This window comes from Rhynchophorus ferrugineus, unplaced genomic scaffold (assembly GCF_030347505.1).
Source record: "Rhynchophorus ferrugineus isolate W39M unplaced genomic scaffold, kcgeb_rfMv2 rfM2, whole genome shotgun sequence".
NCBI lineage: Eukaryota > Metazoa > Arthropoda > Insecta > Coleoptera > Curculionidae > Rhynchophorus > Rhynchophorus ferrugineus.
The window spans coordinates 6662480-7713560 of NW_027472581.1; the positions used below are offsets into that span (position 1 = coordinate 6662480).

The 1051081-nt window shown below is 32.6% G+C and overlaps 7 protein-coding genes, 3 long non-coding RNA genes and 1 other non-coding gene across 16 annotated transcripts; 5 read left to right on the forward strand and 6 right to left on the reverse strand.

Annotated features, from left to right (window-relative positions):
- Window positions 1-115650: 115650 nt before the first annotated feature.
- On the reverse strand, window positions 115651-115966 carry LOC143190936 (uncharacterized). The gene is made up of 3 exons (XR_013004356.1): window positions 115874-115966; window positions 115743-115816; window positions 115651-115678 (listed from the first exon to the last, which is right to left on the reverse strand). It is a non-coding gene; the product is annotated as an uncharacterized LOC143190936 (long non-coding RNA).
- A 25902-nt stretch (window positions 115967-141868) lies between these two features.
- Window positions 141869-142392, forward strand: LOC143190120 (uncharacterized). Its single transcript, XR_013004167.1, has 3 exons — window positions 141869-142001; window positions 142086-142184; window positions 142263-142392. It is a non-coding gene; the product is annotated as an uncharacterized LOC143190120 (long non-coding RNA).
- A 5248-nt stretch (window positions 142393-147640) lies between these two features.
- Window positions 147641-150380, forward strand: Non2 (upstream activation factor subunit spp27 homolog Non2). The gene is made up of 4 exons (XM_076396222.1): window positions 147641-147796; window positions 148783-149009; window positions 149231-149491; window positions 149551-150380. The coding sequence occupies exons 1-4, from the start codon at window positions 147754-147756 to the stop codon at window positions 149806-149808; spliced, it is 789 nt and encodes a 262-aa protein (XP_076252337.1). The 5' UTR covers window positions 147641-147753; the 3' UTR covers window positions 149809-150380.
- On the reverse strand, window positions 147793-148437 carry LOC143191304 (uncharacterized). The gene is made up of 2 exons (XR_013004464.1): window positions 148161-148437; window positions 147793-148057 (listed from the first exon to the last, which is right to left on the reverse strand). It is a non-coding gene; the product is annotated as an uncharacterized LOC143191304 (long non-coding RNA).
- Window positions 150381-152155: 1775 nt separating the features above from the next.
- On the reverse strand, window positions 152156-163870 carry LOC143191315 (cilia- and flagella-associated protein 206). Its single transcript, XM_076396247.1, has 10 exons — window positions 163656-163870; window positions 163252-163602; window positions 158987-159164; window positions 158693-158933; window positions 158508-158637; window positions 156848-157123; window positions 154046-154194; window positions 153896-153994; window positions 152465-152600; window positions 152156-152408 (listed from the first exon to the last, which is right to left on the reverse strand). The coding sequence occupies exons 1-10, from the start codon at window positions 163758-163760 to the stop codon at window positions 152187-152189; spliced, it is 1887 nt and encodes a 628-aa protein (XP_076252362.1). The 5' UTR covers window positions 163761-163870; the 3' UTR covers window positions 152156-152186.
- A 303-nt stretch (window positions 163871-164173) lies between these two features.
- Window positions 164174-405764, forward strand: Meltrin (disintegrin and metalloproteinase domain-containing protein meltrin). The gene is made up of 13 exons (XM_076396229.1): window positions 164174-164402; window positions 342813-342913; window positions 383369-383524; window positions 384525-384800; window positions 395452-395625; window positions 395687-395856; window positions 397163-397311; window positions 397386-397711; window positions 397772-398085; window positions 399434-399635; window positions 399928-400123; window positions 400183-400315; window positions 403108-405764. The coding sequence occupies exons 1-13, from the start codon at window positions 164312-164314 to the stop codon at window positions 405359-405361; spliced, it is 4542 nt and encodes a 1513-aa protein (XP_076252344.1). The 5' UTR covers window positions 164174-164311; the 3' UTR covers window positions 405362-405764.
- TRNAT-AGU (transfer RNA threonine (anticodon AGU)) lies at window positions 322235-322308 on the forward strand. Its single transcript has one exon. It is a non-coding gene; the product is annotated as a tRNA-Thr (tRNA).
- Window positions 405765-408676: 2912 nt separating the features above from the next.
- mthl1 (adhesion G-protein coupled receptor methuselah-like 1) lies at window positions 408677-862746 on the reverse strand. 3 transcript variants are annotated; one of them, XM_076396252.1, is made up of 8 exons: window positions 861852-862746; window positions 807533-807823; window positions 636029-636107; window positions 460555-460730; window positions 417908-418046; window positions 411918-412089; window positions 411621-411691; window positions 409660-409820 (listed from the first exon to the last, which is right to left on the reverse strand). In XM_076396252.1, exons 1-8 carry the CDS (start codon window positions 862540-862542, stop codon window positions 409805-409807), a joined length of 1635 nt encoding a protein of 544 aa, XP_076252367.1. In that variant the 5' UTR covers window positions 862543-862746; the 3' UTR covers window positions 409660-409804. The 3 variants fall into 3 exon arrangements, with proteins under 3 accessions (XP_076252365.1, XP_076252367.1, XP_076252368.1); XM_076396253.1 differs by having other exon boundaries at window positions 409689-409820; window positions 411621-411686; XM_076396250.1 differs by lacking the exon at window positions 411621-411691 and having other exon boundaries at window positions 408677-409820.
- Window positions 427186-449038, forward strand: LOC143191320 (uncharacterized). The gene is made up of 6 exons (XM_076396257.1): window positions 427186-427310; window positions 444838-445385; window positions 446543-446771; window positions 446836-447082; window positions 448444-448583; window positions 448640-449038. Exons 2-6 carry the CDS (start codon window positions 444838-444840, stop codon window positions 448832-448834), a joined length of 1359 nt encoding a protein of 452 aa, XP_076252372.1. The 5' UTR covers window positions 427186-427310; the 3' UTR covers window positions 448835-449038.
- Window positions 464705-469080, reverse strand: LOC143191316 (uncharacterized). Of its 2 annotated transcripts, XM_076396249.1 has the most exons (4): window positions 468639-469080; window positions 468460-468578; window positions 467680-468175; window positions 464705-467577 (listed from the first exon to the last, which is right to left on the reverse strand). In XM_076396249.1, exons 1-4 carry the CDS (start codon window positions 468958-468960, stop codon window positions 466712-466714), a joined length of 1803 nt encoding a protein of 600 aa, XP_076252364.1. In that variant the 5' UTR covers window positions 468961-469080; the 3' UTR covers window positions 464705-466711. The 2 variants fall into 2 exon arrangements, with proteins under 2 accessions (XP_076252364.1, XP_076252363.1); XM_076396248.1 differs by having other exon boundaries at window positions 468460-469080.
- A 46206-nt stretch (window positions 862747-908952) lies between the features above and the next one.
- On the reverse strand, window positions 908953-959959 carry LOC143191313 (band 4.1-like protein 4). Of its 3 annotated transcripts, none has more exons than XM_076396245.1 (3): window positions 959651-959959; window positions 931055-932016; window positions 908953-912523 (listed from the first exon to the last, which is right to left on the reverse strand). In XM_076396245.1, exons 2-3 carry the CDS (start codon window positions 931972-931974, stop codon window positions 911230-911232), a joined length of 2214 nt encoding a protein of 737 aa, XP_076252360.1. In that variant the 5' UTR covers window positions 931975-932016; window positions 959651-959959; the 3' UTR covers window positions 908953-911229. The 3 variants fall into 3 exon arrangements, with proteins under 3 accessions (XP_076252360.1, XP_076252358.1, XP_076252359.1); XM_076396243.1 differs by having other exon boundaries at window positions 908953-912529; XM_076396244.1 differs by having other exon boundaries at window positions 908953-912529; window positions 959800-959950.
- Between the last annotated feature and the right edge of the window lie 91122 nt (window positions 959960-1051081).

Sequence of the window (1051081 nt, forward strand, 5' to 3'; positions counted from 1 at the left end):
GATCAGCCGTATACAGAAGATACAGTACTGGACCCAGTACACTACCTTGCGGAACTCCTGAATATATGGGATTTAATTCAATAAAATATCTGTCAGTGACATACATTTGTATTAAGTAAAATTAAAAATATGCACATTAAAAACAGTGGCAGAGATGTTAAGTCTAAAGTCTAGCGTAGAATAAGTATTTTGAAATTTTAAAACCATAGCAAATTAATACAAAAACAAATAGCTTATTACTGTCAATTTACTAGATAATATAGTTATAATAACCAATAATGTTGGTACTAGAACTAATAGAAATTGTACTAAATAAATGTTGATCTAAGGTTTCATTAAAATTTGAATGTATTTCAAATTTAACTTTAATGTAACTTTTGGTAATTGAAATAATGATTATCATTGAATAAATTAATACACATTATCATTTATTATTGCAATTTTTAACAACAAGTTGGTCCAAGAATTGTTAAAATATATCTTAATGTATTTAATGTATTATTATTAAAGAGCAGTACTCGACAGTACCCGATGTTCTGCACTATAGGCCTCCCTTTCGTGAGCGCCGAAACGAAGCTGGCCTTGAACGAGTGCATTGCTTTGCGAGGCCTTTTTGTTTTTGGCCAGGCGGCGTTTGGCAACCAACGGTCAACAGCCTGGCCAAGGTTGCACTTGCACTAACCTATCATAATCGAAACTCGCATAACCGCCGAATTGCAGGGCCGGTCCAAGGACAAACCGACAAAAAAACCCGCACAATATATACACGATTGTACGTATAAAGATGACGGGATGAGATAATTTTTATCGGATTGAATATTTTCGGAAAATAAAACCGCACATTTGTATGCGGCACATTCGAGCCTGGTAAAACACTAAACAAGTTAATAAAATTCGCTATTAAAGAACAACACGGGTTTGCGAAATATGTTTGTTTTTATGTATGCCCATTATGGTTAACGTTTTACCATTAAAATATAATATAGACAATTAGAAGCGTATTATTTACAAGATACTGTCATTTTAATACGATGCTTGCTAGATAATTTTTTATTTGCATTATACTTTATATGGTTAAGTATTTTTAATCTTAGTAATTTTTAGTGTTACCTGTAAATATTATAAGAACTATTTTTAAATATATATTTCACATGTTCATATAGAGAAAAAAATTAATTCATCACCATCCAGTAAGGAAAAAAAGTTACTAGCGAAAATATCTGAAAAATTGAGGAATTGTAGTGCTGCTAATAAAATAAGCGTTTTTCTGTCAACACGCAACTCAAGGGTACGAATTCCTGAAACTCGAGGTCATCCCTGATCTGCAAATGATTTAAAAATGATGGAAAGTTACAGGGAACAACAGTCGATGAATTATTGGCCATATTTCAATTTTTTTACTAAAAGGAATGTTACAAACTGGCCCAAAAATGTGTTATTAAAATACATATAATAAAAAAGCTTGATGACACAGCATTCATATAATATTTCAAAAATTAGCATGAATAAATAATGATAATAATGACATGAGGTGTCAATCCCAATTTTAGTGTTTCTTATTTAATAGAAATTGCAGAAATGTTGTATATTATTTATAAATTAACAATGTTTGTAATATCTACTTGCTCATTATCACTAGTACTCCTTTTTTGCTGTACTTATATAGCATTATGCTTTTTGACTGCAGGGTTTTGTGAAATGGCAGAAGAGAAGTTTGGAACTGGACTTTATTAAATTTGTAGAATTTTCTTCAATCCCTTAAAAGTTATGAAAAAGGAGTTTAAAAAATTACTCTATTACTCAAATAATAAGCAACAATAAGTGCACAGTTAAGGAACAAATGCAAAAGGGCAGATTATCGAATGAGAGGCCAGAATAGTTGCGATCAACCCTCAACAGTAGCCTTAGTGACTTGGTGACTAATATTCGTGAGCCGCTAACAGCAGCGTATTGGTTATAGTTTAATGATGATGATACGCTTGTCGAATATGAGAACATCATGAAAACATTTTGTTACCTTCATTATTTTAGCTTTATCCCTGTAGATCTATGTAACCAGTTATGATGTACTTGCATTAGTACCCAAGCAAGGCGAGTACGGGATTAATACACCAGTATATATATATATATATATATATTCCAATTTAAACTAGAACTAAACTATATATATCCTGAACACCATTTCGTATTCTCGGATGGCTCCAAGAGCAATGACTACGTGGGGACAACATTTACATCGGTGATGTCGGAAGAACACATCAGACTCCCCATTTCATCGAGCGTATTGACGGTTGAAATGTTTGTCATGCATAAGGACCTGATCCCAGTACAATACGTGCAAGTCAATTCACGTGCAATCAACGATTAATTATTGCCTCCGATACAGTGAGTTTCTTCCAACTGCCTCCAACCATCTCTTCGAAACTAGCGGAAGAAGCAGCAAAACCATCACTTTTATGTTGCTCCCTTCTTACTCTGGGATCATTGGAAACGGAATAGCTTGTTACTTGGCCAAGAAAAGGGAAGCATCACTTACGGAGAACTTCCTCTTCTGGAGTAGTGATATGAAGCACCACTCTACTAGGATCTTTAGATATCTAGACCAACTTAGATGGGGGATCTAACAGAAAACAACAAGCTTTGGGAGGTAAAAAAAGAGTATTATCAGGGCCTTAATACCACCAACATCAGCAGACGCACTCTAAGAATTGAATTAGCCACTCAAACTGAGCCATCGGTTTCTCATTAAGGGAAGAAGTTCACAACTGTGTGCCAAATAAGGTTCCTCGCTGTATATCAAATACATAGTAACTGAATGCCGAAGATACAGCTCGCAGAGACAGTTGGTTAACCTAAGAGAGACGATGGAGCGGTGTCTTAGGCTCGAGAACCTGAATAAGCTGATGAATTTTCTAACCGTAACAGGACTACTACCAGAAATCTAATACTGTGCAACTATATAGTATCATGCATCTATGTTTACATTTTTGTATCTTGTATCCTTATCACTGTCATGGGTTGTGCGGCCATTGTACTGTAGCATTCATATATTCATGCATCTGTATGCTTTTACATATTTTCTATGCCATCTTGCAATATGTACTTTTTATCCTACACATATAACTAAACACTTATAGATTTATATCCGACCATTTATTTATATTGTTCATTGCATTCTATACTTGTAATAACTTTGTATACTTCAACTGATGTAAATGTGATGTATATTCTATATCTGCAAACACCTAAATAGCCCAGGAGGCTGATGGGTCTACAATATATAAATATATAAATAAACTTAAAAATATACTTATATATTAAACAAGTTCGAGTGATTTGGTTCGCTTCAATCTTCTGAATTTCTGCGTGTTATCCACTACCTGTATTACTTCCACGTTGCTGTGGTTTGGCAACCTTATTTCAGGTTTTACGACGAAATCTAGTAGCTATAAGCTCTGGTAATTATTGGTAGAACTTCATTTTGGGTGTTGTATTACTAGTTGTTTTGATTTTCTTCAAACTGACTTTATGATTGGTATTGAGAGTACCTTCCGACTAACCAGTACAGTTGCTTGATTTTGAATCTAATCTGCTCTGTTTTTTTGATATGTTTTACATATAACATACCATCGATTACCCCTTCTATTGTAAATAATTTAAAATTAATTCAGAATGCCCATACCATAATTATTACAAGTGTTATTTCTTATAATTATATTGTAAATATTATGATTACTACGTCAAAAAATATAAAAACCTAAATAAAATGGTATTTTTCACCGAATACCTTTCGTTGTGCCAAACTGTCAATCAAAACTATCAATAATTTGAGTATGCGCTTAATTATTGCAACAAAACGAGACGTCATGAAGCACTTATTCCTAACATATTCGCCTGATTTCACACATATTCGAACCGAATATTCTACAAACCCAAGAGACCACTTCATAGATTTGAATCAGTTTGGATTCTGAATAATTTAACGTTTCTAAAAAAGATGGTTTGAAAGATTCAAAGAGAACAATTGTTGTGATTAAATATTCTTTTTTTTTTTGGAGGTTCTTACCTCTTAGGTTAGTTTAAGTAAGGTTTGTGAGTTGTAATGTTTTCCAGTTGTTCTAATGTATAATTTAAATGTTCTAATTAGTTGCTTCTTTTGTAATTTTGTATTGGCATATTGGTAGTTCACTTTGAAACTGACAATTTTTTGGCCACGATAGCATATTCTAAAATATAAGTATAATAACGAAACGCAAAGAATGAAATTATACAAACAATATCAGTATTCTTTTAAATTAATGAAAATGTTGTCATGCAATGCATTATTTTAAATATCAGAGCCCATTCAATACTACAAAGCATTGTTTGAGTGACTTTTGATCAGTTATGTTCAAGTGTATTACTGGACATATATTCTACTCAGTTTAATCTATGATTGTTAACAGAATATGATCTAAACCCAGTGACAAACCTTCGGGAGAACGCTCACATGTATTACAATAATGTTTCATCCATATTAAGATTTACAAACATATCTGAATGACACTGACGCTGACTAAAAGTATTGACATGTTGCAAAATACTCTACTTGCATAAAGACGTTTGTTTTTTGAAATTATTTTTTCAAAACTCGACTCAAACATGCCAACTGCAATCAGTGATATAGATATATATGTTTTATGGAATTTCCACTGCCATATTACTCGTGCTATATAACATCTCAGTTTAGGAACAACCAAAAAATGTACGTGTTCTTTGTCTCCTCTGAACAACTTTCAGTTAAGTTCTATTTGTATCACTGTACCTTCGCCCATCAGTTCACCATTGATGGTCTTCTCAATTACACTATTTTACCCAAATTTCCATAGTATACCCTGAATGGAATAGTTACTCATCCATTCATTCTTTATGTATAACAGTAATAGAAATATCCGAAATGACGTAATATTAACAAACAGCATACATTACAAATCCTTCAGAATTAATTCACAGTCCTATTAAATACCGTACGGCAGTGCGCAAATTCAGTATTCATAAAGGAACCAATAAACATATTTGTACACCTTACTATATACCATAACTATTTCCTAATACTCTTCGGATTTCCTTTATAACACTCCTTAAACGCGCATACTTATCTTAATTAAGAAGTCAGCTATAGTACTGTTACTTGTCATCAAGCATATGTATCACACTTCTGTCAGGACCATATGTTTTGTATACATACACACATACTTGATTTTAATTGTGATACAAAAAACATGTGGCTTAAAAGACATTTCAGGCTTCACTAGCTCCAACTGAATGCCATTCTTTGGTCTAAATTAATCTCAAGAGTTATAAATTGGATTGCTCCATTTATTTATGTATTTTTATTTAAAAGTTTAATGGTGTTAGATCTTAAAAATTAGATCAGATATTCTGGTAGACCAATTGTTTTAGTTCTAAGCAAAGTATACATTGATTATTTGATTTTTTCTCGCCGTTTTTATATCCACCGAAGTTAATATAAAGATAACATAATATAAATATAACATATGAATGTTTGTTTGGAAACATGATTTAAATATAATATATATATATATATATATATATATATATATATATATATATAGACAGAGAGAGAGAGAGAGAGAGAGAAAGAGATATGGCAAATACATTAGGGAGAATGCAGTGATTAAATCTGATTTTATCAATAGAATTATACACAGGAGAAACTAAGGAGAAATAAAGTGATACCTGAATGATTTCACAAGCAAATACAGCAACAAAGCAAACAAGAACTAATAGTAAAAAGGTAAATATGGTTAACGAAGTAAAATACCTATTTAGATGTATAATTATGATTAATATTTATTTTGTAGTGTTAATTAGGTGGTTTAAGCCTCCTACCTCCTGCCTAGTTTAGACTAGTATTCAATGTAAATATATCAAAATAACTCTAACCTACAAATTATTGTGGCTGTTTAATCATATGCATCAGATGTACTAAAACTTTAAAATATATTATATTGTATAAATTTTTGTTTCATCATTTTTATCAGAATGTTGTTATATATTAAAAGGTCAAGGTTAAATGCGGAAAGATTGCGATGTTCTGACGCCATAAATTACGATAGCTACGACGTCAGTACACTCTATTTTAAATAGACTATAGCTTCAAAATATGAAGACATTCTTACGACAAGGTAATTATAATTGAAACTACATGTGATAAAAACATCTTTTATTGGCACAATCTTAATCATTCACAAGTTATTACATCACAATCGCCAGTCATGATAATTATTTTCCAATTTAAACTTGATTAACTTAAGCTAAAATTAATAGTAACACTAAATCACTTTACACAAACTTCTGTGGATTTCAGTAATTATATTAATTATACGTTGCTGTGAATTAGCAACCCTTCATGTTTAACGGCGAAGTCTTGAAAAAGTTCCTGGATACTTTTAATTTCAGGATTATCATGTAGCAGACCAATTGAAAAGTCCCCAGCACGACACATAGATGGCGCTACTAGAATTGTACGGTTTTTAGTTAGTCCTAACCCTCAAAAGATGCGTGCATAAATTTGACAGCTGTCGAATCATTAGTTTGTGAATTATGGCATTTTGGGTGTAGCTACTTTTGTTATTGTGAAAAAATAGATAAAGAGGAATCGTCAACACGCGACGTGTTGATAAAATATTGTTTTCTGAAGGAGAAAAATACAATAAAATAATAATAAGAAATAGGAAAGAATACATATTACATAGAGTTATTGGACCGTTTGAAGGACGAAATCGCCGATAAACGGCCTCATTTGAAGAAATATAAAGTGCTGCTTCACTAAGACAATGCACCGTGTCAAAAATCCATGAACTGGGCTTCGAATTGCTTCCTCATCCACCGTATTCTCCAAATCTGGCCCCCAGCGACTATTTCCTGTTCTCAGATCTCAAAAGAACGCTCGCTGGGAAGAAATGTTTGTCGAATGAAGAGGTTATCGCCGAAACTGAGACCTATTTTGAAGCAATGGACAAATCGTACTAAAAAAATGGTATGGATAAGTTGGAGAGTCGCTGTAATCAGTGTATCACCCCTGAAGGGAATTATGTTGAATAAAAAAAAACTAATTTTGCCAAAAAAATGAGTTTTACTATGGTAGGCCGGGCACTTTTTAATTGACCTGTTAGTTCTTCGTTGGTTATCTAGCGATACACATTGGTAATTATTAAGAACATTGTTCGTATAGCATTGAATTATTAGTCGATTTAATGATTTAGTGCAACCCGAAATAGTAATAATAAATATTTCGTTATATAACCGTGTTATATGTATAAAATAATAACCTGAATATAAACAATACTCATGTATATCAAAGAGTTCTTGTCCTTAATGTTTTTATTCATATGGTGGATAATAAAAAGTCGGTTCCGTCTCTATTTCTAGATTAATTCGTCGAAGCAGGCTCAGAACAATGCGCGAAATGCTTATCTTCGTTTCCATTACGGTTCGAAATCTTAATGTTCGACTTTTCTTATGCAAATCATCTCGCCCTCCATATAAAAATAATCCACACCAATCTTAAAACTGCTAGTTTACGAGGAAGTTAACTGAATTATTTACCAGTAAGCCGCATTACAATAACATACGTAAAATCACATTTGCATGCTATCTCTTTGAAATTTGATACAGGAGAACGATAATGTTAAATCTAGTGGCATATAAGGGTAACGTATCAAATAAGTCATGCTATGTTTCGCAAAAAAAAATATTACAAAAATATCTACCTGCTATAAGATTTTTACTTTTTATTATTTCTACAGTGCGTCATAATTCAAAAGTCAACAATTTAAAAGTGAATATTTTTGTTTCAATGACAAAGAATGACTGGAGGATCAAAAATATTCGAAGACAATGTACTGGAAAATGACTTTTGGTACGAGTACCCAGCTGCAACTTGAGAAAAGAGAAATGTCCACAAGTCGAGAGAATGGCTACCACATGAATTTTCTTATTCGAAACACTTTTAGCATCACAATATTGCATTGCATTGCTTACTATGCAAAAAAAAGTTTTCGGTAGCGTATAGTGATTGATGAAAAAAAGTGGACACCCGAGAGGGGTAGTCATGACCATAAAATCTTCCTGTGCATATCATAAAATCATCAACGTGTATTATGTTACCAGCAATTTAAACTAAAGGAAACTCTTACTGCAGATTCCTACCGATCTCAATTAAACACTTGAAGGTCGTATTGTTGTAGAAAAGACCAGCAATAGCAAGTAACAGAAGGTTGAGAAAATGTTGCTTAAAATTATGGGAAATATCTTGATCAAAATATATTATACCAATTTTTTTAAATAAATGCCTATTTTTTTAATATTATAGTAAGGATGTTAGTGATTTATAAATATGTCAGATTTATAAATGTGTCAGATTTCGGCTGTAGTTCCGCATGGTAGTGTCTTGGGACCACTCCTATATCTGCTCTATACTGCTGATATCCCAACAACAAAAGAAACAATACATTGAACATTTGCCGACGACGCAGTTATCATGGCAAAAGATGTATATCTGTATAAGGCTGTAGATAAAGGACATGTAGCGGTCAAAAAGACCTACAAATAGACCAGAGTTTGGAAAATACAGCTTAATAGCTTCAAATATGTCCATGTTGTTTCGCATTGCGGTGAAATGAAAAAATATAATTATATCACTTAACGGAAGCCTGATTCCTCAAGCAGTATCAGCTAAATACTTCGGTATACATCCCGATGGTAGGTTATATTGGAAACATCATGTTAGACAAAGAGTTTGGAACTATGAGGTGCAAATATGGGGTTGCACTAAGAGATCAAATCAACTATTAATCCTACGTACTTAAGACAATGTTCTTCGATTAATTATCAATGCTTGTCGCTACGTAACGAACGAAAAGCTGCACGATAGTCCAAGATTTCGTCTTAAAACATGAAATAAAGTTACTAAACAACGTAGAATAATACAACTACTGGACAACACGCAGGAAATGAGAAAATTGAAGCAAACCAAATCACATGAGCTTGTTTAATATATAGGTGTAGATATTCTTGAATTTAAATTAAGTAGTTTTATCTTAACTTAGGAAATACATAATGACGTATTAATCCCGTACTCAGCTTCGTTGTGTATTAATGCAAGTACAACACAACAGTAGTAATAAATAAATTTGTAAATTAGGATTGTACTAATCATATTTGATGTAAGATATAACTAATAAAAAATATTTATTAAATAAAATCTGAAGCCGTCCCTGTCTAAAGCCACACATTGACCCCCCGCATATTTTGGCATAACATCCGGTTTGGCCCGCTTTTTCCTTAACCTTTCCCAATATCAAATTAGTTGATGTTTCATTAACAAAACATTCCTACAGAGTGAGTCAATTCAGGTTTACAGTCGAGTATATCTTTTTAAAATTTTATGTTCTGAAGTGCTAAATTTAACAGAAAGCTTTGATTGATAAATATGTTCTTCCAGCAAATAATTATTAACAATGCATTCTTTGTGTAATTGGGACTGCACCAATTATAATAATAAATAACTAGAAATGACGTAATAATGAAAGCGAAATTGAAAATAACTCTCCATGGTATCCCATGAATGATGGATAGAAATGCATCTGAGTATAAATACGTGTTATACGGTAATACTTCTTTCCAACGTTCTGAAAATATAAATTGGCCGTGTTGATTAGGTAACAATTTCAGCGTTTCAAACAATTCAATACCGTGTGCCAGCGAAGCCATGCTTTACACATTTTAAACAAGTTATAATTAGAAGATACTATATCTGATGAGTACGCTTGGTACAACAAAACTTCCTATTTGAGCTGCAGCAGTGAAGACTTTACAACTCTTACTTCCGTATCTATCCCTGGTCATCTTTGCAACAATGTGTCTTTCAGATGTCATCGATAGACTTCTGTAGTATATATTGTAACTTTGCAGATCCCACCATAGGCAGAGTAAGACTCTATGGCCATGAATATTCCACTTTGCTGTCAATATGGATGATTCTCCTAGACTACGATTTTTTGAAATTGGGATTATTGTACTAGATCCATTTTTCATCGCCAGTCAAAATACGCAACGGAAAACTCCTTACCATCTCGTAATTCTGAGTCTTCCAATTTTCTTAGATCTTCAGGCCGTCCTTTATCATTAACATCAAAATTACATTTATGAACTTTGCCAGTATATGACCAACATCATTTTCCAGGAAGTATAGTCCTTTAATATTTCCAATCCAAAATCATTTCATTTTTGGAACAATCACATATGGGTTATCAGAACTCGAACTGCAGCAAATTCGAATATTATGTATTCAGGCATATTTTATGTAGCATTATGCTTAATAGTCACTACCATTTTTGTTGATTTCGAAATGGGTGCTCAATTTTTATGCTACCACCAGACCAAAACCAGCAACGTTTCCATGCTTCAGATTGTTGTTTGTGACTAGAGAGTACTGGAGATGTTATAGCGGATAAAACATCAGCCCTTTATTACGTGTTTGAACCAAAGAGATTGTCGATTAGGTGGACATTAATGGTGAAATGTCATCCAAGACGATTAACAGCATATCGTTCTACTATCCTCTGATCACCGACTCCTATAAATCCTCGACACTATCTTTCTGAATGGATATAAGATAACTTTAGTGAGGATTTCTTCTCATATTGGCATACTAGCATCGGGCATACTTCTCGAATAACAACTATCTCCATCCACACTGATCTTATCTTATCCCAATCGTTTTAAAACTCACTAGGACCAAGGTACAGCGTCGTTAGCCCCTAGAGTTCAACCACAAGAATCTCTATGGAATTAAAACTGGTATTCCTCCCTTCTTAATATACCTACCCTTAATTATCATGCCGTAAACCAAGGCTCCAGGTAAGAGTCACCTGCTCACCGCGGGCTTTGTCACCTTGCCTTTACTTTGGTCTACGACCAAATCGCCATTCACCAAAATGGAGTTTTTTTACCTTATCGTAGTCGTTATAATATAATGACTTAATAAACATAAAATTACAAAAATAATTTAATAATATACGTACGTATTCTTACAAAATGCCGACATCCGTCAAAGCGACAAAACATAAAATTATTCAACAAAAAAAAATCTAAAAGTTGGAGAGACGTTGGAACATTAGTGAATTTGTCCTTAAAAAATTCTTAGACATATTGGATGAAGTATTGTGGTAAAACAAATGCATATTTTTCTTAATATTTACTTATATGCTAATTCGCTGATTAATTAAATTAATTCTATTACATCCAATTAAAAATAATTAATATCGTACATGAATAGAAAAACACCTTTTTATTTTAAACCTATTAGTTTTTTTTCCAGATTCGCAACAATCAAAACAGATAATAAAATATAATTGAACTTGATATATGTGCCTTTGCATGCAACCAGAAATCTAACTGGTTATATTAATAATTATAATAAATAAATTATCTACAATGGGATTAAGACGGTGGAGTTTTGGGTTGCGTGCACTAACAACAATAAGTCATCAGTTAAACAGCATAGAGTTGGGTGGATATTATCTTCAATGTGAATTTACACTATATATTGTAGCAGGAATCTTTTACTTATTATAAATTTTAAAAGCACAGTGAAAAAATAGAAAATAACACCGCGAGTATATATGCATATTTTGTTATTAAATTTTCTGTCATTTTTTAATTATAGTTATATATAGAGATAGATCATATATTTAGATTATATTTAGAGTTTACGACTGAGCGTGCCACGGGGAAGTGTATTGGAACTAGTCCTTTACCTGGTGTATACTTGTCAATGACACTATAATTCTAGCCATTACTAGACAGTAAATGGTCTCTAAGTTGGTAACTAGCGAGTCGGTAGACTTAATGCCGAGAACCGTGGTTCGGGGCCCACGTTAAACAATAGGTCCAGTCCAGATAAACCCTCGTTTGTAAAAAGGATACTTTATAAAATACTTTAAAAAAATAGTTACCTCTACCGGAATAAAATAAGCTTTTGCTTTAGTAACATGTCTTGAAACCAGTGTGGACTTCAACTCAGGGGTTATACCACGCATACACCTACATCAAATTCAAAGGTTGGCTACGCTGGCGGATTGGTACCATGCGGTTTCCAGCTAAAAGACCACCATGACGACGTCTCGCTCTTTTTTCTTTTCTCTATCCCCTTGTACTACTTCCACAACGCTATCCTACTTCCTTTTCCTTAACCTAATATTCTGTCCATTTTCCCGTCGACCATATGTATCAATTTAAATCGAAATAAATTAGTATTTCTTCAACCAGTGTTTTTAGTTCTCGTGCAAATTTCCTCCACAAAAAGTGGGAGGGTTCGGATAAACAATCACATCGACAGCTAACATTCCGACCGACCGACCAGATGAACATTCCTACAAAAATATTATAGAAAGATTCCAAAAGAACGTAGCCAGAGGTATTGTTGATGCACCATGATACATTCGTAACGCCAATTTGAATAAGGACCTGAAGGTAGAAACTGTTGATAACTTTATCAAAAACCATGCCCAAAGACATGAAGCGAGGCTACACCAGAATATTAATTTTGAAGTTCTCCAGCTCCTAGATAATAATGGTTGAGTCAGAATATTAAATAGAGTAAAACGTTTAATTTACTTCAGTAAAGCTTTAAGTAAAACGCAGTGCACATTAAAAACAGTGACGTGGATGTTAACACGAAACTGTCTATCGTAAAATAAGAACTAAATTAGATTAAAAACAAATAGCTTATTAGTGTTAATTTACTAGATTGCTATAACAAATAAAAATATATATTTTATAGTCTTATCTTTACCAATCTAATGCTTTTCTGAACAGAACCTACTGCTTCGTCATCAAGCCTACCGACTGGCGAGTGACGAACTTAGAAATCATCCCAGAAGGGATCCAATATTACACAGTCTGGTTACTGACATGAATGGAATTATGTTCCTTGTCGGATTGTGGGCTCTTGCCTTTTAGACAATCACAATTATAAATTATAAATAATCACAAACATAAAATTACGACCTTGCCGCAGCAAGATTCAAACTCGAGACTATCTCAAAGGTAGGAGGACCGTCCTGTGGCTTTAACCACTATACCAACTAAGCTGGTTCTACTGGACTATATTACCAATACAATAATTTGTATTTACAGTTCTTATCAAATATCTAACCATAACTTTTAGTGGTCTGAATCAAAGAGCCATATATATACCGTTATGCATTGAATTTAACATCATTCAGTCTCTACCATAACTTTTGACTGCGGTATTGATCCAAATAATTCAATTATCAATGACTTTGCAGTATATATGTCGCTGAATTTGTGTCTGTCGATTGTGACCTATTGATAGAACCTCCCCTTCAGGAACCGCAAGAATAAATCATCTAGGAGGTTCAAATCATTAGAAACATCATGTTGGACAAAAAGCACAGCCGATCGAAGTGAGAATTAAATAACTGTCCTGATTAATCGGACTTCTTCGTCCACCGTATTCTTCGGATCTGGCTCCCAGTGACCATTTTCTTGTTCTCAGATCTCAAAAGAATGCTCGCTGGGAAGAAATTTTCGTCGAATGAAGAGGAGATCGCCGAAACTGAAGCCTATTTTGAAGCAGAGGACAAATCGTACTACAAAAATGGTATCGAAAAGTTCGAGGATCGCTATAGTGTATCACCCTTGAAGGGAATTATGTTGAAGAAAAAAAATTTTGCCAAAAAAATGTGTTTTACAATGCCGGGGACTTTTCAATTGACCTGTTACTGATGTAATATGTAACAAAGCGTGCTATATGGTTTAAAAAAATTGGAGAAAAATAAACTGATTATGGTCGTTCTGAAGAGCTCACCTTTGAGAGCCATTGCCAACTGTGAATCTCATTGGCATCATTCTATATACGGTAATTAAGCTTGTTAACGTAGTTCTTCATCCATTGATTATTTTTGGTACAAGTGAAACAACATGGATATTCCTCCACTGATCCGTCTCCGACTCTTTATCTTTATATCTTTGTTGTTGTGCATGAACATAGTCTACCTTTCACGTCATCACTAACATTTCACACGACGATGAAACCAATCTCTATGAGTGGTTTCAGATAGAGTACGTTCAGAATTCAAGTTTTCTTCTTAAATTATTAATTAATTAATATTCCCTATAAATACATTTTTAAGACAACATCCTCGTGTGAACATTAAAGTGCTCAAACTCTTAAACAACACTGACCAAGAACACATACCCAAAAGTATCAAACCGTGCGATCTTTGTAGTGGAGTAAATGGTAAAAATACTGAAAAGTGCTAATAACCTTTATTTTATTTTATTAGAGACAAAATATGGTCCAAAGAATCTTCTCGATAAGTACCACCTTTTAAAGTCACTGTAGAGACAAACAGTAAGTTACTCGACAACAACGAGTAATAATATATAAATAAAATTGAAACAAATTAAATAAATTACTTATAATAGTAAGAACTATTTTTTTGGGATAAATAAAGCACTCTATATTATATATTGCACTATGTCTGTTAAATTACCTATCAAATTAAACATAAAACAAACATAGAAATCTGTAATTTATAAAACATCGAATAATTTTATTAAAAATAAACACTTTATTAAGAATATTTCAATTGAAAGGAGTTATGGTCACACCGAACATATTAAAATACAAAATCTATAAATTAATAAGTAATATTACAGAATTATTATTTACTTCCCACGTGTTAAATTATACATTACAAGCATTTGAAATATTAGCTATTTAACATTATCACTACGATAATCAATAAGAAGCATTCTAAGATTCTAAAATCAAGCCTAATTGACAATAACGATGCACAATTCCATGAAGGATGGATGGAATTGTATCTGAATAGGAATGAATTCACTTTAACGGTAATTTATATTTCGCCAAGTTTTACGACTATTTTCTTCATAAAATTATTATATTGCTAGTAGGGTTACTATACTTTATTAAACTATGATGTAGTTACCGCTGTGATATATCAATAAGAAAATTATGAAAGTTTATGCGATAAATTTTGTGTACGGTAAAAGACGGCGCCATCAGGTTTGTCGTTTTATTTTCGATTGATTATCTGATAGTCGATTAACTCAGAGATATTTAGTAAGAGCCCCAGGCATCTTGTTAGATAGTATGTGTTAAATATTAGAGAGAGCTGCATTCCTTGATAACAAAAAATTTACATATTCGAATTCATTGTATCCTCAGTATTGATAATGATGGTTGATTTTGAGTTAAAACAGGAGGATAAAGAATAGTATGAAGCCAATAAAATAATAGGATTTGGGATTTTTAAGGACGGAAGAAGAAACTTTAAAAAATCTAGTTTATAGACCAATAAGTAATTTTTGAGAAATTGGGCTTTTTCGAATACTTATCTTGCTAATTCTTCTTTATGGCTTCGATACTTGACCACAGTTACAGTATCACATTTGTAAGTTTGAGTTATTTCAAATGCTACATGTTTCTGTCCGGGTATTAGAATTCGATTATGGTGTAGCAAACAGTTGAGAAACAAATTCAGAGACGTAGATTACCAAGTACCGTCGAATGAAAGTTGGCAAATTTCTTGCAGACTCCTGCAAGATCGACCTCTTGGGTGGAAAACGCAGGAAACAGCTCCAGAAAAGACATAGATCAAGACTATAAAAATCCAACTATAATTAGGAGACCAACCTAGTCCCAGGCCAGAGAACAATTTTGCCATATCGTCAAGTGCGGAACCATCATTCGAAATCCTACGGCATCAACAGTAGTATATAGGTTGAGAAGTAAACACTCTCCTTGATAGCCGGCTATGGATTGATGGAACTACGCAACTATCGATTTTTTAAATGATAGATCGTCAAATGTCTTTCTTTCAGTTTCTTCAAAAATGTAACAAGTTTATGACAACTAACTGATATTAACAGGTTTTATGGGCAACTATCCCAGTCATGGCAGTCGCCAAGCTGAGTAAAACCCAATGTTATTAGGAATAGTATCCAAGTTACTCTCATGACAGTTGGTAGACTTAATGGCAATGGCCATGGTCTGAAGTCCACATTGAGCTTGGAGCTACTCCTTATATGTCCTAGTTGGTAAAAAAATACTCAAATAAATATATTTCCTAACAATTCATTCTTCCATCCATTAGTTAAAAAACACAACGTTTCATTGTTTCTAATATATATAAAGCAAATTAAAAAAAAAATAGTGTCTTCAAGAATATCTAGTATACTGCTTGACTTAGTAAGTTAGTAAGATCGATTCTTGTTATAACTATGAGTTATGAATTTTTGTTTTGTTTTGAAATACATAAAACAATAAGAATTTGGGATCTTATAATATATGATATAATTTTTAGGTGATCTTTACAACAACCAAAATGCATCAAACTTATTCCCCGACTGATCCGTCTGATTGTTAGAAACAACCAACATCCAACATATAGAGGTAGAAAAATTCTTTAACATAAATTCAGATCACACAAGTAATTTTGACTCTGAGTGAAAATATAATTTAAAAAAAAGACAAAATCTAATCTTAATAAACAAGATAACGCACTGGGAAGGACTTTACTGAATAATTGAACAATAATAATTGAGTTGAAGAATTGAATACGAATTCAACTAAATATACCCCGTAAGACAACTGAAAAATTAAATTTTTAAGCAGAAAAATTGAAAAGCATCTGACTGGATCATTATCCCAATCACTAAGACTACAGTTAAACGAATTGATGATCCGAAAACTAAAAACGAAAGCTGCAAAAAAAATTACAACAAAATACATTGAAAAATTAAAGAAATTATAACATAAAGGTCGTAAAGGGAAATTCTGCAAAAACATCTGAAACAGACGATAAAAATAAACAGATTTTTTTGCTCTGGAACCAAATGCCTAAAAAGATCATGTCTATACAGTCCACCTATAAGAGACCTACTTGGATATTAGGCACGCAGCGATCAAGAAAAAACGAAAAAATTTGCTGACCATCTAGAAAAATATCACATAATAGAAAAATATCTTAATCGTTCAGTGCCTCTCAAAACCATGATTTATCTTTTACATGTGAATTTTCAACAGTACGGTATGACAGTAGACATGCCTCATTTTGGAAGACAACGGATGTCTCCTAACGCTGAAAATGTGGTTCTGATACGCGATAGTGTTTCTGAGTCTCCAGAAACATCAATTAGGAGACATGATTCCTAGTTACACATTTCTGCACCCCGTTTAAGGCAAATTTTGAAAACTGATTTGAAAATGTTGCCGTACAAAATTCAATTAGTCTAAAAATTGCTACAAAGTGATCCTGATCAACGAGTTGAGTACAGTAATACAATCCTAAGGCTGTCTGGTGAAATTAAAGATTTTTCGTCTAAATTGATAATGAGCGATGAAGCTCTTCTTTTCAGTGGCTACGTCAATAAACAGAATAGTCGGTTTTGGGGAACAAAATATCCTCACTTAATACACAAAACAACATTTAATCCACTAAAAGAAACTGTATGGTGTGGTAATCATGCTGGAAACATCATTGGTCCCAATTTTTTTTTGAAAATAACCAAGATGTTGCAGTTACTGTTACTTCTGAACGGTAACAAGACATGATTCTAATTTCTCTTGTGCCTGAAATGAAAGAGCAAGGACTAGAGTATATATGGTTTCAACAAGATGGGGCCAGAGCACATACAGCTTGTTCAACAATTCAATTATTGAATGAAGTTATTGAACGAAGTGGCGATTTATAATGGCCAGTTAGATCTCCGGATTTAACAGCACCAGACATTTTCTGAAGGGGTTTTTTAAAATCAAAAGTTTATGTGAATAAGCCCCAAACGATTCAACATCTTAAAGACAATAATCGTCACGATACTGAAGAAATTCAGCCTCTGATGTTGCAGGATGTCATGAAAAACGCCTTAAAAAAACCGAAAGTTGCATAGGGAATCGCGGTCACGATTTAGCCGATATAATTTTTCAGTCCTATCGAAAAAAAAATTATAAAAACCAAATAAACTTTTTATGAGAACCAAACTTACTTATCTTTTCTTTGAGCAAAGTTATAGGCATCAAAATAGTAGCGGAACTTTTGCTCCACGTTGTATTAAATTTATATATACACCAAGCAGAAAAACCAGTGACTGGCGAAACTCCTAGCGCGATGAAGTTCAACTCCCGAGATTAACATAGAACCTTGACAAAATTCGATATTATCATCGATTTCCTTTTGACGGTGCAAATTTTAATTAAGCGAAGGCTTATCATAAGGCGATGCCGCCGCTGCCCCACCTCCCCGCAATTATATTTCGTACAAGCCGAGCATTCAGCAGACCGTGTCCCGATATAATAAAGTAGCCTAGCTTCAGAAAGAAAAGGTGCGTTCCTGAAACAGTATGTATTTAAGCGTCACGAGAAGACCAATCTGGACTGCGATCGTTACACAGTCAGCGAGAATAATTGTTAACATCTTAATGGTTTGATATATTATGGGATGCAGGCGGAAAATGATTCCAACTGTAATTGAGGATAGTTTTTTAACTTCCTTTCAGATGATCTAATGCTAAAATAGTTCTTGTAGTAATATTGTAATTACTTAACTTAGGTTAATGCAATTGACTTGGTAAAGAAGAACTTTATTTTTCTTCAAACGGTCGAATAACGCTATGTAATTGTCGATGTTGATGGTCCTTCCTTTTTCAAGGTAGTCAATGAAAATTATTCCACACGCATCCCAAAATACAGACGCTATAACCTTGACAGCCGACTGTTGCCTGTTCCCACGCTTTGGAGCGGGTTCATCGTGTGCAGTCCACTCGGATGACCGTCGATTGGACGTCGTAACAACCTCTTTTGGACGTTCACTGCTTCCACCGTCTTCGGTGCTCATTTCACCACGTCTAAACTTAGCATACCAATCCTAGATGGTTGATTTTCCTGGGGCAGTGTCCGGAAGCTCGTCATCAAGTCAAGTTTTTGCTTTAACTGTATTTTTCCCTTGAAAAAGCAATATTTTACCAACAGGCGAAATTCCTTTTTATCCATTTTTTGCATAATAACAAAATGTGTGTCAATCAAAATGCTATAATTCACAAACTAATGATCCGACAGCTGTCAAATTTATACACGCATCTTTTGAGGATTAGGGTTAACTAAAAACATATGGATTTAATTTTACGAAAGTAAAAAAGTATGCTCAGCTATATATTTAGATGTAGCACAAGCCTTCGACAAGGTTTGGCATGAAGGCCTTGTTCATAAACTACAGAAAATGCTACCAAAACAATACACCGAACTATTAAAATCATACATTATAACCGGAATGTTTCAAGAAAGAGTCAAACAAGAAGAAGCTTACTGTACAATAAAAGAAGCTAAAGCAAGTGTACCACAAGGAAGTGTGCTGGGACCAATGCTTTATCTACTTTACACTTGTGATATACCACAAATGGAAATATATACAAATATTACGATGGCTACATTTGCTGATGATACTGCTATTATAGCTGTCGGATACAATAGCGAAGAAGCCTTACAAAAATTACAACAGGCAAGTGACAAAATAAATAATTCGACACAAGCTTGGAAAATAAGAACTAATGAAAGTAAATGTGTACAGGTGCAGTTCACCTATAAACAGACCATACAAGCACCGATAACATTAAATAATACTATCATTCTATACAGCAACAACGGTAAATATCTCGGAATGAATCTAGATGCAAAATTTCGCTGGAGGGAACATATAAAGAAGAAAAGAAAAGAACTAATAATCCGACAGCTGTCAAATTTATACACGCATCTTTTGAGGATTAGGGCTAACTGAAAACGCATGGATTTAATTCTAGTAGCGCCATCTATGTTTCAGGCCGGGGACTTTTCATTAGAGCTGTTATAACCAAGCCCACTGCGAGTTTTAGAGTAAGAGTAAAGAAGTTCCCAGAAGAGACCGAGCATAATAAAGACCCCATACAGCAAGTCAACTCCAGCCCTGTAAAGAAGCTCAGCAATTATATGAGAGTTTCAGATGGAGTATTTAAGAATACGATTACTCAAGACAAGTGGATGACTTCAAGTGGAGGTCAGATCTACGGAGAATGGTTCAGTTCAATGAAATAAAGCCCCTACTATAAGAAAATGGTGGGGTGAATGTAAGATTACTCAAGCTAGCTAGAGTAGCGAATTTTAAGATCGTTGATATGATCCTTCCCAGACAACCGACTGTCCAAACTGATTCCCAAGAATCTTATATTGTCAACAGTTGGGATTGGAATGTTTTTAACAAAGAGAGAATCAGACATATAACAGAGAGGTACGGAACCCGGTGGAGGAGAGCCAGGAGGAAAGCCTCCTTGAAATCACTCCTTAACAGCCTTTCTCCGAGATCCGGGGACTTGACCGAGCAATAAATAAGTAACGTCCGTCGTCCGCAAAAAAATCGGTAAGTAAGCCTGGAGTCGAGAAAGTTGGCTATTAAATGTGAGGCAATTCTAAATAAAGTGTGACTGGTAACTAAACCGAGAATATGGAGGATAGAAGACGTTCCAAATGGTCTCGAAAGGACCTGTTGCTGAGAGAATTCTTGACAAAGTACAGGATATTACCGATGAGTCGAATCAGTGTAAATTGATAATGATCAAAAATCGATTAACTATATCGAATGTATTTTGTAAATCCAACGATAGTGCCAGCAGGTGGTTTCTGCCCAAGTAAGTATATATTATGTCACCATACATAAAGGGTCGGTAAGGGAAATGGTATGATAACTTGAGGCAGATGTCCTCGATTTACCTTTCTTCCATATTGGGATCAGGCTAGAGTGGACCTAGGAGGGCGGAAAGGAACCAAATCACTAAATTTCATTATAAATATCCCACCGTAGAATACGAGCTTAAGAAAAATGTTTCTTTTTCATAGAACAGCGATGTGGCGACGGTTGGCAGAGGATAGTTCTGCGAAAGAGAATACGAGATTGAAGTAGATTGAAGGGTTGTGTAGATCCTGTAAAGCTAGAGAGGAGTTGAGAGACACTATGATTGTCACTTCTTGAGACTAAGGCAATATGTTCCTAAGAGATTTGGGATAATGGATGGAATATTATATAAAGATCGATAAAGTTAGAAGAGCGACTTTCGAGTTTTCCAACCCTGTTCATAAATTCTGTTGAAGAGGAACAATAGTAATGGTATATATATTTGATTTGATAGTAGCAAAAAGTAATAAAATCAGTCGACCCAAATATAGCTACTAAAACAGTCGATAGTAAAAAGTAATCAATTACTAAACAGTCGATAGTAGTTTTCAGTCAGTTTTTCTATAACACTATTTCACATGCGCCTATTTAAGATCACTTTCTATATTTTGTGATTTAGAACCTACAATTATTATCACTGTTTTGAAGAATTTTGCAGACGTTTGACAACCGGACGACTTTCGTAGGATCATTCGGTTACATGTTAAGAAGGAAAATATTGTCTAATTTTATAATAAATTTACTAATTGCGATAGATGATCTTGGACATTAAACATCTTGATGGAGTGAATTTAGTGTTATTTTGAATAGACTATATAAGCTTTCAAAAAAAAAGAAAAAAGAACAAATATTTGAGGAAAATGAAAATCCTCCGTCAATATAAAATGTCAGGAAAAAGTATCATGATGTAGTCTACGTAATTTAAAACTAGACTCCATTTATCAATATTATACAACGTTTACATGACGTCTCGTATCTATTTAAAATCTCCCTCTCTCGGTACGATCGATACAATAGAGTCGGTTGTTCCCAAGCCGGTGGACCGGTGTAAAAAAGAGCATCGGACTAAAAACATTCACCAACTCCCTGACAACCGTCAAGGAACCGGATCGGCTGAAACCTTCACGTCAAGAGTCGAATTTCACGCATGTGCCGCTTAATTTTCGAAGACGGACGAACGGAGAAGAAGACGACGACTTGGCCGTTGAGGCAGGTCGGAAATCAGCGGGCCCAATCGAAATAAAAACAGTCGAACGACGCATAATGGCCGTTCGGGCAGGTCAGTGACAGCCAGCCATCGGCGTCTTTGGCTGGCCGACGCCGGCTGCCTACGGCCCTGTTGCCCGAAATTGTTTTTCGCAGCCGTGGCTGGCTTTGATCGACGAGGGGACGTCGTCGAAACACTGTTGCCAAACTAGGACGTAATCGTATCGCGACCTGTAGGACTTATTTGGTCGTAATATTAATCATTCTATTTCGTACGAATCATGAAAAATAACTTTAAATTTTTTTATAGTTCTTTATAATTTTTATGTTTAATGAGTAAACATTCAACAATTGACCAGGTTCATATTATATAGACAGATGGTCTCTGTATCAAATGGTGCCACACTGTATTAAATCATATTAGATACATTTGTAACAAACATTTGTGTTGAAAGCTCATTGGATTGCTGTTGTATCCTATAGTTTTTGGTGATAATAAATGAATCCATTGTGATTATCCAAAGCAAAAGAAAACATATGAACGAACTGGTATGGTATTTATGTGGGATTGGTATCATATACCATGAGTTACTAAAAACCTAATGAAACTATCAATAGGGTTCACTATCGACTAAAACTGATGTCTTTGAGTCAAGCACTGAGAGAAAAACTGCCGGAATACGAGCAAAAATACAACAATGTTATTCTACAGTGCAACAGCGCTCGACCACATGTTTCAAAATCGGTAAAAACATACTCGGAAACATTAAGACGAGAAGTGCCCTACCAGCTGTATTTTCCAGACCTAGCTCCTTCTGATTACTACTAGTTCCGGGATACAAGTCATGACCTAATTGAACAGCCTTTCATTTATGACGATACCAAAGAAAGTGATTGATGATTGATGAAAATGTACCGAATTTTCTCAATAAAGTTTTAAATAAAAAAAAATTTTAAACAAATTTGAAAGTCCCATTACAGACATTATTAAAAATGCCTACGAAAAGAAAAATGTTTTCTTAGCTATATTCTTAGCGAATAGGATGTAGCGAAAATCTTCAATAAAGTCTGGTCTAAGAGGCTCACGTATAAATTCCATAAAATGTTAAAGAAGCAATACGTTGAAACTTTTACATCCCAGCCAAAATGTTCACAGTTAAACAAGAAGAAGCTTATCCAACAATGAAAGAAACAATATCAGGTGTAAAACTAGTGCCTTGTTCTTTATCTACTCTATACATGTGACCTACCACAAATAGAAAATATCACCATCGCTACATTTTCTGTCACTCCGACACTTGCTATTGGAAATAATAGCCAAAGTAGGATTAGAGAACTGCAACAAGCAAGTAGTAATATAAATAAGTGAACCTAGATATAAAGAAGAGAACTAACGGGAGCACCAAATTGAAAAGCTCATATCATCTTAAATAAGACTAATATTTGAAACCGCAATGATTTCGTAGCAAGTTGGTGCACTAGTATCAAATCTAGTGTATATTATATCTAGTATAATATTCATATCTTGAATTAAAGTTTTGTTTACAATTTTTTACATATAAAACATTGATTAAATAGTTATTCTACTATTTTGATAAAAATATTGATAAATCGAATTACATGACGTAAAAAGTTTAGCGTTAATATTAAATTAGCTGTAGGAAGAAATAGAAATCACATTTAACATTAATAAATAAGGGGTAAATTATCTCAAAACTATAGTATCGTAATTGCTATTTTAACAAAGCGGATATAGATTCATTTCCAGAACTAAAAGATTACTGGTTAAGAACACACAACCGCAAATTAACTTTTGAAATTATTTTTGAACTCTTAGAAGGAAAAAATCTAATACCAACACACCAGTTTGGGTTTATTAACAAGCACTCATCAATTGACCATATCCACAGAATATGAATGTTATTGAAAAATCTTACGAAAGTAAAAAAGTATGCTCAGCTACATATTTAGATGTAGCACAAGCCTTCGATAAGATTAGGCATGAAGGCCTTGTTCATAAACTACAGAAAATGTTACCAAAACAACACACCGAACTATTAAAATCATATATTACCACCAGAATGTTTAGAGTCAAACAAGAAGAAGCTTACTCTACAATAAAAGAAGCTAAAGCAGGTGCACCTCAGGGAAGTATACTGGGACCAATGTTTTATTTACTTTATACTTGTGATATACCACAAATGGAAAATATTACGATGGCTACATTTGCTGATGATACTGCTATTATAGCTGTTGGAGACAATAGTGAAGAAGCCTCATAAAAATTACAACAGGAAAGTGACAATATAAATATTGGACACAAGCTTGGACAATAAGAATAAATGAAAGTAAATCGGTACGTTTACAGTTCATCTATAAACAGACCGTAAAAACACCGATAACATTAAATAATACTATCATTCCATATAGCAACAACGCTAAATATCTCGGAATGAATCTGGATGAAAAACTTTGCTGGAAAGAACATATAAATAAGAAAAGAAAAGAACTGGAATTGAATTAAAGGAAAATATACTGGCTAACTGGAAGAAAATCACAATGATCAGTACATAATAAATTGCTATTATACAAGCAAATACTGAAACCTAAATGGACATATGGGGATTGTCTGCAAAGAGTAACATAAACAAAATACAAATTTTTCAGAACAAAATCCTGAGAGGTATTGTGGGTGCACCCAAATACTATAGGTCTGATTACCTACATCGAGATCTTCAGATATTTACAGTCAGTCAAGAAATCAAGAGAACTACAAGGGGGAAGACTCCATTCTCATACGAATATTGAAATATTGCAACTATTGGATACTACTAAAACAAGACAGAGATTCAAAAGAATCAAACCATCTGATCTTCTGTAGCGTTGTGTAGTGAGGTGTATATATTAAAAAATTCAGCAGTGACATGTATAAACATTATTTCACCAGAGACTGAGATAGGGCCGACGCGTCCTCCCAGTTATATACCTAGATTTAAGTTATCATAAAGACAAATTGTAGGTTAGACGGAAACGACTAGTAACAATATATTAATTAAATAATTAAATTTTTTTTAACTCATATCTTATTTAGATAAAAGCTCTGCAACATTTATGGTGGTGTTGTGCTGCATTATCTATTAATTAAGTTTTAACTTAAAAATTATCATGCATTATTAATTTTTAATTGTTTATGGTGATTAACCTTTAAGTGAACGCTAATATTGAAATCGCTTTCATTCCAGAAATTGTCTTTCCTGCTTTAAACTGAATCTTGTCTTCATCAACCAATCTTTAAAAATTAGCTGATACTAATTTTTATACCTATTGAAGTAGACGTAACATATTTTATCTCTCTACATTGTTAGCAAACTAAATATAAGACATAAAATAGCTTTTAACATTTATCGATTTTTTTCTGGATATCAGAAGAAACTTGATAATGGTATCGTACAAAGTTCTACTCATTTCTTTTTAACACAACTTTCCACTTGAGCTTGGCCTCCAGTTTCATACCCAAATATTTATCTCTGTTGGCATACAGAAGTGCTCTAGAACCAATTATCACGTTAGGTAATCTATATGTCGTAGCATTCAATTCTATTCGTTATTTATCTCTCCAGTCTGCAATATTATTGACAGCTATTTGTACTCTTTTGCAGTTATCTCTCCATGATCTCCGTCAGAAAATGCAGTTCCTCGTAATGCACCATCCATCTGGCTGAGGTCATTATTGAAAAAATTAAAACATTAATGACTACCTTGCCAAACTGTCTTGCAAAAAGAATACATGAATCATTTGTAGTGAACACCTTATTTTGGTATAATGACCTCAAATGTTGGAACTGTACAGAAGACTCGATTAGTTAAATTGGGTTTTAATGGATAAAAATAAACTACGGGATATGAAAGATAAATACAACGAAGGATCATATTTAGAGGACAAACCAAGGAAAAGTTTATCTGTATACATCCGACTAAAAATAAACCATTGTAGAATAAGCCATAAGTTTCTTCTGAAGGATGAACCTCCTGTCACCTGTTTCATATACATAATTGTGATATATGCTTGTCTACTTACACTCGTCTATTTTTATTCACATTTTTGCTTTATTGATTTGTTCTCTATATACGCCTTTACAAAGTAAAATCTTTAATCTATAAGTATAGTTTTTGGTTGAATGATATGCTCGGTCACTTCTATCTCATATACACAAAATGCAAAGTGATTTGTTAAACCCAGTTGTTCGCCACACAATGCACACAATTTTTTAAATCCCCATATACCAGCCAAACATTGTCTTCACATTTTAATTTGCGGGGAACGAATTCCAAGGGTTTATAGGTTCCTTTGACATGTGCATACTGACCTACAGGAATGGAGGCATAAAAACCGCGGTTATGAAGCAGAACTACCTTAAGCCTTTTTTTTGACAAATCTATAAAAATACGGCATTGTGCAGCATCACATTGGATCCTAAGCGCATTTAAAAAAATCATCCTGAAATTTTTCGGCAATATTTTTGTTTTCAGCATACCAACACGCATAGAAATTAGTCGAATATTCTCAAAGAGTAGACCTCTGCAACGAATTCGGTTATGGCTCAATATAATACAAGTATTTCAGAATAAAATCCTGAGAAATTTTGTGGATACACCCAGATATCACAGCAACAATTACTTACACCGAGACCTTCGAATTCCAACTGTCGTAAAGAAAATAAAATCATACGAGATTCACAATAATGCTTGAGGAAAGACTTCACCCTCATGTTAACTTAGAAGTACTGCAACCCTTGTATAATCCTGAACTAGGATGCAGACTCCAAAGAACCAAACCGTGTGATTCTGTAAGGATAATAGAATCATAAGGAATCAATAAGACATGAGGAAAGACATCACTCCCATGTTAACACCGAAGTGTTGCAACCGATAGATAATACTGAACTAAGATGCAAACTCCACAAGAAACACATCTTTTGATCTTGTAAGGAAAATATAATAATAGGAAAAGAGTTTCCGACCACATAGTTATCATGGCAAAAGATATATCTATTTAAAACTGCAGAAAAAGTACAAGTAGCGATCAATAAAATCTACAAATGGACTAGAGACTGGAAAATACAGCTTAATAGCTTCATATCTGTCCATGTTCATTTTGAGTTGCGGCGAAATGGCGAAAACATAATTATATCGCTTGACGGATGCCACCTAAAGTCGAATCAGCCAAATACCTCGGAATATACATCGATGGTAGGCTAAACAACTCATGTTAGACAAAAAACAGAGCAGATTATACTCAAAATCAAACAACTATATTAGTTAGTCGGAAGATACTCTCAATTTGACCTGAAATCAAAGACATTGGTTTACCAGTCAATCATAAAGCCAATTTGGACCGATATAGTGCAAATATGGGTTTGCAACTAAGATATCAAAGCATCTAGTAATAAAACAAAGTTCTATGATTAATTACCAAAGCTTAACGCTACCGTAACCAACGAAGAACTGCACGATGACCTCGAAATCAAATGGATAGACGAAATAATCCAATATTTCGCACTAAAACAAGAAATGAGGTTGTTAAACCACAGCAACGTGGAAGCAATCCAGCTGTTGGACAACAGGCAAGAAATCAAAAGATTGAAGCGAAAACAATCACACGAACTTGTTTAGTCTGTAAGTATATTTTTAACTTTAGCTTAAGTAGATTAGTTACTTACTTTGAGAAATACTTACTGATGTATTAATCCCGTACTCGCCTTACTTGTGTAGTAATGCAAATACAACAGAACAGTAGTAATAAATTAATTGCAAATTGAGATTGTACTAAGTATACCTAATGATATAAAAAAATAGGAAAAGAGATTCCCAACAAGACATGAGAAAAGACTCCACACCCATGTTGACACTGACTCGAGAGAACCAAAATGTGTGATCTTCTATAGTTGTACATTGTACATTGTAAGGTGTACTAAATTTAGTCAAAAACTCCTCATTTAGATACTCCCTTAATGAAATAAGCAACGACACTAGTGTAACAAAACGCTAATTCTATACAACCTCGACACCAGACCATCATCTTCACCATTTCCGAAAACAAACATTATAAATCAAAAATCCGTATGAAAACGAGCGAATATATAGCGAACGACGAACGTTTATCGCTTTATAATTTTCATGTTTAATGAGTAAACATTCAACAATTGACCAGGTACACATTATATAGACAGATGATATCTGTATCAAATGGTGCTACACTGTATTAAATCATATCAGATACGTTTGTAACAAACTTCATATTGAAAGCTCATTGGAATGCTTTTGTATCCTATTGTTTTTGGTGACGATAAAAGGTTCCATTACGATTATTCAAATAAAAAAAAACGTATAAACGAACTGGTCATGGTATTTAGGTGGGATCAGCTTGGTATCAAATACTATGAGTTACTAAAACCTAATGAAACCATCAATGGGGTTCGCAATCGACTACAAGTGATGCCTTTGAGCCAAGCACTGAGCGAAAAACTGCCGGAATACGAGCAAAAATACAACAATGTTATTCTACAGTACAACAGCGCTCGACCACATGTTTCAAAACCGGTAAAAACATACTCGGAAACACCACAGCAACGTGGAAGCAATACAGCTGTTGGATAACAGGCAAGAAATCAGAAGATTTAAGCGAATCTAATCACACGAACTTGTTTAGTGTGTAGATATATTTTTAACTTTAGCTTAAGTAGATTAGTTACTTACTTTGAGAAATACTTACTGATGTATTAATCCCGTACTCGCCTTACTTGTGTAGTAATGCAAATACAACAGAACAGTAGTAATAAATTAATTGAAAATTAAGATTGTACTAAGTATACCTAATGATATATAAAAAATAGAAAAAAAGATTCCCAACAAGACATGAGAAAAGACTCCACACCCATGTTGACACTGACTCGAGAGAACCAAACTGTGTGATCTTCTATAGTTGTACATTATACATTGTAAGGTGTACTAAATTTAGTCAAAAACCCCTCATTTGGATACCCCCTTAATGAAATAAGCAACGACACTAGTGTAACAAAACGCTGATTCTATAAAACCTCGACACCAGACCATCATCTTCACCATTTCCGAAAACAAACATTATAAATCAAAAATCCGTATAAAAACGGGCGAATATATAGCGAACGACGAACGTTTATCGCTTTATAATTTTCATGTTTAATGAGTAAACATTCAACAATTGACCAGGTACATATTATATAGACAGATGTTATGTGTATCAAATGGTGCTACACTGTATTAAATCATATCAGATACATTTGTAACAAACTTCATATTGAAAGCTCATTGGAATGCTTTTGTATTCTATTGTTTTTGGTGACGATAAAAGGATCCATTACGATTATTCAAAGCAAAAAAAACGTATAAACGAACTTGTCATGGTATTTAGGTGGGATCAGCTTGGTATCAAATACTATGAGTTACTAAAACCTAATGAAACCATCAATGGGGTTCGCAATCGACTACAACTGATGCCTTTGAGCCAAGCACTGAGCGAAAAACTGCCGGAATACGAGCAAAAATACAACAATGTTATTCTACAGTACAACAGCGCTCGACCACATGTTTCAAAACCGGTAAAAACATACTCGGAAACACCACAGCAACGTGGAAGCAATACAGCTGTTGGATAACAGGCAAGAAATTAGAAGATTGAAGCGAATCCAATCACATGAACTTGTTTAGTGTGTAAGTATATTTTTAACTTTAGCTTAAGTAGATTAGTTACTTACTTTGAGAAATACTTACTGATGTATTAATCCCGTACTCGCCTTACTTGTGTAGTAATGCAAATACAACAGAACAGTAGTAATAAATTAATTGAAAATTAAGATTGTACTAAGTATACCTAATGATATATAAAAAATAGAATAAAAGATTCCCAACAAGACATGAGAAAAGACTCCACACCCATGTTGACACTGATTCGAGAGAACCAAACTGTGTGATCTTCTATATTTGTACATTGTACATTGTAAGGTGTACTAAATTTAGTCAAAAACTTCTCATTTGGATACCCCCTTAATGAAGTAAGCAACGACACTAGTGTAACAAAACGCTGATTCTATAAAACCTCGACACCAGACCATCATCTTCACCATTTCCGAAAACAAACATTATAAATCAAAAATCCGTATAAAAACGGGCGAATATATAGCGAACGACGAACGTTTATCGCTTTATAATTTTCATGTTTAATGAGTAAACATTCAACAATTGACCAGGTACATATTATATAGACAGATGGTATCTGTATCAAATGGTGCTACACTGTATTAAATCATATCAGATACATTTGTAACAAACTTCATATTGAAAGCTCATTGGAATGCTTTTGTATTCTATTGTTTTTGGTGACGATAAAAGGATCCATTACGATTATTCAAAGCAAAAAAAACGTATAAACGAACTTGTCATGGTATTTAGGTGGGATCAGCTTGGTATCAAATACTATGAGTTACTAAAACCTAATGAAACCATCAATGGGGTTCGCAATCGACTACAACTGATGCCTTTGAGCCAAGCACTGAGCGAAAAACTGCCGGAATACGAACAAAAATACAACAATGTTATTCTACAGTACAACAGCGCTCGACCACATGTTTCAAAACCGGTAAAAACATACTCGGAAACACCACAGCAACGTGGAAGCAATACAGCTGTTGGATAACAGGCAAGAAATTAGAAGATTGAAGCGAATCCAATCACATGAACTTGTTTAGTGTGTAAGTATATTTTTAACTTTAGCTTAAGTAGATTAGTTACTTACTTTGAGAAATACTTACTGATGTATTAATCCCGTACTCGCCTTACTTGTGTAGTAATGCAAATACAACAGAACAGTAGTAATAAATTAATTGAAAATTAAGATTGTACTAAGTATACCTAATGATATATAAAAAATAGAATAAAAGATTCCCAACAAGACATGAGAAAAGACTCCACACCCATGTTGACACTGATTCGAGAGAACCAAACTGTGTGATCTTCTATATTTGTACATTGTACATTGTAAGGTGTACTAAATTTAGTCAAAAACTTCTCATTTGGATACCCCCTTAATGAAGTAAGCAACGACACTAGTGTAACAAAACGCTGATTCTATAAAACCTCGACACCAGACCATCATCTTCACCATTTCCGAAAACAAACATTATAAATCAAAAATCCGTATAAAAACGGGCGAATATATAGCGAACGACGAACGTTTATCGCTTTATAATTTTCATGTTTAATGAGTAAACATTCAACAATTGACCAGGTACATATTATACAGACAGATGGTATCTGTATCAAATGGTGTTACACTGTATTAAATCATATCAGATACATTTGTAACAAACTTCATATTGAAAGCTCATTGGAATGCTTTTGCATTATATTGTTTTTGGTGACGATAAAAGGATCCATTACGATTATTCAAAGTAAAAAAAACGTATAAACGAACTTGTCATGGTATTTAGGTGGGATCAGCTTGGTATCAAATACTATGAGTTACTAAAACCTAATGAAACCATCAATGGGGTTCGCAATCGACTACAACTGATGCCTTTGAGCCAAGCACTGAGCGAAAAACTGCCGGAATACGAGCAAAAATACAACAATGTTATTCTACAGTACAACAGCGCTCGACCACATGTTTCAAAACCGGTAAAAACATACTCGGAAACACCACAGCAACGTGGAAGCAATACAGCTGTTGGATAACAGGCAAGAAATTAGAAGATTGAAGCGAATCCAATCACATGAACTTGTTTAGTGTGTAAGTATATTTTTAACTTTAGCTTAAGTAGATTAGTTACTTACTTTGAGAAATACTTACTGATGTATTAATCCCGTACTCGCCTTACTTGTGTAGTAATGCAAATACAACAGAACAGTAGTAATAAATTAATTGAAAATTAAGATTGTACTAAGTATACCTAATGATATATAAAAAATAGAATAAAAGATTCCCAACAAGACATGAGAAAAGACTCCACACCCATGTTGACACTGACTCGAGAGAACCAAACTGTGTGATCTTCTATAGTTGTACATTGTACATTGTAAGGTGTACTAAATTTAGTCAAAAACTTCTCATTTGGATACCCCCTTAATGAAGTAAGCAACGACACTAGTGTAACAAAACGCTAATTCTATACAACCTCGACACCAGACCATCATCTTCACCATTTCCGAAAACAAACATTATAATTCAAAAATCCGTATGAAAACAAGCGAATATATAGCGAACGACGAACGTTTATCGCTTTATAATTTTCATGTTCAATGAGTAAACATTCAACAATTGACCAGATACATATTATATAGACAGATGGTATCTGTATCAAATGGTGCTACACTGTATTAAATCATATCAGATACATTTGTAACAAACTTCATATTGAAAGCTCATTGGAATGCTTTTGTATCCTATTGTTTTTGGTGACGATAAAAGGATCCATTACGATTATTCAAATAAAAAAAAACGTATAAACGAACTGGTCATGGTATTTAGGTGGGATCAGCTTAGTATCAAATACTATGAGTTACTAAAACCTAATGAAACCATCAATGGGGTTCGCAATCGACTACAACTGATGCCTTTGAGCCAAGCACTGAGCGAAAAACTGCCGGAATACGAGCAAAAATACAACAATGTTATTCTACAGTACAACAGCGCTCGACCACATGTTTCAAAACCGGTAAAAACATACTCGGAAACACCACAGCAACGTGGAAGCAATACAGCTGTTGGATAACAGGCAAGAAATTAGAAGATTGAAGCGAATCCAATCACACGAACTTGTTTAGTGTGTAGATATATTTTTAACTTTAGCTTAAGTAGATTAGTTACTTACTTTGAGAAATACTTACTGATGTATTAATCCCGTACTCGCCTTACTTGTGTAGTAATGCAAATACAACAGAACAGTAGTAATAAATTAATTGAAAATTAAGATTGTACTAAGTATACCTAATGATATATAAAAAATAGAAAAAAAGATGCCCAACAAGACATGAGAAAAGACTCCACACCCATGTAGACACTGATTCGAGAGAACCAAACTGTGTGATCTTCTATAGTTGTACATTGTACATTGTAAGGTGTACTAAATTTAGTCAAAAACTTCTCATTTGGATACCCCCTTAATAAAGTAAGCAACGACACTAGTGTAACAAAACGCTAATTCTATACAACCTCGACACCAGACCATCATCTTCACCATTTCCGAAAACAAACATTATAAATCAAAAATCCGTATGAAAACGAGCGAATATATAGCGAACGACGAACGTTTATCGCTTTATAATTTTCATGTTCAATGAGTAAACATTCAACAATTGACCAGATACATATTATATAGACAGATGGTATCTGTATCAAATGGTGCTACACTGTATTAAATCATATCAGATACATTTGTAACAAACTTCATATTGAAAGCTCATTGGAATGCTTTTGTATCCTATTGTTTTTGGTGACGATAAAAGGATCCATTACGATTATTCAAATAAAAAAAACGTATAAACGAACTGGTCATGGTATTTAGTTGAGATCAGCTTGGTGTCAAATACTATGAGTTACTAAAACCTAATGAAACCATCAATGGGATTCGCAATCGACTACAACTGATGCCTTTGAGCCAAGCACTGAGCGAAAAACTGCCGGAATACGAACAAAAATACAACAATGTTATTCTACAGTACAACAGCGCTCGACCACATGTTTCAAAACCGGTAAAAACATACTCGGAAACACCACAGCAACGTGGAAGCAATACAGCTGTTGGATAACAGGCAAGAAATTAGAAGATTGAAGCGAATCCAATCACACGAACTTGTTTAGTGTGTAGATATATTTTTAACTTTAGCTTAAGTAGATTAGTTACTTACTTTGAGAAATACTTACTGATGTATTAATCCCGTACTCGCCTTACTTGTGTAGTAATGCAAATACAACAGAACAGTAGAAATAAATTAATTACAAATTAAGATTGTACTAAGTATACCTAATGATATATAAAAAATAGGAAAAGAGGTTCCCAACAAGATATGAGAAAAGACTCCACACCCATGTTGACACTGATTCGAGAGAACCAAACTGTGTGATCTTCTATAGTTGTACATTATACATTGTAAGGTGTACTAAATTTAGTCAAAAACTCTTCATTTAGATACTCCCTTAATGAAATAAGCAACGACACTAGTGTAACAAAACGCTAATTCTATACAACTTCGACACCAGACCATCATCTTCACCATTTCCGAAAACAAACATTATAAATCAAAAATCCGTATAAAAACGAGCGAATATATAGCGAACGACGAACGTTTATCGCTTTATAATTTTCATGTTTAATGAGTAAACATTCAACAATTGACCAGGTACATATTATATAGACAGATGGTATCTGTATCAAATGGTGTTACACTGTATTAAATCATATCAGATACATTTGTAACAAACTTCATATTGAAAGCTCATTGGAATGCTTTTGTATCCTATTGTTTTTGGTGACGATAAAAGGATCCATTACGATTATTCAAATAAAAAAAAAACATATAAACGAACTGGTCATGGTATTTAGGTGAGATCAGCTTGGTGTCAAATACTATGAGTTACTAAAACCTAATGAAACCATCAATGGGATTCGCAATCGACTACAACTGATGCCTTTGAGCCAAGCACTGAGCGAAAAATTGCCGGAATACGAACAAAAATACAAAAATGTTATTCTACAGTACAACAGCGCTCGACCACATGTTTCAAAACCGGTAAAAACATACTCGGAAACACCACAGCAACGTGGAAGCAATACAGCTGTTGGATAACAGGCAAGAAATTAGAAGATTGAAGCGAATCCAATCACACGAACTTGTTTAGTGTGTAGATATATTTTTAACTTTAGCTTAAGTAGATTAGTTACTTACTTTGAGAAATACTTACTGATGTATTAATCCCGTACTCGCCTTACTTGTGTAGTAATGCAAATACAACAGAACAGTAGAAATAAATTAATTACAAATTAAGATTGTACTAAGTATACCTAATGATATATAAAAAATAGGAAAAGAGATTCCCAACAAGACATGAGAAAAGACTCCACACCCATGTTGACACTGACTCGAGAGAACCAAAATGTGTGATCTTCTATAGTTGTACATTGTACATTGTAAGGTGTACTAAATTTAGTCAAAAACTCCTCATTTAGATACTCCCTTAATGAAATAAGCAACGACACTAGTGTAACAAAACGCTAATTCTATACAACTTCGACACCAGACCATCATCTTCACCATTTCCGAAAACAAACATTATAATTCAAAAATCCGTATGAAAACAAGCGAATATATAGCGAACGACGAACGTTTATCGCTTTATAATTTTCATGTTTAATGAGTAAACATTCAACAATTGACCAGGTACATATTATATAGACAGATGGTATCTGTATCAAATGGTGCTACACTGTATTAAATCATATCAGATACATTTGTAACAAACTTCATATTGAAAGCTCATTGGAATGCTTTTGTATCCTATTGTTTTTGGTGACGATAAAAGGATCCATTACGATTATTCAAATAAAAAAAAACGTATAAACGAACTGGTCATGGTATTTAGGTGGGATCAGCTTAGTATCAAATACTATGAGTTACTAAAACCTAATGAAACCATCAATGGGGTTCGCAATCGACTACAACTGATGCCTTTGAGCCAAGCACTGAGCGAAAAACTGCTGGAATACGAGCAAAAATACAACAATGTTATTCTACAGTACAACAGCGCTCGACCACATGTTTCAAAACCGGTTAAAAGATACTCGGAAACACCATAGCAACGTGGAAGCAATACAGCTGTTGGATAACAGGCAAGAAATCAGAAGATTGAAGCGAATCCAATCACATGAACTTGTTTAGTGTGTAAGTATATTTTTAACTTTAGCTTAAGTAGATTAGTTACTTACTTTGAGAAATACTTACTGATGTATTAATCCCGTACTCGCCTTACTTGTGTAGTAATGCAAATACAACAGAACAGTAGTAATAAATTAATTGAAAATTAAGATTGTACTAAGTATACCTAATGATATATAAAAAATAGAATAAAAGATTCCCAACAAGACATGAGAAAAGACTCCACACCCATGTTGACACTGACTCGAGAGAACCAAACTGTGTGATCTTCTATAGTTGTACATTGTACATTGTAAGGTGTACTAAATTTAGTCAAAAACTTCTCATTTGGATACCCCCTTAATGAAGTAAGCAACGACACTAGTGTAACAAAACGCTAATTCTATACAACCTCGACACCAGACCATCATCTTCACCATTTCCGAAAACAAACATTATAAATCAAAAATCCGTATAAAAACGAGCGAATATATAGCGAACGACGAACGTTTATCGCTTTATAATTTTCATGTTTAATGAGTAAACATTCAACAATTGACCAGGTACATATTATATAGACAGATGGTATCTGTATCAAATGGTGTTACACTGTATTAAATCATATCAGATACATTTGTAACAAACTTCATATTGAAAGCTCATTGGAATGCTTTTGTATCCTATTGTTTTTGGTGACGATAAAAGGATCCATTACGATTATTCAAATAAAAAAAAAACATATAAACGAACTGGTCATGGTATTTAGGTGAGATCAGCTTGGTGTCAAATACTATGAGTTACTAAAACCTAATGAAACCATCAATGGGGTTCGCAATCGACTACAACTGATGCCTTTGAGCCAAGCACTGAGCGAAAAACTGCCGGAATACGAACAAAAATACAACAATGTTATTCTACAGTACAACAGCGCTCGACCACATGTTTCAAAACCGGTAAAAACATACTCGGAAACACCACAGCAACGTGGAAGCAATACAGCTGTTGGATAACAGGCAAGAAATTAGAAGATTGAAGCGAATCTAATCACACGAACTTGTTTAGTGTGTAGATATATTTTTAACTTTAGCTTAAGTAGATTAGTTACTTACTTTGAGAAATACTTACTGATGTATTAATCCTGTACTCGCCTTACTTGTGTAGTAATGCAAATACAACAGAACAGTAGAAATAAATTAATTACAAATTAAGATTGTACTAAGTATACCTAATGATATATAAAAAATAGGAAAAGAGATTCCCAACAAGACATGAGAAAAGACTCCACACCCATGTTGACACTGACTCGAGAGAACCAAAATGTGTGATCTTCTATAGTTGTACATTGTACATTGTAAGGTGTACTAAATTTAGTCAAAAACTCCTCATTTAGATACCCCCTTAATGAAATAAGCAACGACACTAGTGTAACAAAACGCTAATTCTATACAACCTCGACACCAGACCATCATCTTCACCATTTCCGAAAACAAACATTATAAATCAAAAATCCGTATGAAAACGAGCGAATATATAGCGAACGACGAACGATTATCGCTTTATGTGGAATTTTCTCGATATCTCGACGATACCGAGACGCAAAGATAAATTAAAACCAAACTACCTTTTCGCTCAAAACGCAGTAATTCATTAGCGGTAACATTTTAATGCTCGCCACCGTCATTCAATTCGAACCGATCCATTAATAAAAACGTTATTTAATTACCGCCGGAATAAATAATAATACAAAACCAGTTTCGGTTTCGCGTAACTCTTTAACATTCAATTAGTTGCGTTTATATTAATTGAATGATTTCAATTTATTATATAACGTTAAACAATAAACTACCACGCACCGGAATATCCGTTAGGTAAACATTTAATTTGTGTATTATTTCGAGCCCTAATACGTGTTGACCGATTAACGATCTATTACATATTAACAATGTGATAAAATAATATTAATTTTATTGGATTTTAGTCTGTTAATAGAGCTATTACAATTTCAGGTATATATAGCATCACCCATATATGAAGAATACTTTAATGTTTATTATGTTACGAAGCTTTAAAAAATATTGCATTCTGATTAAAACCAGAGTTGTGAACTATCGAATAAGGACCAGTCGACACTAAAAACAAGTAGCCCAATAGGCTATTGGTTATTAAAAAAAATACTTTATGACAATTCTACGTATTTACGAGGAGGAATCAAATAAAAACGGTAATTTAAATATTCAGCTTAGCACGTAATTCCGATCTAGAGGATTCGATGCTCAAGTGTTCTTTGGTTTAACAGGTCAATTGAAAAGTCCCCAGCCTGACACATAAATGGCGCTACTAGAATTAAATCCATATGTCTTTTAGTTACCCCTAACCCTATAAAGATGCATGTATAAATTTGACAGCTGTCGGATCATTAGTTTGTGAATTCTAGCAATTTTTGTAATTGCGAAAAAAATTGATAAAAAGGAATTTCGCTTGATGCCGAGTTTACGGACATTGCCCCAGGAAAATCAATCATCAAGGATTGGTATGCTAAGTTTAGACGTGGTGAAATGAGCACCGAAGACGGTGAAGGCAGTGGGCACCCAAAAGAGGTTGTTACCGACGAAAACATTTAAACAATCCACAAGATGATTTTGAATGACCGTAAATTGAAATTTAATGAAATAGCAAACACTCCAAAGATATCAACTGAACGTGAACATCATATTATCCATGAATATTTGGGTATGAAAAAGCTTTATGAAAAATGGGTGCCGCGCGAGCTCACTTTTGATCAAAAACAACGACGAATTGATGATTTGGAGCAGTGTTTGAAGAAGATAAAGCGTAATAAACCAGAGTTTTTTCGTTGATATGTGACAACGGATTAAACATGGCTCCATCATTTCACTTCGAAGTCCAACCGACAGTTATCCGAGTGGACTGCACACGATAAACCAGCTCCAAGGCGTGGGAAAACGCAACAGTCGGCTGGCAAGGTTATGGCGTTTGTTTTTTGAGATGCGCATGGAATAATTTTCATTGACTACCTTGGAAAAGAAAGGATCATCAACAGTGACTATTACATAGCGTTATTGGACCGTTTGAAGGACGAAATCGCCGAAAAACGGTGAAGAAAAAGGAGTTGCTGCTTCACCATGACAATGCACAGTGTCACAAGTCAGTGAAAACAATGGCAAAAATCCATGAATTGGTTTTTGAATTGCTTTCTCATCCACCGTATTTTCCAGAGCTGGCACCCAGCGACTACTTCCTGTTCTAAGATCTCAAAAGAATGCTCGCTGGGAAGAAGTTTTTATCGAATGAAGAGGCGATCGCCAAAAGTGAGGCCTATTTTGAAGCAGAGGACAAATCCTACTACAAAAATGATATCGAAAGGGGTCACTATAATCAGTGTATCACCCTTGAAATGAAATATATTGAATAAAAAACTAATTCTGCCAAAAAAATGTGTTTTACTATGGTAGGCTGGGGACTTTTCAATTGACCTGTTAAGAGGAGGGAGGAAACCGGTGTGGGTAGCAGGTGCGTTCGGTTCTGTCCACAGTACAGCCATGACTGAACACGAAGTACCTTCGTCTGTTACATAACGCATTATCATAAAATTTCATTAACCAATGAAGGCGTTAAACCATCAGAAATGTTCATTCGTTTGAAGGCACAGTTTGGGGATGGTACTGGTACTGTCTGGAGAATCGATATATACGTGGGTCAGAGAATTCAGGGATGGGGGACTTCAGTCCATCATCACTTACCAACTTGGTTTAAAAAAAAACACACTGCACAAGGAATAAATTGGAAGAAATGCGGCGGAAAATTCTTGAACACCCTCGTTATAGCCCTCACTTGTCACTAAAAAATGAAAGTGTGTAATTGATATATATTGAAAAATAAAACATAGCTGTAGCATACACGGGGGATAGGCAAAATAATATGACACCATGCTATATAGTACATCTTGTAGTTTATAGGCAACACTGCTTCCGTACAAATAACACGACACGTATATATTGCCTATATACACGTAATAATGCCAACTCTTGTTTATTATATTTCAGTCATCATATTATACAACTTGTTCTGTGGTAATTAAAATGATAATGACATCATATACAAAACCCGGTAAAACATCATCAGCACACAGTAATAGCGGACAAGATCCAAAGGTAACTGATAGAGGACAAACAACATTAAAAAGAATTAGGGTCGGAAAACATAAAACACTGCTGCTAAAGTTACAAGTTTAATGCTCACTTGAGTAATGCTGTTTCGAGAAAAACAGTACGACGCGAACTCTATAAAGCTAACACTCATAGAAGGGTTACCTTTGCGAAATTCTTTATCACGGAAACCAATGCTGATCTGCGAAAGAAATGTTGCAATTGTCATAAAACCTGGACATTTGTCCGGTATATCATCATTTATATTATTTCCAACAAACAGCCGGGTGTATGTTACGAGTTGGGCGTAAATATCATGGTATTTAGCTTTTTTTCTTATTTACACCATTACTGCAAATAAATATTTGGATATCCTCAATTTTAAAGTACGTACTATGACTAGCACATCCATATTTCAACATGATAAAGCGTCCACACACAGAGACAAAGTAGTTCGCTCTTGGTTTGAGGATCATCAGAGTATCATCAAACACCTTCACTGACCTGCATATTCAGCCAGACTTCAACATAATTGAACCTAATGGTTGTTATAGGGGCCTTTAAAGTAGAAGGCGAGGAGTAGAATTCCATCGCCAACATCATTAGAGTAATTGGAGGTATTGGTAATGTTTTGGTACAAGAATGGGACAATATTCTATTGGAAACTATTCACTCTACAAATATTCAGTGAAAAATTGTAACTGTCTTAAAAACAAATAATTGCCCGACATTGTGTTAATAAATAAATGTGTATATCTCAAGTGTTCATATTATTTTACAGAAGTTTGTATCTGTACTTATATTTCAATACACATAATAAAAATTCATTAAAAATAACACAAAACTATATAATTTCCACTATAAAAACAAAGGACAGTATATTTAGGAAGACACAATAAAAAAAGAAAAATCTGGCAACATCCTCGATATTCCCCTGTTCTCTTCACCAAGTTAACTGATGTCGTGACTAGAATGGGAATTGGAACATCAACTTTTACGCTTGGGAAGGTTCGGTTCTTTTTTTCGCGTATAATATATTAAGGATCTATTTAATTATTTTTTTATGTATGTGAAAAATTACCGACCACATACCATTCTCCTATCGCAGTAATTCGACGTCGAATTTTTAACGAGTATCGCTCCGAAAACCTTAAACCGATAAAAATTCGCACGCCGCATTACGAATATGTCCGTCCGGTCATTGACACGTCAACGTCGAATTCCGTTTAGAAAAAATTACTTAAAACATCGCCCTGATGCACACGTGTGCTACACGTGAAGTTAAACGTGTTCAGTGTGTATATCTGCAGATACCCTTATATATTCAAACAGGACTGTACTAAATTAATTAGGTATTGATCGTTGTTATGGAACATTTGAAGATAGAAGATAATACGGTGTGTGTTTTTCCTTTAAAAAAATGATCTATTTCTTTTAAATAACGCTTCTTTTCTTTGACAGTTGTTTTAGTCAGTATACGGGATTTTATCTTTCTGTTTCTTAATAAAACAGCGTTATTTTATTTTAACTTTACAAACAAACGTTTCTATTTAATGAAAAAAATTCTAATATTTTTTCTTTTCTCTATTCTGCGCTGTAGCAGTTTGCTTCAGAACAATATATCACTGCGCTGTCCATATTCTAAACTGTTGGTTATTGTATGCTTATAATGAGAGAGCTACAATATATAGACGTAGCTCCCATCTCTCTATGAATCTGAGTTGCTTGCGTGCTCAGTGCCAACGCCAGCTCCTTTGTACATTGTGCAAGTCTCTCCTGATACTTTAACAGGTCAATTGAAAACTCTCTGGCCTACCATAGTATAATATATTTTTTGGCAAAATTAGTTTTTTTTATTCAACATAATTTCCTTCAAGGGTGATACACTGATTATAGCCACCCTCCAACTTTTCGATACCATTTTTGTAGCACGATTTGTACTTTGCTTCAAAATAGGCCTCAGTTTCGGCGATCACCTCTTCATTCGACGGAAGAGATCTGAGAACAGGAAATAGTCGCTGGGGGCTAGATCTGGAGAATACGGTGGATGAGGAAGCCATTCGAAGCCCAATTCATGGATTTTTGCCATCGTTTTCACTGACTTGTGACACGGTGCATTGTCTTGGTGAAGCAGCACTTTCTTTTTCTGCAAATGCGGCCGGTCTTCGGCGATTTCGTCCTTCAGACGGTCCAATAACGCTATGTAATAGTCGCTGTTGATGATCCTTTCTTTTTCGAGGTAGTCAATGAAAATTATTCCATGCGCATCCCAACATACAGACGCCATAACCTTGCCAGCCGACTGTTGCGTTTTCCCACGCTTTGGAGCGGGTTCATCGTGTGCACTCCACTCGGATTACTGTCGATTGGACTCGGGTTTATTATGCTTGATCATCCTCAAACACTGCTCCGAATCATCAACTCCTCATTGTTTTTGGTCAAAAGTGAGCTCGCGTGGCACCCACTTTGCACAGAGCTTTTTCATACCCAAATATTCGCGAATGATATGATGTACACGTTCAGTTGACATCCTTAGAGTGTCTGCTATTTAAATCAATTTCAATTTACGTTCATTCAAAATCATTTTGTCGATTTTTTAAATATTTTCGTCGGTAATAACCTCTTTTGGGCGTCCACCGCGTTCACCGTTTTCTGTGCTCATTTCACCACGTCTAAACTTAACATACCAATCTTTGGTGGTTGATTTTCCTGGGGCAGTGTCTAGAAACTCAATATCAAGTCAAGTTTTTGCTTCAACTGTATTTTTTCCCTTCAAATTCCTTTGTATCCATTTTTTTACATTAACAAAAGTTGCTTCACTCAAAATTCTATAATTCACAAAATAATGACCCAACAGCTGTTAAATTTATACACGCATCTTTTGAGGGTTTGGGCTAACTAAAAAACACATGAATATAATTCTTGTAGTGCCATGAACTTTTCATGGGTCATGCCGGGAACTTTTCAATTGACCTGTTAGGCGTGTTTTTTAATGCCTGAATGTTTCTTACCTGGAATAGTTTATGACTAGGAGTCGTTGAACACCTTCAATCCACCTTTTGTATCCTTATAGCTTCAGCTGCGATACTTTTTCTCAAACTCCACCTAACTACACCAAGAAATGCTTCGAGTAGCTGCGGAATGATTGCCAATCCAACGTCAAACTGTTCAACAGCCTTATGATCTCCCTGGAATCCTGCCGACTGCGCCAGTTATAACATGTGAAAGGATTTAAAAAACATAAACTATTAATCTACTTGAAAATGTTATTTTATATACGGGGAAGAAGAGACGACTGGTTAAACAGCGATTCCATTCAGTTAGTTAAAAGCAGATGGCGAGATAATCTAGGCCGTATTACCTAATACCTGTTGCTCAAGCTTTAAAGAACATTGACTATGGTCGTTAAATTCTTGGTCTGAAACCGTTCCAATATTTCTATATAGCTGCTGCTTGCTGCGCTTTATTATTAAATATCATACTTCCAAATTAGCTTGATTATGGATTTGCATACCATCATTTTGTTCGTATAGCTTAAATGAGAGTGGCGACCCCTTAACCAATTCACGCTACAGAATCTACTGTCGAGTTACTACACTCGTAATTAAATCTTCCTTATACACAAATATTTTTACGAAGTACACCTCTTCATGAATTTGCCAATGAATCATGAATTAGTTTTTGCTGATAAACTATAAAATGATAAATGGCCTTAATTAGCAGTGTTCATCACTATATACTGCCATCATCAATCCATAACTGGCATTGTGGGAGAGTATAGATTTCTCAACCAATACTCTGATCTTGGTGATTAATTCTTCGTCAAATCTCACCACTATTTATGATCGACAGCAATGGCTTTCTCTTCAGACAATCTTAGATCACTCATGATGACAAAAATATACAGAATTCGTTTTAGGCCATACAGAAAAACTTTCAAAACTGAAGATAGATTCCAATATAAACTTGATTTTATTAATCTCATCTACATGCACCATCTCAAAAAAAGTACTACTACTTCAGTGATGGATGCTACTTTCTTCTCCAGTATTACTGTTTTCAAATACTTGAATTTCTATAGTTTCTCTAACCAACTGCCACAGATATTTACTATAGTACATGAATCTTCTAAATTTCAATAAATATAGCGCTTTTATCGGCGTTAACCAATTCAGTTGAGAAGTATATAGCGTAATATTCGATACCTGTATGCCAGTTATGAATCCTTGATGTCAATAATTGATGAGATCGTTTAATGGGATGATTTGATCCAATTTTATTGACGAATAATTCTTTTGGACTAGACTTCTAAACTTTTAAAGCTACGCTTCTTTTATCAGAAATACTGAGGCTTCGACTCCTCTTATAGCGAAGTTATCTCTTGTAATGTATCCCTTTTATATAAATTTTTATCACTGATTCCTCCTATACCTTAGCATCTCCTTAGTATCTTCTATTAAGAAATTTTTGTGAAACTGAAAACTATGTGAGCCCGTTTAGCTTCGCATTAATAACCCAGCAAACATAGCTCTCATAAAAATGGTCAATAGATCTTTCCCTTAGCGTTAAAATGCTTATTTCTTATAATTAGAAGATGAATATATGAAAATTATGCCGTCACCATAATTAGAATATGTGAATTTCAAAGATATGAAATTCCAATAAACATATCATACACAAAACAAAACACAAACTTAATGGATATTAGGGCATCTAGAACTGGTTATATTAGAAGTACATTCATTGTATTTATATATTGTTATTACTAAAGTAAATTAGTAATATATATGTGATCTAGAATATTTATATATATATATATATATATATATATATATATATATATATATATATATATATATATTGTAGAATTGATAATAACTAAATTAGTAATTTAAACGTAAAAAGTACTAAAACATCAATATAAATAAAGATGCTAAACACATGAATAAAAACATATTTATGTCATAAATATAGATGGACTAACGAAAAAGTTATTAAAGAAAACGCTTGACATACTTTACTGTATGGAATAATTTATGAACAATATAAATGTTTTATGGCCTAACATTTTGTATTTAACTATTAGACGGTAGTTAAGCATTCAAGCATAAGAATCTTGGGTACGCAGAAATTGTTATTGACAAGAGACAATCGAGGAATCAAAATGTCAATATTACCAGGTTCAAATGTTATTTCAACTGTACAGGGACATTCTCTCGTAATTTTGCGGTTTAATAAGTTGTTAGCAAAGGCAAAGGAATAGTTTTTATACTGTGCATCTGTACGATTTGAACTTCTCTCAAGGCATGGGGCTTTTTGATTATAATTTTAATTATCCGTGCAACGGTATAAAATCTAATAAGGCCCATAAAGGCAAACTATAAGTGGTAAAAACTGTTGAATATAACAATACAACAATAATTGTTAAATATTTATTACTCATTATAAAGACATCAGTTCTGGCATGTTATGGGAAGCGCTACTATTCGGTGTTTATATCTAACAATGGATCATCCATGCATATTCTGGCTAATGAGCACTGATCAGAAAATATAAAGAGCATATACTTAATACAACTAACAAATTGGGCTGATCATCAGATTGGGCTAAAGAAAATTGTCCAACTTTTTCCTGGGATCAGTATATAAGTGTATATTACTGCAGGAAAAAAAATTGTCCCTGAAAGAGCACCTTTAACATGAGAAATTTGTTGATAAAAAATAAAGACTCCCACAAATTCCTTGGAGTCACCTTTGTCCCCCTCTGACCTGTTGTGACACACAAATTAGCTAAGGGATAGATGTATGGCTGATATTAGCGCGCTCCTCTCATTGTCTGGATACTAATGGAGAGGGGACAGGACTACTTTAATTAATATCTAGAACTCTAAAATGGATTACGACAGCCAATGTTATTTCTCGGCAGCCCATCCATACTGTAAGAAACTAAATACAGTGACGCAGGAATAATATCTCTAAAGATCAGAAGAGAAATACTATTGCTAAAATATACAAAATCTCTCTGGATCAGGAGAAATCTGAATCAAAATAAAATATTACTCCCGAAACATAATTTTCCAAAAAATGAGAGGTACAAAAGGCCCTGCCATCGATTTTGGGATGCACCTGCTTTAATTGCAAACGACACTCTTATTCCACGTAATCCACTAGGCATATACATCAATTTATCAATGAACAGAGTTTCCAAAACGAAGTAAAACCACAAATGATACGCATTCTGGTTGAACAAATAGAGTAAAAATTTAAAAACTATCAATTCATATATACAGACGGGGCAAAAAGAGAAGAATATGTGGGAACTACTTACACCAACCTAGAACCGGACAAGACCTTCTACTTATCTTTGGTATTCTGACATCTGAATTGTTATCCATATAAAATTCCCTTGATTTTGTTCAGAACAACAAGCACAAGAATTATATAATCGCCACACATTCTAAAAGCTCGCTTAAAATTTCATGTCAATTCATCTCAAACACCCACACCCACCAATCAAGGTTAATATCAACAAAATGAAGACCCTAAAAGGCAAGTCTATAACCTTTATGCGGTTGCTGACCCATGTGGGAATCAGAGGAAATAGACGAACGGTCCACCTTGCAGTTAGAAAACAAGCAGCACATAGCAGAACTCTACAGAAAACTCGACCAACTAAGATGGGGCCTGCTGTATGAAAATAAATTGTGGGAAATCAAAAGTATATAATATCTACTTCAAAAAAATGGATATAACAAAGAAGTGAATAATCTATAGTGTCCCAGCTGAAGATAGGACGCTGGTCTGACATTTAGAATCCTCTTAAAAAATGTACCTCCCAAATATTCACTGTAATCAGTTCAACAATCACAGTCAAGTATATACAGACACCAGGCAGGAAATAATCTCAACTAAGACAAAAATATGGTACTAGGAGACTTGTCTGACATATAGATTCATCTTAAGAAAACGTACCTCCCAAATATTCACAGTAGTCAGTTCAACAATCACAGTCAAGTATATACTGACACCAGGCAGGAAATAATCACAACTAAGACAAAAATATGGTACTAGGAGACTTGTCTGACATATAGATTCATCTTAAGAAAACATACCCCCCAAATATTCACTGTAGTCAGTTCAACAATCACAGTCATGTATATACTGACACCAGGCAGGAAATAATCACAACTAAGAAATAATATGGTATTGGAGACTTGTCTGACATATAGATCCAACTTAAAAAACATACCTCTCAAATATTCACTGTAGTCAGTTCAACAATCACAGTCAAGTATATACTGACACTAGGCAGGAAATAATCACAACTAAGAAAAAATATGGTATTGGAGACTTGTCTGATATATAGATCCAACTTAAAAAACATACCTCCCAAATATTCACTGTAGTCAGTTCAACAATCACAGTCAAGTATATACTGACACCAGGCAGGAAATAATCTCAACTAAGACAAAAATATGGTACTAGGAGACTTGTCTGACATATAGATTCATCTTAAGAAAACGTACCTCCCAAATATTCACAGTAGTCAGTTCAACAATCACAGTCAAGTATATACTGACACCAGGCAGGAAATAATCACAACTAAGAAAAAATATGGTATTGGAGACTTGTCTGACATATAGATCCAACTTAAAAAACATACCTCCCAAATATTCACTGTAGTCAGTTCAACAATCACAGTCATGTATATACTGACACCAGGCAGGAAATAATCACCACTAAGAAAAAATATGGTATTGGAGACTTGTCTGACATATAGATCCAACTTAAAAAACATACCTCCCAAATATTCACTGTAGTCAGTTCAACAATCACAGTCATGTATATACTGACACCAGGCAGGAAATAATCACAACTAAGAAAAAATATGGTATTGGAGACTTGTCTGACATATAGATCCAACTTAAAAAACATACCTCCCAAATATTCACTGTAGTCAGTTCAACAATCACAGTCAAGTATATAATGACACCAGGCAGGAAATAATCACAAATAAGAAAAAATATGGTATTGGAGACTTGTCTGACATATAGATCCAACTTAAAAAACATACCTCCCGAATATTCACTGTAGTCAGTTCAACAATCACAGTCAAGTATATACTGACACCAGGCAGGAATTAATCACAACTAAGAAAAAATATGGTATTGGAGACTTGTCTGACATATAGATCCAACTTAAAAAACATACCTCCCGAATATTCACTGTAGTCAGTTCAACAATCACAGTCAAGTATATACTGACACTAGGCAGGAAATAATCACAACTAAGAAAAAATATGGTATTGGAGACTTGTCTGATATATAGATCCAACTTAAAAAACATACCTCCCAAATATTCACTGTAGTCAGTTCAACAATCACAGTCAAGTATATACTGACACCAGGCAGGAAATAATCACAACTAAGAAAAAATATGGTATTGGAGACTTGTCTGACATATAGATCCAACTTAAAAAACATACCTCCCAAATATTCACTGTAGTCAGTTCAACAATCACAGTCATGTATATACTGACACCAGGCAGGAAATAATCACAACTAAGAAAAAATATGGTATTGGAGACTTGTCTGACATATAGATCCAACTTAAAAAACATACCTCCCAAATATTCACTGTAGTCAGTTCAACAATCACAGTCAAGTATATAATGACACCAGGCAGGAAATAATCACAAATAAGAAAAAATATGGTATTGGAGACTTGTCTGACATATAGATCCAACTTAAAAAACATACCTCCCGAATATTCACTGTAGTCAGTTCAACAATCACAGTCAAGTATATACTGACACCAGGCAGGAATTAATCACAACTAAGAAAAAATATGGTATTGGAGACTTGTCTGACATATAGATCCAACTTAAAAAACATACCTCCCGAATATTCACTGTAGTCAGTTCAACAATCACAGTCATGTATATACTGACACCAGGCAGGAAATAATCTCAACTAAGAAAAAATATGGTACTAGGAGACTTGTCTGACATATAGATTCATCTTAAGAAAACGTACCTCCCAAATATTCACAGTAGTCAGTTCAACAATCACAGTCAAGTATATACTGACACCAGGCAGGAAATAATCACAACTAAGACAAAAATATGGTACTAGGAGACTTGTCTGACATATAGATTCATCTTAAGAAAACGTACCTCCCAAATATTCACAGTAGTCAGTTCAACAATCACAGTCAAGTATATACTGACACCAGGCAGGAAATAATCACAACTAAGACAATAATATGGTATTGGAGACATTCTAATGGACATTCTTGATAGAAGCAATCTGAATAAATTGACCACCTTCCTCAGACACTCTGGCTTATACAGGAAGATATAAACTATTAAAATAAATCAATCTTCACTAAGTTAAAATAAGTGCGCTGCGTTATAACTCACATGAATCAAATACTAGGCCTCAGTTTACTACATTATAGAATACTTTTACCATTTCTAATTATATCGGTTACCTCGAATTATAAATACTACTATAGTTTTGACTTCTTCCTTATGTAACCACACTTAAATATAAATCTTATTAGTAAATTATATATACTACAAAACATGTAACAAGGACTCTAAAAAGTCTAACAAGCTGGCGGTTGTTTAACTAATAACTTTAAAAATATCTAACATATTAAGCTAAAAGAAACAAAGATAGTTAGATAATAAATAGCTATTAACTAATAAGCTTCAAGCGCTTTAAATTAAACCAGACCGTGGCATAATTTTTGAAAGACATAGTTATAAAACATTATGAAATCACAGAGTATATGTTGGCAAGTCTTAACTTTAACTTTTAACAGTATAGGAAATAAATGTTGCTTTAAAATTATCTTCCGCAACAAGTTCAGTACGCCATTAACAATATTATTTTAGTTTATTGCTACTTTATAGCTTCTTCAGCATTTAATTTGCTATAAACTTATAGTTTACTATTTATTAATTCAATGATTATTACTTCGGCAAATATGTTTGCATGGAAGACGGGATTATAGTTCTGAATGTTGTAAATTTAATTTGATATATATCAATTGAATGTTTCGACATGCCATAATTCATATAAAGCAACAAACTAGTGTTACAGACCATTTTGAATGTCACTATTTTACTATAGTTATAATTCTAAAATTCCTTTTTATCCAGTTTTTTCACAATAACAAAAATTACTTCGCATTAACAAAAGGTTAGGGCTAACTAAAAACATATGGATTTAATTATAGTAGCGCCATCTATGTGTCAGGCCGGGAACTTTTCAATTGACCTGTTAAACCAAAGAACACTCGAGTATCTAATCATCTAGATTCCAATAATTAGATACTAATATCTATTAGTATATATGTATATGTATATATATATATATATATATATATATATATATATATATATATATATATATATATATTAGTACTATTTATGGCAAGGCTCTTTGAGCACCTTCATTCTGCCTTTTGTGACCTCATAGCTTCAGCTGCGATACTTTTGCAAGAATTCCACTTAACGTGTGGTAAGAAATGCTTCGAGTAGTTGGAATAGTTTCTGGCTAAGGGTCGATGAGAACCTTAATCATCGCTAAATAATCAATTCAATCACCAATAAACGCTTCGAGTAACTGTGGAACAATTACCAATCGAACGCCAACCTGTCTTCTTTTTTAACCGATTTCAAAAAAGCAGGAGCTTCTATGTTCGGCTGTACATTTTTTTTAATGTATGTTCGCCGATTTCTACGACAATTATGGAATGATTTTCAAAATTATTTTTTTATTCGAAAGAGTACACACCGAGGTGGTCCCATTGGAACCAAATCAGGATCAGGTGAGGGGAAAGGAGAAAATCTCCAAATCTTCAAATTTTGAAAGCACGTACAATGTTTCCACATATTTTTTACCTAAAATAATCAGATATTGGTCTATAATGTTATTGCTAAACTGATGTAATGAAAGATCGGTAGTAGTTCAGTGTACAAGTCAGTCAAAGTGTAATCAACTGTTTCTATGCTGTAATGGTTAGAATTTTGTTCTAGTTTGATTGGAACATTTGTTAAATCACCTAGAATTGGTAGCGGACTGCAAAACCTGTAAGATTCCTTATTTTCAATCACTGTTTCTTTATTTCTATTTTCTTCATGTGTGCTGTATTTTGCTTGGACTATCCATTGTAATACTTAATAAAGTAACTGCGTAATTTATTGAATAAATATCTAATACTAAGAAGAGAAAAATAAAATATATTTAACAAAAAAATTGAACTGACTACAAAGTAAATAATAAGCAAACTTATATCTTTAACACAAGAAAAACGTTTTAAAATAAAATATGTACATAATTTTCGTTGTAATATTTAAAAAAAATTAAAAAAGGACTTATTTAACCTATCTACTACATACACGTATTTTATATTCTACTATATATATATATATATATATATATATATATATATATATATATATATATATATATATACAATTTAGCTTAATACCTACCTAAATCTATTTATCTTTTTACAATATTATTTTAATTACGAATTAATCAATTTAAAGTTGGTTCCCAGCCTAAACAATACAAAATTAAATTACGAACAAAACAAATCTAATTTTTTGCTAATTAATTATATTTCGGTTATTTGAATTAACTCAAGAGAGAACAGTCTTATGATCTCACCCGAATTGAACCGACTGTGCCAGTTATAATTTGCGAAAAGATTTAGAAATAAAAAACTATTAATTTACTTGAAAATATTATTTTATTTAACAGAAAGAAGAGGCAACTTGTAAAACGGCGGAAAAACCTACTAAATGCTAATTTAGAAATACTACTCTTCGTATCGTACTCAGTAGCACGTCGATTTGTATAATTATTTCCAAAATGTACCCTTGAATAGTTTCAATACAGGGAAAAATATTAGATTTTAATTTTCTCTATTATTAATTTTTTCCATAATTAAAAATGGAAACCCAGATTATATCTAAAATAAATTTGATTTGAAGTTAAAAGTTGATGTCGAGTATACCAACTTAAGGTCAGAATTAAGTTCTCAAATCCACAATTCGTCCCTATACCATTTAGGGATATTAATTAAGAACGAAACCATCAAAAGAATGCACAGTTGGACCAAAGAATGTCCTGTGGCACAAAAATAGCAGTGCGCAACAGTGTCCCGCAGTCCTGCGAAACAAGAACAAATGGACTCGGCAGGTGTTCTCAAAATGGCCACGGATTTTCGTCCATGAGCGTAGGATATAAATAGAAAATAAAAAATAATGAAAAACCCTTTTTCTTTGTTTTAAATGTGCTTTTTATTTCATTATCTCAATTAACTCCATTAATATATTCTCTATCAATTCAAATCAACTTATTACACAAATTACTATAGTTAGTAATGATTTTACTAATATTTATTAAGAAGATTGAAAACCCATCAAACCGACTGTTGATTTTTTCTAAATATTTTTTATTATTTACACTTTGTCTTCACAAACTTAAATCTAAATATACATCTAGAAGGACTCATCGGTAGTATCTAGTGTGATAACGCTTAAGCAATTTATTACAGCTCTACTGTTTTGTTTTCTGTTAAATTCACCTCACTATACTATACTACATAAGATCTAATAGTTTGATTCGTTTGAGTCTTGTCCGCTTCTGGTGTTTTCTAAGAGTTCGTTACTTCAATATTAACATGAAATGGGAGTTTCTCCTATGTCTCATTGCGATTCTGTTGATTTCCCTAGTGACTGTCTGTATCTGAAGACCTCTGTGTAAGTGATCAGTCCTATAGGATACGCGAGCACTTACTATGCTTCTTACGACTTCTTTCCTGAAAACTTCCATATATACTTCCTTTAATACTTGCTTATATAACTGTATTTTATTATGTACCGATAACTGTCATTTTCTTCTAAATAACCAACACATTTTCCTATGTTTCAATCTCAGTTTTTTTTCTTGTCTTTCTAAAAATTTGCTTCGAGCTAATTTTTGCATCAAAAGAAACTCTGAGTCATTTAGCGCGGGTGCTGTATCGAATAATAGTATTACTTATGTATTAGTATTGTTATTGTTATTGGTACAGCCCCGATCATAAGTCATATTTATTTTTATTAATTTTTATTTTCCAGTCTTAGATCCAATATATATTGCCACAGGCCTGTTATAATTTCTTGCTGCTTCTTATCTATTGCCACCGATGATTTTTTACATTTGGTGTAACTCTGAATATAATTTGTTTCATTATTTAATTATTACATTGTCGTTTCCGACTAACCCACAATTTGTCTTTATGATAACTGAAATCTATGTATATAACTAGGAGGACCCATCAGCCCTATCTCAGTCTCTAGTGAACTAATGTTTATACATTTTACTGTTGTATTTTTATTATATGCACCTCACTACACAACACTACAGAAGATTAGATGGTTTGATTCTTTTGAATCTATGTCCTGTTCTGGTGGTATCCAAAAGCTGCTATGTTTAAATATTCTTTTGAGAATGGAGTCCTCACGCTTCCTTGCAATTCTCTTGATTTCTTGACTGACCGTGGGTATCTGATGGTCTGGATGTAGGTAATCAGTCCTATAGTATTTTGGTGAGCACCACAATACCTCTCAAGCCTTTGTTCTGAAAAATTTGTATTTTGTTCAGAACATTCAGAACATCCCCATAATTGAACTCGATATGTCCATATAGGTTCCAGTATTTGCTTATATAATAGCAATTTATCATGTACTGATAATTGTGATTTTCGTCCAATTAGCCAGTACATTTTCCTATATTTCTATTCCAGTTATTTTCTTTTCTTCTTTATATGTTCCTTCCAGCGAATTCATTCCGAGATATTTAGCGTTGTTGTTATATGGATTGATATTATTATTTAATGTTATTGGTGCTTGTACGGTCTGATTATAGGTGAATTGCACATGCACAGATTTACTTTCATTAATTTTTATTTTCCAAGCCTGTGTCCAATTATTTATATTGACACTTGCCTGTTGTAATTTTCGTGAGGCCTGAATATAAGTAATAAAGACATTAACTTGCTGAAAGCAAATGTATTAATATAAACTGTCTTAGGAACCTAATATAATACGGCATAATTATCATATACTCTGTCAAAATAAAATGTAATAGAAACTAGAAATTGACTAATTTCAATTCAATTATGTATAGATCTGTGGTATTAACAATATTTATTATTTAGGAGGAACCTGTTGCATTTTAAATTTTGTAGATCATAATGTAATCATCAAAAGGTAATGTTTACCTTTTTCGTTGAAGCTTCTACCCCTCTTGGGAAAACTACTCTTGCTGTTGCTGCTACTCTGTAACTATAATTTCCATTTACAACTCAATGATGTTATCTATTAATGCAATTGTTTTATTTGAGCTTAAGTCTAATTCTGTACTAAAACTAGTTTAAACTTCCATATTTTGGAGTCATTTCGACTTTAGTCGCAAATAATCAGCATGTTTCTTATATTTTTAGGTATTTATTCTGTCTACAAGATTGATTATTCGGATATGTCAGTACCTGGTAGTAATTTCATTCGTCTAAATAATTGGTTTTAATATATGTTCTGCCGTCTCTCGATATATGCTGAACAATCTTATCTTGGTTAGGAGGAAACGGAATTCCAATTTAAGGACTATGTGATTTCCTTTCTACCTATGGGATCTTATTCAGGGAAAATGGTTCTTCCATCTGAACAAACCAGGATTCTGCCTTATCTGTCCGGAAAGGCAGAACTCCGCCTTGTATGTATCTGTAGGGTCTGATTGATATTATAAGGAACTTACACACAGTTATTCATCAAACTAAATGAATTTAAAAAACACTATCCAAATGCGGAGTAACATATTCATCTATACTCCTACATTGGATATAAATGTCATTAATTTTATATGCCTTTATAATGCTTGCAGAATTTTTCCAGTTCCAGGAATTCCCTAATTTGTAAAATTGATTTATTACTATCATTTTGTTGAAATTGCGCCAATATACAAGCAAGACAAGTGAAGGACAGAAACATCAATGTGTATTTCAAAAATTAAAATTAAATTATTAAGATAAAATTATTGTTAAACACTTACACCCTATGGATAATATGGGTGTTTTGGTTCTGTTTAATCATCTGGTCCCCTGTGTGTCGCCCAGTTGCTAAATTGCTTCTATCTTCCTGTGATTTAGTAACCTTATATCATGTTTTAATGAGATATCCTGGCTAACTTTGTAAGTTCTTTCGATTTCGAGATCATCACTGTAGTTGTTCGTTCTTTATGTACGTGCCGGCTTGGTTGGCGCCGTGGTAAAGACGACAGTATTATCCTGTTACTGTTGCGAGGGTCACGAGTTCGAATTCTGTTGCTGTACATTTATGTTCGTGATTGTTTAACATTTGTGATTGACCTTAGGCAGGAGTGCAAAGTCCGACAAGGAAAATGATCCCAGTCACGCCAGTAACCAGGCTGGGTACGATCGGATGTCATCTGGGATGATTTCTGAAGTTAGTCACTCGCAAGTCGGTAAAGAGCCTACGTTAAAGAATAGGTCCAATCCACATAAACCCTCGTTGATAAAAGGAGACTTTAATATATATAAAAAGAAGCATTGGTAATTAATTGAAGAACTTTGTTTAGCGTCGTTAGATTACTAGCAGGCCAATTGAAAAGTCCTCGACCTGACACGTAGATAGGCGCTATTAGAACTAAATCCATAAATTTTTCAATTAGCCCTAACCTTCAAAAGATGCGTGTATATATTTAACGGCTGTCGGATTATTATTTTGTGAATTATAACATTTTGAGTGAAGCAACTATTGTTATTGTGCGCTGTTAGTGTTATGTTATAATTGGAGTTCGAATTGCTTCCTCATCCACCGTATTGTCCAGATCTGGCCCCCAGCGACTATTTCCTATTCTCAGATCTCAAAAGAATGCTCGCTGGGAAGAAATTTTCGCCGAACGAAGAGGTGATCGACGAAACTGAGACCTATTTTGTAACAAAGGACAAATCGTACTACAAAAATGATATCGAAAAGTTGGAGGGTCGTTATAATCAGTGTATTACCCTTGAAGGGAATTATGTTGAATAAAAAAAACATTTTCCAAAAAAAATGTTTTACTATGATAGACCACCACCCATTGTCAGCTTATTTCGAGAAAAGGACGAAATCTACGCCAATGAATCAACCCGAGTTTTAAGTACCTCAAACACTCCACGAACGTACAATTTCGAAGAGAAAATTATGGCCATAAGAACATCGAAGTCGGCTTAGAATATTTTAAAATGTGATATTTAAAATATCGCTCGTTTTCTTAGACGCTGCCTAGTCCTATCTCATTAGAATACGTTTCGCTCGCAAGGACGAATCATTTCGATTTACAGAATATATTAAGAATATACAATTTAAATATTGTATAACTGAGTAAAAAAATAAAAGAAAAAAGAAAAATGATGAGTATATGAAAGATAGAATATGTAAAAGTCGCCTGATAAAGTAATAATAGGAGTTGGAGTTAGTTTGTTGCAGCAGGATTTTTCATAGTCTGCGATAATCCTATGCTATATATTGCTTTCCTATTGAGGTAAAATCCTATCTCAGTGTATATGAAAAATAACTAAACTTTGGTGACTCATCGTTCGGACTTTATTTTGCAGGCAAAATTAATTTTAATGAACCAAAACAAATTGAACACAAAGGAAACTTCACCAGTATTTTGCTTGCTCTGCGAATGCTCAAATATTTCCGAATCTCTGGCAATCATGTCATACGATTTACGTACGATGCACCAGCTACATAAATTTGGTTTCGTCAACTTCATTAACAATGTTTCGTATTTCTTCTTTCATCTGGCATGTATTTCCAGTTTTTTTAAATGTTCTTTTTGCCTTGATTTTTTTTAACATGTCATTGACATAAGAGCCTTTGTGACAGGGTTCTCACAATTTTTATATAGCTTAGACCACGGTTTAATTAAAACATAACATTTTGTTATTTATCACATTGTTTGCCCTTAATTTTCTCTATTAAATAATAAATAATTATATTACCTACTTAAAATAATTATATTACCTTTAAAAATTACTTCTTAACCTCAACTCTTGTAAATAAAATGCGCGGCTGTGTAATATGTCAAGCTAGTTCACAATAAATGCGCATGAGCAGTTCTGGCAAATGAACATGCACGATCTGGCCCTTTTAGTGTCGTCTAAGTTCACAATAAATGCGCATGAGCAGTTCTGGCAAATGAACATGCACGATCTGGCCCTTTTAGAGTCGTCTAATTATATCGGTATTTGTGCCCTCGCGTTATTGTTAACAAGAATAGCGATTAGGACATTTTTAGATTAATTTTATGTTTACATTAGACGCTTTAAGACAAAACCCTTTACTCTGAGTTAGAAGAATTACCGAATGGCGTACTTCTACAAATACAATATATGTTTATATATATATAATTGCCACTGCTCTGACAGCATTAGCAGTATAAAAAGACAATGACATTTTAATTATTAATGTACTCTCGGCCAGCAAAACCAAATACATCCATGATGATGCACATTTTGTTGACCAACTAACCAGTGATCAACAACAAAAATACGAATTTTAACTTCGATCCTATATTAACACTAATTTTTAATTATCTGTGACTTTATGCAGTTAATAGGGTTTTGTTAAAAATGTGAACACGAAGCTTCAAATCTCCTGCTATCAATTTAGTGTACACACTTTCTGTTAACTACATCTTATAATTAAAATATCTTAAAAATTCATTCATAATTCATCTTCGCCTTTTCCATATTTTGCTAATATTACGCGCTATCTTGGTTAAGTGGTATTTAGCTCAGTTTCGTTTTAAGCATTGTGTTATGTGGACGACCAAATTTTGTTATAGATAAATTATATGCCACAAGAAAGAGCAGAAATAGTGACAATATTTATTGAAAATAATCATTGAATTATTGCCACTCAGCGGAAAGTGCGTCAAAAATATTCTAATCGTACAGTGCCTCACAAAACCACAATTTATCGTGTAAATGCAATTTTCGATAGTAGGGTACGACAGCATGCAGGCCTCGTTCTGGAAGACAACGGACGTCTTGTAACACTGATAATCTGGCTCTGGTGCGCGATACTGTTGCAGTCTCCAGAATCCAATCAATTCGGAGACGTAGTTCCCAGTTACACTGGGATTACACACTAATTTTCTCTATTAAATAATAAATAATTATATTACCTCCAGAAACTTTTTAACCTTAAGGAAAAAAAAATACTTCTTAACCTCAACTCTTGTAAATAATACGCGCGACTGTGTAATATGTCAAGCTAGTTCACAATAAATGCGCATGAGCAGTTCTGGCAAATGAACATGCACGATCTGGCCCTTTTAGTGTCGTCTAATCATATCGGTATTTGTGCCCTCGCGTTATTGTTGACAAGAATAGCGATTAGGAAGTTTTTAGATTAATTTTATGTTTACGTTAGACGCTTTAAGATAAAACCCTTTACTCTGAGCTAGAAGAACTACCGAATGGCGTACTTCTACAAATACAATATATGTTTACATTTATATAATTGGCACTGCCCTGACAGTATTAGCTGTAAAAAATTACAATGACATTTTAATTATTAATGAACCCTCGGCCAGCAAAACCAAATACATCCTTGCTGCACATTTTATTAATCAACTCACCAGTGATCAACACCAAAAATACGAATTTTAACTTCGATCCTATATTAACACTTACATTTTACACAATTTACAATACTTATATTAACACTAATTTATAATTATCTGTGACTTTATGCAGTTAATAGGGTATTGTTAAAAATATGAACACGAAGCTTCAAACCTCATGCTATCAATTTAGTTTACACACTTTCTGTTAACTACATCCTATAGTTGAACTATCTTAAAAATTCATTCATATTTCATCTTCGTCTTTTCCATATTTTGCTAATATTTTGCACATTTTGATTGCGCGCTATATTGGTTATGTGGTATTTAGCTCAGTTTCATTTCAAGCATTGTGTTGTGTGGACGTCCAAGTTTTGTTATAGATAAATTATATGCCAAAAGAAAGAGCAGAAATAGCGACAATATTTATTGAAAATAATCATTGAATTATTGCCACTCAGCGGAAAGTGCGTCAATATTCTAATCGTCCAGTGCCTTACAAAACCACAATTTATCGTATAAATGCGATTTTCGACAGAAGGGTACGACAGCATGCAGGCCTCGTTCTGGAAGACAATGGCTGTCTCGTAACGCTGAAAATATGAACTTTGGTGAGCGATAGTGTTGCAGAGTCTCCAGAATCCAATCAATTCGGAGACGTAGTTCCCAGTTACACTGGGATTACACACTAATTTTCTCTATTAAATAATAAATAATTATATTACCTCCAGAAACTTTTTAACCTTAAGGAAAAAAATTACTTCTTAACCTCAACTCTTGTAAATAATACGCGCGACTGTGTAATATGTCAAGCTAGTTTACAATAAATGCGCATGAGCAGTTCTGGCAAATGAACGATCTGGCCCTTTTAGTGTCGTCTAATCATATCGGTATTTACGCCCTCGCGTTATTGTTTACAAGAATAGCGATTAGGAAGTTTTTTAGATTAATTTTATGCCTACATTAGACGCTCTAAGACAAAACCCTTTACTCTGAGCTAGAAGAATTACCGAATGGCGTACTTCTACAAATACACTATATGTTTACATTTATATAATTGGCACTGCCCTGACAGTATTAGCTGTAAAAAATGACAATGACATTTTAATTATTAATGAACCCTCGGCCAGCAAAACCAATTACATCCATGATGATGCACATTTTGTTGACCAACTAATCAGTGATCAACAACAAAAATACGAATTTTAACTTCGATCCTATATTAACACTAATTTATAATTATCTGTGACTTTATGCAGTTAATAGGGTTGTGTTAAAAATGTAAACACGAAGCTTCAAATCTCATGCTATCAATTTAGTGTACACACTTTCTGTTAAATACATCCTATAATTAAACTATCTTAAAAATACATTCATAATTAATCTTCGCCTTTTTGATTGCGCGCTATCTTGGTTATGTGGTATTTAGCTCAGTTTCATTTCAAGCATTGTGCTGTGTGGACGTCCAAATTTTGTTATAGATAAATTATATGCCACAAGAAAGAGCAGAAATAGTGACAATATTTATTGAAAATAATTTTTGTATTATTGTCACTCAACGGAAAGTGCGTCAAAAATATTCTAATCGTCCAGTGCCTCACAAAACCACAATTTATCGTATAAATGCGATTTTCGACAGAAGGGTATGACAGCAGACAGGCCTCGTTCTGGAAGACAATGGCTGTCTCGTAACGGTGAAAATATGAACTTCGGTGCGCGATAGTGTTGGAGAATCTCCAGAAACCAATCAACTCGGAGACGATTCAATTAATCCAAAAATTGCTATCGGGAGATCCTGATCAACGAGTTGAGTACAATAATACAATCCTAAGACTGTCTGATCAAATTGAATATTTCTCGTCTAAATTGAAAATGAACGATGAAGTCCATTTTTTTCTCAGTGTCTACATCAATAATCTGAACAGTTGATTTTGGGGAACACAGAATCCTCAATTAATTTACGAAACATCATTGCATCCACTAAAAACAACTGTATGGTGTGGTATTCATGCTGGAAACATCATTAGTCCCTATTTCTTGAAAATGACCAAGGTGTTACAGTTACTGTTACAGCTGAACGGTAACAAGACATGATTCGAAATGTTCTTGTGCTTGAAATGGAAGAGCAAGGACTAGAGGACATGTGGTTTCAGCAAGATGGGCCCAGAGCACACACAGCTCGTTCAACAATTCAATTGTTGAATGGCGTTCTTTCACGAAGACTATTTTCGGAATGTAGCGAAAGGCCAGCCAGATCTCCGGATTTAACAGTACCAGACTCTTTCTTACGGGATTTTTAAATCCAAAAGTGTATGTGAATAAGGTAAAAACAATATTCGTCCAGAAATTGAATAAATTCAGCATTAAATGTTGCAGGATGTCATGAAAAATGCCTTAAAAAGAGCCGAAAGGTTCATAGCGAATCGCAGTCACCATTTAGACGATATAATTTTTCAATCATAACGAAAGAAAAATCTAAAGACCAAATAAACATTTTGTGAAAACCAAACTTACATATCTTTTCTTTCAGCAAAGTTATAGGCAATCACATTGGTAGCGGCGATTTTACCCCATGTGGTACCTAACTGTGCTATAGTTTTGGGGCATATTTCGAGCGTCAGATGGGCACAGAGCACACACAGCTTGTTCAACAATTCAATCGTTGAATGACGTTTTTTCACGAAGACTAATTTCGGGAAGTCGCGAAAGGCCAACCAGATCTCCGGATTTAACAGCACCAGGCTTTTTATTACGGGATTTTTTAAATCCAAAAGTTTATGTGAATAAGCTAAAGACAATATTCGTCCAGAAATTGAATAAATCCAGCATTAAATGTTGTAGGATGTCATGAAAAATGCCTTAAAAAGAGCCGAAAGGTTCATAGCGAATCGCAGTCACCATTTAGACGATATAATTCTTCAATCGTGAAAACCAAACTTACTTATCTTTCCTTTGAGCAAAGTTATAGGCAATCAAAATGGTAACGGGGCTTTTGTCCCACGTTGTACCTAACTATACTATAGTTTTGGCGCGTATTTCCAGCGTCGAGCTGAATAAACAATAATTTTGTAATGTTACATAAACACCACAAATTTTAATGAAAAAATTTTAATGTGCTAAAGTTTTATCGCAGAGTATTTAAAGATCTACCCCTAGAATCGTGAACTATAAATCCTGGAACACAGCACATTGCTTTGTTCTTACATTTAACCAAATAATTTTTAATGTCTCTACATTTTGTGATCAGAATCTCTGGCTATTAATAACATATAGAGTTAGCTACTAACCAACATGACAACTTTTTTAGTCCTAAACTACAAAAAAGTATATTTAAATTAATAAAATAATATAAAAAAAATTGAAACTACCTGAAATTAATAGTAGCTTTTATAAAATAACTGTATACTTGTTTGACGTAACCAAACAATATACACAAAAAAATGAGCTAAAAAAACAATGGAAATAAGCAATCTATACGCGATAGCGTATATCTAGAAACAAACGCCATTCTAATGGCGTAAAAAATGGTTGACCTTAGCCGGCAAAGACGTTTTAAAATGGTTCCAACCGAATCGAATAAAAGAGAAGGGAATCAGACTGACTGACTACCTGCTCGTTCAGATTCTAGTTCTAAATCAAAATGGTGTCTTGACCTTGAAAAAAATGAGACAAAGAAGGATGGGCATAGCGTATTTTAATAAGGAAGTGTATGGCTCGAACGTTTGTATACATAAACATAATAGCGTTTTGATATTTAAGTTAATTTAATACATGATTCAATCATTGCAAGATTTATGTTAAACTCTTAAATTAGCAATTCTTGTGTATACTCATTAATAACAGGTCAATTGAAAAGTCACCGGCCTGACACATAGATAGCGCTATTAGAATTAAATCCATATGTTTTCTGGTTTGCTCTAACTCTCAAAAGATGCGTGTATAAATTTGACAGCTGTCGGATCATTAGTTTGTGAATTATAGCATTTTGAGTGAAGCAACTCTTGTTATTGTGAAAAAAATTGATAAAAAGGAATATCGCATATTGATAAAATATTGCTTTTTGAAGAGCAACAATACAATTGAAGCAAAAACTTGGCTTGACGTCGAATTTCCGGACACTGTCCTAGGAAAATCAACCATCAAGGATTGGTATGCTAAGTTTAGACGTGGTGAACTGAAAACCGAAGACGGTGAACGCAGTGGACACCAATAGAGGTTGTTACCGACAAAAACATTTTAAAAATCCACAAAATGATTTTGAATGACCGTAAATTGAAATAGAATGAAATAGCAGACACTCTAAAGATATTAACTAATCGTGTACAACATTTCATTCACGAATGTTTGGATATGAGAAAGCTCTGTGCAAAGTGGGTGCCACCCGAGCTCACTTTTGACCAAAAACAACGACGAGTTAGTGATTCGGAGCAGTGTTTGAAAATGATCAAGCGTAATGAACCAGAGTTTTTCCATCGATATGCGATAATAGATGAAACATGGCTCCATCACATCACTCCGAAGTCCAATCGACAATCATTCGAGTGGACTGCAGACGATGAACCCGCTCCAAAGCGTGAGAAAACGCAACAGTCGGCTGACAAGTATATCGTGTCTATACTTTGGGATGCGCATAGAATAATTTTCATTAACTACCCTGAAAAAAGCGTTATTGGACCCTTTGAAGGGCGAAATCGCCCAAAAACGGCCGCATTTGAAGAAAGAGTAAGTACTGCTTCACCAAGACAATGCACGTGTCACAAGCCAGTGAAAACGATGGCAAAAATCCATGAATTGGGCTTCGAATTGCTTCCTCATCTACCATATTCTCCAGATCCAGCCCCCCGCGACTATTTCCTTTTCTCAGATCTCAAAAGAATGCCCGAAACTGTGGCCTATTTTGAAGCAAAGAACAATTCGATACTACAAAACTTGCATCGAAAAGTTGGAGGGTCGTTATAATCAATGAATCACCCTTGAAGGGAATTATGTTGAATAAAAAAAAAGTAATTTTGCCAAAAAAATGCGTTTTACTATGTTAGGCCGGGGGCTTGTCAATTGACCTGTTAGATTATTATCTCCCAAATGGCTTCGACGATTTCGATAACGATCTGTCAGATTTTTTATTTATTTATTTTTTAATAATCTTAATAAATAGAGTTCCAAAATGCTGCTATAATAATATATAATATTTTATTATTTACAATTATACCACAAGCAAAAAATAAAACCATATATATAACATACAAATATATGTAAGCATAAATTCAGCATATTACATTCAAGATCGCGGGTAACCAGAACGTAAAAAACCAGTCGGATGAAATTAGTAGGACCGAAAATAACAATTGAAAGTACACGACTGAAACACTCGATAGTAAAAAGTAGTTAAATTAGTCTAACCGTAAATAGCGACTGAAAGAGGTTGATGGAAACGGTCGATAGTAAGAAGTAGTCAATTAATAAACAGTCGATAGTCGTATTCGGTCGATAGTTCCCAACGCTAATTATTACTGTAGAGACCAATCAAGTACAGTTTTTAAACTATTGAAAAAACAAATTGTGTGCTAATTTTCAACGATTGATAATAATACTAACTTTTGAAAAAATGTATCTCTTGAAAATACGGGAAGACCCGTTTTCTATATTTTTATATTTACCCTTTTGGTAACAGGTGTTTTTATGTATATCCCTTAAGCAGTATCCATTTTAGGAAAGGAAACATTAGAGGTTATTAAATTAATTTTCTAAACAACTCGGTAGGCATATGTTCAAGACTCAGTTCAAAAGTCAGGACAGTCAGTACTTGTTATAGTTGCGAGCTTATCGCGTCCAAAGTTCCTATCCCCATTTTCCAGAAGGTATCATACTTCGGTCTCCAGTTCGACCACAGGTTCCAATGGTCAGCCCAAATACAGCACGCTATCTGCAAAGACAATGCCGTGTAGTACTCTTGTCCCCCAGAAAGCGACTCTGTATAAAGTGATAGTCGGTTCAGTCTGCCTCTTTGGAGCACAGTTGTGGTATAGGTACGCCTCTTAGAGACAACTTGAACTACTCTAAGTGTTCCAATCCAAAAAAGTCTGCACGTTACTACCCTATGGTTTATGAGGAACGTCAACACTCACCTCGAATAAGACATCCCGTTCGTGAAGAGTTTCACGAACATGTTCAGTGTAAGGTTCTCCCTAGGCGCCTTAGAACACGATAGCGTCTTGATTAAATCCCTACCCATCCACAAACCTCGGTAGATAACCAACTAGTCCCCAGTCGGAACCCAGCGTCTCTGTCTCCCGCAAAACACTCCTCTATCCCGAACCCGAAGCGACATCAGCAAAAGACCATTTTGCTCTAGCTGGTCAATCTGGAATAAGAAAAAAATCTTATTATGTTTGACAATGTATAGTGTGACAGCCTGAATCTCTCTGTATTTGTAGGTCAATAAACAGTTCAAATATGAGCGTATGCGTTAAGTTTCAAACCTAAAACTGTACATTTACAATTAATAAATTTTATTTGAAACTGTTATATATAAAAAGGTTCTTCTATCAAGCAATCTTCCTAAACCATCAACATCGTTAGCAAACACGTAATAACATTATGCGCGAAAATAATTTTCCGCGGTTCGCGATTATTTCGATTGTTAATTTAATTATAAATACGAAAAAGAGCTTTGCCGAGACTTAATTAAATAATTTTCAATAAAAGCCGTGTGTGTTGCTTTTTTTTAAGTGAAAAATTAATTTTTATAACAGGTTACGTTCGTTTTACAGTTCTCCCGTGGCTGGTTTGAAACGCGAAATTATGACGCGTTACGCGTTGTTTTGAATAAAGTTCATTTTACAAAACATAGAAATATATAATTTATTCCAAATAACAGTGAACTCGCATCATCAAGATGTATAATGTATTGCCGGTCGCAATTTGTTTATGAGTTTTGAAATTCGTTTTGGAATCAGGCAATGTTTTCCTTCTCATTTTATTGTATAGTTAAAAAGAGACACAATACTGTCCGAACTTTCGAATATGTAACCGAATCATCCTACGAAAGTCGTCAGTTTATGAAACTTGTAAAATTATTCACATTATCGGTTATAATAACTGGAGATATTAAACCAGCACAAGTTGTTTTAAAGCTTTGTATGTATTTATAAATTTCAAATAGCTGCTATTACTACTCCGATGTTAATGTCCAAGGCAGAAAGAGCATATTGTGCCTCTAATCAGTTACTTCGAACAGAAACGATATAATGGAGGATCCAGTTGCAGTAAGTTGCCAGTAAAATTCGTTAGTAAAGTAAGCAATTTACTATTAAATTCTAGAGTTGCTGCAGTTTTTATTGAAAATATATTTAACGCGTTGCAGCTGCACTGAATATTTCAGTGATTTTATTACTTAACTAGTAGATTTCTAAATATAAACAAAATTTAATGCAATTACTTCTGAGGAAACTTTTAGTCCGGAAGGTATCCATAGAAAGCTTAGAGATATGCAGCTGTTTGCGGCATGTAGAACATCTATACATAGGGATCTACTAGAACTTCCAGGCATTGCTTTTCATAGTCGTAAATCAAGGATGACTTATTTTTACAACTTGTGTATTTAGATGTGACATGGATATTTCAGAAAGCAATCATTATACCCAATGGTCACTGATGGCAACATCATAATAAAAATAGTCTTAAGACATCAAAAGTTGATGGTAATATAAAACATAATAAAACGTAAATGTAAACGTTGGGATAATAATTGATTAGGTTTTTTTGTCATAATATGTATTAATAATAATTCATTCAATAACATCTTCGATTTGGATGAACTCGATCAAACACATTGAAGAAGAAATTGACTAATGATAAAATTGTGAACAAATGTTAGATAGATTCGATATTAACAGCTTAGTTATTCACTTGAATGAAACTTTGTGAATGTGGGATTTTGATTCAATGCTGAATTTCCACGACAATGTGATGAGAATGGAAACAATTAAATGTGAATATACAATTAAGCATGATAACTAAAGATTTATATAATAATAATGTGTGTAATTTTTCAGAATATACATGGGCATTTGGTTAAAATATGTGCGAAGAGAAAGAATACTAACTGTTTTGCAGATATGGCTAAAGAATTAGAAAGAATGGAGTGATTAATTCAAGAAAGATATACACAAGTAGTAGTAGAACAAACTAAAGAAAAATACGATGATATCAAATTGGCATTTACAAGAAAACACTGCATCGAAGGAAACAAGAACTAGACGTAAAAGGTGAATATGCTCTCTAATGAAAGTAAAATACATTACTTGGATATACAAGCATTAATTAGATGGATTAGGCCTCCACGGGATACGCGAAGAAATAGAAAAACGCGCCTAAAATACTACCTTATAGGTAATGTAGAAAAGAGAACCTACAAACTATTTTGATCGTATAATTTATTGTAGTTTCAGTCGGTCGATCTACAATAATGTTAAGATAAATAATATTTGATAATATTTAGATATTATTTATATTAGAAATTAATTATGTCAGAGCCAAAGTAAACCAAAACTCAGAGATGGGGCAACGTTACGTTGTTTTAAATGTATGACGTGAATTCACTGTTTTATTGAACGGACTATATTCCTATGGTTCAATTCACCTAATTTAACCCACCGGAACCAAGGCGCGCGATACGTTTCTGTTGCGGTTTAATTACTTCGATGGACGCAATTGTAAAAACGAAGTAAACAAATTAAAGTGAAACGCTCGACTATTTTTCATACCCAGCCCCGACGTGGTGCTCTAAACGCTAAGTTATTATCAAAATTGAAATTCAGAAACTTGCATGATTAAAAGTTTTTTGCTGTTCCTAGAAATAATTATTTTTTAGGTTGCGTGCATCAGACCTGTGGCTTGAATAATTAAAACTTTAGAATTTATGCATTTTTAGTTTTTGAGATATGGGTTGGCTCGTCAGCGTGCCTAGATAAATTATTCAAAAGAAAATTTCTATTACGATACGTTTAATCGATGTTTTTCAACATTTTTAAAGCTGCTAAACGACCAATATTGTCTATATAATAAAACAAACCATTATAATATACTATCTAAATTATTATTTAAAAAATTATAATTGTGTTACGTGATTTCAAACAATCTATGAATAATCGATGAATTGATGAATAAAATATCGACTACTTGAACTCCTGTAATTACTCTAATCTATACCGTCATTTTTTTGAGTTCTCAATCTATATGGTTCCACAATGAAGACCTTAACATAAAGAATGCTACAATGACGTGAGTGCTGAGTGACGCAGTAGTAAATTAGTAAAGAAATGTGGCTTACTCTGATAGATATAACTACTGACTGCCCATGATATCCTTTTCATGAATATGAAAACCAGACGAATGTGTTTAGGGTATTCTTAACTTTAGCTTAAGTTTATTAGTTTTATTTTAATTTGAGAACTACAAACTGATGTATTAATCCCATACTTGCCTTGCTTGTGCATTAATGCAAATACAGCAGAACAGTAGTAAGAAATTAAAACTGTACTAAGCATACCTAATGTGAGATGTACTTAATTAATAATAATATTAAACAATTGCTGAAGAACTTTTGTTGACGACACTGTGTTTATTACCATAGCAAAGAGTTATGAAAGGGTTGTTGATATGCTACAAACCTTAATCGATAGAATTAAATCTTGGACTAAATCTTGGCGCATCAAAGGTATAATCATCAATTCAAATAAATTTGTATGCATACATTTTATCAATGAAAACACCAGATAAGAGATTCAGTAATATAAATGTAGTAATTACCTATTAGTATAAACGATCACTCTTTTTGAATTCAATTACGTATCGGGGAACAAGTTTAAACGCTGGACCCCACCGGAAGAATCATGCTAAAACATTTAAAAATAGCTTAACATCAAACATCAAGTGAACATCGAGGCTATCAAGCTCCTGGACAACACAAATATAACTAGAAGTCTTGGATGAAGCTTCATAAGTTAGTGAAACAGAGTTAATGTAAAACAGAGTACTGACATATTAACTTTAATGAAACCCAGGGCGTACTAATGAATAAACATCTTAATTTAAATATCAAATATTATTATATCTTGGAACGAAATTGCTCAGTGATCCATAAATATCAAATTGTAATGGATATATCGTAATTGTAGAGCATAAAATACATGTTGGTCTATAGAATATTCTGGTGTATACTATATTACTTAGCTAACAAGTACCCAAAGAAGTGCTAAAATGCATCGATTATACAGGTGAATCGCTACCAAACCAATATCGTTCTTTATGATCAACACCATATTTATGGTGCCGTTTTAATATAAAAATGTGATCATAATACATACAAGTGTCTAATATATTCCATATATGTTCCAAGTGTTTATTAAATAGATACACTCCGTGGAATCAAACAGTGAACTCACGTCATCTGATTTTATGACGTTAAAATATCATAACGAAATTCTAACCTAAATAAAATACTTAAACAAAGATACTCTTATCAAATAAAATTTATTGATTTTTAGGTTAGAGTTGTGCTTTATTATGTTGACATTGAACTTTTTTCTTTTCATACCACCTACGCGGTAGAGTTCTAGGTGTGTTTATTATGCAACGGTATCCCCTGAACGCAACAAAAATTGTATATCCAAATAATATATTTTACTCTTAATTCTTCTTTCCCTCGTTACAATGTCTCCTTATACATTCATTTTGATATCACTGTATTTCTCATTAATTAGATCTATCTCTACATCTCCTACTACTTCTAGTTCTAGGCTACATATATCATTCTCGATAAAACTAGGTTCAATCACTGTATTATCCCCAATACATGTTCCATATCTGCAAAAAAAGTTAGTATTCTTTATATCCTCACGCATTTTAACCAAATGCTCATGTGTATTCTCAACAATTACACACATATTTGTGCACATAAATATTTCAAACTCTACAATAAGAGTTCCTGCAGTTATCGAATATAATTATATACTCATTTTTAGTTGTTTCTATTCTTATCACCCTGTCTTCGAAATTGTCAACATTGAATCATAATCCCATATTCAGAAAGCTTAATCTAATGCATCTATCATTTGTTCATGATTACATTATTTATCAATTTCTTCTTCAATGTGTCTGATTGAGTTCATCCAAATTCTGTTATTCCAACATGTACCTTAATCTATCCACTTTTGTTGTCTTAACACTATTTTTATTACAATCTTGCTATCAGTAACTATTGAGTATATTGGCCACATTCGTCAAATAATAACTCTAATAATTGTATTATTTTATGTTTATATGAAAAAAGTACTCACTGTTTTTATACATTTCATATATTTAATATCTGATAGAGCTAACATCAAGCTGATCTTGATTCGTCACTTGCTTCGTATGAGAACGATTTCTTTTAGGTAAATCCAAGATTATATTTTTCACTCTCTGAGATTTTAGTGATCCGTATCCATACTAGTAGTGAAGTAACTGATTAGAGACGCAAAGTGTTCTGTCTGGCTTCGGCATTTTCAATCAGAATCATAATAAGCATCGTTTATCAAAACAAGCAAAGCGTAAAAACCATGTAGGCCGGTTTATAACCCCTTATCAACAATATTTTGAAGAATTCTGCATACATTTGACAACTTAACGACGTTTTCAGACTGAATCGGTTACATGTTCGAATGTATCAAACAGCCACAATCTCTTTTTAACTAGAATAAAATATGAGAAGGAAAATATTATCTGATTCTAATACAAATTTACAAATTTCAGCAGGCAATATATTAAACATATTGATGACGTAAGTTCGCTGTTATTTTGAATATACTATATATATATATATATATATATATATATATATATATATATATATATATATATATATATATATATATATTATTCTTTAGTTAGTTATTTTTTAAATGTTACTCTTGTGATGAGTATAGATATGGTGTGATATATATTTATTGAGTGGATATCAAATAAATTTTGATTTATCCAATCTAAATATTAGGATTATAAACCATAAATAAATAAGTATGTCTTCACATTAACTGAAATATAACGAACAGACAATATAATTTACACCTCTCCTCAGCAGTCAGTCGCCACGAAATTGACAGAACCAAAAAAAGCAAATTTCGATTTTAGAATATGCAATCACTACCAGATTCGCTACCATATTATTGTAGCGCTGCCATATAATTTAAAAACAAACAATCCGAAGTGAAATGATCAGTTAGATATAGACTCTCGCCATGTTTTTAATCAGCTTCGTGATAGTTCCTCGGAGACCGTTCTTAACCTCAGAACGTTGGAGGAGGTGATAATTTATCTTTGCGGGAGCATACCATAACCACCGGTAATTCGATGGCTATTGCTGCCGATGATGGCTACGCTGAAGAATAATTAAATTATGCCTAGGTTTTGAATGATTTTACTTTGATATTTATATGTAGCTAATAAACTGTGACAATATTGTTAATTGACTACTATACTTGCATAGGATGGGACATCTGTTAGTTTTGAAAGAAATTGAATAGAAAAAATAGAATGTATGTATTATAATGTATCAATTTTTATATTGTATTATTATCTAAAAGCATTAGTTGTTCACTGGCATTAAAATTCAAAATATTAGGGGTTTGCATGTACTCTGATAATTTTTTTCTCGCTTTAAAGAGCACTTGAAAAAAATAGGTACAAATAAATATAACCAAAATATTTTTAACCATTATCTATATTTTTTCTGTTTTTTTTTTGACAATGCCATATGGAAAAAGCCATATTGCTTTGGTAACGATACAATCATCATGATACATCCAACTGAAAAAGCGAAAATCAGAAAACACTATGTTTGGTGAGTAAATTGACGTTCGTTGACGGTTCAACGGAACTTCCCATTCTCACTGCAATGATATATTAATGACTATAGCGACGTTTGACGAGCATTGTCTTGCAAGAAGATGACTTTCCGTTTATTGCTCGCTTTCAACATTATAAGATTCAGTTTGTTCAGTTGAGGTTCAACAAGTTATTGCAGCTCGTAATTCGCTACACCTTACTGAGACCATCAGACCTTTTTTTAAACATAGGCACATCTAGACTTCTAGAGAGTCACTCATATTCCGCTTTTTGGTTGGCCCCCTTGGATTAACCCGCGACTTTTTAACCTTGGGATTATCTTAGTAGATAGATATTATCTTAGGAGAAAACTTTTCTTCTTTGCATACGAACTTGCTTCAGTACGAAATGACATTTTCCCTCCTTTTTAGTATTTCCAATCGCACTTAAATACATGCAAACATTTGATTAATCGATTGTTATATTTTTGTGGTCCTCCAGGACCTTCATTGGCATCAAAATTACTACTATTAAATCGTTCATACCAAAACGAACAATTGAGGTTATGACACAGCAGCATCACCACATTTTTCTTTTCTTTCTTTCAAGGCTTTTGGCAGATTCTTTAACAAATGAACTGAATATCGGAAATACAATATTGAGCGTTCAATCATTGCCTTCTGTATATACTGATTAACTCAATAATAATAAATAAATAATAATAAAAGGAATCTGTTATTTTCTGTATAGGCATGCCATAGAATTTAATTGGGATCTTCATCAATAGATGTGGCTGACCAAAATATATGCAAACACCAAATATATAACTCACAATTTCTTATAACAGTTCTTTGGTACTAACAAAACATAGTTCTAACAGCCAAGTAATATAGACCTTACAATAAAACAGCCAATGCAAGTCATAGATGACATCAAATATCTTCGTTCTCATTTAAGGTTTGTAATACTCTAGTTAAAAAGAGACAGAATGCTACCTGAATCAGTCTATAAAATTCGATTTGTGTTGGTACGAGTTTACACTGTTGTTGAAAATGCCAAAGCCATTGAATCCAAATCAGAGTCAGAAAATGTTCTATCAGTTATTTTGAACAAGAACGAGATAATAGGGGCTTCCTATTTACTAGCGAAATGCGTTAGAGACGTAAGTAATGATTCCATTAAAAAGTTAGTGACTGCAGTTTTATTGGAAATACTTTTTAGAGTCTTGCAGCTGCACTTAATATTAATATAAGCAATGTGGCTACAATTTCTCAAAAAAATAAAAAACAATATAATGGTGTAAGAATATGCTGGTATAATGGTGTAAGGAAACAATGCCATTTTTAAAAGCATATTATATAATTGAAGAAGATTTATTATATCAATGTATGTATCTAAAGAGACATAGATATTTCAATATGGAACATTGAACACCTTTGGCAAAACGCTAACAAAGACGATAAGGACAATAGAAATTAATGGAAAAATATAAAACTTAGAATAACATTTTATTAGGTTTCGTGAGTCATAATATTTTTAATAATTCATTGCAGATATATTATTATTCATGGTGGAAACAGTTATGCCTTTATTCCTGAAGTTGAAAATGTTTTTGTATTTTATGTAATTAACTTTTTTAGAAATAAACCCGGCACGATATAAAGAACCATTGTCTACAATAACATCTCCGGTTTGGATACAATAAATCAGACAAACAGGAGAAGTTGACACATAGTGGAATAGTGAACAAATGTTCGATAGTGAAAGTGGCAGCGACTGAATGAAACTTTTTGTTGTGGGCTTATGCTGACAATTACCAACACAGAGTGATAAGAGCGGAAACAACTAAGGATAGGATAATATTACTATAGGATAACTGTGAAAAGTCGTATTGTAGAATCAGAAAGGAGTTAATATTAATTATCTCTCCTTTGCGCATATAGCAAATATATTAGGGAGAAAAAAGTTATCAAATCTAATTTTTTGAATGAACATATACGGAGCTAATAACAGAAGAAATGCTGTGATATCAAAATGACTTGACAAGAAACACAGGACCAAAGGAAACAAGAATTAAACTTAAATGTGGTTTAAGTGCTTCGATAAAATATGCATTAGATGTACCATAACGTTTAAATAAGTTATATTTTATAACATTGCTTTTGTTTAAATATTTTATTTATATCAATATTTTTATGTCAGAGTCAAAACAAACCAAAACTTATATTTTATGCGGCAACATTTATCGTAAATGTTGATGACGTGAATTGTCTGTTTTATTTAAAGAACTAAATGTCATTATAAAGCATAGAACCATTATTGTTTCAAAAATAACCTAAATAAGAAGAGTCATACCGATAAATATAGTTAAAAATTAATTAATTTATACCAAAACCAAACTGGTTTAATTATTTAGAACGAGTTCTCAGTCCAAACATTGTGCACAGATTTTAATACCAAATATAATACTTAATACAGAAAATAATAAAAATACATATAAAAATCTGTTACGTAATTTACTTATGATTTATTTCATTGTGCTTGAAAGGTTTTCTATCGGGTGAGTAATAGTGTCTAATGACCATGGCCATTTCCTAATTTTTTTTCACTGACACTTGTTCCAAGGTTTACTAAAACCTGATTGAAAAATCGTACAAGAAAAACTACTTTGCAAATTAGTCGCCATTTGTCGTTCGAAAAGGAAATGGTTTCGGTCGAGTACTTGCGTGCAATTCGATTTTAAAAGAAACAGTTTCGGTAACGTTTTTCTAATTGGCAATTCTGTTTTGCAACACTTGCCTCTGTCCGGCTAACGTTTACTAGAATTGTTCAATAAGTCATATTTCAACTTTATATTTCCCGGAAAATATAGACATCTAAAACTTGATTTTCGTAATAACACATATCATTTTATTTTAAATTTTAAATATTATTCACGTTAATGCTCGATGTAATTAAAGAAAGGTAAAAATATATGCTCAGCTATATTCTTAGTTGTATTAGAAGCCTTCGATAAAGTGTGGCATAACGGCCTTGTTCATAAGCTACAAAACGTATTACCGAAACAACACAGTGAATTATTGAAATCTTATATTACAGCCAGAATATTTAGAGTCAAACAAGAGGAAGCTTACTCTACAATAAAAGAACATATACTACATAAACACGATTGATATGTGATAAACCACAAATGGAAAATATCACGACTACTACTGACTACATTTGCTAATGATACTGCGATTCTTGCTTCCGAAGACGATAGATAAGAAGCCACTCAAATATTACAACAGGCAAGTGACAATATAAATAAATGGACCCAAACCTAGAATATGAAAATTAACGTAAATACGTGCATCCGCAGTTCACATCAACGTATAAGTACCAATAATAATAAATAATAATATCATTTCATATAGCAACAACGCTAGGTATACTGGAATGAAACTTCAGGCAAAACTTCGCTGGAAAGAAGATGTAAGAAGAAAATAAAAAAACTCTGAAGTTCAAATATAGGAAAATGTATTGGTTGATTGGAACAAAATCACAATTATTAGTACATAATAAGTAGCGTTGGGAACTATCGATTGAAAACGACTATCGACTCTTTAGTAATTAACTACTCTTGACTGATTCAGTCGCTATTTTTGGTTCGACTGATTTTACTACTTTTTACCAGTGACTGTTTCAGTCGACTGTTTTCAGTCGCTATTTTCGGTCCAACTGATTTTATTACTATTTACTATCGACTCTTTCAGTCGTGTACTTTTAGTTACTATTATTGGATCTACTAGTTTCATTCGAATGATTTTTAACTTTCTGGCTGTGTCGTTATAGTCAAGACCTTGAGAAAAATGTACCCAATTTATGCTTATATAGATTCATATGTAATATATATATATATATATATATATATATATATATATATATATATATATATATATATATATATATAGTTCTGTGATTTTCTTGGCAGTTTGCTTGTAAATAATAATATATTGTATGGTAATATAGCAATATTTTGAAATGATATTTTTCAAGATAGTTAATGTAATAGGGTAAAAAAAAATGTGAATGATAAATAATAAAATACTTTCGAGTGTTTTTATGGCGATAATAGATAATATTTCGATTACACTCTCGATTTTTGTTAAAAAATATTTCCGTTCAATAATAAATAAAGGATTTACTTTATTTAAAAGAACTCTAATAGTTATTTTGCGATCATTTTTAATTATGTCATAGATTAGTTTTTTTCCATGATTTGGAATATGTTTAATTTTTATTTACTATTTATAGTTATTTTACATATTTGTTTTTGTTTAGTATCTAGGTTCTGTTTAAACTATATTGTCTATATTTGTCATAATATATTATTTGAAAATAGCAATTAAGAAATAAAAATACGATAAAACCCTTTGTGGTGTATTATTCCGTTCCATAGAAAAATTCCATTCCTTTTTACAGATCCACAGAACATTCAAATATAAAAGTAATGCTAAATTCCTTTAATTTCCTTCCTTTAAAATGAAATTATTAATTGCATGTTAATAGTATTCAATAATTATTTATTTTATTTTCTTTTTTAAATTTAGTACATGAAGGAATATGTACATCTCCGTCTGGCTTATACTACCGTAGGAAAATATAAGCACATATAAAATTAACTGCTCCCATCAGTTATCTCCGTCCTTTCCTCTCTCATAATTTACACAGCAGAGGGTTCGTACATCTTCCTCTGACATCACAATTTGAAAAAAACAGTCGAACCGTACCTTTGACTGAAAATAGTAATTACTATTGACTGGAAATAGTAACAACTATTTTCAGTCGCTAGTTTTTTGACAATCGAGTGTTTCGATTGTTTTGCGACTATCGACTATTACGACTGTTGTCAATCGATGGTTCTCAACGCTAATAATAAGTATTAGATCTATACGGACATAAGGAATTCAATTTCAGAGATGTTCCCTGAAAACGAATAAGAATTCTTCTGAGAATTCCGATTGTTACTCAAGAAATCAAGAAGATTGCAAGGATACATGAGGACCGACTCCATTATCATGTCAATATCGAAACTCTTGAAATATAACTCTTGTATAAAACCAGAACAGGACACAGATTCAAACCATTTAATCTTGTGTAGTGTATGGCTAAACAATACATTAAATTACATTACATTAAACATGTTATATTCTTCCTATTATTCTTGTTGATTTTCTTCTTAACAGAGTGATTCTCTTCAACAGACTCTGAGAATATTTCAAAAGTTGCTCTCTTCTCTAATTTTTTCTTGAACTTTTGAAAATTGAAAATATTCCTGCTAGTTTTTGTTTTTATTCTAAATGAAATATTTTGCATTTAAATCATATAGCATAAAAAACAGTGCAAAATGTAAAAACAGTCCGTAATAAAAATTAGGGGCCTTTTGAACATGGTTCATTCTACTCGAGTTGTGAAAATAGTTTTTGAAGCTTAAGCCATTAACAGTAATCATGTTGAAATCATAATACAATCATTGCACTTATCAGTTGCCATATGATAATATTCGTAATTTTTAAACCAAAATTCAGTGCAGCAAGGTTTTTTACTTTAAGCCTGACGACTGAATGTGCTACGGTCCTATGAATCATCATTTACATCGTTTCATTATATCGCCGAATTTATGGAGAACCCCAAATAAAGAATATGATCTCGACTACTTTCTTCCTACAGTCGAGTATGGAGAACGTTCATCTGGTCTTCCCATTAGATGTGAATTACGTTGACACAAAGGATTGCAGTTGTTTTAAAATCAAAACCTTATTAATTAACAAATAGTGTGTATGTCAAGTGTTCATATTATATTGTCCATCCACTGTAGTTTGATTATTGACGTAGACATAATAAAACTATGGGAAAAAGGAAAAACAATAAACGTGAAATATAACAAAGGAAATGAGCGCATACGCACACACGTACGTACATACGTACATACACATACACACTCACGAAGACTAAAACAATGGTGGCTTGAAAATATATTGATACTTGATGACAAGGAGAATGTGTTACGGTCCGATGAATCATCATTTATATCATTTTCTATAAATTGCCGAATTTATGTAGAACCCCAAATGAAGAATACGATCTCGACTGATGTCTTCCTACGGTTAAGCATGGAGAACGTTCAGCTAGTCCTCCCATTCACATCACTAGCTGGATTACAGCGAATGAAACGAATCTCAACTTCCTCAATGATGAATCCCTTAGCCTGACCAGTGTATTGCTGCAAACACAATTTCTAAAATGTTAGTTCGCTCATATACACAGACAAACAGGTTCAGTCAGACCTTAACATAATTGAACCGTTGTGTGAAGTTTTAGAACAGAAAATAAGTTGTTGGAGATTTTCATCTCATAACATCAATGAAACAATTCGCAGACGTCTCGGCCAAAGAGAAGGACAACATTCCTATTAAAGATATTCAGACAATCTACGAAACAATCCTGCGAAGGATTGCAGTTGTTTTAAAATCAAAACCTTATTAATTAACAAATAGTGTGTATGTCAAGTGTTCATATTATATTGTCCATCCCCTGTAGTTTGATTATTGACGTAGACAAAATAAAACTATGGGAAAAAGGAAAAACAATAAACGTGAAATATAACAAAGGAAATGAGCGCGTACACACACACACATATATACATACACATACACACTCACGAAGCCAATAGAATGGCGTAGGTCTGAAACTGAAACTTTTAACAAGAGATTGTAGCGTACCCAAAGAACCTCTAATTTATAAGGTTTGATATGCATCTGGAATCGGAATTATTATTATAATTTCTTAGCGGCACATTGTGTGTGCACTAGCCGTATTTTTCTAGCATTTCGTTCGACTCGCACTTTATTTGTACGATTGAAACGATAAAGGGTTATTCGAGGAAAATGGGTCGGAAATGAAACAGATGAAAAATAGCGATCGTATCAATGTATCGTTAGTTTTCCCGTTATATTTATAATGCGCATTGGATCGTTTTTATTCGCGAATCGCATCTAATTGCGGTAAAGGTCAGGTAATTTAGATCGAAATCGTCTAAATCTAAACCATCTCATTTAAATGCTTACGCATTAATATGGGACGGTGTATTAATTCTCAATCATTTTTAGACGTTACAATTAAAGGAACCAATTGTCCGAAAGAAAGGAAATGGTAGCTGAAAAACGAAAACTATAATAAAATAATACAATAAAAGAAATACTGCAAATAAAAAACAAATCCATAAATAGCTATCTGATAAGTCTAACAAATTACAAGGAAATAGCTTATTCTCTCTGGAAAGCCACCAAATACGTAAAACGATCAAGTCTACACCGTCCACTTATAAGATATATATGTGAGAATTGTGCACACTGCACTCTAGAAATAAGAGAAGTATTTGCTGACTATCTTGAAAGACCTTCAAACCAAATAAATGTGATATTATTATTGATTGATTGAAAGAAGTATCCCAAGTTATTAAAAATGATATTAATCCAAAGAAAACACCAGGCTATGACTTAATAACAGGACAATTGCTGCAAAGACTACCAAGAAACGGGATTATAAAACTCGCCAACTTGATCAATGCAGCACTCCCACTAAAACATGTCCCAGACCGAAGATGACCGAAATTATCATGATCCCAAAACCCTGAAAATTACCAAATAAAATCTCACTGCTGCCAGTAATATTTAAGATATTTTTAAAAAATCTGCTTAAAGGAAAATATAGAGAGAAAAAACCTAATCATCAATATCAATTTGGGTTTGATAACAAGCATTCGACAATTGACCAGGGGCATAGAATAACATATGTAATTGAAAAATTATTATTGAAAAATTAATTATTAAATTGCTTATTAAGGTAAAAAGATAGGTTCATCTGTATTCTTAGATATACCACAAACCTTCGATAAAGCCTGGCATGGCAGCCTTGTTTATAAGCTACAGAAAATGTCACCGAAACACCACATTGAACTATTGACATCTTACATTACAGCTAGAATATTTAGCGTCAAATAAGAAGAAGCTTACACTACAATAAAAGAAGTTCTGTAGGTGTACTACAAGAAAATATATGGATTTCTTTACCTGCTCTAAAAATGTGATATACCACAAATATAAAATCGAGATGGCTATATTTGAAAGTGTGATTCACGCTAGGAACAATAGCAAAGAAACCACAAGAAAATTAAAACAGGCAAGTGACAATATAAATAATTGGACCCAAACTTAGAAAAAAAAACATTAACGAATGTAAGCTGTATATATGCAGTTCACGTATAATCAGACCACAGAAGCGCCAATAACAATAAATAATAATACAATTCCATTTAGCAAAAACACTAAATATCATGGAATGAATCTTGATACAAAACCTCACTGGAAGGAACATGTAAAAATAAACTGGAACTGGAACATATAGGAAAATATATTGGTTAGTTGGAGGAAAATCACAATTATCAATTTATAATAAATAGAGCGTGAATCTAGGCTTAAAATATTTCATTCATATTCATTTTTTTTAAATATATAATTCACCAGCAACAAAGTAATAAACTATGAATGTGAACGTAACCTCAACCACTCATAATACACTACACCCACCTAAATTCACCAAAAACAAAGCAAGAGATTCGAATCATGAATATTCAGTATGATTGTGCAGCCGAAAATAATATATGAGCGAACGTTTTAATGTTTCTTTTCCTGGGACAATATGATGCAAAAGACTCATCATTTTTGTCTTTAAAAAATTGTCCATAAATTCCTAATATTCCTAACCTAAGTGTGTAATGGTTGATTAATGTGATTAATTTTTACCTTTCTTGTTTGTCCATTCATTCCATTTACTTCCTAATAATAATGGTATTGTAATTTCGATTAATAAACTTTAATGTGTTCCTTACTGGTCAATCATGTAAATCCATGGATTACATATAACGTAATATGCGATAGCTAAATATTTATGACTTTATTCTAAATGCGGATACTACATGAATTGAAATCGTAGAAAACATCTAAGAATCGACAATCTTTAAAACATATCTATAACTGAAACTTGTAACTAACTATAATTAAAGTTGTTCGATTACATGGATGATTTTTTTTGGAATTTCGCTGAGTCAATGATAATAATGCCAAGAATTCTTCGTTTGTGGAAACTAAATAAAGTGACCAAAATTTTATCATCTTTTTTTGCCTGAAGTACAATGATATCAAAATAATTAGATCAAAATAAAGGAAACACTGTACTGAACAAACATAGAACTAAACATAAAAATTAAAAATGTTTTTTAATGAATATACAGTTATAAATGGATTAGGCATCCAGTGGATATCACAACGTGAAAAGGCGCCTAAAACTATACCACATAGATGCTGTGGAATAGATTTAAATGTAAATATAACTAAACACAACCCTAACCTACCAACTATTAACTCTGTATAATTAATTGTAGTTCATATCTTTCGATAATATATGCATTAGATGCATTATAATGTTGTATATCATATGTATATCATACATAGCATTCATATCATATATAATATTTATATTATACATAAAATAACCCAACAGGTCAATGGAAAAGTCCCCGATCTGACACAAAAATGGCGCTATTAGAATTAAATCCATATGTTTTTAGTTAGCTCTAACCCTCAAAAGATGCGTGTTTAATTTTAGACGTGGTGAAATGAGCACCGGAGACGGTGAACACACTGGACGCCCAACAGAGGTTGTTACCGACAAAAACATTTCAAAAATCCACAAAATTATTTTAAAATGATATAAACTGAACGTGTACATCATATCATTCACGAATATTTGGGTATGAGAAAGCTCTGTGCAAAGTGGGTGCCGCGCGAGCTCACTTTTAACCAAAAACAACAACAATTTGATGATTCGGAGCAGCATTTGAAAATAATCAAGCGTAATATACCCGATTTTTTGGGTCGATATGTGACAAGGGATGAAATATGGCTCCATCATTTCACTCGGATGTCCGATCGACAGTTATCCGAGTGGACTGCACACGATGAACCTGCTCCAAAGCGTGGAAAAACGCAACAGTCGACTGGCAAGGTTATGGCGTCCTTTGGGATGCGCATGGAATAATTTTCATTGACTACCTTGAAAAAGGAAGGACCATCAACAGTGACTATTACATAGCGTTATTCGACCGTTTGAAGAAAAATAAATTTCTTCTTTACCAAGTCAATTGCATTAACCTAAGTTAAGTAATTACAATATTACTACAAAAACTATTTTAACATTAGATCACCAAAAAGGAAGGACCACCAACAGCGACTATTACATGGTGTTATTGGACCGTTTGAAGGACGAAATTGCCGAAAAACGGCCGCATTTGAAGAAAAAGAAAGTGCTGCTTCACAAGACAAGACAATGCACCGTGTCTCAAGTCAGTGAATACGATGGCAAAAATCCATGAATTGGGCTTTGAATTGCTTCCTCATCCACCGTATTCTCCAGATCTGGCCACTAGCGACTATATCCTGTTCTCAGATCTCAAAAGAATGCTCACTGGGAACAAATTTTCGTCGAATGAAGAGATGATCGCCGAAAGTGAGGACTATTTTGAAGCAAAGGAAAAATAGTACTACAAAAAATTTATCGTAAAAACGTGGAAGGGTTCCTGTACTCATTTTATCACCCTTGAAGGAAATTATGTTGAATAAAAAAATAATTTTGCCAAAATTTTGGGCCGTTTACCACCAACGAACAAACAAAACACCAAGTTCTTCGAGACGAACATGTACCAAGGAAGACTAAGTTGTGTCTGTCGGTTGTTCAAAATTCTATGAATGCACGCGAATTTAATGAATGACATTTAATTATTCAGAACTCTAACACAGATTTAAAGTTGTTTTAAAACAAAAATGACCGCATTTGGCTATAAAATGTATTCATCCATCAACACAATATATAGAAAAAAATCCATAATTTGATCTACTATTTTTAAAATTTAAGAAATAACGGAATAAAAACTTGGAAAAACCTATTATGTACTACATTCACCAAGTAGAAAGAACATTATATTGAGAAATATAACGCTTTTTGTCGAATAAAATATAGTTCATTCGAAAAGCCACTTGTTAAACTACCCTCGTACTGTTCTAGTCTTAATATCCAGTTATTTCTTCCTCCATACATCAACTTTCCAACCTTATCTCGTGTCCAATGATTGCCAGATGAACAATAGATAAGCAACACATCGAAAGATAAACACATTTAGTTTTAAATATCTTCTAAAATTTCGTTTCTTGTAGAATGGACCATTCCTGATGGATACATCCAATTACCGATTAGCTTATTATATTCGGAAGTCCCAATTGGAAAGTTTAGGGAAACGTTTATTAAGATATCTAACGATGCACGTTGATAAAACGACGGATGATCGCAACTTATTAGAGTCGCAGGAAACTTGTCGAACAAACATACCTTTAAATTAGATATTCTCGTAAAACTTTTACACTTTTAACGTCTTGCTCCACACTAACTCCACTCTCTAACTGCAAAAATAATTTCAGATACATTGCGCGTTCCTATTGAAACTTTATTTCATCCGATAAGGTTATCTATTCTTCCGTGATTAGTTGCAAGAATAAATTAAATTATTTCTTCGCTTTCAAATTCGAAAGATCGATTCATAGATATCGCGAGAAACTTTGATTGTTTAATTTATCTGAAAGCTTGTAAAATTTGTATATCATATGGAAATAATACTAAATCATAACATTACCAATAATATAATAAAGGCTTGGGTAAAAGAAATATCGTTTATTTGTGTTTTTTAACGTAAATTTTCTAATATAATTTTTAAACTCCATCAATGATATATGTATCGTTTTGATCGATAACCTCTTACCACTTCTTTTTTTAGAATCCAGCTTTACGCTACTAAGAGAGTTTTTGAGAGATTGAAACAAATTATTGCCGATGGAGGTAAGGTCCGAACTTCAATCTCTCTCATTTGTTGCTATCTCGCATTGCAATTTTCATCTATTTTTCGATAACGTATAACACACAGGATTGTAGGTTAAATTAAAGAAACCCCTCAATCCTTTAGTCACTAAAATCTTACTTCATAGTAGACATTTCATTAAAAAGTTCACAGATATTTAACTATAAAACAAAAGAATGAACTCATTAAACAACATTCAACATATTCAGGTGTTCCGAAAGACACTGTATTGGGTTCGATACTGTATCTTCTATATACAGCCAATCTACTGACTTGAAAACATTTTTAGCGGGTTGCTGTCGCACTAAATATTAGTGTGAGTATTGTGAATAAATTACAAAATGAAGAATAATACGTTCAATCACCCGTCTACATACAAAGTGGGTGACAAATCTTGACCATCTTGATATTGGCTCTATTCGAGACCAAATATACGAAATGTATAAGAACAGTAAGTACACAAACTATTTTATCATTCTAAACATAATTTAATAAAATTATTTTAGAGAAAATTGTCTGTCTGGGAAGTATACATAATAGAACTAGGGACATGTAGCTTTTTGAGAGATGTTAGACATCCTTTCATTCACTCTTACAGGGCATAGGGTTTAAATGGCGTACAGATAACCCTCGGAGAGGTTTAATGGAACTTCCAGGCATTGCCTTAAAAAGAATTAAATTTTTAGAGGCATAAAATAAGACCAAGGAAGTTAAACTATTTGAATTCGTGTATCTTGATGAAACTTAAATATTTCAAAATGGTTCATTGTGGCACTCTTGGCAAGACCGTAACAAAAAAAGTGTAAAGACAACAAACATTGATGGAAAAAGGTAAAAGTTACAATAGCATTCGATTACGTTTTGTTGGTTATTATATTTATTAATAATTAATTGCAGATATATCGCTGGTCGAGAAGGATATTCCATCAAAAATTGATTGGATATGTGGAAGGAAGCATTGTCAAAAGGAAGCATAACACCTTTGGTTTGGATGAACTCGATAAGACATACAGAGGAAATAATTGATAAATGATGGAATCGTGAAGATGTTTTAGACAGATTAGAAATTAACAGTTTAGTGATTGAATTGGACAGTGAGTCATGAGTGAATGTGACTGAAGGAAACTTTCAGGATATGTGATAACGCTGTGTAATGCTGGAAATTCCTGAGACAGAGTGATGAGAGTGGTAACAACTAAAAGTATGCACATAATTAATTGAATATAACTGTAGAAAATTGTTTTGTAGGGCGTTAAAGATTTGTGTGAACAGATATGATTGTAATTGTTCACAGCATAAGCATTAGGTTGGATCATATGAGGAGTGAATGAATACAAATTGTTTTGTAGATATGGTAAATGCATTAGACAGAATTCACTGATCTACCCGACGGATGGTATGAAAAAGAATTCAATGTAAACAGAAAAAATCTAACCTACAAACTATTATACCTGAGTTCTTAATTGTAGTTTTAAGATCTTTGATAATATATGTATTAGATGTACTATAATGTTAAAATAAATTATATTTGATAACCTGTTCAATTATTTTATTTAGATTAGAATTTTCTTGTATGTCAAACCAAAACTGAACTAAAACTCAGAGTTGATGCGGCAAAAATGCAATGTTTCGACGTCACAAATACCCATGACGCATTATTAAAAAAACTTTGAATAGACTATACACTGTCTATCATATAATATATAAATTGAAAAGATCGTTGTTGCGTTATATAATCTGGTTAATTGATTTGAGCTAAAGAAGCAATATACATGACGTACACCAATTTAAGCAGTATGGTTTCGATAAAAATATGTCAATAAAACTTCAAAAATATTTACAAAACTGCTTTTATAAAATATATGTTAATTTTTTTAAGCTTCCTTGAACAGTTTATATCATTTAAGCTCATAATAAATGAAGAAATTATCCAAGGTAGGTTTCCAATCCAAGAGCGTATGATTCAATAAACTTCTTCCGTGTTTTAAGGCGAAATCTTGGATAACTTCGCAAATCCATTTGATTTCCAGGACACCGTGCAGTTCTTCGTTGGTTACGTATCGATAGGCATTAGTAATTAATCGAAGAATATTGTTTTGACAGCGTTGGAAGCGAATGGCTTTATGATTGTCCGATAAATCAATCTCTTTGATTTTAGATCAAGTTGAGAGTATCTTCCGAATAATTAAACAATAAGCTTAATCTGAAAAATCCTTCACAAAATGAATTAATAAAGCTAAAACATATTTCATATTCGAACAATAAATATTTACTGAGTCTTGAATCATTCATATGACCTCTGTCTCTCGCAGCATTCCAATTTCCAATCTCTTAACAATATTTTTCAATTCGCGCAGATTCAGTTCCTTTAATATGACAGATTATGCAGCGGCCGTCCTGCTCCCGACAGCTGAATCTTTTGAGACCAGCAGGAAACAAAACAAGACCGAAAACAATCCGTTTAGTTTTATTCGCTGCCCTATCTTTGTGTTTTCCATGTCCATGTCCATTCTTCTAGCGTCTTGACCAGATTGCATCTAATCTAATGGAGAATTTTCCTATTAAAAATGCATAATGGCCTATATATGTCTCAAAATATGGCAATATTTTATATCAGAGTTTATAGTTTATATTTTAGTCGCAACTGTATGTTATTTACTGTAATTTCATTGTGTAAATTTGTAGTATATTAAAAGGAATATGTAATAATTTTAAATGAAAAATTATTTTTGAACAAAACTGAATTTGACTGTTTCTCAGTGGGTTATATCCATAAAGCTGGTTTCTCTAACAGATATGACAGACTGAATCCTAAAGAGGCTGATATTACACATGGATTATTGAAAGAATTGCTACAAAAAGCAATCACATATCATTTAATACCTATCTGACACTGAGGCATGTTCCAGGAAATTTTAAAGTAGCACAAATAATTATACTTAAAAAAGCTGACAAACTGGCATAACAAATTGGATTTTATAAGCCTATCTCGCTGCTAAATGCTATATCCATATCATTTGAGGAACTGCTATTAAAACGTGTTAAACCACTTAAAAATATCAGATTTTTCTCTTTGGATTTCGAAAACGCCAATTAGCAATGGTTATAGAAAAGGCGTTTGAAAAAAAAGTACTGTTCTGCAATATTTCTGAACGTCTCACAAACTCTTGACCACAAGATGAGTAAATTGTTACCACAGAACTATTGTCAATTGTTGGAATCCTATGTTGTCTTTTCGAAATCAAGTTTTTCGTATGAAGAAGCATTTTCAACATTTAAACCTATTTCAACTGGAGCTCTGCATGATAGTTAATTCAGATTATTTCTGTACCTAATACCCCAGTAACAGAAAGAATCCTTGGAACATTTTCCAACGATAGAGTTATCATGGCAAAATATATATCAGTATCTAAAGCTGCAGAAAATGTACAAGTAGTGGTCAACAAGGCCCACAAATGAACTAAAGACTGGAAAATACAACGTAATAGCTCCAAATTTATCCATGTTAATTCTGCGCTTCGGAGAAGTGATAAAACATAAATTATATTACTCAAAGAACTGTACTGGTAATCAGAAGATACACCCAAATTGACCTAAAATCAATGAGAATGATTTATCAAATAAATATAAAGCATATTTGGGCTTATGTAGTTCAAATATGGGGTTGCAGTAAAACATCAGACTATAAGACATCAGTAACTTATAATCCAACGATCTCAAATCAAACTCTTTCTATTAATTATTCTATTCTATTTATTATCGATGCTTATTGCTATATAACCAACGAAGAACCAACGCTCGATGACCTCGAAATAAAGTGGATTTACGAAATTGTCCAAGATTTTGCCTTAAAACGTTAAATAAGGTAACTAAATCAGAGCAACAGCTAATTATATTGTTCTTTAAATCAATTTTTCCCCAATATCTCAACATTCAAATTCTATTCTAGCGGCCTATAATTTTACTACCAATAATATTTAAAGTTTCTAATGAAATTATGCGTAAAGGAGCTGAATGATATAATAGAACATAGAAATATTATTCCAAAACATCAATCCGGGTTTCGTGATAAGCCCAAATCTATAGAACAAATGCATATACTTAATAAATGTGGACTTGTCGCCAAAAAATATTGTTCAGCTCCATTCTTGGACATATCCCAGACTTTTGATAAAGTATGGCACACAGGGTTGCAAATTAAGTTAAAGAAACTCCTGCCTCATTGCACATTCTCGGTTACCAAAATCTTACTGGATTACATCCAAAATATTCAGAAGTTCCCCAAGGCAGTGCACTGGGTGCGATACTATATAATACCAAAAAACCAAAAACTAATTAATACTATATTACTATACTATATATTATATATTATACTACATAAAACCTAAAACCAAAAATATAATTGAACAAATTCGGTCAGCTACAAAAGATGTTACCCCAATAACAAGAAAGGTATCAGAATATGAAGTATTTTACCCCCTTGAAACTAGAGAAAAGATAAAAAGAAGCGGAAAAGCTAGATGAGTGAGGAAACGAACCAGAAAGACAGCTGCAGCAAGGCTGCAGACAAAACAACTTTTAATAGAATTAGTAATCAGATGAATAAAAAGATCAAAAAACATAAACAGAATTGCTTTCAAAAATATGTAAGTGAATTAAGCCCAGAAGCAGACAAAGATTATTTGCTATGGAAAGCCACTCGAAGATTTGATGAAATGATCGAAATGAATGGGTTCGATGCAACGATGAAAAAGCTAAATTGTTCGTACAATACCTAGCTAACATATTTCAACCTAATGATATAGAATCTATCTACAAGGGATACATCTCCTGTTTATCAACCCGATGTAGATCTAAATCTAATTTCTCCATTGGAAGTTAGCATTAAAACGGATAACCTCAATCCTAAAATGGTACCTGGAATAGATAACATTTCACCTGGATTATTGAAAGAACTGCCACAAAAAAGTTATCCAAGATTTCGCCTTAAAACACGAAAGATGATTAATAAATCATACTAACGTGAAAGCAATACAATTACTGGACAACGCCCAGGAAATCAGAATATTGAAGCGAACCAAACCATACGAACTTATAGTCAATTCAAAATAGCAGTGACACAGGAAACGTCGCAATGTTGCCGCGGCTATTCTGAGTTTTAGTAGGCACTATATATAACAAAATCTTAATATAAATAAAATAATTGAACAAATATTAGATTAAATATAATTTATTTTAACATTATAGTACATCAAATACATTTATTATAGAAGAACTTAAAATTACAATTAATTTTACAACCACAATAATTTATAGGTTAGAGTTGTTTTATTATATATACATTATGCTTTTTTCCACACTAATATCGGTAGGGTTTTAGACGCGCTTTTGTATGTAGTGGTATCCCCCGAAGGCCTTATGCACTTAATTAACAATTGTATATCTGAGTAATGTACTTTACTTTCATTAGAGGGCAGATTTATGTTTTACGCTTAGTTCTTGTTTTTTCGATGCAATGTATCCTTGTAAAGACATTATGATATTTCTTGATAAAACTACATTTAATCACTGCATTTCCCTTAATGCATTTGCCATTCTGAAGAATAACACTCATGCTCATAAAACTTTCACACCCTATAATACAATTCCGTACAATTAAAGAATTGAGAATACAATTAATATAAATTGTATTCTGACCTTTAGTGGCTTCCTCTTTCATCACCCTGTCTTTTTATTCAATCACAGCCACTTTCAGAAAAACTAGTCAAGTTAATGACCAAGCTGTTTATTTACAATATATTAATAACCTGCTCAAAATTCTATCATTTGTCAATTTCTTCTTCAATGTGTCTGATCGAGCTCATACAAATGAAGGTATTATTTTCGACAATGCCTCTTTCCAAAGATCCAGACTTTGCATAATGCATTATGTTATAACTAACAAAACCTTATCGATAGTTATTCCAACGTTTACCTTTTCCATGAACCTTTGTTGTCTTTACACTATATTTATTATCATCTTGCATGAGCAACCCAATGTACCATTCTGAAATATTCATGTCTCTTTTAAATATATAAATTGATATATTTCTTCCTTGATTTTGTTATACGTTTTTAAAAATTGTATTCTTTTAAAATCAATCTCTGGAAATTCCATTAAACCCCTTCGTCCGTTATCTTTACACCACTTAAATCCTATATTATCAACAATGTATGAACGGATGTTATACATCTCCCAAATAGCTGTATATCTTTTGGATCTTTGTGAATACTACCCAGACTAACAATTTTCTCTGAAATAATTGTATTAAATTATATTTCGATTGAAAAAACTACTTACTGTTTTATACATTTAGTATTATAACAGGTTTTTTTTTGGCGAATTTAAGGTTATATTGTTTTTTATTTCTTGAAATATGTTAGTGACTATGCGTACTAATATACAGTGCAGCTGCGAGGGCAAAAAATATTTTCTATAAAAACTGCGGCGATTTCAAATTTATTAAAACAACGCGTTAAAACAACTTTTGTTGAATTTTCAAGAATTTTCAGACTTTTTCAAACGGACAACTTTTGCAGGCTCATTCCGTTACATGTTCGAACTTCTCTAATAAAATTCAATCACTTTTTAAATAGAATAAAATGATAAGGGTAATATTGTGTGACTGTAAAACGAATTTACAACTTTAGACAGACATATATTAACACTCGTGTCACTGCTATTTTGAATTGACTATATATAAAGTGTTTACCCTTAGTGTAAAATATGGCTTAAGCTATTATAAATTTATAATTGAGGGATACGAATTGATGTATTTATCTCGCACTCGTCTTGCTTGTGATTTAATCCAAGTACAAATGAAATGTAGTAATAAATTAATTTATAAATAAGATTATACTGAGCATATCTAAAAAATTTTAAAAAAATATATATAATCATAAGAAATGCTTATTGCCTAATGGGTATATTGTTGAACTACTAAGAGTAATAATTTTTTTTAATCTATTAATTTTATATTATTTTATTAATACTTGTAGATTCATCTTGCGAATTGCCCTTGATGCAATCAATGAGACCGTTTGGCCAGAGAAATATGATAAAGGATGAAAATTAAAATCGACGCCGTTTAACAGACGAGCGCTAGGCGTCAAGTGGAGTAGGATGCGTAATTGAAAATCTGTCGCTGTCTGGAGTTTGACGGCGAACAGGGATAGCGTAGTCTTGTGAAAAAAAGGAGGCGAATTCAGACGAAAAGAGGACGATTTTAATCTGCGATCTTTCATTTTTTTCTGGGATTCTGTCGCCACGACACTCAACGGTTTGACGAAGTATTTAGGAAAAGACGGCAACATTGATTGACTTCCTTATTATATTAATACCTACTTATCAGTGAAATATTATAAATCAAAGAATTATGTTTATTATTGTTAAATATATTATCAGATATGAGGTTTTTATTAAAAAAATATTTTAAAAAATCATATGTTTGTTGATTAGTTTAGTAATTTACGTTGATCTTTCTCATCTCATCGCCCTATAAGCATCTTACCTATGATCTGTAAAATTCTTGAAAAACTATACATTAAAACACTCAAAATAATCATAGAAGAGAGAAATATTATATCAGACCATCAATTTGGCTATACAACATATCAACAAATACATAGATTAGTTAACAAAATTAATAAAAACCTATATGGTAATAAATATTACTCTGTTGCCTTTCTGGATATATATCTAGCCTTCGACAAGGTATAGCACGCTAGACTGCATGTTAAATTGAAAAGTTTTTGCCCCATACGCACTTTAAACTACTCAAATCATACCTCGCAGACAGACATTTTGTTGTGAAATAGTGTGACGAATACACTGACCTCCATTCAACATATTCACGTATGCCGCAGGGCAGTGTTCTTGTTTCATTGTTATATCTATTGTATAGAGCTGACATACCAATCAAAAAATACCACTGTTGCAACATATGCTGACGGTACAGCGGTTTTATCATCACACAAGGATTTAATATCAGCCACAAGAAACCTCCAACTTCATCTTAACAAAGTCGAATTGTGATTGAAAACATAGCATATTAGAGCAAATGAGACAAAACCTATCCATCTGATATTCACCCTTTGTAGAAGAACTTAATTATAAACCCCCCAAAATCAGACAACGTTAATCCCTGAAAATGCATTTCAATCGACGTTTAACATGGAAAAACATATAGTGACAAAACGCAGACAGCTTGGGCTTAAACTAAATCAAATGTATTAGCTGATAGGGCGTAAATCTAAATTATCCTTTAAATCAAGGTTTTGCTGTATAAGTCAATACTTAGACTCATTTGGACCTGAACTATGCGGTACTACTAGCAAATTTAACATAGATATCCTCCAGAGGTTCCAGAAAAAAGGCTTGCGAGTCATCGTCGATGCCCCATATTATGTCTCCAACAATCTAACTTAGCGATATGCCCTTAGAACTCATAACAAGTGTGATTCGAGTGTTAGTGTAAGGTACTCTGAAAAACTGTTTAACGCCAACCAGAGAATTGTGCGCGATGACAGGGAAGTGCGTAGGCTCGAACGTAAACTACCATACGGACTGATTAACAGACACATAGAGTGAGATATAATAATCTTTAGAATAAGTTAGAATAGTCTTTAGAATAAGTTAGAATATTATATAGAATAAGATTTAGATTATAAGTTTGTACAGTAAATCACTTACTGGAGCGACCTTCTACATGTCAGTAGAGTTATATTGTATAACGGATATTTTCCTATATTACTTATTGCCCACGGACAGATTGTTGAAGTTCTAAGAGATTAATTTAAAAAATTTTGATTTTTCTAAATTTATTAATTATAAAGAACACAATAAATGTATAACAATTATAGATTTGTCAAATAGGTCAAGAGACTGCTGAAATAACAGTAAGAATTTACAATAGAAATTTATGATGCAAAAGGTACTGTCAAACAGAATAACGAGAACTACATATAGCTTTTGAAGATGATGCAACAATGGCAACCAATAGACCAGAATACCTTCAAAAAACTTAAACAGATCGAATATAGTACTAAGGGAATACGAAAGTCACAATTATTAAAATGTACATTTTGATTAGCATTCAATTTAAAATATTTCATAAAAAATTAGTGATAATTTTTATATTACCATATTTATTTGTGATTAAATGTGTTCCCAATATTTCCTTTACCATTGTAGCATGTTTGATTTTTTTTTTAATTTCATGGGGCTAAATTTCTCTGTTACCGCACGATACACAAAAAAATTATTACAGTAAAATTTTAATTACCAGTTACAAAACAAGGTATATGCGCTTGCGTAGAGTTTGCCACGAGAGCGCTTCTTCACTGAGACTATTAATTCAGATAAATGAAAATGCGCATGTGCCAAACTGAAATTACCTTCAGTTAACAGTATCCTCTTTTTTGCTAGAGACGGGTTTCCCATATCGCAAATATTACAAAAACCAATTAAATGGTCTAATAAATTAGAACCCTAAACTACACAAAATAATAAACATTATAATTTTCGTAAACTTAAAATTAAACAATTTTCTTAAATACAAATAAATATAATTACGAGCAAATGATGACATCGATTTAGCATATGAATTGACAATTTTCGTAATCCGTCCAGCACGAGCAGACAAGAAATAAAACGTAAAACGCTATCTCCAATATCGATCAGACTTTCATTCCCTCCCGGACAGAAAAAGCGTCCGCGTCTCCAAAATCGCGTTTCTTTTACATCAATCTCACGTCAATATTCGAAAAAAACCGGTGATTGGAAAATTAGAAAAAGAACGAAAAGTCCGAGTATTCCCTCCGACGTACCTAGCCGGCCTGTCTGCAGATTGCAGCGCGGCGGTAGCGGCAGGAACAAAACGAAAGATCGCAGATTAAAAACGTCCCCGGTCCGTTCAATTTAATCTTCTACATGACCGAACCAGTGTTCTTTCTGCACGACGTCGAACTCGAAGCATCGGACGGATTATTTCTGTTTATGTATATTCGTTTATTTGGCACCTTTCGAAATAAAAAAAAACCTTTTTAATTTGGCTTTAAAATTTGCCTTCAATAAAGGTTAAAATGTAAATACTGGGTGAGGTAATTTACTACTCAAGCAGTTCAGTCTATATATATATATATATACGAGGCTCACTATTTATATTTCCGGAATTGGCAACACTATTGTCATTTGAGTCCATCTGACGGTTCCATCGTAAAGTTTGACATTTTTGACGATAAACGTACTCAGGACATTTTGTCGCACCGACGCTATTTGTTTATTTTATATTTAGTTGAAAGTTTCGTCTCGGCAAAAAATGGAACTAAATCGTGAACATTTTCGTGCGATGATTTTTTACGGTTTTCGGCGTAGATTATCACAAGAGTGCATCAATCAATTTAATTTAACTTTTGGCGATGAACCTCCATCAAGAAAAACCATCGTGTATCGCTGGTTTAGTGATTTCAATCATGGTCGAAGATCGCTGTCCGACGAGTTTCGTGAAGATCGTCCAAAATCGGTTGTTGTGTCGGAAAACATCCATGCTGTGTGCGAAATGATTAAGCAAGATCGTCATGTCACCTACTGTGAGATTGAGGCATCCCTAAGCATTATTTCCACCAGCATATTAGCGATTTTACATGAACACTTAGTTGTGCGAAAGTTATGTTCGCTTTGGATCCCACACAATTTGACAATCGCTCAAAAAAAAAGCTGGAGTTGATTAGTGTAAAAAAATGCTTAAGAAATTCAATCGCGGTGCTTCGAAAGACGTTTATCAAATCGTAGGCGTAACGCAAGCCTTCAAGTCTGGCATAAGGGGCTCATGTATAAACTCCATAAAATGTTACTAAAGCAACTCTTAACTCTTAACTCTTAACTCTTAACTCTTAACTCTTAACTCTTAACTCTTAACTCTTAACTCTTAACTCTTAACTCTTAACTCTTAACTCTTAACTCTTAACTCTTAACTCTTAACTCTTAACTCTTAACTCTTAACTCTTAACTCTTAACTCTTAACTCTTAACTCTTAACTCTTAACTCTTAACTCTTAACTCTTAACTCTTAACTCTTAACTCTTAACTCTTAACTCTTAACTCTTAACTCTTAACTCTTAACTCTTAACTCTTAACTCTTAACTCTTAACTCTTAACTCTTAACTCTTAACTCTTAACTCTTAACTCTCAACTCTCAACTCTCAACTCTCAACTTTTAACTCTCAACTCTCAACTCTCAACTCTCAACTCTCAACTCTCAACTCTCAACTCTTAACTGTAATAAAAATATGTATAAAAAAGTAATAAAAAGCAATAATAGTAATAAAACACATTTTATTTAAGTATAACTAACATTTTTAAGCAAATATATCGAATATGCATGAAAAATATTATACAATTTTACAATTTTTATATATAACAAATATGAGAATGTTTTCGTCATCTAAAATTAGAATTTAGAGAGTTTTCTATTTTTAATGACTTTAAATAAATTGAGATTCAACATTTTATACGAAAATAAATGTTACAATAAATTATAACTTATTTTCAATTGTTACATTAATATCACACTTAAATGTTTAAATAGCACACAATTTGTTCAAGTATTATTAACATTTCAGTTAAATATGTCCAAAAAACCGTCAAATAGGCTTCCTTTGGGGTTAGGAAAATAGCTTTATAGTTTATCGAAGTATTCTACAGGGTGGTCAATAAAGTATTGTATGCATTGATTGAGGGTAACTTCAAATTATAGTTTTTGAATTCACCACCGGCCTCTTCAAGTGAAGCAAACCCAGTTTATTCACACATTTTTGTCAGATTTGGCTAATTGTGTAAGACCCATGCAGAAGATTCTAGTTCTGTTTAGGGCTTACATGTATAGATCCAAGATTCGTCATCTATATATATGTTATATACAGCACTTGATTCGCGGCGATTATGACTTTTCTTTCAACCAATAAATGATCAGCGATTTTTGAGTCTTTGTCAAATTATGCGAAATCCACCGTGGGCATATCTTTTTAACAGCGAAATGTTCATGGTCCTGGACATAATAATACCCAAAGGTTTTCTAGGACAACTGATTTTGGACGATTTTTGCGACTGATCGAACTGCTACCAGAGTTCATCAATACAGCAATAATCCAATAATCGACCACAATAATCGCACAAAAATGTTCACAGGTTAACTAATTTTTCTTACTAATCTACTAACGGATCATGTAAAGATATAGACAATCAGAAGAAAAGGGTTGTTGAAGACCAGTACGATTAAATAAGAACGTCAAAGCGCCACTAGATGCTTTATTAAGTTTTACTTTTACGTAATAAATTCATTGTTTCGGGTTACCCCGACTCTTGACCAAGCGGCCGTTTTGTTCCAGCTGCTTTTCATTAGCGTTTTCCCAGCGGCGAAAAACAACGCGATGTTCTCGTTTTTGCCGTTCGTTTTTCCGATGTGGGCGACTCGCATCTCCCTGCTGCATTCACCGTCGACGTTACCAGACATTCGACACACACACGCGGCAAAGAAAAGGGCGGCTACAACGACAGGACATCTATTCTACTCAAAATTGAACACGGTCGCTGTACTTATTATGACTAGAAATTCATTCTTATCATTTCGCAGTTTGAATACGAATCTACTGACAATTAATGATATAAATTTGGTTCTCTTATTATTCATTACCCACTAACCTACAATTTATCTTTGCAATAACTTAAATTTAGGTATATGTCCTGAAAAACTCGGCTATCGGCTCTATCTAGGTCTTAATTTCTGTATTAACACTGCTTTTTTTTCTATTAAATGCACCTCACTATAATACACTATACAAGTCCAAATGGTTTGATTATTTTGAGTCTGTGTCCTATTCTGATGTCATCCAGTTATACTAGTTGTATTACTTCGATATTGACATGAGAGTCTCCATCTCCTCATGTCTCCTAGCTATTATCTTCATTTCCTGAGTGTGTAGACGATATCTGAAGGATCTAAAGATATATTTAGGTACAAGCAATCAGTCTTATAGTAACAGGTCAATTAAAAAGTCCCCGGTCTACCCTAGTAAAGCACATTTTTTGGCAAAATTAATTTTTGTAGTACTGTTTGTCCTTTGCTTTAAACTAGGCCTCAGTTTCGCCGATCACCTTTTCATTCGAGGAAAAATTATTCCCAACGAGCATTCTTTTGCGATCTGAGAACAGGAAATAGTCCCTGGGGGCCAGATCTAGAGAATACGGAAGGAAGCAATTCGAAGCCCAATTCATGGATTTTTTCCATCGTTTTCAGTCACACGGTGCATTGTCTTGGTGAAGCAGGTTTCTTTTTTTTTAATGGGGCCGTTTTTCGGCGAATTCGTCCTTCAAACAGTCCAATAACGCTATGTAATAGTCGCTGTTGCTAGTCTTTTCTTTTTTAAGCTAGTTAATGAAATTTTTTTCATGCGCATCCCAAAGTATAGACGCCACAACCTTGCCAGCCGACTGTTACGTTTTTCCATGCTTTGTAGCTGATTCATCGTGTGCAGTCCACTCGGATGGCTGTCGATTAGACTTCGGAGTGAAACGATGAAGCTATGTTTCATCCATTGTCACATATCGACGCAAAAATTCGAGTTTATTACGCTTGATCATCTTCAAATACTGCTCCAAAACAACTCACTGCTTTCGTCGGTAACAACCTCTCTTGGGCGTCCACTGCGTTCGCCGTCTTCGGTGCTCATTTCACCACGTCGAAACTTAGCATACATATCCTTGATGGTTGATTTTCCTGGGGTAGTGTCCGAAAACTCGGCATCAAGCCAAAATTTTAGCTTGAACTGTATATTTTCCCTTCAAAAAGCAATATTTTATCGACACCCAAAATTCCTTTTTATCCATTTATTTCACAATAACAAAAGTTGCTTCAATCAAAATGCTATAATTCACAAACTCATGATCCGACAGCTGTCAAATTTATATACGCATCTTTTGAGGGTTAGGGCTAACTAAGAAACATATGGATTTAATTCTAGTAGCGCCATCTATGTGTCAGGCCGTAGACATTTCAATTTATCTGTTATCTAGGTACACTTACAATAACTCTCAGGACTTTGTTCTGGAAGGCTTGTATTATATTTATATTACTTTTAGCGGTACATCTTCTTAATTGAATTCCATGTGTCCACACATTGTCCTATATTTTTCTTTTGCATGTCAGTTCCAGCGACGTTTTGCACCAAAATTCATTTCCAGATACTTGGCGTTGTTGCAATATGGTAGGATAGTATTATTTATTGCTATTGGTACTTATACAATCTGATTATACGTAAATTGCACATTCATGGATTTACTTTCCTTAATTTTTATTATCCAGTTTTGGGTCCCATTATTTATATTGTGACTTGCCTGAAATTGATCTCCGAAATTGATCTGTAATCTTCGCTGGAGATGAATTCTCCATCTCGTCTATCGCCTCCAACAGCAAGAATCGCAGTATCGACTGAAAATGTAGCCATAGTGATATTTTGTATTTGTGGTATATCAGTGTAGGTAAAAAATTAGCCCCAATACACTTCCTTGTGGTACACTTGCTTTTATTGTATAGCAGTAGAGCTTCCTTTTGTTCCTCTTGTTTGACTCTAAACATTTTGGCAGCACTGTAATATTTTAATAGTTCAATGTGTGGCCTCGGTAACAATTTCTGACACTTATAAGGAGTGCTTATGACCTGTCATACCATACCTTTTCGAAACCTTGTGCTGCGTCTAAGAATATAACATACCTTTTTAACTTCATAGGCATTACAATGAATGATATTGAATCTATTTCAAAGTTTCTTCAAAATATATTATTTATATCTTAATAAGATATCAGCAAATGATTTGTCCATTGTAAGACGGCAATATCCAATAAATATTAGGAGTTATAAATATAAATTTGTTTAATTTCTTAACCCTAGTTGCTTTTACTCATCTATTCGTATTGTCCCTTTCCTTTTTGTTATAAAATACTTATAAAAATAAAACATCGATATAATTCTGTTATTATAAAAGACAAAAGTAATCTTATAATGAAGGTATGTGCCAAGTAAAATTATAGTTGTATAGAAATAGAGAATAATCTGATTTGACCTATAATGTATTTCAGCACCTAATTACACATAGTCTATTCAAAGTTACTGAGAAGATACGTCATTAATATGTTTAATGTATTGCCTCTCGCATTTTGTAAATTCGTTGTAGAATCAGACAGTATTTTTCTTCTCACTTTATTCTAGTTAAAAAGAGATATGATGCTGTCTGATACGTACGGACACGTAAAGGAACCAGCCAGTCAAAGTCGTCCGGTTGTCATTGTATACAAAATTCTTCAGAACAATAGTGATAAAAGTTTATAAACCGGCAAGCTTGTTGAGAAAATGGAGGCCCCCTCTAGCCACAAAATTGCTGAGAGAGATAAGCATTTTAACTGTTAAATATTAATATGCTGCGGTTTTTATTGAATTTATTTTTAGGGTGTTGCAGCGGCACTGGATTGAATATAGACACGGTCACTGAAATATCTTTAGCACTATACTATATCGTTAGCACTATCAGAGATCTGATATACGAACTGTACGAAAACAGTGAGTAATTTTTTCAATATAAACATATTACATACAAATATTTCAGAGGAAACTGTTAGTCTGAAAAGTATCGAAGAAGTTTTAATGGTTCCAAAGATTGTTTTTAAAAGAATACAATTTTTAAAGGCATATAATAAATAGTCGCTCATGGCAAGATGTTAACAAAAATAGTGTTAAAACATCTAAAGTTGATGGAAAAAGGTAAACGTTCGAATAACAATTGATTAGGTTTTATTATTCATAACACTTATTAATAATTTATTGCAGATATATGGTGCTTCATGCTGGAAACAGGAAAGGTTAATAGCACCTTCGGTTTGGATGACCTGGATCAGACACACTGAAAAAGAAATTGAGTATTCTATTTTTTAATTATTCACTTAAGCGAAGCTTTCTGAATATGGGATTATGATTCAATGCTGATTATATCCATCACAGGGTGATGAGAGTGAAAACAACTAACGGTGTGTATATAATTAATATAAAATAATTAAGGGAGATCTCATTCAAGAGTGTCAAAGTGTTATATCCATTAGATATATGTGTAATTGTTCGGAATATATATGAGTATTTGGTTAAAATGTGCGAGGAGAAATAATTACCAACTGTTTTTCAAATATGTGTATGTGCAAGAATAGTGTACACAGATAGTAGCAGAAGAAATAAAAAAATACAGTGACATCAAAATGACTAAACAAGGAAACACATCATCGAAGGAAACAAGAACAAAATGTAAAAAGGTAAATAAGCTCTCTAACGACAGTAAAATATATTATTTAGATATACAATTGTTAATTAGATAGACTAGATAGCCAGGGGGATACCACTACACAAGAAACTCACCTAGAACTTTACCTCAATGGTGGTGTCGAAAAGAGTTATATGTAAATACTAGCGACCCGCCCCGGCTTCGCACGGGTGCAATGCTGATACTAAATTAAATACACTGCAGAAAAAATATGAACGTTGTATATAAAAACATAGCGGCCCGCTCCGACTTTGCACGGGCATAAAATATATATGCCTATGTCACTCAATGAAAACATGATTAAAATCGATCCAGTATTTTTGGTTCATTCATTACTGCCCTTGGCCTGCACGCATTAAATTTGGAGTAAAACAATTCCTCTTCCCCTATACTTACTATGAATATTTCCTGCTATCTTTGGAATATCTAAATTCATACAATTTTTGTTACATTACACATTTTTAAACGCAAATTTTGAATTTGTAATATCTCCGAAAATATTTGTTTAATTTACATGCTGTAAGGAACCATATTGATCTATATTAATTGCACATTGTATTTAAGGTACTTAATAAGGATTATTACGATAAGGATGAATGCCGTATTGCTTAAAATAGCTTCGTAAATAAGCCATTTTCTCACGTAAAAAGTAAACAATAAAAATGGTTAATGTGGGTTATCCCTAAAAGATAAATATATACCTTCGCGGACTTTTTTGTAGGCCTTTTTATGGTGTACAATACTGTAGTACATTAATTTGATCTAACTCGTAGGGTTAGGCAGCGTTTTTGCTAATTGCTAAATAAGCCTAAAAAAATAGGTTAATTTACGACATCACGTTAGAAACCTCTAAAATTAGCAATGTTGCCTTAGTATATTATGCATGTATTATACATATAAACCTTCCTCTTGAATCACTCTATCTATTGAAAAAAACCGCATCAAAATCCGTTGCGTAGTTTTAAAGATTTAAGCGCACATAGGGATATAGGGACAGAAAAGGCGACTTTGTTTTATACTATGTAGTGATAATAATATAACTATAACCTATATATTATTGTGGCTGTATAATTAACGGTAGTTTAAATTATTCGATAATAGATGTATTAGATCTACTATAATTCGATCTAATATAATGTTAAAATAAACTATATATATTTGATAATATTTTTGTTTCATTATTTTATTAAAACAAGAATTTTGCCATAGAAGAATTATAGCGATGTGTATAACTAGTCCCACTATTGGAATAAATATTAGTGAACTCATATTTTCTTTATGATCACTATGTTTATATATTTTATATTTTTATTTTATATTTATTATTGTTTAGAAGAAATATTCAAATAAATATAAATAAAGTTGATCCGTACTTACTCCCCTTATTACGTTTACTTTTTACTCATATTAGGAACAGTTAAATAGCAAAAAAAATATCGAGATATTTTCAAGACAATATTGGGATATATCATAACGAAACAAAAGAAAATAATATTTTCTGCATATAAACATCCCCAGGGCTATCCTTTTAACCTTTTCCTTATAGATTTCACGTACTTTACTATAAATGGCCGAGCTTTGTCATGCAACTAAATCACTTTCTCCCAATGGTATTTGCATAAAGACTGTTCTTCTTTCAATACTTATCTCATACACATCAGTTCAATTACAATCGAATGATTGATAAGTTTCTACTAATTTTCTTATATTTAATCATCGGACAAAATTATCCATGCCATCCTTTGTTTTACTCGGAATACAGTCATATAATAATTCGATGATATTGTTAACTTTCATGTAGGATGGTGAAACCACACGCGCTCTTAATAACCACGTTTACTTTACTGGAGACCATAAAATGAAGTAATTAAACTATGAGAAACAAACAAAAATTCTACTAAACGCTTCTGCAATTATGCAGCCATAAAAATAATTAACTTAAGGAAACAGCGATGTGATCTTAAAGATTTCTCATAAATTTCAAAGTTTACGCTTCTCATATTTATAGCTTCTTTTCACCACTAAGATTTGTTTGTACTAAATTTGACTCGGGAATCCTCATGAGGAATGTATTTAGTAAATTTAGCAGCTTTTCAGTAAAAGAACTTTTTAATTCTTCTGATATTTGTGATGGTTCATTTAAGCTGCGTAGAATGATTATTTTGTTATAAATTGATTGGTTAATTAGAGAATAGAGATTAGAGAAATAATTATCAGTTTTAACAAATTACTATTATACAAGCAAGTATTATAAATTGATTAGTCAACCAAATTAACAAAAACTTGAACGATAAAAAATATTTCTCCGCTGCATTTCTGGATATAGGCCTTCGACAATGTGTGGCACACTGGACTGCATGTTAAGTTGAAAAAGCTTTTAATTGCTGAAATCGTACCTCACAGATAGACATTTTATTGTCAAACAACCGACGATTCGGGTGTTCCGGCAGGGCAGTGTTCTTGGCCCATTGTTATATCTTATTTATACAACTGACCTGCCAACCTCAAGAAACACTACTGTTGTAACATGTGCTGACTATACAGCATTTTTATCATTACACGAGGATCCAATATCAGCCACAAGAAACCTCCAACTTCATCATAACAAAGTCGAATTGTGGTTGAAAACGTGGCGTATCAAAGCATATGAGACAAAATCTACCCATGTGATATTCACCCTTTATAGAAGAACATGTCTCTCAGTAAAATTGAATAATCATGAACTTCCCCAAGCAGATAACGTTAAATATCTGCGAATGCATTTCGATCGCCGTTTGACATGGAAAAAATATATAGTTACAAAACGTAAACAGCTTGGGCTTAAACCAAACCAAATGTATTGGCTGATAAGGCGTTAATCTAAATTATCATTAGATAATAAGGTTTTGCTCTATAAGTCAATAATTAAGCCCATTTGGACCTATGGTATTGAACTGTGGGGTGCTACTGGCAAATCTAACATAAATATACTCTAGAGGTTCCAGAATAAAGTGTTGGGAGTCATCGTCGATGTCCCATATTACATGTCCATCAAATCGATTCAGCATGATATCCCCATAGAACTCATAACGAATATGATTGGGAGTGTTAGAGTGCGAAGTACTCTGAAAGACTATTAGTGCAATCCAATGCACTCACCAAACAGTTAAATGTGCGCGATAGTAGTCAAGTGCGAGGGCTCAGACGCAAACTGCCATACGAACTGATTAATAGGCATATAGAGTGAGATTTAATAATCTCTAGAATAAGCTAGAATAGTTTATAAAATTAGTTGGGATAGACTTTAAAATAAGTTAGAATAGTATCTAGAATAAGATTTAGATTATAAGTTGTACAGTAGATCACTTATGTCAGGATAGTTATATTATATAACCGAAATCATATAATAACACTTATTGCCCACGGGCAGATTATTGACGTTCTAGGAGATTAATTTTAAAAAAAACGAAAATGAATAGAAACACTCGGGGACACCATTCTAATAGTAATATCGAAATATTTCAATTCTTAAAAAACATCAGAACAGGATTGTCATTGATATCAAAACCACCACTTTTAAATCGTTGAAACCAAAATGGACAGTTGAGATAGCATCATCAAAAGGTTCTAACCAAAATGCTAAAGTTCCGGCTTGGTTGTTGGAGTGGTAAAGGCGACAGGCTGGTCCACCTACTGTTGCGATAGTCGCGGGTTCGAATCCTGCTGGGGCACTGTCGTAACTTTAGGTTTCTGATTTTTGATTGTCCTAAGCAAGAGTGCAAAATCCGATAAGGAAAATGATCCCAGTCACGCCAGTAACCAGGCTAGGTAAGACCGGATATCTTCTTGGATGATTTCTAAGTTGGTCACTCGCTAGTCGGTAGGCTTAATGCCGAGATCCGTGGTTCGGAGCCCACGTTAAACAGTAGATCCAGTCCAGGTAAACCCTCGTTGGTAAAAAGAGACTTTAAAATATAAAATACTGCGAAAGCAATAAATATTCAAACAAAATTTTAACTCTCCTATGACCCCATGAAATAACTATTATTTTTATTTATATATTTATGTCAAATTTAATTTATTTTATAATATAATGTATGGACAAAATATATCATATATATATATATATATATATATATATATATATATAATATAATATAATAAATTTGTCTTTTTAAATTAAATTTCAAAATTAAAAATATTTAGTATACCATTAATATAAAAGAAGAAATTAATTGCTTTGAAAGTAACGAGTACAATCATATTAAGGAGTCTTTTATCATTTTAAATTCATATGTAATGTTGCAGCACATGATATATGTACGAATATACCATTCAGTAAAGGTGTTTTATGGGTAGTACGCGCTAAACATAATGTTCATGGTTAAAGATCTTGTAGCATAGGTCACGGTGACTTGAATGTGTATTGTGGCTTTAAATATCAATATGGATGCTTCAAATATTATCTCGGAATGTTTTCTAGTCAGAATTATCAGTTAAATTTAGTTAAATTATTTTATTCAGAAGGGTTTTGATAAAATAATCAAAAATAACAAAGGCGGTTTGGTTGGTGCAGGGGAAAAGGCGATAGGACGGTGCACCTACTGTTACGATAGTCGCGGGTTCGAATCCTGCTGAGGCATGGTCGTAAATGTATGTTTGTGGTTGCTTAATATTTACGATTGTCCTAGGTAAGTGTGTAAAATTCGACAAGGAAAATGATCCCAGTCACGCCAGTAACCAGGCTAGGTAAGACCGGATGTCTTCTTGGATGATTTCTAAGTTGGTCACTCGTTAGTCGGTAGGATTAATGCCGAGGACCGTGGTTCGGAGCCCAGGTTAAACAGTAAGTCCAGTCCAGATAAACCCTCGTTGATAAAAAGACGACTTTATAATAGAAAATATAAAAAAATATCTAATATCTTCCAAAAAGTCTAGGTAATAATACAAGCTGTTAACGAATAAGTGTAAAACATATATGTAGTCTTGATGGTATTCTAAATACTGAGCGTCCATTCATCTATAGTCATCAAATACAATATACAATATACGGCAGGTACTGGACGTTACCAGTTATTTTTTCATACTATAAACCAAATCGAAAATATCTTATCTAGACACAGTCATCTGATCGAAAGAGAAAAAAAGCACCGAGAGATCGGCACACAGGCAACTCGGGCTCCCCTCGACGCCCCTCTCTCACTCTCTCAGCCGCCCCTTCCCCGCCCCCCGAGCCTCGTCGGAACCGGCACGTAAGAATGCGTCTCACTAATTCCCCGACCGGGCCGGTTCTTTACAATTCCCGATAAAAATACGCCGTTATTTTTGCAAGCTGCACTACTCGGATTTTGTTATTTTTATTATGTTCCCCGTCGACTCGGTTACTGACCTGACTCTACGTCTACAGGGGGCTCTGCCGTCGCATGGCCGGCCGCCGTTTCGTCCGAAATCGTTTGAGGCTCCTCGGGCGCGCGGCAAGTTCATTGCCGGCAACCGATAAATCAGGTTCCGATGGGGTTGACGCGTTTCCTTTTCTTTTTCTCCTCTTCCTCTCCGTCCTTTTTCTCCTCTCCGCCGTCCCACCGCGGTCGTCCTGTCGGTCCACGCCAGTTCGTTTGGGTTTGGAGTGGGCTTCGATGTCGCTGATATTTTGATTCGCCATCGGGTCGATTGTGCGTTCGACTTCTTGACGTACTGGTTCCTGGGACCTCGCGACATCCTCTTTCATCGCGCATATCAAAATCGGTTCGGAAATACCATATCTTCAAAATATTTTTTTATTATCCTTAGTAGTTCCACAATCTGCCCAGAGGGCTTGTAGAAAATTACATTAGCAAGTGATTTCCTATATAAAATACTTTTAATTAATTAGTCTTATTCTAAAACTTATTCTAAATTCTATATATATCCAATAATCAGATCGGATGGTGTTAGATCTTCTAGTCTATGTACTTCGCATATATAGCTGAATGCACTGATTCTCTTTCGAAGTACTTCACAAAAATTACACTCGTTATTGATTCTAGAGGAATAGCGTGTGGTATCACTTCATTTGAAACATAGTACGGAGCATCGACAATGGCACGCAACACTATAGGCTTGGGTATAGATTTATACCATAATATCTTGTTATCTAATGATAACTTGGATTTGCGCAAGAAAAGCCAATACATTTGGTAGAGTTTATATCCAAGTGGTTTTCATTCGGCCAGTATATGCTTCTTCCAGGTTAGTCGTCAATCTAGACGCATATCAAGATATTTAACATCCTCTGCTTGCGGGAGTTGACAATTATTGATATAGAATTAGGATTTTGTTTCATTAGCTTTAATGCGCAATCTTTTCAGTCACATTTGTATTTGATTTAGATGTGTTTGTAATCTTCACCATATTTTCTGCCCAATTTGTATAGAAAAGTAAGAGTAAATAAAAAAATAGAGGAAAGGTTGAATTATTTGCTGAATACTTAGCAAATATTTTCCAACCTCACCTTACTGACTGATGTGATACCTAACCAAATCCAAATAAAAATGATAATATGGTTATATATCCAATAATTCGAAATTCAGAAAAAAACATCAAGAAGGCTCCAGGTTATGACCTAATAAGTGGTCAACTAATTAAACAACTGCCAAAAAATGACATCATAAAACTTACACATCTGAAATTGCGGAAAATATTACAATCGAGAGATGAAATTTTTTGAAAGTTGTTCTTAAAACATCTGAAACCAATTATTGAAAAAAAGCCTCTCACCTCAGCTCACATGTGTGTATTTCCCATACAAAAAATAGATTACCTACCAGTGATACAAATTATTATTATAAAAACAAATTTTGAAACCAGTATGGACTTACTATGTGCAATAATGAGGTAGCACAAAGAAACCAAAGGTTAATATGATTCAAAACCTATCAAAACAAAGTTTCTCGAAAAAATATAACGCCCCATGATGTGTTAGAAATGAAGGCATCCACAAAAATCTTAAAACAATTAAACAATTTTCAAAAAAACTACTCAACACCAATGGACTTACGAAACTAAAGCCCTAGTATAGTTAATTTTTGTGTAAAAACGACGCCGTGTTTTAAACGTATGTAGAGCCATCAGTGGGAGTACCTCCATCAAAGGCAAATTAAGTTTGGGCCTGAAATCTTAAATTTTGACTTTGAGATCAATATTAAGGCAAACTGATCAGATAGTGTATAACTAATTGTAATATGTATCTAATGTGCCTTTTTAAATAGAAAAAAAAACTAACAATATAATAATTCAGATGAAAATAATACAATTATAAAATAGCGTATATTCATTTTTATTAATCAGCAACCACAGCTTCAAATTTTAAACCATTAATTTATGATAATAATAGACCTAAAACAAAAATTATACATATGTTATTAACAAAAAAGGTGTTTAGAGTATTCATATAATTTATATAATTCTTATATTATATTATACAAGGAAGAAATACAAGGGTGGGCTAAAAATATATGTTGTGTTGTTGTGTACAACAAAGACTAACACATTTTTCCTAACTTATTAGGAATCATTTTTATTCCGCCATTAAAAAAATATTTAAATTCGGATAAAGCATTTAATAGTTATCTTTACATCACTCACAGATCATCACAACTTACCAGATAGTGTATAACTAATTGTAATATCTATCTAATGTGCCTTTTTAAATAGAAAAAACTAACAATATAATAATTCAAATGAAAATAATAAAATTATAAAATAGTGTATATTCATTTTTAATAATCAGCAACCACAGCTTCAAACCATTAATTTATGATAATAATAGAGTATTCATATAATTCTTATATTATATCATACAAGGAACAAATACAAGGATGGACTAAAAAATATATATGTTGTGCTGTTGTGCACCAGACATATAAACACATTTTTCCTGACATATTAGCAAAAATTTTCATTCCACCAGTAAAAAATTATTTAAAATCGAATACAGCAATTCAGATACATCTTTACATCATGATCCAAATTGTAATAGTTAACTGCAATATATTTTATAATTTAATTAATCTATTTAATTGGTTCCCGAACAAATCACACAATTAGCAACACGAGAATATCTCGATTGCTAGTGTAATACAACCAAATATAGAATAAACTAGCATCGGTACCTTAAGAAAAATAATAATAATAAATAATCTAAAAATAATAAATATTTGCAAAATCCAATATATTCATGCTGAAGAAACGACCAAATCGATTTTAAGAGATCGTCGTTTCATCTGGACAACTTATTGATTGATTGATAAATTGTTTTAATGTGTTCAAATCCTCTAGTTTAATTAGCTCGAATGTCTTGAAAAATCATTGAGGGCAATAAAATGCCGTGAAATCTAATTTGTTATTAATTAGTTATTTGTTGTGCAAAGAAAAGTACGACCAATGAATACTTTTCTATCAATGTAATGTTAACAAATATCAATTAAAGATGTTAGTTACAGTTTCATAAAATCCTAATCGATTTTTATGGTGACCATTCATTGGAATCAATTTATGTAATAAAGTATTATATGGCCTATATTATAGAAAACTTGATGACTTGGCTATATCAGGTCTGTACAGTCCGTTTAAAGATGTGTTCAAACAATTGATCTTTAATCTTTCCCTAATACCATTCCTTTTAATATTATTGAGTTATTTACAGTGGCGGCTCCTGATACCATTCTAAGTTGTTCTGCAAGAACTAGATCGTAAAAACGATATCAAACTTTTGTACAATTTATTATAACATCACACACCTCTAAAGCAGAAATTCTATGATCAAATTTACTGTTGCCTGGACTTCACTAATGATGTTATCAATATTATTTCGAACTTGAATATAGAGTCTCTTATTCCAATAGGTTCGATTTTTCTTTGCTGCAGTTGGTTAAGAAGTATATGAAAAAAAGTTAACCAAAAACCAAAGATCGAATCATTTGTATAGTGACTACAAGCCGTTGCTGTACTACAGACTGTGGTTGTGCCGAATTGATCTTCTATACATTATAGTGCTCACTCTTACACAATATTAATACTCCGTATATTAAAGTTGCAACGAGTTTGAGAGCAGTGGGGGATCACCATGTTCACAATTTTGTTCAACATTTCTACTCGTTAATCATGGAATATTCGATGTTGTTTAAATTGAATAAATCTGCTTCCGAAGCCCATCAAACAGTTTTAGAAAATTAAGGCAATGTTGCTCCAACAAATCCCAATCTTCAACGACTTAAAAGTTGTAATTCTGATATCAATGGTGAAGAACGGCCTGGAATACCGAAAAAGTTCGAAGGCATTATTGCACGCTTCCAGCCGTTTACATGCGAAAAAAGAAGAGTTTTCTGCAACATGTTACGACTAGCTGCAGAAACAAAATGAACAAAATTTTTGCTGCAAATATCTGCCGACGTATTGTTGCAATAAATACAAGCAATAGAGAGCAAATCCTCCTCTTATATGATAATGCACACGTAGCGTACTCGCCAGTGATTATCTCTCTATCACTTGTTCATATATATGCATTATAGCTTGGTTGCGAAAATAGGCCGATGACTAAATCGCTGCCAAACCAAAATAGTATCGCCATGTGGCCATAACTAAATCAGCGAGTCCGGAAACTAGAACTGTTTCTGTGAACAAATAACATAGATATAACTTTCAAATAGGAAGTACACACCAGTGAACGTACTAAAACAAAATATACAGCATATGCAACAAGACGAGATAAGTCAAGAAGAAATACAAGCTACGATAGTTAGTATTCAAAAGAACGGTGCTGAAATAAACATGGAAGCTATATACTGTCCATCAAGATATAAAATAGCACAGCAATACAGATATTTATTTTTAAAATTAGGCCCAAGGTTTATTATAGGAGGGGTCTTTAATGATAAACACACAGTCTAGGGTTCACGAGTAATAACACCATTTAATAACATCATTTAGGGCGCGAACCCACTGACTGGCCCAGCGACAGTAGTAAAGTACCGGACCTACTGGACTTTAACATCTTTATCATCTAATCACACTCCAATATTGTTAACACTAGGCGCGGCAATTCTGAAAAATAACAAAGAAGCCTAATCTTACTAACAAATTTACTAACTAGAAATCAGTTTAAACATAACACTCAAGGCTATAGACGATCTTGAGTTGCAAACCCCAAATATAATTGAACAAATTCGGCCTGCTGCAAAAAGCCTGCTCGAAGCTACCTTAATATCAAGAGAAAATCAGAATATGAGGTAAATTACCCCCCTGAAATTAGGAAATTGGTAAAGGAAAGACGAAAATCTAGAATAGTATGGCACAGAACCAGAAATGCTATACATAATACAATATTTAATAGAATTAGTAATCAGACAAATCAAAAATTAAAGTATATAAACAGAGTTGCATTGAGAAATATGGAATTTGCTATGAAAAGCAACTCGGAGATTTAAAAGACCAATAATTAGAGTACCGCCTATTTAAAATGATCAAAATGAATGGGTTCGATGCAACGATTAAAAAGCTTAATTATTCCTGAACATTTAGCTAACGTATTTCAACCGAATGTTATAGAATCACTACGATAACAAGATACAAATATATAAATCCTGTTTGTCAGCCCGATGTAGGCCGAAGGCTCTTGGAATTGATGACATTTCACCATTGTGACTGAAACCTGTTCCGAAAGGTCCAAAGGTTGCTCGAATGATTATGCTAAAAGAATTTGACAAACCAGCAGAATAAGTTGAATACAGGCCTATTTCGCTGCTACCTGCGATATTAAAATTGTTTAAGAAACTTCTGTTGAAATGCATTAAAATTTTTAAAGAAATACCAGATTTCCAGTTTGGATTTTGGAATCACTCAACACTTAAACCTATTTCGGCTGGAGTTCCACATAGTAGTGTCTTGGGGCCATTTTTATATATCCTCTATACTGTTGGTATCCCAAGAACAAAAGAAACAGTACTTGGAACATTTGCTGAAGACACTGTTATAATGGCAAACGATGTACCTCTGTCTAAGTCTATAGAAAAATTACAAGTAGCGATCAACAAGATCTACAACCTTAATTATATCACTTGATGGACGCCCGATTCCTCAAGCAGAATTAGCTAAATACCTTGGAATATATCTCAATAAACTGGAAACATCATGTGAGACAAAAAGCAGAGCAAATTAGACTCAAAATCAAGCAAATGTTCTAGTTTATCGGAAGATAACTTCAACTTGACCTAAAATCAAGGAGATCAATTTATCAGTCAATCGTAAACCTTATTTTTACCTATAGTGAGCAAATATGGGGTTGCACTAAAACATCAAATCAACTAGTAACCCAACGCACCCAAAACAAAGTTCTACGGTTAAATATCAATGCTTATCACTACGTAACCAACGAAGAACTGCACCATGATCTTGGAATCAAATGGATACACGAAGTGATCGAAGATTTCGCCCTAAAATATGAAACAAGGTTTCTAAATTACAGCAATGTGGAAGCAATACAGCTACTGGACAACACGCAAGAAATCAGAAGATTGAAGCCAACCAAACTACGTGAACTAGTTTAGTGTGTATGTGTACTTTTAACATTAGTTTAAGTAGATTAATTTTATTCTAATTTGGGAAATACATACTGAATACGTACAACAGAACTGTAGTAACCAATTAATCTGTGAATTAAGATTGTACTAAGCATATCGAATGTGAGATGTAATTAATAAAAATAATCTTTAATATATTGTGCCGCTTTTTACTCAATAGACGCCCTTTTAAAGTGAACAAATGACCAGAATCTATGCAAGCACTTAACAAAAACATCCGATATATATTTTGTTAAAACATCTGTTCAAATGCTAATAAATCTTCCATGAAATTTTTTCGCATTTAATAGATATTAATTGGTTGAGATTTTTACCTATAGTGAGCAAATATTCACAAAAACATCAAAGCAACTAGTAACCCAACGCACCCAAAACAAAGTTCTACGATTAATTATCAATGCTTATCACTACGTAACCAACGAAGAACAGCACAAGATCTTGGAATCAAATGGATACACGAAGTGATCGAAGATTTCGCCCTAAAACATGAAACAAGGTTTCTAAATTACAGCAATGTGGAAGCAAAACAGCTACTGGACAACACGCAAGAAATCAGAAGATTGAAGCCAACCAAACCGCGTGAACTGGTTCAATGTATAAGTTTATTTTTAATTTAACTGTTAAATGCCCTTTTAAAGTGATCAAATGATCAGAATCTATGCAAGCACTTAACAAAAACATCCGATATATATTTTTTTAAAACATCTGTTCAAATGCTAATAAATCTTCCATGAAATTTTTTCGCATTTAATAGATATTAATTGGTTGAGATTTTTACCTATAGTGAGCAAATATTCACAAAAACATCAAAGCAACTAGTAACCCAACGCACCCAAAACAAAGTTCTACGATTAATTATCAATGCTTATCACTACGTAACCAACGAAGAGCTGCACCATCATCTTGGAATCAAATGGATACACGAAGTGATCGAAGATTTCGCCCTAAAATATGAAACAAGGTTTCTAAATTACAGCAATGTGGAAGCAATACAGCTACTGGACAACACGCAAGAAATCAGAAGATTGAAGCCAACCAAGCCAAGTGAACTGGTTCAATGTATAAGTTTGTTTTTAATTTCAACTTTTAAACGCCCTTTTAAAGCGACCAAATGATCAGAATCTATGCAAGCACTTAACAAAAACATCCGATATATATTTTGTTAAAACATCTGTTCAAATGCTAATAAATCTTCCATGAAATTTTTTCGCATTTAATAGATATTAATTGGTTGAGATTTTTCCGAATAAGTTGATAAGTTTATGTAACAACCATTAATTAAACCAATAAAGTCGTTGTAATTAATTATATACCATAGAAAATTGCTCCCGATAGCGTTTTTCTAACTAATTTACGGTCGGCCATAACCAAGAAGGTTGCAGCATCCTGAATAATACAATATTGGCAATATTTGAAAATCAATTGATGCAGAAAATTGCGGTTATTTAAGTGTCGATAACTTTTATGCTAATTATAGTTCTAATATGATTGGTGAAAGAAAATTATTACGTTTTAGTTACATGGTTTTGTTTCAAAAATTTATGTTATATAAAGTTGGTTTATTGAATATGGTTCCAATTTTATTTCATTTATAAAAAATATCTGTTAAAAGTTATAGTTGTTTTATTAACAGCTATACAATGTTATAATCTATATAAATAAACTTGAATAGTTCAAATACATATTAATACTGTACATAACTTCAGAAATACCGCGCTAAATCGAATAATTGTGACCTTTAATTGTTTCCTCTTTCATCACACTGTCTTGGTATTTGCCAGCAATGAATCATAAAGCAACATTCATAAAGTTTTGTTCAGTCACTATCTCTTTCAGAAATACTAATCAAATAAGTTATTTAGCTATTTATTTCTAATCCATCAAAAACTTGCTTACCATTCCACCATTTGTCAGTTCCTTCTTCAATGTGTCTGATCGAGCTCATCCAAACCGAAGGTGTTATTGTTGACAATGGTTCTTTCCATAAATTCAGACAGTTCTGTTTTGAATATCCTTTTGGCCCTGAACATCTATTGTAATAATTCTTTGCGATACCCCATATCAACTCAATTGGATTAAATATGTAGTGATATGGAGGAAGGCATAATATTCTGTGGCCATAAAGTTCAGCAATCGGATCTACTATGTATCTTTTCTCAGGCTTATTCCTAAAACAGTAAATTACATACAATACAATTAAATATTTCATTTATATTCGCCAACTAACAGCTTGCATTAGTTCATTCTTTAACATAATTTCTACAAAACTTATTTTTTATACTTTAAGCCATTCCTTAATTACAGCCTTTCTTGATATACTTGTTGGGATCTTCTCGACCAGTGTAGTATGATATGGTGAATTTTCCATAACAATAACTGACGGTTGCTCCAAGTTCTTTAAAGGCTAATTTTCAAACTACTGCAAAATCATGTTATAGTTAATTTCTTCATGGTAGTCACCCTTGGATTTAGAGAAACACTAATTCTGCACCAGAAATAAAACCTTTCCTGCTTCCAGCATGATGAATCATATTTGTGCAATGAATTGTTAATAAATGTTATGACTAACAAAACTTAATCGTTAGTTATTCCAACGTTTACCTTTTCTCATGAACTTCTGTTGTCTTTACATAATATTTATTATCATCTTGCCATGAGTGACCCAATGTACCATTCTGAAATATCCATGTCTTATCTAAATATACAAAATGATATAATAATTCTTCTTTGATATAATTATATGCGTTTAAAAACTGTATTCTTTTAAAAGCAATATCTGGCAGTGAAAAAACTACTTACCGTTGTTATATATTTCGTATATTTGAACTCTGATATCAAGAGATTTCAAGAGATATCAAGATATTTTGAGATATTTTAGTGGCCTCACCTATAATAGAATGCAGTGCAGCAGCAATATGCTATAAACTATTTTCAATAAAAACCGCGGCGGTTTGAAATTTATTAAAACAAAGCGTTAAAACATCGTTTGCCGATTTATTACCCCTAATTATAATATATTGAAGGACTTTGCAAGACGTTTGACAAACGGACGACTTCTGTTGGCTCATTCGGTTACATATTCGAACTTGTCAAACAACATTCTATCTCTTTTTAAATACAATAAAATGGGAAGAAAAATATTGTCTGACTGTAAAACGAATTTACAACTTTCGACAGTCACATATTGATGACGTACGTCACTACTGTTTTGAATAGACTATATACATAGAGTAATAGAGATAAATAAAAAAACATTTTTTTTCTGAAATAAATTTATTAAATTAAATTCAATTAAATATACATATAAATATAATATTTAAAAATAAATAAATATAAATTTATAATGTAAATTTATCTACAAAATATAAACATAATATAAAAATAAATATATCTATAAAATATAAATATTATATACATATATATAAAACTGTAAGCAAAAAACGTTGGTGCATTGCAAATCAAAATTATCTCATCCATCTCTCCGTTAGTACTTTTAATATTTTATCCGAAAGATCATTATGGAATGTACAATTGAAGGGTTTTAAATTTACTTTTTTAAACATTTGATAAAAATTTTGTTATGTTATCGACGTGGTAAAATCGCTGAATAAAATAAGACATAGCTCAAAGACCTACTGACAGTATAATAAAACAATTTTGTTAGAGTCTGGGGCGCGAGATATTGTCTTGCCTCTATAAAATCAGTCTCAATTTCTGAGTCTACTGATTTATTCATAATTGTATGTAAACAAAAATCACACTTAATTTATTTTTAAAAAGTTTTACTAAATAACTTGAGATGTACACTACGGTACAACGTAAAACATTGTTTGCTCTTATAGGAACATCTGGACTGAAGTTATAGAGTCAAGGAATTAAAGTAAGAATGAGCAGAAAGGGGGATACTGGCTGAAGTTTATTCAAATGTCGATGATACTTGCTTCAAACACTTTGGCTGTGGGCCTGGAACGATGGAAATAGGCTCTACAAATATACTAAGACAGTTTATAAATTAATGGCAACAATTATGAACAAAAATGTGACTGACCTTCTATATAATTTTGATTTTGATCCACTTCCATTTGTACATATTCTGGGCTCGTGGTATTATTTTCACCATCACTAAATTGTTCATAAGTACTTAAAGGAAAGTTTAAATGTATCACAAAAATGTCTCACATGGTAACGATCATAAATCTGTTTCATGTTTAACCCAACCAGTTTAGGATTTTTAATGTTTTCTACTCATTTCTTGAAGATCCCTTTTTTAACGGAAAACGATTATGCATTTTCTCACTATCTGTGCACCCGGGCGCACAAGACATCCTAGAACGGGAATGCATTTCAACTACCGACTTGTATATAGTAATAAAATAAAATAATAATTTAATGTATAAACGTTATAAAAAGCTAACCACACTGTTCTCAATATAGGGCACATTGAAAGTGGCGTGAAAAATAAACAAACCATAGAACGAAATGAACCAATGAGATTCCGTCGCGGCTCTTAGCATAGCGAATTAAACAAGTAATATGTTAAACGTAGCGACTTCTATATGTTGGACGTCGCAAGACATTTCGCCAAAATTTCCTATGAAGTTAAATCTCTATTTCTCTGTGACTATATATACGAATTATTATGGAATATTTTATAGGCATTTAGTTATTAACATTTATAACTCTCTATATTCGTAGTTTTAAAAACGATAAATTGGTTACCGTTCAATTAAGGAGCAATCGCTACAAAACGGCTTATAACCCAGTTACATTAAAAGGAATTAATTAACGCGAAACAGTGATTCGAAAGCACCGTATAAAGAAACGCCTGAATACATCTATTACCCTAATGTTTACAATAAAACAGCGCAATGGCAGAGTGTTAAACAACTATTTGACGTAAATATGGCCGGATCAAAATCGACCAAGAGAACGACGCCGTGAAAGACTACGCCGTCAGAATACGTTTCGATTTATTTCAATTATTACCGCGCAAATTATCGCGATACTGGTTATACGACTGGAAGTGCCTTATAATGAGCAATCAAAAGTTCTCTTTTTGAAATTTATGGCAAATGAGTTCTTTGGGTGATGATGTTGCCGAAGCGGGCCGGCTAGACGGTCCTGGTAAGCCGATATTATCGATGGTTTTTTCGTAATTGGTATTATGGTTAGAACGGAATCGATTATTGTCTTTTCTTTTCAGGTCGCTGATTGGACGAAATATTTTGAATATTATAATTGGGACAAAGTACAATCAGTCCAGTGGGACATTCGTATCAGTTGAACTGTATCGAATGGGATATGTATTGATTTTAAAAATACAAGTCTATTTGGTATCTTAACAGGTCAATTGAAAAATCCCAGGCCTACCATATTAAAACACATTTTTTTGAAAAAATTAGTTTTCAACATAATTCCGTTCAAGGGTGATACACTGATTATAGCGACCCTCCAACTTTTCGATACCATTTTTGTAGTACGATTTGTCCTTTACTTCAAAATAAGCCACAGTTTGGGCAATCACCTCTTCATTTGACGAAAATTTCTTCACAGTGAGCATTCTTCTGAGGTCTGCGAACAGGAAATAGTCTCTGGTGGCCAGATCTCGAGAATACGGTGGATGAGGAAGCAATTCGAAGCCCAATTCATGGATTTTTGCCATCGTTTTCACTGACTTGTGAAACGGTGCATTGTCTTGGTGAAGCAGCACTTTCTGTTTCTTCAAATGCGGTCGTTTTTCAGTGATTTAGTCCTTCAAACGGTCCAATAACGCTATGTAATAGTCGTTGTTGATGGTTCTTCCTTTTTCAAGGTAGTCAGTGAAAATTATTCCATGTGCATCTCAAAATACAGACGCCATAAACTTGCCAGCCGACTGTTGCGTTTTCCCACGCTTTGGAGCGGGTTCATCGTGTGCAGTCCACTCGGATGACTGTCGATTGGACTTGGGAGTTAAATGATGGATCCATGTTTCATCCATTGTCACATATCAATGCAAAAACTCAGCTTTCGAGCTTTCTCATACCTAATTATTCGTGAATGATATGATGTACACGTTCATTTGATATCTTTAGAGTGTATGCTATTTCATTCAATTTCAATGTAGAGTCATTCAAAATCATTTTGTGAATTTTTTAAATGTTTTCGTCGGTAACAACCTCTTTTGGGTGTCCACTGCATTCACTGTCTTCGGCGCTCATTTCACCACGTCTAAATTTAGCATACCAATCCTTGATGGTTGATTTTCCAGGGACACTCGGAATCAAGCCAAGTTTTTGCTTCAACTGTATTTTTTTCCTTCGAAAAGCAATATTTTATCAACATGGGAAATTCCTTTTTATCCATTTTTTCACGATAAAAAAGTTCCTTCACTCAAAATGCTGTAATTCACAAACTAATGATCCGATAGCTATCAAATTTATACACGCATCTTTTAATGGTTAGGGTCAACTAAGAAACATACGGATTTAATTCTAGAAGCGCCATCTATGTGCTAGTCATTCAATTTACCTATTACATAATCTAACTCAATCAATGAATACCATCTAAAAACATTAATGCCTCTACAAAATAATCCCAGATTTAGCTATGAAACCGAACCTAATTAGAACAAATCACGTTACATATCAACGTACGACAAAAGAAAATAGACGCACAGACAACGAAAGGAAACGTACAAAAACAAAAGAAGAACCGAACCCAGCTTCTGTTTCATGGAAATGAATTAATTGGACCGAAGACGTCCGGTAGATCGTCGACAAATAGACGGACAGCTCATATAAGGCCTAATCGTTCTGTGTTGTTGCTAAACCGTTCGGTATGGCCGATAACTCGTTGTTCCTCGGGGCCCGTCCTGCCTGTACCGATGTTAACAACGACGCTTTCATACGAAAACGGCCAGAAAGACAACCGATTTATAATTGACGCAATTGGAAAACGACTTAATAACTTACTATGGTTATTATAAGATCGTTAGTTGTCGCTGGACTATAAATCAGACACGCGTCACCTTTTCGCGCATTCGTTTTCTATTGCATCTGGATGTTTTAATAATTTAGTTGTTTGATTTATCGATAACATGCGTATTTCTATTTGAGAACGTTGAAATACATACCATACTCGATCAAAATCTTCTGAGATATCCAAAAATATTGCAAGGTGGTATTTCTTTTGCTCAAATGCCTTTTCAACAATTGTTTCTACTCTATGCACTTAGTCGATTATCAGTGATGATTTCGAAAACTGACAATCTGGTACTTTTATAAATTGTTTAATACATTTTAACAACAGTTTCTCGAATAATTTTGATATCGCAGGTAACAGCGATATAGACCTGTAAGATCCAACCTGTTCTGTCGGTTTGTCAGGCTTTTTAAGTAAAATTATTCGTACAAACATAAGACATTAAGTGCTTCAGTTTCAAACAAGCATATTCAATGCATGTCAACATGATGATTGCTTTTCGTGGCAGCTTTTTCAATAACCTATGTAAAATATCATCAATTCCAGAAGCCTTTTTAGGTTAATTTTTGTGATAACTTCCATTGAAAAAATCAATTTTACAGCTACATCGGCTTGATAAAAAGGATTTGCATCTATTGTAGATTCTATATCATTCGGTTGGAGTACGTTAGCTAAATATTCTACAAATAATTCAGCTTTTTCATCGTTGCGTCGAACCCATTCATTCGACCATTTTTAATAGGCGGTACTCGAATAATTGGTCTTTTAAATCTCCGAGTTGCTTTCATAGCGAGTAATCTTTGTCTGTTTTCGGGCTTAATTCACTTATATATTTTGCTAAGTAACTCTGTTATATTCTTTAATCTTTTGATTTTTTGTCTATTTGTATATCTAGACGACAAAAATGAAAATCGAAAAAGACAACCAAAGTTAATGCAAAAAGGAAAAAAAAATTGATTAGGTTCTATTAATCATAATATTTACTTGTTATATCATATCTGTTAGTCATAATATATAATAGTTCACTGCAAATATGTTATTCTTTATGCTGAAAATAAGAATGATTTTATTCCTGGAGCAGAATGAATATTTTCCTTCAAGTCAAAGGGCGACTATCATAGAAAAATAAACTTTAAAATATACATGGTCTTGTTTTGATTTGAAAATCATCTATTAAAGAATTTGGGGGAACTATCAGACAAAGGCTGTAATTAAGAAATGACTTTTTGCAAAATATATAAGAAGCTTTGAAGAGGTCATGTTAAACAGTGAAGTACTCCAAATTGAAGTACGTAAAAGTACTCTAAATACTCTAAATTGTAATTGAATATAAATGGAATATTTAATTGCATTTCAGGCAATTTACTTTTTTTAATAGGCTTGGAAAAAGATACACTGTACCAATATGATGGCTGACCAATATGGCAACAGATACTAATATCCCTATCACAAGATAGGGATATCCAATCAAATTGATACGGAGAATGGCAAGAAATTACTGCAGTGAACATGGAAATCGAAAAGGATATACAAGCAAGAATACGCAATTATTTAGATGTGGGAAGAAGCATTATCTACAATAACCCCTTTAGTCTGAATGAACTCCATAAGACACACCGAAGAAGTTGACAAGTGATGGAATATTGAATACGTATTTGATAGATTGGCAATTAACAGTTTAGTTACTGACTTGAACAGTAACTCGGAAAGTGAGAGTGACTAAATAAAACTTTTGGGATGTGGGATTATGATGCAATGCTGATAATTACCAAGACAAGGTAATGAAAATGGAAATAACTAAAGATGAGTATATAATTAATATAGGATAACTGTAGAAAATCGTAATATCGATGGTAATACTCCAACGAAAATCCCATCTACCTCCATTCCTCAGTACCCCAAAACCTTTAGTGTATGCAACTCTAGCTTCTAGATAGAAAAAAATTGACTCTGGTCTCCCAGATGCAAGAACCTTCCAGGTAGTGAACTAAGGGATATGTTAGTCAATTCCATCCAGTTCCAGATGCTGTATTGTACAGATATCTGTACTTAGCCATAGATAGAAAATAAGGAACCTGATTAAAGATCCAGGAGTTTGGCCTGTGAAGTTCGACGCTTTTGAGAGTAGTAAAACAAACAGTAGAAATCGGTAAAAAAAACATTTGTCAAGGGATGACTTTAATGATTCTCAACATACATCCGTAATAGTTGCATGTTTTTGTTGTCAAAAACACAAACAACAACTTATATGACCAAAATAAGTTGGAGATAATACATTTTTCAAAACTTTTTGGACAAAAATCCAACTCAAAATCTCAAAGAACTTTCAGGCAGCTAATTAATGTTTCCACGCCTTTAAATAGAAAATGGATCTACTACGACAATCTCAAGTACAAAATATTATGGGTTAGTTCAGAAAAGCCATACAGAGTGTAATTAGTAAAATGCAGTGCATTATGAGCTACTAAAACTTAATGAAACTGTTACTGCTATCTGTTGATATCAATTCAACAAATTTAACGACGTATTATTCAAAAAAGGCTAGCAATAACGACTTTTACGACAATTTAACGATGTTAAATAAAATTATTCTCTTGTCTGAAAACACACGGTCACATTTTGCAAAAATATACGCAAGAAGGATACACTTTTACTCCTCGAATAGGAGGTTTTACAACACCCAGTATATATACCAGACATTGCACCTTCTGGTATTTAACCAAATCGATGCAGCAGGGCTTAGCTGACACACGGTGTCGAAATATTGAAAAAGTATAAATAATGATCGATACTTGGATTGCTACCAAACCAAAATCGTTATTTTATCACGGTATTACCATCCTACAAAATGGATGGGAAAAATTTGCTGTAAAAATATTCTGTAATTAAAAATTATTAATAACTAAAATTAGTGCTATATTTATTATGAATTCTTTCATAAGCTTTCAACAGAAATATTCTTTGAGTGATATGCGTCACTTTCTTAAAACTATATATCTCGTTTATTTTACAGGTCAGATCTAAGAACTCCTCGTTCTTCACTATGAAAATAAACATTTTCATACAACGTTTACTCTTACACGTTTTCATAAATCCTAAAAAAACGTTTAGAATCCTTACCATATATTTTCATGATTTCTTTTTGTTATATTACAAAAGTTCAGTTTCAGTAACCCAGTTATAAGAAACAAAAAGTTTACCAACGCAGAATATCAAATTGTTACTTTTATTTACACAATCTCATATTAATTCAATAAATAATTAATTGAAAAATTTATAAATAACACAGGCCAAAACAAAAAACTGATGTATAGAAAGACCACTATATAAATTCCTATCCTTTTTGAAATAATTTGGGATATAGTTTATAGTCCTTTTTTTCTTCCTAATAACTTCCTGCACCACACTAATTATTATTTAAAATTAACACATAACAAAAAAAAATTGTCATTAAAACTAGAAAAAATCCTAGAGGAAATTCTAAAAATATAAAATAAATACGAAAATAATTACGGTTATTATCCGATCATATATGTAACTAGTTGTATCTATCTAAGAGAATTCTTAGAAAATAACCAAAAACATATATATATACACATATATATATATATATATATATATATATATATATATATATATATATATATATGGAGCTATTTTATGTCGAGAAAATTATGGTGAAGTTAAATAAACGATTTTATATATATTTTAAAACTCGAGTAGTTAATAGTAAATCATTAAAAAATTTAACAAATCAACTATTACTGCAATCAACTGATACCAATTGAACAAATTTAACGACATATTATTCAAAAAAAATGCAGCAATAACGACTCACAAATTAACGAGGTTAAATAAAATAATCTTCTTGCGTGAAAACACTCGGCCTTATTTTTTAAAAATATACGCAAGGATACACTTCCAAGGATACGCCTCTAATAAGAGGTTTTACAACACCCAGCATACTTACCAGACATAGCACTTTCTGATACTTATCCAAATCGATGCAGCAGGGCTTAGACGACACACGGTGTCGAAATGTTGAAAAAGTATAAAAATGGATCGATACTTGGATTGCTACCAAACCAAAATCGTTATTTCATCACGGTATCACCATCTTACCAAAAAATTTGGAAAAATCTGCAAAGAATGAAGAAAAATATTATGTGATTAAAAATTAGTAAAAACTAAAATTGGTGCTATTATTTATTATGAATTCCTACATAAGCTTTCAACAGGAATATTCTTTGAGTGATATGCGTCACTTGCTTAAAACTATTTATCTCGGTCATTTTACAGGTCAGAACTAAGAACTCCTCGTTCTTCACTATGAAAATAAACATTTTCATACAACGTTTACTCTTACACGTTTTCATAAATCCTAAAAAAACGTTTAGAATCCTTACCATATATTTTCATGATTTCTTTTTGTTATATTACAAAAGCTTAGTTTCAGTAACCCAATTATAAGAAACAGAAAGTTTACCAACGCAGAATATCAAATTATAACTTTTATTTACACAATCTAATATTAATTCCATAAATAGTTAATTGAAAAATTTATAAATAATACAGGCCAAAACAAAAAACTGATGCATAGAGAGACCACTATATAATTTCCTATCCATTTTGAAATTATTTGGTATATAGTTTATAGTCCTTTATTTAACTTCCTGCACCACACTAATTATTATCTAAAATTAACACATAACAAAAAAAATTGTCATTAAAACTAGAAAAAATCCTAGAGGAAATTCTAAAAATATAAAATAAATACGAAAATAATTACGGTTATTATCCGATCATATATGTAACTAGTTGTATCTATCTGAGAGAATTCTTAGAAAATAACTAAGAATATGGAGCTATTTTATGTCCAGAAAATTATGGTGAAGTTAAATAAACGATTTTATATATATATTAAAACTCGAGTAGTTAATAGTAAATCATTAAAAAATTTAACAAATCAACTATTACTGCAATCAACTGATATCAATTGAACAAATTTAACGACATATTATTCAAAAAAGGTCAGCAATAACGACTAAGAAATTAACGAGGTTAAATAAAATAATCTTCTTGCGTGAAAACATTCGGCGATATTTTGTAAAAATATACGCAAGGATACACTTCCACGGATACGCCTCTAATAGGAGGTTTTACAACACCCAGCATACTTACCAGACATAGCACTTTCTGATACTTAGCCAAATCGATGCAGCAGGGCTTAGACGACACACGGTGTCGAAATGTTGAAAAAGTATAAAAATGGATCGATACTTGGATTGCTACCAAACCAAAATCGTTATTTCATCACGGTATCACCATCTTACCAAAAAATTTGGAAAAATCTGCAAAGAATGAAGAAAAATATTATGTGATTAAAAATTAGTAAAAACTAAAATTGGTGCTATTATTTATTATGAATTCCTACATAAGCTTTCAACAGGAATATTCTTTGAGTGATATGAGTCACTTGCTTAAAACTATTTATCTCGGTCATTTTACAGGTCAGAACTAAGAACTCCTCGTTCTTCACTATGAAAATAAACATTTTCATACAACGTTTACTCTTACACGTTTTCATAAATCCTAAAAAAACGTTTAGAATCCTTACCATATATTTTCATGATTTCTTTTTGTTATATTATAAAAGTTTAGTTTCAGTAACCCAATTATAAGAAACAGAAAGTTTACCAACGCAGAATATCAAATTATAACTTTTATTTACACAATCTAATATTATTTCGATAAATAGTTAATTGAAAAATGTATAAATAATACAGGCCAAAACAAAAAACTGATGCATAGAGAGACCACTATATAATTTCCTATCCATTTTGAAATAATTTGGTATATAGTTTATAGTCGTTTATTTAACTTCCTGCACCACACTAATTATTATCTAAAATTAACACATAACAAAAAAAATTGTCATTAAAACTAGAAAAAATCTCAGAGCAAATTCTAAAAATATAAAATAAATACGAAAATAATTACGGTTATTATCCGATCTTATATGTAACTAGTTGTATCTATCCAAGAGAATTCTTAGAAAATAACCAAGAATATATATGGAGTTATTTTATGTCGAGAAAATTATGGTGAAGTTAAATAAACGATTTTATATGTATTTTAAAACTCGAGTAGTTAAAAGTAAATCATTAAAAGGGAATTTTGGCATTCAACAATAACAACATATAGTAGAAAGAGATTCTACCTTCATTACCTAACTATTCTTTAATATTAGAAAACTTGATTAATATTTCTTTATGCATATTACAATACTGGTAAAAGTAATGTTACATTGGCACATTGTTACATTGTTACATTGACGGAAAGGTGTTTTTTTTTATAACATCTTTATTAGATACGTTTAGTACAATCTTAATTATTATTATTACAATTAATTTATTACTACTTTTCCTATGTCTTGGATTAATTAACAAGCAAGACGAGTACGAGAAAATACATCAGTATGTATTCCTCAATTATAAAATTATAATTATTTATTAATAATTAACTTATAGCTATAGTTTACACTAATAATACACACTAAATGTTCACACAATTTCGTATGATTTTGTTCGTTTCAATCTCCTGACATCCTGTGCGCTGTCCAGCAGTTGTATTGCTTCCACGTTAGAATGATTTAGTTATCTTCTTTCGTGTTTCAAGGCGAAATCCTGCACAACTTCGCAAATCCATTTAATTTCCAGGTCATCGTGCAGTTCTTCATTAGTTACATAGCGATAGGCATTGGTAATCAATCGAAGAATCTTGTTTTGACAGCGCTGTATGATTAACTGATTTGCATTTTTAGTGCAACCCCATATTTGCACCCCATAGGTCCAAACTGGTTTTATAATTGTATTATAGATCAACATCTTTGATTTTAGATCAAGTTGAGAGTATCTTTCGACTAACCAGTATAGTTATTTTATTTTGGTTCTAATGTGTTTTGCTTTTTGTCTAACGTGATGCTTCCAATTTAATCTACCGTCAAGATGGATTCCAAGGTATTTTGCTGATTCTGCTTGAGGAATCGGGCATCCATTGAGTGATCTAATTAAGTTTTTATTATTTCTCCTTAATGCAAAATTAACGTGAACAGATTTGGAGCTATTAAGTTGAATTTTCCAATCTTTTGTCCATTTGTAGATTTTGTTGACTGCCCTTTTTCTATTGCCCTAGGCAGAGATATAACTTTTGCCATAATAACTGTGTCATCAGCAAAGGTTCCAAGAAGTGTTTCTTTTGTTGTTGGAATGTCAGCAGTGTAGAGCAGGGAAGGGTGTATAACTACCATTATATTGGGTGCACATAGCATATATATATATATATATATATATATATATATATATATATATATATATATACTTTTCAGTGAGTTCCTTATTTATTTTTTGAAGTTGGTTCAATTTTTTTGTTAAATTTTTTTTAAATAAATTTCAATCATATTAATATTAGATTTCGATATGAAACCCCATGGTTGAATAAACTAGCTTCAAAATATGCACAATAGAAAAACAATTAAATTGTCAGCCAAGCAGCTACTACATTTTTTAAGCCTGATACCAAGTTCTGCTCGTTTCTTCTTGAAATGTTCTTTCCTCTTGAGCTTGACATCCAGAATCATATCCTCCAAGTATTTATTATATAAAATCATATAAAGTATTTATGGCATCAATTATTACTGCCAGATAATTTGTAATGTGTTGTCTATATAAGATTCATTTTTATACATTGTTCTCAACATCTATCTCATTTACCAAATGAGTGACAGCGGGTGTTCAACAGCTCAACATATTAAATTCATGACACTGAACGTCCCTAATACATCCTACTAAATATGACACTGAACAAATATGAAAAAGGTAAAAGAAATAATTTTGGTTTGTTTCAAAGTTCTTTATCATATATATCATATTATTTCCCAAGCTTGTGTCCAATTATTTATATCGTCACTTGCCTGTTGTAATTTCGTCGTGATGCTTCTTCATTATCTCCGACAGCTATAATCGCAGTATCATCAGCAAATGTAGCCATCGTAATATTCTCCCTTTGTAATATATCACAAGTGTAGAGTAGATAAAACATTGGCCCCTGTATACTTCCGTGTGGTACACCTGCTTTAGATTATTTTATTGTAAAGTAAGCTTCTTCTTGTTTAGCTCTAAACATTCTGGCTGTAATGTACGATTTTAGTAGTTGGGTGTGTTGTTTTGGTAACACTTTCTGTAATTTATGAACAAGGCCCTCTTGCCAAACATTACCGATGGCTTGTGCTGCACCTAAAACCATAGCCGAGCATACTTGTTTACTTTCGTAGGCTTTTTCAATAAATATAAAATATAAATAATAAATATAAAATTCTTAGTATTCTTTCTCTCTTGACATATTTTAACCAAATTCTCATGTATATTCTCAACAATTACTCTCATATATGTGCACATATAGCTAAAACACTATACAATAAGATTTCCTACAGTTATTAGTTATGTCTCATCCTTAGTTGTTTCGACTCTCATGATCCTGCCTTGGAAATAATTAGCATTGAATCATAATCCCGTATTCAGAAAATTTCATTAAAGTTAATAACTAAGCTGGTAATTTCCTATTCACAATTCCATGAATTGTCTATTTTTTTGCAATGTACCTGATTGAGTTCATCCAAACTGAAAGGGTTACTAAACATTCCTTAAACACGGAATAACTAACATATTAATGGTTTTGTAAGTTAAAAAGGAAAATTTTTGGATTTTGTGATTTATAACCTGTAGATAGTAAAATTATGAAGAATTTTGCAAACGTTTGGCAACTTTTGACCGCTCATTCGCTTCAACAGTATTCTATCTCGTTTTAAATAGAATAAACTGAGAAAAAAAATATTGACTCACTCTAATGGTGAGTACAGACCTGAGCATTCGGGGCGAATTTCGTTGAAAAATTGAAAATGCGCATGAGCAGAACTGAATTCGGCGAACATTCGTAATGAACAGGTTTCAAAATTGGTTCAAAATCGTAGTGCGCATGCACTCTTTCAGCGCTTGGCGACGAACAAAAAGAAGTCTCAGCGGCCGCGAATCTGGCCATTCGAAAAAATAACCCTATTTTTCCTTGTAAATTAATTATTACTATAAAGATGTCTCTGAAGGATAAATATGTGTTTTATATCTATTAATAATTAATAATAATAAATGTAATTATATAAAAACCTCATAAAAACAAGAAAAATTAAAATATTTATATTTTACTTGCAGGAATTTTATTATGATATCTAAAATAATGCTTAACTTTGATTTCTATTGTGCAAATGGTAATTACAAAAAAAATTGTCAAAATTATGAATGGTTCTTATCTTTCATTCTGAAGAGAATTATATTTATTGATACTCACCGTAGTACAAAATTTGTGAAATAATAGGGAAAAAGTATTTCACAATTGGTGGGGGAAAAGATGTTTAATAATAATCTCATATAAAATAATTATTACAACATGAAAATATAAAGTTTGCCAACTAATTTTATTTAATTTATAGAACAATGCAAACATTTTAAAATGCAACGGACACATCAACATGTAAAAATAACCACCTATTAAACGCACTATACCCAACAATCGCTTCTTAGCTTCTTTCCAAAAAAAAGCATATCTTCGATCTAAAATATAAAGTAAAACTCATTAAACACAGTAGTTTTAGAGAAAAGAGTCACTTACTTATGTTATTCTTTAGACAGCAGATGTATCACTGGTTTCAAGGTGTTACTTTTTAATTTTTTCCAAGATATGTATCAAATATGCTTGTTAGCTAGTTCATTTTTTACTTTATAATTTGAAAAGATACTAGGATAATATCCTCTTATAAGGACTGTGGCTCTTCCATCCAAATCATCTTGTACTTGTTAGCTCTTATTCTTCATACTACTTAACCATTTTATCTGAAGACTGAAACCTAGTTAACAAATATTTCACAATTGTAAATGTTTGAAATCTCTTCACGAATCTATGAATAGAATACTAAAGCACTATAAACATAAGATTTTTATGTTATATTCTTACCATAAACTTCAAATTTTGAATTTCATTGAATTTCAGTTGTATTGGTATTTTCTTCCTTATCATAACTTTGTTTATTATATTACCGGGCATACTTACAATAATTTGATACTCTTAAAAACGGTTAGATGATACATAGTATTTTAGCAATAAACATTGCTTTTTAGGAAACGAACACTACACTATTTTGAGATGCCATTGTGAAAAGTTCGGTTATAAACAAAAGAATACAGGGTTCCGAACCAAACGATGAAAACCGTCAAATGATTTTTGGAGACCGAAACTTTCCGAGAAGATCCGAATACCCCAAGAATTAATTTCGATCACCACGAACGGAGAGATTTTCGCCGAATCCATGCCAAATCTTTACGCAGGTGTTCGCGCAGACCCCGAACGTTCGCTTCGTTCAACTGCAATATGCGATAGGCACATATTGACGACATGAGCTCACTGCTATTTTGAATAGACTATATTTATTAAAAAGGAGACACTAAAATATTTTTATAAAAGGCGTACCGGCAAAATCTGACGTACACGATCGCCATCATTATCCAGACCGTCGATATTCCCCCGCGACGTTTTCTAGGAATCCGTCCGATGTCGTCCGTACGCAATTTCAGCCATTAACCAATTTCATTGTCTTTGTCCGTCGGCATGCGGCGACGGCGACATTCCCCGGTAAGTGGACGAACCATTTAAAGGTACCTTAACTTTTTGTTGACAGGCGCGTCGCCGGTCCGTACTGGAAAACGACCAGCCAACTCGACGAGAGTTTAACGACCCAAAAATCGAGTCGGCATAGGCAATTTTGAGCGGGCGAGCGAAAAAAAAAGAAAGAGAGGAGCCGTCCGCTAAAAGCCTTTTGTTGCCGCTGATCGGGATTAGCGTTGTTGCTGAAAAATGCCGCCGTGTTTTAATTGGACTTGTCATACTTGTCGTTATCGCTTAACGAACGTGAAGCAAGAAAGCCAGACCTGGTACAGTTAAATGCACCTAATGGTAATTACACACCTGAGCATTAGAGGTGAATTTATAGAGAAAGTTAAAAATGTGAATGAACGACTGACAAATAATTTCAGATTTGGCGCATGCGCACTATATTGCATAGAATAAACTATAGAAAATAAACCCTATTGTCTCCCTTTTCTAATGTCGGTACGTTCTTTTTAAATCAATCCAGTGAAAACAATAAAAAAATATTTCTAACAAAAAAATTGAACAGACTTCAAAAAACAAATAAGGAAACCACTAAAAATTAAAAAATAATCAAACTTAGATTTTAAAATATATAAATTTTGTTGTATGTCAAAGCCAACCTGAACTAAAACTCAGAGTTGATGCGGCAACATTGTTTTGATGTCAGAAATTTAGATGACGTATGTACAAAAAAAATTTTGTAAAGTAAAAAAGTTATTTAACCTTTTATAAACATATTTAACTTTCAAAGGAAAAGGATTTTTTTTATTATTTAATTAATACATTGTTACTAATCGTTACCGTCTAACTTACAATTTGTCTTTATGCTAACTTAAATCTAGGTATATAACTAGGAGGACCTATCGGCCCTATCTCAGTCTCTGGTGAAATAATGTTTATACATGTCACTGCTGAATTTTTTAATATATGCACCTCACTACACAACACTACACAAGATCAGATGGTTTGATTCTTTTGAGTCTGTGTCCTGTTCTGGTGGTATCCAAAAGTTGCAATATTTCAATATTAGTATGAGAATGGAGTCTTTCCTCAGACCCCTTGCAATTCTCTTGATTTCTTGACTGACTGTGGGTATCTGAAGGTCTCGATGTAGGTAATCAGTCCTATAGTATTTGGGTGCACCCACAATACCTCTCAGGACTTTGTTCTGAAAAATTTGTATTTTATTTATGTTACTCTTTGCAGAACATCATCATAATTGAACTCCGTATGTCCTTATACGTTTCAATATTTGCTTATATAATAGCAATTTATTATGTACTGATAATTGTTATTTTCTTCCAATTAGCCAGTACATTTTCCTATATTTCAATTCCAGTCCTTTTCTTTTCTTCTTTATATGTTCCTTCCAGCGAACTTTTCAATCGAGATTCATTCCGAGATATTTAGCGTTGTTACTATATGGAATGATAGTGTTATTTAATGTTATTGGTGCTTGTACGGTCTGTTTATAGGTGAACTGCATATGTACAGATTTACTTTCATTAATTCTTATTTTCCAAGCTTGTGTCCAATTATTTATATTGTCACTTGCTTGTTGTAATTTTCGTGAGGCTTCTTCACTATCGCCTCCCACAGCTACAATCGCAGTTTCATCAGCAAATGTAACCATCGTGATATTTTCAATTTGTAGTATATCACAAGTGTAAAGTAGATAAAGCATTGGTCCCAGTACACTTCCTTATGGTACACTTATCGTAGAGTAAGCTTCTTCTTGTTTGACTCTAAACATTCTGGTTGTAATGTATGATTTTAATAGTTCGGAGTGTTGTTTTGGTAGCATTGTCTGTAGTTTATGAACAATGCCTTCATGCCAAACCTTATCGAAGGGTTGTGCTACATCTAAGAATATAGCTGACCAGACTTTTTGACTTTCGTAGGCTTTTTCAATAACATCTGTTATTCTGTGGACCTGGTCAATTGTTGAGTGCTTATTAATAAACCCAAACTGGTGTGTTGGTATTAGGTTTTTTCTCTCTATGATCGGTTTTATTCTTTTCAACAGGAGTTTTTCAAAAACCTTAGATATTACTGGCAGCAGTGATATAGGTCTATAGGATTTTATTTCGTTTGGTGACCTCCCAGGTTTTGGGATCATTATAATTTCCGCCATCTTCCAAATGTCTGGAATATATTTTCATCTAAAGGCTGTATTGATCAAGTTGGTGAGTTTTATAATTCCCTTTCTTGGTAGTTTTTGCAGTAATTCTCCTGTTATTAAATCGTAGCCTGGTGATTTCCTGGGGTTAATGTCAGTTTTAATAACTTTGGTTAACTCTTTCGGCGTGACTAATTCAATCATCGAATTTTCAGCTTCTATGTCCGGCAAATTATGTTCAATATTAGTTTCGTTTGGTGTGAAAGTTTTTTCTAGATATTCGGCAAATGCTTCTGCTTTTTGGCGACTGTCACGTGCCCAGTTCCCACATAGGTCTCTTATAGGTGGACTGTGTAGACATGAGCGCTTTAGATATTTTGTGGCTTTCCAGAGTGAGTAATCAGTTTCTTTATCATCTGTTAAATTTCTGAGATAGTCATTTATGGTTTTGTTTTTCATTTCCAGTATTTCTCTTTTCAATCTTTGGGTTATATTCTTTAAACTGTCTTTATTTTCAGGTATTCTGCTTTGTTGCCATTTTCTTCGTAATTTACGTTTTTCAGCTACCATTTCCTTCACTTGTTTTGGATAATTAATTCTTTTAGTTGTACACTTAATTTCTGGAGTATTATTCCAAGCAGGTTGTTGAATATCTACTACGAATTTTCTGCTTCAAGATTTAATTGTTCAGTTGTCTTGAGGGGTACATTTAGTTGAATTCATTTGTTCACTTCTTCAGCAAATCCTTCCCAATCTGTTCTCTTATTTGTTAACGTTGGGTTTCTTTCTTTTCTTATTATATTTTCGCTCAACGTCAGAATCACTGGCGTATGATCTGAACTTAGCTCAAAATTTTCTTCGACTTTTATATAGTTGGATGTTATGTTTCTTACTATGAAGAAATCTAACAGGTCTTCTCTTGATCAGTCGGCCAATAAGTTGGTTTTCTAGTTGACATGTAAGTACATCATAGTTCAGTAGCTGCTTTATGCAGTTCATTGCCTTTATTTGTTGTCATTCTAGATCCCCATCTTGTATTTTTTGCATTAAAATTATCCCCAATTATAAATTTTTCTCCCAGGTTGCTTAGGACATTCAAATAATTGTCCAAAAGGAAAAGGGTAAAATAAAAAAACATGTAAGGTAACAAATACAATTTATTTATCAATATATAAAATCGCAATCATCCATTTATCTTTAAAAGTACTCCTCAATATATCTTGCACGGCGCCAAAAAATACCTTCATTGTTTCTTCATCGAATCTCTTTGATATGCAAAACCAGCCCCTCTGTGAATTCTTTCAATAAAAGCAACAAATGCAATTCAAATCGATATATATTAAGCGTGTATCTAAAATATACACGTATACATTCTTGGCTTTAACATGTCATATTGTCTTTCATTTGTTAATATTAACATAAAATATTCTTTATTTCAAATACGGTGGGTCCTACTTTCAATAAAGAAACTAAGATTATGGCTTATATAATACACATCCTGTATTTTTGACCTCATTTACTCAAGCTTCAATACTCACTCGCAGCGTCACTTTTATGTTTTGTGCATGTCGAATTCAATAGGTTTGCTTGCCAAATATTATATAAATCCTTATAAGTCAATAAATCTAGTCTTTTCAAATTGCCACTACTTAAATTAGCTCGTGTTTCTTCCAATATAGCATTCGAACCGGGCCTGGTACACTTAACTGACTCTAAGAGCGTTCCATGTAGCTTGCGCGCGTGTGTTCGTGTAATATAATGGGTTCATATTTGAATCGGCCTCATTGTCATTATTCAATCGTTGCATGAAGCGAAATTTTCAACCAAATCGTCGACCTTCGTCACAATTTAGATACGGAGGAGTGGGTTTGTTATGTGATTCTTTATTAGCAGTTATGTCATCTGCGTCATCGTCATCCGATCAATTATCGTCGATAGAAGTGATTTTTCAAGAACTTAGGCAGTAAAGCGTGGCAAATATAGGGAATGGATATAATTGCATGAACACCTAACATATTTTTTGACTACCTGAACAGTTTTTTTTATTAATCTCTTGGAACTTCAACAATCTGCCCGTGGGCAATAAGTATTATAATATGATTTACGTTATACAATATATATCGCTTCAGTAAGTGATCTGCTGTAAAAATTTATAATCTAAATCTTATTCATTCTAGATACTACCCTAACTTATTCTAAACTCTATTCTAACTTTTTCTAAAGACTATTCTAACTTATTCTAGAGATTATTATATCACACTCTATGTGTCTGATAATCAGTTCATATAGTAGTTTAAGTTTGAGCCTACACACTTTAGTGTCATGAGCACATTTATCTGTTTGGCTATTAACAGACTTTCAGAATACTTTGTTATCTAAAGATTTACGCATTATCAGCCAAGTTCTTCTACAAAGGGTGAATGTCACATTGGTAGATTTGTCTCATTTGCTCTGATACGCCATCTTTTCAACCACAATTCGACTTTTTAAGATGAAATTGGAGGTTTCTTGTGGCTGATATTGGATCCTTGTGTAACAATAAAACCGCTGTATTGTCAGCATATGCAGCAACATAGTGATCTTCTGAGGTCGACTGTATACAATAGATATAATAGTGGATTAAGAACGCTGGCCTGCGGAACACCTAAATATATTGGATGGAGGTCAATGCATTCGTGACGTTGTTTCACAATAAAATGTCTGTCTGTGAGGTACAATTTGAGTAGTTAAAAGTGCGTATGTGGCAAAAGCTTTTTCAATTTATCATGCAGTCCAGTGTGCCACACCTTGTCGACGGCTTGAGATATATCGAGCAATATTTTTTATTATTTAGGTTTTTATTAATTTAGTTGACTATTCCATATATTTGTTCGATTGTTCCGTGTTTACTACAGAAGCCAAATTGATGGTCTGGAATAATATTTCTCTCTTCTATGATTATTTTGATTGTTTTAATGAGTAGTTTTTCGATGACTTAAGAAACATAATAATTTGAGCCACTTTCCAAATGCTAGGAAAGTAATTTAGTCTTAACGTGACATTAAATATAAAGGTTATTAATTTCATGCACTTTTCTGAGAGCTCTTTTAGGATTCTTCCAGTTATTAAGTCAATACCAGGGGCTTCTTGGCATAGATTTTTTTAACTATTGTTTGGCAAATCCATTTAAAACGGAGTGTTAAGAAAATTAACTCTATAATTTTCTTCTGTTGCGGATATTTCAGACGAGTACGGATTAAGTACATTTATTAAGTGTTTAGAGAGTTTTTCCGCTTTATCTTTATCATTCCTAGCCCAGATTACCTGAATAGTAAACGAGTGAGTCAAATTGGTGTATTTTTACGCTCAGAATATAAATGAGTATTTGGTTAAAATATGCAAGGAGAGAAAAAATACCGATTGTTTTGCAGATATGGCAAATGCGTTAGAGAGAATTCAGTGACTAATTTTATCAAGAATGGCGTACACAGGTATAGAAGATGAAATAAAATATACCATGATATCAAAATGACTTAATAAGAACTAAACGTAAAAACGTAATAGTAAATATGCCCTCTAATGAAAGTAAAATACATCACTTGGATATATAATTGTCAATTATATGGATAAGATCTTCAGGGGATACCACTACATAAAAAAACGCGCCTATGTGGTACGGTTCCATGGATGGTGTGGAAAAGAGTTCAATGTAAATATAATAAAACAATTCTAACCTATAAGTTATTCTGGCTGTATAATTAACTGCAGTTTAAATTATTGGATGATATATGCATTAGATGTGCCACAATGTTAAAGCAAACTATATATATTTGATAACTTTTTTTTCATTATTTTATTTATACTAGAATTTTGTTATATGTCAAAGCCAAACTGAACTAAAATTCAGAGTTGATACGGCAACATTGACGTCATAAATTCACATGACGTATGTTCTCACCAACTTAGGCTAGACTATATAGTCACGAAACGAAATATAGCAACATCAAATGCTTTATTACGCTAAAATAAAAATTCCCCTCGAGGGAAATAGAATTTAACATTAATTTTTTAGCGTTATTCCGCGGCGCTTATAGAATTTTCACGGTAAAAACTGCAAAACGCCGTCCGCACGGCGAAAATGAAAGGGCGGAAGGGAGAGAGGAGAAAAAAAGACGCATTTCCAAAGGCGCAATGAAAAATAACGACGATATTTTCGCGTCGTGATGGATCATCTTTCGGGCGTCGGATTCGGTCTACGACGGTTAATTTTTTCCGTTCCAAATAACCCCCGAGCCCCCCAGTGTAAATTTGACAAGTGTTTGTGCACGGGCCGAGGAACTGTCCCATCAATCAAGGGTTGCCGGGGCAACAGGACGACGCCGACGTCAAATGCCTAAACTGCATCCAGACCTGCGTGGTTTACAACAGGCCGGAATGTACAGTCGTTTTTGAGTATACCGTAATCTCAACCAATTCAACTCACATTTTTGCTGTTACAGTTGTGGTAAGCTTCTGCTGTGGCTACTTATCTTATTTAAAAAAAAACAGACAAAAATAGATGACATAAATGTATTTACACACTATACCTTTGATATTATTTTCAGCGCACTGGTTATTATATAAATTTTTACATATTTTTCTATCGCAGAATTACTGTCAACTGCTGGAATCGTATCTTTTCGAAAGAAAAGAGCTGCATCATGACATCGGTATAAAATGGATACACGAAGATTTTGCGCTAAAACATGAAATAAGGTTGCTAAATCACAGCAATGTGGAAGCAATACAGCTACTGGACAACACGGAGGAAATGAGAACATTGAAGCAAACCAAATCACACGAACTAGTTTACTGTATAAGTGTATTTTTAACTTTAGCTTAAGTAGATTAGTTTTATTCTAATTTGAGAAGTACATATTGATGTAATAATCCCGTACACTCCTTATTTGTATATTAATGCAAGTACAAGAGAATAGTAGTAATAATATAATTTATAAATTAAAGTTGTACTAAGCATATCGAACATAAGATGTAATTAATAAAAATAATTGTAGCAGTACACTACTCGACAGTCCTTTTCACGTATCACACTTACTAAAATTAGATCATATTGCTCAATGTTTTCATAATATTTAATATATTCTCTGTTAAGTAAAAAACTAATTCTGGAATAGTATAAATATAAAATTAACAAAAAAACACCATATAACCACTATTGATAAAAACTCCTGATAAAATTTGGATTGCAATTTTTATCAAAAAAAAACTTACCTACTTTTTATAAACTAAGTTCATCCTACGCTCTTTTCTGTTCGCAAATTTATTAATCACTTTAAGAGCTATTAAAAGATCTTTGGTCATTGAATATCTAAGAAACATATGATGAATAATGTTGAGCAACATCTTTCGGCCTCTGATGTCAAAGGAGTTGTTACCACTATTTCTAATAATTGTCTAGTCTCCTTCAACATCATTTTTAATATTATTTTCAAGATCATAAATAACTGAGTGTACAATACGCAATCGTTCTTCATCAAGTGTCAGATAAAAGAAAAATACGGAAGTGACTTTATCCTCAGGAAATTTACCGCAATACTCTCCCAAGTATTCCGAAAATAAAAGAGATACGACAACCAGATGCCCTTTTAAATGAAATCAATCTTTTGTACAATTTATTATAACATAAAAAAGGTTAAGGCACAAACTTACTGCTGCCTGGACGGTTGCATTTATTTTCTGGTGGCTTATAATATATTAACAGGTCAATTTAAAACTTCCCGAACTGACACATAGATGGCGCTACTAGAATTAAATCCATATGTTTTTTATTTAGCCCTAATCCTCAAAAGATGCGTATATGCGTATATGCGCATAGAATAATTTTCACTGACTACCTTGAAAAAGGAAGGACCATCAACAGCGACTATTACATAGCGTTATTGGACCGTTTGAAGGACAATATCATTCATCTTCATTACTATAGCACAATAAATGTAAAATACTAAATAAACAAAGAACAGCAATGAAAAAACACTCATTAATACAATATTACAAACTACTAATAACGATATAAACGATATAATTAAATACAACCATACGAAACAACAAAACTATACTAAACACCAAGAGACAAAGTAAATGTCAATTACTAAAAAGACCTTATAGATATTTAACTACGGAGTTTATAGACAAGCTGTAACCATTCATCTCCTGTCCAAGCAGGTACCCAAAATCTCACATAGTAGGAACCCTTCGGAGAAAAAGATATATGCCCAAAAAAACGGACAGCCATTTTTACGAGGCAAACATAAACTAGGCCCAGCCTTCTTGTCCGGTATTAAGATGAAATAGGAGGAGCTTTATAGATGAAAATCTAAAATGGATAGCCTATAGAAAGAATTACAAAGTGTCAACAAAGGAGTAGTTGTTAAAAATGTCTACTAATAAAATATAAAGTCAAACATACAGTCTATTCAAAATTTCTTTAGTAATGCATCATGGATATTTGTGACGTCCAAACATTACAATGTTGCCGCATCAACCCTGAGTTTTAATTCAGTTGGCTTTGACATACAAACAAATCTAATTTAAATAAAATAATTGAAAAAAATGTTACTAAATATAATTTATTTTAACATTATACTACATTTAATTACATTACTCTTATCACTATTGCTTTCAAGAATTTTGCATATGTCTGACAGCTGGTCACCGTTCGGTTGTCAGATGTACGCTAAATTATTTAAAATATTAGTTATATATTTAAAATATTACATGTAATAAACCGGCAAACATTATTTTAGCCCTTTATTTTGATACATTTTAAGTCGCTACGTAATATATCAAATTACTTTGTTGGAAAATTCCGAAAAATAGATATTCAGGGTCACAAATAGATTGCGGGTTTAATAGGTTATTTCGAAAACGAACGAGACATCGGAGGCTCCCTTTTGCCGGTAAATCCCATTAGAGAGCTAATTACTGATGATGTTAAATAATATAAGTCCCTATAATTTTATTGAAAATGTTTTTAGCGGATTGCTGCCGTACTAAATATTAACATCGCTTAAAAAATGAAGAATACTACGTTAGATTCACCCAAGAAAACCCGTCTACATACAAAGTGGGTGACGAATCTTGACCTTCTTGATATTGGCTCTATTCGATATCAAATGTAAGAAATGTATAAGATCAGTAAGTTCACAAACTATTTTATTGATATAAACATAATTTAATAAAATTATTTTAGGGAAAATTGTCTCTCTGGAAAGTATACATAAGAGAATTAAGAACATGCACCTTTTTGAGGGATGTAAGATATCCTTTCATATACATATGTGTAAAGATAACCCCCGGAGTTAGTAGAGTAATAGTAAGTAATAGTTATTAATAGTAAAGTAATAATATAGTAAAATAATATATATTAAAAGAAATATTCCGGCCGTATGACCTACATCGTAGGCTTCCATCCAGGCTTCTTAAAAACAACGCCCAGTTTTTTTCTAGTATATAAGAGCTTGTCCGAAAATCAATACGTTTAATAAATACTATCGCGCCGAAAGAACACACCCTTGAGAAAAATATTTTCGCTATTTCAAGGTTTTTCTCTCCGAACCTCGGACTCTGGCGCAGTTCTAAATGTCACAAAACACTTTGAAAATTACCCGCAAAGAATATTTGCTGTTACGATTATATCAGGTATAATAGAAAACCATAAAAACTACGTTCAATTATTTTCAAAGGCAACGTGATTATTTTATTAAGATACGGTATTAGTGGTGTAGTTTAAATGAAATGGCGATTCGTTAATGATTTATTAGTTGCGGAAGACGAATGATCTTGTTAAAATTCAATATGTTGGTTAAGGCAATAACGTGCCTTAATGCCGAGTCGTATTTTGCAACTGTACTACGAATATGCAGGAGGATTATATAAAGACCAGTTCACATCACGCTATTAGCATTATGGTCCCATGATTAACAACATGGCCACTTTAAATTTATTATTTTATTGGCACGAAATTTTGATTTTCTACAATTTTTTTATAGTAACCTGTAAAACAGGACATCAGATGTCACATTTGTCAAATATATTACCAGACCATAGAAAAAATAGAAATTTCACGGTATATGCGACCTTGGGGAAATGTTTTGTTTAGTTCGATCAACTGTAGCGCTGCGATCGCAAATTGTGATTGGCTAGTTTAAATTCCTGGTGCCGCCACTAACATGAAATGTGATTGGTCGATCAAATTGTGTGAAATCAGCATTTTCTATGGGCGTCCATTTTTATGTTTGTTGTTTGTAGGTTATGGTTTTTGTTTAGATCACGAAATTTTCGTTTTACGTTGTGCATATTTTCTGTTTTACATTAATTATTATGGAATAATAATATAAAAATTGATGACAATGCGTCAGTGTAGTAAAAGATGTAGTGTACCGGGGTAAAATTCTACTACGCAAAATTAGACATCGTTTCCCAAAGAATGATCTTGCTCCTTTCCAAAAATGGGTTGATTAAGTAAATAGTAGTAAGTTACCTGGATAAACCACAATGCAAATATATCAACGTCATGGTGTTTGTTATGGACATTTTAGTGAAAAATTTAGAATTATCCTTCCTTCACGAACAGGTATTAGGGTAAATGCATATCCATCATTGGTTTTATCAGGTACATATAAAATTATCTATCTACTACATGTCTGTTTATATATTGTTTGTTTACAGAAATTCATAACCTTATGAAGATGTTAGTAGTAATAAAATTCAATTTATCTACCAAATTGTTCATATGCTTTCAGTGTGATGTCTCTACATAAAGAAGTCTTACAAGAAGGTAACAATTAGTATAACTGGATAATTAGTAGTAATAAATACTACTTTTAATTGTAAAATATCCCTAAAATATTTGCAATACTTTAACTTTTTAGAACAATCAGTGTTCAATCATTTTATAGTAGGGGAATTATATATTTAAGGAATTATATACTTTTAGGGGATTTATTACCTTAAAGAAATCTATTTTGTCTAAATTTACAAATAACTACATTTGTTTAACAAATCTTAACCAAGATTGCTTAAGGAATTTTGTTGGATTTATTAGAGGTCATGGAGGTAGAAACAGCATCCTTCCCCTAGTATGTTCGAGAAATTTTTAAAAGGGCTCATCACTTCAATTTTTTCACATCATTCTCCCGGAGAAAATTGTGAAGAAGATGAACATGTTAGATAACTTATATTCTTTTTTAACGGGAGATCTAGTACCAATTGAGGTTGTTAAATCACCAGTTGAGTCTATATTTTCATTTCCAGAGAATTTTGCTCTGAGGAAAACGAGTCTAATATTGTATTTTAGTCTTATTTCAGGCTATTTAACAAAACTTCTGAAAAAGAGACAACATGCAATATTTGTCTATATTCTATATTAAGTAGTTACACAGATTAAATACTCTAAAATCTAAATATTTTTAAAAAACACATAAATTTTTAGTGTTTCAACTGTCCAATCCATAATGATTTTCAAGGCCAAATAAGTTATTATGAGGTGTGATCGTATTTTTGGTTTAATGAAGTTAATGCAATATCAACAGGGAAGGATTTAAAGTTTACCTTTAATATATCAAGATAAGTTAGAACTGTAATAGATCCCATAAAATTGATGGCACTAAACATATATGGGAAGGCGTTATAGAAGAATTATAGATATTTTAATATTTCCTAGAATAGAGTTCATAATTGTTTTTTTTTTGCTTTTTGTTTATATATATTTATATTATTTACACTTATGTATATTTGTATAGGATTTTATTTTAATAAATTAATTAATTTTAAAATTTAAATCTGATTTTTATTTAAATTCTATTGGCCAATAAATGTGACGTCACAAAATAATCAGGGGAAATGGCAGACCAATCAAAGCAAAGTATTTTCTTTACAGGTTAACTATTTTAAACATAACTATTTTAAACCAACCAATCAAATTCGCGTTGCCAGCGCCGCCAACGATTGGACTAAGCGAAACTTTGCCCCACTACTTACCACCCCTGTACCAGACCATAGAATAAAGAAATTTAGAAGTGAAAGTTATGAAAAATCAAGTCCCACGTTTAAGCTTTTCGGAATCACCGTTACGCCGCCAAATGTAAATAAAAAATGGAACAGCTATATGTGAGTTTCTCGCTCGTTCAGCGTCGGTATTAATAATTCTAACCTAATCAGTTAACGGCCATTTTTAGGTGATATAATTTGTGTTGTTTATTTACGACGACAAGTTTTTCGGTATGTGTTTTTATTTATATTTAACAATTAATTTAGATTATTCTGTGTATTTTAATTTATTAGTGTAATAAAAAGAAAACCTTAAGGGGATCTCTTATGATCTCCTATGTAGGTCCAGGAAAGTTTGTAATCCTTTTAAAGTTAAAGACTATAGATCAAAATCAGGAAAGCCATGGTTGAAACAAGATGTAATTCTTACTTGTAATTTAAATAGTAAGTATTTTGATAAATAGTAATGATTTATTGCATTGAAATAATTAAGCAATATTTATTGAAATTCTTTACCTTTACTACAAGACAAAGAAAATATGCCCCCAATGGCAATATTACAGTCACATAAGTTTTTTGAGGGTGATAGATATATAGGACATTTTTCTACCCCAACAAGACCCAGAAGTAAGTATATAATAAGAAACTTGTGTTTATTATTAGAAAATGAAGGTTCTAACTTGAAATGTATATGTTCATTTACAGATAACTCAGCCTGTCCCATCAGCTTCGTTTCAGGTTGGATGAAAAACTAATGGCTTTATCCTTATTGAAATGCAGTGACAGAGGATATAAACTGTTATCGAAGATATTCTGCTTGCCTTCTAGAAGAACATTAATGCAGATACTGAATAAGGTTCCTTTTTGCTGCTGGAGTGGTAACCTCTAATTTTGGTCGTTAGTTCAGAAAGTTGACTGTATAGACCGAACTGAAGTTGTCATATTTGATGAAATGTCAAATCGATTTAGTTAGGTTGTTAATTTAGTTGATTCGAAAAAATAAAACAACACAACCATTAATAGTTATATTATCTTATTTTAATGTTTGTTTTAAATATTAGAGAGAAGATAATATCAGTGGATTACGTGTTTTGGGTAGTGGAGATATCTCTGTGATTACATCAATGTCTTTATGGTCAAGGAAAATTAATGTAATTGTAATATATCAATAAAATATATTAGATAACTAAAGTCTACTCATCGTGACATATTGCCAGTTCTTGTAAATTATATGAAAAATATATATTATGTAAAATAAATCTTAAAGATAGAATATATATAGATATATACACCTATGTATACGTTCATATTCAAGTTGAAATTTTCATAAGTTTATTAATAAAACTGTCAACTATAATATACTAAAGTAACATCAAGTAACATTTCATAAAATATTTATTTTTCAAGTATATTTTTATAAATTGGCAACGTCGCACGACTACCCGAAAACTGCCGATATTAACCGAGTACCGACAATACGTCAATGAACGTAACCACTATTTATGATACTATATTTAACTAATCATCAATATTTTCATTTAAAGATAACTAAATCATTAAAAAATATATAAGACTGATTCTGAACTATTACAATAATGTGTATTACAATACATTCACAAAATAGACGGGCTATGTATTTCCATGTTTTGTGAATACATTTTAATTGTAATGGCTAGTTCTGAAGAATCCCAACCGTATTCGGTAAACTACGGTAGTTTCCGGCTGATAATGCGACGTTGCTCTTTACAAGCACTGAAAAGCCTGAATCAAACGTACTAAGCAACCATTTTGGATTTGACCCTTAATTATTGTCACTAGTACGTATTTTGGTAAAAATATTACTACTTCTAAATTTGAGCGTGATCGATCAATAATCCATAGCAAACCAATTGAATTCCTCAGGTACAAAGTATTGAAGATTTACATCTATCGTTACTCTGCAGACCCTGTGCGTACGGATAAAATCGTAATTGCCCTTCGGGTATAATCGTGTACTTAAGGCCGATCAATTTCCAAGAGAAGTAGATCGTTGAGGTTATACTTCTGATAATTAAAAGTTGTTTGCTGTTTTATAATTTTTTTCTATGTTCATTATTGGATGTTGCGTATTTACTAGTAGGTATTAGATTAGTCATTGAATATTAACCATGCTTGAGAAGAAAAGGATATTTTTAAATTAACTACTTGGTTAGTTTTTTTTAATTAAGAATTATGACAATTTTATTGAAGAATGTTGATGAGCAATTTTGTTAGAATATTTGACGTTAACCTTGTCTTTATATCAGTTATGAACTAATTTAGTTGTAACAATAACTTATTGATAATGACTAAATTGGTAGAATTAAATATAAGTAAATGTATGAAGATATAAAATCAGAACAATTAATTTGAATGTGACGGCAAGAATAACATCTTAATCTGATTTCATTTAAATATGTTTTTGATTTAGACATTAACATGAAGGCCAATAAATTTGTCAAATTGTAAACATAAAAAATAGTATAAAAATATTCATAATAATTTAAATAAAATCAATCAAAAAATCGAAGGTTACTTACTTTTGGACTTCCATTTGGACTCTCAGCGATCTACCCCACTCGCAGGCAGCGCCAAAAATGGCGATCGTCCGGCGATTATTTCCGACTGCAAATTCCGATTTTACCCGAACGCATAGGGTCTACAGTTTAACGAATACTGCAATCTACACACAGGCTTAACGCATATCGATTTGAATTACATTCATTGCATTTATTGAATGAATTGAGAGGGGTTTCCGCGCTGTTTTTGCATATCAAAGAGATTCGTTGAGGTAACAGCGAGGGTATTAGTGTTTTTATATATTGATAAATACATTATATTTGTACATATAATTGTTACATTACATATTGCTTTATTTTCTCTTTTTTCTTATAATATTAAATATATTTATGAAATGTTAAATAATTTAGACATAATATATAAACTTAAAACAATATACTCTACACTTAGTTAATTTTTTTTGTTCAAAGTTATTTTATGAAAGATTAATGATATTTATTAAATGAAAGATGTTTATAAAAGAGTCTTCAAATTACATGTTTTTTATTATATGAGACAAAAAATATATAAAAACATTTTAACTTAGGTCTCAATAGAAACATTAGGTTCTAGGATATTAGGTAAAGTTGTGAAATCAAGATAATTTATTCTATTTATATCATAGCCTTCAAATATACGTATAATTTTCAACAACTGGCAACGTTGCAAAGTCAAACCATGCGGCATGGCGGGATTCTCCAGAACTACACTCTTGTCCGTTTTTGATACTTTATTTAACTGATCATGTATATATTCATTTAAAAATAAATAAATAAATCATTTAAAAATATGTAGGGCTTATTCTAAACCAATACAATAATATGTGTTACAATACTTTCTTCTTTTAAAAATTTTGATGTTTCGCATATAACAACGCCAAAAAATTAAATTCAAACAAACACAATAATTATAATATATAACAAAATATGAATAATAGCACGCATCATAATCTGTACAAATTAACGTTTCTGATTATAACACTTTATATTTCATTTAATTAATTCAAAAATTTTAAAAATACCCTTTTACCTCGACCGCGTATATGCAAAAACTACGCTTAGCAAAGGCCGTGGCCTTCGCAATTGCATATCTAAGAGTGCACTCGACTTTTCGGCTATATTTTCGGTGCGATGTTTTTAGGCCGGCTAGTAAACGGTGCACTCGAAATCAGGTCATGGTACATACAACGAAATCGTTTTGACTTGCACGTTTTGCCATACCAGCTAAGAACGTGCACCTAAAAAACTTGTCCCATCCTCTAAACCAAGAACAGATCGTCGAATAAACCGGTCAGAATTATGCGTTTACTTCTTTTTCTCATCTTTAGGTCAATAGTCATTTGGGTCTTCCACCAGTCTTTTACTTTGAACAACCTAATACAACTCCTTCTGATTCAAATATAGTTTGATTATGTCGTAATGTATATTTCTTTAGCTAATTCTAGCCGAAATATTTAAAACAAAATGCTCAGCACCCTCTAATCCCTATGCAACTAAACTTTTACAGTTTATACGGTTCCTATTCGATCTAGCTAAGCGCCATCTGTGATCAGCGGAGCTAAACGTCCGTCAAATTTACTAGAATAACCCAAGCAATATCATCCATTAAACGCATATATCCATAAATTTTAATAGAGCGTTGCATAGATGGCGCTTTGACGACAAAAATTATTTCCAAAGTAAGAAAATAATTCTTTTAAATTGTAATTTATACTACAAAATAAAAATAATGAATTTTCTCTTTGATTGGATTAAAATTACGCATTTATAAATAACCCAATAATATGTATGCATCAATAACATTAATCAGGCAACACAAAATACATTGTACCCCAAAATGGTAAAGAGGTTATGTTTGTAACTAAAGTTTTATTATATTTTCTTTATTCTCCAACATTTATTTTACGTACGAGCAGCTAAGTATTTTATAATAACAACTATAACGTTGAGAGAGTTGTAAAAAAGAAGAGATAACTTTTGTACGTCTCTTACAAGATAACAGAAAATAAGCATATTATTTTTTTGAGAAGAGTCATGTACTTAAAATGTATGTTGCAGATTCGTTTCACTTACACATTCGAATAAACCCGTATCCTTATATTTTTTTACACACATTTCTGTGGTATGGGAACAAAAGATAATGCCAGATGAACTAGAAGCTTATTCATTAAAGTAACGTTTTTTACATAATATAATTTCCATGAATTGAAGAATATCTTATGATAACATGATTAAAAAATGATGACTTGAAACTCAGACAAGTAGTTTGTTTTTTAAAGTTGAGATTAACAATGTAAGGAACATAAGTTTTATATATTCTACTTATGCTTCGATATTGTACTTAAATACAATATATCTAAGTATTTTGTTCGCATATTTAAACAATAAAAATTATATTTATTAAGTTCAATAAAGTTAAAAATAATTGTACAAAACAGCTATTCTATTGAAGAGAGCAGCATTATGAGGTATACATTTATTAATTTAATGCAAAAGATATTTTCTTGTTCATCTTTGTTTAAAGGTTTAAGAAAATTTAGAGGTATTAATTATTCTATAATCTAGTTAAGTATATTATTCTAATATGTGAGAAAACCAATATAAAATTATCCAATACTTAAACTACTTAAATATCAAGTTATTTGTATTTCAGTCAACTGAGTTTTATGACTTATGCCGGCGTAGTTTATGCTAAAAAATTGATTGAATCCTGTTGAAAATATTTTCTACAAAACGACTGTAATGGAAACAAAAAATTTAGAAATGCTATATTGATTTGATGAAGGTATAAGCAAATTGTATCCACCTGGTATCAACACTTTAGAGCAACATAATTAAAGATTTCTGTAATTGCCATATAGGGAAAAAGTGCCAAATTGTACAAAATGTTTAAACTTGCAGGAAATATAAAACAAAATATTTGACACCCTCACATCTATTACTTGAACATCCTTAACCTGCTAAGCAAGTATATTATAACAGTACATAAGGCATATGTTCATGATTGAAAAGCTAATACTAAAGATAGAACTACTAATATTTAAAATGCTATAATACTCAAATTTTAGTACCAAAATTTGCAACTAACATTTACTATCTATTTTAATTTTGCTATACTTTTATACATCAAAATACAATTAATGCTTATATTTAATCACTCTGAGGCAAATAAAAATCAAAATACAAATATAAACAGATAAGGAAACATAAACCAACCGTTTTTAATTTGATTTTTCAATGCCAATATTTCTTATGAAAATTGATGCTATGTTGCCAGATCAAAAGATGCATACTTCTTTTTTAATTTAATCCTATTAGTACAGAAAATATAAAAATATAACTTATTAAATGTTATAGGATGCTACATAATTTTACATAATATTTTAATTAAGTACAGTACTAATATTACTTTAGCTAATTTAATTATAATCCTAATATTCCATAAAAAATGTGTAAGTTTATTGTATTTGAATACAGGAGGAATAAGTCAAATTGGCAACGTCTAAATAAAGTGTCAACGAAATCCGGGAACCGAAAGAACGAAGCTCTGCCGATCAACCTATTCGGCCCAGTCTGTTTCCATCTCTTTCGGTTCGTACAGCTATCTTTGTCTTGTCATCATGGCTGATATATCCAAAGAAGATCTTCGCAAAGAAATTGCCGGTAAGTAGTAGTTTTTTATTAAAATTCAATCCTAAGACCACTCAAAATTATAAAACTAGACTTCTAATTTTTTCCTTTGCATTTTTTGTTATTGGATTTTTGCCGGTTATCGATTGAAATCGGACACTTTATTCTTGTACAATATATGTTATGCGGACGGTCGGTAAACAATGGCTGAACGACGCTATGGCTGTAGTCGGATATTTGTGCGTACTTTGAATCGAAAATTTCTCTGGAATTATAACTCTGAGAGTAAAATGCCTGAAACAAAATCGATGTAAAAATTTATTTTTGATTTTCGTAGGAGTTTTTCTCCCCAAATTTTCAATTATTTAACGACGTTTTATTAAAAATGAGATCACACCTTTAGTCTCAGGACTGTACCAGACATGACGCTTCGTGTAGGTAGTTTTGATATTTTCGGATTTTTCTGCAATGTTAGGCATTGGCATTGGGCATTGTTTGAAAATCAATTGTATTTTGATATTTAGGAAGTATTTTCCATCAAACATATAAAGGGATATTCTGCATAAGCCTGTTGTTAAGCAATTAAAGTTGATATCGTCCGGGATAACACTCGTATTGGTCTGTTAGCTCTCTCATTTATCCTGCTAGTCTTTTTCGCGCGCACTATCGGATCCAAATTCATTTTAAGTTACAAACAGTGGCAGTAGATTGTCTTGTTTATCAATATGTTGTACATTCTGATTATATTTTTTTCATGTAACATATTTTATGAAGTTTTTTTTTTGCTTTATTTAAAAACATGTATATACTGTATTGTCATTGTAGTAATGGCAAATTATGTCTATATTAATTTTAACAAGCATTTTTTGTTAGCTGTTATTAAAAATGCTGATTTGGTTTCAGTTAACATCATCTGAGGACTAATAGAATAAGATATCTAAAACCCTTTAATGTTTACTGTTGCTATACATAAATAAATTTATGTTTGCATTAATTTTGATTTATATTTTTCTCTTTAGCTATCCTTAAAGATGCAGACTTGGCTTCAACATCAGCCAAGAAGGTTCGTCAAGAACTCGAAGAAAAATTGGACGTAAAATTGCAAAGTCGTAAAAAGGAAATCGACGATCTCGTAATGGAATTTGTAAGCTCAAAGAAAGACAACGATAAGAAAAAGGGAAAGAAGAATGACTCTGATGATGAAGGTGGCGAGGATGATGAAGAAGAGGAGGATGAAGAAGAAGAGGTATGAACGATTACAAGGTAGTTGGTGATGTTTATTCAGTATTATCCCATGCAAAATTATCTAGCTTAATAGTTTTGCGCAAATATACTGATAAATAATTACTTGTTTTATCCTCCAAATTATTTTGTTCTGAATATTTTGGGTTGGAAACGCAAGTGACAATATATTTTACAGTTTTTTAAAAATTATTATCAATTAATGTACTTTTTAATAAACTTTAGGAAGCAGAATCTGATGAAGACAAGAAAAAGAAACGCGGATCGACTGGCAAAAAACCAGCTGCTAAGAAGGCCAAGAAAGACAGTGAAGATGAATCTGGCAGTGAACAAAGCGAGGGTGAATCTGAGGAAGACTCCGAGGAATACTCTCCGAAGAAATCGTCTAAGCCTGCTAAAACCAGGAAGCTTCCTCCCAAGAAGAAGAAGGGTTCTGAATCTGACTCTGATGAAGATTGGGGTAAAAAGAAGGGAGGCAAGAAAGGGGTAGGTGACATAAAAACATACTGATCGTGCTAAGATTTATTAATCATATTGTTTTACAGGGCGGTGGCAAGAAAGGTAGTGGCTACACAAAACCTCTTCAACTTTCCCCTGAACTTGCAGCCCTTGTTGGCGCTGACTCGATGGCTCGTCATGAAGTAGTGAAAAAATTATGGGCAATCATCAAAGAAAGGAATCTGTATGACCCTAAGAACAAACAGTACACTATCTGCGATGATGCTCTGTTCAAAGTCATTGGCACCAAGCGTTTCAGAACGTTCGCCATGATGAAATATCTCAAGAGTCATTTTATCAGTTAATTGCCGTTAGTATTAAGTAAGTAGGAGTAAGTTTGTGTAAGAAAATTCGTCTTAACACTTACAGTATCGATTTTTGTATGTATGATTTGAAACCTCTAATCAGACCATTTGAACAAATAACTATTAACAATCGAAAGACAAAGAATTTGTGTTTAGAGCTGGTCTCAAATGGAAACATTTCAGGTTTCATGTTACTGGGGAAAAATCATCACTCCTACTTATGTTGTGGTGGTCCTTTTTGTGTTTGTATTAAGATTTCCTTTTCCATTATTTTAATTTTAACTTGTAAGTTAGCGTGTAGAAAAAACATCGCGTGTTCGTAAAATAAATGAGAAAATTGTAAATGTTTATACGGAATCATTAAACATTTAAGTAAATTTTAAGTTTTCGGTGACTGATATGTAGATTAAAATTTCAAATAGGCACGTAAGTGATTCTGACTTTCATTTAAATTATTACCTATGAGAATGTTTTTCCTATTCAACATACGTTTCGGGACAGATTTACTTTAATATTATGTATGTTCATAACATACTCAAATGTAGTGAAACAAATAAAATATGTATGTATAACTATGGTGTTTTTTTTACTCCTGAATAAAACAACGTTGGCGCTGAATTTCAGTTTTTTTGTCTTGACATTGAAGAATTAAGCCATTTCTTTGCTGCCCCTGATTGTAGTTGGTGAATCGTGTTTGACGTGACGTGACGTATAAATAAATTTTTTGTAATCTTCTGTATAAAATATTATCTTAATTAATTAGTCTTATTCTAAAGTCTACATATGTCCAGTAATCAGATCAGGTGGTGTTAAACGTTTTAGTCTACGCACTTCACTATCACGTTGCATATTTAGCTGATTAGCGAGTACATTGGGGTACACTGACTCTTTCGAAGTACTTCACCCAAATACGTTGAATTACACTCGTTATAGGTTCTCGAAGAATATCACCAAGAAATCGAACCGTTGAACGATGGCAAATAGGCTACGTAAGATAAGTATAAACTCATACAGTAATACCTTGTTATCTAATTATAACTTGGATTGGCGCCCAATGAGCCAATACATTTGATATAATTTTAAGTCCAAGTTGTTTCGGTTTAGAGAGTATGTACTTCTTCCAGGTTAGGCGTCGATCTAAGTGCATACCAAGATATTTAACATGCTCTGCTTGGAGGATGTATAAATATAAGTATTATTGTGTATGTAGTATTACAGTTTCAAGTAATCTCGTTAGCGGTTGAGTTTTGTCGTAATACTTTTATATTTATAACTGTCTATATACTTATAATAAAGCTACTGGGGCGCTACCTGGACCGTGTTTCTGAAAATTCTAACTTTTGTGATGAAATGAAGTTTATGATGTTACCTGTCATTTGGGATGGCAAAACGGTTTATAAGTTTATACGTATTTGATTGTATCGTCTATTAATTGTGGTAGCAAATTCTTGAATCCTGTTAGACTGAATATATGATGTTATATATTGGTTATTATTAATAAATCAGAAGACTTAGTAGCTGTCGAATATGTTAATTTTGTGTTTGCTATTCGTTGTGTTTGACTTGAAATGTAATTACGAACAGGGTGAAGCCGAAGAATATGTAAAAGCATTGTTTCCGAACTGGAAAAGACTAGACAGATCTAGTGTTAAATTTGTTATTGAATAATTCTATTCTGAAAGAAATAATATTTTTGCTGCGCCAGAAAATGTAAAAAAATCAAACAATCCTGATGAGAAGATATTTGTTTTTTATATGGAATTTCAAATAGTTTCGTAAGTGAATGAGTTTTATTGAAATACTTTTATATTTATAACTGTCTTAATATCATGGTTATAATAAAGCTGGTAAGTGCACTACCTGGACTGTGTTTCTCAAAATTCTAGCTATTGAGATGCAATGAAGTGTATGATGTTACCTGTCACTTGGGATGACGAAACTGTTTTTTTTCTATTAATTGTAGTAATGAATCTTCGAATCCTGTTAGACTTGAAGACCATGTTATTGTGTATTAGTTGTTATTAATACTAGACAGCTCTGTTTACTTATCCTCACTGAACTGGTAAATCAGAATATTTATTAACTCTCGAATATGTTAAATTTCTCTTTGGTATTCGTTGTGTTCGGCTTGAAATGAATAGACTAAAAGGTACTCCGTTTTTTGATTTAGAAAGTTCAGATGTCGTATTTACAGATCGTATTCATACAAGACATGATCTAATACATTATTGATTCCGTTTGTCTTCGTATACTTTTGTATATTTAAGAATAGTTGGCAGCATTTAACTAATGGTAATTAAAAATGCAGGTATTTTATATATACTAAACTTTTATTAAAATTGTACGTTTATAAACATATAATTGTATAAATAAGCTTATCATTTTGAAATTGGTTCGGTCATGTCGATAAGAAATTGTTTGTCATCTTTTCGACCCCGTAAACCATAGATGAACGTCGACGGTTTAGGGACGTTGGTGTAGTTATCTCTGACGGTGTTAGTACCGACTTCTTTGGTGCAATAGGTTTGGGTATGCAAGGCAGCTTTACTGAATACTTTGTCACTTTGAACTGATACTGTGACGTAGCCTGCTATATTGGTCTACAAGAAATTTACTTAATTGGCTTGGATTTTGCTGATTTAAAGCTGAATCTCACCATATTTAGGATATGTCTCTTATAATCCCAGATGTTCCATTTATAAGTTGGACTAATGTGTTTCTCGACAACGTGGTCATCAGTTCCAACTGCCTTGTCTTCACACATCTTCAAATCGCTTTTACTTTGAACTAATCTAAAAAAAATTATTAATTTTTTTCTAGAAATATATATCACTGTGTTCTAAAACAGTAAGAAGTGAAATTTGTGAATCATGAGTATTATTCTCCGGAACAAACGGACGACAAAGAATATTATTTCAGTGTTATTTGTTGTTTGTAAGAAACTATTGGCTTCAAAAGTGTGGAATTGCCGACTTGATTGAAACAGTGGTAAAGGTGACAGGACGGTCCACCTACTGTTGCGATAGTCGCGGGTTTGAATCGACATGGGGCATGGTCGTAAATTTATTTTTGTGATTGTCCTAGGCAAGAGAGCAAAATCCGACAAGGAAAATGATTCCAGTCACGCCAGTAAACAGGTTGGGTAAAACGGATGTCTTCTGGGATGTTTTCTAAGTTGATTACTCGCCAGTGGGTAGGCTTAATGCCGAGGACCGTGGTTCGGAGCCTACGTTAGTTAGGAAACTTATATTAATATTTTCTATTCTTGATGTATCATTTGTTTTGATGATTCCAAGGTAAATTTAGCAATTCTGAGGAGATAGTGGGCTTCATTTTAAACGGCAAATAGAATTATAAAAATACATTTTCAAGATGACGAAGACAATCAAATGAGCGGTTATATGCTCAAAGATATTTGGTCCATATCTTCAGAAATTGAAGTGACATTAAATCGCGATGAAGCTATAAGTCTCAAAAAATAATTAAAATGTTACGAAAACAAGATTGATCATGTTAACTGTAGAAGATATGGGAAGTGGATGGAGTGTAATACACAATCTATCATAGCAATAGTTGAAAATAGTATCCAACAAAAAATAACACAAACGTTGGCAAACAGTGGTTTTGCTGAAGCTAGTGTTTGACACATATAATGCTCTTTAACAGATTTCCATGTTTCAAAAAGACTAGTATAGCGATGAAATAAATAATAATTCCGAATATCATAAATTAACGGAGATGCTTTGAAGACTTGTCAAACAGTTAAGTAGTTGTTGAATGATACTTGTTTCCTTATGAATATGAGAGTTGCTATTTATATTTTTGGCCTATTAATAAATAGAAATATCGACGATTAAAATTAAATTAATAGTTTTAAATCAGTGGACTTTTACATACTATAGAACAATTTTTTTATTCTTAACCCGAGAGAATTTTTTCATGTAACCGTAAACAAAATAAATCGGGCTCAAATTACCAAATGTTCCGAAAAATGTATTCAACGATACCAAGTTCCGAATGAAAATGTCAGATGGCGTCTATTATTTATAAAAGATCTGTACGCCACTTTTATCCAAAAATATCTTACTTTTCGATTGAGTATACTTTTTCCAACTCCTCCTTTAGTTGAAGGAAATGAATCAATTGTGGCTTTTCCCTTGCCAAGTCCAAGATATAATTTACATATCTGCAAATAGCAATGTTATTTTACGTTTGTCGTTATGGAATTATAACTTACAATTCCGGATTTTTACAAAATTCCTGAGACGCTTCAACTGTAGAAAACACGTAATTTTTTTCCTGATATCTGGCGACGCCCATGCTGGGGTTGCCGGGTATCAGGGCACCTTTAGTTTCCACTAATTTCCAAGGGCAGAATCCTAAATACTGAAAATGCTTCGTTAGTTATTGTTGAAATGGTTGATACTTTATATATATATACAAGGTGCGTTCTAAGGTAAACAGGTCCTTTTTAATAATGCTTTATGACAATATATTTGTTGTTACATCAACATCGTCATCATAACGCACTAGAGATGCAGAAAAAATATCGATATTTTTGGCCGATAATTTTTTGATCGATATATCGATATTTCTCTAGCTGATGTTTTTCGATATTTTTTCAAAATAAATTAAATACATTTTTTGATAGTTCGGTTTGGTGATTTTTGGTACTTTATTTTGAATATCTAAGAATGTTTAAATGGGTAGTTAATTTTGAAGGCTTAGTGTATTTTGGTACTTAATTGAAAGAGTTTATTGAAAATATCAATACTGTTTTGCAAAAAAATATCGATATTTTTTTTTCTTCGATATATCGATATTTTTTAAAATATCGATATTTTTCTTGGTGACCAATACCCCTAGTACCAATCCTTTAGCCAACCTTAAAATCTAGCATGGACATATTTGTGGTGGCCTAAAGGCTTTTAGTGGTCGCTAACGATGTATTTGGTGAGCGATATCTATTGGTGAAAATGCGAAGTATAAATGTCAAAATGACAAACAACCTAACCTGTCTGTAATCTGTTAAATTCGACAAATTGTTACTGAAAATGTCTGTCGAAAATGAACCAATTGAACGCATTGTTGTAAAAGAGACCAGAAAAATAAGCAACCGAGGCAAAGTCATAACAGGTCAATTGAAAAGTCCTCGGCCTACCATAGTAAAACCCATTTTTTTGGCAAAATTAGTTTTTTTATTCAACATAATTCCGTTCAAGGGTGCTTTGCTTCAAAATAGGCCTCACTTTCGGCGATCACCTCTTCATTCGACGAAAATTTCTGCACAGCGAGCATTCTGGAGAATACGGTGGATGAGGAAGCAATTCGAAGTGCAATTCATGGATTTTTGCCATCGCTTTCACTGACTTGTGACACGGTGCATTGTCTTGGTGAAGCAGCACTTACTTTTTCTTCAAATGCCGCCGTTTTTCGGCGATTTTGTCCTTCAAACGGTTCAATAACGCTATGTAATAGTCGCTGTTGATGGTCGTTTTCGTCGGTAACAACCTCTTTTGGGCGTCCACTGCGTTCACCGACTTCGGTACTCATTTCACCACGTGTAGACTTAGCATACCAATTCTTGATGGTTGATTTTCCTGGGGTAGTGTCCGAGAACTCGGCATCAAGCCAAGTTTTTGCTTCAACTGTATTTTTTCCCTTCAAAAAGCAATATATCAACACGCGAAATTCCTTTTCATCCATTTTTTTCACAATAACAAAAGTTGCTTCACTCAAAATGCTATAATTCACAAACTAATGATGCGACAGCTGTCAAATTTATACACGCATCTTTTGAGGGTTGGTGCTAACTAAAAAACATATGAATTTAATTCTCGTAGCGCCATCTATGTGTCAGGTTGGTGACTTTTAAATAGACCTTTTATATAGTCTATAGCACGGCGACCACCACCACTTATTACCACTTGTTCAGTTCGATGCAGGATGGTTTGGCTGCGGCATCAGATCAAGAAACATCGTTATTTTGAGATGGCATGACCATGTTGCAAAAGGATGAGAAAATGTTGATGGAAAATATTGTAATTAATACATACTGATTCTGTTTCTTAATAAATGCTTTTTTTAGTGTGAACAATTATCAGAATACATGCAGATGCTTAGGTAAATAACCTGGTCTAGCACCATGTGGTTGTAATGTATTCAAAAAAAATTGTTATTGCGGATGAAATAACGGCGTTTTATTGACACTGTTTCTTACGCATGACGATTTTATTTAAAGGATAAAGCTCAATTGAGAATGTTTAAGGATATATGTAACAAAATCTGTAAAAGCGTCACACTCGATCCAACAATTACGAGAATATCAACATGACAACTAACATTCGGTAAATTTCAATTGAATTCCGCCCCATTTTGCGACGTTGTCATTTACAAGCGACAGAGAGGTAAAATTCGTTGAACATATAAACTAGATTCATTTCTTTAGCAAATTCATTACATTTTAGGCATAATTGACACTGCGAAAGTGCAAGTAAATATGACTAGATTTCCTTAATGTGAGTATTTCTCATCAAAATCACACCTCGATGTTTACAACATAACAGCAAACTGAACAAGAAAAATATGTTATATTTGTTTTATTTTCTCGTTTTTGTTTATTTAAATTTAAATATTAATATCAAATTTAATTTAAATATATTTATTAAACAAGGTTCTTCATATTACATTTATTATATTATAGAAAACGAAAATTGTGATAAGAATGGAACTTTTAGGTTAATTTGTGAATTCAAGATAATTTATATAAAATTTTTCAAATATACTTATAATATACAAGATCTGGCAACGTTGCAAGTCAGGCGTTTTAGGAATTAGATTCTTGTATCGAAAAACGATTTGATTTTGTTTTTCTAGGCCATCCACGAAATAGTATTTATAAAACCACTTTTTATTTAGAAGAATTTTAATTGTCATAAGGGGTAAGGTATCAAGAAGACCATTCTGAATAAAATTTTAAGAAAATCAATTGATAGTTTCCGATTACTTTTGAATGCACCTTATATGTTGTCACACTTACCTCCAGTTTAACGGCATCGAAGCTCTTAAAGCTTTCTATAGAGTATACAGACACGTTTGGATTATTCGATTCGATGGTATTGTGGGCGGTAAGTTCCAGTCTTTCGGCGTCTGTTAACGCATAGTAGTCCATGGATAATTGTTCGCCTAATATTTCTTCATTATACACCTGTCTCGCGTACATTTCCAAGTTGGAAATTATTTGACTAAATCTGGTTAACAGTATGACTTGATCTTGTAGATGAGTCCATGTGTCTGACAATTCTTCAAATAAAGGCTGAAAATTAGTATTAACATAATACTTTATTTAATTTGTTCACCTTGGGATATAACAATATAAGGTCAATTGAAAAGTATCCGACCCGACACATAGATGGCGCTACTAGAATTAAATCCATATGTTTTTTAGTTAGCCCTAAGCCTCAAAAGATGCGTGTATAAATTTGACAGCTGTCGGATCATTAGTTTGTGAATTATAGCATTTTGAGTGAAGCAACGTTTGTTATTGTGAAAAAAAAATGGATAAAAAGGAATTTCACGTGTTGATAAAATATTATTTTTTGAAGGGAAAAAGTACAGTTGAAGCAAAAACTTGGCTTGATGGCGAGTTTTCGGACACTGCCCCAGGAAAATCAACCGTCAAGGATTGGTATGCTAAGTTTAGACATGATGAAATGAGCACCGAAGACGGCGAATGCAGTGGCCACCCAAAAGAGGTTGTTACCGACGAAAACATTTAAAAAATCCACAAAATGATTTTGAATGACCGTAAATTGAAATTGAATGAAATATCATTCACGAATATTTGGTTATGAGAAAGCTTTGTGCAAAGAGGATGCCGCGCGAGCTCACCTTTGACTAAAAACGACAAGTTGATGATTCGGAGCAGTGTTTGAAGATGATCAAGCGTTATAATAATCTCGAGTTATTGCGTCGATATGTGGCAATGGATGAAACATGGCTCCATCATCTCACTCCGACAATGGTGCACCTTACTGTCGAATTACTGTCCAATCGACAGTCATTCGAGTGGACTGCACACGATGAACTCGCCCAAAGCGTGGAAAAACGCAACTGTCGGCTGTAAAGGTTATGGCGTCTGTATTTTGGGATGCGCATGGAATAATTTTCATTGACTACCTTGAAACAAGAAGTACCATCAACAGCGACTATTACATAACGTTATAGGACCGTTTGAAGGACGTAAATCGCCGAAAAACGGTCGCATTTGAAGTGCTGCTTCACCAAGACAATGCACCGTGTTACAAGTCAGTGAAGACGACGGCAAAGATCCATGAATTGTGCATCGAATTGCTTCCTTACCCACCGTATTCTCCAGATCTGGAGCCCAGTGACTATTTTCTGTTCTCAGATCTCAAAAGAATGCTCGCTGTGAAGAAATTTTCGTCGAATAAAGAGTCGATTTACGAAACTGAGGCCTATTTTGAAGCAAAAGACAAATCGTCCTACAAAAATGGTATCAAAAAGTTGAGGGGTCGCTATAATGAGTGTATAACCCTTGAAGGGAATTATGTTGAATAAAGACAACTAATTTTGCCAGAAATATGTGTTTTACTATAGTTGGCCGGGGATTTTTCAATTGACCTGTTAAGTCAAAACATTGTCTCGAAACAATCAATTAAATAACAGTGACTACTTACAAAAACAACTCCTACAGGAATAGCCAATCTCATAAACACCGTGTCGTGTATTTTTTCCAGGTACTTGTCGATACTCTTCAATACGAACTCGCTCCTTGTTGATATCACTTCAATTTCTTCAATAAGTTTTCTACAACAAAATCGTTACGAGGACATATTTACTTTACATTCATGTTCCTGTTTACCTCATTATCAGCTCATATTGTCTAAAAAATATTAAAAGATCCGTCATGTAGTTGATACTAAAATTGGGAAGACACTCTTTGGGTAACACGATATCTACGTGGAGGCCCTTAGAAGTTGTTTTGATGGTGTAACATTTATCCACTATGGTTGTCAACAAGTTGACTCTCTCCATGACCAAAAGCAAGGTCATTTCTGCCCTTTGCCTGATAATGTTTACCGCTTTTCTTATTAAATTAGGTACTGAAATTATAGATTTAGAATATTGTTTATTAAAACCATCTGGAAATATTTACGGTTTGCTATTCCTTCACCGCCTTTGTCGCAGTATTTGTTGAACAGGCGTATTCCTGCAACAACTCGGGTAAAGTGTTCGAGGGAAGCCTGTTTCGTGGAGTTTGACGTGGTGGCAAACTCTTTTAGTTCCTCGTCGTCGAGGATGCTTTTCAATGCGAAAAGAACTTCTTCGAATACCTTAAGTAATAAGAGTTTCGTAACGTGTGTAATTTACAAGCACCAGTGAAGCACTAGTCAACTAGAAACATTGGGTCCAACAGGTAGGATAAAAAAGGCATTGAAACCGATAGAGAAGAGCTCAGTTGCAAAGTATTAAAATTTTGATATAAATATCAATTCAACAAAACAGGAAGATAAAGCAAATGACAGTTCAATCACGTTTTTAAATGGAATAATGGACAAAACATACATATCATAAAATCAGAGGGTCTAATTACTGAAACAAGATACCAACAATTATATCGAGCTTTGTTTGGGTAAACGGTATGAAAGAAATTCACCAAAATATTGGAACATAGGATTCATGAAGTGACGAACAAGTTACAGTTAGAGAGGTTACATTATGGGTACTGTTTATTCACAAGAGGTAGTAATTGTTCGGTAATATTCAATGCTGATGCAAAAGGTGATATCTAATCAGACCACTTCGATACACCAATGAAACTCAACTTTGATATTGACGATAGTGAATAAATAATTAAAGATTTACTGTTTAAATGTATTTAGATAGATGAACGAAAGGCGCATGGAAAGCTGCAAAAAGGGTGCAATATGCAAAGGGTACCACTATATAAGTGGTACGAAGGACCATGGCTTGATATATAATGTAACAGGTCAATTGAAAAGTCCGCGGCCTACCATAGTAAACATTTTTTTCTAAAAATATTTTTTTTCTTTATTCAACATAATTCCGTTCAAGGGTGATACACTGATTATAGCGACCCTCCAACTTTTCGATATTGTAGTACGATTTGTCCTTTGCTTCAAAATAGGCCTCAGTTTCGCCGATCACCTCTTCATTCGACGAAAATTTCTTTTCAGCGAGCATTCTTTTAAGATCTAAGAACAGGAAATAGTCGCTGGGGTCTAGATCTGGAGAATACGGTGGATGAAGGAGTAATAGATTTTTGCCATCGTTTTCGTGACACGGTGCTTTGTCTTGGTGAAGCAGCACTTTCCTTTTCTTCAAATGTGGCCGTTTTTCGGCGATTTCGTCCTTCACACTTTCCTTTAACGCTATGTAATAGTCGCTGTTGATGGTCCTTCCCTTTTCAAGGTAGTCAATGAAAATTATTTCATGCGCAACCTAAAATACAGAGGCTATAGCCTTGCCAGCCGACTGTTGCATTTTCCCACTCTTTGGAGCGGATTCATCCTGTGCAGTCCACTCGGATGACTGTCGATTGGACTTCGGAGTGAAATGATGGAGCCATGTTTCATCTATTGTCACATATCGATGCAAAAACTCGGGTTTATTACGCTTGATCATCTTCAAATACTGCTCCGAATCATCAACTCGTTGTTTTTAGTCAAAAGTGAGTTCGCGCGGCACCCACTTTGCACAGAGCTTTCTCATACCCAAATATTCGTGAATTATATGATGTACACGTTCAGTTGATAACTTTAGAGTGTCTACTATTTCATTCAATTTCAATTTAGGGTTATTCCAAATTATTTTCTGGATTTTTTAAATGTTTTCGTCGATAACAACCTCTTTTGGGCGTCCGCTGCGTTCACCGTCTTCGGTGCTCATTTCACCAGGTCTAAACTTAGCATACCAATCCTTGATGGTTGATTTTCCTGGGGCAGTATCCGGAAACTCGGCATCCAGCCAAGTTTTTGCTTCAACTGTATTTTTTCACTTCAAAAAACAATACTTTATCAACACAAGAAATTCCTTTTTATCCATTTTTTTCACAATAACAAACGTTGCTTCACTCAAAATGCTATAATTCACAAACTAATGATCCGACAGCTGTCAAATTTAAACACGCATCTTTTGAGGCTTATGGCTAACTAAAAAACATATGGATTTAATTCTAGTAGCGCCATCTATGTGTCAGATCGAGGACTTTTCAATTGACCTGTTATAATGTAAGGCGATAGTGGACTTGAAGTAGCTTGAAGATTTGAGCGGTAACCAACTAGAGAAAGTTTTATTGGATTCATACCATTTTATAAAGACAATCCAGTGGCATGGAATAAACTCATTCGAAGAGTGTGTGAGTGAAAAAAGTTTTAATGGCGTTTAAAGAGAGAATTATTTCTAAAGAAGAATATTAATTGTTACATTTATTTTTCACATAATTGTACACAGACTTATTCACTTAAATCATTAATTAAAATTAAATTTTCAAGTCCTAAGTTCAAACAAATTTGAATGTAGAATGTAATAGTTTTGCTCTGGAAATTTAAATGTATTTTTGTAATCTTTGTCTATAATGTTAATTAGGTTGGTTGTTAGATACATTTGAATTGAGATGGGCTGTTAAAAATATGATTTATGTCGATACAACCGCCAATGTTAAAGAGAACAAGAAGAACTTCTTAGAGGACGCTATAAGTTGTATCGGGGCAGCTCAAGATGTTCCATAGCCATAAGTGACGTTATTCCGTCCCTTCCAGAATCATAAGTGATTCGTAACAAGAACAGCCTCGATGAAAACATGGATCAAAATCATAGAACAACCAACAATCCTGTGACAACCATACCAACATATTGGTTGATATATAGAAACTCGTAACTACAAATTGATAATGGTAATGATGACTTCCCATGTTAGTTCTTAAGACCAAGAGTCCTAATCAAACTCCTGCTGGTTTTTGGAGCAATATTAATAAAAATAAAGTTTTGAATCCATTAGAGCAAGATTTATTTGAGTTGAAAGACATTATTACAGACGAAATAAACGCAATACTACATTGGATGAGCTGAAGATTGAATGAATGTGACAGAATTAATCAAAAAAGACTAAATCTGGAGAATATACTGGATAAAGTTGCAGTTCGTCGTACAATTTATGGATTTTTGCCATATTTACACATATGTGCACCTGCGCATGTCTGTCTCGATGGAAAGATTTTTTCTTCGCCAAATGATCGGAAGCTGTTGTAAATAATGACAAATTCGCGATATTTCTTAATAAATGTCTTTTTAAAACTAAAAAATGATTAAGATACATATAAGCAATTATTAGATTTTCTTGACTACGTGCACTAAATTCCATGTGAAGGCCATATATCACTACATAGTATAAAACAAAGTCGCCTTTTCTGTCCCTATATCCCTATGTGCGCTTAAATCTTTAAAACTAGGCAACGGATTTTGATGCGGTTTTTTTCAATAGATAGAGTGATTCAAGAGGAAGGTTTATATGTATAATACATGCATAATATACTAAGGCAACATTGCTAAATTTAGAGGTTTCTAACGTGATGTCGTAAATTAACCTATTTTTTTAGGCTTATTTAGCAATTAGCAAAAACGCTGCCTAACCCTACGAGTTAGATCAAATTAATGTACTACAGTATTGTACACCATAAAAAGGTCTACAAAAAAGTCCGCGATTGTATATGTTTATCTTTTAGGGATAACCCACATTAACCATTTTTATTGTTTACTTTTTACGTGAGAAAATGGCTTATTTACGAAGCTATTTTAAGCAATACGGCATTAATCCTTATCGAATTAAGTACCTTAAATACAGTGTGCAATTAATATAGATCAATATGGTTCCTTACAGCATGTAAATTAAACAAATATTTTCGGAGATATTACAAATTTAAAATTTGCGTTTAAAAATGTGTAATGTAATAAAAATTGTATGAATTTAGATATTCCAAAGATAGCAGGAAATCTTCATAGTAAGTATAGGGGAAGAGGAATTGTTTTACTCCAAATTTAATGCGTGCAGGCCAAGGGCAGTAATGAATGAACCAAAAATACTGGATCGATTTTAATCATGTTTTCATTGAGTGACATAGGCATATATATTTTATGCCCGTGCAAAGTCGGAGCGGGCCGCTATGTTTTTATATACAACGTTCATATTTTTTCTGTAGTGTATTTAATTTAGTATCAGCATTGCACCCGTGCGAAGCCGGGGCGGGTCGCTAGTTATAATATATTTCTTGAATATAAATACATTTAACACAATTTGACAACACAGTAAATTGAGACTTAATATTTTGGTGGCACCGTTTATAAACTTCATTTTGACAGTTAACAGGTTTACCGCTTTAGAAAACAATAAAATTATATTACCTTATTATTAGTTGGATCTCCAAGCCCGGAAATCAAAGTAATATAATACACAATCTTTTTAAGCAGTTTATCCATTTCTTCTTTATCCTGAATCGTGTTGATTATAAAAATATCCTCCTTGAGTTTGGACAATTTCTTCCGCAAATCGTAGTGGTTCATCTCGATAGCATAACCCATGTGTTCCAGGTTGCATGAGAAGTAAAACTGTATCTTCAACGTCACCATAGTCGGATGATATGGATTCACTAACAATTCATCTATCACATATTTGACAAAAACCTGTACGTTTTGTCTTTGATTAAAAAAATCGTCATTGATGCCCCAGTTCGGATTGATTAGCAATACCTTGGTCTAAAATATTTTACCATAAACATTTTAAATTCGATAGAATCATTATAACTTGCCAGGTAAATTAAAAAATTCTTGTTAACTTTAATTTTCTTTGGGAAACATTCTCGTAATATTTCTTTGACAATATTACGAACGTACGCATTTTCTTCTTCACTCATGGCAGAAAACGAATAATGAATCTAGTTTGATCAATATCTTGTTTAAATAGAAACCGGTTCATAAAAATAAATACTACAAAAAATTAATAACGTATAGTTTGACATTTGTCAAACTGTGAGTAATTCTCATTTTTTATTGTTAGAGAATTGTTTTAATGCAGCTATTAATAAAATAATATTTTATAAAATTTATATTCTGCATTGTTAATAATTATTTATAAACATTAACGTCTAAACTTTTAACCTGAAATAAGCATAATAATTAATTTTAATTAAAGTGATATTTTAATATTCAAAATGTTCTAAAAAAGGAAACTGTACCGCAAAATGGAAAGTAGTTTCCGTAGATGAGCCTTAGATGGCGCCTGTACATCTTCTAACCATATGACCAACGTTTCTCAATACAAAAGCGAGGGAACTATTCCTTCTGTTAGTAAATGTGTGGAGTTCGGGAGGGTCGGGTTATTGTCAAATTCGTCCGCGTATGCCTTGAGAGAAAGATATTTTTAAAGTGCAGTGCAGCATGCATTTAACGATAGTTCTGTGAAAATATGGCTGTTTTTCTAATTTACTATCTTTGTTGGCTCCTGGTCGGGCTGTGCTTAGGAATTAACGATAAGGATATATTAAGTGCACCAACAAGTAAGTTTTCTTTTCTTTATGGTTATTTGACCGTTTAAAAGGATTTTTTCGAGAGGTGTTGAGTAAGATGTCGCTTTGTCGTAGAAATCAAATTTTGCTAAATAAAACAAATTACTTTTCAGTTATATAATTGGAATTTTGGTGGTTTCAATTTTTTTGTCACTATTTGTGTGTACTGTTTACATGCTGATAATCATACTGGTTTAACAGATACGATGCATATTAATTTGATAATTGTTTTGCGACATGATATTGTTTTTTTAATTCGATTTCTTGTTTTTATAACACTTTTTGTTAATATATTTTAATTATGGATAAGTTAGGTTAGAATAAAATTATTTATTGATCAAATTACTGGTTCTATTGTCATATAATATTTAGTAATGAAATTAAAATAATATTTTGTGAGAGTGAACAGAAGACATTTTAGTTTATTTTATACTTTTCTTTGTTTTAGAATACATAATTTTAGTTATAAAATTTAGTTAGTTAATATGTTTACTGGGCATTTCTTTGTTTTGAGATTAATAATTTTTTTTAACTTCACACAGGATATTTTAAATTAATATATTCCTAAAGGTAATTTAAATATTAATTGATTCAAATGATAATCCAAAAACAACATATTATCAAATGTAAGATATAATGAGTAGATCTTCATTTGTATTGTTAATTAATTTCTAAGCGGTGTAATACTATTTCTAATCATATACTTGTTTTATGTGTTTTGTTATTCTCCCTTAAGGCAGGCTGTTGAAATAAAATCACGTAATTTTTCATATAAGGAGTCAATAAGAATAAATTTGATTTTTTGAGAACGACTAGATCATCATTCAACTTGGCCGATATCCACAAATTGTTGTATCAAAGCAACTCTCCATATAAGGACCTTAGTATAGGATCTGCTTCGAGTTGTCTTGCTTTGTGTTGCTAAGAGTGAGAATGGGAGCTACGCTTAACAGACCTCGTTTCAAAAGGTGGTCATCCATCGCGTACAAGAAACCCGAGTAGTCAGACTGGGTGTTTCGTCATTGGTTTTACTTCGATTCTCGTACGTCCTGTTAGTTCGTTTGCTTTTTAATGATAATGTATTGATTGCATTAAGTATGAATCACACGGTCGAGAAAGGTGGGGGAGTCCTACTTCGAACTTTTGTTTCGTTATTAGCGGTTGCAACGGAGGCATGCTAAGGTGCGAACGGTGTGTGGAACACTAAGCAGACGGTTGTTCTTTTATTTTAGGTTTTTTTTCGGCAGCACTTCCCTTTGTTAGGAGTAATCCGAACAATTTTTGTTTCATAAAATCATTTTCTTGTCTCAGGAATTATTCTCGGATCATCGTTTTGTCAGAAAATTTATATTACATTGAACAATTTTTTTTGATACTCATTCATTTTCGTTCCCTTTTGGATTTTTTCAAATTCAGGCGAATATCGTTCAAGACATTGCATTTGGCCCATGGAAAGTCGAAGTGAAACTGTTGGCCGATTACAATCAGAATAAAAATTTTATTTTTTAGTTGAAGCATTCCTTGTTTTATAAAATGTATCATTAAGTAATTTTGCCAGTAGATTCCAATTATGTGCGGAAAGAGATCCGTATTCTCCTACACTGTATATCTACCGTGAACAAAAAATCTTGGTTTTAATTTTAATTAGTTTTCTTTTATTTTAACTTGATTTTGGAAAGTGAAAATGATAATAACTTATTACTATTGGTTAAGAATTTACGCCTAATTTCTATGGTAGCGAGCCTTGGTCAGTTAACAAGTTTCGAAGAACTGAATAAAGGTTGTCAGTTACTCATACTATCTGCAATGGTTTATATGGTTTTATGGAATGTGCATGACACATAAAGAAATTGCTTCATAGGATATATCTTTTTTTTTGTGGTAAAATAATCATTCGACTTGTTGATATTCTAATAATTATTGTTACATTTCTTATTTACATTTCTCAATACTGTCTGGGAATATTGGGTCATCCAATTATTTATATTATTTATCCATTGCAGGTGATGCGCTATTTTCTCCCTTATGTTTTGTCATTAAAAATATTCTGTATTATATGTATTTAGTATTATTTCTGATACCTTTCCAAACCTCTTCTTTATAACAGAAGTACACTTCACACAATTCTATTTACACATATATTCTTTATTTATGTGTTAATATTCTTTTCACTTGATTAAAAAGTAGTTAAATATGCTACATGGTAATTTAATCATAGCCTGTCATCATTTCTATGATATTAATTCATACATTTAGATCTTCTAGAATAGAAAAGGAGAATGTTTCAAAAATATAAAGGGGATTGTGTTTAAATGACCTCCTCGTCTCAGGTGCTGCTTGGGTTTTGGAGGTTTTTGATTTCATGCTGACTGCAATGACGGCATTGATATTTATACTGTATATTTCTTGAATTGTCTCAGTATTTTCGCCTCTTTGTTTTAGTATAGCCAGACCATTGAATGCTAGATATACCTGTTTTGTCATATATCGCTATATATTAAGGAAATTTTGCTATTTGTAGCATTTCAGTGATCATTAATCCTTATGGTGTACCTAAAACAACTCAAAAGATACTTAAACCTATCTTGGTTTGTTATTTTTTAATTAATGCCTTCTTAATTATTTATTGTTTACCTCGGTCATGAAACATGATTAATCCACTCAAGGTTATTCGATTGTTTTTATGTGTTAGGCGCCTGTTGTTTACATTTTTTAAACTCTGATTTAGTGGCGAAATTATCAGGTAACCACAGTTTTATCTTACATGTTTATTGTTTTATACGAACCACTTTTTTGATATCAGAGTTGAATAAGTTGGATTTGAGTATTTCCTTTTCTGGGTCTGACAGGTTATTTTGTTGGATCATTCAGGAGGCCTTATAATTATACAAGAGATTCTTGAAACGCCTGGCAGCGGTGCTGCTAGATCTTAGTAAATTATACGTATATTTGAAGAATATGATATGAAGAACCTTTTATAAACATATTTAATTTTAAAATAATTTTGAAAGAAAAAATTAGAAAATAAATCAATACATATGATAACAAATATTCCAGGCAGAGTTCCAGGCGCACTTTTTTATGTAGCTTCCTTTTTAAATCTAGTCTACAAGAATCCGTCTATCTTTATAATCACACAATAATAAGACTATAGAATTATACAAATCCCAAACTTAACATATTAATTGAACGCATTATCCGATCTCTCATTACTTTGTTCAACAAACAAAATTCAATCCTATCTCTATCAAAACTCTTATTTCATAGAAATCTCTTTCCTTTTTCCCACTAAAAATCTTACAATTTAATATTTCTGGAGTTTGAAATGCTTCTCATCCTTTGATACACTCTTATAAATTCCCGATCGATTATGCTCAAATTTAGAAATGGAAATGTTTCTACCAAAATCTTAATAAATGACGATTTAGTTGTTCTTTCATATTGTCATTTTACACCTCAAAATATTCAAGCGTGTCAAACTTCAATATTTTTGGTTCAATTTTAATATTGTTGAATGATTGAAAATAATCAACGAGTTGTGATTTTATGAGATGTGGATTCATAATGGATATCGATTCATATTTATCTGAACTATTACTTTCGTAGTGTCAATTAGGCATAATTGATAAAACCTTATTAATTCAGTGTAGAATTGTATCCCATTTGCAAAATTAAAATAAATGTTTAATATAAGGGTTTTTTGATAATATTTACAAGTAAATGATTTATCTGCTCTAAAATGGCTGCCGTAGTTAATCGAACCAAGAGTATCTCCAATGCTGGCTGGGACCATCTAGCTACACACTTAATTATTTATGTAGAGAATAACGAAATTATATCGATGCTGAGAATTTAAATTCATGATGGTATTGATAAAACGTCATTTCAGATTTTTTGTTTCTTTTCTTTCAGTTTAAGATCAAAATATCGAAAATTTGGTGATATGTTATTTCCTTTTTCAATTAAACTCGAATCCTTCGTTAATGATTGCATGGCGCTTAATCGGATTCATACTATAGTTTCGACAATAGGACGCGGGCGGCAGAATGCCGTCATCAACAGTCGACATTGAAACCAATTTACTACCCACTTTTGTTCAGTGTTTATTAGTTTTAAGTATGTATAGTGGATCATAGTGAGCCCTGCAAAATATATGTATACTACACTGATCACCTGCCTATTTCTCCATCCGGTATCGCATCTGTATCCGGCTTTGGACGCAAAAATAAATCTGAGACCACTCATATTGATTTCCTAGCTTACAGATTTACGGAAACGTGTTTTAAATGAATGAAATCTGATACTTTTTCGAATGAATTGGTCTTAACTTAACAATGAAATATTACGATTTTATTTTCCCTCTTAACAAGTTTAATCTAGTTGATGTATTCGGTATTTATAGTCCTTTGTTTGTAGAATGGCACTAATAGTCCTGGCTGATACTAATCCATACTACTTTAGCGGGTAACAGAATGCGCGTTCTTAATTTTCAATGTCGTTATTCATATTTGGCTAAAATTACGTACGTTAAGGTTGAAATTTGACCTTTTCTTTAATCTGCATAATCTGGGATATTTATGGCCAAAGAAATGACCGTAACGTATCGAACTTGGAAATTAAAGTATTAATTTCACCCCACGTATAGAAGACGTTGCTTAATTTGCTGGGTGTATTTTTTTTGAATTATTAGTGTTTTGTTGCCATGTCATATATTTACCAGATGTGTCTGTAATTTCTTTCCTGTTTTCCTGGTTTCACTAGCATTAAGTTTGCGGTGTTATGTACATTAACCATTGCTGGTAGAGACTACAGGAACGTGTGAAACGTGGTTTCTATATTTTAAATGTGGTGATTTAGATGTTCAAGACAAGGAACGACCTGGTAAACCGAAGATCTAACACTGGATGGAATGAGTCCATTACTTGAGAAATGGGTAAAATGCCAAATATTTTGAATAAATGTATTTTAACTTTCCATTATAAATAACGTCTTTTTTAGCGAAAAAAAAAGCGAACACTATTTACCGACACACCTGGTATAATAATAATGATGGATAATTAATTACTTTGAGTTGATAATTTGAGTAGAGTTCCTCAATCTAATAATAATTCGATAAAAACTCCCAATAACTATATAAATTATAATTAAGATAAATAAGTTGATTATTAAAGTTTCCAATGAAAAAAGAGTTAAAGATCCAGCAGCTATATCTTCAAAATTGGTAATTTATTTTTGAAAAGATAATTTAATAGGTATATTTATTTTATAATCTCGGCGGGTCTAATAAACATATCAACGTAAATAATACTGTCGATCGAATTTGACGTTGTTTATTGTAATCACCTTATAATATGCGTATACGTGTAACTAATAACCTAACTCTTGTTTCAATATCTAGTAATCGTGCTATCATCATAAATTAAAGACTTTGTATACATTTATTTCAGAAAAGTAATAATTATTTGGTTTCATAACAATTAACACTGTTAACATTATATATACTTTATTCTATTAGGAATAAGTAAAATTACTAGGTTCAATTAATAATTGGAAGAAGCAATTCCAAGTGATTACAGCGGATGAGGTACGAATTTCTGTTTAAGTAAGAATTTCCATTTAAACTTTAACGTTCTTTGAGAAATATGACCAAGTATTGTCCTGCGTCTTTTTTCTTTAAATACTTAACTTTTTTTATGTTAGACTTCTTAGAACAGAGAAAGGCATTTTATTGACTAAAATATTCACTGCTTACACATCATCAGAAATTGAAAAAGAGTAATATACACTAAAACCTAACCTCAGAGCTCCAGTGTGAATTAACATTGGATTTACTACGATTTTAAAATGAATTGCGTACAATCTTGTTAGTTAATATTTCCTCAAAGGAGAAAGTGAGACCAAATACTTTTCAATCCATTTGTTAAAGGAATTATTCACTGATTTATTTTTATTTATTGCTCGATGCTTGTTATATATAGGGGCTTATAGTCGTATCAGAATAAACTCCAGGCCCCTCTTGAACACGTCAGATCTAATGACAGCTCTCCCTTGTCTTCTGTTTCATAAAAATTGAAAGCAATTAATTAAAGGCGCTAGGAGAATATTATTGAGACCAAACACTTTTCAGAGAACCGTTTATTCATCAACAATAGAACTTCTTTTAATAAGGTAATACTTTATGTTATGATAATTATTATTTACGTGACACGTACAATATATTTTTAGTAATTGGTGTCCTATGTAAACATATTATTTTAAATCTTGCTCTAAATGCTTACTGGCCATTAGTCAGAATGGAGGATGTAAAGGTTCTAGTCCATGCACTTCACTGTTACCAGCCAAGTTACCAGGTTTCTTCGCAGTAGTTTTTTCGTGGGTTAATTTTGTTTTCTTCATTTGCAGGTACCTCAGACGGGAAGGGTTTAGATACACACTTTAGGTGATTCGAGAGAATATCAACCTTCCCTTGCATTTCATCTTATGTATCTGGCATCTTAAATTTTGAAAACTCCTCTTAAGAGTATTCTTAGTTTTGAAGATGCGAAATAAAAGATTTTTGAAAAATTATGAAATTTACTCTTGTTTAGTTCACTTCTTATTTGTTGCTAATTTTTTCATATCTTACTTTTTTGTGCTATTTTTTTTATGAATTGTGGCTAATACTACTGTTGTGGTGTATTTCACTGTTCCACGTTGCATGTATATATATATTTACGGCCGTTTCTCTTACCCAATAATACCCAATAATAGTTAATAGTACTCAAATGTTTCATATATATATATATATATATATATATATATATATATATATATATATATTTTGTTATATTTACGGTCGTTTCTCCTATAATAATACCCAATAATAGTTAATAGTACTCAAGTGTTTCATACTCTGTACAATTTACTGTTTTCCTATTTATCGTCATTTTGCTTACAAAAGCTAACGAGCATTACTTTTCGTAGAATGCATCCACTAATAAGATCGCTAAATGTATTTGTATTTAAATGTATCTTGAACTCATAAGTATTTAAAAAGCTAATTATAAAGTACATCAGCGTCAGGTATTTGAAACACAAATTACAAATTACATTTTTAAGATGTAACTGAAATATAAATACAGAATATGTGTAGTATATCCAAAGTAGCAGTGAACTCACCTCAGTTTATGACGTCAAAACGGTGCAATGTTGACATTTTATCCATTTCAGTTAATTTTAAAAATAATGAAACAAGAGTGTTATAAAATATAATTTATTTTTTGTTATGGTACGTCTAATGCATATATTATCGAAGTACTCAAACTACAGTTAATTAAACAACCACAATAGTTTGTAGGTTAATTAATAATTGTACATCTGAGTGGTAATGTATTTTATTTTCATTAGGGAACAATATTTACATATTTTTTTTTGTTTAGTTCTTGTCTCCTTCGTTATGTGGTTTCTTGTCAAGTCATTCCGATATTACTGTATTTCATCTTAGTTTCGTTTGTTACTAGCTGTGTACATTTTTCTTGATAAAATTAGATCTCTTCTTCTTTTATCTTTTTGTTGGATTTCTATTTTTAGCATGAACAACAATATATCTGCAATGAACTATTAAAAAATTATTAATATTAATTGATGATTTACAAAACCTAATCAAATATTATTCTAACTTTTACCTGTTTCCATCAACTTTTGTAGTCTATGCACTCTTTTTATTAGCATCTTGCCAAGGGTCACCAAATGGACCATTTTGAATACCCATGTTTGTATACAAATTGAAATAAAGCCTTCCCCAATATGATTATATGATTTTAAAAATTGTATTCTTTTAAAAGCAATATCAGGAAGTGGCACTAGACCTCTTCGTGGGTTATCTTTATACTATTTAAATCCTGTTTTTTTTTCTTATTCCATGCTGACCAGCTAGTACCACGTGGTCTTTTGTTGATATTGCTTCGGGTTCGGGTGTTTTCGAAGTGTTTTGGACGACAAATACCCTGAGTTACGATTGGGATTGTCTTAGTTGCTTTACTAGTGTGGTTTGTGGATGGGTGGGGATTTAATCAAGGTGTTGTCGTGTTCTAAGGTGGCTATGGAGAACCTTACACTGAGCATGTTCGTGAGACTCTTCACTAACGGGATGCCTGATTCGGGGTGAGTGTTGACGTTTCTCATAAACCATGGGGCATTGAGTAACTCGCGGATTTTTTTGGATTGGAACACTTGGAGTAGTTCAAGTTGTCCTTGTTGTGACTGGACGGACTAGCATTTTATACAGAGTCGCTTTCTGGGGGATTTAAATCCTGTCTTGGAAGTGATGACTTATATCCTTCAAAGAGATCCCAGAGAGAGAGATAAGTTTTCTATGGATGCTTTCCGTTCAGTTATCTCTGTATTAAATTATGTTTGTAAACTACTCACCTTTTTTATACATTTTATAAATTTAATATTGATTATGATGATAGTTCTATCATCAGCAGCTTATTGTTCAATAGTATCAATACTTACCTCTCTAACGCATTTTGCTTAGAGACATAATCTGTTTCTAACTGACTATTTATTTGGCTTCGGCATTTTCAACCAGAGCAATCACAAATATTAAGCAGCGTTTAAAATTTATCAAAACAAGAAAACTGCCAAAACAACGTTTGCCGTTTTATTACCTCTTATTATAACTAATCTTTTGAATAATTTTTCAGACATTTGACAACCGAACGACTTTTGCAGGCTGATTCGGTTATTTGTTCGAACATATCAGACGGCATTGTATCTGATTTTATCTGGAATAAAATGAGAAGGAAAATATTATATATTTATAGACTGCAATAAGCAATACATTATACATTTAGAGGACGTGAGTTCACTGCTGCTTTGGATAGACTATACATCTGTCATTCTATGTACGTGGTCAATTGTGGAACGTTTGTTTCTTTTTAATAAATATATTTTGAAGTCATAAGTATTTAAATTATTCATTAAAATGTCAAATATATATTACAAGTAATTTAAACACTGTGCAACTCTGAGTGTATGTCATATGTTGAAAATGTTAGATTTATCGGATTAAATTCCAGCCCCCTCTTAGACATGTCAAATCAAATGAATGTTCCCTCTTGTTGTTCTAACACGAATAAATCGAAGGGTACGCCACCCCGTCTTAATCTTCGACAAGGCGACCTAGCGTCGTTTCGGTTCGAGCTTGAACCCAAAAAAATAGCCGAGGGCATGGCAACAGCGAACGAAATTCATCCGCTACCAGTTCCACGTACGGCCAGCTGTCCATTACGTTCAGGCGGCGTGTGCTGTGAATAAATATAACTGGGGTTTCTTTTCAGACCTTTTCGTGGCGGGCGTTCCTCCCCCCCCAGGTAAAAACTTAAGTCATCCGGTTTCGGCGAAGGTACGATCCCGGTTTTGTGTTTACCGATAGGACGGCTGCCGCGGTCTTTTCTTTTATTCGACTCCATTGTGTGCGTATCTTCCTCTCGAGGGCACAAAAAATATTCTTTATACGTCCAAGGTTTTTGTCCTCGGTTTTAGACGGTAGGACGAAAGCTCGGACGTATTAGTTTTGGTAGTAACCATTTTATGAAGATGTTGAATTGGCCATGTAATAAGTACCTAACACATGGGCTGAAAAGTCACCACTTTTTCAGTTAGTACTAATCTTCAAAAGAAAGCAAAATATTTCATGATGTTCTACCCATAAATTTGTGAGTTATCGGGCTAAAAGTGACACTACTTTTGTTATTTTCAAAACAATGGATCAAAAATAATTTCGTGTTTTAATTCTACACTGCTTCTTGATGGGAAAAATACTGTTCAAGCGAAGCAATGGCGTGAAAAGTGTTATAAGGATTCAGCTCCTTCAGAAACAACAATAAAACGTTGGTTTGCTAACTTCAAACGTGGTCGTAGAGACACCGATGATGCAGAACGCAGTGAACGTCCAAATGAGGTGCTAACACTAGAAAACATCGAAAAAATATACAAAATCGTTTTAAACGATTGAAAAGTTGCGTGAGTTAGCTTACACCATCAAGATATAAAGAGAACCATTGGTTTTATATTGCATGAGCATTTGACTATGAGAAAGCTCTGTTCAAAGTGGGTGCCGCGTTTGCTCACTGTTGACCAAAAATAAGAACGAACCAAACCAAACCAAAAACAAGAACGTGTTGATGATTCTGAGCAGTGTTTGGCCATGTTTAAACGTAACAAACTAAAGATTTTTGCGTCGATATATGACAATTGATGGAACATGGATCCAACCAACATAGATCAAACTGGCACTGGAATGATGGAGGTTACGTTGATGAATAAAGCCAATATTGAAAAAAAAACTTTTTCTTTGTTACGCCATGTGTTGTGAGTATCAGGCCTTTGAGACCACGGCATTAATATTAAAGGTTAATACAACAGACACAGACTGTGTCCATTTGTAATCAACTTCATGTTGAAGCCGCACTAACAGGCTCCACTTCTCAACATGCGTGAAGTGTGATTTTGTGACAAAGTATGAATACACATTTTTTTCAGTGCGTTGAAAATATCTGAATTTATACCGAGTAAATCGTGCTTGTTGGAAGTTTTACTTTTTTGCTTCAATTTGAAGGAAGCAAATGGCTAAAGGTCATCAAATACTGCGTGAACCTGAAAAATCACGCTCCATTGATTTCAACACGTGCGTACTGGTTCCGACGTTTTAAAAGTGGTGATTTTGACACCGAAGACAAATAGCTCTCTAGACAGGCTGAAAAATTTGAAGGCGTTACTCAATTAAACCATTAATGAGAATCGCTATCGACTATAATTGATGCGTTTGAGTCGAGTACTGCCCGACAAACTATCGGAATACATGACATATATGGAATTCAACATGACAATGCCAAATTACATGTTGCAAAACTGGTGAAAAAAACCTTTTCTGGTTCTTCATCATTTCTTTCAGACCTTTTACAGCCAAGCAGTACTGTATCGATTTGGACAAGTGATAATCAGAAGGCTCTATGCCCGGTGAGTATATGTGTCTGTTACTTGTTACTGATAGACTTTTTTGCGACAATGTGTTTGTTCAATTGACCCCTGTAGATATCTGTAGTAACAGTTTTATTGGGTTTTAGAACGTCGTAAGACACTACATCATACTGATCTTACCATTTGCATAGCAAGATATTATGGCCATGAATACAATATATAAGTAACTCATTACCTTTTACACTGTTACAAGAACTGTTACATTTCAAACATGGTAGACTATTGCTTGATCGTATAGCCATTTCTAGTTAATATGAATTTGCTTAAGATCACCACCTGTATAAATTGTCTAAATAAATAAATTTAACAGTGCCACACGTTCATTCTCATTGAGAGGATTCTAATATTGTTCGAAATCTAAATTAATATTATCTCGTGAAGCATTAAATAAACTGAAATCAGAGTTTCCACATAATTCCTATCACTAATCAAATAAAACTTGTCTTGTACCATAGCAAACAAAATGATGCACTTTTATTTAACGTCTCTAATAAACAGCAACAAGATTACGAATTCGCGGTAACCTTGTTTACTACTGGATAAAAATACGATAAAGTGTTGATGATATGAAACCAATATTTGTAAACAGAAAATTGTTTTTATAAAACTGAATAATATAATAAAATATCTGTTAGTAGTTTTAATTACCACGACTGAATGCTGGTCTATAAATTAGTTTTAAAGGATCTATTTTAATTTATAGTGAAAATCGATACAATATCGATCCACGAAATGACTCATTCTTTGGTATCTTCATAAGAAGTGCAGCGCTAAGACAGGTCACGATTCATATGTTAAAAAAATAGTACTCAGATAGAGCAAGGTCTCTACAAAACGGTGATTGGGATAGCACTTCCCATTTTAATGTTTTCAAGCGTTGTCATATTGAAGAGTTTTTGCTTGTATTTCGGCCGTTTTTTTCCCGTAGTACTCTGCTCAAACGAATGTCATGAATTGTACGCGATATTGATCCATATTGATGGTTTTATTACGTTTTAGCAGGTCATAGTATGCCACAAGCTGATGCCACGAAATATAGAACATTAGATTAGAGCTATGGATATTCGCCTTTATTCTTGACTTCAATTCATACGGTACAAAATATCCAGACTTTTGGATCATTTCCATGTTCTTCGAGCGATTTGAAATGGTTTCATGTGTTACTTCCCATAATTCTGCATATCCGTCTTGCGTTTTGCAGGGATCATCATCGAGTAGATCACATTGAAGTAAAAAAAGTAAAACTTCCCACAAATACGATTTACTCTGTACACATTCAGACTGATAACATTTTTTGTTCACACTTTGACGAAATGATGCATACCGAAAATTAGTATCAGTATTTGCTTATATAATAGCAAATTATTATGTACTGATAATTGTGATTTTTTTCCAATTAGCCAATACATTTTCCTATATTTCAATTCCAATTCTTTTCATTTCTTCTTTATATGTTCCTTCCAGCGAAGTTTTGCATCAAGATTCATTCCGAGATATTTAGCGTTATTACTACATGGAATGATTATATAGTATTATTTAATGTGATTGGTGCTTGTACGATCTGATTATAGATGAACTGAACATGCACAGATTTACTTTCGTTAATTTTTATTTTCCAAGCTTGTGTCCAATTATTTATATTGTCACATGCCTTTTGTAATTTTCGTGTGGCTTCTTCACTATTGTCTCCGACAGCTGTAATCGCAGTGTCATCAACATATGTAGCCATTATAATATTCTCCATTTGTGGTATATCACAAGTGTAGTGTAGATAAAGGATTGGACCCAGTACACTTCCTTGTGGTACACCTGCTTTAGCTTCTTTTATTGTAGAATAAGCTTCTTCTTGTTTAACTCTAAACATTTTGGCTGCAGTATACGATTTTAGTAGTTCGGATGTTTTGGTAACATTTTCTGTAGTTTATGAACAAGGCCTTCATGCCAAACCTTATCGAAGGCTTGTGCTACATCTAAGAATATGGCTGAGCCTACTTTTTTACTTTCATAGACTTTTTCAATGACATCTGTTATTCTGTGGACCTGGTCAATTGTTGAATGCTTGTTCGTAAACCCAAACTGGTGTGTTGGTATTAGGTTTTTTCTCTCAATGAATATCTATAGTATGATTATTCCATAATCTTCTCGGAATCCAATTTGGTGAGGATTATGTTGTTTAGATATTTCTTCATTCTGTTTGGAGTTATTCTTTTCTGTTATTTTACCGATTATTGGTGGGATGCTTATAGGTTTATACCTGGTCCTATCTTACGGCGGTTTGGTCGGACATTTTTCATTGTCATGGGAAATATTCGAGTTTAAAGTAGGCATCGAATATTTTGATTAGGCTTATGATTCCCTTGTGTGGTAGATATTTGAAGAGAGTTGCCTCGAAAATATTGTAGCCAGTTGCTTTTTTTTCTTGATAGTTGTTATTGTTATCACAAAATTTTCTTTTAACTTTCTTGTTTTAAAATTCATCTAAGCGGTAGGTTCTTTTTTTTATTCCGGAATGACCAGCTAGAACCAAATGGTATTTAGCTGATCGATTCTGATGATGCTTCGGGTTCGGGATAGAGAAGTGTTTTACGGGCGACATAAACCCTAGGCTACGACTGCGATTGTTGTAGTTGGTTTAGCTACCGGCGTTTGTGGATACGTAGCGATTTGATCAAATTGTTATCGTGTTCTAATGCGCCTAAGGAGAACATTACATTGAGCATGTTCGTGGAACTTTTCACGAACCGGGTGTCTGGTTCACGTTCCTCATAAACCATGGGGCATTGAGAAACGCACGGACTTTTTTTAGATTGGAACACTTGGAGTATTTCAAGTTGTCTCTCAGGGATGTATCTGTACCACACTTGTGCTTCGTAGAGGCAGACTGGACGGACTAGCATCATATACAGAGTCGCTACTTGAGGGATTAGGTAAACTTTTCTGTGCGGTCGAACAGGGGATAGAAACCTTATCGATTTGGAGGCGATAAGCGCGGAACTCCTTCTTGCGGTGGAATCGAATACCCTGAGTTTTGTTCGGGTTAATCTGCAGCAGAAGAAGAATTTGTACCACGCAATCGCTTGATTCAGTTGGACTTGAGGTCTGTCGCGGATGGCGTCGGGACTGTAAGCGGTGGTGAAGAAAGCTGTATCATCTGCATAAAATGCTGTGTGGGAATGTTTGTGGAGTGGGAAATCAGCCATCAGCGCGGCTCCGGTGGAGATCTGTTTTCGAGAGGAAACTGCGTTACCGATCCTCACTTGAAAGGATCTACCATCGAAGTACGAATCAATCACGGGGTTAAGCCATCCGGTAGACCAAGCTGGTTCGCTTTGTAGACTAAACCGTTGTACTATACTTGATCGAAAGCTTTGGAAAAATCTAAAAAGATGGCTCCAGCTTTGTGACCTTTTCTTAATGCCTGGTGGTAAGCGGTAGGTAGATTTGCCGAAATGATTTAAGCTTTTCATTTATTTGGGCTGTGTGTCCCTGGTCTTACTCGAAAAATGGTTAAAATACATTATTTAGATAGTCAGCAAAGGTATTGACATCTCTTATTTGATATTGTTCATTCGCTTATGTTGTCCGTAACAGGAATTATTTGAACTTTAGGTTTCTTTATAGTTTTAGTTGCTTTCCACAGCGTGGGTGATATTGTTGAAGATTTTTTTGTGAAGATTTCTATGGGGCTCTTCAATTGTTTCAAACATTTATTAAATAAGGTTTCGCCGTTTGGATTTTTGCCACATCGAGTGATATGTCAAGTTTTTCTAAGTTTTCTTTTGTCTTTGATCTTAAGATATATATTATGTTTTAGAGGAGTGCCTTTGTTTTTTGACGTTGCTTTGTTTTGCGTTTTTCAACGCCGTTTTCAAGGTTGTGTTAATGACGCTCTGGTATATTTCCCAGTTTGTATTTTTCGTATGTTATATTCGAGTGGGGGGAACCGTTGTACTGATGTTGAGTATAACTGCGCTGTGATCCGAGCTTAAATCGAAGTTTTTTATGAAGTTTCTGTCAACATTTTGTATAATAAATAAATCCAGTATATGAAGAATCTTTTTTATTTCACCTATATTCGAACCATTTCAAATTTTATTAGTTGTAAAGGCATTTGATGACTCACAATAATCATTTATCGGCTACGTGGTGTTAATTTGTTCGACAGACAATCAGGGTGTCTAATTTCTTCGCTCTTATATCCAACCCAATTAACGTATATCGTAAAAACCGTTCATTAGTGTCTAAATGTAGACTAAATGAAATTCGGTGCCTGAAACCTACCAAATGAAACCCGATAGTTTTCGACCATAACCGAAAGCCGTTCGTTCGAAAAATGATGGTCGACCATGTGGCGACGGTGACGTTCTTCGAGTGGAACCGGATACTGCGATGTGCAGCATTTGCGTCCATTTCCTTTCAGTAGTTTCGTTTTTATGTGCGAGTGTGTGTACGTACGAGTTGGATTTTTTTCCCTTTTCTCGCGCTATATAATTTACTGAATCAAAATGTTCGTAATAAGCTTTTGTCTCGTACGTCAGCGTGTATATATGTTGTTTTTCCTTGAGATATTGGACGCGAATGTCGTCGTCTGCAGTTCATTCATTGCCTCTGGGTTGGTGCTTGGCACCGTAATTATGGCATAAAAATAAATGTGTTATTTTTCGAGTGTTTTTAATTTTTAAGATGTTCGAGGCAAAAATATATTTGTTGATTTTTTCAATTATTGTTATTTTATTAATATGTTTTCGTTCCCCTTTTTGTTAGTCAAAAACCTTTAAAGAATTTATAATTGTGAATGAATTTGTAATTAGTTACATCTTACATTAGATATGCTAGTGCAGTTTTAATTTCTAATTCAATTTAGTACTACTACTATTCTGTTCTGTTGTACTTGCATTAATTTACAAGCAAGACGAGTATGGGATTAATACACCAGTACGTATTTCCCAAATTAAAATAAAACTAAACTACTTCAGCTAAAGTTTGGAATACACTAAACAAGTCCGTATGGTTTGGTTAGTTTCAATCATCTGATTTTCTGCGTGTTGTCCAGTAGCTGTATTGCATCTGTGTTGCTGTGATTTAGCAACCTTATGTTTTAATGTGAAATCTTGGATGACTTCGTGTATTCATTTGACTTCGAGGTCATCGTGTAGCTTTTCATTAATTACGTGGCGTTAGGCATTGGCAATCAGTCGTAAAACTTTGTTTTGACCATTTTGGTGTACTAGTTGGTTTGATTGTTTAGTGCAACCCCATATTTGCAACCTATAGGTCCAAATTGACTTTATGATTGACTGATAATTGACTATTCTTGGCAGCCCTTTCAATAACCCAGGTGGAATATCATCAATACCAAGAGCCTTTTTAGGACTAAGGACTTACATTTCTGGAGTAACTTCCATTGGAGAAAGTAGATGTACATCTACGTCGGGCTGGTAAATAGGGTTTATATCTATACTCGATAAATGAGCGAAAAAAAAAACATGTAACGTTTTTAAACACATCTACGAACGAAACGAGAACTAAAAGAGATATCAAGTCTAATAACCAGAGTTCAAGGATTATATTACACTGGCAGCAGAAATAAATAAATACAATTATATACAGTATATGTTTAATTTTGATTTAGTATTTATGGTTATTGTACATCTTTAGTTTTTAGGTTTTGTTTAAGTTCTATTGTATTGTTTATATTTATTATAGTGCATTATTTGAAAAAGCAATTAACATGTTAAAATACGATAAACCCTTTGTGGGCTATTATTCCACTCCATAGAAAAATTCCATTCCTTTTTACAGACCCACAGAACATTAAAATATAAAAGTAATTCTACATCGTTTAAAATGAAATTATTAATTGCATGTTAATAGTATTCAGTAATTATTTTTTTCCTTTGCTTTTTTAAAGTTAGTACGTGAAGGAATATGTATATCTCTTTCTCGCTTATACTACCGTTGGAAAATATAAGCACATATAAAATTATTGCCTATAAAATTATAAGATTGTTAGAATTGCCTTTAAAGTATTGTTGGGAACTATTGACAGTTTCGTTATTGACCACTTTTTATTAACGATTGTTTCATTCGGTTGGTTTCAGTCATGAATGTTTTATTTGTGAATATTGTCAGTTGCGACTACTTCATTCTAGTAAAGCATTTCTTACTACTGACTAGTGTTTGGCATTCTGACTTTGTAGCCTTTATAGGAATACATCTCAGAATACATTATTCCATTCCTTTTTCAAATCCAAAGAACAACAATAAGATATAAACATTATTTTACGTCATACAAAATACTAGATTTTGAATCGAATACATTACGACTTTTAATTAGTACGAGGATTTCTTTTATCATATCTCTCTTATCTCCTCAGATATCTCTCTCTAATCTTGATCCTTTTCTTTTTTGAAGCTGCTTGCTGCATCTTCCATCCAAACAGTCGATTTCACAACTCACTGCAATCTGACTTCCTGGATTTGTAACATAATATTTATATTATTATACTGTAAATATGATTTTGAAATATGTTATAATAACAATTTAAAGTTAATCATCTATTTATTTTATATCCTAACTAATAGATAAAAAATGAGTCAGTAGTTTTATTATTTTGGTACAATTGGCTGTATAAGGTAATGGCACAATGAATAATGATTCGACATTTTCGATTATTTTCTTTTCTTCAATTGAATCTCTTGACCACTCAACAACAGATCCTTGTTTGACGGGTCTGATGATTGATGGCGATTTATTTCTTAAACGTTAATGCATATATAGTTTCATATCGGACCGGCATATCTATCAATACCCGACGCCTTGAAGCCTCTTGGCAAGATTGTTGTGAAAAGGTTTTGATGAATTTCGAACAAACAACTGATAAGCAACCGTCACTATTTACAAATGTTATTGAGATAGTACTTTTAGAAAGTATGCGTTTTCAACAAAGTGATATCGGTAGTTCTTATTTTCTGTATTTAATATTAGATAAAGTATGAAATATATATATATATATATATATATATATATATATATATATATATATATATATATTCATCGATTACAATATAATCGATTAGCTATTAACATCAATTATGTGTGTAAGATTCTATCAATATATGTTAAGCATTTTTGTTTGTGCAGAAACATATTTTAAATAATTAGCTACTTCATATTTTTGCTTATCTTTATTTACAGCATTTTTTTATCTTTATCTTTTGCAATTTTCGTTTTAAATGTATCTGATCTTTTATTTACAATGATTTATATCGCATTCAGACTAGAAATAATTATTTAGTTTTCTAGTATTGTTTTGATTATATTAATGGTTCTAATGGATATGTTTTTTAATTTCTATAAGTTATTCTGAAGAGTCGTGCGTTTCTAATATCAATATAAAAAGTGACCTATTTTCGATTAGGATTAAAGCCTACACAGGAGTATTAACAAGGCAATTGTTTACTTGGCTCTGAAGTACTGAAGAAAAATGATATTTTTAAACACAACATATTCTTGAATAGATATTTATCTTTTTATACGTAATTTTTTGTATATATGTTACTAAAATTTTAGAGCGCTGGAAGCATTTTTGTGAAAAGATGATATTTTTGTATGTGTTTGAGTAGGTCCCAAATTTCACTAATTGGTGTCACTATGAATTTACCTAAGTTTATGGGTGTCTTAAATTAAAAGATTTGAATCTCAAAACAATTGCAAGCTGAGCTACGCAAGCATCGTGAATCAATCAAACACCTGTCGATCAACTAAGTTTTAATAACATGATAGAACAGTTCTTCTAGCACTTTTCGTTTGAGAATTTGTTTGTTTTATATTCCCTCTTAACTCTCTATTTCAGTATTTCTTCCCTCCATATGTTATTGGAATCGGAAGGGCTGATGTTTTCACAGAGTTTTCTCAACTAGAGGTCATCAAATAATTAAGTCAATAATAAAATTGCGTTAGGAATAATTTCCTACGGTTTTCCGCCTGGTATAGATATTAGATCGATAGTAAACTATTCCACTGTTTAGACAAATGTATTTGAATGTCTACCAAACAGAAAAAAGGGGTTTTTAACACTACAAAACGACTACGTTCTAAACAAAAAACAAAGTCTTCAAAAAGTGCGAATCAAGTGGTTTGGTAAATTGTCTGTCATTTCACTAAGTTATGAAAGAACAACTGATACGTTTTTGGTTGAATTATGTGATGTTATGAAGTGTTTACGGCCTGTTATGTGCATGATGGCAGATAGAGGTTTGAAATATGTAAAAAAAAGAAAGCGTACAACTTGTACGACTTTTAAGTATTATAGCTGGAGCTAACTGATTTATGTTGAGTAATAGTTAGACATTTAAGATAATTTAATATGTTAAAACATACCATTTAATATGTTAAACAGATTTTGTAAAAGAACTTGATGAAGAATTGTAATAAATTATTGTTATTGTTAGAAATTTTGTGACATCTGGGAACTGTTAATGAATACATACAAAAACCATTAGTTTGCAAAAAACAGATAAAAATCTTTAACCCTTATCTGTTTTTGTGCGACAAGGTGTTTGGACGATGCCACCCAAGATACCATCCTTCAGCTCTTGCCAGATGGCCTGACAACCCTTATCCCACTGTAGTGATGAAGTTCCGTACTGTCAGTTGCATTCAACCAGTTTGTTTTAATTACTTAATTTTAATCTTAATCTTAATTATTTATATTGTAGTTAATAACAGCAATTCAAAAGCAACCGACCAACTGTCAAATACATTTGCATTTGGGTATTAAATTTTTTTGTAGGTTTTTCATTTTTAACATAATTTTGATATGTTTTAGCACATGCATAATACCTGATCTAGATAATAATATCCCCACAAATTTAAAAATTAATATCCCCCCCACTTTAGACAGCATGTGTTCGCACTTCATGCCAAGTATAATGCTAGCACTATTTCACATTTCATTATTATATAAAAATAAAGGATTTTATTTTAAGTTAACTTCAGTCAGAATTCATACAAATATAACTAATTGTAGGAACTTGAATTGGGTTATTCGCAAATTAAAACATGTGCGCGTTGTTAGGACTAATTTCCTTTCTTTTTATATCTATGGGAGAGCAGAGACTGAGTTGTTAAAAAAGAACGTCCTCCAAGAAATATGGCTACCTCTACACAAAGTTCTTTTAACACCACTGTACAGAAAGTTAATATTGATGAAACAATTTCAAAAATCACTTCCCAGAGATAGATATTGCTTCGAATACATAATTTTAAAATTTCCTGCCCTCTCAGAAGCAAAGGTAAAGGAGGGTGTTTTCATTAAACCAGGCATTAGACGGTTTATGACTGACTCACAATTTATCACGGCCTTGACGGATCCTCAAAAAGAAAGATGAGATACTTTTAAGGAGGTTTTAGAGAAATATTTAGACTATCATAAGGGCCCTTACCATAAATAAATCGTCGTCAAAATAATGCTAAAATCATTTTAATCTTTAAGTTGCCTAATCATTCTAAAAGTGAATGTCTTCTTGCGTACCTCGAATACTTTGACTCGACTAAATTTGAGAAATGTGAGTGAAGAATAAGGCGAACGATTTCACCATTAAAGAGACGGAGAAAAGATGGCAAGGACAATAGAAAAAAGAGGTCTCAATACTATCTACTGGACGCTTCAGAGAGATTCTTTCTACTAGCAAAAATGTACAAAGAGGAGCCTCACAGGGAAAAGAAAATGTTTTAATGGACGTTATTCTCTTTTATTTTAATGTAATAGCGTAATTACTCAAACAGTAAAGAAACCAGTGAAAAAGTGTCGTCTACCACCAATAACTTCCCCACTATTCCTTTACACTGTGACATCATATCTAATTCAACATCAACTAAACGACCAAGATAAAGTTAAAGATTTCTGACTTCTTTGCCAAGAAACTGATAAGGACGCCGTAGTATATCACTGTCGGAATAAAAAATGCAACTCTCGAATCCTAACAGTCGTGCAGGATTTTCAAATTTGACTATATTTCCGCGTGGCACCCCAAACGAAGACCGATTTTCCTCACTCTCGGACCAAGCTGGCGTTCGAAAATGGCGAAAAGTTCCGGATCGGAATTTGAAAGAGAGTTATTGCGACCGACTTCGAAATTTACGAGATAGTTTCTCGCGGATAAAGTGCGACACGTCTAAAAAGTTTAATGAACCTGCTTGGCGAACCGTAACGCTAATAAATTATGGTCCTGGCGTAGGGTGCGACTTACATATTAGTTATAAATTGTTTGTACTAGACGACCCATACGTTTGCGATACTAAGTATGATATATATTATCATATACCACAGGTGTATTGGGTGACAGTTCTATATTATACTATTATAAGAGAGGAAGAAATGTCCTCAATACAAGGAGATTAATACAATTCTGGAAAAATATTTGCTAATTATGAAAATATATGGCTATTTAGTTAGTTTGTCAAATTATATATTTCAAATTAAATATTCTTGTAGAATTTTACATCGTGCAATAATGGTCTACAAAATACCCAGAAATATAATCCCGTATGTTGAACACGATAACACACGGCAACCCCGAGACGTTTATCTGGGAGATTATTGAAGGGTACCTTCAATCCTTCAGTGACTGACATCGAGCCATATAAACATACCCTAAACACTAAAGAAAACATGTCATTTACATATTATTTTACACATGTTATACTATTATAATTGAGGAAGAAATTCCCTTAACACAAAGGGAATAATACATTTTTTGTATTACTCTTCGTGAGTCCACAATCTGCCCTATTGGCAATAAGTATTTCTTATGTCTATATTATATATAAATGGCATGTAGAAAATCACTTCATTAAGCAATCTTCTGTATAAAATATTATCTTAATTAATTAGTCTTATTCTAAAGCTTATTCTAAAGTCTACATATGTCCAGTAATCAGATCAGGTGGTGTTAAACGTTTTAGTCTACGCACTTCACTATCACGTCGCATATTTAGCTGATTAGCGAGTACATTAGGATGCACTGACACTCTTTCGAAGTACTTCACACAAACACGTTGGATTACACTCGTTATAACAATGGCACGCAACACCTTATTTTGGAACCGTTGAATGATGGATATATTAGATTTGCTAGCGGTACCCTATAGTTGGATTCCATATGTCCAAATGGGTTTGAGTATAGACTCATACAGCAATACCTTGTTATCTAATGATAACTTGGATTTGCGCCCGATGAGCCAATACATTTGATATAATTTTAGTCCCAGTTGTTTCCGTTTAGAGAGTATGTGCTTCTTCCAGGTTAGGCGTCGATCCAAGTGCATACCAAGATATTTAACATGCTCTGCTTGGGGGAGTTGACGATGATTGATATTCACTGGTGGACATGTTCTTCTACGCAGGGTAAACGTTATATGCGTGGATTTTGTTTCATTGGCTTTAATGCGCCATGTCTTCAACCATAATTGTATAATACTCCAGGTGGGTTTGTAGGTTTATTGATGCTGTGACTGGATCTTCATGGGATGCTAAGATTGCTGTATCGTCTGCATATGTTGCCACAGTAGTTATTTTTGTGGTGGGTAGATCAGCCGTATACAGAAGATACAGTACTGGACCCAGTACACTACCTTGCGGAACTCCTGAATATATGGGATTTAATTCGGTATGTTCATCGTCTTGATTTACAATAAAATGTCTATCAGTGAGATACGATTTTAGTAACTGATAGTCCGGATGAGGGAGAAGTTTCTTTAGTTTAACCTGCAAGCCCGTATGCCATACTTTGTCAAAAGCCTGAGATATGTCTAGAAAAGCAGCCGAACAATATCTTTTGGCATTTAGGTCAGCGTTTATTTTGTTTACAAGTCTATGCACTTGTTCTATAGTCCCATGCTTATTGCGAAAGCCAAACTGATGTTCTGGAATAATTTTTCTTTTTTCTATTATATGGTTTAGTTTTTTTATGTATAGTTTCTCGAAAACTTTCGAGATTATCGGTAATAAACTTATAGGCCGGTAGGAGGTCACATCTTCTGGTATTTTTCCTGGTTTAAGAATCATTAATATTTAAGCTACTTTCCAGATACTAGGGAAGTAATTAATTCGTAGCATAGCATTACATATAAATGTTAATAGTTTTATACCCTTTTCTGATAGTTAATACATTAGTGGTACCTAAGTTAGAGTAATAAATTATATAATTAAAATTAAATATTCTTTTCATTAAAGAAAACATGTTATTTACTATGGGTTGTTAAAATTTATTTTTTCAGTTAGTATTGGTAATTTTTTTTGTGGCCTTTGAGTCAAACCATTCATCAAGATATTTTTTTATTTGTTCAGAATTGGCGAAGCTCTGATCTGCAAGCACGTGTCCCATCGACGCGAAAAGGTGGTAGTCGGATGGAGTCAGGTCTGGAGAGTCTGGCGGGTGCGATAAAACTTTCTATCCACATATTTTCGACTCTTCTTTGACTGTTTTTGCTATATGTGATGGCGCGTTGTCATGCTGCCATCACCTTATCCTGTCTTTGAGAGGATTGTGAACCTTTTTCGATCAATGCACATATCAAATTGATCATTTGTTGTCGGTAATGATTAGTATTACCTCTTTTTCCAGGTTTCAACAGTTCGTACCGTTCGACACCAATCTGGTCTCATAGGACACAGAGCATGATCTTGCAACCAAAGCTATTTGACTGCCGATGGCTTTGCAGGTGTTAGTCGTGATTTTTTTTTTCGAAATATAAATCCATTTCACACATAAGTCCATTCCATCACAGCAGCGTTTCACTGACGATATAACTTTTGGAATTTCGCATGTTCAAACGTTTTCGGCCTACCAGGACGTCCTTTGTTTTTAACGTTGAAATTATCACATTTGAATTATTGAAATCACGTTTTACATGTTCTTGTAGATGTAGCATCCTCACCGTAAGACGTTATCAGCAAACAATTGCTTTCATCGTTTTTTTTAATTTGATGATACAAGAAAACTGATGTGTGTAAAAATAAAATATTTTTTATTCTTATGGACGATTATCATAACTAACTTCTTCATACGTATCAGCAACGTCTTAACATAATTGTTAAGTGGTCAACATTTGCAATTCATTTGGAATTATTTTTTTAATTAATTACATCTTACATTAAATATGCTTAGTAAAATATTAATTTGCAATTTATTATTACTGTTCTATTGTACTTGCAATATGGTGGGGTTAAAATCGACTTTTTTTGTCGACTAATTTTAAATCATTTCTTTTTCTCATGTAGTTGTTTGTATATTAAGAAACTACTGATCTCATTCTGTATATTCTATTTTTTCTTTTATCTGTGAACTTTGTATCCAAAATCATTGGCGTAATTTAACAATTCTGTCTTGGCGTGACTTATGATAGATCAAGATACCATATCAAACACTGTGTTTATCAAGATTCATTCTGATATATTTGGTGTTGTTGCTATATGGAATGATAGTGTTATTCATTGTTATTGGTGCTTGTGTGGTTGGATTATACATGAACTGCACGTGAGCATATTTACTTTCCTTAGTTTTCCAGGTTTGGGCTCAATTATTTATATAATCACTTGCCTGTTGTAATTTTCGTGTCGCTTGTACTCTTTTGTCTCCGACAGTAGAACAGTAGAAGGTAGTGTCATCAGCAAATGTAGCCATCGTGATATTTTCCATTTGTAGTATATCACATGTGTAGAGTAGGTAAAGAATAGGGTCCCAATACGCTTCCTTTTGATTATTGTTCATAATATTATTTTTATTGCAAAAGCCATAAAAGTAATTGATTGAAACAGTAACTATCGGCCCAATTGATAAAAAATGTTGAGCAGCCTTTTACAAGACATAGCTAATGTAAGACGTATGAAGAACATTATCTATAATCCTTTCAAGGGTAGACAAACTAATGTCCAGCAATAAATTAGTTAAAAGTTGTGACGATTCTTTTATAACCCTCTAAAGTGGCTCGAAATAATTTATCAGCTTGTCTGGCAACATAAAAAACTCATAATTTACGGCAGTAATCAACTACGGTACACACGAACCGATAGTCATGTGTGGTTATTTTTATAGCAAACCCAATTATCTCGAATAATTATAGAAAATAAGATATCCTATGGTGTTTCCTGTATAACCACCAATCCTGCCGCGACGCCGATAAGAAGCCTAGCATGTTGCTATGGGGTCGTGCTTGACTTGAGGTATTAGAAACGATCCCCAGGTGTTTCATTTCTTCGGTTGTACGAGTTTATAAAATGAATAAAACGGGAAAGCTATTATTCATTATGGCGGTTTGTTCGTTTCATTGATTTCAAAAAATGTCTACTATGCAATGAAGTTAATCTATTAACTTCCTAGCTTCATTTCTCGTTTCTTATTTTTTATATGATGTTATAATATAAGTCTAATTATATGGAGTGTGAATCAGGTTTGGGTGATATAGTTTCGTGATGGAGACTACAGGGAAACAAAGAAGATATAATATATATTTTTAAAATTATTTACTACTTTGTTAGTAGTCGTTGCTGGTCAGCTTAACAGGTCAATTGAAAAGTCCCCGGCCTGACACATAGATGGCGCTACTACAATTAAATCGAAACGTTTTTTAGTTAGCCCTAACCCTCAAGATATGTGTGTATAAATTTGACAACTGTCGGATCATTAGTTTGTGAATTCTAGCATTTTGAGTGAAACAACTTTTGTTATTGTGAAAAAAATAGATAAAAAGGAATTTCGCGTATTGATAAAATATTGCTTTTTGAAGGGAAAAATATAGTTGAAGCAAAAACTTGGCTTGATACCGAGTTTCCCGACACTGTCCCAGGAAAATTAATCATCAAGGATTGGTATGCTAAGTTTAAGCGTGGTGAAATGAGCACCGAAGACAGTGACAGTGCAGTGGACGCCCAAAAGAGATTGTATATGTGAAAGCTCTGTGCAAAGTGGGTGCCGCGCGAGCTCACTTTTGACCAAAAACAACGACGAGTTGATGGTTCGGAGCAGTGTTTGAAGATGATCAAGCATAATAAACCCGAGTTTTTGAGTCGATATGTGACAACGGATGAAACACGGCTCCATCGACAGCCATCCGAGTGGACTACATACGATGAACCCGCTCCAAAGAGTGGGAAAACGCAAAGGACTTTTGAAGCAAAGGACAAATCATTAGGTTGTGGGACCATTGTACTGTAGCATTCATATATTCGTGTATCTGTATGCTTTTACATATTTTACTTGTCTTCTTGCAATATGTACTCTTTATTCTACAGATTTAATTCTAGTTTTGAAATTCCGACCATGTATTTATATTCTTCTTTGCATTGTATAGTTGTAATAACAGACCCTAAATAATCCTGGAGGCTGATGAATGTATAATAACATATATAAATAAATAGTATAAATATTAGATATTCTTAGTAAAACCTTAATTTACAAATTAATTTATTATCACTGTTTTGTTCTATATTAATACACAAGCAAGGCGGGTATGGCACTAAGATATCAGTATGTATTTTCCGAACTAAAATGATGCTAAACTACTTAAGCTAAAGTTACAAATACACTTATACACCAAATAAGTTCGAGTGGTTTGGTTTGATTCAATCTTTGATTTCTTCTCTGATTTTCCAAATCTGGTTTTAAGCGTGTTGTTCAGTAACTGTATTACTTCCATGTTGCCGTGATTTAGCTATCTTATTTCATGTTTTAAGACGAACACATGACCAAGTAACATGCAACGAAAATTAACATGGACAGATCCGGAGCTATTAAGCTGTATTTTTCAGTCTCTAGTTCGTTTATATATCTTGTTGACTACTACTTGTACTTTTTTGAAGAATACTTATTTATTTATTAAGGATAATATAAGTAACGACAGTGAAATAGAACAAAATACTTATTAACTTGGGGGAAGAAAAATCCTATAAATTCAATGACCGCTATTATCCTTTGAACAAGAATGTAACGCTATTACGAATGACACTTTATACATTTTTTCTTGAATTCTCTGGGTGACTGAACAATATATTTTAATGAAACACGGTTTTTGTACCCTGTTATTTATTGTTACTCGTGAGTTTCTCACCATTTTATATACCATTGTTTCCTTCCATTGTCTGGTGAATCCGAAAAAAAAAAGGTTGCCGTTTCCTACGGCAAGCCCGACTTAGTACCGCAGGATGTACGATTGAAGTAGACTGTAGTTTTTCGGACGATTATTAGAGCAAATAATGAATACTCTACACTTTTGTTTAGTTAACGTTACTTTTTACGAGGGTCACAATTTATATTTCGGAAATAGGAAAAAAACAAATAGTTAAGCTGGAATATATTTTTATTGTTTTTTAAAGTACTCACCACGATGATCGATACACTTGTGCATACGCTTAAACCAATTTTCAAAGCATTTATTCCATTCCGGATGAGGTATCTTCAAAACATGATTTTTGAACGCTTCAATAGCTTCTTCGGGCGATGAAAATCATTGACCACGCAGTTTATTCTTCGCGGATGGGAACAAAAAGAAGTCATTGGGTGCCAAATCAGGGCTGTACGGCGGATGACCCATCTATTCGACGTTTTGAGTGCTCAAATAGTCTCAATAGAGCGATTGTCAAATTGTGTGGGTTCCAATGCGAATATAACTTTCGCACAACTAAGTGTTCATATAAAATAGGATATGTGCTGGTGGTGCTAATGCTTAAGGATCAATCTCACAATAGGTGACATGACGATCTTGCTTAATCATTTCGCACACAGCATCGATGTTTTCTGGCACAACAGCCGATTTTGAACGACCTTCACAAAATTTATCGTACAGCGAACTACGATCACGATTGAATTCACTAAACCAGCGATACACGGTGGTTTTTGGTGGAGCTTCATCGCCAAAAGTCAAATTGAGTTGATTGATGCACTCTTGTTGTGATAGTCCACGTCGAAAATCGTAAAAAATCATCGCACGAAAATGTTCAAGATTCAGTTCCATTTTTTTCCGAGACGAAACTCTCAACTAAAAATAAAATAAACAAATAGCGTCCGTACGACAAAATGTTCTGAGTACTTATATCGTCAAAAATGTCAAACTTTACGATGGAAACGTCAAATGGACTCACATGACAATAGTGTTGCCAATTCCCGAAATATATATAGTGACCCTCGTACGTATATGTTTACTGTAATAATAATTTTGTTTGGTTAATCTTACATTAGACAAATTCGTCAACTTTCGTAAATATTTATTCAGAACCTACCGAGTGTTTTTATTAGATATAGGTGTTTATTCGGTTTGTTTGTTGAGTTAAAGTGGCTGTATATAATATGGTAAATACCTATAATTTATAGTTTGTTAACTAAATAATTATATGTGAAATTTTTAAAAATTTTTTGTTTATATCCAATGAAATGTATTAATTGATTTTCGTTTTTAGTGCGAGATTGATTGCGAATTTATTTGATAGAATTTAACCAAAATATAACTCTGTTCGCCATGTTACGTCAATTACGGATGCTATGGGGATGTTGGGGAATAGGGAGGAGGCAAAAAATATCTATATATTCATACATTCCTATTTTTAAATTTACTACCTCGACGGCCAAAAGGTGCTTGGTCTGGAAAACATATCGGTTTGTTGAAGAAATATTATTTTTGGTACGTTTTCTATATTTGGAAAAATATATGGATATATTTTATCGATTTTTCAACAAGTCTATAATACAAATTTTAGTTCTGTACGAATTTCGATAATTTCTGGGTTTCTTGATCGGTTGATTTGGATTTGTACAGGACTCAACTGACCGTAAAAGTAAACTGACCATACTGAGTGTTTTAGCGGGAATATTCATTGTTTACAATTGTATACTGAGTGTTTTGGCGGGAACTTACCTACAATTTATCTTTACAAGAACCTCTAGATATAGAAGCTCTAGATATATATCTAGAAGGATCCATCGTCCTTTTCTAAGTCTCTAATAATGTTTACACATTAACACTTAATTTAAGATTTCCGTTAAATGCACTTTAGTACATTACACTACATAATATCAAAATGTTTGATTCTTTTGAACTTATTCTGATGTTATCCAAGAGTTATATTACGTCGATTTAACATGTTAGTGAATTTCTCTTCATGCCTCTTTGCCATTATTTTGATTTCCTAAGTGACAGCTGGTATCTGAAGGTTTCGGTGTTTTAGTAATATTTACGAACAAGGTCGTCATGCCATACCTTATAGAAAGCTTTTACTACATCTAACATACTTTTTATATTCATAAGCTCAATGAATGACATGTTAAATATCAACCTCAAAAACAAGAAACTTGAATACTCAACTCCCTTAGTTTCAATAATATTATGAAAAACTATTTATCAATTAATGAAAGACAAATTATAACAAGTATTGTCACCCTCCATTGAACAAAAGAACATCTCACAAACTAAACGTCCTTAAAATGGGAAAAAAGGCTCTACCTAAACCGGTAAATTATCGCGCTGACAGAAGACGATCCTTTTTCTCTTTCAGACAGTGTTATCTGTCTCCATTAGCTTGTTTGTAAATCGCCCCTTCCGTCGAGGAGAATAACTGAAATGAAGCGAGGGGCGGTGGAGCTATGGATACCATCCCCATTAATTCGAACCATTAGACTGATGCTCTGGTTTTTCAATCAATTGCAACCCTCCGCGTTATTTGTTTGCTGAATAAACATTTTTATTGCTTTAACAAGGATCTAACTTTTTTTTAATTCATCTCTTAGAACGTCATCAATCTGTCCGTGGGCATTAAGTATTATTGTATGATTTCCGTTATATAATATAACTATCCTAACATGTAAAAGATCACTTCACTAAGTGATCTGCTGTACAACTTATAATCTAAATCTTATTCTAGATACTATTCTAACTTATAGACATTATTAAATTTCATTCTTTGTGTTTATTAATCAGTTCGTATGGTAGCATGCGTTTGAGCATACGCACTTCACTGTCATCGCGCACTATTAACTGTTTGGCGAGTGCATTGGGATGCACGAATAGTCTTTCAGAGTACTTCGCACTGACACTCCGAATCACACTCGTTATGGGTTCTAAGGGGATATCGCGTTGAATCAGTTTGTTGGACACGTAATATGGGGCGTCGACGATGACTCGCAACACTTTATTCTTGAACCTCTGGAGGATATCTATGTTAGATTTGCTAATAGTACCCCTCATTTCAATACCACAGGTCCAAATGGGCCTAAGTATTGACTTATACATCAAGACCTTGTTATCTAATGATAATTTAGATTTACGCCAATACATTTGGTTCAGTTTAAGCCCAAGCTGTTTGCGTTTTGTCACTATATGTTTTTTCGATGTCAGACGTCGATCAAAATGCATTCCCAGGTATTTAACGTTGTCTGCTTGCGAAAGTTCATGTTATTCAATTTTATTGAGGGACATGTTCTTCTAGAAAGAGTGAATGTTATATGGGTAGATTTCTCTCATTTGCTTTGATACGCCACGTTTTCAACCACAATTCGACTTTGTTAAGATGAAGTTGGAGGTTTTTTTGTGGCTGATAACGTTATTTAATCACCAAAATTTCGTATTAATATCAGGTCGATAAATATAGTCCAATAATTTCCCCATAATATTTCGTGTTTATTCTTTCATCTTAATGAAGTGCTTAAAACTGAAATTGCTCTTCACATTCCTGAAAGACCCAATATTTTTATAATGCAAGAATGTCATAATTGTGGCAACTTTGAGTGATATTTTATATTTAAGATTTTTTATAAGTTTATTTACAATTTTGGGTTTTCTATCACTGCTTACTTATTTTAAGCAGGTGTTTTAGTCTAGAAATCTGAAAAAATCTTTGTTTTTTTTTAACGCACTTCGAAAGAGAAGGTGGTTCTACGTTCGGCTGTATACATTTTTTTAAAAGTATGTTCGCCGATTTCTCTGTCAATTTTGGACCGATTTTCAAAATTCTTTTTTATACGAAAGAGTGCACTTTCGAGATCTGTTGTGGGGAAAATTAAATTTAATAAATAAATAATAATTAAATAAATTTTTTAATTAAGTTAAATAACTGCACAATTTATTGAGTAAATATCTAACACTAAAAAGAGAAAAATAAAATATTTGTAACAAAAAAATTGAACTGACTTCAAAAGATAAATAAGGAGTGAGTTCCTTATTTATGTTATATATAAAAATTAAAACATAATCAAACTTAGATTTTCAGCACAATTTTTTTTAAAATAAAATATGTATATAATTTATATAACGCGTTTTTCTCGAAAATAATTTTCTCTAAATGGTTTATATAATATCTGAAGTTATACTGAACGAAGTTTCTCGAAATTAGGCTCGAGGCTTTTCTATGCATTCTATCGTATTAAAGTAAATTATTATAAGTATTGAAAATATGAAAATAATTGGATTTTTTTAAATTTCTCGACTGAAATACCCCCTTAATCTAATCCAATAAATATAAAACACACTTAATCTGCTGAAATTATATGCCTCCCTTACGAATCAAGATAAAAATTATTTGATTTGTGGCTGATATTGCAAGAGAGTGACGTGGACAGTGGAAAAAATCTTGTACATTAATCAGAAAACAAACGAAGGTGTGAGATGTCATAGCCAAAGTAAAATAACCAATAAATAGGCGGGACACATACCGAGAAGAAACAATAGTAAATGAACTGAGGCAGTTAAAGAACGGATATTACGTGAGTTAAGACACCCACGTAAGACATTTGAAGATAAACCGATGTAATACTTGTATAAAGAATACTTGATTCAAGATCAGTGCAGTAAGATATAGTAATATATTAGATGTATAAGAATGATTTCCGCCCTCCGTTTTGGGCCCATAAAAGATCTTAGTTTTCGTACCTATCTTTATCTATTATAATTCTATTTGATTTTTAGGCGATTTCTAGATCTTTTTTATAGAAATTAACTGTTTTAGTTGAAATTGATTCAACCAATTTTTGAACCGTTTTCCAAGTTCAATTAATCTCCAATAACTGGTGAATACGGCAGATGGAATCTACCGTGAGTAATTTAGTGCGATATTCCTGTGGAACCCATAGAAACTGTGATACAAAATGTTAAGTTAAAGTGTTCTGAAAGACTGTCAATAGTTAAACGTATCCAGATGGTTAGATGTAGATCCTTTGAAGTTTGAAGTGTCTTCTTGGATTTAATCTGTAGCTTGAGATCAATTTGTAGCTTGAGCATTTTTTGAGCTTTTGTAGCTACGGAATAGCAACTTTCAGTAAAAGGGGCGTTTATAGGGGAATGTTATTGCTTGGGTTTTTTTTTGCGGACTCATTTGCAAATTCGCAAATTATATTCAGCTGCTCTTTGGGAACATTGGGGGATTTGAGACATATGTGTTCGGATGATCGAGGGCGAGGAGAGAAGGAAGCGTGAAACGTAGATTTTACTGTTTTTTCAAGAATGTGAACATGAATTTAGGGATGTCAAACATGTAGATAATCTTGATTTACGATGACTTATATTCCAAATATGAATGTGTAGCGAACGTTATTACTCCTTGGGCCATCACGTATTCACCTACATTAAGTTCAAAGGTTGGCAACTTTGGTGGATTTGTACCATCTCCTTTCTTTAACCCTTGTAACTTTTCCATAGGGTTGTCGTACTTCCTTTACCTAACCTAATATCTTGTCCATTCTCCCGTCGGACACATGTATCATTTATGATCGATATAAACGTTTATAAGTTTTTTCGTGTTCGGACACTCACTTAACACAACACGCATCGACAACTACACATTCCGACCGACCAGGCGAACATTCCTACAACTGTATTAGGTTTACAATATCACTGGGTATACCAAACTTTAATGTCCTGAAAATTACCCTTTGTCAAAGGACATGGTGAGATCCGAAGAGACTACCCCTTTGAGATTTTTGTCATGAAAACAAGCGCCTACTTTGTCTGCTGATTATGCAGTTATGCTGTTAAAAAGGTCTAAAGTATAAAAGAAATTTAAAATGTAATTTTAAAAATATTATAATGCAGAAAGACAAATGATAAATGATAGACCGATGTTATGATTGGAGATCGATGCTGATTAAAACATATTTATATTCAAACCAGTTTGTTTCGTATTTTAAGTCATGGGTTGTGGATAAGGAAAACAAAATTATGTTTATTAATTAATTGAATTAATTATAGAAATTATATACCTATACAGAGTTATATACATACAAAAATAAGTTTGCGAGAATTGTATATACAGAAATATTATTCAACAATGGACTATTTTTGTTAATGTATCATTTAATATATTTTTAATTAACTTTAACTTGTAATATATAAAGAAATATTTACGAAATATTCGTTTTTAAATATTATGTTATCAATCAAATTTTCTTCAATTTTATAGTATACTATGGAATGTTAACTTTTAACTAATATGTTATATGTATATTATGAAAATAATGTAATATAATTACAATTATTTTTGTCATAAATAATTTATTTAGATCAAATTATCTACAAACAGTTACATGTCATCTAATTAGTGGATTAAATATAATGCCACCAAACATAAAATAAGTATTATACGCCTGTAAACAAACTTTTAAAATCAGACAGCCTTAATTATCAGACATATATCAAATTTCCTGTCAAAATAATACTAAAACGTTTTATTTTAAACTTGAAACACAATACTTTTTTATCTTTATATATTTCTGGTTAGAACTCGATCCCATTACGTTCGTTTAGAACTTGTCAAATATATTTGGTGGTATTGTGTAAACAAACTGCAAAAAAAACCAAATAAATGAATGTAACTATCACGTATGACGTATGAATGGTAAACAGTGTTTACAGTTAATGTTAGGTGATTTGACGGTGAGGATACGGGCACGTTGGGTTACGGGAATGGGTAAAGTTCAATGTACCATTTATCAGGGACTCATTCAACGGCGCTTAATAGAACCAAGTTAACCTTCTGGGTCAATGACGTGCCCTGGAATAAATGGGTGACTTGAGACTATTAAAAAACCACACTGAAAATATGACAAGACTCTGGTAATTCACTGTTACACACATTAAGCCAGTATAAGTGCGATTTTATTATTTCATTATTGTAGATGTCAGGCATTGAATAATAAAAGTGTTAATTAGTTAAACTATCTTGAAAGTATCAGTATCTATCTCAAAGTAGTTAGATTGTCTGTTGGCACATTGATGTAAAACTTATTAGTAAAATATTAGATGTACGTAGGTGTATATTTGAATGTAGATATACCAGGTATACCGGAAAGTCATTACTGTTTTTTTTTTCAGAAAAAAAACTACATAATTTTCAAGAAAATGGAAAAATTTATTTATTCAATGTATTGGCCATTTGATTATACATATCTTGCCTATCTTTCGATCAATTTATAGATGCCATCCCAAAAAAACGGTTTATCTTTTGACCAAAACCGATCATCGAGCATTTTCTAATTTCTTCGAAATTGGCGAAGTGCTATTCGGCAAGTGCGTATCCCATTGATGCGAAATGTTGATAGTCGGACGGGACAAGGTCTGGAGAGTATGGCTGGTGCGATAATATGTCCCATCCAAGTGCTTTCAACGCTTCCTTGACTATTTTTGCTTTATGAGACGGCGGGTTATCGTGGTGTAAAATTATCGTGGCTTCGGATCCATTTTGGACGGTTTTTGATGAATGCGTGCTTCAAATTGGTCATTTGTTGTCGATAGTGATCACTATTAACTGTTTTATCAGGTTTCAACAGTTCGTAATACACTACGCCACTTTTTGTTTCACTAAACACACAGCATCGTCTTGCGACCAAAACGATTTGGTCTTGGAGTCGATCGGCCAGCTTCGTCAGGTAATAACCATGCTTTTTGCGCTTAGGGTTTTTAAAATGAATCAATTTTACATGACCTCTCACTATTCGTTGCAGAAATGAGTTCCCATCATACCTTTGAAGCAGCATTTCACAGACGATTTTTCGATTTTCTATTTGCCTGTAATTTAATTGATCTGGTACTCATCTTTTGGATTTTCCCCATTGCTTGTAATCGGTCGCTAATACTTTCTTGGACCATATTTAATGTTTTATTTGTTTTTTAAAATGATTTTAAGGCATGCTCACCCTGAGTTTCTACCAGCAAACGATGAATTTCAGCGGCTTTTTTCTTTTGATAAAATAGGAAAAAAATTCACGAGACTTGATGTCAATAGAATAAAAGGACATATGTGTCAAATCGTAACATTGCATACTTAAGCCTAGTAGCATCTATTTAAGAAAACCGGTAAGGACTTTCTGGTACACCTGGTGTATTAGAATGTAGATGTATATTATTTTGACGATAAGCGATATATAAACCAGCGAATAATTAATATATGCTATTTACAATCACTAATGAGCAGATGAACAGACAGAAATGGAAGTGGAGCTCAGGATGCATGTGGACGAAAATGTTCTTTTTATGGAAGCAGAATTGTTTGTGGTCATTTAAGATACTCCAACACCAAAAAGAAAAACTGTCGGGGATAAACTCAAGAGAAATTAGAGAGTAGAAATTAGAACTACAACAAAGTAGAACACGGGTTGATAAAATTGTACTAAACTGGGTCAACAATTGCGAAATAGGAAATGATTTTTGAATTTTTCAAGAAGATTGTGTGATTATAGAAATGTTGAAGTACTACAACTGCTCGACAACAGTGGACTTGGAGGTTGAATGTACAAAAGCTTTTGAATTGTAGCGACCGCTATAGCCCTTTAGGCCAGCACCATTACATCTACATTAAGTTCAAAGATTAACAACACTGGTGGATTGGTACCATGCGGTTCCCGGCTATAAAAGACCACCACGGCACGTGTCTCGTTCTTTTCTCTTTTCTCTACCCTCTTGGAACAGTACCACTTCCATAGCGCTTCCGTACTTTCTTTACCAACATCCTGTCCATCCTCCCATCGAATACATTTAGTATGAAAATAAACAAATTTTTATTCAGTCAGTGTTTTCAGTTCCCGTGCGAATTCCTTTCACAAAAATAGTAGTGAGTGTTCCGATAAACAATCGTGTTTGACAGCCACACATTCCAACCGACCAGACGAACATTCCCACAGAATTAATATAGTCATGTATGAAAATGATGTGGAGTGCACCAGTTAAGAATACATCTATTAAATGTTGTCCTTTTTGTTGATGTGGCGCAAGCAATGTGGCAATTTAGGATAAAGCATTCGAGAACAAGCATGAAGATGCTTCCTCAGAATTGTTGTATATAAAAGCGGGAATGCGGAAATGCCAACGGGAAGATAGTCTGTTGGAACTGCTCAATATTCATAAAATAGGATTGAACGGAACGGCATTCAGGCGAATTGACGAGAAATAGACGAATTTCCTTTGCATTTGGTTTTTTTCTAACCCTGTATAAGATCTAAATATATCCTGAATGTATGTGTCTTTCTCTTGTGGCTTCATATTTTTGATCTAGTAGTCTTCATGTACTTTAAAATATTAGCTGAACAATGGCAATATCTATACATTTCTAATAAATTCATATCAAGCGTAACCCTTTCACAAAACAAACAACAACAACAAGACAACAACAACAAACAAGAGCTGAATATTAAATTCAGGAGAATGGATTTGATATTTAACAATATCCAGATATACATTTGTACCAAGAAAAGCCATCTGGATATAAATTCAGCGGCTCCAGAACAGTTTTAAAAAATGTTGCTAATACCTCGTGGTATTTCAGAAATAGTGAGCTCCATAGAGGCTTGGAAATGGACATCAGTGACCAAGCCATTAAAAATCTTGTCATAAACAAAACATCCTCAGGTGTCGTGTTGATGTATACACGTTAATAGTAGTGTAAATAAGTTGATGGAACCTAAGACATTAAGACTTAATATTACTTCTTGAACAAGTAATTGTTCAGGTTATAAATTGTAGTAATATCAGTGAGATGTTATTTTATTTATTTTTTTTAATTGAAGAACAAAAGAAACAAGTCATACAACAATGGGTCATGTTCAAATCTGACAAATTCTAGATACAAAAAATAACGCCAGATATTTTTGTGGAAATATGATACTTTTTTAACATCCAAAATATATTTCGAATCAATAAACGCTGAAATAACCTTTTATTAACTTCCAAACTGTTAAAGATATATTCGTAGCAAAAAATCTCACGAAGGCAACGAAAGATATATTTAGGTCTAATGTTGGGAATATAAGAAGCCTCAGGCATAGACAGACCTCTGGGATCGAGTGTCGATAGATACTTCACATTTTTTTCTAATATTAGCTGTGATATAGTTACCACGTTGTAGATAAGATTTTCTGAAATATATCTGGAGGTTATTTTATACTGATGACTATATTGTTCTAGATTTTTTCGTGCAAATAATATACTTATTTACTTCGGTTATTTTATATGTAGTACCGGTTATAAACGTAATTTTCATATAATAGAAATTAAGTAATGATATATAGAACTATGTAGAATATTTAATGCAAAACAAGGAATAATGGATTTGGAAAAAATAATTTCTTTTTGTTTCCCTCTCCATCATTCTGAGGACTATTGGAGTATTCCATAGCCTTATACTTTTCAAATTTCCTGTAGTATAACTTCAGTGATGAAATATTACTAAAAATGTGACTTAAAGCCATCTATTACGAAAAGTCTAAAAGAAAATTTAATTTTTTTCAGACCAAAACTACTAATATTTTTTAAAAAGTGGTTATCAATGAAGAAAATATATATATATATTAAAAGTTTTTACATATTTGACTGAAATTGTCAAATGATAAAATGCTTCTTGTTTTGACATAACTTTTCGGTAAACATTAATTAATCATAATAAGAAGATCGACGCTACAGCAACGAACCTACGGTTACAAATGATGGAAAGTTATTCCCAAAGTCAATGTTTTGTTCCTCAAGTTTGTAGATCCTGTAATTTATAGTTTTTGATCATCCCTTGATGTCAATCAAGCAAAATTTTCATTTGCATCTTTAAAATTCATATCTTTGCGCTGTATATTATTTATAATAAAACGTTAAAATAAAAACTGATCGAATTAGACGACAGTAAAAGGCCTCGCCATCCATGCCTATACAAGTTTCTATTGGCTAGGACCGCACGTACGCACTTGTTCTATCTAACCTAATAGTTTCCAACATTCGCGTCCTTTTCTACCACGCCTTCCGTACCACAGTCTTAGTTGAAATTAATATGTTTTACTAAAAGTGCAATGTATCATTTCATTGTTTCTCTTACTTTTAACAGTAAATATCAGTCAAGAATATTAATGAATACTTAGGAAAGGTGGATTAGGCCTATAGAAAGAAATTCTACCTCATAGGTGGTGTGGAGAAAAGTTCAATCTAAATATAATAAATAAGTATATAAAAGAATAACCTGTTGTCTTTTTTGTTATGGTTCCTTTAATATATATTCTTTTTGTAATATTTCGTCATTATTTATCTGCTTCGAGGCGTTATATAAACCGAAAGAAATAATAAATCACAAAGTTTCAAATAGTATGTTACCAATATATTCCGACCAGTTTTTATTAAATACACCTTGTTTTTAGACTTTGCTGAAAATTCATGATACTTTGTTAGCTTTTAGCTTCGTTATAGCTTTTTTCTTCTTTTGAAATATCTGTAAAATCAGAAAGATATAAGTATAATAACAAATAAACAGAACACGTATACAAACATGACCATATTTCATTCTTACCTTTACTATAATGTTCAAATAAGTTCTGTTTCCATATTATTTAACATAAAAATGTATCCTTTGTTTCATAACAATCTATAAAATAAGTGTTATAATATGATAATATATATTTTCGCATTATCTGCTGCTAATTTTGCTTATGAAATAATTATATTACCTCAACAAAATGTAAATACAAAATTAACCTAAAAATGACATCTAACCACAACTAAGACTGTGGTACGGAAGGCGTGGTAGAAAAAGACGCGGGTTTTAAAAACTGTCAGGTTAGATTTGAACAACTGCGCGTGTGCAGTCCTAGCCAATAGAAACTTGTATAGTCATGGATGGCGAGGTCTTTTACTTAGGTTCAAGACATTATCGTAGGGGACTTTATTTTCCAATAACCTAAATTATAAAAAAAATATTCGGCTTCAAGGTTGATTTATATGAGTTTCGTTTCAATTCAAAGTTGTAATACCTTAAAAACAATATGATTTAGTTATGATTTTGTGGTTTTAAGAAAATTACTGAACACTACAAAAAATGTATTTAAATCGGTAATTTGTTTACCAAAATGTTGTACCAAACGAAAACAAAAAAAACTCACCTTTATGCTACTTTTAATTGATAATTTATTTTATTCGCGGTATTATTATTTTAACTTTTAAGTATTTGTAATCTTTATTTGTTTTGTTTATATTGTAATAAATCATGAAAAAATGTGTTTTGGTTTGTATAATAATGGATTAAAGCGCTTTACCTAAGTGGTATTGCTTTTTTTGAATTATTGTTGTCTAACTATGGTAATTGAGAATGATTTATTACTTAAGTGTAGATAATTAAGATTAATATTTTATATAAAAAAAAGTTGCTTTATTATATAAATAATTGGTTAAAAATACTACACCAATATTATTGGATTTTGATGACTTCTCTACATTATCAATATATTTCAGTTCGAATATCTTTTGATTTAGCCTTCCTATAACCATACGTTGCAATATTGGTCCACAATTTGTTTTGCTAGATGCCAAATTTGCTTGATTGCTATCTTTTTGGCTGTAATGTATGTTTGATGATGAAATAACTGCTTTAGAAAAACGGTGTGCACTTTTATTTCGCTTCTGATACAAGAATTCAAACGACAAACTGAAAGTTTGAGTCTTGTGGTCCATTATCTTCGAACATGTTGCTTCTCTAGCTTTCTAAAATAATACAAACTAACACACACATTACCCTTGAATATTTAATTACTTTAAATAATTAAAAAATAAGCATCCGATTAGAAGATGCTGGACCCTGATTATTTTTCACATCAAAAAGTATTTATTAACAAAATTGATGCAATATATATTAAACAAAATATTTTCAATAATTTCTAACCGTTTCCCATTTTTTGGGTAACATGGCCATACCGTCTCGAAAAGACGTTGTTGGTTTGACAGCGATCCAATCAGTGAGCCATTTTCTCACTTCTTCTACATTTCGAAGTCGTGTGCTAACCAAGTTACGCTGCATCTTGGTAATCAGGGGGCGCCGTACCTCGAAAGTACGGATGCGACAGAAACTCCTACTCCACTTGCAACAGTGTATGATTCAAAAGTATTGCAACGAATAGCCGAAAGTTATCATCCAAGGGGATGACTTTGTGTTTGTTATTCGCTATATCTGGTCCTTTTTTGAACAATAGGTCGTTTAATTTGTTCAATTGATGTCAGTAGACATCTGCACTAACAGTTTCATTCGGTTTTGGCAGCTCGTAATAACCACACTTTGAATATACTTCTTCAATGTGCATCTTGGACTAACTTATATCTTTCGCTTCTGATACAAGAAGCCAAACGATTCGAAATGGCATCGCCAGTCAAAACTGTTTGATAAGCTGTCTGAAAGTTCTTTGAGAGTTGTACCTCTGAAAGTTTGAGTCCTGTAGTCGATTATCTTCGAACTTTTTGCGTTTCCAGCTTTCTAAAAGTGTCTAATAAGTTCCTCGAATCAAACAAAAGCTGTGAATGCCTCAATAATATTATATGGAAAACAGTTATTTTATGAAGAGAAATGTCCAAACCTCATAATTTAAAAGTTGTTTACATTGATATTTTATATTGAAGGTTTCGAGTTAGTAACAAAGTTCTGTTAATTCAGTTATTTTTATTTAATTAAGGTTATTATGAAGACTTTTATTAGTCCATTTTTTGCTTCTTATCATAATCTAAGGTCTGCCCAAGAATAAACCATTTTTGACTGTCTACTTATTATGGGAAGTGGAGTAGTCTTTCAGATTTCAAAAATATATTACTAACACTTCAGTAAAATGACACGGGATGAATTGATCAGTGCTTTGATGTGAACTTGTTACAATTTGTACGTTATCATCGGTTGTAATTTATAGGCGCTAAACCTAAAAATCTTGAATTACTTCCATCTAGTAACACTTCACTTAATTATTATATATTAATATATTATGTATATATCAATATTTCTCCATATGTATGGAGATTTGATAATATTTTAGAAGTTATAAAAGAATAATTTGAATAAAAAAACATCTAAAAAGCAAACACAGATCTCTTAATAAGATTACTTGGTATATCGCAAGTTTATTGACAGAAATGAATATGGAAGTTCAATGGATTTAGCACTTATTTTTTACTGAATTACTATTTTTTGCGACTAGGTTATTATTTAACTATAACAGTCGTGGTATTGTATTGTGTTCTATTCTATTTAATACATTTTCATGAATGATTGCATTTTTATATTTAAAAAAATATTTTTTTTGCTGTCTTTATTTTGTTTTTATTTGATAACTGATCTACACTGCTGACATTCCAACAACAAAAGAAACACTTCTTGGAACCTTTGCTGATGACACAGTTATTATGGCAAAAGATATATCTCTGCCTATGGCAATAGAAAAAGTGCAAGTGGCAGTCAACAAAATCGACAAATGGACAAAAGATTGGAAAATTCAACTTAATAGCTCCAAATCTGTCCACGTTAATTTTGCATTAAGGCGAAATAATAAAAACTTAATTATATCACTCAATGGATGCCCGATTTCTCAAGCAGAATCAGCAAAATACCTTGGAATCCATCTTGACGGTAGATTAAATTGGAAGCATCACGTTAGACAAAAAGCAAAACACATTAGAACCAAAATAAAACAACTATACTGGTTAGTCGGAAGATACTCCCAACTTGATCTAAAATCAAAGAGGTTGATCTATCATACAATTATAAAGCCAATTTGGACCTATGGGGTGCAAATATGGGGTTGCACTAAATATTCAAATCAGTTAGTCATACAGCGCTGTCAAAACAAGATTCTTCGATTGATTACCAATGCCTATGGCTATGTAACCAATGAAGAACTGCACGATGACCTGGAAATCAAATGGATTTGCGAAGTTGTGCAGGATTTCGCCTTGAAACACGAAAGAAGATTACTAAATCATTCTAACGTGGAAGCAATACAACTGCTGGACAGCGCACAGGATGTCAGGAGACTGAAACGAACAAAACCATACGAACTTGTGTGAACATTTAGTGTGTATTATTAGTGTAAACTATAGCTATAAGTTAATAATTAATAAATAATTATAATTTTATAATTGAGGAATACATACTGATGTATTTTCTCGTACTCGTCTTGCTTGCTAATTAATCCAAGCACATAGGAAAAGTAGTAATAAATTAATTGTAATGATAATAATAATTAAGATTGTACTAAGCGTATCTAATAAAGATGTTATATAAAAAAATTGATAAATACATCTGAAATGGCTGAATTGCAAGCTCTAGATTCTGTGTTAGACTTTGTTTAAAGTTGTGTACCTCTCACAAGAGATTTGAATGAAATTAATAGTTACTACGATAGTAAGGTATATTTTGGCAAGAGTATCATACTAATTTGACGTGCCGATTCGTATCATTCTACCGTGTTCTATTTGAGTAACGAGGACACTGCCCAGTTATTTAAGTACTTTAAATTGCAATCACATTCTCGGTGGCTAGCTTCGTGCCTTAAAATCGAGACGAGAATTTTCTTTTGATATAGTTCCGCGTTCACGCATTTCTATCGGCTGACATTTCGAAAAGGAACTACCATATAATTAGGTTGTAATACCAGTACGACTAATTCACGATTTTTTTTCTTCGTGTCTAATGACCAGAAATATCAGATGGCAATTCATCATATTTAATTAGAGCTGAAATTTGTTTGAATTGTTTTAACGAACAACAGTTTTTTTTAACAGCTCAATTTAAAAGTTTCCGACACATAGGTGGCGCTACTAGAATTAAATCCATTTTCATCAATGCATCACAATTAAATTATGTTTTTTAGTTAGCCCTAACCCTCAAAAGATGCGTGTATAAATTTGACAGCTGTCGGATCATTAGTTTGTGAATTATAGCATTTTGAGTGAAGCAACTTTTGTTATTGTGAAAAAAATGGATAAAAAGGAATTTTGCGTGTTGATAAAATATTGCATTTTTAAGGAAAAAATACAGTTGAAGCAAACACTTGGCTTGATGCCGAGTTTCCGGACACTGCCCCAGGAAAATCAACCATCAAGGATTGGTATGCTAAGTTTAGACGTGGTGAAATGAGCACCGAATACGGTGAAGGCAGTGGACGCTCAAAAGAGGTTGTTATCTACGAAAATATTTAAAAAATCCACAAAATGATTTTGAATGACCGTCAATTGAAACTGAATGAAATTGCAGACACTCTAAAGATATCAACTGAACGTGAACATCATATCATTAACGAATATTTGATTATGAGAAAGTTCTGTGCAAAGTGCAAAGCGCGAGCTCACTTTTGACTAAACAACGACGAGTTGATGGTTAGGAGCAGTTTGAAGATGATCAAGCGTAATAAACCCGAGTTTTTATGTCTATATGTGACAATGGATAACATGGCTCCATAATTTCACTCAGATGTCTAATCGACAGTCATCCGAGTGGGCTGCACACGATCAATCCGCTCCAAAGCGTGGGAAAAGGCAACAGTCGGCTAGCAAAGTCGACTGTCAAAAATTCCTAAATTGGTCTTCGAATTGCTTCCTCATCCACCGTATTCTCCAGAGCTGGCCCCCAAAAACTACTTCCTGTTCTCAGATCTCAAGAGAACGCTCGTTGGGAAGAAATTTTCGTCGAATGAAGAGGTGGTCGACGAAACTAAGGCCTATTTTGAAGCGAAGGACAAATCGTACTACAATAATGGTATCGAAAAGTTGGAGGGTCGCTATAATCAGTGTATCACCCTTGGTGGGAATTATGTTGAATAAAATGTGTTTTACTATAGTAGGCTAGGGACTTTTCAATTGACCTGTTAAATTACTTTTTTTACATAAAAACGCTATGAATTAATTCCAAGACTTCATAATTTTATATTAATTTAGAAATATGTTTTATAGAATATTACAATATAAATCAAGACTATAGCGGTTTATTAGGTGATTTTACGCTACTTAAAAACGTTTAAAATTTTTAGTTATTCCATACTGAAACTTTATCAGGATATTTGAATTAGTAACGTAATCAGAGCCCTCATAATCCAGCTCTATTAATAGTGTAATTTGAACTATTTAGACCTCCGAAATAACAGTTAACTAATATTGGCTTAGTTTTTATAACGCTTTGATAGATTTGTTTGGTTTATTTTCCGCAGCATTCGGACCCGCGGCTATCGCAACAGTAGGAGGACCGTCCCATCGCCTTTACCACTGCGCCACCAAGCCGGATATAAAAACCTTTATTAATAATTCCGGTGGGAATTCTTCCTAGGAATTTGTTCTCGCTATATTCATAAACGGATTGTTATTAGAACAACGTAGCTGTTATACTGTTTTTGTTTGATACATAAACCAATTGAAGCAGACACTGTTGTTGTTAAGTCTTACCATAACCATATTTTATCAGACAAGTAGTAGTTCCATCGATATCAGCTTAGATTGCCCTATCAGAAGAATTGCACATAATGTTTCATAATGATTGTCATACTAAACTATATATTTCATCACCGACTTGGTAAATGAGTTTCTAATAGTAATTGATATATCTCGTAATATTTTAAATATTCTACTCAATATTTTAAACCTAACTAATTTTACTTGGTCAATTTTAACCTTTATATATTTCATTATATGACACAGAAAAAAAAAAGATATATTCTAAATGATTTTAACGGTGTTTGTGTTTGTTACACTAAATTAAACGGTTTCATAATATATTTTTAATGCTATTTGTTCTTTCGGATATGGTATTGTTTTTTTTTTCGTATTTATGATTTAAATTTAGTATTGTTTTTGGAGGTACTGGTATGATAGTACTGGTAACTCTTTCAACATAATTTGACAAGATTCCGTGGAATCAGTTAAATGCAAACTACATTGTTGACCTATACCTATCGAGTATTGTAAAATTACATAGTAATGTATGTTTCCTGAGTTTGGTTTAATAATAAACTCTGTTAATTTTAAAATTTCATATATGTTATATATGGAAGATGACTATCTGTGCAAGGATATTTGGGAGATGAAATATAATTGAGTTAAATATGTTATTTTCTTTAGTTGTTTGTATAATTATGTTTGAAATTAACCTTTACTTTTTTGTTTTAGGTAAGTTCTATACAACGTCATACTGTACATGTCCAATAATTGGGTAAGTATAAAAATACTACTATGAATGGATTGACTGAAAACTGATGGTTTTTAACAGTTTGCTGCAACCACATTATCAGTTGCCACCAGAGTTCAATTTTACTAAACACTTAACATTTATTTCATTGGGGTCAATGTGGAGCTTCTAACGCGCTGTAAAGTCTCTTGAATTATAATAATTCGTATGAAAAATGGCACAATTCACAAATGGAATATTAAATTTGGAATATTAAATGGTTCATTATATTTTTCACTGTTAATTGATTCCAATCTTAAGTGTAAAACTTCTTTTAATATTTAATGTTATGCAAATGGTTAAAAAACTATTTATGGCAATCCATAGATGTTCAATTTCATAGCGATATTGGGGGATACTTCAATGTATTTAAAAATTCCAAAGGCTCATATTTACTCACACCATACAATTTTCAATAAGAGATATCATATATTTCGTAATATTTATGTAATATAAATATAAAAATCACATACTGGAATTTCCATTTTCCAGGCGCAATAGCTTTTGGCTGGGTATATAAATAAGGCTACATTTCAAACATGTGCTTTAATATTGCTTATTGATTACTCGAGATATTTTTTATATCAGATTGTTGTTAGTCGTTTCCGACTAATCTACAGTTTGTTTTTACAATAGGTTAAACCTAGGAGGCTTCATCGGTTCTAACTCAATCTTTAGTCTAATAATATTTATCTATTAACACCGCTGTTTATTTTATTAGATGCATCTTATTTTCTGTTATACTACACAATATCAAATGGTTTAATTTCTTTTGAGTCTGTGTCCTGTTCTGGTGTTTTCCAAGAGTTTGAATACTGGATATTAACATGAGAATGTAGTCTCTGCTTATGTTTCCTTGCGATTCTCTTGATTTAGTGAGTGAGTCGGTATCTGAAGGTCTAGGGATAAGTTGTCAGTCCTATAGTATCTGGGTGTACTTATTATGTTTCTTTGTTTTGGTGACCTTGTGCGACATTCATTTTTGTGGAATAGTTGGTCCATTTGCATTAATAATTGTGATGTTCTTCCTATTAACCAATACATTTTTCTACTTAATTTTAATTTTTCCAGTTTTTTCCTTTTCTTTTTAACATGTTGCTTCTTGTGAAGTTTTGTGTCAAAAGTCATTCCGTCACCAAAAAGCAGAAGCATTTGCCGAATATCTAGAAAAAAATTTCAAACCAAACGAAACTAAAATTGAATATAATTTGCCGGATGTAGAAGCTGAAAATTATGAATATAATACGAACAAAATAAATATGAATTATGAATAAAATAAAAAATTATGCTCAGCTATATTCTTAGATGTAGCACAAGCCTTCGATAAGGTTTGGCATGAAGGCCTTGTTCATAAACTACAGAAAATGTTACCAAAACAACACGCCGAACTATTATAATTGTACATTACAACCAGAATGTTTAGAGTCAAACATGAAGAAGCTTACTCTACAATAAAAGAAGCTAAAGCAGATGGTACCACAAGGAAGTGTACTGGGACCAATGCCTTATCTACTTTACACTCGTGATATACTACGAATGGAATATATTACGATGGCTACATTTGCTGATGATACTGCGATTATAGTTGTCGGAGACAATAGTGAAGAAGCTTCACGAAAATAACAACAGGCAAGTGACAATATAAATAATTGGACACAGGCTTGGAAAATAGAAGTAGAAGTTGGAAGAGTAGAAGCACCTATAATATTAAATAATACTATCATTCCATATAGCAACAACGTTAAATATCTCGGAATAAATCTTGATGCAAAACTTCGCTGAAAGGCTTATAAAGAAGAAAAGAAAAGAACTGGAATTGAAATATAGGAAAATATACTGGTTAATTGGAAGAAATTCACAATTATCAGTACATAATAAGTTGCTATTATATAAGCAAATACTGAAACCTTTATGGACAAACGGCGTTCAATTATGGGAATGTTCTGCAAAGAATAAATAAATACAAATTTTTCAGAACAAAGTCCTGACAGGTATTGTGGACACATCCAAATACTATAGGACTGATTACCTACATCGAGACCTTCAGATACCCACAGTAAGGCAAGAAATCAAAAGAATTGCATGATGGGGGCCTGATGGGATGGAAATCAAACCATCTGATCTTGTGTGGTGTTGTTTAGTGAGGTGCATATATTAAAACATTCAGTAGTGACATGTATAAACATTATTTTGCCAGAAACTGAGATAGGGCCAATGGGCCCTCCTAGTTATATACCTAGATTTAAGTTATCATAAAGACAAATTGTTGGTTAGTCGGAAACGACTAGTAACAATGTGATAATTTAATAATATAAAAAAGTCATACTTATCGTACCTTGCGATATGGAATATTATTTATTGATATTGGTCTGATTATAGGTGAACTAATTTATTTATTGAAGCTTTTATCCCGCTATTTTGGTGCCCAAATATATTGAACAATTTTCTTAACACTTTATGCACTTTATTACCAATTTAATGATGATACATACTGTACCAGACAGCTAATTAATTCTGTTCACGTTACTTCTTTATTCCAACGAGTTAATTAATACACACTTTTTACTGTTTACAGTGACTAAACTTGTTGCTTATATTTGTTTCTAATCAAACCACGTTTTGTCTTTCTAACTACAAAATGTCAGATACCAATACCCCAAATTTATGCATATATATATATATATATATATATATATATATATATATATATATATATATATATATATATATATTATTACTCTTCACCAGTCCACAATCTGCCCTATTGGCAATAAGTATTTCTTCTGTCTATATTATATATACATGGCATGTAGAAAATCACTTCATTAAGCAATCTTCTGTATATTATCTTAATTAATTAGTCTTATTCTAATGCTTATTCTAAAGTCTACTTATGTCCAGTAATCAAATCAGGTGGTGTTAAACATTTTAGTCTACGCACTTCACTATCACGTCGCATATTTAGCTGATTAGCGAGTACATTGGGATGCACTGACACTCTTTCGAAGTACTTCACACAAACAAGTTGAATTACACTCGTTATAGGTTCTAGAGGAATATCGCGTTGTATCACTTTATTTGAAATATAATACGGAGCATCAACAATGGCACGCAACACCTTATTTTGGAACCGTTGAATGATGGATATATTAGATTTGCTAGCGGTACCCCATAGTTAAATTCCATATGTCCAAATGGGCTTGAGTATAGACTCATACAGCAATACCTTGTTATCTAATGATAACTTGGATCTGCGCCCAATGAGCCAATACATTTGATATAATTTTAGTCCCAGTTTTTTCCGTTTAGAGAGTATGTGCTTTTTCCAGGTTAGGCGTCGATCTAAATGCATACCAAGATATTTAACATGCTCTGCTTGGGGGAGTTGGCGATGATTGATATTCACTGGTGGACATGTTCTTCTACGCAGGGTAAACGTTATATGCGTGGATTTTGATTCATTGGCTTTAATGCGCCATGTCTTCAACTATAATTGTATTTGCTCCAAGTGGGTTTGTAGGTTTATTGATGCTCTGACTGGATCTTCATGGGATGCTAAGATTGTTGTATCGTCTGCATATGTTGCCACAGTAGTTATTTTTGTGGTGGGCAGATCAGCCGTATACAGAAGGTACAGTACTGGGCCCAGTACACTACCTTGCGGAACTCCTGAATATATGGGATTTAATTCGGTATGTTCATCGCCTTGATTTACAATAAAATGTCTGTCAGTGGGATACGATTTTAGTAGCTGATAGTCCGGATGAGGGAGAAGTTTCTTTAGTTTAACCTGCAAGGCCATATGCCATACTTTGTGAAAAGCCTGAGATATATCTAGAAAAGCAGCCAAACAATATCTTTTGGCATTTAGATCAGTGTTTATTTTGTTTACAAGTCTATGCACTTGTTCTATAGTTCCATGCTTATTGCGAAAGCCAAACTGATGTTCTGGAATAATTTTTCTTTTTTCTATTATATAGTTTAGCTTTTTTATGTATAATTTCTTGAAAACTTTCGAGATTATTGGTAATAAACTTATAGGTCAGTAGGAGGTCACATCTTCTGGTATTTTTCCTGGTTTCCTGGTATATTTGATTTGACCAAGAAAATGAAACCTTTCACGCTAATGCTCTTTTATTAGTTTTGACGTAAACATCAGTATCAGAAATATGTATGTCCTAATGTTGTTTTAACAAGTTTCTAACTATACTTCCAGCAACAATCCGAAAATCAATGATATATCCAAACTGATGACTAAGCTCCCGGGATTTTCTCTATTCCCCTTCAATTTTCCGTCGTTTATTTGCCCGCACAGCAATTCGCTCTCGCCCGATAAGCCCAAGGTTCCCGTCTCCCTCCAATGCCAATCCCCAAAACTGCACTTTCATTGCTATACGACGGTCTTCAGTTAGTTCTTTTTTTTGCTCGCCCTCCCGCAACGATGCCGTCCGCAATTGGTTGAGGACGACAAAAGGAAATCCAATTTTGCGAAATTCTCCCGCGCTATTTCCATATTTCGTAGTTTCGGTTCCATTAGAATTGCTAATACGGAACGCGGTTCTGTACGAACTTTCCGTTAGGTTGTTTTTTTCTGATTTCGGGACGTAACGGATTTTTACGTTATGTTTCGCATTTTAAATTCGAGTTTAATGGAACGTCTGGTATGTGATAAAGTTGCGAACGTATCGATTCACATAATAGACAGATTTAGTCAAGTTTTGTTCGTCTAAAACACCTGAGGGTGTGCCATGTCGGTTTATTTACTATGGAGTGAAATTAATATTACAGAGAGAAATTAACAAATCGAATTTTAGCAAAATATTTTATTTAAATGCTAGTTAATATTATTTTAAAACATTCTTACAATATATCAAAGAACAATATCTAATCTGGCAACTCATTAATTAATATAAAGTAAAAAACTATAAGTTAAAAAAGCGTTTGTTTAAAATATACTTAAAAATACAATATTTGCATTTACCGAATATAGTAATTAAATTAAAATACAATTTTGATTACGATATCTCGTTTTCTTTTTTATATGTACTTAATAGGACACTTTCCATGTTGTATGTAGCCATTATCCTTTTTGCAATCCTTTTTTTTTTCATCCACCACCGTCTTTGCTCAGGATGATTTACAATTAATCGTTGTAAAAGAGATCACCATTTGCTTGCGTTATAACTACATGTACACTTAGTTCTTAGTTTTTTTTTGCATTATACTGTCTTATTATACTGTTCTTATCAGCATGAATTTGAAAACACAGCTTCATCTGTTTCAAAAGGATCTGGGGAGAAACTTTTTATAATTTTCAATTTTCGAACCTCTCAATCTAATTCTTTTCAAAAAAAATGCTTTTAGGTCCTTTGTAATGTGGTCTGAGCGACTGCTGATTCCAATGTTTAACTTGTAGCCATATTTTCCTTTTCGATGGGTTAAGGGAAATGATCAGTGAATATACTCGTACATTGTCTTAATTAATATAAAGTAAAAAACTATAAGTTAAAAAGGCTGTTGTCCAAAATATACCTAAAAATACAATATTTGCATTTACCGAATATAGTAATTAAATGTTACAATTTTGATTACGAAATCTCGTTTCCTTTTATATATATATATATATATATATATATATATATATATATAAAAGGAAACGAGATTTCGTAATAATTAAACAGTTTACCCATCAATTCAATGTTTTGAGTGCTCAAATAGTCTGTTGTTTGAGCCGATGTGTGAGAGCTCCCATTGTCATGATGAAGAACAATTCGGCGTCTCTTGTTTATTTCCTTTATTTCACCGAAGACTTCTGGTAAACATATAGTTGTGTACCAATCAGAATTTACTGTTCTACGATCCTCTAGAGACACTGTTGCAATATGACCAGTTTTTTCGAAGAAACAGGCCACCATTTTCTTAGATGTCGTTTGTGCGTGAACAACTCATGCGAATATTTCCATGATTCGTGACCTGTCACGCTTTTATAAATGTCTTTCGAAACACCGCGATTGAATTTCTTAAGCACTTCTTTGTACCAATCGACACGAGCCTTTTTTTAGCGATTGTTAAATTGTGTGGGATCCAACTCGAACATACCTTTCGCACAGCTAAGTGTTCATGTAAAATCGCATATATGCTGGTGGAACTAATGCTTAGGGATGCCTCAATCTCACAATATGACGATCTTGCTTAATCATTTCGCACACAGCATCGATGTTTTCTGACACAACAACCGATTTTGGACGATCTTCACGAAACTCGTCGGACAGCGATCTTCGACCACGATTGAATTCACTAAACCAGCGATACACGGTGGTTCTTCTTGATGGAGGTTCATCGCCAAAAGTCAAATTAAATTGATAGATGCACTCTTGTGATAATCTACGTCGAAAACCGTAAAAAATCATCGCACGAAAAAATTCACGATTCAGTTCCATTTTTTGCCAAGAAGAAACTTAGAAGCTCAACAGCTAGGAACTAAATCATTGGTTCCATTGCTGAAGCGACTCCCATTGCTATTTATGAAGCTGTGACAACGCAAAAATTAGATGATGAATGGGGAGCTCGTACTAGGCTAGATTTTGGTCAACATGAGCTTAAATTTTATGAAGATAACATTGAAGATGAATGCTTTTTGGGTAAAGTCTTTCGCTTAAATACTGCGTAAACATAAAAATTGTGATTTCCTTACTGTTGATACTGTTCTTTTCACTTACTTATTAATTATAAAATTGCCCTCGTAATAAATAAAGTAACTGATGGCGCCTATATGAGTTACAGGACTGAATCATAAATAAGTCATAATTTTTCTGTGAACCACTTTGATGACAAACTTTTATTAAAACGATTGGGATTTTTTGTATCATTTAGAGAGACTGGTTGTGGAATATTAATATTTCAATTGCACGTGATGAAAATATTTCTTTCTAATCGCCTATATTTATATTGCCTTATATTTTTTAATTCATAAACTAATGTGATATTCTATGATAATTCTATCAAAAGTCTTTAATACAGTTGGTATTAGTATACAGTTAGTAAATTGAATTCCTCGGTAATTTCATTATGTATAAAACGTATTATGGTTCATCAACTGAGTCGCATATCGAGCTACATTCATTCATAATTTTTTTAACAAACTTTACAGCAATGTCCCGTGATGCATTATTTATGGTTTTTTGAGGATTTGAAATACTGCCCTGCAATAATCCTGGATGTCTCACAAGCTTTTGATCGGGTTTGGCATTTGGAATTAATCTGTAAGATGAGCAAATTATTACCACGTAACTATTGTCAACTGCTGGAGTCATATCTATTCGGAAGAAAATTTGGAGTCTCGCACGAAATGGCGTTCTGGACAATCTATTTCGGCTGGAGTTCCACAAGGTAGCGTCTTAGGACCTCTCCTATATATGTCCTACACTGCTGATATTCCACCAACAAAAGAAACACTACTTGGAACCTTTGGTGACGACACAATTATTATGGTAAACGACATATCTCTGCTTAGGGCAATAGAAAAAGTACAAGTGGCAGTCAACAAAATCTACAAATGGACGAAAGACTTAATAGCTCTAAGTCTGTCTACGTTAATTTTGCATTGTGGCAAAATAATAAAAACTTAACTATATCACTCAATGGATGCCCGATTCCTCAAGCAGAATCAGCTAAATACCTCGGAATCCATCTTGACGGTGAATTAAATTGGAAATATCATGTTAGACAAAAGCAAAACCCATTAGAACCAAAATAAGACAACTATACTGGTTAGTCGGAAGATACTCTCAACTTGATCTAAAATCAAGGAGGTTGATTTATAAGACAATTATAAAGCCAATTTGGACCAATGGGTACGAGTATGGGATTGTACTAAAAATTCAAATGAACTAGTCATCCAACGCTGTCAAAACAAGGTTCTTCGATTGATTATCAATGCCTATCGCTACGTAACCAACGAAGAATTGTACGATGACCTGGAAATCAAATGGATTTGCGAAAGAAACACGAAGATTACTAAATAATACTAACGTGGAAGCAATTCAACTGCTGTACAGCGCGCAGGATGTCAGGAGATTGAAGCGAACCAAACCATTTGAGCTTATATAAAGTGTATAGCTTTAATGTAAACTATAGCTATAAATTATTATAATTTTATAATTGAGGAATACATATTGATGTATTTTCTCGCACTCATCTTGTTTGTGAATTAATCCACGTACAAATGAAATGTAGTAATAAATTAATTGTAAATTAAGATTGTACTAAGCGTATCTAATAAATATGTTATAAAAAACAATTATGGCTTTAGTTATTTTTTATATATATGAAAAAATTATAAATTTGTTTGAAATATGAGATGAGAAATATGAGAAAATACAAAAAAGTGTTTCACTAATATACTCAATGTTATAAAATTTGGGAACATCTCATTTCATATCTAATAATGAAACGTCAGATGTTTCAGACCGTTTCACATAATTAATGACTGTTCAGCCTGTATGTTTCTAATCGATTTTGAACTAAATAATTAATCAATTTCGAAACTACATCCTCGATATATTTAATATATACTACTGGGGAAATATATTAAATAATTTTTTCAAAGATTTATTTGAAGTTTTGATAAGAAATAGGTAACAAGAAATGGACAATATCACTGTAATTGTTTTTATTAATTACATGTTATATTAAATATGCTTAGTACAATCTTAATTTATCAAATTAATTTATTAGTACCATTATGTTGTACTTGCATTAATATACAAGCAAGATGAGTACGGGACTAATACATCAGTATGCATTTCCCAAATTAACATAATACTAAACTACAGAAGCTAATGCTAAGAAGACACTTACACAACTGTACAAGTTCGTGCGTATAGTAGCTATATTGCTTACACGTTGCTATGATTTAGCAACCTTATTTCATGTTTTAAGGCGAAATCTTGGACCACTTCGTATATCCATTTGATCTTGAGGCAGTCGTAGAACTTCGTTTTATTTTAGTGCTACAGTATATCTGTACCCCATAAGTTCAACTTGGCTCTATGATTGACTGATAAACCAATGTCTTTGATTTTAGGTCAAGTTGAGAATATTTTCCGACTAACCAGTACAGTTGCTTAACTTTGAACCCGCCCTGCTTGTTATCTAATATGCTGGTTCCAATTTAGCCTACTATAGAGATGTATGCCGAGGTATTTAGCTGATTTTCCTAGAAGAATCGGGCACCCATCAAGTGATTACGTTCTTGTTATTTTGCGGCAAAGCAAAGTTGATATGCATTCTTAAGCTGTACTGTATTCAAATTTAGAACCATTAAGCTGTATTTTTCAGTCTCTAGCCATTTATAAATCTTGTTGGCTGCTACCTGTACTTTTTCTACAACCTTAGGTAGAGATATATCTTTGCCATGATAACTTTGTCGTCAACAAATTTTCTAAGTACTGTTTCGTTTGTTGTTGGGATATGTGTAGAACAGATGCAAGAGTAGTCTCAAGACTCCAGCGGAAATAGGTTTAAGTGTTGAGATTGTCAGGAATTTTCTTTCATATTCGTCACTCGAAAGTAATTCCGCCGTAGCAATTGCTCATTTTGTAGATTAATCTCAAATCTGTTTAAAAAATGTAGTGTGAAGAATGCGAATTTATCTAGTATTAAATATAGAACATAATTAATATTAAAAATTAGGCATATGTAAAATCAAAATTGAAAAAGCAGCCTGGAAGTTCTCTCTCTCTTTTTCTTTACCCAGACCCTGGTAATACCGGACTGTTGTTGGAAATCTAACATATAACATGTTCTTTGTATGTAAACTACATATTAAGTATATTCTTTGTTGTTTCGCCAATGAACGTTGTTTATAGCAATGTATTTTAATGCAAAAACATACACACATATATATACATACATATATATACATACATATATTAAATATAGAACATAATTAATATTAAAAATTAGGCATATGTAAAATCAAAATTGAAAAAGCAGCCTGGAAGGGAATATATTCAAAATATATCAGTTATACTATTATTATTTAATAGCACAGGACGGATATAATAATAATCAGCTACTTTATTGGGTGCGAATAGTTTCTTAAAAATGGCCTGAGGCTACCAAATCAATAAAATAGCGGGGATGGCCGTGAAATCATAACCAACGCATCTCTGTGATCGTTGTGCTCAGATGCCTTGTCTTGGTGATATATTATTTTTCCTCTTCAAGTGAGTTTTATTCTCATGAATTTTAGTCAGTCGAAATAGCAAGCTGAGAACTTCTCATTTTACCCTGGTATTTTGATGATCTCTTTATATACTGCCTTGTTTAATATTTTTTTCATATAATAGAAAATTATTATTATTATGTGCTGTTTATAATACTCCTGATTTTCAATACTCTTTTTCATCGGTACTCTAGGAATCCTGTTCATAAAGTGAGAATCGGAAATACTTTTGTACGGTTGTACGTTGAAAGTTTTATTAACGGTGCAATTACTGGCATCACTGCATTGAATTTCTTTGTTTGGATTTTGCACTTTTGCTTATACATAATTAAAATTATAAATAATCCCAAACATAAATTTACAACCATGCTGCAACAGTATACCTATCTACAACTATTTCAACAGTACCTGTCGCCCTGGCCAATACGCCAATTTAGCCAGCTTTAGTCACGGTTACAGTAACATTTTTATGTGTTTTTGTTCAATTGTTGGCGAATATAACACCTGTTGCTCGCATATTTTTTACAGTCTAACGATCTATTTAACTAGTCTCGAAAATGATTCACTTTGTTCCTCTATATGTGGGGGATTATTTTATTTAACAATTAGCTTATGGAAAAACCTAACTTTGATATGATAATGTCGAAAAAATATATGGTTTTTACGTGGTTATCAAAACAAAGCAAAACTGAAATATGTAATTGTTCTGTGCGGATATCTGCTGTTACCTTGATCTTTTTCTTTACCCAAGACCCTGGTAAGACCGGACTGTTGTTGGAAATCTAACATATAACATGTTCTTTGTATGTAAACTACATATTAAGTATATTCTTTGTTGTTTCGCCAATGAACGTTGTTTATAGCAATGTATTTTAATGCAAAAACATACACACATATATATACATATATATACATACATATATATACATATATATACATACATATATATATATATATATATATATATATATATATATATATATATACGGGGGTTACGAATTACAATTTTTTTTTCGTAATTATCAAGGGGCATATAACAACTTGATTTATTATAATGGATGAATGAAAAGAAGTGAAGCAGATTATCCTTTAAGTGGTGTTAAAAGGAATTAATCAGAAGTAAAACAAAAGAAAACATTTAATATATTCTATCTATTCTATTGTGAATTTCAAACTAAAGACTAGATAATGGCAATATTGGAGTATTCATATTAAAAAAAATGTTATAAGTTAATATCTACTTCATTAGCTATTATGATAATATATATTTAATATTTGCTATCAAAATTAATTTATATTAGTTGAAAGCCGAATATCGATGTTAGTTATGGAAAAAGTCATTTTGATTTTTCCTAATAGATGGTTTTAAAGTTGAATACCTCTAATAATATCTATATAAAAATATGATATTATAATCTATAATATAATATTCTTATAAAGGTGGCGCATTTGTTTACTCAATGAAAAGTTACTCTCATATTTTGTTTTTCTTACTCAACAATGAAAGAAACAGAAGCAAGTGTACCAGGTGTTTTTATCTACCCTATACATATGACATACCACAATAAAAAATGTTACTATGGCTACATTTGCTTAATTGCACTACGATATTTGCTGAATGCAATAACGAAGATGTAACCAGAAAACTGCAACACCCAGGTTATAATATAAATAAGTGTTGTAAGACATGGAGAATAACAGTCAACAAGAGTAAATAACAATAGTCCATCAAGAGCACATATTTATTTCACCTACAACCAAACTGTTCATATACCATTAAATATGAATAATATTGTTATCCCATATAATACTGTATTTCCATACTCTTGCCATAAATATCGACTCAGGCCGAGACCTTCGGTTGCAAATGAAATTAAGACATTCGTGTCAAGATATGAGATATGTACTATGCAACCAAGAGTTACACCGAAGTGCGATAACACTGAATTAGGAAGCAAATTTAAGAGAAATATAAAGGTTTTTGTCGCCTACGAGTAGTGATAATATATTAGTAAATAAAAGAACAGTATTTGTAAGTAAAAATCTAGTGCAAGCTCATCGATTGCTTTGGGTTTGTGGTGATGAGTGCTTAAGTGATCGCCAATGTCACAATTGGCTTGCTCGTTTTCTTTCCAAACATTTTGTCGCTAAACATTACTAGCTTATTTAAGCTTATGGAATACTTCATAATAGTTCAGTTTTTCGTTGAGTTCAGTTATATAGAGGCAGTTATAAGGGCCAAAGGTTCATCAGCCAAATCGATACTTAAGAAAGTTTTGTAGAATATCTTATCATGAAGAATATTATATTTAGTGTTAGAATTATTTCGGTTTTTTTAAATTATTAATTTGGTAGCCATCATCGGTTATATCATTAGCTCCTTTTATAACAATTTTTATCATTATGGGGCATTTTTTCCCTACATTTGCCCTTTGGCGGGACTCACTCTTCAGAAGAATAGATTGATATTGCTAGTGATATTTTAACGATTAATTTAAAACATCTTAAACGCATTTAAAATATAAAAATCCTGAACTTTCTCAATAATTTGTGGATAAAACCTCGTATTTACACAAAAGTATATTATCATTTTAACCTTGCAGATATGCATTTCTTTTGTAACGCAGACAAAAAAGTTCGCGATTTTTAACAAAATTCCATGGTTTAGTCAGTGCGAATATCAGAGGACGCGCATTTTTGTTATGGTATACATATCATCCTTCCTCCATGATAATTATGTTCATAACCCAAGCAGACTGACTGATAATTTAACGGGTTTGGTGTCGATAAAAAAATTATATTTTATTTTTAGCTTATTTTTGGCCAATGAATCATTAACTTATGTTGTAGTTATTTGAAATCTGCAAAATTTTTTATAATATATTTATAGTGTATGCAATAAAACAATGAACACACAGATCATCTAAATTTATGTCGTCAAGACATCTCACTGTTGCTGCATTTTACTTTGACTTTTAGTTTATTTTGGTTTTGATATATAACAACTTAATACTAATGAACTGGTGAAAATAAAATAGTAAAATGAAAGTGTTAGAGTTGTTTTATTATAATTACATTGAACTCTTTTCCAAATGACCTATGGTATCCCCAGGGGGCCTAATCCATCTATTTAACAATTATACATCCAAGTAATATATTTTACGTTCATTTTGGAGCATGTTTAGTTTTTATGCTTTGTTCTTGTTTCCTTTGTTTGCTGTGTCTCCCTGTCAAGTCATTCTGATATCACTGTATTTGTTCTTAGTTTCTTCTGTTACTGCCTGTGTACATTTTTCTTGATAAAATTAGATTTAATAACTATAATGCATTATATCCAATGCATCTGCCATATCTAAAAAACAGTTAGTATCCATTCTCTCCTCATACATTTTAACCAAATATTCATGTATATTGGAACAATTACATATATATCTATGCATATAAATCTTTCACACTCTACAATAAACTATTTACTTCTAAAAAAGTAAAAAGTAATTATTATTTAAAACAGTAAACATATCATTCATATTTACCAAATAAGAATTTGGAATACTTCTTCTCTTTAACATTGTATCTTGCTACTTAATTTATGTTAATTACAGCATTCGCCAATCTACTTGTTGGGATCTTTTCCACCAATATGCTATGGTATGGTGCATTGTCCATAACAATAGCTGATGGTGCCTCCTAATTCTTTAACAGCTGATTTTCAAACCTGAGCAAAGGTTTAGTTGCCAGAGCCAGAGCTTTAGCTGCTCTTTCATTTCTCTATAGTAGTCGCTCTTGGACCTAAAGAAAAGCACTAACTCTGCTCAAGGAATAAAACCATTCCTTTTTCTAATATGAACAACAACATATCTGGATTGTATTATTAAAAAATATTATGATTAACAAAACCTAATCAAATATTATTCTTTTACCCTTTTCCATTAACTTTTGTTGCCTTTACACTATTTTTAATAGCGTGTTGCCAAAAGTTTTTTGCCCTAATTTTCCATTTTGAAATATCTACAAATTGAAATAACAAATCTTCCTTTTACTTTATTATATGCTTTTATTATTTTATAACACAGCAACAAGTGGCAAAAATCATCAACAATCAACACAACAACAACAACAACATCTTAATACTAATTAAAATGAACATTTTAATAATTGAAAGTGTTAAATAAGAATTGGGAAACATTTGAAGATAAAAAGTTATATTCATATTTAATTGTTTATATACAAAGCACATGGTATACATATTACAATAAGTTATTCACTATCTAGTAAAATTCCTTTAATATTGGTCTTAAAGGTGTAGAAAGTTCAGACCCAAATTTAATTAGCGTTCGTTGAATGTACTTCCACTGGGTCACTCCATATAAATTTAAAATATCGCACATTTTTCACAGACGGTTAACTCTACTAGTTCAAAGGGATTTTGATCAGAAAAATCTTCAGTCACTCAGTAAATATTAAGAGGTTGGCTGTGAAGTCTGATGTATAATCCGGATTTTGCAATATTCAACTGCCATTTGTCTCTATCTCTATAAAAGTCTCTTAATAGTGTATGTCTTTGAAAGGGGCTTATAAAATTTGACTTAAAATTTAAAAATACTTAAAATACTTTTTTAAAGTTTTCAACTGGGAATTTGAAGAAAAGGTAAAGAAATATTGTAAAAGGTCACGGATCTACGGTTTGAAATTTATGTGAATAGATTCACTTCGGAAATATAAAAAAAAAAGATATTACTATTTACATCATAATTATATAATTTTTGAAACTTTAAGTATATTCAGTCTCAAACTTTAAGAGTATTCAAAGAAAGTCCAAAATTTTGTAGCAAAATATTCCCTTTAACCAAAACACCAGACCGTCAAAGTAGAGAGAAAGAGCTATTTTAAAATAGTTGCCTAGACGTAACTAGCAAATAAATGAACTGGATGCCGTCCGTTGTGGGCAGGCAGGTCTCCGATTCTAATCTTAGTCTCTCTGCTGGGGATATTTTCCATCGTTTTTTCGTTTTATTTCCACTCGGATAAATACTGATGACCTGATCTTCGTTTTCTACTTTCACGCGTTTCGTGGATAATTATAAACACAGTGGGTTTAAATCTGTTTAGTACGAGGGTTAAGTCCAGTACTTTATCTTATTTTTTCATTCGCTATAAATTACTAAATATCAGGCCTATAAATTAATTTTAAAGGATTTTCAACGGATGGTATTACTGCGTATTAAATCCCATTGGTACATTTATAATCAACTTCATTGTTGGCTGATAGGTCTCACTTTTCATTTTGTTCAGACAGTGCGTTGAAAATGTCTGAAGTATGAGTCGCATTCGCGGGAAGTTTTACTTTTTTACTTCCATTGTCATTCCATTTTTATGCCCCACCGATTTCAACATGTAAATATTGGTTTCAACATTTTAAAAGTGGCGATTTTGACACCGAAAACAAAAAGCATTCTGGACAGCCAAAAAAAAATGAGTATTTGAAGACATTACTCGATGTTTTTTTTTTGGTGCCGTATGAATCGAAACCTAGAGATATCGCCAGGCGATTGGTCATGTGTGAAATGCTACATCAACGGTGACACTGGAAATGTTCTTTGCATCGAATTGTTACTGGTGATGAAAAGCGGATCCATTACTATAATCCAAAGCGAAAAAATCATGGGCCATGCATCATCATCAACGCCAATACCCAATATTCATAGCTAATGTTCTATAAAAAAAACTAATGTTCTCTAAAACCTAAAGAAACTATTAATGGAGCAGTGTGAGAAAAACGGCCGGAATACGATCAAATGTACAACAACAATGTTATTCTTCAGCATAACAACGGTCGAACACATGTTGCAATGTTGCGTGCCCAAACGTTAGGTACATAAAAAAATCCTTTAAATTTAATTTATAGGCCTTATGTATTTCTTATTTACAAATCACATGGTATACATATTACAATTAGTTATTCACTATCTAGTAAGTTTTTTAAATATTGGTCTTAAAGTCCAGTTCTAAGATTACAAACCCAAAATTTTTTGTCTCTTCGACCTCCAGGTAAGTCCACTGTAGTCTAACAGTTGTAGTACTTCAACGTTTTATGTTCGCACAATCTCACTTGATGTCTTTTACAAAACCGTTTGATTTCTTTACTGACCGTTAGTACCGCTACTAGATCATTGTGGGTGTCCTCATTTCTAATATACAATGAAGCGTTAACTATATTTATACTAAGTTTGACACTGACTTGAAAATGTGTTTATATAGTAACCATTATTTAGCCTCTTAGAGAGTTCTTTTCGTTTCTTCTTCACATGTTATTCTAAGGGTATTTACAGCATTTTTAAATAAAGATGTTTTAAAAAGTTTTCATGTCAAACATGTTTTTGTAGTAACAACATTTAAACATTTAAGTAGTTTTCATTATAAATAAATGCATGTATCGAGCTTTTAGGAATACGAAAATATAGAGGTTGTAAATTAGTTTTTAGGTTTTTTTTGTATCTTCAAGGTTTTGTTGATTATTTTTGACTAACCCGATCATATACCATTGAGTGAAACTACCTCAACATCACCTTATTATTATATATGATTGCAACACAGGAGTTGCAATCTGTCTTCAAACTTATCCGTCATAAAATATACCGAAACAGATATACACAGGCTTTAATGGATAGAAGTGTGGCGACCGCCACGACCCTTTAGGCCACCACGAATTCACCAACAAGTACAAAGGTTGGCAACGCCGGTGGATTGGTACCATGCAGTTCCAGGCTATAAAAGACCATCACGACGTCTCGCTCTCTTTTCTTTTCTCCATCCCCTTGTAACCACTTTCTCAGCGCTACCGTACTTCCTCTACCTAACCTAATATCCTGTCAATTATCCTGTCGACCACATGCATAATTTAATATTAAAATAAACAGTATTTCTTCAACCAGTGTTTTCAGTTCTCGTGCAAATTCCTTCCAAAAATAGTAGTGAGTGTTTTGACAAATAATCGCAGCGGCAGCCACACATTTCGACCGACTGACCGACCCGACGAACATTCCTACAGAAGTATGTTCATCATAGGTTTCCAGTACCACCATACTCCACTAGAAAATTAATTCTCAGACATAGTATAAATATTTTAAAAACTATATATGAACATCTCCAATCTATCAAGACCATCCTTCTCGAAGTATGTTAATATGAAAAAGAAACACTGTGCCCGTTAACATGACAGTACATGAATGACTAAGGTTTTATATATCACCTTCATCCTAGGATATGTCTTGTTCTTTGTTTGATTGATACTGATTTGAATGAAGGCATCAATCAAGATATTTCACAGGTCATTTTAAAGTATTAGCATTAAATATTTGTCCGTGACAGCAAAGGTCAATAGTCGAAAATAACGCAGTGTTAAGGACCAGCAAGTAATTCTTACCGGTGTTATCTGTGGGTCATAGTTTCAGTATTATGTAGCTTTTATATTGTTAAAATATGGAGAATATAAAATTGCATTTACGATGTTCATTACATTTTTTTCTTGGCTTGAAGTAATTTGCTACTGTTCAAACGCTTGTATTGGTTTCATGATTTCCACGGTGTTGAAAAGTTAAAAGGTAGTTTTCAACGGTTGGAATAATATGATTATTTAAAATTATTTTAAAAATTAAAATTATATTTTACCATGGAGGTGTCTTTTCGCACCAAAATATAAGAGTTATCAATGATACATAGTATTTTAACATAATTGGCTAGGAAAAAATCTATTCTAGCGATCCAAAACCCGTGGAGTATTAACCCCACGCTCTGTATTTAACGAGATGGAGAAAAACGTTTTTTTTAACTCTAATACTGGGCATCATCATCAGCGAATGTAGGTATGGATGTAGTGTTAACAAAATACTCCTTCATGTCTAAAGAATTGTTGAAATATTCGCTTACAAACAATTGGGAACAAAATCGGAAAAGAGTTACTGTCTGGAGTTAATTAAACATAGATATTTGCTGAAACACGCTCTGACTGAACGCTGATTAAACAACGCCACGGTATCTACAGCTGAATCCAAGCATGTTGCATTAGTGCAATATTGTCTCATAAAATGTTAACTATTACTCCAACGCAATTTATTTCTTATTAACATAGCACCATTAAATTTACAAAAGAGGAAGAATTCTATAAAAACAATTGAATAAAATAATGTACCATTACCGGGGATTTTAAAAGGTAATACTAGACTAATAAATCAAACTTTAAAACTAAACAGAATTAAACCAACGATTGGAATGAAGGAACTTGGAAGTATTACATATTAATATACATATCCAACTTCCCGATTCCAAGTGTTGGTAAGCGTTTCCAAGCATAAACCATAACCAAACCAAACATGGAACCATAGATGCATTTTTTATGAATACAACAATATGCTTTGTTGACTGCTTTATATTATATATATATGAATAATGCTACAGTAGCCTAAGCTGATTGTGTATGTTTGTGATTTTCTACTTGTTCTATTCATACTTTTGTAGAGATAGATTTTTTTTTTATTTATAATGTCCATGATTGTTGATTTGTTTGTTAGTTGTTATGACTTTTTGATCTCTATTTTTCTCTATATTATTATTACTATATTTATTATATTTATCTGTACTTCCAAGCCTTCAACATCATTCTTTCATCCCATATACTTATATTAATTATGATCTCTTTTAATCCTTTTCTTTTTGTTGGTTGTCATCCTTCATCAGTTTACTCAGCTGATCTACAGGGGATAGAAAAAATATGAACACCTGCTCTATTTATACATAATATTTACTTATGAATAAGGCCGCCATTTGCTTTTAAAATTCTTCGGAGATACTTCTTCTACGAATTCTATGTGTCTGGAATAGTTTCCAACGGAATTCTGTCCCATTCTTGTACCAAAACATTCGCCAAATGCTATATGTTGGAGATGGAAATCTACTCCTCTGCTCTCAAACTCAAACAGGGAAGATGTCTGATAATAGTTTGATGCTCTTCAAACAGAGACTAAGTTTTTTGGCATCTTGTGTTTGGCAGTGATATGCTTGTCATAGTGAGCACTTCATCATTGGGATGTAAAGATTTTCATTCGTAATAATCCGACCAGTGATATGAATGATATTATCAGCTAAATATCACGATGTTGCCGCTCAAATAATAACCCCAATCAAGCAGTCTGCATCGTAGGCTTCTTTTGGGTTTTTTTTAGTTCGGTTTTGGGACTTGGAATTTTGGTATGCATAAACCTGACTGTTTGTAGGAAACAATGTAAAAAATAATTTATCGGACCATACCACATTCTTCCAATCAAGTGTCAAGGTTTCACGATCGTTACACCAGTTCTTTCACAGTTTAGCATTTGCTTCCATTATAAATAGTTTCGCAATCAGAATCCTTTCATGAATGTAGGATTTGTGGAGCGTCCGCGGTTCTGTTTTTGTCGAAACAATATTTCTTAAGTGAGCGTTAATCTCTGTTCTCACTTTTGCGGCGGTAGTTTTATGTCGTTTGGCCATAAACCTTTGTAATGTTCGCCAGTCTCTATTAGTTAACTTTGGGTTTCGTCCACTATGCCTCTTATTTGCTGATGATTTAGTATATGCTGCCACTACTGTGGATACTGTCTCTTGTGAAACAGTTAACAATAACATACACCTGGTTCAGTCACAGTCTTTCGAAGTCTGGAAAATCACGGATTTCATCGATCTCTTCTTTTAATCGTCGCGCCATCTTGGTTATGTGACGTTTAGTTCAGTTTCGCTTTAACCATTGTGTTGTGTAAACGTCCAAATTTTATTGTTGATAAATATACGCCATAAGAACGAGCAGAAATAGTGACAATGTTTATTGAAAATAATCGTTCCATTATTGCCACTCACCGGAAATTGCGTCAATGGGACTTTTACCCCACCCCATATAACCTGCAGGACTTAGTATGTGAACTGAGTAATATATAATCATCGCATTGTTTAGAGGAAAACAGCGTTGCCAACATACAGTAAGATGTATTATATTGCATGGTATACATATTATTTTGTCTATTTAAATATTTTTTTTATTTATATATTTTTTTTATTACTCTTCGTGAGTCCACAATCTGCCCTATTGGCAATAAGTATTTCTTCTGTCTATATTATATATACATGGCATGTAGAAAATCACTTCATTAAGCAATCTTCTGTATAAAATATTATCTTAATTAATTAGTCTTATTCTAATGCTTATTCTAAAGTCTACATATGTCCAGTAATCAGATCAGGTGGTGTTAAACGTTTTAGTCTACGCACTTCACTATCACGTCGCATATTTAGCTGATTAGTGAGTACATTGGGATGCACTGACACTCTTTCGAAGTACTTCACACAAACACGTTGAATTACACTCGTTATAGGTTCTAGAGGAATATCGCGTTGTATCACTTTATTTGAAATATAGTACGGAGCATCAACAATGGCACGCAACACCTTATTTTGGAACCGTTGAATGATGGATATATTAGATTTACTATCTATTTAAATAGTATTAGTATTTTGAACTCATTCTGGTAGTTTTTTTAACTTTCTGTTATTATCATTACTATTACTATTATCTTCATTGGAAATATTATTTACTCTGTTTAATATATTTTGTGTTTATTCTTTATTGCATTATATTCTTATTATATCATTTTGGTTTTCTTGTATTTCGCTTGTATGTTGGTATTTTCCTATGGTAACTCGAATAAAACATGTTTGCGCGGCCAACTTACTCACCGGACTTAGTGCCTTGTGATTTACGTAACAAATAAAAATTTAATTAAAAATAGTAATTATGTGGAATATTCATTATTTTTATTATTATTGATAGCACGTGTAGCGACACGACGGTTGTAAACGTTATAATTTCCTTAAAATATTTATGCTGTTCCACGTGTCGTTAAAGGCCACCAGGCCGCAATAAGCGGCGGGGCAGCCCGTCGCTAAAACGAAATCTATCGTCTGGTTATTGATTTTTTTCGACTTAATTTAGTATTCAGCAACTTTCATGTGTTCGTGCACTTAAAAATTGTCAATTTCGTAAATGTCACGCGAGTGTAAACCGTTTTAAAATGTAAATCGTTTCAGTTGAGACATTTTATGTACTTTGTAGAAACTGGCGTCGAATGGAAAATATCTTATTGTTTTTTTGTTCCTTTGGTGGTGTTATTACACTATACATATATGCAATAATGTATGTATGTGCGTATGTACAAGGACGCTAAGGTAAATGTTAATAAAACTGCAGAAATGGTTATTAATACCATAGAAATTGTAAACTGCGTAATGAACACACTGATAATTTCTGTATTTATCTATTATATACGAGTCACTGACTTTTTAAATTTCCCGCGTATTTAATTTAAATGCATTAATGCGGTTCTCAACTGTTATCTGTTAATTCACTACTGTGATATTTTGAACAGCCTGCGTCATTCAGTTTGTGTTCGGCAGCCATTGACAGAAGACATCCTATCGAATTTTAACAAAAGCTAGATGGATTTCAGTGTGCTGATTAAGCATTATAGTTGCGCAAAAAAAAAACATTACCGAAATCAAGGAGAAGCTTGATAATTATCACAGGGACTCTACACCATCAATTTCAATGGTTAATAGTGATTCCAAACATTCGGGTGGCGCAAAATCGCCGATAAAATTCATTAAATTATATTTGATGACTGTACGGTTATATCACATTTTTTTATAAATGTTGGGATTTGGTAACGAATAAAGTGTTATTCCATCAAGAGAACACAATACGTGTATATTCATGTAGTATAAACCATGGCAGAAATCCATAAATTAGGCTATGAACTACTGTCCCATCTAGCTTATTTTCAAGATTTAGCCCACATTAACAATTTCCTGTTTCCAGACTTGCAAAAACAACTGGATGTTAAGAAACATTAGCGCTGTATTGAATGTACTCATTAAAAAGGAAATTATGTTGAGACATAAAACGTTTTCTGGTAAAAAATATATTTCATTCAAACATATTTTTTATGGGCTTTATGTTATGGGTTTATGTCGAACCTTAAGTCAGAATTACTGTAAATTTTTTAATAGTTCAGAATTTGCCTTTAGCTTTGTATTTAGAATACTTCTACCGAATTTTTTTTTAGAAATCTTCTATCTTAGGTCAGAGCAGTTTGTAGCAATTTCTAAATTTCCTGACTTTAGCCTTGGTTATATCATTTTTGCTCTTAAAACCTTTGTGTCAGTTGTGAAGTCATATGATTCTAGAATGCGAGGCGTCAGTTGCTGCATTGATAGTGTAAGTCAGTTTATTTTACAATGGAGTATCATAGAGAGAAAAAACCTAATACCAACACACCATTTTGGGTTTATTAACAAGCACTCACCAATTGACCAGGTCCACAGAATAACAGATGTTATTGAAAAAGCCTACGAAAGTCAAAAAGTATGCTCAGCTATATTCTTAGATGTAGCACAAGCCTTCGATAAGATTTGGCATGAAGGCCTTGTTCATAAACTACAGAAAGTGCTACCAAAACAACACACCGAACTATTAAAATCATACATTACAACCAGAATGTTTAGAGTCAAACAAGAACAAGCTTACTCTACAATAAAAGAAGCTAAAGTAGGTGTACCACAAGCAAGTGTACTGGGACCAATGCTTTATCTACTATGGTATGATATACCACAAATGGAGAATATTAAGATGGCTACATTTGCTGATAATACTGCAATTTTAGCTGTCGGAGACAATAGTGAAGAAGACAACATAAATAATTGGACACAAGCTTGGAAAATAAGAATAAATGAAAGTAAATCTTTACATGTGCAGTTCACATATAAAGAGACCGTACAAGCACCAATAACATTAAATAATACTATCATTCCATATAGCAACAACGCTAAATATCTCGAAATGAATCTCGATGCAAAACTTCGCTGGAAGGAACATATAAAGAAGAAAAAAAAACTGGAATTGAAATATAGGAAAATGTACTGGCTAATTGGAAGAAAATCACAATTATCAGTATATAATAAATTGCTATTATATAAGCAAATATTGAAACCTATATGGACATACGGAGTTCAATTATAGGAATGTTCTGCAAAGAGTAACATAAATAAAATACAAATGTTTCAGAACAAAGTCCTGAGAGGTAATGTGGGTGCACCCAAATACTATAGGACTGATTACCTACATCCAGACCTTCAGATACCCACAGTCAGTCAAGAAATCAAGAGAATTGCAAGGGGGCATGAGGAAAGACTCCATTCTCATACGAATATTGAAATATTGCAACTTTTGAATACCACCAGAACAGGACACAGACTCAAAAGAATCAATCAAGTTAAGATTACGATTAAAAAAAACGATGAGGAATGGGTCAACCAATTTTTATTTTCTTACATAAAATGGTTGACGTAAAATATACATGAAATTATTATTAGCATTAATTAGTGTTCTATATTTAAAGTCATTTCATGGCTAGTTGAAGTAGCTACTTCAGGAGAAATACTAAAGTTTGTTGATTAAGTTGCACACATTATTTAAATTTGTTCTTGGTAATTTTTTTCTAATAAGGCATAAGTGCAACGCAAACTTACATAGAAATACACATATTCGAGTAAGCTGGACTGTAACAAATGTATATGTTTAAAAGAAAATTTAAATATATAAGAAAAAATGTAAAACCTACAAAATAAACTCATAGATTACACATGCTATAAATATATGGTTTTAGTTTTCGGGGAAAAAAACCTAATAGCGATATTTTTGCAAATTTCTATGTATATGATTGTGATGTACTCAAATTGCATCAAATTAGTTTTCAGGGTCAGTAATTCTAGTCTATCGACGTTTTCCTGTTTTCAGAAAACTCATCAAATATTATTTTCCTGAATTCTCCAATACTTAATTCTAGACCGAAAGCTTAATTATTTTTGTCCATTCATTTGTAAATGCGTTGTTGAACATTTAATAACAGCAATTGAAAACTAAATGACTTGTTGGTCAGATATTACCCGATGAATTACGTAGGAGATTCTTAGATATTTGATATCTGATACTATTGTGTTATGAATTGGAGTAGTGTTTGCTGATTAATATTAGCCGACGTTTTGTAATGATTACAGATTGCATCTTCAGGCCTAGTACTCTGATACTAAGGCTCTTTTGGTCAGACTATTCAAGACTGGGGTAATTTTTATATCTTCTTATTACATGATACTTAGCTCGCCACCCACGTGATATTGGAATAAACTGCAAATTCGAATTTTCTGCTGACCAGGGCTTTCTTTATCCACTAAATCACGCTATTTGCGTCAAAACTAGCGTTGAGAACTATCGACTGAAAATAGTCGAAGCAGTCGATAGCCAAAAAACAAGCTAGTAATTATTATCTTCAGTCAAATGCACGGTTCTACTGTTTTTTTTTTCATTCGTGATGTCAGACGAAGATGTACCAATACTTTCCTGTATAAATCGTGAGAGGGGAAAGGAAGGAAATAATTGCTTGGACCAGTTAATTTTAAATGAGCTTATATTTTCCAACGGTAGAATAAGCGAGACGGGAATGTATATATTCCTTCACGTACTAACTTTAAAAAGAAAAAAAATAATTACTGAATACTATTAACATGCGGATCTGTAAAAAGGAATGGAATGGTAACCCCTTAATTTTTTATGGCATTTTAATATATTAATTACCATCTTTAAATAACGTACTATAATAAATATAGATATAATGCAAGAAAACTAAAACTAAAGATGTACAATAACCAGAAATGCTAAATAAAAATTAAACATATCATAGAAAAAAACTGAACCATGACATAATTAAAAATAATCTCACAATAACTACTAGAGCTTTTTTAAAGAAAATAAATGCTTTATTTATTATTGAAAGGGAATATTTTTTAATCACTATTCAAAAATATAATATACACGTTCAGTTTTTCTCCGATGAGATTTCTTCGATTGTTATTGATTTGGCCGGATTTTTAAAAAACCCGAGGGGATAGGTATTGCAAGTATATCAGAATATTTTAAATATAACTGACATAAATTAAGTAATATCATTCTATGAGCATTTATGAACAAAAAATCGAGAGAGTTAAATTGAATCCAAAAAGTCAATCATAAAAAATATTACCTAACAGTCAAAAGTATTTTACTATGTATCATTCACAATATTAGTCTTTTTACCCATTAACAATTTTGAAAAATAGCGTTCTGAAATGCTGCTATATTAATGTTCAATATATTGTTATTTATAAGCAAGTTACGAACAAAATCATAAAACTGTATATATCACAAATAAATCTATATAAGCCTAAATTCGGCATATTATTGTCAAGGTGTCGACAGAGCCAGAACGTTAAAAATCAGTCGAATGAAACTAGTAGAACCAAAAATAGTAACTATAAGTACACGACTGAAACAGTCGATAGTAAATAGTAACAAAATCAGTCGAACCGAAGATAGCGACTGAAAACAGTCGACTGAAACAGTCAATAGTAAAAAGTAGTAAAATTAGTCGAACCAAAAATAGTGATAGTGATAGTAAAAACTAGTCAATTACTAAACAGTCGAAAGTTCCCAACGCTAGTAGAAACCAATACTTCTTCTGAAAAGTTAGCCCACTTATTGTAAATCAGCCGAAAGTAACGCACAACTATGTAATAGTATATGAGTTGAGAAACTCAAGCTATGATTTTTTGTTGTTAACATTGTTGTTAAGGTCCATATCTAAGATTTGAAACTTAAACTGAATTAATGTTTGATGTATGTATTCCCACCGATGCAGTTCAAGTAGTTTTAAGTATTAAAATGCGTTTACTGGCATAACTATATTAGTTCAAAGGTTTTTTTTGTCAGGAATAGATCTATTGGTTGGTCCACTGTCAATGAGCTATAGTACTTCGATGTTTTTATGTTAAGTTAACCTCATTTGGTGTTTTTTCGTAAACCATCCTTATGGAAATCCTAATATCTATAAAGAAGTTTGTTTTAGTGAAAATGAGTAATATTAATATATTTCTTTGCACATGCCCAAAGCTACAGAGTCATGCAACTGCACATCGTAGGTCCACAGTGGATTCAAAATTTGTTTATATAATAACAATTTGCTGCGAAATAATCACTCAATTTGTTTTCCAAACAACCCCCGCATTTTTGAGCCTCATACAAAGTACTGCTCGTTTCGTTTTAACATACTATTTTCACTTGAGTTTAGTTTTTTACTAATAAATGTTTTCTGATGCTTAATCTCGAATTACGAATCATACTGTATCCTAGGCTTTTCACTCTTATTTTATCTTTGTCTTTTTAAACTAATTTTTCTTTTTTTTGTTATTCTTGAACAGTCAGTTTTCAGTTACGGTGCAGTCACGGTTTCAGTACAACTATTAACCTCACTTGGGTGGTCTTAAGACAATAGTGAATTTGTTAATGTGTGCGTCGTGCATTGTTTACATTAGCTTGGCAAGAAAGTAATTTCCATTTTGTGTTTTGTAAAAATTAAAGTTTCTTCTTCGAACGTCGTATCTTATCTACTAACGAACAGAACGCTTTTAAGTTATTAAAAACCATTACTGTAAGGACGTTGCATATCTATTATGAAACCTTGGGAAATATTAAAGTGCTGAACATAATACTGATTTTAATTACCATTCCATTTTGGTATGTTTTCTTTGGATGAAGATATAGTAACTGTTTCACATATGTTCAATGTCTTCACTTCAGTTCATAATGTGAAAAGATGTATAATGTGAGGAATCAGTGCATCTTGTGAAAAGTAGGCGGAAGAATTTCACTAAATTATATTTTGGAGCTTTTTTATATGCTACTTCTTCAGTCGTTTATGCTATTTCGCATATTGCATATTTACCAGTTAAAATGGTGGTTTTGGCAGGACAGGCAACCCAAAAGATTTATCAAGAGAGTTTTTTAAGTCTCTGGATTCTATAACCTCCGAAAATGTATGGGGAAATATCCTAATTGCCAATTTACATATTGCTGTAAGTTATAAGATATAATATTATGGTAGCAGATTAGCAATTAGTTCAATTAACGGATCATCAGTGCTAGAAGTTCATTTTATAAACTTCTAAGTGACTGTGTTCTAATCCTGTCTCCATTTCACAATTTATTTAGTTGTTATAGTTTGTTGTTTGTTGGTTGACATATCCTGGGACTTATTTCGAAAAGACGTCACGTTTTACCTGCGTTGGTTTCACGATTACAGATTTCTCAGATTTCTAAAATTAATGTTGTCTTATAGAAACTTAAAAAGTGTCTTCTTAATTCGGTTCTGCAGTCCAACTTGCGGACAAGCTTTTGGGTGACTGGGGTGATATAAATTCAATAATATTACCTATTAGAAGGTCAGAAAGTTAAACTTAGTTCCAGTAGAATAGTTCGAAGCAGACGGAAAATGAAAATAAAATATTTTAGTATTTTGAAACCTATATAATTACTATTCATTGAGGCATTTTTAACTTGCAGCTTCAAACAAACGGTAATGTTGCAAGCCATAACAGTTACATAGTTAAATTATATTCTGCCCCCATAGTTCCCAGAAATTGCTCATTTCGACTATCACCTGTTTGATAAAATTTGGGTTTATTTTTAGATCGCCTTCAAAGATGAAGAATTTTATCATAAACAAAAACAAAGCATACTATCTGCCGACGGGAGATAAAATCTCTTTAAAATTTAATGTTTCAACTACGTAACATTCAACGGTATACTGATTGTTAATTAGGAAAATTGTTCATACCATTCCCGAGTTACTTTGTCCAGAAATGATCCATCGCTTAGGTTCCCTATCAATCAGAATAAATCAGACTCAAAATCAAAGAACTGTACTGGTTAGTTGAAAGTTGAAAGACTCCGAACTTGACCTAAAATGAATTAGATTGGTTTATCAGACAATTATAAAATGTATTTGGATTTATGAGATGCAAATATGGGGTTGCAGTAAAACATTAAACCAAGTAGTAATCCAATTCTGCCAAAATAAAGTTCTTAATCCCACATAACCAATTCTTATCACTACGTAACTAACAAAGAACTGTACTATAACCTCCAAAAAAATGGATGAACGATGTTATCCAAGATTTCTCTTTCAAGCATCAAATAAGACTATTAAATCACAGTAACATAAAGTCAACACAGCTACTGGACAACACACAGGAAATTAGAATATCGAAGCAAACCAAATCGCGTGAATTTGTATAATGTATAAGCGTTTACTCTAAATTTTAGCTTAAGTAGTTTTATTTTATTTTAATTAACCGACTTCGAAAAAGGAAGTAATTTTTAATGTATGTTCGCCGATTTTTAAATTTGTGCACTTTTGAGGTGGTCCCATTGGAACCAAGTGAGGATCTGATGGGGAAGGGGGGAGAATCAAGGGAAAACCTCAAGTTTCAAAGGCACGTACAATGCTTTCACATAGTTTTTATCTAAAATATTCAGATATTTGTGTATAATGTTATTGCTGAACTGATCTGATGAAAAATCGGATGTAGTTCAGGGTTCAAAGCCATTCAGTTTGCTTTTTAAGCACTAACCATATCATATGAGAAGTCGTAGAAACTTTGTAGGCCACTGTTTCTATGTTGTAATGGATATAACGTTAAGCTCGCACGCGGAGGTCGCGGGTTCTATTCTCAACAGGGCAGCAACTTTTTTTCGAGTTTAATTGGAACATTTGTCAAATAACCTAGACTAGATAGCGGAGCCAGGGCCTGAAACGTTCCTGATTTTCAATTATTGTTTATTTATACCTATTTTTCCTCTAACGGGCTGTGCTTTTACTGGGGCTATCCATTGTAATAACTGTGTTATTTATTGAGTAAATATCTAACACTACAAGGGGAAAAATAAAACATTTTTAACAAAAAAATGTATGTAAAAAAAATAAATAAAAATAATAATTATTATGACTTCAAAGTGATCAGTTGGTAGTGGTTAAAATAATATTGTGAATAGTTAAATAGGTTTGGATAGGTATTAAGCTAAATTGTGTGTATATAGTAGAATATAAAATACGTGTAGTAGATAGGTTAAATATGTTTTCTGATTATTTTTATTTAGTTTATTTAGATACGATAGAACGTTTTTTTTCTGGTAATAATGTAAGTTTGATTATTTTTTACCTTTTAGTTTCTTATTTATTTTTTTAAATCGGTTAAATTTTTTTGTTATAAATATTTTATTTGAGAAATACATACTGATATATTTATACCATAATCGTCTTGCTTGTATGTTGATGAAAATATAATAGTAAATAATAGTAATATATTGGTGTTATAAATTAAGATTGTACTAAGAATTAAGCCAAAAAATTGTTCAATCATGAAAAAATAATTCTTCTTGATCTTGATGTTATATCAGCGGATTTCGTCCGTTCTTTTCCTGTATTCCTACATTACGAAGAATGTTCCCTATTTATCCCAACTGGAAAGCTGACGTATAAACACAGACAAAGGAGAAACAAACAAATGTTTTAGTGTTGGACGACTTGTAAAAACCGTTTCTTTAAAATCTTTTTTTTTTCGTTGCTTGTTCTGGAGGGGACAAAAACATAGGAGACAGTCTTTGCCGTCACCCTTAAAATGCCGTTAAACACTTTAAACGCGTATCAAGTGAACCATTCATCGTCCTATTATATAAGAATGCGCCTTCCACTTTTATATAAATCAAAGGTTGGACAATAGTGGGCAGACACGCGGTCTGTTAATTTTAAACGTTTATAGTGTACACAATAGCACAAATAAATTCAATTTAATTGTGTTCAAATAAATCGTAATGACCCATTGTTCGTTTTAAAGGTAGGTACGTCGGTGGTCCCTCTAAATTCAGTCTCGAAATAAAATTTATTTCGTTTTACGTAATGTTAGTTTGGATAAATGATGATGAAGGAAAAAACGGCTAGTTTTACATTTTTTCTAATTTCGGAACGATTCGTTTTATTCGGAATAGATTAATGTGTGATTTATGCTAATTGAAATATGTCATGGAGATGAAAAATTGCCTTTTTTTTTGGTGTACTATTTCTGGTTTTGTGTGATGGTTAGGGTTGGATTTCTAATTTTATTCAGTTTTTTTTATTACTGTGGCAAAATTATATATTTATAATTTGGTTTTGTTGGTATGGTCATTAGATATTGTGTTCATGTCAAAGATTATGATGTATAGTATATTGTTCTCGATTTACGTGTATAATAATCCGGGTGTGACTAACCACCCACCCGTTAAAAAGATTTAGAGCAACGTTATCAACATTCTTCGATCTGGTATTGCACTTTTTGAGTCTTTAAAAGAAGAAAATAAGCGTATGCAAAGAATTAATGGAATATAAAGTATACATATCTGACTTTAATGCCCTAACAATTAGTTGACTCCCATGGAGGTAGTAGGAGCCCATAGACGTCCCTGCGTTAGTATGTATTTTAATTCAACATATTTACACATTTTAATTCTTATGAAACACATTTACTTCAATTATTACTGTATTTGGTATCATATAGGTGCAGGGAGGATTTTTACATCTCACATTAGATATACTTAAGTACAATCTTAATTTACAATTTAATTTATTGCTACTGTTCTGTTTTACTTACATCAATACATAATAAAGGCTAGTATTCGATAAATAAATCAGTATGTATTACCCAAATTAAAATAATATAACTACTTAAGCTAAAGTTACGAATAACACCGTACATCTTCTGATTTTCTGCGTGTTGTCCAGTAGATGTAACAGGTCAGATGGAAAGTCCCTGGCCTGACGCATAGATGGCGCCACTAGAATTAAATCCATACGTTTTTTTAGTTAGCCCTAACCCTCAAAAGACCCATGTATAAATTTGACAACTATCGGATCATTAGTTTGTGAATTATAGCATTTTGAGTGAAGCAACTTTTGTTATTGGGGAAAAAATTGATAAAAGGTAATTTTGCGTGTTGATAAAATATTGCTCTTTGAAGGGCAATTTTGGCAATACAGTTCAAGGAAAAACTTGGCTTGATGCCGAGTTTCCGGACACTGCCCCAGGAAATTCAACCATCAAAGATTGGTGTGCTTTTTAAAGTTTAAACGTGGTGAACTGAGCACCAAAGACGGTGAACGCAGTGGACGTCCAAAAGAGGTTGTTACTGTTGAGGTAAATTGAAATTGAATGAAATAGCAGACACTCTAAAGATTTTAACTGAACGTGTACATCATATCATTCACGAAAATTTGGGTATGAGAAAGCTTTGTGCAAAGTGGGTGCCGCGGGAGCTCACTTTTGACCAAAAACTTTTGAGTTGATGATTTGGAGTAATGTTTGAAGACGATCAAGCCTAATAAACTCAAGTTTTTGCGACGATATGTGACAATGGATGAAACCTGACTCCATCATTTCACTGCGAAGTCCAATCGACAGTCATCCGAGTCAACTGCATACGATGAACCCGCTCCAAAGCGTGGTCTGTATTTTGGGATGCGCATAGAATAGTATTCATTGACTATCTTGAAAATGGAAGGACCATCAACAGCGACTATTACATAGCGTTATTGGATCGTTTGAAGGACGAAGTCGCTGAAAAACAGCCGCATTTGAAGTAAAAGAAACTGCTGCTTCACCAAGATAATGCACCGTGTCAAAACCTATGAATTGTGCTTCGAATTGATTCCTCATCCACCGTATTCTCCAGATCTGGCCCCCAGCGACTATTTCCTGTTCTCAGATCTCAAAAGAATGCTCGCTGTGAAGAAATTTTTGTCGAATGAAGCCTATTTTGAAGCAAAGGACAAATCGTACTACAAAAATGGTATCGAAAAGTTGGAGGGTCGCTATAATCACCCGTGTATAACCCTTTAATAAAAAAAACTAATTTTGCCAAAAATGTGCTTTACTATGGTAGGCTGGGGACTTTTCGATTGACTTGTTATTGCTTCCACGTTATCTATTTGATTTCGAGATCATGGTGTAGCTCTTAGTTGGTTACGTAGCTATAAGCTTTGGTAATTAATTACTAGTTGGTTTGATGTTTTAGTGGAACCTCATATCTGCAACCCATAGATCCAAATTGACTATGATTGATTGATTGATAAATCAATCTATTTGATTTTTGGTCAGTTTGGGAGTATCTGCCGACTAATCAGTACAACTGCTTGATTTTTCGTCTGATCTGCTCTGCTTCTTGTCGAACATGATGCTACCTCTAGGATGAACTAATTTTTATTTAACTCCTATATCTTTTATATTAATGTTGATGCTATTACTAGTAGTACTAGCGACCCGCCCCGGCTTCGCACGGGTGCAATGCTGATACTAAATTAAATACACTACAGAAAAAATATGAACGTTGTATATAAAAACATAGCGGCCCGCTCCGACTTTGCACGGGCATAAAATATATATGCCTATGTCACTCAATGAAAACATGATTAAAATCGATCCAGTATTTTTGGTTCATTCATTACTGCCCTTGGCCTGCACGCATTAAATTTGGAGTAAAACAATTCCTCTTCCCCTATACTTACTATGAAGATTTCCTGCTATCTTTGGAATATTTAAGGAAGAAACCAATTCATAGAATTTTTATTACATTACACATTTTTAAACGCAAATTTTAAATTTGTAATATCTCCGAAAATATTTGTTTAATTTACATGCTGTAAGGAACCATATTGATCTATATTAATTGCACACTGTATTTAAGGTACTTAATTCGATAAGGATTAATGCCGTATTGCTTAAAATAGCTTCGTAAATAAGCCATTTTCTCACGTAAAAAGTAAACAATAAAAATGGTTAATGTGGGTTATCCCTAAAAGATAAACATATACCATCGCGGACTTTTTTGTAGACCTTTTTATGGTGTACAATACTGTAGTACATTAATTTGATCTAACTCGTAGGGTTAGGCAGCGTTTTTGCTAATTGCTAAATAAGCCTAAAAAATAGGTTAATTTACGACATCACGTTAGAAACCTCTAAAATTAGCAATGTTGCCTTAGTATATTATGCATGTATTATACATATAAACCTTCCTCTTGAATCACTCTATCTATTGAAAAAAACCGCATCAAAATCCGTTGCATAGTTTTAAAGATTTAAGCGCACATAGGGATATAGGGACAGAAAAGGCGACTTTGTTTTATACTATGTAGTGATACAGAAAATGTAATCTACCAATCATTCTAATGCGTTCAATTAATACTCATATGTATTTCAGAAACTCCGACCTTGATTTTGTCAAATAAAGTGTCTAATGTCTAGTCTTAATTGATCTTTATTACCGAAGAGATTTTCTCATGAAAGATGGAATATTTAAATAGCATCAAATTTCGAGTTCTATAATGGTTGCAATTGGTACTCTTCGCATTTATCGAACAACCTAGTAAACATTTACGACTTGTTTATATCACTTTCACTTTTTCAAGTTTATATACCATCTTATAAATATATAAGGAAGAAACCAATAAAGGTTTATAATCTTTATTATCGTAACATATGCATTTATACACAGCCTGGCGCAAGGTTTAATTCCGTATAGGTCGTTATTCCTCGAAGTTTATGTTCTTAGCACCACCAGATGCCTACCGCATACACAAAACCAGACCTCACTTCTCATAACAACACTAGACCCAACCGATTTTATATTATCGCGTGCCTAGCCATAGATTCCGAAGTACAAAGGATCTATTAATATTCCGGTAAACATTTCGATTACTTCGGACCATGTATCAAAATAAATATTAATTAGGACATTTCAAAACAACGTTAAAGGTTTATCCTGAACGTATTCGGATTGTATATTTTCACATTATATAGTGATTTTATTTTTAACTCCTTAACTAAAAATTTGTTTTCGTTCTTTCGATTTTGTGTTAACCGAATTGTTTTGGGACAAGTTGTTTATGTAATGGGTATAAATTAACATTAATTATACCACCGCAAATATTTTGAATAGCATAATATACTTGTTTTATTCACTTATTTTCGAACGAAATGAACGAGAATTAGGCTCTAATAACAAGTTTGAAAAACTGTTCTATGACATGGTATATTGATTTATTAATACATTCATAAGAATAGTAATAATACTAGGGTTGTTGTTTATATTTTGAGCCTAATAATGACAAAACAGTAAATTTATAACGAAAGTCTTTTATCTGGCCATGACAGTTAAAATGGCTTATGAAATTTCAGTGAATAATGTTTACATCACTGAGTCATTGCATCATTATGACATATTGACACATAAAACACCGTTAGATCTGGGGTATCTTGCTTATAAAGTATCTTCCTTACTTGCCAGATTTGGCGTTATTTATTGTGATAATTTTTTTAACGATACATTACCATTTTGATATTACTAAATGTATATTAATCCTCGTATCCTGTCATATATCAGTGTGTCATAAAATAGTTGTCGGAACTTTCAATAACAACTGATATATGCGTACAAATAATCAATAAATTTAAAGAATGTTGATAAAGAGATAACACTTTTTTTCACAAATTGCGCATCGCCGTGTGATCAGCATTAATGCGACTAATATAGTATTTTGTGATTAGATTTAGTAACGATTAGTATTCTGTGTATATCCGAATGTTTTTAGCTTGTCAAATTCATGAGATTTTAAAATCTGATTAGCAGGTTTTTTTTATTCCTTTTGTATAAAATTCTGAAGGTTCTGAAGTCGTTTAAGATTTTCTTGACTTAACTTTGTTTCTGAAGTATTTTTCGCGCAGGTATTTATCTAGGTGGTCAGTAGGAGATCTGTAGATGCAAGGCCCGGGGAGTATGATAGAGAAAGACAATATTAACTCAACTCAATGTATTAGTCTTTTCTCCCGATTGTTCCAGGTCCTTATGCAGATTGTCATTACGAATGTACCATGGAGCATCATCAATACCTTGCAGTATGGTTTCAATAGACTTGAATGGTTTCAATACTTGTTGCTAAAGTAAAAGCTGATTATATATTGATGGCGCTGTACATGTACTAATAAGCAGTAAATTTTTTTGTACTACAACTTGATTTCTTGTTTTCTTAACACGTGGATTGCCCCCAAGTTTAACAATAAGCGTCATGCCAAGCGATTTGGCTGTATTTCCATATGAGCCTATTTGTTGATTTATATATACTGATTTGTGCTTGACTCTTTTGTTGCTGAAATCAATATGCATTGATTTATTTTGATTCGTCTTGATACACAATTTTTCTGTCCAGCCTTGTATTTCGGCATTAACTGTCTGTACCTTTTCAGTTAATTCTGTGTCGTTATCTCCATTTTTTTGATAACATCTTTATTAGATATGCTTAGTACAATCTTAATTATAAATTAATTTATTACTACATTTCATTTGTAATTGCTATAGTTTACACTAAAGGTATACACTTTATATAAGTTCGTATGGTTTGGTTCGCTTCAATCTTCTAATATCCTGCGCGTTGTCCAGGCGAAATCTTGGATAACTTCCGATCATCGTACAGTTCTTCGTTGGTTACGTAGTAATAGGCATAGGTAATTATTCGAAAAATTTTGTTTTGACAGCGTTCGATGACTAGTTGATTTGAATTTTTAGTGCGCCCCATATTTGCACCCCATAGGTCCAGATTTGCTTTATAATTGCCTGATAAATCAATCTCTTTGATTTTAGATCAAGTTCAGAGTATCTTCCGACTAACTAGTCTAGTTGTTTTATTTTGGTTCTAATGTGTTTTGCTTTTTGTCTAACATGATGTTGTTATTTCTAATGGCTAAGATTTCAGTGTTATGCGCAGTGTACATTAGATAAACGATGTGTCCAAATACTTCCCTGTGGTACAGCTGTTTATATTCTCTTCAAGTTAGGGAGGCATCTTCTTGCCTGAGTCAGAATTATTGGTCAGTTATATATGTTTTGTAGTATAGCCTTGACTGTCTGGCCATGTGTTTTAAAATTACCTGAATGGTGAACAAACGAGATGTGTTGGTTTGTTTTCCAATAGGTAAGAACCTCAGTGTCGTTTTTCATTGCTGTTCGAGTCGCCTCTTCTTTCCATAAAATAAAACAGTCTTCTTAAGTAAAATATTTTTTTTGTTTAATATCCTTTCAGAAAATATTACATATAACTGTGGCGACCGCCACGACCCTTTAGGCCACCACGAATTCACCAACAAGTACAAAGGTTGACATCGCCGGTGGATTGATACCATGCAGTTCCAGGCTAGAAAAGACCATCACGACGACATCTCGCTCTATTTTCTTTTCTCCATCCCCTTGTAATAGTACCACTTCCACAGCGCTACCGTATTTCCTCTACCTAACCTAATATCCTTTCAATTCTCCCGTCGACCACATGTATCATTTAACATTGAAATAAACAGTATTTCTTCAATCAGTGTTTTCAGTTTTTGTGCAAATTCCTTCCAAAAATAGTAGGGAGTGTCCTGACAAATAATTGCAGCGGCAGCCACACATTTCGACCGACTGACCGACCCGACGAACATTCCTACATAACTAATAATATAAATTTTTGAATGATCACGGAGATGAATTTTAATCTTATGTTTTAAATATTTGTGTCAAATTTTATCGAAAGCATCTTGAACAACATCTAAAAATATTGCAGAACAAACATTATTTTCTACTATCGATATTTCTTTTGCATTGGTGATTCTGTTAACCTGATTAACCATCAAATGTTGTTTCTTGAAACCAAATTGATGATCCAGATTAAGATGTTTTTTCTCAATGACTTGTTGTATCATTTTCAGCAGAAGTTTTTCAAATAATTTGGACATTTTCAGAAATAGTGGTATTGGCTGGTATGACGCTCTTTTATTAGATGGCTTTCCATCTTTCCAGCTTTTTTTTTAGTTGTGGTGCATATTGTAGTCTGAATAAAGCATTTATTGGATTGATGATCTTAATTAGTGCTTTTCCTGGAAGTTCCTTTAATATTTTTCCGGTAATAAGGTCAAGACCAGAAGCCTTTAATTTTATTTTCAGTTAGAATAACAAATGGAATTTTCATTATTTCGTGTCCAATAACGCAGGCTAATCAGACATCATCCACTGTATAGAGTTGAAACATACTCTCTGGTGGTCTGTAAATCTGATTATCCCAGTTCCTATCCTAATTGTTTATCGGAAGCAAGAATGTGGTGAAATTACATCTATTTTAAAAGTAACCTTATTGGTAAACAAATATTGTATATATGTCAGGTCTTCCTATTGCCTGTGTCGATCCCCTGTATATTTAGGATTCTAAATTTCAAAAGTATTTTAAACTCCATATTTTATGGAGTGGAATGGAGTGGTTTTAAATTTGATGATTTCGCCACTCAGCTGGCGGCGAATGCTTTAGTCGTCTTTGCTTGCTTGTCTTCTACGAGAGACACATTGCTCGTCATCTATATATAATACGGAATTGGAAGTGCTAAAATATCCCCAGCAGAGACCGACCGCTGACATTTTTAGCTCCGTATCGGCCCGCGATTTTTTTGTTTGTCAGCGATGTCGTGTCGGTTTTTATTTTGTTATGTCTGATACCGGGATAGCGGTCGGTGTAAATGAACCGTCGAAACGCGTGCACATCCAGTAGATTGCGATTAGACGTCCTCAGTTTCAGAAACTGGATCGTCCTTCATAAATATTTATGGCGCGCAGAGAGAGAATCGGTAGAGTTTTTGAATGTTTTTTTTTTGTATTTACGTGACTGCTTTTTAATTTCCTAATCGTTTTTCGTACGCCCGGGAGACCTGGGTTGAACTCCGATATTGATCTTTCAATTATAAGTTGTTTTAAGCTTTCTGTTTTCCAGTATTTTTCTGGATATTTCTAATTTTTTATAAAAACTGAATATGCTTTTAAGGGAGCGTTCTAGCCTAGAAAATGTTAAAAATCGAAGAATTGGTTGACATGATATCTCAAGTTCTACTGACTCGATTTACTTTAAGATATGTGTGAGACTATGTATAGTCTATACAATGAAATATTGAACACACTTTATCTAAATTTATGTCGCAATTTTGCCGCAATTTAACTTTTAGTTTGTTTTGACTTTGTTATATAACGACATTCTAAAGTAAATAAAATAATAAAAGAAAAATGTTATAATATATAATTAAGTTTGACAATATAGTACATCGAATGCATGTATTGTCGAATGACTTATACTACTATTAAATATACAACCACAATGATGTATAGGTTAGAGCTGTTTTATTATATTTACATTGGACTCTTTTCCAAACCACCTATAGTATCCCCTGGTAATCCGTCTCATTAACAATTGTATATCCAAGTAATGCATGTTACTTTCATTAGAGAGCATATTTACCTTTTTACGTTTAGTTCATGCTTCCTTCGTTGCTGTTTCCTTGTCAAGTCATTCTAATATCACTGTGTACATATTTCTTGATGAAAATATATTCACAGCGTTCCCCCTAATGTATTTACCATATCTGCAAAACAATTAGTGTTAATTAACTCCTCAATCATTTTAACCAAATGCTCATGCATATTCTGAACAATTATGCACATATGCACTTAAATCTTTCACATTCTATAAGACGATTTTCTACAGTTGTCTTATATTAATTATACTCACCTTCAGTTGTTTACCTGTCTTGGTAATTGTGAGCATTTAATCATAATCCTACATCCAGAAAGTTTCATTCAGACACTGTCACTTTTAGCCAATAACTACGGTGTGGACAATCCTTATTTTCACATATCAGTAAACAGTTGTAGCATGTATATCTTTTTTAACATGAAAATCTATTGTAGTAATTCTTTACCGTATCCCATACTAATTCGATATGATTGAATATGCAGTGGTAGTGAGAAAACAGTTACACTCTGTAGCTATATTGTTCAGCCATCGATCTACTGTGTATCTTTTTACAAGCCTAGTTCTAAAAAAAAATATTATGAAATGTTAGTCTAACTTTTAAATTTTTCCGTTAACTTGTGTTGCCTTTTGGAAATATCTGGGTTTATACCCAAATTACATTATAATTCCAAAATACACTTTTACGTATCTTTCATCCAAAATTAACTTAGCCAAATTGATGAAATTATCTGGTGACTTATTCTTCATATTTCGAAATTGATCTGACTAGTGTTGCTTTTTGACGGCCTAAGTCTTTAAATTTCGGTAACTAATAAACGGTAACTAATAGCTAAAATAACTAATAATCATTTGAAAGTTAATACTGTTAATATCATAATCATGTAATTCAATCAACAATGGTGCCATATATATGTAAGAATGGAGTCTTGCGTCATTTAATCATTGTTATTTATAATTAATCACTGTCGATTATTATATTTAATTTCCTTTTTTCTCTTTTAGGTAAGTTCTTTGACCAAACCGAACAGGATGCTGATTTCGACGACCTCGGTAAAGTAATAATAATGTTATTGTGCTAGTACAAATTTAGTTTGAGACATTTCCTTTACATTATTAAGTTTACTACCTGTCCTTTTAAACTTTACGAAAGGTGTTTTTTTCTGAGACATGTGCAAAAGAACATCTGCTCTGGATGGTTTTAAGATATTTTAATTCTCTTCAAGAGGGTTTGGCAAACGGCACACTGATTTAAATCAGCTGCTATTTTTATTTGCAGGTAGAAAATGTCAGAAAAGATAAAGAGTGTTGTCTTGCAAGACAGTGATAAATCAGTATTTGTTTGGTTTACCACATTGGCAATTATTTTAGTAACAATTCTTCTTATTACTTATTCTTTCATGATCATTTCAGTCATTTACTTACATTTTTAAAATTTGTTTATATAAATAATCAATATAGGAAACGCCACTTTTTCGTTTGTAAATAAATACAACGTGGTTTAATTTATATCAGGTGACTCACTGTGGATTTTTTAATGATGTTCTGGGTTTTTTCTTTGTTTATAAATATTTTTGAATTTCTGTGTCTTTCAAGATATTTCTGAGGTCTTTGCTTAACTTATCTTCATTGCAATTTATTATATACTGCTAACTTTTGGATGATTTTCTGTGAGCCCAATGTAATATTTTTATATTTTCACTATCCATTTCTTTCTCTATTTTTTCAATATTCTAGTGCAAGAAGGGTTAAATATTTATTATATATGTATTTTTCTGTATTCCCTTATTTATCAATAACTGGCTGTTTCCCTATTATGTTTTTTTTAAAAGACTAATATGATCTTTCCTGACATTTAAGAATCGTTATTTTACGTATTTTGTTGGAAATTCTAGTTCAATATCTGGTAAATACTGCCTTTTGGTTCTTTTTTCAAGAAAATTTTGCTGTCTCATATTTTTAATAATAAGCTTAAAGAAGCAAATTGTAATCTGTAGCAACCTCACATGATGTATTCTCACAGTTTAGGCTTCCAGTGCTACTGGTTAGATTTCGGATTGTAGTAGGAAACCTAAAAGGTAGTTCAAGAGCGTTTTATTTGTATTTTCTGGAAAAGACTAACTCGGGAATGGTTTAAAGACCTTTCTCAATTAAAGGTCGACATATTGTTGCGTATTGGTGAAACTTCGCGTAAATGAGATTTACTCAATACAAATTTATATATCTCAACGTTTTCTGAAAACGTTTTTTGTTTACGTTTCGCTGAAATGATACGTACTGAAAAGTAATGCGAGTTAATACACAGTAACATATAGATAATACATTAATAGATATTTTATTTAAAAAAAAGATACATCTTAATATTGACTCTTTATCTCTATATTATACATAATTATGGACTCGCTTTTTAATATTTACAGAAGTTATCTACTGTCTTGCGTTAGATTAGTTCATATTATTTACATTAGTAAAATAACTAGACTTAGTGGTAAATAAGTACTGCATCTGTTATCGTTACTAAACCGGCTCTACAGTATGACGGAAAGTGATTTTTACAGTCGAGCAATCGACATTGCTTACATACAGTATGCGTTGACTGCGACAACAGGTGATGAACGAAGTAATAGCACTGGAGCATATCAAACGAATAAATAACTACCTTTAAGGGTACACGTTGCATGTACACGTTCATTTGAATTGGATTGGTTCTCGGTTTGAATTGTAAATTAAACAAAATGCACTCGACTAATTAGGACAATGTAGAGTTTAATTAAAAAAAGTTAACCTCTTGGATGCACTGTGAGGACTAGTTAATGTAAATTGAAATTATAGTGGCCAGATATACGTTGCCGCTCTTAATTCTAAAGTTTATGTGATTTCAGATGCAGTTAGTAATGATATAACGAGATCATTTTTAGTGTCAAGTCATTGAGTAAGTTAATTTATCATTTTTCATGAAAATTACGTTAGAGGAAATGGTAATTTTTGTTCCAAGAATAGACAAAGTCACACAGATCTATACCGAGTGATCAAAGTAGAGCATGTTCGGAATGGGCCAAGACTCTTAGACACATTTGATAGTTTGCGAGTGTTCTATGTTCTTGATTTTGTTGTTGTTTGAATGCTTTATCATTTAGAAGTCTACTTTTTCGACATGTTATGATTCACTATAAAAATTTTTAGCAATGATGTTCAGCGCTTCAATGCATAAAATTTATTTGGAATACAATTCAAGTCCAACCTTTTGTTCTTTACTAACTCACCAGAAAAGAAAGCGTGATTTTGCACTAAATTTATATAAAAATCTTTTTTAACTTACACCAAATCGGATCGTATAGTATATTATTCAGAGTATATAAAATATATTCTGAATTCAAAAATCCATTTGATATCGATGCGATACAAATAATCTATAACAAACAATATTCGTCTACCTGTAAGAATTTCAAACATTTCAGGTACGCAGTTTGAGGATAGAACTATTCCTTCAAACATCTGCTGGAAAATTGTTATCTATGAACAAATATGTTAAGGTTGCCAGTGTATTAATACAGATATATCTCCTCAAGCCAAAAAAAAACGCATTGATAGCTTTATATTTAATTCTATTGTTGTCGACATGCAGGCGTGTGCTTTGCTAGACCATCTGTATAAGAAATCTTTTACAAACAATATTCATTTATCCCTAAGAAACCCAAATTTTAAGAGATTTGCTTCAGGTAAGATATTTTCCTGAAGAACTATTCATTCTAACATCTGCTTAGAGAACAATTTGTTGTCTACAGATCATTATAGTAGTATTTTTCTTTCAGGTAAGTTTTATTCGGACTGTATTTACTACTTGTGGGCTCTAAGAGATGGCTCTAAGTCACATGTTTAAAATATTTCCCCTCTCCACTAATTAACATCCTTTGGTGCGTGAATATTTGATAATTCTCGAAGTATCAACAACAGTAAATCAGTGCATATTGAATTCGCATACAGTAAAAACACCAAGTACCTTGGGATGAATCTTAATATGTTGAAATGAGCAAATTAAAAAGGAAAGGAAGAAATCGAATTAAAATTCATAAATTATATTATCATACAGTTGCTGCAGTTATACAAGCAAATACTAAATAATTCAGTTATGGAGATGTTCTGCGAGGAGCAATATTAACATAATCTATAGTCAATTCAAAACGCAGTGACACGAGTGTCAATATGTGTCTATCTAAAGTTGTAAATTCGTTTTACAGTCAGTCAATATTATCTTTGTCATTTTATTCTATTTAAAAAGAGATAGAAAGCTGTCAGAGAAGTTCGAACATGTAACCGAATGAGCCTGCAAGTATTGTACGTTTGCCAAACGTCTGAAAATTCTTCAAAATATTATAATTAAGGGTTATAAACCAGCAAACGTTGTTTTAACGCTTTGTTTTAATAAATTGCAAATCGCCCGGGTTTTTTATTGAAAATATTTTTTGTGCGTTGCAGCTGCGCTGAATATTAGTACGGGAACGGTCACTAAAATATATCAAAAAAATAAAAAACAATATAACCTTAAATTCACCAAAAAGAAACCGATTATGCGAGACAGGTGACGAATCAAGATCACTTTGGTGTTTCAGAGATCAAATATACGAAATGTATCAAACCGTAAGTAGTTTTTCAATCGAAACATAATTTCATACAATTATTTCAGAGAAAATTGTTAGTCTGGAAAGTATCCATAAAAATCCAAAAGATATACAGCTATTTGAGAGATGTAGAACATCCGTCCATACATTGTTGGGTAACATAGGATTTAAGTAGTGTAAAGATAACCCACGAAGGGGTTTAATGGAACTTCCAGAGATTGCTTTTAAAAGAATACAATTTTTAAAATATTACAAATCAAGGATGAATTATATCAATTTATATATTTAAACGAGATATGAATTTTTCAGAATGATATATTGGGTTGCTCATGGCAAGATGATAATAAATATAGTGTAAAGACAACAAAAGTTGATGGAAAAGGTTAAGTTTTGTTAGTCATAACATTTATTAATAATTCATTGCAGACATGCATTTCCTCATGCTGGAAACAGGAATGCTTTTATTCCTGGTGCAGAATTTGTTTTTTCCTCAAACTCCAAGGGTGACTACCATGGAGAAATGAAGCATAACTTGTTTTTGCAGTGGTTTGAAAATCAGCTTTTAAAGGACTTGGAGGAACCATCAGTTAATGCTATGTACAATGCACCATATCTACCATATATATAGTACACCGGTGGGGAAAATCCCAACAAGTGCATCAACAAAGGCTGCAATTAAGGAATGGCTTAAAGTACATAAAATAGTTTCGAGGAAATCATGTTAAATAGTGAACTATTTCAATTGTTACCCAATTATCAAATTATTACTCGGTAAATATAAATAAAGTATTTTATTGCATTTTACTTTTTTAGAAATAAGCCTGAGAAAAGATACATAGTAGATCAGATTACTGAATGTTATGGCCACATATTGAGTTGATATGGGGTATTGTAAAGAATTATTACAATAAATATTCAGGTTGAGGAAGATATTCAAACCAGAACTGTCTGTATTTATGGAAAGAGGCATTGTCGAAAATAGCAAACAACTTTTGGATAACACCAGAATAGGACATAGGCTCAAAAGAATCAAACCATTTGATCTTGTGTAGTGTAATATAGTGAGGTGCATTTAATGAAAAAACAGCAGTGTTAATACATAAACATTATAGCACCATAGTCTAAGATAGGGCCGATGGGTCCTCTTGGTATATATACCTAGGTTTAAGTTACTGTGAAGACAAAGTGTAGGTTAGTCGACAACGATTAGTAACAATGTAAAATTAAAAAAAAATTATTATAACAATAATTATTATAAAAAAAACTTAATCCTGGCCTAAGTAGTGTAATGTAACAGATCATTTAAAAAATCCCCGACGTACCATAGTAAAACACATTTTTTTAGCAAAATTGGTTTTTTTATTCAACATAATTCCCTTCAAGGGCGATACATTGATTATAGCGACCCTTTTTTGCAGTACGATTTGACCTTTGCTTCAAAATAGACCTCAGTTTCGGCGATCATCTCTTCATTCGACAAAAATTTCTTCCCAGCGAGCATTCTTTTGAGATCTGAAAACAGGAACAAGTCGCTGGAGGCCAGATCTGGAGAACAGGGTGGATGAGGAAGCAATTTGAAGCCCAATTCATGGATTTTTGCCATCGTTTTCACTGACTTGTGACACGGTGCATTGTCTTGATGAAGCTGCATTTTCTCTTTCTTCAAATGCGACCGTTTTTCGGCGATTTCGTCCTTCAAACGGTCCAATAACGGTTTGTAATAGTCGGTGTTGATGGTCCTTTCTTTTTAAAGTTAGTCAATGAGAATTATTCCATGCGCATCCCAAAATACAGACGCCATAACCTTGCCAGCCGACTGTTGCGTTTTCTCACGCTTTGAGCGGGTTCACTCGCATGACTTCGGAGTGAAATGATGGAGCCATGTTTCATCCATTGTCACATATCTATGCAAAACTCCGTTTTATTACGCTTGATCATCTTTAAACGCTGCTCCGAATCATCAACTCGTCGTTGTTTTTGGTCAAAAGTTAGCTCGCGCGGCACCCACTTTGCACAGAGCTTTCTCATATCCAAATATTCGTGAATGATATGATGTACTCGTTCAGTTGATATATTTAGAGTGTCTGCTATTTCATTCAATTTCAATTTCCGGCCATTCAAAATTATTTTGTGGATTTTTTTAATGTTTTCTTCGGTAACTCTCTTTTGGGCGTCCACTGCGTTCACCGTCTTCGGTGCTCATTTCACCACGTCTAAACTTAGCATACCAATTCATGATGGTTGATTTTCCTGGGGCAGTGTCCGGAAATTGGCATCAAGCCAAGTTTTTGTTTCAACTATATTTTTTTCTTCAAAAAGCAATATTTTACCAACACGCGAAATTCCGTTTTATCTATTTTTTCACAATTCACAAAAGTTGCTTCACTCAAAATACTATAATTCACAAACGACAGCTGTCAAATTTTATACACGCATCTTTTGAGGATTAGGGCTAACTAAAAAATAAATTGATTTAATTTTAGTAGCGCCATCTATGTGTCAGACTTTTCAATTGACCTGTTAATTTCACATTGGGGAATATATAATGTGTTTATACCGCATTGATTCTGCTTATACAATGATGCAAGTACAGTTGAACAATAATAATACATTAATTTTATAAATTAAGATTGTACTCAGCATATTTAATCTAACTTATAATTAATTTTAAAAAAGTAATAATACTAGTTAAAGGGAAACTAGGTTTTCGACTCTATAAATTCAAATATTGAGAAGTTTATGAAGAGGGTCACTCCTAACTACTCTCTAATACACTTTGTTCAACCCCAGTTTCGGAAATACATCACTTTTCATGATTTACGACGGATAATTACGAAAGGTCTTTCGCCTGAGTTGTCGTGCCCACAAACTATAAACACCCACTACACATATTTTGGATTTCCTTTCACATAAATCGTATCCCAATCACTTATGAAATAAAACTTAGTTTATAAACCCTGTTCTAATGTACAATGTTTTTTCATAAATGAATTTCATGACTAATCAATAAAAACATCTGGCAGAGAGACTTGATTGTATTGATTTTATCCGCTTTCAATTGTTCCTATGAACCTATGAACCTATTTGTTCACTGACTATTGTCAAAAGCTAGAAGCCGGAAGCGGTACCTAATTGTGATTCCGTGTAGTACTCTGTGTCGGATAGAAATCTAAAATCTCTCTTCCGTTGTGTCGAGCGATAAGTGCTTTTAACATGAAACGGTTTTGAAATCAACGTTTTTAATTGTGGTTCTACATGATTTGTTCGTTTGATTACGGCTAGCCTGCACAATCGCGTAATTAAACAATTGACCGTACAAAAGGACTGATTATTTATTCATTTATCTGTTCATCAGTGGTTATAAAGAAGGGTTTAAGAAAATTAGGGTTTTTATCGATTGAAAACGAGAATATTGAAGTGGTAATTTGAGCAGCGTTGCCAAATTGTGGTTAATTACCCAATCAGTGATGACATCTCGTCGTAAATAAAGTTTTTTAAATAAAACATTTTTCAGGTTACTTATATATATCGAATGACCCTCATTATTTTAACACTCTCCTTATATCAGTACCAGATTTGAATTCTATAGAATATTATTTTATGATAAGATTTTATCATCTCAATAATAACAGTGGGTGATCAAATTTATTAGAGACAATATTCAGACTATTTAATTTTGTAGTAATTATATTTCTGTAACAAATGGGATTAGGGAGTCTTTTATATATCTTTTATTTGTATATGTAATTTATTTGGGCCATGAAAACTACAAAAAAATATACGCAAGAGTTTTATAATCTTTAAAATTTAGTAATGCCACCTTTTGCTGCAATAAGGGCTTCTATGCGTCGTGGCACGCTTTCAGTACATGTTTTCGTACCTTGCTGGAGCTCAAGAGTTGTGATGCCATTCTTTGATGAGAGTTTCAGTTCTCTGCTGCTTGGTGGTAATCACTTCTTTTGCAATTGCTCATTTGGTGAGCTCCCACATTCCCACATGTTTTCTATAGGATTCATATCTGGTGAGCCAAGACAATACGGTGATTTTTTCCACCAAATATGCAGTAACCTGGCTTCGTGACATGGTGGCGAATCAGGCATAAAAATGTAGTTCTCATTGTCAGGGAATCATTCATTGATCTGCTGTAGTAACCGGATTTCTAGCACTCGTTTGTACTGGTTTCTTTATTGGTTTCATCTTCTACATTGCATAGGCGACCCATCCCTTTGGCTGAGATAACAGACCACACCATGATACTAACCAAGTGTTTAACCCTCTCTGCAAGGCCATTGGCGTGGGATTTTTCACCAGGACGTTGTCTTAGAAAAAAAACTTTCGTCAATCAAAATTTGGAATGTTGATTTGGATATCTCGTTCTGAGAATGTGTGGAGTGCAGTAACAACATTTGTAGATTGCTATATTTTCTTAAAGACGTGTACAAAGCCTTTCGCATCGTGAATAGTTGAAAACGTGAGGTAATCGCCTCGAACCATTAATAAAATGTAAATTCGTAGACGAAACATAGCAAAAGTATTAGTATACGGAGCATTATTTACTTTTTGATTGTTTTACATATACGTCGACTAAAGGTAAAGAAATTATAAAATCTGGACAATACAACAATAATGACAACAATGACTGAATGAGAAAAAACGTAACACAATTAACAAATGACGCACGTATACTTTGTTGCCACCGTACACATGATACCAATATCTATTTAAGATAAAATAACTCTTTAAAATTAGCATCATTTATTTAAACAAATATAATAAACTATAAATTACTGTTCCTAATAATTTGGCCACCTATTGTATATATATATTGTAATATATTTTACTAGCGACCCACCCCGGCTTCGCACGGGTGCAATGCTGATACTAAATTAAATACACTACAGAAAAAATATGAACGTTGTATATAAAAACATAGCGGCCCGCTCCGACTTTGCACGGGCATAAAATATATATGCCTGTCACTCAATGAAAACATGATTAAAATCGATCCAGTATTTTTGGTTCATTCATTACTGCCCTTGGCCTGCACGCATTAAATTTGGAGTAAAACAATTCCTCTTCCCCTATACTTACTATGAATATTTCCTGCTATCTTTGGAATATCTAAATTCATACAATTTTTATTACATTACACATTTTTAAACGCAAATTTTAAATTTGTAATATCTCCGAAAATATTTGTTTAATTTACATGCTGTAAGGAACCATATTGATCTATATTAATTGCACACTGTATTTAAGGTACTTAATTCGATAAGGATTAATGCCGTATTGCTTAAAATAGCTTCGTAAATAAGCCATTTTCTCACGTAAAAAGTAAACAATAAAAATGGTTAATGTGGGTTATCCCTAAAAGATAAACATATACCATCGCGGACTTTTTTGTCGACCTTTTTATGGTGTACAATACTGTAGTACATTAATTTGATCTAACTCGTAGGGTTAGGCAGCGTTTTTGCTAATTGCTAAATAAGCCTAAAAAAATAGGTTAATTTACGACATCACGTTAGAAACCTCTAAAATTAGCAATGTTGCCTTAGTATATTATGCATGTATTATACATATAAACCTTCCTCTTGAATCACTCTATCTATTGAAAAAAACCGCATCAAAATCCGTTGCGTAGTTTTAAAGATTTAAGCGCACATAGGGATATAGGGACAGAAAAGGCGACTTTGTTTTATACTATGTAGTGATAATATATTGTATAAATATATTGTAATATTTGTATATATTGTATATAATTTTGTCATATATCAATGTTATGGTCGGTCACACACAACCACCATTAAAAAATCCTGGATATGCTAAATGTGCTGGAATTTGATCAACATGAGCTTGAACTTCGTGAAGATAACATTAGTAGTGAAGGCTATTGTTGAACAGTGTTTCGCTTTAAAAAAGCGAGCGAAAATTCAGTGTCGTTAAAAATTTAATAACAGAGAACCGCCATCGACTAAATACAGATACTCTTTAAAAATTTAATAAAAACTAAATATCATTTAAACGTTTGGCAGTTGTTTCATTTCTTAATATAATTTTGTGGGGAATTTGTGGGAAATCAGCAAATGTATCTCCTCAAGTTGGAGAACCTGACTTCGATTATTGGGTAATTTGATAGTCATTGGCAACCAGAAATTTGAGATAACATTTATTTGCATTAATCTGGCAATTAGTAATTTATATGCTGGTTGGACAAAATATGTTCTACCTTTTCTTTTGTTTTTAATATATATATTCAAATGGAGTTTTACATCAAGATATTTAGTCTTATTACACACTGACTTTAGTTTACCATATCAGATTACACTCAAAAGAAGTGTACTGCTTAGTCGGAAGGTAATAACCATCTTGACTTGATATCAAAGATATTGGTTTATCAGGCAGCTATAAAGCCTATTTAAACTTAGCAAATATGGGTTTACACTAAAATATCAAACCCACTAGTAACCCAACGATTCCAAAACAAAGTTCTTCGATTAATTACCAATTCTTATCGCTAAGTGACCAACGAAGAACTGCACGATGACCTCGAAATTAAATTGATCTACGATGTTATCCGAGATCGCCTAAAAACATGAAATAACGTTACTAAATCACAGTAACATGGAAGCAATAGAGCTACTGGACAACACACAGGAAATTAGAAGATTGAAACGATTCAAACCACACAAACTTGTATAGTATTTAAACGTTATTCTTAATTTTAATTTTGGTATATTAATTTAATTATAATTTGAGAGATACCCACTATAATGCTAAAAAGATTGTACTAAGCATAGCTAATATAATATATAGTTAAAAATGATAAATTATATATATAGAGTAGACAAATGTCCATTGGATACATCACATGGCGCCTGACAAATTTTTGTGATTCCAAAACGTAAATAACGTCATAATATTTTAAAATTTACTGAATGAAGCTTGATTTACTATTTTGTTTCATTCTCTATATACGAGAATCTGGTTTTAAATATTATTATTTTGCTTATATTATGAAATTCGTACAAACCTAGTTTAGTTTCAGTTTTGAACTCAGGCAATTGTCGTTTCGTAGTCGGATAACCAGTTCTACAATAAATTAGCGAGAAATTTAAAAAATTGGGATAACGCCAGAGGCTCTCGTGAATAATTATGCGTTAAATGATTTACACAAACATTCAGTTCAGAATTTTCTGTTATTTTATTATAGGCATATATTAATCTCACGTGTTATTATAGTGAGTAACAGTGAGTAAGTCAAATAATAAAAATAGTTCTTTAAGAGATTAATAGTCATGGTAGTCATAGTATCATTCATTTTTCTTAGTAAATAAGTTTGTATACATAAATAAAAACAATTTCTAAGAAACTTTATTAATAATATAAATACTGGTTTTTTATTTTATCCTCTATTAAACATTTGGTTACAATGTTATTTTAATAGTATCATTAAGTGATGAGAAGAAATAAGCAACAATAAAACACATGAGCATAATAAGTAGTGCAATAAAAAATATTTGTAAAAGCATTTTGAACGAATTTATTTAAATATCATGTATTTTTAGGTGTTGCAATCGTATTTTATATCATTTTTTGTGCTCCACTATCCTCTCACAATATAACATTTTTTCATATACAAATATTAATAAATTAAGGTTATTAGGTATTTCCTTTCTCATTTTTCAGTATATTGCATTTGTTTCAAACACATGAAATAAAATCTAATATGACAACTTATTTTCTAATTATACATTATTATTGTCTTAAATATTATAAAATATAAAACTATAAATTAATTTGTCCAAAATTTACTTAAAAATAGTATATTTAAATATATCAAAGATAGTAATTACGAGTTCCAATTTGACACTATATATATATGATGTAGCCATATAAAATGTTTCTATTTTTTCCTATACAATCCTATTTACTTTTTCATCCATCAGAACAAGCAATACCTAATTATTATTTTTCTTATTATATTTCTTTTATCCAGGTATTGAACACAACTAATACTTTCAAATAAGTCTATAGATGGCTTCAAGAACATATTAATTAAAAAAGATTCCTGGTATCGTGAGATAACATTTGTCACACTGGCGAGCATACTTCTTCAGCTCTGTTTTTACCTATTTGTTTTACTAACTTCTTTAAAGTAGAAACCACTTGTTTGCACAAATGCCGGCCTTCTTAAGTTAACATATGTTGTCGATTAACATTAACATCCAATATCTAGATTCTATAAAATAAGAATTCACACTTACTTGTTCTTTTCGGTGTTGTATGGTCTGGCTCTTTTCTTTCTGAAGTTGAAGGAACATATTTCTCTATTTCAATATAACCTATAATATTCAAGTATTGAAGCATTCCAATTTCGAAAAAAAGTGTACTTAATTTTTGCACAATACAGGTTGCAACTAGGAACTGTATCTTTGTTAAGCAGTGGTCTACCACATTTGTATCTGTTGTTTTCTGGTCTAAATTGTAAAGAAAGCAAACCCTTCTATGCTAAGAAAAATAATTATGAGAGAATTCCTTAACTCTGTCATTGTTTAACTTATTAAGCCATTTCTGGCTTAAAGGAGAACTTTCGGGAAGATGATGCATTCTCTTAGAACCTATTGGTCATATTCTGGAACAGAACACTTTTTTTAGTTTTCAGATTTATACCAATTCTTTTTACAGGAACTGCTGAAATTATAAATTCTATAATAAAAAGCTGCTGATTTCTAAAAAAAATCGTACCCATTATAAAGACTTAATGGTTTCTTCATTTCATTTTATCTCATTTATAGTGGTAAAATAGTTTCCAATGCTCTTCACTCGCCTTATTTAAATTTTGAGAAGCTTTAGTTAAGGGCTTTCATCTTATATTTCATTAAATAATATTTAAACCTTCTTCTGCTTTATATTCATCGTTGTTTCGAAGATGGAGTGGAATATCAATTTATGAATATATTAGTCTCAAGGAAAATCCCTTGTCCCTCTTAATATAATGAAAAATGACAAGGATCTCACAAATTGCTTCATTAAGCTCAACTTTATCTGGAATTGTGCTGTTGGTGGATTCTTCATCATTTTGGGTTCTACTGAAGGTTTTTGCAAATTGTTACTATTGTTTTTTAAGCCAATGCTATGCCGTTCCATCCAAACATAGAATGTTGAAGTTTCGTAAGCCCTTTTGTTAACTAAGACAATCTTTAAATATCCACTCAGCATCCAATCATGAATTTTTCGTTCTTTTATTCATCAGTTTCATTAAGCATATGTATTTCCATTAGGTTATAATAAACATTTTAACGTTGATTTTGATATGAAAATATTAAAATATGATATATGAATATAAAATAAATAAATGTTCTGTTCTTTTTAATTTTATTTTGCTCTTAAAACATATCCATTCATCCATAATTTTATATAATAATATAATTTATTTTAATAGCGTTAATGATGATACAATATCCGAAGAAAATCTGTCAGGATGTTTTCATAGCGAGTTTGTTTTCCCTCAGCGTGTTTAGGATATTAATTTATCTTTTAGTCTTGAATATAACATCATTCTTGTTTTTTAAAGTAATTTTAGCCATCTGCATTAACGCTATTTCCGTTTAATCTTTGTACATTAATTGATCTTTGTGTTTTTATTATCAATCATGTGCATGTCATATGTAGTGTGTCACTGTCTAGTATAATGTATAACATTGACGTTTCTTTTGACCATTATGTAGAAAGCACTTTGTGGTATTAATGCAATAGTTCAAATATGACTTTGATGAATAGAGTAGAAGGTTTTTCGATATATTTTTCGAACTTCGAATCCAATTTTCGAATTATTTTGCCGCTTTTCTTTAAAACTGGTGTATTCTGTGTGAGTAAAGTGTAATTAGTTATAATCAAATAAGGAATCAATATGTTAAATTTGAACATACTATAACAGGTCAATTGAAAAGTTGCCGGCCTACCATAGTAAAACACATTTTTTGGCAAAATTATTTTTTTTATTTAACATAATTCTCTTCAAGGGTGATACACTGATTATAACCATTTGATACCATTTTTATAGTATGATTTGTCATTTGCTTCAAAATAGCCCTCTGTTTCGGCGATTCACCTTCATTCGACGAAAATTTCTTCTCAGCGAGCATTCTTTTGAGATCTGAGAACAGGAAATAGTCGCTGGGGCCAGATCTGGAGAGTACGGTGGATAAGGAAGCAATTCGAAGCCCAATATATGGATTTTTGCCATCGTTTTCACTGACATGTGACACGGTGCATTGTCTTTGTGAAGCAGCATTTTCTTTTTCTTTAAATACGGCCGTTTGTCGGCGATTTCGTCCTTCAAACGGTCCTATAACGCTATGTAATAGTCGCTGTTGATGGTTCTTATTATTTTATTATGTTTTAATATTTATGTTTAATAAAAGAAGCGTGTGAAGAAGCAGATGTTCCACAAGGAAGTGTACTGGGGCCAATGCTTTATCTACACGACACTTGTGATATACCACAAATGGAGAATATTACGATGGCTATATTTCCTAATGATACTGCGATTATAGCTGTCGGAGACCGAGCAAAGAAGTCACATGAATTTCGTTGCAAGGAACATATAAGGAAGAAAAGAAAAGAATTGTTGGAACTAAAATATAGGAAAATGTATTGGCTAATTGGAAGAAAATCACAATTATCTGTACATAATAAATTTCTATTCGATAAGCAGATACTGAAACCTATATGGACATACGGATTGCCTAAATACTACAGGATTGACTACCTACATGGAGACCTTCATATACACACAGTCAGTTAAGAAAACAAGAGAATTGCAAGGGGGCATGAGGAAAGACTCCATTCTCATGAGAATATTGAAGTATAACTTTTGGATACCACCAAAGCAGGACATAGACTCGAAAGAATCCAACCAATCCAAAGATCTTGTGTAACATAGTGAGGTGCATGTAATGAAAAATGCAGCAGTGACATGTATAAACATTATTTCATCAGATGAGGTCGATGGGTCCTTCTAGTTATATACCTAGATATAAGTTATCATAAAAACAAATTGTAGGTTAGTCGGAAATGACTAGTAACAATGTAATAATTAGATAATAAAAAAATATTTTAATATTTAATATTATTTATTGGCAATCGGATACCAACTTAACTCTGATGCATAAGTGATTTCAATGATCATTTAAACGTCTAAAATTATAGAGTAATCGGTTCTTAAGCATGTTTAACTGAAAACTAAAATCGTGTCGATTCAAATAATTGTTACTGTTGGAGTTTACCACGTTTTTGTTCGCCAGTCGGTAGGAATTACCGAATCTTGCGGATGCAAGATTATCTCGCATGGTGTTAAACGGAAGTTTTCGGTGAATACAATTTGTGGTTCAGTGACCTCCTTAAGCACTAGGTCATCACTAAAAGAGTTACGAGGTTGACGTGACGTGAAATCCATATACGTACTTTTTTACAACATATTAATATTTCAAATCCATAAGTAATGAAACGTTATTCGTTGGTAATTTTGGTTGTTAAAGTATGCTTACTCTAAGAAGAAAGTGTAGAATTTTTTTCTCAAAATGACGACTTTTAAAATGGTAAAAATCATTTTAATATAAAATATATTAAAACGATAGACGATAGGAAAAATTGTTCTAAAGTATATGCTACATCTTTATCTGTAAATTGTTGGCTTGCGCTTATATCACCTATATATGCAAGCAACTGGCAAGCTGGGAAGTAGGAGAACAAATTGCTATAGATCAAAAATATTCTACCAACATCCCCATACAGCAGATGGCTCCAGAATCTCGTTGGACTTATGAGGCTGGAGAACTCTCGATTACTTTCATTAATTCAAGTTTTTCATTTAAGGGTATCCTCCCACGGTCTACTTTGTATGCAGCTCCTCCCTCATTACAAAACATATTCTGATTGTCTCTCGCAAATATCAAACCCTTTGTCAGTCGCTGAGCCTGAACGTGGGGTGTGTTTTCGCCTTCGAAACTTTGCTCAGGTCTGACTTGTGAGTTGTAGGATTTTCCATTATGATTTGGGCGGCAATATTGTGGTATTCCGTTGGTCTTCCCGTTTATATCACTGGTCACACCACTTCAGATGAATATCTCGTCATCTTCAATGACGAAGTTCTTACTATGAAATTACTAACTTATCGTTAGAATCGGAAGCAATACAGCTACTGAACAACACGCAGGATATCAGATTGAATCATATCAAGATTGAAGCGAAACAAACCACACAAAATTGTTTAGTTTATAAGTGCGTTCTTAACTTTAGCTTAAGCAGATTAGCTTTAGTCTAGTTTGGGAAAAACATATTGATGTATTAATCCCGTACTCGCCTTTCTTGTATATTAATACAAGTACAACAGAACACTAGTAATAAATTAATTTGTAAATTAAGATTGTATTAAGATTGAAGGAACTGAACTGAACTAGGAAGCAAATTCAGGAGTACCATATCGTGTGATCTTGGGTAGCTGTGTAGTGAAGTTCACTTAATGGTAAAAACACTGAGAAGTGCTATTAACTTTTATTTTATTAGAGACTAAGTAAAGGTCAATGAGTCTTCTAATATCAAACCCTTTGTCAGTCGCTGAGCCTGAACGTGGGGTGTGTTTTCGCCTTCGAAACTTTGCTCAGGTCTGACTTGTGAGTTGTAGGATTTTCCATTATGATTTGGGCGGCAATATTGTGGTATTCCGTTGGTCTTCCCGTTTATATCACTGGTCACACCACTTCAGATGAATATCTCGTCATCTTCAATGACGAAGTTCTTACTATGAAATTACTAACTTATCGTTCCACTACCATATTCCAACATGATAATGCGCCCATACAAACAGTCAAAAAAGTTCAGACTTGATTCTAGTAACAACAGGAGATCATCAAGCGTCTTCCCTGGATAGCACAATCACTAGACCTCAACATAATTCAATCGTTATAGAGAGTTTTACAGCAGCGGATGAGGAAAAGATTTCCATTTCCAACATCATTGAAACTATTGGCGGATTAGCGGAAACTAGCTAGACACTCCATGAATCTATTACGCGAAGAATTGCAGCAGTTATAAAAGCAAATGATGTATCAATGCGTTATTAATAAATAAATATTGTGTATACGTCAGGTGTTCATATGATTTTGCCCATCCTGTTTCCTAATGAAATTCTAAAAATTCCGAGAGTCCGATGGGGCCTCCAATAAATATATCTATCTCACAATTATTGATATTTTAAAATTTTCCCTTGAAAACGTATTCTTAGGGTATAAAATCTAAAAACATACATAAAATAGGTGTTTCAATATTCTAGATTTGACTAACCCCTTAAAGAGAGTCGGTGATTTAATATCGGGATTTCACGTTCGCTGTCGTCATACAATTCAGGCGGAAACTCATCGTCTCGAACATTCAGACGTCGCCAACGAAATTTATTACATTATCTGCTTCTCTATTCGGCGAATTTCAGACTGTAAGCGTCGAGAAACAAGATTTAATTATATTTATTGATATACTTTCAATTGTGTTTTCTGTATCTATGTTAAATTAATATTTTATTAAGTGAACGTATATTTGCTCGTCAATAACAGAAGTCTTAACCCGTACGAAATAGTTATCAAGTTTGGCCTTCAAGGCTGTATGTTTCATATTCCTTTTATGTTCCAATCATGTCATCTTTAGAAACCAATGTTATTACAAGCATGTCACTTATTTTGAAATTTATTTTAGTTAACACATATTTAACGCAAAACTTTAATTGAAAAAAATATAATAATAATCTTCAAAATATCAAAAAGAAAAGAACAGAATTTGAATTAAAATACTTAAAAAATATATTGGTTATATATGGATAAATATAAAACTAACACTAACAGCTATATGGTCTTGCGGAATACAATTATGGGGATGTTATGTGAGAAGTAATATCAACTTCAAATAATTATACAAATAACTCACAATACAGTCCTGAGATGTATGGCGAATGCAGCTAGATACAACATTAACCATTAGTGCACGGAGACCTTCTGATTTCAACTGTCATGGAGGAATCAATAACAGGCGCAACAAGGCATGAGGAAAAAGTTTACTTCCATTTTTTACGTAAACACTTTGCGTTGCGGCGAAATGACAAAAACCTCGGAATATATATCGATGGTAGGTTAAGCTGGAAAAATCATGTTAGACAAAAAGCGAAGCAGATGATACTCAACGTCAAGCAACTGTACTGGTTAGTCAAGAAATACTCTCAACTCAAGATCTAAAATCAAAGAAATTGGCTGATCAATCAATCATAAAGCCAATTTGGACCTATGGGATGCAAATATGGGGTTGCATTAAGAGATCAAATCAACTAGTAATTCAATGTAACCAAAACAAAGTTTTACGATTAATTACCAATACTTATCGCTACGTAACCAACGAAGAGCTGCACGATGACCTCGAAGTCAAATGGATACACAGAGATTTCGCCTTAAAACATGAAATAAGGTTGCTAAATCACAGCAACGTGGAAGCAATACAGCTACTGAACAACACGCAGGATATCAGATTGAATCATATCAAGATTGAAGCGAAACAAACCACACAAAATTGTTTAGTTTATAAGTGCATTCTTAACTTTAGCTTAAGCAGATTAGCTTTAGTCTAGTTTGGGAAAAACATACTGATCTATTAATCCCGTACTCGCCTTGCTTGTATATTAATTCAGTAAGTACAACAGAACACTAGTAATAAATTAATTTGTAAATTAAGATTGTATTAAGATTGAAAGAACTGAACTGAACTAGGAAGCAAATTCAGGAGTACCATATCGTGTGATCTTGGGTAGCTGTGTAGTGAAGTTCACTTAATGGTAAAAACACTGAGAAGTGCTATTAACTTTTATTTTATTAGAGACTAAGTAAAGGTCAATGGTCAAGTTTTAAGACTCCAGAGACTACATTGCTATAATTTCAAAAAAGAAGGCCAAGTCCAATCCATTTGACTATAGGCCCATCAGCCTGATTAGTTCACTCTTCAGCTTCACAGACGCACACCACATAATGCCGAACGAACAATTCAGTTTCCTTGCCAAACATTCAACCCTTCATCAAGCTGCTTGCGTCGCAGCAACCATTCACCAGGCACTAAAAATGGTCACAAAGCTGGAGCTATCTTTTTAGATGTTTCTACAGTTTTCGATCAAGTATGGCACAACGGTCTAGTCTGCAAAAGCGAATCAGCTAGGTCTACCGAATGATCTAATCTGTTTGATTAATACTTGGACGGTAGATCCTTTCAAGTAAGGATCAATGAGGCAGTTTCCTCTCGAAAACAGATCTCCGCAGGAGTTCCTTAAGGTGCTCCACTAGCCCCTGTCCTGTTCAACCTTTATATGGCTGAATTTTTCCCGCTCCACAAACATTCCCACACTTCATTTTACGCAGATGACTCAGCTTTCTTCACCGCTGGTTACACTCCCGGCGTCATCCACGACAGACTTCAAGTTCAACTGAATCAAGCCACTGAGTGGTAGAAATTCTGAGGGTTGCAGATTAACCCGAGCAAAAATCGGGTTATTCTGTTTCCATCGTAAGAAAGAGTTAGCGCTTATCGCTTTCAAATCGAAAATGTTCCTATCTCCAGCTTCCTGAAGGTGTCATACCTCGGTCTCCAGTTCGACCACAGGTTCCAATGGTCAGTTCAAATCGAGCACGCTATTTGCAAAAGCAGTGGCGTATACAGCCTACTCTTCGCACTCCTCTGCAGAAAATGCAAACTTCCAATCCCCCAGAAAGCGACTCTATATAAGATGCTACTCCGTGCAGTCTGCCTCTACGGCGCACAGGTATGGTATAGATACATCTCTGAGAGACAACTTGAAATACTCCAAGTGTTCCAATCCAAAAATTTCCGTGCGTGTCTCAATGCCCCATGGTTTATGAGATACGTGAACACTCGAATCAGGCATCCTGTGCGTGAAAAGTTCCACGAACATACTCAGTGTAAAGTTCTTCTTAGGCGCCTTAGAACTCCGTAACAATTTGATCAAATTCGTACTCAACCACAAACCACCATAGCTAAACCAAATATGACAATCACTGTCGTAACCCGGGGTCTCTGTCGCCCGCAAAACACTTCTCTATCGCGATCCCGAAGCGACATCAGCAAAAGATTATTTAGTTCTAGCTGGTCAATCTGGAATAAGGAAATAAGTTTGCACTGCTGTTTTCTACACTTACACGACTACACAAAATCAAACGCTTGTATTTTTTAAATCTGTATGCTGCTCTGGTGTTATCAAGAATTGCAATACTTCAATATTGACATGAGAATGGAGCCCCTCCTCATGTATCTTGCGATTTTATTGATTTTCTGACTGACAGTCGGTATCTGAATACTATGTTTCTTAAGACCTTGTTTTGGAAAAATGTAAATATGGATAACTTTCACGGAATATTCTCATTGGATTCCGTAATTCTATATATATATATATATATATATATATATATATATATATATATCTTAATAGTTGATTGTATAATAATAATTTACTGATATGTACTGATAATTGTGATTTTCTTCCAATTAATCAATACATGTCCCATATTTAAGTTACAGTTCTTTCCTTTTATTTTTATATGTTCCTTCTAGCGAAGTTTTGCATCAAGAGTCATTCCGTATATGCAATGCATAGATTTACTTTGGTTAATAGCTATGATAGATGTACTACAAAATATTGAAAATAATAATTAGTTTTTAATCAAAAAAGGAAATATTTGACTTCAAAATTATAACCCCAATAAATAATACTTTTAAAAAAATCTAGGTTGATCCTCGTTGGGTCATACTATTACGGAGCGTATGTTCTAATCTTATCAAGTCGAAAAACTCAATAATATTACTCCTATTTGCCCGAGATAAACTCCGACGTTAACTAGGACAAACCGTACGAGAGATATAGTGCGAGTGCATTCGGCTTGGTTTGTTTTTAGTGTTTCCTTCCGGATGTTGCCTTATGATTTCAAACTAGACCATTTCCTAGAACTTAATATAGCTGTTTGATTACCTAATTTATTATAGTAATGAGAGGCGCTGTTGTTTGTCTTTTCCGTTGCGATGATACGGTCTTATTTCACGAGATTTGACGGACGAGTCGAAGAACTAACAATGCAAGATGTTACTATGCGAATGTTATGTAACTTGAGAAACCGATAAGATGGATTAAAATAGAAATGGTTCTATGTTGTTTCGAAATAATGTCGTTGGAATGTTTGTTTTTTGCTAAAACAGAGAACAAAAGCTTATTTAAAACTTAGAGATGATGATCCGTGTGCAATGCAAGAAGAATATTCTGAATTGTTTATAGTGACACAAGAAACTATTTCCAATCACTTGAAGAACTTGATCCAAAACTTGGATATATTGGTACATATGGTTTTCCCATTTTGCATCATACGGGCAATGAGAAATCGATCAATAACGATAATTCAGACCTACTTGGCGACCACCTGGTCATGCATCAACATCAATGGCAAAGCCGCATATCCATGGCTCTAAGCTAATGATCTGCGTCAGTTTGGTGTGGTATACTATGAGCTGCTAATATCTAGAGAAATCAACCATCAATGGCGATCGCTGTCGAGTACAATTGATCCGTTTGAGCCGAACACTTTTGAGCAAAGACACAACAATTTTATTCTTCAGCATGTTGCAAAACCGGTGAAAAATTTGGAAACATGAATTAGAATGGGAATAGGAACTTATAATGGGAAATGTTACCCCACCCGCAGTATTCTCCAGACCTTGCTCCGTCTGAAAATATATATGAATCGTGACCTGTTTGAGCAGCGCTTCTATGACACCAAAGAATAAGTCGATTCGTGGATAGCCTCAAAAGATACATCGTTCTTTCGAGATGAATTTTGCAAATTGCCTGAAAGTTGGGAAAAGGTAACGGCTATGGATGGACCATACTTTGAATAAAATAATCCGCTGTATCTATTTTTCACAATCACAAAGGCGAATAAAATTTAAAAAATATTTTAAAACTAATTTATAGGCTTAATATTATCAGATTTTACTGTGAATTAAATTGTACTGGGGATATTTCTGGTCCTTCATATAATTGATGAACTAGACTATTCAAATGCCATATTTCTCTGAATATTCTATTATTTGCGATTTAATTTCATTGATTTGAGAGTGGGGAAGCGATTATGTTGGAATTTTTGAATCAGTTTGAATTTGCCTACAAGGTTAAAAAATTTAAGAACATGTAGAAAGAAAATTTTAAATTCCAACAATGTTATGTGGCCATAGTGATTTGTTTGTTTATTTATTTCAGTCAATATATGCGTGTTACTATTATTCAAACTGAATCTACTGCCTAACATGGTTCCATATTATAAACTACAGCTACAAACCTCTTTTCATTAACATTAATGTTGATGGAGAATGGAAATGTATGATTAATGAAACCTCCTCCCCATCCTTCTTAGAGCATGATAATAAAGCGTGGAAAGAACAAAGTTGGTATGTCAATTAGCGATCCAATTTCGCACTTCCTTAGCATGTCAATCTGAACAAGTGGTAATTAGAAGGCGCTTGTTCCCATTGTTCCCTGTAAAAGGATATCCTTCACAATCCTTTCCAACGTGTACCTGTATACAAGAAGTTACTGTTACTGTTACTAGCCATTACTAGTCTTTTTTGCAACAATATGTCGTTGAATTTATTTGTTTCGGTTTTAGCATCTCGTAATAACAGCTAGGCTATGAATATTTTGCTTCAGTGTCAATGTAAATGAACTCTTCTGGACTAAGCCAGAACAGAACAGTTCTTTAATTTCTTGCCAAGCAAGTAATGCAACTGTGATATAGAAACGATTCGAAAAGGCATTTTCTGTCAATTCGTATCATAGTTGTGACGATATTCTTAGATTTTATGTACCATGTATGTCAAAGGGCACAGGAAATATCAATACCATCGAATTTGACATTTAAGTCAGATTGTTCAACAGTTGTTTGAATTGATACTTTATGTTTTTAGCAATAGAACAATACAAACACTTAACAGAAATTTAATCTCCCTCTTTTTGATGTAATAGAGATATATATTTTCATGCCATTTATTAATTTCGTGTTTTCGTGATAATGAATTGATGTATACTGTCATTTCAGTCAATTTGTGTGATCTTTACCAAGACTTCTAAATATTTTATTCACATATACTTCATTGCTCTTCAATACCTCTGCAAGTTTTTAACGCTTTTGATCTGGGCAATAATATACGTCTGATAATGAAACTTTTCTTGTCGAAGCTAAACTTGACAACTGGTACATGATAGAACAGCATTATTGTAAACTGTTACTAAGCTTTTGATAGATCTCAGCAACTCAGTTGTTGGTAAAATACCACTGGTGATCAAAAAATAAGAAATTCAATTTAAATTCTGCGCCTCAACATGTAATATTTGTTAACATACAGCTAACATTCAGTTACCCAGAAATTAGATCTACAGGCAAGAAACAAGACCTAACCACAGCAAATCATTTTTAAAAAAGAAATGATAAAGCTGACGTATTTACGTATATGTACAGTATATGTATTTCAATATTTCGAAATTGACTTTATTATTAAGCAATAACCTAAATAATATAAGCGGAAAATCGGAAAATGGCAAAAAGAGCTGTAGAACAACGATTTTATCAAAAGGATATTACCAGTTATATGCTAATCCAGCATTCAAATATTAGCTATTCTGAATATGTTTGTTCGTCAAAAAAAGTCAAACAAACAAAATTTACATGTTAACATCACTGTCAACACACGTAAAAACATTATTACGAGACTACAAGAAGCGATGTATTCATGCCATAAATTGTTGTTGGTCGTTTGTTCTTCGGCCAGACAAAATAACAATGTCTTTGTTCGGCAGGCCATTGTTTAAAGTAAAAATCAATATTGGATTTAGTGGCGAGGATATTAATAAAATAACGACATTGATTAAAATATTATTAAACCGTTACGCGGTTTATATCAACAGCGACTATTCCACAAGTTTTATAAGTTGAGGCATGAGGTGAATGTTTAAAATAACTGTGCATTATTTAGTTGGATCGACCAATAATTTAAATATAGTACAAACATAAATAAATGTACAATAATACCGAAAGTGCAGTGTCAATATTTATTTATTATAAAGAAAATGCATAATATGTTTGGTTCACGTTCAGTATGGTTATTTCATGCCTCATTCTTCTGATTTCCTGCGCGTTGACTAGTAGCTCTATTGCTTCTACGTTCTTGTGATTTTGTAACCTTATTTGGTATATTAAAGCGAAATCTAACTTCATAAAACCACTTGGTTTCTACATCATCATACAGTTCTTCGTTGGTTAAGTAGCGATATGCGATATACAACTCCATATTTGCACCCCATAAAGTCAAAAATGCTTTATAATTGATTGACAATTCAATCTCTTTAATCTTAGGTCCAGTTGCACACTTCTTTGCTGTAGAGTCTGATGTCTGCCCAGGTATTTCAGTCATTTTGCTTAAGGAATTGAGTGGTGATTCTCGAGTCGATTTATGAGTGTTATTGGTTACCACTTGTACTTTTTCTATAGTCCTAGGCAGATATGTATGTATTTTGCTATAATACCTGTGTAATGGCAAGTGTTCCAAGTTCTATTTCATTTGTTCTTGGTATATCGGCAATGTTCAGTGATACAGGCTATCAAGACACTATCCTATCAAAAAGTTTTATGTTTTAGTAACGAATCCAATATGTAGCAATAATTCAGGAATATAGCTCAAATAATAATGATTCTTAAACCAGGAAAAACACCAGAAGATGTCACCTCCTACCGGCCTATAAGTTTATCACCGATATTCTCGAAAGTTTTTGAGAAACTGTACATAAAGAGGATCAATTGTATAATAGAAAAAAAGAGATCATTGTGGAATACCAATTTGGGATTCGCAATAAGCATGGAACAATAGAAGAAGCCCATAGACTTGTAAACAAAATAAATATGGAGTTAAACGCGAAAAGATGTTGTTCAGCTGCATTTCCAGACATATCTCAGGCCTTTGATAAAGTATGGTATAAGGGATTTCGCAAAGTAGTGTACTGGATCCAGTACTATATCTTCTGTATATATATATATATATATATATATATATTCTTACCGTCCGCTAATTTTCTTAAGACTTTATGCTTATGCTTTCTGGGCAGACTGTGGAGCTAATAAATGTATATGAATATAATATAAAAATATAATATGAATAAAAGGGATATTGCAAGACTGTATTTATTTTCTTCATAATTTCATAATTCAAACGTTACAATCTGCATTTGGTAGATTGTGGAGTGTGAATTGATGTGAATTGTTTTTATAAGTTTAACGTCTTAATAGCAGTTTCTCAAATAATTTGGATATTACAGGTAGCAGCAAGATAGGCAGGCTGTTGTCAGTTGTCGTTTGTTATTCTTAATTAATTAAACATTCCTGTGTCTGTAGAATTTTTGGTTATGTGCGAAACTTTTCTAGCTTTTCATCTTTTTTTATCATACGCTTAATTTTCATCTTGTTAGAGTAGCTTCTTTTGTAGCTGACCGAATCTGGCTATATAACATATAAGAAACAAGTAGTACTTTTGAAAAAAATGTTCTGATGACACTGTATAACATTTTATACCTCTAGTATACCTAAAGTTTATTATTAAGTATTTTATACAAAAAATCCAAATAAGAGCTCCTAATGTTGCTTCAAAAATTTTAATCCAGTAGGAGTTACGGGAAATTAAGACAAACAACACAAGTTAATAACAAATTGGTACATTCTTGCAGCCAACGACATCAATGTTAATTAAAAGGTCCCCGGGCTACCATAGTAAAACAAATTTTTTTGGCAAAATTAGTTTTTTTTATTCAACATAGTTCCCTTCAAGGGTGATACACTGATTATAGCGATCCTCCAACTTTTCTATGCGATTTTTGTAGTACGATTTGTCCTTTGCCTCAAAATAGGCATCAGTTTCCGCGATCACCTCTTCATTCGACGAGAATTTCTTCCCAGTGAGCATTCTTTTGAAATCTGCGAAAAGAAAATAGTCGCTGGGGGCCAGATCTGGAGAATACCGTGGATGGATGGATTTTTGCCATTATTTTCACTGACTTTGTGACACGGTGCATTGTGTTCGTAAAGTAGCACTTTCTTTTTTTTTCAAATGCGGACGTTTTCCGTCGATTTCGTTTTTCAAACGGTCCAATAACGCTATGTAATAGTCGCTGTTGATAGCCCTTCCTTTTTCAAGGTAGTCAATGGAAACTATTCCATGCGCATCCCAAAATACAGACGCCATAACCTTGCCAGTCGACTGTTGCGGTTTCCCACGATTTGGAGCGGGTTCATCGTGTGCAGTTCATTCGGATGACTGTCGATTGGACTTCGGAGTGAAACGATGGAGCCATTTTTCATCCATTGTCACATATCGACCCAAAAACCCGGGTTTATTACGCTTGATTATCTTCAAACACCGCTCCGAATCATCAACTCGTCGTTATTTTTGGTCAAAAGTGAGCTCCCGCGACACCCACTTTGCACAGAGCTTAGTGATACCCAAATATTCATGAATGATATGATGTACACGTTCAGTTGATATCTTTAGAGTGTCTGGTATTTCATTCAATTTTAATTTATGGTCATTCAAAATCATTTTGTGGATTTTTTTAATGTTTTCGTCGGTATAAACCTCTTTTGTCGGGAAACTCGTCATCAAGCCAACTTTTCTTCAACTGTATTTTTCCCTTCAAAAAGCAATATTTTATCAACACGCCCAATTTCTTTTTTTTATTATTCCTTTATTTGTACTTTTTATTATTAAGTATTTTATGCAAAAAAAGAAAAATAAGAGCTCCCAATTTTGCTTTTTCAACTGATCGCGTAACGTTTTAATCTAATAGGAGGGAATTTAAGACAAACAACACGACGTCAGTGTTCATTGTATATGATAACTATATCACCAAATCAAGAGATCCTAGCTAAGGATCAAATTTACAAAAATCTTTGGCAATTATTACTCTTTGGCAAAACAAACATTATAAATTTAATTCCTTACAGTAAAATTTCGGCCACTGTGCCTAGCCACCAGCAGCTATTAAAATGGAAAATAATGAAAATAAGCCGGAAAACATATTTTATTTAAACCACTATATTTCGTCATGACTATTCTCATAAGAAACAACTAACCTATTTTACAAATTTCTTTGTCGCTATAAATATATGTTGCATAATGCATAAATTCCTTTACGCGTTAGTCTATTAATGAAGATCAAAAACAATATACACGAACCCAATTACACTTGTACCGATTTTCTTTCCATTATTATCGCAAATTACTAGCTGCAGCACATCGTCGTTAACGTTAATCGAAAAAAAAAACCTGAGAGGAAATTATTTTCTTAATTCGTTCCGCACCTGTGTTTATCTAAAATTACCTTTCTTCATTAAATGATACATGTGCTATTGTAATTAATACCTCTGTGACTCTCACTTGATTTCAATTCTGATATTGGGTATTACAATGCTACCCACCATAAAATGGAAATTTTTTAATCTCGTTATACATCAGCATACAAAGAGAAACTTGAGAATTTTACATTTGTAGAAAGTTTATGCATTTTACGTAAAATTTTTAGTGTCTCGACTGAAAAATACCCGGTCAACAAATCTTTTAAACAGGTTATAATATTAATTGAATAATTAATACGTAATATATGGGGATTTTAGAGCATACACGTAAACTTTAAAAGAAAAAATACACTTAAAACACTTACTTTCTTTATGATGTATTGGTTCTTTGCTTATGAACCTTAGAATACATTTGAATGATTAGTCCAGATGCTTTTAATTAATAGAATCAAACAGTATATAAAACAAAAGACCAACATATTTCCCAATGATTTTTGGGTTGCCTTTACTAATTTTAACTCTTTCTTTGTTATATCTGCTGCCACTACAGGGTTACCACTACATTAACCCAATCTCTTCTACTAATTGTTAAATAATTTGCGCTAGATTATAAAACAAACTTTAAAATCTTTTATAATAGGTATATATTTATTATTGATCTATTAGACGGTATTTTACTGTAAACTTTAAATAGTTCTTTGTGAGTGGTAAAGGCGATAGGAGGTCCACCTACTGTTGCGAGAGTCGCGGGTTCGAATCATGCTTGGGCATGGTCGTAAATTTATATTTGAGAATGTTTAATATTTGTGATTGTCCTAGACAAGAGTGCAAAATCTGACAAGAAAAATGATCCCAATCACGCCAGTAACCAGGATGTCTTCTGGGATGATTTCTAAGTTGGTCACTCGCCAGTCGGCAGGCTTAAGTCGAGGATCGTGGTTCGGAGCCCACGTTAAACTGTAGGTCCAGTTCAGATAAACCCCTAGTTGGTAAAAAGAGACTTTAAAATATATAAAAAAGAAAAATATACAAATAGCAACCCTCGTAATTATTATTAATATTTTATTGCTTTTGTTTATTGTACTAAAGGGGATATTTAAAATGCAATAAGACAATAGAGATGAGGAAAACAGAAAAAAAAAGAAAATATAAATTATTTGTATATAATATTTTTTTTACTTATTACCTATCAGCGGTTAGTACAAGTCATGATTCTTATTAAATTGCTAGGTATTAAAGGGAATATTCCTTAACTTTTTTATTAGAAAATATATCTCGTATATTCGCTTCGAACAAAAAATTTCAATACAATTTCGTTTCAATAAAAATTTCCATTCGTTTTTCATTACCGCTCTCGTTAACTGTTTAAAATCACCCTGGCTATAAAGCCTTTTCGGTTATAAATCCACGTAGCATAATATCCATTAAATTCGTTTCTCTTTCTATCGAAAAAAAAACAGATTGGGTTTATTTTTAGACCTTCCGCAGGCTTGGAGTAAAGACCCCATTATGTTAGCAGTTATAAAATTAACTCCCGTTCCATAATTGCTTATTGATACTTATCGGTTATTGTTCAATTGCATTATCTTTTACCAGGCATGCCCGGTGGTGAGGTACGCATTAGTAATTAGTTTGTGTTATGGGTCATCGACGATGGTGTCTTATACAATGACCAATCGACATCCTGTCTTTTTTCTGTCTCTTTCAATTTTGCATAATTTCTTTATGTACCAACCACTCAGAAGAAGCTTCCATTTAAAGCTTGAAGTGTGGTTCTTTTTTATGTTTGATCTACAGAAATGAAGATGTTTTTCCAAATTATTATAGCAGCTTAACCTAACACCAATAAGGTATTTGTTTTTATATCAATTTACCATGGTTTTAAAATCACAAAGCACTTTTTGTGCGCTAGACAATTTGGGCTTAATATACAGAACTTTACTGAACTATGTCAAATGGGTTTACTCTCTTTTAGTCTCTCTGACTAAGTCATCATTATGTAGGATATGGAGAACGCTAAAATCGAGGTGCTAATGGAGTCTTTTTTTCATGTCTTTGGACATAGTTCTTGATAATGTTATAGACAGTTTCTAGCTTCAGGTCCTTCTACAGATTGTCGTTACGAATGTAACATGGAGCATCAACAATAGCTTGCAGTATCTTGTTTTGGAATCTTTATATGATATTTTTACCGCTTTATCTTGTACAATCCTAGAATTGAACCAATAGTTATGATATACTTTTAGAGTTGAATATCTACCCGATAACCAGTACTCTTCTGTACTTCAGCTTGGGTTCCTCACATGTTTTCTTAACATATGACTTCCATCTGAGTTTAACATCCGGGTTATGCCAAGATATTTGGCTGTATTTCCATAAGGGACTACTAGCAGATTTATATATACTAACGTGTGCGTTATTCTTTTGTTGGTGAGATCTATATACACTGATTTTTTAAAATCATTTGGAAGCGCCAGTTTTCTGTATATCATCGCATTTCGGCAATAGCTGTGTAACTTTTCGGTTAACTCAGTGTTGTTATTTCGAATCTCTAGGATAACACTGTCATCTACAAATGTATCAACAATATTTTCATTGAATATAGGCAAGTCCCGAGTGTACAGCAGTTAACGGACTGGTTCCCAATACACTTTCTTGTAGCACACCTGCTTTTTTTGAAATATCGATCAGTATATATTACTCAAGAAAAATTTTGAAATATTGGCCAGAGAAAAGCATTTTATTCTTAGGCTTTAACCTTAGGCTAACACCCATGGCAAATTTTATCGAAAACTTGAGCAATATCTAAAAATATTACAAAACAAACTTTATTTTCTTCAAGAGATTTTTCCGTGACATGTAAACCTGATCAATCGTGTAATGTTGTTATCTTTTCAATAGAAGTTAAGATATGACACTTAAAAAAACATGATTTTTGATAGCTAACTGAAAAATAAAGAATATAGTTCAATACAATGGCAACCTTACCATTATGTTAACGAACAGCAGCTGTTTTGATTGATTTCAACCATAGTTTGGAGATATATTTTGCCAGTATCTTGTTTTGGAATCTTTATATGATATTTCTACTGCTTTAGCTTGTACAATCCCAAAATTGAACCAAGAGTTATGATATACTTTAGAGCTGAATATCTACCCGATAAAAAGTACTCCTCAGTACTTCAGCTTGGATTCCTCACATATTTTCTTAACATATGACTTCCACCTGAGTTTAACATCCGGGTTATGCCAAGATATTTGGCTGTATTTCCATAAGGGACTACTAGCAGATTTATATATACTAACGTGTGCGTTATTCTTTTGTTGGTGAGATCTATATACACTGATTTTTTAAAATCATTTGGAAGCGCCAGTTTTCTGTATATCATCGCATTTCGGCAATAGCTGTGTAACTTTTCGGTTAACTCAGTGTTGTTATTTCGAATCTCTAGGATAACACTGTCATCTACAAATGTATCAACAATATTTTCATTGAATATAGGCCGTCCGGAGTGTACAGCAATTAACGGACTGGTTCCCAATACACTTTCTTGTAGCACACCTGCTTGTATTTGTCTCAGGTCTGAATAGGCATCTTCTTTGAAAAATCGATCAGTATATATTACTCAACAAAAATTTTGAAATATTGACCAGAGAGAAGCATTTTAATCTTAGAATTTAACCTTAAGCTAAGACCCATGGCAAATTTTATCGAAAACCTGAGTAATATCTAAAAATATTACAGAACAAACTTTATTTTCTTCAATGGATTTTTTCATGACATGTACTCCTGATCAATCGTGTAATGTTATTATCTTTTCAATAGAAGTTAAGATATGACACTTAAAAAAATATGATTTTTGATAGCTAACTGAGAAATAAAGAATATAGTTCAATACAATGTCAACCTTACCATTATGTTAACGAACAGTAGCTGCCTTTGGTTGATTTCAACCATAGTTTGGAGATATATTTTGCCAGTATCTTGTTTTGGAATCTTTATATGATATTTCTACTGCTTTAGCTTGTACAATCCCAAAATTGAACCAAGAGTTATGATATACTTTAGAGCTGAATATCTACCCGATAACCAGTACTCTTCTGTACTTCAGCTTGGATTCCTCACATATTTTCTTAACATATGACTTCCACCTGAGTTTAACATCCGGGTCATGCCAAGATATTTGGCTGTATTTCCATAAGGGACTACTAGCAGATTTATATATACTAACGTGTGCGTTATTCTTTTGTTGGTGAGATCTATATACACTGATTTTTTAAAATCATTTGGAAGCGCCAGTTTTCTGTATATCATCGCATTTCGGCAATAGCTGTGTAACTTTTCGGTTAACTCAGTGTTGTTATTTCGAATCTCTAGGATAACACTGTCATCTACAAATGTATCAACAATATTTTCATTGAATATAGGCCGTCCGGAGTGTACAGCAATTAACGGACTGGTTCCCAATACACTTTCTTGTAGCACACCTGCTTGTATTTGTCTCAGGTCTGAATAGGCATCTTCTTTGAAAAATCGATCAGTATATATTACTCAACAAAAATTTTGAAATATTGACCAGAGAGAAGCATTTTAATCTTAGAATTTAACCTTAAGCTAAGACCCATGGCAAATTTTATCGAAAACCTGAGTAATATCTAAAAATATTACAGAACAAACTTTATTTTCTTCAATGGATTTTTTCATGACATGTACTCCTGATCAATCGTGTAATGTTATTATCTTTTCAATAGAAGTTAAGATATGACACTTAAAAAAATATGATTTTTGATAGCTAACTGAGAAATAAAGAATATAGTTCAATACAATGTCAACCTTACCATTATGTTAACGAACAGTAGCTGCCTTTGGTTGATTTCAACCATAGTTTGGAGATATATTTTGCCAGTATCTTGTTTTGGAATCTTTATATGATATTTCTACTGCTTTAGCTTGTACAATCCCAAAATTGAACCAAGAGTTATGATATACTTTAGAGCTGAATATCTACCCGATAACCAGTACTCTTCTGTACTTCAGCTTGGATTCCTCACATATTTTCTTAACATATGACTTCCACCTGAGTTTAACATCCGGGTCATGCCAAGATATTTGGCTGTATTTCCATAAGGGACTACTAGCAGATTTATATATACTAACGTGTGCGTTATTCTTTTGTTGGTGAGATCTATATACACTGATTTTTTAAAATCATTTGGAAGCGCCAGTTTTCTGTATATCATCGCATTTCGGCAATAGCTGTGTAACTTTTCGGTTAACTCAGTGTTGTTATTTCGAATCTCTAGGATAACACTGTCATCTACAAATGTATCAACAATATTTTCATTGAATATAGGCCGTCCGGAGTGTACAGCAATTAACGGACTGGTTCCCAATACACTTTCTTGTAGCACACCTGCTTGTATTTGTCTCAGGTCTGAATAGGCATCTTCTTTGAAAAATCGATCAGTATATATTACTCAACAAAAATTTTGAAATATTGACCAGGGAGAAGCATTTTAATCTTAGAATTTAACCTTAAGCTAAGACCCATGGCAAATTTTATCGAAAACCTGAGTAATATCTAAAAATATTACAGAACAAACTTTATTTTCTTCAATGGATTTTTTCATGACATGTACTCCTGATCAATCGTGTAATGTTATTATCTTTTCAATAGAAGTTAAGATATGACACTTAAAAAAATATGATTTTTGATAGCTAACTGAGAAATAAAGAATATAGTTCAATACAATGTCAACCTTACCATTATGTTAACGAACAGTAGCTGCCTTTGGTTGATTTCAACCATAGTTTGGAGATATATTTTGCCAGTATCTTGTTTTGGAATCTTTATATGATATTTCTACTGCTTTAGCTTGTACAATCCCAAAATTGAACCAAGAGTTATGATATACTTTAGAGCTGAATATCTACCCGATAACCAGTACTCTTCTGTACTTCAGCTTGGATTCCTCACATATTTTCTTAACATATGACTTCCACCTGAGTTTAACATCCGGGTCATGCCAAGATATTTGGCTGTATTTCCATAAGGGATTACTAGCAGATTTATATATACTAACGTGTGCGTTATTCTTTTGTTGGTGAGATCTATATACACTGATTTTTTAAAATCATTTGGAAGCGCCAGTTTTCTGTATATCATCGCATTTCGGCAATAGCTGTGTAACTTTTCGGTTAACTCAGTGTTGTTATTTCGAATCTCTAGGATAACACTGTCATCTACAAATGTATCAACAATATTTTCATTGAATATAGGCCGTCCGGAGTGTACAGCAATTAACGGACTGGTTCCCAATACACTTTCTTGTAGCACACCTGCTTGTATTTGTCTCAGGTCAGAATAGGCATCTTCTTTGAAAAATCGATCAGTATATATTACTCAACAAAAATTTTGAAATATTGGCCAGGGAGAAGCATTTTAATCTTAGAATTTAACCTTAAGCTAAGACCCATGGCATATTTTATCGAAAACTTGAGTAATATCTAAAAATATTACAGAACAAACTTTATTTTCTTCAAGGGATTTTTTCATGACATGTACTCCTGATCAATCGTGTAATGTTATTATCTTTTCAATAGAAGTTAAGATATGACACTTAAAAAAATATGATTTTTGATAGCTAACTGAGAAATAAAGAATATAGTTCAATACAATGTCAACCTTACCATTATGTTAACGAACAGTAGCTGCCTTTGGTTGATTTCAACCATAGTTTGGAGATATATTTTGCCAGTATCTTGTTTTGGAATCTTTATATGATATTTCTACTGCTTTAGCTTGTACAATCCCAAAATTGAACCAAGAGTTATGATATACTTTAGAGCTGAATATCTACCCGATAAAAAGTACTCCTCAGTACTTCAGCTTGGATTCCTCACATATTTTCTTAACATATGACTTCCACCTGAGTTTAACATCCGGGTTATGCCAAGATATTTGGCTGTATTTCCATAAGGGACTACTAGCAGATTTATATATACTAACGTGTGCGTTATTCTTTTGTTGGTGAGATCTATATACACTGATTTTTTAAAATCATTTGGAAGCGCCAGTTTTCTGTATATCATCGCATTTCGGCAATAGCTGTGTAACTTTTCGGTTAACTCAGTGTTGTTATTTCGAATCTCTAGGATAACACTGTCATCTACAAATGTATCAACAATATTTTCATTGAATATAGGCAAGTCCCGAGTGTACAGCAGTTAACGGACTGGTTCCCAATACACTTTCTTGTAGCACACCTGCTTTTTTTTGCAATATCGATCAGTATATATTACTCAACAAAAATTTTGAAATATTGGCCAGGGAGAAGCATTTTAATCTTAGAATTTAACCTTAAGCTAAGACCCATGGCAAATTTTATCGAAAACCTGAGTACTATCTAAAAATATTACAGAACAAACTTTATTTTCTTCAATGGATTTTTTCATGACATGTACTCCTGATCAATCGTGTAATGTTATTATCTTTTCAATAGAAGTTAAGATATGACACTTAAAAAAAATATGATTTTCAATACAATGGCAACCTTACCATTATGTTAACAAAGATATTGGTTGATTTCAACCATAGTTTGTAGATATATTTATTAGAATGTATCCAAGTTATACCCTATTCAAACACCAAGTGTTTATATTGATTATTATTTATACTTTGATCATTTAAGCGGTTCTTTGTCATTAACATCAACATTACTCTTCATAATTTATTTAGGGAGGTTAGCTTTTATAATTCGGGATTGTTGGTTTTACTGACTAGTGTTGCTGTTTGACAACCTAAGCACTGAAATTGATAATCGAAATAACTTTTTATTCAAATTATAATATAGGTCTATCAACATAGGTGCCATTTATGTGTCGAAACGGATTCTTATTGAAATATGTGTCATTTCATTATTGTTATTCATTATTAATCACCGTTGATAATTATATTTAATTTACTTTTTTTCTATTTTAGGTAAGTTCTTTGACCAATCCAGGGACAGGAACCTGACTTTGATGACCTTGGTAACGTACTAATAAATTTTAACAGCTGATCAATATACATACAAGCACCACAGAATACCAATTATTAATTACTATTTAATCTAAAAATAACTTTTTAGAATTACGGAACTTCCACAATGAGTCGTAAATTAAGATTGTACTAAGCATATCCAATGTAAGATGTAATTAATTAAAAAATAATAATAAGAAGTAAAGCGCTGCTTAGACTGCTCAGACAACTCACGACTCATATATCAGAACAAGTAGTAATCAGAAAGTTCAGAATCAGGAGAATACGGCGGGTGGAGAAGCAAATGAGAAAAGCATTTTTTTCCCCATGAATTTTTTTTGATTATCATAGTGGACCCACTTTTCATCGCCAGTAATAACACAATTCAAGAAACTTTTCCAATTTTACCATTGAAGAAGTATTTCACTCCTTTCAATGTCTCTTGGATTCAATTTATAAGGCATCAAATCTTGTGCTACTCCCGACAAATCTGCAATTATTTTTCCGTTTTACACGGATCATCACCGAGGGATGCCTTCAAATCATCGTCTTCACTTTTTTAGCCGTCAACGCTCTTTGTCTTCGATGTTACAATCGCCGATTTTAAAACGCGGAAATGAAGCATTCGATGATCTGAACCTGACAAACTGAAGCAAAAAAGTAAAACTTCCCGTAAATGGGATTTACTGGGTATTATCCAGACATTTTCAATACACTGATAAAAAATTATTAGCACTTCGACGAAGTGAAACATACTGAAAAATCAAGTATGTCAGTGAGGCTTTAACTTTTTTTTTTGTTCTGGCCTAAAACCAGGCGGTGGAATGCATGACGCATACCTGGTCGCGGAAACTTGCCCTGGAATGACAAGTTGGACCGGGTTATGTGGGACTGCCTCTGGGCTTAACTAATACACTAAATCGAAACCGCCTCACAGTTGATCCCTGTGGATCGCTACTGCTACTGCATTAAATTTGGGATATGGCACCCGCTGATCGGGCAGCTGTTTATTGGGCACGAGGACCCGGCGATTATATTAATTGGCGAACTTGATTTAATACACGACTGGAGCTGTCGTATGGGGACAAAAGTTATGACTGTAGCAACGGATGAGATCGTTCTAACTTCCCAGCATGTCGACCAGCTCGCCAACAAACGCGTTTTCAGAAGAACTTAAGCTGAGTTGTTGTTTGTGAAATGATTGAGATATGTAGTGCTTGATTTCTGGAATGAGAGGTTCCCTATGAGTTTGATTATATCTGACATACCATGGAGCGTTTAAAATTCTCCTAAGGAGCCTATTTTGGAAAACTTGAAGCCATTTCACCTGTTTGGGTGTAACAAACTTGAAGTAGACATTAGATCCGTAGAGGAGTACGGACCGAATTAACATCTTGTAAAATAGATATTTGATGGAGATGGGAAGTCTGCTAGAAGGGCATATCAGAGAAGATAGCAGGTTTGCTATCCCCTAACCTTCTGGATTTGGGAATGCTAACCGAACCGTCGGTCGAAGTGGAGGTATAGGTATGTGACGTTATCCAGTCATGGAATTATTGCGGTGTCGATCTTAATTTGAGAGACGCGCAGTGCGTAACGCTTGTTATGGAAAATGATGGCCTGGGTTTTCAGGAGGTTGATTTGCAACCTCCAGAATTTGAACCACTTGATCGCATGATCAAGCTGCTTCTGTAAACGTTCATGAATTGTAACTTCGAACCTGGCTACGGTGAAGAAAGCAGTGTCGTCAGAGTAAAACGCTACGTCAATGTGCTCTTTTCTCGGCAATCTGAAATAAATCAATCAATCAGGCAATCTGAGACTTTAACATGAAGTTATTTGCAAATGTACCCGTGATGTAATAAGTAATATTTAATTCACAGAAACACCATCTATTGTGAATCCTTTATCCAAATTAAATTATAGGCCCAATACTTTTAGTAAATCCTACGACATGTTTTAATAAACACAAAAGACGTATCTGAAACTTCAACAGCTGATAATAACCAAGAGAAAGTCACGGCCGAGATGTGGATGCATAAGTTAATTAAATAAAATGGTCTAGTACTCAGCGACATGGCGTTCAATTAAATTATGTTGTCCAGTCGTGCACGTTGTCCCGACCAAAAACAATAACGTTTATACCACCCGGTTACACCACCTAATCTATCGATTGTCTAATTGATCTTAATTCAACAGATTGTTTTAAATCGACCTCATTTAGAATGGCGTGCAAGATTTATTTCGTTAAATCGACGATGTATCATCGTATTAATAAAATAATCAATTGTGTTATTTTATCGATTGAAAGTTATATTTAAATTAATTCAAATTTAGACCATTTATCAATATTACAATGTTATCAATAAAATATGTATTAGATACAATTAGATTCTGAACGGTAGCTTGTCAAATTAAGGTTATCTCGGTTTTTTAATTCCTAGATTAGGATTTATACCAGTAGATAGTACTTGATACTTTCAATCTTTAAAAATATGTTTAGATTAGGTATAGTATAGGCTTATTGGAACATCTTTAATTGAAGAGATATAGGCCTTAAAGTCTATGTTTTTAACCGAGTTCAAAAAATTAGGAGGTTCTGTGTTCGACTGTATACATATATTTATCCGATTTATCGCCTTTATCCGTCAATTGTGGACCGATTTTCAAAATTCTTTTTTTATTCGAAAACGTGCACTTTCGAGGTGGTTCCATTGAAACCAAATCAGGATCCGGTGGCGGAATCCGGGGAAATAGAGAGAAATCCTCAAGTTTCAAAGTCAAGTATATATATATATATATATATATATATATATATATATATAGGCTTATTGGAACATCTTTAATTGAAGAGATATAGGCCTTAAAGTCTATGTTTTTTAACCGAGTTCAAAAGAATTAGGAGGTTCTATGTTCGACTGTATACATATATTTATCCGTTTTATCGCATTTATCCGTCAATTGTGGACCGATTTTCAAAATTCTTTTTTTATTCGAAAACGTGCACTTTCGAGGTGGTTCCATTGAAACCAAATCAGGATCCGGTGGCGGAATCCGGGGAAATCGAGGGAAATCCTCAAATTTCAAAGTCAAGTATAATGTTTTCACATATTTTTTTTGTCTAAAATAATTAGATATTTGGAGATAGTACTTGATACTTTCAATCTTTAAAAATATGTTTAGAGTAGGTGTAGTATAGGCTTATTGGAACATCTTTAATTGAAGAGATATAGGCCTTAAAGTCTATGTTTTTAACCGAGTTCAAAAAATTAGGAGGTTCTGTGTTCGACTGTATACATATATTTACCCGATTTACCGCATTTATCCGTCAATTGTGGGCCGATTTTCAAAATTCTTTTTTTATTCCAAAACGTGCACTTGGTTCCATTGAAACCAAATCAGGATCCGGTGGCGGAATCCGGGGAAATCGAGGGAAATCCTCAAATTTCAAAGTCAACTATAATGTTTTCACATATTTTTTTTATCTAAAATAATTAGATATTTGTGTATAATGTTATCGCTGAACTTGATATGACGGAAGACATAACTCCTCAACGGTTAGGTGTCAGAGGACATTTCTTTAAATATTATGGGGACGAACAAAGAACTAAATATATACTTTGACGTTGCTTAGGTAAGCTGATGATGAAAGCAACGGCCAGACCGCTATACCCTTCAGTGGTTTTTGAAGAGTTTTTAGTAATGGTTTTCTTACCAAAGTCGTTCAAGACTAACCATATCATATGTTAAGGCAACTGCCTCTATGCGCAGGTCACGAGTTCGATTCCCGGCAGGAGCAACGACAGTTAGGCTAGTTAGCGGACCCGGGGGCTGGAAGGGTTTCTTATTTTCAATCATTGTTTCTTTATTCCTATTTTTCCTCATACGGGCTGCAAATTTTACTTGACCTATCCATTGTAATACTTAATACAATAACTGTGTAATTTATTGAGTAAATATCTAACACTAAAAAGGGAAAAATAAAGTATTTAAAAAAATTGAACAGACTTCAATTGACAGAATAAATAAATGTATTAATTATAAATATAAATGTTATAATTAAATAATAAATGTACAGCGGATAACAGTACAGTCTACAATCTCATCATCAACAATTCTTGCATGTTTTACATCATTTATATGTCAGTATTTTTAATATATTTCATTCTAAATGGATATTCTAGTTTACTATAATATTTTGTATTCATTTTCGGTAATAGTATTAAATTTTTTTGTTTTTTCATTTTGCTATTATTTTTTTACAAAGTTACAATTTTTTAAAAGTGATATGTGGTGGAAACGTCATTTAGTTCTCAAGCAATATGGTGCTGTTGGTACCGCACAACGAATATTCTTCACCTAGTTTCGCCACAAGTGCCGGTCGTTCGCAGCTGTTCTGGCCTACGACAATGTTAATCTCTAATTCTTCAGGCCGATTTCTATAAACTTGATCAACGTCTTTTTCGGAGCTGTTCGCTGCCTCTGAGAAATATTCATTCATTTTCATTCAATATAGCATTTGAAAGACCTCAAGCTTACATATGTCAAATAGTAACAGTGGTCAAGTTTCGCAGCCACACAAAGGATTTGCAAGATTTTCCTTAACGGTAAATTCTACTTTACGTTACTTGGTACCTAGATGCTCTAGGTAGATTCCGTTTACAATAGCACACAATCTGTCAATTGTCAATACTTTGGTCTTTTTTTCATTAATTCTCAAGTCATATCAAATATATTATGAAGAATGCCGCATGCCTCAACATCTACATCTGCAAATATAGCACTGTCAATTTTTAAACGACATGTCTATTTGTAAAAACTTGTCACATAATTGCATGTACTACTATATTGAAAGGCAGAATTGAATTTTGATTTTTGAAGTCTCATTTGTATAATCTTTATAAAGAACCTTCGAGCAGTTGATAGGATACTCCATACTTTTTGTCGCTTTACTCCATGTTGTCGATACTGCTCTAGTCTACAATCTAAAATCACCCTTTGCAGTTTGCAATAGAAAGAAGAACTTGACTTAGTTTAAAGTATAAACTTTCTCATTGGACGCCCTATATAAATAATATTCTTATATTTAAAGTACAATGACACTTGAAATACTCGCACCTTGTATATTTATTTTTTGAATAATTAAAATAAATATATAGATATAATAATATTATTACAAGTCCTCATAAAATTAGTTCTCGAATATTAGCGAAACTTTTATTTTCAATTTATTTGTGTTTTCGAAATATGTATGTTTAGTTCTTATCAAAGATTTAGAACTATGGCGAATATTGTATATGCACTTCTCATATAGAAATGCTTTCTGTGACTCATGCATCTATTTATTTAAAAATGAACTGAGTTCTGTATACTGTTTCTGATTTTTACATAAGTTTATCAGTTAAGCATTTATTTGTGCAACTCAAAATAAATTGATATATACTATTTTGCTTATCTACATTTGTTATATTTACTTGATTCTCTTTAAAGTAGGAATAAATAGTTGTAAGAAAGGAAATATATCTTGCTAGATTTTGCTAGATTTTATTCACTAAACCGCAATATCTTAAGCAGCTTATCAATTATTAAGTATTTGTTTCTGTAATTGGAAATAAAAAATATAGTGATAACAGAACATTTTGTTTATCAGCTCTTGACATATTTTATTTTATCTTTTAACTTTACAATAAGCAGGTTTCGACTTATGATTTATATTAGTATTCTGTAACCGGCCTACGAAAGTCTTGCACCAGATTGTTTGACCTTGTCAAACTAATAGCGAAGAATAAATATTTAGGTTATTTTTTTGCTGTACAACTTGGTTTATGCTATTTAAATATTCATTTAGCATTTTAACGGTATTAAAAGTACCCGAACAACAAAACCATGTTTTTTCGAAGGTTTTTTTTAAATTTGCCTGTTATCTATTCCATAATTGGTATTAATAAATGTTTCATTTAGTATTTTATGTACAGTAATACTTTTTTCTTTTAGATTTATACTTTCGAGTATGATATAATGGAAAGAAAAACCATTGTGAGTTCGTTTTAAAGACAGTATCTTTTCATCTCATTTTATTCTAGATAAAAAAAGATACAATGCTGTCTGGTACGTCCGAATATGTAACCGAATCAGTCTGTAAAATTCTGCAAAACATCAGTGATTTTATAGGTTATAAAGGTTATAAAGCGCAAACGTTGCTTTGGAGCTGTACTTGAGTTAATACATTTCAAACAGCTGCTTGATATTTGTGATTACGCTAAGTGAAAATGCCACAGCCAATAAATAGACAGAGTTAGAAATAAGTTGCGTCTCTAATCATTTACTTCGAACAAGAACGAAATAATGGTCAAAATTGATGCGACAACATTGTGACGTTGTAACATCATACATTTTAATAACGTAAATTCACTGTTATTTTAGACGGACGCAGCATATCCACTTGGCAAACTTTGTAGATATAAGCATCTATTCGTATTACAGCATTAGCCTCTTCAAACCGAATAAGGCTAACTTACGGTAAATTCACATCAAGAATTATCCAGGCTTACAGGCTTACAAATATTTTTTTTGATAACATGTTTATTAGATATGCTTAGTACAATCTTAATTATAAATTAATTTATTACTACATTTCATTTGTACTTGGATTAATTCACAAGCAAGACGAGTGCGAGATAAATACATCAATATATATCCCTTAATTATAAAGTTATAATAACTTAAGCTATAGTTTACACTAAAGGTATAGACTTTATATAAGTTCGTATGGTTTGGTTCGCTTCAATCTTTTGATATACTCGTTGTCCAGTAGTTGTATTGCTTCCACGTTAGTATGATTTACTAATCTTCTTTCGTGTTTCAAGGCGAAATCTTGGATAACTTCGGAAACCCATTTGATTTGCAGGTCATCATGCAGTTCTTCGTTTGTTACGTAGCGATAGGCATTGGTAACTAATCGAAGAATTTTGTTTTGACTAGTTGATTTGACTAGTCTGATAAATCAATCTCTTTGATTTTAGATCAATCAGTATAGTTGTTTTATTTTGGTTCTAATGTGTTTTGCTTTTTGTCTAACATGATGTTTCCAATTTAGTCTACCGTTAAGGTGGATGCCGAGGTATTTAGCTGATTCTGCTTGATGAATCGGGCATCCATTGAGTGATATAATTAAGTTTTCATTATTTCCTCTCAATGTAAAATTAACATGAACAGATTTGGAGCTATTGAGTTGAATTTTCCAATCTTTCGTTCATTTCTAGATTTGTTGACTGCCATTTTTACTTTTTCTACTGCCTTAGGCAGAGATATGTCGTATGCCATAATAATTGTGTCGTCAGAAAAAGTTCCATGTAGTGTTTTTTTTTGTTGTTGGAATGTCAGCAGTGTAGATCAGATACAGGAGAGGTCGTAAGACGCTACCTTGTGGAATTCCAGCCGAAATAGTTTTATATGTCGAGAGCGCCATTTCGTGCGAGACTCTGCGGTAAGTTGCTCATCTTACAGACTAATCCCAAATGCTAAACCCGATCAAATGCTTATGAGACATCCAGGAATATTGCAGGGCAGTATTTCTTTTCCTTTTTACTATTTTCAACGAAACCTCACTAATTCCCTTAAGTCTTCTTTTGTTGTTTTTGCATTATTAACTTGTCTTGCATTCTGCACTCTATTTCTTAGATACTGTGCGGTATATTGGAATATGTTTAATGGCTGTAATAATAAATAATGGTCATGCATCTCTAACTATATTCTCCAAATAACTGTCGCTTCATCATTGTCTCCTTGTATCGTTTTAGTAAACGAGAAATCGTCAATTAATGTATTACCAGCATTTGTATATCCTTTTAAACCTTTTTGAACTAACAAATTTCATTTAAATGTACTGAAACGTTTTGTATCAGTACCAGGTTTACTTAAGTAAAACAAAAGAGCAACTTTATAAACTGCTTTCGTAACATATTTATAGATACTTAACTACATATTGTTACGTTTTTGTTCATTGCTTCTGTCTATTGCTGATCTAAGTTTTTCCATTCTTCAAGCAGCATTTATTTTTATTGCATCCTTTGAGACAGACTACAAGAAAGTGCACAAATTGGTTTATTATTGCTATGATTTTCAATTATATAGTTTTTATATTTTTACTGAGTTACTAAATTATTATATATGAAATACAACAATATATTAATATACATAATTGAACATATCAATGTTGTTACTTTGATATTGATATATAGTTTGTTTTGTTTCTTTCGTTTTCATATATTTTTAATACCCCTGTTATTAGAAGCCTTTTTATATTATTTTAAGTCATCTAGTTTAAAAGGAAAGGTATTTTTTATGAGTTAAGTTGTGCAACCATCACTTCCGTTAATTCTCCGTTAGTATATTGATAATTTTAAACGTATTGCAATGAACCTATTTTTTAAGAGAATATTTTGATATCTAATAATTTTATAACTGACAATCTTTATGTTTTTATAACCAACGAAACTAAATTGAAATGCTACTTTTTTTTACATCTTGATCACTTCCCCGTAGTAAGGAGCAGTATTTGGTGATTGCGACTTCAAATGTTGGCTTTCATTCTTATAATTCCCTTTACTCACTTTTCTAGTAGTTCACGATAACTCACTTTACAGAGAGCAACCTCACCATAACTGTTTGAGAGTAATATGGTACTGTTTATTACATAAATAAAATTTATAGTAAGGTATAAATTTATGTTTATCAGTAATACCAGTTTTATACACAACATATTAACGTTAATATTACCACAAATATCACTGTCAATAAGTTATATTTTTAGAAATTACTGGTTCTACGTATTTAGAGATAATTAATTAATGTAGGTCATACTATCACTTTTCAGGTTCATTATGTTTTGGTAGAACTTTGATTAATAGAGCATCAGCCAATATTTACCAACAATAAAAATCGAAAACCATAAATAATTATTTCAACTTTAACTTCATGCTTGGTTTATTTAAGGTTGTTAGTACGAGGGTTGGTTAAAAAATAATGTTTGTGGAGAATACAAGCAAAACGAAATTGGAAAATAGGTAAAAGTGGTCATCAAGGTACATATTTAAGGCTCAAAATCACATATTTATTTTGAACATAATCACACTCGACATACGCTTCTTCTAAAGAGTATAGAGTTTCTTCATACCACCAGGAAAAAGTCCTTCCATCCTTCTACTCGCAGTTTTCGCGCTCATAATGTATTGGTAGATTTTGTTTAGATGTTTTTTGCCGTATCCTGTGAGTATGTGTGATTTTAGCCAAAGGTATATCAGTAGTTTACATTATCATAGGAAATACTTCATTATTAACTAAGTGCATTGTCTTGTGGCACTCCTTTTTATATATGATCCTTCCAAAATAACAATGAATTCACCCCACCAAAATTTTAACAATTGTATATCCAAGTAATATATTTTATGGGCATTATTCACGTAGGTTTCTTGTTTCTTTGATTACAGTGTTTGAATGTCAAAGTCAATTCAATCAATTCAAGTCCCCGGCCTACCTAAAACACATTTTTTTGGCAAAATTAGTGTTTTTTTATTCAATATAATTCCCTTCAAGGGTGATACACTAATTATGGCGACCCTCCAACTTTTCGATACCATTTTTGTAGTACGATTTGTGCTTTGCTTCAAAATAGGCCTCAGTTTCGGCGATCACCTCTTCATGCGACGAAAATTTCTTCATAGCGGACATTCTTTTGAGATCTAAGAACAGGAAATAGTCGCTGGAGGCCAGATGGGGAATACGGTAGAATAGGAAGCAATTCGAATTCATGGATTTTTGCCATCGTTTTCACTGACATGTGACTCAGTCGCATTGTCTTGGTAAAGTAGCACTTTCTTTTTCTTCAAATGCGGCCGTTTTTCGGCGATTTCGTCCTTCAAACGGTCCAATAACGCTATTGCGATTGGACTTCGGAGTGAAATGATGGAGCCATGTTTCATCCATTGTCACACATCGACGCAAAAATTCGGGTTTATTACGCTTGATCCTCTTCAAACACTGCTCCGAATAATCAACTCGTTGTTGTTTTTGTTCAAAAGTGAGCTCGTGCACCGCTCGGCACCCACTTTGCACAGAGCTTTCTCATACCCAAATATTCGTGAATGATATGATATACACGTTCAGTTGATATGTTTAGAGTGTCTGTTATTACATTCAATTTCAATTTACGGTCATTCAAAATCATTTTGTGGATTTTTTAAATGTTTTCGTCGGTAGCAACCTATTTTGGCATCCACTTCGTTCACCGTCCTCGGTGCTCATTTCACCACGTCTAAACTTAGCATACCAATCCGTGATGGTCCATTTTCCTGGGGCAGTGTCCGGAAACTCGGCATCAAGCCAAGTCTTTGCTTCAACTGTATTTTTTCCCTTCAAAAAGTAATATTTTATCAACACGCGAAGTTCCTTTTTATCCATTTTTTTCACGATAACAAAAGTTGCTTCACTCAAAATGCTATAATTCACAAACTAATGATCCGACAGCTGTCAAATTTATACATGCATCTTTTGGGGTTGATGGCTAACTAAAAAACATATGGATTTAAACCTACTAGCGCCATCTATGTATCAGACCGGGGACTTCTCAATTGGCTTGTTATATTTTAGCATTTGGGCCTTTATTTATTTAGTTTACCAATATATAATATATTCTTCCATACTTCCGTGGTTATTACGAAACCCATATTTATGTTTTGCAATAACATTTTCATTTTCTATTAATTATTTCTAAAACTAATTGAATATTACAGTTTTTGTATTCTGACAATCGAGACTAACATTAACGAACCATATATCTAACAATAACAAAATTAACATTAAAATAATTATTAATATATAAACGCCGATCTGTTGCACATGAATACAAAACAACTCCCTAGATGTTAAACTTTACAAGAACATGTCTCTCGTGAACTTTTCAGTTTACCCTTTTATATAACGTTAAAAGTATTGAACCCAGTTAGACACGGTTCATCAGTACCATTATACCGAACGTACACGATAATTTCTTTCCACTATTACGTATTTACGGTCTTTATGCAATCGAGTGAAAATTCATTTACATAATTCTTCCATGTCTTTCCACTGATTATATTATTTAAAGCGGTGATTGAGCCGATAAATGTATAGAAATGAACGCGGTGACGTAATCTGTTGTTACCAATATTGCTGATTGCGACCGTTCTGTTTCAGTGACGAAGTTTCTGCTATTTTATGGAACATTGCGTCTATGAACGGAACGACCATTTACTAATTGGGACTTAAACTAAAGCGGAAACGGGTTTCTAGTTAATGGCAGAATTAAGATAAACCCTTGGAATTTCTTATCTCGCGGTGGCTTTAAATTGTGTGTTTTAGTTAGTATATTGCGGTTTGTAGTAAGTATTTATTTACATTAGATGCTCGTATGTAATGTGGTCGTTTGTTTTACGTTAAGAGGACATTTATTGACAAAAATGGTACAGTATATTTTAATCAAAATATGTTTCATTATTTTCTACGTTTTCTCATCTTTTTGACAACATGACGATACCGTGTCGATCGATAACGAAGTTGAAGTTGCCAGCGATCCAATCAATTATTCCATTTTTGCACATCTTCAGCCTTTCAGTACCAGCCAGGCAATGTTACATAGATCTGAACAAGTGATATTTAGAAGGTGTCTGGTGAGCTGGGTGCAACAGAACTAACCGTTCGATTTGCAACAGTGTATCCTTCAAAATTCCAACTCTGTATCGAGCGATACGTCATTCAATTTGTACAATTATCGTCGGTAGACATCAATAGAAACCGTTTGATTTGATGCACCGGGTTCCGCTTCGATGATTGCTGCACTAACCCATGATTTTTGCACTTAGGATTATCGTAGTAGAGCCAATATTCCTTACCAGTTACAATACCCAATGGAAAACTCTTCATTTTTAGCTCGAAATAATGTTTTCAATCAAGCATAATATATCTTTCTCATAGCATCATTCAAGCACTTTTTTTAACGTTTTCGTCCAATAAATATTCATATTTTTCGTTGGCATTAACATTACCACTTTTAAGTCATCTAGATCAGTTAAAATTGATTCCAAAGAGAGAAGTTCTATTATAAAAAATCGAGTATCAATTACATTAACAAATTGAAAGACATCCTAACTTATAATCCTTTGAAGAAGGATCCAAAATCAAGGATTGAGAAAACCGCTACCATTCGCTTGATTAAATTTGGTTTACAACAAAAAAATTCTAATTTTTTTAAATTTATCATCAGTTAGGCTATGTGGAATTACAAATATCCATAAACCTTCCATCCCTCTACGCCCATTTGTCAATAACATCGAAGGTTCAACTTAAATCATGCAAAACTCTGCTGCTGATTTTAAAAGCAACAATTTAGGAAAAAATATTTCTTATATTAAATTAATGTTTCATTGATTTATTATATTCTAGCTTGAACCTGCACGTTCAGTATCAATAGTTATTCAATTGCTTCATTTATTATCTTATTAGTTATTCACACCAAGAAAGGGACTTATAAAACGCACCAACATAATGCAGCATTCTGATTAAAACCTGCCCCGGAAGTTATTATGATTCCGAAACCTGGAAAACCACTAAATTCAGTAAAATCTTATCAATCAACATCACTACTACTAGTAATGTCCGAAGTTTTTGAAAAACTCCTATTAAAAGGTTTCAAACCAATCATTGATAGAAATATCAGTTAGATGTTATGAACAAACATTCACCAATTGGCCAGATACATAGAATCACGACCACAGAAAAGTTTGCTCAGCTATATTACCGGGCGTAGCGCAAGCCTTCGATAAAGTCTGATATAAAAAATAAAGTTTTAATACAAAATACACTGAGCTCTTTAACTCGTATATCTCAGCCAGGATGTTTAGAGTTAAACAAGAAGGGGCTTATTGAACAATGAAAGAAACTAAGGCAGGTGCACTGCAATGAAGCGTTTTGGGCAATAGCTACTATGCAACTAGAGCTGCGACAGGCAAATAATATAAATAAGTTGACCTAGACATGAACAATAAAAGCCAACGAGAACAGGTTAGTGCATTGAATTCACCTATAACCAATCTGTTCATATACTAATCAAAGAACTCGAGCTAAAGTATAATAAAAGGTATGGGTTATTTGGAGGGAAATCTAAATTATTTGAAACATAATAAGTTGCATTTAATAGAAAAGCGGTAATGTTAGTACATAAATATTATTACACCAGATATTAAGATAGGGCCGATGGGTCCTCCTGTAACAGGTCAATTGAAAAGTCCCCGGCCTACTATAGCCGGCATATAATTCAACATAATTCCCTTCAATTTTTCGGTAACGTTTTTGTAGTACGATTTGCCTTTTGCTTCAAAATAGGCCTCAGTTTCGGGAAAATTTCTTCCCAGTGAGCATTCTTTTGAGATCTAAGAACAGGAAATAGTCGCTGGGGGCCAGATCTGGAGAATACGGTGGAAGAGGAAGCAATTCGAAGCCCAATTCATGGATTTTTGCCATCGTTTTCAGTAACTTGTGATACGGTTCATTGTCTTGGCGAAGCAGCACTTTCTTTTTCTTCAAATGCGGCCGCTTTTCGGCGATTTCCCCTTTCAAACGCTACAGTAACGCTATATAATAGTCTCTGTTGATAGTCCTTTTTAAGGTAGTCATTGAAAATTATTCCATGCGCATCTCAAAATACAGACGCCATAACCTTGCCAGCCGACTGTTGCGATTGAATTTCGGAGTGAAATAATGGAGCAATGTTTCATCCATTCATACATATCGATGCAAAAACTCGGATTTATTACGCTTGATCATCTTCAAACACGAATCATCAACTCGTCGTTGTTTTTGGTCAAAAATGAGCTCGTGCACCGCTCGGCACCAACTTTGCAGAGAGCTTTCTCATACCCAAATATTCGTGAATAATATGTACACGTTCAGTTTATATCTTTAGAGTATCTGCTATTTCATTGAATTTCAATTTACGATCATTCAAAATCATTTTGTGGATTTTTTAAAATGTTTTCGTCGGTAACAACCTCTTTTGGGCGTCCACTACGTTCACCGTCTTAGATGCTCTAAACATCTAAACATAGCATACCAATCCTTAATGGTTGATTTTCCTGGGGCAGTGTCCGGAAACTCGGCATCAAGCCAAGTTTTTGCTTCAATTGTATTTTTCCCTTCCAAAAGCAATATTTTATCAACACGCGAAATTCCTTTTTATCCATTCTTTTCACAATAACAAAAGTAGCTTCACTCAAAATGATATAATTTAGAAACCAATGATCCGACAGCTCTTATATTTCTACACGCATCTTTTGGGGGTTAGGGCTAACTAAAAAACATATGGATTTAATTCTAGTAGCGCCATGGATGTGTCAGATCGGGGATTATATTTACTTAAATTTAAGTTAATATAAATACAAATTGTAAATCAGCAACTAACAAGTGTGTTCGTATCCTAATAGTAAACGTATTTGGCTGAAATATTGCCGGATCTTTTAATCACATATTTTTACGAACTAAAATAATCTACATTCAGAACTTATTAGCCCCACATTTCACTCTCACTGTATTACTAATAATATTCCATAACTAGGTCAATTTATACACACAAAAAGGAATATTTTAAATATCAACTTTGGCATAAAGATAAATATTTACCAGTAACCGCGGTACCTTTTCATAATCGCTTATTTATCCACTTTTGCGCAACTTACATTTTTACAATAAGATGCTTCTTGTTCTTACGTATCAATACACCGAGAGATGCCACGCTCTGATTAATATTCCTCAACGCCACAGAGAGCGTTTTAATCAAAACCGGTGGAAAATTGATTTAAATATAGATAGGTTGGACTGGGAGTAAGCCTCTGTCTGTTACGAGTCGTACCGGCATCTGGAATAGGCAGGCAGATGTTTTGTATCTTGAAAGGCTATCCGAATTTAACGAACGTTCGAGTTTATCTCGACGATTTTGGGTTAATGGGAAAAGAATTGCGGTTTATGGCCATCGAACTGTAATTTAATTTACAACTAACGATTAATTGGTAAAATTGTGAACACTTTCGACAGTTCATAAACAGGCGTTCTGTATAAGGAATTATGTTGGTTTTGACACAGAAAATTTACAGAGTGCTTAATTGAATTAGTAGCATTTTGTCTGGTCCCAATAGATTTTGTAATGATCTTTTACAGACGTTATTAAAAGGCTTGTTCGAAAGGATTGACTGGAAATTGATTCCTTGGTGGAAATAACACACTATTCATGTTCTTCATGCGTTTTGGTTTTTCTGATTTCTTGCCTGCTTTCCAGTAGCTGTTATTGTGTTGCTTATATATTGCTGTGACTTAGTAACCTTATAGTGTCATGTTCTGGTGGTATTCAAAAGCTGCAATACTTCAATATTTTCATGAGAATGGAGTTTTTCCTCATGCCCCCTTGCAATTCTCTTGATTTCTTGACTGACTGTAGGTATCTGAAGGTCTCGATGGTGATAATAAGTCCTATAGTATTTGGGTGCGCCCACAATACCTCTCAGGACTTTGTTCTGAAAAATTTATGTTTTATTTATGTTACTCTTTACAGAACATCCCCATAATTAAACTCCGTATGTCCATATAGGTTTCAGTGTTTGCTTATATAATAGCAATTTATTATGTACTGATAATTGTGATTTTCTTCCAATTATCCAGTACATTTTCCTATATTTCAATTCCAGTTCTTTTCTTTTCTTCTTTATTTCTTCCAGCGAAGTTTTGCATCAAGATTCATTTCGAGATATTTAGCGTCGTTGCTATATGGAATGATACTATTATTTAATGTTATTGGTGCTTGTACGGTCTGAATGTAGGTGAACTGCACATGCACAGATTTACTTTCATTAATTTGTATTTTCCAAGCTTTTGTCCAATTATTTATATTGTCACTTACCTGTTGTAATTTTCGTGAGGCTTCTTCACTATTGTCTCCGACAGCTATAACCGCAGTATCTATCATCAGCAAATGTAGCCATTGTAATATTCTGGATTTGTGGTATATCACAAGTGTAGAGCAGATAAAGCATTGGTTTCAGTACACTTCCTTGTGGTACACCTGCGTTAACTTCTTTTATGTAGAGTAAGCTTCTTCTTGTTTGACTCTAAACATTTTGGTTGTAAGGTACGATTATGATAGTTCGGCGTGTTGTTTTGGTATCATTTTCTGTAATTTATGAACAGGGTCTTCATGTCAAACCTTATCGAAATCTTGTGCTACATCTAAGAAGATGACTGAGCATACTTTTTACTTTCGTAGGCTTTTTCAATAACATCTGTTATTCTGTAGACCTGGTCAATTGTTGAATGCTTGTTAATAAACCCAAATTGGTGTGTTGGTATTAGGTTTTTCCCTCTATGATCGGTTTTATTGTTTTTATTACTTCCTTTTTATTCTTAGATATTACTGGCAGCAGTGATATAGGTCTATAGGCTTTTAGGGTAAATTTGATGGCTCGGTGAATGGAGGTAAAACGAAATGAAACAGTGGTGTTTACATTATGTTACCGTTATTTATTGAAGTAATATAAAAATACAAATGATAAAAAAAGGCTCTCAAGGGTGTTACCTGGAGACGAGGCTTGGGCAGTCGATGGTGGCAAGTCTAAACCAAACGATAGTCGAATACTGAATGAATGGAAATACCCTTCAATAACATACCAGATAAACGTCTCGGGGTTGCCAGCTATTCGTTATCGGGTTCTAATTGGCGCTGCTGGCACCCCGCCCGTGTTCAGCATCTGGAATTAGATTTCTGGGTATTTTGTAGACCGTTATTCCACGATGTAAAATTCGATAAGCCTCAAGGTAGCTACATGCTTTTATTTCGTTTGGTGACTTCCCAGATTTTGAGGTCATTATACCTTACATTTCTTACCTGTTATGTTCTTTTCTTACGAATAGTTCTAACTACTCTGGCTTTAAAGCATTAAATTCCAATTCTTTAGGCCGTAATTAGACGAGTAAAAAATAAATGGCATGAAAAAGTTTGCCTTTTTACTTAGGAAACCGCTTGAAGGATATCTTTCAAAATGCGTGGTGTTAATTTTTAATTGAATATGAAACGATTTTAATTATTTTATTAAGTTTTACTATCAATATAACTTACAAAAAAGTAGAAAATAATTTAAAAGTGCACGCTTTTACTTTTTCTTTTATCTTCGTAAGTACTATCTCTTAATAAATGATAATGATCCGTGATATTAACATCATCAAGCAAATTCCGCTATTTTAAGGGAAAACCCAAAAGCCCCGCTTTACTTTTTGGCAAATTTAAATCTCGAATCTCTTGTAGTAATAAGATGGTGTTTTGGTTGTTCTGGTGTGGATAAAAACTCCTTATCGGAATTACTTTTATGAGAACTAAGATATAGACTTTTCCGGGATAATTTTTTCTGTGGCTCAGGTACTGGTCATGTCAGATCATGTGCGAGTGGAGCAGAAGAGGATTTCAGATCACGATATTCGATAGGTTTTGCATTTTTCCTCTAAGCGGTCGTTAACGTGATCTTTTGGTTCTCGCCAGATTCTTTATGTCGCAAATTTCATTGACCTTTTCTCACCTCGATACCAACCTAAACTATAGAAATAGAATTTAATATGTCTATTATATTTAATTAACCATTTAATTAAAATTTGCTGATTACCTTCCAAACATCTGACCGCGCGGAATTTTTGATTGTAATAAAAATAATAAAAAAATCAAATATGAGTATATATTATTACTATAACTATTACAAAAACAAACTTTATACCAAAAAAAGTATTTTCTTTCCGTCTTTGTTCATAACTAAGGGGATAATCGTAAAATAAACTTTCCGACAAAGAACGAAAATTTTGTCGTATAGTCGTGTTATCATCTATAGTTGAGATGAACTTTATACTATGGTCACAAATGGTCTAACACTGACAGTTTGCTTACATAATTAGATTAGAATTATATTTTTTCTCATTAATAAAGATATATATTATTTTAAAAAATCGTATAATTACCTACGTCACTGCGATAAACGAACGTCACTGTCTACTTCCGATTGATTTTGGCGAAGTTTATACACAAGCGTAGTCTTAGCTGATAATATTCGAATCTCTAGATGAATATTAATCAGTGTTATGATTCAGCGCCTTTTATAAGCAGGAAAATTACGGGAAATGGTCGGGGAGATTTAGAGACATAAAGGAGCGACGTCTGTTATGCGACATCCTCCTGAGTCTGTTGCTGATTGAAGAACCCTCAAAAATGTCGATTGAACCTTATCAAACTCAATATTCACTTTTAGATTCGATCGCTGTATGTCATGTAAAAATAACCCTAGCAGTTTCTTTTGGTACAAAGGAGAGGGGAGCATTCTTAAAATAACTTAATTACGATGAAGGGTGTTCTGGAACGTGAATGATAAAATAAAGAACTGAAGTTAAGTAACAAAATTAGGTTCATTATCGTTGTTATTTTTGTACTCAAGATTTATTTTTGATTCGTCGTTATTAAAATAGATCGGGTTAATAATTAGCAAGTGATTTGAAGTAGATATTATGGTGATAAAAAGTTTTGATAAATGTTATCATATTAAAACAAAACAATTGAAATTGTTAGCCAAATATTGAAAAAATCTTGATATTAATGCTTGTAATTCGAATGGTAGAAACCCATGTTTTCGTTAGTCCGGCGTTATTTAAACCTTCTACCTAGAAAATGACTAACTGACGTGACGATAACTACTTATTTTTATGTATGAAAAATATTTTGAGGCTGCTTACTTTCGATTAAATCGTTTCTCATTTAATCCTTATATAAATAACCCTATTTAGACTACAAAGAGTTTGTTTCAATATTATTACCAATGTTACGAAGGAATTTCATATACACAGACAATATACGTATACTATTTGAGGAAATTTTCTGGTACCAAGACAAGTTTTCCTACGTAAAAGTTAAGAATTAGTCGACACCCTACCATCAATTGACTCTTACGTAAGGTAAAATTTTACCAAGTGTAAGAAAATTAATGTAAGTAGTTCAGACTCTCTCTATCCCCCAAAAGAACCCATTAACTTATATAACAATTTTTAAGCATCAGCTTTGGTATTTTGGACTCAATGTTTTTGTCGTTCATGCTTGCATATACAGATGGATTCATTATTCATTCTCATTCTTCTTTGAATGTTTTTATACCATTTATATGCCAGTGTTTTTGATATATGTAATCCATATATTCAAGTGTTCTTGGTTCTGAGGTACCCTGGTTTATAATACTGAAAAATTTAGGCTGTTACTACTGTTTTAAAAGACTTTTATAGGCATTTCAAGATTTAAAAAATTCTCTATCGCAAAAAGTGTCACATTGTAATGGTGTCTAGAACCCTACAGAAAGGCTGACGAAAGTTTTAGTGCTCCACTTGCTTTAAAATCAACAGAAGTTAAAGCAAGTAAAGCAAGAAGTAAAGTTACTTCGCAAAGGTCCAAATTAACCAGTTTACAGACTTATTGCTTTGAGTTTTTAATGAATACGAATTATGTATATACGTTATAACAGTTAGTAATAGAAGTTATGTAAAGAACTATTTTATTCTACAGATAGAAGTGTGAACTCGTTGGACCGAAATTCGAACTCCCAGTCTAACATAAACTTTCCATCTTGTTTTTTTTTCTTTCTTTTGAACAACCAAGTGCGTATCCGTCATGTAATGTAACATATATGCAGTTTAAAGAAATTTCTCGAAGTATTTCTACCTCAGGATTTACCTCAAGAAGTAACAGAAAGGTCACTGTAATAATAACATGGAATGGAGTAAAATTCTCTTGAGTGTATATTCTTTAAGGTCTAAAATTTGGAGATATGCAAAAAAATTCATTTTTTTCAAATTTGTATGCCAGAATATTATCTCATTGTTGAAATTGCACAAGACAATTTTTTAATGTTCAATTGTTACGCATTATTTACAGTATCATTTTCCTATAATAAATTATATATATATATATATATATATATATATATATATATATATATATATATATTTTGTTTTTTTATTTATTACTTTTATATTTTTTTCTACTTTTGTATTATTACTACTCCTAAAAAGTTTTAAACTACAATGTGCTACGGAAATCTTTTAGGAACAGCGACGAGTAGCAATGAAACACCATGATCTTGATATCTCTTAAGGTTAACTTTTAACAAAGCACGCGCTGCCCGAACTGGAACAAGTCAAAAAAATTAATGTCATTTTTCCACGAACAATCGTAACTTGTGGCAAACCCATGTTAACGCTGTCCAGGGATTAGGTGTATCTCAACATATGAAAAAGGAGCTTATTTATAACACGCACTGGGAGAGGTAATTACTTAAAACGACAAAGGTCACTCTTTTTATGACTAAAAGCGAGTTAATGTCGTTAGTTGGCTATTTAACCCATTTCACCGGAATTAGAGCACGTTGTTTCGTTTCATTTCATGCGGGTGGCAACGAAATATTCCGTTCTAATAAAATAGTGACATCATTTTCGGTCGCTTGCATGGAAACATTTTTTTTAATTAGCAATAAACCGTAAAGCAAACACATTGCAAAAATGTGCCAGACATATTTTTTAACATATGCCGACGTGCAATTTGTTTGGTGTGGGGCAAATCATCCCACCAAATTTATTTAGGTAAGTTATATAATATTAGAAGGCATAATAATATGACATTATATTCATTATTAGATGTACCTCAAAAGGTAGAGAACTGCTCAAAGCCATAAGGATAGATAACTTACAACATATCTCTACTGGTGAACCAACATATTGGCCTTCAGACAGAAATAAAAACCAGATACAATAGATTTCTGTATTACAACAAAATATTGATCCAAAAAAGTGTCAGGCAGAATCATGTTTCCACCTGTCTTCTGATCATTCACCAATAATAGTAACATTTTCTTCAAAAATTACCATCAAAGATAAACCCCCTTCTCTGTGCAATAATAGAACTAACTGGCCCTCATTTAGAGAAAACTTAGACCAAAATATCTCTCTAAACTTACCGTTACAAACTGAAATGGATATAGAAATAGCAGCAATAAATCTTACAAAAAATATACAGGAGGCAGCACATTCCGCGACTCCCAACAGTGAAATATTTCCAAGAAAAAATACAAATATATCATGTACAATACAGAAAAAGATAGCAGAAAAAAGAAAGTTACGACGAAATTGGCAACAGCAAAGGACTGAAGAGAATAAAAAAAAATTTAATAGGGCCATAAAAGTGCTGAGAGATCTAATCCAAATTAAACAAAACCAAGGCATTCAAGAATACCTAGAAAACTTGACATCAACTGAGGCTACAGACTATTCGTTGTGGAAAGCAACAAAAAAGCTTAGGAGATCCCAGCAGCATAACCCACCTATTAAAACAAGCGAAAATAATTGGGCGAGAAGCAATAAAGAGAAGGCCGACATTTTCTCAAAACACTTAAATATGTTTTTAAACCTTTCCAGTCTCAGCTACATAAAGATGACGAAAATAAAATTACTAGCTTTCTAGATTCGCCATTTCAAATGGATTTACCGCACGAGAAATTAATGGTGAAAAAACTTAAACATACAATAATGAGAGAGATTAATATTAAAAAAGCTCCTGGTTATGACTTAATTACTGGCAAAATTTTAAAAGAACTATCAGAAAAGGCTATGAAACTATTAACATATATATTTAATGCTATGCTACGAATTAATTACTTCCCTAGTATCTGGAAAGTAGCTAAAATATTAATGATACTTAAACCAGGAAAAATACCAGAAGATGTGACCTCCTACCGACCTATAAGTTTATTACCAATAATCTCGAATGTTTTCGAGAAATTATACATAAAAAAAACTAAACTATATAGTAGAAAAAAGAAAAATTATTCCAGAACATCAGTTTGGCTTTCGCAATAAGCATGGGACTATAGAACAAGGTGCATAGACTTGTAAACCAAATAAACGCTGACCTAAATGCCAAAAGATATTGTTCGGCTGCTTTCCTAGACATATCTCAGGCTTTTGACAAAGTATGGCATACGGGCTTGCAGGTTAAACTAAAGAAACTTCTCCCTCATCCGGACTATCAGCTACTAAAATCGTATCTCACTGACAGACATTTATTGTAAATCAAGGCGATGAACATACCGAATTAAATCCCATATATTCAGGAGTTCCGCAAGGTAGTGTACTGGGTCCAGTACTGTATCTTCTGTATACGGCTGATCTGCCCACCACAAAAATAACTACTGTGGCAACATATGCAGACGATACAGCAATCTTAGCATCCCATGAAGATCCAGTCACAGCATCAATAAACCTACAAACCCACCTGGAGCAAATACAATTATGGTTGAAGACATGGCGCATTAAAGCCAATGAATCAAAATCCACGCATATAACGTTTACCCTGCGTATACATGTCCACCAGTGCATATCAATCATCGTCAACACCCCCAAGCAGAGCATGTTAAATATCTTGGTATGCATTTAGATCGACGCCTAACCTGGAAGAAGCACATACTCTCTAAACGGAAACAACTAGGACTAAAATTATATCAAATGTATTGGCTCATTGGGCGCAAATCCAAGTTATCATTAGATAACAAGGTATTGCTGTATGAGTCTATACTCAAGCCCATTTGGACATATGGAATTCAACTATGGGGCACCGCTAGCAAATCTAATATATCCATCATTCAACGGTTCCAAAATAAGGTGTTGCGTGCCATTGTTGATGCTCCGTACTATATTTCAAATAAAGTGATACAACGCGATATTCCTCTAGAACCTATAACGAGTGTAATCCAACGTGTTTGTGTGAAGTACTTCGAAAGAGTGTCAGTGCATCCCAATGTACTCGCTAATCAGCTAAATATGCGACTAAAACGTTTAACACCACCTGATCTGATTACTGGACATATGTAGAGTTTAGAATAAGCATTAGAATAAGACTAATTAATTAAGATAATATTTTATACAGAAGATTGCTTAATGAAGTGATTTTCTACATGCCATGTATATATAATATAAACAGAAGAAATACTTATTGCCAATAGGGCAGATTGTGGACTCACGAAGAGTAATAAAAAAAATTATTAGATGTACACATATGATTTTCTACTGCTCAGAAACCGCTTTTCAAAATTACACCTTAATAAGTGCGGGATAAATACATCACTATGTATTTCCTAAATTAAAATTAAACTAGACTAACCTTCTCTCAAGTTTTAAAACTAAATCTTGAATTACTTCGACTTCGACTTCGAGGTCATTGCAATTCTTCCTTGGTTAAGAAACGATAAGCATTGGTAATGAGTCTAAAAACTTTGTTTTGACTGCGTTGGATTACTAGTCAGTTTGATGTCTTGGTGCAACCCCATATTTGCCCCCTATAAGTTAAAATAGGATTTATAACTGATTGGTAAACCAATCTCTTTGATCAACTAGCCAGTACAGTTGTTCGATTTTGAATCTGCTCTTCCCAGCTGCTTGTTTAACATGACGTTTGCAATTTAAATTTAACCTACCATCGAGATGGGTGCTGATTCTGACTCTGATTCTGAGAAATTAGACATTTCAGATTTCGATTCAGAACAGATTTTGTGTTACTAAGCTGTATGTATTTTTCAGTCTCCAGCCCATTTGTGGATTGATACTTTACTTATTTTTATTTGTACCTTTTCTTTAAATCTAGACAGAAGCAGATTTCTTGAGTCCCAAGTACTGTTTCTTTTGTTATTGAATATGTACAAGAATGGTAGGCAGGCAGTAACCTTGCAGAACTCTTGCTTTAATAGTTTTAACTGCTGAGAATGTCCATTCAGCTATAAATGTTCTTATGAGAAGATATGCATGCAATGATTTTATTCATTGACTGTCAAAAAATATTTTGTAACACGTTAGTAATTATCCATTAAAATACGCTCTTTTTACAGTGAAAGAATACTGAAATCCAATGTCCAATGTCGTATTTTTACATTTTTCGTAGAAGAATGAGAAGTCATAATCTGGAGCAAAATTTGGCAGTCAAAGCCACTAATCACTGGACTCCAGGCCTGAAAACTATACGACGGATGGTAGAACAAATTGAGGTACAATTCATTCAGTTTGACCGTCATAGATGTATGCTACGATGCATTATCTTTCAATTGAAAATGTGTTTCTCTAAAACCACTGTAAATTTAACAACAGACGGCACCATATTTCCCCGTTTGTGCAATATATTTTCAAAATTTTGAAAATCGAACAATATATTGCGCAATCTGGCAATATCGTCTACACACGGTTAATTAGATTGCACAAACCCAAATATTGCGCAATAATATTGAGCGTCTATGGACCGCTCAACGAGTGAGATGGGTTTGATGTGTTTTCTAGTAGATTAAATTGTATTGGAAACATTGGATTAAAAACAAACCCTTGGTGCCGTTCGATAAGTTGCCTCTTTTTTCCATAAAATAAAATATTTTTTTAAGTAAAATTTGTATTTATGACCATTATAAATAAAATGTACAAAATAAACAAGACAAAAGGTATTTCATTTTTAAAATGTTAAATAGTTGTTGGAACTTGCAAAAATACATTGATAATTTCTAAACTGAAACATCTGCTTTAAAGTTTCTAGGCAATAAAAGAGAAGTAGATCATCAACAAAAAAGACATTGAGAGGCAAAGGAATTTAGTCGCATCTTGAAATCGTATTTTGTTTTAGTTCTCAGCTATTACTCAACTAAAACGAGTAATAGATCGAAAAGTAATTTCCATTTTAAGGATATTCAATTTTTTACCTTAATTGATGTGTTAACTAAGAATAATATAAGTTGAGTATAACTCTTAGGTAATTAGATTATTAATTAAAACATCCTTTAAAATTCAGCATCATACCTACTACATAGGAAAGAGAGACATAAAATAGTTATAATAATAGTGCTAAACACAACAATGGTAATGCTATAAATAAATCTGTATCATTAATATATATATAAAAACATCTGCTATGAATTATACAACTGCGACAGCAACGTTGCCAAGTCGTCCGGTTAAGAGAACGACTAACCCAACTAATTACCAGTGCAGTAGCTCGTGCTATAATCTTTTATGTCGAATAAGGAGACTCATCTTTATGGGCGGCGTCAGACAGTATGTAGAAAGTTGTAATGTAAATAAGGATCTATTAGATCATCAAAAAACGTTATAACGTTAACGAGCCAAAATGTTATAAAAGATGCTTTGATTCAGTTATACGGTAACATCGGTAATAGTATTTCTGGCGTCTTTTTGATATTTATTTCTTAAGTATTTGCTAATTTATTTAAAAATAATTAATTTATAAAAGTTCATTTCATCTTGAAAATATTACCTAAATATAAAACATTAATTTGTACTACAATCTAATTATTTTCTTCAAATATCTTCATTGGAAAATATAAGCACTTGTGTCACAGGGAAGCGTATTGAGACCAGTCCTCTATCGCTGTACACTCGGGGCTTGAAGTTGTAACAGATAAGGAAATAGAAATATCATACAAAGATTCCAAAATAACAAAACAAACAAAGATATGTCCCATCAGCGTATGAATGTTGACGTTCTCCAGCTCCTAAATAATACAGTAACATAGATGTTCAAAGTGCCTATCATAGAATAAGTATTTTGTAATTGTAAAGCCGTAGCAAATTTGGATAAAAACTTGGTGTTAATTTACTAGATTGCTATAATAAATAATAATAAAAACTGTCTTCCTATATTAAAATGTAGAGAAAAAGAAAAATTCAGAAACATGTGATATGTTGAGCAGTGTCAATTTAATTTATGTAAAAATGTAGTGGTAGACAGTGATTTGTGAACTTCCATTTTCTGGTGGGTCCATTTTTCCTTAGTCGGCATTCAATCCATTCTTTATTATTCCATGAGCTACTTTCTTTCCACTCGATTTTTTTTTGGTTTTAGTCCTGTGTTGAAGAGGTTTTACCTTCCTCACTATATTATGGATTTTGTTCATATTTTACACCTAAATCGATAACCATATTTTATCCTATGTTCATCGAAACAGGAAGACATCTAAAGTTTAAAACATATGAGGACTTTTATAAATATAATATAATGCAATATTTACCAGGAATATTGTATATAGGTCGAGGAATTTTCTTGAAAACATGTATTGAGTTACTGAATAATAAGATTGTCCTATATTATCCAAATCGATTGAAGCCAGTCGTCTAGAAGGCGTCTTCAGACATCCAGAAAGCAATAATGTAGATTTGGAATTATGTCAACAGCGTATTTTGTATTTTAATACTGTCGATTTTTATTTGCGGCTTATAGAGCAATGTTATTCATTATAAGAAGAAAAAAATATAAAAATGTCTTTACATAGCTATATTTTTAATGCCACAGTTATATTTGTACCTTTTTGGGCATAGATTTCATCTCGAAGCTACAGAATGGTTGTTATATTGTTGACTTAAAATTGTCTGCTTCAACTTGGAAGAAATATATACTAATAAACTGTAAACAACAAGAACAAAGTGCTGCATGCCATTGTTATTGTTCCACATTACTCCAGTAAGAGATCACTTATTGAAGACATCTTCTACATGTCATTGTTTATAATATAAATTCCCTCAAATACTTATTGCCCATTGATAAATGGTGGAATACTAAGTAAATAATCAACAAAATAGTCTTGTTAATATTATCTATTTGTTTACAGATAATGACCCTACTAATCTGGATTAAAATATCATTGAGTTTTAATCGAATTCGAGTTGAAACATATGTTAATCTTCCTCTCAATCTCGCCACCAGAAGATCGTATTAAGATACTGTTATTGCCTACTTACCCTAACATCTAAAACGGACGAATTCCTACTATACGTACAGTTGCTATATTATATATTGAGAAAGTTCAGCAACTTTTCCATTATTAATCGTTATTTCTTTTCCATAATAACACTTCGTCCCAGTTTTTAATCGCCTTTCCCATGAATCATTCTTTCGATGGGTTTATAATTAAAACAGTATTGATATTTTCTTTCGCAGGGAGTTTTGCACTAAGCTATTAGTCGTTAATCATTCTTTTTGTCCCAAAATCAATTAGGTGGTGATATCAGTAAGACGTCCAAAAACTCAGAAATGTTATTTATAGCTTGTTAACGATATGGTTATTTTGTTAGGTCTATTTTTAAGTTTTTAATAAGTTTGCTGGTGATTTTTTAAAATTAATTATAAATTCATTGTTGATGTTTGTATAATTTTTGGTCTGATTACCCTTAGGTATTTTTGCTACGTCCTTGCTTTCCATGTTATCTTTACCTTCCTCTAGTCTCTATGAGCTAATTCAATATTGAGGTGTTCATGGATGTACTTTATGTTTGTGATTGTAATTTTAAATGTCTTTATATACAACAGTGGAATATCTAACAAGGAATAACCATCCCAGTCATGCCAGTAACCAGACTGGGTAAGACCGGATGTCTTCTGGGATGATTTCTAAAGTTGGTCACTCGCTAGTCGGTAGGCTTAATGCCGAGGACTGTGGTTCGGAGCTCATGTTAAACAGTAGGTTCAGTCCAGATAAAGACTCTATAGTAAAAAGGAGTCTTTAAAATATATAAAAATGCCCACGTGTTGCAACCGAAAGATGGGGGGGGGGTTAGTTTCATTTCAATTTTGCCTAATATTTCCTTTTTATTAATGAATTTGTTATTTATAACAAAGTACAAATGTACCATCGGTGGAAAACCATTCAATTATTAATTTCCATCTACTAGCTTCCATTACTGTTCGATTTCTATACCCAGATGGTTAAATGCCTTTACTTGTTCTATTTTTACACTTTCAATGTACGTATTTATTGCTTCTGGCTCTCCCATCACTATTACTTTCGCCTTGCTTTAGTTCATTATCATTCCGTATTCTCTTTAGCCACGTTCCATCGGTTTAAGATTTTCTAGAAGTGTTTTGGCCTATTAGTTATGATATCCTATATGTAGTCTTCTTTTTTATTTGTCATTTCTTTGTCACTTTATTCATTAATATTATAAACAGGCGTGGGTTTAAACTTCCGCCTTGTCTTTGTCCTGATTGAGTTTCAAAAGTTCTAGATTTCATGTTATCTGCCGTATGACGGCATTGCTATTTATCCTATGTATTTCTTGAATTACATTACACCTTTTTGTTCTTATATAGCCTTTATTTTTGTGTTTCTTTTATTACTCTTCCTACTCTGTCAGATCTTTTTTTTTTTCGGTTGAACTTTTCCCATTAATTATCTACTAAATAGTGGTGTTATTTATATACATCTTCCATTTCAGAATTTGTTCTGCGTCCTATCTACTACTGGTTTTAGAAGGTTTTCTATAATTTACTCGTATTTCTTCATATTAATTGATTTTAATTGATTACTATTGTTTTGTTGTACTTGCATTAATACGCAAAGAAAGCCAGTACGAGATTAATACATGCTTATGTATTTCCCAAATCAAAATAAAACGAAAGTTAAGAATAACCCTTATACACTTCACAAATTCGTGTGGTTTGGTGCACTTCTATCTTCTGATTTCCGGTGTGTTATCCAGTAGGTGTATTTATTACAGGTAGCTGTGATTTAGCAACTTTGTCATATTTTCAAATCAGGCTAAATATTAAATCATCTTCTAAATCTCTTTGATTTCGTCATCGTACAGTTCCGCGTTATTTACGTAGCGATAAATATTGGTTTACTAGTTGGTTTTATATAGCCCCAAGTTCCATAGTTCCAAAGAGTTCTGCTCTAATTTCTATCTAATAGGATGTTTCCAATCTATGTTAACATACCATCCAAGACTATGTTATGTCCTACAGTCTTAGGCAGAGATATATATCTTGCAATGATAACTGTGTCGTCGGCAGATGTTTCAAGTACTATTTATTTTATTGTTGGGATATCATCAGTGCAAAGCAGATCGAAGAGTGGTCCCAAAACGCTATCCTGGGGAGTTCCGGCCGAAATAAGTTTAATTGTTAAGAATACCCATTCATGCGATATTCTAAATTTTTTTTCGAAAAGATATGATTCCAGCAGTTAATAGTAGTTACGCGGTAACAATTTCCTCCTTTTGTAGATTAATCCCAAATGCCATACTCGGTCAAAAACTTGAGGACGTCCAGGAATATTGCTGGTTAGTATTTCTTTTCTTCAAATGCATTTTCAGCGGCTGCTGTTACTCTGTGCACTTGGTCAGTTGTTGAGTGGTGATTTTGGAAATGCAAACTAGAAATATATTAGGTATTTCTACAAATGGTTTAATATATTTAAACATTAGTTTCTCAAATAGCTTTGATATCGCAAGTAGCAGCGAAATAGGCCTGTAAGATCCGACTTGTTCAGCCAGTATGTCAGATTTTTAAGCATTATTTGTCTGCACAATTTCCTCTCTTTTTTCGATTTCTCCTAGTTTTCGGATAACGTTTCATTCATATAGTTTCTCCAGGTTTTCTTCTTTTATTTTATTTACATTTTCATTTATTCGAACCACCATACCGTTTGTTTTTGATCAGATCTTCTTTTGTTAATACCACTGATCAGTTTCGTCGTTGAAATAATTTTAAGGTTGAGGTTGAGGTTGTTTGTACTCAACAGATATATTTTGAGTGAAAATATATTTTGTATTTAGTTACCGTTACATCTAAATTACTTTTACAACCATCATAAACTTCGTCCTTTCCACTATATTTGGAAACTCAACTCTAGACATAAAAACTAAACTAGATTAATACGATTTTATAAATAATGGCTTTTTATTCGAGTTGTTTTCACTTAAATGAAATATTGTTATGCGCGCATTCTAAGAATATGGGATAAACGCGTACGATATGATGTTGGTGCTTAAAACGATTATTGGAGAAAAAGTAGGCCATCGAGAGGTTTTTCATGTGAAAACGGTAAACATTTTCACGGCGAGAAAATATTATACGCAGCGTCAGGAAATTATTAAGACAAGACGAAACACTTTGCTGCTCGACTGCGCGGCTATTTTTACGGATCTCATCTAAACAGAAGGAAAGTTGGTATGCAGTAAAAATGTATTTTTATGCGATTTAATATCGACTTTCTATTTATGTGCCTAGTTGTATTTTGTGGGTTTGTTAATTGTTGGAATTAATATACAATAGTATATTAGCCTCGATATTTCATTTTTCCTAATCATTAAACTATTTTTTGATGATTATGTATGAAGTTGACTGTTGATGCAAAAATTCAAACTCATATAAGCCTATATTTAACTGTATTATTTGATGAAATATGTTTCGATTACATCTTATATTAGATATGCTTATTGCTGTGTTGTACTCTTGCATCATTACACAAGTACAAGTTTGTGTGGTTTGGTTTGTTTCAATCTTCTGATTTCTTGCGTTTTGTACAGTTATTGTATTGCTTTCACATTGCTGCGATTTACCTTATTTCAAGTTTTTAGTCGAAATATTGGATAATTTCATAAATCCATTTGATAAGTAATCTTGTAGTTCTTCGTTGGTTACGTAGATATAGATATAAAACTTTGTCCCTGCAACCCCATAAGTCAATATAAGCTTTATAATTGACTGAAAAACCAATCTCTTTGAATTTAGGTCAAGTTGGAAGTATCTTCCGACTAGCCTGTACAGTCGTTTGATTTTGAGCCTGATCTGTTCTGCTTTTTGTCTAATGTTGATGTATTTAATGAAATTTATTGACAGGATTTTATCTTATCACTAAAACAGCCAGACATATAAATAGATATATTTATTGGCTTTCATTGTGTTGGTGAAAGGATATTGTGAAACACTTTAAGATAACTTTTCTCAAATCAAACAATATATATACTCTATATCAAAGATGCATAAAAAATTCATTATTAATATGACTGACTTAGTGACCTATATATATATTTATTACCACATTAAAGAATCGATAGCCGGTTTTATTAAATAAAGATTGCGTTATTAATAGGAGAGTTGATAAAAACTATAAAAAATCAGAGAAGCCTTCAGAGTAGCATATACTTTAATTTATTAGTGGATTTAATTTATGTATCGATATTTTAATGTTTGCTGTTAATTTATATGTCATTATTTTGATACAATATTTATTTTATTATTATGGGTCACAAGGAAGTGTACTGGGACCAATGCTTTATCTACTTTACACTTGTGATATACCACAAATGGAAAATATCACGATGGCTACATTTGCTGATAATATTGCGATTATTGCTGTCGAAGACAATAGTGGAGAAGCCTCACGAAAATTACAACAGGCAAGTGACAATATAAATAATTGGACACAAGCTTAGAAAATAAGAATGAATGAAAGTAAATCTGTACATGTGCAGTTCACCTATAAACAGACCGTACAAGCACCAATAGCATTAAATAACACTATCATTCCATAGAGCAACAACGCTAAATATCTCGGAATGTATTTCGATGCAAAACTTCGCTGGTAGGAACATATAAATAAGAAAAGAAAAGAACTGGAATTTAAATATAGTAAAATGTACTGGCTAATTGGAAGAAAATCACAATTATCAGTACATAATAAATTGCTATTATATAAACAAATAATGAAACCTATATGGACATACGGTCCAATCCAATACAAGTCCAATTATGGAGATGTTCTGCAGAAAGCAACATAAATAAAATACAAAATTTTTAGGACCAAGTACTGAGAGGTATTGTGGGTGCACCCAAATACTATAGGACTGATTACCTACATCGAGACCTTCAGATACCCACAGTCAGTCAAGAAATCAAGAGTTGTAATTGTCTTGGAGGGATGAGGAAAGACTCCATTCTCATATGAATATTGAAATATGGCAACTTTTGAATACCACCAGAAAAGGACACAGACTCAAAAGAATCAAACCATCTGATCTTGTGTAGTGTAGTGTAGTGAGGTGCATATATTAAAAAATTCAGCAAGGACATGTATAAACATTATTTCACCAGAGACTGAGTTAGGGCCGATGGGTCCTCTTAGTTATATACCTAGATTTAAGTCAGCATAAAGACAAATTGTAGGTTAAACGGAAATAACTAGTAACAAAGTATTAATGAAATAATGAAATTATTATGGGTTTTAATTAAAAATAACTCCGAAGTTGTTGATGATTCAGAATATTGTCGCCATTTGGTTTTCATAGTCTTGAGGACCTTGGAAATAATATTTGTATTTATAAATGTACACTAACATACTTCGAGATCAGGAAAGAATGTAATATTCCATTTTAAAACCAGTTTTTTACTTGGAAATTATTTTCTTTTAATCATGTTAGGATTTGTTGGAAGAATTATACAGATTATTTTATATAATTTAACAACTTTTAATAATGTGAATAATTTACTCATCAGAGTTCCAATTTGCTTACACTGAATTGTATTGTTTTTTTTACCCAAATGTCCATGGTCAACCTGTCTTTCTTTTTTGATTATTTATTTTCTTCATAAATAATTTGATTACAGTTAAATGAGTGAATAAAAAAGAGAGTCTACAGCCTTATAATAACCTTCTGTGTTTTACCTAATTTCAAGTTTGTAATTTATCTCATATTCTGATTTCTCTCTTGTTGTCGGGGTAGCTTCTTTTGCAGCAAACCGAATTTGCTCAATTATATTTCGGGTTTGCTACTCAACATCGTCTATAATTTTCAGTCTTAAGTTTAAACTGATTTGTTCCTGCATTTTGATTTATATCTTTTATGACCTTGTATATTATTCTTCTTGTTCGAAATACTATATATTTTGTTTTATGACTAGAGCTATTCCGCATCGAGCTGGTTTGCTGGTGTGTAGTGTCCAGTAGACTTTAAAAAAATGGGTCTCCGATATGAGAGCTATATCTGCTATTTGTTCTCAGAAATAGTATCCTTTATTATGAACGTTATGCCAAACGAGAATAGTTTTTGAATATTTTAAAGACTGTTCGTTACGTGGTCTTACCGTGGGAATCCAATTTGAAGTGGAACGGACGATCAAGGAGGGAGAAAGCTTCGCTATCTAAAGGGGAATTAGTCACTTCTGAATCATGCTAAGTGGATAACTTTTTAAATAGATCTCAATTTTTACAATTCTTTCAGGCTTTAACACGGATCTGTAGCGACCTTGAGGCATGTCGAATTTTACATCGTGGAATAACGGTCTACAAAATACCCAGAAATATAATCCGAGATGTTAATATACGAGATATGATGTACACATTCAGTTGATATCTTTAGAGTGTCTGTTATTTCATTCAATTTCAATTTACGGTCATTCAAAATCATTTTGTGGATTTTTTAAATGTTTTCGTCAGTAACAATCTCTTTTGGGCGTCCACTGCGTTCGGTGCTCATTTCACCACGTTTAAACTTAGCATAGCAATCCTTGATGGGTCATTTTCCTGGAGCGGTGTCCAGAAACTCGACATCAAGCCAAGTTTTTGCCAACTGTATTTTTACCCTTCAAAAATCAATATTTTATCAATACGCGAAATTCCTTATTATCCATTTTTTTCACAATAACAAAAGTTACTTCACTCAAAGTGCTATAATTTACAAACTAATGATCCGACAGTTGTCAAATTTATACATGCATTTTTTGAGGCTTAGGGCTAACTAAAAATATATGGATTTAATTCTAGTAAAGCCATCTATGTGTCAGGCCGGGGACTTTTCAACTGACCTGTTATATTTCTTCATTGGTCGCATAGCGATGAGCATAGGTAATTAATCGAAGAACATCGTTTTGGCAGCGTTACAAGTACATTCCCATATTTGCACCTCGTAAATCCAATACAGCTTTATAATTAACTGATTAAACAATCTCTTTAATATTAGGTCAAGTTAGAAACATCTTCTAAGTAACCAATTATTTAACGTGATATAATTTGCGCAAATGACGAAAGTCTAGCTCCTAAAATAACATTTTCAATCTAGTTATGATACAAGCACAAATAGATTAATATTAATGTAGAATATATGCCTAAATGTATATCACAAGCTGTACGAAGCAAAACTGTACACCACTACATAATAATCTTCATCAGATTTAAGTTCCTTATCATACACTTTGATCACAATACTTTGGTCGTGCTTTTAACATAACACTTTTCATAATTTCTTCGGAAGGACGGAGTTCACGAGTGGTGGGACCGCTCGGCGACAAAAGTCGATTTTTTCTATTATAACGGGCCGGTCAAAGCCTCAAGCACCGCGCCCATTATAAATCCCTTCCATCGTTTTTATTATATAACATAAAACGGTCGAGTTTTTCCCCTTTTTGTTCCACAGGTGCGACCTGTGGAACGATGCTAGTCACGGCATCGAAATTGCCGCTGTACATCTCGCTAATGGATTCAACACGGTGAAATTTTTACATAAATACACGCCCGGTTTTGCCGGTATGTAACCCGAAGCAATTATAGTGGAGAGGATTCTACTTTAACTTGATGGATTCTTCGTTTACGCACTGACACATACACACACAGGCACACTGTATAGTGTCGCTTAGATCGATAGAACGTTCGGTGAATGCGGCTAAATTGTGCCCTAATAGAACTGAGTCCCCATCAATGTTGAAACATATTTTAAATTGTTTCTTGAAGAAATTATGGGGGTGTAGTTTTTACGTCCGCACATTTAAAACGTTTTAAGGGAAACTACTTTTTTGATTAATTACAACTTACATTAGATGTGCTTAGTACAATCATTATTTACAAATTAATTTATTACTAATGTTCTTTTGTACTTTCATTAATACACAAATAAGGCGACTACGGGTTTAATACATTAGTCTGTATATCCCAAATTAAAATAAAATTAAATTACTTAATTCAAATTTATAGAGTCAAGTTCAGTTATTCATAGAGTCAAGACTTGTTTTTTTCATTCCCGAAAACGACTCTCTGTAAATATCAAATGATAATACATCTATATATTTTTTAATGTCAACTTGGGTTAACGGTTTCAAAGAACTCCCAGGTACGGGATACGGTGAAAAGGCCAACCCAAAGTGAAGTAAATACGTGCTCTCAAATAAAAGACGTTCCACGTTTTCCAAAAAGGGAAAAAGTGAAAGTTAGTGAAAAAATTATTTTATTATAACAATACGACATAATGGATTTGAATGTATTATTCAAAGAAAACGAAGAATTAAGAACGAATAATGAGCGTCTGAACCAACAACTGTTGCAATTATCTAAGGATATGGCTGCTATCCGTTTGCAACTGCAAGGTCACACGCAAGATACACCAAAAAGGCATACTAATTATGCAGAAGACTACTACACTGATAAAGATGAACTAGTATTAGAGGTAGGGGAACAGTCTGACTGGACCGAAGTAACAAACAAGAAGGATAAAAAGAGGAATAAGTCAGAGATGAGGCCTTCGCCATCGCAAAAAGTGCTACAAACATTAAAAAAAAGAAGCAAGAAAAATCCATCTGTCCCCTCCGATCAAGATAAGCAATGTTGGCAATTTTAATTTATTTAGATCACAAATAAAGGGAGTAGCCTCTGACCGAGTGCAGTTTAAAGCTTTGTCTAACGATGATATTAACGTAACCCTTAGTAGTAAAATGGACTACAGGAATGTAAAAAGGCATCTCATTGAGATGAAGAAAAACAATTCATTCAATAAACTCGAATACAACACTTATCAGTTAAAAAGTGAAAACGAAGTAGTGACCGTCACGCCTATAGCGAAAAAGACAACTAATGTAAATGGTGAAAAACAAATTAAAACTTTTCCGTTGTTCTACGTAGACATGGCACAAAATAAAAATAATAAAAATATATATGACAAATTATTTACTAGACTGTAGGATAAAAGTGGAACCTCCGAAGAAAAATAATAATATACCACAACGCACAAACTGTCAAAATCTTGGACAGACTAAAAATTTTTGCAGTAAGGAACCAAGAGATGTGAAATGAGCCCATAACCATCACACAACTCAGTGTAGAAAACAACGCAATAGTGTAGCAACATGCGTGTTGTGCAATGAAAAAGGTCACCCTGCCAATTATAAAGGACGTGCAGTATATCAAAAAAAAAAAAAAAAGAAAAGAACTCCAGCCAAAGAAAATTACAGCAGAACAACGCTTAAGACAAATTAACAAAGCCAAAAACTCTGAAACTACATCTACCGTTGAAAACAAGAAAAAACCTAAGAAACCGCAAGACCATCGGTCAAAAATGTAAACGCCACCAAAATATCAAATGATAAACAAATAGATACGAAACCGCAGAAAGCTGCGGCCAACGAGCCAACTATCGTCGACATGATGAAATTGCTCAAAGAATTCCAGACTGAAATGAGACAGATATTCAGTCAGTTAGCAGACAGGGTGGAAAAATTGGAGATATCCGGGTTGGGGAAAACTACCCAAAACAAGCCAAACAAAACAAAAAGTAAAAATTAGTCACTAAAGTTGAGATTTACAGGAAGAAAACAACATTCCTTTTATATGTCATGTTATTTCGGATTAAATTGATACAGTAATATGGTAGAAATTCTGTAATATGAGTAGCGAGTTTCTTGTTCTAATATTCCATTTTTTTTTGTTGATTGAAAGCAGGCACCATATCAATTTCAATCAAATTTTTCTTATGCCATAACAATTGTGTCAAACGCTATAATTTGATATTGTTTAGTTGTCACCTCTTTTTCAGCTGGCTATCCAAATTAAAAAAATATCACATCCTTATTTCAATCACCTTCAATATATCATGTTTAAATAACATAATACTTAAACAATCGTAACGTTAAATAGTATAAAAATCGGTATTTGCGGAATACTTGAATTTTTACGTATATATAGATCAAACCAAGGAATTTTCATCCTCAGGTACCATCGAGATATTCAATGATTGCGTCCGATCAGATTAACAAGTAACATCTCTATTTTGATATATTGGCGTTACTTATAAATCATACATAATCTTAATAGAATATTTTTCAATACAGCTGATCAATCTAAATTCATTTTCAAATGGTCATTTATATTTATCGAATGAATTATTACGATTACATCTATAACATCTACATTGTTATGCCCAGTTATGTAAAACATTGATTTATGCATATCGTACATGCTTTCCAATCATTGAAAAGTGACTAGTCAGTGAGTATTCATTTTCTTAATTCATATAAGATTTAATTTACTTTTAAAATGTCATGCTTACTATCCTTAAGGAATTATCTATCTAAAATATTTTTCTTCTGATATAATTATAACAAGTATAATTTATAATTTTATAGGAGAAAATAGTTATAAATTAATTTTGAAAAACCTTTTGTTATACCCATTGTTTTTATTATTATTATGAATGAAAAAGCTGAATGGATATGAATTTCATATAATGAGGGTATGTTAAAAATTGTTTATATTTTCTATGAATTGTGTCGACATATCAATAATCACAAGAAACAATGTTTTCGGAATTCGTATAATCTATAATTTATTTTGTGTAGTTGAGATAAGAGCTTCGCTATGTTTGAGAAATCTTATTAACCACGTTATGCATCGAGGCGCCGTGGCTTAGTTGGTTAAAGCGCCTGTCTAGTAAACAGGAGATCGTGAGTTCGAATCTCGCCGGGGCCTACTTAACTTTTTTAAATTTATTTCGTCTAATTTAAAACATTTTAAGTTTTGACTATTTACTGTTTTGGCTTGATTTGACTTAGGAATAGTATTTCCCGCCCTGTAATAATAATAGATCAGTAAAGCGATAAAAAAGTTTCGTTATTTCTTTCAGTCACTTTTTTACGGAATTATCTTTAAGAATCACTGACTGAAGCGATAATATTCTTCATCATATACTGTATATAAATATCCAAGTACTGCTGAATACCCCACGGTTGGAAACACAACCACATTGTCAAAATATTTTTATTTTTTTATTGAATATACTTTAAAAAATCACTCTTAAACCCTTAATAAATTCACCGCCTATTAATTTTAGGGGAATCCCCTTTATTTTATTGTTCATTGAATCAAATCCACCATATCTCCTAATAATAGCAAAAAGCCAATTAACTAATGAAAAGCAAATGTGGAAAAATATATAATAAATTAATAACATTAAGATTCTTGAAAAACATTTTAATATAAATAATAATTAATATAAGAATTTAGCGTAATGTAAAATTTTATAAATAAAATATTAATATGTTACTTGTAATATTTAAAGTAAAACTTGCTGTCTTCGACAAATCAGATGAAACTGAACATAGAAGAAAGGGAGAGAGAAGGCGGTTCCTCGTATATAAAGCCGATTTGTTTATTTTTTTATTTAAATATTATTAAATTTCTTTAATTATTTTTTACATTATTACTAGTCGTTTCCGATTAACCTACAATTTGTCTTCTAGGTGTATAATTAGGAGGACCCATCGGCCCTATCTCAATCTCTAATGACGTACAGTTTTATTATCACAATAATGTAATTTTTAGTGGTAATATGAAACATTAATGAAAAGTTTATATCAACTTATTATTTTCTTATTGTCATATCCTGTCAAAGATAATCCGGACGATCAATTGCATTAAAAAATATGTTTTCACAATTTTCAGCAGGACTTTTGACTGTAAAAGCTATAAAAACGAGGTTATGCAAATAACTGTTGTTTACAAAAGAGCCAAAAAGACAAATATAGCCACAAATGTACTACAAAATTTCAGACCAAAGTATAGAATCAAACCCAATAAATGTGTCAGTACTTTTTGCTTTTATTCATCAGGCTTTTTGATAGTTCTAGTCTCCTTCGAATCATGGTTACAACTGCTCCCTTTCTATGTATTTATCAGCGTTATCAACTTGTGGGGAATTCCCCAATCTACGGAGTATCTCCTCCCGTTTAGGGATTGGCATAATACAGGAAAAGTGCGTGAATTTTGAAATCTCATAGTAAATATAATATAAATAATCCGGGTCGGTGATAAAAAAATTCTTAGGTTACTTAAGGATATCGAGCGACTCTTTATATTTGAATTCTATAAAATACTAGCAACCCGCCCCGGCTTCGCACGGGTGCAATGCTGATACTAAATTAAATACACTACAGAAAAAATATGAACGTTGTATATAAAAACATAGCGGCCCGCTCCGACTTTGCACGGGCATAAAATATATATGCCTATGTCACTCAATGAAAACATGATTAAAATCGATCCAGTATTTTTGGTTCATTCATTACTGCCCTTGGCCTGCACGCATTAAATTTGGAGTAAAACAATTCCTCTTCCCCTATACTTACTATGAAGATTTCCTGCTATCTTTGGAATATCTAAATTCATACAATTTTTATTACATTACACATTTTTAAACGCAAATTTTAAATTTGTAATATCTCCGAAAATATTTGTTTAATTTACATGCTGTAAGGAACCATATTGATCTATATTAATTGCACACTGTATTTAAGGTACTTAATTCGATAAGTATTAATGCCGTATTGCTTAAAATAGCTTCGTAAATAAGCCATTTTCTCACGTAAAAAGTAAATAATAAAAATGGTTAATGTGGGTTATCCCTAAAAGATAAACATATACCGTCGCGGACTTTTTTGTAGACCTTTTTATGGTGTACAATACTGTAGTACATTAATTTGATCTAACTCGTAGGGTTAGGCAGCGTTTTTGCTAATTGCTAAATAAGCCTAAAAAAATAGGTTAATTTACGACATCACGTTAGAAACCTCTAAAATTAGCAATGTTGCCTTAGTATATTATGCATGTATTATACATATAAACCTTCCTCTTGAATCACTCTATCTATTGAAAAAAACCGCATCAAAATCCGTTGCGTAGTTTTAAAGATTTAAGCGCACATAGGGATATAGGGACAGAAAAGGCGACTTTGTTTTATACTATGTAGTGATTACTGTTCATTTTTGACAGTTTTGTCATTTTATTAATGATGTTAACTTTTATTATGGCGTTATTAATGATATTAACTACGTCAAGTTTTTTAATAATGTTGTAAACCTCTTTGTTTCAACACACTTTCTAGTGTGGTCTTCATCTCTTTTAGGTTTAGACGAAACATACATTATAAAGCTGCAAAAGAATTAAAAAAGAAGAAAATGTTCCTTGTACTGCTATTGCAGATTTCGATGGAACAGTACCAATCGATTCTATTTCAGCGATTTTAAAGCTCGAAACTACAAATTACATCACTGGTGCCAGTGCTGAAGCGATTTCCATGCTTCATAAATCCGTGACAACACAAACATTAGATGACGAGTAGCGAGCTCGTGCTATGCTGGATTTTGATTAACATGAACTTGAACTTCACGGAGATAATATTGATGCCGAATGCTACTAGGGTAAAGTGTTTTCCTTAAAAATACTGCGTGAGAATACTTGGTTCCAAACGTCAAAAATTGTGATGTGGCTACTGGTGGAACTGTCTTTTTCGACCGCGCGAAAAGTTAGTCTCCTTAACATTCTAAGCTACAGAGGACCACAGTGGACTAAGTACAGATACTGTAGTGTCTTTACTTATAACAAGGGAACGGATTAAGAAACTGGGTGGCAATGTCAAGTTCAAATCATCAAACAATATACTTGCAAGAAAATATAATCATAACATTATACTCTATTGTATATTATGAAAGGATAAAAAATAAATATTATCTAAAACGACTGACACTTGATTCATTTCCTAAAATAATTTTATGGGGAATCAGCAATCCCTTTTTTTCTCCAAATTTTTCTTGCCAACTTGGTATTGGTAAAAAATGTTATACTACCCATAATACTACTTTTGATATGTTTTAAGTCTTTTTTACCAACGAGGATTTATCAGGACGACATTTACAGTTTAACGTGGGCTCCGAACCACGCTCCTCGTTTTTTTTGGCCTGAAACCGGGAAGGATAATTCTGTTCCGGATACCTTGTCGGAGAGACCCGCAGGAATAAGCGAGTTGGACTGGTTATGTGGAGACTTCCTCTGGGCTACCCACTAAACCCCACCCTATCAACTGATCCACTGATCCTAACTGATAATTCTTACTGAGGGTAACACCGTTAAGAGGCACAAGGACCAGGCAAGGGCGGTCATAGCACGGTCCTTGGTATTAAACCTACTTAGCCAACTTAGAAATCATCCCAGAAGACATCCGGTCTTACCCAGCATTGTTACTGGTGTGACTGGGATGGTTATTCCTTGTCGGATTTTCCACCGTTGTCTATGCCTTTTTACAATTAGAGTTACAAACGTAAAATACATCCATGCCCCAGCAGGATTCGAACCCGCGATTATCGCAACAATTGTACGTACGTACTACTTCATCTCACTACGCCGAACACCTTTTGTGTGTCAATAAATTTACAGTATTATTCTGAATAATAAAATAATATTGTGTATTATAATAAAATATTAAATACCAAACACTAATGTACTTTTAAAAAACACTTTAAAATAACAACCCATCCATCAACAAAAACATCACTATCAATAATATCCCCCGATCGACTGAATCATTTACACGGTTTTTCCGTAAATAACAAAACGTAGGGTCATAAGCCCCTCTCACCCTATTCCCCACCAGGATCCCCTATCTAAATCTATTTCCGAATAAACACGAACGCTGACCGATACCACGGAGCAACCGAACGAAGCGCACGAAAAAATACCGGAAATAATAAAATGCTCTCCTCCGTCTCTCTCGCTCTCGCACTGATACCGAAAAACAATTTGCTCGGTGTGGTTCTAAATTCGGAACACGCCTCGGGCCCGAACTCCGCGGCGACGAGAAAATCTTTTCGACAAGAAACGGCCGGCGGTCCGCGGATCAGACCAGCGCCGTTTTTATGGACCGTCCCGTCGACAGGTCTAGCTTAAAAATGGCAACGAACAGATTCCGATGGGCCGTAATAATAGGTCCGTGTTCAACTTTTTTTGTCTGTTAACGGTATAGGTGATTATATCGCTCGGGTTTTTTTATTTAACCGCAAAAATCAACTATGTAAGAATGTGAATTAATTTTGAAGGTTTTATATGGGATGACGTAACTCGATTCAGATTTCTCCTGTAACTTCTGTAACATACTTCAAGAATAGAAAATCAAAGATCCCTAATCTTATTTATTTCACGGAAAACACTTCTCAGGGTTTATATCTATTCACTGGGAACATTTGTAAATCCTTTGATGGAGTAAGGTTCTTGGTGTAGCGTTTGTATAGCTTGTAATTGTATGTAAAATTCTGACAGAGTAGCACTGTAGCGACGTTGAGGCATGTCGAATTTTACGTCTTGGAATAACGGTCTATAAAAATGCCCAGAAATATAATTCCAGATGTTGAACACGGACCAGCAGCACCAACTTGTCCACCATAACGAATATCTGGCAATTCCGAGACGTTTATCATCCCCCAGATATATTGAAGGATACTTTGATTCTTTCGGTCACTGGCCATAGTTGAGATCGGACGTGCCACCATCGACTGCCCAAGCTTCGTCCCAGATAAAACACTGCTGCCACTCGTTTTATATATTTATATTTTCCACTTTTTTATATCGCCAATAAGTAACGATTACATAATGTAAACATCACTGCTTCATTTCATCTTCCCTCCATTCATCGAGTCATATAAACTACGATAAATTGGTGGTGGGGTTATAACAGGTCAATTGATAAGTATCCGCCTGACACATAGACGGCCCTACTAGAATTAAATCCATATGTTTTTTAGTTAGCTAACCCTCAAAAGATGCGTGTATAAATTTGACAGCTGTCGGATCATTAGTTTGTGAATTATAGCATTTTGAGTGAAGCAACTTTTGTTATTGTGAAAAAAATCGTATGTTTAAAAAAATTTTGCTTTTTGAAGGAAAAAAAACAATTGAAGCATAAACTTGGCTTGATGCCGAGTTTCCGGATACTGCCCCAGGAAAATCAACTATAAAAGATTAATATGCTAAGTTTAGACATGGTGAAATGAGCACCGAAGACGGTGAACGCAGTGGACGCCCAAAAGAGGTTGTTACCGACGAAAACATTTAAAAAATTGCTTAAACTCTCATTGCTTAAACGAGAGTGGCGACCTGTTAACCAATTCACACTACGGAGCTTGCTGTCAAGTTGTTTACACTTGGTCCATATGTGATTCTACAAAGTTAATCTACGATCCAAGTACAGGACGAAGTATTAGCGTGTTTCTCTTGTTGAGATGTTGTATAATTTTATCGACGGACAAGTTTCTTTTCTTAGAGTGTAAGTAACATGAATGCACTTGGTTTCGTTTGCATTTATTCTCCACTGGTTAAAGCACTTTTTGATTTATGGAATTAGAGTGGGAACGAAGCAGTTTTTGGGTCAGAATGCACTGAGAGGACGACAGTGTCGTCAGTGTAGGTCGCAGTCATTGTTCCCTTACTAGTTGGAAGGTTTAATCCACTTGTGAATGTTGTTGACTTGTTTGAATGTTTTTCGATAATAGGCAAGGAATGTTTCTAGTATCTGGTTCTTAACATTTTGATTCAACATTTAATTGGCGATATAATAGAGATCATACAGTCATACAATATGCCGAATTTTGTTGGGATTGTTAAACAGGCGCATTTCCAAATGATTGCTCTACAAATTCAAACCGTGAATAATTAGATAAAATTGGATATTTCGTAAAAAGTGTATTTTTGAGGGACGCGATGACTTTACTGATGGGTATATAATCAATATCTTTGGAATGGCACAAGGAACCTTACTCTTACCAAAAAACCAACTCGATAGCATTGATTGGATTCACCTATTGATCCCTGATATTTCCCGGTATTTTGTAGACCGTTATTCCACGATGTAAAATTGGACATGCCCCAAGGTCCCTACACATATAAGAGCAACAATGACAACCAAGTGATTTTACATTCTAACTAACCAAAAATACGGAAAAATAAATCTATACTTAGAAAGCTTTAGAATAAAGTACGATGTTTTTTTTTAATATCTGATTTGATTGCTATAGGTTAGTTGTAGCTCAAATTTTGTCAAGGTCCATTTTTCATTCAAGTCCGATTTAAAGTTTCCATTTTTGCATTCAATTTTTAAAAAATATTACACTAATATGGATTGTTTTGATTTAGGATTATAGTTAGCCCCCTGTATAGTCTTAACTAATTTTAGAGTCAGATTCGAATATGTAAGGTAACCAGTACTATAAATGACCATACAAAAGCTTATTGTAAAAGTCTATAGAATACATGTAACAATTATATGTAATAAAACATCTCAACTTCTACATGTCCTTACGATCGATAACCTATTTCTGCACATGAATGCGTCTAAATAGTTATTTCTAGACACTTGGTCTAGACTTACTCTAGACGCCAAATTAGAATGGGAAAACCATGTCATGAGTCATAACTCAAATATTAAAAAATATTGGTCGACGTACAAATTGCTATGCAGCTGTAATCTGATAAATATATTTAAGTTATGAATTGCGAAGAGGTTTCTAATACAAGGACTATTAATTTGCTTCAGAATACTGTTTTATTTGATACGGATTCAAATCCTTCTTTGTTGTTATCCATGTTGGTCAGCCATTAATCAGCAAAATTTAAGAACTAGTGAAAAACGGAAATTCGTGGTTCGAACTAAACAACACGAAGGTAGTCACTCAAATAAATGAAAATAGGTTGACATAACTAATCTGTCTAAAAATCTTTGTAAAAATAAATATTCAATACATGATATTTTCATAAAAAAGTAACATTAATAATAACAAAATAAAACAAACTTTAGCACCTACGGTCTTTAAAATAAGGTATGTTCCGTTTCCATAGTTTTATATTTATATTTGTAGCCTAATAATTTAAAATGTGCTATAATCTATCCAAGGTTATTGTGTACATACATCATCTAAATTTGGACGTCAAAACGTCGCAATGTTGGCGTATCAACTCTACAAAGTTATAATAGTTTGTAGAAAATGAGATAGATTGTATAATATCAGATTACGAAAATCTGCAAATCTGCCATCAAAATTCAAATACCGTGAAAAAAATAGCAACTATACGAAGGTTGCTATAATGTACCTTGATATTTCATATTGCAAGTTATGAAAAATATAATAAAGAAACAAATCAAAAAGCTAAAAACGACGCTTTTGTAGCGTTAATAACAATGCTTGGTTGATTCATGTCTGTTTTCCATATGACGGCGTTAAAACTTTTATTTTCACGCTCTCTTGGATGGTTTAACATCTGGATTTAAAGGTGATGTATAAACAGAGTCGTCAAGTTCATTATCAGATTTAGCACATTTTTGCCAGACAATTTAAACTGGCGAGAGAGCAAATGTTGGAAATGATCATTAGCTGATGTTTTTAGTTAATACTAATATTGTTTAATAACTTCAGTTATGTTTAATTTTATCATTAAATTTTCATGAAATACAATAATCTATGGACGCAAATATATTTTTGGTTCCAGTTTCTTGAAATTTTAGTGACTAAAATATAATTAATGTATATTGTTAAGATGATGGAATACTTATAAAATCCTTTCAATTCATGGAACTGTATATCAAATAATTGCAAAACCAGTCCAGCCTTTATAAATGATGGTTGATAAAAAAGATGACAAATTCTTTATTAAATATTTATTACATTGTTACTAGTGTTTGTCGACTCATCTATAATTTATTTTTACAGTAGCTCAAATCTACATAAGTCACATATTATAGTGAAAGTATTTAGAAAATAAAAACTATGAATTTACCTGATATTACCATATTTTATTTATTGACCCTTATTGACCATTCAGGTAGTCAAAAGAAAAACAGATTGCCAGATTGTCTGGGCTGTATTATCGGTCCTAACGTTTAATAGTCTCTACTCTAATAATGTGTATGTATTATCAACGCTGTTTTTCTAAATTTAAATACACCTCACTAACAGGCCAATTGAAAAGTCCTTGGCCTGACACATAGATGGCGCTAATAGAATTAAATCCATATGTTTTTTCAGTTAGTTTCAGTTTCTATTATTATGAAAAAAAATGGATAAAAAGGAATTTCGCGTGTTGATAAAATATTGTTTTTTGAACTTGGCTTGATGCCGAGTTGCCGAACACTGCCCCAGGAAAATCAACTATCAAGGACTGGTATGTTAAGTTGGACGTTGGACAGTCACCCGAGTGGACTGCACATGATGAACCCACTTCAAAGCGTCGGAAAACGCAACAGTCGGCTGGCAAGGTTATGGTGTCTGTATTTTGGGATGCGCATGGAGTAATTTTCATTGACTACCTTAAAAAAGAAAGGACCATCAACAGTGACTATTACATAGCGTTATTGGACCGTTTGAAGGACGAACTCGCCGAAAAACGACCGCATTTGAAGAGAAAGGAAGTGCTGCTTCACCAAGACAGTGCACCGTGTCACAAATCAATTAAAACGATGGCAACAATCCATGAATTGGGCTTCGAATTGCTTCTTCATCCACCGTATTCTCCAGATCTGGCCCCCAGCGACTATTTCCTGTTCTCAGATCTCAAAATAATGCTTGTCGGGAAGAAATTTTCGTTGAATGAATAGGTGATCGCCGATACTCAGGCTTATTTTGAAGCAAAGGACAAATCGTACTACAAAAATGGTATCGAAAATGTTGAGGGTCGCTATAATCAGTGCATCACCGTTGAAGGGAATTATGTTTTTAAATTTTGCCAAAAAATGTGTTTTACTATGGTAGGCCGGGTACTTTTCATTTGACCTGTTACACTGCACAAGATTATTTGGATTACAACACGATTACACACAATATTGAATTATATGTATTGCCATATGCCTGTTGTAATTGTCGGGTTGCTTCTTCGCTATTGAAAAGACTCAAATATAACAAAAAATTAATTGATTTGTACATAATTCAGTAAAAATATCAAATTCAACCGCAATATATAGTTATCAAATCAGCCTATTTCTAAGTTATACTTTTCTAACTCTTAATAAATATTGCATTTGATATTCAAATAAGACGATAAAGATCCTAAAACGCACAATCGAATCTGAATATTAACATTAAGTTACCAGAAATAAAAACTACATTAACCTGAATCCGAATATATTATGAGATGATTCCGTTCTATTTTCGTTTTAGAATTCTATGTCTGAACAAATGCATATTTATTTTTGTAAAATATACTGCTATTGACTAATGAACGATGTCTTGGCAGTGTAGTGTAGTGAGTGAGTGGAGAGAAATTAACGGTACTTCAATATTTGTTAGTGTGTTCTAGTTAGGGTCTCTAGTTCTAAAATATATTCTTCGTGTTGATCACTTCTCAGTCCGAGGACCTCATTTAAGTTAAGTAATCGATGATCAAATTCTATGCTTCAAATTTATCAACACAGTTAATAAAATATCCAAGGAATTGATTGATTAAAACATTTTACTTAGATTTGACAGAACTAAGGCATAAATACCACATCATAACTACACCTTACGAGGATTGCTATCTGTATTTTTAACCTAATAATCAGATCAAATTAATAATTAGTAATAAGACTAAGGATTAAAAAAAACATTTGGTCCCAAATCAAGGTTGTACCTTTCCATGCCACCTTTTGACGAGTCAAATAGGTAGTTTTTTGCAGCCGATGTATGAGAGTTTGCATTACTCATGATGAAGAATGATCTTCTGTTGCCACTTTCTTTTTCATATTTTGCGAAACACTTGAATACCATTCAGAATTTACCATTTTGCGTTGCTCCAACATCATAATTTTTGTCAGATTTGGCTCGTATTGGAGGATCCATATAGAAAAGTATTGCTTTACTTGGGACTCATATACATAACAGGTCAATTGAAAAGTCTCCAGCCTACCGTAGTAAAACACATTTACACAAACACACAAACACATTAAAACTCCCTTCAAGGCACACTGATTATAGCGACCCTCCAAATTTTCGATACCATTTTTGTAGTACGATTTGTCTTTTGCTTCAAAATACACCATAGTTTCGGCAATCATTCGATGAAAATTTCTTCCCAGCGAGCATTATTTTGAGATATGAGAACATGAAATAGTCACAGGGGCAGATCTGGAGAATACGGTAAATGAGGAAGCAATTCGAAGCCCAATTCATGGATTTTTACTATCGTTTTCACTGACTTGTAACACGGTGCATGGTCTTGGTGAAGCAGCACTTTCTTTTTCTTCAAAAACGGCCGTATTTTGGCGATTTCTTCCTTCAAACAGTCCAATAACGCTATGTAATAGTCGCTATTGATGGTCCTTCCCTTTTCAAGGTAGTCAATGAAAATTATTCCCTGTGCATCCCAAAATACAGACGCCATAACCTAGCCAGCCAGGTGTTGCGTTTTCCCACGCTTTGGAGCGGATTCACCGAGTTAAGCTCGACCACGAGTTAATGCCCGCGGTATCAATGTTTTCTTCCATTCCAAACTTAATTTTTTCACTGAGAGAAAATTTTCAGGTCACTTAAGTTTTGTTCCAAAACAACATAAGTTTTGCCCAAATGACGCCGTGAAGAAGGTTATGTTTTCAATTGAAAACATCATACAGAGCCTAACAATAGTTAGTATTGCGAAGGCTCGAAATATATATGACAACTCTCATCTTTTTGAATATGCTTAGTTAATTTACTTAATTTTTAAAGAACTTTCATTATTCCAACTATTGAAAATTCTATGAGAAAAAAACCACCGCATATATAGAGGCGAAGGAGACAAAAAAATATAAAACTAATAACTATTAATTATTTTATTTTAAAATCTGTTATTTGAACGTATAATGTCGTAAATATGCGGCCGTCCATTCACATGTCAATCAACATAAAATATTGTTCGATATTACGATTCATAATACTCTTACTTTTTCCTGTATCATTGGTACCTTGGTATTGAGTTATTGCACAATATTTTAACTTGCAAGTTGTTACATAAATTGATCTAAAAAAAGATCTACAATTATTATTGCTTTTATGGCCACGTATACATTTATATATTTTAATAACTACATAAACTCTTTCTTTGGTGTTTACAATAGAGAATAATATTACTTTCAATTATAATTTGAAGTAGTCACTCAAGTTGATGCATGTTTTGGCCCTTCAAAATAATATCTCGATTATAATTTTCTTAATTGAAATGATTAACAAATAAAATTTCTAATATTTAAAATCTTCTAAAGACGGTGAAGTAACTTTAAGTTAACTTTTAATAACTCACTTTAAAGATACATTTGTTGAAAAAATTGGTACGATATATATTAATCAAAATATTTTCCACCATGTTCTACAGTTTTTTCCCATTTTTCTGTCAAAATGGCGATATCGTAAAAATAATTATGTTGATTTGGCAGCGATCTGAGCAAATGGCAGTCAGAAGATGCTATATCTGGTGAATATAGTTCGAACTGCAACAGTTTATCCTACTTACTAGAAATATTGCTGTTATTTTTAGCAGCACGTTATAGTAGACAGTTTCATTCGGTTTTAATACTTTAGAGCCATGAATATTACGCCTTGGTGTCGATGTGGATAGTTCTTCTGCACTAACCCATTACTGTTTGCGTTTATGATTGTCGTAGTAGATATACTTCACCAGTCACAATCGGCTATAGAAGCTCTTCTCTTCGTCTGGGAACCAATGAAAATGTCCGTTGATTCATTAACTGTTAAGTTATCTGAATGTTCTTTGGGAGTTGAATTTTTGTCCAATAAACCTTCATAATCCAGATCGTTCTCCAGTCATTGAAATCAAATATAGATTCAGCACGCATAATAACTGTATGATCTCAAATGGAAAACTGGTATTTTATGCAGAGGAATGCCCAAATCATTCAATCTTATAGTTAGGTTAGTTTAGTTAACAGCTGTTTACATTAATACTTCCATATTCATCAATAAATGTCGGTGATAAAAATATATGGCAAGCACCTTATAAATTTGTTCATTCAGTTTTTCTTATACTATATATAGTCTGTTCAAAGTTATTTTGTACATACGTCATTTAAATTTGTGACATCAAAACGTCGCAATGTTGCCGCATCAACTCTCGAGTTTTAGTTCAGTCAAAGCCAAGACATACAACAAAATTCTAATCTAAATAAAATAATTGAACAAAAATATTATCAAATATAATTTATTTTAACATTATTGTACATCTAAAAGTTGCAGTTAATTATACAGTGACAACACAATAGTTTATAGGTTAGAGTTATAACCTCTTATCTCTATTGCTTTCAAGAATTTTGCATACGTCTGATAACCGGTCGACTTTGACAGGCTCATTCGTTTACATGTTCGAACTAATCAGTCAGCATTATGTCTCTTTTTAACTATATTAAAATGAGAAGGAAAATATTGTCTGATTCTAAAACGAATTTACAAATTACGGCAGGCAATACATTAAATATCTTGATGACGTATGTACAAAAAAACTTTGAATAGGTTATCTATTAATTTAAAATATATTGAGGTATTTTTACTGGTCTTATTGTTTATCATTACAAAATGGTTTTTTGTTTTTGATTAATTTGACTTAACTGATTGACTAAATTTAAAAGTTAAAGATTGATCGATAGAATAAAACCGAAATTAAGGGATTATTAGGTCGATTTCGTTTCGGATACCGCAATTTCGCCTACTTGCGCGTTAAATGCTTTTAACTATGGTCTTTTTTGCGGGAATATCTGCTGACGCTCTCATCAATTTACCTCGTTAAGAAGAGAGACGCGACAAATGAATTTACTGTTTTTCAACATGTAAATTGTAAAATTATGCGTTTGTTCGTTTTGAAACTGAACGGTTGATTATCGTTTGTTGACCTCACGAATCATTAATCACAAGAGAGTATTTTTGCCCACGTACTTCTTAATACACTAAGCGGTTTGAAATTTATGCAGTTTTGAAGTTCTAGCATCAATCAGAATCGAATTAATTTCCCGATTGTTAAGTATTTATTGACGTTGTAATGACTCGATGTACAGATAGGTATTAATGAATCATTACAGGATGGAGCTTTAGTCGGAAAGAGCAATGTCTGCTGGATACGGCCTACTTCAAGAATTTTCAAAAATGCAGTCAAACGTGCACATGTTACAAAATCACAATATAAATATAATGATGTTACAGACTTCACTTTTCAGTATATGTCATTTCTTCAAAGTGAAAACTAACATTTTTTTCATTAATAAATTTTCCTTTTTTGCTTCAATTTGAAGAAGGCGACTGAAGCTCATCGCATGATATGTGTAACTTATGACAACGATGCTCCATCCATTTCAACATGTGAATGCTGGTTTCAACGCTTTAAAAGTGGTGATTTTTGACACCGAAAACAAAGAGCGTTCTGGACAGCCAAAACAATTTGAAAATGAGAATTGGAAGGTCTTACGGGAAGGATTACTAGATCAAATTCTTGTTGTTCTTGTGAAAACATACTTGAAAACATTAAAATAGAAAGTGTTACCCCACCCGCCGTATTCTCCAGACTTTGCGCCTTCTAATTACTACTTGTTCTAACATATGAGTCGTGTTTTGTCTGAGCAGTGCTTCACTTTATCTGAAGACACTAAAAGATGGGTCGATTCGTTGGTATCCTCAAGAAATACATGGCTCTGTACTAAGCTTTTCAAGTGTCTATTTTTAAGTGATGACAAATGTCACATGAAACCTGTTACCACCACCTCTTATTCTTGAAGTCACAGAACCAGTTATTGCAATCAAATCGCTTCGAAATTGATGAAACTACCCCTAGTCTGCAGACATTAACAATTTGGGAAGAATGTCGAGGTTTTGAAAAACAGTCCTTGAATTCATGGAATTAGGATATTTTGAAATTAAAGAAATATTCAGTTGCTGAGATTTGTACATAAATATCACAGTTCAAGGTGTACAACCACCAAAGGCGGACTGAAATTGCTAAAAGTGTCCCTGGCAATAAACTATTGGAATTTGGAAACTCTCAAGTTTTGGGTACATCTCTTAGAGCAGTCAGAATAGCCTGAAGACTATAAAGATATTTGGTTAGAAATATTGCTGTTCAGGAGATCATGAAATGTAAACTGGCGCCAAAGTTTGACAAAATATATGCTTAAGATAATACATTAATTAAAATAGAAATTACAAAATACTATTTCACATGTATTTAAAATACAAAATATTTTAAGTCGTGCACAAATTACAAAATACAGTCATCTCAGGTGATGTAAAGGGTTGAACTAATACAGTACTACCTATTAGATTGTAAAAGAACAATATCCTTTAATAAACACTAGGTACAACAAGCAGCCTCTTGTTGAGGAATGAATAAAGCCTGTTAAAGAAAAAACCATTTTCTACAGATCCTGATGAGCGCAAAATGGTTTTATATATTATGAGCACATGTTTTATATCGAGACAGCGTTGAAAAATAGTAAGCTTTTTTTGTCGTTTAAGAAGCTGACTAACACTTCATTTTTGATATCTATTGTTCATCACTGACCCTAACAATAAAAATAAAAACGTAAAAACAATAAAATCATCATCTTTAACTACTAATACGCATGTTACTCTCCATTATAACACACCATTTGTGGTACCTTTAAGATACCAAATGCAAGATTGTGAATTATTTACCTCTCATCTGTTGTGATGCTTTCTGACAACGCATTTTGCATGGTACTAAGATTGATATATTTTGTTTACGAAAACTATCGAGCATTATTTTCTTCAAAACGCAGTTATTAAGGTTGTTAAACGTATTATGTTCAAATGTACTTTGAAGCATAAGTCAGTGAAATACTAACTACAAAATATTTCACGGTCAGGTATGTGAAACTCCAGTTACAAGCTGCCATTATTAATTAGCCATCATAAGTTTTTATATTTGAAGCTTTTATTTAGTTTATAAAACAAACAGGTATAGACAATATCGTTAGACCCTAGGTGGATCCATCATGTCTCCACTTCTTATATTTGAAATAAAATTGGTTTAGCAAAATTAAAGTGTTTTTATCTTCTTCGCAGATCAGTATTTTTATATATCTGGTAGTTTTTCTTTTCTTGGTAAAAACAGAGTTTTTTTTATATTCATGCAACCGGACAGAAATACCTAACCACAATTATATACCACTAAACTTATCATTATGTTATTCTGGTTGGTTTTTCTTTGTATATTATGTGAATAATTTCCGTCCTGAGGTTCGAAGTACAGCACTGCGAAGTAATTTTGAGAAACTAACAATAGATTGTCTAATGAGATACATTTATTAACAGACACTCCTATAACCATGTTTATCTAAAACCTCTGCAACTATCTTTTTTATTGCTTAGATGACAAAATTTTACTTTTTCTTTCTCAGTGAAGGAAAATTTAATCAAGGATGAATTTATCAATTAACTCATCGACAGTAAAATAACGTTGAAAATCACTACATAGTATAAAACAAAGTCGCCTTTTCTGTCCCTATATCCCTATGTGCGCTTAAATCTTTAAAACTACGCAACGGATTTTGATGCGGTTTTTTTCAATAGATAGAGTGATTCAAGAGGAAGGTTTATATGTATAATACGTGCATAATATACTAAGGCAACATTGCTAATTTTAGAGGTTTCTAACGTGATGTCGTAAATTAACCTATTTTTTTAGGCTTATTTAGCAATTAGCAAAAACGCTGCCTAACCCTACGAGTTAGATCAAATTAATGTACTACAGTATTGTACACCATAAAAAGGTCTACAAAAAAGTCCGCGATGGTATATGTTTATCTTTTAGGGATAACCCACATTAACCATTTTTATTATTTACTTTTTACGTGAGAAAATGGCTTATTTACGAAGCTATTTTAAGCAATACGGCATTAATACTTATCGAATTAAGTACCTTAAATACAGTGTGCAATTAATATAGATCAATATGGTTCCTTACAGCATGTAAATTAAACAAATATTTTCGGAGATATTACAAATTTAAAATTTGCGTTTAAAAATGTGTAATGTAATAAAAATTGTATGAATTTAGATATTCCAAAGATAGCAGGAAATCTTCATAGTAAGTATAGGGGAAGAGGAATTGTTTTATTCCAATTTTAATGCGTGCAGGCCAAGGGCAGTAATGAATGAACCAAAAATACTAAATACTAAATGTTTGATTTTTAACTTATAAAATATATATTTTTCAAGAGATATGGTTTTTGATACATTTTAAATATTCTATCAAATCAATATAATTTCAACGACCAAAAAAGAGTCTCAACTAAAGAGTACACATTTTTTAAATTTATAATTTTGTCATATCTTGATCTGTCAAAAAATATTCTAGTAAATGAGTAATGTTGAATAGAATGTAGTTGTAAATTTATGTTTGTGGTTTTTTATAACTCTGATTGTCCATAAGGCAAGAATTGATCACGGAAAATGATCTCAATCACGCCAGTAGCCAGACTGGATAAGATCGGATGGTCTTCTGGGATGTTCTCTAAGTTGTTGCAAGATAGATGTTTGATAGATATGAAATTCACCTAGTCATTCAGTAAGAAATAATAATATTTAACGATCCTTATAGATAAAATCTTGTTAAACGAAACGCTTATTAAAATAATGTTGTTATTCGACGATGTTTAAAACGAAAACAGTAGTTTTTTATTTAAAACAAAATGCGTTAGATTCCCTTTCACTTCGGTTAATTGCGGCAACTCTCGCGTAGTGTTTTTATCAATTGATTCGTAATGATCTTTTCCTAAATGTTAATCTTGCATCATCTGGTCGGATGAACCTTTCTAGGTGCGCGCCATTGTTGCCGAGTTGTCCTCCAGCATAATATCATGAATCACATAAATATTGATTTATAATAATATGCTATAGATAGATTGTTAAAAATACTTACTTTACTTTACCAGAAATAAAAATACAACATTTCAAAATTACATATCAGAAGCGCTACGAAACATTGACGTCACTTATCGTTTTCTAGCCATCAGTTTCGCAATCCCATATTTGAACTTTAACTGAAATAATAATTTTAAAGAGAATACTAGACCTTTAATGGAATTGAAGTGAGTGATTATTCCCAGGCTAACCATGAAATGTAGTAGAATATTGAAGAACAATAACAATACTATTAGTACTTACTGATATTAATACACTTAAGAAAATTAATAATACAGGTAATAAGTCTAAAGAGTTGGCAATAATAGCACAATCGCCACTTGGGAACTGTTAGAATAGTATTATTAAAATCAATACAGATGCAGATGTATTTGACAGAACCAAAATATTCATTTTACATAGTTGAATAGAATTATTAAGAACTCATACATAATAAGCAAAATAAATGAGGCCCAACCTCAACTGTTTTCAACAGTATTATAACAGTAGCACAAAAAGGTTTTAAATTATATACATTTGATGATACAGTTCTGTATTTTTGTCAAATTGCCTTGTAATATTTGGATAAATAAAATGCACAAATTGTTATTTTGAAGTTCATTTTAATAATAGTCTAACAATCTTGTAAGAATGTTCAACTACAATATTTCAGCAAGTACTTTATAAAATCTATGAATTCTCCAACTATATATCTGCTTATACATGCAACTACTCTGCTATCTGCAACTACATGTCTGTACTAATGTACTATGTTTGTCATAACACACATACCAGGCTGTAAAAACTTGATAAAATCACATTGTTCACTCAAATATGTGTCATTTACCTCTAAGCTGGTGAAATATAGCTCATCGAACTATTTGATGTACAAGAAACCAAATATTTGATATTAGCTTTTCGTAATCTAACCATGATGGGATTTGTTTGACACTTGTTGATTTGTATTTAATTAATAATAATGATTTTCTTTACATTTTGAGAATATATGACCAGTAGTAAACAACGGTGAATGTTCAGTTAGAATCTCATTTTCTGCTGTCTAGTTGGCATTCGTATCTTGTAGAAACATACTGACTTCATGCATACTTATACATGAATATATTATCTTGAATATAATTTTATGTTATTTGGTAACTGAACAAAGAACTAAATTATTAGAGACTCATATACAAAATAAACGAAACAAATGAGGCTTAACCTCAAATGTTATCAACAGTGTTATTTAACTAACTTAGACATAATTAAAGTTGCTTAAAATAGTAAATGCTGATATTAGAAAGGCCCTATTGCAGTCATATGCACACTGACTATTTTTCTATTCGTGGTAACCGACGGGGATATACGAATTCCATCTCGTCAACGACTAATTCTGAGAGAGAAAAGGACAGAGATAATTGTTTAATCTGTGTTGTACAGATCAGTAAAGTTCTTTTCGAACTTTCAAAAAAGAAAGGAAATAAATAAATAAATGCCTTAATTTATTAACTTCACAATAACAGTTTAAGTATTGGCCACTGAATATTTGTATTGTATCTTCTCAATCAATTTAACCAACTATTTAACCATCGCACCCTTTTTAGATACAGTAATAATTTGATTTACCGTTAATAAGGAATATTTTATTATTAAGAATATTATTATTCGTTTAAACTTGAATCAAACTAGTTTTAACATTCGAAACGTTTGAACAACCATCGAGAGACTTACAAAAATCGAAAAAGGCCATCAAAGAAAGAACCAATAGTTTAACCAATCAAAATAATTTTTCTACTTATCAATCAAAATGATTTTTTACCTTACTACATTAACAGATAATCTTCAAAAATAGAGTTCTAAAATTCTGCTATATTAATGTACAATATATTGTTATTTCCAATCATACTACAAACAAACCATATATATTATATATAGCGTTGGGAACTATCGACTGAAAACAGTCGAAACAGTCGATAGTCAAAAAACTAGCGACTGAAAATAGTAATTATTAATTAATAATAATACACAACATGCAATTTCTAATTTAATTTTAAACGAAGTAGGATTACTTTTATATGTTAACTAGCGACCCGCCCCGGCTTCGCACGGGTGCAATGCTGATACTAAATTAAATACACTACAGAAAAAATATGAACGTTGTATATAAAAACATAGCGGCCCGCTCCGACTTTGCACGGGCATAAAATATATATGCCTATGTCACTCAATGAAAACATGATTAAAATCGATCCAGTATTTTTGGTTCATTCATTACTGCCCTTGGCCTGCACGCATTAAATTTGGAGTAAAACAATTCCTCTTCCCCTATACTTACTATGAAGATTTCCTGCTATCTTTGGAATATCTAAATTCATACAATTTTTATTACATTACACATTTTTAAACGCAAATTTTAAATTTGTAATATCTCCGAAAATATTTGTTTAATTTACATGCTGTAAGGAACCATATTGATCTATATTAATTGCACACTGTATTTAAGGTACTTAATTCGATAAGGATTAATGCCGTATTGCTTAAAATAGCTTCGTAAATAAGCCATTTTCTCACGTAAAAAGTAAACAATAAAAATGGTTAATGTGGGTTATCCCTAAAAGATAAACATATACCATCGCGGACTTTTTTGTAGACCTTTTTATGGTGTACAATACTGTAGTACATTAATTTGATCTAACTCGTAGGGTTAGGCAGCGTTTTTGCTAATTGCTAAATAAGCCTAAAAAATAGGTTAATTTACGACATCACGTTAGAAACCTCTAAAATTAGCAATGTTGCCTTAGTATATTATGCATGTATTATACATATAAACCTTCCTCTTGAATCACTCTATCTATTGAAAAAAACCGCATCAAAATCCGTTGCGTAGTTTTAAAGATTTAAGCGCACATAGGGATATAGGGACAGAAAAGGCGACTTTGTTTTATACTATGTAGTGATAAATATATATATATATATATATATATATATATATATATATATATATATATAAGCATAAATACCGAACATCATTTTCAAGGTCGCAGCTAGAACGGCAAAGCCAGAGCGTTAAAAATCAGTCGAATGAAACTAGTAGGTCCGAAAATAGTAACTGCTAGTACTCGACTGAAAGTAGTTGATTCGTTATTTCATTAGTTCAGACATCATTCTTTTTTCAGAATTAATTTTTATGCGCGTAAAGTAAATACGTAGAATTGTCAAAAAATGATTCTTCAAAAATATCCATCTTAGCGTATTCGCAACCGTTATCAATTTGTTCATTCTTTGTTTCAGTTAATCAACATCCCGCATCAGATTTCGCCCGACACTACCTGGCCAAACCGAGATTTTATCACGGAAGAGAGAAAAGACAGATCTCGACGACCAGACAAGAGGTGGGTAGAGCTGTTTATTTATTTATTTGAGTTGCGTTCCGGTTAATGGTTGGTTTGGGTGTCTCGATCCCTCGCCGGGCGTTATACGTCGATGGCCTTCTGAAATATTTCGTTTTGGTGGTGGCCATGGCGTATTACCAACACTCATCAACGTAATTGGGTTTTTAGTTCATACATTATAAGCAAAATACACGTATTTTGCACCATTTGGTTATAATGGCTAAGTTACACGGTCCTGTCAGAAGAATCGACAGTTTACTATAGTTTAAAATTGTTTAAAATTATTTGGAAAATTATTATTTTTTATTATTTAATTATTACATTGTTACGTCGTTTCCGACTAACCTACAATTTGTTTTTATGATAACTTAAATCTAGGTATATAACTGGGAGGACCCATTGATCCTATCTTAGTCTCTGGTGAAATAATGTTTATACATGTTACAGCTGTATTTTTTATTATATGCACCCCATTATACAACGCTACACAAGATCAGATGGTTTGTTTCTTTTGAGTCTGTGTCCTCTTCTGGTGATACCCAAAAGCTGCAATTCTTTTGATTTCTTGACTGACTGTGGGTACCTGAAGGTCTCGATGTTTGTAATCAGTCCTATAGTATTTGGGTGCGCCCACAACACCTCGCAGGACTGTATTCTGAAGAATTTGTATTTTATTTATGTTACTCTTTGCAGAACATCCCCATAATTGAACTCCGTATATCCAAATAGGTTTCAGTATTTGCTTATATAATAGCAATTCCAGTTCTTTTCTTTTCTTCTTTATATGTTCCTTCCAGCGAAGTTTTGCACCGAGATTCATTCAGAGATATTTAGCGTTGTTGCTATATGGAGTGATAGTATTATTTAATGTTATTGGTACTTGTACGGTTTGTTTGTAGGTGAACTGCACATTTGCAGATTTACTTTCATATTTATATTTTCTAAGCTTGTGTCCAATTATTTATTAATTGTTATTGTCACTTGCCTGTTCGAATTTTCGTGAGGCTTCTTCATTATTATCTCTGACAGCTATAATCGCAGTATTATCAGCAAATGTTACCATCGTAATATTCCCCATGTGGTATATCACAAGAGTAGAATAGATAAAGCACTAGTCCCAGTACATTTCCTTGTGGTACACCTGCTTTAGTTTCTTTTATTGTAGAGTAAGCTTCTTCGTATTTGACTCTAAACATTCTGGTTGTAATGTACGATTTTAATAGTTCGTGTTGTTTTGATAACATTTTCTGTAGTTTATGAACAAGGCCTTCAGGCCAAACCTTATCGAAGGCTTGTGCTACATCTAAGCATATAGCTGAGCATACTTTTTTACCTTCGTAGGCTTTTTCAATAACTGTTATTCTGTAGATCTGGTCAATTGTTGAATGCTTATTAATAAACCCAAACTGGTGTTATTAGGTTTTTTTTCTCTCTACGATCGGTTTTATTCTTTTCAACAGGAGTTTTTCAAAAACCTTAGATATTACTGGCAGCCGTGATATAGGTCTATATACTTTTATTTCGTTTGGTGACTTCCCAGGTTTTGGGATCATTATAAATTCCGCCATCTTCCAAATGCCTGCGACATGTTTTAATCTAAAGGAAAATTAGCTGGTTAAATGATTTAGATAAATTAGTTATTTTTTATAAATTAGTTCTAAAGGATTTTTAAATTTGAGACTTAAAAAATCGGTACAGTGTGTTTTATTCAAAGTACTGCCTATCGATAGCCCTATTTTCTAGATCTATTAGATCTATTTTCCCCCATCATGCAGGCAATTTACAGATTCTATCTCGAAAGAGCGATTGATCTCTTGAGACTACGAATCGATACATTTTTTGGTGCCTTCATAAGAAATGAAGCGCTGATTAAACAAGCCCCTACTCATATGTCGGAACAAGTAGTAATCAGGAGGAACAAAGTCCGGAGAATACGGCGGATGGGATAGCTCTTCCCATTTTAATGTTTCCAAGTATGTTTTGACCGATTTTACATGTGGACGAGCGTTGTCATATTGAGGAATAACGTTTTTGTGTCTTTGCTCATATTCCAACTCTTTTTCGCATAGTACTCGGCCAAAAGGCATCTACTGTAGTCGAAAACGATTCCTATTAGTGATTTTATCAAATAATGCCTTGAAATCCTCGTCTTCAAATTGCTTTGACTGTTCAGAACACTCTTTCCGTATCAAAATCACCACTTTTAAAAGGCAGAAACCAGTATTCACATGTTGAAATCAATAAAGCATGGTTGTCATAAGCTTCAGTTAGCATTCGAAGACCTTCAGCCGCCGTTTTCTTGAAATTGAAGTAAAAAAAGGAAAACTTCCCGCAAATGCGATTTACACTAGGGTACAAAATTAAGCGCACTGAAAAAAGGTTTAGTTCATATTTCGACGAAATGGTACTTACTGAAAATAAAAGCCGGTCAATGGCGCATCAAAATAGTTTAACGAAGAATTTGTCTCAGATTTTGTTTTTCAAAAGAAATGTTGTACACCGAATCTCTGAAAAAGCTATAGGAAGCACATGAGGAATCATGCAATTTTTATATTGATTGATATTCAACAACGAAAACTTGAACAATTTACAAAAGTGTGTAATGAAAAATGGTTACCGTGTCCCAATGCCATCTCAAAAATTAACTGAAACCCAATTCATCGTAGTCAATTAACATGTGCAAGGAGTAAGTAATAAACAACAAAGTATTTTTCTGAGTATGATGATGGTATATTATGATAATAAAAATAATAACAAAAATTAAAGGAGATGATAAATGAGATATGTGGTAGAGGAAAATGTTGTACTGTCGATAAATAAAGAGCACAACGTAATAGAAATAAGTACCATACTATATATTTAACAAAAAATCTAAAAGAAAAAAGTCTCATAACTTGAATGGTACAAACATTGAAGAACGAAAAGGTATTGTCAAGCTATTTCAATTAAAATTGAGACTAAACAAGAGTTGCTGTAGCACTTTCCAGAGAAAGTTATCAAATATGACGAATATACAACCGAAAGACAGCCCAATTCATGTTCAATTTAAATGTAAATAATTAAAAAACGACTTAATATTCTTCTGTCACCAGTATCTAATACTTATATATTTCAACAGACACGTAACTTATTGCAGATGTTGCCTGTTATCAATCTTCTTTAAGAGTTTCCGTTATATAAAAGGGAAATTAGAAGATCATTTTACACTATTCTTATTGACATCTGGAAGATATGTTGTAATCCTCAATTTTTCGTAAGAATTGACACACAATTAAAATTATAAATGTAAGAATTATTAAAATACCAATAAGTTTTACATTATTATCAATCGATAGAATGACGATTTTATAAGAATCTTTCTTAAAATTTGTGTTATTACTATATGCAGTAAGTTTAAGGTTATATAGTTCTTGTTGGTTATATTCTTGTTTTTTTTTTTGATTACCAAATGATATGAAGGTTATTATATTTCTTGTTATAGGAAATATATAGTTTTATATATTATATAGGAAATATATCATCTATAATTTTTATACCAAAATATTGCGTAAACTTAAAGGCAAATAACACTTTTAATGTCATTGAAAATAGCTAGGACTTATTATAAAATTAATGTTTTATTATTGATTATTAGTAAATGAGGAATAAGCCAAAGCTCAAACTGATGATAATTTAATATTCAGTATATATCTTCCTTGGGTTCTTGAAAGTATTAATTATCTTAACTTAAATTGTTTCAGATCATAGATTCCTGACTAAAACATCCCACCAGCTCATTCTAATTTTTCTGTCAAAAGATTTCTATCCAAATATGGCATCCCTTTGTTGGACTATCCAAGTTATTTATCGGTTCTTCCACCACGCGACCTCTATCCCTTTTCCATTGTGAAATTCGTATCAAAATGAACAATACAACGAGTCTGTCGCGAAGTAAACATCACAATTCCTGAATGACGAAAGACTTTCAACATTATTTCCAATAATGATTCACACGATCGAAGTTTATAACTAATTATGCATGAAATCAAAATGAAATCATCTCTTCTCTCTCTAAACAAAATGTTCATCACACCTCTTGTATTTGTTAATAATATTGATTGTCGATAAAGGTACAAGAATGGTGGGCATTAGTGAAATATTTTTATTAAATAAAACGGATTTTTTGATGTTTTTGTAATAAGTTATTTGACAATTTATGGAAAATGAGTATGTTTAGAAACTGAGCTACTAAAATATTCTAATTTTGACCGGCATACCGAAAAGTTTAGACATTCTTTTTGAGAATTGGAATAAGTGCTTCTGATCATTACGGTAATGGAAAATACATTTGGCTTCAATTAGTGCGTCCCCAGACGGCAAATTTCCTAAACAGACACCGATGGCGGACATGGGGTTTCGGTTTTATTTTTAGCTCGTAATTAAATTGAACCTCGTCTTTTAGACTATTAGTGACATTTTCAATGATGTCGGTGTGTTTCTGTTACGTTTTTTTACTGACACTATTCGGTAATTGTTGACCATATGTCCCAATTAAAAGTTCTTTGTCTTATTTTTTATTGTACTGTTCTGGAATGTATTAATAACATTTTTGTAATAACTTTTTTTTTTAAATTAACTGTATAAAAAGAATTTTATTGTGAAATATCCTTTGGATACTAATTTTCTACTTTCTCTTTGGAAACTATCCAATAGTTTCATCAGTCACAGATACGAGGGTCAATATTTATATTTTGGGAATAGAAAAAAAGAAATAGTTAAGCTGCGAATATATTTTTATTGTTTTTCAAAGTACTCGTCACGATGATCGATACACATTGCATCTATTCCATTCCGAATGAGGTATCCTCAAAACATGATTTTTGAACATTTCAATAGCTTCTTCGGGCGATGAAAATCGTTGACCACGCAGTTTATTCTTCACTGATCGGAACAGAAAGAAACCATTAGGTGCCAAATCAGGGCTGTACGGCGGATGACACATCAATTCGATGTTTTGAGTGCTCAAATAGTCTCTTGTTTGAGCCGATGTGTGAGAGCTCGCATTGTCATGATGAAGAACAATCCGGCGTCCCTTGTTTGTTTTCCTTATTTCACCGAAGACTTCTGGCAAACAAATGGTTGTGTACCAATTAGAATTTACTGTTCTACGATCCTCTAGAGGCATTGCTGCAATATGACCAGTTTTCCCGAAGAAACAGGTCACCATTTTCTTTGAAGTGCTTCGTGCGCGAACAACTTTTGTTGGATTTGGCTCATCTTGAAACACCCATACAGTCGACTGCTGCTTACTTTCGAGCTCATACGAATATATCCATGATTCGTCGCCTGTCACGATTGTATAAACGTCTTTCGAAGCACCACGGTTGAATTTCTTAAGCATTTCTTTGCACCAATCGACACGAGCCTTTTTTTGGGCGATTGTCAAATTGTGTGGGATCCAACGCGAACTTAACTTTCTCACAGCTAGGTATTCATGTAAAATCGCATATATGCTGGTGGAACTAATGCTTAGGGATGGCGCAATCTCACAATAGGTGTTTCCTGCCACAACAGCCGTTTTGGACGACCTTCACGAAACTCGTTGGACAGCGAACTACGACCACGATTGAATTCACTAAACCTTCATCGCCAAAAGTCAAATTAAGTTGATTGATACACTCTTGTTGTGATAATCCACGTCGAAAACCGTTTCGATATCGCACGAAAATGTTTATGATTCAGTTCCATTTTTTGCTGAGACGAAATTTTCAACTGAATATAAAATAAACAAACGACAAAATATTCTGAGTCTGTATATCGTCAAAAATGTCAAACTTTACGATATAACATCTTCATTAGATACGGTTAGTATAATCTTAATTATAAATTAATTTATTACTACATTTCATTTTTACTTGGATTAATTCACAAGCAAGACGAGTGCGTTTTGCGTTATATAAATCCTGGATAACTTCGCAAATCCGTTTAATTTCCAGGTCATCGTGCACTTCTTCGTTGGTTACGTACTTATAAGCATTGGTAATCAATCGAATTGTTAATTTGAATTTTTAGTGCAACCCCATATTTGCACCCCATAGGTCCAAATTAGCTTTATAATTGGCATATAAATCAACCTCTTTGATTTTAGATCAAGTTGAGAAAACTGGATTTATTATGGAAATGGGATAAGCCACGAGAGCCATCTATATCGACGTCGAAGCGGAAATTTCGTAAATAATGTATTAAAATAATGTAAAAAACAACGTATGGTTGTAGAAAAGATCAACAATAGCGAGTAGCAGGCTCAAATTTATCTTCTTGTATGGCAACCCTGACCCATACATTGCAATGGTTGTGAAGGTTACACTGTTAAATCTAGAAGGGAAATCCTACGGCACCCAGTGTACTCGCCAGATATAGATCGCTTTTGATCAGATCAGCATACGATTTCGAAATTTTTATCTTTATTTTGACAGATAATCAGAAATATGGGAATAATTTGTAGAAAATAAAGGAAACCATTTTGATGAATATAAATTGTACCAATATTTTTCAAAAAACATGTTTTTAAGAGAGAAATGATCAAAATACAAGCAATCATTTGGTATTTAATAGAATATTAGTTAGGAATAGAATACCCTTAACATATTTAAAAATGTTGCCCATACATTCCATTAAATAGGCCATAATACATTAACTTTGAGAGAAGACTTTGATGTGATATATGGGCAATTCAAGCTTCTGCTCATGTAATTTTTTCAAGATCTTCCGAATATAGTTATATAGTTGTTTTATTTTGGCTCTGAATGTATTTTACAATTAAAATATTATATTTAAAATTAAAAGTTTATATGAATAAGCTCTAGACGATTCAACATCTTAAAGACAATATTTGTCATGAAATTAAAGACATTGAATTTTGATTGACAATTGAATGAGCCAAAAGTTGCATAGCGAATCTCGGTCACCATTTAACCGTTATAATTTTTCAATCATAAAGGAAAAAAATTGAAAGACCAAATAAACTTTTTATTAAAACCAAACTTACGTATCTTTTCTTTGAGAAAAGTCTTAGGCAATCAAGAAGATAGCGGGGCTTTTGCCCCACGTTGTATATAACGAAGAGATAAAATGTATTCAAAAACTAAACCCCGGACCCATAGTGATTGATTCAGTATATTACGATTCTAATTACTTAATAACCCGAACTGTCTACTTTCAACTCTAAACAGTTTTCTTTTTTTTAATTTTAGATTGCATAATACGTTTGTAGCTAGCGATCAAGAAGGCTGTTAACGCATTTTATTGATCATAAAATCTTTTTATTGGCGAAACTGGTTTTACCCAGCGAACAAGTTCTCAGTTCTTGTGCAGTTGAGTTCGTTAATACCATCATTGATCGTAAGTAATAAATAATCAATGCAGTAGTAGTTCCGTCTATATATTCCTATTGCTCAAAAGCAATCGTTAAGTTATTAATTAACTTTTCCTGTGTAATTTCATTGGTATTATCGTGACAGTTAGTCATAACTAAACGAAATATTTAAATTATGTCTTATAAGACCAATTGAAATAAAGATATCTAGTAAAACCTTTTGTTTTTTCCAGTGAGGAGCATTTTCGCTTGTAGGGAGAATCTCGAAGGCCTCTCTGAACCATCCAACAGTGTTCTGATATCATTGAGACGCTCCTTTTGAGATTTTCCTTAATATTTTTTCGTAATGTCCTGGAGAACTCACACAGCTTGCTCTTCAATCACAGCTTCCAAAATTTCCGGAAAATACTCGAGGTTGGAATGAAGAAAATATACTTTTAGACTCACTAGGCATTGTAAACCGAAGACTTCTAAGAAACAAATGCTTGTGTCCCAATTAGAATTTACTGTTCTACGATCCTCTAGGCACTGTTGCAATATGACCAGTTTTCCCGAAGAAACAGGTCATCATTTTCTTTGAAATGCTTCGTGGCGAACAACTTTTGTTGGATTTGGCTCATCTTGAAACACCCATACAGTCGACTACTGCTTACTTTCGAGCTGATACGAATATATCCATGATTCGTCGCCTGTCACGATGTTATAAACGTCTTTCGAAGCACCACTGTTGAATTTCTTTGGGCGATTGTCAAATTGTGTGGGATCCAACGCGAATTTAACTTTCGCACAGCTAAGTGTTCATGTAAAATCGTATATATGCTGGTGGAACTAATGCTTCCATTTTTTGCCGATGCGAAACTTTCAACTAAATCACTACATAGTATAAAACAAAGTCGCCTTTTCTGTCCCTATATTCCTATGTGCGCTTAAATCTTTAAAACTACGCAACGGATTTTGATGCGGTTTTTTTCAATAGATAGAGTGATTCAAGAGGAAGGTTTATATGTATAATACATGCATAATATACTAAGGCAACATTGCTAATTTTAGAGGTTTCTAACGTGATGTCGTAAATTAACCTATTTTTTTAGGCTTATTTAGCAATTAGCAAAAACGCTGCCTAACCCTACGAGTTAGATCAAATTAATGTACTACAGTATTGTACACCATAAAAAGGTCTACAAAAAAGTCCGCGATGGTATATGTTTATCTTTTAGGGATAACCCACATTAACCATTTTTATTGTTTACTTTTTACGTGAGAAAATGGCTTATTTACGAAGCTATTTTAAGCAATACGGCATTAATCCTTATCGAATTAAGTACCTTAAATACAGTGTGCAATTAATATAGATCAATATGATTCCTTACAGTATGTAAATTAAACAAATATTTTCGGAGATATTACAAATTTAAAATTTGCGTTTAAAAATGTGTAATGTAATAAAAATTGTATGAATTTAGATATTCCAAAGATAGCAGGAAATCTTCATAGTAAGTATAGGGGAAGAGGAATTGTTTTACTCCAAATTTAATGCGTGCAGGCCAAGGGCAGTAATGAATGAACCAAAAATACTGGATCGACTTTAATCATGTTTTCATTGAGTGACATAGGCATATATATGTTATGCCCGTGCAAAGTCGGAGCGGGCCGCTATGTTTTTATATACAACGTTCATATTTTTTCTGTAGTGTATTTAATTTAGTATCAGCATTGCACCCGTGCGAAGCCGGGGCGGGTCGCTAGTATAAAATAAACCGTATATCGTCAAAAATGTCAAACTTGATGATATAACATCTTTATTAGATATGGTTAGTACAATCTTAATTATAAATTAATTTATTACTACATTTCATTTTTACTTGGATTAATTCACAAGCAAGACGATACGGAAAATACACGAGGTTGGAATGAAGAAAATATACTTTTAGACTCATTAGGCATTGTAAGGCTTGAAATGCTTTTATCATTCTTTTGATTTATCTCTTCTTTATGACCTCTCCTTCCTTGGCAATTCATCCTTCTTCTTGAGGATTCGTCATGCTTTCTGAGAAGCCTGAAAACTTTGTAACCATGTATCAGAAGCAATCTCCATCTTTGAGAAATGATTCTACAAATGTCTTCGGATGATACATCAATGTGCATCGGTGGTAAAATAACATTATCTAAAATGTTTCTTGGAGGACGTTCTTTTCAGCAACTTCAAACTCATTTCACGGCTAATTTTTTTTTGATACAGAGATCCAGATATTTTGTCTCTGTTATCCCATAGACGCAGAAGCAAGGGAATTTGGTAAATCCAGCTTATAGCCATGGATTTCATATTTTAATTTACAAAGAACCACTCAGTAAATCACGTCAGAATGATTTCGGTAAGTAATCTCCTATAAAAAAATATCTTATCTTCTAAATCGTTCTCTAAAGTCTACGTCCATTATATACAATAAGATCGGATTGTAGTAAACCTTTTACTACCTTTAAACCTTTACTAACCGTGCTATATGGCCGGCTTGGTTGGTGCAGTGGTAAAGGCGACAGGAGTGTCCTTCTACAGTTGCGATAGTTGCGGATTCGAATCCTACTGGGGCATGGTCGTAACATTTATGTTTGTGATTATTTAATATTTGGGATTGTCCTAGACAAGAGTGTAAAATCCGACAAGGAAAATGATCCCAGTCACGCCAGTAACCAGGCTGGGTAAGACCGGATGTGTTTGGGATGATTTCTAAATTTTGTCACTCGCCAGCCTCGATGACCGTGGTTCGGAGCCCATGTTAAGGTGTAGGTCCAGTCGCTAAAAAATCCAAGAGGTTGACACGAAAGTGAAATCACTAGGACTTTACTTTACACGTGCTATAAAATAGAATTTAGCTTAAATATATAAATAAAATTAATTTAACATTATTTATAATTCTCAGTAAGGAACCCCATCAGATCACCACCGATAGTGTCGACTGCATGGAAACATCTGAACAGTTAAATATTGGGTCCTGTACAAATTCCAAGTGCAATATTTACATCGACTTCTTTATCTCTATTTATAAACATTCGGCTGTTTTAGTTTAAGTACCCGGTTTGACTATATATTATTTGCTCAATGCATTAGGTGGCTGTTATCTGACAAGTGACACATTTTGGTAAATTTTATTTGTTCACCAACCAAACCTCAAGTTCCGCTTGCGAGAATGTATTTCCCTGATTATGAACAGAATAAATGTCAAATTACATAATATTTATTTTTTAATAACATTTCTATTATGGTAACAAAATATATTGTGGTTTAACCACGTCTTTCCTTTTTTTGCTTTAGTGGTGATCATTTAAAGATATTTGATAGATTATTTTACAGCTAAGCTTATAATAGTTCAGTTTTTGTACGTTTATTTTTCTTACTATTATAGGCTCAAGACTACCGGATTCTGAAGGAATTCGTTTAACTTTAACTTGTTTTATGTATTATTTTACTATCATTTTAGGATATATATATATATATATATATGTATATATATGATCAATAAGCGGAAATTACAAAAACGAATTTACAATGGTAACATATTTTTCCATAAACTGTCCTGGATTTATATATATATATATATATATATATATATATATATATATATATATATATATATATATATGTGTATATATATATATATATATATATATCTGTTTAGGCTAATATTTCACTATTTTTATTTTTTCTTAAAACAAATTTTTCTTCACCAATATATCTATTTTTTTTCGGTTGCCAACAACCCCACTCTGAACCACAAAAATTAAACCTATTTATTGGCGAGTGACCATCCTTATAGTGATTACTGTTATAACTGGAGTAATTTTCCGTATCGGATTTTATATTCTTATGAACAATCACAAACAAATTTACAAAATTCCTTCTTCTTTCACTCTCACCAAATTCCACCTACAACTTACCTATACAATAAAATTTAAATCATTACTAAAATATATTTTAGGGTAAATGATGTGGCTCAGTTAATAGAGGTAAAACGAAATGAAACACTGGTGTTTACATTATGTGACCGTTATTTATTGGCTATATAAAAAAAATGTGTTCTGGGCATTTTGTAGACCGTTATTCCACGATGTAAAATTTGACATGCCTCAAGGTCGCTACAATATCATGTGTAAAATAAATGTCTAATTATTACCAGTTATTAGAATCTTTGTTACTATTCTTGTTAGTCAAACCCTATTAATGACTTGACTACGTCCAACAGAACAAGAATTATTTTCTTCTTTGTTCTTGTTATCATTACATTTTGGCATATGTTCATACCTATTCGATGACATTGAAAATGGTGTCTTATAAATTAGGCAGCTAACATACCCACTATAAATAAAATTGATGCTGTTTGGATTTTATAACTTTTAAAAATTTACCCTTACATATTTTAAAACCAATGTAAATTAAACGACCAAGAATAACTCATACCCGGGAAAAAAATTACAAACACTATCATATACAGCAACACATCAACGCTCTAATATGTGATGTAATATTCTACCTGTCAGTCTGCTTTAAACAAACATAAAACACTAAATTTACAAAAAAAACTGATAATTATTTCACGGATTTATATCTGAATACTTTAGAAGAAAGGACATGGGTTATTTCCTCTTTTACTAACCGACTTGAAAAAGGAGGAGGTCCTATGTTCTGCTGTACATATTTTTTTAATAAATGTTCGCGGATTTCTCCGTCTATTATGGAGCGATTTTCAAAATTCTTTTTTGATTCCAAACAGTGCAATTACTACCAACTGATCACTTGAAAGTGTACCGAGCAACAAATTAGTTTTGTTTTGTTGGTAATTTAACTTTATGTATATATCACAAAATTTTATTATTCTTTTTGTATTGTTTGGGCTCGGCACCGACTTCAAACTGACCAGTTGATAGTAGTTAAAATAATATTGTAAATAGATAAATAGGTTTACGTAGGTATTAAGCTAAATTGTGTGCATATAGTAGAATATAAAATACGTGTAGTAGATAGGTTAAATATGGTTTTTGTTTATTTTTATTTAGTTATTAGAACGATTACTATGTATATATATTTTATTTTAAAATGTTTTTTATGTGTTAAAAATCAAAGTTTGGTTATTTTTTAATTTTTAGTGAGTTCCTTATTTAGTTCTTGAAGTCGGATCAATTTTTTTGTTAAAAATATTTTATACCCCAGTACTAATAGTGAAATTTCTGTTCTCTTGACGTGACCATCCTTAAACAAAAAGAACCATCTGCTTCGAGCAGCTGTTCAAATGTTGCCGTGACTTGCAGTAATCCATATAATAGATAACTGGCCCGTAGGTTTGTCCACTAGAATGTCCTCCCATTCTAAGCATAACTTAAAGTTAACGATAATAATGACGTGTCATTAGAAACGATAACATCTATAATAAGGCCAATAATCGTATGAATTTCAGAGACGATTTTTTATTTTTTTCTGTACGAAGATTATGCAAATAATTTATGAATAAAATACAAGACTGGCGTAATTCGTTTCACTAGCTTAATCGGGCAGTAAGAGGATTATATAATTTTCATTAAAATGGAGATAGTTAGCGAAACATTTTAATTAAAGTTTCGGGATTAAATTATTTTAATATAAGTCGCGTCAGTTGGTGCTGGTCAAGTCCACGGTGGAAGCTGTCCCTTCCAGTTATTTAATAATTAACAAATTCGTTAGAGTTTACGAGTTCTGTAATGGCTCTAAGCCGGAACATATACAAAACAAAGCATCAAAAATCCTGAAGGATGTACAACGTCTGTCTATAACTTCAAATATAAATTTTTCTTAGTTAGTCTGATAATGATTTTTTGTAATAATTCTTGTATTATTTGGTATTGCAGAAATAATAATAATAAGTCATATTGCATGTAGGGTGGGGAAAAGTTATGTCTATTATCTATTGTTTATTAATCTCTTAGAATCCACAATCTGACCGAAGATCGCTTCAGTAAGTGATCTGCTATACAAACTTATAATCTAAATCTTATTCCAAAGGCTAACTTACTCAAGAGATTATTATATCTCTTTCTATGTGTGTATTAATCATTTCGTATGGTAGTATGCGTTTGAACCTACGCACTTCACTGTCATCGCGCACAATTAATTATTTGGCGAGTGCATTGGGATGCATTAAGTCTTTCAGAATCGTTGAATCACACTCATTATGGGTTCCAAGGGGATATCGCGCTGAATTAGTTTGTTGGAGACCTAATATGGGGCATCGACGACTTTATTCTGAAGCCTCTGCAGGATAGTTATGTTAGATTAGCTAGTAATACCGCGCAGTTCAATAGCATAGGTCGAAATAGGCCAAAGTATTGGCTTATAGTGCAAAACCTTGTTATCTAACGATAATTTAGATTTACGTCATATCAGCATTTGGTTGTTCATCTGGTTTAGTTTAAGCCCAAATTGTTTGCGATTTGACACTATATGTTTTTTCATGTTGAACATTGATCAAATGCATTACCAGATATTTAACATTGTCTGTTTGCGTCATGGGTAGATTTTGTCTCATTTGCTCTGATACGCCATGTTTGTTTAGATAAAGTTTGAGATTTTTTTTGGCTAATATTGGATTCTCGTGTGATTGTTGAGGTGGTCGGTAGTTCAGCTGTATATAATAGATATAACAATAAACCAAAAACACCCGAATAACAGATCAATTCAGAAGTCCCCAGCCTACCATATTAAAACACATTTTTTTAACAAAATTAGTTTTTTTTATACAACATAAATCCCTTCAAGGGTGATACACTGATTATAGCGACCCTCCAACTTTTTTGATACCATTTTTGTAGTACGATTTGTCCTTTGCTTTAAAATAGGCCCCAGTTTCGGCGATCACCTCTTCATTCTACGAAAATGTCTTCCCAGCGAGCATTCTTTTGAAACCTGAGAACAGGAAATAGTCGTTGGGGGCCAGATCTTGAGAATACGGTGGATGGGGAACTAATTTGAAGCCCAATTCATGGATTTTTGCCATCGTTTTCAATGACTGGTGACACGGTGCATTGTCTTGATGAAGCAGCAGTTTCTTTTTCTTCAAATGCGGCCCTTTTTCGGCGATTTCGTCATTCAAACGGTCCAATAACGCTATGTAATAGTCGCTGCTGATGGTCTTTGCTTTTCAAGGTAGTCAATGAAAATTATTCCATGCGCATGTGATATTTATGTTTATGTTAAAAAATAATAACAATTTTATCCATAATGATGTAAAAAAAAAAGTTGTTAGATTGATCGATTCGAATTGAAAATAAATACAGATACCGAAAACCAATAAACCAACCCGACACGAAAAAAAAGAAACACTCAATAACTGAACCGTAACACTTCCGGATTTCTATTATTTCGGATCAAGGCTGATCTGAAACGACGGATCAACAGAAAAAAACTTAAGATTCTTATAGAAAATCTCCTCACGATCTTACGGTAGCGGGTTTTATAGTTGGAACCTTTCGACGGATTAGGTTTAAAATTAGAACGAGGTGTTTTGTCGTCTTTTTTTTTCTTCTCTCTTTTACGGGGACGTCAGAGAGCATCGCTTCTATTTAGAGTGTGCGTCTGCCGACGGCTAAATAATCCTGTAATTTAATTACAAAGGATTTAGTGTTTAGAGTTAGTTATGTATGTTTTTTATACAAAGCCTTATCAGGAGTATGGCTCAATTATCTTTATATAGGGTGTTGTTTTTTTGATCTTTTGATCTAAACTCTCAACGGTTATGCATTATAACAACTAATAACATCTTATCTGATCATATTTTCATTTTTAAAAGGGTATCTATTGCCAAAGGCTAGTACGGTATATATTAATCAAAATATTCTACCATTTTCTGCAATTTTTACTCATCTTTTTAGCAACATGGTGATATTGTGTCGAAGAAATAATGTTGCTATGTTTATATTATTATTATTATTTCCTTATTATTCAATTATCCTTATATAGGGTTTTGTTTTTAACATTTTTTTAAAATCTAAACGCTCAACGATCAGGCATTACAACAACTATTAACATCTAATAACATCATGTTTTCCTTTGAAAAAGACATTTGTCCACAAAAGCTGATACAATATACAAAGTGGGGCAAAAGTCCCGGTACCATTTTGGTTGTCTATAACTTTGCTCAAAGAAAAGATAAGTAAATTTGGTTTTCATAAACAGTTTATTTGGTCTTTACATTTTTTTTTTCGTTAAGATTGAAAAATTATATCGGTTAAATGGTGACCGCGATTCGCCATGCAACTTTCGGTTCTTTCTCATTTTTAATGAAATCCTGCACCATCTGAGGCTGAATTTCTTCAATTTCGTAACAAATATTGTCTTCAAAATGCTGAATCGTTTGGGGTTTATTCACATAAACTTTTTATTTTAAAAAACCTCATAAGAAAAAGTCTGGTGGTGTTAAATCCGGAGATCTGGCTGGCCATGCTAAATCGCCACTTCGCGAAATTAGTCTTTGTGGAAAAACGTCATTCAATAATTAAATTGTTGAACGAGCTATGTACGCTGTGGCGTCATCTTGCTAAAACCACATGTCTTCTAGTTCTTGCTCTTCCATTTCAGGCACAAGAAACTTTCGAATCATGTCTTGGGACCGTTCAGCAATAACAGTAACTGCAATCATTTTCAAAAAAATAGGGACCAATGATGTTTCCAGCATGAACACCACACTATACAGTTGTTTTTAGTGGATACAATGATGTTTCATGAATTAATTGAGAATTCTGTGTTCCCCAAATCTGACTGTTCTATTTATTGACGTGGCCACTGAGAAGAAAATGGGATTCATCATCAATATCATTATCAATTTAGACGAAAAATCTTCAATTTCCCAAGGCAGCCTTAGGATTGCATTACTGTACTCAACTCATTGATCAGGATTTCTCGGTAACAATTTTGTACGGGAACATTTTCAACTCTGCAACACTATCGCGCACCAAAGATACATTTTCGGCGTTACGAGGCGTCCGTTGTCTTCCAGAACGAGGCCCGTCTGCTGTCGTACCGTACTGTCGAAAATTCGCATGTAAACGATAAATTGTGATTTTGTGAGGCACTGGACGATTAGGACGCAATTTCCGCTGAGTGGCAATAATGGAACGATTATTTTCAATAAATATTGTCACTATTTCTGCTCGTTCTTGTGGCGTATATTTATCCATAATAAAATTTGGAGTTCTACACAACACAATGGTTAAAGCGAAGCTGATCAAAATGGTAGCGGGACTTTTGCCCTACCTGTTATATTAATTAAAATATTTTCCTCATTTTGTGGCAAACCTAATGATACAGTATCGAAAGAACAATGTTGGTTTCGCAGCGGTAATCCAAAGGCTCGAACTGCAACAGTGTATTTATTCCTCGTGACTTTTACAATGTGTGGTTGAACATTTTCAAGCTATATGACTTTGCATGTGGTACTCGCTATTGCTGATCTTTCGTGCAATAATATGTCATTCAGTTTCGGTTTTAGTAGCTCGCAATTCACTATACCTTGCTGACCCTATAATGTGCACTGCAAGACTTAGAAATAAAGAAATATTCTGCTTCTGTGTCGATATGGATGGTTTTCCTTAAATCACCCACATTACGCGCTTGGAATTATTGTAGTAGACCCACTTGTCAAGACTTCCATATAAAGTGTTGACCGGCAAGAACTGCACATGCGCATTTGTTCTAAACTAGCCTGCCAGTTTTCACAACTACGCATCCTTTTCTATATACGCTTTGTTGTTTACAAGAGTTGTGGTTAGAACTCATGTTTAGATTAATTTTATATTTACATTTTGTTGAGGTAAGATAATTATTTCATAGGCAAAATTAACGGCCGATGCAGAAGTGTCATGCATTTTCAGAATAGTGTAAATGAAAGGTGTACTTAATAAAAAATATTTCATTCTTACCTTTACTATAATGTTCAAACAAGTTCTGTTTCTATATTATTTGACATAAAAATATACCCTTTGTTCCATAGCAATCTATAAATAATTATATTACCTCAACAAAATGTAAATACAAAATTAACCTAAAAATGAAAAGGATGCCTACTTGTGAAAACTGTCAGGCTAGATTAGAACGAATGTGCATGTGCAGTTCTAGCCGGCCAAAATTTTATAGAGGCTTTTTACTGTCGTCTCACTTTTCTTCGCCAGTCACAATATGCCGCAGAACATTCTTTTTTTAGCCTAGCGAGTAATGAATCCTTGATATCAAAACGGTTGGAAATAGTATTTATTAGTTAGTTAAGTGCCAGCAATTTTCATCCAGTTAATTCATTAACTACTAAGCTTTCTGAGAGTTCCTTGAGAATATGAGAAGGAGTTTCATCCAATAATTCTTGCAATTCATTGCCTTCAAACTTCCTTGGTCCTCTAGACCGTTTTAGTAATTTTACTTTAATAATATATTATATATAATTAATAATTATAATAATTAATTATATATAATTAATAATTATATATAATATATATAATAATATATAATTCAGATCAAAAGTTCAGAGCGAAAGTTTCAAACCTAAATCTAACCAAATTCCACTAATTTAAATTTGTTTTCGGCCGACTTTTTTCAAACAACATCCTGTATTATTCTCTAAATAACTAGCAGACGTAATGTCGCTCTCAAAGTTTAAATTACTTCAAAATAATAGTATACATTCACATCACTTTGGGGCAGGCCAAGTCCACAGAGCTCTGTGGAACTGCTCCCTCCTTGTTACTTAAATATTAATGCTTCCATTACATTTTGAGTTCTGGAATGGTTTGAGTAGTATTTCAAGTTCTACACTATAAAATACAGTAATATAAAGCCAACAGAATAATTATTATTTTAATAAAAAAGAAACATTGTTGTTAAATAAGATTTTGTTGAGTTCAAGTTCTAATAATTTACACCGTCTCTAACCAATCTAATTTTTGAATATATCCATAAAAAATTATGCTGCTTAGTGAGATGCTAAATATTTATCGAAAATAATAACCCCCATATAAAGTTTCACCCCATATTTTTTTTTGATCATATCTTTGCTGCTCTGACAATTTTTTTATGAACATCAACAAAATATTATCACAAATAATGAGGTAACAGAACAAATATCTATCAAATACTTGAAGGTACAAGTTGTTTGTAGAAGAACCAATCTGTTATTATTCTCTCGCGCAGGTAAATCATATTTAACAGTATTTCTCATTCAGGTAGAAGTTTAATTAAAATTATCTGTGAACAGTAAAAAAATAATCGAAAAAATCTTTAGTTAAAACACTTAGCCGTTAAAAACATTTAGCCATTTGATTTTTTAATGGTAATTATAACTTCCCTTTTCAAAAAAAGCCTATTTATGTATAATAGAGAGCTTGAAAGGAAATATAATTAAAATTAATTTAGCGAATGTCTGACGTTGAATTATGAAATTATGAGCCACTTCAACTGCTAGATACTTTTAACGGTTTACCTTCACTATTCATTAACAAATTCTACAAACAAAAAAACCTATTTTAATATTTATGGATTTACAGGACATAGTTTCGATGACTATTTACTAGAACTAAATTAAGCAATTTTGATATTTAGAATGATATCCCGAAATATAAAATGCAACCCTCCTATTTATAGATAGTAAAGAATTGATAGGAAACGCAATTAGAATTACTTTAATGAGCGTCTGACATTGAAATATGGAATTATATATCACTTGAACTACATGTTTTAGACGTAATAATTCGCAACAAACGTTACAATGTAACATAGTCTCTAAAAAATAAGCTTATTTTAATGCTTGTTTATTTTCTCTAAGTATTCTATTTGTTAGCCTAAAATTATTACAAAGTTTCATTATAATTACAGTTCTAATAAATATTATTATACTGGATGTGAGAAAAATATTGTTTGTTATGAAAGTGGGAGGTTTATTATGTTTTGTTGAAAATACCCAGGTTTTATCTACCAATATAACCTATGGCTATTTGTTCCAACAAATAAATTTAGCAGCAGCATTCTTGTTCTTAAATAAAATAGAGATAAAATCAAACAGTTATTGTAGTTACTTTAGTTTTCTATATTTATTTTTTCTTTGTTCCATGTCAGCCGTTTAAACTTTTTTTTTATTTGGTTGGAAGTATTTTCTACGGAATTATTCGAGAAATTAATGTTGTAAAGGCTGCAATGTGGCTAGAGCAGTCGTCAAGGCGACTTCGTCGTCCTCCTACTGTTGTGTTAGTTGCGGGTTCGAATCCTGCTAGAACATTAGAAGGGAGGTAGTTTATAATTCTTATTGTCCATATGGTCAAAGTGAAAAATTCGACAAGGAAAAGCATCCCAGTCACACCAGTAACCAGACTTGGTAAGACCGGATGTCTTCTGGTTTGGAGCCCAGGGTAAGTACTAGATGTAATCGAAATAAACCGTGGTTAATAGAAAACAGACTGCAAGTTATAAAATAATAAAAATATGTGAAAAGAGATCGATAATAACCTTATAAATATATGATTTTCTTTGAAATTTGAATTAATCCAAATAATTTATTCTACATTTTTTATACATATAATAATTTTAATTGGCGTATTGAAAAGTCCCCAGCCTGGCACATAGATGGCGGTACTAAAATTAAATCCATATGTTTATTAGTTAGCCCTAACCGTCAAAAAAGATGCGCGTATAAATGTGACAGCTGCCGGATCATTAGTTTGTGAATTATAGCATTTTGAGTGAAGCAACTTTTGTTATTGTGAAAAAAAAACAAATAAAATGGAATTTCGCGAGTTGATAAAATATTGCTTTTTGAAGGGGAAAAATACAGTTGAAGCAAAAACTTGGCTTGATGCCGAATTTCCCCAGTAAATTTGGGACACTGCTCCAGTAAAATCAACCATCCAGAAAATGATTTTGAATGACCATAAATTGAAATTGAGTGAAATAGCAGATACTCTAAAGATATCAACTAAACGTGTACATCATATCATTCACGAATATTTGAGTATGATAAAGTTCTGTGCAAAGTGGGTGCCACGCGAGCTGACTTTTGATCAAAAACAACGACGAGTTGATTATTCGGAGCAGTGTTTGAAGATGATCAAGCGTAACAAATCCGAGTTTTGCGTCGATATGTGACAATGGATGAAACGCGGCTCCATCATTTCACTCTGAAATCCAATCGACAGTCATCCGAGTGGGCTGCACACGATGAGCCCGCTCCAAAGCGTGGGAAAACGCAACAATCGGTTGGCAAAGTTATGGCGTCTGTATTTTGGGATGCGCATGGAATAATTTTCATTGACTACCTTGAAAAAGGAAGGATCATCAACAGCGACTATTACATAGCGTTGTTGGACCGTTTGAAGGACGAAATCGCCAAAAAACGGCCACACTTGAAGAAAATGCATACCCAAGTGCTGCTTATCAAAGGCAATGCACCGTGTCACAAGTCAGTGAAAATGATAGCAAAATCCACGAATTCGGCTTCGAATTGCTTCCTCATCCACCGTATTCTCCAGATCTGGCCCTAGCGAATATTTCCTGTTCTCAGATATCAAAAGAATGCTGGCTGGGAAGAAATTTTCGTCGAATTAAGATGTGATCGCCAAAACTGAGGCCTATTTTGAAGCAAATGAGAAATCGTACTACAAAAATGGTATCGAAAAGTTGGAGGGTCGCTATAATCAGTGTATCACCCTTGAAGGGAATTATGTTGAATAAAAAAAAATTTTGCCAAAAAAATATGTTTTACTGTGATGGGCCGGGAACTTTTCAATTGACCTATTATATTTATTATTTATTGGTGACATTTTATCAAATACAAAATGTGTATTATAACATTTTAACATTTTTTGCTATCAAAATATTATTGTACGTGTCGAAAATAAGGAAACAAACATTATTCTAATTATGGTTAATTCAATGACTGGCATTGGAAAGAGGAACTCATAGACCAGTTGAAACATTTAAAAATTGCAGTACTGTTTCTAGAAACGAAAAGTAGTACGACCTTCATTCACCTTCGCGCACTATTTTAATTTAACAATAAATTAATCTATACAAAATGTTTTCACTATTACATATTATACATATGCAATCTTTATGTTATTTTCATATTTTGATTCATTAATTATTGACAAATTATCATGAGGATATAAAGTTTACAAATTGTTGAAATTTGTTTCCAAAATCAATGTTCAGTTTATTTAAGGTAACTTGGTTATGAAGACAAGCCGAGTTGACGAATTTTAAACGAGAATAATATTTATAAATTCCTCTGATATTATTGTACCCACAAATACCCTCTATGGTGTGGCTAATCGATCTTATTCGTTAAGTATAAATGAAAATGTTAGAATTTTTTATTTGTTAAATTTGACAAAACAAACATTAACATATTTTTTTGACAAAATTAGTTTCTTTTATTCAACATAATTCCCTTCAAGGGTGATACACTGATTATGGCGACCCTCCAACTTTTCGATGCCATTTTTATAGTACGATTTGTCCTTTGCTTCAAAATAGGCCTCAGTTTTGGCGATCACCTCTTCATTCGACGGAAATTTCTTCCCAGCGAGCATTCTTTTGAGATCTGAGAAGAGGAAACAGTTGCTGCGGGCCAGATCTGGAGAATACGGTGGATGAGGAAGCCATTCGAAACACAATTCATGGATTTTTGCCATAGTTTTCACTGACTTGTGACACGGTCCATTGTTTTGGTGGAGCAGCACTTTCTTTTTCTTCAAATGCGGCCGTTTTTCGGCGATTTTGTCCTTCAAACGGTCCAATAACGCTATGTAATAATCGCTGTTGATAGTCCTTCCGTTTTCAAGGTAGTCATTGAAAATTATTCCATGTGCATACCAAAATACAGACGCCATAACCTTGACAGCCGACTGTTGCGTTTTCCCACACTATGGAGCGGGTTCATTGTGTTTCATTGTTCATTGTTCATTCCTTTATTAACACGCAAAATTCCTTTTTATCCATTTTTTCACAATAACAAAAGTTGCTTCACTCAGAATGCTATAATTCACAAACTTTTGAGGGTTAAAGCTAACTAAAAAACATATGGATTGAATTCTAGTAGAGCTATCTATGTGTCAAGCCGGGGACTTTCCAATTGACTTGTTATTTAAGAAAATATTTAATTGATGTGCGTAATTTATCCGTTGTTTGGCTCATCATCAGAAAATAAATTATAAATAAATAAATGTTTCTTGATACATTATAGAGCTGCATAAAGCACTCCCTCCATCATCAAAGACGCTCATTGAGCGACTTTACTACAAGTTTTTTTTAAATTCAATGATTTTAGTTACTCTTGCAGCTTAATCTCTTGAGAGTTTAGTGGAATGTCCCATATTGACATTGTTTTATTTTTCGTGTTTGTCGTAATATTTGGATTGAATAGCAATATTTTTGGGGTCATGAATGATTTGACACAATTATCCTTATAAATCAAACTGTCAATCAAATCAAGATGTCAAATCAAAACATCAAACTGTTGATAAATATTAAATAATTAATTGATAACTAATTACAATGATTAAAGTTTTTTTATAAAGGTATTTTGTTTATATGACTCGTCGGTATGTTATAAAATGATCGATATAAATAAAAAATTATCAGAATCAATAAACATAAGTCAATGAAACGAAGATATAATCGGGACAAAAACGGATTGTTATTATATCGCCGATAAGAAGTTCAGACCATTATTATTTGTACGCGACGTGAATGTTAATTTTATGTCCGTATACGTCTCTAGTTATCGATTCAGTGATTATCATCGACTTTAAAATATTCGTTAATTATAACGAACTCGTAGGCGATTTAAGATAATTATATGTGACGTGACGTTGCGTGTATGAACATCTACGAAAAACACTTAACATCTTGTAAATATCATCTGTTATGTAACTGGTTTACGTTAGATGGGTTTCTGAAGCGAGTATACTGGAAAATTAGTTAATTGCTCTCATCTCCTGATATTTTTACAAGAAATCTTCGTTGCGGATATTATTATATTACGGGACAATAATATACTCCATTATTTTTATGCTGTACTTCAAATTTGTAATTTTTATTCTGAAGTATACTATATCAACTAATACCAATAGTTTATGGCTGAGAAACAGAGCTACTTCAGTCCACCTTTGGTGACCGTTCACCCTGAACTTCAAGCTTCTGTTCAAATTCAAGTACACTATGTCAAAGGACAACACCAGACTACCTTTGTTGACATTATGCATGTGCCGGGAATTCAGACTATTCACTACTTAAGGTAACTTGATTATGAAGACAAGCTGAGTTGACGAATTTTAGACGAGAATAATGTTTAATAAATTCCTCTGATATTATTGTACCCACAAGTATTCCCTATGGTGTGGCTAATCGATCTTATTCGTTAAGTATAAATGAAAATGTTGGAATTTTATTTGTTAAATTTGACAAAACAAACATTAACACATTTTTTTGGCAAAATTAGTTTCTTTTATTCAACATAATTCCCTTCAAGGGTGATGCACTGATTATAGCGACCCTCCAACTTTTCGATACCATTTTTATAGTACGATTTGTCCTTTGCTTCAAAATAGGCCTCAGTTTCCGCGATCACCTCTTCATTCGACGAAAATTTCTTCCCAGCGAGCATTCTTTTGAGATCTGAGAACAAGAAACAGTCGCTGTGGGCCAGATCTGGAGAATACGGTGGATGAGGCAGCCATTCGAAGCATAATTCATGGATTTTTGTCATAGTTTTCACTGACTTGTCACACGGTCCATTGTTTTGTTGAAGCAGCACTTTCTTTTTCTTCAAATGCGGCCGTTTTTCGACGATACTATATGAAGTATACTATATCCATTATTACCAAGAGTTTATGGTTGAGAGACTGAGCTACTTCAGTCCACCTTTGGTGACCGTTCACCTTGAACTTCAAGCTTATGTTCAAATTCAAGTTCACTATGTCAATTCACAGCAAACACCAGACCACCTTTGTTGACATTATACTTTGAACTGTGATGCATGTGCCAGGAATTTACAGACTGAGTTTTTCAAAGTTTGAGTGTTTCTTACTTGGAATACTTTTTGACCAGCGGTCTATAAGCACCTTCAATTAACTTTACAACTTCAGAGACAATACTTTTGTCAGAATGATTGTCAATTCGGTTAATTGATTATAGAGAGAGAGAGATACTTTTTTCTGAACTTTTTTATTCTTCGGTCCTATTTCTCCAAGCATTTAATTATAATACTATAGAATTCAGTCTAATTTGCAAAATTAAAATAAATACTCGACTGGATGAAATTTCCCCAAGAATCTGTTGAGTAGTTTAACAATTTCACAACTAAATGACTTGTCCTCATTTTTTTGCAACAGTTTTTTTAAATTTATTAATATATTATTACTAGTCTTCGACTAACTTAGAATTTGTCCCTAGGAAGACCCATCGGTCTTTATTTAGTTTCTAATAAAATAAAAGTTAGTAGCACTGTTCAGTATTTTTGCCAATTAGTATACGTCATAATATAACACGGTTTGGTCATCTTGAGTCTGCGTCTTAGTTCAGTATTATTGGACAAGAGTTACTTCTTCATTAACATGGGAATAGAGATTATATGAGTTGAGAGTTGACTGATTTTAAAACAGTTGTATTATGTCGATATCACTTCTCACAGCTGATACAGCAGCAACTGTTATTATGTTCTGGTATGTTGGTCTGGTAGTATGGTTCTGTAACTGGTATTATATTCTGATAATGTAGATTTTCTTCCAAATAACCAATATTTTTTAATGGGAGTTTTTTCCTTTCCTTGCTGATATACTCTTTCCAACACAATTATATATGATTCAACCCAAGGTACTTAGCATTGTTACTGTATGGGTATAATAGTATTATTAATATTTCTTAGTATATTTGATCATAACAGTTTGGTTGTAGGTGAATTCAATATGCACTGGTTTACAATTGTTTAACTCTTATCCTCTATGTATGGATCCACTTACTCAAAACTTAACTTTATATGTAAAAGTGAATAAGTGAAAAAACTTCGTATTATACAAACGGTGTATACAAATCAATAGTTCTTAGCCTTATCAGTAAAATAACGAATAATTAAGAATAACGTACAACACTGAAACTAATTTAAGTGATACTAGAAATCTTACCAGTCTATCATTCCATTAATTGTAAATCAACATCCCGTTAATCGACTACCGACAATTGCGTCCCTGAAACTAGCCACTACTAGACACTAGACATCAAAGTATGCGCTAGATTACAGACAGTGGCCATTCCATTAAACTCTATTATATCTACCAAACTTATGCAATTATTTTCATTGTTTTATTAATAACAGTTCAGTTTACTAAATAGAGAAATATTCCCTATACGAGGGTCACTATTTATATTTCGGGAATAGGGAAAAACACAAATAGTTAAGCTGCGAATATATTTTTATTATGTTCCCAATTTTCAAAGCATTTATCCATTCCGAATGAGGTATCTTCAAAGCATGATTTTTGAACGCTTCAATAGCTTCTTCGGGCGATGCAAATCATTGACCACGCACTTTATTCTTCGCAGATGGGAACAAAAAGAAGTCATTGGGTGCCAAGTCAGGGCTGTACGGCGGATGACCCATCAACTCGATGTTTTGAGTGCTCAAATACTCTCTTGTTTGAGCCGATGTGTAAGAGCTCGCATTGCCATGATGAAGAACAATCCGACGTCTCTTGATTGTTTCCCTTATTTCAATATGACCAGTTTTGCCGAAGAAACAGGCCACCATTTTATTTGAAGTGCTTCGTGCGCGAACAACTTCTGTTGGATTTGGGTCATTTTGGAACAAACATACAGTCGACTGCTGCTTACTTTCGGGCTCATACGAATATATCCATGATTCGTCACCTGTCACGATTTTATAAACGTCTCTCGATGTACCGCGATTGAATTTCTAAAGCATTTCTTTGAACCAATCGACACGAGCCTTTTTTTTATGAGCGATTGTCAAATTGTCTGGGGTCCAACGCGAACATAACTTTGGCACAGCTCAGTGTTCATGTAAAATCGCATATATGCTGGTGGAACTAATGCCACAATCTCACAATAGTTGATATGACAATCTTGCTGAATCATTTCGCACACAGCCTCTATGTTTTCTGGCACAACAGCCAATTTTGAACGACCTTCATGAAACTCGTCGGACAGCAAACTACGACCACGTTTGAATTCCCTAAATCAACGACACACGGTGGTTTTTGATGGAGCTTCATCGTCAAAAGTCAAATTAAGTTGATTGATGCACTGTTGTTGTAATAATCCACATCGAAAATCGTAAAAAAATAATCAAACGAAAATGTTCACGTTTCAGTTCCATTTTTTGCAGAGGCGAGACTTTCAACTAAATATAAAATAAACAAATAGCGTCCGTGAGACTAAATGTTCTGAGTACGTATATCGTCCAAATTGTCAAACTTTACGATGGAACCGTCAGATGGACTGACATGACAAGAGTGTTGCCAATTTTCGAAATATAAATAGTGACCCTCGTATCTCACCTCGTAGGTACAAGCAATATATTGACTACTTTTGAATCTACCCTCGTAAATCCGCCAAATTCGATATTCGCAAATCCACTCCAGTTATTTTTCGTTTCTTGTTTTCTTTTTGTACACCATTAATATTAGATTATGAGATTCGATGAACGCTACGTTTGTCACCACTTATTAATTTTGACATAATTAACAAAAAAATAATTAGACTGAAACGTCCGTTTTTTTTATAGAAATAGAAATAATACTAATTTAAAAGTTCTGTTATAATATTTCAGGATATAATAAAAATATTACATTTTTTTTTTAATGATAAACACATAATATTAATCTTTTGTATGTATGACAGTATAAAATTTCCCATGCGTATATCCGGTAACATATCCTTTCGTTTATTGCAACAAAAATAATTGTCGCTTTTGCAACATGTGGGTTCATAATTGGCAAATTTTATATTTTCGTAAATTACGTCAGATTATAATTTAGAAACATATTTGATTATTCAATACAGTCTTTCTGGGCTTCACCATGATTAGTTTTACCCTTCCATTCTAAGAAAATTGCTTTTGCAACTTGGGATGGCGAAAAAACCTTTTTATTTTATAATATATTTTTGAACCATATTTTTTTGGTCGATATATCGATATTTTTTCAAGAAAGCATCGATAGTTGTAAATAAGAGTATAAAATGTTTGTATTAAAATTTCTTTTCCATATTAATATGAGTAAAAATAAGTACCGACATTATTTATCGATATATCGTTATTTCAGCCGCCTAAAAGCCCTTTTCAACATGAAACTTTTGAGAACATCATAACCAAAGGGAACTAAATCTCACAAATATGACTGTAGAGGCTGCTGTGCTTTAATGTATTTTTTTTTATAAAAAAAAGCCTTTGAGAACAAATGTTTACATTCAACTAGTTGAAAAAGTGACAATAATGTCTGTTATAGTTTGAGTCAAGTTATTTTTTATTTTTTTACTCATTATTGGTGACACAGTGGTCTTTACAACAACTTATATCAAATATTTTGATTAATATTCATCAGTTATTCATGGGAGTTGAAGTAAACTATGAGGGGATGGTTGACGGGAGGGAGGAAAGATGCCACACCTAGAACAGAATAAATTTCGATGTAATTCTTCGAAAACAGCCAAAGGAAGTATTAATTTATCCTTGTCACTGCATATTCTAAGCTTATTATTCTTGATAAAGATGCATAAATATGTATCGATCATCTTTAAATATAAAGTATTCATGTCAAAATATGTTTTTAATGTATTTTAATTATAATTAGGTGTATATTTGGGACGCTTAATAAGTGTTATTTTAACTAGCACTATTGTAGTTAAACATGAGGGTTACTATAGTGAGAATAACGAGATACTAGAGGGTATTTCATTAAGATCTTTCGAGTTTTGACAGAATCAATTGTTGGATTCAAGAGGCCAGGTATCGTTATTTATGACACGTAGAAAAACATAATGGTCTAAAAACTTTATGGTTCTTATGAATTATATGTAAATTTTGAGGATATATTATATTACCTAATTTGTATGGCATATGAATTACCTTGAAACATTCTAAATTATTTCATTGTTTAATAATTTGTTTCAACAATTACTATAACCGACAAATATTCATTTATTAATATTTTAATTTGTAGAATACTATATAATTTATTAGGTATTGAATGTACTTTAATCAGTATTGTTTCATGTATCTATTGGTGAAAATTATTGTGTCATTGTAAACAACTGTTAAGCTTGGATAATCTTAACGTGCAAGTTTTGATACCAATGACAAAGAATTGTCTGAAGAGAAATATCCAAAGAAATGTAAGACTTCGAAGAAGGTGCTCTTCAAACACTCAAAGAACTTTCAGACAACTTAACAGCTGTTGAATAGACTAAAATTCACATACAAGTCAGTCCCGAAGGGCCATTCACACCGCCACTCAAGCCAAATATTCGTAGCCGCACAAGCTTGCTACCAACATCAATAGCAAAAGTGAGTAGCAGACCCAAACTCATCTTCTTGGCTAGCACACGATTTCGAAAAGCTGAAGAAGTGCAAAAAAGAGATCAATAATTGACCGGCACCAAACCAACATTGTTTTTTCAACAAAATGTTTTTTTAGAGATGAATTTAAAAAATTATATTAAAAAATAATTCGCTTTTAGAGATGTTTCTAATTTTAGCTAGCATCGAAATGTATGCCGAGGTATTTACTGATTCTGCTTGAGGAACCGGGCATCGGCCAAGTGATATAATTGGGTTTTTGTCATTTTGCCGCAACGCAAAATTAACATGGACAAATTTGAAGCTGTTAAGCTGTATTTTCCAATTTATAGTATATTTGTAGATCTTGTTGACTGCTACTTGTACTTTTACTATAGCCTTAGGTGGAGATTTACCTTTTCTCATAATAACATTTAGTAAATATCCAACTTACTTCATCAGTAACTTCTGGTAATGGAATTTGACTTACAAAAACTTATAAATGCCTATTTCAAAGATAAAAACCTTTATACTGATTATGGCTTCTCTCATGAAGATCAGTTAGACGGACTACTTTCCAGTCGATATATTATATATCGGACAGGTATAAATGATAACGTAAACTGATCTGATAAAAAAATAAACCGTAAGACGAACAAAAATATTGTACCCATCGAAGAGTCGTTGAAAGGTATGATTAATTTTATTTACATTCTTCGCCGGACAGAAATAATTGCAGCAGCTGCTACACCCGACAAGCGACACGATGGGGTTTGGTTCGAATTGGAAAAAAACCTGTCATGGAAATATTTAGCCGAGTAAATTAAGTTAATTGGGAGTGTGTCTAAGATTTCGAATACTCCCCGTTGTGGAAATCTTGTTCGGAAATTCGAGCTGATGTTTCTGATAGTGTTTCGGTTTTATTCCATCGCGCCGTGAGTATGGAGAATAATGTAAGTATCGAGAGATTAAGTTGTAAATTATGTTTTGTCGAGTTTAGTGACCGTATAAGACGGCGTGGTTGTTGAAGCTGTTTGCTATAAATTGGGGTTTCGCCTCGCGAAACGTAAATCAGAATGTGACTCTGGATGATTTAAGTTTTTTCTCGGTATTTCCGCCGTGTTTGTTGTTATGACCAAGAAGTGATGCCTGAGGGGAATAACGAGTAAGACCAGTCAGTCATTAACAGCTCTATTATTAGTCAATTTTAGAAACCATGTCATGCCAGTTTTTTTTTTTTAAAATATTAAAAACCTATTAAAGCTAATCTGCATCTATAGCCGCTGCTTTTATTTCCCATCTTCTAGAAAGAACGATGGTTAGGATATCCATGAATCAACCCATATTATTGGTATCTTCATAAGGGAAGCACTTCTCAAATAGGTTAGACGACAGAAAAAAACCTATACACTCATGCCTATACAAGTTTCGATTGGCTAGAACTGTTCATCCGCACTTGTAATCTAGCCAGAGATTTTTGACAACTACGCGTCCTTTTCTATATACGCGTTGTTTATCACTGTTATGGTTAGAAGTCATTTTTAGGTTAATTTTGTATTTACATTTTGTGGAGATCATATAATTATTTCGTGGGCAATTAGCGGCCGTTTTTCGCGCACTGATCGGCTCACATGCATCATTTCTAGTCGACCATATGTCCATACGCATAGTCCAAAAGGTTTAATCTTGCTTTTTGTAGCATCAAAATATCATCAAACGTTTTCCCTGTCTAGCACAATCGCCAGATCTTAATATAGTTGAATAATTTGGGTATAGAGCAGATAGTGATGAGTATATTTTCATTAATAACATCATTGAAGTATTTAGCGGATGTTTTGATACAAGAATGGAACAACATTCCGTTAGAAACTATTCATGCATTCTACGAATTTATTTTGCAAAGAAATGCAGCTGTTTTAAAGGCAAATGGTTAAAGAAATGCAGCTATATCAGGTGTTCATATTATTTTGTCCATACCCTGATAATCAAAGATAGTTGTGTATGTGCAAATTATTGTTATATTCCTAGGCGTAAAAGGAAGGATCGTTATTTGTAAAAACAAGGTTCGGTGTTTTATAATTCACATTCGTTATATTAGTTAATAAAGTCCCATTCTGTTAAAAAGTCATTAAAATATTTGGAAAACGCATTGTATTTATTTGTATTGATTTAACTTTTAAATTTTGATGAACATTTTTTACCGTAAAAATATAAACCAATAAATGCTGCCTTCTAGGCATAAACTTTTAGACTGACCTTAGTTTTTACTACCATTTTTCTATCATTCATGTTATCTTTTGTCTTTAGTGTGTCTGTTATCTAGAAAAGGACAAGTGGTTTTTTCCCTTAAACGGTGGAATGGTGTTCAAACTAGACCGGCTTTTGAGAGAAACCAGATTTCATGGCTTAACAGGTGGTTTTAGAGCAGCCGTCCGAAACAGATGTTTTTCAAATATCCCTCAAACCGAAAATAGTCCGTCTTTCATGTTCGACATTTTATGTTATTTTTAATATCTCTTCCGCTGACGGATACACTTTTAATATTTTGGCCTGGTGTTAACATGGAATATTCCATATTCCATTCCATTTCATTTAGTATTCTTCATTATTTTCACGTTTGATTTTGTTGTATTACAAGTATCTGAACTCGATCAAATTCTTGTAAAATTTGCGGTGATGCTGTTGAAAAGTTGAAGTTAATGACAAAAACATCCCTCCTATCCAAACAAATTCAAAAACAACTATTAACAAGCGCAAATGCTTTTAGAACTTCAACTTCAAAAGAAAACATACTAATAGTGCTTGGAAAAGATTCAAAAGCACGAAAAATAGCCACCACAAAAATTGGCTGAAATTGTAATTATTCTTTTAAATTGCTGACATCTATGCTATCTTCTGGAAAAATTCAAAAACTCAACTTCCAACTTGTTAATGCGTAGATTTTCGTAATACTCAAAATAAGGTGTCACTCTATATTATCATGTAAGAATATTTGTACATAGAGCATAAATTGCGTTTGCATTCACAAAAACCTACACCGAAGACAGGTAGTTAAAATGTTAAAATTGAAAAGAGAAAATATCCTAAAACTATAATACTGTGACAATTTCAAAACAGCGTTTAACAAAGTTTTTTTCAAATTATAATACTAGATCTAATCGTTAATGCAATATGGAATTCAGTGAATGAATGTACTTCACGATCACTAGCTAACAAGTTTTACGTAGTTAAAGTTGCTTTTTTTATTTAAAATGAAATTATTTTACAGCAGTATTGTTAATTGTTACTTAGTTCGAGATACTTTCAACTTTTTTTTGACAATCCAGCTCAAGTCTTCAGTGAACTCTGGTCCTTTTACTAAAAATTAACCTTTATGACGCTCTTTTATCTAAACGAACTGTCCTTGCTATATTAGAAGTAGCAGAGGCTCCCAATTTAGAGCAAACAATACAAACTTGTATACATTTATATATATCGGTTTAATTTTCGTCAATACTCGGTCTTTTACATCACGAAAAAATATTCAAGAATTGTCATAGAAGACTTGTAACTCTGAAAATAAGCCACTTGATGATATATTCTTAAAAGTTTTACATTTCAAAATATACAAAAAAATTAATTTTTTCAAATTTATATCTGCCTAGAAAGTCCTCATTTAAAAACTATACAGTTTGAATACATAAAATCAAACTGTTAATTATTACAAAATCCTCCATATACCCGGCTTGGTTGGCGCAGTGGTCAAGGGGACAGGACGGTACCCCAACAAGGGAAATAACCCAGACATATCAAAAATCAGTTAATGACGGGGACCGTGGTTCGGAGCCCACGTTAAGGCCAGTAGGTTCAGTCCAGATAAACCCTAGTTGATCAACAGGACTTTAAAAGATAAATTTAGAAAGCCCTCCATAAGGTACAACTTAGCTCCAGTTAATTTTTATAATTCAAAGATATGGGACGATAGTTTACATTAAAAAATGTTATGGATAATTAGGTACTAGGTTAAAATTATACTAAGGAAAAGAAAACGGTTTCTATAAATATTAACCTGTAAAACTTGTTTTTCTAAGAAGTTATTGAATGATCCACATACAATAATTCAATGTTATTTTGGAAGGAATAGATAAAATATTGGACCTTAAAATAAAATGCTATTCGTATGATGAAAAGTAAACACAATTTACATAATGAACGATTTTTTTGGTACAATTTCGGGTCAGACATAACAGTTCTATATTTACATTTTCGCTTCACAAGAAATTTAATATAGTTTACGTACGATATTACTATATTAGTACGTAGATTACCATGTAATATCGGACATCGCTATACATAACAATCGATATTGTTCGTGCTACACGGCACACTGCGAAATTTAAACAATTGTTCTGACGATTGGCAACTGTTTCGGTCGGCAATTGCAGCATAGTGGCACACGCCTCCCTGATTTTAACTACACAATGCCACGACCTTATGGGCGTGAATAATCTGTTTTACAACCGAGTCTCTTTTATAGTTTGAAAATTACATTTTTTTTTAATGTTTAATCTCAATTTTTTTTGCTACCGTGACTCAGTCTAAACATTTTCGAATAGTTAACATTGGATATATGCCAATATTTCCTCTGTTTTTTTTTTGTTGCATAAATATATATTCAAAATATTATCTATAGCAAAGTTACATCAAACTTCTTATTTACATCGCGTATCAAGCGTATCAAAACAATTATTGACTCATTTTAATGAAACTCCAGTAATATTATTTTGATTCAATTGAACTGATATACAGAAAATACTTACTAGGTATGGGCTATATAGAAGTTCGGGTAACACTTTCCTTCCATTATTTATATGAGGTCAAGCATTGTCTCGATAGAAAACCAATAATATAATTCCATATATTAAAATCACGCGCTAATGAAATGAACTAGGTGCACAACCAATGGTATGTAGAAAAATGTATATCAATTAATATAATCAATAACATTAATAATTTATCTTGCGTTCAAAAAAGAGTTAAAATGGAGGTGTGTAGTAGAAGATGTCAGAAAAACTATTGTACGTGCTAATAACCTCAAATATTTTGCACAACCAATAATGAGACAAGCTTGATCACCACGAAACAGGCCGTCCTTCTTTTCGGCTCTCGCTTCCCTAACTCTCTTAACCTGTCTCGTTTCTTTCATGCGCTCCTTTCTATATATTCTTCCAAGAATATATATTGAGGTCTTTTGTTATTCCAGTATTTCTCATCTTGTCCATCTTTGCCACTGTTGTCACCCTTATTATGGTTTATTTCCTGCTTGAATTTTGTTTTTCTCTTTTCAGTCGAACTTTAGTGTTAGTCTATGTATTGGGTTATATATTTCCATTTTTTTGCATAATATTTCTTTTTATTTCATAGCTTTTCCAATTTTCGCATTAATTTCCTTTTCCTGGCTTCTGTTACTTTCGGTTTCTATTGTATTGGTGTTTTATTTTGAACTCCATCATCATAATTTTCGTTTTGTTCTTGTTCAATATCATTCTACATTCTGTTAGTTCTGTTAGAACTGTTGTTTTGTAAGGGTTTCCTGTAGTTACCTGGACTATAAGTTGATCATCATCAGCTAAAACTTATATTCTCATAACTTATGTACAACCCTGTCTTTTCGTTTTGACATTTCTTTATTATTTCATCTATAAATATTATGAACAATATTGGGCTTAACCTTTTTAGTAATAACATTTAGATATTATAGACCGAAAATTGGCCGTCTAACTCTTTAACAGCTAATAGAAAACGAACTTAAATGCCACTTTAAAAAGACTTTGAAAGGTTTTTGTGAGTCATTACATCAATATGGATGATACTTGGAAATCTACCATAAAAGTCGGCCAATAAAATGTAAGTGTGAGTCCTTTGTGGTCTGAAGGAAGTTCTATTCATAAAAAAAATCTTACCAATTTTGAGCGAATGTGACGATCAAAATAATAAATATGAATTTATCATTTTCATCATTTAAAGAGTAATGCTTCGTTTTTCAATTACCGACTGTTATTTGGTTATTATGGTTCCTAAATATTTTTAACCCTTTTTAACAAAATGTAACTTTTAAAATTTATTTTGCTATTATGTTTTATTATGCTTTTTAAAGTATGTGGTTACAGGTTTTTCGTTGGCTTAACCTTGCATTAAAACAGATGTCGAAGCTTAGTTCTAAGCTAATGAACATAAATATGTTGTAAACTTCAAACCTAATTTAACAAATACAGTAATAATGAGTCTGCGTCTTCATTATTTACACTAGTGGCAATGATATTTACATTCTAAATTGTTGAGAGAGCACCAATCAGGTAGTGGATCCACAATCGATCAGTTGGTTGTTCATGAAATCGTTGCATTTTCGGCTGTAAGGACTCGGGCATCATTCTTGCAGATAACTCCATTGGTGTAATCTTGTCCTTGGGAATTATAAATCAAGATCTTATATGGAGTTACTCAACTTTTTCATCTTCAAGGTCAAAATCAGGATCATGAGATGTTAAAGACCTGGTGAGTCTTCCACATCTTCATGTTCTGCAGGCATTCGTAAATTTGGGTTGGAGCAACAGTAACATCATTTATAATTAAAAAAAAACTAGATCATTTTTATTTTGATTGTTTAGTGAGCCTTTCTGAAGACTGGATTGGAAATTTCGAATGAAGAGTTCAACAACCACAATTTAAAATTGCTTTCATTAGTACATCCATTAAATGTTATATTTTTAATCAAAAATGTATTATGTTCAATACAATTTTGAGGTCAATGACTTCTAGAACGATTTTTGCAATTTACTGCTGCGCTGCCCTGATATGTTTATTGCTTCAGATGTGTCTTCAATCCGGAACCTGTTCAAAATATGAATATTTAACATAAGCAAAATCAGGCATGAACCATCTGCTGTTTTATACTGTCGGTTTACAGCGTGTTATGTTTTATCAATAGGCATAAAAATAAATTGTTATTGATTAACAATGCCAACTTAGATTAAACCGCAATGTTACACGGTTTAAAATCGTTTTTTTTTGTAGAATTTTTTTTTGCCAATTAAATCAATCTGACACTTATAATTATACAAGAGCCGGCTTCGTAGCTTAATGCTCAAGGCAACTGACTATGATTGTCACCAAAACAATGCTATATAATTCGACAAGAAACAATCTGTTACACTGGATAAAACTGAATGTATTCTAGAATAACCTCTAAATTGGTTAAAAAGCAACTAAAATGCCTACCTATCACCAGTAACAACTATATTCTGCCATTGATTTTGGCGATAACAACATTATGAAAAAGTGATCTCATTCGTCATGTTAGTTTGACACAGGAGAAGGCGGAAGATCAAGACCGAAATTGCTAGAATTTTTTGCAGAATTATGTCACGGCCTCTTACAAAAGAAAAGCTCCCAAATTATAGCCACCAATTGATTTTTTGTAGTTTTAACTACATGGTAGGAGATTTTTCACCAATTTAACAAAGGACAATCAGACCGTAAATATTATAAAGATTTCATGTAAATGTATATATTATACTCTTACACGAAATCAAGACCAGAACAAATCAACATAATGTATATCAATCAATAACAATATGAATAAAATATTTAAAAGAAAAACAGAATCAGTGTAACTTATTTTGACGTAGTAGTATTTATATTTAACATATTTTGTATAAAAGGAGATAACTATACCGAAGTATTTATCGACAGCAGGTTGTTGGGTTGTAATTTTTTTCTTTATTACGCTTGTATTTACATTGAACTCTTCTCTATCCTCCTACGAATTAGAGTCCTACGCGCTTTTTTAATTTCTTGCTGGTGCCTCCTGTAGGTCTAATTCACCTTTTGGTAAGTGTTCATTATTTTTTCTCACTAATATCAATATTTACTCCCAAATGCGGGTAATCTTACCTGTTCTTAGAAGTTATAAACCAAAATCTCCTCTAGAATTACCAACTTTTTCAGTTTTCCCTATTCAAACTCAAAATCAGGGTCATGGGATGTTGGAAGCTTGTTCTTCTTCCTCACTATCTTCATGCTCTATGCAGATCCAATAGCAGATTTCATTATTTTTTCTGATTATTTTTTTCTTAAACAATTAAACTACAAACTACGTTTGGTTGTTTAAAAGTATTGCCATCTTTCGTGTTTTCCTATCGAGTAACTTTTTGTTATAATTTCTGAAGCATCAGTTCTATGTTCTTAATGATTTCAAAATTTCACGTATACAGTCTATTCTGTTACCAATGTCATTCTCCTTATTTGATTCTTCCGGTACTCTCTTGTATTTTGTTTCATTTTTGCTTACTTACTTCTTTCGCTCGATTCTTACCAACAACAATATATTTTTTTTATTTATTTATTACATTGTTACTAGTCGTTTCCGATTAACCTACAATTTGTCTTTACAGAAACTTAAATCTTGGTATTTATCCAAGAAGACGTATCTTAACGGCCCTATCTTAGTCTCAAGTGTAATAATGTTTATATATTAACATTGTTTTTTTTTTATTAAATGCATCTCACTACACTACACACGACCAAATGGTCTTTGGAGTCTGTGTCTATTTTGATGTTATCTAAGAGTATTACTTCGAAATTGACTTAAGAATGGTGTCACTTTGCATTAATGCACTGAATTCCACATGTCCATATAGGTTTCAATACTTACTTGTATAATAACAATTTGTTCTGTACTGATAATTATAATTTTCATCCAATTAACCAATATATTTTCCTATATTTCAACTCCAGTTCTTTCCTTTTATTTTTTTTTTCATATTCCTTCCAGGGAAGTTTTGCATCAAGATTCATTTCTAGATACTTAGCGTTGTTGCTATATAGAATAATGTATTATTTATTGTTATTGGTGCTTGTTTACAATTTACATTCGTTAATTTTTATTTTTCTCATATAGGTCCAATTATTAATATTATCAGTTCAACAGCAATCTAAATATTTTCCAATTGTGATATGTAGTATGGTATGGTATTTTCCAGGTGTAGAGTAGGTAAAGGCTAAATATTCTTACTTTTATGTAAAATTTTAATAGTTGCGTGTTACTCTAATATTTTCTGTAAATTATAAACAAGGCCGTCATGCCATACCCTATCTCGAAGGCTTGTGCTACATATAAAAATATAGCTGAACACGCATTTTTTTACCTTCATAGACCTTTTCAATTACATTGCTTATTATCTGCACCTGTTGAATGTTACTTAAACCCAAACTGGTGTGTAGTTATTAGGTGTTTTCTCTCTATAGTAACGGCAATATGAAAAAGAAACTTTTACTTCTAATAATATTTTCTGTTGAGCTTCACCACATGGAAATACTTCATCGTGAACAACCCAGCCATTTTTGTGATCACAGTAATATTTAAATGTTAAAAACATGGATTACTTTTTCTACATTTTAATGTTTTAATGTACTGCGAACGCTTTTTTAACGACCACTTTTCTTTGTTTCGTCAACTTTTGCCGAGTAGAATGTCAAAATCGTGTTTCTTTTGTCTCGTATTATTTTTTTTATTTGTTTGGTTGTCTCGTTTGAGAACAATGGATTATTAATAGACAGGTTTTTTCCCAATATATATAATGCATCGTTTACTGATAATGAATAATCAATGAAGTGTCCCATAAACCATATGGCGGCATCTGACAATTATAAATGTATGAATGGAACACAGAATAATCATAGTGGAGAGGAAGTCATCTGTTTCGAGGTGATTCATCGGTCGTACTACCCGCCCGACTGTTTTATGAATTATAAATTTGACGTAACCTTTTGGCAAATGCCAGTCGCCGTTCGCCCATTGCGCACTCCTCGTATAAATTATTTATAACGTTTAATTGCGGCTACATAATCGATGTTACTTTTTTAATTGTTCCGTGCATTCATTAATGCACAAAACGTTCGCCAATCTCTCAATGTCATTTTCATATAAGCGACACGAAAATAAAGGTTAGAATTACGGTTGCTAAATTATTAATAGACAAGGTGAACTGTTTTAAAAGTTTTTCAGTACTCTACTGTGTTTAAATGTTAGGTCTAGCAAAAAAATATATTGTTTTTCCAATAGATGGCCTTGTCGTTAGACGTTTCCACTGCAAACTTAACCCTTAACTGGTATTGGAGATCCAAACTCACTCCTGACACAAATTTACCATTGCTACAACGGGAGGGTTGTAACCTCTTGGGGTCAGTGCCACTTAATGATTCAACAATATGCTCAGTAGGCAATAAACTTTTCTTATGCTTATATTCTATATATGGCATGTAGAATATTACTTTATTAAGTAATGCCCTGTGTAATTATACTGTATAACAAGTCCCCGGCCTACCATAGTAAAACACATTTTTTTTGGCAAAATTAGTTTTTTTATTCAACATAATTCCTTTCAAGGGTGATACACTGATTATAACGACTCTCCAACTTTTCGATACCATTTTTTTGTACGATTTGTCCTTTGCTTCAAAATAAGCCCCAGTTTCAGTGATCACCTTTTCATTCGACGAAAATTTCTTCCCAGCAAGCATTCTTTTGAAATCTGAGAACAGGAAATAGTCAGTAGTAGGGGACCAAATCTGGAGAATATGGTGGATGAGGAAGCAATTCGGAGCCCAATTCATTTCTTCAAATGCGGCCGTATTTCGGCGATTTCATCCTTCAAACGGTCCATTAACGCTATGTAATAGTTGCTGTTGATGGCCCTTCCTTTTTCAAGGTAGTCAATGAAAGTTATTCTATGCGCATCCCAAAATACAGACGCCATAACCTTGCCAGCCGACTGTTGCGTTTTCCTACGATTTTGAGCTGGTTCATCGTGTACAGTCCACTCGGATAACTGTCGATGAACTTCGGAGTGAAATGATGGAGCCATGTTTCATTTATTGTCACATATCGACGCAAAAACTCGGATTTATTACGTTTGATCATCTTCAAACACTGCTCCGAATCATCAACTCGTCGTTGTTTTTGATGAAATGTGAGCCTTATACCCAAATATTCGTGAATGATATGATATATAGGTTCAGTTGATATCTTTACAGTGTCTGCTATTTCATTCAATTTCAATTTACGGTCATTCAAAATTTTGTGCATTTTTTAGATGTTTTCGGCGGTAATAACCTCTTTTGGGCGTCCACTGCGTTCACCGTCTTCGGTGCTCATTTCACCACGTCTAAACTTCTAAACTTCTGTCAAATTTATACCCGCATCTTTTGAGGGTTAGGGCTAATTTTAAAAAAATGGTTTTAATTCTAGTAGCGCCATCTATGTGTCAGGCCGGGGACTTTTGACCTGTTATCCTAATTAATTAATCTTATTCTCTTTCTTATAATATTTAGTCTCTAAATATCTATTCTAATTACAATTCACAATGGTATCGGTAATACATTTGAAAAGGTAGATAATAATGCAACGAAATCCTATAATGCCTAAGTGTTTGTGCTTATGTTATATCTCAGTATTACAAACCAAATGAATTTGTTCATCCTTTTTTATTGTTACAGAATGGGGAGCACACGGATTACCTCGAAATTGCGATAGAAGTAGACGGAGAGAACCTAATATTAGACTTGACCCTAAACAAACAGCTCATTCCGAAGGGATTTTTCCAGAGGCACCAGGAAAACGGAAAGCATGTAGTTCATAGGCCAGCGAGAGATGTAAGTATTTGTTAGCTTTGAACTGTAATTAGAATCCTGAAACAAGAGGTAGAATATTTGCTTTCTTATTATATAAAAATTTATTTTATCATCGGTTAGTATTAAAAATCATTTTGAATTAAGATTATTAGTTTATTTTTCTGAGTAAACAAAAATAATTTATTTTCTTATATTATGTATTAATAATACTACGAATTAATTTGTAACAAATTATTCTTAGGATAGGAGTATTTATAGACTGTATTTAAATACCAATATGTCAAAAAAAGTTTAGCTCGTTGCCTAAACGCAATGAATCCGACCAGCATAGTGTTAATATACATCAATTTTCTCTGGAATAATTGTATTAACTTATGTTTCGATTCAGAAAACTACTTACTGTTTTTATACATTTCGTATATTTGATCTCTGATACATCTAGCATCAAGCTGATCTTGATTAATCACCTATTTCGCATAAAGACGGTTTCTTTTTGGTAAATTTAAGGTTATATTGTTTTTTAATTTTTGAGATATTTTAGTGACCGTACCGGTACTACTATTCACTGCAACTGCAACGCTAAAAAAAATTTGAAATTTATTAACAACAAGCGTTAAAACAACGTTTGTCAGTTTATAACCCCTTAATTATATTTTGAAGAATTTTGCAGACGGTTGGTAAACGGACAACTTTTGCAGGCTCATTCGGTTACATGTTCGAACTTCTCAAACAACGCTCTATCTCTTTTTAAGTAGGATAAAATGAGAAGAATACAATAATATTGTAATATTGACTGCCAAACAAGCTTAAAACTTTCGACAGGCACATATTAATGACGTGCGTCACTACTGTTTTGAGTAGACTATATATTACACTTGAGTATGATTTTCATATACTCAAAAAATATATATATTGAATCCGATTCGCCTCACAATCTGATTTCATCGTTCCCCGAAATTTCTAAATTTAACCATTTTTAAACGTAATATTTATCTACTAAATTTATTTTTTCTTTATTTAGGAAGTGGATCATTGCCACTACAATGGTAAAGTGAGAGGGAAACCGGACTCGTGGGCAGCCCTGTCCACTTGCAACGGTTTATCAGGAGTCATATTCGACGGACATGAAATGCATTATGTAGAGAACGACGACGCTATTGACGACAATTCAATAGAAACCGATCATTTTGTTTACCGTCACTCGGACATGGTGGAACAAAACAAGACATGTGGCTATGGCGGTGACGCCAGCGATCCTGAACATGGACACAAAACGACTGATAATAGGTTTTTGAGAGTAAGTTCTGCATAGAAATAGCGAATAAGTCATGTCCGTTTAATATCCTTTCATGTTATATACATATATTGCGTGAAGGGATACGTGTATATTTAATACTGATGCAAAAATGATTTAATTAAATTTTATATTTGTCTACAAGTGTCTAATCAACGTTCGCCAGTCAATTGTATTTATAACATCACGTTAGACATAAAGCAAAACACATTAGAACCAAAATAAAACAACTATTGATGGATGTCACGAGATTGAAACGAACCAAACCATACGAACTTAGATAAAGTGTGTACCTTTAGTGTAAACTATAGTTATAACGTATTATAATAATATAATTGAAGAATAAATGTTGATGTATTTATCTCTCACTCATCTTGCTTGTGAATTAATCCAAGTACAATTTTTTTTATAACATCTTTATTAGATACGCTTAGTACAATCTTAATTATTATTATTATTACAATTAATTTATTACTACTTTTCCTATGTGCTTGGATTAATTAGCAAGCAAGACGAGTGCGAGAAAATACATCAGTATGTATTCCTCAATTATAAAATTACAATTATTTATTAATTATTAACTTATAGCTATAGTTTACACTAATAATACACACTAAATGTTGACACAAGTTCGTATGGTTTTGTTCGTTTCAATCTCCTGACATCCTGTGCGCTGTCCAGCAGTTGTATTGCTGCCACGTTAGAATGATTTAGTAATCTTCTTTTGTGTTTCAAGGCGAAATCCTGCACAACTTCGCAAATCCATTTGATTTCCAGGTCATCGTGCAGTTCTTCATTGGTTACATAGCGATAGGCATTGGTAATCAATCGAAGAATCTTGTTTTGACAGCGCTGTATGACTAACTGATTTGAATTTTTAGTGCAACCCCATATTTGCACCCCATAGGTCCAAATTGGCTTTATAATTGTATTACAGATCAACCTCTTTGATTTTAGATCAAGTCGAGAGTATCTTCTGACTAACCAGTATAGTTGTTTTATTTTGGTTCTAATGTGTTTTGCTTTTTGTCTAAGGTGATGCTTCCAATTTAATCTACCGTCAAGATGGATTCCAAGGTATTTTGCTGATTCTGCTTGAGGAATCGGGCGTCCATTGAGTGATATAATTAAGTTTTTATTATTTCGCCTTAATGCAAAATTAACGTGGACAGATTTGGAGCTATTAAGTTGAATTTTCCAATCTTTTGTCCATTTGTAGATTTTGTTGACTGCCACTCGCACTTTTATCCAAGTACAAATGAAAAGCCTAATAAATTAATTTATAATTAAAATTGTACTAAGCGTATCTAATAAAGATGTTATAAAAAAAGTATTTATCTAAAAAAAACAGATTATTAATGGATATTTGCTGAAACATCAAATCAGGAAATTCAGCATTCCGCATTGTGAGCCCGATTTCTTAATTTCTAGCCAAAATTCTGTAACTTTCAGAATGAAACAATAATATAGTTCCCATTGGTAGAACAGTTCTTCAAAAAATCGGTATCCCTGTCGATTTATCTGCCCCCGAACGTTTTTTTATTTACTAAAGAGTGTGTTACAGTTACATACACCCAACCAGGTCAAACGGCTTCAAGTTTTCCAAAATAAGCTCCTCAGGAGAATATTAAACGCTCCATGGTTTGTCAGAAATAATCAAATTCATAGGGAAACTGACACTCCAGAAATCAAACACTTCATATCTCAATCATTCCACAAACAACAACTCAGCTCTAGTTCTTCTGAAAACGCGCTTGTTCGCGAGCTGGTCGACATGCTGGGAGCTTAGCACCGCGTCACCGCTAAGCTCTCCCCCTTTTCCAGGCTGAAACGACCTCATCCGTCGCTACAGTCATAACTTTTGCCCTCATACAATAGTACCCAGTTGTGTGTTAACTCAGGTTCGCGAATCAATAGAATCGCCGGGCCCTCGTGCCCAATAACGGCTGCCCGATCAGCGGGTGCCATATCCCAAATTTAATGCAGTAGCAGTAGTGATCCACGGGGGTCAACTGTGAGGCGGTTTCGGTTTAGTGTATTGGTAAGCCCAGAGGCAGTCTCACATAACCCGGTCCAACTTGTCACTCCAGGGCAAGTCTCCGCGACCAGGCATGCGTCATGCATTCCACCGCCTGGTTACAGTTACAAAATGTTTAAAAAGCAATGATTTATTACAAAATAAATGCAAGTTTGAATAAAATCTGATGTGACTTGATCAAAAAAAAAATACAGTAGATTTGCTTAGTACAATCCTAATTTACAAATTGTTCTGTTGTAATTGCATTAATAAATTTAAGAGTTTTAATTAATAAACACTTATACACTATATAAGTTCGTGTGGTTTGGTTCGCTTCGCTAATTTCCTGCGCGTTGCCCAGTTCTTTGCTTTGTTACTGCTTCCAGGTTACTATAATTATTTTTTTAAATTCTAATTTCAATTAGTAATTTTATTTATGTTTTAATGTGAAATCTTGGATAACTTCGTAAATACTTTTAATTTCGAGGTCATCGTGTAGTTCTTCGTTGGTTGCTTATCGATAATCATTGGTAGTCATTGTAGAGTTTGTGACTACTACTTTTGTTGTTGGGATACCAGCAATGTATAGCAGATACAGGAGTGGTCCCAAAACACTAACCAAGTAAACTCCAATCAAAGTAAGTTTAGGTGTTGAGAATGCTCCTTCATGCGCGACTCTAAATTTTATTTCGAAAATATATGATTCTAGTAGTTGACAGTAACAGGTCAATTGAAAAGTCTCCGGCCCGACACATAGATGGTGCTACCAGAATTAAATCCATATGTTTTTAGCCGTAACCCTCAAAGATGCGTGTATAAATTTGACAGATGTCGGGTCATTAGTTTGTAAATTATAGCATTTTGAGTGAAGCAACTTTTGTTATTGTGAAAAAAAATGGATAAAAAGGAAAAAGGAAAATGGAACGTGTACATCATATGATTCGAGAATATTTGGGTATGAGAAAGCTCTGTGCAAACTGGGTACCGCACGAGCTCACTTTTGACCAAAAACAACGACGAGTTGATGATTCGGAGCAGTGTTTGAAGACGATCAAGCGTAATAAACTCGAGTTTTTGCGTCAATATGTGACAATGGATGAAACATGACTCCATCATTTCACTCCGAAGTCCAATCGAGTCATTCGAGTGGACTGCACACAATCAACCCGCTCCAAAATCGTGGGAAAACGCAACAGTTGGCTGGCAAGGTTATGGCGTCTGTATTTTGGGATGCGCATGAAAGAATTTTCATTGACTACCTTGAAAAAGGAAGGACCATCAACGGTGGCTATTATACAGCATTATTGGACCGTTTGAAGGACAAAATGGCCGAAAAACGGCCGCATTTGAAGAAAAAGAATGTGCTGAAAAAGACAATACACCGTGTCCCAAGTCAGTGAAAACGATGGCAAAAATCCATGAATTGGGCTTCGAATTCTACCGTATTCTCCAGATCTGGCCCGCAGCGACTTCGATTTCGAACGATTTCCTGTTTTCCATCGTTTCGAAAAGTTGGAGGGTGGCGAAAATCAGTGAAGGGAATTGTGTTGAATAAGAAAAACCAATTTTGCCAAAAAAATGTGTTTTACTATGGTAGGCTGGGGACGTTTGAATTGACCTGTTATGTATTTAAGAAACAATTTATTTTTATTTAAAAAAGATAGCCAGGAAGTAATTGATGTCAGTTTCGTGAATCTCTAACATCTCTAAGAACATCTTATTTTCGACCCTATTGAAGCAGGGTTCCGGAAATTATTTATGAATTAAACAAGCAATTCAACAAGCCTCATATATTAAATTTTGTTTATATTTGTAATTTCAATAATTCCCATATCGTGTTCCACGTATCTAGTGGGCGTTAAAAAACCAAATCTCACTATCGAAGGAAATCATAATAATTTATAAATAAGTACCCCAGCAGACGCTGTATTTATGCAAGTGGTTTCGCGACTATATTGCGTCCGACCAACATTCATACCATGGTCTAGTAACCATGTTATTATGTAAATGAGGCGCACCATCCGTTTAATTATAATAATATGATCGTGGGAAGAATCGGTGATATATTTTAACGTTCGATGACGTAGTCCGGTCTAACGCCTAGAGTACATAGAAATGCATTCTTATTAATTGGGCGTGAAAACAATCGAACGTTTTTTTTATGTACTCATTGATAAATACAGCAGACGCTCGTTTACGTGAACGATTTCGAACCAAGTTCGCATTATCGTAATATTTATATTAACGAATGTGATTTAAATGATATAAATCACATTCGTCACATCATAAAAAATTACTAAATTCATTGGGGGTATAATGCAGGTAAAATATCATTATTTCATTATTGTATTACTTTTTCATTAATTTATATTTTACAATAGTAGCTAGACGCAGTGTATGCTTAAGTGATGAGTCTATCAATGAAGCCCTGTAGTTCGATTTTATAAACTTCATTGTTCAAAGACAGGTACTGTGCATCAAATAACCGATTTTTAGTCCAAAATTCGTCAGTTTTGGGAAACGTTCATCAAGTAGCTTAAAAAAATTAAATTCCTGATTCTGTGCTGCCTTTTTTTTTTGTTCTGGCCTAAAACCAGGCGGTGGAATGCATGACGCATACCTGGTCGCAGAGACTTTCCCTGGAGTGACAAGTTGGACCGGGTTATGGACGACTGGATACTGTCGTATGGGGGCAAAAGTTATGACTGCAGCGACGGATGAGGTCGTTTCAGCCTAGAAAAGGGGGGAGGTTGGCGGTGACGCGGGGCTAAGCTCCCAACATGTCGACCAGCTCGCGAACAAGCGCATTTTCAGAAGAGCTTGAGCTGAGTTGTTATTTGTGAAATAATTGAGATATGAAGTGCTTGATTTCTGAAGTGTCGGTTTCCCTATGAATTTGATTACTTCTGACAAACCATGGAGCGTTTAAGATTCTCCTAAGGAGCGCATTTTGGAAAACTTGAAGCCGTTTGAACTGGTTGGGTGTAACAAACTTGAAGTAGACATTAGATCCGTAGAGGATTACGGACTGAATTAACATCTTGTATAATAAGCATTTGATAGAGATGGGAAGTCTGCTAGAAAGGCAGATCAGAGAAGATAGCAGGTTTGCTATCCCCGAACGTTTCTGGATTGCTTTCTGGATTTGGGAATGCCAACCGAACCGTCGGTCGAAGTGGAAACCTAGGTACGTGACGTTATCCAGCCATGGAATTATTGCGGTGTCAATCTTAAGTTGCGAGACGCGTAGTGCGTAACGCTTCTTATGGAAAATGATGGCCTGGGTTTTCAGGGGGTTGATTTGCAACCTCCAGAATTTGAACCACTTGACCGCATGATCGAGCTGCTTCTGTAAACGTTCATGAATTGTAACTTCGAACCTGGCGGCCGTGAAGAAAGCAGTGTCATCAGCGTAAAACGCGATGTCAATGTGCTCTTTTCTCTCTGTTTAGTCCTGCCTGTGCCTGCCTTTATAAAAGGGGTTTGATTGGAGATCACACAGTTCTAGTTGATAATCAATCTTCAGGCTTTCAGGCTTTCAACTGCGATCGTTAATGGATGAGTGAAGAGTGCTATATCATTTTAAAATCTGCGTATCGATGCTCAAATTCCATGATTATTTCATCCATGTGTTTCTGGTGGTCCAAATATTACATAATTAAAAAATTCCATCTCTAAATAATGTCCCTTACAACTTGGAAAAAAATAAAAATCATTTTGTTCTAGAAATGTTTTGAACAATTTTTTTTTTGCTTCTAAATCCCTTCACATGACCGTCCATATTGGCCATATTATATTTTTTGCCTAGCAACTTTAAATTAATTCGTTCAACTGTTGCGTCATATCAATTAAGAATGCAAGATCAGCCAGGAACTGAGTATCTTGCATTTTATTTGGTAGTTCGGAAATGTCGGTTGCTATTTCATTTTTTTTAGAAACAAAGGTATTTCTTTTCTTAGAGCGAAAAGGCGCTACAAGCACTGTCCAACACTTAGCCATCTGATTTCTGAATGTAATAATAAATCTCTATGGGTTGCATCAATTTCACTTAAAAAGTCTTTAAATTTTCTATATGTCGATGTCCTGTTTTCAGCTCTAGTCACATTTATAATCCTAACAACTTTCGTAGCATGCATTTAACGCAAAGATTTTCAATATAAGGTTTCTTGGAGAACTATGCAGTGTCATAACGGGCAATAAAGTCTTTTTTGTTTAAAAGTCCCGCCAGTCTTGTCACTGTCCCTGTCATAGCTTTTGTCCAATCATTCACAATACAAGAACATTTACGAAATCCTCCGTACTCCATAACACTTTTGTTATAAATATTATTCATTGATTAATATCGATGCTGCTCAGTACTTTCATTCAAACGTATTGAATAGTACTCACAATCTATAAAACGATCACATATACTTTTCGAAATATAATCACCCATTTCGTGCATTCGTCTCACCACCGTTTGTTAAAATAATGCTACGGATTCAAACTTTTCTGCCAGTTTCGGCTGCATGAAGCGTTTAGCCATTACAACTGCGCTTTTTTATTATTAAAATTCCATCGCTAAACCGTTTCTTGACTAAACTTTGTTCACTTTCTGTACTTATTTTAGAAACCGTACTTGTTTGATGTATTCGTTTTTTTGTACTCAGCTACCATAACTTTTCTTGCTTCACCAACATGTTTTTATACTTTTCTTCATATAAAGAAGTAGTATAGTGTCGTTTAATATTATATTCTTTGCAAACTTTGCAGAAACTTGCATACAAATCAAAGACTGAATTTTATTGTTAATGTTGAAGATAAAATATAGTTTATTCAAAGTTTTTTTTAGTAATGCGTCGTGGATATTTGTGACGACGAAACATTACAATGTTGCCGCATCAACTCTGAGTTTTAGTTCAGTTTGGCTTTGACATACAAAAAAATTCTAATCTAAATAAAATAATTGAGCAAAAATGTTATCAAATATAATTTATTTTAATATTATAGTACATCTAGTACATATATTATCGAATGACTTAAAACTACAATTAACAACACACACAGATATAATAGTTTGTAGATTAGATTTGTTTTGTTTACATTAAACTCTTTTCCACACCATCCATTAGGTGGAGTTTCTAGGCGCGTTTTTTATGTAGTGTTATCCCCCTGGAGGCCTAATCCACCTAATTAACAATGGTATATCTGAGAAACGTATTTTACTTTCATTCGAGAGCATATTTACTTTTTACGTGTAGTTCTTGTTTTCTTCGATGCTGTGTTTACTTGGCAAGTCATCTTGGTATCACTGTATTTTTATTTCTTCTGCTACTACCTGTGTACACCATTCTTGATAAAATTAATCACTGAATTCTCTCTAATGTATTTACCATATCTACAAAACAGTATTCATTCTCTCCTCATACGTTCTAACCTAATGCTCATGTTTAATTTTGAACAATTGCAATCATATATATACACACAAATCTTTTACGCCCTACAATACCATTTTCTATAGCTATATTCTATTAATTATGTGCATACCTTTAGCTGTTTCCACTCTCATCACTCTGTCTCAGGAATTTCCAGCATTATCACATATCCGGAAAGTTTCTTCTTCACTTTCCCACTCATTGTCCATCACAATCACTAAACTGTTAATTTCTAATCTGTCTAAAACATGTTCAAGATTCCACCATTTATCAATCACTTCCTTTGTGTGTCTTATCGTGTTCATCCACCGAAGGTGTTATGTTTGACAATGTTTCCTTCCACATATCCATAAAGTTTTTGATGGAATATCCTTCTCAACCAGCAATATATCTGCAATTAACTATTAATAATTATAATGACCAACAAAACTCAATTGAATGCTATTGTAACTTTTACCTTTTTCCATCAATTTTTATTGCCTTTACGCTTTTTTTCTTATTGTCTTTCCAAGAGTGCCACAATGAACCATTTTGAAATATTCAAGTTTCTTATATCATTTTATGCCTTTAATTGAATCCTTTTAAGGTAATGTCTGGAAGTTCTATTAAACCTCTCCGAGGGTTATCTTTACACCAACCCTATGCCCTGTAAGAGTGTATGAAAGGATGTATTACATCTCTCAAATAGTTGCATGCCCCTAATTCTTTTATGTTTGCTTTCCAGAGAGACAATTTTATCTAAAATAAGTTTGTTAAATTATGTTCGTATCGATAAAATAGTTTGTGTACTTACTGTTCTTATACATTTCGTATATTTGGTCCCAATATCAATATAGTCAAGATTCGTCACCTATTTTGAATATAGACGGGTTTTCTTGGGTGAATCTAACGTATTATTCTTCATTTTGTAAGCGATTTTATTCACAGTACTCGCACTAATATTTAGCGCGGCAGGAACCCGCTAAAAACATTTTCAATAAAATTGTAAGGACTTATATTATTTAATATAATCAATAACTACCTCTCTAACGGAATTTACCGGCAAAAGGGGGCCTCCATTATCTCTTTCCTTTTCGAAATAACCTATTAAAGCCGCAATCAATTTATGACCCTGAATATCTATTGTTTTCGGCATTTTCAAACAAAGTAATATGATATATTACGCAGCAACTTAAATTATCAAAATAATCTAAAAATAAATAAGATATTCTAATAAGGGCTAAAATAATGTTTACCGGTTTATAACCTGCAGTAATTATAACTAATACTAGCGACCCGCCCCGGCTTCGCACGGGTGCAATGCTGATACTAAATTAAATACACTACAGAAAAAATATGAACGTTGTATATAAAAACATAGCGGCCCGCTCCGACTTTGCACGGGCATAAAATATATATGCCTATGTCACTCAATGAAAACATGATTAAAATCGATCCAGTATTTTTGGTTCATTCATTACTGCCCTTGGCCTGCACGCATTAAATTTGGAGTAAAACAATTCCTCTTCCCCTATACTTACTATGAAGATTTCCTGCTATCTTTGGAATATCTAAATTCATACAATTTTTATTACATTACACATTTTTAAACGCAAATTTTAAATTTGTAATATCTCCGAAAATATTTGTTTAATTTACATGCTGTAAGGAACCATATTGATCTATATTAATTGCACACTGTATTTAAGGTACTTATTCGATAAGGATTAATGCCGTATTGCTTAAAATAGCTTCGTAAATAAGCCATTTTCTCACGTAAAAAGTAAACAATAAAAATGGTTAATGTGGGTTATCCCTAAAAGATAAACATATACCATCGCGGACTTTTTTGTAGACCTTTTTATGGTGTACAATACTGTAGTACATTAATTTGATCTAACTCGTAGGGTTAGGCAGCGTTTTTGCTAATTGCTAAATAAGCCTAAAAAAATAGGTTAATTTACGACATCACGTTAGAAACCTCTAAAATTAGCAATGTTGCCTTAGTATATTATGCATGTATTATACATATAAACCTTCCTCTTGAATCACTCTATCTATTGAAAAAAACCGCATCAAAATGCGTTGCGTAGTTTTAAAGATTTAAGCGCACATAGGGATATAGGGACAGAAAAGGTGACTTTGTTTTATACTATGTAGTGATTTTGAATAATTTAGCGTACATCTGACAACCAGACGGCGACCGACCGTCAGATGTATGAAAAATTCTTGAAAGCAATAGTGATAAGAGATTTTAACTCTTACCTATAAATTATTGTGGCCGTATAATTAACTGTAGTTTTTAGATTTACTATAATGTTAAAATAAATTATATTTCATAATATTTTTGTTCAATTATTTTATTTAGATTAGAATTTTTTTGTATGTCAAAGCCAAACTGAACCAAAACTCAGAGTTAATTCGGCAACATTACAATATTTCGACGCCACAAATATCCATGATGCATTACTAAAAAAACTTTAAATACACTATAGTTAGTTTCACTTTATCTATACATTTTCATTATTTTATTTATGTATTAATACAACTTTTATATTTTATACAAATTTTTCACCTAAAATATATATTGAAACACAATAAATTGAATTAAAAAATAGACTTATTGGATAAAAAATAATTTCTTTACCAACATTTTAAAATAAAATTACATTGTTCATTTGGCGATACAGCGCTGCCAAATTTACCTTATGCAAGACGTAAAATTACACGTCCGTAGTCGATTTACGTGCAACAGAAACGGCGAATAATTTACAGTATTAGAATCAGAGCTGGCAGCGGGTCGGCCAGTTATATACATAACTCGAGGGGTTTTTAAAAGAATAAACGAAAAAGTCACAAATTCCCATGCCATTGTTATTTACCTATCGGTATCCATCCCCACAGATGTCCACACCTATCTATAATATTATTTTAAAATTACTCACTAAACATTCCTTGTTAACGAATTCCTTTTTAGATAAACCAACGTGTCGACAACATCTTAAACAATAACCCCTGTCATCGGCATTTCTAAAAATAAATCCAAGAAAGCGTGATGACGGGATAACTAAATGATCGTTGTCTTCAACACTTGTTGTCTAGAACAGAAGAATAATGCCCGTTTTTTCTTTGCCGACGCCTTTTTCTCACATATTTCATTTTCAATTGTGAAGACAGCCATATCTAAACTATCATATTTGAAACTCCACTGACGCTCTGAACAATTGTTTACCTTATTTTTCAGCACAAGAGATCCACAGACAGTAACGAATTAATTAGGGGACCCTACAATGCCAACAAAGAATCAAAATATGTAGAGTTAGTTTTAGTCGTAGACAATAGGGAATACAAGGAACTCGGAGAAAGCAAGCGGAGAGTTATTGACCGTTGTAAAACAATTGCCAACATTATAAACGGGGTAGGTTCATTTCTTTTTTAAACCGTCTCTTTTATTAAAGTATTTTTTGTTTTTCTTTCAGCTCTATTCTCCGTTAAATATTTTTATAGCTCTTGTTGGAGTAGTGATATGGAGTGAACATGACGAGATGACATTTTCCAGTAACGGTGATGCCACCCTTACAAGTTTTCTCCATTATCGAAAGGAAAAATTACTTATTGATCATCCCAATGACAATGCTCAATTGTTAACGTAGGTCACATTTAATATTTCACTATCTTATATATCTTAACCGGAAGCTAAATAATTATATATATATATATATATATATATATATATATATATATATATATATATATATATATCACTAAACTAAACCCATTAACCTGATATTAATTATTAGGGTATTAAGAAAATATCCTATCGAATACATAGTTATCAGAAAACCTATAATAAATTATTTAAATAAAACAAATTAATCTATTACATTATTTAGTGTCAATATAATTCACTTTTTTTAACAGATAATATAATCACTTTATAATTTGATATATTTGGAAACAAATGAGTTAAAATAGTAATAATTAAATATAACAAGGGAAAAAAGTATCATATATATAGTCATTTGTTAGATAAAATTTGTTAGTTAATCCTATTTAGTATATCTTATTTATTGAAATAATTAAATTAAATACGAACATTTAATGAGTGTTGCTCATAGAGATTCTTCCATTACAACATGCTTATGGTCACCATAGTGGTGTAACTATGACAAATCATAAGTCAATTTTAAACGCTTAGAATGTTTCGTTTCCATTGGAGCCTCGGATTAAAACGTACATATAAACATTATTCAGTTATGCAAGAATTTCGAAGTCAATCCATCGACTACTTTCCATATTTTGCGACCACAAAAAAAGTAAACTGATTTTTTTGTATATAACGATGGTAGGTTAAAATCAATTTCGAATTGAGCAGATGATGTTTGGTTTTGAATATCTTGTAATAAATCAATAGACAGTGTATAGCTTATAAAAAAACGAATTTTGAATATTCAATGTTTACTTTATTATTAACACATTTTAAATGTGAAGTAAAAACTACAGTTATTGAGAAGAGAAAAATCTAGTTAACCATGTAAAGCAACTTATTGTCAAATTAAAAAATACAGTTTTTTTATCTACCAATATCAGTTTGTTTGTGAATTTGTGAATTTTGGACATTAAATTGAATATTGTTTGCTTTAGTTGTTGCTTGGTGCGCAATACTAACAATATTTAACAGAAAATATAATTCCTTGTCATATATTAACACAGACAAGTCATAGAACAAACTCAAAACAGTTTATTCATAATAAATTGACTTTTAATACAACAAATTAGTCGATTCCCATATGACTAACGTAAACTAAATCGTTATTCTGAGAATGAGTGACGAATATCTTGAAACAAATTCGTCCTTCACTCCCTATTATCTATTTTCTGTATAGAATGATATTGACCTCTAATAATTATTTTATGTCTAGAGCTCTAATCAATTAAATTAATTGTTTTTTCAGGAAATTTAATTTCGATCACGGCGTAGTGGGTAAGGCCTTAAAGGGGCCGATGTGTACTTATGAATATTCAGGTGGTGTCAACACAGACCATTCGTCGGTAATTGGCCTGGTGGCCACAACAATTGCTCATGAAATGGGACACAATTTTGGTAAGAACAATCATTGAACAAAAATGTAAACAACATATCGTGTGTATCATATTTTATATTAATTATTATTTCAGGTATGGAGCATGATACAACAGAATGCAAATGTCCAGATGAAAGATGCATCATGGCTCCTAGTAGCTCAACTGTCGCCCCCACTCATTGGTCTTCGTGTAGTTTAAATTATTTACTTCTGGCTTTCACCCACGGAATGGATTATTGTTTAAAAAACAAACCGGAATCACTCTTTGACAGTCCAGTGTGCGGGAACGGTTTTGTGGAACCGGGAGAACAATGCGACTGTGGGTTACTCGAGCACTGTGACAATCCCTGCTGTAACGCGTCGACGTGCATGTTGTACAGTAATGCAAGCTGTGCCACAGGTGAATGTTGTGATCTGACAGTGAGTTTCCATCCATATTGCAAGACTCTTTACTATTATATTTCTGCTGTTACCTTTTAGACTTGCAAACCCAAAAATGCCGGAACCCTGTGTAGATCGGCCGATTATGAATGTGACTTACCCGAGTACTGTACAGGACAGTCCGAATATTGTCCTCAAAATATCTACAAAATGGATACGGAAAGTTGTGATGGAGGAAGAGCTTTCTGCTATCAAGGATTTTGCAGGACCAGGACTGATCAGTGTCAATTGCTTTGGGGCGAAACAGGAACATCAAGCGACGATCAGTGTTATGACATGAACACAAAAGGCACCAGACATGGCAATTGTGGTTTTAACAAGTTCAATAAGTCATATGTTAAATGTGATTCTGAGTAAGTAAAGCCATAAAAGGTTGATAAAACCTTTACATAATTCACGAGGGGGAATCAAATATAAACGGTAATTTTACTATTTAGCTTAGCACGTTATTTCGACTTAGAGGATTCGATGCTTGAGTGTTCTTTTTAAAATTTAATAAGGGGGGGGGACCTATGTGGGTAGCAGCTGTGCTTGATTCTGCCCGCACTACAGCCATGACTAAGCTCGAGGTACCTTCGTTTGTTGCACAGCGCATCACAATAAAGTCTTTAACCAACGAAGGCGTTAAACCATCCGAAATTTTCACTCGTTTGAGAGCACACTTTGGGGATTTTACACTATCTCAGAATCGAGTGTATACGTGGGTCAAAGAATCCAGGGATGGGTGAAAAAGTATCGAAAATGAAAGTCATGAACGAAGCCCACGAACGAGTCTCGCAAATGATAACATCCGTGCCGTTCGAGACGTCGTCATCTCAGTTTTGATAAGGAATAAATTGGAAGAAATGCGTTGGGAAACCCTCCTTATAACCCCGACTTGTCACCTTGGGATTATTTTTTGTTTAGGCCCTTGATATAATCACTAGGAGGCAAAACATTTGAAATCAATGAAGAAGTATAGAAGTATGTGCGTAATTAGCTGACAACTCGCCCTCAAACTTTTTATGAAGAAGGAATATTCTATCTTCCAAATCGGTGTCAAAAGTGTGTAGTGCACGGAGGTGTATACCATTGATACCATTGATTATTTTTCAAAATTACCATTTATATATGATTCCCCCTCGTATATAGTAATAAAAGTGTATAATTAAAAAAAGAACAGATTAATCTCAAATTTTCCAAACATTCATACCAAAATAAATATTAGTTTTATAAAGAAATTCTTGTACTATGGATTATGGTGCATATAATCCTATCAAACAAACCCCTTCCAATTATGATAGGAATTTTGAAATACCTTTTAGGACTACCTACTATTCACATATAATCATCAAATCAAATTTTGGACATTTTCTTGCAAATTTATCATTCCTTTCTGAAGTCCTTGTTACCATAATAAATTCATTTTTCATCACAATTTGAAGAAGTAATGTTTTGTTTTCTTTAGTTAATAGATGGTTTGATTTGGTTTTGTACAAATTCATGCTTTTATTGTTAATATATAACAGTTTAACTAAACTGAATTTTAGTCTTATTTGATCACTAGAACTATAGCTTGTAGTTTCAGAATATTTCGCCTTCTGGTTATTACATTTAAGTGTAAAATCCGAAATTAGCTCTATTCGCTGAAAATAACATTTATACGAAAAAAATACATGATTTTTTATCGCTATTTACAAATACTCTCATATTATATTTTAGGAGTGTACTGTGTGGCATGTTGCATTGCAAGCACTTAAATGAACGACTGGAGTTTGGAATGGAATCAGTCGCTATACTATCCCATAGTTTCATTAACAAAAAAGGTTCGATAATACCATGTAGGACTGCGATAGTCGATCTTGGTACAAATCAGATCGATCCTGGTTTAACACCTGATGGTGCAAAATGTGGAGAAGGAAAAGTGAGTATATGAGATATGATTGATATTAAAATACTCCTAGCCCAAGCGAAAAGTTGAACAATATAGGTATTGTAGTAAGAATTGTCTGCAACTAATTCTCTATAAATATTTTTCTTATTTATTTTAAGATTGTTATATCTGTTTGAAAAACACCATAGATTATGGAAAATCATCCTATTATTAACTTTAGTTGGTATTTTTAACAATTAACCACATTAAAACATAAATTGTAACTGTTATATTTCAACCACCAATCGACAGATAATGGTAACATGCTTATCTTTTGTTTTAGATGTGTGTTAATCAAAGATGTAGAGATGTTATGAGCCTGAGAAAACAGTCTCCCGTGTGCGAGAATAATTGCCATGGTAATGGCTGGTGTAATAATAAGGGACACTGCCATTGTAAAGATGGCTTTGCTCCTCCGTTCTGCGAGAATCCAGGACCTGGAGGTTCAGAGGACAGTGGCCCAGCATCAGATCCTAATGGTAAGTCCAATCCACTTTTGTAATCCAATCACAGTACTTAATCGTGTATTTTCTTGCAGCCAATCAAAAAGTAGTAATAGCGTTGTACATTATTTTCTTGGGAATAATTCCGGCCATCGGAATTTTGGCGATGTTCTACTTTTACACCAAACATAATAAGAAATTTAATTGGAAGAAATCACCTCCGACAACGTACGTAATAAAGTGTTTTCAGCATGTGTTTTGCATGCCTAAAGGTGTTGGCTCACTTAATTCCGTGCCTACTGTGTCCAATGTGTCTCCTAGCGGACGTAACATAGAGATTGGAAAAACGATTTTAATATCCACCACTAATCCTGATGGAATCGTCAGAAGTAACACCATAACAGAGCATCAGAGGTATAATAATCAACATGCTAACTTACACAGTAACAATACTCTCGGTGGGGTTTATAACAATACCACGATAGACGGGCATTATAAGAAACCTGCACCTCCTGTACCTGATCCAGTCGTTAAGTCTCCCAGACGACTATCTATTAGCAATTTAAGAAATAACATATTTAACAAAAATATTCAAGCTTCCACTAGTAAGCCTGTATGTGATAGTAAATTAAGTAATTATAAGGGACAAAACACCGCTCACGTCGAAAAACCTTTATCTGCCAAAGAAATTATTCGACAAATGAATGCTTTAAAGAAATGATTTTTGTATTACTTTATACCAGTGATTCTCAACCGGTAATACTTTTAACAATTTCGAAATTTGGCGACACACTAACAATAAAATAATTTGTGATAAAAAATGCAGTACTATTAATTACAAGTGAATTCTAAGGATACATTTAAAGCGATGATTTTTGGACTGGATTTCGAAAATCGAAATTCACACGATAAGATGTAGAAAAAATTATATTTAAAATTTTTTTTGTTATTATAGCGTCATCTAAATAAATTTAATTGACTCTTTCAAAGTTAATTCATGTGTAGACATATCCGTTATCGCAAATAGATTATGAATATATTATTAGATTATGGAAACATTCGAATATTCAGGAAACAATGAACCATTCAATAGTTAATGAATTCGAATGAAAATTTTAAATAATTTCATTAAGTAAGGCAAGAACTAACTATTTAGTGTTATTTATGTTGACAAAGATGAATATAGAATGCAAAATTAGTAAAAAAGAAATATAATCGTGTTTATATAACATAATTTTAAAAAATAACAAAAGCAAACTATTATCTGTAGATAAACATAGAGTGCCTAGAATTTTTTATAATCTAACAAAACAATCTATTCTTGCTGTATTCTGGTCTACAGGTCTAAGACTCAAGCGTTTTTCCAAGCAGTTTAAGAAAAATTAGAAACTCTAGAAAGTGCAGCAAGAAAAAAAGAAAATTTCAAAAATGTGAGCTAGAAAAAAGGTGCATCCTGCTCGATATTTGTTCAACCTTTGTAGTGTGTTAAAACAAAAAAAAAACTAAACATCAAATAATTCTCGATTAGTAAAGAAGTCGCTATGGCGTTGGAAAGAAAATAAGCAGTGCATTTTTCTGCACTTCAGCTTCAATTCTTCACGTTATTTCTTAACATGTGTCTTCCACCCCTTTCCATACAGGACTGCTTACCTTATTTTTATACACTGGCTTGTGCTTCATTTTTTCAGTGATTCAGTGTTGTTATCTCTAGTGGCTTATTGAAAAAAGTTCTTCTTTTTTTATGATATTGGTGATTCTGTGTAGCTGATGTTGTTTCCCAAAGCCTAATTGATGATCTGGATTAAGATTAAAGCATTTATTAAGTTTATGATCTTAATTAGTGCTTTTCTTGGAAGTCTCTTTAAAATTTTCCCAGTAATAAGGTCAAAACCAAAGTGACAAATGGAATTTTCGTCCTTCTTTGTCCCCTGGCAAAGAGTAATGATATAACGTCATCCACTATTTGAGGTTGAAACATTTTCTTTTTCTGATATTAATTCTAAAATTTATTTAGGGTTGCTATTACCGTTTAATTTCCGTCTGGTTTCTGATTTCTTTATTCCAATGCATTTCCAAAACCTATCAATCACTTATATTAATTAGACAGCAATTACTAGGCTTTGTCATGATGTACTCACTGAGTACATATGGTATTATAAAAGATATATAGAGGAATTTTACGAGATTCAACCTGAGATATTCAAGCATTGTCTTTTCTGGCCCAACAAAACAAAAAAAGAGCCGCTGTAACTCTGAAAATACTTGAATTTTGAAAAATCCTATTAAGGGCTATATCTATTGTTGCGGATTCAAACTTCTAGACCAGAATACGACCTTAGTATATTCGTTAACCGAATCTTCTTTTATCTAAAAAGCTTTTATATATCATTAGTAAGACGACATTAAGACGAAAACATTAAGAAATTTTAACTTACTGAATTAACAATATAAATAAAGATATTAAAATGAATTCATTCGTGTTGCCAAATAGCCTCTACAATATTTAGGAATACATTTTAAGAGTCCCTAGAAAGTAACTGAAATTTTCTTCTATGTATAAGAGTCATGCCATTGAGAATAGCTGCTTTTTATAATAGTTTGTATTTGCATGTTTGAGTATTGTTTTTGTTTGATGTCAAGAGTTCCCTTTATTCCCTGTATTTTTGTATTATTTTATTTTGCTGTATTTTACTAATATAATGGGTTGTTAGCGCTAAGAAGTTATATCAGTAAATTAAAGCAATGTTTTTTTTCTTTAGCAAAATATATACTGTAACGATCTTGGTCTGTCTTATTTTAATCCTGCATGTTTGTGCTCCTACATTTCTTTCATAACATAACAGTAAGTATCTTCTTGTTATTTAGTTAACCCTTGTATACTCGTGTCTTGAATGCACATGTCCTGTTTGCTATTGATTTTCGTTGTGTTGTCATTTAGATATAGGTTATCAAAACAAAACTCTCGCATTGTATTTCGCCGATGAACTATTAATAATAATGTGTTTTCGTTGTTGGGATAGGTCGAAATCGCCGAACAAGTCGAGAGGTCCGCCATTTCCCAACGAAACTACCAGAAGAACAGAAGATAATCATTCGCTGCTACACGAAGATTCGTCGCCTCCTGTAGGATTCAATAATGAGTTTTTCGGCAGTTTTAACGGCTTCAACCTGAAGCCTTTGAGAAAAAACGAAAATGAACCGGCGAGAGCAGCTCCCACTCCCCCGGTTTCGGCCCCGATCAACTGGACTATCTCCAGCAACACATCCGCTTCTAATTATCAGAAGCCACCGCCACCCGTTCCGAACACGGCCGGTAAAATTAAGAACACCCTGTTCACCAAACCGGTACAGAAAATGAGTTCCTTCAAGAACAGTTCGTTGCTTAACGGGATAAGAAGCGGCAGTAATACGAATGTGCCATCCCTACCTCCCCCAAATCCGGGAAGCACGGCGAGACCCATTATATCGTCGCCGGTCTTAGAAAGTTCTACGTCTAACGCGAAAGAGCTGATATCGCCGTTGCGGAATGCACCGAAACTGCCCAATCGTCCAGCACCGGAAACTCCCAAGAAAGATACTAATCGGCCGCTGTCCACTCCGGATGCCCCGACTATCCACACGATAATCGACGTGAATATTGATATGAACAAGAAAGCGAATAAGGAAAAGGACAGGGACACCGGTGTCAGCACCTTAAACCGAATAGCTTCGTTCTTAAAACCCGGCGATAAGAAATCCTCAAGCCAAACCAACACGCTTTCCAAATCGAACCAGGTCAAAGCCCAGAAGATCCTCGATAAAGAAGCGTTGAGGAACCTTCAGATATCCAATCCCGTTCCCCAAACGGAAATCGATATAGCCATCGAGGTGCTGCCAGTTGACGATGCCGCCAAAAAGGCTGTTGTTATGAGGGCTCAGAGTATGAGAGCGACCAAGCCGAAAGAACGACCGAATATCCAGACGTTCGGATCCATGCGCCAGCCCGGCTATAAACGACCTCTGAGTATACCGTCCGGAAGTCGACCGAAGAGTCCCCCACCTCCCAGACCGCCAGATGATGTTAAAAAATCATCGGATAAATTAAACGACCAACAGAATACCTACGACGATTGTCTGAACGAGGCTGCCCCGCTTACGAGGTTAAGCGAGGAGAACAGTTCCACCGGCGATAATATCTACGCGGTGATCGAAGAATCGCCGTCGCCCGACAAGGTTAAGAGCAGCTCCGGCTCCAGCGAGAGCATGGGGCTACTCGGCGAGATCGTCTCCGAGATACAAATCCGAAATATCGACTCGATCTATTCAACCTCGACCCTAAAGAGGAAGAAGGAGGAGGCTCGAAAGAAGAACGAAGCCCTCGCCTCGAACCAGTTAGAGTATGCGAATACCTCGCCGATGTATAAATCGGAGAATGAATATAGCAACATGAGCAACATGAAATCGAGCGCGAGCTCGACGTCCAGCGGTTACATACTGCCGTCCGCTGTTAATGTGCCTGTTAAGGAATCCACCGTTCCAAGTGTTCACAAGTCCTCGGAGAAGGGGACGACCCAACCTACTTTAAGCTCGTTCAAGGCAGAGCCATCCGCGAAGCCACCTTCGTCGACTTTCAAGAGACCACCGGGCCCGTTGGCCTTGAATAGCGGCTCGAAAAGGCTGAGTGATTCATTCAGTGATAAAAGTAACGATAATAAATCATCTAGTGTATTAAATAGTGATAATAAAACGTCGAAATCAAAAAATGTGACGTCTCCTACGGGAAAGACACCTCCTTCGCCGTCGAACAAAACACCTGCCAAGACTCAGGTTAACAGACAAGTAACGCCACCTAACTTAAGGGGAAGGAAACCATCACCTACACGACCCCTCTCGCAAACATCGGTGAAATCAAATAGGTCAGTGACAAACAGTCCTGATCTAGTCACAAGCTGTAACACTAACGGCAGCTCCAAGGGACCAGACGTAGTCAATAGTGGGAACTTATCAAAGAAGCCGAGTGTTTCCACTACTAAACCTACCATTAGTAGTCAGAAACCCTCAGTGAAACTTAGTAGTAGTAATCAAAAATCGGTTAACTTTAAGAATTCACAAGAAAAAAAAGGTGATGTTAAACCACCTATAGCAAGTAAGGCAACTAGAATAAATTCCGACGTTGGTGCCAATAAGACAGCTTCAGTGGGTGTTAAAAACGCAGCTAGATCGAACTCTACTGTAGCATCGTTGCAACAGAAATTTGAAGAAAAAAATAACACAAAAACTGGAAAAGTGAAATAGTAGAAGACAACTATTTATATTTATTTAAAGACTGTTAGTTCATAGTTTTGTAACTAGAAGCATTTTGACATTTTTTTTATAATAATTTCGTTATTGGACAATCACAGGTAGTTCGAAATTAAGTTAAAGTATATTCGTTAAATGTTTTGTAAATACGAAACCAAAGAACCGGGTCTGTTGAGATCGAAAAATGTGCGAACTTGTAATATATATTTATTTAAAATCTTGTTTGCATTATTGGTCTCATATTATTTTAGTTACTTATATCCTGCGAATAAATCAAAATTTTACTTTTTAAAATGACGTGATACATAATTGCGTACTGTGTATAGAGTTCAACAATTTATTGCTTCTAATTTGAATTGTACATATGCAAATTTACAAAATAAATGATTACACACAAGATTACCAGTTTCATTTTATGTGTTTCAGTAACTACAAGCTAAACTCTATAAAATTAATTAGTCCTGAAAATGATTTTATTTGTTGTTAATATAATTGCCGTTATCAAATAATGTTAAAACCTTATTTCAGCTGAGCGATATTATTTGAATTAACATTTATTAACACATTAAATTTATTATTTAAATGTTTTCACGAACCAAATCAGCTTCCAAAAAACTTTTTTTTTTATATATCCTGGTACTATATTATTAAAAATAAGTAGAGTATATTCAAATTAATAATAACCTCACGTGATGTCGAGAATGGAATGACCGAATAACCGAACCAAATCAGCCTATAAAACGTATGCAAAATTATTCAAAACATTAGTGATAGAGGTTGCAAAACGGCAATCGCTGCTTTGCTTTCAATTTAGATGATGTGTGTTCACTAAACAGTGATCGAACGGACTATATATTATTTTAACTGCTAAATACAATATCACTTAATAATTGATAGAACATTTTGTATTTGTAAAAAAATTAATGAATCTAAAAACAATCAACAAATAAATACGATACCATAGATTTATTTATTTATGGTTAATGCAGGGTTGTCAATTAAGTTCAAAAAATATAAGGCAGATGGCGCAACTTCAGATTTCAGATCTTCCTAATTGTCTGTAAAGCATTTCAACAGTAATTAAATTAATTTTAGTTAATTAAAATAATTATTTAATTAAAAAAAACTGGTGTCACCCTTTTACACATAAATATTTCCATATTAGAAGAATATCGACGTGCAATGTAAGTAGATACAAACATTATAATATAACAGGTCAATTGAAAAGTCCCCGGCCTACCATAATAAAACACATTTTTTGGCAAATTTTGTTTTTATTCAACATAATTCCCATCAAGGGTGATACACTGATTATAGCGACCCTCCAACTTTTCGATACCATTTTTGTAGTACGATTTGTCCTTTGCTTCAAAATAGGCCTCAGTTTCGGCGATCATCTCTTCATTCGACGAAAATTTCTTCCCAGCGAGCATTCTTTTGAGATCTGAGAACAGGAAATAGTCGCAGGCGGCCAGATATGGAGAATACGGTGGATGAGGAAGCAATTCGAAGCCCAATTCATGGATTTTTGCCATCGTTTTCACTGACTCGTCACACGGTGCATTGTCTTGGTGAAGAAGCACTTTCTTTTTCTTCAGATGCAGTGGGTTTTTCGGCGCTTTGGTCCTTCAAACGGTCCAATAACGCTATGTAATAGTCGCTGTTGATGAGCCTTCCTTTTTCAAGATAGTCAATGACAATTATTCCATGCGCATCCCAAAATACAGACGCCATAACCTTGCCAGCCGACTGTTGCGTTTTCTCACGCTTTGGAGCGGGTTCATCGTGTGCAGTTCACTCGGATGACTGTCGATTGGACATGAGTGAAATGATGGAGCCATGTTTTTTGCATTGTCTCATATCGACGCAAGAACTCGTTGTTTTTGGTCAAAAGTGAGCTCGCACGGCACCCACTTTCCACATAGCTTTCTCATACCCAAGTATTCGTGAATGATATGTTGTACATATTCAGTTGATATCTTTAGTGTCTGCTATTTCATTCAATTTCAATTTACGGTCATTCAAAATTACTTCATGGATTTTTTAAATATTTTCGGTTGTCGGTAACAACCTCTTTTGGATGTCCAGTGCGTTCAGCGTCTTCGGTAATCATTTCACCACATCTAAACTTAGCATACCAATCTTTGATGGTTTATTTTACTGGGGCAGTGTCCGGAAACTCTGCACCAAGCCAAGTTTTTGATTCAACTGTATTTGTTCCCTTCAATGTGTCAGGCCGAGGACTTTTCAATTGATCTGTTGTGTCGTTTTTAAAGTATATTAAAATTAACTAAAGTGAGATATACAAATTAATGTTTAATCCTGGATGAAATCTGTAATGATAGTTTGATAGGTAGTACTACAAACGTTCGCGAAGGTTCCTAGCATAAGAAATCTGTTTAAAATGTTTTTTTAAGTTTGTATTTTGATTATAAAAATAGAAACATTTAAAAAGTTAATTAATATTATCAATTAATTTTCACTATCTAGTAATTTTATCTTAATTTTTTTATATAACATCTTTATTAGATATGCTTTACAATTAATTTATTACTACTTTCCCTATGTACTTGGATTAATTAACAAGCAAAACGAGTGCGAGAAAATACATCAGTATGTATTCCTCAATTAATTATTAACTTATAGCTATAGTTTACACTAAATGTATACACTTTATATAAGTTCGTATGGTTTTGTTCGCTTCAATCTCCTGACATCCTGCGCGCTGTCCAGCATTTATATTGCTTTCACGTTAGTATGATTTAGTAATATTCTTTCGTGTTTCAAGGCGAAATCTTGGATAACTTCGCAAATCAGTTTGATTTCCAGGTCATCGTGCAGTTCTGCATTGGTTACATAGCGATAGGCATTGGTAATCAATCGAAGAACCTTATTTTGACAGCGTTATATGATTAGTTGATTTGAATTTTTAGTGCAACCTCATATTTTCACCCCATAGGTCCAAATTGGCTTTATAATTGTATTATAGATCAACCTCTTTGATTTTAGATCAAGTTGAGAGTATCTTCCGACTAACCAGTATAGTTGTTTTATTTTGGTTCTAATGTGTTTTGCTTTTTGTCTAACGTGATGCTTCCTATCTTAATATGAAGACCAAATTTAATATTTTATGTCCAAAGAGGTAGAGACGTCATTTTGTCCTTTATTCAATATATCCTAGAATGTTGGCAATGTTTCGAAGCACTTTGTTTCAATATGTTTGTATTATATTGACATTAAGTTGGTGGCTGCTTCTTAATATTTTTTAGTGCGATCAGTTGTGAATCATTATAATTAAAACCAGGTAGGTAATACTAAAAATAGTTTATTTTATTCAATATCTTATCAATTACGTCACATGTACAACACTTACAAAATTAAACAACACTTAAATGCTACTAATTAAGATGTAGAAAAAATCATCAGCCTTAAAAAATAAATAGTTACGCAACGGAACATCAGCTTTACTTCAATGATTTAATACTGTTCGATTTGCGTTATAAATAATAAAAAAATCAACGCTGATTGTTTTTACAAATGAAGTCGAATGTTATTTACAAAAACATTACTAGCATAGAATATATAATAAGGAACCTAAATTAATTTTACTGTGCGATAAACGTAGAGCTATGTTATTATATAAAAATATACATTTTTTCCCTTCTTTCTACTACTTAAATGCAGTGCTCGGAGGTTCCTAGGACCTCTGGTATCTAGAAAAATGCTGCTCGAAAAATAGTTGCAATTCAATATCGTTGTGTTCAGTTTTGGCACATAATTTTTAAGTAATTTTAAAGAAGACAACCGGATACAGTTACCAGTAAATATTTACTTAAGTCATTAGTTATAAAGTGAATAGATATTTCGGACTAGAGATTACGTTGGTTCCTGATTCCTTCTACAAGGAATATATGTATTATCGAAATTTGTTTTCAATTATTAAAATATCAATTTGCAATAACATTTATATGGAACCGTAGGAATATCTGTCCTCAACAATACATCTATTACAAAAACATAAAGTGATCAATAGTACCTCAGTTTCCTGTGTAATACAGTGATAGGCAAGAATGCATAATAAATGCTTCGAAGCTACAGAACTCTATGGAGCTGTATTAAATCAACCAAACTTTAAAAAAGCAACCAACATATACAATAGAAAAAGTAGTAAACGATTAAAGTGTTTTCATATCACGAATATCACTTTTTTTCAGTTTGGCATATATCAATAGGACGAATTACTGTCCTCATCACTAATGCCACTAAAAGCCTAACAGTTTGTCTCCAAAGGTATAGACTTTGTGGTATTAGTGATGGTACTATTATTTGTCAGAGTGTCGCCGGCAACAGAAGGGAGACCTTGCGAGCTAGAAGAGTGGTGGTTCAAGTTGCCTACTCCACCACTTTCACCGTTCCTTAAGAGGCACCACGATCGTTTTACAGCTGATAATACCTAGAATAGAAAATAATATATAAACGCATGTTTCGTAAGAGTATCTAATTAATTAACAATCATGCAGAATGAGTAATTTCTTTAGCAATGGTTAGCTCTATATCTAAGTATATTTCAGAGTGATTAAACTTTGTTTATAGGAAACATTACGTTCTTTAAGGTAACTATCCAAAGTTTTGTCACTCTAAATATCTACTCTCGGTATATTTTTATTTGAAGTTATTTATCAACATTCCCCATCTTAGTTATATTTCAATTTCCATCATGTTACTCAAGCAACGCTGTGAATAACTTCCAAAGTTTCATTACGGTTTTTGTAGCACCTAACTTTTAATATTAGATGACTTGATTCATGCAGAATACACATACTAGTTCCTTTTCAATATCACTATAATTTCCATTTCCACCTTTGTTTCATTGGTGATACGATTTGAACTATACATACATCAAACTAATTCTTCAAGAAATATAACCTCATATATTAATAATGGGTTATTCAAGGAATTCACTCGCTTGGTTCGTTATTCAGTTATTTGGGTGTAAAGCCTTAATTATAGTTTCTCACGTAAAGTTTTATCATATATAGTATATTTAAAGTTTTTTTGTACATACGTCATCAAGATGTTTAAAGTATTGCCTGCCGCAATCTGTAAATTCATTTTAGAATCAGACAATATTTTCCTTCTATTTAATTCTAGTTAAAAAAAGACGCAATGCTGCCTGATTAGTTCGAACACGTAAACAAACGAGCCTGTCAAAATCGTCCGGTTGTCAGACGTGTGAAAAATTCCTGAAAGCAATAGTTGTAAGAGGTTATAACTAAAGACTCAATGTTTATGAACCTAAAAGCTATTGTGGCTGTATAATTAACTGTAGTTTTTAGATGTTAAAATAAATTATATTTCATAACATTTTTATTCAATTATTTTATTTAGATTATAATTTTGTTGTATGTCATATCAAACTGAACTAAAACTCAAAGTTGATGCGACGACATTGCGACGTTTTGATGTCACAAATTTTAATGATGTTTAACAAAATAACTTTGAACAGACTGTACATTTATTCGTGTAATTCTTCTGTCATACACAAATTTTATTTGTAATGAATTAAATTTTTCTGTCACATTTACATGAAGTTACATCGGTAACATATGAAATTTCACCTATTATATAATCAGATTCTCCTGACACATACAAAAATTTATTTGTGTTAATTTTAATTTGCCATATGCGAAGTTTCATCTATCACCTTTAAAGTTTCATCTGTCACATGTGAAATTCTATTTGCCACAAATGAACTTTCGTTGGTCACAAATGAAATTTCACTTTTCACGTATATAAATTCCGCTATCATACTTTAAAGCCTAATTTATCTGTTTATCTGTCAGCTTTTAATTGTCACATGTGAAGTTATTATTTGTCGCAACTAAAGTTTTGTTGGTTGCATATACACAGAAATTCTTCTTTATATTAAATTACACTTGACACGCGAAATTTGACGGTGTTAAAATCTTCTTTTCCTTAACATTGAGTCTATATAAAAGACGTATTGAACAGTCCAGTATTAATATATATAATTTAATTTCGAGATGCGATCAATTATCGGTCAATACATAATAATTCATAAAGTAGTAGAATTAGAATGATGTTTTTTGACATAAAACTGCGTTTTTATAATACTTCACTTTCAGCTGGAATTAACTCGCTTAAGCATTATTTGTATTAATAAAACACAGCGACATATTTGCACTGACATTAAAAAAAATAGACAAAGGGTATACAATTACAAGACACTGACCTAGAATTTCCAAAGCCAGGGTTTAGGTCAAGCAGTGCCAATGGGTCGGTTGGATTCTGAATATGCCTACGCTATCAAGAAGGTCGGAAATAGAAATAGTATCAAGTCAATTTCGAGGAACATACTTATTAGGATTAACGATTATGACTATTCAAAAAAAGGTTGTCATGCGATTTTAATATCTCTCATGTCTTTAATATTAATGGTCAAACGAATTTCAGGCAAATCAATAAAACTGAATTAGATCCAACCCCGTGTGTGTGAAACGTGAAAAATAATTTAATTCCAAAAACATACCTGCGGTTGACAACCGACAACAATGAAGATGAACACTCCTTGAAGGCAGTTGAAAATATCGGTGATGTACCATAACCATTGAGGTCCACCCACTGCCCAGGATAGAACATCAGCAATCCACGTGACCCCCATAACTATCACCAATTTTAGGCAAATTCTGCCTAATGCAGCTCTGAAATAAAATTAAACGAATTAACAACAAATCAATCAATATAATAAATAGGTCAGTGAAGCTCATTGCCTCAATAATCTTTAAGTATTCATCCTGTTTTATAGAACTGCTTTGTTAAAAATTGTTGTTATAAGATAATAGTTCTGACACAGTCACCTTCGCCAAAACATCAACATTATGATAATTTTGTATCATTATGCCATATGAGCGAATATATCTAAAATATATAGCAAAATTAACGTACTAGTATTGAAAATAATACTATAAGTATTTAGGATAAAGCATAAAATATCTGGTCAGTTTCCTAAATACGCTGCCCTGTAATCAAATTGTCGTGGCACCTTCACCAATATGTGAAGATAACTAATTGTTAAACATTGACAAACAAATAATTTTGAAAATAATGTTTTAAATATAGAATACAGTTTTTTTTTATTACTCTTCGTGAGTCCACAATCTGCCCTATTGGCAATAAGTATTTCTTATGTCTATATTATATATACATGGCATGTAGATAATCATTTCATTAAGCAATCTTCTGTATAAAATATTATCTTAATTAATTAGTCTTATTCTAATGCTTATTCTAAACTCTACATATGTCCAGTAATCAGATCAGGTGGTGTTAAACGTTTTAGTCTACGCACTTCACTATCACGTCGCATATTTAGCTGATTAGCGAGTACATTGGGATGCACTGACACTTTTTCGAAGTACTTCACACAAACACGTTGGATTACACTCGTTATAGGTTCTAGAGGAATATCGCGTTGTATCACTTTATTTGAAATATAGTACGGAGCATCAACAATGGCACGCAACACCTTATTTTGGAACCGTTGAATGATGGATATATTAGATTTGCTAGCGGTACCCCATAGTTGAATTCCATATGTCCAAATGGGCTTGAGTATAGACTCATACAGCAATACCTTGTTATCTGATGATAACTTGGATTTGCGCCCAATGAGCCAATACATTTGATATAATTTTAGTCCTAGTTGTTTCCGTTTAGAGAGTATGTGCTTCTTCCAGGTTAGGCGTCGATAGAATACAGTAAATAATTTAATATAGATAATTTAAAATATACTGTGCTTCGTATTGAACATAAAAGAGACATATATCAAGTTGATGTTGACGCAATAGATTATGTATCTTTAAAATTCTTACATGTCAGTTTTTTGCCACGACCTTTTACCATCAAGAAATGAATAAATTCGCCAACAAGCGCAGAATCCGGTCTTAACAAGTAATGTGGCATGATAAAACACGACAGAATCGAATTTATTGGAAACTGGAAGTGTATGATGACGTGTTATGCACGGTCACGATCGAAAACATTCGAGTTCTTTTCTAAACTATCGTTCCTACCTCTAGCGATGGTGAAACGTATATATTTGTAGAAAAAAAACTTGTTATAGAAAGATTTCTGATTTCATGTCATTTTATTTTGATCTTTAACTATTACCATGAATAATCTGCAGTAATATCGTCTATTATCATTTTAAAAATTGCACAAAAATGGACTAAAAAATGGCGAATAAAATCGAATTCTACGAAGTCTATGTCAAATATATGATTTATATCGGGGGATACATTTTATGGGACTCTAACAGAAACACCCATAACATAAGTTAATTTCTTAAAAGTAAGTCTGGAAAACATTTTATTCTCTTCTGACCATTAGTTAAACGTTTATTGTTACTTAAAATAAGACTGTTGTTGTTCTGGATGCAAATAACAGCTCGCGACACGTGTGTACGTCTAAATACACTGCAACTTCCTATCGGTTCAATGAACTCGCAATTGTTGTCGTTAACCAACACGTTTCAACGTCTTACATAATACTCTTAAGTACCAATCACAAAAAAACCTCATAAATTGATCATTAAATTTTCTATTATTTCCTGGAACATCAACGAAAATGAACAAGAAGTCCGCGATATCGTTTTTTCAACCAATTTAACTACATTCCATCGCTGGATATATTGCATCGCGCAAAATTAACGTTTCAAACCGGATTTCGATCATAATAACGCTTTTTCTCATTACTTTTCTGTAACAGCTCTCGACAAAAAGCCGATACGAAGGAATCTTAAAAGGGCAGAATTAAACGTCCAACGTAATCAACTTCGGCATTGACCACGCACTTTTTCGCCTTATATACAACCAGTTTGGCGTGTTATTAAGCTAAACTGCAATTTGCTTTATTTCGTTTTAACGAATTTCATTTTGTACTGAATGTTGTTTGGTTCACTGGTTATAATTAATTTTTGCAACAATATAACAGGTCAATTGCAAATTCTCCTGCCTGACACATAGATGGCGCTACTAGAATTAAATCCTTATGTTTTTAGTTAGCCCTAACCCTTAAAAAATGTGTGTATAAATTTGAAAGCTGTCGGATCGTTAGTTTGTGAATTATAGCATTTTGTGTGAAGCAACTATTGTTGTTGTGAAAAAAATGGATAAAAAGGAATTTCGCGCGTTGATAAAATATTGCTTTTTGAAGAGAAAAAATACAGTTGAAGCAAAAACTTGGCTTGATGCCGAGTTTTCGGACCCTGCCCCAAGAAAATCAACCATCAAGGAATGGTATGCTAAGTTTAGACGTGGTAAAATGAGCACCGAAGACCGTGAACGCAGTGGACGCCCAAAAGAGGTTGTTATCGACGAAAAAATTTTAAAAATTGACAAAATGATTTTAAATGACCCGAAATTGAAATTGAATAAAATAGAAGATACGCTAAAGATAACTGAATATGTACATCACATAATTCACGAATATTTGGGTATGACAAAGCTCTGTGCAAAGTGGGTGCCGCGCGAACTCACTTTTGACCAAAAACAACGACGAGTTGATGATTCGGAGCAGTGTTTGAAGATGATCAAGCGTAATAAACCCGAGTTTTTGGGTCGATATATGACAACGGATGAAACATGGCTCCATGATTTCACTCCGAAGTCCAATCGACAGTCATCCGAGTGGGCTGCACACGATGAACCCGCCCCAAAGCGTGGGAAAACGCAACAGTAGGTTGGTAAGGTTATGGCATCTGTATTTGGGGATGCGCATGGAATAATTTTCATTGACTACCTTGAAAAAGGAACGACCATCAACAGCGACTATTACATAGCGTTATTGGACCGTTTGAAGGACAAAATCGCCGAAAAACGGCCGCATTTGAAGAAAAATAATGTGCTGCTTCACCAAGACAATGCACCATGTCACAAGTCAGTGAAAACGATAGCAAACATCCATGAATTGGGCTTCGAGTTGCTTCCTCATCCACCGTATTCTCCAGATCTAGCCCACTGCGACTATTTCCTGTTTTCGGATATCAAAAGAATGCTCGCTGGGACGAAATTTTCCTGGAATGAAGAGGTGATCGCCGAAACTGAGGCTTATTTTGAAACAAAGGACAAATCTTACCACAAAAATGGTATTGAAAAGTTAGAGGGTCGCTATAATCAGTGTATCACGCTTGAAGGGAATTATGTTGAATAAAAAAAAACTAATTTTGCCAAAAAAATGTGTTTTACTATTTTTGTATTTATCTAACATCACAAATTGAATAAAAAAACAGTCGAACCGTGCATTTGACCATCGACTGCTCTGCGACTGCTTTGCGACTATCGACCGTTTTCAGTCGATAGTTTCCAACGCAAGAAGATACCAAAAAATGGGTTGATTTGTAGGTATTCTCTAAAGAAACATCATTTCGAGGTGGAATCAGTAAATTGCCTGATAGATGGGAAAATGTAGGCGGTGTATATGGACAATACTTGTACACTGATTTTTTATGATGAAGATTTAAATGTAAAAAAAATTCTTTAAACTAATTTTAGGACGTATGTAAATAGTAAAGTGCGCGTTAAATTAGCTACCCATTAGTAATCAATTAGACATGTTTCCTGCACATATCCGTTGAATCTGAAGCCGCAGTGGACCGAACAAATTGAAACCACACACGTGTACACACCGAACGACGATCTGGGCATACCAACAACTATTTTCAGTAAAAATCTCGCTGAAAGTAGACGTTACGTTTAATTGTGTCGCGCTCCGCTTGTGGTATTCTTTCCGTGAAAACCGGCGACAGTGTAAATGGACGCGGCTACATAAAAAAATTAATTCAATAGAATTTATGGTTTTGATGGGTTCCGGATAAAATTGTTGTCTGACGTTATAGGCTTCGGTCGGCTGTAAATTGCCCGTCGCTGCGGCTGCGGCAGTACCGAGATCGGGTGACGGTACCGATTATCAGTTCCATTTTCCGCAAAAGGAGTTTCACTCGGACAATGGCGAACGTACTGAAAACATTCCTTATATCAAGATCCATACTTTACGCGGGCTTAAATTGATTTTTTCACTTTCGCATCTACATTACGAAGTTCTCATTTTTTCGCCGGCTATTTCTTCTTTGGTTGTTGTTCTCTCCTGACTCTCTTTCTTTTATACCAACACAGAAATTCAAACAATTTTTTAAATTAATTACATCTTACATTAGATATGCTTAGTATAATTTTTATTAAATTAATTTATTAATTTAAATATTTTATTAAATTAGTAAAATTCATTTATTACTACTGTTCTGTTGTATTTACATTAATGAACAAGCAAGGCGAGTACGGGATTAATACATCAATATGTATTTCCCATATTAGACTAAGACTAATCTACTGAAGCTAAAGTTAAGAATTTTTTTAAAGGGTTTTGAAGTCATCGTGCAGCTCTTCGTTGGTTAGTAGCAATAATAATTGGTAATTAATCGTAGAACTTTGTTTTGTTTGCTGGTTTGATGTTTTAGTACAACCCCATATTTGCACACCATAGGTCCAATTAGCTTTATAATTGACTGGTACCAATATCTTTGATTTTAGGTCCAGTTGAGTGTATCATCCGACTAACCAGTACAGTTGCTTGACTTTGAGTCTAATCTGCTCTGCCTTTTGTCTAAGATGATGTTCCTAACGTAACGTATGATTCTGCTTCAGGCGCACCCAAATACTATAGGATTGATTACCTCCATCGAGACCTTCAGATACCCACAGTCAGTCAAGAAATCAAGAGAATTGCAAGGAGGCATGAGGAAGGACTCCATTCTCATGAGAATATTGAAGTATTACAACTTTTGGATACCACCAGAACAGGACACAGGCTCAAAAGAATCAAATCATCTGATCTTGTGAAGTGTTGTGTAGCGAGGTGCATATAATAAAAATACAGCGGTGACATGTATAAACATTATTTCACCAGAGACTGAGATAGGGCCGATGGGTCCTCCTAGTTATATACCTAGATTTAAGTTATCATAAAGACAAATTGTAGGTTAGTCGGAAACGACTAGTAACAATGTAATAATTAAATAATAATAATAAAAGATTGATATCAAATGTGTACTGCTTCCAAAGATTCAAATTCGTTAGTTAAGTTTTTTTCGTGTTTCAAAGTTAGAAGATATTTATTACAAAAGAGAATTTATTAGTCATTTTCATAATTGATTTTAAAAAACCTACTTTTGAACTACTTGCACAACATTCTCATTGTAACAATGCCCAGTTATCATTTATTTTGTTTGATCACGGGTGGTTTATATTAGTAGTCCTTCATTTAGAATGATGATATCAAAAATGTATAGATTAAAATACGCATAAGAGGCAGCATTTTTTCAATATTGTATCCATATGTAGCGGTAAAAAGCAGTGGAAGAACAATATTTTAAATAAAACACAAACTATCATTATGGTTTTGACATAAATGGCGGGGACGTATTTGTATTCTAAATATTTTAGTATACCGAGCCAAAAAACTTACCTCTCAGTAGTCGACTTGACCAATTCTCGTTTCCAAAGGCCACATGTAAGTTCTCTAGCCGTTAATATGAACAGTACTAAATTGACCACCAGCAGAGTTCCAAGAGGACCGAAGAAATATGAGAATATTTCCGTATTATCTGTAAATAACAAAAAAAAAAAACGTTAAAACACATTTGTTTCAATAAAATAATGAGCAAATGATGATATAATCTTCTTGATTATAGCTATAGTAAAGTATATGCAAATCGTCAACATTTTACTACATCAAATAATTGCTAAATTTGCGCTAAACCTTCTGTCGTCTCATTAGATGGGATGAATCTAATGGTTTCAATTTACGGGAATTTACTAACAACGGTACACGATATTGTGATGATGCTTGACGTGGAGTCGGCAGTCTAACCACGTGACCTTTGGGGCTGGCGTTTATCATGCAAGATGCCGGCCAAGATGCGAAAAACATGTAAAAAGCAGGCATGCAGCCGACGATCAGCTTGCCGAGCATCTGTCTGGGGAGTAGTACCACGTAACGTTACTATTTTAACAATTTATTTATTTAGTAACTCCAAAATCTTACCCAAGTATGCAGGGTAGGTTCGCTTGACCAATCAAAAACTGTTTATAAGGTATGTTAAATTGGATGGCTGAATTCAGTATCCGGGTTCTAGTTTTCGAAATTTTCAACAAAATTCGTTATTTTACTATTTATTTATTTTAAAAGAATACATCAGAAATGAACAGAAGTTGAACTGAATATTTTATACTGCTTGGGATCTGTTTCACGCAATACTCTCGTCGCTGGTGTTGCTCAAGTTCTGTGGGAATACGAGTAAATCAAGATGTGTATGCAGAAAATGTATTTTGAGAGACATTCGAGCTTCAAACTTGTAGTAATTTAGCAATAAATAGTCGATTACGTGGTTGTATCTGGTAATTTATGGTATTGAGTGAGTTGTGAAAAAACATTTTCAAGCGATGCCCATTATGCTACTTTATCAAGCATTAAACATTTTTATAAAACATCATATTCATATTATTACATACATATTATTATTATCATTTAATGAATGCCTGATTTCTCAAGAATAATCAGCCTAATATCTCGGAATATATTGATGGTAGGTTAAATTGGAAACATCATGTTAGACAAACAGCAGAGCAGATTAGACTCAAAGTCAAGCAATTGTAATGGTTAGTCGGAAGATACTCTCAAATTGACCTTGAAGGCAATTTGGACCTGGGGTGCAAATATGGGGTTGCATTAAAACATCAAACCAACCAGTAATCCAGCCAATAATCCTCATCGGTTTGAAAGAACTCCATCAAACACACATAAGAAGAAATTGACAAATGATGGAATTGTTAGGTTGTGTTGGATTGAAAATTAATTGCTTAGTAGTGGGCAGTGGCTCAGAATGTAACAGCGAGTAAGAATAGTTAAATCATATTTTGTCAATAAAAATGTACAGAGAGGTAGTAACAGAAGAAACTAAGGGGAAATGCAATGACAAGAACTAAACATAAAACGGTAAATATGTTCTCTAATAATTACTTAGATGTAAATTTATTAATTAGGTAGTTTAAGCCTTAATGTAAATATAATAAAATAACTCTAACCTACGCACTACTGTGTAGTAGTTTAAGTTCGTCAATAATATATGCATTAGATGTACGATAATGTTAATATAAATTATATCTTATAATATACTGGTTTCATTATTTTATTTATACAACGTGGGGCAAAAGTACCGCTACCCTTTTGATTGCCTATAACTTTGCTCGAAGAAAAAATAAGTAAGTTGGGTTTTCATAAAAAGTTTACTTGGTCTCTACATTTTTTTCATTATGATTAATTTTTTAATATCCGCTAAATGGTGACTTAAGCTTTTAAGATTAAGCGTTTTTTAAGGTATTTTTTATGACGTTCTGCAACATCTGAGACTGAATTTCTTCAACTTCGTGTCGATTATTGTCTTTAAGATGTTGAATCGTTTAGGATTTATTCACATAAACTTTTGATTTTAAAAAAAGCCCATAAGAAAAAGTCTTGGTGCCGTTCAGCAGTAACAATAACTGCAACATCTTGATCATTTTCAAAAAAATAGAGACCAATGATGTTTTCAGCATGAATACAGTTGTACACACTATACAGTTGTTTTTAGTGGATGCAACGATGTTTCATTAATTATTGAGGATTCTGTGTTCCCTAAAACCGACTGTTCTGTTTACTGACGTGGCCATGAAAGATCTTCAATTTCACCAGACAACCTTAGAACTGCATTACTGCATTCAACTCGTTGATCAGGATCTCTGAGTGGCAATTTTGGGATCCATTGAGTTTTGTATGAGAACATCTTCAAATCAGTTTTGATCAGTTTGTTCAGAAACTGTGTGCAGAAATGTGTATGTGGGAACCACGTCTCCGAATTGATGTTTCTGGAGACTTTGCAACACTATCGCGCATCAGAGTCACATTTTCAACGTTACTAGACGTCCGCTGTCTTCGCATGTAAACGACAAATTGTAGTTTTGTGAGGCACTGGATGATTAGAATATTTTTGACGCAATTTCCGCTGAGTGGCAATAATGGAACGATGATTTTCAATAAATATTGTCACTATTTCTGTTAATTCTTGTGGCATATATTTATCTATAATAAAATTAGGACGTTTACACAACACAGTGGTTAAAGCGAAACTGAGCTAAACGTCACATAACCGAGATGGCGGGCAATCAAAATGGTAGCGGAACTTTTGCCCCACCCGGTAACTTAAGAACAAGTTTTTACACAACAAAAATCAGCGAGAGATCAAGAGAAAGATAGCCAAGTCCGCGATACAGGATTTAAATGAATTAATGAGTCAGAGGCACGAATGACATGCGAATGCAGAGGCAGTAACAAACCACCGTCATTAGAAACCAATTGCATCGCATCGCCCTCAATCGCCGAGATCATTAAACTCTACCGTTAATTATACGAGAGATAGAGCAAATATAAACAGCAACAAAAATCGAAACACCTTTCCAACAGCGATTCCCGAGATAGATTGACTAATTAAGGCCGACCTACGCCGCCATCGAGAAATTAATGTGACTGGTACGTCGCCATCTTTAAATCTAAGGAGGGATAAAAATAAATATTAAAAATATATTAGCCAATAACTATGTCATGAATAGAAATGAAGCGGAGAAGAAGAGATGTTTATTACCGACAGTTTAATAAAGTTATTGTGTATTGCTTTACGCACGTTTCATTAGCATAGTTAGTATCATCAGGAAATGACTAGTTTCTTCAGTTTCCGCTCTATTTTGTATGTTTTATGTGCTAATTCCATTGTAGTTATTAAGTTTTAAATATAAATAAAACTGAAATTGATTAGTTTTCTATTTATTGGAGCCAAATAATACATGTCGTTAAATATTTAGCGTGGTACTTAATAGTAAAGGCTTTATGTTTTATGTATGATTTTATGTTTTAATTACATTATGGTTATTAACTTATAATTTGATAACGTTACTATTTCAACCAACTATTTATTAGATGCTTACATGTAACAAGTCCATTGAAAAGTCCCCAGCCTACCATAGTAAAACACATATTTTTGTAAAATTAGTTTTTTTATTCGCATAATTACTGATTATAGCGACCTTCCAACTTTTTGATACCATTTTTGTAGTACGATTTGTCTTTTGCTTCAAAATAGGCTTCAGTTTCGGCGATCACCTCATCATTCGACAAAAATTTCTTCCCGGCGAGTATTCTTTTGAGATCTGAGAACAGGAAATAGTCGCTGGGGGCCACATGTGGAGAATACGGTAGATGAGGAAGCAATTCGAAGTCCAATTCATGGATTTTTGCCATCGTTTTCACTGACTTGTGACACGGTGCACTGTCTTGGTGAAGCAGCACTTTTATTTTCTTCAAATGCGGCCGTTTTTCGACGATTTCGTTCTTCAAATGGTCCAGCAACGCTGTGTAATAGTTGCTGTTGATGGTCCTTCCTTTTTCAAGCTAATCAATGAAAATTATTCCATGCGCATCCTAAAATACAGACGCCATAACCTTGTCAGCCGATTGTTGAGTTTTCCCATGCTTTGGAGCGGGTTCGTATGCAGTCCACTCGGATGATTGTCGTTCGGAGTGAAATGATGGAGCCATATTTCATCCATTATCAGATATCGACGCAAAAACTCGGGTTTATTATGCTTGATCATCTTAAAACACTGCTCCGAATAATCAACTCGTGGTTGTTTTTGGTCAAAAGTGAGCTCGCGCGGCACCCACTTTGCACAGAGCTTTCTCATACCCAAATATTACTGAATTATAGATATACACGTTCAGTTGATATCTTTAGAGTGTCTGCAATTTCATTCAATTTCAATTTACGGTCATTCAAAATTATTTTGTGGATATTTTTTAATATTTTCATCGGTACCAACCTCTTTTGGGGGTTCACTGCGTTCACCGTTTTCGGTGCTCATTTCCCCACGTCTAAACTTAGCATACCAATCCTTGATGGTTGATTTTCCTGGGGCAGTATCCGGAAACTCGGCATCAAGCTAAGTGTTTGCTTCAACTGTATTTTTTCCCTTCAAAAAGCAATATTTTATCAACACGCGAAATTCCTTTTTATCAATTTTTTTCACAATAACGTGTTTCATTCAAAATGTTATAATTCACAAACTAATGATCCGCCAGCTGTCAAATTTATACATGCATCTTTTGAGGGTTAGGGCTAACTAAAAAATATATATGGATTTAATTCTAGTAGCGCTATCTATGTTTCAGGCCGGGGACTTTTTAATTGACCTGTTATTGTTAACAGATGGCTAAGCTTTTATATCGACAATTTTGCAATAATTCGCTAAAGCTAGAGTCGTCTTCCTTTGCTGAACGGAAGATATTTTCTTGCAGACCCAATATATTATACTTTCAAATAAATATTTATACAATAAAATAGTAAAATACACACCGTCATTACTTTAAATGTATAATTAATTTGGTATTTGAAAGAACCCATCAATCAACCGGCCAAAGAAGTTTCTGTTTTATGGCTGTTAGTATAATGCCGTCTAGTGGTAAAAATATAATTTACGAGGTTGTATATCTATTAAAACGAATGCTGCGGGACATTTCCGCACTCGAAGTCGGTTAAATAATTTCTATTAACCTGGCGCAAGCCTCCTAAACGATTTCGCTCATATCCTACTACGGATAACAACCATTCCGGGTAAGAAGTAAGATAATTATGGGTCAGAACTGGACCACCCGGTTGGGTTCCGTGAAAACGTTATCATCGTCCTGACAAACATACTTTTCAAGAAACCAGCCGATCATTTACAGCAAAGAATTTTCTTACAATACAAATAAAATAACGTGGTAACACAAAAATAGATATACCTAGCATTTATTGATATGGAAGAGGCATTTTGCAGAGGAAGAAGAGAAACACTATGGCTAACAATAGATAAAGAGGTGCAAGTACTAAAATTGTAAATGTCAGGAAATATACGGGATAAAAACATTAAATCAGAAACCTCCAACATCCAAGTGGGACAAAGGTAAGGTGGAAGTCTCAAGATAAGTTCGCCTGTACGAGGGTCACTATTTGTATTTCGGGAATTGGCAACAGTGTTGTCGTGTGAGTCCATCTGACGGTTCCATCGTAAAGTTTGGCATTTTTGACGATATACGTACTCAGAACATTTTGTCACATGGGCGCTATTTGTTTATCTTACATTAAGTTGAAAGTTTCGTCTCGGCAAAAAAATGGAACTGAATCGTGAACATTTTCGTGCGATGACTTTTTACGATTGTCGACGTAGATTATCACAACAAGAGTGCATCAATCAACTTAATTTGACTTTTGGCGATAAAGCTCCATCAAAAAACACCGTGTGTCGCTGGTTTAGTGAATTCAATCGTGGTCGTAGTTCGCTGTCCAACGAGTTCCGTGAACGTCGTCTAAAATCGGCTGTTATGCCAGAAAACATCGATGCTGTGAGATTGAGGTATCCGTAAGCATTAGTTCCACCAGAATATATGCGATTTTACATGAACACTTAACTGTGTGAAAGTTATGTTTGCGTTGGATCTCCCACAATTTGACAATCGCTTAAAAAAAAAACTCGTGTTGATTGGTGAAAAGAAGTGCTTAAGGAATTCAATGACAGTGCTTCGAAAGACGTTTATAAGATCATGACAGGCGACGAATCATGGATATATGGATATGTCGACTGTATGGGTGTTCCGAGATGAACCAAATCCAACAAAAGCTGTTCGCGCACGAATACTTCAAAGAAAATGGTGGCCTGTTTCTTCGGGAAAACTGGTCATATTACAACAGTGCCTCTAGAGGCTCGTAAAAGAGTAAATTATGATTGGTACACAACCATTTGTTTGCCAGTAGTCTTCGGTGAAATAAGGAAAACAAACAAGAGACGCCGGTTTATTCTTCATCATGACAATGCGAGCTCCCACACATCGGCTCAAACAAGAGAATATTTGAGCACTCAAAACATCGAATTGATGGGTTATCTGCCGTACAGCCCTGATTTGGTACCCAATGACTTTTTTTTGTTCCCATCCGTGAAGAATAAACTACGTGGTCAACGATTTTCATCGCCCGAAGAAGCTATTGAAGCGTTCAAAAATCATGACATCAACACTTTGAAAATTGGTTTAAGCGTATGCAAAAGTGTATCGATCACCTTAAATTTTTTTTTCCTATTTCCGAAAAGTGACCCTCGTATAATAACAACACATAGACCAACACATACAGAAAATCTTAAATAGATGGCATATGGCAATAAGATAATATGAAATGACAATGAATAAAAGCAAAATGAAAATCATAGTTATGGGAAAAGATGTATATCTGTCTGAGGCTGTAGAAAACGTACAAGTAGCGGTCAACAAGATTTACAATTGGACTAAAGACAGGAAACTACAGCTTAATAGCCCCAAATCTGTCCATGATAATTTTGCGTTGCGGCGAAATGACAAGAACCTAATTATATGATACTTGATTCGTTGAAATACCTCAGAATATATCTCGATGGTATGTTAAACTGGAAACATCATGTAGACAAAAATCAGAGCAGATTAGACTCAAAGTCAAGCAATCATACTTGTTAGTCGGAAGATACTCTCAACTTGACCTAAAATCAAAGAGATTGGTTTATCATAAACTAATATAATCATAAAGCTAATTTTGACCTATGGGGTGCAAATATGGGGTTGCACTAAGACATCAAACCAACTAGTAAACCAACGTATCCAAAACACAGTTCTACGATTAATTACCAATGCTTATAACTACGTAACCAACGAAGAGCTGCATAGATGCACATTCAAATGAATACACGAAGTGATCTAAGATTTTGCCTTAAAACCTTAAATAAAGTTGTTAAATTACAGCAACGTGGAAGCAATCTAGCTACTAGACAACACGCAGGAAATCAGAAGATTTAAGCGAACCAAACTACACTAATTTGTTTAGAATACACTTATACAGTATTTTCAACTTTACCTTATGTAGATTAGTTTTATGTTAATTTGGGATATACATAGTGATGTATTAATCCCGTACTCGCCTTCCTTTGTGTATTAATACGAGTATAACAGAACAGAAGTAATAAATTAATTTGCAAATTAAGGTTGTACTAAGCATATATAATTAAAAATATTATAAAAAAATACATATTTGTTTTTAAATGTTTCAATAAAAAAATATTGTAAAACTAAGTTCTAAATATTGCGAGAATAACTAAACGAATACGGCAACTGCATTAATAAGTACCGTTATATTAAATCAAATTTAATTTGGCGAAACACCGTATAAAAACCAAGACAGAATTCTAAAACCGATTCATAAGATATTAGCCTTGTTAACGAAGTCCAAGCAGAAAGGGCCAGATGGATAAAGCTAATATAATTTTATTAAATATACTATCAACTAGATTTACATACCAATTAAAAACGAAAAACTTTTAATATAATGTTGGGTCTTGATACTGCAGTTCATAAAATCATTTATAGAATAAAATGGGTACTTACTGGCTTAGTATTACGTCCGAAGATGACCGAATAATTCTTATTAACATAGAATTATCTTAAATGTACTCGGCAAAATACTGGTTACGTTTTATTTTACTTAGTGTATTATTTTATCTTTGAATATGTCTGTCTTTTAATAGTGCCAAGTTGCTGTGACTGCAACATATGCTCAATTATTCTGTCCATAACAATGTTAATAATATATAATCACTTAAGAATATGTTTTACTAAAATTATCAGGCAAATTATTTAAAAATAAGCAGCAAAAAACATATTTTCTGCATTTTTCGTTGGGGGGAAATTCGTTTTTCGATATTGGCATACCTGTTATCGATAAAAATACATATACACATAGAATACATATAGAATTTTAGTTATTTTAAAGAAAAATTACATTTTACACTTAAATGTCAAAAAGGCGGAATACGATTTTACGCAACATAATAAAATATGTCTAAAATTAACGATTAAAAGTTTTTGACAATATATAAATAGTGACAGAGAGAAAAATAAATGTCAAACCAAGTATTTATTAAAAAGGTCGTGGGAAATTCGATTTTCAATATTGGCTCACCACAATATCTATCAAAATACAAATAATCTACCAAATCTACATAATAATCTATAAAAAACAATAACTGTTTCAAGGTTATAAACGGTATTATAGCGATAAATTTCATAAAAAATTACGTTTTACATTTAAACTTCAAAAACGTGGATTGTTTTTTTTTAATAAACGTAATAAAATAACTACCTAAAATGCGTCTATTACAATTAATGACCAAAAATGTTTGACAACATATGAATAATGACAGCGACAAAAGGAAATGTCAAACCAGGTTAATTGTTATTCAAAAGAACGATAATATTTACCCGTTTTTTAGAACTCTCAAGTAAATAAATATATGGCCGACAATCCTTATTAGTAAGTAATATTTCACCTGTTACGGACATTTAATTCTGGACAAGAAGGAAGAAAAACCGGCAATTCGCCGTCAAAACAGACCGCCACCAGTCCGAATTTTTGAAAATCAATAATACGGGTCTTTCACGGATCCAGTCAGCGTTGGAACTCCACGCGCCTATGCTATCGACCTCATGCGCACCACAATAACGCTCAATATTATAAACGGGTTCGACCATTGGCTGCCGAAAATCGATGCTGTACTCGCTGATCCGATGTTATCGATTCAGCTACCCCTTGAATGCACGACACAGCCGAAACCCCCTTAGTTGGTTGGTGTCTGGTTGTTCGTACGAAAACCATCCTTATTTAACGTGCGGAAACATTGATAAAATAAAAATAATCAACAGCTGAACGCGGCCAAGTGATAAAATAATTGTAAGTGAAAACAACCGTTGTTTTTTTGACGTTAAGATAGTTAGTTTGACGTAAGTTAATATTAGTATTTTACTTACGATTGGAACAGATAGTGGCGGGAATCTTAGCATACAATTATGGTTTTATCGATTTTCCTTTATCCAATTCCCCGGATATTTTTAGTATCGATTTTAGAGTATATTTATAAATAATTTTAATATGCCGGTAATGAACGAGTGTCAGTGATATTGAACGATTTGTTAACATAACCCTACTTTTTATAATTTTTAAAGTTTTTATTATAATAAAATAACATAATTTGATATTCTTGTTAATTAAATCGTGACTGATAATTAATATTGTATATTGATTTTTTGATTATTATCGATTTTGCTTTGTTGACAATACGTTGTCGTATATTAATAATTATTTCAAGCCTTTTGAAATTATTAACGTGTTTAATAATTAATATATACAATGTTAATAACTGACAGTGGTTACATATTAATAAGTGATAAAATAACAGTAAGTTGCCTATTGTTTCTTTTAAGTTGAATCGATTTCTTTAGTTCGACGTTAATTAATTGGTCTTTCCTGTCGGTTTAAATGAAGAATGGCGGGAATTTTCACACAATGATTTTATCGATTATCCCTATTACCGATATTCTGAGATTATTTTAATAATCTTAGTATTTTTCTTGATTTAACATAAACTTCTTTGTAATGTTTGTTTATTATTCTTAGTTTATTATTTTACATTTCTGACATATTTAGATTGTAATTCAAAGTATTGAATTTGTTTAAGTTTGTTACTTTACTTATGCGTTTGCTACTTTTTTGTTTAGCAAATTGTACCTGATAAAATTGAGAATTTTAATAATTATTACTGGAAAATAAAGAAGTCGGTAATATAAACTGTTATTTTTATTATTGGTATTGTATACATGTGTATTTTAATTGATTTTCGAGGTAATTAACTGTAATTTCCGTTTGTTTATTATATATACCGATACTGACGATTTAACGTCTCTTCAAAAGGAACGATCTTGATGATTTATTTGTGTTAGTAAACGCTGAGCAATTAAGGACTTAATTAACGAGCAATAAATTAACGTTACATTTAAAACCTTTCATTATTTGTCCGTTATATTCAATTTTTAGGGGAGTTTTTAACCTTATTTAGTAATGGAAGGTTTATAGGACTAAGAAATTGTTGTTTTCTCGCAAATAATTTAAGACAAAAAAAAATTAATTTAAAAAATCCTACTAGTTTTGACAGTTAATATTAATTAAGGTTATGTTCTTCCTCAATAATGAAAAGTGGGTGGCCTGTATTCTGTAGTGTTACAATACAAAAATGATTATGATTTAAATATAATCAGCAAATATGCGTATTAAATTAATGCGTATTTTTTAAATGTTTACTAAAACTACAGTATTATTTTCAGCTTTTTGCGATGTTGGTTAGAGTGTCAATACTTGATTTACTTTTGATATGCACGTTATTTTGGCATCGGTAATACCATCGTCTTTGACATTGACAACTATGCTAGTATTTTAAATCTCCCGTATGTAATAAGCGGATTGTTTGATTCAAAATTTGAAATAAGCAGTGGCTTGAAAAAGTGATACTTTGGTGTGGTTTTTTAAAATGTGGCACTACTATCCCTCAATTCAATTTAAATTATTACAATGATTGAATAATTATTAGCGTTGGGAACTTTCGTCCGAAATTGATTACTTTTTATTATCGGCTGTTTCATTTTTGGTTTGACTGATTTTACTAATTTTTACTAGTGCCTGTATCAGTCGACTACTTTCAGTATAACTGATTTTATTACTATTTACTATCGACTGTTTCAGTCGTGTACTCTTAGTTACTATTTTCGGTTCTACTAGCTTCGTTCGACTGATTTTTAACATTTTGGTTCTGTCGTCCTAGATGCGACCTTGAGAAAAATGTGTTGAATCTAGGCTTACATAGATGTATATGTAATACATATAGCTTTATGATTTGTTGTAGTTTGCTGATAAATAACATTATATTGTATATTAATATAGCAGCATTTTGGAACGTTATTTTTCAAGATTATTAATGTAATAGGACAAAAAAATTAAAATTGTGAATCATAAATAGTAAAGTACTTTGACTATTTTTATGGCAACAACAGGTAATTTTTTTATTGATTTTTTCATTTCTGCCTGACTATCAATATATTTTGTTCAAGTCCTTTGATTGTCAAAGTTTCTTGCCTAAAATCTTCAAAACTAAATTTAGATTCTAAACGTTCTAAAAATTGCATCTATTCGAAATAATTTGAAGTTTTTACTTATACTAAATATATACTGTATATAATATATATATATATATGTATATATATGTATATATATAATATATATATATATATATATATATATATATATATATATATATATATATATATATATATATATATCACTACATAGTATAAAACAAAGTCGCCTTTTCTGTCCCTATATCCCTATGTGCGCTTAAATCTTTAAAACTACGCAACGGATTTTGATGCGGTTTTTTTCAATAGATGGAGTGATTCAAGAGGAAGGTTTATATGTGTAATACATGCATAATATACTAAGGCAACATTGCTAATTTTAGAGGTTTCTAACGTGATGTCGTAAATTAACCTATTTTTTAGGCTTATTTAGCAATTAGCAAAAACACTGCCTAACCCTACGAGTTAGATCAAATTAATGTACTACAGTATTGTACACCATAAAAAGGTCTAAAAAAAGTCCGCGATGGTATATGTTTATCTTTTAGGGATAACCCACATTAACCATTTTTATTGTTTACTTTTTACGTGAGAAAATGGCTTATTTACGAAGCTATTTTAAGCAATAGGGCATTAATCCTTATCGAATTAAGTACCTTAAATACAGTGTGCAATTAATATAGATCAATATGGTTCCTTACAGCATGTAAATTAAACAGATATTTTCGGAGATATTACAAATTTAAAATTTGCGTTTAAAAATGTGTAATGTAATAAAAATTGTATGAATTTAGATATTCCAAAGATAGCAGGAAATCTTCATAGTAAGTATAGGGGAAGAGGAATTGTTTTACTCCAAATTTAATGCGTGCAGGCCAAGGGCAGTAATGAATGAACCAAAAATACTGGATCGATTTTAATCATGTTTTCATTGAGTGACATAGGCATATATATTTTATGCCCGTGCAAAGTCGGAGCGGGCCGCTATGTTTTTATATACAACGTTCATATTTTTTCTGTAGTGTATTTAATTTAGTATCAGCATTGCACCCGTGCGAAGCCGGGGCGGGTCGCTAGTATATATATATATATATATATATATATATACTAAATATTTCTAATAAATACATTTTCTGATAAGAAAACTCTTCTTTGACATTCAACAATTTATTTTCTTGGCTATCAAAAAATACAAGAAAATAATGATGGTCGCGACACTTTTTGATTAAGATTTATTTTATCAGCAGATAAGACAGATAAACCTTTTTTTACTCTTTTTTTACGATCTATTTTTATTATTTTATAACTTTTCCGTGGAATGATGCATTCAGCGAAACGTTTTATGGTTTGAGAATATTTTGAAAGAGAATCCTCAACTTGTGCTATCTGCAATTCATCAATGATGTCATCAATCTTTTTAGATCATGGATCCAAAAAATCAGTATTTGGTATTATAAATAATGCTGAGGCGATACACGACATTATAACAAAAGAGATACCTTCCATTCTTCTAATATGTTACTTCTTCTAACAAAAAATACAAATACAGTACTATAACTCGAAATTCAAGACACAAATACTAACGAAGAGTGTATCAGAAAACCTTTTGGTAAAAAAACGAGCTACAATGATATAAATAATTACACCAGGTGCTACAACAACTCCACCTGGAAATACCACTAATTGGGCGTTTAGAAAACCCATTGGATTTTTGGCAAGCTTTTAAAATGATATTACTTGAATTATATCAGTTACATTTAAAATATTCTGCTATACCTGCATCATCTATACCCTTGGACCGAGTTTTTTCAAAACCTGACCAAATTATTAACAATCGAAGAAATCGCATCACGGGACAAAAACTGAACATGATTATATTTTTGAATAGTGATTAAAAAGTATTTCCGTTCAATAATAAATGGAACACTTATTTTATTTTAAAAAGCTCTGGTAGTTATTGTGTGATCATTTTTAGTTATGCCATGGATTAGTTTTTTCTGTGATTAGGTATATGTTTAATTTTTATTTAGTATTTATGGTTATTGTACAGCTTTAGTTTTTAGGTTTTGTTTAAGTTCTATTAAAGGTTTATTAAAATACGATAAAACATTTGTGGAGTTATTATTCCATTCATTTTTACAGATCCACAGAACATTCAGATATAAAAGTAATTCTATTTCCTTTAAAATGAAACTATTCACCGTACAATAATAGTATTCAGTATACTATTTCTTTCCTTTTATTTTTTAAAGTTAGTTCGTTAAGGAATATGTACATCTCCGTCTTGCTTATGCTACTGTTGGAAAAAAAGCACTTATAAAATAAACTGCTCCAAGCTCTTTGTCTCCATCCTTTCCCCTCTCACAATGGATTCATGAATCTGCGTCTGACACCACGAATGGAAAAAAAAGTCCAACCGTGCATTTACGTGAAAATAGTAACTACTAATTTTAGTCGCTAGTTTTTTAACTATCGACTGTTTCGACTATTTTTAGTGCTTCATATAACTATATAAAATAATTCTGCACTTTTCATACAATCTCTTTGCATTTATTATAGCAATAATGTATTGTAGTTGATCGGTAAAGACACCTGAAAGGTTGTCCCGACTATTAATTATTTATCACCCATAACAATTCTTGGCTGGTAAGCTGTCCATTGCCGGTCTATGAACGGCTATAGGGCGATTGTTCTATTCGAAATAAATTATGGTGAAAACGCCTGGTAAATAGACATTCGGTGACTTGATTTATTTAATAAGCCCGTACTATGCGGTCCGACGAGTGTTGGTCAGTTAAGTTATTTATGAGGTTTGTTTCACACCCAAGCAACTTTAATTTAAATAAAAATCCGCCAGTATTTCGATATTATTTACCAGATAAAGCACTAAGCATTATAGGTATGGGATAAAAGGTATTGTTTTTCTTTGTATCTTTTAAATTTTCTTCTCATATTATTTTGTAAAAATTAAATAAGACAAATTACATAAAGAGGGAAACATAACCTTTAATTATTATCAGTAGGGTTTGGAATATTTTTGTAGACATTTGGCAACATGGCCCACATGTACCAACTTGTAGATTCGGCTACATGTACCGACGCGTTCTAGTTCAGACAGCGTTCTAATTCTAAGGAATAATTCGTTTCCAGTTCAAAACAAATTTTACATTTTTACGAACTACAATTGGCAATATATTCGACGTCATCTATGATGTGTATTGACTGTTTTATTAGACGGGTTATAAATTAGGCGTTTGCGTGTATTTCGATTAACGATATCTAATGATGAAACTGCGAAGTATAATCGTAAACAATTATTAAACAACTTGAACTAACTGTTAAATCAACAATCAACATTGTTAGTTTGTAGCTAGGAGAATTACGATACACAATATTATAACAATTAGCGAGCAATATAAAAATACATGTATTATTTAAAACCCGTTCGAAATCTATTAAAAAAGCTGTATAAAACAATATCTGTTAAGATTAAATCGCTTTAGTAGATAGAATCAAAATAAAACTTGGTAGATAGTTAATAGTTATACTTAAGTGTGCTGAATACAATTCTCTTAATTGCAGCTATCGGAAATAGCTTAAGAATAAAAAATATGTATAAAAATGTTATTCATAGTTTTCGAAATGAACTTTATTATTAAGAGTCAATTTAGTTATTCCTTTATGTTTCGCAAAATATTTCTGGTCAAAGTGATTTAGTAAAGATGAACAAAAAATCAATACTAAATTAATTTAAAATAAACGGGACAACATCTGAGGCATACAACACATGTTTGAACAAATCTGAGTCGAATTTGAAAATAACGTATTTTAGCAATAGAAATAAATATGTTACAAAATATAGTTTATTTCAATATCAAATTATTTATGTTTGAAAGTCATTTACACCTCAGAATGTAAGTATAGTCCTTCCAATAAAACAGCTAATGTACGTTATCAACACTGTTGAACGTATTTAATTTATAAAACCGTAAAACCCCTTTTAAACTCGGAACATTTTTCTTTCTCATTTTACTTATTAGCATTACACTAGTTAAAAAGAGACAGAAATCTGACATAAAACCAAATCGATGTATAAAATTCGATTTTTGTGAATTCTGTTGGACACCGTTATCATATATCAACATAAATATAATAAAACAGCTTTGACCTATAAACTATTGTGACGCATAGTATTAAGGAATATGACCAGTGAAGTCCATAAAGGAAAATTCGTAAATAACAGGTTAATTGAAAAGTCCCCGGCCTGACACGTAGATGGCGCTACTAGAAATAAATCCATATGTTTCTTAGTTAGCCCTAACCATCAAAAGATGCGTGTATCAATTTGACAGGTGTCGGAGCATTAGTTTGTGAATTATGGCATTTTGAGTGAAGCAACTTTTGTTATTGTGAAAAAAAATGGATTTAGCGTGTTGATAATTTTTTTGTTCTGGCCTAAAACCAGGCGGTGGAATGCATGACGCATACTTAATCGCGGAGACTTACCCTGGAGTGACAAGTTGGACCGGGTTATGTGGGATTGCCTCTGGGCTTACCAATACACTAAACCGAAACCGCCTGACAGTTGATCCGCGCTACTGCTACTGCATTAAATTTGGGGATACGGCACCCGCTGATCGGGCAGCCGTTATTGGGCACGAGGACCCGGCGATTCTATTGATTTGCGAACCTGAGCTAGCACACGACTGGATACCGTCGTATGGGGGCAAAAGTTATGACTGTAGCGACGGATGAGGTCGTTTCAGCCTGGAAAAGGAGGGGGAGTTTAACGGTGACGTGGTGCTAAGCTCCCAGAATGTCGACCAGCTCGCGAACAAGCGCGTTTTCAGAAGAACTTGAGCTGAGTTGTTGTTTGTGGAATGACTGAGATATGAAGTGCTTGATTTCTAGAGTGTCAGTTTCCCTATGAATTTGATTATTTATCTGAGGAGCTTATTTCGGAAAACTTGAAGCTGTTTCACCTGGCTGGGTGTAACAAATTTGAAGTAGACATTAGATCCCTAGAGGAGTACGGACCAAACTAACATCTTGTAAAGTATTTGATGGAGATAGGAAGTCTGCTAGTAGGGCAGATCAAAGAAGATAGCAGGTTCTCCGAACCTTTCTGGATTGCTTTGTGGATTTGGGAATGCCAACCGAACCGTCGGTCAAAGTGGAGACCTAGGTACGTGACGTTATCCCGCCATGGAATTATTGCGGTGTCGATCTTAAGTTGCGAGACGCGCAGTGAGTAACGCTTCTTATGGAAAATGATGGCCTGGGCTTTCAGGGGGTTGATTTGCAGTGTTGATAAAATATTACTTCTTGAAGGGAAAAAATGTAGTTGAAGCAAAAACTTGGAATCATGAAAATATGGACGTTTGGAATCAACCATCAAGGATTGGTATGCTCATTTTAGATGTGGTGAAATGAGCACAGAAGACGGTGAACCCAGTGGACGCCCAAAGGGGTTGTTACCGACGAAAACATGGAAATTGAATGAAATATCAGACACTCTAGAGATACCAACTGAACCTGTACATCATATCATTTATGAATATTCGGGTATGAGAAAGCTCTGTGCAAAGTGGTAGCCGCGCGAGCTAAGTTTTGACCAAAAACAACGGCGAGTTGATGATTCGAAGCAATGTTTGAAGATGATCAAACGTAATAAACCCGAATTTTCGCCTCGATATGTAACAATGGATAAAACATGATTCCATCATTTCACTCGGAAGTCCAATGGACAGTCATCCGAGTGGACTGCACACGATGAACAGTGTGGGAAAACGCAAGAGTCGGCTGGCAAGGTTATGACGTTTGTATTTTGTGATGCGCATGGAATAATTTTCAATGGCTACCTTGAAAAAGGAAGGACTATCAACAGCGACTATGACATAGCGTTATTGGACCGTTTGAAGGACGAAATCGCTGTATTTGAAGAAAAAAGTAAGTGCTGTTTCATCAAGACGATGCACCGTATCACAAGTCAGTGAAAACAATGGCAAAAATCCATCCATCCACAGTTTTCTCCAGATTAGGCCCCCAGCGACGATTTCCTGTTCTCAGATCTCAAAAGAATGCTGGCTGGGAAGATATTTTCGTCGAATGAAGACGTGATCGCCGAAACTGAAGCCTATTTTGAAGCAAAGGACAAATCGTACCACAAAAATGGTATCGAAAAGTTGGAGGGTCGCTATAATCAGTGTATCATCCTTGAAGAGAATTATGTTGAATACAAAAAACTAATTTTGCCAAAAAAATTTGTTTTACTATGGTAGCCCGGGGACTTTTTGATTGACCTGTTACGTGTAAGGACTTAATACAATTTAAAAACAGTGGATTACTTTTTCGCGTACCTGATAATTAATAGATGGAACGCCGGTCAGGTGTCCGATCAGCTGGATCTCTACGTCCCCGCAACAATTACGCATATCCTTCGGTGAAATAACGATCATCCAGTCCCATGCGGAAATTATACTTCACGGTGGGTAAACTAAGAGGTAAAAATGGCCGATCCGAACGAAATCGTGTAATTTGGAGCGATGAAGCGTGAGTAAAAGAGTAAATCGGCAGGATCGGGATTAGTGTAATTTGAGAATGAAACATGACAATCTGTCGGCGAGAAACCGGACCTTTTCGCTTGCCGGTGCTGGTGGTGGTAGAAGGTGCGTTGGCTGTGTTGTGTGAGTGGGTACCGTTGCGTTTTTGTTTTAGATAACCCACGCCGTTTCCCCTATGGTTAGCCTTAACTACATAAGTGATAGCTACATGTGATGTTTTAGGGTTCTATTTGCCGTATTATCGGGAAAATTAATGGTTGTTACTACGGCGATATTATAATAGAACAGGGACTGTTGTATTTTAATGAACTAATCGCTGGATAATACGGAACGGCTTCAAGAGAGAACGCAGGTTTTTTAAAAACTTTATCACCACCATACGGCTTAGTGGGCTTTTATTACCTAGTAATTATCAACTTGATTTTCATTATAAATATTGCTAAAGGACGCTTACGCGGTGTTTTTACCATAATTTAGTTGAAGTGGTTATTTAAAATTTGTATACACTGTACCAGCGGATATCCATAATAATCCGTTAACTCATTACACTGAAGTAGTGGTAGCAAACAACTATTACTTAGTATTTAAATAATTAACTTGACGTCATTTTATTGGGTCTATAAATTAGTTTTAAAGATTTTTTTAAAATTTGTAGCTTTATTGTGAAGAATCGGTATCGATAGCGTCTACTTTTTCCGTTATTTCAGGCAATTTACGCATTCCATCTCGAGAGAACGATGTACTTTTTGGGGCCATTCATAAATCGAGTCATATATCCCCATATTACGTGTCCAACAAACTGATTCAGCGCGATATCCCCGTAGAACCCATAACGAGTGCGATTCCAAGTGTTAGTGCGAAGTACTCTGAAAGACCATTCGTGCATCCCAATGCGCTCGCCAAGCAATTAAATGTGCGCGAGGATAGTGAAGTGCGTAGGCTCAAACGAAAACTACCATACGAACTAATTAATAGATAAATAGAATAGAGTCTAAAATAAGTTCTATAGTCTTTAGAATAAGTTAGAATAGTATCTAGAATAAGATTTAGATTATAAGTTGTACAGCAGATCACTTACTGAAGTATCAATTACAAACGTATCAATTGTAGTCGATAACTATCCTCATAGATAGTGTCTTCAAGTAATGTCTTTAAATTTTTTTGGCTGTCCAAAGCGCTTTTTATCTTCACAAAATTACCACTTTTAAAACGTTGATACTAGTATTCACATGTTGATCTGTGAAGATGGTTGTTATAAGCTTCACTACTTTTTCCGTTATTTCCCCATATTACGTGTCCAACAAACTGATTCAGCGCGATATCCCCGTAGAACCCATAACGAATGTAATTCGAAGTGTTAGTGCGAAGTACTCTGAAAGACCATTTGTGCATCTCAATGCGCTCGCCAAGCAATTAGATGTGCGCGAGGATAGTGAAGTGCGTAGGTTCAAACGAAAGCTACCATACGAACTAATTAATAGATAAATAGAATAGAGTCTAAAATAAGTTCTATAGTCTTTAGAATAAGTTAGAATTGTATCTAGAATAAGATTTAGATTATAAGTTGTACAGCAGATCACTTACTGAAGTATCAATTACAAACGTATCAATTGTAGTCGATAACGATCCCCATAGATAGTGTCTTCGAGTAATGTCTCTAAATTTTTTTGGCTGTCCAAAACGCTTTTTATCTTCACAAAATTACCAATTTTAAAACGTCGAAACTAGTATTCACATGTTGATCTGTGAAGATGGTTGTTATAAGCTTCACTACTTTTTCCGTTATTTCCCCATATTACGTGTCCAACAAACTGATTCAGCGCGATATCCCCGTAGAACCCATAACGAATGTAATTCGAAGTGTTAGTGCGAAGTACTCTGAAAGACCATTTGTGCATCTCAATGCGCTCGCCAAGCAATTAGATGTGCGCGAGGATAGTGAAGTGCGTAGGTTCAAACGAAAGCTACCATACGAACTAATTAATAGATAAATAGAATAGAGTCTAAAATAAGTTCTATAGTCTTTAGAATAAGTTAGAATTGTATCTAGAATAAGATTTAGATTATAAGTTGTACAGCAGATCACTTACTGAAGTATCAATTACAAACGTATCAATTGTAGTCGATAACGATCCCCATAGATAGTGTCTTCGAGTAATGTCTCTAAATTTTTTTGGCTGTCCAAAACGCTTTTTATCTTCACAAAATTACCAATTTTAAAACGTCGAAACTAGTATTCACATGTTGATCTGTGAAGATGGTTGTTATAAGCTTCACTACTTTTTCCGTTATTTCCCCATATTACGTGTCCAACAAACTGATTCAGCGCGATATCCCCGTAGAACCCATAACGAATGTAATTCGAAGTGTTAGTGCGAAGTACTCTGAAAGACCATTTGTGCATCTCAATGCGCTCGCCAAGCAATTAGATGTGCGCGAGGATAGTGAAGTGCGTAGGTTCAAACGAAAGCTACCATACGAACTAATTAATAGATAAATAGAATAGAGTCTAAAATAAGTTCTATAGTCTTTAGAATAAGTTAGAATTGTATCTAGAATAAGATTTAGATTATAAGTTGTACAGCAGATCACTTACTGAAGTATCAATTACAAACGTATCAATTGTAGTCGATAACGATCCCCATAGATAGTGTCTTCGAGTAATGTCTCTAAATTTTTTTGGCTGTCCAAAACGCTTTTTATCTTCACAAAATTACCACTTTTAAAACGTCGATACTAGTATTCACATGTTGATCTGTGAAGATGGTTGTTATAAGCTTCACTACTTTTTCCGTTATTTCCCCATATTACGTGTCCAATAAACTGATTCAGCGCAATATCCCCGTAGAACCCATAACGAGTGTGACTCGAATGCCCTCGCCAAGCAATTAGATGTGCGCGAGGATAGTGAAGTGCGTAGGCTCAAACGAAAACTACCATACGAACTAATTAATAGATAAATAGAATAGAGTCTAAAATAAGTTCTATAGTCTTTAGAATAAGTTAGAATAGTATCTAGAATAAGATTTAGATTATAAGTTGTACAGCAGATCACTTACTGAAGTATCAATTACAAACGTATCAATTGTAGTCGATAACGATCCCCATAGATAGTGTCTTCGAGTAATGTCTCTAAATTTTTTTGGCTGTCCAAAACGCTTTTTATCTTCACAAAATTACCACTTTTAAAACGTTGATACTAGTATTCACGGGTTGATCTGTGAAGATGGTTGTTATAAGCGTCACACAGCATTCGATGCTGAAGGTCAGCCACTTTTTTCCAAAAAATTAAAGTAAAACTTCCCGCAAATGCGATTTAATCAAATACATTCATAAATTTTCAAAGCACTTAAATAAATCTCTATTTCACCTCGACGAGATGACGCCTACTGAAAACTGAATCCTGTCAGTGATGCTTCGATTAATAAAAAACCATCTGTTTTAAATTCTTGAAAATTAATATAATCTCACTTGTGTACATTACTTACATTTACGCTTATATAACCTCTTAGAATAACAGTGTTTACTAATAAGACTTGCGGTGTATTGATTGGAAAATGATTAGAAATTTGATTAAATTGATTAGATGATTAGAAAATATGCTTCTAGTAGAGGAATCTGTTTATAATATTCTTGGTGCTGATATTGGTCATTTGGAAGCGCTGATTTTGCTACTAGTTACTAGCCGTGTCTTGGATAGCATCGAAAGTGTGAATACTCAATGTAAATGCAAGAAAGGCTAGTATTTTAGTTAACAATCACTCAAAGAGAGTATAAAAAGTGTGTATTTAACTAACATAACTGGGACAGTGGTCAAAATTTCGGGGAGTTCTCTAAGCTGTTGAAAATTAAGGAAAAATACAACTTCTCAGAGGAGAAGAGACAGGTTAACATTGGATTGGCAATTCCAAATTAACATAGTTTACAGGAGTTCGGGCAAAGTGAGTAAAAGTAGGAAGAAGTCAAAGAACTACTGGTTAAGGCTTATTGTAATAAGGAACAAGGATAAGAATCATTTATGCTTCTAACAAACCCTTCGTAGTTTAGAGTGTTAAGCTACCAGTGGACAGAAGTTGTTCAGCCATGAATTATTGGAATTTGGAGACTAGGAAACTAATCGATACCGTGGACATTGGGCTGTGTGAAATATTGCGTAGTTCAGAAGACCAGAAGAAAAAATAAAATAGCAAAGTAGTTGATCAAATTACAATCGATATGCGAGATTAAATATAGTATTTCAACAAGTTTTTCAATTACAATTTTATTACTATCTATATATCTATAATACTGCTGGACTGTCCATATAAAATATTATGAGAAATATATTATGAAATAATTGAACTTGTTTTGATAGCTATCATTATTTTCAACAAATTAAAGTAAAATACTTAAAATAAGTACTTAATATTGTAAATTAGTAATAATTTCAACAAAAATTATACTAATTGTCCGCACATCTATGTTGAACATCGTTTAATTTTTACTTGTATCTAGAAGAGAGTAGGTTAAATGTAAACCAATACTATTTGTAATCTTCAAATTTTAAGTTGAATTATACTTGGAAGGAGGAACATCTTTGGTGGTTAAGAATTTGCCTTATCACCTAGTTTGTGAAGAAGCCAATTTTTATTGATCAATTTTAAGCGGATATTCATATCCGTAATAGCTACAGGAATAGCCTTTAGTAGGACGATATTGGATTCAGGATGAAAACTAAGAGGCTCAATGCTCCCCACAAAAGCACCAGAATCCTTTTCATAAACATACTTTTCATAAACAAATGGTTATATTGCAGCATCAATGTTTCAACAACTGATTTTGGACGACCCTACGACTTTTTTTCATCGCGTTTCAGAGTGGTCAAGAGTGGTATTTTAACGACAAAAGTCGTATTTCTGTCTTAATAAACTATGAAACGAGCTAGCTCCATTTTTTAAAAGTTTTTATCAAGTGACAAAACGTTCTGAATAGGGTCAAACTTCAGATGGTACCCAACAATACTTAGTATTGCCAAGGCTCAAAATATAAATGCAACCCTAAACACACACTTCCAAAAATAAAAAATGCAAGGGAAACAATGCAAGATAAAAGGCATTTACCGAAGTGTACCATTGTAATTTAAGTATGTTTTAAGAAAGCACAACTAACAGTAAATAACTTATTGCATAAAATAACGTAACGTAAGACACGAAAAACCAGTTCCGCAATTATATTACCGACAATGACCCACAAAGAAAAGAAAACCGACTCCACTTTCGTCCAACACAAGAGCTCTCATCCGTTCTTGGGTCGCAATCATAATAACAATAATAATAATAATGTTAATTCACTAATGACAATTCGGCCTAATCCGAAACGGAAGCTGTCATCGTCAACCCACTACACCTACGTACGACCCTCCGAGCTTAATTTGATCAGTTAAACACGTGTCCACGACAATTCCCAACCGTCTGATGCTATAATAGACCAGAAAAGACCGAACGAATTAATAAGTCTCCTCGATAAAGAAGATGTGCCTCTACATGAATCAAGATGCTTTCGCTCGTTTGTATCCTAACATGTTTGTTTGAATCGAGATATATCTTTATATTATATTAGGCTTATCTGTGTTCTACGATCACTGGACACACCGAGACGAGAGGAGGTTGTAAGAATAATTGAAAGTCGTGTAAAACTTTTTTTAGTTTTGTTTCTTTAGTTCGGAATTAAACGTATTACAAATAACAGGCCAATTGAAAAGTCCCCGGCCTGACACATAGATGGCGCTACTAGAATTAAATCCATATGTTTTTTAGATAGCCCTAACCCTCAAAAGATGCGTGTATAGATCTGACAGATGTCGGATTATTAGTTTGTGAATTATAGCATTTTGAGTCAAGCAACTTTTGTTATTTTAAGAAAAAAAATGGAGAAAAAGGAATTTCGCGTGTTGATAAAATATTGCTTTTTGAAGGGAAAAAATACAGTTGAAGCAAAAACTTGATTTGAGTTTCCGGTCACCGTCCCAGGAAAATCAGTCATCAAGGATTGGTATGCTAAGTTTAGACGTGGTGAAATGAGCACCGAAAACGGTGAACGAAATGGACGCCCAAAGGAGGTTGTTACCGACGAAAACATTAAAAAATCCATAAAATTATTTTGAATGACCATACATTGAAATTGAATGAAATAGCAGGGACTCTAAAGATATCAATTAAACGTACACATCATATCATTTACTAATATCTGGGTATGAGAAAGCTCTGTGCAAAGTGGGTGTCGCGCGAGTTCACTTTTGACCAAAAACAACGACGAGTTGATGATCCGGAGCAGTGTTTGAAGATGATCAAGCGCAATAAAACCGAGTTTTTGCGTCGATATGTGATAAAGGATGAAACATGGTTCCATCATTTTACTCCCAAGTCCAATCGACAGTTATCCAAGTGGACTGCACACGATGAATCCGCTCCAAAGCGTGGGAAAACGCAATAGTCGGCCGGCAAGGTTATGGCGTCTGTATTTTGAGATGCGCATGGAATAATTTTCATTGACTACCTTGAAAAAGGAAGGACCATCAACAGCGACTATTACATAGCGTTATTGGCCCGTTTGAAGAACGAAGTCGTCGAAAGACGGCCGCTTTTGAAGAAAAAAGTGTTGTTTCACCCAGACAATGAACCGTGTCACAGGTCAGTGAAAACGATGGCAAAAATCCATGAATTGGGCTTCGAATTGCTTCCTCGTATTCTCCAGATCTGGCCCCCAGCGACTATTTCCTGTTCTCAGATCTCAAAAGAATGCTGGCTTAGGAAGAAATTTTCGTGAAATGAAGAGGTGATCGTCGAAACTGAGGCCTATTTTGAAGCAAAGGACAAATCGTACTACAAAAATGGTATCGAAAAGTTGGAGGGTCGCTATAATCATTGTATCATCCTTGAAGGGAATTTCAATCCAGAATAGATGTAATGAAGAATGTTTTAATAAAAAATGCGGTTTAGTTATAATAAAGTAGGAATTAAGTTGTCAAATTGTTACAAAGTAGAGTTAGTTCTCTCATAAAATAAATTTCCGAACGCCTTCATAAATATTTGACAACAAAAATGTCGATGCGAAAAATGTGACAGTGATGGGAAAACAAAATTGTCGTTTTACTCTTTTCATCGCAATTATTCTATATTTTCTCATTATGCAAACATTCCTTAAACTTCGTCAAATATTTCAAAAGCCATAATTAGCCAAATCTTTCCAGTCGTTCTCGAGTTTTAGCAAGACTAACCAACACTAATTCATTTTTATATAATATACAGTCTATCCAAAATAGCAGTGTATTCATGTCATCAAGATGTATAATGTATTGCCTATTGCAGTTTGTAAATTCGTTTTAATATTAGACACTATTTTCTTTCTCAAAAAGAGATATAATGAGGTTTGATGCGTCCGAACATGTAACTGTATCACTCTATAAAATTCGTTTAGTTGTCTACAAAATTATTCAAAACATTAGTGATATGAAACGTAAAAGAATATTTCGAAGCCATTAAAGAGTCAGCCAGAAACATATTTCGTTTCTAATCGATAACTTCAGACAGGAACAAGGTAATGGGGGCCCTGCTTACCAGTAAAATGCTTCAGAGAGATAAGCATTGATACTATAAAATATTGGGCTTTTTATTGGAAAATTTTTTAAAGAGCGATAATAAAAAAATACACCGAAGAGAAAGCATCTACATACATTGATGTTAGTTCTATTCGACATTAAATTTATTAAATGTATAAAAACAGTGAACAGTTTTTTCAATATAACATATATAATTACTATCCAATACTATTACAAGGTATCCGTAGAATATCTAGGGATAAGCAGCTCTTCTAAGGATATAACATATACCTTCATACACTGTCAGGAAACATAGGATGTAAATGGTCTAAAGATAATCCAAAGATAAAGTATATATAAAGTAAAGTATAATATGTGGAAAGAGTTGTCTACAATAGCACCCTTCCTTTGTTTGAAAATTAACAGCGTAATTATTGACTTGAATAGTGACAGAGAAAGTGACAGCAACTGAATAAAACTTTCTGGATGTGGGATTATGGTTTAACGCTAACAATTACTAAAACAGGGTGATGATATGTACAGAATAGATGTGTATAATTATTCAGAATATACATGAGTATTTAGTTAAAGTGATTGTGGAGAGAATTTATACTAACTGTTTTGCAAATATGGTAAATGCATTAGGGAGAATGCAGTTATTAAATATAATTTTACCAGCAAAATTTGCACAGGTAGTAGCAGAAGAACCTTGAAGAAGAAGGAGAAATACAATGATACTAGAATGACTTGATTAGGAAACACAGCAATGAAGGAAATAAGAATTGAATATAAAAAGTCAAATATGCTCCCTTATGAAAGTAAAATACATGACTTCGATATACAATTGTTAATTAGGTGGATTATACCTCCAGGAGATAGGTGGTTTGGAAAAGAGTTAGATGCAAATATAAGCTATTGTGGCTGTATAATTAGTTGTAATTTAAGACCTTCTCTAATATATGCATTAGATATACTATACTGTTGAAATAAAATATATTTTATAACATTTTTGATTCATTATTATTTACGTTAGAATGCTGTTATATAACAAAGACAAAATAAAAAAAGTCAAAGTTTTGACGTCATAAATTTAGTCATGAGTCTACTGTTTTATTGGATATACTATATATAGATTAATGTATAAATTTCTGTTCTAGATGATGATGGAAACGCCAGCCGAGATCTGCGAAAACTACCAGCTAAAATGGAGTTCTTACAGCACGTACATCCACTCGTGCATCGCTTCCGCTTTCGTCAGCGACGACACGTTCGCCGACGTAGCCTTAGTTACCATGGACGGTCACAAGATCATGGCTCATCGTTTCGTTCTCTCGTACGCCAGTCAGTATTTGAACAAGGCCCTGAGGTTCCAGCCCAAGGTCACCACGACTCTGCCGCTCATGATCGTGCTTCCGCAGAGCATCACCTACAGGGCGCTGAAGATACTGGTGAAGTACATGTACAGCGGCGAGGCGACCGTGCCGAAGGATATCCTGAACGTGGTCTTGAAAGCGGGCGATATACTGAAGATCAAAGGTCTGTATAGGGAGCAGGGCGACGAAGAACAACAGAAGATACATAAAATGAAAGCATCCGGTAACGCTCAATCTCCCGGTTCCGAATCGACGGCGAAACAGAAAGATCAGAAAATGGTTGAGAATCACACGGGTCACAATAAAAATCCACCGCCTTTGGTTGCTGCAAGGTAACTATATTAAAGTACAATATAGGTGTTTAGATTCCTTTAAAATATAATGATACAATATATATCAATCAAAAAAAATTTCCATCATTTTCTATATATTTTTCCCATCTTGCTGATACTTTTCGCACTTTTTCTGCATTTCTAAACCCTGGGACAACTGAGCCATGCTGTATCTATCCAAACAAGTGCTAATCAGAAGATGCTATGTCTGGTGATGGATGCGATAGAGCTTCCCAAATTAGCTGCAGCAGTGCATCCTTTAAAACTTTTTTAACCTGTGGCTACGAGTTGTCATGCAAGAGAATGATTTTGTGTCTGTTACTCGCTAGTTATTTCGCTTTTTTGCTTTCATTCAGTTTTTAACATGACATGACTTCTAGCACTTGGAATTAGCACACTATATCTACTTTTCATTACCGTCAAAATACGTCACATACATCTCTTCTTTTTGTGTCTGAAACGTTACCAGTTTTAGTCAATATTCTGTATTATTGTATGTAAATGTTTAGAAATAATTCATTTTATCTATATATACCGCATTTTCCAATAAGGTCTTCCAGGTCGTTTTTTGTCATCAACATCAAAATCGTCACCTTTAAATCGTTGAAACCAAAATCTAAAGTTGGGAAATGACAGAGCAGTGACCTAAACAAAAGACTGTGTCCTATAATTACGATTATATACTCTTAATAAGTCAATAAATCGAAATAGAAACTATATATATATTACGATTTGCAATTAGATATGTAACTAAGTATATTCCGTTCAACAAAAGAAGGCCCTACTAGTTAAAACATTGAAAAATAATCTGATTTAAAACATTATTGCAACAAGAAGGAGAAAAAAATTAAAATCCCTACTCCCGCTGTCGTATTCACCAGACACTGTTCCGTTTGATTACCACTTATCCATAACTCATAGCCTGGTCGAGTGGCATTTATGAAAAAAAAAAATTTTAGTTTACAAAAAAGCAGAGTTTATACTGTCTGAAGAAAATATGCAAAGAAGTCCTGGATAATGATTGTTGATACTTTGAATAAAATGAATAGATTATAATTATTTTCGTGACTTCTTTAGCTCCCACCAACAACAATGGTCATACTATTGTGAATGTTGTGTGAAACGTGAAAATAATTTAAGCTAAATTTCTTTGGTAGTACTGGCAATACCAATCCGAAGAAAGCAGATGGTCAAGCTCAAAGTAAAACTTCACAAAATAAGGTCCAAAACAACAAGACACAGGAAAAATCAGGGGGAGCACAGTCGGCATCGTCAAACGTAAAACAATATGCTGGTCCTCGGGTTTTAAATTTTACCATGAACAACTACAACGGCGCAATAGAGAAAGAAAATAGTCCCAAAAAAACGATCATCTTAAATCAAAAGGTACACACTACTCACTCATTCCACTCATACTATTGGAAATCACTGATATACACATGTACATTAGGTAGCCCAACAGACCGATAAACCCCATACCATCACCTCAGCTGACGCAGAGTCCTTGAACAGTTCGGAAAACACAGTCGTGGCAATAAAAACGGAAAACGAAAAACACTCAGACAACCTCTCCTATTTGGTGATCAAGGACGAGCCTCTAGAATGGACTGAAACGGAAATGGAAATACTGGACGAGAAAGAAGGATACCACGACGAATCTGTTAAGACGGAAAGCAATGACTCCACATCAAACGAAGGTATGTTTCATCAAAATTTATTTCATTAATATTTTTAGCAAAGTAAATCAATTTATCAATCACCTTGTCCATGTTCAGTGATCAAATGATGGTCTTCAATGTTTTATTCATCAACAAGTAACTTATCTCACTGACTGAAAATGTTATTAACCGACAGATATTTATAAACACGATATTTCAGATTCTAGTAGCTATTATATTTGGATTAATAGCTGTTGTAGTATTATAATTATCACAATCCTGATATACACTTATTAAATTTTCTTTTTAATCTACTATCCAACTTTTAATATATTTTAACAGCAGATACAATTATAACAGTAGCATAGTTAATCAAGTCTATACTAGACATAAAATCCTCACTGAAATCAGTCCCTTTCAAAGTGCTATTTCCACACTGGCAACACTTCAGCTTATACCACAATAAGAAATACCGAGTGAAACCCTCAAATTTCAAAGGCACGTACAAAGTTTTCACATATTTTTTATCTAAAATAATTAGATATTTGTGTATAATGTCATTGCTGAGCTGATGTGACGGAAAACTGGAAGTCGTTCACAGCAAAAGCCGTTCAGTTTGCTTTTTAAGCACAAACTATAGCATATAAGACCTCGTAGTTGTACACAACTGCTTCTATGGTGCAATGGTTAAAGCGTTTAGCTCCCAAACGGAGGTCGCAGGTTCGATTCCCGGCGGGGACAATAACTTTTTGTCGTTGTTTACTTGTTTACGACAAGGCTGAATATCTACCCAATAACCAGTACTTTTTTTTATACTTCAGCTTAAGTCCCTCATATATTTTCTTAACATGTGGCTTTCTACCTGAGTTTCACATCAAGGGTAGTTATATTGGGCTGTATTTCCATACAGGACTATTTATTGATTTATGTATACTTGGTTTGAGCTTGTTTCTTTAGTCGATGATATCAATATGCGCCTTCAGTGTCACTGATTAGCAACAATATTTTGATGCAAGTACAGCAGAGAAATGACTGGTCTCAATACACTATCCTGTGGCACACCTGCTTGTATTTTCCTCAAGTCGGAATACAGGCATCTTCTTGTTTGACTCTGAATTATCGGTCAGTTACAAATGACTCTAAAATCTTTGAATATTACTCAGGGAGAAGCATTATAATGTTATGCTCTAAACCCTCATGCCAAACTTCATTGAAATCTTCAGCAATATCTAAAAATATTGCAAAACAAACCTTATTTCCATCTAGTGATTTTTGTGGCAAGATGAAATTTTACACTGGCACTTTTATTTCTTCAGCAGTCACTTATTGATTACTCTATATTATGTCTTATTATGGTCTCGGAAAAGTATTTAATATCAGTAACACTTATATCCTTTTAGGCTCACAAAATGAAATGTACACACCACTCACCTGCGAACTGTGCACGGAAACATTCACCGTACCAGGCGAGTGGGTAAAACACGTGCAGACTCACACGGACATGTTACCAGCCAAACGACGCCGAAGAGATAGCCCTGACGTAAGTACATTGCGATAAAACGAACACGCGACAGAATATCAATTAACAATTTGCAGGAAGATGACGAGCACGCCAGCTACCCGGAACTGCAATGCGACCTATGCGAGAAACCCTTCTCGACGCCTGGCGAATGGGTGCGCCACATCCAAGACACCCACACCGACTTCGAGCTGAGTTTGTCCAACAGAAAGAACCAGCCGAAATCGTCCAAAACGAAAGAAGTGAAGAAGTACAAATTCGTGATGAAATAAGTCTTGCAAAGATTGTTTTCGAGTAATGCTAACGTATTTAAAAGTTGTGGTCGTCTGTTTATAGGCTTCATTCATTGTAATAATTCCTTCATTAGATTTGTAACGTATTTATTATTCCAGAATAATAATTATAACATATGATAATATTTATTACATATTGTAATAGACTGTAAATTTAGTCATAAAACAAAAGTTTTTTATAAATTATTTTTGTGTATTATTAACGTTTCATTCTTAACACTTTATATATAATTTTTTTATTAATTATATTTTACATTTGACATGATTAGTAAAATCTTAATTTACAAATTAAATTATTAGAATTGTTTTGTTGCACTAATTGCATTAATACACAAGAAAGGCGACTACAGGATTAATTTATTAATATGTATCAAGGTGTCTTGGGGCCACTCCCGTATCTACTCTATATTGTTGATATCCCAACAACAAAAGAAATAGTATTAGGAATAGCTGCAAGCAACACTCAACAAGATCTATAAATGGACTAGAGACCATCTCCTAGAACGTCAACAAGTGGGCAATATTCCAGCCTAAATTATTTTTCGGAAAATTCAGGTGATATAATTTCAGTGAAGGGCAAGGTGAGTGATTTCATCAGGGTATGGGTGACATGGCGAGAAAGAGGAGAAGAAAAACAGCTACTACACGAATTAACTGAAAATGCCATACTTCATTACCACCTAGACTGCTTTCCGGAAAATTCGGGAGATGTTAGTGAAGAGCAAGGTGAACGACTTCACCAGGACATAGAAGATATGGGGAGAGATAGGGAAGGCAAAATAGCTACTACACGAATTAACTGAAAATGCCATAGTTTATTCCCACTTAAATTGATTTCAGGAAAATTCGGGTGATATTACTTCAGTGAAGCGCAAGGTGAGTGATTTCATCAGGCCATGGGAGATATGGGGAGGAAGAGGAGAAGAAAAGTAAATACTGGACGAATTAACTGAAAACGCCATACTTCATAACCACCTAGACTACTTTCCGGAAAATTCGGGAGATGTTAGTGAAGAGCAAGGTGGACGATTTCACCAGGACACAGAAGATATGGGGAGAAAGAGGGGAGGCAAAATAGCTACTACACGAATTAACTGAAAATGCCATAGTTTATTCCCACTTAAACTGCTTTCAGGAAAATTCGGGTGATATTACTTCAGTGAAGCGCAAGGTGAGTGATTTCATCAGGCCATGGGAGACATGGGGAGGAAGAGGAGAAGAAAAATAACTACTAGACGAATTAACTGAAAATGCCATACTTCATTACCACCTAGACTGCTTTCCGGAAAATTCGGGAGATGTTAGTGAAGAGCAAGGTGGACGATTTCACCAGGACACAGAAGATATGGGGAGAAAGAGAGGAGGCAAAATAGCTACTATACGAATTAACTGAAAATGCCATAGTTTATTCCCACTTAAACTGCTTTCAGGAAAATTCGGGTGATATTATTTCAGTGAAGCGCAAGGTGAACGAATTAACTGAAAACGCCATACTTCATTACCACCTAGACTGCTTTCCGGAAAATTCGGGAGATGTTAGTGAAGAGCAAGGTGAATGATTTCACCAGGACATAAAGATATGGGGAGAAAGAGGGGAGGCAAAATAGCTACTACACGAATTAACTGAAAATGCCATAGTTTATTCCCACTTAAACTGCTTTCAGGAAAATTCGGGTGATATTACTTCAGTGAAGCGCAAGGTGAGTGATTTCATCAGGCCATGGGAGACATGGGGAGGAAGAGGGGAAGAAAAATAACTACTAGACGAATTAACTGAAATGCCATACTTCATTACCACCTAGACAGCTTTCCGGAAAATTCGGGAGATGTTAGTGAAGAGCAAGGTGGACGATTTCACCAGGACACAGAAGGTATGGGGAGAAAGAGGGGAGGCAAAATAGCTACTATACGAATTAACTGAAAATGTCATAGTTTATTCCCACTTAAACTGCTTTCAGGAAAATTCGGGTGATATTATTTCAGTGAAGCGCAAGGTGAACGATTCATTACCAGGAGATGTTAGTGAAGAGCAAGGTGAATGATTTCACCAGGACACAGAAGGTATGGGGAGAAAGAGGGGAGGCAAAATAGCTACTACACGAATTAACTGAAAATGCCATAGTTTATTCCCACTTAAACTGCTTTCAGGAAAATTCGGGTGATATTACTTCAGTGAAGCGCAAGGTGAGTGATTTTATCAGGCCATGGGAGACATGGGGAGCAAGAGGGGAAGAAAAATAACTACTAGACGAATTAACTGAAAATGTCATACTTCATTACCACCTAGACTGCTTTCCGGAAAATTCGGGAGATGTTAGTGAAGAGCAAGGTGAACGATTTCACCAGGACATAGAAGATATGGGGAGAAAGAGAGGAGGCAAAATAGCTACTACACGAATTAACTGAAAATGCCATAGTTTATTCCCACTTAAACTGCTTTCAGGAAAATTCGGGTGATATTATTTCAGTGAAGCGCAAGGTGAACGATTTTACCAGGACATAGAAGATGTGGGGAGAAAGAGGGGAGGCAAAATAGCTACTACACGAATTAACTGAAAATGCCATAGTTTATTCCCACTTAAACTGCTTTCAGGAAAATTCGGGTGATATTACTTCAGTGAAGCGCAAGGTGAGTGATTTTATCAGGCCATGGGAGACATGGGGAGCAAGAGGGGAAGAAAAATAACTACTAGACGAATTAACTGAAAATGTCATACTTCATTACCACCTAGACTGCTTTCCGGAAAATTCGGGAGATGTTAGTGAACAGCAAGGTGAACGATTTCACCAGGACATAGAAGATGTGGGGAGAAAGACGGGAGGTAAAATAGCTACTAAACGAATTAACTGAAAATGCCATACTTCATTCCCACCTAAACTGCTTTCCGGAAAATTCGGGAGATGTTAGTGAACAGCAAGGTGAACGATTTCACCAGGATATAGAATACCAAACATGAAAGTGGAGTTGGATAATGTTGGACGATTCAGAGATACCTTTCTGATTCTTCTTACAAGCCAAAATATACAAAGAGGAGCCTCACTGGAAAAAGAATACGTTTTAGTATATACTAGTGAACATAGATTAGATAAAAATATGATCATTAATGGTCCATGAATAAAATAATATTTTTCGGATCTATTCTCTTTTTTTTAATGTTTAACTCGTTTCACCTAGTTATCCAGAAACAAAAATATTACATCACAAAACCTAACAGTTCTTAGAGCCTCTAGCTCTTTTTTTTCAGACTTGTATTATTCAGGATATTGTAAAGAACACAGGTTATTTAAAATCTTTAAAGTGCAAAAAAAGACTTTTAATTTGCTTTACATTTTTCCTTTTATTTTAAATTCAAGTTAAGTCTCGTTAAAATATTTTTTGGGTAATTTATGAAAGAATATTATTCCTGTAATATCAGTAATAGTTCGTATTATCTTAACTGCCAAACCAATTTTGAATTAACTTTAATTAACACCTCAATAATCAACTTGCACGTCTAGATCGATCGGTAATAAAGCAACAAACCAAAAAAAATGGGAGCGAGTTTGGATGTTACCGAATGGCCATAAAACGTTTATGTGGCATAAAGTCTCGTAAAACCCCTAATTTGTCATTATAATGAACTGGAATTATTTATTCTGGTAGCATCAGATTGGACGCGAGACATTCCGTATGGCTGCCGCCATGTAAATTGGTACTACTATCCGATTCAGATCCTCGTTGTTTTTTTCGTTTCTGCATTGCACTCGATCGCTCGACGAGATTAAATTTATTGCGCTTGGGGTTCGAAATAATAATAAGTTTCCAAAAAGAGCCGAAGGCCAGAGTTCCATGGCGTGTACAGCAATGAGAGCAATAAAAGCGATAAAGGTAAGACCATCGCACTATATAAAGGTACTTCTCCAGCTACTTCTTCATACAGAACCAAATTTTTCATATTGAGAAGGGTGACTCATAAGTTTGTAGAGGCCTTTTCTAATTTGTCTTATGTATCAGACGATTACACGTATTTTGATCAGCGATATCTATCGGTGACATTTTTTTCTTTTCATTAATTACATCTTACATTAGATATGCTTAGCTTAAGCAATTTATAAATTAATGTATAACTACTGTTCTGTTGTACTTGCATCAATGCAGACGCAAGGAGTACTAGGGATTAATACATCAATATAAAACAGATCAATGAAAAAGTCTCCGGCCTGACAAATACTAGATGGCGCTACTAGAATTAAATCAATACGTTTTTTAGTTAGCTCTAACCCTCAAAAGATGCGTGGATAGATTTGACAGCTGTCGGATCATTAGTTTGTGAATTATAGCATTTTGAGTGAAGCAACTTCTGTTATTGTGAAAAAAATGGATAAAAAGGAATTTCGCGTGTTGATCTAATGTTGCTTTTTGAAGGGAAAAAGTATAGTTGAAGCAAAAACTTGGCTTGATTCCAAGTTTCCGGACACTGCCCCAGAAAAATCAACCATCAAGGATTGGTATGTTAAGTTTAGATGTGGTGAAATGAGCACCAAAGACGGCGAATGCAGTGGACGACCAAAAGAGGTTGTTACCGACAAAAACATTAAACAAATCCACAAAATGATTTTAAATGAGCGTACATTGAATTTGAATGAAATAGCAGACACTCTAAAGATATTAACCGAACGTGTACATCATATTATTCACGAATATTTGGGTATGAGAAAGCTCTGTGCAAAGTGAGTGCCGCGCGAGCTTACTTTTGAGCGAAAATAACGACAAGGTGATGATTCCAAGCAGTGTTTGAATATGATCAAGCGTAATAAACCCGAGTTTATAATGTTGATATGTGACAATGGATGAAACATGGCTCCATCATTTCACTCCGAAGTCCAATCGGCAGTCATCCGAGTGGACTGCACACGATGAACCCGCTCCAAAGCGTGGGAAAGCGCAACAGTCGGCTGGCATGGTTATGGCGTCTGTATTTTGGGATACGCATGAAATAATTTTCATTGACTACCTTGAAAAAGGAACAACCAGCAACAGCGACTATTACATAACGTTATTGGACCGTCTAAAGGATGCAATCGCCGAAAAACAACCGCATTTGAAGAAAAAGAAAGTGCTGCTGCACCAAGACAATGCACCGTGTCAAAAATCGATGAATGCGGCTTCGAATTGCTTCGTCATCCACCGTAATTTCCAGATCTGGCCCCGAGCAACTATTTCGTGTTCTCAGATCTCCAAAGAATGGTCGATGGGAAGAAATTTTCGTCGAATGAAGAGGTGACCGCCGAAAGTGGGGCCTAACTCGTTGTGCTAAAGTTAAGAGTAACACTTGGTTTGCTTCAATATTCTGATCTTCTGTGTGTTGTTCAGGAGCTATGTTGCTTCCGTGTTGCTGTGAGTTAGAAAACTTATTTCATATTAAAGGCGAAATCTTAAATAAACCTGTAAATCCATTTGTAATCAATTATATAACTTTATTTTGGCGGCGTTACTAGAATTACTAGTTGGTTTGATGCTTTAACAAAACCCCATTTATGATTGATAAACCAATTTCTCTGATTTTAGCTCAAGTTGAGAGTATCTTCCGATTAACCAGTACAGTTGTATGAGTTTGATCTGCTCCTCCCATATTTCCAATTTCACCTACCATGCAGATGGATACCGAGGTATTTAGCTAATTCTGCTTGCGAAATATTTGGAACTATTGAGATCTATTTTCCGGTCTCTAGTGTTCCACTTCTAGATCTTGTTGACTGCCACTTGTACTTTTTACAGTCTTTTGTTGTTGAGATATCAACAGTGTAGAGTACATACAGAAGTTGTTCCAAGGTACTACCCTGGGAAACTCTAGCCGCAATAGGTCCCAGTCACATTTAACTTCTTCATTTCAGATCTGCCGCGAAAAGAGCACACTGACGTCGCGTTTTAAGCTGACTTGAAGAGAGTTCAACGGCCTCCAGGCTCGAAGTTACCATTTGAAGTACTTCGATCATACGGTCAAGTGGTTCAAATCCTGGAGATAGCAAATTAATTCCCTCAAAACCCAGGCCATCCTTTTCCATAAGAAGCGTTACGCACTGCGCGTCTCGCAACTTAAGATCGACATCGCAACGATTCCATCGCTGGATAACGTCACGTATCTAGGTCTCCACTTCGACCAATGGTTCGGTTGGCATTCTCAAATCCAGAAAGGTTCGGGGATAGCAAACCTGCTATCTTCTCTAATCTGCCCTTCTAGCAGACTTCCCATCTCCATCAAATGTTTATTTTACAAGATGTTAATTCGGTCCGTACTCCTCTACGGACCTAATATCTATTTCAAGTTTGCTACACCCAACGAGGTGAAACGGCTTCAAGTTTACCAAAATAAGTTCTCTAAGAGAATCTTAAATGCTTCATAGTTTGTCAGAAACAATCAAATTCACAGGGAATCTGACATTCCAGAAATCAAGCACTACATATCTCATTCATTCTACAAACAACAACTCAGTTCAACCTGCTAAACGACCTCATAAGTCGCTTCAGTCATAACTTCGGCCCCATGCGACAGCATCCAGTAAGTATTGAGAATGCCCCTGTAAATATTCTTTCTAAAAGATACGACTCCTGCAGTTGATCGACGAAATTTCGAAACATTAATGTAAACAACTGTTAAGTAATCCAATTAAATTTATACATATATTGAGGCTTCTAGCTTTATGATACAGTTCGCAAAACAGAGGTATATAGCTTGAGAATTAATGAAGAAAAGTATTGACAGCGGACGGATGGCCGGATGTTGTAAATCTCAACAGGTTTCAGCTAGAGCAAATTCAGGAATTCAAATGTGTGGTATCAATAATACAGGAGAAGATAGAACAAGAAATTTTGAAGGGGAAAAAAAGAAAAATATTACAAAAATTACCTTCAAGAATGTAGAGAAGGTACCTTTTTTCGAATGGCTGACGCTACGTTACCAAAACTCTTGGAATGGAACTTTCATTTAAAACGCTCTGTTATATGGCATCATTCAATATGTGTTAGCGAAGATCTTGAAAACTATCTATTAGAGGAAATGTAAATTAATTTTTCTTATAGTTACAATTTTGCTGTGTCAGTTAAAACTTTAAAAGATTTACTTGCTTTATCTATATCCAAAGTTCTCGAATTTAGGAATAGATAAGTCTAAGAATATTCATTTCTAGACAACGAACGATAATGAATATAGGTGATAAAAGTTAACAATTCTTTTGTCACGGCTTTGTTTATATAACGGCCTTTAATAATTAGTTCAATTACAATCAATAGTGAACAAAAAGTTCTATGTTAACTATATCGAAAAACTATTTTCTTCGGTACTATCGGAACCTGCTCACATAACATCACATGAAGACTTTCAGTAGTACCACTTTTCTTTTAATTAAGCAGAAAGTAAAATCTTTCTATTCTTGAGAATCTATGCATCTAGATAAACGATTTCCTGTTTTTTGTTCAGATTATAACAAAGCTTGCAATCGTGCCATTTTTTTAACCCTCCCCCCCACTTCATCAGTCTCCAATTTTTAACCGACTTCGAAAAAGGAGCAAGTTTTATGTTCGGCTGTATATTTTATTTTATGTACGATTGTCGATTTCTCCGTCAATTGTGGGCTGATTTTCAAAATTCTTTTTTATTCGAAAGAGTGCACTTCCGAGGTGGTCCCATTGGAACCAAATCGGAATCTGTTGGAGGGAAGGAGAGAAATCGAGCGAAAGGCCCAAATTTCAAAGGTAGGTACACAATGTTCTCACATATTTTTTATCTATATTTGGGTATAATGTTGTTGTTGAGCTGATGTGACGGAAAATCGGAAGTCGTTCAATGCAAAAGCCCCTCAGTTTGCTTTTTAAGCACAAACTATAAAAATTTGAAAAATTTGGAAATATTGTACACAACTGCTTCTATGATGAAATGGTTAGCTCCGAAACGGAGTTCGTGGGTTCGATTCTCAGCGGGAACAATAGCTTTTTGCTGTTGTTTAGTTAAAACATTACAAACTGAAGTGCTCTTTAATTTCAATCAAAATAACTGCATAATTCACTGAGAAAATATCTAGCACTAAAAAGAAAAAAATTAAATATTTTTAAGAAAATAATTGAACCGACTTAAAAAAAATAAATAAAAAAATAAATTAAAATAAATAAGGAATTCACTAAAAATTAAAAAATAATCAAACTATACAAACAATATATAAATAATAATATAATTTTAGGACATGTACAAAAATTTAATTACCAACAAAATAAATCTAAATTAATATAGTTGTTTGGGTTCGCTTCACACTAATCAGTTGGCAGTAGTTAAAATAATATTTTAAATAGATAAATAGATTTAGGTAGGTATTAAGCTAAATTTTGTGTATATAGTAGAATATAAAATAAGTGTAGTAGATAGGTTAAGTAAGGTTTTTGTTTATTTTTATTTAGTTATTACAATGATTATTATGTACATATTTTATATTAAAATGTTTTTTTGTGCTAAAAATCTAGGTTTGATTATTTTTCAATTTGTATTGAGTTCCTTTTTTTCTTTTGAAATGGGTTCAATTTTTTTGTCAAAAATATTTTATTTCGCTTCTTTCTTTTATATTTTTTTTAAACATTAATAAACATCCATTAAAAATAAATAGTATTTTTTTGTGGTTTCAACGACACAGAGGATGTAATACAGAAATTAATTCTCCATCCTAGAATAATAGCGTAAAAGTCTTAGGAACTCCATAAATAACCCGATTATTTACCAACACGTATATACAACCATTAATCATATCAATTAAACACGCAATTTTTAACTCAAAATAAACAAACGCAATTCTTCGCGTCGAATAATCGAATAAATTAATTGACTCGATTTAGCGCCCGTCTTTACACAATAAACTAATGCGTCTCGTTTAGATCCACCATATTTTTTTTCGGTTTATTTTGTTCGTTAATCGCCAGCCCGGTTATCTTAATAAATCCCCACTAATTATCGAAAGCATAGTATCTAAATAACCTCACTGTCAATCCTATTTAACTGGCATTAATTAAGCGATATTTCGATTTGAGCGGGTGATCGATATACGTATTTATGGTTCGGTGTTTATATGGTAGATGGCGATAGTGGTCCGCGCTTCCGACAGTAGAGAGCGTAACGGTACACCGTTTAAGGACTGGTTTAAATCTTCACAATCGGCATGTCGTTCTAAATTATGGGACCGATTCCTATTTCTGGAGAACTATGATATATGACGGCTCACGTACGAATATTGGTCAAAGGATCTGTGGGTAATAATGATATTACGGTAACAATGTTAAATAATACACGTGTTTGTTGGAAATTTGACCAAATTAAAGAGCTCAAGGTTTTAATAAATGATGCAAAATTCAAGAAAATGAAAGTAAATGCAAATAAATGAAAGAAAACGTGTGATGACTACATAATGTTCGTTTATAGAATGACTTTTACTTTACGAATGTCTAGACTGGATAAAAAAAGATTTACATTTAAGAATTTTCAAAAGAGCGATAACATCTCACTGAAAGAAAAAGCGTAAAAATATTAGGTGCTATTTTTCAACTTTTCCTACAACTTTTTGCCATAATTTCCGGCTTTAAGAACGATGTTGGTTTAACGTTTAACAGTTACCCAATCATCAACTCTTTTTCGCACTTCTACATTTTGATACAGTGAGCAAGCTAAGCTATGTTGTATCAATCGGAACAAGTGATTGCAAGTGCAGAAGGTGTTACTTTTATTCAATAAGAAAAGAAAAACCGATTGGAAATTGTGTCAGGATTTATTACTAAAATCGTATACCAATTAAAGAAGCAAACCCTAAGCTTATTCTTCTTTTTTTATTATTATTATTTATTATAGCAATCTGATTTTGTTGTGAATATTTTGATTCATTCTGATGCGCAATGCATTTTTCTGTCCGGCATTGGATAGCTGTTTGTAACTATTGAGTTGATTCATTGTTCTTAATTCCAATCCAATCTTCCAGGTTTGCAGTTTCATCTGCGAATGTAACAAGATACTCATTGAAGTTACTGGTCTCAATACATTTCCCTGTGGCATTGTTATTTGTATCTTTCTAAAGTTATAGTAGGCAACTTTTTGTTTAACTGTAAAGTATCGGTCAGTTATATATGACTCTAAACATTTTTGAATATCGGTCAGGAAGAAGCATTTTAATCTTATGCTTTAAACACTCTTGTTAAACTTTATTGAAAGTTTTAGCAACATCTAAAAATATCCCAAGTTTTATTTCCTTTTAGTGATTTTTCCGTGACGTTAATGATTCTGTGAACCTGGTCAATCGTGGAATGTTGTTTTCTAAAATCAAATTGATTATCTAGATGATAGATGATCATCTAAGATAATTTTCCTCGATGATTGATTTTATTCTTTTTAGTCGAAGTTTTTCAAGTAACTTGGACATTGTCAGCATTAATGATTTTGGCCGGTCCATATAGATTTCATTTACCACTTGAATATCTGAAAAGGCATATCGCAATAATAATTTAGAAGCTTGCTCTCGCGCAAAATCTTACCCATAAACCGTTCACTAAGCTAACAGTTATCAAACAATTTATCTTCGGACTGCGATGATGTCTATTTATCAGGAATCACGTATATATTGCTGTTATTTCGAAAAAGGGAACAAATCAGTACCCTTTAACTACCCTCCGATCAGTCTTCTGAACTCATTAAATAAATAGCATTTTTATGACAAGAGTCTCATGAGGGTAGTATTCTTGGATCTTACCAAGAACTTTGACAAATACACACGACAGCATGGTTTAATATTCTAGGCATTAAATATTAATATTCGTAGTTATACTGTAAACCTGATACATATATATGTAAAGTCGGTGATTCTGTTTGGATTAGGATGTCACTCGATACTATTCAATATCTACAGTTCATGCTAATGACGTTGCCTTTCCATCGTACAGAACAAATTCAAATTTTGGTGTAAATTAATCCTCAAAAAAACCAAGCGAAAATATTCTACTGTCATTATTCCCTTATTGAAACCAATTTATTGAAAAAGTCTCCATTCGGTAGCTACAATATGTTATAAGCCACGAAGTTCATTTCGATTGCTAAAGTACTGTTCCTCCTACATTAAGTAGTCTTAGTGTTGAGAGTTTTAAATTTAGGTAAAATTAAGATATTGACTTGACAATTAGAGTTCTAATATACTAGACTATATAACTGTTTCTGTAACATTTGTGAAATGGGAAAGGAATTGTGACTTGAGACAATATAAAATATAGTATCGTATCCAATGTCCGATGAAGCTAGACAAAGATAAGAAAAGCACCGAGCAAACAGAGTTATACAGAATTAAGAACAAAAATCTATCAGTCCGTAAAAACTTAAATAAGATATAAAATAAAATATATGAAAATAAATAAAATATAGAAAATAAAATAAGATGTTGAGGATGATTCTGGATGCTGCATGGTAACTCTGCTACCGTAGTCATGCTACCATAATGTACCGAGTTACAAGGTCAAATAACAAAACTCAAAAAAAGTACTAAAAGGTTAAAATCGCTTTTTAATCGCTAAATTCTTTTAAGAAGCGACAAACATTATAAAACAACCTTGTACATCGTTAATTCAACCCATACGAGACTGTGCTCATATATAAACTAAAACATCTGTAATCCACTTAAACGACAAGTAGTTCCATTATGATACTGACCTTTGAACCAACACTTGTTTTCTGCAAAACTTGGCCTCAGGATACCCTCGTAACGGGTCAGATCGGCAACAGCGCCCACGAAGGCTATTACGAACGGCACACCCCACGCGTATGCTTGATACAGATAGAATCGGATTCTTTCCTGGCTTTTTTCTGTACTCTGTGGTCTCAAATCACTGAAAAGTAAAAAACCATATAATTACTATATATAGAAAATATATAACAGTCAGGAATTAATAATGTTTAGTAACTTAATAACATGGTTTAACTTTACTGGCATTTGTAGAGCGTAAATCGTGAGTTTAAATGAAAGTATTTCGCGCTGTACAATTCTAAAAAATGTAAATATCAAGAACGTGCCGTATAATTATTTATGATTACAATACGAGATTGTTTTGTATAGGTAAAGTTGATTTTTTAAAACATTTATCTTTTGTTTTCCTTGATATTTTTTAAATTATTAATCTTAGAGGTTCAACAATCTGCCTAGAGGGCAATAAGCATTTCTTATGATTATATTATATGCATTTGGAAGATCTAAATGTTTCGTAAATAATAAGTTGCTGCTATATAGAAGATTCTAAAACCCAATGGACCTACAGAATTCAGCTATGGGGATGCTCCGCGAGAAGTAATATCAAGATGATACAAGTGTTCTAGAGTAAAGTGCTGAGAAGTATTGTGGATGCACTCAACTGTTATAGGGGAAATTAAGCGATTCCCAACAATGTTAGAGAGAAGACTTCACTCCCATGTTAACATCGAAGTGCTGCAACTCTTGGGCAACACTAAACTAAAATGCAGTTGTATAGTGAAGTGCACTAAATGAAAACAATGCTGAAAAATGTTACTAACATTTATTTATTTAGATATTATTTATTTTATTAGAGATTAAGCTATTATTATTAAGGACTAATGGGTTTATATATATATATATATATATATATATATATATATATATATATATATATATATATATATATACATGTAACATATATAGTTTTATGATTTTTTTGGTCATTTGCTTGTAAATAATATTATATTTTTTATTAATATAGCAGCATTTTGGAATGCTATTTTTCAAGATTGTTAATGTAATAGAGACATAATAACTAAAAATGAAGAAATAATGGAGACAAGGAAGGAATGCTTTCAGGAATTACTTTGTCCGTAGGAAGCAAGATACGAAAAAACATACCAACCAACAAAAAAAAAAGAATGTGAAGTGGGGACAAAATAAAAATTGCAGAATTAGACAGTGTATTGAAAAAATTGAAGAATGAAAAGCATCGAGAAAATGCCAAAAAATATGGGCCAGAAACCTAATGAATTATTTGTAGAAATTTAAAATAATGGAGTGGAGATGGAAATGAATGCCAGCAATGGGAAAAAACATGGATTTAACTGAAACACGTCAACTATAAATAACAATTAATATAAATATAATAATTTTAAAAAATAATAATAATAATGTGGCGATCGCCACGACCCTTTAGGCCACCACGTTTTCATCAACAAGTACAAAGGTTGGCAATGCCGGTGGATTGGTACCATGCAGTTCCAAAGTATAAAAGACCATCACGACGACGTCTCGCTCTCTTCTCCTTTCTCCATCCCCCTGTAATAGTACCACTTCCACAGCGCTACCGTACTTCCTCTACCTAACCTAATATCCTGTCAATTCTCCCGTCTACCACATGTATCACTCAATATCGAAATAAACGAAAGTGATAATTATACCAGTGTTTTTCAGTTCTCGTGCAAATTCCTTCCAAAAATGGTAGTGAGTGTTCTGACAAATAATCGCAGCGGCAGCCACACATTTCGAAAGACAGACCGACCCGACGAACATACAATAATAACTACATATAACAATAATTATTAATGAATAAAGAGAAATATTAAGTAAAACTAAAATGGAATTAATGAAAGTAACAGAGCGGGTATTGTCAAAAATAAAATAAATAAAAGTAAGATACAAGCAGCAGGAATTCTATAAAAGAGTTAAGGGAGTAACAAAGATAGATTGGATGAAAAGTAAAGAACTTAATTCATATATGTAGATACCTATGTAATACCTAGGCATCCATCTCGATGGTAGCTTAAATTGAAAAGATCATATTAACCAAGATGCAGAGCAGATTAGACTCAAAATCTAGCGTGGTGGTAAAAACAGTACTTGTTAGTCGAAAGATACATTGAACATGACCAAAAATCAAAGAGACTGTCAATGTGAATATCAGTCAACCATAAAGCCAATTTGTACTAAAGCATCAAACTAAATAGTAATCCAACGCTGCCACAAAAAAGTTCTAGGATTAATTACCAATGCTTATCGCTACGTAAACAACGAAGAGCTACACGATGACCCCGAAATCAAATGGATTTATGAAGTTGTCCAAAATGTTGTCTTTAAACATAAAATAAGGTTGCTAAATCACAGCAACGTGGAAGTACTACAGCTATTGGACAACACGCAGAAGATTGAAGCGAACCAAACTACACGAACTTGAATAGCGTATAATAAGTATTACCCTTAACTTTCGCTTAAATAGTTTAGTTTTATTTTAATTTGGGAAATACATACTGATGTATTAATCTGTACTCGCCTTATTTGTCTATTAATTCAAGTACAACAGAACAGTAGTAATAAATTAATTTGTAAATTAAGATGGTACTAAGCACATCATACCTATGCAAGATATAATTTATTAAAAAAATTATCATAAAGGATTATGATCAAATTTTGACCACTACGTGGCTACTAATAAATATTAAATTGGCGATCTATTTGGCTCTTAGCTTCTCTTTATTTTGCTAGTTAAATTATTTGATTTGAATCTGTTTCTCCCTAAAACCGATGTGGCAAGTGGATAAGAACTACACATTTCGCACTGTTTCTACAGAATGTATACAGATCAGGTCCTTAGAGAATAGTTTCTATCTTCCATTATTTATTTTTATCGCGCCATCTATCAGAAACTGTCAACGCCTTAATGCCAGTGAACCCCACAGCGCATGAGTAATGTGTCATTTGAATTTGTATTAATACATTTGCAATATAATTTACTCTACTGTTCAGCTGATGCCCATTCGGATATAAGTATTTTGTTTTTACGATTTATCTCTAATCTAAACAGTCCTCGTTCGTATAATAAAACCAAATATCCTCACGAAAACCATATAAAAGCAATAAGAATCGAGATAGAATCGTCAATAAACGCAATACAATGAACTTTTGTTATTTTTAAAGAGTTTTCTAATTTAGGCGCGTATGTGGGTATCTGATGACCAAGCTGACCTTTATATTTTTAATATATGCTTTAAAAATACTAATTAAATCCACACTTTGTGTTCGAATTATTGCATCTTGTGGGAACATGTTAATTTATAACAAGACATTATCTTTTTATAGGTGATTAAAAGAACCATTTTTCAATTAAAGTAGGAAGAAGATGATATTTTAAAATATAATAGCCAATTATGTTATTAGGTAGGAAAGGAAGTTTTTTATTTTTTTTCTGACAATGTTTACTGACACAGACCAATGAATATGAAAAAGAAATGTGGCCAGATAAGAGCTTCACAAAACATTCATGGAAGGACTGCGGTTGCGAAACCCTTTATAATGGAACCTAACGCTAAACTGTGGACAAAGTGGTACAACGGTCATAAAATATGGATATTTAATGAATGGAAGAATGTGGTATGGTCCAATGAATCATCGTTTACATTGTTTTCTACAAATGGCCAGGTTTATGTTTGGATAACCTCAAAAAACCCTATAGCTCGGACCTGCTTCTGCAGTTAAGCATAGGAGAGGTTATCTTATGATTTAGGCGGCCTCCTATCATTCACATCACACATCGCGAATGACTATCTCAACATCTCAACATCCTCCATACAGAGAGCGAAAAAGGATATTGAGGAGTAGCTTTATATTTCCAATATGATTGAAGCAATTGGCAGATGTTTTGATAGGATATTTATTTATTTACTAGCTGACCCGACAGACTTCGTCCTGTCAAAAAGATTTGTAATGTGGCAGTTTTTGTGCCTACGTATTTTAAAAAATTCTCCTGAACAGAACCATCACCCTGGTGATAGGGCGTTGTGAATAAAAAATAATTAAATAAAACATATATAAGGATTGAAAAGTAAGTAATCGCTTTATTGTTAATCATGTGAATCATAATTATTATTATTATTATCATTATATTGCTTTGTGGTATACGATGTTTTTTGTTTGATTACCTGGCGCATAGATAAACAAATCTGATGGTTTTCCAACACGGGAACAGGCAACATACAATTGACCATGTGAGAAACATGGGTTTTCTAGATTAATACCACAAACACTTAATGATTGCCCCTGGGACTTGTTTATAGTCATAGCAAAAGCAAGCCGTCAACATGTCTATAGGAAATTTGCCATTACCAATGTCAATGAGTTGTTTAGAGAATATGTTTCCAGATTGGTCATTTTGCAACTCGACACGCATATTCTTGCTTAAATGAAGTACTTTAACATGTTTCCACAAATTGGAGGACTTTAGACATGCATTGAGTTCATCAGCTGGCGTTGATCGTGGAATCACTGGCAATGTTTGACGAAAATCTCCTGCTAATAAAATTATTGCACCACCAAATCGGTTATTATTGCTACGTAGATCTTTTAAGGTTCTGTCTAAAGCCTCCAAAGATTTTTTATGTGCCATCGTGCATTCATCCCAAACAATCAATTTACATTGCTGCAAAACCTTTGCCATTGCAGAGTTCTTCGAAACGTTGCAGGTTGGAGTTTCATTGCTTTGCATATTTAATGGCAATTTTAGTGCTGAATGGGCTGTTCGACCACCTTCAAGCAAAGTTGCTGCGATTCCCGACGAAGCGAGTGCAAGTGCAATTTTATTTTGTGAGCGAATTGTTGCTAATATTAATGAAATAAAAAAAGTTTTTCCTGTACCACCAGGTGCATCTAAGAAATAAATCCCTCCAGTTTCATCATTTGTTACTTTCATAAGAGTTTCAAATACATACTTCTGTTGTTCATTTAACAGTGGAAGATTTGTTTGAATTTATTCTTTCAAAGCGTTGAGATCATACAGTCTTTCTCGATGCAACTCTTGGATAAAAGCGTCATGCATTGGACGATTGGGCGCGGTCAGGCCTAATTGAATTAATAGTTTGTTTGACATTATCAAGCACATGTCCTCAATTGAAATCAATGCTTCATTGTAAATTTCTTCACTGATTTGTATATTTGGATTTCCCATTCTATTCCGTATTTGATACAAAATATCATCACACATATAATCTTTGTACTTCATCCACAAATCAATTGGGTTTGATGGGAAGCATGTAGATATGATTATAGAAAACAATGTTCGTATTTGATGAGTGTGTGATGATATTACAGCATCATTGAGAGTTTGATCCCAATGAGCGTCATTTTCAAGCAATTGCAAACGTTGACAGGCTTCTCTGTAGGATCCACACAATTCACCATCAACAGTTCGTAACTGTTGGAATGATGTTGGGCCACGTACATTGACTAATAGCAGTCGTAAATAAAAACATTCATCATTGCTTGGATGTACTGAATAAATCCGGCCAATCGCATCGGTGGAATATACATCTGTATATCCTGGAACTGGTTTTCCTTGTTTCCGTCGTATAAATCTCCTTGAGGATTGATTCCAGGTATAATATTTTGGCATTTCAGAATATAGCAATGTTTGTGCGAAATCATCGTTTTGGCATGTCTCAAAAAAACTGGTTAATGTAGTAGATGGTGGCTGAGCAGCTCTTTGTACTGCGTTCTGTGCTGTAAAATACACTCTTTGTCCATTTTCTAAATGCACAGCTAAGTGAACAACAGAAGGGTGTCTCTCGGGTGAATAGGAAAAGAAAATATTCGCCAAACTGCTTCATTACTACTGACATAGCGGCCCATTTGGTATTGGGTAACTTCATCATTAGAATTCCCTGCACCAATTCCAATCACAGCCATATCACTCCCTTTGGTTACATATTTGCAAATGTATTTAATCGATTTCACTGAATGGCAAGATTCAACGTTGATGTGTGCTTTGAATGTCTTTGATAAAATGGGTGAATATGGAACAATCCAACGATTATCTATTTCAATATCTTGTTAATTTAATTTGACAATTGTTGATTTTCCATTGTCTGCTGTCGATCTGCGACGATACAATGGATAACCGTCATTACCAGTAATTGTTTCCGATATTAATGTCCGTGGATATCGTTTTGAACATTTACCATCCATCATACACGGTGAATTTTGATTAAGAGTTCCACAGGGACCATGTATCATGTTTTTGATAACTACCTCATGCAATCCAGGATCTACTTGTACATTAGGGATTTCAGCTGATATCACTGCATCAACTTCATTTGGCCTTATCTTTTCAACCAACCAAATCAAAATGTGTGCATGTGGCAATCCTCGTTTCTGCCACTCCACAGAATACATCCAGCAGCGTGTCTCACCAAACACATTATGTTTTACGATGAAATTCATTAAAGATTTCAACTTTTGTCTAAAGACTCTGGCTGTAATATCATGACGATCAATGGATGATTTCCCAGGTAATAACTCCTGCTTAATTTCTATCCATTGCGGATTGCATGTAAATGTGATGAACAAATCTGCTGTACCATAATGACGAACATACGACATGGCATCTTGAGCATATTCGTGCATATGCCGAGGGCTTCCGATGTATGTTGCTGGAAGAATAGTCATCCGACCGACATTCTGTGCATTTCCATCAGTATTAATCGCATCTCGAAGGTGAATATACTCTTCAGATCGGAGTTTGGTTTGATTCAACCTGATGAATGTTAATCTCTCCGTTTCAATTTTAACATACATGTCATCAACATATTTGTGATATAATCGCCGACATTTCAATATGTGATTATCTGCATTTTCCCGAATCATTAGGCGGTATGAATAATAGTTCATTGAACTGACTTTTTTGTTGGTTTCAGAACCTGTAAACAGATTTTGTTTTAATAACATTCAAATATAAAATTAAAATACATAATATAGTGACTGAGATATTATCGCCATAGCTAAACTAATATTTTAGTTACCTGTAATGGGATTTATCATTTTTATTGATAAATCGTAGCCATCTTCACCTTGCCAAAATATAATGGGATATTGCAGTGCATCATATGAGCGGTGTGTTTCCTTTATAGGTTGTAATTGAAAATTCCGACGATGTAAAACAATATCACGGGATTCCAAGTTTTCTCCAACTACAACGATAGCAACTTCATCAATAGTTGGTGCATTAAAACGTCTTGTATGTTGACCTGCAGGTGTTTTATCAGCTCTGATTACAATTTTGTGATTATCGGATGGCATCAGATCCAGGGCAGTTTTAAACAATATAATCAATTGATTGTGTTGATGAAATAAAGTTTGTAATTGTTCTACAATAGACCTTTTTACTAAATTGTTATGTGCACAACGCAGATCAATTTCTTGTGGTGAATTGCCCATAAAATAAATTTGCAGGAATTTGTTGTCGCTATCTGACACTGGTAACAGTGAACCTGCTCTGTGATATATTTGCCCTTGTATCTGTAAATAAAAAAAATATTATGGTGTGGTATAAATTAATGGATTGTCAATGATCAAACTTAAATAATATTTGATCTTAAAAAGTATATATTTAGTTTTAACTAATATCTATCAAATATAAAATATAATAAAAGTGTCACTGAAACTGAATCACCATATAATATGATGACTAAGTGATATATTTCGTAATGATTAAGAAATTGAAGATTAGTAACACATCTTAACTTTGGTGACAGAAAATTTTGTTCGCTAAAATAATTATGAGTAACTGCTATAATACATACCTTGAAAGTTGGCATAAAATTTTCCCGAACTGCATTTGTTGCCCCAAATGAAGTCATTTGAAAGCAATTGTTATATTGTTGAATATGTGTCAAAAAGTGTATAGAATCTGTTCCTATTCCTGAAACCAATGAGTACAATGGTTCTGGTGGTGGATCCAATTGTATCAATTTCACTTTACCATTTGCGCAACACAATCCATTGGCTTCGTTTTTGTATTTTAATGCCTTACAGTGTGAGCAAACCAAGTTCATAGAACCAATAACAACACATTGGTAGTTACTGTAGTAAATTGACACATCGTAACTGAAAGCAGCTGGATTCAAACTTGCGCGATTATTAGTTGAATGTCGCGCTCGCGCTTCACGCGTTTGTGATATCCGAATTCTTTCACGTTCATTTCCGTCGTCACGTTCTTGTGCAGTACGATTAGATCGGTAATTAGCTTGGTTTATAGCATTTCTGGTTCTTCTACCTAAATTGCTTCGTCTTATAGGAGGCATATCAAATATAAATTATTTTTTCACTAATCACGAACTAAACAAACACTAACTAACTAAACACTCTGCACAAAACACGATATACGAATTTGTTTCGTGTATCACTTGACAATTCATCTGTCATCTGTCAAAAGTCATCTGTAACAGACAACTTTTTTTTTTAAATTTGATATGACTTGAACTCAAATCCTTTTAAGCCGTACGAATTGTTTTATTTATTTAAAATTTGAATTAAATTTTAAACAAATAAAAAATTTTAAATAAATAAAACAATTCGTACGGATTAAAAGGATTTGAGTTCAAGTCATATCAAATTTAAAAAAAAAAAGTTGTCTGTTACAGATGACTTTTGACAGATGACAGATGAATTGTCAACTGATACACGAAACAAATTCAAACAAAAAGGGCTATTTTTAGGGTTTTTCCAGCAATAATTCTAATTTTTCTCGCCGTAAAAACCATCCCTGAACTTCAACGAACATTTTAAAAAAAGATTTGGCCAAATTGGTCCAGGCGTTGTTGAGTTATGCGCTTAGGAACATATTTTGCGATTCATTTTTATATATAAGATATATTATAGACCAGCCTCCTGGACTATTTAGGGTCTGTTTACAGATATATAATCTACAACACATTTAGATCAGTTAAAGTATAGAATGTAATTACAAGTATAAAATGCAAAGAATAATATAAATACATGGTCGGAATATAAAGTCTAGAGTTAAATGTGTAGGATAAAGACTACATATTGCAAGATGACAAGTGAAATATGTAAAAGCATACATATACATGAATATTTTCTGAACATGTTGCATGAAAAAGTTTTTCCGATAAAAATTTAGAACAGTTTGTGAGGTTCACTAAGGTGCGTTCTCGTAAAAAACTAATCATCATTGGGTTAACTCTTTAGCTGGATTCGTCTAATTTATTTTGCAATCAAAATGATACTAAACAATTTTCATCGTTATTACTTTATGAATCATTAAACTGATCCCTTGTGGGTTCAGACAATACAACTATAATCAAACATCGAACATGTCGGCAGCGTGATTTTTATTCTGAGATTTACTAAGCGATATATGAATTCAGCTTTTTTTATGAGACATTTAAATTAAATTAAGTATTTCCTGCCTACTGGTAATCTACCATACTCTTAACGCACTTAATTAAATGATGTTTCAAGCCGTCTTACCATAAAAAATGTGCTACATATAAATCTTTCATTACTTTTGAACGACTGACGAGTATATTAGTGGGTTATGCGTGATAAAATGGAACAGTAACTTTATGTCTACAGTTTATACAGTACGTGCGTTGACAGGGTAATAAATTAGGCGCCTTGTGCCATGTTTATTGAAGTTATCTGACTTAATATTCGTGCCACTTGATTTCAGTTTAGTCTGTTTGATTGACATTTTGACAAGTAATAGCAACAAGCACAATAAAGCATTAGATTTTATGTAATATGTCGTATAAGATCAGTTCACTAGGAGACCTGTGGATATTTTGAAATACTCTATTCAGAAAATTAATCTTTAGAAGGTTAGGTGATAAACAGTAATTAATAACTATATGATTTGATTTATTTATTTAATATCTGTATGGCAATTTTAGCAAAACGATGGTCAATTGAAAGGTCCCCGGCCAACCATAGTAAAACAAATTTTTTTGGCAAAATTAGTCTTATTTATTCAACATAATCCCTTTCAACACTATATAATACACTGATTACAGCGACCCTCCAACTTTTCGTTACCATTTTTGTAGTACTGTCCTTTGCTTCAAAAGAGGCCTCAGTTTCGACTATCACTTCATTCAACGATTATTTATTCCCAGCGAGCATTTTTTTGATCTGAGAACAGGAAATAGTCGTTGGGGGCCAGATCTGGAAAATACAATGGACGAAGAAACAATTCGAAGCATGGATTTTTGACACGGTGAATTGTCTTGGTGAAGCAGCACTTTCTTTTTCTGTCTCTTTTAGCGTCCAATAACGCTATGTAATGGTCACTGTTGATGATCCTTCTTTTTTCAAGGTAGTCAATGAAACGTATTCCATGCGCATCCCAAATTATAGACACCATAATCTTGTCAGCCGACTGTTGCGTTTTCCCACGCTTTGGATTGGGTTCATCGTATGCAGTCCACTCGGATGACTGTTGATTAGACTTCAGAGTGAAATGATGGAACCATATTTTATCTATTGTCACATATCGACACAAAAACTCGGGTTTATTACGCTTGATCATCTTCAAACACTGTTCCGAATCATCAGTCAAAACTGAAATAAAATTCAGAGTTGATGCGGCAACATCGTAATGTTTCGATAATGCTGATACTAAATTAAATACACTACAGAAAAAATATGAACGTTGTATATAAAAACATAGCGGCCCGCTCCGACTTTGCACGGGCATAAAATATATATGCCTATGTCACTCAATGAAAACATGATTAAAATCGATCCAGTATTTTTGGTTCATTCATTACTGCCCTTGGCCTGCACGCATTAAATTTGGAGTAAACAATTCCTCTTCCCCTATACTTACTATGAAAATTTCCTGCTATCTTTGGAATATCTAAATTCATACAATTTTTATTACATTACACATTTTTAAACGCAAATTTTAAATTTGTAATATCTCCGAAAATATTTGTTTAATTTACATGCTGTAAGGAACCATATTGATCTATATTAATTGCACACTGTATTTAAGGTACTTAATTCGATAAGGATTAATGCCGTATTGCTTAAAATAGCTTCGTAAATAAGCCATTTTCTCACGTAAAAAGTAAACAATAAAAATGGTTAATGTGAGTTATCCCTAAAAGATAAACATATACCATCCCGGACTTTTTTGTAGACCTTTTTATGGTGTACAATACTGTAGTACATTAATTTGATCTAACTCGTAGGGTTAGGCAGCGTTTTTGCTAATTGCTAAATAAGCCTAAAAAAATAGGTTAATTTACGACATCACGTTAGAAACCTCTAAAATTAGCAATGTTGCCTTAGTATATTATGCATGTATTATACATATAAACCTTCCTCTTGAATCACTCTATCTATTGAAAAAAACCGCATCAAAATCCGTTGCGTAGTTTTAAAGATTTAAGCGCACATAGGGATATAGGGACAGAAAAGGTGACTTTGTTTTATATTATGTAGTGATATATATATATATATATATATATATATATATATATATATATATATATCTTGCAAATATGGAGAAAGAAACGAAAGAATCTCACGCATAATATGACGGCCACAATGCATACTAATCCATTCATACATTTATGGTTAGGGTGGATAGAAAAATAAATCCGAACGCCCTTTACAAAACCGCCTCCACAATAGAGAACCTTTGTCCCAACACCCGATTCGTCACATTACCAGCATTATCCATCCATCATTCATACTCAACACTTCAATAAACAATGGCTCAGTACAGCGTCGTATCCCCGAATCCTTATAGGGCATTATATCGTGGTCGTTTATCTCTTTCTGGCTAGCGTCCGTTTCGTTTCCACGTCCCGGCGAAAGCCACGGTAGTCCACTCATATACGTTAAAAAAGAGGGTCAACATAAGTTATAAGCTGTAAGTCCGTATAAACTTTAAATCACAAAACATTGAAATATAGAATGGGAACACACTTGTAACAAAAACCTCAGTGTACTGTCAAGCAACTGGACACAGATTTCTTTCTCGATTCGAATTATTATATTATAGATTTATTTATTTTGATTTGAAATATAAGCCTTATATATATATATATATATATATATATATATATATATATATATATATATATATATAATTTCTTCAGCAGTTCCTGTAAAAAGGATTTATTTAAATCTGGAAACTAAAAAGTGCTTTGAACCTGAAATGGCTTAATAAGATAGTCAATGACAAATTTAAGGGATTCCCTTATGACTATTTACCTACACATTGAAGGGTTTGTTCTTTGCATTTTAGACCAGAAGATCATAGAGCCAAATGTGGTAAACCACTGCTTAACAAAGATGAAGTTCCTAGTTGCAACTTATATAGTGTAAAAAGTAAGTACAATTTTTTTCAAAATTAGGATGCTTCAAAACTTGAAATTATATTATGTGTCTATATAGGTTATGTTAAAATAGAGGAATACTCGTGTATTCTTTCAAATTAAGCCAAGCGAAAACCAGACCATACAACACCAAAATGAACAAGTGTGTGTAATATCTTTTTTATTATTTTGCATTTTTTTATAATTCTCATTTTCTACAATTTAGAGGTCAAATACTATCTGCAGTTAATGTTACTCGACAACTTATATTAACTCCAGAAGCAGCCAGGCATTTATACAAACAAGTAGTTTCTATTTCTTAATAAGTTAATAGAATAAATAGACAAAAAACAGAGCTCAGAAAGTATGCTCGCTAGTATGACAAATGTTGTCTCACGGTATCAGAGATTTATTTTAATGTATATGTTTCTGAAGTAATTTCTAGACTTTATTTACGTATTAACAAACGTACGTGCCAAAGCAAATTTAAAGAAAATTCTGGATAATATTTTATGCCAGCAAATTTTTGAAAACTATTACTTGTGTTCAACATCTGTCTAAAGGAAATACAATAAGAAAAATAATAATTTGGTGTTGCTTGTTCTGGTGGATGAAAAAAGTAAATAGGATTGTAAAGGGTAAAAATGAAAATTTTTACATGGCTACATATCATATGGATGGGGTCCCATTAAGCACCTATAAAAAATATAATAAAAAAGAAAAGGAGATTTCGTAAGCAAAATTGCAACACGTAATTACTATCTTTAATAGTAAAATATTCTATATTCTATTATCTATATTCTAATTTAAATATTCTATATAATCATTTTTTAATGTATAGTTTTATATTTTTATATTTAAGGTAATATTATGTTAATGTCCAAATTGGAAAATATTTTTTAAAAAATGTTAATTAGTTGAATCTATATTTTAATTTGCCCCTGTAATATTAATACATTTTAATATTATTTTTACCAACAACCTTTGCACGACCTTTGAGTATAATGTGATTACAATTTTATACAGGGGAGATCGCATTCTAAGTCTGTCTATTTTGTACCTTTAAGCTGTACCCTAAAGTTGTAATATTTTTGATATATAATATATATCACCAAAACGGTTGATTATATAAAAAAATGCCTGACACAAAACTTGTGGAGAATTTTATGGAATGCAAATAGGAATAAACCGATAGTAAGCGCGATATTTGCAAAAAAGATCGATTTTTATAACATTTGACCATAAATTTACGATCACGCCCCAGCAGGATTCGAACCCATGGCTATCGCAAACAGTAGGAGGACCGTCCCATCGCCTTTACCACTGCGCTACCATTTGACCTTTGATATCCTAAGACCCGGACAGGAGATTTCATGAGGTCATTGAGACAACCTTTAGAATGTCTAAGTAAAGAGTTATACGGAGTAACAGCTTGTTATCTCTCATTCCGAGGTTGATCCTCTTTTTTGGCTTATATGATTGGACTATAGTGCCCGTTTCATTTCCTCGTCCATGCGAAAGCCACGGCGCGTTGGTGAATGGAGGAGCGCTAGCGAGCGGGCTGATTTATGCGTCGGCACACGAATTCGACACTGGTGGAAGCCGCCAACCGAAGAACGGGCCTCGACGGGTGCCTCTGAACGGTCGCGCCGAGTGTTTGGTGACGTTTTAATCGTGGGCTTTAATAATGGTAGGCGAGATTGGCCGAAGTATATAAGTTTAATCTCGAAAGGGGACGTTTTATCGGATATTTTATTCCGTCGCTACTATGCCGTAACGCCATTGAATGAAAATTAGCCGTCGATGTCGAATTATTAACTGTAACCGAATACAGGCGTGATATGTCGGAGATAAAATTTTAAGCGTTGAAGAAAAATCACGTTAAATACAAGTTATGTGGTCAGTGATCATAGAAAAATAAAGCATAGAAAGGGAAGTTAAAATTGAGTTTCGAAATTCGAAAACGAACTGGCACACTTATTGCTTTTGGTTCAACAATCTGCTCAGTGAAAGGTGGAAAGACTTTATTAACTGATCTACTGTGTAAAATATTATAATAATTAGGTAGTCCTATTCTAAAATCTATATATATCCCTATAAGCAGATCGGATGGTGTTAAACCTTTGAGTCTTTGATAATACGTATTGACTTCTCTATCACATCACACATTTAGCTGATTAGGGAACACCTTGGGGCCCGCTAACACTCTTTTAAAGTACTTAACACAAATAATTTGAATTACACTCGTTATTACACACTTTATTAGAGACATAGTAGGAGTATCGACAATGGCACGCGATATTTTGTTTTGGACCCGTTGTATGATGGCTATATTAGACTTGCTAGTATTACCAAATAGGCTTAAGTATTGATTTGTATAGCAATACCTTGTTATCTAATGATAATTTAGATTTGGGCGCGATAAGACAATATAGTTGATATATTTTAAATCGCAAGTTGTTTTCGTTTAGCGAGTGGAGGCTTATTCCAGGTTAGGTGTTGGATTGGAAGTATAAGGTATTTAGCATCCTAAGCTACGTGTTAGTTGACAATTATTGGTATTCACTGGTAGGTATGTTCTTTTATGCAGAGAGAATGTTACATGACTAGGTTTTGTTTCATTTGCTCTTATACAGCCGAATTTGTATTTTATCAAGGTGTGTTTGGAGATTCTTTGATGCTATTATTGGTTCTACGTGAGATGAGGGTTTTTTTTCAGGTCGGTAGTTCGGCTGTATATACAAGATATGGTACACTGCCTTGCGGAACTCCTGAATTTATCGTCTTGTTTTATAATCAAATCCGCGAGGTAAGATTTTAGTAATTGAAAGCTAAGAGAGGAGTTTTTTTATTTAATCTGCAACCCTGTAAGTACTACGAAAGCCAAATAGATATTATGCAATAATCCTTCCTTTTTCTATTATGTTATCAAGCTTCTTTACATATGGGTGCATTCATCCTGTATCAGAATAAATAGCGATAACAATAATATGAATTGGTCTTTGCAAATAGTATGGCATTCTCCAGGAGACAAAAAGATTTTACAAAATTATAGAATTCCCAACACTAAAAGACAAAGTATTCAAGTCCCGCCCTCAACCAAGGACTCAAGGATGGAGCTTCACCTATAAAAAAACAGATACAGATCCTCGACGGCCTTCTAAAGTATAACTTCTACATAACTACAATAAGGTCTGTTCTTTGGATTTCAAACTACATTACTGGCCCAAACGAGAAGGAGCATTGCTTAACCAAGATGATGCTTAACGTACGTAATTGTAACGTAATACACAACATTACATATTCTATCATTCACAGGTCTTTAATCTATCGAAGAAGAGTCCACATTAGAATCTTCAAAAAGCAGTAGAAATATAAATACATAGATTATTTTGAAAGAAACAAAGAAAGTGTGTTGTAGTGTAAAAACAGCAAGAACTAACTGTATATGTGGTAATAATAATTACTTGTTACTTAATCAGTACAAAGTACAAAATTACTTGTTTGTTTTGGTGGAAAAGAAAAGTTTCTAGAATTTGAAAAGACAATCTTACATTTTCTGTATATTTAAAAATTATTGATCAATGTTAAAGATGATATGATTTACCTATATTATATGTAATAACATAAATAAATATTAATATAATAATTAACATAATTATTAATATAATTTTTAGATTTTTTGTGAATGAATTTAGTATTCAAATGCTAAATACTATTTATATGTTATTATTTGATAGTTACGAAATACAAAATTTGGCTACGACCTTATGTTATATGATGAGAGATTTTCTTCTATGTAGAATAAAGATTCGGTGGTAGGCAGTGCTTCTCGACTCCACAAGAAGTGGTACTTTTGGTGATATATAAATTGGCTCCAGCATATGTAAAACTGCATTGGCTTTCACGTAGTATATCTTGAATAGCAATAACAATAAATTCAATTAGTTTTTTTTAATGATAACATTCCCCGGAATATACTATTGTAATTGTTGAGAAAAGATTAAACATTGATGAGTTTTTAATATATAACATTTTGTAAATAATGAGCTCATAAAACAGCAGGTTATATATATCCATTCAAATACTCACTTAGTTAAACGAAAATCTGTTAAAAAGACGATATTCAGTCCTGACCTTGTGTGTTGGTGTGAACTGCGAACATTCGCTAAGCAATATTCATAAAAATAATGGAGGTATGAAGATAATTTTTTCACTTCTTCCGTGAAATTAAACGATCTAAGGAATATTACTTTAGTTTCAGGAAAATAATAAAAACGAGCAAGATTTTATGAATATTTAAAATGGCGTTGTGTGAACACCTGCAAACATTAACTTAAAATTTAAATTAATTTTTACGCACACTAACTAGTATATTTTTACTTAGAAAAATCTTAACAAACTTTGTTAATATAAGGAACTAAAGTAATATGATAAAACAAGAACAGTGATCCTTCCCTTATTATTAACTGCAACTAACCCAATATTTTATTTCACTTTTTAGGTTCGAAAATATTAATTGCTAGTTTTTTTTTTGGCCTGGAACCGGGTAGGGGAATCCTGTTACGGATGCCTGGTCGGGAAGACCCGCAAGAATAAGCGAGTTGGACTGGTTATGTGGAGGCTGCCTCTGGGCTACCCACTAAACCCCACCCTATCAGCTGATCCAATGACCCTAACTGATACTTCTTACTGTTAGTAAGGAGGGTGCCCGTAACCGGTAACACCGTTAAGAGGCACAAGGGCCAGGCAAGGACGTGGCGTCGTTATCACACCACGCAGCTTGCGGTACATGAGTTAATCGCTCGCCGGAGAAGGTCGAGACAATTAGGAGTTAGAGCACGACGAGGTAGTGTCGGCTGTGATAGAATAAGGCTACGAAGAGCCGAATGAGTTATTGGCCTAAAATATCGGCCAGCTCGGTAATACATCTATTGTCCGAGAGACGAAGAGTGGAGAAATATCTCGAATAAACCTCGGATATAAAATCGTGAACTTGAGGGACGTCTGTTTCTCTATGAATTTGATTGTTCCTGACGAACCATGGGGCATTGATAATTCTCCTGAGATTAATTGCTAGTTGCGTGATTATCAGTATATACACGATTACAAGAGGATATTTTTATTGACAAAGAATGTATTATCTTTAGTCATGTTTGTTCAATTTATATCACATTAGACAAAAAGTTCAAATTTGGGGCTGCACTAAAATCAACATGTAATCCAACGCAGCCAAACCAAAGTTCTTCGTTTAATTTTCAATTCTTATCGCTACGTAACCAATGAAGAACTACACGATGGCATTGCAGTTAAACGGATTTACGTAGTTGTTCAAGATTTTGCAAGAATTACAGCAACATTGAAGCTGCATTAGCTTATGGCCAACAAACAAGAAACCAAATGAACATGTATGGTGTGTAAGTGTGTAATCTTAGCTTAGGTAGTTAAGTTAGCTTAAGTAACAATAATACATTATTTTTAAAAATTATATTAAGCATATCTAATAAAAGGTTTAATTAATAAAACAATATATATATATATATATATATATATATATATATATATATATATATATATATATATATATATATATATATATATATATATATATCGTGAACAGTGTAATAGTGGTTGTTGAAAAGATACTGCTTTGCAATATTCCTGCATATCCCACAAACTTTTGATCGAATTTGGCATTTGAGATTAATCTACATACAAAATGAGTAAATTGCTACCGCAGAATTATTGTCAAGTGCTGGAATCATATCTTTATTAAACAGAAATTTGGAGTCCCGCATGAAGGGGCATTCTCAACATTTAAACCTATTTCGACTGGAGTTCCACAGGGTGGTATCTTGGGACGACCCCTGTATCTGCTTCTATACTGTTGATAACCCAACAATAAAAGAAACAGAACTTGGAACGGTTTCCAACGACGCAGTTATCATGATAAAATATATATTTCTGCCTCGCTGTAGAAAAAGTACAATTGGTGGTCAACAAGATCTACAAATGGATTTGAGACTGGAAAATACAGCTTAATATCTCCGAATCTATCCATGTTAATTTTGCGTTGGGGCAAAATGATAAGAACGTAATTATATCACTTTACGGACACCTGATTCCTCAAGCAGAATTAGCCAAATACCTCGGAATACTTTACGATGGTACGTTAAATTGGAAACATCATGTTAGACAAAAAACAGAGCAGATTAGACTCAAATTCAAGCAACTGTACTGGTTAGTCCCAAGATATTTTCAATTTGACCTATAATCAGAGAGAAAGGTTTCAGGAAATCATAAACAGATACAGCAGAGCAATACAACTACTGGACAACACGCAGGAAAATATCAGATCAGAAGATTGAAGCGAATCAAACTACACGAGCTTATATAGCCTAAAAGTGTATTCTTAACTTTAGCTTAAGTACTTTAGTTTTATTTTAATTTGGGAAATACGTGCCGATGTATTAATCTCGTACTGGCCTTGCTTGTATATTAACGAAAGCACAACAGAACAATAGTAATACATTAATTTGTAAATTAAGAACGTACTAAGCATATCTAATATAAGATGTAATTAATAAAAAAATCTTTACAAATAACTAAACGAAACCATTACTATTCCATTAATAACGAATTTCTTAATGTCAAGTTTACAATAGCTTTAGACATTATCTGAGTGATGGTGGAAGCTATTTTGTATTTACTTACTCTTCTATACCCTAAGCTTTGACAACTGAAACTGTGTCAAGCATTGAGGAAAATATGACTCATAAAACTGATCACGATTTATTCTGTGTTTTTGAAACATGATAATGTTCGATAACATAAGAAATACTGACCCTATAACACTGAAGAAGGTAATAAATACAGACAGTGGAGAAAAATTTAAAAAAATTTCGATAGAGTATTGAGAAATTCGGGAAAAGTATTTTATAAATAAACGAAATGAAGGAATTTGTACTACCAATATTTCTCATTATAAATACTACTTAAAGTATTAATTTAAGTTTTTAATCATAAAGTAATCGATAACATGCACAAATTTGAGTATATTAATTTATTTAAACAACGTGATAACAACACTGGAAACAACCGATAAATATATATTAATATTTCCGATTCCAATAAATATACTTTCATGACATATATCGCTGCATAAACGACTTCTTTGACACCGTTTTCTTATTCTAGACAAATAAATGGCTTTCCCTTCCCCTAATCGTCATTAATCATTCTTAAAATATCGCAGCGTACACGAAAAGGGATACTTGGGCGTCATACGCAATTATAAACCAGGCCAGCGCGCCGGCAGGAAATAGGTGAGTCGAGTGGTGACAGAAAGACGCTAAAAAAACATCATTCCTGTAACGTTCCGTGCTTTTTAAAATTTCCGTTTTTGGTTCGAATTAAAGGGAACGATGTTATCGATATTCACCCTTTTTGTGTTTTCATCGACCATTAGAGCACGTGACGAACTGCTCAGTTGAGATAAAATACTATAAATATAAACAATAACATTTCGGAAAAAGGATTATATACCAGGGGTACCTTAAAGATGTTAGTTAATAACTTTAATGAGTAATAAGAGAAAAATAAGTACTTTAAAAAGTGTTGTTAAAACAGAACACACAAATTTTCTTTTATATATTTTCTTATATAAGCATCTTGTGACACAATCTAACAGCTCATATGCTTCAAGTGAATCCGTATCCACAGTGACGCGACAAGCATCTTCTGTGCCCTCGTGCGAATTAGTGATAAGCGCCTTTTTTGAGGCAAATTTATGATCTCATTAAACTCTAACGTCCGTTAAGCTTTGGTCCTCAATTTTTAAAATATTTGAATAAGGCAATAATTTGAAGATAGTTAAATTTTAACGTAGAACCAAAACTTCAGGCTTGCTGCGCATATGTGTTTTTTATTGCACAGCAACAAAAGAACAGCTTTAAAGTTATAAGACATGTATATCAAATTGTTAAAAAATAAAAAGGTGGAATAAAATATATTTATGTTGCTCACTTTTCTTAAATAGACATATTTGATCACTTTTCTAACTTTACTTTTGGCATATTAGGTAATTAGATTTTTAATATTTAATTGCTTTAAATAATTAGAATATATATATATATATATATATATATATATATATATATATATATATATTTAGAATTAGAGAATAATTTCTCTGTTGCATTTACAGAAATTAGTATGGCTAATAATATAGGTAATGGAATAGTAAATATTTTAGTAACAATTTTATTTTTCTTTTATAGGCGAAATTATTAATAGTTGTCGAGAGTAGTGGAGAACGACACATTGAAAAGATCAAATTTACCAGTAGCAGTTGACCTGAATCGAATAAACAAAACATATAACATTAATCATCAATGAAACCCTAACGATCTAATGACCACTACTCTGAAGGTGGAGAAGTGAAGCAAACAAGAAAAAAAAGAATATATTTTGGTAAAAGAGCATAGGTAAATAGGTTTTTGGTTTGTAAAAATAATGGTGTATTGACTGGTGACTTCTATCAGGTGAAAAATACGATGGTGTGCAAGATGAAGATTTTGCTTTGAGATAGATGCATTACATATACAAATATGGTTTCTGGACTTTTCGTAAATAATATTAGATAAATAGTATTACATAATATTAGATAATATCAAGGCTTTACTCTCCCTTTTTACTCTCTAATAGATGCATTGGAATAATTGTTTCTGTTACCAGGTGCACCGGAAAGTCCGGAAAATACTACATCAAGTTTCAAGAAAATGTATTTATTCCATTAACCATTTGATTATATATATATTGTCCATATTTCAGACAATTTACGGTTGCCAGAAACTGTTTGTTCTTTGAGCTCTTTCATCGAGCCATTTTCAAACTTCTTGGAAATTGGTAAAGTGCTGGTCCGCAAGCATGTGTCCCATTAATACGAAAAGTTGTTAGTCGGACGGGGTAAGACCTGGAGAATACGGGTGGGTGCGATAAATGTCCCATCCAAGGGCTTTCGACGCTTCCAAAACCAGTCAATGTTTTGTTTAATGAGAAGCCGTGTTATCATGCTGTATATATATATATATATATATATATATATATATATATATATATATATATATATATATATATTTAGAATTAGATAATAATTTCTCTGTTGCATTTACAGAAATTAGTATGGTTAATAATATACGTAATGGAATAGTAAATATTTTAGTAGCAATTTAATTTTTCTTTTATAGGCGAAATTGCTAATAGTTGTCGAGAGTAGTGGAGAACTACACATTGAAAAGATCAAATTTACCAGTAGCAGTTGACCTGAATCGAATAAACAAAACATTTAACATTAATCATCAATGAAACCCTAACGATCTAATGACCACTACTCTGAAGTTGGAGGAGTGAAGCAAACAAGAAAAAAAAGAATATATTTTGGTAAAAGAGCATAGGTAAATAAGTTTTTGGTTTGTAAAAATAATGATGTATTGACTGGTGACTTCTTTCAGGTGAAAAGTAGGATGGTGTGCAAGATGAAGATTTTGCTTTGAGACAGACGCATTACATATACAAATATGATTTCTGGACTTTTCGTAAATAATATTAGATAAATAGAATTAAATAATATTAGATAATATCCAGGCTTTATGTTAATATAATTTATGGACTTTGTTTAAAAATGTTTCAATATGATGTTTTTATGTAAATATGGTGCATGGACTTGATGTAAACATATCAATCATATATATATATATATATATATATATATATATATATTTATTTTTATTTACTCGGTAAACAAAATTACAACACTCAATTATTAAAATGTACATTTTGATTAGCATTTAATTAAAAATATTTCATAAAAATCAATGATAATTTACATATTACTATATTCATAGTCATTAAATGAGTTCCCAGCATTGCCTTTACTATTGTAACATGTTTGATTATTTTTTAATTTCACAGGGTTTAATTTCTCCGTTGCGGAATGATACACAAAGAAAAATATATTAGAGTAACATTTTAAACACTAGTTACAAAACAAGGTATATGCGCTTGCGTGGAGTTTGCCGCGATAGCGCATCTTCACTCAGACTATTAATTCAAATAAATCAAAATGCGCATGTGCTAAACTGAAATTACCTTCAGTTTACAGTATCCTGACTGAGTGCATAAGACCTGACTGACCAGCATAAGGGGCTCAAGAGATGCGACATCCCTAGTTCCAGACTGAATATGTTATGAATATGTTTGTAATTTACCAGGTTATAAAATAAAGAATACGGGAGGAGAGAAATAAGATACTAATATCAATACAATTTTGAATAACTCAAATTTTAATACAACTGGTAACTGGCCAGTTGAAATCAATGAACATGCAATAGGTTACACTGAACATGCAAACATTTAATTTCAATATAGTTAACTTTTTTTCATCCGGAATTTATAACCCCTTTTTGTCGCTCATTAACCAAGCCAATCCGATCAGGCCAGCACAACTTGAAGACATTCATCGAACATTAATTACAATTTACTACTGGTCGAAGAATCATGATCATATAAACTATCAATTTTTTTGTACTGTTGCGGCTTACCCTATTAACCATTATATGTTATAAATAAATCCTGATAATTATTCGTGGCAATAAATGTTTTTACCAAATGAAATATGTAAATGAAGCAGTAAATTTAACCAGAACACGTCCTGATATTTTTCAATTAATTTTAATTAGCACAACAAAAAAAGAGGTCTATAATAAAATTATTTCGTTCTGTCTCTCTCATCTTGTAGGTATATATTAAGTTGAATAATGCTCAAACCTTACTAATTGGATACTAGTAATTACTTGGTACATATATTATTGTAATTTTCCTTGGGGGTGACATAATGGGAGGAAATTAATTTTCAGTACTTAATTTAATTATTAATTTACCCTTTTTATTTAGTTACCCCCTTTTTGTCGAGTGGTAAATATGTCAAATTTGGAGTCAGCAAAAACAAACCATCAAATAAAATTACTGTCGATTACATGTGATGTTCCTCAGTTAAATACAGTAGTAGACATTATCATCACTCTTTGCTTAATGTGATAATTTGAAGAAAAGCAAATATGCTCTACAGTTTTTCTGGATGTAGCACAAGCTTTCGACAAACTGTAGCGTAAAGAACTTGACATATAAACTAAACAAAAGCTTCTAGAGCAATATGTAGAGATATTAACATCCTATATCTCCTACAAACTATTCACAGTCAAATAAGAGGTTGAATATTTCGAACTTAATGAAAGACATGTAGGAGTGTCCCAGAGAGCGTTCTAACAATTATCTTCTGTTTGCTCTATGTCAGTGATATATATAAAGTGGGGGTAAATACGATAACACTATTCTCAAGTGTTAGTGGATAAGAACCAAAAAACATCTGTATAAAAAATCCAGAGAGCTAGCGATAAAATAATAAACTCAACTCACACTAGTTTCTATTAAATACGGGAAATTTGATACATTAATATTGGAAAGCCTGGCACCTGTAGGTTTCTCCAAACTAAAGAAAGAAATGTTAAAGTCATATAAAACATATGATGCTGAGGTACTAATTTCTCTGATACAATGTGTATAAAGTGTGTATCAGACAATTTTAATATAGTTTACTAGAGGCGCCTTCTTATAAATCTCTTAAATAACAAAAAACTATTAATGAAAAAGCTATTAAAACACTTTTAAATGATCAACGTTTATAACACGGTATTTTAACAGTTGAATAACCATATAATTTAAAACATGTTAATACAATCCATTAATTAAAGGAAAAAAAAAAACCTAAGGAATTATTTTAAAACGTTCATAGTTCCAGTTCAAACATCTAAATTGAATAAAATCATTTTGTACGGATATATAATTCTGATCTGAAATGATTGATAATGGTCATTAAACAGGTGCGAGTCTATTCATTTTTTTTCCTTTCTGCTCCTCGACGATTGTATATCTTCATCTATTAAAAGCCGCGTCAATTAAACACGTGTTGCAATGTTTGGACATCGTGTAGAAAAAAAGACATGAGCATTTTAAATGCTATTGACATAAGATTTATGTATATTTACTTATTTAGTCGCATAATTATGAAATATAATTCAAAGCCAGTTTTTAATTTTAGTTTTAGAAAAGTAATCATGTTATATTATCGAAAAAAAAGCTGTATGCACGTTACAGACTCATGTCATACATGACGTCTAATATACTGCCAATGGCAGTTTGTAAAAATGTAAAATTAGTTTTAAACTCGCAACGGATTTTTCCTTCTTATTTGACCTTAGAAAGATTACTGTCTGATATTGGGTGAGTGAGTACTGTTGCCAAATGTCTTTAAAATTCTTCCAAATATTAGTGATAACTAGCGACCCGCCCCGGCTTCGCACGGGTGCAATGCTGATACTAAATTAAATACACTACAGAAAAAATATGAACGTTGTATATAAAAACATAGCGGCCCGCTCCGACTTTGCACGGGCATAAAATATATATGCCTATGTCACTCAATGAAAACATGATTAAAATCGATCCAGTATTTTTGGTTCATTCATTACTGCCCTTGGCCTGCACGCATTAAATTTGGAGTAAAACAATTCCTCTTCCCCTATACTTACTATAAAGATTTCCTGCTATCTTTGGAATATCTAAATTCATACAATTTTTATTACATTACACATTTTTGAACGCAAATTTTAAATTTGTAATATCTCCGAAAATATTTGTTTAATTTACATGCTGTAAGGAACCATATTGATCTATATTAATTGCACACTGTATTTAAGGTACTTAATTCGATAAGGATTAATGCCGTATTGCTTAAAATAGCTTCGTAAATAAGCCATTTCCTCACGTAAAAAGTAAACAATAAAAATGGTTAATGTGGGTTATCCCTAAAAGATAAACATATACCATCGCGGACTTTTTTGTAGACCTTTTTATGGTGTACAATACTGTAGTACATTAATTTGATCTAACTCGTAGGGTTAGGCAGCGTTTTTGCTAATTGCTAAATAAGCCTAAAAAAATAGGTTAATTTACGACATCACGTTAGAAACCTCTAAAATTAGCAATGTTGCCTTAGTATATTATGCATGTATTATACATATAAACCTTCCTCTTGAATCACTCTATCTATTGAAAAAAACCGCATCAAAATCCGTTGCGTAGTTTTAAAGATTTAAGCGTAAAGATTTTATCCATAAATTGTCTGAAATATGGACAATATATATAGAATCAAATGGCTAATGGAATAAATACATTTTCTTGAAACTTGATGTAGTATTTTCTGAAAAAAACAACGGTAAAGACTTTCCGGTGCACCTGGTAACAGAAACAGTTGTTCCTATGCATCTATTAGAGAGTAAATATGATCCGTATAAAAACGAAATAGTCTTCGAATTAACTCAGGCTTTTACAGTTCGAGATTAATTATTTCGTAAGTTACGGTAATACAAATTGGGTATTTATATAAAGATTATTTCGTTAGCTGGAACAAATCAGATCGGCGATTATGTCGAACCATGTTTTAATGAGGTAAAAATGGTGTCGGTTCCTCGCCATCCGATTTTTTTCACTCTCTAGATGGGAATGCCTTCGGTAGTTATTCGAAATAAATCTTATCTCGTCCGAACATCAAATCGGAATAAATCAAGCCAAGAAGCAATGATCATCGATTATAAAAATATGTCTTAATGATGTATCATTTTAATTCCTAATAGTTTATAAAACATTTACACAGGACGTGTTTCTTTCTCTCTTTCATAGACAGCCGATCCAAAAGCATTGTTGTTCAAGTAGAAATAATTTTAATACATTATAGATTTTCAAGTTTTAGATTCATGTAAACATTATAAAGAGACAGCTACACTATAGATTGCAATAATAGGTTTGTTGCTTGAAGGGCACGAAAATACTAAATGAAAAATCCGTAGTATGCTAGTTTTTGTTTTGTTTGTCCCGCAATGTAGTACAATCGCAGTGAAGCATGTATTCGTAAAGAGTATTAGTAATTTTAATATTTAATGTCTCGTAAGAACGGGGCCAATATTTTTCGACTAAATTAAGATAGAGTATGCAAATTAGGTTTTGTTGTGTCCAATGTATAACAGTAGAACAAAAACATATTGGAAAGCGATTTAAATGAACAGACTACTTAGTGAAAATTCGCGAAAAAGACTCGCCAGTTTTTTCATTTTTCATCACAATACAATCTGTAATTTTGTAATTTAATCTCTGACTGTAATTTTGTCATATTCATTTTCACTTTTTATCTCATATAGATATTTATTAAGCGCTTTATAAAAAAATTAAGAACTAACAATATTTTTTATTATTCTTAGTAGTTCCACAATCTGACCAGATGACAATAAGTATTTGTTATGGTTATATTATAATATATACATGAAATTTAGAAAATCACTTCATTAAGTGACCTCTTGTATAAAATACTATTTTAATTAATTAGTCTTATACTAAATATGTATGTCTATGTATGTTCAATAATCAGATCGGATGGTGTTAGACGTTTTAGTCTACGCACTTCACTGTCTCTTTGCATACTTAGCTGATTAGCGAGTACATTTGGGTGCACTGATATTTTCTCGAAGTACTTCACACAAACACGTTGAATTACACTAGTTATTGGTTCTAGAGGAATATTGTGTTGTATCACTTGATTACCTGATTACTTGATTGGTTGAACACTTTATTATGGAACCGTTGTATGATGGATATATTAGACTTGCTAGCGGTTCCCCATGGTCAGATTCCAAATAACCAAATAGGCTTCAGTACAGAATTTTACAATAATGTCTTATTATGTAATGATTGCTAAGAACTAATAATTTGGAAATATACAAATACTCGTCATTACCAAATCCGAACAGAACAAAACCACTGAACTATGAAACCATAGCTTCTGTAACGAACCTGATTCACTCAACCAATTTACCAATACATCCACGGTTGTCATCGGACAGGAACAACGGAACGACAAAAGGCAGATGCATCTCTCTTCGCGGGCTTCGACCCGATCGACCAGAAAAACCATTGTGGTGGACGATATTGATGCAGGAACCTGTAACTAAAGCAGAAACCCTTCAAAAGGAACGCAGAGGCAGCCGAGTGTGACCCGGGCCTTTGTTCGAAACGAAGCCGTACGTAAGTTCTCGTCCGTCTTTCCGTCGTCCACGTCTTCTTCGTCGGCTGTTCTAGCCCGACGATCGCGATGTACGATATTTTACGGGTTCCTTTGATTCGAACCCGTTCTCGACGTAAAATGCGGCAAAAATGATTTATTAGATCTGTCCGAAGCGGCATGTACATACTATATCGATCAGATTTCCTTTAGACTATTAAATCAATTATATAGAGATATATCTATGAATTCTCACAGTCGAAGATGTATTTTTATACGAATATTTTTCAAAATATTATAGTTTTTTTTATATATTAAGTTACTGCGTCTCGTTGGTTTTTAGTATTAGGACTATATATTAGCTTTAAGATTTTTTATAAAATTTGAATCTACGACGGGCAAGTAAAAAACATTTTTTCCAAATGTAATCTTTATTGCAATAAATAAGTATACCATCTGAAAGCTTGTACTTCTACGTAAACTATTTTTCAACATAGTCACCATATTTTTCTAAGCATTTTTTCCTGACGAGTTATCCACTTCTGAAAATCCGCTTCGAAGAACTCCGCCGCTATCCCGCCGATGAACTTGGTGACCGTTGTCCACCCAAGTATTGCTTCAATTTTGGAAACAAGTGGAAGTCGCTGGGAGCAACATCAGGGCTGTAGGAGGTATGATTAAGCAATTTGCAGCCGAATTTGTTCAGTAGGTGGTCTGTCGAGATATGCGGGCGCGCGTAGTCGTGGTGCAGCCTGTATTCTCGGCATTAGGTACAGAAATTTGAATATCCTGTGTACAAATATGATTTCACATTTTCTTCAATTGCTGTTAGTCACTGGAGGTGTACAGTGCATGGTAAAGTTATTCGAAGAGCAATTCAGTCAATCCGGCCATTGCTTTCATCGACTTGTAACAGTTTTAGGGTAAATGATGTGGCTCGGTGAATGGAGGTAAAACGAAATGAAACAGTGGTGTTTACATTATGTGACCGTTATTTATTGGCTATATAAAAAAATGTGAAAAATACAAATGATAAAACGGAAGGCAGCGGTGTTACCTGGAGACGAGGCTTGGGCAGTCGATGGTGGCACGTCTAAACCAAACGATGGTCGGCTACTGAATGATTGGAAATACCCTTCAATAACATCCTAGATAACCGTCTCGGGGTTGCCGCCAGCTATTCGTTATCGGGTTGTAGTTGGCGCTGCTGGTACCCTGCCCGTGTTCAACATCTGGGATTATATTTCTGGGTATTTTGTAGACCGTTATTCCACGTTGTAAAATTCGACATGCCTCAAAGTCGCTACAAGTTCATTATCTTTCATCAAAACCTACTTTATTAGATCATGTAACTTTTAAAAAAAATACTACATTTTCATGAAATTTTGATACGCGCGAAGATTGTAACAATTAGATTCGTTCTAGGAAGCTTAGAATATGGCGTCATAAAAATGAATATTTTAATTTCAAATGATAATGGATGGATAACTGGAAAACAAACTAACCTATCTGTTAAATTGGATCATTTTTACGTTTTGCACTTTTAGAAACTTATGGTGTTGTCACTCCATCGCCTCCATTTGTCAGTTTTGGTTTCGACGATTTAAAGGTGATGATTCTGATATCAATTAGGAACGGCCTGAATGACTTCGCACTTGAAGTTCGCAGAGTTATTGGATAAAAATAAGCTCAAACATTCAAAAAACTCTCAAGCAGCTTAGCAGTTGATTAATTAATTATTCCAGATACTTACAAGCGATGGGAAAGATCAAAAAGGGAAAATGACTACAACTGGCTGACTGAAAATGTAATTTAAACGATGGAGTGGACGATTAAGTGGATCTATTAGAACATTTCAAAGAGCAAAAATCATAGCATAACCCAGAGCAGTCATTCAAATAGATACTGAAGCCACGTGTAGCGTGTTATGAGTAGTTAAAATCGAATAAAAGCGTTACTGCAGATGTCTGCTGACCTTAATTGAACACATTTAACGACGTATTGTTGAATAAATACTAGGAATAGCAAAATTGAGTTAGAGTTAGTCAGCTTGGTAAACGATAGAAGTAACTGTAGGACCTGTAGAAAGGCACTCTTTAGCAGGTTTTATTCAGCATCCAACAAGAGGCTGTTTGTCTGATAGTACATTTAAAAATCTAGTATTCTTGAAAGGATTCTAATTTTACTGATTAATAACCTCATACATAATTTAACACCTGCTAGTATTTTCTAATTTGCATTCTGTATTTGAGGCGGAGTATCGCTGCCAAACCAATATGGTTCATTCAACACAGTATCGCCATAATGCCTACAAGATGGAAAAAAATTGTAGAAAAAGCTTTGATTAATGCAAATAAATTGTAAGTAATTTTTCTCAATAAATTCCTTTTTCAATGAAAAAAATGATCAGAATATATGCAATTACCTAATAACATTATGGACTGATGACTCCAAATTTTCTCTAATATATCAAATGTTGAAAACTTAAAAACTTCTTAAATCAAGAAAATTGAGTCCGGTGAATACAGCCAACAACTGTATCGAAATCAATTTTTCTACAATATCGATATAACATGCATAATAATGTCTTTATCACTATATGTTTACCACAATTGTTTCAATAACATTTAATAGTAGATCAAATGAATATCATTTTAAATAAGTATTCAGTATGCGTGAGACATCTTAAGGTACGTCATATATTGCAAATTTCTTAAAATAAATACACAATCCTAGTTCTGCATACCCATTCTGTAGTTATTGATAATGATTATTTTCGACAGTTCTTTGCCATTTCAGTGGCGTATTTTGGAAATAGTAACAGTTTTTATAACATAGTATTAAGATATCAGAGTAAATAATAAATGCTAAAAAACTGAACACTAAAAATAATGTCATGGGCTGAATATATTTATAAGTACCAAGCAGAACAAATGCTATTTTATTTTCTGAAATTGCGAAAAGCGAAAATTTCAATTGAAATTGCACTAGGCGGGTACAAGTGTCGACACGAACAGGCAATACAAGATGCTAAACGATGATTAATATTTTAACATCCGTTAAAACGTACGTAACAAACGAAATCACACGCTATACCAGACATGTAGAGCAACGTAGAATTATAGGGGATTATTCGGATTAGTACTTGAAAAAAGACTAAATTAATTTTTTCTATGTCCAAATATATCCGTATAATTTTAGAAGTATTAGGACGTAAAAATATATTTATAAAAAGTTTAATAATGAGTTGTCTGTGAATAGATGACAATGCTGAAATTTCATGGAATGTTTATCCACTCCCATCTTGTTTACCAGGCTTTGATCAAAAGCTTAATTTGATTTGGACCATCGAGTAACACGTGTTGTTGATTTAGGTATGGTATAGTATAGAATTAACGAGTCACAGTGTGTTAAAAATCATTCATCCTATAATTGGCAAATAATTATTGGTCAAGTGGAGTATTAAATAGTATTAAAATGAGTATGGTTCGACGAAATATTTTACAGTTTTAGCATATTAAATTATCAGATTTTAAATAAAATTTTTACATATTTTTGAATTAATTCGTAGATGCTTGTAAAAGATGATGTGGACAGGGTTGGGCAGTATTTGAATAACTTATAATTAAAACTAGCGACCCGCCCCGGCTTCGCACGGGTGCAATGCTGATACTAAATTAAATACACTACAGAAAAAATATGAACGTTGTATATAAAAACATAGCGGCCCGCTCCGACTTTGCACGGGCATAAAATATATATGCCTATGTCACTCAATGAAAACATGATTAAAATCGATCCAGTATTTTTGGTTCATTCATTACAGCCCTTGGCCTGCACGCATTAAATTTGGAGTAAAACAATTCCTCTTCCCCTATGCTTACTATGAAGATTTCCTGCTATCTTTGGAATATCTAAATTCATACAATTTTTATTACATTACACATTTTTAAACGCAAATTTTAAATTTGTAATATTTCCGAAAATATTTGTTTAATTTACATGCTGTAAGGAACCATATTGATCTATATTAATTGCACACTGTATTTAAGGTACTTAATTCGATAAGGATTAATGCCGTATTGCTTAAAATAGCTTCGTAAATAAGCCATTTTCTCACGTAAAAAGTAAACAATAAAAATGGTTAATGTGGGTTATCCCTAAAAGATAAACATATACCATCGCGGACTTTTTTGTAGACCTTTTTATGGTGTACAATACTGTACTATATTAATTTGATCTAACTCGTAGGGTTAGGCAGCGTTTTTGCTAATTACTAAATAAGCCTAAAAAATAGGTTAATTTACGACATCACGTTAGAAACCTCTAAAATTAGCAATGTTGCCTTAGCATATTATGCATGTATTATACATATAAACCTTCCTCTTGAATCACTCTACCTATTGAAATTGAATTGAAAAAAACCGCATCGAAATCCGTTGCGTAGTTTTAAAGATTTAAGCGCACATAGGGATATAGGGACAGAAAAGGCGACTTTGTTTTATACTATGTAGTGATACAAAAAAAATTTAATTATAATACTTATATTTTTTAATTAATTACATCTTCCATTAGATATTCTTAGTGCAATCTTAATTTATAAAAATAATTTATTACTACTGTCTGTTATTCGTCTGTTTTTGGTTCGCTGCAATCTTCTGATTTCCTGAGTGTTGTACAGTAGCTGTATTGCTTCCACGTTGCTGTGATTAATCAGCCTTATATAATGTTTTAAGGCGAAATCTTAGATCACTTCGTGTATCCATTTGATTCCAAGGTCATTATGTAGCTCTTCGTTGATTACATAGCGATAAGCATTAGTAATTAATCGTAGAACTTTGTTTTCGGCGCCTTGGATTATCAGTTGGTTTGATATTTTAGTGTATCCCCATATTTGCACCCCATAGGCCCAAATTGTCTATATGATTGACTGATAAACCAATCTCTTTGATTTTAGGGTTAAGTTGAGAATATATTCCGACTAACCAGTACAGTTGCTTGACTTTCAGTCTAATCTGCTCTGCTTTTTGTCTAACACGATGTTTCCGGTATTGAACATGATATTCCGAGGTATTTAGTTTGTGAGACGTCCAGGAATATTGCAGGGCAGTATTTATTTTCTTCGAATGCCTTTTCAACAATCGCTGTTACTCTGTGCACTTCGTCAATTTTCCATTGGTGATTTCGAAATCCAAACTGGAAATCGGGTATTTCTATAAATAGTTTCATAAGTTTTAACAGCAATTTCTCAAATAATTTTAATACCGTTGGTAGCGGCGAAATAGGCCTGTAAGATCCCACTAGTTCTGTTGGTTTGTATGGTTTTTTAAGCATAATTATTCGAGTAACTTTAGAACATTCCGGAACATGCTTCATTCTCAAATAGGCATTGAATATATATGTTAACAAGATTATTGTTTTTCCTGGCAGCTCTTTTGAAAATCCAGATGAAATATCATCAATTTCAGGAGGAGCCTATTTAGGATTGAGGTTGTTCTCAATTTCTGTAGCAACTTTCCTTGGAGAAATCAGATTTACAGCTATATCGGTCTGATAAACAGGATATATATCTACTGTGGGTTCTATATCATTCGGTTAGAATACGTTAGCTAAATATTTTGCGAATAATTCAGCTTTTTGATCGTTGCATCGAACCCATTCATTTTGATCATTTTTAATAGGCGGTACTCTAATAATTGGTTTTTTAAATCTCCAAGTTGATTTTCATAGCGAGTAATCTTTGTCTGCTTCCGGGCTTAATTTACTGACATATTTTTCGAAAACTTATGGCTTCAAAATACATTTGAATCTTCACTGAACCGTCAAATGAATTAAGCGATCCTATTAATGCGTGCGTTCTGTAGAAAATAACGCTCTATAGATTTCCTAAACAAAATGGGGTCCGCTAAATATGACAATCTCATAATTGGTAACACTGCACCCGTAGTGTACTGCAAATTGTCAGGTATCTTGCCAATTGTCATTTTTCTGTCATTTTAAATAAAAATAATTAAAATACTTTTTGTTATGTATTTCAAATACACGTAAATCACTCACTCACAATTCAAATCACTGTAAAACAACTATTCTAAGCTGGTAACATTTATATGGATAAACCAGTATCCAGTCGTGTGTTAACTCAAGTTTGCGAATCAATAGAATCCCCGGGTCCTCGTGTATAGTAACGGCTGCTCGATCAGCGGGGGTGCCATATCCCCAAATTTAATGCAGTAGCAGTAGCGACCCACAGGGGTCAATTATGAGGCGGTTTCGGTTTAGTGTATTGGTAAGCCCAGAGGCAGTCCCACATAACCCGGTACAACTTGTCACTCCAGGGCAAGTCTCTGCGACCAGGTATGTGTTATGCATTACACCGCCTGGTTTTAGGCTACAACAAAAAAATATGTTGGATTGAGTGATGGTTCCGCAAGTACTTGAAGCACTCCTTGGTGTAATTTAGTCGAGTTAGGGCAAAAGTGTGGCAGCTAAAACTGCATTACAAAATGTGGATTGAAAATGTTCAAAGACCCCTATCCATAAACTACAACAGCTAAGAAACATTGAAGCTTTGACAAATACCGTGTATTCCCGGTACAAGCATCGCAGTTCAAAGTGTAAGGACAGCAATGGCTGAATGAAGTTGATGTGAATTAACACAGTCTCCTGGCCATCAAAGACGGATTGCAGTAGCTCAGCTTCTTAACCATATGCTACACTATTGGAATCTGGAGTCACCAAAACTTGAAAAACCATTTCGTAGACGAATGCAATGGAAATTTGAGCAGAAACAGTATCATCTTCAAGACCTTCAAGGGCGAACTAGTGGGAGAAGGTACAAACGATACTCAATCATAATTTCATAACCACAATAAGCTGACAATTCAAGACAATTAATAGTTTTTGTTTTCTAAATTCTTTCATATTTTATAACTTATATATGTACCAGTGAGCTGAACTGGCGAGATTAATGGTAAATGATATTCTGCCGAAACTTCGTCAATACATTAAGGGTTCCTTTAATATTGTTATTTTATCTTTTTTTACTGAAATACATAGTAAATAACAGCTGCTTTTTGGGGAATAGATCATCGAAATGAACAACGGAATGCTGTATAATTAATATGGTGACATTTTTTAAGTTTGTTTTCGTATTTTTATTCAAATCTTAGTGATGACACTTATAACTGAAAAAAAAAATTTCTCAATCTATTTTGCTCTCTTCTTATATTATAGAAAAACGGTGATTTTGATAAATAACTTGTAAATAATATAGGCTACGACATTTTCTGAACTACTGTATTATTTTATTTTTAATTGAAAACGAATTGTATGAATAATGGACCTAATATAATAGTTCTATTTAGGTAAAAACGTCAAGTAACAAAAGGAAGCGACATAGTATCGTTTGAAATTAGAACTCAGTTGACGTTGGCTCGTAAACGTCAAGCCCGAGATAAAAACTAAGATTGATGCCTTCGGACCTGGTGCTACAATATGGCCGTGATGTCGATTCTGGTGCGGACTTTAAATGCGGTTAAAAACGTTTTTAGCATTCTTATCTCGCGACGACTATCTGATGGATTATCGTAGAAGGAAAATATCGACCTGGGGAATTGTCATAAGTCATGTCTCCGGATATTTTTCTCGATTAGCCGATAAATATACAGATGCCGGTAGCTAAAAGAGTTATTTGTGAGATAAGCGCACCTTCGAATATATGTTTCGAATTGGGACCTTATGGATTCGGATTCTGATAATAGAGAAATTATCAGAATGCCAGATTAAATAGTGTTAATTTAAATTAACGAATTTATTTTTTAATTAGTAGGGTGATTTATTGTTTTTTTTTGATAAAAAGGAAAAATAAACAAAAATTGTAAAACAAAAAATAATTTCTTTTAAACTATATCAATATTTCTGTCCTTTTAATTACCACCCTGACCTTTTCCAATTCCCAATAGGCATATCTCTTTATTTATTATTAATCTTTGTGAATCAACAATCTGCGCACTGGGCAATAAACAGTATTAAGATCACTTCATTAAAAGATCTGGGTAAATAATTATCTTAATTATTTAGTCCTATTCTAAATTTTATTCTATATTAATCTCTATATTTGTCCTATAACCAGATCGGATGGTGTTAGATGATTTACTATAGGCATTTCAATATGATGTCCCACATTTAGGTAATTAGTGAGCACATTGGGATGCACTAACACTTTTTTAAAGTAGTTAACATAATCATTTTGAATTATACTTGTTATGGACTCTAGAGGGATATCACGTTGTTCACTTCATTAGAGACATAGTATGGAACCTCTAAAATGGCACGAAACATTTTGTTTTGGAACCGTTATATGATGGCTATATCAGATTTGCTAATATTACCTCATAGTTAGATTCCATATGACTAAATAGACTTAAATATTGATTCGTGACAATACCTTTCTTTCTGAAGATAACTTGGGTTTGCGCCTAAGAAGCCAATACATTTGATATAGTTTAAGGGCAAGTCGTTTTCGTTTCATTATGTACTTCTTTCAGGTTAGACGTCGGTCCAGGTGCCTACCAAATATTTAGCATTGTCAGCTCGGAGAAGAGAATTGTTATTGATATTTTCGACGCAGAATGATTGTTACGTGGGTAGATTTTGTTTCATTTGTTTCAATTTTATATACTAGGATTGTGAATTAATTTTGAAGGATATAATCGATAGTAATTTTTTTATATGGGATAAGACTCCAGTTATTATGTCTTCTGGAACTTATTCGGCTTGCACTGCTAAAACAAACCTTTTAAAAAATGGCTTTTCTGAAAGTTTATTTTGTTATTCCTTCTGTTTGGCTGTTATTAGTTTGATCGACTACTCATAGTCAAATATGGAAAAATCCAAAAAATTTTGCAGGTTCGACGAAGTTAAAGAGTTAAATATTTGACACTCAATCCTTTAGATTATATTTGCGGATCTAATGATGCAGACAACAATGATTTGAACAATAATAAAAACCACTGCGTTCTAAATGTGAACTACAACGATAGGTTTCAGGGTAAAAACACTAAAAGAACAAAACAGACCAACAATATCTTCACGATCGGCGACAATCACCGGTTTTGACAATGCTTCGCAGAGAATGTTCCGGCGGCACCAATCTTTTCGTACTGACTGAAAATTAATATTTCGTGGGATATTTATGGATCGAAGCTCTTGGACTCACTTAGGTGGACTCTCGTATTGTGTATCAATTAAATCATTATTAGTAATCTAAACCGATTTGTTATGAGCCTTAAATTAGGAGAAAAAATGTTGAAGTTTAATGATATAACATAATTAAACCTGTTTTCAACATGAGAATGCTTCATTATGTGTTGCTCTTAGAGTAAAAAATACCAAGAAACGCTAAAATTATACATTTGTACAATTGAATATCCTCCAGAATATCCAGAAGATATTGTTTATAGGCAATGCAAATACAATGAATGGATGGACTGTTGAAAAGAGAAAAAGCGAGAGAAAGAAGGGATAAAAAACAAGTAATAAAAAACAATGAATATGTTAAAATGTTTAAAAACTAGGTACTAGTCAAAGATTTTCCTTAAATTGTTATTTAGTCCAGTTGATCGACCAAAATAAATTGTTATGTGTCCCTAGTGTATATCAGGATTTTTACAACTTTTATTGAAAGATAATACATAGGAAAACTAGTTCATTTGATGGTTCACTTCAATCCTATATTTGAATCTTATAAGACCAAGTAGTCCAATCTTTGATTTTAGGTCAAATTGGGAATATCCTCCGACTACACATACTATACTCTCGACATTTATGAAAGGGGGTATCTTGAGGAATGAATTATTATCCTTAATTCCTGCTGTTTAGGTTACTTCAGTTGTTATTAATATCAACATGTGACTAAAAACATGTAAATTAACTTTACCAAGAAGGAAACAAGTTGCCAACACCCTAAATTTTTTCTTCAAAAACAAGCCGTTATATTTCGGTCATGATTTACATTTACACATTTCAAACATTGCTTTGTATTAACTGTAAAATAATTTAATTATATATGTAAAATCTAAAATATTTGATCTTCCAGTTATTTAAAATATCAGACCACTAATTTTGCAATAATAACAAGCATTCAACGAAAAATATACAACCTACATATCATCTCTGTAGAGTTTTTTCTTAATCTCAATCTTCAAGTATCTCTTGATTTTTCTAGACATCGCGTGTTTTCGTTTGTCTTCGAACCCGTGTTTTATATCAACAAAACGGTGGGATATTCAACGAGCACATTGTGGTCGTCTGCGCTTTTGATTTCCACGCTTCGCTGACGTTAACACTACATTAGTTTATTCGTTGGAAACAGATTTTTTCCGATTAACCTGTTTTTTTTTGTGTTCTCTCAGCGTTCGAGAATACAATACCCTCATGGTTTCTTTTCATGACCGGGTATAATTCAAGTTTTTCCATGTTTAGTTATGTAACGATAATGTCATTTTTCAGTCTAAATGGACATCATTATGGTTCAAACTAAAACAACGTCCGCATAGATTGTTCCTTAATATATTTATAATAAGGTTTTATGCATTTTCTCAGGCATCAGTGAGCTCATTTACCCTCTCATGACATGACAGTTTATGTGAATAAACTATCTAATTTTGATTGTTTGTTTATTATATTTATTTTACTAAACAAAGAAGAAATATGTTGAATAAATAAAAAACGTATAGTCTTAAGCACATACTTAACTTCTTTCTTGCCTAAAATTCTGCAGAAATTATACAGGAGGGTGGATTAAATATGATAAAGACTAATACTCTGACACATTTATTTACTATTGAAATTGATTTACAGTTTTTCTAGATATTTTCGCTCACAAGTGTACACATTATGTCCATCTTTCCGGAAGTTTTTTGATGCCGGTATCGAAAAATTCCTTGGGCAACTCGGACAGCCATGTGCGCACAAACTGCTCTACCTCATCGTAGGTGATGAATTTTTGACCCCCGAGGGCTTCTTTCAGTAGTCAAAACATGTGATAGTCGCAGGGTGATAAATCTGAACTGTAGGGGGGGTATTCCAGTATATAAAAAAACAGCCCCCCTCCGCCGCGTATCGCGTCAGTAAGCGGCGACAAACATTCAACCGTGTAAATTCTTGCTCGAAGTTCAACAAATTAGGAACCTATCGTGCCGTTATTTTGCGATATTGAAGGTGTTCGTGGATGATAAACTCTACACTACCAATACTAATGCCGAGTTCAGCCGAAACGTCTTGAACATTCATCTTACGGCCCTCCAAAATGAGTTGTTCTACGCGGCGAACGTTGCCTGGTGTGATGCTGGTTCGCGCGGTCGATCATCATGCGGCTCATTCTCGACGGTTTCGCGGCCATCCTTGAATGCCTTGGCCAATTTAAACACGGCAGCCCTACTCAGGCACTCACTACCGAACTGATTTCGCAAACGCAGAACAATTTCCGTTTTTTTAACTCCTTCCCACACTAAAAAGCGAATGACAATACACGCGTGTAAAACATGCGCTCCCGACGAAAACTATGCCACACTGTTCGAAAGGGACCCACTACCACATACTCAAGCCACGACCTTCAAAACATACATATGCGCCATCTACAGCGTTTGTTTCCATCATATTTGAACCACCCTCGTAGAATAATACCTCAAGAAATAGAGGTATACTATTTTCGGATCTTTATTATAGGATGAATAGTCATCACCATATATTTATATAAACAACATTTACTGTTGGATAACATTTGACAGTTTCCCTGTTAAAAAAAAAGTTGAAATTTTAATTTCTCCGTAGTTTTACCCCTTACTATAACTAACAGCAATAATATAACGATAATTTAGATAATATTTTCATCAACGAACAATAATTCTTTTACCTACTGAATTTTTGTTTGCTAAAATACACTTAATATATTCCTAACATCGTATTGTATTCGCCTAAAACATGTAGAATGATAATTATACAGAAGAATCGTGTTTAATTCAACCATAAATCATTGTCACCTTCAACAAGTTAAGTCTAACGTTACGACGCCCCTACATATCGTGTTCTTTATTTCTTTCAGTTCCCCTTCATAAATCAACCCTATTATCGTATTTAATGAAAAATATCATATATGAGACATGATAATGAATCTTATCTCATCATCATCATCTTATCTCATCATCATCATCTTATCGCTCAATTATACTTATTGTTTAAAATTAACGCAGCAGATTGTCACTGAAAAGTATTTTTATTAAGCATTCTCTTTTGCTTGTGTTCGAAAATCATCTGTCAAACTATTGTTGGGGCTTTTACACCGCGATTTCGATTAAGCAAACATTTAAGATTATATAAAGTAACACGTGTATCAATTCGAAGGACAAATTTGCTTTTAATATAACAGGTCAATTGAGAATTACCCGGCCTACCATAATAAAACACATTTTATAGGCAAAATTAGTTATTTTTATTCAATACCGTTCGCTTCAATGGTGATACACCGATTATAGCGACCTTCCAACTTTTCGATACCATTTTTGTAGTACGATTTGTCCTTTGCTTCAAGATAGGCCTCAGTTTCGGCGATCACCTCTTCATTCGACGAATATTTCTCCCCAGTGAGCATTCTTTTGAGATCTGAGAACAGGAAATAGGATGAGGAAGCAATTCGAAGGCCAATTCATGGATTTTGGTCATCGTTTTCACTGACTTGTGACACGGTGCATTGTCTTGGTGAATCAGCACTTTCTTTTTCTTCAAATTCGGCGATTTCGTCCTTCAAACGCTCCAATAACGCTACGTAATAGTCGCTGTTGATCGTCCTTCCTTTTTCAAGGTAGTCAATGAAAATTATTCCATGCGCATCCCAAAATATAGACGCCATAACCTTGCCAGCCGACTGCTTTTGCGTTTTTCGTTTTTCCATGCTTTGGGTTCATCGTGTGCAGTCTACTCGGATGACTGACGATTGGCCTTCGTAGTGTAATGATGGAGCCATGTTCCCTCCATTGTCACATATCGACGCAAAAACTCGAGTTAATTACGCTTGATCATCTTCAAACACTGGTCCGAATCATCAACTCGTCGTTGTTTTTGGTCAAAAGTGAGCTCGCGCGGCACCCACATTGCACAGAGCTTTCTCATACCTAAATGTTCGTGAATGATATGATGTACATGTTCAGTTAATGTATTTAGAGTGTCTGCTATTTTCGTCGGTAACAACCTCTTTTGGGCGTCCACTGAGTTCACTGTTTTCGGAGCTCATTTCACCACGTCTATACTTATCATACCAATCCTTGATAGTTTATTTTCCTGGGGCAGTATTTTTGTTTTTGCTTCAACTGTATTTCTTCCCTTCAAAAAGCAGTATTTTATCTAAACGCGAATTTCCTTTTTATCAATTTTTTTCACAATAACAAAAGTTGTTTCACTCAAAATGCTATAATTCACGAACTAGTGATCCGACGGCTATCAAATTTATACATGGATATATGGATTTAATTCTAGTAGTGCCATCTATATGTCAGGCCGGGGACTTTTCAATTGACCTGTTAGCTATTTAGCATTACCAAATAATAAACAACGTATTTAACTGTTTATAAATTTTATTCATTTAACTTTAATTATACATATTACTCTAGACGACTTATATTATTTATGTTTTACGTACACAATACTTGTTTCTTTAACACATTTCTTAATTCTCAATCTTAACCAAACCTCTTCATTATATATATGCAACTCTAATATTAATAATTGTCAAGAAAACAAACAACCACAAGATTATTTTACATCTTAATACGCAACAACAATTTTTCCACTCCAAATGACAGATGAACGTCTAAACATGAGCGTGTAAAGGGCTTGATGGAAATCGTCGCCCACGTAATTTACATAGGACATACAGGACCGACATGATGATATAAAGTATTAAATTGAGCCGTATTAGTTCAACTTGTTGAGCTTTCTAATATTTGATTGGTAGACGAAATGGGTGATAACTGGCATTGTAAGGATGATTCGACGGAATCTGTGTGTTTTTATTGATTCGCCGAATATATTTAAAAAACAAATAATTGTGAATCATTATTAAGGAATCGGTAGAGCGTGAAAGGGAACAACAAAGTTTTATTTGATTTGCTTCCCCATCCATTTGCACCCAAATATCTATACATATTCATACTTTGGTTGTTGTCCATGATTCGTCATCTGTAAATATATATATATATATATATATATATATATATATATATATATATATATATATATATTATAGTTCGTTTTAATAGCCAATATTATATTTCATCAGAATGCTTTCAACTTTTATTTTAGTTACAATTTCTGCTATTTTGAAAACAATAACTAAAAAATAATTTTGCGTGATGAAGAAAACATTGACTTCTGATAGGAAAAATGTAGTTCAAACTTTGAGATTTTTAAATAGAGATGTAGTTTATATCTACTAATTATCAAATCATATCAAAGATAAATAGTTCCACAGAAGAAACTTCGATAAGTTAGAAGAATGTTCATTTAGAAAAAATATGTTTCTCTTATGAAGACTTAATGGGAAATATATTCCTTAGAAGCACAATATAAATAATAATATTCAAGATGTTTTATAGTAAATATGTTTATATGTAAAAGCATTTCTTCAATATTAATTAACATTAACTGTTATATGTGAAAACGTTTATACACGAAAATTTTTTTCGTTAGCTTAACTGTTAAAATCAATGGTTTTGACATAATTCTTCATAAGTTGTTTCAGAGCACATGGTAGGAACAGCAGGGTGTAGTATAGCACGACCTGCTAAAATCTAATGAAACTATTACTACAGACGAATTGAATAAAGTTCTGTCACACCCAGGGACTCACCACACATAGCACCTTCTGATTGCCATTTGTTCAGATGGATGTACTATGGTTACACAGTTTCAAAATGCTTATGAACTATAAAAAAAGATTGATTACTGGATCATTACCAAACCGACATTGATCTTTCGATACGTTACGAGAAAGTTGGGAGCTATTATTATTTCTCTGAATAAATGCCCTTTTAAAACGACAAAATGTTCAGAATACATTCAGATATGTAATATTTTTTATTAAGAGGATGCTATGCCTTCCCAAGAAATGTTTTAATTATCAAACTAGACAAAAGCAAACGATCTTTTAAATAAATCCTATTAATATCGACAGTAAAAAATCCAATCCTCCAACCTTCAAACGTTACAGTAAATAAACATATCAGCTTCCACGGATTATTCGTTAAAAGATATCCTGGCGGCTACCGAAATCTGACAAATATATAAATAATATCTCTGAATACATAATCGATGACCAGCATTCGCATATATTCAAACCAAGGTTGCCAATGCCAATTTATCAAATTCCTTAATAATTCAAGTCAAATTTCCCAAATTGGGGAGAAAATTTTGCTGATTCCGCCCAAAATTGTTCTAAAAAGGACACAAGCGTCAACCGTTTAAATAATATTTATTGGTATCGTTTCATAATATGGAATAAAGTGTAATGTTGTGATTTATAACGTTACAGTTTTTTCCATATTTTTCTTGCAATCATTTTGCTCGATGGTTTCAACTTAACACTGCCCCCTAATTTCTTAATCCATTTCCTTATTGTCATGAAAGATATTACAGCGTTTGTTATTTAGTTGTTTGTGGTTCTCTGTTTTTACATTTTTAAGTATACTACGTTTTCGACTGATGCGTAGCGTTTTTAGTCGAGCGATGGCGTTATATCTTCGAGAAGTTCAAGCTTCTGTTGATCAAAATCGTTGCATTTTCATCGCATAATGCCAATCCTTAATAAATTCACATTTCCCGCAGATTCCGGAATTTGCCACAAGTTGGCAACGCTGCTCCGTTCGTTCTTTCCTTCACTCTCCGTCACATACATAGTCAAATAAATAATTTATCTTTTCTCTCTCTCTCTGCTTAATACAAAAAACGGACGGTTTGATTTCCGCATTTCCAGCGAATCGTTAGAGAAAAAAAGTCTTATCCACGAAAATAAATACACCCGTTAATCTTTTTAGAGAAAATCGGACTGTTTGTTTTCGCTGGAGAGTGAGTGGTTTCACCGTTTCTTCGCGATTTGCTTAAAACGTAGAAGTTTCGTAATATGATCGTTGTTAGAATTGTTATTCCACGAAATAAAAAAAAATGTTTGGTTTAGAGGACGAGCGGAATGGGGTTATTGTAATACTACATAGAACAGAGCACGTATTTTTTAAACAACATTAATTAAATGGAAGGATTATGACGAACGCGTAAATATTTAGAAAAAATTTAACGCGTTGAAGTGGTGATAAATGTTAAGTGATTTTTTGCGGATAACAAGTCGGCGCTTTTTAGTAATGTAATTTTTTGGTGATTTAAGATACGTTTTCACAAGTATTAGATCAAACTGAGGCGTATCTTAAATATGAAGCTTTCAAGTTAGTTTAGTTTGTAGCGACTTTGAGGCATGTCGAATTTTACATCGTGTAATAATGATCTACAAAATACCCAGAAATATAATGTCATGTATCTTTCAGTTTCCTCGTTTAAGGGCAAATAATCTTTGAAACTCCTCAAGGGCCTCAGACATCCCAAGTCCCATAATCCCAGATGTTGAACACAGGGTGCCAGCAGCGCCAACTAGAACACGATAGCGAATAGCTGGCAACCCCGAGACGTTTATCTGGGATTTTATTGAAGGGTATTTCGATTCATTGAGTGCTCAACCATCGTTTGGTTTAGACGTGCCACCATCGACCGCCTAAGCCTCGTCTCCAGGTAACACCGCTGCCATCCGTTTAATCTATTTTGTATTTTCCACATTTCATATATTGCCAATAAATAACGGTCACATAATGTAAACACCACTGTTTCATTTCGTTTTACCTCCATCCACCAAGCCACATCATTTACCCTAAAGTGGTTACCCCAACGTGATCTTTCGCAAAATTGGGTTTGGACTCGTGAATGGAGGGTATGTGGAACATGGTGTATTTTACGTAGCCGTTATAGTTTTTGTTTAAAAATTTTCAATATTTTTAATTCGATTCGTTTTCGATTTTACCTTGAATATTCCTCTTCATTTTATTCCTATTCATTTCATTATTTCCAATTCATTTCTTTTTAAACTTTTTGTCAAAATTTTCTTTCACAATCTTTTGAACTCATAGATATTTTTACATCACTGCTTAATCATCAGCGTCTCGGCTAAACATTTCTTTCGGCGCTATATTTAAATCATAATGTCTTCCTTCGCTCGCCGTCTCCGTCATAATGGCAGAGATTTTGATTTGAAAGGCTTTGGGCAGCTTCGGTCGGATACCGTCGTTATTTGTTTTTTCTGAATTACCATAACGTGTGTGACTACGGATTAGTCACAGAGCAGCTCCAGAAGCTAGGTACCGATTGCAGTCACCGTAGACTCGTCATGTCTTCGCCGAGGTACCAGAATTGCCAACGTCTCGTCGAAGAAAATAAGCTACCACGTCGTCGAACAATCGATCCTCCCACAGCGTCGATTACGGGAGCCCTGTCCGAAAAATAGTTTGTTCTCAACGTCGTCGATGGACCACATTCAAGTGCCAAAGCGACGATGAAGCAACGGTATTTGTAGGACCGGAAGATATCAACAGCCGTACCAGATCGCAACCGTGCCAACCACAACCGTTTCGAATTAACATATTTTTCAAAGCCCTTTTTATGCAGCACATTTTGTTTGGTATATAATTTTTTTTTGGATTTGATATTTTTACATACATTTTTGTATTTTTGTTGGAGTAATTTGGAGTAATTGTATGTAAAATTCTGACAGGGGAGTATTGTAGCGACCTTGAGGCATGTCGAATTTTACATCGTGGAATAACTGTCTACAAAATACCCAGAAATATAATTCCAGATGTTGAACACAGGGTGCCAGCAGTGCCAACTAGAATCCGATAACGAATAGCTGGCGGCAACCCCGAGACGTTTATCTGGGATATGATTGAAGGGTATTTCGATTCATTCAGTGGTCAACCATCGTTTGGTTTAGACGTGCCACCATCGACTGTCCAAGCCTCGTCTCCAGGTAACACCGTTGCCATCCGTTTTATCATTTGTATTTTTCACATTTTGTTTATATAGCCGATAAATAACGGTCACGTAATGTAAACACCACTGTTTCCACATAATTTACCCTAAAAGTTGCTATGTTTGATATAGTATAATAACATATTAGGTGCTTGCATACATTTTGTTTACCGATATCTACTGGTGAAAGCTTGTGAATTACAGCATTTTGAGGGAAGCAACTTTTGTTATTGTGAAAAAATTGATAAAAAGGAATTTCGCGTGTTGATAAAATATTGTTTTTTGAAGGTAAAAAATAAGGTTGAAGCAAAAACTTGGCTGATGCCGAGAGAAGGATTGGTATGCTAAGTTTAGACGTGGTGAAATGAGCACCGAAGACGGTGAACACAAAGGACAATCAAAAGAGGTTGTTACCGACGAAAATATTTTAAAAATCAACTGAAAGTTTACATAAAATCATTAACGAATATTTGGTTATGAGAAAGCTCTGTGCAAAGGAGCTCACTTTTGACTAAAAACAACGACGAGTTGATAGTTCGGAGCAGTGTTTGAAGATGATCAAGCGTAATAAACCCGAGTTTTTGCGTCGATATGTGACAATGGATGAAACATGGCTCCATCATTTCCCTCCGAAGTCCCATCGATAGTCATCCGAGTGGAGTGCACAAGATGAACCCGCTCCAAAGGAAAACGCAAAAGTCGGCTGGCAAGGTTATGGAGTCTGTATTTTGGGATGCGCATGGTATCATTTTCATTGACTACCTTGAAAAAGGAAGGACCATCAACAGCGACTATTACATAGCGTTATTGGACCGTTTGAAGGACGAAATCGCCGAAAAACGGCCGCATTTGAAGGAAACGAAAGTGCTCCTTCACCAAGACAATGCACCGTGTCACAAATTAGTAAAAACGATGGTGAAAATCCATAATTTGGGCTTCGAATTGCTTCCTCATCCACCGTATTTTCCAGATCTGGCCAGCCAGCCACTATTTCATGTTCTCAGATCTCGAAATAATGCTCGCTGGGAAGACATTTTCGTCGATTGAAGAGGTGATCGCCGAAACTGAGGCCTATTTTGAAGCACAGAACAAAGAGTATACCACCCTTGAAGGGAATTATGTTGAATAAAAAAAACTAATTTTGCCAAAAAATGTATTTTACTATGGTAGGGCGTGGACTTTTCAATGGACCTGTTATGAACGTTTCCGAAATGATGAAGAATACTCTTTACCAAGCAAACATCATTCTTTTAATTCGGTACTGCTAGAAAGATGGGAAAAAGCTACAGCAAATTACTAAAATACATGCGAGTGCCTGATATCTAATTAAAAAATGTTAGATTAGAGTTATAACCCTGAGTTCGTTTTTTTATTTTTGATTGGCTATGGGATTGTTGGTTAAGAGACGGAAATTTAGTAAAAGTGCTAGACATCTCATTGCCATCAAAATTGCATGTAACAATATTGGATTTCGGAAGATTATGTTTATATTGCATAACATATTTACTAATATTGGAATAAAATTCCACTTGAATTTTACTGTGAAAAAGAGTGACGAGATTTTCAAATGTTGTTAGTGGAATAATTCTAAATTGATATTATATTACTGAGCAGTTGAATGCACAGTTTGTATGAAAAAACTCGGTTTTAAAAAAAAGTCAATACTTTTTCATCACGAAAGGTGTCTTCCTATGCAACTCAAAATAAATTATCGTGAATATATAAACTACTATAACATCAATGATTCTAAAATATGGAACTAATTTTTATGGAACAAATATGTAGTAGTAGACATGTTATGTTTCAATATTTCGATAATCTTCCTTATGATTATTATTATAAAAAGAAGATCATTGGAACAAGCTTAGTTCAAATCACTGAATGGTTTTTTTATTTAATCGAACATCACTATAACAAAACTGAATAACCTAGTATGTTTATGGTAAGTTTCAATTTCAGTATCTAATAATTATCTGAAATGTATTTTTTTAATATAGAGTCATTGTAACGTTTCAGTTTTATTTAAAGAATTTTGACTTAAAATTCTTGAACCCTTGTACTATAAAGAATCCCTGAAGTGTGAGGAAATTTTGGTATAATGTCGAGTTCTATTTGAAAATAGCTTGATAAATATTTTAATAAAACCGCCTGGTGATTTTGACTTGTCTATAGTAAACAAATGATGATCTTAATTTGAAAAAGAGATAGTACTTCCAGAACCAGAAAACGCATTACTTGAATCGAAGTTATTAAGAGTTGTCTTTTTAATAAATCATTGATTTGCGACTAATACAAGCTGAACTCTGTAGTTAAATTTCTTTACATTTGTAGTAATAAAATTAAAGCATCAAATCAACTAGCAATGCCATGCTGCCTATAAGATAAGATTTTACTTTGAAGTACGGTTGGTAAATCACAGTAACGAGGAAACAATACAGACTGGACAAGACGCAGAAAATCAAAACAGTGAAGTGAACCAAACCAAACGTATCTATAAACTAAAGTAAACCTAAGTACTTTCATTTTATTTTAGTTGCATCAATACCGATGCATCAAACAGAACAGTACTAATAAATTAATTTGTAACTTAAGATTTACTAAGCATCTTTAATATAAGAAGTGATTAATAAAATAAACTAGTTGATCTCTGTGTAGATTCTTGTTGCGAAATTCGGAAAATAACGTATAAGTGGTTCCTATACCATGCATCATATCTACCGAGCAATATTATTACAACAACTATTCTGATGAAACTTAAAAGACGTAAAATTGAATTACTGACAGAAAAATGAAAAAGTGGTAAGTTCTTCAAATAAATGTTTATTTACTTCTAAGCCAGAAAAATAGATCCAAGGTCATAATATATCTGATCTGTTAATACAATAAAATGAGGTTATAGTAATATTACACAGAATAGAGAACATATCTTTCAAACACCATCTATTAAATGAAAAAATATGATGAAAGCCTAAACATTTACGAAAAAAAAATGATGCGACGAAGTAATGATAAACGATAAATTTATTTTTTGTTCTATTATTAAAAGTATTTTGTCGTCTCAGACAGGAGTGAGTTTTTTAAAATATAAACGAAAGTATTTGACAAAGGGAAAATGGTCTGTGGTTGTATAAGGCGGCAAACATCAAAGCTGCTTTTCTGTAAGCGTATTCATTATAGTCAACATAGACACTAATGGAACCTTTCCAAAACCTTTCTAAATCAACAATTGTATTTTTATGTACATCTGATTACCATATTGCACATATATAAGATTTAACTTAAAAAAATGTGGTTTTACGGTTATATATATATATATAAAAGATGATCATTATATTATTAATATATTATTACCATTTTTGCTTATGTAATTTATCTAAATAGTTCAACAAAAGTATAATATGAAGACTATTATATTGATACATTGTAGATCCTTAACATAAGATAATAATAGCAATTAAAAATAATATAGAGAAGAAGTTTCAATTCTATTTTTCTGTATTCAAACTGTTGTTATATTCACTAAAGATTAAATATTGGGATAAAACTGATTATATTTCATGGCATATCTGCAGAGAAGCTGAAAAGGCAGTCCTAGAGATCTGGTTAATACTAGAAATATTAGAAATAAATAATATTAGACATAAAACATATGGATAAGAAAGATGTATTCGGATGTATAAAGGATTGTTGGCATACAAGAAGGTTTTCAGTAAGTAGACAACCTTTAAAAAGATGTATACCAGGAAGAAGAAGGAGTGATCTGCTAAGGGAGTGTACGTGTTAAAACTGTTGACTGTAAGATTTTGATAAAATACTACAATACCAACAATATTGATGAAACACATTATATTAAAAACATTTCAATAAAAGAGATATTCACGGACTGTTTCGTTTAACATAATATTTCCTTTCCATCTAACCCTACAAGGTGTAGCGAACCTTACGACCTTTTAGGCCTCCACGTGTGCATCTACATTACGATCAAAGGTTGGCAAGGCTGGCGGATTGGTACCATGGGGTTCCCGGCTAGAAAAGATCGCCACGACGATGTCTCTCTCTCCTCTTTTCTCTATCCCCTTGTAACAGTACCACTTCCATAGCGCTTCCGTACTTCCTTAACATAACCTAATATCCTGTCCAATCTTCCGTCGAGTACTATTTAAGATCGAAATAAACAAGTTTTTATTCAGTCCCGTGCGAATTCCCTCTACGAAAATAGTATTATGTGTAACAAAACATAGAAATATAGAATGGGAACTTGAATGGGCACACCCGCAACCATGTTCTCAGTGTAATGCCATGCCGCCAGAGGGCCACCGACAAAAAGATTACAGATTTCATGTGTGTCATAAAATATAACGTGAGCGTTTGACAAATGAAGGTTCTAACCACAAAATATATAGACTCTATTTCAATGTCATAACTTTTATGTCAATGTTTTTTTCTAAATATATTTTGAAGTCTCCTTTTACCAACTATGGGTTTATCTGGACCGGGCCTAAAGTTTAGCGTGGGCTCCGAACTACGGTTCTCAGCATGAAGCCTATCGACTGGCGAGTCACCAACTTTAGAAATCATCCCAGAAGACATCCGGTCTTACCCAGCCTGGTTACTGGCGTGACTGGGATCATTTTCCTTGTCGGATTTTACACTCTTGTCTAGAACATTGACAAATTTTAAACAATCACAAACTTAAATTTACCACCATGCCTCAGCAGGATTCGAACCCGCGGCTATCGCAACAATAGGAGTCCTATCGCTTTTACCACTGTGCCACCAAGCCGGCATGTCAATGTTTTAATATTTCCCCAAGAGTTTCGTTGCAAGCCATAAATGGCTTGATAAGGTAAACGATGATAAACTTAAGGGGCTCTCTCAGCAGTATTTATATATGCCTATAAATGTTTGCTCTTTGCATTTTACAGCAGAAGATTATAGACCCAAATGTGGCAGACCACTGTTTAACAAAGATGCAGTTCCCAGTTGCAACCTAAATAGTGTAAAAAGTAAGAACAATTTTTTCTGAAATAGAGATACATCAATACTTAAAATTATATTATGTCTCTATATAGATCATATAGAAATAGAGATACATGTGCTTTTAACTTCAAGCAATCAAGAGCCAGACCATACAACACCAAAAAGTATAAGTAAGAGGTACTGCAGCACTTTTAAAAAAGTTCTGATAAAAAATACTATATTTTTCGTATAAAAACCACAGACAATAGAAACCCGCACAAAAAATACGCTATAATTGATAATGAAATAATAGAACCTAAGCAATGTATGCTGAAATCTATTTAACCATACTTTAAAACCATATTTGTTTATGAGACTGTCTGCGTCACAATAATGTGATATTACCAACTATGCGTCCTTTTTCGGATATCTACTTCAAATTCTGACAGTAAAACATAAAAAAGCCGCGAAATACACATCCCTTAAAATTAATTCGCATCGGTTTTGCATCGTAGGTCTATTTTTAGCGAGTGGTAATTTGAAACTGAATACGTGCACCGGAGAACATCCATTAAAAATTCCTTTTTAAGACACCGTACGAGGAATGCCCCTCAAAAAATGAACAGTAGACCCCATTAGTAATCATACAAGGCAAATATTTATCGACTTTAAAGGACCGTCAGCGAGATGGCAAAGCGCTGTTTCTGTCCCTGAGCACTTGTCTTGATTAAACACAATTACGACCAGGCGCAAGAAGGGTGGATATTGCACCGGAGAGGTCCATAAATTTTACACTACGCACAATGGACAGTAAAGATGTAAACTAATCCGGAAAGGCAAATATTCAAATTACATTTTAGGGGCTAAAAGGGTTGAAATTGGTTAAGAGCTAATGATACTACTGATGTGCTGTCATGAAAAGGCATATTTACTGCAGAGATACATCGTAAGGGAAGTATCATTGACGCTATTAAGTCAACCCTTGGTACCCAAGAGGTTTGGGGAAATACATCGTCTATATATTTTTCTTTATTGTTATTATTGGTCAGAATCATATATTTTTGCATATATAATCTATCCAATAAAACATCCATTGCACGTCATCAAAAATTTATGACGTCAGCACGTCGCAATATTGCCGCGTTAACTTCGAATTTTATTTTACAAGGTTTGCCGGTTTGTAACCTCTAATTATCATTACTAACGTTTTAAGAATTTTGCAGACATTTGACAACGCTGTCCACCTATTACATCAAATTTTATTGGCTTATTCGGCTACATTTTCTGACGCATCATACAGCTTTTTAACTTGGGTAACATGAGAAAGAAAAATAGGCCTCAAGTTTAAAATGAATTTTACATTTTCACAAACTGCATTTGTAATTTGTGCAATTAATTAATTCAGAAGCAGTTCTTAGAAAAGTTAGAAAAGCAATGATGACCTCGAAATCGAATACATTTACGAAGTTATTCAATATTTCACCTTAAAAAATGAAATAAGGTTGCTAAATCACAGCAATGTGGAAGCAATACGGCTGCTCACTCGATAAAGCAGCGAAAATCATAAGATTGGCGCGAACCAAACCACAAGAACTGTAATTTGGTTGTTCCTTGCCATATTTTTCGCATCAGCAGTACTTCTAGTGTTCTAAAGTCAGCAGTACTTCCAAACAACAGCCAAAGAAAAATTAAGATAGAATTCAACAAATTTTTGGTGCCACGTCCACAAAAACAGTATTCAAGTTTCCTCACACTGATGTGCGTTCATTATTTTCCATAACTATCTCGTCAGCTTTTACAAATAAAATGTTCGTTCTCGCCATAATATGAGAGATAAATATTATCACTACGGATAATTATATAGTAAAACTAATTCTAAATTGGAAAACTTACAACTTTTAGAGGACTTAAAAAGACATAAAAAACACTGGTTAACTAAAAGTCTCATTTTTTGTCAAAAATCACTGTAGGCAAAACAAACTCACAACTAAAAAATTACATTATAAATGATAATGAAAAAATAGAGCCTATGTAAGGTAAACTGAAATCTATTTAACAATAGCTCAAAACCATATTTGTTACTCAGACTGTGCATCATAAAAATTATATTTTTTATTATAAAACAAGAGCGGTCATTAAAACAACATTAAGATTATTTAATATGCAAGGAACGTTTACAAAATATTTTAGGCGCAAAAAATATCAAACATAATTAAAAAACGCTCAAAGATATTTCCTAGTCTCTGTTTCTTGTTTAGTGAGATTGTTGTATCGTCGGATAATGTTTTTTTTATAATACATACGAAATCTTTTGAATGCCGTAACGTCTTCAGACGTAACGGTACATTTGAATGACAGCTGGAAGTGTGTAATTTGTGTACTCACGAGGTATATGAACGCTAGTACCGGTATTGTTAATTTGGCCATAACTTCTCGTTAATTTATTTTGATTATTATGGTATTAAGTACTATTTACTTGTATAATATTATGACATGTATTTGGATTGTAAATGATCTTAATCTTTTGGACAAAAGAAGGATTTACCTGTATTAAGATTAACACCGATCTGATGTAAAAAAAAACATTAGACAATAATTAAAATTTGACAATCCACTACTTAACGTACTGAATATATTGGCTTAACACGATCAAAACCATACATACATGTGAAGTATAATGTTAATAATGTAATAATGTCTCAACAGTATTTAATGTTAATCATGATGATACTTTCGCACTTTAGAAATACTAGAAATACCCCACTTTTGACTTTTGACCTAAGAAAATATAAAGGGTGTTTCTTTTAGAGGTATACTATGATAATATTGTTTTTAAAAATCAGATCCAATCAAACTAAACATAAATCAAGTAGTACCTTTATTATTTTATGAATTATTTTTTAATGTGTCTTATTTTTAAAGCTTTTTTGAATAACAAAAAAATTAATGTAAGTATATCACTAACATAATAAACACCGACATGATAAGGAAGAAAGAAGATTAAATATTAAAATAAGATTAAAATCAAACTCGTTTGAAGAATATTATAAGTTTATAGAATCTTAGTGTTTTATTTGTAGATTTCTGAAGATATTTAAAACACTTACAAATTTGTAATTACTATAAAAAAAACGAAAATTGTTATAAAATATATGCAGCAAGTGGTAGATGCATAAGTGCGATCTATATATTAGATTATTCTTTAAAAATTATTGATTAATCTTTTAAAATTATAATTAAGGAAAATTTCAGGAAAGTTATATTGGGAGTAGCATCCTGATCGTACAGTCAAGTCATATGATAATTGATGTCCAACGAATAACTTGGATAAATAAGTGATTCTTTAATAAAAGTTGCTGTATTTAATAAGTTATATTCTATATTATAGCTAGAATAGATGACAGTCTCTGAACTTTTTGACTAAATACTTTAATAAAAAAAGGATGATAAAGAAGCTAAAAATGAACCGTGTACGGTTTGGTTTAAGACTGGTTAATATCATGTTTGATGTCTGTTATATTTTAAAATGTTTGAATTACTCTATAAATTAAATGAAAATACAAATAATATTATATTGTATTGTTTCAACCTTTTTAGATTGCCATTTCAGATAATAACATATTAATATGTCATATTATAAATAATCGACGCCCTTGTTCAACTTAATTTTTTATGTTGTTAACTATTATTTTATATGAGGTTATTATGAAATTTTATTATTGCTATTTTGCTTATTAAACAAAGACATAATGGTAAACTGAATTTGCAATGACCGGATTCAAGATCAGATAGGAAGGAATTTTTCTTCTTTCTTCGTTCTTTACGATATTAAAATCAGCAATTTAAAAAAATATATTGGTCTATAAATTATTTTTTAAATTTGAAACTTTATTGTGGAAAATCGGTACAATGCATTTTATTCAAAGTATTTGTCCATCGATAGCCGCTACTTTTTCCCACCTTTCAGACAATTTACGGATTCCATCTCTAAAGAATGATATGTCTTTTGAGACTATCCATGCACCGACCAATTTTTTCGTACCTTTATCTCTCGTATGATGAAACAAGTTGTAATCAGGATAATCAATGTCTGGAGAATACGATGGGTGGGGTAGCAATTCCCATTTTAATGTTTCCAAGTATGTTTTCATATATTCTGCAACATGTGGTCGAGCGTTATCATAATGGTTGCGATTGTTTCATTATGTTTTAGTAGCTCATAGTATATCACAACAAGCTGATTCCACCAAATACAGAACATTAATTTGAAGCTATTAGCACTCGGCTTTGTCGTTGATGTTTGACCAGGTGGTCGCCATGACTTTTTTATAGTAATTACATTTCATCACTAGAAACAGCACGATGCCAAAAACCTACAAATTTTGCCGTTTAAGCACTCTTAATTGATCTTAATCTTGATTAAACGCTTTTCAATGTCTCTTGACTTTGGTTTATATGCCACAAAGCACCCAAGCTTTTGGATTATTCCCATATTCCTCAAGCGATTGGAAATGATTTACTTACAATGAGTTACTTGCAACAATGTTGCATATTCTTATTATATTTTACACACAACCTAGTTATTAAATTTTTCTTGGCTATCCAGAACGTTCTTTGCCTTCGGTGTGAAATTTAACACTTTTAAATCGTCGAAACTAGTATTCACATATTGAAATTGACGGAGTGTGATTGCTATAAGCTTCAGACAGCATTTTATGACCTTCAGACGCATTTTGTTTAATTGGAAGTAAAAATGTAAAAGTTTCGACAAAAGCGATTTACTCGGTAGAAACCTGTTGTAAATCCTTTAAAATTAATTTATAGACCAGTATATTAACAGAAATAATCTCGAGAATTTGAAACCAAATTAATGTACCTCTTTAATTTGACGCCAATTAGCGTCGTGATAAAAACGCCTTTACTGAAATCCCATGTCCATTAAGTTTAAATATTGAAAGCCAACGAGGAAAATCTGAAAGAGGACCATTAACGAAATTTAAACTTCGCTAATGGCCAAGTGAGCGCCAACCTCCCGCGGATTGATACCTGTACGTCCGAACGTCAACTCGCTAAAACCACTGAAAAGCTGTTCAGCCAGCGGGACCACATAAGACACATTCCGCCCGGCGAAGATGTCGCGGCATAAACAACCAAGACCGGTGGTGACTAAACCAGGTTTAAAGGCCGATGATCCTGTTTCGAGTTGGTCATTTTTGCCGTTGCCGTATCCTCTCGATAAAATGATCTCCTTGACAGGGACATCGTTCTACCTGTTGGGCGTTTAATGTACCGTCCGGAAAGATCTTGTGAGTCGGACCACTCACTAAACGCTACTAATTAGTGATTTCCATTGGCAGGTCCGATCATTCAATTTTTTTCGATTCCGTTGTCGGCTTCGTACGTTTAAAATGTGTCACAGAGAGATAATCGATATTATATTGTCGCGGATTAATAAAAGAAAGCCGACACATTCGACGTCATATTTTATCAGATGGTTCGGATGTTTTATTGAAATTTTAAAGTACTAGTTAGTTGATTTAATAACTTCTAAGAGGGTATAAGCAGCAATCAAACTTCAGTAGACAGAATGATGTAACAGTAACAATTATAATGATGCAGATCTGTTTGCTCAATAATCAGGACGTTTCTATATTAATGTTTTGTTTAATATAATTATTGTTATACTAAACTTAATTACGTTAATAATATTTTATTAGCCTATTTATTAACGAGTTTGAAGTAGGTGGCGAGCTGAAACAATACAAAAATAAAAATAAAATTTTGTGAAATACACAAAATTAAATTACGAACAAAACAAATCTATTTTGCTGCTCGGCCCCAACTTCAAAGTTGGTGGTAGTTAAAATAATATTGTAAATAGATAAATAATAAATAGGTTTAGGTAGGTATTAAGCTAAATTGCGTGTATATAGTAGAATATAAAATACGTGTAGTAGATAGGTTATTAGCTAGATTTTTAGATAGATTTAGTTATTACAGCAAATATTATGTACATATTTTATTTTAAAACGTTGTTTTTTGTGTTAAAAATCTAAGTTTAATTATTTTTTAATGTTTAGTGAGTTCCTTATTTATTTATTGAAGTCGGTTCATTTTACCTGTTAATTGCGAAGAGAATTTTGAATGTAATAAACCAAATTTTTTTAGTAATTTGAATATTAATTGATTAATTATATTAAGTGGTTCATTCTTTGAAAACATCATAATATGTAAAGGCATAGGAATTAAAGAGTAGTCAATTCTAAGGATTCTTGAAAATAAACACAAATACTGGGAGTATTTTAAATTGCCTGAAATCCTTAACACAACTGATAACCATCCTAGCCATAATTAACCATGTCTTTAAATATTTACTAAACAAAACTTACCCAAATTTAAAATAAATATGAATATCAGCAATTGCTTACCTGTAAACAAAAAAAGCACAATTAGATTAGTATAAATACACTAATGTATGTAAGTTAAGAAGAATCGCGTTTAAAAAGTCTCATTGACCATTTTACTGGGCAAAGGCTTAACAAATATAGTACTTAAAAATTAATAAAAATTAGTCAAAACCAAGAAAATTTAATAAAAAATACGTATCATATTAATCAATAATACAATTTTTTTGACTTAATTGAAAATTAATATATTACTTCTTTTCATTTGTACTTGGATTAATTCACAAGCAAGACGATTGCGAAAAAATACATGATTATGCATTCCTCAATAATAAAATTATAATAACTTAAGCTATAGTTTACACTAAAGGTATACACTTTATATAAGTTCGTATGGTTTGATTCCCTTCAATCTCCTGACATCCTGCGCGCTGTCCAGCAGTTGTATTGCTTGGATAACTCCCATTGGCATTGCAGGTCATCGTGCAGTTCTTCGTTGGTTACGTAGCGATAGGCATTGGTAATCAATCGAAGAACCTTGTTTTGACAGGGTTGTATGACTAGTTGATTTGAATTTTTAGTACAATCCCATATTTGTACTCCATAGGTCCTAATTGGCTTTATAATTGCCCTATAGATCAACCTCTTTGATTTTAGATCAAGTTGAGAGTATCTTCCGACTAACCAGTATAGTTGTTCTATTTTGGTTCTAATGTGTTTTGCTTTTTGTCTAACGTCATGTTAATAATACAAAATGTATGTATAATTTAATAGATCTTCATAAAAATGGTTAATTGCCGTAGATTTACCCTAACCATTCATGTTTATCATAAATTAAAAAGAATATTCGTTGAATAAACTAACTTTTTAATTTTCTTTAGGGAATCTTTATATTCAACGTGTAATAACTTTTGACTGACTAAATGAATTACGCTACTTTTATATCTACAAATACTGTGGAGTGTTACTTTTCAAACGTGCAGTGAATGGCTTCAATAAATGATATATGTGATATGATATATATGAACTAGATATATGTGACTCCCAAGATATCTATTAATTATCTTTTTCTTTGACATATTTTAAAGTCTGCTTGTTACTAACGAGGATTTATCTGGACTGGACCTACTGTTTAATGTGGGCTCCGATCTACAGTCCTCTTAATTAAGCCTATAGACTGGCCAATAACCAACTTAAAGACCATCCATAGGTTACTAGCGCGACTGGGATGGTTAATCCTTCTCGGAGATCCTTATCGAATTTCCACTATTGTCTATAAAGACATTTATAATTACAATCACAAGCGTAAAATAGATCGATGCCCCAGCATGATTCGGACCCGCAACTATCGCAACAGTAGGATGACCATTCTGTCGCCTTAAATACTGCGCCACCAGCCGGCGGAGTTATATTTCGAACGAGTTTTTTGTTTGAGACAGAGGTATGTTTAACAGATCTTGAAAAAAAATTATGGCTAATTTCCCTATATTTACCACAATCATCCTTATTTATCATAAATTAAAAAGAATATTCGTTGAATAAAATAATCATTAATTAGATTAATTACAAACATGCAGTATGTCTTTATTGAATAAGCTTTACTAGATATGTTATATGCGGCTTAAAAGATATCTATCATATATATATATATATATATATATATATAATTAGAATTTCAGTTTATTGTAACAGATAAAAAAATGTAGACTACTCAAACACTTAACACCACCGGCCTACATGTTCATGATATTTTACTGACAAGTTTGTGCGTCAATAAGTGACAATGGAAGAAACAAGGATCCATCCCTTCACTCCGGGATCTAAACGATCGTCATTTGAATGGACAGCAACTGGTGGCCTATTTGGAGGCAAAAGATAAATCGTTCTACAAAGGTGGTACTGAAACATTAGAGCGGCACTGGAATGATTGGGTGATTCTTGATGGAGATTACGTTGACGAATAAAGCCCATTTTGAAAAAAAATGTGTTTTCTTTGTTACGCCTGTGACTTTCCAGCTCATGTGTTAAATAAACCTCAGTTCGAAAAAAATAATTTTATTTCGCAAAGACACTAACTCAAATTTATAGAGTTGATAATTCTTGGCTAATCCAGTAATTTATGATGTATCTTGAATTATACACAGGGACACTTCCTTAAATTTAAACGAAACAAAGTCCCCGAATAATGAAGCTCACAAATCAGACGCGTGAACGTTCGCATCGTCGGAGATAATCTGGAGAAGTCTCCAGACCGTGTAGTATTCGAAATTTCCAATTAAGCTGCTCCTTTCCGTGTTTCTCCTGGCCGCGATCCAAGCAGACGCGACGACGAAATATTTCGAAAATATTTTGACAAAAATACAACTTGTTTAACATATATAGATTTGGGGATGGCGTGGGTGTTCTCATTAATAACTTGTTCAAATATACGGCGTAAAAAATCTCGGATTTTCGTAATGGCAATTTTCAACGATTATCGTTATATATTATACGTCTATGTTTTCATCCATATTTATGAGTCTATTTCGGTGTCAATAAAAGAATATTTTATCGAATATAATTAATGAATTTGTTTAAAATATACATATAGTTAATTTGGAGGTTTTAGTTGAAATGTTAGTTTTATAAATTATGGAGAAATTCATTTTTGTCAACTACTACTTGTCTTTAAAATGACTGGGAACTAGGTATTTATTTAAGAACATCTATAGACTTTTACCTAGTCCCTAAAGGGATAACACTTTAATTGCTCTGCTTTTTCTATTAAATATACTTACATTATTACATAAGTTTCAGTGGTTCTTCTTCGTGTTGTACTATTAATATTTTGTTGCGAATCTCAATTAATTGCGAATTCATTTCTTCAACGACTACTGGGATCTGAATGTATCCATTAAATGTAATGGTTTCTGCAGTAACAAGTCAATTGAAAAGTCCCTGGCCTACCATAGTAAAACACATTTTTTTGGCAAAATTAGTTTTTTTATTCAACACAATTCCCTTCAAGAGTGATACACTGATTATAGCAACCCTCCAACTTTTCGATACCATTTTTGTAGTACAATTTGTCCTTTACTTCAAAATAGGCTACAGTTTCGGCGATCACCCCTTCATTTGAGACAAATTATTTCCCAGCGAGCATTATTTGATATATGAGAACAGGAAATAGATGCTGGAGGCCAGATCTGGAGAATACGGTGGATGGATGGATTTTTGCTATCGTTTTTACTGACTTGTGACACGGTGCATTGTCTTGGTGAAGCAGCACTTTCTTTTCCTTCAAATACAGCCGTTTTTCGGCGATTTCGTCCTTCAAACGGTCCAATAACGCTATGTAATAGTCGCCGTTGATGGTCCTTCCTTTTTCCAGGTAGTCAATGAAAATTATTCCATGCGCATCCCAAAATACACATGCCATAACCTTGCCAGCCTACTGTTGCGTTTCCCACGTTTTGGAGTGGGTTGACCTCATACCTATACACAATTCTCGATGATTATAATGCAGAGTATAACATTTCCTTGTTTTAAAATAAAAAAGCAAAATATGGCTTAAATAACCTTCCGTAATCTCCATTTTCAAAATGAATATGAATTGTTCACAGTTCAGATGATAAAATTATTACTTCAATAGAATATTCAATAGATAGTCGGTCGGTCGGTCATTTTAGGTCATTACAAATGCGACTTCTGAAATCCATCTATTAGGAATAAACGAAAATATTTTTTCACTATCCTTATAGTTGTGAGTACATGAGCAGTTTTATTATATGTAAATTTAATATGCACTGATTTAGTTTCGTTGATTTTTATTCTCCATCTTTGGGTTCGCCTGTTTATATTCCTTTCTGTGATTGTTGTTGTGTGAGTTGTTTGGTTGCATATTACAGGTTACCATTGAGAGAATCATTAGTAAATATTACTATATATGTTATCCGACCATCTGTTAAAAAAAACTACCTAAATGATGAAGAAGTGAGACGGAGGGATCCGTTTTCTAAGAGATGAGAACCTTCAATGTCGCTTTGGGCCGCTGTTTAACAAATCGCCTCCTTTTTTCCGTTAAATAAAACAGCTTTTTAAAGTAAATTACTAGTTTTTTCTGTACTTAAGACATTTTTACATATTATAAATTATATTCCCTATACATTTTTATTTATTACTCTTCGTCAGTCCACAATCTGCCCTATTGGCAATAAGTATTTCTTCTGTCTATATTATATATACATGGCATGTAGAAAATCACTTCATTAAGCAATCTTCTGTATAAAATATTATCTTAATTAATTAGTCTTATTCTAATGCTTATTCTAAAGTCTACATATGTCCAGTAATCAGATCAGGTGGTGTTAAACGTTTTAGTCTACGCACTTCACTATCACGTCGCATATTTAGCTGATTAGCGAGTACATTGGGATGCACTGACACTCTTTCGAAGTATTTCACACAAACACGTTGAATTACACTCGTTATAGGTTCTAGAGATATATCCTATGTATCACTTTATTTGAAATATAGTACGGAGCATCAACAATGGCACGCAACACCTTATTTTGGAACCGTTGAATGATGGATATATTAGATTTGCAAGCGGTACCCCATAGTTGAATTCCATATGTCCAAATGTGATTGAGTATAGACTCATACAGCAATACCTTGTTATCTAATGATAACTTGGATTTGCGCCCAATGAGCCAATACATTTGATATAATTTTAGTCCCAGTTGTTTCCGTTTAGAGAGTATGTGCTTCTTCCAGGTAAGGGCGTCGATCTAAATGCATACCAAGATATTTAACATGCTCTACTTGGGAGAGTTGACGATGATTGATATTCACTGGTGGACATGTTCTTCTACGCAGGGTAAACGTTATATGCGTGGATTTTGATTCATTGGCTTTAATGCGCCATGTCTTCAACCATAATTGTATTTGGTCCAGGTGGGTTTGTAGGTTTATTGATGCTGTGACTGGATCTTCATGGTATGCTAAGATTGCTGTATAGTCTGCATATATTGCCACAGTAGTTATTTTTGTGGTGGCCCTATACATGCTTGCAGTCTATATGTTCTAATTTTGTTTTATTGTCTAATAGATTCTTTTTTCTACTTGCTTTGGTAATAAATATTATTTTTATATAATTAGAACTAGAATTACTAGAATATGAAGTATAAGAATATTGACTGAACGAGTTGCAAGTCATATCGTGTGAGGCACCGGAATTAATCTATCTTTTAGTATCTATTGGTATTCCGTTATTATTGGTATCACCAAATTCTCATTTTACGAATATCTAGTATTGCCTTAGCTATTATATTGCATAACCACCACCAAATTGGCAAGTGTTTACGATTCTATATAATGAATTCATTTTGGTAATGTTAATTAGGCATTGAGATAATAAAAGGTCTAATTTGATTTAATTTTTACTTCCCTTAACACCTTCTCAGCTTTCGTCTTTAGTCTTTTCCCCAGTATATATTTTGTTATTATATTTGCATATTTCCTGGTTATTTCTGAATCCATGTCTTGAGTTACCATGTTTTAACACATTTACTCCCTATTACTTTATTTTGTACTATCTATAAAACTATTAATTTACTTGAAAATATTATTTAATGGAAAGAAGTGGCGATACAAAGCGACACTCCTGGTCCTAGTATATATAACTACAGTACTGCTATATAATTAGGATATTCCTTGAAAAGAGAATAGGTATATTACCCACAAAATATAGTACGGAGACTTGATTAGATAGAGTCATTGATAGAGCGTAGAACTGTAGATCCGTCTATTCTGCGGTCGGCTGTCAGAATATATGGTACGAGTTAATTATAGTGCATCAGTTCCTTAAATAAACCATCATCCGAGAATGTTGGCGTGATAGTACCGAAAAAATATAAACTAAACTGCACATGTTAAACAAAAATAATATATTATCCGACACAAGGCGACAATACTCGAGACAAAAAAAAAACAAAACGTTTTAAAACTATTCACGGGTCTGTGCCCAAGGCGATATTAATAGTGAAAGCTGCCTATAAATAGCTGGAGAAACTTTAATAACCAGACGAGTGGCGCTCTAAATGACCGTATCATTACAAATCTCTAATTGAATTAGAGATGTATCGTCGCAATTAGTTTATTTTTCATGCCCTCGCTTCTCACGCATCTGACTCGTATTTATATTGATGATAGCAAAATTACGGTTCTTAATTTACGATATTAATTGGTTGATGTAATCTGATTGGAGGTACAGTTAATTATAAGACATTTTTAATATCAGATCTAACATAGACTGTTTGGGATTTAAATGGAGATAACTATATTTTTCTAGTTTAATAATAGTGAAGTGTTTATTTAGAAAAAAGCGATGGTGTCTATTTCTGTGTGAATAAAAGAATATTTTATCGAATATAATTAATGAAATTGCTTAAAATAAACATATAGTTAATTTGGAGGTATTTAATTGAAACGTTAGTTTTATAAATTACGGAAAAATTCATGACTTTTTATAAATATTTTTGTCAACTATTACTTGTCTTTAAAATGACTGGAAACTAGGTACTTATTTAAGAGCATCTATAGACTTTTACCTAGTCCCTAAAGGGATAATACTTTAATTTCTCTGCTTTTTATATTAAATATACTTACATTATTACACAAGCTTCAATGGTTCTTTCTTGTGTTGTACTATTAATATTTTGTTGCGAATCTTAATCAATTGCGAATTCATTTCTTCAACGACTACTGGGATGTCTCCATTAAATGTAATGCTTTCTGCAGTAACAAGTCAATTGAAAAGTCCCTAATTTGATTGGAGGTACAGTTAATTATAAGACGTTTTTAATATCAGATCTAACATATGTTGAATGTTGTTCTGAAAAAGATGAAGACATTCCACCTAGCTAGGTCAGATGCGTTTGAGATAGACACTGGAGCCGTATAGATCTGATTTGATCGAACCAGCATCTTGTACAGGAGATATTTTATTACGAGAGGAAGCCTGTTGATAAGCGGGAACAGTAAGAGTTCCACCTAAACTTGCGATCGGAGACAAGATCGAGATAGGGGGCTTCTTCTCAAAATGGTATTTCGACGTTCTCGATTTTAAGACGTGAAATATTAGGTGCATAACGCATCTTGTGAAAGAAGATGGCCTGGGTTTTATGTGTTCGACATTTTAAAAATTCGCTATATTAAGTGAAACACCAATACAAAATGTCACTTAACATTTTCATCATTTCTATACGTCCGGTATTTTACGATTACGTCCGGCGCTCTACGATTTTATTTTGATTATTTTTTTATATTTTTTATATTAAGGTTCTTTGATTTTCTTAAGCCTTTAGAAAGTTTGTGAAAAGAAAATGTGTACCAAGTATTCTACCAAAATACCTTGTAATACTTGGACAATTTACAATGGACAAATCATAATTTTGAAGTTAGCTTCGACAATATATAATAGTATATGTTTTAAGATTACAGATTACAGATTACTCATAAGAGACATTCTTTAACATATTACATTCTCTTAAATCTCTAATTATCTTCTCAACATGAATTATTAAACTCTCTGTCTCTGCTTAGTATATTTTACTTCACTTGGCATCAGTGAGATCACTTGGGTTAACCTATATATACGTCCGAAATTTCTGCCTCTCAAAACACACATCCTAAATTGTAAACACTTAGTAAAATCACATTGTTCAACCAAACATGTATCAGTTACCTTAGCCTGGTGATGAATTAACGGGTTATTTGAAAATTCCCCGGCCTAACACAAGATCGTCAAAGGATTCTTAGTAGTAGTGTATAAATTTGACAGCTGTCGGATCATTAGTTTGTGAATTATAGCATTTTGAGTGAAGCAGCTTTTGTTATTATGAAAAAAAAAGGATAAAAAGGAATTTCGCGTGTTGGTAAAATATCACATTTTGAAGGGAAGAAATATAGTTGAAGCAAAAACTTGGATTAATGCCGAGTTTCCGGACACTGCCTCAGGAAAATCAACCATCAAGGATTGGTTTGCTAAGTTTAGACGTGGTTAAATGAGCACCGAAGACGGTGAACGTGGTGGACGCCCAAAAGAGGTTGTTACCGAAGAAAACATTTAAAAAATCCACAAAATGATTCTGAATGACCGTAAATTGAAATTGAATGAAATAGCAGACACTCTAAAGATAGCAACTGAACGTGTACATCATATCATTCACGAATATTTGGGTATGAGAAAGCTCTGTGTAAAGTGGGTGCCACGCGAGCTCACTTTTGATCAAAAACAAAGACGAGTTGATTATTCGGAGCAGTGTTTGAAGATGATCACGCGTAATAAACCCGGGTTTTTGCGTCGATATGTGACAATGGATAAAACATAGCTCCTTCATTTCACTCCAAAGTCCAATCCACAGTCATCCGAGTGGACTGCACACGATGAACCCGCTCCAAAGCGTGGAAAAACGCAATAGTCTGCTGGCAAGGTTATGGCGGCTGTATTTTGGGATGCGCATGGAATAATTTTCATTGACTACCTTGAAAAAGGAAGGACAACAACAGGGACTATTTGATAGCGTAATTCGACCGCTTCAAGGACGAAATCGCCGAAAAACGGCCGCATGTGAAGAAAAAGAAAGTACTGCTTCACCAAGACAATGCACCGTGTCACAAGCAACATGCAAGTGAAAATGATGGCAAGAATCCATTAATTGGGCTTCAAATTGCTTCCTCGTCCACCGTATTCTCCAGATATCGCCGTCAGCGACAATTTCCTCTTCTCAATTTTCGTTGAATCAAGAGGTGATCGCCGAAACTATGACCTATTTCGAAGCAAAGGATAAATCGTACTACAAAAAGGGTATCGAAAAGTTGGAGGGTCGCTATTATTATTGTATCACCCTTGAAGGAAATTATGTTGAATAAAAAAAACTAATCTTGCCAAAAAAATGTGTTTTACTATGGTAGGCCGTGGATTTTTCAATTGATCTGTTATTCGTTGAAATATTAGATATACAAAAAGTCAGTAATTTGATATACAGGATCTTTTAGGCGCATATTCTTCTACTTGAAGATCAAATGTAAACCGATTACATGATATTAAACATATCAACAAGCCTCTATAGAGCATACATTCAAAATATATTATCTAAATCATTCAAAGCTTTCAGAGTGGAACATTAGTGTCAGCAAATGACAGTCACAATCATAGAGTAACTGGTCATATTAGCAGACATTTGTACTAAATTATCGAGCTATCCAGAAAATCTAATCTAACTTAAATAAAGTGAAATATCCGGGAAATCAGTGTTTTAGTTTAAGTAACTCTTACTAAATATACACTTTTTGTCTACGTTAGTTTTTACTAATTTAATTTATTTTTTAACAAAATAGAATATATCAGATAACGCTCATGTCACTTTATTTATTAACATTTTATTTACAACCATGCAGATAAACTAAATGGAAATAAATTGGTTCGCTGTTTAGACGTGGCGTGCAATAAAGTATTCTATTGAATTAATAATATTTATGCTTTATTAAACATAAATAAACCTATTAAGTGTGTACAAAAACTACCTAAATATCCGACCGATTGTTTGGATATTTATTTCGGGCGTGTTGAGCAAAAATTACCAATTAACCGGCAATTAAATATTTATATAATTATAAATCAAGTTAGCACCGAAAGGAATTTTTGCACTCATTGAAATTTTTTTGTTAAGATGCTTTATTTAAATATGTCTGCAACATTAACAATACTACTACTCACTAACCGCTTGGTGGCGCAGTGATTAAGGCGACAGGACGGTTCTCCTATTGTTACGATAGTTGCAGGTTCTAATCCTGCTGGAACTTGGTTGTACTTTACGTTTGTGATTGTAGTTGCAAATGCCTTTATAGGCAACGGTAGGAAATTCGACAAGGAATAACCATCTCAATCATGCCAGTATGGGTAAGGCCGGATGACTTCTGGGATTATCAGTTAGTACCAAAACGAATTTTTGCACTCAATGTTCGGCAAATATAGCAGGTGAGATACGAGGGTCACTATTTATATTTCGGAAATTGGCAACACTCTTGTCATGTGAGTCCATCTGACGGTTCCATCATAAAGTTTGACATTCTTGACGATATACGTACTCAGAACATTTTCTCGCACGGACGCTATTTGTTTGTTTTATATTTAGTTGAAAGTTTCGTCTCGGCAAAAAAATGGAACTGAATCGTGAACATTTTCGTGCGATGATTTTTTACGATTTTCGACGTGGATTATCACAAGAGTGCATCAATCAACTTAATTTGACTTTTGGCGATGAAGCTCCATCAAAAACCACCATGTGTCGCTAGTTTAGTGAATTCAATCGTGGTCGTAGTTCGCTGTCCGACGAGTTTCGTCAAGGTCGTCCAAAATCGGCTGTTGTGTCAGAAAATATCGATGCTGTTTGCGAAATAAATAAACAAGATCGTCATGTCACCTATTGTGAGATTGAGGCATCCCTAAGCATTAGTTCCACCAGAATATATGCGATTTTACATGAACATTTAACTGTGCGAAAATTATGTTCGCGTTGGATCCCACACAATTTGACAATCGCTCAAAAAATGGCTCGTGTCGATTGGTGTAAAAAAATGCCTAAGAAGTTCAATCGCGGTGCTTCGAAAGACGTTTATAAAATCGTGACAGGTGACGAATCATGGATATATTCGTATGAGCCCGAAAGTAAGCAGCAGTCAACTTCATGGGTGTTCCAAGATGAACCAAATCCAACAAAAGTTGTTCGCGCACGAAGTACTTGAAAGAAAATGGCCTGTTTCTTCGGCAAAACTGGTCATATTGGAACAGTGCCTCTAGAGGATCATGGAACAGTAAATTCTGATTGGTACACAACCATTTGCTTGCCAAAAGTTTTCGGTGAAATAAGGAAAACAAACAAGAGAGGCCGGATTGTTCTTCATCATGAATTTTTTTTAATCATTTAAATTATTTAAACTTTTCTATCGGAGATATCATTAGATGAGGAAATTAAAATTATCGCCTCATTAAATTCTCCATTCTGAATATCCCTTAAGTTAAATAATTAATAAGGAAGGTAATGAAGCGTAAAAATCTCCTGGATATGATCCAATAACTGGAAAAGTTTTAAAAAATTGTATTTTGTACAAAAGCAATTGTCGAAGAAGGGCCCAGAGATTGATTGAACATTTCCTGATGCTATAGGGCTTTTCACCTAATCAATCAATGAAAATATCAAAAATAGCACAGTTTTGGGAGAATACAGTATGACGCTGTAGTAAACTACAGCTACAGTAAAATAAATATGTATAATTAAAGAAAATTGCTTAAATGCCTTAGCTAAACATCCTCCGGATATTTTTTCTCTGTTTGAGTGTATTCAATTCAGATCATTAACATAGTTTCACGATTTACATTCTTCTAGATGTTATTTGATAATGATCTTCATCTCTATTAAATTTCATGTACGGGATTTAAAGAATCTATCCGTTTTTCTTCCGTTGATTTATACGTCATATCCTTGACAGGTTGATATATATATTCAGGCGATGATGCTTACTCGAATGTACAATTATTTATACCGAATGCGTGCTAAAAGAAATAGAAACAATTATTCACAGCGGCGAACCGTCCGAAGGATTTTTGTCTAAATTTCGGTTGGGCTCTTAATTTATCATCCTTTCATTCTTCGTGTATTAAATATTTTTCGTAACACAGCGAAGAATGATGGATCTGATTTTGTGATGAAGATGTCTTTATCTTGTAAACAGTTTGACTGAAATATTCTAATGTTTTTCTTTTTAATGTAATAATCCTCGTAAATTTATGCTTCATAGTTGACCAATAAGAATTACTAGAACTTTTTAGAGTAATTTATATTATATTGATCATTAAATATTTTAATTTTTGTTAGAAACAATAAGAAAAAAATAATACGAAAAAACGTAATAAAGTAAGATAGTTTTACTTTATTCCGTATGTTTTGTCATATCATCTTTACAATTCAAAATCATCTTGAACTTAATATACTTAAATATACTAGAGTACAGAGAATAATTTCAAAATGATATGTTAGGTTAAAGTTCAGTCATATATTTTATATATAATATTAATTACAATAATTAGATTAAAAAAGTCGAATTGTGGTTGAAAATTGTGGTTGTGGTTTTCGTGGCGTACAAAGCAAATGAGACAAAATCTACCAGTGTGACATTCACCCTTTGTAAAAGAACATGTCCTTCAGTAAAATTGAATAATCATGAATTTGCACAAGCGGACAACGTTAAATATCTGGGAATGGATTTCGATCGACGTTTGACATGGAAAAAACATATAGTGACAAGACGCAAGCACCTTGGGGTTAAACTAAACCAAATGTACTGGCTGATATGGCGTGAATCTAAATTATCATTAGATAACAAGGTTTTAGTGTATAAGTCGATACTTAGGCCCATTTGGACCTATGGTATTGAACTGTGGGGTACTACTAGCAAATCTAACATAGATATCCTCCAGAGGTTCCAGAATAAAATGTTGCGGGTTATCATGGATGCCCCATATTACGTGTCCAACAAACTGATTCAGCGCGATATCCCCATAGAACCTATAACGATTGTGATTCGAAGTGTGAGTGCGAAGTACTCTAGTTTCAATTATCAATAAAATATTGATACTTTGAATTATTATTATATTGATACACTGAATATTATAACAAAGAATCATAACTAAGATTATTTTCAGAACTGTAATAATAATTATATATGACAAGTCTTTACATTTATGGATGAATATGAAATAATTTTTTTATAACACCTTTATTAGATACGCTTAGTACAATCTTAATTATTATTATTACAATTAATTTATTACTACTTTTCCTATGTTCTTGGATTAATTAACAAGCAAGACGAGTGCGAGAAAATACATCAGTATGTATTCCTCAATTATAAAATTTTAATTATTTATTAATTATTAACTTATAGCTATAGTTTACACTAATAATACACACTAAATGTTCACACAAGTTCGTATGGTTTTGTTCGTTTCAATCTCCTGACATCCTGTGCGCTGTCCAGCAGTTGTATTGCTGCCACGTTAGAATGATTTAGTAATCTTCTTTCGTGTTTCAAGGCGAAATCCTGCACAACTTCGCAAATCCATTTGATTTCCAGGTCATCGTGCAGTTCTTCATTGGTTACTATCGCTATAGGCATTGGTAATCAATCGAAGAATCTTGTTTTGACAGCGCTGTATGACTAACTGATTTGAATTTTTAGTGCAACCCCATATTTGCACCCCATAGGTCCAAATTGGCTTTATAATTGTATTATAGATCAACCTCTTTGATTTTAGATCAAGTTGAGAGTATCTTCCGACTAACCAGTATAGTTGTTTTATTTTGGTTCTAATGTATTTTGCTTTTTGTCTAACGTGATGCTTCCAATTTAATCTGCCGTCAAGATGGATTCCAAGGTATTTTGCTGATTCTGCTTGAGGAATCGGGCATCCATTGAGTGATATAATTAAGTTTTTATTATTTCGCCTTAATGCAAAATTAACGTGGACAGATTTGGAGCTATCCAATCTTTTGTCCATTTGTAGATTTGTTGACTGCCACTTGCACTTTTTCTATTGCCCTAGGCAGAGATATAACTTTTGCCATAATAACTGTGTCATCAGCAAAGGTTCCAAGAAGTGTTTCTTTTGTTGTTGGAATGTCAGCAGTGTAGAGCAGATACAGGAATATGAAATAATAAACAAAGTAATACATGTTTCTATATTAAAACAGGGAATATATGAAGCAACTTTGAAATTGATATTTGGCTTTAGCTTCTATATTAAAATAATAACGAACACAATTAGGTAAATAATTTTTTGCAATCTAGAACTACATATTAAAAGAATGTATTTCCAATAATTAAATGCACTATTGACTTTTTAAAACGTAAGAATCAAATGTCGTAAAAATCAATATAGTTACATGTCTTATAGCGTTATGGTTACATACCTTAATATTTATGAATAGTCTAAAATGTTTATAAAATTACTGTTAATCATTCATAATTCCCGCTATTTGTCCTGTATGTTCCATTTATGCAAATTACGTAGTTTGTTTCATTTTGACTGTTGCATATTTTCATTATATCATTTATGTATACATACAATCTTTATCTCTATCTTTATCCAGATTTCTCACCAAAATATATATTGAAAATCAATAAATACTATAATGATCATAATCACTATATTTAAATATAATTGCATCGCTATTTGCTTAATTATAAAACTTAATTAGCTAGATTAAAAAACAAATCCTTTAATTAGATTCTGAGCTCTTTCGTAAATTTCAGCGTTGTGAACTATCGACTGACAGCAGTCGAAAGTCAAAAAACTAGCGACTGAATATAGTAAATACTGTTTCTAGTAGCTACGTGTCAGGTCGGAGACTTTTCAATTGACCTGTTAAATTTAATGAATACCCCAGAATAATTTAAGTCGTTTCTTTTTTAAAGACCGTCGTAATTATTTAAAATCTGCAGTTTGTCATTTAAAAACCATAGCTTAGTTTGGATATAAGTTTAAAATAATGAGGACCAATAACCATCAGTTAAAAAAATCCTATTGTTTTCTTCTACCTCCTTGTAATACTATTATATAACAATCATTGTAGCTGGTCATGATATTGAAACTAATAAATGGTTTACAGGCATTCTTTATCTATTAAGCTTGGCGAGTGCGCTTGTTTCATTACATCCGTAAAAGCCATTGTGTCGGATTTTTCTCCGTCGTAATATATAAAAGAACCAAATTGACTCGCACAATTGGAATCATAATCTTAAATTGCGACTACGGTCACGGTGCTTTCGGTAATTACGTATTAACTAAATCAGTTTCATTAAGAAAAACATTCAATCGATCCAAAGTGTTTTGGTGACCAGCGTTGCCAACATGCACAATCTGCGGGGAATCCCATGTTAGTTGGAGCATACTGCGGGAATTTTGACATCTCGTTATAGATGTGCTAAACCATTTATAGAAATAACATACTAGATTTCCAGTTTGGATTTCTAAATCACCACTGGATAATCGGCCAAGTGCACAGAGTAACGGCGGTTGTTGAAAAGGCATTCGAAGGGAAGAAATATTGCCATTCAATATTCCTGGACATCTCAGAAGCTCTTGACCAGGTATGCCGATTAATCTACAAAATTAGTACCGCGGAATTATTGTCGACTACTGGAGTCATATCTTTTCGAAAGAAAATTGTGAGTCTCGTATGAAGGGACATTCTTAACACTTAAACCTATTTCGGCTGGAGTTCCACAGGGTAGTGTCTTGAGACCATTCCTGTATCTGCTCTGTACTACTGACATCCTAACAATAAAAGAAACAGTACTTGGAAAATTTTCCGGCGACACATTTGTCATGGCAAAATATGTATCTCTGTTTAAGGCTGTAGAAAAAGTATAAGTAGCGGTTAATAAGATCTACAAATGGACTAATAATTGGAAAATACAGATTAATAGCTCTAATCTGGCCATGTTAATTTTGTGTTTTGGCGAACTGAAAACCCTATATAATTGGCTTCACGGATGCTCGATTCCCCAGCACAATCAGCTAGATACCTCGAATTACATCTCGATGGTAGGTTAAATTGGAAACATCATGTTAGACAAAAAAACAGAACATATTAGACTCAAAGTCAAGCAGCTGTACTGGTTAGTCGGAAGATACTCTCAACTTGACCTAAAATCGAAGATATATGTTTATCAGTCAATCATAAAGCCAATTTGGACCTATGGAGTGCAAATATGGGGTTGCACAACAAACCAACTAGTAATCCAATGCACCAAAAACAAAATTTTACGATTATTTTAATTTAGGAAATACATACTGATGTATTAATCTCGTACTCGCCTTGCTTGTTCACTAATGCAAGTACAACAAAACAATAGTAATACATTAATTTGTAAATTAAGATTTTACTAACCATATCTAATATAAGCTGTAAATAATAATAATTATAGATGTAATATCGACAGTTCTTATTTGCAGTAACTAATTTAGAAATGAGGGTACGAAAAACTAAACCAAAATTAACTGGACTGTTGGCTGGATACAGTTCAAATCAGCGTATAGTCGATTAAAAAAAACATTAGAAAAGAGTTATTCTTACATCAATTATTTATTTATTTAATGCCATATTAGGATAAAAAAACTTATTATACCAAAATTCATCGTGCCTACCCTAATATCTTACGCTGATTTCAGCAATTCGACAAATTTTCTAGGTTTTGATGAAATATACATTGGATTAAAAGCTGAAGAAGGTACAGACAATTTGAAAAAAGATGACAATGTACATCATCCTGCTATTGCAGATTTCTATAGAACATGCCAAGAATTATATATTACATTGACGCAAGACATTACCAAGCGATTTGATTTCAACGATCCTTTATTTTCTTTATATTCGGTGCAGCACAAAAATTATATTGGCTAGCTATGTTATGCTGGATTTTGATCAATATGGGCTCAAACTTCATGAAATTCATTAATGGAATGCTACTGCGGTAAAATGTTTTGCCTTAAAAACGCTGATGGAAACTAGCATAGAAATTGTAATATCCTTAGTGCTTATACTACCATTTTCGAACGCATCTGTCGGGTGAAAATTTAGTGTCCTTAAAAGTCTAAAAACGGAGAACCGCAATCGACTAAATGCAGATACTGCAGTGTCTTTAATGGGAACAACGGAAGTCAGAATTTTTTAGTAAATTGAGCTGCAGTATGAAATTTAACCAATCAAGAAAAATGATCCATATTATGAAAGGATAAACAACAAATATGTAAATGGTTGAGACTTCTCTTGAAATAATTTTGGCGGAAATTTGATAAATTAGCATTGGCAACCCTGTCAGCAATACCGCGAAAGCTCCATCACGTGCTGACTGATGGATAAATCAATTCAGAAAAACCGATGCTTCGACTGACTGCCTTTTAAACCAACACCAATCAAGATAACTATCGCGGAGTAATATCAAATTGCTCACAAAAGAAAAACATCTTCATAATAGCGTGGAGAGATCCATCATTCTTCGCTGCATTTATATTGTGAAAAGTCCGTTTCGAACACAAAAGATGAATGGATAATAAATTACATGCCTAGCCCAAATCTAAACAAAAAACTTCTACATAATGTTTCGTTAATTATGTACTGCGAAGAATTGTTTGGAATTGTTAGATTTAGCACGTGCTCGGTATGACAAGAATAATTACTCGCGAAAGGTTATTAGCTGTTGTCCATTCATATTGTTCTGGTTCTTTTCAATATTAATATTTTTTGCTACATTTGTTTTTATCTAAAAGAATTAATTATCCAAAAGAAGTGAAGGAAATGGTAGCTGAAAAACGTAAGTTACGAAAAAAATGGCAACAAAACAGAACACATGAAAATAAAAATAGTTTAAACAATATAACCCAAAGACTGAAAAGGGAAATACTGTTAGTGTTATAATATTTATTTAACATCAATACATGATTTAAAACATCGTACATTTCCCAGAATCAGATCAATATAACGATTTTTACACATCTGTTCTGCGTAGATATGAAACGTATCAAAATATTTTCATTTTAGAGCAGCCTTGACAGTCGGAATCTCCTTAATCTTACATCGCGTTTACCCAAGTTCAAATAAACACACAAAACTAATAGATATACGTTATCGGTCAAAAAAAGAAACATCATCCGTTACGCGAAAAACTATAATATTAATTGAAAGTTTTAAGCAAAACTTCCAATTCCGGATCAAAGAGATCAAAACTAAAACAAACTCTGGCTTTTGGCTCGTAAATCTTCATTAAACACTACTCCAGACCACTACTAAAAATTTATAGTTAACCCAATTAATGAATAATATCGACGTAAACCAAGAAAAGAAAAATAACTGGAGTGGATTTGCGAATATCGAATTTGGCGGATTTACGAGGGTAGATTCAAAAGTAGTCAATATATTGCTTGTACATAGAACCGCAACAAAATTTGGACAGATCATTAAATACAAGGGTCACATTTATATTTCGGGAATTGGCAACACTGTTGTCATGTCAGTCCATCTGACGGTTCCATCGTAAAGTTTGAGATTTTTGACGATATACGTACTCAGAACACTTTGTCGCACGGACGCTATTTGTTTGTTTTATATTTAGTTGAAAGTTTCGTCTCGACAAAAAATGGAACTGAATCGTGAACATTTTCGGGAGATGATTTTTACGATATACGTGGATTATCACAACAAAAGTGCATCAATCAACTTAATTTGACTATTGGCGATGAAGGTCCATCAAAAACCACCGTGTATTGTTGTTTTAGTGAATTCAATCGTGGTCGCAGTTTGCTGTAAGACGAGTTTCGTGAAGGTCGTCCAAAATCGGCTATTGTGTCAGAAAACATCAATACTGTGTGCGAAATGATTAAGCAACCGTCATGTCACCTATTGTGAGATTGAGGCATCCCTAAGCATTAGTTCCACCAGCATATATGCGATTTTACATGAACACTTAGCCGTGCAAAAGTTATCTTCGCGTTGAATTCCACACAATTTGACAATCGCTCAAAAAAAGGCTCGTGTCGATGCAAAGAAATCCTTAAGAAATTCAATCACGGTGCTTCGAAAGACGTTTATAAAATCGTGACGAATCATGGATATATTCGTATGAGCCCGAAAGTAAGCAGCAGTCGACTGTATGGGTGTTCCAAGATGAACCAAATCCAACAAAAGTTGTTCGCGACGAAGCACTTCAAAAAAAATGGTGGCTTGTTTCTTCGGGAAAACTTGTCATATTGCAACAGTGCCTCTAGAGGATCGTAGAACAGTATATTCCGATTGGTACATAACTATTTGTTTGCCAGAAGTCTTCGGTGAAATAAGGAAAACGAACAAGAGACGCCGGATTGTTCTTCATCATGACAATGCGAGCTCCCACATATCGGCTCAAACAAGAGACTATTTGAGCACCTAAAACATTAAATTGACGGGTCATTCGCCGGACAGCCCTGACTTGGCACCCATAACTTCTTTTTGTTTCCATCCGTGAAGAATAGACTGCGTGGTCAACGATTTTCATCGCCTGAAGAAGCTACTGAAGCGTTTAAAAATCATGTTTTGCAGATACCTCATTCGAAATGGAATAAATGCTTTGAAAATTGGTTTAAGCGTATGCAAAGTGTATCGATCATCGTGGCTTAAAATTAAATTCAAAATAAAATTATTTTCGGGGTTTTTGGTCGGCTATGTTGCCAAATGTCTGCAAAATTCCTTAAAACATTAGTGATAACAATTAAGGGTGATGAAGTTTAAAGATTTGCAATATTTCCATCTTCCTTGGTTTAGAACGAAGGTTTGTCAATGTTAGATAAAGTTAATAGAAAGAAGTTCAGTAACAATGAAGCAACATGTACATAAGAAACTAGTCGTATAGATTCAAAATCGCGGATAAAAGCCTAACATAGAAGATAAACCAATACATTTAATTTGAAACAATAAAACATTCGTTTATTTTCGTTTTGGATTATAAACGAGCATAAGCAAAACAAGTTTCTAATTAAAAATTGTATGAAAAAGCTGTGTGTTAATTATATTACCTGGGAGATAATTAACTAAAAAATTAAAACTTTTGGAATTATTGGATTGTTGAAGATTATGTGAAAGTTAATTGACTATAACCTGATAAACCGAATAATTTGGAACCCTTGGAGCTAGTTTACTACATGGTCGCTGGCCAGCTGAATATATAAAATTTTATGGACTTATACACACTGGCTTTTGTTTCAATTAAAAATGTATGATTTGATAAACTATATAAACAAATAGTACGATAGATGACTTAATATTAAGCTTAAGCCTAAAATAAAATAGTTCTTATAAGTAACATGATGACCGTTCATGTTTTAAAGTCATATGTGTATCCTACCCTCGTATAATAGTCTGTTTTAAGTTTCTATCTCTCGCTAAATGTTATCACCTCTTCGCTTTGCGCTCGTGCTTTTTTTTTAACCATTCTATTTGTTTGTAAAAAGGAAAACTTTATATATATTATTTCAGACGTTCGGATAATAAATCTTAAAAATGTTTGAAGTACTCTTCGATCGAATAAATAAATTTGGCGTAAAATATTTTTGAAAAAATATCCACATACGAACACTCGATAAATAAATTAGGAACGTTGGTCTAGCGTTTTGCGATTACTCATGGGAAATGAAAAAAAAACCCATAAATTTAAATATAAGCATTAAGTTCGGGTAATAACATAATAAGATCTAGCACTTATTAACTGCAACATCTTACTCTCAACACTCAAATTGACGGAAACAGCGAATACTGATTATTATTGTGACCTGTTGGACCAGTTGTATGCAAACATTCCTGCAGAAATACACAGGTTTCAAAAAAAAAAACACCAATATAATTCACATGCTTTCACCGCTCAAAAATCATTGCTAATAGTCAACAAATCTATATAAATAAAAATGAATCACCAATGCCGAAACTAATGTTGACTAACACTGTGCCATCAATCATGTAGCTAGGCAAGAGCTTATTGTTGCTAAAGCACATTTTTTTATTATTTAATAATACATTGTTACTAGTCGTTTCCGTCTAACCTACAATTTGTCTTTATGCTAACTTAAATCTAGGTATATAGCTAGGAGGATCCATCGGCCCTAACTCAGTCTCTGGTGAAATAATGTTTATACATGTCACTGCTGAATTTTTTAATATATGCACTTCACTACACAAGATCAAATGGTTTGATTCTTTTGAGTCTGTGTCCTGTTTTGGTGGTATTCAAAAGTTGCAATATTTCAATATTCGTATGAGAATGGAGTCTTTCCTCATGCCCCTTGCAATTCTCTTGATTTGTTGATTGACTGTGGGTATCTAAAGGTATCGATGTATGTAATCAGTCCGATAGTATTTGGGTGCACCCACAATACCTCTCAGGACTTTGCTCTAAAAATTTGTATTTTATTAATGTTACTCTTTGCAGAACATCCGCCTAATTGAACTCCGTATGTCCATATAGATTTCAATATTTGTTTATATAATAGCAATTTATTATGTACTGATAATTGTGATTTTCTTCCAATTAGTCAGTACATTTTCCTATATTTCAATTCCAGTTCTTTTCTTTTCTTCTTTATATGTTCCTTCCAGCGAAGTTTTGCATCGAGATTCATTCCCAGATACTTAGCGTTGTTGCTATATAGATTGATAGAATATTGGTGCTTGTACGGTCTGTTTATAGGGGAACTGCACACGTACAGATTTACTTTCATTAATTCTTATTTTCCAAGCTTGTGTCCAATTATTTATATTGTCATTTGCCTATTGTAATTTTCGTGCGGCTTTTTCACTATTGTCTCCGACAGCTATAATCGCAGTATCATCAGCAAATGTAGCCATCGTGATATTTTCCATTTGTGGTATATTACAAGTGTAAGGCAGATAAAGCATTGGTCCCAGTACACTTTCTTGTGGTACACCTGCTTTAGCTTCTTTTATGGTTGAGTAAGCTTCTCCTTGATTGACTCTAAACATTCTGGTTGTAATATATGATTTTGATAGTTCGGTGTGTTGTTTTGGTAACATTTTCTGTAGTTTATGAACAAGGCCTTCATGCTAAACCTTATCGAAGGCTTCTGCTACATCTAAGAATATAGCTGAGCATACTTTTTGACTTTCGTAGGCTTTTTCAATAACATCTGTTATTCTGTGGAGCTAGTCAATTGTTGAGTGCTTGTTAATAAACCCAACCTGGTGGTATTAGGTTTTTTTCTCTCTATGATCGGTTTTATTCTTTTCAACAGGAGTTTTTCAAAAACCTTAGATATTACTGGCAGCAATGATATAGGTCTATAAGATTTTATTTCGTTTGGTGACTTCCCAGGTTTAGGGATCATTATAATTTCCGCCATCTTCCAAATGTCTGGGACATGTTTTAATCCAAATGCTGTATTGATCAAGTTGGTGAGTTTTATAATTCCCTTTACATAATGTACTAAAATACATAAGAAACTAAGAAATTCTAAGTTGAAGAATATAATTTAAAACAGTTTTTAAGATATATCCAAAATTAATTTATCACTATAATAAACCATAATTATATCGCAGTTTCAACATAACCTATTAGACTAATTAATTGATATCCAAGCCGGCTCAAAATGAAATATTATCATAGTTAATAATCGTTAAACTTTAACCGATCGAATTAATTTAATTTTAAAATAGAAAACTGGAAATATTTATATTATCGTTACCCGGCACCTTAAGATATATTTCTAAAAAACTCGTTTTAGGTATAATTAATTCGAAATTTATTATATTTTTTTTATTTTATGGCGCAGACACATTCAGATCGATTTGATACAGATGGAGAAAAAATTAGAAACGTTATAGTCATCACATCAACAAGAGAAATAGATTAAAAGGTGTTTTTTTTATCTATTGTATCGATTCAAATTGTTCACTTGAATAGCTAAAAATAAAAGAAAATTGAATAAAAAAGAAAAGAAAGAAAAAAAAGAGAACAAATAAAAATAAAATAATTATAGAAAAGTATTGTTTGTTTCACACAATATGCACGTTTCGTCAAACAGAATTTTCAGGTTAGACAAAAAGCTGAGAAAATCGGAGTCAAAAGTAAACAACTTTTCTGGTAAGATACTCTCGACTTGATCGAAAATAAACGAGATTTATTTATCAGCCTATAGTAAATATTATTTGAACTTGCACTAAGTTATTAGGCCGACTTTCATTTCATGTTTTAAGGCAAATTCTTGAATAACGTCGTAAATCCTTTTGATTGGGTATCTAACAGTGTTACGTAGCAATAAAAATTGGTAACTAATCTGACTTTATTCTAGCTAGTTGGTTACTAGTTGGTTTGATGTATTAGTAATATGATGTATTGAAGAGTAAGCTTCTTCGTGCAGACACATTCAGATCGATTTGATACAGATGGAGAAAAAATTAGAAACGTTATAGTCATCACATCAACAAGAGAAATATATTAAAAGTCGTCGTTTTTTTTTGTATCTATTGTATCGATTTGAATCGATTCAAATTGTTCACTTGAATCGCTAAAAATAAAAGAAAATTGAATAAAAAAGAAAAGAAAGAAAAAAAAGAGAACAAATAAAAATAAAAAATTATAGAAAAGTATTGTTTGTTTCACACAATATGCACGTTTCGTCAAACAGAATTTTCAGGTTAGACAAGAAGCTGAGAAAATCGGAGTCAAAAGTAAACAACGTTTCTGGTAAGATACTCTCGACTTGATCGAAAATAAACGAGATTTATTTATCAGCCTATAGTAAATATTATTTGAACTTGCACTAAGTTATTAGGCCAACTCTCATTTCATGTTTTAAGACAAAATCTTGAATAACGTCGTAAATCCTTTTGATTTGGTATCCTAACAGTGTTACGTAGCAATAAATATTGGTAACTAATCTGACTTTATTCTAGCTAGTTGGTTACTAGTTGGTTTGATCTATTAGTAATATGATGTATTGAAGAGTAAGCTTCTTCGTGCAGACACATTCAGATCGATTTGATACAGATGGAGAAAAAATTAGAAACGTTATAGTCATCACATCAACAAGAGAAATATATTAAAAGTCGTCGTTTTTTTTGTATCTATTGTATCGATTTGAATCGAATCAAATTGTTCACTTGAATCGCTAAAAATAAAAGAAAATTGAATAAAAAAGAAAAGAAAGAAAAAAGGAGAACAAATAAAAATAAAAAAATTATAGAAAAGTATTGTTTGTTTGACACAATATGCACGTTTCGTCAAACAGAATTTTCAGGTTAGACAAAAAGCTGAGAAAATCGGAGTCAAAAGTAAACAACCTTTCTGGTAAGATACTCTCGACTTGATCGAAAATAAACGAGATTTATTTATCAGCCTATAGTAAATATTATTTGAACTTGCACTAAGTTATTAGGCCGACTTCCATTTCATGTTTTAAGGCAAAATCTTGAATAACGTCGTAAATCCTTTTGATTTGGTATCCTAACAGTGTTACGTAGCAATAAATATTCGTAACTAATCTGAATTTATTCTAGCTAGTTGGTTACTAGTTGGTTTGATGTATTAGTAAGATGATGTATTGAAGAGTAAGCTTCTTCGTGCAGACACATTCAGATCGATTTGATACAGATGGAGAAAAAATTAGAAACGTTATAGTCATCACATCAACAAGAGAAATAGATTAAAAGGTATCGTTGTTTTTCTATCTATTGTCTCGAATCAAATTGTTCACTTGAATCGCTAAAAATAAAAGAAAATTGAATAAAAAAGAAAAGAAAGAAAAAAGGAGAACAAATAAAAATAAAAAAATTATAGAAAAGTATTGTTTGTTTGACACAATATGCACGTTTCGTCAAACAGAATTTTCAGGTTAGACAAAAAGCTGAGAAAATCGGAGTCAAAAGTAAACAACGTTTCTGGTAAGATACTCTCGACTTGATCGAAAATAAACGAGATTTATTTATCAGCCTATAGTAAATATTATTTGAACTTGCACTAAGTTATTAGGCCGACTTCCATTTCATGTTTTAAGGCAAAATCTTGAATAACGTCGTAAATCCTTTTGATTTGGTATCCTAACAGTGTTACGTAGCAATAAATATTCGTAACTAATCTGAATTTATTCTAGCTAGTTGGTTACTAGTTGGTTTGATGTATTAGTAAGATGATGTATTGAAGAGTAAGCTTCTTCGTGCAGACACATTCAGATCGATTTGATACAGATGGAGAAACAATTAGAAACGTTATAGTCATCACATCAACAAGAGAAATAGATTAAAAGTCGTCGTTTTTTTTGTATCTATTGTATCGATTTGAATCGAATCAAATTGTTCACTTGAATCGCTAAAAATAAAAGAAAATTGAATAAAAAAGAAGAGAAAGAAAAAAGGAGAACAAATAAAAATAAAAAAATTATAGAAAAGTATTGTTTGTTTCACACAATATGCACGTTTCGTCAAACAGAATTTTCAGGTTAGACAAAAAGCTGAGAAAATCGGAGTCAAAAGTAAACAACGTTTCTGGTAAGATACTCTCGACTTGATCGAAAATAAACGAGATTTATTTATCAGCCTATAGTAAATATTATTTGAACTTGCACTAAGTTATTAGGCCGACTTCCATTTCATGTTTTAAGGCAAAATCTTGAATAACGTCGTAAATCCTTTTGATTTGGTATCCTAACAGTGTTACGTAGCAATAAATATTGGTAACTAATCTGACTTTATTCTAGCTAGTTGGTTACTAGTTGGTTTGATGTATTAGTAAGATGATGTATTGAAGAGTAAGCTTCTTCGTGCAGACACATTCAGATCGATTTGATACAGATGGAGAAACAATTAGAAACGTTATAGTCATCACATCAACAAGAGAAATAGATTAAAAGTCGTCGTTTTTTTTGTATCTATTCTATCGATTTGAATCGATTCAAATTGTGCACTTGAATCGCTAAAAATAAAAGAAAATTGAACAAAAAAGAAAAGAGCAAATAAAAGAGAACAAATAAAAATAAAAAAAATATAGAAAAGTATTGTTTGTTTCACACAATATGCAGGTTTCGTCAAACAGAATTTTCAGGTTAGACAAAAAGCTGAGAAAATCGTAGTCAAAAGTAAACAACTTTTCTGGTAAGATACTCTCGACTTGATCGAAAATAAATAAGATTTATTTATCAGCCTATAGTAAATATTATTTGAACTTGCACTAAGTTATTAGGCCGACTTTCATTTCATGTTTTAATGCAAAATCTTGAATAACGTCGTAAATCCTTTTGATTTGGTATCCTAACAGTGTTACGTAGCAATAAATATTGGTAACTAATCGGACTTTATTCTGACAGCGTTGGTTACTAGTTGGTTTGATGTATTAGTAAGATGATGTATTGAAATAAGATCTGCTCTGCGTTTTGTCTAACATGATGTTTCTGATTTGGATACCGAGGTATTTAGCTGATTCCGCTTGAGGAATTGTGCATCCATGTAATTTCATGTATTGACTGTTGCTTGTACTTTTTCGGCAAATGCCCCAAGTATTGTTTCTTTTGTTATTAGGACATCGTAGGCAGAACAAAAGAGATGCAGGAGTGGCCCTTCTAAGAAACTCCAGCTAAATTTCCTTCTAACAAGATATGAATCCAGCAGTTAACAACAGTTCCGCGGTAGCAAGTCGCACATCTTGTAGTTTAGTCCCAAATGCCATATCTGGTTAAAATATTGTGAGACGTCCAGGAATATACCAGGGCAGTATATCTTTTCTTCGAATGGCTTTTCAACACGTCCAAGTATGTTCTGGAATATTTTAAAGCAGTTCAAATAATTATGCTTAAAAAAACCTGACATACCAGTAGAGCAAGTCGGATCCTACAGGCTTATTTCGCTGCTCCCTGTGATATTAAAATTATTTGAGAAATCAGTGTTAAAACGTATTAAATCAATTATAAAAATACTATATTTCCAGTTTGGATTTCGAAATCACCACTCAAAAATCTACAAAGTGTTTAGAGTAAATGCGGTAGTTAAATATTATTTTATTGATTTAGATTTTATAGGAGGGTAACAACTCCATCTAAAGTTTCAAATTGGTTTGAAGTTTGTTTAGTATCATAACCATTTTCAAAAAGTGTTGTCATTTGTACACAAATTATGTAATAAGCATCAAAATATATTACATGAACATTTAGTTGTGAAAAAGATGCCCGTGTAACATACATTTAAATAAGTGACGAATATTGAATTTATGCGAATGAGCCCCCAACAAAACGATAATCTACTGTATGGTATTTCCACAGTTCTTTTTTAGTTTTAGTAATTTGGAAGCAAATAAGTCAGTTTGTTCGAAATAACTGAATATGTGACAACCGTGTAACGTAAAGTGGTGATTTCTGAATGGTACACAAGCATTTGTTTATCGGTTCTTGTAAGTTCTTCCTGCAATATAAAAAAGAAGCGTCAACGAAGCATGCTTCATTATGACAATGCAAGGTTTCACATATCCTCTGAAACAACCACCTATTTGACTGACTTAAAGGACTTTAAATCCTGCAATACTCCTGATTTGCCACTAAAAAGGCATTTCATTCCCACATATTAAGAATAAATTGCATGGCTAGAAGGTTTTTCGCGCGTGAAGAAGCCGTTGATGCAATGGAGTGGAATAGAGTGGAAAAAGTATTATGGAGATAGGTTCAAGTGCACGCAGTAGTATCTAGCTCAGCGCGTAGTACTAGTATTAGGCTCAAAGTATAAAGAATTATAACTCTCGAATTATCAAAACCTTTGATACCTGATTTTGTATAAACAAAATGTAAGAAAAATCTCCATTAAGCTAAAATTTCCTATATATATGCTCATATCGACAAGCTACTTAATTTTAAACCAGAAGATAAAACCGATGTCAACTCTGAAAGTATCAAAACTCTACCACTTTTGTTACAAACAATTTAACACGAATACTCTCAGCATGAATGATAAAAATTGTCGTATTATACGACGGCTACATCATATGACCCTATTGCGACGCACCAAATACAAAAGAAACATTCTTTACGGTCCCATTTGATACGGAAGATATATGGATATGGACATAAAATGATGGATAAGATTGCTTTCCATATAAACGAGCCCGATTCGAGCATTAATATACGGCCGTTTTTGTCTCGTGTTTCTTCTCTTAAGCGGAAATTCATATCAGATTACAGCTGGGTCAGATAAAGTGAGGATTGTCGTTTTTTATAGTGGAGGGTTTGCAACAAATTTTATCTAGGAAAAGTAAAAATGTGTATTCTGTTAAAGCAAATCTTTGAAATAAATTGTTAAAATAATAACTTAAAAAAATATTTGTAAATATATTTAGGTGATAGTTTCCACACTTTTATATTACTTCAATAAATAACGGTCACACAATGTAAACACCACAGTTTCATTTCGTTTTACCTCCATTCATCGAGCCATATAAATTACCCCAAAGTGGTGACCCCGACGTGATCTTTCGCAAAATTGGATTTGAACTCGTGAATGGAGGGTACGTGCAACATGGTGTATTTTACGCGGCCGTTATATTTTTTGTTTCAACATTTTCAATATTTTTAAAACGATTCTTCTTCGATTTTATTTTTGTCCATTCAGCATTACATTCATTCAAACATTTGTTCCTCATTAAATTTTATATAGTGCTGGAACAATGGACCTTAAATTTCATTTCATTATTACTATTTTTTCTAATATTTTTTGTCAAAATTTTATTTGTTTCACAATCATTTGAACTCTTACAGATATTAGCATCACTATTTAATCATTAGCGTCTCGACTAAACATTTCTTTCGGCACTATGTTTAAATCATAATATCTTCAGCTTCGCTCGCCGTTCCGTCATATTGGCAGACCTTTTGATTTGAAAGGTTTTGGGCAGCTTCGTTCGGATATCGTCGTTATTTGTTTTTTCTGAATTACCGTAACGTATGTGACTACGGATTAGTCATGGAGCAGCTCCAGAAGCTAGGTATCGATTGCAGTCATCGTAGACTCGTCATGTCTTCGCCGAGGTACCACAACGTCTCGTCGTCGAAGAAAATAAGTTACCACGTCGTCGAAAAATCGATCCTCCCACAGAGTCGATTACGGGAGCCCTGTCCGAAAAATAGCTTGTTTTCAACGTCGTCGATGGACCACATTCAAGTGCCAAAGCGACGACGAAGCAACGGCATCTGTAGGACCGAAAGATATCAACAGCCGTACCAGATCGCAATCGTTACCAACCACAACCCTTTTGATTTATCATATGTTTCAAAGCCCTTTTCAGGCAGCACATTTTGTTTGGTATATCAGTATTTTGTATTTGATATTTATTTTTTTCATACATTTTTGTATTTTTATTTGTTTAAAATAATTGTATGTAAAATTCTGGCAAGAAAGTATTGTAGCGACCTTGAGGCATGTCGAATTTTATATAGTGGAATAACGGTCTACAAAATACCCAGAAATATTATCACAGATGTTGAACACGGGCGGGGTGCCAGTAGCGCCAACTATAACCTGATAACGAATAGCTAGAAACCCCAAGACGTTTATCTGGGATGTTATTACGGATATTTCCAATCATTCAGTAACCGACCATCGTTTGGTTCAGATGTGCCACCATCGACTGCCTAAGCCTCGTCACCAGGTAACACCGCTGCTATCCGTTTCATCTATTTTGTATTTTCCACATTTTTATATTACTTCAATAAACAACGGTCACCTAATGGAAACATCACAGTTTCATTTCCTTTTATCTCCATTCCCCGAGTCATATAAATTACCCTAAAAGGGGTTATACTGTTTCGGTCTTTCAAACATGTGGTAGCAGGAAATGCCGAAGGCAAATACAAAAATATTGAAGACAATTATGACCTACCTTCAGAACACTCTACGATTATTTTCAAGATAAACGAGACTAGAATAATTAACTTATCTCATTTACCATCATTAATAAACAAATGGGGAAATGGGGAATGAAACTATCGGGAAACTACCGGAAAGTTATTACCGGCTTTTCTAACAGATGTTGCTATGCTTAAGTATGCAATGTTACAATTTAACACATATGTCATTCTATTACACTGACATCAAAGTTTAAAGCTGTACATGTTATATTTTACAGAAGTAACAACGTCATAGATTTATACCTCTATGAAAATGTCAAGTTTCGTACCTGACAACATGTATTTATATCGATATTTTTAAGATACCTTTAAAATTAAGCACCGGCTATATGTATGGGAAATATGGAATAAGGGGAATGGGATATATATGGAAAAATATATTAATTAAATTTCACCAGTGCCAATTTACCTATAGATACATATTCAAACAAAGTAATTATAAGAATTAAATCCTAATCGCAATAATATATATTTAGCAGTAATCTCAAGAATAAGAAGTTAAAATAAACCAAAAAGGCGTACGTGAGAGATCAGACGGATGACGGGCGTCAGAGAAATGTGAAGTATGATAACGGAATATCGTTTGATATTACAGGAACTGGCTATATCTTAATATGGTTTTAGTTTTATGTAGGTTGCATTAACCAAAAAAAAGGCTAAGAATTTATCTTCCTAGTATCATATCTAAATATTGAACGACATAACCAACTCATTGAATAATTTATAGAGTTGTTTGTTTACGGGTGACTTAAACTATGGCTGAACTACTCAAGTTGAAGCATAAACTGCGAAAAAGCCTACGTTAAATAATTCATTCATCAACTGATGGATTTCCTGGAATAAAGGATACGTTCTTTAAGGTGTTTAGAACATTTTACCATTCTTCTAAGAGTCTAGATAAAATATTGATCTAACTTAAAAATAATACGATAAATCTCAACATATATACGATTATATTTTCTATGTATACGATATATTGTTTTATAATATTATGTAAAATGTAAATAGTTTAATATTTAGTACAGGAACTTTTTTAAATAAGCTACAATATACAAATATGACAATCCTTCTAGGGCATACTTTTTTATATTTTAAAGTCTCTTTTTTACCAACGAGGATTTATCTGGATTGGACCTATAGTTTAATGTGGACTCAGAAAACCCTGAAAAATCACTGAAAACCCTCAAACAAATCCCCCTCAAATGCACGACCTGGAGGTTCAAAAAAATTCGAATACATTAAATTGCACTTGAAATTTTCATACAGCTTAGCAGTTGATGAATCTATTATTTCCGGGGCTTTAACTATGATGTGAAAGAGCATAAAGGAGGAAAAACTACTTGCCAAACAAAAAAAGAAAGATGATCTACTGTGACATATCGCTAGCGCATAAATTCATGGTTTCAGTTTAGAAGAGTAGGGTCAGGGTCAGTCAGGTTTAGCTTAAGAGAACACATTTCGATTAATATATGTTTAATTATTGGAGATAATATCAAAAAACTAAGCAGAAAACTGCGGCTAGCAAGTAATAATATAAATAAGTGGACCCAGACTGAGAAAATAAAATGTAACGAGAATAAATCAGTGCAGATTGATTTTATCTACAACCAAACTATTCATATACCACTAAATATAAATAATACTATTATTCTAAATAGCAACAATGCCAAGTTCCTTGCGATGAATTTTGAGGCAAAACTTCGTTGGAAGAAGCACACCAAAAAGAAAAAAAAAACTCGAATTAAATTTCAAAAAGTGTATTGGTTATTTGCAAGAAAACCAAAATTATCCATACATAAGATGCTGCAAAATAATTAGATACTAAAACCTAATAAACTAAATCCTAAACTCTATGGACCTAGAGAATTCAGCTATGTGGATATTCTGCCAAAATTTTGTCAGAATAAAGTGCTGGGAAGTATTGTAGATATATTCAAATAGTACAGGAAGATCATTTTAACTGTTCTAGAGGAAATTAAGAGATTCAAAACAAGACCTGAAGAAAGACTCCATAACTCTGAACTAGGGCGCAGACAAAAGAGAACCAAACTGTGTGATCTTCTGCAGTTGTGTAGTTAAGTATACTAAATGATAAAAACACTGAAACTACTACTAACCTTTATTTTATTTTATTAGAGACTAATTAAGAACCAACGGGTTTTCCTAGATAAGTACCTAGTGTTAAGTTACCGCAGAGAAAAATTGTAAGATAGTCGGCAACATCTAGTAACCATATGTTAATGAAAAATATATATGTTGAATCAATTTTTATCAATTGATGCCTTTTTAAAGAGAAAAACTTGATATTTTATACATTCTCAAATAAAGCTGTTAAAATGCTTTTAATGTAGCCGAGGCACACCGTTAAGTGCTCGGTATCTATAATATTATCAATGTTCTCTTTTTTTCCACTTTTTCCAATTTATTCCTGAAAGACTGCCTCGTATAAATTGCAACTGAAAAAACTAATTTGATCTTAAAGATATTTCGAACGCATTTAATAATAATTATAACCTGTGGCAGCCGCGGGTAAGTCGCGGTATCGTCCGAAGAATCTGTAAAGTACACAACCATCGCGAAACCGTTAAAAAAATCATAAACATCGTACAGAGCTCCCACCGTGGTAGCAAGCAGCGTCGTCCACCAAACACAGAGATATGAAATGGGAACTTAAATGGGCATACCGGCAACAATTTTCTGACTTTGTGTCTTAACCATAGGGCTGTAGTTATAGAAGCAAAACATTTTGTAAGACATCTTCGGTTATATTGTTTCCTTCTATTACTGTGTATAATTTTAAATTTGTTTTTAAATTTCAAGTAAATTCCTTTTTAGGGTAGATGATGTGGCTCGGTGAATAGAGGTAAAACGAAATGAAACAGTGGTGTTTACATTATGTGACCGTTATTTATTGGCAATATAAAAATGTGGAAAATACAAAATAGATAAAATGGATGGCAGCGGTGTTACCTGGAGACAAGGCTTGGACAGTCGATGGTGGCACGTTTAAACCAAACGATGGTCGGTTACTGAATTATTGGAAATACCCTTCAATAACATCCCAGATAAACGTCTTGGGGTCGCCAGCTATTCGTTATCGTGTTTTAGTTGGAGCTGCTGACACCCCGCCCATGTTCAACATCTGGAATTATATTTCCGGGTACTTTGACGACAGTTATTCCACGATGTAAAATTCGACAAGCCTCAAGGTCGCTACACTTTCAAACGATTCTTTGCATTTCAGACCAGAATATTATGGAATCTGAAAGATCATTGTTTAACCAAGAGTTTTACATCAAGATCTGCATCGATATGTAAATTGAAATACATAATGTTTATATTCGTACATCATTCTCTGTAACATATCGAAGAGGAAGTTGTTAAATATTGGAATCAGCAGTTGCTCATGCCACATTAGATTTCAAAAAAGGAAGTTGAGTGCTTTGAAAATGAAAATTATAACATATGTTTCTCTGCAGATTCTTTTGAAACAGACTAATATGTGCCTCCAGTTTCATGCAGATAAGAAGCAGATAGTATAATACCAAAAATACTTTAATGTAAAAGAAGATTTTAATGTAAAATATTTAATTACTTGAATACACCCTTGAATACTATTACAAACACGAAACAAGCAACCTCGAGAAAGATGCGCTCAGTTTAGAACAAAAAACTAAAACTAGTGGAAAGATAGAAAAATTCAAAACAAAAACAGAGAAGAAAGTATTTTTAAAAGTTCCTGTGATGAAGACAGTTACTCTGTTAAGACAATTAATAAATAAATCAACATAAAGAATAAAAATAATGTAAAGAAAACTCTTTTAAATTCTTTCGGACACAGAAGAGGATGATTATTTTTGTCTAGTGTGTTCCAAGTTCTATTCAGACAGTAACACAAGAGGAAAGTGGGTATATTATAATAAGTGGATGAGTTAGTTGCAGATAATAGACCCACATCAAATGTATTTGTGGTGTGAATGGTGTTTTTTTAATATATTTTAAAGTATCCTTTTTACCACCGAGGGTTTATCTGGTTTAGCGTGAGCTCCGAACCACGATCCCCTGCGTTAAGCCCATTGACTGGCCAGTAACCAACTTAGAGACCGTCCCAAAAGACATCTGGTCTCACCCAGCCTGGTTACTGGCGTGACTTTCATGGTTTTACCTTGTCGGATTTTCCACCGTTGCCTATAAAGACATTTAGAATTACAATCACAAACATAAAGTATATCCATGCTCCAGCAGAATTCGAGCCCACGACTATCGCAACAGTAGCCGGCTGAATGGTGTTTATGTTTACATGAACTTTGACAGTGACTAAATTAACTAAGTTACTTTTTGTTCAATTATAGGTTTATTTAAGTTTTGTTTTTAATTTTATGTTGAGTTACACTAATGTTGTTGTGGTTTTGCTCCCATAACAGGTCAATTGAAAAGTCCCCGATCTACTATAGTAAAACACTTTTTTTTGGAAAAATTAGTTTTATTTATTCCACTTTTCGATACCATTTTTGTAGTACGATTTCTCCTTTGCTTGAAAATAGGCCTCAGTTTCGGTGATCACCTCTTCATTCGACGAAAATTTCTTCCCAATAAACATTATTTTGTGATTTAAGAACAAGAAATAGTTGCTGGCAGCTAGATCTGGAGAATACGGTGGATGAGGAAGCAATTCGAAGCTCAATTCATGGATTGTCATCGTTTTCACTGACTTATAACACGGTGCATTTTCTTTGGCCAAAAGTGAGCTCGTACGGCACCACGTGAGCTTTGCACAAAGCTTTCTCATATACAAATATTCACGAATGATATGATGTACGCGTTTAGTTCATATCTATAGAATGTTTGCTATTTCATTCAATTTCAATTTACAGTCATTCAAAATCATTTCGTCTTCGGTGCTGATTTAACCACGTCTAAATTTAGCATACGAATACGAATAAGTCATATGTCGTTTTCACTATAAAGTAAATCTAGTAAACAATTTCCTAAGGCTTTTTAATCAAAACATTTTTATGGGGTCAAATAAACGCATAACTGATTTAAGAATAATCCTCTTCCAATTATTTCTTTGAATCAACCCGACGCTAATTTGAACAAAATCTTGATCAAGTGACTAGACCTGACAAGTGACAAATGAGGGCTACAATTTGGCTAGAACTTATACATGGGAGATCGCATTCTATGCCTCCATATCTTATGGTTTGACAGAGCGCGCGAGCTCGCCTAAGATGCGAAGACCAGATAGGGGCAGCTACGGAGCTTCGCATTGTTCGTATAGAGGTCGCGCGAAACAAGTGCGACGCTGACGCGACGGCTCGCGTCTCGTTACAAAACGCTTACAAGTTCGCCGGCCAATGTAAATCCAATTAACGCAGGCGATGCGCTACTTGTGCTCTACGACGAAACGCGGAGACACGGGACTCGCGAAGATAATAAAGTGGATGCTGGTAGGATGCCAGCGTCGTTGATAAACGGACCAAAGTTATTAATATTTATTGTTTATTTGCTAGCAGTTTGCGTCTGAATTAATATCCTGGTTCGCTTGTTTATTTCAAGCATAGATCATTTCCATTCTTGCTAAGTGTTTGCAAGACATAACTACGGGACGCTGTTGACCAGCTCACCAACACCGGGCGCTCGGTGATACAGATATATACATAAAATTGAATTACCGTTTGTTAGTCTCGCTAAAACTCGATAGCGGTTGCATCGATTTGACCAATTTTGATTTTCAAATATTTGGGGAAGTCCAGAAAAGGTTCGTATGATTACAAAATATGGAATAATCGAAAGGAAAATAATAAGATACAACGATTTTGTTTTCTCATACAAAATTAAGTGCTTGCATATATTTGGATCAGCAATATCTATCAGCCATAATGTAAAATATCAGTGTGATCTAACCCAACAGTTAAATTCAGGATATATTACTCCACAACATCTCCAGAATTAGCGCATGCGCACTCTTCTACATAGAATAAACCGTAGAAAAGAATAAACTATATTGTCATCCTTTTCTAATGGCGGTCCATTCTTTTCTAGTCGATTGGTACAGTCGATCAAGTTAAAACAACAACAAAATCCTGAATATTTAGATTTTGTGTTACATTAATAATTTTATAGTAATAATAATTAAATTGTTGTGTTATTCTTGGTGGCTTAACATACAATGGTTTTAAAATATGGAAGAACAAGGGTAAAATTTTATTTTACTTAAAATTTTTTAAAAGTAATAAAATCCAAACAGCATCAATTTTATTTATAGCGGGAATTTTAACTGCTAAATTTATAACACGTCATATTCAACGACCTGGAATAGGTATCAACATATGTTAACATTTAATGATAACAAGAACAGAAAAGAAAATTATTCTTGTTGAATTTGAAGTAGTCAAATCATTAATGAGGTTTGTCCATCAAGAATAGTAGCAAAAACTGTAGTTACTGGTAATAATTAGACACTTATTTTAAACATAATATATTTTAGTAATGATTTAAATTTTATTTTATAGCTAAGATGTAGCTAGATTTTGTCGAAAGTAAAAGTCGAAGAATGTGAAATTCAGAGAATCGGAGAAGAACGAATTAGACAGCATATTGCTCAGATGTAAGAACAGTGTACAGTGATACTATGAAACAATTAAATTTGCTAACAAAATTAGACCTGGATCAAATAAACAAAATATAAAACTATCAACGAAACCCTGACGATCTAATGACAAGGAAAATACAATGCATTATTATATAAGAGTATAGGTAAATAAATTATTGTTTTGCAAAAATAATGATGTATTGACTGAGATGTCTTTCAACTTTTTACTATTACTTTAAACTACGATCATCCATTTGTTTTAGGCTAGTAAATGTACAATATGTTAATCGAAACTACTTTCATATATAATGGTGGCTTTTTCGTTTGATTATAACAATGTTGGCTGTGTTTGATCTAAACGATTTTGGTCTTTTTTATGGTAATGTCTATTTATATGGTTCTTGGAGTTCTTGTTGATTTTTCAAATATGTAAATTAATTTAAATTTGGTGTTTTTATAAAAATAGAAAGATATATAGAAATTATTTTTATTATTTAATTTTACTTATTACTTTCTAAATCTATTATTTCCAAAATTTTACCATTTTTATTTACATGCTTAATATATTCGACATTAAATCTAATAATCGCTATAAAAAAGTAAATAAGCTGTATATACGCATGCTTGATATACGTATATACCAAACTTGGATTATTCTCTGTTTCAAAATTAAATGGAGCCAGTATCCACATGCGCCAAAACCGAAGATGTTGTGAAGTAACGTATCCTGTTAAATTCTATGGTTTTGACATTTCTCTACATAAAATAACAGTTGTCCCTTTACTATTATTTAGTTACACAGAAACCAAATATGGAACGCTCAAAATTATGCAAATCACATAACTGACATTACGATTTTTATGATAAAACATTTTTTGATCCTAGCGGTATTTGAACAAGACAATCATAACTTACTATTGTATTTTAATCATAAATAATACAAACTGACATAGTTCATGTTCAATTATTATTCATTTATTTTATCACACCACTTGATCAAAGCACCACTATCAGAAATATCATCAAAAAAATAATAGAACTTATTCTATTTCTGCACGAAAATAACAAAAATTACCTCCGCGAACCCATGATACAATTTCTAGAATTTTATCACTTAATGTCCACCGAAACCAATCTAGTTGGGAATTCTTAGTGATATGACTTCGAAGTAATTGATATGAAATATTATTTTAATAATATAATGTTAAAACAACCAGAGATTGACAATAGATAAAAGTATTCATATCAAAATTCGGTGATTTGGCTTTATAATGAATGGGCGAATGTATATGTTATATGTATAAATTCAAATTGGAAGCCTTATTGGTCTTGATCAATTTGCTAGAGTTTTATAGTGATTACTTCTTCCAATAGATTGATTTTTTATTATAACGTCAAGAAAGTTGCATGCCCAAGCACGAAAAATTGAATACCACCAGAAAAATGAAAAAAAAAAATGTGTTAAAAGTAATATTTTTAGTAGTAGAACTTGAACAATATTCATTTGAACAATTTATGTGCATTACTTTTCATAATAAGGCCTTGAATTAACAAGAAAAATCCCTCAAATTTCTGAGTTTGACAGCATTTTTAAATTACTCTTATTCAGTGATCTAAGCACAAATTCCTGCCTAGATGTTATGATTTAACTTGATTTCTTTTTGTGGAAGCATTTGTTGTCGTTAAAGTTCCAAAGACCAATTTTTCATTTAGTTCAATTTTTGCTTACATTTTGGTACACCCAAAATTCTTTGAATTTAATCATAAGTCAGGTTGAACTAATATAACATGTGTTAGTTAATACCCTTTAAGAAGAATTATTTGCTATATGTTATTTAAAACTAGCGTGACTATTAGTGTCTGACAATTGCTGCAACAAACATTAAGGAGACAAAAACAAAAGAAATTCCATCGGAATACATATAATTTTCTTCATCTGGTCGTTATGCGATCATCATAAAAACAATTAGATTATAATTGTTTTCCGAGAAACTACACTAAATGATTCTTAGATCGAGCCTGTTATTTTACAGGCCGAAGGATATAACACTTGCGTGTTTGTTTCAATAAAACTTTTTTCAATCCCACTAAATGTTTTCTCATAGACATTACTGATTTGTCTTTGAAATATATATAACTCAAATGAAGAAAAAATCATTACTTATTTAAGTTCAATCATTAAAATGTTAAACGAGCAGATTCTGGAAAAAAATCGTAAAGAAAACAATAAATATAGGTGCTTGCATGTATTGTGATAACTTTTTCACTTTAACAAGGCATTTATTAATCAAATTGAGATAGAAATGTGCATAATTCTTTACGATCTTTTTATATTGGTTTGGTAGCGATCCAATTATCGATCAATTTTCGAATTTCTTCAGTATTTCGAAACCGCCATGCTGTATAGGTCTGAAGAGCAGCTAATCAAAAGGCACTAATACGTCTTTTAATGCCTCATAGTTTTCCAATTAAGACTTTAAATTGCTTTTCCTGACTATTTCCAGATATTTTTCTTTTGTCCAGTATTATTCTATATTTTTAGAACAGTTAAATTCTTTCATTTGCATAATGGTTTTCTGTTTTCTGATACTTCTTTATTATTTTAATTTCAAGTGAATATTAAAATGCAATTAACTTACTACTTTGCCTTATTAAACCTCTTCCGACTGCAGTTCTGCAAGATAGTTTTGGGATCACTTTTGTGCTGATATTCCAACAACAAAAAAAACAGTACTTTTGCTTTGGACACAGTCATTTTGGCAAAAGAGATATTGTGTTTAGAAATATAGAAAATGTACAAGTGGAAGTCAAGTAGGGTCCGCAAATGGACATGAAAGTAAGGTTTAATAGCTCGAAATCTATCCATGTCCATGTCGTTCCATGTTGCAGGGAAATGAAAAAAAAACTGAACTAAAATCAAAGAAATTTGGAGTTTTAATTTCAATTTCAGAAATACCTGCACTTGTCTTTCTGGTGTACTGATGCAAGTACAACAGAACAATAGTTATAAATTCATTTGTAAATTAAGATTAAACTAAGCATATTTAATGCAAGATGTAATAAAAAATATATTAAGACACATAACAAGGTATGGAAAGAGTAAATAATTGTACGAATAATTTCAGATGAACTAAGCTTAACCAAGCATATGCAAAAGTTGATACAAACACATGAAAGCATATATATTTATCGATAATGTTGTTAATATTACAAAACTATATTCAAATGAAATATTTGATATACAAGAGAATTGTTATAGAATATGAGATGTTGCCATGTTACTAAATATTTACCAATAAAACTTACCCAAATTGAAAACAAATATGAATATAAGAAATTCCTTACCTGTAAATAAAAAAAAAAACAAAAAATTAGATAATAAATAAACACAAATATAATAATGTATGTAAGTTAAAAAGAGTCGCGTTTAAAAAAGAAATTTTTCTAAGAAACTTTTAATAAAAAAGCATATAATTATATTCGATATTTTTGTATATATTATGTGTGTAAATTTTTCTATTTAGTCTGTCTTAAAACTAAAGCAAATGCATTCATTACTGTTTGGTGTAGAAAATGATGTTGCTTGAGATTAATATAACTCTTAAGGTAGTCATTCTGATTAATCATTTTATAAGTTTATTTATTAAGTTAAAAATGTCTAAAAACTTACTTACTTTCTTAAAAGGAAAACTGAAACTTACGGTGAATAAACTCTGTCAGTTAAAAGGAAATAAAAATCTAATGAACAAATATTTGGGCAATATGGAATAATAAAACTGATTCACTGGTAAAATATTTTTAAAGAATATACCACATTTGAATTTAAATAATTTTTATCCCTTTTAAAAGTAGTTTGCTACTTATTGGTTAATTATAAATCATATTTGAGCTTATGGGGTGTAACACGTACTAAAGCATAAAACCGACTAATAATCCGATACTGCCAAAACAAAGTTCTTTGGTTAATTGCCAATGCCTATCGATGCGTAAGCAACCAAGGACTGGACGATGATCTCAAAATCAAGTAGAATTAAGAAGATATTGTTTTGGTAAAATATGAAGTAAGATTATTAAATCATAGCAACGTGGAAGCAAAGCTGTTAAAATTCTATGATATTTTACTCATAAATGTGAGTTATTGTGCTAAGAATGACATTACTTTTAATGAACACTGCTTCTTGATGGGAAAAACTGCTCATGCGAAGCAAGGGCCTGAAAAGTGTTATAACTCCATCAGAAACAACACTAAAACGTTGTTTTGCTGACTTCAAACGTGCTCGTAAAGACCCCTATGTAGCAGAACGCAGTGGACGTCCAAATCAGGTGGTAATACCAGAAAACATAAAAAAAAATCCACAAAATCGCTTTCGATCGAAAGGCGAAGTTGCGTGAGTTTATATCGTAAAGATATCAAAAGAATGCGTTGGTTCTATATTGCATGATAATTTGATTATGAGAAAGCTCTGTTCAAAGTGGGCGTCGCATTTGTTCGCTTCTGACAAAAAACAAGAACATGTTGATGATTTTGAGCAGTGTTTGGGCATGTTTAAATGTAACAAACCGGAATTTTTGTACCGATGTGAGACAATGGATGAAACATGGATCCATCACTTCGCTCCGGAATCGAAACGATTGTCATTTGAGTGGACAGCAACTGATGACATTCCTATTTTGAGGCAGAAGATAAATCGATCTACAAAAGTGGTATTAAAATGTTAGAGCGGCGCCGGAATGATTATGTGGCTCTTGATGGACATCACGTTGGTGAATAAAGGCAATTTTGAACAAAAAAAAATGCGTTTTCTTTGTTACGCCTGGGACTTTCCAGCCCATGTGTTATTGTGTATTACTCTTAACTTTGGCTTAGATATCACTGAGCGATATTTAGTAAAAAAAATTAATATTTTCATATATTTAATGAGAACGAAAAGCGTAAAACTTCTACCATGTTCACGTTTGTTGCGTCCTTTTTCCCGTTACGTCAATCTCGTATCTTCTTGTTTTGTCGGCATGAGTAACCTGACCAAACGTTAATTGGATTTACATTGGCCTCCGAACTTGTAAACGGTTTGTAGCTAGACGTAAGTCGTTGTCAGTATCGTATGTCTGTCCGCGACCTCTATTGGAACAATGTTAAACTAGAAGCCACTGTTATCGGACGTTGCATCTTAATGAACTTATACGCGTTATAACTCAGTCAATTTTTCTCCATTCGCTCGGTACAGGGAACTTGATTGTCGTTTATAGCATTGTTAGTTCGTTAATTATTTCAATTTATCGATGCAATTAAAACAAACTATACGGTAACGGATAAAGAAGTTTTGGTTTTTCCTAATGTTGGGAACAATCGATTGAAATCGACTATCGACTACTTAGTAATTGACTGCTTTTCAGTCGACTGTTTTTAGTCGCTATTTTCGGTCCGACTGATTATATTACTGTTTACTATCGACTGTTTCAGTCGTTTACTTTTAGTTACTATTTTCGGTTCTACTAGTTCATTCGACTGATTTTTAACAATGTGGCTGTGTCGTCCTAGGCGCGATCTGAAAACTAATGCGCCGAATTTATGCTTATATAGATTTATATGTAATATATGTGGTATTATGTTTTTTTTTGTAGTTTGCTTGTAAATATCTATATATTGTAAATTAATATAGCAGCATTTTGGAACGCTAGTTTTCGAGGGCAAAAAAATTAAATGGTAAATGATAACTAGTACTTAGATATTAATTAGTAATTATTATAGTAATTAGATAAGATACTTTTGACAAAAAAAAGTTTTTGCAGTAGCAGTTCTTAAATTTCTTTTAAAAATATTAATAGTATAGAGGTGAATAAAGTATATTAAATAATTGTATAAAAACATTTTCTGATAGGAAAACTCTACATCAATATTCAACAATTTATTTTGATGGAAGAAGAGCACCACAGTTTTTATTTGTTGAGGAATGGAAGTTGGGATGTGTTCAACTTTTAAAGCCTATTGAAATAATGACCACCGAGTTATCTGGTGAAAGATATCCCACGATGTCTTTAATTATACCGTTAATAAGAGGACTGCAACGTTGCATCAAATTCAAGAATTTAACAAGTGAATGGGAAAAAAATTATAAAATTGGCTATTAGATGTGATCAATAAAAGACTTGCAATTTTAAAAATGAACACAATATGTGGGAAATCCACATTTTTAGATTCTTGAGATATCTGGAGATATTTTGATAAAAAAATGGCTACAATAAAAGAAGCAATTACTCCAAGTACTACAGCAACTTTACAGATTAAACAGTATTTGGAAATGCCATTTATTGGGCGTTTAGAAAACCCATTGGATTTTTGGCATGCCCATACAATGACACTACCTGAATTATATCAGTTACACGTAAAATACTTCTCTATACTCGCAACATCTATCCCGTCGGAACAATTTTTTTTCAATATCTGGGCAAATAATTAACGATCGAAGAAATCGCCTCACGGGAGAAAAGTTGAACATGATAATATTCCTGAACAGTAATTTAAAAATATTTCCGTTCAAAAATAAATAAAACTTATTATTATTTTCAGTTGCTATTTTTTTGACTATCCACTGTTTCGACTGTTTTCAGTCGATAGTTCCCAACGCTAGTTTTTCCTAATAGTAGGCTTTTAAGTCATATATCTCTACTAATAACAAATTCGCATTTCGTGCTTTGACGATTCACTCTTTGCGCATGCTCCAATTGTTTCAAATATCCGGCGTTCCTCACTGTCATTTTAGTGACATATGCTGTTGTGTACCGTGTTTTTGAGTTAATATTATATCTACATTACTCTTCAATTAGTATTTTGAGATAATATAACTATTTATTATTTAATAGAGAAAATTAGCAGCATAAAATACTAAAATATGTGTCTAAGGCATAAAAAAGTTACAATTCAGTAGTACTAATCAGTACGTTGGTATTATAATGTAGAAAGGGCATTTATGTTAAATAACACGAGGGACAAAAGTCCAGCTACCATTTTGATTGCGTTCCATCTTGGTTATGTGACGTTTAATCTCAGTTTCGCTTTAGTTTTAATCATTGTGTTGTATAGACGTCCAAATGTTATTATGGATAAATATACGCCACAAGAACGAACATAAATAGTGACAATATTTATTGAAAATAATCGTTCCATTATTGTCGTACTCATCGTTTACATGTGAATTTTCGATAGTACGGTATGACAGCAGAAAGGCCTCGTTTTGGAAGACAATGGACGTCTCGTAACGCTGAAAATGTGGCTTTGGTGCACGATAGTGTTGTAGAGTCTCCAGAAACATCAATTCGGAGACGTGCTTCCCACTTACACATTTCTGCACGCCCTTTAAGAGGAATTTTGGAAACTGGTTTGAAATTGCTATTGAAATTTGCTACCGAGAGATCCTGATCAAAGAGTTCAGTATAGTAATGCAATCCTAAGGCAGTCCTGTGAAATTGAAAATTTTTCGTCTAAACTGATAATGAGCGATGAAGCCCATTTTCTTCTAAGTGACCATGCCAATTACAACAGAACAGCTTGTTTTGGGGAACACAGAATCCTCAATTTATTCATGAAACATCATGGCATCTAAAAACAACTGTATGGTAGGTATTCATACTGAAAACATTAATCATTAATCATTAATCCCTATTTTTTGAAACTAACCAAGGTGTTGCAGTTACTGTTACTGCTAAACGATACCAAGACATGATTCGAAATTTCTTGTGTTTGAAATGAAACGGCAAGGACTAGGGAATAGATTTGGAAGTGGTTTCAGCAAGGTGGGGCCACAGCACACACAGTTCGTCCTACAATTCAATTATTGAATATCGTTTTTGCACGAAGACTAACTTGGCGAAGTGGCGATTTAGTATGACCAGCCAGATCTCCGGATTTAACAGCACTAGACTTTTTATTATGGGGTTTTTAAAATCAAAAGTTTATGTGAATAAGCCCCAAACGATTTAACATATTAAAGACAATATTCGTCATGGAATTGAAGAAATTCAGTCTTAGATGTTGCAGGATATCATGAAAAAAGCCTTAAAAAGAAAGAGCCGAAAGCTTCATAGCGAATAGCGGTCACCATTTAGCCGATATAATTTTTTAATCATAACGAAAAAAAAATGTAAAAAGCAAGTAAACTATTTATGAAAACCAAATGTACTTATCTTTGCTTTGAGCAAAGTTATAGGCAATCTAAATGGTAGCGGGACTTTTGCTCCATGTCGTATTAGGCCTATAATTAGTTTTTATAATAGTTGTTTTTTTTTTAATTTGAAATTTTATTGTGAAATATAGCTACCTGAAATAATTAATACACAATGACAGTATCTGTTGTGAATCCCTTAAGATTAATTTATAGGCCGATAATATGAAAATAGAACTTGAATGTTATTAGTTATATCTTTTAAGATAATGCAAATATAAAATAGTTAATAAAAAGCGTATGAAATAAATTGATAACATAACATTTGAAGCTTTTTGATTCAAAATTCAAATATTATCAGTTAAGAGTTATTGCGCTTTGAAAATGGTTCGTTATATTCTTGTCTTTTACTTCCAAAAAGGGAATGTCTAGAAGTAATAAGAAAACGAATATTCCGCAACCAAATACTAAATAAGATAGTTATTTATTTGATCTTGGTCGAAAAATTCTCGAAATATAAAAGACAACCCTTGTATAACCGAAAACTTAATAATCGGTAAACAGTCGTGTTTGGAAAATACATTACGACTAATCTTTCATTGAAATACTTTTTGTCTTGTTTGAAGACCAAGTTAAATATTGACAAGATTTGAGATATATTATATAGAAGAATCTTTACCTGTTAAGTAATGTTTATCTTTCATTAAGTTCTAATCGTTTACTTTTGTGTTGTTGGTTGAGTAAATATTATTTAATCTGTTTCAAGACAATATATACGAAAATATTACATATATTTCACTAAATGGATGGTATTGTTTAATTTTATCTATTTCTATTTATGTATTTTGATCATTTTTTCACTTCAATCAAAACATTTTCATTTAATCATTCTGGGTTAGTAGCGATTCAATCACGGATCAATTTATACATTATTTCAGTATTTCTAAACTGCCTGCCAAGACATGCTGCGTCAATCTGCACAAGTGATAATCAGAAGGTACCATGTCTGGTGAGTACGCTAGATGTAACAGAACTTCCCGTTCGGGCTACAATAGCGCATCCTTCACAAGACTGGCAATATGTGGCCCAGCATTGTCTTGCAAGAGGATTATTTTGTGTCTGTTATTCGCTATTGTTGGTAATTTTTGCAACAACACGTCCTTAAATTCGTCCAATTATCGTATGTAAACATCTATGCATAGCAAGTAGTATTTCATATGCATAGCAAGACCATTTGTCTATAAATATTCCGTTTTGGGGTCGACGTGGATTGATCAATTACTTTTTGCAATTGGCATTCTTTTGGAAAAAATTCCTTTCAGTTTTATTAATATTTATAAAAATATTGTATTTTTAATTGAACAACCAACAAGATTTATACAAATCCTAGTACAATCCTAATCTTAAATTTATCATAATTGAAATATCTTCTTTGCCAGTGGATAATTTCTTGTAGTAAAGTGTCCACAGTGGCAATAATTATTATATTTTTAAGATTATATATAAAACTGTGTTCATTCCTTCTGTTGCTGACGGTAATTTTGCTCAGTTATGTTAGGAGCAAAACTGCAACAAGAAGTAAATACGCATATAAAGGATTGTAAATATAGGTTTCGAGCTTGAAAAAAGATGATTATGATGCGAAAGACAAAGGACATTCGCATCGGACACAACATTATGGAAATGACGAAGGTATAAATCAATGAAGGTCAATGCCAATCAGAATAAAAATTGTCAAAATGTTAAAATTATTATTTGAACTGCCAAAGTAATGATTTGTGCTGATATCAGAGAGATATCAGGAAATAATGTTGTGTTATGAGCTTTTAAAATAAATGAAGATACTACTCGAATAATGTTAGATATATAAGTAACATCTAGAAAGTAGTGGATGGGAAGTTCTGTCCTATTAATCGTATAGCACATATAGATATGACCTTTTTGAAACTATCACTTACTTTCGGTCATCTGAAGAAATTAAAAATTGACTGATAACTAAAAAACTCAACAACGTTCAGCTCAAATACGAGTAATATGATTTTAAAATATACTCTATCTAATAAAACAGCAAATGCACGTAATCAAAATTTATGACATCAGCTCGTTGCAATGTTGCCGTATTAATGTAGAATTTTCGTTTACAATGGTTGACGGTTTCAAATCTCTTTATTATTATCACTAATGTTTTGAAGAATTTTGTAGATATTTGGCAATAGGTTAAACCAGTACCAACACAAATCGAATTTTATATACAGATTCGGGTACAGGTTGCGACGCATCACACAGTATTCTGTCTCAATATAGCTAGAAGACTTTAACTAGTAAAATGAGAAGGCAAAACAAAGATTTGACAGTATATTCGACCTCATTTATGACGTGTATTGGCTGTTTAATTGAAAATACTATTTTAATGTTATCTATATCAGATACTTTCAGGACTGCCTCTGAATGAAAATCGTGATAATGGACTTCAATATACAATTATACCTTGTGCGATATTTCTTCATCAACAGATGGGGAAGACTATAATTAATATTAAATAAGCGATGATTATCTTTCAGGTTCAAATTGGTTTTTTCGAATGCAATTTAATATAAACAAGTAGAAACAAGAATTAATTGAAATACAAAAAGTTTAATTGGATAGATACTATGTTCGTTTATACATTAATAATACCATCTAGGAATGGCAATTACCTGGTAGACGTTGAGATTTTTATTGGGACCGACTACGGTTTTAGATTTTCCAATATCAATGCGCGAATATCACTTCCTTTCTCACATGATCGACCAGATTGGTGTAATTAGAATATTTACATGAATGTAATTATCAAATATTTAAAACCTGTTACATGCGTTTATAATTAATCCGCTATATTTTTCTGCGTGTCAAAATATATATAATTTTATAGAGTCGAGATTTATGTATCTAGTACTTTGAAGCATTTTAAAATAGATGGTGGAGCGACTGCAGAATTGGTTGCTTCATTTAACATTCACTACTTATTGTTGTTTAAAGAGTTGGTATTGATACATAAACACTGGCTAAATGTTGCTTATTTGTTGGGTATAAATTTCACATTTCACAGCCGAAAATTGACCAAAATGTGAAAGTGGAAGCTTTCCGGGTATGTTGGTAATTCATTTCTGGTTTCTTCGCTAAAGATAATAATTTATTTAAAATGGATAGTTTTTCGAAATCGGCTGTGGTGTTCAAAAAAGTGCTATTCATGTGCCCCACTGTGTGACAAAACTTTCTATTCATGTGATTGAATTGTAACTGTTGCTGGTGAGAAATCCGAAGACCTTTTCATGTCGTTCATTTCAGCGTATTGCCGGCGTTTTTCGATCAATATCCAGTTCAAATTAATCATTTGTTGTCAGTAGCAATCAGCATCAACTGTTTGTCCAAGTTTTTGGAACAGTTTATGATATAATACACTAACTTCGCCAGGTAATAATAACCATACTTTTTTTCCCTTGAGATTTTCAAAATAAATATATTTTTCATTAGCCGTTACTATTTGATACAGATACCTCCTTCTTTATGAAATGTTCCTTCATACCTTTGAAGGAACATTTTGCTAACGATTTTTATTTTCTTTTTGCCTGGCGGTCAATTCATATGCCGCCGATAGTCCTATCTTTCGGATCATTAAAACTGCCTGTATACATACCAAAGCAATTAACAACAGCAATTCTGTATCTTCAACATTTTCGGATTATCGTTGAAGCATGCTTACAGTAAGCCTGCTAGTAAATGGTGCCTTTTCTGTTTTGATTAAACAATAAAGTATACGCGCGTTTTCAAACACAAAACTCGTGATTTTAGAAAATTTTCAATCTATAACGCTGATATTTTGGCCGAGCGTAACTTGTGTAGTTTTGAGATTATCAATCATATTATATATCAAATCATAACATTGCCTACTTATGGCTCAGGTTAAAGTTATAGGCAGTCAAATAGTTGCCGGACTTTCAGCCGTTGTATTAGGCCTATAAATTAGTTTTTATTGTAATTAATTTTTTTTTAATTTCAAGATTTATTGTGAAATATAGCTTAACGCACATTAACACCATCTGCTGTAAATCCTTTAAGTTTAATTTATAGGCCGATAATATGAAAATAGAACTTGAATGTTATTAGCTTTTAAGATAGTCTAAATATAACATAGTTAATAAAAAGTGTATAATATAAATTAATAACATAACATTTGAAGTATGATTCAAAAGTCAAATATTATCAGTTAAGGGTAATAAGTCATTTATCAATTACAATTGATGAATTTGAATCTAACATTCAAAGAAAAAGGAAAGTTAAGTTATACAAGGAGATAAGTGACAAAATGATCTTACAACATAGCAACTCTCTTGTTGGACACACTCAACCATATGGAAATATTATGTTATATTCACTCTCTTATTATTACCCCCTTTGTTATCAAACAAGTAAACTCTTTGGAAGCTTGACGGAAAAAAATAGTGATTTTTATATTGATGCTCTAAATTTATTTCAAAATTACGTTTCGTTGTACATTTTTCATTTTTAATGCATTTTAGTTGTTTGAATTCCAATTTTGAAGTTAATGTTGATGTTACAATGTTACAGCAAACGAACACTAGATTAAAAGTAGAAGAACCGGGGAAATTCATCTGGCTTTTATTCCATCTGGACAGCTTTTAGTTGTAGTGAAATTCTTCGTGAGTAATGTTATACCTTCATCAACTAGTTTTTTTTTATTATATTTTGTATTGAACTGTTTTTACAGTATGTGGAATGCTTTCCCACGTTTTCCCACAGTTTACCAGTGAGCTACTTTAATTTGCTTTTTATGACCTAAACTGCAAGATTGTTAAATCTAATTCTAATTCTCAGCAACTTCGTCCATCTTTGATTGCCTTAGACTTTGCCTTAGACTCTTAATATTTATATTAAGAATCCATGGACTTATATAGTTTATATTAAATTTTAACACAGGGTATAGTTTTAATAGTTAGCTTAGCTTTTTGGTTATTGGTTGGTCTAGGAGATGAGTTTTAAAAATAATTAAATTTTAAAAAATGTACATATTATAATGAAAAATTGTTTATAATACACTGTACGGACTGTTGAGCCACTCAGAGTAATAATACAGTAATGTGATTTGCCAAAATTATTTTATATGGTTGCATTATCTTCATACAACTTTAACTAACCTTACATATAACCTATTCAATAAAACAGCCCTCTAATAGTACGGGAGCTAGCAACGTAGAGAAAACAAGAATTTCAGGTAAATTAAACTTTGGACATTTGATCTCTTTCACTCTCTCGGTCGGCACCCGGCATCGTATCTGTACAGGTAAAAATACTCAATTTTTAAATTAATTAAGAACGGATAATTTTTTAATGACTTTTGATAGGCCTGACAAAAATATTTAATTCGTTGCCAGACGCTACATTTTATTTATAAAAAAAATCAAATTATTTCACTATGGCTGTAATTTTTATATGATATTATTTAAGTATCAAAATACATAAAATTAATTTGCCAGACAATAATTCTATTGTTAAATAATAAGGAACACTAATTAAGTCCTGAAAATAAAATAGGTATGTTGAAAGAGTGATGTCAGTAGAAGATATTTTTTGCAATATGTATGCATATTTTTTATAAACTGTTACAGTAAGTAGAAAAATTACACTAAATATTTAAAATTAAGTATCAATTTAAAAAGTGTATTAAAATAATTATCAGGTTTTTTATAATGTTAAAGAAATATATTTAAATTTTATGAAAAAATATCGAAAAATATCGATATATATCGATGTTAAGCCTATTTATATAATATATATATATATATATATATATATATATATATATATATATATATATATATATATATATATATATATATATTACGAGTCGATCGTTTGGCAATCAGTTGCGGGTAATTCTCGGAAGAGTAGGTAGACTCGGAGGACCGCACACGACCGTTCTCTTCGGAAGCTAGCACTGAACTCACCTTTACAAACTGCGTTTGGCAGTTTATTCGACGTCACCTATGACGTGTACTGGCTATTTTATTGAAAGCATTGTAGTTGCATTATCTTCATGCAACTTTAAATAACCGTCTAGAATAAACAAAATATATTTAGGCTGAATCACGAACGAACCAATGATGTTATAAATTACCGAGTCAAAATATAACCCAGTTGCCGGACGGTTTTGACAATTTAAGAAAGAGATTCGAAAACATAAGCGCGGTCGGCCGAGTGACGGTCCGAAATCGAAAATGTGGGTCAGAACCGGCCGAATATTTATGAAGTCGTCGAAATGTAAGGACACCGTTCGACCCGGCGTCTTCGAATAAATCAATTTAGACTACAACGATCCATTACAACACCGTAATATAGCAACACGACGGTGTTTCCATCTGATAGAGCGATGCGTGATGCGATATTTATCTCTTTAAATTATTTTCGTTGAATATTTTAAAGGTTTTTTAAAGCTTTGTATATTGTTTGTTTTTGAAAAACCACTTCATGACATTTTTACGTATTTAATTTACCAGTAAATTAAAGTAGTTTCTGCAAATAAAATTGGATTTTGAAATAGTGAAATTTTCTACGCGCGCTAAACTATTTGAGATTAGTTATTTAGTTACATTGTACGGTTTTTATGGGCACAGGTCTTAATTTAATAGCCCCTAATTTAATCATAGATAGCTAAAAAAAAACCCTAAATCAGTTGTGTATTTTTGTTCTAAGGCAGAAAAAACTTGAAAGGCGAGAACCCGCCGGTATATTTTGAACATCTGTTATTTATTCACAGTAATAGTATTTGCTATTTGAAGTACTTTTAATTATGTTTAAATTGTAATTAACATAATATGGAGGTAAACAACACTATTGATAACATTTGAGATTAGACCTCATTTGTTTTGCTTATTGTGTATATGGATCCCTAATAATTTTGTTATTTTTTCAGTTACCAAATAATGTAGAATATTATATTCAATATAATGAGTGGTTTAGTCGTACATGTATGCATGAAGTCATTGTATGAAAGAAAGTCAGAAAAAATAAGAATTCATAGGAGAACTTAATATATTAAAGTATGTCTAAACACAAATTTATAAAGTACCTGATGAAGTATTGTTGTTGTGCGTGTTTGTAAGTTTGTAAGCTTATTATTAAAACAAACTTTAAAATTACAAATAATCAAGACTATATAAGTTGAATCATATTTTGTGTTGAAATTATTTTCAACTATGTAAAATTTTGGTATTTTGATGTAAAATATATTTGCATCTATATTTTCAAGTTATCATTATAACATTTTTCAGTAGATTTAATGTTAGTAATAGTTAGTAGTAGATAAAATGTTTAATTGTCTTAGAAAATATAGGGCACTTGATTTTGATAATACTATTCTCACGCTTCCCATTCTACTGATTCTACTGTACTGACGGTTGTGCTACTATTGGTTAATATTTCTTACCAAGTTTTATATCCATAGTATTTTTACTTATATCACTCACTTCACTTCACTTTCACGACAAATCTAGTCTGGAAAAATTTAGGTTATTTGCCTTGGTACTACAAAATCAATTACAAATTAACTGTGAAATATAAGATAAATATTCCAAATAAAATCGAAACGCGCAAAAAAGTTCAAAGGTTGCAATGCGGAAATGATGATTAGGAAACGGTAATTAACGTCCATGTTTCGTAACTTTAAAGGAGCTTTTCGCGAAACTACTTTTATATATATATATATATAGGACGGGGAAGATCCAACAGAAGTGAAATTGTTACCGTGCGAATGGATTGAAAATCTCATTTTGAACTGCCATTGCCGGGAAAAACAAGATTTCTGTGGCTATGACCAGTCACTGGTGATGATAATTGGATCCACTACGACAATTCCAGCCACAAAAAGTCATGGTTTCATCAAGGACTGCTATCAAAATCGGCGCCGAAGCTAAATCTTCATCCCCATAAAATCTTATTGTGTATAGGTGGGTTCAGTAAGGTGTAGTGCATTATGACTTCATCATGTATGAACTCACCAGATATAATAACTTTTGATCCACTTATTCAAATCAATACAGCTTGGATTGGCACATAGTTGATTGGCACAAGTGCTGAAGACGTACGAAAATTAACACTGTTCTTTGACATGTTATCTCAAAGTTATCAGAAAGATGGGAAAAAGTTGAAAATTATGAAATTATTTTTATTAGTACATATGTACTAATTTTTTTAATAAATATCTCTTTAAATGGGAAAAAATATCATAATACATGAAAGCGCCCAAAGTAGAAAGATGAAACAATAACCAAAGTCAAACGAAAACTAACACTTTCTTAAATAATAGAATATATCTAATACACAGTCTCCCACAATGAAAGAATAAATATACATTAAATCAAAATAAAAAGTGTTATTACGTCAGTCTTATTATTTAAAAGGATTATTACCTCTTACATTTAGGACCAGCGTTACTTCAATTATAAATAAAATATCCATTCAGATCTCTTGAACAAAAACACAAACAACTGAAGATATGTATTGATTGAAAAATTAATAGATAGAACACCCTCTATATAATGTATATTATACATGCAAGCGCCCAAAGTAGAAAGATGAAACAATAACCAAAGTCAAACGAAAACTAACAGTTCCTTGAATAATAGAATATATCTAATACACAGTCTCCCACAATGAAAGAGTAAATATACATTAAATCAAAATAAAAAGTGTTATAACGTCAGTCTCATTATTTAAAAGGATTACTACCTCATACATTAAGGACCAGCGTTATTTCAACTATAAATAAAATATACATTCAGATCTCTTGAACAAAAACACAAACAACTGAAGATATGTATTGATTGAAATCAATAGAGGGAACACCCTCTAAATTTATTTTCTTCAATTTATATAGGGTGGTTCAAAATTCAAGATCAATTGTGGTATTCTGATAATGTTAGGAATTAATTCGTTTTAGTACTTCTATGCTTTTATGGTATATAATCAAAATAATTATTTTCTAATTAGCAAGGAGTTATGACACTTGAACCTGAGCTTAAATGAGATAAAAATAATTGGGGAGATATTATCTAGAAATGTGACAGATTTATAAATTCTTTAAGTTTTAAGTTTCTACAATTTCAAGACATTTGTAACTTTTGATAAAAAAGGTAAAATATTACGAAGTTTAAACTGAGAAGATAATGAAAGTGAAATATGCTCGTATAAAATTCAATGTATATCAAATTACAATTATCAGCATGTAAAAGAACTCCTGAATAATTTAGGTCGTCTATTTACAGGTAACACTGTATCTCAGAAAAAGAGCTAAGATAGTAAATATCTGCTAGGCCGGATGAATATAATAATAGTGTTAACACGTTGAATTACAGCCGTTGTTGGTTCTAGAGTAATATCGCGTTATATCACTTCTTTTGAAGCGTCGACAATAGCACACAACACTTTATTTTGGAACTGTTGTATGAACTTGGATTTGCGCCCGATAATCCAATACATATGGTAGAGTTTAACACCAAGTTGTTTCCATTTGGCGAGTATATGCTTCTTCCAAGTTAGCCATCGATCTAGATGCATACCAAGATATTTAGCATCCTTTGCTTTCGGGAGTTGACAATTATTGATATAGACTGGTGGAGAGTGGATTTTGTTTCGTTGCCTTTAATACGCCATGTATTCATCCACATGTTGCCACACTAGTTATTTTTGTTGCAGGTAGATTGGCTGTGATCGGAATATGGAACTCAGTATGATTATGGTCTTGTTTTACAGTCAAATAACGGTCTGTGAGGTAAGATTTTGTAGCTCATGTGGCGACCGCCACGACTCTTTAGGCCACCACGAATTCACCAACAAGTACAAAGGTTGGCAACGCCGGTGGATTGGTACCATGCAGTTCCAGGCTATAAAAGGCCATCACGACGACATCTCGCTCTCTTTTCTTTTCCCCGTCCCCTTGTAATAGTACCATTTCCACAGCGCTACCGTACTTCCTCTACCTAACCTAATATCCTTTCAATTTTCCCGTCGACCACATCTATAATTTAATATTAAAATAAACAGTATTTCTTCAACCAGTGTTTTCAGTTCTCGTGCAAATTCCTTCCAAAAATAGTAGTGAGTGTTCTGACAAATAATCGCAGCGGCAGCCACACATTTCGACCGACTGACCGACCCGACGAACATTCCTACACTCATAATTCGGATAAGGGAAAAGTTTCGTTGATTTAACCTGCAATCCCGTAATGCCATACTTTTCCAAAAGCTTATATATAATATCTGTTGGCGTTTAAGTCCATATTTATTTCGTTCAAAAATCTATGCACTTGTTCTATTGTTCCATGCTTATTGCGAAACCCAAATTGGTGTTCTGGAATAATCTTTCTTTTTTTTTATTTTATAATTTAGCCTCTCAATAGTTTATATTGCCATTATTGTCCGAAATTGGCAGCAAGATATCCCACACACTGACAAAAAGCGGAGGCGCCAATATCGGCGATTTATAACTGTCGTAAAAAGAATTCGACTGCTTCCAAATATCTCAGGAGTCTAATTTCGAGAACTGTAAACAATAGAGATTATCATCTGGACATAGTGATGTTGTTTTAAGATATATCTGGTCGGCGCGGATGAAATACTAACGAATAATTTCTTCGGATGTGACTGATCGAACGGAGTCAGTAATTTTGTGATGTAATCGAGATGTTAGATGATACCAAGATTGATGATGGGGTTTTTATTGATAACAATATCTAATACATTTTATCGTAAATACGATACATACATTAGTATAACAAATTCGGTGATGTAAACGTGGTATGAAGATATATTTACTATTTGCATTTCGTATTAGGATTGTAAATTAATTTTGATAGATTTACAATGCCATTACATTTTATTACATATTATTTTGTTCAAATATATATAAGTAAAACGATAAAATGTGTCAACATTGACTTTGACAGCTTAGAATTGATGATTTCAATGATCAAGTGTCAATAATTCTTTTTCGTTTTTTTCTTCGCTAAAGAAATCATGTTACTTGCAATGTATAGCTTAACCAAGTAGATGAAACCATCGATGGGGATAGCTATCGACTACAATTAATGCGTTTGACACGAGCACACAATGTTATTCATCAACATGACAACGCTTGTTGCAAAACCGGTGAAAACATACTTGTAAACATTAAAATGGGAAATATATTCTCCAGACCTTGCTCCTGAGTACTACTCGATTCGTGGAAAACTACAAAAGACACATCGTCCTTTCGAGATGGATCCGTAAATTGCCTGAAAGATAGGGAAAAGTAGCAACTATTGATGGACAATACCTTGAATAAAATACATTGTACAAAGATATACAGGAGGCAACAGAAGTTGATGGAAAGAGATAAACGTGGAAATCATTGTCGATTAGGTTTTGTGAGTCATAACATTTATTGATAATTCATTGCAGATATAATTATATGTCATGAGGAACTACTTTATACTGGAAACAGGAATATAAATGAAATATTTTTATTCCTGGTGCAAAATAAGTGTTTTCCTCTAAGTCCAAAGGTGACTACACTGGAGAAATGTACCATAACTTGTTTTTGCAGTGGTTTGAAAATCAATTTTTAAAGAACTTGGAGAAACCATCAGTTGTTGTTATGAACAATTCACCATATCTTAGTACACTGGTGGAGAAGATCCCAACAAGTGCAATAACAAAGGCTGCAATTAAGGAATGGCTTAAAGTACATAAAATAAGTTTTGAAGAAAGCGTGTTAAAGAATAAGCTATTTGAAATTGTTACTAGGTAAATATAAACGAAATTTTTCATTGGGTTTTTTTGCAATTTAATTAAAAATTAAAAGAGTTCCATGTGAATATAATAAAACAACTCTAACCTACAAACTACTATACCTGTGTTCTTAATTGTAGTTTTAAATTCTTCGATATTATATGCATTAGATATACTATAATGTTAAAATAACCTAAATATGTTTGATAACATATTTGTTCAATTATTTTATTTAGATTAGAATTTTGTTGTATGTCAAAGCCAAACTAAACTGAGACTTGAGCGGCAACATTGCGACGTTTTGAAGTCACAAATTTGGATGACAAATAAACTTAGAATAGACTATATATGTTTTCGTGCAAGTTAAAGCACTTTATCCTTTAAATTCTGAAATCTGACATCGCTGAAAAGCAAATTCGAGACGCAACCTTTTCTTTCACTTTAAATAAACCTCGTACACCTTGATATAAACTTCTTTCAAAATGTCTATTGAAATTGATACAAAAACTTGTTGAAATACGCAAAGGTATGTGGAGTATTCCGAGAATTCTTAAACGCGTGAGACAGTTATGGTCGAATCCACTTTGTAGCATGTTACTTTTTTGCCATCAATACATTAAACTTGTTTTGTTTATTTTATTTTGTCGTTGTTTTTTATTGTTACAAGAACTGAGTCGTTAAAACGGGATTTTTTATTCTTACTCTTTGTTTCAAACTATTCTTCTGGATTAAAACAAGAAAAAGATATATAAGGACGTGTAATCATTCATCGATTTTTGTAAATATATGCACAATTTTTTTATTATTTTTATTTTATTGTTTACCAATTTACCAATAGCCAAGGCAAATATAGTTGTTATATCAAACTATCATAATACAATGATATTTTTGAGAGAGAATTTCACGTAAGCTGATCTTTTGACATAACATAATTGTCACTTTCTCTAACTTTTCGCTAGTTAATTAAGAAGGCATAATTTTCTTAATGATTTTGATACGATTAACATCGATATTTTTAGTCGACGGTCGACGCATTTGCCTTGGTTTCAAATGAAATATAATAGTTTCTAAAGTTTACCAGCAGGACAGTGTTCTTGCCCCATTGTTATATCTATTGTATACAGCCGACCTATCGGCCTCAAGAAACACTGCTGTTGCAACATATGCTGACGATACAGCGGTTTTATTATCACACGAGGATCCAATCAGCCACAAGAAACCTCCAACTTCATCTTAACAAAGCCGAATTGTGACTGAAAACGTAGCGTATCAAAGCAAATGAGACATTCACACTTTGTAGAAAAATTTGTCCCTCATTTAGTAAAATTGAATAATCATGAACTTCCGCAAGCATACAACGTTATTTTTTTTCTTCATATAGTGACAAAACGCAAACTGCTTGTGCTTAAACTAAACTAAATATATTGGCTAATAGGGCGTAAAATTATCATTAGATAACAACATTTTGCTGCTGTATAAGTCAATACTTAGGCCCCTTTGGACCTATGGTATTGAAATGTGGGGTACAACTAGCAAATCTAACAAAGCTATCCTCCAGAGGTTCCAGAATAAAGTGTTGCGAGTCATCGTCGATGCCCCATATTACGTCTCCAACAAACTGATTCAGCACGATATCCCCTTAGAACCCATAACGAGTGTGATTCGAAATATCCTGAAAGACTATTAGTGCATCCCAATGCGCTCGCCAAACAGTTAAATGTGAGCGATGGCAGTGAAGTGCGTAGGCTCAAACGCAAACAACCATACGAATTGATTAATAGACACATAGAGTGAGATTTAATAATCTTTAGAATAAGTTAGAATAGTCTTTAAAGTAAGATAGGTTAGACTTTAAAATAAGTTAGAATAGTATCTAGAATAAGATTTAGATTATAAGTTGTACAGCAGAGCACTTACTGAAGCAATCTTCTACATGTCAGGATAGTTATATAACGGAAATTATATATTAATACTTATTGCCCACGGGCAGATTGTTGAAGTTCTAAGAGATTAACAAAAAAAGGTTTACCTTACCCTAGATAATTTGGTTACGTATTCTACGCTGTGTTGTTTCATAAAATGGCGATTTGATTATGTGAATTGGCATATTTGATTTTTGGATCATCTTTTGAAATTTAGATCCTCATTAATATATTTTAATTACTTAATGTATTCAATTATATTGTGCGTTTTATAAAATGCGTTGCATACTTTTTAACATGTTTAAGCCCAATGTATGTTATACTTACAACGTCGTCGTTAAATAAGAATGGAACACTCACCTGAAATAGAACAAAAAAATAATTAATGGTGCTACATTGAATTATTTGATAAATAAATAGAATTTCATACATTCCATTTTTCGAAACCATGGATTTAGTGATGCAAATAATTCAGTCAGACTTATTCGCAGGCAATGTTTATCTTACACGTAAGAAGTATATAATCAGCAATCAGCTGCTGTTCACCCTAATTAGAAAAGTTCAAATATAATTTATAATGTTTTTCGAAGAAAATAAATTGAGATGTTTCGAAATTGAAAATTATAACATATGTTATGACAACTGTATATGAAGTATAATAATTGTAGAAAATTATTTTAATTTACTATTAATTATACCACTAATTGTCTGTAGGACTATCCTTGTTGGATGTGCCAAAGTTCAAAAGGTTATTTTATGTCTTCATATTAATGTAAAAACGGCCGCTTGTCGTTCCCTCTGGTGACTTAGACTCGCAAAATTTCATTACAACTTCATATATTGGAGATCGTATATAAGTCGCCACATTCTCTTGAAAACTCTACATCTATCTTCAACATCTTTCTACATATATCAAAACAGATAATATATAATATAAACGCTTTCCTTGATATAAATTAAGATAAATTATCGATTTCAAATAGAAAGTACAAAGCACGAAACAAATCAGAACAAATAGAAAACAAATCAGATCGAAATTAGAACGTACTTTTACGAAGGAAATCGCCAAGATAGAAAACATATCGGCATTATCAGGACGATGAGATAAATCTTCGGTAGCCGCAATTTATTTATAGTAAATCTTGAATCATCGACCGTCTAGGTGACGCCACCATTCTATAAAAGGGCCTGGTGGAAAAATGTCGCAGTTTAACAACCTTTTAACGAGCAACTCATTTGTCTATTGGTCATGGAATATGGCCTATACGCCGGTACTCATCGAGAATACGAAATCAGTGGCATGAGACAGTCTTCTTTTATAATGTAATCTTGTAATGTAATTTTTGTTCATTAGTTACAATTTATTATCAAGCTTGTTATTAACGTATGGGCTAAAAAGTCTCATCCCCTAACAAAGAAAACGCGTTTTTGTTCAAAATTGGCGTTATTCATCAACGTAATCTTCATCAAGAGCCACACAATCAATCCAGCGCCGCTGTAACATTTCGATACCACTTTTGTAGGACGATTTATCTCTTGCCTCAAAATAGGCCTCAGTTTCAGCGATAACCTTTTGATTCGAAAGAAATTTCTTATGGGTGAGCATTATTTTGAGATCAGCGAACATCTAGTAGTCACTGGGAGCCAAATATGGCGAATACGGTGGATGTGGGAGCAATTCGAAGTTCAATTCGTGTGGTTTTGCTATTGCATTTGTCATTGTTTTGATTGACTTCTGACGCGGTGCATTGTCTAGATCAAACACTTTTCTCTTTGCTATATGCGCTCGTTTCTTTGCAATTTCGGCCTTCAAATGCTCCAATACCACTATATAGTATCCACTGTTGAGAGTATTTCCCTTGTCAAGATAATCGAGGAATATTTAATAAATTAATAGTTTGTAAATAAAATAAAATTTTTGAAGTATATTCTCTTTATTTTAATGTAATTAAATAATTTAATTACATTAAAATCTTTAATGTAACTTGTTTAATATAGTTACCGGAATTGTCAAGCAACATGTCGTTTTATAACGAAAAATATTTATAACAAAAAAATTTAAATGACTTTAAAGTATAAATTAGCCGGCTTGGTGGCGCAGTTGTAAAGGCGATGGGTCAGTCCTCCTACTGTTGTGATAGCCGCGGGTTCGAATCCTGCTGGGGAATGGTCGTAAATTTATGTTTGTGATTGTTAAAATTTGTGAATGTTCTAGGCAAGAATGTAAACTCCGACAAGGAAAAGGATCCCAGTCACGTCAGTAACCAGGTTGTGTAAGACCGGATGTCTTCTATGATGATTTCTAAAGTTGGTCACTCGCCAGTTGGTAGGCCCCACATTAAACTTTAGGCCCAGTCCAGATAAACCAACCAATCATACCATAAAAATAAACAATACTTTTACCAACAATGGGCGTCTATATATATAAAATAATCAAAGTTAGGTTTGTTAAAAATATTTTATTTTCCTCTTTTTAGTGTTAGATATTTACTCAATAAATTACAGTTATTTTATTTAATATTACAATGGGTAGGCCAAGTAAAGGTGCCGTATGAGGAAAAATAGAAATAAAGAAACAATGATTGAAAATAAGCAGCGCTTCAGGCCCCGGGGTCCGCTACTTAGTCTAGGTGATTTGACGAATCTTCTAACTAAACAACAACAAAAAATTATGGTCCAGCCCGGGAATCGAACCTGCGACCTCCTCTTGTGAGCTAAATGCTTTAACCATTACACTATACAAGCAGTTGTCTACAATATTTCTACGAGATCTTATATGCTATAGTTAGTGCTTAAAAAGCAAACTAAATGGATTTTACACTGAACGACTTCCGATTTTCCATCACATCAGCTCAGCAATAACATTATACAGAAATATCTGAATGTTTTAGATAAAATAAATGTGAAAACTTTACACGTGCCTCGAAACTTGAGCGTTTCCTTCGATTTCCCCCCTTCCCACCAACGGATCCTTATTTGGATCCAATGGGACCACCTCGAAAGTGCACTCTTTTAAATGAAAAAAATATTCTGAAAATCGGCCCACAATTGACGGAGAAATCGGCGAATATACATTAAAAAAATATACAGCGAAACATAGAACCGCCTTCTTTTTTGAAGTCGGTTAAAAAGTAAGTCATTTTCGAATTCAAAACATCCAAAAATATGAGTTTAAGTCGCAAAACATAGATATTTTATTGCTCTAAAGGAAAACCACTTTGTGTTTTATTTGTGCAATAGGTCACTGTATTTGATAATTTGTTCTTGGTTTAGTGTAGATACTAAATTTCTCTAACGTAACTTTTGTAACAATTCAGCATATATTGTTGTAGTTGTAATTTTTTAAAAAAGATCTGTGATATTGGTGAAACAGGCACAAACTGATGCTTATAACTAGTCAAATTGATAAGTATTTTTAGCGTAGTATAAAAACAACACTATTAATAGTAGACTTTTGATCTAAACATTTCTATTCAAATTTAAACTATTTAACACACAATTTTTCTCTCGAGAATTTTGATTACTTTGATTCTATATATTAACAAATATTGGTTCATTTAATAAACCTGTTTTAGTCTTAACTTAAGCGTCTTCTCATCTTTAATATTTCTAATTAGTTATAAATCGTTTCATTTATATTTAGATGAATACCACAATATTCTTGTATTAACATATATAGTACGAAGCTTAATAGTAATAACCGAAAATAAAAAAAGGATCAACGGAGACAAGACAGAACAGTTATCACTAATCAATTATCAAGTTTATGGTTATTAATAAAAGGTATTAAACAGGACATGGGACTTATTAAATTTCGAAATTAATTAAAGAGAAACAGAATTACTTTGTTTTTTGATGGTAATACTTTTAATGAAAGACGAAATATCGACAGGGTTCTAAATTAGATATGTTTTTTTAATAGTCGGAATCTAAATAAGTTATTCGAATAATTAGAAGATAAATAGGGAATTTAGAGTGGTGGTGGCTATTACGACATCTATGTTTGGGAAGATAAAAATCTTTAATGAATCGCAAGAACGGGCTGAGTCTCATCGTCAGTCGAAAGAAACAACGGACCCCATTATTAAAAATTGCCTCATTAGATGTTTTATGGTTCAGATTGATAACGTAGTTCTTATTAAAATACTTGGAATACCAATAAACCATTATCTATTGGATAGGGGTGAAGTATATTTTGAATGAAAGAATTTGGAAAATATAAAATTATATTATTTGATAACTTACATTACATTTATTTCGACAGTCTTATCAGATAGTTTAATAAAAAAATATTGAGTTTTCGAATGTTAATATATGACTAAAATTCGATTTTGTCACGTTGCCAATTCTTGTAATTATACGTATATTTCAAGGAAATAATATATTTTACTGGATTCAAAGATATCTGTACAACATTTAAATTGAAGTTCAAATTCTGATAAATTTATTGGTACAAATATCTTCTATAATATAATATAATATGTAAGGATAATATATTTTTAATAAATATATAAATATATTATGCTTTATATAATAAAAAAATTAATGAATAGTCATCAAATAATGTATTTCAGTATGTTTTCAGTTCCATTTAATTCTTATATTTCCAAGTAGTTGATGAAATATACGTTTTTAGTTAATATGTGTCTAATTTTATTGAACTCTTGGACATATCATCACGAAATCTTATCTTAAAACCCTCAACGACGACACATTGTAGTCATTAAACCCATATTTCATTTGTGTGGGTTCTTGCCATATCGTGTAGTAAGTTTTAAAATCAGGTACACTTTCCCGACAACACATTTTATGATCATAAAGATGATTTAAACAGTTTGGACTCAATTAATATGTAATACTATTATTAGAGATATCAGTAATTTATGTAGCTTTATAGTAACTTAAGCTGCATCAATCTTGATTTATTGTAAGGATTTCCTTATATGAAGTTGTTATTAAATTCTACTAGTAATAGTTCGGAATACCTTAAATATTAATAAACTCAAACAGTGATCAATATAAAGTGTGATGCTATATTCACTCTGGAACCTTTTTGAGAGTAAACAAAACAATATTTATAGTTCTGATTATGAACATTTTGTGGTTATTTAATTCAAAACAAAAAAAAAAGAAATTGTTTACATTGCATGGGCATTTTTCTTCTAAATGTTAATTTATATTTGACAGATGGTGGCAGCCAGCTTGTCTTTACATTCCTTAACGGTGTTTGGCGTTGACGTTTTCAATTTTTTCTGTGTATTGTCCAAAATGAATTGTTTTGTTTACTAAACATATAGAATTACTACAAGTAAAGACATTTTCCAGGCATATTTGCATCCTTAAAAATAGCTTAGTTAGATGAGGAAGGCATTATGAGGCCCTTTTGTTTTGGCAAAAATCATCGAATTCAAAAATATGACTGAAAACCAATTTCAAAAACTAAAAGTCGCGACATCGTCTTTCACATAAAAATATATTTAGCTTCGAACTTAATTTATATGATATATATTTTTAGTTTGATTTATACCTAACTAAAAATTGCTTCATTAGTAGAATAAGAGTAGAAAATGGTTTCTTCGTCATGTAAAACATTACAAAGTACTTTTTTAAATTTATTACAACTAATATTTATATAAAAATAAAATATTTGATATGATTCTCGTGTCTCATTCACACGGAATAACCTTACAACTAGACGAAAGATTACTAACAGATACTACAAAAAATAAATATAACCATTTTTTTAAAATATAATATTCATAAATTTCAATATATCTTATGAACTATTATTTTATATTTTGACTCTAGATGCGACATTGAATCTGTATAATTATTTAAACAATATTTATTTCTCTGCCCATAAAAACTAGTAAACCTTCCGAAATCAACATAATTTACGACGTTCTGATATTTTGAGTTCAGTTCTGAGTGGGAGGTAAAATGGCGCCAATAACAGAAATGAAATTTATTTATGATTTATTTTGATGGCGGTCTGCGTTATTTATGATATGACAATGAAAACTGGATGAAATATTTCGGATCGAACAGATCCTGAAAAAGAGTATCAAATATTTGGGTCAATGTTGTGAAGCAACGTGCTGTTGTGCTGTGGGGTGTTAATTAATATACTAATAGGCATCGTTAAATAATATCAACACACATATAAATTCTGGAGGTTTCTGATATATCTTGTATTATGAGTTAGCATCTGAAAGATTGAGAGTTACTCCGATCATTTCAAGGTTTGAACATTTTTACATGCAATAATTTTATATGTATAATCCTTCCAATGTACAAAAACAGCCAATACACGTCAGAGATGACGTCGAGTACACTGCTTAATACTGTAAAAACATAAAATTGTTTTTAAATTCGCAGCGGATTTTTCCTTCTGATTTTACTAATCAGCATTATTCTAGTCAAAGAGAAATAAAATGCCGTCTAATGTCTCGGAACATGTAACCATATCAGTTTATAAAATTGGATTTATGGTGGTACTGTTATCATATGTCTACAAAATTATTCAAAACATTAATAACAATAATTAGAAGTTATAACTACTGATGGTCATAACTACTAACGACTAACTACTTTTTAAGAAGTTGTGATTATCCTGATTAAATATGCTGAAAGCCATTAAATAGTCAGAAACTGATTGTGTGAATCAGTTAGTTCGAGCAGGTACGAAATAATGGGGACGTCTCACCAGTAAAATTCGTTAGAGAGACAAGGATACTGTAGTTTTATTGGAAATATTTTTTAGCGTGTTGCAGCTGCACTTAAGTATTCTAAGCACTGAGTGCTAGTGAATACAAACTCGACGTCACAGATGACGTCGAGTTCTTTGTTTGATACTGTAAAAACATAAAATTTGCTTTAAATTCGGAGCCAATTTTTCCTTCTGATTTTACTAATTAGCCTAATTATTCTAGTTAAAAAGAAATAAAATTCTGTCTGATACATCGGAACATGTAACCATATCCGTCTATAAAATTGGATTTATGGTGGTACTGTTGTCATATGTCTGCAAAATTATTCAAAACATTAATGAGAATAATTATAAGTTATAACTACTGATGGCGGGTGATAACTCCTAACTGATTTTTGAGCATTTGCGATTACCCTGATTAAAAATGCTCAAAGCCATTAAATAGTCAGGAACTGATTGTGTGAATCAATTAGTTCGTACATGAACGAAATAATGAGGACGTCTTGCCAGTAAAATTGGTTAGAGAGATAAGGATGCAGTGCTTTTATTGGAAATATATTTTAGCGTGTTACAGTTGCACTTAAGTTTTTTAAGCACTGACTGCTGGTGAATACAAAGTGGGTGAGGAATCATGATCACCTTGATGTTAGCTTTATTCGAGATCAAATTTATGAAATGTATAAAAATAGTAAGTAGTTTTTTCGCTATAAACTCTTTGAAGGAAATAAGTTACTTCTTCATAATGTTAGGAAACATATCCATGAACAGGTCTAATGGAAATTTAAGATATTGCACTCTTGACAAAATATTAATAAAGATCGTAAACATATATTATTGTTCAAAGTGGAAACAGTTATGTCTTTATTTCTGAAGCTGAGCTGAAGCTGGATTAGGGTTTAGTCACTCGGTAAACATATATTAAATGTTTGTCTTTTATGTAATTTACTTTTGTTAGAAACTGTAGACAAAAAAAGATATTGTAGGAAGAAGCACTGTCTACAATAACACTCTCGGTTTGGAGTTAACTTAATTAGACAGACAAAAGAAGAAACGATTGAATCGTGAACAAGTGTTCGATACATTAAAAATTAACAATTTGGTGATTGAATTGCATAGTGATTCTGATAGTGAAAATGACTGAATGAAAATTTGTAGTGGCCACATTATGACACCATATGTTGACAATTATTGTAATTAATATTGTGAAATATATATGTGCATAGATATATGTGTAACTATTTAGAATATACATGAGCAATATGTTAATGAATATATGAGGATGTATTTAACTTAACACTATTTAACTAACATTATTTTGCAGATATGGCAAATGCATTAGTGAGAATGCAGTGATTATGTCTAACATTATGATGGAAAATACTAACAGAAGAAACCAACGAGAAATACGGTGATATCAGAATGACATAACAAAAAAACAAAAACTAAACGTAAAAAGGTAAATGTGATGTCTAATAAAAGTAAAATACATTACTCGGATATATATTGTTAAATATGTAGAACAGTCCTCCAGGGTATACTACCACATAAAAAATGCGCCTAAAACTCTACCTCCTAGTTGGTGTCGAAAAGAGTTTAATGTAATATAATAAAACAACTCTAACCTACAAACCATTATGCTTGTGTTCTTAATTGTAGTTTTAAGTCCTTCGATAAACTCTTCGATTTTGTTGCTAGAATAAACATAAACCTGAACTAAAATTGATGCGGCAATATTGCGATGTTATAAATTTTGATGACGCGCATTGAGTGTTTTATTGGAAGGACTATATTTTTATGTTCGAATTTTCTAAATGAGGTTTTTGCCAGCTAACAACAAATTAGCGATTGATGATTATATTTAAATAATTAAAACATGCATTCATTTTTTACACACGTGATATAATATATTCCACTTTACTTATGCACATGAATTATACTAGTGTTGCAAGTAGATATATGTACTACTTAATATGCATATCATTAATTGGTTTTTTTTTTAGTGTTGGGAACAATCGACTGAAATCGACTATCGACTGTTCAGTAATTGACTACTTTTTACTATCGACTATTTCAGTCACTATTTTTGGTTCGACAGTTTTTACTAGTAACTGTTTTCAGTCGCTATTTTCGGTCCGAATTATTTTATTACTATTTACTATAGACTGTTTCAGTCGTTTACTTTTAGTTACTATTTTTGGTTCTACTAGTTCATTCGACTGATTTTTAACGTTCTGACCTTCCGTCCTAGCCGCGACCTTAAAAGTAATGCGCCGAATTTATGCTTATATAGATTTATATGTAATATATGTGGTTTTTTTTTGTAGTTTGCTTGTGAATAACTATATATTGTAAATTATTATAGCAGCATTTTGGAACGCTACTTTTCGGGGGCAAAAAAATTGTAAATGATAAATAGTAAGATACTTTTGACTGGTATAATAGATAATACTTTTTTAATAAACTTTCACGATTTTTGTCCAAGCCTTTTGTTTGTAGAAACTTTTTTCCTAAAATCTTGAAAACTAAAATTAAGTTCCAAAGGTTTCAGACATTGCATAGGTCCAAAATATTAAGAATTTTTTACAGTAGCATTTGTTAAATTTCTTTTAATTATATTAACCGTAAAGTGGTGAATAAAGTATATTAAATGTTTGTAATAAATACATTTTCCGATAGGACAACTCTACTTTAATATTCAATAATTTATTTTGTCGGCTATTAAGAAGAGCACCACAGTTTTTATTTGTTGACGAATGGACTATCTTAATAGAATGTGTTCAACTTTTAAAGCCCATTGGAATAATGACCACCGAGTTATCTGGTGAAAGATATCCCAACGATGTCTTTAATTATACGGTCAATAATACAAAATACTGCAACATTTCATCAAATCCAGGATTTTAACAAGTGAATGGGGAAAAAATTACAAAATTGTCTATTAGATGTCATCAATAAAAGACTGGCAATTTTATAAATGAATACGATATGCGGGAAATCCATATTTTTAGATTCTAGATTTAAAAAAGCAGGATTTGGTATTGCAAATAATGCTGAGGCGATACGAAAATTTATTACAAAAGCAGTATCTTTCATTCTAACTTCAAAAAATACAAATATAGTTCCACAACTCGAAATTCAAGACAAAACTATTAAACAAGAATGTATTGAAATCTGGAGATATTTTGATAAAAAAATGGCTAGAATTAAAGAAGTAATTACTCCAAGTACTGCAGCAACTTTACAGATTCAGCAGTATTTAGAAATTTCATTTATTGGGCATTTAGAAAACCCATTGGATTTAACATGAAACTACCTGAATTATATCAGTTACACGTAAAATATTCCTTTATACCCGCAACATCTGTCCCTTGAGAACGAGTTTTTTCAAAATCTGGGCAAACAATTAACGATCGAAGAAATCGCCTCACGGGAGAAAAGGTGAACATGATAATATACACAGTAATTTAAAAATATTTCCGTTCAAAAATAAATAAAACTTTTATTTAAAAAGGGTCTGGTAGTTATTGTACGATTATTTTTAGATTCATCATGGATTAGATTTTTCAATGATTAGGTATTTGTTTACATTTTATTTAGTAGTTATGGTTATTGAAAATCTCTAGTTTTTAGGTTTCATTTAAGTTGTATTGTACTATTTACATTTATTATGCTATGTTATTCGAAAATAGCAATAATAAATTAATATATTAAAACAGGATTAAACATTTGTGGTGTTATTAATCCATTCCTTTTTACACATCCACAGAACATTCAGTATAATAATCCTACTTCCTTTAAAATTATATTATTTATTACATTATAATAGAAATTAGTATTTTTTCCCCTTTTTTTTAAAGTTATCACGTGAATGAATAAATATACACCTCTGTCTCGCTTATACTATCATTGGAGAATATAAAGACATTTAAAGTTAACTGCTCTAAGCATTTATCTCCGTCCTTTCCTATCTCACATTTTATACAGACAAGAATTCGTACATCTTCGTCTGACATCACGAATAGAAAATGGACTATCGACTGTTTCGACTGTTTTCAGTCGATAGTTCCCAACGCTAGTTTTTTTCCATGGTTGCATCAATGCATTTTTTGTCAGTTATTCATTTTTTAATTGCCTCGAGTGTCCTCGAATACTCATATCCTGAGAAATGGTGATTAATTAGCAAATAATAAACATGTATCATTTGTACAACGCATGTAAAAAAGATTGTTAAAAAATCTACACATTTAAAAACAAAATACTTCAAGATTGATTGGACAATTAATCACAAAACAAGGTCAGTTAGAATTACGGATATGTAATCAGCTATGTATCAATAATCATCAGTTTTTATGTTTAATTTATTTCATACGCAACGTATTTTTTAATTTTACAATCAGAACAATGTGAAGGTTACTTTTTAGATTTCAGGATTGTACCCTAAAGGTAATTATCTGTAACAAAAGCTTTATTGTTTCTTAAAATTAAAGCTGGTGGTCAAATAATGCATTTAATTCCTGAAAACCATTATTTCTAAAACATACTGTTGATATGATGTATTAAAAAAAAAGAATTGTCCAAATCTAAAAAATCATAAAAATAATATGTGACTGACAAGTCAGGACCATATGATATGAACTATGTGATCTACTTTAAAATTATCTGAAACTATCTTTACAACTATCTGAACTATCTACCCTACAGAAACTGTGAACTATATTTAAAACACTGGCTTTAATAAAATATTTATCTAAACAACTATATTTTTTTACTCTACTATAGGATTGTGATTTATCACCCTATAAATATTTAAGTTTGACCAAGCACTTTTATCTTGATGATACAAGTTGAAAGTTATGGAGAATAATCCTCCGAAAAAGTTACACAAAAACGCGCTTAAATTACAAAATGTTCTGAAAAAAGTTATGTTCAATATAAAGCCATATTTCCAACGAAAACGACAGACAGGGTTTGACAACACTTAGTGCTACCAAGGCCTAGCTCCACAATGTATGAAACTGGTCAATAAACGATGTCCCTGGACTAACACATAGATGGAGCTAGTTTTATTGCATTCACCACTTTTTCTGTTAGTACTATCCTTCCAACAGAAAGCTGTTAAAATTTCATAATATTCTACACATAAGTTTGTTGAGTTATTGTGCTAAGAGTGACACTACTTTTGTAATTTTCAAAACAGTGGATGAAAAACAATTTTGTGTTTTAATTTTACACTCCTTGTTGGGAAAAAAATACCGTTCAAGCGAAGCAATGGCTTACAAGGACTTCGCTGCATCAGAAACAACAATAAAACGTTGGTTTTTTGACTTCAAACGTGGTCGTAGAGACACCGATGATGCAGAACGCAGTGGACGTTTAAATGAGGTAGGTGGTAACACCAGAAAACATAAAAATATCGACAAAATCGTTTTGACTGATCGAAAAGACCGTGTTGGTTTTATATCAGATAGCTCTATTCAAAGTGGTTGCCGGATTTGCTCATTGTTGACAAAAAACAAGAACATGTTCATGATTCCGAGCAGTGTTCAGCCCTGTTTAAACTTAATAAACAGGAATTTTTCCATCGATACTTCACACCGGAATTAAAACAATCGTCATCTGAGGGGACAGCAACTGATGACAGGCCTATTTTGATTCAAAAGATAAATCGTTCTACAAAAGTGGTATAGAAATATTGGAGCAGCGCTAGAATGATTCTGTGGCTCTGGATTGAGATTACGTTGACGAATAAAGCCAATTTTGGACAAAAAACGCCTTTTCTTTGTTACGCTCGGGACTTTTCAGCCCATGTGTTATCACTACACCATACGGCCACTTTGCTTATGGCTACGTAACCAACGAAGATCTGCACGATAACTCCGAAATCAAATGGATTTACGAAGTTACTCAAGATTTCGCCTTGAAGAATGAAATCAAGTTACTAAATCATAGCAACGTGGAAGCAATACAGCTATTAGAGAACACGCAGGAAATAAGAAGATTGTAGCACACCAAACCACACGAACTTTTATAATGTTACTCTTAACTTTGGCTTAAGCTTAGCATACTTTTATTTTAATTTGGGTAATACATTCTGGTGTATTTATACCGTACTAATCCTGCTTGTGTATTGATGCATGTACAACAGAACAGTAGAAATAATTATTTAATGTGTAAACTAAAATTGTATTAAGCATATCTAATGAATAGCTAAACTTTCTCAGCTCATATACTGCATTTAGTGGGTCCAATAAGAAAATACTATAATGTCAAATTAAAATAGCACTACTTAGTCCTATCAGTATTAACAAAATAGTGTTAATGAAAGACGGTTGCTGGAGAGGCCAAGGAATAACCAATGAGAGGTGTAAAGTTGTTGTCTTGCAAAACAGCCGAAGAGGACACGTGAAACATACCAGTGTATGTCGATGCAGCATGACTTAATTGGTATAGTCCTTCGAACTGCTGATAAAGGAAGTACTAGTAGACTATTGAAAAAAAAAACACCTTCAACAAGAACAAAAACACATCCCAGAATAACTTTTAACGATGAGAGAACTTGGAAGTCGTCATCACGATTGTAGATAAAAACAAAAAGCTTACTGGGGTAAAACAAACCTAATTTTAAACAACTTCGTATTCAGAGTAAGAAAGATTTGAGAGTATTTGAAAGGACATATTGATTGCTGAAAAATTTGTAAAGTACAATGGATCATCACCATAGGTGTGATTCAACAACTGACTAAGAAAATTCTATTAAGAAAGCGTCAGTTATTTAAAGATGTACAAAGAATACACAAGAACGTGCCAAAAATAGAAAATGCTTTAAAACTACACTTGCTGATTTGTAACATTGTGATACTTGCTAGTGGAGATAACAACGAAGAAGCAATCAGAAAACTGCAACAAGCCATTAATAATAAAAATAAGAGTTTGTAGGTGAACGCAGATACTATAGAAACAATTATTTACATCGAACACTGAACTAGGACGCAGAATCAAAAGAACCAAATCGAGCGATATTATGTAGTTATCTAGTGAAATGTATTAAAAGGTAAAAACACTGAAAAATGTAAGGACCAATGTTAATTTTAAGTCACTGCAAACACAAATTCTAAGACAGTCACAAGTAATAATACATTAATAAATTTAAGAAAATTATGTATTATAAACACCCTGAGGAAATAATTCTTAATCATAAATACGATTACAAACAAGAGGGAGAAAGGAACAGGAAAAACTTTTAATCAAAACACAATAACTCTACAAGAAACGAACGATGAAGAATAAATATCAAGGTAAACATCTACAAAAATCCGAAACCCCCGGTTCGAAAGCAAATTGCCAATTTATAATGCAACGTATTTCATGTTCGGTACATTTGCTATTACTCAAGGGGAGAGACCGAACGAAAGCGAGAACTCAAACGGGGAGTACAAACGACGTTTGACGCTTAAAAATGCGAAGAAGAGGTAGATGGAGGGGTCGCTTGCCCCGGACCGTGATTCACCGACCCCCGTTCGGCGTAACGCTCCGGGATAAAAGATATCCTCGTTAGTAGGACGATGAAAAACTGATGAATAAAATGATTCTCTATTTTCGGGGTAATAGATTAGATTTAGCAAACAGGGGATGAAAAGCGTCTATTAATGGGGCCTGTCGCGAGAGGGGGAGATGGAGAAGCGCAAAAAAGAGAAATATTTTCTTTGTAGTATATTTTTTCTCCTTAAATTAGCGTAAGTGTAAAATTTATAACTTTTTAGTTGACACAAATTGATCCTTTGTGAGAATTTCGTGCTTTACCCATGAAAAGCATATATGTATTAGCGATATTTACTGGTATAAATACGAAAGTACGTAAAGAGCCATTAAAAACCTAATTTAACTATGACATTTGATGGTTTGGACATTTTTCTACATAAAATAGCAGGTTTCTATTTCGATTCATTATTGAGTTATTCAGTTTATATATTCAGTAGGCTAGATGACTATTTCTAAGAAACTACTTTAAAGTGTAATATCCAGGTGTATGATACCCTAATAATATTGTTCATTTGCCACTTTTATTATTATTATTATTATTATTGTTAATTTAAATACATCACTACATAGTATAAAACAAAGTCGCCTTTTCTGTCCCTATATCCCTATGTGCGCTTAAATCTTTAAAACTACGCAACGGATTTTGATGCGGTTTTTTTCAATAGATAGAGTGATTCAAGAGGAAGGTTTATATGTATAATACATGCATAATATACTAAGGCAACATTGCTAATTTTAGGGGTTTCTAACGTGATGTCGTAAATTAACCTATTTTTTAAGCTTATTTAGCAATTAGCAAAAACGCTGCCTAACCCTACGAGTTAGATCAAATTAATGTACTACAGTATTGTACACCATAAAAAGGTCTACAAAAAAGTCCGCGATGGTATATGTTTATCTTTTAGGGATAACCCACATTAACCATTTTTATTGTTTACTTTTTACGTGAGAAAATGGCTTATTTACGAAGCTATTTTAAGAAATACGGCATTAATCCTTATCGAATTAAGTACCTTAAATACAGTGTGCAATTAATATAGGTCAATATGGTTCCTTACAGCTTGTAAATTAAACAAATATTTTCGGAGATATTACAAATTTAAAAGTTGCGTTTAAAAATGTGTAATGTAATAAAAATTGTATGAATTTAGATATTCCAAAGATAGCAGGAAATCTTCATAGTAAGTATAGGGGAAGAGGAATTGTTTTACTCCAAATTTAATGCGTGCAGGCCAAGGGCAGTAATGAATGAACCAAAAATACTGGATCGATTTTAATCATGTTTTCATTGAGTGACATAGGCATATATATTTTATGCCCGTGCAAAGTCGGAGCGGGCCGCTATGTTTTTATATACAACGTTCATATTTTTTCTGTAGTGTATTTAATTTAGTATCAGCATTGCACCCGAGCGAAGCCGGGGCGGGTCGCTAGTATTGAATATAATGTGATGGGTTTAATCACAGAAGTGTCCATGGAATCAGTATATAATTCTACCAAAATTCAAATGCCAACCAATCAGAAAAAAATGGGCTTCTAAATGAACTCACTGAACATTCACTGCTGTTCACTACTGAACGACCACATATTCTCAAAATACCAAGAAAAATATTAATTAACTTCAAATCTTCAACAAGTGTCATTAGATTACAAAAACCCAACATCAAATATTTTGTTTCTTATACATCAAATAGTTCGATGTTCTATACTTCAACAGATGACGTCAACATTTCGTAGCGCTATAGATTGTTGGTTGTCTTAACATGGGGAATTTTGAAATGTGTTTTTATTTTTAGTAAAATCTTAGTTATCCTAATTTTAATTTTAAAATAAATCTATTTTTAATAATGCCTCTATAGTAAGTATATCATTATAATACATCAATATTTTCGTGATTATTTATTAGTCGTCTAGCCTATTGTCGATTTAGGATTCAACAATTTGAAGTAGTACTGATTTTAATATCAACGATAAAGAACGGCCTTGACAAACGAATTTCAGATAGTTTAGCAGAATAAACTGTTTCTAAACGATTTCCTGTTATGGGAATGATACAAAAAGGAGCAAAAAGAGTCTACAGCGTACCGCCTTCTGAATTATTCAGTTGGATACAGCACGGCTTGTCTGGCAACAAGATTTCGAAAGGCCGAATAATCAAAAAATGTTAAAATCAATATCTTTTTTTCGACACGGTAAAGTCATGTTACGAGAAAGATGGGTCAAAGTTGTAAACAATGATATATGAAATGAAAGTATTTTTATTGATATATGGTGTACCAATGTTTGTCTCTTGTCTCTCAATAAAGGTCTCTTTAAAGTGACCAAATGACCAAAATATATGAAATAACCTATATTGCCAACCTCACAAACCTCCTCTTCCAATTAAGCTTGAATTGGATTTTAAAACACGCTAGAGGAAGTCATACAACACTCACTAAGACCACGGAGTAGGTCTATGATATGCGTCTATCGCTCTGCTAAGCTGCTTCACATGTCCTAATCTTTATAATGATTTCACATAACAGTCTTTCGACTGACCAGTATAGTTGTTTTATTTTGGTTCTAATGTGTTTTGCTTTTTGCCTAACATGATGCTTCCAATTTAATCTACTGTCAAGATGGATTCCAAGGTATTTAGCTGATTCTGCTTGAGGAATCGGGCATCCATTGAGTGATATAATTAAGTTTTTATTATTTCGCCTCAATGCAAAATTAACGTGGACAGATTTGGAGCTTTTAAGTTGAATTTTCTAATCTTTCATCCATTTGTAGATTTTGTTGACTGCCACTTGCACTTTTTTTATTGCCCTAGGCACAGATATATTTTTTGCCATAATAATTGTGTCGTCAGCAAAGGTCCCAAGAAGTGTTTCTTTTGTTGTTGGAATGTCAGCAGTGTAGAGCAGATACAGGAGAGGTCCTAAGACGCTACCTTGTGGAACTCCAGCCGAGATATTTTTAAATCTCGAGAACGCCACTTCGTGCGATACTCTAAATTTTCTTCCGAATAAATATGACTCCAGCAATTGACAATAGTTACGCGGTAACAATTTGCTCATCTTACAGATTAATCCCAAATGCCAAACCCGATCAAAAGCTTGTGAGACATCCAGGAATATTGCAGAGCAGTATTTCTTTTCATCAAACGCTCTTTCAATAGCCGCAGTTACTCTGTGCACTTGATCGATTGTTGAATGGTGATTTCGAAAACCAAATTGGAAATCTGGTATTGTTACCAAATGTTTACGAAATGAGAATATGTATTATACCACAATACTTATTGATACTGTATTTTTTTACGTTTAATATTGTACTAATGCGTTTGCTATGGTAAAAGTAGATCATTAATATTCTCCGCATATAATTTAATCTGAACACGCCAATCAGATTGAAAATACAAACACAGAAATTAAATAACTCGTACATACGATCAAACCGTAAACACGAGTAGTGCGTCGTTAAAGTTTTTCCTATATTATTTAGGTTTTTATATTCATACTATGTTCAGTACATATATTGAGCAATCCAAAGTAAATTTTATAGCTGAATTGTTTTTTCCGACGAAATTTCAATAAATAACATATAAATTCGACATAAATGGGAAGAACGTGAATTCAAAACTAATATAGTACAAGCTTTCATTAATTCCTCGCTGTGAAATTAGAAAAAAAAACATAAAACCAACATATAAGTGGAGTAAAGTAACGTAAATTATTACGTACATGAAAAAATATTACATATTTGGAAAAAGTGTTAAGGTATGGAAAAAAATATAATTTTCGTTAAACTTTTTAAAATGATAACAAAACAGTTATATCTTCTTTTCAAATGTTGAAAACTAACAAATTTACAAAACAACCACTGAACTAAGGTTTTTAATTCTGCATATGTACTGATAGTTCACTGATTTCTGTTATTAAATAAAAACAATATTACAGGAAACAAATTTATGTAAAATAGATGAAAATCAAGCTGCATCTCCTAGAATGAGCATAAAAAAGTCCATTTTGTTTATGTTGTAGTTATTATAAACCAAAACCGTAACAATTTAAATAAACAAATATTTTGTTACAAATATGCACGTATTATTCTCTGTAATACGCGTGTACTACAGTTATTCTAATACCAAAATCTAGAATGAGCATAAAAAAAGTCCATTTTGTTTATGTTGTAGTTATTATAAACCAAAACGTAACAATTTAAATAAACAAATATTTTGTTACAAATATGCACGTATTATTCTCTGTAATACGCGTGTACTACAGTTATTCTAATACAAAAATCTAGAATGAGCATAAAAAAAGTCCATTTTGTTTATGTTGTAGTTATTATAAACCAAAACCGTAACAATTTAAATAAACAAATATTTTGTTACAAATATGCACGTATTATTCTCTGTAATACGCGTGTACTACAGTTATTCTAATACAAAAATCTAGAATGAGCATAAAAAAAGTCCATTTTGTTTATGTTGTAGTTATTATAAACCAAAACCGTAACAATTTAAATAAACAAATATTTTGTTACAAATATGCACGTATTATTCTCTGTAATACGCGTGTACTACAGTTATTCTAATACAAAAATCTAGAATGAGCATAAAAAAAGTCCATTTTGTTTATGTTGTAGTTATTATAAACCAAAACCGTAACAATTTAAATAAACAAATATTTTGTTACAAATATGCACGTATTATTCTCTGTAATACGCGTGTACTACAGTTATTCTAATACAAAAATCCGAGCTCAAACAGTGATTATTATTCGGATCAGATCTGGTTTGTTTCTTGCTGAAAAAAAGTAACGATCAATTTACGTCGTTGATACGTGAAATGATGTTGGTTGTAGCGCGTTCTCTTTTAACGCTTTTAAATTATACTATTATACAAATACTTCCTGACGAAACACCGTTACTAATATTCACGGTCACACTCTTAATTTACTCTTTTAGGTTTTGTACAATTTTAATTACCATTTTAACTGAACTGTCATAATTATAGGTAACTGTTGCCGACTAACTATCGAGAGTTATAAACAATTAAGATAAGAGCGATAAGTGGGAATGGACTTGTTAAAATTCGTCAGTATTAAATTAAAATAGTTCAGTAAAAATGCTGGGTCTCTTCTATGGCGGGCTATATATTTATTATATATATTTATGCATGCATGGCTGTTTATATGTATCTTGATCAATGATAATTATTGGTGAAAGTGCAAAATATCAGTTTAAGCGACTGTTAAATCCGATGGTTTTTTCATTCTTATAGATAAAAGAGCAGTTTTACATTTAGTAAAAATTATATCGGCTAAATGGTGAAAATGATTCGCTATACAACTTTCAGCTCTCTTTAAGGCATTTTTCATGACATCCTGCAACATCTGGGGCTGAATTTCTTCTATTTCGTTGAAGATGTTGAATCGTTTGGGGCTTATTCACATAAACTTTGGATTTTATAAAACCCCATAAGATATAGTCGTGGAAAAACGTTATTCAATAATTGAATTGTTGAACGAGCTGTGTGTACTGTGGCCCCATCTTGCTAAGGACATGTGGTTGTCCTCTAATACTTGCTCTTTCATTTCAGGCATAAGAAAATTCGAATCATGTCTTGGTACCGTTCAGCAGTAACAGTAACTGTTATGTAGATGTAGATGTAGATGTTTCTAGCATGAATGCCACACCATACAGTTGTTTTTAGTGGATGCAATTATGATGCAATTGGATGATGTTTTATGAATTAATTGAGAATTCTGTATTCCCCAAAACCGACTGTTCTGTTTATTGACGTGGCCACTGAGAAGAAAATGGGCTTCATCGCTCATTATCAATTTAGATAAAAAATCTTCAATTTCACCAGACAGCCTTAGGATTGGATTACAGTATTCAAATCGTTGATCAGGATCTCTCGGTAGCAATTTTTGGACTAATTGAATTTTGTACGGGAACACTTTCAAATTAGTTTTCAAAATTCGCCTTAAACTACGTGCAGAAATGTGTAACTGGGAACTATGTCTCCGAATTGATGTTTCTGGAGACTCTGCAACAGTATCGCGCACCAGAGCCAGATTGTCAGGGTTACAAGACGTCCGTTGTCTTCCAGAACGAGGCCTGTCTGCTGTTGTACCGTAGTGTCGAAAATTCGCAAGTAAACGATAAATTGTGGTCTTGTGAATCATTGGACGATTATGATATTTTTGACGCAATTTCGGCTTAGTGGCAATAATGGAGAAATAAATATTGTCACTATTTCTTCTCATTGTTGTGGCATATATTTACCTACAATAAAATTTGGACGTCTACACAACACAATGGTTGAAGCGAAACTAAGCAAAACGTCATATAACCAAGATGACGCGCAATCAAAATGGTAGCGGGACTTTTGCCCTATTTGTTACGTTCTGCTTAGATACTTAATCGTTTAATTTCTTGACTGCTTTTTCTACGTTAGAAAAAAGAACCCACACATCATCATTAATGTAAATAAACAATATTCTTAAACAATTACCAGTAATTATTTAAATTTACTATTATTTACCTTCTACAAAACGAAAAGAAAATCATTAAATCCGAATTAGTATAATATCCAACCAGTTCCTGGTACAATAAAACTTAAAAGAAACCCTCATTATTTCACTATCTCAATAGAGCAAGCCTGGACTATAATTAGATAAATAAACAAACGAGAAAATAACAAAAAACAGATACACGTATGGGTTTTCACAATACACGTTACCAATCTGATTGCTGCTACGGCTAATTTTACTATTCACTATCATCAAAAAACACGAGGCAAAGTAATGATTCGAATCAGATTCAGCTTGTTTCCTGGCAGGAACTAAAAATGCATCGGTGCTCTTATCATCAGATGATTGATACATCTAATGACGTCGAACGTGGACTAGATGCATTCTATTTGCCGCTTAAAACTCATATTAGAATCATTTCCGGATTTAGAACCGTTACGAATCTACCATCTTATCTTTTTCTCTTTATTTGTACGTATTTTTCGATGGCATACTTCTATTAATTAATGTAACTGGACAAGTATAATTAGAAAATAACCGTACAGTATATGAATATAATTATAGTTGAATGCTGGTGTCATCGGTTTTGTGGAATAAATTTTTAAAAATATAAATTATTAAAGTTCACACTCATGATTCACTGGCTAAAAGATAAATTTTAAAGCAGTAAATTTTACTGTAATTTGTAAGGAAGATATGGTGATATATTGCTAGGATGACCTTTTCTTCAACTTTATATTACTTGAAGTTGCAAAGACCACAACATTTAGTACCGCAGTTCTGATGGGTAGGGGTACATATTCTTCAATTAACCGACTTTGAAAAAGGAGGTGGTTCTATGTTCGGCTGTATGTATTTTTTTAAATAAAAGTTAATTGTGGACTGAATTTAAAAATTTATTTTTTATTCGAAAGAGTGCACCTCCGAGGTGGTCTCATCTGGAACCAAATCAGGATCAGCAATACTATAATATATATCTATAATATATAAGATCTCATAGAAATATTGTAGACAACCACTGAGTTATCTACAATATTTCTACGAGGTCTTCTATATTATAGATAGTGTTACAGAAGTAAACTAAATGGCTTTTGCACTGAATGACTTGCGATTTTCCGTCACCTCAGCTCAGCAATAACATTATACCCAAATACGGGGGTCATCGAGTCCATCTGACGGTTCCATCGTAAACTTTAACATTTTTGACGATATACGGACTCATACCATTTTGCACCGACGCTATTTGTTTATTTTATATTTAGTTGAAAGTTTCGTCTCGGTAAAAATTGGAACTGAATCGTGAACATTTTCGTGCGATGATTTTTTACGATTTTCGACGTGGATTATCACAACCAAAGTGCATCAATTAATTTAATATGATTTTCGGCGATGAAGCTCCATCAAAAACCATCGTGTATCGTTGGTTTAGTGAATTTAATCGTGGTGGTAGTTCGCTGTCCGACGAGTTTCATGAAGGTCGTCTAAAATCGGCTGTTGAACCAGAAAACATCGATGCTTTGTGCGAAATTATTAAGCAAGATCGTTATGTCACCTATTGTGAGATTGAGGCATCCTTAAGCATTAGCTCCACCAGCATATGTGTGATTTTACATGAACACTTAGCTGTGCGAAAGTTGTGTTCGCGTTGGATCACACATGGTTTGACAATCGCTCAAAAAAAGGCTCGTGTCTAACTTGTCATATTGCAACAGTCTCTCTAGAGGATCGTAGAACAGTAAATTCTGATTGGTACACAACCATTTGATTGCCAGAAGTCTTAGGTGAAATAAGGAAAACAAACAAGAGACGTTGGATTGTTCTTCATCATGACAATGCGAGATCTCACACATAGGCTCAAACAAGAGACTATTTGAGCACTCAAAACATCGAATTGATGGGTCATCCGCCGTACAGCTCTGAATTGGCACCCAATGACTTCTCTTTGTTCCCATCCGTAAAGAATAAACTGAGTGGTCAACGATTTTCATTGCCCGAAGAAGCTATTGAAGCGTTAAAAAATCATGTTTTGAAAATACCTCATTCGGAATGGAATAAATGCTTTGAAAATTGGTTTAAGCGTACGTAAAAGTGTATTAATCATCGTGGCGAGTACTTTGAAAAACAATAAAAATATATTCACAGCTTAAATATTTGTTTTCTTGTATCTGATTATTTTAGATAGAAATATCTGAAAACTTTGTACGTGTGTTTGAAATTTGAGCGTTTCCCTCGATTTCTCGCCCTTCAGATCCTGACTTGGTTCCAACGGAACCACATCTGTACGTAAGTAAAGTGTACTCTTTCGAATAAAAAAAAAATGAAAATCGGTCCACAATAGACGGAGAAATCGGCGAACGAACATTTTAAAAAATATACAGTCGAACATCTCCTCTCTCTCAATATACATCTCCTTTTTCGAAGTCGGTTAATAAATGAGACTTTATAACAATTTTGATTCATTATTTTATTTGAATTAGAATAATAATACATAAAAGCCAATATAATACCCAAAGCCAAAGTTAAATTTGGCAACATTGCGAAGAGATGACTTGTGTTCACTGCTCCTTTGGATAGACTATATCTAATGTAAGATATAGAGGTATTAAAAAAATGTAACTTCAAAAACTGTTAAATGCGTTAATTTTTTTTCAGGTTGTTTTACAAAATCATATTTCAATGCACCTAATTACATGAAAAAAACAAGTTTTGATCGTAAAATGCTCATTGTGCATAATCAAGATCGAGGAGGAAAGCACCTAACACACTATAAATCACCCATTGAAACCTCCAGCGCCGCTAATGTGCCATTCAGCACGTCTATTTGATTACCCATTGTGCCGTTCCGTAAACCCTTTCGCTAATAAATAACAAATAACAATAATTAAGTCGAGCGACGCCATTGTCCTGCCGAGACGTACAGCGCCTGCGTGATACCCACGGGTCGTTCACGCAACAGAGAAAGTTTCTCGGAAAACAATCCGAATTGTGTCTTGCGGAACGTTACAATTTCCTCACGATTTTCGTGCTCTCAACGCCTCACTTGTTATGTGAGTCTTTTTGCACTGCTTTGTGGTCGGTATAGGTACGCTATAATATAGGAATTCTTTGAAAATTGGTCTTTGGTTCAACAAGGATGCATCTACCGAACATGTTGGTACGGTCTAATGCGGTCTCAAGATAATTATGTATACGAGGGTAAGGTGAACAGTTCCCGACCTGACATAGAGATGGCGTTTGAATCAGCAAAATTGTATAACAGTTTGCATTTCACCAAATATAAAAACATACGATAGGAAATTACTGTGGGTCAGAGTCGCTAGAGGACTGGATATATGAAAGCTAGGGCAATTGAGTATGACATTAAAAGTAAACATTATTTAAATTTATTTATCATTCAGAGTAGACTAGCACTTCGGATGACAATTGCTATGGTTTCTAGGGGAACATCGCGCTGAATTAGCGTAGCACTTTTTTAATTTAGAATCTCTGAAGGATAGTCATGTTGGATTTGCCAGTAGTAGTCCACAGCAATACCTTATTATTCATGATAATTTGGAGTTACTAATATATATCGTTCAGTTTAAACCCAAGTTATTTGAACTTTATTGATATATGTTACTTTTAAATTCGATCGATTTTAAAAATGATCCAGATGAATTTCAAGATATTTACCTATGTTATATATATTACTATATATTAATGATTATTAAGATTTATCGTAGGATAAGTCCTTCTACACAGGGTGAACGTCACGTGAGCGTGATCTGTGATTACTTTGATTCTCTTGACGTATGGTTTCTCAAAAACCTAGCATATCACAGGTAACGGGCTCATAGAACGATTGGAAAAGAGTGTTAAGAGAATTAGTTCAATTATTTTCTTCATCTATGGATTTTTCGTATGTGAATGGATCAAATATATTTTTTAGATGTCTAGAAAAAACATTAGCATTTTCTGTGTCATTCCTGGCCCAAGTACTATCACTATGGTTAATAGGTGGTTATGTTATTGGGGCCTTTTAATCTTTCTCGATATTTTTCAGACATAATATTCCGTTTCATCAGTTGACGTTGGATTTTCTAAATACTCTTGTATTCCTTGGTTTTGTTCACTATTGATTAACTTTTTCATTTCTTTTGTTGCCATGCTGAATTTTTTTCTTGTTTTCTTCCGTTCTTACTTGTTACCAGGTTTTTAGAATTTTCCTTCTTTCGGCGATATTCTATTTGATTTTGGATTATATGAAGTTGATTTATTGGTATGCTGCACACACACTAGGAGTTATATACCATGCTGAATCTTGTATATGTGTAGGTGTTGCTGCTGTTTCTATATTTGTCTCAGTTTTGAGGGACAAATTTAGTGATATTAAACTGTCAAGGTTTCAACAATATCCATTTATCCAGTTTTCGTAATATGCAAATCGACAATTGAATAGAAATACATAAAATGTGTATATTCAGTGATCCTTAGTGGTACTGAGTCAGATCAGTACTTACTCTGGTACTGAAAAATATAGGATGTGCCTATCAGCAGATTCTTTTAAAACAGATTAATTTCTGCCTTAAACTTTTTGCATATAGGTCTGAAATATACACTATAACACCAAATCAAAAAAACCAAAAACTAAATGTACATGTTTAGTGTATGAACTAGGTATATATCTGGTAATATTACAAGCAATAATTATTATTATTATGTGCTTTTTAATTATTATGCTATTGTTAATATATTATGTTATTTAAATGTTATCAGAAATCCATCGGAGTTATTGGCCTAAAATATCGGAGAGCTCGGTACTACATCTATTGTCCGAGAGACGAAGAGTGGAGAAATATCTTGAGTAAACCTCGGATATAAAATCGTGAACTTGGGGAACGTCTGTTTCTCTATGAATTTGATTGTTCCTAACGAACCAGGGGGCATTGATTATTCTCCTGAGAATTTTGCTTTGGAAGAGTTGAAGACGTTCCACTTGGTTAGGTGAATGAGAAATCCTTCATTAGTTAATGATTAGTAAGTGATTACAAAAATTACATGTACAACATCTAATTTAAATAAAATTCTCAATCATATTTTGTGTCTGTAAATGCTACTACTATTTTTATTAATTGTCTGGAGAATCTTCTAAGATAGAATAGAAATATAGAAATTAAATGTTGTTTATTTTGGAGGATGAGAATATTCAACAGAATTTTCATGTATTATTTTACATATATTTTCATATTAAAAAAAACCGGCTTTGAAACCGTTTAATTAAACTAATATTAAACAAAAATAAAATACTTTTTTCTTAATTTATGGCTTTAAATATTCTCGTTTCATGGGCCACCTAGTTTTCAAGGGTGTTAAACTTAGTTACTTCTCCTTTATCTCTTTGTTTTAGGTTGCATTCTCATGTAGATTGTTTGCACAAGCTTTTGTTAAAACATTCTTCGTTTTGGATGATGTAATCCTCAAATAAATTGAAATAAATTAAGTAAAAATAATATGGATAAAAACTGCAATTACACAGGACACTATCGTAATAGTGCATGATATCCTGTTGGACGGTAGGCGAGTGGGATGAGATAAAGGTCATTACACCTGCCAGAAAGGCCATGCCATGCTTGGAGAAATTTGAGAAGACTCTCATTTCGTGAAAGAAACACCGATGCTGCAGAAACGATGGACCAAGTGTGTTGAAATCAATGGAGATGGATTATGAAGAAGATGTGTGAATAAGTACGAAGATTCGATGGTTTTTGTAACATTGGAAGCATTTTTGTATATAGTATGTAGATCTTGTACTTTCTGTATTCGTACTTCATTAGTTAATTAGTTAAAATAATTATAAGTATAATTGTATCATCGTACGATATCATCTCGTTAACTTCAAACAATAATCTTCTGTATTCAATAAACACACAAATGTTATTAAAATATTGGAATGAGTACAATATCAATAACCGAAGAAAGCGAAACAATACACCAAATTTAGCATTCAAGAGGTCATCTCACAGCAAAATTATTGCGACAGCTTATCCTTATTCAGTTCACGACAATTAATTGATGGAATAACAATTTGTTGGGAGCAACTGCCAGTTTTCAAAAAAATATATCATCAAGCCTGTACTGAATTACTAAAATTTACGTAGCAGCATCATTAAAATGTACATAAAATAATTGTTGTATAATCAGCTATATACCTAATACACATCTGTTAAAAGACCAATTGAAATTACTCACAGGAATTTGCTTATTTAAGTGATAAATCAAGGGCTCAATATCGAATGCAACAGTTACTGGAGGGAAAAATTGAATGATCACCCAATTTTATGGAAAAGGGGATTTTAATTGTATGGTGAATAGTATCATGGGGGCTGCATTTGTAAGAGTGTGTAAGCTCCAATAATTTACGGATGAGTAATGGTTCTTTAGGGTATCTATTCTATGTGAAATGAAAAATATTACCAATGTAATTAAACATCTAATAAGTGCTAATTGAGCTTGGTAGTTCAGATATTAATATCGATATAAATATAATCGATATAATGGAACTGGAATCTCGAGTGAATTTTTCTTTAACTTTTCTTAAAATTAATCATTATTTGGTAGTGACTCCTTGAACTCTTTTGGACTCTTTATGTTAAATATAATAATGTCCAAATAAATCTTTAATTTTACAAAAAAAGAAAATGAAAGCATAGTTCAATAAAAAAAAGTAAAGCACTATTAAACAGAATTTACATATATTTATATGATTTTCTAAGAGAATAGTAATAGATTTCCACAAAATTAACTTATCTTATGTAATTTTCTGCTACGTAATTGAAATATTATTATAACAAAAGAAGAATAACATGAATAAATAGAGCAGCTGATCTTATGTTTAATTTTTGGTAATAATTGGTATTTACATTGAAACCCATAGTGATATTTTCTAGAAAAAATTTGTTATCGTAAAGGGCGAGTTCTTTATTTATACTTATAACCTAAACCTGTAAATGTTTTTATATAGCTGCCCTATTAAATACTAGTTTGTTCAATAAGTTCATTGAGTACCATCTGTTACAAATTCTACAACATTTTAAAGTTTATCTTCTATGTTGCGAAACATATTCAAAATATCACAATTATTTCGAACTTTTATAGCTCCAGAGCAAGCTCTGACTAATGTTTTTAAGCAGAATTCTATCAGGTCAGTATCTTTATGACTGCGAGTCATTTATCTGATCCTAAGTGGATTTGTAATCAGAAATCTGTCGAGAAAGTGTCAGTTTTTGAGATGCAAATTGAATTTTGTTTCTCTAGTACTTAGAAAGTGCAAAAAAACAATTAAATCAAATTATTGCTGTATCCTTTGGACAATTTGGGATTCGTTGAACCTTGAGCATTCTTACCGTAGGTGACATACGTTAAAGTCGTAACTCCTTATGAGGATCCTATATTAGCCACAACCCCAACGCAGGTGCATAATTACATAATTAAAATCCACTTGTTTAAAATATGACGTGTTCGAACAACTACATGGTTTTCAAGGAAATTCGAAAAATTTATTTATTAAACTATCGGCAATTTTATTCTGTACATTTTGCTCAAGTTCTTTCTCTCAGGTAAAAGCTTATATGGATGCCTTCCAAAAAAAAAACTGTTTATCCTTTGAGCAAAACCATTCATCGATCCACGTTCTAACTTCTTCGAAAATGGCGAAGTGCTACTCTGCAAGAGCATGTCCCATTAAAGCGAAAAATTGATAGACGGACGGGGCAAGGTCAGGCGTAGTACGGCGGATACGATAATATCTCCTATCAAAGTGTTTTAAATGATTTTTTTGGCCGGTCTGACTTTATAAGACAGTACTGTAAAAACACTTTCCTGTGTCTTCGTGCCCATTCTGGACGTTTCTCGATCAATGCATTGTTCAAATTCATCATTTGTTGACGCTTGTGATCACTAACTGTTTCACCAGGTTTCCACAGTTCGTAATACATAACGCCACTCTGTTTCCACCAAACACAGAAGAACAATGTCTTGCGACTAAAACGATTTAGCCTTGGAATCGATTGCCCGGGTTCGCCCAGGTGATGATTTTTTGTTCTTAGGGTTTTCAAAATAAATTTTAGTCACCCGTCACTATTCGATGCAGAAGTGACTTCCGATTATACCTTTGGAAAAGCATTTCACAGACGATTTTTCGATTTTTCATTTGCTTGTGCATCAATTGATGTGGTACCCATCTCACGATCTTTCGGATATTCCCCATTCCTCGTAATCGGTCGCTAAACATTTCTTGGATCACATTTAATGCTTTTGCCAATTATTTTTGAACTTGTGTTGGATCTTTATCGTATAACTCTTGCATACTTTTGATATTACAGCTAAGGCATGCAGAATATTTGAATGGCAGCTATTACAGCTAAGGTATTAGGTGGTATTTTTTTGTATTGACTCGCATTTCATCATTTTAGGCTTAACAGCTTGTTTAGGTAGAATCTGATAAATTTTGCCAAAGTATACGCTAGAACGAAAAATAATTTAGCAATATGCAAACGATCGTATTTTTGTTCAGTCTTTTTGATACCCACGCTGCGAGATCTGCACAAGATGCGAGTCACGCAAAATAACCTCGCCGTCCCATATATTTACATATCGAAGATCGTCGTTCAAAACTTGACAACGGCAACCGAGCTAGCGTGCTCATACCCCCTTAAAAAAGCAATTTTTGTCCGCCATGCGAACCATAATTCGAAATTAACTGCCCTAAAATTACAAGAGCTTGACCGCGCGCAGAGTAACATCCTAACGCGCCTCCTCTCCATCCTTTTTTAGCGCTGCTTCGTGGTCGCCCGTCCATGGCCGGCCGAGATAAATTTTAATAAAACGAAAAGATTGGGTCGGTTCGTTATTAATGCCAGTGGGGTGTGCTATATAATCAAGTAAACCGGGATTGCTTACAATGTAAACTACTTTTTAAACATCCCATTGTTTCTTCAGCGCGCCATCAACTTCTTCATTAAATCTATTATATGTTACCATCATATTTTTGATCATATGTGGATAAATAATAATATAGTGGTGAAAATAATTTCGTTTTTTTTAATAGATGCCTTTAAAGATACATATCTCGAGTAATATGTACTCAGTTAATGAGATTGACTAATGTTTGTATCGTTTATAGTTAAAATACATAACTGACAAAAATAAATGAGCGTAATCATGCAAAAAAACAAAAAAGCCTAATCTTACTGACAAATTTATTAACTGGGACAAGTTTAGACCTAAATGTAAGACTCAAAATTGCAGACGAACTTGAGCAACAAATCCAAAATATAATTGAACAGATTTAGGTCAGCTACAAAGGAAGCTACCCCAAAATCAAGAGGAAAATCAGAATATGAGGTAATTATGTCATCGAAATTAAAGACCTCATAAAAGAAAGACAAAAAGCTATAAGGGTATGGCATACAAGCAGAAATGCTGTAAAAAACAATATTTTAATTAGTAATTCAACTAATCAAAACATTAAAGAATATTACCGAAATTGCTTCGATATTTTTCGAAGTAAATGAAGCAGATAAAAATTGCACGCTATGACAGATTTCCATGGCAATTTTCAAGAAAGCAACTCGCATATTTAAAAGACCAATTATTAGATTACTGCCTACAGAAATGATCAAAATGAATGGGTTAGACGCAACGATCAAAACAGTGAAATATTCGAACAACATTTAGCTAAAACATTCCAACCTAATGATATAGCTTATATAGATATAATTCGTGTTTTTCAAGGAAACTGACAAATAACCTCAATCCTAAAATATTGATGGAATTATTCATGTGGATTATTCAGAGCGTTGCCACGAAAAGCAATCATCATGTTGACATATATATTCAGCTCTTGTTTTGAATGTTTTACGATTACTCAAATAATAAGCATCAAAAAAAACCCGATAAACCGCTAGAACAAGCGAGATCTTAGAGGCCTATCTCTGGCTGCTACCTGGGATATCAAAATTGCACAGAATAACAGCGGTTGTTAAAAAGGAATTCGAAGGCATTTGGAATTAATCTACAAAATGAGCAAATTGCTACCGCCATCATGTCTTTTCGAAAGAAAATTTATGACTCGCATCAGGCATTCTCAATACTTAAACCTATTTCAGCTGTAGTTACTTCTTTTGGCCATCTTTTGGCCATCTTCTATTCAACAATTGTTAAATATATAAAACTAGAACATTTGCAGGAATTGTTATTATAGCAAATTAGCTTCAGGATTGCGATTTAATACATTTTTATTGCACCCTTCTTATTATGTTATTGCATCACAACTAAAAGGGAGCTTAGAAACAACATAAATTATCATAAATTTTGTTATAAATGTTGATGACGAGTGTTCATTGTTATTTTGGAAGAACTATATACTTATTATATTAAAATATTACATTAATCTACAGCAAACTAATATATCGTTAACGATATAATTGGCTGTTAACATGAGTTAAAACAAAAAAAAAAATGTGTGAATGGAATTAATTGACTCAAAGGTCACGTGGAATTTCTGCGATTCAATGTTTTACAATGATTTAATAAAATGTACGAACAAAGAACTATGGTAATGAACTTTAATAATTGCTGAGCGCCCTCCAATTTACTTCAATTATTCAGATATTTCTAGTTAGGATCGATTTGCATAATTTTTCTCACGAGCTGTATCATTATATTATTTGTTGGGAATCGTTAATTCGTTATTCCAGCATATCAAATGAATTCTCTTAAATTATAGAGGACTGTTCAAGATTCCCTAAGAAGGTTAATCTTAGGCTCACGATTTTGCTATTTCCAAAAACGTTTTAATGAAGAATTTTGGGGACATAACATATAATATGCAACAGGTAACACAAATTTGTATAAATATTATCCAAAATATTTAGAGGGACTTCAACACAGTCGAAGCAGTCAAAGCCTTCTCTAATTTTTACTTTTTTTATTTAATTTTATGTTATGCTGACTCATTTCCTGCCTTACATTTCTCATTCAGGCATTAAATTCTCATTCTCATTCAAATGAGGCATTAAAGATTTTAACTAGATTCATGACTCCCTGGCTTCCTGTTGAACAACTCGGCTTTCGCCCTCACCACTCATCCATCCATCAGGCTACCCGTCTGACCGCAAACATCCATCACGCTTTTGACCAACGTAAAAAGCTTGGAGCAGTTATTCTGAACCTAACCAAAGCCTTCGACAAGGTTTGGCATGATGGTTTGACCGCAAAATACGTGAGGTTAAGCCGCCCAGAAGACCTAACTGCTCTCATCAAGTCCTATCTATCGGACAGATCTTTCCAGGTCAAGATCAGTAAAACACTTTCCAGTCGAAAACTAATCGATGCTGGCGTACCTCAAGGTTCCCCGCTGGCCCCAACCTTATTTGAGCTCTTTATATCAGATCTGCCAAGAAAAGAGCACATTGACGTCACGTTTTACTCTGACGACACTTCTTTCTTCACGGCCACCAGGTTCGAAGATATAATTCATGAACGTTTAGAGAAGCAGCTCGATCATGCGGTCAAGTGGTTCAAATTCAGGAGGTTGCAAATCAAACCCCTGAAAACCCAGGTCATCATTTTTCCTTAAGAAGCGTTACGCACTGTGCGTCTCGTAACTTAAGATCGACATCGCAATAATTACATGGCTGAATAACGTCATGTACTTAGATCTCCACTTCGACCGACGGTTCGGTTAGCATTCCCAAATCCAGAAAGTAATCCAGAAATGTTCGGGGATAGCAAACCTGCTATCTTTTCTGATCTCCCCTTCTAGCAGACTTCCCATCTCCATCAAATGCTTATTTTACAAGATGTTAATTCGGTCCGTACTCCTCTACGGATCTAATGTCTACTTCAAGTTTATTACATCCAACTAAGTGAAACGGCTTCAAGTTCTCGAATTCTCCTCAGGAGAATCTTAAACGCTCCATGGTTTGTCAGAAATAATCAAATTGATAGGGAAACTGACAGTCCAGAAATCAAGCACTTCATATCTCAATCATTTCACAAACAACAACTCTGCTCAAGTTCTTCTGAAAACACGCTTGTGTTCGGTTTAGTGTATTGGTAAGCCCAGAGGCAGTCCCACATAACCCGGTCCAACTTGTCACTCCAGGACAAGTCTCCGCGACCAGGTATGCGTCATACATTCCACCGCCTGGTTTTAGACCAGAACAAAAAAGATTCCCTGGTGTGGTAGATATGATCAAGATATGAAGAAACTTGAAAAGAAAGATTGTAACTTGGTGCTTTTTCTTCCTTAAGAGTTTTTATTTCTTTCAAAACCTTTTAAATATATTACTTTACCTTTGTACCTTTGTTGACTATCGATTAACAAAGCTTACTGGCTTTCCACTTAATTGATTTTTCCCAACCTATGGCAAATTAACACGTTCTGCTTTTTGTCAATTTGTCGAATGATGCGATATGAATCGACTTACCACTGTCTACAAATATAAACGATTGTATAATATTGAATCTTACTTGAGTTACTTTCCTTATTATATACATTTTTATGTATATAACTTGTATCATATTATTGCACACATTCTTTCAATGATATATCCTTTATTGAATGCCCTAATCTTAGAGCAATATTTAAGACAGCACTAATATAACCCTACTTTCTCTGGTTTAGATCAGCGCTTTATTTGGAAATAGTCAAGAAATTCCGACAGGCCATTTCTAATTTTTTGAATAAATACTAAAGCAATCGTCTCCCTTATACGGACGTGGAAAAAATCGTTCTATTGTTTTCCGCCAGCTTGATGTACACGACCTGCGTCTTAACGGTTTGTTGGCAATAGGAGAAAAATGTAATTCTAAAATCTCATTTTGTACCGCAGTAATATTTCTGCTATCTGAAAATATACTCTTAGAAATATTAATTAAAAACTTACCGATAACTTTTTGTTTTATATTTTTATGTAAATATAAACGAAATCTTACCTGTAACAAAAAGGAAAACAGTATTAAAATCAATGTAAAACATATTAAAGTTATTCATAATTTTCCTTAAAATCTTGAATAAAATCACTTCGCAACTGCACTATTAACTTGATTTAACTCTATTAATTTTCTGGCCATTTCTTAAGCACTAGGGGAATCATTTTGAAACGGCCTAATTAGATTGAAATAAAATTTAAGAAGGCTTGAAAGGCTATTTCAGGTATCTAATTAAGTAACTGTTCCGAATACTGAAATGTTGAAACTATTATACTTCTTTTAATTAGTTAGTTTTGTTTTAGTTTTCAAAAATTAAAAGTTATACGGAGATTATTTACTGAGTGAACATCAGCCGGTGAAAATTGCTGAAAGCCACCAAAAAATTAAAAGTCCATTGTCGAGGCGTTGCACTAAAACATCACACCAACTAGTAATTCAACGCACCCAAAACAAAGTTCTACGATTAATTACCAATGTTTATAGCTACATAACCAACGAAGAGCTGCACTATGATCTCGGAATAAAATGGATACACGAAGTGATCCAAGATTTCACCCTAAAACATGAACCTAAACAATGTTGCTAAATCATAGCAATGTGTAGCAATAACAGCTACTAGACCACACGCAAGAAATCAGAAGATTGAAAGGAATCGAACTACACGACCTAGGTTACTATATAAGTGTATTTTTAAGTTTAGTTTAATTAGATTAGTTTTATTCTAATTTGGGAAATACATACTGATGTATTAATCCCGTAAACGCCTTGTTTAACAGGTTAATTGAAAAGTACCCGGTCTGCCACATAGATGGCGCTACCAGAAATAAATCCATATATTTTTTAGTTAGCCCTAACCTTCAAAACATGCGTGTATAAATTTGACAGCTGTCGGATCATTAGTTCGCATTTTGAGTGAAGCAACTTTTGTTATTGTGAAAATAATTGATAAAAAGATTTTTGAATTTTACGTGTTGATAAAATATTGCTTTTTGAAGAAAAAAAATTACAGTTGAAGCAAAAACTTGCCTTGATGCTAAGTTTCCGCAACCTGCCCCAGGAAAATCAACCATCAAGGATTGGTATGCTAAGTTTAGACGTAGTGAAATGAGCAACGAAGACGGTGAACGCAGTGGACGCCCAAAAAAGATTGTTACTGGCAAAAACATTTAAAAAATTTACAAAATAATTTTGAATGACCGTAAATTGAAATTGAATGAAATAGCGGACACTCTAAAGATATTAACTGAACGTGTACAAACGATGGTAAAAATCAATGAATTGGGCTTCGAATTGCTTCATTATCCACCGTATTCTCCAGATCTGGCCCCCAGCGACTATTTCCTGTTCACAGATCTCAAAAGAATGCTCGCTGGGAAAAATTTTCGTCGAATGAATAGGTGATCGCCGAAACTGAGGCATATTTTGAAGCAAAGGACAAATCGTACTAGAAAAATGGCATCGAAAAGTTGGAGTGCCGCTATAATCAGTGTATCATCGTTGAGCGAATAAAAAAACTAATTTTGCAAAAAAAATTGTTTTACTATAGTAGGCCGGGGACTTTTCCATTGACCTGTTATATATTAATGCAAGTACAACAGAATAGCAGTTATAAATTAATAAAAAAAATTGTCGAGGCTTCGTATTTTGGGTGTTGAATAGAAATTTATTAATTGGCTATACAGAAAATTACAAAATCACTAACAGTATATATAAATTTAGTTACTGGATCGACTGGGTGAAGAAATAAAGAAAATATCTTCTCAAATGCCAAAAAAGAAATGTTTTCTTACAAGACAATGTACCAGTGTCATAAGCTGATTAAAAACCATAGTCAAAATGGTCTACCATATAATCCTTATCCGGCCTCTAATGGCCTCAAAAGAATGCTCCAAGAAAAGGTTTGCCTCAATTCAAAACAGACTGCCGAAGTTGAAAGCAAAGATAAATTATTCTGCGAAAAAAATATATAAAAAATAGCACCTGAATAAAGATATCACAATAAATAATCTTTTAAATGTCATCAGCTAAACGATGGAGAAAAGTTAATAATACGAATAATACTATCTTAAATAACAATGTGCACAAGTTCTCAAAATAAAAAAGTAAATACACAACAAAATTCCCTCATAATTAATTCAAAGTCGCTGTTACTAAATTATCTCTGAGATTATTATTTAAAACAATGAAAAAGCACGTTTATTTAAAAAATAAATTGACGAACGTCACGATTCAGAACAGAAAACAGTTATGGGCTATTATTAAGAAACTCACTATAATCTAGAAAGTGACTTGTCAGTACATCTGCATAGCGTTCCGAGCAAAACAATAATAAATGCAAACTAGTTACTCGTGCAAAAGCCAGATAGACGTGCAATTTCTTTATGATGGAATCTACGCGTTAGTAATAAAACTGCTATCGTTCATATTTACAATGTAAAACAGAATATTGAATAATAAGCCAGTAAAAATGTTTCATTAAGATATACAGATACCAGATTGTGTCTATTACTTTGACATTTATATTTGCGGGATTATGTACATTGTACCGGCGACAGAGAAATAAAAATCAGCCGAGGATTTTATCTCTGCATAACATTTTGTACAGTTCATAAAATTCTTGTTTTTTATCATCAAAATAACGGTAAATAGTTCTTTATAATCTTAAGATGGCCTATTTTGATGATTTGGTGATGTTCCTCGAGTAACACCGATTAAAATGTATGTATATACTCTCTTCACATTGTTCTAAGCTATTCAAAATCATGGTGTTTTATTTTAAGAGTTATATTACCTTCAGTTGACGTGTTATTTGACAATGAAAATATTTATTTTGAAGCTTACTAGGGAGGGTGTGAGCGTGAACCATCGTCTGTATTTCTTTTACGTCTCGTGTCTACCACACAGATGTTACTTGTTAAGAAGTTACTTTTACTTTAAGCTTATATAATGGGTTGGGGTAAAAGGTATTTAAGCTTTTTAATGTTTTATAAAACAAATTTATGGATATAAATTTCACTTATTTGTTTCATTGACGTATATAAGATATAAATGCAGTTAAAATTTCAGATAAAAACGCATAAGTCGGTCTGATAGATTTTTAGGAATTAAGTCACTCTCATAAACTTCTGAGATCTTTGGACAAAATACTAAACCAAATGATTTTGAAAAGTCTCTCTGTTTTAGAATAGTCGGACGGGGCAAGGTACGGGTGATGCGGTGGATGTATCAATACCTAGCGGCCATTTTCACCCAATTTTTTCTCAGTTAAAAGCCAAATATATTAAAATGTATGGTCTAACAAAGTCGTAATGGAAGACAATGTCTACACTATATTGTATAAAATTTATTTATTACATTGTTATCTATATACATATATAGGAGAGGATTCGGCCCTATCTTAGTCTCTGGTGTTATAATGTTTAACAGGTCAATTGAAAAGTCCCCGGCCTACCACAGTAAAACACATTTTTTTTCGGCAAAATTAGTTTTTTTGTTCAACATAATATCCTTCAAGGATGATACACTGACTATAGCGACCCTCCAACTTTTCGATACCATTTTTGTAGTACAATTTGTCCTTTGCTGCAAAATCGACGACCAACTCCTCATTTGACAAAAATTTCTTCCCAGCATTATTTTGAGATCTGAGAACAGGAAATAGCCGCTGGGTGTCAGATTTGGAGAATACGGTAGATAATGAAATAATTCGAAGCCCAATTCATTGATTTTTGACATCGTTTTCAGTGACTTGTGACACGGTACATTGTCTTTTTTCACACTGCTCTGAATCATCAATACGTCGTTGTTTTTGGTCAAAAGTGAGCTCGCGCAGCACCCACTTTGCACAGAGCTTTCTCGTACCCAAATATTCATGAATGATATGATGTACACGTTCAGCTAATATCTTTATAGTTTCTGCTATTTCATTCAATTTCAATTTACGGTCATTCAAAATTATTTTGTAAATTTTTTAGATGTTTTTGTCAGTAACAATCTTTTTTGGGCGTCCACTGCGTTCACCGTCTTCGTTGCTCATTTCACCACGTCTAAACTTAGCATACCAATCCTTGAGGGTTGATTTTCCTGTGGCAGGGTCCGGAAACTTGGCATCAAGCCAAGTTTTTGCTTCAACTGTAATTTTTTTCTTCAAAAAATAATATTTTATCAACACGCAAAATTCCTTTTTATCAATTTTTTTCACAATAACAAAAGTTGCTTCACTCAAAATGCCATAATTCACAAACTAATGATCCGACAGCTGTCAAATTTATACACGCTTCTTTTGAGCGTTAGGGCTAACTAAAAACATATGGATTTAATTCTAGTAGCGCCATATATATGTCTGGCCGGGAACTTTTCAATTTACCTGTTACTATACTTTATCCGGTACAAAAACAAATGTAAACTTTTTCACTATTAATCTGTGGCAAATTCCCTTCTATACTTTCTTTGTTTTGTTTTATCAGCAACACATAATTCGTTATATTTTGCTTCCCTATTTTGAAATAAATTTAAAAACGGTATCAATGCTCAAATACATTATATTGTGCATAAATTTGACAATGTATGATCAAAGCTAGTGCCCATTTCTTTTGTTTTATTAGTATTACGGCTGGTGTAGCCGTCGTGTCACCACTGTTTTCTCTTAAAACTAAAGAAAAATTGATATTCCCATCCATAGATATATCAAAACTTGAATAAATTATCATCTAAGAGTCAATTGATGTTGAAATAAAAGGTTGAATGACTATTATATCTAAAAAAGCAAGCTAATTTCATTTAAACCTTAAACTATGGATATTACATAACGAATACTTCAAATGCAACTGGAAAAATGCGACTATGTTTTGTAATCAAATTAAAATAAATTAAAAGTGACTCCATGCTGCGATTCTGATTACCAAATGGCATTCCTTTTTTCAAAATATCTCGGCACCGCGCGCTAATATGAATGTATAATTCATCAGTTGCACAAAGGCCTTGTCTGTATAACATCATTCGCGATTTTCAAAAGGCGAATTGATTAAGAATGGGTTGCGAGCTAATGGCGAAACATAATTGCGACAACACCATTCTAATTCAGGCTACTGTTCATTTGATCGATGATGCTTCGACAAAAGTGAGGGTATTTGAGTTGCATCAACAAAAATAATTATTCAATGAGTTTTCTCGCTTGATAAGGGACGACGTAATAAAGTTCGCAATTTTATTATGAAAAGTCGCCGGCCTACCATAGTAAATCACATTTTTTTGATAAAATTAGGCTTTTTTATTCAACATACTTCCCTTCAAGGCTGATACACTGATTATAGCGACTTTATAGCTGATTATAGGCCTCACTTTTCGGCAATCACCTCTTCATTCGACGAACATTTCTTCCCAGCGAGCATCGTTTTGAGACCTGAGAACAGAAAATAGTCGCTGGGGGCCAGATCTGGAGAAGGATGAGGAAACATTTCGAAGCCCAATTCATGGGGTTTTGCCATCCTTTTCACAGACTTGTGACACGGTGCATTGTCTTGGTGAATCAGCACTTTCTTTTTCTTCAAATGCGACCGTTTTTCGGCGATTTCGTCCTTCAAACGGTCCAAATCAAAAGTCATTGTCACATATCGACGCAAAAACTCGGGTTTATTACGCTTGATCATCTTCAAACACTGCTGCGAATCATCAACTCGTCGTTGTTTTTGGTCAAGAGTAAGCTCGCGCAGCACCCACTTTGCACAAAGCTTTCTCATACCCAAATATTCGTGAATGATATGATATACACGTTCAGTTGATATCTTTAGAGTGTCCGCTATTTTATTCAATTTCAATTTACGGTCATTCAAAATCATTTTGCATTTTCGTCGGTAACAACCTTTTGTGCGTGTCCACTGCGTTCACCGTCTTCGGTGCTCATTTCACCACGTCTAAACATAGCATACCAATCCTTGATGGTTAATTTTCCTGGGACAGTGTCCGGCATCAAGCCAAGTTTTTTCTTCAACTGTTTTTTTTCTTAAAAAAGCAATATTTTATCAACACGTGAGGTTCCCTTTTATCAATTTTTTTCACAATTTTGTTATTGTTATTTGTTTTAGTTACTTTACTCAAAATGCCATAATTCACAAACTAATGGTCCCACAGCTGTCAAATTTATACACGCATCTTTTGATGATTAGTAGCGCCATCTATGTGTCAGTCCGGGGACTTCTTTCGGACTCCAATTGACCTGTTAGCTGTTCACTTAATCCAAACTATTAAAACTAGTCTATAAATAGAGTTTCGTAGTACTTTATTTAAATTCATGCCCTTGTAAACTTGTCTAAAAACTAAGTAAATTTATTTTACACAAGTTTCCAGAATTTGGTCTTCTTAAAATTATCGGTACATAATAAATTGTCATTATCCAGGCAAGCACTGTAACTTATATGGAATCCGATTATGAGGATGTTCCACAAAAAATATTATAAATACAATACAAATTTTCAAGAAAAAAGTCCTAAGGACTGACTGCAGATATGGCAACAAATAGTAATAATATAATAAATAAATTTAAAAAAGTCTATGTATTTGTTTTACAGCATCGTTATTATTACGAAACCCAAATGGTTCTCAGATTTCTATTTTCAAATTTTATATTCCACGTCTTGACGTACAGTTTCTCAAAAACTTTTGAGGTTACAAGTAAAAAACTTAATAATCTTATAGAACTTCAGCCCACTTCCAAAGGGTAGGGATGTAATTCATTGCATTATATATGGGATTCAGAGATGTAATTTGTAAAATGAATTCACTGAAATAGACGTAATGAACTTCAGAGAGAAGGTAACAACAAAAATTATTGAACAATCTGATGTATATGTGCATATAAACAATTTATAGATGATCAGGAATGTACAAAATCTAAAATCAATTATAAACTACAGTTTACGCGATGCATCGTTAGTTCCTAGAAGGAAGTACGTGGATGGCTGGTTAATTTTCAATTGAAGGGTCCTTTTATATTGAAGCAATTCAAGAAACTGCAATCTACCGGGCAATTTCTGTAATAGGTTCGGAAATTATTAATGTTACAACGTTAAATTGCTAGGCGGTAATATATTTTATTGCGGAAAAAATCTTAATAATAAATATTATATCGTTGAAGCTCATTAGCTTTTTAACCAGGAAATTATTTCTAATATTGTTGTAATTTTAGAACGGCTATTTACTAGAATTATGTTATTCTATGTAAGGTTTGATTGTGTAGTGGTTAACGTAATTATATAAATAAAGAATTAGTCATTAAAAAATATAGACGAATTTTAAAAATGTTGATATTTATTGTCAAGGAATTTTGAATTGATCAAAATCTAACCTGGCTTTCTATATATTCAAAAAGTGTATTCTGAAGTAATCATGTTATTAAAATGAAATAATAAAAAGTAAATTTTATTAAATAATGACACAAGAGCTTCTTGTATTATTTAGGGCTGAGATTTACATTAAAAATATTGTACGATGTTGGCAAAGTACAATAATTATAGTCTAGATCTTAATAGTATACAATACATATAGAATAAATCAGTGTATAAATAAAAATAAACAATTGAAACAGAAACTTGGCTTAATGCGCCTTGATCCAGACACTGCCCCAGGAAAATCAGCCATCAAGTATTGGTATGCTAAATTTAGACGTGGTGAAATGAGCACCGAAGACGGTGAATGCAGTGGATGCCCAAAAGAGGTTGTTACCGACGAAAACGTTAAAAAAAATCCACAAAATGATTTTGAATGACCGTACATTGAAATTGAATGAAATAGCAGAGACTCTAAAGATATCAACTGAACGTGTACATCATGTCATTCACGAATATTTGGGTATGAGAAAGCTGTGCGCAAAGTGGGTGCCGCGCGAGCTCACTTTTGACTAAAAACAACGACAAGTTGATGATTCGGAGCAGAGTATGAAGATGATCAATCTTCAGTTTTTGCAGCGATATGTGACAATGGATGAAACATGGCTCCATCATTTCACTCAGAAGTCCAATCGACAGTCATCCGAGTGGACTTCACACGATGAACCCGCTCCAAAGCGTGGGAAAACGCAACAGTCGGTTATGGCGTCTGTATTTTGGGATGCGTATGGAATAATTTTCACTGATTACCTTGAAAAAGGAAGGCTCATTAACAGCGACTACTATATAGCGTTATTGGACCGTTTGAAGGGGGAATCGCCGAAAACGGCCGCAATTGAAGAAAAAGAAAGTGCTGCTTCACCAAGACAATGCACCGTGTCACAAGTCAGTAAAAACGATGGCAAACATCCATGAATTGGGCTTCCAATTGCTTCTTCATTCACTGTATTATATATGTGTAGTACCATATTCTCCAGATCTGGCCAACAGCGACTATTTCCTGTTTCCAGATCTCAAAAGAATGCCCGCTGGGAAGAAATTTTCATCGAATATAGGAGTGATCGCCGAAACTGAGGTCTATTTTGAAGCAAAGGACAAATCGTACTACTATACTACTATACTATTGTACTGTTGCTATATGGAATGATAGTATTATTTAATGTTATTGGTGCTTGTGCGGTCTGATTATACGTGAACTGTACATTCACAGATTTAATTGAAGAATTCACCCCAATACACTTCCTGGTGATACACCGGCTTTAGCTTCTTTTACTGCAGAGTAAGTTTCTGCTTGTTTGACTCTAAACATACTGGCTGTAATGTAAGATTTCAGTAGCTCAGTCAATTGTGTCGGTAAGATTTTCTGTAGCATATGAGCAAATGTTATGACAAACCTTATTAAAGGCTTGTGCTACATCTAAGAATATAGCTGAACATATCTTTTTAGCTTCATTGCCTTTTTAAAATACATCTGTTGTTCTAGGCATCTCATTGATCAGCCGTCGAATCTTTGTTAACAAACCCAAACTGATATGTAGGCTTTTTCTCTCTATTTTCACTTATTAGTGCGAAAAAATTACGAATGCTCTGTAAGTTAAGTTCACTTTTGGGGAGTTTTTAGATAGATAATTATTAGACAAATACTAATTTATTATTAGGCATTAGAGCAGGGGATATTTATAATATCCCAGAACCGATTACTGATCTCTATGTTTATCCCTGAATGATTACATTTTTAGGGAAAAAGTCTGATGTTGTTGCAGGTTTTGCTTAAACCAGAGTTAGAATACCTTACATGGAGCAACTCTCTTCTATTCTTGATATTTCAGCATTGCAATACATGCAATAAATTTTGAATAATATTCATGTAATAGTAAAAAAAAGCGGAAAGCAGAATTCGATGCCTTAAAATTTTGATGTTCGTCTTTTAAAGGGAGAATCCCATTATAGACCCCCGTATAATAGAACAACGACACTTGCATACAATTAATAATCGATTTGACTGAAGATCTGCATCTTCTAAACCCGAACCACTGATCTAATCAATCAAACAATAAACCAGTTGCATGCCGTTTCTTTTATTGGCGTTTTTACATTGTTTTTACCTCCCAGTGCGAGGAGGATTCAACTGTACCGTCCACCGCAATTGTCATTGATGCAATCGCTTCTTAATAATTACTTATTTAACCCGCAGAGGTCGCCTCTGCACAATAAATCTCGATCGCTATCGATACCTCGTTAAAATTTCTTAATTTTTCCGCTCTTTCTGTCGAGGATAACATCGAAATTGTAGCAATCTCCCGTCGCTGATTACGGTGGTACCGTTTATGATAGGCACGCTACCCTCGACTCTCCTCTTCATGGGATCGCGGCGAATCCATTAGAACGAAATTATCCGAAATCCCCCATTATAGCAGCGGCGGAGTGTTCTGCAATTTTTGCAAAAAAAAACTTACCTGTTTTTTAGAAATTAAGCCCGTACTTAAGCCCGTACCCGTAACATATGTTATTTTCTGATAGCGAATTTAGTAATAACTTTGTTATTAAAATTGCTTATTTCGGAGACAACATGCCTTAGATAACATGGAAAAAACTGTTAAACGATCTTCGGCCACTGAATTTCTGAGAAACGTTTTAATGGGCTTTAACAGTTCAATTCAAAAGTCCCCGACCTGACACATAGATGGCGCTAATAGAATTAAATCCATATGTTTTTTAGTTAGGCATAACCCTCAAATACAGGAAAAAATACGGTTGAAGCAAAAACTTGGCTCGGTTGATGCCGAGTTTCCGGACACTGCCACCGGAAAATCAACCATCAAGACGTGGTGAAATGAGCACCGAAGACGGTGAACGCAGTGGTCGCCCAAAAGATATTGTTACTCTAAAGATATCAACTGAACGTTGGGAGCTTCTTTAGTTCTTTTTTGGGAGCTCTGCAGAACTGCAGCGCTTATTTACCAGACGCCACTGCCTCATTACGTTAGAAGTTTTATGGAATTCCTCGAAATAACAGGGTTATGAGTGCGGTTACGGTACGGCCGAGTTGGTACCGATTTTGTTCTATTTATTTAAGCGGCGAGGAAGAAGAGGGGGTCAGAAGAAACGTGTATAGAGCCTGTTCGGTGAGCGTACGGACGAGCAATTTTCTTTAATTATGTTAATGCTATGCAGAATCGAATGGCGCTTTGGTAACTCGCGGGAACATTAACTGGTTCTTGCGGTCATGCGAATTGCCGCAGATGATTCGCTTTATTTTGTTATTAATTCTTTGGTTTTCATTCGGTGGCTGCATTCGAGACCATTCTCGATTCCATTAGAGAGACAATTGCGATGGAACGTCAAGGAGACGGGAACATTCCATCAAATAATGTTTTTATTATTTGGATTCAACAGTCTTGAATACTGCTTTGCATATAAAACCGAACGAATAAGCAAAAAATGTAGCGAAAAGAAGTGGCGAAGTTACATAGCCTGAGCCTGAGTTTTGCTCGGGCTAATCTACAGCCGCCAGAATTTGTACCACGCGGTCACCTAGTCCAGTTGGACTTGGACTATGTCGCGAATAGCGTAGGGATTATAGCCGGTTGTGAAGAAAGCTGTGTCATCAGTTCGTGTAGTTTAAAGCAGTTTGCTTAAATAATATGATTTCCTGTACGTTATCCAGTAGCTGTAATGCCTTTGGTGTGATTTCGTTACATTATTGAATTATTCCACCTTTTTGAAGCAAAATCTTGGATAACTTCGTAAATCTATTCAATTCCGCTGTCTCATCAACGTAGAGTTCTTTGTTGGTTACGTAGTGATAATCATTGGTAATTGATCCAAGAATTTGCAGCATTATATTACTTATTATTAAATATTTTGATCAAATTTCAGTTGCAATATTTGAGTAACAATTTTGAATCCAATCTCAACCTGTCTTCTTTTACTTGATAAATTAATTGAGCTATTTAAAAATGTGGGGATTACAATGATTAACTGATATTAATTTACTTGAAAACTTATGTAATTATTGATATATTTTATTTTAATAAAAATAAATGGCGACTTGTAAATTGATGGTTAGAAATAGACCCGGAATTTTTTATTTTATAATATCTGTCGTTATTAAAAAATTAATAAATATACAAACCAATATAGATCAATTATAATTTAGTTAAATGTGACCATACATTTTTTATAAAAACGAAATCTAAGAATTTCGGATAGAAACGTACTATTTCTCAGGAGAAATAGTATTTAACTATTCGGCTTTATGTCACTTCGAAGTCCTAGTCTTAATTAATTCAAATTAATCATAACATCCTATTTTCGGTAATATTGAAAAATGGATATCATGCCGTTTGATGTCGTGACTTTCGTCTCACATCTTTGAAATTAATGGAACGGGCGTTCGAAAAGTTACATGCCAGAGGGAAGAAGGAAAAGGCGTAAATAATATCAACACTATTCAGTATGGTACATCTTCTCCCAGGTGTACCGGAAAGTCATAATCGTTCTTTTTTCGGAAAAATCAATAACTTTCAAGAAAATGGAAAAACGTATTTACTCAAAGTATTGGCGATTTGATTCTACAGATCTTGCCCATCTTTCAGGCAATTTATGGATGCCATTCCAAAAAACTCTTTGTTCTTTGAGCAAAACCATTTTCTAAGTTGTTCGAAATTGGCGAAGTGCTGCTCTGCAAGCAGGTGTTCCATTGATGCGAATAGTTGATAGTCGGACTGAGCAAGGTCTGTAGAGTACGGTGAGTGTGATAATATGTCCCATTTAAGTACTTTCAACACTTCCTGGATAGATTTTACTTTATGAGACGTATATGTTGTATTGTGCTGTAAAATCACTTTACTGTATCTTCGGGCCCATTCTAGACGTTTTTCGATCAATGGTAGGTTCAAATTCATCATTTGTCATCCATCGCGGTTACTATTATATACTGATTATCTTTTATTGATTAATAGGTTGGGCTGGATTAGTTCTATTCAATTTATATAACCTAAACATATTGTATGTAGTGAACTGAATTTTGAAACATCAATAAAGATAGTTAAAATACTGTATATCGGACTTAATACTTCAAATACTTGACTTAAATATATTTTGTACTTCGTATTTTAAATAAATGCGAGATATCTTATAATCATATTTTGATATATTTTGGCCTAATTGCATTTTTTATTTTATTAGACCAAAATAAATCGCCCTAGTCCTAATTAATTAAAATGAATTATAACATCATATTTTCCGTAATATTGAAAAATGGACATCCATAAACTTTATAGGTTTTTTTTAGTGTCAGCTTGACGACGGATGTAAATCAAGCCGTTTGATGTCGTGACTTTCGTCTCACATTATTTTCTGTCTTTCTTCGGTTTCAAACGGTCTCGATTTAATGGAACGGGCTTTTGAAAAGCTACAGGCCAGAGGGAAGAAGGAAAAGGCGTAGAATTTAGGTCAGAGAATCATAATAAATATGTCGAGAATCAGTTAGGTGTATACGCGTCTTGAAATATTTGAAATCAACATCTGATGCAGGTTCACAGATCGTTGGCAATTGAGGACGTATTCTACATTTCTCGCCGACTGGATGTATATGCGTTTGTTTATCAGACGTTGTGGTAAATTGACTTGTGAAAATAAGCAAACAGAACAGAAAGTTCGCAAATACTTTCACTGGTTTTAACTTAATACATCACCAAAAAAAAAAAGAAATAACCATTATCCCAGAAAATACAGTCATGAAAAGGTAGTTATTTATCACTTAATAAACAAATGCTTTAACAAGTCTGCATTATGCTGTCATTGGTTTTGAATCGCTTGTTTTTCTAGAAACACTGCATTCGAAATCAGATAACTTCTCGAAAATACTGCTTCCGTCTTACCATTGAAAAGGCTTATTTATTAAAAATAGAATTCGTTGAGCATCGAGCGAACGTTTTTTTAGTTATAGCTGAACTTATTACTCCACAGACAATATAATTAATACCAAATGTCACATTCTTTTTGGTTTTTGAAGTACGTTGCCATAAAATTAACATATGATGGAATTACCAGAGTCATACGGCATAACATGTACAACATTTCAAGAAAGGACGAAATAATATCAACACTATCCAGTATGGTACATGTTCTCCCAGATGTACCGAAAAGTGGTGACCGGTTTTTTTTTCGGAAAAATCACTAATTTTCAAGGAAATGGAAAATGTATTTATTCAAAGTATTCGACATTTGATTTTATACATTTTTCCCATCAAATTGAAATTGGCTAAGTGCTGCTCTGCAAGCGCGTGTCCCGTTAGTGCGAAAAGTTGATAGTCGAACAAAGCAAAATCTAGAGAGTACGGCGGGTAGGATATGTTCCATCCAACTGTTTTCAACGCTTTCATGGCCGCTTTTTTTTATCATACGGCGCGTTATCGTGCTGTGAAATCACTTTACCGTATCGTCGGGTCCATTCAAGACATTATTTGATCAATGCTTAGTTCAAATTGAACATTTCTTGATGGTAGCGATCACTATTAATTGTTTCACAATGTTTCAAGAGTTCGTAATACACCACTGTGGTCCCACCGAACACAGAGCATTATTTTGGATGTCAAACCGATTTGGTCTTGAAGTAGTTGATCGGCCGGCTTCGCCAGGAGATAACCTAATATAACAGAGATAATATAATAATAAATAAGATTATTTACGCTTAGGGTTTTTAAGATAAATCCACTTTTCATTATCCGTCACTATTCGATGCAGAAATTACTTCTGAGCATACATTTGAAGCAGCATTCCTGATGATTTTTCGATTTTCCATCTACCTGTCATTCAATTCACGTGGTACCCAGCTTTTCATGTTATCGATTTTCCCTATTGCTCGTAATCAGTCGTTAGTTATTTCTTAGACCACATTTAACGCTTTTACAAATTAGTTTTCAGTTTGGGTTCATCAAGTAACTCTTGCGGTTTCGCATTTTCAAGCTTTTTTCAGTCTACCAGAGAACGTTATTTGTCCTGCACATCGAAATCACCAAAACACCAAGTAATGTAATGACTGTCCCAAATGCACGTTTTTAGTCACTTCTTTCACGTCACGAAGACATTTTACAAAAAGGTATAAATCCATGACAGGGTTACTTTTGAAAGATCTAGCATATATAATTTTGAAGCTTGATGCCAGTATAATAAAATAACAAATGTGTAATATCATAACAATGTATACTTCAGCCTAGCGATCTGTTAGGAAAAGAGGTAATAACTTTTCGGTACACTTGATAATATGAACACTATACAATATAGTATATCTTTTTGAAAGTTGGCAACACTGCCTCAGGTTAAATAATAATGCGAAGCGTGTGTATTGCTCAATGTACATGTGAAGCCTTGTAGATTATATACTTCAGTGTATTATACGGTTTGTTTTGCTACGGTTAAAACAAGCGATTCGTGAAATCTGTGATCTTTCAGACTTCAAAAGTAGACAAATGGTTCAGCATTGGTTAAATGAGCATTAGAATATCATGAAACATTTTCCCTGACTTGCTCAACAACGGTTATGGAATTGTAGAGCAGAGTGTATTGATTCAATTTCCATCTCCAACATCATTGACGTAATAGGCGACTATTTTGGTACAAGAATGGGCAATCAACGAATCTATTTAGCCAAGAATTGCAGCTGTTTTAAAAACAAATAGTTCAACTCGCCCCGTATAATTTTGTCCATCGCATGTATATTGATAAATGAACGAAATTAACGTTATTAAGAGAAGCGTTATTTGTTATTATATCTACTGATTCTGTTAACTCATGGTTACAAACAAATATCTATTTATATACGTTATGGTCATTATGTTTAGCGTTTAAATATCAAACCTGGAAATGAACTGGAAAAACAAGCTAATAAAGTGGCCTCCACTAAACCGACGGATTTATCCACCAACGGACCCATAAAATATATATAAAAACAATGAAGTAAATATTTTCCACAAAGTTCCTAAACAAATCGATAAATTTACAACCGGCAGAATCGCATTCATCGTTAAAACACAATAAATCATGAAACGCTATTGACGGGCGTTTAATTAGAGGTTCGGCCTCCAATTTATATATTTTTGTGTATTTTAGGAGATTTTTATTTGTCAATTATTGAAAAGAATCCTTAACATTTTACTTTTGTGGGAATAAGTAAAAGGGCGATGAACCCATTGGTACGTGATGTTACCTTCTTAAAAAATCCATTAAAAAACAGGAAAATTAAGTATTGGAAATTTTATAGCGTTAAAAAGTTGAATTGAACAAAATAATTGATCGAGCTGTACTCGTTTACTGTTTCTACAAGGTGTACCAGAAAGTCATTACAGTTTTTTTAACGATAAGATACTACGCTTAAATATATTTTTTTTATTAATTACATCGTATATTCGATACGCTTAGTACAAAAAATTAGTGACAGATGCTAAAAAGTTGATTTATTTTGAAAACCCTACGAGAAAAAAATCATGGTTATGACCTGCCGAAGTAAGACCACGCTCTGTGTTTGGTGGGGCCAGAGTGGCGTAGTGAATTACGAACTGCTGAGACTATCAGCTTTTCGCATGCACGAGACACGCGCTTGCAGAGCAGCCCTTCGCCAATTTAGAATAGTCTATAATGCGCCCGAAGATACGGTGAAGTGATTTTACAGCACGATACAGCCGTCTCATAAAGCAGAATCAGTCAAGGAAGCTTTGAAAGGACTTGGATGGGACATATCGCACTCGCCGTACTCTCAAGACCTTGCTTCGTGCGACTATCAAGATTTCGCATCAATGCGACACGCGAAATGCGCATCTTGCAGAGCAGCAGTTTGCCAATTTCGAAGAAGTTAGAAAATGGCTCAATGAATCATTTTTCTGAGATGCCATGCATAAGTTGCCTGAAAGATATGCAAGATGAATAGAATCAATATTTTATTACTAAATAAATGTTTCCATTTCCTTGAAAATTATAGCTTTTTCCGAAAAAAAAAACGGTTATCACTTCTGGTGCACCTGGTACTACCATTTAAAAGTTTGGGATCATAAGATATAATTTGGAACTAATAAGGCAATTAAAAAAAAGATATTAAAACAGATAATTTATAATTTTTTTATTAATTACATCTTATATTATATATGCTTAGTACAATCTTAATTTATAAATTTATTTTTTACTACTATTGTGTTTTCCCAAAAATTATTTATTAAGATCAAAAAAATTTCTATAAGTTTCTCTTAAAATTTCTACTTCGTCAATTTTTTAATTACTTCTTCACAAATTTTACTAATTCTTTTTACTTTTCCCCGGTGTCTTCCATTCACTTTGAAGGTATACCCAATATCAGACCCGGGCATACTCGCTTTACTTTAATTAAAATACAACTTGCAAAATACTATCGCGCATCTATCTAAAATACGAAATATAAAACAATTTTAAGTATTATATTTGAAATATAAAGTTAAAACTATACCATTTTAACCATGTTTATTTAAAATACAAAATACAAACAGGTGTTAGGCCTTATATATAAAATAAAACTAATCGAGATCAGCCTATTAATCAGTAGAAGAAGAATTTCCTTCCACAAACACTGTGAAACTATTTAATGAGACCATCGAGTGGTTACATTTCTGGAGGTTTCAAGTTATCCCACGAAAACCTAGGCCATCTTCTTCCATAAGAAGGGTTTGGACTGAGCATTTCGCGTATTAAAATCGAGAACTCACATATTTCATGATGAGAAGCAGCCACCTATCTTGGTCTTTTCTCATCCAAAATTTAAGTAGAATTCCCATATTCACAGGTCAAGGTATTACGATATGCGGTTCCCGCTCATCAATCGGCCAGCAGGTTTCTTTTTCTCCCCTGTACAAGTTACTGTTTCGATCAGTCGTTCTATACGGCTCCAGTATATATCTCAAATATGTCTTACCTAGTCAGGTGGAACATCCTCAAAGTTTTCAGAATAAAATTCTTGGGCGAATAATCAATATCCCCTCGTTTTTCAAGAATAATCAAATTCATGGAGAAACGGATGCCCCCCAAGTTAAATTTTCAATTTAGTTAACGTAAATAAACTAAGTAAAGTGAAGTGTTTCACTAATTGGCAATAAAATGTAACTGAAATTGTCAGCTGTGAGCAACCAAGGCGCAAAGTGAACTAATTGATTAATAAACAAACAAAAGGTTTCCGAAGGCAGTTTACATTAGGGAGCTCTGGAAGAGGCTCCCCACCAATGACGAGAAAACCAATTTTATATAGGAAGAAAGTCCAGAAGTTTAGTCTTAATTGTAATAAATTAATTATCTTATATCTGAACTTAAATTTAATTGATAAATATTTCTCCGCTACATTTCTCGATATTTCTCAAGGGTTCGACAAGGTGTGGCATACTGGACTGCATGTTAAAATGAAAAAGTTTTTGCCCCATAAACACTTTCAACTGCTGAAATTATACGTCACAGGCAGACATTTTATTGTCAAACAAGGTGATGAATACACGGAGCTACACCTAATATATTCGGGTGTTCTGTAGGGCAGTGTTCTTGGCCCACTGTTATATCTATTGTATATAACTGATCTACCGACCTCAAGAAACACTACTGTTGCAACATATGCTGACAATACAGCGATTCTATCATTACATGAGGATAAAATATCAGCCACAAGAAAAATTGTGGTTCAAAAAGTGGCATATAAAAACAAATGAGATAAAATCTACCCATGTGATATTCACTCATTGTAGAAGAACTAGAATGTATTGGCTGTTAGGGCGTAAATCTAAATTATTATTAGATAACAAAGTTTTGCTGTATAAGTCAATACTTAGGCCCATTTCGACCTATGATATTGAAGAACTACCAAATCTAACATAGCTATCCTCCAGAGGTTCCAGAATAAAGTGTTGCCCCATATTACGTGTCCAACAAACTGATTCAGCGCGATATACCCTTAGAAGCCATAACGAGTGTGATTCGAAGAAGTGCGTTAGTGCGAAGTGCTCTGAGAGACTATTAGTGCATCCCAATGTACTCGCCAAACAGTTAAATGTGCATGATGACACTGTAGTGCATAGGCTCAAATGCAAACTATCATACGAACTGATTAATAGACACATAGAGTGAGATTTAATAATCTCTAGAATAAGTTAGGATAGACTTTAAAATAAGTTAGAATAGTATCTAGAATAAGAATTAGCTTATAAGCAGTAGATTGCTTACTGAAGCGATCTTCTACATGTCAGGGTAATTATATTACATAAAGCAAATCATATGATAATACTTATAGCCCACGGGCAGACTGTTGAAGTTCTAAGAGATTAATAAAAATATATATATCTTACCCAGATAATAAGATACTGGACTTATTACCTTTCGCTTAATATTCAGAAAAAGAGTGAATTATCCCGAACATATCTCAGTGTTTATTAATTTCCATTTCGATACCGGAACAGTTTTTTCCTAATAAATTTCAATCCAAAATTTACTTCCACTTTCGCTCGCTTATAATGTATGTAATCAAAAAGTTATAAACGTGGTGTAAAACAAATGTTGTATATAATTTATTCGAAATAATTGCCGATATTCGAATAATATAAAACTAGAATAAAATGGGAAGAAAAATAGTGTCTGATTCTAAAACGAATTTAAATTAAAACATGTACGAAAAAACTTTGAATGGACTATAATAACTAAATAATAAGTTCCTGCGTCTAATAGAGTCCTCAGAAGTAGTGTGGATGCATCCATATACTATAGGAACAATTAAGTTTATTCAAAACAAATTTAAGTTATTGTAGATACTTTCTAAGTTAGTTGGCAACGACTAGTAATAATACATTAATAAATTTGAAAAAATCATATAGGAGGTATAAAATATTTCGTCGTTTATATATAAAAAAATAAGAACGCATTGTAAAATAATATAATTATAATTTTGGCAGTACATACGAGGTATGTTCAAAAAATAACAAAAATTATATATATATATATATATATATATATATATATATATATATATTGATCCATTTCCCTAGATATTAAGCAGTCGAGTCAAAACTCCTTCCAAGCCAGGTGGTTGTTCCAAGCTAGGGTGTGTAATTTCTGTTTTATTTTGATTGCCTCTATATGCATTCGAAAGGGCATTTTAAACATAATATATTATAATACTTAATTAATCGTTTATGTAAAACTATTTTATGAATAAACATTCAACAAATGATCAGCTATATTCGTGGCTGCGTCCAAAGCCTTCGATATAGTTCTGAATAAATGATTCATATATAAACTCCACTAAATGATACCAAAATAATACGCTGAACTCTGCAACTCTTACATCTATATTAATCTGGGAGTTAAACAAGAAAAAGCTTACTCAAAAAATGAGGAAACAAAAGCAGGTGTACAGCAAGACAATGTTTTGAGTCCTGTTCTTTACCTACTTCAAATATGCGATATACAACAAATACAAAATATTACTACGGTTACATTGATTAATGAAATTGTATATATCATATCATATATATTGTATATAATATATATGATATATATATCTTAACCAGATAATAAGACACTGGACTTATTACCTATCGCTTAATATCAACAAAAACAGTGAATTATTCCGAACATATCCATTAATTTCTATTTCAATATCGGAACAGTTTTTTCCTAATAAATTTCGATCCAAAATTTACTTCAACTTTCGTTCGCTTATAATGTATGTAATTAAAAAGTTATAAACGTGGCGTAAAACAAATGTTGTATATAATTTATTCGAAATAATTGCCGGCATTATAAATTACGCTCAAAAACATTTCGGTTATCTAATCCTGCTGCGCATTTTCGCGGATCCAGACGGAACAGGAATAGACACATCACACATCAAATGATCCAGAAACAGTTTTATTGTTTAAATGGCTTTTCGATGTTATTCGAACGTAATTAATTCAATATTTTCCTGCTGCCAGAAGCCCGTGTTAACAATGGGAGCGATCCGCATTGTGACGCATTCAAATAGCTTTTCCGTGTTGGGCGTATCGCGTTTTCCCATCGACCGATATCTGACGGGTTTCCGAACAGTAAAACCGCAGATTTACGGAACAAATTAAAACAAATCGATGTCAAGTACGTCGTAAAGTTTATCGGGATGCCATTCGGCTATTAGACAGACCCGTACTTGGTCGATATTACGGCTATCACGAGGCGAATTTATTGAGTCAGTTATTATTTCATTGATTGGGGTAGTTATGGGTATGTGATGGTCTCGTTTTGAATACCATAATAATAGTTAGCCGTACTACACTTATGTTCCCACGAAGAAAATATCGTAATTAGTCTATATCATTTCTGTTTTATTTTGATTGCCTCTATATGCATTCGAAAGGGTATTTTAATCATAATATATATATATAATAATATATTAATTAAGCGTTTATATAAAACTATTGTATGAATAAACATTCAACAATTTTTTTCTACTCTTCGTGATTCCACAATCTTCCCTATTGGCTATAAGTATTTCTTATCTCTATATTATAAATACATGGCATATGGAAAATCACTTCATTAAGCAATTTTCTGTATAAAATATTATCTTAATTTGTTAGTCTTATTCTACAGTCTACATGTGTCCAGTAATCAGATCAAGCGGTGTTAAACGTTTTAGTCTATATATTTCACTATCACGTCGCATATTTAGCTGATTAGCGACTACACTGGAATGCACTAACCTTCTTTGGAAGTGCTTCACACAAATACGTTGAATTACACTCGTTATAAGTTCTAGAGGAATATCGCGTTATATCACTTTATTTGAAATATAGTACGGAGCATTAACAATGGCACGCAACACTTTATTTTGGAACCGTTGAATGATGGATATACTAGATTCGCTAGCGGTACCCCATAGTTGGATTCCATATGACCAAATAGGCTTGAGTATGGACTCTACAGCAATACCTTGTTATCTAATGATAACTTGAATTTGCGCCCGATGAGCCAATACATTTGATATTTTTTTAAGTCCAAGCTGTTTCCGTTTAGAGATTATGTGCTTCTTCCAGGTTAGGCGTCGATCTAAGTACATACGAAGATATTTAACATGCTCTGCTTGGGGGAGTTGACAATGATTGCTATTCACTGGTGGACATGTACTCCTACGCAGGGTAAACGTTAAATGCGTGGATTTTGTTTCATTGGCTTTAATACGCCATGTCTTCAACATAATTGTATTTGATCCAGGTGGGTTTGTAGGTTTATTGATATTGTGACTGGATCTTCAAGGATGCTAAGATTGCTGTGCCGTGTGCGTATATTACCACAGTAGTTATTTTTGTAGTGGGCAGATCGGCCGTATACAGAAGATACAGCAATGGACCCAGTATACTACTTTGCGGAACTCCTGAATAAATGGGATTTAATTCGGTATGTTCATCGCCTTGATTTACAATATATCTAGAAAAGCAGCCGAACAATATCTTTTGGCATTTGGGTCAGTGTTTATTTTGTTTGCAAGTCTGGAATAATTTTTCTTTTTTCTTTTATATAGTTTAGCTTCTTTATGCATAATTCCTCGAAAACTTTCGACATTATCGGTAATAAAATTATAGGTCGGTAGGATGTCACATCTTCTGGTATTTTTCCAGGTTTAAGAATTATTAATATTTTAGCTACTTTCCAGATGCTAGGGAAATAATTAATTCGTAGCATAGCATTAAATATGAATGTTAATAGTTTTATACCCTTCTCTGATAGTTCTTTTAATATTTTACCAGTAATCAAGTCATAACCAGGAGCTTATTTAATATTAATCTCGCTCATTATTGTTTGTTTAACTTCAACAAACTTATAAATTCAATAAATTATCATATATATTCGTGGCTGTGTCCTAAGCCTTCGATAAAGTATTGAATAAATTATTCATATATAAACTCCACTAAATGATAACAAAATAATACGCTGAACTCTGAAACTCCTGAATCAACATTATTCTGGGATTTTTGGAGTTAAACAAGAAAAAGCTTACACAAAAAATGAAAGAAACGAAAGCAGGTGAACAGCAAGACAATGTTTGGAGTCCTGTTCTTTACCTACTTCATATATGGGATATACAACAAATACAAAATATTACTATGGTTACATTGGCTTATGAAATTGTGATATTTGCTATTGAAGGCAATAACGAAGAAGCAATCAGAAAACTGCGATACGCAAATAATAATATAAATAAGTATACTAAGACATGGTGAATAAAAGTCAATGAGAGTAAATCAGTGCATATTGAATTCATCTACAACCAAACTGTTCATACGCCAAGAAATATGAATAACACTATTATCCCATACAGTAATAACGCTAAGTTGAATGAAGATAACGAATCTTGATGTAAACTCCGTTGGAAGGAGTTTAATAAGTTGAGGTTGTATGAGCAAATATTAAAAAGCCATATAGCTGCACCCCATACAGCTATAAAATGCTATGTTAAAAAATTCTAGCAGAAGCAATATCAACATAATACAAGCATTTAAGAATTCTGAAAAGTCCTGAGAAATACCGTGGATGTACCCAGATACTATAAGAACAATTATTTTCACACAGAACAGACAATGTCATACAGAAAATTAAGATGTTCGCAATAGGACATGAGGAAAGACTCCACTCCAATGTTTATACTAGTGTTGGGAAATATCGACCGAAAACGACTATCGACTGCTCAGTAATTGACTACTTTTTATTATTGACTGTTTCAGTCGCTATTTTTGGTTCGACTGATTTTACTATTTTTTACCAGTGATTGTTTCAGTCGCTATTTTCGGTCCGCTTATGAACAAGACCATCCTGGTAGACCTTATCGAAAGTTTGTGCCACATATATAACGAAACATACCTCCATAGACTTTTTCAATTACATCTGTTATTCCATGGACGTGACCAATGATCGTATGTTTGTTAACAAAGCCAACTGATGCTTTTTTCTTTCTATTATAATAAAATATGATCTGCAATCTGCAAAAGAGGCTCAACATTCTGCCATAAAACTATAAAAATATAACAATATTTTGGGAAATAAGTATTACAATTATATAAACATAATTAAGAATTTTGCTCAGTTATCTCTCTCTCTGATAGCTTAAGAAAAACTTATTTTCAAGAATATTCGATGTCACTTCTAGTATTTTTTTCAAGACAGCCGAATTCATTTAAAAACCTATATAAACAAGCACAACTATAAATAATCCTATGTCACAACTATTCCAAAGATCTAGTACAAGAAAATAAGTATATAAAGACGTAAAATATCTTAGATACCTAAATTGCGATGCGAACTGTTACTGCAAAAGTGTAAATTATTTTAAAATTACGTTTTTTTAAACCAATCTCCGAAATATTTTAACCAAATTCCTGTGGAATAAGATCAAACGAACTACTATTACTAGATTCCCGATTAATATTTATGACGTCTTTTACTTGCCAAATATCTGATTTTATTACGAGAGGCCATTTTATAAATATAATATACGAACTGGAAACTAAAATAAACAATATTCGATTGCAAGGTATCGTATGTTGTAATATGAAATCGTTACATGTTTTAGCGCCACATTCGTATATATTTGAATATAAGCCGATAAGCGTTTACTTTATTTCATACGACTATTATAAGTTGGGACTTCCATATTTGACCGTATCGGTTTCAAACAGAAGCTACTTTATATCTCATTATTGTTCGGATTATGTGAGATGAGGATGAGTTGGTTATATTATCTTATTCATTGTTGTCCAAGTATGGAAAAATATTCGTTGTGACATATCTTGAAGAAGAATAATAAAAACTTATTGAAATATTTATCTCTTAGCAAATTCAAATTATTTATCATCATATTGAGCGAGTATATTAAAAAAAAGAAAAAAAATCGTATAGAAACAAAAAAAAAATTATTCGTTATTTAGAAGAAAATTACATATAGTCTGTTCAACGTTATTTTGTACATACGTTATCTAAATTTGTGACATCAAAACGTCGCTATGTTGCCCCATCAACTCTGAGTTTTAGTTCAGTTTTTTGTATGTCAAAATTCTAATTTAAACAAAATAGTTGAACAAAAATGCTATCATCAAATATAAGTAATTTTAACATTATAGTACATCTAAAAAATACAGTTAATTATACAGCCACAATAGTTTATAGGTTAGAGTTATAACCTCTTATCCCTATTGTTTTCAAGAATCTTGCATACGTCTGAAAACCGGACGACTTTTGACAACTTGGTGTCTCTCTTTAACTAGAATAAAATGAGAAGGAAAATATAGTCCGGTTCTAAAACGATTTTACTAATTGCGGCAGGCAATATATTAAACACCTTGATGACGTATGTACAAAATAAGTTTGAATAGACTATAATAACTGGACCTCCGTTTGGGGGCTAAATGCTTTAACAACAACACCATAAAAGCAATTGTTTGTAATATTTCTACGAGGTTATATATGTTATAGTTAGTGCTTTAAAAGAAAACTGAATGGCTTTTGCGTTGAACGACTTCCGATTTTCCGTCATATCAGCTCGGTAATGACATTACACATAAATATCTGATCATTTTAGACAAAAAATAAGAGAAATTTGAGCGTTTCCCTCAATTTTCCCCCGGCCCCCAACCATATCCTGACTAGGTTCCAATAGGACCACACCTCGGAAGTGCACTCTTTCGAATAAAAAAATTTTGAAAATCGTCTTATTTGGTGACACCTGACAATAACAAGAAAACTATCAATATAGAGAAAAATGTATAGACACTTTCTACACAAATTTCTCAATTTTACAACAAAACTAATTGAAGCTACACAGTCCATTACTTTTTAACACACCTCATATAGCGTATCTTCAAATCCATCTAACTTTTGGTATCGTCATATAAGGAGAACCTACACAGGTTATACGTCACAAATAAAAACAAGTAGTAATCAGAAATACCAACGTTTGGTCAATACGGTGGATTATTTATGATTTTTCTTTCCATTTATGCATTTTCATATAGATTTTTCATGAACTTTACCAAAGATATAACCGAACTGGAAATAATTGGTTTAATGCCTAAATTTGATTTTCATTGTAGAGTGCCTCGGCTTCAAATAGAAACCACTTTGTATTTTATTACCATTTAGATTATTTGAAATCAGAATGGTTTGGTTAAAAAATATATATTGTCAACTATTTAAAGGCAATTCAAAAAAACTGAACGAATACTAAAATATTTATGTATTCATATTACAAATTCAAAATATTTAATGTCTACTGGTTACTTATTAGGTATGTTACTAATGTAAGGACTATGAAATCATTTTAAAATCTTTTTTTGTACAAACTCTAAACTCATTTGTGCAACACATGAAGGAATTAATACATCTCAGCACAGTTTTAGCTTCGGGTACTTCTTACTATGATCTTTTTGTCTTTTATTCTTGTTACTTTGTAAGCTAATAAAATGTGACTAAAAGCTGTTAGCTCTAAACATCATTTTTAATTAATAGCAAACTTCATCCAATAAACGAACATGTTAAATCATTAGGACCAAAGCTCGAAACTATTTCTGATTCAAATATATTCACTGGTAACTTTACAATAACAATAAACATTGGCATTAATATATCTAAAAAATATATAAATAGAGGTAGTAAAAAACCAGATGCTTTAAAATTAATTCACAGTGCAAAATAACAAATAACACAGTAACAAATTTTCTAAAACTCGATGAACCGTCTTTATCCAATTTGAATAATATGCTATATTAATATTAAAGACCTAATACAAATACATAAAACAAGTCGGTATGTCCCTTAATCGTTCAGTGTATATGAGAAGAATATTTAACAAAATGGTGTAATAAAAAACCAAACAATACATGCTCCGAATGTAATAATTCAACGGATAACAATGCCTACTAATGATGGAGATAATTTGATGGTATTTTGCTACCAATTACGCCATAGTTACAAATAAATTATACCTCACGTACTTTGAATAAACCCAAGATTGATATTATTCATACGTCAGTTATAAGTCTTGTTAACTGTAAAAGGAAATGAATTCATTTTTCCAATTGCATGTTACAACCTTATATATTTCACATTACAATAAAATAACCAGTTAGTAACTGTAAATCCATATAAAGAGGAGCGAGCTTTAGCTAAATCCAAATTATACTTGTATAGTTCGTACTTACCGGAAAGTCCACCAGATGTTGAAGCACATGGTATTGAGCCAGAAGAAAGCCGCCAGAAAGAAGAAATGCATGAAGACAGCTGAAATAAAAAGAAAGAATTCCTTAAATATTTTCATAAATATCGTTATTCCTGTTACACATACTGATAATTGATTTAAATATTATAAATGTTGGTGAAACATCAATTAATCATAACTAAAATCTTTCATGAAAACGCTGCGTAGGGTTTTTATTTCATGGCGTAATGATTATTAAATTAAAATTAAATTCTGCAAATAATTGTTTTTGGGGGTTTCTGACATAGTTGCCAATTCTTTCCAAAATTTAGTACACATGATGACTTTTTAAAAGATTATGTGCGCATTTACAATGACATTAATTTAATATACCAAGTCTCCATATTCTTAATTTCAAGTGTTGTTAGTGTATTGTTAATAGATAATAAATATACTGGTCGATAAGTTAATTTTAAAGAATTTTTAAAGGAAAAATGGCGGTACTATGTATGGTACATTAGCAATCAACCAAAATTATGTTGAAGCCTCACTAACAGACTTTTCACTTTTTAACAAATTTCATTCATTTATTTTTTGTACCGAGTATATCTCATTTGCGAGAAGCTTTACGTTTTTATGTCACTTTGAGAAAAAGGGTTGCTGAAGGTCCAATGCAATGCAATAACCAACCATGCTCGATTTTAGCATGTAAATACTGCTTTAACGTTTTAGAAGTGGCGATGGTGATACCGAAGAACGTTCTGAACAGCCAAAAAATGCAAAAGGTGAGGATTTAAAGGCATTACTCCCTGAAAGCATCGATGGGGATTAACTATCAACTCCTATTGGTACGTCTAAGACAAGCACTGCGCGTAATATTATCCTATATTATTGAGCATATTATTGACTGTACCATGTTTGTTGACTGCCAAAATTCGGATAGAATATACAGCGACCAGTACCAAAGAAGGCATGGGTTCAAATAATAGAGAGGTATTTAAAATATAAGAGGTTAACAGTATCTAATACCAAAATAACTGAAGCTTATGGCCAGCGGTATCGACGCCTATTGAAGAATATTAGAGGTTCTGTGCGTATTTGTTTAGATACTGCTACTCTAGGTTCTTCTAAGCGTCAGCTAATATCTGATGATGATGATGATGTCATTTTCGGAACAGTTTACCGCATCTTCCACACAAAAGGTCGATTTCGCTACAAAAATCTGTGAGAAATTCGTCAACCTTTCATTCGACAGTCATGTCCAAACCATTGTAATCTGACTCCCTGAGTTTGTCCATTCCACTAATTCATAATCACTAATTGTCGCATACTAAACGAATGGCTTTATATCTAATATAATCTTAAATAAGTTTGACTTGAGCTTGGACTGTACAAACACAAGTCTCAGAACCGCACAAAAGGATTGCCAATATAAACGTTCGAAATAGTCACATTTTTGTCTTGATTGTAATATTGCTTCTTTTCTACACACATCATCGTAGAGAAGCTAAAACTCCCGCAGCTTGGCCGATTCGGAAGTAATGTTCTGGCTTTTAACCCGCGATTTCGATTCACCATATATTAAACAATGATCTTATATATTATCTTATAATGACTTCATTCACTATTTTCGATTTTACATATTATGCTGTATGACTATTGGTACATGTTTTATGCTTCTTTTTCACATTTCTTAATACTATATTAACTAGTGTTGGGAACTATCGACTGAAATCGACTAACGACTGTTTAGTAATTGAGTACTTTTTACTACCGACTGTTTTCAGTCGCTATTTTCGGTCCGACTGATTTTGTTATTATTTCCTATCGACTGTTTCACTCATGTACTTTTAGTTACTATTTTTTATTCTACTAGTTTCATCCGACTGATTTTTTACGTTCTGGCTCTGTCGTCCTAGCCGCGACCTTAACAAAAATATGCCGAACTTAGGCTTATATTGATTTATATGTAATATATAAATGGTTTTATGATTTTTTTGGCAGTATGCTTGTAAATAACAATATATCGTATATTAAAATAGCAGGATTTTGGAACGATATTTTTCAAGATTGTTAATGTAATAGGGTAAAAAGATTAAAATTGTGAATGATTAATAGTAAAATACTTTTGACCATTTTCGTGGTAATAATAGGTAATATTTCGATTACTCTCGCGATTTTTGTTAAAAAATATTTCCGTTCAATAACAAATAAAGCATTTACTTTATTTAAAAAAGCTCTAGTAGTTATTGTGGGATCATTTTTAATTATGTCATGAATTAGTTTCTTGTTCTTTGATTAGGTATATGTTTAATACTTTTTTAGTATTTATCGTTATTACACATCTTTAGTTTTAAGGTTTCATTTAAGTTCTATGGTATTGTCTATATTTATTACAGTATGTTATGTAGGAATGTTCGTTGGGCAGGTCGGTCGGTCGAAATGTGTGGCTGTTGATGCGATTGTTTGTCCGAACACTCACTACTATTTTTGGAAGGAATTCGCACGAGAAGTAAAAACACTGGTTGAAGAAATACTGGTTTATTTTAACCTTGAATGATACATGTGGTCGACGGGAGAATTGACAGGATATTAGGTTAGGTAAAGGAAGTACGGGAGCGCTGTGGAAGTGGTACTGTTATAAGGGGGCAGATAAAAGAAAAAAAAGAGCGACACGTCGTCGTGGTGGTCTTTTATAGCCGGGAACCGCATGGTACCAAACCACCTGCGTTTCCAACCTTTGAAATTACTGAATGTGAATGCGTGGTGGCCTAAAAGGTCGTAGCGGTGGCTACAATTATTTCAAAATAGCAATTAAAATATTAAAATATGATAAAACATTTTTAAAAATAGTAATTACTATTTTCAGTCACTAGTTTTTGGCTATCGACTGTTTCGACTGTCTTCAGTCGATAGTTCCAACGCTAATATTAACCTAACGTCTTTTTATAAATGTCAAAACTGACAACTAATTATGTCAGGGTAGTTCAAATACCTTTATAACCATGGAAAATAGAAATATTGCCCATCGACGCATGAATTATAAATAAGAACAGCGTTTTTTAATATAAAAAACGTAACAAATTTAAACAAATAAAAAATCAAACACAATAAAGCAAAAATCCTTACAATCTCATCTTTTTATCACAAATTCCATTAAATATACCGGTACAATTAAAGTTATGCTGATTTCGTGTCACGGCTAAGATTCCTTAAAAACAATTTTTCATTATCTATTGACAAATAACCGCGAACAATAACAAATATTTCCAACTCAATAACAGCGGTCCATTGTTCATTGAGCATGGAATGACGGAAGCGCCTGTTTTTTAAACGATTTATTTTTCCTCGTCGCCATTGTTGAGGTTTAAAAATATCGCCTTTTGCTATTATTAACTGATAATCATTATCGGTCCGTCATTTGTATCTGCTGCTGTTTTATCGGAGTAATTAATAGAACGGTAACAAAGAACTAATATTTAATGATATTTATTTATTAGTTTCTTTTTTTAATATAATTTAAAGTCTCCTATTACCAACTGGGGGTTTATCTGGACTGGACCTACAGTTTAACGTGGGCTCCGAACAACGGTCCTCGGCATTAAGCCTACCGACTGGCGAGTGACCAACTTACGAATCATACCAGAAGACATCCGGTCTTACCCGGCCTGGTTACTGGCGTGACTGGGATCATTTTCCTTGTCAGATTTTACACTCTTGCCTAGGACAATCACAAACATAAATTTACGACCATGCCCCAGCAGGATTCCAACCTGCGAGTATATGTATATTATTGGTTGATAAAGCTTCTAAAGGATTGCATTCGCAGTTTTAATGTGTTTAAAAAAAGTTTGGCGGTAAATTTACTGTAAAAAATTAAGTAGAGCTTCAACAGATTCAGAGGAATGGTTTTTTTATCATTTATTCCTTTTTGGTTGTTTATGGCTTTGGTATGAGATTTCATAAGTTAAATTTGATTATTCCTCTATTTTTATGTATTGCTTTAACGAAATTTGTTCTTTCAATGCCATTTTCCCAGCTTTTATGATAAAAATAATGTGTTTAAATGTAAGAACTAAACAAAAGTTTTGTATTCCGTGAGACAGAGGATCTTTTCCTGGGATCCTGCTCTAGCCCATAAATGTTTTTTTCTTAAATAAATAATCATAAAATTAAGGAAATCTCTTACAATCACATAAGTGTAGGAAGGTTTGTTCTTTATATGTACATATGTGATGATAATAGATATAAATGTGGAAGTGCGTTGTAACGCACACTAATTTTTAAATTTAATTTTAATGTATATAATTGGATTGAAATATATATGTATTTATATATATATATATATATATATATATATATATATATATATATATATATATATATTTCCTTAATTTTATGATTATTTATTATATATATATACCCTTGTAAGTCATAACGAGTATGATGCAAAGGGCCAGTGTAAAGTAATCTGAAAGAGTGTCACTGCACCCGAGCGCCCTCGCCAAACAGTTAAATGTGCGCGATGTCATTGAAGTACGTAGTCTAATTAACAGACACATAAAATAGTAATTAAATCGAATATAATATTAGTTTATAAGCTTGTACACAACAATTATTTCAGCGATCTTCTATCATATCATTGTAGACCATAAATTCCATCAAATATTTATTGTCCATTGGAGATATTGTGGAATGCTAAGAGAATAATGTTAAAAAATGTCGAACGAAAGGGATATTTATATATATGAGCCACATTAGAAGGTCTTCCGTTACCTTGACCATTGCACTACTAAGCGGACTCTATTATGTTGTGTTTAACTTATTTAGTGAATCATTCATATCTAATACAAAATACATAACAAGATTATAGTGAAAACCTTGAACAATATAAAGTTTCATTTTACTATCTGCTATTTTTTTTAAATATCTTATTCAGCGTCGATGGAAGCTGCACATCTGGTGGAAACTATTAAAAGAAAATCATTATCTCACAAATGTTTGCGTTTTATTACTGATTTCGATAAACATTTGCTTCGATAGCTGTTTGATGTTTGACGACGGTGCACTTCCTATTGCAATTTGTTCGTTGTTATTTACTGCACGCATCAGTAAAAATCTGCCGAGCAGCAGAATAGGCTGGATTATTCTAATGTATAATATTACACAAATATTGACTCATAATAATAATATACTAGAGAGAGGCTATTAAAAATACATCTATTTTAAAATTAAAAGTGGCATTAGTAATATTTTTACGGGAAATAAACAAAAAATTTTAAAATTCGCCATTTTGAGTCAAACATCAAACAGAAGCGATACGAAACATTGACGTCATCATTTCAGCATACCAACGTTTGAAGTTTTTAGCGCTCTTCGACTATTGGATAGACTAATATATATTTGGATTATTTGTTATATTTCACAGTTAAAAAATTGTATTTGTGCTACCAACAGAAAGAAAGATAAACGAAACGATGAACACTTAGGTAATAACTCTACAGGGTACTTGATAACAGTACAATCGCCAGTTGGGAATGGTGAGAATAGTATTATTATATAGCACTTCTTGAAGCTCTGAAACATCTTCACCAAGGTCTCCCCTAAACTGTTTCTCTCACAATCTTGTGACTTATCATTAACAGTTTCCTCTTCTGCTTTCACTTCTTGAACTTCTTCTCTTCAAATCGTACATATATAGACAAAATTACGCTTTGATTCTTTTCAATTCAAATTCCAAACCATTCATCACCATCATATCCTATTAGGCGTCCTTTTACGGCTTTTCTATCAATTTTACTTCGCTTTTAACGATCCTTAGCTTTTTAGCGATCCTTAGATGTTTGGTTAGCGGCTTCTTTCTATTCCACAATTCATAAAGTGTAACACCATCTACACATGATTTTCCTATTCTGTTCAGAGTATATACCACCGTATTAACTAACTAGCCCATAATCCTTCTGGATAGATCACTTCTGGATTTGAATATTTCAAGGTCCTAGCCATCTCAACTTAAGTTCTATTGATTATAGACTATATATTAGTTCTATCGATAAGACGTCTATTATAAGTTATATGAAAGAAATTTAATGAGATAACAATTAAAATATTCACTACATATTAAATAATTTCTTAAAGTAACTAAAGGGCTGTATACGTGTAGTTTCTTTGTAATTATATCATCACCTTATTTGTTGTATTTAATTTGAATGTTGTATATGTTGTAGAGACCCACCAAAATCTTGTAGAAGCTTATGGTGATGACAGTCCATTAGGCTAAGATATGGAGTTGACGATTGTGGTTTTAGAAAGCTCAAGACAGTATTTTTATGCAAATGATATATAATGCAAAAATCCGAACTAATATTAAATATAAACCCAAGCATATAATAACTTGCAAACAAGTCGTCAATAGGTGTTGAGTTACAGCAACAATAATTTACAAAGCGTTTTAATTTGTCTATTAGCGAAAGAAAATTGGAAAAATGTATAATAATTACAAAGAATATTTTTATTGAACCATGCCAATAGTTGTCAAGATCGAAGCTTTAAAGAAAAATTTTCCAAGCAAAGCCACCATCACTACATAGTATAAAACAAAGTCGCCTTTTCTGTCCCTATATCCCTATGTGCGCTTAAATCTTTAAAACTACGCAATGGATTTTGATGCGTTTTTTTTTCAATAGATAGAGTGATTCAAGAGGAAGGTTTATATGTATAATACATGCATAATATACTAAGGCAACATTGCTAATTTTAGAGGTTTCTAACGTGATGTCGTAAATTAACCTATTTTTTAGGCTTATTTAGCAATTAGCAAAAACGCTGCCAACCCTACGAGTTAGATCAAATTAATGTACTACAGTATTGTACACCATAAAAAGGTCTACAAAAAAGTCCGCGATGGTATATGTTTATCTTTTAGGGATAACCCACATTAACCATTTTTATTGTTTACTTTTTACGTGAGAAAATGGCTTATTTACGAAGCTATTTTAAGCAATACGGCATTAATCCTTATCGAATTAAGTACCTTAAATACAGTGTGCAATTAATATAGATCAATATGGTTCCTTACAGCATGTAAATTAAACAAATATTTTCGGAGATATTACAAATTTAAAATTTGCGTTTAAAAATGTGTAATGTAATAAAAATTGTATGAATTTAGATATTCCAAAGATAGCAGGAAATCTTCATAGTAAGTATAGGGGAAGAGGAATTGTTTTACTCCAAATTTAATGCGTGCAGGCCAAGGGCAGTAATGAATGAACCAAAAATACTATATCAAGTGCTCTATATTTGCCAAAACAAATAAAAATTGTATCGATGGCAAACCTACCAAAAATTTTATGTCGATGATTTGAAAATACAATGCAAGTGTATTTCACAATGCTACAAACATATTTAATTTACATAGTTGATAGTAACCACAACACAAAAAAGATTTAAATCATATATATATATGATCATAGGTGTTTGATTTTCTTAAACTTTTAGCATTTAACAGGTATTGTATATTAACATGTAGTACTTGATACTTTTAAAGCTTGATAAGATCACATTGTTAACCTAGTTAAATATAGCCCAACGAACTATTTGATGTACTAGAACCCAGATATTTAATATTCCTTTTTTGTAATCTAACAATGATGGGACTTGATTGACGCTTGTTGGAGGCGTGAAGTTAATTAATATTTTCCTTTGTATTTTAAAAGTATATGTTCGTTCAGTAGTGGTTAGCAGTTCAGCGAGTTCATTTAGAATCTCATTTTTACCTGTATGGTTGGCATTCGAATTTTGTATAAATGTATATTAACTTCGTGCACACTTGTACAACCAAACCCATTAATTAATATTATTAAATATATTTTGTCATAGTAATTATCAGGTAACTGAAAAAGAATAAAATGATTAGAGACTCTATACACTGCAGTGACCTTGAGACATGTCGAATTTTACATAGTGGAATAACGGTCTACAAAATACCCAGAAATATCCCCAAAAGACCTCCGTTCTGAGCCATATCATTAACCCTAAAACACAATAAACAAAACAAATGGGGCCTAACCTCAAATGTTATCAACTGTGTTATTTACCTCGATATTGAGTTAATTACTCTTTTAATATAATTAAATGTACTTAGTAAAGTAAAATAAATCGTGAATTAAAGATAAACTATTCAATTTATATAATATTATTAAAATATAGGTACAATTTTCAACAATTGGCAAGGCTGCAAATTCAAATCCTTGCGCTTATGCAGGGATTCTCCAGAATTAGACTCTGGAGATCTGGAGCATCTTTGCCCGCAATTAATATTACACCATTTCAAACATCAATATTTCTTTCAAATACATACTTATTGCAGAAATGTCGGGTAAAGTAAATGCGTAGAGTTTTTCAAAACTAACCATCTAGATTATTAACATCATCGCCATTTACTATCGTCGATAGCGAGACCGGTAATGTTCAAAACGCGATGCTAAATTATCGCACTTTCAAAATAAACGGTATCTATTGTAAACACCCTGTCCAACGGTGCATTTCCATTCCGCGAACGCGCGGCGAACATCATCAACATCTGTGGCCGGCGCAAGAGAAAACAAACACCGGTAGAAAACTAACCAGCACAACTTAATATCCGTAGCGGTCCGTCGAATAAATCATTACCGCTCATGCCTATGCAGGAACGGTCGTATGAAGCGTCTAAATCCGACCATAATAGGTCAGCAAGATGAAATAATGGCGCGGGTCGACTTTATTCGATCGTACAGGGTGGGTCAAAGTAGAGAAATAGAACAAAAACGAAAATAATACATCAGATGTTCATTAAAAGATGTTTAAAACGAAATTAATTGTCGTAGAAATGTAATTGTAAGAGAATCACTAATCGGAACAACTAATGATCAAAGGGGGCAGGATCTGGGGAATCTGGTGTGTGTATTCGGGAGCTAAAAATTCAACCTAAATAGATTGCTATTGGTTCGAAAGTGTAACTAAAATTACCTGAGAATTAAAAAACTTCTGTAATGTAAAAAAAACTAATATTATACACATATCAAAATTAATATCACTGTTTTTAGAGCGTATTAAAAATAATATGAGTAAGAATGTGTGAAAGTTGCAAGAATAATTCAGACATACACACATGTAATGGGAAAAATCAAATGCAAAAGATTATGTGATATACATGATTGACAATATGATGAATGAAATTTGTTTTCCATGCCTTTTTATTTATATTATTTTAAGTTATTTAGTAAAGAAGAAACGCGTATTAGTAAATATAGGCAACATAAAGAATATCTATTGATACCAGTTTGTTATTATTGTGATTTAAGTTATTCAACCTTCAATTCTATTAATTGTTCTAAAATATTGATAATTTTAGTCGAACTGAAACGAATTGTTTTCAAAGAGAAACAAGACACTTAGCTAAATTTACTTTTCATCCAAATACGAGCATGTAATAAAGTAATAAAATGTATAATAAAAATATTAAAACCAAACTAAATTTAATATCGATTGATAATCGGGATCTATTCTGCGCCTGAAGCCCAATGTGGTAGTATGGAGTGGTCCAATGGAATAGGTTCTAAAGAAGAAGGATATGAGGAATAATTTTTAAAATTTTAGGTTCGTTTTTACTTTAAGAAACGATTTAATCCAAATTTGATGTATTTCAATGTATATAGTTCATAACAAAAACTCACAGATTTTATTTGTAAATCCATAAGTTTTATTCTTAGAGTTGTTACAATAGATCCATTTTTCATCAGCGATGATAAATCACTACATAGTATAAAACAAAGTCGCCTCTTCTGTCCCTATATCCCTATGTGCGCTTAAATCTTTAAAACTACGCAACGGATTTTGATGCGGTTTTTTTCAATAGATAGAGTGATTCAAGAGGAAGGTTTATATGTATAATACATGCATAATAGGCTAAGGCAACATTGCTAATTTTAGAGGTTTCTAACGTGATGTCGTAAATTAACCTATTTTTTTAGGCTTATTTAGCAATTAGCAAAAACGCTGCCTAACCCTACGAGTTAGATCAAATTAATGTACTACAGTATTGTACACCATAAAAAGGTCTACAAAAAAGTCCGCGATGGTATATGTTTATCTTTTAGGGATAACCCACATTAACCATTTTTATTGTTTACTTTTTACGTGAGAAAATGGCTTATTTACGAAGCTATTTTAAGCAATACGGCATTAATCCTTATCGAATTAAGTACCTTAAATACAGTGTGCAATTAATATAGATCAATATGGTTCCCTAGAGCATGTAAATTAAACAAATATTTTCGGAGATATTACAAATTTAAAATTTGCGTTTAAAAATGTGTAATGTAATAAAAATTGTATGAATTTAGATATTCCAAAGATAGCAGGAAATCTTCATAGTAAGTATAGGGGAAGAGGAATTGTTTTACTCCAAATTTAATGCGTGCAGGCCAAGGGCAGTAATGAATGAACCAAAAATACTGGATCGATTTTAATCATGTTTTCATTGAGTGACATAGGCATATATATTTTATGCCCGTGCAAAGTCGGAGCGGGCCGCTATGTTTTTATATACAACGTTCATATTTTTTCTGTAGTGTATTTAATTTAGTATCAGCATTGCACCCGTGCGAAGCCGGGGCGGGTCGCTAGTGAATGATAAATCTCTTGAATATATGTTATTGAAGCTAGCACATTACAAATTAATTTGTCTGGGTTCAATCTGGAAGCATTTTAAACAATTACCTGCCGTTTTATATGATAATTATAATATTGTGGAGTGGTTTACGAGTTTAGTCTCTGAACTATATTGATCAACCAAAACGAATTTTAAAACGTACAAACCACTTTTTCGATATTTTTACTTAATTAAATTATGACTTTCAATAAAAAACGATGTCTTTTCGCAGCAATACCGTTTAACCTACGCTAAATTTTTAAAAACACTATAAATTCACTGTTGAACAAATTCAACTGTCCCAGTTATGCCAGGACCAAACACTTAAGGCCCACACTTTTAAAACCACAATGATGACCAGATAAGTGTGAACAAATTATAGAAAGCCTTTAATCAATGCCCGAGCGTAACAAACTTCAATAATAAACTTGAGAATGCGTCACTGAGAATGAATCACCTCGCTTATTGTACAAATAATCCATAAAATAATTTTAACAAAGAAATACTTCATGTATTTTATATTCTACTATATACACACAATTTAGCTTAATACCTACCGAAACCTATTTACCTATTTACAATATTAGTTTAACTACTACCAAATTATCATTTTGAAGTCGGTACGAGCAACAAATTAGATTTCTTTTGTTGGTAATTTAATTTTTTGTATATGTAATAAAATTATATTATAATTTTTGTATCGTTTGGGCTCGGCACCGAGTTCAAGGTGATCTTGGTACTAGCTAAAATAATATTGTAAATAGACGATAAATAGGTTTAGGTAGGTCAGTCAGATCCTGACCTGGTTCCAGTGGGACCACTTCGGAAATGCACTCTTTCGAATAAAAAAATAATTTTGAAAATCGGTCCATAATTGACAGAGAAATCGGCGAACATACATTAAAAAAAATATATAACTACAGTCGAATATAGAACTTCCTCCCTTTTTGAAGTCGGTTAAAAATAATACACAGTTTGTTATTGTTGGAGCTCCAAACGTAGTAATAATTAAATTAGGTAGTATTAAAATATAAAGCTTGTCATCTGTTTAATCTTCTGTTTGTTAATTAGTCTCTGATAGTAAATCACCATGTCCAATGACATGACTGCACAACATGTCCAAATAATAAAAATATGGCAATATACTACAGAAACGCCAATTCGGCCAAAAACATCGTCACTGTTATCGATAATTCATCCCGCTTGTTGCAGAATTCAATTTTGTTCTATTTTATCATAGGTTAGTCCAGGAGAGTCATCCACATAGTTACTGAATCGGAATATTCATAGTCATAAATTATTAGGATTATCAGAGTGTATTACAAGCTGTTAAAACCGAATGAAACAGTTACTGCAAATGTTTACCGAAGTCAATGGAAAAAAAATGAAGCAATTCGAAGCCTAATTCATGGACTTTTGTCATCGTTTTCACTGGCTTGTGACACGGTGCATTGTCTTGGTGAAGCAGCACTTTCTTTTTCTTCAAATGCGGCCGTTTTTCGGCGATATCGTCCTTCAAACGGTCCAACAACGCTATGTAATAGTCGCTGATAACGGTCCTTCCTTTTTCAAGGTAGTCAATGAAAATTAATCCATGCGTATCCCAAAATACAGATGCCATAATCTTGCCAGCCAACTGTTGCGTTTTCCCAGGCTTTGGAGCGGGTTCACTGTGTGCAGTCCACTCGGATAATTGTAGATTGGACTTCTGAATGAAATGATGGAACCATGTTTCATACATTGTCACATATCGACGCAAAAGCTCGGCTTTATTATGCTTCATCATCTTCAAATACTGCTCCGAATCATCAACTCGTTGTTGTTTTGGTCAAAAGTGAGTTCGCGAGGCACCCACTTTGCAAAGAGCTCTCTCATAGCCAAATATTCGTGAATGATACGATGTACAGGTTCAGTTGATATCTTTAAAATATCTGCTATTTAATCCAATTTCAATTTACGGTCATTCAAAATCATTTTGCGGATTTTTTAAAAAGTTTCCGTCGGTAACAACCTCTTTTTGGGCGTCCATTGCATTCACCGTCTTCTAAGCTCATTTCACCACGTCTAAACTTAGCATACCAATTCTTGATGGTTAATTTCCCTGGGACAGTATTCGGAAACTCGGCATCAAGCCAAGTTTTTGCTTCAACTATATTTTTTCCCTTCAAAAAGCAATATTTTATCAACACGCGAAATTCCTTCCACGAGAAAGATGAAAAAAAATTGTTGAAAACGATGTAAAATATTATTATTGATACGTATTTTACCAATTTTTCTCAATAAATGCCTTCTTAAAGTGAAATAAACAAGCATTTAATATATAAAAGGTAAGTGTCAATTCAACACGTTTTTTCTTGGAGCAGCATTAGCGTTCTACAAACACCATTTGGAGATTAGAATATCACGACATTTCCTTAACTGTCCAAGGGATAAATCATTAGCGCTAATGCGTCTAAACGTGCGTCAAGCTGATCTACGGCCCCGAACATTGCATAATAGGCCAATTTGCGCTTTTTTGATGCGTTTCACTGCCGCTTACGTAATATTTCTTGGAGAAGGTGAGATGGAACTCGCCAGACGTCAAGATGAGGCTAATTTACGACTCCTGACTATTTATATCTGGTCGTCGGTCGCTCTTCCTGAAATCCCGAGGGTTTAGGAATGGTTCGAACACGCGAATAACCCCGTAGGTATAATTTATTAACCCAGACGTCTAATTAAGGATCTATCTATGTGTGTGGCGCGCAGAACTGCATAATATTAATATTTTTCCCATTTCGTAATGACATCGACATCCAGCAGCAGATTTAAAAATCAACAGGCATGATAGTGAGCCATGTACAAGAGGAAAAAGGAGAAATTAATCGAAAATTTAATTAACATTACATTTTCTTATTATGAACATTAAAAAGGTCAGTAATTTTAATTAATATTATATTAAAATTATGATTTTATCTTAGTTTGAAACATAAAATACATGAATGGAAAAAGTTTCATGTTTTACTAAATTAGTTTTACTAAATTACTAATTTAGTAATAATTATAATAAGATTTAATAAAATAGAATAGATTAATAGGTGTTTACATGTATTTGGCTTAACGATATTTACATGTATTTCGATTGGTCCAAATTCAAAGTATCAATGTAAAGAACTGTTAAATTCAATGGTTCTCACATTTCTATGCCGGTGGATCTATTACAACAATCCAGGGAGCAAAGTCATGGATTATTCCAGAAGAAAGTTCTGAGGTTTGTAGGTTTGCTCAGATACTACAGTACTGATTACTGATCAAGAGAATCGCAATCGAATTCTCATGTTAATATCGAAGTAATACAACTCTTGGATAACATCAGAACAGGACACAGATTCGAAATAATAAAATCATTTGATCTTGTGTGACGTTATGTAGTGAGAAGCACTTAATAGAAAAAAAGCAGTATTAATACATCAACATTATTACACCAAATACGAAGTTAGGGTCGATAAGTCCTCCTAGATATATACCTGGATTTAAGTTATTGTAAAGATAAATTGTAGGTAAGTCAGCAACGACTAATAACAATGTCATAGGTCCTCCTAGATATATACCTAGATTTAAATAATTGTAAAGATAAGTTGTAGGTAAGTGAGCAACGACTAGTAACAATGTCACAAATAAATTATAAAAAAAAGTCCAGAAGAGCCATCCACATTGATACCACATGATAATATTCATGATCATAAAGTATAATTATAAGTATGGCGGGACCACCAAAATGTCCTTTTCGGTCCTTTCTTTGCATCGTGGAATAACTGACTACAAAATACCTAGAAATATAATCTCAGCTGTTGAACACAGCGTGGCAACCCCGAGACATATATATATATATATATATATATATATATATATATATATATATTTGTATATTAAAAGATTGAAATGAATGATAAATAGTAGAATACTTCTGACTGTTTTTATGACAATAATAGGTAAAATTTCGTTTACTGGTTATTATGGTTATTGTACATCTTCAGTTTTTAGGTCTTGTTTAAGTTCTATTGTATTGTCTACATTTATTATAGTATATTATTTAGAAATAGCAATTAACATATTAAAATAAGACAAACATTTGTGAAGTATTATTCCATTCCATTGAAAAATTCCACACCTTTTTACAGATACACAGACAACATCTAAATATAAAAGTAATTCTATTTCGTTTAAAATGAAATAGTAAATTGCTTGTTAATAGTATTCAGTATTTATTTATTTATTTTTTAAGTTACTACGTGAAGGAATGTGTACATCTCCGTCTCGTTTATACTTAAAATACTAAACTTAACGTGACATGCCATTTCAGCATTTCTCCCAAATTCTTTATTAATCTTAAAATGAAATACCAATAAAGTTCATGTCGTGCCAACATAAGCTCATTAAATATTGTTTCCTTCAAGTTGTATTATATAAAATTTATGGCGATACGTAGTGATTTAAAGGCCGGCAAACATGCATCCGGAAACAACATCCAACGCTCTTTGATCAACATGCGATCTAACCACCGCCTTAAACTCTTCTTATAATAATTCCTCTACATAATTAGCAGATAATATAAATAGAATACGAATTACATGTTGCATATGAAAAATGCTGAATAAAAGTCTCCGCGTCTTTCCGAGTTTCCACTGATATTTTTTGTAAATACAATGTTATTAATCGCTACCGACTAACATACTAATAGTAATAATGTTTAATTAACACTGTTTTTTCTGTTAGATAGGCTTTAGTTCACTACTAGATCAAATGGTTTGACTCTTTTGAGAATGTGTCCTGCTCGACTGTTATCCAACAGCTGTAATATCTATACTAGTGTTATATCAACGTTAGCTTGACACTTGGTAGTAACATATTATCTTGATTTCCATTTTTTGATATTCTCTTAGCATTACACAATCTGCCAAATAGGCAATAAGTATTTGATGATATTTATTTTATACAATGATATATAGAAGATCTGTTCAATAATACAAACTTATAGACTAGTATTATACTTAATTTAATTACTATTCTATGTGATCCTAAAATCTGTTCTATGTGCCTATTAATAAGATCGGATGGTAGCAAACATTTTAACATATGCACATTTAATTGGATACGATAATTTGGATTTACGCCCTATGAGCCAATACATCTGGTTCAGGTTAAGCCCAAATTGTTTACGCTTTGTTAGTACAAGTTTCTTTCAATTTACGCGTTCATCCAGATGCAGTCCCAGATAATTAACATTATCACTTACCATGGAACATAAATTGATTCCCTAAGTCCATATCCGTTTTAAAATTTGCTTGTACAGCAGCAACTTAATATGTACGGATAATTGATATTAATACATTTTATTATACTTCAAATCAAGTTTTTTAATAACCTTTTAATATTCTCCAACCTAATATACTTAGTATAGTTGTAATATATTGTTGGAATTATAGTATAATTCCTGCTGATGATGTAAGTACCAAAAATTGACCCCAATACACTTGATGTATAACGTTTCAGTTTCTTTTATTTTAGAGTTGTTGTACTCTAAATATTCTAGTCATATGCATGTCATTCAGTTTCATATGCCAAACTTTGTCGAAGGCTTAAGGATAGAACTGTTAAAATTTTTATTATCAACGAACATTTTAAATATTATAAAAAATTTCGTTCTCAAATTCCATTCAAGTTTTTAAAACAATAAGCTTACATTATTGTAGCTTCTCTTGAGGAAGTATGATGAATTGTTTCACACTTTCTTTTTTTTTGCACACAATTTTTTTAAAATAATCATCAAAGAAAGAGATAATAGGTTCACGAGTCTGCCATTTTACAAAAACTGGAAGATTGTTAGATTCAGTGTGTCAAAGTTGAGAGAAATTCAGCTGTTTCATATACATGCACCTATATAACCATCTAGTATATACGCCTATGAATGCAACAATAAATTTTGTTACAGTTGCATTCAAAGCGCACCAGTAAAAATGTGATATGTACATAAATTTAACTATGTTTTATTGCCTGATATTGCAACTTTATTACGTCATTTTCAGCAAGGTATTCATCTGGAGTATTTTGATCGTGTTCGCTTTGCAACGTAATATATTTAGTCTCATGTTTATTGCATGCACATCAAACATCAGGCACCGAATCGCGAACGAAACATTTTAATTTCAGTCCTGCTATCGATTGACTCACTGAATCGAAATCAGCACTGAAAATAATAATTATTAACAAAGTATGAAAAAGGATTATAGGTAGTTCTGTGTTTTGTATATATTTTATTCTACCATTTCTATCTACTTATTTTTTGGCTTTTTATTTCTCTTTTTTGATGACAGTAGAGGGTTGAATTAATGGTTTAGTCAAGCAGCCTCTGATGACATTGCTTGGCTTGACGGTCTTTACGATAATAAATAATGTCGATAAGAACTAAGATATGAAAAAATAAAACAGAATAATTAGTTAGAGTATATCGAAATCTGAGGAGTACCCAAAGCTGGCGGAAACTGGAGCATCTGCCGAAACTATATATTCCCTTAAGCTTACAGGACGGTCAATTATACATTTTAATGGATTCTCATAAATCAAAGGATTAATTATGAACAATATTTGTTGGCAATTCAGGAGAAACAAATTACTAAATATCTTGGCATTTATCTAGATAGATGCCTAATTTGAAAGAGATATTTTCAAACCGAAAACTAATTGGGCTTAAACTAAGCTAAGTATCTTGGTTATTTATTAATGAGGTCGAGCCAGAGGTTTTAATATAGATAACTTTCAACATCCAAAGAAAATGTTTCCAAAGAGACCATAATGCAAATAATTCAAAAGGGGTCCAAATCAATCAAATAACCTGTCTGCTGAAGTACTATAGGTCACCAAGAAACCTTTTCAAATTTTCATGTTCGAAAAAAGTTCATGCTACGAAAACAATACGTTTTTAAAATTATAAGCCCAAAAGTCGAGTTAAATTTCAATTATGATCATTAAATATTTCTATCCAATAACATTATATGTTCTCGATAAAAATAACTCATAATCGGAAAGAATAATGTCTTCAAACTACAGCAAGTGGTACTGGATATTCCAATCAAATGGCTGTGTAACGTCGATATATCCAATGATATGCACAAAATTATTTTTCAAGCTTTAGCTTGTTTCTAGGAATGCTATTATCAAATGCAACGAATTCTCCACATTAATGAGTCGAAAAAATCCTCATACGTTATTTACGATGAAGCATGTTTACCACAAGCTTCTAAGGATACTCAATGGCTTTCAGCAGTGTTACTTTCTTCGAACTACACAGACAATTTCCATCAGGCAGTGATTTACTAAATCCTATTTGGATATTTATAGGTTTGAGAGCTTTCAATAAAAGCTGTAACATGAAAACACATTGGGAAATGAGTATCCAGTGCTATATATCCTTACTTGTGTCGTATATCCTCATTCAACTTTGCTCTGCAGTGCCAGCAGTTTTGAATATCAAAATATGATTCATCTCTAATATGATTAATTAATCAATATTAATTTGCCACTTTAGGGTAAAAATGATGTGGCTTGGTGAATGGAAGTAAAACGAAATGAAACAGTGGTGTTTACATTATGTGACCGTTATTTATTGGCTATATAAAAAAATGTGAAAAATACAAATGATAAAACGGATGGCAGAGGAGTTACCTGTTGACGAGGCTTGGGCAGTCGATGATGGCACGTCTAAACCAAACGATTGTTGAGCACTGAATGAATCGAAATACCCTTCAATAACATCCCAGATAAACGTCTCGTGGTTGCCAGTTATTCGTTATCGGGTTCTAGTTGACGCTGCTGGCACCCCGCCCGTGTTCAACATCTGGGATTATATTTCTGGGTATTTTGTAGCCCGTTATTCCACGATGTAAAATTCGACATGCCTCAAGATCGCTACACCACTTTCAAAAATTATTTATTTTGTCTCCCATAGAAACTAGTGTACCTTTAATACATTTTTTATATAATACTGTTCAACATCAATTGAAGTGGTTTATAACTTCTAACTAAAGCTAGATTGGTTCATATCGACATAGTTTTCTAAGATTATGAAATAGCCAAAAGTACGACTGAGCTAAATAAGTGGAGTAATTGATATGAGTTATATTTTAAATAACGAAAAAACAATGCTGTGTAAGAGTCCATGGGTTCATAATCTCGGTTTCTTGAGACCAGTAGGTTAAATGGTGCAAAAAGCTCAAATTTGGCATCCATGGAAGGATTCCATAATAAAAATCATCATAATTTTGGCGCCTTAACTATTTGCAGCACACAGTAATATTTTGATGAATTTATGAAATGATTTAAACTTAAACTAACAACTTTACGAGATTTTAAATTAGACTAATCATTCTTATTTGCGTACATAATATCATGTTAAAACAAAAAGAGCAGATGAAACTAAGACCAAGGAACTATACTCGTTCGATGGACAATTCCTTTAAATTCACCTAAAATCACAGTGATATGTTTATTAAATTTAGGTTAATTAATATTAGAAAACCAACGCTACCAAAACAAAGTTCTACGATTAATTTTTCAATGTTTATCGCTATGTAACCAACGAAGAGCTACACGATGATCTTGAAATCAAATGGATTTACGAATTCGTCCAAGATTTCACTTTGAAACATAAAATAAGGTTTCTAAATCATAGAAACAATAGTTACTGGACAATACGCAGAAAATCAGAAGATTGAAGCCAACCAAACTACATGAACTTTTATAGTGTGCAAGTGTTACTCTTAACCTTCGCTTAAGTAGCTTATTTCCGTAATTTTATTTTAATTTTGGAAATAAATAATTAATACAATATTAATGCAAACGCAATGCAAATTAATTTGTAAAATAAGATTGTACTAAGCATATCTAATGAAAGATGAAATTAATTAGAAAAAATTATGTAGATCCCAGTGAAACTCGCCCAATACGCCGTATTTACTCGACCCGGCACTCGGGTACTATTGTGAGTGGTTGGCGCTTTATAGAAAATCGCCGCTACCTCGATAAACGTTTCAGATTAGCAACCGAACCTCTCTATAATTAAATTCATTTAAAACAATCGTTACACAATTCTTTTGTAGATTGCTGCGCTGATATTGGGACGTGCAAATTCAATAGGTAATCGCACACAAATACCAAAATCACGCCTTGATAACGCGGACATGCTTGGTACTAGGTTTAAATGAGAATCCTTAACAAGCAAAACGCCCAACAAAAGTTTTTACCTGTTTTGAACGGCACAATACTTGTTTCTCTTCCTTATTTATATATATGGTAAGTAGTGTTTTGTTAATTCAATTAGTAAATTAGTTAATTACTTAAATTGAGTTTCTATTAATTGAATGAGTCGGACATCTGTCCTGCTATCAGTCGCGATGTCTGTTCAAAATGGATAACATAAGTAACATTTTCCATACTTAATACTAATATAATAGAACTCTTGGTTTGAAAGTTTTTTCAAATTTCCAACAATATGTTCTTCTGGTCATATCAAACTTCACATATTTCGTCTTGAGCAGTTTACTTTTTGGCATAATATTCAATATAGCTTTCCATTTTTTTATGTAACATATTTAATGAGTGAAATAATTAGTTAAAGTTAAGAATCATCCTCCATCGATTACAACTAAGAAAGAATAGTTGAAAACGAACCAGTACCAAGGAAAAATTAGGCTCAGAAATGTTCGATATTCCAAATATAAAAAGAATCAACTAATTCTTTAAATATTACTCTATTATATGTTCTATGTAATGAATAACAAAATATAAAAATATTAAAAAACTAAAAACTATTTATAAAAACTTCTTCAAATGAGATCAATGAACGATAATAATAAATTAAGACTATACTAACCATATCTACTGTAAAATAATGAAAAAACATATTGTGACATATAATAATTTAGAGAAGGAGTAATTGTATGAATCTTTCAAGATGAGCTAAAATTAACTAAAAATTAAATATGTAACAGTTGAATCAAACACATGGAAGTATATATATATTTACAGATAATATTTTGAATATAATAAGAGCTTTTTCAAATTTCCAACAATATGTTCTTCTGGTCATATCAAACTTCACATATTTCGTCTAGAGCAGTTTACTTTTTGGCATAATATTCAATATAGCTTTCCATTTTTTTATGTAACATATTTAATGAGTGAAATAATTAGTTAAAGTTAATGACTCATCCTCCATCAATTACAACTAAGAAAGAATAGTTGAAACGAACCAGTATCAAGAAAAAATTAGGCTCAGAAATGTTCGATATTCCAAATATAAAAAGAATCAACTAATTCTTTAAATATTACTCTATTATATGTTCTATGTAATGAATAACAAAATATAAAAATATTAAAAAACTAAAAACTATTTATAAAAACTTCTTCAAATGAGATCAATGAACGATAATAATAAATTAAGACTATACTAACCATATCTACTGTAAGATAATGAAAAAACATATTGTGACATATAATAATTTAGGGAAGGAGTAAGTAATTGTATGAATCTGTCAAGATGAGCTAAAATTAACCAAACATATGTAACAGTTGAATCGAACACATGGAAGTATATATTTACGGATAATATTTTGAATATAATAAGACCTTTTTCAAATTTCCAACAATATGTTCTTCTGGTCATATCAAACTTCACATATTTCGTCTTGAGCAGTTTACTTTTTGGCACAATATTCAATATAACTTTCCATTTTTTTATGTAACATATTTAATGAGCGAAATAATTAGTTAAAGTTAATGAATCATCCTCCATCGATTACAGCTAAGAAAGAATAGTTGAAAACGAACCAGTACCAAGGAAAAATTAGGATCAGAAATGTTCGATATTCCAAATATAAAAAGAATCAACTAATTCTTTAAATATTACTCTATTATATGTTCTATGTAATGAATAACAAAATATAAAAATATTAAAAAACTAAAAACTATTTATAAAAACTTCTTCAAATGAGATCAATGAACGATAATAATAAATTAAGACTATACTAACCATATCTACTGTAAGATAATGAAAAAATATATTGTGACATATAATAATTTAGAGAAGGAGTAATTGTATGAATCTTTCAAGATGAGCTAAAATTAACCAAACATATATAATAGTTGAATCGAACACATAGAAGTATATATTTACAGATAATATTTTGAATATAATAAGAGCTATATTCAAATCAAATGTTTAATTTACAAGAATACCGCCATATATTTTTTAAGATGAAGATAAGATGTTGCCATGTTACTAATTATTTACTAAACAACACTTACCAAATTGACGACAAATATGAACATAAGGAATTGCTTACCTGTAAACAAAAAAGTAATTAGATTATATATAAACATAAATGTTAAAATATATGTAAGTTAAAAAGAATCGCATTTTTTTTTTATTATTACTCTTCGTGAGTCCACAATCTGCCCTATTGGCAATAAGTATTTCTTCTCTTTATATTATATATACATGGCATGTAGAAAATCACTTCATTAAGCAATCTTCTATATAAAATATTATCTTAATTAATTAGTCTTATTCTAATGCTTATTCTAAACTCTACATATGTCCAGTAATCAGATCAGATGGTGTTAAACGTTTTAGTCTACGCACTTCACTATCACGTCGCATATTTAGCTGATTAGCGAGTACATTGGGATGCACTGACACTCTTTCGAAGTACTTCACACAAACACGTTGGATTACACTCGTTATAGGTTCTAGAGGAATATCGCGTTGTATCACTTTATTTGAAATATAGTACGGAGCATCAACAATGGCACGCAACACCTTATTTTGGAACCGTTGAATGATGGATATATTGGATTTGCTAGCGGTACCCCATAGTTGAATTCCATATGTCCAAATGGGCTTGAGTATAGACTCATACAGCAATACCTTGTTATCTAATGATAACTTGGATTTGCGCCCAATGAGCCAATACATTTGATATAATTTTAGTCCTAGTTGTTTCCGTTTAGAGAGTATGTGCTTCTTCCAGGTTAGGCGTCGATCTAAATGCATACCAAGATATTTAACATGGTCTGCTTGGGGGAGTTGGCGATGATTGATATTTACTGGTGGACATGTTCTTCTACGCAGGGTAAACGTTATATGCGTGGATTTTGATTCATTGGCTTTAATGCGCCATGTCTTCAACCATAATTGTATTTGCTCCAGGTGGGTTTGTAGGTTTATTGATGCTGTGACTGGATCTTCATGGGATGCTAAGATTGCTGTATCGTCTGCATATGTTGCCACAGTAGTTATTTTTGTGGTGGGCAGATCAGCCGTATACAGAAGATACAGTACTGGACCCAGTACACTACCTTGCGGAACTCCTGAATATATGGGATTTAATTCGGTATGTTCATCGCCTTGATTTACAATAAAATGTCTGTCAGTGAGATACGATTTTAGTAGCTGATAGTCCGGATGAGGGAGAAGTTTCTTTAGTTTAATCTGCAAGCCCGTATACCATACTTTGTCAAAAGCCTGAGATATGTCTAGGAAAGCAGCCGAACAATATCTTTTGGCATTTAGGTCAGCGTTTATTTGGTTTACAAGTCTATGCACTTGTTCTATAGTCCCATGCTTATTGCGAAAGCCAAACTGATGTTCTGGAATAATTTTTCTTTTTTCTATTATATAGTTTAGTTTTTTTACGTATAACTTCTCGAAAACTTTCGAGATTATTGGTAATAAACTTATAGGTCGGTAGGAGGTCACATCTTCTGGTATTTTTCCTGGTTTAAGTATCATTAACATTTTACCTACTTTCCAGATACTAGGGAAGTAATTAATTCGTAGCATAGCATTAAATATATATGTTAATAGTTTCATAGCCTTTTCTGATAGTTCTTTTAAAATTTTGCCAGTAATTAAGTCATAACCAGGAGCTTTTTTAATATTAATCTCTCTCATTATTGTATGTTTAACTTTTTTGACCGTTAATTTCTCGTGCGGTAAATCCATTTGAAATGGCGAATCTAGAAAGCTAGTCATTTTATTTTCGTCATCTTTATGTAGCTGAGACTGGAAAGGTTTAAAAACATTTTTTAAGTGTTTTGAGAAAATGTCGGCCTTCTCTTTATTGCTTCTCGCCCAATTATTTTCGCTTGTTTTAATAGGTGGGTTATGCTGCTGGGATCTCCTAAGCTTTTTTGTTGCTTTCCACAACGAATAGTCTGTAGCCTCAGTTGATGTCAAGTTTTCTAGGTATTCTTGAATGCCTTGGTTCTGTTCGATTTGGATTAGATCTCTCAGCTCTTTTATGGCCCTATTAAATTTTCTTTTATTCTCTTCAGTCCTTTGCTGTTGCCAATTTCGTCGTAACTTTCTTTTTTCTGCTATCTTTTTCTGTATTGTACATGATATATGTGTATTTTTTTTTGGAAATGTTTCAATGTTGGGAGTCGCGGAATATGCTGCCTCCTGTATATTTTTTGTAAGATTTATTGCTGCTATTTCTATATCCATTTCAGTTTGTAACGGTAAGTTTAGAGAGATATTTTGGTCTAAGTTTTCTCTAAATGAGGGCCAGTTAGTTCTATTATTGCACAGAGAAGGGGGTTTATCTTTGATGGTAATTTTTGAAGAAATTGTTACTATTATTGGTGAATGATCAGAAGACAGGTCGAAACATGATTCTGCCTGACACTTTTTTGGATCAATATTTTTTGTAATACAGAAATCTATTGTATCTGGTTTTTTATTTCTGTCTGAAGGCCAATATGTTGGTTCACCAGTAGAGATATGTTGTAAGTTATCTATCCTTATGGCTTTGAGCAGTTCTCTACCTTTTGAGGTTATTATTCTTGAACCCCACATTAAATGTTTTGCATTATAATCTCCTCCTGCTATAAATCTATTACCTAGCGTACGGAAGAATTCTTGAAATTGTTCTGCCTTGTTGTTATGTTTGGGTGGGCAATAAATCGCAGAAATTGTTAATGGTCCATGGGCTTCCTCTATGGTTATACTGGTGGCTTGCAGGTAGTCTTTGCGGAATTTTTCTTTTTCGAAATGCTTTATATCATCTCGAATTATTATGGCTGTACCTCCATGTGCTTTATCATCAGGGTGATTTGTATGATAAAGCTTATATTTAGGAACTTTCAAATAATTTTTGTCCGTAAAGTGTGTTTCGGAAACCATCATAACGTCAATATTTTGTTCAATTACGAACATTTTTAGTTCCCTGGCATGTTGTTGGAGCCCATTGGCATTCCAGACGGCGATTTTGTAGCTATTGGTTTCAGGCATTAGGCAAGTTTGCTTACGACGGTTGTGAGTAGACCAAGCATAGTACTCATTTGATCCATTAGTTTGGCCATCATATTTTCTAATCTTGAGATGTTGCTAGTTTCAGTAGGTTGAGATATTGTCTCTCGTTTTTGTGCTGAACCATTTTCAACTATTTGGGCATAAGTTATATCTGGTTGACTTGTTCTGGTGGGTAGTGGTAGATTGGTAGTAGTGGATTGTTTTTGTTGATGCGTTTTTTCCCTTAAGGCAGGATAGAGTTTCTGCTGTAGTTGCTTGTGAACTGCGCAACCCTTGTAGTTCGCTGGATGATTTCCGTTACAGTTGACACATTTCACTTTTTCATCGCGAACTTTACGAGTACAATCTCCTGTCTTATGTTCTCCTGCACATTTTACGCATCTATATGATTTGCGACAGTAAGTCTTTGTGTGCCCGTGCGCTTGACACCTTGTGCATTGTGGTATAATTCTTTTTATATGTGGTGGTTCGCATTTAATAATATTATTTTCCAATTTGGTGATTTCATACACCGCCTTATTGTTTCCATTAGGTTTTATGTCTATATAAAACATAGGCAGAGGTTTTTTTGTCGTGTGATGTCGTATATTGTGAATATTTACGACCTCGTGGCCTTTTTCAGCTAGTGCTACCTTGATGGTGTTAAAGTCCGTCCCGTGATGTAATCCTTTTAATACGAATTTAAATGTTCTCTCGGATTTTGGTCTGAATGTATGGTATTGGGTGTTTCTTTCATCTAATTCTTTTATAAGAACTTTAAAGTGATCCGCTTCGAACAATTGGATTTTAATTGTTTCATAGCTCACTGTTTTAATTGTGTAGTTCGTAGTAATGGTTTTCAATAAGTCATGGATGTTTTTTATTAATCCTACCTTATAGACTGTTATTGGTGGTGGTTTGGGAACAACTTTTTCAGGGCTTGGTTGTATGTTCTCTTCAATTTCTTCCGACAGGTTGCTAAAACTGTTTTTTGTCTCTATCGGTTTCTGCAACCAATAGTCACTGATTCTTGTTTGTTTCCTCGCGATTTCTTCTTCTGGACTTCTCAATCGTTTTTTGTTAACGACTGTAGTCCATTCTGATGGTGGAGTTTGCGTTATTGCTGTTTGTTCTAATCTTATATCAAAGTGTGCAGGTGATTTGGTTGAATCGCTATTGTTTGCCATTTTTTAATTTTTAATATTTTATTTAATTTACTTCCAGAGGATAAAAAAAATAAAATAAATACATTGTTTATTTCACGCACTTCATTTTTCACTTACGTTATTTTAGCACTAGTTTTTTACTATAAATATAATAAATGAATTTCAAGAGGACTGTTGTAAAATAAGATGAAATTATTTTAAACACTAATAAAAATGAGATGCAGTCCTTTTGTCTGGTCACGTAAACACGTATTCACTACACTTTAGGTCCACTGAGAGACGGATAGCCGCATCTGTTATGCGTTTTTAACACTCAATTAAATAACCGTAATAAAATACTGGGTTTTTTTAAAGAAAGGTATCTTTTTATAGCTTGGACCGTATTGAAAATACGTCTTCACCCTACGAAGGTTGGAACTGAACTAGAATCGCATTTAAAAAGGAAATTCTTCTTTCACACTTTTATTGTACAGAGGTTTAAGATATTTAATATCTAAAAATTAAATTATTTAAAAATATGAAAATTTTATTTAAAAAAGTGTAGTCAAATCCAATATGTTTGTGCATATTGTGTGCATAAAAAGTCTATTTAGTCTGCCATAAAACTAAATCAAGCTCTTCAATTAGTGTTTCGCCTAGAAAATGATATTGACTGATATAAATATAACTCTTAAGGAAATCATTCTGATTAGTAATTTTAAGTTAAGTTAAAATGTCTGTTTAGCAAAAGAAACCGTTATTCTTACGATTTAATGAAACAAAAATTGTCGCTAAAAGTAACTCATTGAAAGTTACGCTCAATGAATTCTGTCAGTTAAACGAAAATAAAAATCTCACGGAGAAAAGTCTGGACCATATGGGGCTTATGTGGTTACTATTGGGAGTAAGTAAAGTAACCGAGGGGTAAAACCTTCATAAAGAATATTCCACGTGTGATTTGTAATCCTTTTACCACTTTATAATCTATGAAGAAAAGTACGATAATCTCGAAATCAAATCGATCTACGAAGTTATCTAAAATGTCACTTTAAAACATGAAATAAGGTTACTAAATCACAGCAATATGGAAGCAATATACTACTGAACAACGCGCAGGAAACCAGAAAACTAAAGCAAACCAAATCACACGAACTTGCATGGTTTATGAATGTTAATTTAATTTTAATTTGGGAAATACATACTGATATATTTATTCCACACACATCTTACTTCTGTCTATTGATGCAAATACATCAGAACAATATTAATAAATACATTTGTAAATTAAGATAATACTAAGCATATCTCACGTAAGATGTAACAGACAAAAATGTATAATATATTCGACAGATTATTTATCGAGTCATCATTAGCTGTCATATTACAAAAACAATTACAGGTCGCATCACGCCGTAAATCCCGTCAAGTTTTGACTCATTGAGCTGGTCCCGCGTATTGTTTAGGCCCGTGTAATTTCGATTATTTTTTAAACTGACAGCTGACGGCCACTCAAACAGTATAAGGAGTTTGTCTAGGACCCGGCCAGTGAGACGCAATTAGGAACGATGACAGGGATAATTTGTTTTGCCGAGGATCTGAAGTAGGTTCGAAACCGGTGACAGATGAATTGATATAGTTCGTCGAAACATTTTATTTTATTAATAAAATGACGATAAATTTAGAATACCTTTTTTTAATGGTGTTATAACTAAAAATTAAGGTACATAAAATTTCGTTCGTAATACATCGTATTATTTTTTGTTATAAAAAGAACACTAATAAACAAATAACATGTAGAGATATATGTAGTATTTGATAATATGTATTTTAAACATTTTTTTTCTTGTTGGAAGATGACCAGCTAGAACCAAATAGTCTTTTGATCCTGGGTTACGACTGGGATTGTCGTAGTTGGATTGGAACACTTGGAGTAGTTCAAGTTATCCCTCAGAGACATACCTCTACCACACCTGTGCTCCGTAGAGGCGGACTGGACGGTCTAGCAGTTTATACAGACTCGCCAGGCTTCTGGGAAATTGTGAGTTTACTTTTTCTGCAGAGTAGTGGGAAGAGTAGACTATACACGCCATTGCCTTTGCAGATAGCGTGCTGTATTTGAGCTGAACTTATGCTTTTTCACTTTTACTACGTACACCATAAAGTGCTTCAATGAAGAGAATCAACTGATTTGCTGACATACCATTGAAACACTTGATTTTTGTACTTTTATTGGTATTTATTTTCTTTTCTTAAAATATTAATTACATTCAAGCATTCAACAAGTGTTAATCAACAAACTTACAAAAAGCCAACATCAAGTAGCTGCCTGCTTGTCCATCAAATACTGCAATGGGCCATATGTCACAGGTTAAGAGTAACTGGCACAAATTTGATTGAACAATGTGAAGTTATCAAGTCTTTAGAGTCTAGTAGACGATGTATAAACAAGTAAAATAAAAGCTCAGATCTAGTTTTCATAGTTCTAAGTCCCTTTTAGATCTAAGAGTTCACAAGATAACTTGAATATTTTAAAGCATGTTTAAACATATATTTCTAGTTCTTTAATCAAGTATTGCAATTGCATGTGCTTATAAGTGTGTATGGTTATTATTAACAATTTGTGCATTTATTTACTCAAATATTACAAAGTAACTTGTTACAATAACAGTGCTGTTAAAGGTTTATAAAAATCAGATATTTATTATCAACAAATATATATATATATATATATATATATATATATATATATATATATATATATTGTTTTTGTTTTTGTGCTGTGGTTTCTATCGATTATGTAAAATGAAAATTTTGGTAGCCTTGTCAAATACATTTGCATCTATATCTTCAAATTGTCATTATACAATTTTGCAATGGCTTTGCCATCGAAACAGTTATTATATGTCTTAGCAAATATAGAGCACTTGATTTCAGTAATGCAATCATTACGGTTCCTAAGTGGCAATCGTGCTATTATTCGGTATTCTTTAGAACTATTACCTCCACTTATTTATTAATTTTCTTGTCAAGTGTTTCTGCCATACTGATAGTATATTTACTTAATGTTATGTTCTACCAGATTTCATGGTTAATGTGTCTGAAATACTCACTCACTTCAAGTCTATAAAATTTCTAGTGTTCTTTTTAAAATGATTGTCTCAGTCACACACTACAGTAACTATAGAGCAATTGATTCTCGACAGTTTGGTTATTTGCCTTGATAAATCCCAGTAAATTTTTTCGTTTACCTTTTCTTTTCGTTGGTGGCATTTTTTAACTATGAAATACAAGATAAACTTCAATCGTTAAAACGTGGAAATGATAATTAGGAAACAGTAAGTGACGTCATTGTTTGGTAGCGCTTCTGATTGGTGTCTGAGTTAATATGGAGAATTTAGAAATTTTATGTTTTAATTTCTGCTAAATCTCACTATTATTCTTCATAATATTTCATTAAGTAATTTTAAAATATTTGAAATTTTATTATTACTAGCGTTGGGAACTATCGACTGAAAACAGTCGAAACAATCACAAGTTAAAAAAAATAGTAAAAAAACAATCAAGTGCACGGTTCGATTCTTTTTTTCAATTCGTGTCGTCAGACGAAGATGCTCGATGATAAACGATAATATAAGCCAGACGGAGATGTACATATTCCTTCAAATATTAAGTTTAGAAAAGAAAAGGAAAAAATAATTACTGAATACTATTAACATGCAATTAATAATTTCATTTAAAACGAAATAGAATTACTTTTATATTTGAATGATCTGTGGATGTGGATGACAAACGTTTTATCGTAATTTAATACGTTGCTATTTTTAAATAACATACTATAATAAATATAGACATTACAAAAGAACTTAAACAAAACCTAAAAACCAAAGATGTACAATAACTATAAATACTAAATAAAAATTAAACATATACCTAATCATAGGAAAAAATACTAATCCATGACATAATTAAAAATGATCGCAGGATAACTACTAGACCTTTTTAAATAAAGTACATGCTTTATTTATTATTGAAGGTAATTTTTTAACAAAAATCGAGAGAGTAATCGAAATATTACCTATTATTACCATGTTTTTATGGTCAAAAGTCTTTTACTATTTATCATTCATAATTTTAATCGTTTTACCCTATTACATTAACAATCTTGAAAAATATCGTTCCAAAATGCTGCCATATTAATATACAATATATTTTTATTTACAAGCAAAAGTCGCAGCTAAAACGACAAAGCCAGAACTTCGAAAGAAATCAGTCGAATTAGAGAACCAAAAATAGTAACTAAAAGTACACGACTGAAACAGCTGATAGTAAATAGTAACAAAATCAGTCGAAAATAGCGACTGAAAACAGTCGATTGAAACAGTCGATAGTAAAAAATAGTAATTTACTAAACAGTCGATAGTCGTTTTCAGTCGATAGTTCCCAGCGCTAGTCATTATAAATCAATATTTTTGTGATTCTTTATTACAGTCATCTGGCCTATTATTAACTTATTTAAGGATTATTATTGTTTTGTTATATTTTTGTCCATAGTTTGTTAATAGCATGTCCACCGAATAAAATAAATGGGAAAACATATTTAAATTATGTATACGCATTCATGTGACTGTTATTCATACGTCATTGTTTACAACTATATGTCTATTCAGGCATGGAATGGTTAAAATTCTGCTTATACGACGCCCTTCGGTTCAGGACAGGCTCTTTAGCAAAATCATTCCCATTTAACTTATCAAGTCATAAAGATACTGGTATGGGTGGAGACTAATAGATATTTTACAAATAGATGGGCGTGAACAATGAAAAATGTATCAATATTATTCCAGCAATTACATTAAAAGCTAGCTGAATTAAATATTTTTTTATCTACAACATTTTTTACTTTTTGATTTTACTCAGGTCATACGAATTATTCGTCTTTATTAGCCCCCTGCTGTTTTCCAATCATATAGGTTATGTTTCTTACGCTGATTTACGTTAAATAGCAGAAAATATATTGTAATAGTATTTATAATATTATCTGTATTATCTCAGTGATATTACTAAAAATTACACTCTCAATTATACTTTATCAAGTTAAGCAGTTTAGAATTAAAAAAAAAGATTCTCATATTAAAATCCCCCAGTTTCCAGCAATCCTCAATATATCTAGCCATACCATACTTTTTATCATTATTCAATTCAAACTTGTTTATTTTTGTTTATAGTCGTCTAGAGTTATTACGTTATTATCGCCAGCAAAAGGGAATATTGTAATTAGATTCTGCCCAGACTGTAAATTGATTTAATTTTAAAAGAAAATGTATCTATTCTACTAATAAATTCATTTATGGTTAAGATTGTATTAAGAGTATATAATCAAAAATATTATATTAAAATATAGGAATTTTGGTATGGTAAAAACAATATCTAAACGACGTGAAGAGAGAAAATGATAATATTTACATCAAGAATCGTTACCCCTTCTTTAGATTCTACTAGCACGTCCTTCAAGTAAAAGAAATGAAGGAAAACGTTTAAATTATGTATAAGTCAGTATTGATAGCCGCGATTGTTATTCATATATGTCATTGTTTACAGCTGTTTCTTTTTATTCAGCCATCGACTACTTAAAATTCCGCTTATATAACGTACTTCAGCTCAAGCAGGCGCTTGTTGAATGTGATGTTGGAACGACATCGTATTTTTTTTGGAAATAACTACATAACTATCAAGAAATTGGAAAAAAATAACTATTGAAACTATTGGTCGTTTAATAATATACAAGTTGCCCATCTTTCAGCAAATGTATCAATGTCATCCCAAAAAAAAACTGTCCTTTGAGCAAAAAAGTAAAAAAAGAGTACGGTGGGTGCATGATATGTTCTATCAAAGTGCTTTCAATTCCTCCTCTACTGGTTGTGCCTAGGGGGTCCTAGAGTGTCATTAATGCCTTTTCGAAAAAGCCTATTTACGATGTATAATTAAAATGTATTTAGTCAAAGTATTGGCTGTTTTACTCTATACATTTTACTCATCTCTAAGACCATTTCAAAAGAACAGTTTCTCGTCTGTGCTAAACTATTCATTCAGCAATATTTAACTTCTTAGAGAATGACCAAATGCTGCTCTGCGTTTCACATGATTTTTTGATTTTATAATTGCATGTCTTCTATTCTGGCGTGGAAATTTATCACATTTTACAGTTTTGATACAAGGTTACAATTTCTTCTTCGAAATTGGCGAAGCTCTGAAAGCACGTATCCAATTGTTGCGAAAAGCTGGTAGTAGTCATTGATCAGTTTTGTTTTATGAGATGGCGCGTTATTGTGCTGTAAAATCACTTTATCATGTTTATTCACGTTATCACCGTATCTTCGGGCTCTTCCTGGGCGTTTTTCGATAAATGCATGGTTCAAATCGATCTTGTCTGGTCTCTGTTTGGTAGGTAATACACCACACCACTATGGTCCCACCAAACACATAACGTTGTCTCTGACGAAAACGATTTCGCCTTGAAGTCGGCTTTGGATCGACCGGTATGGTCATGTGATAACCATAATTTTTTGCGCTTAGGATTTTAAAATAAATCCACTTTTTATCACCCCTCATTATTCGATGCAGAAATGACTTACGATCATACTACTGACCGCACTTCACAAAATTTTTTAAAAAATTTTTTCAATTTTCCTATCATTCAATTGATGTGGCACCCATCTTCCCATGTTTTGGAATTTCGTCACTGCTCGTAATCGGTCGCTAATCGTTTCTTGTGCTACATACAATGCTTCTGCAAATTGTTTAGGGCAGATGTATGTGTTTTTCATATAAAGAATAAGAAGGTGCTAAAAATATATATCGTTAATAGTTTGCAAACTAAAATAAAAGTAAACTAAAAGTGGATTCTCTTTTATTTTAATGTAGTGACTACTTTAACCTAGTTACCAAATTATCACAAGACTTGCCATTATATGACTAAAAGGAAGCCATTTTGGGATACAGCAAACTCAAACGCGTTACGTCACAAAATTCAAACAGCATTTAGATTTTTTTGCAGACAGAGTTTTAGTGATATTTTAACCATAAAACCAAATATTTAAACTAAAACATTGTTTAAAACTAGGTGTGATAGTAAGATTAACATCATTCACTTCACGAATAATAAAGTATTACAATTAGAATAGCTTAAATATCAAATAAATATTTTAGGCACGCCCATCCATTAACAAAAATCGTTAATGAATCTCATCCCACCATCACACCCGTCTGAATTTCATTTCAGACGTCCAACTTAACGTTCTAATTCAGCCGTATATCTGGTCTCTAGTATCACTACATAGTATAAAACAAAGTCGCCTTTTCTGTCCCTATATCCCTATGTGCGCTTAAATCTTTAAAACTACGCAACGGATTTTGATGCGGTTTTTTTCAATAGATAGAGTGATTCAAGAGGAAGGTTTGTATGTATAATACATGCATAATATACTAAGGCAACATTGCTAATTTTAGAGGTTTCTAACGTGATGTCGTAAATTAACCTATTTTTTTAGGCTTATTTAGCAATTAGCAAAAACGCTGCCTAACCCTACGAGTTAGATCAAATTAATGTACTACAGTATTGTACACCATAAAAAGGTCTACAAAAAAGTCCGCGATGGTATATGTTTATCTTTTAGGGATAACCCACATTAACCATTTTTATTGTTTACTTTTTACGTGAGAAAATGGCTTATTTACTAAGCTATTTTAAGCAATACGGCATTAATCCTTATCGAATTAAGTACCTTAAATACAGTGTGCAATTAATATAGATCAATATGGTTCCTTACAGCATGTAAATTGAATAAATATTTTCGGAGATATTACAAATTTAAAATTTGCGTTTAAAAATGTGTAATGTAATAAAAATTGTATGAATTTAGATACTCCAAAGATAGCAGGAAATCTTCATAGTAAGTATAGGGGAAGAGGAATTGTTTTACTCCAAATTTAATGCGTGCAGGTCAAGGGCAGTGAATGAACCAAAAATACTGGATCGATTTTAATCATGTTTTCATTGAGTGACATAGGCATATATATTTTATGCCCGTGCAAAGTCGGAGCGGGCCGCTATGTTTTTATATACAACGTTCATATTTTTTCTGTAGTGTATTTAATTTAGTATCAGCATTGCACCCGTGCGAAGCCGGGGCGGATCGCTAGTATATCAATAAAAGAACAATCGCAATCGCACCGCGAATGATAATCATCACGTTACAATGCCTCACGTAAATCAAATAAGTCGAAAATTAAGCCAAAGACTTAACAAAAATTACAACCATTATCTGGCAGGATAGAAAAATAATTAGAAAAAACGTCTAGTCATCAAAAAACGGAGTATTCGGCTCATTGAGCTAGGTTCCGTGTAATTTTCATCATTTTTTTTTCCCAGCTGGGTAACCGACAGGCGCTCAAAGAACTTGAGGTACCTCGATTTCGGCCACGATCCATACAATGAGATATAATTAAGGACGATGATATGACGAACTGGTCCGTGTTGACTGGTACAGAATTTCGAGTATTTCTCGGATTGTTGACGGTCGAATTGCTATTTATTTTTAATGGAATAATTGATGGACGGAAACTGATAATTATTTTGATATTTAGATTTGTGTTATTTCTCCTGTAGAGATTTTAGATCCAGATTACAAGGTAACTGTTTGCTTGTGACTTTAATCTGTTCCAATGCGACGGCACCTTTTTTTTTTCATATTTTTATATACTTATACACTTTCTAATGCTCGCTATAATAACGATCACGAAAATATATTTTAATTTATTAATATATTATTACTAGTCATTGCCGGCTAACAATTTGTTTCTAAAGTGAGTTAAAACTAGATACTTGTCTAAGAAGACCCATTGGCCCTTGTTTGGCCTCTAATAAAATAAAATAAGAATTTTTGTTATTATAGCTGTGGTAGTGCTGTTTCTCTTAAATCTAAAGCTTTACCTGTACTCAGTAATACAAGAAATTTGGAAATATTTGGCCACTTTTCAGCGTTTTTACCATTTAGAATCCTTCCACTACAAATTACTCAAGATCACACTATTTGGTTCTCCTGAGTCTGTGTCCTGTTCAGTATTATCCAAGAAAGTTTCAACACGTTGCAGGTGATAACACGGGAATGCAGCCTACCTTCATCTCTTGTTGCGAGTCTCTTAATTTCTTCTATGACAGTTGGAATCTGAAGGTCTTGCGTAAGTAATTGTTCCAATAATTAGGACTTTATTCTGTAGTACTTATATTATATTTATATTACTTCTAGCAGTTTTAGTATTTGTTAATACAACAGCAACCTATTGTGTATAAATAATTATTTGTATGCTCCTTTATTTTCAATGAAATTTTGCATCAAGTTGCAAAGCACATAGACCGGTTACTCATTGGTAAAAAAGAACCCAAAACAATGCTTACATTTGTACTTAATTCTTTCATAGCTTCTTCTTGTTTAACCCATCGTGTTTAATGTCATGGTTAAAATATGTGAGTTTAAGGATTCAATGTATTGCTTCGGTAACATTTTACTGGATTTATACATGAGTCCCTTATGACATACTATATCCAAGGGTTGCGGTATGTCCAATAGCTTTTTATATATAGTTGAGCAATTTTTTTCTCTTCCAAAATTTACAGTATTGTTTAGCCATGATTGGTTTTAACTATTTTAAGAGGTGCTTTTCAAATACATAACTACTAGCTGGTCACATTTTATTATATAAATAGTTATATAGAAATTAGATTAAGTTAACTAATTTGATGGCAAAAACGATAATGCACTTGTATGTAAGATCCATTGTAGACTTATTGAGTATCCAAGCATAGTATCAGCATAGTATAAATAATTGTTTTACAGTATCAAAGACGAAAATACGAGCTACAGAGAAAACAATTAGAAATAGCTAAGGAAATTGGCTAGAGGTAAATAGCGTGAATATTTTACGACAGAAGTTTGGTGATTATAGAACAATAAAACACTTTATTATATATGCTATTGAATACAAAATAAGATAATTACGGAATATAAATCTTAGTTCAGAGAAATCCCTCAGGATAGGGAAACATAGCCATACTACGATATTTGGTTTACAAATTATCAGAACGTCTCAGATTTGTTTTATTACTATTAGGTTATTTGTTTTATTTATTTTTAGTTTAGTTTCATTTTGTATTATATTGACATGTAAATTTGGTTAATATATAGTACTAATTCTTCCAAAACTGTCCACATTAATTTTGCGTTACTCCGAAACAACAAAAACTTTGACGGATTCCTCAAGTAGAAACAGCTAAAGATTAGCTAAATACAGCTATACCACAAGCAGGAAATCAGAAGTCTTAATCTTGGAAGATTATACTTTATTGCATATCTAATATCGTTGCCGAGTAATCTAGAATTTGTCTTTACAGTAAATTATAACTAGGTATATATCTAAGCCGACCTATCGGCCATATCTTAGTCTCCGCTGTAATAATGTGTATGTGTTAACACTGCTGTTTTTCTACTAAATGCACCTCACTAAACTACACAAGAGTAAATGGTTTGATTCTTTTTGTTTTTGATTTTTTTGGTTTGATTTTAATACTTCGATAGTGACAGGAAAATGGAATGCTTTCAATTCTCTTGATTTCCTGAGTGACAGTCGGTATGTACTGATAATTATGATTTTCTTTCAATTAACGAATAGCTTTTCCTATATTTAACTCCAGTTCTTTCATTTTCTTTTTTACATATTCCTTCCAGCGAAGTTTTGAATCAAAATTCATTCCGAGATATTTATCGTTGTTCCTATATGGAATGATATTATTATTTATTGTTATTGGTGCTTATGCGGTCTGATTATACGTGAACTGCACATGATTTACTTTCGTTCATTTTAAAATAGAGCCACCGTGATGTAAGGTGTAAACATAAAAATCATAAAAAAGAAAGACTATGATGATCCTATACAAAAATATAGTAAGGGTAACCGTTTAACCACCTTTAATCCTATGTAATATTCATGTCCCGTTATTAATTATTACCTGTTGGTTATTTCTATATTACAAAACAACAAAAATAACCCGGAGAAGAAGATGGGACAGACCGCGCCGCATTATATATTAACTCCTTCGCCGCTGGCTATGAGCGACAACCGCATACAAAGACGACGAACTGGATAACGCGTTCGCTTCGCATACGAAACGTTTTTGATCTCGATCCGCGATACCTAAAGTGACCCACATATCGGTGGCAACATCTGGAAGCCGTTTGACGGCGAAGGTGGTGTTGGCGCCCGCTCAGACATCAAAGAAACAAACAAATAAATTGGGAACAGGACGCGATTAGAATTTTAACGTTTGTCGAATGTTGTGACACGGTAGATATACGGAATGAGCCTGGAATAAATCTATTAGTTAATAGGTAAATACTGTGTGTGTGTGTGTGTGGTGAGATGAGCAGGAAATATATAGTTCGTATTGTAAAAATACGAGGATCACTGTTTATATTTCGGGAATTGGCAACACTGTCGTCATGTGAGTCCATCTGACGGTTCCATCGTAAAGTTTGAAATTTTTGATGATATACGTACTGAGAACATTTTGTCGCACGGATGCTATTTGTTAATTTTACATTTAGTTGAAAGTTTCGTCTCGGCAAAAAATGGAACTGAATCGTGAATATCTTCGTGTGATGATTTTTTACGATTTTCGACGTAGATTATCACAATAAGAGTGCACCAATTAACTTAATTTGACTTATGGCGATGAAGCTCCATCAAAAACCACCGTGTATCGGTGATTTAGTGAATTCAATCGTGGTCGTAGTTCGCTATCCGACGAGTTTCATGAAGGTCGTCCAAAATCGGCTGTTGTGCCAGAAATCATCCATGCTGTGTGCGAAATGATTAAGCAAGATCGTCATATCACCTATTGTGAGATTGAGACATCCCTAAGCATTAGTTCCACCAGCATATATGCGATTTTACATGAACACTTAGCTGTGCGAAAGTTATGTTCGCGTTGGATCCCACACAATTTGACAATCGATCAAAAAAAGGTTCGTGTCGTTTCGTGCAAAGAAATACTTAAGAAATTCAATCGCGGTGCTTCGAAAGATGTATATAAAATCGTGACAGGTGACGAATCATATATATATTTGTATGAGTCCGAAAGATGAACCAAATCCAACAAAAGTTGTTCGAGCACGAAGCATTTTAAAGGAAATGGTGGCCTGTTTCTTCGGGAAAACTGATCATATTGCAACAGTGCCTCTAGTAGAGCTCTCTTATATCTTATATTTTTTATTTAGAACTCAATAGTTATAAAAAAACTTATTGTTTAATGAAAATTACTATATAGTCTTTAAAAATATTCTCCTAAATGACCATGTAATATTTTATTATGAGCATTTATTTTAATCAGCTATATCTATTGCTGAAAATTCGTACATTTCTCCCACAACAGATTTCAATTTAGTATTATTAAGTTATTCAGTGTACACATATGTTTAATCATGGAAAGTTCAAAATTACATTTTCGACAATCAATACATTTGCTGTTTCATTTGCATAAATCTGCTACCTACAGCTTATTAAATACTTATTTTCAACCTTTGGTGATGCTGCTCCATCATATCTCAACTGTCACGTTGGGTTTCAAACAATTTAAAAGTAAGGATGTTCTAGACCAAACAAGTTCGGAAACAATGAATTGTAAGACTTATTGGGCGAAAACGCAGGTCAAACTATCAATGATATCTAAGAGAGCTTAGTATTCGATGAATCAACTGTTTCCATATGTTTACATATGATGGAAAAGATTTAAACTGAGATTTAAATGGGTAACACACAAATTCCTGGATGTCTCACAAGCTTTTGATCGGGTTTGGCATTTGGGATTAATCTGTAAGATGAGCAAATTGTTACAGCGTAACTATTGTCAACTGCTGGAGCCATGTCTTTTCAGAAGAAAATTCTCGCAGGAAATGACGTTCTCGATATTTAACACTATTTCGGCTGGAGTTCCACAAGGGAGCATCTTAGAACTTCTCCTGTGTCTGCTCTACACTGCTGACATCCCAACAACAAAAGAAACACTACTTGGAACCTTTGCTGACCACACGATTATTATGGCAAATGACATATCCCTGCCTATGGCAGTAGAAACAGCACAAGCGGCAGTCAACAAAATCTACAAATGGATCAAACTTTGAAAAATTCAACTTAAAAGCTTCAAATCCGTTCATGTTAATTTTGCATTGCGGCGAAATAAAAAAATACCAGATTTTGTGACCTCTGACAGCATTCATAAGACTTAAGATATATATAGTAAACCTTCATAGCACTCACGTTTTGACTTGTTTATTAGAAAGCGATATTCATGTTCTAACAGTAATGGATTTCCCATCTATTTTAAGTTAATTTAAAGATTCTAATAATTCACTAGACATACAACAAACAAAACTGTAACTAATTAAATGTATACACAACAATTTCCGAAATGGCCGAACGGACTGAATTCTAATTGGTATGGAAGAACAGACTGAAGTCGAGCTAATGCCTGTAACAAATCGCATTTTATCTTAAAACTATTTATGACCTATTCTTCGCAAGAATATATCGTTTTCCTCGGGAGATCTCTGACATTAAATAGTGATATATGACCGTCATTCCACCGTTCCTAACCACCTTAACCATAAACTCCGTACACATAGAGTTTCGTCTTCACAGCCTTTAATCGTAACATATTACAGATAAATACCTTGCAGAACATTAACTTTTATAACTAAGTATTTAAGGTCGATCCGACTATATATAATATCGATCATTATGATTATTTCTTGAGGGGAATAATGAAACATTTACCGTTGAGTACGGCGTAAAACCTTCAAGGACACCTTAGCGTTCATAATATGTATTCGCGACCTTTACGAAGGAATGTGTTAACAATACGCAGCTTGTATTACAGACCTTTGTTTGATTGAATACAGACGTAGACACAACAAAGAAAAATACACAGTGCGAATGATAATTGATGCAACTTGTTTTCCAACCTTCATATATAGTTAACCTTCATAGCACTCACGTTTTGACTTGTTTATTAGAAAGCGATATTCATGTTCTAACAGTAATGGATTTCCCATCTATTTTAAGTTAAATTAAATATTCTAATAATCCACTTGACATACAACAAACAAAACTGTAACTAATTAAATGTATACACAACAATTTCCAAAATGGCCGAACGGACTGAATCCTAATTGGTATGGAAGAACAGACTGAAGTCGAGCTAATGCCTGTAACAAATCGCATTTTATCTTAAAACTATTTATGACCTATTCTTCGCAAGAATACATCGTTTTCCTCGGGAGATCTCTGACATTAAATAGTGATATATGACCGTCATTCCACCGTTCCTAACCACCTTAACCATAAACTCCGTACAAATAGAGTTTCGTCTTCATGGCCTTTAATCGTAACATATTACAGATAAATACCTTGCAGAACATTAACTTTTATAACTAAGTATTTAAGGTCGATCCGACTATATATAATATCGATCATTATGTTTATTTCTTGAGGGGAATAATGAAACATTTACCGTTGAGTACGGCGTAAAACCTTCAAGGACAGCTTGGCGTTCATAATATGTATTCGCGACCTTTATGAAGGAATGTGTTAACAATACGTAGCTTGTATTACAGACCTTTGTTTGATTGAATACAGACATAGGCACAACAAAGAAAAATACACAGTGCGAATGATAATTGATGCAACTTGTTTTCCAACCTTCGTTTTTTTTCTGGTGGATACATTTTTTCGATATCGCGATAGGCGCCATAATGAGCCCTCAATGCATATAAATAACACAGTCAATAAAAATGGTTGCTTTGTTTATTGATAATTGTGTTTATTTATAACTATGGTAATTGTGTCATTTGATTTATGAACAATACGATATAATGATGTGGTATCGAGAGATAGGACTGCGTTTGTGGTTATTCTGGATGAGGTAAAATACTATTTACACAAAAGGAATACAACTAGTAGCTCAATGTTGTAAACAATAATTTATTATTGCGTTTATATTCTACTTTTATTTATAATATCTATATGTATCATAATAAAGTATTTAATGGTATTAGTATCAGTCTATATAAAAACAAGTAATAAATTACCTTTTATTAATATCGCTAAAACTCGAGAACGGTTGGACAGATTTGGCTAATGTTGGCTTAGAAATATTTGTTAAAGTCCAGGAAAGATTTATAGTGAGAAAATATGAAATAATTACGAGGAATAAATATCGAAAAATATCGGCTAAAAGAATATCGATATATCGGCCAAAAATATCGATATTTTTTCTGCATCCCTACGACTGACCACTTTTTCTTAATAAATAGCTTTTAATGGAGAAAAATGATATCAGAATACATATAAATACTGCATACAATCATATAATAATGTGTAGAATTAATTTTGTGGCGAGCTATCAATATTTTTAGAAAAAAACTGAGACAACTTCGATACAACAACAAAAAGTTCTAAAGAAACTGGTACTAATAAATATCAGATTTTGTGACCTCTGGCAACATTCATAAGACTTATTATATATATAGCTAACCTTCATAGCACTCACGTTTTGACTTGTTTATTAGAAAGCGATATTCATCTTCTAACAGTAATAGATTTCTCATCTATGTTAAGTTAATATACAAGTTAATTTAAAGATTCTAATAATACACTAGGCAAACAACAAACAAAACTGTAACTAATTAAATTTATACACAACAATTTCCGAAATGGCCGAACGGACTGAATCCTAATTGGTATGGAAGAACAGACTGAAGTCGAGCTAATGCCTGTAAAAAATCGCATTTTATCTTAAAACTATTTATGACCTATTCTTCGCAAGAATACATCGTTTTCCTCGGGAGATCTCTGACATTAAATAGTGATATATGACCGTCATTCCACCGTTCCTAACCACCTTAACCATAAACTCCGTACACATAGAGTTTCGTCTTCATGGCCTTTAATCGTAACATATTACAGATTAATACCTTGCAGAACATTAACTTTTATAACTAAGTATTTAAGGTCGATCCGACTATATATAATATCGATCATTATGTTTATTTCTTGAGGGGAATAATGAAACATTTACCGTTGAGTACGGCGTAAAACCTTCAAGGACACCTCGGCGTTCGTAATATGCCTTCGCAACCTCTATGGTGGAATGTGTTAACAATACGCAGCTTGTATTACAGACCTTTGTTTGATTGAATACAGATATAGACACAACAAAGAAAAATACACAGTGCGAATGATAATTGATGCAACTTGTTTTCCAACCTTCGTTTTTTTTTCTGGTGGACACATTTTTTCGATATCGCGATAGGCGCCATAATGAGCCCCCAATGCATATAAATAACACAGTCAATAAAAATGGTTGCTTTGTTTATTGTTAATTGTGTTTATTTATAACTATGGTAATTGTGTCAGTTGATTTATTAACAATACGATATAATGATGTGATATCGAGAGATAGGAATGCGCTTGAGGTTATTGTGGATGAGGTAAAATACTATTCAAACAAAAGGAATACAACTAGTAGCTCAATGCTGTAAACAATAATTTATTATTGCGTTTATATTCTACTTTTATTTATAATATCTATATGTATCATAATAAAGTATTTAATGTATTAGTATCAGTCTATACAAATATAAATAATAAAGTGTCATTTATTAATTTCGCTAAAACTCGAGAACGGTGGGACGGATTTGGCCTTGAAATATTTATTAATGTCCAGGGAAGGTTTATAGTGAGAAAATATTAAATAATTACAAGGAAAATAGCAAAAACAACAATTTCGTTTCCCGACAAGTATCGACATTGATAGGGTAACATTCCACTCCAAGGAATTTTCTCTTCAAAAATCCTATGAAAAATTCAATTTGGAACAGATTCAGGAAATGTATTATTACAGTTAAATTACGTTCCATCATATTATTTATGATTAATAAAATATTTTACTTTTATTGGAAGCGTTCTGGTGCGCACGCTAATAAATAGATAGGCCTTTGAAAGATTGAAGGTATGCAAACTAAATGAAGAATTTATAACCCTCTCACTTCCTGATGGATAAATAAACTCAGTTAATAAAAGCTTCTTATGATTAATATGGATGTTCTAGACCGTTTAGTGTCGGTTGGTTGGGTATATCAAAAGTAGTGGCTTTAGATGTACTGGAGGTCATGCTTGTAATTGTATGATTACAGCGGTAAACTGAACTAATGGCTATTATTTATATCAAATAGCATGATGAATAAATCATAGGATTGTTGTATTAGATTTTTCTTATACTTCAAATACTATTATTGGATCTAATATTGAGTGTAGTTAAAAAATCAACAATCAATGTTAGAAATTTTAACTTAATATTAGAAAATTACGAAATTCAAGGATAAATTAAAGTATGATATCAAATTGCTAAATCACAGCGAAGCGAAGAAACTACATGAACTTGTATAATGTATAAGTGTTACTGCATTGGCCAGAAGATGTAATTTTTAGATTACTTTTATATTTATAAAATTTTGTTGAGGTAATATAATTATTTATTATTTAATTAATGTGTCCGAATCAACAAAAATATGGTAATAGAGCCCTTGCCCAATATCCCAAAGCGGAATGCAAGGGTAACAGTTTGAAACCTATTAGATTTATTTCATTCATTGAAAGTGGAGAAGGATTACACTTCTCTTTATTAATACTCGTCCGCTGTTGTCTCCGATAACCAATATTGCAGTCTTATAAGCAACCGTTTTAAAGCAAATTTGTGATATGACATGTATAAAGTAGATAAAGAATAGAATTAGCATTGGGAACTATCGACTGAAAACAGTCGATAGTCGCAAAACAGTCGACAGTCAAAAAACTAGAGAGTGAAAATAGTAATTACTAATTACTATTTTCAGTCATCGTTCGACTGTTTTTTTCAATTCGTGCTGTCAGACGAAGATGTACAAATCCTTTCCTGTATAAATTGTGACAGAGGAAAGAACGGAGATAATTGCTTGGGGCAGTTAATTTTATATGTGCTTATATTTTCCAATGGTAATTTAAGCGAGATGGAGATGTACAAATTCCTTCACGTAGTATCTTTAAAAAAGAAAAGAAAAAAAATTACTGAATACTATTAACATGCAATTTATAATTTAATTTTAAACGAAGAAGAATTACTTTTATATTTGAATGTTCTGTGGATCTGTAAAAAGGAATGGAATTTTTCTAGGGAATGGAACAATACTCCACAAATGTTTTATCGTATTTTAATGTGTTAATTAGACATATACAATTAGACAATACTCTAGAACCTAAAAACTAAAGATGTAGAATAACCATAAATACTATATAAAAATTAAACATATACCTAATCATAGAAAAATCATAGAGATCATAGAGAAATAATTTTTTAACAAAATCGAGAGTGTAATCGAAATATTACCTATTATGGCCATAAAAACAGTCAAAATATTTTATTATTTATCATTCCCAATTTTAATCTTTTTACCCTATTACATAAACAATCTGGAAAAATATCGTTCCAAAATGCTGCTATACTAATATACCACATATTGTTATTTATAAGCAAAACCAAAAAATCTAAACTACATATAGTACATATAAATCTGTGTAAGCATAAATTGGGTACATTTTTGTCAAGATCGGGACTAGGACGACAGAGTCAGAACGTTAAAAATCAATCGAATGAAACAAGTAGAACCAAAAATAGTAACTAAAAGTATACGACTGCAACAGTCGATAGTAAATAGTAATAAAATCAGTCGGACCGAAAATAGCGACTGAAAACAGTCACTGGTAAAAAGTAGTAAAATCAGTCGAACCAAAAATAGCGACTGAAACAGTTAATAGTAAAAAGTAGTCACTTACTAAGCAGTCGATAGTCAACTTCAGTCGATAGTTCCCAACACTAAATAGAGCCCAAAACACTATCTTGCAGTACACCTACTTTTGCGTCTTTTATTGCTGAGTACGCTTCTTCTTGTTTAACATCTTGGCTCTGGTGCTTGTAAATTATTACAATTGCAACACAATAGCAGTAATAAATTAATTTGTAAGATTAAGCGTACCTTAATAATTAATTGCAAAATACCATAAGATGTAATAAAAAACTATTCTTATACTGTATAAAAATATTTTTACGCGGAAATAATTAGAAGAAAATACCAGATGCTGTTTCCAATCAACATTAAATTTCACTATCTCACCTTAATTGTGATTAAGAAATGTGGACTCGCCGAGAACGCAGCATTTTGATAAACTAGGGATGGATAGTTTGCGTAATACCAACTCGAACTATTGTACAGATAAACAACTAATCGTATGTTAAGAAGGTAAACTGGAATGCTGTTGCCAATTAGCGCGATCTGTATTACACGTACAGCTGAAAGCACCGAGAGAAAAAACCTTAACACCATTTAGATTGCTGATGCCGGTGTCCGGCTTTTCTTACTTTACTTTATCCGATTTTATTAAACTAATTGCCAGTCGAGTGGATAGGTGAAAGGAAGACAGTACAGGGTATTACTGCAGAGATTTTAGACAATAACTATTATAAAGGTCATTTAATCCACAAAAAGTCTAAAGCAATAGTCTTCTGGATTGAAGTTGTGTTTGTTAAATAAAACTAGCCGACGTTTTTCGAAGTTGGAATAGTACATCAACGAAAATTATTTCTTTCAGTATAATTTCTCTTCTTTTCGTATATATCTACCTTTTTAAATTTACTGTTCATCTAGCAAAAACAACAAATAATCTTGAATATTTATATTTTGTACATAAAATAGTTTATAACAATAATAATGAAATTGTTGAGTTATTCTTAGTGTTATTACATACATTGGTTTTAAAAAGAGAACAAAGGTAAGTACAGAATGTAAGGATTAAATTTTTTTAAAGTTAACATATCCAAATAACACCAATTGTGTTTAAACATCAAGTCGAAGTCAGCATATTCCAAAATGTCATCTCGATATGGCTACAGATTTCACAACGATAACAAGAACCAAAGAAGAAAATTATTCTTTTTGTTCAAATAAAAACATTGCAAAACATATAAGAGAAATAATAAGACTATACTAGAAATAATATTAAAGGCAATTATAACCTTTATAAACATTCTGTTGTAATCAAAAGTCAACCAAAAGCGCGTTCAGTAGTTAATTCATTAATGGAGTACTTGTTCGTTTTACTGGTACCGTTAGTTGTACTTTAGTAATGAATTAACTGTTCGTTTTTAGGTGAAGTGTTGTTAGAATGTATTAGGGGAGAGCTGAAGAAAGTGAAATAAGAATAATAGAAATTTGGACAGATTTAGATTTTGTAGGATACAAGAATAGTGGAGGACGATACTTTGAATAGATAAAATTCACTAATAAAGGTTGACCTGCATGGAATAAACAACACATATAACAAGAATCATCAATGACACCCTAATAATTTTATGACTATAATATATTTTATATAAGAGCATAGGTAAATAAGTTTTCGTTTTCTAAAAATAAGGATGTATTGAAAGGTGACTTCTTTCAGGTCTGCGAGATGAAGGTTTTGCTTCGAGATAAATAAATGACATACATATACAAATATGGTTTCTGGACTTTTCGCAAATAATATGAGATAATATCAAGTCATCATGTAAATATAGTTTATGGACTTATATTTCAATATGATCTCTACATAAATATTGTGTTTTTCACTTAGTTTTTTTCCGAATTGCAATAAAATTTTCTAATAGAATATGACTTATTATTGCCAAACGTTTCCCAATTTTCATTTACTTGGTAAACAAAATTATAACATTTTCAATTATTAAAATGTGTAGTTTAATTAGTATTTAATATAAAATGTTTCATAAGAAATTAATAACTTTTATATAACTATCTTTGCTAGTCTTTAAATGAGTTCCCAGCACTTAAGGAAGCATTAGCACTTCCTTTATTATTGTAACACATGTTTGATTATTGCTTTTTAAATGCATGGGGTTAAATTTCTCCGTCGTGGTGCGATATACAAAGCATGAAATTAAAATTTTCAACACTAATTACAAAACAAAGTATATGTGCTTGCGCAGAACAGCGCTTGTTAACTCTACCAATTGGCTATTAATTTAAATAAATGAAAAGGCGTATTTTCTAAACCGAAATTACATTTTCTGTTTACTGTATGCTCAACTTGGGGGGTGCAAGCGCTCTTACTGCAAGGGAGGAGTCAAAAGTCAACATCAGCTGCGCGGAGTTATCTCATGCATTGACTCTGCCGACTGACCAAGGGCGAAATAATCCGATATAACCGGTAACAGGACTAAATCCCTGGTACGAAAGGACAGGAATGACTTCAGTAGGACCTGACCGAAACTTGCTCGACAGCCTAAATTAAGGGGAACACTCATTTTGGAAAAGGGGTTTGAAAATTAGTGGCAAAAGATTAATAGAGATCAATAAAATAGAGGAAACAAACATAAGTGGTTAATTTTACCATATATGGTAGTAATGGCCTGAAGAAGTCGAGGGGGGATAAGCGCATCTACTACATGCGATCGTACATGAGGAGCAAACATCAGGTCTCAGTAAATCAGCGATCAATGCAAGGGTACAAGTAATTAGATGATGAGGAAACACCTTGCTGACTGTCGAAGTGGTTGAAACAGACTTGTGGAGTATCCTTAGGAACGTTACCCATTTTTTATTAAGAAATAATCGAGGAGCGAGGTAAAAGAGACAGAGGTGAAGGAAGATTTGGGTGGCAGCACTCAAATTTTCAAGAGGGAGACACTTTGCCAAACAACAGACAAGGGTAATAGCAGAAAGACACGGGGGATCGAGTAACCCAGGGTAGCTTATTGACAAAATGTGGTCAAGGGTTAAGGGCAAAGGTAAGCTATGGCAAGCGCGAACTCTACCAATGTACTACACCTCGTTAATGGCTACGCGGGGCGCTGAGTGGAAGTATTGTATTGTACTTGTAATAGCGGTGGTTTTCGAGGCACTAGGTAAGCCAAGTGTTTGGTTTGAAAGGCCAGTTTAAAGCCGAAAGCTAATCGGACATATGGCTGACATGTAAATTGTATGCTCAACTGTGGCGACAGTTACTGACCATGATGAAGCACCAGTAACAGAGTATTAATTGAGAAGTAAATACTCACTCAAATTCCTAGCTTTCAGATGGATGACGATAAATTAGCATCAGACTGAACCACATAGAAGAATATATGGAGGAGTAACCGGGCTTTATTAGTAGTATACAGATTAATAACGATATCAAATCGTATTTTCCGTACTTATGTTTTATAATAGACTATTGATTATTTCCAAAACACCGACGATAATAAGGACAATTTACTGTTTTTTTTCGCTAGATCTTAACAGTAATTTGTATGCGGACGTTTTTACCGTTCTGTACAATAGAGCATGAACCACAACTTACCGGTGTATTAACCATAACCCGTTCTCAGTTACGCCCAAACCTATCAAAATTAGATGGAAAGCGATTGCATTCGTGTATGTATCATAAAACCAGAAAATTTACTTTGCGGTGAAATGTGGCCGACCGTCACGAAATGAGAAGTCGATATCTAATTCGAACTGGTGTAACGAAAAGAAACCATTGCCGCCGCTCTGTGATTCTTCCTGGTTATTTCACAAAATTATTTTAATGGTTGCTAAGTGCTGTAGCATTACCTTTAACTAGAATAAGAGCTAGATGGTTCGTACTGTTCTCAGTTTCCCCCAAATATATTAGCTTATCGGGCGCAAATCGAAGTTATCATTAGATAACAAGATATTAATCTATACTCAAGCCTATTTGGTCATATGGAATCCAACTATGGAGAACAGTTAGCAAGTTTAATATATCCATCATACAACGGTTCTAAAGTGAAGTGTTGCGTGCCATTGTCGATGCTCGGTACTATGCTTCAAATGAAGAGATACAACGCGATATTCCTCTAGAACCAATAACGAGTCTAATCTAACGTGTTTGTGTGAAGTATTTCGAAAGGATGCCAATGCATCTCAATGTACTCGCTAATCAGCTAACTATGCGAATTGACAGTGAAGTGAAGACTTTAGAATAAGCTCAGGATTTTATACAGAAGATCAGTTAAGAAGTAATTTTCTACATGCCATGTATATATAACATAAATATAACAAATACTTCTTCCCTCTGAGCAGAATGTGGAACTATTAAGAGTAATAAAAAAACAAGTTTAAAATTTTTGTTATTCTATAATGAAAATATTTATGTTTTATGACCTGTTGCTAATTCAATCCATATGAAATAAATTTACGTAAATCTTACTATTAGCTATAAATTAATTTTAAATGATAATCTGTATCTAAATTCATGTTAAAGCCTCACTGACAGTCTTCAGTTTTCAGTATGTGTTATACTGTGGACGTGTGTTGCACCGAAAATGTTTGAACTTGTACCGAGTAAATCGCTTTTACGGAAAGTTTTACTTTTTTACTTCAATTCGAGGAAAAAGAGAGCTGAAGGTGTGAAACTTATGGCAATCATGCTCCATCCATTTCAACATCCGAATACTGGCTGCGACGTTTTAAAAGTGGTGATTTTAGAAGTGATACCCACCCGCCGTAATCTCCAGAGTTTACTCCTTCTGATTATTACATATTTCGACATATGGGTAGTGAGGTGTCTGAGTAGCGCTTTAGTTTTTATGAGGAAACCAAAAAATTGGTGGATTCTTGGCCTCAAAAGATTTTTTCGACTCTTTCGCGATAGAAATCCATAAATTGTCTCAAAATGGAAAATGGAAGCGGATATCGATGGACATTACCTTGAATAAAATACATTGAGCCGATTTTTCACAATAAAGTTTCAAATTAAAAAAAATCCTTTAAAACTAATTTATAAGCCTAATAATTTATCCAGTAGCCAGTAACTGTTTATTATAATAATAATTATGCATATGACGTATGGAAAATCACTTCATTAATTGATCTACTGTGAAAAATTTATTATTCTAAATCTTGCTCTATTGTCTATTATCGGTCCATTATTCGAGTCAGATGGTAGTAGACGTTTTAGTCTACATACTTCAGTGCATTGGCAAATAAATTGAGGTACCCAATACTAACCCTTTGAATTGTAATTGTCATGGGTTCTAGAGGAATAACACGCTGTATCACTTCATTAGAGACCTAGTAACTCACACAAAACCAAAGTTAAAGTAACATACATATGTTTCCATTATTTTGCAGCATTTTGCTATTCATTATATAGAACAATCATAACCATGTTGAAATAGAGATAAAAGGTAAATAGAAGTACAATTGAATTATTTTTTAACCCTCTATAATATTTTAATACATTGCGATTTTCATCATATTGTTAAAACAATTAAAATAAACAACAAATAAAATAATAATCAAGTTAATCAATTCTAAGTATCAGACGGATAAAAATTTGACCAATTTGAAGGAAAGTTAGAAAGCTCGACAGGGATATTTAATACAAATAATAACTACCTACCACTATAATTATTCTATTAAACATACGACCTCATTACATTAATTGAAGATCTGAACATCTACATTTTCAACTAGAAAAACGGATATATGTATCATCATATATGACAAATCAACTAAGAACATCTCTCTAAGTAATAATTCAATACTATAAATATTCAATACCATACGACCTCAATACAAATAAAAACGTTTTTCATTTCAATAATGGAACAGTCGATGATAAATTACTTAAAATGCTTTTCTGACCTTATATACCTAGTATATTTCACTGATAAAAATACCTATGTTTAATTACTAATATAATTGTTTATGAAACTATATATATATATATATATATATATATATATATATATATATATATATATATATATATATATATAATGTATATTGAACTTACAATATACATATACTCTATGTCAAACCAAATAAGGAAACATTAATAGCATAATTTCGTAATAGAAAATTCGCGAGATTTACTAAAACGTTTCGATTCGTGATTTATTTTGATTCAAAGGCGGTTATTTAGAGTAAGTAGAGCGTGTAGGGAGTTAGTATAAGCCAGCTGTCTCTAATCTAGATGTTAAATATTGTATTTCAACTTTTTATGAGAAAGGAACATAAATAACAAGTGTTATTAATAGGAAATATGAGACTAGAGCTTATGTAGTACTGTTCCAATGACGTAATATTACTCTTGTATTTTATACGATTAGTTTTTTACTAAAAATTTAAGATTATAAGAAATAGCTTAGAAGTCTTTGTTATATTCTTCCCCATAAGTAAATTCGCTATGCGGATAACCAAAGAAGGAGACAACTTTATATGCTTTACACCTCATAGAAAATAAACATTCAAGACAAAAAGGAATCTATATATAATTAACAAAAAATGATATAATAAAATTGATAAAATCAAATGGTATATAGAAAATAAAATACAATTTCAAAAAAAAAGGATCAAAAGTGGAAATCAAATAATTTAGACAAATTGTGAGGTAAGAAGTTGATTTCTACTGATTTGTAATGCTGTAAATGAGTAATATATTGTGAAAAATTATATTATTGAAATATACATACAATTAGTAAGAACTGGCAACCCCGCAAAATATTGTTTGACAGAATTGTCGATGAGTAGACTCATGGGAACGTAATGTTTGATATATCTATAGCAGAGAAAAGATCTTTAAAGAATTGTATACTTGTAAGAGGTTGTCTATTTTGATCTTGAGAACTCGTAACAAACAACAGGGAGTGCAGTGAAAGAATAAATGTAAAAATATATATTACGAGATATTAGCTAATGATTACATATATCTCAATTCATATTAATTTGACTGGATATAAGGTTCCATTTTACAATAAACACCCAAAAATTGATAGAACTTAGAAAAAAATATTACGAATATAATGTAAAGAGTTTTAAATATCAAAGTATATTAGGCAGATTGTAGAATAGCTGCAGATGAAACAATACATCAGACAGAGATAAACTATAGAAGAGGAAAGTCGTCTAAAGAGATTTTTTTTAGGATATATGGTGAATACGACGAAATTTTTATAGTGTGAGTGTCTAGTATAGTTACGGCCGTCTGTATAGATAATTTCACAATATGGATGCATGAAAAGTGAGAGTTAATTAAACTTGCTTAAGCCAAAGTTCAGAGTAACATTTACAAGTTCTTATGGTTTCGTTCTCTTTAACCTTCTGCTACGGCAATTGCCTTTGAAATCTGCCACTAACTATACAACATCCTGTCTAATAACTTGAAAAGAAATCGAGTAAAAAACATATCTCAAGGAAATAGTTCACTACATCATATAACTGGAAATCGCTTAAAGATCATTACAGTTTTTTTAAACCATAATAAAAAAAATTCTTCGACGAAAGATCATATCGTATACCCAGTTAATATATATGACGAGCATAAATATCTTACTTTATTCCATCTAAGGGTTTTACCACTTATGACCGCAAACATAGCGGCATAATAAAATCCCATCCTCCATAAAAAATATTTCTTATGATTGCCTGCAGGACGACGACAGGTCTTCAGATCCTCATTTAGCGGCCAGCAAAAAAGAAATAAGAACGGGTTTAATAACGCGCGGAGGCCGGCTATCGCGAATCGAATACGAAAAAGTTAATTTCGAAAAGCCACTAATGACTTAAAATACTGATTCCCGATTATTCAAACGTAATTAAAGTTGTCCAGTCTTCGATAAATTCCACATTATCCGTTGATGTTGAAGGAATCCTGTTTTGCGTGTGTGTGTTCCTTTAGAGGAATAAATGGTTTTATAAAAATGTGCTTAGAAAAAAAATAGGATTTTTAATCTCTGGAGACTCACCAACTGGAGGATACATTAAAAATCATCGTGGTCTGGAGATTCGGCTACTTTCGGCACTATTCGTATATTGTTCGGCGCAACATTTCGGGTCAAACCAAAATAATAAAAGTCGATCTTGCCAAATATACCGCTAGGCTACTTTCTTTATGGATGTCATTTATTTTCGAAAAATAATTTATTTTACAGACTTCCTAAAATTAACATATATTTTGTTTTGGAACAAAAAAGAATAATAGAGTAGATACGTTTTTTTATTACATAGTATATAATATATAGTTCTTGCGTTTATATTTCGCAACACTATGGAGTACCGCAAGCTAGACAATTCCTCAAATAGGTGGCATTGCTTTGATTTAATGTTAGACATTTATTTGTTTAATAATTAAAATGTTTACTACGGGTTTTTATAAAGTTACTTTTGACGTTTTTATTAAAAAAAAGCTTTCAAATAATATCTAATATTTAAGCGTTTTCACAGGCTTACAAATATGGAGGGTCCAACGTAAGTTTAGTTTCAGTTATTACAAATAGGATACAATAATTAAATGACTTAAATTTTGCTGGGAAAGTAAATGAATATGTCAAGTTTATAATAAGACTTACTCAGCAGCATAATAAAGAAACCGACATTTGTGAACATTTCACACTGAGCTTGCTGTGATAACAAATGAAAATTAATTCTGAAAAATTTGGAAGACTTTGAAATTTGGGAGTCACAGGAAAATAACGAAAAAATATATTATAGCTTACAGAATTCTTCAAAAACCAATGTTAGAAAATTTCATGGCTTCTTTCTATATCACTAACCAGTAATATCAGCAGCACTTACCACCATTTGAAATCATATTACAACTAACTTAATGGGTTAATAAAACGAATGGAATGGAACACATCATTATTTTTACAATACAATAATTTATTTACCTATACTATTATATAATAATGCATTGTATTTTCCTTGTCATTAGATCATTAGAGTGTCGTCGATAGTTTTATATTTAGTTTATTTGATCTAGGTCTACTGTTGTTAGCAAATTTAATTATTTCATAGTATCACTGTACACTGTTGTTACATCTTAGCAAAATGCTGTCTAATATCTTCTTCCCTGATTATCTGAATTTCCTATATTCTCTTATAAAATAAAATTTAAATCAATACTAAAATATATTATGTTTAATATAAATGTATAATTATTAACAGTTACAACAATTTTTGCTACTATTCTTGATGGACAAACATCTTTAATGAACAAGAATAATTTTCTCCTGTTCTTGTTATCACTAAATTTTGGCATATGTTGATACCTATTCGATATCGTTGAAATTATATAAGTATTATAAATGTGTTATAAATTTGGCAGCTAACACTCCAACACTAAATAAAATTGATGCTGTTTGGGTTTTATAACTTTTAAAAATTTAGCCTTACATTCTGCACTTACCCTTCTATATTTTAAAACTAACGTATGTTGAACCACCAAGAATAACACAACAATTTAATTGTTATTAATACAGAATTATTAATGTAACACAAAATCTAAATATTCAATTTTTTTGTGGTTTTGACTTGATCGACTCGGAAAGAATGTAGCGCCATCAGAAAAGCAAAGCAATAAAGTTTATCCTTTTGTACGGTTTTCTATGCAATATAGTGCGCATGTGCCAAATCCGGAGATATTTGTTAAGCAACGTATCCTAATATAGCTGGCCTCGCCTTGGAGAGTCGTAAAGAATATATTGTTGCAGCTTGAAAAGGAAGTTCTGCCGTACCCAGCATACTCACCAGATATAGCACCATCTGATTACCACTTGTAAAATTGAAACAATGAAGAAGTGATGACATGTACTGATGATTAGATCGTTGGTAAACCAACATTGTTCTATCCACACGCTATCGCCATCTTGCCATAAATATGAGAAAAAATTAATGGAAAATATTTTTATTAATACACATTGTACCAATTTTCTTAATAAATACAGTTGAAGTAAACACTTGGCTTGATGTCGAGTTTCCGGACATTGCCCCAGGAAAATCAACCATCAAAGATTGTTATGCTAAGTTTAGACGTGGTGAAATGAGCACTGAAGATGGTGAACGCAGTGGACGTCCAAAAGAGGTTGTTATCGACAAAAAACATTAAAAAATCCACAAAATGATTTTGAATGACCGTAAATTGAAATAGAATGAAATAGACACTCTGAAGATATCAACTGAACTTGTACATCTATCATTCACGAATATTTGGATATGAGAAAGCTCTGTGCCGCGCGAGCTCACTTTTGAACAAAAACAACGACGAGTTGATAATCCGGAGCAGTGTTTGAAGATGATCAAGCGTAATAAACCCGAGTTTTTCCGTCGATATGTGACAAAGGATGAAACATGGCTCCATTCCATATTTCACTCCGAAGTCCAATCGACAGTCATCCGAGTGGACTGCACACGATGAACCCGCTCCAAAGTACGGGATACACATCAGTGTATCACCCTTGAAGGGAATTATGTTGTTAAAAAAAACTAATTTTACCAAAAAATATGTTTTACTATGGTAGGCCGGGGACTTTTCAAATAACGTGTTAATATAATGAAAATTAGAAAGCATATCACTCACTCTATTATACATATATAATTATATCCGACATCTACGGTATATTAACATTTCCTATCATAAATTATCGTTAGATCCTTGTAAACGCAGTTAAAATTGACTGGAAATGACTTATGCAAATGAATATCCATAAATCGTGAAGTGTTCCGATAAAATCGACTTAACCCTCGAAAAACGATTTTCTAATTTAAATAATTATCATCCGGCAAGTGAGCGAGCGGCGTCGTACATTTAAAATAGAAAAACAGACGATTGGAAACAGAAGAGAAAAAACTTTTATAAAGTTTCACTTTAATTTAAATAATTACCCATATCACAGCTATGAATCATCATGTATTATGTAACAGGTAGCCTTTCACTTTTTTGGAAAAAGAAAAGATCATCGTGGTGGTCTCGTGAGAAATTCGATTTATTAAGAGTACAAATATATATCCGCCTTTTATTTATAATCAAGATTCGAGTACAGATATTTTTATATTCTACTCAAAATATTGTGGATTTCTACCGATAAAGGGGGAAGGTCCTTTCCGATACCATCCATCCATGTACATTTCCACGAATCTTGTAACATGTGCTAAGACTCTGACTCAACATTCCTCATCATGTCATAAATTAATCAAAGAACTGTACTAGTTAGCCGGAAGATACACCTGAACCTAGACCTGGAACCCAAGAGATTGGTTTATCAGTCTATTAAAAACGCTATTTGGAGGTGTGGTATACAAGTATGGGGATACACTAAAATATTAAACCAACTAGTAATTCAACGGTCTTCCAGTCATTCTAGTTCTTCGTTCTTGTAAACCTTTGTTCGTAGAATCGACCTGAAGCTAAGCGACCATTTTAAATTTTAGTTCATGTATTTAAGTAAAGAAGAGACATTTCTTCTTAACAGAAACATTATTTAGATATTTTATGATATTGCTTAATCTACATCTTACATTAGATATGCTTAGTAACATCTTAATTTATAAATTCAGTTTATTACTATTGTTCAGTTGTATTTGCATCAGTATACAATCTGGACGAGTGTGGAATAAATCTATCAGTATATATTTGCCAAATTGAAATTAAATCAGACTACTTAAGATAAAGTTAAGATTAAACACTTGTACACTATACATATCTTATACATAAGTTCATGTGGTTTGGTTAGCTTCAGTTTTCTGATTTCCTATATGTTATCCAGTAACCGAATTGCTTCCACGTTGCTGTGGTTTAGTGACCATATTTTATGTTTTGTTTTTTTTATTATTCGACAGTTGAGCATGAAGGGAAGTTGTAGGACTCAAACACAATAAGCTCAACCATAATTATGGAAACGATAGTACTCCTCATCGTTATCTTCTTATATATAAAATTCTCATGTCACACTGTTCGTTCCCATACTCCTCCGAAACGGCTTAACCGACTCTTATGAATTCTTTTATGCATATTCAGTAGGTCTGAGAATCGGCTACTATCTATTTTTCAAACCACTAAGTGATAAGGGGTGTTCACCCCAAACATTTTTTAAATTTTTTTTGTTATATGACATTAAAAAATACATACATTCTATCATTTTAATAATTTTATCATTTTTTATCCCACCCGATAACATCAATTATCATCACTTGGTCAGGCCAAACAATGTCTTTTTGTGGCTTAGATTTGAGCACACCATGTTTTTCACTCTAATTATAACATGTTTTAATTATTACTTAATATTAATTAATAAGAAATTATAATAAATAAAAAAATATAATGCCTGGTGTTTTGTTATTTTTATATTCCCTCATCGTTCACAGCGCTCCATGCGTTTTTCACTCATCCACATCCACATCACATCCTTACACACAGATCCTACACTAGAAATTACTTACGTGGAAAAACAACGTTTGTCGAGTCAGCTAGTAATATATAATATTGATCGACTACAGACTTCTTTAAACTAAATCAATTTCTCACAAATTCTGCTTATTCGTTCCAAGAGTTACAATATGATGTTTTGTATCAAATTTTACCTATAATATTCAAAAATATTGGATATCAAGAGCTTTAATATAATTATTGAAAATACAAATGTTATTCCAGAACATCAATTTGGGGACGATAAGACAAATTCATAGACTGGTAAGTACCAATAAAAAAAATAAATAAGACATAAATGCTAAAATATATTACTTGACATTCTTACATTCTTTAACCTATGATACAAGTTTGCAGGTTAAACTAAACAAGCAGTGTTAATGTTAATTACCTCGAAATAGTATAGTATTAATGCATCTCAATATAACACGCTTGCCACTCAGTTACTCAGTGCTAGGTGACGCTGAAGTGCGTAGACTAAAATATTTTCCACCATCCGATCTGATCAATGGACCGAAATCGTAGTCAGATTTAAAACAAAATGTAATACACAGGATCTCGCATGCGCTGAGAGGAAGACTTGAAAAAAAGAAAAAAAGATTTTCTCCACTGGGTAGATTTGCTGAATAACTAGGTACAACAAAAATCATACATTTTAACATAATCAAAGGATGGAAACCCATTATAGATCTAACGACAGAAATATCCTAATATATAATTCACAAGACAAAATATTATTATATCTTTAATAAGCTTCAAGAAAAGTTGTTTGATATAAATTCAATGACAAAATTATACTTTTAAATTACGTAAAATTATTGTTAAACCAAAAAAAAACAAAGAACACGATCGGTAACTAACAATATCTGATAACTGTGTAAAAAATAATGTATTTAATTGCATCCAAGGTTCTATTTAGCATAAAATGTAATGAATAGTTTAAGACATTTTGAAAGTATAATTAATAATATTGTTTATAACGAAAGAACATAAGAATACTTTAATGTTGTAAATTCAGTAGTTGTGTTCGTTAGTAGATGGTATCAGTTCGCAAATACATATAGAGAATCATTCGCAAATGTATACAGGAAACCAACCTGCATAACAAACTATTATTCCCTTCACTAAAATGCTGATAAAGAAAATGGTGTACACGCAAATACGCGCCTAGTTACTACCGTAAATAAAGTTGTAGTTATTCACTTTTGTTTTTAACGAGTATTTTATATCATCAAGCCAACATTTCGCTATTAGTTAAACATGATAACATCAACTGCAGTAACTAACGTAAAATAAAAACGTAGCCTTGTATCACAAAACAAGCACGAGGAACTTGGACATAGAGAAAATTTCAATTTAGAATGGTATGGAATGGCAAAAAAAAAGAAAACGAAACCACCAAGAAGACGTCACACGTCACTACCTATATAATGAGCTGCTCAGGCAAGGTTGTAAATTTGTTTGTGATTCTTTTTATATACATTTCAAAGTCTCCTTTTTACCAACGAGGGTTGATCTGGACTGAACCTATTGTTTAACGTAGGCTGCGAACCACGGTCCTTGGCATCAGGCCTATCCACTGGCCAGTGACCAACTTAGAGATCATCCCAGAAGACATCCGGTCTGGTTACTGACGTGACTGGGATGGTTATTCCTCGTCAGATTTTCCACTGTTGCCTATAAAGATACTTATAAATAAAATCACAAACATAAAGTACATCTACGCCCCAGCAGAATTCGAACCCGCGACTATCGTAACAACAGGAGGACCGTTCCGTCGCCTTGACCATTGCGCCAATGACGCGGGCTTATGATTGTTGAAAAAAAGCTATATTGCTATGTCAGTACCCACTCGCCACTCGATAGGCTCATAGCCCAGGACCGTGGTTCTCAGCTAATATCAAGCAGTAGGTTTTGTCCAGATAGTTGGTAAAAGAGAGACCTAAAAATGATTGTCAATGATTGGAGTTTGACAATACATTGTTATTATGCAGCCAATTTTCGTTTTTGTGTTTATAAAATATAGATGCCTGAAAAATTATAAGACATCAAAAACAAACTAGAAAATACATTCTGTTGGATAGAAAAAGCAAATTACATCAATTACATCAGTGAATATATGAAGACAAATTCAATAAAGCAAGAAACAATAAGAAAAAATACGACAAATTTAAGGAAGAAAAAACAGAGATTGAGTTTCACCTACGAGTAACAAATAATGGTAACAAAGAAGAAGGTAAAGAAATAGAAAAAAGAGAAGTAAAACAATGGCGTTACATGGATGTTAACAAAGATAAGAAGTTAGAAATATAGTAGTGATTAGTTAAGATGTTTGAGTTTCAGGTGTATATAATTGTAGATATATTATTGCACAATTGTAAAGGAAAATGAATGCTCGTCAAATATACGATTAATTTACAAGGACTATACTCTGTTATTGTAATGTCTATATATTGATAAACATGTGTTATATATATTGAATTACATATTGTTTTATTTTCTCTTTTTTCTCTTAAAAATTATCTTGGCATTAAATGTTTATACTTTTTTCATATAAATATTTATAAAGTTTCTCTTAACTTTTTTAACTTACAATTTTTTAACTAAAGTTTCAAGCGTTATTTCACATTTAAGGTTATTTCGTCAGTAGTCGCAAAACAGTCGAACTATCGACTAGTTAAAAAAATAGTCGACTGAAAGCAATAATTACTATTTCAGTCAAATGCACCTTTCAACTGTGTTTTCTTCGAATAATGTTCGAACACCTTCCAGTGTTAATTTAGAGAGAATAAAGGGCGGAGATAATTGTTTGATTTTGTGTGCTGTATAGATTAGTTCAAAATTATTTAAATTAGTAAGTGGCACTGTGAAAAAAGGAATGGTATAATGATCCCAAATATGTTTCATCGTATTTTAATATTGTGAAAGTAATGATGACATAATATAACAAAAGATTAATTTTATATCATGCCGAAGTATGTTTACGAATATTTTTTCAACAGTGTACGTATTCCATCTCAAGCTTTCTTTTGGGGAAGGAAAGACCGGCTTGGCGGCACAGTGGTAAAGGCGACAAGACGGTCCTCCTACTGTTGCCATAATCATGGGTTCGAATCCTGCTGGGGCATGATCGTAAATTTATGTTTATGATTGTTTAATACTTGTAATTGTCCTATGCAAGGGAGTGTAAAATTGGACAAGGAAAATGATCTCAATCACGCCAGTAACCAGTCTGGGTAAGACGGGATGTCTTCAGGGATGATTTCTAAAGTTGGTCATTCGCCAGTCGGTAGGCTTAATGCCGAGGACCGTAGTTCAGAGCCCACGTCAAGCTGCCCAGTCACTAAAAAATCCAAGAGGTTAACCTGACTAAAAATAATATAACATTTAACATTTTTTGGGAAAGGAAAGGAAAAAGATCATTTCTAGATGCTATTAGGTTCAAAGAGACAGTTTCATTTTGAATGATGTAAATTTTTTAAATATTTTATATATTTCATTTGATTGTAAAGATGAATGGAGTAATGATCCTTAAATATTTGTATCGTATTTTCTCAATCAACTTTATTATTCATTGAAACTTCATTTAAAGAGGATTTAAGGTTCAGAAGGCTTGAACAAACATCGAGAGACTTAGAAACTCGAGAAAACCAATCCAAAAAAGACAAGATAACATTGCATTATGTAATATTGAAAAATATAACTGCAAATATTTTCAAAGTTCCTAAATGCTGGTATATTAATGTACATTGTTCGTTACAATACTACAAAGATTTAAAAACAGTCGAAAGTAGAGTAGTAAAAAGAAAATTTCTAAACAGTCAATAGTGGATTTCAGTCGATAGTTCCCAGCATCATATTTAAAATTACTAAATTGGAAAATAGGTTCCAACGAACTCCTGTAGGATACCCAATTAATTACATTAATTTGTTTATGATAAATTAATGACATATTCAATAAATTTTACGCCAATTAAGTATAATAAACACTGGGAGAAATTCCTGCTACCTACACGTACCACGCCAACTATATTAACTAACAGTAACAAGTTGCACACAAAATGTAAATTTACTGTAAATTAATTTGTTTTCGTTGGTAGGCAGATGGTATATATTAGAAATGAAGCATCTCTCCAGCTATAACGTTTTTATACTGAAAATAACTCTGTTTAGAATACCTGGATCGATGTTTTTCGAATATGCAGTTCGAATTCGAGGTGAAAATCCATTTGCAACCGAAAAAGTAACCGGGTTAACGAAAGCCCTCGCTCCTCTACATCTGTAAATATATAAATCGAATATTATTTCAACGAAGTTCGAGCGGGATCTTCGTACCGCGAAAAAGATGTTTCTCATCGAGCCACTTTTCAATCACCGTGTTTATCAGAGCCATTCTATTTCTGACGCTTGCACTTAGTAATCAGCGTTGTGTTTTATGTGAATATTTACGGCTTCTGAAAGCGGTATGGTAATGATGGGATATAATGCAGAGCATGTTGCTTCGATTATGTCGTTATATTTTTTCATAATTGTGTTTTAATGACCGAAAAAAGCCATTTATCCTACATCAGTATGATATACCAGATTAAATTATGATTTATCAACAACATTATGTTAATATTTTCATAAGATACCATGATAAAAAAAATCGGTATATGATAATAAAATAAATAAAAGCGGGACGCTCAATACGAATTAAGACTTTCCAATTAATTTTAGTTAATTAATTTTATTTATCACAATGTTAATGAACACAGATCTACAAAAAAATGTTTATCAACTAAAAATCAGTATTTATAACTGTCAGTTGGCAAATATATCTATAATCAATTCAAAATAGCAGTGACACGGGAAAACTGTCAAAACGTCGCAATGTTGCCGCATCAACTCTGAGTTTTAGTACATTTTGGCTCTGACATATAACAACATTTTAATATAAATAAAATAATTGAACAAATATTTTATTAAATATAATTTATTTTAACATCATAGTACATCAAATGCATTTATTATCGAAGAATTTAAAACGACAAATTAATTTTACAGCCGCAATAATTTATAAGTTAGAGGAGCTGTTTTATTATATATACATTGAGCTTTTTTCCACACTACTATCGGTAGGGTTCTAGGCGCGTTTTTGTATGTAGTGCTATCCCCCGAAGGCCCAATCCACTTAATTAACAATTGTATATATGAGTAATGTATTTTACTTTCATTAGAGAGCATATTTATGTTTTACGTTTAGTTCTTGTTTCTTTCGATGCAATGCATCCTTGTAAAGTCATTATGATATTACTATATTTCTCTTTAGTTTGTCCTCTTACTATCTGTATACATCTTTCTTGATAAAACTACATTTAATCACTGCATTCTCCTTAATGCATTTGCCATATCTGCAAAACAGTTAGTGTTATTTCTCTCCTCATACATGTTAACCAAACGTTCATGTATATTCTGAACAACAACACACATGCCCATAAAGCTTTCACACTCTATAATACAATTCCCTACAACTAAAGTATATTAATTGTATACAGACCTTTAGTGGTTCCCTCTTTCATCACCCTGTCTTGATAATCGTCAGCATTGAATCATAAACCAACATTTATAAGGTTTTATTCAATCACTGTCACTTTCAGAAACACTAATCAAGTGAATAACTAAGCTGTTTATTTCCAACCTATCAAAAATTTGCTCAAGATTCTACCATTTGCCAGTTTCTTCTTCAATGTGTCTGATCAAACTCATACAAACCAAAGATGTTATTTTCAACAATGCCTCTTTTCAAAAATCCAGACAGTTCTGGTTTCAATATCCTCCTCGACCTAAATATTTGTTGCATTAATTCTTTGCAATACCCCGTATCAACTCAATTGGATTAAAAATACAGTGATAGGGAGGAAGACTTAATATTCTGTGGCCATAACATTCAGTAATCTGATCTACTATGTATCTTTTCTCAGCCTTATTTCTAAAAAAGTAAATTACATAAATTGTTATTAAATATTTCATTTATAAGTAACCAAGTAACAGCATGAAGATCTATATGTCAGCAATTAATAAATGTTATGACTAACAAAACCTGATCGATAGTTATTCCAACATTAACCTTTTTCCATCAGCTTTCGTTGACTTTAAAATATTTATTATCATCTTGCCATGAGCAACCCAATGTACCATTCTGAAATATTTATGTCTCATTTAAATATATAAATTGATATATTTCTTCTTTGATTTTGTTAAATGTTTTTAAAAATTGTATTCTTTTAAAAGCAATCTCTGTAAGTTCCATTAAACCCCTTCGGTTATCTTTACACCACTTAAATCCTATACTATCCAACAATGTATGAACGGATGTTCTACATCTCTCAAATAGCTGTATATCTTTTGAATTTTTATGGATACTTCCCAGACTAACAATTTTCTCTGAAAGAATTGTATGAAATTATGTTTGGATTGAAAAACTACTTACTGTTCTATACATTTCGTATATTCGATCTTTGAAAAACCAAGATTGATCTTGATTCGTCACCTGTTTCGCATAAACCCGGTTTCTTTTTGGCGAATTTTAGGTTATATTGTTTTTTATTTCTTGAGATATGTTAGTGACTGTGTCCGTACTAATATACAGTGCAGCTGCGCAAAAAATATTTTTAATAAAAACCGCGGCGATTTAAAATGTATTAAGATAAAGAGTTAAAACAACCATTGCCGGTTTATAACCCGTAATTATAATATTTTGATGAATTTTCAGACGCTTGGAAAACGGACAATTTTGGCAGGCTCATTGAGTTACATGTTCAAACTTCTCTAACAGCATTCTATCTCTTTTTAAATAGAATAAAATGAGAAGGATAATATTGTCTCACTGTAAAACGAATTTACAACTTTAGACAGACACATATTGACACTTTAGTCACTGTTATTTTGAATTGACTATAGAGTATCATTCGAATGAATACAGGAATAGTAATTTAAACTCATCAATATTTTGTTGATTATTGAATCTTAATGGAAATTATATTTAATTAATTGTTTAGTGAATGTTAGTTCTTGAGAGAGTTATTACTTTAATTAATATTACATATCAAATATATTTCTGATTTTATATTGAAAACTATTTTATACCGTGAGAACAAGTCTTCCTAACATATCATTATTAAATTATTGCCTTTACTCTTTTACGAGGGTTACTATTTATATTTCGGGAATTGGCAAAATTCGGGACTGTTGTCTTGTGAGTCCATATGACGGTTCCATCGTAAAGTTTGATATTTTTGACGATATACGTACTCAAGACATTTTGTCGCACGGACGCTATTTGCTTATTTTATATTTAGTTGAAAGTTTCGTCTCGGCAAAAAATGGAACTGAATCGTGAACATTTTTTACGATTTTCGCCGTAGATTATCACAACAAGAGTGCATCAATCAACTTAATTTTACTTTTGGCGATGAAGCTCCATCAAAAACCACCGTGTATGGCTGGTTTAATGAATTCAATCGTTGATGTAGTTCGCTGTCCCATGAATTTCGTGAAGCAAGATCTTTATGTCACTTATTGTGAGATTAAGGAATGCATAAGCATTAGTTCCACTAGCATATTCCCACACATTGGATCCCACACAATGAGCTGCCGTAAAGAGCCTAAAAGTAAGCAGCAGTCGATTGTATGGGTGTTCCAAGATGAACCAAATCGAACAAAAGTTGTTTGCGCACAAAGCACTTCAAAGAAAGTGGAGGGCCTGTTTCTTCGGGAAAATTGTAACAGTGCCTCTAGAGGATCGTAGAACAATAAATTCTGATTAGTACACAACCATTTGCTTGCCAGAAGTCTTCGGTGAAATAAGGAAAACAAACAAGAGACGCCGGATTGTTCTTCATCATGACAATGCGAGGTCTCACACATCGGCTCAAACAAGAGACTATTTGAGCACTTAAAACATCGAATTGATGGGTCATCCGCCGTACAATCCTGATTTGGCACCCAATGACTTCTTTTTGTTCCTATCCGTGAAAAATAAACATCGAAGAAGCTATTGAAGCGTTCAAAAATTATGTTTTGGAGATAACTCATTCGGAATGGAATAAATGCTTTGAAAATTGGTTTAAGTATGCAAAAGTGTATCGATCATCGTGGCGACTACTATGAAAAACAATAAAAATATATTCGCAGCTTAACTGTTTGTTTTTTTTCCTATTTCCGAAATATAAATAGTGACCCTCGTATGAGTAAGAGAAATACGATTAACTTAATAAATTGAGGTCGAATTTCGACCACAACTCATATTCGTTAATGTAAACATGTCAGCAATGTGAACAACATTTATGAATGAAAAAATAATTCTATTAATTGCCATTGGCTAGCACGAAACTTGCAACACTAATTAATAAAATTATTCGGATAAAATCCTAAAACGATTGTCAATAAATCATACTATCGCACAGTTAAATATTTGTTCTCGAAGAAATCCAACAATCGATCATACCAAATTGATATTGATTTCAATATTTCATCGTGATATCAGCAGGAAAGTAGACCGTCGAAACTCTTTTTCTCGCCTTGAATGGATTGACGTACGCACCGGTAATAATTCTTCCAAATATTTGGCCGGATCGAAAAAGTTATGTATTCTGTTTGACGTGTTTGGGATTGATTGACGTTGAAAAATCGATGGTATTCGATATCAAAATCATTTCTAAATAAATAGTGAACTATTTCGACTGGAAAAATAAATTTTACACGCTTTTTAGAGCTGATGGGGATCAGACACGATATATAAATAGTGTGGAAGTATGCGGTAGTTTTTTTTATATCCTAAGATTAACAATACTTGGATACCTGATATGAAATAGTTTAGATTTTTTAAAATTATTTAATTATTACATTGTTACTAGTTATATCCGACTAACCTACAATATGTCTTTATGATAACTTAGATCTATGTATATAACTAAAAGGACCCATCGGCCTTATCTCAGCTTCTGATGAAATAATGTTTATACATGTCACTGCTGTATTTTTTATTATATGCACTTCACTACACAACACTACACAAGATAAGATGGTTTGATTCTTTTGTCCTATGTCCCATGTCCTATTCTGGTGGTATCCAAAATCTGCAATACTTCAATATTCTCATGAGAATGGAGTCTTTCTGCCCCTTTGCAATTCTCTTGATTTCTTGGCCGACTGTGGATATCTGAAGGTCTCGATGTAGATAATAGTCGTCCAATAGTACTGTGGTGCGCCGACTATACCCCTCAGCACTTTATTCTGAAAAATTGGCATTTTTTTTATGTTACTCTTTGCAGAACATCCCCATAATTGAACTCCTTATGTCCATATAGGTTTCAGTATTTGCTTATATAATAGCAATTCATTATGTACTGATAATTGTGATTTTCTTCCAAATAGCCAGTACATTTTCCTATATTTCAATTCCAGTTTTTTATTTTCTTCTTTGTATGTTCATTCCAGCGAAGGTTTGCATCAATATTCATTCCGAGATATTTAGGGTTGTTGCTAAATGGAATGATTATAGTATAATTTAATGTTATTGGTGTTTGTACGGTCTCATTTGTAGGTAATCTGCATATGTACAGATTTACTTTCATTAATTTTTATTTTCCAAGCTTGTGTCCTATTATTTATATTGCCACTTGCCAGCTGGAATTTTCGTGAGGCTTCTTCTTCGTGAGGATTCTTCTCCGACAGCTATAATCGCAGTATCATCAGCAAATGTAGCCATCGTAATAATGTCCATTTGTGGTATTTCACAAGTGCAGAGTAGATAAAGTATTGGCCCCAGTACACTTCCTTGTGGTACACTTGCTTTAGCTTCTTTTATTGTAGAGTTAGCTTCTTCTTGTTTGATTCTAAACATTCTGGTTGTAATGTAAGATTTTAATAGTTCGGTGTGTTGTTTTGGTAACATTTTCCATAGTTTATTAATAAGACCTTCATGCCAAACCTTATCAAGGGCTTGTGCTACATCTAAGAATATAGCTGTGCATACTTTCTTATTTTCGTAAGCTTTTTCAATAACATCTGTTATTCTGTGGACCTGGTCAATTGTTGAATGCTTGTTAATAAACCGAAACTGGTGGGTTGGTATTAAGATTTTTCCCTCTATGATCGGTTTTATTCTTTTCAACAGGAGTTTTTCAAAAACCTTAGATATTACTGGCAACAGTGATATAGGTCTATAGGCTTTGATTTAGTTTGGTGACTTCCCAGGTTTTGGGATCATTATAATTTCCGCCAATCTTCCAAATTCCTGGGACATGTTTTAATCTAAATGCTGTATTGATCAAGTTGGTGAGTTTTATAATTCCCTTTCTTGGTAGTTTTTGCAGTATTTCTACTGTTATTAAATCGTAGCCTGTTGAGAATTTAGAAATTAATGATTTTTAAACAGTCAGTTTTAATAATTTTAATATCTCTATTTGTCCTAGTTATTTGATCACATTTAGTTCGGTAAATAATTATCGATTTTAATAAACATGTGCTGGAAAACCTATTTGTTAAAAATCTATATATTAATAGGCTTTGCGAACACTTTGCCCCTGGAGACGTGAAATTTGACAAGGTTAAAGTTTGTATCGAGGAAGAATTTTTGGACTAAAATGTTTCTGTAATATGCGCTACAAATAAATAAATTCGAGTGAAACGAAATACACCCAAATCAAGTGACCAGGAATAGCCGTCAGATCGGCGATACAAAATATATAAAGAAATATTTTAAGCTCTAGTTTCATTGGAACTGGTTGAAGCTGCCCGCTCGAACTCTTATACGGTAGATTATTCGTCGTGTCTTTTGTATATAAATCAACTACGGACGCGTAATTTTTAAAACCAAAATCTGGCACTGCTATACCTCAAAATGCCATTGCAATTGCAAAATGCAATTTTGAATAAATTAAGACCAATCCCTAAGTTTACATTTGAAACGATATTAAGATGGAAAATTTGTGTTATTTAGATTATTAAACGAAGTTAGTTAATTCTAATCCGAGTGATTTATGTATTGTTCGGTGGTAACTATTAAAGAGTTATGGAGAAAAGTTAAGGCAAAAACGATGAAGAGTAAGATGATCACGTAAAATTATTTAAATTTTTTAAAAAAACTATGAAAGAAACACCCGACAAAATTTGAGAATAACAAAAATAGTCTGTCCTCTTTGTCTACAAGATATTTAGAATTACGAAATCAGCCTTTCATTTAATTTGACGTCTGGTGAACAGGAACAGTTTTAAAAAATTGTTCTTGCTTAAGTACTGATAATAATTAATATGATCATCAGTGTATTAGAGGTAATTCTAAAGGTTACTAAGAATTTTTTGTAACTTTTACCGGTAATGACTTCCAATTAATTTCAGGTTTCTTTAGTAAATGTATTTATTAACAAAACCTTACCCGAATATAGCATATCGTTAACCAACCTAACTTAACTTTTAAACTTGATGGTGTTAATATTCAGTATACACTGAGGTCAGTTAGAAGCCGAGTTTCTTATATCTGTCTAAATTCCTCACGTTACATTATATTAATTATAATTTTCCATATTAACTTGTAACTGAAAAAAGAAAAAATGACTCAAATGCTCAATAAACAATACCAATGAGGACTAGCTTCAAATATTATCAACAGTGTTATTATTACGTTAATTACACTTTCGACATAGTTAAAGGACTTAAAATTATAAATAATACTCATTAGAATGGTGTTATTGCTGTAAATATATTACCGATGCTTAAACTATGCTGGCTGGTTCGCACATTGCAAAGTTTAACTACATTTCTTTTTTCTGTTTTGGAACGGAAATACACAACTTATTTGGAGTTTAGGGACCCTGGCGTCAATTATACACATCAGAATGTCTAATTATAATAAAATCATGGTGTTAATATTCAGTATACACTGAGGTCAGTTAGAAGCCGAGTTTCTTATATCTGTCTAAATTCCTCACGTTACATTATATTAATTATAATTTTCCATATTAACTTGTGACTGAAAAAAGAAAAAAGGACTCATATGCTTAATAAACAATACCAATGAGGACTAGCTTCAAATATCATCAACAGTGTTATTATGTTAATTACACTTTCGACATAGTAAAAGGACTTAAAATTATAAATAATACTTATTAGAATGGTGTTATTGCTGTAAATATATTACCGATGCTTAAACTATGCTGGCTGGTTCGCACTTTGCAAGGTTTAACTACATTTCTTTTTTATGTTTTGGAACGGAAATACACAACTTATTTGGAGTTTAGGGACCCTGCCATCATTTATACACATCAGAATATCTAATTATAATAAAATGATGGTGTTAATATTCAGTATACACTGAGGTCAGTTAGAAGCCGATTTTCTTATATCTGTCTAAATTCCTCACGTTATTTTTATATTAATTATAATTTTCCATATTAACTTGTGACTGAAAAAGGAAAAAAGGACTCATATGCTCAATAAACAATACCAATGAGGACTAGCTTGAAATATTATCAACATTGTTATTATGTTAATTACACTTTCGACATAGTAAAAGGACTTAAAATTATAAATAATACTTATTAGAATGGTGTTATTGCTGTAAATATATTACCGATGCTTAAACTATGCTGGCTGGTTCGCACTTTGCAAGGTTTAACTACATTTCTTTTTTATGTTTTGGAACGGAAATACACAACTTATTTGGAGTTTAGGGACCCTGGCATCATTTATACACATCAGAATATCTAATTATAATAAAATGATGGTGTTAATATTCAGTATACACTGAGGTCAGTTAGAAGCCGAGTTTCTTATATCTGTCTAAATTCCTCACGTTACATTATATTAATTATAATTTTCCATATTAACTTGTGACTGAAAAAAGAAAAAAGGACTCATATGCTTAATAAACAATACCAATGAGGACTAGCTTCAAATATCATCAACAGTGTTATTATGTTAATTACACTTTCGACATAGTAAAAGGACTTAAAATTATAAATAATACTTACTAGAATGGTGTTATTGCTGTAAATATATTACCGATGCTTAAACTATGCTGGCTGGTTCGCACTTTGCAAGGTTTAACTACATTTCTTTTTTATGTTTTGGAACGGAAATACACAACTTATTTGGAGTTTAGGGACCCTGCCATCATTTATACACATCAGAATATCTAATTATAATAAAATGATGGTGTTAATATTCAGTATACACTGAGGTCAGTTAGAAGCCGATTTTCTTATATGTCTAAATTCTTCACGTTACATTATATTAATTATAATTTTCCATATTAACTTGTAACTGAAAAAAGGAAAAAGGACTCATATGCTCAATAAACAATACCAATGAGGACTAGCTTCAAATATTATCAACAGTATTATTATGTTAATTACACTTTCGACACAGTAAAATGACTTCAAATTATAAATAATACTTATTAGAATGGTGTTATTGCTGTAAATATATTACCGATGCTTAAACTATGCTGGCTGGTTCGCACCTTGCAAGGTTTAACTACATTTCTTTTTTATGTTTTGGAACGGAAATACACAACTTATTTGGAGTTTAGGGACCCTAGCATCATTTATACACATCAGAATATCTAATTATAATAAAATGATGGTGTTAATATTCAGTATACACTGAGGTCAGTTAGAAGCCGATTTTCTTATATCTGTCTAAATTCTTCACGTTACATTATATTAATTATAATTTTCCATATTAACTTGTGACTGAAAAAGGAAAAAAGGACTCATATGCTCAATAAACAATACCAATGAGGACTAGCTTGAAATATTATCAACATTGTTATTATGTTAATTACACTTTCGACATAGTAAAAGGACTTAAAATTATAAATAATACTTATTAGAATGGTGTTATTGCTGTAAATATATTACCGATGCTTAAACTATGCTGGCTGGTTCGCACTTTGCAAGGTTTAACTACATTTCTTTTTTATGTTTTGGAACGGAAATACACAACTTATTTGGAGTTTAGGGACCCTGCCATCATTTATACACATCAGAATATCTAATTATAATAAAATGATGGTGTTAATATTCAGTATACACTGAGGTCAGTTAGAAGCCGATTTTCTTATATGTCTAAATTCTTCACGTTACATTATATTAATTATAATTTTCCATACTAACTTGTGACTGAAAAAGGAAAAAAGGACTCATATGCTCAATAAACAATACCAATGAGGACTAGCTTGAAATATTATCAACAGTGTTATTTACCTCGATATTGCGTTAATTACACTTTCGACATAGTAAAAGGACTTAAAATTATAAATAATACTTATTAGAATGGTGTTATTGCTGTAAATATATTACCGATGCTTAAACTATGCTGGCTGGTTCGCACTTTGCAAGGTTTAACTACATTTCTTTTTTATGTTTTGGAACGGAAATACACAACTTATTTGGAGTTTAGGGACCCTAGCATCATTTATACACATCAGAATATCTAATTATAATAAAATGATGGTGTTAATATTCAGTATACACTGAGGTCAGTTAGAAGCCGATTTTCTCATATCTGTCTAAATTCCTCACGTTACATTATATTAATTATAATTTTCCATATTAACTTGTAACTGAAAAAGGGAAAAAGGACTCATATGCTCAATAAACAATACCAATGAGGACTAGCTTCAAATATTATCAACAGTGTTATTTACCTCGATATTGCGTTAATTACACTTTCGACACAGTAAAATGACTTCAAATTATAAATAATACTTATTAGAATGGTGTTATTGCTGTAAATATATTACCGATGCTTAAACTATGCTGGCTGGTTCGCGCATTGCAAAGTTTAACTACATTTCTTTTTTCTGTTTTGGAACGGAAATACACAACTTATTTGGAGTTTAGGGACCCTGGCATCATTTATACACATCAGAATGTCTAATTATAATAAAATGATGGTGTTAATATTCAGTATACGCTGAGGTCAGTTAGAAGCCGAGTTTCTTATATCTGTCTAAATTCCTCACGTTACATTATATTAATTATAATTTTCCATATTAACTTGTGACTGAAAAAAGAAAAAAGGACTCATATGCTTAATAAACAATACCAATGAGGACTAGCTTCAAATATCATCAACAGTGTTATTATGTTAATTACACTTTCGACATAGTAAAATGACTTAAAATTATAAATAATACTTACTAGAATGGTGTTATTGCTGTAAATATATTACCGATGCTTAAACTATGCTGGCTGGTTCGCACTTTGCAAGGTTTAACTACATTTCTTTTTTATGTTTTGGAACGGAAATACACAACTTATTTGGAGTTTAGGGACCCTGCCATCATTTATACACATCAGAATATCTAATTATAATAAAATGATGGTGTTAATATTCAGTATACACTGAGGTCAGTTAGAAGCCGAGTTTCTTATATCTGTCTAAATTCCTCACGTTACATTATATTAATTATAATTTTCCATATTAACTTGTAACTGAAAAAAGGAAAAAGGACTCATATGCTCAATAAACAATACCAATGAGGACTAGCTTCAAATATTATCAACAGTTATTTACCTCGATATTACGTTAATTACACTTTCGACATAGAAAAAGGACTTAAAATTATAAATAATACTTATTAGAATGGTGTTATTGTTCGCACCTTGCAAGGTTTAAGTAGACCTGTACCCATATAAACATTCCGGTAAGACCAAAACAACTACATAACAAAAACAATTTTTCATTAAAATCCATTTTTTTTTGTAGAAATAATTTTTATTCCGGGTACACGTAAAATTGTCAGAAAGTAGTTTTCTAAATTAGGTGTCTAACCTATCATATCCTTCCTTTCTTTTTCAAAATTGGTACCAATGTTTTGCGACTATCGATTTTTTCAATTATTTTTTCATTTTCTAGTTTACACACTGTAAAATCTCGGATTAATCAAATGAATAACAACTGTTTAGCGCTTTCAGTAACATTTTTTTAGATCATCACTCATAGCAAACAATTTTATCGTTGACGTTTTATCAGCAGGACAGACGTTGCAGCGCTATATTAAGATTGATGCCATAAAAGACGTTCATACACAGTTACCCTTGTTCTAATTTAGATGCAGATATACTCGGGGGACCAAAAAAAGCAATTCGGCTTCGGAGCGGTGCACGATTTCGTATTCACCCTGCGCGAAAATAATCCGCAGGAAAGTGTGCCAATGCCTTTAAATGGAGTACGGTAGCAGTTGGTAAATGTCGTAATTATTAGGAACGATTGAGTCATGTATTTGATATGATGTAAGCGGCACATGATTCAAAAATATCGAATTTCTGTATATTGTTTTGATTTGTAATTATATCTATGTTGCGTTTATTTACTATCTAGTTAAAAAATATCTACATTATTGAGTTAACGTTATACATTCCTTAAGCAATCGTTCAGTATCTCATCCGATATTTTCAGAATATGTGAATGCCACATCGAAGAGGATAAAGTTTGGTGAATACGTCCAGTGACGTAGTTATTTCTTTTTAAACATTTTCGAGGTTAGTTATTACAAATTTTCACGCTGTTTTTAATATTTATCAAGATCAATCTGTCGCTTTTCGTATGTAATTTTTATTTTCCTTTTAATCTGCAGCTCAATATATATTAGTTGTAATTAACTCAAAAATAATTGGCTAAAGTTAAATATGACCCAAGAAACGATTAGTGACCAATGGGGAAAATCCAAAAGATGGGGAAATGCTGCTTCGAAGGTATGATAGCAATATCACTTCTGCATCGAATAGTGACGGGTGATGAAAAGTGGATTTATTCTGAAAACTTTAATCGCAAAAAATCATGTTTGACGGGCCAAGAGTGGCCTGGTGTATTACGAACGGTTGGAGCCTGATGAAACAGTTATTAGTGATCGTCACCGATAAGAAATTATTAATTTGAACCATGCCAACCAGCCGAAAAACCTCCAGAATGAGCCTAAGAAACGTTGAAAGTACCTGAATAAGACATATTATCGCAGCCGCCGTATTCTCCAGATCTTGCCCCGCCTAACTATCAACTTTTCGCATCAATGGGACGTGCGCTTGCAGAGCAGCGCTTCGCCAATTTAGAAGATGTTAGAAAATGGTTCGATGAATGATTTTTCTCACCAGTTTTTTTGAGATGGCATCCATAAATAGCCTGAAATATGGACAAGATCTATAGAATCAAGTGGCCAATATTTTGAATTGATACATTTTTCCTACATATACATTAATAGATACACTTGCTATGTCCCATTCTGGCTGGTCATCTTCCCTAATAAGGAGGACAATTCTGTGTAAGTTTGAGAATACCTATTATTAATATAAAAATATACATGTACATATAGGTCAATTAAAGCATAAATTCTGTATATTATATTCAAGGTCGTGGCTAGGACGACAAAGCTCAAGCTAAAGCGACAAGTCACCATAAAATAAAACTGGTAACGGATCTTCATTCGAAGTAGTTGCGACTGAAAATAGTCGAAAAACAAGTTTTTCCCTGGTATATCACATGGGAATTTTCAACGATTCTATAGCAAGGTATATTTACAGAGATATAAATGTATATAATTACACAAACATATCTAGTCAGTTGTTCTAATCGGCAATAAATACGACCCTAATGCAATCAGACAGAACATTTATTTCAAGCTGAAATATAATTATTCCTATTTCATGTCTTATTCAGGGAATATGCTCGTTTAGACCGTTTCTTTGAGTACCCGGATACTTACATTAAAATCCATTTTAAACATAGATCAAGTGCCTCTAAAAATACCTAACAAGCAACCATTACTTTTACTACCGACTAACATTTATTGACAACTTGAAAATCCTTTTAAAACACTATAAAAACCTCGCATTATAATGGAAACTACTTTAAGATCTATGGGTCCATCTTTAGCCGAGGAGATAATAATTTGTAAGACAATTAAAGAATAACAGAGGCTATATAAAAAATTCGTACCGTTTTTGTCAAAAATATCGTAGCTTCTATTATTCTAAGACGTTATACTAATTAGGCCTAAATTAATAAATTTTAAATTAATTTTAAAGTTTTTACAACAGATGATGTTAGAGTTTACGGTTTTTTGGAATGTGTCATTTCATCTAAATGTGAACGAAATATGTGTTCAGAGCATTGAACAGATTTTCAATCTTTTAAATCACATTTGCGGGAAGTTTTGTTTTTTTATTTCAATTTAAAGAAAAAGGCGACTTAAGATTATCGAATGCCGTACGAAGGTTAAGGAAACCATGCTCCAACAATTTCAACGTATGGATAACAGTTTCCACGTTTTAAATGTGGTGATTTTGACACCGAAGACGAAGGTATATCGATGTCCGAACACTCACTACTATTTTGTGGAAGAAATTCGCACGGGAACTGAAAACAATGGTTGAATAAAAACTTGTTTATTGCGATATTAAATTATACATGTGGTCGACGGGAGAATTGACAGGATATTAGGTTAAGGTGAAGGAAGTACGATAGCGCTGTGGAAGTGATACTGGTAGAGAAAAGGAAAGAGAGCGAGACGTCGTCGTGGTGACATTTTATAGCCGGGAACCGCATGATACCAATGCACCAGCGTTTTACTTTGATGTAGGTGAATGCGTGGTGCCCTAAAGGGTTGTAGCGGTCGCTACAGATTGTGCCGTATATATTAAATCCAACAGTCATTGAAAAGCGTTTGGTCCCATGTGAAATGCTGTTTCAGCAGCAAAATCGGAAAGATACAAGATTTTTTGCATAGTATTGTTACAAATGGTGACGAAAAGTGGATCCAATCAGATAATCCAAGGCAAAAATGCAATCATGGGGACCACCTTCTCATGCGTCAATATCAGCGGCAAAGCCAAATATCCAGTTAATGCTCAGCATTGGGTGGAATCAGCTTAGTGTGGTATACTGGTAAAACCTGTCGAAATTCAGGCATTTGAACCGAGTACTACGCGAAAAACGAGCAAAGACACAACAATGTTATTCTTCAGCATGACAACGCTCTACCACATGTTGCAAAACCGGTGAAAACATACTTAGAAACATTGAAATGTGAAGTCCCCACCAGCCGTATTCTTCAGACTTTGCTCCTTTTGATTACCATTTGTTTCTATATATGTATCGTGACTTACTGAGAAGCGCTTCATTTCATATGAAGGTACTAAAAAATCGCTCGATTCATGGATAGCCCCAAAAAATAAATCATTCTTTCCAGATGAAAATCCGTAAATTGCTTGAAAGATGAGAAAAGGTAGCAGCTATCGATAGCCAATAAATACTTTGTAGCGACTTTTCACATTAAAGCTTCAAATTACAAAACATTATTTAAAACTAATTTAATAGTAAGTAGTAGGCCATATGTATACTGAGGTTATAAAATATGCCCTCAAGCTATATGCCACCATATAATATTCATCGAGAAACATGTATGTAATGCATGAGCCGCAATCAGATCACGGAATCAAATGTTCCTCAGGGTAACATTCCTACACCCTTCACGTCTGCAATTTCTCTGCATTTTATATGTATGCAGTTTTGAAATACCGAACAATATAATCAATGTGTTAACTATTTATGTTACCACAACGTAAAAGAGATGGTTTATAGTATGCTTTTGCTTTAAGGGCTTTATAATTATTCAGCTTTATTGCATGAGGCTTTGCTTCAAAGAATGAATTCTAGTTTTCTTGGTAATAACGATACTTTCAATTGTACATCTTGTTACACTTGGTAATGCTTTAATTTTATAAAATTACTATCAGCCACTCGGTAACAATACAAGGAGTATCTAGGGATAAGTTTTGATGCAAAACCCAAATGGCAACCATTTTAAAATGAGCATATGAAAAAAAAACAGGAAATCTCAAATAACCATATATAGTACATTATGGTGTTGTATACATGGGTGTAAATTTAGTTATAGGAATATCCTCCGAAATGTAACGTAAACATAATATTTCATAATAGAGTCACTTACACTAAGATCTAGGATTCGAACAATATTTATTGAAGAAAGCAAGAAAGAAATGCCCTCTTGAAGAGAGGCTCCATTCACCGTTAACACAGAAGTATTACAATCCTGGAGCAATCCTTCTGAGTATAATTTTGTAGTGAAGAGTATTTAGTGTATATAAAGTGTCTCTTAATAAAGAACCAACCAGTTCTTCTAAAAAGTACCCAATTTTAAATAATTGTAACGGCATAGTAAACCTATGGGTTAGTTAGCAATGACTATTTCCCATGTTTTCAATATGTGAATATTGATAATGTGAGATTAGAAACATTATTTAAAGAATAGTAAAAGGACAAGTGGAAAGCAACAAGATCCACAAGTAGATTAGAGTATACAGCTTACTTAAACAAAATAAAACTTACCGCTACGGTATAAAGGAATTATTGTTAAAGACATTTCTCTTACCTGAAACAATAAAAACTAATTAGTATTCATACTATTTGTAAAACAAATATTTATAACTTAGTAATTGTTCTAGATTTTATTTTCAATGCAGATTATGTTGATATAGTAAAGCAATAAGTTCGTCATAATATTTTACCTATAAAAAATCACAAGTTACAGCCAACAAGATACACAGATGAGAGTGGAAAATATGGTTATTAACAGTTCAAAATATGTTCATTTTTAATTTTGCGGTGCGGCGAAAAGACAGTGAGATATGCTCAATTCCCCAAAAATACCTCTACACTCATAAGAGAGAAGGTAATAAAATTTATTTGGGATTCTGGCGTACAAAGGTGAGGTTACATTAAAACATCACAATCACTAGTAATCAAATTTCAAATATGTATGCTATCAAATATTAAATAAGGTTATTAAATCACAGCAACATGGAAGCTGATGATTGAAGCTAACCAAACCACGTGAACTAGTAGCAAGTGTATAAATAATTTTGCTTAATGTTATAAAGATATTAATGAAAGAAGAAGAGTTGATTTGAAAGATTTGGCTATTATATTAGTCATTCAGCAAAGTTTACAGAAGGTATATTTACAACAGATGGCAATGCTTTAAAAATGACTACAGCAGTACAAATAATAGGACTGAATGTAGAAAAACTAGTTATGAAAAGCCGATTGACAGGAAAGAGAAAAATAATGGATATCTCCTATAGAATTATTGATAGCTATATAAAAATATTATAAGAAACCTAAATACCAAACAATGATTTCATTCCTTATTTACAAAATACTATTTGGTCTAAATCTAAGCTTAAAAATTGAAAAAATTATCAAAGAACTCTCATGTCTCATCACCATTCTTGCAAAATATATTGAATGAGAAAAACACTAAAAGGAGTAAAGAAATACCCAATATAATGATGCCAATAAAACTAAACATAAAATGAAAAGGATTTTTTCGTATTATACATTATGTCTTATTATACAAGATAATAAAGTTTTAATATTTCAACAAAAACTACTATATGATGTAAAGCATCGTAGAAACTTCATCTATTCGATGATTAATTTGACCTATCTGTCTGGATATTTTAATAGTTTTAATAGAATATTTTATCCAAAGGATTTTTTGTTTTAGTTTCTTTTTTATACATTTGGCAGCATAAAACTAATTTTATAACATTGAAATATCAGATAAACCATGTAAATAAAATGTTGTTGCGATAGTCGCGGGTTCGAATCCTGTTAGTAAATTCCGGTCGTCAATTTACGTTTGTGATTGTTTAATATTTGTGATTGTCCTTAGGCTAGAGTGCAAAATCCGACAAGGAAAATAATCCCAGTCACGATAGTAATCAGGCTTAATGCCGAGGACCGTGGTCCAGGGCCCACGTTAAACAGTAGGTCCAGTCCAGATAAAATTTAGCTGGTAAAAAGGAGACTTTAAGATAAAAAAAAGCAAGTTAGAACTATGTAGATGTAGAAATGTCAGAAACCGTTAGGTCCTTCTGATTGGTGTTTGAGTTTGTATGGCGTGTTGCTATTATTTGTGAATTTATTTTTACTAAAATCTTAGTAAAATATATATTGTTATTATTATTTGTTTGTAATTCGACTAGCGATATCTTGTTAAAAGTATACTAGTATCAATGTAATCAATATTTAAACAACCTAAGATAACTGTTAAAAGTCAATGGTTTTGAAGTTTCTGTTCATAAATTAACAGTTTTAGAATTACTTCTAAAGAATTTCAGTTTGAAGTTGACGAATCGACTTTTTCTAAAGGTTTACATACATTGGGAAATATATAAAAGGAGGTAAAATGGCTACTGCAATCAATGACTTAAATACTGTTTCAAACCATTTCAACATCGCGGTTTCATTACTTTGCAGGCAAAAATGACAGGTTTTTTGTATCTTATTATGACTGGCGATGAAAAGTGGAGCTGCTACGACAATTTCAAGCGCAAAATGTCATGTGTTTGCTCAGGAAAGCCATCCACAATGATGCTAAAGCGGGATATTCATGATTATAATATCTTGATGTCCATAAGGTGAGATCCTCAAGATGTAATCTATCATGAATTGAACAGAACTGTTACTGCAGATGTCTACCGATGTCAGTTGCATAAATTGAAGGACATATTGCTGCGAAAAGGATCAGGAATAGCAAGTAAGAGAGGTAATATTATGCCAGAAATAATGGAAAATATCTTAATATACATTGTACTAATTTTATTCAATGTATTGCTGTAAGTGAAAAAAATGATTAGAATATCAAATCAGATCAAATTTAATTCACTGTGGCCTAAAGGACAATGAAACAAAAATAATCGAACAAATCACACAACCTAAAGACAGTTGTTAACAATTAAAACAATCTTAAAATACGTTGAATCAACTTGAACTTGCAACCAAATGACATAGAAAACAAAATGCAAAAACTTCATAAAAAATGACCAGATATGGCAAAAGGAATATACATGATCCATATAAGTCCAAAGAATGTCGAGAATGTATAAATTTACTAAATATGCACTCAATTATTTTTATTACTGTCTCCTAACAAATCCAGTTAGGTTAAGATTAATTTAAATTTCAGTTTATTTCTGTACTATGCGTATGTCCGTTGGAAATTTCAAGTGACCGCAAAGGATGTTATAAATAAAATACGTTTGCTTTAATTATCCGCAATTCTTGTTTATAAATATTGTATGATCTCGTCTTGTCGACTCTCTTATCGGACTTTGTATCTGTTCCATCGTTTATTAGCATTTCGGCTGGATGGCCTTTTACGATATAATGATATAGAGAAAAGTATAACTAATAGCGTTGACATTTATTTATTTTAATCTGATGACTATTAAATGTTTTTTTCAGAGTGATAGAACTTTTAATATGGTTAATATTATTATTCATATTTATTAGTATATGAACAGTTCGGTTGTAGGTTATTCTGATTTACTGTCTTTGACTTTTATTCTCCATATCTGCGTACATTCATTTATATTAATACTTGCGTGTTGTGGTTTGCTGGTTGCTTCTTCGCTATTATCTTCAATAACAAATATCGCAGTGTTGTCAGCAAATGTAGCCATAGTAATATTTTCTATTTGTGGTATGTCACCTCTAGAGAGTAAGTAAAGAATTGTTGTTGGGTAAGTTTCTTTTTGATTTTTTATCTCTAAACATCATGGCTGAGATGTAAGACTTTAAAGAGTTCAATGTATTGCTTTGGCAACATTTTATAGAGTTTATACATGAGTCCTTTGTGCCAGATTTTATAGATTACTTGAACTACATTCAAGAATATAGCTGAGCACTTTTTTCTCTTCGTAGGCTTTTCCAATAATGTTTGTAATTCTATGTACCTGAATAATTGTTGAATGATTTGTTCATAAACCCAAACTGCTGGACATCACTTTGGTGGTATGTTCTTTCTATGATTGGTTTGAATATTTTTTCAACAGGAGTTTTTAAACTTACTGGCGGCGTACAGTGTGATATGGTATTCGGTATAAGGACGAAATTCGAAATTTTAAAAACAAAAGCAACAATTTAAATTCTGTAAAAGGTCTTTAGATTAATTTTAATTTAATGCATGATCTAACAATAGACTAAAAGATAGTTAGGATTTTTTACTTTATATACAGGGTGTCCGGATAATGATATGAAGCGGCCACATCTCAAAAAGTATAGTAGTACTAAATAATCCAGAAAAAAATTATATGTTTAATCGGCGAAAAGAAAAACCTGGAAATTATTTGCAGTTTGTCTAATGTTCGCTAGAGGGCTAGAGGATCGCGACTCATCACAAAAGATTTTCGTGGTGTTATAAAAGATCTGTATTTATAAAGAGTTTGCAATAAAAAATACATATTTTTCCAATTAGAAGTTTAAAAAATTGTCTTAATTGTATAACAAGTAAGGTTTGATGTCAAGATATTGACTGAGTTTTATCTATAACAATATGAAGTATTTAACAATTTGAAAAAAAAGGCGTTTCCATACTATGAAAAGAGTACAATACTTGATTTAACCATGATTCTTGGCTGGTATTGACACATGTCAAAATTTAGAAGCGTTGCTAAACCAAAGCTCGGCTAACCAAGATAAAGTGATGTTTTTATGTTATTTAGTGACAAACAAAAATACTAAAATTTAAACGTTAGAAATTCAGTTTTTGAGTTAATTTTGATGTATGTGGCGGTGAAATTGGTCGATAAGATTTGACTTGCTTGGGGGGTTTTCCGGGTTTCAGAATCGTAATAACTTCAGCCATTTTTCAAATAATCCAGGAATGTTTTAATAGGAATGCGGTTTTAATCAATTTGATGAGTTTTATAATTATATAATTTCCAGAAAATAGTTATTGCAGTTCATAAACTGGAAGATCATTGAAATATACGTATTAAAGTTAAAGAAAATTATACTGAAAAAATAATTATTTTCAGTTTTTTTTTCTCGGTTGCTTTCCTAGACATATCTCAGGCTTTTGACAAAGTATGGCATACGAGCTTGCAGGTTAAACTAAAGAAACTTCTCCCTCATCCGGACTATCAGCTACTAAAATCGTATCTGACTGACAGACATTTTATTGTAAATCAAGGCGATGAACATACCGAATTAAATCCCAAATATTCAGGAGTTCCTCAAGGTAGTGTACTGGGTCCAGTACTGTATCTTCTGTATACGGCTGATCTGCCCACCACAAAAATAACTACTGTGGCAACATATGCAGACGATACAGCAATCTTAGCATCCCATGAAGATCCAGTCACAGCATCAATAAACCTACAAACCCACCTGGAGCAAATACAATTATGGTTGAAGACATGGCGCATTAAAGCCAATGAATCAAAATCCACGCATATAACGTTTACCCTGCGTAGAAGAACATGTCCACCAGTAAATATCAATCATCGTCAACTCCCCCAAGCAGAGCATGTTAAATATCTTGGTATGCATTTAGATCGACGCCTAACCTGGAAGAAGCACATACTCTCTAAACGGAAATAACTGGGACTAAAATTATATCAAATGTATTGGCTCATTGGGCGCAAATCCAAGTTATCATTAGATAACAAGGTATTGCTGTATGAGTCTATACTCAAGCCCATTTGGACATATGGAATTCAACTATGGGGTACCGCTAGCAAATCTAATATATCCATCATTCAACGGTTCCAAAATAAGGTGTTGCGTGCCATTGTTGATGCTTCGTACTATATTTCAAATAAAGTGATACAACGCGATATTCCTCTAGAACCTATAACGAGTGTAATCCAACGTGTTTGTGTGAAGTACTTCGAAAGAGTGTCAGTGCATCCCAATGTACTCGCTAATCAGCTAAATATGCGACGTGATAGTGAAGTGCGTAGACTAAAACGTTTAACACCACCTGATCTGATTACGGACATATGTAGAGTTTAGAATAAGCATTAGAATAAGACTAATTAATTAAGATAATATTTTATACAGAAGATTGCTTAATGAAGTGATTTTCTACATGCCATGTATATATAATATAAACAGAAGAAATACTTATTGCCAATAGGGCATATTGTGGACTCACGAAGAGTAATAAAAAATAATTTTTTTTTTTCAATTAAAACTTTTATCGCTATAAAATTATCATCTGTTTGGCATTCCTTTGATTAGATTGTTGTTCATCTTTATTTTTTTAAATTAATACAAGAACTCATTTTGCTGGTTCAATAAATGTGTTTACATTTACATTAACTAACTGCAACAAATGTTTATAAACATTTTATAACAATCATAGGACTGTTTACATTAACACTAAGTCGGCATTCTTTGCACGGTCTTTATTTAGAATCTTCAATCGATGAAATTTATAAAACAGTAAATGTTTAATGGGCTTTGTTCGATAACAAGGTTTCATATTGTTAAAATGTTAATAGAATTGTTAAATTATTACAATTTATTTCAATATATATTGCTTGGTCATCAAGGAATTTCTTTTTTGATCAAATGTAAATTTTGTGGATATCTTTTATGTTACAAAGCTTGTTACAAATTTAATACGTAATTTAATAGCTAGTTACAATATAAAGTTGCAAATTCTACAGCAATTTAACAGGGGGTTTGTTTTCTTTCCATCCAAAAATAATAATTGTTGTTTTGTTTGTTTATATATTTTAAAGTCTCCTTTTTACCAACGAGGGTTTATCTGGACTGGACCTACAATTTATCACCGTCCAAACCACGGCCGTCGGCATTAAAAATTATCCCAGAAGACATCCCAGCCTGATTACTGATGTGACTGGCATCATATTCCTTGTCGGATTTTGCACTCTTACCTAAGGACAATCATAGACATAAACAGATTTGTTGCAAGTAACAGAAGAATCCATTTCCAACCACTTGAAGAAGATGGGAATGATAGAATGGCTTCGATATTCTGTGCCATGTGAATTGAAGACAAGAAACGTTGAAAGGCGTTCGTTCGGTCATGTGTAAAATTCTGTTTCAATAGCAAAATCCGAAATAGCAAAGCCGCATATCCAATGTTCCACGTTAACGCTCTGAATTTGGTGAGTCTGTATAGGAGCAATGTAATGGTATTCTTCAGCATGTACAATCAGATCGTACAAGCAACAATAACATTAAATAATACTATTATTCCATATAGTAATAACGCGAAATATCTCGGAATGAATCTTAATGCAAAACTTCGCTGGAAGAAACATATAAAGAAGAAAAGAACTGGGTTTGAAATATAGGAAAATGATTTGGTTAATTGGAAGAAACTCACAATTATCCGTACATAATAAATTGCTATTATATAAGTAAATACTGAAACCTATATGGATATACGGAGTTCAATTATGGGGGTGTTCTGCAAGGAGTCACATAAACAAAATACAAATTTTTCAGAACATAGTCCTGAGAAGCATTATGAGCGCACACAAATACTACAAGATTGACTACCTACATCGAGTCCTTCAAGAAAGTCAGCCAAGAAATCAAGAGAATTGCAAGGGGGCATCAAGAAAGACTCCATTCTCATGAGCATGTTAAACTGTTGCAACTTTTGGATACCACCAGAGCAGAACACAGACTCAAAAGAATCAAACCATCTGATCTTGTGTAGTGTTGTGTAGTGAGATGCATATACTAAAAATAAAGCAGTGACATGTATAAACATTATTTCACCAGAGACTGAGATAGGGTCGATGGGTGCTCCTAGTTATATACCTAGATTAAAGTTATCATAAAGACAAATTGTAGGTTAGTCGGAAAAGACTAGTAATAATGTAATAATTAAATAATAAAAAAAATTCTAGGCTCGATCACTCGTTGCTAAACCGGCGAAAACGCCAGCACTATACACCCCACCCGCCGTATTCACCAAACGATGCTCCTTCTGATTACTATTTAAAAAAAATCCTTTAAAACTAGTGTATAGGCCTAATATTATAAATTGTAGTTTACAACAACGATAAGTTAACGAAACATTCTCAATAGCTTTCCTTTTCGATATACGAATAAACTAATAAAGTCGTTGGCTTGTATTAAGTAGTAGAGACAGTGAACGATCAGTGTTTATAGCCAAGGTCGCGCTGTCGCCACAAAGGTCGCGATAGTATTAAGACCTATTGTTGGCATTTCTCTGCATTTAAAATATATAGGATATCGATTAGAGAGTACCCATTGTTTCAATGCCGATATACGTTTAAGTTCAAACAAAAGAAATTTCATCGATTGAACACACATTTATGAATATCTCGCGGTAAATTCCGCGTTCTTTTGAAGTTCTCGGAACACATTGTTTTAAGAAAATGTTCCCTAAATATCTTCCTTATGTAAACCAGTCCGTTCTCTTTCTCCATTATGAGAAAATTGGCGATCTTTTAAATAAATAAATCGGAAAGCAGTTTTTTCTAAATATTTAATGTGAGTGGTTAGTAAAGTAAAAAATATATAAATAATTGTGTCAACTAGAGAGAAAGATTTGTCTTCCTTGAGCATAAAAATATTAGAGATTGGAAATAATGCTACAAGATAGCACAATTTTAAGAATTCTATAAAAATAAAACTTAACGATATTACGTACTTTTTCTAAAAGCAATATTTTCAATAGCAATAGTTTTTGAGCTCTTGAGTTTTCGAGAAATAATTAGATATCATAAAGTGTGGTGAGTAAGGACTATGCTCTGTAATTTTGAAGAGCTGTATGGCTCACAGTTTCCCTTGTTTCTTAATTCTATAATAGCCAACAAACCCATTCTTCTAAAAAATACTACGAATATTGCCTCATTCACATCACTTTCATACAAGTTTCTTGTCACCATACATCCATATTAATATATCTTGGTGAGTACGAACATAAAAAGCGAGTATCTTCGTTAGAAATAACTTTACTGAGTGAAGTTTTAAGCAATTAAGTTATTTAACGCGCTCTTGATGTCTTCTTAAAATCATTGGAAACCATTATCCTAAAATTCCCAGGCGAATATGTTTTTTTTTTTTGATAACAGGCTCATAATCCAACGAAATAAAAGGTAATAAACTAAAGGACATCTTAATAAATAATTGCATCCGTAAATAAGTTATAGGAATTGTTACAAAAAATATTACGTGGTTATATTATAGCCGTATCTTCCAATTCAACTACAAAATAAAAACTCACAGAAAAACAGAAAGAGCTATAACAGCTATAACACATTCTTATCCCAAAACATCTGCCAACAGCTTCAACGATATTGGTGTGAATTAAGTGAAATGTGAAATGATGTGAATAAAAGGACCAGCTGGATATCACAATATTGCCGCCCAAATCATGCTGTAGGAAGCAGGCAGTCCAGATCACAGATTTCTTTCTTTTTTTCTACCAAAAACTTCTAACCGAGCACCAACGAAGCTACTTTAAAAGTTCTAAAGCTAAATTATTTCTACTTCCAAGATCTCAAAACAAGACAAGAGCATATTGCGCGTTATGAAGACGGCCCTTTAGCTTAGGAGAGAGGTGATATTCAGAAATCTATCAAGAAAGTTAATTACTTTCAGTATGCCATATATGACCATCCCCTGTATCTGTTTTTTAATCGATATTTCTGGAAATTTCTATTTCAATATCGCGAATTTATTAAGCTTATAACGAAGATAATTTTGAAGATGTATGCTAAAGAATCGCAACAAAACATCTTAAAATGAATTAACAATCTTCTCTCGATTTTATAACATAATCAATAAACGATAAAAACCGGATTATTTATCCGCGAACTGCGTCGGGTTTTGCCGTCTCCGGCCACAACCTTAAATTATAGCCCACAAAATCTGAATATTTATCCAATTTACTTCGCATTATCGCTCTTTCCCGAATAGTGGTGCCGTCGCCCAACTACCGGCCGATGACTACCGGTCTTGACTCGAGATGGCAATATCCAATTTAAACGTCTGCCGAGTGTCGTCGTATTCGGGTGTTTAAAAGACCAGTTCGCCATTCTGTCGGCATGTGGAACCGATTTTTTTGCCAGCGCCAACCTTCGAGCGATACATTTTTGCAACTTGACACCGTCTGGTTTAAGAACGGCCTACTTGATCCCGTCAAGACGACGCGAACGAAGGAAAATAAGGCAAATGGCCAGTAATCTGCTCGCTGAGGGACGTGACATAATGTAAGAACAGTATACAGAGTGGGGCACTTCAAACTAGTAAATACTATGGTTATATCGTTACGAGGGTCAGTATTTATATATCGGGATTTGGCAACACTGTTGTCATGTGTCGGTTCTATCGGAAAGGTGACAAATCATGGATATATTCGTATGAGCCCGAAAGTAAGCATCAGACGACTGTATGGGTGTTCCAAGATGAACCAAACCCAACAAAAATTGTTCGCGCACGAAGCACTTCAAAGAACATGATGGCCTGTTTCTTCGGGAAAACTAGTCATATTGCAACAGTGCCTTTAGAGGATCGTAGAACAGTAAATTCTGATTGGTACACAACCATTTGTTTGCCAGAAGTCTTCGGTGAAATAAGAAAAACAAACAAGAGACGCCGGATTGTTCTTCATCATGACAATGCGAGCTTTCACACATCGACTCAAACAAATGACTATTTGAGCACTCAAAATATAGAATTTATGGGTGATCCGCCGTACAGCCCTAATTCGACACCTAATGACTTCTTTTTGTTACCATCCGTGAAGAATAAACTGTGTGGTCAACGATTTTCATCGCCCGAAGAAGCTATTGAAGCGTTCAAAAATCAAGTTTTGAAGATACCTCATTCGGAATGGAATAAATGCTTTGAAAATTGGTTTAAACGTGTGCTTGATATTAAAAGTATATTGATCATCCTGGCTCACCTATTTGTTTTTTTTTTCTATTCCCAAAATATAAATAGTGACCCTCGTACTAGTATTTTCCGTCTAACCTACAATGTCTTTACAATAACTTAAATCTAGGTATATACCTGGCGAGATATATATCTAGGAGGACCCATCAGCCCTTTATTAGTCTCTGGTATAATAATATTTATACCTTAATGTTGCTGTTTTTCTACTAAATGAACCTCACTATACTATACTATACACAATCAAATAGTTTGATTCCTTTCTATGTCTAGTTCTGATGTTATCCAAGTTTTGTATGAGGATTTATAGCATAAGATTAATATGCTTCTCCCTGACCAATATTCAAAAGCCAAAAATTTAGATATATAACTGATAGTTTCGAGTCACACTTCTTGTGTATTACTCTGACTTGAAGAAAATACAAATATTTGTGCCAGGGGGAAGTGCATTAAGACCAGGACTTGCCCTGCGTTCAATGAACATGTTTTTGCTACATTTACAAATGACAGTGCAATTCGAACCACTGGAGATAACAACACTTCAATCTGTGACAAATCTTGACAACAATGAAAAGTGGTGAATCAAAATATATCATAATAAATCAGTACATCAAAAAAATCAAATACAAGCCAGTATATATGAATCAACAAGTAGTCCCGTAACAGCCAAATAGTTTGTTATGACTTGATTGATGTTAAACTCTGGTGGAAGTCATATGTTAAAAAAATGTTAAGAACTCAAGCTGTAGTAAAAAAAAATATACTAGTTATTGGGTATTCAGCACGGTTAGTATATAATAAGCTTTTGCTTTACCAACAAGTTTTGAAACCAGTGTGGATCTATGGTTTTCCACTCTGGAATTGTACCAGCAAAAGCAATAGAAATATTATACGAACATGTAACAAAAAGAGCCGGCAAAAGTTGTCCGTTTGTCAAACATCTACAAAATTCTTCAAAATATTATAATTACGGGTTATAAACCGGCAAACGTTGTTTTAACGCTTTGTTTTAATATATCGCCGCGGTTTTTATTGGAAATATATTGACCAACAAATCTTCAAACCAGTCCTATGGTTTTCAACTCTGGGATTGTACCAGCCAAAGCAATAGAAATATTATACAAAGAATCCTAAGCAAGGTACTACGAGGTATTCTTTATGACATCCATGGTACATTCCTAATGACAATCTGCATTAGGACCTGAAGGTAGAAACTCTCAATAACGTTAACAAATGTCTACGAACAACACCATTTTTCCATTGAAAGAACATGTTCAAGTCATTATAAACAACACAAGTTGTGCTCAATTGATAGACGGTTCTGAAGAAGATTATATCTATAAAAGTCAAACTTCCAACTGAAAAGGTTAGATGGAGCTTAACAACATTTAGTATTGGCAAGAATCAAACTATAAATACCAATATACAAATAAGTTTTAAGGGCTTCTGTGTATGTTTTTTTATTGTGGCTCTTTTAGTATTCCACAGTCTGTCCAAGATATTGGTACAATATGGGGTTTTGTTTAAAATATTCATCATAGTTAGCTATGACTATTCTCCATCTTCTCTCCTCGTCTATCAACTCGATATTGGTCTTCTTTTTTTGTACGTAAAATCTAAATTTAATCTGTAAATTTGGCAATCAGAGAGGGTACTTTCCGCATGTGAAAAGGGTAACCATTCTTTCAACACTGAAGAAAAGCGAAAGCAAGGATTGTAGAAACTGTAGAGTATATTTTGCTTGTCTACTATCAATTATCGCAAAAACATTTATGAAAGTTACACAAATGCGAAACGCGAAAGAAGTCCTGCAACCCCAACAGCAACATTTGGTTGAGAAGTAGACATTTTCTACGAGCGACGGCTATAGATTGATTATGATCCTATCGTATTTGAAATAATATTGGTCACTTACTGCTCTTTTATTTTTCCAAGTACTTCTATTTCCTCATATTACATTTCTGTTATTTTTGTTTTTGCTAGTATATTCTGATATTCTTATTGGGATTCTATATATTCTTACTTTTATCTATTTTAATTCCACCCATGTAACGTTTACTCTGCGTAGAAGAACATGTCCACTAGTGAATATCAATCATCGTCAACTGCCCCAAGTAGAGCAAGTTAAATATCTTGGTTTGTACTTAGATCGACGCCTAACTTGGAACTAGCATATACTCTATAAACGAAAACAACTTCGTCTGAAAATAAATCAAATGTATTGGCTCATCGGGCGCAAATCCAAGTTATCATTAGATAACAAGGTGTTGCTGTAGAGTCTATACTCAAGCCTATTTGGTCATATGGAATCCAACTATGGGGTACCCCTAGCAAATCTAATATATCCATCATTCAACGGTTCCAAAATAAAGTGTTGCGTCCCATTTTTGATGCTCCATACTATATTTCAAATAAAGTAATAAAACGCGATATTCCTCTAGAACCTACAATGAGTGTCGCTGCATCCCAATGTACTCGCTAATCAGCTAAATATGCGACGTGATAGTGAAGTGCGTAGACTAAAACGTTTAATACCACCTGATCTGATTACTGGACATATATAAACTTTAGAATAAGCTTTAGAATAAGACTAATTAAATAAGATAATATTTTATACAGAAGATCGCTTAATGAAGTGGTCTGTATGCCATGTAAATATAATATAGACATAAGAAATACTTATTGCCTATAGGGCAGATTGTGGAATCACAAAGAGTAAAAAAAATCTATTTTGATAGATGTTAACTGTTCATCTTATTTACACATAATACTTTTGTAGCGACCTTCAGATGTTTCGAATTTTCCCGCAATTCTCAGCAGCCCACAGATCTACCCGAGGCGTTGCACATACCTGAAGTTAGCACCCACGGTGAGGTGACAACAAGGGGTACTGACAGAGGGTACGACGTGGCAACCTCGGGTGGTAAAGCTAGCGGATGACGCGACGCCTGGAAGGTTAGGTTTTTCCGTTCCCGACTCTAAAAAAGTGATGAGACGTGCCACTGTTCGTAACACTTGCCACGTGCATTTCTTTCTGTTTTTATATCCTTATAGTGGGTTAGTGTTTAGTGTTAATATATTGTTTATTATTTAATAACCGTTCGTCTAAAAATAAATATTCCTTCTGCATATAATTAGACTTCATTTGTACCGAAATAAATCGCCGAATATTGTTGTCTTTATCTAACCGCACCCGTACTCCAAACTTTGTTGTCTTTTATATAAAAATTAAAGCTTGCCTAATACATTTTAAACTACTATTTTGATAAACAATAGAATAAACAACTGGAAGACTAACGCTTAATGGTATTAATTACTACTCCAAAACCTAATTATTCATGAAAGTTGTATCTCCTGTCAAAAATAATCCATGTTAAAAATACCCTTTTTATATAATTAAATTTTAATTATAAAACAGTAAAAACTAATCATCTCAACAGTTTAAAAATGCCGACAAGAGAAATCAGTTTCTACATAATATATTATAGATATTAATATACATTTTGATTCATTAATTTTCTTTGCTGAGTGCCAGTTTAAAACAACCGTCATGGATTTATAAAATATGATCATATTACTATATTTGTACCTAAAAATATAATATATTATGTCGAATTTATTATAGGTTAAAACTAATTTCGAACTATTGAATTAAATCACGATATAACTATGTTGACAAAAACGCGATTTTTTTGACTGTGCAGTAACAAAATTACAGTTTTCCTGGCAGTTAACCTTTTTGTTATGCATTCTCACCTGATTGTTATGCAAATTAGTCGATTTGTCGAGATTGTTGTCTAAATAATGGATGACTTGTAACTATTAATCATAGTCTGTTATCATCCTTTTTACAATATTATTTAGTGGCTTCTATATGCTACTAGCTTTTTTGAAGTTTCGAAGACTCTTCGAAATAGTAGATAAATACGATTTCGATAATAATATGTTAATATTATTTTCTCATTGAATTAAAATGGTATTCGAGGGGATATTGGACAGAACAATTCGACAGAGCTAAATCTGATTGAGTTTTGAATAGCAAAATCGCATAATCATGGCAAAAAATCGCTTAAAAATGTAAATTCCAAGGATACATCTTCTGTTTATCAACCCGATTCAGATCTAAATTTAATTTCTCCATTGGAAGTTGCCACTGAAATTGATAACCTCAATCCTAAAAAGGCACCTGGTATAGATGACATTTCACCTGGATTATTGAAAGAGCTGCCTCGAAAAGCAATCACTATGTAGGTATATATTATATATTTAATGCCTGTTTAAGTCTGAAAAATGTCCCGGAGTGCTTTAAAGTGGCACAAATAATTATGCTCAAAAAACCTAAGAAACTTGCAGAACAAGTCGAATCTTATAGGCCTATTTCCACCTGCAATATCAAAGCTATTTGAGAAGCTAATATTTAAACGTATTAAAAAGTTTGTAATAATACTAGATTTCCAGTTTGATTTTCGAAATCACCATTCAACAATCGATCAAGTGCACAGACTGCGGCTGTTGAAAGAGCGTTTGAGGAAAAGAAATACTGCCCTGCAATATTCCTGGATGTCTCACTGGACACCCCATCAAAAGCTGATCGGGTTTGGCATTTGAGATTAATCTGCATGATGACCAAATTGTTACCGCGTAACTATTGTCAATTGCTTTAGTCATATCTTTTCGGAAGAAAATTTAGTAGAGTATCGCACGATATGGCGTTCTCGACATTTAAAACTATTTCGGTTGAAGTTCCACAAGGTATCGTCTTTAGACCTCTCCTGTATCTGCTCTATACTGCTAACATTCCAACAACAAAAGAAACACTACTTGAAACCTTTGCTGACGACACAATTATTATGGCAAAAGATATATCTCTGCCTAGGGCAATAGAAAAAGTGCAAGTGGCAGTCAACAAAATCTACAAATGGACGAAACATTGGAAAATTCAACTTAATAGCTCCATATGTGTCCACGTTAATTTTGCATTACGGCGAAATAATAGAAACTTAATTATATCACTCAATGGATGCCCGAATCATAAGCACAATCAGCTAAATACCTTGCCATCCATCTTGACGGTAGATTAAATTGGAAACATCACGTTAGACAAAAAGCAAAACACATTAGAACCAAAATAAAACAACTATACTGGTTAGTCGGAAGATATTCTCAACTTGATCTAAAATCAAAGAGGTTGATCTATAATACAATTATAAAGCCAATTTGGACCTATGGGGTGCAAATATGGGGTTGCACTAAAAATTCAAATCAACTAGTCATACAACGCTGTCAAAACAAGGTTGTTCGATTGATTACCAATGCCTATCTCTACGAAATCAACTAAGAACTGCACGATGACCTGGAAATCAAATGGATTTGCGAAGTTATCCAAGATTTCGCCTTGAAACACGAAAGAAGATTACTCAATCATACTAACGCGGAAGCAATACAACTACTGGACACCGCGCAGGACTTCAGGAGATTGAAGAGAACAAAACCATACAACTCATATATAGTGTATACCTTTAGTGTAAACTATAGCTATAAGTTATTATAATTTTATAATTGAGGAATACTTATTAATGTATTTTCTCGCACTCGTCTTGCTTGTGAATTAATCCAAGTGCATAGGAAATTAATAAAGTAGTAATAAATTAATTATAAATTAAGGTTGTACTAAGCGTATCTAATAAAGATGTTATAAAAAAACGTAAATTGAGATGCTTGATTGAGATCAGTTATTTAAATCCAACAAAATGCCAAAAGTTCTGAAGCTTAATTAAAATTAGGTGGTAAATTGTACAGAAACTGTATAAATGCACCAACATAAACAATATAGAGGACATTGTGTTAAATAATTTCATATTACAAACTAATAAACAACAACAATTAACCACATTATAAACACTATATGTAATAAACGGAAAGCATATTTTAGTATATTCTTTAAGACAGAGATTTAAAAATTCTAAGAAACAATTTAGAAATATTCTTTAGATTTCAAAAATATTTACAAATGTCAGCTATCCTATTAAAAAAGCTAATTGAAATAATGAAAATGGAAATTAAACAGTTACAATCCAAACAAAAAGTCCATTAAGAAGTTTCAAATATGGAAGAAATAAATCGTAAATAGTAAATTTTACATTTAAAAAGTAGGAATCCATTGATGAAAACAAGTTCAAAATTTCAACAATGAATACTGAATTTTGGTCAACAAAATATGAGATGGATTAATAAAATATATGAACATTATTTTAACATAGCTTAAAAACTATAACAATATAAACAACTTAAGATTTGCAAATACACATTTAACATATAATTAAATGTTACTTTATCAACCCATACTTGTACCTGCAAAAATGATAAAAACTACCCTGAAATACTTTAAGATGAAACAAAAAAAATAATAAGTAAAAACATTATAATTAAAATTCAATGACCGAAAACATTTTTACAATGATTTCTGTAAGAATATCGTTAAACTCATACATTAGAATTATATGTGCTATCTATTATGTAAATATAGAAGTAGTTTACTGATTTTGTATGCCATATGTTAGAAAACAAAGAAAATAAATACATAATTAACAAGAATTTTATTATAAAATGACAATCGAGACCATAAAATATACACATAACTTACCAGTACAACGTAAAGAAATCATTGTAAGCATTGCCCTTACTTAAAACAACAAAAATAATTCGTTTTCAAATTATTTGAAAAAACAAATACATATAATTTAGAAATCGTAATAATTTATTAGCATTAGGAAAACTACAAGTAGCAGTCAACAAGGTTAAAATTAACTGGAAAATATAGCTTATTTGCTGGAAATGTTAATTTTGTGTGGAAGCAAAAAGACGAGTTAAACTATATCACTTTAGGCTCTGTTTCTAACTTAGGCCAAAATTGTAAAATGGTCTTATTAATTACGGATTTCGTTCCAATTCACATTCCAAGCAATATTCGGCATGCTAATTACAGTGAAATGAATTACAGTAAATTGAACTATCTATTATAGTTTCCGAGATATGGGCATCGAAATTTTACACTTTAGGTCCTGTTTCTAACTTAGGCCAAAATTGTAAAATGGTCTTATGAATTACCGATTTCGTTCCAATTCACATTCCAAGTAATATTCGGCATGCTAATTACGTTGTCGATTGCCAAATTGAATTATCTCTTATAGTTTCCGAGATATGGACTATCGAAATTTTACACTTTAGGCTCTGTTTCTAACTTAGGCCAAAATAAGGTAAAATGGTCTTATAAATTACGGATTTCGTTCCAAATCACATTCCAAGTAATATTCGGCATGCTAATTACGTTGTCGATTGCCAAATTGAATTATCTCTTATAGTTTCCGAGATATGGACTATCGAAATTTTACACTTTAGGCTCTGTTTCTAACTTAGGCCAAAATAAGGTAAAATGGTCTTATAAATTACGGATTTCGTTCCAAATCACATTCCAAGTAATATTCGGCATGCTAATTACCTTGTTGATTGCCAAATTGAATTATTTCTTATAGTTTCCGAGATATGGGCTATCGAAATTTTAGGTTCTGTTTCATGCATCCACGCTGAGGATAAATTAAAAACATCAAGTAATATTCGGCATGCTAATTACCTTGTTGATTGCCAAGTAGATAGAATCAGGATAAAAATTAATTAACATTATCTTTAGTCGGAAGATATTCTCAACTTGATCAAAACAAATTCTTCGATTAATTACCAACATAACAAACGAAGAACTAAACGATGACTTCGAGATCAAATGGTTTCTTGAAGTTATCCAATATTTCGGGACAAAACATGAAAAAAAACTCACAGCGCCGCAGAAGTAGTGCAGTTGATGGACAATGCGCAAGAAACTAAAAGATTATTGAGAGAGATAAAAAAAAGTGATGATAAAGATGTTTGTTAATTCACAGTACTCTGTTAATTATCATAAAGCTTCAGCAAAGTTATGTAACCGTAGTAGAATTAGAGCAATATCTGAGTAAATATATACCAAAATTACTAAAGCTCATAAAACAATATCATCGAGAACTTAAGCCAGCACGATATATATCAAAGAGGTCACCAATGTTTGACTTTATTTTATAATAACAATCAAATAATAAAGATTTCTAAATTATTAATCCGTATCATGTTACAATAAATCAATAAATTAAAGCATCTTTTTTATCGGAAATACGATGAAATGTCTGTTTGTTTAATTGATAAGGTTTTATGTCGAAAAACTTATCAATCAACGAACAAATATTTGAGAATGACTTTACAAGCTCTTAAATTTAACACGATCCCTTTATCAATCTATCTCGAAAACAGACATTTAAAGAAAATATTAATTTGTATGAAATACAAGGGTCCGATTAAAACTATCGAGAATAAAGAAATTGAACTATCTTCATAAAAAAATATACTTAATCTTTTTAATATATGACACTATTATTAATCTCTTCTTTTGATTGAAAAAAAATAAAGCTCAATAAATAACTATTAATCATACATCACCAAGCCCGATGAGTAAGCAAAGTCTCTGTAATTGCAAAAAAACTGTAATTTTCTTTTCATTTCTTTCGGCCATTTTTTGCTTCAAACGGCCCAATAATACTATGGAATAGTCGCTGTTGATGGTCCTACCTTTTTCGAGGTAGTTAATGAAAATTATTTCATGCGCATCCCAAACCACAGATAACATAACCTGGCTAGCCAACTATGGCGCTTTCCCACCCTTTGGAGCGGGTTCATCGTATGCAGTCCACTAGGATGACTGTCAATTGGACTTCGGAATGAAATAATGGAGCCATGTTTCACTAATTGTCACATATCGACGCAAAATCTCGGGTTTATTACGCTTGATCATCTTCAAATACTGCTCCGAATAAACTCGTCGTTATTTCTGCCACCTTTTCACCCTCTTTGCACAGAGCTTTCTCATACCCAAATATTCATGAATGATATGATGTACACGTTTAGTTGATATCTTTAGAGTGTCTGCTATTTCATTCAATTTCAATTTACGATCACTCAAAATCATTTTGTGGATTTTTTAAATGTTTTCATCGGTAACAACCTCTTTTAGGTGTCCACCGTCTTCGGTGCTGATTTCACCACGTCTAAACTTAGCATACCAATCCTTGATAGTTCCGGGGGCAGTGTCCGGAAACTCGGCATCAAGCCAAGTTTTTGCTTTAACTGTATTTTGCCCTTCAAAAAGCAATATTTTATCAACACACCAAATTACTTTTTATCCATTTTTTTCACAATAACAAAAGTTGCTTCATTCTTATTCAAAGTATTGCCCGTCGATAGCCGCTACTTTTTCTCATCTTTCAGGCAGTTTACTGAATTCATCTTGAAAGGAGGAAGTAACCTTTGTGGCCATCCATAAATGGACCCATGTTTTGGTATCTTCATTAAAAATGAAGCGCTGCTCAGGTCACTTGCTGGCCACTGTTGAAGCATTAATGACGTTGTTGACTCGTTGAAACGCATGAATTGTCGTCGACAAAGACTCCCGTTGAGTCCATGAATTGGGCTTCAAATAGCTCCCTCATCCACCGTATTCTCCAGATCTGGCCCCCATTTCCCGTTCTCAAATCTCAAAAGATTGCTGGCTGGGAAGAAATTTTCGTCGAATGAAGGCGTGATCGTACACAAAAAGTGACAAATCGTACTATAAAATTGGTATCGAAAAGTTGTAGGGTCGCTATAATCAGTGTATCACCCTTGAAGGGAATTATGTTGAATAAAAAACACTAATTTTGCCAAAAAATGTGTTTTACTATGGTAGGCCGGGACTTTTCAATTGACCTATTTTATTGTACTGATTTTTCACAGTAACGCTTCAAAATTAAAGAATATCCTTTAAAATCAATTTATAGGTCTATACTATACGAAAATACTGTCACATATTTAATAATGACTTAGACTTTGTTAATCTCAATAATTATAAATTCACCCTCGTATATTCTGTACATAGGAAATGATCACAAATACAAAGAATGATACTTTACACGACATTTTAAATGTATGTTCAATTGTAAAGAAGATGTTATTATCAACAAGGGGGCTATAAGAATGGGTATTTTCAAAAAGCTCTCCCCTTTGTACGAAGGTGAATACATTATGCAAAGGATAAAATCATTGGTGTTGACAGGGAGGGTTGTTTCTCATCATCACAACTTTAATATTCAAGTAAATTTTCTTGTTACAATATCGCGTAAAATCAATCGACTAATCAACAGTGGCCCACACCATTTGCAGACTGTCGAATCTCTATTAACATTATTTTGAAACAAGGATGAGCCTTATGCGAAATGACCATGATTCTAATAAGATAAAGACAATTAATCACATCGCATTTTTAAGGTCATAAGTTAACAGACGAATAAGCATAAATAAGCCCGAATAGTCAATATGCTTTTGGTAATTTCTAATGACATCACTATGCAGATGGTGGAAATGGTTATAAATTAAATCAATATTACATATAAAAAGATTGTTGTATGAAAATTTAACAGTACATCTGGTAGAAATTAAAAAATGAACAACTGTTGTTGTTAATATACATAATTAAATTTAATTAATTTCTGGAAGATGTCGTAACTTCAAAATCATTACCGATGACATAATTCTTTTTCTATTACTAGTTTACCCTTATTATTTTATAGGATTAAAAATTAGCTAATTTATTTTTAATATCTTTATAATTTTATGCAAAATTATCTTAAATGTGTCAATCATGGATCATCTTTAATTTTAATTAATTTTACAGTTTTGAACTAATATCGACACTGTTTACACATAACAACTGTAACTATATTCAAGTCATCTTACTTTATCTTTCATTATGTAACAAATAACTTTTTTCTCAATTTTAAGTAAATTATATTAGGATTTTTAAAAAACATAATATTTCGAAAAAAATGTGGTTTATAAAGCCAGCTAGTATAGATGGATGAAAAGATGTAGGTATTAAATGTTTTATAAATATCCTGTTAATTGTCGTAAAAGTACTGATAGTGCTACCTACAGATATTGAGCACAATTCTTTATGTATTATGTCTTGAAAATTAGTTAAAACAACCATGCTAAAAAACCAAAAAGGTATTGGAAACTTTCAGATCGCCAGATAACAGCCAGATTTCTGTAAGGAAATCGAGCTTTTGAATGGAAGACGTAACGCGCAGTATCAAAAAAATATTAGATCAAAATAATAGAAAGCGATCCGAAATACAGGAAACTAGCATTATTCGAGATTTGGTGAAAACTATTTGAAGCCCTGTCTTACTAACAATAGTGTATTGGTTGAGAACTAGACGCCGATGATGATAGTGTCTTGGATGTGATAATTTCGATACAATTAAATTAAAGATACATTGGTCAACCAAAAAAGGACCAATACGATAAATTCGAAATTGAAGTCAAACGAAACCAACTGATAACCCAAATTGTTTTTCACTTGCAACAAAAATTAAACAGACATTACTTCAACAGAAATTCAATTGTGAAGAAACGAATATAACAAATTGGCGAAGCTATTACTATACGTTATAAATTCCATTCCTTAACTCAGTTTAAATATATTAACTGAAAAAATTGGTTAATAAAAGTAATTGGTGGTGAACTTAAAAAACGGTCTCACACATCGAAACCCAACTGAGCAAAAAAATTAAGAGGAAAACAATATTCACAAATTGTATGAGAACTCAGGAAAATACATTTTATTCATGTGTGACTTACAACCAGTTTGGTTTAACCAACAATAAATAATATAGAGCATAAAGAGCCTACAAGGCTGATGACTACCTAGTTTACCATTTAAAATTCTTTTTAGAATTACGTCTAACTTTCCCCAATAATACATTCTTCCAAACATCGAAATATCATCACATATTTATACCATAAGTAAACTTAATAATATTGGTTGTCCGATTCGTTTAAAATCTTAGGTGCCAACAGTTTGAAAAGGCAAATAGTTTTTCATTTAGTATTATTGAGTTATTCAGTGTATATAGACAGACTATAAATAGACGAAGAACTAGCATTTTCTGTGACGTGTAGGGAGTGGCCTTGAAAAATGGATCTACTATGACAATCCCAAATGCAAGAAGATATAGGTTGGCCCTGGAAAGCCATCCACATAGACACGGAAGCGAAATATTCATAACCACAAAACTTTACTACACAGATTGACGGTTAGGTGTAATGCATTACGAATTGTTAAAATCGAATAACTGTTACTATAGATGTCTACCAACTTCAATTTTAATTGCCAATTGTTGCGTAAAATATCAGCAATAGCAAGTAATCGTCGGTAAGTAAATTATTCTTGCATCACATGGGTTGACTTATACGATGCAAGAGTAGTAAAAGATACACTCTTGCAACTGGATTACTACTAGTTTAGATTGATACACCATGGCTTTGTTGGTACACGGTTTCGAAATACTGAAGAAGTGCAAAAATGGATCGATGATTGAATCACAAAGAAATCAACATCGCTCTTTCGACGTATCATGTCCATACTGCCAGAAAGATGAAAAAAGTTGTAGAAAATAATTTAAAATATTTTGATTAATATATATTGATATGTTGAATACATGTTGAAAAAATCATCAGAAGACATGCAATCAACAAACAGTAATGCACAATGGGGTAATAGAAACTAGGAGGTAGGGAAACCACTGCAATTTACCCAGGCATGATTGTACAAATAGTCTCGAATTGATATGAACGGCTTTCGGAATCTCCGGTTGTATCACAGGAGTCCCGATAACTGGTCCAAAAAATTGTATTTTTCTTGATCAAAATCAACATGATAACAATATAACTAACGATTGTGACACTGTTGGACGTAATAAAACAAATAGCTACAGCTACATACTTTATGAAAAAATAAGGAAAATTCTAGAGAAAACCTATATAAGTTAAACCGAATAATTTTAGCCAATATATTATGTTACTTTACCAACAAATCTTGAAACCAGTGTAGACTTATTGTGTTCAACTTTGGGGTTCTATCTGACATAAATCTTCAAAGATCTACATTTTATAATTTGTGAAAGTAATACCTTATAGATGTATACTTCTTTGAAAATGTCAAGTTTCGTGTTTCTTATTTAATCAAAAGAAAAAACCCGAAAGTCATCGTTTGCTAGTAGAAACTTAGGGTGAGTATTCTCTAACCTTAAAAACATGCGGGGCGTGGTTTCGACAATTCAAAAATGGTGATTTGGGTGTGCAAGACAAAGAACGTTTTGGTAGACGAAAAAGTTATTAGATGAAGATCAACCTAAACTCAAAATCAATTGGCAGAAGCGTTATATGTTGCCCAATAATCAATTAACGACCAATTACAAATAATGGGGAAAAATCGTGTGTGAAATGTTGCATCAAAGGTATGATCGAAAGTCGTTTCTGCATCGAATAGTGATGGGTAATGAAAAGTGGATTTATTTTCTAAATAAAACCAATATAAGTTATACCGAAGAATTTTAGCCAATATATTATGTTATACCAACATATATACCAACATTATACCATATACCAACAAATCTTATGGACCAGTGTGGACTGATATAAAATATAAATAATAAATAAATATAAAATACTACGAGATATTTTTGATACCTCATGGTACTTGAATGTAAACGTTATCTAGGACTATATCCAACGGTATCAACAGAGGTTCCAAGTGCACATCAATGTTGACCTTCTCCAGCTCCTGAATAATGGTGTCTATTGATAATGAAAACTATTTGATTTAGTTCAATGAAGTTATAGGAAAAACTTAGTGCAAAATAGTACTCGAAGAACAACTTTGTAATTTTAAAATTGTAGCAAATTCAGATAAAAACAAATAGCTTATTAGTTTTAATTTTCTAGATTGCTAAAACAAATAATAAGAAAAAAACATACATTTTAAACTCGTCATAGCGTTCTATAGCAACGACCGTTGCTAACGTATATATCGCTAGAAACCGAAAGAACAGCACACTCAACAGGTTCCCAGAATCGGCAGTGATTCACCTGTCCGCCGGATCCGGCTCCATTTACGTCCACGTTTCCTCAAGCAACGAAATAAATGTCATCTCGCAACCCACGCCGACCAAATAAAACGAAGCGCATAAACATCATCTACGCCTAAAAGAGAGAACCGCTATGAACCAATTTTGCATCGGATCTCGCATCGCCAAATGTATCAACGCCAACGGCTATCAGAAAATGCGGCTATCGACCGTTTTTTTCGCACAATCGAACCAAATCGATATCGGCGTCGATGTCGGACAGCGGTGTCGTTAACCTTTGGCGAACGCAACATCGCGAATGCAAAATTATGCAGAAATATGAGGATTAAAATAATGGCAAAAAAGGCGAATCGACTTTTTTCAGATTAACGCTGGTTATGTGCAAAAAGATTAAAACGCGACTAGAAGCCGGCTTATTAGTTTCGTATATGAAATGATGATAATTATTTGCGATAAGTTATTTGCAATTATGAACGTTTCTCATAGCAGTTCGGTTTTTTTGTAACGTTGATTTAATTGAATTACATTAACATATGGAATATGCAGTAGGATTGGATTGATGAGAGACGAGCAAGAAACTAGGAGCCAAGTCAGCTTCAACCAACAAAAAATAATTAAATTAAAATTGTAATCATGTATTATAATTTCGTCTCGTTTAAATTAATTTATTCTATTAGTGTTTATATACATTTAAATATACACCTAAATGTGATACAAATATTATACATTCGTATACTTTCGGGATTACGTAATTTTTTCAAATCTAACATACTGTAACTTTAATAGGATATATTACTTAACAAATATCTCTGGATTTAGCGCATACGCCATATCCTGCGTAGACAACCACAGAAAAGACTGTTTTCCTTTTTTAACGGCGGTACGTTCTTTTCGAGAGGATTCATACAGTCGATCAAGTAAAAACAACAAAAAAATCTAGAATATTTAGATTTTGTGTTACATTAATAACTCTATAGTAATAATAATTAAATTGTGTTATTCTTGGTGGTTTAACATACATTGGTTTTACAATATGGAATAACGAGGGTAAGTGCAGAATGTAAGATTAAAATTTTCAAAGTTATAAAATCCAAACACCTTCAATTTTATTTACAGTGGGAATGTTAGCTGTCAAATTTACACATCATTTTCAACGACATCGAATAGGTATCAACATATGTCAAAATTTAATGCTAACAAGAACAGAGAAGAAAATGATTCTTGTTGTGTTGGAAGTAGTCAATTGATTAAAGAGGTTTGTCCATTAAGAATAGTAGCAAAAATTATAGTAACTGGTAATAATTAGACATTTATTTTAAACAAGATATATTGTAGTAACGATTTAAATTTATTTTAAAGGTAAGATATATCAAGAATTTATGGAGAGTAAAAGTCGAAGAATGTGATATCCAATGGAAATCTAAATAACAATCTAAAATAACTGAAAAATATGTATAGAGCTCAATGTTCCATTAACTAACATAATGATCGCCTAAACCAATGTAAAAATAATCCAAAACAACGATTAGATCGATAAAAGATTAAATTACTGTAACAAAAACTGCTTCGATAAAAAATGGGACACATTCAGCCAGTGTGTTCACTTTAAAACGACAAGAATAGGCAACGAGACAGAACAGGCAGTAATTGACCAAGAGTCACGAGTATCTCTGAAGATCGCTTTATCGTGACCACTTCTAAGCGTAATCGAAAGGTTACAAGTCCAGAAATCACTCGACATCGAAACCAACGAGCTAAGAGAGTGTCTGAGACGACAATACGAACTCCGCTTGTTGAGCTGCTGGATTACGACGCCATATACAGTGTCAACGTAAAAATTCGACAGGTACGAAACCATGTATTCTGGTCATTTTTTAATTTAAAACGGCATTTAATGAGAAAGATTGTTACAATAACAGGTCAAATGAAAAGTCCCCGGCCTACCATAGTAAAACTCATTGTTTTGGCAATTTTTTTTTACTCAACATAATTCCCTTCAAGGGTTGTACACTGATTATAGCGACCTTCCAACTTTTGGGTACCATTTTTGTAGTACGATTTGTCTTTTGCTTCAAAACAGGCCTCAGTTTCATAGATCACCTCTTTATTCGACGAAAATTTCTTTCCAGCGAGCATTCTTTTGAGATCTGAGAACAGGAAATAGTCGCCGGAGGTCAGATCTGGAGAGTACGGTGGATAAAGAAGCAATTTGAAGCCCAATTCATTGATTTTTGACACGGTGCATTGACTTGCTGAAGCAGCACTCTTTTTTTCTTCATTCAAATGCGGTCGTTTTTCGGTGATTTCGTCCTTGAAACTGTCCAATAACGCTATGTAATAGTCGCTGTTGCTGGTCGTTCCTTTTTCAGGGTAGTCGCTGAAAATTATTCTATGCGCATTCCAAAATACAGACGCCATAACCTTGCCAGCCGACTGTTGCGTTTCCCCACGCTTTGGAGCGGGTTCATCGTATGCAGTCCACTCGGATGACTGTCGATTGGACTTCGGAGTGAAATGATGGAGCCATGTTTCATACATTGTCACATATCGACGCAAAAACTCGAGTCTATTATGCTTAATCATCTTCAAACACTGCTCCGAATCATCAACTCGTCGATATTTTGGCCAAAAATGAGCTCGCGTGGCATCAAATTTGCACAAAGCTTTTTCATACCCATATATCAGCATTAAGCCTACCAACTGGCGAGTCAGCAACTTTAATAATCATCCCAGAAGACATCCGGTCTTACCCAGCCTGGTTACTGGCGTGACAGGGATCATTTTCCTTGTCGGATTTTGCACTTTTGCCCAGAACATTCACAAATTTTAAACAATCATAAACATAAATTTACGACCATGTCCCAGCAGGATTCGAACCCGCGACTATCGCAACAGTAGGAGGACCGTCCCATCGCCTTTACCACTGCGCCACCAAGCCGGCTGTATTATGTTTCAAGAAACAAAAAAGCTATTCTGATAAACAATTACGTTTAAGATACAATCCCCTAAAAAAGGCAACCTTTTCCTGTTAATTTATATTTTTAGAGACTACAATTTTTTCAATTATTACAAACGCACTCAACTGTGATGTTATGTTCTTATGAAAGATGAAACATAAAGTACTTAACTTAACAAAAAGTACCAAATGAAACACAAACAAAACCAATAACCTCTCGTATTAGACAAATAAAAAAAGACTTATTTTTATCACCCTATATAAACATTTATCTAACCGGCGCCCTATATGTCGTTGCAATTATCTGTTCGAGATGCCAATGAACCCCGTAATAAATCTTGCAACCATCGAAACTCATCGGTAAATATCGTTATCTCGCTGCTCTATGTCAATAACGTCTATCCGGAGTGTACCGACAACGTTTCATCGATGCTCCCCGGTAAAAATCGTTTAACTTTTACGACATCCACGGTTGTTTCGGACGATTCTTTGGTTGTTCTTGCTGAATTAACGACGTAAAACAGGAGAAAAAAATGCGGATCGACGTCTCCTCATCCGACAACAACCGAAGGAGAGAAAGATCAGAAATGCGGAGTAATACGTACCACCACCGAGAGGGGGTCACTGACTTACGCGTCCACAATAAAACGCCGGGATTTTCGAGATAATCGTCCCTTGTTCTACTCGGAAACTTCGAAAGGTTTTATTGGGGTTTCTGGGAGATAACCTGGTGATTTTTGTATCTGGGAACTATAATGGTACGCGTTGATGTATGGTTCCTGACGTTTATGTGAATCAATTAACGATACAGGGTACTAGATAAAAGGATAGACGATGATTTGATAAAGAGCTTTCAATGAACGGAGAAACTTTATAGTTTTATAGCTTCTTTTTTATTTAGCCTGGCCTGTGTTCCTTTTCTAGATAGACAAAAAAACACGGAATCATAGTTGCTTTATACAAGTATAAACGCTTTTGGGTCTGAGTAAAACAAAAGTGCATCGAAGACCGAATCCAAATCAGCGGCCTGTTTTCTAAATTAGTTCTAGTTTTCGAAATACTCAATAAATTAATTATTTGACTAGTTTTATCAACGGCTATCTACGAATTAAAAAGTACAAATCAAAAATGAACAGAAGTTGAACTGAGTCTTATATTATACTATTTGAGATCTCTTTCAAGTATTACGACCAAGATCAGAAATGAGCAGTAGTACCACCACCGAAAGGTGAGTCACTGACTTAGGCGTCCACAATAAAACGTCGGGATTTTCGAGATAATTGTCCCTTGTTCTACTCGGAAACTTCAAAAGGTTTTATTGGGGTTTCTGAGAGATAACCGAGTCCTAGCGATTTTTGTATCTGGGAACTGTAACGGTACGCGTTGATATATGGTTCCTGACGTTTTTGTGTGAATCAACTAACGTTACAGGGTACTAGATAAAAGGGTAGACGATAATTTTATACGGAGCTTTCAATGAATTAAGAAGCTTTGTAGTTTTAAAGCTTCTTTTATATTTAGTCTGTTCCTATTCTATTCCTAGATAGACAAAAGAGGCTCGAAATCATAGTCACTTTATACATTAAACAAGTATAGATGGTTTTGGACCTCAGCAAAAAAAAGTATATTGGAATCCATACCAGCAGCCTTTTTAAATTGGTTATAGTTTTTGAAACACCCTATAAATTCATTACTTCACTATTTTAAACCATTAACAGCCACTTATTGAATAAAAATGTATAAATCACCAATGAACTGACTTTTTTAAACGGGTCGGGATCTGTCTTACGCATTAGTTTCCAACAGTAATTGCTCGTCATGCATTCGACACAATATCCTTGGTATCACCATTCGATTATCGCTGTATCTTGAAGTAGTCGCTCTCCTCACTCGTCGTTCGTGTTGTGTTTTGTGGGTAAAAATCAAGAAGGGAATACAGAAAATGTATTTTGAGACATTCAAGCTATAGTCTTGTGGTAATTTCGCAACAAGTTGTCGACTACGTGCTTGTAATCCGATGATTTGTGGTTAAACATTCCTTCAGTTACTAAAATCGTATCTCACTGATAGACATTTTACTGTAAAAACAAGACTATGAACATACCGAATTACATCCAATATATTCAGGAGTTCCACAAGGTAGTGTACTAGGTTCAATAATATATCTTCTATATACAGCCGATCTACTCACCACAAAAATAACTACTGTGGCAACATACTCAGACGAAACAGTAATCTTAGCATCTCATGAAGTTCCAGTCACAGCATCATTGAACCTACAAACCCGTCTGGCAAAAATACAACTGTGGTTGAAGACATGGCGCATTAAAGCCAATGAAACAAAATTCACCCATATAATGTTTACCCTGCGTAGAAAGACATGTCCACCAGCGAATATCAATCAATGTCAACTACTCCAGAGGATGTTAAATATCTTGGTATGCATTTGTATCGACGCCTAACCTGGAAGACGCACATACTCGCTAAACGAAATTATTTCAATATTGTAGTCCAACTAAATACTACAGTTAATTACACAGTCACAATAGTTTATAGGTCAGAGTTCTAACCTCTTATTACTATTGCTAACAAGAATGTTGTATATATCTGACAACCGGACGACTTTGACAGGCGCATTCGTTTACGCGTTCGAACTAATCAGGCAGCATTGTGTCTATTTTTAACTAGAATAAAATGGGAAGGAAAACATCGTCTGATTCTGAAACGAATTAACTAATTATGACAGACAATACATTAAACATATTGAACGACGTATGTACAAAAAAGACTTTCAATTGACTACAGCAATGTCTTCAAATTAAAGACAACAACAGTCCTTTTGAAACAATATTTCCTTTTAGAAATTATTAAAGGCTAAACAACTATATTGAACTAATATTCCAAGTAATTCTTCAGGCCAACAATAACTAAAAACAACAAAAATATTCTGTAAAGGTTACTGACTTACGCACAATAAAATGTCAGAATTCTCGAGATAGTTATGCAGTGTTTTAGTCGAAAACTTTGAAAGCTTTTATTGAAGTCCCTGGAAGATAAGGGAATGGGGCTTTTCGTATCTCGTAACAGTCATGGTACGTGAGATAAATGGTTTTGGACGTTTATGAAAAACTATTAACGTTATAGGGCACTAGATAAAATTTTCAGAGAATTAGAATTTATAAAAAAATATATAATATCCTGATACTAATTATAGTATTATTGGAGATATTAAAAGGAAAAAATATTACATTTCAGTTGACGTAGCATAACGTTAATTAATAAAATATATGGACGTAGTTTAAGTGCAATGTCCTGAATATATTAATATTCATAACATTAACAGCTGTACTTTTAATGGAGTTTACAGTTTTGGCATAGAAGCCGTATTATTTATCAAGAAGAACTGGACCAGCCTTTAAATTACAAGTTTAGTTCGTTTAAAAATGAATTATAAACTCATAAATTAACATGAAATTGATTTTAAAAAAATTACCCCAAAATAATTCAAAACAGAACGAAAAAATAATTATATGAATATAAAACATTATACTACATTTAATATTAGTTAATGATATTATTAATATGTTATCACTTGTTTATTTTTTATCATTGTTGGAAGCAATATTAATTTCAGAATAAGGATAATAATAAACGTATAATTAGAGATGTTTTGTAAAGTTTACACAGTTTTTATATGGGAGTATAGTTGATTATAATACCAAAATCATTACTAATATCAGCTGCTTGCATTTATTTTGATGGGTGTTTTCACTTTAAGAATATTTATTGAGTTTGTTTGCAACCAAACATGTTTCAATTTACTCAATTTTTACTGGGAGATACTTGCAGTAGTAGTTCAATTCGGTTTTAGTAACTCCTAATTTATTACACGTTACTGATCCCACGGTATGCCCTGCGATACTTTATGACCACGAAACCGATTCTAAACGATTCTAAAAGTGCTTGATGGGACTTAACAACAAATTTCTACAAATAAAACAAGAAAAATAATGAATGTCGTCTATACGTCGTCGTACACACTGAATTACTCAATCATAGTGAATTAAAAACTGTTATTTTATGAAGAGAATATTCTTTTAGCACTGAAACCATAGAACTTAAAAAACCAATAGATGAAATGATCTAAATACATACAAATACCTAATACATACTATGCTAAGATTAAATCAATCCATTATTTTGTAGGTTTAAATAATTAAAAACAAAAATTCAATTAACAATAATAATTATCGACAAGAAAAAAAATATAAAATAAAAATATAAAATATTCCTATAGATAGAAAACTATAGCTTCTTTAAAATCTACTTTTTACCAAATCAAGAAAATAATTGCATACATGACTTACCACTACAACATACACAGAATATTATTAATTAGTCCTTACCTAAAACAAAAATAAAATTAATTAAAACGCGTTCGAATTATTCGTGATTCAAAGAAATACAAATTATTTTGAAACTTATTGCATAACAGTATCAAAGGTCTTTCAGTTCAAATAACTGTAATCGTTCTAATTTATACTTATCATATAGATTATGTTGATACAGTAAAACAATGAATGAGTTCGTCATTGAATAACAAATATAAATAAAAATGATAAGACAGAAATATATTGGTATTATGGCTCAAAATCAACAAAGAGTCGTTGTATAAAGTGTTTCTGATGTTAATGTATTGCTCTATAATTATATATTTGATCTATAATTACTTATATACAGAGTTAGGCAAAATATATTATTTAATTAAATTAAAATACTCACATATATTTAAAAATACGAAATACAATACATTTTTAAATCATGTATTTGGAATATAAAATACAATATTTTAACTGTTTTTATTTAAAATACAAAAACAAATTATAAAATACAGTCAGGTGTTAGATTATGTACACAGAATAGACCTAATCCAGTAAAAGAAATCAGTCGAATGAAAGTAGTAGAACCAAAAATAGTAACTACAAGTACACGACTGAAACAGTCGATAGTAAAAAGTATCAAAATCAGTCGGACCGAAAAAGTCACTGGTAAAAAGTAATAAAATAAGTCGAACCAAAAATAGTGACTGAAACAGTCGATAGTAAAAAGTAAGTAGTCAATGACAAAACAGTCGATAGCCGTTTTCAGTCGATAGTCGACGTTAAATACAATCGAAAAATAATTGAATATATGTGCGAACTGTTAATAGAATGTGGCAGATATAGATAAATAATAAAACAAAATAAATCAGGTTTTAAGAAAGAACAACCACAAATTGTATAACTAATTAAATTATGTAATAAAATCCCGCAATTTTTCGTAAAAGTACTTATTTCTCAATACTTAGTTACAAATCAATTATTCTGTACCGAAATATATACAGTAAATTCATTTATTGTCGCGTTCTTACCAAAACGTATTTAAAAACGCAGACATCGTTTTTTATTAAAAAAAATTAAAGTAATTTCTCAGAGTCCAATAAGAAAAAAACAGCATCGGTGGCTTCAAAAATATGTACCACTCGTAATTCTCAGTCAAAAAAAATCTTAAAAGCCATTAAAGCCCCATAAAATGTCAAATTTATTTTCGGTTTCCTTTGGACGGACGAATGAGATAAAATTCATATGATTTACCAACATCCATTTCAATTAAAGTAGCAGTAAAAAAGGAACAACAGTCTTCATTATAAACGCTTCATTCCCGAGAACAGTAAATTAACCAGATTTACTTAAAAGGTTGCCTAATAACAGAAAATCATTAATCTGAGGTATTTTTAAATGGATTTTCGTTCTAGAAAAGTTGATTTTATAGTTGGGCACGTAAATCTAAATCGAAAAATGTATATATATAGTTTCATTCTTTATATATATATATATATATATATATATATATATATATATATATATATATATATATATAGGGTAAATTAACATGGCTCGGTGAATGGAGGTAAAACGAAATGAAACGGTGGTGTTTACATTATGTGACCGTTATTTATTGTAGTAATATAAAAATATGGAAAATACAAAATAGATAAAACGGATGGCTGGCAGCGGTGTTACCTGTTGACGAGGCTGACGCAGTCGATGGTGATATGTCTAAACCAAACGCTAGCCGGTTGCTGAATGATTGGAAATACCCTTCAATAACATCCCAGATAAACGTCTCGGAATTGCCAGCTATTCGTTATCGTGTTCTAGTTGGCGCTGATGGCACCCCGCCCGTGTTCCACATCTGGGTTTATATTTTCGGGTATTTTTTAGACCGTTATTCCACTATATAAAATGCGACATGCCTCAAGATCGCTACATACAATGTTTTCACACAATTTTTAATCTAAAACATAATATATAGTAGAATATATAATATATATAATACGTGTAGCAGATAGATTTTTTGTTTAGTTCTATTTAGTTATTACAACTGTTATTATGTAGATATTTTATTTTGAAACGTTTTTTTTTGTGTTAAAAATCTAAGTTTGATTATTGTTTGCTGTTTAGTGAGTTCCCTATTAATTTTTTGAAGTCCGTTTTTATTACTACGGTATATTATTACTTATTTGTTATAAACAAAGCAACGTATATTTCCTGTTCGTTTACATGGCATTTTTAGGTAATATCTATTCCTAGATATTTTAGTTTATAGTCCGGCAAAATATATAAACATAATTATTCATTAGACATCCATTCCTTTTGAACTGAATTGAACGCTAAAGCATTATACATCCGTTATATGAGATTTAATATGAATATTACAATGTCCTTTACAAATTTGATATTCACTGATGATACATGCAGCAGAAACTCGATGAACTAACCGCTCAATAACGAAACCATGCGTTAATGTAAACACCGAATATGTACATTTGCCAGTTAAGACAGAACTAGATAACTAAATAAAAAGTTTATTATTTAAATCCCGTTCGTTGAAGTAAATATTTCGATAATGTGAACTATACTATCTGTAATTTATTGTTACATTCTCTCATAAAAATGTTGAGACTTAGAATTATCCATGATATACCATATATCATTCCCGAATCATGGGATATAGCATGGGAAGAAGACAATGAAGACATTAATGAAGAACAAAATAAATACGAAAGTATTGACAACTGCTGGATCGTCTGCTATTGTGAATTTTAACGGGATTCAGTTAAATCAGGAGTTTAGGTACTTTGGATTAGTGATAAAACGCCTCCTTCTGCCTGGCTCCAAGACTTGTATATAGTAACATCTTTCTGTAAGCTTGAGGTCTTTCAAATGGAATGCTTGATATAAATTCTACATATCCAATAGCTAAAATTCGAAAAAAGAATCCTGTAAAAATCAATTTTTAACGCACCTTGATAATATAACCCCTTAAGACTTATATCTACCACCATGAAAATTAAAAATAGCGAGATATACATATATGTACGTTGTTATTAAAAACTAAAATTACAGCAATCAATCACAATCCACACAACACATATAATGCATTAAAAAAGACAGTAGTTATTCAGTACCAACCGCTCAAGTCCGCTTATCAGCAGCAAGAAGAATATTAATACCAGAGATAGAAACACGAGGGAACTGGCCATCGACCTTGAACACCGCATAATTCCATTCCTGAAAATGTTCCATCTTTTATACAGGACCTGATAAGCAATTATCGCTGGGCTAGTGGCTTAAAAGTGTTCAAAATCGCCAATTAATGTCAGGCAATATCAATTATTTATTGGCGAGGCAATGGATAACTTTTGTCTTACTCCGAGATGATCGTGAAATTTACGAGCGATAATTTCTGTACAGTTACATTTTGATATGATGGCGCTGCTTTTTCGGTTCAAACGAGTTATTAAATTACCAATTACATCGAGTCAGAAATACGTATGTAACAGCTATGATGAGGTGTTGCGAATCCTAAGAGTATGGTATCGAAAATGGTGTCAGCGGATACATGCTAATTTTACACTATTTTTTTAAGACTTAAATAGGTCAATAAATTAGTTTTAAAGGATATTTTTAAACCTGAATCGTTATTGTAAAAATCGGTAAATGTATTTAATTAAAAATATTGTCCATCCACTGGTCTCTTCATTAGAAGCAAAGTGTTTCTCAGAGAGGTCACCACTTATATGCCGAAATAAGTAGTAATCAGAAGGTGCAAGGTCTGAAAAATTTGTCAGGTGGGATAAAACTTCCCATATTAGTTTCTTTTTACGTTTTTACCCGTTTTGCAACATGTGGTCGAGCGTTGTCATGCTGAAGAATAGCATTATCGTGCACTTGCCTATATTCCGGTTGTTTTTCCCACAGTGCTTGGCTCAAACGCATCAATAGTAGTCTATAGTAGTAACCGCTCTCATCAAGTCCTTTCTATCGGACAGATATTTCCAGGTCAAGATCAGGAAAACACTTTCAAGTCGAAAACAAATCGACGCTGGAGTTAAAAAAGTAGTTAAAATTTCAAGAAAATCAGATATACTTGATCAGACATACATCAAATATGGTTATTATTGATATTGAAGTTACAATCAACTATCAAAAAATAATACGTTTGTAGTCCTGTCAGATATCGCAGATACATTTGTGTATTAAATTATTCAGTAACCTAGATGTAATCCTAGTAAGAGTGTGTAATGTTAGACAGAAGTTTGAGATATTTCGAAGAGAACTTAAGTGTGGATAGTCTACACTCTTACAAGAGTTGCAACTGAAGCCAAGTGAGCAAAAAGGTGTAATTATATGTGCATTTAATTTTCAAAACTCTCTTATTACGATAAATCTAACTATTATACAAAATATATACACAAACATTGCGGGGTAGTTTGGTACAGCGTTGCATTCACTTATCCTAGTCACAAACTGAAACTTTCGACAATATGAGATCAAAGTATCAGCATTAAGTATCTCGGAATGAATCTTGGTGCGAAATTTCACTGGAAGGAATATGTAAAAAAGACAAGGAAAGAATAGGGATTAAAATATAGGAAAACGTATTGGTTAATTGGAAGAAAATCACAATTATCGGTACATAATAAATTGTGTGTGAGGTGCATTTAATAGAAAAACATTATTACACCAGAGATTAAGATTAAGATAGGGCTGATGGGTCCTCCTAGATATATATCTAGATTTAAGTTATTGCAAAAACAAATTGTAGGTTAGTCTGCAATGAATATAACAATTAAATAATTTTCAAAAAAATCTTATTCGATTATCATATCTTGATCAATATGATTGATGATATAACATTAATTAAATCAATAATAATGTATTCTGTGGAACCTGATGCCAAAGATTTACCTGTATTTAGTCCAGAAATAGCGAACAAATGAAACAAATAACATTCAAATCGTTTAAATTAATTAAACTCTAGGAAACCTTTGAATAAACGATAACTTGATAAAATATACGTGAAATACCTCAACAATACGATTATAGTAAATCTATATACAATACATCCATTGAGAAATTAGGAATAAAAACAATAACCTCTACAAACGAGCATTTGTATGCACGATCGTCAAACGTGTACAAAACAAACGACTTACGACATCGAGACTAAACTCGATACGGCCAAATTAGCGTCAAAAACGTTTCCTCGACTTCGGTCGCTTAAGAAATTAAAGCATTTCACTTATAATCCACCGCAATTAAGCTGTTTTCGTTGATGGCGAAATTTTTACAGACATTAATGAGTTTTATTTCAATTAAGCCCGTTATTTACGGTTTTGAAATGTGAATTATTAAAGATGCAAGCTGTAATTTATTAAGCATGGCGGTCATAATTAAGTTAGATTAAATTGACTTATGAATCGAAATTGTTTACATTTTGTTAATATCTATTTTATGTATCTTTATAAAGATTAGATTTCTTTATAATAAGCAAATGAAAAAAAATCACTCATTAATTTTTCACTTAAAATTTTCATTAAATTTCACAACAATTAATAACAATTCAAATTAAACAATTTATTATGATTATTATCAAGTTACATTTAGTTTAAAAGGTAAGGTCTATATGAATGCATAAATGAAGTAATGAAAATAAGCGAGAGTTAAAATGAAACTATCCACATAATTTGCATAGGTCCTACCGACCTCAAGAAATAGTACTGTTGCAATATATGCTGACGATACAGCGGTTTTATCAGCACACGAGGATCCAATATCAGCCACAAGAAACCTCCAACTTCATCTTAACAATGTCGAATTTTGGTTGAAAACGTGGTGTATAAAAGCAAATAAGACAAAATCTACCTATGTGACATTCACCCTTTGTAGAACAACATGTCCCTCAGTAAAATTGAATAATCATGAACTTTCGCAAGCAGACAAGGTTAAATATATGGGAATATATTTTGATCAACGTTTGACATGGAAAAAACATATAGTGTCAAACCGCAAACAGCTTGGGGTTAAACTAAACCAAATCTAAAAAAAATTATCATCATTATCATTAGATCATTACATCTATCATTAGATAACAAGATTTTGCTGTATAAGTCAATACTTAGGCCCATTTGGACCTATGGTATTGAACTGTGGGGTACTTTTAGCAAATATAACTAGATATCATTCAGAGGTTCCAGAATAAAGCGTTGCGAGTCATCGTCGATGCCCCATATTACGTGTCCAATAAACTGATTCAGCGCGATACCCCATAGAACCCATAACGAGTGTGACTATTAGTGCATCCTAATGCACTCGCCAAACAGTTAGATGTGCGCGATGACAATGAAGGGTATAGGCTCAAACGCAAACTACCATACGAACTAATTAATAGACACATGGGATTTAATAATCTCTAGAATAAGCTAGAATAGTGTATAGGATAAGTTAGGATAGACTTTGAAATAAGTTAGAATAGTAGCTAGAATAATATTTAGATTATAAGTTGTACAGCAGATTACTTCAGTAAGTGATCTTCTACATGTCAGGATGGCACGAGTAGATTGTTCACGTTTTAGGAAATTAATTTTTAAAAAATTGCAGAGATGGAACACAGGACAAATGGAAGAAATTATGAATTATTAATAGTGCATTTATAAAATTTTAAAGCATTGACAAATGTTAAGACTTGTGATCATTAATGTAATAAGATATGTGAATATATTACATTTTATTCTTGGAACCTTATATTAATTTACTTGACAGACTTTAGTTTCAGAATATCAATATCTAATTTGATGATTGGAAATACATTTCTTTAACATACATGTCCAAATTATATTACCTAATTGTGCTCGTTATTGTTTTGATATATATGCTAAGGTCAAATATCAATTTCAAAATTGTTTTATTCATACATTTTCTGTTTTAATATACAAATATGTATTACTTCATTTATTATTTCATGCTCATATTTATAAGATAAAGGTAAAAATAATCTTACTCATGATACTTTGTTATAATGTTTAGTGGCGTAGTAATTTACAATTCGTAGTATTTTGTTGATTATTAAAATTTAATGGAAATTAGAGCCAACTAAATTCCATTTAAAAAAGGTTAGTGAAGATAGATATTTTGCATATATTTTAATATGTTTTAATATAGAGACATTTCTTAACTCAAATAAATAAAAAAGTTCGAAGACTTCGAGACTAAGGAAAGTTGTAGATGAAACAAATACCTTGGATTTTTGTAGACGCAGATACAATTATTTTGGCAATGGCACGGAAACTACTTCAACTATATAGTTTATTAGTTAGGCCAGAAAGTTTTCAGCTGAGGTATTTCTTAGATATTTAATTATCTAACTTAATGGTAATAGAAGAAAAAATATTGGCGTCCTAATGGACATGACTGAAACCCACTTATTCATCATTATCGCGTCTAATATATCTAGCTATTTATTAACAAATAGCAAGTATATATCTTAATTAAAGCCCGTCCTAATGAAGCAAATTATACGAACCGATGCCGTTTCCTTCGACAGCGATTTACAAAAAAAACCGTACCCACTAACTACCGCTACTGTACCATTGACCAAGAAAGGAAGCAAAACGAAGCAATAGAAATGATAATTGTGAACACCGAAGATGATCTACTGCCCATTTAGAAAGAAGCCATATCTTCGAGAATCAACTGGCGATCGAGCTCATAATTTACAATTACGTCGCTAGATGCGTTCGTTTCTTGACCGTTTTATCCTTTTACTAGATAAATAAATTCGCGTTGAATTAATCGTGGATTGGGTGCTACTTGTACAGTAGTTTGGTTGCGCGAGATCAATGTACTTTCACAGGGATACAAAACAAACGAATAAGATATATATTTCAATTGGATATTCACTTTAAATGAGTATTTATTAGTGTAGGGAACTATGGACTGAAATCGACTATCGACTGTTTAGTAATTGACAACTTTTTACTATCGATTGTTTCAGTCGCTATTTTCGGCCCAACTGATTTTATTACTACTTGCTATCGACCGTTTCAGTCGTGTACTTTTAATTACTATTTTCGGTTCTACTAATTCATTCCACTGATTTTTAACAATCTAGGTGTCGTCCTAGCCACGACTTTGAAAGTAATGCGCCGAATTTATGCTTATATAGATTTATATGCAATATATGTGGTTTTACGTTGTTTTGTACTTTTCTTGTGAACAACTATATATTGCAAATTAATATAGCAGCATTTTGGAACGCTATTTGTCGAGGGCAAAAAAATAAAATTGTAAGAGATAAATAGTAAAATACTTTTGACTGGCATAATAGGTAATACTTTCGACTAGTATAATAGGTAATACTTTTTTGATAAACTTTCACGATTTTTGTTCAAGCCTTTTGTTTGTCAAAACTTTTTTCCTAAAATCTTGAAAACTAAAATTTAGGTTCCAAAGGTTTCAGAAATTGTATCGATTCCAATATATATGAAGAATTTTTTGCCGTAGAAGTTGTTAAATTTCTTTTAAAAATATTAACGGTAAAGAGGTAAATAATGTATATTAAGTATTTGTAATAAATACATTTTCTGATAGGAAAACTGTACTTTTATATTCAACAATTTATTTTGATGGCTATTACGAAGAGCACCACAGTTTTTATTTGTTGACGAATGGATTATCTTAAAAGAATGTGTTCAACTTTTAAAGCCCATTGAAATAATGACCACCGAGTTATCTGGTGAAATATATCCCACGATGTCTTTAATTATACCGTTAATTAGAGGACTGCAACAATTCATCAAATCGATCCAAGAAGTTGACAACTGTATCAAAACTTATAAACAAAAAGCAATATTATATTATTATTATTAAATCAACTAAATAATAAATGTAATAACGAATATAACAACAAAAATGATATATTTCATCAAGGCGTCAACTTTCACTGTAAAACCGCATCAATCCACCAAATTCTTGAGGCTTAACAGACAAAACACAAACGATGAGGTAATGGGAAAAGTGTAATTGGAAATGTGAAGAGAGACGGAGAATGAGAATTTTCCTCAAAGAAGAACTGTTTATCGTCATAATAAAACATTATGAATATTCTCAAACATAAAACAACAAAACGCTATAACTAAAATCACATTAGCTGTTTGGAAAAATAAAATCACGATAATGAATAGCCTTTATCTGTATAGAAATGTGTATAAATAAATGTTATTTGTGTTTGAATAGATATTAGACACCATATGCCTAAAAATATTCGAACAACGAACAAGAAGTAAAAGATTACGCCTTTATAATTAATCACTGGCTTTTGATGGTTTCTCAGACGTTATATTTCTCAAGGCACACCTGACCTTTAAAATTTTATAGTGGCTGCGTTAAATCAATTTGTACCAGAGAAGAAAAAAAAATGCGTTAAATGATGTTTAAGAACATCATTAGTCATAAATTGTATATTAACTAAAACGAGAATGTTTGATAAAGCTTTCTCAAAGCCAATGATGGTTTATTGGTCTATAAAAATAGAGTTTTTCTAAAACTAAATACTAAAATAATTGTTTAAAGATTCCTTTTAAAAATATTGTGCTTTTTTCTTATTGTTACAGTTGCGGTTTATCAGCTAGATTGATAAATTTTCGTCCAATAAGTCTACTTAATTAATTCATTGTCTTTACTTCATTGAACTTTTTTTTTTCTTCAGGGCATTTTAGTCATTGATATCAAAATCGCCACTTTCAAATCGTTGAAGTTAAAACCAACTGAAAACCAGTTGAAATATAAACAACTAAAAACAATTGGTATAGTGGAGCAGCATCACCATACGTTTCAAAAAGTATTTTATGGGCTTCCAGTATTTTTTAGACCGAATAAAACATTCGTACTAAATGGAAAATTATAGTATTATGTTGAAGAATGTTAGAACTATCAAATTTAACAATTGTTTACATTAACCTTTATTAACAATAAATAGACTGTTCATATTATTAAAGTGTTATTTAATAACTTTGCAAAAAATGGAAATGTTACAGTGGGGTATCATAGTTACCCCACAGGGTATGAAACGTATTCTTTTATATATATTTTAAAATCTCCATTACTCCATGACCGAACCTACAGCTTAACGCGGGCTCCGAACCACGTCCTCGGCATAAGTTACTGTAAACTGAATGTAATTTCAGTTTCTCATAATCTCATTTAATAAAAAATTAAACATAGTAATATGTAAATTATCATTAATTTTTCTGAAATATTTTAAATTAAATGCTAATCAAAATGTACATTTTAATAATTGAGTGTTGTAATTTTGTTTACCGAGTAAATAAAAATTGGGAACCATTTTGAAATAAAAACTAATGCTTTATTAAAACTTTTTATAACAAACCATTAAAACGGAGTGAATATATATATATATATATATATATATATATATATATATATATATATATATATGATTGATATGTTTACATCAAGTCCATGCACCATATTTACATAAATACATCATATTGAAACATTTTTAGACAAAGTCCATAAACTACATTAACATAAAGCCTTGATATTATCTAATATTATTTACGAAAAGTCCGGAAACCATATTTGTATATGTAATGTATCTATTTCAAAGCAAAATCTTCATCTTGCACACTATAGTACTTTTCACCTGAAAGAAGTAACCAGTCAATACATGATTATTGTTACAAACCAAAAATGTATTTACCTACGCTCTTTTATAAAAATATATTCTTTTTTTTCTTGCTTGTTTCACTCCTCCACCTCCAGAGTTGTAGTCATTAGATCGTTAGGGTTTCATTGATGATTAATGTTATATATTTTGTTTATTCGATTCAGGTCAAATCCTACTGATAAATTTGATCTTTTGAATTTGTCGTTATCTACTACTCTTTTATCTGCAAAATCCTATATATACTTTCATCAGCTTTGCCTCGACAACTATTAGCACCGGTAAAAGAAAAATTAAATTGTTACTAAAATATATCATGGTTGAGGTACAGATATTTTTATCAGTTGCAATTTTTGCTACTATTTTTGGTCAAACGCCGGTAATGAATTGAGTACTGAACTGACGAACGTAATTGACGTATTGTACATTTACTAAACTAAAACGAATGGATGGTTAATTACAACAAAATGTGTATAAAAGTTATAATTACCTTTAATATTACTTCTAGTACAATTGTATATTATTTCTCTCATATCCTTTGCAACGTTTTTATTTTCTTGTTATTGTTTTGAAATCTGTAGCTATATCGGGGTAAAATGTAGGCATATGTTAACTTCTGTCCAAAATGTTTTGTTACAAGTTTGGCGCTTAATATTCTCACTATAAGCAAAATTAAAGCTGTTTGGATATTTTAACATTATAAAACTTAACCTTACATTCCGTACTTACCTTTGTTCTTCCATATTTTATGTTACAATACTAAGAATAACACAACATTTTAATACAATAATTTTTTAATGTACGTATTCTAGGTTATTTGTTTACACTCTATCAACGGTTAATTTTAGTTTATGTTAATGAAATATTTGGTGCATGCGCACAACATTTTAATATTGCAGGATTGATGATCACAATAAATTTTTTGTAGCACGGTTCTGGAAAGGTTAATACTTCGCATTTCCTCTAATAGATCTGAAGCTAATCCGAATATTTTCCGAAAGAAATAATTTCTGAACAAAATGTGCTATAATAATAATAATAAAATATGGAAAGGCAATCATTTGAATAAGGAAGTCGTTTGAATAAATTTAAATTAAAAAATTAGTTTCTTCTAGACCTGATATATTCTAATGGACCAACAAGAAACAAAAAACAATCATCTGCATACGTTCGCCGAACAGGAACATTTGTTACCTATTTGCGATTATGACATTCTACTTCCAAGGCCCCCTCGTTACCATAGGCCGTACCACCGGTACATCCATAAACATAACCATAAAATCGAGTCCGCTAACTAACCAATTAATCAGTTGTGGTCCACGTCTCCTTTCTGGGATGACTTATGAGCTTGCCTAGCAAGTAATTGCAAATCCTCTCAATCAATTATTCAGCCAGTTAAGCCCCGTCCGCTCGGTAGCCTTTTCCTATTCGAATGCGGCGCGGTAATTTGGTACTGCGCGAAGCATCTTTTGATCTTTTATCTAATGAGATCGTCTGAATAATGATATCGGAGTCGTTCGAATCGAAAAATGGCGAGTACATTGTACGAACGGAATACAATAAAAGACTGTTGTACTACAATGTATTCGGGACCGTAAATACAGTAGGCAATACAATACGTTCTGTTCGGGGTATAATAAAAGAAAAAGGCTCTGCAATTGGTTCCTTCAACTACAACATGCAATGATTTTAACGTCGGTGAAATGCCTCATATAGAAACGGAAATTAGTTCTTTTTAATGGGCTAGGGAAAGACGAGTTGCTTTTCTTTTCACGCCATTCAAAGCGAATTTATGTTACTATAACTTGCTTTCGCAGTAACAGGTCAATTGAAAAGTCAACAGAGTGGCACATAGATGGCGCTACTAGAATTAAATGTTTATTAAAAATATCAATATAAACTGCAAAATATAATTTTTGATATCCTCTGATATATCGATATTTTTCTCGTCGGCCGACACCCCTACCACAAAAGTTGGTACTTTGCACACTTGCTGATTTCTTACAATTTTTGCTTTTAGTCGTTGTTTTTATATTGAATATAGTCTAAATTTTTAATTATGGATCTAGAATTTCATCAATCATATCTACTGTATTCTACATTGTCTTCTGTACACGTGTCAACTAAGAACCCATCAACGTATTAGGAATTAAAATTCTATGAAGCTGTTTTATAATTGTTAATATTCTTGGTAACGTTCATTTTAACTCTTGATGTTTCCATGATCATATCAATTACTATCAGTCCTTAAGTAATAACAATTTTTCTTAACAATTTTCAGCTGTTTTCTGTTCACCGGACATAAATCAACAACTGATTTTTAAAAAATAGTAAACAAGGAGAACAGAGGATTTTTGTTATTCTCGACTTTTGTTAATCCATCTGTGTACTCACCAAAATTACTAGTTATTTTTGAAAAAATATCGATATATCGATATTTTAGCCTATTTTTTGTTAGCCGAAATTTTTTTCAAAAAAATTAAATATATTTCTTAATCATTATAAAAACCATAAAATAATTTATAATAAACTTTTTAAATTGGTTTGGTTTGGTACTTAATATTAAATGTTTAGTCTAATTTTGGTATTTAATGTTTATGGTATTTAATTTAATAGTAAAAATCAAGTGCTATTCTAATGACGTCATTTAGGTGAGTACCTTCCATAACTGAATGCTCAATCAATCCTGCTTTTTCATAGCCCCATAAATAATTTAAAAATTATTGCTTATTTTGGGGATGGTTTATATAGGGATATCACATCTGAGGTGATTTACGTTCATTATCTAAAGATTTCTATAATTTTTGGCGGAAGGTTTCCAATAAACCTGATATCCGAGTTGACCATTTTCCTCGTTACAATATTTTCGATATATCCTCCATATCCAGATCCATTATTCCATATTCATACAATCGCCACAGACTCTATGGATAATGTCTGTATAATGCTAACCCTCAGTAAATAAATATAAAATAAATAAAAACACCAACTTTTCTTGTTCTTAAAACAACTGAATAATGATATTTTGTGTTTTAATTAAACTTGCTTTAGTGACAAGCATTACGAAGATTCCCCTCCAGAAAAATCAACTATTATTTACTAGTATCGACTGAACTGAACTGACTGAGCGCCAATAGTATGCCAAAAATCGGAATTTGATTAATAATGACATCAGCCTAAAGTATGTTTATAATTTTACGACAATTTGAGTAAATTGAATAACAATAACATTTCTATAACAAGAAAATCTACTTTTAAAAAAAGGCTACTCTAGCTACCCTATTCACTAGACACCTTTATTTTTACGAGAATAAAAAAAATGTTTCATCTTTTCACATGAAACTCTAATAACATCAGAAAAATATTATAAATTAAAAGTTATTTAGAACAAGAACTGAGATTAACCGAAAAATCCTTTAAATTTGTCCATATTTATAAACACAAACTTTAGATACTATGTTATTTAGTTATTCAAGAATAACAATTCTTTTCAACAAGAAAATCAAATAATGACATGATGTTAAATGGTAAATAGGTCCATGAACAGTTAAAAGAGATATCAGAATGGAAAGCGTACATACGTTTTTATAAAAATTAGAAAGCGTACGTGTATTTTCATCGTCGGAGGAAATTATCCGCAAATAACTTATATCAATGACAATTAGTCAACGGGGATCATGCGTCACGGTAATTCGTGAACCAGGAAGTTGGCTTCTTGCACGATAGTGTACATGGTCATCATCGCTCACCATATTACCATACAGTAACTGTATATTATTGATAATTTTAGTTGACGAAAGAAACCACTATCATTTTCTCAAATTACCTAATTTTTGTAGACAAATTATTAATTTTTTTTTAAATTAAATATAGTTGCAAGCAGTCTAACCATTTTTAAACAAATATAAGATTAAGTTGACAAAAAACAACTTGAACTTTGTATAATACGTATACATAAAAAATATTCTTTGAACATTGAACAGACATCGACAAAGTTACAAACTGCATATCATTTATAATTCAGCAATAAAAGTCTCATATGTTTAGTTTATTTTCTTGATATCATCGAATGTACTGCGAAATTCAGTTTGTAAAAACGTAAAATTCATTTTAAACTCGTAGCATTTTTTATTCATTCTTATTTTACTAATTAGCGTCACTCTAATTAGAAAGAGACAGAATGCTGCCTAATGCGTCAGCACATAATTTATTAAATCAGCAGCATTAGTATGTAGTTGCCAAATTAAAATAAAACTAAAACTAACTTGTGTTAAAGTTAAAATTTGATTCGCATCAATCTTCTGATTTCCTGCGTAATGCCCACTAGCTGTACTGCTTCCAAATTGCTGTGAGTTTAGCAATCTTATTTCATCTTTAAAATCGAAAACTTGGATCACTTCGTGTATCCAATGAGGTCATGATATCGAGGTCATCGTGAAGCTCTTCGTTGGTTACATAAGCATTGGTAATTAATCGCAGAACTTTGTTTTGGGTGCGTTGGATTACTTGTTGATTTGATGTTTAAGTGCAACCCCATATTTGCACCCGTTAATGTTAAACCAATCTCTTTGAACTTAGGTTAAATTAAGAATATCTTCCGACTAACCAGTACAATTGCTTGATCTGTAGTCTAATATGCTCTGCTTTTTGTCTAACATGATGTTTCCAATATAACCTACCATCGAGATGTATAGAGAGATATTTAGCTGATTCTGCTTGAAGAATTGGGCATATGTCAAGCGATATAACTTGCTTTTTGTCATTTCACTCCAACGCAAAATTAACATGGACAGATTAGGAGCTATTAAGACGTATTTTCCAGTTTCTAGTCCATTTGTGGACCTTGTTGGCCGCTACTTGTAGAAAAAGTGCAAATCATCAGCACATATAACCATCTTTTTTATAGCAGGCAGGTGTTATATTATACGATTGGTGCTGCACTGGCTACGGACTGCACTGTGATCTATGGCCCATCTGTCTTGAATGATGTTACGAGTAAGCTATCTAAAAATAGAGGCCAGGATTTTTACCAGTTTAAGTTTAGAGTTAAGTGTCGTTTTGTGTCGCCTCTTTTTTTCCGGAAAATAAAACGTTTTTCAAGTAGATTAATTGGTTTTTGTGTTTAAAACCCTTTCCTATTTTATAACTCATATGACTGTAACGAATTAAAAAATATAAATACACAATTAAAACCCTTTTTCTTTGTTTGTCAGATCACTCAATATAAATTAAGTTAAATATACGTGTAAGTTAAATCGTTATAGTGAAAGTATTAGACAGGAAATGAAGAATTCAAATGACATTCTACCAGTTGTTCACAGTAAGTGATATAAAAACCTCAATATGAACACAAAATGGAAGCGATTTTAGATGCCTACTCGGATGAATATACTGTAACTAATTTAATTTAATAATCGATGAGTTGGTTTCAGCCCTGTCAATTATAAATATTGACTTATTGGACCATAAATTAATAAACTACCTTCACGCACTAAAAAAGTTTTATTTACATCGTAAATCAACCAAACTAACTACCACCTCACGTAAAAACAAAGAAGGCTGTGATGATGGAATATCGTTTATTAGCTATAACTTAACTCTACCTGTGCCTAAGTCATTCAATAAATTATATCATCTTTATGATTCGATATATGCGACAGAGTATTGCGTAATTATTAATATGCTTCGGCGGTTGCCTAAATACGTAAACCGTCTCGTAGTGATTTATTTTACAGTCATCAAAATCTCTTCCTTATAGTGATCATCATCACCGGGTACAATTTGGTCGAACGATCATAAAGCCGGCATACGTAATTGCAATCTGTCGAAGATACCTACTTTTCTTTGATAATATATGGCGGAAGGTGGACGCATGATTTTTCTATTAAGCCAGCAACAGTTGCTTCGCGGAAAGCAACGTTGCTGATTTTCCTATTAATGCTTCGAAGGGAGGAAGAAAATCATATAAGCCGAAATGGCAATAATGAATAGATAAATAAAAAGCAACTCTTTCACCTAAGAAGTTAAAAATGGTCATGGTCATGATTGTTAAAAGAGATGACTCTTTTTACAATCACCAAAACAAAACAGTTATTCATTTAGATATTTTTTTAAATTAATCTCTTAGAACTTCAACAATGTGCCCATGGGCAATAAGTATTATTATCTGATTTCGGTTATATAATATAACTATCCTGACATGTAGAATATCGTTTCAGTAAGTGATCTGCTGTACAACTTATAATCTAAAACTTATTCTAGATACTATTCTAACTTAAATCTCACATGTGTCTATTAATCAGTTCGTATGGTAGTTCGGATACGCTAATAGTCTTTCAGAGTACTTCTAAATGGATTCTAAAGGGATAGCGCGCTGAATCAGTTTGTTGGATACGTAATATGGGGCATCGACGATGATTCGCAACATTTTATTCTGGAACCTCTGGAGGATATTTATGTTAGATTTGCTAGTAGTACCCCACGGTTCAATACCATAGGTCCAAATGGGCCTAAGTATAGACTTATACATCAAAACCTTGTTATTTATCATTTCGTTTAGTTTAAGCAGATAGCATAAACTGGCATTTTATAACAGATAGATGTATCTATTAAATGCTTATACGCTATAGATCAGCGATATCTATTAAACCCAACTATTAAAAATAGATGATTTTAAAGTTTGTGCTCATAAATGAATAGTTTTCAATTATTATTAATTATTCCATTAGTTATTCGGCAAAAATGGAAACTAATCAAGTAACACTGAAAATTGCAATTTCGACTTTAATTGCGTTCTTTAGACATAAGTGAAGCAAGAGCAATGCATGACGAAATGTTCATAATCATAAAGTTTTGCTGTGCATATGGTGGAACCAGCAAAGCAAAGTCTATTACGAGCAGCTACAGCCGAAGAAAACTGAACTACAGACATCAACAAACAGATGCAAAGTCAACCTTTTGTATGACAATGCTTGGCTACATGTTGGAAGAGTTGGGAAATTCTGTTTGATCCAGCACCCAGCCACTGAATTCTGATTATCACTTCTTCAGATCGCTGTAGAATAGTTTTCCTGGCATATGATTTCCAAATGCTGAACAATAGGATCGCTTTCAAACCAACATCATTGTTTAGACATGGTATCACTATTTTGTCAGAAAGATACAGAAAAGTACCAAAATATGCACCAATTTTTCTCAATAAATGACTGTCTAATTGGAAAAAGTGATAATACATGCCAGAATATTGTAAAACCAGTCATAAACTAAATGAAATCATCATTGCTAATATCGTCAACATCAATACTTTTCAATGAATTTTACTGAAATCCTGTTTGCATAAACAAAAACATTAGTAACGAGTAAAAAGAACAAAATCATGATCTTTTACAACTTTTAGCGACGGTTTTTCATCAGTGGTCCAATTGGTTGTTTATTGGTTCCATCAAATGCAGAGCTTGTCTTTTTTGTTATGATGTTGATAATCCTCTAGATGCATTGTCTTAGATCATCGCCAAGTAAAACACGCTATTCTATGAATATCACTATTTTCTTGATGATGGGTACCCCCAATTTGAATACCTCTTCAATCCCTTTCAACACCCAACTAGTCCACAAGATCTTTCTGCGTTTGAGCTGGATTTATACTCAATAATGCTTGCCTTTATAAATTTTTTGATTATTCCTGACAACATAGATTTCTTAAGCCACCAAAGTTTTGCAAAAGTTTTTTTTTAATTTCTGATACTTAATCAAAGAGTATAATATAAAGAAACCAGTATTTATATAATAAATACGGAAAAGTCCAAGATCTTAGTGGAACATCTCCAAGAACTGAACCCAATAATATATTTTGTCATGAATAATTAAATTTTCAATATTGTCGCTTCTATCTAACTTCTTCTAACGTCAGTAATCCTGCAATTTAACATTACAATGTATTTTTTGTCCCTTTTGCACACACTGTTATCTGTTGGAAGAAATTATTTCGCCCAAAGAATTTCTTACAAGAGAAATTCCTTTGAAAATTACTCGCCAGTGCCACAGTGACGGTCCATGCATAAAGGAAAGAATGTACTTGTGCTGTCTTTGGCCATTACGTACTCTATTCATTCACCGTCCAAACCATCAAACGTAAATTGGTGTATTTTTAGTAACCAATTCAGTATAACGTGATAAATACAATGTTCGTTAAAATTAACTCATAGAACAACAAACCATATGTTTAAAATATTGATTAAACATCGCGAGCATATCTTTTTATTTCTATATAAATAATTACTTTGTTGTTGTACAAAGACCATCTTTATATTTCATCATTGAAACTATTGACGTTGGGATATCTAATACCATATATAAGCCGGTAGGTTACAAAATATCCCACAATATTAAACACGAAACATATGGCATTAGACGCTACTTTTATTTCATAATCTACCTTGACGATATTAACGATGACACAGGCATTAATAAGTTAATCCTCTTTCTCCGCTTTCGACTTTATGACAAGTGATTGAAATATCAAGTTGAAAAACTAAGAAATACTACATAAAAACATGTATTATATATCCAACAGTACTATACTAGACAAGACAGTTATAATTCTTCATTTTTCTCACAATAAAAGTTTAAATTGTGAGAAATATATGATTGTAACATATGGACCGTCCCGGGATTAACACGTAAATGGCCCTAATTTTATTGCATTCGCCGCTTTTTAGTTAGTACCAACCTTCAAAAGAAAGCTATTAACATTTCATAATATTCTACTCATAAGTTTGTTATGTTATTGTGCTAAGAGTGACACTACTTTTATGATATTCAAAACAATGGATCAAACTCAATTTCGTGTTTTAACTTTAAATTAGCAATTGCTTGAAAAATGTTATAAGGACTCCACTTCAACAGGAACAACAATAAAACGTTGGTTTGCTGACTTCAGACGTGGTCGTAGAGACACCGATAATGTAGAACGCAGTGGACGTCCAAATGAAGTGTTAACAGCAGAAAACATAAAAAAATCCATACAATTGTTTTGAATTATCGGAAAGTGAAGTTGCGTGAGTTAGCTAACATCGTAAAGATATCAAAATAACGTTGGTTTTATATTGCAAGCCCTGTTCAAAAACCGGAATTTTTGCTTCGATATGTAACAATGGATGAAATATGGATCCATCACTTAACTCCGGAATCACAACGATCGTCATCTGAATGGACAGCGACTGGTGACAGGCCTATTTTGAGGCAAAAGATAAATCGTTCTACAAAAGTGGTATTAAAATATTAGGGCTTTTCTTTGTTACGCCCAGAACTTTTCAGAGCCCATGTGTTACTTTTCTGCCATCTCTATGGATACTCATAAATGCCTTTCTAGAAAAACTTACTGAAACTACTTACTGACGTTTTTTTTTAATTACGTTAAGTGTTACGTTTCCAAGGAGTGATGGTTCCTATCTAAAAAAACTCGAGGAACTTTTTCTCATGAGCAGTAAAATTAAACAAATAGTATAATTAATAAATAAATAATGACACGTCATTTTTAGATATAGTCAATCCACCACGTTCACGAAAATAAAAAAATGGATTCATACGTGTAAAAATTACTTTCACTCATAACTATAACTGTTTCATTCATCCCTCTACGGAAGCTGCTGAAAGAGCCAGAAGGGAAAACATATATGTTTCTTCAGGAAATCATTTTTTATGAATTTTTTCATACAATTTACAAATATGGAATTAACTCAAGAAGAGAAGTCTAATTCATAATGATGTACAAAATCTTTTTAGAGGTGCTTAAATTCATTTAAACGTATTTTTGTTTCATTGTTAGTTGAAACAAGATATTTTTTCAAAACCAATAATTCCCTTAAATAATGATGATTGATCACCTTTGTAATATCAACAAAATAACTCCAACAAAATATACCAGATCCCTTGGTTGGTACGTAAACGATTAAGGGGTTTACACCGTTATTTTCAAACTGTTGCGAGATAAATAAAGAAATTCGCAATACAGTAACATCCTATAGCTTCAAATAACACTTTTATTTGAAATAGAGGAGAAAATTACAATACATTATTAACAAAAATACATGTACTTTGAATGAATGATCTTTTCTTTTCTATTTTCGCACTTCTTGCATCAATTTACCGTTATTTCAGCTGAAAAACGACTCTTTATGATTTAATTCTAACTCCAAAGTAACATTACTACGAAAATAAAACACCTTGCATCCGTTGAAATTCTTGTAATTTAATTTTCTCCCGACAATCTTCTCGTAAATATCTTCGCTAAAGCCGCAACAAAATTAATAAATCAGTTTTTATCCAATTTTGTTACTGTTATTTTTCTCATTATTCTGCATTATTATATATTCTTCTTCCAATAATCTTTACAATGAAAAATGTGTAATTATATATTACAAGAATAGAGATTATTTAAGTAAATAATAAACTATTCTATAAGTAACATATTATGTAAAAAAATTAATTACATTTATCCTTTTATTCCTTACTTTGTGTAAAGATTGGGCAATAATTGAGTTACTCGTACTTAATATTAACTTTGTATTTTAATTCCACGTAATTGAAATACAAATACATATTTGTTAATTGTAATTCAATTATTTCTTAAAATTTAATTTGTAATTAGTATTAAAAATAGCTGAAGTATGTTTTAATTAGTATTTCAAACACTTATGTCTTCAAATACATTTGGAAATAAACTGACTTCGGATTTCATTAATGGGGTGTGTTCTCTAGCAAATAACGCTCGATAGTTTTCGTAAATAAAAAGGCGACCATAAATATTTAAAGTTGGTAACATTGCACCTGTACTGTATGTCAAATTATGAAGGATATGTCGCTATCACCTAAAATAAATGGAACCATATTGGCATCATGCTATCACCCTAGTTATAAAATGGGTCGGTTGCCAGAAAATATCACAATATATAAGAGGTAAATAATTTAAGATCTTGCCTTAGAGGTAAATTACAAAAAAAACATGAAGAAATACCTGGGAGTAACATGAGTAGCACTACTAGTAAAGAAAATGATAATGACCAACAAGGACAGCGACCATTCTCAGACATCAAGAATTGTGTTGAAAGTAAAAAACTGACCAACCTTGAACGCTATTTAAATATAAAAAGTATGTTCATGCAATATAACACAAGTTTCTACTCTTCATGATCTGTAGCAAGATTGATTTCTTTAACAACTTATTCAATCCCCAACAAACTGCTTTATGCCTGATAGCATATTAATCTAGTGTTAATGAAAGGCAATTCTTCTTTTACTGGTTATATTAATAGGCTGAAGTGTATTAGTTCTATTCTATTTACTTTATATATTCGACTTCAAAATATTTTATATTTCATGTTTGATATAGTTGTAGGAGATAGTATCTTGTAATTCCTACTTTACCTAAACAGTAAATTCGAATTTAACTGTGGCCTTTTAAGTAAAGAAAAACAAACAGGTTTGTAGAAAAATATCATTTCCAACTTATATCCCAGATTTAGCTTCCTCTGTTTTCGATTTTACACAAAAATGAACTTTATTTATAATGATTTAGCTGGCAATCCAATTCAGGACGTCATTTATTTTAAAACATTTTCGGTGAATGGCGAAAAAAATTTCGAGTGCTTATATTAAACAATTTTTCAATTTCAAGCTTAATTTCATCCAATCAATTTCACTCGTTCGACGACGGACAACTATCGGGAAAATTCCCATCGTTATTATTTGGCCTCGCGAGCGAACAAAATATATTTTCCTTAATTAATAAGTCTATAAGGTCAGCAGACCGTCTTAGAAATCTATTTTTACGTAATGCCCAACTTCGCTAGTCGCTTGAGATCAGTCGATCTCGCAGATCCAGGATTTTATCCTAGGATTGAGAAAAATCGAATGAAATCGACTATCGAATGTTTTCGATAAATGTTTTGTAGGATTGGAATGTTTCATTCGATGCTAGTTTTTGGTACTCTTACTTTACCATCTCATCCATGACATTGATGATACAAATTTATAGTTTTATATGACATTTGCATTGATATAAATAGTATTGTAAAATAATATAGCGGCTTTTAGCAATCATATTTGAAAGTTTATATTATTATGCTATGGTATATGGTATGATATTCTTAAAAAGAAATAAATTCCGATTGAAAATGAATAGTAATAAATTATAAATATCCTATCCAAAACTCTTAAACTCCTACATCTCATCCAGAATCTTTAGAGTTAACCAAGAAGGAACTTATTCAACAATGACAAAAACCAAAGCAGGTGTACCGCAAGGTAGTAATTTAGATTCTGTTCTTTCTATACTCTATACATGTGACATACCACAAATAGAAAATATTAGTATGAAGAAGACAATAGTGAAGAAGCAACTAGAAAACTGCACACGAGAGTAAGTCGTTGAATGTTGAATTCATCTACTATCAACCTATTTATATATCAATAAATATGAATAATACTGTTATCCCATGCAGTAACAATGCTAAATACCATGAAATGAATATTGATAAAAAAACTTAAGCCAATCAAGCCATATGATCTTATGTAGATGTGAACGAATTGTACTAAATGGGAAAAACGCTACTTTATTTCATTGTAAACTAAGTAAGAGTCAATGGGTCTTCCTAGATAAGCATCTAGTTTTAAGTTCCTGTAAGACAATTTGTAAGTTAGTCGACAAGGACTGTAATAATATATTAACATAGTAAAATGTATATAGTTAAATATATTGATTATTTATTATTAAGTTAATATAGACGATATATAATTCAATAAAATGTAATATCCACATTTAAGAGAAACATTTTGTTTATAAGTTGGTAAGCATTTTTTATGTTAGCTTTCGAATTCCTAACCCTATCCACATTTCTTCAAAACCTGTGTTAAAATATATTTCATGAAATCTTCGAACTTTAATATGAAACAATATTGTATCATATAAGAGTACATTTAGTTAAAATATGTTAAGATAAAATTTGATATTATTATTGCATTCATTTTTACATTACGTGTACATTATTTTATATTAGTGCACCGAGTAATAGCGGTTATTGAAAAGTCATTCGAAGAAAAGAAATGCTACCGTGCAATATACCTGGAAGTTTTTGACAGTGTATAGCATTTGGGATTAATTCACAAAATAAGCAAATTGTAATAAGCAACTACCGCAGAATTAATGTCGACTGGTCGAATAATATCTTTTGGGACTATATCAATAATTGGGAATAATATCAATGGGACCACTTCGGAAGTGCACTCTTTCGAATAAAAACAGAAACAAGCATAAAAAAATGTATACAGCACAACATAGAACCTCCTCCTTTTTCGAAGTCGATTAATAAAATTGTCTATTACATATAACTTATAATAGTCCATAGACGCTTTCATGCGATAGTTACCAATGATAGTAATTGCTATTTTCATTCGACTATTGTGTTTTCCGATCATCGACTGTTTTCATTCGATAGTTTCCAAGGCTAACTTGATCCAACGCGAAACAAATATTTAAAACGAGTTGAAAACATGAATGAATATAAATCCGGCCCCGTGTTTATATCAGTTGGTCGTGTTTATTGGAAAAATAAATGTTATTTTTTTTCGGCTGGAAATTTTTATTTTAAATATAAATCTAATGAGGTGATTTGCTTATATATATGCATAGTTTTTGATGATTGCCCCAAACATACGGTTAATGTTTCGCGGACTTCGGGGAAAAGTTAAATTCAGTAGTTGTTAATTAACGAGTAAAACAAAATGTAAAGTTTGTATATAGGATCTGCGGATTTTATGTAAACTTCGAGTTTTATAAAGAGCCACAGACTTGGAAATTTAATGTTAATCATTAGAAAACTAAATTAAATAATTTGGGCGAAAATAATTAACGTAATATAAATATGGCATCATTCATAGAAGCAATGGAGTTTTTTAGAGTGTTAATGATCTCATTTTACGCAAAATATCTGTATAAAATTAAAAAAGTGATTGTTTTAAAAACATTTTCTGTAACTTAATGCAATAATAGAAAATTTAAATCATTTTTATAATAATTATTTTTTAATATTAATGTATTATTACTAGTTATTGCCGACTAACTTGCAACTCTACAGCAACTTTGAACAAATGGAGAATATTACGATGGCTACATTTGCTATATAGTGATATATGAATAGTGAAGAAGCCTCACGAAAATTACAACACGTGACAATATAAATAATTGGACACAAGCTTAGAAAATAAGAATTGATGAAAGTAAATCTGTACATGTGCAGTTCACCTATAAACAGACCGTACAAGCACCAATAACATTAAATAATACTATCATTCCATACAGCAACAACGTTAAATATCTCGGAATGACTCTTGATGCAAAACTTCGCTGGAAGGAACAGATAAAGAAAAAAAGAAAAGAACTGGAATTGAAATATAGGAAAATGTAAAGGCTAATTGGAAGAAAATCACAATTATCAGTACATAATAATTTGCTATTATATAAGCAAATACTGAAATCTATATGGACCTACGGAGTTCAATTATGGGGATGTTCTGCAAAGAGTAACATAGACAAAATACAAATTTTTCAGAACAAAGTCCTGAGAGGTATTGTGGGCGCACCCAAATACTATAGGACTAATTAACTATATCGAGACCTTCAGATACTCACAGTCAATAAATCAATAGAATTGTAAGGGGGCAAAATTGAAGTATTGCAGCTTTTGGATACCACCAGAAGAGGATACAGACTCAACAGAATCAAGCCATCTGATCTTGTGTAGTGTTGTGTAGTGAGATGCATATAATAAAAATACAGCAGTAACATGTATAAACATTATTTCACTAGAGACCGAGATAGGGCCGAAAGACAAATTGTAGGTTAGACGGAAACGACTAGTAACAATGCAATAAATAATAATAAAAAAAGTAACTTTGAACTTGTCTACAAAAAAATTATTCGATCTTACCTAGTCTCTAAAAAAATGTAAGTTAGTATCACTTTCAGTTTTTCAGTATTTTTACACTTCACTACTCAAGATTGCATGCCTTAGATCTCTTGAGTACGTATCCTAGTTCAGTAATATACAACAGTTGCATCGGGATGGAACTTCCCCCTATCTCTTCTTGCGAATATCTTAATTTCTTCTATAGTAGTTGGAATCTGAAGATCTGAGGTTAAGTAATTTTTCCTGTAGTATCTGGATGCATCCGCAATACTTTTCAGGACTTTATTCTGAAATACTTGTATTAAGTTGATATAACATCTCACAGAACATCCTTATTATTGAACTCCTTTAGTCCATATAGGTCGTAGTATCTGCTTGTACAGCAGCAACTTATTATGCACTAATAATTTAGATTTTCTTCCTAATAAACAATTTTTTTTTGTATTTCGATTAGACTTCTTTTCTTTTTCATATACTACTTCAAACGCAAGTTTTGCATCAAGATTTATCTTAAGGTATTTAAGATTGAGATGCTTTAAAAATAGCGATGATAAAATGTGAAGATTCAAGAACTGAAAATGCCATAAGTATTTGCAAATGATTATTTTTTGTCAATGATTCTAAATTCAAATCAGAATAATTCCTAAAACATGAAATATTATATAAATAGAAGAAGTCATAAGACCTTCGAGCCAAAAAACCACAATGTATATACGAAAATTTTATTTTTCCAGTTTAAAGAAATGTCCTCCTGAATGCGATCAAGCTTTATTGGAATTTTCATAATTAGCATTTAGGTCAACAATAAATATTGTAAAAATCACCAAGGAAAAAGCCTCATATCAAATCTCGGAAAAGCGTTGAAATGTATACAAATTAGACTAAACATTTTGCCACTTTTGATCTGCTTTATGTTTCTGATTGTAATTGTAAACTGTATTCACTAGCCACCATCACTTAACGTAGCTTTGGAAGCTCAACATATTATAAAAATCATTAAACTTCTTCTAAAATTCAAATTGCTTGAATCGATACTAAATTTTTACTAACAGGAAAGAAGCCAACAGGACTTAAATTTTATAACAAGTGCAATAACTAATATTTGAGTAGCGCTCAATACCGAGTTAGTAATAGTCAAGGTAAGAGGATGATCTTCCTATTGTTGCGAAAGTCGCAGGTTCGAATCCTGCTGAGGCCTAGTTAGAAATATATGTTTGTGATTGTCTATAGGACAATAATACAAAATTTAACAAGGACACCAGTAACACCATTAACCAAACTGGGTAAGGCCAGAGATCTAGAAAAAGTTTCTCATTCGCTACTATTAATAATTGCTAGTAATAAATGGCTAAAGAACATTTATTAAATATATATTGAATAATTTAATGAATCAAAATAAAACATTTTCTGTGTTTCTTTTGTTAGAGAGAGTTAGAGGTATTTTGAAACATTTTTAACATTTCTAAATAATATTTTTTTAACTAGTATAACTTGATTCAATTTACCAAAACTATTTATTTTTATTGTTTCAGACATCGGCTTCCTTATGATCGACAATGAATGTAAAATAAGGAACGAACGAATTAATGACATCGAACTAAAAGTTAAAACGTTGATGAAACAACAGGAGTCGCTCGAGAAGGTCGCCTTTGACGAAACATAACTAAGGGAATATTGCTAATTAGTGGTTAAAGGGTCGACAAACACGGTTTATAGACTGTAAAGTATTTCAGTTATTCAACTAAGACTGGTTCGTTGCCCAATTAGGAGTAATTAATGTTCGTTGTGCGGTCTATTAGGTGTGACTGTTTTAAAAATATTACCCGTCTCAGTTTGCAAACAGTTTCGGCCTGTGCGACTGGAATTTCGCTATAGGCTCGACTTGTTATGAGCCTGCTTCATCCGAACTATTTTATATTGCTTTTGCATCGTAAATTGATGACCCAGTAGCCAGTAACGTACGTCATTTAAAGTCAGAGCGTTAGCTAACTGTTGTATATTGTTTGTTGTCTTAACCAGATGCACAAAACTGGAATAAATCTTCAAATGATTAAATATTTAAATTACTGGAGATAATATTATTTCATCAAGTTCAAAATAATCTGAACTGTCAGAAAATATATTCATCCTCTAGGAAAAAGGCTGCATGTATATATGTAGAAATTTCATTATGAGATAAATTAGTGGCATAAAGACAGACATAAATTTAAAATATTACCTCTATTTGGTGCCACTAAATGCATAAATGGAGTCACCAAGTAATTCAGCCGTCAAGGGCAGAAAGACGGTAGGTTTTGAAGGTAAATCGTTGAACTGTGTTGGAATTATTTCAGATACAACGGCTAAGTAGTATGAAAAAAAAAAAGTTGACGAGTACAAGATGATTTGGATGGAGGAGTCACAGTCCTTATAAGAAGATATTATCTTAAAATAATCCACTAAAAAATAAACTTACATCATGAAGAAGTAACATAGGTAAGTGACTGTTTTCTGTAAGGATACTGACTGTAAAGATGTTATTCCTAATAGGAACTTAAAGTCATCGATCAAGCTCGATGTGCACATTTGTTTATTCACAAATCATTTAGCTTAATCTATCGAGAAGGAAAATATGACCATAAAATTTCAATCTTGGGATTAGCAGAAGTTGCCCAGCCCAGATTAGAATCTTCAAAAAACTTTTTGAAAATTGAAAATTATAACATTTGCTTCTGCAGAGATTATTTTGAAAGAGACGAATCTGTGCCTTTAACTTGAGACATATAAGAATCAGGCAGTACAACATCATAAATATCAAGAACTAAGTGTATATATGGCAATAATAATTAAGTGTTGTTTGGAATAGTTGTGAATGAAAAAAGTCTCGAAGGGCAATTTTGATACAAGTATTGATGCAGAAATTGAACCTTTTTTAATAATGTTTAATAAAAGAGATACGATCTACATATGTCATATTTAATGTCTTAAAAAACTGGTAAATATATTATGTAATCGTTGGTAATCATCACTATCTAACGATTTGATATTGTCTTTTATTATCATACTTGGTATTTGTTGCAATACTAAAAAATGGAAGATTAATTCTTGAAGATTTTCTCTAAAATTGACAATTTTAACAGAGTTTGAATATAGCGTCCTGTTGTCTAATTAGACACGCTATTAATCTAATTGTCACGCTATTAATTTTAATGGCATAGACTTATTTGTAACTGTATTTATTATTATAGAAAAAACAAATTTTAAGTACGACAAACCGTAAAGTCATTACCAGTTTTTTTAAAACAAATATCGCTAGGATTAAGTTTGTTATGCTTTGACACATGTCACTTTATTTTGCTAATAAAGATAGATATCAAAAAACTGTTTGAAAACGTTTAGTTTCGAAACTCACGGTGAGTATGCTTTAAACTTAAAAATATGTCAGGCATTATTTCGGAAATTCAAAATTATCGATATCGATGTGCAAGACAAATAACGTTCTAGTAGATCGAAAAGGTTTGAAGATACGAAACTGCACCAAAAAACAATTGGCAAAAACGTTAAATATGGCCCAAGAAATGATTAAGGATTACAAGCAATCAAGAAAAGCCAAAAGATCGGAAGATGGGAAGATGTGGCACCCCATCAATTGAAGGGAAATAGAAAACAGAAAAATCGTCTGTGAAATGCTGCTTTAAAGGTATGATCAGAAGTCATTTCTGCATCGAATAGTGAAGGTAAGTGGATTTTGAAAACCCTGACACGGTAAAGTGATTTTACAGCACGACCAAAACGAAACCGGTCAAGGAAGCGTTGAAAGCGCCCTTGAAGGGGGCCTATTATCGCACCCGTCGTTCTCTCCGGACCTTTCCCCGTCTGACTATCAACTTTTCGTAACAATAGAATACGCGCTTGAAGAGTAGCACCTCGCCAATTTCGATGGGATGAAATCTATAAATAGCCTTCTTGCGTATAGTACGTGATACAAGCAATAGTAAAGTTCAGGATATTACATTGTATAATGAGATGTGTCTCTAATGTATGAAAATGTCAAAAAAATGCTTAAAATTGATCATTAAAAAAGCCACTTAAAAGGATTGCTAAAATACTTTGACAAAACCCTTCATATCCCCAGATAGTACTATACTACTACTATAATAAGTCCTTTGATTGACATTCGCCATACAGTTTGTTTACAGCGAACTTCACAGTTCACAATTGCTCCATGTTCCGAAAAATAAGTTTACAAAAATGTTTGGACAAATGAATTATTTGTTGAATTTGAAGGCTTAACATTTTAGTAGAATTTGAATATAACGAAGCTATAAATATTTTCAAAATAAATTGGTTCATTACTTTCTAGTTCGTCGTCAGTCCATTCGAGCTTAACGAACCTTTGTTAGATATCAATTACCCATTCCGATTATCGTTACATCATCGAACTGATTATATTTGTTTAATTAGATAATCACAAGCCCGATTACTAATTCGTTAAGGATTTATCGTCATCTCCGTCAGGCGAACAATAAAATTTAAAAGTTAAGGTAAACGAACTTGACCGAACGATCTGGACATGGTATCGGACTTTCGACCTTATATTTATAAGTTAACGGTAAAGCGGATGTCGATCGAATAGTAATTAAGTCCGTAGCGAGCTGAGACGTCGGAAAATCGTCACCGCGTTGCTCCGATACTTCATTCCGTTGAGGAAATTCAGTTTGTTTATATCCCAGCGCGCGGAGTGACTAATGACGGATATAAATTTGATGCCGGCCCGCTTTAAAGGGACTCCGGTAAGGAAATGTAGTACGGACAAGTACCAGCCGCTTAGGCACGAACATGATCACGGCAATGGAAGGTATTTTACTTATTTAACGAGGTCTGAATGAGTGGCTCGTGTTGTTCGGCTAGTTGTGTTTATACGAGCGAGGAACTTACGATGAATATCAAAATCCAATATGTCAATTTTACGGACAATCGAGAATGTGAATTAATTTTGAGTGATTCAAAATAACTGACTTCTTTATCTGTAGGTTTCTTGGGAAATCAAAATCAATCAAGAGTCGAACAACAAAACAAATTCTGAAATTCGTTATCTCGGATTTAGTTATGACGAAATTATGTATATACAGCACGTTACACATTCAAGATCACTCTTTAATTTATTATTTAATTATTACATTATTACTAGTCCTTTCCGTGTAACCTACAATTTGTCTTTGTCTGATAAATCTAGGTATATAACTAGGACGACCCATCGGCCCTATCTCAGTCTCTAATGAAATAATGTTTATACATCTCACTGCTGCATTTTTTATTATATCCACGTCACTATACAACACTACACAAGATAAGATGGTTTCATAATTTTGAGTCTATTTCCTGTTCTGGTGGTATCCAACTGCAATACTTCAATATTCTCATGAGAATGGAGTCTTTCCTCAAGCCCCCTTGCAATTCTCTTGATTTCTTGACTGACTGTGGGTATCTGAAGATCGTGATGTAGGTAATCAGTCTTATAGTATTCGGGTGTGCTCACAATACCTCTCAGAACTTCGTTCTGAAAAATTTGTATTTTATTTATGTTACTCTTTGCAGAACATCATCATAATTGAACTCCGTATGTCCATATAGATTTCAGTATTTGCTTATATAATAGAAATTTATTATGTATTGATAATTGTGATTTTCTTCCAATTAGCTAGTACATTTCCTTATATTTCAATTCCAGTTCTTTTCTTTTCTTCTTTACATATTCCTTCCAATGAAGTTTTGCATCGAGATTAATTCCGAGATATTTAGCGTTGTTACTATATGGAATGACAGTAATATTTAATGTTATTGGTGCTTGTACGGTCTGTTTATAGGTGAATTGCAATGTACAGATTTACTTGGTTGACTCCAAACATTCTGGTTGTAATGTACGATTTCAATAGCTCGGTGTGTTGTTTTGGTAACATTTTCTGTAGCTTATGAACAAGGTCTTCATGCCAAACCTTATCGAAGGCTTGTGCTATATCTAAGAATATAGCTGAGCATATTTTTTAACTTCAATCAATTGTTGGTTAATTGCCGAATGCTTGTTAATAAACCCAAACTGGTGTGTTGGTATTAATTTTTTTCTCTCTATAAAGATCACTCTTAAAATCACAGAAGTACACTGGTCACTCGGAAGATACTCCCAACTCGATCTAAAGATCGGGGATTTATCAATAAATTATAAAACCTACTTGAACTTATGGGGCTATTCTAAAACATGAAACAAACTAGTAATCCGATGTTTCCGAAACAAAGTTCTTTGATTAATTGCCAAAATTTATCCCTGCATAACTAACGAAGAACTATACGATGGCATTGAAATGCAATGGATTTACGAAATTATCCACGATTTCGCATTAAAACATGAAATAAGGTAAATCATATAATTTTTATTTGGGTATAACACATGGGCTAAAAATTCCCAGGCTTAACACATAGATGGCGCTAGTTTATTACATTCGCTGCTATTTAGGCTATTATCAACCTTCAAAAGAAAACTGTTAAAATGTCATGATATTGTACTCATAAGCTTGTGAGATATTTTGCTAAGAGTGATACTACTTATGTTATTTTCAAAACAATGGATCAAAAACAAATTCGGATTTTAATTTTACATTGTTTCTGCAATGGCTTGAAAATAGTTATAAGAACTCCGCTCAACCAGAAACAACAATAAAACGTTGTTTTGCTGACTTCAAACGTGGTCGTATAGAACGTATAGTCGTAAACGTGGTAGTATAGATGACTGGATTATTGAAAGAACTGCCACGAAAAGCTATCACCATGTTCACATATATATTTAATGCCTGTCTAAGACTGAAGCATCTTCCGGAATGCTTTAAGGTGGCACAAATAATTATGCTCAAAAAACCTGACAAACCTTCAAACAAGTCGAATCTTACAGGCCTATTTCGCTGCTACCAATGATCAAAACTATTTGAGAAACTAATATTTAAACGTGTTAATAATACCAGATTTCCAGTTTGGTTTTCGAAATCAACATTCAACAATCGATCAAGGGCAGAGAGTAACTGCGGCTATTGAAAATGCGTTTGAGGAAAAGAAATCCTGCCCTGCAATATTCCTGGATATCTCACAAGCTTTTGATCGGGTTTAGCATTTGGGATTAATCTGTAGGATGAGCAAATTGTTACCGCGTAATTATTATCAACTGATGGAAGAAAATTTAGAGTATCGCACGAAATGGCGTTCTCGACATTTAAAACTATTTCGGCTAGAGTTCCATAAGGTAGCGTCTTAGGACCTCTCCTATATCTGCTCACTACTGACATTCCAACGACAAAAGAAACACTACTTGGAACCTTTGCTGACGACACAATTATTATGGCAAACGATATATATCTGCTCAGGGCAAAGATTGGAAAATTCAACTTAATAGCTCCAAATTTGTCCACGTTAATTTTGCATTGCGGCGATTCCTCAAGCAGAATCAGCTAAATACCTCGAAATCCATCTTGACGGTAGATTAAATTGGAAACATCATGTTAGACAAAAATCAAAACACATTAGAACCAAAATAAAACAACTATACTGGTTAGTCGGAAGACGCTTTCAACTTGATCTAAAGTCAAAGAGGTTGATTTATAAGACAATTATAAAGCCAATTTGGACATATGGTCTGCAAATATGAGGTTGTGCTTAAAATTCAAATCAACTAGTCATCCAACGCTGTCAAAACAAGGTACTTCGATTGATTACCAATGCTTAACGCTACGTAACCAACGAAAAACTACACGATGACCTGTGCGAAGTTATCCAAGATTTCGCCTTTAAACATGAAAGAAGATTACTAAATCATACTAACGTGGAAGCAATACAACTGTTGGACAGCGCGTAGGATGTCAGGAGACTGAGACTTATATAAAGTGTATCCGTTTAGTATAAACTATAGCTATAAGTTATTATAATTTTATAAATGAGGAATACATATTGATGTATTTATCTCGCACTCGTCTTGCTTGTAAATTAATCCAAGTACAAATGAAAAGTAGTAATAAATTAATCGTAAATTAAGATTCTACTAAGCCTATAAGTATATAGAAGTTAAAAGACAATCTGGCCGTAATGTATGATGAAATCTCTCGACACTGCTTCTTCCAACTACCACTTGATAATGGTAAATAATAATACATTTTCAACGTTTAAAAATACACCAAATTTTATACGTACACTCCTACATATAAAATTATGAAGCTCAACATAACTTAATAGGTAAAGGAAAAACTTTTATCAACATTTCCTGTATATTTTCTATGTCAACAGAGATGAACAAAACCTATTCATTAAATAAATAGTAATATTCCTCTGTAAAAGATAGTGGTCTTGTAAGACCGTATAATTTATTACTCCGCAAACATACTTTCTCCGTTCACGTTGTTACTTTTATCTAACGAAATCTTCCAAAATCAATTTTACATAACCGTACATATAATTACCTTACAGAAAATTCCCACTAAAATACCAATTTGCCGTGTCGATTGTCGTATATCTAGATAAAACAACCGGTAAATTATTATGTTCCAACCGTAAGTAGGTTAATAGTCAATACTCTTATTATTTGTGATTTTAAAAAGAATTGTTAAGAATTCGGTTGGTATGGGAACTAGTCCAGTAGAAACAGTAAACCTACGATTATAACTATTATGGTTTCGTGAACAATAGCACAAAAGCAGTTATATAGCGGTCTTGAAACAACCACTATTTTTTAGCAATTTTATATTTTTTAAGCTTGGTAGAGCAGTTGTCAATGAGATGGATAGTATGGGGTTAAGATATTCAAATAGAAATCAAGCGATATGTCTGGATGTCTATTGGTCTTGTTTGCTGAGGAGTGTGATTTCTAAATAATATCTTACTGCCTTTACTAAGTTCCTGCGTCATCTCGTGGCCGTCAACAAAACAAGGATCCATTGGTACACACCAAAGATCAAGGAACAGTCGAAACAGAGAACTTCACCCGCGGCGACCACAAAGGTGATGGCCATCGTTTTCTGGGATTCACAAGGTGTGAACTTGGCCGATTTGACGCCGAATTGCAGGAAAAAAGGTCTCATTTGACGAAGAAAAGTGTCCCATCCACCGTCAAAACTCACTGAACGGGCAGAAACTTGAGTCAAATAAGGAAGTCGTGGACGTCTCGGAGGAGGGTTAAAGAAGTTGGAGCATCGCTGGGTCATGTGTATCGAGTTGAAAAAAATACTTATGTTGAGAAATAAATCGCACTTACAGCCGTTTTTACAGGTTTCTAATACAACTATATCAAACTAAGTGTGTCAAATAGCTGCCAAATTGGATTTCAGTGTTATTTCAATGTTAAGAATTAATTTTTAAAGGAATACAATGGATAATTTAATTTCAAATAAAATAAATAAAAGATGATCTGTGTCTGTATGTGACATCATACTATCATATTTTAAAAATAAATTTTTTAATGCACTTTAATATGAATTTTCGTCTATTTTACACTAAAATATATACATTTTGAGATTTTTTAGCTTTGTTCAAGAGGAGCTTTGTTCTAACGTTTTGTAGTCGTGACAATTTACAATTTTCTTGCTGTATTTCCGCCAATATAGTAGCACGATACAATATTGATTATTATTTAACCTTTACTTACTGAAATATATAATAAAAAGTATATATCTACAAAATTACTTGATTTCTGTTTATGTTAATATCTTAACAATTATAATTTATACCACAATTTAACACTTCACCAAAAATACATGTATTTCCATATATATTGTCGTGAAAATTTACAATTTCTGTTTGCAATAATTGCATACATATTATTTCAGGTTAATGAAAACGATATAAAACTTGATTTTGAATCGCAGGGTACTATATTGATTGTCATATAATCCTTACTTACCAGGATATATGATGAAAATTGTACGTGTAAAATGAGTTGATATCTGTGTATGTGAGATATCTTAAAAATTATAATTTATATTGCAATTTAACGTGAACTTTCAACCTGAAATACATTTTGAGAATTTTAAGTTCGGTGATGTGAAAAATTACGATTTTTCTTCAATTTTCAATACCGTTTTACTGTAATTTCTGTTCAAATAATCAAGGGGTAATGAAAAATACAGATATTATAAAGAATTTTGTGCGAAATCGAAATGTGATATACTGATTTCTATAAACCCTGTAATTCTTCTATGATAAATAATGAAAAGTGTATTTCCAAAAAATGAACTGATTTCTGCTAATGTCATATATCTTAAAAACTATAAATACTAACGCAATTTAGCATGAAGTTTCATTTCCTTCACCCCAAAATACATATATTTTGATAGTTTTATCTATATCCGAAGAGTACAAAAATTTGGCTCTTTTTCCAAAAGTAAGAACTGACGATTTCTTTCGAAAAGTATATGTCCAAAAAATTAGTTGATTTTTTTCTACCAAATACATATAGTTTGAGAGTTTTATCATCTGAGAATTGACAACATTTGAAATTATTTGTAAATTAAATATTAATTGGGAAGTTGAAATTCCTTAAATAAGATTTTCAATCTCGATTCGTAAGTATGTTAAGAATCCAGTAATAATAAACCTTAATTTCTAATCAAATTCAAGTTCAAGTAAGTTTTAACCAAACGTCAAACAAATCCAGAAAAACATTGTTGATCAGGTCATCCATATCGCTATCATTTATATCGCAAATAGTTATTATAAATAGAGGGTTTTTGGAACATTAGAATCATCTCGATCATTTGAATACAAAAAAAAACAGATCTAATACAACGTTTTTTGTTTTGTTCTGGCCTAAAACCAGGCGGTGGAATGCATGACGCATACCTGGTCGCAGAGACTTGCCCTGGAGGGACAAGTTGGAGCAGGTTATAAGAGACTGCCCCTGGGTTTACCAATACACTAAAGCGAAACGGCCGCACAGTTGACCGGTCGCTACTGCTACTGTATTAGATTTGGCGTTATTGGGCACCACCGTTGACTCGTGAGCTCGAGTTAACACACGACTGGATTCTGTCGTATGGAGGCAAAAGTTATGACTGCAGCGACGGATGAGGTCGTTTCAGCCTGAAAATGGGAAGTTAGTGGTGACGACGAGTTGTTGTTTGTGGAATCACTACATAGTATAAAACAAAGTCGCCTTTTCTGTCCCTATATCCCTATGTGCGCTTAAATCTTTAAAACTACGCAACGGATTTTGATGCGGTTTTTTTCAATAGATAGAGTGATTCAAGAGGAAGGTTTATATGTATAATTCATGCATAATATACTAAGGCAACATTGCTAATTTTAGAGGTTTCTAACGTGATGTCGTAAATTAACCTATTTTTTAGGCTTATTTAGCAATTAGCAAAAACGCTGCCTAACCCTACGAGTTAGATCAAATTAATGTACTACAGTATTGTACACCATAAAAAGTCTACAAAAAAGTCCGCGAAGGTATATGTTTATCTTTTAGGGATAATCCACATTAACCATTTTTATTGTTTACTTTTTACGTGAGAAAATGGCTTATTTACGAAGCTATTTTAAGCAATACGGCATTAATCCTTATCGAATTAAGTACCTTAAATACAGTGTGCAATTAATATAGATCAATATGGTTCCTTACAGCATCTAAATTAAACAAATATTTTCGGAGATATTACAAATTTAAAATTTGCGTTTAAAAATGTGTAATGTAATAAAAATTGTATGAATTTAGATATTCCAAAGATAGCAGGAAATCTTCATAGTAAGTATAGGGGAAGAGGAATTGTTTTACTCCAAATTTAATGCATGCAGGCCAAGGGCAGTAATGAATGAACCAAAAATACTGGATCGATTTTAATCATGTTTTCATTGAGTGACATAGGCATATATATTTTATGCCCCTGCAAATTCGGAGCGGGCCGCTATGTTTTTATATACAACGTTCATATTTTTTCTATAGTGTATTTAATTTAGTATCAGCATTGCACCCGTGCGAAGTCGGGGCGGGTCGCTAGTTCCCTATAAATTTGATTATTTCAGATAAACCATGGAACGTTTAAGATTCTCCTGAGCAGCTTATTTTGGAAAACTTGAAGCTGTTTCACCTGCTTGGGTGTAACAAACTTAAAGTAGATCCGTAGAGTAGTACGGACCAAATTAACATCTTGTAAAATAAACATTTGATGGAGGCGGGAAGTTTGCTACAAGGTCAGATTAGGGAAGATAGCTGGTTTGCTATACCCGGATCTGGATTTGGAAATGAACTGAACCGTCGGTCGAAATGGAGACCTAGGTGTCGATCTTAAGTTGGGATACGCGCAGAACGTAACGCTTCTTATGGAAAATGGCCTAGGTTTTTAGGGGATACAACATATTCGCATTATTTAGCTTATTCAGTTTTTTCTCACCCCACAAATGACTTCGTGGGAAATTTTCAAATTTATTTATTCATTTATTCATTTATTATATCAAATGCTCGATGCAGTAAACATATATCTCGCAATCTACAACATTTTTATATTCATTGTAAAATGTAAAAACTCAATATTATTCAACATAATAAAGAGAGTAAAACAATGAAGGTTCATTCATTCTTATCTGAATTATAAAACTAATAAACCATAGCTTGCCCTGTTATTGTATTGAAGAATTCTTTTACCCTAATCAAAATGGAGTGTTTTTCGGAATATTTCATATTGTCTCCGGACAAATTGAAAAGAGTAATGTATACGGTAGAGATAGCCATATAGTTCTCGGAACTTAGAAAAAAGTTCGCAGCGTTCTCTGAAGCCGGTGGTATTATGTTCTGCAGTCTCGTAAATACGTCGATTCAGCGTACGATTAGTAGAATAGGAATAATTGTTGTTTAACATAATTTAATACTAATATTGTTGTAAATTGTTATAGTAGCGTATCCCAGCCGAAACAACGGTATTATAAGTTTTCTAGATTTAATGATGTGTATACAAAGAATGTACGAAAACGATCTTGGGATGCAAATATAGTTGAGAGTATTTTATAGCCATTTAGGTAAGTGTGGTGAATATTTACTATCGAAATATTTTTGTTAATATGTTTGTAAATAACCGAGAGATATTTTTCTTCTTTTTCAGTTTCTTGAGTCACAATAAAGATCATGAATAAATTGTGTGAATGAACTTCTCTCTTCTTACACTGGGCGCTAGTATATCAACACCGAAGTCTATAATTCTTGCAGCTTGGCTTGACAGCGCATTAGTGATGGACGATCATATATTCCCATGCATGTTTCCGGAACAAAGCTCTATACGAGGGTCACTATTTATATTACGGGAATTGGCAACACTGTTGTCATGTGAGTACATCTGACGGTTCCATCCTAAAGTTTGACATTTTTAACGATATACGTACTCAGAACAATTTGTCGCACGGACGCTATTTGTTTATTTTATATATAGTTGAAAGTTTCGTCTCGGCAAAAAATGGAACTGAATCTTGAACATTTTCGTGCGATGATTTTTTACGATTTTCAACGTGGATTATCACAAGAGTGCATCAATCAACTTAATTTGACTTTTAGCAATGAAGCTTCATCAAAAATCACCGTGTATCGTTGGTTTAGTGAATTCAATCGTGGTCGTAGTTCGCTGTCGGACGAGTTTCGTGAAGGTCGTCCGAAATCGGCTGTTGTGCCAGAAAACATCGATGCTGTGTGTGAGCTGATTAAGCAAAATCGTCATGTTACCTATTGTGAGATTGGGGCATCCCTAAGCATTAGTTTCACCAGCATTTATGCGATTGTACATGAACACTTAGCTGTGCGAAAGTTATGTTCGCGTTGGATCCCACACAATTTGACAATCGCTCAAAAAACGGCTCGTGCCGATTGATGCTAAGAAATGCTTAAGAAATTCAATCGCGGTGCTTCGAAAGACGTTTATAAAATCGTGACAGGTGACGAATCATGGATATATTCGTATGAGCCCGAAAGTAAGCAGCAGTCGACTGTATGGGTGTTCCAAGATGAACCAAATCCAACAAAAGTTGTTCGCGCACGCAGCACTTCAAAGAAAAGTGTGGCCTGTTTCTTCGGGAAAATTGGTCATATTGCAACAGTGCCTCTAGAGGATCGTAGAACAGTAAATTCTGATTGGTACACAACCATTTGTTGGCCAGAAGTCTTCGGTGAAATAAGGAAAACAAACAAGAGACGCCGGATTGTTCTTCATCATGACAACGGGAGCTCTCATACATAGGCTCAAACAGAGAGTATTTGAGCACTCAAAAGATCGAATTGATGGGTCATCCGCCGTACAGTCCTGATTTGGCACCCAATGACTTTTTCTGTTCCCATCCGTGAATAATAAACCGCGTGGTAAACGATTTTCATCGCCTGAAGAAGCTATTGAAGTATTCAAAAATCATGTTTTGAAGATACCTCATTCGGAATGGAATAAATGCTTTGAAAATTGGTTTAAATACGCAAAAGTGTATCGATCATCGTGGCGAATATTTGAGAAACAATACAAATATATTCGAAGCTTAACTATTTGTGTTTTTTCCTATTCCCGAAATATAAGTAGTAACCCTCGTATTAACCGCTGAACTTTCTGCGAGTTTAAAACACCTGTTCCACATTTAAAATGATGTCCTCTCTGAAATCCTCTCTACAAGTTTCCTGGAAATGAAATTCACCCATCCCTTGGGACCGACTCATTGTCAACTTCCCACACTCTCAGAATGGCTACAAGATAAGTCTAGTGTGGATTTCTTCGCACATTAGTATTAAAGTTTTCTCCGGTTTTTTGGTTTAACACATATTAGAGAAATTTTCACGTCTCACCCAGCTTAGAGCAACGTTTGTGTCACACAGCCTCAGAAACTTAAGAAACAAGAACAAAACAGAAAGTTGAGAAAATACTCGTTAACTCTTTAGATCTCTATAACAGATCGACTATCTTCACACAACGTAATCCATACTTAATGTTTTATATGATACAGACTTTTTACCACCATTGAAATATAATAATGCACAATTCAAAATTGATACAATTCATCAAGAATACATTTTCCATATGATTGTTATTTACCTTACTAACTTTTTGTCGAATATACAAAACGTAAATATTAATATTCACTGTGTATAACGTTACAACCAACATGGACTACTAAATAAAGCAGTGCTCGCCAATTTATTTGCGATTCATGTCAAGTTGTTACGTAAAATACAATTTTCACTATTTACTTAAAATTTATTCCGTATCGATTGGTAGAAAACCCGTTATGCCTACCTACGAGCCAAACGATAATGGATGACTATAGCACCAGAACGCATAACTTTCTTTCAAACATTTAAACTATTCACACCACTTACAATACCGTACAGGGGCTTCCTGTTTCTTATGGTGAAGAATTTCCGCCATTTTACTTAACCAGTAAAAATTAATGCCATATAAATTAAATATAAGATCAGATACAAACTGTAAATTAATCCAATGAAGAACATCATTGAATAATGTTAATGCACCATTTGATACAAATTTTGTAGGTGCCATAAATTATTTATATCTAATTGAAATTTGTCCCCAAATAAATCAAATATTATCATACTATAAGAACTATAACTTAATCTATATGCATTATAGCAGCATAAATTGGCTTCTTTTTTATAACCTTATTTAAACATCACCTGTAAATATTTCCAAGTGGTTATTTATTCAATACTTCCTATGATAATCAAAACAATAACACACAAAAAATATCCGCATAAAACTTACTGAAAATGATTTTAAAAGAACACTTGTCATACTTTGTTGTTACTGTTACACTAACTTAGAACTCAAACTAATGGGAATCAGACCATAAGTATTGTATTTATACTTCCTCCTCCTATAAATTCTCCATTTCGAATCTTCAGTTTAGAATCAGATACTGACGAATATTCAGATTTGAACACATATGTGCGGGTGTAGCAGAAAGTAGTGTATTTAGACAAATATTTATTTATATAATGACCAATATTTTATACCAATGATATAAACTATAAAAAATCTAAAACATTCCATTCTCTACACAAAAACGAGACATAGTACACTTGCAGTACTAAAAAAAAAAAAACTGTAAATGTGTTTAATTATTTCATAATTGTTTGGTATACTTAGATAGAAGATTTCGAGATAGATATATCAGTACATAGTATAAAACAAAGTCGCCTTTTCTGTCCCTATATCCCTATATGCGCTTAAATCTTTAAAACTACGCAACGGATTTTGATGCGGTTTTTTTCAGTAGATAGAGTAATTCAAGAGGAAGGTTTATATGTATAATACATGCATAATATACTAAGGCAACATTGCTAATTTTAGAGGTTTCTAACGTGATGTCGTAAATTAACCTATTTTTTTTAGGCTTATTTAGCAATTAGCAAAAACGCTGCCTAACCCTACGAGTTAGATCAAATTAATGTACTACAGTATTGTACACCATAAAAAGGTCTACAAAAAAGTCTGCGATGGTATATGTTTATCTTTTAGGGATAACCCACATTAACCATTTTTATTGTTTACTTTTTACGTGAGAAAATGGCTTATTTACGAAGCTATTTTAAGCAATACGGCATTAATCCTTATCGAATTAAGTACCTTAGATACAGTGTGCAATTAATATAGATCAATATGGTTCCTTACAGCATGTAAATTAAACAAATATTTTCGGAGATATTACAAATTTAAAATTTGCGTTTAAAAATGTGTAATGTAATAAAAATTGTATGAATTTAGATATTCCAAAGATAGCAGGAAATTTTCATAGTAAGTATAGGGGAAGAGGAATTGTTTTACTCCAAATTTAATGCGTGCAGGCCAAGGGCAGTAATGAATGAACCAAAAATACTGGATCGATTTTAATCATGTTTTCATTGAGTGACTAGGCATATATATTTTATGCTCGTGCAAAGTCGGAGCGGGCCGCTATGTTTTTATATACAACGTTCATATTTTTTCTCTAGTGTATTTAATTTAGTATAAGCATTGCACCCGTGCGAAGCCAGGGCGGGTCGCTAGTAGATGATAAAATTCACCTACCACGTATCGGAAATACAAAGATTCCAGTTCTCCATTTCACGCTGTAACCAAGCCTTTATTCTCTATTTTCGGATATATTTTCATCACCACCCAACAACAAACGCTTTAATATCAGTTCTTATAGTACATGCTACTGCTGATGAGAATCCAAATATATCTATTCATCGTCTTAGTTCATCCACCACTTGGAACCATCATATATAAAATTAAATTGTTTCCAGACTTGTAACTAGTTAGTCATCATAAGTGGCCTTTGTTTGGTAATAATGCAGACTTTTTTTAAATAACGCCTTGTAATAAATCGCCTTTTACGTTAACCTGTAACGTAAAAAAGAAGAATTTGGAGTGAAAGGAGTTCAAGGTGCTCCCTAAAAACACAAAAGCATAGAGTGTAAAGAGACCAATGTATCAACCATTGCCGATACTGAACTATTATACTGGCAAATTTGATGTCAACACTAAAGAGACCTTTTGGGCTAGTGTTAAAGTGTTATTGATTAAATAAACAAATAACTGGATCCACACATAAAGAATAAAAGTCGACGAAAGCTAATCACATCCCATATATCAACAACGCTAAGTATCTTTGGATGAATCCAAATAAAAAACTTCGTTGGCACAAGTACATTACAGAACATTAAAAAGAACTGGATTTTTGTTAAATTTATTAATATATTAATGCTAGTTGTTAACGACTAACGACATAAAACTAGACACTTATCTAGGAAGACCTATTGGCCCTTACTTAGTCCTTAATAAAATAAAAGTTAATAACACTTTTCAGTGTTTATACCATTTAGCACACTTTTCTAGTCAACTTCACAAGATCACATGATTTTGTTCTCTAGAGTATGTATCCTAGTTCAGTCCAAGTGTTGCAGCACATTGGTGTTAACACGAAGTGGAGTATTTCCTCTTCTCTCGTTGTCTCTTAATCTCGTAAATCTCTTAATATAATCTATAGCAGTTCGAATCCGAACGTCCCGCTGTAAATAATTATATTTTTTTAACACTTACTCCTTGTAGGTATCGTAAATAGCTCCAAAAACTATAGAAATAATTATTCGGACAGTAAGAAGAGAATGGTTATTAAGAGAAGCACAAAGAGACAATCCAATCTAATGTCAAAGAAATTACAAAGCGGAAGAACATTTTTTGGAATAACAAACCAGCACAAACTCTTTTCGAAATCAGTAAAAGAAGAGTCCTTAATGGTTTCTAATAACACGAACCGTATTTCCTGTAAAGCTAATTTGAGAAACATAGAAAATTACCAAAAGTAATAACCATTATTTACCGTATTGTAACGTAAAGATCGGCCAAGCGTACGGAACATCAAAAAGGCGACCACTAAATAACTAAATCCTTGCCATTTTAACTGCGGTTCATGCCAGGACATAAAATAAAATGTCGGCTATTTAACTCAAAACGTATTCGTCGACTACCGCGAATCAATTTAAGTAAAAAGCCGCTATTTCTACGCTCGATACAACTGTTAATGGACGACCAAACTGGGATATGCTATAACTTTCCTTCGTGGACTTCTACTCGAGAAGTTTTTCGAATTTTCCGACATATGTTAGCATCATTAGCTGAAACTGTAAACGTTTCCATGTCTAGTGATTACTAGTTAGTGTAATAAGCTTAGTAAATTGTTCGTTTAAGATGTTTCTGACTTACTACAAATATCTTATTCTTATTTTTTGGCGATCAATCAGTATAAAATTATCGATAACCTTAAGTTTTAGAGATAAAAGAGACATTTTTCTGATAAAAGAAACTAAAGCTAATAACTGTCGAAGTTAATTTTGACTCAGTTAATTTCAATCACGGTTTATTAGTCCTGATCTAAAATTTTGAAAAAAAAAATTCTCTAATTATTTTTAAAATTAATATATTAAGATTTAAATTGGGCGGTTTTGTCATTTCTCTACAATTTTCAATTTATTATTATTGAGTTATTTAGTGCCTAGGAACATGTAAACAAGAAAAGGAAATAACTCAATTACCACTACGTAAGAATTTGTTGTTAAACAAGCAAAAGGATACCGTAAAAATCATCGTGATCCAGAGATTCGACTACTTTACATATATTTGTCGGCGCAATGTACTCATATATAATATACTCGCGGCAAGCAGAAATGCCAAAAGTCGATATTTCTGAAATTAATTAAGTATCGATGTGATTATTATATTACGAACTAGCGACCCGCCCCGGCTTCGCACGGGTGCAATGCTGATACTAAATTTAATACACTACAGAAAAAATATGAACGTTGTATATAAAAACATAGCGGCCCGCTCCGACTTTGCACGAGCATAAAATATATATGCCTAGTCACTCAATGAAAACATGATTAAAATCGATCCAGTATTTTTGGTTCATTCATTACTGCCCTTGGCCTGCACGCATTAAATTTGGAGTAAAACAATTCCTCTTCCCCTATACTTACTATGAAAATTTCCTGCTATCTTTGGAATATCTAAATTCATACAATTTTTATTACATTACACACTTTTAAACGCAAATTTTAAATTTGTAATATCTCCGAAAATATTTGTTTAATTTACATGCTGTAAGGAACCATATTGATCTATATTAATTGCACACTGTATTTAAGGTACTTAATTCGATAAGGATTAATGCCGTATTGCTTAAAATAGCTTCGTAAATAAGCAATTTTCTCACGTAAAAAGTAAACAATAAAAATGGTTAATGTGGGTTATCTCTAAAAGATAAACATATACCATCGCGGACTTCTTTGTAGACCTTTTTATGGTGTACAATACTGTAGCACATTAATTTGATCTAACTCGTAGGGTTAGGCAGCGTTTAGGCAAAAAATTAATTTCAACCTGCCTATAAAGTATATATTTTTGTTTTGATAAGAATGCTATAAGACTCATTGAAGCAAATACAAGTAGCCAATATGAATCCCAGAATAATATACTACAATTGCATTTTGACAAGGTAATAGGGAATAATACATTTAAGTAATTTCAATCAATCGTCCAGTTTATAGGCATTGCATGACTAATGTAATACCATTAGTCATGAAAAGGTAGCTATTTGGGAAAGTGTTGTACTTGCTACGGCTATATGATGTTGATGATTGATAAGGAAGATTAATCTGGCAAGATATCAAAGAAGAGAAAAGCAGACCTAAGAAGAAATAAGAGAAAATACTTGAAAGGTAAATATACTAAAAAAAAACACAAAATATTAACATCACTGAGTTTTTAGGTACTTGAGTCCTTGATTTCATTAAATATGGTGGTGTTTTTTTTTAGTGGGTAAGCCCTTTTTCCATGAAATAACCTTGCCTTTATTTGGAAAAATGTTCTATTGTAACTTTTATTGTACTGTAAGTAATTAGTAATTAGTGTGAGAAGTATAAAGGAATGTATCTACAAGGAAGTTGTTATAAAATTTTATTTTTTATACATTTGCAGTATTGTATATACAAATATGTGATAGTTTAGTTTTATCGTTTTATATCCTTTAATTTATAATTAAAAATTTAATATTATGCCATATTTTTCTTTTGACTTCAAAGGGGTCAGTTGGTAATAGTTAAATTAATATTGTAAATAGATAAATAGGTTTAGGTATGTATTAAGCTAAATTGCGTGTATATAATAGAATAAAAATACGTGTAGTAGATAGGTTAAATAAAGTTTTTGTTGAATTTAATTTAGTTATATCGACGACTATTAGGTACAAATTTTATTTTAAAATGTTTTTTTTGTGTTAAAAATCTAAGTCTGATTATTTATTAATATTTAGTGACCTTCTTATTTATTTTATGAAGTCGATTCATTCTTTTTTTGTTAAAAATATTTTATTCTGGTATGCCTTTGAGGTCAGTATAGAAAAAGCAAAAGTATTTTGCAAGTATTTTTCAACCATCTGTTGCTAAACTCGTCAAACATACTTGGACATGCTTAAATGACAACTCCTCCTTAATATCATATTTATCAAAATTATCTCTTCGAGTTATCAACGGTTCTCATCAATGTCATAGAAGACCACAAAAATGGTCAACTATAACACAATAATAAAAATGGGATGCTACTAGAAGAATAGAAATAGTGGTAGAAAGGCATTTTTACGAATTATTTAAGGAAAAGTTCTTTCATACTACGATGGTCACTATTTATATTTCGGGAATAGGAAAAAAACAAATAGTTAAGCCGCGAATATATTTTTATTGTTTTTCAAAGTACTCGCCACGATGATCGATACACTTTTGCATACGCTTAAACCAATTTTAAAAGCATTTATTGCATTCTAAATAAGGTATATTCAAAACATGATTTTTGAACGCTTCAATAGCTTCTTCGGGCTATGACCCTATGAAAGCTAGATATGAAAAGCTATGAAATCGTTGACCACGCGGTTCATTCTTCATCGCTGGAAAGAAAAAGAGGTCATTGGGTGCCAAATCAGGGCTGTACGGCGGATGACCCTTGAATTCAATGATTTGAGTGCTTAAATAGTCTCTTGTTTGATCCAATATGTGAGAGCTCGTATTGCCATAACGAAAACAATCCGGCGTCGTTTGTTTTCCCTTTTTCACCGACGACTTCTGGCAAGCAAGTGGTTGTGTACCAATCAGAATTTCTATTCGTAGAAGTTCTACGATCCTCTAGAGGCACTGTTGCAATATATAATCAGTTTTCAGTTCTGGAACATTTTTGTTTTGCAACATCCATACAGTCGACTGCTGCTTACTTTCCGGCTCATACGAATATATCCATGATTCGTCACTTGTCACGATTTTACAAACGTCTTTCGAAGCACCGCGATTGATATTTTTAAGCATTTCTTTACACCAATAGACACGAGCCTTTTTTTGAGCTATTGTCAAATTCTATGGGATCCAACGTGAATATAACTTTCGCTCAGCTAAGTGTTCATGTAAATTCGCATATATGCTGGTGGAACTAATGCTTGCTAATGCCTTAATCTCTCAATAGGTGACATGACGATCTTGCTTAGTCATTTCGCACACAACATCGATGTTTTCTGACACATCAGCCGACTTGGACGACTTTCACGAAACTCGTCGTGCAGCGAACTACGACCACGATTGAATTCACTAAACCAGCGATACACGGTGTTTTTTTGATTGAGCTTCATTGCCAAAAGTCAAATTAAGTTGACTAATGCACTCTTGTTGTGATAATCCACGTCGAAAATAATCATCGCACGAAGATGTTCACGATTCAGTTCCATTTTTTACCGAGACGAAACTTCAACTAAATATAAAATAAACAAATAGCGTCCGTGCGACAAAATGTTCTGAGTACGAATATCGTCAAAAATGTCAAACTTTACGATGGAACCGTCAGATGAACTCACATGACAACAGTGTTGCCAAATCCCGAAATATAAATAGTGACCCTCGTATTATGGTTAACCATATTTCACGATTAATATTTTTTAAATATCCTAGCTTTAGGTTATTGACTTTAATGAAAGGGTACGAACCAGAACACCAGTTATAATTAACTATAACTAATTCGCTTCTAATTAGATGGACCAATTGAAAGCTGAAATGGAGTGACGTGTGTTTTAAGATGAACGAGTTCCAGACAGCCTCAAGAAAGACGACGCCTCTGCGATAGCTATAAAATATTATAAAGTATGTGATACCATAGTGGAGTTCTCAACGCTATAGAAATAGTTTTTTTCCTTTAGTAAAGCCCCTATGAATTAACATAATTCAGTCTGTTAATTATGGTTAGCTTACGATGTTTGTTTCAAAATAAAAGTATTTAAATATGTTTGAACAACATTTAAGTCAATGAAATAACAGCAAGTTTATTTTAAACATGATCATTGTATGATGATATTAAATTTAATGTAACACATCAACAAGTAATAAAGAACCTAATTAAGAAAAACATCAGTATTTTATAATTCCAACATACTAAATTAGAGGGTCGATGATAGTATTCCAAAAAATCTTGCACAAATAGATTGTGACAATTGCAAGAAGAAAATATAGACCTTGTAGAAGAAAACCCAATAAGCATGTAACATCTCATGACCCTATTTTATTTGAAGAAAAAACTCACCTCATGCGAGATCTTGATTTGCTACAGGACAAGGTGAAACCTCTAGAGTAAAGGTCGCCACAATGAAATCTTCTATTTTTAAGTTAATTTTGTTTTTTTCCATGACTATCTTAATTCAAAATTAGTGAGAACAGACTCATAAAGTAGGTAAATAAAGAAAAGTCATCTATTGGTTTTATTGATTAATTTTGATTCAGTTAAATTTCATTAGTGAGAAAATCTGGTCTAGAATTTTGAATAAAATATATTTCTTGATATTTTCCACGGATAGATTTTAATATGAAGATTCATAAACATAAACATATTTTATGCCAATCTATAACTAAATATTTAATCATTCAGTCATTTCAATTAATTTTGATAGAAGATATAGCCACAATCTTACTTTAGTTGTTTTTTTAATTCGAAACAGTTAGATGATCGATGATATTTGTTCATATGTTTTTCTCATAAACTCTTAAACAAAATTACACTCTTTCCAAAACCGACGATTCGAAATCCAGGGTAGTAATAATTATCTAATTAAATGTGGAATAACACATTTGTTTGCTTGTTTTCATTACCAACCACCAAAAGTGTCGATGGAAGTTGGTAGAACTATACCAGAAATATCATAAAGCTATTCTCTATTGATTGTATATATTCAATTCAGAATCTAGTGTACCACTAACCATTTAACAGACTGTCTAATATTGAATAATATTATTTTCAACACTTAAAATATTAAGGGCTTCTTCGTTATTTACGCCATTCCTACCCTATATTTTTATATCATGATATCTCATACCAAATTCAACGAATATAAATGTGCAAACAATTATAAAATAATTGACACTGTTCGATATCAAAAGTTGATCATTGTTTTTAGATATATATCGTTAAATATTATAATCGTCTTTTATCATTGTTTTTAGATATATATCGTTAAAAGATATTCAAATTAATATCAGCAAATACACGTCAAATTTAGCAATGAAAATTTATTTTTAAATATTTATCTGACATTGTTCCTTCAGATATTTGATCCTGATTTGATTCAATTGAGTAGCACATTTTTATTTAAAAAAAAACAGCTATTCTGATATTTGATATTCTCTCATATAGTTAGTGTATATCACTGTCTCTGTCATCTCTCATGTGTATATTATTCAAATTATAAGAAGTAAATGTCAAGTAATGCTAAGATTTTTGATAACAAATAATATATAAATAAAATACAAATATATAATATTAATACAACCTTACCAGGATAATATTTTAGTAATAACAGAAGATGCTACTGACCTGAAACAAAAATATAGTATTATTATAACATATAATAAACTCTTATTTATATAATATAAGGTTAAGATAAAAGTAATATTGGTGTCCCCTAATATATTTCTCTAAAGTCCCATATCTCTAGTAACATTTATTTAATGAAGCCATACTATAGCGTTCTTGAAAGGAACATAGATTTATGCTTGGCATTATTCGTTTACTCATCAAAGGTTATTTCGCTTGAAAGTACAGATTCCAGAAGGTAATTTCCGTCGAATTTTGTTTTTTTATTAGAAAAATATAAAGAAAAATATTTCCCCGTATGATTAGCCTTTTTTTCTTGTAATATTTTCTCAATAGTGTCAGTCTGGCTTCCATAGAGGCTTATGATAATTACATCAATAAATCACCCAGAAATCTCAACCAAAGAGGCTTACTTCATTAAACATTCGAATTTAATATGAATGAAAAACAGAAATTACTTTTTCCTCAACCCATCATAGTGGATATTTTTTTATAAAAGCTCTATTATACTCGAAAGGTGAGAACATAAATAGAAATGGACACTAAAAGAAACTGTACTTCCGCTACCCTTTCTTAGAATGTGTAGGCACACTTCAGAAAAAAAATTGAATAACAGCCATCTATAAAAGTTAAGCCTTATTCCATAGTTACGCCAAACACCTGTCCAAAAGAGACGGTACTGATACAAATAGGGTATGTGACATTGTTAAATTCTAGAAACACCTTGAACCAAGATTTATTTGTATCTATTTTCATTGTTCCTTCAGACCATTGCAGTGAATAGTAATTTCCCATTTTGGTTTGGACAAATAGACAAAAAAGGTATGAAGATGACAGATGGTAAATTCCAGACGTTATTTTTAGTTCAGTTTCAATAAGTTTTCCTTAAATAGTAATTTGGTACCAGCCTTAGAATTACAATTAAAACTATTTTTGATTTCAATTTAAATTATTTAGTTTGTTTCAATTTTTAAATTAACAGCTGTTTCAATAAAAAATATGTTTTTAAATTAATTGCAGTTTACATTAGATCCGCTTAGTGCAATTCTTCGAGCCTTTTTAGGATTGTGGTTGTTATCAACTCTCATTAGAGAATTCAGTTTTATAAATATACCGGGCTGTTAAATAGGAATTGTATCCACTGCAGATTCTATATTTTTTGATTGAAATGCTTTAGCTAAATATTGCGTTTTTTCGTCGTTGCGTCGAACCCATCCATTTCGATGATTTTTAATAGACAGCACTCTAATAATAAATCTTCGAGTTGCTTTCCATAGCGAACAATGTTTGTTTTTTTTTTCTTCTTCCAGATTGACCAGCTAGAACCAAATGGGCTTATGCTGCTGTCGCTTCAGGTTCGGGATAGAGAAGTGTTTTGGGGGCGACAGAGATCCTGGGATACGATTGGGATTGTTGTAGTTGGTTTAGCTATCCGAGTTTGTGGATGGGTAAGGATTTGATCAGGTTGTTTTCGTGTTCTAAGGCGTCAAGGGAGAACCTTACTCTGACCGTGAATCTTTTCACGAACAGAATGCCTGATTCGCGAGACTGAGTAACGCGTGACTTTGTTGGCCTGGGACACTCTGGAGTAGTGTAAGTTGTCTGTCAGAGACGTACCTGTGCTCCGTAGGGGCAAACTGAATGGACTAGCATCTTATACTGAATCGCTTTTTGTGGTTTTTGCTTTTTACAGAGAAGTGGAAATAGTAGGCTGTATACGCCATTGTTTTGATCATTGTAATCTGCGGTCGAACTGGAGGTATAATACCTTCTAGATCCAAGGGATAGGGACTTTTTCGATTTGGAGGCGATGAGCGCAAAACAGTTCGAAGACAATGAACTGTAAGATTCCAGATGAAAACTGATGTCATATTCTTAGCAGTTAATGAAATAAATGTAAATAGGAAAGACCCAAAAGAAAGGAAAATGACTATCAGACGAATTATTAAAGATGCTAATTGGAACCGTTTCAATAACGCGGTTTCTTGTCAGACAAAAGAAGAAGAGTTTTCTATGATATATTATTTATTGAAGGTGAAAGATGGATCTGCATCGATAATCAGAAAAGAAAGGAAGAGGAATATTCATAATCAAAAATTATTTGCTCTGTATGTGATGGGATCAGCAGGGCATAGTACTAAAAGCGAATAGAACTATTACTGCAGATATTTGCCGACGTAAGATTGAACAAATTACCGAAATACTTTTACAACAAGACCAACAGTAGCGAAAACTAGACGCAAACTCATCTTATCGCATGACAACGCTCTACCAGACGTTATGAAGTTATGAGTACAAGACTAACATCAACAAATCATGAAATAATATTCATTCCTACTTAAAAATTAGAACCAATCAAATAGCTATTTAAGATAAGGTAACTTTTTCAATTATTATAAAATATAGTAAAGTACAAATATTTTTCTATACAGTTCATCAAGCGACGAAAAAAATAAATGATCACGCTAATTATATCAGAAAATATTATGCTAACTAAAACGTATGATGTAGAAGTGGAAGCCAGTTATGGCTTGCAGTAAAATTTCTGTTACATATCTATTAATTCATAATATATTGGCGATAATTCAAGCTTAGGAATTATGTTTTACCGCTACCTTTATAACCACTTATAATAGGAACTTCGAAAATACGAAGCTTTACGATTAATTTAATTTAATTTCGCTGTATATTTCGACAGCTTTCGGCGTATCCATCCCATTCGATTCAGATTCGTTTTTAATTGGCTTTTTACAACGTCTCCGAGACCATTATAAGCGCGCTTTATATACTACGCTCAACGACAGCTTAAAATAGTGTCTGTTTGTCTGATGTTTAGTAAATAGTTTGCCGTTTGGGCGTTTTACTACTGAAAATCTGGCGTGTATAGGGGACACGCGGTGGCTGTTTAGGGGGGAAGTCGAAGCACTGACCACGGATTTATGGTGGTCGTTAAAATCGCCGGGACAATGGCGCTTTAGTCCATTCAACTGTATTAAAATGGGAAAATACGATCATATTTTACTGTCAGTTAAGGTTTGAGTTATGCCGGCGATAACGCGAGAATAAAGTTGGCGTATTCGAGAGTTGCTCTGTTTTTATTGCAGAAAAACAATCAAATAGAATATTAGAATAGAACGCAGACCATTGAATAATATTCGAGTATCACTACAAATATGCTGTTATAATTAAAATACAGTAAAACTTAAAAATCATGATGTTTTGTCACTACAATGCGCCTTGTCAAATATTCCCAGCTACATCTTCATAAAAATACAACTTATATTCCGATTTAATTGATTTTGTTTAGTAGGATTTAACCATAAACTGAAAAAATCGCTTAGAAGGCATGGAAGAAGACATTAAAACATATCACATAAATCTAGTTCAACAAAGAGTGGAAAAATATTGAAATAAATACATGAAATCTACACATGTGGGCTTCACCTACAGAAAAATAGCTTATATGTCCGGATACCAAACTCAAGTGGAAAGAACATGTTCAAGAGAATTGATCAAAACTTTATATGGGGCTCAAAAAATGTAGTGGCTGCTTAGACGACTATCTGAATTATCACCTCATACATAATTACATAAATAAATGTTGAATCTAGTGAATCAAAGAAATCCAATATCAGTATGATCCAAAGTTATCAAAACGAAGCTCTACGGAATACCGTCAACGCCCCATGATATATTACCATCCGTCCCCAAAAACATCCTCAGACCAAAAAGAAATTAACGGTTTTTTAAAATACAGCATAAAATAAAAAGGTCAACTAATAGACAAGAGTAAACAAGAATCTGAAAACTAACTTAATAAAAATTATGTTTGCTTTATTGTCTTGACAAGCTTTAAAAACATGTATGAGAACAATTAGAAGTTATGAGAAAAACATATACTGTTAACATAACTACACTCCTTGCAACTAGCCATTGGAAAAAATAAACATTAATTATTAAAAATAAAGTCACATTGAACAGAATTTCTCATCAACATCAACAATTTCTATCATTTCACAACTTTATAATGTGAAATTAAAACAACAGCAGCGATTATAATTATAAATTTAGTGACAGGCTTTTTGGAATTTTTGTTGAGAAATAATCTAAACATTGGTGTCAAAACATTCGCCAAAACAAGCTAGAATATTATATAGAAAAATAGGCAGATACTAACAAAAATTCAATTAAATTGGGTGTCAAAAAATAATGTAATAATAAGTATAAAACAGTAAAATAGAGTAAATCAAGACAAGTACTTTATTGTATAATCTTTATATTTATAAAACTATACATTCTACCCTTTATTAATATATAAAAAATTAATTCTAAACATCATTGTCTTCTCACTATTATCAGAAAAGGAAACAAATGTTTAGGAAGGCAAGAGGCAGTTTTCCAGAATTTCAGCGAATATAAATACTTATTATGCTCGAAATAACTCAATAAAAAACTCATTTTACTAACACCATAACTACCAATAAGATTTTCTTAAAATGATTAAAAGTAACATTACACGAATGTTGAACCAATTCGAACGGTAATAAAACATCAATAAAAGAAGACTTCTAATCAATTTCGGAGCTTTCGGAAGCGGCAGGAAGGACCGCGGTCATAAATTCGTCAGTGAATAACGTCGGCCGGTTGATGGTGCGATCGTAGAGAAATGTTTTGATTCTTTTAGGCAATCTGGCGCTTTTAAAGACTTCCTGAAGATTATATCTGAGCCGCTTATTTACATACCGGCGTATCACGGAAATTAGTGATGTTCCTGTTTACGGACTCGATATATAACATTGGTCCACTTATTTGTTAAACTATATAAACAACAACTAGCACTGGAAGATGTATGTTAATAAATAAAATTGTTAAAATGAATGAGAATTATCACTACATAGTATAAAACAAAGTCGCCTTTTCTGTCCCTATATCCCTATGTGCGCTTAAATCTTTAAAACTACGCAACGGATTTTGATGCGGTTTTTTTCAATAGATAGAGTGATTCAAGAGGAAGGTTTATATGTATAATACATGCATAATATACTAAGGCATCATTGCTAATTTTAGAGGTTTCTAACGTGATGTCGTAAATTAACCTATTTTTTTAGGCTTATTTAGCAATTAGCAAAAACGCTGCCTAACCCTACGAGTTAGATCAAATTAATGTACTACAGTATTGTACACCATAAAAAGGTCTAGAAAAAAGTCCGCGATGGTATATGTTTATCTTTTAGGGATAACCCACATTAACCATTTTTATTGTTTACTTTTTACGTGAGAAAATGGCTTATTTACGAAGCTATTTTAAGCAATACGGCATTAATCCTTATCGAATTAAGTACCTTAAATACAGTGTGCAATTAATATAGATCAATTGGTTCCTTACAGCATGTAAATTAAACAAATATTTTCGGAGATATTACAAATTTAAAATTTGCGTTTAAAAGTGTGTAATGTAATAAAAATTGTATGAATTTAGATATTCCAAAGATAGCAGGAAATCTTCATAGTTAGTATAGGGGAAGAGGAATTGTTTTACTCCAAATTTAATGCGTGCAGGCCAAGGGCAGTAATGAATGAACCAAAAATACTGGATCGATTTTAATCATGTTTTCATTGAGTGACATAGGCATATATATTTTATGCCCGTGCAAAGTCGGAGCGGGCCGCTTTGTTTTTATATACAACATTCATATTTTTTCTGTAGTGTATTTAATTTAGTATCAGCATTGCACCCGTGCGAAGCCGGGGCGGGTCGCTAGTAGTGTATATAATTTAAAAATATGATCTTTAATTCATAGAGTCTAATAATTATCATAATTTATTTGCTCAAGTAATTAAATCTCTTTAAAAAAAATTACAATTACAACATAGTGATAAGCTTCATCTACACATTTTCTTATTCAAGTTTACTCAGTTTTTCTAAAGAGATGATAATTTGGAGAGTCGCTCCGTAATATATCATATTACTTTGTTTGAAAATATCGAAAACAATAGATTCAGGGTCACAAATTGATTGCGGCTTTAATAGGTTATTTCAAAATCCTTTTCAAGATAATGGAGGTCCCTTTTTGCCGGTAAATTCCATTATAGAGGTAATTATTGATGATATTAAATAATATAATTCCCTATAATTTTATTGAAAAAGCTTTTTAGCCAGGTTGCTGCCGCGCTAAATATTAGTGTGGGCACTGTGAATAAAACCGCTTACAAAATTAAGAATAATACGTTAGATTCACCCAAGAAAACGCGTCTAAATACAAAGAGGGTGACGAATCTTGACCATCTTGATGTTGGCTCTATTCGAGACCAAATATACCAAACCAGTAAATACACAAACTATTTTATCGATATAAACATTATTTAATAAAATTATTTTAGAGAAAATTGTCTCTCTGAAAAGTATACATAAAAGAATTAAGGACATCCAGCTTTTTGAGGGATGTAAGACATCCTTTCATACACTCTTACAGGACATAGGATTTAAATGCTGTAAGGATAACCCTCGAAGAGGTTTAATGGAACTTCCAGATATTACCTTAAAAAGAATTCAATTTTTAAAGGCATAAAATAAGACCAAGGATGATGATAAAACTTGAATATTTCAAAATGGTTCATTAATTAAATCTTTTAAAAATTAAATATGCTTATAAAAGCTTAAGTAACTTAGAGATTGTATATAAGCTTAAAATAAAAAACAGTAAACTTAATTAAAGTTGAACTTGAGTTTCAAGTGAAATTTTAAGTTAATTTCTACATCTCAGAATATATATTATACTCTTCAAGTATACGAATAATTTACAAAAACTATAACTTTGGTTTGTTATTGTAGTGTTTTTGTATTGATAAATAATTACATGTTTTATTTTCTTTATATTACATTTTTGATATCACAGGGGACGAAAAATATATAAAAACATTTTAACTTGAGCCTCAACACAAATGAGGTTCTATGATAGTTAGACTTGTTAATTCACTGATTAACTTCTTGATAATTGAATGAATTCAAGATAATTTATTCTATTTATATTATATTCTTCAAATATACGTATAATTTTGAACAAATGGCAACGTTGCAAACTGGAAATCTTGTATGCATGCGAAGATTCTCCATAACTAGACTCTCGTAAAAGCATTTGTATCCAAAAAGTGTACATCTCAACATTCCCATCGCCCGGTCCCACAACGTAATTCGTCAACATTGTAATTCTGCATTTTCTTACAACTTCGACAATTATAATTTCGACAGATAATTTACATCGTTACATCTTCACTTTCTAGTCGGTTTGCACACCCATCGAATCCCTTTCGTTCGGATTCGTATTCGATACCCGTGACCGAACAGAAAACAAGAAACAGAAGCGGAACCGGATTTTCAATCAGCATTAAGAATTCGATCCGAAGCCGAACAACGACGCGATTAGAAACGTAATATCGTCTACATACACACACAATACACAATAAAACATCACCGGTACCGCCGCCACGTGACGTCATAATGCCGATTGATTTTCGCAACGATCCCATAAACTATAAACGTTGGAATTATGCTTCCGAGATTCGCCACCGACACGGATTAATCTCTTGATTTATGCTTTTAATTCGGTGGTCGGAGATTTGGAATAGATGGAGGAGAGCGTTGCTACGGTCCGTTTAATTTAAATTATTCGAGATTGGGGTGGATTAATATGATGATATTAGGACTTTTTTCATTCATTAAGTATTATCAAATAATTCATTGCTTATTCGTATTTACTTAAGCTTCATAGTTGTTCGTACTTGTACTAATATTTCTAATTATTTCGTAGCTTGCTTGTTTCCGCACAATATGTGACGATGAAGCCTATTTGAAAGCAAAACAAATAATATTACGAGAAAGACTTTTAAAAATAGATCACTGTTAAACATTTACATTTTTATAAATAAAATTGAATTAAATACCATAACATAAAAAATCAGAAATAACTATTCTAGCCCAGTAGCTTTATCAATGTACATATAATGTTATAAGCTTAAAGCTTTCTTCCATAATAAAAGCTCCTGCAAGCTCACCATATTAATAGTTTAAATATGTAATAAAACAAACGAAACATGTCCGAACATATCTCCGATGCTAGCTTCGAACATAATTGACAAGATTTATACAAAATCGATGGAAGACCCATCGGGCCGAGCACGACAAAACATCGTAGAGCGTCAACCGTTTTCTTTACAACATTACGTTTTCACCGAACAAGATTAACAGTTACCCACCATAAACTGCGGGACGTATAAAATCTAGAACGAGCTTTCGACACGAAAAAAGCCTTATTGCTTTAACGGTCAGTCAAATCAGTTGCGGAACCAGAGTATTTTCCGAAATATATCGGCAAAATCTCTCGGCAACGCCAGATAAACTTACTAAACCAACAATAAAACTTCGAACAATTGTGCAGTTATACTGTTGCGAAATATCAAAGGAGTACCGTTGAAAATGCCAGTATATACCGCAAAATGTGGTTGCTTATTGTCCAGGTCTTAAATCCTATCGTAACTGTAATAAATCGGTAGCTACACAGCTGTTAATTGAATCTAATCTATAAGCCAATACCGTTTTGGTAATTTTGTTAATTCTTCATTAACTGTTATTAATATTCTAAATATTATAAGCTTGTATTTATTTTGATGAGCGATATATAATATACTGAAGGAAATGCGAAGTATCAATGCAAACAACTGTTAAAATCGTTAGTTAATAGCTTCCTATTTAGTATTATTGAGATATTCTATGTATGCAAAGGTTTTAGAAACTCATGGTGACGCTGTTCCATCAAAATCCAATTTGCGATTGCGGTTTCAACGATTCAGAGGTGGCTAATGACAAAGAACGGCCTGGAGGACCAAACCGTTGGACGAAAAGGTTGGTAATGATAGACGAGTTGGTTGATTTGCAGGCCTTTACATGAGATGGAAAAATCCAACCAAAAAGAAATCCAAACAAAAAAAGAAGATGCGTTCTTGCGGCCTATTGTGGCTGACGATAAAAAGTGGGTCCACTATCTTACTAGACAAAAAAAGGACAATTATGTGCTAATAATAAGTTCAAAAAGTCATAGGTCATTCCAAAAGAGACATTCACGTCTATACTGAAGAGGAATATTTATGGCTAGAAAGCCTTGATACGCATATGGTGGGATTATCAAGATGTTGTGTATTACGAGCTGCTAAAACCGAATGAAAATGTTTACCCTTACTGTTTAGGCTTGACCACACGTTGTAAAAGTTGTGAAGGAAAGAGGGTCTCAGTTCGAAAGGTGCCCAGCGTACTCACCAGACCTATCACTTTCTGAACACCACACATCAAGATGCAGTATAGCTTAGCTGGATGCTGAAGAAGCGAGAGATGGGACCAATGATTGGCCAAAGCCAAACATCGTTCTATCCACACGGTACCGTCATGATATCAAAAAAATGTAAACAATTGTTAAAAATGATGAATAATATTTTGATTTATATATGTTTTATCAATTTTCTTCGATAAATATATTTTTAAGGAGAACTCCTATATTAAAATTCTAGTTCGCACTTTATGCCAATCCCGAAACAAACTTTGACCTGTTGATGTTAAAATTAATCTGCAGCCTTTCACAAAAAATAACAGAGAACACCATTATTATGATACAGTTGTTACGAGATTCCTTAAATGAAGTTTTAAAGAAATTGTTTACTAAAAACTCATATCGAAACAATTTAACTACACTCAATAATCCCAAACGTAGAAACTTGTAGATTAAACTTGACGAAGTATCAATATCAACAAAATATCAAATCAAAGAAAGTTATACACAAACTAAAACAGAAAGGCATAAAATAATAAATGATTTTAAAACATATATCTAAGTAAATCTGTACATGCGCTGTTCACGTATAATCAGACCGCAGATACACCAATAACAATAAATAATATTAATTATACTTGATACAAAACTTCACTGGAAAGAACATGTAAAAAAGAAAATGAAAAAATTCTAGTTAAAATATATGAAAATTCATTGGATTATTGGAAGAAAATCATACTTATCAGTACAGAACCAAGTAAATATTCCAGAAAAAAGAACTGAAAAGCACTGTAGGTACATCCAGATACTATAGGAATGATTACTTACATCGAGATCTTCAGATATCGACTATCACCCAGGAAATCAAGAGAATTGCAAGAAGTTATGAGGACATACTCCACTCTCATGTCAATATCGAAGTAATACAAGTTTTGAATGACACTAGGACAGGACACAGACTCAAAGGAATTTGATCTTGTGTAGAGTAGTACACTGAGGTGTATTTATTAGTAACCCACATATATAACATCTCAAACTGGAAAAAATATATTGTACTCCAAATATGGAGCTTCTATTAACATATTTTTGTATAAGAATCTACCAGTTCATCAACTAGTGTATAAAAGATAAACAAATTAAGCATTATATAACCACAAAGTATTACTAAAAATTATAAAATTTTGTACTTAAAAGCCTATTACACCCTATTATACCCTAACACTCAAAAGATGCGTGTATAAATTTGACAGCAGTGGGATTATTAGTTTGTGAATTATAGCATTTTGAATGAAGCAACTTCTGTTATTGTGAAAAAATGGATAAAAAGAAATTTCGCGTGTTGATAAAATATTGCTTTCTGAAAGGAAAAAATACAGTTAAAGCAAAAACTTGGCTTGATGCCGACTTTCTGGACACTGCCCGAGGAAAATCAACCATCAAGCATTCGTATACTAAGTTGAGATGTGGTGAAATGAACACCGAAGGCGGTGAACACAGTGGACGACCCAAAGAGGTTGTTACCGACGAAAACATTAAAAAATCCACAAAATGATCTTGAATGACCGTAATTGAAATTGAATAAAATAGCAGACACTTCAAAGATAGCAACTGAATGTGTACATCATATCATTGACGAATATTTGGGTATGAGAAAGCTCTGTGCAAAGTGGGTGCCACACAAGCTTACTTTGACCAACAACGACGAGTTGATGATTCGGAGCAGTGTTTGAAGATGATCAAGCGAAATAAACAGCGACTATTACATAACGATACTAGACCGTTTGAAGGACGAAATCGGCGAAAACGGTATTGCAATGCATCGTGTCACAAGTCAGTGAAAACGATGGCTAAAATCCATGAATTGGGCTTCGAATTGCTTCGTCATCCATCGTATTCTACAGATCTGGTACCCAACGACTATTTCCAGTTCTCAGATCTCAAAAAAATGCTCGCTGGGAAAACACTTTCGTCGAATGAAGAGGTGATCGACGAAGCTGAGGCCTATTTTGAAGCATGAAACGTCGTGAGGTCGGCATAATCAGTGTATCAGCCTTAAAGGAAATTATGCTGAATAAAAAAAAATCATTTTGCCAAAAAAATGTGTTTTATTATGGTAGGCCGAGGACTTTTCAATTGATATGTTATCTTAAGTTATTTTAGCATTTTTAATTACCAAATTACGAAAAAAATGCCCTCTATATTGTAATTTTCATGGTGATGTCATCACCAGCCCTATTTCTTAAAAATACAGAATTTCTTTCATAGGATTCAGTTGTGATGAACTTATATAGGACACTTATTATCAACATTACACCATTTTATAAAAATCTTATTATATCACTAAAGGAATTATATAACCAAACAGTATCATATATCAGTTTGATAAACATAAACAAAACGACATACCTATAGTGAAACATGGTGTATACGTCAGCGTAGCTCCTACAACTTGAGTAATGCACAGAAGGACATCCCCGATAAGTAAACAGGTCACGTAGTTGGTTTGACAGCGCCAGTGTAACACGTGGTGACTGGCTGGTAGCAAGGAGCCAGCAGCCAAGGTAGCCGCCAAAAAGATAGCACTAATAGCCAGTCCGATAGGATAAATCGTAAACTTTATGCTTTCATTATCAGCAACAGAAGCTGTAACAATGCGCGGAAGATAGTCCCGGCATGTTATGACGCTAGCTGGCTCATCTGAAACGAAAAAAAGTCTTGTTAATTAATATAATCGAGAAAAAATAATAATAATAACAATTAAATAAAATAATCAACTAATTGTTTTTAATGACTGTTATTAAACTTTCAACCAACATCGAGATTCGGAGTAAACAAAAAACTTCCGTCTTTTAAGGATAGTCAGAAATATACCGAATATATAGTTTCTTCGAAAGAACTGCTTAAGGTGCTGCTCTAACAAGTACCAATCATTTGATAACCAATCGTGCAAACTAAACAGTTTTATCATGTTCTTATTTTACTCCTTAATGAGGTAAACAATCTGAGCCACCAATTTATCATAAATGATTCAATAAATTAGTGCTTAATTTGTGGCGATAAAAGAATATAAAAAATAACAGTATCGTAATAAAAGACAAAACAAAGGCATTGTTTGAATATGAATACAAATTTCCGGTGGTTTACGACCAAGATGTTGTTAAATGGTTTTTAATTAATAACAAATTCCGAAAACAGTGTTATAAATTCACATAAAAACACTTGATGTATTATTCATTTGGTTAGTTATTAATTAATAAATATAATAATAAAAAGTATTATAATCGTATATTGTTATATCAATATTATTTCAATTGTCTTCTATATGCTTCTATTTCCTAGCTAATATTGTTATATATACATAACATCTATTCTTGTTTGTAGTTAAAGAATTTGTAGAGAATCTAAAAATAGCATATAAGAATTGCTTATTAAAATACTGATTATAATGATTGCTGAGTATTAGCTGTAAAGCTAAAGACGTTTTGACGACACATAAACAGAAATACATTAGAATTGATTCAGCTTAAATCAAGATGGACTTATATTAATACTACTTAAAATTACGCAAACAATGAACCATTTGGGGACACATTTCCGTAAAATTATATTAATGAGTTTTTCGTAGTGAAAAGCATAAGCATTTAAATACATAAGTTAGAAAATTATAATCATCTTCAAATCACTAATGATAAAGGCAGCTAGAATGAATGTGGAAGAAAGCAATAAATTGCATACAGTCTAAACTATCGAAAACAACAGAACGACGAAAACGTAAAACGTAAAACACGAAAATGGTAGCCAATCAGAAACCTGCAGAAAAATTAATTATCTCAACAACCAAAAAACCTTTCTTAAAAATGAACCATTTTGTGAATTTAACTCTTAATTTTAATTTTTTAAATTTAATTTGTGTCCAAGAAAATGAACTCAGAAGTATTTAACTGTTAAATTCGTTATTTAATAGTTTCCTATTCGATATTATTGAATTATTCAATGTATGCAAAATTTTTAGAAACTCATGGTGATGCTGTTCCATCACATTCCAATTTCCGGTTGCGGTTTCAACGATTTGGAGATGGTAGTATTGACGTTAATGACAAGGAACGGCCTGGAGGACCAAACCAGCTCGAAGACAATGAATTGCATGACTAACTGGACGAAATGACTGATCAATCTCTCAAAGAACTGATAAACAGGTTAGTAGTTAATGAATCAACTATTTCCAGGCGTTTACATGCCATGTGAAAAATCCAACAAAAAATAAATCCAAACAAAAAAGAAGGTGTGTTTTTGCGGCATATTGTGACTGACGATAAAAAGGGGGTCTAGTAGCTTACTAGAGAAAAAGGAACAATTCTGTACTAATATGCTAGATAACTGTAATTATTTTGATGATAAGGGGAGATAGAATAAATGTGGAAGAAAGCAATAAACTGCATATTCTGCAGACTATTGGAAACAAGAGAACAACCAGCTACAGAATCCGAATCGTTTCTAATTAATTAACAAAACTACACAATATCCCCGAAAACAAAACACTAGGTATAAAGAAACACAAAGAAATTGGACGCCTTGTAAGAACAAAGCGTAAAACACGAAAATGATAATCAACTAGAAACCTGCAGAAAAATCAACTATCTCAACAATCAAAAAACATTTCTTAAAAATGAAATATTTTGTGAATTTAACAGATGTCCAAGAAACTGAACTCAGAAGTATTTAACTGTTAAATTCGTTAGTTAATAGTTTCCTATTTAATATTATTGAATTATTCAATGTAGGCAAAATTTTTAGAAACTTATGGTGATGCTGCTCCATCAGATTCCAATTTCCGGTTGCGGTTTCAATAATTTGGAGGTGGTAGTATTGACGTTAATGACAAGGAACGGCCTGGAGGACCAAACCAGTTCGAAGACAATGAATTGCATGACTCATTGGACGAAATGACTGATCAATCTTTCAAAGAACTGATAAACAGGTTAGCAGTTAATCAACTATTTCCAGGCGTTTACATGCGATGTGAAAAATCCAACAAAAAATAAAGCCAAACAAAAAAGAAGGTGTTTTTTTGCGGCATTTTGTGACTAACAATAAAAAGGGGGTCTAGTAGCTTACTAGAGAAAAAGGAACAATTCTGTACTAATATGCTAGATAACTGTAATTATTTTGATGAGAAGGGGAGATAGAATAAATGTGGAAGAAAGCAATAAACTGTATATTCTGCAGATTATTGGAAACAAGAGAACAACCAGCTACAGAATCCGAATCGTTTCTAGTTAATTAACAAAACTACACACTATCCCCGAAAACAAAACACTAGGTATAAAGAAACACAAAAAAATTGGACGCCTTGTAAGAACAAAGCGTAAAACACGAAAATGATAATGAACTAGAATCCTGCAGAAAAATTAAATAACTCAAAAACCAAAACAAAAAAAAACATTTTCTGATTTTAACAGATGTCCAAGAAATTGAACTCAGAAGTAGTTAGATACTAAAATGTCACAAAAATCCAATTATCAAATAAAATCAAATAACAGTTACTATATAAGTCACAGCCAAGTCTTTATCAATAAAATAATCTTGATTTACTTATTATGAAGAAACAAAGATATTTAGCAAAAATATTTATTTTAAATTCCAAACATCATAGCAACCCATTTGTTGATGGTACTTGCCTTCCATAACAAAATACGGTGAAGATAATTACGATGTTACTGCAGTAACATCAAATTCCGAAGTAACTTCAATATAAACGTGGTTCTACTCAATCGAGAACAATTATGACGCATTATGCATGCAGTCCATCCTTCCTAATTTATAAAACGCCATTTTGGCCACGTCTATGTGTCACTGCCAACGACCAAACGCCAACATTTACATATTATAAATTCGTACGAGTAGGAAGGCTGTTTCGAATTTTTATTAGTATTTTATACCGTTTTTAATAGCAACTCCCAATTTTGATTGCCGTCTTTAGTTAATAAATCGTTGGTCCATTGTAAACTTGTTCTCCTCAACAATAAATACGAGGGTGTAGATAATAAAGTACTAATATGCATTTTTAAATAGCGTACCGCTGAGAATCATTAATAATTACCTGGAATGCTTTACAAGAATCAAAATGTTTTTTGTTTATCTAGTAATTAAAAGTTTTTTGAGCCAGAGATAAATAATCCTATATTCAATTAATTAAAATATATAACAACTAGCGCTGGGAACTTTCGACTGAAATTGACTATTGACTGTTTAGTAATTGACTACTTTTTACTATCGACTGTTTCAGCTACAGCTATTTTTGGATTTTATTACTTTTCACCAGTGACTGTTTTCAGTCGCTATTTTCGGCCCGACTGACTTTGTTACTATTTACTATTCACTGTTTCAGTCGCGTACTTTTAGTTACTATTTATGGTTCTACTAGTTTCATTCGACTGATTTTTAACATTCTGGCTCTGTCGTCCTAGCCGCGACTTTGACAAAAATGTACACAATTTATTGTTACATAAATTTGTATGTAATATATACAGTTTTATGTTTTTTTTGGTAGTTAATATATACCATTCTTAATATAATAGGGTAAAAAGATTAAAATTGTTAATGATAAGTAGTAAAATACTTTTAACAGTCGAACCGTCCATTTATTTTCCTAGAGCTTTCTTTCCGTCCACTAGTTTTTTGATTATCGACTGTTTCGACTGTTTTCAGTCGATAATTCCCAGCATTAATAACAACCACTAATTATTAAACATATAAAACAACTATCGTGTCTTTCCAGATCCAGTATAACCATAAATTAGTCGAACAGTTTATATGTTTTATGTTTAATTAATATTTATTCATATTTGACTTAAATTTTATAAAAAAGTACCTAATAAAAGGCGTCAAACTAAACAAGGATATAGGGTTTAGTTCAACGTATTTAGAACTACAGAATATGAAAAAAAAATCACAATGAAAACCAACTAAATCAACCGTATTTGCCAGATCTATCATCCCAAAAAAATTAACATCAAATGGAGAAGTACAAACAGTCGGCATTTCAAACTATAAAACCATTTTTTTCTCAACGAACAAAAAGTTTATTGAACAAGCAACCATGAAACATAATATTTGTGCAATTATTTGTTACCAACTTGCAAATAAAAGAAAGTTTAATAATATACTTTCTCATTCAAAAATAATTTCAGTTAAAAGTAAATTCGTTCCTTTCCTTTTTAATTAGCAAAAACTGCACATTGTAGTTCACACAAAAAATATTTGAGAGTTGGTCAGTTGCCAGTCTGACGTAGGCTTAATGCCGAGGACCGTGGTTCGGAGTTAAACTGTAGGTCCAGTCCCGATAAACCCCTAGTTGGTAAAAGGAGACTTCAAAATATATTTTAAAAAATTAATAATAATATTTAAGACAAATATTTATATAAGTTGACATTATACTAAACATATCTAACATATAATGAATGAAAACATGCATAAACAGTAAGCAAACAAATTAAATAACAGATCAATTGAAAAGTCCCTGGCCTGCCAGAGTAAAACACATTTTTTGGCAAAATTAGTTTTCTTTATTCAACATAATTCCCTTCAAGGGTGGTACACTGATTATAGCGACCCTCCAACTTTTCGATACAATTTTTATAGTACGATTCGTCTTATGCTTAGTAGTATCCTTTTGAGATCTGAGAACAGGAAATAGTCGATGGGGGCCCGATCTGGGGAATACGGTGGATGAGGAAGCAATTCGAAGCCCAATTCACGGTCGCGGACACGGTTCATTCTCTTGGTCAAGCAGCACTTTCTTTTTCTTCAAATACAGTCGTTTTTTGGGCGATTTCGTCCTTCAAATGGTCGAATAACGCTATGTAATAGTCGCTGTTGATGGTCCTTTCTTTTTCAAGGTAGTCAATGAAAATTATTCCATGCGCATCCCAAAATACAAACGCCAAAACCTTGCCAGCTAACTATTGCGTTTTCCCACGCTTTGGAGCGGGTTCATCGTGTGCAGTCCACTCGGATGACTGTCGATTAGACTTCGGAGTGATGGAGTCATGTTTCATCCATTGTCAGATATCGACGCAAAAACTCGGGTATATTACGCTTGATCATCTTCAAACACTGCTCCGTTGTTTTTGGTCAAAAGTGAGCTCGCGCGGCACCCACTTTGCACAGAGCTTTCTCATATCCAAATATTCGTGAATGATATGATGTACACGTTCAGTTGATATCTTTAGAGTATCTGCTATTTTATTAAATTTCAATTTACGGTCATTCAAAATTATTTTGTGGATTTTTTAAAATATTTTCGTCAGTAACAATTTCTTTTCGGCGTCCACTGCGTTCACCGTCTTCGGTGTTCATTTCACCATGTCTAAACTTAGCATACCAATCCTTGATGGTTGATTTTCCTGGGGCAGTGTCCGGAAACTCGGCATCAAGCAAAGTTTTTGCTTCGACTATATTTTATCACAATAACAAAAGTTGCTTCACTCAAAATGCTATAATTCAATGATCCGACAGCTGTCAAATGTATACACGCATCTTTTGAAGGTTAGGGTAAATTAAAAACATTTAATTCTAGTAGCGCCATCTATGTATCAGGCCGGCGACTTTCCAATTGACCTGTTATTAAGCTATTCTATCTTTCTCACCACTTTTAAGAACAATTTCTGTTCAATTCTGTATCAGTTCCTATTCAAGATGTCAAGACCGTATTAACTGGCTTTAAGTATTAAAAATGCCTTCACAATTTATTTTTGTGCGATAACAAAAACCAAGTCAACCGAGGCCAAATAAGGACTATATGAAGGATGGATGAATATCAAATCGATGCAAAATGTGCAATAATTTTGAATATAATATGGTCTCAAATACAAATCTAGTCTATATATTAAACTACACAATGTAGTACTATAATACAATTTACAAATAATCCGGAAATATCAACCCACGAATTTTAGAAGAATGGCATTCTATTCAAAATAAGATTAAACCATGACCTGTATGTGCAAGCATTATGTTTTTAATGTACGTAAAAAAACGTAAAAATCTTTATACCTGAATTTGTATAAAAATATACCAACAATCATCGATGTGTATTTCAAAATCTACACCACAATAGCGATTAAAATTATCCTAATCTTATCATAATACCCCAGTGGTAATAATCCCAATTGTATATTTAATTAGCTCTTATGAAAAGGGTTTAAAGGGTTTTTAAGTACGTGTAAGATGGGAACACAACATACTAATGGGATTAGATGACAATGTAAGCTTAATACACACAATTGCTGCATTATTATACTGTATTTTTTTAATAAAAATATTACATATAACCTATCTTTTAAATTATTATATGTAATTGAACGTTATGTTATTATGTAAGTTGAATTCTTATAATTAATTATATAACAAACTAGCGACCCGCCCCGGCTTCGCACGGGTGCAATGCTGATACTAAATTAAATACACTACAGAAAAAATATGAACGTTGTATATAAAAACATAGCGGCCCGCTCCGACTTTGCACGGGCATAAAATATATATGCCTATGTCACTCAATGAAAACATGATTAAAATCGATCCAGTATTTTTGGTTCATTCATTACTGCCCTTGGCCTGCACGCATTAAATTTGGAGTAAAACAATTCCTCTTCCCCTATACTTACTATGAAGATTTCCTGCTATCTTTGGAATATCTAAATTCATACAATTTTTATTACATTACACATTTTTAAACGCAAATTTTAAATTTGTAATATCTCCGAAAATATTTGTTTAATTTACATGCTGTAAGGAACCATATTGATCTATATTAACTGCACACTGTATTTAAGGTACTTAATTCGATAAGGATTAATGCCGTATTGCTTAAAATAGCTTCGTAAATAAGCCATTTTCTCACGTAAAAAGTAAACAATAAAAATGGTTCATGTGGATTATCCCTAAAAGATAAACATATAGCATCGCGGACTTTTTTGTAGACCTTTTTATGGTGTACAATAATGTAGTACATTAATTTGATCTAACTCGTAGGGTTAGGCAGCGTTTTTGCTAATTGCTAAATAAGCCTAAAAAAATAGGTTAATTTACGACATCACGTTAGAAACCTCTAAAATTAGCAATGTTGCCTTAGTATATTATGCATGTATTATACATATAAACCTTCCTCTTGAATCACTCTATCTATTGAAAAAAACCGCATCAAAATCCGTTGCGTAGTTTTAAAGATTTAAGCGCACATAGGGATATAGGGACAGAAAAGGCGACTTTGTTTTATACTATGTAGTGATTATCTTAAGTATATTTGCATCAAAAACAAAAATATGGAGAGATTCCTGAACCTAGTTAATGATATACTCTATTATAAGCTAAAGGATAATTCTTATTTAAAATAAAGAGATTGTTGAAGAAGATTACTGCCTCTATTAGATATTATCTATTTTTAGGGTAAATTATAGGGCTCTTTGAATGGAGATAAAACGAAAAGGTAAAACAGTGGTGTTTACATTATGTGACAAATGATAATAAATAATATTTAGTCTATCTAAATAATGGAACGGAAAAAAGTCCAGTAGATAAAACGGATAACGTAAAGTTTTTTATTTAATCATTTCTATATAAGTTTTGATGGATTTTACAGATTCCATTGAACGCTCTTATATAGTTAGCTAAATTATTTAATTGCATTTTATCTTATATTACTAGCATTTTTACTTGAATGTATTATAATAACATTGATCCCAAGTTCTGGCAAGATGATAACAAAAATAGTGTTAAGACAACAAAAGTTGATAGAAACAGGTAAATGTTGGAATAACAATTGATTAGTTATAACAATTATTAATAATTCATTGCAGATATACTGTTCTTCATCCAGGAAATAGGAATGTTGAATAAATAAAATCTTCGGATTGGATGAAATCGTGAACAAATGTTAGATAGATTGGAAATTAACAGCTTGGTTATTCACTTGAATGAAACTTTCTATATGCAATGGTGACAATTTCCAAGAGAGAGTGGAAACAACTAAAGGTGGGTATATAATTAAAATACATTAACTGTAGTAAATCTTATTGTAGAGTATGAAAGATTTGCGTGCACAGATATGTGTATAATTGTTCAGAATATACATGAGCATTTGGTTAAAATGTGCGAGGAGAGAAATAATTCTAACTGTTTTGCAGATAAGACAAATGGATTAGGGAGAATGCAGTGATTAAATCTAATTTTATCAAGAAAGATGTATAGTAGTAACAGAATCAATTAATTAGAAATACAGTGATATTAAAATGACTACAAGGACTACAAGGAAATAAAAACTAAGCGTAAAAGGTAACTATGACCTCTACCGAAAGTAAATATACATTACCTTTGAATACAATTGCTATTAGGTGGATTAGTCCTCCAGCGGATAATACTACATAAAAACCGCGCCTAGAACTCTACTTCATAACTGATGTGGAAAAGAGTTCAATGTAAATATAATAAAATAAAAACCTAACCTACAAACTAACATAACTGTATAATTAATTGTAGTTTTAGATAATATATGCATTATACTATGATGTACTATAACTCTACTATATAAGACTATTTGTATTTATAGTCTCCAAAACTTGGAAAACAAAAGAATTCAGAATCCGACCAATAGTAAAGTTGTAAAATTTATATATAAAAAATATACAATAATATATCAACAAAACTGTAACACCAACCAATAACAAACACATACTAATACTACAAAACCTAATATTAGCCAATAAACCATACGGCATCTGTTTCTTCAAAACGAATAGGTCAAGCAACGATAAGTAACGCCGAATTCAGCATATTCTAAATATAGATATCGCAAATTAAAAAAGATCTTCAAATGCATTTCGTAGCCGATATTAATGAAGAGACGTTTGGATCGAACGCCGAGCGCCGAGAGACAGTCGTGAAACTCATAGTTGGCGGTGTATTCACTTTTCCATTTCAAGGCCAACACGCTAAATCGCTTTTGGATTAGACACAATGCGGTTTCTGTTTAATAAGTAGGTCGATCGTCAGGCATGACTCCATGTTAATAATAAATAATAATAATAAAAATTGCGCACACTACTACATAGAAATAATTACAGGCAAAAATTACCAAATTATGTCATACAATAAGGATGAAAAGTTCTCGATCGAACCAACAAAAACATTTTCCGTAAATATTAATGTATTTGCCCATATATAAAACGGAAGTGCTTCTCATTATCGGACTTTATGGACTGTTAGACCATTTATACATAATTTCCAGTTTGAATTTCGAATATATATATATATATATATTTATTTATTATATATATATATATATATATATATATATATATATATATTATTAGATATAGAATTAGATATTATTTATATAGGCAAAGGAACTCTTGTCAACTGCTGAAGTTATATCTTTAGGAAAGAAAATTAGAGCTTCGCAGGGTAGCGTCTTTAGATCATTCCTACGTATGAGATTCCAACAACAAAACAAGCAATACTTGAAACCAACGACACAGCCATTGCGGCAAGACTTTGCCCAGAGCTATAGAAGAGTGCAAAGAACAGTCAGCAAGATGCACAAATAGATTAGACACTGGAAAACTCACTATATCATTAGATAATAAGAGATTTATTTATCAGTCAATAATAAAGCCCATTTGGACTTGTAGGATGAAAATATGGGGTTGTAATAACGCAATGCTACCAAAACAAACGTAATCAACACAGAACTGCACGACGAATTAATCCAATTTAATTTGGCAAATTCGAACTGCATACATTGCGATTTCAAAGAAAAATTAATAGGAAGTACATAGTTTTACCAGAAAATGACTACATAAGTTAGTTTTTATGATAATTTTGGTTTTTATGGTCGACTAGCTGCATGAAGAATTCGCGGAAAAATCTAATTTACATATTAACACGCCCAAAACTAGTGAATTACAATACGAATTCTTGCAGCATTTACCTATACATTACATGTAACTTTTTCTAGTCAGTGCCAATTTTTAAATTACTAAAATAATTGTAATTTATATTAAACTGTTGTGAAAAAAAATTCTGTTGTCATATGGAACAGCAAACTTATCGAACAATGCAGTAACTATTTTTCTTAGAAAAATGTATGTTTATTCACAAAATTAATATCTAATTCTACTGCTTTTCTTTTCTTCTGACCTAAATCTTTACACATTTTTTCTGAAAACTTGCTAATAAATATTAACCATCTTGTAAATAGAACCAAATGCGATGTCTCGGAAATAAATCGAATTTTTCTTATCATAGTTTATTTTCTATCATGAGAAATTCTGAGTAAATAAATGACTGATTACAATGTATTTCCTAAATCTTCTATCCACATAACCAAATATGGCACCAATACATTTTTTAATCGGCTATACTGATTTTGGAAGAATTGACAATTTTTATCTTTAACTCTTCACTCAAAACAATAGAAAAAATTCGCCACTGCGTACTAAGTTTAATTTCAATCAAAGCTCCATCATATTACGAACCATTTTCATCCCCAAATCCGTTGCTAATCTTAATAAAGGTATTTACAGATATCCTACAGATTCAATTTACACATATTAAACGCATGATACTACACATTAACATGTTAATTGCATAACTAATATACAAGTTTAAATAATGCATATTTACATCTGAAATAAATTCACTCCGCAATATCTCTTTTATCAAACCTCGACAATCATTTACGTTTCTTTCCAAAATATTAAAATTACCATAATGTAAATGACAGTAATACAATAAAACGTAGACGATGATATGCATTATTTAGCTATATTATCTATTTAAGTCTACAGAAAACATTAAAATAATATCATTGCTTGCTCCATTTTATACAATTCCAATACCAAGCATGGGTAACACTTAATATTTTACTGTATTGTATTTTCAATGCATAATTCCTAATAAATACGATTTAAAATTTAATTTAAATCGAATACAAAACATTGAGTCATTTAAATATATTTCGTAAAATCCCCAAAATGTTAACTGTAAAAATTATATTTGCCAGAACTGATTCAACCAAGCCTAAATAAACACTTCCAATGATCTAATATGTATAATTACGCGCTCTGAAATAAATCAATCTGTTCATTGTAACTTAAAATATTTATCTATCAATTTATTATCAATAAACGTATAAAGATAACAAAAGTTTAAACAATCCCACAATTGCATATAATACCATTATATAAATACATAAAATATCAACTCCATATAAGTAAAATAAACTGTTTATTACGGTTAAAATATAACTAAACCAGCCTGTTATAACAACTACGTTTCCTAAAATTACGATTCAATTAATTCAAAAACTAGATAAAATAAAATTTAAATATTATTTGACCTATTTTCTAAAAAAAATGTTTTTGTTTCTAAAAATAGTTCAGGAATTAATAAAACCTTCTTAATGAATACACAAAATTCAATATACAATACTCTTTCCAAAATATTAAAATTATCATAAATAACGTAAATAACAGTAATACAATAAAATGTAAACAACCATTAGATATATTAGTTAACCATATTATCTATTTAAACCTGTAAAACATTCAAATAATATTGTCATTACTTCATACCAATCCAATCAATCAAGTGTGTTTACAGAATCTAATCATGAACGCGAACGGAAAGTGACTAAAACCGGACTTTGATGTACTTGAAGACAATGATTTGCTTGGATTTATTTAAATAGTTTAGTTCTTGGTGCGTCAACTGTTGGAAACATCGTAATTTAATTGCTTTCCAGACAAAAAAACGAACGATTTTGTAATTGGCAACGAAAAGTGGATCCACGCCAATTAGAAAGTCATATGTTAGTCCTCGAGAATCCATCCATGGCCTTCAATATCCATGGACATGGATATTGAAGGAAAGAAAGAGATCAGTAAGATTTAGTGTAGTACAAGCTGCTTAAACCGAATGAAACTGGTGCTATATTGTTAATTATTGAGGTATTGAAGCTATTACAATTATTGGATTTGTGACTACGAATATTCATTTTTCAGGCTAGTTCAACACGTAATATTTTTCTTTGAATTTTTGTAGTCGATCTACTTTTTACCATTTACAATATTCCATAGTCCGGATGTCTTGTGAGGTGATTTCCAAGTTGGTCGTTGGCCAGTCGGCAAGTTTAATGCCGAGGACCGTGGTTCGAGGACAACACGTTGAACAATAGGTCTAGTCCAGATAAACCCTCGTTGGTAAAAAGAAAACTCTAAAATAATTAAAAAAAAAAGAATTGACGAAATTGATACGATGGGACAGCATTACGCCATCCATTTCAAACTGAATTAAGACTGTCCAAGGCATAGTTAAAAATTAAATAATTCTAATATTTTTTATATATCCATAACAAAAATTTAAAAATTACCAGAAGAATAAAAATCACTAAATAAATGAAAATCCATAAAATATTTATTTCATAATCTAACAAAAACATTCAGATTTCAACTAACCTACCAGAACATAGTATACTACTTATTAGTAATTCATAAACATCATTCGTAAAAGGGTTAGAACAGAAATACCTCCGTCGAAAGCCACAAATATTCATTAAATGTCCCGTAGACATAATCATACATATTCAAGGTCGTCGAATTCGTAGCAGTGTTAACACACAAGCCTCATAATGTCATCCAAAAAGTTTGCCAAAAACGATTTTTTACTTGAATGATATGACATCACACGTTCTAAAGTTATCCGAATAGCATCACTTATTGGTCTCGACAAGGTCGACGAAATTGTTCAAAATCAATTTATAGGCCAATTTGTACGTGTTTGGAAGAAATGTTATTAGATAATCAATATGACTAATAAAAACAGCTGCAATACCAAACAATACCGACTTATCGTAATACACATTGTTTTAGGAATAATGAATCAACGTTATTTTATAATTAGCATCAGATTTGGAGCTTCTAAAGGCATAATATTTTATTAATTAATTCGATATCATATACGTTATTATCGTTATTAAATTGTCTTTAATATATATTGAATATTTTCTTTCATTTATTTATTGAAAGAGATAGTATCACTGTATATTGAGAGAGATCATTTTTGCCCTTTTATATTCTTTACCGAACTTCGACAAAGGAGGATATTCGGCTCTATATATTTTTTTAAAGTATGTTCGCTGACTTCTCCATCAATTATGGACCGGTTTTCCATATTATTTTTTTATTCGAAAGAGTACACTTCCGAGGTGGTCCCATTGGAACCAAGTCAGGATCTGATAGGGGGAAAACCTCAAATTTCAAAGGCACAATGTTCTCACATATTTTTTATCTAAAATGATCAGATATTCGTGTATAATGTTTTTAAAGAGCCGATGTGGCAGAAAATCGCAAGTCATTCAGTGCAAAAGCTGTTCAGTCCAAAGCACTAACCATAATATATAAGAACTCGTAGAAATATTATGGATAACTACTTCTATGATGTAATGGTTAGAGCGTTCAGCTTCTAAGTAGATGTCGCCGGCTTGATTCTCGGTGAGTACAACAACTTTCTGTTGTTCTAGTTTAGTTAGAACATTTGTCACATCACCTAGGCTAGGTAGGCTAGATTCCCAACAGCTGAAGCGTTCGTTATTTTCAATCAGTGTTTCTTTATTCCGTAATAGTAAATAAAATAACTGCGTAATTTATTGAGTAAACATTTAACATTAAAAAAAAATATTTTTTTAACAAAAAAATTGAACCTTCAAAATGATCAGTTGATAGTAGCTAAAATAATATTGTAAATTGATAAATAGGTTTAGGTAGGTATTAAGCTAAATTGTGTCTATACAATAGAATATAAAATACGTGCAGTAGGTAGTATTTAACCTATTTTTTGTAAGGGTTTTGTTTATTTTTATGTAGTTATTACGATTATTATGTACATATTTTATTTAAAAAAAAATTGTGTTAAAAATCTAAGTTTGATTATTTTTTAATTTTTATTTATTTTTTGAAGTCGGTTCAATTTTATTGCTAAAATTTTATGATGATGATATTCAATATTCAAATATTCATTATGTACTCTATTTGGTAGTTTTGCGGCTAGCATCTTAAATTCTTCTTGTTCTATCTGATATTTGAAGGCACTAAAATCTTAAAAAACAGAAAATGTCCCAGTTTATTTTTTTGATTTCCAGATTTACTCGTTTGTTAAAAAAATCTTTTTTTTTTAATACTTTTCTGTTAATCTCTGTGTAACGTTTAGTTCACCTCACGCTAGACAAAAAAGAGTAGACCTGACTCAAAATCAAAAAATTGTATTGATTAGACCCAACTTTTTTTTTATTACTCTTCGTGAGTCCACAATCTGCCCTATTGGCAATAAGCATTTCTTCTGTTTATATTATATATACATGGCATGTAGAAAATCACTTCATTAAGCAATCTTCTGTATAAAATATTATCTTAATTAATTAGTCTTATTCTAATGCTTATTCTAAACTCTATATATGTCCAGTAATCAGATCAGGTGGTGTTAAACGTTTTAGTCTACGCACTTCACTATCACGTCGCATATTTAGCTGATTAGCGAGTACATTGGGATGCACTGCCACTCTTTCGAAGTACTTCACACAAACACGTTGGATTACACTCGTTATAGGTTCTAGAGGAATATCGCGTTGTATCACTTTATTTGAAATATAGTACGGAGCATAAACAATGGCACGCAACACCTTATTTTGGAACCGTTGAATGATGGATATATTAGATTTGCTAGCGGTACCCCATAGTTGAATTCCATATGTCCAAATGGGCTTGAGTATAGACTCATACAGCAATACCTTGTTATCTAATGATAACTTGGATTTGCGCCCAATGAGCCAATACATTTGATATAATTTTAGTCCCAGTTGTTTCCGTTTAAAGAGTATGTGCTTCTTCCAGGTTAGGCGTCGATCTAAATGCATACCAAGATATTTAACATGCTCTGCTTGGGGGAGTTGACGATGATTGATATTTACTGGAGGACATGTTCTTCTACGCAGGGTAAACGTTATATGCGTGGATTTTGATTCATTGGCTTTAATGCGCCATGTCTTCAACCATAATTGTATTTGCTCCAGGTGGGTTTGTAGGTTTATTGATGCTGTGACTGGATCTTCATGGGATGCTAAGATTGCTGTATCATCTGCATATGTTGCCACAGTAGTTATTTTTGTGTTGGGCAGATCAGCCGTATACAGAAGATACAGTACTGGACCCAGTACACTACCTTGCGGAACTCCTGAATATATGGGATTTAATTCGGTATGTTCATCGCCTTGATTTACAATAAAATGTCTGTCAGTGAGATACGATTTTAGTAGCTGATAGTCCGGATGAGGGAGAAGTTTCTTTAGTTTAACCTGCAAGCCCGTATGCCATACTTTGTCAAAAGCCTGAGATATGTCTAGGAAAGCAGCCGAACAATATCTTTTGGCATTTAGGTCGGCGTTTATTTGGTTTACAAGTATATGCACTTGTTCTATAGTCCCATGCTTATTGCGAAAGCCAAACTGATGTTCTGGAATAATTTTTCTTTTTTCTATTATATAGTTTAGTTTTTTTATGTATAATTTCTCGAAAACTTTCGAGATTATTGGTAACAAACTTATAGGTCGGTAGGAGGTCACATCTTCTGGTATTTTTCCTGGTTTAAGTATCATTAATATTTTAGCTACTTTCCAGATACTAGGGAAGTAATTAATTCGTAGCATAGCATTAAATATATATGTCCCAACTTGACCTAAGAATAAGAATTTTCGTTTATTATAAAGGCAATTTGGACCTATAGACCTCAAAGCAAGTAGTAATACAATGCTGCCAAAACAAAGTTATTCGATTAATTACCAATATTTATCGCTACACAATCAAAGATGAACCACCACAAGATGACTTCGAAATGAAATGGATTTACAAATGTATCCAAGATCTCGCTTTTAAACATGAATTAAAGTTACTAAATTACAGCAACGTAGAATATAGTTTTTCTCTGCCTTTTTTTAGAATATGTAAAATGTTATTCTCTTACTTTTCTTCTGCTTCTATCTACAATTAATGTTTAATTATATTCCGAAAGTTATGGGTAGTTCATTAAATAACAAAAACACTCAAAAGTGCTACTAACCTTTATTTTAATTTTATTACAGACTAACCTAAATAATAAAAAAAGTATAAGTTAGTCGGCAACAACTAGTAACAATATATTGATAAATTTAAAAAGAATATTCCGAAAAGTATGTCTGTTACAATTTCATTGCCATAAAATCAAACAAAACTGTCGTCGTAAACAAAACGTGAAAACAACATTGTTACGACAATACTAAATGAACTAAAAACATTCTAATCAAGACCGTCTACGATTCCAATAAATAACAATTAAGCCTATAGGTAAATAAAGACACATTTTTAAAATCCGACGTAGTTAATAAAATAACAAATAAACTGTTAGCCATAATCGCCAATAAAAATCAGAGCAATTAAATGGTTTCGCCTTTGTCAAGGACGTTTCCATTACGGCCGGCAATTAGCTATGAGACCTGCTTAATAAAAATTGACATTCTAATAAAATACTGTATACATCGGCGGCCTATCTATATGGAAACTGGCGAAGTTTACTGAACTTTTAACAATTTAACGAATCGAGCGATTCGCGTCACATACGGCATACCAACGAAATAGTGCTCGAGCGAATTTCGGTTTATTATAACCGTTTTAGTGTGAGACAGGAAAGCTATTGTTTTTTCTTTAAAGCGCATAATGAAATGCGTGATAAAGTAATATACGTGTGTAATGGTTGAATCTAAAATATCAACGGCAAGTATCTTTAAAATAGCATTTAATAAAGAAGAAAGAGTATAGTATACAAGGAGCTTTTTGGCGTGTTCCATAGATACCCACTTATATATACCCACTTGTATCTCCTTACTGATCCCATTGTTTGATTGAAAATATCTATGATCTGTCCTTCTAGCAGACTTACCATCTGCATCAATTAAGGATCTAACGTCTACTTCAAGTTTGTTACACCCAACCAGGTGAAACCGCTTCAAGTTTTCCAAAATAAGTTCACCAGGAGAATCTTAAACGCCCCATGGTTTGTGAAAAATAATCAAACTCATATATTTCCTGCTCTCAGATCTCAGATCTCAAAAGAATGCTCGCTGGGAAGAAATTTGCATCGAATGAAAAGGTAATCGGCATATTTTGAAGCAAAGGAAAAATCGTACTACAAAAATGGCATCGAAAAGTTGGAGAGTCGCTATAATTAGTGTATTACCCTTGAAGGGAATTATGTTAAATACAACAAAATAATTTTGCCAAAAAATTTGTTTTACTAAGGTAGGCCGGGGACTTTTCAATAGACCTGTTATATTCACTGGAGAATAATAAATATAAGATAATATAAGATCAAAAAAATCTAAAACTTAGACACTCGATAGATCACAGTTCTTTCCAATTTTTTCAGCAGTTATTTATCTATTCTTGCTAATTTCAGTCTACTTTTGCTTCCTTTATAATTAACTATCATACGTCACAAAATATTTCAAGTAAATAACTCCAGACTAATAGTTAAAATGTTAGTGAAAATATAAAATATTAGACTATATTCTATATAAAATTAACGACTAAAACAGTCAATTCTAAGAAATCAACAGTTGGCGGTGTAATAACCTTTGTGAGCATTAAAACTCGTGTGTCACTATTTTTTCTAAATAAGAAACAATTGGTAAAGAATTAGTAATATTGTTATAAACACGGTAGTAAAAATGATAATCTCCAATGCCAACATTCTTATTAAAAGATCTACTGCAAATTTTAAAGGTAATGTATTTGCGTCATCATTATTCTTAATTAACAACAAAACGCCTTCAGATTACAAAATATTATTTAAAAAATACGATTACCTTTTTACGTACGTATTAGTATTTCGAACGAATTTCAGTTTATTATAACCGTCTTGGTATGAGACTGGAAAATTATTATTTTTTCGAACATATAACGATGAAACGGTTTATATGCTGGCTGACCAACAAAAACATATGACACCGTAAAACATCGAAATCAACCATAGGCTACGTTCAGATATTTACCTGTCGTCGCACTCACTGACGTTCCTTTTACGTGTGCTACGCATAACGGTTAGTCTGAAAACGACAAAATGATTGTTTTCGTATATATAGATATACATAAGATCCCTAGACAAAAGCTGATTTGAAATTTTGATGAAAATAGCTATTGAAATTCTTGCATTAATGCCAAGTATTCCCCGATTTATTAGCACATGTATCTACAGGAAAGTATACACAAGAGAATTAGGGACATGCAGCTTTTTGAGGGATGTAAGACATCCTTTCATACACTCTTACAGGGCATAGGGTTGAAATGGTGTGAAGATAACCCTCGGAGAGGTTTAATGGAACTCGCAGACATTACCTTAAAAAAAATTCAATTAAAGGCATAATATAAGAAACTTGAATATTTCTCAATGGTTCATTGTGGCACTCTTGGCAAGACAGTAACTAAAAAAGTGTAAAGACAATAAAAATTGTTGGAAAAAAGTAAAAGTTACAATATCATTCAATTGGGTTTTGTTTGCCATTATATTTATTAATAGCTAATTGCTGATATACTGCTGGTTGAGAAGGATATTCCATCAAAAACTGTTTGGATATGTGGAAGGAAGCATTGTCAACCATAACACATTCGGTATGGATACACTCGATAAGACATAGAAAAGAAGTAATTAATAAATGGTGGAATCACGAATATGTTTAGAAAGATTAGAAATTAACACTTTAGTGATTGAAATGGACATTGAGTCGTAAAGTGAAAGTGACTGAAGGAAACTGTCAGGATATGTGATAATGCTGTGCAATGCTGGACATTCCTGAGACAAAGTGATGAGAGTGGAAACAACAAAAGGTATGCACATAATTAATTGATAATAACTACAGAAAATCTTATCGTAGGGCGTGAAAGATTTGTGTGTACAGATATGATTGTAATTGTTCAAAATTAAACATAAGCATTAGATTAGAATGTACAAGGAGAGAATGAATACTAACTGTTTTGTAAATATGGTAAATGCATTAGATAAAATTCAGTGATTAATTTTATCAATATTGGATAGTAGCAGAAGAAATAAAAATACAGTGATACCAATATGACTTGACAAGTAAACACACCATCGAAGGAAACAAGAACTAAACGTAAAAAGTAAATATGCTCTCGAATGAAAGTAAAATACGTTTCTCAGATATACAATTGTTAATTAGGTGGATTAGGCCTCCAGGAGGATACCACTACATAAAAAACGCGCCTAGAAACTCTACCTCATGGGCGGTGTGGAAAAGAGTTCAATGTAAACAAAACAAATCTAACATACAAACTATTATATCTGTGTTCTTAATTGTAATTTCAAGTCCTTCGATAATATATGTATTAGATGTACTATAATGTTAAAATAAATTAAATTTGATAACATTTTGTTCAATTATTTTATTTAGATTAATTTTTTTGTATGTCAAAGTCAAACAACACAAATATCCATTACGCATTACTAAAAAACCTTTGAATAAACTATATATACCAAAATATTTCAGCTTTGTTCATAATCCTTTATCTGCTGTGCGTGCCTTTTTTTCTTCTGGGTATAAGCAAAAAATCTCAAGGTTATAGTTAGAAATATGACTCTTCAAGAATTCCTGTTAATAAAAATCCGTATATCTAGAATTCATAAAATATTCTTATTTAATATAAACAGAGGTTATGATTATATTAGCTCGGTTTACCAAACATTTAACATGTTCATTATTAATTCTACGCAACGACTCGTTTCATTTTAAGAAACATAACAGATACAAGTAAATTTCTTATATAAACTTAAATAAAATGACTACCGTTAACTGACTAATGCATCAATGAATCGACTTGCAAATATTATAATATTCTAGTTATTATTTTTAAAGGAAAAAGGATACGAATATTTTGACATAGATAAAAAGTGTGTTGATAAATTAGCATTAAAGGGAGTTTGTTTATTCGAAGATTTATTTTTTATTATTGTGGAAAATCGGTATAATGCATTTTATTCAAAGAACTATACATCAGTAGCCGTTACCTTTTCCCATCTTTCAGGGAAATTATTTTAGATCTGGAAGATACGGTGGGTGGATGTCAGTTGTACATATTCAAAGTATTTGAAATTTATGGATGCCATACCAAAAAAACTGTTTGTCCTTTAAGCAAAACCATTCATCGAGCCATCTTCTCCATTTTTTTAGGGGCCAAGTCCTTCGAAATTGGCTGCTAACTTAGCGCCCGTCCCATTGATGCGAAAAGTTGATAGTCGCATGGAGTAAGATCTGGAGAGTACGGCGGCTGCGATAATATGTCCCATTCAAGTACTTTTAAACGCTTCCTTTGCCGGTTTTGCTTTATGAGACGGCAGGTTACCATGCTGTAAAATCACTTGACCGTGTCTTCGGGTCTATTCTGGACTTTTTCGATCAATACATGGTTCAAATTGATAATTTATTGTAGGTAGCGATCACTATTAACTGTTTCACCAGGTTTCAATAGTTCGTAATACACCATGCCACTCTGGTCCCACAAATACAGAGCAGTGTCTTGTAACCAAAAACTTGGTACTTGGAGTCGATCAGCCGAATTCGCTAGATGATAACTGCATCTGTATCTTTTCGATACAGAAATGAATTCCGGTCCTATGAAGCAACTTTTCACAATTTTCAATTGATGTGGCACCCATCTTTCTATCTTTTGGATTTTCCCCATAGCTTGTAATCAATCGGTAATAATTTTTTGAGTTACATTTAACGCTTCTGTCAATTGTTTTTGAGTTTGGGTTAGGTCTTCATCCAATAACTTCTGCAGTTTCCCATCTTCAAACTTTTTACCACCTTTTTCTTTCGGTCTACCAAAACGTTCGTTGTCTGGTACATCGAAATCATCAGTTTTAAATTCATATGTTTTAAATGTTTCGTATTGTTTTTAAATGTTTTTAAGCTTAGGAGATGCTCAACGTTTGTACCAGCAAACGATGACTTTCAGCGGCTTGTTTTCTTTTGATTGAACAATAAATGTAATACATGCCGCAAATCCACGTTTTTAGGCACATAACTTGACACTTTCCAAGGGATATAAATCCATGACGGTGTTACTTTCGCAAAATATAATATGTATAGCTCTGAAGCTTAATATGAGCGCAATAAAATGACAGATGTGTCAAATCATAACATTGCATACACCATTGCAACTTAATGACATCTGTGAGAAAAACTAATAATGAATTTCCGGTATACCTGATAATGTTTTCAAGTACGTTTTTACCGATTTCGCAACAGGTAGTCGAGCTATCAAAATCAGCGCTTTTAACACGTCATAACTAGTGGTCATGTGTTAAAATCATAGAGAAATAGAGATTTAACTTAATAGGAAATTTTGGAGAATTGTTTCGCGACGTCCAAGATGTAGATGTCGCTACTTTTAACTTATTACTTATTTTAATCGCTAGGCTATAAGCCGCGACGGAATTTCATTGGCTCACTTCGTATCTATGGCACATTTATTTTGAGGGCCATTTTCAGTATGGCTGTCATAAAGAATAGTACGTTTAGAGATTAAATTATTAGTTCATTAGTATATATAAGTCGGTAGTACAAAAAGTAAAGTGATTTATTGATCTACGAAGTGTTTTGTATCCGGATGCACAGATAGTAAAGAAATGCAGAATTGTTTTCGTTCGAAAAAGTATTTGGATGTCATTAAACAATGGTTAATAATGTTAAAAATCCCAAACCGAATGAATTAAGTATCAAAGAAATTTATGATCGTTACATTATGTTTTGTTGTTGTAAGTTGGGGTAAATTTATTCATATATATTCAAACATCAAATATTGATTTTTTTAATTTTAGAAATGAATCCCCTTCCGAAAGAAACTATGCAAACGGGTATATACTTTTCTTGTTGGATGAATAATGATGAATTTTCTTCTCGGATGAAGCTCCTGAATGCAAATCTATTAAGAGTAGGTCAACCAATATTCAATACACGAGGAGCATTGCTGTAAAATTTATTGCTCAAGTAAGAACAAACTTGTTAAAGTGACATCAATTTAATAACTACCTTGAGGGGTTCTTTTTATTAAAGAAAAAAGTTTAATTATCCATATAAATATATTGGCTTAAGGCTATTTAACCAAGATAGTTGTTATTTGGATCCAGTTAATGGTTTCAGGAATACACATCGTCGGCTAATATGTTTTATAAGCCATTTGAATCGTTTAACACAAGTTAAATTTTTTCATCTCATTGGCCTTTAGGAAATTGTGAAGAGAAAGAACATGAAAGCTCTTTAAATAAATATAATAACGGGGGATGACTCTATAACTTCAATTCCAGATGTTCCTATATGAATAGACTAGCCAAGCAATATCTTTATCTTATCTTCAAATCTAGCCCCAGAATTTTGTTTCATTATACTATGAGTAGGGCTCTTTTAACCTCTTCTTTTAATTAATTTTTAATTTTTAAACTCTTACTTTATCCGGCGATATTGCCACGTCGATAATAAAACATATTTTTTTGAAATATCTTTAAAACAAGTAAATTCAAGACCCTTTATTTTAATTGTACACTACAAAATGATTTTCCATATTGAATATTACAAATAATGTGTGCTATATACTTTTGATAAAACCCATAATAAATATCTAATATATCAAATTGATCGCTAAACAAATATGAAAAAGGGAAAAGACAGAAGAGATAAATTTGATTTGCAATGCACCAAAGTGTATTGCTGATGGATTTATATATATATATATATATATATATATATATATATATTATAGATAATTACAGATTATTATAGATCAATTTACATTATATATTTATTGTTATCGATTATATTTATATTTATTTACTTTTACATATATTTAATTGAATTTTATTTAATAAATTTATTTCAAAAAAAATTGTTTATGTATAATATATATTATAAATAATATATATATATATATATATATATATATATATATATATATATATATATCTCAAGGCTGTCACGTGCCAAGTATTACTAATGAGCCAATCAAATGTCTTACAGTAACACCAGCTGTTGTATATCCTTTAAAATTAATGTATAGGCCTATGGTATTGTAGATTTTTACATGTTTATATTTTCTTATATTAAAAGAAGTATTTGACAATTATATAAAACAAATATAAATAAGATATATAATACATAAAAAAATATAAATAAGATGAAAATAAGTGATTAATTCTTAGTACAACGTTGTATCGACGCTTAAAAACCACTACTCTCTTGTATGGATATTTCAAAAACATTACAAAATTGTATAGTAGCAATAAAAAACACATAACAGAACATTAACCGAATGTAATATTGCCGTGGTATTTCCAACTCTATCACTGAACAAACAATAAACATTCGACGACTTTATGTACCTACAAACTCACAAAAATGCAGTCCCTTTACTGTATCTGGCCCAATAAAAGTAATAAAAACAACACTGTTTACCTTATAGACCTTAAAAACGATTATGTTGACATACCATTGCCGGTCCAAACTGAACGGACAACAGACTACGATAAATATACTTTAAATAATCGGATATAAATCTTGTTAGAAAAATTTTGGCTACGATCGTATGGTCTCGCGGTTAAGAATAGCACTCAGCGCAGTTGTACGACTAACAGGTGTTGTAAATGTTTAATTTACATCGTGTACACTGAAATGTGTCTTTTGTTTGAACAAATGATACAGTGGGCTTTCATTTGCATAACTGGTACAGTTAATACTAGAGGAGTTCTTTTTTAAATATTTCAGTGGCCGTGGGTTGTGATGATGTGACGATAGGTTTTTTTAATTTTTATTATATTACTAGAATCTTGCTGTATTTTGATGAATCACCTAGTATTTTCCATCTGGTCACAGATGTTATGGAATTTGTAATAGATAGTACGTGATTTGTTGAATAATTCTATTTAGAATATCTTTTGCATTTACCAACGCTGACATTTGATTCATGAATATGTCGGCTTGGTTGGCGCAGTGGTCAAGGTGACAGGCCGGTCGTAAATATAAGTTTGTGATTGTTTATAATTGTGGTTGGCTAAAAGGCAAGAGAACAAAATCCGATAAAGAAAATGATCCCAGTCACGCCAGTAATCAGGCTGGATAAGACCGGATGCCTTCTGGGATGATTTCTAAGTTGGTTGCTCCCCAGTCGGTAGGCTACATGCCAGTCCGAAGCCACACAGTTATATTAATTTAAATTTGTTTTGTTGGTAATTTAATTTTTTGTATATGTCACAAAATTATATTATTATTTTTGTATTGTTTGGGCTCGGCACCTTCAAAGTAGTCATTTGGTAGTAGTTAAAATAATTTTGTAAATAGATAAATAGGTTTAGGTATGTATTATTGCACTAAATTGTGTGTATATAGTACAATATAAAATAAGCGTAGTAGATAGGTTAAATAATAAGTTTTTGTTTATTTTTATTTAGTTATTACAACGATTATTATGTACATATTTTATTTCAAATATTTTTTGTGTTAAATATCTACGTTTGATTATTTTTTTATTTTTAGTGAGCTCCTTATTTAATTAAGTCGGTTCAATTTTTTTGTTAAAAATATTTTATTTGTCTCTTTTTAGTGTTGGATATTCACTCAATAAATTACGCAGTTATTTTATTTAATATACAATGGGTGGGTCAAGTAAAAGTGCAACCCGTATGAGGAGATATAGGAATAAAGAAACAATGTTTGAAAATAAGGAGCGCTACATAGTCTAGGTGATTTGACAAATGATCGAAAAAAAAAAAAGTTGCTACCCATAGAAAGAGTTACCTACAACGTTTCTAGGACTTTTCATGAGATAAGAATAGTGCTTAAAAAGCAAACTAAATGGCTTTTGCATTGAACGACATCCGATTTTACGTCACCTCTATAATAACATTATACCTAAATATCTGATTATTATAGATAGAAAACATGTGAAAACGTTGTATGTGCCTTTGAAATTTGAGCATTTCCATCGTTTCCAACAGATCCTGATTTGGTCCAATGGGACCACCTCGGAAGTGCGCTCTTTCGAATAAAAAAGAATTTTGAAAATCGGTTTACAATTGGCAGAGAAATTGGCCAACGTACATTTAAAAAAAATTATACAGCCTAACATAGAACCTCCTCCTTTTCGGAAGTCGGTTAATCAAATAAGAGTAAAACGTTAAATAAAATTCTAATAAAATGTTATTTCCTTCTAAAATAAGGACCTAGATTTACGTCTTTAGAACAAGTGAGTCAAGCAACGACTAGTGCAAATGTATTGGTAATAAACCAATAAACATTTGATAAATTTTATTCTAATTATAAGAGTCGTTGCCTTCATTCCGTCAGAATACGTTTCCTAGGTGTGCATGTCTAGGTGCGCTATATTTATGAGTGAAAGAATGCAAAATATTTCGTAGTCGAGTTATTAATATTCGCGAGAAAAGGTAAAAGTTGAACTTGGATGTGAGAATGAGATATAAATAAATACGTGTATATGTGTTTTGATCATTATTCAGAGACAACGTGTTTATTTATATACACAAACGCAAATATCAACTAAATACTGCTCTTGCATAGAAATAGAAAAGTACTACTGTTGTTACATTGAATTCAATTTCTAAATTTTAAAATTCTCTAGGTTTATATGAAAACTCGCATCCTGATGCAAGTTTCTGTCATTGTTAGAGAATATATCATATATTATGCACGTAACTTTCAAATACTCAAAATTATCGCTAAAATATTGCTCACAATTAGGGTTCGGAAGTGTCAACTGCAAAAGACTATCGAATGTTTAGTAATTTGACTACTTTTTACTATCGGCTCTTTCACCATATCGACATTTTCAGTCATATACTCTCAGGTACTATTTTCGGATCTACTAGTTTCATTCGACAGATTTTTAACGTTCTGGCTATGCCGTCCTAGCCACGACGTTGAAAACAATGCCTAATTTATACTTACATACATTTATACATGTGTGATACATATGGTAATACGAGGGTCACTATTATATTTCGGGAATTGGCAACACTGTTGCCATGTCAGTCCATCTGACGGTTCCATCGTAAAGTTTGACATTTTTGACGATATACGTACTCAGAACAGTTTAAATTTATTTGAAAGTTTCGTCTCGGCAAAAAAATGGAACTGAATCGTGAACATTTTCATGCGATGATTTTTTACGATTTTCGAAATGGATTATCACAACAAGAGTGCATCAATCAACCTAATTTGACTTTTGGCAATGAAGCTCCATTAAAAACCACCGTGTATCGCTAGGTCGTAGTTCACTGTCCGACAAGTTTCGTGAAGGTCGTCCAAAATCGGCTGTTATGTCAGAAAACATCGATGTTGTGTGCGAAATGATTAAGCAAGATCGTCATGTCACCTATTGTGAGATTGAGGCATCCCTAAGCATTAGTTCCATTAGATAGAAGCGTTCAAAAATCATGTTTTGAAGATACCCCATTCGGAATGGAATAAATGCTTTGAAAATTGGTTTAAGCGTATGCAAAAGCGTATCGATCATCGTGGCGTGTACTTTGAAAAACAATAAAATTATATTCGCAGCTTAACTATTTGTTTATTTTTCCTATTCCCGAAATATAAATAGTGACCCTCGTAGATTGTATATTAATATATCAGCATTTTAGAAATATATTTTTCAAGATTATTTATTAATGTAACAATGGACAAAGAACAAAATGTTGATTGATAAATAGAAACATTTTTGACTGCAAATACATTACTGAAATACTCTTGGCAGTTTTCTATAAATTGTAGAGCTTGTCAGAAAACCGCTCGATCTACGAGAGTTTACTGACAAAACTAAATAAGAGAATAGAAACTAAATACGGACTGGCGCAGAACCGAAAAGTTTCAATTGTATCATATACATTATGCTACATCTGCAGGGGTTAACATAAGGTTTACACAAAGAAGAACCGGTGTTTCTTACGTTTGAATGAACGTTCAACGAGGCAATGGTGAGAGGGGACGCCTAATCCTAGCTAGAATTATGAAAAACTAAAATGGGCCAGGTGTTCACTATTCGCAACGACTAATTTTAACGAGTAAGTTTTCCGGAATGTTTTTAAAAACTACGTAGTTCTTTATAAATAACATGCGGCACATGTTCAATATAAATATAACATATTTACATTGATATTGCTATGATGTTATTTGTTTAATTGGTGTGTCGTCAATTGCTGGAACTGACGAAATGTTTCAATGAAATTTCAATTGTTGTAATTATTTTTGATCAATTAAATAAAATTTTGATATAATGATAATAAAAAGTTTACCATATGTAATAAAATTGTTAAAAAACAGAAGAAGCAACATTCCTCAATTGGATTTTCTATAGTTCATATAATTATTTAAGATTAATCCCTTATACTCCTTATATAAAATACCAGTCAGTCAGATTAACAGATATATAAGTAGAAGATTAAGTAGATTATCAACAATCTGGCTGTGGGCAATAAGTATTTTTTTATAATTTCCGTTATACATTATAACTATAGTGACACGAAGAAGATTGCTTCAGTAAGTTTTTATCTCATTTGCTTTGATCTACGATGTTTTCAACCACAATTCGATTGTTCGATTGTTTAGATGAAGTTGGAGGTTTCTTGTGGCTGATATTGGATCATTGTGTGATGATAAGACCCCTGTATCGTCATCATATCTTGCAACAGTAGTGTTTCTTGAGGCGAATAGGTCAGCTGTATGCAATAGATACAACAGTAGACCAAGAACACTGTCCTCTGGAACACCTGCATATATTCGATGTAAATCAATGAATTCGTCGTCCTGTTTCACAATAAAATACCTGTCTGCGAGGTGTAATCTCAGTAGTTAATAGTGCGTGTGTGGTTGTCGAAACCTTGTGATATATGGATGTGATATAGGAGAAATTCGATGGAGAAATATTTTTATCATTTAAGTTTTTGTATAGTTTTCAAAAATTTTGGAGATGATAGAAAGAAATGTTTTCTGATTTTTTCCTGGTTTAAGAATCATAATGATTTGAGCCACTTTCCTAGTGCTAGGGAAGTAATTAAGTTTTAACTGACTGAATACCGAACACTTATCTGACAACTCTTCTTGAAATAATTAAGGCAAAGCCACAAGCTTCTTTAGCATTGATTTCATTGTTGTTTGTTTTACTTCCTTAACAGTAAATTTCTCATGTGGCAGATACATTTGAAACGGAGTGTTAAGAAAGGCAACTATGTAATTTTCTTCAGTTGCGGATATTTCAGATGGGGTACGAATTAAATACTGTTTTTAAGTGTCTAGAGAAAACTTCCGCTTTATCTCTGTTACCCAGGTATTGTTATCAATTTTAAAGGGGATTATGGCGCAGGAATTAAGTAAATACAAAAGATTTTTCAAGTAAATTATTAGTTTTTGTGTTTAAAACCCTTTTTTAACCCTAAAATTTTTTTTAGTAGAAAAGGTATCTATGAAAGGCCCATAGTTGTCAATATTTTTAAAAATGTAATGTTTAAAATATATAGTCGCGTGCTATATTACGGTTTATAATATACAGCAATTAGAGTATCAGACAAATGCAATATTAAGAGTCCATGTGAAACAGTAGGTGCAGTCCAGATAAACCCTCGTTGGTAAAAAAGTGAAGACAAAAAGTTTTTAAAATATATCAGAAAGAAAAGTAATATATTTTTTAAATTAAAACTGTTCTATTTAATAGAAGTAATTAGTGCATTTATTAAATATGATTTACACGTCGATTGGCAATATTTCTTTCTTCGATGGGTAAGATAGTTCGGATGTCCTCGACGTGATTAGTTGTAGTGTTTGACATTTGTGAAAAGTTAGGTTAAGTAAGAATATAAGCGGGGAAACAGTAAGCATTGTAAAACTGAACAAGAATCTAAACGTTTAATGCAACATATGTAGTCTGTAGAAATTAAAATAAGTGAATAAAATCCATTATTTTTTGGTGAACCGAAATCGCGGATTAAACGCCCCAACAATTAGTTATGAATTAAAAAAACCAACAGAACCAAAAAATAACATGATAATTTAACACATTATATACAGGCATCAAAAAAAAAAATTAATATACTCGAATTCTATCTTTAGTGAGACTGTATACTTGCAAAATTTCACATGTCTTCATTACAACTTTATTAAAGCCAATATAACGAAATAAAGGCGTTTATATCGGCAGTGTTATTAGCAAAATCGTTACAGCACTTTATGTTATTATTTAAAAGTATTTAGAAAAAAAGGTCATTCTTCTCGACTATAAAATCGAGGTTTATTGTTGCAGCTACGCTCGGTATAAAACAATTTTATGCTTATTATTATTGGGATTCTTATTCTAAAATAACGGTACGACATGTATGTTTTTATGACCTCCGCTGCGTCGTTCGATTTTCTTTTTCCATTTAGCGTTCGCTAAAGCAGCAAGAAAATAGAAACTTTACTGGCGCATTATGCAAATTGTTCGCGAGCCTTTTGTTACGCGTTAAATGTTCAATTTTCTATAGCCAAAGGATTTACTGTGGCTTCGAAATTTTATATTCGAAACAGAATATTAATTTTTGTCTGTTTATATATGCCCGTTCTTGTCAACTTTTAAGGGAAATGGAAAAAATTATCTTTATTGGATATACCTTTAAAATTTTAATTTGAAACAGTGTTTTTCGAGTCCAGAAGAATCGGTCTTCTTAACCATTACCATTATTAACCATTACTTCAATAACTACGATTTTACATCCTTTACTCTTACTAGTTTCTTTTGTAACAATATTTAATATTAATGTAATAGAAATATCCAGAGCAAAGCATCAAAGTACGTGCATCTATAGAATATTCAAAGTTATTTTGTACATACGTCACCTAAATTTGTGATGTCAAAATGTCGCAATGTTGCCGCATCAACTCTGAGTTTCAGTTAAATTTAACTTTGACATTCAACAAAATTCTAATCTAAATAAAATAATTGAACAAAAATGTTATCAAATATAATGTATGTTAACATTATAGTAGATCTAAAAACTACAGTTAATTATAGAGCCACAATAGTTAATAGGTTAGAGTTATTACATTGTGGCGATCGCCACGACCCTTTAAGCCACCACGCATTCAGCTATAACAAGTTCAACGGTTGGCGACGCCGGTGATTTGGTACCATGCAGTTCCAGGCTATAAAAGACCATCACGACGACGTCTCGCTCTCTTTTCTGTTCTTCACCCCCTTGTAACAGTACCACTTGCACAGCGCTACCGTACTTCCTTTACCTAACATAATATCCTGTCAATCTTCCTGTCGACCTCATGTATCAATTATAAACAAAATAAACAAGTATTTCTTCAACTAGTGTTTCCAGTTCTCGTGCAAATTCCTTTCAAAAATAGTAGTGTTCGGACAAACAATCGTATCGACAGCCACACATTTCGACCGACCCACCTAACGAACATTCTTACAATTGACCCCGACGTGATCAAAGCACCCAATAGGTAAACCAGCTCAACATAAGACACTCGACAGGTGCTTCACACGTGCATGGAACAACAGCACGAGGAATGGAACCCATTAACATCACATGGTCGACGACATCCCACGAGACTAGCCTGATGGACGAAAACCGCAGAAGCCCATCATGTATAACATCAACACATGAACACCCTTGCATCATCACCAAACGGGACATGTAAGGCACCACACTTATAGGTACCCTCAAACAAATTGGATCGTCCAACGACGAACGACGTCCTGCTACAACTTCGATAGCAGCTGATCCCGTAAAAACTCCTCGCTGAGGTTGGGATCCCTATCTCATCAGCAGTCCTTGGGTGATTGTTTGCGTGATTGCGGGTGCACTCCGGAACCTACACCACATAGAGGTACGTTCCACGGCAGTTCCACTAGGAGGGGAGTCCGCCATGACCCTTTAGGCCACCACGCATTCAGCTACAACAATTTCAAAGGTTGGCGACGCCGGTGGATTAGTACCATGCAGTTCCAGACTATAAAAGACCATCACGACGACGTCTCGCTCTATTTTCTATTCTTCACCCCCTTGTAACCACTTCCACAACGTTACCGTACTTCCTTTACCTTAACCTAACATCCTGTCAATTCTCCCGTCGATCACATGTATCAATTATAAACGAAATAAACAAGTATTTCTTCAACCAGTGTTTTCAGCTCTCGTGCAAATTCCTTTCCAAAAATTGTAGTGAGTGTTCTGACAAACAATCGCATCGACAGCCGCACATTTCGACCGACCGACCTGACGAACATTCCTACAACCTCTCATCACTATTGCTTACAAGAATTTTTCATACGTCTGGCAACCAGACGACTTTAACAGGCTCATTCGTTTACGTGTTCGAACTAATCAGCCAGAATTGTGTCTCTTTTTAGTAGAAAGCTATTTATACTGTACTAATGATATTTTTTACTATTAATATACTATTTATAATATACTAAGTTATGATTATAATTTTCTTCCAATTAACCAAGGAAATAGCGATAGGAAAAATCCAAGAGAAAAAAAATGGTTACCACACGGTGAAAATACACAATACATTTCAACTGTGTTGGGATTAGCACTGAAAAGTGTATCTATTACGACCATCCCAAGTACAAAAAATACTGGGTTGTGTAATGTGTTACGAAAGGCTAAAAGCGAATAAAATTGTTATTACAGATATCTACTGACGTTGATTAAACAAGTTGAATCACTTATTACTACAAAAAAAGACCAGCAAAATATGAAAGAAAACCTTTAAACAACTATAGTATTTTGATTAATATAACAGGTCAGTTGAAAAGTCACCGGCTTAACACATAGATGGCGCTACTAGAATTAAATCCATATGTTTTAAGTTAGCCCCAACCCTCAAAAGATGTGTGTATCAATTTGACAGCTGTCGGGTCATTAGTTTGTGAATTATAGCATTTTGAGTGAAGCAACTTTTGCTACTGTGGAAAATGGATAAAAAGGAATTTATTGTTGATAAAATATTGCCTTTTGAAGGGAAACAATTCAGTTGAAGCAAAAACTTGCCTTGATGCTCAGTTTTCGAACTCTGCCCCAGGAAAATCAACCATCCAACCATTGGTATGCTAAGTTTAGACGTAGTGAAATGAGCACCGAAGATGGTGAATGCAGACGCGCCCAAAAAAGATTGTTACCTAAGCAAACATTTAAAAAATCCACAAAATGATTTTGAATGACCGTAAATTGAAATTGAATGAAATAGCAGACACTCTAAAGATATCATCTGAACGTGTATATCATATCATTCACGAATATTTGGGTATGAGATAGCTCTGTGCAAAGTGGGTGCCGCGCGAAATCGCCGAAAAATGGCCGCATTTGAAGAAAAAAAGTGCTGCTTCACCAAGACAATGGCACCGTGTCACACGTCAGTGAAAACGATGACAAACGTCTATGAATTGGGCTTCGAATTGCTTCCTCATCCGCCGTATTCTCGAGATCTGGCACCCAGTGACTATTCCTGTTCTCAAATCTCAAAAAAATGCTAGCTGGGAAGGAATTTTTGTCGAATGAAGAGGTGATCGCCGAAACTGAGGCCTATTTTGAAGCAACGGATAAATCGTACTACAAAAATGGTATCGAAAAGTTGAATCGTGTTGTGTCGCTATAATCAGTGTATCACCCTTGAAGGGAATTATGTTGAATAAGAAAAACTAATTTTGCCAAAAAAAGTGTTTTATTATGAATGATATTTAATTGACCTGTTATATTGTACCTATTTCTCTCATCGAACGCCTTTTTAAAATGAAAAAATGACCAGAACACATGCAAGTATATAATAGTTGCGCAAAATTTACAGAAACAATTTTTTCTCGTTTTTAATCACTGGGATATTTATAAGAATCACTTAAATTATTGTTCAAATGACAGTATTGTGTCATGCTTTAGTAATGATTGATTTAGAATGCTGATGTTCCACTCAACCGTATTCCAACCCACATAAATCATCCCACGTGATGATCTAATTCCAATAACAAAGCAATAACACTCTCAACAAGATAATTATGAGTAACGCCCGATGATACTCTATTTAAACAAGATAAACAGTGTACGCTTTCATCACAACACTGTCGGTTTCCTATCAGCATTGCGATTTGCATACAGACCGATTGTCGATCACGTTTCATGCAAATTCGCAAACTAGTTTTTCAATAACTATTCCTGGCGTTCGGCAAGTCGTTAATTGAATTTTAAATATAAAAAATCCGCTTCGTTATATATCCATGCCCACGCCATCTAGGTACACTCGTTCGTACAGCAATTAGCGTGCTTGAAATGTCTCTTTTTTCTATGGTGACGTCCATTCCGTTCAAGATTTGCAATTAAATATTAAAAAAAGAAGAGATTGCAGACACTTATATAAGTCCTCTGGTTTAACGTTCATTATATGACATTTATTTATAACGAAGAACTGCTAAATAGAAGACCAGTACTGCTTGTAAATTTGGGCAGAGATATGTATTGGTGAAAATACGAAGTATCAATAAACTAGTATATTATGTGATTTTGACGTTCCTTTACGTAAAATAACAACTTCCCCAAATTCAATGAGTTATTCAGTATATACAGAGGTTAATCATGGAAATTTTTCATTATTTTTATGGTTTGATTTGAAGAAATCTGCTTCCGAAGCCCATCAAATAATTTTAGAGAGTTATAGTGATGCTGCTTAATCATATCCCTACTGTTCATTTTAATCTCAAGGAAAACAAGTTATTTTGATGTCAATGACAAAGAACAGAGAACCAACAAAGTACAAAGATATTGAATTGCAAAACTTATTGGGTAAAAACACAGTTAAAACTCTCAAAGAACTTTCAAGCAGCTTAGCAGTTTATGAATAAACTGTTTTCAGAGGCTTATATGACATGGGGAAGATTCCAAGGTTCGGAAAATGGCTCCACATGAATTAACTGAAAATGTCATTTCGAACCATTTCAACATCGTACTTTCACTGCCTACCAGGCAAACAAAGAAGTATTTTCTTTGGCGTATCAAATTTTCAATGTCGTTCAAGGTATAATTGATCAGTAATATCGAAAGTACTACTTCTAGATTCAGTATATCGACCCAATAAAAGAAAAATATGCTTTTAACAAATCTTATCAGACTGAATCGAGAGTTCAAGGTGCGATATCAACTCAGGAAAAGTAAAAGAGTAAAGATTAGTTGCCACAAAAAGAATATGTTGGTTATTTATCTTTAATAATAGAATATATTGAGGAAAAAAGCAATGTTCAGTTCTGTTAATGATCTTTGAGTGAATAGATTTATTTGTAAGTATATTTATAAACCATATATCTTCGATGAAACTGATAAACGATATTAAGAAATAATAAAGGCAAATTAACTTGTGTAAAAATATATATATACTACTAAAAAATATATATGACTAAACTGACTACAAATAGCATATGTATATTTCTGGATATTAAAGAATTTTGTGTTTGTACTTTATGAGGTCAAATGTAGGAAATTCCCATTATCGTCCATTATATTTGCAAGCGAAACAAACTCGACCCCATTTTATAGTTATGTCCAGAAACAGGGAATCATCAACTCAAACACTCTAATATTACAGAAAAATATATAAATTAATGAATATATTATAATTATATTACTTGAATAAAATACAACTTGATACACTGATTATAGCGACCCTCCAAACTTTCGATACAATTTTTGTAGTACGATTTGTCATTTGCTTCAAAATAGGCCGCAGTTTCGGCGATCACCTCTTCATTGGACGAAAATTTCTTCCCAGCGAGCATTCTTTTGCGATTTGAGAACAGGAAATAGTCCGGTGGGGGCGAGATCTGGAGAATACGGTGGATGAGGAAGCAATTCGAAGCCCAATTCATGGATTTTTAACACTGTGCATTGTCTTGGTGAAGTAGCACTTCCTTCTTCTTCAAATGCAGCCGTTTTCGGCGATTTCGTCCTTCAAACGGTCCAATAACGCTATGTAATAGTCGCTGTTGATGGTTCTTCCTTATTCAAGGTAGTAAAGTGTACGTTTTCCCACGCTTCAGAGCGGGATCATCGTGTGCAGTCCACTCGGATGACTGTCAATTGGACTTCGGAGTGAACTGATGGAGCCATATTTCATCTATTCAGTTCATATCTTCAGAGTGTCTGCTATTTCATTCAATTTCAATTTACGGTCATTCAAAATCATTCTTTGGATGTTTTTAAATATTTTCGTCGGTAACAACCTCTTTTGGGCGTCCACTGTGCTCACCGGCTCGGTGCTCATTTCACCACGTCTAAACTTAGCCTACCAATCATTGATGATTGATTTTCCTGGGGCAGTGTCCGGAAACTCGGCATCAAGCCAGGTTTTTGCTTCAACTGTATTTTTCCCTTCAAAAAGCAAATTTTTATTCTGATTGAGGAATTGGGCATCCGTTACGTGATATAATTATGTTTTGTCATTCCGTCGCAACGCAAAATTAACATGGACAGATTTGAAGCTATTAAGCTGCATTTTCCAGTTTCTAGTCCATTCGTAGATCTTGTTGACCGTTATTTGCACTTTCTATACAGCCTCAGGCAAAGATACATCTTTTTCCATGATAACTGTGTCGTCGGTAAATGTTCCAAGTACTGTTTCTTTTGTTGTTGGGATAGCAGCAGTATAGAGCAGAAGTCGTCCAAAGATACTACCCTGTAGTACCATGGTGAATTGATTTAATACGACAAGAAGAATAATAACGTACATAATTTTTCAATTAATACATCCTTGAAAATTAGTTCACGATCTTTATCTTCCTTTTTTTATCTTTTTTCTTAATTTAAAACTGAGGTAGTCGCAATAAAAACGAAACTAAACTAAACAAATTCAGTAGGGTCCCTGGGAGACAACATTTCACATCACTCGTTAAAAACAATTACGAAGGTGTAAAAATTCCTAGAACAATTTCATCCAAACCCGCAGTAAAACTACTCGTAAACCCACATCGCCGATGCTATCAGCTCGAAGGCTCGCATTTCGGTCATCTCCCCTTTGTCCGACGCCACTCGTTCCCCGTTTATCGTCTCCATCAATCTCTCCATGCTACCAGCCCTTGTGATTTGTTCTTTTTCGCTTTATCAGCTCACGAAAGCCACCACGCTAAACGCTAACGTACTTGTCAGTCACGCGCATCACCGTTCGGCATTCGCCGCATCAAGTCACCTGGCCCGTTCGACAAGTTTTTGTTTTCTTACGTAATTCAATCGTGCTTTTGGATACGCGATGCGATGCGATGTTGTTTTGTGGGGAGCGTAATCTGGAGACGACGACTACATCGATGTAAAAACCACGTGTCGAATAGTTGTCGGCGCTTAATTGTAAACCTATGCATGTTGGGTGACTTGGGATTAAGTTGTAACAATGTGTAAAAAAGCCTGGTTAAAAGTTACTCAATAAAGTAAAAAATTGTTTATTAAAATTTTATTATAGAGAGAAAACACCTAATGCCTACAAATTTTGTATTACTGGAATTGCTATCAGAGATAATAGCGAAGAACTCACCCGAAAATTACAACAGGCAAGTGACAATATAAATAATTGGACCCGGACTTGGAAAATAAAAATTAACCAAAATAAATTTGCGCATGTGCAGTTTTATAGCAAAAAAGTATCACGGAATGAAAATTTCGCTGGAAGAAATATATAAAGAAAAGAACTGGAATTGAAATATAGGAAAATATATTAATTAACTGAAACAAAATCTCAATTATCAGTACATAATAAATCGCTATTATATATGCAAGTATTGAAACCTATATGGACATATGGTTTCTAGACTACTACATAACAGGTCAATTGAAAAGTACCCGGCCTACCATAGTAAAATACATTTTTTTAAATTATATTATATTATTTATTTATATTATAGCGACCCTCCAACTTTTCGATACCATTTTTGTAGTACGATTTTTCTTCCCAGCGAGCATTTTTTTGAGATCTGAGAACATTCATGGATTTTTGCCTTGTGACACGGTGCATTGTCTTGGTAAAGCAGCACTTTCTATATCTTCAAACGCGGATGTTTTACGGCAATTTTGTCCTTCAAGCGGTCCAATAACGCTATGTAATAGTCGCTGTTGATGGTCCTTTCCTTTTCAAGTAGTCAATGAGAATTATTCCATGGGCATCTCAAAATATAGACGCCATAAACTTGTCAGGTGACTGTTGTGTTTTCCCACGCTTTGGAGCGGGTTCATGGTGTGCATTCCAGTCGGATGACTATCGATTGGACTTCAGAGTGAAATGATAGAGCCATTTTTCGTCTATTGTCACATATTGATGCAAAAACTCGAGTTTATTACGCTTGATTATCTTCAAAGACTACTCCGAATCATCGACTTTGCACAGAGCTTTCTCATACCCAAATATTCATGAATGATGTGATGTACACGTTCAGTTGATACCTTTGGAGTTTCTGCTATTTCATTCAATTTCAATTTACGGTCATTGAAAATCATTTTGTGGATTTATTAAATGTTTTAGTCGGTAACAACCTCTTTTGGGCATCCACTGCGTTCACCGGCTTCGGTGCTTATTTCACCACGTCTAAACTTAGCATACCAATCCTTAATGGTTGATTTTCCTGGGGCAGAGTCCGGAAACTCTGCATCAAGCCAAGTTTTTGCTTCAATTGTATTTTTTCCCTTCAAAAAGCAATAATTTATCAACGGGCGAAATTCTTTTTTATCCATTTTTTTCACAATAACAAAAGTTGCTTCACTCAAAATGCTATAATTCACAAACTAATGCTCCGACAACTGTCAAATTTATACACGCATCTTTTGAGGGTCAGTGCTAACTAAAAAGCATATGGCTTTATTTCTAGTAGCGCCATCTATGTGTCAGGCCGGGGACTTTTCAATTGACCTGTTACTTATGACTTGTCAGTTACATAGAGACCTTCAGATACCGGCTGTAGATTCATCATCACAACTAGCTTTCTATCATTAAAATTTTTCGAGACTTCGTCAAAAATTCAGCCAACATGATTCTACGACTACATTGTTGACCTGATTATTATCTAAATTATAAATTTGTTTCGATTATTTAACTGAAAATTACAGAACATCCTTACTCATCAGACTTCGTATGATTTCTGGCTATTATTCTAGCCCAAAAATAAATGAAAGAAACCTTTTCAATCAGAACAAGATATATTAATATCGCTGTTGTAATTTAGCTGGTAGTAAAAGAGGATAAAATATAAGTGAGCCTCTTTTATGCTACCGAGTTACCAAATAACTTTCAGTTTTGATCATTATTTAACTTGATATTCAATCAGATCTCTCGAAACATAATATCAGTTTCCTCTTTGGCCTCCAATCGTTTTTGCTTGATTAATTCTTATTTCTATTAGACACGCTTTGGTTAACAGCATTCGATATGTCCTCGGCTGCCATCTTTATTCGACGCCGACGGCTTTTCGAGAAGTTTTAGGAAAGGTTATATTCAACCGAACTACCGAGTTACCGCATACTGTCGATCGTCGAAGCGGGTCCACGTACGAACGGGCCGGGGTCGTACCGGGACTCGATGGTACTTCAAACGGGTTCTCGAGAACCAACCGAAATATTTTCTTATGCAAACCGCACGTCAAACACTTCATCGCGCCGTCGATGATTTATCGTTTCAATGTTAACGTCTCATTGAGTTTGTTCCATTCGGTTGACATGTTATGAGGCAGCCTATATGTTTAATGTTCGTTATAAAAGGTGGCATAATTGTACGAGGGTGGTTCAAATATGATCGAGACAAATACCCCGACACGTTTATTTACTATTGAAAAAATTTTCAAAAATTTACAGTTTTTCTAAAATTTCCCCTCATCAGTTAAGCATTTCGTCCATGTCTCCGAAAGTTTGTTCCTGCCGATATCGAAGAATACCATGGGCAACTCGGACAGCCATGTGCGCACGAACTCCTCTACCTCGTCACCGATGTTGAATCTTTGACCTCCGAGGGCTTCTTTCAGTGGTCCACACAGTACCTCCCACCCTAATTCCGATATTGTATCGAGCGTGAGACGTGCTATCCTGGAGAAGAATCGCACTTCGTGCTGGAATGCACCCCCGTTTCGAGCGAGTTTCACGTGTATTTTCAGAAGGTTAGAGTAGTATGCAGCATTAATCGTACGTTGGATGCCTAGAAAATCGACGTACCATAACACCATACACATAACCTTAACCGCGGACCTGCTTGTCTTCGCTTTGACTGGCGCCCCTTCCTACTCCTTCCTTCCTTCTTTAGACGACATCTTGCCTTCGGGTGTGTAATAGTGTACCCATGTCTTATTTGTAGTGAAGATTCGCGTTAAAAAAACCGCCCCCCTTCGCCTCGTATCGCGTCAGAAAGCGGGGACAAACTTTCAACCGCGTAAATGTTTGCTCGAAGTTCAACAGTTTAGGAACCCATCGTATTCGTGGATGATAGACCCTACACTGCCAATAGCGGTGCCGGGTTCAGCCGAAATGTCTCGAATATTCATTCTACGGTCTTCCAAAATGAGTTGTACTACGCGGCGAATGTTTTACGCTGGTTCGCGGTCCACGATCATGCGGCTTATTCTCCACGGTTTCGCGGACATCTTGTCATAAGGGACGCTATCATATACTCAAGCCGCGACCTTCAAAACCTACATGCGCGCCATCTACAGCGTTTGTCTCCATCATATACGAACCACCCTCGTATGAACCATTACTTTGAAATTTGTAAAGCTTTACTGCGTAAAAACTACTAATTCGTTTATGCGTCTGAGCTATCTAAGCACTTTAAAAACCCTAAATTTTCTATTTCATATTGACCTACCCCATGAAGAATTACTATCAGAGAAGTTAAACAAATAATAATGAACGAAGAAATTAATTGTAAAAAAGCTGCCGGATATGATATAGTAACAGGAAAATGTGTAAAAACTAGCAGATGATGTAAAGTGAATATTACCAATACATTAGATTTAAAGGATTTTATTAATTTAAAGTTTTATTGTGACAAATCCATACAATATAATTTATTCAAAATATTGTCCATCGATATCCGCAGTACCTTTCAGTATAACTTTCTGTATCTTCATAGGAAGTGAAGCGCTGTTCAGACAGGTCACGACTCATATGTCGGAAGAAGTAGTAATCAGAAGGAGCAAGGTCTGGAGAATATGGCCTTCAAATACTCGTCTTTAAATTTTTTCGCCCATCCAAAACACTATTTGCCTCAAAATCGTCACTTTTAAAACATCGAAACCAGTATTCACACGTTGAAATCGCTGAAAATGGTTGCCATAAGCTTCATACAGCAATCGATGCATTTCAGACGCATTTTTCGTAAAATTGAAGCAAAAAAGTAAAACTTCCCACAAATGCGATTTATTCGTTAAAATAGTTTCATTAGACTGAAACAAGGTTTTGTTCGCACTTGGACGAAATGACACATACTAAAATTGAAGCTTGTTAGTGAGGCTTCAACATGAATTTAGTTACAAATTTACCCGATGAGATAATACCCAAAAATACCAAGTATTGCAAAATCTTTAAAATTAATTTATAGGTCTAATAACATTTATATTTAACTTAATATTAGGAATTAATTATTTTCGTAGCTATTAGAATGTAGTTAAAATAATCATGATTCTCAAAATGGAGAAAAAATTAGAATATGTCATATGCCTTTAAGGTTTTTGAGAAATTATACGTAAAGAGACCTGATAATATATAACAATTAAATAATATTCGGCAGCATTCCTGAGAGTATATCTCAGGTCTTTGATAAAATATGGCATACAGGGCCAACAAAAAAATTCACATGATGCTCTATCTCCAAATCTGACAAAAAGAGATCTAATTTTTTAACTAAATTTCCATAATGTATACGTCAATTTTATTGGAACAGAAATGTTAATAGAAAATAACTGGCACCAGATACCAAATAACAGTTGACCACAAAGTTACACAAGTCTAGAACACAAATAATATATCATATATCAGCTGCTATATTAACATAACAACAAGGCAGAACAATTTCAAGAATTCTTCAGTACGCTAGGTAATAGATTTATAGCAGGAGGAGATTATAATGCAAAACATTTAATGTGGGGTTCAAGAATAATAACCTCAAAAGGTAGAGAACTGCTCAAAGCCATAAGGAAAGATAACTTACAACATATTTCTACTGGTGAACCAACATATTGGCCTTCAGACAGAAATAAAAAACCAGATACAATAGATTTCTGTATTACAAAAAATATTGATCCAAAAAAGTGTCAGGCAGAATCATGTTTCGACCTGTCTTCTGATCATTCACCAATAATAGTAACAATTTCTTCAAAAATTACCATCAAAGATAAACCCCCTTCTCTGTGCAATAATAGAACTAACTGGCCCTCATTTAGAGAAAACTTAGACCAAAATATCTCTCTAAACTTACCGTTACAAACTGAAATGGATATAGAAATAGCAGCAATAAATCTTACAAAATATATACAGGAGGCAGCATATTCCGCGACTCCCAACAGTGAAACATTTCCAAGAAAAAATACACATATATCATGTACAATACAGAAAAAGATAGCAGAAAAAAGAAAGTTACGACGAAATTGGCAACAGCAAAGGACTGAAGAGAATAAAAGAAAATTTAATAGGGCCATAAAAGAGCTGAGAAATCTAATCCAAAATGGAACAAAACCAAGGCATTCAAGAATACCTAGAAAACTTGACATCAACTGAGGCTACAGACTATTCGTTGTGGAAAGCAACAAAAAAGCTTAGGAGATCCCAGCAGCATAACCCACCTATTAAAACAAGCGAAAATAATTGGGCGAGAAGCAATAAAGAGAAGGCCAACATTTTCTCAAAACACTTAAAAAATGTTTTTAAACCTTTCCAGACTCAGCTACATAAAGATGACGAAAATAAAATTACTAGCTTTCTAGATTCGCCATTTCAAATGGATTTACCGCACGAGAAATTAACGGTCAAAAAAGTTAAACATACAATAATGAGAGAGATTAATATTAAAAAAGCTCCTGGTTATGACTTAATTACTGGCAAAATTTTAAAAGAACTATCAGAAAAGGCTATAAAACTATTAACATATATATTTAATGCTATGCTACGAATTAATTACTTCCCTAGTATCTGGAAAGTAGCTAAAATATTAATGATACTTAAACCAGGAAAAATACCAGAAGATGTGACCTCCTACCGACCTATAAGTTTATTACCAATAATCTCGAAAGTTTTCGAGAAATTATACATAAAAAAACTAAACTATATAATAGAAAAAAGAAAAATTATTCCAGAACATCAGTTTGGCTGTCGCAATAAGCATGGGACTATAAACAAGTGCATAGACTTGTAAACCAAATAAACGCTGACCTAAATGCCAAAAGATATTGTTCGGCTGCTTTCCTAGACATATCTCAGGCTTTTGACAAAGTATGGCATACGGGCTTGCAGGTTAAACTAAAGAAACTTCTCCCTCATCCGGACTATCAGCTACTAAAATCGTATCTCACTGACAGACATTTTATTGTGAATCAAGGCGATGAACATACCGAATTAAATCCCATATATTCAGGAGTTCCGCAAGGTAGTGTACTGGGTCCAGTACTGTATCTTCTGTATACGGCTGATCTGCCCACCACAAAAATAACTACTGTGGCAACATATGCAGACGATACAGCAATCTTAGCATCCCATGAAGATCCAGTCACAGCATCAATAAACCTACAAACCCACCTGGAGCAAATACAATTATGGTTGAAGACATGGCGCATTAAAGCCAATGAATCAAAATCCACGCATATAACGTTTACCCTGCGTAGAAGAACATGTCCACCAGTAAATATCAATCATCGTCAACTCCCCGAAGCAGAGCATGTTAAATATCTTGGTATGCATTTAGATCGACGCCTAACCTGGAAGAAGCACATACTCTCTAAACGGAAACAACTGGGACTAAAATTATATCAAATGTATTGGCTCATTGGGCGCAAATCCAAGTTATCATTAGATAACAAGGTATTACTGTATGAGTCTATACTCAAGCCCATTTGGACATATGGAATTCAACTATGGGGTACCGCTAGCAAATCTAATATATCCATCATTCAACGGTTCCAAAATAAGGTGTTGCGTGCCATTGTTGATGCTCCGTACTATATTTCAAATAAAGTGATACAACGCGATATTCCTCTAGAACCTATAACGAGTGTAATCCAACGTGTTTGTGTGAAGTACTTCGAAAGAGTGTCAGTGCATCCCAATGTACTCGCTAATCAGCTAAATATACGACGTGATAGTGAAGTGCGTAGACTAAAACGTTTAACACCACCTGATCTGATTACTGGACATATATATAGTTTAGAATAAGCATTAGAATAAGACTAATTAATTAAGATAATATTTTATACAGAAGATTGCTCAATGAAGTGATTTTCTACATGCCGTGTATATATAATATAAACAGAAGAAATACTTATTGCCAATAGGGCAGATTGTGGACTCACGAAGAGTAATAAAAAAAATATATATATATATATATCAGCTGCTATATTAACAAGATAGTTCTCCTTCCAATCATTTTGTTTAATGAGGAGTGAACAGAACCTTTATTTAAATGATTTATTTTTACCAATTTAAAATGATTTATTTTTAGTCAAAAGCTATCAAAAGCATTATTTATGTAATTATTAAAATTTGTACTCAATTCCATTTCTAAGTATCCAAGTTTAGCTATTAAAAATTTGACATTCGACACTTCCAATGCATCTATTAATTCCTAATAAATTTCAATCGAATAATAATTTAACATGTTTATTGTTTAAGTTTCAAAAATATTCTTAAATTGTCTCAATCGTTATGTTCCTTAAAATATTGCTTATTTCATTGATGTGATAACAGCGTTAAAAAACTATTTATGGCCTACATAAAAAAAACGAGTTAATATCGAAATTCCTAGTATAAGGGCTCAACGATACTAAATGGTTTCCCTTCAAATCGACAGATGTTTGACATTTGGTGATTTACGTCACTTAACGTAAACGGAGCTAGATTTTTTCAGTTCCTTTTTTTTGTAACGCGCTGTTTAATTGGTGTATATTTATTATATCTATAAAGGCGTAGTAGTAAAGTGTGTATAAAAGTAAGACACAAGCAGTAGAAATCAAATCATCAGCTCCATCCTGAGGTAAAAGCATTTCCCAAAGAACTGGAAACATGCGCTTGTCACGCTCATTCCTAAAAAAGAAAGCCAAGTCCAATCGATCTGACTACAGGCCCATCAGCCTGATTAGTTCACTTTCCAAACTGGCCGAAAAAGCGATATTACATGCTTTAAACAACTTCACAAAGGCATACCACATAATCCCGAACGAACAATTCGATTTCCGTGCCAAACATTCAAGCCGTCATCAAGCTACTTGCGTCGCAGCAACAATCCACCAGGTATTAAGAAAAGGTAAAAAAGCTGGAGCCATCTTTTTAGATGTTTCCAAAGCTTTCGATCAAGTATGGCACCACGGTCTAATATTCAAAGGAAAACAGTCTGGTCTACCGAATGATCTTCCTGATAAATTGTATGGACGCCAGGTCCTTTCAAGTGAGGATCGATGACGCAGTCTCCTCTCGTAAACAGATTTTCGCAGGAATCCCGAAAGGTGCTCCACTAACCCCAGCCCTATTCAACCTCTATATGGCTGATTTCCCACTCCAAAAATATTCCCACACAGCATTTTATGCAGATGATACCGCTTTTTTCACAACCGGTTATAGTCCCGATGCTATTCGCGACAGACTTCAAGTCCAATTGAACCAGGCGATTGCGTGGTACAAATTCTGGCGGCTGCAGATAAACCCGAGCGAAACTCAGACTACTCTGTTCCACAGCAAGAAGGAATTCCGCGCTTATCGCCTCCAATTTGATAAAGTCCCTATCCCCTGGCTCCAGAAAGTATCATACCTCTGTCTCCAGTTCGACCACAGATTGCAATGGTCAGCACAAATACAGCAAGCTATTTGCAAAGACAATGGCGTTTATAGCGTACTATTTCCACCCATCTGCAGAAAAAGTAGACTCCCAATTCCCAGAAAGCGACTCTGTACAAAATGCTAGTCCGTCCAGTCTGCCTCTACGGAGCACAGGTGTGGTACAGGTATGTCTCTGAAAGACAACTTGAATTACTCCAAGTGTTCCAATCCAAAAAAATCCGCCCGTTACTCAATGCCCCATAGTTTATGAGGAACGTCAACACTCACCTCGAATCAGGCATCCCGTTGGTGAAGAATTTCACAAACATGCTCAGTGTAACGTTCTCCATAGGCGCGTTAGAACACGACAACACCTTGATTAAATCCCTACCCATCCACAAACCACGGTAGTAAACCAACTACGACAATCCCAGTCATAACCCAGGGTCTCTGTCGCCCGAAAACACTTCACTATCCGAAGTAACCCGAAGCGACATCAGCAAAAGACCATTTGGTTCTAGCTGGTCACCTTGGAATAAGAAAGAATAAAAAAATGTAGAAATGAAACACCTCACAAGAATCTAGGGTGTAACAACGATCGACAAGACCTCAATATTGAATAAGTGGAATAGTACATAGAAAGGAAACAACTTAAGAGCATAAACGACACAAAACAGGTAAAGATAGGTTGAAGACCTTTGTTAACTACAAATTGATATAATGTTGCACAATGTAAGATATCACATAATAAGAGGTAGATGACAATATAGAAAGTAAATACGGAGAGGAGACAAATCAGAGAATGACCTAAGAGAACATGCGATGAATATGTCAGAGCGACACTGTAAAAGAAAAGAAATACTGCGATCAAAACAAAAACACTGAGAAAACACTGAGTAGATATAGGAAAAGATGGACGCATTTTTACATGGAGCAAGAGAAAACAGACACAACATAGTTTAAATGGTATGAAACCTATCATTTATTTCAAGTGTCTTTACAATCACTAATCTAAAATGATCGTAAATTAATTTTAAATGATTTTGTCTGACCTTAGGAAATAGGAAAATACAGCGATAGAGTAGTATTGATATGTTGCTGGAATTTTTGATCAAAAAGCTGTTAAACACAATTAAAAAGAACAAAAATTGTCAGTCCATAATTTCGGTATCTTGACATAAATAGCTTCATACTTTTGCATAAAGCTGTAAACATAACATGAAATAACCATTAATGTTGAAACATTGGTCCATCAGAAAGAACTAATTGTGAACAACACCGTGATAATCAAAAATAACTGTCAATATCACATGTCGATTCATTTTCACCTTATTTTGGAAGTGTCTTCGGTCTAAGATTTGTCTGTTGATTAAAGGCGAATCATATTTTACTGGCGCTATGATCTTAAAATTTCATACAAAAGAAAATATAAATGTTTATATCAACATAACAAAATACCAACCACATTATATTAATTTTAATAATTTTGTTATATTTATATTTGGAAAAAATACAGTTGAAGCAAAAACTTGGCTTGTTTCCGGACACTGTCCCAGTTAACCAACCATCAAGGATTGGTATACTTAGTTTAGACGTGGTGAAATGAACACCGAAGACAATGAACGCAGTGGACGCCGAAAAGAGGTTGTTACCGACGGAAACATTTAAATAATCCACAAAATGATTTTGAATGACCGCAAAATTGAAATTCAATGAAATAGCAGACACTCTAAAGATATCAACTGAACGAGTACATCGTATCATTCACGAATATTTGAGTATGAGAAAGCTCTGTGCAAAGTGGGTGCCGCGCGAGCTCACTTTTGACCAAAAACAACGACGAGTTGATGATTCGGAGTAGTGTTTGAAGATGATCAAGCATAATAAACCCGAGCTTTTGTGTCTATATGTGACAATGGATGAAATATGGTTCCATCATTTCACTGCGAAGTCCAATCGACAGTCTTCCGAGTGGACTGCACACGATGAACCCGCTCGAAAGCGTGGGAAAACGCAACAGTCGGCTGGCAAGGTTATAGCGTCTGTATTTTGGGATGCGCATGGAATAATTTTCATTGACTACCTTGAAAACGGAAGGGACATCGACAGCGACTATTACATAGCGTTATTGGACCGTTTGAAGGACGAAATCCACGAAAAATGGCCGCATTTAAAGAAAAAGAAAGTGCTGCTTCACCAGGACAATGCACCGTGTCACTAGTTAGTGGAAACCATGGCAAAAATCCATGAATTGGGCTTCAAATTGCTTCCTCATCCACCGTATTCTCCAGATCTGACCTCCAGCAAATATTTCCTATTTTCAGATCGCAAAAAAATGCTCGCCGGGAAGAAATTTTCGTCAAATGAAGAGGTGATCGCCGAAACTGAGGCCTATTTTGAAGCAAAGGTCAAATCGTACTACAAAAATGGTATCGAAAAGTTGGAGGGTCGCTATAATCAGTGTATCACCCTTGAAGGGAATTGTGTTGAATAAAAAGGAAATAGAAAGGGGTAGGCCGGGGACTTTTCAATTGACCTGTTAAGAATATAGCTGAATATACCATTTTAACTTCATATGCCTTAATTTTAATGATTTAATAATATTCAAATTTATCAAAGAAATTTTCACCCATTAAGCGAACCCAATAATTCCGAAAATATCGACGTGATGAATTCAACAGCCGCAAAGAAATCTCATCTGCATCGTCCGCAATCAAATCGCAACAAAATCACAGTCCAAACGGAACGATTTCGAGGGAAACGTATCTCAATAAAAAAAACACAACGCTGATAGGTATACAGACCCGCGCGGTGAGTTTCCAACACAAAGAGATGAAACCATGTGGAGAATCAGCAGGTAGCCATTTGTTAGAGGAGATAAAAAAGACGAAAATTCAGTAATGGCCCTAATTCCCTCTTCGCCGTCCGATGCCGCAGACGGTACGAGCAATTTTCGACAATTTAAACTTCACCGAATTATAATCGGGCGTAAAAAAACGAATTCTTCGACTTTGGTGGGTTTGATAATGTGTTTCTAATTCTTTGTGATATCTGTGATGTTGGGATTCGTAGAAATTTGTCATGGATACCACAACTTGAAAGCAGTACGAAATATCAACATAACATTTCCCAATATAGTGGATAATAAGCAAAGAAGCAAACTAAAATCTACAACACGTAAATAATTAGACGTCTCAGACATGGAGAGTAAGAATCTATAAGAATAATTCAGTACATATTAAGTTAATACACAATTAAATCAATAAACAAAAGAAGTAATGCTTTAAAAGTGTAAATTTTTAAAAAATTACGGGATAAGTTTTTGAAACCTTTACAATTTTTGATAGTAATAACTTCGCTGATACTTAGTTCATTAAAACTTATTTAATGCAACTTTATTAAATATGTAAAGAGGCAATCTAAGTTTTATGTACGTAACATATTGTCTAAAATATGTAACTAATAAATTTTAAGTACATTTAATTATAGTAACATCTATGTAACTGTTTTTAATGTGCACCAAGTTGAAGAATTAGATAAAATGGTTACATAGATTACATTATTGTAGAAGTACTTTATAATTTTAAAACCGTAGCAAATTAGGATAAAACATAAATAGCTTATTACTGTTCATTTACTAAAATAAAAAATCAATTAAAAGAAACAAACAATGATTTCAAACTGTCCAGTTTCCAACAATTATAGAAAGAGGTAGTTAAACAAAGTTTTTATCAAGACAATCACAAATCATTAGTGGCAATAAAGCAATTGATTATCTATCAGCAGCACATCCAACAAGCAATCAATCAGGGCTATCGGTGATTTTAATTGTTCAAACAGAACCACCAGTAACCAGGCTGGATAAGACCGGATATCTTCTAGAATAATCTCTAAGATAGTCACTGGCCAATCACTGCATTAGTATTTGGTTAAACTCCAAACAATGTGTAATTGATAAGATTGAAAATAGAGTGTAAAATATAACAAAAAAAAACAGGTGGTAATTATCATTTAATCTTGAAAATGATTAAAACTTAAAAAATCCCACCAAACTAAGTCTCAGAAACATTTCTTCAAGAATGAAAATATTTATGAATCAGATAAATTTACTCAATATAATGGACACTATTTTTTTTAGATCAGAATTATATTAAACTATATTTATACAAACTAAAAAGAGTTAAAACGAATATTACATAAAATGGACTAGTAATAATTCATAAAGCACAGTCTATGCTATTCATCATAAAAAATTCTTCATCACCTCTTCAAGAAATCTCACTAGTCACACCTCGAAAACACGAATTGACAATTTTTTTACAAGAGACATTTCAAATACAAATTTACAAGGCCAGAAACAAAATAAAATAAAAACCGACTTGTTTGTTTAAAAACAATGAAATGTTAAACAGAAAAAAGTATATAAACGGTTATAGGTTATAAAAACTAAAATATTGAGACTCTTGGCTGCTTTGACCGTATATTTGAATCATGTTATAATACTAGAATTGTAAATTAATTTTGGGATATATATTACATATTCTTATTTTAATTTAGAAAAAATATAAATATATTGGCGTAAATACACATTGGTTTCAAATAATTTATAATGTTTAATGAAATAATTTCAATAACTTCAATAAATTAATAGTTTTGATCATAATATGATATTCTTTTAATATACGTATAATTAATCTGATTAATAACAAAAATTGTCATAATAAAACTATGAATTTTATGTAACCAGATATATTTTTAAAACCAAACCAACCTTCATAGCATTGTTAATGCACCATCGTATGTCTCAAATAGTGAGCATTAAATAAATTGACAAGGGTTACAGGTAAGAACTAGAAGAGGTTAAGAACAACTGAGGTAACACGGCTTTAGAGAACTACGCATAGGAAAACCGTTCGAAGTTGTATGGGACAATGAAAGATAAAATGTAGGTAAACAAAATCAGGAGCACAAAGTAAGTTACCAGTTACTAGATAACAATACTAAGTTAAAATTGGAAAACAAAATATTGGATAAATTTAGTTTGGACTTAAATGTTTAATATATTCACTCTACAGTACCAGTATTTTTGTGTAAACGGCTATCATATACACAAAACAAAAACAACATAATTTTTAAAGTTTACCACTAAATACTTATCAAAAAATTATGTTAAACTGAAAAAGGTTTCTTTATACATAATACATTGAGACTTATTTAAAATGTATCCAAATATATTGCATTTACTTATTAGGTAAGAAGTTGTGTTTTGAATAAATTAATAATATATATGCAAAATAGTGAAAAGAACAAAACCTCTAATGGATTGTCTAATTAAGTAAGCATTGAATGGTCGAATGGGATATTAAAAATCGGTATAAAACACGTTGAATTGTAATATAAACTGATTATATTACGAATACAATTTAAATAAATAATACTTTCAAGTTCTTTATATTATCTTAGATTAATTTCTAATACTTTTTGTGTTTGATAGACCCTTATAATTGTTATTTAATTTAAATAAATTATCATAAACATATAAAAGGGATATGAAAAAATTAAGAAAACAATTATGAATAAAACTAAAAATTTTGAATAAAATATTTTTTAAAATATGTTAGTTATTTTAATATGTAAAATACATTGTTTATATTCAAAAATAAAACACGAAAAAAATTTATACCAAAATTTCAGAACGCTGTGAATCTGACAGGTAAATCCCCAGCAAAGGCATGATCCTAACAATCCAGAAAATCCAAAATAAATCAAAGTAATAGCGCATTGACACTAAACAATTGCTGACTAACTTAAATAAGTGTGGTGAGGTCAGGCCTCTTCTTCTTATCGCAAACTGGCCACAGAATAAGAATAACTAAAAACGATCAAGAGCACGCAGAAAAATAGACGGCAGAGGCATTCATCTTTCGACGTTCAAGCATGTTACATTCAATCAACAATCGTCCATTCAATAATCAAACATTCATACATGTTCATTAGTTAATTAGATGTATAATAGTTAAGTGTTATTAATAAAGTGTCAAGGGAAACATAGTTTCATTCAATAAATTACACGAAGACCTCCATAATAGCAATTAGTAGTATATGAAATTAAAAAGAAAAATAATCAATAATATAAAATTGTATAGTATTGAATTTAATAATATAATTATCAAGTTATTATAATATTTTAGCAATTATATACTAATTAACAGGTAATAAACTAGAAAACCAGTATAACATTAATATTAAAGAGCATCAAGTTAATAGTATTCTACGAATATTTCAATAAATCATTTTTTTACAAAAAATATCCATTTATTACATTAATAAGTCACAAATAGTAAGTAAATCAACGGCTAGAAAAACCCCAAACACTGTTTCTTAAATATTATAAAGCAAAACCAAATATTTAGTTTCCACCTCCAGATTATACCCAGACCTGGCGCCAAAGAACCTTTATCTTTCCCGGATGATGCCGAAAAAATATTTGACAGCCCCTATTTTAACAAGGACAAAAAAGAAACCGAAAACATGATGCTCACTGTTTAGTTTTTAACATCAAATATTTTAATTAGTTAGACGACTAATTTACTTATTCTTAATTCGTCCAAACATTAATATAATTCATACTCTTCATATTCATTCAAAGAAAGAAATAAATGGAGTAAGGCAGTGTTTTGGGTTCTGTTCTTTACCTAGTCTATACATGTGACATATCACAAATATTTTTTACTACGGCTACATTTGTTGACGGAAAGTAATAATATAAATAAGTGGACCCAGACATGGAAAATAAAAGTCAAACAATGTAAATCAGTGCATAATGAATTCACCTACAACGAAACTATTCATCAAAAGAAATAAACCGTATGATCTTGTATAGTTTTGCAGTTAAGTGAAATGATAAAAACAGTGAAGGGTGCTACTAATGTTTTGATTTTATTATACTAAGTTAAGGCCAATGGCCTTTCTTAGTTATTATAAGTGTATTGAAAATTAGTAGGCAACGACTAGTAATAACATATAAATAAACAAAAAATATATATTCATTCAAAGTAGCAATAAAGCTAATATGAGATACGTGGAATGATAATCCAAATATTATAATTAATTTTAATATTTGCCGGCTTAGTGGCGCAGTGGTAAAGGCGATAGGACGGTCCTCTTACTGTTGCGATAGAAGCGTGTTCGAATCCTGCTGTGATTGTTTAAATTTTGTGATTGTTCTAGGCAAGAGTGTAAAATCCGACAAGGAAAATGATCCCAGTCACGCCAGTAACCAGGCTGGATAAGACCGGATGTCTTCCGGGATGATTTCTAAAGTTGGTCACTCGCCAGTTGGTAGGCTTAATGCTGAGGACCCTGGTTCGGAGCCCACGTTAAACTTTAGGTCCAGTCCAGATAAACCCATGGTTGGTAAAAGGAAACTTTCGATAATAGTTAGGCAATTTTATTAGATATGTAAAAAGGTAATCTAAATTGTATGTACGTAATATAATGTCTAAAATATTTAACTAATAAATTTTAAGTACATTTAATTATAGTAACAAAAATGTAACTGTTTTTAATGTGCACGTAGTTTTACTTGTAACTTCACGGAACTAGATGAAATAGTTACACAGATTACATACAAGCCCAAAATGCAAAAGCTATTGTAGAATGTACTTTATAATTTTAAAATCGTAGCACATTAGGATAATAAATAAACAGCTTATTACTGTTAATTCACTAAAATAAAAAATCAATTAAACGAAAGAAACAATGCTTTAAAACAGTACATTTTTCAAAAATTATAGAAAAAGGTAGTTTAAACCTTTGCAACTTTTGACTGTAAAATTACACATCTGTATCACTGTTTGTGATGGGCACTATGTTTTATTATAACTTCACTAAACTAGACCAAATGGTTATATAGATGTTAAGCCCAAAGTGTCTATTGTAGAATAAGTACTTTGTGATTTTAAAAAAGTAGCAAATTAGGATAAAAAATAAATAGCTTATTACTGTTAATTTACTAAAATAAAAGAAACAAACAATGCTTCCAAAATGTACATTTTTCAAAAATTGTGGAAAGTAGTTTAAACCTTTGTAATTTTTTACATTATATCGATTACTCAAAAAAATTAAATACCACGAAAATAAAAAAATATACTTGGAAATATCATTTTACCTGGTAAATTCCCATACTTAATAAACCATAGTTTACATAAAATATCAATAAACACGCCAAACGCCTGAATAAAACAAAACACGTAACGATTTCTTCCACAATTATCCGGAAATTATAATATTTTCAAATCGCCGAGACGCCGATTTAAAAAAACATAAAAATTTCAAACCGTCGAAAAATGCAAATCGGACCCAAACAGATGCCGTATCAGCTGTTTTATTTTCGAGTAACTCTGCCGGCCTGAATCATCGACATCGTAGAAGGCTCTGTGTGTACCTGTCTACGGGCAGAGTGGAATGCACGCAAGGCTGGCCGTATACTTTCACGATTTTATTAGAACATCGACTTAGCCTTGGTTGAAAATGAACGTTACCGTAAAAAAACACTCACCTAGTTGTTCTTTCATGAATTCGAGACAAAAATTACCCGCTGGTAATGTCACACTGCTCGAGTTGATTAAAACACTGCCGTTATCCAGGAGATGGGCCTGATTGAGTTTTCCCGCGACGGTGAAGCTGGAACCGCCGCAAATCGGGAACCCGAAGCCGAGGGTCTTGTTGGGACCCACGTCGATGTTGTAGCTGGAGTTCTTGAAATGGACGCAGGTCGAGTTTTGCTCGGAATAGACGGCATTTTCGCCGCAACACTTCTTCACTAACACGGAGGTGTAGCCTTCCGGTGAATAATTGTTGGGACAAAACAGGACGTAGTTGTAATCGATGCAGTACTGACTCGGCGTGATTTTCTGGTCGTACTCGACGATCATCGCGGTTCCCGTAATCGACGGTACGAACCTGCGGTTCTCCAGGGCCTCCACCACCGGTTTCGCGCACCGCGGCCTCAGGTGCTCCTTCACCACCCACCTGGGCGGCAGTTTGCCCGCAAAGGACACGAAACTACCGTTCGAGTACACCTTCAGGTCCCAGGAACTGTTGTAGGACTTGATGCATTTCTGTTCGTAGGTCAGGATCTCATCCAGGGCGCAACACTTTCCGATCGTCACGTTTCGCTTCACTGTCTTCACGTGACCGAACGCCAGACATATCAGCTCGAGAATGACCAGCTTCTGAAGCGGAGTCATTTTCGTCTCAATACGGATACACACACGAATCTCGATGGAACAAAACAGCGTTCGCGAAAGTAGGGTTAGGTCATAATAGAGATCGTCAAGTTGGCGGGTAACGGTAAGACGCGTCGGACAACGAACGATACCTCACTTTACACGCGCCGATAGGCAACTGTTCTCTTCTTTCGTTTCGCTTGCAAGTCGAAGTCGGCCGTCGTTGTACGGACCGGCCCCTTCTCTTGATTCTCTCTATCTCTGTCGATGGTTGGACCAGTGCCATAAAGCCATGGGGTGTCGGGAGTTTCGACTATAAATTTAATAGGGTCGCTTCATATTTTAATATAAAAGACAAGAAATACATGTTGAAAACGCTTCCCTATGACCGAAATATAATGGATCTACCAACAGTTTGATGCGGAGGATTTATTGTCGTGTAAAATCGTCGAACAAATGAAATTTATGAAGTTGGGTTTAATTGAATTTCTATTTTAATTTATGGAAACTGCGGCGTGGATAAATTAATGGAAATTCGATGTTTTTTTCGCTATTACCTATAACACATTGCTAGGTATAAATTATACATTTTTACTGCCTTTTTCTTTGGGAGGTTTAAGATTATCACGCACAGACATACCAGATGAAAAGTCCTCGGTCTAGCTAATTAAATTAAAATACTTCTTAATGTCAATATTAATTTTAATTTAGCAATTTAGTTTCCTCAGAAAATAAGAATTGATATTTTTAATAACTATTATAAGAATATGTATTAGGGATTATTAATATATGTATTAATTATTAATTATTTAATTTATTTAAATCTACCGCAGTTTTCTTCACAAGGTTTAGGATTATCACGCCCGAACATATCAGATGCAAAGTTCTCGATCTACCTATTTAATTTATAACAGTTCTTAAAATAAATATCAATTTAGTAATTTAGTTTCCTTAGCTAAGAAAAAAACGATGCATCCACAGGTACTTTAATATTTATTGTTGTAAAAATCTTCCCCCTTTTCTTTAGATAATAAAAGTAATGTTTTAATACAATTCAAAGAAAACATGTTAAAAATAAATATATATAACCAAAATAAAGTTGAGTTAATAAGATTTTAAGATAAGTTTTTATTAATTGTTTTTGTAGCAATTACCTATAATGTCTTGGTGGTAAAAATTATACATTTTTAGTGCACTTTTTCTTGAAAGCTTTAATGTTCATATCAGATAAATAGTTTCCTGTTTAACTAATTAAATTAAAGATACTTCTTATTTTTATTATTATTGTTATATTTTAAAAGTCTCCTTTTACCAATTGGGATTTATCTGGACTGGACCTACAGTTTAACGTGGGTTCCGAATCACGGTCCTCAGCATTAAGCCTACCGACTGGCGAGTGACCAGCTTTAGAAATAATTCCAGAAGACATCCGGTCTTACCCAGCCTGGTTACTGGCGTGACTGGGATCATTTTCCTTGTCAGATTTTACACTCTTGCCTATGGCAATCACAAATTTTAAACAATCACAAACATAAATTTACGACCATGCCCCGCAGGATTCGAACACGCGGCTATCGCAACTGTAGGAGGACCGTCCTGTCGCCTATACCACTGCCCCACCAAGCCGGCTAAGGTACTTCTTAACTTACTTTAGTATTAATTTGGCGATTTAGTTTGCTTAGAATATAAAAATTGATATTTTTAATGTCTATTGTTATAAGTATAGACATTTTTTACAGAAGTTCTTTCTTCTTTTGTCTAAGTATAGGAACTTTTTAATTCAGAAGATAATAAATACATTTTGAAACCCTTTCCTACGATCAAAACATAATGGAACTACCCACAGTTTGATACGGAGGATTCATTGTCGAGTAAAACCGTTGAATAAACGAAATGTATGAAATTAAATTAAATTGAATTTGTATTTTAATTTATGGCACATACGAACATATCAGATCAAAAGTTCTAAGTTTATTTATAATAAGGAATTAAATTAAAATACTTCTTCAAGTATATATCAATTTTCTTTAATAAATTATTTTGCTGAGAATAGAAAAAGCGGATATTTCCGTGGATATTATTAATAATTATTGCTATAGAAATAGAAGAAAATTTCTTCGCAATTTTTTCACATTTCTTTAAAACTTAAAAATAATATTTTAATACAAAAGGCAAGAAACACTTGTTTAAAATAAGTGCCTATAACCAAAATATAATGTATCTACCAAATGTTTGGTGAGGAGGCTTTATCGTCTTCTGAAATCTTTGATCCAATGAAATTTGAAGTTATTTTAGTTTATAGAGTGCTGTATAGAAAAATTAATAGAAGTTAATGGAAATATTGAAAAAATGGGTATTTTTAATAATTATTGTAAAAATAGTATTTTTTTTCTCATCTCTTACACGTCCAAATTTTATTATGGATAAATATTCGTCACAAGAACGAGTAGAAACAATGACAATATTTATTGAAAATAATCGTTCCATTATTGCCACGCAGCGGAAATTGCGTCTCACAAGTCAATGGTTAAAGCGAAACTGAGCTAAAAGTCACATAACCAAGATGGCGCGCCATCAAAATGGTACCGGAACTTTTGCCCTACCATTTTCGGCAATTTCGAAAATGATGTATAAATTAATGGACATCTGATTATCTTTCGCTAATATAATATTCTGTTAGTATAAATAATAAATAATTATTGGCGGCTTTGCTGGTTCAATGGTCATAAATGACAATGACAATGTCATGTCATAAAAGTGCAATATCCAATAAGGAAAATCATACCATTCACACCAGTAACAAGGCTGGGTAAAACCGGACGTCTTCTGGCTGATCTTTAAGTTGGTCACTCGCTAGTCGGTCGGCTTAACGCCGAGAACTGTGGTTCAAACCCACATTAGCCAGTAGGTCTAATTCAAATAAACCTTACATGGTAAAAATCATGTTCAAAATATAAAAAAACAAATTTTTTCTATCTTTTTCCCCTAAAAGGCAGGAATACGTAATTTAAATAAAAAATTTAGGCCCTTTTGGACATTTTAGGGTATCCTTTTAATGAAATATTAATGTATTTCTTGTTATATGTCATCAGTTTTTTAGTATATACATATATGGAGTGGGCCATCAGTCGGTTCCTTTTGGATAATATTTTTTTGGAAATTTTTCTGATCTTATGGAAAATTATTTAGGTAAATGACTGACAGTGCTTGTTTGGCCGTTAGCCCTTTAGTTTTTTAATCAAACTTGTGATTATTTGTGGATCTCAGTTGTCGTTCGACCTTCGTAGAGTAAAGACGTGTTTGGAGCGACGGTCAGTGTAATAAATTTGAAAGTGTACTACCTGTGCCACAAATGCGATTTTAAAAAATAAGTAAAAACCGTGACGACAATAACAGTGTTAAAACTGCGCGTTAAATGTTTAGTGAAAATGTGTTTGAAACGATGGTCACTGCAATAAAGTAACAAAGGCAAAATTTTGGGGGCTGTTAAGGGTCGGAGGTGCATCATCTGTACCACAAATGCGGCGTTATAACGGTTCTGAAACAAATACCGGTACCGAAATTTTTGTAAAAACGTGAATTAAACTATTCATTAAATAAAAATGATTAATAGAGAGAACCAGAGACTAAATGAGATGGAAACACAATCTTCAACGTCAGGTGAAGCTTATCTGGCACAACAGAATCAAATCTTTTGTCAAGAAAACCATAAGAGAACGCAAAATGAGCAAGCTCTCTATAATGCGTATATTAACGAAAAAACAGCCCGACGGAATCTGGAAATTGCACTAACAAATATGCAAAAACAATTAGATGCACTACAACTCCTAATAAAAAACCAAAACACAGACAATCCAACTAGCATTCCCGTAGTGAACCAGTGCACTGAAAACAATTTGCCTGTAAACTATGAAACAGACGAGGAAGAATTGCAAAAAGAAGTAGGCTGGATAACAGTTAAAAGAAATAAGAAAAGAAAAGCAAACTATACACCTGAAGCTTCACCACAACAACCAAAAACCATTAAAACACAAGAATTGAATAAAGAAATAAAAGTGCCGAGACCACCTCCAATTATAGTAAGTAATGTCACAGACTTTGACTTACTATATGAAACAATGAAAACAAATAATATACTATTTAGAGCAACAACATTAAACAATGGACAAATCAAATTAAATGCCGAATGTCGTAAAACTTTTACGAAAATTGCTGAGTGCTTGGAATTCCTAAAATTACAATGGCACTCGTATGAAGATAAGCAAACCAGAGACATTAAAGTAATGGCAAGAGGGCTTCCACCGACAGCTAAAACTACTAAAATAGTGGATGAGTTAATAAAAAATGGACTTAAATGTACTGACGTCACAAATATCCTGAAAAAAGAACGAAATAAAAATAACAATGGAGAAATAGTTGTCCAGAAGAAGCCTTTACCACTGTTTATGTTATCATTCCAACATAACACGGATATAAAAGCAATTTATGAAATTAAACAAATTCTAGGAGTCGAAGTAAAAATAGAACCTCTTAGAAAGGCAAATCTTGTGCCACAGTGCAAGAGATGCCAATTACATGGACACACACAAAAATTCTGTAAAAGGGAACCAAGGTGTGTAAAATGCTCAGGAAAACACATCACGGGAGAATGCAAAAAACCCAAAGGAACAAAAGCGAAATGTGCGAATTGCAATGAAGCGCATCCAGCAAGCTACAGAGGATGCGTAGTTGCGAAAACATTCCAAGAGAGAAGAAATAAAATCAGTCAGGCTAAAGAGCAAAAAACAGTGACTCAAAATAAACAACCAAAAATGTACAACGAAGTCAACGATGAAATGACCTATGCTCAAAGCATAAACCAAACCGCTCAAAAAGAAACAAAAAAAGAAGACGTTACAACCAACGAACTGCTATTGAAACTTATAGCAAAGCTGGACAACCAGGAAAAGATTATTGAATCGTTTTCTGAAAGATTACTTAAACTCGAAAACAATAGGGCGGTGGCCTCAAGAACTAAAAATGGCAAGTAAAGACATCCGCATCGCAATTTGGAATGCTAATGGGATTCAGAAACATCACGCTGACCTACAAATATTCCTAGAATTGCAAAAAATAGATATTTGCTTAATATCTGAAACCCATTTGACAAAGGAATCCTTTATTAAATTTAGAGGATATTACTTTTACCACACCATTCATCCAGCTAACACAGCAAGAGGAGGAAGTGCAATAATAATAAAAAATAATATTTGCCATCATCAAGAACCCGGACTCAGTTTAGCAGAAAATCAGGTAACGGCAGTAACTGTTATATCTAGCAAATACAGGGTTACATTAGCTTCCATATATAGCCCTCCAAGATACAACCAAAAAAAAGAAAATTACTTGAATGTTCTAAATAACCTAGGAGAAAAATTTATAATCGGTGGTGATTTCAATGCTAAAAATACAAGATGGGGATCTAGAATGACGACAACTAAAGGTAATGAATTACATAAAGCAGCTGCTGAGCTAGGGTGCAGTTTCATGTCAACAGGAAAACCAACTTATTGGCCTACCGATCCAGAGAAAACTCCAGACCTGTTAGATTTCTTTATAGCTAGAAACATAACCACTAATTACATGGAAGTTGAAGAAAATTTTGACTTAAGTTCAGATCACACACCTGTGATTTTGACGCTGAGTGAAAACATTATAAGAAAACAACAAAATCCAACATTAACCAACAAGAGGACAGACTGGGAAGGATTTGTTGAAGAAATAAACAATCGAATTCAACTAAATGTTCCCCTTAAGACAGAAGACCAATTAAATTATGAAACCGAAAAATTCGTTGCAGATATCCAACAGGCTGCTTGGAATAACACTCCAGAAATTAAAACTTCAACCAAAGGAATAAATTACCCGAAAGAAATCAAGGAAATGGTAGCTGAAAAACGAAAACTACGGAAAAAATGGCAGCAAAATAGAACACCTGAAAATAAGAATATCTTAAACAACATAACACAAAGGTTGAAGAGGGAAATTTTGGAAATTAAAAACAATTCCATAAATAACTATCTACGAAATTTAACAGATGACAAGAACACAGACTATTCGCTCTGGAAAGCCACTAAATACCTAAAACGATCCTGTCTACATAGTCCTCCGATAAGAAACATGCATGGAAGTTGGGCACGCAGCAACCTGGAGAAAGCAGAAGCATTCGCTGACCATTTAGAGAAAACTTTCAAACCAAACGAAAGTGAAATTGAACATACTTTACCGGACATAGACGGCGAAAATTCGACAATTCAATTAACAACGCCGAAAGAAGTCACCAACGTTATTAAAACTAACATCAAGCCAAATAAATCACCAGGCTATGATTTAATAACAGGGCAATTGCTGCACAATCTGCCAAGAAAGGGTATTATAAAGCTCACTAACTTAATCAATGCAGCATTTCGACTGAAATATGTCCCAGACGTTTGGAAAATGGCTGAAATAATAATGGTTCCAAAACCTGGAAAATCACCAAATGATATAAAAGCTTATCGACCTATCTCACTGTTACCGATGATAGCTAAGGTATTTGAAAAGCTCCTCTTGAAAAGATTAAAACCAATTATAGAGAGAAAAAACCTAATACCAACACACCAGTTTGGGTTTATTACCAAACATTCAACGATTGATCAAGTGCATAGAATAACAGATGTTATTGAAAAAGCCTATGAAGATAATAAAGTATGCTCAGCTGTATTCTTAGATGTAGCACAAGCTTTCGACAAGGTATGGCACAAAGGCCTCGTCCATAAGCTACAGAAAATGTTACCGAAGCAACACACCGAACTATTAAAATCTTACATCACAGCCAGAATGTTTAGAGTGAAACAAGAGGAAGCTTACTCTACAATAAAAGAAGCTAAAGCAGGTGTACCACAAGGAAGTGTACTGGGGCCAATTCTGTACCTACTTTATACATGTGATATACCACAAATCGAAAACATCACAATGGCTACATTTGCTGATGATACTGCTATTCTTGCTGTCGGAAACAATAGCGAAGAAGCAACCCGAAACCTACAACAGGCTACTGACACTATAAATAAATGGACCCAAATCTGGAAAATACAAATTAACCAAAACAAATCTGTGCATGTTCAATTCACCTATAAACAGGCCGCGCATACACCATTGACCATAAACCACACTGTCATACCATACAGCAATAATGCTAAGTATCTCGGAATGACACTTGATGCAAAACTACGGTGGAAGGAACATGTCAAAAAGAAAAGAAAAGATCTTGAGTTAAAATATAGAAAAATGTATTGGCTAATTGGAAGAAAATCTCAATTAACTATACATAATAAATTACTTCTATATAAACAAATATTAAAACCTATATGGACATACGGAATACAATTATGGGGATGTTCCGCAAAAAGCAACATAAATCTAATACAAGTTTTCCAGAACAAAGTCCTAAGAAGCATCGTAGGTGCACCCAGATATTATCGGACCATTTATTTACATCGAGATCTTCAGATACCGACTGTCAATCAAGAAATTAAAAGAATTGCAAAGAGACATGAGGAGAGACTTCACTCTCATGTTAATTTCGAAGTATTACAACTCTTGGATAACACCAAAACCGGACGCAGACTCAAAAGGACCAAACCATTTGAACTTGTGTAGTGTGTTGTAGTGTAGTGCAGTGAGGTGCATTAGAAAAAACTCAAAGTGTTAAAACAATTATTATTATGCTAGAGACTATGTAGGACTGATGAGTCCTATTAGATATATACCTAGATTTAAGCTATTATAAGGACAAATTGTAGGTTAGTCGGCAACGACTAGTAACAATGTATATAATTATAAAAAAAAAAAAAAAAAAAAAAATTTGTGGATCTATTGTACGAGTATACATAATTTCTTAACATATTCCATTAAATAATAGAACAAACTGAAAAAATACAGAAAATTAATGTATAAAAGATTTGTTGTTTCATGGTTGGTTTGGCACTTTCAATCATTATGTAGAAACTAAAGGTGGCCCAAGACTAAACTATTCATTTGTAGGCACAAAAAAGAAATTGACATGATCTGGCATCTCACTTCATTTACCATAAACATATCAAAATATTCATTTTAAAGTCTGGACTAATAACGATATCATCTTGTTGTAGATCCTTGATGTTAATATATCCGTCAATTTCTAGCTCAGTAATTTTGTAGTATATAGTAGCTGTAACAAGTCGAATGAAAAGTCCCCGGCCTACCACAGTAGAACACATTTTTTTTCCAAAATTAGTTTTTTTTTTTATTCCACATAACTCCCTTCAAGGGTGGTACACTGATTATAGCGACCGTCCAACTTTTGTAGTACGCTTTGTCCTTTGCTTCAAAATAGGCTTCAGTTTCGTCGATCACATCTTCATTCGACGAAAATTTCTTCCCAGCGAGCATTCTTTTGAGATCTGAGAACAGGAAATAGTCGCTGGGGGCCAGATCTGGAGAATACGGTGGATGAGGAAGCAATTCGAAGCCCAATTAATCAATTTTTGACACTACGCATTGTATTGGTGAAGCAGCACTTTCTATTTCTTCGGTGCTCATTTCACTACATCTAAACTTGGCATACCAATCATTGATGGTTGATTTTCCTGGGGCAGTGTCTGGAAACTTGGCATCAGGTTCAGTTTTTGCTTCAACTATATTTTTTACCTTCAAAAACTATATTTTTTACCTTCAAAAAGCAGTATATTATCTACAGGCGAAATTCCTTTTTATCCATTTTTTTCACAATAACAAAAGTTGCTTCACTCAAAATGCTATTCAATGATCAAGCCAATGATCCGACAGCTGTCAAATTTATACACGCATCTTTTGAGGATTAGTGCTAACTAAAAAACATATGGATTTAATTCTAGTAGCGCCATCTAGTGTCAGGCCGGGGACTTTTCAATTGACCTCTTATATATATTTCCGTATAGGGTTTATCTGGTGATTTTGAGGTGCTTCACTTCTTTTATCTATTTTACCGGCTGCCATCTGAATGTTGATTTATGATGGTGAAACAATATTTCATCCATTGTAATATAAATATATAAAAAATATAATTGTTTTAATTAAACTTAGCGAAGTATATTACTACTAATTATGGACACATGGTTTTTTAAATTCAACTAATTTTTTATGAAATGTTTTCATTAACAAATTCATTCTCAGAATTTAGTAAAATTTATTTTATAAATTTAGTGGATTTTTATACAACTATTAATTTTTGTTTAATCTTGTTTTATCAATTTAAAAACTAATGCAAATAATTAGTGAAAAGGCCCGAAATAATCTAATAAACGATAGTATCACTAAATCATTATGACTTAACAGCCTAATGATTCCAATGTCATGAAATATAATATAAGGTTAGCATTCATTTCTTTGTTCATTTACTACCTAAACTTGAAGCAATAATTCATCTACTTAGCGCTATAACTATTATAATCATAAACTGCAATTCTCAGAACTGTACAATAGAGATGGACCTGGCTAACGGATGGAATAAGTGACAAATATTTCACACCTATTGTTATCGATCCTTCCGCTGACGACCAGCCCACCACTTGATCGACGCAGTCCGACTGTCCAGTGAATTACTGGAGGAATTTATGTTGGCTTCTTGCACAATGTTGTCTGTTGTGTATTTATTAATAGAGAAACGATTTCTATTTCTATGGGATGGACATTATAATTTATTTTTTCGTAGAATGAATAGAAAAACTATTATTGCAAACGGAAATATCAAAATTAAGTAAGGTAATGCAGAAAACACCTACTATCAGGCGAGTATATTCGTGAAATATATAGGTGCCCTAGATTTATTACAATTTAGATAGTGTAGGTCCTTGTTAGAAGTGTTCGTTTGTTTTTTGTTAACCTTTTATAATAAAAATTATTACTAAATAATAATTTGTTATTCATTATTTAATAGGAATACCGTTGCAATGATTTTAAATCATCGACTAACAAACAAACCAAAATAAAATAAAAATGAACAAAATATATTTTAATTAACATAATACTACACTCAATTAAATAACATATAATATTTAATTTTATATTTATTATTTATTTATAATTATTTCAATATTAATTTTGTATGGAAATGCAAGATATAGTTGCAAATAAACATGATGGTTCTAATTATTACCTTAGAATTAAAGGCCTTACTTAATAAACTTAAATTAAAAAGCAAGTAATAAATTAATTAATAGGTCATTTGAAAAGTCCCCGGTCTGACACATATAAAGCGCTACTAGAATTAAATCCATATGTTTTTCAGTTAGCCGTTACCCTCAAAAGATATAATTTACGAGCTAATGATCCGACAGCTGTCAAATTTATACACGCATCTTTTGGGTGTTGTTTCAATTGTCCCGTTAAAGCTCCTTTAGAGAAATCTATGAAAAAAATTCTCACGAAAAATTCTCCTAAATCCTGATATCTTGCAGTTCTGTCAATATTACTTTCGAAATTGAAATCACTTTAAAATCCTCAAATAATTATTTCGTTGCAGGCCTCTATTATCAGGTCAAATAAAAAAGGAAGATCACCTAGACTATTACGAAGCGAAATTCATCAACATATTGTACAAACTACTCAACAATTAAATAAAAATTGTCACATCTGAAACCACTCTATCCTATTCTATTTCTATTCCTATTCTTATTGTTTCACAAATATAGTTTAAAAAAATTAAACGACTTGTAACAACATTGTGTCATCTAAAACATTTGTTATAAAATCATCCAATTGATGGGTCATCTGCCGTACAGCTATGATCTGGCACCCAATGACTTCTTTTTGTTCCCATCCGTGAAGAATAAACTGCGTTCAAAAGCCATATTTTGAAGATACCTCATTTGAAATGGAATAAATGCTTTGAAAATTGGTTTATATGTTTGCAAAAGTATATCAATCATTGCGGCGGGTATTTTGAACTGAAACAATTAAATAAAAATTGTCACATCTGAAACCACTCTATCCTATTCTATTTCTATTCCCATTTTTATTGTATCACAAATATAGTTTAAAAAAATTAAATGACTTGTAATAACATCGTGTCACCTAAAACATTTGTTATAAAATAACAATCTACTATATGTATTCAACATAAACTAACTTTGACCCTGAGTCGAATATAAAAACAAATACAGAGCCTTCAAATTATATTTAACAAGGATATGAAAACAAACTCAGTGTAAAGTTACAATCAATAAAATAACAAAAATGGTTTGTATGATTTCAATATATATTTGAACTCAATTTTCTCATTTATACACTATATATAGTCTCATCATGTGTCCACAATCTATTGTAACAAAATTGGTGTAATATATGATTCAAAATATTTTTGCAAAACATGTTTTATTTATCGACTAGTCAATCATGTCATACTGCTTTGGTCTGAACAAATCATTATCAGAAAGTGCTACGTCTGATGAGTACGAAGGTCACTATTTATATTTCAGGAATTGGCAACACTGTTGTCATGTAAATCCATCTGACGGTTCCATCGTAAAGTTTGACATTTTTGACGATATACGTACTCAGGACATTTTGTCGAATGGACGCTATTTGTCTATTTTATATTTAGTTGAGTTTATTTAAGTTTCGTCTAGACAAAAAATGGAACTGAATCGTGCATGAATGAATTTTCATGCGATGATTTTTTACAATTTTCGACGTGGATTATCACAACAAGAGTGCATCAATCAACTTAATTTGACTTTTGGCGATAATGCTCCATTAAAAACCACCGTGTGTCGCTGGTTTAGCGAATTCAATCGTGATCGTAGTTCACTGTCCGACGAGTTTCGTGAAGGTAGTCCAAAATTGGCTGTTGTACCAGAAAACATCGATGCTGTGTGCGAAATGATTAAGCAAGATCGTTATGTCACCTATTTTGAGATTGAGGAATCCCTAAGCATTAGTTCCACCAGCATATATGCGATTTTACGTGAACACTTAACTATGCGAAAGTTATGTTCGCGTTGGATCCCACACAATTTGACAATCGCTCAAAAAAGGACCGTGTCAAAGAAATTGAATTGCGGTCCTTCGAAAGACGTTTATAAAATCATGACAGGTGACGAATCATGGACATATTCGTATAAGCCTGAAAATAAGCAGCAGTCGACTGTATGAGTGCTCCAGGATGAACCAAATCTAACAAAAGTTGTTCGCGCTCGAAACACTTCAAAGAAAATGGTGACCTGTTTCTTCGGGAAACCTGGTCATATTGCAACAGTGCATCTAGAGAATCGTAGAATAGTAAATTCTGATTGGTACACAACCATTTGTTTGCCTTTGGTGAAATAAGGAAAACAAACAAGAGACACCGGATTGTTATTCATCATAACAATGCGAGCTCTCACACATCGGCTCAAACAAGGGACTATTTGAGCACTCAAAACATCCAATTGATGGGTCATCCGCCGTACAGCTATGATTTGGCACCCAATGACTTCTTTTTGTTCCCATCCGTGAAGAATAAACTGCGTCATCAATGATTTGAAATGGAATAAATGCTTTGAAAATTGGTTTATATGTTTGCAAAAGTGTATCTATCATCGTGGCGAGTACTTTGAAAAACAATAACAATATATTCGCAGCTTAATTATTTGTTTTTTTTCCTATTTCCAAAATATAAATATTGACGCTCGTATGTTGGGGGCTGCAGAATTTTCCATGATAACTTTGGCAGCGTTGACATGTAAAATAATGATTTTTCGTCTGTTACTCGTTATTGCTGATATTTTTGCAACAATTCGTCATGCAATTTGTTCAAAAACCATTGGAATATATGCAGTACGATTGCCACTCAAATTCACTCTATTTCGATTAATTGTCGAGACAGATTAACTTCTCAATGCCAGTATCAAAACGCCACAGAAAGATCGTCGTTTTTGTCTGACAAACAATAAAACCGCGATGTTGAAATGGTTTCAAGTGGTATTTTTAGTTAGAAATGTTCTTTTGAGTATTTTTTGAAAACTGGAACTAGGTTTTCGTCCAATAAGTCCTGCAATTCATTATCTCCTCCTCATCCTATGTCCTTATATTCTTCAGATATTATCTAGCACATTTTTTTTCCTGCAAGTTCATTAACAGCTGATGATTTTAAAGCAGAGCAAAAGCATGTTATGGTTTCGTGAGTACTTTCCCTTGGACTTCGAAGAAAACAGCAATATTAAAAGCATTCCTGTTTCGACAATGAAGAAGAATATATCTATAATGAATTATTAATAAATATTATGATTAACAAAACCTAATAAAATCTTATTCTAACGTTTAACTTATTTCATCAAATTGTGTTATCTTTACGCTGTTTTCATGTCCCTTTTGATATGGATATTTCAATGTCTCACTTAAACACGAAAATTTAAATAGCAACTCTTCTTTTTATTTTATTTTATGCTTTTAAAAATGCAATCTATTAAAAGCAATTACTGGAAATTTCAATAGACCTGTTGGTGATCTCTACCTCATTTAAGTCCCCGACCTACCATTGTAAAACACTTTTTTTTTGGCAAAATTAGTTTTTTTATTCAACATAATTCCCTTCAAGGGTGATACACTGATTATAGTGACCCTCCAACTTTTCGATACCATTTTCGTAGTACGATTTGTCATTTTCCTCAAAATAGGCCTCAGTTTCGGCGATCACCTCATCCATTCGACGAAAATTTCTTCCCAGCGAGCATTCTTTTGAGATCTGAGAACAGGAAATAGTCGTTGGGGGCCAGATCTAGAGAATACGATGGATGAAGAAGCAATTCGAAGCCCAATTAATGGATTTTTGGCATCATTTTCACTGACTTGTGACATTCTGCATTGTCTTGGTGAAGCAGCACTTTCTTTTTCTTCACATGAAGCCGTTTTTCGGCGATTTCGTCCTTTAAACGGTCCAGTAACGATATGTAATAGTCGCTGTTGATGGTCCTTCCTTTTTCAAAGTAGTCAATGAAAATTATTCCATGCGGAATTATAATTATTAGTATTTTGGGATAATTAATTATCCCAAAATACGGACGCCATAACTTTGCCAGCTGACTATTGCGTTTTCCCACGCTTTGGAGCGGGTTCATCGTATGCAGTCCACTCAGATGACTGTCGATTGGACTTAGGAGTAAAATAATGGAGCCATGTTTCATCCATTGTGACATATCGACGCAAAAACCTTTACTTTTACGCTTGACTTTTACGGGTTTATTACGCTTGATCATCTTCAAACACTGCTCCGAATCATCGTTGTTTTTGGTTAAAAGTGAGTTCGCGCGGCACAGAGATTTCTCATACCCAAATATTTGTTAAGTATATGATGTACACGTTCAGTTGATATCTCTAAAGTATCTGCTATTTCATTCATTTTCAATTTACAATTCAAAATCATTTTGTTTTTTTTAAATGTTTTCGTCGGTAACAATCCCTTTTGGGAATCCACTGCGTCATCGTCTTCGGTGCTCATTTCGCCACGTCTAATCTTAGCATACCAATCCTTGATGGTTGAATTTCCTGGGGCAGTGTCCGGAAACTCGGCATCAAGCCAACTTGATTGGTTCAACTGTATGTTTTCCCTTCAAAGTAATATTTTATCAACACGCGAAATTCCTTTTTATCCATTTTTTCACAATAACAAAAGTTGCTTCACTCAGAATGCTATAATTCACAGACGCTTATGATCCAACAGCTGTCAAATTTATACACTCATGTTTTGAGGGTTAGGGCTAACTAAAAAACGGATTTAATTCTAGTAGCGCCATCTATGTGTCAGGTCGGGGACCTTTCAATTAACTTGTTATAAACACTACAATAACAAACCAAAGTTAGAGTTGTTTTAACTAAGCTTTCTGTCTGTTATTTTAAGCTTATACATTATGTCAGTAAGTACTTTAACATTTTATAATCTATTTAATTTTAAAGGGAAAATAAAACAACATGTAAAGTAACAAATCTATATTTTATTTTATTTTTTCAACATATAAAAACTCAAGCATCCATTTATGTTTAAAATTACTCAATAATATATTTTCCACGGCACTAAAAAATACCTTCTTCATCGAATCTCTTTGATGTGAAAAAACAGCATGGAAACCTCTCTCAATTCATTCAATAAAAGCAAAGAATGCAATTCAAATCGATATGCATTAGGCCTGTGTGTAGAATAAACACCTATACATTAATGGCAATATTCTTTTAGCATTGCATATTGTCCTTAATTTATTATGATGAACATAAAATCGCCTTTCTTCTAAGTAGGGTAGGTAGCCAGAAACTAGGATTTGTAGCTTATATACTAGACACTTGTAGCGTCACTTATGTTTTGTAAAAATATCTATATGGATATTTTTGTTAACCGATATTTTTTTTGGTATTAAAAGACCTTTTAATTATTTTTTATACACTTTTTAAATTGGTACTTAGTTTTATTTTCTTATTAAAAATATTGTTATTCTTTTAAACATTTAAAATGGTTTATTTGAATGTTAAGTTACACATGGTCGACGAGAGGATGGACAATATAATTAGGTTAGGTTCAGGTTGTTGGAAATATTAAAGGAATGAAAAGAAAAGAGCGGCAAGAAGTAATTGGTTCCCCTGGTTTCATGATGCCGAATGTGTGGTTGCCTAATGTCTCATGGCAGTCACCATACATGTAAATACTTAAATATATTCTATTGTTATTAAAAAATAAAGATCGTGGTATGCTTCTATTGGCTGAACTGTCAGAAATAATTATAGAATATCCGAATAAGCTTTAAACTTTTTTTTTAAATTGAATACGAATTGACATATTGGTATTCACATCACCCATCGATAGTTACAATTTTCCCCAAACCATTCAGGCAAATAACTTTTAATGCATTTGAAACGAGCTATAAATTAAAAAAAGATCAGAAAACTGTTTTGATATAAGTTAATGTTGCGGTAGTTAAATTCTTACTATTGCTCAGGAATAGTGGACATGGAAATTAACATCCAACCATTTTATTCCCCAAACATTTCAGCCTTAAGTTATTATTTGTTCTGATGGGGTTAAATCTATCAAAAGAAGGGATCTTTAATTTTTTGGATAACTAGATCCAATCCAAAAGCACACTTTTATAAAATTGCCAATAATAGGCGAATTTAACATGCAGACATCTTTAATTTATTTACAAAGCATAAATATATTAATTAAATTGTGTTGTAAATGTAAATTTTTTGTTTGTAAATATGTTGATGGGACTGACTTGTTACGTTTAATTTTAATCAACATATTTTTAAAAAAATACGCAGTTTTAATGATCCATTCGAATTTTCTCAGCGGGCCTTGAAAACGTATATTAAAAATGACAGTTAAATCCGATGTCTAAAATGCTATTAAAAAACAATTACAAATCGCTGAATTATTTCAGACTAATTGTGCCTTTTAATTCGACCAAACAATGCCAGATATTGTTTGTAAATAGCATTTGCATTTATAAACAAACACGAACATACAATTCAGAGAATCTAAATTAAAATTTTGCAGCGTGATAAAAACCACACCTATAAAGCCAGCCTAAATATCGTCTAAATTTGAAAATATAGGGTGTAATAAATACGAAAAAAACCAATAAATATTCGTTTTTATGACTATTCTTTTAAATATTCATTTTGACATGATAACGACAAAATGGTGAAGGATAACATTCATTTAATTTCTATGAAGAATATTCTTTTCAAAAACTTTTAACTAATTGATTGTTATTTCTATTATAATATTAGTTAATCAATAAACATGCTTATCATTTTGTTCAGTTTTGTTCTAGAATAAATTTGAACCATTTTTTCAGTTATTTATTATAACCCTTACTTATAAAATGAAAATAAATTTCTTGGTTTATATTTAACATAACTTATTCCTATGAATGTTTAAATGATGTAGTAATTACTTAGTTTTATATTAGAAATACAACAAAATATACTTACTCTACACTAAGAGTGTACATTGTATAAATAAATATTTAGAGAAGATTTGTAGATTCTGTTTTGAACCTCAAATGATAAGATTTTACTTAAATTCAAATCTCTTCAGTATTTTTGAAATAATTGACAAATAGCAAAGCTATGAAATATTTTCTTGTTCGAAATATCATAATTGTCAGTTTAACAATTAGATGCCGATGCACATATCTTAGATAAACAGATAGATAAATCACAGCACATTGCAGATCTTGAGACAATTATTAATTCAGTAAATTATCACCTGAAGCAATAACACAATATTAACTAAAAAAGAAAAAAGTACATAAAAAAATTAACCAGATATGGCCTTCATCATGTCATTTGACTTGTGACTTACCATTTGAAGAAGCAAAATAATATTTACAGGTACGTTTTAGTTTACTAATCAAACTACTAAGTTCTAAAGCAAATATTTCTAAATGTATAAGGAAATAGTGAAGATTTTGTTTTACTTTGTTCCTATGTTGCAATAAATCGATGTTTGACTAACTTAATAAATGATATACCTTATTTGTTATTTTTCTATCAATCACTATTAATTTTTGATTCTCTGGATTATGATGCGATATTAAACACTTCTGTAATCATAATAAGTAATGTTCATTCCTTAATTCAGTTCTCTATATATAATAGTTGTTCTTGATATACTCAAGTCATTTTACTAAAGTAACTTTTGCGATCTTTATGGAATACCTATCAACTTACACTTTTTTAAATAAAATTTTCATTAATTCAGAACCTATTTTCTTTGCAACCCTAAATACTTACAGCAGCATATTGTGGTGACTGGAATGTTTTACATTTTACAATCAGTTATTGAAAAAGCAGAATGAAACAAACAAAAACAAATACTCCTTAAAATAGAGGAATAAAATAAAATGGCAAAAGTCTACCTGTCAGCAATATCGTTAACACAAAATATTGTATTTTACACCTCAAACTATGTTAATGTTAAGGTTAGATGTCTGAATTTGAATTAAAATTGAAATTACTGTCAAAAAAGAAATATATTACATAGATTTCTTTATTGGAAATGTTAAACCACTTATCAACAGATGGCACCGACTAACAAATTCGTTAGGAATTTCTATAATTGGAGTTTATAATGTTCTTTCAATTCTTTTAATTATTGATGTTTGTAAGCAGCATTATTATGGTGCATTATTATCTTTCTAACCTTAAATGTAAAATAATCTCACTGAAATGTCAAGGAACTACATTTAGCTTAAAATAATGGCTGTATATATGGTTATCTATCTTTACAGTAATATACGTATAATAGGGAAATCAATTGTCTTCTTTTTACAACGGCAAACAAAACAAAAAATATCCGACTTAAATGGAATTTCCATACTGTTGATCGCTGTTTACTGTTAGCCATATTGAAATTTCACTCATGCGGTATACAGGTATGTAACAATAAGCCAGAAATAAATATTCCTCGTGAGTCATGCGGTATAGACAGAATGTTTCTTGAAGACAACAAAAGAATACCAATTTCGAACAACACTGTTAAACTTTATGGGTTCGTCGAATCAAAGGGCCTCCTACGCTTCGAAAAACAGAAAAAACTTTTGAGGCGCTGCAGTTAACTATCGCACATTAAACGTTGTTTGTTTCTGGGTATTGTTTAAACGATTCTCGTTTATTATTGGTTATTGTTATGAATATTTAAATAGATTTGCGTAATACTAGCTGTTGGAATTAATTGGAATCATTTTTTTTTAAATAAAAAGCAATTTATTTGAAACAAGAACAAAAAAAATTATTTAAAATATAGTGAATCGCTGGCTACTGTTTTTGAATTCTTTGTACAGAAAATTAAACTGCAAGTTATGAAGTACAAGTTTATATTCATTTTTTTATTTAGAAAGGTAGGAACACAAAAAAGAACAGAACTGGAATTAAAATTCAAGAAATGTTTTAGTTATTTGGAAAAAGATGTGAATTATGCGTTCACAATAAGTTGCTGCTATACAAGCAGATTATAAAACCCATATGGAGCTACAGAGTGCAGCTATTTATCAATAATTTTTTATTTATTGCTTTGTTACTAGTTCTTGTTGACTAACCTACAATTTGTCTTTATAATAACTGAAATCTAGGAATATATCTAGGAGGACCCATCGACCCTATCTTAAACTCTGGTGTAGTAATATGTTAACACTGCTTTTTTTCTATTAAATGCACCTCACTATGCTACACAAGATTAAGTGGTTTGTTTCTTTTGAGCCTGTGTCCTGTTCTGGTGTTATCCAAGAGTTGTATTACTTCGATATTGACATGAGAACGAAGTCTGTCCTCATATTTCTTTGCAGTTCTCTTGATTTCCTGAGTGATTGTATGTATTTGAAGTTCTGGGTGTAACTAATCAGCCCTGTATTGTACTTATATTAGTATTAATTGTTATTTTCCAAGTTTGAGCCCTTTTATTTATATAGGCACTTGCCTGTTGTAATTTTTGTAGTATCATCAGCAAGTGTAACCATAGTGATACTTTCAATTTGAAGCATATCCATATATGGTATGTGTAGAGTAGATAAAGAATTGACTCCAATACAACTCGTTGTTGTACACCTCCTTTAGCTTCTTTTATTGTAGAGTAGACTTCCTCTTGACACTAAACATTCTGGCTGTAATGTAGTATTTCAATAGTTCACAGTGTTCTTTCGGCATCATTTTCTGTAGCTATATCAACATGATACAAGTATTTCAGGATAAAGAATGAATACCCTCGGTTTACACCAATTATAGAAAATATATTCTTATGTAAATACTGAATTATGAACTATACTGAACTAGGCCACAGACTCAAAAGTTTTTGAGTAGTTAAGTGTTTCTAATCTTTTAATTTCATTTATTACATATTGTACTTTATTTTATTAGGTGCTAAGTAAGGATCAATGGGTCTTTCTAGATAAGTATCTAGTTTTAAGTTACGGTAGAGAGGAATTGTAAGTTAGTCAACAACGACTAGTAATAATATATTAATAAATTATAGTTTGGGGTATGTTATATGGTTCGGTGAATGGAGGTAAAACGAAATGAAACAGTGATGCATTATGTGACCATTATTTATTGATAATATAAAAAATGTAGAAAATACAAAATAAATAAAACGGATGGCAGCGGTGTTACCTGGTGACGAGGCTTGGGTAGTCGATGGTGTTACTGAATGATCAAAGTACCCTTCAATAATATCCCAGATAAACGTCTCGAGGTTGTCAGATAATCGTTATCATTTTATAGTTGGCGCTACTGGCACCCCGTCCGTGTTCAACATCTGGGATTATATTTCTGGGTATTTCGTATACACTTATTCCACGATGTAAAATTCGACATGCCTCAAGTTCGCCACATTAGAAAAGGGTTTTATTGAATTTTTTTTATACAAAACATATTAATTAAAGTATGTTACTCAAGCCATTTCTACAGCTTTTTCCACTTTTGTGGGAACATGGCTGTACCTGTCCATGTTTGTTTTGCAGCAATCCATTTACGCTCTTTTTCAGCATTAATCAGTTGTCAGCCAACACCTGTCGCTTTAATCTGAGTAAGGATTATGTCTGGTGAGTACGATGGGTGCGGAAGAACTTCCGACCTGCAATAGTATGTAATACAGCAGTACCTCCAAGGATACCTTGAATGATGACTTTTCCTTTTATTTATAGTAACTATCTTCTACACTTTTCGATCTTTTCCATCGAATGTAAACGGCTGGAAGCAGTTGACTCGTCAACTTCTAAGCTGTATGAATGTTCTTTAAGAGCTTGATTCTACCATTTCATCGTCTTCGAACTTGTTTAATCTTTCGGGCCATTCTTTGGCATTGATATGAAAATCACCACTTTTTAATTATTGAAATCAAAAACCAACAACTGAGATATGAGGAAGCAATATTACCATACGTTTTTAAAAGTATTTTATAGGCTTTGGTAGCGGATTTCTTAAAATCAAATAACAAATGTAATGAAAGTAGAAATACACTGAGTCACTAAATAATACTACATTGAAAGCTGATAGCTTATGCAGAGAAGTGTTAAAACTATCTATTTTAACAGTTAGATGGGGTTGTCTAACAGTTGTGCACATTGATACTTCGGACTTTTGCCAATAAATATCCCAGATGAAAGCATACAATGTTATATTAAAAGGTATTTGTAATTATATAATCCTGAAGAAACTGTATCTAAAAGAATTGCGTTTATTGGTTGGCTGTGTGATCAATTCTACTTCAAGAAAGGTTGTTAAAGTTGGACACATATAAGACCACGAAATTTCTATAAAGATTTATTCAGAAAATAATCAGAAAGATCAATCCAAATAATAATAACATTAATTATTGATTGTTAAGGCTGAATCAACCCAGTGGTATGAACTGCTCCTAAGGGTTTTTAGCAATCACTAAAATGTTTTGTTCTGGTGTTTCAAATTACAACTGGCAAACTATTTAAACGAAACTTTTTGGCAAAATTAATCTGTTGTCTGAACTCAATTTATCACAGAAATATATGTGGATAGAGTACTGAAGAAGAGAAGATCAAAGAAGATCAATTTGTATTTTTTTTATTTGGCATGACGTAAACAATGAAGCTGGTTAGACATTGAGGCATTAAGCGAAACAAATGATGGTCATATGGAGCAGCATCTCATCAGCATTAAGGTAGGTAGTAGTAAATTCATCATTATAAAAGTGGCCTCTTAACCTCCCACGCCCTTTATCTTGAACTCACTTTTCACTTCAGGCTAATAGTTCTACTTTATACATAATTTATTATCATTTAACATTGTTCACGAGCGGTGCAATCCAAATCATTATCAAGCTCACTTGTCGAAGTATTCACTACAGTATATAAGTACTCGGAAGTCAGTATATTTACTTCACTAATAAATCAAGGGAAGATCCATCCTTTTTATGTTATATCGCACAATTAATACGGCCCGAGCTACCGACTGAATATTTGAGAAAACGTAACAACGCAAGATTGAATGGTATTACGAAAAAAAAAGATCGTTGAGATAAGGGTTTGGTTTGTTTTGTAATAGATAAGAACGCGCCAGTGTCGTTCTGTATCACCGTTCAACAACTCGCATCTTCTTTCCTTAAAATCAAATGGTATTTTCAAGAAAATTAAAACTTTCTTTGTTTGAAATTCCTTCATATTTCATAACTGGTGCAGTCGGTTGAGGTTCCCCGAAGATCATAAGTTTGTTCTCTTTTGAATTCATCCATTTAACTGGAATAAAATTAATTATCAGGAAAAGAAGACAGGTTCACGCTGAATTGTCAATCGTTTCGCAGATACTCGAAGCATTCTTTGGTGTAGTTTAGTGAAGTTTGGGCAAAAGTATTGTAACTGAAGCTGCAAGGTCACAAACTATTCCAGTCAGGGAACATAAAGCTTGGAGTATCAGGTCATCAAGCTTCATATGCATCATGCTTTGAACCAACATAGTTTACTGGAATTTGAACAGAAGTTTGCGGTTTAATGTAAAAGATTACTGCAGACGGATTGTAGTAGGTCAGTTTCTCATCCGTAGACTATTGGAATTTAGTCAACAATACTCAGGAAGCCATTCCGTATAGTTATACTACGGGTATTTGGGTAGAAAAAATGTCATTTAACAGATTAACAAAGATTAAAACACTTTTTTCCATAAAATAAAATAGTATTTTAAAGTGAACTAAAAGTGTTTGTGTTTTAAACCATTTCACATTCTTAACTTATATACTAATTTATTCTAATATATTAGAATGAGCTGGAGAAATTCGCCAGAAATATGTTTTGTCTTTCTCATACCCGAATATTCGTGAATGATATGATGTACACGTCCAGTTGATATCTTTAGAGTGTCTGTTATTTAATTCAATTTCAATTTACGGTCATTCAAAATGATTTTGTGGATTTGTTAAATGTTTTCGTCGGTAACAACCTCTTTTGGGCGTCCACTGCGTTCACCGTCTTCGGTGCTCATTTCACCACGTCTAAACTTATTATATACTAATTTATTCTAATATGTTAAAAGGAGTGGAAGAAATTCGCCAGAAATAATGTGTTTTGCATATTTTTGCGCTTTTGATCCGATGTGCAGTATTAATATTGACAACTAATTTACATTTTCAGTTTGTTTCGAATGTTTCTGTAATTTATTTGAGTTTTTCATTTTATCATATAATAAATTAACTTAAATCATACCTACATATTTAACTAAAGTTCAATGTGGTTGTTAGTACTTTTGGCATTTCTAAAATTAATGTTTTCTAGACTCACCGGCCTTGCTATTAGATCCTCAAGATATATGTTATTAACCAAGTACAATTTAGGCAGTTTTTGAAATAATACATTTACAAGGTGTCTTAAAAGTTTATATTTAGTGCATTGATCACAAAAAGTAAGATGTCTATCGAAGAAAAAGTTTATTAATTATTAAAGAACACAGTTTGGAAATTTCTTCCCAGCGAACATTCTTTCGAGATCTAAGAACAGGAAATAGTCTCTGGGGGCCAGATCTGGAGAGCCAGATTTCGTCCTTCAAACGGTCCAATAACGCTATGCAATGGTCGCTGTGCATGGTCCTTCCTTTTTCAAGGTAGTCAATAAAAATTATTCCATGCACATCTCAAAATACAGGCGCCATAACCTTGCCAGCCGACTGTTGTGTTTTCCCATGCTTTGGAGCGGGTTCATGGTGTGCAGTCCACTCGGATGACTGTGGATTGGGCTTCGGAGTGAAGTGATGGAGCCATGTTTCATTCATTGTCACATATGGATGCAAAAACTTGGGTTTATTATGCTTGATCATCTTCAAACACTGCTCCGAATCATCAACTCGTCGTTGTTTTTGGTCAAAAGTGAGCTCGCGCGGCACCCCCTTTACGCAGAGCTTTCTCATACCCGAATATTCGTGAATGATATGATGTTCACGTCCAGTTGATATCTTTAGAATGTCTGTTATTTCATTCAATTTCAATTTACGGTCATTTAAAATCATTTTGTGGATTTGTTAAATGTTTTCGTCGGTAACAACCTCTTTTGGGCGTCCACTGCGTTCACCGTCTTCGGTGCTAATTTTACCACGTCTAAACGTATTATATACTAATTTATTCTAATATGTTAAAAGGAGTTGAAGAAATTCGCCAGAAATAATGGGCTTTGCATATTTTTGCGCTTTTGATCCGGTGTGCAGTATTAATATTGACAACTAATTTACATTTTCAGTTTGTTTCGAATGTTTCTGTAATTTATTTGAGTTTTTCATTTTATCATATAATAAATTAACTTAAATCATACCTACATATTTAACTAAAGTTCAATGTGGTTGTTAGTACTTTTGGCATTTCTAAAATTAATGTTTTCTAGACTCACCGGCCTTGTTATTAGATCCTCAAGATCTATGTTATTAACCAAGTACAATTTAGGCAGTTTCTAAATAATACATTTACAAGGCGTCTTCAAAGTTTATATTTAGTGCATTGATCACAAAAAGTAAGATGTCTATTGAAAAAAAAATTATTAATTATTAAAGAACACAGTTTGGGGATTTGTTTCTTAAAAATAATATTTCTGCTATTTCGTGCCAGATATTTTCGTTGAAATTTACCCAAAATGTTGCATGTGGGTTCATTGGCGGATAATTTATCCGTAGAAGATATATCAGAATTGCGTAAAGTATTTGTCTCACCTATCCTGACAATCAGTTTGTCACGAACTCATTGTAAATATATATAGTCTATTCAAAGTTTTTTTAGTAATGCGTCATGGATATTTGTGACGTCGAAATATTGTAATGTTGCCGAATTAACTCTGAGTTTTAGTTCAGTTTGGCTTTAACATAAAAAAATCTAATCTGTGCAAAGTGGGCGCCGCGCGACCTTATTTTTGACCAAAAACAACGACGAGTTGATGATTCGGAGCAGTGTTTGAAGATGATCAAGCCTATTTTGAATCAAAGGACAAATCGTACTACAAAAATGGCATTAAAAAGTTGGAGCGTCGCTATAATCAGTGTATCACCTTTGAAGCGAATTATGTTGAATAAATAAAATAATTTTGCCAAAAAAATGTGTTTTACTATGGTTTGCCGGGGACTTTTCAATTGAACTATCATTGTCAATTGCCCTAGTGTATTATTGTATTATTCATTCAGATATATTTTATGGAGGTCTCCGTGTAATTTATTGAATGAAATGTTTCCCTTAACACTTTATTAATAACACTAACTATTATACAACTAATTAACTAATAAAAATGTATGAATGTTTGATTATTGAACGTTAGATGCTTGGACGTCGAAAGATGAATGAATCTGCTGTCTATTTTTCTGCATGCCCTTGATCGTTTTTGGTCAATCTTATTCTGTGGTGAGTTCGCGATAAGAAGAAGAGGCCTGACGTCATTACAATTTGTATGTTTATGTTATTTCAGGTTATTATAAATTAATTTTTATGATTTACAACAGATGGCAATTGCATGGAGTAAATTTGTAACAAACATCATGTTGAAGTTTCAAGTACAGGCTTGACTTTTCAGGATGTGTCATTTCGTCGAAGTGTAAAAAGAAATTACTTCAGTGTGCTGCAAATGTCTGAATCTGTACCGAGTAAATTGCATTTGCGAGAAATTTTATTAAATTCAATTTGAATGAAAAGGTTTCTGAAGGTCATTGAAATATGTGTGAAGCTTATAGCAATCATGCTCTATCGATTCAAGATGTGAATAGTGGTTTTAATGTCTTAAAAAATTGTGATTTATATACCGAAAACAAAGCACGTTCGAGACAGTGCGGCATGAAAGTAATTCATTTGCTCTGGGTTTTTTATAATTTTGACATATTGTAAATCTAAAATAATAGTTAACAGAATTAGCCGACCTATTTGATGAGACTTATTTACTTACTATTATTCGAGATGATTCTTATTTACTGTTCGTAATTTGGTTTAATTGTACTATCTGAATATTGATTTCAGCAAAGTTAATAGACAACATATGCTTGATTTATTTGCCTGTAAGTTAGGCATGATGAAACAGTTTGTCAAAATATCTAAAAAGCTTTAAATACGATATATATTATTCTTATTATGGAAAAATTAAAAGCTGGAATTTTTGATCGTCCGAAATCTTCAAATTTTAAAGGCACGTACAAAGTTTCATATATTTTTTATCTAAAATAATCAGATATTTGTTTATAATGTTATTGCTGAGCTGATAATACGGAAAATCGGAAGTATTTCAGTGCAAAAGTCATTGTTTGCTTTTTAAGCACTAACCATATGATGTGAGAAGCCATAGAAATATTATTTTTGTTGTTGCTCTAGTTTGGTAAGAACATTTTTTGAATCCCTTAGGCTAGGTAGCGGAGCCCGGGGCCTTAGGCGTTCCTTATTTTCAATTATTGTTTCTTTATTTAAATTTTTCCTGATACGAGCTGAAACTTTATCCCTACCCATTGTGATAATTAATGAAATAACTGTAATTTATTGAGGAAATACGTAGCACTGAAAAGAGAAAAATCAAATACTTTTAATAAAAAAATTGAACCAACTTCAAAAAATTAATAAGAAACTGACTAAAAGGTAAAAAAATATTTAATTTAGAATTATAACACAAAAAATAGTTCTAAAATAAAATATGTACATTGTAATCGTTAAAAATAAATAAGTACCTAATTCAACCTATATACTAGACGTATTTTATATTCTGTTATAAAACAATAAAAATTATACAGAACACACAAAAAAAATTAAACTAATGAATAATTATATGAACTAGCGTTGGGAACTATCGACTGAAAATAGTCGAAACAGTCGATAGTCAAAAAACTAGCCACTGGAAATAGTAATTACTACCATTTTGAGTCAAATGCACGGTTCGATTGTTTTTTTTTTCAATTCGTGATATCGGACGAAGATGTACGAATCCTTTTCTGTATAAATGGTGAGAGAGGAAATATGTTGAATAAAATTTTATATGTGGTTATATTTTCCAACGGTAGTATAAGCCAGACGGAGATATATAAATTCCTTAACGAACTAACTTTAAAAAAGAAATGGAAAAAATAATTAATGAGCATTATTATAATAATAATATATAACATGCTATTTATAATTTAATTTTAAACGAAGTAGAATTACATTTATTTTTAAATGTTCTGTGGATCTGTAAAAAGAAATGGAATTTTTCTATGGAATGGAATAAACCTCACAAATGTTTTATTGTATTTTATGCGTCAATTGCTATTTTTAAATAATATACTATAATAAAAAGAGACAATAAAATAAAACTTAAACAAAACCTAAAAACTAAAGATGTACAATAACCATAAATACTATATAAAAATTAAACCTATACCTAATCATAGAAAAAAAATCTATGACATAATTAAAAATCATCTGAACGAAATGATATAAATGCTTTATTTATTATTGAACGGAAATAGTTTTAACAAAAATAAAGAAAGTAATCCAAATATTACCTATTATTGCCATAAAAACAGTCAAAATATTTTTTTATTTATGATTCCCAATTTTGATCTTACCCTATTACATTAACAATATTGAAAAATATCGTACCAAAATTCTATGATATTAATATATAATATATAGTTATTTACAAGCAATCTACTAAAAAAATCATAAAATTACATATAAATCTATGTAAGCATAAATTGGATACATTTTTGTCAAGGTCGCGGCTAGGACGACAGAGCCAGAAAGATAAAAATCAGTCGAATGAAACTAGTAGAACCATAAATAGTAACTAGAAAATACGATTGAAACAGTCGATTGAAACAGTCACGATTATCGGTTAAAAGTAGTAAAATCAATCCAACCAAAAATAGCCACTGAAGCAGTCGATAGTAAAAAGTAGTCAGTTACTAAACAGTCGATAGTTCCCAACACTAATATAAACTGCCGACTTGTTGGCGCAGTAGTTAAGGCAATAGGATGGTCCTCCTATTGTTGCGATAACCGCGGGTTCGAATCCTGCTGGGCCATGGTCCTAATTTTATGTTTGTGAATGTTCTAGGCAACAGTGTAAAATCCGACAAGGAAATGATTCCAGTCACGCCGGTAACCAGGCTGGGTAAGACCGGATGTCTTCTGAGATGATTTCTAAAGTTGGTCACTCGCCAGTCGGTAGGCCTAATGCTGCGGACAAATAAACCCATAGATGGTAAAATGAGACTTAAAATATAGAATACAATTTAAAAAACCTAATATGAACTAACAGAACCTTCTAGTTTTATCTCTAATAATGTAACAAATATTTTAAGGAGTTAAATAAAAGCCACCATCAATGCGATCAATCAAAACGTGTAAATTTACCAATAAAAATCCGCACCACTTTTTCCTATACAGCACAGTTAAATGATACACGTTAAATACATTTTAATTGAAAATTCCTTTCTAATTACCGCTCAGTCCTAAACTGGATCAATCTGTTACGTAAATCGATCTACAACAAATAAGTTCATAAAAAGTGCGCCAGTATTCCGTATTTACTCGGTAAATATCCGGAGGCTAAACATCAACAAAAACATTTCAATTAACGTTGTTTTAGAAGGTCATAAATTCAGCACCCGATTTCATTAAAAGAAAAGTGGAACAATGCAAACTAAATTTTAAAATTAAAAAAATAGACAATATATACTGTAACAGTTTCAAATTTTATCCAAAAGCTCTTATAAAATTGCTATTATTCAGTGAGCGTAAAAAAATGGTTAATATAACCAGTAATGAATGGATAGCAGAGAAATTTAACTAACTGTAACAACGTAAAAATAAAATCATCTTTCAAATAATGAGTTTATAAAAACGTATCACGTTTTTTTAAAATTAATTTGGTTTTATGAAAGAACATCATTTTACCTTGAAGGAATTTTAACGCTTTCATTTAACTGAGAATGTCAATCTCGTAATCAATCACGTCAAGAATTAATAATTTAGGTGCTTTATCAAATCCTTATATGTGTCTTTGCATATATTCATTGGTTGTACTTGATGTTAGCAAACATTCCTGGGCACATCTTGGATAGTAATTAGGATGTAATAATCTTAAGTAACATTTATATTATTTTCCACATTCATAAGTGGTTTCTATAAGTCAATATAGGTCTCAAAATTTGTTTGTACGAAATTTAAGTGTCTACAGTTCATCTCAAGGTTTAGAATACAAATAGGCTTAGATGACCGTAATAAATAATCAGAAAATTCGGCTATTAAAATCATACACTTATCACAATGTCCTATAACATTTTTGCGAAAATTTTGCTTTTATTTTAAAAATAATGTACCAGAACATATTGAGTTGTTCAAACAGCAAGAAAAATCTTACATCATCTATCAAATGATGGTTAACTTTACTGGTAAGTCTATCAATTAAAAAGCACCCTATATAATAAAAAGCTATTTACGACATACATACATAACCAGTTCACGCTATTTAAACAATTATTCAATTATTGTTAACATTATTCAGCAGACAACTTTAGATATATAATAAAGGCGTAATAACCTAGCAATATCACATATGAAGGTTAAGATACGAAGGCCAATAATTATTGTACTGTAAGTGGGAGTAATACGGTTAGAATAAAAATGAACTCAACGAAACATCCAAAAGAAAAGTTTGATACTGAATATTGGTTGTTTTAAAAAGTAAAATATAAAGTATTTATATATAAATCACATGACAAATGAATTACCAGTAAATATTAAATACAAAGAGTCAATCAATTATATTTAATTTAATAATACATAACATCATACAATTACAATTTTGGTTATATCAAATTATTCTGTACATTTTGTCGTTTGGTTAAAACCTAACCAACTTAAAGGTTTAAAATACTTTTCAAATATACATGATTAATGAGTAAAATCGCGAAGAGAAGATTCTCCAAGATTTGGTCTATTAATTTAATCATTTTCATCTTTGAGTGTTCCTAAATAAGGACCCCTCCTTTTATAGATAAGATTTGTCTTATTTCTATATACGATCTTTATTAGATACGCTTAGTACAATCTTAATTATAAATTAATTTATTACTACATTTCATTTGTACTTGAATTAATTCACAAGCAAGACATGTGCGAGAAAATCAATTTGTATTCCTCAATAATAAAATTATAATAACTTATAGCTATAGTTTACACTAACGGTATACACTTTATATAAGTTCGTATGGTTTGGTTCGCTTCAATCTCTTGACAACCTGCGCTCTGTCCAGTAGTTGTATTGCTGCCACGTTAGTATGATTTAGTAATCTTTCGTGTTTTAAGGCAAAATCTTGGATAACTTCGCAAATCCATTTGATTTCCAGGTCATCGTGCAGTTCTTCTTCCTTGGTTACGCAGCGATAGGCAACAATCAATCGAAGAACCTTGTTTTGACAGCGTTGGATGAGTAGTTGATTTGAAATTTTAGTGCAACCTCATTTTTGCACCCCATAGGTCTAAATTGGCTTTATGATGTTTTATAATTCAATCTCTTTGATTATATTTGTCTTATAAATCATATCTTTGTGAAGGTTATTTTATTATTTTTAATTTCCAAATCTTCTGGATGATTTGTATCAAAATAATCTTGGGAAGTAGCTAAAACTTGGCCAGTATCCATCTAGTGCTCAGACAAAGCTGACTAGACTGTATTCCTCTAGTTTTCAACGCACACCCACCTTCTCCTATATAAAGTACGTTCTACCCTACTCACAGCGGACCTTAGTAGAGGATTTCTTTAGCTTTAGGATTAGTGAGCTCATAACGTCCTGTCCGTTTATGAATTTTAGTTGGATGAATATGATTTGAGATATTACAGAGAAGCAAGTAGTTAGTGGAGATAAATCTTATGGATAACGTTCAAAAATTCATAATTCAGTTCAACAATATTCGTCTGTGTAGGAAGGTATAATGTCTTGACGGAAAACTATTTTTTCTCCTCCAAAGCAGACTTATGTGTTCAAATTCGTTTTGTAGTTTATGTATTAGGTTAATACCACTCCTAAGTTCAATCATTTTTTATTTTTTATTAAATACAAAATGTAAAATGGCTCGGTTGGCGCAGTGGTAATGGGGACAGGACATTCCGCCTACTGTTGCGATAGTCGCAGGTTCGCATCCTGCAGGCAAGGTCGTAAAATGTATTTTTGTAATTGTTTAATATTTGTGATTGTCCTAGGCAAGAGTGCAAAATCCCACAAAGAAAATGATTCCAGTCACGCTAGTAACTGGGCTGGGTAAGACCGGATGTCTTCTGGAATGATTTCTAAGTTGGTCACTCGCCAGTGGGTAGGTTTAATGCCGAGGACCGTGGTTCAGAGTCCAAGTTAAACAGTAGATCCTGTCCAGATAAACCCTCGTTGATAAAAGGAGCCTTTAGAATATAAAAAAATTTACAATATTTTGTTATATATAAAAGCTAAAAATTCGTTTTTTTTATCTCTTTGACGGATGTCGTCATTTTGCGACTATATAACAGTACGGTGTTGATATAAAGGGGACGGACATATACATAAAGTGTATATTCAGAATATACATAAAGTGTATATTCAGAATAATAAATTAGTATGTAAAATGCCGGTTTGGTTGGCGCAGTGATAATGTCGACAGGACGGTCCACCTACTGTTGCGATAGTTGCGGGTTCGTATCTTGCTGGGGCATGGTCATAAAATTTATCTTTGTGGTTGTTTAATGTTTGTGATTGTCCTAGACAAGAGTGCAAAATGCGACAAAGAATATGATCCCAGTCACGCCCGTGACCAGGCTGGGTAAGACCGGATGTCTTCTGGGATAATTTCGAAGTTGGTCACTCACCAGTACGTAGGCTTAATGCCGAGGACCGTGGTTCGGAGCCCATGTTGTTTCTGTGGTTTTATTACACTCTTGCACTATCACTATACAAATTCAAACAATATTTTACCCGTTGTACAATATTTTACTCATTATTAAATAATACCAAAAGGAAAAGAGACAAATGGCCTTCATTTCGAATTTCTCGAATTTTTAAATGTTGAAAATATCATACGGAAACAAAATATTAGCGCCGCATCCTATTTGTACCCCGGCTAATTTGTAGGTTTTCATTGTAATTTAAATCTTGGGACTTGGGAATGCTAATTCGTAAGGCTTCCGAAATAAAAAACACAAACAAAACGTAAATGATAACGGATATCCTATAACTATAATATTAACAGTGAAGAAATAAATCATAAGTCATATATAGATTAAATTTCTTTAAAAAATGTAAAGAATAAAAAATTAATGAAACAAAAAATAATAACTTTGTTATATTTTAGAGTTTCCTTTTTATCCATTATGTTTAGATTTTATTATAGGGTTTATTAGGGTCTGTCTCCAGTCCCTTTATATCAACACCGTACTGTTATATAGTCGCGAAATGACGACATCCTCACAGCGATAAAAAACGAATTTCTAGCTTTTACATATAACAAAATATGTAACTTTTATATTTTAAAGTCCCCTTTTACCAACGGGGGTTTATCTGGACATGATCTACTGTTTAACATGGGCTCCGAACCATAGTCCTCAGCATTAAGTCTACCGACTAGCGAGTGACCAACTTAGAAATCATCCCAGAAAACATCCGGTCTTACCCAGCCTGATTACTGGCTTGACGGGGATCATTTTTCTTGTGGGGTTTTTCCCTTTTCCCTTTTGGATAATCACTATTATAAATCACAAATATAAAAAATTACGACCATGCCCTAGCGAACCCGCGATTATCGCAACAGTAGAATTAACATGTCGGCTTAAACACTGCACCAATAAAAAGCCGTTATAATAACTAAATAAAAATCAGTTTGAAGTCAGTACCGTGCCCATTTATTTTAAATTAGATTTGTTTTGTTCCTTTTTAATTTTTTGTTTGACATAAATTTATAAATTTTTTTCTATTGTTTGAGATTATTACGTACATATTTTATTTCAAAATCTTTTTTTTTTTGTGTTAAAAGTCTAACTTCTGATTATTTTTTAGTGAGTTCCTTATTTATTTTGGTCGGTTTATTTTTTTGTAAAAATATTTTATTTTTCTTTTTTTATTGTTAGATATTTACTCAATAAATTACGCAGTTAGTTTATTAAGTATTACAATGGACAGTCAAAGTATAGCCCGTATGAGGAAAAATAGGAATAAAGAAACAATGATTAAAAATAAGGAATATTTCAGACACTGGGGCCCGCTACCTAATTTAAATGATTTGACAAATGTTCCAACCAAACTAGAAAAAATAAAGTTGCCGCTCTGTTGGGAATCGATCCCGCGATCTCCGCATGTCGAATTAATGTTCTAGCTACTACACCATATCAACAGTTCTCTATCATGTTTCTACGACTTCTCATATGATTTGGTTAGTGCTTAAAAAGCAAACTGAATGGCATTTTACACTGAACTACTTCCGATTTTTCGTCGCTTCCGTCTAGCAATAACATTATACCCAAATATCTGATTATTTTAGATAAAAAATATGTGAAAACATTGTACGTGCCTTTGAAATTTGAGGTTTTCCCTCGATTTCGCCCCTTCCCCCCACCTGATACTAACTTGGTTCCAAATAAAAAGGTTGTAAATGTGAAGGGAGTGAAGGGTTCCATCCATAGATGATTAGAAATATAAATATTCATTTGTATGATTTATACAGACCGTATTTTTTTATATATTATGTTTATAACATTATTTTCTTTATAAATTAATAAAGTATAAATAAATCTTCTTTTGAAACGTCTTTTATGGGTGTTGTTATTATCAAAGAGAAACCAACAGACTCACCCTATTTTTGAGAAAGTTGCAATTAATAAATTATAGTAGATATCATAAATTACTTTTATGATATCTACTTATTATTATAATTATTTTTAATAACACTTTTTTAATAAGACAATTGTCTGGAAATACGCTATTAAATTTACAATACATTCAATTGCATTAAAATTTCAATTTTTTTTGTTAGTAATTCTTAGAAAGCAATGCTAAAATTAATGTTTTTTAAATAACTGGCCGACCTTGTCTTTAGATCTCGAAGATTTAATACCGAGAATAATCTTGAAAAATGAATACGGTCATACGTTCGTTACGTACATCAATATGAGAAACGCAGAAATTGCAATATTAAAATAAAATACGGTTTAATCATGGCTGATGTAAAAAAAATGCATGGTATATTTAAACAATGAGAATTTAATGAATTTTATTATATATTCATAGTTCATGGAATTATGTTGTCGATATACACTACCTCTAACATATTTTTAATGTGATATCTTTAATTTAGAGTTACCGTCATATTGTATAACTTATTATAATGCCTACATACCTACCGAGTTCAAGAAACACTACTGTTGCAACATATGTTGACGATACACCGGTTTTATCATCACAAGAGGATCCAATATGAGCTACAAGAAATCTCCAACTCCATCTTAACAAAGTCGAATTGTGATTGCAAACGTATCAAAGCAAATGAGGCAAAATCTACTCATGTGACATTCACCCTTTGTAGAAGAACAGGTCTCTCAGTAAAATTGCAATTATGAACTTTCGCAAGCAGACAACGTTAAATATATGGGAATGTGTTTTGATCGACGTTTGACATGGAAAAACATATAGTGACTAATCGCAAACAGCTTAGGTTTAAACTAAAACAAATGTACTGGCTGATAAGGCGTAAATCTAAATTATCATTAGATAACAAGGTTTTGCTGTATAATTCAATACTTAGGCCCATCTGGACTTCCGGTATTGAACTGTGGGGTACTAGTAGCAAATCTAACATAGATATTCTCCAGATGTTCCAGAATAAAGTGTTGTGAGTCATCGTCGATGCCCCATATTACGTGTCCAACAAACTGATTCAGCGCGATATTCCCATAGAAGTACTCTGAAAGACTATTAGTTCGTCCCAATGCACTCGCCAAACAGTTAAATATGCGCGATGACAGTGAAGTGTGTAGGCTCAAACGCAAACTACCATACGAACTGATTAATAGGCACATAGAGTGAGATTTAATAATGTCTAGAATAAGCTAGAATAGTTTCCAGAATAAGTTAGGATCGACTTTAAAATGATATTTATTGTGAAAAATCGGTACAAGATGTATTAATTAAGTATCTCTTTGACATATTGTGTCGAAAGACCGATATTGGTTTGGAATTGATCCAACTCATCGATCAATTTTTACAAATCTTTAGAATTTCTAAATTGTGAGCCAACCGAGCCATGGCACATCAATCTGAACAAGTTATAATCAAAAGGAGCAATGTTTGGTGAATGTAATCAGAACTTCCGATTCGAGCCGTAATAGTGAATCCTTCATAAACTTTTCTTGAACAATAAGTCGCTTAATTTGTTCAATTAACGTTGGTAGGCATCTCACTCGGTTTTAGTAGCTCATAATATATCACACCTTGCAGATCCCACCATATACATAGAAAGACTTTATGGCAACAAATATGGAGCTTAGGTATCGAGGTGGATGACTCTTCTGAAATAACCCATGTTTTGTGTTTGGGGTTGTTATAGTAGATCCACTTTTCATTGTCAGTCACGCTACAGAAAACTCTTTTCTTTTACTTTTTCTGCAAGCAATGAAACCGCAATGTTGTATCTGATGTAAGCATCTGAAAATATTTAATTCATCAGAGCTAAGCTGTGAGAAAGGTCTTTTAGTGTTTGAGCTGGGTTTTTGTTCAATTATTTTCGTATTGTTGTGTCCTCCTGGTTGTTATGTCACTGACATAAATATTATCAATTTTAAATGGTAAAATCGACAATTGATATATGGAGGACTAATATATGGTAGACGCAATTAATAAATAACCACTTATGAATTTATTTCAATCAATTTTTCATTTTATATCTCATTCATTTTCATTTCGAGTTTATAATCTAACAGAAGGTATCTGCTTTATAAACATTATGCAATATGCTTATTATGGTCCTGACTATCCGACCATCGAGTTTAAAATTATCTGAATGGTGAACGACTGAGACGGGTCGGTCTGTTTTCTAATAGATAATAATCCTTAGTGTCGCTTTTTATCGCCGTTCAACACGTTCAACTTTAAGTTGCCTCTTATTTCCGTAGAATAAAACAGTTGTTTTAAGTAAAATAATTGTTTTTGTTAACCCTGTCCCAAAATTTAACTTATATAACAACCACAAGTTATATCCTTTCAAAACTTTAGAAGACACTTATTAAAATCTTAAATAAGTTTTCGTTGTTTCTTGTGTGAAATCAAGTGCTCTATTTTTTTCAGATAAGACAGCATCTTTCAGCTTTACTCACCAAACGTCTATTAATTAAAAAAATCCAAATGCGTTAATAGGTTTTGAATTTTTTCCATTTATTTGATTGTTGCTGTTTTTCATTGGATTCAACAACAATATCTTCTAAGCAAATTTCTGCGTATTTTTCTCAACAATTTATCGGTCTCCAATCCTATATAGGAACAGTATCCATTTTTAAAATCTTTTTTGTAATCTTCATTGCTAATTTTAATTGCAAATATAGAATGCCTCTAGGAATTTATATATCTGTATATAATACACTTTTGTTATTAGTAAAATTAGAATACTAGATTTCATGCCTTTACGCAGCAATATATCATTTGCCATTAAATCTTCCTTATCTTTCAAGACAACAATCCATTTGAAATGCGTTAATAAGGCAGACGAGATACATTTGCTTCATCAAATCGTTTGTCATTGTTTTGCAACGATATGTACTAACGAGGTCTAGCAACGGTAAAATTGCGTTGCTATTTTAGATCAATATTTAAATGAAACACTGCATTAGAATTGAAGCTCACGCATATAAGGCATGTACTGTTACTATGTCATCATCTGAATAAACTGAAAATTAATTTTAAAATTAATATGTAAAGAAAAAAATCATGTAACCTACTTTCGTTGTCATTTAGTGCTAGGTTATTGTCATTTTATTTAATCATGACGTAACCTATGTTTATTGATGGTTTTAACTATAATAGTTATCTAAAATTAGTTGGTGATCCAGAAGATCTAGATGCTCTATATGAACTGAATGTGAGTAATTATTTTGGTGCAGGTAATGTGACTCTGATTATTTAATTGAGAGCTATTTCAAAATTTAGATTTTTTCAAATTATCCATCTTTTTATCAGTCTTTTTGGCGGTATCAGAACTTTTAAGTATATCAGGCCATCTAAGGGTTAGTTCATTTTCAATTAAAGCAGACGGTATTTGGTGAATAAAAAATGTTACGGTAGAATTTTTAGTAATTTGTCGGTTTAGTTTAGTAATTTTTGTAAGATGTCGGTATTTTTCAACAATTTTGTATTTTTATTACAATATAATATACATTTAGTATCAATTACAATAACAATTGATGGTATTCAATTTCGGTTATGAAATGTTGTAATGTCACATAATTTACACATAATTCTGAGTTGCCTAAAATTTAGTAAACCATAATATGACTTTTAATAGAAAGTAACAATTAAAGACAAAGCTTTAATATAAATGTTGTTACAGGTATTTACGATGCGATATGCCTTAAAATTAATTCACAATCGTAGTTTTATAAACTGTCATATATAACTATTTTCTAGTTATATCTTAGGTCGTTTTTTATATAATTTTAGAGACTTAAAAGATTAAAATTAGCTGAATAAGTATAAGTATTGGTCTACAAGGTCTACACTGACTAAGATTACTTCAACCAAGATCAATAAATCAAAGGCAAAATTTATCCAAATAAAGAAAGACGTGGTTGAGAAGTTGCTAAGTGAAATATTTGTATTTTTCTATTCTTCTCAAAACAAATGTAATTACTGCGAACCTGCTCATATAGCTGAAAGAAACATTATCAAAATCAAAGTACGAATTATTTCAGTGTCCGGCTTCTTAGCCCCCTCTGATTTTCTGCTTTAGTTCACCCAGTATTGCACACAGGCATACAAATAGTTAGTGACGACCTTGAATTTCAAGTTTTTATGATAATATATATAGAAAATATGTTAATCTCATCTTGGCTCTTGATGTCAAATGGGTCACGTAAAGAGATCAACTAATTTTTTTTGATTATACAATTTTGGTTATATCTTTATCCTTTCTGAGAAGTTTATGTCAAAGTTAGTAAACTACCATTGGACTTGAAACCATTTGAATATAAATAATAGCAGAAAAATATGAAAAAATAGAGATTTTCCATCTTAAATTTCCTTAGAGCCTTTATAAGATATGTGACAAAAAGAAATCCACTAATTTTTTTAAAATAATTTATTCATTGTATAACTTAGAACTAATGTCAACATAAGAATTATTGTTTTAGCACTCGATTGAACATAAAATACTTTATAATCTGTGCAATTTTCATTACCCATTATCTGAAATGAAATGATTGAGAAAATTTATTATTAAAATAAGAAAATATAGGTCCATTTTAAGTCAGTGCAGGCGCTAAGTGTAAAAGGCAACAAATTGAGTGATCGGAATTTATATGTTACATGGAGTCATAATCGATGTTTTTCAAAACCTTTGTCCTACATTTTTTTACATGTATTTATTTTTAATGGTATTAAAAACCGTGAAAAATAAAACTAAAATATTTTCTTAAAGTATTTGTAAATGGTAATTTGATAACACTATTGGCAATTCGTATTAACCTTATCAGATCAGCATATAATGACCAAGGAATGACCAATGTTTCTCTTGTAGGTTAAGATCTCTATCACTGAACTCGTTTCATATTTATTAAGGTTGTTTCATTTAAAATTCTAATTTATTAATTATGCACCATAACATTTGTAAATGGCCATTTCTTATTTTGACCATTTCATGTCAGCCTCCTCCACAAACTGCATATATGTAAAAAAACAACATAAAATGTAATGACATCATAACTAAGTGGGCATGAACCGCTAAACGTTGTTGTTATTGTTTAAATTGTACCAGGTTTAGTAGACAACTTTAAATATATGGATTTTGTGATCATTTAAAGTGCGTATGTATTTTGTCTTAAGTTGGTAGCACAATATGTTTCAAGTACAGTCCATTATTTTCTACACATCTATCGCTTTATATTTTCTGAATTAAATGTATCATAGTATGCTCTGTTTTGACAAAACATAGTTTTTACTAAAAAAAATCAACGAATTTGATCCCTCAGGTACCAAACTCGCCTGATACGGTAAGGTGTGAATTGTTCTGCATCAAAAGCAAAATCACTCCCAGAATAGTGTCCATAGTAATTTAAGAGGATAAACACTTTAGAAGGTTGTTTTTATTGCTTAAATCATGATCATCTAATGATGCAAAATCATCATTAGTTTCATTCGAAGTCGAAAGTCGTACATCATAATATAGATTTAAAATAAAGCTTTGCTACTGAACGATTGCATATATTTGCTAAAAAGTATTTAAAAATAGGGGCTGTCTTAAAAGCAAACATAAAAATGATTGAAAAATCAACATTATTTAGCTTATCTAATAAAGAAAATAGACTTGATTTTGCGAAATATAAATCTTACTCCTTATTGTCACCCCGTAAAACGAATAGTTATTACTAGGTGCTTGCATGTATTATGATCATTTGTTCATTTTAAAGAGTTTATATTGAGTAATATTGGTATTAGAGAAAATATACATTAATCAAGATAAAATTTTCATCATTTTCTAAAACACTTTATTTAACTATCTCTCTAACATCGTGGCAATATCGTGTCACAAGAACGATGTTAGTTTAGTAGCGTCATTCAATCATCGATGTATTTTCGCACTTATCACACTTATACACGTAAATGATGTGGCTCGGTGAATGGAGGTAAAACGAAATGAAACAGTGGTGTGACCGTTATTTATTGGCTACATAAAAAAAAATGTGAGAAATACAAAATAGATAAAACGAATGGCAGCGGTGTTACTTGGAGACGAGGCTTGGGCATTCGATGGTGGCACGTCTAAACTAAACGATGGTTGAGGACCGAATGAATCGAAATACCCTTCAATAACATCCCAGATAAACGTCTCGGGGTTGCCGTCAGCTATTCGTTATCGAGTTCTAATGGGCGCTGCTGGTACCCCGCCCGTGTCCAACATCTGGGATTATATTTCTGGGTATTTTGTAGACCGTTATTCCACGATGTAAAATTCGACAAGCCTCAAGGTCACTACAAATATATATTTTAAATTATTGAAAGGACGTGGCTGGATATTTACAGTATCAGTTTCATTAGATTTTAGTAGCTCTTAAAGCATTATGCTTTGCTGATGCCTTGCTAATGATAATATTCAAAGCAATATTTTACAGCCAGGTATATACTGCTTCGGTATCGATGTGAATAGCTCTCCTAGATTAATCTATGACTTTCCTTCTTGGGATTGTCGTAGCACAACCACCTCTTATCTATAATCATAATATACCGCAGAAAATTATTTCTGAATGGCCAGCAAAGAAACCACGATTGAAATGGTTTGAAATACCATTTTCAATAATTTAGAGTAGTAGATATTTTAATTGGTACTCTTCCATGACATGTGGATGAATTGTTGCATGGAAACTGTTCATCATCAACTGCTATGCTGTCTAAAAGTTCTTTGAAAGTATGAAGTAGGTTTTCGTCCAATATGTCTTAATCCATGCCGTTATTGATATTGATATCAAAACGTCACTTCTAAATCATTGAAACCAAAGCCAACAATTGAGATATGACAGAGCAACACATATAAGTTTTAAAAAATGTTTAATTGGCTTCAGCATATTTATTCAAATCATAGTACGAAAGTAACGAATGTTAAAAATAATATTTTTGAAGTTTCAGGAGTAGTGGCTTTATACATAGAGTAACTCAATAATACTAATTGAAAATGTTATTTTAATTAACGAAATATAAAAGCCATTATAAGCCAAGTCACCTCTAAATCATTGAAACCAAAGCCAACAATTGAGATATGACAGAGCAACACATATAAGTTTTAAAAAATGTTTAATTGGCTTCAGCATATTTATTCAAATCATAGTACGAAAGTAACGAATGTTAAAAATAATATTTTTGAAGTTTCAGGAGTAATGACTTTATACATAGAGTAACTCAATAATACTAATTAAAAATGTTATTTTAATTAACGAAATATAAAAACCATTATAAGCCAAGTCACTTCTAAATCATTGAAACCAAAGTCAACAATTGAGATATGACAGAGAAGTACATATAAGTTTTAAAAAATGTTTAATTGGCTTCAGCATATTTACTCAAATCATAGTACAAAAGTAACGAACGTTAAAAATAATATTTTTGAAGTTTCAGTAGTAGTGGCTTTATATATAGAGTAACTCAATAACACTAATTGAAAATGTTATTTTAATTAACGAAATATAAAAGCCATTATAAGCCAAGTCACTTCTAAATCATTGAAACCAAAGCCAACAATTGAGATATGACAGAGCAACACATATAAGTTTTAAAAAATGTTTAATTGGCTTCAGCATATTTATTCAAATCATAGTACGAAAGTAACGAATGTTAAAAATAATATTTTTGAAGTTTCAGGAGTAGTGGCTTTATACATAGAGTAACTCAATAATACTAATTGAAAATGTTATTTTAATTAACTAAATATAAAAGCCATTAAATTTAACAGTTAAATTAGGTTGTTTAATGGCAAAATACATTCAAATACATAATATATTGTAACTAAAAATATATAGACCTGAGATAAATAAAAGAGTTTGATGCAAATAGATTTTTGAATAATAAAGCCTGCTTGTTATCTACAAAACCTAAATAACCGTCTTGGTTGGCGCTGTGGTGCAGGTGACAGGACGGTACTCCTACTGCGACAGCCGCAGGTCCGAATCCTGTTGGCGCATGGTCGTAAATTGGTGTTTGCGATTGTTTAATATTTGTGATTGTCCTAAGCAAGAGTGCAAAATGTGACAAAGAAAATGATCCTAGTAACGCCAATAACCCAGTTGGGTAAGACCGGATGACTTCTGGGATGATTTCTAAGTTGGTCACTCGTCAGTCGGTAGCCTTAATGCCGATGACCGTGGTTCAGAATCCTAGTTTACTATAGGTCCATTCCAAATGAACCCTCGTTGGTAAAAAGGAGGCTTTCAAATACATATACAAAAATGTAATTATTTTTAATTTTAAATAACTCCCAAATGTGCAAAGCTATAACTTTTAGGTAATTAGGATGTTAGCTTAATAAAGCCATGTGATGACTCACCTGTCTGTAAGAGGGTATACAAGAGATTGGGAGTAATTGTAGAATATCGAGTTGACCGAGTATATATAGTCAAGTCATAGTTACTTATATAATTAGATTTTAGCTAGAACACAAATCAGTTAGAAGGAATGAGCAGAACTTATTCGAGCTTTGATTACAAAAGTGTAATGTAAAACCAAATCCTTATTCTATAAACAAATTTAGAAGTCACTGTGAATATATGGTGTCACATATTAATAATAATAATAAATATTCAAACAAAGCATAAGCAAAAAGTAGAAATATGGACAACCGCGAAGATGTTTTCACTTTTAATTCAGAGGTTTATAAAATCCAACTCGTATAAGAATAGGAGTTGTACAAATACCAGGCAGGCTTGAAACAAAATTGTTTTTGATACTGTTTTGATAAGAACATATTATTTAGAAGTTGGAATCATTTGTATGTTGAGAAGCAAAAAAAGGCGCATTTGGGTATTTACTTTCCAATAAAGTCAATTTCATGGAAAATATACATAATCTATTTCTTCTTTCTACTTCTATGTCTCTTAAAAAATGCCTTGAACATTGCTCACCTAGAATTGGATCCTGCCAGCTGGTCAGTATGATTATAAATATTTTTTGTGAATTTATAAAATAAACAAAATAGTCCATTACCGAAACATCTTATAATTTTCAAAGGATATATTTAAAAAGGACCCCAGGCAGGAGTTTCTGTTTTTTAACCTTCTCTTGTTTCAGTACATTTTTAATACGTTTTCGTTTTTAACTCGCTGGTTTATAAAATCGAACTTCTGTAGGAATTGAAGCCGTACAAAATATCGGGCAGGCCGGAAACGAAATTGCTGTTGATTCTGTTTCCATAAGAACATATTGTTTAGAAGTTGGAATCATTTGAATTCTGAGAAGCTAAGAGAGGGTGCAACGTATAATACAGACCTTAGAAAAACCAGATTATTGAAGGAAACTGGCTTCGAAAATTTAATATTTCCTCTAAATTTTTAAAGTATTTACATTATAAAAACATTTAATAGAAAATATACATAATCTATTTGTATTTTATTCAACTGTTGCGTTCTATATCTTTTAAAAAACCAAATAATTCAGTGAGGTGTTTTAAAATATTAATAAAATAAACGAATCAAAAGAAAACATTCAAGAAGACCCAACAATCCCCCCACTTTAAGGCAGTTAATTTGAACCTTTTGGTTTCAGTACAGCATTAATACTACGTTAGACAAAAAACAGAGCAGAACAGATTCAAAATTAAGGAGCTATACTAGTTAATCGGAAGAAACTGTCAATTTGATGTAAGATAAAAGGTATTAGTTGGTTTATCACTTAATTATAAGGCTTATTTAGACTTGTAGAGATGTAAATACAACGTTGTAAAACAAAGTTCTTCAATTAATTACCAATGCCTATGGCTACTTAACTAACGAAGAACCACACAACGACGAGCAAGTGAAGCTGCCAGCTGGTCACAATGATTATAAATATTTTTTGTGAAAAATACATTTGTGATGCAGTTAAGAAAATAACCCATTACCAAAACATCTTATAATTTTCAAAGGATATATTTAAAAAGGTCCCCAGGCAGGAGTTTCTGTTTTTTAACCTTCTTTTGTTTCAGTACATTTTTAATATAATGTTAGACAACCAAGCAGATCAAACTCAAAATCGAGGAACTATACTAGTTAGTCGTAACATACAACTTGAAGTCAGATAAAAGATATTTGTAAGGTCATCCGTTAATTTTAAATTTTATTTATACTGTAATTAAAAACATAAAGACCCGAGATAAATAAAACATCTTTATGCAAATATATCAATTTTCAATTTTTGAATAACAAAGTCTGCTGGATATATTTAAAAAACCTAAATAAAAGTACGGGGGGAGTAAAACAAAAGTAACAAATGTTAAAAATAAATATAATTTATTTTCGTTCACACGTATCGTCAGAGAGAAAAAAAAAACAGAAAGGTAAATAATAAATAAAAGCATTAAAAGGCTTCTAAAACAATATTAACAGTTATCTACTACACTATATTTACATGGTGAGAAAAAAATCAATTCGGGTAAGCGTCAGTCGGAAACAAGAACGAATCGACGCAACTCAAAATAAAAAACGGTTGAATTTAAATTAGTTTCAACTACAGTACCGCAAAGCTTAGATCGGGTTTAAGGTAACAGAATGCTTCAGATAAGGTGGAATAAATTATTCCTTGGAATGAATACATTTAGTTTCCTGCATAGTAGGAAGTGTATAATGTATCAGATTTCCATATGGTTACATGGTACACTTGTTACAGGATTTTAATAATTAATTCTGTTGTTTCATCAATCATAGATCCTTTCATTAAAATGGAAGTGGATAGTACAAAACAGAATACAATTTATAAATATTGATAATGTTATCTTTATTGATTCCAATATTGAAAACATTATATATGTAATAAAGTATATATTTTCCTACAAATAAACACATAATTTACTATTAAACTGAATTGTCAGATCTTTTATTTTAACTGATATTAAAAATCAATGCTATAATTTTTTATTATTTAGCTATCTATTAATTCAACCTAAGTGTTGCTATTTTGTAACTTTAAATAACTTCCAAATGTGCAAACTTATAACTTTTTAAAGCAATTAGGATGTTATCTTAACAAAACCATATGGTGACTCACATGCCTCTAATGCAAGAAATGTAGAGTAATTGTAGAATACGGAGTCATAGTTACTTGAATAGTTAGATTTTACCTAGCTCAAATCTCTCAAGAATAAATCAGTATAACTTATTCGGTTCTTGATGAGGCTTACAAAAATGTGGTGGTTCCTTGTACGGTAATCTAAGCTATCTTTGTGCTATTGTGTAAACAAATTTTAAAGCCAGTGTGTCCGATCTGGTGTTGCACAAAGGAATACAATGCCATTTTAACAACAAATCAAAACAAAGTGCAAGTACAAAGTAGAAATATGGACAGCCATGAAAATGTTTTCGTTTTTGACTCGCAGGTTTATAAAACCCAATTTGTGTAAGAATTGAAGCCGTACAAAATAACGAGCAGGCTTGAAACGAAATTGTTGTTGATTCTGTTTCCATAAGAACATATTATTTAGAAGTTGGAATCATTTGAATACTGAGAAGCTAAGAAAGGGTGCAACATATAAACAGACCTTAGAAAAACCAGATTATTGAAGGAAAATGGCTTCGAAAATATAATATTTCCGCTAGATTTTTAAAGTATTTACATTCTAATAACGCCAATTTAATAGAAAATATACATAATCTATTTGTATTTTATTCAACTGTTGCGTACTATATCTTTTAAAAATCCAAATAATTCAGTGAGGTATCTTAAAATATTAATAAAATAAACGAATCAAAAGAAAACATTCAAGAAGATCCAACAATCCCCATACTTTAAGGCAGTTAATTTGAACCTTTTGGTTTCAATACAGCATTAATACTACGTTAGACAAAAAACAGAGCAGAACAGATTCAAAATTAAGGAGCTATACTAGTTAATCGGAAGAAACTGTCAATTTGATGTAAGTTAAAAGGTATTAGTTGGTTTATCACTTAATTATAAGGCTTATTTAGACTTGTAGAGATGTAAACACAACATTGTAAAACAAAGTTCTTCAATTAATTACCAATGCCTATGGCTACTTATCGAACGAAGAACCACACAACGACGAGCAAATGAAGCTGGTCACAATGATTATAAATATTTTTTGTGAAAAATATATCTGTGATGCAGTTTATAAAATTAACAAAATAGTCCATTACCAAATCATCTTATAATTTTCAAAGGATATATTTAAAAAGGACCCCAGGTAGGAGTTTCTGTTTTTAACCTTCTTTTGTTTCAGTACATTTTCGATATAACGTTAGACAACCAAGGAGATCAATCTCAAAATCATGGAGCTATACTAGTTAGTCGTAACATACAACTTGAAGTCAGATAAAATATATTTGTAAGTTCATGCGTTAATTTTAAATTTTATTTGTACTGTAATTAAAAACATAAAGACCTGAGATAAATAAAACATCTTTATGCAAATACATCAATTTTCAATTTTTGAATAACAAAGTCTGCTGGATATATTTAAAAAACCTAAATAAAAATGCGGGGGGAGTAAAACAAAAATAACAAATGTTAAAAATAAATATAATTTATTTTCGTTCACACGTATCGTCAGAGAGAAAAAAAAACAGAAAGGTAAATAATAAATAAAAGCATTAAAAGGCTTCTAAAACAATATTAACAGTTATCTACTATACTATATTTACATGGTGAGAAAAAAAATCAATTCGGGTAAGCGTCGGTCGGAAACAAGAACGAATCGACGCAACTCAAAAAAAAACAGTTGAATTTAAATTAGTTTCAACTAGAGTACCGCAAAGCTTAGATCGGGTTTAAGGTAACAGAATGCTTCAGATAAGGTGGAATAAATTATTCCTTGGAATGAATACATTTAGTTTCCTGCATAGTAGGAAGTGTATAATGTATCAGATTTCCATATGGTTACATGGTACACTTGTTACAGGATTTTAATAATTAATTCTGTTGTTTCATCAATCATAGATTCTTTCATTAAAATGAAAGTGGATAGTACAAAACAACATACAATTTATAAATATTGATAATGTTATCTTTACTGATTCCAATATTGAAAACATTATATATGTAATAAAGTATATATTTTCCTACAAATAAACACATAATTTACTATTAAACTGAATTGTCAGGTCTTTTATTTTAACTGATATTAAAAATGAATGCTATAATTTTTTATTATTTAGCTATCTATTAATTCAACCTAAGTGTTGCTATTTTGTTACTTTAAATAACTTCCAAATGTGCAAACTTATAACTTTTTAAAGCAATTAGGATGTTATCTTAACAAAACCATATGGTGACTCACATGCCTCTAATGCAAGAAATGTAGAGTAATTGTAGAATACGGAGTCATAGTTACTTGAATAGTTAGATTTTACCTAGCTCAAATCTCTTATTTGGAAGAAATCAGTATAACTTATACGGCTCTTGATGAGGCTTACAAAAATGTGGTGGTTCCTTGTATGGTAATCTAAGCTATCTCTGTGCTATTGTGTAAACAAATTTTAAAGCCAGTGTGCCCGATCTGGTGTTGCACAAAGGAATACAATGCCATTTTAACAACAACATATCAAAACAAAGTGCAAGTACAAAGTAGAAATATGGACAGCCATGAAAATGTTTTCGTTTTTTACTCGCAGGTTTATAAAATCCAACTTGTGTAAGAATTGAAGCCGTACAAAATATCGAGCAGGCCGGAAACGAAATTGTTGTTGATTCTGTTTCCATAAGAACATATTGTTTAAAAGTTAGAATTATTTGAATACTGAGAAGCTAAGAGAGGGTGCAACATATAATACAGACCTTAGAAAAATCAGATTATTGAAGGAAAAGGTATTTACATTCTAATAACGCCAATTTAATAGAAAATATACATAATCTATTTGTATTTTATTCAACTGTTGCGTTCTATATCTTTTAAAAACCCAAATAATTCAGTGAGGTATCTTTAAATATTAATAAAATAAACGAATCAAAAGAAAACATTCAAGAAGACCCAACAATCTCGCCACTTTAAGGCAGTTAATTTAAACCTTTTGGTTTCAGTAGTGCATTAATGCCATGTTAGACAAAAAACAGCGCAAAACAGACTAAAAATTAGGAGCTGTACTAGTTAATCGGAAGAAACTGTCAATTTGGTGTAAGACAAAAGGTATTAGTTGGTTTATCACTTAATTATAAGGCTTATTTAGACTTGTAGAGATGTAAATACAATGTTGTAAAACAAAGTTCTTCAATTAATTACCAATGCCTATGGCTACGTAACTAACGAAGAACCACACAACGACGAGTAAATGAAGCTATGAAGTTATCCAAGATTTCAACTTAAAATATGAAATAAAGTTACTGAATCGCAACAAAGTGGAAGCGACACAGCTGGTGGGCAACACGCAGTAAATCAGAAAATTGAAAGGAACCAAATCACATGAGTATTGAGCTGTTAACCTTAACTTAAGTAGTTTAACTTATTGTTAATTTGGAAAATATATATCTGTCTTACTAATGCTGATGTATTAAGGCAAATGCAACAGAATAATTTCAATAAATTCCCAAAAGTTCCCAAAATGATGGTGAGAAAGAACATTTACTGATCTTATTTGGCTTGAGGAAAGTGTTTTAATAATTGAGTTAAGATTTCACTTGATAAGACCTATGTCAGAACAGAATATATGTTGATGACAAATTTTATGTGTTTATATGTTTGTAATTTTGGAGAATTTGACATGAATGATACAGACTTCAATTTGAAGATAAGTAAATACGAACCATGTAACCATTATGACATCCAATACTCATTAATATAAAAAAATAACCCTAAGTTTTATATTGCCGCTTGAGATCACAGTCCTGTTCCACACCCAGCCCAGAATCAGAATGCTCGTGTTGGATTCGACTAAAGTTCGAGAACCCATCGGGAATCGAACTATTAAAGTTGCTGGAATATCCGGAATGCGTCGAGTGACTACCCGTGTAAAAACTCGCCCTCTGGTCATTGAAACCGAAAGCGTCGTTCGTGTCCGGATAGGAGAAATTAGTAAGAGCCTCGTTCATCAACGCGTTGGTGTTGTACAATGGTCCTTTGCCGATATATTGGTGAGAATAAGACGATGTCGTACTGCCTCCTATGCTTCTGTTATCGTCGTTTTTGTTACTCCCCGAAGATTTTAACTTCACGTGTTTGGAGTAATTCGTTTTGACTACAGTGTAAGGAATTTCCTTCAGCTGTAAATCGCTCATTCCTGAAGTATCCACCAAGTCAAACTCGAGATGCTTCTTCAGCTCATCGGAAAGCCAAGCTTTATCTGCGGGAGACCTTGATCTCGACCTGTGCTTCCGGTGTTTGTGATGTCTACCACCGGTACCGTACTCGGACCCGTGTCGGGACTTCTCGTGACTCCTGCTTCGACTACTCACCACTGTAGCTTGCTGAATGGCATTCGAGGCACCTCCGCTGTTATTCTTGAGTTGAGCTTCTTGCCATTGCAACCCGGAATCGACCAGTTCGTAATAATTATCGGATTTCGATTTGCTACTCCGTCTTTCTCCCGACTTGGACTCGTTCTCCGATCCAGAGTCTTTCCTGCTCCTCGATTTTCGACGACGATGCTTCCGTCTCGACCGACTCGAACCTTTGGACAGTTCGCTCTCGTTGTCCGACGTACGACTTCGATGTCTTCGTTTCTTACACGACCTCGAGTCGTTGGAACTCTGACTATCGACGGAGGATGATCGGTACCGGCTACCGGACCGTACCGATCGTGGACTAGGCGGCGCTGAACTATTATAGAGACCTTTGGAATGGGGTTGGGACCAGGGCGCACTCCTCGTGCTTCTCGGCGAGTCGAATTTCTTATTGCTACTGTTGCTCTTCAACGTGTTCGAGTTATAGGAACTGGGATAGGTTTCGGCGGGCAGTGGTAATGATATGTGCTTGATTTCCTGGGTCTGGTATTGCGGGGGGGCTTGGATCGGTTCGGGTTCCGGGTGGCAATCGGGGGTTCCGGTTAGGGGTCGTCTTTGGTATCTCTTCGATGGGTTACGGGAGAAGGTCGGCGGTTGGCGGAGCTTCATTTGGGCGTCGCGAACGGCTTGTTTCTCCGTCCTTCCACTGTATCTACAACAAGGTAATATGTATTAGGTGTGTGAAATAGTAATCCAAAATCAAAAAAAAAAAAATTAAATGCTATCTTGTATACTGCAATCTTCAGTATGATTGAAATATATGAGGGTGGTTCAAGATGGCGCGCATGTATGTTTTGAAGATCGTGGCTTGATAGCTGAGGAGCACATGCTTCACGCGCGTGTTACGACCTTGTCCTGTTCTATTGGTTTGGTGTTAGTTTTCGTGCAGTAAATGGTACTCTGTACAAAGCAGCCATTAAACCATTATTACCTGAACATTGAGTTGATGCATGTTCTGTTGTCGAGGGCCAATCTAATCTGTTACAGTTGTATCATGAGAGATGAGGTCATAAAGATAAAAGTCATGTGAAATCAAAACTCAAGAAGAATTTTGGTATTGATATCAATATAGATGCAGCAGAAAAATCTGTAAATCATGTACATATGGAAAGGTACATCGTTTATCATTTGGTACAAGAGAGATATGAAAAACTCTAGGTGAACTAATATCAACAGATGTCTGTGGACTTTTTGATAAATCATTCGGAAAGAAGCGTTACTTTGTTCTGTTTAAGGATAATTATACAAAATTATTTATTTTATTGCACTAAAGTCAGAGGTAATTCAAGCACTGAAGGACTTTCTAAGGTACACAAAGACATTGGGACATTCTGTAAAAGAGATTCTGAGTGAAAATGGCAAGGAGTTTGACAATGGAGAGGTTTTAGATCTATCTTATGAAAATACGGAATTACACAGGATTCAAGGTTGACTGCACCCTACACTCCTGAGCAGAATGGAATTTGTGAGCGAGACAATAGAACTGTAATTGAAATACCCAGAACTTTGAAATATTCAAATCCAGAAGTGACCTATCCAGCAGGATTATAGTCTGCGTTAGTTAACACCGCGGTATATATTATGAACAGAACGGGAAAATCATCTGTAGATGGTGTTAGTCCTTACGAATTGTTTAATGGAAAGAAGCTGCGAACCAAACATCTCAGGATCATTGGTTTGACATGTTACGGCCATATCCTAGTTAAAAGCGAAGAAAAATGGATAGGAAAGCCCTAGAGGGGCGCCTCATAGGATATGATGGTGACGAAAAAGGATCAAAGCGTTATTTTGGATGTTGTAATGAACATATTAAACTACCACTTCAAGTGAAACTGGAAGAGGAAACTGGAGAAGGTTAATGATGAATCACAAGATTGTGAGAAAGACAGTGACGGGGAGAGCACCATTGGGGACAGATCAGAGGAAGACTTTGATGAAGATCTTTCAGAGCTTCAAGAAGAGGGACTAAGAGACCGGTCAACTTTTAAAAAAAGTCTCAGTATTTGAATGATTATATTATTTACAACCAGGGAAATAAGATAATGCAAAGCAGAAGTTTCTATACCGAGAAGCAGTCGGAGCATTAATGTATCTAATCCTTGGGACTAGACCAGATCTGGCCTACAGCCAGAGACAACTAACATCGGAATTCAACATGTCTCGACGGTGTAGCAGGTAGAAGAGATCATGACCAAACCACTTCAGAAATCTTATTTCGGGTTCTGTGTGGTGAATTAGGGTTGCTGTAGGATTGAATTCTTTTCTTTTCTTCTTCGTTTTTATAAAGTCTTCAGCTATTTAGATAGTTATATTAAATAAAGCTGTTAAAATATTCTCACAATATCAATTAATAACTTAAAATCTCAACAGTATATACCTAACATAAACGAATTATTGTAAGAAAGCGTAGAACAGCATTGTTGACGAATTACGTATACACATAACGTATTTCTTACATTATGTGTCGATTATATCAATTATTCCCAACATTATTTTCACGAATCTAATAACATGGCAAAGTACTATATTTCGAATAAATTTACGATGCTAAAAACGGAAATTAATTTTTCAGGATGCTAATAAATTAATATGCACAAATCACAATCTAATTACTAAGTCGTGAAAATTTATGCTCTCGGTCCAATAAAACCGAAGAAACCGTTTGTTATTCGTCGTAAGATCAAGAAGGAAAACTCGAAACAGACATCCGCAACATAGCTCATTTCAATTAACGACCAAACGCTATTTATTTACATATTAATCTGGTCGCGCGAAGGTGGTGGTGGTACTAGAATAGTGACGTCGATAAAAAATCGTCGAGTTTTCAGCAAAACTCGTAAAACGACACGAGTCGACGACCTAGAGCGGCAGGAAATGATATTTCAGAAATTGATTCGCTTGTTATTTATCTAGCGATACGATCGGATTCATTAGTTCGTAGCGGATTTATGGGAATTTAAATAAAAATGCGCGTACGAACTTCCTCATCAAAATCTTACATTAATCATTTTCAGATCAAGGATATTTACTGTACACTGTATTATATACGGGCGATTGCCAATTATGAATATTTTTTTGATTGGTGATGATAATACAGTGATAACATTTAAACGGATTATCAGATCATGTTGATTGGATTGGACATAGTTAAAAATGATTGATGATTGAGTTCGTGTGAAAATAGTGTAAAAGCGAGTTTTATTTGTTTATATTTTGTTTATATTTTTTTCTTAAAAGACTGACAAAGTACCATTGAAGGAAATCATGTATCACTCCAAATATATTTGGTACTTAGGTCTCCTTCTGGTATTTAGATATTTTAGGCCTTTTAATTTCGGGTTGTTTAGATTATTTAAAAAGGTTGGAATTGTAATGTAAAGGAACTAGGCGGGTTTCTTATTTTTAGTGGTGGAATTTGTCGCCTTTGCGAATGTTTATCGATAGAAATAAAATGATTTTAACAAAACTATTGGACCGACTTCAAAATGATCAGTTGGTAGTAGTTAAAATAATATTTTAAATAGATAAATAGGTCAATGGAAACATGTCAATCGAAAAGTTCCCGGCCTACCATAGTAAAACAATTTTTTTTGGCAAAATTAGCTTTTTATTCCACATAATTCCTTTCAAGGGTGATTCACTGGTTATAGCGATCCTCCAATTTTTCGATACCATTTTTGTAGTAGGATTTGTCCGTCGCTTCAAAACAGGCCTTATTCGGCTTTATTCGTCCTTCAAACGGTACAATTATGTTATGTAATGGTCCTTTCTTTTTCAAGGTAGTCAATGAAAATTATTCCATGGGCATCCCAAAATACAGACGCCATAACCTTGCTAGCCAGCCGACTGTGCGTGACTGTCGATTGGACTTCGGAGTGAAATAATGGAGCCATGCTTCAAGCATTGTTACATATCGACGCAAAAACTCGGTTTTATTATGCTTGATCATCTTCAAACACTGCTCAGAATCATCAACTCGTCGTTCTTTTTGGTCAAAAGTGAGCCTTGTACAGAGCTTTCTCATACCTAAATATTATTGAATGATATGATGCACACGTTCAGTTGATATCCTGAGAGTGTCTGCTATTTCATTCAATTTCAATTTACGGTCTTCCATTTTGTGGATTTTTTAATATTTTCGTTGGTAATAACCTAAAGTCGTTTCACTCAAAATGCTATAATTTACAAACTAATGATTCAATTTCATTCACAAATTTATACACGCATCTTTTGAGGGTTAGGGCTAACTAAAAATATATGGATTTAATTCTAGTAGGGCCATCTATGTGTCAGGCCGAGGACTTTTCAATTGACCTGTTAGAGATGGAAATCAACTCCTTTGCTCTAAAACTCTTAATAATGGTACAATTATGTTACGGTCTATTGAAGATGTTTCAACCTATTTTGCCTTGCTCTTATTACCGTGAATACTGTCTCTTTTGAAATATCTTAAAAGGTGTTCTCACATTTGACCAATGGTTTATTTTAAGTTTTCGTAGAAAACAGCGTAAGAAAACAAAACAGAACGAGAACAACTAAAATCTCAAAGAAAAACACTCAAAATTAATTCATAGTTTTTATATTACTCATAGCAAGTCTTCATTTCATTGATATCTTAATAATACATGACAAAAATGGTTCCGTCAATTATCATTTTTTGTTTTATCCCTAATATGGAAGTAGCATAACAAGAGGTTGCTTTCAAACGGTTCCGGATAGTTTTTTTGTTTATTAATTTAACAGATGTAGTACACCAACGATATTGATTCAATAAACATTCACAAGCGGATTAGCACACATTACGTTGCATAACGCTAATAGCACCTTTTTTCTATTTAAACTGCTTGCGATCAGAGAAAAAAAATAATTAACTAACCCACGCCTTTGTTACATGTACAATTCCATTATCGCATATGGGTAATTTATATGTAGCTAACCGAAGGTATGGGTACACAAAGCGCCAAACCGCTAAATTTATGTCGTGTAAAATTGCTTTTTTTCTCTGTCTCTATCTCTTTGTCTCTCTGGCTAATGTTTCATCAGAAAAATCGACGTTTGATAGTCACACGAGTTGAAATTAGTTTTTTTTTCAATTTAGAGTTCACGGAATAATTATTATCAAATTAATTTCACATCATATATGGTGATAAAGACTACTGAATTTTAATAATTCTAAACAAACTGAAGATTAAGGATTTTGATACATCTTATTCAATTCAAGATTCCAGGATTTAAAACAGACGGTGTTACTGTGTATTAAATCGCATCGGATACATTTGAAACCAACTTCATGTTGCAGCTTCACTAACAGGCTTCACTTTTCAGTACGTGACATTTCGTCGAAGTGAAAAAAAATATGTTCTTCATTGCATTGATAGTGTCTGAATTTGTACCTAGTAAATCGCATTTACGGAAGCATTTAAGTTTTTTACTTCAACTTAAAGTGGCTGTAAAGCTTATGGCATCTATGATCCATCAATTTTAACATATAGATACTGGTGTCGAGCTTTTAAAAGTGGTGATTTCTGAGACCGAAGCCAAGGAGCGTTCTGGACCGACAAAAAAAATTGTAAACCAGGATTTGAAGGCTTCACTCGATGATGATCCGTCTAAAAAACAAGAAGAATACACAGAATTGTTTGGAGTAACACAAGAAATCATATCTAATATCTTGAAGAATATGGGAATCATTCAAAAGCTTACATGTTTTTTGTAATATGGATTGAAGCCAAGAGACATTAAGACATTGATTGGTTATGGCTTTTTTTTATTATAACTAAAGGCTTTATAATAACTTAAATCTAGGTATATAACTAGGAGGACCCATCGGCCCTATATCAGTCTCTGGTGAAATAATGTTTATACATGTCACTGCTGAATTTTTTAGTATATGCAAATCACTACACAACACAACACAAGATCAGATGGTTTGATTCTTTTGAGTCTGTGTCCTGTTTTGGTGGTATCCAATAGTTGCAATATTTCAATATCCGTATGAGAATGCAGTCTTTCCTAACGCCCGCTTGCAATTCTCTTGATTTCTTACCTGACTGTGGGTATCTGAAAGTCTCGTTGTAAGTAGTCAATCCTATAGTATTTGGGTACGCCCACAATACTTCTCAGGACTTTGTTCTGAAAAATTTATATTTTTTTTATGTTACTATTTGTAGAACATCCCCATAATTGAATTCCGCATGTCCATATAGGTTTTACTATTTGCTTATATAACAGCAATTTATTATGTACTGTTAATTGTGATTTTCTTCCAATTAGTACATTTTCCTATATTTCAATTCCAGTTCTTTTCTTCTTTATATGTTCCTTCCAGCGAAGTTTTACACCGAGATTCATTCCAAGATGTTTAGCGTTGTTGCTATATGGATAATATTATTTAATGTTATTGGTGCTTGTATGGTCTGTTTATAGGTGAACTGCACATGTACAGATTTACTTTCATTAATTCTTATTTTCCAAGCTTGTGTCCAATTATTTATATTGTCACTTGCCTGTTGTAATTTTTGTGAGGCTTCTTCACTATTGCCTCCGACAGCTATAATCGCAGTATCATCAGCAAATGTAGCCATCCTAATATTTTCCATTTGTGGTATATCACAAGTGTGGAGTAGATAAAGCGTTGGTCCCAGTACAGTTCCTTGTGGTACACCTGCTTTAGCTTCTTTTATTGTAGAGTAAGCTTCTTCTTGTTTGACTCTAAACATTCTGGTTGTAATGTATGATTTTAACTGTTCGGTGTGTTGTTTGGTATTTATGGAGACTGTGAAACACTATAGCGCACCAGAGCAACATTTTCTGTGTCACGAGACGTCCGTTCTCTTCTGTCTGCTGTCGTACCATACCGTTGAAAATTCGCATGTAAACGATAAATTGTAGTTTTGTGGCAATAATGGAACGATTATTTTCAATAAATATTATCACTATTTCTGCCCGTTCTTGTCGCGTATATTTATCCATAATAAAATTTGGTCGTCTACACAACACAATGGTTAAAGCTAAACATCATATAAACAAGATGGCACGCAATAAAAATATTAGCGAGTGTTTTGCGCCACCTGTTATATGATTTGACATATCTCTAGTAATATTTATTGAATTAATTGTATAGCCCATTTGGAAGGTAAATAAAACAGCGTAATGAATGGTCCAGCCAAAAAGGTTTAGCGCTTTAAATATAGAGACTCCGAAGATAAAGCACTCAGAGAGGATCTGCTAAGTATTTAATGGGATCATAAAATAATTTCCCATGAGCTGTTACTATTGTTAACCATTTTTGAAATTATTGAAGCCACTGGAGCAGGTTATTAAAAAAAGGCCAGAATTGATAGGAAAGGCGTTGTGTACCATCATGAGTCGGAAAAATTGAAAGAACATGGTTAAGATGTTTTTATGTCTCTGTAAAACTGTCCTAATTAGCTGATTTCAAAATATACACATAGTATACTACATAGATAATCTATTCTGTGATATTATGTACCATTCTATGATTCTCGGATGATTTAGTTTTAAACTATTTTATTTTTTTCTAAATACACGTTGTGAAGTACACATTACAAGATTTAAGTTTCATTTAACTTTTTTTATTCGACAAGGAAATAACGGAAAAATGTAAAATTTTAATTTGTATACGGAGGGGCGCATCTTTTGGCTTATTTGTGAAATACGTCTATAATAACTTCGATTCGTAATGAGTCTTGATGCGAAACTTCACTGGAAGGAACATGTAAAAAATAAAAGGAAAAAGTTCAAATATAGAAAAATGTTTTAGTTATTTGGAAGAAAATCACAATTATCAGGACAAAATAAATTACTATTGCTCAAGCAAATGTTACGATCTATAGTCATTTATCCAGACTTCATTTATGGGGATGTTCCGAGAAAAGTAATATAAATATAAGTTATCCAACAAAGTCCCGAGAAGTATTGTAGGTTCGCCTAGGCTATAGGACTGATTAGTTACGAGACCTTTAAATACCGATTGTCACTCGAGAAATCTAGAGAATCTCAGGGGTATATGGAAAGGGACTTCATTCTGTTGTCGACAACGAAGTATTGTAACTCTTGGATAACACTACAACGGCACACAGACTCAACATAATCAAATCACTTGATCTTGTGTTGTGTAGTGTAGTGACGTTATTTAATAGAAAAACAGCGGCGTTAATACATACACACTATTACACCAGAGGCTAAGATAGGGCCGATTGTAGGTTAGTCGGAAACGACTAGTAACAGTGTAATTAACATCATAAAAATGAACTTTGGTTGTAACAAAACGGTGTAATGATTAGTCACATACATTGGACTACGGGGATATGTTAAATGCCAATGTAACTCCAAAGACCTACAAGTAATTGTCAATAATAGAAAATATGCACAGAACTGTTCGTGATATATAAAGACGAAGAATCGACAATGTGCTGCAGAATAGTATTAAAATTATAGCCTTTATTTAAGAATTTTTTTAGAAAATTTACAATATGTTATATAAAAAATAATCCAATATTATCCCAAAATACTGATATTCAAAAATACATTAATACTGAAGTGATTATTAATATTTAAACAATGCTTTTTTGCCGTTCATTTTATCGACCATTAATGAATATTGTTATAATTATTATTAAAAAGAATGTAATTTTGATTACATTGAAGTTTTCTCCAATCTATATTCGAAATACTTATTTCTGTACAAGAGACCTTATTACCATTTTAGGTAATAATCAATTTGTCAATATTCAGATACCCAATATACGAAAACTTTCTCTTTTGGTCCTGTTGTACTTTATATTTCGACTTACTGTCGCATAAACATATATTGTAACAGTTCTTTGTTGGTCAGAACACATACGTGCGAAAATGAAACTGCTACAAATATTATATTTTGTGAATTTGATTTTTGCGATTCTTTAAAAATATTTGTAAACAAATATAAATTAGGTCTAAAGCACATCATATCACATATATAGTCTATTCAAAGTTTATTTGTATGTGCGTCATCAAGATGTATTGCCTGTCGCAATTTGCAAATTCGTTTTAAAATCAGACAATATTTTCTTTCTCATTTTATTCTAATTAAAAAGAGACACAATGCTGTCTGACTAGTTCCGACACGTAAACGAATGAGCCTGTCAAATTCACCTAGTTGTCAGACGTATGCAAAATTCTTGAAATCTATAGCGATAAGAGGTTAAAATTCTAACCTAAAAACTGTTGTGGCTATATAATTAGCTGTAGTTTTTATATCTACTAACAGGTAAATTGAAAATTCCCGACCTTAAACATAGATGGCGCCACTAGAATTAAATCCATATGTTTTTTAATTAGCCCTAACTCCCAAAAGATGCCTGTATAAATTTGACAACTGTCTTGATTGAATTTGACATTAGTTTGTGAATTATAGCATTTTGACTGAAGCAACTTTTGTTATTGTGAAGAAAATGGATAAAAAGGAATTTTGCGTGTTGATAAAATATTGCTTTTTGAAGGGAAAAAAATCAGTTGAAGCGAAAACTGGGCTTGATGCCGAGTTTCCGTATACTGCCCCAGAAAAATCAACCATCAGGAATAGGTATGTTAAGTTTAAACGTGGTGAAATGAGCACGAAGACGATGAACGCATTGGATGCCCAAAAAAGGTCGCTACCGACGAAAACCTTAAAAAACCTTAAAAATCCACAAAATGGTTTTGAATGACCGTAAATTGAAATTGAATGAAAAAGCAGATACACTAAAAATATCAACTGAACGTATACATCATATCATTTACGAATATCTGGGTATGTGAAAGGTTTGTGCAAAGTGGGTGCCGCGCAAGCTCACGTTTGACCAAAAACAACGACGAGTTGATGATTCAGAGCAGTGTTTGAAGATGATCAAGCGTAATAAACCCGAGTTTTTGCATCGATATGTGACAATGGATGACACGTGGTTCCATCATTTCATTCCGAAGTCCAATCGGCATTCATCTGAGTGGACTGCGCACGATAAATCAGCTCCAAAGCGTGGGCAAACGCAAGAGTAGTTTAGGCATGGCAAGGTTATGACGTCTGTATTTTGGGATGCGCATGGAATAATTTTCATTAACTACCTTGAAAAAGGAAGGACCATCAACAGCGACTATTACATAGTGTTATTGGACCGTTTGAAGGACGAAATCGGCGAAAAAAAGCCGTATTTGAAGAAAAAGAAAGTGCTGCTTCACCCAGACAATGCACCGTGTCACAAGTCAGTGATTATTTCCTGTTGTTAGATCTCAAAAGAATGCTCGCTGGGAAGAAATTTTCGTCGAATGAAGAGATGATCGCCAAAACTGAGGCCTATTTTGGAGCAAAAATGGTATAGAAAAGTTGGACAAATCCCTTGAAGGAAATTATGTTGAATAAAAAAAAACTAATTTTGTCAAAAAATATGTTTTACTATGGTAGGCCGGGATTGACCTGTTGTAATGTCAAAATAAATTATATTTGATAACATTTTGTCACTTTTATAATTTAGATTATAATTTTGTTGTACGTCAAAACCAAACTGAACTAAAACTCAGAGTTGATGCGGTAACATTGCGACGTTTTGACATCAGAAATTTCGATGGCGCATTTACAAATAAGCTTTCAATAGATTATATAACATCGCGTTAAACAAAAAGTTGACCAGAATAGAATCAAAATAAAAATATTGTACTGGTTTGCTAGAAGATACTCTTAATTTGACCTAAAATAAAAGAGAGTGGTTCATCAGTCAATTATAAAGCGAATTTGGATATATGGGGTGGAAATATGGTGTAAGACATTAAATTAATTAGTAATTCAACACTGCCAAAACAGTTCATTGATTAATTATTAATGCTTATCGCTATGCAACCAAAGCAGAAGTCCAGGATGATCTTGAAATTCAATGTTTCTACGAAATTATCCAAGATATCAACTTAAAATATGAGAGCAGGTTACTAAATTACAGCAACTTGGAGGTAATTTAGCTACTGGATAACGTAAAGCGTATAAGATTGAAGCGAATCAAACCAGAGGAATTTGTATAGTTTAGTGAAGTGAACCCTTAACTTTAGCTTAAATAACAATTATTTATCTGGCACTTGTCATTTGAATTTGAGTGAAAATTATTTTATAATTAACATTAGACTAGGCGTATCTAAGAATAGATGTTATGTCAGAATAAAATTCCCAATGTTGACTGATTCCTGAAATCCTCATTTTTTGTTTCAATTTTAAATTTACATTTGTATTGCATTATTGTTTTAATAACTTATTTATTTTCCAATCCATTCGATTGATTAATGAATAAATTCCCCGAAATGCAATATCAGAACAGTAGTACCATAATGCATAATTTCCAAACAGCTGACAAATTATTAATAGCATTCATATCGGATACATATCGCAATAAATTTATCTAGGAATCGGAATTAACTTTGAGGTATGTTTTTCGGAAAATCGAGTAATAAAGCAGAAAATCATTAGTCATGGTCAGTGAACAGTCAGATTTAATGGTACCTTGCCATTATATAATATATTATACACCTGAATTATCTTGATATAGCGCGATAGAATGACCAGCTGCTAAGGAATATATACATAGAATAAATAATCGTAATGAAACTATCTGTAATATAATTAATATCATGATTGCTTAATGATTTATAATGATATTCTGATGATTAATTATAAATTATAAATACAGTTATTTTAGTTATATTTGTGGAAGATTTTTGATAAAAATGTTAAAATTGTCAATATGGTTTGGTTTTCAAAAAAGTTTATTTGGCCTTTACTTGAAAAATTTTATTAAAAATTATATCTGCTGAATGGTGACGGCGATTCGCTACTGTAACTTCCGGCTCTTTTCAAGGCATTTTTCATGACATCTTGCAACATCTGAGGCTGAATTTGTTCAATTTCGTGACGAATATTGTCTTTAAGATGTTGAATCCGGAGATCTGGCTGGCGATGCTAAATGGCCACTTCGCGAAAAAACGTCATTTAATTATTGAATTGTTGAATAACTGTGTGTGCTGTGGCCCCATCTTGCTGAAACTACATGTCTCCCAGTCCTTGCTTTTCTATTTCGGGCACAAGAAATAGCACGACAAGATACAATAAAAAACATATGAAGTAAAATATATTATGCTTTTTGAGTTAAGAGAGTGAAGCTTTTTAATAAAATATATATCCCCAAGGGGTATTCTAAACTAGAAATTAAAAAAAAAAAGTTTTATTTTTGATGTTTTCAAAACCTAGCTGTTTAAGCATTTGCCCTTAAGACAATTCTTTTATATTTAAAATATTTTTGGAGACATCTAAACCGGCCCACGTAAAAACGAAACTTTTAAGGCGTCTTTCTTGAAACTGCGTTTTTAGAGACTGTTGACATAGGATCTCAAGTTTTACTGAACCGATTTTATAATGTTTGATAAATATATAAAAATATTCCTTTTTAAAAACAATCTATTACTATTTGTACTAGTTTTGTTTAAAAATAACGATAAGCTTTTTAGAAAACTGAAACATTTGACGAGTTATACAACAGTAAATACTTATCTTGAATAGAAAATTGAGTAATATATATTTATTACACAATGCAGATGTATAATAGCTTCTAAAGCTGAAATTAGTTCAGCTAGAAATAAATTCATAAAATACCTTTTTAATATATTAACAACCTGTTAACTGAATTAATAGCATAAATTATAAATTTAGGTTGACAGTCAGATGTTCTACATATGGATGGTCTGAAAGGCAAAGCAACGGGCCTTTTATTTAAAATGAGATTGAATGGATAGCAGATGGTATCAGCCTATGGCACATAAATCTTCGTACACCTGCTACCTCCAAATGTATCACAAGGAACATAAAAGGCTATAGGGTAACAAAGGTTTTTTCTTTCAATTCATTGCCAAATATACTATTTTTTGAATAATATGGTATAAAATTACCCATCAAATCTAAATAGGTTTTAAGAAATTTATCAACTCATACACTAAAATATGTTCTAATATAATATGTTCAGTATTTTATCAATTGTCATTTTGTTAGTTTGCTATATATTGATAAAAATGCGAAATATCAAATAAACAACTATTAAATAACCTAACCAAACTAAATTTGATGTAGTATTAGTATTACTACATTATTCAGCTGGAACAGATGTCAACCTTGGATCACTTAACACAATGGAACAAGCCAATCAAATTACCAAACTCTTAGAAGGTGACGGTGATGCTGCTTCGTCATATTTCAATTATCGGTTTTGGTCTCAAAAATGATTGAAAAGTGATTTTTATGTCAATGACAAACAGTGGCCTGTAAGACCAAGGACTTTGAAAACTTATTGGAAGATAACCCAGCTCAAACTCTTAATGTACTTTCAGACACATTAGCAATTGATAAGTCAAGAGAATGGACAGTGACCACACAAAGTGACTGAAAATGCTATTTTAAACTATTTCGGGCTATTCAGAACAGTTTTCTGTAGCGTGTTGTGATTGGCGACAAAAGTAAATCTACTAAAAAAACAGTCGAACTGTGCATTTGACTGAAAATAGTAATTACTATTTTCAGTCGCTAGCTCCCAACTCTACTCATATTTATTTGGAAATTATGTGGTCTATTGGTTAAACAAACAGTAAGTAGAGATTAGGACTGTCATCATTTTAAAGGAATATTTTTTATTTTATAGAGTATTCGAGATGCCAACGCATAATTTTTTAAAAATATTTTAAGGTATCTTTTTTACCAATAAAAAATTCATGAAAATGATAGAAGAAAAAAAATACATATTCATCATTCGAAAATGTGCTTCAGTGGACAGCTGAAAAAAGCGGCGAATAACACTTCTAATGTATTCTAATACGAATGGTTTACACATAATTGGATGAGAAACAGAAAACCTAAATTCATTCATGCTTAAACTTTAATATCTCTATTGAATACTGCAGTTTACAAATTCTGGTAAACTTTTGGACTCCAGCAGATGAGAAACTTAACGTTATGTGATGCGCCCTGAACGCAGATCCTGAATCTGTATGTTAATATTGGTTCAAGTTTTCATGTCAGCGCATGAAGGCAGTACTGCGCTCTTTTAACAACTGTCACCTGAGGGCATTGAATTAAACATTATTTGTAATTTGTTTTCCTGCTATGATTGTGCTTCCGGATGTATGAAAATACAGAGACAATGTTGCAAAGTTGATTTAAAGTGTTTTTGTTACGTTTGTGGATATTATATGATCCATAAATGTGAAAAAATAATGAAAAATGCATTCAAAGATGCCCATTTACTGTACTTTGATTTTACTGTAGTAACCCTGACAAGATATGGGTACAGAAATTGTCTTGTAACGCATGCAGAACAAAGCTGTACAAGTGGTAACTTGGTCAAAATGTTTACTTTTCATTTTCTGTAACAAAGTTTTGGAGATAAGAAAAAAAATCATTTAGATTTTTGGTCGATGAATGTCATCGGTATAACTGCAATAAATAACACGGTATAAATATCCTGAACATAATTGGTTTCGAAACCAGTTCCACGTATAGAATATGAATTTGTCCAGGTAAATGTGCCAAAAAATGCTTTAAGAGCTTCGTCTTCATCATCGGCGAGCAATAAAAGCGATTTCGTTATGGAAGAAAAGCATTTAATTTTGTTAAGTAATTCGATTCGCGATTTGAATTTATCGAAACAAAAATCAGAGTTGTTCTTTTGCAACATAGTTGCAGGAACGGAAACGTTTTGACCTAAAAACATAAGTCACTATATATAGAAAACAAAAACGCTATCTTACTACTCTTCGAAAAAGGAAATGATATGTGTTTCTGCAATGATATTTATTTGATGTGATTAATACACTATATGTTATCTCATAGTTTAAAGATGGCTGTATTCCCCATTGCTCAAGCAGTTTTTTTTTGGTTTGGCCTAAAACTAGGCGGTGAAATCCATGACGCATACCTGGTCGCGGAGACTTGCTCTGGAGTGGCAAGTTGGACCAAGTTATGTGGGACTGCCTCTGGGCTTACCAATACACTAAACCGAAACCGCCTCACAGTTAACCCCTGTGGATCGCTACTGTTGCTTCATTATATTTGAAGATATGGCACCCGCTGATCGAGCAGCCGTTATTAGGTACGAGGACCCGGCGATTCTATTGATTCGCGAACTTGAGTTAACACATGACTAGATACTGTCGTTAGCAAAAGTTATGATTGCAGCGACACATAAGGTCGTTTCAGACTGGAAAAAGGGGGGAAGGTTAGCGATGCTAAGCTCCCAACATGTCGACCGGCTCGCGAACAAGCGCGTTTTCAGAAGAACTTTAGTTCAGTTGCTGTTTGTGCAATTATTGAGATATGAAATGCTTGATTTCTGGAGTGTCACTTTCCCTATAAATATGATTATTTCTGACAAACTATGGAGCGTTTAAGATTCTCCCGAGGAGCTTATTTTGGAAAACTTGAAGCCGTTTCACCTGGTTGGGTGTAACAAACTTGAAGTAGACATTAAATCCGTAGAGGAGTTAACATCTTCTAACATAAGAATTTGACTGAGATGGGAAGTCTGCTAGAAGAGCATATCAGAGAAGGTAGCAGGTTTGCTATCCCCTAACCTCTCTGGATTTGGGACTGCCAACTGAACCAGTGGAGACCAGGTATGTGACGTTATCCAGCCATGGAATTGTTTGCCCAAGCACTACAAACTAAGATATGCTATAACACTAAAGGTTGAGAAATAACGCTTTTCTACTTAATTTCGAGATACTAATTGATTTACATATTTATTACAGGTCTTGGGTCTATTGGTTGGGATGCAACCTGGATTCACGAAATGTTGTTTTTTTTGTGTGTGTGAGGCAGCCGTAAAGTTGATTATCGTTAAACAAAAAAGGTGTGACCGAGTCGCACGCACTATGAACACAAAATGTGTTCTCTGTATCCCCGAAGGGCCCGCTTTCCAGTACTAAACCAAGTTGTTTCCATAACAGTCACAGGCAAAATCAAAGAATGATTATTTATCGGATCCGATATTCGAAAACTAATGATTGACGCAAAATTAACAAAATGTTTAACGCCTGATGAAGCAACAACATGGACATCATTTCAAAGTGTTGTTCACAACTTTCTCGGTGACTACAAATCACCGGATTACAAGTACGTAATCGACAATTTATTGTAAATTAACCACAAAACTGGAGCTCTATTATCTCTCAGGATATATTTTCTGCATTCACGTCTTGATCTTTTCCCACAAACGTGAATGCCACGAATGATGAGCAAGGAACGCGGTTATACCTAGATATAGTGAAAACTGGAAGGCGATACCAAAGAATTTGTGACGAACGCATTCCGAGCGATTATTGTTGGACATTAATGCATGAAACAGATCCCAAGCAGTATTAAACACTAAGTTCAACCTTTGTTCATTTCTGATTTATAGCTTTTAAATTAAAAAATTGTTTTATTTGAATCAGCATTCAATTTATCTTATAAGCAGATTTTGGTTGCTCAGGTGCCAAAACCTCTGCATATAATTTGTAGCCAATACAATTTCTAATAGAACAGAACGTTGTTACTGTCAGACAACGTACCTAGTTATTCTCCAGAATAGCAACTGAGGAGTGAGAACAGGTTTTTGTCTTACATTGTCACACAACGTAACTCTCTTAGGACAACCAATGAACCAGAACATAATAAGACGTACCGAAATATACTACCGAAAGTTTCTAGTTTCATTGCTGATTCTTGGTGTGTTGTTAAAGTTTGGAGATTTTTTAAAATATGAACTGTAAAATATTTTACTACATTACCATATATCCTTTCAATCTAATTTGATTATGTGTCAGTTCTAAAATAGATACAACTGTTTAGTAGTTGTCTACTTTTCACTATCGACTGTTTAAGTCGCTATTTTCGGTCCGACTGATTTTATTATGAAGTACTTTTTACCTTTATTTACTTCGACTACTTTTTACTATCGACTGTTTCAGTCAACGACTGTCGGCTACAATCATTTTCTATTTTTGGACCTACTAGTTTCATTCTACTGATTTTTAACGTTATGTCTTTGCCCTATTAACCGCGACCTTGAAAATAATATGCCGAATTTATGCTTTATCGTAATATATATATATATATATATATATATATGTATGTATATGTATATGTATATATATATATATGTATGTATACCATATATACGGTTTTATGTTTGATTTGTACGATAATTGTAAATGTAACAATATATTGTGTATTAATATAGTAACACTTTGGACCTCTCTTTGGACACATTTTTCAGGACTATTTTTAATATAATTAGGTAAAAAGAACAACATTTTGATTGATAAAGAGAAAAATAATTTTGACAGCATTTTTGTTATTGTGACAACTATTGGGAATTTTTTTAATTGACTTTCTCTATTTTGTAAGTCTCTCTATGTTTGTTTAAGCCTTTTGAATCTATAATCATAATATAAAAAAATTCATTCATTTCCATCAAAATGAATCTGTTATTTTGAAGATAATAACTTGCAATAAATATCCAAAAAAAGTTGAAAAAGAAATATGTACATCTCCGTCTAACTTAAGGCACGATTGAAAAAAAAAGGTAAGCACATGTAGGAATGACATAGAAATAAACTAGCGTTGGGAACTATCTACTGAAAACAGTCGAAATACTCGATAGTTAAAAAACTAGTGACTGAAAATAGTAGTTACTATTTTCACTCAAATGCACGGTTCGACTGTTTTTTCAATTCGCGATGTCAGACGAAGATGTGCGAATCCTTTGCTGTATAAATTGTGAGAGAGGAAAGGACTGCGATAATTGTTTGGGCTAGTTATTTTATATGTGGTTATATGACTGTAAACCGTAAGAACGTAAACCAAACATAAAAACTAAATATGTATAATAACAATAAATAACATACAATATAAAAATTTAATATATCCATAATCATAGAAAAAAAAGCTAGTCCATGACATAATTAAAATAATTTAAATGAAATGATATAAATGTTTTAATTATTATTGAATGGAAATACTTTTTAACAAAAATCGAGAGAGTAACCGAATTATTACCTATTATTGCCATAAAACCAGTCAAAATATTTTACAATTAACAATCTTGAAAAATATCGTACCAAAATATTATAACATTAATATACAATATATTGTTATTTACAAGCAAACTGTCAAAAAATTATACAACTACATATATTACATATAAATCTCTATGTAAGTATAAATTGGGTACGTTTTTGTCAAGGGCGCGGCTAGGACGACAGAGCCAGAACGTTAAAAATCAGTCGAATGAAACAAGTAGGACCAAAAATAGTAACTAAAAGTACGACTGAAACAGTCGATAGTAAATAGTAACAAAATCAGTCGGACCGAAAATAGCGACTGAAAAGAGTCGACTGAAACAGTCACTGGTAAAAAATAGTAAAATCAGTCGAACCAAAAATAGCCACTGTAACAGTCGATAGTAAAAAGTAGTCAATTACTAAACCGTTGATGGTCGTTTTCAGTCGATAGTTCCCAACACTAAAATAAACAAATTAATTTTTTTATTATGTCACTGTTGCTTTCGGAAAATAAAAATACGATTAAAAATATTTGTGATTTTTCTTCTACTTATTTTTTCACATTTCTAATTTAAAATTGTTCAAAATTAACGGATCTGTACAGCACAGATAATTAAACAACTATCTCCATCCATCGTCTCTCAAAATTAGTACGGGAAGGAATTCGTATATTTCCATCCGTTATCACGAATAGAAAAATAGTCGAGGTGTGCATTTGACTGAAATAGTAAGTACTATTTTTAGGCCCTAGGTTTTTATTATCGACTAGTTCGATTGTTTCTATTTTCAGTCGATAATTCCCAACGCTAGTAAACAGCCATGATTTGTTTTTACGAAACTGGGAATCGCTTCCGTAACAGGACGGTATTACAAGACGTATTTTTTACATTAATTACCAAAACCAAACTAATCTGTCCGCCATATTTTAAATGGAACTTTAACAGTCAATTACAATGCCATCATAGAATTCGCGTAACATATAATTACAATATCGTTCGAGATAGATTTCGACGAACCGTTGTCTAGCCGCACCAAAACAAATTTATTCGACTAATAACACATGTAATTCGCTTACCTGAATCTAGATCCTAGGGCGAATATGTCGGGCGAAGTGGGTGGAACCTGAACCAGTCTGAAGAAGGCGTGATGCTCGACGCAGCACTTCCATAAATGTTTGCACGCCGACTTCGAAGGCGTCTCGAAACCGTACGTGCACTCGTCATTGTTCTTGTCCGTTACCCGCAGCATAAAGTACCGTCCTTTGAAGTAGATCTTCGTGATACGCGGCCAGTAATAGTTACCGACGGTGTTCTTATTCCGCAACACTATTATACCGCTCGGGGTCAAACCGAGGAAGTATTCCACGTGATCTTCGCCGAGCACCGGGTGCAGATCGACGCCGTACATCTCTAGCCACTTCACTTTATCCAGATAGTTCAATTCCGCCTGGGCGGGCATCTGTCCGATCAAAGTCTGATGTAATTCCGCTATCCTCATCTCCAGCTCCACGCTCTGATTCGGCAAGAACCGGAATTCCGAGACATAACCGTACCCGTGCCTCCTCGGATCGTAATCACCCAATTCCGACTGTAAAATAAAAGCCCCCAGCTCCGCAGACAATTCGAAAGGCACCAACAACCGTCCTTGCAAGATATCCTGCTTGATCTGCAAGAAAAACTGGTAGCGAGTGATTTCCTCCAGTAATTTACAAGGATCAGCCGCGTAGAACTTCACCCCGAAGTACAACGTGTAGGGATCGGGACCTTTGATCTGCTTGTTCAGTTTCTTGGTGGGATCGAGCCAATGCGTCTGGCCGTTCAAGTCCAGGAACCTAAGTCCGAAGTAAGCGGTCTCGAGCAGGTTCAGATGCCGGAACACTATGTCCAACAGTGCCTGGCCGTTGCTGTTGTTCTGAAGTTCGTGGACCAGCTCAGTCTCGTCCAGAAATACGATTTTACAGTGGACAGAGGTGGATTTCGGGCAGAAACAATCCATCGTGACTGAATTTCCTTGAACGGAAATTAGTTGAGTTTTGTCCTGTAACAGAAACCTAAATAAATATTGAGTTTGATAAGAAATATACGGGATGTTAGCGCGTTAGCTATGTCTAATATTTATACAGTTTTATGAGCACCGAAAAAGATCAAAGAATCATATCACATCTCCCTTGACTGTGATAAATTCCACAGTTTTGTTAGAAAAATATTAACGGATATCATAAACCTACATCTTACATATTTTATTTCAAATTGTATATTATTCCTTAGTATTTTTTAATTAATTAATTTATTATCAATATCTGTTGTACTTGAATCAGTACACATCAGAATATACTTCTAAAATTAAAATTAAATTAAATTACTTAAACTAAAGTTGTAACTAAACTATACAAGTTCGTGTGGTTTGGTTCAAAATAGCCCTCAGTTTCGACGATCACCTCTTCATTCGACGAACATTTGTTACCAGCGAGCATTCTTTTGAGATCTGAGAACAGGAAATAGTCGCTGTGGGCCAGATCTGGACAATACGGTGGATAAATAAGCAATTCGAAGCCCAATTCACAGATTTTTGCCATCGTTTTCACTGACTTGTAACACCGTGCATTGTCTTGGTAAAGCAGCACTTTCTTTTTCTTCAAATGCGGCTGTTTTTTCGGCGATTTCGTCCTTCAAACGATACAATAATGTTATGTAATAGTCGCTGTTGATGGTCCTTCCCTTTTCAAGGTAGTCAATGAAAATTATTCCATGCGCATCCCAAAATATAGATGGCATAACCTTTCCAGCCGACTGTTGCGTTTTCCCACGCTTTGGATCGGGTTCATCGTGTGCAGTCCACTTGGATGACTGTCGATTGGACTTCGGAGTGAAATTATGGAGCCATGTTTCATCCATTGTCACATATCGATGCAAAAACACGGGTTTATTACGGCTGATCATCTTCAAACACTGCCCCGCATAAACAATTCGTCGTTGTTTTTGGGCAAAAGTGAGCTCGCGCGGCACCCACTTTGTACAGAGCTTTCTCATACCCAAATAGTCGTGAATGATATGATTTACACGTTCAGTTAATATTTTTAATGTCTGCTATTTCATTCAACTTCAATTTACGGTCATTCAAAATTATTTTGTGCATATTTTTAATGTTTTCGTCGGTAACAAACTCTTTTGGGCGTCCACTGCGTTCACATCTTCGGTGATCATTTCACCACATCTAAACTTAGCACACCAATCCTTGATGGTTGATTTTTCTGGAGCAGTGTCCGGAAACTCGGCATCAAGTCAAGTTTTTGCTTCAACTGTATTTTTTCCTTTCAAAAAGCAATATTTTATCAACACGCGAAATTCCTTTTTATGCATTTTTTTCACAATAACAAAAGTTGGTTCACTCAAAATGCTATGCTATGCTATGCTAAAGTAATGATCCGACAGCTCTTAAATTTGTACACGTATCTTTTGAGGGTTAATATAAGAAACTTGGTTTGGACTTAACTAAATGGATTTAATTCTTTCAGCGCCATCTAGGTGTCAGGCCGGGGACTTTTCAATTGATCTGTTTTTTCATGTTTTAAAGTGAAGTCTTCAAGTAAGGATAAATTCAGTCACATAGCGATAAGCATTGGTAAATAAACGAACAACTCTGTTTTAACAGCGTTGGATTATTAGTTAGTGCATACCATGGATACAGTTGGATACCATGGATTTTGCCATAATGATAATCGGAATTTACTGTGTAATCGGTAATTCTAACATTTTTTTGATTAGTAATTTACAGAAACTAGCTGATATCCTACATCATACTATTATTTGGATTAAAAATCACAGCGGTAAGTCCTAGTCTCATCTGTAATAATATAATGAAATTACTTTATATAAAACTTATATAACAGAAGTGGTGTTTCAAATTTGATATTGTTCTATTGTTGCCGTGTATAAGCTATATGTACACAAACGTTATTAGGTGTTCCTATTGAGACTCTTTTTTACATATTTTGATTCAGATTTTGATGGTTTCTAATTTGTCTATATGGCAATTTCTTTATTATATTATTCATTAATATTATAAAGGTTGGCCTTAAACATCTGCCTTGTCTTAGTCTTGTTTGGGTGTCTGATTTCATATTCTTTGCAATAGCTGCATGTTTATTACTTATTAAAAATGTTTGATGATTCTCGTAATAAGAGAGTCCATTTTCAATACAATAATGATCTCGCCTCAGTAGCCAAATTATTCGAATAACAGCTATTTTAATTGCTCTAAATTATCGAGGTAGTTTTTCTGAATTATATTTTCTATATCTGTAAATAACAAAGTGCCTTGTTTTCTCTTTATATGAAAGAATGAGGAAACTCTCATGTGAAAATTACAATTATTGCATGAAGAATCTAATAATTGCTCAAGCAATTAGCCGTAAATGAAGACAATGATGTTCAACCCGACGTTATTTTTCTATGAAACTTATAAATTACGAGAGACCTATGAAATACGATTTTAAAAACAAAAATCATTGGTAATGAACGAATGAATTATATTAAGTTTGTGAAAAAAGTATTATGCGTTTTCTTAAATTGTATTTTGTCGACCATCAGTCCAATTATTTTGGCAAATCAGTCAAAATTAATAATAAAAACCTGAAATATGATAACTTGAAATACGATGAAAATTGTTACAAATACGAAAAAAAAGTTGGGGACAAAGCTGTTTAGTAAAGAATTTAAAAATGCTTAAGATGTTCTACATTTAAACGTTAAAACATAGATTCCGTTTAACTGTAAAATTTAAAGTAACTTTGAACTACCTAATCTCATTTTTTCCAACACTAACACAAACTATGTCACATCTGTTTGATAGAAAATTTTAAAAGTAGGAAACCGAAAGTCTTGGTTTTGTAAAATCTGATGTGTATTATTTGACGTGCATCTGTGAGTTTTTTCTATTTTTTTTTCGAGAATTTCACTTTAATTTTGTAAAAAGAAAGCATGTACCACAATAAGTTATGTGAAATATGGTCTTAAATAAATAAATTATTTTCCGAATTTTTAAAAAAGAAGGCAAGATAGACGTTAGATTGTAAGTGTTAATAATAATTTAAGTATTAATTTTCTATATTTTATTTTTAATTTCAAGTAGTGTTAGTACCATCTTGTTACTATTGATTTTTTATGGTTAATGGTTTTTGACATTTTTGCTTTTGATGTATAAAACTACATTAGTATTTTTAGTACCGGCAACATTTGATTCGCGCTCTTTAAAGCTGATAAATTAATTACTGTAAAAATATAAAGTGTCTGAACAAATTATCTCCAAACCCACACAATATAGTCTCTTAAATTGCAATGGTTTCTATATGCGTGGGCTTGCGGAATCCAAAACAGTTTCGTTTGCTTACGTAACCTGCATGGTGAAAATGTACCCCCACAAAAACTACTCATTTCGGAAATGTCAGAAATATCCCATATTGTTCAAAAACAAAGTAATATATTTCTTATAATGGAGGTTAGCATTAACATATTTATCATTATCGTTGATATAATATGAGCCATTCTATAAGAATGAACTGTTTAGTATTAAGAGTTATGTTTCGTGCCGCTGTCAAAAACAAAATTCTTCGATTAATTACCAATGCATATCGCTACGTAACCAACGAAGAACTGCACAATTATCTGGAGATCAAATGGATTTGCGAATTTATCCAAAATTTTGCCTTAAACCACGAAAGAAGGTTACTAAATTCTAAATCATACTAATGTGGAAGCAATACAACTACTGGACAACGCGCGGGATATCAGAAGATTGAAGCAAACCAGACCATAAAAACTTATATAAAGTATATAACTTTAGTGTAAATTGCAGCTTAAGTTATTATAATTGAGGAATTTATCTCGCACTCGTCTTGCTTGTGAATTAATCATTTAATCCAAATACAAATGAAATTTAGTAATACATTAATTTATAATTAAGATTTTACTATGCATATCTAATAAATGTTACCAAAAACAATGTTGCTTGTTATAATAGAATTGGACCGACAGTATTATATTTACAGTGTTTCCACCAGTGGCACCTGCTTTCCATTGAAATAATATGTATTTCAAGTAAAATGAGTTCAAGATTTTGTTTTAAACCCATGTTTATTCATTGTTACTTACATGTTTTATAACTGGCGCACTCAGCAAAATTTCGAACGCTCATCCTTCAAAAAAACTTAATAAAAAATATATTAATAAAATCAATAAAATAAATTACAAAGATTATTAAAAATATAAAACAAGTTGTTATTGTATTGGTAACAATTTTACATTTACTCGAAGTATTCCTTCATATAATTTAGTGAAGTTTGGGCAAAAAAATCCAATAAAGATTTTACTAAGCATATCTAAAAAAATGTTTCATGTTATAATAGAATAATGGCCGACAATATTATATGTATAGTGGTTCTACCAGTCACACCTGCTTTCCGTTGAAATAATATATATTTCAAGTAAAATAAGTTCAAGATTTTGTTTTAAACTCTACATGTTTATAACTGGAGCACTCACCAGAATCGAACGCTTATCCTTCAAAAAACTTAATAAAAAATATATTAATAAAATCAATAAAATAAATTACAAAGATTATTAAAAATATAAAACAAGTTGTTATTGTATTGGTAACAATTTTACAGTTACTCGAAGTATTCCTTCGTATAATTTAGTAAAGTTTGGGCAAAAGTATCACAGCTGGAACTGTAAGGTCACAAAAAGTTTATTGAAGGTCCTCAAAGAATCCTAGCCAAAATCTTGCAAGCTGCACTGTAACACCCTTTATCTATTTCTTTAGGGAGGAAGTCTTATATTGCGTAACAGATATAGCTCTAGTTGTTTGGACAATACGATGTGTTTTTATATGACTGTGATATGCGGTGATTGAAGTGTTTATTAGAATTAAGGTTTCATAAAGGTTAGAATACGTAATTTAGTTTCGTTCGGTTAAAACAAAATAATATTCAAGTTAGGTAAAAAATTTTGTTTCCACACATAGTTATAAATTGAAAACTTAGAAATAGTAAAAATAATGGCGTTGTTTATTTTGAATTACTTCTGACAGTCCAAAGTGTGAACAGCAAATATTACTTAATTGTTATATGTAAAGAACTCTTTCTTTATTCACTATAATAATGCCTCACGCAATATTGTTTTTTTGATAAAAATATTATCAAAAATTCGACTCGTGTAACTTCAAAACCTCATTATTTTCCAGATTTAGTTTTGCTACAATAATTTTAATTATATCCAATAAAAATAAGACACGAGTTATAAAAAATGATCAATTATGGCTAGAATTATATAAATACTAATCAAATTATGTAAACTCATATATTATTCATTTTTCTTTCTGTATAAAATACTGTGTATAGGTTATTTAATAATTACAAAAAATAATAGCATATCATTATAAATACTATCCGACGATATCTATCTATAGTTTCCCAGCGTTTTTCTCGCTTTTTTTAAACTATGTACACACCTTTGTGGTGAGAATGCAGAATAAACTAGAATGCGAAATAACTACTGTTAAGTGCCAATATCTTTCGAGATAAAATACTGCAACGCCCCGAATGTGGCTTAAAAGCTTAGAGATATGGGCCAATATCCACGGGTATAAACTTTAAGACTCTATAACCATAAATGCGAGTCGGTGTTCTGTTTTACTCTTTTAAACTACTCAGAAACCGTATTAATGACCAGATATATCTCGTGCAACTTCTGTTTTAAATCTGCCTGATGTGAGATGTACTGTAAATGAGTTAATTTTATAGCGTATATTAAATATTGAGCGTTCTTTTGTTTTATGGTTCAATATAACTATGTTTTAACATTTAATGAGTTCTTCAATAAGTTTTATATTCGATATAAGACGAACATGTTAGTAAATGTAAAAGCAATATTTTGAATCAAATATTGTTTATCAGAAATGGGCATCACAATGGGAAATCACATTCACCGACGATAAAACTCACAATAGGTGCACCACAATTGTGCTAAATTAGACTGTAAAACCTTTTAGGACAATTTTCTAAATCTCTCGACGTTTGTTAAAAGTTCTTTCATTGAAGTTTAAAATAGTATAAATATTTTTTATAATTTATATATAGAGAAATAATTTTAAAAAATTCCTAATTATCTGAACGGTAATTAAAATTTTAATTGAAGGTGCGGTAATTAAACAGTTGATTGAAATCTTGAAATTTGAGTTGAATATACTACCCAACAAAATATCATAACAACGGTACGAAGATATATTTTCAAAATTTGGCCCAAGGTTTATTATTGGAGGGGAATTGTGTTAAAAATATTTTTAGTGGGGAAATGTTAAACATACAGCTTGGAGTTCACAATTAATAACATCTGGAAAAGGAGATTAATTACTCGCAGGAATTAATACTATAAATTGTAACTATCATTCAGAGAGAGAACCCATTTATTGGCCCACCGAGAGTAATAAAGTGCCAGATATACTGGATTTTTACATTTTAAAAGGCATCTCATTAAATCAAATAAAAATCGAGAGCTAGTATTAACTCACCTGATCACCTTATCATATTCCATTATTGTTAACAATATACGCGAAAATTTTGAAAAAACAAAGAATCCTAGTCTTACTAACAAATTTAATAACTGAGAAACGTTTAAACTTATAATACAATTTCGAGTCGCAAACCTGAAATATAACTGAACAAATTCAGTTTACTGTATAGCTAGCCCAACATCAAAAACATAAAGCCAGAAGAATATGGTACAGAACCAGAAATGCTGTCGACCAAACAATATTTAATAAAATTAGTAATCAGATAAATCAAAACATTTTTGAAAGAATATAAACAGAAATGGTTCGAAATATATGTAAGTGTATTAAGTCCAGAAACAGACAATGATGTCCACGGACTATATCCAATTATTAGAGTACCGTCTATTAAAAATGATCGAAATGAATGGGTTCGATGCCATTATGAAAAAAAAATAATTCGCAGAACATTTAGCTAACATATTCCAACTGAATAACATAATTTACAGTAGATATAAATCCTGTTTAACAGCCCGTTGCAGCTATAAATCCGATTTCTCCAATTGTGGATTTCCAGAATTGCCATAGAAATTGGCAACAACTTTAATTCTAAAAAGGCTCCTGGAATTGATGATATTTCTCCTAAGTTATTCTTCAGTTTGGATTTCGAAATCACCACTCCACAATAGACCAAGTCCACAGAGTAATAATCTGCTGTTGAAAAATCATTCAAAGAAAAAAAATTCTACCCTGCAATATTCCTGGATGTCTCGCGAGCTTTTTATCAGGTATGACATTTGGGATTAATTTACAAGATGAGCAAATCGTTACCGCGGAATTACTGTTTGCTGGTGAAATCATATTTCATATAAGAGGTCAAATGTAAAACACATGTTTTTGGCAAAATTAGTTTTTTTTATTCAACGTAATTCCCTTCAAAGGTGATACGCTGATTATAGCGACCCTCCAACTTTTCGATACCATTTTTGTAGCACGATTTGTCCTTTGCTTCAAAATAGGCCTCAGTTTCGACGATCACCTCTTCATTCGACGAAAATTTCTGCTCAGCGAGCATTCTTTTGAGATCTGAGAACAGGAAATAGTCGCTGTAGGGCAGATCTGGAGAATACGGTGGACGAAGAAGCCATTCGAATTCCAATTCATGGATTTTTTTGCATCGTTTTCACTGACTTGTGACACGGTGCATTGCCTTGACGTAACTACGTAACCAACAAAGAGATGAAAACTTCAAAATCAGACTTATATTCCTAGTTATCGCGTTAAATGATTGATAAATAATGATTTCGCCTTAAAACTCAGTAAAGTTGAAAATAAAGTTGTTAAATCACTACAACGTGGAAGTAATACATCTACTGAAAAACTCGTAGTAAATCAGAAGATTGAAGCGAACAAACTACATGAACGAACTTGTATAGTGCATAAGTATGTTCTTAAAATAAGCTTAAGTAGTTTAGATTTATTTTAATTTGGTAAATACATACTGATCTATTAATCCCGTACTCGCCTTGTCAGAACAGTAGTAATAAATTAAGATTGTATTAATCATATCTAATGTAAGATGTAATTCTTGTTACTTTCCAAATATTAAAATACGATGAAACATATATGGGATTAGAGTTGGGAACTATCGACTGAAGTTGACTATCGACTGTTTAGTAATTGACTACTTTTTACTATCGACTGTTTCAGTCGCTATTTTCGGTTCCACTGATTTTACTACTTTTTACCTGTGACTGTTTTCAGTCGCTATTTTTGGTTCAACTGATTTTATTACTTTTTATCAGTGACTGTTTCAGTCGTACTTTTAGTTACTATTTTTATATTAGACTGATTTTTAACATTCTGGCTCTGTCGTAATAACCGCGACCTTGACAAAAATGTACCAAATTTTTGCTTACATATATTTATATGCAATATATGTAGTTTATGATTTTTTGGTAGCTTGCTTGTAAATAACAATATATTGTTTATTGATATTATAGTAATTTGGTACGATATGTTTCAAGATTGTTAATGTAATAAGGTAAACAGATTAAAATTGGATATATTGTAAAATATTTTGACTGTTTCTATGGCAATAATAGATAATATTTCCATTACTCTCTCGATTTCTGTTAGAAAATATTTCCGTTCAATAATAAATAAAGCATTTATATCATTTCATTCATATCATTGTTAATTATGTCATGCATTAGTTTTTTTATGATAAGTTATATTTTTAATTTTTATATAGTATTTTTGGTTATTGTACATCTTTAGTTTTTAGGTTTTGTTTAAGTTCTATTGTATTGTCTATGTTTATTAAAAATTCCATTTCTGTTTAAAGATCCACAGAACAAATATAAAAGTAATTCTATTTCGTTACATTATAAATTGCATGTTATATATTATTATTATAATAGTATTTAGTAATTATTTTTTTCCTTTTATTTTTTTTAAAGTTATCCTCCATCTCGCTTATACTACCGTTGAAAAATATAACCACATATAAAATTAACTGCCCCAAGCAATTATCTCCGTCCTTTCCTCTCTCACAATTTGTACAGGAAAGGATTCGGATATCGTAGTCTGACATCATGAATTGAAAAAAACAGTCGAACCGTGCATTTGACTGAAAATAGTAATTACTATTTTCAATCGCTAGTTTTTTGACTATCGACTGTTTCGACTGTTTTGCGACTATCGACTGTTTTCAGTCGATAGTGCCCAATGCTATTTGTGGTCATTATTCCATTCCTTTTTTCGGAGTGAACTGATCTATACAGCATATAGATTCTAGCAACTGACATACCTCCGTCTATTTCTCTTTCAAAATTAATAAGCGAAGGAATTCGTATATCTGCGTCTGTTATCACGAATATAAAAACAGTCGAAGCGTGCACTTCACTGAAATAAGAATTATGATTTGTAGTCGATTACGTTTTTGTCTATCGACTAATTCGACTCTTTTGGAACTATCGACTAGTTCGACTGTTTTCAGACGATACTTCCCAACGCTAGAATAATTATTCCCATCAGATAAACGGAGTCCACGTTGACAATGAATTACCGGACGGTTGTTCAAGACTGCCTCTCTTCAGAACATTCGCGGTTCCGTCCCAGTCATCGGTAATGGTGACCATAAAACAAGTGCGTCTTAAGCCCGACGGCGGATTAAAAAAAATCAGTTAATCCTCCACGGGCGTCGATCGAATTTACGATATACTTGTCAATTCAAATTCAAATTTTCATCGCTTTGAATGCGAGGCGTGACGGCGGCCATCCAGCAGTTACACTACATGTCAAGACGTATTAATTCGTTTATTTTTTCGTTTAGAACCGAAAACTGTATACAGCACACGCGCGCTAATATAAACTATTAGCCCTATATATTATTTTTAAAGGATTTATGACAGATGGTGTTATTGTGTAACAGGTCAATTGAAAAGTCCCCGGCCTGACAAATAGATGGCGCTACTAAAATTAAATCCATATATTTTTTAGTTAACCCTAACCCTGAAAAATGCCTGTATCAATTTGACAGCTGTGGGTGTAAATTATGTAATATGATTAATCCATGAATTGAGCTTCGAATTGCTTCCTTATTCACCGTATTTTCCAGATCTGGCACCGAACACCTATTTCCTGCTCTCAGATCTCAAAAGCATGATCGATGGACGAAAATTTGCGCCGAATGAAGAGGTGATCGCCGAAACTGAGGCCTATTTTAAAGCAAAGGATAAATCGTACTACAAAAACGATATCGAACAGTTGGAGGGCCGCTATAATCAGTGTATCACCTTTGAAGGGAATTATGTTGCATAAAAAAAACTAATTTTGCCAAAAAAATGTGTTTTACTATGTAAGCCAGGGACTTTTCAATTGACATGTTATTAATCGCATTGGATGCATTTGTACCAACTTCATGTTGTAGCCACATTATCAGGCTTCATTTTTCAGCATAATACGTGGACTGAAAGTCTCAGATCTAACATAGATGGAACTAGTTTTATTGCATTCACTACTTCTTCAGTTAGTACTAACCATCAAAAGAAAGCTGTTAGAATTTCATGATATTCTAGTCATAAGTTTGTGAGTTATTGTGCTCTGTTTTGTTACTTTCAAAACAATGGATCAAAAACCATTTCGTGTTTTAATTTTACACTGCTTCTTGATGGAAAAAATATCGTTGAAGCTAAGCAATGGCTTAAAAAGATGATGACGCAGTTGATGCAGAACGCAAGGGACGTCAAGATGAGATGGTAACACTAGAAAGCATAAAAAGATCCGCAAAATCGTCTTGAATGATCGAAAAGTGAAGTTGAGTGAGTTAGCTAATATCGTAAAGATATAAAAGAACGTGATGGTTTTATATTGCAAGAGCAGTTGTTTCTGTTCAAAGTAGGTGACCAACCACTGTTGACCGAAAACAAGAACATGTTGATGATTGAGCACTGTTGGCCATGTTTAAATGTAACAAGCCGGAAATTTGGATCCATTACTTCACTCCGAAATCAACATTGACTAGACAGCAACTGGTGAGAGGCGTATTTTGAGGCAAAAGAGAAATCGTTCTTCGTTAATAGTTAAAATTTTCCATATTATTTGGTAATTGAAAACAGAACGACATTATTAGGGACCCATATACACAACAAACAAAACAAATGAGACTTAACCTCAAAGTTATTTACCTCGATATTACATTACTTACACTATAGATATAAGTAAAGGTACTTAAAATCGTAAATAATTACAATGATCTTATTGCTGAATAAATGAATTAATTCCGACTAGTTCGCGCCATGCAAAATTAAACTAGATTTTTCTGCCTTGGAATAGTAAAATATTTTTAACAAAAAAAATGAACCGACTTCAAAAAATAAATAACGAACTCACTCAAAACTAAAATATAATCAAACCTAGACTTTTAACACAAAAAAATGTTTTGATAGCACAAACTGATCATGTAAAACTGATCAGTTGGTAGTAGTTAAAATAATATTGTAAATAGAAAAGTCTCCTTTTACCAACCATGGGTTTATCTGGACTGGACCTACAGTTTACCGCGGCATTAAGCCTACCGACTGACCAACATAGAAATCATCCCAGAAGACATCCGCTCTTACCCAGACTGGTTACTGGCGTGACTGGGATCAATTTCCTTGTCGGATTTTACGCTCTTGCCTAAAACATTCACAAATATTAAACAATTACAAACACAAATTTACGACAATTTACGACCATGCCCTAGCAGGATTCGAACCCGTGGCTGTCGCAACAGTAGGAGAGCCGTCCCCGACCCCCTTTAACACTGCGTCACCAAACCGGCTTAATTTTATTTTATTTAGGTCTAGTTATAACACAAAACGGTAGATTATTATTTCAAATGTCAGTTTTCAATATTTTATTCATCAATTTTTCTTTCAAGTCCTTTTTTGTTGCATGAAATAATGAAATAATTGTTATTCTGGGTAAAGTAAATATGTAGAATTGTCTTATAATAGTTTTTCAAAAATAGTCTAACCTATTACTGACCAGTGGATAGTGGTTTTAGATTGATTGTTCCTAACGCTAAATTATACCATTATCAAAGTTTCCGTAAAAGATTTACGAGATATGGGACACGGCGATTGATATTGTCAACTTATCTATTATGAACGGTTTTTTTGGCGATTAAAGCAATGGAAGAAAAACGGGCCTTTCTAAATTTGAAAGGTGAGGTATGGTAAATACGAGACAATATATTTTTATTCGTTGTATGTTATTATTGTTGTTGGAACACGCGGCGCTGATCTGAATATCAATTAATGGTACTAAACGGTTTTAACGGTATGATATGGGTGCGATAGCATCTGGGAACGTCCATAACTATATGGTCAAAGAAATAAAGATTTGTGTAAATCGTGTTGTGTCATTGTTATAACTATTAACCATATTTTTGGTTGTTTTTAGTTAACGTTTAGGATTTAAAACAAAAACACTTTTAATATATAAACATCTATATGAATTTTGCCCTCGTAGGGTTTGTCTTCTCGCGAGCTATTTGAAGTCCCACTTGTCTTAAATTTATTTTTACTATCACCTTCTTCAATGCAGTTATCGTTTTTACCCATGTTAACGCTTGGGTGACAAGCACTTGAAGCCATTGAGAAAGTGTTTCCCTAGAGATTGGCATTTCTGCCAACACTTCATCGAATGCAGCGGTCTTAAGATACTTTCTTCTGTACAGTGGATTTCATTTTGTGAACTTTATTGTGGTGCGGTAACCGTCAGTTGCAGCAGAGTTGCTAAACCCTGTGTTGGGCCATGATTATAAAGCAGCATGAAGAATTATTTTCATCACTCGAAGCCACATCGAAGATTTCATGTAGTTTTTGAATGTTTTCATTGATAGATTTACTGGTACCGTAGATTACTTGTACACGCAATTCCAATAGGCTTCTTTTTCTAGCTTTAGAGCTAACATCCAATATCATTTAACATAATATCATTTAACCAATAATCATCATAACATCATCTAAAGATCAGTTAGATTTGCTTGTTTTTGATGTTCTGCCATCTACAGGCAATCGTCGGATCCAGGGCTATGTTTTATATTGACATAGGTGACACATTCAACAATTCAGGAGAAGATGATATATGGCAGACATAGAAAAAGGTATACATAGAAATATGGCTTTCGAATGTGAGAAAGCATGGTCGATGAAGAAGATGAAGAAATTTAAATAATAAATGCAGCTAAGAGAAAACGGGTCTTATAAGACTGTTCAGCAGCTGAATATACTATAACCGTTTGAACTTCTATAGTACTAATATCAAAGTGGGCTTAGTACATAATAAAATAACATGAACAAAATAGTTATCATGATATAGCGTATCTCATATGATGCAAACCAAGATTAAGAAAATAATATTATAGTAATGTATTTCAATGATCAATTATGTTGTATCCGGTTGGAATAAAATTCCATTCAAATATAAATTGTCCAATAATTAATCAATTTTAACATTACTCCTGTTAAAGATATTAAAACTAACCATTGATATACAAAATCTGTCTATTGAAAAAGAGGAGTTAAAAAAATAAAAGCGCAAGCCTTCAACTAAGTGTGGCTTAAGGGACTCATGTAAACTCCTATCCAGGATGATTAGTATTAAATAAGAAGCTTAATCAACGATAAAAAAAGCAAAAGCAGGTGTGTATACATGTGACAACAACAAACAAACAAAAAATACTATGTTATAGCTATATTTACTGAGACAAATCAAGTCAAAAGTCAAGAAATTGCTCATTTACCTTTTGATTAGTCAAACTTCGTTGGAAATAGCACATAAAAAAGAAAAGAACTTAAATTAAAATACAAAAAATGTATTGGTTGTTTATAAGGAAATCCAAATTATCCGTTCATAATAAATTGCTGCTGTACAAGCAAATATAAAAACCTATATATCAATATAATCAAATATTTCAGAATAAACTCCGGAAAAGTGTTGTGGATGCACCTAGATACTATAGGAATAATTACTTAAACAGAGACCTTTGGGTCCCAACTGTCATGGGTAACTTTACAACTGCTGTAACTGTTGGAAAACACTAAACTAGGACGTAGACTCAAGAGAACCAAACCGTGTGACCCTATGACGTATGCCAAATGATCACGAATATTAAACAATCACAAATATAAATTTACGACCATGTCCCAGCAGGATTCGTACCCGCGACTCTCGCAATAATAGGAGGACCATCCTGTCGCCTTTACTACTGCACCAACCAAGCCGGAATGTAGATTATTGTTCTGCAACAAGTGATATGTCTACACGATCCAAAAAAGAATAAGTATTTATTACTTGCAACAATTGTTTGAAATGATTTTAAATGACTTGGAAAGTATTACGTACTAAATACTTATAGATAGTTCTAATTCTATATTGCCATAAATATTTTAATATTATGGATTAATAAAAAAATGCAATAACATCCAAACCAACGAGCAGTATTAAACGTACAAGAACGTAAATTGCAAGCAATTTTATGTTAAAACTTCGCAATTACATCTTTTGCTGAAAGAAAAAATAAATACTTTTTAATTGCACACAACATATGGCATTTGGAACACAACTTCTCGTGTACGTTTCATGTTTTAATTTTTTTCCAATACGTATTAATCTGGTACAGTCTCAATATGTTGTACCAGCTGCTTTATGTAACATATCAAGAAATATTTATTTTGTACAAATATCGGCAGTATGTATTCACCGGATTCTTCTGATATTATTTTTGTATTTCTTTCATAACTCTTTATCATAAATATAGCTAAAATCCAGCAGACAAGCTGCAATTATTGAAAATAAAAAAATTTTATTAATTAAACTAAATGTGCTAAACAAGTAGCTGTATATTATATAGTACCGTCTAGTCTGTTATGTCTTTATGACTTTAGTAAAATTCTTTAGAGTTATTTTAGATAGATCGCTCATTATCCAGGATTATTTAGAAATCGCAGTGGAAATGCAGAACCGATTTATCTATGCCAATACTTATAAGTGGTGATCATTATTAGTCTTGTGTCACATCATCTCACAGATTTATTAAAAAATAGAACAGATACGAATATGCCGAACAATCTTTAAATATTTGGTGATTGATTTTGTTATTCAACTTAGTGAAAAGATTTGCTTTTCTATAGACAACTTTTTAATACTTAAATAAAATCCAGTATTCTCTCACTGTAAAATTTCTGGGATATCTGGCCGGAAACTAAACTTAGAGATGTTGAATATTTATAATCTGAACTGACTGAAATATTTGAGGTTAGCCCTCATTTATTTTGTTCATTGTGAATGAGTCCCCTATTATATTCTATATAGGCTTCTACCTGAACTCATTGCAGATTCCCTACTGTTCACTACTAAACGACCAAATATTCTCAAAATATATCATGATAGTTAGATTAATCAAGTGTTTACAGATTAGTATGTGTGTGTTATAGCAGATAGCAGTTTTAAGCACTTCGAACATTACTTATATACAATGTATGAGGCCAAATGTTACTGAAGTCTAGTAATTAGTAAAAGAAATTAAACAGAGATCTAGTTAAAGAATTCATGGCAGAATATAATATGTTAAAGCATGTCTAAGCACAGATTTTATAAAGTACTTGAAGAAGTATTGCAATTTCATGTGCTTCTAAGTTTGTAAGGCTGTTATTAAAATAGACTTTAAAATTATAGCATTTTTTTACCCAAATGTAATAAGAAAAATTCGTAAAAATCCAGATACACTTGTTCATTCCATGGAGCTACTACAAGTTTAAGATAATTATCTTAATATCTATAATTTAACCTTTCTTATGTTGTAGTTATTATAAACTATATAAAATCAACAGTTTGGTAGTTCTGCCAAGTACACTTGCACCAGATTACATTTCAGTAGTTTTGCCATTGATACAATATTGATTAGTCTTAGCAAAATTGGGACACTTGATATTAATATTACTAATCTCACAGTTCCTAAGTAGCGATTATACTATTAATGAGTACTCTTTAGAGTTATTATTTGCCCTTATTAGTTTTCTTACCAAGTATTTTAGTGTCTCTGGAATACTCAATCACCTTCAATAAGAACAATCCCACAGAATCTCAACTCAAAGAGTTTACTAGATATTTTTTTAAAATATAGTTTCAGTTACAGTCACACAGTAGCTGTTTGCTTTTATGTTGCTGTGATTTAATAACCTTCTTTCATGTTTTTCGGCAATATCTTGGATAACTAAGTAGTTCCATTGATTTCGAGGTTATAATTCAGTTCTTCGTTGGTTACGTAGCGATACACTTTGTCTTGTTACCGTTGGTTTCCACATATCTTGTGTATTTCGCTGAATTTTCAAATAGTAACAACTTTTGACTGGATCAGCGAAAAATGCAACCTTCATATCTAGATGCTCTATGGAGTGTTGCTCTTTAAATGCGCTTCACTTCATTGTTTAAGTATCACTAAATATACGCAATATTGAAAACGTCAATTACGAAAAACCGATATTACTTTTACCCGACTTATTGTCATATTTGTTCATTGTCACTGTTCGTATTTTACAGTTAATTAGCAACATAAATATGGCAACGTATTTTTAGAAAAAAAAGATACTGTTAATGAAATGAGGTTTCGTCAAAACTAGCACAACATACAGTATGTAATTTTGCATAATCAATATTGGTAATGAATTGCAAGTTGGAATTTTAAATTACTATTTAATTACCCGACAGTATACAACAGTTAACTTGAAAACTTCGGCTGACAGTGCCGGTAATCATTCATGGCTCACTCTAATTTTGATGCATTAACAAAACACACATTACGCAAATTACACTATGGTTTGTTTCCTTTTAATTAGTTCCCAATGGAATTGGGATTTCCATAAGAATAAAAAACAGATATATTAGAGACGGCCATAGATAAATAAGGCAAATAAGGCGGCAGTGAAAGTATATGACTTCAAACTTTAATGATGTCACAAAGAACTAATGCTGAACTAATGTAAAAGAAACAAAAATTATCCATCCAATATTCGTTTCTAGAGGCCAGATGGGCTCTTGGCATAAATGAAGTAAAATCCTCTAATAACAATGGCTCTGAGGGTTTCGCGGGGCGATTTTTATGTCTTGTTTTTTTTTAAATAACATCAATACATAGAAAGGAAATGTTATAAATAAGAACCAGAAGATTATTATAATGTAGTAGCGGTAAGAAGAGAAGAAGTACTGAAGAATCTGAGTATTGCTCAGATCATTACAAGTTTCTTCTAAGCCTAAAACCTATTTACAGATTATAAACGTACTTTAATTTTTAATCAAAGTGTCTTAAATAATGTAATAATATCTTCAATTACAAAATTATGCACTTGAATCATAGGCTAGAATAATTCCATTAAAAGAAGAATAATTTCTCAAGATTCTGCGTTGGTTACAATAGTTTTCAATAACTAACTCGATAATGATGATTCAATGGTATAAATAAAAATAGCCAATATTAAATGGTAATATTTTTTTTACATGATTACAGTGATTACAAAGATGTTTCACGGGCAAAAATTTAAAGCACCACAACCTTAAAATAGAAAATGACCAATAACTTTCTAAAATTATCCACCCTTCTAAGGCTCTTCTGTATCTGGAACCACAATATCTTTGTTCTTTCATGCAGCGTTTTCATTAACCATACGCTATGATGGTACCCTAACTGCATCGGCTACAGGTTGTGCTACGTGTTCTCGTGTACTCTGTAATATTTGGGTCGTCTCCTTTTATAACGTTCAGTAACACTTCGCACCCTATTATGGTTTTATAAAACTTGTAAATCGTATGATACCTTTAAAATTATAATTTCTGACAATGTTTGGTGACATCCTACATTAACAACAGGAGATAAAGATGATTAAGTGATGGGTCAGTTAAGTGGTTAACTCAGTCAAAGTATTATCAAGATTTTCGTTGTCAAAAGAAGGAATCTGAAGGTTTACAGGTTCTACTTGACTCTGTGAAGTTAGGAAATTATAACTAATCCCTCGAGGACCTTCTCTAAATATATTATTAAATAGAACTTTCCCCTGATTTAACTTTAACATTTATATAGGAAAACATTTCATTGGTCGAGGTCTTCATACGCATCACGTGACAACCTTTGACGTCACATTCTGCTGACCAATTAATTTTGAATTAAAACCCAAATGTAATTTTTCAAAATAATTTATTTAAATAAAATTTTATATAAATACAAATATTATAAAATATCATAAAGCTAAAATATAAGTATATAATGAATATATATTATGTATATAAATAAAAAATAATGAAATATAAATACATAAATAAAAAATAATCAAATGTAATATAAGAAAGGCTGCAATCATTCATTCAATCATTGAATATATAAGATATCTCCTGGCGAATATAATCAAAATTGTCTATAGCTTTTTTTCCCTTTTTCTTATAACATCATTTTAAATAAGATGTATTAAATTTTCTTTTTGTTCCCTCATTCTGAAAGCAGAGCTACACGTGTGTGCCTGTTTATATTTTACTTACTTGTTCAACACAAAATTGTATTGAGACAAGCTATAATTATTTTTACAATTTTATTATTAAAATTGTGGAACGGGTCATATAAACCGTTAAATTGTATGATATACGTCAGAATGGAGAAAACATACCAAAAAGTAATACTTTAAAGAACAGCAACAAAAAATTAAAATGTATGATGCATATCAAAATTACTACTGTGCTCTTATTATGGTAAAATCGAGAAGTTAAAGAGATAGTTTAAGGATCTATTAACAATATAATAAAACAAGCATGATAACCTCTTATCTATGAAATCAAGCTCATCTTGTTGATCTACGAATTGTATTATTTTATTTTGTATTGATGTATTTTTTTAACATCTTTGTTGAAAAGGTTATCTCGGTTAAGGAGCCTTAAGTCATAATATTAATTATAAGTATCTTAACCAATATACATTTGTTTCAAATTGAACTAACGTTCTAAATGAACCCTTTACAATAATAAGTTTCTAATTAAATTTCTATTTAATGACACTTTAAAGGCAATTTTTTAATGGGTAACTAAAACGTTTCATGTAGTATAATCACATTTACCTGTAACTTTGCTACCGCGCAATTTGGACACATTTTGGTTTTAAAGGATGGGTAATATTTTCATGATTTTTTGTATTGTATTCCTGTAAATAACAATGTATATGAAAGTGCTCTATATAAATAATTGTATACGTACCAGATAAAGGCAATGCTAAATCACATACACATCCTTAATATACCTAAAGTGGGTTATTTCTTGCTAGGAAAACGACGTTTGGTTTTTTAATTCTGCACATATACTGGATACACAACACTTTTGAGAATAGAAATACATTATAATCAAATAATAGTGATTATAATTAAAGCACAAAAAGGCTGATCATACTCAATGTCAGACACACAAAAATGACATCCTAAACAAACAAACAATCGGGTTATATAAATTGGCGAATCAAATGCTTTTGTAAGGAAATTCAAATGAACCAATAAAAAAAGTGCTCTCAGAGCTAGCATTAGTTGGGCCACGCAAAACGTTTCCTCGATTTCTCCTATTTAAGTAAAACCTCTATATATACTCTATGGGCAGTATATCGTTTTCTCCTTAATTAAACTAAATAATGATATCGACGTATTTAAATTATTTATTTAAATTAGTATTAAATACATTTAATACAAGACAAAAATTTGTAATTAAAATAATAGCTTAGTAAAATTACAACAAAAATATATAGTTAACATAACATGTCTAGGCTCTAAACCACATTTCTTGGCATTAAACCTACCGACTGGCGGGTGATCAACTTGTACATCATCCGAGAAGACCTCCGGTCTTACCCGGCCTGGTTATTAACCTGAATGAAACCATTTTCCTTGGCGGATTTTGCACTCTTGCCTAAGGGAAATCATAAACATAAATTTACTATGCCTTAGCATGATTCGAACCGGTTTAATTATTTCTTGCTGATCTATTATACTTGTCAAGGAATGGTTACTGATTCTTCTTGGTAATATTTAAACATTAACAATTTAAAAAATTTGATGGGTAGACGACAACTGTCACCTTTTCTAGACTCTAGAGATTTTTGTTGAAACTATCACAGCCATTTGCTAAATCGTCATAACATATAAATAATAAATATTAATACAAAAATTGCTCGTTTAATAGTATAAGATGAATAATATCTAAGAGTGAATAGAAAAAATTCTTAGTTCTATTTAATTTATTGAGCAATTTAAATAAAACCATTCCCATCGGAATAATATGTTTTTGGTTTATTAACTGGTTTTTAATTATTGTTTGTATATGGATATCAGAAATCGAACTTAATGTAGTAAGTTTTTTGTTGATAAATGTGCTAAAAGCTGTAATATCGGCAATTCGTTATTAATATTTATTCTTAAACACTAAAAAACACCTACTATTTATAGCCTTAGCAGGATTTGTTAATTAAATCACCAGATGATCAATACATCGGTCCGTCTTTTATAGATCGCCGGCTACTACACCGGATTATATTTAACAAAATCATTAATAAGTCCCCACATAAAAAACATCATTAATGATTTATAATTACTAGATTAAATCCGTAGATATTAGTGTGTGTTTCTTTTAAGTACTGAACGAAAATATATCATTAAGTTATAAATGTGATATAAAATTAATAAAACAACTTGTATGGGTAAAATATTTGATAATAAAAAATACAAACTTCCATGTCTTTTGGAAAAAGTAATACATGTCTTTTGGGTAGACATTTGAAAGCGACAGTGCATTCATACTGTGGTAGTTAAGGTACTAAATGAAACCTTAATTAAACGGCGAAAACATTAGCTCGTGAATATGATGATATATTTTAAAACAATCTTTTAATAGTCCAATGAGAATTTGTCCAGTGAAAGGGCCAAAAAATATCAGTATTTATTTTAAATAGATTAGTATACCTTTTTTCTGAATTCTTTACTACATAAAATATATTTTAGAAATATAATTTTTATTCTGACGTTTTCTCATTTTCTTTCTTTCATCAATTCATTTTTGCTTCAACAAATGCTTCGATTAGATATACTTCAGATTAAGGATGCTGATAAACATGCTTTTCTATTAAATTAATGTATTACTTCCTTTCTTTTTTAAAGACTAGTGCGAATAAAGTGTAGATAAGTGCATCTGTGTATTTTCTAAATTTATATTATATTCAACTAACCCAAAAGAATAATAATACTTATACCCCTTAAACAAGTTTCTATAATTTGGTTTGCTTCAATTTTCTGAGTTCCTGCGTGTTATCCAGTAGCTGTATTGCTTTCCCGTTGGTGTGATTTAGTAACTTTCTTTTATGTTTTAAGACAAAATCCTGGATAACTTAGTGAATCCATTTGATTTCGAGATTATCGTTAGTTACGTGGTAATAAACAGTGGTAGTTATGCAGTACTTTTGAATTTGAATGAAGAACTAATTGTGTTCATGACTTAATTCAACCCCTTCTTTGTACCCCTTAAATCGAAATAAGCTTATTATTGACAGATATATCAATCTCTTCTTATGTCTCAATCTTAAGTCAAGTTAAGAGTATATTCTGATTAGCTAGTACGTTTGTTTAATTCTGAGCCAGGTGTGGTCTGCTTTTCGTCTAATATGATTTTAACATTTTTGTCTAACAATTTAATCGAGAAATTCTGCTTGAGAAATTGGGTATCCCCTCAATGATATGATTAGGTTTCTGTCTTTTCACAGCATCGCAAAATTGAAATACACTGGTTTGATGATAGTGTAAAATTAAAATATAAAATTACATTATCGCAAAGCAACAAATGAATATTTTGATATTCTTGCATATACTCCTTTCTGACTCTCTATTTAGACACCTTTTGTCTTCTGAATAAGTAGAAAAATATATCGATGATTGGATTGGTTCCAAGAATGATCGAGAATGCCTTTCACGACGGAAGCCATCTCTTCTCAGAAATATTTTGAAAGATTACAGATACTAACGGACGATGCCTTAGTTGTAACAAAAATTTTATGAATATAAATAATTGATAAATAATACATTTTTTTATATAAGCGTCAACATAATCATTTTTAATACATATAATATTTAATAAAATCGATCTAATATCTAGTTAATATGTTTTCTCGTACCGACTTCATAGTGATGTTAAGCTTGTGTAAATAATAGAATATAAAATACGTGTAGTACATAGGTTATATAAGGCTTACATACATATTTTATTTTAAAACGATTTTTTGTGTTAAGTATCTAAGTTTGATTATTTTTTACCTTTTAGTGAGTTCCTTATTTTTTGAAGTTGGTCCAATTTTTTGTTAAAAATACTTTATTATATACAACTTAATGTTAAACTTCATAAAAAACTTACTAATAACAGGTAATTTACGTTACTTTGTAAAATTAATATAAATATAGATTAAAGACCGAGATATTCTCTTCATGACTCGATCTGTACATTTATCTTGAAATTATTATGTATATAACATAAATTAGACCAACGTTTTTTTATTAATAAACAAAATAAACAATAAATAAGCCAGCAAATTAGTAATACAGTAAACAACTTAGTAAGAAATTTCACAGGTGTTAATTACAATTAATTATAGAAAACAATAAATCCGCTAAATCATTATAAAATGATTAATTAAAACAATGAAAAAATAGAGTTTAAATATCACCGGAGGTTGTATAAAAATTTCAAACAAATAACACTCTCATCGGAATCATTAACTGAAAACAAATTTGAATGCAAAAGATGTGAAAATATAATCAATTTCAAAATTGGATTTGATAGTACTAAGTAATAATCGTTATAATAACTAAATAAAATTAAATAAAAACCTTATTTAACCTCTCTACTACACGTATTTTGTACTCTGCTATAAACACACCATTTAGCTTAATACCTACCTAAACCTATTCATCTATTTACAGTACTATTTTAACGACTACTAACTGATCAGTTTGAAGTTGGTGCCGAGCCCAAATAATTCAAAACTAATAATAACATTTTGTAAGACATACATAAAATTAAATTACGAACAAAATAAATCTAATTTGTTGCTCGACTTCATAGTGATATTAAGCCTGTTTGAATATAGTAGAATATAAAATATGTGTAGTAGATGTACATATTTTATTTTAAAACGTTTCTTTTTTGTGTTAAAAATATAAGTTTTGATTATTTTTTACTTTTTAGTGAGTTCCTTTTTTATTTTTTGAAGTCGGTTCAATTTTTTGTTAAAAATATTTTATTATATTCATCTTAATGTTAAAACTTACTAATAACAGTTAATTTAGGCGACTTTGTAAAAGTAATATAAATATAGATTAAAGACCGAGATATTATGACTCGACCTGTACAGTTATCTTGAAATTATTATGTATATATAACATTTTATATTAATGGACATATAAACAAAGAAATAAGCCAGCAAATGAGTAATACAGTAAGCAATTTACTAAGACATTTCACAGGTGTTAACTACAATTAATTATAGAAAACAATAAATCTGCCAAATCATTATGAATTGATTAATCAAAACAATGAAAAAATAGAGTTTAAATATCACCGGAGGTTGAATAAGAATTTCAAACGAATAACACTTTCATCGTAATCATTAACTCAAAAAAATTTGAATGCACAAGACGTGAAAAAATAATCAATTTCAAAATTGGATTTGATAGTACCAATCCAATTTAATTTCGCTTTTGGACATTGCGGTAATAAAATATGATGTAGCGTCTTAGTAACATTTGCGTTACGTAAATGTTGTTAGTTTTTGCGTTATTAAATTATATTTAAATATACTGTGGTTTAAATAACAATGGTACCAAGTTATAAATTAAATTTCATCTGAGGCAATCAAACTAAAATTATGTTTCAAGGTTTTTATGGTTAATTCATTGAAATTGACATGGGTTCCGCCAAATTCATAAATGTGATTTCTTCAAAAATTTGCATTGGAGGAAAATGATCTAAGAAGAAGAAAAATGTTCTACATCAACTGACTAAAAATGGTTTTGCAAATTAATTCAATACCATGGTTTCCTTGATTTACAGTTAAAAAAGGAAAATTCCAAAGTGACTTGATAATTACAATGAAAATAGGATCTACAATAACCATACAAAATTTAAAAAACGATGAATCAGAATCTATATTCTATACATCTGCCAACTGAATTATTATAAGGTACATAAAGTGAATGAATGATACTTGCAGAAGATATCAGCAAGTGCGCTTATAAGACGTAAAGCATGTAATGTATGCATGTATGTATGTAAAGCATGATCTATTCTTTATACAATGGCCAATTTACGCTTATCTTTCAAATATTTAATAGATTCAAATTTTCTGAGAAATTCTTGTCTGACAAATATAACCATGATTCGTATATAAAATAACTTCTTCACGTTGTACACATTCTAACTTAAATATTTTTTAATAGAATAATATTTCATATTTAAATTTTTTCATATTTTATTTTGGTTTTCTCCAGGGTGCTTCAGGGAGTAAGATGTGGTGTATTACAAGATGCCGGAACCTAATGAAACTGTTGTGAAGATGTCTACGGACACATAAATAGTACAAGCTGAACAAGGCATTTGTTGGAAAAATCGAGTTGAAAATATTTTGATTAATTTGTTGTATATTGTACAAATTTTTCTAAATAAGGGCCTCTTTAGGTTAAATAGGTTAAATAGGGTTTTTGTTTATTTTTATTTAGTTATTATAACAATTATTATGTTTATATTTTATTTTAAAACATTTTTTTTGTGTTAACAATCTAAGCTTAATTATTTTTTATTTTTTAGTGAGTTCCTTATTTATTTTTTGGAGTCGGTTCAATTTTTTTATTAAAAATCTTTAATTTTATTTAAAATCAATCTCTGGAAACAATATTGCCAACCGATATTTATAGAATACTTTCTCTGTATACATATATTATTACAATTAAAACGTACCGACTATAAATTTAGAACTATTTAACCAATTTATATACGAAATGGCGAAAACTTGAATTAACAGGAACCCAATTTATTTAAAAGTCGTTTTTACTGAACCATATCGATCAAATAGGATTTAATAGTAGCCGTAAAATGACTGTTCGACGTCGATGTTGAGTCACATCTATGCTCATAAAATTTATCACGGATTGTTAATTTTATACCTCACTGTTTTTGAGTATTGGGCCCGACCATTAAACTTCGCGTATTCTCGCAACAATGTTGACGTACATAAAATGTTCAAACAGAATGGCATCGTAATAATAACAGCAAACAGTGATTGTAGAATATTCAAATAAAGGAAACCAAAGAAGTTTACCTTCAATTTTGGTCATTCTAATATTAGAATAAACCATATAAAGCTTTTCTGTGAAATAAAATCTGTCTTTTATATTCGTAAAGGTGTGAAAAAGTAATACTATTTTATTTTTCTTTTGGTATTTGTACTTTTTCTTGAAAATTTGAATCAATTGAAAACAAATAAAGGCGCAACTAAAATTAAATATTATTTTAGCCAAAGAAAATGTGATTGTTAATTGATTCATGATTTGGATCCTCCCAATTAGAAGTGCCTCTACCTTGTCAGTAATCATCATAAACGGTACATTTTATATTCGCAACTTAAGTAAGTTCTCGAAATTAAAAAAGACAAGCTTTGGACAGATTTTTTTCTATACTCGCCTATTTTATAATAATAAAATCCAGACATTTTTCATTATAACTATTTTTTAAATTCATCTTTTTCTCTAACTTTATAAGAACTAATCAGTTCGTTAGAATATATCAGGACTGAGATTTTTAATTTTTATTTCAGAACCTACATGTTTATCATGACGGAATGAGAATTACTTTTAAAACTTTTCTCGATGTTATTAAAATTTATTTTCATCCTTGTATAACTATTTATTAAGTAATCAGTTCCTTAGAGGATATAAAAAGTAATATTTTGATTGATTTCTGTTTCAGGCACAGTAGTTTCAATATAACACAATATAAAATTGCCTTTAAAATATTTCACCATAAGATAATTCAGACTTGTCTCCATGCGATTATTATAGGATTCCACTTTAGTCTAACGTTTTAACAAGTAATGAGTTCACTAAAGGATATAGGAATTGAGATTTTTATTGATCTTTATTTCTGATCCGATATTTTGATCATGACAGAATGTGAAATTACTTTGAACTTAAAGAGTTACTGAATCAAAGTTATTTTTAAAGTTAGGTTACTAAAAAAATAGGTTACTCTTTGACAGAATTAATATATTTTCGTTTATATCGAGTTGAATAAAGTTTGAAACTCATTTAAGACAAATATAGTCAATAGATTTGTATATTTTTACAGTATTCTTATTATAAAATTAACTGCTTTACTACTGTTACATTCCTTTAAATATTTTTCGTAATACTAAATTAGATAAGTAGTCAATGATGACTTTGGGCGCCAGGTCAACAGGTACATTCTAGCTTACCACCTGTTTTAGCTGATGTTTGACCAGCTGTCCAAGAACCGTTGCTAGAACATTACGATATATTGTTCAGTAAACTGAAAAAATGTCTGTTAAGTCAATCCCAAAACTTTTGTTCTTGCTAACTAAACCAATAAATGCATTTAGCAACGAACTTTTGTTTATTGTAATTAGCAACCTTGACATCAACATTGGTCATTTCTTTGTCTGATATATTTTACGGAAAAAACAGTATTTATTACAACAATTTTTATGCAATAATATTGAATAATAGTAGATAATCTGTATAATTACGATTATTCATGATAAGATGAGTCATCGGTAACAATTTTTGTTGAACAATACTGTTAGATAACCACTCAATTATTAACTGACAACTTTATTATCATCTGTATATCGCTAATCTTGAATTACTGTTTCTTATAGAATGGTTACTGGTAATTATTGTGGCTAGATTACTTAATTAGAGTTAATATTCAGAAAAGTTCAGGTTTTGAATATAAGATATGATGAATAGTTAGACAATTGAAGTCATTTCAATTATCCTTGTAGTCGTGACTCATTTATAACAATCTAGTTTCTACTGTTATTGAGTTAGTTTGTTAACTGATGAGTGTTCTTACTGTGACTGTATGGCCCTATAAATTAATTTTAAAGGATATACAAACAGATGGTGGGCTGAAGCTCATCGAATATTGTGTGAAGCTTGCCAAGAACCATCGATTTCAATACGTGGTGATTTTGACAATGAAGATGAAGAGCATTCTAGACTGGCAAAAAATATTGAAAACGAGGATTTGAAGGCATTAATCAATGAAACCATCAATGGGGATTGCTATCTACCAATATTCAAGTCGATTCGTGGATAGCCCCCAAGAATAAATACTTCTTTCGAGGTGGAATCCGATGGACAACACTTTGAGCAAAATATAGTGTACCGATTTTTCACAATAAGTCTTCAAATAAAAAAGCAATCCTTTAAAACTATTTTACAGCCCAGTACTTATCACAATAGAGTTGTACGCGTCAATCGATGAACGTTGTACTTACAATTCGAGCACCAAGAAGGAATATCGCGGCTTCGAGGGGTGAGACCGATCAAGCGGCACCGAAGCCCACCAATTCCAGAACCACCACGCGCACCACACCAAGAAAACAATAAACATCGAGGTACCGAGGTCGGTACTGCCGCTACTTACGTGCGCCCGTTCATAATCGCCTTTATTAGCCTTGCGTCTAGTTCTTGGCGCACAAGGGCATTCAACCTGAAGTTCACCAGCGGTTCACTGCACACGGAGGACTGAGAATCGCGCGCGGCGTCGATCGGTACGTACGGTACGAAGACGGAGCGCGCCACCAACCGGGCTCTCGCATTGTTCGGTGTCGGTTTGGCGGTCGTACCCCCTCCGGTATGATGGTACCGGGGTAGGATAAAAAATTCGCCGCCTTGACCTTAGACGTCGAGTGTTCGAACGATACATTTATAAACCTACGGGATATTTTCATGAGGCATTAGTCTATTGGTTTATCGGTAGTAGTACTGCCAAGATTATTAAATAATAAAGGTATAATCTATAAAAAGTAGTAGTGAACTTACGTCATCGAAATTGATAAGTTGTAAAGGTCGCAATGTAGCCGCATGAAATCTGACTTTTAGTTTCTTTTGACTTTGACATGTATCAAATATAATTTATTTTAATGTTATAATAGATCTAATGCATAAACTATCGAAGGAGTTATTACAGTTAATAACCACAATAGTTTGTAGGTTAGATATAATTTATTGTATTTACATTGTTGGTTTTCTTATCAAATCATTCTGATATCGCAATATTTCTCCTTAGTTTCTTCTGTTACTACCTGTGTAAATTTTTATCTATAAAATTAGATTTAATCACTGTATGCATCCTAATGCATTTGCCATATGTGCAAAGCAGTGAGTATTCATTCTCTCCTCGTACATTGTAACGAAATGCTTATATATATTCTGAACAATTACATTCACACAGACTTCATCACTTTCTGAGACACTATTTAAGTCAATAAATAAGCTGTTAATTTCCAATCTAACACTAACTCACAAATTCACCATTTATCAATTTCTTCGGTGTGTCTTATGGAGTTCATCCAAACCGAAGGGTGTTATTATAGACAATCATCTCCGCATACCCAAACAGTTCTTGCTTGTATATTTTTCTCAGCCTGCGTATCTATTGTAGTTATTCTTTGTCCATAAGAATTCGATTTCATTGAATATGTTGTGATAGTGAGGTAGATGTTACCTTTTGTGGCCATATTGCTCAGATATTTGAACTACTGTGCATTCTATTATCATTCCTATTAGTAAAAACGAAAATTACATACAACATAATTAACATAAAACATTTAATAACATATATATTTACCAAGTAACAATTTGAAATACTCTTTAACATGGTACGACCACTTGTTATTTTCTTGTTGGATTCCTATTTCTAGCATGAAGAACATATCTGTAACGAATTATTAAAAAATATAATGATTTACAAAACCTATTCAAATCTTATTATAACTTTTATCTTTATCCATCAACTTTTGCGTTATGTCTGTATCTTATGTCTAATTTTATTATATACTTTTAAAAAGTTGTATTGAATTAAAAATTATATTTGGAATTTAGACCTCTTCGTGGGTTATCTTTATACTATCTAAATGCTATGTTTCCTGGTGCTTTGTTTAAAGTGTTTGAAGTGATGACTTATATACCCAATAGAGCTGCATATGCTTAAGTTTTCTATGGATACCTTCCATACTAACAGTTATCTTTAAATTATGTTCATATTAAAAAAAATCAATGCATACTGAATTTTTAAAAGCAAATGGTGGAATTTTAGTAATAAATAAACATTGTGTCAAGTGTCATATTATTTTGTCCATCCCCTATAGATAGCTGCAATTTTCGGTACTACCTACAATAGCAGGATTGTCAATAAAATAAAGGAGGAGAAATCTTATTTAACATTCAGACGGTTTATAAGTTCCTATTTCAGCTCAAATGTATGTATAGAAGAGGAACAAAAAGCTAATAATAATAGCTAATGTTGAATTAAACTAATAATAACTAATGTTGAATTATATAAGAAGAAACACTAAAAAGTATAATAAAAGACGATCGATGGCTTTTGCTGTGCATGCTTATGTTTTGACAAAAAAATGCGAAATATGCCAAATAGAAAATATACAGTGCAAAGGAAGAAGAAGAAACACTCAACAAACTTTCAACATACCATGGTCACCAATTAAAAAAAAACTGCATTAATTAAGTCCATTAAATTTGAATGTCGGATTTGGAGTCGGAACATATATTAGACGCTAATAATGAAATATTCTAAATGGTATTTTCGACAATAATAACTTTTGTGTTTAATTTTAATAAATCTAGTAGAGAAGTCCATCCAATACTTTTAGAAACATATGAGTATTTTGCCTAGTTGTATCGCGGCTTACCAGTTGTAGATTTAGCGATTTAAAAGGGTAGTTTTTGGCATTAATCACAAAGGACGACCTTGAGAACCAACACATTTCATCCACTTTGAATTTCAAGACTTGGAATGTACTAGTCATAAACTATTGCAATTATTCTAAACGTCTCTTAATGTATTTAAATGGAGTTCGGACAAAAATATCGCAGCTGAAGCTGTAAGGTCACGGATTCCAACTAAGAAATTTTCAAGCTCTGAAATACACCGTAGTCCGTTAATTTCCGGGATATGCATCACAATTCAACGTATAAGGCCACCAAAATCGGCCTGAAGTTGCTGTGAATTAACATAGTCTATTGGAATTAGGACAGAAGCTTACAATTCAGTGTGAACATTCACCAAAGATAGCATGTAGCATCTCAGTTTCTTAGCCATAAACTACTGAAATCAGTAGACACTAAAATTTGGAAGACCATACCATCGGATATGATCAGAAACGAAGAACAAGATACAGGCGATACTCAAACATAATTTTACACTAACTATAAGCTATCCAGATGCAATAACGACCATATACATTCTTGTGGACATTTATTTAGGAGGGAAATGTTATGTAATACTGCCCAGACTATACGGCTTACCATTTTTTTATTATCAGAATGGCGAGCGAGTAAGACGGGTTGCTTTGTTTTTACCCTCAGTGTCGCTTTGTATGGCCGTTCAACCAGTGGCCTTATTTCTTGAATAATTAAGTTTTTAAGTAATATAATATTTTTTTGTTTAAAATCCTTTCAAAAATATAACTTATATACTATAAACTATTTAATGTGAAAAAGTGATCAGAGTATATACAAGCAGCTAATATGAATTCACCCATGAACTGAAGAACATTTAATACATTTATTTTTATATTGAGCACTTATATCGAGATTAGTCACCTGCCACGTCTTGGATACTCTCTAAAGCTTCATATTTTACATACTATTTTTTATTCCCCCGTAAAATTTTGGTGGCAATGTTAGTCATTCGGTACGCGCGAACTTGGAGTACCGCGAGCCGACGTCGGATGCTTTTTTCTCTCCCTTGGATTAATGGTGCGCCTAATCGACACTCGTTATCTGCGGACGGTAATGGGATAATTGCCCGTATCCGAACCATAATCCGGGAATCGATGTTTTGTGGGTGTTATGGTACTTGTACAGTACTCGTATTGGCACGAGATCTTTGAGTGCGGAAAATATCAGTATCATCCGTACGAATATGTAGTACATAATTATCTATAGTGAAAATGTTATGTGTATAAAAACGTAATTCACATTAAAATATAATATTCTATAACATTATTTCTCGCAAAAACATAGTTTACTATTTGGAAAACCATTAGACAAAGACAACAAAATATATTAGGGATATACCAATATTTAACAGGTCAATTGAAAAGTACAAGAATTAAAGAATTAAATAACTAAGAAAGGTAATAGAATTAAATCCATATGTTTTTTAGTTAAGGCTAACCCTCAAGAGGTGCGTGTATAAATTTGACAGGTTTCGGATCATTAGTTTTTGAATTATAACATTTTGAGTGAAGCAACATTTGCTATTGTGAAAAAAATTGATAAAAAGGAATTTCGCGTGTTGATAAAATATTGCTTTTTGAAGGGGAAAAAATACAGTTGAGACAAAAAATTGGCTTCATGCCGAGTTTTCGGACACTGTCCCAGGAAAATCAACCATCAAGGATTTGTATGCTAAGTTAAGACGTGGTGAAATGAGCACCGAAGACGGTGAACACAGTGGACGCCCAAAAGAGTTTGTTACCGACGAAAACATTTAAAAAATCTAAAAAATGATTTTGAATAACCGTACATTTAAATTGAGTGACACTCTAAAGATATCAACTGCACGTGTACATCATATCATTCATGAATATTTGTACAAAAACAACGACGAGTTGATGATTCGGAGCAGTGCTTGAAGATGATTAACAGTCCGCTGGCAAGGTTATGGCGTCTGTATTTTGGGATACGCCTGGAATAATTTTCATTGACTACTTTGAAAAAGGAAGGACCAGTAACAGCGACTATCACATAGCGTTATTGGACCGTTTGAAGGGCGAAATTGCAGAAAAATTGCCGAAAATTTGAAGAAAAAGGAAGTGCTGCTTCACCAATACAATGCACCATATCACAACTCATTGAAAACGATGGCAAAAAATCCATGAATTGAGCTTTGAATTGCTTCCTCATCCACCGTGTTCTCCAGATCTCGTCCCCAGCGACAATTTTCTTTTCTCAGATCTCAAAAGAATGCTCGCTGGACGAAATCGGCGAATGAAGAGATGATCGCCGAAACTGAGGTCTATTTTGAAGGACAAATCGTACTGCAAAAATGGTATCGAAAGTTGGAGGGCCGCTATAATCAGTGCATCACTCTTGAAGGAAATTATGTTGAATAAAAAAACTAATTTTGCCAAAAAAATGTGTTTTAATATGGTAGGCCAGGGACCTTCAATTGACCTATTAGTATGTGGTTAAATTATTAGGGACATTACTCGTATTTATGTAATTTATAGTTTATTATATTTGTTTGAATAAACAATGTTGTTTGCAAATGGTTATTTTATCTGAAATATATACTGGAGTCAGTTAATTAAAACTCTTATTAGAAAACGGCATCGCAACTCCAAACTCGAGGAAGATGCGAGGACTTGTATAAAGAGCATACTCCGAATCATAGAATATCTTATTGCAGCAAATGGTGGCATCACTAAATTTTAAAATTAAGTCTGTTATTAAAATTACTGAAACGAAGATTATAAAACTATTATATATATATATATATATATATATATATATATATATATATATATATATATATATATATATATATATTATAGCTTTTATGATCCCAAGAGATTACAAATACAAATGAAATGAAAAATATATAATAAACCCCCAACTAATCATTTGTTACAGAAATCGAAATAAACTAGAAAATTAAATAATCTTAATATTGTATTTTAATCCGCCGTTATTTTGAAACTTTATAGTTTTGTTACCCAAAAACTCTTACATATTTATTCGGAGAACTAGATGGTCCGGTGAACTTCATTATCACCTACATCTATATTGATAACGGTATAATGCCGGTCAGATGGTATCTGTACAATTTTTAATACGACTATATCATTATTCTGATGAAAAAACTTTTACAGTTCTTGGAAAACAATTGACTGTAGGATTTTAACCTATCAATTCCCGCATCCACATTGATTAAATACATTTATAAGAAATGCATGATCTGCATCTAATAGTGATTACAGAACTCCTAGTAAGTGATAAATTTACTTTTATCTGCAATTGTTTAAGATTTTGTTATTAGTCATGAAGGAATGAGAATCATTTCCCATCTCAGGAACAGATAACCGTAATGAGTCAGTCAACATAACCCAGTAGGTTCACCTCTGTATTTGGATGCTTTACGGTATCGACAAATGATTGTCATTTCCTCAACTGTATCTGATTTTTAGGCACCATATCTATGATAACAAAGCACTCCATTTGTGAAATTGTTTAATTTTATTGTATCATGCTTATCATTTGCATTCTGAGCATTAATTTCTTCATTCTCAAACTTTTTGACATACCAATACGACTATTATCATTTTCTGTCTATTGCTGCTCATCAACATGGTTAACATGTGAGGTAGCTTGTCGCATGATTGACTTCGACGATCTGAAGTCAGATCGTCATTTTCTTTCCTTTGAAATAAATTTTCGAACACACCCATAAATATATGACAACTAATAACAATGTCAATCATTTGTCATAGTGATACTATTGATAACAGTGACAGTGCCAAAATAATATTAAGCCCATATCTATAGTGTTAAATTAATACAAATAATTTTAGAATTGTTTTGCGTGGCCTCAGCAGGCAAGCGCTGAGAACGCCATTTTCCTGAATTTAATTGGTTGGTTTAAAATGCGAGGAGAGCATTTCATTGGTTGACGATTTCATACGCATGACGTTACTAACCTCTAACGTTACATTTTACTGCTAATTAAATTTAAAATAAAACCAAAATGTAATTTTTCAAAACCATTTATTAATATAAAATTCCATATAAATACAAATATTATACAATATCAAAAAACTAAAATATAATATAATATAAAATACAATCTCTTTGAAAACACAACATATTTCGTGGCAAATATAATCTATCAAATTCCCTATGTCATATTTCTTTAGTGCTATCAATTCAAACAAGGTGTATTAAAGTTTCTTTCTCTTTTCTTTCCATCATACTTTTTGTTTCTTTTTGCAATACCTTTGAGGACGACGATACATTTTAATCAAATAATAGTGATTATGTTTAAGACACAAAAATGCTAATTGTATTTTTTGTCAGACACACAAAAATTATAGATATGAGCCAATCAAATGACTTTGTAGGCCCAGTTAAATTAACCAATTAGAAAGTGTTCTCAGAGCCATAACAGATTTTATTGAAAAAGCCTATGAAAGTAAAAAAGTATCTTCAGCTATATTCTTAGATGTACCACAAGCATTCCATAAGGTTTTGCATGAAGGCCTTGTTCATAAACTACAGAAAATATTACCAAAACAACACACCGAACTATTAAAATTGTATATTACAACCAGAATGTTTAGAATCAAACAAGAAGAAGCTTACTATACAATAAAAGAAGCCAAAGCAGGTATACCACAAGGAAGTGTACTGGGCCAATGCTTTATCTACTCTACACTTTTGATATACCACAAATGGAGAATGTTACGATGGCTACATTTGCTGATGCTACGACTGCGATTATAGCTGCTGGAGACAATAGTAAAGAAGCGTCACGAAAATTGCAACAGGCAAGTGACAATATAAATAATTGGACACATGCTTGGAAAATAAAAGTGCAGTTCATCTACAATCAAATCGTACAAGCATCAATAATATTAAATAATACTATCATTCCATGTAGCAACAACGCTAAATATCTCAAAAGGAATCTTGATGCAAAACTTCGCTGGAAGGAACATATAAAGGAGAAAAGAAAAGAAATAGAATTGAAATTTTGCAGAATGTATTGGCTAATTTTAAGAAAATCACAATTATAAGTACATAAAAACAAACCAACTGATCTGTTGGAGTGTTGTGTAGTGAGGTACATATAATAAAATATAAAGAGACATGTATAAACATTATTTCACTGGATGGGTCAAAAAAAAATTTAAAAATTTAAAAGTCAAAAAAAATTTACGTGTGTAAGCTATGCCGTGCTATAAAACTACATGAAGTGCACCACTGAGAGTATATCCATCAAATGCTAGTTAACTTTTTTAAGTAGTAATTTCAGCAGGTTTTACCAACTGGTAGTAAATCACACAGATAGATAACATTGTGCTAGCAATTTCTAATACATGAAAGATATTTTCATATAGATATTCAGTTTCTCTATATTTTAATTCAAATTGTACCCAATATCCTCTTTTGGAACAATTCTCAAGCCATTCGATGGGAAATGCTTACTGAGTAACCCTTAATGAAAGGGATAAGTTTTGCAATACTCTGTGTAAAGCCAACGCGGAAATCACCTAATAATTGATTTTAATCGAAATATATGATAATATTCGCAGGAAAAAATTGTTAGCTGTTATATTATAACTCCATAATACCGTAATATATATTATTGAATATAATGAAACTTTAAACAAATTAATATAATGTTACATGTTAAACAAAAATCTTAAGGTACTTCTCTAACGGAAAAAGCAACAAGTACCGCACCAACCTGAACAGGTACTTCGATGAATAAAAAGTTTTACAAGTATTAAATGAGGTATGCATTATAGAGGACGTAAATATCCATAAGAAAATACTTAATACGCGCGTACACAAACTAAATTTATTCATAGTAAAATGAAAGGACTTCGTCTTCCCTTCAAAATTTTAATATTATATTTTTATGATTTTAGTTAAACGATTTTATTTAAATATTACAGATTTAATCAAGTATGGTTCATGACAATAAGTAATACTATAGATCTATTCAATTTATTCGGATAGTTATACAAATAGTTAATTATTAAGTTATTATTGTTGATTGACCATCATCAGCTTCTATTAGTTTTGTTAAAAATAATGTGTATCTTCCAATTAAAACAAATATCTTTTTATTGGTTTGGTTTTATTGACGCTCCATGGTATATTAGTAATGACAATCTGCATAAGAAACTGACATAATGACGACTTAGCCAGAAAACTAAATAAGAGAGTAAAAGCTTCATTCCACATAGAAATATGCATTGTCCACTGAAGACGAGTTCGCTGTAAAAGAAATCTGCAGAAGAACTAATTACTGTCTCATTCTAGTTAACTTTCAACAGATTTGAATGATGATAATATCTCCAAAATCAACAATCTAATGCTAGAAAGAGTATTTTTAGAATGCTTTGAAATTCCGGTTTAGAGGAATATCAATTATCAATTATCAATATATATATATATATATATATATATATATATATATATATATATATATATATATGAAAATAGAGAAAAAAGGAACTTACGCGGTAGTTCACATACACATACATACATTACATAATAATTTTACACTTAATTAAGTTGTATAATAATACACTATGCAAATAAATGAATATATTAAATCAATATGTCCATTCAATACATTCATGAATTATATATGCTTTGGTAGCATTTAAACACATTTGCATACATTAATATTATGAACTTATACCGTCCCTTTTCAGATGTTGAGTTATTAGAATCATTATTTAAAAAAAAGAACTCTGTCTTATATTAAGTCCCATATATCATATTGTATTTATCTATGATATCCAATGATTAATAATGCAATAATTGCTTTTTTTATTACTCTTCGTGATTCCACAATCTGCCCTATTGGCAATAAGTATTTCTTATGTCTATATTATATATACATGGCATGTAGAAAATCACTTCATCAAGCAATCTTCTGCATAAAATATTATCTTAATTAATTAGTCTTATTCTAAAGTCTACATATGTCCAGTAATCAGATCAGGTGGTGTTAAACGTTCTAGTCTACGCACTTCACTATCACGTCTCATATTTACCTGATTAGCGAGTACATTGGGATGCACTTACACTCTTTCGAAGTACTTCACACAAACACATTGAATTACACTCTTTATAGGTTCTAGAGGAATATCGCGTTGTATCACATTATTTGAAATATAGTACGGAGCATCAACAATGGCACGCAACACCTTATTTTGGAACCGTTAAATGATATATTAGATCTGCTAACGATACCGTATAGTTGGATTCCATATGACCAAATAGGCTTGAGTATAGACTTATACAGCAACACCTTGTTATCTAATGATAACTTGGATTTGCGCCCGATGGGCCAGTACATTTGATATAGTTTAAGCCCAAGTTGTTTCCGTTTAGAGAGTATGTCCTCCTTCCAGCTTAGGAGTCGATCTGAGTACATGCCAAGATGTTTAACATGCTCTGCTTGGAGGAGTTGACAATGATTGATATTCACTGGTTGACTTGTTCTTCTACGCAGGGTAAACGTTACATGCGTGCATTTTGTTTCATTGGCATTAATGCGCCATGTCTTCAACCATATTTGTATTTGCTCCAGGTGGGTTTGTAGGTTTATTGATGCTGTGACTGGATATTCATCGGAAGCTTAAGATTGCCTCTGTAATTGCGTTTGTGTCGTCTGCGTCTGTAATTGCTTATTAACGAAGAAAATATTGAATTAGGAGTAAGAAATACGCTGTGCACTATTATTTGACTCACCTTCATCGGCATTATTTTTAGACAGATTATGTATATTTAATTGGATTATTGGAAACTAATGGTAAATCTTGTGTTATCTCACCTTTTGGTTTTAATGGATTAAGAGCGTCATCGCTAGTTATCCAAATATATCCCAAGCAACCAAAAAAATAGGAGATGGACAGTTTTTCAATTGAACCATTTTTGTACAGAAAGCAAGTTCAGTATTGGATTTGGTTCGAATTCTGAAGGGGCATGGTCGTAAATGTATGTTTAAGACTGTTTAACATCACTGTTAACAACAACAGGTCAATTGAAAAGTCGCCGGCCTACCATAGTAAAACATATTTTTTTGGCAAAATTAGTTTTTAATTCAACATAATTCCCTCCAAGGGTGATACACTGATTATAGCGACCCTCCAACTTTTCGATACTATTTTTGTAGTACGATTTGTCCTTTGCTTCAAAATAGGTCACAGCTTCATTCGACGAAAATTTCTTCCCAGCGAGCATTCTTTTGAGATCTGAGAACAGGAAATAGTCACTGGGGGCCAGATCTAGAGAATACGGTGGATCAGGAAGCAATTAGAAACCCAATTCATGGATTTTTTTCCACCGTTTTTACTGACTTGTGAGACGTTGCATTGTCTTGGAGAAACAATACTTTATTTTTCCTTCAAATGTGGCCATTTTTTGGCGATTTGGCGAAAACGGTCCTATAACGCTAAGTAATAGTCTTTGTTGATGGTCCTCCCTTTTTCAAGGTAGTGAAATAGTGAAAATTATTACATGCATATCCCAAAATACAGACGCCATAAACTTGCCAGCCGACTGTTGCGTTTTCCCAGGTTCCCGGGTTCATCGTGTGCAGTCCACTGGGATGACTGTCGATTGGACTTCGGAGTGAAATGATGCAGCCACGTTTCATCCATTGTCACATATCGCCGCAAAAACTCGAGTTTATTACGCTTGATGTGCTCGATGAACAGTGAGCTCGCGCGGCACCCACTTTGCACAAAACTTTCTCATATCCAAATATTCGTGAGTGATATGATGTACACATACAGTTGATATCTTTAGAGCGTCTGCTATTTCATTCAATTTCAATTTACGATAATTCAAAATCATTTTGTGGATTTTTTAAATGTTTTCCTCGGTAATAACCTCTTTTGGGCGTCCACTGCGTTCACCGTCTTCGGTGCTCATTTCAACACGTCTAAATTTAACATACCAATCCTTGATGGATGATTTTCCCGTTAAAACATAGCTCCATGAACAGTTTAGCTCAAAGGAGAATCTATTTTTCCGGAATGATCTCCATAAATTGTCTGAGAGAAGGTCAAAATCTATAGAATCAAATGACCATTCATTTTGAATAAATACGTGTTAATTATCCAGTATAAGTACGTGTACGTGTTTTTTTTTAGTAAAAATAATGTAAAAATGTAAAACAGTTGGAAAATACTTGCATGCAAGTACGACAGAACAGTGATAATTAATCTGTTGGTAAAGTGAGAATCTACTAAGCATATCTAACGTAAAATATAATTAATTAAAGAAAAGTTTGGAAAATATAAACCAAACATGATCAAAATTATTTTAATTCAATATAACGCCATTTAAACCGAGAAATAATAAGATTTAATTCCTAATAATATTAAATTACATTTTGTATACATGGCACGTTTACATATCCATTTCGAATATTAGGTTGATTTCACCATCATCAGTTCAAATTCTCAAAGATTTCAATTCGATATAATTATACCCAATTTGGCGTTTTACGTCGCTGAACTCATCATTTATTTATGAAGTGTTCTTGTCTTGAACCATTTAAAGATATTTCGATTTTATTTATTAGCAATATATGCATTAATTTATCTGGACATCGTTAAGTTTAAATTGGTTCTATATTATATGATTGTACTCGTGATATTCGATTATTGACAGCGTAGCTATTAATGAGTTACAAGCATCGACATTTTACTAGTATTATTTACAATTTATTCAGTCATATTCCCACATTTATTATTTTAGTTATTTTTTATGGCAGAATCAATAGGCACTTTCAACTACTGAAATCATAGCTCACGGACAAACATTTTATTGTGAAACAGACTGGCGAATACATCTACATTCAAAATATTCGGGTTTTCCGCAGGGCACTGTTCTTAGTCCATTGTTATAACTATTGCATACAGCTGACCTACCGACCTCAAGAAACATTACCTTTGCAATATATGCTGACGATACAGCGGTTTTATTATCACATGAGGATCCAATATGAGCCACAAGAAACCTACTACTTCATCTTAACAGAGTCGAATTGTGGTTGAAAACGTGGCATATCAAAGCAAATGAGACAAACTCTGCCCATGTGACATTCACCCTTTGTAGAGAAACTTGTCCCTCGGTAAAAATGAATAATTATAAACTTCCGCAAGCAGACAACGTTAAATATCTGGGACGTCAATATCTGGGTTTTTGATCGACGTTTTACATGGAAAAAACTTATGATGACAAAATGTAAATAGCTTGGTGTTACACTAAACCAAATGTATTGGCTGTATTGGCTGATAGGACGTATATCTAAAATATTATTAGATAACAAAGTTTTGCCGTATAAGTCAATACTTAGGCCCATTTGGACCTATGGTATTGAAACCTATGACCTATGTATTGACCTATGGTGAATTGTGGTGTATTACTAGTAAATCTAACAAGATATCCTTCAGAAGTACCAGAATAAAGTATTACGATTCATCGTCGATGCCCAATATTATGTCTCCAACAAACTGATCCAACGATATCCCCATAGAACCCATAACGAGTGTGATTCGAAGTGATAGTGCGAAGTACTCTGAAACACTATTTGTGCATCCCAATGCACTCGCTAAACAGTTAAATGTGCGCGATGGCAGTGAAGTGCGTAGGCTCAAACGCAAACTACCATGAGAAATGATTAATAGACATATAGAGTGAGGTATAATTATCTCTAGAATAAGTTAGAATAGTCTTTAAAACAAATTAGAATAGTATCTAGAATATGATTTAGATTTTATGTTTGTACAGCAGATCACTTACTGAAGCGAGATTCTACATGTCAGGATAGTTATATTGTATAACGCAATTCGTATAACAATACTTATTGCCCAAGGGTAGATTGTTGAAGTTTTAAGAGATTAATATCTCCCTATGTTATACTCACGCCGAGATTAAATTCCGTCTTTGTCATTTAATATATCTGACGTTTTAAATATTTTTACGATGACAAAAATATCAAACAAAGAATTCTATAAATTACATAGAACAATTGTATTCAGTTAATATACGACTAAAGAATTATCGACATAAATTGACGTGATTTAGGTCACACAATAAAAATCATAGGTCGAGTAAATGTAAATTGAATTCCCGGATGTGAAATAGTGAATTTAAACCTGATCATCTCTCGCTGCTTTCCACTGGGTCTTTTAAAACTAAAACTTTTGGTCAACACTCACCAATAAAAGCTAAGAATGAAACTGGACTGAGGAAGTTCCTTTACCATAAATAAAAGGTCAATTGAAAAATCCCCGGTCTGACACATAGAAGGTGCTACTAGAATTAAATACATATGTTTTTTGTTAGCCCTAACCATCAAAAGATGGGTGTATAAATTTGACAGCTGTCGGATCATTAGTTTGTGAATTATAACATTTTTGTGAAGTAACTTTTGTTATTGTGAAAAAATGAATAAAAAGGAAATTCGCGTGTTGAGAAAATATTGCCTTTTGATGGGAAAAAATACAGTTGAAGCAAAAGCTTGACGCCTAGTTTCCGGACACGGTTAGACATGGTGAAATCAGCACCGAAGACGGTGAACGCAGTAGACGCCCAAAAGAGGTTGTTACCGACGAAAACTTTTTAAAATTCCACAAAATGATCTTGAATGGTCGTAAATTGAAATTGAATGAAACAGCAGACACTCTAAAAATATCAACTGAACGTGTACATCATATTATTCACGAATATTTGGGTATGAGAAAGCTCTGTACAAAATTGATACCGCGCGGGCTCACTTTTGACCAAAACAGCGACAAGTTGATGATTCCGAGCAGTGTTTGAAGATAATCAAGCCTAACAAACCCGAGTTTTTGCGTCGATATGTGATAATGGATGAAACATGGCTGCATCATTTCACTCCGAAGTCCAATAGACAGTCATCCGAGTGGACTGTATGCTATGGCGCCTGTATTTTGGGATGCGCATGGAATAATTTTCATTGACTACCTTGAAAAAGGAAGGACCATCAACAGCGACTATTACATGGCGTTATTGGACCGTTTGAGACAATGCACCGTGTCACAAGTCAGTGATAACGATAGCAAAAATCCATGAATTGGGCTTCGAATTGCTTGCTCATCCACGGTATTCTCCATCTGACCACCAGCGAATATTTCCTGTTCTCTGAAACTGAGGCCTATTTCTGGAGGCTGAACAAATCGTACTACAAAAATGGTATCGAAAAGTAGGAGGGTCTCTATAACCAGTGCTTGCTGGGAAGACTATATATATATATATATATATATATATATATATATTTTCGTCGATATATATATATATATATATATATATATATATATATATATAATAAAAGTATATATATAATAAAAGAAACATATTTTGATAAAAAAATTCATTCATTTCATTGTTGAATTTTTTTGAAAATCTATATAATCAAAGGAGGCATTGACAAAATCAAGAAACGTTGGTCAGATATCAGAGGTAATTTTAATTGCTTTAAAATAAATAAAAAAATATGCTAAATACATTATTCATTAGAAGTATGTTAATGTTAAACGAAATTATTTTAATGATATATTTAAATATGTGTATTTAATACATTATTTTATCAAGATACCCTTCTTGCCTTTATTATTTACTTAATAGTAATTTTATGTTTGCTCATGTACTAAACCGCATGATCCTTTGCCTAGATAATTATGTTCAATTATATATATCATCATTTACCTCATCTTTTATGCATTATCAGTTCCCAGATATTAATTAATTTTAAAACCATCAGAAAATTTAAACCAAGCTCTTCTATCATACCAATAATATGTTTTGTAATTAGTAATACCGTACATCATTTGTAAAGGTATTTCAAATTATACACATTAATTTCATTATTGTAACATACCGGATGATAAGTCCATAGTCTAAATTTCCCTGAAGGCATATTTGGAAAGACCCAGAGAAAAATAATTGATGGGGATTAAATATTACTAGTTCGGTAAAAGGACAAGCGATTCTGTTATTTATATGATTTTGAAATAGGAAATAGTGATTTATGATCAGCTCGACTTCCATTGGTTTTCTATGTATTAGAAAAGTACCTGACTGGAATATAATGACAAATCTGCCTTTTTAAGGAATTAGATTTGTTAAAAATGAGCAATACAAAATATGAATGAGTACACAATGTTTCTGAATGTATTAAAAATATATCAGAGTAGTAAAGCAACCGATGAAGAAACTGTTCGGAGATTTATGGCATCAAGATATACCAACATATATAGAAAGTAAAATAAATATAATTAACCATGGATTGCTGTTTTTTAATTTCAGTTAAGAACCACATTCCTTCTAGCGAGATAAATCCACATTAGAATAAAAGAGTCTTTAGTTATATAATGATGTTTTTTTTTTCGTATAATAATTCTATTCACAATGAGAAGAAACTCATTAAAGACTATTTTTTAGGACACAATATTTAGATTTTCAAGTGGTCATTGCGCTCTCCTGACATTGTTGAAAATTGTTGGTGTAAGCTACCACGTGCTGTGTATTCAACTACTAACTAACTGTATACTGTTGAACTACTAAAAATACTGTCCGAGAAGAATGGGAAAAGTTAGATCAAGATTATCTTAAAAATCTATATGAAAATGGCCTGAAAAATATGGTATCTGGCTGGTAATATGGTAGTTGGCCAAAAGACTGATTCAAGTTATGAAATATAGATGAGGATGTAATGAAAAATTTAATATATTGATCAATTTTTTTATTTTTTTTCCTAACTGTGTTATAGTTTTCTCACATGGTTTGAGCGTCAATTCAATTGCTTACATATAGAGTTTCCTCAAGGAGATATAAGTAGACAATAAATGTCTCTTTATAATATTACATCAATCTTAAAATCTTAAAACTAAGATGTATATTTATTAAGGGTTGGAATGAAAAATCTGTATAGTGCTAAAGTTTTGTCGCGTTTAATACTCAACTTACAAAAAGTACACTATACTCACCAGCTTTGGCAATGTGTGACTTTTGATATCAACGTATTGTGTAAAATAAGTTTTTTATTATTATTTAATTATTACATTGTTACTAGTCATTCCCGACTAACCTACAATTTGTCTTTATGATAACTGAAATCTAGGTATATATAACTAAGAGGACCCATCGGTCCTATATTATTCTCTGATGAAATAATGTCATGTCACTGCTGTATTTTTTATAATATGCACCTGACTACACAACACTACACAAGATCAGAAGGTTTGATTATTTTGAATCAGTGTCCCATTCTTGGGGTATCTTAAAGCTGCAATACTTCAATATTCTCATGAGAATGGAGTCTTATCTCATGCCCCCTTGCAATTCTCTTGATTTCTTGACTGACTGTGGGTATCTGAAGGTCTCGATGTAGGTAATGGGTCCTATAGTATTTTGGTGCTCCCACAATACCTCTCAGGACATTGTTCTGAAAAATTTATATTTTATTTATGTTACTCTAAGCAGAACATCCCCATAATTGAAATCCGTATGTCCATATAGGTTTCAGTATTTGTTTATATAATAGCAATTTATTAAGTACTGATAAGTGTGATTTTCTTCCAATTAGCCAGTACATTTTCCTATAATTTAATTGCAGTTCCTTTCTTTTCTTCTTTATATTTTCCTTCCAGCGAAGTTTTGAATCAAGACTCATTCCGAGATATTTAGCGTTGTTGCTTTAAGGAATGATAGTATTATTTAATGTTATTGGTGCTTGTACGGTCTGATTGTAGGTGAACTGCACACGCACAAATTGACTTTCGTTAATTTTTATCTTCCAAGCTTGTGACAATTATTTATATTGTCATTTGCCTGTTGTAATTTCCGTAAGGCTTCTTTACACTTGTCTCCAACAGCTCTAATCGCAGTATCATCAACAAATGCAGCCATCGTTATATTCTCCATTTGTGGTATATCGCAAGTGTAGAGTAGATAAAGCATTGGCCTCAGTACACTTCCTTGTGGTATACCTGCTTTAGCTTCTCTTATTGTAGAGTAAGCTTATTCTTGTTTGATTCTAAACATTCTGGTTGTAATATACAATTTTAATTGTTCGTTGTGTTGTTTTGGTAATATTTTCTGTAGTTTATGAACAGGGCCTTCATGCCAAACCTTATCGAAGGCTTGTGCTACATCAAAGAATATAGCTGAATATACTTTTTACTTTCGTAGGATTCTGCAATAACATCTGTTATTCTGTGGACCTGGTCATTTGTTGAGTGCTTGTTAATAAACCCAAACTGGTGTGTTGATATTAGGTTTTTTCTCTCTATTATCGTGGTAAAATATGATGGTTACATGCATTCAGATCTTTTTTTAATTCAAAATGGGGATTATTGACAGCAGTTGGTACTATATTTATTAATCAATATATTTTCCATTATATTCTTTCTGCTTCTCTCATATTTCCCAAACAGATAATGTTGATTTTATAGCGATATAATATCAATTCATTTTCGCATTTCTTCAGCTTTTCGAAACATATGCCATCCAAATCATGCTGTACCAATCTGAATTAGTGCTAATAAATACTATATCTAGGGAGTACTAGTGATCTGAGAGCGGTAGAATGTGTGTGAAATAGTGAATTTTTGCCTGACCATTTTTCGCTGCTTCCCACTTTCTCAGAGTAAAGTTAGTGGTCATCTCTCACTAGTGAAAGTTTAATGCTGAATAAAATGCTATGTCATAGTAAGTTGAAAATGTGATAGTTATTTGCTTGAAGGACTATATGATGACAATGATTATTATGAAATACTCTCCTTATTTTTACTATTTCGTACTGTAAAATTTCTAGCTCATATTGTATGAGATGAGTATGACTTGAAGGGAGACCAACACTAGTAAATATAGAGATCTTGGAATCACTTACAAAATGGGTAAGAAATTGATTATTTGTAGATTCAACTCTCTGGTAAACTTTTCTCAATAACTCAAAATAAGAAAAAAACCAAACAGATATAGCTGCTGGCGTTTGTTCGTAAATTTGCATTTGTGATTGTTTAATATTTGTGATTGCCCTTAATCAAGAGTGCAAAATCCAACGAGAAAAATAATCCCAGTCCCGCCAGTAACCAGGCTGGGTAAGACCGGATGTCTTCTGGGATGATTTTCAGGTTAGTCACTCGCCAGTCGAGTGGGCTTAAAGCCGAGGACCGTGGTTCGAAGCCCACGTTAAGTAGTAAGTCCAGTCCAGATAAACCCTAGTTGATAAAAAGGAAAATTTAAAATATGACATATATACAAAGAGTATTCTCTATAAATATTTCAAAGTTGTCAAAAGGTAAAAAAGACTAAGAGATAGGCGATCTTTAATAACTGAATAATAAGAAAAAAGATTAAAATATTACAATACGATGTAGATATTAAGAACATTGTAAGTAAAATCGCAAGCTTTACTTCTAAGTATAACGGAGAACACATTATTAAATATTTAATAAGGCATGTGATTAATTTTTTCCCGATATAACTTAGAGCAGTTATATTCTTAATATCATTCATGTTATCATGTGGGAAAATATAAATAAATTGCCACTATCCGGTGAAGAAAGCTTCCTGTTCCTTCAACCTGTCTTTTTCGCCGGCTCCTCAGCTATAATAATGATAATGAGTTACCGTAACGGAATTCTAGGAAAAATAATTGGAATTTCGTATGTAAATGCATCTCCCTGTCGTCTTAGTCTGGTTTGTTGACTATTTCTAGTTCAGTTTCTTGCACGGCTACTGATCTGATTTATTATATATAGTGTCAATTAATGTCGAAGTTTATTTGAATTACAAGCAATTATTTTGTGTATTTTTATTGTACCTCATTTTTATTATCTCATCTTTCAGGCAGAAATATGCAGCAAGTTAGAAAAACTACCGTTTTTAAGAACAAACAAGAGTCGAATTAATTTCAGATATTATCCTGCGGCATCTATTCAAGAAAACAACTATAGGAAAATATATGCTGTGTTTTCTAATCAAAATAATTAAACAGTTTTGGTTTTTAATTATTGGACTATTAGTGGGATGCAAACTGAATTCACGAAATGTTGCAATTTATTGTTGGTTGTCATACGCAAAAATTAAAGGACGAATATTTGTCATATATTGGAAAACTAATGTCTGATACAAAGTTTAAAAAGTCACCTAATGAAACAGGGTGGGCATCGTTTTGAAGTGTTGTTCGAACTTTCTCGGTAACCACAAATCACCTGATTGCAAGATCATAATCGATTGTTTGTTACAACATTTTTGGAACTCGAATGTCGCTCAAAATACATTTTCTGTATTCACATCTTGATCTTTTCTCATAAAACTTGATCGACTCCTGGGACAAGCAAGGAGAGCAGCTACACCAGGCCGTAACCAGACCAGAAAGACGATACCAAGGATTTTTCGGGCAAAAGACTTATTTCAACCTCAGTTCATTTATGATTTATACGTTTTAATTCAATAAATGGCCGTTAATGGTCACAAATAGTAAAACAGCGAATTTATTGAATATCTGGAAGAGTAGTACCAAAATAGCTTTCGCGCTTAGATTTTCTTATAAATAAAATTGTCGAATTATTAGTGGAAAATTAACAACAATTATATTACTATGCTAATATTGTTTCTCGGTATCCATAACAAATTTGTTCAACTAATTTTCTTATTTGTTGATTAAAACTTGCGATAGTTGGGTTTAAAGTTAAAAATTTACTTATATAGAGTCTTGCATATATTTTGATCAGCCATATGTAATTGGTGAAAAAGGGATGTATTAATGAAAAACGAAACTTTTCAGTAACTTACGTGTTAAATTAATCAAATCAAATCAAATCTTTTGTTGTTCGATTTAAAAAAAATCTGCTGCCGAAACTAATCAAAGACTTTTAAACCTTCTGGGTATATTACTCCATCGTATTTCAATTGTTAGTTTTGGTTTCAAGGATTTAAAAGTTGTGGTATTGATGTTAAAAGCTAAAAACGTCCTGAAGACCCAATACAGTTTAAAAACAATTAAACGGTAATACTGAGTGAACGAAAACACATGTATCAAATATTTATATGTGATAACAAAGATCGAAAAGAAGCGAAAATGTCTACAACAAAATTAAATCATGTTTCAAGATCGCGGTTTCATTGCTTGTCTTGCTTATCAAAATATGACAGTTTTCTGTACCATTTTGTGACTGTCGACGAAAAGTGATTCTACTACAATAATCTCAAGTGCTAAAAGATATCATTTAACTCAGGAGAGTCATTCATATCAACACCGAAGAGAAATCCAAAATGTAGATGATGGGTTTAACAAGGTATTATGTAACAGGTCAATTGAAATGTCCCCGGCCTGACACGTAGATGGAGCTACTATAATTAAATCCATATGTTTTTTAGTTAGCCCTAACTCTCAAAAGATGCGTGTATAAATTTGACAGCTGACGAATCATTAGTTTGTGAATTAAACCATTTGCATGGCAAAAATCCATGAATTGAGCTTCCATTTGCTTGCTCATCCACCGTATTCTTCAGATCTGGCCCCCATTTCCTATTCTCAGATTTCAAAAGAATTGTCGCTGGAAAGAAATTTTCGTCGAATGAAAAGGTGATCGCCGAAACTGAGGCCTATTTTGAAGCAAAGGACAAATCGTACTACAGGAATGGTATGGAAAAATTGGAGGGTCGTTATAATCAGTGTATTACTGTTGAAGGGAATTATGTCGAATAAAAATTTTTTAATTGACCAGTTATTACGAGCAACTGAAGCATAATTAAACTATTACTGCAGATATCTATCGACGTCATTTAAACAAATTGAGCGACGTAGTGTCGGTGAAACTCAACAACAATGAGTAACGTGTTAGATGGCGATCAATGATTGGATAGTCTCAACATAGTTCTTTAGACACGGTATCATCCTTTGTGAGAAAGATGGGAGAAAATAAAAATATGTAATGTAAATGTGGAATAATATATTATACCAATTTTTCTCAACATATGACTTTTTTAAAACGAAAAATGATACAGAACACATATCATTATCAATTAAAAATCACATTTGACTGATGTTAAATAATTTTTAAAATTATTTTCACATATTCGTAAAGATTTAATTATGCAACCAAAATTATATCATTTGAAGTAGCAAATTCTGATACTATTGTGTAGTAATATTACTTAATATTATTCTAAACCAAATTGATTAATATTAATCAATCATAAAAGTTATTGATCAATATCGAATGGTTTTTTTAGTTAGACAGAATAATTACGAAAATATTTTCATAATTCTGCTACTAATTTTTGGTGAAATATGATATCCTATTGGTACCTTTTATTATAGTATACCGATAATTTTTCAAACCTGTCCAATATCAAGCGACTTCTTAGAATAGATGTGGCCATTACACAACAGTCGTCCTAAATATCGTTATTATTTCTTCTTGAGGCGCGTATTTGAGAATTTATTCGATTACTGAAATAAACAATTGCAAATAAAGAGAAGTGAAAGATACATTGTCGTATAATATATCGAGGACGTGTTCTTATTAGTATTTAGTTCTAGGAACAGCAAACGTCGATGTGAAAAAGGCGAGAAAAAGAAATCGCGGTTTGATACTAAACCTCACTTTCTGAGCTATAAAAGTACAAATGCGTTCCGATTTAACCTCGAATGGTTCTAAGTAAAACTTTTCTGCATATTGTTCGGTTTCATATTTCATATTAACGGAATTATATTAAATTACATTGTTAATAAAGTTTGTTATATAACACATATAATAGCTGATTCAGATATATGCATTACAAGTACTAATGCCAAACTTTTCTACAATTCCTGTAGTTAGATAAAACTATCAGTTTAAACTCTTTTTCTTATAATTTAAAACTTCTTTAATACTTCTTAAATTAAATAAAATTATAAAAAAACTCTTTAACAACAAAAGTCTAGATTAGGCTTCCTTCTATTGACTAACAAATGACCAACTTAGAGACCATCCCATATATAATCTTACATAACTTATTTACTGTCATGGCGAGAATAATCGTTCTTTCATCATAGATATAGATAAACTAGACTCTGACCACCGTCCAATCATCCTGACGGTGGGAAAGCCCTGCCTCATCGAGACTCTCTGTTTAAAACCCACTCTAAAAACGGATTGGAAGGAATTCCAAGATATTCTTTTGAAATCAGGACCCATCACAAAGGCGATCACGGATTGCGGAAAAGCTGAATTCTTCGCAGATACATTCGAAAAACAAATAGCTCCAAATGCGCCAGCAGAAGGTCAAAACAATCTCAAAAATTCTGCACCACCAAATTCCCTCAAAAATAATTTAGTCTCTCCAAAAATCCTAGAGAAGATTATCTGCAATCTCAATTCAAAGAGGGCACACGGATTCGATGAAATCTCTTTCACATAGTCTGGAAGCACGTTTGCATAATCATGAAAAAAGGAGCAAACAATTCGCCTTCAGACGACAGGCCAATCAGACTGCTTAGTTCAATCTCCAAGATTGCAGAAAGAGCGATCCTATTCTCCCTTAACCCGTTTACTGAACAAAACCACATAATTTCAGACACTCAATATGGGTTCAGAGCCAAACAATCGTGCCATCATTATAGCACTCGTTTGGCCGTACACGTCAAAAAGAAACTGAGGAAAAAACAAACTTTGAAAAAATTCTTGATATCACAAAGGCATTTGTCAAAGTTTGTCGCGAAGGTTTAATATATAAAGCCGTAAAAGCATGTTTACCCATTGACCTGATAATTCTACTGAGCTCATTTTTGTCGCAAAAATCCTTTCAAATTAGAGTGGAAAAATCGCTTTCATCAATCAACTCCGGAGTCCCCAGGGCTCCCGCCTTGCCACTGCCCTTTTTAACCTCTTCATTGCCGACATTCCAATCAGGAAGAACGTAGAAGCCGCAAAATACGCGCATGACACTGCCTTCTTCACAGTATCCACATCCGTTCAATGGCTAATATTATGGAGACTAGAAATTAACCCCCAAAAAAACCCAAGCCATAGCACTCCATCGCAAAAGGGACCTAAGAATATACAAGCTCCAAGTAGATAATTCTCCAATCCTCTGGCGCGACAAGACCACATATCTTCGTTTCATTTTCGATAAGCGATTCCCCTGGTGCCACCATATCAGAAATGCCATTTCAAAAGGCCACGGAATCTCCTCCACGTTGTACCCCCTACTATGTCGTAGGACTAAATTATCACCAACTATCAAAGTTATGCGCTACAAGAGCTTAATTATATCAGTGGTCCTCTTCGGATCAAACACTCCGTGGTTTGTCAGGAACTCTCAAAGTCACAGAGTCACATATGCAACAAATTCCTCCAGACTTCAACCCTCTCGGATAATCCCCTCTCAAAATACCTCTCAGAGGATCTCATATGATGATATGATGTTTATTTGGTTATTATACTGTTACCAGTCGTTGCCGACTAAACTGCAATTTGTCTTTACAATAACTTAAATCTAGGTAAAAATCTTAGTCCTAACTTAGTCTCTAATATAATGTTTATGTATTAATACTCCTGTTTTTTCTTTTAAATGTACACTGCACAAGATCAAATGGATGGATACTTTTTTGGGTCTATGTCCTGTTCTGGTGTTATCTAAAAGTTGTATTACTTCAATATTGGCATGATAATGGACTCTATCATCATGTCTGCTTGCAATTCTCTTGATTTCCTGAATGACAGTCGGTATATAAAGGTTTGGGTTTATGTAATCAGTCCTATAAAATCTGAGTGCACCTACAATACTTATCAGAATTTTGTTCTTGAAAACTTGTATTGTATTTAATTGTAAATTATTTGTTAATTGAATTTCGTATGTACATATAGACTTTAATACTTACTTATGTGATTTAACTAATACATTTTATTATATTTTAACTCCAGTACTTTCCTTTTCTTCTTTTACATGTTCCTTCCAGCGATATTTTACATCAAATTTCAAAAACTTTTTATTTTTTTTAACACAAATGTTTTCTCTCTATTCTGCAGTATGACAACCATCTATGCTTTCATCCCACAGATTAATCTGATGAATCGGATATAGCATGTCATGAATAAAGTGCTGTTAGTGTAATAATGTCGTCTGAACTATTTAAATATCTAAACTAATTACTGCACAGAACATTAAAAACAGATTTAGATCTGTAGTGATTGCAGTATATTCAAAAAGTATGAAAGGAATAATGGTGAATAATATCAGATTTGACAGTACAAACCATTATTAATCATCAATATTTAGCAATAAAACTACTACCAGTAATTATTCAATATAATTTTCTTTATAACATCTTTTTTAGATACGCTTAGTACAATCTTAATTATTATTATTACAATTAATTTATTACTACTTTTCCTATGTGCTTGGATTAATTAACAAGCAAGACGAGTACGAGAAAATACATCAGTATATATTCCTCAATTATAAAATTATAATTATTTATTAATTATTAACATATAGCTATAGTTTACACTAATAATACACACTAAATGTTCACACAAGGTCGTATGGTTTTGTTCGTTTCAGTCTCCTGACATCCTGTGCGCTGTCCAGCAGTTGTATTGCTTCCACGTTAGAATGATTTAGTAATCTTCTTTCGTGTTTCAAGGCGAAATCCTGCACAACTTCGCAAATCCATTTGATTTCCAGGTCATTGTGCAGTTCTTCATTGGTTACATAGCGATAGGCATTGGTAATCAATCGAAGAATCTTGTTTTGACAGTGCTATTCAATATAATGCCTATATATAAACTAAAACTAAAACTAAAACTTTTACTAAATATTCACTCATAGATAATTGTGAACAGAAAAAGATTTAAAAATTAAAATAGGTTACTGGATGGTCTGTGTAAAGGAGAAAACTATATATTTGAATGATAACATAAAATAATATAACTAATATAATAACATAATGATATAATGATATAACTAAAATAACATGATATAAAATTCAATATTTTAAAATATACAGTACTACATCAAATGTCTCAGGTATTCCACAAGATCTAGTGTGTCCAATTTTGTCTTGTATACTACAATAAAGCTACAAACACACTTAAATAAAAGACAATAAAACAAAATCGACCGATATATCTTTTACCTTTCATAGAATAATCTACTCGCCAATTAATGCTAGTAGTTACCAACTTATTAATGCATATGATGCTAAATATCTTGATATGCATCTAGACCGACACCTCACTCAGAAGAAGCAATAGCCAAATGATAACTTATTTATCATAAGAATTATACTTATTATCTGGACAGATCATTAAAACACCAAGGGTAATTACAAATAACTAAGTAACTTTATCACAAATACATAAAAATCTTAGGTATCACGCGTAGATGCCGACATAGATGAGGAACTCATGGGATTTCTCAAGAATACTAATTTTAAAATGGTCAGTGTCAATACTACATGCTATTACAACCATCATTTCACTAATTATAGTGAATTTAGTAAAGCAACTGGTATTTTTAAAACACTGCATTCAAAAGAATTGTGTTAGTTCATTAAATAATGTTTTCAACAAACCAAGAATCGAATAGATCATCTCCTGCCGTTGATATCAACTGAAATCAAGTGTTTAACACACTCTCTTTCTAGAGAAAGAGCCTCGAAAAGAATGTTGGAATGAATAAAGGAATTCTTAAAAGTGTTTAATTTCTATTATTTTTTTAAATATGCTTAGTGCAATCTTAAAATCAACAAATTTATATATTAATCTATTGCTACTGCTCTGTTGTACTTTTATTAAAACATCAGGAAGACAAGTACGGAATAAATCCAATATATATTCCCCAAATAAAAATAAAACTACTTAAGCTAAAGTTGTTGTTGTTGTTTGGTTGGGTTCAATTTTATTATTTCCTACATGTTGTCCAGTTATTTACTAACCTTATTTCATGCTTTAAAGAGAAATCTTAAATAATTTCGTAAATTTTTATAATTGACTGATAAACTAATATCGTCCGACTGACCACTACAGTTGTTTAATTTTGAGTCCGATGTGCTCTGTTTTTTATTTAACATCATGTTTCCAATTTAATCTATGATAAAGATTGATGTCGAGATATTTTCCAGTTTCTGCTTGAAGAATCGAGCTTCCATCAAGTGATGTAATTAGGCTTTTGTCATTTCTCAATAAACGAAAATTAACAAGGGCAGATTTGGAACTATTAAGCGGTGTTTTCTATAGGTTCTAGTCCAGGTGTAATTTAAAAATATTGCTAAAATAAAAAACAGAGCTTTTCTGTAAGTTATACTAAAATGTAGCCAAGCCCTAAAAATATGATTTAAATAATTAATATTATTTCTAAACCACTCGGTATATTTCATACATCCAAAGATGCCTGCCCTGTCTATTGTCATTGGACATCAAACAATTGGTTTTATTTAATTAATACGATATAACTCGAAGGAAACAAAACCGATCAGTGACCTTTAAGCCTAATCCATTGATCAATGATTACAATAGATCATTACGTAAATAGAAATTATCATCTTTCTGATCGTATAATGCGATAATCGGAACACTTCTCGGATATATAACAAATTCAGAGTGTTAGATAAATCATTGTAGACATCAAACAAACAACAGAAAATGAATTCTTAAAGAAACTGTTCCTATTCTATTTACTTAGTTTACGTTTTTTTGCAAACCGTTAGTTTTTTGTCCGTTACAATTTTGTTTGTTATAATAATTCTATACAGTGGTACAATATAATAAGACGAATTTAAAAACATGATAGTTATTTTGAAATACCAGTAAAAAATCATTAAAAATTATATAATACGATAGTTATATCTTTTATATTTTGAGATCATCTCCTATTAATGTCAAAACTTTGCTTTCTACTAGTTGTTGTTGAAATGTAAGCACCTTTTTTTGCTAACCCGCATTCAATTCAATGTACTACTGAAATAATTCGTTAATCGTATCCTCTTAATTTAAATATATCACCCTAGTCAATCAAGAACATAACATATTTATGTTAACCATTGAAACGAAAAAGTTAGCTTTGCAAACATAAATATAATAAAGACGACCACATGAGATGATTCTTAAATATAGTGTAATTATAACAATTAAGTGGTGGCTAGCCATAAATAATGATCTACAAGATTTTTTTCAATAGCACGTTGAATTATTAAAAACATTTAAAAATCACTAATTATAATTATAATCCCTAACACGAAATAAGAACACAAAAATTCATTTTTAAAGCTTTCAAGCTTGTATGATGTCTAAATCTGAAACTCAGCAGCTCACAAAGTCCAACACAAAAATCATTCAAACCCTTTTTTTATCAATCTCCTAGAATGTCAAGAGTCTGCCTGTGGGCAATAAGTACTGTTATATGATTTCAGTTATATAATATATGTGTCTATTAATTAGTTCACTTTACTTTATCGTGAACATTTAACTGTTTGGCGAGTGCATTGGGAAGCACTCATAACACTCATTATAGGTTCTATGGAGATATCTCACTGAATCAGTTTGTTGGACACGTAATATGGGGCATTGACGATGACTCCAACACTTTATTCTGGAACTTCTGGAGGATATCTATGTTAGATATCTTCTTACTTTTTATATCTTATATTCTTTATCTTCTTACTTCCATGCTAGAAGTACCCCCACAGTTCAATACCTTAGGTCCAAATGGGCCTAAGTATTGATTTATATAACAAAGCGTTGTTATCTAATGATAATTTAGATTTACGCATGTCAGACGTTGATCGAAATACATTCCCAGATATTTAACGTTGCCTGCTTGCGGAAGTTCATGATTATTCAATTTTATTGAGATACATGTTCTTTTACAAAGCGTGAATGTTACATGGGTCGAATTTGTCTCATTTGCTTTGATACGCCACGTTTTCAACCACAATTCAACTTTGTTAAGATAAAGTTGGAGGTTTCTTGTGGCTGATACGGGGTCCTCGTGTGATGATAAAACTGCTGTATCGTTAACATACATTGCAATAGTAGTGCTCCTTGAAGTCGGTAGGTTAGCTCTCTATACTAGATGCAACAATGGCCTAAGAACACTGCCCTGTGGAACACCCCTACACATTGGGTGTAGGTCAGTATATTCGTCACCCTGTTTGACAATAAAAGGTCTGTCTGTGAGGTATGATGTCAGCAGTTGAGAGTGCGTATGGGGCAAAAGCTTTTTCAATTTAACATGCAGTCCAATGTGCCATGTCGAAGGTCTGAGGAATATCGAAAAATACAGCGGAGCAATATTTTTTATCGTTTAAGTTTTTGTTAATTTGGTTGACTGATCTATGTATTTGTTCTGTTGTTCCGTGTTTATTACGGAAGCCAAATTGATGGTCTGAAATAATAATTCTCTCCTCTGCGATTATTTTGAATCTGTTAATATATAATTTTTCGAATAGTTTGGAGATCACAAGTAATAACAGATTTTCGCAGGGTTAAGAATCATAATGATTTGAGCCACTTTCCAACTGCTTGGAAAGTAACTAAGTCTTAGCATGCCATTAAATATGAATGTTATTAATATAATGCACTTTCCTGACAGCTCTTTTAATATTCTTCCAGTTATTAGGTCAAACCAGGAGCTTTTTTATAATTTATTTCTTTATGAATTGTTTGTTTTACTTCCTTAACAGTAAATTGCTCATGTGGCAGATCCATTCGAAACGGGGTGTTAAGAAAATCAACTATGTTATTTTCTTCTGTTTTTATATTTCAGGCGGGTACGGATTGAATACTGTCTTTAAATGTTTAGAGAAAACTTCCGCTTTATCTTCATCATTCCTAGCCCAGGTATTGTTGTCAATTTTAGTGGGTGGATTATGTTGTTGAGGTTTTGTTGAGAATATTTGAGTTCACTCTTATAATAACTAGAGATTGATCAGATAACAGATCAGATTTTTGTAACACAAAATTCTATAGTATCGGGAATTTTATTTCTATCTGACGGCCAATATGTTGGCTCACCAGTAGAGATATGCTGTAGGTTATGTGCCTTCACTGATTTGACTAAATCTCTGCCTATTGCTGTTATTATATAGAAGTCATTCAGACCAAAAGTATTTTTTTACTGACTGGTATTATTTTATTTTCCGGAGATAAATATTATAGAATTCATTAAACTTAACCAACTAAGCTCTATTTTATATACACCATACACAGTAAATCAGATGACTGAACAGTCGAAATGATATGGGGTTGGCAAAGAATTATTATAAAGGACATATTGGCTGAGAGCTATATAGAGTGAAGGACTGTTTGGATCTGCGGAAAGAAGCATTGTTCAGAATTAGATATACCTCATCAGATAAACAAAAGAGGATATTGACAAATGAACAAGAGTTTAAACTTGTTGAAGTGTCTGTAAGATTTATATACAAATAAATGCCTGAAAGTTTTCAGAATAAACTTGATCATTTGGATGGAGTGGCAAATCCATTAGGGGAATGCTCTGATTAACTTAGAACATATAATCGGCAGAATAATTTGCAAGGGATATGTGGACAGGTAGTCACAGATGAAAATAGGAGAAATATACTGATATCAAAATTAATTTACTAGGAAACGTTAGATCGAAAAAACGGCAAATCTACTCTCCAGTACAAAGAAAATACTTTACTGGTATATAGAATTTAAATTAGCGTTAATTTTCTTTTTATAACATCTTTATTAGATACGCTTAGTACAATCTTAATTATTATTATTACAATTAATTTATTACTACTTTTCCTATGTGCTTGGATTAATTAACAAGCAAGACGAGTACGAGAAAATACATCAGTATGTATTCCTCAATTATAAAATTATAATTATTTATTAATTATTAACTTATAGCTATAGTTTACACTAACAATACACACTAAATGTTCACACAAGTTCGTATGGTTTTGTTCGTTTCAGTCTCCTGACATCCTGTGCGCTGTCCAGCAGTTGTATTGCTTCCACGTTAGAATGATTTAGTAATCTTCTTTCGTGTTTCAAGGCGAAATCCTGCACAACTTCGCAAATCCATTTGATTTCCGGGTCATCGTGCAGTTCTTCATTGGTTACATAGCGATAGGCATTGGTAATCAATCGAAGAATCTTGTTTTGACAGCGCTGTATGACTAACTGATTTGAATATTTAGTGCAACCCCATATTTGCACCCCATAGGTCCAAATTGGCTTTATAATTGTATTATAGATCAACCTCTTTGATTTTAGATCAAGTTGGGAGTATCTTCCGACTAACCAATATAGTTGTTTTATTTTGGTTCTAATCTGTTTTGCTTTTTGTCTAACGTGATGCGTCCAATTTAATCTACTGTCAAGATGGATTACAAGGTATTTAGCTGAAACTTCTTGAGGAATCGGGCATCCATTGAGTGATATAATTAAGTTTTTATTATTTCGCCTTAATGCAAAATTAACGTGGATAGATTTGGAGCTAGCGTTAATTTAACATTAAAAAAAACAAGCTTGGAACTCTACTTCATAGGTTAAGTTAAGGTTATAAAAATTCACTGTAATTTTAAATATAATATAATAATATATATTAATACACATTAATTCCTTCGATAATATACGTATTAGATGTAGTACATATATAACCTTAAAAAAATTATATTTGATAATTATTTTTGTTTCGTTATTATAATTAAATAGAATTTCGTTATTAAATAGAATTTCATTATATGCCAAAGCCTAAACTAAAAGTCAAAGTTGATGCGGCAACAATGCGACGTCATAAACTTGATGACGTCAGTTCACTGTTATTTTGGTAGGACTATATTTGTTAAATTTCTTTATTAACTTTACCCAATCCAACTACGATTTTAAACCACTGTTCCGTTGCTTCATCGTAGCCTTACCCAAAGTTAATGCGATCTCATTTTTTATTTGTCTCGAAACAAATAAGTGTAATATTTAAGTGTTAAATGCGGTAAGCGTTTACGACGGCAGGAAACCGCTAGAAAATCGTTTTACCTCTTGATAAATACCCGAGAAAAAAATATTCAAATGGATTTGTAAACAGTAATGGCAGCGTCGTAAAGGGGATTGATCATTTTGTTAACGATTTCGCTATTGTTTTCACTCCGCTATTTATAAAGATTGCAAGAGAGAATAAACCGATGATGATAATGGAAATATGTAATCGGTTTGGTTTTTGTTTAATGTTATCGAGCTGAAACTATACAGTAATATTTTTTACGATCTGCGGCTATAAAGTAACTTCCTGTTCAGGAATCGGCCAAAAAAGAGTTGAGAGTCGGTTTCTTTTGATTATAATATGATCTCGCTTAGTATTAAACAAAAACGAAACTAACAACAATGTTAAGCGTTCAAAAAAACTTATTAAAAAACAAATAACTTATGGAACAATAAAAGGGCCAGTTAAACTTGTAGCGATTTTCAGTTGTTTCAAAGTTATAATGAAAAGCAAAGCTGCAAGTTTGCAAGGCATTAAAACAAAAAAATAAAGCCGCTGAATTGTGCTGCGTAAATACCATATTGCAATTAGTAACATTGGTTCCATCAATAGAGTATATCATTAATTTCATGAATATGAACGGTTTTCATACATTTTCTTCAAACCATCTAGAAATATGTCAGCTGCTTCCAAATGACTTCAGTCGATAAAAAATGTAGGAAAAAAAACATAAAAGAAACTAATGAAGCCCATTAAAAAATATATATAGGACCGGCATATTCCAATAGCTTTTGATAGAACAATGTGTGTCAGAAATAGCAAATATAACAAAAAATATATCACTTATTTTACGGAAAACTTAAATATATTTTATTTGAATTTTCATTTAGCTTGTAAAAGGACGCAAATCAGTTTAGTAGAAATGTCAACACATATCTCTGTTAAGTATATTTGCTAAAAGCATTCATAACTAGTAACATACATTTGTAGTAGCGTTATGGCTTAAAAGCTATAGCAAACTGGCCTTAATGACTGATGGACAAGACACTTGACCTTGACCATATATAGTATATACATGTTTTTATTTAAACATTGTAATTAAAGTTTGAATTAAAAATCACATATAAACATGTATAAATTAAGAAAACTTTCTAAAAAATTATCAGAACTTATGTTTTCTTTTTATTTATTAACCACATTTTTCCTTTTTAATTAATTTATAATACAAGATTTACTAGGTGATTGCGTAAGTTTTATAAGAGACATCTATTGTTGAAAATGTGTGTGTAAAAGTATCAATGTGAACAACTGTTAAACAATCTAATCTGACTATTAGAATTGATAGCTTTAATTTTGGCTTTTACATATAGACATGTCTATGTAAAATAACAGTTACTTTTGTTACTTTGTTTGAAGACATCTGCAGCGAAAGGTGATTATGATGTCAATGACAAAAAACGAGTATCAAGAAAGTTGAGAAAATGAGACGATGAATGAAGACTTACTGGACGACAACTGAGGTCAAACTCTCAATGAACCAGCATAGCAGTTGATGAGGCAACAGTTTCCAGATGTTTATATGTGAAAGAAAAGATCCAAAAAGTAACGTTGATTTATTCCAGGTTCAAACGCGTCAACATCGACATCGAAGTCGAATATTTACGGATATAAAGTCTTGTAATATGATGGTGGGATCAGGAAAGTGTATTAATATATAACGAGCTGGTATAACGGAAATAAACTGTTTCTGCTGATGTCTACCGGCCTCAAGTGAACATCTTAAACAACATATTGTTGCAAAATAAGACCACCAATAACGGCAACTCGTTGCAAGATATGTAAGAAGTTCTGTCGCACCCAGCGTACTAGCCAGACATAGTGCTTTCTGATTGTCACTTGTTTAAATAGATACAACATCACTTCACTGGTACATGGTTTAGGGATGCTGAAGAAGTGCTAATATGGAGCGATGATTGAATTGCTTCCAAACCAATATTATTCCACCGATGACTGATATACCTATGATATAAAACCTTATGGAAAATATTTCGGTTAAAGTATATTGCACCAATTATGCTTTTTTTAAGGGAAAAATTATCAGAATGCATGCAATGCATCTAATATTCTATCTTCTGAATGATGCTATTCATAATTCTTCTGTATAGCAGTAAAAGTAACATTACAAATGTTGTAATAATAAAGACGTCTTCAATCAATAAGAAGTTAAATTTATTCAAAAATACACATCTATTTCAAAAGGATGTCCCATCACTTTAATATAGTCTAACACATCTCTACATGCTAGTACCCATAGCAACACATTAATCATAATTTTAAAACATCATTATCAAACAGCACGGAGATCAATTAAAATAAAAAATAACTACAACAATTATCACTATTCCCAAGTCTCATATTATGGTCAAATTATGTAAATGACTCCTGGTTATTAAAGAATATCGGATGAATGAAACACAATATACAACATTCTATCTAAAAAAAATGGACATTAAACCAATTAAATTAATGTAAACTTTCTTGGGAAAAAGTATATGGCACAGATCGGCCGATAGCAATTCTTTTCTTCTTCTCTCCTATAGTCAGTCGGATGAATAAAAACGCCGACAAATTATCTTGTACCAATTAAAACCCATCGGAAATGAAAACCGTTTTCTGTTCTTTTTTTTTGTCTTCGATGTTCGATGAGTGAGTTCGAACAGATTTCGATCTCGTTACATTTATTCGGAGAATTTTCGCATGGATATAATTAAGTTTTTTTCGGTATTGTTTTTGTTGTCAGCTATTTTTATATCTGGTTCCGTTGTAGTTTTTTTTGTATAAAAATCTATCAATCTTCGTAATATGGTTAGTAACGTAATTAGTCTGGTTTTTAGGTTGGGCAAACAGCGATTCTCTATACCGAGACGAGTCTGAGATAAATATTATTATTTAATATTTTTGTCCTCGTTCTTTCTTCCTTGTACCTACTTCAAAAACGCTTTAATATATTATTGGACAGTTTGATAAGTCAATGTTTTTTTGAAAGAAATATTTTTTTATTTGATATAAAATCTTGTTATTTCTCAACACAATCGCCTTTTTGGTGGTATTCTAGAAATCTGAGAAAATCGATTTTTTTTCTCAAAGCTAACCCTTTAAGAATTAAATTCAAATTATTTTCAGACATGTAACAGGACAATTGAGAAGTCTCCGGCCTAAAATAATAAAACAATTTTTTTTTGGCAAAATTAGATTTTTTTATTCTACATAATTCCCTTCAAGGGTGATACACTGATTATAGCGAGCCTACAACTTTTCTATGCCATTTTTGTAGTACGATTTGTTCTTTACTTCAAAATAGGCCTCAGTTTCGGCGATCACCTCTTCATTCGACAAAAATTTCTTTCCTGCGAACATTCTTTTAAGATTTGAGAACAGAAAATAGTCGCCAGAGCCAGATCTGAAGAATACGGTGGATGAGGAAGCAATTTGAAGCCTAATTTATGGATTTTTGCCATCGGTTTCACTGACTTGTGACACGGTGCATTGTCTTGGTAAAACAGCACTTTCTTTTTCTTTAAATGCGGTCGTTTTTCGGCGATTTTGTCCTTCAAACGGTCCAATAATGCTATATAATAGTTGCTGTTAATGGCCCTTCCTTTTTCAAGGTAATCAATGAAAGTTATTCCATTCGCATCCCAAAAATACAGACGCCATAAACTTGCCAGTCGACTGTTGCGTTTCCCACGCTTTGGAGCGGGTTCATCGTATGCAGTCCATCGGATGACTGTCGATTGGACTTTGGAGTGAAATGATGGAACCATGTTTCATCCATTGTCACATATCGATGCAAAAACTCGGGTTTATTACGCTTGATCACTTCAAATTCTGCTCCGAATTATCAACTTGTCGTTGTTTTTGGTCAAAAATGAGCTCGCGCGGCACCACTTTGCAAAGAGCTTTCTCATACCCAAATATTTGTGAATAATATGATGTACACGTTCAGTTGATATCTCTAGAGTGTCTGCTATTTCATTCAATTTCAATTTACGGCCATTCAAAATCATTCTGTGGATTTTTTAAATGTTTTCGTCGGTAACAACCTCTTTTGGGCATCCACTACGTTCACCGTCTTCGGTGCTCCTTTCACCACGTCTAAACTTAGCATACCAATCCTTGATGGTTAATTTTCCTGGGACAGTGTCCGGAAATACGGCATCAAGTCAAGTTTTTGCTACAACCGTATTTTTCCTTCTAAAAAGCAATATTATATTATCAACAAGCGAAATTCCTTTTCATCCAGTTTTTTTCACAATAACAAAAGTTGCTTCACTCAAAATGCTATAATTCACAAACTAATGATCCGACAGGTGTCACTGTCATGAATTTATACACTCATCTTTTAAGGGTTGGGGTTAACTAAAAAACATATGGATTTAATTCTAGTAGCGCCATCTATGTGTTAAGCTGAGGACTTTTCAATTGACCTATTAGCTGTTTTAATAAGGCGACATTAAGACCGGCTCGGTCGGATCGTATTCCTTCGTAAACCTTTCGTGCATTTTGAAATACCGTAACCAAAGGTCACCCTATGAACGTTCAAACGATCTTTCACAATTTACTATTCAGTTGAAGCCAGTGGAATTATAATCTTCAGGCAACGTGTACGCTCTTCTTACTGCGGTTCAAATAATTTTAGTGCTTAAACTGTTTAGTATTAATATTATATCTCAGATATGAAAAATAAATAATTTCATTAAGATATTTTCAGTTCCAGTTTTAAGTTTTGAGCAGATCGATCTAAAAAAGAAGATATGAGCAATAAACATACTTTATGTTTATGCTATGGCTTAGCGATTCGTTGGCATCCAGATTCTGTTGAGGACATTAAAAACACAATTTGGGCTACTTTATATTTCATTGGGTCTTCAGATAAAGATATACAACATATGTATTGTCCACCTGATTCGGAGAGCTGGTGTAAATGGCAAAAGCTGCAGTCTCTCATAGGTTTTCTGAAATCCCCCAAAGAAGGTCTCTTTATTCTACCTAAATTTCTTACCACCCAGCTATTTCTTCAGATTCGAAGAAAGGAAATAGTCGCTCCGCACTAAATCCGGAGAATATATAGGATGGGTAGCAGTTCGTAGTCTCATGTATGAAATATTGCTATGGTGGCTGCATACGTGTATACCTGTACATTATCTTGATAGAACAACACCTTTCTCCTCTCCAAATATTGTGGCTATACTATAAGTCCTTCGATGATATATGCATTAGATATTATAATGTTAAAGTAAATAATATTTCCTAGCATTATTTTTGTTTCATTATTTTATTTATATTGCCATTTTGCTACACAACAAAGACAAATTAAAGTTAATACGGCAACATTTCAATATTGTGATGTTAATTTTTGATGACAGAAGTTCACTGTTTTGGTCAGACTATTTATTCGTTAACCGTTTTATATTTATACTCTCAAGATAAAACTACATATAACAAATAATGATATTAAATAAAGAAGTCGATCTTATGTTACACCATACATCATATTAAACCTAAAAAACCTTATCTGGCTCCGATAGGAAATAAATCTCGTACACGACACCAACACACACATTACGAATATGGCGAACACAATCTTTTAGATCGATCGAAAACAATTATTATTGAGAAATGGTATCGAATAAACCGACCTAATAGTTCGGGAGAAAAAATCAGTCCGGTTTTTATGCCCGTCATAATGGCCAGGACTAGAAAATCGTACATATATATTTATAATCATCTCAGGACGAGATGAGGCTCGATTAGCTTTACCGTAAGCCGGTTGTGTTTACGTAGAAAAATTCCAGCCACTTATTCCAATTAAACGTCGTCGGAAATAAGCGATGTTTCCGTTGCTCTTGTAACAAGTTAATCTGATTATTAAATTAGGTTAGTTTTCTATCGATTCGGTATCATTAACTCCACTCTTCAGCACGCACTGCGACTCTAAGAAATGGCTTTGTAATTTACATATGATAATGTTCGTTAAGGATTTTTCAGGTTAGTAATTTATAAACGTGTATTAGCCTTGAATTGAACATATATTTAGACGTCGAATTAGTTTCTACTTTGTTGTATTCGGTTTATGAAAAGTCATAAACATACTTTTGAATTATAATTTGTTGCAATAAATGTTCATCATTAATTTAACGTTATTCGAAATTAATTTATTGTAAACAAAAAGCAAAAAAGGGTATCTTAAACTAATTAGTTCGTTTCTAATATGACCTCGAAAAGAAATATGTAGAATTTATCTTAAAAATCTTATTTGAAAAACCTCAAGCGTACTGATGTCACTGTAACAGTGTTCAAGACCGATTTTACTAAGGAAAACAATATCATTCCAGATGAGTAATTCAGGTTAGGTGCCATACATTCAGCCATTCATCAAGCCCATCGGCTGGCCGCAAATATCAACCGTGCTTTTAACCGGCGTGAAAGAAGCGATCCTTGGACCTAACCAACAAGACAAGGTTTGTCACGAATTATGTCAAATTATAATTTATGTCAGAATGATTCCAGGTGAATACCAAAGCTATCCTTTCCATACGGAAAACCATCGATGCAGGTGTTCCACGATGCTCTCCCCTCGTACCCGCTATATTTAATTTTTTAATTTCAGATATTCCTCAAGACCACAAGTTGAGGAAGTTTTTTACGCATACGACATTGCTTACCTTGCTTCTTCAAGAGTAGCACCGCATATCTAAGACAGACTTCAGAAACAACTCGATGAGACGGTCCAGTGGTTATAGTTCTGAAGGTTGCAAATCAACCCTCAGAAAACCCAAACCATCTTTTCCCACAAGCATCATCCAACACCGAATATTTCACGTTATAAAATCGAGAATACCCAAATTCCATGGTCAGAAGAAACCACTTATCTCGATCTTCTCTATGGCCAGAGGTTTAGGTATTTCCCAGATTCAAAGATACCTCCGGAATGAACAAAGCATTGTTAATATGCTGTTACAAAACCTTGTTATCTAATGATAATTTAGATTTACGACGTATCAGCCAATACATTTGCTCTAGTTTAAGTCCAAGCTGTTTCCGTTTTGCTGCTATATGTTTTTTTTTCATGTCAAACGTCGATCAAAAGGCATTCCTATATATTTAACGTTGTCTGCTTGCGCAAGTTTATGATTATTCAATTTTACTGAGGATCATGTTCTTCTACAAATCGTGAATGTCACATGGGTAGATTTTGTCTCATTTGCTTTGATACGCCACGGTTTTAATCTCAATTTAACTTTGTTAAGATAAAGTTGGAGGTTTCTTGTGGCTGATATTGGATCCTCGTGTGATAATAAAATATATCATTCAAGTTTTTATGACCACCATCACCCTAACAAACTATCATTTGATTCATTTACTTATAAATTAGTTTTCATAGATTAATTCAGCCTTTAAATTAAATAAAATCTAGTTTATTCGTGAAAACCAAACCGCTGTTTCATTTTTACTCGAAAAAATAAACCAGTTTAACACAAATGAAATAACGACCAACCGAAAAATGTCAAAAGTTCGTACATCAAAATGGAACTTGTCGAAATATATTACTAAAATCGACTCATGAATATTGATCACGTGTGTATATCTAAAATATAAATAAGAGAACCCGAATGTGTAACATATTAAAGCTTTTACTTTCGTTTGAATAAGAGCGTAGGTGCTTGAATGTAGGCGATTTTTTAAAATAATGTTTTGTCCTTTTTCGGCGGGATTAAATTGTGGCCTCTAATTAGGTTTACATATGTTATATATTTTCAGTGGGCTGTAAAATGCCTTGTTTTAAGATAAACAGACACACAAAAGAAGCTAGATAAAATAGTCGATTTAGTAATCCTATTTACTTATATTATTTGCCATATTCTGTAATATTTTAATTAATTCCGCCAATTATTTTCAATCACTTTAGGCTGCTAAAGAGTTGATCCAAATTAAACAAAACCAAAAAATTCAACAATGGATTTACTTGTAAAATGTTACGCCAAGTATGGTTACAGATTGTTGATTATGGAAAGCAACAGATAAATCTAAAGGTCTCAGAAGTATCACCCACATATTAAAAAATGACAATGATTGGACTAGAAGCAACAAAGAGAAAGCTGACATTTTCTCAAATGACTTAAAAAATGTGTTTAAGCCTTTTATGTCTGAGCTATCTAAAGAAAAAGAAAATAAAATTACCTAGATTCCTAATTTTACCATTTCAAATGGACCGGACCCTTGAAACAATTACAGGCAGAAAGAAACAGGGACTATCAGAGGAGGGTATAAATTTATTAATATTTAAATTTAACTCTATACTACAAATTAATAGTTTTCGTAGCATTTGAAAAGTAGCAAAAATAATAATGATTCCTAAATCACGAAAAACATCAGAAAATATCACCTCTTACCAGCCAATAAGTTTTCTACCGTTAATCTAGAGAGCTTTTGAGAAATTATATATAAAGAGCCTTAATAATGTAATATAAAAAAGGAAGCTTATTCCAGAACATCAATTTGGGTTAAGAAGCAACGGGACTATAGAACAAGCGTATAGAAAAAAGAAGTTTAGGTTAAATTAAAGAAACTCTTCCCTCATCCACATTTTTAGACAATGAAATCACTGAAGTACATCCAATATACTTAGGAGTTCTCCAAAAACCACTACTGTGGCAACATATGTAGACGACACTTAGCCATCTTAAGTATTTTATTTATTATTTGGTCATATGGAATCCAACTATGGGGTACTGCTATTTTAATATAGCCATCATACAATGGTTCCAAAACAAAGCGTTACGTGCCATTGTCGGTGCTCCTTACTATGTCTCTAATGAAGTAATACAACCCGCTTTCCCTCTAAGAAATACTTTAAAAGAGTGTTAGTGCACCCCAATGTGCTCGGTAACAGCTTAGTGTGCAACGTAACAGTAAATTGCGTAGAAAAAAACGTTTAACACCATCTGATCTGGTTATAGGACATATATAGACTTTGGAACAACCTTTAGAATAGGACTAACTATTAAGATAATATTTTACACATGAGATCACTTATATAATATTATATTATAATATTATAATATAATATTATCGATATAATATTATCATTAGAAATGCTTATTACCCACTTGACAAATTGTTAAACCACTAAGAGTGATAACTTATAAAATGATTTCCCCGGAACCTACCGACAACGACAGTTATGAAAGGGTTTAAAACAACTAAAAAACGTATTTTACCAAGAGTAATAGAAAATGTAATAATTTTTTTAAAAATTAAACAGCTTTGGACATTCAAATGTTCTGAACAAGGCTCAGTTTCTAAATACATTAAAAATATTAATAAATTTTGGCCATCCTTGAAAATTAATTTGCAGTACTAGTATGCTTAGTAAAATTACACAATGAATTATCAATGGAAATTAAAAATAAACAACTTACTACTAAAACTTTTAAATTCACCTACAATAAACAGAACGAACATTTTATATCTAATATATTCACATAAACATGTAATGATTGACACGTACGCTTCAGTAATCGTATAATATTTATTTTCTCGTTTTATTGGAAAATTTAACCGGTATATAATAGCATTAAATTGCGACGAGTAGTTGCTACTAAATATTAACAACATTGTTGTTTAGCTAAACGTTAGTGTATGTTAATTTTGTAAATTTATATGACACGCCTTTCGGTAGTATCAATTTCTTAACACCTCTCGCTGTATTTTAATGAATGTTTCCTATTAAAGTTGTCATACATAATACATCCATGCATTATGTACAGAGCACGTCAAGTACAATTTTGAATATTGTTTATATTATAATTTATGGGTTGTGTTTTAGAAAAATCGGCGAAAACAAGATATTCTTTTTTATACCTCGGTCGAAAGTACGTACTTTCGTCCCTAATAACAGGGAAGAACATTCAACACAAGAATTTGTAACTACGGAATATTTATTCTGTCGCGAAAAGAAATTGTTTACCGCTGTCATTATCATTGCTACCTCTAACCTTAAAAATAATTATCAATATTGTTTTGTCGTCACTCGATTCAATAATCCAGAAAAAAATAACAATACGTTATAATCTAATGAATACAGTGAGTGACGAGGAAGATGATATACGAAATGTTGATGCAGAAGAGGGATTTATAATGAATACAGATAAGTTGCCGAAGAAGTCTATCGTTGTCGAAAGCAAGCATCAAAAACATGCTCATCAAAATTTAAAGTTAAATTAATAACGTACTTTCGACCGACGACGCTATAAAAAAATCGTATACACCACACGAGCCAAAAGTTTAAATCTCAAATTCAACTTTCGGCCCTTGTGGTGTAATATACTATTAAATATCTAAAAAATATTATCTGCGGTACTACAACGGTAGTTGACATAAACCATATATAGTTACAATCACAATGTGCACCTAGATGGTATCGAAACAGTTATTTACATCGAGACCATCGAATGCCAACTGTCATAGAGGTAATTAAGAGGTTCACAGCAATACTGAACTATTATTCAAATTCAAGAAAAACAAAGAGTGTGATCTTGTGTAGTTGCGTAATGAAATCTACTACATATTAAAATACTGACGAGTGCTACTAATTTTTATTTTACTAGAGACTTAGTAAGAGCTCCCCTGGATAAGTACCTAGTTTTAAGTCACTGTAAGAACAAATTGCCAGTTATTCGCATAACTAACATATATTAACATAAACCATATATAGTTACAATCACAATGTGCACCTAGATGGTATCGAAACGGTTATTTACATCGAGACCATCGAATGCCAACTGTCATAGAGGTAATTAAGAGGTTCACAACAATACTGAACTATTATTCAAATTCAAGAAAATCAAAGAGTGTGATCTTGTGTAGTTGCGTAATGAAATCTACTACATATTAAAATACTGACGAGTGCTACTAATTTTTATTTTACTAGAGACTTAGTAAGAGCTCCCCTGGATAAGTACCTAGTTTTAAGTCACTGTAAGAACAAATTGCCAGTTATTCGCATAACTAACATATATTAACATAAACCATATATAGTTACAATCACAATGTGCACCTAGATGGTATCGAAACAGTTATTTACATCGAGACCATCGAATGCCAACTGTCATAGAGGTAATTAAGAGGTTCACAGCAATACTGAACTATTATTCAAATTCAAGAAAAACAAAGAGTGTGATCTTGTGTAGTTGCGTAATGAAATCTACTACATATTAAAATACTGACGAGTGCTACTAATTTTTATTTTACTAGAGACTTAGTAAGAGCTCCCCTGGATAAGTACCTAGTTTTAAGTCACTGTAAGAACAAATTGCCAGTTATTCGCATAACTAACATATATTAACATAAACCATATATAGTTACAATCACAATGTGCACCTAGATGGTATCGAAACAGTTATTTACATCGAGACCATCGAATGCCAACTGTCATAGAGCTAATTAAGAGGTTCACAGCAATACTGAACTATTATTCAAATTCAAGAAAAACAAAGAGCGTGATCTTGTGTAGTTGCGTAATGAAATCTACTATATATTAAAAATACTGACGAGTGCTACTAATTTTTATTTTACTAGAGACTTAGTAAGAGCTCCCCTGGATAAGTACCTAGTTTTAAGTCACTGTAAGGACAAATTGTCAGTTATTCGCCAATGACTATTAATAATATAGTCTATCCAAACAAGCAGTGAACTTACGTCATCAATATGTATAAAATATTGCCTGCAGCAGTTTGTAAATTCGTTTTAATACCAGACTATATTTCCTTGTCATTTCATTCCAGTTAAAAATAGATAAATGCTGTCTGATACCTTTGAACATGAAACCGAATCATCCTGCAAAAGTATTTCGTACAACAAAAAGATCCTAACAAGTGGCCAGCAAAAGCTGTAATTAAGGATTGCCTTGCAAAACATAAATTGAGTTTTAAAGATACGATATTAAAGAGTGAAATATTTCAAATTGTCACTTAATAAATATAAATGAAATGTTTAATTGTGTTTTATGTAATTTGCTTTTTTAGAAATTTATCTTAAAAAAGATACGTAGTAGATCAGATGGCTGAATAATATGGCTACAGAGTGTAACGTTTTCCTCTCTCTGACTGCATATTCAATCAAATCAAATTGTTATGGGAAGAATTCCTACAGTAGATATGCAGGTCGAGAAAGATATACAGGCAAAAATTGTTTGGATATGTGGAAAGGATTGTCTATAATAAGACCTTTCGGTTTTGATGAACTATATCAAACACACAGAAGAAGAAATTGATAAATGGCGGAATTATGAACTATTATTAGATTCAAAATTAAGAGCTTAGTTATTGATTTGAATACTGGCTCAGAATGAGACAATGAATGAATGAACTTTGTGGATTTGGGATTACGATTATATAGTGACAATACCAAGACAGGGCAATAAGAGCGGAAACAAGTAAAGGTGAGTATATAATTAATATAGTATAACTGTAGAAAATCGAATCGTAGAACATATGGCACTTGGTTAAAATATATGAGGACACAAAGAAATACTAGATGTTTTACAGACATGGCAAATGCATTATTATGCAGTTATTAAATCTAATTTTATTAATCAAAATGTACACAGGTAGTAACAGAAGAAACTAAGGAGATATACGGTGATATCAGGTTGTTTTGACAAGAAAATACAACAACGAAGAAAAATGTTGTCTAATAAAAATAAAATACATTAGTTGGATTTGAAAATGACTATAATGTTAAAATTAATTATATTTTATAAAAATTTTATTCTATTATTTTATTTATATTATCTTTTCTTGTGTTCTGTAACTTACTTATCTTCTCTTCGAGCAAAGTTATAGGCAATCAAAATGGTAGCAGAACTTTTGCCCCACGTTTACAACAGAGCAGTAGTAATAAAATAACATTTTAAATTAAGATTGTAATAAGCATATCTAATGTAAGATGTAATTAATAAAAACAACTATGTGGGCAACTCAATAATGCTGACTAGAAATCTATTATTATATGCAGACAAATGTCAAAGTCTTAAAATTGAACAATTAGATTAAATTGTTTAACAAGTGTTTACATTGATATTTCGTATTTTCACCAATAAATATCGTTGATCGAAATAACTTTGGAACGATCTTTTATCATTTCAAATTTTTTTCAATGAAAATATCTTCCATAAACATTTTAAGGCTTCCAAAGATTACCTCCAACTTTAACTCTTCCACTCTTCTTTAACTCGTCTTTAACTGGTAGAATCTACTCGACTAAATAAAAAAAATGATTAAGCTGATTCAAACAAAATCCCTATCAAACGGAAATACGTCTGTACCTGAATTATACTTAACAGTTTATGCAATTTTAACACTTTATTATGAATAAAGCAACGGTAATCCATACGGGAATCTACAATAAATAAATAGAACTGGTTGATTCAGATAATGACACCTTCAAGAAACCATTCTCGATGAGAAACCGTTCGAAATCTCGCTTTATAATTTAAGACTTCCGTACGATTTACATTATGCTCATGGTAAAAATTTGATTTTATCGTTCCGCATCCCGAATGGGACGCTCCGAACAATTTTAACACATTAAAACTCTACCGTGAATAGATATCAATCCGCGATATTGTCGGTTAAAATCGGGTTAGTTCGGAAACAGTCGGAAAACCCAGACAAACATATTTCAAAACCCCATAATCTATTACAAAAGATAGACAGATACATAGAATTTGAGAATTAGCAAAATCAAAGTGCCGTTGAAATTAAAAGAACATCTTAATAAAAGAAAGACGGAAACAATGAAACATCTAAAGTACACGAAGTAGTTGTAGGAATAAGAATTAATGGAGGTTATTTTTGGCAGCTTTAAGATTTCTATGGAAGATATTTTCACTGAAAAAATTGTTGAAATGATACTGTTGAAAGAGCTGCTTTTTAAGTTTTAAAATTCCAGTAATACTTGAGTTAAAGGTCATTCCAAAGTTATTTAGATCAGCGATATTTATTGGTGAAAATAATCTAAGTGTTCAATTTTAAGACTTTGATATTTCTCTGCATATAATAACAGTTTTCTACTCGGCATTATTGAATTACCCACATATTTTTTTTTATTAATTACATCTTACATTAGATATGTTTAGTACAATCTTAATTTAAAATTAATTTATTACTACTGTACTGTTGAAAACGTGGAGCAAAAATCCTGCCATCATTTAGCCTATAACTTTGCTCAAAGAAAAGATAAATAAGTTTTGTGTTCATAAAGAGTTTATTTGGTCTTTACTTTTTTTTCATTATGATTGACAAATTATATCAGGTAAATGGTAACCACGATTCCTTATGTAACTTTCGGCTCTTTATAAGGCATTTGTCATGACAACCTGTAACATCTAAGGCGGCATTTCTTCGATTTCGTGACGAATATTATCTTTAAGATGTTGAATCGTTTGAGGCTTATTCACATAATTTTTTGACTTTAAAAAACCCCATAAGAAAAAGTTTGGTGCTGTTAAATCCGAAGATCTGGCTAGCCATGCTAAATCCCTACTTCGCGAAACTAGTGGGAAAAGGTCATTCAATAATTGAGAAGTATTGATAGAGCTGTTTGTGCTGTGGCCCCATCTTGCTGAAACCGCATGTTCTCTAGTCCTTGCTCTTTCATTTCAGGCACAAGATAATTTCGAGTTATGTCTTGGTACCGTTCAGCAGTAACAATATCTGCAACACCTTGGTCATTTTCAAAAAAATAGAAACTAATGATGTTTCCAACATGAATACCACACCACAGAGTTGTTTTTAATGGATGCAATAATGTTTCATGAATTAATTGAGGATTCCTTGTTCCCCAAAATCGACATTTCTGTTTATTGACGTGGCCATTTATCGCTCATTACGAATTTAGACAAAAATTCTTCAATTTCACCAGACAGCCTTAGGATTGCATTACTGTACTCAATTTGTTGATCAGGATCTCTCGGTAGCAATTTTCGGATCAAATGAATTTTCAACGGGAATACTTTCAAATCCGTTTTCAAAATTCGCCTTAAACTGCGTGATGTCTGCTGTAGTGACGTAATGTTGAAAATTCGCATGTAAGTCATTACATAACAAAGATTGCGCGCTATCAAACTGGTAGCGGGAGTAGCCCGGCCTGTTACTTGCATTAGGACACAAGTAAGGCCAGTACAAGATTAATATAACAGTATGTATTTCCCAAATTAAAATTAAACCAATATACTTAAGCTAAAATAGTACTTATACACTAAACAAATTCCTGTGGTTTGATTCGCTTCAATCTTCTGATTTCTTGCGTGTTGTCTAGCAGCTGTGACTGTGATTGTGATTTGGCGACCTTATTCCATATTTTAGTGCGAAATCTTGGATCACTTTCCGCGTCCAGTTCTTCGTTCGTTACGTAGCGATAAGCATTGGTAATTAACCGTAGAAATTTGTTTTGGGTGCGCTGGTACTACTTGGCTTGATGTTTTAGTATAACCCCATATTTGCACCCCATAGGTCCCAATCTCTTTGAATTAGATCAAGTTGAGAATATCCTTCCATCTAACCAGTGCAGTTGTTTGACTTTGAGTCTAATCTGCTCTGTTTTTTGTCTAACATGGTGGTTCTAGTTTAACCTACCATCGAGATATATTCCAAGGTATTCTGCTTGGGGAATCGGGCATCCGTCAAGTGATACAATTAAGTTTTTGTCAATTCGCCGCAACGCAAAATTAACATGGACATATTTGGAGCTATTAAGTTGTATTTTCCGGTCTCTAGTCCATTTGTAGATTTTGTTAACCGCTACTTGTACTTTTTCTACGGCCTTGGACAAAGATATATCTTTTGTCATGATAACTGTGTCGTTGACAAATGTTCCGAGTATTGTGTCTTTTATTGTTGGAATATCAGCAGTATGGAGCAGATATAGGAGTGGTCCTAAGACACTACCCTGTGTAACTCCAGCCGAAACTCATGCGAGACTGTAAATTTTCTGTCGATAAGATATGGTTCAAGTAGTGGGCAGTAATTCCGCGGTAGCAATCTCCTCACTTTGTATATTAATCCCAAATGCCAAACCGAGTCAAAAGCTTGTGAGACGTCCAGGAATATTACAGAGCAGTATTTCTTTTCTTCGAAAATTAAATTTTTGGCATCCGTTGCTATCGTTGTTGGTTTTGATTTAATCGATTTAATAGTGAATATATAAAGGAATTAATAAGTGTATATTTCAAGCTGTTTTGTTACTAGGTAAAGTTTTCTGGTGCGTATTGTGACTGTCAACACCGCACTTGCTTATCGACGTCAATTTCATAAATTATGTATTGTAGCAAAGAAGACCAGAAATAATGAGAAAAGGACGCAAGTTATAATCTTACACGACAACGCTTGACCACAGATTACAAGAATTGGACACGATACAATGTTGCAGCTCGAATGGGAAGTTTTGCCGAACCCAGCCTAGTCACCTTCTAATTACCACTTCCTCAGATTAAGGGAGCACGGCATGACTGGCACGCGGTTTCGAAATTCTGAAGAAGTGGAAAATGACTTGGTGATCTATTACCAAACCAAAATCGTTCTTTCGAAACGGTATCGCCATGCTATACACAGAAATATGGGAAGAAATTATAGAAAATTATAGAAAATATTTTAATTAATAAATATTGTACCCGTTGTTTTCAATAAATACCATTTTAAAGAGAAAAAATGGTTAGAACACTTGTCTTCTTTTCAGCAACTGGGTGAACATCATCTGTAATTCTTTTGTTTTTAAGGAGCAATTTTCAAAGGCACCCTTATTGAATAGATAATTCTATACTTCGCTCATGTTTTAGTTTATTTGTATAACATCTTATCTGAAGATTGCATTCCCTAATTTGTTCCTTTGCCTTTATGACTTTTTTGTCTTTTGACCTGTTCTCTAAAAATAATGAAATTCCACAATAATGCAAAGTTTAGCCTTTAAAGAAATCAGTCTCACTTCTAACCTCTTCTAGAGAAATAAACCACCAAAATCGATTTCGACAAAAATTTAAATAAGTAATAACCAAATGAAGAAAATGGCGTATATGTTAGATGTTTCTATTATTCTATTATTTCCGTACAATAAGATTCTTACAATAAGATATGGAATAGTAATATGTAAATTACAAAAAGAATAACCTAGAAGAACATTAATGACCAATTACCAACACATATTGGCAAATACAATAGAATAGAGAAAAAAGTTTGCTCAGTTATATTCTTGAAAGTATCATAAGCTCGATAAAGTTCGACAGAAGAGACTCATTTATAAACTCCTTAAATATTACCGAAGTAATACTTTGAACTCGTATACTCCTACATCTCAGCCTGAATGTTCACAGTTAAACAAAAAAAAAGCTTACCGAACTAAAAAAAGAAACAAAAGCAGGAGTACTGCACAGCAACCGTTTGAGCCATGTTTTTACCTAGTCTATACATAGTGATATATCACAAATATAAAATGGTACTATAGTCATGTTTACTGATGACAGTCTAAAAATCAAGTGAAACAAGCAAGTAATAATATAAATAAGTGGACATGGAGAATAATAGTCAATGAGAGTAAATCATTGTATATCGATTATACTCACCATCAAGCTGTTCACACTAATAAATATTAATTGAACTATTATTCAACACTTAGTTGGAATAAATCTTCATTCAAAACTTTGTTGGAAAAAGCATATGACCAAGAAAAGACCAACAAAATGATTCGTTATCCGTTGGTACATAATGAGTTGTTGCTGTACAAGCAGATATTAAAATCTATATGGACCTATGGATCTCAGTTATCTAGATGTTCTGCGAGAAGTAACATCCATCATTATTTCAGAATAAAATCCTAAAAGATATTGTGTATTCACCCGGATGTTATAGGAACCATTATTCCAAAATCTTCGGATTCCAACTATACTAGAGGGAATTAAAATTAGACTTAGAAATTAGATTAAATTAAAGACCAAAGTGCTGCAACCTATTAATAACACTAAACTAGGACAGAGACTCAAAAGAACCAAACAAAGGGATCTTGTGTAGTTGCGCAGTGAAGTGTACTAAATGGTAAAATCACTGAATGCCAATGGATATTCCTCCTGGTACCCATTTTTAAGTCACTGTAGAGACAAATTATAATTTATCAAAAGGCTAGTAATAAAATATCACTACATAGTATAAAACAAAGTCGCCTTTTCTGTCCCTATATCCCTATGTGCGCTTAAATCTTTAAAACTACGCAACGGATTTTGATGCAGTTTTTTTCAATAGATAGAGTGATTCAAGAGGAAGGTTTGTATGTATAATACATGCATAATATACTAAGGCAACATTGCTAATTTTAGAAGTTTCTAACGTGATGTCGTAAATTAACCTATTATTTTAGGCTTATTTAGCAATTAGCAAAAACGCTGCCTAACACTACGAGTTAGATCAAATTAATGTACTACAGTATTGTACACCATAAAAAGGTCTACAAAAAAGTCCGCGATGGTATATGTTTATCTTTTAGGGATAACCCACATTAACCATTTTTACTGTTTACTTTTTACGTGAGAAAATGGCTTATTTACGAAGTTATTTTAAGCAATACGGCATTAATCCTTATCGAATTAAGTACCTTAAATACAGTGTGCAATTAATATAGATCAATATGGTTCCTTACAGCATGTAAATTAAACAAATATTTTCGGAGATATTACAAATTTAAAATTTGCGTTTAAAAATGTGTAATGTAATAAAAATTGTATGAATTTAGATATTCCAAAGATAGCAGGAAATCTTAATAGTAAGTATAGGGGAAGAGGAATTGTTTTACTCCAAATTTAATGCGTGCAGGCCAAGGGCAGTAATGAATGAACCAAAAATACTGGATCGATTTTAATCATGTTTTCATTGAGTGACATAGGCATATATATTTTATGCCCGTGCAAAGTCGGAGCGGGCCGCTATGTTTTTATATACAACGTTCATATTTTTTCTGTAGTGTATTTAATTTAGTATCAGCATTGCACCCGTGCGAAGCCGGGGTGGATCGCTAGTTAATAAATAAAAAACATATAAGCAAAGGGTGGAAAAATTATTTTCTTTATAAAATACGCTAGATCATACATTTTATGAAAGGGATACTCTCTTATGACGCAAAAATACAAACGATGTTCTATTTTTGAACTTCGATACTTTCCGTGCTTCCGAGTTGAGAATTTATTATTACTAATAGACTTTCGTACATCAAAATCAAGATGTAAAAACAATGCAGATCAAGCTAGGGTTCGTAAATCTTGCACGTGGGCGAATGAGTAATGGCGCCGTGTCGCAGTTCAAGAACATTGGGAGAAAGTTTGCCGATTTCTTGCCTATAAAGTGACACTAAGACATTCAACATTTGAAGGAGGTTATGTAATGTATTATCGTTAAACTATTTTAATTATAAAAGATAAAGAACACAAAGGAATTCGTTTCTAATCTGTCAGATTGCCTCGTTATGCATTGAATAAATTTTATTAACCCATCAAATGATTAAGAGATAATAATTCTTGTTAAGCTTTAATATAACAATAGGAAAAATAGTACAGAATTTTAATTTATCTTTCAATACGAAGTGTATCGGCAATTCCTTTTTTTTGCTAAAGAAAACACGTTATTTTCAGTGGAGAGTTGAAATATATTTATTCAAAGTATTGGCCATTTGTTTCATACATTTTACCCATCTCTCATGCCATTCTAAACGAACAATGTATCCCTTGAGTTAAACCATTCATCTATTAATGTTTTCAAGTGCTGTTCTGCTGTTCTGCGAGTATGTGCCTAATCGATACAAAGAGGTGGTAGTCGAATGGAACCAGGTCTAGATAGTACTTCGGGAACGATAAAACTTCTCATCCAAATGATTTCAAGACTTCTTTGGCTAGTTTTTATTGATGAGATGGCACGTTATCATGTTGCTAAATCATCTTATCATGTCTTTGGGACAAATTGTGGATGTTTGTCGATCAATGCACAGTTCAAATTGACCTTTTTTGTCGGTAGCGATTAGTATTAACCGTTTCATTAGGATTTTTTAATCATTATGTACGACACTAACCTGATAAAATGTCGCTCTACAGTGTCTGTAAAACTACTAGGAACTTATCTATCAAGACCCATTGTCCCACTTAGTCTCTAATAATATAAAATGAAACAAAAGTCTTCGTCTTAGTTCAGTGTTATTCAAATGAACTTCTGTGGTAACATGGGAGTGGATTCTTCTTTCATGCCTTATTGCGAATCTCTTAAATTTCGCTATCACCGTTGAGATACGAAGGTCTCGGTGTAAGTAACTGTTCCTATAGTATTTGGGTGCATCAATAATATTAGTACTTTAATCTGAAATACTTGTGTCCCCATAATTGAATTCCATACGTCTATATAGGTTTTAGTATCAGGTTGTATAGCAGCTAATTATATATACAATAATATACAGTATAACCAATAATGTTTGTAATATTAATAATTAATTCTTTTTTTTCTTTTTGATATATTAGACTTCCAACGAAGTCTTTTATGAATATGCATGCCAAGGTACAGTCTATTCAAAGTTTTTTTAGTAATGCGTTATTGTGGCTGTATAATTAACTATAGTTTTTAGATAAAATGTAATGTTAAAATAAATTATTTTTGGTAAAATTTTTGTTCAGTTATTTTATTTAGATTAGAATTTTTTTGTATGTCAAAGCCAAACTGAATTTAAACTCAAAGTTGATGCAGCAACATTACAATGTTTCGACGTCACAAATATCCACCACGTATTACTAAAAAAACTTTGAATAGACTATACTTCTCTGTCCATGTCCGATTAAACTTATTTATATCATTATTTGCCTGTTGCAGATTTCTGATTGCTTCCTTACTATTGTCTCCAATAGTATCGTAGTGTCGTCAGCAAATTTAGCCATAGAAATATATTCCATTTGTGATATGTTAGATGTATAAAGTAGATCCCAGGATACAAAACACTGCCTCTTGTAAGTTTTTAGTCGCTTATGTCAAAGTATATAGATAGTTTGTATTGCATCTAAGAAAATAGCTGACCAATCACCCTTGAAGGGAATTTTGTTGAATAAAAAAATCTAATTTTGTCAAGGGGACTTTTCAATTGACCTGTTAGTTATATTTTTCACATTTTATGTAGCTTCATTAAAATAACGGTCACATAATGTAAACACCACTATTTCATTTCGTTTTACCTCTATTCCCCGAGCCATATTATACAACCTTAAATATGTACTAAACTGTAAAACAGTTTTACGGTAATAAAATAATAAGTAAATTGGTATGTAAATTCATCATTATAACAGTATTTTAAGATCTTATTGATATTTTAATGACATTGCATCAATTGGAATGCAACCCATTCTGGGTCATACATACATAAATGTTATATTTATAAATTTATAAAAGTATTTTATATACTTTTAAAGTACTTTCAATACATATGTCTTACGGGATAATTAATATAATAACTAAACCGGGATGTAAACATGTCACCATAACAGTATTTTAATACTTTACTGATATTTTATTGATATTGCACAAAGTAGAACGCAGTTTATACTGGGTCATACCCAGATCGATACATAAGACATATTTTATGTATTCAGCTTTAAAATGTGATACAAAAATATTATAATAATATTATGTGGTACGCTATGTGCCATATGGTTCTAATCGTTCTACTAGAACCACATGTCGTGCCATATCCATATCACTGTGTTTGAACCAAAGGAATCAGTTATCTTGATTTCGTAGCGCGGCTTTGTTACAAGAGCCTACTCATAGGGTCATCTAAAATTGATTATACCTTGTTGCCAGTTCTACGTTCTGTAAATCATATGTGTATTTGTAGAATATAATATTGTAGGAGTGTTCGTCTGGTCGGTCGGAATGTGTGGCTGTCGATGCGATTGTTTGTCCGAACACTCACTACTATTTTGCGGAAGGAATTTACACAAGAACTAAAAACACTGGTTGAAGAAATACTTGTTTATTTCGATTCAAATTGATACATGTGGTCGATGGGATAATTGACAGGATATTAGGTTAGGTAAAGGAAGTACGGTAGCGTAGTGGAAGTGTACAGTTACAAGGGGGCAGAGAAAAGGAAAGAGAGCGAGACGTCGTCATGGTGGTCTTTTGTAGCCGGGAACTGCATGGTACCAATCCACCAGCGTTGCCAACCTTTGATCTTTCTGTAGATGAATGCGTGGTGGCCTAAAGGGTCGTAACGGTCGCTACAATATATACAAAATATATTTTTTAAATTCAAAAATGAACAGGTTCAATTTCGTCTAAAATATGATGATAAATATGAAATAAATAATAGAAAATCTGTGAAGACTGAAATTTTAACGATACGAATAATAATATAATGTTTAACTCTATACTTCTTAGTTCTACTTATAAAAGTAAAATTTATTAATAAACTTAGATAATGTGAGTGTATATTTAAAATAATGATAAAATGAAGAGAACAAAAAATATAGAAACTAAAGAATATAAATATATGTGATATTAATCTTATAGGTGATATTGATGATGCTTTGTGTGATATTAAGAACGAATATGGCGGCATTCAGCTGATTGGTTCTAACTCTCGATCGCTTGTAAAGGGCAACATTACATGATGATGTGAAAACTGCCGGAGTTAACTGATTACAAACAATGTGGTACCGAAAGTAGCCAATACTGCTGTTAATGGGATCAAAGCGTATGGACCGATCGGGCCTAAAATCTACAACAAACCCTAAACTCTTTAGTAATCTTTGTTGATTGATCCGTTCCGATACCATCAAAATCACATGGTAATATCAACGTTAAAAAGTCTACACTATGAAATTAAACATAAAGAATTCAAAAACATTCGATAATTCCATATGGATTATCTCGACAACTCTAGTTCAACACAATTAATTAAATTATTTACGATGAAACACATTCACGGACGACTTTAGTAGAATTAGCATACATTCGATACGGCATGAACATTTAGCGGTCAATGACAAACTTCAACAACCACAGTCGGCATGTGTCAAAGAATTGTAATTCGTAGGTTTTGGATGATACTTTAAAGAATGACAATGGAAAAACCTTTTCGCAGTTGTCATAATTTTAAAGGTTCAATATTTTTTGAAGAACCTTTTATTTTTAGTTTGTACTATTTTCATCAGCTACTCTCTACTACAGTCAGGTCTCTTTAACTTAGGTACGTAGCAATGTATGGTTTCCTCTATTGTCACATATTCAATTTAAAAAAAAATTGCTTGAATAGCTTCAGGAAACGTTCTAAATTATCCACGCTTTTTTTACTTGATTTGAGAAAACGTGGCGACCACGCTATAATGGGATAGTTCAAGTTTCCGTGTAACATTTTAGGCCGATTCTGATATACTTTAATTGTCAACTATCCCACGCAATTTCACTTTATGGTTTTCTAAAACTATTTTGTATGATGTTCATTTTTTCCGAAAACTTGGTACATGAATGCTGCTACGGAGGCCCTTTAATGGTTAATAAGCATTATAAAGTCACAACGTTTTTAAAAATCTATCGATTCGAAATAACAAAGCTCGCTTAAGATATGATTTACTTACTGTTACTTTTAAACGAGTTGGAATAACACTTTACATTTTGTCGTCGGGTATAATTTTGGAGTATAAAGACTTGTAGTATATAGTTAGAGGATATAGAAATAATGACGCCTACACCTCTTGCTTCATCACATGATGAAGATGCATCACATTCAGAGTTTCTTGGTGATGTCGGAGTAATGAACGATGAACGATATATGTCATACTGATATGTAATGTGATACACAATAAACGATAAATGATAAATAATATCTCCCTGCAGAACTCTCAAATGCCTCAACCATCATTATCATGATTTTATAGATACCGTCATAGGATTTTTAGCCCCTCTTTTTCTTCTTAACTTACAATAATATCGATAAAATTATTTTAGCCCTAAGTGGTTTTGGTAGAATCCCACATAATCAACCAAACATTTATTTTTAATTAATTAACTCAAGCATTTTATGATTTTGAGAAAAGGTGATAAAATACACTGTCTCTCTCCTGTATGATATTTATTTCGATTTCCTGTGTATCCTTCCGTCGATCGTGAGTAATTTTATAATAATAACTACAAGGACAACCAAATAATTAATCATTTATCGTATAAAACATACTTCCTTTATAGATCTGCCAATATTGACCCCGTCTATGTATCAGATCTGAGACTTATTAAGGAATGTGTTAGGAAAAACATAATTATCATAATAAACGTAATCACGGAATGAGGAATTAATCGACGGAAATTACGAAAACATCATAATCAACCCAAAGATCGTCAAATTAATATAACGACAGGCCAGTTTCGAAAATGATCGCTAATTTTTAATTAAAATTTATCGCTCTGGAATATGTTAACAACCGTAACCGCATCGATAGGCAATTAATAGTAACACACGTATGGGAAATCGATTGAATTACACTAAAAGCGACGACACGAAATAATTTATTTACATCGATCCGGGCCGGGCTGGCGTCCGCCATTTATTTCGGTTCGGGTTTCAACCTTCAATTTTTAAAATTATCATGTCCTTGGCTGACGGTAAAAAATTCTTATGGGAAAGATAAACGCGCACTTTATATTCAAACCGATACTTTATGGCAATAAACACCGAATTTTATTCCGCTTATCACGATTTTGACCGGATCGGTAACGGCTTTTTCGGACTGGCCTCTGTCACAGATCGTTTTTCTTTTCTCTTTCAAATAATTGCGTGTTATTGCACATCATATATATGAATGCTGGTGTTTTACTGCATTTCTCGAAAAAAGATTTCTCAAAAGTGACCTGATCTAGATTTTGTATGACTTTAAATCGGTCGACTTACTAGACACAGTGGTCAAACAATCCTCCTACTGCTGCGATAGTCGCAGGATTGAATACCCTCGTGATATATGTACAAAGATGGGCCAAATAATATAAACATCTTGCATATAGAGTATATTCAAAGAAGCAATGAAATCGGCTCATCAATATGTATAATTTATAGCATATTGTACCTTGTCAATTCGTTTTGCCAAATATCTGGGAATATATCTCGATGGATATATTCGATAATATATTAGATTCAAGTCAAACAACTGTAGTAATTAGTCGGAAGATACTCTCAACTTGACCTAAAATTAAAGAAATTGGTTTATAGGCCAGTCATAAAGCCAATTTGGACCTATGGGGTGCAAATATGGGATTACACTAAGATATCAAACCAACTAATAATCCAATGTACCCAAAATAATGTCCTACGATTAATTACCAATGTTTATCAGTAAGTAACTGACCAAGAGCTTAACGATGACATTAAAATTATATGGATATATGAAGTCATCCAAGATTTCGACTTAAAACATGAAATAGGGTTGCTAAATCATCAACGTGGAATCTTTTTAGGATGAAATTAGTTTTTTTTATTCAACATAATACCCTTCAAGGGTGATACATTGATTATAGCGACCCTCCAAATTTTCGATAACATCTTCGTAGTACGATTTGTCCTTTACTTCAAAATAGGCCTCCGTTTCGGCGATCACCTCTTCATTCGACGAACATTTCTTCCCTCCGAGCATACTTTTGAGATCTGAGAACAGAAAATATTCGCTGGGGTCCGAATTTGCAGAATACGGTGGATGAGGAAACAATTCGAAGCCCATTTCATGTATTTCTGCCATCGTTTTTATCGACTTGTGACACTGTGCATTGTCTTGGTGAAGCAGCACTTTCTTTTCTTCATATGCAGCTGTTTTTCGGCGATTTCGTCCTTCAAACTGTCCAATAACGCTATGTAATAGTCGATGGTCCTTCCTTTTCCAAGGTAATCAATGAAAATTATTCCATGCGCATCCGAAAATACAGACGCCATAACCTTGCCAGCCGGCTCGTCGTTGTTTTTGATCAAAAGTGATCTCGCGCGGCGCCCACTTTGCACAGAGTTTTCTTATACCCAAATATTCCTAAATGATATGGTGTACACGTTCAGTGGTTATCTTTAAAGTGTCTGCTATTTTATTCAGTTGAAATTTACGGTAATTCAAAATAATTTTCTGAATTTTTTAAATGTTTTCGTCGGTAACAACCCTTTTTGTGCGACCGCTGCGTTCACCGCCTTCGGTGCTCATTTCACCACCTCTAAACTTAGCATACTAATCCTTGATAGTTGATTTTCCTGTGGCAGTGTCCGGAAACTCGGCATCAAGCCAAATTTTTTCTTCAACTCTATCTCTTCCCATCAAAAAGCAATATTTTATCAACACGCGAAATTCCTTTTTATTTTTTTTCATAATAACTAAAATATCTTCACTCAAAATGTTATATTTTACAAACTAATGGATCTACATATGGAAAAAACATATGGATTTAATTCTAGTAGCCCCATCTATGTATCAGGCCGGTGACTTTTCAGTTCACACGAACACGAACTTATTGAGTGTATAAGTGAATATTTAACTTTAGCTTAAGTAGATTAGTTTTATTTTAATTTGAGGAACACATACTGATGTATTAATCCCGTACTCGCCTTGCGTGTGTATTAATGCAAGTAAAACAAAACAGAAGTAATAAATTAATTTGTAAATTGAAATTGTACCAAGCATATCTACTGTAAGATGGAATTAATTTTAAAAAATTCCAATTAAAAAGAGATACTCTGCTATCTGATACATCCGAACATCTGACCGATATTAAGAGGTTATAAACTGGCAAACATTGTTTTGCCTGTTTGCTTGTTTTGGTAAATTTGGATTCGCTGCTTAATTTTTTTCACTACTTTAGTTTAAAGTGCCGAGGCCAAACAAATATTCAGTCACACACAGATTACGTCACTAATTAAAACTTCGACCAGAAATGAGTTAGTGGGGCCCGTTCTTACCAGTAAAATGCGTTAGAGGGGTAAGTATTGATACTATTAAATATTGAGCTGTTGAGGTATTATTGGAAATATTTTATTGTATTGTAGCTACACTAAATATCAGTGTAATATAATATAACTAAAGTTTCTGAAATAAAAGCAAAACCATATAATTTTGGATTCCGAAAAGGAACAATCTACATAATTTATATTAATAAATGTATAAAAACGGTGAGTAGTTATTCTCAATATAAACATAACTTAATATAATCATTTCAGAGTAAACTGTTAGTTTGAAAAGCATCCATAGAAAACTTAGGAATAGTCAGCTCTTTGAGGGATATAGGTCATCAGACCAAATACTGTTAGGAAACATAGGATTTAAATAATATAAAGAATGAAGAGGAGGGTCATGAAGAGGTCAATGCAATTTCTAGTCATAACTTTTTAAAAAATGCAATTTTTAAAAGCACATAATAATATTGTTTGTAATAAAATATAACATAAAATTGATGGATCAAAGTTAGAGTAACATTTGATTAGGTTTTGTAAATCATAATATTTTTTAATAATTCATCGCATATATATTGTTCTGCATGCTAGAAAGAGGAATCCAACAAGAGATCCCAAAAAGTGGTCAGCAAAGACAGTAATTAAGAAATGGCTTGCAAAACTTAAATTAATTTTGAAATTACCACGTTAAAGAGTGAAGTATTTTAAATTGTCACTTGGTAAGTATAAATAAAATATTCAATCATGTAATTTATTTTTTTAGATATAGGCTACTAAGTGTGATAGTGAAAAATGTGCACAAGTAGTAAAAGAAGGGACTAATGAGAAATACAGTGATATCAGAATGTTTTAACAAGAAAACACAAGATCGCAAGAAAACAAGAACTAAACATAAAAAGTAAATATGTTCTCTAATGAAAATAGAATATATTACTTGGATATACAATCATTAATTAGATGGATTAACCATCTAGGGATTAAGGAAAAACTTCAATGTAAATACAATAAAATAATTCTAACTTACAAACCATTGTGGCTGTATAATTAACTGTATTTTAAGCCTTAGGATAATATTTACATTAGATGTACTATAAATAGTGAAGCAATTTATAATGTTAACATGTAATATAACGTTTAAATAAATTATATCTTATAATATTTTTGTTTCATTATTTTATTTGTATTGAAATTTTGTTATATATCGAAGCTAAATTGAATTAAAATGGGTAAAATGTCAAAATTTTTACGAAATAACACACAACATATTTCAAAAATGAACTGAAATTGTTCAAAAAACAATTAAAATCAAACATTATTATTAACACGTAAAATAAATTCAAAAGAACGAATGAGGAAACATTATTAACTAAGTAACAATTATTGAAAAACATGCATATTAATATCAAACGTAAATAACTGCATTTAACGAAAGAAATAAACAAATTTTATAATTAACTAAACAGAATAAACCAGATGGTAGAACGCAATCTTTATACAAGTAGACCTTTTTCACTATAACAGGCACTCTATTTTCATTACGTATCTGATGGTTTTACAGAGTTTTTTGAGTGGTTTATTCTGAATTAACTGCCAGAGTGCTGTAGTTTTTCTACAATATATCACCTACGTTCCCATGAGTCATTTTTATGGAAATATTGATTTTTGTCCAGATATTATTGACTTGAATAAAAATAATATCTACGTAAGTCACAGACTTGATGAATTTTTTTTTAAATTATTACTCTTAGTGTTTCAACAATCTGACCAGTGGACAATAAACATTCCTTAGGACTGTATTACATGCATTTTTTTATAACATCTTTATTAGATACGCTTAGTACAATCTTAATTATACATTACTACTTTTCATTTGTACTTAGATTAATCACAAGCAAGACGAGTAAGAGAAAATACATCAATATGTATTTCTCAATAATAAAATTATAATAACTTATAACTATAGTTTACACTAAAGGTATACACTTCGTTATACACAATTTCGTATGGTTTGGTTCTTTTCAATCTCCTGACATCCTGCGAGCTGTCCAGCAGTTGTATTGCTTCCACGGTAGTATGATTTAGTAATATTTCGTGTTTCAAGGCGAAATCTTGGATAACTTCGCAAATCCATTTGATTTCCAGGTCATCGTGTAGTTCTTCGTTGGTTACGTAGTGTCAATCGAAGAACCTTGTTTTGACAACGTTGTATGACTAGTTGATCTAATATTTTGGTGCAACCCCATATTTGCACCCCATGGGTCCAAATTGGCTTTATAATTGTCTTATAGATCAACCTCTTTGGTTTTTAGATCAAGTTGAGAGTATCTTCCGACTATCCAGTATAGTTGTTTAATTTTGGTTCTAATGTGTTTTGCTTTTTGTCTAACGTGATGTTATATTATATACATGACATGTAGAAAATTACTTCATTAAGTGATCTTCTGTATAAAATGTTAATTATTTAGTCTTATTTTAAAATCTATATATGTTCTATAATCAGATCGGATGGTGTTAAACGTGTAATGGTGTTAATCATATGGCATATTTAACTGATTAGCGGGCATATTGGGGTGTACTAACAGTCCTTTAAAGTACTTAACATAAACGCCTTGAACTGTACGCGCTATGAGTGCTAGAGCATCAACAATGGAACGTAATACTTTGTTTTGGAACTGTTGTATTATGGTTATATTCGACTCGCTAGCAGTACCCCATAATTGAATTCCATATGACCAAATAATCTTAAGTATGAATTCGTGTAGCAGTACCTTGTTATCTAATAATAACTTGTATTTACGCCCGATAAGCGAATATATTTGATATAGTTTAAGTCCAAGTTATATTTGTTTATGTAGTATGTGCTTCTTCCAGATTTGGCATCAGTTTAGATGAATACCAACATATTTAGCATTCTTAGGTAAGTGAATCTTTTACCCATTCAGTGGTAAGTTGAATATTTACTGGTGGGCATGTTCTTTTATGCAGAGTGAATATTATATGGGTCGATTTTGTTTCATTTGCTTTAATATGTCATGACTTCAGTTACAGGTGTATTGTATCAAGGTGTCCTTGGAGCTGTTGTTGTATCTCTTTCATTATATCTCGGTACATTTATCCAGTAAGTAGAATCTAATTGAGTAGATGACTTTTAAAGTGTTCGTGCATTTTTATCGTTATATTCAAGTGTTTTAGATATTGTAGATCTTGATTTAGAAGGATGATGTAATAGTAAAATGAAGATCTTAAGAACTTCAAATTCCAATTGAATAACTAATAATAAATCAAAGGAATTTAGAGAAAATCTTGAACCAATTAAATAATCCTGTAAATTCAATAATTGATGTCCTACACGTGAAAATAACTAGAATATGAATATGGGAACATGCTGTAGTTTGAAATATCACAGCAACTACAGATGAATCGTTTTCAAAAATATTGATTAATTAATGAAGGCCTTATAAATTAAGGAATTCAGTATATAATGGATGAAGGTGTGACCTAGTCTGAAGATATATCTGTCTATATGTTCTGTATATATAGATAGTATGTAATCATATATTGTATCGCTATTTGCTTCCTATAAACCTGATATCCTAGTTGACCATAGTCCTTTAGTATTTGGTATTTTTTTGTTTTTTAATACTGGCCACGTTCAGTTCAATAAAATCGAGAACTTAGCCGCACCACCGGGCTATTTTAAAATTTTAGGAATCACCCAGAGAGTTTATAAGAACCAAAATGATATCAACAAAAACAAGGGCCACTATATCATTCCTATTGGCTATAGTATTCTCCTGATTTTTACTAATTCAAAAGACACCAATAAAACCAATAATTCAAATACGATGACTATCCACTATAATGCTGTCAGATTGGCTCTAGCCACATTCCAAGCAAGTCCGCTGGAAAGCATATATTGTGAAGCAGAAATAACCTCTTTAGAGAATAGAAGAGAGATACAACAAAACACATAAATAACCTAAAACATTCTTCCCGAAATATAATGGCCCAAAATATGATGCCCTTCTTATCTTTGGGGACTGGCATTCTGACAGCTGAATTATAAATGAAACGCTGAATACTAAAATAAATCCCTTGATTTTGTTCTGAACAGTTGTTCAGACTCTATGAGCTCCATTAAAAGTTTCATGTCAAGTCATCCCAAACGGCCACTGATCAAGGTGGTTGTATCAACTGTACGTTATTGCCATCCTATAACCTACCGTGCAAGTACCAACTAAAATGGGACTTGCTGGATGAAAATAAATTGTGGAAATTCCAAAGTTCAAATTCTCAAAGTCAATAAATAATGGATACATCACTAAGAAAATTAACTTAAAATTAATAATATAACTATAATTAACTATTAAGTCTGTCTTAATATGCATTATACTCAACAATCACAGTCAACCAAATACTGACATTATGCAGGAAATACTCCCAACTAAGACAAAAATATGGCCTTGGAGACAATCTAAAGGACACTTGATATAGACAATTTGGATTATTTGATCACCTTCCTTACAGACTCTGGCTGATACAGGGAGATATAAACAATTAAAATAAATTAATCTTCACTAAGATAAAATAAGTGTGCTATATGTTATTAATCACATTAATCAAATACAGGGAAATACAGGGACATGTATAATGTTGTACTACATTATAAAATACTATTACCATGTGTTTGTATCGAACAACTATTTATTAACCGACTTCAGAAAAGGAGAAGGTTCTATGTTATGTTCGACTGTATATTTGTTTAATTTTTGTTCGCCGATTTCTTCGTCAATTATGGACCAATTTTCAAAATTCTTTGGGAATCGAATCCAAGACAATAAAAATTGATGGAAAAAAGTAAACGTTACAATAGCATTCGATTAGGTTTTCGATATTCCATCAAAAACTGGTTGGATATGTGGAAGGAAGCATTTTCAACCATAACACCTTCGGTTTGGATGAATTCAATGAGACATATAGAGGAAGTAATTGATAAATGGTGGAATCATGAACATGTTTTAGAGAGATTAAAAATTAACAGTTTAGAGATTGAATTGGACAGTGAGTCGGAAAGTGAAAGTGGCTGAAGGAAACTTTCAGGATATGTGATACTGCTGTGTCACGCTGGAAATTCATGAGACAGAATGATGGGAGTGGAAATAACTGAAGGTATGCACATAATTAATTGAATAACTCTAAAAAATGGTATTGTAGGGTGTGAAGGATTTGTGTGCACAGATATGTTTGTAATTGTTCAAAATTAAACATGAGCATTAGGTTAATACGTATGAGGAGAGAATGAATGCTAACTGTTTTGTAGATATGGTAAATTCATTAGACAGAATTAATGACTAATTTTATCAAGAATGATGTGCACAAGTAGTAGAAGAAAAAATAAAAATACAGTGATACCAAGATGACTTGCCAAGTAAACACACCATCGAAGGAAATAAGAATTAAACATAAAAAGGTAAATATGCTCTCTAATGAAAGTAAAATAGGTTTCTCAGATATACACTTGCTAATTAGGTGGATTAGGCCACCTGGGGGATAAAACTACAAAAAAATGCACCTAAAAACTCTACCTCATAGATGGCCAAACAGATCTAACCTACAAACTATTATACGTGTGTTCTTAATTATATTTTTAAATCCTTCGATAATATTAGTATTAGATGTACTATAATGTTAAAATAAATTATATTTGATAATACCTTTGTTCAATTATTTCATTTATATTAGAATTTTCTTGTATATCAAAGCCAAACTGAACCAAAACTCAGAGTTGATGCGGAAACATTGTAATGTTTCGACGTCACAAATAACCATGACGCATTACTAAATAACTTTGAATAGTATATATATATATATATATATATATATATATATATATATATATATATATATATATATATATATAAATTATCAACCATGTAACAAGGGCCCGAAAAAGCTCAAGAAGTTGACGGGTTTTTAATTAATAAATATATATGAATGTGATGCCGGATCGATAGTATGCCATTATACACTGGTATATATGTAAACAACTAAATTTGATAAGTCATTTGTCATTAGCCCGCAACGTTTAATTTGTTCAAAACTTGCTTTATTCAAAATGAATCTGGCCAACCAATAAATAAAAACTATAATATTTTTCAGTCCACATTAATTTATCAACTAATAGACGTTTCCATAACGAATATCGATCATTCGAATTGGCCTCATAAGTCACATTAGAAAAAAATCTTCTCGACTACAATGGTTTCATATTACACACTAATGACCGTGTAGGTAACAAGCGAGCATCAACCGTTTTTTTAGTGGTCTTGCGTAGTTAAATTATTCATTCGGAAACGTAAGATGTAATTAGGTATTCAGTGTGTTGTTGCTTTGGGGCTTGAACGTAATATTTTATAGTTCTTTGGTCTTTCTGACGAGTCCGATGTCGAGAAAAAGAGCATGAACAATATACATTTAGTTTGTGATATTTCAGAGACGTATTCAGTCTTGCTGTCTAAAATGTAACGTTATGTAACACTAGCGGGAACTAATTTAAGAATAGTGTAGACCGGATTATCTTTTTTAGCGTTCTGTTACTTATTTTTAACCGACTTCGAAAGAGGAGGAGGTTCTATGTTCGGCCGTATATTTTTTTTAATGTGTGTTCGCCGATTTTTCCGTCAATTATGAACCGATTTTCAAAATTCTTTTTTTATTCGAAAGAGTGCGCTTCCAAGGTAGTCCCATTGGAACCAAATCAGGATCTGTTGTTGGGAATGGGGGGAAATTGAGGGAAAGGTTCAAATTTCAAAGGCACGCATTAGATATTTGTTTATAATATTATTGTTGTAATTTAGTGTAAAAACTATTCAGTTTTCTTTTTAACCGACTTCAAAAAGGCCGATTTTAAACCGACTTTTTTTTAATGTATATTCGCCAATTTCTCCGTCAATTATGGACCGATTTTCAAAATCCGAGACAGACAACCTGAGAAAAAGAGTGGCCTTCCAAGGTAGTCCCATTTGAAACAAAGTTAAAATCAGACGGGGAAAGAGGGGAAAAATCGATGGAAAACTTTTTTCACACATTTTTTTCTAAAATAATCAGATATTTGTGTCTGATGTTATTGGTGAACTGATCTGACGAAAAATCGAAAGTAGTTCAGTGTAAAAACCATTCAGTTTGTTTTTAAGAACTAACCATATCATTTGAGTCGTAAGAATATGTTTTTTGAACTTTGCTCTTTTTCTTGAAGTAGGTTAATAATAAATGTGTATCATTACCAACATTCAAATACACCTGCAATAATTTTATATTTAATTAATTTTCTTATCTTTATATGTTTTAAAATAATATATTGTAAGGTAGTCACGCAATCGTGGAGCGATTGTTCATTCACACCACTGTCTCCCTTGCAAAGCAACCCAATCATATCATTGCAGTGATTTATAATATCAAAGTAACTTCTCTCTATGAAGCAATCAGTTTTTAATACTTTGGTATTTTCTTCATTAATTCTTAATCCGTATGGTTCTGAAATGGAAACTACATCATGAAGAATATTCAAAGCTTCATGATGTAGCTATATCAGTAAATATAGCGCTATCATCAGCGAACATCAGATAGATCAAAATGTTTGCAGCATCATATTGAACTCTATGTTTTTTTTTCAATACCTTTCATATAATTTCATTCATAACTATGTTGAAAAGCAATGAACAGACGATATCTCCTCAACGAACACCTACTTAGATCTCGAATGAATATGATAAATAATTCGGCACTTGCACATATCTAATGAAATTAGCGATGTTTGGAACTATAACATGCAGCCTGAAAAAGTTTAATAAATTCTAAGTGAATATAAATTCTACGAAAAATTGTATGCACACAAACGATTTGGTTTAAATCTTGCCTGAATAATCTCTTTTTATAATCCGTTTGTATAACGGGTCAATTGAGTCTCCGGCCCACCATAGTAAAACACATTTATTTGGCACAATTAGTTTTTTTTTAATCAACATAATACCCTTCAAGGGTGATACACTTTTTATAGCGACCCTCCAACTTTTCGATACCATTTTTGTAGTACGATTTCTCCTTTGCTTCAAAATATGCCTCAGCTTCGGTGATCACCTCTTCATTAGACGAAATTTCCTTCCCAGCGAACATTTTTTTGAGATCTAAGAACAGGAAATAATCGGTAGGGGTCAGATCTGGAGAATACGGTGGACGAGGAAGCAATTCGAAGCCCAATTTATGGATTTTTGCCATCGTTTTCACTGATTTGTGAAATTGGTGCATTGTCTTAGTGAAGCAGCATTTTCGTTTTCTTCAAATACGGCCATTTTTAGGCGATTTCGTCCTTCAAACGGTCCAACAACGCTATGTAATTGTTGCTGTTGATAGTTCTTCCTTTTTCAAGGTAATCAATGAAAATTATTCCATGCGCATCCCAAAATACAGACGCCATAACCTTGCCAGCCGACTGTGCGTTTTCCCACGCTTTGGAGCGGGTTCATCATGTGCAGTCCACTTGGATGACTGTCGATTAGACTTCGGAGTGAAATGATGGAGCCATGCTTCATCCATTATCACATATCGACACAAAAACTCGAGTTTACTACGCTTGATCATATTCAAACACTGCTCCGAATCATCAACTCGTCGTTGTTTTTGGTTAAAACTGAGCTCGCGCGGCACCCACTTTGCACAGAGCTTTCTCATACCCAAATATTCGAGAATGATATGATGTGCACGTTTAGTTGATATCTTTATAGTGTCTGCTATTTCTTCACTTTCACATCTTTTGAGAGTTAGGCCGAAAAAACATATGGATTTAATTCTAGTAGCGCCATCTATGTGTCAGACTGGGGACTTTTCAATTGAACTGTTAAGTTTAACCTACTTAAAAAAGCAATAAACATTTCAATATCGCTCAAACCAATTATCTAAAGGTTCAATATAAAAAATCCAAAATTGTCTAAATGTAATGTTTATATAGTTTCCATCTCATCTGAATATTAATATCGACAGACCACAGTCCTATTCTAAAGAACCCACGAATGCTAAACATTTCCGTTGAATTACGAATTTTACCAATTTGTATTCATCTCTCAATTTGTAGATATGAAATTTACGATGAAACAGTGGCAGGTTGAATAAAAATTAATATACTTCGATTTCGTTGGCATCTGCCGGTCGGTCGTCTAACAAACACGTGATTGAAGGTATATCTTTCTGACACAACTCCTTAATTCATATTATTGTTATTTTATTCAGAATGAAGTATTTTTGTTTCTGTTCATGTTTATTCTTACATTAGTAATATTTCTTCAAAGGGTATCAGAAATTCAGCAATTAAAAAAAGTGCCTATAAGTTATGCTCTATTTTCCTGTATATAAATTGACAGTTGAATTACCATGCTATGGCCAAAAAGAGGTAGGTGGTTCCTTTAGTCGCTCTAACCAAACTTTGACGACTAATATTTTTAATATATTTTGGTTTTTTTATATCTATAACTGAACCTTAAACATCATTTTCGTAAAAAGCAGGTGTCCTGGTCTAACCCTTATTCCCTCTAAATCGATAAATTTCTCAATATAGGTTTATTATTCCATCAAATACCTTTATGTCTATACCACTAGAAACACAGAGAAATTACTATATAGAGCTTACAAAAGAGCTAAAAGGCAAACTAAATAAGCGAAAACCAGTTACTACTAGATACTTTCGAAACTTTGAAAAGAAATAAAAGTAAACAGACAGATTCTTCGGTTTTAAATATATTTTCTCTGTTTGGTTTAAGCTAAATCCCATTTTAAAATTTCTCAACAGAAACTTTAAAATACATATAATAAATAAATAAAGTATATGCAATGACGTGAATAGTTGACAAAGTAGCTAAAAGTGTCAAACCCAGTGCAATGCCATGACTGAGTTTCTTCCATCGGTCGACTAAGAGGCTACAAATATGCAGCAATTCGCATTTTCTGATCATATGGAACTAAAAATTGTTTGGTGGATTAACCTTTAGAAAAACCACACACCACTTATTTACACAGAAGTGACGTCACATGATACCGGTTAGTATTTGATGGTAACATTTTTATAAAATTAGTTTAATTAATGTAATTGGTTTAAAAATATCAAAATTAGTATAATGCTTCAATACATCATAAATTAGGTTCTTGCATATATTCTGGACATTTTTGCTATTTCTTTTCTCATCTTTCTGACAACATGGCGATATCGTATCGCAAGAACGACATTGGTTTGACAGTAATTCAACAGTCAGTCAATGCGAAGGTCTGGTTTGTAAGCTGAGTACAACTTTCCATTGTACCATTCCCAACTCTTGCAACGTGTGACCTAGGATTAGTCGAACACTATATATTGGTAATCCCACCATATATATAGCAAGATTAAGGTCATGAATATTTTGCTTCGACATTAATATGGACGATTCTTCTGAATTATTTCGTGATTTGTTGCATTTGCAGTTATCAGAGTAGATCAACTTTTCGTCATAATTTTAATATCTTAAGTTAGTGAGTGTCTTGGGATTACTCCTGCATCAGCTCGACACTGTTATATATCAGTAACTAAAGAAACATTATTTGAAACAATTTCCAACGACACGGTTATAATAATAAACGATATATCTCTACATAAGGCGATATATAATGTAAAAGTAGCAGTCAATAAGATCTACAAATGTGTTTCACTGACAAAAACAAAATTATATCATTTAAAGGATGCTCGAATCCTCAAGCAGAATCAGCTAATACGGGATGAAAATATGGGGACGCATCAAAATATCAAACCAACTAGTAATCCAACGAACTCAAAACGAAATTCTAAGATTAATTACCAATACTTATTGCTACGCAACCAACGAAGAGCTGCACGATGACCTCGAAATCAAATGGATTTACGAAGTTATCTAAGATTTCGTCTTAAAACATTGAATAAGGTTACTAATTCACAGTAATGTGGAAACAATAGAGCTACTGGACAGCAGGCAAGAAACCAGAAGATGAAATGACACGAAATTGTATAAGTGTTATCTTAATTAAACTTAAGTAGTTTGGTTTTATTTTAATTTGGAAAATACTGGTGTATTAATCTTGTACTCGCCATTCTTGTGTAGTAATGCAGTAGTACAAAGTACAAAAAACAGTAGTAATAAATTAATTTGTAAATTAAAAATATAGTAAAAATATCTAAAGTAAAATATAATTAGTTAAAAAAATGCAATACGTCACAGAAAATTCCTCTTTTTAGCCTATCAAACAATGAAATGGACCAAATAGAAATGTACAGCCAGTTTGTACAGTTACAATTTTCCTCTTTTCAGATCTGTTTCATTCATCAACTGCTAAGCTATTTAAAAGCTTTTCGAGGGTTTAAGCTGAGTTTTCGTCCAATAAATAGTGTTGTGGACTATTCTCTTCAAACTTTTTTGATCCTCCAAGCCCTTCTTCTATTGCTAATACCAAAATCACTAGTTTTATATTTTTGAAACCAAAGCCGGCAATTGAGATATGATATAGCATCATCATAAGTTTCTAAAATATTTGGTGGGCTTCGCCAGCAGATTCCTTCAAATCAAACAACGAAAGTAATAATTGCGAATTGAATTTAACAGTTGGTTTGAGAAAATGTTGTTTTCACTTGAACACATATCGCTAATCACGATATGTATGTTTCTATTGTCAGATATTGAAAACTTTTTGTATCACTAGATGGTCCATCATATACATTACGTTGAAGATTTTTGTCTGTGAAATCACGAAGCTTGTTATATTTGCCTCTGGTAATAATCCACAACAACAATATATAATGCTGATGATAGTTGAAGTTACATTAAAAAACGATAGCCTATGCTGACTAAGACAACGTCCAGACCGATCACAAGGCAACAGCTTCCGTGCCAGAAAATGTAAAAGAACTCGACAGACGAGACGGGATCGAAGATGGAAATTTGAAATCTTAATTTCGGGTTCGGCGACTGCCTAGTCACGATTTCATTTTTAAAATCCCATTTTGTCAAAATGCCGAGATTCGTACGTACAAACTGTCGAACATGAACATATGCGAGCACAATTACATGTACGATGAGATCATTGGCGTAGACCCCGATGTTTTACTGTTATTCTAATCGCTTCTTCGCTACCGGGATTGAATAATATAAATATTGATTACGTCGGATCGGTTCGATTATAAATTAAAATATAATACCCATAAAAAGAGTTATTATTTTTGGACGTCGTGCTATATCTTTAGAATCTATGAGTGCTTTGTGGTAAATCATTTAGCACTCATTTAAACGGATTAGGAGCGATTAATTTAATACGCAAGACGATTTGGAAGCGAGGGGTCAACCATTTCTTATTTGTTCATACAAAGTGTTTTTTTTTTTGATGTGCTAGGCTTCGGGTTCGGAGCAGTGAAGTGTTTTGTGGGCGACAGATACCCTGGATTACGACTGGGACTGTAGTAGTTGGTTATCTACCGAGGTTTGTAGATGGGTTAGGATTTTATCAAGGTGTTCTGTTCTAAGGCGCCTAGGGAAAATCTTAGAGAAGTATTTTACTTCTCTATCCCGAACCCGAATCAACATCAGCAAGAGATCATTTAGTTCTAGCTGGTCAATCTCGAATAAAACAAAAAAACGTCTCTCTTTCCTGTGCCCCTTCTAACAGTACCACTCCCATGGCGCTTCCGTACTTGCTTAACCTAACCTAATATCCTGTCCATCCTCCCGTGGAATACATGTAGTATTCAGCACATGAAATAAACAAGTTTTTATCTAACCAGTGTTTTCTGTTCCCGTCCGATAAACAATGCCGTCTACAACCACACATTTCGACCGACAAGATGAACATTCCTACAACTATATTCTATATTAAGTTTTGTTATACCTCATTAGTTTCAAAGCATCATGACAATTACTTCTCTAATAGCTGTGGAACCATGAAACATAACGTAGTTATGTTTTACATTTACAAAAATCAGCATCTAATTGCTACGAAGCCATATCACTAATATATCATGTGCAAAATACTGCCGCTCCAATTATATTTAACTTGTTATAAGCTTAAACAATAAAAACATTCAAACAGTTCAACATCAATTAAGATTATTTAGCAGACTTATTTATATAACAAATTTTCGATTTGTAGCTGATTTTATTTATTTCAATGATTAGGTTGGCTTGGGTTTTGATGACTGAAACTTGAGATTTATTAACAAACATTTTCAGAAAAACTGTACAGTATGTTTGAGCAAAACGAAGAAATTGGAAAGTAAAGCACAAGATTAATGAACATGTTAAGAGAAACGGGCATTTTTTGGACTTTTATGAAACAAAAATGTGATGGTTGCTGGGACGATAATCCGAACTATCACTACACAATAAATTATTATTGTATAAACCCCCATGCAGTACGTCTCCAACAAACTGATTCAGCGCGATATCCCCTTAGAACCCATAACGAGTGTGATTCGAAGTGTTAGTGCAAAGAACTCTGAAAGACTGTTAGTGCATCCCAATGCACTCGCCAAACAGTTAAATGTGCGCGATGACAGTGTAGTACTAGGCTCAAACGAAAACTACCCTACGAACTTATTAATAGACACATAGAGCGAGATTTAATAATATCTAGAACAAGTTAGAATAGTCTTTAGAATAATAGGATAGACTTTAAAATAAGCTAGAATAGTATCTAGAATAAAATTTAGATTATAACTTGTACAACAGATCACTTACTTAATCGATCTTATACATGTCAGGATAGTTTTATTATATAACGAAAATCATATAATAATATTATTACCAACGGGCAGATTATTGATGTTCTAAGAGATTAATAAAAAAAATTGTATAAACAAACATGAAACAAGAACCCCTTAAACTAGTATTGTTAAGCTATACTGATGCTATATGAAACAAATACTGAGTTTTGAATTTATAATAATTTATGATATACAAATCTTTAAAAAAATTATACTGAATCATAATAAATAAAATCAATAATAATGGAGTAAGAACTTCAAAAACATTCAATAAATCATCTATTAATCACTATTTAATTATATGTAAATAAAAAATATTATCTATTAAGTTTGAAACCTTTTTATAGAAAACAAAACACGACAACCATTCAGAGACATCGTTTATGCTCGATCTACGCTAATGGTTAGAACGAAACACCCCAAAAAAAATGTATCGTTACAGTTGGAGCTTGATAATTACAGAAACGAAGCCGGTGTTTACCGAAGTGGATTGCGTGCCTTGGCGCCAAATTAGACTCTACCTGTAGATTGCCGGAAGCTATGCTGAAGAAGCATTCTTCTCTAATATCTTTTAAATCGTTCTGCCCTTGGAAGGAAAGGATTTATATCCACTTAACTTATCGATGCAGTTTCATGCACCAAAACGCCCATCGGCTCTTCGATTTTCTTCTGCTCTGTTCTTCTTTTTTTTACTTTTCTGTTTTTTATTTCTTTCATGGGAGCGTTCATTTTTTGTACCAAAAATGTTCCCACAGTAGTTTTAATGGGTCAGTACCGAACCTCATGTATCCTAACAGATATTTTTTGAATTATTTTGTACATGAACACTCACATGCAATATATATTACAAGCATCAGACAAAACTTACAGTTAAAACAACTAAGAATAACATATTGTATAAAATACTACTAGAAAATATTTGAACTTAACCTTTAGCTCTATATATTAGACCAATAAATTATTAAATTAAAAATATTTTATTTAAAAATTTTTATTTGATAAATTATTGTGAAAGTTAAAGTGTTATTGTGATTCCATCTCGAAAAAAAGATGTATATTTTGAAACTAGTCGCGAATCACCCACTTTTTGGTACATAATTTTATGGTTCATAAGAAGTTCTCCGATAGGTCAACAACACACTGTCGAAAACAAGTAGTGATCTGAAGGAGCAAGATCTGGAGAATATGGCGGGTGGGATAGCACTTACATTTTAATTTTTCCAAATATGTTTTCATCGGTTTTGCAGCATGTAGTCATGAAGGATGACATTGTTGTGACCTTGAGATTACAAGCAAGGTCACGGTCGATTTCTGTACAGTGCTATGCTCAAATGCATCAATTATAATTGATAAAGATCACTATTTTAGAGATTTATATTTACTATTTATTTTATCCGCTATTTAGTTTCCTTTAGAATTTTACAGCTTTACTACCAGACCAAGCTGATCCCATCCAATACAGAGCATTAGCTTAGAGCAGGGGACTGTAACTCCAATGGTAAGTGGTGGGGCAATGTTTCGCTTAGTCCAATCATTGGTAGCGCTGACAACGTGAATTTGATTGGTTACTTTAAAATTATTAGGTAGAAATCTATGAAATCAGTATCGAGTACTTATTCTGTGGAACTACTTAATATAGAAGGTAGACAAATATTGCCTGTTGTCTCTTTTTTCAGAAGTTTTGTCAAATAGTTGGGAATGTACTGGATGCAATTTAATACACATTAACAGCAACTGTTGTAAATCCTTTAAAATTAATTTACAGGCCTGATAGAAAAAAACTACACATACTATATCATATAATATAGTATTATAATGCGAGCTTAATATTTTATGAAGTATTAACAAGTGAATAGTTAAAATATATATTGAGAAGCGAAGAATTATTTATCATGGCGCCTTCATCATTTTAGAAAAATAATAACTTTTATATTAATTCCAGTTCTTTTCTTTTCTTCTTTATATGTTTCCTCCAGCGACGATTTGCATCAAGATTCATTTTGAGATATTTAGCGTTGAATGATAGTATTATTTCATGTTATTGGTGCTTGTACGATCTGATTGTAGATGAACTGTACATGCACAGATTTACTTTCGTTAATTTTTATTTTCCAAGCTTGTATCCAATTATTTATATTGTCACTTGCCTGTTGTAATTTTCGTTAGGCTTCTTCACTATTGTCTCCGACAGCTATAATCGCAGTATCATCAGCAAATGTAGCCATCAATAGTATCCATTTGTGGTATATCACAAATGTAGAGATAAAGCATTGGCCACAGTACACTTCCTTGTGGTACACCTACTTTAGCTTCTTTTATTGTAGAGTGAGCTTCTTCTTATTTAACTCTAAACATTCTGGCTGTAATGTATGATTTTAATAGTTCGGTGTGTTGTTTTGGTAACATTTTCTGTAGTTTATGAACAAGGCCTTCATGCCAAACCTTATCGAAGGCTTGTGCTACATCTAAGAAAAAAATATATATATGGAGAAGCGAAGAATTATTTATCATGGCTCCTTCATCATTTCATAAAAATAATAATGTCATTCATAGTACAAATTGGAGAAAATATACACAATTTTATTACTTAGCATTATATTATAATTATTTACAAAAGGAACCTATAAATATTAACTTGCGACTACTAATAAATTTAATAAATAATTTAATTAATAAATTAATTAAAATAATAATGAAACAAAAATTAATAAATTTAATAAATAATATTAAACAAAGTTAAATCCACCTACTTCATTATTTGTATATATAAAATTTTATAGAGCATACAGTATTATATTAATTACCACAGTGAACAATAAATTTCACGATATGCAGAAATAAGCAATCCAGTAAAGAGGAAGTACTAGTTTATGCTGCATAAGAAGAGCAGGTTAACGAAGAGTTCGGATTTAAATTTTTATAATTGCTTCCTGGATGCAACTAGCTGTCCAAAGAGAAAGAAGGTTATATATGTGACCATTTTAAAATTGACTGATTCAACTAATATATAACATTGTCAAGAAAAACTTTTTATACTAAAAGTTTTTTATACTAATATTAATTTTATCAACGAATATAAATCTAAAAAATGTACGTTCTGAAAATATATTCTGATTAATATCACTTGCATCCTATCCCCTCTAAATAATTTCTTAACGGATTGGTTGTTTTCTGTTTGTTGTTCTTTTGACGTTGTGATTTTCAAAACGAACTTATGTCCATTTAGTCATTTTGGTCAATTTTTCTTATATATTTTATAACTACCGAAATATGCATTTAATTATCAATAATTGATATAGTTTTACACATCTACATCATTCTTTTGAACTGTACGTCTAACCAAAATCGTTATCCACAAAGAAACCAAATCTAACAAAAATGAAAATGTTGTACGATTTTGTATCTTATATATATTTAAATCACAAGAAACAAAACAAAAAAAAATAAAAAAGGGTGCTTGTTATTTGTAAACGAAATTATTATTTATATTGTAGATGGAAATATGTGTTACTAAGAGAGTATTATAGTCAAAACTAACAAGATAAAACAAAGAGAACAGAAATAATAATAAATAATAGTCAATTCATTTTCATAATGGATGAATGGAAGTTAATTCAACAAATGCTAAGTTTTCTGAAAATGTTTGATGTCTCTTTGAGAGTTTTAGTTACGTAGCGGACGTTAACGTATTTGACAGGCTTCAGCAGCAGATTTCTCCAAATCAATCAACAAGAATAATAAATAAAGAAAAAGAAATGTTGAGGTTTTCATGATTAACATCTATATATACAGAATCACTCACTAATATTAAATGTAAAATTAATTATTATTATATGATGTAGAAAAATACCAAAACTATAAAATTTAAAATTTATACTTAACTTAGATTGTTAAACAACACTTTCTAACATAGATAATTTGTATTTTCACCAATAGATTATGTAGGTAGTTAATTAGTTATTAGTTATTGTGCTAGAAGTTTACTACTTTTGTTATTTTCAAAACATTGGATCAAAAACAATTTCGTGTTAAATTGTACACTGCTTCTTAATGGGAAAAATTAGCATTCAAGCAAAGCAATGGCTTGAAAAGTGTTATAAGGTTCCATTAGAAACACTAACAAAACATTAGTTTGCTAACTTCAAACGTGGTCGTCGAGACACCGATGATGCAGAACGCAGTAGACGTCTAAATGAGGTGGTAAAACCAGAACATCAAACAAAATCCACAAAATCGTTTTGAATGATCGAAAAGTGACGTTGCGTGAGTTAGCTAATATCATAAAGATATCAAATGAACGTGTTGGTTTTATATTGCATATTATTATTATTATTATTAGATCATGTAAAAAAATGCCAAAACTATAAAATTTAACAATTAGACTTAACATAGATTGTTAAACAACAATTTTTGACATAGATAATTTGTATTTTCACCAATAGATTATGTAGGTAGTTAATTAGTTATTAGTTATTGTGCTAGAAGTTTACTACTTTTGTTATTTTCAAAACATTGGATCAAAAACAATTTCGTGTTAAATTGTACACTGCTTCTTAATGGGAAAAATTAGCATTCAAGCAAAGCAATGGCTTGAAAAGTGTTATAAGGTTCCATTAGAAACACTAACAAAACGTTAGTTTGCTAACTTCAAACGTGGTCGTGGAGACACCGATGATGCAGAACGCAGTAGACGTCTAAATGAGGTGGTAAAACCAGAACATCAAACAAAATCCACAAAATCGTTTTGAATGATCGAAAAGTGACGTTGCGTGAGTTAGCTAATATCATAAAGATATCAAATGAACGTGTTGGTTTTATATTGCATAAGCATTTGTCTATGAGAACGGTCCGTTCAAAGTGGGTGGCGCGTTTGCCCAGTGTTGGCCAAAAACAAGAACGTGTTTATGAATCTAAGTAGTGTTAGGCCATGTTTAAAACTAACAAACCGGAATTTTTGCATCGATATCAAAACGTTCATCATCTGAGTAGACAGTAACTGGTGACACGATAAATCTTTCTACAAAAGTAATATTGAAATGTTAAAGAGACGCTCGAATGAGTGATGATTATGTGGCTCTTGATGGAGATTACGTCGATGAATAAAGTCAATTTTGAAGAAAAAAACCGCGTTTTCTCTGTTACGCCCGGGAATTTTCAGTCGTGTGTTAACTGAAGCAGATTGACCTCAGTATATCCAAGTTTTCAACGCAGTAAAAGAAATTAATTTAAAGCAAATATACAAATACCTACCTGCTATAGTTTTATTATATGCACCTCACTATACACTACACAAGATCAGATGGTTTGGTGCTTTTGAGCCTGTGTCCTGTCTGGTGGTATCCAAAAGCTGCAATACTTCAATATTCTCATGATAATGGAGTCTTTCCTCATGCCCCCTTGCAATTCTATTGATTTCTTGACCGACTGTGGGTATCTGAAGGTCTCGACGTAGTTAATCAGTCCTATAGTATCTGGGTGCGGCCACAATACCTCTCAGGACTTTGTTTTGAAAAATTTGCATTTTGTTTATGTTACTATTTGCAGCATATCCCCATAATTGAATTCCATATGTCCATATAAGTTTGAGTATTTGCTTATATAATAGCAGTTTATTATGTACTGATAATTATGATTTTCTTCGAATTAGTCAATACATTTTCCTATATTTCAATTCCAGTTCTTTTCTTTTCTTCTTTATATGTTCCTTCCAGCGAAGTTTTGCATCGAGATTCATTCCGAGATATTTAGCGTTGTTGCTATATGGAATGATAGTGTTATTTAATGTTATTGGTGCTTGTACGGTCTGTTTATAGGTGAATTGCACATGTACAGATTTACTTTCATTAATTCTTATTTTCCAAGCTTGTGTCCAATTATTTATATTGTCACTTGCCTGTTGTAATTTTCGCGAGGCTTCTTCACTATTGGCTCCAACAACTATAATCGCAGTATCATCAGCAAATGTAGTCATCGTAATATTCTCCATTTGTGGTATATCATAATTGTGGAGATAAAGCATTGGTCCCAGTACACTTCCTTGTGGTACACCTGCTTTAGCTTCTTTTATTGTAGAGTAAGCTTCTTCTTGTTTGACTCCGAACATTCTGGCTGTAATGTACGATTTTAATAGTTCGGTATGTTGTTTTGGTAACATTTTCAGCACTTTATGAACAAGGCCTTCATGCCAAACTTTATAGAAGGCTTCTGCTTCATCTAAGAATATAGCTGAGCATACACTCTGTTATTCTTTGGACCTGGTCAATTGTTGAATGCTTGTTAATATACCCAAACTAGTGTGTTGGTATTAGGTTTTTTACCCTCTATGATCGCTTTTATTCTTTTCAACAGGGATTTTTCAAAAGCCTTAGATATTAATAGCAGCAGTGATATAGGTCTATAGATTTTTATGTCGTTTGGTGACTTCCCAGGTTTTGGGATCATTATTATTTCCGCCATCTTCCAAATATCTGGGACAATGTCTGTGTATGTACCGAGTAAATCGCATTTGAGGAAATTTTACTTTCTTAATTCAATTTGAAGAAAAAGGCGGGTGAAAGTCATCGAATGCTGTGTAAAGGTTATGCAACCATACTCCATCGATTTCAACATGTGAGTACTAGTTTCAACGTTTTGTAAGTGACGATTTGAAGGCATTACTCTATGAAACTATTTATGACTATCTTCTAAAATTGATACGTTTAAGCCTAACACTTGAATAGTAGCAAAGACATAACAATTTTATTCTCCAGCGTGTGACAACGCTTGACCGCATCTTTCAAAACCGGTAAAAACATACTTGGAAACATTAAAATAGGAAGTTATACACCACCCGCCGTATTCTCCAAGCCTTACTCTTTCTCATCACTACTTATTTCAGCTGGAAGACGGAAAAAGTTATAAAAAGAGTATCAGTGGACAATGCTTTCAATAAAATACGTTGTACATATTTTTCACAGCAAAGATTCAAATTACAAAAAAAAACCCTTTGAAGCGGTTAGACTTACAGAAGGTATTTGTCACATACGTGTCAAATATGTGGTTTATTCATCATCCCAGACTCCGTAATACTGTGTCTTATTATTCTTTAGACATATGGCAAATCGCAGAATAGATATGAAAGCACATTAAAATGCAAAATACGAGATATATTTATATTTTTTCGTTTCCATAGACAGGGATTTCCGTTAACAATAATGTTCTGTGAATTATCCTAGTTCTCAACAACCAACTCGCATAATCGACGATTGATTTATGGGTATAAATACTTCCTCAAATAGGTGGTAAAAAAGATATTTGCATTTTATATATTCAAATAACATAAAAAAATATCATTAATGCATAAAAATTCAATACGAAGGATGTATGTCATGAATTATTTCGCATAATGGCCATAACATAATTTCCTTCAAATGAAAAGTTTCTTCTTCAATTTCGATTCACAACCTCGTAAAACAAAAGAAATGACTCACGGAATTGATAATATTTCACCTGTTTTACGCTTACGGAAAAGAAATACTATATTTCTTGCTGGGCGTTTCACAAGTACTTGAGGCAAATCTAGTTTCTGAAGTTATATCTCTTCGAAATGAAGAGTTTTGCTTAATGGACGTTATCAACATTTAAATCTATTTCGGTTGGATTTTTCCAGGATAATGTGTTGGGATAACTCCTGTATCTATTATATACTGCTGATATCCCAACAACAAAACATACAGCCCTTGGAACATCTATCAACGGCATAGTTATAGATATAAATCCGCCGAAAGGTAGAAAAAACACATAAGTAACAATTCATTGATTCATAAATGGACTAGAGACTTAAAAATATAACTTAATAGTTCGAAATATGTCCTTGTTGATTTTTTATTGCATCCAAATGACAAAAACATGATTATGCCACTTGATGGATACCCAATTTTTTAAGCAAAGTCAGCGACATTACGTTATACAAAAAAAACTAAATATATTAGTCTCAAAATCAAAGAATTGTACTGGCTAGTCCGAAGATACTCCCAACTTGATCTAAGATCAATGAGATTGGTTTACCAATTAATTTTAAAACCTATATAGACTTAGGTTTTATGCTTATTATGACGTTCAAATATATCAATCCGAGAAATTACTTAATTCTTTAATATTCGAATGAACATGTCCAAAAAGTGAACGTATTAAAAACTATCCTATATAACAAGCAACTATTTGAATTGCATGGTTAACTAGATTTTTCTTCTTTACTATTAACAGTATTATCAGTAAATAAACATTATAAATAAAATTAGAAAGAAGAGAACTCGAATTTAATTCAGAAAAATGTATTGGTTAGTTGTAAGAAAATCTATATTATCAGCATATAACAAGCTGATTTAGTATAAGTACATAATATCTATATGGAACATAAAATAAGTATTTCAGAGCAGCATCATGACAAGTATATGGAACAAGAGTAACAAATTAGATTTGTTCACAACATTATATTATTATTTTTGCATTATTTGTGCTCGGCACTGACTTCAAACTGATCAGTTGATAGTAGTTAAAATAACATTGTAAGTAAATAAATAGGTTTAGATAGGTATTAAGCTAAATTGTGTGTATATAGTAGAATACTAAGTGCGTGTAGTAAATAAGTTTAAATGGGGCTTTTGTTTATTTTTATTTAGTTATTACAACGATTATGATGTACATATTTTATTTTAAAACGTTTTTTTTTGTGTTAGAAATCTAAGTTTGATTATTCATTACTTTTTAGTGAGTTCCTTATTTATTTCTTGAAGTCGGTTCAATTTTTTTGCTAAAAATATTTTATTTTTCTCTTTTTAGTGTTAAATATTTACTCAATAAATTACGGAGTTATTTTATTAAGTATTACATTGGATAGCCTAAGTAAAATTACAGCCCTTATGAAGAAAAATAGGAATAAATAAACAATGATTGAAAATAAAAAACGGTTCAGGCCCCTGGGTCCGCTTCCTAGTCTAGGTGATTTGACAAATGTTCCAATCAAACTAGAACAAAACAGGTTACTACCCTTTTGGGAATCGAAACCGCGACATCCGCGTGTGATCTCTACATTCTAACCATTACACCATAGAAATAGTTACCTACAACGTTTCTATGATGTCTCATATTATAGGGTTAGTGCTTAGAAAGCAAACTGATTGAGTGAACTACTTCTGAATTCTTAGTGACATCAGCTCAGCAATAACATTATACACAAATATCTCATTGTTTTAGATTTTAAAAAATGTGTAAAAATTTTGTACGTGCCTTTTTCCCTCGATATCCCCATCCCTTCCCTCATTAGATCCTAGCTTGGTTCCAATGGGGCCACCGGTTTCAAGAGCACCCTTCGAATAAAAAAAATTGAAAATCGGTCCATAATTGATGGAGAAATCGGCTAACATACATTAAAAATTAAATATACATAGCCAAACATGCTGCAACTCATGACAACACTGAACTAGGACGCAGACTAAAAAGAACCAAACCGTGTGATTTTTGTTATATTGTGTTGTGTAATGGGATGCAATAAATGGTAAGAATACTGAAAACTGCTACTAACTTTTATTAAATTAGTGGGCAACGACTAGTAATATTTTTTTTTATAACATCTTTATTAGATATGCTTAGTACAATCTTAATTTACAATTAATTTATTACTACTTTTCCTATAGCCTTAGAGTTATTCACAAGCAAGACGAGTGCGAGAAAATACATCAATATGTATTCCTGAATTATAAAATTATAATAACTTATAGCTATAGTTTACACTAAAGGTATACACTTTATATAAGTTCGTATGGTTTTGTTCGCTTCAATCTCTTGACATCCTGGGCGCTGTCCAGCAGTTGTATTGCTTTCACGTTAGTATGACAGTAATCTTCTTCATGTTTCAAGGCGAAATCTTGGATAATTTCGCAAATTCATTTGATTTCCAGGTCATCGTACAGTTCTTCGTTGGTTACGTAGCGATAGGCATTGGTAATCAATCGAAGAACCTTATTTTGACAGCATTATATGACTAGTTGATTTGAATTTTTAGTGCAACCCCATATTTGCACCCCATAAGTCTAAATTTGCTTTATAATTGTACTATAGATCAACCTCTTTGATTTTAGATCAAGTTGAGAGTACCGACTAACCAGTAAAGTTGTTTTATTTTGGTTCTAATGTGTTTTGCTTTTTGTCTAACGTGATGTTAATAATAACATAATAATAAATAAAAAACATTCAAAAGAACTACAAAATATAGAGTTAAACTATTTCCTATATTATAATTAGGTGCGAATAATCCTTAACAACCCAGTTCCGGTCAACACAAAATCATCACGCCAAAGAAAAAAGTGAAAAAACCAAAATAGGAAGCACAATTTGGTATAGCGTGAGACCAAAACCGAAAGGATTCCGATAGGACGGCCTTTTCATAGTAATTTCCTCGATACAGTTGTGGCCCAGAGGCGAGACGGATTGACACGATTAATTTTAAATTAATGTCCCCGAGGTTCTGTGAACATTTTATGGTTAATTTGCTTGGTAAACTCTTCTTAAAGCGGTACGAAATCGGAATTAAGTGTTGTTTACTATAGCTAGAGTTTACATCCTGTTATAATATTTGTAAACCAGACATTAGGAATGTCGGAAACTTTCGATAATAAAAATATATCGATATATCGTGACTTATATGACGACGAAATATCGATATGTTCTCAATTAATTATTCTGTATTGATGACTTTGCAAAATGGAGTTAAAGAAAATAAAACAATATGTAATTATTTATCAATATATAAACTCTACAATAACAAACCAAAGTTATAGTTCTTTTAACTGAGTTTACTGTCTATTATTTAAAGCCTATATCCTCTATATATATGGAAACCTCTCCCTCAATTCAATCAATAAAAGCAAGGAATGCAATTCAAATCGATATTCATTAAGCTTGTAAGTAGAATATACACCTATACATTCATGGCTATATTCTGTTAACATTTCATACTGTCCTTTATTTCTTATGATTAACATAAAATATTTATTTCAAGTAGGGTAGATACCCAGAAACTAAGATTGTTCCTTTTATAACATACATCCTGTATTTTTGACCTCCTTTACCCATGGTTCAACACTCTTATTGTCACTTTCATGTTTAGTACCTGTGGAATTTAATTGGTTCTTCTTGCTACATATTATATTTTGAAATACCTATGAGTGAATATTATATATAATCTAAGTGAAGAAAGTGAACGTATTAAAAACTATCCTATATAACAAGCAACTATTTGAATTGTATGGTTAACTAGATTTTTCTTCTTTACTATTAACAGTATTATCAGTAAATAAACATTATAAATAAAATTAGAAAGAAGAGAACTGGAATGTAAATTCAGAAAAATGTATTGGTTAGTTGTAAGAAAATCTATATTATCAGCATATAACAAGCTGATTTAGTATAAGTACATAATATCTATATGGAACATAAAACAAGTATTTCAGAGTAGCATCATGACAAGTATATCGAACAAGAGCAACAAGTTAGATTTGTTCGTAATTTAATTTTGTGTATATGTCACAAACTTATATTATTATTTTGTATTGTTTGTGCTCGGCACTGACTTCAAACTAATCAGTTGGTAGTAGTTAAAAAAATATTGTAAATAAATAAATAGGTTTAGGTAGGTATTAAGCTAAATTATGTGTATATAGTGGAATACTAAGTGCGTGTAATTTTTGACCTCCTTTACCCATGCTTCAACACTCTTATTGTCACTTTTATGTTTAGTACCTGTGGAATGTAATTGGTTCTTCTTGCTATATATATTATATATTTTGAAATACCTATGAGTGAATATTATATATAATCCATTATAATCTATTCAAATTGCCATTACTTAAATTAACTAATATTCCATCCAATATAGCATTCATTAGAATTTTAGCAGCTGTCTTAGCTACAATCATATTTTTATTTGATTTTAATAACATTCACCTCTCACTCTTTGATACATTTGTAGCGACCTTGAGGCATGTCGAATTTTACTATGTATCTATTATATACTGCTGATATCGCAACAACAAAACATACAGCCCTTGGAACATCTATCAACGACATAGTTATAGATATATATTTGCCTAAAGGTAGAAAAAACACATAAGTAACAATTCATTGATTCATAAATGGACTAGAGACTTAAAAATATAACTTAATAGTTCGAAATATGTCTTTGTTCATTTTTTATTACATCTAAATGACAAAAACATGATTATGCCACTTGATGGATACAGAGTTTTTTTAAGCAAAGTCAGCGACGTTACATTATATAAAAAAAACTAAATTTATTAGTCTCAAAATCAAAGAATTGTACTGGCTAGTCCGAAGATACTCCCAACTTGATCTAAGATCAATGAAATTGGTTTACCAATAATACCAATGTCCAAAAAGTGAACGTATTAAAAACTATCCTATATAACAAGCAACTATTTGAATTGCATGGTTAACTAGATTTTTCTTCTTTACTGTTAACAGTATTATCAGTAAATAAACATTATAAATAAAATTAGAAAGAAGAGAACTGGAATGTAAATTCAGAAAAATGTATTGGTTAGTTGTAAGAAAATCTATATTATCAGCATATAACAAGCTGATTTAGTATAAGTACATAATATCTATATGGAACATAAAACAAGTATTTCAGAGCAGCATCATGACAAGTATATCGAACAAGAGCAACAAATTAGATTTGTTCGTAATTTAATTTTGTGTATATGTCACAAACTTATATTATTATTTTTGTATCGTTTGTGCTCGGCACTGACTTCAAACTAATCAGTTGATAGTAGTTAAAAAATTATTGTAAATAAATAAATAGGTTTAGGTAGGTATTAAGCTAAATTATGTGTATATAGTGGAATACTAAGTGCATGTAATTTTTGACCTCCTTTACCCATGCTTCAACACTCTTATTGTCACTTTCATATTTAGTACCTGTGGAATTTAATTGGTTCTTCTTGCTACATATTATATTTTGAAATACCTATGAGTGAATATTATATATAATCTATTATAATCTATTCAAATTGCCTTTACTTAAATTAACTAATATTCCATCCAATATAGCGTTCATTAGAATTTTAGCAGCTGTCTTAGCTACAATTATATTTTTATTTGATTTTAATAACATTCACCTCTCACTCTTTGATACATTTGTAGCGACCTTGAGGCATGTCGAATTTTACTATGTATCTATTATATACTGCTGATATCGCAACAACAAAACATACAGCCCTTGGAACATCTATCAACGACATAGTTATAGATATATATTTGCCTAAAGGTAGAAAAAACACATAAGTAACAATTCATTGATTCATAAATGGACTAGAGACTTAAAAATATAACTTAATAGTTCGAAATATGTCTTTGTTCATTTTTTATTACATCTAAATGACAAAAACATGATTATGCCACTTGATGGATACCGAGTTTTTTAAGCAAAGTCAGCGACGTTACATTATATAAAAAAAACTAAATTTATTAGTCTCAAAATCAAAGAATTGTACTGGCTAGTCCGAAGATACTCCCAACTTGATCTAAGCTCAATGAGATTGGTTTACCAATTAATTATAAAGCCTATATAGACTTGGGTTTTATGCTTATTATGACGTTCAAATATATCAATCCGAGAAATTACTTAATTCTTTAATATTCGAATGAACATGTCCAAAAAGTGAACGTATTAAAAACTATCCTATATAACAAGCAACTATTTGAATTGTATGGTTAACTAGATTTTTCTTCTTTACTATTAACAGTATTATCAGTAAATAAAAATTATAAATAAAATTAGAAAGAAGAGAACTGGAATGTAAATTCAGAAAAATGTATTGGTTAGTTGTAAGAAAATCTATATTATCAGCATATAACAAGCTGATTTAGTATAAGTACATAATATCTATATGGAACATAAAACAAGTATTTCAGAGTAGCATCATGACAAGTATATGGAACAAGAGCAACAAGTTAGATTTGTTCGTAATTTAATGTTGTGTATATGTCACAAACTTATATTATTATTTTTGTATTGTTTGTGCTCGGCACTGACTTCAAACTGATCAGTTGGTAGTAGTTAAAAAGATATTGTAAATAAATAAATAGGTTTAGGTAGGTATTAAGCTAAATTATGTGTATATAGTGGAATACTAAGTGCGTGTAATTTTTGACCTCCTTTACCCATGCTTCAACACTCTTATTGTCACTTTCATATTTAGTACCTGTGGAATTTAATTGATTCTTCTTGCTACATATTATATTTTGAAATACCTATGAGTGAATATTACTTAAATTACTTAATATTACATTACTTAAATTAGCTAATATTCCATTCAATATAGCATTCATTACAATTTTAGCAGCTGTTTTAGCTACAATCATATTTTTATTTGATTTTAATAACATTCACCTCTCACTCTTTGATACATTTGTAGCGACCTTGAGGCATGTCTAATTTTACATCGTGGAATAACGGTCTACAAAATACCCAGAAATATAATCCCAGATGTTGAACACGGGCGGGGTGCCAGCAGCGCCAACTAGAACCCGATAACGAACAGCTAGCGGCAACCCCGAGACGTTTATCTGGGATGTTATTGAAGGGTATTTCGATCATTCAGTAACCGACCATCGTTTAGTTTAGACGTGCCACCATCGACTGCCCAAGCCTCGTCACCAGGTAACACCGCTGCCATCCGTTTGATCTATTTTGTATTTTCCTCATTTATATTACTTCAATAAATAACGGTCACATAATGTAAACACCACTGTTTCATTTCATTTTACCTCCATTCACCGAGCCATATCATTTACCCTAAACATTCTTATGAATTCCAGATCGATTAGGCTCAAATTTAGAAGTAGCAATATTTTTACCAAAATAGGGAACCCCAAACATAAAAATATTCAATCGAGACAAACTTCAATGTTTCTTATCAGTGCTAAGATCAAATGAACTGTTGTAGTACGTTATGGTGGGTACAGACCTGAGCATTTGGGGCGAATTTCGTGGGAAAATTGAAAATGTACATTAGCAGAACTAAATTCGGCGAACATTCGTGATGAACAGGTTTCAAAATTGGTTCAAAGTCGTAGTGCGCATGCACTTTGTTTAGTTCCAATGTTCGCCACAATGACTTTCAGCGCTTGGCGACGAGCGCAGTTCCAAGAGCCGCGGGTCGGGCTAACAAATTTGAGCGAACGTGGGAAAAATTGGCGGGATTATAAATGACATATGTTTTGGTTTTGAGAAAATAACCCCGTTTTTCCTTTTTTATTTAATTATTACTATAAAGATGTCTTTGAAATATGTGTTTTATATATAATAATGCTTAATAATAATACATATAATTATATAAAAATCTCATAAAAAAAAAACAGGAAAAATTAAAATATTTAACTTTGATTTCTATTTTGCAAATGGTAATTACAAAAAAAAACGTGTCAAAATTATGAATTGTTTTTCTTATCGTTCATTGAAGGGAATTACATTTATCGATACACTTCATAGTACAAAATTTGTGAAATCATATGAAAAAGTATTTCACAACTGGTGAGAAAAAGATGTTTAATAATAATCTCATAAAATAATAATTATTAACAACATGGAAATATAAAGTTTGCCAACTAATTCTCTATGAATTAATCATAGAACAATGCAAACATTTTAAAATGTGACAAACACATCAACATGTAAAAAATAACCACCAACTAAACGCACTATACTCAACAATCGCTTCTTAGCTTCTTTCCAAAAAAAACCATATCTTCGAATATAAAGTAAAATTCATTAAACAAAGTAGGTTTAGAGAAAAATTGATTTACCTATGTTATTCTTTAGACAGCAGATATATCATTAGTTTCAAAGTGTTACTCCTTCATTTTTTCCAAGATATGTCTCAAATGTGCTTGTTAGCAAGATTATTTTTTACTTTATAATTTGAAAAGATAGTAGCATAATATCGTCTTATAAGGACTGTGGCTCTTCCATCCAAATCACCTTGCACTTGTCAGCTTTTATTTTTTCATACTAATTAGCCATTGTGTCTGAAATAACCCATTTAACAAATATTTCACCTTCAAAATAGTAATAAAATACAAAATACATCATGCAGTAAATACAAATTCATACCTGTTATATAATTTCGATAATAAGACCGATGAATTGCTTGATGACTCCATTTATACATTTTGTTCTATCAAATAAAGGTAATATTCTTAATTTAAGTTTTTTTCATGTCTACCTCATAGTGAAATTTTTACAAATACATTATTTTCGTTTGGAACTGAATATATCTTCTGGTGATTTTGGATCATTTTGTAATCATCACAGAATCATTATAAATGTTGGAAATCTCTTCACGAATCTATAATTAGAATACTAAAGCCGTATAAACATAACGAGCTTTATGTTATATTCTTACCATAAAATTCAAACGAGTTAAATTTCAATATTATTCGTATTTTCTCCTTTATCAAAATTTTGTTTATTATGTTACCGTCTTTTTAGGAAAATAACACTACACGTATAGTCAAAAAATGATTCACAAGACATTTTATTTTAGCATGTCATTATGAAAAGTAGGGTTATAAACAAAAGAATACAGAGCTCCAAACCAAACGATGCGAACCATCAAATGATTTTTGGAGACCGAAACTTTCCGAGAAGAACCGAACGCCCCAAGAATTGATTTTGATCACCGCGAACGGAGAGATTTTCGCCGAATCCATGCCGAATTTTCGTGTATATCCCGAACGGACTCTGTACTCACCATTAGATTCGATTTCTCGATTGATTGTTTGTTTGTAAATGGAAACGTCGCATAATTAGGCGGAAACAACCGAGGTTTATCGAATATCGGTCGGGATTCTCTAAAAATAGCCACTTTACACATATTTATACAATTTTACACTGATACTACGTTCCTCTTGCCTATGAATTGATCGAATTACAAATGAGAAGCAGTTATAAATTAATTTATTATTAAGACTGTACTAAGTAGATAGATGTTTTATAAAGAAAAAGGCCAGTATGTACCAAACGAGCAAGGAAAATAAGGTCCTTTATTTGAACGGGCATTTTCTCTCTGGGATTTCAACTTGTGACAATAAATAAAAGAGATGTGCCGTCGACTTGACCGCCGCGATACCAACCCGTCTTTAGTAAACATTATATTAAAAGATAATTCCAGAAAACCGCCATAAATGTCATCATAAATTTATTCTAATTAATTATTAAAATTATTAATTTGTATTAATAAGGATATTACCACGGCTATTAATTAGTCAAAGCCTCGTGGTGGTATTATATAAGAAATTGGTCGCTAATTAGAGTTGTATTTGGGGGTCGTAAAAAGTAAAAGGTCATAAATTTTCCTCATAATTTAATGCAATTAAATATTCCTTAGAGATGATTGGAAAAATCATAAATACTCCCAGTCACTATAAAAAGAAAATAAACTGTAATAATGAAAGTAAAAAATATTTTTAACAAGAAAATTGAACCGACTTCAAAAAATAAATAAGGAACTATTTTAACACAAAAAAAAACAATAATCACTTTTAATTTGTAATTTAATTTTGTGTATATGTCACGAATTTATATTATTATTTTTGTATTATACGATTATTACGTACAAATTTTATTTTAAAACTTTTTTATTTGTGTTTAGAATCTCAGTTTGATTTTTTTAATTTTGTAGTTAAGTTAGTGTTAGATATTTACTCAATAAATTACGCTGTTTTATTTTATTAATTTATTAAGTATTGCAATGAGTAGGCCAAGTAAAGGTGCAGCCCGTATAAGGAAAAGTATGAATAAAAAAACAATAATTGAAAATAAGGAGCGTTTCAGGCCCGGGGATCTAGGTGTTTTGACAAATGTTATAACCAAACTGGAACAACAACAAGAAGTTGTTTTGCCTCCGTCGGGAATCGAACCTGCGACCTCCACGTGTGAACTGAACGCTCTAACCAATACACCATAGGAGCAGTTGCCTATAGTAGCAGTTAGCAGAATTTCTTCGCCTTTTCATATAATACTCTGAACTCCTTCCGATTTTCTGTCACATCAGTTCAGCAATAACATTACACACAAATATCTAATTAACAGGTCAATTGAAAAGTCTCCGGTCTACCATAGTAAAATAATTTTTTTTGGAAAAATTAGATTTTTTATTCAACATATTCCCTTCACTCTTGAACACCCTTGACACTTATTATAGCGACCCTCCAACTTTTAGGTGTCATTTTTGTAGTACGATTTGTACTTCGCTTCAAAATAGGCCTCAGTTTCGACAATCACCCCTTCATTCGATGAAAAATGTGTTCTCAGCGAGCATTCCTTTGAGATCTGAGAACAGGAAATAGTCGCTGGGGTCAGATCTGGAGTATACCATGGATGAGGAAACAATTCGAAGCCCAATTCACGGATTTTTGCCATCGTTTTCACTGACTTGTGACACGGTGCATTATTTTGGTGAAGCAGCACTTTCTTTTTCATCAAATACGGCCGTTTTTCGGCAATTTCGTCATTCAAACGATCCAATAACGCTATATATAGACCACTACACATATAACGCGCTTGAATGTAAATGGCGCCCAATGAACCCTTGAAAGGAATTATTTTTATTGAAAAAAACTAATTTTGAAAAAATATATTTTTTACTATGGTAGGCCGGGACCTTTTCAATTGACCTGTTATCTATTGAAATGCAGTTTATCTCCGAAATCGACAATTTTTATGACAAAGTGATTACCAAATTTACGAACAGAAAATAACTTAGAATGGACTTGGATTTATAGTAAAAATTGCAGAACACCTTAAAATTTTTATCAGGAGCCGCCCCTGACATGAAGGCGCTTTATACAATTTACATTATTTACTAACGTGCCGTAAAACTTTTGAAAAGAGAAATTAATTGTAATTTTTGTTTACATTCAATTATGAGTAACTAGCAAACCGAGAACTTGAAGACTTCTACAAAATTGTTGTGTTATACTGTAAGTAGGTCTTTAGCTATTTTTTTAATTGTATCCAAAAACAAATTTTCAAATATCATAAGAAAGA

Excerpts from the sequence above, each read along its gene's own strand:
- LOC143191316 (XM_076396248.1), bottom strand. The coding sequence starts at position 468,960 with ATGCCTCCTATAAGACGAAGCAATTTAGGTAGAAGAACCAGAAATGCT. Across the intron at positions 468,176-468,459 it reads ATTTTATGCCAACTTTCAAG|ATACAAGGGCAAATATATCA; the intron begins GTATGTATTATA and ends TTTTATTTACAG. Across the intron at positions 467,578-467,679 it reads AATGATAAATCCCATTACAG|GTTCTGAAACCAACAAAAAA; the intron begins GTAACTAAAATA and ends ATCTGTTTACAG.
- mthl1 (XM_076396250.1), bottom strand. The coding sequence starts at position 862,542 with ATGACTCCGCTTCAGAAGCTGGTCATTCTCGAGCTGATATGTCTGGCG. Across the intron at positions 636,108-807,532 it reads TACACCATGTTTCACTATAG|CTGTCTTCATGCATTTCTTC; the intron begins GTATGTCGTTTT and ends TTTTTATTTCAG. Across the intron at positions 460,731-636,028 it reads AACATCTGGTGGACTTTCCG|TGATTTGAGACCACAGAGTA; the intron begins GTAAGTACGAAC and ends TTTACTTTTCAG.
- Non2 (XM_076396222.1), top strand. The coding sequence starts at position 147,754 with ATGGCTGATATATCCAAAGAAGATCTTCGCAAAGAAATTGCCG. Across the intron at positions 147,797-148,782 it reads TCTTCGCAAAGAAATTGCCG|CTATCCTTAAAGATGCAGAC; the intron begins GTAAGTAGTAGT and ends TTTTCTCTTTAG. Across the intron at positions 149,010-149,230 it reads AGGAGGATGAAGAAGAAGAG|GAAGCAGAATCTGATGAAGA; the intron begins GTATGAACGATT and ends AATAAACTTTAG.
- LOC143191315 (XM_076396247.1), bottom strand. The coding sequence starts at position 163,760 with ATGAGTGAAGAAGAAAATGCGTACGTTCGTAATATTGTCAAAGAAATA. Across the intron at positions 157,124-158,507 it reads TTCCTGTAGGAGTTGTTTTT|CCTTTATTTGAAGAATTGTC; the intron begins GTAAGTAGTCAC and ends ACTAATTTTCAG. Across the intron at positions 153,995-154,045 it reads TTTTGTAAAAATCCGGAATT|ATATGTAAATTATATCTTGG; the intron begins GTAAGTTATAAT and ends TGCTATTTGCAG.
- Meltrin (XM_076396229.1), top strand. The coding sequence starts at position 164,312 with ATGGCTGTTTTTCTAATTTACTATCTTTGTTGGCTCCTGGTCGGGCTG. Across the intron at positions 164,403-342,812 it reads TATATTAAGTGCACCAACAA|TTAATCAACATCCCGCATCA; the intron begins GTAAGTTTTCTT and ends TCTTTGTTTCAG. Across the intron at positions 395,857-397,162 it reads GACAATGCTCAATTGTTAAC|GAAATTTAATTTCGATCACG; the intron begins GTAGGTCACATT and ends TTGTTTTTTCAG.
- LOC143191320 (XM_076396257.1), top strand. The coding sequence starts at position 444,838 with ATGATGATGGAAACGCCAGCCGAGATCTGCGAAAACTACCAGCTAAAA. Across the intron at positions 446,772-446,835 it reads CGATCATCTTAAATCAAAAG|GTAGCCCAACAGACCGATAA; the intron begins GTACACACTACT and ends CATGTACATTAG. Across the intron at positions 448,584-448,639 it reads GCCGAAGAGATAGCCCTGAC|GAAGATGACGAGCACGCCAG; the intron begins GTAAGTACATTG and ends AACAATTTGCAG.
- LOC143191313 (XM_076396243.1), bottom strand. The coding sequence starts at position 931,974 with ATGGATTGTTTCTGCCCGAAATCCACCTCTGTCCACTGTAAAATCGTA. Across the intron at positions 912,530-931,054 it reads GCCCTAGGATCTAGATTCAG|ATACAGTGGAAGGACGGAGA; the intron begins GTAAGCGAATTA and ends ACCTTGTTGTAG.